General features: G+C 46.5%; 1 protein-coding gene across 2 annotated transcripts; it reads right to left on the bottom strand.

The window, feature by feature from the left end:
• Positions 1-169,127: 169,127 nt before the first annotated feature.
• SNX4 (sorting nexin 4) lies at positions 169,128-649,334 on the bottom strand. 2 transcript variants are annotated; one of them, XM_078682437.1, is made up of 15 exons: positions 648,966-649,334; positions 641,152-641,232; positions 576,187-576,308; positions 493,924-494,062; positions 493,694-493,843; positions 475,316-475,363; positions 447,962-448,017; positions 384,167-384,239; positions 379,637-379,698; positions 359,546-359,611; positions 346,671-346,760; positions 285,963-286,062; positions 235,569-235,714; positions 199,795-199,909; positions 169,128-176,667 (listed from the first exon to the last, which is right to left on the bottom strand). In XM_078682437.1, exons 3-15 carry the CDS (start codon positions 576,306-576,308, stop codon positions 176,620-176,622), a joined length of 1,215 nt encoding a protein of 404 aa, XP_078538563.1. In that variant the 5' UTR covers positions 641,152-641,232; positions 648,966-649,334; the 3' UTR covers positions 169,128-176,619. The 2 variants fall into 2 exon arrangements, with proteins under 2 accessions (XP_078538563.1, XP_078538562.1); XM_078682436.1 differs by lacking the exons at positions 641,152-641,232; positions 648,966-649,334 and adding an exon at positions 606,347-606,472.
• Between the last annotated feature and the right edge of the window lie 443,606 nt (positions 649,335-1,092,940).

The raw sequence follows: 1,092,940 nt of genomic DNA, 5'->3' as shown, positions 1-1,092,940 counted from the left end.
CATTGCTGGGGTAGTGTCTAGACAGGGTCAGTCTAAATTGACTCCTGGTCCGTGGGTTGGTGGTACCCAAGCCCACAAACGAAGTATTCACCTAGGTGGATACGGGTCTTGATGTGTTCCTTTATGGGACCGGTATGTTCCGTACTGTTACAGCAGTGCATCCAGTAACTCTAGTCTGTTCCGTTCTCGAGAATTCTGTTCTGTTTCTGTTTTCAGTTTTTTCAGGTAGTATTCTGTTCGAACTGTTATTTATAATGTTGTTTAATGTATTTCCAATGTCGTGGTATGCCTGAATTGTTTTCCCAATTGTTAGTGTTTTTCGTGTATTGTATTGTGTTCCGATTCAAGTTTAGAATGCCGCTCTTTTCCAAGTTACGTCAGTTAAAAACTAGAAAGGGTCTGCTGGAAGCAGCAGTTCCTGTTCCGCCTAGGGACAGTCCAGGTCACTTTATGTATCAGAAACATGGCATAAGCGCCATATTGTATCTAGATTTATGGGTAGAATATACCAAACAGTTAGAAGAAAAGTATAGATGGCCCGTATCGGGTACATGGGATGCCGAATGTATCATGCGAGTAGAAGAAGCATTATGGAAAAAGAAAGCCAGACAGTCACAGAAAGATGCCATCGAGTTATGGCGTAAGGAAGCTCATAAAAGAACGGAAAAGGAAGTCAGAAAGTCAGAGTTAAGTAGAGAATCCCAAGAACGAGCCCAAGAAAGAGAATTAATCGAGATAGGTGAACAAGTCAAAGCCGAACAGTCAGATAGACAGAGGCATGCCCTTATTAAGGGTATGTATCCTCTCCTTGCCGAAGGCTTGCTAAAAGCGACCCCAGAGGCACCCAGTAATTTCCCGCCACCATTGGTTCCGACCAAGCTACGTCACAAACCGACCGCAGCTGATATTTTTATTTCGTCCTATTTGGACGACACAGTTCCAGAATATGCAAATCCAGTTCGCGCTCCACCTGTCCCTGTAAATCAGGCACTTCCAGTTCCTCCAGACACCGGAGTACCTGTTACGGTACCCCCGGGTCAGCCTGCCATACAAGTTCAGCCCACGTTACAATTACCGACCCTGCAAGCACGAAGAATGTCAGTCGACGATTCTAGTCTAGGGGCCGCAGGAGGAGGTCCTCCTCAAACCCCGCCGCCACACAAGCGTTTATCAGCACTCGAATTACATGCTCAAGCATCACAGCGTACTCCTAAAAGTAATAAGTCTGTTACAGAAATCAGACAAGCTCTTGCCGAATGTGTCTATGACGCAGTCCCAGGCGAGTATAATATGGTTTTATATTCCGTACGCGTAAGAAGGGTGACCGAGTATCTAGTCACCTTGCCGAATATGAAAGAAGATCTAGACAGAATATATCGTTTCATCCGTACAGGGGATGATCCAGAAAGTATTGGCGAGATTATGTCTCAAAGGAAAGCCGAGATTCAGCTCATGATATTAAAGTTCCTGATCAATTGTCTAATAAGAGAACAAGATTACCCGTCTAAAGATCCCGCCGAAATGAGAATCCTAACAAGGTGGAGTGATAATATAGCCGAGGGTAAGCACAAGACCATTAGTGCCATGGAAAGTATGTACAAGAAAATTCGTAAAGAAATAATAAGGTTACACGAACAGCGTAAAGCAGCACAAGTAAGCGAGAAAGAAAGTATCTCTGATCCTGAAGAGGAAGACGAGAATCCCGCCAGAATAGCGTATGTAGGAAAATCCAGATTTCCAGATCGCCATTTACGCCTAGAACCCAAGTCTGTTTTTCATCATCCAACACCAGAACAAGGTTCTCTAGAACAAGTATTTCAAGCTACCGATCACATTCTGAAATCACGAGTCGGTTATAGTGAGTTAAGTACTATGCATGAACAAGAACTAGCCCGATCAGCAGTCCGATGGATTACTGATTCTACCACTTTTCCAGACGAAATAGTGGCACAAATGTTTCTGAAACTGCCCCCAGCCGAGCAACGACTGGTGGGTATGTATATGATCCAGCACCTCATTACTCTGTATGAGGGTCAACACTCTGATCCAGGCCCGTTACACGATATCCTGAACGAGTTACTCCAGTACAGATGGAGAGGTCTAGGTACCGATTTAATTATTGTTATTCTAGAACAGCGCCACAAGTATAGAACGTTCCTGAACCCGCATTTTGTTCATGTCTCACCCCCAGAAAGTAAACCATTCTACATAGACAGACAGAATCCGTTACGAGAAGTCCACCCAGTCCAAGGGGCGGGTGGCGTAATGCAACGAGTGTTTGTATACACTCCGATTTCAAAGATGGAACTTCTCGAAATGAAAAAATTAATTCCCTGTCATGACAAAGATCCAGCAGGGTTCCATAGAGAATTAAAAGACATGCTCCGTATGGGAGAATACACTTACCCAGATATCATTAAAATGTTAAAGGTCCTGCTACCCGCAGGGGTGTATGAAAAGTTAAAAGAAAAAGAATGGGAGGTGGGAGAGAAAAAGATCGATTGGGCAGCTCTAGAAGCTGAAGACAAGGCACGAGTACCAGGTACCGGTCTTGGAGATAAATGTAAAGAATTACCAGAATTATTGATTCAAGTTTTACCCAGATTATTGACAACTAGGAGAGAAGACTGGGATGCAATCTCAGCCTGTAAACAGAAACAAGAAGAGGATATTAGTGATTTTTATTCTAGATTTGAGAAATGTTTCAGTATTAACAGTGGTCTCAAGACAAGTAGTGAGTCATACCCTCATCTTTTCGTTACCAAATTAGTCGAGAATTCAAGTCCCCAAATTAAAAATCGAGTTTTGAAAGTCGAAAGCACCTGGCAAGCAAATACTCCGTCCCAGATGCTCCAGATGCTCCAGTATCACCAGAATAGAATCAGAGAAGAGCAAGAACACGAAAGAAGACGTATGAAAGACACGAAAATGAAAGTGCTAGTTGCGCAATCTATTCCTCAAGACAGTCAGAAGAGGAGTCCGATTCAAGCCAGTCATCCTGCAGCTCCCGTTAAAGGGAACTGCAACTATTGTAAACAGCCAGGTCATTTTATAAACGAGTGTGCAGTTCTGAAACACAACATAGCTACTGGTAAGACTAAAGAAAGACCACGTCCGCCGAGACAAGAACAAGTTTCACAGATTCCTCAGCCACAGAATGCACAACAGACAGTTACAGTACCGCAGCCTATTGCTGCAACACAGCACGTTACATCGCAGATGTACCAGTATGCACAGTCCGAGTATCCAGAGTACCAGTCATATTCATGAAACAGCCTAGAGAGGGAGGTAGGCTTGCCTCTCATCGAGATACCTGTAGACCAAGAAGGTCCCTATGTTCACAGTCAAGTATTAGGGAAAGACAGAAAGTTTTTGATCGATACAGGGGCAAGTAGGACCACAATTAGTCACGCCGAAGTTCCAGGGGCTCCGCTCTCAGGCTCAAGAAATGTTTCCCTTGGATTTTCAGGAAAACCCATCGTTAATGAGATTTCAAAGCCAGTTACTCTAGAAGTAGGTCCATTGTCCCGTACTACTGATCTGTTACTTACTAAGTCATGTCCAGAAAATCTATTAGGTATTAAGACACTGAAAGAGTTAGGTGCAGTTATTTGCTGTTCCCCAGAAGGAATACGTCTGTTCCTACGTGACTTTAAGGGTCACTATGTGTTACGAGATTTTGATTCAAGATTGTCTAATGTTCCGCAGCATTTATGGGCGCAAGGTCCAACTGATGTAGGTTACATGCAAATCACACCCTATCGTGTGACTCTCAAACCAGGTGTAGTGTTACCACGAATCAGGCAGTACAGATTGCCACCTGAGGCTGTAGCAGCCTTATCCAAAATTATTGACGAGCTCATGGCTCAAGGAGTAGTTGTAGAAACTGACTCCAATGTATGCAATTCTCCGATCATTCCAGTCATGAAGCGTACTGATCCAAATGCACCCCCAGTATATCGATTAGTGATTGATTTACGAGAGCTTAATAAATGTATTATTCCTCAGTACCCAGTTGTCCCAGACATTTCTTCCCTGTTAACAGCCATTGATCCCGAAGCCATGTTTTTCACTGTTATTGACCTCAAGAATGCATTTTTTAGTGTTCCAATTCATCCAGACAGCCAGTTTCTTTTCGGATTTTGTTTAAATGGAAGGAGCTATATGTTTACACGCGCTCCTCAAGGTTTCACAGAAAGCCCTAGTATTTACAGTCAAGCACTCAAGAGACAACTAGACAATATTCACATGCCAACTGACACTGCCCTGCTCCAGTATGTCGATGATCTACTGATCACAGCCCGTTCTGAACGTGCTTGCGAGCGAGCATCACTTACAGTTCTGTATTTTCTAGCCGAGATGGGGCACAAGGTGTCACCTTCAAAGCTTCAATTCTGTGTCCAGCAAGTGGTATACTTAGGACACTTGCTGTCCAAGAGGGGTAGGCAGTTGACACCCGACCGTATCCAGCTAATAGCGAGTCTTCCCCAGCCCAGAACCCAGAAGGAGGTACGTGCCTTTATCGGCCTTACTTCTTATTGTAGACAATGGATTCCCCAGTATGCATTTCTAGCCAAGCCACTGATACAGTTAACGACACAGGAGGCAGCCGTATCGACTGTCCTCCCTTGGACATCTGAACATACACTTAGTTTCAACGAGTTAAAGAAAGCCCTATGCCAAGCTCCAGTTCTAGCTACACCGAACTACAGTAAGCCTTTTATACTTTTCGTTACAGAACGCGAAGGTACAGCATTATCTGTTCTCACACAAGATCAAGCAGGTCAATACAAGCTCTGTGCTTATTTTTCGAGCACATTAGATCCAGTCGCCCAGGCGTTGCCTGCGTGCCTCAAGTCAGTTGCAGCCACAGCACTAGCTATCAGACAAAGTGATTCCATAGTTTTAGGTCATTCCCTGACAGTACAAGTTCCACATTCAGTAGAAGTTCTTTTAAACCGAACACAAACTCAACACTTGACCATTGCACGTTTAACAGGTTATGAACTGACACTGTTCCAGCCACACATAGAAATTAGACGCTGCAACGTCCTGAATCCTGCTACACTGTTACCATCAGTTAATTCAAATCCAGACCCACATGATTGTGTGGAAGTAGTTAACATTACGACAAAGCCAAGACAAGATCTGACAGACATTCCGTTACCAGATCCTGACCTGACACTTTATGTGGACGGTTCATGTATGAGAACTAGTACAGGAGAACTAGTCGCCGCGTATGCAGTGACTACTGACACTGAAGTTATTGAAACACACCGTATTGATACTCTGTCCGCTCAAGCAGCAGAGCTAGTTGCTCTGACACAAGCCTGTATACACGCCAAGAACCTGAAGGTTAATGTTTACACAGATTCACGTTACGCATTCGGAGTTGTACACGACTTCGGAGTGCTCTGGCAGGAGAGAGGTTTTATGACTTCTCATGGAACCAAGATTCAGCATGGTCCCCTTATTCAAGCTCTGTTAGATGCCATACATTTACCGACATCTATTGCTATCATGAAATGCAAAGCACATACGAAAGTCACTGACATTATTTCCCAAGGTAATGATCTAGCAGACCGCACAGCCAAGCTTACAGCACAGACTCCAGACATTCCAGTAAACATGACGCATATTCCAGATCTGACTACATGCATGACAGTTAAGGACCCTACACAAGATGTCATAGATATTCAGTCACATGCTACTCCCGATGAAATCAAGAAATGGTCTGTACAAGGAGGGGTCCAGACAGATCAAGGATGGTTAACGAAGGGTAGAGCCACATGGTTTCTCCCCGATTCTATGGTTCAAGTCATTATCAACACCGCACATAGCCCAGCACATTTAGGAGAAAAAGCTATGTTAGACAGTATCCAGAACATTTGGTTTAACAAGCATTTACGAGCTGCAGCCAAGCAGAAGGTCCGTACCTGTATGATATGTTGTCAGTTTAATCCAGGTAAAAGTGTCCCGGTGGAACAAGGTGGTTTCCAGCCCCCTGACCACCCTTTTGAGGTCCTCCAGATGGATTATATTCAAATGGAGCGATGTCGAGGTTTCAAGTATGTCCTTGTAGTTGTATGCGCTTTGTCCAGGTGGACAGAAGCATATCCAGTCCCAGATTACACAGCCGCGACCACTGCCAAGCAGTTGGTTCGTGAATTCTTCCCTAGATATGGACTCCCTAGAGTCGTATATTCTGATAACGGTCAGCCATTCTCATCCGAACTCATGAGACACGTTTCCCTGTTGTTAGGGTACCAGTGGAAGTTCCATTGTGTACGCCATCCAGAAGCAGCTGGACTAGTCGAAAGACATAATCAGACTCTGAAAATCCGTATAGCAAAAGTCTGTAAAGACAAGGGTGTGGACTGGTTAGTAGCTTTGCCAGTCGCTCTGTTTTACATGCGTATGGTCGCACATTCCAGATCAGGTCTGTCCCCGTATGAGGTCGTATTCGGCCGCCCCCCTAATATGTGGGGTACTCCTAGACCCCGAAGTATTACCGATGTTTCATGTAATATGCTGACAGATTACCTAGCTTCCTTGATGTCTGCCCTCAACTCATGTCGTTCACAGGTTGCTGCCGCATTTCCAGACAATACCGAGGTGGCACCGCACGAGATCGTTCCAGGTTCCTTGGTGATGATCAGAAATTTTGACAGATCAAGTCCGCTGGAACCACGTTGGAAGGAGCCACGTCAGGTCCTCTTGACCACCCGAACTGCCGTCAAGTTGGAAGGCAGGAAGGGGTGGGTCCACCTTTCTCATGTAAAACTTTTCAAAGGATCGAAACCAGACATTGCCAAGAACATTTCCCAGGATTCGAAGGATTGCCAGAACATTGTTTTAAAGGACTGTCCCGCACCAGACTTTATTACAACCCCTCCCTTGTTAGAGAAAACTCCGCAACAGGAGTATAAGTTAAAGCTCAGGTCTAATAAGTCAGCCAGTTTGATTGTATAAGTCCTCCCCTAGGTGAAACGGTTAGACTGTTTCTGACATGTATAAAATAGACCCCCATAGTGAGAGAGTCAGTCGAAGTTCACTTCAATGCATCGTTTTTCTAAGTTTCATATTATTTCTTAGCATAATGATTTCCTGCACCAGTTATGCTTTCTATCTGTGTTTTCCAGTTCCTCATGTAAATATGTCTGCTCATACTACAGTAGAGCACACGTTTAGTGATCTGCCTCCTCACGAATATTCATACCGCCTCGCCATGCGTAATAACACATTCATCCGTATGTTACATTATTCACACCAGACCAGCAATGCCACTAATTGTTGGGTGTGTGGTCGACTCCCCCCTTTCCAGACACCGAAGGGAGTTCTGCCACTTTTTCCTTATCCATTCTCACACAATGGTTCGTGTGGAGCATGGTCCACGTTAACGCCATCCTCAACAGATATGTCTTTTCTTAATAGTACATGTTTCCCAGACAAGCAAGGTTTCCCCCATAGAACAGGTTTAGATCTAGAAAATGAAGTATATAATTTAGGAAATTATTCGTCGAATTTCATGGTTCTGAATGTTCAGTCTGATACTACTCCAGACTCACCCGCTATTTCAGTACTACCAGTCAAAGGCGAATTATGTGTCCGTAGTTATGGTTCTGTACATATAGGTCATAGTGAATGTACTACTGTTATCCAGTATAGTGACAGTGGGAAATCTATTTTTATAGCTTCACGTCATTCTTATTTTGTTTGTGGTCAAACTGCATATGTCCGTCTGCCCCTCGATTGGGAGGGAACCTGTTACATTGCCTTCCTACTGCCACCTGTTTTTCTAGCCCCACCTGATTATCATAGGAATTCTTTCTTAGTACACACTAGACACAAGAGAAATCTCCCGATTGTCGATTATACTGAAACCGCCGCCGAGCAATTCATTGATATAGATAAAGGTGTTTTCCCTTATTTAGGTACAGTTGTAAATAGTAAGCTAATTCGTAGGTTAACAAGAACCCTTGAAGCTGTAGTAGATGAGACTGCCTCTGCTCTAGGTAACTTAACTGAAGAGCAATCCTTTATGAGAATTGTCGTTTTACAGAATCGTCTCGTCCTTGACGTCATACTGGCCGATAGGGGCGGGGCCTGTAGAATTCTCGGATCCAGCTGTTGCATTTTCATTCCAAATAACGCGCCGTCTGTTTATTCAGCTATAACCAGACTCCATAAAATTGCCCATCTGTTACATCAAGATCCAGGCACCTGGACATGGTCCGGTTGGTTCTGGAATATAATTTCCGCATGGGGATGGAAAGTCCTGTCCTTCCTAGGTATTGCAGTAGCGATCATATTTAGCTGCTGCCTCTGTATACAATGTGGCCCTGCGATTTGCAGCATATGTGCTACCTCTTGTATTCCTAGTCCCAAGCCCCGTTCTAAATCCCGTTCCAAGACAATTCGAGACGAGCAAATGGTACTGTATGAAGTGATAGATGGTATCATGAATATCGATGTTTCCTGATGGAAACGTAGTGACAAGGAGGGAATGTGGAAAAGTAAATTTTGCCATGTTCTGTGTCCCTACGCCCCATCCATCATATGTTATGTATGCATGACCAATATGCGTATGTTATTCCCCATTTCTGATTGAAGACGCAATTACAGTTGTGTCCACCTCTAATATGTTAGTTTCCAGTTCTCGTGAATACTACGAATATCAGGCCTATGTAAAGTAATGTTGCCACGTTTCTCAGTGTGCACGTTATTCCATTATAAAATCCCCGTTTCTAGGCCTCAAAAGGGCCCGGACCCTGGATTCAGCTCCTGTCTCCTGAAAGCCTCGCTGAGGAGCGATACAGCCCCCACCTGTATCCTCGACCCTTCACTTACTTCCTGCCTCGCAGTGCCCGGTGCAGCCCGGCTCTGCCTCTAAGTCTGCCAAAAGTATGTTATAGTTCCAGCTATCAGTTCAGTCCTCCTCCTCTGCATTCCTAAGCTACTGAACTACATCAATAGTTTCCGTCATTGTCTAGCCTTCTCGTCTCCATGTTAGAGAAATACTGTATTTAATGGTCATTTAATATTCATCACGCACTACATGTAGAATAATGCATGGTCCAGTCTTAGAATCAAGTTAGCTTTTCCCCTCATGACTTCTAGTTTATATCAACATGTTCCCTAAACATTAGATACCAGATAGGGTTTAGGTACATGTCGCTCCGACCCTCCAGACTTCAGTCTCTGCTCCTAGCACAGAGTTCGTAGCCCCCAGCTTCTCCTAGTAACACGTCATTGCCAGTTTTCGCGCACCATTAGGTTAGAGGTCCCGGCTCCTTAGGTAGCCCCCTCCTATGTGTCCGCCCATTCATGACATATTCTGTTACGTTTCGCATCACATGTCTATGTAAACTCCCAGTTACACCTCTTTTTACTGTTATCTCTCGCGACTGTTACACGTCACGCCTTCTGCTCCACCCACTGTTACGCCTACTGCAATGTAATGCTATGTGTTTGCGCTATGTATATAAATCAATGTTATGTTATTAAATGTTAGCGCGCTCATCCCAGACCAAGCCCCGGCAGCTGCTGGGCCCCAGTTGTCCTGCCGGGCCTTATTGTCCTATTCCTATGCAGGTTGTCCTGATCCTGTCCTTATGCTGTAATAAACCTGCAGAAACTCCTACTACCTCGAATCTTGACTCTTATTTATTGAGCTATCTGTTATGCTATAAGTCTAGTCAAAAATAGGGTATTATTTATTTATTTACCACACCTTGCTGGAGAGCTCTGCTTTTTGTCTGGTCACAGTTGTGACATAAAGTAGCATAGATGGTTAATGTGTCTTTTGTAAAACATATTGTGTAACAGGCAGATGACAGATTTTCTTATTTGCATATAGTGTAACATGCATATGACCGATTTTTTATTTGATACAGATAGGTAACTAGGTTACTGCTTTTTACACGGATCCTTTTATTAATTACATTTCATAAATTGCAATCCTTCTATATCACAACGAGCTATGAACTGGCATCTAGGACCTACATGAAAATTGCAAGGGTTTAGAACTTCCTTGGTTAGTGATAAAGTCTTATTAGCACAGACATCACCAAGCACTGCGTTACACTGATGTGCGGCTCACGAGGAGGGCTCAGAATAAGTAAGTTTTCACATGTGTGGTATTATCATTTTGGCAGTGTATGTTAAGTGAGAGATAGCCCTGATGTCGGTGAAAAATCATTTGGTATTGGAATTTCTACCCTTCCAAGTATAAGGGTTTAGTAAGGACCATTAAATGGTTCTGTGTTTTTAGAACATTTTTGTGTTTACTTGGACTTGACGACTTGTCTCTGCTGAAGTTGCATTATGTGGACAGCAGTGCTTTGCCTTTCTGGTACAGCAGTTACCTACCAACAAAGACAGCATGAGTGTCCAAACCCCTTTCAGAGGGCCACAGGGCACACTTTGGCTCTGGTCCCAACCCCAGTGGTTAAGGATTTTTACTCCTCATGTACTGAGCAATTGGGCCAAGTACCCCTTCTGCACTTGTCTCTCGGTGGTAGCTGTGGTTGAGCAGTTAGGTCCTTGGGGGGTAAGTGTAGATGCAGGTTTGTGAACACGACTCATAACTCGAAATGCGCTCAGTAATACCATTAAATCAATGTCTAGTCAAATACTTGTTTTTATATTAAAAATAAGTATTTTATTTGTAACTCTACGCATTCAAAGAAGTATTACAACATTTGTAAGCAATAACACAAACCCCTTGAAACTGGCAACTCCCTGTCCCACATTCTTCCTTGTAATGTGGTTGGGGTTATTCCTCATTCACTGGTAACCACATCTAGTGAATGGTCACTAGTAGACCTTACTCAAGAGTCCACTCTGACTCTTAGGAAACAGTCAAAAGAGTGTATAGTGCCAAAACACATTTTGCAGCAAGTCCCCAAGGGTCTGACAAGCCTGTATCAAGTCTTATCTTCTCCAGCAGTAAGGAAGTGTTCAGCGGATGTCGCAAATGCGGCCACTTTCAATGCTCCAGTCCTGCTCGGTCGAGTCTGTGTGTACGTGGGACGCATAGCAGCACCCGGCAGGTGTAGTCTCTCTTGAGTTGCACAGCCGGCTTCTTGAGTGATCGGCAAAGCTCCTGGCTTCTGTTGGCGAAGTAAGTTCAGTTTTTCTGCACACGGGGTAGGGGCTTGATCCTCATGCACCCAACCGGGAACCAGTGACAGAGTGAAGTCCTCAGGAGTCCAGTGCCTATTTCCGACCAGTTCCAGTTTTCCTGGGTGATGGCCCGTACTTAGCAATACTCGGTACCAGCATCCCCTCCTGGCATACATGGTTCCTGCAGTAACTGCTAGCAAAGCATCACTCTTTACTGTGCAGCAGCCTATACCACAGTGGCCCTTCCTTGCATACAGGGTTGCAGTTCAGGCCCGCGCAGGTCTTGGCGCTTTGTCAGCAACAATTACTTCCACAATGGCCCCTCCTAGCACACAGGGTAACCACAACAAGGAGGTATGGCTTCCCTCTCCCTGCATGGCACTTGTTTCACAGCCAAATTCATGGTGGCCCTCTCCTGGCATAGGGGGATTGCAGATTCACCCCGTTCAGTGCACAGTTGTCTCCTCACACCAGGGGTCCCCACTGGACCTTGCTCTCTCCAACTCTCTCTTTTTCCTCACAGGTCACATTGGGCTTGGAAAGTAGGCAGATGCTGGCTCACCTGGATTTAGACCAGGTAGTCTTGATTTCCCTGGATGAAGTCACCTCACCCGCCAGGGAGACTAGCTGGCCTTGGCCCCTAATCCTGGTCACAGGCAAAAATCTTGCAGAGCTTCCTCTCCTCATACAGCCTGTCTCGCTGCTTGGCAGATGGCACATTTTGAGATCTCAACCTCCCCTTCTCATAATCCACTTCCAGACACCAAATGTGATTTAGGGTCTGGGTCTTTGAAGTTTTATGTTGGGGTTCTGCTCTTTTGAAATGTCCAATTTTTCCTCTCTCTTTCCTCTTGAAAGGCTGTCTGTCACAGCAGGAGAGACTCTGAAGGTGATAGTCCCACAACATATGCTTTGGGAGTGAGTAGAGCTCACACCTGAATGTCTGCCTCCGTGATATGTGCATCAAATTGTTAATCATGGGCTCCCAGCCCTACTCTTTATGATTCCCTTATCAGCCCCATCTCCTCCCTGAGATGTGTCCAGGCCTCTTCTTTGTGATAAATTAGAGAGCCCCTTTTGAAGTGTACAGGGGGAGGCTCTTTCTCCCTTCACCACTATGTCCCACCCTGCCCACAGGAATGCAGCTATATACAAATCTGTCTGTGGGGGGATTCCTCTACTCATGTTTTCACCAGACAGACATGGGCTTCAAAAAATGGAACCTCGGGTCCTCCATGTAATGTACCATTACAGGCACACTTGCACTTGGTGTACAGCCACAGCACACACTCTATTCAGCACTGCTACCTTCATGCATTGTACCCTCACTGACACACATACATTTATCACACACATTCACCCTGTGCCCTGTTCAGTACTGTAGCTTTTCTGTGTTGTGCCTTGGTGTGCAAACACACACACTGCCACTACACACATTCAACAAGTGTGCACTGCACAACACATAGCCTTTCTTTATTGTACTTTTCGCAAGCACACATACACCCAGCACATGCTTCCACTGCACACACACGCAATGCACAGCACTACATCTCTCATGTAATGTATTCCTCACAAGTATACATAAACTCGGTGCATGCGCTCACCTGGCATGTACTCCACAGTACTGATTTATCCCTGTACTGTACCCTTTCTAGGCATGCATACAGCCTGCATAGTTACCACTCTTGTACAGCACTTTACATCTTACTGATGTAAGTCAAGGGTGAGTTAAGCTCACAGCATCGGAACGTTTTTAAAAGGGTGAGTAAGCCTGTAGGTCGCACTCCAGTGACACAGAGTAAACAAGCATTTGCAATGCAATAGGTCTCGCATTAGGAAAGTGTGAGCTATTGGTATTGTAAATGACATTTTTTTAAAATATGTGTTGGCTTTGAAAATATATAAATTAATAGCATTGTTATTCACAAAGCCAATAGCTTACACTTTCCTAATGCGAGTCCTATTGGCTATGGCAATGCTTGTTGGTAGTAAGCAAGGACAGTGCTGTTGTGGTGCTGAGTGATGATGTGGTTGGGCTGAGTGATGTGGTGGTGTTCCCGAGTGATGTGGTGGTGTTCCCGAGTGATGTGGTGGTGTCCCCGAGTGATGTGGTGGTGTCCCCGAGTGATGTGGTGGTGTCCCCGAGTGATGTGGTGGTGTCCCCGAGTGATGTGGTGGTGTCCCTGAGTGATGTGGTGGTGCCCCTGAGTGGTGTGGTGGTGCCCCTGAGTGATGTGGTGGTGCCCCTGAGTGATGTGGTGTTCCTGAGTGATGTGGAGGTGTTCCCGAGTGACGTGGTGGTGTCCCCGAGTGATGTGGTGGTGTCCACGAGTGATGTGGTGGTGTCCCTGTGTAATGTGGTGGTGCGCCTGAATGATGTGGTGTTGTCCCTGAGTCATGTGGTGGTGTCCCTGAGTGAATTGGTGGTGCCCCTGAGTGATGTGGTGGTGCCCCTGAGTGGTACCCCTGAGTGATGTGGTGGTGTCCCCGAGTGATGTGTTGGTGTCCCCGAGTGATGTGGTGGTGTCCCCGAGTGATGTGGTGGTGTCCCGGAGTGATGTGGGGGTGTCCCGGAGTGATGTGGTGGTGTCCCGGAGTGATGTGGTGGTGCCCCTGAGGGGTGCCCCTGAGTGATGTGGTGGTGTCCCCGAGTGATGTGGTGGTGCCCCCCGAGTGATGTGGGGGTGCCCCCGAGTGATGTGGTGGTGTCCCCGAGTGATGTGGTGGTGTTCCCGAGTGATGTGGTGGTGCCCCTGAGTTGTGCCCCTGAGTGATGTGGTGGTGTCTCCGAGTGATGTGGTTGTGCCCCTGGGTGATGTGGTGGTGTCCCTGAGTGATGTGGTGGTGTCCCCGAGTGATGTGGTGGTGTCCCTGAGTGATGTGGTGGTGTCCCTGAGTGATGTGGTAGTGCCCCTGAGTGGTGTCCCTGAGTGATGTGGTGGTGTCCCTGAGTGATGTGGTGGTGTCCCTGAGTGACGTGGTGGTGTCCCTGTGTGACGTGGTGGTGTCCCTGAGTGACGTGGTGGTGTCCCTGAGTGACGTGGTGGTGTCCCCGAGTGACGTGGTGGTGTCCCCGAGTGACGTGGTGGTGTCCCTGAGTGACGTGGTGGTGTCCCTGAGTGACGTGGTGGTGTCCCCGAGTGACGTGGTGGTGTCCCCGAGTGACGTGGTGGTGTCCCCGAGTGACGTGGTGGTGTCCCCGAGTGACGTGGTGGTGTCCCCGAGTGATGTGGTGGTGTCCCCGAGTGATGTGGTGGTGTCCCCGAGTGATGTGGTCGTGCCCCCGAGTGATGTGGTCGTGCCCCCGAGTGATGTGGTGGTGTCCCCGAGTGATGTGGTGGTGCCCCTGAGTGATGTGGTGGTGCCCCTGAGTGATGTGGTGGTGTCCCTGAGTGATGTGGTGGTGTCCCTGAGTGATGTGGTGGTGTCCCTGAGTGATGTGGTGGTGTCCCTGAGTGATGTGGTGGTGTCCCTGAGTGATGTGGTGGTGTCCCTGAGTGATGTGGTGGTGTCCCTGAGTGATGTGGTGGTGTCCTTGAGTGACGTGGTGGTGTCCCTGAGTGATGTGGTGGTGTCTCCAAGTGATGTGGTCATGCCCCTGGGTGATGTGGTGGTGTGGTCGTGCCCCTGGGTAAATGTAAAAATGTAAATTGATACTTGTATAGCGCACTACTCACCCGCAAGGGTCTCAAGGCGCTTGTACGAATACCGCTGTGGAACCCATCCTGGTTTTCCCTGTGAGGTGTCCACTCCTGGGCACCCCCAAGGTGGAGGCCAGGCATCCTTAGCGTTGTGGGGGCCGTTGTGGAGATTAAGCAAGCTATTGCCCAGAGTTGCAGAGTGGGACTCCATGATTGGGATAGGCACCGAGATGTGGTGGTGTCCCTGAGTGATGTGGTGGTGTCCCTGAGTGATGTGGTAGTGCCCCTGAGTGGTGTCCCTGAGTGATGTGGTGGTGTCCCTGAGTGACGTGGTGGTGTCCCTGAGTGACGTGGTGGTGTCCCTGTGTGACGTGGTGGTGTCCCTGAGTGACGTGGTGGTGTCCCTGAGTGACGTGGTGGTGTCCCCGAGTGACCTGGTGGTGTCCCCGAGTGACGTGGTGGTGTCCCTGAGTGACGTGGTGGTGTCCCTGAGTGACGTGGTGGTGTCCCCGAGTGACGTGGTGGTGTCCCCGAGTGACGTGGTGGTGTCCCCGAGTGACGTGGTGGTGTCCCCGAGTGACGTGGTGGTGTCCCCGAGTGATGTGGTGGTGTCCCCGAGTGATGTGGTGGTGTCCCCGAGTGATGTGGTCGTGCCCCCGAGTGATGTGGTCGTGCCCCCGAGTGATGTGGTGGTGTCCCCGAGTGATGTGGTGGTGCCCCTGAGTGATGTGGTGGTGCCCCTGAGTGATGTGGTGGTGTCCCTGAGTGATGTGGTGGTGTCCCTGAGTGATGTGGTGGTGTCCCTGAGTGATGTGGTGGTGTCCCTGAGTGATGTGGTGGTGTCCCTGAGTGATGTGGTGGTGTCCCTGAGTGATGTGGTGGTGTCCCTGAGTGATGTGTTGGTGTCCTTGAGTGACGTGGTGGTGTCCCTGAGTGATGTGGTGGTGTCTCCAAGTGATGTGGTCATGCCCCTGGGTGATGTGGTGGTGTGGTCGTGCCCCTGGGTAAATGTAAAAATGTAAATTGATACTTCTATAGCGCACTACTCACCCGCAAGGGTCTCAAGGCGCTTGTACGAATACCGCTGTGGAACCCATCCTGGTTTTCCCTGTGAGGTGTCCACTCCTGGGCACCCCCAAGGTGGAGGCCAGGCATCCTTAGCGTTGTGGGGGCCGTTGTGGAGATTAAGCAAGCTATTGCCCAGAGTTGCAGAGTGGGACTCCATGATTGGGATAGGCACCGAGGCGAGAATTATCAGGTCCGTGGAATTTTTTGAGCTCAAGACCCGCCGAGGCGGGGAATTGAACCCTGGTCCCGGGCTAGACCTCTGCATCAGGGTCTGCCGCTCTAACCATTGAGCCACACTTCTCCACACCATTGAGCCACACTTCTCCACAATGTAGGTGATGTGGTGGTGTCCCCGAGTGATGTGGTGGTGTCCCCGAGTGATGTGGTGGTGTCCCCGAGTGATGTGGTGGTGTCCCAGAGTGATGTGGTGTGTCCCCGAATGATGTGGTGGTGTCCCTGAATGATGTGGTGGTGTCCCTGAATGATGTGGTGGTGTCCCTGAATGATGTGGTGGTGTCCCTGAGTGATGTGGTGGTGTCCCTGAGTGATGTGGTGGTGCCCCTGAGTGGTGCCCCTGAGTGATGTGGTGGTGTCCCTGAGTGATTTGGTGGTGTCCCTGAGTGACGTGGTGGTGTCCCTGAGGGTATACAACCTTTACCACGCAACTTTTACAACGACCTACCTTTACCAGGCAATTTTTACAACGCAGGATCCATTACAACGAAGTACCATTACAACGCATGTATTTACAACGTAGATACTTTTACCACGCATACCACTACAACGTAAGTATTAGTAAGTATATAATTTTATCAAAAATATTATAAGTTTGGGTTTTTGGGTAAAGGGGTATTTTTAGGGTTTAGGGTCAGTTTTGGGTTTTTGGGTAAAGGGGTATTTTTAGGGTTCAGGGTCAGTTTTGGGTTTTTGGGTAAAGGGGTATTTTTAGGGTTCAGGGTCAGTTTTCAGTTTTTGGGTAAAGGGGTATTTTTAGGGTTCAGGGTCAGTTTTCAGTTTTTGAGTAAAGGGGTATTTTTAGGGTTCAGGGTCAGTTTTCAGTTTTTGGGTAAAGGGGTATTTTTAGGGTTCAGTGTCAGTTTTCAGTTTTTGGGTAAAGGGGTATTTTTAGGGTTCAGGGTCAGTTTTCAGTTTTTGGGTAAAGGGGTATTTTTAGGGTTCAGGGTCAGTTTTCAGTCTTTGGGTAAAGGGGTATTTTTAGGGTTCAGGGTCAGTTTTGGGTTTTTGGGTAAAGGGGTATTTTTAGGGTTCAGGGTTAGTTTTAGGTTTTTGGGTAAAGGGGTATTTTTAGGGTTCAGGGTCAGTTTTGGGTTTTTGGGTAAAGGGGTATTTTTAGGGTTCAGGGTCAGTTTGGGGTTTTTGGGTAAAGGGGTATTTTTAGGGTTCAGGGTCAGTTTTTTTTTTTGGGTAAAGGGGTACAGGATAAATTAAATTAAATTAAATAATTAAATTAGATTAAATAAAAAAAAAAAATTTAATAAAATAAAATAATTAAATTAAAATTAATTAAATTAAATAATTTAATTAAATTAGAATAAATTAAATTAATTTAATTAAATTAATTAAAATAAATTAAATTAAATTAATTAATTTAATTTAATTACATTAAATTACATTACATTAATTAAATTAAATTAAAATAAAGTAATTATATTAAATTACATTAAATTAAATTAATTAAATTAAATTATTTAAAATAAATAAATTACATTAAATTAATTAAATTAAATTAAAATAAATTAATTATATTAAATTACATTAAATTAAATTAATTAAATTATTTAAATTAAATAAATTACATTAAATTACGTTAAAGTAATTAAAATACATTAAATTAAATTAAATTAATTAAATTAATTTTAATTAATTTATATTTCAAAAAATATTATATACTTACTAATACTTACGTTGTAATGGTATGCGTTGTAAAGGTATCTGCGTTGTAAATACATGCGTTGTAATGGTACTTCGTTGTAATGGATCCTGCGTTGTAAAAATTGCGTGGTAAAGGTAGTCGTTGTAAAAGTATGCGTTGTAACGTCATACATCCGTCCCTGAGTGACGTGGTGGTGTCGCTGAGTGACGTGGTGGTGTCGCTGAGTGACGTGGTGGTGTCGCTGAGTGACGTGGTGGTGTCGCTGAGTGACGTGGTGGTGTCGCTGAGTGACGTGGTGGTGTCGCTGAGTGACGTGGTGGTGTCGCTGAGTGACGTGGTGGTGTCGCTGAGTGACGTGGTGGTGTCGCCGAGTGACGTGGTGGTGTCCCCGAGTGACGTGGTGGTGCCCCCGAGTGACGTGGTGGTGCCCCCGAGTGACGTGGTGGTGCCCCCGAGTGACGTGGTGGTGCCCCCGAGTGACGTGGTGGTGCCCCCGAGTGATGTGGTGGTGCCCCCTAGTGATGTGGTGGTGCCCCCGAGTGATGTGGTGGTGCTCCCGAGCGATGTGGTGGTGCCCCCGAGTGATGTGGTGGTGGTGCCCCCGAGTGATGTGGTGGTGGTGCCCCCGAGTGATGTGGTGGTGGTGCCCCCGAGTGATGTGGTGGTGGTGCCCCCGAGTGATGTGGTGGTGCCCCCGAGTGATGTGGTGGTGCCCCCGAGTGATGTGGTGGTGTCCCCGAGTGATGTGGTGGTGTGTCCCCGAGTGATGTGGTGGTGTGTCCCCGAGTGATGTGGTGGTGTGTCCCCGAGTGATGTGGTGGTGTGTCCCCGAATGATGTGGTGGTGCCCCCGAGTGATGTGGTGGTGTTCCCGAGTGATGTGGTGGTGTTCCTGAGTGATGTGGTGGTGTTCCTGAGTGATGTGGTGGTGTCCCTGAGTGATGTGGTGGTGCCCCTGAGTGGTGCCCCTGAGTGATGTGGTGGTGCCCCTGAGTGATGTGGTGGTGCCCCTGAGTGATGTGGTGGTGCCCCTGAGTGATGTGGTGGTGTCCCTGAGTGATGTGGTGGTGTCCCTGAGTGATGTGGTGTGTGGGGGTGAGGGTGAGAGGGTTGAGAGGGTGAGGTTGTGAGGGTGGGTGAGGGTGACGGGGTGAGGGTGTGAGGGTGAGGGGGTGTGAGGGTGAGGAGGTGTGAGGGTCCGAAGTAAATGGTGGCAGGGCAGACATCATAAGACCGAGAGAAGAGACTGCATGGTGACTGCGTTGGTCAGTTTCAGAATCAGGAGGGGCAGAGTCAGCACAGTCTGCGAGGGATCAACATGTCTAGAGGCAAAGCATAGCGGATGTAGCATTGCAGCTAGTAAGTCGAGTATTTTCAAGCTGAGTGTCCCTAGAGAGAGGGCAACACAGCAACAGCATTTGAGGAGCAAGGCTACTGTAAACAAGCACAGTAGGCTTTCACTTTTGTCCAGAAACACGCTCTCGGCATTGCTGTGGCAGGGGGGGGGAGCAGGGGAGCGGCAGCCTTTGAAGTCCGATGCCGAGGCACAGACAAATGGTGGTGCGCGATGTGCACGCAGGGGGGCGGGGGAGCGGCAGCCTTTGAAGTCTGATGCCGAGGCACAGACAAATGGTGGTGTGTGATATGGCTGGCTCTGTGCACGCGCATAGATCACATGAACTGTATACTTATTCCCCCACTATGAGTGTAGTTCTGTGGGAGCCCCTCCAGGTACAACAAGACCGCAATCCATGATGCCAGGCCTATGTCATCGCGCACATGCATGATCCATGTTTGCCTGTGACTACAAATATCAGCATTGGGGATCCAGACAACAGTACAGTTGGAAACTCAAAGCAGAGGACTTTTTAGTCCCAGTAGTGAAAATCTACCCCTCTGTCGCTCCCCCCTGGATGAACAGGTGCTGCATCACACGAAGAGAGTAATCACAAATCGATTTAATTAATAAGAGCCACTGAGAGCAGCACTGTTTCCTGGATTTTAGGGCCTGAGAGGAAATGTGATAACCCTCTAATTTGCATATGACATCACACAAAATGCTGTCTGTTGTCTTATTAATCCTCTAGCATTGTTGAAGCAACTGTATTGGTGTAGGTATTAATAGAACCCTATATAATAACTCTAATAGGTACTTATACCTCAAAGCTCTGTGAAGCTGAGATACTTTGTATTTGTGACATTGGGTGGAAAAGATGAGCCCAGGTGTCTCCCAAAAATATTTAATCAAACACAAAGGGATGATGGACGGAGCGCTGAAACTTTTCAGACACTCACTCCGATCACAGATCTGGGTTGAATCCATCATTGTTCTTCAGCTCACTTCACCACCCCAGTTCAGACCCGGCCATATGCAAATCAGTCTTGACCCTATTCCTCATGAGAATAGTCCAGCCCGAACTGCCAAGCAAGGTCTTCCCTGGACCAGAAACAAGCATCCTGGGACAGGTTTTGGGGTAACACCCCTCATCAGCCAGGCTAGCTTGAATCCAGTGGCAAAGTGAGCAAGGGTGCCCACGTCTGGGCATACCCTGCCAACTTAAGGTGTACCAAGCAAACACAAAGAGATGACGGAAGGAGCGTTGAAACTTTTTAAAACACTCACCCCCAGTCACAGATCTGGGTTGAATCCATCATCGTTCTTTAGCTCACTTTGCCACCCCAGTTTAGACCTGGCCATATGCAAATCAGTCTTGACCCTATTCCTCATGGGAATAGTCCAGCCCAAACTGCCGAACAAGGACCTCCCTGGACCTGAAACAAGCATCCTGGGACCGGTTTTGGGGTAACACCTCTCATCAGCCAGCCTAGCTTGAATCCAGTGGCAAAGTGCGCAAGGGACATGAAGGATTTAACCCAGATCTGTGACTGGGGGTGAGTGTCTGAAAACTTTCAGCGCTCCGTCCATCATCTCCTTGTGTTTGCTCCCAAAATATTGACTCCAATGTCAACATTGATTCCAGATTATTACTTTATGTATGTGGAATTTATATAGGGCAGTCCAAGCTGAAAGGCAGCAGAGAGCTTTGCAGAGTCATATACACAGTCAGCATATTTTAGGAGCTGTAATGGGTTTGTGGCCTGTTAGTGCATCCTATGTGGTATTCTTTAAAGAGGTGAGTATCAATCTGTTTCCTGAATTGGAGATGGGTTTGGGCTGTCTGGATGGATGCAGGAATATTGTTCCAGATCCTCAGTGCATATATGGATAAGCAGTTTTGCCTTTTTTATGTACTTCTTTTCCTCCTATCTTAAGGAGTGCTGGCTCTGGGTGTTCAGAGAGTCATTTTAAATGGCGAGCTTGACACCCAAGTAAGCATAGGTGTGTTAGTCATTTTTTTGTGTAAAAAAACACACTTTATTTTTCTCAAAACATTTGTTATTCATGGACATTGATTTTTTTACATCATCTCTTGTACACACTGAAAGTGCTTTAGAACCAATTCACAAGACTGATAATTGAACAATAGTTTTCATAATAACTTCTCCCATTGATGCCCTCCGAATGTAATATTTGTGGCTCTTTTCCCCATTTTCTTTGTTTACATTTCTTTATTTGCATTTTTGTTATGTATAGATACAGTTTCTACAGGTTATACATTTCATGATATATGACAAGTGTCAACTGATAGTCATTACTTTGCATTGTGTAGGCATTACAGTTTTTATTCTGTAATTATAACGGATAAATTCTGCAGTTCCTGGTGCATCAAGAACGGCCACCATCTAAGATTCCGATTAATAGGAAACATAAAAAAAGTTACACACTTATTTGTATCAATGTAACACAATAAACATAGTTGACGACCATGCTTCCGTAGCTTCCACTGGGTCTGTAATGCCAATGTTGTATGGATTTGAACAATGCACTGCTAACATGAAATAGAAATGAAAAAAAGGGGAAAGTAGGAAACAATCTATTTCAACAAACTAACACACCCAGTTCACTCTAGCTCTTTGTGGTGACTGTGTCTTGAAGAGGCCCACCCCATCTCCCATGTGCCGCCGTCACATACCATCCTATGTTAATAATGTGTGCTTAGTCATGTCCCGGTATCCACTTCGGGCATATTTCCTTTTCAATGTCATTTGTGTGTGTTACATATGGGACCTGGCTTTTGCCCTATTTAAGTGACTGCATCTTGTCCGACCTCCTGTCTGTTTCGCAAGCCACCTCCCTCCGACTCCTGCTCCGTATGATGTACTTCTGCCAATATCGTGTCCCAGCATTGTGAAATGGGATATTTACGTAGGCCCGCTCTCTCCTCCCTTTGTAGAGCGGTGCTTTCTGCCTGAGCCCAGACCGCAAGTGAGCGTTTCCAGTTTTTAGGTCTCGCCGCAAGAACTTTAGCCGTCAGCTCTGCTTACAAGGAGCCAAAAGGGAGACAGGAGATGGGCATGCGCAGCCTCAGGAATCAGATCAGGTCGCGCGTGTGTTCACCATCTCCTGTCTCCCTTGAAAGCTCCAACACACACAGCCACACCTCCCCCTGCTTTCGCACACGCTCACACACGCTCACACACACACACACGAGCGCATACACAGACACACACACGAGCGCACATACACGCACGTATACACACGAGCGCACACATACAGAGACACCCCCCCGCCGCACACACACACGAGCGCACAGAGACCCCCCTGCGCACACACACACTAGCGCACAGAGACCCTCCCCCGCCGCGCACAGAGACACCCCCGCCGCGCACACACACGAGCGCACAGAGACACCCCCCGCGCCGCTAAGCCCCACTCACCGCATCGGCGCTACTCCGGACTTCTAAAGCCTCTGCGGGGCTCTCCCTCGGGCATGGGAGCCCCGCGTCTCCACTGCTCCTCTGGCCAGCCACTCCGTGGGCTTCCAGCAGAAAACGGAAGTCCCACCCCACGACAGGTTAGAGGGACGTTTTGCCCCGATGGCTTTTTTAGCGATAATTGAAAACACATATGGCTTGCTGTGGCGTGCGTGCACCACTCGCGGGCGTGTTTTTTTTTTTCCAGTGCCGCTTGTTTTCTGTCGGCGCATTGTTGTGAACATAGCAGCTAGTTGACAGAGAGAGAGTACTAGACTGCGAACAGCGCCTATTGGACAGCGGATGTGATGCTGTACGTTCACCCGTGTTCAGTGCTAGGTAGGAAGCGGTCACGGCTGCGTTGCCGCAGTGACAAGTGCTGGGCAGTGGGAAGATGGCGGCGTCTCGTCGCGCTCAGCATCATCCGCCGCCCCCAGTGGTACCCCCAGCTGCCCATGCTGTGCCGCCCTACCCGCCGCAGACCCCAGCCTCTCCCTGCGCCGCTGCTTGGACGCAGAGCCCAAGGGGGAGGCCAGCGGAGCAGCCCCTAGCGCCGTCCTGGTTGGTGATCCCTGCGGCCCTAGCCTCCCCGATCCCGCTCCTCTGGGGGTCGCCTCAGGCTCTTGCTCGTCTTCCAGCAGTAGTGGCAGTACCAGCTGCCCCTCCTCCAACTCCAGTCCTATGGATAGCCCCGCCGAGGCTGCTGGTGTGTCCGGACCCTTCCGAGAGCTCTTCGAAGCTTGCAGGAATGGGGATGTGTCCCGAGTTAAGCGACTGGTGGACACAAGCAAAGTAAATACCAAGGATATAGCAGGCAGAAATAGCACCCCTCTGCACTTCGCAGCCGGTAAGAGAAAGGGAGATGCATTGACAGGACAGCTCGGCCATTGTGTCTCTTGGCTTATATTTATCTTAAATAGCACCACTTGCGTATTTATTTATGTTATCTGCCGGTGTCTCTAGCCTATCGATCACAAAACCTATTCGTCTGTCCAAATGTTTACATTTTATAATAGACATGCTCTGTGTCAATAATGAGGTGGTGTTATTCGTTGCTGTCACTTCTTTGTATTGCATCATTTATATAGCGTTTGCTACCCCTGTATGGGATTCTGAAAAGCTTGTGTGCATGGACAGCATGCTCCGCCCTATCGGGTGTGTTGTTGGAACTAGGTTATCTTTGTTTTGATTCTGTGTGGGAAATAGTTCCATGCCTTGCGTGATGACCACCGGGTTGCTTTTATCATGTTATGGGGTGCACCGGGGTGCTTTTATCTTGTTATGGGGCGCAGTGCTTAGTAGTGTGAGAGAGATGTGCTGTTCATGATTTTCCAGTAGCTGGCAACTTTGAGCTGCTCTGCAGGCCTCTGACAAAGCCAATGTGACCTATGGGATTTGCCAATACTTGTTTTGTTATGGGGTTGGGGGCGAGCCAACCTAGACTGTGCGAGGGTGCAAGCAATGAGAGGAACAGTGGGAGGGGTCAACAGAACTGGAGATGGCAGGGGATCAGCAGGGCCAGGAAGTAGGGAGTCGTTAGCAAGACCACAGAGCAGGGGCAGTGTGGGAGTGCTCAAGAAAACCAGAGAGCAGAGACAGGGGTCTGCAAGACCACGGAGAGTGGGGGAGGGAACAGCAAGGCTACAGAGGACCTTGACCCTAAAGACCACAGAGAGCGTGGGGAGAGCAGAGGGGTCAGCAAGACCACAGAGAGCAGGGGTAGAATGGGAGGCGTCCGCAAGACCATGGAGAGTGGGGGGATGACGGGAGGGATCAGCAAGGCCACGATTGAGGAGAGGGCAGGAGGGTACCGCAAAAGCATGGAGAGTGGGATCAAGGGTGGGAGACAGGAGTACCATGACTGAGAGCTGGAGAGGGTGGCAAGCAACTCGGTTGTGGGAGGGGGCGGGCCAACCAATGACATGAAGCTTGGGAGATGATTGCAAACACATGCACTCTTATGGAGTGCTACGCCTATATTAAAAATAAGTATCTCCAAAAGCGTGAGTGGAAGGACACTCACCAATGAAGGTACCTACAGGGAAAGCAGAAACGCAGGAAGAGAATATGAAACTGTTAGGCGTTGATTATGAGAAGAAAATAAATTAGTGACTTTGAAGCTAACCTGTGGTAAGTAATTGGTGTGGTCTAAGCCATTAAAAAATATATATATCTATATATATATTAGCAAAAAATCTCTAAATTGCCATAGATAAGACCTAAAAACCATTGATATTCACCATTTATGGATAAGCTGTACAAACCATAACTCGCACAACAGCCATGCAACACATAACTCGTACATCAGAGGTTATGCTCATGAATTGACAGTATTTATACCACTGAGTAACATCACCTAGGAAGACGACATTAAATAACGCACAGCACACAACCACACACACACAAACACACACACACACAACCACAGACACACGCAACCACACACTCACACAACCACAACCACACACACAACAACACACACAACCACACACACAAACAACCACACATACAACCACACACACAACCACACACTCGCAACCACACACACAACCACACCGTCAGTGCACACTTTCACCAGGCACAGACAACATCAGTCGTCAGTGCACGCTTTCACCGGGCACAAACACCACTATCCGTCAGTGCACGCTTTCACTGGGCACAAACACCACCAGCCGTCATTGCACGCTTCAACCAGGCACACACCAGCCGTCAGTGCATGCTTTCACCAGGCACACACACACCACCAGCCATCAGTGCACGCTTTCACCAGGCACACACACACACCACCAGCCGTCAGTGCACGCACACACCACAAGCCGTCAGTGCACGCTTTCACCAGGCACATACCACCAGCCGTCAGTGCACGCTTTCACCAGGCACACACACCACCAGCCGTCAGTGCACGCTTCCACCAGGCACACACACCACCAGCCATCAGTGCACAATTTCTACAGACACATACACCACCAGCTATCAGTGCACACATCAATTGTTAACGCATCCACAATTATTATTGTAGCAATCGCAGTATGGCGCACTTTACTTTTAAGTAAAAAAAGGCTTTCCTTCTGGGAAGGTCTAATCAATACCAATACAATTATTCTATTCAATCAGTCATAAATCATACATGAAACTCCAAAACACCACATCATTACGTGAAACACAAGGAAAAGCAATAATATCAGTTGTTATTTATTTGCATCATAAAAAAGACATTCATATGAATAAATAAAACAAAACATATACATACATTTCATATTTAAAAACCGAATCACAATTGCAGATTAAAAAAACTTTAAACAATGTCGCAGGAGAAAAATGTGGGGGAAAGACAAAAAATGTTGTCTTGTCATCCGTTAATTTGGACCATCAGTGGGCAACACTCGGCAGGGCTACCCTTCCCTATACCCAGGTCGTGAATTGGCCCCTTCCAAATTTAACAGATCTATAATGCGTCGGCGCGTTTCGGAAGCTTTCGCTGGTTTTAGCCTCCTTCTTCAGGACAAACGTAATTTTAATTCTCCACATCCAATATATCACCTATGCAATCGCACTTGGGTGAGTTCACTATACAGTTAGGTGTTCATGTGGGGAAACGTGTCTTATTCACAGTTTTCCCAACTCTTCAGTTAATCGTTATTATGGGCAGATGTAACTCAAAGTAGTTTCTATTATCTGTCGCCAATTAAAAGTTCTTTAAAATTTCAGTCCAGGGAATCCCTTAAGTTTCTGGATCGGAGGATGTAGTTTTATGCCTCTCACTCGCTTTTTTTTTTTTTTTGTGGTGCAGACTCCCACACCTTGTTCCCGTGTGGGTTAAGTCTTGGACAATTCCTTTGACCCCGGGTGGCACTTGCTCGTGGCTTTTTAATCCAACGGCAGAGCTTCCCCGGCGTGTCTCTTCTGCGTTCAGATGAGCGTAGTAAGCACTTTACTTTTAAACATATTTATCTAAAGCGCAGCATGCCACCATTGCTACAAAAATAAATACAAATTTTTTGGGCCCACAATTTATAGACTTTTGTTGCAATTGGTGTTGCAATATTTAGCAATGCAGATAGCTCAAACTTAATTAATGCGAGACCTATTGCATTGCAAATGCTTGTTAAGGTTGGGGGGGTTGCCCATTTTTCCATCGCCTGGTGATTAATCTTTTAGCTACTATGAGCTCTTAGTCTATGAATCTTGATATAGCTTTATGCTTCTTAGATCTAGGGAACACCCCCAGTATACATTCCTCCCACGTGTGTAGTTGGGGTCTATCTGTATATTCCGCCAGTCCGGTTGTTACTTCCTGCCAATATGGTTGTAGCATAGGCCAGGACCATAGCTTGTGGAGGAAATCTGCTCCTACTTGGTTACAGCAGGGACATGCCGAGTCGGTGAGAAGAAGTATTTATTAATTTTATCTGGCGACAAACATGCTCTGTGTATGATATTTGTCTGTATAACACGAAATTTAGCATTTCGTGGGATCTGTGTCACACTGGCCAGGATTATGTCCCATTCCTTCTCCGTCCATGGGCCTCTCATGTCCCCTTCTCACGCTGTGCGCAAGGATGTTAACTAGGGCTGCAGAGTGTGTGCGGATAATGTTTCTGTCTACCAGTGTATGATATGACTCCCATTACGTACAAGTATGGGGTACATTTGGGGCTCAGTATATCTCCCCAAGCCGCTGCAAATAATTGTACGATTGAGTTATATAGAAGGAATTGTCCTGCTGGCAAGTCGCTCGCGGGTCAGCCTGTCAAAGGGTATCAGCACGCCATGGTCATACAGGGCCCCTAGGGTGCGAATCTCGGCAGCATGCCAGTGTGCAAGTGTACCGTTTGAAGAACCCCTTTGGTTTCTCAAGGGTGTGTTAGTCATTATGGCCTTGTGGATGATGCAGCTGCTTCTGAAGGTTGTGCGAGCTTGCAGATGGAGCCTGTGGATTTCTATTCGGGTGCAGTGATGTAGTCCTATTTCTCCAGGCCTTGAATGAGGTATGTTGCAGCATGTAGGTTGCCATGACGAGGGGTTAGTGTATATTAAAAGTGCACTTATGGTTTCTGAGATAGTAAGAGCAAGATAATTAACGTGGCACCAAAGAGGTTTGAGCAAGAAAGCTTTGAAAGCATGCAAAACAGTTTAAAATAGCTTGACTTCTGTTAAAGGCATCGCTCCAACCACTGGAATATTTATTAATGGGATCTAGGAAGATACATTTGAGCACTAATACAAAGGGCAGCAGATGGGCTTTACAAAAAAGCATCAGTTTCCTTTCACAGTGATTAGCATTCTGCGATTATTCAGCTCGCGTTTACATGGTTATATGGGATTCCACAAAAGTGCAATTATATGTCAGCTAAAAGGATTCAAGGCATGTTTCCAGACCTCCTATAAATCCCCTCTGCAGTCTATAAAATTCTAATACTAATAATTAGTATACTCGTAGGCACTCCTAGAGTACATTTCCTTTCATAAATTAGATTGATGTAGATTCAGTTAAAAGTTTTGAGATAGAACTCTTTTCACCTACCTAAAGGGGGTCATTAGTATGTCGGGCGGATTGCCACCGCCGGCCCTGCGGTGGCGATCCGCCGACCAAAGGTCCCTGGTTCACCCCCACCATATTAGTATGGCAAGGGCACGGCGGCGGACAGAATCCCTGCCGGGCGGAACAGGGACACAATACGGTGGGCACCACCATCCATATTACAATGGCTGCGGTTGGATACCTTTACATGGCGGAAACTCCGACATGGAAAGGCATGCGGCAATGCACTGGTGGGGCCAGTTACGGGCCCCCGGGGGGGGGGGGGGGAGCTGCACTTGAGCCCTTGCGGTGCCTGATGCGTTGTGCAGGCCAATGCACAACATTCACATTTGACATTGTGGTAAGTGCTGCACAAAGCCCTGCCTGCTAAAATGTTAAATATGCAGGATGCGACCGCCAGGGTGGCGGTTGCATCCTAATGGGCACAGCGGGACCGCCGCACCTCTGATGGGCGGTCCCATTTACCGTTCCATCGTAATGGACCCAAAGTATTTTTTCCCTGTTTGCACCACACCACAATGCTGCTAGCCTGCCTTGCTAACCAGCTTCTTTCCTTGGGCCTCACTATGTTTGACTTTGGCTGCAAGGCCGAAGAGGGGGACGCTTGCTGTCTATGTTTGTTTCTTGGCCAGTATTTTACTGGCATTATTACCATTTTCATGTGTAACCCTAAGAATATGTAATAAAGGAGCAACAATGGATATCTTTCTATATTTTCTGCGGAAGGACCATAGCTGATTTGTATATGATAGTCTGTGGTGTGGCACACTCAGCAAAATGATTGCCTGGAATACGTATTGCAAAAATTAAAAGGACTGAAATTAATTCTAGCATTCTACCCATCACCTTTTCTTCTTCTCAGTGAAACTTCCTAAGTACAATAATATGCCCTGTAGCTCACTGTGTTAAAGGACTCATTCTTCAATTCATTGTGGAGGCCTAACAACGCTAAGGGCATTCTAGGGTTGTTTGTGTGTCTATATAAAGGGTACATTGAATGGCAGGACTGTTCCTATATGTGCGGGACCAAGGTTCATTTGAATTAGGTTGGTCTCTGACAGTAGTAACCCAGTGAATAAGACATGGGCTAGAATTACATCCAAATAAGGACTAGTAGCTCAGATCAATTCAAGGATTCTTCCTATCACTTTTTATTTTTTCTCTGCAGAATAAAAGAGCAAAAATGGTAACAGAATGTCTTAGTAAAAAGAATGTAGAACAAAAAAAGTTTAGGTTTTCCAATGAATTATATTCTCGTATTTTGGAAGTGTTCAGTTTATACAGACTATGGTATACATAAAATAGCAGAATATATCAACATAGCTGATACCTATAAACATAAAATTAGGGAAGCCAAGAAAAGCTTTTTCTCTGAATGTTTCTCGCAAGCTTCTACATTGTTGATAGAATTTTATATATATATATGTGTGTATGTATATATAGCATATATATAGCAAATATATATAGCATATATATATGTTTATTGTTTCAATTTCTTAAAATCATTTAAATAATGCACTCCGATAAAGGACACTATATACCGAAAAAAATGTATCATATAAAGACATTTACTACTAAAATGAGCATTAAAAAAATTACTTAGTGACTGAGTTTTAAAAAAAGTTCACTCTAATAATACCAAAAGAATACTGTGCAATATTGACAAACATTTATAAAACAGTCAGATTGCATGCTTGAAATGAACAGAAGACAAGAAGCGTTTGGCAAAACAGGAACAGCTTGTTCAATTGAACAGTTCGGCCGGGAGAACAGTTATACAGGCACTATGTCTAAAGACTGCCTCAATTTACATTTGGTAGATGTCATTCTTATATAGAAAACCACAACAGGTCATAGAAGTTTCCAGCGTACCATATATGGTGAAGAATGTTGTTTGCTGTTTTTTTTTTTTAATTTCTTTATTAATGTGAATGCTCAACATGTACATACAGTAATAGTCGAATCTCAATTCTGCATACATGTATTCGTTCGCCTGAAGGGCGGGATATCTGTCACATAGTTCTTACATACTTTTTGTTTGGCTTATCCCAAAACGTTCAGGGTCATAACTATTTGTGTCTAAGGCTTTGCTGAACACAGTCTACAATTTCTTTCCTCCATGTACTTCTCATCCCATTAACCTTCAGAACGTTGAAACTTTAAACTTAAACATTAGTCATCACAAATCACTCATCCTCACCTTTGGACATTGAATAACCCATCACCCCTGAAAACCCTCGTCTTGCCATTCAACATAGCTAATGCAGAACAATATCCCCTCTGGTCCCGGAAATTCTGCAAGCCATCTCCCAGTTATCTATTCGTCATCCTCTTCTGAGTCCAAACCCTCTTCCTCCGGAAGGGGTTCACAGATCTCCCCCCTATAGACATTCCACGCTGCCCATACCTTGTTCCACTTACGGGGGCAGGCTCTGAGTACATAGACCTCCCTTTCCGTGACCATCAGCATGTCCATGTTGTCCGCCCATCTGTGCGCTGTAGGCAGTACTGGCGCACCCCACTTCTGCGCAATGTCCCGTTTAGCTACTGTAATGGCCAGCGTAGCCCAAATCTGCCCATATCTATTCAGATCGTTGGGATCCCATATGTTCAACAGGCATTTGCGAGGTTCTGGTAGAACAGAAATTTTAAGCGCTTGTGAGACCGTGCGCATGACCTGTTTCCAAAATTCTTGTATCAGTGGGCATTCCCATAGCGTATGGAACAGGGACCAGTCCTCCCCACACCCCCTAAGGCAAAATGGGTGGGGCGCTCTATGTATCTTATGGAGTAGCGTCCTCGTGTAGTAAATACGGTGGAGTATTTTTAGTTGAACTAATCTAAATTTAGCCGAAATGCCCACTTCTCTCGGGGAGGCTAGTGCTTCGTTCCATTCTGCCTCATCCACCTCACCCACGTCCCCGACCCACTTCTCTTTTAGTTTCAATGTGGGGTCTTCCAGGTTGTTGACTAGTTTTTTATACACGAGGGAGGTCGCGCTTTGTTGCATAAAATCAGTAAGCAGCCTATCCTCTAATGGGGAGGACTCTGGTAGCTCAGTGCCCGCCGGGATCGCCTGTAGCAGTGCGTGGCGTATCTGCACATATCTAAATGTCTCTGTGGGGCTCAGGCCATAGTGTTGCTGAAGCTGTGAGAATGTGATCACCGTTCCCTTATCCCATAGGTCCCCTACTGTGGAAATTCCAATGTGGTCCCATTGTGTAAAGCCTTTACAGAATCTGAGGTTTCCTAGTGATTTCGCGTCCCATAGCGGTGTTAGTTTGGTGATTTTCCCCTCCCACCCCAACCGTGTTTGCGCGATATGCCATAGGGCCACCGTGTGTTGCGTCGGTCCCAACAGGTTTTTGACACGTTGTTTGTTATACAACACAGAAAGCATGCCCTCCGTCCCCAGTTGTGACCAGTCTGCAGTGTAAGCCGGATCATTTCGCGGGGCGTGGATCCACTGGTTAATTATTTTAAGCTGGGCTGCCCAGTAATATAGTTGAATGTTAGGTAGAGCAATACCCCCCTCGTACCAACTTTTTACCAACTTGTCGTACGCTATACGCGCCGGACCATTATTCCAGAGTAGGTTTGAGATCAGTGCCGCCACCTGTTTGAAGTATCTCGGTGTGACAAGATATGGGGTGTTTTCTAGTACATAGAGGAACCGGGGGAGCGCCATCATTTTATATAGCGCTGCTCGTCCGAGGAGTGTCAGTGGTAGGGTCGCCCAGTGTTTAACGTCTGCGCGCAGGCGTTCCATAGGTGGCTTTAAGTTTTTGTCAGTCTTTGTAATGACAATGCCCAGGTATTTAAAGGAGTTTGTCGTCAACGCCAGGGGGCAGCCCTCCTGCAACACCGGCTCAGGACCCTTCAGTACGTATATTACAGACTTGGACCAGTTCAGGGTATATCCTGACGACTCCCCATGCGTGTTACAGAGATGTAATAAGGCCGGGATCCCGTTTTCCGGGTCAATCATGTAAATGAGCATATCGTCCGCATACAGGGAGATTCTATCCTCCCATCCATCCTCCCACGTGATTCCCTTGAGTAATGGCGTTGTTCTAATCAGGATAGCTAGGGGCTCTAGCACTAAGGCAAAGAGTAAGGGCGACAGAGGGCACCCCTGTCTAGTACCCCGCCCTAGCGGGAATGTCTGCGAGATGTGGCCGTTCGCCACCACCTGCGCTACCGGTTTTGTGTAGAGTAGTTTTACCCATGCTATAAAGTTCGGTCCAAAGCCCATACGAGCCAGCACTGCAAAGAGGTATTCCCATTCCACTAGATCGAAAGCCATTCTGGCATCAAGGGAGAGAATTACCGCCTTTTCCGGGAGAAGGTGCGCACGTGCCATTACTCCGTGGACCCGCCTGAGGTTCAGTGCTGTACTCCTGTGTGGCATAAAGCCTGACTGATCAGGGTGGATCAGTGTCTGCAGATGCTGTATCAGACGGTTTGCCAGTAGTTTTGCCAGAACCTTGGCCTCTACGTTTAGCAGAGAAATTGGGCGGTATGAGGTGCATTCGGTCGGAGGCTTCCCGGGCTTCAGTATGGCCACAATCGTGGTTGTACGCTGATCAAGCGGCAATTCTGCCTTATCCCGGCTCTCCAGATACATCTCTAGCAGTGGTTTGCTAAGATCGGAAGCCATCGACTTATACCATTCCACCGGTAGTCCATTGGGACCCAGCGCTTTACCCGACTGTAGCGCCTGAATCGCCAATTGAACCTCATCCATTGTCGGTTCAGCCTCTAGTTCCTGCCTTGCCTCGAGTGTGAGCCCGGGGATAGCAATGTTCTCAAGCGAGAGTGACGCCGCTGACGCAGTGATGCTATGTTCTGGGGTATATATCTCTTGAAAATGGCGCGCCAATGTGCGTACTATTTCTTCTGGGTGTGTCTGCAGCTGTCCGTTATGTGCGTGAAGCCTCTGTATCCCTCTATTGCTACCCCCTCGCCTATCCAACCATGCCAACATTTTCCCAGCCTTATCACCCACATCATATATTCTATGTGCTGTGCTTGTGATGTATCCTAGGACTTTTGTCTTCAAGTGGGCCTGATATTGCCGCTGCCGCAACTGCAGGGAGTGTGCCGTGTCGGGGGTGGGATTCGCCATGTGTGAGTTGTTCGCGTTGTGGAGTGCCAGTTCGAGTTCCGCGAGTTCCTGTCGGGACTCTCGTTTGTGACCTGTTATGGCTGCAATTGCTTCCCCCCGCAGGACAGTTTTGTACGCCTCCCATAGATCCGCTGGTGAAGAAACCGTTCCTGTATTTTCTTCAAAATAGTGCGCGGTCGCCAATTTGAGTTTCTTCCTAACTTTAGGGATCTTTAAATAGTTGGGGTATAGAGGGTAGAGTCTAGCGCCTTTCTTTTCTTTGGTGGTGAGCGACAGCAATATGGGTGAGTGGTCCGATATACCTCTGGGCAGGATGTCAATTGTGTCAATTTTCCCCAGTCCAACCCCTAGGAACAGGAAGTAGTCTATTCGCGATAGGCTATTGTGCGCCGCAGAGTAGAATGTGTATTGTGTCGCTGCAGGGTGCAGCTGCCGCCATATGTCTGTAATGCCCATTGCTTCTAGAAAACCAGGGAGCGTTGCGGTCCCTCGGGGGCGGTCCCTGATGGGAAATGTATCCAACGCGGGGTCCATTATCGCATTGAGATCCCCCCCTATAATCGTGTCTCCCGCCGGGAGGTCTAGGAGGAATTTACCTAGGGCAGGCAGTGCTATAGTGTGGAGCGCCGGGGGGATGTAAACGGACACTACGTTAAGGGGCCTCCCTTCCCATTGGCCGTGCAATGCCGCAAAGCGGCCCTGATTGTCCATTCGGCGTTGTTCCACCATAAAGGGCAACGTCTTTTTTATAAGTATCCCCACTCCCCTAGACCCTGTTGTGAATTCCGCATGTACTGCCATTACGTATCCCCTTCTATCGAGGGCCTTACAGGTTGTCCCGGATAGGTGTGTTTCTTGGAGCATAACTAGATCAGGGTTCTGGCGCTTAACTGCCTGCAGGACCAACCCCCTTTTTATTTTATCCCCCAGTCCCCTGACGTTCCATGTGAGCAGGCGCAGGGGGGGTACTGCCATCGTCGCACTAGCGCCCTCATCGGGTGCGGTGCTTAACCGTTGGGTCATTGGATCGTGTGGGTAGTATTGTGAAGGACAGGCTGCTGGGTCCAGTGTAAGCGTATTGCTCCGCGAAAGTGCAAAGGGGTGGTGTATGATATCTCGCAGGCATGTACCACGTGGTGTATGTGATGACTAGTAACATGAACATGAACTGAAAAACTCCCTTGCCATCCCCCCTCCCTGCTCCCCTGCTCCACGGACACATCCCCGCCCGCTTCCCCAACTTTGCAGAGTGCTTAAACCCATTCACAACTATCTTACTTGCTCGTGGGGTCGGTGAGTCCCCTACAGGCACCGGCTCTGCCCACCCTACTCCGCTTCACCAGGTCCAGGGTCCGTAGCCCGCATCCGGGCCAACCCATCCTCAGTCTGACCTCTGCTTGGGCCCGGCTGTCCTGAGTCAGTTGGGCTTTGAGTCCCATTGTGGAACGCCCTCGTTGCATCCTCTCGTTGCTCCTCCTGCTCGGTCCGCCTGTTCGCGTGGTCCCCGTTGCGATGGTGCGGTCGATCCCTGTGTGGACGGGGGGGTCTTCCCACCTGTCTCCAGCCGTCCAGCCAGTCCTGCGCCACTTCCGGCTTGTCAAAGAACCATGTCTTCCCTTCGGCGATAATCCTCAATTTGGCCGGGAACAACATCGAGTATTGCAGTTCTGTCCCTTAGCGCCTTTTTGACCTCGGTAAACGATTTCCGGCGCCTGGCTACTTCCGCCGTGTAGTCCGGGAAGAATGCCAAGGTTGAGTTTTGAACTTTTACTGGTGGTGAGACTCTCGCCGCTTGCAAAATGGCATCTCTGTCCCTAAAATTGAACAGTCTAGCCAACACAGGCCACGGCGCCGCCCCTGGTTTGGGCGTGCCACCAGGCACCCTATGTGCCCTTTCAACGGAGAAGAAGTGCGACAAGCCTTTAGGTTGCAACTGATTTTTGATGAGATCCTCGACGTAGAGGTCCATTGCCCTCTTACCCTCTGTCTCCGGAAGGCCCAGGATGCGTACATTATTTCTCCGAGAACGCCCTTCCTGGTCGTCCTATCTGTCCTGCAGGTGCCTGGTGACCTTCTCCATACGTTCCATAGCTATTTGTAGATCTGAAGTGTCTTCCACCTGTGACACCCTTTCAGTCATTTTTTGGAAGTCCGCTCGCAGCAGGGTAACTTCGGAGGAGATGGAGCCCACTGTCGTCCGCACTTCAGAGAGGGTTTTCATAATGTCCTCTAGCGTCACCTTTTTTGTCCCTTCAGTTTCATGAGTAGCGCCCGTGGAATTGCGCCCTGGCACCTGCGATTGTCCGTGCTGGCTATAGGCGAATTTATCCAGTCTGGCCTGGGTTGAGCCACTCCTTGTTCCTTTCCCCGCCATGTATCGAGGTGTTTGGAAACCGGTCCTAGCTCCTCCGAGCACTGCGGTCACCGCGCCGTGGGCTGCTGGCCGTTGTCGTCGCGGGAAGATCCATTCGGTGTGTCCCCCGTCTTCCCGCGGACCAAGTAGAATACCTCACTCCGGCTAATCACGGCTCCCTCCAGCCGGGGTGGTCAGCACTGCGTGTTCGTTCCGCACCCCGCTGAGCCCCCCACTGTGTAGACGTCTGCACGTCACTGCCCCCTCACCAGTCGTGCACGTCGAGTCCAGCGCCTTTCCCCCGTGGCTGCACTGGCCAAGAAGCGTTCAGGGTGGCGTGTCCTAAAATGTCGTCGCTCGTGTGCGCGCACCACACAGTGTAGGGCCAAGGCTCTGGTCGCGTTCTGGTGGTGGTTGTGCCTACTTTTGTTCAGGTAGCAAGGCCGCCGCGGGCGCTGTCGTGTTTAGTGGCCTGGTATGACCACTGAGGTATTGTTTATGCGGCCAGGATATCTCACTGCTCCCCTCTCCAGCCGGGATTAGTGTTGCACCTGTGGCCGCCTGGATCGCTGCTTGCTCCTATGATGCTTCCCTCTCGCCGCCTACGCCCCCCGCGGGGCCCCGGGGGCACCAGTGTGCACGTGGATGCTCAGCGCTACACCTGCCTGGTAGTGGTGGCGCTGAAGGCGCGAGAGGGCTCGAGTGCTCAGAATCACTCGCACCGACGATTTCTCACCTCCTCTGGGGGGGGGGCCCGCGCCAGGCGCCGCCAGCAGTTCGGACACAGTCGCTATCTCGCGGGCGCCGTTTCACTCAGGCGCCAACGCAGGGTTCTGGTGTGCGCCTCAGCCGGCGCAGTCATCGGTGGTGCCTCTGAGGTGTTTCCTGTCTCCGTTAGCGCGGTGGGCTTCGGCGACGTCTCAGTCTGGAGGTCGGCGGGCGTCGCCGGAGTCAGGCCGGTCAGCCCTCACTTCCGCCCGGGTCGGCCGGTCACTCGAGGCCGGTGATGCACCCTAGCCGCAGGCCCAAAGTTCGCAGTGCTCAAGGACGCCGTTCCCTGCATCCGATTCTTGCCTGGGTCGGACCAAACGGCGCCGCTTCCGCACCGGACCCGGTCACCGCTTCTTCAGGTGGGCGATGTCTCGGACTAATGTGTCGGATTTCACAATAGGCCGTACTGCCTTAAAGAGCTCTCGGTTTACGCTGCCGCCATGCTTGGCTGCAAGCCACGCCCCCTTGTTTGCTGTTTTTGGAGTCATAAATTAATGGTCAAATGGTAACTGAAGATGGGTCTCGACCTCGCTTGGAAACAGTGTGGCCAGTGGTGAATGTGTCCAGATGTCCAGCATGGGGAGCGCGTGATCACTATGTGTGCTAAGTCCTGATTGGATATGTGTTCCTAACTCATGTGGCATCTGACTTTATGGTATTTTTAGGAGCGCGCTTCCCCCTTTGTGTGTTTCATTGGAGCAGTCTCCCCTGACCATTGTAATGTTGCTGCACCTATCTGTTGGATTGATCAAGAGTTCCTGCCTGAGTGTTGGCCTGCAGCTACACATCCTCCCACCTGTGACCCATCAATTAGTAAACCTGTGCCTAGGTCGCAGGGCTTGCTTGACTATATATTTGCGAGTCGAGGTAGATGTGGAGTTCAGAAAGGGTGATTCTATTAATAAGGACAAGATTTCATTTTTATCTATGAATGCATTGATTTCGAGATTAACATTCCTCCTTATAGCTGATTATTCAACTACACTATCTAACTCATGCATTTGTGAGGTTACTTTATTTGGGGCCTGTTGTTCCTTATGCTCGCTTTGAATACAACTTTCTTCCTAAAAACTTGCATTCTTCACCGGTTTGAGGACTGCGTTTTTACAGCAGGTAATCTCCAACTGTATAACCCCAGTTGCCAACAGCAACACAATGATAACTGGCAACAGTGCTTTACATAAACCGAATATTCATCTCATGAGCTAGGAGAACCAGTTTGAAAAACACTCCTGTTCAGGGGCACCTCTCTCTTCACACGTTTCTTTGCAAATTGTGCAGTGCTTTGATGGCAAGTGTTTGTGTTCCATTGTACATATCATTCCCTGGGATGAACGTGCAGCAGGTGGCTCTGATCTTGGCTCAGACCCCTCCTTCCATTGCAGTCTTTAAGTCCAGTAGGTAATGGTGCTGCATTACCATGAAGCGGACTCCTCACATATTTTTCCTTGATAGAATTGAGGCTGAGCTCAGTGCTGTTCATGAATTTGAGCATCTCTTACCGGGTAATTTGTAGCCAGCGGATATTAGCTTTTGTCTGCTGGGTAAAGAAGGGTATAGTCCACCCTCACTGCCCTCAGCTGTGTTTCAGTGAACAGTCTAAACTCTTCTGGAATGTCTTTGAATTGAGCTCAGCCAAAATAGTCGCCAGCTCTCTTTTCACAAGCTTGGTGCAGCAAGGTGGTCTTTTTCTATAAAAGGGTGCTTGTACAAGTCTGTTAGCTCTTCTTCAGGAATGGTCGGGGTGTGAATGGTGACCAGGAAACACAGTCCTCTCCAACCAGGAACCAGCTGAGTGTAAGCATGCTTGCTGCACTGCCAATAATAATCCATATGCATATATGTGCCCCATTAATTATCTGGAATATATAACATCACTCCGCAGGTAGCATTCATGCCCGTCAGAAGTGTTACTTTTCCTCTGACACATAAGGAATACAGTGTAAATTTCCGTACAATTAGGGGTTGACCTTTCCCTTCTAGCCAAGTGAATCCACCCTCCTCGGTGTCTCAGATTTCCTGACATGGGGTAGTCCTACTTTCATTCGACCCTCCCCCATGTGACCCAATTCCCTTTATATCGCCAAGTTGGACAGCCCTACATAGGAATTACATCTCGGGAGACCACTTATTATTTAAGAAGACCGCCATCGATACACTAAGCAACTCTTGGTCCGCAAATGGATGCTGGAACAGACGTGTTTGTGGGCTGAGTGAGGGGTTTTGCTACCTCCAAAAATCTTTTCTCTGGGAAATCTCTGGGCCACATGATATATTCCCCTTTTGTACCTTTCCTACGCATCCTGTCCAGCTCGAGTTTGATATCAGTGGGCTCAGTGAGGATGTATAGCAATGTTGGGGTTGGTGTTGTATCGGTCAGGTTTACAACTACACTGTGTGGTTCTATCTTGTTGGTGTGGATCTTGGCCCTTATCCTACATAGGTAGAGGTGAACAAGGCATTTTGATTTCTTCGGGGCTACTTCTTGGGACAGGTAAATCCTGTTTGCACCTACAGTGTGTGGGATCAATGAGCAAACATAGAATGAACTGGATGATGCTTGGGAGCTGACTATGGTCATGTGCTGGTAGCATGTGTTATGCAAAAGGGTGTTGTGCAGTGCTTGTGGGATGCTGGTGTTTTGTTGACTGTAATTGCAGGTATCGTACGAGATGTCCCTACGCAGGCACAGTAAATCCCCCTTAGTGAATCTTTGTTGACTTGGCAGTTCCTTGCTAGTACTCATGTGTGGGACTACCCATAGTAGGCATATTGTACATAACCATATAAATATACATAACTTTCGTTGTGATACTGCAGTTTGAGGTATGGTTCCCCTGGAAGTCATCTGTGCTTCTCCTGTGACTGTGTTTTTTCTGACAAGTTCAAAGATGTTTTCAGTATTTAGTTCAGGGGTGTCATTGCCATGGAAGTACTCAACTGCACATTGTAACGGTGCACCTACATGGGTGTTAAGTATACCCCTTGCTGAGGGCCCATGTTTTTACCCTGCTTCCATTTGAGCAAGCACGATAATGTCCCTTTTTAGGTCTCGCCTACGCAGCGCGCAGGGAAAAGACCTTTAGCAATTGCTTCGGCTTTTCAGCCAAAAACGTGCACACGTTCCATTGCCTTCAATGGCAACGCGTGCACGTTTGGCGATTCCCTTGCGGGAGCGAGCTTGACACCATATGTTTGTAATTAACTTACAAACACATGGTGCCCCTGGCTCGCTCCCGCAAGGTAAATGCTTTGTGTGATGTCGGTCGCACTCCCCTCAACCCTCCCACTTTTGGCCCACTCGCTTGTTTGTTTTGTTTTAGAACTCACTATACTTGGTCTTCATGGTCAGTTCTGGCAGTATATTTTCTTATATGCAAATGTTCACTTATTTATATAGCGTTTCTTGCAACCATTTAGCCGACTAAAAAGGTTCGCTCATACAGCCGCCTTTTAAAAAGAAAGAAAAAAGCCCGATTTTATTTATTAGTCCCCGGGCACTCTGAGCCGATTAAAAATAATGGCGAACAGGCAACTCATCTTCTGAATATTGCACTCAGGCATTTCAATGAGCTGCTCGCATCAAACCTTAGATCGCGAAAAGTAAGTTAAAAAACAAGTTCAGAATTCTTTCTTCTTTTTTTTACTTTCGCAGATCTCAAAATTCGAATCTTAATGCTATTTTTTATTCAGCTAGAATATTTCCCCAATCAGATGTCCTTTAATAATAAATTCCCTTATGCCATTACATTATATTGTGGGTTTTGAAAATTTAAAATACCCGTGATGCAATATTAATTGACCATAGTGGTATAAAATGGAACAGAAGGCAGATTTGCCTTCACAGGAGACTGTGGCAATACCCACAAGGATTTAGGCAGCTAGGTGGGCAGTGCTGCTCCCAGGTAAGCGATGAAACCTTCCTTTAAACCTGTACTTTTATAAAAGAATTAAAAGTGTCTTCGGCGCCGGCGGTGGTGGGCTGCAAGCATATTTCAGCAAGCTGAACCATTTACTTTTAAGTAGCAATCCCCTCGCCTGTCTTGTCACCAGCCATAAAGCTCTAATATTTGAGTCTATAAAACTGAGGCATCTACATGTACAAGTGATGGTTGGGGCCAAACGTCAATTTGATTTTCAATCTACGCAGATGTGTAATCCAGCAGGGGAAATGATTTTCAAGAACATTGTTCTGTATTCTACTTTATTTTACAATGCAACCTATTTTCTAGTAACTTTTCACATTTATTAAAATAAAGCACCTTTATTTTAAAATCTCTATTATTTCATTCTAAGTAGGGAGCGTCGATTGGCATTTGTGTGCAGAGGGCTATTATGTTAAATTCAATTTTTTTGTATTTTCACAACAAACTCAAGGTTTACTAGACATCTGTGCGTCTTGCAATGTTGAACATTCCCCAAGTTTGGAGGTTCTTTCTTTTTCTTTTCCTTAATTTTTGACAGTAATTAAAAAAGAGACATTTTGATTTCACAACGCACTTCTAACTCGAAATTCTGTTTTGAAAAGGTAGGGTTTCCAGCATTTTCTGTTTGTTTCTCTGTTTTTGGAGTTTTAACTTGGCTTTTACTAATTTTTCTAACATTCTCCTTTAATGTAACTTTTTTTCCATTACTTTGTTTTCAAGAAAAATTCGGACGAAAACAAGCCGTTAAAGCGATTAGCAAAACACACAAGATGATGGACGGAATATTGCACAATAGCAAAACATTCACCCCCAGTCACAGATCTGGGTTTAATCCATCGTTATTTTGCTCACCAAGCCACCCCAGTTCAGACATGGCCATATGCAAATCTGTCTTGACCCTGTGCCTCATGGGAACAGTCCACACCGAACTGCCAAGCCATGTCTTCCCTGGACCGGAATCAAGCATTCTAGGACCGGTTTCTGGCTATCAGCCGTCTTCAGCCAGGATAGCTTGACTCCAGTGGCGTAGTGAGCAAGGGACCCACGTCTGGGCATACCCTTCCCACATAGGATGAACAGCAAAACACACAAGATGATGGACGGAATGTTGCACAATGGCAAAACATTCACCCCCAGTCACAGATCTGGGTTTAACCCATTGTTATTTTACTCACCAAGCCACCCCAGTTTAGACATGGCCATATGCAAATCTGTCTTGACCCTGTGCCTCAAGGGAACAGTCCAGACCGGACTGCCAAGCCATGTCTTCCCTGGGCCGGAATCAAGCATCCTAGGACCGGTTTCTGGCTATCAGCCGTCATCAACCTGGCTAGCTTGAATCCAGTGGCAAAGTGAGCAAGGGACCCACTTCTGGGCATACCCTGCCAGCACTGTACCCGGCCAGCTTTCCTCATGAGTATAGTGCACTGCCCTCTACTCTCGCTCTAACTCCTGGCTGGCATGCCCTTTATCTCTTGAGCATCCGCTCACACCTCTCATCCTTGCACTGTCTGGCCTATCCTTTTGCTCAGAGCTACATGCTGCTTTTGTTAGCCTGGTTTCACCCTCAAATTCGCTCTCCATTACCTCCTCGTCTACTTGGACAAACCCTGTAGCCCCACCCTAGTCATATGTTCCCGGGGGAATGGAGGTCCCTTCATCTCCTGACAAACGTTTATGCTCACCGAGCCAGTAGGAATGTGTATTTTACCCACTTTTGAGGTGTCCCGTGTTAAGTAGAGGAGAGTCGAGCATTTGGGCTGCCCTGATGGTGTCTGGGCTTGCTTGCTTTTGGTTTTCTCGGGCTTAGACCTGACTGACCTTCTTTTTGGTGGGAAGGGGTTTGTCTATTATTGGGTTTGAATATCCTAATGAAAGGGGAGCTGGTGTGAGTACATCCATCCCTCTATATGGTGGGGGAGGTGCCAAGCCTTACTCTCTATCGGAACTGTGGGGTTATAGGATTGAACTTTTGTGAAGATGGCCCATAATTCCAACACGGATTCTCTTTTGTCTCTCTTCTGTTCTGTATATTTAGTTTTTATTTGTGTTTTAATGTGTAGAATTATATTTGTGTCAAATGTTCCCTCCGTAAGCCAGGGAAATGTATGTGCCTTAGTGTGTAAATGCCACTCTTGGCAAAATGTATTAATTCTTTTTATCTCTTTGTCAAACCTAGTTTCCATAAGCTTTAATGGGGAAACAATGGCAATTATTTAATTACAACTCAAACAACTTTTTTCCAGTTTTGGTTGTCTAATTGTAAGGGCAATCGTATGTGGTGCACTCTTACAAATTACGTACTAAGAGCTTAGCTCTTACAATTTTTACATCAAACAGTTCGAGAAAGCATTTCAATAAAAACAATAAGAATTCATATGTAGTATTACAACATAGTGCGAATATGCGATATGTTAGAATAGCATCTGCACAATCTCAGCTTTTTTACAGCTTCAAAAAACAATCAATGCAATAGCACCACATGCAATATTACAGTTCAATAGTGGTAGACAAAAAAAATATTTAGTCAAAAAAATTAGTATGCTCACATCACATATTATCCTCTAGCAAAAGAATAATAGCATGGAATACATTCTTAAGTGAGCTGAACAGTATAGCAATATCGGCTCCTAGACAAAGGTGGTACTCAGAGAAACCATTTACTAATAACTCTGGAATCACCGGCCCCTCTTGGCCACACACACGTTATGCCCAGATTCCTGGGTCCAATTTTTCCCTATTCGAATGCCACCCTGTGATGCCCAGAGTTAAGCCAGATGCGCCTTCCACACTCCTTCAAGATATTTTGGGTGTTAAGAAACCTCTTTAGCACTGGGAAAAAGTTGAACTAAAAAACTATGAGACTGAGGTGTCCACTCTGCCCAATCAAGAAAGCTATCTCACAAAAATCAGCATCCCAGGAGTTATCAAGGGCTATATTCACAATTTCTTTGTTTTTTAAACAGATTTTATTAATTTGACAAAGTTAAAATCTAGTCAAATGTGAACATATACGCAAAAAAAGAATGATCATGCCTTCTTGTCGGGTACATTATACAATCAGTTCAGTGCACATAGACATCAATGACAGAGTTCTAACCCCAACTAACCCCCCTCCCCCGCTACCTTCCCACCCACCCAGGCACGTCACTAAATCTAGGCTGCAAAGGCCAGCAGGCCAGCCTCCACAGAAAGGCATTGTGTTGGAATAGGATATGGCTATGGTTATATTGGATCAACATATTTGTCTAAAAGCAACCCGTTCCAGAGGTTACAGCTTGTGAGGATCAGGAGGCTAATTGCATGTTAGATTGCAGGCTCCTCAGGAGCATCTATGGGGGCATTATCATCGACCTCTTCGGGTGTTTTGAGTGCAACAACCAGCGCTTCCCATGCTCCTGCCAGAATCAAGGGCTATATTCACTATATGCACTATATTCACCTTAGCTGGCGTACTCAGCTATCGAACCAAGGTGACTTCCATGGGAACACCTCCATGGCCACCTTACGACTGATCCAGTTTGGACATATAAAATAGGTAATATGCCAGACCCTGTCAGTGGCAGGGCACTCACGTTATCTTTTTACCCTTCTCCCAAGTTTACCATACACCAAACGCTTTAGACCAGTGTTTCCCAAACTGTGGTCCGCGGACCCCCAGGGGTCCGTGACACATTCCCAGGGGGTCCGTAGGCAACAGTTTTAAAAGCACAGAAACGGTTCTTGTATAATTAGCAGCTTTCCAGCAACAATAAAAGTGTCAAGAGAATGCCAGTGATTAATGTACCTGCTGGAGAGTGAGGAGAGTTTTGTTCAGTGGCAGCTTTGATTTAACTAATCTAGTACAGAAGGTTACAGTGCCTACTGCAAAGAACGTGTAACATGCATCTTAAAAAGCAGTATTTTATGTGCCTAGGTTCGTGGTTACTGCTTTTGTCACAGAGATTATTTTGTTACTGTGCACTTCATAAGTGACAATAGTAATGTAGCAGAGGGACCTATAACCTGTCATCAAACAGCTGCTTGCAAACTGCATGGTACCAGTTAGTAACTTATATTTTGTCCCAGTTATTCATTATCATGATGCTGCTAAAAAGATATATTTGGGTGGAAATACATTTTTAATGTTAAAGTCAGTGCTAGCCACTGTGTTATGTTCTGAATCCTGAGTTTGTGCTTTTCCAGACCAAGCACTCTTTAAACATTTTATATACACACTGATTTACATGTATGATTCAAAGTCTCTATATGTGTGTGATGTAAAGCGCTCTGACATCCTACAATGGTATGAGAGATGCTATAAAACAAATGAAATTTACTTCAATATAAAATACTAAGGGCCAGATGTACGATCTGTTTTTATATGCGCGAACGGGTTCGCGAACCCGTTTGCGCATGCAAAAACCTATTGGGCCATGTACATAGCCTATTTAGCGAGTCGCAATTTGTTTGCGACTCTCTAAATAGGTTTTGCAACTTGCTATTTGGAAGGGGCATTCCCTTCTAAATAGCGAGTCTCAAAACCATGTACAAATGTTTTGCGGTCGCAAAACAGTCACAATTACCACCTACTTCAAGTAGATGGTAATGCATTCGCAAATGGGAAGGGGTCCCCGGGGACGCATTCCCCTTTGCAAATGCATGCAAAATTATTTTTTAAGGGCAGGCAGTGGTCCCAGGGACCTCTGCCTGCCCTTAGAAAATGAAATGAAAACGTTTCATTTTCTTTTTTTTTTTTTTTAATGGATGGTAAATAGGCTGCATTTTGTTTTAAAAAACTGCTTTATTTAAAAGCAGTCCCAGACATGGTCGTCTGCTGAGTTCCGCAGGCCACCATCCCTGGGAGGGCTGGCATTCCCAATGGGCTCACAAATTGTGAGAGGCTCATTAATATTCATGAGCCTTACAATTTGCGACCCCATTGGGAATCCCAAACAGTTTTAAACACACTGTTGTACATTTTATTTAGCGACTCGCAATTTGCCACTCGCAATGTGTCGCCAATTGTTAGGCGCTAAATGAAATGGTCGTCCATCTGGCCCCAAAATCCTTAGTACTTTGAGTATTTGTTTCATGTGCACACGTGTGTATTTTTTTCGAATTACTGTTTTAATGTTTGAAATTTAACTCATACAAATTGCTTGGGGGTCCCCGGCTTCCAGTGGTGACTCAATGGGGGTCCTCAGGAGTCAAAAGTTTGGGAACCACTGCTTTAGACTAGGTTTTAAATTTGGAAGTAGTCTCTTACCCTCTGTGAGGGCTGCTTCAAGATGGACATTTGCCCTGGGACTTCAGTAGAACTTTTAGTCAATTGCACTGTCTGCCCATCGTTCTCGTTGCTCAAACATTAATTCCATCCAGACGAGGTCACTTTTCTTCGGCTGCAGTCGGATATGAGGTTCCAATCCTACTAGGCGGCTCGCCAAAATTTTGCTCCAGATTGAAATCCTTAGAAGAAACAGAAGACAAGAGGCGTTTGGCAAAACAGGAACAGTTTTTTAATTCAACAGTTCAGCCGGGAGAACAGTTACAGGCACTAGGTATGAGGACTGTCTCCAATTTACATTTAGTAGATGTCATTCTTATATACAAAAACACAAAGGTCCTAAAAGTTTCCTGCATACCGTATACGGTGAGGAATGTTGGTTGCTGCCTTTGAAGTCATAAATTAATGGTCAAAGGGTTACTACAGGTGGGTCTCGAACTCGCGTGGACAGTGTGGCCAGTGGTGAAGGAGTCCAGATGTCCGGAATGAGGAGCGTTTGATCTCTACTTGTGCTAGGTCCTGAGTGGCTATGTGTTCCTAACTCAAGTGCCATCTGACTTTATGGTGTTTTAGGAGCGCATGTACCACTTCTGGCCGTGTGCTTTATTGGGGCAATGACCCCTGACCATTGTAATGTCACAGCGCCTATCTGTGGGATTGATCAAGAATTTCCTGCCCAATTGTTTGCCTGCCAGCCACGCACCCTCCCACCTGTAACAATCAGGTCTACTTCTCAGGGCCTGCCTGACCAGCGAGTCGAGGTAGATGTGGAGTTCAGAACAGCGATTCTATTAATAAGGATGAGATTTCATTTTTATTGATGAACAAATCTATTTCCATATTAACAAGCCACACACTCAATTATTTTTCCTGAACTCCCCATAAAACAAATTGGTTGCATCCTGAAGTGCTCTTACTCTATACAATCTGAACAGTGTTTTTTTAAAAATCTGGATGCCAAGCAGTTTGGGATAAATGCAAATACCATGCTCGATTGTTTCCTTACTCGTAGAGCAAAGAGGACATAACATATGATTCACTGCTTTGTTCCATGAACCCTCGAATTGGACAATTGGAATATAATCAATATGCAACCTTAAATATTTTTTTCACTGACTGATTTAACAGTAGATCAAGATAGTTCTGTGGAATATGGTTATAAGAGTCTTGTATATAATAGCTATTATTTGATCTAAAGCATCTGTCCTGATCTGCTTCAAATGACATTAGATATATTGCATTTTTAATTAACTTTTTGGTATTCCATCTGTTCATGTTAGCAAGACGTATTTATGATAGTAAATTATAGTTACTCCACATAATGAAAACCTGATAGTTTGAAAAAATATAATTTATCGTGCTGATGGTGAGTAATTCAGCCTTCATTATTCCTTTTACTGAAAATTCTTTAGAAGGCACACAGTCACAAATATAATTTAATAGATTGATGTTACTTTGTTAGTAAATAGACTGATTCCCCAATTCCAAACAGTCTAAAATGTGGCATAGATTGTCTAAGATTAAAACACTCCTTAACAAAATTATACTAGATAATTGCTAATTTCCATAAAAAGCTGGAATTTAATATAATTTAACCACATGTTCATCATTAAACTATATTAAACTTAGTAGCAGTATTAGTTGGATCAATGGCACTTCCTCCATACCTTGTGGGAAAATGTTTGATCGCAATTGCAGACTTATTACATTTATTATTAAATTTTGTCAATATGCTGTGATCAGTTTAAGTAATCCTGTAGTTCTATGCCAAGATAGATGTATTTTTGCATGAGCTCAATATTTCATTTCATCTATCAGCCATTTAAAAGAAAACTTTGACTTCCCAAAACACATATTTTTAGGTTATTTGATTATAAATGTGGAGATAGAATAACTGCAGTTGAAGGCTTAATTGAGATTTAGTAAACAAAATCAAGTCATCAATATAGGCAGAAAACAGATTTGTGCTATGGCTGACCACCAGCTTGTTCGGGTAAATTCTTTCCCAGTCACTGGTTCAGTGTAAACATCACAGATTGAAGGTCAACTGATTTCAAATAAGAGAAATGTCAAATTCTCGCAATAATATTAAGATATTGTTATATTGGTTGCTTATTTTGGTATGTTCAATTGGTGTTCTTTATATACAGAACCTTGCCTATGTAATGACTGTGACTTCATCGTGTTCCAGGCTGGTAGGTTGGAATGTTGGGCAGTTAGTGTTGATGCCCGGCCTTGCGGTGTCATAGGATTTCGTTGTCAATAAAGCTTCAAGTTCATCCACCATTTTTCGATTTATGATGTCTTTACTACAGATATTTTGTCTATATTTGATATCATGTCATCGTTTAGAATGATACTGTGAAAAAAGTGTATTTGCAATAAGGCTGAGTCAGAACGACAGTTTCGGATTTAGGAATAAGAACTGGTAAACAAGAGGAAACTTGCAAAGACTAATTAGAATCCCGAGTAGTAATTGAAAATTATGCTAATATTGGATGGTTGCTGCTAAAAGCAGAGTTTTGAGGGTTTTCCTGGGATGTTTCATCGATTGTCTTAGGCCAACAATGATCATTTCCCGGTGATTGTTTAATGGATTTAGCTGATAAATGTGCACGCTTTTGCATAATTGCTGAAATACCTCCATCTTCAGTATAATTCAAAGTTAATTCATTATTGGAATTTAAGTCACTTTTATTAGTGTCTGATACTACTAATATAGCAGATTGTATGCTGGGAGGATAAACTGCTGTCTGAGAGGCCAAGATGTCTATTTTGGAGCAGGTTGAATGAAATTGCTGATCTTCAATTACTCTGGAAACCTGTTTGTTAGTGTCAGATTCTTCAATCATAATTACTTGGATCAACCGATACATTAGATGCTGAAACATCCTTAAAAAGAAAATTAGATGTTAATTGAGTTCCATGGTCTTTAGACGTTTGAGAAGTTGATAACTGATCTTGACCTACGATTACTTTGTTATTTAAAAATAGGAAATAATTTAGATATTAGTACTTCTTAAGAAACTATATTACTGTTGTTTGCGTTTACCTTTTTGTTGAATTTTCTTCAGTTTGTTTAATTGTCTTTTGCTCATGTATAGTTGGAAACCTACAGATTGCTCAATCTCAACAACAGCTATGTTATTGATGGACCAAGGCACGTGGAAGAAAAGACTTCCTCAGACATTCAGTGGTTAATTCCGAAGGATCCTCACAAACCCTGCAGTTCAACTGTGTATTTTCCTTAACAGATGGATGATTGATAGAACCAGTAGTGCAGTTACTATTATTGCCCAGAGGTTGGTTATGCACTAAGTTGTCAGCGTTATTGTTATCCAGGGGAAACCTCTTTTGGTTCTGTTTGATATATACGTTAAAACAAGTTGCAATTTTTTGAGGCATGAGCTGTAAGAGACCGACAAAATCATCAACTCAAGTGATTGTGCATCTTTGTGTCAAAAGTGGCTGAAGTATCAGCTGCCGACAAAAGTTGTTTAAAACCATGCATAGATTTGATCTCAGTAAAAATTATTCCATTTAGAATTATTTTTATTAGCGAAGGATGTTGATTGAATGCAGATTGCGTCAGAGATGTTAGTCAAGGTCTCACCAACAACAGCTATAGCTGTTAAAACTGTGTAAACATGAGATGTTTCCAAGAAAATGTGATCATTCAGAGCATCTCCTTATGAATTGGAATGGACATTCTCGTCGGTGTTGATACATGCATTTTCATTCATATTGTCAGAGGATTTGTGTGCAATGAGTTCCAAGTCATCAGAAAGATCAAGTGATCAAATGAATCATGCATGTTGGAAAAAGCAGAAATTATGTTAATAACCAACATTTCTTCTTTCCCATATATCTCGAGTCAGATTCTTCAGCGCTAATTGTTATATAAATTCAAGATATAGTGTGAAGAGGATAATTTATCTGAGCTACAATGGAAATCACCTTATTTGGATTATTAGAGATGACCACTGTCTCTGAATTGGCATCCGCAGTTAAGATCCCTTACAATGGACTAATTGTAAACAGTCCAGGAGTTTCTTCTGCTTTGTTGTTTTAGACAGTACCTGGCTGCTATCAGCAAAACAATGATTGCCCGAAGGATAGCTTAGGGGAAGAAGAGTTTGAAGTAACGGGATCACTCTGTGGGGGACTTGTATACTTGTTGACAGTCATCCCTACTTGTGTATTAGATTCCTCTATCGCCTTCCCATCTTCAAGGAAGACACTTTGTGACTGGGAGTGTGTGAGTTATAATTATTGTTATCCCTATGCAGGAGGGGGAGATTCAAAAGGAATGCAGAAGATGTGGCAGCCTGCACCAATTAAGATGAGCTCAAACTTTGCCAAACCGAGTGTGCACAACTGGCTCAACGATAACTGCAACTACCCACACCTCAGGCCTCGCCGCACACACCCCCACCTCCTCTGCAACAAGGGATCTCCCATAACCTCGTGCAGAAACACAGACTAACCATGCAGACCTAATGGACTTAACCCAGAGCCTTGGGGGCTACAAAACAAAAGCGGACTCTCAGAAATATGGCTCTAGCATTGCTAAGCAGACCATAACCGTTCCTATCCAGTATTGCATGAATCACTGACATCATATTAACAGACACATTATCGACCTACATTTTTTTGACACACAATTATTGATAGCAATAATATTGACACTATATACTTATTTAAAAAAATACAATATTATCAAAACCATGATCTCGTTCTTCAAAAATATTGACATCAAAAATATTGTACACCTTATTATCATTTTAAAAAAGATCGGACATTGTTTAAATACATACACCATGTCTAAAATATCGTCCACAAACATATTAACAGCTAAAATATTGTTATTTTATAATTAATGATTATCCAAAACTTGAGAAAACATACAAAATTAAACACCATAAATATAAATAAAAACCTAAACATACGTTACATATCAAATTAAATTAAAAACATATTTTCTCGAAGAATAAAAACATAACTAAAAAATCAATTAGAAAATACACTATTAACAACATTTATACATATATACTTTCATTATATAAAATCATTTTCTTGCATTTCATATATATTATAATACATAATCCAATAATTCTAAACAGAAGGGGAAAAAAAGTACTGACTCTTAATTAGCCTTTTCCCTATAAGGGAAATAACTTCCAAATCAATTAAAACAATATGGATTAACCAACACACTATATTAAAACCTACCAATAAAATTAAACTAACAATTAACTAAACCCTATATAAACCAACAAATCTTACTCTTACTTTACACATCAAACCAACAAGGCTAAGGAAGGCGAAACTCTGCTGGTTTTCTGCCTGAAGCAAGAACATCATCAAACCAAAACCTTTATAAATCTACTAAAAGTAAGTAAATTAGAATATCCTAAATAACAGTTAAACTAATGTTGTCTAAATAATAACTTTCATACTCAAATAAGTAATTTATATATTTGTTCTATTTTATATTTCCACAACAGACACTCAACACAACAACAACATTACAGGGGACACCCTAAAACCATCCACCTAATAAAGTAAGTATTGTTCAAAATGCATTTAATAAACCTGTAAAACACCCACCCAAACCCAAAATCCATCCCAAACACCCACCCCACCCCATGTAAAATTGTTGTAAAACAAATAATATCTGCTTTCATCTTTTTCAGAAAAACAAACTCCTTAAGAAGATTCCACAAAGAAAGAATAAAATTAATTATTTTCAAGCATCTAAATTCAAACGTTGTAAGTATATTATGAATTTTTTCTATTTTTTAAGACATTAACATCTATAACAATAATGGTAAAAATTCTTATATGCATGTATTATAGAATTTTCTATATCAGAATAACAGAAGGCGCACAATTTATAACATCCCAAAAAGGAAAAATGATATTATGTTGCATGGGGTATGTCTACACCCAGGAGAAACAAAGTGGCCTAAAAGTCAATTGGAAATGTTCTAAATATTATTCCAATAAATGTTACGGTTGTGCTACTACCAGAGAAACAACTGTAATGTACACCAAGGTACATAATCATCCTCCTAATATTACAGAAATTGAAGTTAGGGGTTCGCTTGAAAACATTAAAGAGGGTAGCACAAGCTCACAAAGACCTACCAGTGGAATCCTAAAAGAACAGCTGCCTAGAGTCCCCAAAGAAGCAACTGGACAAATGCAGTCCGTTACTTCATTAAAAAGAACCATAGCTCGCACAAAAAGGGCTACAATAACTCCCACACCTACTCCTAAAACTTTTGAGGTAGTGATAATTCCCCCAGAACTAGCTATTACTTTTAATAAGGAACCCTTTATTCTCTATGATAATAAATGCAATAAAAAGAGAATAATTATATTTGGTACAGCAAACAATATAATAAAGCTTCAACAAGCTGAGATATGGATGAAGGATGGGACTTTCACAATATGTCCCAAACCATTCTTCCAACTCTATACTATCCTTGGCCTACATCAAAATTGTAACATTCCCTTTATTTATGCCTTTCTGCCTAACAAACACAATGCAAACTATATAGAAATCCTAAATAAAATGAAACAAATAATTATTTTCTTCAGGAAATAATGATAGATTTTGAACAATCTATGATAAACGCTATACTCAAAACATACCCACATACCTCAATTCAAGGGTGTTATTACCATTATAATCAATGTCTATGGAGCCACCTACAAAAATTTACACTAAGGGCCTGAATCTGATGCGGTTAGGAAAGCATTCCCACCTAGAGCCTGATTTTGATGTGGTTAGGAAGGCCTCCTAATTGCATTTTCTCCTTCCAAATCGGATCAGGAACGTGTCTTCCCTACCGAGGGCCCAATTACGATGCGGTTAGGAACATATGCTCCCATTGAAGTCAAAGGGAGTCCAACCAAATCGTATCTGGAAGCATTTGGATGCATCTTACTCCGTCGTTCGGACTCTCCCGATCTAAGTGGGTCGGAAACCATTTCCAAACCGATTCAGTCGGGAGGCTTTCCAACCCGCATCAGAATCGGGCCCTCAGTGTAGAGTATGCAACTAACACAGCTTTTGCATACCAAATTAAAAAACGAATTGCATTAGCCTATGTAACAGTAACAGATGCTGCTGAACATTACAACCTTCTACTAGAAATCCCTTTTTACCAACAACATGAGCAACAATTAAGTCCCTTCCTGGACTACTTCGAAGACACCTGGGTGGGAACACTACATAGATCAGGCCATAGGAGACAACCCAAATTTCAAATTCCCTGGTGAAACGTCTATATTAGCACACTTAACCAACAACCCACAACCAATAACGCTGTTGAAGGATGGCATAATGCCTTCCAACAAACCACAGCAAGAGTCACACCTACACTACACAAACTAATAGCCTCCCTACAAAAAGAACAAAGCTATCGGGAACGCCGAATGGAGCAATCTGTCACTCAACTAAAACCAAAAACCTGTAAACAAACTAAGCAAATGTACCAATACCTTCAACAGCAAGTTAAACTATACCCTGGTACAAGAGACCTAGAATACCTAGGAATGATCACCAAAAGCCTACTTTAAAATGTCCATACAAATTAAATGCATAAAACTTTTCTTTTATTCCATAGCAATACATAAAAAAAATATTTATTACCTCACAATTATAATTACTGTGTGTAATATATTTGCAATACTAAAAAATAATATATTTACACATATTAATTCTATGGGGCCCATTAGGATGTCGGGCGATGGCACCACCGCGGTGCTGGCGGGGCAGAAAAAGGCCTTTTTCTGCCCGCGAGCAGCGGGAAACGCGTTCGCCATATTGGTATTGCAAAACATAGGTCAATTCCCGTCCGCCGCGGAGCGACGCGCACCGTCATCAAAGTGCGCCCGCCACCGCGGCGGTGGGAGCCAATGGAGACTCTCCGCCGTGCGGAATGACGTCCCCGCCGCTCCACAAATTAGGATGACCCAAACAAGCAGACGCACCACAGCGGAGACACCGCCCAACCCAAGATGTCGGAAACTCGACAGCAGAGCGCGATACCACAGTCCCGGTCCTCTCCACCCTGGTCACGACCGCCATGGACCCTGCCCTACACATGCCAGGTGCTGTACCTGCTACAGCACTATCATCTCATGGGCCGTCGCGGACGCCGCTGCAGGTACGCAACTACACAAATACAACACACAACACACGGGCTGACACAGGGTCCAAATCCACAACAGACACCCTTTTGGGGGCATCAACACATCCACAAGGGCACCCACACATGACCTACCTGCCACCAAGTCACCCCACTGCATCCTGGACACACATCGACCACGAACTTGCAGCAACGACCCAGTCACGTCACCGCAGCGGTTAATACATGCGCACAATGCAGAAGGCAGGGCCGGTCCAAGGCATGGGCAGGGCACAAACACCCCAGGGACACACCTCCTCCCATCACAAATTAACACACCCCATGAAGGCACAGGCTAGGTGCCCATCCTGTGCACCCCCATGCACAGCAACAAGCAACAAGCACAGCAACAAGCAAGCTCAATCTACACCGCACCATACAACAAACAACCAGGGACACAGCCACTGCAGGAGTGGCTGCACAGGAACACACAACACACAACACCCGTGCCACACACACTGAAGTCTGCCAATACTTGCCAGTACATACACACACAAACACACACCCTGGGTGTAGCCACAAACATAACACACACACAGGGATGCTTGGAACAAGTCTGCCCAAAAACAACACACAAACACAAAACACTACAGAAACACACACAGAACCCCATCAGAAACAGACATACCCTGTCAGCAAAACTGTTGAAAGGAAATGGGAGCACAGACACCACAGGAGTGCACAACCTCATCACTCAGGAACAAAACACACACAACATACCACATATCACACAAGATGTGCACCATCACAGAACTACACTGCCACATGAAACCAACTACAGATGCACATTAAATCAAAAATGAATAAACACTACAGGGCATCAGGGGATGCACATCAAGCAATGCCAAGGCCACATACACACAGCACTGACTGCACAACAGGCAGTGTGTGCACACCAAGCAGAACAGTCACACACAGACATGACTGACACAACCTCAACACACACAACACAAATCAGCACACCCAGGAAGTGAATGAATATCACAGCCAACACACATACATTCAAAACAGCAACAACAGATGCACCACTCTGGGATACAAGAGAAGTATCATCTTAACCAGAACACTGGGCAGCACACACAGCTGAAGTGCTCATGAGCAATCCTCACTGATTAATAGCACAAGAACATCACACATAAACCATTGGGGCAATGTCCATACTGGAACATCACACTTGGCCCAAGAACTGCACCACACAGCACAGTGTCACAAATGAAGTGATGGGGAGCCACACACACATGTAAACCAAGGGTACAGCTGACATCAAAGTGAACTGTCTTGCATGTCAGTAGTCGACATGTAAGGGGTGTACCATACTCAAATAGAGGGAGTGCAGACTCACAATGGGCAGGCATAAGTGACACACATAGGGTATGGCATTACACCACACACACCATGCCATTCAGGAGGATAAAAGGCACCATGTGCCTGCAATGCATGAGAAACACAACCACAATGGCAGTGTGGAGCAGGGCTGCACAGTCTACACAAACATACTTAAGACACATGGATGATCAAACTGATGTGCAAGTCACACACTCTGCACACTCACAAGTGACTAAAACAACAAGTAGGAGTCAGACAGAACAGCACGCACACACCGACACACTGCACAGTGCACAACAGACAACTCACACATGTGCAAACAACCGCATCCACAGGGCAGAACAATCCAAACAGGCACACAACTCCTGGGTGACACATGTGTGTCTTTCACAATCCAGGGGCACTCACACACATCCACGCCCCCTACAAAGTCACACCCTTCACACAGCACACCTATTGACTACCCAAGAGCACACATCTCATGTAGGCCATGGGACCAGGATTAAGGGCCAACACAAGATGACCATACACATACACAGCTGGGCACACATAAGGGAATAACACACATGCATGATGACATTGCCCAGCCTGCATGCAAACCTGTGGACAGCATCACACCCTGTGCTGACGGTGTACCCCAACCTGACATCTGAACAATGTATCCAACAGTAGAAAACCACGAAAAAAGAGAACAGCATGACAGGTAAAATAGACATCACAGATAACACAAGTATCAGTGTCTGAATGGACTGAAGACCCTGTCACCCCTGTTAAAAAATGTGATGCGGGCAAAGAGCTTGGCAATGTTGAAGTGACAAATAGAGCATGAGGCACAGTCAACCAAATGCATAACCAAAATAACTTTAATCAGCAAGGACACTGACAAAACAGACAATAGGAGGAACTGTCATTATTCACATATTGCACAGCAGAGCAACAGGGCCAGTGTCCATGGCAGGTGGCACAGCAAGTACATGAAAGGCTGCACAGGGGAGACTCCAACACAACAGAGCAACAGGGCCAGTGTCCATGGCAGGTGGCACAGCAAGTACATGGGATGCTGCACAGGGGAGAGTACAACACAGCAGAGCAACAGGGCCAGTGTCCATGGCAGGTGGCACAGCAAGTACATGAGAGGCTGCACCGGGGAGACTCCAAAACAGCAGAGCAACAGGGCCAGTGTCCATGGCAGGTGGCACATCAAGTACATGAGAGACTGCACAGGGGAGAGTACAACACAGCAGAGCAACAGGGCCAGTGTCCATGGCAGGTGGCACATCAAGTACATGAGAGGCTGCACAGGGGAGACTCCAACACAGCAGAGCAACAGGGCCAGTGTCCATGGCAGGTGGCACAGCAAGTACATGAAAAGCTGCACAGAGGAGAGGACAACACAGCAGAGCAACATGGACAGTTTCCATGGCAGGTGGCACAGCATGTACATAGGAGGCTGCATAGGGAGAGTACAATACAGCAGAGCAACAGGGCCAGTGTCCATTGCAGGTGGCACAGCAAGTACATGAGAGGCTGCACAGGCAAGGGCAGAACAGCAGTAAATGACAAGGCCAGTGGGCATGGCAAAGTGCAGAGTCAGGACATGAGAAGCTGCTCAGGCAAGGGCAGAACAGCAGTGAATGACAAGGCCAGTGGGCATGGCAAAGTGCAGAGTCAGGACATGAGAAGCTGCTCAGGCAAGGGTAGAACAGCAGTGAATGACAAGGCCAGTGGGCATGGCAAAGTGCAGAGTCAGGACATGAGAAGCTGCACAGTGAGTGTGTTTGACTATACCCTTCCATGGCCAGCAACACACCCAGGTGGTAAACAATGGGCAGGACTAACACACCTGTATGAGACAGGTGTGTGAGGGGGACTACCACTCACTCTTGGCTGACAGGCGGACTTGGAGCTGTCTGTCTGTCGGGGACAGCAGGACCACCACTTGACTGGGGGGAGAGAGGCCCAGGTGATGTAGGGCTATCAGTGGCTTGGCAAGCTGGAGGGCTGTTTGGACAAGGTGGTGAAGTGGCACATGGAGGTGGAGTCATGCAGACCTGTGACACAGTGTGGGTGGGAGAGGTTTGAGGGGTGCCTTTCCACTTCTTGTGAATTCAAAATGCCTTCCCTGTACTGGGGTCAATGGGAACTGGTGATGACACAACAGGCACGAAACACCAACAGACCCGCATCAGGTGCAGACACTGGCACTCCCTCTGGTGACGTGCTGGATCCTTCAGAATGCTTTGTCTGGCTACGCCTTTGGACTACCTTCCCCTGTTTGCCAGGTGTCCCCCCTACAGTGCCCTCCTTCCCCTGTTTGTCAGGTGTCCCCCTACAGTGCCCTCCTTCCCCTGTTTGCCAGGGGTAGCCCCTACAGTGCCCTCTTTGCCTGTTTGCCAGGGGTAGCCCCTACAGTGCCTTCCTCCGCCCGTATGCCAGGTGTCCCCCTACAGTGCCCTCCTTCCCCTGTTTGCCAGGGGCAGCCCCTACAGTGCCCTCCTTTGCCTGTTTGCCAGGGGTAGCCCCTACAGTGCCCTCCTTCGCCTGTATGCCAGGGGTAGCCCCTACAGTGCCCTCCTTCACCTGCTTCACTGGGCTTGGAATTGGAGTTGATGTGGCGGGGGAATGTGGCCCTGAGCCCTTCCTAGATGTACCCTTGCCATACAACACCTCCTCGGTGGGCATAGACACTGCACGCCTTGCTCTGCGTGAAGTTTTAGGGACAGGAGAGTCCTTCGCTGGTGATGCCTCTGAGGCATGTGAGCCTGATGTCTGCTTCATTGCTTTTTCGGCCTTGCTCTTCCCTGACGGGCTCTTGTCTTTGCATTCTGGGGTGGCTCTGCTCTTCTGTGGGGATGGTGTCTGCGGGCGGGCCCGCTTGGGTTATTTCTGCTGGGTGCTTCTTGTGCTGTATCGTGACTGTGACGCATGGGAACCGTGGTCACTATCATTGGATGTGGCCACTGACTGGGGGGTGGACAAAGGCACTGGAGCAGGAATGGGAGTATGTACCTGTTGAAGGGCAGACGTCACTGTGGACGACAAAGCCTGGACAGTACGGTGTGGCCCACCCACGTCAGAGTGTATGCCCGCCATGTAGGCAACCACCTGGCCTAATCTTTTGTCATGGTCACTGAAGGCATTGAGCAAGGCTGTCTAGCCCACACAAAGCTGGCGCAGGAGCTCAACTGAGTCTCAGCACTGAGGGCAGCAGGGGGGACAGGTGCAGGCTCAGCGGTGCCCGGTGTGAATGTAACTCGTCCCCTCTTACTGACACGGACACGGGCAGCACCAGAGGAAGTGGATGGGAGGGTGGGCACTGGCCGCTGTGTGGTAGGGGATGATGCAGAGTCACCATTCCCTGTGCCTGCCAACATGGATGCATCCCTGCTGGCATCAGATGATGTTGTACTTTGTGTCTCAGGCAGGGTTTCCTCCTGCATACTACGGTCCCCCTCTGATGCGCTGGTGACCTCTGTCACTGGGCTCCTGTGCAGCTGTAGTGCTACTCTCGCCACCACTGCTTTCCGGCTCCTTTCCCTCCATGTCCACTGGCGAATCTGCATGAGAGAGAGCTGCAGGGTTGGATTAGTGTCATCAACAGGATAAAGTAATTCAATCAATGCAGTACAGAAGATGACCAAATCTACATGTTGACCACCACACTGCAATCACATGGCAGCAAGGATGTATGATAGTACAAGGCGATCATTTTGATCGCGGTACTTTACATCGCGGATTTTACAACGCAAGTCGTTACAACGACTTGCGTTGGAGGGCACGGATTCTGGATTTTTATAACTTTATATTCCAACACCAGTCCACGTAACAGTAGGGAAGGTGTTGGAATATAAAATTACAATATTCCTTAACCAACAGCGCTATCCAGCGCAAGTCATAGTAACGACTTGCGTTGTAATGGCAGCGTGGTAAAGGTCGTGCCGTGTAAACACCGCGTTGTAAACGACGTTTACCGGCAGCAACTCACTACATAGACCACAACAGTGCCTGTAACCCTGAATATATACCATGACTGAGCCATGTAAAGGCCACACAGCACAACACCCTGACCGTGGATGAAGTCTACCAGACACACAACTTGCTCTGCCCACAGCTAGGGAAATGATGTGGGCACACCACTTATTGCCACTGACAGACCTTGAGGGAACAGGAGGGGACAACACAGACACCTATTAGGACATGACAGTCCACAATGGCAAGTAGCCCATGCCAAACACCATGGTGTACTCTGTGGCACATTGTTGTCAGATGTGTGGGACTCAACAATCAAGGTGCATGCAAAGTACCCATACATGAAGTCACACTCAGATAGTGGACACTGCTGTTCACCCCAAATAGATTCCCCACACTATCCCAATGCTGAATGACCATGTAGATCCTAACACATCCGGCTATGGGAATGCACGGCAGGGAGGATCACCTTTGTAAGGCCAGTTTGGGCCAATGCATGACACTGGCACACATCCCAGCAGCCACTCACATGACACAGCACTGCACCACCCCACGAACATCACATAGGCCACCGCTGCCACAGGCCCTGTACACATGCATCCGCTCCCTGCCAAAGTCACCATCCCCAAATACTCACCCGTACCTTGCTGCTGATGCTTCTTCAGACGTGCATCCAGCTCAGGATGAGTCACTGTCAAGATGCGGCCTATCAGTGATCTCATACTGCGCCGTGCCAAACACCCAGTGCGTGGTAGCAACCCCAAGGTCATCTCTGCCACGTTCTTTGCCAGCCAGCTGATGTCGTCTCACCTCTTGTGGCAGTGGGTGCGTCGTCGGTTAGATAACCCCAGGGCTCGCACCTTTGCTGCAAAGGCCCTCCACACTGCCTTACGCTGGTGTACCTTGAGCTGCAGGCATGAGAGACCAGAGGGGGAAATGACCAGTGACACAGTGTCATGTACCAACATCTATCAGTACAGTAGCAAGGCACAGACTCATTACCAAATGTATTCTCTGTCTATCCCACCCTGGGGTACACCTCACATGGGCACTCTGCATGGGCCAAGCGGATGTGATTGCATGCATTTATGAGGGCGTACAGGGTCCCTGATAATCTCACACACATGCAGGATGACTGCACTGAACCCCCTCTGTGGCTTGCACGCATCTCCAGTCCTATGCATGTCTGGCCACTACATACATCACATATCCACCTGTGTCTGTGTGTAGACTCACTGTGTGCATGACTGGGCAGCATTTAATGAGCATGTCCTGTGAACATATCTGTATGTCATGTGTGTGGCACCGGGGTACATGGACTCACCAACAAAATATACACCAACACAAGTGTGGTCGTGTGCAATTATACAGGGCTGAGATGGTGCATATTTGGATTTCAGTGTGAATGAACAAGTAATGAGTAAGTAATGAATGAATGAGTAAGGACACAGTAAGTGCAATGATGTCATCTCGTCTTGGTGGCCGGGCACTGTGCTGAGCATCTGGGTTCACACTGAGTCGGACAACAGGGGCACACAGAGACAATCAGCCAAGCAATTACTGTCCTGGCACCTGCATGTCCAACATCCTGTGGCTCTGTATGGCTGACAGTGTAACACACTCCACTCAGACATACAACTGCAGGCAGGGAAAACCGTGACATTGGGACAGGCACTCCTTCCCACTGGAGACAGCATGTTTGTCAGTGTATGACACAACCCCACACCCTCAGGCATATACTGCAGCAGTCCAACTACATGTCTGCCCCCCTGCCCTACACCTCCCTTTACGATGACTTACCACGACATTTGGGGCACCATACAGCCTTGGGTACTGTGCGAGCACCTCGTCCACCAGGACCTCAAGCTCCTCGCTTGTGAATTGACTGGCACAGATCTTCTCTGTCCTTGCCATCCCTGTGGACATGGAACACCTGAGGTGGAATTGGGTGGTGAGGGGTCCCAGGCAGCAGGCTCTGGAGGCAGCAGCAGATTAGGGTCCCAGGCAGCAAGCTCTGTAGGCAGCAGCAGATGAGGGTCTCTGGCAGCAGGCTCTGGAGGCAGCAGCAGATGAGGATCTCTGGCAGCAGGCTCTGGAGGCAGCAGCAGATGAGGGTCCCAGGCAGCAGGCTCTGGAGGCAGCAGCAGATGAGGGTCCCTGGCAGCAGGCTCTGGAGGCAGCAGCAGATGAGGGTCTCTGGCAGCAGGCTCTGGAGGCAGCAGCAGGTGAGGGTCTCTGGCAGCAGGCTCTGGAGGCAGCAGCAGGTGAGGGTCTCTGGCAGCAGGCTCTGGAGGCAGCAGCAGGTGAGGGTCCCAGGCAGCAGGCTCTGGAGGCAGCAGCAGATGAGGGTCCGAGGCAGCAGGCTCTATGAGCAGTGGAAATGTGAGGCTAAGTTTCTAGGGTGCCAAGCTGCAACAATTGGTTGTCCAGGTGTGCCTCTTTCAAAAGCATCTAATGACCACCTCCGCAGTGGCGAAGCACGCCTACCGCGATCTTCAAAATTACATCATGCCACCGCAATCACCCTCCCATTGGCTGTAGGCAATGCTCCATGGTGTTGATGCACCGCAAGGGGCCCGGGGTGCACTACCGCGATGGTGCATATTTCAAAAGCATCCAATGTCTGCCTCCGCGGTTGCAGAGCACGCCTACCGCGATCTTCAAAATTGCATCATGCCACCACAATCATCGCTCCCATTGGCTGTAGGCAATGCTCCATGGCGGTGACACACCGCCGGGGCCAGGCGGTAGCTACCGCGAGTAGGGTGGCAGAGCATGCCCACCGCCATCTTCCCATGTCTCCATGCCAATGACTGCTGCACTCGTGTAAGGGGTGGTGCTGGTGACACACCGCCGGGGCCAGGCTGTAGCTACTGCGAGTTGGGTGGCAGAGTATGCGCTCCGCCATTTGGGCATGTCTCTATGGGTAGCACTACCGCACTCGTGTAAGGGGTGGTGCTGGTGACACACCGCCAGGGCCAGGCAGTAGCTACAGCGAGTTGGGTGGCAGAGCGTGCCCACCGCCATTTGGGCATGTCTCTATGGGTAGCACTACCGCACTGGTGTAAGGGGTGGTGCTGGTGACACACCGCCAGGGACAGGCAGTAGCTACCACGAGTTGGGTGGCGGAGCATGCCCACCGCCATTTGGGTATGTCTCTATGGCTAGCACTACTGCACTCGTGTAAGGTGTGTTGCTGGTGACACACCACGGGGCCAGGCGGTAGCTACCGCAATTTGTGGCACATACACAATGTCAATGTCCATCAGGAACACTTCAACAGTGCACAGTGGCCACATGGTGAAGTGGACATCATCTTGCACAAAATATCAATGTTCCAATGACTACATGTGCCTACATGGGCCATGGTTGTGTATGTGTGACGTACATTGGTCTGTAGTACCTAACATGTCACAAATGCATTAGATGGTTGGTGAGGTAGGACAGTGTTGTAGGGGACTCTACAATATGTACACAAATGAATGTGTTGTGGGGCAGTGATGACCTCGGCAAGGCTTGTCTCACTGTATGATGTTGTTACTTACTTGTGCTTATCTGTGTGCTCATACCCGCAATTGTCAATTCACCACCAACTGTGATCATTGTGTTGTGGATGTGGGCCAAGTTTGAATGATGCATTGAGGTCTGACAGGTACAGCAGATGAGTATGAGACAGTTCTGTTGATTTGTTGCACAATGGCTGGATGACACACTCCCAGGCATGCACATGTGGAATGTGGCCTTGAAAATATGTGCATTCACATTGACCTATGTGGTGTTTTACGCACTGGTGTATTGTAAATGGAGAGGTGTGCCCTCTGTGTGGCGCAAACGTACACCCATATAACATGGTGTGTCACACATCCCTCAAGTCAGTGTTTGTTCATTCTGTTTTATCCTGAACGTGATATGCTGTGGCCATCTCATGATGGATGTCATGTCCAATGTCATCTCAACTAGGAGGAGGCCGAATCTGATACGTCACTTGACACTGCTGAAGGACATGGAGGATATAGCAATCATTCGCAAGTTCCGTCTCGCCAGAGCCACCCTGAAGACCCTTTGTGATCTGTTGGAGCCCCACCTGCAGCCTAGTCGCCACTACCCAACAGCTTTTACACCAACTTACAAGGTGATGGCAGCCCTCCATTTTTTGCCACTGGATCCTTCCAGGAGACCGTGGCCAGCGCTGCTGGGATGTCTCAACCCATGTTCAGCATGGTGATGCAGGATGTTCTTGCAGCCATGATGATCTACAAGGACAGATACATACATTTCTCCCGGGGAGCAGAATTGGCAGGTGTGAAGGGAAACTTCTATCCCCTTGGGCACATCCCCCATGTTGTTGGGGCCATTGATTGCACACATGTTGGTCTATTGCCACCACAGGCGAGTGAGCACATTTTCGTAATAGAAAACATTATCACTCGATCAATGTGCAGGTGGTGTGCCGGGCCGATATGACCATCTCGCATGTGTGTGCCAGATTCCCCAGCTCAGCCCATGACTCCTAAACCCTGAGGAACAGCATTGTGCCCAGTCTGATGGCTAAGCTGCTTCCCGAGCATGCTTGGATTGTGGGTGAGTATGCCTAGTCGTATGGAGTGCTGGGTGTGTGACTTGCTGACCACTGCCTGTGCAACATTGCAATGTGTGTTTGTCATTCCTAGGTGACTCTGCATATCCCAGCCGTCCATGGCTGCTGAGCCCACTGCGTAATCCCAGGACCCCGGCTGATATCAGATACAATGAGGCCCAAGGCAGGACACGTCGTGTGGTTGAGCTGACTTTTGGCCTGCTCAAGTCACGTTTCCGCTGCCTTGACAAAACTGGAGGTGCACTGTCATACTCGCCTCGGAAGGTGTGTAAGATCATAGAGGCATGCTGCACGCTCCACAACCTGGCCATTCACAAGCAGATTCCCCTGCTACTGTATGATGATGACCCAAGGCCCCCGCCTGTACAAGAACCAGAGTCCGGAGATGAGGACAGTGGAGAGGAAGAAGGAGGTGACATGTGTCAACAGCTCATCACCCGCTACTTCACTTGAAGGTGGGTGACAAAGCACAGCATGTACATTGGGTGTGATGGCTGTTGTCGCGAAGGCCTATGTGCAAATGATAAGACCGCCAGATGTAAAGTCGCCTGTGTGTGGATGTGTGACAGTGACATGTAATCTGTGAACGTATACAGGACATGTTTGTTGACACTTGTTGCCCATTGTGTCATCTGCATGTTGGGTTATGTAGATGGTTTATGTAGTGTAATGTCTGTGATGCCACACTCACACCAGTAAATGTTGTTCTGTTGTGTTTCCCTAGGTGCATCAAATTCATCCATTCCTACATACAGTACATCTTTCTGATACATTACGGACATCTTTAAGACTGTACATCTTGCACTAAAGACAAAGCTGACACAATGAAGGCGTGTAAGGTGTTTTTTTACAAAGTTGACATGTGAGGGGGCGGCCAGATAAAAATGAAGGTGGTGATGGAGCAGTGAGGTGACAGTCATGGTAAATGAGATGAATGAGTGGACACCACATCGATGTGGTGACCCAGTCCAACAGACAGGTGCCATTCCCAAGGTAGTGTGGGGAAGGACAGTCCAAACAGTCAATGCAGTGGGGAAGAGGGTTGCCATCAGGGCTGGCTCCGTGACTGGCGTTTGGCTTGTGCTTTGCCTCCAGAGACACCCAGGTTCTTCTTTGGACAGCCCCTTGGTTTTTTCGCTGGGGTGGGCCCTGCTGTGGTGCCAGCGGCATATGAGGACTCACCCCTCTCAGTGGCCGCAGGGGAGGATAGTGAATTGTCATCTTGCAGCACACCAGCGGAGGGTAAAGGTGTTGGTTGGGACGCAGGCCTGTCCCTCAGTAACGCCACTTGCTGGCCCATTTGGTCCACCATTTGACTGATGCGGGTGTCGATGGACCTCATCAGCAGGATGAGCTCACGTAAGAGTTTGTCAGACCGGCCACTTTGTCCCTGGACCTGTTCGTAGGCCCCAATGACTCAGGTGAAATGGTCCAGGGATGGAGTCCCAACCTCCTGATGTCCGGGGGTGAAACTGGCCCTCCCACCTGCCCTGCTGCCACGGACCTGTTGCCTGGCCAATGTGGGTCCCCGCACACACTCCGTGCTGTCCACAGTTGTTGGTGTGGGCTGGTCATCCCCTGGGACAGGGAGGGTGTTGCAGGTGGCACTGGTGGTGGTGGTGGTGGTGGACGCACAGGCCGTAGAAGCAAGGCTCTGTTGTGCTGTTGTTGTTGCATCAGACGTGGTGGTGAGGAGATTGGGGTCCTGGGACCTGGTGTGCCCTGGCACACCAGATGGCTAGGCCTCTAGCTCATCGTTCTGAAAATCCTGGGAGTCTATATCCAAGAGTCCATGTACCAGGGGTGGAGACTGGCACTGCTGGTCATTGATGTTGTCCTCAGCAGTGAGTTCTTGGTCATCTGTGGATTAGATGGGGAATGCCCAGTGTTGTGCACTCGGCAAGAATTCTGTTAGCTTTTTGTCATCCAGTGTCTGTACACTACACAATTGACTGATCTTCACATATTTTGCTATGCGCAATACTGTGCCTCATGACATGATGCAGAGGTACATACATTACTCGTACATGTAGTCAGATGTCTATGCATTGCATGCAAATCTTGCTGTGATCATGTTCACAGGGACCAGTTGCCATGTAGGGACCAGCACAAATTATTTTATTGGTTCTCTCAATGTTGATTTGTATGCCCTGGCTGACGTCGCATCTGGCCATGGAGTGGCCATTGAATTGTACTGCATGACTTTGACCTGTAATGTACATATTTGTAGTTATTAGCCCAGACATTCTTCCTGTGATTTTACATGGTCCTTGCTGATTGGGCCACATGGAAATGCACTCATCAGTGTGTGCTGTGCATGGTTGTGCACTTCTTCCTTGTGCATGTCCATTGGTGTGTGACTCTTTCTTATCTGTGACCGTTCCCTTTGCTTACCTGTGTGCACACTGTGTATGTCAAGCGAGGTCGGTGTGTGCATATTTGTGCATGGAGAGGGCTGGTGTTGGCACATGGCACCATTTCATTGGTGACAGATGTGTGGCTGCACGTACATGCTACCTACCTGTTAGGTGAAGCAGAACAATGCAATGCCTGCCACATGCTTGGAGGGAGTGATCCATCCTGCTGGGGTGTGGCACAGGGGGCATGGTGGGAGTAGTGGTACAGGCCTCCCACCCACACACACCCTGCCTGTGAAGAAGGCTACCTGCCTGTAAGTTTGATGAGGGTGATGCAATGGCTCCCAAGTGCTTCTGGGCGGGGTGGAGTGCTGCATCCTGCTTAGGGGTGGTACAGGGGACATGGTGGGAATAGTAGTGCAGGCCTCCCACCCACAAACACCCTGCCTGTGAAGATGGCTACCTACCTGTAAGTTTGATGAGGGTGTTGCAAGGGCTCCCAAGTGCATCTCGGTTGGTGTGGTGTGCTACATCCTGCTTAGGGGTGGGACAGGGAGCATGGTGAGAGTAGTGGTACAGGCCTCCGTCCCCCACACAGACCTCCCTGGCAAGATGGCTACCTACCTGTTAGGTGAAGGTGATCAATGCAATGGCTGCAAACTGCTTCTGGGTTGGTGTCGTGTGCTACATCATACTTAGGGGTGGGACAGGGGGCATGGTGGGAGTAGTAGTGCAGGCCTCCCACCCACAAACACTCTGCCTGTGAAGATGGCTACCTACCTGTAAGTTTGATGAGGGTGTTGCAAAGTCTTCTAAGTGCATCTGGGTTGGTGTGGTGTGCTACATCCTGCTTAGGGGTGTGGCAGGGAGCGTGGTGGGAGTAGTTGTACAGGCCTCCCTCCCCACACAGACCTCCCAGGCAAGATGGCTACCTACCTGTTAGGTGAAGGTGAACAATGCAATGGCTGCAAACTGCTTCTGGGTTGGTGTGGTGTGCTACATCCTGCTTAGGGGTGGGAAAGGGGGCATGGTGGGAGTAGTGGTGCAGGCCTCCCATCCACAAACACCCTGCCAGTGAAGATGGCTACCTACCTGTACATTTTATGAGGGTGATGCAATTGCTCCCAAGTGCTACTGGGTGGGCGGAGTGCTACATCCTGCTTAGGGGTGGGGCAGGGGGCATGGTGGGAGCAGTAGTGCAGGCCTCCCACCCACAAACACCCTGCCTATGAAGATGGCTACCTACCTGTAAGTTTGATGAGGGTGATTCAATGTCTCCCAAGTGCTTCTGGGTTGGTGTGGTGTGCTACATCCTGCTTAGGGGTGGGGCAGGGAGCATGGTGGGAGTAGTGGTACAGGCCTCCCTCCCCCACACAGACCTCCCTGGCAAGATGGCTACCTACCTGTTAGGTGAAGGTGATCAATGCAATGGCTGCAAACTGCTTTTGGGTTGGTGTGGTGTGCTACATCATACTTAGGGGTGGGACAGGGGGCATGGTGGGAGTAGTAGTGCAGGCCTCCCACCCACAAACACCCTGCCAGTGAAGATGGCTAACTACCTGTAAGTTTGATGAGGGTGATGCTATGGCTCCCAAGTGCTTCTGGGTGGGGTGGAGTGCTACCTCCTGCTTAGGGGTGGGCCAGGGGGCATGGTGGGAGTAGTGGTACAGGCCTCCCTCCCCCACACAGATTTGCCAGGCAAGATGGCTACCTACCTGTTAGGTGAAGGTGATCAATGCAATGGCTGCAAATTGCTTCTGGGTTGGTGTGGTGTGCTACTTCCTGCTTAGGAGTGGGCCAGGGGGCATGGTGGGAGTAGTGGTACAGGCCTCCCTTTCCCACACAGACCTCCCAGGCTAGATGGCTACCTACCTGTTAAGTGAAGGTGAACAATGCAATGGCTGCAAAATGCTTCTGGGTTGGTGTGGTGTGCTACATCTTGCTTAGGAGTGGGGCAGGGGGCATGGTGGGGGTAGTAGTGCAGGCCTCCCACCCACAAACTTCCTGCCTATGAAAATGGCTACCTACCTGTAAGTTTGATGAGGGTGATGCAATGGCTCCCAAGTGCTTCTGGGTGGGGTGGCGTGCTACATCCTGCTTAGAGGTGGGTCAGGGGGCATGGTGGGAGTAGTAGTGCAGGCCTCCCACCCACAAACACCCTGCCTGTGAAGATGGCTACCTACCTGTAAGTTTGATGAGGGTGATGCAATGGCTCCCAAGTGCATCTGGGTTGGTGTGGTGTGCTACATCCTGCTTAGGGGTGGGACAGAGAGCGTGGTGGGAGTAGTTGTATAGGCCTCCCTCCCCACACAAACCTCCCAGGCAAGATGGCTACCTACCTGTTAGGTGAAGGTGAACAATGCAATGGCTGCAAACTGCTTCTGGGTTGGTGTGGTGTGCTACATCCTGCTTAGGGGTGGGAAAGGGGGCATGGTGGAAGTAGTAGTGAAGGCCTCCCATCCACAAACACCCTGTCTATGAAGATGGCTACATACCTGTAAGTTTGATGAGGGTGATGCAATGGCGCCCAAGTGCGTCTGGGTTGGTGTGGTGTGCTACATCCTGCTTAGGGGTGGGACAGGGAGCATGGTGGGAGTAGTGGTACAGGCTTCCCTCCCTCCCCCATACAGACCTCCCAGGCAAGGTGGCTAGCTACCTGTTAGGTGAAGGTGAACAATGCAATGGTGTTTGGGTTGTGCAATGAAAGTACATATATATATATATTTTTTTTTTATCCTCATTCCACCAAAAGCTGTGCAAATAAACTTACTCAACCCGTTCCGTTGTGGGCGCCCTGGGGCTGATGATCTTGCAATAGCCTGGGCAAACCCGCCCTGCCCCTTTATTCCGAGGCATGGTGTAATCATTGGACAAGAGGCCTCAGACCAGCCTCATTTCCCTTCCCCATTCCACCAAAGGATCCCACACCATACTATTTACATTTTGCCCCAATCCAGATTCTAAGCACGCACGCCACCCGTAACCAGCTTTCATACAGGGGCGGACTGGGGTCCTTCCATAATTTACATATGTCTCTACGCGCAATTAAAACTAAACTTAGAAATAACGCCACCTGTGCCCCCCTTAATAGGCTAATAAGATCAATATCAAGCCCAAAAACACTCTAGCTGTATTCAAGCTTAGTTGAACCTTAAAGATTCCTTCTAGGGCCTTCTCTACCATGGACCAAAAGGGGCCAAATTTGGGCAATCGTAAAAAACATGCACATCGTCTGCTTCAGCTAACCCACACCTTGAACAAGATGGGGGGAATTCACAAATTTAGGTATTTTTTTGGGTGTGTAGTATAGCCTATTGATGGTAAAATAGTGGAAGGCATAGACATTAAGGCATTCGTGGTGGCACTACTCAAAACTACAATCTTAAAGGATTCCACGATGGAGACTCAGAATTATCGGTGGATATTCGGAGGGCCCACAGGGACCCATATAGGCAAAGCCCAGGGATAGAGCGCCCTAGGAAGATCCTGGTGAACTTTCTGACATATGCCATTAAAGAGAGGATCCTGTCCATGGCACTAAAACGGGGGCTATAAAATCAACCTCCTTCTCCAGTTCGTTTTCCTTTACAATTCGATCGGACATTTCACAAGCAATGAAAGTACATATTAGTGTGTTGGTTAATATTTGTTTGTACTTACCAGCCTACACCCCCCCCCCCCCCAGATACTCCTGTGAGACTCTCAGGATGCAGTATAGCAAGCACCTTCTCCTCCCATGGTGTGAATGTTTTCTGTGGGATGGGAGGGTCACTGCCAGTCCGGTTAGCCAGCTCCCAGTTCTTGCTCCTCCTCTCTTTGACAACCCTCTTGAGATCATGCCACTGCTTCATGATCTCCTTCTTGGATCGCGGGGTGTTCCCTACTGCATTGATCCTTTGGACTATCCTTTGCCACATTTGTGTCCTTGTGGCTAATGGTGTCTGTTGGACTAGGCTACCAAACAGTTGTGGTTCCACTCTGACTATCTCATTTACCATGACTGTCAACTCACTCTCTGTGAATCTGGGCATTTTCTGTGATACCATGGTGTGTGGTGTGCAAAGTGTTTGTGGGTGCAAGGGTGTGGGTGGTGGGTGTGGTGTTTGTGTGTGAGGTGTGTTATGTGCTGGGGGATTGTTGGTGTTGGTGTGATGGTGGTGGTGTGTGTGCTGTGTTCTCTTGCCTCTCCTGTAAGGTCTGGTGTATGCCCTTCTCTTCTGGAGTGTTGCAAAGGATTGTGGTCAGTGAAGGGGCTGGTTTATACTCAGCTATGTGGGTGAGTCCCAATGGTGTTTTGCTGTCAGGTGTGTTGTGGGAGTTGTCCTGGAAATTGTATGTTCCTGTTTGGCATGTATTTGTTTAATTGGGATGCGTTTGGTGTATTAGGTGGCATGGGTACTTTCTTTTGTTTAATGTTTGCCTTTGTTGGGGTGTTTTTGCATCGTCTGCCATGTTTTGTGAGGATCGTCCACTGCCGTGGCTCTGCTGCAGCTCTTCCGCTGGCTCTCCCATTCACTCCAGTGTGCGACCGCGGCGGTCGGAAACAGCGGATCATACCGCGGGATCATCGGGGATTTCCTAATTTCCAGTGCAGTGTCTCCGCTATGCTTGCGGGGAGTTATTGCTTTTCCGCTGCGTTTTCGACTGCCGTGGTCGTTTTATGATCGTCACCGCCCGCGTCCGGCGGTTTTTATTCACCCGCTACCACCGCGGTCGGTCTTTTTTGGCAGGTGATCCTTATTTGACCGCCGGTTTATCCCATCCTAATGGGGCCCTAGATGTTTCTGCCAAGAATTTAGTGTGTAAGTTTGACTCGCAACTGACCGGCAAGGCGCAAATTGCCCATGTCTCTTCTCTGTGTTTTTGGAAACGGAAGGTTCTGCAGAGATTTCTTCATTTGCTCGATATGGACTGCAGGAAGTCAGTAGTGCATTTTAGTCACCTCTCAACTAGACTATGCTAATAGCCTCTACCTTGGTCTTCCTGAGTATTTACTCAGAATATTTCAGACTATTCAAAATGTGGCAGCTAGGATAATTAGAAATGTACCACAGCAACATCATATTACTCCCCACTTGCACAGCTTACACTGGCTTCCTGTAATAAGAAGAATAGAGTTTAAGGCTCTGACCTTGGTTCACAGAACAGTCAGGGATACTGGCCCCCTATACTTAAAGCGGAGACTCCAGAAATACAGCCAGGCCAGAGAATGTCGAGTTAATGATCAGAATTTACTGATCCCTCGCTTTGCAAAGGCCAGGATTGGTGGCCTGGCTTTCTCGGTGAAAACCGGCACACTCTGGAATGCTATGCCTGACCACCTGAGGAAGAATAATTTGGAAACCATGTTCAGGAATGCTCTAAAACATGGATTTTTGGCCGGGCCTAGAGGTCACTGTCTAGTCTGACTCATCCCCTACAGGTGGGACACGCTGCTAGCGCCAGGACACCTCCGTCGGAGGTAGCTGCGCGCTCTACAAACTTTAATAATAATAATAATAATAACAATAAAACATAACATTATTTCCCTCCCACAATTAAATAATTTTCAAAAACTTACCCTGTTCGTTGTTGTAGATTCAAAATGCCACATCTTCTAAAATAATCCAGTTAGGTTTGAAAAAAATATCGATAAAAATTTCCCCCCCAAAAAATGCAATAATACAGCTGTACCAAAAATTAAATCCTCCATCGATAACTCCACAATCCGGAAACCTTCAAAAACCCGAAAATTATTTTAAAAAAACACTCCATGAAACCCGAAAAATTAAGTAAGTGTAAGAAAAATAGTAGTTAGTAAAACTAATATACACTTCCTTAATAAAAAAAATGAAATCTTACGGCACCCGCAACTTCTTTTAATTAAAATCTAGAATACTCCTACCCACACAAAAGCACCCATAATTCACTTAATTACATTATTGCTAACATTGTACTATAGATATAAACATATTAAACACTCTATTTTTACCTTTCTAACTAGGCCTCAATTATGTAAAACCAGATAATCAGTAGATACCTAACTATCGCATATAAAACGGCAATATAATAAACAGAGTTGTCTCCACCTGAAGTAATATTTACCACCACAGGGGCAGCCCTAACCACCTGAACCAGGGGCTGTAATTATTTTTTCCAAACAAAGGTTCAGAATGTACAACAGTCATTAACATATCATAAAGACAATAGAATTTATACAAAGAAAAAGAAATGAAAAAAGGAGAATAAAGGTGTTTTGGCCCATGGGAAAATTGATTCTGAAAGAAATATACGTGTATTTATAGAAAAGTACAAAATTTATTTTGATTTAAAAGATTATATAAAGCTCAGATGTATTGTCGGTATAACAAAAAACATTACAAAACATATATAAAAAAACCAGACAAGTGGCAAACACATAGAGGTTACATAGACATAAGAGTTCTAAAACCATACAAGAACTCCTGTACACAAAACAATGTACCCTCCTTAAGTTATGGCCACAAAAGCGTCGACGGCGTTTCGACCGTTGTCATTAGTACATGGTCATCCTCAGGACAGTAAGTTAACTGAGCTTATCACCAACCAATTTTAGCGCTGTGAAATCACGAACAAGCAAGGCAAAAGTATACTTGTATCAGTCAATTAAAATAACAAACCGCTAAAGAGTCAGTTTCAAGGTTCCACTGATTGCGATGAGGTTCGTCCGTACCTTGGTTCCAAAAATTTAGCGACCAACAGTTAAATGGAGTCGCTGCCACAAATCCGTCAATGTCGTGGCACCCAAACAAAAATAAATTAGGTTCGGGTACGTCGTTATCTCGAAGAGGAGTCTGAATTGCAGCTCTTCGAGATAACGACGTACCCGAACGAGGATGACCATGTACTAATGACAACGGTCGAAACACCGTCGACGCTATTGTGGCCATAACTTAAGGAGGGTACATTGTTTTGTGTACAGGAGTTCTTGTGTGGTTTTAGAACTCTTATGTCTATGTAACCTCTATGTGTTTGCCACTTGTCTGGTTTTTTATATATGTTTTGTAATGTTTTTTGTTATACCGACAATACATCTGAGCTTTATATAATCTTTTAAATCAAAATACATTTTGTACTTTTCTATAAATATACGTATATTTCTTTCAGAATCAATTTTCCCATGGGCCAAAACACCTTTATTCTCCTTTTTTATTTCTTTTTCTTTGTATACATTTTATTGTCTTTATGATATGTTAATGACTGTTGTACATTCTCCACCTGAAGTAAATCAAAAAGGTGCTGATAAAGTCACCAAAGAGAAAATCTCCCTCCCGAAAGAAACAATCAATAAACAAAATTTAGAAACATATCCGTAAATGAATTTTAATCAATATTCATGTATGTACAATCAATTGGTTTCTATAAATTCAGTATCACAAAAGAAACATTTGAAGCGAAGATACACACCCTCACAAAACAATCATTCAAACACTCATTCCAACTCGTATTCCTCATTCACTCAATCCCATTCGTCCTGATCCTAAGGGATCCAGTCATTCAGGTTCTATAAAAACAATTAGAGCTACACAGAGTGAAGGACCACAATTCTCAATGGTAGGCCTGGGAGACAAATGGCCTTCCTGACAACAATTGGTTTGGTCTGGAGGTTGACACAAAATAAAAGTTCAAAAGATGTAACTACAATTATATAATGGAATCAATGCAGTCAAACTGTCAAATAAAGACTTAAGAGGATAAATGAACAAAGGCAATCAATTGCAAAGAAGGACAATATGTGGTTAACTTCGCCAGGTTCTTTCTGTAATGGTGCCGAGGTACGTTTCGGTGCGTGACCTATGACAGGTCTCACCTTCCTCAGGGCACATGTCTCCGTAGAGACAATAGTGGGGGTATCTGGAAGATTGATACTGGCTAATATGAGATGGATATGGCCAAACACGGTAAGTTAGCAGCACAAAATATTGAGAGCTACAAGGCAGGGAGTGCGCAGTTCAATGATAACCGGAGCGTCTGGGTTATCTGGCTAAGAATGTAGGATATCCAAGAAAAATAAACACAACAAAACAGTCCCGATGAATGAAAAATGGCAGTAGGCTCGACTGGAGGTAGCTGGTCACAGAAGCCAAGTATAAATATTTAATTTGTTATGTATCACTTTTTTATAACATTTTTATTTTTTATTTTTATTGAAAGAACAACAACAAAAAAACACAACAAACATCACAAGGCATTAATGACAATTGAGCAGTTGGCCATGGGCCCGTACAGAGGGCGCTCCGGCGCGACGGCACACAGCATACCATCAGTAACCATAAGAGAGGGGGGGAGGAGGGCAGCGAGGAAACAAGCAATAATACCTAAAAAATCAGTTAGTGGAATGTCAATCATGGGGACAAAGTGACATCAGGAAGTAAAGCATGGGGGGGGGTGCAGACATCCCCACGATAGGAGTTCCACTGTGACCAAATCCTACTCCATTTCTTGGGTCGACCCCGTGACAGGTAAACAGTTTTCTCCCTAAACATGCACCAGTCCATGTTCTCCTTCCAGGACGATACAGTAGGCGGCCTGTTGGAACCCCACAGCTGTGCAATGTCTCTTTTCGCAATCATATTGCCCAGGGTAACCCAGGTGGTCTGAGCCGTATTATAGTCAGTGGGCTCCCAAACATTAAGAAGACAACGCCTGGCTTCGGGAGGTAATGCAACACCAGTCACCCTGTTCATCACAGCATGTACACGGGACCAAAATTCACACACCACCGGGCATTCCCACAGAATATGGAGAAAGGTGCCAACCATGCCGCATCCACGCTTACACCGATCATCCATAGAATAACCCATGCGAACCAGACTCGGTCCAGTGACGTACACACGATGGAGGATCTTGAGTTGAACGAATCGAAGGCGGGCTGGTATGGCGACCTCCTTAGGCGAGGACAAGGCGGACTGCCAGTCCTCATCATCCAATTCTAGACCATCAGCGGTCCACGAGGCCCTGAGGCGCACAAGCAAATCAGCCCTGTTTATGAGCTTCTTATAAATCAGAGAAATCGTGCTATCGGGTACATGTCCATCAAGGATACGATCCTCGAGGGGAGAGGACTCAGGAAGATCCATACCTACAGTGAAAACCGACAATAGGGCATGCCGAACCTGGGTATATCGGAAGTATTCTCTATCCCCCAGGTCGTATTCAGCCCGTAGCACCGCAAAGGACTTAACGTCCCCTTTGGACCAGAGATCCCCCACCTTGCTGATACCAATCATGTCCCACTTATCAAAACCTTTCGTTCGCCAAAGATTACCCAAACATTCAGAATCTTACAGGGGGGTCGCACAGGTGAGTCTGTCATTCCATCCAAGGGCCGCAGTCGCATCACGCCACACTCGTACCGCAATTTTAGTGGGTCCTGTAAGCGATTTACAGAGCCTCCGGGAATAAAGCGCCCTGTTGAAATTTCCCCCCGGCAAAAGGTGCTTATCCATTGCAAAAGCCGGGGCCGACCGGGGGCATAAGTCGCGTGGTTAATCGCACTCAGCTGGGAAGCCCAATAGTAGCGCCTAATGTCAAGGAGGGCGATACCTCCGTCGTACCACGGCAATGTGAGTTTGGACAGAGCAATGCGTACACGCCCATCCCAGACAAGTCGCCTTTGTAGGCCCTCCACCTCACGAAAGTATCGAGAGGGAACAAGATCAAACGAGTTCTGGAGAGCGTACAGAAATCTGGGCAGCGACATCATTTTAAAAAGGGCCGCACGACCCAGCGGGGACAACGGCAACTGACGCCAGCGAGCAACATTCACCTTAAGCCGTTGAAGAGGAGGTAGCAAATTACGTTCATAACGAACCGCGGCATTCAACGAGATGTAAATCCCCAGGTATTTAAAGCCGGTCTCAGTCACTTGAATTGGACATCTACGAGGCAATGGGGGGGGTCCCCCAGCCAAAACGTAGACACAAGATTTAGCCCAATTGATAACGAGACCCGAGTTCTTCCCGAAGGAGGTCAGAACATCGAAAAGCACATTGAGAGATTTCCGAAGGGAAGTAAGGTACAGGAGGATGTCATCCGCGTAAAGCGAGATACGATCCTCAAAGTCGGGAGTCCACCGAATGCCCCTCATGGAAGGCTCCCAACGGAGCCACTCAGCCAGCGGTTCCAAAGCAAGGGCGAAGAGTAACGGGGACAGCGGGCAGCCCTGCCGGGTGCCCTGCCGGGTACCCCGCCCGAACGCAAAGGCCCCGGAGACCTTACCATTAACCACCGCCTGTGCCAGGGGCTTCTCATAAAGAAGTTTAACCCAAGCGATGAACCCCGGGCCGAACCCAAACTTCGAGAGGGCAGCCCAAAGGTAGGGCCACTCAATGGTATCGAACGCCATCGTAGCGTCAAGGGAAACCAATATTGCCGACTCAGTGAGAGTCGCAGCCCTCGCGAGAACTCCATGGAGTCTCCGCAGATTAAGGGCGGTGTTACGATGAGGAATGAAACCGGACTGATCCGGATGGACCAAGTCCCCGATAACCGTGACCAAGCGGGTAGCCAACAGTTTGGCAAGAATTTTGGGTTCGACATTAAGCAATGAAATGGGTCTATACGAGGCACAGCGATCACGAGGTTTACCCTCCTTATGGAGAACCACAATAGTAGCAAGCCGCTGGTCCGTGGGCAAGGAACCAGAGTCCAGAGCCTCCAGAAACATACCCTTTAAATAGGATGCCACGGTGTCGGGTCGTAGCTTGTACAGTTCGATAGGTAAGCCATTAGGGCCCATTGCTTTACCAGAGCGAAGGGAGCGGATAGCACCCGCGATCTCGTCCACCGTGATGGGCGCGTCCATGAAGTCTCTGTCGTCCTCTGAAAGACAGGGCAACGCAATGTCCCGAAGAAGTAATCGGGAATCATCCTCGTCTCTGACAGAGACCGAGGTATATATAGTTCGAAAGTGGTCAACAAAGCAATCAACAATCCCAACAGGATCAGCAACACGCTCACCATCCAGCCTCTCGATCACAGGGACAACACGATTCTCTCTCTCTTTCTTATCCAGCCACGCAATCAATTTACCAGCTTTGTCCCCCACGTCATACAGTGCTGCTCACTGTACATCACTTTAGCCGCATCAGTAACGAGGGCTTTGTAATCAGCCTGCTTCAAACTGAGGGAATGCAATGCCAAACGTGACCCCCCAGAACCGAGATCATTCTCAAGTGTAGTGATATCAGTTTCAACCCGCACAATTTCCTCATTCTTAGCCTTCTTTGCAGCAGCAATAAGGGACAGTGACTGCCCACGGATAACCGTCTTGAAAGCCTCCCATAGCGAAACAGAAGAAGAAACAGACCCCACATTGTCATTGAAGTAGTGGTCAATAGCTTTAACAACTTCAGAACGGGTCTTAGGATTACGGAAATACCAAGGGTTGATGGGGGCAATCCTACCCGCACTGCCAACTCCAACCCGAAACTGAAGCCACAAAGGAGAATGGTCCGATATACCCCATGGGAGATGACGAACCTCAGCAATGAGGGAAGATTGGGCCGAGGGCATCAGGAAATAATCAAGCCTAGAGAGACTACCATGTGCCCCAGAGTGGAAGGTGTACTAAAGCTGTGTGGGATGCATCAGTCTCCAGCTATCAATGAATCCAAAAGTTTCCAGCAGATCACTGAGCCACATCTGAGATCTGACCAACTCCCGGGGCGGAAAACGGTCAGCAGTGCCATAGACAACGGAGTTAAAGTCCCCACCAAGGATAAGAAAACCCTCGGGCAACCCTAGCACAACCTTACCCACGTCAGCATAAGTAGGGGCCTGTAGGCCCGGAGGGACATAGATCGAGAGAATGGAGAGAGTCTTCCCCTCCCATCTACCCGTGAGTGCAGCATAGCGCCCCCTATCATCAAGTATCACCTCATCGATCTTGAAAGGGAGAGATGACCGGATGAGAATGCCCACCCCCCAGGAGCCAGAAGTGAAACCTGAGTGAGCGACCAAGCAATAACCACGCCTATTCAAGGCCTGACAGACGTTACCAATCAGACGTGTCTCCTGTAGGAGAACAACATCGGGAGAGTGGCGTCTGAGGAACTGCAAAACCACCCCCCGTTTTAGTCTGTCTCCCAACCCATTAACATTCCAGGACAACAGTTTCAACTCACCACCCCCCATCCCCGAGAAAAAAGCAGGGCACCCCACACATGAACCCAAATGACACGAGCAGAAAGAAAAATCAATACGAAGCCTTGTGACAAGAAAGAAACACACACAGCCCCCCCACCACCCCCCAACTGAAACCCGTTACAACGCCCCCACCCTGCACCCCTGCGTACGACTCAAAAGCCACCCCAACTTGCAGTGTGCCTGTCGCCCCATAGTGAAACTACTCTACACAAAGAACCCAGGAGGAGAAAGAGTCCCCAGTAACCCCCGCCACCCTCAGGCCCAAGCAATGAAATAAAAACAAAAGAACCAAAGTCCAGACTCAGCCGAGAAAGTAGAAAAGTTCAGACGCCAGGGCCCACGGCATCATTCCTGCTCCGACAAGCCACCTTCAGCGCCACCAGGGTGCTCAGTTCGATCATCACTTTTGGGCAAAGAGTCAAGCCAGTCACTGACACTGTCCGGGCGATCAAAGAAAAACATTCGTTCACCACGTTCCACATGAAGTCTGGCCGGAAACAACATGGCATATTTGAGTCCCAGGTCCCGCAACCGTCTCTTAACTCCCTGAAACCCCATCCTCTGCCGCTGTACAAATGGAGTAAAGTCGGGATAGAAGTTCACAGTAGAATTTTCGAACTTCACCGGGCCTTTGTCCCGGGAGGCTTGCAGGATAGCGTCCCTGTCCCTGAAGTGGAACAATCTGGCAACAATGGGTCTTGGGGGAGCCCCGGGCTGTGCCTTCCCTCCCGGAACTCTGTGGGCCCGCTCAACCGCAAAGAATTTGGTAAGCCCGGGGGGAGCAAGATAATTCGAGACCAGATCTTCCACCAGGAGGTCAGTAGCCGAGGGGTCGGGAGTCTCTGGAACACCTATAATGCGCACGTTATTGCGACGGGACCGATTGTCATAATCCTCCAGACGATGTGCCATCACGTCACGAGAGGAACGCAGGTTCCCGATCTCCGTTTGGATCTCCGTAAGATCAGAAGTAAGACTGGAAGTCTTCAAATTTAACTCCTTAACCCTCTCATTGGTCTTCGCCAAGTCCGCTCTGATTAGCGTAACATCCACAGCCACCGTGTCTATCTTGGAGGCAAGTGCCTCATATTGCTGTCCCATGGAGGTCTGAAGGCCCATGATGGCGCCCATGACATCATGCAACGATAGTTCCGGTACAGCCTTAGGATCACCAGGCGAACGGCCAGCACTGCCGGGGGATCCCTTTAGTTGAGAATAATGGTCCATAATATTCGTCTGGGATGGGCCCCCACGAAGCGGTGCCTTGGTCTTACGTTTCTCCGGCTCTTGTCTAGCGGCCATACTGGAATAGGGACCTCGAGGGGGCCCGCGCGACCTGGTGAAAATGGCCGAACGCGATGAGGCCAAAAAGCCACGAAACTGGACCAAATGGGCGCAAACGTCGACAACGTTGAGGACACGGTGGACAAATGGAATGGCTGGAAACAGTGCAGCAAGACCAGGCTGGAGCAGGAGTCAATCTGACCCGTAGTCCAGTCAATCCGCGCCGGGAGTAGGAAACGAAACCGAGAGTTAGACAGAGGCCGTCCAGGGGAGAAACCCCTCCGGCCGATGTTGTTCAACTACTCCCCGGCCAGCAAATCAACTGAGCCTCCGGTGTCGCCTCGGGGCGGGCCGAGAAAGGTCCAGACGATGTAAAAATGGACCCGAGCGTCCGATTTTGATTTTTCGAAGAATGTTGAAATCAGCCAGAGTCTGCCTTCAAAAGCCCATCGATAAAATCAGGATTAAGAAAGGATAGATGCGAAGGGCGGCGCGGGTCTAGGGAGCTCCTCACTCACGCGACCATCTTGGATGCCCGCGAAGCTCCTCCTCTTTATAACATTTTTAAACATTATTTGACAGCACTCTCCACCCTTTTCCTCTATAAACACAACATGCCACTCATAAATTATTATTTATAAAATGTAATGTTTTTTCTATTTAAAAACAATTTCCTTTACCAATTTAAAATATATTTTTTAATTGATCTTGTAAAACACTCCCCACCCTCATACCCTATAAACCCAACATTCCGCTCCTAAAATTATATTTCTAAATTCTACACTTTAATTTCAAATTTAAATTTATATATTTTAAATTATTAATATATTTAAAAAAAATATTTTTAAAACACTTTCCACCCTTATCCCCTATAAACCCAACATCCCACTCCTAATATGTGCTGTGACTGTGAGGCAGTGTGCTCCCAACCCCCATTCTGTTTAAAAGGCTCCCTTGAGCCAGCAAGCTGACGAGCTTTGGAGATGCACCTGTGTGCCTCTGAGTGGTACTGTGACCTGAGAGGAACTTGGCAGCATTTCCAGCAACCCCAGATAATTTTTCTTTGCTCTATAAAACTGTTGCTCTCTACTGATGAAGGGGTCAACCTAGAAACACGTGTCTAGAGATATACAGCAATGTCTGCACCAACTTTGGTGAAAAACTCCAGCTAATTTTGAAGTAAGTTTGAACTGTGTACTGCATTTACCAGGACGCAAAGGGGCGAACTGTGCTGGGACTGTGAGGCAGTGTGCTCCCAACCCCCATTCTGTTTAAAAGGCTCCCTTGAGCCAGCAAGCTGACAAGCTTTGGAGATGCACCTGTGTGCCTGTGAGTGGTACTGTGACCTGAGAGGAACTTGGCAGCATTTCCAGCAACCCCAGATGATTTTTCTTTGCTCTCTAAAACTGCTGCTCTCTACTGATGAAGGGCTCAACCCAGAAACACGTGTCTGGAGATATACAGCAATGTCTGCACCAACTCTGGTGAATAACTCCAGCTAATTTTGAAGTAAGTTTGAACTGTGTACTGCATTTACCAGGATGCAAAGGGGCGAATTGTGCTGGGACTGTGAGGCAGTGTGTTCCCAACCCCCATTCTGTTTCAAAGGCTCCCTTGAACCAGCAAGCTGACGAGCTTTGGAGATGCACCTGTGTGCCTGTGAGTGGTACTGTGACCTGAGAGGAACTTGGCAGCATTTCCAGCAACCCCAGATGATTTTTCTTTGCTCTCTAAAACTGCTGCTCTCTACTGATGAAGGGCTCAACCCAGAAACACGTGTCTGGAGATATACAGCAATGTCTGCACCAACTTTGGTGAATAACTCCAGCTAATTTCGAAGTAAGTTTGAACTGTGTACTGCATTTACCAGGATGCAAAGGGCCGAACTGTGCTGGGACTGTGAGGCAGTGTGCTCCCAACCCCCATTCCACTCCTAATTTGTGTATCTAAATTCCAAATTTTAATTTCAAAATTAAATGTATACATTTTAAATTATTAATATATTTTTTTAAAACACTCCCCACCCTTATCCCCTATAAACCCACCATCCTGCTCCTAAAAAAATATTTTTAAATTCTAAATTTACATTTCAAAATTCAATCATGAATTTGTAATATTTATATAATATTTTTAAACATTATTTTAAAATACTCCCCACCCTTATCCCCTATAAACCCACCATCCTGCTCCTAAAAATATATTTCTAAATTCTACATTTAAATTTCAAAAATACATTTTATATTTATCAATATATAATATATTTTTACCCATATTTTTAAAACACTCCCCACCCTCCTTAGATTTCTAAATACAAATTTTAATTTCAAAATTAAAGTTATACATTTTAAATTATTAATATATATATTTTTTACATTTAAAAATGCTCCCCACCCTTATCCCCTACAAACCCTACATCCCGCTCCTAAAAAATATTATACATATAATTGTTTTAACATTATTTAAATAATATAGTGCTTTGAAGATACTTATACATAACGATATTTTTTCATTCGATATTACATACTTTGATATATATTTTTTTAATAAATCTTTTTATTATTGAATCTCGACATGATGGTACATAGTCACAGTGATTAGTAGGTAGGGTACAGTACATCACAAAGGAAACAATGTAGAGTTACAAAGGGCGAGTCTGATGTAAGTCACGGGGAGGGAGAATCTTCATTGTCTAGTTCTTGAGGGGGGGAACAGATATCTCCACGGTGAGCGTTCCAATGGGCCCATATTTTAGACCATTTCCGGGGACAGCCCCGTGCTACATACACAGTTCTTTCACGCATCATACTCCAGTCGAGGTCTTTTTCCCAGTCAGTTACGGTAAGTGTATGTGTGGCCCCCCAGAGTTGGGCTATGTTCCTCTTAGCAAGCATGCAAGCGAGAGTGACCCATTGTGTCTTGCATGTGTTGAGATCTGTAGGCTCCCAGATATTGAGGAGGAAGCGGGATTCAAGTGGTTTGATTTTGACACCCAGTGTTTCGCTCATGACCGCGTGGATTGCACGCCAATATTCTTGGATCAAGTCACAGTGCCGGAGTATGTGCATAAAAGTGCCCGTATATGTGCATCCCCGTCTACATGTGCCGTCGGGCAGTCCACTTATGTGTACTAGTTGGGGCCCAGTCATGTACGTCCTGTGGAGGATTTTCTGTTGCACTAGACGGAGTCGCTCCGAAATAGCGTCCGTCCTGGGGGACGAGACCGCCGTTTGCCAGTCCTCGTCATCCAGTTCGATCCCGTCATTGGTCCATTTCTCACGGAGTGCCAATAGGGGGTCGCCCATATTGTTTATTAGTTTACGGTAGGTAAGGGAGATGGCTTTCTCAGGTAGGTGGCCATCTAATAGTCTATCGTCTAGGGGGGAGCTGTCCGGAGGGGTTGTAATGCGTGGAAATGTTGTTGTTAGTGCGTGTCGGACTTGGAGGTAGCGGAAGCGCTCCGAGTTCGCGAGGGAGTATTGATTCTGCAGTATGTCAAATGATTTAATGCCCTCGGCGCTCCAAAGTTCTTTGATGTGGGAGATACCAATTAGATCCCACCTATCGAAACCCTTGGTTTGTCGCAGGTCCCCAAATTTTTGATAGTCCCACAATGGAGTGGCAAGTGTCAACCTATCGTTCCAGCCAAGAGATTTGGTGTCAGCATGCCAAATTTTGACTGTATGTCGCGTAGGGCCAGTAATTGGAAATCTATTCGGTTTGGAGTATAGTGCACGGGCAAATGATCTATTCGGGAGAATCCACCAGTCCATATTGAAACCGGGATCATCTGGGCAGCAATAGGTGAATTGGTTGATGGTTGTGAGGTGTGACACCCATTAGTACTTCCTGATGTTCGGCAGTCCAATACCGCCGTCATACCAGCTGCGTGTACGTTTTTTAATGGCTATGCGCGGTCGCCCCACCCACAGAAGGTCTCTCTGGAGTCCCTCGATCTCTGTGAAATATGCGTTAGGGTCAGGATCAGCAGAGATTTGGAGGATATAAATAAACTGAGGGAGGGACATCATTTTGAAAAGGGCCGCCTTACCCAACAAAGAGAGAGGAAGTGTCTTTCAGTGTGCAACGTCGCAACGGAGACGTTGCAAGGGGGGGCGAGGTTACGGTTGTGTCTAAGCATCGGGTCTAGTGAGATGTATATACCCAGGTATTTAAAGCCATCAGAGACGATGGGTATGGGACAGTTGTGGGGTAAAGTAGGAGGATCTCCGTGAAGAACATAGAGGAGGGATTTCTGTCAGTTTACGCGGAATCCGGAGCACTTGCCAAAGGCAGCGAGGATATCAAATACAGCAATAAGAGAACTTTAAGGGGACGTCAGATAAAGAAGAATGTCATCTGCGTACAAGGAGATGCGATCTTTCCAGTCGGCCGACCATCGCAACCCTTGGATCATGACGTCCTTTCGGATCCATGCCGCACGGAGTTCGAGGGCAAGGGCGAAGAGCAACGGGGAGAGTGGGCATCCCTGACGTGTACCTTGGCTAAGCTCAAAGGTGTCAGACTTCCTGTTATTGACAACTATTTGGGCCATAGGTCTATTATATAATAGGCGCACCCACTGATGGAAAAACGGACCGATGCCCATCTTCTCAAGCACTGCGAAGAGGTAAGGCCACTCAAGAGTATCGAAAGCCATAGTGGCATCTAAAGAGGCTATGACCGCATCTTCTTCTATGGTTGAGGCCCTGCCCATCATACCGTGCAGTCTGCGCAGATTTAGGGCTGTGTTCCTTCGCGGCATAATACCCGATTGGTCAGGATGTACTAAATCCCCGATTATTTTGATCAGTCTGTTAGAAAGAATCTTGGCAAAAATGTTGGGTTCCGCACTGAGAAGGGAAATAGGGCGGTAAGAGGAGCAGTCTGTTTTTGGTTTTCCGTCTTTATGGATAACGACTATAGTGGCGAGTCTCTGATCGGGGGGCAATGTGCCTTCGTCGAGACTGTATTTATACATGGTTTTTAGATAGGAGGCCAGTTTGTCGGGACGGAGCTTGTAGAGCTGGATTGGAATTCCGTTTGGGCCGAAGGCTTTGCCCGGTCGGAGTTAGTGGATAGAAAGTGCAATTCCATCTACTGTAAGGGCGCTATCCAAGAACTTACGGTCGATATCAGATAGACTTGGGAGTGTGATATCTCTGATGAAAGCTGAGGATTCTAAGTGGTTGGCTATGGACTGAGGTTCCGTGATGAGGGATGCGCCCGCGTTGCTAAGTCCTGGGACGAGTCTACTAGCATGGTCTCTTTTGTCCAGCCAGGCGATCAGCCCCAATCGTATATACGTCCTAGTCTATCTTACCCCATTAGTTTCGCCCGGTCTGTTACTAGAGACCGATATTCGTCTTGATACAGACGAAGTAAATGAAGGGTTAACAGGGTAGGGTTTGTATGTATGTCTCGCTCAAGGCTATAGATCCTGTGTTCGGCCTCTGAAATGTCTTTGAGCCTGTCCTTTTTAGTACCAGCAATTAGGGAAAGGGCCTGGCCCCGAACCAAGGTTTTGAAGGCCTCCCACAACATCTGAGGTGATTTCAGCGTTCCGCCATTTTCTTGGAAATAATTGTCAATGGATGTAATGAGGTTTTTACGGATATTGGGATTTTTGAGATACCAGGGGTTGATGGGTGCGACACCTCCCACTTGTGTGTGATCAAGAACTATGTGGACCCAGGGAGGGGAGTGATCTGATATTCCCCTGGCCAAGTGACGGATCTCGTGAATGGTGGAGATCTGCGGGGCAGGGACAATTATATAGTCGAGGCGTGAAAGGGTGTTGTGAGCCCCTGAGTAGAAAGTATGGTGCACCTTGTCCGGGTTGTAGGTTCTCCAGCAGTCAAGTAAACCCAAAGCCTCTAAAAAAACTGGGAAAGGCGTAAGCGGCTTTAGGTAATGTGCGAGGAGGGTGTCTGTCAAGAGAGCCTGATAGCACTGAGTTAAAGTCACCACCCAAAATCAGGTGTCCCTCTGGCACTGACAACAATAGGGTACTGAGATCATTGAATGTTGCGGCTTGTAGTCCTGGTGGGGCGTATATGGAGAGGAGAGTAAAGGTAATGCCTTCCCAGGTGCCCGTGATTCCCGCATATCTACCTGATCATCCGGATATGTGGTTGTAATGGATAGGGGGAATGATTTCCTCTGTAGTATGCCTACTCCCCTTGAGCCCTAGGTATAGCTTGTGTGAGCTACCATGTGATAACAATATCTATGCATTGCCTTGCATGTATTACCTATAAGGTGGGTTTCTTGGAGGAGTACAATGTCGGGTGCATACCTCTTTATGTATTGTAGTATGACTGTCCGTTTGATTCTATCCCCCAGCCCGTTAACATTCCAGCTTAGGACTTTGAGTTCCTTGTTACGCTGCGTCCCTATAGATTTCTGTATAGCGTGTGAAAGATTACCTTGTGCGCAAAAGCGTACCATCGAGATAAAACAGATTACAACAAACATAAAAAAGAATCCTTCCCAATTACCCCCCACCCTGCTTCCCTGCACCCTGGGCTTCGAACTGCCCATATACAAAAATTCAGAGTGCCTGTCGCCCAACTATGTGACTATAAGAAGAACGTGGGGGGGAAGGCCCGACTATCCCACATGCCTCCCTTACCCATCAACATGAATTTAGGTGCGTGCTTACGTGATAGTACAATAATAGTATCGTTGGTCACTAATAGTAGCGGGTGCTCAGTTCAAGGTTATAAAAGTCAAAGGGCTGCAGGCGTGGACAATACAAAATATGAAAATGGGCCTGGGATTGCAAGAGATAGATTGATCATAGACTACTTGCGTTTCCGAGCCATAGGACCTCACTCAGCTGATGGCTTCAGGGTGTCCAGCCAGTCAGACGCGACTTCTGGCAGATCAAAGAACCTGGTTTTTCCATTAACCTCAACACGCAAACGGGCAGGGAAAAGCATAGCATACTTGAGTCCCTTTTCGCATAGTCGTCTCTTGACATCCAAAAAAGAGCGTTGACGCATTTGTACTGCCCGGGTGAAATCTGAAAAAAAGGAAATCTCGGAGTTGTCCAGTTGAATTGTTGGTGCAACCCTGGCTGCCTGAAGGATGGTGTCCCTATCTCTATAATTAAGCAGTCTGGCCAGGATTGGACGAGGTGGTGCACCTGGCCTTGGACGGCCTCCAGGGACCCTATGTGCCCTCTCAATAACAAACAGGGTGGAAAGTCCCTTAGGTTGAAGTTTCGTGGTGATCAGGTTTTCTATGAATAGATCGGCGGCAGGCCCTTCTGCGTTCTCTGGCACACCAAGAACGCAGATGTTATTGCGTCGCAGGCGCCCTTCATAGTCATCCAGTTCATCTTCAGCAAAACTCCTGAAGCTCTTTAACTTCGGTTTGTAATTGCGAGGTATCCTCCAACAGGCTGGCGGTGGTGAGTTCCAGCTGTTTAACCTTTTCGTGATTTTTGACAAGGTCCGCCCTGATCAGTGTTACCTCCGTGGAAAAGGTATCAATAGACGTGCAAACCCCAGTAATTGCTGCCATGAGGTCTTTCATTGTGGGCTCCGGGGGTTCCGGCTCCGAGGTGACTGTTTGTTTATCACCAGGTCCCTTCTTGTCAGGGAGGTTGGTCCTCGGGCAGGCATAGTGGTCCATCCTGCTCTGCTGGGAAGACCTTGCGCCCTTTGAATTGGACATGGTAGGGGTGAAGGAGATCATGGGTCGGTGGATGCACAGACCAGCAATTATGCTTGGGATATTTTATACTGACGGTGAGAAAAGTCAAGTGGCTAATCGGTACCTCAGAGCGAGCCCCTGATGTGTAGGGAACAGCTGTTAAGGCTCCAGTCATGGGTCCCCGTGGTGTCCGTCCACACAATGTCCTCCCAATGGTAGTTTGCGTGGGCTCCCCCTAACCCAGGGGGTGAGGCAGTCAAAGGCGGCCAAGGCAGGCGTCCAGCAGAGTGCACGGGTCGGCAGTTGGTAGCATAAGAGGTCCCCAATTAGCAGGTATGGCGAGGCTCCTTGGACGGTGAAGCTGGGGGGCCCTCGGGGCGCCTAGCCACGTATGCGTATCGATTGGTGTATGCTGCCGCCTCAGGCTAGTATTATCTTCGGGGAGGTGGGGGGATGGGCGGAATGCAGGGGCTCATGAATGCCAGAGGTCAATGGCCAGACTAACCCAATTTTCAGCCCGGAGCCCCCAGCGTCCTTCTTGGTGCAGCTTTAGTCTCCGCTGCAGCAACAGTGTGACTCAGAGTCAGTACTTACAGTATGTCGCTCCAGGATCTTCGTGGTCAAAGGTGGTTGCGCCGCTCCACGACGAGTCACAACCTTGTCAGGCACGCAATCTCCACAGCAACACAGTCCGCAGCAATAGTTAGGCCCCGCCCCTACGGGGGTCCGAGGAAGGCAGCTGGGATACAAGACGTCCGGTGAATAGATGGGGCCCCGTAGGTGGGGGAGGGGGCACGCCGGTACCCTTCTAACACCCGGCGGCGGGTTCTGTAACTTGAGGCCCCGGCTTTCAGCCCGAGAGGTCGCAGGAGTAAAAGTTGGATAACTCAGGCCCCCGGTGTCCGATTTGATCCGCAGCGACCGCGTCGGGCACCGCTCTCTTTGAGGTATGAAATTCCGCACCTTCAAAACGGATTAGTGTGACGGATATGTGAATGGGGATCGGAGGGCAACGGAGGTGTTCTAACAAGCGGCCATCTTAACCCGCCGCGTAGCCACGACACCCACTTTGATATTTTTGATTACACTTAAAACCAATATTTTTTACATCGATATACAGAACATTAAGATTTGATCCCATCGATATATAAAACTCAATATTTCTGTATATCGATATATAAAATTTGATATTTAGACTACTTACCGTATTGCTTCATGGTGTTGTAAAGAATAACAGAATCAGGTAAGTAAAAGCATTGGGTTTGGTATCCCATGGCAAGAACCAGCAGTACAAATAATGAGGTATATTACCTTACTATACAGTCTCTACATTTGGAGTCATTACCTTGCAGGAGCTGCATGGGGAATTTTTATAACACAGATAAGTTTTCAGTCTTATTCAGTAAGGTATTTGTAAGTACCCCGGAGCCACATGTACAACCTTTTAATTTTGGGACTTGTAAATTGCGATTCTTTTGCGACTTGCAATTAGCGAGTCGCAAACTGGAATGTGCAACAGTGTCTCAGACAGTTTGTGATTCCCAAGTGGGTCGCAAGAGACTTGCCTCATTAATATTCATGAGACAGGTAGTGATTTGCGACTCATTGGGAATGGCTGAACCCACAGGGATGGTGGCCTGCAGGGAATCAGGAGACCAACATGTCTGTGACTGCTTTTCAATAAAGCAGTTTTTTAAACAAAAATGCAGCCCATTTTCCTTAAAGGAAGACGGGATGCGTTTAAAAAAGAAAAATGAACTGTTTGTTTCATTTTTTAAGAGGGGGCAGTGGTCTTGTGAACCTCAGCGAGCTCTTAAAAAATATGTTTTTGCTGCCAATCACAAAGAGGAAGGAGTCCCCTAAGGACCCCTTCCCATTTGCAACTAGCTTGCCACCTACTTGAAGTAGGCGAGAAACTGCAATTGTTTTGCAACCCATTCCGGTCGCAAAACAATCGTACATTCCCCTGCGACTCGCTATTAAGAAGGGACGCCCTTGGCATGCCCCTTCCCGATAGTAACTTACAAACCCTATTTTGCGAGTTGGTAAGAGGTTACCGACTCGCAAAATAGGGTTGATACATGCTACAGGAAGCTTTAGCAGTCGTAAATGGCCAGATTCAATGTTTGTGACCCCTAAAACTGTTTGTACATGTGGCACCTAACCGTAATAGTACATATATGTGCGTGCTTGTGCTAATATAATATATTGGTAAGATTATGTCACTTAAAAGTTTAGTAGTAATTTAAATGTAGTGTACATTTAAATTACATTTAAGTATCAAGTAAAAATACTTTATTAAGTTAGTATATCCCACTAGGATCTTTATGATGTAGATTAATTATTTTATTTATACATTTTTATATAGTGCGTACGTGACCCAAGCAGGTATCAGAGCGCTTGACATACAAATATATTCTACATGCAACAAACAATGGCAGAAGGAATATACAAATGAACTGTCAATTGAAAATGAAACGAACCTCCAGATTCATCATGCTCCTCTTTTGCGAGTCCTTAATAGCGATTATTAAGGAATCGCTATTAAAGACTCGCAAAACGGGATGCATGTAGAAATCGCAAAATTAATAGCGATTTCTACAGCTTCCTTATTTGCGATTCGCTAATTGCTAATCGCAAATAAGGATTGACTCCCCATTCATTCTTATGGGCCAATGACTCCCCATTCATTCCTACGGGCCAAAGGCCCATAGGAATGAATGGGCAGTCAATCCTTATTTGCGATTAGCAATTAGCGAATCGCCAATAACGAAGCGATTTCAAGGGTGCCAGGGTGTCCAAAGGACACCCTGTAGCACCCCTGAAATGGTGATTTACACTGGTGTTGCGCACACACCTGTCCAAATTACATGTGTGTGTGTAACATCCAACTTAGAAACATGCACTAAAGTGCATTTTTCGAAGTTTTCGCTATTTACCACGAAGTCAGACTTCGCGGTAAATAACGGCCAAAAATTGCGATTTCGCAATTCTAAAATGGTTCATGAATTGCATTTAAGGAATCTCAAATAGAGACTCCTTAAATGCAATTCTTCGCAATTTAGCGATTTTAGAATTTGCGAATTTTGCATTTGGGATGATGAATCCCAAATGCAAAAAAAAGCGCTCGCAAAGGGCCAGATTCGCAGAATCTGGCCCTTTGCGAGCCGATTTTTCCTTCATGAATCTGGCTGAATGCTCCTTCCTTGGATGTGATTTGCGAGCAAAAATAATAAATGAAATAACAAAGAAAGCAAAGGATGGATGGATTTCCACAAACAAATGTGAATTTCTCAACAAAAAGGAACTATGTATTCCAGCCATGTACATTTTACCAAAAGTGCACAAAAACCAGACAAATCCCCCAGGAAGGGCATTAATAGGAGCATGCGGCTCCCTGCTTGAACCCCTGACTCAATTATTTGACATGTTTTTGAAAGCATTTGTTTACCACGCAGGGCTGTATAACCGACTCAATGGACCTAATTAACAAGATTGAAGGGAAAGATTTTGACGAATATTCAGCAAGATTAAGCTATCGCAGTCATCAGACAGGTTCTGGAAACAGGTAAACTACCTCACATAGAACCAACAGACTTTTTGTTGATTTTGCAAAACTTTGTCCATAAATATTTCTTTTACTTTAAGAACAAGGTATTTCTGCAAACTAAAGACATAGCTTATGAGGTGTAGCTTCACCCCTGAAATACCGAACCTTTACATGTCTTTCGTATTGACAGCGTTGTACAAATGGCTCAATCACCGAACAGAGGACCTGGGATTCACGGTGAGCCACAGTCAACAAAAAAAAATGTTCTAGTCTTATGAATTAACACAACAGATGGAGAACGTGTAGCCAGCCTGTACACCAAACCTACAGACCGTAACACATTATTGCATTTTCAGAGTGGCATTCCCAGATCCCTGAAGGAAAATCTACCGTATGGTCAGTTTCTCTGCATTAGGAGGAACTACACCAACAAAGAATATTTTTTTCTCGAAGCAGACAACGTGTGTCAGAAATTGATTAGCAGAGGCTACACAAAAAAAAACTGGTTAAATCATCTCTAAAAGGTCCTGGTTCACCTTGTGAGAAATGTTGTTACCCCAAAGGCCAAAGAGCGCAGCAATCCTCTTAAATGTGTTCTTACCTTTAATCCAACAGCCAATTAGGTAAAGTGTATCATCCAAAGAATGTGTGAAATTGTATCAGGATGGAACCTTTCTGAACCACTATTTTGTTTTTTTTAAAACAATGAATAACAACACCTAGTACGAGCAAGGAGACCGGAAGGAAAAAAAAGAAATCACAAAAATTGCTAGGTCTTCCAACATTATTTGGGCACTATAGATGTCAAGAAAGGAAACACAGTATTTAACACAAATTATGTTGGGTATTATATTAAATGCCTATGTGAGAAAATGTATACTGGGCAAACTACACAATCAGTGAAGACTTGCATTTTTCAACACATGTCTTGTATCTGATGCTTGAAACAGGGGTCCCCATTAGTTGACAACTATGATGTAATGTAACGTTCCGAAAAATGATTTGGAATGGTTTATTCTGTTTGTAGTGCGGCAGGGGGAGGGGGCTATATCCTCTTGGTAAATATAGACGTTTCGTTGATTTGAAAAATCCCAGACAGCAATAGCAGGGTTAAATGACTCTGGTGAAACGTGGTCTATAATTAAAATATAGTAAATATATTATTTTGGACATAATCTTTTGAGGTTCCTTTGGGAGATTTGCACAATCTTAACATGAATCCTAGGGATTATGTGCTCTATTGGGTAGTTAGTATTTACCTGCTTACTCCTCCCTCTGTCTTTTTTTCTTGTTGGCTGTTCCTGAATTGGCAAGCAAGATCCGTTGACCAGAAGAATTTTATCACATAGGGTTTTCAATGGATACAGAGCATTTTTTTTTAGCACCTTTCGAATTATAAATTTGTTATCATGTGATTATTGTTTAACTAAGAACTGGTGTGTTTTTTGCTTTGAAAGTGAGATGGGTTTAACACATTTCCATCATGTAGAGGTTAAGACCGCAATGAGAATAGTATATATTGAAGTTCATACTGTGTGTATCTCATGAGAATGACAATGCCCAAAAAAGATACCTAAAAACATCAGCACTCCATAAATCCGTTGTAGACGCTTTATCTATTAAAGCTTTTCCCCAAGTCACCTAGCATGTATTTTAAATAAGCAGGTCTGGCAACCTTACCATGCAGTATGCACACTTTTCTTACAGGGTTATTCCCGTAGCAGCACATGGTGGGCGCATCATTCGGTATATGTCGCCCGCACACAGAAATATTTTTGCCCAACTTTGTTCTACCTGACCTCTTTTTCTGTTGAATTATGCATGATTTGCACTGTATATAAGAACACAAAAAGTTTATGGTTTTTATATTCTCAAAAAATATAAATGAAAAAAACGGTTTATAATTAGTGCAATAAAATTATAAAAGACCACAAAAAAAAATGTAATATATGAACTAATTAACTGATTTTGTACTTAGTCATATCTATAACAAAGGGACAGCCCGCATGAGCTATTTCTAGCCATTGAGAAAATAATTGTTGGTCGAGTGGGACGTTCTTCATATATATTCGTATTCTGATTTCCCCTTTTCTCCCAGACCACAATAATTACTTTCTAAGAGGTACCTCTGACCTTGTTTGTTTATAGTACAATTGTATACTTCTAGACTAATTTGCATATTCGTAATATGTTAACATCACATCAAGTATGCATAGCTTTTATGTGTGGGTATGCATCCATGTATTTTCCACCTACTGTGGAGGAACAATAAGAAACTTTACATCTTCCCCAGACCACTTCTCTAGGACTCATTCTATACCTCTTTCAAACTATCCCCTATCTCTACTCTCTGGCTCCTCCCAACCTCTCATACTACTATGGACTCTCAAAAAAGCTTTCTCAACTCTTTCATTCTCTATCCTATTCATCCAGCTAACCATGGATGGTTACCATAAAGGGATTTACACTTTTTGTTCAGGATTCAGAGTAGGACCAAAGGATCTAGAAGATTCAAGTGTTCAGATCCACTGTTCTCGGAGAGAGGCTAGGAAGTACTTTGTGCAAAAAACAGGAGCCCAAGCCTATATAATTTGGAAGAGCTCCAGGGACCCCCATAATCGTTACTTTGCAGGGACCACCAAGATGTTTATTAAGGTTCTGAAAATCTAGAAAGGCAAACAAGGAGCAGAGAGACCAAAGAACATCGCAGCAGAAGTACAGATTGGAATGTTTCGGACCACGACCAATGCAGATTTCCCATTGAGATCCTGAGGGGAAAGCTGTACAAAGTCTTCAGGTGCTGCATGCCACAAAGCATGAGGTTACTTCAGAGGAACCCATGAATAGTTTAGAAAGTGAATTAGTCCTCTCTGAAACGGAGGCTGACGTCCTCGACTGCTTTCAGCTCACCATGATGAGGCCAAATGAGAAAATGTTTAGTTGTGTAAGAAGACTGCAGAGGCGCCTGCAGCTGGCCTATTCAAAGAGGTGACTCTGGTCAATTGATTTGGGTTCTCTTCATGTGAACAGATCAGATTCTCCATGGTGACAGACTGGTGAGTTCATCAAATAAATCTGCCTGCAAGATGGAAATTTGGGAGACATTCATGATGGTGTGTTGCTTGAGCTTGAAAGAAGATGTGGGTTAGAGTGAGGCAACAAGTCATTTTGAAGAATAGCAGAGTCTAACGGAGTAGATAATCCATAAAAGCAATGTTCTAGATGAAAAGGCAACTGTGGAAGTCAACCCCGTCTTTTTAGTGAGAAAAGCAGCAGTACAACAGTGCAAAAACCTTGGACCAATCCTAAATCTGGAACCAGCAAGCCCAGAGCCAAGCCTTTGAGGATGTGCCACAAATGCTGGGTAGAGTGTTACATCACAAGGCTGTGTTATAATGCACAAATGTACTAAAGTTCTCTGAATGATTTGATCAGTTGAGCAGCCACTCTGCCAGCAAAGAGTCAGTAGACATCAATGAGATTCAGGCAAGGGATGCCCCTTGACTGGATAAAATGTGAATTTTGCACTATGATTGAGACAAAGGACTCCCAGTTTTTAGCCAATACTACTGGGCTGCTCAGATTAACACTAAGGGCCCCATTAGAATGGCGGGCGGATTGCCCCTGCCGGGCCGGGGGTAGTCCCCGCCGGCCCGGTGGGGGCGATACGCCCGCCATCCCTGCTGAAAAGACCCCCTGCCATATTACAATGGCTGGTGGGTCCGGGGCGGACGGAAAGACCGTCCACCGCTTCTCTGCCCGGTCGACATGTCGACCGGGCGGAAAAGGGTTCAATATGGTGGCGGTGTCTGAAAGACATGGCCAGCCGTATTAGAATGTGGCTTTGAACATGCCTTTCTGTGGTGGCATTGCCGCCACGGAAAGGAATGCAGAGTCTGCTTTGGGGGTCCATTGCAGGACCCCAGGGACTCCGGGGGGGTGGGGGGTGCACATAGGGGGTACCTATGGTACCTCCCTGTCTTTGAATGAACAACGTGGCAGGCACTGTGCGGTGCATGTCACGTTGTGCATTGAAACGCACAACCGGCCTCTGTGGCAGTGCGGCGGGCGGTGCTCTCAGCACCGTCTGCCGCAATGTTGCAGATGCTCTATGCGCCCGCCAGTGTGTCCGGTGCATGCTAATCGGGAGTGCGGGACGCCCGCACCCTCAGCGGGTGGTCCCGGTTCCCAAGGGTATCCGCCCGCCATACTAATGGGCCCCAAAATGTTCCAAAAGTTTTGTCACAGAGGGGCTAGTATTCCGACTAGATGGGAAGGTAATGGGAATTAGGAGCTATCCTGAACTGCTTTACGGTAGGGAACCACCACATACATGGCCACGAATGATGAGATTAGCATGGAAGCAGCCATGCAGATGATGTGATGTAAGAAGGTCATCAGTAGGGAGACTTCATTTATGGACAGTTATGATCTAATTGAGGTTGGTCCACTCGGAGATGTTGGAAATGGGGTATCATAGGGATCTCCGGGGTCGTGGACATCTGACGCTTAGATAAAAAAAATGTATATACCCAAATGCTGCACTCAACAATTAAAATCTATACAACTGTGACAGACTATGTTATGTTATGTTATGTTATGTAACATTTTTAATGCGCACAGATGCTCCAGCAAAGGAGCGTCCTGGCGCAGGGAAAGGCAGACACAACACAACACTAAAACCAGCAACAGAAAAGCAGAACACTTAAAACAGGGGAAGTTTAAAACAGAAAAGTTTTCAAGGCCCTACGGAAGGATATTAAATCATCCAAGAGGCGGATTTCCAAAGGGAGCGCATTCCAGAGGGTTGCAGCTTTCACTCGAAAAGAGCGTCCCCCCATCCGACTAAGTCTGAACCGGGGAACAACCACCAAGGATTGTCCCAGGGAACGAAGTGAGCGAGTTGGCACATAGGGAGAGATCAATTTATTAAGTAACACAGGTGCCGACTCTCGAAGAATTTTAAAAACCAGGCAGAGGGCTTTAAATTGAATTCGCTTATTCATCGGGAGCCAGTGTAAGGACCGCAGAGTATTGGAGGTAGGGCAGGTCCGGGGCAGGCCGACCAACGCCCTCGCCGCAGCGTTCTGGACTCACTGTAAACGGAGTATCTCAGCTTGGTTCGCTCCTAAAAGGAGTGAACTAGCATAGTCCAGGCGAGAAATAATCATTGCTTGAATGACCAGCTGTCTTGTAGGAGCATCAAAAAATTTGAGCAGGGGTCTTAGCCCGCGTAATACCTCAAAACAGCAGGCCGCCACTCTCTTCGTGTGAGTCACAAAGCTTAACGTGTGGTCAAGCCATACTCCCAGATTCCTGAGTTCCAGGACAGGGGCTGGAGCTGTTCCCAGCTCAGGAGGCCACCATCCATCTCCCCAGAGGTCCGCATCCCTTCCAACGATCATCACCTCCGTTTTTGATGCGTTCAGCTGGAGACAGTTGTTATTCATCCAGCTGGCCACCTCTCTCAGTCCACTGCGGAACCTGAGGGCATCCTTCTTGGCATCCCCGCTGATCGTAACCGCCAGCTGAGTGTCGTCGGCATAGGAAACCATGGTTAGGCCCCATTGCCTGGCGACTTCAGCCAGCGGCTGCACGTACAGATTAAAAAGCGTGGGACTCAGCGAGGAGCCCTGAGGCACCCCCAGGTCCAACGGATGGTATTTGGACTGAAAGGGAGGGGTGGCAACGCAGAAGGAGCGATCACTGAGGAAGGAGCGGAACCAATGCAGAGCTGAACCACAGAGGCCAATGTCCTGCAGGCGGTGTAAAAGGATGCGATGGGAAACAGTGTCAAAGGCAGCGCTCAGGTCTAATAAAATAAGCGCTGCCGTTTGACCTGCATCCAATACAGTCCGCAAGTGCTCAACCATTGCCAGAAGGGCCGTCTCAGTGCTGTGACCAGCACGGAACCCATTCTGCACGGGATCCAGGACATTAACTTGGGTCATATGCTCTGTGAGGGCCAGGTTTACATGGGCCTCCATGACCTTGGCCGGCCAAGGGAGCAAAGATATTGGGCGGTAGTTTTCTGGTTTCAACGGATCCAAAGATGGTTTTTTCAGGATCGGGGAAACCACCGCTTGCTTCCACCTGGCAGGAACAAGGCCAGAAGTCAGGGAGAGGTTAATCAGAGAACACACTATTGTGCGCCCCTGAAAGGCAGCATCCCTGAAAAGGGCCGATCTTACCGGGTCTGCAGGCGAGCCAGATTTGACTCGCAAGGCCCATTTCGCAAACTCCTCATTAGAAAGAGTTGGAAGGGAATGCAGCGATGGACAGTTACTGGAACCGCTCCAGGGAATCACAGGTGGCAATGGGCTCGGAAACGCCTGGTAGATTTTCTTAACTTTGTCCAGAAAGAAAGTGGCTAGGGCTTCGCAGTGGGAGATGGAACTGTCCAACTGCGGAGGAACTCTCTTTGCCATCAGGTCTTTTATGGTTTTAAAGATGGTTTTAGAGGGATTAAGGCTATTTCGGAATTCGGCTGCGTAAAACGCCACCCGGGCCCTACATATAGCTCGGTGGTAGAGCTTAACTGAGGCCAGGTAGGCGGATTTCCTGTCGGCGTCATACGTCTTGCGCCACTCCCTTTCTGCCCGTCTACAAGAGGACTTCATGGCACGCAGCGCACTGTCATACCAGGGGCTAGCCTGCCGAGGACTGGACTTGCTGGAGATGATAGGTACCAGGGCATCAAGCGCCCTGGTAATCCAGTTACAGAACCGATCATAGCCCGAGGTAGCATTCAGCAGAGGACCCAGAGGCTCAGCACCCATAATGCAGTGAAGGTCCTCCAGCCTAAGTTTGTTCCAGTGGCGCCGAGGTATCCGCAAAGGAGGTGGAATAATAGGGTTGGCAGGGAGGGGAAGCCACGCAGACACCAAGTAGTGGTCAGACCATGCCACAGGATCAACTGCCACAATCTGGACATCCGAGAGAGTCGTGAAAAACGGGTCAAGGATGTGGCCGGCCACATGTGTAGGCTGAGAGACAAGCTGGATCAGCTGCAGAGCCTCTAAGTCGGCCAGAAAACCACTGATGGCCAGAGACTCCAACCTATCGAAGTGGAGGTTGAGGTCGCCTAAGATAGAAAAATTAGCGCAACCACTAGCCAATAGGCTCACAGCCTCCGGAAAAGCTCCTCTAAAAGCTACGTCGCTGCCTGGGGGGCGGTAAACAACCATCCCCGACAGCGAGAACTGGGGGCTGATGGTAACCTTAAACAGCGCGCTCTCGCAGCCAGCAATCTGCAAGACCGTCCAGGTACATGTAAAAGCAGATTTAATAAATAAAGCAATACCTCCACCTCTAGAATGGCGATTAGATCTAAAACATAGATAGCCCGGGGGACAGGCAAGATTAACTATGGCGTCATCAGTGTCTTGAAGCCAGGTTTCAGTTAAAGCCAGCAGATCTGGTGTCTCATCCAGAATAAGATCTGCCACAGATAAGTGGTGCTTTACTAGAGATCTGGTATTAAGATTTAAAAATCGTAGACCAGGTCCCAGGCTACCAGGCGCAGGAAAGACACCGGGACGAGCTCGTAGAGCGGGAGAGGTAGCAAGCTCGCGAATACCTACAGGCCGGTCAAGCGACCACATATTACAGTCACACTGACACGGGCCACATAGCGGATGGTATGATGCGGCCGAGCAGCGTGGGAGAGAATCCCTGATGGCTCAAAGCGAGGCATTGGAATAAACAATCATCCTATCAAATCAAAGGATGAAGGCATACAGCGATCTAACAGAGTAAATCCCCCGGCATCCCGCGCGTACTTAGCCAAGCGCGGTGGGGGCACTTTTTAAAATGCAAGTATGTGGGCAAGACAATAATACAATTAAAACCAAGGCTCACAAGAAAAAATTATGCAAATGTCAAAACGAGCATTTAAAATTATAGTATTAAGCGCGACACGCTTAAATGATAGCCAGCACAGCGCGCATGCAGGCACCTTTCCCAAGAATGAGCAGCGGGAGAGCTCGCCTTAAGTAGCAGCTCACCTGGGCTACAGGAAGCGCTAGAGCGCTCAGGCAAATGGCGGAAGGAGGCAGAGACCACCCCAAGATGGCGACCAAGCGCCACGAGGAAGCTGCAAAAAAACGGTAAGCTCCGCGCTAAGCGCGGTGGGGGCACTTTTTAAAATGAAGTATGTGGGCAAGACAATAATACAATTAAAACCAAGGCTCACAAGAAAAAATTATGCAAATGTCAAAACGAGCATTTAAAATTATAGTATTAAGCGCGACACGCTTAAATGATAGCCAGCACAGCGCGCATGCAGGCACCTTTCCCAAGAATGAGCAGCGGGAGAGCTCGCCTTAAGTAGCAGCTCACCTGGGCTACAGGAAGCGCTAGAGCGCTCAGGCAAATGGCGGAAGGAGGCAGAGACCACCCCAAGATGGCGACCAAGCGCCACGAGGAAGCTGCAAAAAAACGGTAAGCTCCGCGCTAAGCGCGGTGGGGGCACTTTTTAAAATGCAAGTATGTGGGCAAGACAATAATACAATTAAAACCAAGGCTCACAAGAAAAAATTATGCAAATGTCAAAATGAGCATTTAAAATTATAGTATTAAGCGCGACACGCTTAAATGATAGCCAGCACAGCGCGCATGCAGGCACCTTTCCCAAGCTAGGAAAATAAAAAGAGCAATTGAAGGCAATACAGGAAATTTCCCTGCTGTTAATTCTCCTACCTCGACGCCAAGGCCATGAACAATGTACCCCTCCACCTATGAACATCGCCCAGTCTTGCAGAATTCAGAAGGGGACTTGAGATTGGGCTTTTTGACTGAGACTAGCGAGACTCAATAAATACTGATTTATTGATAAAATGTAATGCCTGCTATAAACTCTGTAATGTAACTATTATGTAAGGATGTCAACATTATACATGGTTGATAGCACTTATAATTAATGGAAAACAATAAAAAAAAATTAAACTTGAAATTTGCAAGCCGACGCATGCCCAAAGGACTGATATAGGTAAAGTGACAAAAGATGACTGGGCTGCTTGACAGCGGAAGGAAAGTCACCATCATCCATGAGCCTTACCACCAAGGATACCAAAAATGCTTCCCCTTGGAACCCCTGGAAGGGCTTCTCTTCTGGGCATTGAACATACCACCTGCAACTACATCTGCTACAGAAAAGTGAAGATATGCATCCATTAGTGGTCACAGGATTGCAAGCTAAACCATTCACCCTTTGCCCTCATAGCTATGATTCTGGATCAGGGGTCTCCAACCTTTCCAATAGTGAGGGCTATCCCTTCTGGGAATTGAAGATACCACCTGCAACTACATCTTCTACAGAAATGTGAAGATATGAATCCCACCAAAGGTCATACGAGTGCAAACTTATACCCTGCACCCTTTGCCCTCATTGCTATGACTCTGGCTCAGGGGTCTCCAACCTTTCCAATAGTGAGGGCTACTTCTAATCATTAAACACCACACTGAGCTATTGTCCAATATAGGGATGTGATAATGGTACACAAAAGACAAGTAACTTCAACGCCACCTTGTTTATCACTATTTTGCTCAAGTGTGCATACACCGTTAATGACACAAGATATATTGAAAAGATGTACATGTGGGGTTGCCAAAAGTCAATTTTGTTCCTTTTCTCTTGTGTATGGATCACCTCTAAGAGGGCAGTGTGTTACTGAGGCTTATAGCATCATTGCCATGCCTATATAAGATAAAACAGGTCACCTTTTGTAAGCTACGAGCCCAGATTTCTTCCTAGGTCTGACTAATTACCCTGAAGTCTATTGGTTGATGTCCAGAAACCAGTACATGTTATTTTGTTTTTAAATATAAACATTGCATCCTTAACTAGGACTATTAGCAAAGATAGAAATAAACATATCTCTGGAGTCCACCCCACCTCACACCCACAAGGTATACCTATCAAGTAATCATAATACATAAGTTAAAGCATAAATAGATGGCTTTAAAAAGCTAAAACACCCTTATAGAAAGGAAGGAAATATATAAAGGAGGTAAGAAGAGGAGAGAAAGGCAGGAGCAAACGAGAGAAAGAAAAGACGAAAAAAAGAGTACGGAAGGCAGGGAAATAAAATACTAAGTGAGAGAAAGAAAGGGAGCGAGAAAGGGCAAAAATTATGGGAGGGAAATAGAAACAGAGAGAATAAAAGAGAGAAAAATAGAATGACAAAGAATGAGTGGAGAACAAAGAAATGGAAAGTGACTAAAAAGGTAAAAAAGCCAAAAGAGGAATGAAGAAGAGAAACAAAAAAATGAAAGGTGGACAGAAAGAAGGAAAGGATAGAAAAAGGAGGAAAGTGGAAACAATCAGAGATAGGGAGAGCAACAGAGAAAAGACGGGAGAACAAAAGAAGTAAAATGACATAAGCAAAAAAAATGAAAAAGCAAAAAATAGAGAATGGAGCAAAAGAAAGATGAAAGGAAATTGGGAGAAAAAGAAATAAGAGGACAAATGAAACATGGGGACAAAAGAAAACAGATAATGTAAGAAAGATAAAAGCAAAAAACTTAAGATGGAAAGCGCCTGCTAGAAAGAGGAAAAAGAAATAAAGAGGGAAAGAATAGGAGAAAGAAAGAAGGAGGGAAACTAAAACAGTAAGCAAGAAACAGAAAAGGAGAGAAAAGGGAAAGAGAAGAACAAAGAAAGGGGGGGAGGAAATAGGAACTGAAACAGAGAATACAAAAAGAAACAGGAAGATGGGAAGAAAGAGCAACGAAAGGAGGACAGAGATCAAAAAGAGGTGCGAAAAATCAAATGAAGAAAGTAGAGAATGAAAAGATGGAGAGTAAAAAACAAACAGAATTAAAGAGAGACTGGAAGAACTGGATGAAGAAAAGAGGAAAAGGGAGTAGGACAAAGAACAGAGAGAAAAAAAAATGATCACAAGAAGGTGGAATGGATTTTATCGCACTATCAGCTTCCCAAGCCTAACAGAACTGGGCACACAGTGTTTAAAGTGTCGCTTAGTAGGTGGGCAGCTGGTCTTTTTTCTCACAAACAAGCTGACAGGCATTTTATCATGTGCGGGCTATTCAGAGCTACTGGTAGCTTGCGATCGACCTGTTGGACACCCCTGGACTAGATTCTTCTATCAGGTGGGGAGCATTTATGTGATTGAAAAAAGTCATGTAATCATATCTTTCTAAAGGAGTTATGCAACTCACAATTGAATCTAAAAATCTTCTTCAGTGGTAGGTACGAATCCTAAGCCCTTATTTCGAATCTTAGTCTCATCATCTGTGAGGACCCTGTGAGAAAGATTGATAAACTATTTCGTTTCTGGTCTTTTGTCTTGCTCCTTGCGAGCACCTAGGGTTCTGCTTGGTTCCGCTGGACAAGCTTTCCCGCTCCTCTTCTTCTGCCCCAGCATCTGCCTAAAAAAGGTTGAGGAAAACGATTTTGTGGACCTGGAGTCCCTTGCTCACTTGGCCACTGGATTCAAGATAGCCTGGCTGATGAGGATTATGAATCCGAAACCGGTCCCAGGATGCTTGTTTCCGGTCCAGGGAAGACATGGCTTGGCAGTTCGGGCTGGACTGTTCCCATGAGGGACAGGGTCAGACTGATTTGCATATAGCCATGTCTGAACTGGGGTGGCCGAGTGAGCTAAAGAAGGGTGATGGATTAAACCCAGATCAGTTGACTGGGGGTGAGTGTTTGATTTGCTCAAACGCGCCGTCCATCATTCCCTTTTGTATCGCTTTGTTCGCCCTAAGTGTGGCAGGGTATGCTCAGACGTGAGTCCCTTGCTCACTTGGCCACTGGATTTAAGATAGCCTGGCTGATGAGGATTATGAATCCGAAACCGGTCCCAGGATGCTTGTTTCCGGTCCAGGGAAGACATGGCTTGGCAGTTCGGGCTGGACTGTTCCCATGAGGCACAGGGTCAGACTGATTTGCATATAGCCATGTCTGAACTGGGGTGGCCGAGTAAGCTAAAGAATGGCGATGGATTAAACCCAGATCAGTTGACTGGGGGTGAGTGTTTGATTTGCTCAAACGCTCCGTCCATCATCCCCTTTTGTATCGCTTTGTTTACAGAAAGGAGCACTGGTGGAAGAATAGAAGGGGAGATGGTGTGAAAAGACTTTGCTACTTGGGAGGGACAAACTTACCCTGGCCAGCCTAAAACAAATAAAGCCAGCAAAGAGAAAGCCAGAAAATGTGAGTTACAAACCGCAAAGCCAATGGTGAGCAGCAGGCGAAATGCACTTCCAGGGAGGCTTTCTGAATATCTCAAAGACGTCTTTAGCAAACCATACATCGACCTAAAGATTTAAACAAGGCTTGAAAGGCATCACCTTCCTTGACTGCTGTGCCACTGAACCGAAACCAAGATTGACCCGCTAACAGCAGGAGATACAACTTGCATACAGCTACCCTGTGATAAAGAGCGCTCCGCACAAGGATGCTAAAGAGCCATTCGGAAACCAACAATGAGGGAAAGTATGAAAGCAAATAAAACACCGACATCACAGCAAACAGTAAATTCCATTCTGTGACGCAGAAGCTGTTGGGACAGGCCTAGCGCCTGAGCCATGTGTCACCTCAGACAGTGTTTGGATTCAAGATGCACACTCGCTTCTCACACTATTTTTCCAGTGAATGAATAGAGCATGCACAGGCGGAAGGGAGGGACGGTGGCAGAGTCTCCCCGACCCGCTTGTACTATCAGCTGTGACTGTGACAGCGCTCTGCGCTCCCCACTAGCCGGTACCTGTTTGTTGTGCTCCTGCTTTGAGCTATATTTTAAACTTGTGATTTTAAATTGTGATTGATACTTTTTAAAAAACGATTGCACACTCACCGCCAACACTGCGCTGACTTCCTGGGCCTGTGCTCGATTCTTCCCCTGCCCCGCCCCGTTCCGACACGGCAACCAGTGCCGCTTGAGCGGAGGGCGGGACAGGAAGAGCCAGTGACCCCACCCACACTCTCGCGCTGTTAGCGCTCTAGCAGATCTCTTCAGGCAGGGCATTTAAGCCCTCTCGTCGCTCAAGCGCGCAGCGGTTGCGCGCAGACGTGCGCCTTAGACGCGCCTGAGACGAGCCAGAGAGGAGCCCGTCTGTGCCCGTCCGTGACCGAACGGGACCAGGGGCCATGACCCCTACCTCTGCCGCCCCTAACTCCAGAGTTGTGGATAGATTAAGGTATTCTTCCAGTGACCTACACAACCTGTGGCACCCTCCCCTTAAAGGCTGTGGTCAGGATGACGGCCCATGTCCCGGGGGCCCGTTCTCCTGCAAACAATGTCATTTTCAGTCACTCTCTGGTCCCCCCCTCTCAGACATTCCTACCCCTGTGGACCCCAACCCCTCGTCCCCCAGGGGTAATAGCATACTATGTAATGTCAGATCTCTCCCGAAGCACCATTCGGAGGTTTGGGACCTAATACACTCAACCCGCCCCGACTACTGCTTCTGTACTGAGACCTGGCTTAAACCTCACCTGGTCCCTGCTATCACCCTGGCGGTTCCCTCGGGGTATAAGATTCTTAGGCTTGACCGCCCTGTCAAAACCGGCGGTGGGGTCGCAGTAATCTATAAAGATACTCTCACTGTCACTCTTCTCGACCAATGTTGTACTGATGACATTGAGATACTGGTTTTTAAATTTGGCTCCTCGCCCCCATTTTACTGGAAGGGAGCATTGGTGTACCGCCCTCCGGGCCCCTACACTGAGGCCTCGACCACCCTCCTGGAGACACTAGCCCCCCATATTAGATCAGGGACTAATTTTGTACTCCTAGGGGACTTCAATGTCCACAGCGAACTATCCGACAACGCTGAAACCCGCAAACTGTTGACCGACCTATCTGCCCTAGGCTTCAAACAGTGCAACCAGGGTCCGACTCACCAAGCCGGCCACACTCTCGATTTAATTTTATCGAACTCTCATTCCCTGATTTGTCACCCCCCATCGCAGGTGGATTGGACCGACCACTTTATAATTAACTTCTCCCTCCCTACTCTCTTGGAGGAACGCCCCAAACCTGTCCCCCTGCCGTTATGGCGCAGGCAGTGGCATAAGGTATCCGCCAACTCCTTCGGTGCTGCCTTTATTCCTCCTGATTTTCTCCCATCAGACTCCCCCAATTTGGCCTTGTCCAAATTTAATATTGCCTTGAGTACGGCGGTCAACTTGATCGCCCCCCTAAGACGCTGCAATCAGCGGTCGGACCGAAAACAAGAACTATGGTACTCAGACGCACTGCGCATGGAGAAAAGAGCCTGCAGAAAGTTGGAGAAATCTTGGAGACTTTCGCGCAGCACCATTGATAGAGACAGGTATAGCTCAGCAATGAGACTCTATCATAAAAACATCAGAGCTGCCCGCAAGTCCCACATTATCTCCCAACTCTCTGGGGCTAGCAACGACCCCAAAATGCTGTACCAGGTGCTTTGCACATTCACCAAACCTGTCGCTTGCGACAGTGCAGAGGTGCTAACCCAAAAACTGTGCGATGAAACAGCCGGTTTTTTCTCGGATAAAATTGATGCCATTTACCAAAATATCTCCCAATCAAGCACATCCGCGGATGAAAATGTCCCCTCTTCCAGTCTCCAGTCTGGAACAGCCTGCGCTGTCCCAGCCTCATTATCTCTCATCCCTGAGATCACCTTAGACCAGGTCAACTCCCTGATTGGGACCATTAAGTCAGGCAGCCCAGTTGACCCCGTACCTGCCCGTGTCATGCACCTTATTGGGAGTGTTATTAGCCCCTGCATTCAAACGGTGATCAATTGCTCCCTGTCTGAGGGACTGGTCCCCCAGGTGTGGAAGGAGGCCACGGTCAAGCCTATTAGGAAGAACTCCGCCATCCCCTGGTCGGACGTGACCAATCTGCGGCCAATTTCCTTGCTGCCATTCATCGGCAAACTGACGGAGAAGCACGTCAATCACCATCTCTCCGCCTTCATTGAGCAGACTGGCAGCCTAGACCATTCTCAGTCCGGGTTCAGGCCTAGGCATAGTACCGAGACCGCCCTCCTCTCCGTTACGGATGCCATACGCCTGTCCTTGGACAGAGGTTTGTCTGTGGTGTTGGTGCTGTTGGACTTGTCCGCAGCATTCGACACCATATCCCACGCCATTCTCCTTACCAGATTAAAGGAGATAGGCATTGATAGATCTGCCCTGGCGTGGTTCACCAGCTTTCTCTCAGAGCGTACCCAGAAGGTGAACATGGGCTCCTTTACTTCCACCTCGGCCAACATCATCAGAGGAGTCCCGCAGGGCTCCTGTCTTAGCCCTACGTTGTTTAACGTATATGTCTCCTCTCTGGCCAACATGACTAGGTCCTTTGGGTTTATGCCAATCTCCTACGCTGACGACACGCAGCTGCTGTTCACTTTTAAAACCTATACCCCGGAGATAAGACAAGCTTTCTCCAACGGCATGACTGCAATTACCAGCTGGATGGCCAAGAATTTTCTACAGTGCAACGTGGGAAAGTCTGAGGTCATGTTATTCGGGGAGGCGAAAATCCTTTGGACCCCAGACTGGTGGCCTTCAAGCCTGGGACATGCCCCGCTCCCTAAACAGGTGGTAAAAAACCTGGGGGTTCGTCTAGACCAGGACCTCACCCTTTCTTACCATGCCGGCACCACTGCGGGGTCCTGCTTCCACGTTATTGGCCTCCTTCGGAAGGTGTTCCCCCTTCTACCCGATGATACCCGGAAGACCCTGGTCCAGGCCCTCGTTTTGAGCCGCCTGGACTACTGTAATGGCCTACTCTTAGCGGCCAACGAGGGAGTGCTCAATAAACTACAGGTGGTGCAGAACACCGCAGCACGGCTGGTGACCAACTCCCCCCCCAGAACTCCATCCCTCCCCCTCCTCAAAGCCCTTCACTGGCTTCCTATCCGGAAACGGGTAGAATTTAAGATCTGCTGTGTGATACACAAGAGTCTACACAATCTGGGACCCCATTACCTGGCGGACAAATTTGTTTATCACCGTCCATCCCGCATCCTCAGGTCCACCAACCAACAGTTGCTTCAGGTTCCCAGGCATTATAAGACCAGACAGGGAGGCCGCGCCCTTTCCATCATGGGTCCGCGTCTATGGAACAGCCTCCCCCTCTCCCTTAGAGAGTGCCCCAGTCACCCAGCTTTCAGGAAGCGCTTAAAAACTGTACTATTCTAGGAGGAGTCCCTTAAATCAGTCCACTTCACAGCACCGCGCGGAGATACACCTTCGGGTGTGATGCCGGCGCGTAATAAGCCTATAAATAAATAATCGGTCAGCTAGGGCCTCCTACTTATATAACTGCACTCTTGGGTGTCCTATAATAATTTACCAATACCATATCTCCATTAAGCTGCCACACACAGAGGTCTCCTCAGACATCAGCGCTCTGCATTGGGAAGAGGATGTGGTCCGTCGGCTAGAGCTGCCGACTTTGGTAACCTGGGTTAGAGCTGTAGTGTCGTGGGTCCTGGGCCCACATGTTACTAAAGGAGTGACACGGACGCAGTCATAATGCTTACTGAGCTGGCCATGAGCACGAGCATCCGGGCCCTTTAATAGGCATGCCACATCACTCGTGGCACCCGTGATGGATGGGTGTGGGGGTGAAAGTGTGTCCAGCCCTCGAGGGAGTGGCTAGAAGCATGGCTTCCTGCGGAGCACCAGAACGTGTCCTGCAGGACACTACATTCCTCCCCAACTTTATTGAAGAACAAACAAAAACGTTAGTCCAACCTGTGGGGACAAACAAACAACTAATTAAACACCACAGAGTCCATCAGTCTTCTGAGACAGGTTGCAGAAAGACGTCAGACGTGGGCTGATGACTGCCTGCAGCAGGACCTTCTCGTCTGGCACTCGTAGTTTAACCTGAATGGTTCAGGACATGACCCCTGGCTGGAGATGTCCGCTGCATACCGTCAGTTTACTTGTGATGACATGTCTTGCATGGCTTCCCCTTTGTTGACGTCGGTGATGGTCTGTGGTGAAATCAAACAGTTCTTTCAATGGGATACGTCATGACCATTGATGGAGTTCATGGTGACGGTTCGTGGAGGTGTTGCCGGATCAATTGTCTCTGTGGAACCTTTTGGCTGCAACCGGTGACCTGTCGGTGGGGCATAGTCTCTTTTCACTCTCCCCCCGGGGGAAGCCCATCATAGGGGACTGCAGGAGGGCTACGCTGGGGCCGCTTGTGTGCCGACTAGAGGCAGCTGCAGGACCACCGAGGAGCCGTTACTTGGTTGCACGCACAACCCTCTAGGGTGGAGGTGTCGTGGCCGATACTTGCTCTCTGTGCCGCGGTTCACGGTTATGCCCGGTTCACAGGTAGCCTCTTGCCTCTTTTCTTGGCTGGTGTGGCAACAGCATGAGGCTCCAGTCCATCGATACTCTGGGAGTGGTGTTTGACGCATGTGCTGATGGCTGGCATGATGGAGGTTGCCAACCATGTGGTGACTCGGGTTGACAGGTAGTGGTGACTTGCTGGGAAAGTTGGATATCAGGAGGGACATGGCAGTCATGAGCCTCCGCCTTGCTGAGGTTGAAGTTCAGTGGTGGTGTGACACGTAGAGTGTGTGGATCCTCTCTTGCCTGGCTTGGGGCCACAGCCAACTCCGTGTGAGGAAAGACACTTGGTGCTGATCTTCACCCATGGCATCTGTAGTCAGGAGCAGGGATGCCGTTTGACTTAGACTGCTGACATTCTGGGTTGGACGGTCGCCTGGGGAAGTGCTGGGATGATACACGGTTTGCGCTTGTTGCGGCTTATGTTCGGTTCTCCCGTGAGGCTGTATCCAGGGATGCTGGGTGACGCTCACCTAGAGAAGCGTTGGGATGAGACTTGGTTTGCGGTTGCTGTGGCTTACTCTTGGTTCTCCCCTGAGGCTGTATCCAGGGACACCGGTTGACACTCACCTGGGGAAGCATTGGGATGAGACTCGGTTTGTGCTTGCTGCGACTTACTCTTGGTTCTCCCTTGAGGCGGTCTCCAGGGCCGTTGGTCTGCCTTGGTGGCTGTCTGGTGTGTCAGGGTGTGTTCTTGGCTTGCTGTACAAGTCCTCGGTCTTCTCACTTTGTTGGTCTGTTCGGCCCACCTGTGTTCATCCGGTCTTCGGGGTGACAGGGCTGTCACTTTCTTCTTTCTTCGAAGGCATTGAGCTTGGACCTCGAGGCGGCGCCAGCTTCTGCCTTCGTTTCGGGGTACTTGTCTGGACTGGTCAGTTGGGGTGACGTGCTCCTTGCTTGCTGGGCAACGTGACGCCCGGGCACGTGTTGCCAGTTGTCGGTGCACCTGTTGCTGTGGCAGTCTGCCATGTGGAGTGTGTGACTCCTCTCTTGCCCGTCGCGGGTCACTGCCGACTCCATCCTGAGGCGGTACAAGGCAGGACACTCTGTGTTGTCTTCTGCCCACTGTGTGGCTTCGCTGGCATGTTAGAGATGTAGAGAATCTCCCTTCTCTCTTCAGCAGTGCACCTGTGTAGTGATGTCTCTCTCTTCTGGGTGCTTGCCCGTGCTGTCAAGCTTCTGGGTGCCTGCGCCGGCGCTATTCGGACTCCGAGCTCTTGGTCCTTCTTCAAGGCACCTGTTCTTGGCACTTGGTGTGCCCGATCTGAAACTTGCGGTGGTATCCGTTCACCAATTGAGGGTGGGTGGCGCAATCCTCTTGCTTGCGGGGGCGCTAGAGCCACTGGGGGTGAGTGATGCAATTTCCTAACCGGCGTTGGCGTTGGCCAGTCTTTGGGGGTTGCGCGCTCTTGGTCCTTCATAGGCGCCTTCCTCTCATTGTATTGTATTGTATTGCGACTTATATAGCGCACGTATCACCCGAAGGCATCAAGGCGCTTGCCTTGGGAACCCGTCCTGGCTTTTCCCTTTGAGATAACCCCTACTGGGTATCCCCAGGGTGAAAGCCAGGCATCCCGCAGCGGGTGGGCCGCCGTAGTGGAGATTAAGCAACTATTGCCCAGAGTTGCAGTGCGGGACCCCATGATTAGAATAGGCACCGAGGCGAGAATTATCGAGTCCGTGGACATTTTGGGCTCAGGACCCTGCCGCGTCGGGAATTGAACCCTGGTCCCGGGCCAGACCTCTGCATCAGGGTCTGCCGCTCTAATCAGTGAGCCACACTCCTCCACTCTCACACTTGGTATACCTATTTTCCTGGCTTGTGGTGGTGGATATCTTTGGCGTTGCTGCTTGTCTGGAAGTTCCTGCTTTTCTGCGACTGTCTGCCAAAGTTGATGCCTATGCTGCTGGGAGTGGATGACTTTCAGCCTTCCTCGACGCAGGCCATGTGCAGGATGAGGGTACCTACTGGTGCCTTGCCAGTTCCTCGTGGTGGCAGCGCTGTCCGTGTGGTGTCTTCTTCCGGCAAGACGATTGGCATGGGGCCCTCGTGCTTTCACTGTGGCACTGGGAACTTGTTTGTTGTCCATCCTGCTATACGATTCAGAGAGAGTATGTCAGTGGAATGAGTGATCCTTGGATGGGGTCACTTCAGGCGCTGGTTGGCTACTTGCGGTGCGGTGCAATGACCCAACAGCTAGGTGGCGCTGCAGTTGTCATGGCAGCCTGTCTTGATTCCTGCGTGGATGCTGGGTATGCTGATGCTAGTGGGGGCAAACAAATGTGGGCAGTGTTGTGCAGGGCCGGTGAGCAGGGCATGCTCTTCCTAGGGCTAGGATCACAGGCTGCCTGTTCTGCCTCCTGGGTCAGGAGGGGTGCAGCGAACCACCGCTAGGAGGCGCTGAGGGTGGTTTCAGAGAGACCACGTCAGCTTTCCTCGTGTGAGGGGCCCTCAAGGCACTGTGTCCGGTGCTGCTAGGCTGCAGTGCTAAGGATGCCGGTGTGGGGCTTACCTTTGTGTTGATGCAGTCCCCATCTTCTCGCACCACCTTTGAAAAACTCTCATCGCCTTCGTTACTGACACCGATGGCGGTAGGTGGCTTGCAGAAAGTCTCTTGTGAAGGCTGGTATACCTCGGCCTTAAGCTTTGTTCTGGCGCGGTACCTATAATGGCCACCGGGTGGTGCTGCAGTCACTCTTTCCAGTGCCGTGGCAGCTTTCTAACGCTGGCGGCCGTGTTCTGGAGATGGGTGCAGAGTAGGGTGCGGCCACGGTCTTCTCTACTGCCAGTGTGTGATCAGGGTGTCGCTTGACAGTTTTCAGCATATCACGTCCGGTGAGCAGCTCCTCTTTGCGATGCCTCAGTTGGCTCAGAGCAGTCTCGCTATGTACTGTGGGCCGGCCATTCATGCTCTGATTCTGCAGGCAGTCCTTTCAGGGACAGGATTCAATGGAACTCTGCTTTTCTGTATATAGAGATAACTCTAATCACTAGTATATGCAGTAGACCGGTGTGCTCTCTACCATTCCTATGTGACTCTTAGAGTATATCCATGTGTATCCCTTCCCTATGTATATAGAGATAACTCTAATCACTAGTATATGCTGTAGACCGTTGTGCTCTCCACCATTCCTATGTGACTCTTAGAGTATATCAATTTGTATCCCTTCCTTATGTATATAGAGATAACTCTAATCACTAGTATATGCAGTAGACCTTTGTACTCTCTACCATTCCTATGTGACTCTTAGAGTATATCCAGTCATATCCCTTCCCTATGTATATAGAGATGACTCTAATCACTAGTATATGCTGTAGACCGTTGTGCTCTCCACCATTCCTATGTGACTCTTAGAGTATATCCATGTGTATCCCTTCCCTATGTATATAGAGATAACTCTAATCACTAGTATATGTAGTAGACCTTTGTACTATCTACCATTCCCATGTGACTCTTAGAGTATATCCAGTCATATCCCCTCCCCATGTATATAGAGATAACTCTAATCACTAGAATATGCAGTAGCCCGCTGTGCTCTCTACCATTCCTATGTGACTCTTAGAGTATATCCATGTGTATCTCCTCCTTGTGTGACTTTACATCTTGTACATTTGCATTTTTTTTCTGTTTGTATCCTCTATGTAACGCATGTAACCCTAAGTCCTTATGTTTTTCAACTGATTCTTATGTAAAGTGCTCTGACACCTTCGGGTAAAGTTCGCGCTATATAAAATCGCATAAATAAAATAAATATGCCTTCAATGTGAGCCGCTGTGTAGGCAGGGCACAAGTCCTATAAAAAGAAGTGGGGGGACTGATAATATACAAATTACCCCATGACGTCACGTGCTCACAGCGTGTCCCGGTGTCTGAAAATGACACAGGGACACGTTCAGCTTACTTCTGTGGGGCCCAGCTTCTTGGCAGGGGGTACAGCGTCCACCCTGTGAAAAGAGTGGGGGGACGCCGTCCACCCACGTGTACCCCCGACTCGAGCCCTGTGTGTAGGGGCAAAATCGCGGGGGCAGTGACCGCCCGTTTTTAATCAAATATGCTAGCTCCGTCCAGCAATTTAGCACCAGTTACCTCCTGGGGTGCGTTTCACTCAGGCCGTGGCAGGTTTATTTTAATGCTGCGGAGCTTTCACCTTAAGCCGGCGCTGATTTGGCAGGAATAGGGAGGTGTGAGGGACACCTAATTCTGGTGCGGCAGGGTTGGGTTATAGCTTCAAAAATGTCTGCCCGCCCTCCTTTGCAGTCTAGGGTGACCAGGAGTCCCCGTTTTGCCAGGACGGTCCCCGTTTTTAACCAGCTGTCCCAGTAAATTTCAAGAAATTTAGCTCATGTCCCAGTTTTCAGAGAGGGTCGACTGAAAACGGTGTTTTTTGTTTTACAAAGCAGGGAACATTAGCAGTTGTTTCAAGAAAGCAATTTAATTAACAGGCAAGCTACTGGGTTTAAAAATTACATTTTTATGTATGTTCTTACTGGCTGGTCTGTAATTCTCTGCCGAGGAGTGCTCTCATCTCTTGAAGTACAATTGTAGTCCTTCTTCCATTTTTGTGAAATGTCCCGGTTTTTGGATTTAAAATTCTGGTCACCCTATTGCAGTCATGTTCGTAGCTGTAGATTGGTGCATTTATTTATAGCTATGCAGGTCCTCTCCTCACAGGCGGCGGCAAAGGTTCTGAGTGTGGACCTTCGAAACTCATACGGGACACCGGTACAGTGCTTTCCTCGCTGTTGATTCAGGGCTGTAGGCTTACTCACCGCTCTGTGTGGGGCGTCTGGGCACTCCCTGCTTGCGATAGAGACTTCCTGGGCCTAGCAGTGGCACCGGCTTGTTCCATGCATAACCAGGGCTCTCGCTCTCACCGGTGTCAGGCAGCTGCTGCAACGCGCCTCGGGGTTACCGTTTGGGGTGTCCATCCTGTCCACCTTTTTCGGCTCACTTGGACACTGCGGGGACAGGTGAGGCTTCACGCAGAAAGTCTGCAGCAATTAGGCGCCTTGAGCCTGAGCGCGGCACTAGCTGCGACGCTTCACCTTTGTGTCACCACTCTTCGCCCTTGTCATGGACTACACTTCTTCCCAGGCTCCGAGACGTCGTTGACAGCATGCACGCAGGGCAGTTCCCGCTCGTCGCCATTGTAGTGTTGTGGGCCCTGGGCCCACATGTTACTAAAGGAGTGACACGGACACAGTCATAATGCTTACTGAACTGGCCATGAGCATGTGCACCCGGGCCCTTTTATTGGCGGGCCACATCATTCGTGGCACCCTTGATGGATGGGTGTGGGGGTGAAAGTGTGTCCAGCCCTCGAGGGAGTGGCTGGAAGAACGGCTTCCTGCGGAGCACTAGAACGTGTCCTGCAGGACACTACATTCCTCCCCAACTTTATTGAAGAACAAACAAAAACGTTAGTCCTACCTGTGGGCACAAACAAACAACTAATTAAACACCACAGGGTCCATCAGTCTTCTGAGACAGGTGGCAGGAAGACGTCAGACGTGGGCTGATGACTGCCTGCAGCAGGACCTTCACGGCTGGCACTCGTAGTTTAACCTGAATGGTTCAGGACACGATCCCTGGCTGGAGACGTCTGCTGCATACCGTCAGTTTACTTGTGATGACATGTCTTTCATGGCTTCCCCTTCGTTCACGTCGGTGATGGTCTGTGGTGAAATCAAACAGTTCTTTCAATGGGATATGTAATGAGCATTGATGGAGTTCATGGTGACGGTTCGTGGAGGTGTTGCCAGATCAATTGTCTCTGTGGAACCTTTTGGCTGCAACCGATGACCAGTCGTGGGGCAAAGTCCCGCAGGACGCTACAAGAGCCTCGGGTCAGTCCACATCCTGTGATTCTGGGCAAATCACTTAATCTCCCCGTTCCTGAATGTGTAACCTAACCGGTGCTCATGTAAAGCGCTCCAATACCTTCGGGTCGAGTTTGCTCTATATAAAAAATCTGCACAAAAAAAAGCAAAACTCTGGAGTGGCCTTGTTTCCCCAGTCTGGCCTGCGCACTAGCAATGCTGCCCAGCAGCATCGATCAGCTCTTACTGTCTCCCGTTCCGCTTCTGGGAAACATAGATGTGCTCCTACTCATCCGTTATACTCACATTAACATCCAACACCGGAGTGCGTGATTTCTTCAGGGGACATTCCCTTCAGCTCCACCTCCCAACAGGGAATCCAAATGCCTTGATGCCAGAATTCTTTGGTGCGGGTAGCATGGCAATCTGTTTGTAAAAATGTAACCAGGGCCGTGCTCAAGAGACCATTTCTTTTTTTTGTTCAGATTTTATATAGCGCGAACTCGACCTGAAGGTATTAGAGCGATTTACATGAGCACCGGTTACGTTACACATTCAGGCACCAGGAGATTAAGCGGCAGAAAACTGCTGCTAAAACGGCGATAATGGGGTTGATAATATGCTCTATGGAATTCCAATTGAAGCCCATGTTAGATGTCCTTCACATTTAACATGGGCTTCAATTGGAATTCCATAGAGCATATTATCAAGCCCATTATCGCTGTTTTAGCAGCAGTTTTCTGCCGCTAATACGGCGATAATTTTATCGCCTGTCTTGATAATATGCCCCCTAGTGATTTGCCCAAAACACAGGATGGGGACGCGACCCCGAGGCTCGAACCCTGTTTTCCAGCACCAAAGTCGTCAGTCTAGCCTCTGGCATCACCCATTGCCCCTACAGCACTGCCAAAGGCAGCACCAATACAACCACCAACCATAACACCCCTACAATTGTGACAATTCAGACGAGTTCAGACCCGCAAAGCTACAAGAATGGCTTTGGTGTGTGTGTGTAATTTTTTAAACATATTAAAAAATCTCTAAATTGGACAAACAGCGCCACCATGTGGCAGGCTGTCATAGGTGCTGGTGCTAACAATTATGTGCCAGTGCGAGCTCCAGAAACCATCGGCTCATTAAGCACAGCTATTAATCTACTGACTTTACTTCTATGCTTTGGCTCCCAATCTGCAGGACTCCGTCACTGTTTTGTCGCAGAGTGGCAGTTGGGTGGCCAAATAAGACATGCACACCTGGTTTGACACCGCAGCCGCAGTGGGCCATTCCAGGGGCGTTGGCACGGTTTTGAATGAATAAAATATTTAAAAAAGTGCCAGAATCACCCCCTAAGGGGTATCTCCGCGCTGAAGGCAGTGGAACACAAGATGGGATTCAATTGCCAAAGAGCTTGGTTTTGAGGAGTTTCCTAAAAAGAAGGCGATCTGTACACTTTCAGAGGTACATTGGCAGGAGATTCCAATAGAGGAGAACAAGATTAACAAAAAGCTTTACCTCCCATACGGGTCTTCCTAAAACGGGGGATAAGGAGGGATTTACCAGGCTGATAGGGGATGAGTTTATCAGTTAAGTAGCTAGGTCCTTTGCCATTTAAACCTTTGTGTACAATGCAGCAGATCTTAAACTTGATTCTCTGGCGTATGGGAAACCAGTAAAGTCGACACAGCAGTGGCAGAGAGACTGTTCTGGATGGCATGATCTGGACCAGTCGGGCTGCAGTGTTTTGGACAACCTGAAGTTTGTTCAATAAAGATTCATTTGCTGCAGCCAGAAGTGTGTTACAGTAATCCAACCGACTCATGACCAGTGCTTGAACCAGAGTATTTTGCACAGCTAATGGGAGGAGATAGAATACTCTATGCAAGAGACTCATCATTTGAAAGCAGGTGCCAGTGGTAGCCACTACCTGATCTTTCATAGTGAGAGACTGGTCTAAACGAACACCCACATTTTTAACCACAGTCTTGGGAACAGGAGCTATGCCAAAGTCTGACAGCCACTATTCTGCTGACCAAAGTGTTTGGGCATTCCCAACCAGAATAATCTCAATTTTACTAGCATTCAGCTGGAGATAGTTTTCCATCATCCATCCAGAGACTGCTTTGAAGCAGGATTTGGTAGCTGTAGTGTTATTGTTAAAAGATAGAAGTTGAGTGTCATTCGCGTATGAGAAGCGGGTGAAGCCCAATTCTCTAACAATCTTGCTAAGGGGAGCCACATACACATTAAATAGAGTAGGGCTAAGACGGGAGCCCTGTGGCACTATCTTGGTGAGCTTAATAGTGCAGGAGCGAAAAGGTCCCAGATTAATGGTCTGCGTGCGCTGGATAAGGAAACTCTGGAACCATTGTAGAGCTCGTCCACAGACCCCTATCTCTCTCAATCTTTGGAGTAGTTTATGCTGTGACACAGTGTCCAAGACTGCTGATCGATCCAATAGCACCAGTAGCACCGCTTGGTTGTTGTCCAGAGAATGTTTGATACCGCTATCAGAGCACATTCAGTACTATGCATAGGTCTAAAGCCGGACTGTGAATGGGCCTTGCGACTCTATATATTTTGTGAGTTTTTTACTAATATAACCTTCCAGAAGTTTACTCATCAACTGAAGGAGAGAGATCGGTCGATAGTTTGACAAGTCAGCTGCAGGACGGTTAGCCTTCTTGCGTATCGGGAGTACCAATGCGGCCTGCCACTCATGTGGAAGCTGGCCTTCACTCAATGATAAATTTGAAATCGTGCTGATGAAAAGGGCTAGTAGTAGCGCAGAGATACTTGCTGGCACACTATCATGGGGTGACCCAGGTTTGGCCAGTTTCAGCATTCCTTTCACGTCTTCCATCTGGAGGGGGGCAAAGCTTTCCAAAAGAGAGGCATTATCAGTGAAAGATGGAGTGCAGGCAGGTGCAGCCACTCACTGCACCTGCCTGCTAGGGGATCTCTGTGAAACCACAGAGCCATATTACACAAAGTGCCCCGGGGGAGCAACGGGTGTTTGTGCCTGCTTTGTGCGTCCCCTTCTGTAATATCGATAGCGGTGGCACACATAGGGACAAGTGTTATCTTCAGGGAACAGTCTCTCATATGCATGGGGGCGTGCCCCATGCAAATGAGAGAATACCTTTGCCTCTGTGCCAGCAACGTATTACAGACGTGGGCGCAGAAGCAAAGAAGCTCTCCTGAGGCGCATTGACTGGCTATGCGCCCGCTGGGAGCAGCCCTCTGGGGGGCGCAAAGGTGGTCCTATGGACCCACCCAGACATCCCATTGCAAGTGGGTGCAGTTGCAGACTCTAATACCCTTCAAAAGTGCAGGAAAACCCAGAGCGGCTTCAAATAAACCGTTCTTCACATAAAGAGTTCGCAGCTGCCCTGGGGCCAGCGCATTCTTCATAATATGGCACATTTTCTCTCATTACGCTGGGCAATCCAGGAAAATGCAGTGCATTATAATATGGCCCCAGTTCATCCTAGAACAGGCCACTTTTGTGGGATGTTACCCGCATAAATCTTTTAAAGCACTAAATGGTGATATTGTACATAGCCTTGCTGTTCCTTGAGCAGGATCTTTTTTTGAATATGAGGACAGGCAGGGGCAACCTTGAAGTTATCTTGGGCTGCATCTTCTTACTGGATTGTCGTATTTTCAATTAGTTGATTATATAATTAAATCAGATCTTTAATGTGCTGCTTTACTCGTAAATCATCATTTTTAAGGGGCCGCAAAACATGTTTCCAATGACTCCATTTAAGAGTCTGTCTTGATATCTCACCTTACTTCTCATCTACTTGAGCTCACCCTTTGGCTCCTAGCATTCATATATCTTCACATTTTTCATTTGGAAAACAGTTGTTTACCTGGCACAACCTACATCTCATCCTTTCTTTACACCAAGACTATTGTGGATTTCCATGTGCCTCACTTGATCTACTTCTGTCCCATTCTTCCGAAGAAAAGGAAGGTTTACACTGATTCGATCCCAGTACAGTTCTCACCTACTACATTCCTAGGACTTAGAGTTTTTCAGGTGGACAACAGTCTCTGTAGGTTTCACAGGCCACAAGCTGGGGGAATCCATAAAGGAATAAATATAGATGGCTGTCCCAGAGTTACAAGATGCCATGGAGGTCCCGGTCCGAAGGCCTTCTGTTCTACTCGACAAGAGGGGAAGCTGCCCGCACTATTACTCTAAGCTCTACTGTCTTGAAGCAGATGATTGAGCATAGTCCCAATCTGGCAAAGCGGTGTTGAAAGTATCTTCATCTATTCATAATCAGATGTGTGTCCTCAGCCCACCTCTCTTTGAGAGTGGATCTTTAAGGAGAGTGGGGGGGGGGGGGCTCATGTCCAACAGTCCAAATGACCTCTCTTTGGTAACATGTTTTGCTGATGGAATGGAATACCTCAACCAGATTCCTTATTGCCTTCCCACCTCCCTCTCATGAAGATATATTTAATTTCGTTTGGTTGTAATTTTTGCCCAGGCTCTCTGTGTTCTTAGCCTGTAAGTGGTGGAACTAACAACACCAGATAGGGTCAACAAGTGCGATGGATTGAGTTTCTGCTACCTTTTCTGCCCTCCACCGGGGTAAAGAGGACCCAAGAGTGCATCAACATTACACAATAGTGGATTACTCCACACCTTGGTATCTTATTAACAAGTAGACTGAGACATATGAGAGGAGGGAGAGTGTGAGGATTCTGCAGGAAGATATAGGATCCATAAAAAATATAATAATCATAAGTAGGTAACTTTTCCTTCTGATGGATACCTCTTCCTGCAGATTTCTCGCCTATGAGCGAGTACCAAGGAAAATTCGTTTGGGAGGTGGGATTGAGTAATGCTGATTAATCATGGAAGTCCTGCAACATTGCCCTAGCAAAGTATCAGTCACTGCGAATCTGAGCTGTGAGCCAACAACGTTTAGCAAAAGTATAAAAGGATGAATACGTAACTATGCAGCAGATGTCAGCCACTTGAAAGTCTCTGGTGAGAGCCATGGGCCTCAGAGTAGGCACGACTGCCAGCCGGAGGGTCTTTCTTGGGCAAGGCATAAAAGGACTTAATGCAAAGAGTACCGTTGTTGTTGTTCTGAACTTTTTTTTGGTTGGTCCTGCATCTTGTGTGCGTGTCGAGAGTGTTATGTACGGTGGATGTGTATATCACATGTTTAGTCATAAGATGGTGAGAATTTGAGTACTGGGACCAGTGGGATTCAGGTTGGATGTTCCCTGGTTTAGCATGGCATGAATTGGAGGGTTGTTACGGAAATCAAGTAACTTGTTCTTATGGCTGCAGCTCAAAGATGGCCTTTGGCTCTCACAGCAGGTAGCACTGGTGCTGGCTCCTAGCAGGAATATCCAAAAGAAGGACACAATGAAGTGTGTGATCTCCGCACATAGTTGTCGTCAGCCTTCCCAAGGCAGTAACTGAGCATCAACAAAAGGCCAGGCCCTGCCTAGAAACCTTCTCGCTTTGTAACAAAAGAAACTTCTCATCCCTACCATCTATCAAATGCGGCCAATCAATCTCAGTGAGAGCAGCAAAATCCTGGAACACTCTTCCTCTTTCCTTAAAAACTGCTTCGACTCTTAGTGCTTTTAAGAAAGGCCTTAAAACTTACCTCTTCAATATCACTGTCTAAAACTCCCCATTTTTAGTAATTCCAGTCATCTGTTCTCTCCCACACTGCTCTGCCTTCAACGCGCCAGGATACTATTTTTTTAGTAATAGAGCGCGATATAAAAGCCTTAATAATAATAATAATAGTGCTCATGAAGAATGAATCAGCAAACCTTTGCTAACAAGGACCTCATTCAATTCCTAAGAGTAGCCCTGTTTCCATCTTCCCTCACTTCAGTCTTTGGGTCTCCACCTTCTAGCCACAGAAATGTAGTCAATGCACTTCCACTGTCTGCAGAAACGTTAATGCTCTTCTGGTGGATACTCTAACTGCAGATTCCTCACCATTAGAATATTACTCAGGAGTCAAACAGGATCCTTTTCAAAGCAGTGTTCTCACATGCTTCTGTGTGGCTCTGCATTGGCTTTGTCCCACCCTCGAAGTAATGGAGTGGAACTGCATAAAAGTGACACCCCTGCATGCCAACATCAGTTTTTTGCTCAAGTTTTTCTGTGTCCTTGGATTTTGAGCACAAAATAATTGGAGGCATTGATCCAGCGCTCCTAATGAAAAACTGTCTCATATACACTATCACCTTAGTACTTACCATTAAACATATAACTCATATAAAGGCCCATAAACCAACAAGACAATTTTTGAGCAACTGAATCATGTGACCTAATTAGTCATAACTATCCACAAATTATTTACATATTTATATACAACTGCAGTTTATCTATTCTCACTATGTTTTTAAAAATTATATCATTTATAATTAGGCCACTAAGGCGATTAGTTCAACTGATGGAAACTAGACCATGAATAAACAAGACCAGCTTGTCATTTCAAATCTAATTTTATTAGCTTTATTATTCAAGAAAGAGCATTTTCGTTAAGAATCTTTATTTTATTAGCAAATAAGAAAGGAGCATTTTAATAAGGAAATGACTTTATTAGACTGACACTCCCAAAGCAAAATCAGATGACATGTATTATTAGCAGAATAACAGTTTCCATACCCTATATTTCCCTGTCTAATTCTCACTCCACCTAGAAAGGAAAAATAATTTTAAAGTCTGCTGTCCTTACGTGCGCCAAAGAGTCCAACAGCACGTCACGTCAATCAGGAATCGGAAAGCGAGAAGCGCCCTCCTGCTCATAACGTCAGGTTTTATACATTTCTTTCTAACTAAACTTTCTACATTTTACATTCTTTCATAGAAATCCAAGCTTCTCATTGGCTGTCTCGTATCAGTCCATAATAAAAGTATTAGGTCACTACCGTTTGTTGACCAAGTCCAGGCTTTTCTTAAGCCCTATTGTCTCTCATTTCCATGTCATTCGGCTTCCTCAAGAATGATACTTTCTTCTCAAGTTTCAATCTATAACTTCCTAGCCTAGGCAGACACATCGGGTTTCTGTTCTTGGGCCTTTCCTCCAAGAGCATGTTCAGCACAACAAAAGAACTGCTTTTCAAACATTGATGGCAGCATGGTAAAAATCTTCACAACTGCGCATGTACAAGGCTCCACTCTGGACAAGCTTTCGTATCTGCAACTCTGTCAGCCATTTTCTGAACGATCTTTAGGCCTCACTTTTTGGAAACTATTATTAAACAAACACAAGACATCAATTAATTAAAGAATTGAAACCCATTCTGTTATCCACCCCCAATACTAATTAAACCCGTTAATTATGTTACCTAGCAAAGCACACTTAAGCAGCATTATATTTACTTTTCTTCTTTTGAACTGGACGAATCTCCGCAAGCATTTTGTCACAGAAAAGACATAACATAAGCACACAAATTAAGCACATGCCATTAGTTAAACAGCCGCATTTAATACTGACAAAGACAATAGACATGGTTAGTTTATTATTTCTCTTTGCGTTTGCAACATAAAGCACATTAGTTAATCCCGTGTGTTCTGATGAATAAATTCTTATACTAAGTTGATTAGTAATTTCACCACATGCTTATTAATGCAGTTACCATTATTATGGGAGATTAACTTTGTAAGTTTGAACAAAATCTTGTTAATCACCTTGCTTCATCAACTCCCTCATCTCGTGATTTCAAAATCACCAAACAATACCCAAAAATGTAAAAAAAAATTCAACCCTTGAGAAAATGTTTTGGACTTTCTTAATATTAGTATTTCTAAAGTTTGGATTCATCTGTTTTTCTGCAACTCTCATACTGAGTTCTCCAAAACTCTGCTAATTCTATTTCTTTTTCTTTTCTCAAATTATAAATTCTTTTCTTCTCTAAAACGTTTCTTCTCTTGTGTATCATGCAACTAATTTTTAACAAAAGTATCACTATAGCTATAACTATTAAAGGAAAGACTATTTTACCTATAATTGAACTACCAATCTCTTGAAACCAGTGTTTGATTGCTGTAATTCTTTTGCCTAAACATTCTGAAAAACTATCATCTTCTAAAGGTTCAACCTCAGCATGTAATTCAGTTATATTTATTATTTTTAATAAACATCTCTATATTCTGACTCTTGTCTGGAATATATGTACAGCAATGCTGGACATGTAAAATTCCACAAACTCCTCCTTCTTTTGCTAGCAGAATGTCTAAAGCAAGACGGTTCTGCATTACCATTGTTCTCATAGCAATAAGCTCTGTGTTCACCAATTGAAATCCACTAGCAGTATCCGTAGATAATCTTTCAACAATTGTAGACATTTTTCTGATTTTATTTGCATTCAAAGTTATTCCTACCATGGGTATTACTGCACCAAATATATCTCCCATAATTTCTGAAAAACTTTCCCTCCTGAATCTATTCAGGTGTTTGCCAATTTCAAATGACCCCTTTGCATTTCTATCTACATGAAAAATCTTTGGAAAAACTAATCCCACATAACAAGTCCCATACCAGTGGTCAGGAAGATTGTAATAAGCTTTATTCCCACAAACAAAATAAATTCCAGGAAATATTGGATCTTTGCCTCCTTTAAATCCCCATCCCCTAAAATACGATAAGTATCATCACATTGACTTGCACCTACAAAATAATTATCAAACAAAGTATTATCTCTTCTTATACAAAGTTTTCCACTAACAGGTTCATCTATATGAATTGCAACATTTTCATTTCTACCATTAAGCTTTTCATCTTCCTTCTGCCAAAATTTAGATTTAGTTTGTTTCAGCATCTCATTTCGCTTGTAAATTGCCCTTCTCTCTTCCACCATATTTAAGAATGTTTTCTCTTCTGTTCTCAATTTGCATGTTAAATTATTTCTAAAAGCATACTCATAAGTTAGTTCACTAGTCACTAGGAAAAATTCCCTCATCTGTTTAGCATGTTTCACTTTATTCAAAGTCTGAGTAATAGTACTCTAAACGACCTGTTTGATAAAACAAACTAGCTATTACACTATAGGTTATGCCATAAGTAAGAGGAAGCATATTATACGTTACACCTTCAGAAACAGAGGTAGGCAATTTCACACAAATGTAGCAATCTTTTGCATCCATCACCTTTACATATTCAGATAAAAGCCTTGAGAAGGTATTACTAGAAAAATCTCCTACAGATCTATCTAGGTGAATCTCTGGTTTATGTACAATAATCTTATTTGTCCTGTCAACTTTATCATGATTGTCATGATTAACCACAACTTTACTAGTCATGTTAGTTTTATACATCTCTTTATCTATACCAAAAGGTAAAATGACAGCTAAAATTAACCAAACTAAGATTATCAGGATTACACATATTGAAGACAATTTGCAACATCTTCTGAAAATTGAGCATTTCGAATTATTATCAGTAGAAGGCATCTTCACTTTTAAACAAAAATAAAATTAAAAATTACTAAATATACACCCCTCTTTTTTTTTTTTTTTAATCTAACAGTTTTTCTTCGACCTTATGTCATACATCAATGTGTTTTTCAGCTAACACACTCTCTTCGACCTTGTGTCACCTAACACAATTTCTTCAACCTTGTGTCAGAACAAAATCAATCATTATCACTTGCATCATCAAAATCTTCTTGATTATTATTTACTTCTACTTCTACTACTGGGGGAATCATTATATAAGTCCACTCAGGTGATTTATACTTTTGATTTGGCTTTATTACTCTTTTCGCTCTTCTGTTTATCACTTCAATTTTCTTTTCTGCTTGTTTTACCTTGTTTGAGTTTTCTTCCTTTCGACTTGAGATCTCATTAACCTGCTCTTTTGTTTTATTCTCTCATTTAAATTTTAGGCCTTCATTTCCACTTGGCCAATTATCTCCTTTTCTTTTTTTTTTTTTTTTCTTTTTTATTTTTTTTCAAAAACCTTTATTGTGCAGAAAGAAAAGAACAAATACGGGCCCACAACCGTCAGGCCGGCCACGATACATTAAGGCACAAGTGCAGGCAATACAACTCTTCAGCGGTAGTGGATGATAGAACAACAAGCATCAAATATTACGTCCAATAGAAACTTGGCGCCGAGGAGAAGGAGCATTTCAAGGTTAGGTTTTAAGGTTTTTCTTTTATCGTTTTTGAACCAAGTGAAAGCAATGAAGAATAAGACATAAAGAGAGCTGAGTCCATATAACAGCATCACGACATTGGCAGGCGGCTGCAAAACTGATAGCAACAATGGAAATCAAGTCCTCAAACAATATGGCGGTACAAAGTAAAAACAACCAAAACATCAGCCATCATTCGCACACCATACACAGCGCCGCCCCTCCCATCAACCCCTATCACGGACCCAGAAAAGAACAGGTTAAGAAAGCGCAGAAAAACAGAAAAATAAGGCCCATAGAAACTAAACAATGTAAAAGAAATCCCACCCCCCACCCAACAGCAATGCGGAGGCTACGGCCTACCCCCCCCCCAGCAGAGTGTCTGTCGCCCATTAAAGAACCCGAAATTCAGACGAAGAAAGAAGAAAAAGGAAAAAGGAAGAAAAAGGAAAGAAAGACCCCTCACACTTGAGATATAGGGAGTAAGAAGGGATAGACTAATCCCCTTACCCCCAGAAAAGAAAAGAAAGGCGGGGAGGAGCCCACCCAATGTCAGAGCTCCCGGACTTCCCAGCCGCATATAACCTCTACGCCACGGACAACAGTAGATTCGGAGGACCGAGAACCCAAGGAGTATCAGAATCAGGCAGACCTAGAAGTCCGGGTCAGCGCAAATCAACATATCAAAATACGGTGCTGTCCGGGTCCTCACTAGTTAAGTAAACAGGACCAATAAGTGAAACACCCACAGTCTGGCCAGAACCACCAAATCCCACCAGACATGGCCATCGCGGAGAAGAGGGCCAATTGCACATGCTCCCGGGCTTCCCAACCGCAAATAAACTGTCCATCCCAAATACCATAGTACAGTACGAAACATAGGAGAGAAGGGGGAAAGTCAGCGTATAGAACAGCAGCACAAAATGAAGAAGCGCCCCCTCTCGAGTACCACTCGTCAGTCAAGCATCTGCCCATCGAGAAAAATACCCCCCTAGCCCCGGATAGCCCGAAAACGGATCCCAGAACATGGCTTCCCCGGAGGGCCCGCCCCCATTTAAACGAAAAGACAAAATGGCCGTACACAACAGAAAGAAGATACCCAGAAGCAAAATGGATTGTATAAGCCACAAACAGCGCCAGCAATCAAAAGAAGCCGACCCGGAGGAGGGCCCTAATAACAGAATCTCGGCCTCCGCTGTCAACACCAGACCTAAAACACACAAGTTCCTTCCATAATCCGGCCACCCGAACTCACACAGGCCCGCACAGCTCCCACACCGTGTGACGGTAAATTCAAAAGACATTCAGTCAAGAGAGAATCTAAACATCCGTATCTAGAGTCACAGATCAATACAATAATCACAACCCCCACAACCAGAATAAAAACCAGGAGATAGCAATGTTATAGCAAATCGGGAAAAAGAAATGCATCCTGAGCAGCCAGCCAATCAAAATAGGTCAGTCCGGATCTCCGTCGTCTGTCCGAGCAAAGTCACGAGAAAGAACATCAGCCCTGGCCCGACCGGCGAATTCCAACCGGGGCCGGCCATCGCTGCGAGCACCCTCCAGGTAGAACAAAGGAGCAAGATGGCCGCTCCAAACAAGGAAGAAACCCAGGAGGCGTGGAGGAGCGTACCCGGTCACCATCAGTTCCAGCATCCACGTAGTTAGGCACCCTCTCCGCCATCGGACAGCACAGTCCCCACCGCTGTATAAAGACGGCTCCAAAGACAAAGACCCCAGGGGGAACCAGGCACCGGGAGGCCGATGAATATAGCCAGTGTAGGGAAGGAGTTACAGTTACCGATGTGGGGGGCAACATTGTAGCCAAAGCCTCACCAAGGAGAGAACCAGCAACATTACCGTCCGGGACACTGCACATCTCCGCCCGCACGTATTGCGTTCGTGTATCAATTCCAGACAGTGTCAGAGGTGGCAGGGGGTCAGCCTGTCCCGGCCGCGTTACACAAGGGGAAGCACCCTCAAGTTTCTCCGCCAGCACCTGAATGTTACGCCAGCATGTAGTCTCCAAATCCGCCAAGGCGAGCAGGATATCCCTATAAGTCAGGGTGTCCAGAATCAGCAGCCGGTCCTCAGCGAGCGGCGATGCCCCGGGGTCCGTCTCCAGCCCAGTAGCAGACCGGGCTGCGCGCGACAAAGATGGCGGGGCAGCCGTCGTTTCGTAATGAAAGGCAGGCGCCATTGCCGCCACTCAGGCAATCCGCAAGAACGAGAGGGAGGATGGGGGCGATCTCACTGTCCGGGGAGGCAGGCGTGAAACCTCCGACGATCAAGCAGCCCACAGCGAGGAGTTGTACAGCTTGAAAATCACCATGCCCTCATTGCCAATATGAGTGCCTTGCAGCCGAGAATCGCCCCAGGATGAAGGACGGCCAGGCGAGAAGCAGCAGAGCGGGGGGAAGTGCCGCGCAGGAGCTCCAGTCATATAGAGACCCACCTCTGCCAAAGTGAGGCACTCTGCAGCAGAAGAGAAATAAAAAGACAGCGCCGAGATCACAGCAGACCCGTGGGCAACGGCACCTCCCCCGCTCGTCTCACCAGCTCGGTATCATGGCGTCCGGCGTTAGTGTTCAGCACAGCTACCCGGGCAGCCTCGGAGATCGACGAAAGCAGTAAATCCTGCACCAATTCAGACTGCAGAGGTCTCAATGGAAAGCGGACGGCTTCTGCATCTCCATTTCAGCAGTTAACCACGGTGGGAGCCAGGAGTAAAGTCAGGATATTCCGCTCAAGGCAGGCGGCTTACGGAGCCGGGAGCTCAGACGTCCGTCCCGTTCGCCATCTTGGCTCCTCCCCTCCTTTTCTTGATAATCTCTTTTTCGGTTCAGCTAGATTATACTCCACTCTCCAAGCTCTGTTCTTGAACTTTTCACTTTTGATTCATCTCCACTTTCATCTGTTTCACTTTCTGAGTTATCATCTGATTCATTGATAATCAGTTTTTCTGTATCAGATTCTTCTTTAGAGCCAGGCACTTCTTTACTCGGCAGTTTCACTCTGTTAGGAACAGCATCCTTATAGCTGGTACTTAGAATTTCGTCCTCTTCTTCTTCTTCAATTACTTCCAATTTTCCAGTTTCAGAATTTTCGTTCCTTCTTCCAGAGCTTCCAATCTGCTTTTCAATACTCTCCTGAACTTGATCTTGAATCACCACTTGTTCAGTTTCTTTTTCTGCTACTTGATCTAGCAGATCTTCTTCATTTTCAGAATCTTGTATCACAATCTCTTCATTTTCTTCATTCAATGCCTCATTCGCATTTGAATCTTCCAGATGTCAACCTTCTTGTCGATCTTCAGGATCTGGATTTCTTTCAGGCTCTTCTTCAGAATCTGAATCAGCTGTTGTATCGCCTTCGTCAGGATTTTCAGGTGCTGGCACTCGTATGGTATGACTAGCATGAACCCATATCTTCAGTCCTCTACACTTTACTGCATTTGTTGTGACTAATATCACCTGTCCTGCCTTCTGCCACCTTGGTACAAGGCAATTTCTTCTTCGGTGTACTTTTGTTCTCACCCAGTCTCCTGGTAACAGATCATGAGCTTGTTCTATCTCTTTTGTAATTACGTCAGTTCCCACCTGATGGAACACAGAAGTTACCACATCAGATAGATTTTTGCAGTAATCCATAATGACACTATCATTAATGCTCAACAGTTTGTCGACTGGAACAAATGCTTGCCTCATGACTCTGCCCATAAGGATTTCATGGGGGCTCAAACCTGTTTTTCTATCTGGAATACTTCTCAAAGACATCAGAACAAGTGGAAGTGCATCAGTCCACTTCATTCCTGTCGCTAAACACATTTTTGCTATTCTGTTCTTTATTGTACCATTCACTTGCTCAACAACACCTGATGCTTCTGATCTGTAAGCACAATGTAGCTTTTGTTTTATATCCAGTGAGAGGCTGGATTTCGGAAACTCAAAAGCAGTGATCTTTCGTGCCAGAAGGTGGCACTGTGTGACTCCCAGTCTGCGTTGTTCTGACCCAGAAGTGACGAAGGGAGCTGCATATTAGTGCCACTCAGGAGCACTGACATAATTTCCTTTCTTTCTGCGCCTTAAGACATAGATCTGGAACTCTGCTCCTTCCTTCTTTACTCCATGAAGTGGATTTCATCTGAAATTCTTCTAGTGTGGAGGAGATATCACCCCCTAAAATGACAGGGTTTAAGCCTTGTAGGGACTATTGCAAGTAGATGCCTGTGACAGATCCCCACAAAGTTTGCATCTGGTGACTGGAGTCGTTACATGACTCTTAAGGCCTGCAACGATTCCTCCCAGATGAACTTAAAGCCATCCGTGAATGTGAGGCAAAGCTCCAAACTCGTACCTCTCCAGGTCAAGGGTGAAGCCTCAGTCCAAAGTTGTTCCTGAGGCAGATCTTCCTCATGGTTGAAGTATTTGGGTAAGTTGAAGAAAAATCATAAGTCCATCCCTGGTCCTAGTGCATCCCAACTTCCCGGGTCCATCGGCGATGTTGCAGCAGGTCTAGACCATTTGAGAAGCTGTGCTGTGCATCTCTGTCATGCTTTCAGCTTCCTCTGTGGCACCATCAGGCCACAAGGATCCCCAGGTACTCCCAATTGGTTACCACTAGTGGGTTCACCCATAGAACTGTCTGGGTCCCTTGAACCAGCTACAGCTTCTGTACTTGCACCAAAATCCACAATGATTCCTCAAATATTGATACCGACACCACCAGCTCAGGAGGAAAGCCTGCAATTCATTGTGGTGTCAAGCTTCTAGCTAGTGCCGTCTCGACTAAGGCTACTTTCAGATCTTGATGTTCTGAAGCCTCTCCTTAGTCCACCTGACTTAGACACAATTCCACTGCTGGACACAGGCATTACACCAACTTTTTTGGCTCATTCCGTGACCAAAGCCAGCTTAATGGAGATGACAATGGGGGCATGGGGAATAGATTTTTTCACCTTATAATGATGACAACTGGTATATGGACCTGTTTTGTTTGTAGTGCTCCTGACTTCTTCACTTTTGCCCCTCGGGTGTTCACCAAGGTTATAGCGGTGGTCACTGCCCTTCTGTGGAGGTCAGGGTACCAGTCTTCTACTACCTTAATGACTGGCTCTTGAAGGTGCGTTCGCCATAGTTAGTCGCAGATCACCTCCAGGCGATGGCACACCTCTTGACCTGAAGTACTGGGTTTTTTCAGAACCCAGCGGTGCCAGGGGACACACCCAAAGACTACGAGTTCTCCTGTTTCAGACTACAGAAACGCAGAGTCTTCTTGGTGAAGTCAAAAATCGAATTTATTGGATGCAGCCAGTAACAGGTATCCTAGACGTACAACACGGTGTATATTCTCAGGAGACTGCTCAATCTTACAAAGTCAGCCATCCCTTTTTATACAAAATATTATGCTTTAGGCAAACATTCCTTATTTTACAGTTGACCATTCACATATTTCTACGACAAAGAAAAAGCAGATTCATGATGACAAGCCCATTTTCAGTTTGTCCAGCCCACAATCAATTACCCGGCAAGGCCCAGCATTTTTCATCAGATATCGGACGGACCCCTAATAAAATCGGGCACCTCCTCATCGTAAAGCAGGTCATAAAGAAAGAAACAGAGACAGGTGTGTGTAAGATTAGGCATAGTTTGTATGCAATGAAGGGTTTATGGTATGCTGTGCCTTGATCTTAATCTCGAGCGGCCATTGGGAAAGGAACTGGCCGAACAGGTTTGGCTTCGGGCAGTGGAGTCAGCTTGCCCAGGTCACACAAAAGTCAGCAAAAGTGTACGTGTCCTTAAGACTCGTTTTGGCCTTAGTCATCGGCCTATGTGAGGGCAACCACAAAATGGCTGCCATGCACAAAATGGAACCCGAGGGTTCAGGACGGAATCTCTAATTTCAGGGTGATCTTGTCACTCGAATACGCAGAAAATACTCGTATATATCATACTCGTCATTTTCGGTCTGTTGATACCAAATTCGTCATGCTACGAACATGTTTATGACATGGGTCCAGAATCCACAGAACCACAGGCCCTCCTTTTGCCCTTACATAGGCAATAACCTACACTCACTCTAATCTGAGTCCAGGTCTATATTCATAAATTCATTGAGATGTTGCTGTAGCATCATCCTATTACTTAGCTCGTCCCTCGATACAGGTTTCCTTAAACACGATGTAGCACAGAGGCCACATATAGCAGGAGCACACTGTACGCACAGCCAGAACAGGAAAAGAATGGCTAAGATCATCCCAATGACCATCAAAATCTTCCATCCTCAGGCGGATATTAGTTCCCAGAACCACCCCATCAACGACCAATCTCCTTTATCCACATGAATAGATTCAGAGATCTTATGTAGTTTGGAAATGGCTTGGTACACTGTCGGAGCGTTATCAGGAATGAAAACTCAGCAAATTGATTGGATCACTTTACATACCCTTTGAAGTTCGGCGGGGGGTTATTCGTTTTCAGAAATTAGATGGCGCACAACATGTAGTGGTGAGGTGATAGCAATAAAGGGTGATTTGTGGAAGGTGCTGCTCGTTCAGAGAAAACCCTAAAACTCTGAAAATAAAGGGTCTATGGACTAGCCCTTATAAACGTTACACAGCAGGTCAAGCGCACACAACAAATGTAATGTTCTGGGTGTTCGAGGTACGATGGGGTACAATCCAAATCGGGGAGGATCTCTTTGCTCGCTGGTTCTCATTCAGAGTAACTCCATATCCGGTCACGTTCCATCCAATATACGCTAGTGTCTCATCTCTCGGGATAGTCTCATAGGAAGTAGCTTCTCTAATCATATCTACTATACCCTTAACTAGAGCACTATTCTTTGGATTATCTTTTACAGAACGTAGGGGGTGGACTTCATGAGCATAGATGAACATCGTTCTGTATGCCCACACAGAACCATTATGGCTGAAAGGCAGGACCAGATAAGGGATACCTTTATCAGTAGTATGAGGCATAAGACCACACACCCAACAGTTAGTCGTGTTCACTACTAATTGGTGTTGGTGCAAAAGCTGAACGAAGGAGTTATTAACGAACTCTAATCTTCTAACGGACTCATGTTCAGGTAGAGGGTGAAAAGAATGCGAGGAAACAGTAGAAGGAGGTATGGGCTGTGTAGTGGGTGCAAATGTCACTCGAAAAGAGAATAAGACATATCCTATTAACAACATCATTACACTAAACAACATGAAAATGCATAATATCAAAAAACGTTTCTTGGTCATCATTATACACATTTTGGCTTTAAAGTTCATCTCTTTGGCAGGTCTCTCCATCTCGAAAAACTCCATCCTCTAACCGTGCTGCTCGCGGAGGTAGGGTGTTCCGTGCTAAGGAATGCGCCTGTCAGTCCAGGGAACTCCCAAGGACCAACCAGAACCGTCGACCTTGTGTCTTCGGCTTGCACTCCAAAGACTTGTCGCCCGCGACCCTACAGCTGAACCCGGATGGTGGTTCGAAAAACAAAAATAAAAAAGTTTCTCAGATGAGAGAGCTGCACTTTCAAAAATAGCAAAGAAAAGGAGTTTATTTGTCCATAGTTCTCGGCCTCAGATTATAACTGCTTTTTCCAGATAATGTCTGGTCTTGGAACAAAAGTTCAGGCTCTGTAGTGTCCACAGCTTCTTGCAAAAGATTGTCACTTTCACGTTCAGAATTTGTTCCTTTTACACGTGCATCGCTGAAAGGCAGAAAACGAGGCACAGTCTCAGTCTCAGAGTCAGCGATACCCTCCTGGACCCACCCGTCGTACGGCAGAGGCAAAGGGACCCTCTTACAATGTACGCCGTGGATCCAGTTCTTCTTTCCTTCCACTCGAACGGCTGATCTCGTTGACAAAAGGACTAGGTGGGGGCCGGTCCAACGGGGCTGATTATTCTTTGTCCGCTGGAAGTTTTTAACCAGGACCCACGATCCAGGATCGATGATGTGCCCTGGATCTTCAGACACCTGAGGCAAAGTATCGTGAACCTGTTGGTGTAAAACACGCAATTTAGCCGTCAAATCATAAAATCATACAAGTAATCAAGCAGTACAGGGTGTTCAATCTCACTGAATTTTGTCGGCCTCGGCACTCCCCATATGTTGGCCGGGCGGCCGAACACAATTTCGTAAGGACTAAGTCCCACTCGCGAATGCACAGTCATCATTATCGATAGAAGTGCTAATGGTAAAGCATCGGGCCATTTAGGGCCAGAGCTTGCTTGTATCTTGGCCAGTTTAAGTTTTAGAGTGCCATTGTAGCATTCTACTAGTCCAGCTGATTGGGGGTGATTTGCAGCGTGAAATTTTTGCTGGATTCCTAGCCCTTCACATACTTTCTTCATCACTCGACCCACAAATTCACTCCCATTATCACTCCAGACCATTCTCGGCAAGCCGAACGTAGGGAAAAATTCTTTGACAAGGGCTTTAGCTGTGGATAAGGCAGTGTTATCTTTCAGGGGATATGCTTCTACCCATCTTGAAAAGGCACAAACAACAACGAGTACGTATTTCAAATTGTTGCACCTTTCCATGTGGATGAAATCTAGCTGCAAAGCCTCGAACGCATACGTTGGAGGCGCAAAATGACCAGCTGGAGTTGGGGTTCCCCTACCAGGATTGTATTTCAGACACACCATGCAATTCTTGACCATATTCTTTGCACACTTAGGAATTCCAGCATTTTGCCATACTGGAGCCAACAACTTACAAATCCCTTTCACACTGATACGAGCCATTCCATGGGCCATTGTAACCACTGCAAGCACATACGCATCGGGTAACAACCATCGCTGATGCTCTGACAATTCAACCCAACAACCATTTGCATCCATTTTACCCGTACTCTCTCTAAACACACTCAACTCTTTCTCTGTAGCTTCAGCTTGAATAGACTTCACACTCTCTATCATATCTTCACACATTCCAACGTCACCAACCCATCTTGCAGGGCCTGCAACATACATTCGGCTTATCACATAACTCGCTATTGCTTTTGCAACTTCGTCAGCAAATGCATTGCCACGACCAACATCATCAGTAACCTTCTTGTGTGCGCTACATTTCACAATCGCAACTTGAAATGGTAAAGTAAGTGACTCAAGAAGCTCACTCACCAACTGACCATGCTGAATCTTGGCTCCATGCGAAGTCAGAAACCCACGCTCTTTCCACAATCGTCCAAAACTATGAGCCACACCAAACGCATACTGGCTGTCAGTATATATGGTCACTTTCATTCCTTTTGATAATACACACGCTCTCGTAAGTACAATCAACTCCGCTGCTTGAGCTGAATTATGTGGGATACGTGCAGTTTCAACAATCGTATGCAAAGTCGTAACAGCATATGCCGCAGTCGTATCACCATTCGGAAGCTTGAAGCATGACGCATCCACCCATAAGGTACCATCACACTTCACAAGAGGAGTGTCCTTAAGATCTACTCTCCCTTTCGTTTCTTCTTCTGTCCTGAGAAAACAATCATGCTGTTCAGAAACATCCGTCTCTGCTACAATCGGCAACAACGTAGCTGGATTCAACGTGTTGCATCTCTTTATGTGCACATGACTTGCCAAAAGTGTCAACTCGTAACCTGACAATCGAGCACTAGTTAAGTGCTGTGTCTTGGTCCTGTTTAACAAAGTGTCCACTGCATGTGGAACCATTACAATCAACATATTATTCATCACTAAACCAGCAGACTGCCGAATAGAAACAGCTACTGCCGCTGTGGCTCTCAAGCAACTCGGCAACGCTCTAGCTACCGGATCCAAAGTCGACGAAAAATACACGCATGGACGTTGCTTGTCCCCAAAAGACTGTGTCAGCACTGACAATGCACATCCTTCTTTCTCATGGACATACAGTGTAAAGGGCTTACTGTAGTCGGGGGTACCCAACACAGGAGCTGAACACAATGCATCAAGCAATTCGGAAAAACTTTTCTGACAATCTTCAGACCACGGAAGGGGATTCGGTGTATCTTTACAGGTCAATGCTACGAAAGGTTTGGCCAGCAAAGAAAAATTCGGTATCCATTGTCTGCAATATGATGTAATACCCAAGAAAGCACGTACTTCTCTCTGTGTCATTGGCACACTCAATTTTGCAATTGCCTGAATTCTTTCTGGGGTCAGTTTCCTTCCCTCCTTCGATAAGAGATGACCTAAGTAGGTCACTTCTTGTCGACAATATTGCAATTTTGAAAGAGACACTTTGTGATGCAAATCAGACAAATGACGCAACAACGACAAGGTGGCTTCTTTACAAATTTCCTCAGTATCTGCAGCGACTAGCAAATCGTCGACGCACTGAATAAGCGTAGCGCCATCAGGTAAAACAATTGTATCAAGCTGTGTTTTTAAAGCCTGACTATATATCGATGGACTTTCACAGTAGCCTTGAGGAGCGCGTTTGAACCGGAAGCTTCGACCTCCTAAACAGAAGCCGAAAATATCCCTGCTCTCCTCGGCAATCGGGATGCTGAAGAAAGCATTCTTCAAGTCCATCACCGAGAACCAAGTCGCGGAAGCTGGAATCATAGTCAATAGAGCAGTGATATCAGGAACAACTGGAAATTGTGGCACAACTATTTTATTCACCTCTCTAAGATCAATCACAAACCTGTAAACAGGTGGCCGAGAAGGGTCAGTATGTTTCAAAACAGGCAGAACAGGACTATTGCAAACGTTGCCTCTTGTCTCTTCAATTACATCTTTTTCAATCAGATCATAAATGATCGCTAGCAACGCCTTTTCACCTTCACTAGAGATCTTGTATTGGGGAATGCGTGGCATTTTAACATTGGCTTTCAATGTCACAACATACGGCGGTATTTCCAAATGACCCACATCATTAGGACCAGTAGCCCAAAGAATATCAGGAAGTAACGACAATTCTGTCGGAAGTTTATCCTTCGACAAATACATTGGGGAGACCACTTTCTTACCCAGTGTAAGTTGTACTCCCGAAGGAGAACAATACAATGTCGCATACAATCTTTTCAACAGATCCAATCCTAACAAGTTCTCACCACAACCTGTCGTCAGAATAAGGGGTGCTTCGAATTCACAAGGTCCAACAGAAAGGGATATAGGACTAGAAATCGGGTTCCTAACCGGGGCGCCAGAAAAACCTACTGAAACATTCATCTAGCCAGACAAAGGTGCGCCAGGGAGTTTAGAGTGCATAATAGAACTCTTTGTAGCACCAGTATCCAACAGAAAAGGCGCTGACACACCTGATGTAAACACCTCAACATAAGGTCCACTCTGATCTACTGGAACTGAAACAACTCCCTCTCTTTGTCTATGGCTGTCCTAGCAATCATTACCTTCCATATTCTCATCTTCTGCATAGTAGTCATCAGCATAGCACTGAGTCGTCCTACCAGACGCGTTAGTCTGCTGATCAAAACTATTCATTGAATTCTGAGGCGGAAAGGAACGCGTGTTCTGGGGGAAATTTCCACGTCCTCTACCTCTAGGAGCTTGTTGAACACCTCGACCTCTTGCACCAGAAGCACCATTCATACGTTGTAACAAAATAGGACAACTATACTTGAAATGACCCTCTTCCTTACAATGTGAACACTGATTGGGACCTACAGGAAAACGTGGTTGAGAAAACTCGAACCTTTGTGAGTTTCTCTGAAACTGCTGAGGTTGCTGATAGTCACGCTGACCACCACGTGGTGGATACGCCTGTTGTAAAAGAACCTTCGTCTTTAATTCTTTCGTTTTCTTGTCTGCTCTATCCTTCTCATCTTTATCCCTGTTCTCGTAGTACTGTGCAGTAGCCAATATCTGTGCTGAAGAGGAAACGGCCTAAGGACTCTCTGAATCTTTCAATTTCTTACACAGCTCGGGAAGCAAATTGTGCACAAACTTGTCAACGAACAACCGTTGACCACCTTCTGTACTCAAATCTTGACCACTGTGGTCGATAAACATCTCTTCAAACCTGGTAAAGAAATCGGACACGGTTTCATCTTTCTTCTGCTTACACGCAGACAATTTGTCCCAATTCACTCGCATAGCAGGCATTAAACTTTTCATGTAAGTAACGATCTTACCAGGGAGTTCTGCTACTAAAGGCTCAGGTTTAGCACCACCAACTTGTCTGTCATTCGCAGCACTAACATTAGCCCATGTGTCACCTAACTCCTGTGTATGATCCGTATGACAAATCAAACCCCATAAAGGCTGTGGAACCACATTTCCAAACAACATTTCTATGTCAGCTAGATTCATAATACATGAGTCTGCAGTCTGAGATAACTCCTTATAGTACCCTGCAGGGTTTTTACGGGGATCAGGCAAAGTCTGTTTAAGGGCCAAAACTTCAGCTCGCTTCCAAGGAACATGTACCCAAACACGTTGAAAATGAGCCGGTACGGCATCAATGTTAAGACCAGCGTCAGCCTGAACTGCTTCTTTCCACACCGGAGGGACTTCTCTCATGGGATACTGTCTCACCTTCTTTCTAACAGAGGAATCAGGTTCAAACAACGACCGAGAAATATCCTCACTCCTAAACGATAATAATGTCGCAACTGCTTTATCAACATTGGAGCCCACAATCGTGCCTTTTGCAAACTCGAACCGTACACGGCACAAATCAGGCGGATTGGATTCCATATCATTGTCCTCCAATTCCTCACAAAGAAAAGCACACATTTTCTCAAAAACATATCTCTGCTTCGGTGCTTCCCATTGATGGAAGACATCCATAACAGACTCTAGCTCATATCTGGTGGGGTCAGTAACCCATTTATGTGCCAAATGATCCAATGTTTCCCGCTCCCTAGAGTCAGGCAGTTGACTACGCAACTGTTTGCGGTTTGAAACAGGGGTCATACTTGTTGCCCCAAAGAGAGGATATAGAAGACTAGCAACAGTATCAGTCATTCTCTGTCGAACAGAAGGAGAAGTCGACGAAAGAACAGGAGGAAAAACAGAGTGAGGCAAGGCAGACGCAGAGGCAGTATCAGGGGGAATATCAGAAGAGGTAGTCGATGCAGTAGTCAAAGACGTAGGAAGTACAGGTGGAGCAGGGAGCAAAGTCGGCGGCCCTTGAGGGGGCTGCGCCGTAGCAGTAGGAGCCAACTGAAGAGGAGCTGGCGGCTGTGGAAGAATCTGAGGCACAACAACCGGGGGTTGCACAACTAAAGGTTGCGGAGGTGCTGTAGCACTTTGCGCATAAGGGGGTGGCGAAATCAATAAGTGTGACATTAAAGGATCTTTTTCAAGTTCTTTTGCTGCATCTTGCTGGAGAGGCGGCAAAACTGGATAACATTTATCATTCGCCATTTTACGTTGCCTGTGCAACTGCTCACTTGCCTGTTCTTCTTCGTTATCTTTAAACTGCGTAGCAGCTTGCATTATCGAGATACCCCTTTCTCTCTTATTTCTCTTTGCTAATATAATTTCTTTCGGTTTGGCTTCCTTACGCCATAGGCAGAAAGAGTCAAACATCGCCGGCCGGGCTTTCTTCTTAAAAAGTCTAACCTCTAGATTATCTAAAATCTCCGTGTCAAAACTACCGTATTGGGGCCATTTTAGAACACCATCTTTCCTGGTATATCGGATCCATACTTCATTATATGTGATGGGGCCTACGCCATGCTTCACATAAAGCTCATATGTTGGAGTTCCAATCGGAGAAACCGGACACGAGTCCTCCAATCGGGAATCCCTGTTACAACCAAGACAAAACAAATTTCCAAGTCTGCTAAGACCAGGCATCTTCGCTCTCTAGTCTAGCTTCAAACTTCAAAGGGATATCGAATACGATAGTCTCGTGAATACACGAGTCCATCGGCTTTGGTACTTGCAAGTTCCAAATCAAAGATCCCAAGGGGATACCCAAACTAAGAACCAAACTAAGGACTGGGAGACGCTCCACTCATACTTAACTGAGGTATCGATGACGTCACCAGAAGACTCGTCTATCGTCTCGCTCTACAAATCATCAAAGGGTCCAAAACAGGGCGATAGTCAGGGCAGCAGTCCTTCGTAGCCGTTGGGAAGCGGGGAACCTCGCAGCAAAGACTTTCGGACCACGACGACATACAGGGGTCGATGAAGTGGTTAGCCTTCCTCCAGAATTTCACACAAAGCTCCTCACGAACCTCTGGCTTGGACCGGTACTGCTGAAATCGCCCTACGTTGGGCGCCAACTGAAGTACTGGGTTTTTCAGAACCCAGCGGTGCCAGGGGACACACCCAAAGACTTCGAGTTCTCCTGTTTCAGACTACAGAAACGCAGAGTCTTCTTGGTGAAGTCAAAGATCGAATTTATTGGCTGCAGCCAGTAACAGGTATCCTAGAAGTACAACACGGTGTATATTCTCAGGAGACTGCTCAATCTTACAAAGTCAGCCATCCCTTTTTATACAAAATATTATGCTTTAGGCAAACATTCCTTATTTTACAGTTGACCATTCACATATTTCTACGACAAAGAAAAAGCAGATTCATGATGACAAGCCCATTTTCAGTTTGTCCAGCCCACAATCAATTACCCGGCAAGGCCCAGCATTTTTCATCAGATATCGGACGGACCCCTAATAAAATCGGGCACCTCCTCATCGTAAAGCAGGTCATAAAGAAAGAAACAGAGACAGGTGTGTGTAAGATTAGGCATGGTTTGTATGCAATGAAGGGTTTATGGTATGCTGTGCCTTGATCTAAATCTCGAGCGGCCACTGGGAAAGGAACTGGCCGAACAGGTTTGGCTTCGGGCAGTGGAGTCAGCTTGCCCAGGTCACACAAAAGTCATCAAAGGTGTACGTGTCCTTAAGACTCGTTTTGGCCTTAGTCATCGGCCTATGTGAGGGCAACCACAAAATGGCTGCCATGCACAAAATGGAACCCGAGGGCTGATTTCAGGGTGATCTTGTCACTCGAATATGCCGAAAATACTCGTATATAGAATACTCGTCATTTTCGGTCTGTTGATACCAAATTCGTCATGCTACGAACATGTTTATGACATGGGTCCAGAATCCACGGAACCACAGACCTCAGTGGGGTTCTTAATCAACCTAACAAATTCACACCCGACTCCTTATCAGAGGCTCCCCTTCATTGAAGCCTTCCTGGATATAGTGCGCTTTCAAGCTTTTCCTCTGGGCCAATGAGTCCAGGATGTGATCCTCATACTTCAGCCTTGGTCATGGGACTTTGTGAGGGTGGGTCTGAAGTTTCTAGTACTATTGGCTTCCTGCACCGTGCTCGCTGACCATGAAAGATGGCACATGCAAGCTTTGTGGGGTTTGAAGTCTCATTTGGCCCAGCACCAAGGGAACCTGTCAGATTCCAACCAGATGTCTGCCAAAGGCCTCCAGGGGTGGCTGTTCAACTGCAATTAGACCAGCTGCAGACCCGTTCTCCCTGTCCTACCTAGAGTTGACGGTGGTGACAGATGTGTTGGTACTAGGTTGGAGAGGTCATCTGGGAGAAGTGGAGATCAGAGTACTCTGGTCTCCAAGGGAGACCCACCTCCACAACAATTTGCTGGAGTTGCGGGTGATTCACTTGCCACTGAAGACCTACCTTCCCTTAATCAAGGGACAGCTTGAACAGTTTCTCATGGACAACACCAACACCATGTGGTACTACAAAAACCAGTGTGGGGTTCTAGTTCCTGTGCCCAGATGCTCTATGCCTCTGAAACTGACTGTAATGTCAGAGGAATGCTCTGGGGATACAACACTTGGTGGGATATTTTAACGCTAGGGCATATGAGCTCAGCAGGCGGTTCCCAGTGGATTATAAATGGCAGTAACACCTGGAGGTGGCGCAGGATATCTTCCAACAATTGGGAGAACTCCTGCTCAATCTCTTCATCACTGCTGAGAATGTACAATGTCAACACTTTTGTGCGCTGGAGTTCCCAATAAGGGCATCAAAAACAAGGTGATGGTTGGAATTCTTGAATTAATCTCAGCCAAAGCCAGTCATTAGGGCCGCATTCCTACTTAATGTGTCTCCTTAAGTGGGAGGGGTATGCTAAGACATTGGTCCCATGCACACTATCACTGGAACCAAGCTTTCTCCTGGCACAGTTCAAGGTACCTGTCAACCCTTTTAGTCTTTTTTCCATTTGCTGGACAAACTGTCCTTTTTCAAATCACTGGAGATTATGTGTTTCCTAAACAGAAATATATGTTTCCGTCTAAGCCCTTTGTTATGTCACAAAGGGGCTCAAATCTGATTCACACATTTCTAATGTGTATCCCTTTTGAACTACTGAAGTTGTCCATTGCACCTACTAAATCTAAAAATGGTCTTCCTTGTTGCGATAACATCCACACTCTGTTGAGTGAACTTCAGGCCCTATTGGTCCTATTGCAACTTCAGGCCCTATTTGCAACGATCCGCAGATTACAAACAGTGCAAAACGCAGCTGCGAGACTGCTATGGAAAATCCCTATCTCCTCATCCACCTCCAAATGCATCCGCGACCTGCACTGGTTGAGAATAGAGAATCGGATCAAATTTAAATCTCTGTGCTTTATGTTTAAGATCTTCACAAAAACAGCCCCCAAGTATTTACAAAAACTAGTCCGTCCCTATCATCCCTCTCGGATTTTGAGATCTGCAACAGCCAATCATTTTGTCATCCCTAAAATAAAACTTTCACGCATGGGTGGTAAATCCTTTGCATTTCTTGGACCATCACCTTGGAACGCTATGCCATACGCTTTGCGTTCTGAGGTGAGTTATGTGAAATTCAGGAAAGCCTTAAAAACCTGGCTGTTCAACATCTGAAAATGCCTGTCCTGCTATTTACTACTGAATCATTAGCACCGGGAAACCCTTTGTTGGGTAGCTGTTTGCGCTATATAAGTTAAATAAATAAATAAAAATAAATAAATTGGTCCACCCTCCCTAAAGTTCATTTTTTTCCGGGCAAACTGGTGTTAAAAACTCAAGCTGTGCTTCTGCCAAAGGTGGTAATGCCTTTTTATGTTGGGCAAGCCATCACCCTTCTGACTTTCTTTGCTCCACCTCAGCCCTCAAAAGAGAGACTTCACTGGTTGGGTCCCAACATTTTTTACATCAATTGTATCAAAGAACATAAGGTGGGTGATCAACTCTTTTTGGGGTTCTCTGGGTCAATGAACGGCAAGATGGCGCAGAAATTGGACATTTCTTGATGGATAGTCCTCTGCATCAAGATCTGTTTATGCATTAACAAGCTCCAGAAGAGCTGAAGGGTCACTCCACCATCGCCAAGGCCGATACCACTGCGTTGGCATGCGGATTGTCTGTCTTGGATACCTGTCAGGCAGCTACGTGGGCATCAGTGCACATGTTCATGAAACATTATTGCCTGGAATGTCAAGTCTGTCAGCATAGGCATTTTGTTTGTAGGACTTTTTAGCTTGAGCCTTTCCACAGACTCGACCTCTTGGGAATTGCTGCCTTGGTATCTATTCACAAGGTAAGGAATCTGCAGTTAGAAGTATCCATTAGAAAAGCAAGGTTCTTACTTTCAGTAATGCTCTTTCTGGTTAGCTACCAACAGATTTCTCATTGCTCTCTTTCCGCCCAGTTCCGTGGTATGGTCTCTTCCACCTAAAATGGCCCCAATCTACGAATCTGCACAGTGGTTATTAAATTCACCGATGGGCTCCTTGTCTGAGTGCGGAAGAGTTCATGAAAGTAACTGATGTCAGCATACATGGGTAGTGCTTATATGCGTCTCCTTTTGTCATTTCCGGAGCAGAAAAGAAGTGATGCAGTCACACAGCTCTACCTACCTACCAGTTTACTTGGCATGTAAAAGGTCTATCTTGCAGACTCTACACCAGGCCACAAATTTGCCCAAGCACCTGGCATAAATACACTTCGTGGTCAAGCAGCCAGTATGACAGCAACAACTTTGGGTGGCAAATCAAACGTAGCCAACTGGAGTCACTCAATCTCCACGCATAGAGGGTCAGGCTGTGCAGGTTGGTGTGCAAAATCCTGCCCTGCTTCTGGGACAGAAGATCCTCCTGAAGTTGTAGCCTGATCAGAAGGAAGATGCTCATACCTAGAAGTTCTGGGTACCACACTCTCCTGCCCCATCCCACGGTCAATAGTGATTTGGAAAACACTACAGTGGATTAGGGGTCTGAAGGGAAAGTTTATAGACCAAAGGTGTATATTCCCTATCTACATCTACAAATCACAAGATACACCCTAGTCTTCTTATTGTTTAATGCAAGAGTGAAGTGAAGCTGTGGAAAAGCCTATATTAATCTCCCAACTCCTAACCAGTGTGTGACACAGGGGAAAGCATCCCTTAAGGATAAGACCCCTCACTCACCCAAGGGTGACATGCTTCATCATATGGGGCCTCCTTACCAGTGGTAAAACCCTAGTTGCCACTGGGAGCTACTACTTCGGGAGTCTTAAGGAAGGAGCTCAGAGATGTTTTAAAGGTTTATATGGAGTAGGATGGTAAACCCATATGTGTGCTTTAGGGGTTGAGTAAGGTTAGTGCAGCGCTGTATATAGGGTGGGTGTGAATTAAAACTACCTAGATAGGACACAATAAACTTTATTCCCGTGTACTAGCTGGCAGGATTAAAAAATGAAACAGCACAGTGGTATGGATTTAAACCACTGTTAGTGATTGGTCAACATGTTTCAGCCTATAGATCTAGTTCTAGTATCAGTGGCTTTCGTCAGGACCAGGTGTTCTTACAATGCTGCTGCAAAATTATGGTGAATAGCAAAAGAAAATATATAGAAAATTAAATTTTATATCACCGGTATTCCTGCTCAAAATGTATTGCTTCTGTCAGGTCATACTCCGGATATCTGAAACAAGATTCATAAATTTGTCTAGGATAGGGATACAATGATAGGCAAGTCAACAACAACTAATTGATTGTAAGTGAGAGGCTGCATATTACTGGAATATCACGCTAATCCACTCTATTGTTATTTATTCATTTTAACTCTTGTCATGTAAATTTTTGTCATATAACTTAGGTTAGTTAAGTTAAGAAGCAAGACTTACCCACAAAAGTTGGATATATCTGCCTCACCTCTACCAGACAGGTTGCTCAGGAGGGAGGCCCCGCGCTGCGGATATAACAGACACTGAGTGTTTTAGTTGCCACTCTGTCTAAATCTCTCATATAATTACATATAAACTGTTTTAGGAAGCTGTCCACTCCCAGGAAAGTGAAATAAAAAAGAAGTCTTGTGCTTTAATATAGTTGTAAGATTCATAGTCAAGGTTAGGTCAAAGGATCACAGTGTACCTTGTGCAGAAGGCCAGTGTTTATAGTCTTGGCTTAAAGGTATCTGGCATACTTAGTAAATTCCAGAAATGACAGTACTGGTTAATGAATAAATAGAGACTTCAATACAGTACTACTCACAGGCAATTGTATAATTGGTTTTCTATGGCTAGAATTGTATCTTACACTTGAAGTTCTAAAAGTTAAACAGGCAACATGTACTATTTATAACCAGTGGTGGAACTACCCTTTTAATCCAGGAAGAGTAAGTAATCTGAACATCCATCTGCCCAGGGTTAGTGCATAGCGAGTTTTCAGATTCCTAGAGAAAGGGGGGGGAAGAGGGGAAGAAGCCATAGCTGTAACTATAACTCACCTGTCCGTCGGTACCTCGGCGTGGGGTAGAGCTAACCCCGGGAGGTACCGATCGGCAGGGCTGTCTCCGCTTTATACTGCGTGAGCAAGTATCTGCAGCTGTGCGCTAGCACTGGGACCTTGCGGCATCCTTCCTGGATTAAAAGGGTAGTTCCACCACTGGTTATAAATAGTACATTTTGCCTGTTTAACTTTTAGAACTTCAAGTGTAAGATACAATTCTAGCCATAGAAAACCAATTATACAATTGCCTGTGAGTAGTACTGTATTGAAGTCTCTATTTATTCATTAACCAGTACTGTCATTTCTGGAATTTACTAAGTATGCCAGATACCTTTAAGCCAAGACTATAAACACTGGCCTTCTGCACAAGGTACACTGTGATCCTTTGACCTAACCTTGACTATGAATCTTACAACTATATTAAAGCACAAGACTTCTTTTTTATTTCAATTTCCTGGGAGTGGACAGCTTCCTAAAACAGTTTATATGTAATTATATGAGAGATTTAGACAGAGTGGCAACTAAAACACTCAGTGTCTGTTATATCCGCAGCGCGGGGCCTCCCTCCTGAGCAACCTGTCTGGTAGAGGTGAGGCAGATATATCCAACTTTTGTGGGTAAGTCTTGCTTCTTAACTTAACTAACCTAAGTTATATGACAAAAATTTACATGACAAGAGTTAAAATGAATAAATAACAATAGAGTGGATTCGCGTGATATTCCAGTAATATGCAGCCTCTCACTTACAATCAATTAGTTGTTGTTGACTTGCCGATCATTGTATCCCTATCCTAGACAAATTTATGAATCTTGTTTCAGATATCCGGAGTATGACCTGACAGAAGCAATAAATTTTGAGCAGGAATACCGGTGATATAAAATTTAATTTTCTATATATTTTCTTTTGCTATTCACCATAATTTTGCAGCAGCATTGTAAGAACACCTGGTCCTGACGAAAGCCACTGATACTAGATCTATAGGCTGAAACATGTTGACCAATCACTAACAGTGGTTTAAATCCATACCACTGTGCGGTTTCATTTTTTAATCCTGCCAGCTAGTACACGGGAATAAAGTTTATTGTGTCCTATCTAGGTAGTTTTAATTCACACCCACCCTATATACAGCGCTGCACTAACCTTACTCAACCCCTAAAGCACACGTATGGGTTTACCATCCTACTCCATATAAACCTTTAAAACATCTCTGAGCTCCTTCCTTAAGACTCCCGAAGTAGTAGCTCCCAGTGGCAACTAGGGTTTTACCACTGGTAAGGAGGCCCCATATGATGAAGCATGTCACCCTTGGGTGAGTGAGGGGCCTTATCCTTAAGGGATGCTTTCCCCTGTGTCACACACTGGTTAGGAATTGGGAGATTAATATAGGCTTTTCCACAGCTTCACTTCACTCTTGCATTAAACAATAAGAAGACTAGGGTGTATCAATAGTGATTTGGGCCCACTGGTTCCTGATCTGTTTCACATCTCTGGGTAGGAAAGGGAGAGGAAAAAAGGCAATCAGGTACACAGTTCCTGATCTTCTTCAGGACTTCTTCATCAGAAGAGGAAATATGAAGTCCTGTGTTCTACTCCAGCTGAAATGCATCCTTAGCAAGAGCCTTTGCAAAAAGTCCAGGTTGCAAAGGTTAGCCCACTGAGCATTTGACAGAGGTGAAAAGATTTACCAAGGGGTTCTCCCTATTGCCTGAAGATACCTTGTGCCACCTCGTGGTGTAGACGCCATTCAAGATCTGCCAGATATTTCTGGCTGAGCTTGTCTGCCATGGCTTCAAGGATCCCACCCGGTGGTTCACAAATAGGTAGACACACTGACATCCCAACCCCTTCCAAATGCGAGAGTCTCCTGCCACCGGACCCTACTCCACCCTATTTGTTGCAGTACAACATGGCTGTGGTGTTCTCCATGAGATCCTGCACCAGCCTCTCCTTGATGGACAGCAGGAAAGCTATAAATTCCAGACAAATGGCCTGCGACTACAAAAGATTGATATGAAGCTGGATTTCTGCAACAGACCAGAGTCCTATGACCTCCCCACCCCAGCAATGACGCTTCCATCAACACCATCCGTTCAGGCTGTGGAAGGGCAAGAGGCCTGCTGATGATCAGATTATAGCGATACAAAAGGGGATGATGGACGGAGCGTTTGAGCAAATCAAACACTGACCCCCAGTCAACTGATCTGGGTTTAATTCATCACCATTCTTTAGCTCACTCAGCCACCCCAGTTCAGACATGGCCATATGCAAATCAGTCTGACCCTGTTGCCTCATGGGAACAGTCCAGACCGAACTGCCAAGCCATGTCTTCCCTGGACCGGAAACAAGCATCCTGGGACCGGTTTCGGATTCATAATCCTCATCAGCCAGGCTATCTTGAATCCAGTGGCCAAGTGAGCAAGGGACTCACGTCTGAGCATACCCTGCCACACTTAGGGCGAACAAAGCGATACAAAAGGGGATGATGGACGGAGCGTTTGAGCAAATTAAACACTCACCCCCAGTCAACTGATCTGGGTTTAATCCATCACCATTCTTTAGCTCACTCAGTCACCCCAGTTCAGACATGGCCATATGCAAATCAGTCTGACCCTATGCCTCATGGGCACAGTCCAGCCCGAACTGCCAAGCCATGTCTTCCCTGGACCAGAAACAAGCTTTCTCATGACCGGTTTCGGATTCATAATCCTCATCAGCCAGGCTATCTTGAATCCAGTGGCCAAGTGAGCAAGGGACTCACGTCTGAGCATACCCTGCCACACATAGGGCGAAAAAAGCGATACAAAAGGGGATGATGGACAGAGCGTTTGAGCAAATCAAACACTCACCCCCAGTCAACTGATCTGGGTTTAATCCATCACCATTCTTTAGCTCACTCAGCCACCCCAGTTCAGACATGACCATATGCAAATCAGTCTGACCCTGTGCCTCATGGAAACAGTCCAGCCCGAACTGCCAAGCCATGTCTTCCTTGGACCGGAAACAAGCATCCAAGGACCGGTTTCTGGCTATCAGCCTTCATCAGCCTGGATAGCTTGACTCCAGTGGTGTGGAGAGCATGGGACTCACGTCTGAGCATACCCATCCCACTCGGGGTGACAAATGTAAAAACAACAATTGATGGACAGAATGCAGAACAATGTCATACATTCACCCCAGTACAGAGATCTGGGCCTAAATCCATCGGTTTTTTGCACTCCACACCACCCCAGGTTAGACATGGCTATATGCAAATCAGCCCTGACCCTGTGCCTCATGGCAACAGTCCAGCTCGAACTGCCAAGCCATGTCTTTCCTGGACCGGAATCAAGCATCCAAGGACCAGTTTCTGGCTATCAGCCTTCATCAGCCTGGATAGCTTGACTCCAGTGGTGTGGAGAGCATGGGACTCACGTCTGAGCATACCCATCCCACTCGGGGTGACAAATGCAAAAACAACAATTGATGGACAGAATGCAGAACAATGTCATACATTCACCCCAGTACAGAGATCTGGGCCTAAATCCATCGTTTTTTTGCACTCCACACCACCCCAGGTTAGACATGGCTATATGCAAATCAGCCTTGACCCTGTGCCTCATGGCAACAGTCCAGCCCGAACTGCCAAGCAATGTCTTTCCTGGACCGGAATCAAGCATCCAAGGACCGGTTTCTGGCTATCAGCCTTCATCAGCCTGGATAGCTTGACTCCAGTGGTGTGGAGAGCATCGGACTCACGTCTGAGCATACCCATCCCACTCGGGGTGACAAATGCAAAAACAACAATTGATGGACAGAATGCAGAACAATGTCATACATTCACCCCAGTACAGAGATCTGGGCCAAAATCCATCGTTTTTTTGCACTCCACACATAATTAATGACAGATTCCTGTTTGCCTTGGATGCGGGTAAAGAACTTATGTCGCTCCAAAACTACATTCACCCTTTCACCAAAATGTGCTTCTAACTTTAAGAGGGTAATTTTAAACTCATCTGTATCATCCTCATCCTCCTCTAACTCAGGTTCAGGTAAGGTGTCATAAATTTTCCTACCTAGTATACCTAGGTTATGCAGCAATATATGTTGTTTGCGGACTGCTGAATATCTTTCACCTCCTATGGCAATGAGGTAAGATGCGAATAACTTTATCCATTCCTTCCAGTGGATTTCTGGTTCTCCGATCTCATTTAGAAATGGAGGAGGTTGACTCATAGCTTGTCCGGCCATAGTAGTGCGGAAAAGCTGAGCAGGCGCTGCAAGAGGGATATACCAATGACTGAGAGGGGCAGTGGAACGTTACCTGTGGAATGAGAATGGGACCTGCTAAAAGGACCAGGAGAGTAATTACTGAATGTTTGCCTAGGTAAGTATCAACAATAAGTAACTAAAGAACAATCTCAGAAACTAAAAGTCTGCACAGTAACCGTCACCATAGACTATAATGACTTTAAATAGTTGAAGCATGCAAAACATTGCTTATGAGAAGGTACTTAGTAGGCAAAATGCATTAAATTATCCCTAAATATTGAAGCATGAAGACAGGATCTTTTACTGAATGTTAGCCTCTGTAAGTATCAACAAGAAGTAAGTAAGGAAAATCTCAGAACAACAATAATTGAAGCATGCAAAACATTGCTTGAAAAGGTACTTAGTAAGCAAAATACATCAAATTCACCCTAAATATAGGAGCATGAAATCAGGATCTTTTACCTCAGCAGTGTATAGGGACAGTAATGGGGTGGCAAAAATAGTGCAGGAAAAGTGAAATGGAGACAGAGAGGGGTAGAGGTTTAACTAACCTAATTTCTGTCCAATAGTCCAACGTGAGATGTCACCGTAAAAATGGACACTAGAAAACAGCATAGGAAGGTGTGTGTATCACCGTAATTCTCGTGGTGACACACAAAAGGTGAAGTGACCGGGTGCTATACGTACTGAGGGTGCACGGCGTCTGGGCTCCGTATGTCAGTATTTACTCTTCTCGCGAAATTTGGTCGAGGAGTAAGGAGATACCTTGAAATTAAAATCCATCTGTTCTTTGAAGTCCTCATTGTATAAGTTCAGATTAAGGTGCACAGCCCATGGATGGTGCACCTTGGTAATACTTACCTATATCGAGAAAATAAGTGACTTTGCCTTATTACTGACAAAATTTAGCAAAACTTCAAGCCCAGCTGCACACTTGTTCTGGAGGATACATACAATATATAGACCTCCAGTTGCTGTTGCATTTTGAACTTCTTATTTGAGACTGCGAAACAGACCTCTACTATCCGGCCTTTACTGCACGACCACTCACACCGCCAAGGATTCGTCAATCTATTCTTGCCCTGAAGAAGTCCCACCAGGGACGAAACGCGTCGGCTGTTCGTTTTCTTCTGTTGAAAAATAAATGATTCAAACAAACAAGACTTCTGGACATCACTATTTGTGCCTTGACAATAATATTGTTGTTCTCGCACATTTGTAATATATGGTGCACCTGTGCTTTTTTTCATTACATGGTGAAGTGACAGTATCTTGAGAGTCACCAGCCTCACGACAAAAGGAGGAGTCTTAATTGTACGTGATTGAAGAAATCCAGGACACAGCAGCTTGAAGATGGAGCTCTCGCAATGTGTAGAGAGAGGCCGTCTAACTGCTCAGGTGTCGGCTGATGAACAACTGAGGGACACGCTGAAAGTCACGAAGTGCTCAAGAGCTGGTTGAGGGAAAGTTGGTGCACAGATAGGAAGCTTGACGATCTGCTCATAAAAGGGAAAAAACTGAATGATATTGACAATGGAAAAGGACCGGCTGCAACGTGGCAGCAAGCCTCCTAACAGGCAACACCGCCGGTCACAAAACAGGGGCGAAACTGATGAGGTACAATGGAAAAGGACCGGCTGCAGCGTAGCTAGTGCGCCGGCAGTAAGCCTCTTGACAGGAACCTGCTGGCGCCTCCTAACAGGAAACCACCGACTGCAGCAGCGCAGTGAGCTGGGCAACAAGGGCCGAAGGCGCCGGAAATCACCGCAAGGCCTCTGAACGCCGCCGATGGAATGATTCTCCGAAGGCGTGCACACGGAGCAGACAGAGTGGATCCCTCACGGCGAGAGGAACGAAGAACACCCACAGGATGGCAGTGGAACGCTGTCATCGACGGGAGCCCCGGAAATCACCAGAAGGCCGCACAACGTTGCCGATGGAATGATCCTCTGAAGGCGTGAACACGGAGCAGGCAGAGTGTATCCCCCCACGGTGAGAAGAAGGAAGAATGAGCATCCGACTCCCAGACTGTGCTCAACGAAGTGCTGGCTGAGGAGACCCCACAAACAGCAAACACAGCGTGGATTAAAGGACGCCGCAGCCGCAAGCCGATGACCACACTCGACCCCGGAGGGAAGACTCAACCTCCGGGGCACAGCACAGCAGTCAGGGGTAGGCAATACCGGCGGCGGCACCACAGCGGGATGTAAAGCAGGGAGCCAGTGGCAGCGACGGTCCTGTCACTGCAGCCAAAGCACTGTGAAGCACAGGGACACCTCAAGATGAGAGGAAATAGTAAGACTTTTCACTTTACCAGGACGTAATGACAGGTCCAGGGGTTGACCATGGAGTACCCCTTCTTCAGAAAGAACACCTCTCAGGAAACGAAGAACAGACAGATTTTCAGGTCCAGGGGTTGACCATGGAGTGCTCCTTCTTCGGAGAGAACACCTCTCAGAAAACGAAGAACAACCATGCAGGCACGCAGGAAGGAGAGAGCAAAGAAAGGGGATTTGACAGATGTGGCCCCCTTTGCCAAATCGTTGCCAGTGTTGAAATGAAGAATCTTACTCAGGAAGGGTAAGTAAGAACGTCTTTATTCTGTCATCCACTCTCCGTAACTGACATGCTCCCCAACATTCTAAAGTGAACCCTCAAGGAACATTCCAAGGGGAAGAGGAAGGGGGGAAGGTTTGTACCAAGGGAAGGGGAAAGGAAGATTACAACAATGAGGCTGAGACCAAGTAAAGCACCACCTACCGGAGCAGGACAGCTATTTCAATTTTTCCGGATCCAGTCAGGGGCCTGAAGAGAATTCAAGAGATGAGGAATCTTCAGGTAAAAGTATCCATCAGAAAGTACCTCTATGAATGGACCAGGTGTAGAATCTTTCGAAATCCTTTTTGACTGACGTTATCAGCATCATGAGTTTTTCTTTGTGTGATCCCGTCTTTAACTTAAATACATTTTATTTCAACAGACTTATATTCAACCGACTTTTATGGTCTTTGGAAATATGCCAGTATCCTTTTGTTATCAAGTACTATGGATTAACGTTCCTTTGTTTTAGGAGTCTGTGATTTTTACTTTCAGAGACTGAATACTGTGCCTCAAACAAAAAAAGTACTTATTTTTTCAAGGTCAGAACCTGGCTAATGTTTTCCCGGAGCCTCCTCTACCTCTGCATCTTCTCGTCTGAATCAAGTCCCATGTCTTCCATGGCTGGAATCAATCTCTTCTGTTTTAAGAGCATGGCTTCTCCATATGACTCCATCTTTCCCCAGTATGCCATAATGATCTTCTCTTTGGCTTAAACAAAGAACAGGCTTAGAAATCTTAAGACATATGTTTTTGAGGAACACAGAAAATGCATACAGGGCATTCATCGCAAACTCTGGGGTGCAGTTTGGATAAAACTTACAAATCACTCATGCTTTAAAATGGCTTCAACGAAACTCAGTTACAACTTCCCTGAAATATATTCTCCAACATAGTAGAATACACTGACCAAAAATGTAATTCTTTGAGGTCAAATCTGCATTATAATCCTTCAAGAGCGGTTCTTCATACACTCTGAACCGGCGAGATGAAAAATATAGCCTAAAATGGAGGTCACTCATTAGGGCACTGTGGGTTTGCGGTCCAAATTATAGTAATTCATACTGGTTCTTCCCTGGTTGATGCCGAAGCTAAAAACTTGGATAGTTTAGGAACAGATTAGGACCCACGCAGATGGAGGAATATTGCAACTGTTTCTCAGTTAATAAATCCACTGTATTTTTTAATTCTCTGCATTCCCCATTTAGTTGTGGCTTATTCCCAAAGTGAAGTACGAGAGACATTTCCCAGAGGTTTTTCATGCCACGAAAAGCATACACATCACGACATTTGAAAAACACAGTGGGAACAGTTGTCCCCCATTTGATGGATCTGACTCTGGGGATCGAACTCTGAAATGAGATCTTCTGAACACCCTTCCAGCAACTACAAATAGCATAGCCTTTAAGGTAACGTTTAAGAAAGGCAAAAGACGATCAGTCAGAAAGGAAAGTTGTTGGTCTGGATCAGAGAGTGGGATAGTTGGATAAACAGACTAGGGAAAACAAGTCACACTTCCAGAACCATGTTGAATTTAAACACTATGGTATCCTCATGCTTCGCCTTCAATAGTTTGAACTTTTGGAGAACGCAGCAAATAGCGCTAGACTTAGCATACTGTGGGGTCCACCAATTCCCCAAACCAAGGTGGCAAAGGTGCTGATACTCCATTTTTTGTGAACAAAGGTGCTAGGTAACAACTTTATAGCTGCACACCAAATCTAACAAGCTCTCCACCATCCAGCACCTGGTTAAAGGGATAAATATTCCTAGTGAATAAATGTCCTGACTAGACTGAGCAACACATCCCAACCCGAGATAACTTTGAAGTTGGCCTTCAGAGTCAGGGACCAGATACTTGATCCACAGCTCGCCTATTTGAGTGATCCACCTTATTTAAGATTTGTCTTTTGGATGAGGATCACATTCCAACAAGAGTGGAAATTATGTTGCAGAATGTAGTTTCTGTTCTTCTATTGCACGGTTATCCTTTTTGCCCAAGTTTTTGTTATGTTGGGTGGAGCTCAATAAGTGAAATCTGAAACGAAACCATCTTTAGTTGCATTTTTGCTTTGCACTATGACAAATACAATGGATAATATTGTAACAAAAGAGTGCATCAACCAGTAAGTAACATTAAGGGATTAGTAGAGGAATCAACATCGGTTCAAGGGCTGGAAAGAGGAACTTTGAAACAGGTAGCAGCAGTAAAAGGAATCTCGAATGGGACGCAAGCAGCAAAATGAACTATGTGCTGAAAAGCTTTAAAATGTTGTTTGCAATTTGACAGCCGCTGCCAATGTGATTTTACTTGGGGCAAATATCTGCTAAGAAAAGAACTGAAAAGGAGTTCTAGTCTCGAAGTTGATAAGGAAATGAAGGCGCTCATTGACACAGAAAGTGAGAATGGAAACACATTTGGATATGTTTATGCATATTGTAATACGCTGTGACGTTGCTGAGCCACATAAAAATGGCGTGAGAAGGGAGAGGTGCTGCAACCAACAGAAAAAGACAACCCTCTTAGTGTGAGCGTGGATCTATGTGCAAAATTAGAGGACCAATTTGTATAGCACGCGGATACCCCAAGTAAGACTCTAAAATTTGTGGGAAATGGTGGGCGTATTACGGATTGAATGAGGGCCACAGCTGAAGTCGGGGAGAAGGGATACCGGGAATGTTGGGAATGGCACCTGGGAATCCTTTGCCTTGCCTGGGACAGCAATGTGTATGCTTCATCTGTGCCACTTTTATTAAAAACAATAAAATGTTATAAAAATGTGAGCTTTAAATGCAAGAGCATTACAGCATTCCTATGTCCCACTCTTATCTGAGGAAGCAGAGGCGGGACTAATGTGGTTAAATCCATGCAATTAAGGGCCCATAGCCAATAGTATATCATTAGGGAATACGGCCCTCGGCTATATTCGCACATTAAAGCTGTGCTCTATAGGTGTATTCTTTCCCAAATACGGGTTGGCCTACTAAACATTGCCCCCTAGAATAAAGCGGTATAAAAATATTGAGGACAGAATATTGAAAGGTAAACACATATATAGGAAGTACAGATTTACATTCCTAAATCCACATTTACATACCTTGAATATATATACATACCATGTAGGTACATATATGTGCAGTAAGGTATAGACAATCTATACTTACTTACCTGTCGATATTTGGATACGATATTCTGTCCTCAATATTCTGGTTTTGATATTCTGGTCCACACCATGTAATTCTGTGTAAAGGAATATGTGGATTTTTTTAAGGTACATATTAAAGCACGCTCAATCAACTTTCCACAATCCAACTTCAAATCCTATCAATTAGATGGGATTTAAAGTAGAAGTGTGTAGTCTGACTTGCAACGTGGTGTATTTTCCAAACTGTTCAAGCTTTGTGCAATGAACAACGTATCAAGTTATTTTATTTAAAATAAGCTGGTCTCAGCTCAGAGCCATCCCTCCCACACCTCTTACCTCAGGTGGTGGATATCCAGCCTCCACACTCAAAATTGTTTAACTGGGGGATTTCCTACCTGGGACATGCTACATCAGGTAATAATCACACCTGGAAGGCCAGAAAGGACTAGACCAGCATCTTGATTCCAGGACCACCTGAGAGACTCCAAGTGCTAGTTGGCTGACCTCGTGATCAGAGCCTCAGGGTCAGAAAAGCCTACAACCATCTTGAACTCAGCACCTAGTATCATGTTGTTGTCAGTCTTGTCCCTCAAGAGTTGCCCCCCAGTCTAAAGACCATTTTAAGTGGGCTTGAAGGTTCTCTGCTAGCCCAGCTGTGGTACTGTAAGCAGAACTGTGGTACTGTAAGCAGAACCGTGGTACTCTAAGCAGAACTGAACAAAGCCTCTCCTCACCACCGCATCGGCACCGCTGCAGCGAGAAGCATCCCAGATGACAGACTCCACATTGTAGCTGTAGTCTCCTTGGTACTGCGCGGTGCAATGCACCCTCGATGCAGGCCTTTGAATTACAAGTACCTCATCAACCGCATCCTCAAGGACGATGTAGGACTCCGCATCGCAGGTCAGCATCCCCCGCCGCTGCGCGATGCACCCTCGACGCGTAATCACGCAATCCTCCACAAGCCAGGAGTTAAGGTACTTTGTTCAGCTGGCCTAACTGGCCCCTGTATCTGGCCCATGCTCCATCGCGGTTTACCTGAACTTGTGACTGTCCCGGTACAGGCCGACCAGATAACCACAGTTGCGCTTTGTGCTTTTAGGCACTTTTTTAACCTAAATATTTAAAATTGCATATCTCCGGTTCTACTGATTTTGTTGCTTTGGAGTGAAATAATTTATTAAAACGTACTTTATTTTTCTAAATTGGTGTTGGATTTTCCATGTGCTTTTTTCACTTTATTACTGTTTAAAGTACTACATAAAGTCTTTACACATTGCCTCTCAGTTAAGCTTGAATGTTTTTTGTCAGGATACCAGAGGGTTAAATCCAGGTGAATTTGGGGTTTGCTGCTTGAGTAGGGTCTTACCCACCTCAACTTGTAACTTAATGTCCAACAAAAGATGTGAAGGGAGTACAGCTAATGCTCACTAAATTCTTGACCTTTAGCTGAGACAATGCACTAGTGTTGGCACCACCTTTCATATCAGCTTCTCACACACAATACTGTGGTGCCCCACAGGAGTCCATCTTATCCCCTATATTATTCAACATCTACCCAACCCCCTTACTAAACCTGATTACATCCTTCAACCCTAACCATTACAATTATGCAGATGACACCAAAATCATTTTTGAAAATAGGTGGTTGGAAGATCTCTACAATTTATAACGTGACTGCATTCAGGCTATAAACACAGCTTATGAATAACCAGCTAAAGCTAAATTTGCAAAAACAGAGCTTATGACCCTGCGAAAACAATAAAAATACCAGTTTACCGCTAACATGAGGTCCTTCAAACAATACCAAGAGAAGTCTGAAAAAAGGGGTAACCATTGAATCCGACCTATATTTGATACCACATGTTAAAGTAAAACAGAGTGCCATCTACACAATGAAAACACTACGATGCACCCACCTATACCATAGATAATCTCCAAGCTTGACTACCCAAACAGCCTATACTTTGGTGCACCCGTGTTCATCATACACAAAATACAACTCATCTAAAATGCTGCTGCAAGACTCCTCCTCTGCCTTCACCCAAGACAATCCATGAATCCAATTGTTAAATCACTCCACATACTATATTCCATAACTAGAAGACCAGTACTGAAGGCAAACAGGGGATCTAGGAGACCACAGGGCCCTCAACTGACAAAGTGGGGAGGATGGGTAGGTCAATAAGGAATCTGCGGCTAGAGTATCTACCAGATAAGGGATTACCGAAGATAAGTAACTTGTCCACCTGATAGTTTCATCTAGCTGCAGATTCCTTATCTTAGAATCAGATACCCAAGCAATACCATCCTTGGAGAAGGGGCTGCGAACTGACCTCACCAAAGATCCCCAAATAGTAGAAGCCGGTCCAAAAGTTAGGGGCCAGCCTGTTAATAGGTGAAACAAGATGCTCACCTAAGGACTGTTCTGTAAAAGGAACTACGGGAAGCCCACATGGATTCAAAAACGACATGACAGTGAGAAACACTGTATAGAGCCAGTTAAAGAAGCAGCCCCAAAAAGGGATGCAACCTACGATCGGGGAATATAAAGGGACCAAGGACAATAGTCCACAAAGTCCAGTCTCAAAACCAATGGGAAGAGCATACACAGCATGCTCAGCCGTAGCAAACGCATACTACAAAATAGGAGCATACACTGATTGTCAAGGAAACTATCATGAGAAACAGATTCTGAAAAAAAGGGCCTTCAATCATAGAATGATGGAGAAAAAAGAAAGAGAGAGAATAATGAATGCTGAAGAGCATCGCCAGAAAAGCAAGACCAGTAAAAGGAAACCGCTCTTATTCTGAGAACCGTGATAGAGATATGAGGCATGCTCCAAAATAATGCAACTGAGACGCACACTGAAGAGGATGAAGAAAACCGACAAGCAAAACCAAGAAGGATGAGCCAGGTCACCAAGAAGGGTGTAGGTAAAATGCAGGGACATACACTATATAGAAGGCCAGAAGACCATATGTGCAAAACACACACGTATATATACTTAAAGTAAAAGACATCTACAAGAGATAGATATATACATACCTATCAAAAACACAGAAATTCCTGTACACACACAAGTAATAAAGGATACAGCAAAAGTATATCCACTCCACTGAAGGTAACCTGTGTCCTTCATCAGTGAGCAAGAGGACGAGAAATAGAGGTACAAGGGACACTCTAAGAACAGAGCCAACCAAGGAAGGACAGAGATAATAGATCCTACTGTCGTAAAAGAAGAGGTTACGACAGTAACTGAGGTGGAGACAGAAAGACAAAGGTTGGAAACCGCAACACAATGCCACAGAGCAGGAATTGGAAGGCATTGCCCACTACAGGAAAACAAGGGCAACCGTCTAAGAACCAACGCCACGACTGAGGAAGGATACCAGCAGGTGGTCGCAGGAGAAGCAAACAATAAACAGCATGTGGAAAGTCCACTATGAAAGAGAATAAGAGTACAACTGCCAGAGGAAGCAAAGAGACGGTGAAAACTAAGGGTAACAGATAGTCGATTATGACACTCACACATTGCCCAACTTATGGAAGAAGGGGGAATCAGGTAAGAAACCTGACCAACACTTCATGGCGATTTAGGGAAAGATAGGATGTAAAAGGAAACCCAGCCTCTTGTAAAATAAGGATACTAGGCAAGGAGTGGTGTGGCTCACTGGTTAGAGGCGGCAGACCCGTAAGCAGAGAACGGCCCGGGACCAGGGTTCAATTCCCGACGCGGCAGGGTCGTGGACCAGGGTCAAAACGGACTCGATAATTCTCGCCTCGGTGCCTACTCTAACCAGGGAACACACTCTGCAACTCTGGGCATTAAGCTTGCCTTATCTCTACAACGGCCCCCCACAGACGCCGGGGATGCCTGGTTTCACCTTGGAGATACCCAGAAAGGGACCATCTCACAGGGAAAACCAGGACGGGTTCCCCAGCGGTCTTCATGGAGTCGCAGTGCGCTTTACAAGTACACCCACATTTACATTTACATCCAAACAATCAAGGGGACTGGTGTCCCGGGTGAAGAGCACTGAAAGAACAGCAGACACAACAGCTACCCCGTGGGTGTATGGCGGAGATATATACAAATCCTCTGTAGAAGGCAACAGCAGCAACTGTACCTCAAGTAGGTAGGTAGAAAACCAAAAGGGTAAAAACACAGACAAGAACACCAGACTGTGGAAGATAAGCAGCATCAGGGGCACAATAAAGGAGAAGAGGGAGCAACACAAGAAACCGGTGCCAAGACGAAGATCGAACTAATACGCCAAACAGATGCCGATACCATAGGCGCATCAGGGAGGAGAGTCGTGGAACCCAGGCCAGAACTAAGAGGAACATAATATGAGTAGGAGAAAATCCATGTGTCTCAGAGTAAAAAAAGAACAAAGAGAAGGTCCACACCGCAGAGGGTCGGAGACCCAAACAAAAGATAACCAGGTCAAGAGCGTGCCTGCCTATGATACCAGTGTCACTCAAATGGAGGGGGCGGAGAAAAGAAGAAATTGAGTCCCCATAAGGGATAATAAATGTATAGAAAGCTTATAAAATACCACTAAGGCATACAAAATAAGGTCTCTGAAAACGCAGAACAATGCTACAATGCATACGCACAACGTACCAGAAAAACCGGCACAGAGTAGCATTCGGGTAGGAAAATTCAAGCAGCAGAAAGAAGCTGGAAGAAGAGACTCCCACGAGAGAGCAAAACAAGATGTGTTCCAAATGGCTGGAAAGAAAACTTGTCATTGACAGCATAATTGAGAAGAAAAGTATCTGCTGAAAGCAGGAACACTACATCTAATGTAATCCTGGTTGGCAGAGAGTACCTATGAAGGCGAACAAGAGTCCAAACAAGGGGAAACAAATTGCTTAGTACAACGAATATTTAAGACTCTGCACCACCATGGCTATCTCTGAACCGGAATAAGGCCGAGTTGCCATGTGAGCCATAAAGGGAGGCTCCATCAAAAGGCATGTCAATTAAAGTAGTTTGCACAGCTTCCAAAAATCTGTAAGTACGCAACCATGTACACTGACCTAGAGCTATGGAAAAGACAATAGCCCAAACAACAGAATCAGTGGTATCCATACCACAGTGAATGCTAAGAGTGGCAGCAAGATATCCATCATGTACCAGGCTTCCTCCGAAAGGGAGCGCAAGGGGCGTTCCACTGAGTCTCACAAGGTGTGGGAGAAGCGGGCGAGGACACATGAAGTGTTCAGAGAGCGCAAGGCAGCGCTAGAAGAGAAAATATGCCTACCACAAGTGTCAAATATTCCGGTCTGTCTCTCTGGAGAGACAGGAGTGGGAAAATCATTATTTTGGGTGTCCATAGCAGCCTGCACCACAAAGCTCATAGTAAAGGGATGTCTAAGAAGATGGGAGGGATCCTTCAGGGCCAGGCAATGCCTGTGAGAAATAAAGCTATCCACAGGGGGCCCTGTTTCAGCTTTACTCCAAGCACCCAGTAGGATGTTGATCAGACAGTCACTATAAGGAACTACAGGTTCAACGTTAGACTGGTCAGGGTTAGAACGCCCAGTAAAGGGTCTGTTGACAATTCCATAGAAGAAAGTTGTAAATTAAGTATGACCGAAACACGATTTAGCATGTCTGCCAGAGTGGAACTCACTGCCGTAGCCACATTCAGGCCACTGGTGTCACCCAAGTCAAGTAACCATTTAGACTGCATAGATGGTGGCGCTGTTTCCAAAATGGGATGTGGCGGACACCACACCATCTGTAGTACTTCTACAACCATGGTACACAGCAGGAAAAACCAGAGGAATTAAGTCTGAGACAATCGGCTCCATCGGTGCCGCATCGGACACTGTAACCGAAGCTGGTCAACGCCGAGAAGGTGCCGCCTCGACGTCGGAGAGAGCGTCGATCAGTGTTGACGGCACCACCATGGGGGCTTACAGACAAGAGTCCGACACCACCATCAACCACACCAGAATCAAAAGAGACGAAAGTGGGAGCCTTGACTGGCTGTGCACCGGCGTCGCTAAGGCGTCAGACACAGAAAGCCGACCTGAAGCCCGGGGAGAACCTGCTGGCGGGGTCACAGACCCGACCTCATGCAATTCTGTGGGGCCTGAGGGCACTCAGGAGGGAGGTGATGATCCAAGAATAGAATGAAGAGTTTGAAAATATTGTCTTATCTGGTTCAAAGATACCCAGGCCCCCAGACAGGTGGGAAGATGCGGGCCACATCCATGCTCTGACACTTCAACAGAAGAGTGGGAAGCAGCAGTAGATGACGAAGGTGGGCGGCAATGTGACTTCAACCGCCGAGACTTCCCACCGGATGTCAAAGGCGAATGACGCTCACTGGAACAGCTCCTAGTGCGGATGTGAAGTAGGTCCGTAGAGCGCATAGGAGATTGAGGACGACAAGAAGACTGATGACTGTGTCATCCACGTCGCAAGGTGCTTCATGTGATGTTATCTGCATGCTTTCAATTGGAGATGGCGACAGGCTTGGCACTCTTTGGAGTCATGGTGCTCACCCAGGCACCACATGCAAACCGAGTGAGGGTCTGTGGCAGAGATTTGTCATCCACAGGACTCACAAGGCTTGAATCCCGAGGATATTGAAAAAGGTAGAAAAAAAGGGCACACTGCTCTGTCGACGAAAAAACGTCAAGTAGGCCGAAAAACTGCTGGAGCAACAGCAAAGCGGATCCGCGTTAACGCAGAAAAGAAGGAACTGACGTCAGCGTGTCAGGGAAGGGCTTATATGGACTCAGTTGATGTCCCATTCGGGAGGCAACGTCGCTGCTGAGTTGCTCGATGCCCTCTACCGACGCACAGTGGTACTGCTGAAAAAATATCCGGATTAGTCTGGCACCTGAGAAGGATTCTAAGATAAGGAATCTGCAGCTAGATGTCTCCATCAGACATGTAAGTTCATACATAATATTTCTAGCCTACAGTAATACTAATAACATAACACTCAGTGGTCATTAGTCAATTGTAACTTGCACCTCTTACATTCACATAAGACATCTGGTACGCGGGATGTCCATCACCAGTATTGTGCAGCCAATAAACCAGCCATCACCAAATAAACAGGCATGAAATAAAAACAGCTCTGTCCATACTGCTAGTAAATGGGAGGACTTTAATGTAGTCCATGACTGCAGGTCCTAAATATCTATACACGGTGGCTGCTACTTTAGATTTCACTATGACTTTCAGATATGAGAAGATAGTAACAATGCACATCCCAGCAGATCTCTCCGCTTCTTTCTCCCTCCAGCAATGCCACCTCTGCCTCAGACCTTTAACCCAAATTTCTGATTGGCCAACCCAGTGCATTAACCAACGAAGCAGACTATATCATAAGAAACATCATAAAGGCACCTGCCGAGCTGTTCAAAGCTGCGCTGTACAGAAAAGCATCAACTGCACTTTTGGTCTCCCGTAGCTCATCATCCACCACACTGCTACGTGACGAACTCTCATACCGCGATAACTGCACATTGGTTGTTATCACGCACAACATAGAATCACTTCCCACATAGGATCACAAAACAAAGGCAACACCCTTTCAATCACACACCATCCTATCTGGCGTAGCTTGCTTCTCACGTAGGTAAGTGCTTCAGCAGCAAACATAGGGGAAGTAAGTGCTATACAAATGTGCAATGCAATACTTATCAATTGTGCATCACCAAGATATGTTTTTATCTTTAAAAAAAAAAAAAATCCATCAGATTTGAGAATCATAAAGCAAAATGAGCTTCATTTGTGTTTTTACAACTGCTGGTATATGTTGAAATATTTGTACATTTCATTTACTTTTATTTACATTTATTTTTTAATTTTATTGTGAATTAGAAACAAACTGACATCCTAATTACTAAAAACCCTGCAACGTGCTACAGCATAAAGGAAGGTCCTTCACACAGGTTGACTGGTCTCCTGAAAGTTATTTATAGCTGTATCTGGATGTGGAACTGATACTAATGAAGTGAGATCTTTGCAGTACCGTTCCAGCGCTAATGATAAATAATGCAGTGTTACTATCACATAATGCGCCACATTAAGCTTCTCAATTTGAATTTTCTTGCCACATAATTTAGTCAACATTGTCGCATAATTTAGGCCTTACTTGTTTTTTTTGTAAAATATTTTTATTGAAATCAAGACATGCAGTGATAACATTACACCTTGGCCGTTCCATTGAATCGCATTTTTTTTTTTACACAAAAGGAAGAACTTACATTAGAAATGTGCCATATAAAGGACTTCCTTGTTGCACTATTCCAGTGGCCCTGTCTGAACCCTGCAAGATTGTCACATAGTTTACTTTACACAATCATCTCACTGTGCCGTCATAGAAAGAGAAGTAAGCAACATCTCAACTAAATTTGTCAGAAGACATAGCCTGACACTGTTCAGGACCACTCAGCAAATCTAACACGATAATATCAAAATTGAAAGCCATTTTTATAGCTCATTCTCCCTCGGATCTCATGCACCTTCAAGTACTTTGCCAGCAGTTTCGGTCATGAGAGGAAGGGAGGTGGGGTGCGGGTGAGAGGTGAAGATAAATATGGACTGGCCCAGCCCTCAAATGCCACCATCATGGCTACTGCCCTGCAATTCGTAACAAGATTTTTTTTTTAATCCTAGGTGTGAGGCAAACACAGATTGTATTCAATTTAATAAATGAGCAGGTAAATTACAAATGGACATCTTACTCCAAACATGCCTTAAAGTACTGGAAAAAACAAGCAAGTATAGTGATTAAAAAACAGAAACATGTAAGCATTCTGGGCTCCAGAGACTGTCCAGTATGTGTGAATTAAACAGGGCTGCGCTCAGTTACAAAGCCTCAATGTCATTAAAATACACGGTGAGTAGTTATACACCGCCTGTAGTATAACATGAATTGTCCTCAAGGGCAATGGGGTAACTGGTGGACCTGTTCAGCAGACATCCAGTCTGTCCCCTGCACGGAGATCCCTTCCAACCCCTCTGCCCCCCCCCCCCAATCCCCTCCTCCAAACTTCGGTGGGCGTTGATTTTTGACCACCCAGCCACCCGGACGACTCAAATTTTCCCAAAGCAATTCCTAACCCAGACCCCAGCACTCTGGAGCGTTCCTTTGGACCAGCCTTGCCTAATAACAGATTGTCTGTCTGCAATGAATGCCTCCACCCTTGCTGGTCCACCCCTGCTATTCTGGCTGCTTTTCCAGCACGTACCAGTGTTCGTTGAAATTTCCAGCCATTTGTGGTGCCATTTCCTGATCTAGGACAGTGATTCATAAACCTCTGGCTTATGAGGACCTCCACTTAATCAGTACTGGAATCTCAGGACTCCCAAAGAATCTTCATTTGAATCCAGGGACTCCCACTGAATCCTTATTGGAACCCGGAGACCCCAGTCAAAGCCATTTTAATGATTTGAACCACAAAAATACAAATACGCAAACATCCAACAAACACACATGATTAAATATTTTATTTCAATAAAAAATATTTAAAAATCAAAATTTTAAGGAGAAGGTTGTAGATTTTTCTAAATGTAATTGTTCACACTATTTTATGTTTGATGCACTTGCACTTCCATTTCCAATTCGTCCACGTTTACAGTTGCGTTTAAAATGTTAACATTTAACAATTTGCTTCTTTATTTATGAACAATTTATTAACCTGTTAATAATATTACATTTTTTAAGCAGTCTGCGGAACCCCTGTGTACACGTAGTGGACTCCCGGGGGTCCCTGGACAACAGGTTAACAAGCACTGATCTTTGCAAGTTGTTTTTTCTTCGAGGTCTTTCCAGTCACGAGGTTAGGTGACTCTTTATTTTAGTGATAGTGCTCATGGGCATCAACTCCACTGTTGGATTGTTTTCCCGCAAGAGGGTGAGAATGGAGTAACTGAGTGTAAAATATAGATGTCCATGCTTATGAATGTAAATAGTAAGAACTGCAGCAACTATAGGTGTTCAGGGAGGCGGGTGGGCGTATGTGAAGCTACACATTCACATGCAGTTGTCTGAAAAAGTGTCTTAACCGCATGCGCGCTGCGGCAATTTTCGCGCTACGCGGCTTTTTTCAAAAAGCCGCGTTACATGACGAGCTCAGCTCGTCATCAGCGTGCGAGAGGCGCAACTGATGACGAGCTGAGCTCGTCATCAGCGCCGAAGGGGTTAAGAACTGCTTGGCCTACATAAACTTTTTGCCGTGCTAACACATCTACACAATAGTGTTTGGTAAATGTGTGTGGTGTAGACCATGTTGCTGCCTTACATATGTCAGCTACAGAGATGTTACCTAAAAAAGCCATAGTAGCCCCTATTTGGCGAGTGGAATGGGCTCTAGGGGGTATAGATAAAGTTCTTTTAGCTTTCACATAGCATGTTTAAATGCATTTAACAATCCATCTTGAAATGTCATATTTAGAGGTGGTTTTGCCTTTGTGAGGTGGAGCAAATGCAACAAACAGTTGTTTTGTTTTGGTCCTTTCTATGTAATACAATAAGGATCTTCAAACATCAAGCGTGTGAAAAACTTGTTCTGCTACTAAATCAGGTTGAGGAAAAAACACAGGTGACTCAACTGATTGGTTAATATGAAAACTACTTTGGGAAGGAATTTGGGATTGGTGTGAACTACCCTGTCTCTATGCAGCTGAAAGAAGGGTTCTTCTGAGGTTAATGACTGTAGCTCACCAACTCTCCTCAATGAAGTGATCGCAATAAGGAAAGCAATCTTCCATGAAAGAAACTGTAAAATACAATTATGCAAAGGTTCAAAAGGTGGACCCATAAGCCTTGTATGGACAATGTTAATATTCCACACTGGTGCAGGGGCATTTTTGGTGGAATTACCCTTTTCAAGCCTTCCACGAAGACTTTGATTACTTGAACTTGGAATAGGGATAACGTCCGTCTATTCTGCAAATACACAGCTACCGCTGCAAGGTGCAAACAAATAGATGTGTAAGCCAGCCCAGTGTGCTCTAAGTGCAACAGGTAACAGATAATGTTTTGCACAGAAGCATCTAGAGGATTGATTTTATTGTTATTACAATAGACAACAAATCTTTTCCACTTTGCTGCATACCATGCTCTGGTAGTAGGCTTTCATGCTTCCTTCAGAATTGTCATACAGTCTGGTGGTAGATTTAAATAACCAAACTATGACTTCAGAAGCCAGATTGCTAGGTTTAGGTCTTTGGGATTTGAATGCCTGATTTCTCCATGGTTCTGAGGAGCCTGGAGGTGAGAGGCAGCTTTTGACGTGGAACTACTGAAAGCCCCAACAGGGTGGTGTACCATGGTTGACGGGCCCATGTGGGAGCTACTAGAATCAGTGTGAGGGATGTTTGCCTGAGCTTCCGAACCAGAAATGGAATGAGCAGGAGAGGTGAAAAAGTGTAGGCAAATATCCCTGACCAGTTCATCCATAGGGCATTTCCTTTGCAGAATGGGTATGGGAACCTGGAGGTGAAGTTTGGGCATGTTGCCTTGTCGACTGTGGCAAACAAATCTATTTGTGGGAATCCCCATTGTTGGAGGCATGGAAGGAGAGCTTCCGGATGAAGTTCCCACTCATGAATTTGCTGCCTCTTTCTGCTGAGGAGGTCGGCAATTTGATTATTTACGCCTGGAAGGTGTTCTGCCAGAAGATAAATCCTCTGATGGATTGCCTAATTCCAAATGGCTTGAGAGAGATGTGACAGTTGAAGAGAGTGTCCCCCCCTGTTTTTGTACATAGTACATTGCTGTCATGTTGTCTGAGGGGACTAGGACAACTTTGTCTATGAGGCGAGTTAGAAAATATTTGAGTGCTAGAATCACTGCTTGAAGTTCTAGGTAGTTGATGTGGAGACTTTTGTGATTGTTGCCCCACAGACCCTGGATTGCGTAATCATGGAGATGGGCACCCCAACCAGTCAGGGATGCGTCTACTGTTAGCAAGATCTGTGGAATAGGGGTGATAAAGGGCCGCTATTTTGATATATTTTGTGGGTTCCACCACTGCAGAGAGTGAGGGGTGTGGCAGTCTACCAACAATAGGTCAGTTAATTGACCCTGCGACTGATTCCACTGTCGTCCTAAGCACTCTTGTAGGGGACGCATGTGAAGTCTTGCATGGGGTACAATTATGATGCAAGACGCCGTTATTCCCAGCAGTTGCATTAATACTCTGGCTGGTATTGTTTGGTTGGGTTGAAACTGTAGCATCATAGATTGAATGTTGTGAATTCTGACTATATTGGGAGAGGCTAGAGCTTTGAGATTGTTGATAGTGGCCCCTAGATAAGACTGCATCTGCGAAGGATGCAGGTGAGATTTCTGTGCATTGACTGTGAAGCCCAATTGATGAAGTAGGTCTGTTGTGGTCTGAGTGTGTAGTAGACAGTTTTGGTAAGTGCTGGCTTTGATGAGGGAGTCATCTAGGCAGAGAAAGACGTGAATATTTTGTCTTCTGAGGTGAGCTGCAACTACTGCTAGACATTTGGTAAATGCTCTGGGAGCGGTGGTCAGTCTGAACTGGAGTACTTCGAACTGGTAATGTTTGCCTGCTATCACAAATCTGAGGTATTTGTGATGAGCTGGATGAATTGGAATGTGAAAATATGTCTCTTCTAAGTCTAGAGTAGACATAAAATTGCCCTGCTGTAAAATTGGAAGTACCTGTTGAAGGGTTACCATGTGAAAGTGCTCCGCAAGTATGTATTGGTTTAACTCTCTGAGATCCAGAATCGGACATAAGGAGACGTCCTTTTTGGGGATCAGAAAGTAGAGAGAGTAAACCCCTGAACCTTGATAATGTAGTGGAACTGGTTCTATGGCTCCCTTTAGTAGAAGAGATTGCACTTCTTGTTCGAGCAACTGCAAATGGTCTAGTGACAATTTGTGAGAGCGAGGTGAAATGTTTGGAGGGTTGGCAGTAAGCTCCAGGCAATAACCTTGTTGGATAATTCCGATCACCCATTTGTCGGTTGTCATAGATTGCCAAATGGGGAGAAACGGTTGAAGTCTTCCCCCGACTGGAGTGGAATAGTCAGAGGGAAGCTTGGGAAAGTCACTGCTTGTAAGGGGAAGGGGAGTTACGAGTGTGGTACCCTTACGTCTGCCTTTGGAGTGGTTTCCTCTATATCCTCCTCTATAAAAGCCTCTTGAGGAAGAGGACTGGTTGTTGCCCTTGTAAGAGGAAGCATTCTGGTCTGAGGGTGTGGTTTTGGACCCTCCCCCCATAATAGGTGCGACAAAAGGAGCCTCTATTTGAAGGAGACTGGAGCGCACCCATGGACTTTGCCACTTCGGTGTCCTTTTTCATTTTTTCATGTGCCTGACCTACCTCAGGCCCATAAAGATGTTCTTTGTCAAAGGGAGTATTCAAAATAAATTGTTGGACTTCAGGCTTAAACCCGGAAATCCTTAACCAAGCATGCCTTCTGAGTAGGACGCAAGTGTTGACTTTACCAGCTGCGGTGTCAGCAGCATCTAGAGCAAACCTTATTGAAGAATTGGAAATTAGCTTTCCTTCTTTGTACTAAGTCTTGCGCTTTTGATATATGCTCATCTGGGAGATATTGGAGCAATTGCTCCACTTCATCCCAGGGCGCCCTGTCATATCTGGCTAAAAGGCCTTGCATGTTTGCAATGTGCAAGTAATTGGCAGCTTGAGCAGCTATTCGTTTGCCAGAAGCGTCTATTAGCTTGGATTCTTTATCTGGGGGAGGAGGGTCCCTAGAGGTTTGGGAATTAGCTCGCTTACGAGCACTGGACACCACCGCTGATTCTAGTAGTAACTGACCTTTAATAAATACAGATCTGTTGGGGGAGAGTCAAGATGTGTGCTTGCACAGGATCTTTAAAATTTTCGTCAGAGTGTCTCATCATACCATTAAGCATATGGAGTGTTTAAGAGGCAGTTTAGTGTGATTATGTCCTGTATCTAGGTTAATAGAAAGTCTCTTTTGTTTGGGATCCAATTTGGGAGGGACAATGTCCTAATTTGGATCTGAAGGGACATCTGTCGATTTCAGCACAGACAATTTCGATGCTGAGATGGAATAACATTTGGATGCGGAAGGTTTTGGCTTCGAAGGCTGTTTCTTTTTCGGAGTGGAGAGTTTTCACTTAGAGCCGGATTTGGGCTTCGAACCGGAGAGGTTTGGTTCCAAAGAGCATTTGGGTCAACTCGATCCAAAGCTAGAGGCTTGACTGTGTGTTTCGGAGCCGAGCCGTAAGGAGGGGCGTCGGAAACATTGTCTCGGTGCCGACCTTGGCCAGAGGTGGTGCCTAAGCCTTAGATTTTTTGGGTGTGGGTAGATGGGGCGAGGGGTTTTCAGTACTCACGTCACCATGTGCCTGCGGAATTTCGTCGAGGTCTATATCGAGCTCCGAGTCCGACTCCGGCACGGAGAAGCCCTCTTGCTCCTCCACAGTTGATGAATCAATTTCTTATTACTCGGACTCTTCACCGAAGCTATCCCGCGTGTACTCAATATTTTGATGCTGTGTTTCTCGACGTCGAGCACGACGATCGCAAAGGGTTTTCTTCGATTGAAATGATTTGCAAGTGTTGCAGTCTTCTTCTTTGTGCTCTGGAGACCAGCACAAGTTACACACCTGGTGTGAGTCGGTGCACAGATACTTTGCATGGCACCGAGGACAGAATCTGAACGGAGTCTGTTCCATCGACAAAAAGCTGGACCGGCGTGGTTAGGCCTGAAGGCCGCCCACAAATTTTTCCGAATTAAATGGAGATTTTGCTGACCAAAACGATACGTGGAGAAGTGGGAAACGTGTATGAAACAAAACTGTAGCAGGTGGAGTGGATTGCACACCGAGGGGAACCCGAAGGCCGGCTTCGAACCAGAGCACAGCAATACATGTTCAAACCGAATGGCGGATAAAAACAATCTGACAGAGTAGATGCCCATGCGCACCATCACCGAAAGGAGAAGTCACCTTACCTTGTGAAAGGAAAGATTTCTTCGAAGAAAAAACAACTTGCAAATATCCAACACTAGATGGCAGGAGTATGCAAAGCTCACACCTGCCTCAAATGAATATATATATATGTGTGTGTGTGTGTGTGGTCCGCCCCACTTTGTCTCTGCTGGAATCAAGCAGCCGTAATCAGATAAATTACTTAACATTTTAGTCTTAGGAGGCTCCTGTGATTGGAGGTATAACTTTCATTTCTGCTTTGCAGAATGAGCTGACCCCAAAAAAAGGGACATTTACCTAAAATTAAGAAAAGTGTCTGCACACTGGGATAACCCTCTAAAACTGGGACTGTCCAGGGAAATCTGGGACATCTGGTCAACCTAAGGAGAGGTGACTCATTTGGCGAGCCTCGAATGAGAATCCGAAAAAGAACTGTAGTCCATCACTCAGCACTAAAATGCATGTCAAACACTTATTAAAATTCACTGTAAAACTATAGAGCAGTAGAAATATAATTCGGGATAAGCAAACCATAGGCTCCTATAGTAGCAATGGCAATGCCTGTGGTATGGGTAATTAGCGTGCCATTCACAAATTAAAAAGAAAACCAGACTGAGCATACTGATAAGACTCATTTTATTAAGCATATTTGGCACACAATTTACAAGAGTATACCCTTGTCAATTTAAATACAATGAGCAAGCAAAAGGCATACCAATACTTTAGTACATTACACATGACAACAAATGAAAAAAGAGGCACCGATTTTTTTTAATCAAATAAAGTCAAAGTGCATACACATTGTTTGCTAGTGCCCTACGATATCAAATTAAGGCACCTTTTAAGAATGTTAACTGGACAGTCCACGCGCTTGCAGTCTGTTCTGGAATGTACTGTTATTTTCTGTGCTTGTGGCCCTGGCCGCGATTCAAAACAGAGTTGTTTAATTGGAATGATTTTGAAGACCTCCACAACCAATGCATGGTGTTCGATGTCTGAAAGAACGCATCTCCCTCTTCTGCACAGATAGAAAGACTCTTTCAGGAAAGGATCCTATATGAACTGATTCGAACTGTGACTAAATCTCTGGTACCTGGGAGAGGCCATAACAGAGTCATGCTCACAGAGACCATTCAAGCCCTGGCAGTGAGCAATCAAAAGAATCTTAGTAAGGAGGAGTCTCTAGAAAGTCTTGGCCCCTACCAGGCCAAATCTTTGCCTGCAAAACCACTGCTCAGCTTGATCACAAACATTTTTGAGCTTAATGAACATTAACACTGCTCAAAATTATTTTTCATTGGCCTCTACCGAATAATATTTATCTTCAGCCACACTATATGCTGCAGAAAGACGCACACGATCAGGTTACAGCAAATCATTTGATGCGTTCAATTCAATAACAATGTAAATTCAAGACACATCCAAAAAAGTTACAGATCAAACCATTTTGACACCGCATTTCTTTTTATTCATTTAGACGTGGGTTTGTGAATTGATTTAGCAAATCACACGTTTTCCTATCAAAACGGATGTATAAAAAGGAGAGGAGTAAAAATGAGTGAGATTTTCACACCTAACTAAGCAGCATGCTGCGGCTGTGCAGATTCACCAGAACGTGTATGAGACATTGCTTGCAAACATGAAGCCTTAAGACATCTCTTTCATCTAAACATTCTATGTTAGGCATTCCATGAGTGACAGCTCAATGAGGTACATGCAGTCCAATTTCTGCAAAAATGGCACATTCCTGAAAAGAAATGTTTGGTAATTTCTCCTTGACAATTATAAGTATTCCTGAATATTAGGCAGCCTCTTTAAAGTGGCCATTCATGAATGGGCACAGCGTGACGTTTACTTAAAAATACAAGAAAGCTAGTTGCAGTAGATAAATGACCAAGCAATAGATGATAGGCACAGTAAAACGACTTGTTTGACATAGGAGACGTAGTTCCTAGCTGTATATGGCATTTGCTTTTAAAAAAAATAAATAAATAGCCCCACCCGGTTTAGATCTATTCATAAGATGTGGTAAACATTCCTATTGCGGATCGTGGGCTTCTGATAAAATTACAAACCACTCAAACATCGGATCCATCTAGACAAAGGCAGGTTCGTTGAGGTGAGGGTGCAGTGGACTTGTTTCTATGGTCCGAACACTCTTATGTAGATTCGGGTCTGGAGCTAGACCCTAGAATGAGGTCACTGAGAGGAATGTCAGTGAAGGCGAATCCACAGTGAAGTAGAGGACGTGCACTGCTGCAGAAACATTCCATCTTCCGCAGGGCTCGAGGCCTGCAGAGGACGCCACTCATCCTTGAAGTGGACCCTAGCAGTTCCAAGGCAGCCATGGCAGTCAATGACTCCGAAAGGACTCGAAGAGTCAAAGAATCTAGCGTCCAACATCCAAGCCACCTCAGCATCTTGATGGTCACACTATGAGTGTGCATCACACACCAGACCCGGTCTATCATGGCAAGAAGGTACAGAACTCAACTGGCCCCTGCGAGGCAATGGCACAGTGTGTGCACAACACAATGCAAAGATATTGAGCCACATCTAGACACAAACTCAAAGGCCAAGGGCTTCTACAATATCGTAAAGGAAACCGAATCCACTCCACCAAAAGCGGCCCTGTTCGTGAGGGTCACTTAACAAAGACTTTTCTTGAAAGAAACTGCAAGTCAAACATTGTGACCACAAGCAACACGCTAACCCTCCCGGAAAATCAGCCGTCTAAAAAAAAAAAAGGACAATCAAATTATTTGCGATACTAGAAACAGGGCAAATTGAAAACGGAATTTAAAAAAAATGAAATCTAGGAATAAAAACTTCCCAAAAACAACGTGGCTAATATACTTTGTTTCTCACACCCAAAATAGAGCAGGCACAGCGAACAATAGCAGAGAAAAACCACCTGAATGATCTCCAGGGAGGCGGGCGCCATCTGCACAAGATCTCAACCGAAATAAAGAACTCAAAGGGTGCAAAGGGGCAGAAACCATAGCAACCACAAATTTGCTGAACCACCCAACTAGGACACATGGGACAAGAGCTCCGATGAAGCCACTCTACAACAAGGATGGAACCTCGCCATTCAAACGGAGGCGGAAGGCAGAGCAACTGAAAACTCGACCATACACCCAGGAGCCACAAAAGGTACTCTTCTTGGCTCAACAGACTTCAAAAGAACTGTCCTCCGAGAAACACCTTGATAGATGCAAGGTATGCCAAGCCAAGTCCAATTACGCCACCCCCACTAGCAATACTGGAAAGTAACATCTGGGCAGGGATCGACTCCCCTCTAGAGGCCAGAAACAACAGGGAACCGCAAAGCCCAGACCCCGAGGCAACACTCAAAAGACCAGGGAGCGGACCACTTGGTCTAACCAGGATGGTCACATACAACTGGGAGGTAAACAGCCCTTGTCAAAGGGATATGGGCAATGACCCGCCTCTCAATTCATACACCAAAGGGGGCTAAAAGATCTGAGAAGGGCCAACTGGCCTGGGGTGAACACCTCAGGCTGCCCACTCCTAGCTGATCAACAAAGGGCCCAGACCCCGACTAGGACAACACAAGCTAGGCAGGAAAAAAAGAAAACGTTGCCGGTCTAGAAGCACCACTTTATGTCATCCAAAATTTCGCTCATGGGGACAAGAAGAAATCCTAAACCGATGGAATCTACTGAGACTCTTAAGGCAGATCCCCTCCATAGCAGGGGTCTCCTCAGCTGAAATAGAATTTGTCCACTTCATCAACCCTGGCCAACATAGTGACTCAACCAGGGTTACCTGGAATTCACCAGAAATCACCCAAAAAATCATGGAAGAAAGCAAACGGTTCATGGATTGGGGAATCCTAGTTGAAATCTATCTTGAATCAGGATACCCGCAACCATTCATATGGGTAAAAAGTGCTTAGTCAGAAAAACCTAGGTCACTATCTACAATGTACTCGGTCCTTAGGAATGCAATAGGCACTTCTCCCAAGTGAAACATCCAAGAAAAAGGAGACCACCTGCCCACCAGCCCACTGGACCAACGGGGAACTGAGCCCACCATCTACAAATGGTGGTGGTTTGCAGGCGCAATCAATCGACAGCCGGCAACAGATTGATCCAAGGGACCTGGAACAAACCAGGCAGCCTCCAATCTAAGGCTCTGCTCCTGGAACATTCATGGCCTGAAGGCTAAAATCAACTATACCAACATATTGAGCTTCCTTGACACATTCTCCACAATAGAGCTCCTGGTGATCTGGGCATCAAAACCAATACCAATAACTGGATTTCCTCATGTGACCACCCCAGCCACCAGAGATGACACATCTGTGCGCTGGAAAGGTGGCCAAGGAGTATACACATCGACAGCGCTAAAGGTAAGGTGCAGACAGAAACCACAGATCAAGAGAGACTCCAGAAATTGCACTTATCTATTACAGTTGAGGGAAAGAAACAACGTTTAATGCGGAGTAATCTTTATGTGCCGCCGACGAAGAAAGACCGCATGGAGTCATCAACAAAGATAATCTACCACATCATCAGCCTAGAGGGGCAATATCAAAGCACTCCTCTGATTGTGACTTGGAGTTTTAATATGACTTTGTTAGGCCAAACCAACAGCAGCAACATCACAAAGGCCAGGAACAAGAGTGGGCCATCCCAATACAAACCTAGCTCAACACAGCAAGAAAGGAACAGCTGGGCCTTTCCCTGCCTGGGAAACTAGAGCACCTGGGGCTACGTGCTCTTAATGGCCGTATTAAAGGTGACATTCCTTCAGCCCTCTCGTTTCACTCTTAATCAGGAAGTTCACTAATAGATCACACTTTGGTGTCTCTCTCACTACTACGTACCACGTACAAAATGGGCCTTACCAGAGAGTGACCACCTCCTTCAGGAGCTGGACCTGGGAATGCTCCCAATTGAAAACAAGAATACAAGCAAAGTAGCCGGGACCACACATTCAATCAATCTCAAAAGGATTGAATGGTTATCCAACACAATTGAGAATCTGGAACAGGAGGCAACTAAGCACCAGCAAAGAGCGAAACATTCCAAGGGCACAAATGATAAATGTGTAGAATTACCAACCACTTTCGCAAAGCAGTTCTGCACAAAAGTAAAAACTAGGGGCAGGCAATCAAGATAATTTCAACCAGATCAGCCACAACCGTTACAAAACAAGACAGCCAAAGTAAGGACCTAAAATGGAAAGTGAATAATGCCCTGCGAGCAGTCCATTGGAACAACTAAATCAAATCAAAGGCAGCCACTTTGAGGGTCACAAAGCAGAAATGTAGATGCACAATGTGGGCAGCCAAAAATGAAAACTGCAAGACCTTCTGAGAAAAACTCATATTTGATCTCAAACACAATTTGAGCAACTTTAGGAACACAGTCAATGGCCTAAAAACACACTTACCAGGGAGCCCGACTCCAATGTCTCAGAAGCTGAGTGGGTCATCTACCTGCAGCCTATTTGAGCCAACAACATTGCCTAGACCCAACCAGGCACAAACTGGGGCCAGAAAACCCAAGACAGGACCCAGAGCAGGGGACAGACAAGTTTGGGACCAAGGGGCGGCTCACCGCGGCACCAGGAGCAAATGGCATCCCTCAGGCTATATACAAAACCAACCCAGAAAAATGAATTGAAGCGCTAGCAGCATTCTTCAACCACACCCTTGCTGGGGAACCAATTCCACCTTCTTGGAGAGGATCCATTATCTCCCCAATCCACAAAGCAGGTAATAAACTCGAAACAGGTAACTATAGGTTGATCACCCTAATCGACAGCGAAGCTTAATATTATGCCGGGGTTCTTCTCGAGCACCTCAGAGACTGGGCAGAATCAAACTCCATCATTCCCTATACACAAACAGGGTTCTCCAAGAATGACAACAAACATAATGGACCTATCTCTTATATGTGACTCCTGCAAAACCTCAAAGCTCCCCCTCTATCTATGCTACATCGACTACCAGGCCGCCTTTGACTGGGTAGACCGGAAAAAACTATGGAAGAAACTGAAGAAATGGCAAATTGCAACAGACATCCTGAAAGCAATAGAAACTTTATACAGCAATACCTGGGTTAGGATCAGGTTTTGTAATGCTGGAAACCTCACAAGGGCCATACCTACAACAAGAGGGCTCAAACAAGGGTGTGTGCTGGCGCCAAAGCTTTCCAATGTATTTTTAGCAGACCTTCCACCAATACTCGCCTCTATCAACTTGCACGCTCCCAAACTAGGGTCGACCCACTGATCCGATCTACTATATGCGGACGACTTGGTGCTGCTATGCAGAACACAAGTGGGGATGAAGCGCCTAATGAAGGCCACCAAGGTATACGCTGATACAAATGGGATGAAAATAAATGGAAAACAAACCCAAAATCCTGATTCTTGCCACAGAGGCCGGAGGGGGAAGGTCAGCTTGGAACTAGGGGGGGAGCAGGGCAAAGAAAACAAATAGAAACAAATAGCTACAAATACCTTGGCCTCATACTAGACGGCTCCTTTAGAATACACAAAGAAGAAATCAAAAAGAAAGGACTCGCCCTCACAGCTGTCCTGGAAACCCTATCAAGGCACCTAAATGGACCATCACATTGCTCAATTCTCGAAATCACCAGAGCTAAGGTAGTTCCCACCCTGGTCTACGGCAGCGTCGCACTCCGTAGGAGAGCTATTCTGGCCCTGGATAAAGCAGTAATCCGAATACACAGGCAAATCTTGCTGCTCCCCCACAGCACCTTGCCTGCCCAAATCAGGCTTGATTTTGGGCTAACAAAGCAGTCTTACTCAAGAAGGACATCCTTTGTTACTCTTTGCTACAAACTAAAAAACTCTGAGGTACATTCCATCAATCGCTATGCATGGGTAGAGATACTAAAGAAACCACACTCGCCAGCATGTAAATATCTTAATGATACTATCGACCTACTAAGCTTGGGGAAATTATGGTCAACAACTGTAAGTCAAGATCAATTAAAATAAAAAAACTGTGTCTAAATCTTCCAAGATCCTCGCATCACTTGAAGACAGGGCTACCCTAGCCAAAATGTCACACGGCTGGGTCGTGCTAAAAAAGCTACAGAACAGGGTGAAGTACTAAATACCATAATAAAAAGGAAATGTCTGAACAGTCGACTGGGAGAACTTCTAATGCTACCGCACGGTAAGCCCTGGTTGAGGGCGCTCGGGGAAATGATGTGCAGACGATGTGGCAAGGCAACAGAAAACCTGGGCCACACCATGTGGCTCAGCGATAACACCTTCCTGTCCTGTTTCAATGCATCAGACCAGGGCTCTATTGTCAAAAGTGTCAAGTACTTACAAGGGATCGAGAAGGCCCTTAAACTGGCGGAACAATAGAGCTGGTCAAAACATACGGAACTACCCCCATGACTAACTCTTTTTTTGCCCTAATTTTACCTTCCAGCAACCTGCTTTTTCCTGAAGTATAAAAATCTTTAAACATGCACCTACGCTTCACATAGTTTGTTTCCACTCCTGGTCATTTTACCCAAGAAACTTATGAGAAAAAACTTTTTACCACTAGTCTGCTTTCCGTTTTTTATTTAATCCATTCTGGCTATTTTATTTTAAGAAATGTATCTACGGCTGCTCCTAGCTTTTTCCACATTACTTTTTTAAACTGCTATTTTTATAAGATTGTTTTTTGAATTGCTTTTATTGTAAAGATTTTAAATAATTACACAATAAACAATAAACGTAATGTCTGACTAAGTTACACTAGTGGCGGAGATGAAAATTGTCAAATCTTGTTGCTTTGGGGGCAGCTCAGATAACACGATCACTTGTGCAGTGTCAACAGAAACAAAACTGGTACTATATAAGAGTAGCATTGCAAGAAGGCATATGGAACTGAAGGGTGGCAACATTATACCCAGAGGCACGAGCCTCATGGGATGTAGCTAAATGGTAACCTTTCCAGTACAGGTTTTTGTGCCACTCTGCACTTTGCCAAAAGTATTTGCCTCACTGCAAATCCGGATGTATAAAGTTCCTCTTCGTACAGAAGTGTGTGCGCTTGTGCTACTTGTCTCTGGCACTTGGCTGAGTAGGTACTGGTCTTGGCACGCTCACATCTTGCTGAAGCATTCCTTCGCATTGGTCCAAACTTGGATTCCCTGAAAAAGAGAAAGTGGGCAGAGTTTAAGAAAGACAGTACCAACAAGTGGTTGACTAAGGACTATAGAAAGGATCATACTTAACAGTAAAAACTCAAGTAAACCAATCTGGGGCGCCACTCGTCCCTAAATGCTGCTTAGTTCTGCATGACATTTCTGCAAGTATTAGTGAGGTAGCTTAGCGTTAGAATCGTGCAAAATGTGATACCAACATGACATTCTGCACAGGGCTTAATAATAAGGTAAAAAATAGCGAAGCTATAGACCCCAAAAACTGTATGGCTACTTTGTCCCTTTAACGTCATAAAAGAAAATGGCCATCGCTATTATATGGTTAGCGATTATGAATCTAATGTTAGGCATCCATCACATAATTTCACATGTTTTTCTTTTCGGGAATGTCAAAAGTGGTACAAATTCTTCATTTTAGTTGACCCCTAATGAAATGTAAGAAATGTTTGAAGGATCCAGTAAGTAAATGCCTTATGATGTAAATAATAAAGTATGTTGTACTGCCCTTGTATAGTTCTTAACCACTTCTTTGTCTTTTAAAACAGGAGACCATAACATTAAGAATCACAGTTTTCAAATTCACATCAGCCTGCAATATCTTGGTTGCAGAAGACTCTCTAAAGCACGGTCCAGTGGACAAATACAAGTATCTTTTTTTCTTTAGGAAATGGTACACATGAAGGCTTGCTCTGGAATAAAGCACTGATTTGCAAATACTCCTTGTAGGAGAAACAGCTACTGAAGATGAAGAATAAATGTGTCCTAAATAGCTTCAAACATTTGTAAAACACTGGAATCCCACCAGATCGAGGACCCAAACTTGCCAGTTGCTATGCAAGCCTCCATAAAGAACAGGGAAAACCCATAAAATAAAATCGCCCAACATTTCCCATGACCGGAGTGAGGTATATTGCATATGTGCATGTTCCATAAGCTTTTACTTTTTTTTTTTAATTCAAATTTAAAGCTTATCTTGGAAAGCAAATTGGCATTCAATATCTATGTAGGTTTTAGGAAATAAAGTGAGGGAGTGAATGTACAGATGAATAAAAGAAAAAGTTGTAGCAGCTAATGGCTATGAGCAACATATTTACACACATTCCAAATCAGTACCTTTTCTTACAAGGTTTTCTATCAAGCTCTCGTGTAATTGACACCAGACCACAAAGTCACAGTCCTCCTTCTAAATACAGTTAGCACTTCGCCATCCCGCCCCCACACAGCCCACACCAAGTCACGTAGGTGGGCAAAGAAACTCGGAAGAGAACTACATCTTAAAGAATGGGGGGGAGGTACACTTTAGAGCCCAACACACTGCGTGGAACACGGCTAGCATGGAGACAGACACTAAAATTGCAACATATTGGTACCTGACTCCGGTGCGCCTTAACAGGGGTAATCCAGGGCGTAGTCCTGATTGTTGGTGGGGATGTGGTCTGCCAGGCACGCTTATATACATACTCGGGGAATGTCCTCAGATTGCATCATACTGGACACAGATATTCAGATCCCCCGTTTCCAGCCTATACAGTCTTTGGCCTACCCAATCCACTGACTTTCCCACTTAAATCTCGAAAGGTAGGCAGATGGGGTTAGCACTCAGACCAGAGCTCCAGAATATTCTCACGCACTGGGGGTCTGCTATTATTCCTACACATCTCGGTTGGCTCCATAACCTATGGTATATACTAGGGATGGAAAGGATGTCCGCCACCCTCACAACAGCCAAGGTCTCGTTCTGTGAAATATGGCATCCCTTTCTCAGTCTCATGGCCACAGAATTCAGAGAGCTTACCTGTCCGAAATATCTGCGCATCCTCCGGCTGAGAAGGAGTAGTACATGCCGCAAGTATAGGCGGAGAGATATATCTACACCGCCCTTCAAAATAAGACCAAACACCTTTGCATTGAGTACTGGCGGGGAGGGATGAGAGGGGGAAGGGTTTGCTTTTTGGTCCTTTTTCACTGTTTTGGTCTGTTATCTGGTAAAACTCACATGCTAAGTTAAGAGAGAACTGCAATGGAGACTTGCATACAGTTTGTGAATGCTGGATACGATGGTTTACATTCTGTACCCCATTGTCTTGATGCATGTGAATAATAATAATAATACAAAAGATTTAAACCATAAATACGGTTAGCATCATACATCGTGCATAGTGGAAACATTGATATCTGAAACACCAGAACAACTGACTCAACTAAAGAGGAGTGCTCAGCTCCCAGAGCCCTTTGGTGCACCCCGCTTCCCCATCGTGGATTGACTCCTGGGAGCCAGATGACAAAAACCAGGAAAACAAGGTAAATAAATCGGCACGTGAGAGTATAGATGGGACCGGGAAGCTATGTACACAGAAGCAGAGAGCCTTAGCATGAAGAAAAATGATGAGGCAATGTTATCTGTTTCTGTTTAGCGAATATACACTGCTAGGAAATTGCCCACTGACAGGGATCGCCCAGGCAGCGCAGGAAGGCAACCCCGGGTAAAGAACCAGATACTACGTAAATGTGATTACATCACCCAGAAGGAGAGGGAACTTGCATGGCATGGGGTAGGCAAGAAAGGATGTGGGGGGTAGGCAAGAAAGGATGTGGGGGGTAGGCAAGAAAGATGTGGGGCATCAGCAAGAAAAAGCATGAGCTTCTGCAACAAGGAAGAGACCCAGTCTTATTTTCGGAGACACCCATCGGTCCAAAGTAATCTCTTTTCACTTGGAAGAAATCTCAGGCACATCCTGCAACTGGGGTGCCATGCAGCTGCTAGATCAATGAGTTTAATGAAGTGTTGGGGGCGCAAGCCCATGATGACAAAAGCTGTTGCTGCTGTAGTTGTCCTCTATTAGATCCACTCCAACGACTCATAGGACCGTTGAGACCTACAGAAATCAGCACGGCACCGAAAGACATGCCTAACGAAAAAGCCCATGGGGCAGAGGGCCTAACAGTGGCCTTTTATAAGGCTCATCAGGACAAAATGCTCCCACACTTGGTGAATCTATTTGAAGAAATGGCCAAGACGGGTCGCATGCCAACATCTATGAGGGAAGCTACAATAGTGACTATGCTTAAGCCCGGAAAGTCTCCTGAGTATTGTTCGTCCTACAGGCTGATATCTCTTCTGAACACGGATCCAAAACTCTTTGCCAAGGTGTTGGCAAACAGGCTTGCCCCACTACTCCCTCGTGTGGTGGGCCCGGAACAGATTGTTTTTTTTCTGGTTGGTCCTTGTCCAGCAATCTTCGCACTCTCTTCGGCACCATAGCGTGCATCAGTCACCACATCAAAGCAGCAGCCCCATTTATAGATAACGAAAAAGCTTTCGATTCTGTAGAATGGCGTTTTTTATATGCAGTCCTCCGGAAGGTGGGAGTCTGGGATATTTTTATTCAACTAGTGGAGGTGCTGGATGCCCCCCCGGTAGCCCAGGTAAGGATTAATGGAATGTATTCACGCGCTATTGATATAACCATAGGGACTAGGCAGGGCAGCCCCCTCTATTATATACGCTGGTGGCGATGCACGAATATCACTCATACCGGGGCATCCGCTCCTTAAATTGCAATCTCACTATCTCGGTCTATGCTGATGATGCGCTGCTATACATTAGAAACCCGGAGCAAAATCTGATTCAAATGCTGCAAGAGGTGGAACTCTTTAGCCAGCACTCAGGGCTTCACATTAACTGGCACAAGTCCCTTAAATTTCCGCTTACACCTTGCACAACCCGGTGCAGACTGCTTATCCCCTGGAGTGGACCACAGTACCGGTCATGTACCTGGCCACTAAAATTCATACAGATCCTGATCTTGCTCTCTCAGAGAATTATGGTCAAGCTGTACACAAACTAACGGAGGTGGTAGAGGCATGGATTAAGCTTCCTCTGTCAATTATAGGGTGGATTGCATCGAGAAAGATTGTGGTGCTTGCCCGCTTTTTATTCTTGTTTGCGAATATTCCTATCAATCTATCTCAATCCTTTTTTCACACTCTGTGTTTTATTATGTCCCGACTAGTGTGGGCAGGCAAGTAGCCTAGGGTTAGATGGGATGTCCTTACTAAGCCGTTTGCAGAGGACGGATGAACGCGCCTGATATGGAAAGATAATACAGAGCCGCACAGACTCTGCATGCTCACGAGCGACGGTCCGAGTTAATGGCTGTATTTCTCCATGGCTTGCCATTGAATGAGGCACGAGGCAGAGGTGCCCATTGTCACCCCTACTCTTCGCCCTCTACATGGAGCCGCTGGCACAGAGATTGAGACTTAACCAGAGGGTACAGGGAATCAAGTTCGGAGGTTATGTTCATACCATCAGTCTTTATGCCGACTATGTCCTGCTCTCATTGTCCAACCCGAGAGAGTCACTACCTGCATGCCTTGAGGACTTTAAATCTTTTGCGCAAGCGGCCGGCTTTAAAGTTAACATGAGCAAGTCAATGGCACTGGATCTGTCTTTAGAAAGATCCACTCGGGAGTTCCTGCAGGGGACGTTTCCCTTTCACTGGGAGACAGATGCAATCCCATATTTGGTGATCCAGCTGGCCCCCTCGCTCCCGGCCACAGTCAGCATTAACTATGCTCGGCTGAGTCAGAAAATTAGGCAGGAACTGGAGAGGTGGAAACATTACCCCTTGTCTTGGTTGGGGAAAGTAGCGGCAGTAAAGATGACAATTCTCTCCCAGATCCTATATCTATTTCGCACCATTCCCCTGCGGCCACCTGTTGGCTGGATCTAGCGGACGCAGTCGGAACTGGCTCAGTTTATTAGGCATGGCAGGAAACCGCGTCTAAAGCTGCGACTGGCGACACTTCCCCCTGAGAACGGGTGACTTGGCTTCCCGGATTTGCTCCTATACTTTCAGGCGGCGAATTGCGCCTCCTTGTGGAGTGGAGTAGATGGGAGTCTGAGAAGCATTGGCGCTTTCAGGATCAGGCGGTGCCAGGCCGCCCGCTACAGGAGAATCCCTTCCTTCGTTGGCAGCACAGACCTCCCAATCTGTATGCGTCGCATATCACCAGGGTCCCCATGGAAGTTTGGGACCACACCAATGTCAAGCACGAGCTTACTAACTTCCCGTCCCCGCTCACCCCCTTAATGGATAACCCTAACTTTTCCCCAGGAATGGATTCAGTGGCCTATTATTATTATTATTAAAACCATTTATTAAGCGCCTGGTTACCCAAAACAGTGTGTCCCCGCGCTGAACACTGCACAAAAAGCTAAGAGGACGAGGCAGAGGGAAACATATGAGGAGCGGAAGAGGCACATAGGTTAGGCCTGAGGAAGAGAAAAGTTTTAAGCTTTCTTCGGAACATACTCTCGGAGGGCTCCATCCAGAGACCAAGCGGGAGATCGTTCCAACATTTAGCCGCTAGAAATCTGAACGAGCGTCCGCCCATCCTGGCTTTGGCAATTTTCGGAAGTTTAAAGATCATCCTGCCGGCTGATCTAAGATCTCTGGTGGGGCGGTGTATCGTCAGTAGATTTTGAAGATAGGCTGGGCCTTTGCCTTGAGCTATACGATGAGCGAAACAAAGGGACTTAAATTTGATGCGCTCTCTTATCGGTAGCCAATGGAGTTTGGATAAAGCAGATTTACCTGATGCTTTGCGGGGAAGTTTAAGTACTAGGCGAGCTGCGGCATTCTGCGCACATTGAAGTTGGTGTAATCCTTTTTGGCTCAACCCTAGAAGCAAAGCATTTCCGAAGTCAAAGTGGGGTGTTACCAAGGCGTGGACAATGGTCTTTCTCGAGTCGATAGGTAAGAGGTCCAGAATCTTACGGAGAACCTTCAGTATACCGAAGCACTTGGTTGTAACTTTGTTCACATGGGTTTTATAGGAGAGATCAGAATCTAAAATGATGCCCAAATTGCGCACCGATTCCACCGGGCAAGGGGGGCTGCCCAGTTCCTTAGGCAACCACATGTGTGACCATACTGAAGCTGATTTCCCTACTACCAGCAGCTCGGTTTTTTCGCCATTAAGGCGAAGACAGTTGTGGTCCATCCAAGCTGCTACCGATGTAAGGCAGCTCGAGAAGTTGATGGCATCTTCTCTACACGCTGGCGTGAGTTTGAGCAGCAGTTGAGTGTCGTCGGCGTAGCTGACAATGCCCACCCCAAAACTCTCAACTATGCAGGCCAGGTGTGCCATATAAATGTTAAACAAAGTAGGGCTCAGGCTCGAGCCCTGTGGAACCCCATGGCCTACATTTCTGCGAGAGGATTTAAAGGGGGGGCAGTGCATTTGGAAGCTCCTGTTAGTCAAGAAAGACTCTACCCAAGCCAGGGCTCGTCCCTTCACTCCGATGTCCGCCAGCCGAGACAGTAGCGTTGAGTGCAGCACGGTGTCAAAAGCTGCACTAAGATCTAATAAAACCAACGCTGCTGTCTCTCCATCATCCAATATGCTCCTCAAACCTTCGGTGGAAAAAAGTAGGGCTGATTCTATAGAGTGACCCGCTCTAAAGCCCGATTGAGTGGGATGCAGGAGAGAATGTTCTTCCAAGTAGCTCATGAGCTGCTTATTCACCACCTTCTCCACGATTTTGGCGCAGAAAGGGAGAAGGGAGATGGGGCGGAGGTTCTGAAACTGGGTGATGTGAATGTTGGTTTTTTGTTTTAGAGGGATTACCTGAGCAGTCTTCCACGCGTCTAGTACCTGACATTCTTGGAAGGAGAGTGACACAATAAGACTAATCTGATCTATTATTGTGGTCTCCAGTACTCCTTTAAAGCGAGCAGGAGGACAGACATCGCTGGGTGAGCCAGATTGAATGCTGTTGGCAATGCTTACTAGATCATGTTTCTCAGGTGTAACAAAACAAGAGAGACAGGAGGTCTCCGTGAGGGTGTTTATGACTTCTGCGTGTTTAAACGGCTGGATTTCATCCTTCAAAAAGGTGGCGTGAATTTTATCAATTTTACCTATAAAAAAGTCTGTAATAGAATCGCACAGCTCTTCTGAGTAGGTGTCTTGAGCATCCAGCCTGGTAGGGACCGTAAGCTCTCTGTAGATGGTAAGTAGTTCTCTAGTTTGGTTCTTGGCTGAATCGATTCTGTTTTTGAGATAGCAGCTTTTTTCTGTTCTCAACAATTTTTTATAAGTATTGAGTTCTCTTTTGTAGTGCAATTTGTCTTCAGGGTTATACTGTGATCTCCACCTTCGTTCTAGGTTTTTACATCTGGACCTGGCCAGTTTGAGTGTTTCTGAAAACCAGGGGGCGGTTTTCGAATGCCTAGCAGGGGGCTGGGTAGTCCATGGAGCTATCTCATCGAGTGCAGTGGTCACCCATGTTTAGTATTTATTCCAGGCCTCCTCCAAGGAGCTACTTTGGGAAGGGGGATTTTTTTGAAGTGCACTTCTAAAAACTTCTTGGTTAAAATTATTCAATTTTCTTCGTTTCAGGGGGGGAGGTTTTGAAGAAGTGTTATCTAAAAGGGTTTTATCTACTGTAAACGGGATGATATAATGGTCCGACCAGATTGTTCTCACCGGAGTAGAGACATTAATACCCTCCCAGTTCGCGAAAATGGGGTCAAGAAGGTAACCATGTTGATGGGAAGGGGCAGTACATTTAAGGTTAAGGCCTAAAGATGTTAAAGCGGCAGCCACATCCTGTGCTTCCCTACACGCCATGTCATTAAAATGGAGATTGAGATCTCCTAGGATAATAAATTTTTTATAGCGAAGAGCCGCTTATGTAACACACTCTAGAAGCTGGTTGCCAAACTGTCCCGCCGCCCCCGGCGGTCTGTACACCAACAGCCCATGAATGACATCTCTCGGCCCTATTTTAATAGTGAATAAGCCACTTTCACTATTAGGTAAGATAACCTTCACTAGAGTGCATTCTAGCTCAGATTTGTACATGAGGGCAAGCCCCCCCCCCTCTTTGTTTGTGTCTGTCTAGACGAAGTAGACAGTACCCGGGAGGAGTTGCCTCAAGTGCCTCCGGAGACGAGTCCTCGTCCATCCATGTCTCAGTAAGGAAGAGAGCATCAAGGTTCTCCGTAACTAATAGATCGTGTATTTCGAACCTGTGTTTTCTCAACGACCTACAGTTTAATAATGTCATATTGACTTTAGGAGTATCATATGTGGTTATCCTAGGGGCTGGGAGAGCCTGTTTACATGTTCCGCATACCGGCGGCAGTATGTCAGCTTGAAATGCGTGGGCACATATGGTAATCGCATTTGGGCGCAGTCGCAATAACTCCTGCTGGGTGTAAGGTAGAGACAGCCTAGATGGTACCAACCTATCAGAGGAACCCGCCCCATGTCCCGGTCTGTCGCGGACGAGCGCTGACGGGCTGGACTCTGGCTTGACTCCGGCACGAATCCGGCGCGCCCGCTGAACGCGTCCACTGCGCGGAGCCATAGCCGTTTGTTTATATACTGGTGGCTCAGTCCACCAAGGGAGGGAAGCCCTACCCAAGATGGCCGCCGCCGTCACTCCGCCCGAGACCCAGATGGACCAGCCCTAATGTCAGCCAGACACTCTGGGGGGAGGCAGCGCTGGATTAAGTAAGTGCCAAAAGTAATTCTAGTAATTGTAGTAAAATCACAATTAAAAACAATGCCTTCACCCTCAAATCGGTGAGGCGCCAAGCGACGCGCAAATCGGCGCGCTGGTGCAGGGGGGGGGAAGGACACACTGGGCAAATCACACAAGTATTAAACATGCTGATAGCAAAGAAAAGAAAGACCGCCCGGCTCAAGCCTCAGGCGTTTAGTGCAATGTCCAAGCGATTCGGACGTTTTCCCTGTTTATATACTGGTGGCTCTGTCCACCAAGGGAGGGAAGCCCTACCGAAGATGGCCGCCGCCGTCACTCCGCCCGAGACCCAGATGGACCAGCCCTAATGTCAGCCAGACACTCTGGGGGGAGGCAGCGCCGGATTAAGTAAGTGCCAAAAGTAATTGCCTATGCACGATGAAGGCCGGCCGGGTGTAGGATCCTCTTCCACCTGTATGCAGAAGAGGGTGTCCTGTCCTTTCCTCTTTTCCGACAAGAGTATAGGTTGCCGGAGTCGGAGAGACTTCGATACTTACAAGCGCGACACTGGGCACTTAGTGAACATGACGTCCTTCGGCTGACAGGTGGCTGCTGCCATATGAACACTGGTTGATTACACGCAAGTCGGACAAAAACTCATCTTGGACTTGTACACTCATACTTATAACGCAGGGAGGGCACGTTGGGAGAGGGAACTGGGGAGGGACTTCAGTCATAAGGAATGGGAGGGCATATGTTATAGAGCCAGGCACTCCGCATATCATATGGGGCTTATACACTCACTAAAGTTGCAACTTATTGGTATAATACCCCTGAGTGGCTGCACGCGATGGATCATGCAAGGGACGCGACGTACTGGCGAGGCTGCGGTCAGATAGGCACACTAGTACACCTGCTTTGGGATTGCGCCCATCTTCAAGAATATTGGAAGCAAATTTTGGACGAGGTGGACGCACACTTTGACACAGATATCCTGCGCATTCCCTCCTGCGTGCTGTTAGGTTTGTCAAACCCAGTCACATATCCGCTACGCTCACGCAGAGGCCGTTTCATTGCTATTGCCTTGGGCTCTGCCATTCAGAATATCGTTACCCACTGGCGCACTGCACACATCCCCACATTTCAGGGCTGGCTCCACCGTTTGTGGCTTGTGTTGGGTATGGAGAAGCTTTCCCTGACATTGGCAGGGGAGGGAACGAAGTACGCAGAACTGTGGCAGCCCTTTCTGTCCCTGTTGGCCTCAGAATTCCGAGAGGTTACATGTCCCCGCTACCTGCGCTTATTACGTCTCTCTGATGTGGAACGGCCGGCGATGGACTAATGGGGGTGTGCGCTTGGACGGGTTGAATGGTGGACCTGGAACATGGTAGGAGGGAGGGAAGGGGTGGGTTAGGGTGGGAGTTGGGGGGCTTTGTTTGATTATGCTCTTTTTTCTACTTAAGGTTGTTTGCTTGCACATACAGTACACCCTTCAGCGGGCCTCCTCCTGCAACGTGGGATGGTCTAGCCCGTTTCTTGTGAGCTTTGGGTCCTGCTACACAACGAGCGATGGGGGCTATATGGACAAATGCTTTTTATGTATGTGCTATGACCTTTCAATTAAAAGATTTAATACTAAAAAGAGATAAGTGTTGCTTGTTTTGCAGATATGCAGCTATCGCAGCAAGATGTAAACGGATAGAAGCATAAGCTATTTCTGACCGCTGCAAGTGTAACAAATAATATATGATTTTTTGTATGGAAGCATCAAGAGGATTAATGTTGTTATCATTTCAATAAATAACAAAGCACTTCCATGTAGCTGCATAACAAGCTCTTGTAGTAGGTCTTCTGGCCTCTCTAATAATGTTCATACAGTCTGGTGGAAGATTCAGACAACCAAACTCTATGACTTCAGGAGCCAGATCGCTGGGTTCATTTCTTTGGGATCTGGGTGTTTGATTTTTCCATGGCTCTGTATGAGGAGATTGGATGTGAGATGCAGCTTTTGATGTGGAATTACTGATAGCTCCAGCAGGGTTGTGAACCAAGGTTGATGGGCCCATGTGGGAGCTACTAAAATCAGTGTGAGGGACGTTTGCCTGAGTTTCCGAACCACTAGTTTAATGAGTGGGAGAGGCGGAAAAGCATAGGCAAATATCCCTGACCAGTTAATCCATAGTGCATTGCCTTTAGAGCGCGGATGTGGATACCTGGAGGTGAAGCTTGGGCATTTTGCGTTTTCGATGCCTACGGATAGTGACTGCCATAGCCATGGATCAGGCCGGTGTGCAATCTGAATGCAAAAACATTTAAGAATTTGCTTGGAAGCATCAAACCATTTCTAACCAGATCAAAGAAAGGCTTCTTCATATATTCCGACATGCTTAGTACATCCATCCTTGCAATTTCCCACATAGTGTGAACATACCGTCCTAAGAGACACTCCACATTGGCAGTGCACAGGCCTAAGATTAGCCCAAAGTAAAAAAACTTTGCTTCAGTCGAAATATATGTACTAACGTTCAAGGGATTGTAGGAAAAGGACGGAAGTTCAGCTTTACTGATGATTCGTAGACCACCAATCTCTCCACAGAACAATGCATGGACAGGAACTTCAGATCCAGCACTATGGGCTGTTCCTCATGTTTACCTATGCATCTTATGAACACCAGAAACACTGCTGACAAACTAAGTAATTTTACACCATGCTGACATTGGCAAAAAAATCTAAATGAATATCTCCGCTTGTATTGGAATGTCTTTATAAGTCATTAGGTCAACCCACCACATTATAATGTACAGGTACTGCAAGTATGTTATTAGCACCTGCAACACCTGCACTCACCACAGCACAGGATCACTACTATACATTCATTCATAGGCACAGTTTGTTCAGTTATGATTATCAGTAAAATAATTAACTTACCTAAAAGTGTGAAACTCGTGTATTTATCGCCTGATAACCACTCAAAATTGGAAAAAAAGTATTTTGCTACTGTATGCCTATATTTGAAAAGAAACATTCCTATAAAACTATTGTTAATTTGTACTGACTTTAAATGTAGCCATTCAAATAATTTTTGCTGGCTGAGATCTAATGCAGAGGCAAATATGACTCAGAGAAGGAAAAGACCAGCATCAGGGAAGGGTACCAACAAGATAGAGTGGTTCCCGTGAGCGGGGCCTTATCCACGAGATAGAAAAAGGGTTCTCCTTCCGGTTATGTTTTTTGTGGTTTTTTTTTACATGAGGTTCCTTAAAGAGACTACTCCCTGTAAGGAGGGATGCCTTTAGGGGTGTCATTTTGGGCACGATCCAAGAACAACTTGGAGTTGTGCTTCCTCAATGCTTGCAGGCACAAAGAAGTTGAAGTCGAAGGATAGAAATCATAGCCCAGACACCACATACTGATGTCATGGAGGACCCAAAGACATCTTCTTTTAACATCTTTTATAGGGTTTAAACCCCACGACTTTAGGAGGAGAAATTTGACCTACTTGTTACTGAAAATGTTTGGGGGAATGATCAACTTTATTGATTTTGGGATAAGAAAAAAAAACAACATTACAGCATGATTAGTCATTAGCAATTGGCACTTTAGCAAGTACCAGCAGTGGATGTATGCAAACATGCATATCGGTCCCGTTCCATAATGCACAGACCACACAATCCATGTGTTTAAAAAGACATAAGACCCAATCATCCCAATTGCTTTAACCATTTGCCCCAGATCCATTTGTGTCTAGCCGGGCACCCCTGGCCTCAAATAAGAGTTTCTCTTGGGCGGCACACCAGTCCCCTCCCCTGCGCCATTTAGCTAATCTTGGGGGGTTAGATTGTGCCCATGCAGCGGCTATGTTGCGTTTGGCCACCATAGTAGCCGTCCCCAGGAAGAGTTTATCTGCTCGGGACCCTTCTATGCCCTCAATGACACCCAGAATAAGGTGTAGGGGGTCATGGGGTACCTTCCAGCCTAGGACGTTTTTGAGTTCAGATTCTAATGGATCCCTGAATAGGGTGAGGACAGGACCAGACAATGTGATAAAAATCTGCCGGCACTTGTCCCAGGCGCGTGCAGTTCGGTGAAGGACGTAGGCCTGTCTTATAAAGGCACTCTATATAGTATAGTTGAATTAAATGGAGTCTGGCTGAGGTGGTAATGGTCTGGGGGGGCCTTTGAACCCCTCTAATGCTGCTACCTCCCCCAGCCACATGCCCTGCAGGGAGGTGTTTGGTGACTCAGTTTGTTATCCCGCTGCGTATGTCGCAAGGCCGAACGCCAGGACAGTAAGACCGCTCGGGTCACCCGACTGTAGAGCTCTGGGTACTGGAATGCCATTTAGAATTGCATGGATTTGGGAGAATCTCATGTCTTTTAATTTGTTTCTGTAAGCCGGGTCAGACCAGCCCCCATTAAACCAGTCATGAAGGCCGAGCACTCGGGTGGCTAAATAATACAGATAAAGATCAGTCATGCCCATGCCTCCATTAAAGGGTGGGATTCGGCATCAAGCGAGGGCTATACGAGGTATCGTTCCTCCACACAGAAACCTAGTGTCCATGCTATCCAGTTCTTTAAACCAGTTCCGTGGGAGGTGGAAAGGGGTGTTTTGAATAATGTATAAGAAGCGTGGGATGATCATCATTTTGAACGGAGCCACTCTTCCAAATGTATGTAGTGGTAAGGTTTTCCAGCGTTTGAGATCTTCTTTAGCCTTCGTGACAAGTGGGGTAATATTAAGCACCCATTCTAGTTCGGGAAGTAAGGCTATCCATATTCCCAGGTATTTAATCGGCTGCAGCCTGATGGAGATGGTCGATTGCCAGTCGAAACATTCCCTGGAGAGGTGTAGGGTACCAGGGTTGATTTTGCCAGGTTCAGACGGAGACCCGAGACCTGTTCAAAGGCCCGAAGAACTTGAAGACACAGGCCGGAACTGCCAGGAAGAGCAGGACATCGTCCGCATACAAGGCAATTTCGTCGACGTGGTGGCTTCCCCAAGACCAGCCCTGGATCAAGTCATCGGTCTGAATAAGGCATGCCAAGGGTTCCATTGCCAGCGCAAATAGGTGTGAGAGGGAACAGCCCTGTCTTGTACCCCTTTGAATCGGAAATGCCTCTTAGAGGTCCCCATTGATAAGTACCCTAGCTTTGGGTTTGGAGTACAGGACCCGGACGAAGCAGCGGAAGTGCTGACCCAGTCCCATAACTGTTAGTACGTCTTCCAGGTAAAGTCAATCAACCGTGTCGAAGGCTTTTTTCAAAGTCGACAAGGAGGAGAGCTAGATAGGGTGTAAGTGACTGGAGATTTGCAAGTGGCAGGTGGAGGCATCGTAAGCAATGCCTGTTACTACGCACCGGCATGAAGCCGCATTGGTCTAGGTGGACCAATTTATTAAGGAATGGACGCAGACTTTGGGCCAGGATCGAAGTATAGATCTTTACCTCAGTGGTAATTAGTGAAATCGGGTGATATTCTGCACAGGCCGATGAGGGCGGTTGAGTCTTGGGGATGATCACAATGGTCGCCACGTCCGTCTCGGGGGTAAATGCCCCTACTTCTGCGACATAGTGAAATAGTTTGGAGAGATGGGGATCAGTAGGTCTCGATAGGCGGCATAATATTCTTGTGGGAGACCGTCTGGGCCTGGCGTTTTCCCAGATGCTAGCGAGGAGATTGCATTGCTTATTTCTTCTGGGGTAAAGGGGAGATCTAAGCCGACCGCCTCAGTCTCTGATAGGAGTGGGAGACAAACATTTATCTGGTCAATCAGACAAGGAAGAGAGGTTTCAGGCTTATGGGCAGAATAAAGTCGGGAGTAATAGTCAGCGAACGCTTGTGCTATCGCGGGTGACGCCTGTTTGATGGACCCGGAGAGGTCGCGGACCTCGGGGACTATTTGGTTCGCCAGGGGGTACGACGCCAATCTGTGCAACAATTTCCCGTTCTTGTTAGCCCAGCCATACACTCGGGCGACAGAGGAACGCCATAGCAACTTGGCCGATTCTAGCAAAATGTGTTTAATCTTTACGCTTATGAACACTAGTTGCCTGTCATGTGAGTCATCTGGCACCCGGTAAATCCGGTCACCAAGCGGGTTGCCTGCACCTCGAGAAGGGCCAGTCCGTTATTCTGGGATAGTCGTTGTGCCCGGAGCTGACCTTTGGCTACTCCATGGAAAGTAACTTCACCTGCCTCCCAGAGGGTGCTCGGGGAGGGAGCTGAGTCTAGGTTGATGAGGAAGTATTGGTGGAGTTCTTCTCCTATTGCTTTTTTGACCTCTCTGTTTTGTAGGAACCAAGCGTTTAGCCTTCATATCGGCCGAAGCGTGTTGGAGGAGTCGTCTAGGTGCAGGAGAAGGGGCAAGTGATCTGAGATTCCTTGGGGAAGGATAGCAATGGCAGTTACTCTATGACATTCGGAGGCGGGCATGAAAAACATGTCGATTTGCACCTGTGTGTGGTGTGCCGCTGAGGTGTGGGTGTAATGGGAGCTTCGGGGGTTCCAAGTGCTCCAGATATCGCAGAGGCCCAGGGTAGTCATCCAGTCGAGTCTTATTGTGTGTGCTTTACTGCCAGGAGAGGGTGAACCTGTGGTGTCGAGCTCAGGCTGCATGACTGCATTAAAATCTGCCCCTATTACCGTCTGTCCCAGGGGCAGGGCAGAGACGATATCAGTTAGTTGTTGCAGCGGTGATGAGAATGTGGCAGGTGGGACATATGTGGATATTAAGTTGAGGATGTTCCCATCTAGCATCCCAGATATAGCTATGAGCTGGCCTTGTGAGTCTCTAGTGGCGTGGGTGAGAACAAAGGGAAGGTTACGCCAAAGAAGGATAGCTAACCCTGCGGTCGCCAGGAGGTGGGTTTCTTGGAATATGAGTATGTCAGGGGTGTGTCGTTGAGCATACTTCAAGACAGCTGTGCGCTTGATTCTATCAAGAATCCCATTGACATTCGATGATAGGACTCGGAGTGGATTGCTCTTGTTAACTGTCTGCGTCACACTAAGCGTGCGGCGTTAAGGAGTCACGGGCGTTGGCCCTGCCGGGGGCTCGAATGGAGCTTTGAGAGGTTGCGGCTTGGGTCTCAGTCGTGTAGTGCGTGGAGTCGAAATCCATGTGTGTTAGTCAGATGTTAGAGTGCTGTGGACATTGAACAAAAATAATAATAAGAAGAAGCACAAACCTAAACAGTGGACAACGGTCCTGGCCCTCCCTTCCCTACCAACACCCACCCTATATTTCTGGAACTGAAGCATCTGTCGCCCTATGAACTCAAAATGAACAGGCTAAACTAGAACGCTTAGCTTAGATGTTGCGTGGTGGACTCCTCTCTTATACAGGATGTGGCCACAGCATCATCAGATTTCTCTGAGTTTTGTAGTTTGCTGGGATGTGTATCCTGGTTTCTGGTGGATTAAGGTCTGTTGGCACTGTCGCTATGTGTGCCCGTGATTCTTTAGATCATAGGGTTTCGGGAAAGGTCAGAGTCCACAGCCACCAGACCCAGAGTTCTGAAGGGGCTTCAGTCAGCGGAAAGGTTATCCAAGGATCCATCTTGTTGCCGGGAATGGGAGCCCGTCAAGCTGGTGGTGCTTTTGGGGCCTCGGACGGCTAAGCCTGGTGATCTATATGCATCTTTGCGGCCTCCAAGGCCCCTGCATGACTGTGTGCGCCTTCTGCGCTCTTTAGGAGATGGTGGTCCAGTCGCCTGGGATTGGGGTTGCACGGGTGGGGAGGTGGGACGAATCTAGAGGGGTCGCGCTTCGGTCAGCCAGGTCCAGGCAGATTGTGAGGATTCGAAGAAGTGCGCTTTGTCTTGAAAAACAACTCGAAGATGGGCCGGGAAAAGCAATCTGTATTGGAGGCCAAGAGCGCGCAACTTCTGTTTGACGTCAGTGTATGAGCATCTTTGGGCCTGGCCCTCCTTGAGACACGGGGCTTCACTGCACCTCTTACCCAGCAGGTGCAATACAGCTCTCCACCGGCGGCGCCGGCACTCCCGAGAGTCGAGGTTCGGCCTGCCACGTTGCAACGGCCGCCAGGCAGGTCTTGGGAGCAAGGCAGTGGCAGGCGGGTGTTGCAGCAGCCAACCAAGGTCGTCCCGGGGTCGAGCGCTCACCGGAGTCTGCGGGTAAGGCACAGGGCATCTGATGTTCTACGGCAGTTCCATTACAGCTCACCTCCAACTGCTTCAGCGCTTCTCGAAGATGAAGTCTGGACCGCCATGTTATAAGGGCTGCCCCGCGGGAGTAAAGTGAGATGGCGGTGCTTGGTGGCAGGCGGGTGTTTCAGCGGTTCCACTCACCACAGAAAGTTGTCGCCGCCATGGTGGGTGGATGTCTGTCACCAGGAGAAGGACTGGGATGCCGATGGCTGTGGAACTTGGAGTGGATGACGGAGGGGTCCAGAGCACTCTTAAGAGTGCGACCGCTATCTTGACTGCTCAGACCACACCCCCGTTACTGAAAACTTTGTGAGGGATTTTGGTTGACAAAGAAGAAGAGCTCTGGACCTGCATTGATCGGGTGCATAAAAACAGAAACTTATATCAGTGCGCCATACAGTGCGTTATCTTGGCCAGCATGATCACATCCTGGGCTGATGAAGCTGCGAGTTGGTCTTGAGGTGCCAACTGGAGGCACTGGAGAACTGTTGCTGTGGAAAAGGGGTTCTCGAGCCTGTTGGGTGCCTTGGGATATTCAGAAGGTGCGGTAGCTGGAGGAAGAAGTATTCACCATAAACTGTACACTGCAACAGTGTTGTGAACATAACAATTTTGTAAGTTTATGTGAACAGTTAAACCACTTACTACAGTTGAGAATAGATTTTATGTAAAGTCAAAATCATGAATTGTCCTTGTTTGATCCACCTGTTTGCTTTTCTAGTTGATAAGTCTGATTTCTGACATTTCTGATTTACTAAAAAAAAGTACCACAAGTAGATCCACTTGGATAGTTGAGATAATTTGTAACAGATTCTTCATAAGTAGTAGAACCTTTTGCACGAGTAGGTGTAGGATGGAGGATAACAATGATCTGGGCAGGTTCTTTATTAGAACTAGACCTCTTGCTCAAGTTGGTGTAGGAAGGAGGATTTCTATGGTCTGGGCACAATGTCAGGCAGAGAAACCTGACCATGCAACCATTCTGTCCAATATCTAGTACCCGTATTGTTTTTGTGTAATGCACATTTACACAAACACCCTCACAGGTACAGACGAGTTGATTCAGAATTACTGAGTCACTAATGTGCAAATGAAAGTGGCTGACATTTCATTCCTCTCATAGGCTGAATAACAAAAATACTTTGCCATACTAATACTGCTGGAACTTGGAGAATAGCTTCCTTTTTTCAAGGCTTATGATCAAACTTTCTCTTTTGGAGCTCGGATAAGCAAAAGATCAGAAAAAACAAGAATCTGAAAAAGAATGGGCCAATACTTTTTGTTCTGCATTTGGCTTTAGCGAGGCACGCCAGGAACACAAAGATTGCCTCCTAACTCAATGGCGACAACTATGTGCTTCTAACTCAGATTTAACCTTCACAGTTATAACTGGTCAGATGGCATGCCTTCCCTTAGGATGATCTTGAAACCTTTCCTTGAGTCTCCTGTAATAACGTCTTTGAATTGCTAAATGCAAGGTCATAATGCCCAAGGAGAACTTAAAAGCTTGATGCACTGAGTAAGGCCAAAGCCATTTCCATTTTAACAGCTTTATTCGTCAATTTACAGACATAAAAGCATTTCACAAAAAATACAAATGGAATTAATTATATAAAAAAACATGAGTCATAAAAAGACATGCATTAAAACACATGAATAAAACTGCTTCATATTCCAAGTTTATACGATTCGTTAATTGAAGAAGTAGATCACACTCTTAAGCAAACCTCTTTTAGGGGCTGGTCGTGTATCTAGTATAGCGAGTTCTCTTAACCTAATTATTAAAATCTCGCTAGAGAACAACTTACAAACAATTAAGATATATACAAAACTCATCGCTAGATACTGTACCATTATAAATTAGTTTATTTCTGCAATATGCAACTATATAAGGCACAGAAGATCACTTGCTATATTCCACGTTAACCTACTCAGTGGTATAATCATTAGTTTAGAGCGTCTCAGTGTTTACCCTCGCTCTGGGTTATCAGGCGAGCCCTCAAAGTCTATGACCAACCTAGAAATGTTGCCATTGCTATTACGATGGGCAATGAGATGTCAGTCCGCAGGATGTGTTCTGCTTCTGCTGCACGCCTCGAGCCCAAGAGCCTGCAAATTGGGAGCAACCATACCTGACGCGGGACAGCATAAGCAGCACAGACAAAGGATATGGGCCAGGGATTCGTTACAGGTTCTACACCCCGGGCATGAAGATACTTCCTGGACTGACTATTTTACAGTAAAAGTTCTCACCTGGAGAGTTCCCACCCTGAACTGGAAGTACAACTTACGGCCCAATGGTTTAGTTATTATATCCCAGTAAGATTCCAGCTTTGGCGTGGCTTTATGATCCAGGAAAAGGCCAGTGAGGGTAGATGCCTCCTTTTTCCTGATGTTGTTAACCTGGAACCAATCCCAGTACTTAGCCTTCAACGCCTTTTTTGACAAAGTGAGAATTTTGAGGGTCCGCCCAATTCGAGATCATGCCTATATCCTCCAATAGATCTCTGACAGCCCGTAGCCATTTGATACGATGTGAGGTATCAGCCCTTATTATTTTTAGGAAACCTTTCGCGTAGCCTGCAAGTTCTAGTGTGGTCCAAAGTCTCCTCCAATACAGGAAAAGGCGAAGTTGCTACCACTGCGATCGTTTTTTTACCTAGATCAATTAATAATAGGCACATTGGGGTACTCTGGGGTAATCTAGTGTTTTTTTTAGGAACCTATTTTCTGAGGAGGTAAGAGCTACGAGGTTCTCACACCCCCAGAGTTCCGAGCCATATAGGGCTGAGCTGACAGCCTTCAGATGATAGATTTCTAAAGCTGGACTAATGGGCTTAGAGTGGGAGAGATTATGTTCCTGTACAAGAATCCCTGAGATCTGCCTGTGTTTAAGGGACGCTAGTTCGATCTGGTGATCCCACTTCATGTTTTCTTGGAAGTTCACCCCTAAATAGGTGAACTCCTTAACTGTTTCTAGCGGACCATCCTTCATTCTGACCCCCCCCCCCCCATATGGACCTTACGAGCATTAAAAGCCATTAACTTAGTCTTAGACACGTTGACCTCCAAGCCCCTCTGTGAGCAAAAGTCCTCAAAAATTTGAGGGCTTTCTGCAGCCCACTCGGGGTCTTGGACAAGGTCAACGTGTCGTCGGCGAACATCAATATTGGTGTTTTTTCTCCAGCTAGTGTGGGGGCATCAGTCGGCGTTACACCCATATAATCAACTATTCCGTTAATATATAATGAGAATAGCGTAGGGGCCATAACGCAACCCTGTCTCACACTCGTTCTATAGGGAATAGTTCTGTGACTTCCCCCTGCCCCCCCCACCCCCCATTCTAATTTGGGGCGCTATTATCATCATGAAGCCTTACAATCAGTGTCAGGAGATCTGGTGAGAGCCCAATCTGGTGTAGGACAAGCTATAACTTCCTGCGAGGAACAAAGTCGAATGCCGCCTTGAGATCCACAAAGGAGGCATAAAGACTGCCCTTTCCTAACGTCACAATCTTCCAGTGTATCAGAGTAAATCTGAACACCTGGTCGATGGTGCTTATGAATGCTCGCAATCCAGCCTGCAATGGGGATAAGACCCCAGAGTCCTCGATCCATTCCTGTAGTCTATTTAGCACCATCCTACCAATTATTTTATGGAGACAATCGATTAGGCTGATGGGCCTGTAGTTCCCCGGACTTGATTTGTCCCCTTTCTTATAGACAGGGATGATTTCCGCGTTCTTCCAAGAAGTGGGTATCGGGGCGCCTTGTGCAATGGCATTCGATAATAAAAATATATATTTGCACCATCTGGCTTTGTCATGAAGAAAGACGTCGCCTGGAATGCCATCAGGCCCTGGTGCCTTTCCGGCCAATAATGATTTCAGTGCGGTCTCTACTTCGGCCTTGGTGAATGGTGCCTTCGGGTACAACTCACTTGTGAATTCAACTTCACCATTGTATAGGGCTGAAGCATATTGCGGCTTGAAGTAGTTTACCGAAGGCCGAAGCTGTTTGGTGCTGGGGGAGCTAATGCGGTCAGCCATGGGTTGTATCTCTTGTGCAAAGCAACAGTGTGGAATTACTTCTACTGCATCCTCTTTATGGAATTGGCAGATGCCAGTGTCAGAAAGTCTTTTATTAGTAGCCTTTTGAATCCTGAGTATTACAATTATTTAAGAACCTTTTGCAGTACTTGCAAATTAAAAAAAAGCCATTGGAGAGTACTGAGTGGGGCAGGGCAGCGACACTGCAAAAACAGAAATTGTATGCCACGAAGGTGATGCAGAAACAACATAAGATTAAGCAAAGGCAGAAATAATAAATTATTACTAGGAAAGGTGTAGAACCATGATGCTGATAAATAAACATTCTACAAGCACTCTTAGGCATTTGTCTGACTGAAAAAACACCAGTGGAAATGTTAGAGCTTGTGGCTGCAGTGTCTCAAACATAATTCATAGAGGTATGGACACCAAGAAGGAACTCAGGTTTTACTTCTAGCATGAGGGTTGTACAATAGGGATTTCCAAGGATGGACACACAGACAAGAGAACTATATCCTCACGGTTTGGCCTGTGGTGCATGGCAAACAATCAATTTACTGACAGGTCAGATATCTGCTTCTCCCATGCCCGTATCACTGGTTACTGAGGTTCATCTATCTGAATTCATAAGGACACCTGTAATCTAAAACCACCTAGTATCCATCATGACATGCAAGACTTCTTGTGGTAAGTCACGTTCTTAGCCTTTCATAAGCCAAATAAGCATTTGATAATTGTTTGTATATGGATGAAACAGCTTGATGCCTTCCAGCGTCAAAAGTGATGGCAATGACTAACAACCTCACAAAGCTGCCATTACTAACTTTTCAAATAATAAATATGAGATTCTTCCTGAGGCAATCAGAAGTCACGAGAATCACGATGATATGAAACCACCTTACTCTGTTGAATACCACAGAAAGAACAGAAATGAAGAGAAGGCATACACCAGTAAGGAATGTGTCCATCACAATTCAGTCAAGGAAAAGCCTGGCCCATCAACAGATTTTCCTTTAGTCCTCTGCAAATATCCTGTTGAACTTGTACACAATCAGGGGGTCCCTTCAGATCTGTGATTGGTCCTCAATGACCAACAGATACCATGAGGTTCAAAAACCTTTGAATCAAAACTATTCAGCAGACTTAAAAGAAGCTTCCTTAATATATGCTGAACACCAGACAAATGTGGACATTCTGCCTTAATCAAGAAGATTGCAATGACTCTCCAATAAACAGAACTTTTCTTGCTGGCTCCCAATCAACTTGAATAAGTTCCATGTATCCCCGGGAGATCCTGTTACTGGGTGGTTTGTCAGGTAAAATAGACTTTCATGCATAGGTCTATATGCCACACAAAAGTGAACTAGCAGATACAAAAGCTTACTTATCTCACAGACCCACAAATAGGAATTTTAAGAGCCTTTGAAGAGAGAAGAAAGGGAAACTTGTTCTGAGGTGCTTGATGCATCATGCATGCCCACCTCAGTAGTAAGAGGATTTTTCTCCAAGTCTTAGAAGTCAATTTCTACAAAGCAATGTAAAAACGATAGGCTTCCGAAGGTCATTTTGATAGTACAGGTATAGTGGACTCATAAATTTGATTGGTTTCTTATTTCTTTGTCTTTCATTCTTATGGAAAATTAAAGCTATTTTTGTTCACTTCACTTCCTCCAGCCAATGACTAAATCATAACTGTAAGTGACTCAACTTGTGAAAATGCTAGCTTTTTTAGCACAAAAGTCATAGATTTATGGGTCTAGCCTATTTGAGGCTCAACATCAATGTTAAATGTTTTGTTTACATTCTACAGAGAATATTCACGACATAGGGAATCTATCATACCTGTTACGTGGAAACTTTGAATTAGGAATGTTGTTGGGGGCTCACATTGGTTAAAAGGTGTCATTCCCGCTATCAGTGCTGTAACAACATCAACATAGATGTTGTATGCTTCTTGTACTTATTACAGGCCAAAACCCAAAGAAGCTTCTTGGAATCATCCCTCTTCTCAGTGCTTGCAGCAGAGGTAAATCAGACCTACACAGGCATCAGACTGTTCAGCAAGAGAGTTGGTGGCAAGATGTGTCTGATTATTCTCTGAAACGCAAGTAGATCAGCTCTACCCGCTTTCAGAAAATGACATGCACATTGCTGATCTCTTCACAGTTTCCTTGTTGGTAGAAACAGAACCATGACATTCAGAGTCATTGTGGGCATGTAGTAAAGAAAGGTAATTAAAATTATGCCTACCTAATAAAGGGTATCTTTGATGGCTTTTTAATATTTCGTCTAGAATAGCTACCAAACATCAGCAGAAGGGGGAAAATGCAAAACATGATTAGTCATTCCCATACAACTTTTTCTACTACAGTGCACAGATTCATGTATACATACCTTTTTGCACATACTAATCTGCATCACAGCGTAATTTATGAGTGCTTCTTTCAAGTCATGATTCTTCTGCTCTCTGAAGCGATCAATATCTTCCCATGCATTCTTCACAAATTCCCTGCAAAGAAATGTGAATAATTGTTATATTTGAGGCTTAAAAGAAGAGGTAATGTAAGACCAAGAACACAACTGTTAGGATAGGCTATACACGTTTTTAATCATGTCTAGAAAATGCGCCTGTCACCTGACTGCATACATTCAACAATTGTGGAAAAGTATTCTGCCATTACAATGGAAACTTTAAAAGAATTTAAGTGGCTGCATAGTGGGAATACACGACCTTATGACAGGATCTGAGTGACTAACAGAAAACAGACTGAGACACCAACATAAACGCAGCCTCAATTAGTGAATTAAGTAGATAAAGAAGTGTCCCAACTTTTGCAAATTAGGGCAGTTTTTAACTTATTAAGAAATGCTGTATAATTTTGTTGCAATGAAGGAATGAATGTTGCACTTGTAGAGTGCATTGACACTCGTAATTGAGCATCCTGGCGCAATGCTGGGGGCCAACGGGAAAACTTACGTCACGGCTCTAAATTGGTTAGATAAGGGAGTGACCTAGTGCATCAGGGGCAAGAAAAAGCCAGGTCTTTAAAACAAATGTTTGAATACTTCTGTTTCCATGAAACAGAGAGATCTGGGAAGATGATGCAAAGCTTTGGCACCCAGCACCATGAAGGACTTTTCCCCTCTGGATTTCAGTCTAAAACCGGGAAGCCTCAAAGATTGGCGTCAGAAGATCTCAATGTTCTCTGGGTCATGTAGTGGCAGAATCGGACTGTGATATATTTGGGCCCAGGGGACTAGAAAGCTTTGAAAACGAATAGTACGGTCTTGAATAGGATTTTTTTGTGGATGGGTAACCAGTGGAGTTGTTACAGGGCGGCCGACATGGAGCTCCACTTAGGAAGTTGCAGTACAAGTCTAGCTGCCTATCTGGAGCTTGTGAACTAGCTGTTTGGAGCAGCCTGCATAAAGGCTATTGCAGTAGTCAAGTCTTGACGTCGAATTCATTTCTAGACATAGCGTGGGTCATTATTTTTGTTAAATAAAATTCTGGCTATGGCTAGGGAGGGTAGCAAAACAAACAAGAGGATGGTCGGAATGTTGCACAATATCAAAACATTCACCCCCAGTCACAGATCTGGTCCTCGGAAGCTTGTTTTCGGTCCATGGAAGGCATGGCTTGGCAGTTCGGGCTGGACTGTTCCCATGGGGCACAGGGTCAGACTGATTTGCATATGGCCATGTCTGAACTGGGGTGGCAGAGTGGGCTAAAGAACGGTGATGGATTAAACCCAGATCTGTTGACTGGGTGTGAGTGTTTGATTGGTTCAGATGCTCCGTCCATCACCACCCCCTTTTGTACCACTTTGTTCGCCATAAGTTGGCAGGGGATGCTCAGACGTGAGTCCCTTGCTCACTTTGCCACTGGGTTCAAGCAAGCCGGGCTGAAGACGGCGGAAATGCCAGAAACCGGTCCTCGGAAGCTTGTTTCCGGTCCAGGGAAGGCATGGCTTGGCAGTTCAGGCTGGACTGTTCCCATGGGGCACAGGGTCAGACTGATTTGCATATGCCCATGTCTGAACTGGGGTGGCAGAGTGGGCTAAAGAACGGTGATGGATTAAACCCAGATCTGTTAACTGGGTGTGAGTTTTTGATTGGTTCAGATGCTCCGTCCATCAACACCCCCTTTTGTACCACTTTGTTCGACATAAGTTGGCAGGATATGCTCAGACGTGAGTCCCTTGCTCACTTTGCCACTGGATTCAAGCAAGCCGGGCTGAAGACGGCTGAAATGCCAGAATCCGGTCCTCGGAAGCTTGTTTCCGGTCCAGGGAAGGCATGGCTTGGCAGTTCGGGCTGGACTGTTCCCATGGGGCACAGGGTCAGACTGATTTGCATATGGCCATGTCTGAACTGGGGTGGCAGAGTGGGCTAAAGAACGGTGATGGATTAAACCCAGATCTGTTGACTGAGTGTGAGTGTTTGATTGTTTCAGATGCTCCGTCCATCACCACCCCCTTTTGTACCACTATTGCTAGGGGACATGTCTTTTTATTTTTTTAAAAACATATTTTATTGAGTTTTGTAGTATCAAACCATACAGTTATTTTTAGATTTTCGTTACATAACTCTGTGGAGCTTAACACTACATCTTTAAACGTTAGTCTTCTCAGGTATGTACATAAAAGTCCATCTGGAACATTGCTCATTATATATGCAATAAAACTCGAAACTATCCCTCCGCTGATTTGAAACACATGCTCTTTGACTGCCCCCTCCTTTCTCGCTTTTGGTTTTTAGTTTGGACCCAAATCAATAACATTTTCAATACTCATGTCCCTTCTTCTATCTCCACTATCTTTTTAGGTTCCTTACCACCCTCCTGGCTCTGCCCTTCCTCTAGTCCCTCATTAGTTGACTTACTACTAGCAATAGCCCTTCACCTAATTACTTCTAATTGGAAACAAGCTGAGAAAGTTACGTTTAAGGCTTGGTGGAATGCTGCGTTTTAATCATAGACTAGACACATGCAATATCTCCCCAATTTCTTTATGCATTAAAATAGATCTTTTATGGCTACCTTTATCCTCATATCTAACCAATTCAGTCTCATCTCGTTATCCTTTAGTTCATACCACAGACAAAGTTAGGAAACCCCCTTAGATTCTCCGTTATACTTTTATTTCATATTCCAAATATTTACCTTTTGATATTACTCCCTTTATATCTTTCTGGTTTTACTTTTTTGATATCTTATATTTACATTTTGTACTTACCATTGTTATTATTGATAGATTTTGCTTATGGTTCAGGTAATGTTCTTATTGTATTTTATTGATTTTCTATTGATCCTCCCTCTCCCCCCCTTTTTCTTTTTTCCCTTCTCCCCCTTACTCCTTTTTTCACTCAATATAGATAGTTTTGCATTGTAATTCTTACATATCTGATATTTCTTTTTATGTGCTCTACTTTTTTCTTTTCAATAAACTTCAAACTTAAAAAAAAAAATTCAAAACTATACCTCAACTTCCCCCCCACCCCTAAGGTTACAGTCTCTGCCCGCCCATTACACACTGTCCTAGACATATATTGAGCTGTTACCTTATTAAATGTGTTTGTTCCTTACATTCGACATTACATCCATTCCTAACATTGGTACGGAGCACATATACTGCACAATTCACTTCCGTACCAATCATTCGTTTCCTAGGTCACAGAATCCAAATCTTGTGATCGCATCCCTTCCAACATTACTTCCCATTCGAGGGAGATCAGGTTTTTACGTGGGCCTCTTATTTCTTCCCTGCGTAAAGCCACACCTTCCGCGCCACTCCAGCGTAACAATTCTGTGTGCCAGTCTCGCACTTCAGGGGATTTACGAGATTTCCATTTCATAGTTATATTTCGAATAGCTAATAGAAACGCAAGGTTTACGAAGCGGTGCTGTACTTTATGAGTAGTGGTCTGGGTGTGCAGTCCCAAAATGCATTCCCCCAGTGTATCAGCGATGGCAAGCTGCGTGGTCGACTCTGTCATGTGTCGAACTGTATCCCAGTATCCCCGTATCTTTGGGCATCCCCATATCATGTGTAGAAAGCCCACTCCTTCTAGAAGGCATCTCGGACACAGGTGTTGCGTTTGGGAAAACATCTTGTCTAGTCTGTTCGGGGTTAAATACGCACGGTGCAACACCATTGTTTGGATAAATTTGAATTTGGCATTGCGTGGGATTTTCCTGGGGTGTTTCAATACTATCGACCAGTCCTTCTCCAAGATTTCTTTACCCATGTCCAATTCCCATAAGGTCTTCAGCGTGTGCATGGAGACTCTAGTATGTGTGCTAATACCAGCATGCAGCCACTTAATCAAATGACGCCCACCGCCCATGTAATATACCATCTTAATCAATTCGTTCTCTGGGGGGGGGCAGTTCTCTGGGGGGCCCAATGCATCTTAATGTATCTAATCAGCGCTGCATGCATTACGTACAAATGTGCCGGGGCGCCTGTCTGATGAATAAACGTGTCATAATCCATCAGTGTTTCCTCCCCGGCGTCAATTTGTGTTTCGTAAGCCTACCACTTACTGCACAAGTTACTACTTGTGTAACGATATATCTGTAAGAGACATTAGTTAGTGATAGATTCCTTACCTTAGGATATCCCCAGGCGTCAGACTGGATCCGGAAATGTTTGAGTAGCAGTACCCTTGCGCGGCGGTAGGCGTCGTCTGCGGCTCCGCGTCTGTCGTCGGCGTCGTGGGCGCCGTGATGACGTCGTCGGAGTACTTAGACGCCGCCTCCGCGTGCTGACGTCAGTTCTTAGACAGAGCTTTTCCGCACCAGAAGCGCTGAGCCATGTTAAAAACCAACACTGGTGCCATTGAAATTGGGCGCTGAAAGGGGGTAACCCTAACCCTAGATATCGGTTCGCAGAACGGGGAGGATGGGTGGGCGGTAAGGAATCTATCACTAACTAATGTCTCTTACAGATATATCGTTACACAAGTAGTAACTTGTGCATCTGAAAGAGACACGTTAGTGATAGATTCCTTACCTTAGAATAGATACCCCAGCAATACCAACCCCGGTGGTGGGTCTGCGAACCAATAATCACACCAGAAAGTCCTGGAGGACAGAACGGCCAAAGAAGCCATCCCTCCGGACTTGGCTGTCGAGGCAGTAGTGTCTTGCAAACGTGTGCAGCGATGCCCACGTAGCTGCCTGACAGATGTCTTGTAAGGGCACTCTCCGGCCCAGGGCAGTTGTAGTCGCCGTGGCTCGGGTGGAATGAGAAACAAAAAGGGTATGTGGAGGGTCAAGGGGAATGTTTAATGACCTGTCTGCTCACTCCCCTACAACGAATTACAAAACACACAAGAGAGCAGACCAGGTCCAGGGGGTGTTTACTAGCAGCGGTGACCGTGTGGCACCGTGGTGGATGCGTGAAAACATGATGTCGAAGACAAAGAGCTGTTGAAGGCTAAGACAATTCCCATCAGACCACCCATGTGGTGGAGTTTACGTCATGTGGGACTTGCTAGTCTTGCCTTCCCAAGCCCGACCATGTAGTGTCGGTGCGAAGATAAATATCAAAAAAGTATAATCATGATGTGCATCCTAAAATGATGTAAAAAATGTGCAGTGCCCAAATAATAAACAACTAGATAAAATGAACTACGCTGACCTCAGAAAACGTTTCATGAAGAGGTCGGGTGTCTAGATTAAAAACACGCCTGGTAGCAGGACTACCTTATGGCGCTGTGCAGTATGGTCTGTAATGTGGTCGACATGTTTCAGCCGTTAGGGTAACTAACCCGGCTTTCTTCAGGACCTATTAAATAAAGATTGGCTACTGCAACTGTCTGCTAAATATTTGTGTGAAAAGAATGACAATCACAAGAATGTACTAGAAAAGTTACACTTATATCAGGAACTTGTATACTTAAGTGTCCACAGATGGGAAAGAGGTATATCTTCTTCCTATCAAAACATAAGAAGCAAAAAGGCACTGTGTCAAAAAACAAACAAGTTACACACATCCACACTAACGTACACACATAGAGACCGTGCTATGACACATGCAAAAATAGATACTTATTTTGCATAATAACAAACATATTAGCTTGATCACAACGAGGCATTTCCTCACAGTGATACTCACCCAGCTTTGTGTGGGTGAAGACCTCACCTCACCCGGCAACCGCTCGGGAGTATGAGGCCCCGCTCTGCAGTGTAGAAAAAAGGTACAGTAAGCGCAATGCTTTACCGCGCCCTAGCCAATAGCTCTACACTTAAACCCAACAAACGTATGATGGTGGTCAAACTGTCAATTCTCCCACTGACAACCACAAGGACTCCCTGGTGACACATATGGATATAGACATCCATCGATAAAACTCACATCTCAGGGCACTATCATATCACTAGTATATGTCTCTGGGTGCATGTTGTGCAAGACAATTAAAGACGACTGTCCTTACTGTATATGGATGAAGAATGTGAACACATGGGGGTGGGCTGGAGACCTGTTTAAGGCCACAGCACTTTAGAACTAATAGAGGATATACAATATACAATATACAAAATATACCCTTGAGTAGCTCCCTGGGCCGCTCATGCTCATATGTACTGATAACTAGGGGGGAACCACTGAAGCCAGACTAGCCACACCCTGAATCAGTAGGGGATAGAGGCCATATTAGCTTCCTCTAGTCTAGCTGCCTGAGTGGCACAACAGCTTAACCGGACTTCCCCGCAGAGCCTACCTGCCATATAGTAAAATAGCTTCGCTGCTCACCTATCCGTCGGTGCCCCGGGAGTGGAACGAGCGGAAGTGGAGGCGAGTTGTAATACCGCCCTTCCTCTTAATATAGTGCCTCTCAATTGAGTAGTCCGTCCTCCGTGGTAAAAAAACTAGCCACTCAGTAGGCGGACTCGCGGATGGAAACACTGATCGGGCGCGCATGCGCAGAGACCAACAGCCACAGCTCTCTTGCGCATGCGCAGTCACTGTACTACGAGACTCCGAACCTGTATTACTGCCGTCTGTCTAATCTATGAGGCGGAATACCATCAAAGAATCCTACCGGTTCTATTCATGTTAGGACTAGATAGCAAAAACAATAATTTGGTACACGCACCAGTAAGAACACGAGTGCAGACCACCTTAGAATAGATACCCCAGCAATACCAACCCCGGTGGTGGGTCTGCGAACCAATAATCACACCAGAAAGTCCTGGAGGACAGAACGGCCAAAGAAGCCATCCCTCCGGACTTGGCTGTCGAGGCAGTAGTGTCTTGCAAACGTGTGCAGCGATGCCCACGTAGCTGCCTGACAGATGTCTTGTAAGGGCACTCTCCGGCCCAGGGCAGTTGTAGTCGCCGTGGCTCGGGTGGAATGAGCCCGCAATCCAACAGGGGGCTCCTTTTTAACCAAGGAGTAACATGCCTGGATACACAAGATGATCCACCAGGAGATGGTCCTCTTGTGCACCGCTTTCCCCTTCTTAGCGCCCACGTAACCAACAAAGAGTTGGTCATCCACCCGGAATTGGCGTGTGTGATCCAAATAGAATGAAAGCGCACGTTTTGGATCCAGACGGTGGAGCCTCTCTTCCTCTTTAGAGGGATGCGGAGGCGGAAACAAGGTAGGCAAGGTGATAGACTGCCCGATGTGGAAGGCCGTGACAACCTTGGGCCGGAAGGATGGCTTACTACGCAACACAACCTTGTCCGGATGGACAGAAAGGAAAGGAGGAGTACAAGAAAGAGCCTGGAGCTCACTCACTTCCTGGCAGAGGTGATGGCAACCAGGAAAGCAGTCTTCAGAGTAAGAAGGCGGAGAGGACAGTTGTGAAGTGGCTCAAAGGGAGCGCACATCAGAAATGTAAGAACAAGGTTCAAGTCCCACTGAGGCATCACAAACGGAACAGGAGGGTACGTGTGTGTGATGCCCTTTAGAAATCTATTTACAATAGGGGACTTAAACAAAGAAGGTTGATCAGGCAGCCTCAGAAAGGCTGAAAGGGCAGAAAGGTAGCCCTTGATAGTGCCCAGAGCAGAGCCCTGCTGGGCAAGAGAAAGAAGGAAGAGAAGAACCTTAGAGAGAGGGGCAGCAAGAGGATCCACTGCCTTTGCTGTGCACCATGCCACAAATCTGTTCCACCTGCAGGCGTATACCGACTTTGTGGAGGGATGCCTGGCTGCCAGAATAACATTACAGACTTCAGGAGGCAAGTCAAATGGCCTCAACTGTCGCCGCTCAATCTCCAAGCATGGAGGTGGAGACTGGACAGGTTCGGGTGAAGGACCGTCCCCTGCTGCTGCGACAGAAGGTCCTCCTGAAGAGGCAGATGAACCAGGGGATCGACTGACATACTGAGTAGCTCTGGATTACAGTACCTTCGTGCCCAGTCCGGAGCCACAAGGATGACTTGTGCCCGGTCGCGCTTGATCTTCTTCAGCACTCTGGGCAGAAGTGGTATAGGCGAAAAGGCGTACAATAGACCGCAACTCCACTCGCGACGAAAAGCGTCCCCGAGCGAGTGTCGCCTTGGAAATTCCAACGCGCAGAACTGATGACATTGCGCGTTCTCTTCGGTGGCAAATAGATCTAACCAAGGCTCTCCCCATTGCTGAAAGAGGCCTTGTGCCACGTCCGAGTTCAGACGCCATTCGTGATCCATTTTTTTTTTTTTAAACTCTTTATTCATGACTGTAACAAGCATTACATTGTGCATATTATCATTTAACATAATATCAGTCTTTTCCGTTTTCTAAAACGTAACTTTGGCATAGTAATCCATACATCAGTTCGTCTGTTGCATTTCGTATATTTCCAGATATCGAATCAGGTTAATACTTATTACATGTCAGTAGGAAACTGTATCGCCCAATCCTCCCCCGTTCCTCCCCAACTCCCCCCACCCTATTCCTGTCTTCTGGTCATTCCCATGTACATCGTCCAGAACGTGTATATAACAGTTTTGTGGCTGCATGAATGGATGCTGCAATTTATAGGCGTGGTCACCAGTGTGTCTAGGCTAGGCGGTCGTGCATGTAGTCCCTCCCCATAGCAGGTGTGTATTCAAGCACCCTCGTCCCGGGGTAATTCTGGGTCATCATCCTCCAGTTCCAATAGCATGCGGTCCCAGTCTTGTGCAATAGGGTATTTACGGTGGTCCTTCTCCTCCTCCCTACGCAGTTCCGCTGCCTCCGCCTTTCCCCATTTCAACATGTCGGACCTCCACACCCCTACATCAGGGGGTCTGAGTGACTTCCACCTCATAGTGAGGGTTCGGAGTGCTAACAAGAGAGCCAGGTCTATAAATTTCAATTGTGCCTTACAGGCTTTGGATCTCTTCCTATTACCTATCAGGCAGGGTAAGGCGCCCTCCGGGACCTGTAGACCAGTTAGAGTGCGTAGTGTGTTTCGGATTGTCTCCCAGTAAGTACGCAGTCTCTGGCACGCCCACAGCATGTGGACAATATCAGCGTCATCACCACGACACCTAGGGCAGCAGTGGGGGGTGTTGGGAAATATCCTATGCAATCTTTGTGGAGTGAGATAAGCCCTGTGTAGCACCATGGCCTGTATAAATTTGAATTTAACATTCCTGGACACTCTCCTAGGGTGTCCAAGGATGGTCGTCCAGTCCCCGTCTGTAATCGCCTCCCCTGTGTCTGTACTCCAAGCCTCCCTAAGTGCGGTGAGGGACCAAGCTGCGTGTACTCTAATGCCCACATATAGCCATTTCACTAAATGTCCACCCGACCCCATATAGTGGAGGAGATGGACCAGTTCGTGTTGTGCCGGTTTGGTGCGTTGTGGAGCCCAAGTGCGTCTTACATAGTGGGACACCGAGGCGTGTAGAAGGTACAGCCGTTGCGGGGCTCCCGTGGATTTTGTGAAGGTAGCATGGTCTAACGGATTATCGTCTCCAAATAAGTCTCCAACCCTGTCTACCCCAGCATCTATCCAGGGTTGTAGTCTGCGTCTCGACAGGTGTCCCTGTGGAGTTGGGAGGCCCAGTAGGGGGATGTTGTCTGCATAGGGAGGGGTCCCCCCCGTGTATTTGAGCGCATTCCGCCAGCATTTCAAAGCTACAAGTAATAAGGGGTGGCAATCCCTAGGAGTCCTGGCCGCAGGCAGCAGAAGGGAATGGAGATCTCCGCGCGCCAGCCTGTTTGTCGTAAAAGCAATCTCGTGGAGGTTTCTACCCGCCACCCATCTTGTCAACCACTGGAGCTGGCTAGCGTAATAGTAGCTTCGTAGGTCAGGTACCCCCAGGCCCCCCAGTCTGGTGGATAGCTGTAGTTTCTTGAGGCTTATCCGTCTCCTCCCCGGTCCCCAAATCAAGGTGATCAGTAACGAGTTTAGCGTGGTAAATATGTGTTGTGGGAGGAGGACCGGCAAGTTCACAAAATAGTACAATATTCGGGGAAGCAGGACCATCTTTGAAATTGCCACCCGGCCCATGATAGACACGGGCAGGGACTTCCAGAAGGTCACACTACTGCGGAGTCCAGTGATTGCTCTCCGCACATTACCCTCAATCTGGTCTTCAGGGTTCCGATATACATTAATACCGAGGTACTTAAATGTAGTCGGGCCACCTGGATCACGTGCCCTCCAAACTGTATGTGGGTGGGCTGTCGTCCGTCGCGGAAAAAGAAACCCAGTAATTTCCCGGGGTTTACTGCCAGGCCCGATATTCCCTCAAACCGCGCAGAGATAGTCGCCAGGTGGGTGTGATAATCCTGCAGGTTACGTAGGAACAGCATTATGTCGTCGGCGTAGATGGAGATCAGGTTATGGGTTTCTCCAACCAGAATGCCCGCCTCTGCCGCCCTAGTCCGGAGTGCAATCGCCAGGGGTTCTAGCGTGAGCACGAATAGCAGCGGTGACAACGGGCAGCCCTGCCGGGTGCCCCTATGGACGTCATAGCTGCCCGAAGTGTGCCTGCCGGTGCGTGCCCTAGCCGTTGGATTCGTGTATAGTAGACAAATCCATTTTATCAGGGCACCTGGGATTCCAAAGCGATGTAAGACTTCAAACATGAAGTCCCAAGTCAGGGAGTCAAATGCTTGTCGTAGATCAGGGGTTATGCAGCCGGCATGCGGTAATTCCGGGGGGGTAGTTGACATGAGGGCGTGCAGACGTCTCGTATTCTGAGAAGTGCTTCTCTCCGGGAGGAAGCCACATTGATCCGTGTGGATCAGGCCAGGGAGGTGGGCTTGTAATCTCAAGGCGATAGCCTTGCTAAGGATTTTATACTCCGAGGGGAGCATAGACAGAGGCCTATAGTTACCCACATCCAGTGCGTCTCTGCCGGGCTTCGGGATGGAGATGACCAAGGCCTGCATAGTCGAGGTCGGTAGATGGCCGACCTCATACGCAGTTTTGTAGATTTTTTCTAGGATAGGTGCCAACGTATCACAGTAAGTTTGGTAAAACTCACCCGGTAGGCCATCCATACCTGGGGTCTTGCCCCGGTTTAGGGTGTGGATGGCAATTTTAATTTCTTGCTGCGTAATGGGCCTGGCTAGGGCCAGCTGGATCTCACGGGGCAGAGCTGGGATCGTCAGCTCGTCCAGGAAGTCCATCATGGCATCCCTAGTATCAATGGGGGGGGGGAGCGTACAATCTCTCCAGGTGGATCTTGAACACATTATTAATCTCCATCTGCGTGTTTACCTGCCTGCCCGTGTCATCTCGGACACTTGTGATTATCGGGGTCTCAGGGGTATCTCTGATCAAGCGAGCCAGCAGTGCTCCTGACCTATCCGCTTCCGCCTGCTGCCGTCGCAAGTATTCTCTGTAATCCATAACCCTTAGGGTTTCTAGGAGCTCTGCATGCTCAATATTACACAGTTGGAGATCCCCCCTGCACTCTGGGTCCGTTCCCACCGCGGTCTCAAGCTCTTTCAGCCGGCCCTCCACCGTACGAAGTCTATCATGTACCTCCTGTCTGGCACCCACTAGCCGGCCAATCGCAGCGCCCCGCACCACAGCCTTCATGGCGTCCCATACTATCAGGTTCGAGGACGCAGAGTCCCAGTTTTCCCTGAAGTAGCCAGTTAGCGTGTCCGCAAGGTGAGCACGGAATGGGCCGTCTTCAAGTAATGAGGGGTTGAGCCTCCAGGTGGGCACCGGAGAGGGAATCCTACCCCAATGTAAATCTAGCGTTAGCGGCCTATGGTCCGAGAACGTTTTGGCAAGGTAGGCCGAGGACGTACAGTGCGTCGTCAAGGACTTGGTGCAAACAAATCTGTCCAGGCGGGTATGCAGGTTATGTAGTGGGGAGTAGTATGAGTATTCTTTATGTGTCGGATATAATGTGCGCCACACATCTACTAGCCCCCACCCCTGAAGCCATGTACGAAAAGAGTCAGACAATTTATGAACCCCTGTCCCCTGAAGTGGAGGGTGCGATCTGTCCAGCCCTGTATCTAGTATCATGTTCCAGTCCCCTCCCAGGATCCATGGGATGTCCGCCCATTCTGCCAGGGCTCTACTCACAGTTGGGAGGAACCTGTCCTGGTCGTAATTCGGGGCATAAATACAGCCCAGGACTACCAGTACCCCGTCTAGTGTGCCCTTGACCATAAGGTACCGCCCTTGGTCGTCTGTTTTCCTTTCCATCTCTACGAAGGGGACACCATAACGCACCCAAATCGTGGCTCCTCTGGAGAAGGCAGAATATGTTGTGGAAAAAACAGTTCCCCTCCATTTTTTTCGTAGAGTGTGTACTTCGGGCTGTGTCAGGTGGGATTCCTGGAGGAATACAATATGTGCTCTTTGACGAATCAGAAAGGCGTGTACCCTATGTAGTTTTTGTATCGCCCCTAACCCTCTCACATTCCACGTAACCAGCCTATACTTCCCTCTCTCTTCAGCCATAACCAGATACCGATGTTCGAGTAGACAACATTATATAGTACAGTGTGTGTAGTGGCCATGGTGGCCAGAAGACGGTTCCCACCCAACCCCAAACCCCAACTTTGGAGGCACAGCCTCGGAACCCAGCTGTGCCGAACATGAAACTGTACAACAAGGTCAAACAATGAACCGTGCATACGCTCTTGGGGGGTCTGCTAGGCTTGAGCCATATCCAATGGACCATGCCACTCTGTGCCGACTGCTCAACGGCGCCGCCGGGAGGGACATTTTTAAATCAGTCACTGTTACCGTCCGTCTCTTGGGGGGGGGGGGGGGGGGCCCTCATCCCTGCAAAATCAGTGTAATGTGTCTGTGATAGTTCAGAGTGCGGACCTCGCCCAGCTCACACGGCAGGGGGCAGCGGACAAGACTATATCACTTCAGGAGCTCTCAGGTACTTCAAAACAACAATTTCGCCCCCTGCTTATAGGGCCCTCGTTCCCCCCCACCCTCCCCCACCACTGACCCTCATAAAGGTTACAAGAATGAAAAGGATACCAGTTGGACTCATCGAGTCAAAGTACATCTGCAGCAGACATTATTCCAAGGCAGTGTCCAAGATTTCATCCGCTGCTCTGGGTGTCACATTCGGGAATAGCACCAGGCTGTTCTCAGAGTCTGAATGTACGGTGCTGTCTTCGGTGTCCGTATTTACTTGCTCCCGGTCTTCTCTGAAGGAACCCACCATCGCAATGGCGTCCACTTGTCCCTGTTTCTGCTCGTGGGCCGGAGGCCCCCGTCCTTTCGATTCCGCGCTTCGTGTACCCGATCCGCTGTTTGTTGGGGCCGTTCCATCCTTGGCTCCACTTGTCGTTGAGCCCTGAGTTGGGTCCACGTCTCGCTCAATGTCCATCACTTCCAGCCACTCTTCTGCGTCTGTGGGGCTGTCGAAGAAGTGGGTCTTGTTGTCATGGATCACTTTGAGGCGTGCCGGGAACAGCAGGACGTAACGGAGCTTGGCTTTTTGGAGTTTCTTTTTAATCTCGTAGTATGAAGACCTCTGCTTCTGCACTAGGTTGGTGTAATCTGGGTTTTCGTATTCTATTACAGATTTCAGCCGGGCCTGTCTAAGCAGTGTGTCTCTGTACCGGTAATTGAGGATCCTCACAATCAGAGGCCGAGGCGGTCGGCCCGGGCTCGGTTGCCCCTTAGGGATCCTGTGTGCCCTCTCCACACAGAAGTACAGGGACAGTCCTTCCGCAGCAACATTATCCCGGAACCAGTTTTCCATAAAATCCGCTGCGTGGGGCCCCTCACAGCGTTCCGGCAGACCAATGACGCAGATGTTATTGCGTCCTTCCGCATCCTCCACCCTGTCTATAAGAGTCTGTACCTGGTGCTGAATTTGCTGGATGGAGTCTGTGTGTTCAGCCACCGTCGGGGTAAGGTCTGTCAGCGCCAGTCCCTGATCTTTGACTTTGTCCGACAGCTTGGCATGGTCGGCTTTAAGCAGGGAGAGATTCGAAGTAAGGGTGCCCATTTGCGCCTCCATCGCAACCCTAGAGTCTCTAATTTCCTTAAGGATCAGGTCCAGCTTGTCACCCTGGTGGCCCTCTGAGGGGGTAGAGGTCACTGTCCCAGACGTGGGACCGCCCAGGGCCTCATCAGGCATAGTTTCCGTAGGTGTGCCATCCTTACTAGCCATTCGTGATCCATCATGCACAGACGGCTGAGCTCGTCCGCCCTGGCGTTCAGAGAACCTGCCAGGTGTTGAGCCACCAGGGTCACGCCCTGGCGTTCCAGCCACTGCCAGAGGCGCAGAGCCTCCTGGCAAAGGTTCCACGACCCCACCCCGCCCTGTTTGTTGCAGTACCACATGGCGGTGGTGTTGTCCGTGAACACCTGCACTACACTCCCCCGGACAGAGGGGAGGAATGCCTTCAGTGCTAGACGAATCGCCCGCAACTCCAAAAGGTTGATTGGTCTCCGGCGGAGGCCCGGCTGCACGAGGCCTCTGATCTCCGCCTCTCCCATGTGGCCTCCCCAGCCCTGGAGGGACGCATCCGTCACAACTACGTGCTCCGGTTGGGGAAGGGAGAGGGATCTGCCTCTGACCCAATCGCGGTCCGTGAGCCACCACTGCAGTTGTCTCACAGTGCCCTCCGAGATCAGGACGTGGTCGGACAGGTTGCCCTGATGCTGGGCCCACTGAAACTTCAGGTCCCACTGCAGAGCCCGCATCCGCCACCTGGCGTGATGCACCAGTAGGATGCAGGAGGCCATCAGCCCCAAAAGCCGCAGCGTCAACCTGACCGAGACCCGGGATAAAGGCTGAAAGAGTGGAATCAGAGCCTGAATATCCCGGACCCGCTGTTCGGGAGGATAAACCCGAAACTGCGCTGAGTCCAGAACCGCTCCGATGAAGAGGAGCTTCTGAGAGGGGCACAGGTGTGACTTCGGCACATTGAGGGAGAACCCCAGCTCTTGCAGGAGGTCTGCCGTTGTCTGGAGGTGGCTGACGAATGTTTGGGGCGAGCCCACCTTCAACAACCAGTCGTCGAGGTAGGGGAAGACTGAAACCGCTAACCTGCGCAGATGAGCTGCGACCACCGCTATCACCTTTGTGAACACCCGTGGGGCGCTGGTAAGGCCGAAGGGGAGCACGGTATACTGAAAGTGCTTGTGGCCAACCGTGAACCGCAGGTAGCGCCGGTGGGCCGGCAGGACGGGATGTGGAAATAAGCGTCCTGCAAGTCCAAAGCTACCATCCAGTCACCTGGGTCCAGGGCAGCTAAGACCTGAGCCAGTGTCAGCATTTTGAACTTCTCCTTCCGGAGGAAGCCGTTGACGTTCCTTAGGTCCAAGATAGGGCATATGCCCCCTTTGCCCTTCTTGGGTACCAGAAAGTAGTGGGAGTAGCAACCACACCCTACTTCTGGCCCAGGAACGCTCTCGATGGCCCCCTTGGCCAGGAGGGCCGTAACTTCCTCCTGCAGAACCCGCAAATGATCCCCCGATACGCGGTGGTACTGCGGTGGCATGGCTGGAGGGGTCGCCTCGAAGGGGAGGGAGTAGCCCCTTCGGACGATTTGCAGCACCCACCTGTCCGACGTGACAGTGCGCCAGTGGAGGAGGTGATGGCGAACCCTGCCCCCCACTGGTGTCACATGGGCCTGAAAGCACGGACTAGGAGGGTTTTGAGGCGGATGCTGCGGGGAAAGGTGTGGACTGCCCTCGCCGTTGTCCCCGACCGGCGCCACAGCGGTTTCCATGGCCGCCACCGCTTTGGGTATTACCCTGCGGAGCGTGGCTGGCAGCACGTGTGGGTACACCCCTTCCGTGGCCATGAAAGGAGTGAAAGGCAGCCGATTGATGGCGCGGGGCCGAGAGGCCCAAGGACTTGGCCGTGGCCCTGAAGTCCTTAAAGCGCTCAAGCTCATGGTCTGCCTTGTCGCCAAAAAGGCGACGGCCATCAAACGTCATGTCCATGAGTGTATTCTGGACATCAGCCGAGAAGTTGGCGGACCTCAACCAGGCGTGGCGACGAATCGCCACCGTCGTTGCCATCGCTCTGCCCAGAGAGTCGGTGGTATCCAGTCCAAACCGGATCGAATAACGTGCCGCATCTCGGCCTTCCACAAGGGCTTGGCCGAGTTTAGCCCGTACCTCCAACAGGCATTCTGGCAGCACGTCCGCGACCGTATCCCACAGAGAGTGGGTGTAACGGCCCAAGAGGCACGCGGTGTTGGAAGACCGCAGTCCCAGACTCAGGGAGGAGAATACCTTCTTGCCGTATTGCTCGTACCTCTTGGATTCCCTGTCAGGCGGAGCCGACGGGAATGCGGTCTGGGAATTGGAGGCCCAGGCTCTCAGGTGTGGGGTAGGTGGACAGGAAACAAGGGTCGCCCGGGTCCGGGCGGTGGCGTCTGGCCACGTTCCTATCTACAGGCGAACCTGTAGCGGGCCTGGACCAAGTGCCCAAAAGAACATCGGTTAAGGCCTTGTTAAACGGCAGCAGAGGCTCGGCTGAGCATGACTGCGGCTTAAGGACCTCAGTGAGGAGGTTAGTCCTCACGGCCGCGACGGGGAGCTCAAGGCCCAAGGCCTTGGCCGCCCTCATCAACACCACACTATAGGTTGGCCCCTCCTCCGTAGCCACGGTAGGAGGGGAGACAAAGCCAGTGTCCGGCGAAGTGTCTATACCACTGGCCACCCCAAGTTCACCTGCCCAGTCCTGGGACTGACATTCCCGTGTCAGAGTGTCCTCAGACCCCTCCCAATCCTCCATCTCCTGGTACTCAGGGTTAGCAAATGATGGGGCCGGTTTATGGAAAGTGAACTCTCCGAACGGCGTCTGAAGCGGCGCCCAGCGGCGGCGCTCCGGCACCGGAACCGGGTCGAGGGAGGCATCGGGGACGGGGGTGACACCTGCGGAGTCGGCGCCGGGGAGGTCGTTAAGTCCACCGGCGACGACCTGGATCCGGAACCGGATCCAGCGGGGCCCTGGGGCGCCGGGCCCGAAGGCGCCGGCGGCGTCGGAGCCGAAGCACCCGACCCGCTAGGACCCCCAGACGGGTCCGCTGGGCCCGAAGGCGCCGTGGAGCCTGTCGGGGGAGAGAGGGACCTCATGCCATGAGGAACTGCTCGATCTCCTCCGGCGCCGCGTTAGGCCCAGGGACCGGAGGGTATGAGGCCAGACGCGGCGCCTGCGACTCCGACGGAGCCGCGTGGGCGGTGTCACCTGAACCCCCGGCCGCGTCGCGCGAGCGTCGGGGGGGAGTCGGAAGAGCGATGACGTCTCTTCGGCTTCTTGTGCTTACCTAAAGACTTCGACCCTGAGGAGTGATGTCGACTCCCGGAGCTCCGATGGCTCCTCTCCCGCGACCGGTCCCTCGACCTCCGTCCAGACCGGGACCTCTCTCGGCATGGGGCCGACTGCCGGAGTTCGAGCCGCATACGGGACCGCTCCCGCCTAGCCTTCGAAGTCATGGCCCGGCAGTCGGAACAGGTCTTGTCGTCGTGGTCGACGCCGAGACAGTGGAGACACCGGCGGTGAGGGTCGGTGACCGACATCAGCCGGTTGCAATCCTCACAGGACTTAAAACCTGGCATCCCTACCGGCACCGTTCAGAGTCGAAGACTTTGAAAGAAGATGATCAAAAGATCAAAAAAGTTTAGTCAAAAAGTGACTAAAGTACCACGTTTTCCGGATCTGCGCTGCTGGCGCGGAAAAAAGAAGAACTGACTTCAGCACGCGGAGGCGGCGCCTAAGTACTCCGACGACGTCATCACGGCGCCCACGACGGACGCGGAGCCGCAGACGACGCCTACCGACGCTCAAGGGTACTGCTACGCAAAAATTTCCGGATCCAGTCTGACGCCTGGGGATATTCTAAGGTAAGGAATCTATCACTAACGTGTCTCTTTCAGATAGCTGGATACCTAATAATGGTATATTTCCTGCGTACCTCTTTGTCGTGTTTGTGTACTGCAACGCCGCTCTCCAGCATCGTAATGCCGTCCGCAGTAAAGGAGGAAGGTCTGTTGGGGCCCTGCTACCCGGCAATAGTAAAGCATGTAGAGACCCACTGTCTATGTCTGTATAGTCGATTTCTTGTAGATTACGCCCCGCCAACCAATACGACAGCCATTGTAGCTGACAGGCATAATAATAGGCACGGAAATCTGGCACTCCTAGGCCACACGCCCTGGTACCAACTTGTAGTTTTTTGAGGCTGATACGACGCCAACTCTTGATCCAGATGAGATCTGTAACCAGAGTATTGAGTATACTAAAGGTATGTTGCGGCTCGATCAGTGGCAAATTTGTAAAATAGTATAATAATCGTGGCAAAACGACCATTTTTGCAAGAGCCGCTCTACCTGTGACAGAGAGCGGTAACGCACTCCGGAAAGCAACACTGGATCTCAGCGCTCTAATCGCTTTGTTCAGATAGCCCTCTAACATGTCTTCGTGCTTCCTATATATTTGTATGCCTAAATATCGAAACGTCGACTGTGTGACATGAATACTAGTGCCTCCAATATCGAGCTCAGCATCGCCCTCCTGTTCCACAAAGAAAAAGGCATGCATTTTGGTGGTGTTTAATGCCAGTCCCGATATAAATTCGAAACTTCGAAACGTTTCAAACAGAATGTCCAGTGGTCTACTAAGATCAGAAATATACATGAGGATGTCATCGGCGTATGCCGAAAATAAGTGGGTCGTTTTACCGATACGTATCCCCCAATTAAGGAAATCCTGACGTAACTTTAGGGCCAATGGCTCCAACGCTAGAATAAAAATGAGGGGGGACAGCGGGCAGCCCTGCCTCGTCCCTTTATATATGGTATATTCGTCTGAAATATGTCCTCCCGTTCTAGTTGCGTGCCGTGGGGGCATTGTATAATATTCGTAGCCACGTTATATATTCTATCGGTACACCAAATTTTCCCAACGCCTGGAACATATATTCCCAGTGTATGGAGTCGAAGGCCTGCCTAAGATCCAGCGAAAGAGAGCCAGCATGGGGATATCGCTTCGGGGCCTCCGTGAGCAGATAGTGTAATTTCCTTATGTTAAGGGAGGTACTGCGAGCAGGCAAGAAACCCGTTTGATCTATGTGTACCAATTTTGACAGATGCGGGAGCAGTCTATTTGCTAGTACTTTGCTCAATATTTTTTATTCCGTAGTTAGTAACGATAAAGGCCGGTAGTCTGCCATATCCGTGTGCTCTCTGCCCGGCTTCGGTAGTGTAATGACCAGGGCTTGGGCTGTCGTAGTAGGCAGGGAGCCCTTCCCCCATACCTCTTTATATAAATCTACTAAGTGGGGCACCAGTGCCTCAGCGTATGTGACATAGAACTCGATGGGTAGCCCATCAAGTCCAGGTGTTTTGTTACGCGGTAGCCCCTTCATTGCTACCTTGATCTCATGCGATGTAACGTGTCCTATTAGGCCCTTTCGCAGCGGTTCCGGGATCGTTGGACAAGTTAGGGCGGATAGAAAATCCGCTGTTTGGTTCCCAGTGGGGTAGGGAGGAGCCCCATATAATGCAGCGTAATAGTCGCGGAACGCCTCGTTAATCTCCCCTTGAGTGGCAACAATGTCCCCATTATCTTTGACAATCCGAGGTATAACCACCGATGGGGGGTCAACACGTATGAGACGAGCCAGCAGTGCTCCCGCCTTGTCAGCCTCGCTATGAGTTTGTTGTGTGTATGCCGTATAGTCGATGACCCTCAGAGACTCCAGCAATTCCGCATGACGGATTTGTGCCTCTTGTAGAGGGCCTTTTTGTTCCACATTCGTGATCGCCTCCTTTTCTAACTTGCCCAATGTCTCCTCCACATCCACTAGTATTTACGCAATTCCTGCCGTGCTCCCACCGTCGTCCCAGTAGCCTTCACACGCACCACCACTTTAAATGCGTCCCATTCTATCAATTTACTCTTGGCCGTATTGCTGTTGTCAATAAAATAGTGTTCAATGGTAGTAGCGAGAGCAGTCCGAAATACTTGGGCTTTGAGGAGTTGCGGCCAAAATCGCCATGTTGGGACCGGTGTTGGTACCCTACCCCATGAGATGATAGATTCCAGGCGGTTGTGATCTGAGAAAGTCTTGGAGAGATAAGTGGAGTCAGTCACCTGCATCGCTATCCTGTCAGAACATAACAGCCTGTCTATTCTTGTGTGGAGTTCGTGCACCGGAGTAATATGAATATTCCCTGTCTGGCGGGTGTCTCATTCGCCATACATCATGTAAACCCCACCCCTCTGTCCATCTTAGTAATGCCTCTGTTTGGTTATGTACACCTGCGCCCTGTAATGGGGAGTGCGACCTATCCAGGGATGCATCTAGTACTACATTACCATCTCCTCCCAGTATCCATGGGTATGCCTCCCAGCCTGTTATTGCCCCACTTAACGTATTCCAATAGTGATCTTGCTCGTAATTAGGGGCATAAAAATTGCCCAATATTACCAATTGGCCGTCTAATGTCCCTTTAACAAACACAGATCTACCCTATTTATAAATTCTCTGTTCCTGTGCAACAAAAGACACCCCATGCTGTATCCAAATCATGGTACCCCTAGCATAATTAGAGTAAAGGGTGGAGAATACTTGCCCCCTCCACTTCTTTCGAAGTTTCGCGACCTCACTTTCTATCATGTGTGACTCCTGCAGATACACTATTTGTGCCTTGCGGCACTGCAATTGGCATGTATCCTGTGTCGCTTATGCACCGTGCCCATACCTCTGACATTCCAAATTATAATTTTGTACTTCCCTGGTGTATACATCTGTACATTAGGCATAGTGTGTGGAAATACATCATGCCGTATCGGCAGACCAGCATATAAAAAATGGCAGACAATTCAAGACCGTAACCCTTCCTAACTTCCCTAATACTCGGTCCAATCTGAAAACTGTACCGGACCACAACCCACAATAACCAACTCACCATATATTCCAGGATCAACAACGAATACAAAGAGTGAGCAAATAAAAGTAAACAAAAAAAGAAAAACATAGCGCTTTTGCCATATGGGGGGTAGTGCCTGCGCTCTGCACGTGGTATAGTGTGACAAATAGGTGCAAGGCGTGAGCTACTATGGTACAAGAGCACTAATAAACTGCAGCCTAACCTAAGGCAGCTATACCTCCTGAGTGGGGGCCTGGCGCAGCTGCGGTGCAGAAATACCAAATAGAAATTACGATACTTGTATGTGTCCATCACCCAAACAGGTCCTTAATCAGCTGCGGAGTCGCCGAGGGGAACAAGGCCACACTACCCTCGGAATCCGCTCCTTGGGAGTCCTCCTCCTCCGTGGAGGATTTAGTGTCCGTCCGTGACACATTCGTGAAGGTTGCCGTAGCCAATATTGCCTGTTTTTTGGTTTGTTGTATCTGTTGCGAGGTGACTTGTACACGCCCGTGGGGTCTCCGCAGTCTACGGCCTCTGCGCCCAGTCGAGGTGGTGTCAAAGAATTTCTGCCTCTCTTCCATTACTGCGGCATTCTCCTCCGCAGTAGTAAGTTCCATGACCTCTAACCAGTCCTCAACATCTCCCGGGCTCTCGAAAAAATAAGATTTTTGATTATGCACTACTTTGAGTCGCGCCGGAAACATTAGGGCATACTGTAACTTCAGGTCTCGAAGTCGTCGTTTCACCGCCATGAAAGATGACCGTTGCTTCTGCACTAGCATCGTGTAATCCGGGAATAAAGAAATGCTCGCATTCCCAAAGTTAATCGGCGCCGCCTCCCTGGCTTTTTGCAGTAGTGTGTCACGGTCACGGTAATTCAATACCCTCACTATAGGGGGTCGCGGAGGCGCCCCGGGTTTTGGTCGGCCGGTAGGTATTCTGTGAGCCCGTTCTATGCAGAACTGTGAGGAGAGCCCCTCCGCCGTGACATGGTCTCTGAACCACTGCTCCATATACCTCGTTGCATCAGGTTCTTCACTTCCCCTCGGCAGACCAATCACCCTGATGTTATTCCTTCGTGCTCTCCCTTCCGCGTCCTCCACACGGTTCAATAAAGTGGCCACCTGTGTTTGTAACTGCTTCACATCTGTCTCTGTTTGTTTCTGTTTGGGCAACAGCTCCATCAGTGTCATCTCGTGGTCTTTCACCTTTTCAGCTATCTTGCCATGATCTGCTCTCAGCAAGTTTAATCCAGTGGACAAGGATCCTATTTGCAGCTCAAGTGCTTTCCTTGTATCTCGCACCTCCCGCAGTATCAGATCCAACTTATCGTCCATGGTAGACTCCTTAGTCGGGGGGGGGGACATAACCGGAACCCATCTTCCCGTCTGTATCACCGAGGCCCCCCGCGTCAGGTCCGCATCGCTCTGCTCCTGCTGCTTTGGCTTGGCACGTCCCATCTTGCCCATTGTTCTCGTTACCATCACACACTGGCTGCGCGACTATCCACAGCGGGGCAGCTAGCAGCCTCAATGCTGCCTGTAACACAGTGTGATGGCACCACAGAGGATCCCCCGCCGTCGCGTACCAGCTCTGGAGATGAGGAGGAGAAAAACAGCGCCGTCAGAGAAACTGCCGGGCACCAAAACCTGTATTAGTGCTCCGCTCCTCCCGGGTTCGACCTGTGCAAGCCACCCGCCAGGGCAGCATGAGGCGCGCCCCCGCAGGATCCCACCGACCGAAAGGTCAGTGCTAGGGCAGGTATGTGATCAAAGTAGCGCCTCCAGCGCAAGCCCAGCAAAGCCCTCCTCAATCCGCCTGTCTCACACCAGTCTATAAACCGGTTGTATCAGCCTCCTGCCACTTCGACCGCTCACCCTGGAGGGGCAATAAGGAAGAACCGCCACTGCGCCTCTCCAGCCACTTAGCAGGATCCAGCCTGATTACAAATGTCCGCCTCCGATGCAGGGCACGACCGCCTGGTCCTGGTCTCGGCTGCAGTGTTTGCACAGATCTTGTTCAGCCCCAGCAGGGATTAGGGCTTCGGACTTCTCCCCTCCTGGCTTCGATTCATCTCAGGCACCGAAGGATGAGCCTCCGGACTCCGGCGGGACACACTCCGCCGAGGTCCGGTACTAGGGCAAAGTAGGCCTCATTGCATCCCCGGGCTCGCGCAGAAACACGCCTCAGTGCCCCGCCTCAGGCTCAACCTCAGCCGGGCTCGCGGACACAGTACTGGCAATGTCGCGGCCAGCAAGCGCAGAGATATGCTACTCTGCCCGCTCCGCACGGCGCCGTAGCTCTAGCCCCAGGATTACAGTCCGCAGCGGTGTATCGCCGATCCGGACAGCCGCTCCGCTCCTCCGCACACCATGCGGTCTCAGTGATGTCGGCGGGACGTGCCCCTTTCTTCCGCGTTTTTTTTCCCTTTGTTTTTTTTTCACTGGGTGTCCAGGGCCGTCCCCATGTCCACTCGCCGCAGTTGCAGGCGTTCGCTGATGTCGTATGGCTAATAAATTACAGGATTTCGGAGGCTCGAGTAGGGAGATCTCCTAGCACACAGCCGCCATGCTCGGCTGCTTGGCCACGTCCCCTAGGGAGGGGACATGTCAACAAGCATAAGCTGTGCCATGGGCCTGGCAAAGTCCTTCCATTGCAACGGAAAAGCGAGGATTTTGACTTCAAGTCATGAGCAAAGGAGCAGCTGGGAGGGGAGAAGATGCAAGTCTGTTCTCACAGTACAGACCGACGGTACAAACACTTATGAAATCTCTCACCTTTATCCTCCATCGAAGAACAAATCTAAGATAACCAGTGCTGGAGTGAGATTGCAACAAGACTCCTCAGAAATTTGACCTCCTCGGGTCTGTCGATGAATGTGGCTGTGGATCAGTGGCCTAATGGGTCAGTTGCAGTATGGGAGGTCACGTAGACAACTACAAGTGCTCAGTTGGTGGAGACATTCTGAAGCGTTGGCCTGGAGAAGAAGAGGAGGGGGAAGGACAAGAAATGAGGAGTTGGCTTCAGGTCGTAATCCTCAGTAGAGTTTCTATCACAAACTCTCTCTTGTCCACGGCCAGACAAAACCAAGGAGAAGAGGATGTCAAGGGCCTGCAATAGTTATTTTGGGTGTGCTGGATGTCTTCAGGACATGTTGTTGGATATGACATTGCCGCATGCATCTTTGAGATATTTCTTGGTTCCACTTAGAAGGCTCATCGACTGCCTGAAGGATGCTCATCCAATGTTAAAGCTCAGAAAACACCATTAATGAAGAAAACGCAGAAGTGCCCTAAAGCTTAACTCTTGGCCTATTCCTTCAGAGTTGCAGGCGCGATTTACTAAAGCGGACATCCTGCTGGTGCTGCAGGAGTTTAGGAAGAACATTGCTTCTCTGTTGTAGAACTCTGCAAAGGCCTTGATGAAGTTCGATCATTCCTTGCAGAAAGCAGAATCGAGAACTGATCATCTCAAGAATGACGTACCCTGATCAGGCTCATGAACTTAATAAGTTGTCGGCCAGGTTCAACAGTCTAGAAAGGCAACAAATGACTCACAGACAAACAGGAAGATTTTGAAATTCGGTCCCAAAGGAACATCATCTCCTTTTGCAGGTTTTTAAAAAAATTACTTTTTATTGGCATTTCCCCAAAAAAAAATCAAAATAAAACACAATGTTACAAACATTGTAAACAACTAGCCAGTGAATGTAGAATACATAATCATTGTCAAGACTGCATACCATATACATTACATCTGTTGTATCTTGCGTGCAACACCCATTATAACTCCATGAATGTGAATGCGCCCACTGTATTACAAATCCTGCTGTGCAAGTCCAGATATCTATAGTATCAGGAGTCGAGAACAATCCTCCCATATATATTAAATATATAAGTTAAGTTGTGGGAGAGCAGTATAACATCCTTGTTAAAACTTTACCCCTCATTCCCGGTAACCATTGGTGCAACCCCAACCCCCTCCCGTCGCTCCCGGGCCAAATTCAGAAATGGTTCCCAGATGTCTCTAGGTCTGGAGGTAGTAGGCATTAATTCCCAAAATGTAGACAATTGCGAATGCCCATATGTGAAGTCTTTAAGCAACCCCTTTCTGGAAGGCTCCCTCTTCCTCCCCAATGAACGGCGACCTGGTGTTTGGCAAAAAGAAGGAGCATTGCATGTAGTTTGCAAACCTTGACTGGTGTGTCTTTTACTTAGCCCATTAGGCCTAGCAGGAGTGTGGGATCTACAGGTGTGGCTATGATCTGATTGATCGTTGTGAATATAGCAGACCAGAATGGTGCCAGCCATATGTAAAAACATTGCTGGCGCGAGCCCACACCGCCAACAGCTGTTGTCATCTCTTAGTCCTATTCGGTGTAACCCAACTGGTGTCCTGTAGTAACGATGTAGAAACTTAAAATAGATCAGGTGAAGTTTATAGTTCGGAGACAGGGCGGTGAGTGACAACAACAGTATGCCCACTGTACCTCCGTAAGCGGTGTGTCCATTTCATCATTCCACATCAGTAGCGCCTGCGGTTGTGTCAAGGTAGCCGAAGTTTGCATGTGTTTATAAATCCGTGAAAGGAGGCGACGTGGCGTAGCTGACCGTAGCACATTCTCCAAGGCGAGCAGGGTAGGTGGGGGGGCATGGGAAAATCTCATGTAAAAAACGGCAGGCAGCCCGGAGTTTATAGTAGACAAATAGTTCGGTAAAAGGCACCCTATGACCCTCCTCTGCGACCGGGGACGACCGGAATGTATCATCCGGGTGTAGGTCAGCGAACGTGAACAGATTCATCTTGTGTGCTATAGTTTTGCTTATGCCTTCACCTACGTTCGGAAGCATAGGGTTATGCACCAGTGGTATGGATGGAGCATACAGTATAGGAGCGCCTGCCCTCCTCCTCAACTCATTCCATGCCAACCACAGAGTTTCCACGTGTCAATGCCATCCCTGGGTCGTCTATAGTTCTGATAGAGTGCCACCGAGATTGGGCAGGTGCCACCGCGTCAGTGTCGACAGCCACATGTGGTTGGAATGGAGTTGGGTGCACCCAGTAGTGGAGAAACTGCGCTTGGGCGCACCAGGCATACAACTGCATATCTGGGGCACCTAGACCACCCTGACAAAGCAGGATCATTAGAAGATCCCATGAGACCCGGGCTTGACCCCCCTCCGAAACCAGTAAAATCAGAAGGGACCTGAGGAACTTGGAGAATGCTTGTGTTAAGGAAATAGAGATGTTTACAAATAAATAAAGACATTTCAGAAGGACCACCATCTTAACAAGTGCTATCATCCCCGCTAGGGAGAGTGGGAGCTTTGCCCACTTTGTGACCTTCTCCTCCAACCACGTTATGGCACGTTCATAGTTCAAAGACCAAAACTCCTGGGTATTTCTGCTGAGACATATTCCCAGGTACTTTACTGATTCATGTTTATACCAGAGAGAGAGAGAGAGAGAGAGTAAGGGTATTTTTTAGGTACCTACTCCTTAGACCCCTAAATTATCTTTCAAAAAACAAAGGAAGGAGTAGTCACCAGGACAGAAAATACTAGCAATCCAGAACGGAGAAGAGTGAAGAAAAAAGAAAAAAGAAAAAATATTTTTTTTCTTTTATAAGAACCCCTCACTCACCGACCAGGTCGGTGACATGCTTCATCATCGGGGCCCACCCAAGTAGCCGAGTGCCACTTAGGTGTGCTGCGACGCCTGCGATTGCAGCGGAGCTGGTTTTTTTGTGTAGTGAGGGGGTGAAAAATAAATGAAATGGTGTGGTTTTAAAAGGTGTACATCATGTGCTCATCAAATAAATTTATTCTGGAGCCAGTGTAACACAATTAAAAAGCTGGTGGGATACTTCTCATGGTTCTATTGGCCACGTAGTATCAAAAATGTGAATTAAAAGGTGGTCGACATGTTTCAACCTTACGTGATTATAGGTTTTCTTCAGGACCAAAGTTGGGGGGATGGGAGGTCTGCACACGCTAAGGTGCACCCTTCCCAGACCCTCCAATGCGATAACCGCGTACTATCTTTCTATTTTACAGCGTTCTGTGTAAGGACTTATGTAAGGTACTAAAGTAGCCTCATGGATCTCATGGGGGGGCAGCCTTCGAGCGTTTTGTCGGTCGGCATGGGCCCGCTAGAAACCTATCCTTCCTGCACGGTGATCCCCGGGACCTCACTTGCGAGGGTAGGCCTAGTGCCCTGACAGGAAATGTCCCAAAATGTACTTTGGAGACTTCAAAATTATCGATCACAAAAAAGTGTTGGTTATGCGAGGGAGTCACCTGCGTTTTTGGTCCCACACTCGGCGGGCATCTAGGGAAACCTACCAAACCCACACATTTCTGAAAACTAAAGACCCTGTGGAGTCCAGGGAAGTGTGGCATGCGTGGCTCTCCCAATGTTTTCCTACCCAGAATCCCCTTCAAACTTCAAAGTATCTACTTTTCAGAACTGTCTGGGTTTGGTTGGTTTCCCTAGATGGCCGCCAAGCCTGGGACCAAAAACGCAGTTGACTGCCTTGCAAAACCAGGTTGTTGTGTGATCCATAATTTTGATGCCTCCATAATAAGTTTTGGGTCCTTCCCTGTTGCAGTAAGGTAGCATTTTTATCGGGAGATTTGGAGGAATGCTGGGTGGTAGGAAATCTGTGCTGGCCCAGTGGTCCTACAGCTTTCCCAAACAGAAATGTGAGGAAAAAGAGGGTTTTTTTTAGTAGCTAAATTTAAGGTTTGCAGGGGATGCTGGGTAAGAAAATGTTGGATATCCACGTAAGCCACGCCTCCCTGGACTCCCTCTGGTGTCTAGTTTTCAGAAATGTTTAGGTTTGGTAGTTTCCCCTGAATAGCCGCCGAGCCCGGGACTAAAACACAGGAGACTCCTTTGGAAGAACAGGTTGTTATGTGATAGATAGGGTAGCACCTTGATTTTTGACCCTGGGCTTGGAGGCCATCTAGGCAAACCTACCTAACCCAACTAAAAATGATACCCTGCGTAGCGGATATCCAACAAGATAGATCCCACCCTCCACTGCATGACTCTCAAGCAGTGCTGACAGACCAAGCCTTTGGAGATGGGCAGCAATACTGGGGGCTAGTTGACTTCTGGAGGATAACACACCCACAAGAACGGGACTACTTTTTCTTCTCTGGCCTCCATGAAGTCCACATTCGCTTAGACACATTCATTTACACCCCAGTCATCCAAAGTTTAGTGCATTCTGTTGAATACCTGGCCCGCACAGTATATGATCATAACCCGGTCCTCCTACACATTTTATTTATTGAAGTTTTGTATAGCGCTAGATGGACCCGTGGGTTTCAGATCGCCTCACAGCAAATACAGATATGCAGCAAAGGAAAATAAGCATGAAAAAAAAAATCAAGAACAACAAGCAGGAAATAGAGTCTGTACGACAGTAACTTGAGCGCAATAAGGGACGGAGATCAGGAGTGAATCAACCAGCTCTGGGTTCAGAGAGAAAGCGGACTTCCACCGTCAGGCATCGGGTTCTCCTTAGGCATCAGAGTGTTCAAGGAAGAGGGCTTTGAGTAGCGATTTGAATTGCGGGAAGGAGGCGGTCATTCTGATATGGGGGGGATGGAGTTCCAGATCCTGGGGGCATTCCCCGCAAAGGATTTATTAGAGGTTTTGCGTTTCTGTAATTTCAGAGGGATGAGTAGTAGTGTGTTGGAGCTTCTGAGGTTTCTGGACTGACCCGCCCTTTTGAGTTTGGAGGCCAGGTATTCCGGTTTGCCTGTATGCAGGGCTTATGAGCTAGGCAAGCTGTGCGGAAGTTTGCTCGTTGGTCAATCGGGAGCCATTTCAGTTCTTTGAGTGCTGGGGAGATGTGGTCAAATTTATTTGTTCCTGTGACCATTGTTGCTGCTGCGTTGAGGGTGGAGGTGAGAGGTCCCATGTGCGACTTGGCAGTTCCAGTCAGCACTGCGATGCCATAGTCAATTCTGGAGAGCACAAGTGCCTGTGTGGCCTGTTTCAGGTCTTTGGGGGGGAGGAAGGGTTTCATTTTGTATAGAAGTTTCAGGTTCAGAAACACGCTTTTGGCGGTTTTAGAGATGTGTTTGTTCATGTCCAGTTTGGGGTCGAGAGTGATTCCTAGGGATTTTGCGGAATCCGTTGGTGTTAGAGAGACATTGAGGGCATTTAAGGCCTTGAGCCATTCCACTATTTGTGGGTTTTCATCTTTGTTCGAAATTAGGAGAACTTCAGTTTTTTTCTTCATTCAGTTTGAGGTGGTTGGCTGTGAGCCATTGTTGGACCTCCATGAGTGTCGCATTTAGTCTGTGAACGTCTGCGATCGAGGTGGTTTTCAAATAGAGTTGTGTGTCATCCGCGTAAAGGTGGAAGGGGATGTTGGAGTTCCTAAGAAGTGAGGTGAGGGGTTCCATGTAGATGTTGAAGAGTTGTGGAGAGAGTACTGACCCTTGAGGGACTCCTCTGCTGATGGGGAGGGGGTCAGATTCGAAGCTGTTGATCTTTATTTTTTGAGTGCAGTTGTTAAGAAAAGAGGAGAACCATTTTAAGACTGTCTTTTCGATGCCCGCTCTCTCTCGGAGGGCATTAAGTAGGAGGGTATGATCCACAGTGTCGAACGCAGCCGAGAGGTCAAGGAGGATGAAAAGGCTACATTGGTTGGAGTCGAGTGACATGTGCAGATCATCTACGACATTTAGGATTGCGGTTTCAGTACTGCAGCCCTTCCTGAACCCTGACTGGTGTGGGTCCAAAAGATTAGAATTCTCAAGATGTTGGGTTAATTGTGAAAGCACGCATCTTTCAAGAATTTTGGCTAGGAACGGAAGGCTCGAGACCGGTCTAAAGTTGTTCAGGTCAATGAGATCAAGGCCAGTTTTTTGTAGAAGTGGTGTGACTTGACCTAGTTTGAGGCAGTCTGGGATGAAGCCCTCGTTCAAGGAGCTGTTGATGATCTTGGCCCAGATAGGGGCTAGAGTGAGCTTCAAATCCTTTGTCAGTCTCGAGGGAAGTTGATCGAGGGAGTGAGATGAGGGTTTAGCGGCGGCGATAAGATTAGAGTCGCTGGAGGACCAGGCTTTTAGGTCAGTGATCAGGGACGAAATAATCCAATACTTTACCGACAACTATGACATGGCCTCCTCTCCCAAAGTAGAGTGGGACGTTTTTAAGGCAGTCCTGCATGGTCAGAGTTATAGCAGAGTCGAAGGGATTAGACATACCATTTTGAGGGAGGTACTCACTGCCGAACAAGCCCTACAGCCAGACATAGAAACTCGCAGTCCAGGATGCCCAGAACCGCAACCTGACTTCCTAGAGGCTAAAGAGGCAGTAGCAGCCCAGATAGGATGCCTATGATGATTCGATTTTAAACAATCTATGGACCAAACTCAGCTAGGGTGATACAAGTCAGGGTCCCTCTTATTATGGCTGACCAATCCGATCAACTGTTGCTCCCCTATAGTCGAATTAGAGGGTAGGGAAGGAGACAGAATATACTCGGAGGAAGAGATTAATGACCTCTTCGCTCAATACTATTCCACTCTTTATAGAAGTGTTACAACACATGACACCACAGTGACTCTGACATACCTTGGAATGCTGCCCCTCCCACGCCTTGAGGAGGGGGCGACGGAGGAAATATCACTCACCAGGAGATACGCACGGCTATTAAAAATATAGCCCGCAACAAGGCCCTGTGATCGGACAGGTTTCTGGCTGAATTTTATGCTGCCTACTACGCAGAATTAGCACCCAGATAAGCTGCCTTGTATGCCGCGGCAAAGGACATGAGGTCCTTACCAGACACTACTAGGAACGCACTCAATCAATCAACCTTTATTCGGCTCCGAGGAGCCATAAAAGGTAGCTATGCAGATATAAACAATACATAATAAAAAACATACAGTACTCTTGTAAGACATTTAAAAATGATCGCAAAGCACCCTAAAGCTCATACAAGTGCTCCTAAGCCTCATCCTGAAGCCAGGAAAGCTGGCACACAATTGCACAGAATATAGGCCACTATTGATGCTTACTAATGCTCTGACACAACCAGAGTACATTACACTATTGTGTCAACGCCAGTTTGCCATAAATCTCCCAAAACTTACGTTACCCTAGATGTTGATAAATTACAGTGCACCAGGGTTAATTTGTATATTCAGTTTTGTTGGGTATGGCGACTTATGACAAAGATTATTGTCCGTTTTAACTTGTGTTGTGTTTTTAACATTGTCTTTTACTGTGATTATATTTGTTACAATTCCTTTTTGATACAATGATTTCCCTGTTTTTGTAACTATTGATATAATGCTATTTTAACTTTGTATTAACCATTTCTTTAATAAATTGTGCTCACATATGTATAAAACGTAGGTTTATGTGACAATATGTTACAAACACTGGTCTGAACAGTGACCTTTCTGATTGTCCGCTGAATGCACGACATGAGATTGTAAGCTTATTGAAATATTTCTTGAGTAGGCTTTTAATATAAAGTACTCCAGGAGGACACCTTTTTAAGAGTTTCACTCTTGATGTTAAACATCAACAATAAAATATGGAGCAGAATACTGGTGACCAGATTACTGCCCCACAAGCCCATATTGATTCACTCGGACCGGTCGGGATTTATACCAGGCCTTAACACAACCATAAACATCAGAAGACTGCTGGCCATACTGGATGCTGAGGACTGTAATCTTGAGAATGCAGCTGTTTGCGCTGTTGACTTAGAGAAGGTATTCGACAGCTTAGAATGGAATTATCTCTATGAGGTGATGTTACATATGGGAGGGAACTTCCAGGCATGGACAAAACTCATGTACACAAATCAGACTTCTAGATTTCGCACAGGAAAAACCATATCTGCGAGACACTCAGTGGGGGACTGAGGAGCGTGGCAGGGTTGCCCCTTTCCCCCCTACTTTTTTGTGATGGTCATGGAGCCCATGGCCAACTATGCAGAACAGATCATAGCGATCAGGGCTTGAGCATTTGAGGCCACCAACATCACTTAGCGCTGTATGCAGATGATGTACCGATTTTTCTCTGCGATGCCGGGGGGACATGGACAGCGCTAGAGACATGCTGGAGAGGTTTGTCCTGTTATCTGGGTTGAAGTAAAATTGGCAGAAGTCCACACTCTTTTGTACAGCACTGAAGAGAGGCCCACTAGAGGGATTGGAACACCTGCAGTCAGAGCCCCATTGACTGGCATGCCTGGGGATCAGGGATTACCAAAATAATGCTGACCTATTGGATGGCAATGTAGGACAAGCCATCAGGTCCCTCCGATCTTCTGCAGACTTTTGACCCATTTTCGCTCCCTGCAGTGGGTCATGTTGCTCTCCTGAAGATGGTGGCCCTGCTGAGCCTCCTTTATTTCTTTGGAATGCTCCTGGTCTACAACCCGGGAGCAATGTTTCGAGACCTGGATTCCTTCATTACAGTTTTTTTATGGGGAACAGACTGTAGGCGAGTGACACTAGCCACGACGCAGCATTCCACAGCAACTGGCAGTCTCCGACTTTGAGATGTACCTTATAGCAGCCCAGCTTAACTGGCTGGTCCAACTGCTGGCGACCAGGAAAAATCCTACCAGGAATCGGAGCCCATTTGTGCCGACATAGTCAGACCTCAGCAAGGTGTTGTTGAGAGTGAGATGATACCAAACTGGTGATACCTTACCCCAGAGTGGATTAGAAGATAGTTCCACATAGCTGAAGTAGCCTGTCCCAGATGTGGGAGAGGGAAGTACATATTCAGCATATGTTCTGGGCGTGCCCTTCACTGCGCACTTTTTGGAAGGAGATCACGACTACGATAGCGACTCTTATTGAGAGGGAGGTACCTTGTTTCCGGAGCCACTGCCAACTTGGGTGGTTCCCACATACACCAAAAACTAAAGTTACAAGAAATTCCAAGACTTGGCATATATCCTGGCTAAGCACGCAATTGCACACCATTGGAAGCCACTGGGCGGGCCCTGAATAACCACATGGAGAAGGGAAATGGAAGAGTGGGCGAACTACGAGGGGAGATAGCTACTGTGAGAGGCTAGATGCGGGATCGGAACACTAGAGGAAACGAGGGCTAGGGAATAGGTAGCAGACCTTTTTACTGTCCCGTAATTGGACTCACCCTTGTCCTCACCTGCAGGGTCACAGAACTTGAACCCACGGCGGGACGCACTGAGTCCTCATTGACACTCCCAAGGCGCCCTGATCCTTGCACGTACTGCCATGCACGGTCTATTCTACATTTTTCCCTGGCGTATGCATACATATCACTCTTCACTACTGATTCTGTGATGGTGTATTGACTCATGTGAGGAGGGGGGTGGGAAGTGTTTGTTGACTTCGGGATCCAGACACGCAAGTGCATTATTGCTCTAGTGTCGACATTAACTATGTACACTGCACACTGCGCTTTGATGCACCATCTCTAAAACCCCAATAAAGTTTGCTTAAAAAAAATAATAGATAGAGACATGAGTAGTTGCTTTCATTCATAGAATGGTTTGAGATGAAAAGTGGACTGTATTGGGATGTGCAAAGTAAAGTTCAGGACATCCTCAGTCAATTACGTTACCTTCTGAAAGCTGAGTTAGAAAATCTGTGAACACCCCACAGTTCTACAGAGGTACACTAGCAAGGTCAACTGACATCTGTGTGTCTTCACTATACACTTACCGGACTTAAAACAATTTACGACTTGGTCCTAAAACCTCTTATCACCCTTTGGTAGATCAGTTAATTCTGAGAAAATATTCTTAATTTTCATAGGATTTTTTTCAGTCAGCCAGAGTGAACGAACAGTATGAACAATTTTTTAAAGTATAAATGTTTCATATACTGTGTTGCATGAGTAAAAGAAGTAAAATAAAAGTGCTTAACTGTATAAATGTGTGCGATGGCATCAGGACATACAAAAAAGATCATCATCATAAGGGCCCATCCACTAGCCACTTGCCAACATCTGCTAATTGACCAATTTCATATGAGGGTAAAGAAATATTGCTGGTGCATATTCTGCCAGAATAAAAACGTGATACGAAATCAATAATAAAAATGACAGTAGTGTATTAACTACTGGAAACAGATGATTTATCTTACTTTTCAATATTTTAGTTTAAGAAAGGAAAGATATGTAATCTATTAGCTATAATTTTAAGGCCTGCATTGTTTGGCTTCTCATGTGGAACAGCCCAATATTCAACAGCAAAAAGAACAATTGATGGACAGAATGCAAGCCTGGCAGATGAAGGGTGACATACCCCCGAAACCTGCCTTAGGATGCTTGTTTCCGGACCAGGGAGGACCTGGCATGTCAGTTCGGTCTGGACTGTTCCCAAGAGGCACAGGGTCAAGACTGTTTTGCATATGGCTAGGTCCAAACTGGGGTTGCATAGTGGGCAAAAGAACAATGGATTTAACCCAGATCTCTTGACTTGGGGAGAATGTTTGAATCATTCAGCATTCCGTCCATTATTTGTTGCAGTTACACTTTTCGCCCTAAGTGGGACAGGTATACCCAGACGTGGATCCCTTACTCACTGTGCCACTGAATTCAAGCTAACCTGGCTGATGAAGGGTGACATAACTCAAAAACCGCTCCCAGGATGCTTATTTCCGGTCAAGGGAGGACCTGGCTTGGCAGTTCAGTCTGGACTGTTCCCATGAGGCACAGGTTAAAGACTAAATTGCATTTGGCTGGGTCCAAACTGGGGAGGCGTAGTGGGCAAAAGAACAATGGGTTTAACCCAGATCTCTTGACGAGGGGAGAATGTTTGAATCATTCAGCATTCCGTCCATCATTTCTTGCAGTTACACCAATATCCAACAGAACATGTTAGACAGAACACCAAACATGCATACAACACAGCCCCAATAGTTGTTAGAGGCTCCTATCACAATGCTGCCAATGGCACCCAGTACTCAGACCACATAATCATTTAACAGACTATCACTGACTTCCAACATAGTTATGTATTTAATATTTATGGTTGTAGCAAACTTCTAAGATGCATACATAATTTTAAGTCTTGTGTTATGCTCTCTGCACGCTGTACCAAACACAATGCCACAGCACAAAATAAAACGTGGCAGACAGGGACTATATATCTGACTTTGCAAAGATAGGACTAAACAAATACAATGAGACAAGTCCTCCTTGGCTCCCATAAATGAACTCCAGACCAAAAGAACATATTAGACAGAATACCTGTATTTACAATGCACACAACCCAGTACCAAAGCCATACGAGGGCCCATATGAGCACCAATAGAACCCAGAAAGCATAATCTAGCACCATCAGAAACACAACATGGTACCAAAGCCATGCAGTTGGCTATGTATTAGCAGTGAACAACACACTTATCTACTTTCACTAATCTTTACAAGCTAATCTGAAGAAATTAACAAACATATCATACCCACAAGTGCACAACATTGTATTAAAGCCACAAAAATGGCAGAGATGTCTCAAAACTGAACAGCCGCCCTAAGTTAAGCTTTGGACTACTGTGCACTTCAGCAGAATGAAACAAATGACAAGGTTTTTTTGGACAAACATCCATATGGATTATGTACTACACAGATCCATGACGATCTAGCTGGCAGCTTTACAATATAATTACCATCGACTATCCACCATGGTTCAGTACTATGCAATATGAAACAGAATAAAATAAAATGTTCAGAGTGCCTCCCCTTCCCTTTGACTACAGTCAGTAAGAAACCTAGAACCGTATAGGATTCCAAAAGAGCAAAGGGACCATACAAACGCAGAAATGAATTATACAAATGCTCATTACATCATGTAATGGTCAAATTAGTATATGAACATATATAAGCAGCAGTTTCATTTTACTATAACTTACCTGCTCTCCGTGTTTTTAACCTTCAGTTGCTCTTCTCCTTCATCAATTTGTTCTTCAAGTTGTTTTATTTTGGCTTCTCGCTGCTCAGGTGGTTCTTGTCCAAACAGTTTGCTGGTCATCCCCTTCAAGGAGAACGTCCTCACAGTCTAAAATTAAAAAAAACAATGCAAGTTTAGAGTTTTCTAGCTTACAACAGAAACGATAAAATATATATCTTTATTAATTGTCCAATGTTTAGAGATCTGCTGAAACACTGAGGGCCCGATTCACGAAGGTAAAGTCAGACCAAAAGTCTCACTTAGGCCAGAAGTCTAACTCTGTTACTTTCCTGGATTCACAAAGTTAAGGGACTACTAGTAAAATTACTTGTAGTATAGTTAGATAGATGTATGCACTGTGTGAGAAGTTGGCCTGGTATATGCTGTCCACTAATTAAAGTTCGCACCCTGTACCAGTCCAAACAACCCTTATGATGTTTGAGGTCAAAGATAACCTTTAGAAAGCTATCCTAGTGTTAGCTGTGGAGAGCAGCTTTCAGGCTTAATCTTGTAGGAATGTAAAGCAGCTTGTTTTACCAGAATATCACCTCCTGAATTAATTAAATGAAAGGAGAACCACACAGTAGTTATACAAATATGTATTTATTTATATAACACTCTCTAGTATCCTCTACATGAGGATACAACACAAAGCACACAATAAGTAGTCAATAGAACAGTTATAAGTAGCACAATACACAGTGATCTCCAGCGGGAGACCAACCATATACTAAAATAGTGGTATAACAACCACGACTCGGGTCATGAGAAGGTCTGGAGCACATACAATCGTCAGGACCCCAAGGAACCACCCAAGGTGAGTAGATAGGGACCCCACGGTGGACGGATGCCTTGTGTTAACACTACACGGGCACTGTACAATTCAATGGGGACGTCGCTGTTGAAGTTTTCAAGTTTAAGGACCCTTCCAGGTGGACTTCGAGGAAACCCTTTGTAACTTAAGAGGTTGGAGAGGCACCCCACCTGTGGATACCGGAGTAACCGAGTTACCTATCCCAGGGGAGCCGGGTGCATAGGTCCGAATTGGCGTTGGAAACCTCTGTCGTTTTCAATGGCGTGTTTCAAAGAAGACCTGCTGACGGGAAGGAAGAAAGTGTTCGTAGGAATGCATGGTTGGATTCGTGATGGGAGGAACCTGAAAGCAGAGGGGACAGAGTCTAGGTCACTTCAGAGTGACCAGGGGCTCGGTAGACTAATGCCCACCGATGTCGGGTGCTTCAGATGCGAAGAAGGGATGCTCGACTCTGCAACCACGCGGACCAGCAGACGTCGACGACCTCCAGGAGCCAGATGAGAGCTGTCCCACGAAGGGTGTTGAGTGCTGAGGGATCGGTGTCCAGCTGGAGCACCAACAAGCCTTGGCAAAAGCAACCCATGCAGGAAGGTCAAGCAGGTTACGGTGTGGATCAGCAAGGTCAAGGGGACCCACCAAGCAATGGGGAGTCAGGGCACGTCTAGAGCAACGAGGAAAGCCCAACAGAATTCAAGATGACCCTCAGGAGGACCCACAGGCCGAATGACCAGGAGTTGTGGGGGGACCTCGAGCAAGATCACAAAGTACCAGCCCACGGAGCACTCGGTGCGAGGAGGCCAGAGTTCTTTGGTGGAAATATTGCTCAGGGTCAGGACTACACGGAGTCCAATGCACAAGCTCGGGAATCACCAAAAAGCATATGCACTTGCAAATAGATGCAGTGCACAGGGGTTCGGGTTATGCATTCCCCTCGAGGGATACTGACTGGCCTCAAAGTTGCTGAGAGGGCAGATCGACCTCAGGGACCTTCGAAACCCACCTCCTGTGTTGCTGGAGTCTTCAGAGTCCGGAGGAGCTCGGGAGCAGCAGACCGGTCAGTTGCGTTACGGTGCCTGCGACTGCAGGAGGGTAACTCCTCCACCCTAAGGGAAATTCTTCAGTTGTCCTTAATGCACCACAGGTCCTGCATGGAACCTATATGGAGCAAGGGCACCGACAAAGCTTTGGACGGAGAGGGAGATGAAGTCCAGCCCAGTCGAGGTCCAGCGAAGTCCAGAGTGTCCAGACGGTTGAAGGTCAGTGGTTTTTTCTTGTATAATCATGTCCACGTAAAATCTAAAGAGCTACAGTCAGGTAAGCCCTTTTGTACCCACAGGAGAGGGTTAGACAGATTCAGGGGACCCCTCTAGGGGGGGGGGGGGGTCAGGACAGGGGGAAGGGTACTCCCATGTCCTTTGTCCAGTTTCGAGCCAGAGCAGGAGCCAACATCTCTCAGAACTGGTTTCAGTTGGACTATGCACAGGGACACCAAATGTGCCCCAGGTTCAGACTTTCAGGGCCTTTCAGAGTGCACCCACCCAGCCCCAATACACTAAATCCTGTCTGTGAAGTGGTCACACCTCCCTGTGACAGGAGGCCTATTGTGCTGCTTTCCTCTGCTCGAGCTTGGCTCAGCAGCAGGAGGGCAGAAATGTGTCTCTGGTTGGCAGCATCCATTTTGTGCTGACTGGGCCGAGAAGGCTGGCACCGGATAGACCAGTGACCTCACGAAGGTGCTTCAGAAGGGTGGAATCATACCTCCCACACCGGTTACCAGTGTGGAGGTATGATTCCAAGGTGTTTGATACCAAACACAACATGTTTTGTTTCAGCCGTTTTCGAGATAGCATTTACCGCTAGGTTATAATGCACCTCTACCTATATATCTATCTGAGTCACAAACAACCTGGGAGAATGGTCTCCAAAGGTTGCAGAGGGGCTCTGCTCATGCAGGGGCACCCACTCACGTATAACCCAGCACCCTGCCTTCAGGATTGTTAAGGCCTGCTATAGGGATGACTTATAAGTTTTCAGTGAAGTGACATATAGATATAGTGAACCTATATCTAAAGTAAGCGATACAAGCACCAGCGTATACAGGCTGCAGTGGCAGACCTGTAGTTCTATTTTGCATGTCCTCTCATGGGTGGCATAATACATGCTTCAGCTCATATGAGGCCTCTGGGGTACCTATACCCTGGGTACATGGATACCACATACCAGGGACTTATAAAGGTACCCCAGTATCCAATCTGCAGTGTACCAAGGTACATGCATAACAATTTTAAAGGAGAAAGCAGATAGACTGGGGTCCTGATTAGCAGGATCCCAGTCCGACTAGTCAAAACAGTGTGACATCAAGCAAAAAGTGCGGGTAACCATAAGAAGCAGATCCTACTTTCCGGCATACTATTCAAGCAAAACCTCCAGGGCCATAACCAGAATATCTAAGCAGTCAAGTTTTGCAGGAATGCCATTCGTCCACCAGTTTTCACAGTTCTCAAAGTGCCCATTTGCCCAGGAAAAACTGGTCAGAATGATTGTAAATGAGCACAATTTGGGTACAATAACTGATTCTGCATGCCAATCTTCATTCCAAGCAGGAAAACTCTGAACTGGGGAGTAATTTTAAATGTGGAGAAGACAACATTAAAAGTTACTAACTTGTGATCCCAGTTCAATTCCTGGGATTTTTTCATACGCTAAGCACACTCCTGTCATCTAGTGTTGTTTTTCTTCAAAGAAGTCTGTCAAATCACGCAACATTGTATGATTCCTCCTCTTGATGTACAATGGGTATGGGCACCGACTACATGTTAGATTGTTTTATCGCACAGCAGGTGAAAGTATTATAGAGTGTCAACGTAGTTATGTTGCGTCAAGTGCAATGTGCAGTGAAATGCAATAATCAAGAGATGCAAAACATACAGGCTTCCAGGGAGATGGGTGGGTGTATGTGAATCTTAAGCACTACACGCTATGAATAGAAGATTACGGAGTAAGCATTAGTTTCCGCTCGTAACATTTGTGGCTGTAGACACGCATGCTTAGCATTGACTGTAACAACAGGAAAACAGTGGTTCTTAAAAAATGCAATTGGATTCAAGATGCAGGGATAAGCTCAATCGCAAGACAAGCATTGGCATGGCCAATAGCTGCCGCCTTTGGGACCTATTGGCTTTGGCAGTTGCTTTTGGAGGGACCATAAAGCATTGGGAGACACACTGGGCAGCATCTTTACTTGGATGACCAGGGCCTAAAAGTCATTTGTTTCTGACAGGCACTATAGTTAGGGCATCAGGTGCAGTGGCATGGAGTACCAGGAGTCTTAGGAGGCATCTGAACTCAAGTTACGGCTTTATTCTTATAGCCCACCAGCAGAGCGGGTGCCCATTTTGTCTGCCTGCACCCTTGTGCCTGGCACCCTTACTGCCCTACCGACACCTTCCTGCAATAAATCAGAGTTTATTGAATGCCACAACTGACTCAAGGAGCTTTGCCCTGATGTGCTGTTATCATTCATATGTGGAACGGCTTCAGTTATCAAGTATGACGAATTGTGTCAAAGAAGTTCCCTTACATGTGGGTTATTGGGGGTCACCTAAAACTAAGGCAGTATGATCTGTTTGTTGCATGGTCAACGTCACTTTCCCATAAATGTACACATTTGGGGCTGGTGCCATTGGAGATAAAACAGCCATGTGTGCATCTGATTGGTTTAAAGCCGATTAGAGGAATAAGTACGTAATATACATCAAGAAGGTCCCTGCTACTTACAGTTAGCTGCCGTTACGGTTAGCTGAGCTCTGCTACAATCATTTAAACACAGTACAAATCTCCAGCTTTTAATCAACGCTGTTGCTTCATTTGAATAACAATTTGATTTATGTTTGCATGTGTGTGCCTGAATTGCCCGGCAGTCCAAGAGTTTGCCTCTGGATACCGTGCAGCTAAGAAAATGTTTGGTGATGAAACGTAAACAATGTTGAAAGATGCAATGGGGTGCGCAGTAATCTAAGTGCAATGAGGGCGTTGAAAGCAAGTACCTGGGTGTGCATCTGTAAAATGTAGCGCTACATAACAAATATAAGAAAAATAAATTAATAATACAGTAGGTCTTTGCTTTGGATCAACAGCTCTTGCTCGATGGTCTACAATCAAGTTTATAAATAGCATTTTTTTTTCTTCACATTTTTGTAGTCAGTAAGGCTCAAGTCCCCTGTTTCAAACTAAATGGCAAAAAACACAGTTGATGGACAGAATGTAGAACAATGTCATAAATTCACCCCAGTACAAGGATCTGGGCCTAAATCCATCGTTTTTTTGCACTCCACACCACCCTGGGTTAGACACTGGCTATATGCAAATCAGCTCTGACCCTGTGCCTCATGGGAACAGTCCAGTCCGAACTACCAAGCCATGTCTTGTTTACTGTGTTTGGTAACAGAAGAATGGCATCCAAGAGGGGGTCTGCCATCTTATGTCACACCCCAACAGCTGCTGTGCCTTTAAATTGCTGATGTTTGCATCAAAGGCTCTAGGTACTGCGCATCTGTCTCATGCTCTTTTTGAAAGGACAGCACTGCACCGTTGCATGGTCTGCTCAAACAAAAACACAAACAACATTCTTCAGACTCTTCTATGTAATTAATGGTTACAGCATATATTTAATGAAATCTCGTTCTCTTTTCCCCTTTGTGTTGCTAACATTGTTTATTAAACTACAGATCTTCTGGATTCTATTTTATACGCACTCCTTTCTCCAAACCTCAGCACGTCCTATGCATCCATAATTTTACCAGCACGGACAGGAGCCATTCAGCTGCTGGGTAACGATGGTGCGAGATTGTTCCTTTCAGTTGTGGGGTGAGAGATGGGAGCGTCAGGCACATGAGGCTGTAAGGACAGGCATAGGAGGAGGTGGGAGGGATGAATGCAGAATTATATTTCAAGCAACCTATGGGTGTCAACGCTGAACACAGGCAAACAGTAACATGAGCAGGAGACAATAAAAAAAATAGTCCTACTAACGAACAGATAAACAACCAAACTGTAAAGATACAGTACTTGGTCCCTGCTCCGTGGGAGAAAACAAAAGACATAAAAGGAAGGACAAAGACGAAGCATTCACCACCAGCAATGAAGCATTTTGGAAGGACAATCGAAGGGACGAATAAAAAGGCAATGGCCAGGCTGTAAGCCCACAGAGTGAATACAGCAAGTGTTGAATAGACATGCGCTGCCTAGGCTCGACCTAATATAAAGGGAATGTTCAAGGATGTAATTAGGTAAACGAAAACAAAGTAGTCATGCATTGGTTGTAACGTGCATTGTGACCCCACATGAACAATAGAATAAAAGAACAAACAATAAAAGACAATACATTAATACAGTGTGTTAAAAAAGAGTACAAGTTTCCAAAATGTGACAAAGGACCATATTATGAAATACAAGGGAGCCCTTTTGTCAATCAAAAGGTCTGATAATTGGTTTGTTTGTGTATGTCAATGAAGTTTTGCACCCCCTTTGGAAAATGGGGACTTATCATGACCAAAGTATAACGGGAGACCTGTTAAATATAGGACTACTTGGTATTTGGAGTATTAACAACAAGTCATAATGGTTGCTTGATGTCATTGTACCTGATGGATTCATAATACAAACACAGATTGTTCCCACTCCCGCAGCGCTAACGCAGTCTACTGATTACGGGGGAAGTCAGCAGATGCCTGCAGGGCTGATTGGCGATGAGGGACTGCATAACTAGTGCGTTGGAGCAGACGCGCAGCATTGAGAGATGCGCTATAACCACTCCAGGTGGTGCGAGCACGCGCAGAAATGAGGTTATTGTTTAAACCTAATAAATCCCCAGCAAAACCGGTTTGAATCCTTTTTAACCCCTTTTAACCTGTGATATATTGTGATTTAAATGTGTTGAATCTGAGGCACATACCTGCTACGAATTTACGTTTGGCATCATTCTACACCACTTCCGCAGCGCTAATGCAGTCTAGTGGTTATGGGAGAAGTCAGCTGCTGCCTGCAGGGCTGATTGGCGCGAGGGATGATGGACTGCATAATTAGCGCGCTGGAGTGGACGCGTGCAGCGGGCACGCCTATTGCAAGCCCGTCCGTCCCCGAACGGGACCAGGGGCCAGAACCCTTGGCCAAATTCAGTCATACTCGGAAGAAGAGCTACAGGGCTCTAGAGCGCATGGATCTCACCCTGGAACCACAGGTAGAAGGCATACTGACATAGCTAAGAAGCTGCTTCCTATACAGGGGAGAGGAGAGGGCAGCACAGACCCAGATCCCTAAGGGCACAGGTTCAGGAAACACTAAGGATTTAAAGACACTAGTACTCAACACACGCTCCCTCCAGAAGCATAGTCTAGAGATAGTCAGCATCCTTCAGGAGAATACCCTCGACATCCTAGCAGTCACAGAAACCTGGCTTGATGACGGCTCAGGTCCTGACATTGTAGGAGCACTACCCTTAGAGTACGACGGCCTATGGCATAATAGGCAGGATGGGAAAAGGGGGGAGGGGGTGGCCTTACTCTATAATAAAAAGCTAGCAACAGAAAACCTAGAGGGCCCCGAAATCGTGGTGGCAAATGTATGCTCCAAGCCATCATGCCTTGCAATATTGGTGGTGTATCCTCCCCCTCAATCGACCCCCCAGGTTCAACGACCGTCTCACTGAAATAGTCACCGACCTACACTCCCGGTACCAGCAACTCCTGGTGATGGGGGACTTCAACTACCACTGGGACCAGATACCTAAAGAGTTACAGGCCCGGCAGTTAGAGGAAATCATGACCGCACTGGGGCTGCACCAGCTCGTGGATTCGCCCTCCCATGAGAAAGGACATATCCTAACCCTCATTTGGTCCACTCAGCCAACGGCTAAACTGACAGATATCAGACCTTGTAGTGGGTCGGACCACTACCTGATCAGCTTCCAGATCTCCCAAGCTAGGCGCCCCACGCAACCTCCTCCGGAATAGAGAATGGTACGAAGCTGGAGCAAAATTGAGGCATGCAGCCTAGGGGACGCTCTGCGAGGCAACTCCCCCAGGAGAGTACGGCCGGAGGATCTCGAGGAGAAGAGTGAATCTATCACCAACCAGTTGAGAGCAGCCATAAATAGGGTGGCACCGGCTCATAGGGAAAGAGTGAGGAACAAGGGCAAGGAAGCCCCCTTGTTCACAGAGGAGCTAAGGGGACAGAAACGGACCTTACGCCATGCACGAAAGGCAGTGGCGCAAGTCATATGACCCTGAGGCGCTCAAAGAATACAGGGCCAGGCTATACACATACCAAAAAGCCATTCTAACAAGAAAGGCAGAGTACTATGAGGCCAGGATCATGGAGGCAGATAAACAAAAAGAAACCTTTAGAATTCTGAAGGAACTCGGTCAAAAGCAGGCGCAGGAAGCAGTCACCAGCCACCAGCCACGAACACTGCAGCGGGTTTGCGACCTTTTTCCTAGTAAAGTAAAGGACATCCTAACGGAGATACTTAACACCCCCACAAGTCAGAGCCCCATGGTTATGGAGGAGCCACAAGGTGACATGAAGGAGCCTCTCTCCTTCTTTCCAAGGCTACACCAAGACTCTCTGTTCCACATTGCAGCCTGAATTAAGTCAGGCTCATCAGCAGACCCATGTCCACCAAGGATATTCAAGATGGCTCTTCCAGCGATTGAAGGAGAGATCCTCGCTCTGATCAATCTATCGCTGGTAACTGGGAGGGTCCCCAGTAACTTCAAGGAAGCCAGAGTAACCCTCCTACTGAAAAAGGCAGGAGCACACGCCACTAACATGAAGAATTATAGGCCCAACTTCCTTTCTTGACTAAAATAGTGGAACGGCATGTCCTTAAAACCCTGTCCCTATTTATGGAGGAACATCAGTTACTCGAGGTTCGGCTGGAAGGATTCAGGGCCTACCACAGCACAGAGCTGGTATTGCGGTCAGTGCTGAATGAACCCAGGCGCACGGCCGACAGTATGAAGCCGTGTGCCCATGTCCTACTAGACCTCTTGGCGGCGTTCAACACGGTCAGCCAAAGCCAACTCTTGGCACGAATTGGGGACATAGGCATCAGCGGGATGGTATATCCATGGATCACCTCCTCCCTGACAGACTGGACTCAAAGGATCCAGATGGGTGACTACGTGTCCAATAGAGGGACATTAACCTGCGCAGTCCCACAAGGGTCGGCACTATCGCCGCTTCTGTTCAATATCTATCTCAGACCTTTGGTGAGGACCCTGGACCGTATGGACTGCCAGGTGTTCAACTATGCCGACGACACTCAACTTATCCTGCAAATTGACAACACCTTACAAGCCTACGCACGCGTGCAAGATAAGTGGTAAACTGGATGACAGCTAACTCAAAGTTAATCCGGACAAAACAGAGGTCCTAGCCATCACCACAAGAAGCAAGCCATGGACTGACCTTTTCTGGCCACACCTACTCCAGCTCAGTCTTAAAAAGTCTAGGCATTAAAATAGACGACAAACTCACATTGTCTAACCAAGTGTCTTCTGTGGTTGGGACCGGAGTGGGTCTGCTGAGGCAGTTGAGGAAATTATCACCCCTCCTCTCTCTTTCCACCCTGCGGACGGTGGTGACCGCACTTATCGCATCCCGCCTAGATTATGGCAATCCGCTATATATTGGACTACCTGAAAAGATGCTAGGCAAGCTGCAAGTAGCGATGAATGATGCAACCAGGATTATCTTCAAGCTACCTAGACGGTTTTGTTGCAACAGCTACATTGGGTCCCCGTCAAACAGCAAGCCAGGTTCAAGGGACTCTGCATTGACCATAAGGCCCTTCACAGACAGGCTCCAGAATTAATCAAGGAGTGCCTGGGGAGATACGTCCCCGGATCTACCCTCCGGTCATCTGAGGCAGGCCGGCTGGCCTGTCCACGGATTAACAGTATGACCAAAGGGGGTCGAGCCTTCTCGGTCTTGATCCTGCAGCTGTGGAACAAGCTACCAGGAAACCTTCGTTCAGAAAAAGCCCTCCATCCTTTTAGAAAAAAACTGAAGACCCTCCTCTTTACAGAGGCCTGGGCATAATGCACGGTTTGACCTGTGGCTAACAATCACTCTTTGGGATGGGCCACAGCTACTTTCTCTCAGCGCTTAGAGACCTGCCGGTGATTAGGCGCTTTCCAAATCCCAATTAACATTAACAGTGCACACCACCAAAGTGTATAATAAAGGGGAAGGGTACTCACATGGAGGTAGCACAGACGGTAAAGCAGTGCTCCCCGTACTTACCCCTCCACTCCGAAGTGGTGGCTAGCAGATGTCTGAAATACAGTTCTTAACCCCATGTGGTCCATCCTGGCCTGTTGAAGGACTAAGATGTCCATATAGTAGTTATTAGAAAAGGTGTGCGGTGTCACCTGGTGGCTGTCTGACTAACATCCGTTAGTGGGAAGTTTCCTAGAAAGGACATGGTCACCCCTTTCTTATGAGTGCCGTGTGCCCTGGGTGGAGCAGGTAGAATCATCCTCGTTGTTTTATGATAGCAGGTTTGAATGCATTTAACTATCCAAGTTGCATAGCTTGCCTTGGAGATGGGATGCCCTCTCTGAAGATTTTCAAAGGAGATGAGGAGCTGATCAGATTTATAGAATGACTACGTCCTATTGGTGTAGTACATAAGAGCTATTTTGACGTCTAATGTGTGTAATGATGTTTATGCAAACAAAGCCTGGTTGTAGGAAAAATAGTGGGAGCTGTGCAGTTTGGTTGCGTTGGGTGATACCACTTTAGCAAGGAACATAGGGTTGGTTCTAAGAGCAACCCTCTCCTTATGGACCTTGAAGAAGGCTTCTATAGTGTGAACACCTGCAGTTCACCAATGCATCTAAGAGTTGACCCTAGGAAATGAGCAGTGTTCAATTAATTCCATATTTCAAGAATCCCATCCTGTCCCACCAGTGATATTTAGGTCAGTTTTATTTTTTTAGAATACGTAGGATACCAGTATGGCAGTGCACATTTCCTCGCTGTTCTGTTTCTGGGAAAAAGGGTAAGTTGCTTAAAATTTTAATGAAAAATCGCCTGGAGGAAAACTAGGATTGCTGGTAAGTAAGGTTTCTCTGCTCCACAGGATCATGATTAATAGTCATAAGCACAGAATATAACAGCAAGAAGAAAAAGCAGGGAAAATAATGTCAGAACAAATGCACAATGCAAACAGGTTCCTCTACACAGCCTGTCCTACTTGGGTGTCACCAGCGAAGTCTAAATCCAGACAGTAATTCCTTGTGAATGTATGAATAGACTTTTACGTGGCTGCTTTGCAGGTCTGTGCTATTAATAGGTTTCTCAGAAGAACACTAGTAGCAACCTTGCTGTTCAAGGAATGGACCCAGTCTACCCAACAATGATTTACTTGTCATTTTGTAATACAGTAGCATATATAAAAGCGTTCACCTTGAGAAAATTGCTCCGCCATGGCTAACCCAGTCTTGACAGAGCCATAATTGACAAATGTGCTTACATTTTCTAAGGTCTATCGTTCAGTTGAGATAAAAATTCTGCACTGTCCAACATGAAGAGCTTTTTTCGGCAGGAGTATATAGAATCTGAAAAAAGGCAAGGTAATGTTTGATAAATGTGGCATTCCACTGACCCCAAATCTTCGTCCACGCCCTGGGTCTGCCCCTAGCCACATAGACGGTCTTCTCTCGGAACATGGACCAGTCCATGTTATCCTCCCACACCGAGACTTCGGGAGGTCTGGATGCGCCCCAGAGTTGCGCAATGTCCCGCTTCGCGACCATGTATCCCAAGGTCGCCCATCTGGTCTGGGCCACAGAAGAGTCGGTTGGTTCCCACACGTTCAACAGGCATCGTCGGGCCTCAGGCCGCAGGGTAATTCCAATCACAACAGTCATCACCGCAAGCACATCAATCCAGTAGGCTGCTACCACCGGGCACTCCCAAAGAATATGCAGAAATGTAGCACTTATCCCACATCTGGGGAAAAACCCATCACAACCAGACGCGGACCAGTTACATACACCCGGTGGAGGATCTTAAGTTGAACCAAACGGAGACGGCGGGGATGGCGACCTCTTTCGGAGAAGAGAGTGCCGACTGCCAATCCTCGTCATCCAAGTCCAATCCGTCACCGACCCAAACCTCCCTAAGTCGGACCAATAAGTCAGCGCGATTATTAATCAGTTTCTTGTAAATAAGGGAGATAGTGCTATCGGGCAGGTGTCCATCCAGTATGCGATCCTCAAGGGGGGAGGACTCGGGCAGGGTCACATCAGGAGTCAGAACTGAGGCCAGGGCATGCCGGACCTGCAGATACCGAAAAAACTCTCTATCACTCAAGTCATATTCTGCCTTAAGGGCCTGGAAAGACTTCACTCTACCCTTCACACAGACATCACCCACTTTACATATCCCAATCATATCCCAGCGGTCAAAGCCCTTAGTAGACCAGAGACACCCCAAACGTTCAGAAGCATAAAGCGGAGTCGCCATTGTCAGTCGATTCTCCCATCCCAAACTCACATTCGCGGCGCGCCACACATTGACTGCGGTCCTGGACGGGCCCGCAAGATGGCGCCCGGCTGATCTGGAATAAAGCGCTCTATTAAAATCCCCTCCCGGCAGCTGGAGTCTATCCATCTCAAAGGCCGGATCTCGACCCGGGGAATACATTGCATGGTTAATGGCAGACAGCTGGGCAGCCCAATAATATCTCTTGATATCGGGGAGCGCCATGCCCCCGTCATACCAAGGGATTGTAAGTTTCGCAAGGGCGATACGTGGACGCCCGTCCCAGATCAGTTGCCTTTGAAGACTCTCGATCTCACGGAAATAGGTAGCGGGAATGTCGTCATAAGAATTTTGAAGCGCGTATAGGAATCGCGGCAAAGACATCATTTTAAAAAGGGCAGCCCTGCCCAGAGGAGACAGGGGTAGCTTACGCCAACGGGCCACATCCAGTCGCAGTCTTAGAAGCGGGGGGAGGAGATTACGCTCGAACCGGAGTGAGGAGTCCAGCGTAATAAAGATCCCCAAATACTTGAAGCCAGATTGGACAACCTGGATAGGAAACCTGTTCGGTAATGGGGGCAAAACACCCGAGAGAACATACACACAGGACTTAGCCCAATTAATAACCAGACCCGAGTTAGCACCAAACGAATTAAGAACGTCAAATAAGACATTTAAAGATTTACGCGGGGAAGTAAGATACAGAAGAATGTCATCCGCGTAAAGCGAGACGCGGTCTTCAAAATCCGGTGACCAACGGATCCCTTTGAGTGAAGGTTCCCATCGAAGCCACGCAGCCAACGGTTCCAGAACAAGCGCGAAAAGCAACGGAGACAGGGGGCACCCCTGACGGGTCCCCCTACCAAGACAGAAGGGGACAGAAACCCGACCGTTTACCACCACCTGTGCCAAGGGTTCGGCGTATAACAACTTCACCCAACCAATAAACTCAGGTCCAAAACCAAATTTCTCAAGAGCTGCCCAAAGATAGGGCCACTCTACCGTGTCAAAGGCCATCGAGGCGTCCAGCGAAGCCAAAATGGCCGGCTCCGTCAGAAGCCCCGCCCTCGCAACAGCTCCGTGGAGACGACGTAGGTTAAGAGCCGTGTTGCGATGCGGGATGAATCCGGATTGATCCAGATGAACCAAGCCACTAATGACCGTCAAGAGGCGGGTAGCCAGGAGCTTAGCCAGGACCTTGGGTTCAACATTCAACAGGGAAATGGGCCTGTAAGACGAACAAAGGTCCCGAGGTTTACCTTCTTTGGGAATAACAACTATCGTAGCCAGACGCTGATCATATGGGAGAATACCCCGTTCGCGGGATTCCAAAAACATGGTACGAAGATAGGGCGCCACCCTGTCAGGACGTAGCTTGTACAATTCAATTGGCAATCCATTCGGGCCCAAAGCTTTGCCCGAACGGAGTGAGCGAATGGCCGTCGCTATCTCGTCCGTAGTAAAAGGGGACTCCAAAGAGACTCGGTCTAAATCGGAAACACTGGGCAGAGCTATATCACGCAACAAAAGGCGAGAGTCATCAACATCCTGTTCAGACACAGGGGTATAAACCACACGAAAATAATCCGCAAAACATTCAACTATTCCAACCGGGTCTGTCACTCTCACACCATTCGAAGGCTGAATCACAGGCACCACACGATTCGCCCTCTCCTTCTTATCCAACCATGCCAGTAATTTACCCGCTTTGTCCCCCACATCATACAAACGACCCTGTTGCTCCCGAAACATCAGTTTAGCCGCATCTGTGACCAAAGACTTATAAGCAAATTGTTTCAGACCCAGGGCGTGGAGTTTATCAGATGTAACATCCGATTCTAGGTCAGACTCTATCTCAGCAATCTCCCTCTCAAGGTCCACCACCTCCCGATTCCTCGCCTTTTTGGATTCAGCAATAAGGGAAAGGGCCTGCCCGCGAATCACTGTCTTAAAGGCCTCCCACAGGGATACCGCAGAGGAGACGGAACCCTCGTTGTCTAAAAAATAATTGTCCAAAGACTTAATCAAGAGATTGCGGGTCTCGGGGGAGGTGAGGTACCATGGGTTGATAGGAGCCACCCGGCCCGCCGCCTCCACCCCCACCTCAAAACAAAGCCAGAGCGGAGAATGATCAGAGATGCCCCGGGGGAGGTGTCTAATCTCACGAACCGCCGGCGACTGCGCCGCAGGCATCAGGAAATAATCCAGTCTAGACAGACTCCCCTGGGCCCCAGAGTGGAAAGTGTATTGAAGCTGAGTAGGATGCATAAGCCTCCAGCAATCCACCAAGCCGAACGTATCCAGAAACCCACCCAGCCACTGTTGGGCCAAAGGGGTGTCCCTAGGGGGGTGACGATCATGTAGACTGGAGAACACAGAATTAAAGTCACCTGCTATGAAGAGAGTACTATCAGGGAGGTTCAACAACACACGGCCCAAATCGGAAAAGGTAGAGGTCTGTAGACCGGGGGCACATAAACGGCAAACAAGGAAAGGGTCCGACCCTCATAGCGACCCACGAGGACGGCATAACGCCCCCGATCATCAAGGATCACATCATCAATAGCTAGGGGGAGGGAAGCCCGAACAAGGATACCCACCCCCCTGGAACCCGTGGTAAACCCCGAATGTGCGGCGAGGCGATAGCCCCACCTATTCATTGCACGACATATATTGCCCACCAAATGAGTCTCCTGTAGAAAAACAATATCTGGAGACAAACGTCGTAGACATCGCAACACCACACCCCGCTTAATACGATCCCCCAGACCATTAACATTCCACGAAATAAACCTCAACCCGCTACCCCCCATCCCACACAGCAACGCCGAAACCCCCCCCCCCAATGAGCATGACATCAAAAACATCATTAGCAAGATAGAATCGCCTTGATAAAACAAAACACAAACATCAAACTTCCCATCCACCCACCCCCCAACAATCAAGGAAACACCCCCCACCCTGCACCCCTGCAAGAAGCTAAAAAGCCACCCCAACATGCAGTGTGCCTGTCGCCCAAGAACCCCCATTCTACAAAAAGACCCCGGAGGAGGAAAGGCTCTGGCCCACCCGCCACCCCAACAAGACAAATAACAAGGAAAACACACAGACAGTAGAGGCACTTAGGCATAGAATCCCGGAAGAAGTTACTTTACACGAGGACCCGGGCATAGACAAATAGTTCAGCTCTCTACACCACCCTCAGCACCACCCGGGTGGGCGGCGGACTCAGCCGCAGGAGGTCGGTCCGGCAGAGAGTCCAGCCAGTCATTCACAGAATCAGGCCGATCAAAGAAAAAGGTTCGGTCATTGTACTCAACTCGCAGCCTGGTCGGAAAAAGCATAGCGTAGCGCAATCCCATATCCCGGAGACGCTTCTTGACTCCACGGAAGCCCATACGCTGTTTCTGCACCTGTTGAGAAAAGTCAGGATAAAAGTTCACAGTGGCATTCTCAAAGGCCACCGGGCCCTTCACACGTGATGCCTGCAGGATAGCGTCCCGATCCCTATAGTGGAAGAGTTTCGCAACAATAGGCCTCGGCGGGGCGCCTGGCTTACCCTGGCCTCCCGGAACACGATGGGCACGCTCCACTGCGAAGAATTTACTCAGCCCAGACGGAGAGAGGTAGTTCTGGATCAGGTCCTCAACCAGGAGATCAACAGAGTGCGGTTCTGGATTCTCCGGAACGCCAACCACACGCACATTACAGCGACGTGCCCTGTTCTCAAAGTCCTCCAAGCGCCGGGTCATGAAATCGTTCACCCTACGGAGATTGCCAATCTCCGTCTGTATCTCCGAGACGTCTGCCGTGAGGCTGGATGACTTGAGATCCAATGACTTCACCTTCTCATTGGTTTTAGATAGGTCGGCCCGAATCAAGTTCACATCAATGGCCACGGTGTCGATTTTGTGGGCCAAAGCTTCATATTGTTGGCCTATCGTTTCCTTCATGCCAGAAATGGCGCCCATGATGTCCTGCAAGGACGGTTCCGTTGACGCGTCCACAATGTGGTCAACCGCACTTGGGCCAGGCAGGGCGGCTCCGGGGGACCCCTTCGCATGGGTGTAACGGTCCATAACGTTAGACTGGACCGGGCCCCCACGCAGGGGCGTCTTGGTCTTTCGTGTCTCTCGGTCCCCTCTGCCCGCCATGTCGGAAACCGCGTCACCAGGAGACTCACTCGACCCGATGGAAAAGGCCACAGGAAAGTAGGGCGTCGGGACCAAAAGGCAGCTGCAAGGGTACCACTAAGAGAGGACCAGCCTGAAAGGAGAATAAGCCAGCCAAAGGCCCGACAGCCGTCCCGTGCGCCGGACCCAGCCCAGGCCAGACTCCCCTGCCAGATGTCTCAGTCTGAGGCAGAATCGAAACCGAAACTTAAGAGGGGGACCCACAAGTCCAATCCCCCTGCCGCTGTTGTTCAACTCCGAGACGGCCAGAGAGCCTCACCCAGTCCCGGGCGCACCTCAAGGACGGACCCCGAAAGTTCGAATCGCCGTATCTTCGGCGCCCCGGGTTCAAATCAAATTCCAAAAATCCCAGGAAAATCAGCCCAGCGTCCTCTACATAAATCCTCGTGAAGAATCAGGATATGTTCAGGATATCATGCCGGGAGTGGCGGGGGTCCGGAGAGCGCTGTGCTCACGCGGCCATCACGGATGCCCGCCAAGCTCCTCCCCCGTGATTGTATTTTTTAATGGCAATAGCTTAAACTTTTGTAAATAACTGTTGTGAAGATTATGTTCATTGACTAAAATACAAGAACAGAAGTGAAATATTAAATTTTTTTGTGACATTTGCAATAAAGCTTCAAACATTGAGAGAACATATTTGAACCAGTGATGCTGTGGTAGTGCTGAGTGATGCTGTGGTGGTGCTGAGTGATGCTGTGGTGCCCCTGAGTGATGCTGGGGATGGAGCGATAGATAGATAGAGTGCGATAGATAGATAGACAGAGTCACGGCGATAGATAGATAGACAGTGAGGGCGATAGAGTGAGGGCGATAGATAGATATATTGATAGAGAGTGAGTGCGATAGAGAGATAGAGTGAGGGCAATAGATAGAGTGAGGGGAATAGATAGAGTGAGGGCGACAGATGTGTGTGTTTGTGTGTGTGCGGTTGTGTGTGTAGTTGTTTGAGTGGTTGTATGTGTGAGTGGTTGTATGTGTGAGTGGTTGTATGTGTGGGTGGTTGTATGTGTGGGTGGTTGTATGTGTGGGTGGTTGTATGTGTGGGTGGTTGTATGTGTGGGTGGTTGTGTGGGTGGTTGTATGTGTGAGTGGTTGTATGTGTGAGTGGTTGTATGTGTGAGTGGTTGTATGTGTGAGTGGTTGTATGTGTGAGTGGTTGTATGTGTGAGTGGTTGTATGTGTGAGTGGTTTTATGTGTGAGTGGTTGTATGTGTGAGTGGTTGTATGCGTGTATGGTGGTGGGGTAGGAAATTAAACAGCAATTGAGTTTTGCATGCGGTGACTGTTGCCATGTTTTCGCCGTGCCCTTGTTTATCCCCTTACCACATTTGCCCTGGAGTTTCGTTGGCTGTGCAATTTAAGGATATCCCTGCCTGTCTTGGCCCCCGGTAGCAGGGAGGAGAGTGCGCCGGACCGGTCGCGTGGCCCTGCTATGGACCCCCATGTTATTCTTCGAGAGCAGCGCTGCTGATTGCCTCAGCAGACATCCGGGTAATTATCTGCAGGTGGCGTTGCCTAGAGCGCTGCCATTATTATAAAAATATAGACCCATGACAACATATGAAAAAGCCAACACACAGCACGGTACTAATAAAACATAGTTGAAACGCACTCACATGCGTGCGAGAGGCAGGCGCTCATGTGGAGAAGCGTCCTCGGTTACAAACACCTCGTGTAATTAACAGCGGCAGCATTTTAAAACATTGTTTGCACTTTAAAACAAAGAGATTACCACAAACATATGTTTAGTGTAGAAGAAAGTGCCTGTATTTTAGCCCACCTTAACAGTACTACAACAGTGCGCTATAGAAGCCAAAGGAGGGTAGGGCTGGGGGAGAGTGAATGGCTGCAGCGCTACCCAGCGTGAACTCAAACATCCCATGTACATTATAAACGCACCAAAGAAGACGCAGTCTTGGTTACAAACACCTCGTTTGACTAAGGCTTGAGGGGGAGGTGGGGGTGCAACTCTGTGTGGCTTGTGCTCTCCTGGCGCCTCTGGTCTGTTTACTGTTGTTAACACATGGAATTCCAAAGCAATCATTAAGTCGGATGGCTCCGTCTATGTTGTGTACCACTGGCGCCTTTTGTCTGTTTCCAGCAGAGAGGAAGGAGCTGGAGAAGCAGAAAACTGAAAGTACGGCCGGCCACCGGCCAGCCATGAATGAACCCCTCGGTTGCCTGCACAAAAATAATCAAACTTTACTTTAATAAAGTGGTAAAAAAGAAGTAAAATGCGCCTTCTCCAAGGCAAAGCCACGCACTCAGTGTTAATTTTTTTTAAAAAGCAGCACAATGAGTGGCGGAGTCTCTGTGATTTACAAGCTCGCCGCTGACATCTGCTGTAATCTGCAGGGCTCACGTTCGAATCCTGGTAGGCTCAAAGCCTCCCGTCGTCCTTCTACGGTCGATGTGCGCAGTAATATTGCACTTTGGTAACTCTAAAATCGTACTATTTGCAGCGCCTAGAGCCTAAAGGAGATTTCAAGCGCTATATGAAAAAACAGGTTATCCATTTCTCTGCCCGCTTTTTGCACCCTTTTCACGGGCCGCTTCCAGGCCTGTAACATTTCCAGATTGTAAACAGAGTAAATCTTGCCTTTTTTATTGAAGGTTTTGGAAATACCGGTTCTGTTGGCAGCGTCTATTTCTTAATGGAGTTTATATTTTGAAGGTGTAAGTGCGGAGTGTAAACAGGTCCTGCAGAGTCGACGTCAGATCTCACAGCATGGGTTGGAAAAAAACAGGTAACTAACTCTTTCATCAAACAAAAACTCACGCACATTGTTTTATTTGTGCACACTGCACAAGTAGCTCTTGCACTTATTGCACAATTCACTGGTGCCCAGTTTAGCGGATGAAAGGCTGCGCTATCCTCACAGGTGGAAATCTTTAATCTATGGGTTGCGCATATATTGTCTCAAAAGATGCACCGTCCCTGAACTGTTTTGTGGTTTTAAATGGAATATTGTGTTCTAGAGAGCCAACTGAAGATTATGGCCCACATCTGTAAATAATTGCCTGGAGAAGAAATCCCGTCGAATAGGCGCTTCTGAAAAGCCAGAAAAGGGGCAGGTGAATGTTAAATTGGATTGCTAGCTAGAGAAAGGCAACGAGAAACTCAGATGTTAGCTAAAGTATTGAAGATCCGCTGGACGCTGATATTCAGGTGAGCTACCATAGTGGGAGGGGGAGAAGACGAATGAGAAAAAGATTAAAGAAGAGGGCGTGGTGGGAAGTAGAAAGTGAGAACGGGTATTATAGCTGAGGCAGGAGGAATGGGAAAAACATTAAAGTAGTAAAGATGGGAGAGAACATTAACACAGCGGAAAGCAGTACAGCAGGATAAGGAGAGAGACCCCCCCCCCAAAAAAAATCGAAACATACTGAGACATTAAAAGAGGAAGGAATGGAATAGAGACAAGTTACAGCAGGAGAAAGAAGAAAATGAAACTGAGAAACACAAGGGCCAAAAAAGAAAGATACAATAAAAATGACAGATCGCATATGAAAAACGAGGGAAAAACGTTACTAATAGGAAGGGAAAGTTGAATATTAAGATGAAAAGTACATAGAGTAGATTGGGAAACAAAAGCGGCCGGGAAACTGAAAGTACGGCCGGCCAGCCATAAAAAAAAAAACGGAAAATAAGTGACGGGGAAGGAGAAATGCCCTTGAACAAAGTGGTATTGAAGAGAGAGGATACATGGAAAGAAAGTAAGAAAGAAATGTTATAGGACGAAAAGGAAAAGGAAGATAAAAACTATGAGAAACACAAGGTCCAAAAAAGAAAGATACAATAAAAATGACAGATCGCATACGAAAAACGAGGGAAAAACGTTACTAATAGGAAGGGAAAGTTGAATATTAAGATAAAAAGTACATAGAGTAGATTGGGAAACAAAAGCGGCCGGGAAACTGAAAGTACGGCCGGCCAGCCATGATTAATTAGGGGAGGAGAAGCGTGTTAGGGGAGGAGAAGCCGCAGAGCGCACGCTGGCCGAAGCCCTTTGATGTGCTGTGCGGCCGTGAATGCGCGTGCTTGTTTGGTCACGTGATTCACGTGAACTTAATGAAAACCGCAGCGCAAGAAGCCCTTGGTTTCACGAGCGTTTTGAGGACATGAATTCTCGCTCCGCTCAATGCGCTTGCGCGCATTGATAGGTCGCGAGACCTAAAAAGTGAACGAGTGGTGTGCGCTCGCTGGGGAAAACATGCACAGCAACAAAGCCACAAAAGTGAAAGCATTTGTAACCTGACCCAAAACAGTTGGCAGGCTGCGCGCGCTGCTGAAGCTCGTGACTTTGGAGCTGGAGATCAGGGTTCGAGCCTCGGCGTGGGCTGCATTAATTATTAAAAAATGAACAGCGATCTCGGAGTAGGGAGAGACAAATTTAAAAAAATTATACACTTGGAGGAGGAGACAGATACAATAAAAAAAAAAACGGTTGAGACAGACAAATGTAGCATCTGAAACCAAGTACAACAAACGGTGCGAGGAGGTGGCTCAACAAATAGCGCTGCTGACTTTGGAGCAGGAAAACAGGGTTCGAGCCTCAGCGTGGGCTGCATGATTTAAGTGTGATTTAGTTATGAATAAATTAAATGTAAATACATAAACAGGGTCAGGAAAGGGCAGGAAGCTGCCAGTTGTGGAAATGCGAGCAGCAAAGCAAAAAAGTAGTCCCTAAATAAAAAGATAACAGCCAGCAGCGTAAATTAACTGTAGTTGGTCTATGCTGCTTTCTCCAGAAACGGAAGAAAAAGGAAGTGATGTATTGGACCACAAGCCAACAATGAGCAAGATAAGAACTGCCATGCCACATTCCACCAATGGCAAGCAACAAAACAAAGACAAATGCAATGGGTGGAGTTTCAGTAGTAATACTGATTACTTGATGCCTCGTATGCCTATGCGAGACCTAAAAAAGGGAAATAGGGGAAATCAAGCAGTCAGGCAGCCCCGCCATGGAAACGGGCTCCAACTGTAGACCTCGATAGTCCGCCCATCTCTTCTAAATTTTTTTATACTTTTGCGGACACCTCATTGCTGTGAAGATGGGGATTTCCAAACCCATACAAAAATCCAAACCATTCTTCCATGCAGTCAGAGAGGGCGCCACCGGTGCTTTCCATTACCTAGCAATGTCGCTTTTAGCTAATGTAAACCCTAGTAACATAAGATGGTGTTTATAGATGTTGCCCCTATCCCCCTCCATAATATGTCAAAGTACTAGCTTTGGCGAGCGGGGAAGGTCCCAGCATAATACCTCCGAAAGGCAGGCATAACCCCCCCCTCCAAAATCGTGCCAGGGGCGGAACAACGCCAAACCGTATGCATTTGAGATCCCTCCTCCAGCTCACACCTGAGACACACAGGGGAGGCCACCAACCCCACCCTCCACAATCGAACTCTGGCAAAATATACCTGGTGAAGGTACTTCAACTGAATAAGGCGCAGGCGCACCGCAATTGCAGCCCCACTCGGGGAGGCCAGTGCCTCCGTCCAGTCCTCTCCTTCCAGTGGGCTACACATCACTCTCCCAGGCCTCTCTGAGCTTCTGTAACATACAGGAGCTATGAGTGACCAAGGATTGGTAAATGTTAGAAATCTTATGGTCTTGTAAATCTCCCATAAACACCTTCGCCTCGGTGGACTAAACTCAGCAAGTGACTCTAAGCCCTCCAAGCGGGGGGAAATAGCATGCAGAAACTGAAGCCATCTATAAAACTGGATTTTCGGCATTTGAAAATTTCGCTGAAGATCCTGAAAAGACTTCAGGACCGGTCCCCACGTTACATCCCCTAGGGTAGAGATGCCAATCCTCTCCCAGTCATGAAACCCAGACATAGCAGCCAACTGGGGCAATCGGCCATTGTTCCAAAGAGGAGTCTCCCTCGTCAGCCTATTCCACCACCTCATCCTCCGTAGGGCCTGTGGCCAAATCTGAAAAACGACCCTCGTAACTGATGGCAGGGAGTTGCGTAGTGGTGCTGAGTATAATATAGTATGCAAAGTGAAATCCTCCATACACAAGCGCTCCACTGCATAAGCAGGTCTTCCCTATCCCCTTTCCACCAGTCATTTAATACCAGCAGGTGCGAGGCCATATAGTAAAGTGAAATGTTGGACGTCGCCAGCCCCCGCAGTACGTAGACTGGAAACATGTCTGTAACACAACTCTGGCCACTCCGCTGGCCCACAAGAACTGCCCAAGGGATGCATTTACCCACCGAAACCAAACGGGAGGGATCGGATAAGGGTAATTCTGCAAGTGATATAGTAAACGGGCAGCAAGCTATACTAATTCGTTGGAATACTGTCCTTATATCATCAAGAAAATACCTGATGACTCGGACCTTGATAAAAGAAGATTGGGAAGGACATTTTCCATAAGTTGTAATAGCAACAAGATGTACCTCCCCCCGAATTTGAACAGGATATCTAAAATTCATGACAGTCTCTTGTGAGGTTATTCCGATAGGTTTAACAGATCAATGCATCAGAATGCTAGGGTCCAATGCAGATCTATGAGATTATTAGGGCTTTGTAGTAGGACAATGTGATGATCAAGGATGGTTTCACAGAGGTTGGATGAAAAGTGTACAGAAACTTTCCTGACCAGTCGATCAAAATGGCATTTCCCTTTGTTCTCAGTGGGAACCTTCTGAAAGCAAAGTTGCATTTTTAGTTGTTTGTATCTTCAAAGACGTCTATTAGCGGAAAACGAAAAATGACGTTTTTTCTTAGCACTTTTAAAACCTATTTGTGACTCTCCTGAAAGGTTTTCCTCGACGAATCTTCACATTTTAATGCAGATATGAGACTGAGGGCTGCTATTAATCGATTTCAGACAATAAGCCAGTTCCCTTGAGATAGTTATCACCTTCCTCCCTGGTTATTGAGATGCATTGTTAGACAGGAATAAAAGCGTTTGCCTTTTTGGTCAAAGATTTGGTAAATCATTCTTTGAGATACGGATACATATGTATCTTCTAAAGTACTACTGCCATGCACCTTGAAATAGTTATGGCCGCAGATTTGAGTTGGAAGGAGAGGACATTTTACTATACGTTATTGTTTCCAATTATAAACATCAAGACTTTTCTATGCTTTCTAGGTACTTGGATATGGAAGTAAGAATCTTGGAGATCAAAGTTGCACTTGCAGTACCCCTAAAGAAGTTAACGGTCGATCTGATAAAGTACCCATATCCTGAATATTTTTCATATATTTGCTGTCTTTCAGTCCACAATGGGCTTGAATTCTCACTTGGGCCTCTTCTTTTGACCCTAAAATAATGAAAATAAAGTTTGTTTTCCTTTATGGGATAGTGGAACACTTTCAAGTTTACTTTTTCTATAAGGATGTTGACTTCTCAACATAATTCATCTTGATTGTAAGGTGAAGGTTTCTTCAAAGCAATCAACAGAGCAGGCGACTTGAACCTAAGCAAGTAGCGACAATGTACAATTATCAGCACCTTTATGTATTTTTTAATAAGATGCCATGATGGAAGATGATCTGAGGTGCTTCCCCCACCACAGAGGTCAGTGGAAAGAAGACATAAGGAGTCATCGGTTCACACCGGGGACTTCCCTGCAGCAACACAAAATTAACCTCCTTTACCAAAGGGGAGAGGTGTGGCGCCGCGGCCAGGGCGACTGACGCTGGAATCTGGGGATCACGGTTCAACGGCCGGTGGCAGATTAGCCCAGCACCATGTGACTCTGGACAATAGCTTGCTTAATCTTCCCGACGGCGCCCAGTGCCTGGAGACCCTTTACGGATGATTGTTCGCGCTTTACAAATGTGGATTATTATTACCTCTGTTCAGATGTATTTTCTGGAACAATCACCTCTGTTGAGGTTGGTATTGCAGCCAATGTGGAGTTTGAACTCTCTGCTGTTTCAGCTTCAATCTTCATGCGCTGCTTAAAAGTTGAACAACTTGGATCCCGAAAACACCAAATTCAATATAAGCTCTTGGGGCTTCTGGGTTTAAGCTCAGGAAACTAAGCCAAGATGACTTCCCCAGGGTAAGACCATGGTGATAATCACGAGCTGCTTAATCTGTAATGCCTCCTGCAGCAGAGAATAATTGTGTGACACCATTATGGCCTTTTTTAAGGATATCTTCAAAATCTGTTTTTCTGGCTTTGGCCAGCTCTTTTACATACTGCTGAGGCTGTATCTCTTGAATAATGTAGGTGTGCTAGTCTATTTTTTATTGACACATCAGTGGTACTGCATACCTTTTGCCCTAGACTGCAGAGGAAAGAGCTGTACCATACTGTTTACTAAATGTTAAGACTGTGACTAGAACAAAATCTGATCTTAGAAATAAGAGGCCTTGCTCTTTCGGTCTATACTTCTGCATTGTATAAGGAGCTTCTTTAATCATAGCAGTGTCAGAAATAGCTGCATAGTTAGTTTGATGAATCTTGAAACCAATGGCAGCATGAGTTCAGAAGTACTTCACTGATGTAGTGTTTCAAATACAGGAGTTACAGGCCAGTGAATTTGGCAGAGGCATGAATAATTTTACTGCCACTCTCTCAAGCACTTTGTGCAAAGTATTGATGTCATCTACTGGCGAGATGCAAATCAGTGGTGATTCAGAAAGAGTTGTAGGCGGTGTTTAATTTGAGCCAGTGGTTGTAGCTCAGGCTCAAAAGCACTTGTTTTCGGGGACCGCATTTATATTTCCTCAACAGCTATCATGGTGGCTGTCAATGCTGCAGACAACAACACACCTGCTGAAAGGCTTTCCACTCGAGTACTCCTACAAGTTAGATGCACAAAACATACCGTATGCTCACATACCAGGAGTGGGAGATAGAGTTATACCAAACACTGATCTCAGATTGGGGTTGATACTAGCTGCGAATGAGGGTCTAGGTTCAGCACATGCAGGGATTTCTGCTACAGTTTAATTACTGAAGCAGTGCTATTGGTGGCCTGGTCTTACTAAATAGACCAAGGACTTTGTCCTCATATGTGACGTCTGCCAGCAGATGAAGAGTTCCCCCATAGCACGTCCCCCACAGACACATTTATTGATTTCAAACAAGACTTTAGCTTGTGTTTATTTGGATCACTGTGGTCCCTCAGACGGGGCTTACAAGTACATCTTGGTGGCAGTGGATTCATGCTCCAGATTCCTGTCTGTATGGCCACAGCGGTCAGCTGACGCCTGGACTCTTATCAAAGACTTGAGAGGATTCATCGGGACATACGCAATTGGCACATTACATTCTAACTAGGATCCGGAGTTTCACTCTCTGGCTTACTAAGAGGACATGGGAAGTTTGGGTGTCACCTTGCGGTACACTCCTCCCCCTATCATTCCGAGAGAAATTCTGTAGTTGAGAGGAAAAAACGTGACTTAAAGCAGTCTTTAACAGCGAGGGTTCTAGGCTCAAGACGCAGATGGGTCTATCACCTGCATGGGGTCCAGAGGGCACTAAACAACATCCCAAGAACATCCCTGAGTGGTCGTACTCCATATGAAATCCTGTTTGGGGATTAATGTGGGTCTCAGACCTTGCCAATGTCAGCACAGTGGCGACAAACACACTGACATCAATGAACATTTTGCTGGTTTACAGGAACTAGAGGCCAGATGTACGACTGTTTTTCGCAGTCGCAAACGGGAAATCGACCCGTTTGCTGATGCAAACAAGGGTGGTGGTATTTACAAACACTATTTTGTGTGTCGGTGACTCGCAAAATAGTGTTGGCAGGTTTCTATTAGGAAGGGGCGTGCCAAGGGCCTCCCTTCCTAATAGTGAGTCAGAATAGTATGTACCCTTGTTTTACGACTGCATTTGCGGTCGCAAAACACTCACAGTTTACCACCTACTTCAAGTAGGTGGTAAGCCACTAGCAAACGGGAAAGGGTCCCCAGGGGACCCGTGTCCCTTTGTGAATGGATGCGAAAATATTTTTTAAGAGCAGGCAGTGGTCTAAAGGACCACTGCCTACTCTTAAAAAATGAAACAGAAACGTTTCATTTTTCTTTTTTAAATGCAGCCCGTTTTCCTTTAAGGAAAATGGTCTGCATTTAAAAAAAAAAAAAAAGACTTGCTTTATTGAAAAAGCAGTCAGACATGGCGGTCTGCTGACCCCAGCAGACCACCATCCCTGCAAGTCCTGGCCATTCCTAATGGGTTGCAAATTGCAATCTGCCTCAAGAATATTGATAAAGCAGGTCATCTGCGACCACATTAGGATTCGCAAACAGTCTCTTAAACACTGTTGTACATTCCAATTTGGACTTGCAAAATGGAATGATCGTACATCTGGCCCTAAATTAATTCTGGGACGAACACAGCAATGTCCAAGTAAAACGCACCGCCACTGATGAAGTAAAGGTTCTGAAGATTGAGGATCTGGTCAGGGAAAAAATTGTGGAAAAGAAAGAATTTGGGTCATCATACAGATCGCCTGTACCGGTCCTGGCTGTCGAAGGTACCAGGAGTGTACTTCTTCTGCCCCCTACTGGTCGACGAGACATAAGGTTTGTCTCTATTGATCTGATCAAATCACATTATGTGGTTTTTTAAGTCCTTCCAAGAAAGCCTTAATAACTGGCACTCCGAACAAAGATAAGTGTTGCCTATATGGAAGTATAAGCAAGGGCTGAGCATTGTAAATACAAGAGGTAACAGATAATGCTTTCTATAGATGCATTGAGTGATCAATTTTTTGGTAATTACAATAAATAACAAATCTTTTCCATTTAGCTGGATAGCAAGCTCTAGTGGTAGGTTTACATGCCTCCTTAATAATGGCCATGCATGCTTCTGGCAGGTTTAGATATCCGAACTCTATGACTTCAGGAGCCAAATCCCTAGGTTTAGCTCCTTGGGTTTGGGCGTCTGATTTTGCCATGGTTCTTAGGGAGAAGGTTTTTCATTTTTTTAAAAACTCTTTTTCAGTATTTTTGTTGAACATAATGCCGGCAGCATACCTACATTACACGCTACAGGAGCAAGACGAAAGAAGGATCAAGCCAAAACATAATGTCTTGTCAAAACATTCTCTAAAAATGTGTGCCCCACACAGCATTTCTGTACACTTATGTCTATGTGCAAAATTACAGTGTATCTGGTGCCCTGCTACAGGCTTTCAGTTCCATCATTCAGCTGTTTATCGTTAAGGTGTGAATATAACCTTGTATGTATGAATGTGGAGACAAATTCATCCGACTGTCCATCCTTTCCCCCTTCAATCTTCTTTGCCGGGCCATTCTGCCACTAAGGCAGGGATGTCATTAGGTATGTTTTCAATGGATCCCATAGGTCTTTGGGTCTGGACGTGGGTGGTAATAGCTCAGCATATATGAGTGACTATTTCTTTCAGAATATAAGATCCTGAATCCATTCTTTGAACTTAGGTGCTCTTCCCCTACCCCACCAGCAGGCAACTCTGTGTTTGGCTACTAACAACCCCAGTGCAGTATACTTCCTACATACGGCCTCCACCCCTCCTGTATATCCCAGCAATGCTACAACAGGAGATATGGGCAGGGGGGAACCTAATATACGCATCATTGCATTGAATTCCTAGCACCAATATCTTTTAATATCTGGGCATTTCCATGCCAGGTGTAAGAAGTCTTCGGCATCCTTCCCGCATCACTCACAACTACAGCTATCTCTTAGTTTGAATTTAAGCATCTTGCCCGGAGTACAATATGAGTAATGGAAAAATTCATAATTATCATACGGAGCCTACTGTTGGCTGTTACGTTTCCTGTCTGCTCGCAGCAGTATTCCCATTGCTTGTCCGTTATGGCTATCTCTAGTTCTGCCTCCCAGTATAAGTGTGATCTTATCTGTTGCGTCTTACATGATGCCAGTGTACTGCGATAAATAAGAGAGGTTACATGCGGTGGCGGTTCAGGTTGTAATATTGCATGCAGTGTGGACGTAATCAAGGCTCCTTCAGAAACAATGGGGTGGCTGCTTTCACGCTTTGTCTGAGTCTAATATACATGAATAGTTCCATTGTAGTGGGTGTGCTCCCTCGAAACAATAGACCCTGGGTCCGAAATGTGCAATTTTTATATAAGTCCCCCCATTGTTGAACCTTCACTTTCTGCAGCATTTGTCTACATGCCAGTTCGTAGGTAACTTTTAGATCTGCATGATATATTAGGGGTGAGTAGAGCATAGGGACGTCAGGAACCTCGACCAGTCCTTGCTACGCCAAAACGGTGCATGCCACTGTAGTGGGGTCAGCATCCCTAACCCTAGGATGTGTTGCGATGGCTCCTGTTAGCGGAATCAGCTCCATATATCCCGCTTCCACTGCAAGGTGTGGCATTTATGGGGGGATGAAACAAATATGTTGCAAAATGTGCTTGCTCATAGATAAAATGCAGTTCTAAATCCGGTGCTTCAAACCCTCTTTGTGAGAAGGGGAGAGTCCGTATTTCCCATTTGATCCTGGGTTAATTACCGCCCCATACTAGGCAGATCATCTGCATTTTTAGAGCAGCGAAGAATGGTCTACTGGGGTTATATGGGATGTTAGTGTACAGATATAATAGCTTGAGCAGTAACACCATTTTAATTTAAAAAAATACGCCCTGCCATAGATGGATGCATGACCATCCATCATGTGATGGAGTCAGTCAGTGTTACTAGTATTGTTCTATAATTAATGTGTATTAATTCATTTTTATCTCTGGTGATCTTAATACCGAATTATTTCCCAACTGACGCACACCACTCCAGTGGAAAGTCTAGCGAGAAGGATGTGGTAGCGTCAGTGAGAGGGAATATGTGGGACTTACTCCAATTAATATGTATACCATACTGTTGACCAAATACGATTAATTAATATAAAATGGGTTTTAGGTTGTTCTGCGGATCTCTGATATATAGTGTGACATTGTCTGCATAGAGAGATATTAATATGAGCCTAGTGGGGTATCTGAGGGCTCGGGCTTTATGGTGTTGTCTCAGCCGCTAATGTTCAATTACTAAAGCGAAGAGGCCTTGTGCCTCGAGTTATTAAAAAGGGTGAAGAGCGTACTCCGTTAAGGAGAAGAATGGCTTGGGATTGGCAATACAGCAGCTCAATCCATTTCAAAAAGCCTGGGGGCATTCCCATGATGTGTCTGAGCATTCCCAGGAGGAAATCCTGTTCAACTGAGTCGAATGCATTTGAAGTGTCTAAAAATATTGCTGCTGCTTCTAGGTCTGGATCTATATCTTGCATAATAGCAAAGAGAATGCAGAGGTTGTGGGATGTGGAGTACCCCTGAATAAATCCTGTTTGGCCAGGCAGTACCAGCGATCCCAATAATAGGTTAAGTCTATTGGCTAGAACTTTAGCTAAGATTTTAGTATCACAGTTGATCAATAAGAGAGGCCGGTATGCCTCACATAGGTGTGTTGGCTTGCCGGGTTTATGCAGGGAGGTAATTGCTGCTTCCGTCAAGGACAGGGGCAAGAGTCCACTCTCGCCAGCCTCCTCAAACACTTGCTTTAACATGTGGGCAAGATGATTTATTAATGTTTTATAAAATTAGATCGGGAGGCCGTCCATCCCTGGGGCTCGCCCTGACTAAATCTACATAATCGCTGTGCGAATTTCATCCTCTTCCAGTTCAGCCGCTAATAATTCTCTTGTGTTTTTCCCAGCCATCCTAAAGCTATAGTGTCTAGATATGAGGAGAATTCAAGGGGTCATTGTCTTTGTGTAGTGTAGAGAGTGGAGTAAGGTATTGTGAGGCTTTGCAAAAGGTTTGGGGTGTCTCTGTGTATTGTACTGTTGGGCTCTATAACTGGAGAATCGGGGTATCCAAATGGAATCAGCAATTGCAATAGCCTCTCCCTCCCCGTAGCAACAGGCTCTGAAGTATTTACTTCTGAACCTACAATCCCTTTCTGCCAATTCTCTATATTCAATGATTTTGTCCCTAAGTGTAGCCTGCTTGTTTCTATCAGTTGAAGATGTTACCTCTTGCTCTAGATGCTTAATATCCTCCTCTAATTTTTTGAACGAGTTTTAAATGTCTTTTAGGGTGCCTTTTCCCTTTGAAATGCACAGTCCCCTATTGTGACTTTAAAGGCCTCCCACACCATGGCTATATGTGTCACTGATCCTTTATTACACTGAAAGAAGTCCTGGATTTCCTGCTCCAACTCCGCTCTAAAGGCAGTGTCCAACAATGTAGTTGGATTGAGTCTCCAATTCACATATGGCATCTCAATCCCGGTTAGATCTAGTGTCAATTTTATTGGGAAGTGGTCCAAATAAGTACCGGCAAGGTGATCAACTCAATCTATCCAGTGCCCTATTCCTCTGGAGACTACCCAGTAGTCCAATCTGGGCCACTGATGAGTAGTGTGTGCCCTCTCTGAGGGTGGGGTGAAGGTGTCTACAGACATCCAGGAGATGTTTGTCTGTGATAATGCCAAACATCCGGTTTTGGGCTGCAGTGTAGTGGTGGGGCTGTGGATGTGATCTGTCTAGTGTGGGAAACAAAGCAGTGTTGAAGTCACCTCCCCAAAGGACATGGGCGGTTCCTATGCTCAATACCTTGCCCCATATTGGCAAAGAACTGGGAGTCGTCAGTACTGGGGCCATAGCAGTTGACAATGGTAATTGTGGAGGAGTATAATCTTTCCCATATGATGTTGTACCACCCTCGTGTGTCTTGTACAGCTCCTCCCACCACGAACAGGGTATTTTTTATATTAATATTGTGGTACCTCTAGCGTATGTAGAGTAGGATGCAAAACAGCGGTATGCTGTCCACCACAATCCGAAGGTAGGAGCGGTTGAGGGACTTAAATGGGTCTCCTGTAATAGTGCAATTTGCACTCGATGTTGGGAGGGGGGAGGGAGTAGTCCGATAGGGGTCACTCAGGGTCTTCTTGTGGCCCATGGGAGGTTTTCCGGGCCTCAAGAGGCAATTTAGATTGCCTTCCCTCGGTTCTGCCCATTGTCGTTGCACTGCCGTCTATGTGAAGCATAGGTTTCACTTTGGGGTCACGGGTGACTGTTTGTTTTCACTGTGTTCTTTTGCAGTGGGTGGTTTCACTCAGTGTGTTGCTTTAATTGTTGGTGGAGCACACAGTCGATGGGCTATTCCTTTCATGGGGACTATAGTCCGTGTCAGGTGCACCCCCTTATGCGTGCAAGTGTCCGCTCCACCGGCAGCCGCAGACTGTAGGTCTGATCAGCTTCCCTCTGGTGTAATGTGGGCTCTTCCTGTATCTTGCTCCCCTGCACTTCTGCTTTTACCACTCTTAGTCACATTGGTTTTCTCTCAGCAGTCTGAGCAGCCTTGGTGTGCAGAGAGCCCAGATGGGTAGTGTGTAAGGATCAGAACAGTGTTCAAACAATGGAGGCCTCGGCTTGCCCACATTATTCTGAAAGGGGGGGCTATCTTCTGTGCCCCCTTATATGTGGGTGCCAATCCCCCGACTGCCATACATTTCACAGTACTATGGCAACACGCTGAGCCGTACATTCAAATTGCACTCTTATTTGCCAACAGGAGGGCGTCTGCACCGCCTCTGCCAACTATGTGAGCCCAGACACATCAGTCGCCAGATCACTGGCCTGTCCCACCGCTTCAACTGTCAGCACATAAAGCGGGCAGCCAGCTCGCCCCTGACTGCTGCAGTTCGCTTACGAGCTGTGTGCAGATGCGCCTCGTGGCTACCTGTCTCACCTCTCCTGTTCGACCCCCCACCCCCGGGAGTGTCGGCGTCATCTTTATTCCCAGCCCGACTTACACCGTCACAGGTGTATGCTTGTAGCTGGAGCCTCTGTCTTTACACTCAGTAAACCTGGAGCAGGATATACTGGCTGCTCAATCCGCTTTTGCATGCCCCGAACCTCATGGTGGGGGTTCTGGCCCACTTCAGGTGCGGCTCCTCTGACTCGTTTGGAGCACATCCTTGTCTTGTCCTTCTCAGACGCTACGCTGCATCGCTGCCCTTAGCTGCCCATCGGGATATTCTCCGCCTCCCTCCGCGTTGTGGGAAGTCGTCAAAGTCCTGATGTTGTATTCAATTCAGGATGCGCTTTGAGTTTAATGGGCCTGCGAGCGTATGACGGATATTTATGTATTTCTTAGTCTGGGCTGCAGGAGCCTCTCTATTGTGGGGCCATATTGCTTGTGCACCCCCCTAGAGCCCTCCTTCTGATGGAGACGGTTTGAGATGAGGCGAAGCTTCTCGTGTGGAAGTACTGAAAGTTTGAGTAGTGTGGTGAACCATGGTTAACAAACTCATGTGGGATCTACTAGAATGAGGGTGACAGACATCTGCTTGTGCTTTCGAATAGAAATGGAAGACGAGGGACAGGCAGAAAAGCGTAGGAAAATATTCCTGACCAATTTGTTCATAAATATAAACAGGAAAAGAAGTCAAGAGGTTCAATAGGTAGTGGACTTATCCTTCTCTGTAAATTATGAACAACCAAACAAAGTCCAACATTTAACTACAGAAAAGTTACTATCCTTCATTCTTCAGTATTTGAGGAAGCTGGTCAGTTTTATAAAATCTGTAAAGGAAAAACACTGTTTTGTTAAAATAACTCTCACCCACCAAAAGGACCCTTGGGGCATGCTTCATCATCAGGTTCTTCCCGACATGCTGCAGGATGGGGCGTGCTATGACCGACGACTACGTGGGAGCACTTATTAGTGAAGTGATACTATGTGTGATGTGAGAGTGGAAAGGTCTGAGTAAATATAGTGGGATTAAAAAATATTATAGCTGGTATTATTAAAAGCAGGGAGTAGAGGTTTGTATGCTACGATGGGCTACTACCTCCCTAGTCTACATGTTTCTAAGCCATCCCCCTGACTTCTCTTCAGGACCAAAATGTGATCCCTGTACCACTCTATGTTAGAAAACAACTGTGCGGTTTTGCCTGCTAAATTTTGCAGATTTTAGTGCATATAGAAAACACATGCACAGATACAATACCTGATTGGCACGATCATATGAGTTTCAGTAACTAATGTTACCAAACTATAGCCCCCTTGAGCTTTTGCGCGGGAGGGGAGGAGCGCTTGTAGTCACAGTTATCCAAGCTGCTCTCTCACCCTAGAAATGCCTGTCCACGGGGAGAGAGCAGAAGATTTATGGTAGTTTGAGTTTGTTGTTGACACAGATTGTCTGTTGGCTTTGATTAGCTTATTGTCCAGATATGGGAAGACATGAATGTTGTTGTCTTCTTAGATGGGCTGCTACCACTGCTAAGCATTTGGTTAACACTTTGGATGCAGTAGTGACTTCAAATGGAAGGACTTTCAATTGATAATGCTTCCCTGCTGTGACAAAACTGAGATATTTGTGATGTGCTGTGTGAATAGGGATGTGAAAATATGCGTTCTTTAAGTTAAGTGCTGACATGAAGTCGCCGTGCTGTATAAGTGAATGTACTTATTGAAGTGTGCCCTTAATTGTTATGACAGTATGCAATGGTTTAAGGGTCTTAAGTCTAAAATAGGTTGCAGAGATCCATTCTTTTGGGAATTACAAAGTACAGGGAGTAAACCCCTGACCCTGGATGTTGTATTGTAACTGGCTCTATAGCTTCTTTGATTAATACAGCTTGTACTTCCAGTTTGAACAGTAGTTGATGTTCCAGAGAAAGCATGTGAGTGCAAGGTGCAATGTTGAGAGGATTGCTGGTGAGCAACAGGCAATAACCATGCTGGATAATTTCCAACTCCCACTGGTCTGATGTTATTAATTGCCAAGTAGGAAGAAACTACTAAAGTCGACCCCCGACAGGTGTAGGATGATCGGGAGGAATGATTATGGAGTCACTGTTTGTTGCCAGATGGGGAGGTACGGGTTGGTGTGCATTTACCCCAACCTTTGGAGTTGCTACCGCTATAGTTACCCCTGTAAAATTCACTGGGTGAAGAGGATTGAGCTTGTGTCCGGTATGAGGATGTGGAGGCTTCTGTGGAAGTGGTCCTTGAACCGCCTCTGTAAAATGTGCAACAAAAGGAGCCTCTATTGGTGGGTGTTTGAAGTGCACCAATGGATTTAGCCATGTCTGTATTTTCTTTTATTTTCCCTAAGGGTGCAGTTGGTGACGGAATTTGTGTCAAAAGGTGCTGATCCGGCTCCAGGGATAAGGATGGGACCGAGTCTCGGCGTGGGGGCCTGTGAAGGACGCAGGGGTACGACCGGCGCCGGCCCAGATCTGCCATTGGATCCATTGGGGGGCATCTGCACTGGAGCAACCGAGGCGGAACCTGATGGAGACCCTCCTGAGCCAATACTGCCGAAGGCATGCCGGGAGTGTCAAGTCGCACAAACATGAGGCACATGACGTTATAGAAATCTTTAAGCTGGGCGGGGCTCGCGTGGCTCATGGAAATGCAGGGAAGCACGGCGCCAACCCAGGCTCCACAGAACGAGGCCTAAAGCATTGCGCTTTTCGGTACAAGTCAGACAACGGACGGGGAGAAGAGGAAGCACGCTTCGACTTCTTGTGATTCTTATGCCTCTTACCTTACCGACTTGATGACTCTGAGCGGGGGACAAGGACTTAGGACTCCTGGAGCAGTGCCCGGACCTTCCTCTCGAACAGGTCCACGAACGAGACCTCTGGGGCCAGAGACGTGGAGTCTAACACCATTCCGCAAGCAGCTTTATGGACCGCTCCCTCAAAGCTTTCAGAGCCAAGACCCACCAGTCAGAGCATGACGTAAAGTCGTGATCAGGCTTCAGGCACCAGAGACAAAGTGTTGATCCGTCACCAACATGGCACAGTGGATGGTGCCGCATGGTTTGAATCTAGAAGTCTTCTTCGACATGGAGGGAAAACCTACACACCACAAATTGACAACAAAACTTTTTTTTAAAAAGCCTGTTAAAATGTTACAGAGGATAGCTCTCTTCGTGGATCTGCACTAGCTGGTGCGGTAAGAAAAGAACGGACGTCAGCGTGCCAAAGTGGAGTCCATATAGGTGATGCGGAAGTCACTTGCGGCGAAGCAAACGTCACATGGAGCTAAATAACACCATCTACCGGTGCACAAGGGTATTGCTCGAGCAAAAGTTTCTGGATCCTGTTTCTATCAGATAATAATGCATGAGCAATAAGGGCATTCTATAAAAACCGATTGAGGCCCAGTATTGGGGTTTGTAGTGTAGAGGTGCACACAAAATGGGTACCCCTTTTCCGAGTGTACCTACAATTAGCTCACCACGTGTCCATAGAAGGGTGACAATAACAAATTCTAGTGGCTTTATACCAGGCACCTGCCAGGTAGAGGCATATACTGGCCTCTCCTGAATTTTAAATTGGTATGGCCTTCCCCTGCAACTGGGCCCCTCACTATCACTATAGGACATAGATGTTACATAGTTTATAGAAGTGCAGTAGGAGGCGTGTGGAGAGAGTGTGCTGCATTTCATTGTGGCAACAGAGCAATCCATTTTAATTTCCTGAACTAGAGTCGTACACAAGATGGAGGATGGAGAGAGCCCCACAAAGCAATGTGATATGCAAGGCTTTATCCCACCATTCCTGAGGTCCTTTGTAGGGGACCAAACTCTAGGGTGCAAAGGATAGGAACAGAGGGTCCCTTTGATGTATAGGGAAAACCTCTTGCCCTTTCCATTCTTGTTGTTTTCTAGCAGCTTCTCTAATGTGACTTTGTTATAGGTGTCCTGACAAAAGACTCCCTAACCACATCCTCTTTCCTGCTGACACTTTGAGACAAAGACTACTGCTGCACCAGTTTGGAAGGAAAATGCAAAAGCTTAATCTGTGGAATACACAACCTCGATCTGCCAACTGCCGATAAGTATGTCGCAGAAACAGTGAGCCAATGTGCCAAGATACCTCAACTAGAATCTGGGATCCAAGAGCAGTGGAACTCTTCAGTGTGCTAGAGCAGGGACCATTACTGTCTAGTATCCTTCACCAGGTTTGGTAACAGGAACTTTGATAAATTCTGCGACCTGACAGCAGTTGAGCTGCGTTGTGCCTGCCTTAGGAAAGGGATCTGACTGATTGCAGAGGAGTGGTGCTGAAAGTATCCTTCAAGGGTACGATGCTGTCCAGACACAGAGAAATGTGAGGAGCTAAGGCATGAAGAACTGGAAGCTGTTCACTGCAGCCCAGGAATGGACCAACACTTCCAGGCCATGTCGATCAGTCCTGAGCATGTTTGGAAGACATAGACCTTATGAGAGTGAAGAGCTAACAAAAACTAAACTCACACTGTGTGATCTTCTCCACAAAATGCAATGCCACTGTGAGGGCTTGGTGCAAAGAAATGTGCAAAAGCTGTTGGTAGTCATAGATAGAGTACCAAAGTACCTAGAGAATTTTGGTGCTAGAAACAAGATCACCCACCATGCCTGGAAGTGATTTTGACCTTCATCCGTCTCAAGACTGCGCCAAAGAGTGAATGCTGGGCTAATATGAATGGCAGGTTTTTGTTTGGGTCTGAGGAGAATTACCCAATGAGGACTTCACTGGTCATGACCAGGTCCCCCTCTCCCACCAGTGCTCACACTGCATCTCCTGTGAAATCTAAGGAGCGCGTGTGTGCATCCGAGACTGTAACAGAGTCAGCAGGGCAGAGCAATGCAGTGCCTCATCCAGAGCTCAGCCTGGAGATGATGGAGTAGACTAACTTAAGAAAGGTACAGTGAAAGGGCAAAAACACTACGGAGGAACTTTTGGAGAGTGAGCACAGTCTATTAAACAATCGCACAACTGAGGGTTCCCACAGGAAAAATGTGTCTTGACTCGCACACATTTGTACCTTGCTCAACATATTAACTCAAAACTAGCATTAGGTAGTGTCCTGCTTATCAGTAAAAGGAGCATCACAAACTGCATTCTATATTGAAGCCCTCGAACATTTCCCAAGTTCTGCGTTGTATGTCAGAAGTGACGTAATTTTTTTTTTTAATTAACGCACTGGCTGGAAAATTTCTTATTGATACGTCTATCTTTCACTTGAATACTGAGCTTCTACCCTGAACCACCTTAATGAGTAAACCTTGGACTGCTTGACTTCACTGCCCTGAGGGTGAAGTGCTAAAAGGGTGTACTCGGTGATCAGTTTTGGGCTTAATAATAAGATAAAGTCCCAGGACATCAACTGCAAAAAGCCCCATCTACATTGGGCCTCAAAAAATTCCTAACCTTTTATGTACCAGGTAGTTGAAAATAACCAGGAGTGATGTGAATGGTGTCTCATGTGAAGGACGTCTTCAGGTGGTTAGCGGTATCTTTTATGAGTAGCTGCATTACTTGACGTACCCATCTTGGCGTAGGAAGTGCAAATTAAGAGACATTTAAAACTTTACAGTAGGCAAGCCTTTACTGACTGGAATTAGAAAATTAGCAGGATTCAACAGCTGAGGTGCCGAAGGTATGGTGGTTGCTGTAGGAGGTGCAGAATGGTCGAATGGCCCATGATTTTAACTTCATAGCTCCAATACTGGAGGAATATTCTCTCTGGTGGGCAAAAATGGTTTTGGAGTACTCCTAATCCAGTGGTTCTAGAATAGACTTGGTCTTCAACTTCTTCAGCTATGAAGGTTATAGATGGAGATGGACTGTTTTCAGTTTTTGACATCAAACTGTGTCTCCACTTCAATATTTTTTGTGACATCAACTAGTGTGTCGACCGCAAGCAGGTCATCATCAAACGCATTTTTATTGTCATTGGCCTTGTCGCTGATGCCTCTTCTCAGATGTCCATTTCTTGGGAGTCTTCAGAGATCCTGGTCCCAGCTCACTCAGAGGGAAACCCCTTCTCCTTGCATGCCTGATTCTTTAAATGCCATTTCTATACATTTTCTCTCCTCCAGGCCGCAGTGTGTGATCCGCTTCTTCTCCTTTAGGAGGAGGCACAATACATAAGTCAAGTGGAACTGTGGAAGCATTCTTTAAACAGTAGGATCATTTCACAAAAAGGTAAGGCATTCTCAGAGGACAGAAAATTATATTATGAACTATTTAAAAATTAATGAAAAACACCAGAGATGTCGAATTGCATAAAAAAACACGACATTTGGAAAGGGTTTGTTAAAAAAAATAGCCTAAAAGCTCAAGCTCGGTGCTCCAGGATTCTTGTTGCAGGAGTACAATATAAAGAACAGGCCTGACAGTGATGGCGCATTATGAGATAGAAACTGGCATGGAACAGTGCCAGTTTTCAACCTCTAAAGAGAACGATGTCCAATTTCCATCATTTTCTTTGAAAAGAAAAGGGCGTAAAAGGTTTTTTTTCTGGTAACCTATCTGCTAATGGTGCTTATATATAACATAATTGTAATTTTTTTTCTTCTTTAAAGAAAACGAAATTAGTAATTGGCCAAAACAGCAAAGGGACAGGCTTTCAAAGTTATTTTTAAAAAATGGTCTATTTTAAAGAAAAGTTTTGTACAGATCTCTAAAACAAAGTGCTCTGGAAGTCTGCATGTGGTCATGACTATTCAGTACTTTTAGCTTTTGTTGCAGATCCCCTAGACTAGAGGGCAACGTGCAATTCAATTACATAGTGACAAATGACCGTGTGGTAAATGTGGCCGGATCGTAACGAACACCGAGCATTCTTGAGCTGATGCACACGTTTCGACACAAGATGGCAGTGTTTTGATCAGATGGAACAAAAAAGTACAGATGATAGACAATAAAACCGTGTTTACAAGAATACATCACGAGAATCAGCAGGACAGGGAAAGTGCTGATTGGGGATATACAAGCCCCAAAAGTCTTACAGCCTGATTAATCAAGCTGATTTGCGCTCGCAAAGGGCCAGATTCTGAGAATCTGGCCCTTTGCGAGTGCGATTTTTGCATTTGGGATTCATCATCCCAAATGCAAAAATCACTATTACCGAAATCGCATATTTGCGAGGAATTGGATTTAAGGAATCTCTAATAGAGATTCCTTAAATGCAACTCATCAACCAATTAGAAATAGCGAAATCGCAATATTTGGTCTCAATTTACCACCAAGTCTGACTTGGTGGTAAATTGCGAAAATAGTGTAAAAAGCACTTTAGTGCATTTTTTTCTTTTGCATGTTACACACACACATGTCCTTTGGACATGTGTGTGCGCAACACCTGTTCAAATGTGCATTTAAGGGGTGCTACAGGGTGTCCTTTGGACACCCCTGGCACCCTTAAAATCGCTATCTTATTTGCGAGTAGCAAATTGCTACTCGCAAATAAGGGATACTCCCCATTCATTCCTATGGGCCTTTTGGCCCATAGGAATGAATGGGGAGTTATTCCTTATTTGCGAGTAGCAAATTGTTACTCGCAAATAAGGAATGTGTAGGAATCGCTATTTATTTAGCGATTCCTACATGAATACCGTTTTGCGAGTCCTCAATAGCGATTCGCTATGAATCGGTATTAGGGGCTCGCAAAACGGCCCGTTGATGAATCAGGCCGTTAGACACAAGACACTTTTCTTACCGAAGAATTTGCTCATCGTGATACTTACACAATGCCTTAAATATAAAGGGACACAAATTAATTTACCGACACAGCGGAAGCAGACTGCCCGACTTTCTTGAACTTAGATGCTGCTTAACTCGGGTTTCCTCTTGACACACTGTAGCTAAACGTTTTAGTGAAAATTCAACAAATTATCGCTGTTCCACAAATTAATTGTAGATTGTTTTTAAATGTAAACCTATTTTGATTGGCCATATTTGATTCTAAAAAAACATGAAGTGTATAAACACAGTTCAGTGTGCCTAAGGACATTAATGAGGTAATGAACCAAAAACATGAGGATTCCTATTTGTTAGGAAATTCTTATCAAATTCTTCTGGATAGGAAAGTGGACTGTAACCCAACACTTGCCATGGGGGGAAATCTCAATGCTTGCTCATCAAATGCTGTAACCATAAATGATCTAACAAGCATACGGCAAAGCAGGATGACACATTTTCACAGCATCTTGTTGTGCGCCTTGGTGATATTTGAACACACTCACATTGTGGACTATGGCCCTTAAAGTCAGTTGCCAGCACTTTATCCTTAGTTATTTGTGCAAAGAATGTGTTACGCACCTTTGATGATTATATTACTGGTGGATACATTATCTTCTCGGAGTTTCCTTACAATATGAATTATCCTTCCATGCTGCAGACTAGCATAGCTTTCCCTAGGTTCATTCACCTCTGGTCCTGCCTGCAGCTTCCACCCTTTGATGATGACAATGCTACTAAGATTGTCATCCACCCTAGCATGACAGGAGTCATGGCACCAAAAATTGTGGCTGTCACATAGGTGCTTCACATCGCTAAAATTCAATACTGTCCCCATGGAGGGTACCTAATTTGAGTGGCAGGCTAACGTACCATTCAAGGATGAATTAGAGGATTCAAGGATACCATGACTTGAGGATCTACTACAGGATTCATTCAATGATCATGCACACGCACGGTGTGGCCAGGTGCTTGCTTTTCTCTCTAGCGATGAGAGGAAGAATTTGCTTGAGTTCTGCTCCTCACCTGGGTTCCTCTGCTTGGGCTATTCATATGTGTTCCTTGCTCTTCAGTTGAGAGTATTATCAAGACGGTCATCGAGGACATCTTCCCACAAGTTTTCAGTTTGTGGCACTCCTTGAAATTCATTATTTGAGCATCACCTCAAGTAATCTCCTTCCATCCTTCGAATGATTCAACCTCTCCCAGTGCGGTCTTTAGATGCTGCAAGTTGGTCATGGCTAGGGAGAGTTACAAATGACTTGTTTACACTTTGTGGGACTCCTGTAGGTCCCCTGTACGGTTTCTGGATCTACACACTGGGATTCTGTCATACAATCGAAGTTGTACTGAAACATAGGCCTCTGAAGTTGTATATACAGATCCTGTGTTTCCAATCTGTGTCTCATGTTGTGGTACTATGGGGTACCTAAAAAGGATCAGTCTCATTAGGATTTATTTTTGCTCTGGCGAGATAAAGGTGCTGTGCCACTGATATGCTTACTACAGTCAGTGTGTCAGTTACTAGAGTAAATCTAGGGTATTTCTATTATGCTGTAGATGTTACCATTCATACAAAAGCGATGTAAATGAAAAATCTTGTGTTCTGTTCAGTATAGAAAAGCGGTCACAAGTGAGAGACTCCAGAAAATCAGAGAAACGCCATCGGATGAGATGAGATGAGCTGTGTGACTATAAACTAACAGGGTCTCTGGTCTGCCTTCTCTCATATCCCTATCTCTTCCATTAGCCATATGAGCAGAGAGCAGTCCTCGGCCATGTTGGGCATGGTCAACTGGGAAGGAGAGTGGCAGGTTCCACGTCGTTCCGCTAACAAAATTAAGATCTACAAGTTAGTGGTGAATTAAATATGACCCAGACTGCTCCGGAAAACTAATCCCCAGCAGCTTTTTTGCAGTGCTGCCAGATGACACTGTAGGCCTCAGCCGTGATTTGACAGTCGATAAGACAATACCAAAATGTATTAGGCCCCAAACGACACGTTGGTGTCCGGTCCAAAATGTTTTCAGTGCCATATATTGAGGTGTGCGGAGAGAAACAGAGTAGCAATGGCGAAGGCGAATACAACACGTAGCATGTTTGCATATCTAGGGATCTTATTAACCATGGTACTAACACACAGCAGTGAAGGGAGTGCTGTCAGGAATCCGTGGGAGTACGTAACCACCAGGAATATTGTTACTATAGAAAAGTAACTTTTTCTTCTGATAAGTTTATCTCCCTTCATATTCCTCACCTGATAAATGAGTCTCAAAGCAACATGTCCCAGGGAAATTATTGTAAGTACAGAAATATTGCAACATAGCTCCGGCAAACTACCAATCACTTTGTGACTGAAACATGAGACAGTAGGGCTTGGAAAAAGAAGCCAAAAGTGAACCCAGCAGATGTCAGCAACTGGAACACCTCTGGAAAAAGCTGTGGAAACCCCCCATTGCATTTGTGGAGTTGGCACAAATGCCCTCCAGAGGATATTTATTGGCAAGGCATAGGACTACCCAACTGGAAATGGCTACTTCAAGCACCTCCCTACCCTTTGTGGCTCCAGAAAAGCGCACAAAGAACTGATTATCTACTCTGTCCTGTTGCATGAGATCAATACAGTAAAACAACGTACATTTCAGGGCCCCTCTATGAAGCTGCTCCTCCTCCTTGGTTGGATGTGGAGGAGGTATGAAAGACGGAATAGGAACAGACCAGCCCATATAAAACACACATGCCACCTTGGGTAAGTATGGGCAAGTGCAAAGGACTAACCTATTCTGGTACAACAACACGAAAGGTGGACAAGCAGACACTTGAGTTCTCAGACTGTATGAGCCGAAATCATTGCAATCAACAGCACCGTCTTTAAAGAGAGAATCCAACCTGGGTAACCATACAATGCTCGAATGGAGAAGCCATTAAGAGAGTTAACACAAGGTTCAAATCCCACTGAGGAGCAATACATGAAATGGGAGAAAACAAGTATAGTAAACATTTAAGGAAACAGCACTGATGGGGATTGGAAAGTCAAAAAAAAGGTTACCACTGCCAAGCCCTGCTGTGCACAGGACAACAGAAATTTCAAGGAGTTAGAAATTCCAGATGTAAAGGGATTGAGGCTGTCAGACTCGCACCACTGAAACAATTGTCACAGCGGCTTGCTCCATGGTTTGAGGACGACATCCTGGCTGCAAAGATAACATCTGCAACTTTGTCAGGTAGGCAAAATGAGTCTAGTTGGCACAGCTCAATTTCCACGCATAAAGCTGCAACATTTTGGGATTGGGGTGGAGGGCCTGCCCATCACCTGGGACAGTAGTTCTTCAATCTGGAGATCACATCTGTCACTTTAGGGTGCAGTTCGCTCTCAAGGTCCTCTAGAGAAAAGCACAAAATTGTCCACATTGACATTAGGAGAGCCTGCAAAATGAGCCACTACCAGTGAAATTTCACATAGCTGTGCCATCTGCCACAGGCAGATAGCCTCACAACAAACGATGCATAAGCCCACATCACCCTCTCTGTTTATATAATGGACAGCTGCAGTGTTGTCAAATGGAATCAGATTGGTACTCCATAAGATGGAACGGATAACATTTCTTAATGGTAAGATTTTCCATCCGGCTCTAAAGATTTTCGTACAGGCACTCCTTTGACATGGACCAAGGGACCCATGGCATCATGTCACCGTGGTGGGCTCCTAACCCATCCATAGAGCATCTATGGCCATGGCAGGCTGAGCTTATGCGGGCTGAATGGATGGCCCGCCCAATTGTTGAAAGGATTCAGCCACCAACGTATTTGAGGATAAAACTACTGAAAAATCTGTACCCAAGTCACAAGGTTCACCTGATGCTGGAACCACTGTGTCCTCAGGCACCAATGAAGGTCTCTCATTTACCGTCTGAGTGTGGCACCAATAGGAACCCAAGAGGCCATGAAACAGAGCAGAAGCAATATCGGCAAAACTGTGATCTGAGCCCCTGCAATCATCTTCCTAATATTCACAATCATCTGAGAAGGGGGAAAGGGCATTCCCACAGGTCCTTCCCAGAACCACCCTATGAAGGTCAACCTTTGAGTTCGAGAGGGACAGGACTTTTGATATAGATGGTAAAAGCGTAGTCGTAAACTGCTGACATCATTCACTGCAGGTGTTTAGCTTTCATTAGCGATGCCTGACCATCGCTCCGAAACTACCAGCTGCCAGCACTTTCATAAAGATGCGTGGTGTGGTCAACAGTCTGAAAAATAGAAGCACAAATACATAGTGCTGAGGTCCAACTGTAAACCTCAGGTAACATCTCTGTGAGGGAAAAATTAAAACAGGGAAGTAGGTGCCCAAGATATCTTGAGTTGCCAAGCAACCTTTTGCATTCAAAGCTTACAGATCTTGGTTCGGGGACAGCACCTTGAACAGCATAATTAACAAGTTCAGGCAGTGGAGACCCAGGGCGGTTGTCAAACCTCTGCCCTCCTTTGGAGTCAAGAAGTAAAGGGAGAAAAATCCAGTGCCCCTTTCTTCTTGAGGCACTACCTCTCTGGCCCCCTTGCTCAGGAGACCAAAGACCTTCACCATCTCTGTGTGAGTCAAGCAGAACGTTATAGTGGAAGGAGGGTGGTCCGGATATACTGGATGTCCCAAAAATCCTTCATCATCATTTCCCAAAATGTGACTTCCCCTGGCCCATCAACTGGAAGAGAGGACTTAAATGGGTGGTGGTGATTAGATAGACGTTTTGAGGGAGCAGATTTGGCAGAGATTGGTAGGAACAGGATCTGCTGCTTCTGGTGATGGCGTACCCTGCATCCACCACTGCCTGAAAGGAGCGGTACAGTTGTTGGGGTGTCTAAAACAGTTGTGAAGGTTGCCCCTGCCAGGCTTGGTTTGCCCTGGCTTAGCCTTGAAAGTCCCTATACTTTTGAAGGCATTGCCTCACTGGGGATGTTAGGCCCCTAAACTGATGATGGCCATCGGAAGGCATGTCTAGGAGTGTGACTTATGCAAAAAGAACTAGTGATAGACAGAATGTAGAACAATGTCATACATTTACCCCAGTACAGAGATCTGGGCCTAAATCCATCATATTTTTGCTCACCATGCCATTCCAGTTTGGACCTAGCCGTATGCACATCAGTCTTGACCCTGCACCCAATGGGAACAGTCCAGCCTGAACTGCCAAGCCAGGTCCTCCCTGGACTGGAAACAAGCATCCTAGGACCGGTTTCGGGCTTTCAGCTCTCATTAGCCAGGATAGCTTGACTCCAGTGGCATGGAGAGAACGGGACTCACGTCTGAGCATACCTGTCCCACTTAGGGTGGCAAATGCAAAAAGTACAAGTGATGGACAGAATGCAGAACAATATCATACATTCACTCCAGTACAGAGATATGGGCCTAAATCCATCGTTTTTTTGCTCACCATGCCATTCCAGTTTGGACCCAGCCATATGCAAATCAGTCTTGACCCTACGCCCAATGGGAAAAGTCCAGCCCGAACTGCCAAGCCAGGTCTCCCTGGACCCGAAACAAGCCTCATTGGACGGGTATGCTCAGACGTGAGCCCAGAAGGTAAAAAAAGCATACTGAACAAGCTCAGCATTGCCAACCAGAAGGCTTGACCGGTGCATGGTCGCCTGATGGACCAGGAAACTCTGCTATCATCTTTCAATGTCAGGAATTTATCTGATAACCAGAAAACTGCAGCATTGTGAGTGAGATTGTTTTCTCCAGGAAGAAAATGGATTCTTCCTGTGGTGCTTTTTTATGATTTTTATAAGAAGATCTTTTGAGAGATCATACTTTAGCAAGGGACTCATCTAGGGGTGAAGGGGAACAACATGGTGTACTGCAGCAGACCTTTGCCAAAAACAGCTTGTTTTTCCACTCCCACATGGATATTGGATGGGTAGAGGCACAGGAATTGCAGGCTGCAGAGTCATGTTCTGAGCCCAGAAACCATATACAGATGTAATGCAGTCCTACAAGCTTATCATTTTGAGGCATTTGCACCTAATATACTAGTGTCCTGACATCTGGTGGCAGAGTGATGGTTGAGGCACGAGGTGCCACTCCGGTCTAGAGAGATACTGCTAATGAAAACATTTTGCGGACCAGTCTGAAGCTTGGACAGATAATTTATAAGGTGAGGAATCCGCAGGGAAGATGCATTCATCAGAACAACATAGATTCCAGTGTCAAACTCCTGTTAGCCACTTCAAGGTTGGTAGCACATTTGGAAAACTTCTCAAAAAAAGTTGCAGGCAGGTTCATTTGACACTTTGATAAATGGAGAATGGTGAAGGTAGCATCTGCGTGGATTTATTTCAAACTGGGAAAATAAAGACATAATAAGCATTTCTCCCTCAACATATTGGAGATCTACAGTATTTCCAAATTAGACAATGTATCTTTTTCCTGAGAATATGACATCCGCAACTAGAGAACTGACACAACTTGAGAACCTATTTAAGCCTTACAGCTCAACAAAAGACTTAATTTGGAAACGATAGCTTGGCTATGTGAGAAAAGACTCAATATGTTTATCTTGCACCAAACATTATGAGAATTATAACTATTTTGTGATGCTTATCTTGAAACATGTCGGACTGCTGTCCATATTGCTTTATCATTCAGAACTGTTCTTTCCACATCATCTTATCTAATGCTGATGCATATTCATGTTAGTGTTCATAGCTATAGTCTTTTCTCAGATGTACAGGAGAACGGGGATAAACCGGAGGATATAGACATTGTAAACAGTTTATATGCGATTTGAGGAACTACTTAATTCTCATTATTTTATATATAATGTAACGTGTTTTTATATAGCGCATGGTTACCCAGAGGCATCCCAGCGCTGCAGTAGAAACAGGCTCGAGAGAGAAAAAGGAGAGCAGGGGGGTCATTTAGGGAAGAGGAAGGTTTTCAGGAGCTTCCGGAAGCGCAGATGGCAGGGTTCCGCGCGCAATTTCAAGGGTAGAGAGTTCCATAGCGAGGCCGCATTTACAGAGAAGCGGCGGCCTCCTGTGCGTGCTTTCTTGACTTGAGGCACTCTCGCCAGGTACTCATTATCGGAGCGCAGGGGCCTATTAGCCTTGTAGGGCGTGACTAGGCTCTTCATAATCGGGGGTCCTTTACCTTGAAGAAGTTTATGGGTAATGCATAAGGATTTAAACTTAATCCTCTCCCGTATGGGGAGCCAATGGAGCGATTTGAGGGCAGGTTTAGCTGACGTCCTGAGTGAAATACCCATTAATAGCCTAGCTGCGGCATTTTGAGTCTGTTGAAGCTTATTGATAGTGGCTTCAGGGGCTCCAAAAAAAAAATCGCATTACTAAAATCTAGTCTGGACAGAACCAGTCCTTGTACTAGTAACTTCCTAGAATGCTGTGGGAGGAGAGGAAGGACTTTCCGGGCAGACTGAAGAAGACCAAAGCAAATTCCTGCTGGTTTTTTAGCTTGTGTTTTGAGCGAGAGATCCTGCTACAACCAGACCCCTAAACTTTTAATTTCTTTTTTTGGGCTGGGAGGATCCCCCAGACAAGCAGGCCAGATGGAGGTGGGCATTGAGGTCAGCTTGTGGCCAAGTAACATGATTTCCGTTTTTGACCCGTTTAATTTGAGGGAGGAGTCACACATCCAGGCATGTATCTTCGTCAAACATAAACGAAGACTGTCAGGACATTGATCGAGTTGGGAGAGTGAGACGACAAGTTGGGTGTCGTCTGCGTAACTTACGATTTTAATCCCAAACGGGGCAACCACATCCTCCAGGGGGGCCATGTACACATTAAACAATGTGGGGCTTAAAGATGAGCCCTGCGGCACGCCACACTGGAGGGGGATTGAGCAGATCGTGAGTTGCCTTCCCAGACTTGAAAGGTGCGGTTAGACAGGTATGATGTTAACCAAGTCAGGGCGGACCCCCGTACTCCCACCTCGGCCAGGCGCTGGATAAGGATACGGTGATTCAACGTATCAAAACCTGCACTCAGATCCAGGAGGATCACTGCCACTGATCCTCCTGAGTCCAAGATGCACCTTGCCTCCTCGATGACAGAGAGGAGGGCCGTATCAGTACCCTGGCCTGGACGGAATCCGGTTTGAGAGTTACGCAAAAGATCATTGGACTTCAGGAAGTGGGAAAGTTGGTGATTCACCAGTCTTTCTGTGATTTTACTAAGTCCCGGGAGTAATGAGATCGGCCTAAAGTTTGCAAGTTCCAGTGGGTCGAGATGCGGTTTCTTTAGAAGGGCCTTCACAATGGCCCCTTTTCAACTGGGCGGAACAATGCCCTGGGAAAGAGAGGTGTTAATGAGCTCAGTTGCCGGGATGGCAATGATAGTGGCAATCTGTTTGAGAAACGGCATAGGGACTGGGTCACTAGGGGAGCCGCTTTTAATGACGGATAAGATTTTAATAAATTCCTCTACTGAGACTGGGTTGAAGGCCTTGAGCGGGGGACCCGCGTCCGGGAGCAGGTTACCGGCAGTGGCCTGGACATCCGTTTGGGGCAGAGGAGATAAGATGTTTTTAATTTTTAAGTCAAAGTAATTAGCAAGTTCATTACATTTGGCTCCTGACGTGTTTTGAGACAGCGGAGGGTCGGGGATCTTCAATAATTCTTTGACAATCTTATAGGTTTCTCTCGTAGAGTTAGATGAATTTTTAATTCTCTCGTCAAAGAATACTGTTTTGGCATTACGGAGGGCAACTTTATATGCTCTAATAGCATCCCGGTAGGTATCTTTGTTTGCATTATTCCAATCTTTTCTCCAAATGCGCTCAAGCTTCTTACAGCCTTTCCTTAGAATTCTGAGCTCAGGAGTATACCAGGGGGCAGAGCAAACTCTGCCAATCTTTTTTCCCAGTCTTTTTTTTGGCAGGACTAAGTCCAGTGAGCTCGTAAGCCAGTTTTAAAAATTAGTGTCTGCTGCCACTGGGTCCAGATCATGGGGAGGAGTGGAAAGTTCAAGAGTATGAGTCCAGTTTTCGACAGAGAGCTTGGACCATGCCCTCTCAAAAATAGATGTACTGGGGGTTTGTAATATTTTGAGCTCGACCTGCCAGGTGAAGGGGACCAGAAAATGGTCTGACCAAGGGAGGGGAAGAGGGGGGCTAGCCTGAAATGACCGAATGTTAGTGAAAACCGGGTCAAGAAGGTGGCCTTTATTATGTGTGTCACCCGTATTCACTAGATGGAGCTCGTATGATCTAAAATCAAGTAAGAGGTCCGCCGCCACTTTATCTAGGGGGTCATTAAAGTGGAGATTGAGATCACCTAGAATGGTGAAATTGGAAGTGGAGGATGCCAGGACAGTGACTGTTTCCAGGAGAGAACTGAGAAAGTGACTAGAGTTCCCTGGGGGGCGATACACTAAGAGGCCTGTGAAGGAGGTGGTAGGAGATAATTGGAAGTAAAAGTGGCAACTTTCAGTTTCCGAAATGCAACCATCCTTCATTCTACCAACGAAATGATCTTTGTACAATATGGCCAAGCCACCCCCTTTACCAGAGGGCCTGATCTGAGAATGGATAAGAAACCCCGAAGGGGGAGCACGAACAATGTCGGCCTCTGAGTTAGAGGTTAACCACGTTTCGGTAAGAAACAGGATATTTAAGTCGTGGTCCTGTAACATAAAATTGATCTCCAGAGAGTGCTTGGGAAGGGACCTACAGTTCAGTAGGGCCATACGCAGGTGAGTAGGGGCTGGAGGATTACGGTGAGATCCCCATGAATGTGGGCTGCAGCGATCGCAATCAGTGTATGTATCCTCTTGCTTATGCACATAATGACAGCGTGTATTCTTAGGGGGTCTCAATAGGAGAAGGTCACTCCGTGAGTAAGTAATAAGGCCATCAGCTGAAACGGGCATAGGTTCTAGCCCTGAGTCCGGCTGGGCACAGACGGGCTTGCCTCTGGCGTGCCTCTGGCACGCCATCGGCGCGCCTGCCCGCTGCGCGGACGGGAAATTCCGTTCATTTTATAGTGCGAGGGCCCCCAATCGGCCTTTGCACTAGAGCGCTGCCCTGCTCCTCACTCAAGATGGCGCCCGATGTCTGCGCCTGGGGAGGAGTGGACCGTGATCCTGTTGAGTCCGAAATCGGCCTCGAGAATAATGGCAGAGGTCCCAAGAGGGGAGAGCAATCCAGAAGGTAAAGTGCAATTAAAAGAGGGTGGAAAATGAACAATGGCAAGCTTCGTGTATTTTTAAAATGCGGCGAAAATAAAATATCTTCAAACTTCAAACGTTGTAGGAAAAAGGTTGTGTGCAAGATGCAAGTGTTGTACTAAAAAGCAATCCTACCCCTGTTGTCAGTTCCTCGCACTGTTGTTTCTTGGACACCAGATCCATGGCTGCCATCTCCAAATCATACTGTATAAGTTCATGTTTCCGGCAAACTGACCTGAAATCATATCAATTAAAAAAGTAATGTAATACTGTAATTTACTTCTCCAACATTTTTACAACACGAAAAAAAGTTCTAAAAGTTTGTGCATTTTTTTCAAACTACCATTACTTTAGTATGTAATTTGTCAAAAATGTCATTTAAAAAAGAATATACAACAACAAAGTTACTTAAGTGTAACAACAACTCTAATACAGGCCAAGATGGCCGACCATGAAGGAGTTCCCGCCGGAGGCTCCATGGGGCAGGGATCGCCAACAGCGTAAATCCCCAGCAAAGCCCCTACATCGTTATACCTGTGCAGCCCATTCCCTCAGAAGGATGGCAATTTGAATTTGGACTAACCGCAGGGGCTCACAGACGCTGCCTCTCTCGATCCCCTGAGCACCTGCAACTTGCCTGAACAGGGATTAGAGAGTAAAAGCCAACCATGTTGCTATGAGTTGAGCCACTGCCGTCCCTCTCTGTTGTTAGCCTTCTTCGGCCCGCAGCGCTCGACCGGCCCCTGGGGCTGAGAATCGATCACTGTGTCTCACCGAAGGTTGTGTTATACTGTGGACAACTGGGCAGGATTTCCCACTTAATGCATGCCGACAATAGCCTAACCTGCTCCTTCAGCACCGCCCAATCCTTGCCTGCAGGACAGATAATGAACCTGGGCTAGCTGCAGGGGCTAACAGGCGCTGCCGGGTTCAGACACAGCCTCCTTCGATCCCCTGCAAGCATGCAGCTTGTTGGACCCGGGGACAGGGAGCAGAGGTGTCCATGCTTCTAGGAGCATGCTAAAGTAAAAATAATAAAGGAGCAGGACAGTTTTGGCGACCTAAAGAAAGTGTAATAACCACTCGATGACTGCAGACAACCACCTCGACTGATCCACCCGTGCAGCCTCATCCCTGTCAGAAGGATCACAGACAATCCCTTTCAAACGCCCGGCCTGCTGGTCTCGAGGACTGAGAGATTGTGCATCCATGTATCGTGGAGCGAAAAAAAGTGAAAAAACAGGAGCTGTTCACCGCCTCCGGAGATCGCGCTACAGCCTGCAGTGATCTTCAAGTGAACTGTTGCCCCTTAGACCTCTCTACTGCATGCAATTCACATCAATTTGTTTAAAATCCTTCTATTTGAGCCCACTGCTCCCCCTACGACTTATGTTGTCATGACAGCCCTCACTCCCTAAGAGCAACCCCCTTGTTCACTTGCCAATCTCTGCCTTATGTGACGAACACAGAGCACATGGCACTCTCTCCTGCCTCGGAACAGGGGACTCCCTGCACTGTGTCTGGTGCCTCTGACCTAGGGGTTCTTTGCGCTTGATAATCTTACTGGCCTCTGAGCTGGGGCTACCCTACATTGTGACTCGGTTGTGCCACTGAACTGGGAATTCTTTGCGCATGATGATCTCTCCTCCCTCTGAACTGGGGACTTCCTGCATTGTTTCTTTTGAGTCTTATTTGGGATTTCCTTGCATTGAAAACACCCTCACGCAATTAATGGCCATGATAACACAATTGCCTACAACCCCCATATGGAAGCGTGAGCATATCCATGTCAGAACTTGGTATTGTACGCCCATATTGTCATCTTGCGCGTATATTGTGTCTTTATGTCTACACTTTTAGTCTTCTTTGCTATTCTATGCCTATATGGTGATGGGCTTCATCCTTCCCAGATTCAATAACACCTTTTCTCATAAATATCGCAAATTTCTCGATTTTGGGCAACCTTCATTTGCACTTGGATGATCCTGCATGTGTGAACAGCACTATATTTACTTCTGATCTGGCTGCATTAAACATCACACTCTGCAACTCTGGTCCCACTCACGTAGCTGGCCATCTACTGGACCCTATTTTCTCCAGTCTGTCCAAAATTCAATGCTCACCAGCTCTCCCTTTATGCTAATCTGATCATTTTGCGGTCAGTTTCCGCTTTGAGATCTTAGCAAACTTACCTATAGTTGCACCTAATATTAGCAAACCCACTAGGAACCGGGGGAAAACTAGATATTGAAGTCCTTAATAAGCTTTTATCTTCCAATCCTCATACAACTAAATAAATGTTGGCTACTCTTTCGGGTGTTGTCCAAAAGTGTCTTTTAAAAAGGCCACTGATACCAGTCTTCCTCTCTCTATTAAGAAGGTGAACAACCATTGTCCTCCTGCACCCTGGTTCACTGAGAACTTAAAAATGGAGAAAACAAAATGCAAAGTTTTGGAAAGACGCTGGAGGAGGAGCTATGTGTCTGATACCAAACTTGCATATAAAAAGGCAAAAAAAAGATTACCACAATCTGTAAATCGGCTTGTGCCGAATATGTCACTTCGACCATTTCTAGTGCACTGAATTGCTCCAAGACACTATTTAAAATGGTCAAAGAGCTCTCTGGCTCTGAAATCCAAGCCATGCCTCCTGCCCTAAATGGTCAGCAATGTGAAGACCTGGCTACATTTTTTCTCCATAAAGTGGAGAAAATATATTCTGAAATGAAGGACAGGAAATCTGATAACCTCCTTCAGAAGACACCTTCATTTTCTCTTGCAGCCAGAGCCACCTCTTACCGAGACAAAGAGGTACCCGTATCTATGGTCAAACTAGAATCCTGGTCCCCACTAGATATGAACTCTTACAAACGGATTATAGATAGCCTTAAACCTGGTTCAGCCTGTGATCCTCTTCCAATATCTGTGTTTCAGCAGCTTGAGACACCTTCACTCCTGATAATCATGGAACTTCTGAATGCCTCCTTACAGGAAGCAACAGTTCCCCCAGAGTGGAAGCACGCAATGGTGCTTCCTCTTCTGAAGAAGGCCAATGCTGACCAATACCAGCCTTCAAACTATGGGCCTATTTCATTGCTTCCGGCCTTCTCAAAAATTCTAGAAAGGCACATAAATTCTCAATTAACCCAGTTCGTCCAATCACAAAAGTTTCTACACTGATCACAATCAGGTTTTAGAGCAGGGTTTTCGACTGAAACGACACTCCTTGGAGTCACGGAAAGGTTGCGACATCATTTCGATTTGGGAGATACAGAGGCCCTCATACTACTTGATTGAAGCGCAGTGTTCGACACGCTGTCTCACACCGTGTTAGTGGAAGCTTTACGATCCTTGGGTGTTACTGGACCAGCACTTAAGTGGCTTATTTCCTTTCTCTCTGATTGGAAGTTCCAGGTCTTTTTTCAAACTGACCCCAGGTCGCTCCCCACGCCGCACAACTCCCCCGAGTGCCCGAGTGCAGCCGAGGTTCGCCGCTGGTGTGCCCCTGGCGCTGCCTACCTTTTCTTTTGCTGTGCTTTGTCCCTGTAGCTTGTTATTGTTTACTGTATTTTTTAGGCGCTCCTTTTGACGCCCCTGCCCTCTGTGCCCCCCCGCTGCTCCCCCGCCCCCTTTTTCCTTTCTGTATCCCCTGCCCTCACCCATTGGCCGCCCGCTCCCCCGCCGCCCAGCTGCCCCTCCCTCCCACCTTGCCTCTTATGGAGGCCGCGCAGCGGGCGCGCCGCTGGCGCACCAAAGGCAAGCCCGTCTGCCCCCTTCCCGCCTGGACCGCGCCCAGTGCCAGAACCCCTGGACCCCGCGCCCCCCGCAACGCCAGACTGCACTACGACTCCAGCACCCTCCACGCACTCAACACCGAACGAGACCACCCCTGCTACCAGGCCACCCCGAAGTGCACCCAAAGGCCCTTCGCCTGCCGGAACTGCAGATTCACCAGCATCCAGCCCACCAAACCACCAACCAGAGAACCCAACCACCTCCGCTGCATCCTCCTCAACATTCGCTCCGCTCGCAAACACGCCATCGAACTCTGGGACCTCCTAGACTCTACCGCCCCCGACGTCGCCTTCCTGACAGAGACCTGGCTGAACGCCACCTCAGCACCAGACATCGCCATAACCATCCCACAGGGCTACAAGATCTCCCGCAGAGACCGCACCAACGGAGTGGGAGGGGGAATCGCCATCATCCACAAAGACACCATCAGAATCTCGACCAACACCGACGACACCCTCACCTCCGCCGAGCACATGCACTTCCAGATCCACACTGACCCCAACACCACCCTAAGAGGAACACTTGTCTACAGACCTCCCGGACCACGACCACAGTTCAGCAACACCATCGCCGACCTCGTCAGCACCCACGCCCTCGTCTCCACGGTCTACATCCTCCTCGGGGACCTGAACTTCCACCTCGAGAACAACAACGACGCCGCCAACTCCACCGCCCTGATCGACAACCTCGCCAACCTGGGAATCAAACAGCTCGTGACGACACCCACCCACGCCGCTGGACACACGCTGGACCCCATCTTCTCCACCAGCCCCCACGTCCCCTTTAACCACACCACCGAACCCCACTGAGCTGACCACAGATGCGTCCACTTCACCTTCAGGAAACCCACCACACACCACCGCACCCAACAGCTGCCACGCCGCTGCTGGGGCAAGGTCACCAAGGACCAACTGACTACCACCCTCGCCCTGAGACCACCCACCGACCCAGACACTGCCGCGACCAACCTCAAACTGTGGATCAACGACTGCGCCGACACCCTCGCCCCTCTCAAGACCTCCACAACCAACCACACCAACAAGAAAGCCGCCTGGTTCACCGAACACCTGCGGATCTCCAAGCACACCTGTCGGAAGCTGGAGAAGAAATGGCTCCACGACCGAACACCTGACAGCCACACAGCCCACAAGAGCGCCACCCGCAGACACCACCAACTCATCAGGGCCGTCAAGAGGACCGCCTTCAAGGACCGCTTAGACAACAACGCACACAATACCAAAGCGCTCTTCAGCTTCGTGAAAGAACTCTCCAACCCCAGCTCCAACACTAACGACATCCCGCCATCACAAGACCTGTGCGACTCCCTGGCCACCTTCTTTCACCGCAAGATCACCGACATCCACGACAGCTTCAACTCCGACACCCCCGCACTCAACAGTTCCTTCGAGACAGAAACCTTCCCGGAAAGCTGGAAGTACGCCGAGATCAACACCCTTCTGAAGAAGCCCAAGGCGGACCCCAAGGACCTCAAGAACTTCCGGCCCATCTCCCTGCTCCCGTTCCCAGCAAAAGTGACAGAGAAGATCGTAAACAAACAGCTAACCAGCTACCTCGAAGACAACAACATCCTGGACCCCTCCCAATCCGGTTTTCGCAGCAACCACAGCACCGAGACCGCCCTCATCGCCGCCACTGACGACATCAGGATCCTGATGGACTAAGGAGAAACAGCCGCCCTCATCCTCCTGGACCTATCAGCAGCATTTGACACAGTCTGCCCCCGCACCCTATCAGCACGCCTCCATGACGCCGGAATTCAAGAGCAGGTCCTGGCCTGGACCACATCCTTCCTCTCCGGCAGAACCCAGAGCTTCCGCCTCCCACCCTTCCGCTCGAAATCCACCGAGATCATCTGCGGCATCCCACAGGGATCCTCCCTCAGCCCGACGCTGTTCAATATCTACATGGCACCGCTCGCCCACGTCACAAGACAACATAACCTCAACATCATCTCCTACGCCAACGACACCCAGCTGATCATATCCCTCACCGAAGACCCCCACACCGTCAAAGCCAACCTCCCCAGAGGAATGAAGGCTGTAGCCGACTGCATGAAGGACAGCAGACTGAAGCTGAACTCAGACAAGACGGAGGTCCTCATTCTCGGACCCACCCCATCAGCCTGGGACGATTCTTGGTGGCCCACATCGCTAGGCGAAGCCCCGGATCCCACAGACCACGCGCGCAACCTGGGGGTCATCCTCGACTCCGCCCTCTCCATGACCAGGCAAGTCAAAGCCGCCACCGCGTCCTGCTTCAACACCCTCCGCATGCTCCGCAGGATCTTCAAATGGATCCCTCCCGACACGAGAAAAACCGTCACACAGGGCCTCATCACCAGCAGACTCCACTACGGGAACGCCCTCTACTCAGGAACAACCACCAAGCTCCTGAGACGACTACAACGAATCCAGAACGCCTCGGCACGACTGATCCTCAACGTCCCCCGACGGAGCCACATCACACCCCACCTGAGAGGCCTGCACTGGCTCCTCATCAACAAGAGGCTCACCTTCAAATTCCTCATCCACGCACACAAAGCCCTACACAACACCGGACCTACATACCTCAACAACCGACTCAGCTTCCACACCCCCACCCGAAACCTCCGCTCAGACGCCCTCGCCCTCGCCACAGTTCCTCGCATCCGGAAAACCACTGCCGGCGGCTGATCCTTCTCCTACCTCGCCGCCAAGACCTGGAACGCTCTCCCCACCAGCCTACAACAGACTCAGGACCTGGCTCTTCGATCAGTAGCGCCCCCCCTACCCCCCAGCGCCTTGAGACCCTCACGGGTATGTGGCGCTCTTTATAAATGGATTGATTGATTGATTGATTGACTGCCTGTTGCACAAGTTACTTACCTTCGGTAACGATATATCTGTAAGAAACATTAGTTAGTATTAGATTCCTTACCTTAGAATATCCCCAGGTGTCAGACTGGATCAGACTTTTGCGTAGCAGTACCCTTGCGCGTCGGTAGGCCTCGTCTGCGGCTCCGCGTCTGTCGTCGGGATGACGTCGCCAGAACACTTAGACGCCGCCCTCGTGCGCGGACGTCAGTTCTTATACACAGCTTTTCAGCGCCAGAAAACGCAGAGCCATGATAAAAACCAACACTGGTGCCATAAAGACTAGGGCCCTGAAAGGGGATGACCTTAACCCTAGATATCGGTTCGCAGAACGGAGAGGATGGGTGGGGCGGTAAGGAATCTAATACTAACTACTGTTTCTTACAGATATATCATTACCGAAGGTAAGTAACTTGTGCATCTGAAAGAAACAGGTTAGTATTAGATTCCTTACCTTAGAATAGATACCCCAGCAATACCAACCCCGGTGGAGGGTCTGCGAACCAATGATCACACCAGAAAGTCCTGGAGAACGGAACGGCCGAAAAAGCCATCTCTCCGGACTTGGCTGTCCAGGCAGTAGTGTCTTGCGAACGTGTGCAGCGAGGCCCACGTAGCTGCCTGACAGATGTCCTGCAAGGGGACTCCCCGGCCCAGGGCAGTAGTAGCCGCCGTGGCCCGTGTGGAATGGGCACGAAGCCCCACAGGAGGCTCTTTTCGAGCCAAAGAGTAACAAGCCTTGATGCACAAGACGACCCATCGAGAAATGGTCCATTTGTGCACCGCCCGTCCCTTCTTAGCGCCCACGTAACCAACAAAGAGTTTGTCATCCACCCGGAACTGGCGTGTGCGATCCAAATAGAATGAGAGCGCACGTTTTGGGTCCAGACGGTGGAGCCTCTCTTTCGAGGGATGCGGAGGCAGAAAGAAGGTGGGCAAATTGATGGACTGCCCGTTGTGGAAGGCAGTGACTACCTTGGGCAGGAAAGAGGGTCGCGTCCGCAACACAACTTTGTCCGGATGGACTGAAAGGAAAGGAGGCTGAGAAGAAAGGGCCTGGAGCTCACTCACTCTCCCGGCAGAGGTGATGGCAACCAGGAAAGCGGTCTTCAGAGTAAGGAGACGAAGAGGACAGTTATGAAGTGGCTCAAAGGGAGCGCACATCAGAAAAGTGAGAACAAGGTTCAAGTCCCACTGAGGACAAAAGGAACTGGAGGAAACATGAGTGATGCCCTCCAAAAACCTATTTACGACCGGGGACTTGAACAAAGAGGGCTGATCAGGTAGCCTTAAGAAGGCGGAAATGGCCGAGAGGTAGCCCTTCAGAGTGCCCAGAGCAGAGCCCTGCTGGGCAAGGGAAAGAAGAAAGAGGAGAACCTCTGAAAGAGGGGCAGAAAGGGCATCCACAGCCTTTGCTGTGCACCATGCCACAAATTTGTTCCACCTGCAGGCGTATACCGATTTTGTGGAGGGACGCCTGGCTGCCAGAATGACATACAGACTTCAGGAGACAAGTCAAATGGCCTCAACTGCCGCCGCTCAATCTCCACGCATGTAAGTGGAGACTGGATAGGTTCGGGTGGAGGACTGTCCCCTGCTGCTGCGACAGAAGGTCCTCCTGAAGGGGCAGACGAATCGGGGGATCGACAGACATGCTGAGTAGCTCGGGATACCAGAACCTGCGTGCCCAGTCCGGAGCCACAAGGATGACTTGGGCCCGGTCGTGCCTGACCTGCTTCAGCACTCTGGGCAGAAGTGGTATAGGCGGAAAGGCGTACAACAGACCGGAACTCCACTTGCGACGAAAAGCGTCTCCGAGCGAGTGGCGCCTTGGAAATTCCAACGCGCAGAACTGATGACATTGCGCGTTCTCTTCTGTGGCGAAGAGATCTAACCAAGGCTCTCCCCACTGCTGAAAGAGGCCTTGCGCCACGTCAGAGTTCAGACGCCATTCGTGATCCATCATGCACCGACAGCTGAGTTTGTCCGCCCTGGCGTTCAGGGAACCTGCCAGGTGTTGAACCACCAGGGTCACGCCCTGATGTTCCAGCCACTGCCAGAGGCGCAGAGCCTCCTGGCATAGGGTCCACGACCCCACCCCGCCCTGTTTGTTGCAGTACCACAGGGCGGTGGTGTTGCCCGTGAAAACCTGCACCACACTCCCCCGGACAGAGGGGAGGAATGCCTTCAGTGTAAGTCGGATCGTCCGCAGCTGCAGAAGGTTGATATGGAGCTGGGACTCCGCCGGAGACCAGAGGCCTCTGATCTCTGCCTCTCCCATGTGGCCTCCCCAGCCCTGGAGGGACGAGTCCGTCACAACTACGTGCTCTGGTTGGGGTAGGGAGAGGGATCTGTCGCTGAACCAATAGCGGTCCGTGAGCCACCACTGCAACTGTCTTGCAATTCCCTCCGAGATCAAGACATGGTCGGACAAGTTGCCCTGATGCTGGGCCCACTGAAACGTCCGGTCCCACTGCAGAGCCTGCATCCGCCACCTGTCGTGATGCACCAGAAGGATGCAGGAGGCCATCAGCCCCAGAAGCCGCAGCGTCAACCTGACCGAGACTCGGGATAAAGGCTGAAAGATCGTAAACAGAGCCTGAATATCCCGAACCCGCTGTTCGGGAGGATAAACCTGAAACTGCGCCGAGTCTAGAACCGCTCCGATGAAGAGGAGCTTCTGAGAGGGACACAGGTGCGACTTCGGCATATTAATAGAGAACCCTAGCATGTGCAGGAGGTCGGCCGTAGTCTGGAGGTGGCTGACGACTGTCTGGGGCGAGCCTGCGGGGGTGGATGTGGACTGGTCACGCCGTTGTCACCGGGCACCGCCACGGAGGTTTCCACGTCCGCCACCGCACTGGATGTTAGTCTGCGGCCCGTGGCTCGCAGGACGTGTGGGGGCGCCCCTTCCTTGGCCACGAAAGGGGCGAAAGGCAGCAGATTTCTGGCGCGGGGCTGACAGGCCCAAGGACTTGGAAGCAAGGGTCGCCCTGAGCCGGGCGGTGGCGTCTGGCCACGTTCCTATCTACAGGAGGACCTGTAGCGGGCCTGGACCAGGTGCCCAGAAGAACGTCAGACAAGGCCTCCTTAAACTGCAACAGAGGCTCCGAAGAGCTTGCTTGCGGTTTAAGGACCTCAGTGAGGAGGTTAGTCCTCACGACTGAGACGGGGAGATCAAAGGATAAGGCCTTGGCCGCCCGCATCAACACCACCCTATAGGCTGCCCCCTCCACCGTAGCCACGGTAGGAGGGGAGACAAAACCAGTGTCTGGCGAAGTGTCCAGACCACTGGCGTCCCCTAGCTCACCTGCCCAGTCCTGATAAGACTGGCACTCACGTGCCAGAGGGTCCTCAGACCCCTCCCAATCCGCCTTGCCACCCATCTCCTGATACTCAGGGTCAAATGATGGGGCCGGGTCATAGAAGAAAAAATCTCCCATTGGCGTCAAAAGCGGCGTCGCGTGACACCGCTCCGGCGTCGGAACCGGACCGAGGGGGGGAGCTGGGGATTGCGTCGACCGTGGTCGGCGCCGGGGGCGACACCCTAGGTGCCGGCGAGGTCGTAAGGTCGACCGGCAACATCCCGGATCCCGGCCCGGATCCGGCGGAGCCCTGCGGAATCGGGACTGAAGTCGCCGACGGCGCCGGGGCCGAAGCACCCGACGGCGCCAGGGCCCAACCACCCTGCCCGCTTGGGCTCCCAGTTGGGGCCGCTGGACCCGAAGGCGTCGCGGAACCCGACGAAGGAGTGATCGACCTCATGGCCGTGAGGAAGGCGTCTATCTCCTCCGGCGTCGGATTCTGCCCAGGGACCGGCGGGTATGGAGCAGGCCGCGATGCCTGCGGCTCCAACGGAGCCGCGTGGGCGGTGTCACCCGAACCCCCGGCCGCGTCGCGCAAGCGTCAGGGGGAGTTGGAAGAGCGATGTCGTCTCTTCGACTTCTTGTGCCTCTTACCTGATGACTTGGAGCACGAGGAGTGGTGTCGATCCTCCGAGCCGTGATGACTCCGGCCCCGCGACCGGTCCCTCGACCTCCTTCCGGACCGGGACCTCGAACCACGCGGGGCCTACTGCTGGAGCTGGAGGCGCTTGCGGGACCGCTCCCGCCTAGCCTTTCGATGTCAAGGCCCGGCAGTCGGGGCACGACTTATCATCGTGGTCGGGCCCCAGGCAATGCAGGCACCGGCGATGGGGGTCGGTAACCGACATCAGTCGGTTGCAGTCGACGCAGGGCTTAAACCCGGGCATCCCTACCGGCACCGGCGAAGTTGTTCGACTTCGAGAAAAAATTATCAAAAAGATCAAAAGTTTAGTCAAAAAATGACCTAGGGTACCACTGTTTCCGGATCGGCGCTTGCTGGCGCGGAAAAAATAGGAACTGACGTCAGCGCTGAGGGTGGCGTCTAAGTACTCCGGTGACATCATCCCGGCGCCGACGACGGACGCGGAGCCGCAGACGACGCCTATCAACGCGCCAGGGTACTGCTACGCAAAAGTTTCGGGATCTAGTCTGACGCCTGGGGATATTCCAAGGTAAGGAATCTAATACTAACCTGTTTCTTTCAGATCCAATATTCATGTTTCCCTCTATGGGGTACCTCAGGGCTCCATTTTAAACCCTTTATTGTTTAATGTGTATGTCAGACCTTTAGCCAACATTGCAGAAGAGGCTGGGTTGTCCCTGTTCTCCTATGCGGATGAAACCCAGATTATCTTCTCCCTCTCTGCGCAGAGAACATCTGTGACATCTGCTCTCCAGCTAGGGTTTGGTAATATTGCATCTTGGATGCAGGCTAATTTTCTTAAACTCAATGGGGAGACAACTGAGGTCATGATCCTGGGGAAGAATTAAGATCTTTGGGGCCCCCAACATTGGCCTACTGAAATGGGTCTAGGCATCATAGATGATTTATTGCCTATGAAAAACCAGGCAGTGAAGGTGGCTGCAACTTGCTTTACCATACTGAAATGGCTTAAAAAGAGTATCTGGATGTTGCCCAGCTCTACCCAGAGAACCGTTGTCCAGGCTCTTGTTACCTTGAGACTGGACTACAGTAACCTTATCTATTTGGGTTCAAATAAGGATGTGACACGCAAGCTACATGTAGTCCAGAACTCTGCCGCCAGACTGATTTGTCAGGTTCACAGAACTCCCTCAATCTCAGGCTCTCTGCGTGACCTTTATTGGCTCAGGGTGGAGGGCCGAATTAAGTTCGAAACCCTGAGCTATATGTTTAAAATCAAATCTTGAGTCACCCCTCAATACCTCCAGGCTCTGGTTCACCCCTACTTGCCTTCATGTGCGCTCCGCTCTGCCACTCAGGCGAAGTTCTCGGCTCCTAGAATAAGACTGTCACGCATGGGCTATCGATCCTTTGCCTACTTAGGCCCCACTTTGTGAAACTCTCTCCCTGCGTCGCTTCGCAATGAAACTGTATATGAGAATTTCCGTAAAAGCTTTAAAACTTGGCTGTTTAACCAATAATCGTCCCTTCCTTCTGGTCCTTTCTAGTTGGCGCCGGGAAACCCATTTTTGGGTAGATGTTGCGCCTTACAAATTACAATTAACATAACAATTTTTTTTTGCCCATTTCATGTCAATACTGTTATTTTATGCATATTCTGTTATTTTAGGATGATGCTGCTATCTTATGCTACCTATCCTACGTCGCGAGTGTAGTAGTAACCCTGCTATCCAATGTTTACTAGTCCATGCCGGCTATGACAGGCCTATCTACGCCGTGGGTATATATATTGTACATATGCCTTCAAATACAAAGGGCTCTCCTGCAGACCTACCTTTTAACTCTTTCACAACCCCCAGCTCCTAGATAATGTGACCACCAAGAACCCGGAAAGACCAATGCTTTTCGTCATTCAAGGCCCCCTTTTCCTCACAGGGATCCCACCAGATCTTCTTGATGACCTCCCCTCATCACACCGCTGCTGAAACTGGCAGCCATCTCAACCTTTAGTGGCTGCCTCTTGACCGCTATGAACACCTATGATTGTTTCTCCTAAAACCTAATTCTGGCTCTCCCCCGAAACAACTTTCGAGTATCATCAACTTCGGGAGCCTACTGCTGGGTCAATGTACCGCCACAGCACCAACATGGAAAGATACAGCCCCAAATCATACTGCATTAAATTTATGCCAAACCTCTCCAAACATGCTGCTAAAAAATTCAAACACAAAATCGTCAAAGAGTATGCAGAGACACTAATAACAGACATATTTTACAGTGCAAGCCTATCCACCCTCCTGGAAGCAAACAATATCACAATACTGAAATATACAAGCTATCGATAAGGGCTCCACCCATGACGGAATCATATCTAAGCATAACACCTTAAACCTCTACTCTATCCTGCCCACTGACTGGACTGATCACCACCTAATTCTTTCCTATCTCAATGCCATCCAACCAAAGGCTCACCCCCAAACTATCTGTCCCAAACACTGGGGGTAAGGAACATACATCGAATTCCCCCAGGCAGAGTTGGAAGGATTAGTCAGTTCCCAAATTCCATCTCCACCCAACCTCACCTCAGCTGATGACCTCACCGCCCACTACAACACAAAAATGGCAGAACTCCTTGACACAATCAAAGCTCTGAAATTCAAGAAGTCAAGAGGTAACCCTTCAAGATCCTGGTTTAATATAGACCTTAATAAAAAGAGGCTACAATTCTGATTAGATGAAAGGACTGATGACGAGCCGTCGTTAACCAATCTCTCTATCCTCCGAGCTGAATGCCTAAAATACAAAAAACACATCTTTAGAGAAATGTCCTCCTTCTTCCGAACTCACCTTGACTGGTCTAGGAACAGACCTAAAGATCTTTTCAACATCAAACAGCAAACCTCCTCTCTACCTCAACACCCAATTAGTGACTCTACTAAGCACTGCAATAAATCCCCAAAATTCTTCTCTGAAAAAATATCTAATACTGAACTCTCTTCTGTGCAACCCACCTCCCCACCCAACACCAAGGGTGCCCCCCGAGCAACAAGGTCCACCTAAGGCCCTACATCCAACTAATTGTTGTTTCCCCAACCTCCCCCTCTCAGCAATCCAGAACACCAACCTCAACCCCTACGCTTGAAAAATGATGCAACTTGGACTGAATTCGAACATATCCCTGAAGAAGTTAAATTATTCGCCTGCATGAAGCCGACATCGAACATCTCCAACCCCCTCCCTGATGCGCGTGTCAAAAATCACAGTCACATCATCTCCCCCATATGGACCAAAATCAATAACTCATCAGAAAAACAGATGCGAACCAGAACGACCTTAACAATTACAGACCTATAACTAACCTCCCTCTCTTTGCCAAAGCCATCGAAAAATGAGTGCTTGCACAGCTGAACAACCACATTGAAAAATACAACCAGCACAACACCTTCCAATCGGAGTACAGGAAAGGCTGCAATACAGAGACTACAATAATCAACATTACTGATGACCTACACAGTGGAAGACCGTGTTACTGGGCAAGGGCAGCCTGTATGCGGCTTTCGTCGATTTGCGGGCTGCCTTTGACCTAGTCCCAAGGTCTAAGCTGTGGCAGGTGCTGAAGAACCTGGGCCTACCAGAAGAACTTTTGACAATGTTGATGAGGCTCCATGAGGCAAATGTAGCAAAGATCCAGTGGGGAGGGCATGGTATGGTCACTTCAGATTTCCCTGTTGAGCGGGGAGTACGTCAAGGTTGCTCGATGGCTCCCAAGCTGTTTGCGTTGTACATTAATGGTGTTGTTGCCCGTATGCTGTCTGCAAATGTGGACGCCCCATCATTGGCGGGTACCAAGATACCAATTTTAATGTTTGCAGACGACACTCTGATTTTATCTAAGACTCCGAGTGGGCTACAGCACGCTTTATCCATCTTTGATCAATTCTGTGAGGAACATGGCTTAGAAATTAATGTGGCCAAAACTAAGCTCATGGTTTTTAATCCTTGCCATGGTCGTAGATCTCACATTGTCATGAATGGTCGTCATTTAGAGGTATATATATAGGGGGGTTTAGCAAACATAGTCACTGGGACCTGGGTTATATAGGTACTGAGAAGAAGGGGTCCCAGCGTGCGTGTAACAAAGTATAAGCAATTCAAAATAATTTTTACAGAGACAATGAATGCGTCCACATTGTTTTATTCACAATGGGACTAGGTGTATTGAATATACTGAACATTGATTACATATCATAATCGGTTAGACAGTGCCCCAGGAGGGAGGAGGAAGTGATTGGGTGAGGATAGTGTAATGGAAGGGAATTAGTGACAGTAAAATCAGCGAATTATCAAAAATGCATTGGTGAGTTAATTTCTATACAAAAAACATAGGACCGTTGGTTAAATGCATAAATCAAAGAATATCATACTCCACAAAGTACATTAAATGTAAAAATATTGGCGTGAAGTTGACGACCAAAAGGCTATTGTCGACGTTTCGACCCTCGGAAAATTGCAGGGATTAGTGGTGCCCTTGCTGTGGGGTCTTCATCAGGACAGGGTGCGGGGCAGACAACCTGAGGTGTCAGATAGATTTGCACAGGGTCTGAGAGTATTGTATTGTTAGCACAAGGGATCACTCCGAGGTGTCCAGATTGTAGATTACATTGGCACAAGGTCCGACAGTGTTAGTCATTGCACAGAGGGTCGTTCAGTGGTATCCGGAGTTGAGGTTTGGTAACCACCAGGTCCGCGGGTATTTTTGGATCTCTCCGTGGTACCTTCAGCCGATTAGATCTAGCATAGAACGCGAGCGATCCGCTGAAGGTACCACGGAGAGATCCAAAAATACCCGCGGACCTGGTGGTCAACTCCGGATACCACTGAACGACCCTCTGTGCAATGACTAACACTGTCGGACCTTGTGCCAATGTAATCTACAATTTGGACACCTCGGAGTGATCCCTTGTGCTAACAATACAATACTCTCAGACCCTGTGCAAATCTATCTGACACCTCAGGTTGTCTGCCCCGCACCCTGTCCTGATGAAGACCCCACAGCAAGGGCACCACTAATCCCTGCAATTTTCCGAGGGTCGAAACGTCGACAATAGCCTTTTGGTCGTCAACTTCACGCCAATATTTTTACATTTAATGTACTTTGTGGAGTATGATATTCTATGATTTATGCATTTAACCAACGGTCTTATGTTTTTTTGTATAGAAATTAACTCACCAATGCATTTTTGATAATTCGCTGATTTTACTGTCACTAATTCCCTTCCATCACACTATCCTCACCCAATCACTTCCTCCTCCCTCCTGGGGCACTGTACGTCATTTAGAGGTAGTCAACGCCTTTACATACTTGGGAATCCATGTATCAAATGACTTAAGATGGTCCCAACATATAGATATTGCAACAATAAGACACAAGCAAATAGCTGGTGCCCTTGGCTCTGAGCATGGAAAATCCCTAACAAAACCAGCAAAACCAGCACTTCAGGTGTATGAGGCCAAAGCCCTCGGATCAGCACTTTATGGTGCTAAGCTGTGGGGCTACGAGAATCTTCAGCCATTGCAAATTTCGGAAAACAAGTTTTTCCGACTCATTACTGGCCTCCCTAAAGGTACTCCCTTGCTGCCGCTTAGGTACGATCTAGGCAGGAAGGCTGTTGCTGAATTGGCGAGGTTGCGTCCAATCATGTACTGGCGTAGACTCTGGACTACACCTGAACTTTTACATTATGCTGAGGGGTTCATGGATATTATCAAAGCAGATGTGTTCCACAAAATCAGATGGCTAAAAGAACTTAGAAAAATGCTGGGTGACCTTGGCCTTCACACGTTATGGGAAAACCCAGAGGATGCTTCATTTCCATCAAAGATAGCCCTCAAAGAGATCTACTGGGAAAGGGTGGCCGCACGAAACTGGAGCGAAACTAGTACAGAGACTATGGCTGGAAGATTCCTGGAAGCAAAGTCCCTTCCCAGCCTTGAACTATACTGGGATGCTATCACTAGCCCGAGGGATAGGAAGTTGTTCTTCCAGATCAGAGCGGGTGCCCTTCCCATTAGATCTCTGACAGGCAAATGGGGTGGCCCATTAATTAGCGATTGCCCCTCTTGTGGAGCACATAACAAAACAATTGGCAATTTTTTATTTGCATGTAAGATCTATGCGGAGCCTAGACGCATTTGGCTTACCCCTATGTGCAAGAATCTAGGTACGACTAGCAGTGTGGTAGCATTAAGAATTATACGTACTAGTTCTTCACTGCCTATAGTAAAAGCCACTGCTAAATATCTTGGTTGGTCATGGACCATTCGACAGAAGTTCTTAGGCAGATGATTTGTAGATGATGTACTGTTAGAGTGTCTGTATTTTATCTGTAAATTTTACCCTGCAATGTAATTGATATATTTTATCTGTTTTTAGCTTTATTTTTAACACAAATGTCTTTTAATGGTTTTATTGATGACTGTAAACGCTTTTATGAGTTAACCTCGAATAAAGCAAAATTTGAACTTGATGACCTACACATATCACTAGATGATTGCTAAGCCTGCCTCCTAGTCCTCCTGGATCTCTCAGCTGCCTTTTAATGCTGTCAACCATGGCATTCTCCTAAACACCCTCTCACAGCGTGCAAGCATCAATTGAACTGTCTGTCCTTCAATGGTTTGCTTCTTTCCTGAACCAACAATCACAGCAAATCAAACTAAACAACGCTATCTCAAAAGCAACACCTGTCCCACAAGAAGTTCCTCAAAGACCAATCCGGTCCCTTGCCCTATTCAACCTCTATAAGGAACCCCTTGCTATGATCCTGCAACAATTACAAAAGAGCCAGGTTTTATAAGAAAGAAGCCATGCTTGAGAAAAATTAACAAGACAAGAATAACAAAAACAAGAATAAGTTGGTGTATGTACGTAAATACTCAAATGTGAGCAAAACAATTAAGAATGTTGTGAATAAAAATTGGCACATTCTTAATAATGAAGATCGCATATTAGAGAAACCATTGTTTGAGTTTAAACGCAATAAGAATCTCAGAAATGAGCTGGTACACACGTACCGTGAGGACCATAGAGAGACTCAAAGAACTCTTGGCAACACCAGAGCCATTGGCAATGTGAAATGTGGCACGTGTAATATATGTGCTTTGTGTATACAGTCAAAAGATTTAGAGTTTAATGGACGTGTGACACCTAAGATCAAAAATCCTGAATAACTGCAAAAGAAAAAATGTGGTTTATCTACTGCTTTGCCCATGTGGCTTAGGCTACGTGGGTGAAACTAGTAGAGAACTACGGGTGAGGATTCAGGAACATAGGTCAGCTAGTAAAACAAGAAAGGAGAATGCCTCATTGGGCTCTCATTTTACTGAAATGGTACATAAGGAGAACGATTTAAGATGGTTCATATTAGAAAATGTAACCATTGGCAGACGAGGTGGAAACCTTGATACCAAAAGAAAATCTCGAGAACAATGGTATATTTCCTTTCTCAATACTTTGCGCAAAGGCCTGAATACCAAAGAGGAATGTCTGGTGGGCCTGTTTTAGCCAGGTATCTCTGTGGTATACATATATCAGGTTTAGGGGGTTTTCATTGTTAGTCAGTCATTATAGAACCTAGGCTATTGAAAATGTGTGTGACTTTTGAAAATGTAATTCTCATATCGCATTGTCATAATATCAATTCAATACTACCTATCTCACTAACCATTAGATCGATAGTAGGACACTTAGTGAGTGCCATGTGGGTGTAGCTTTACCGTTTCTTTTGACTCCAAATTGACATTTACGGGAGAGGTTTCTCTATATTAAGAACAACAATGAGTGGTTGTATAGATTGGGTCTTCTTTTCTTCTCAGTGGTGTCTATTTGATAGTTTAAAAACAAGCATTTGCAATGCAATAGGTCTCGCATTATGAAAGTTTGAGCTATTGGTCTTGTAAATGACAACTTTTTTATTTAGGTCTTGGTTTTGAAAATAGCTAAATTAATAGCTTTGTCATTTACAATGCCAATAGTTATAACTTCCGCAAATGTGACACCTATAGCATTTGTAATGCAACATGTTTTGTATTTATGTGACTTAGATGTATTGATATTACAAATAAAAATGGCTTTTAATTTTTTTAAATAATTAATACTTAAATAAAAGTGATTGTAATTTATAATGGCAATAGCTTAAACTTTTGTAAATAACTTTTGTGAAGATTATGTTCAGTGTATTTTATTGTGATGAAAATCCAAGAACAGAAGTGAAATATTAACATCTTTTTGTGACATTTGTAATAAAGCTTGAAACATTGAGAGAACATATTTGAACCAGTTGTTGTTGAATGGTTGCACAGATTGATGCTGTGATGGCGCGGAGTGATGTTGTGGTGGCGCGGAGTGATGCTGTGGTGGTGCTGAGTGATGCTGTGGTGGTGCTGAGTGATGCTGTGGTGGTGCTGAGTGATGCTGTGGTGGTGCTGAGTGGTGCTGTGGTGGTGCTGAGTGATGCTGTGGTGGTGCTGAGTGGTGCTGAGTGATGCTGTGGTGGTGCTGAGTGGTGCTGAGTGGTGCTGAGTGATGCTGTGGTGGTGCTGAGTGGTGTTGTGGTGGTGCTGAGTGGTGCTGTGGTGGTGCTGAGTGGTGCTGTGGTGGTGCTGAGTGATAATGTGGTGGTGCTGAGTGATAATGTGGTGGTGCTGAGTGGGGCTGTGGTGGTGCTGAGTGGGGCTGTGGTGGTGCTGAGTGGTGCTGAGTGATGCTGTGGTGGTGCTGAGTGGTGCTGTGGTGGTGCTGAGTGGTGCTGTGGTGGTGCTGAGTGGTGCTGTGGTGGTGCTGAGTGATAATGTGGTGGTGCTGATTGATGATGTGGTGGTGCTGAGTGATAATGTGGTGGTGCTGAGTGATAATGTGGTGGTGCTGAGTGATGCTGGGGTGGCGCTGAGTGATGATGTGGTGATGCTGAGTGGTGCTGAGGTGGTGCTGAGTGATGCTGTGGTGGTGCTGAGTGGTGCTGCCGAGTGATGCTGTGGTGGCGCTGAGTGATGCTGTGGTGGCGCTGAGTGATGCTGTGGTGGCGCTGAGCGATGCTGTGGTGGCGCTGAGCGATGCTGGGGTGGCGCTGAGCGATGCTGTGGGTGCGCTGAGCGATGCTGGGGTGGCGCTGAGCGATGCTGGGGTGGCGCTGAGCGATGCTGGGGTGGCGCTGAGTGATGCTGGGGTGGCGCTGAGTGATGCTGGGGTGGCGCTGAGTGATGCTGGGGTGGCGCTGAGTGATGCTGGGGTGGCGCTGAGTGATGCTGGGGTGGCGCTGAGTGATGCTGGGGTGGCGCTGAGTGGTGCTGTGGTGGTGCTGAGTGATGCTGTGGTGGTGCTGAGTGGTGCTGTGGTGGTGCTGAAAAACTCTGTTGATGTAAGACAGTGGCAGGATTCTGGTCTGAGTTCTGGGCTGCTCGTGGCTCTATGCTGGGTGGGGCAGAGATTGGCTGTCCTGGGCTGTTGGCTGGAGCAGGCACTGGGTACAGCTCTAGGTTGGACTGGGTAGGGCTCGGGTATGGGTTTTTGAACTCAGAAGGACTTTGGGCGGGGTTAAAGCTAAGATTTAAATGGCACTGGGGTGGCCTGCACAACCTGCTAGAACGTGTTCTACGAGGGGCGATTTGGGCTCTGGACTAGACTGGTCTCCGAGTTAGTGAATTTTTGAAGCACTACCAACATACACTAATTACCCTCACACAATACTTTTTGCACCAAGTCTATGCAATAGTATGCTTAATGCCCAAATCCTATGTTGATGTTTATAATGTAAACTATGTAGGCAGGAATCACTTATGAGGAGAGTACCTGAGCACTGGATTAGCTGTTAACAGTGCTGTACTGTACACACTTACCTTACGCTATGAATAACTCAAGAGAGATGCCTGCGGACATTCAGGAACACAAATTTCCCAGGGATTCTGCTGAAATCCCAAAGGCCTGTCAGCCCCTGCTCCCAGGACGCCATCTCATCATTAACATTCCTGGAAGCAGCCTCCTCCCCCTCTACACGCCCTGATGGTGGTCCCTTGAGTTAGATTTACATACATGTGACTGCTCTATCATGCTTTTTACTTGAACGAGCAATACAATAGTCCTTTGTTTACAAATGGATTGTGTGTGTTTAAGGGCTGTGGCGGCTTCACTTTTTCAAGAAGTGCCTAATATCCAGGGTCCTTGAGGCACTGATCAGAAGGACCCAGAACTTGCTCAAAGCAGCTCTCTGGTGAGTACCCAAGAAAAGCACAGAAGGGTGAAATGAGACAGGTCAAGGAAAACACAGGACAAAACGAAAAGAGGTTTAAACTAGCCCGGTGGGAGTAATACAGATCAGGTGGCAACTTTCTCCAGCCCAGCCTGCACAGTCCACAGTGCAAGCTTGTCCTAATTCAGACCTAGCCCACTCCTGTGCCACTTTGCAGTCCATCACAAGCCCAACCTCACAGTGTACTGCAGCCTCCTAGGTCCAGCATCGCCACCAGTGCAAACTCAGTCTAATCCAGTCCTCTCAATAAAGCCTGACAGCTCTTCTCCAGCCCACCCCTTCAGTGCAGCCTCACAACCCATGATGCAAATCACAGTGCACAGGGATTATGAAATTCTTTCTGGGGTCACAAACCTTTCAGGCTCTGGGAGTCCACTGATACTCAGATTAAAGAAAACGCCCGTTTGGGGCTTGTCCGACCCCTTCTCTTTCAAATCAATAAGAAAGACAAACAGCGAAGTCTGCTCATTTAATTCACAAAACGGACAGGTGCGGAATGAATACCGCCGCCAAAGAGGCGGCAGAGCCGAGCCATTCCGCTGTAAAATCGGTGCTATATTTTTTCCCCTTAAAATCTGCACTTGGCCTGTCGTTGAAAAGATGCGCATGCAGCGAGTGACAAGATAACTACTCCTGAAATTATATAATCACTGCAGCTGTTAACTAGAGAGCCGGGTTACCGGTTGCCATGGCGTTGCCACATCAGTATTGATGCGCTGCTACGGCCTGCGCTCTTAAAGGGGCAGGTGCCCCCGCACAGTGAGAGCCAGTAGCATTGCCCTTCAGCATCCTTACCAAACACATAGTGCTTTAACCACAAGGTCACTAGGTCGGGTGCCGCTGCACCTGCAGCTAAGCCCCTGGGATAATAATTTGCTTTTTTATAGTGATATAGATGACAACACTATCAGCCACGAGTGAGAATTTTTTTGTAGCCAGCCCTGGTTTATCAGCCAACTGCACAAAGCATGCTGGAACTTGTAGTTTCAGTTGCCCCTACGAACATCTGTGTCTCACCATACTCAGTGCCCTTTGGAGAAAGCCACCTGGGTGACTTGGGTCAGCTGAACAGCCATGAAATGGTTGCCCCACCGACCTGTCCAGCTACTCTGCTTAACAGGGATCAAATGTTGGGGTATTGTTGCAAGCGACAAGACTGAAAAGTGTACTGTTTATGCATTTTAGTGCATTTGTTTTTATCAGTAGATGTCTGAGTCAATGGGGGATCCATGGGCACGAGGCGTTAACAAGCGAGAATGGACTTCAGAGGTAAAATCAAAGACTCCCCAGAGAAAATAATTCTTGGATTACGACTGCAAGACAGTCTGCAGAGCACGTGCTGCATCTGAAGGGTAGGCGCCTAGTGGGCTGGCAAAGACTTCTAGCTGCACGAACCCTGCACAGCTGAACCCACTGAGCTATCTTAAACTGCTGTCTGTGTGTGAGAGTAAATAAAACCGCCTTCGTACAGCATTGTCCCATCTCCACCACTAGTGCTTCAGAAGCACTCTTTAAAACTCAAAATAAATACAATATTATTCCTTCCCACTGTCTCTCACTAGAGTTTGCTAACACACTGTGCCCAGGGTTTGCTAATGCGGTACACCCCGGGGGCCGTGTCACCCATGCCCACTGCACGGGAGGGGGGGCGGGCTGAGATAATCGGGGATAGGCAGCTGAGCGGCAGCAGGCCCCATCTCCTGCAGGATAGCTAGGAGGTGGCTAGTGAGCGCGTGCCTTACCACCCCTCCAACCCACAGCCCTCTCCAGCCCAGCGCCACAGAGCCCGAACGAGAGCCGGTGCTAGAGGGCCTCAGATGGGATTGCCGACTCTTATTTATCTAAAGTTGATGCTTTTAGTAAACAGCGCAGCATGCCGCGCTGCTTAATAAAAGCATCAAACATTTAAAATTAAAGTTTGATCCATAACGCAAGCGCGAGAGGGATGGCCTCTAGGTTTTTGAGAATTGTAGTACTCATGTCACACCACTACTATAACAGCAACAACTTTAGCTTCTCTAGGTACTATATCTCCCGCCAAGCCCAGCCCACCACAGCAGCTCTTCTCAAGCTGCCTGAGCACAATAATGTTCTATTGGTTGCAAGGAAGTCTTAACTTGGACCTCGCACATCTAGTCTGTTTTGTGGAGAGCGGTGCTAGCGTTTGGGGTATATATAGTTATGCGTTCTTGAGATGGTGTTCTAAGAGAGCGAGCGGTAAAAGGGAGCTGCGCAGGCGGTTTCATTCACGATCGGAACACATCTGTGGAGTTGTAAGAACGTCCGAACGTCCGCCAGGGAAAAAAAAACAAGTGCTCTCTCAGCCAATCGCATGGCAATGTTTTAAAAGCACTGGGCAGAGAGTATTTGGGCTGCGAGGAGATGTGGGAGGGCGGGGGCTGCCCGCTCATGCGCAACATGCGCCATTCGCGAGCCCGGAGCCAAAGCGAAGTGCGCGAGCCGAAGTCCCGGGTCCCAGGAGGGGGCCCGGGTGAAGAGCAGCAAATAGCACGGCGGGCTCCCATGCCTAAGGGGAGAGCCCCGCATCGTGCTGCCAAAGGACCTGGAGTACAGAGATGAGGTAGGGGGGGGGTGCGTGTGAGCGGTTGTGTGTATGCAGTGTGCGTGCGTGTGTGTGTGTGTGCCTGCCTGCGTGTGTGTATGTGTGTGTGAGTGTGGCTGTGTGTATGTGTGCGCGCGCAACAGAGAGGCATGGCGGCATGGCTGACTTCCTGGGAATCTGAGATAGGATATGGGCACGGCGCCGGCCTGGGCGTGCGTGCCCACGAGGTGCAATCGGCGCGTGTCCGAACCCTGTCTCAGATTCCCAGGAAACTGAAAACAATAGTTTTTGAGCTAGACCGCATGCTACGCATGCGCAACTCTAGCTCGACCTAATGATTGGACTCTTGTTAAAGATGTAGCTGAACGCAAAGCAAGGCTATATACTTCTATCCTACGCTACCTCCATGGTTTCTCATTTCAAGATGGCGCCACTGACATTTTCCCTTTATTACGGGCCACATTTATTGAAATCCATAATAGGAATCGAGATCAGCCCTTAGTGGGTCTTTATTTAATTTCCGAATATATTCTTGAAATGACGTTAATAATGTGGCTGCACGCTAGTTTTGTAGGTAGGATTCTGCATCTTCACTATAAAAGTTACCTTCCAGGATACTCATCCCAAGATGGCACCATTAGTAACTTCCTAATATCACGTGATCTATATATATGTTTTGTTTTATTCTATTTTTCTTTAGAATTATTGAAACGAGGTGGGAAGAATGTTACTTTCCTGAAGAAGGTGGGGGAGATATTACATTGGACCCACCGAAACATGTCGATGCTTTGTGTTGGAATACATCACGGATCAATGACAAATGAAACACTTTATGATTAATACATAACAGGAATTTGCTGTTCTAGCTGTGTGCATTTAAATTGTTTTATCTGTTTGTCTTCTTGATTTGAAATCATTTTTCTTGCTGCTTTTTTGTCCCACTTGTTGTCATGGTTTTTAACTTGTATCGATTATTGTAATCATTTGTTTTTAAATCTGAATAATATATTTGAACATTAAATCTGTCTTTGAAATGTATGATTTTTAACTCTGTGATTTGATATTATATGTATATTATTTTAATAAATTGTAAGAATTAGTCAAACTTATTACTACATATTTTTGCACTGATTTTATTCTTTACTTCATGTAACTTGCTACCGTGGGTTGGCCAGCACCGACACCCACGGACCACGCACGTAACCTAGGATTCATCCTCGACTCCTCCCTCTCCATGACCAAGCAGGTCAACGCCGTCTCCTCCTCATGTTACAACACCCTCCGCATGCTTCCCAGGATCTACAAGTGGATCCCGACTGAAACCAGAAGAACAGTGACCCAAGCCCTCGTCAGCAGCAGGCTGGACTACGGCAATGCACTCTACGCAGGAATCCCGACCAAACACCTACAACGGCTGCAACGCATCCAGAACGCCTCTGCCCGCCTGATCCTCAATATCCCTCGACGCAGCCTCATCATTTTTTTTTTTAAATCTCTTATAGAGGGACAAAAAATGTTTTTCACTCAACTGCCCTGTTGGGGTCAGTATTTCTTTTCCTCTGATTTCTCCAAGCCTCTATCTGTATTCTGCCGACGCGTTTCGACCTTATGTATATGGGACCAGGAACTTCAAATTTGTATGGTCTTCTTCAGGGCTCTGCTTTTGGTATTGTAGGACCTCTTATGTACGTATCAGTGATGACACACCCATGCGTCTGTTCCACATTTTTATTTGATTTTAATGTGTCGCCGTTGTATTCTCAATAGTTGTAAATGCGAACAAGCGTAGGGAGGCACGGAGATTTTATGTCTCTTGGGTTCGTGCTTTTTATTGTTGATAACATTCAGTACCTTTTGTTTGGGGATTGTACATTTCGCTTTTCTCCCTCCTTCTTGTGGCTCCGTCTCTCCAACGTCGGAACCGGAAATGACGTACTACCGCTTCAAAAGAAACCTCTATTGCAGCCATTCTTCTGGATGAGTGAGCGTTGGCCCTGTCTTGTTTAACACTGTACCATGCAACAGCAATCCACCATGTCATACCCAGTTTGGATATAGCTTGGCTCGATGGTCCAAAATCTAAGCTCTATCTGAAAATACCTATAGACATGTAGACAACCAAAATGCATAGAGGATTTTCAACTGAAGTGGATGGGATTGTGAAAAGGAGTAGATAACACTACTTGGGATGGAAATCCGTAGGAACTCTTGGAATGATAAGGTGGTTTGCCTAAAGCTGTCTGACCTCAACAAACCGAAGATCTGTTGAATTCTGACATGTTTTGTAAATGTGATGGCTAACAGTAGCACAGTCTTCCAAAGAGCAAACTTCACATCAGTTTTATAGATCAACTCAAAAGGTGAAAATATCAATTTTGCTACATGCCGGGGGTGGGATGGTAGACAGTATGAAAGTTTTGAACAACCGCCCGACGAAAACTTTAATAACAATGTAGACTGTCTGTCAGTGTATCCCTCAATAATGGAGCTCCATAGAAGATAATTTTACTCCTGTTTGGGATTCAGCCTTTACAGCACAGGCATTACAAAGCATTGCCTTTGCAACACAAGCCTTTACCACAAATATGCCTTGCCTACATATGTCTTTACATTGCAAGCAAAGCAAAGTGTATATATATATATATATATATATATTCACTGAAAAAACCATAGGTTATAGACCATATATAGTTAGGAATTAGCATTTACAAAACCTTGAAAATTCACTGAAAAAACCATAGGTTATAGACCATATATAGTTAGGAATTAGCATTTACAAAACCTTGAAAATTCACTGAAAAAAACATAGGTTATAGACCATATATCGTTAGGAATTAGCATTTAAAAAACCTTATTTTACCCACACAAAACCATTGAAATTCCATATATAGTTAGTTGCACTAACTATATATCGTGCACCCGCAATCCACTGCTGATGATGTCACATATTACATCATTCATGACATGGTCAGTGACATCACTGATGACATCACTGATGACATCTCAAATGACATCACTGATGACATGACTGATAACAACATCCAGTGATTTTTTGTTTCTGTAAAGTTTAAATATGTCTTACATATTGAAGAATGAGTGGATGTGTAAGTGTCTGGACGAAGGATTTAGTAGGTGCATGACTGACTGTATGACTGAGTGATTAAATGTGTCTCACTGAGTGCATGGGTTAGTGACTAAACTGTCTTAATTTGTGCATCATTATGTCTGTTGTTCTATAAACTGCTGCATGTGTTGATCAGTAGCTATATGAGTAACTATATGGGTTATTGATTGATTGCCCAAGTATTTGTATGGGAGACTGAGTGTGTGTGTGGCTGGCTGGGAGGTGTATGACTCTGTGCAGATCAATGTGTACTTGTATCAATGATTGTATAAGAAGGTAAGTATGTGTTAGTATATGTTTGAAAATGTAAGGTGCTCTATGTTTAACTGTATAGACAAGAAAATGGAAGTGTCATTGATTCTTTACAGGACTGACTAGGTGTGTGAGTAACTCCATGGATGAGTGGCAGACTGTGAGTGTCTGTATAGGTGTATGAGTGCATATGATAGTGTTGTAAAGATGAGTGATTGTATGTATGAATGATTGTATGGGTGAATGAGTGAAGGTGTGTGTAGACGTAGGAATCAGTGAGTGCGTATGTAGTAACTAGTATTGGTGTGTCAATGGTTTCAAAAATTATACTCTGTATTTAACACTGGGTGAAACAGAGGTTATATTAAAATGTGAGGAGATGCATTGTATTGTCACATGAATGATATCATCAGTGATGTGGTCATTGATGTCAAATGAGATGTCATCAGTGATGTCATCAGTGATGTCATTTGAGATGTCATCAGTGATGTCATCAGTGATGTCACTGACCATGTCATGAATGATGTAATATGTGACATCAGCAGTGGATTGCGGGTGCGCGATATATAGTTAGTGCAACTAACTATATATGGAATTTCAATGGTTTTGTGTGGGTAAAATAAGGTTTTTTAAATGCTAATTCCTAACGATATATGGTCTATAACCTATGGTTTTTTCAGTGAATTTTCAAGGTTTTGTAAATGCTAATTCCTAACTATATATGGTCTATAACTATAACCTATGGTTTTTTCAGTGAATTTTAAAGGTTTTGTAAATGCTAATTCCTAACTATATATGTCTATAACCTATGGTTTTTTCAGTGAATTTCAATGGTTTTTTAATAGCAAATATCATAAGCTGTCGAATGTCAAGTACGTGGTAAGTAAAAACATTTTCGTGTTTATGCACACTGATCTGCTTTGAATGCTGCCCCCCCCCTCATTTCTATTAGGAGTACTCTCTCTTTGCAGATAGTGAAAGGTAGTTAACGCAGGCCTTTGCCCCCGTTGTAATACGTCGTGCCTGCTTCTCTCTCCATTTGATTGATTGTTATCCAAGCATTTACTGTTTTAGAATTGGTTCTCTTTGGTTCATTCTCTATTTACAAACAAACACAGAGTCGCAATACTCTGTTTAGTCTTTGCAGATAACGAAAAATCGTGTAAAAAAACAAAAGGAATCGAGCAAAATCAGTAGGCCACTAATGGGATCTCTTTTTGACCTCGCTAAAATAGAAACATTAAGAACAACCCCTCATGACAAATACGAAACTAGTGAGATGAACTGAACTCCACACCATGATGGCTGCAATACAGCTCGGCTCCGCCACCCACCCCGCCCAAAATAACGATAAAGAGCGGCTGCCATGATTGCTCGCGGAATGGCCACGACGGAGCTACGAAATGGTGGTGCTCTCATGCTAACGCCAGCTTCAGTCTGAAACATCCAGAAACACTGTAGACTACCAATTCGATCAGTTCCGGTAGCGCCCCAATGTAACCCGGTAGAGAAGAACTAGCCCTCCCCTCTTTGACTGATGGTTCTTGTTGCCTGTCCCTTCTGTTGTCATTTAACAGAACTATTTAGCCTGCTGAAAGGGGTTGTGTTCCGACCGCTGGTTGGTGGAGACATTTTGACTATATTCTGGACCTGCGTTGTCGCGTAATGCGTCATATGACGCGCCGTGTTAGCGCATCCGGAAGTCATCCGGGGCGCGACGCGCAGCGCGTAACGTAAGCATAACAGGTCATGTGACTTGTTAATAAAACTTTTCATTGGTTCATTTTACTTTTCTTATTCTAATGATGAAAGGCTTGGTCATATGACCTAAAAATTACGCTTTTTATTACTTCCGAACATTATTTTTTCTTAAATATATGTTATAATGTTCCAGGCTAATGTACTTTCCCGGAAAATTTACAACTGTCCTGCAAGTAAAATATATTCTTTTTTCGAGAAAAAGGGCGTTTCTTCGTCCCATGACGGAGCCGTTGAGCAAAAGAGGGTCGACCTGCTGTCTTAGTCGCCGATACGCCTGAATATGAGATTCTTATCGATCACTTTATGTTGCAGGAGTAGAAAACACAACAGCCCTTGACCATTTATCTTTACTGCGTTCCTGCGTATTATACCTTTTACCCTTCATGTAATTGGTCTGCTTTATTTCACTTGCCTTTTAATGATTCTAAAACAGTGACTATTATTAAAAACTTTACCAATGTATATACTACTACCATGTTTTCTTTTAAAAACCTTTATTGTGAAAATTTCATTATACAAATACGAGCCTATAACCACGTGGGCCGGCCACGGAGCAAACTGTAATCGTATATGATGAGTAGACATTTACACTGTAGAGGAACGTAACGGGCGGGCCATTAGGTTGCAAGAACTAAGGTGTCTAACAGTTGCGGAATCGGTGGACGTACATTTTATAATTAAAATACGACAGGGCCAGTTACAATAAAATTATCTAGATATACATTTGCGGGCAAGTACCATGCGTGACGTTAATTCGAACTTTCAATAGTACAGTAATCAATAACACATCAGAACTTAAAATCAATAGGGATGTCGAAATACTCAATCAATTCTCGTCCCCGCCCGCCATGTGCTTCAAAACTGCATACGTATCTCGTGATTTCAAGGTTCTGCAACCAGTACACAACAAGGAGTTACGAGTCCCATTTATTCCGGCGCCATTTTGGGCGAGGACGGGCAGGTCCAGGATATAGTCAAAATGTCTCTACCAACCATCGACTATGATGATGTTCATATGCTGTATTTATAGAGTAACACTCATCTGTCCACATGAAATTAATTTGCCACAATCTAAACATGTCATTTTAATCTTTCCAAAGTTCTTCTAAATATTTGGGACCGTTTCCCTTGCCTCTGATGCTGTCAGTGCCACTTCTTTGATGAATGTACTGGCAGGTCGGGGGTTCTCCTCCAAATCTCTCTTTTATGCAGCACTATAATTAATTGGTGCCACCTCTCCATATGACGATGCATGGTATAGTTACCATAACTATATTTTTTTTCGGTTCCTCTGGAGAGTACATAGTGGCAGATGAAGCGTATAACGTACCGGGCATTTACCTTTTTTTGCATGTAGAGGAAAGGAAAAAAAAATCGAGCGTCCGAGTTCTAAGGTGTCCCAGGGCCATTTTAGTGGACCAGGCCCAAATCCAAAGAACAGGCCGCCATTTTGAGAGTCCTGTTGCAGCCGCCTGTCGCTGTAGCATCAAGAGCGGCCAAAACTCAGCTGAATGGCAACTGAAACGGTAAAGGGGCGCCCCACTACAGCAGACGAGCTTCCACCTAGGAAGGCCCGTTCACACCGCCTCCCCCCCCCCCCTTCGGGCACCCCACGCAGTATTGTAGGATGGCCACACCAGTGCAGCAACTTGCTAGACACCACCTCGGTGGTAACCGAATCTCAGCGCCTTGTGGTGTCTTCTATTCAGAAAACATTGTTGTGCTGCCTTCGACCTATTCGCCGCAAGTGCGCACGCAACTCAGCTGCATAGCTTGCTAGAAACCACCTCGGTGCTAACCGAATCTCAGCGCCTTGTGGTGTCTTCTATTCCGAAAATATTGTTGCGCTGCCTTTGGCCCCATTCGCACATCGGTCCGCTACTGACGCCATCTCACAGGCCAACGGGGCGCCCCACGCCGACTTTCAACATTGTAGGATGGCCACACCAGTGCGGCAACTTACTAGACACCACCTCGGTGCCATCCGGATCTTGGCGCGTTGTGCTGCCTTCGGCCTATTCGCACATCGGTCCGCTACTGACGCCGCCTCACGTGCCAACGTATTTTCTCCGCATTTTATACCCTATGCCGCATAACAGGCCATGTGACTTGTTTATAAAACTTTTCATTGGTTCATTTTACTTTTGGTTTCCTAATGATGGAAGGCTTGATCATATGACCTAAAAATAACACTTTTCATTGGATGAAAACTTTTTTTTTTCCCAAACGATGAAAGCCCCACCTTGTTTCTGGATGTTTCACACTGAAGCTGGCGTCACCATGAAAGCACCACCATCTCGTGGCTCCGTCGTGGTCATTCCGCGAGCAATCATGGCAGCCGCTCCCCACCAGAAGCCTGCAGGAGTCGGGGGCCCCCAAAACTTTTGTTGAATCCTCAAGGCGGTTTCCAAGGTGTCCCAGGGCCATTTCAGTGGACCAGGCCCAAAAAGAAAAGAGCCTGCCGCCATTTTGAGAGTCCTGTGGCAGCCGCCTATCGCTGCACCGCAAGAGTGGGCGCAACTCAGCTGAATTGCGGCTTTTGACACAGTGGACCAAAAGCGGACGGAATGGCAACTGAAACGGTAAAGGGGCGCCCCACTACAACAGACGAGACTCCACCTGGAGAGGCCCGTTCACGCCGCCTCCCCCCCCCCCGGGGCGCCCCTTGCCGTTATTCGGAGCAGCATTGTAGGATACCAAAACCAGTGCGGCAACTTACTGGACATCACCTTGGTGCCATCGTTCTGCTGCCTTGGAACTATTCGCACAACAGTTTGCTACTGATGACCCACCCCCGCGACGCCCCACGCCGGATGCCGAAATCAGTGCGGCACCCAGGCAACATCACCTGGGTGCCGTCCAGAAATCTGGACGTTGTGCTGCGTTGGGACTATTCGCACAGCCGACCGCTACTTCGTTGTTTTTCCCTAAAAATGTTTATATGTTTTTACTGTTTTTGTTTTGTTGTATATATTTATAAGTTATTAAAGTTTTATAATCTTACTACTTTGTTGGAGTGCTATATATTTTTAATGTGACACATAATTGTAAAAACTTTGATGTACAAAGAGTCATCCCTGGAATCTTCCGCTTCAGGCTCGGTCCCCTCCCCAATCACAATACAGGATGGTTTTCAGATAGTAGGAACGCGTGTGCTGTGACGGATCTCATCGAGTGTGGGCCTTGATCTACTATAACTCCTTTGAAGAGGGGTGATTCTTTACAGCTGGGGCCATAAACTACATCTGCAGGGCTAGCTGATAGCCTAGGACCGGCCTGGACAATCGGACACAGAGGAAAAGGAGTGTCAGAGGGTGCGGTAGTGAATAGGGCGAAAGGGAGGTGTCGGGCGGGCACAGGGTGTGATTCTCAGGGAAGAGCAGCGCAGATGGGGGGAGGTTTATTACCCATGCATAAGACAGAGAACGAGGGTGACCAGTGCCTGGGGGAGATGCTTGCGAGGGTGGGGAGCCATGCTAAGGATCGACAGCGTGCAGAGAGTGGGTCTGGTCAAGGCATCTAAAATGACTGCCGTGCACGACAAAAGTGTGGCATTTGAAAAAAGGCAAGATGGCGCAGACAATGTTTTTCAACACTTCCTGATTTCCTTCGAATCGAACGTTAACAGACGTTGGGGCATATTACCAAAGTTAAGCGATATTTATCCCTAACGATGCTTAGCAACGAATTTTTTACCGCTAAGCATCGTCAGAAATTATCGCAGATAAACCTTGCTATTATCAAGGTTTATCGCAAATGCCATAAAAAACGACCGCAATGCATTAATATCGCTGAAAACTCAGCGATATTCATGCATTACCGAGCTAATGCTCTTAGCCATGTTATCCACCTCCCATTGGATAACATGGCTAAGAACTGCTCAGGGCAGGTGGTAGCTTTTGGAGATATTCGCGCTTAGCGCGAATATCTCCAAAAGTTGGTAATAGGAGATAGCGATGTTAGCGACTGTTTCCAGTCGCTAACATCTTGGCATGCCCACTTTGCATGTCATTAGTGATAAATATCACTGACATGCAAAGTGGGGCCCAAGATGGTCACTATCTCCTACTAGCGGTCGCTAACTGGTGTTAGCAACAGCTAGGTAATACAGAGATAATTTTATCTCCGCGAAGCGGAGCGCTGTTACAGATATATATCTTTTTTTGAACGTTAATTTCTCAAAATACACTGAAGCACATATATTGAGACCTAGCAAAGGCACATCGAGCTACCAGTCCCTACAATTTTGCCAAGTTTCGTGCAAATCCATTCAGCCGTTCGATTATTATTATTATTATTTTTTTTGCCCCGCGGGGCCCTTTTAAAACCTCCACATCAAACCTAGGGGGTCAGGGAGGATCTACTATGCCCCCTTATGGTCATTTGCCCCTTCGCTTTGGCCTCCTCTTGTCTCTCGATCCTACCGAGAGACAAGATGGCGGCCGCTACGGACTGTTTGGAATGTTTACAGACGCCGGAGAACCAATCAGCTTCGCAAAGCTCAGTTACGCGAAAAGTACGCGAAGCGGAGCGCTGTTACAGATATATATCTTTTTTTGAACGTTAATTTCTCAAAATCCACTGGAGCACATATATTGAGACCTAGCAAAGGCACATCGGGCTACCAGTCCCTACAATTTTGCCAAGTTTCGTTCAAATCCATTCAGCCGTTCGATTATTATAATTTATTTTTTTTTGCCCCGCGGGGCCCTTTTAAAACCTCCACATCAAACCTAGAGGGTCAGGGAGGATCTACTATGCCCCCTTATGGTCATTTGCCCCTTCGCTTTGGCCTCCTCTTGTCTCTCGATCCTACCGAGAGACAAGATGGCGGCCGCTACGGACTGTTTGGAATGTTTACAGACGCCGGAGAACCAATCAGCTTCGCTTCACAAAGCTCCGTAACGCGTAAAGTCCGCGAACCGGAGCGCTGCCTGGTCCGCTGTTACAGAAATATATCTTTTTTTGAATGTTAATTTCTCAAAATCCACTGGAGCACATATATTGAGACCTAGCAAAGGCACATCGGGCTACCAGTCCCTACAATTTTGCCAAGTTTCGTGCAAATCCATTCAGCCGTTCGGGCTAAAAGTGAGGCCAACCGCCCTATGGAAAACTCAATGTTAAAAACACGTTTTGGGACCCCCCTTTTTTCTCGGCCCCCCCTTGACGACCCCCCCCCCAAATTTTCAGGGGCTGCTCAGAAACAAAATGTTCCATTTTCCTGAAAATTTCAGCCAATTCCGTCCACAAACGCCAAAGTTATTAGACATAGAATTTTCAAAAATCCCATAGAGAAAAAATCCTAACTATATATACCTACTGGCGACCGCCAGTAGGTAATATAGTAAGTGTGTGTATGTATATATATATATATATCCATCTACAGTGATGGATAGGGGTATTGGGCCGTGAGGGTGTTTTTACGGGTGGGTAAGGGTACTGTGTGGCAAGGGTGTTTTTAGGCTTTATGTGTTAATAGTGGTATAGGGTGGTAAGGGTGTTTTTAGGCTTTAGGGGTGCATAGGGGTATTGGGTGGTAAGGGTGTTGTTAGGGTCTCAAAATAATGGTACGAAATGGCAAAATAGTGACATTACCCTTTGAAGGACTGTAATTTGACTGCTTGGAACCATGAGCCCCAGAATGCATTGGACCAGCAACCCACCAAGGGGGTCCACTAGAGGGCCAAAACTTCATAAGAGCAAACTGCTAGTGGTCGCCTTCAGCTTTACTGGATCGCCATTGTTTTCAGCTGTGAACAAGATTGTGATGTACTAAACGTGCCAGGTTTGCCAAATAATGTTAAATAAATAAATAGGATATTGTCTCCTCTGTAGTGCGACTCATCCTTCCCAGGAAGAAGAGGATGTGTGTGTGTGGGTTAGGGTTGGGTAGGGGCATTATTAATGACGTTTGCAACATGTGACTATATAACAAGCACGCAAAATGGAGTGTAAGTTGTTGACAAAGGCAAGTTTTCGCCGAAACGAGTCCGTAAAGATTTTTTGAATACTAATGCCTAAGCAATAAATATCAATTTTACACGCATTTGGAGTGCCAACATTCCTTTGCATACGCAGGAGGAGTCTTGGACAAGACATAGATAGATAGATAGATAGATAGATAGATAGATAGATAGATAGATAGATAGGGATTTCACTTACCTTACTTCACTTGCAGTGTAAAGGCATATGCGTAGTAAAGGCATATGCGTGGTAAAGGCATTGCATGGTAAATCCATTGCGTGGTAAAGGCATGCGCTGTCAAGTCATACGAGGGAGGTTAGCGTATTAGATAATGAAATTACTGATCACAATAGCAAAGGCAATATCTTTGACATTGCAGCTTGTATGCTAGTGCAGCCTATCCGGCACTTACTGCTCGGAGGATAAAATGTCTGAATTTTGTCTCCTCAAGAGCCTGTGCGGGTTGGTTGATCGTGCAGCACCAGGCCCTTTCCTTTGGTCAAACATAAGAGGTGGATACATCCAGATCGTGAACAGCTTGATAACTGCCATCATCTGAAGATTTGTAAATTAGTAAGTGTAGGATCTGCTTCTTATGGTTACCCCCACTTTTTGCTTGATGTTGCACTCTTTTTGACTAGTCTGACTGGGATTTTGCTAATCAGGACCTCAGTCTATCTGCTTTCTCCTCTAAATTGCCATGCATGTACTTTGGTATACTCCAGATTTTATACTGGGGTACCCTAATAAGTCCCTAGTATATGGTACCCATGAACCCAGGGCATAGGTACCCCAGAGGACTCCCATGGGCTGATGCATGTATTATGCCACCAATGAGAGGCCATGCAAAATGGAACTACAGGTCTGCTACTGCAGCCTATGTAAGCTGGTGCTTGCACCACTTACTTTAGATATAGGTTCACTATATCTATTGGTTACTACACTTCAAACTTATAAGTCACTCCTATAGCAGGCCATATCAATCCTGAAGGCAGGGTGCTGGGTTTTATGTGAGAGGGTGCCCCTGCCTGAGCGGAGCTCCTCTGCAGCCTTCGGAGACCATTCTCCCCGGTTGTCTTTGACTCAGCCGGACATATAGGTAGAGGTGCATTATAACCTTGCGGTAAATGCTATCTCGAAAATGGCTGCATAGAAACATATCGTGTTTTGTATCAAAAACCTTGGAATTATACCTCCACACCGGTAACCAATGTGGGAGGTATGATTTCACCTTTCTGAAGCTAGCTTCGTGGGGTCACTGGTCTATCCTTTGCCAGCCTTCTCGACCCAGACAGCACAAAATGGATGCTGTCGACCAGAGACACATTTCTGCCCTCCTGCTGTTGAGCCAAGCTCGAGGAGAGGAAGGCAGCACAATAGGCATTCTGTCACAGGGAGGTGTGACCACCTCCCAGACAGGATTTGTGTATAGGGGCTGGGTGGGTGAGAGTGCCTGAAAGTCTGCACCTGGGGCACATTTGGTGTCCCTGTGCATAGTCCAGTTCAAACCAGTTCTGGGAGTTATTGGCTCCAGCTCTGGCATGTAACTGGACAAAGAACATGGGAGTAACTTCCCCTCTGTCCTGCCCCTCCCCTAGGAGGGTCCCCTGAATCTGGCCATCCCTCTCCAGTGGGTGCCAAAGGGCTTACCTGGCTGTAAGACTTTAGATTTTACATGGACAAGATTCTACAAGAAACAAGCATTTACAATGCAATGGTTTTGCCTTTGTTAAAGTTAGAGCTATTGGCATTGCTCTTGACACTCTGAAGCTCCACTCTGAAGCTCCACTCTGAAGCTCCACTCTGAAGCTCCACTCTGAAGCTCCACTCTGCACTCTGAAGCTGCACTCTGAAGCTCCACTCTGCACTCTGAAGCTCCACTCTGAAGCTCCACTCTGAAGCTCCACTCTGAAGCTCCACTCTGAAGCTCCACTCTGCACTCTGAAGCTCCACTCTGCACTCTGAATCTGCACTCTGAAGCTCCACTCTGCACTCTGAAGCTCCACTCTGCACTCTGAAGCTCCACTCTGCACTCTGAAGCTCCACTCTGCACTCTGAAGCTCCACTCTGAAGCTCCACTCTGAAGCTCCACTCTGAAGCTCCACTCTGAAGCTCCACTCTGAAGCTCCACTCTGAAGCTCCACTCTGAAGCTCCACTCTGAAGCTCCACTCTGAAGCTCCACTCTGAAGCTCCACTCTGAAGCTCCACTCTGAAGCTCCACTCTGAAGCTCCACTCTGAATCTGCAGCTCCACTCTGCACTCTGAAGCTCCACTCTGCACTCTGAAGCTCCACTCTGCACTCTGAAGCTCCACTCTGAAGCTCCACTCTGAAGCTCCACTCTGAAGCTCCACTCTGAAGCTCCACTCTGAAGCTCCACTCTGAAGCTCCACTCTGAAGCTCCACTCTGAAGCTCCACTCTGAAGCTCCACTCCGAAGCTCCACTCTGAAGCTCCACTCTGAAGCTCCACTCTGAAGCTCCACTCTGCACTCTGAAGCTCCACTCTGCACTCTGAAGCTCCACTCTGCACTCTGAAGCTCCACTCTGCACTCTGAAGCTCCACTCTGAAGCTCCACTCTGCACTCTGAAGCTCCACTCTGAAGCTCCACTCTGCACTCTGAAGCTCCACTCTGAAGCTCCACTCTGCACTCTGAAGCTCCACTCTGAAGCTGCACTCTGAAGCTCCACTCTGAAGCTCCACTCTGAAGCTCCACTCTGAAGCTCCACTCTGCACTCTGAAGCTCCACTCTGAAGCTCCACTCTGAAGCTCCACTCTGAAGCTCCACTCTGAAGCGCCACTCTGAAGCTCCACTCTGCAGCTCCACTCTGCAGCTCCACTCTGAATCTGCAGCTCCACTCTGAATCTGCAGCTCCACTCTGAATCTGCAGCTCCACTCTGAATCTGCAGCTCCACTCTGAATCTGCAGCTCCACTCTGCACTCTGAAGCTCCACTCTGAAGCTCCACTCTGAAGCTCCACTCTGAAGCTCCACTCTGAAGCTCCACTCTGAAGCTCCACTCTGAAGCTCCACTCTGAAGCTCCACTCTGAAGCTCCACTCTGCACTCTGAAGCTCCACTCTGCACTCTGAAGCTCCACTCTGCACTCTGAAGCTCCACTCTGCACTCTGAAGCTCCACTCTGAAGCTCCACTCTGCACTCTGAAGCTCCACTCTGAAGCTCCACTCTGCACTCTGAAGCTCCACTCTGAAGCTCCACTCTGCACTCTGAAGCTCCACTCTGAAGCTCCACTCTGCACTCTGAAGCTCCACTCTGAAGCTCCACTCTGCACTCTGAAGCTCCACTCTGAAGCTCCACTCTGCACTCTGAAGCTCCACTCTGCAGCTCCACTCTGAATCTGCAGCTCCACTCTGCACGCTGAAGCTCCACTCTGCACTCTGAAGCTCCACTCTGAAGCTCCACTCTGAAGCTCCACTCTGAAGCTCCACTCTGAAGCTCCACTCTGCACTCTGAAGCTCCACTCTGCACTCTGAAGCTCCACTCTGCACTCTGAAGCTCCACTCTGCACTCTGAAGCTCCACTCTGCACTCTGAAGCTCCACTCTGCACTCTGAAGCTCCACTCTGCACTCTGAAGCTCCACTCTGCACTCTGAAGCTCCACTCTGAAGCTCCACTCTGCACTCTGAAGCTCCACTCTGAAGCTCCACTCTGCACTCTGAAGCTCCACTCTGAAGCTCCACTCTGCACTCTGAAGCTCCACTCTGAAGCTCCACTCTGCACTCTGAAGCTCCACTCTGAAGCTCCACTCTGCACTCTGAAGCTCCACTCTGCACTCTGAAGCTCCACTCTGCACTCTGAAGCTCCACTCTGAAGCTCCACTCTGAAGCTCCACTCTGAAGCTCCACTCTGAAGCTCCACTCTGAAGCTCCACTCTGAAGCTCCACTCTGAAGCGCCACTCTGAAGCTCCACTCTGAAGCTCCACTCTGCAGCTCCACTCTGCAGCTCCACTCTGCAGCTCCACTCTGCAGCTCCACTCTGCAGCTCCACTCTGCAGCTCCACTCTGAATCTGCAGCTCCACTCTGAATCTGCAGCTCCACTCTGAATCTGCAGCTCCACTCTGCACTCTGAAGCTCCACTCTGAAGCTCCACTCTGAAGCTCCACTCTGAAGCTCCACTCTGAAGCTCCACTCTGAAGCTCCACTCTGAAGCTCCACTCTGAAGCTCCACTCTGAAGCTCCACTCTGAAGCTCCACTCTGCACTCTGAAGCTCCACTCTGCACTCTGAAGCTCCACTCTGCACTCTGAAGCTCCACTCTGCACTCTGAAGCTCCACTCTGAAGCTCCACTCTGCACTCTGAAGCTCCACTCTGAAGCTCCACTCTGCACTCTGAAGCTCCACTCTGAAGCTCCACTCTGAAGCTCCACTCTGCAGCTCCACTCTGCAGCTCCACTCTGCAGCTCCACTCTGCAGCTCCACTCTGAATCTGCAGCTCCACTCTGAATCTGAAGCTCCACTCTGAATCTGAAGCTCCACTCTGAAGCTCCACTCTGAAGCTCCACTCTGAAGCTCCACTCTGAAGCTCCACTCTGAAGCTCCACTCTGAAGCTCCACTCTGAAGCTCCACTCTGAAGCTCCACTCTGAAGCTCCACTCTGAAGCTCCACTCTGAAGCTCCACTCTGCACTCTGAAGCTCCACTCTGCACTCTGAAGCTCCACTCTGCACTCTGAAGCTCCACTCTGAAGCTCCACTCTGCACTCTGAAGCTCCACTCTGCACTCTGAAGCTGCACTCTGAAGCTCCACTCTGCACTCTGAAGCTCCACTCTGCACTCTGAAGCTCCACTCTGAAGCTCCACTCTGAAGCTCCACTCTGAAGCTCCACTCTGAAGCTCCACTCTGAAGCTCCACTCTGAAGCTCCACTCTGAAGCTCCACTCTGCACTCTGAAGCTCCACTCTGAAGCTCCACTCTGCACTCTGAAGCGCCACTCTGAAGCTCCACTCTGAAGCTCCACTCTGCAGCTCCACTCTGCAGCTCCACTCTGCAGCTCCACTCTGCAGCTCCACTCTGCAGCTCCACTCTGCAGCTCCACTCTGCAGCTCCACTCTGCAGCTCCACTCTGCACTCTGAAGCTCCACTCTGAAGCTCCACTCTGCACTCTGAAGCTCCACTCTCCACTCTGAAGCTCCACTCTGAAGCTCCACTCTGCACTCTGAAGCTCCACTCTGCACTCTGAAGCTCCACTCTGAAGCTCCACTCTGAAGCTCCACTCTGAAGCTCCACTCTGCACTCTGAAGCTCCACTCTGAAGCTCCACTCTGCACTCTGAAGCTGCACTCTGAAGCTCCACTCTGCACTCTGAAGCTCCACTCTGCACTCTGAAGCTCCACTCTGAAGCTCCACTCTGCACTCTGAAGCTCCACTCTGCAGCTCGAATCTGCAGCTCCACTCTGAATCTGCAGCTCCACTCTGCACTCTGAAGCTCCACTCTGAAGCTCCACTCTGAAGCTCCACTCTGAAGCTCCACTCTGCACTCTGAAGCTCCACTCTGCACTCTGAAGCTCCACTCTGCACTCTGAAGCTCCACTCTGCACTCTGAAGCTCCACTCTGAAGCTCCACTCTGCACTCTGAAGCTCCACTCTGAAGCTCCACTCTGCACTCTGAAGCTCCACTCTGAAGCTCCACTCTGAAGCTCCACTCTGAAGCTCCACTCTGAAGCTCCACTCTGAAGCTCCACTCTGCACTCTGAAGCTCCACTCTGAAGCTCCACTCTGCACTCTGAAGCTCCACTCTGAAGCTCCACTCTGAAGCTCCACTCTGAAGCTCCACTCTGAAGCTCCACTCTGAAGCTCCACTCTGCACTCTGAAGCTCCACTCTGAAGCTCCACTCTGCACTCTGAAGCTCCACTCTGAAGCTCCACTCTGCACTCTGAAGCTGCACTCTGAAGCTCCACTCTGCACTCTGAAGCTCCACTCTGCACTCTGAAGCTCCACTCTGAAGCTCCACTCTGCAGCTCGAATCTGCAGCTCCACTCTGAATCTGCAGCTCCACTCTGCACTCTGAAGCTCCACTCTGAAGCTCCACTCTGAAGCTCCACTCTGCACTCTGAAGCTGCACTCTGAAGCTCCACTCTGCACTCTGAAGCTGCACTCTGAAGCTCCACTCTGCACTCTGAAGCTCCACTCTGCACTCTGAAGCTCCACTCTGAAGCTCCACTCTGAAGCTCCACTCTGAAGCTCCACTCTGAAGCTCCACTCTGAAGCTCCACTCTGAAGCTCCACTCTGAAGCTCCACTCTGAAGCTCCACTCTGAAGCTCCACTCTGAAGCTCCACTCTGCACTCTGAAGCTCCACTCTGAAGCTCCACTCTGCACTCTGAAGCTCCACTCTGAAGCTCCACTCTGCACTCTGAAGCTCCACTCTGAAGCTCCACTCTGAAGCTCCACTCTGAAGCTCCACTCTGAAGCTCCACTCTGAAGCTCCACTCTGAAGCTCCACTCTGAAGCTCCACTCTGAAGCTCCACTCTGCAGCTCCACTCTGCAGCTCCACTCTGAATCTGCAGCTCCACTCTGAATCTGCAGCTCCACTCTGAATCTGCAGCTCCACTCTGAATCTGAAGCTCCACTCTGCACTCTGAAGCTCCACTCTGAAGCTCCACTCTAAAGCTCCACTCTAAAGCTCCACTCTAAAGCTCCACTCTAAAGCTCCACTCTGAAGCTCCACTCTGCACTCTGAAGCTCCACTCTGCACTCTGAAGCTCCACTCTGCACTCTGAAGCTCCACTCTGCACTCTGAAGCTCCACTCTGAAGCTCCACTCTGAAGCTCCACTCTGAAGCTCCACTCTGAAGCTCCACTCTGAAGCTCCACTCTGAAGCTCCACTCTGAAGCTCCACTCTGCACTCTGAAGCTCCACTCTGCACTCTGAAGCTCCACTCTGCACTCTGAAGCTCCACTCTGCACTCTGAAGCTCCACTCTGCACTCTGAAGCTCCACTCTGAAGCTCCACTCTGCACTCTGAAGCTCCACTCTGAAGCTCCACTCTGGCTGAACATAACAGTCTGCAGTTTCACACGTTACATTTGTGTTAGCTGCATTACGTCATAATTTATTGTCAAAGGCTGGTTCAAATATGTTCTTTCAATGTTTCAAGTCACTAGTCAGCCCACTACCGAGCAGACTGACCCGGACCCAGCCCAGTCCATCCAGGGCTTTCAGTGGCATTCATCACAGTGTCTCACCGGAAGGCGGGCATCAGAGAGAAGCGGGAGGGGGCGGGAAAGGGGGAGGAGAGAGCTGACGACGGCCGGCCGGAGCACGAAGGCGGGCACCAGGAAACAAGCGGGAGGGGGAGCAAGGGAGGTGCCGGCAATGCCGGAACAGAATCGGGGGCGTTCCCGGCGTCGCGTGACGTCGGCAAAAGCCAAAGAAACGCGGGAACGCCCCCGAATCTGGTCCGGCATTGACGGACAGGCCCCTCGTCCAATGGCTAGGCTCCATTTATGGAGCCAGCCAATGAATGACGAGGGCCGAACCAAAGCCACACTACAGATCTCATCAGGATTTCGCCTGCGCGAAAAAGATGCGCAGAGCGCATCTTTTTGGCGAGGCAAAACCGAAAAACCACTGACTTTCGACCGTCTGGACACTATGGACTTCGACTGGGCTGGACTTTGTCCTACTTCCATCCAAAGCTTTGTCTGTGCCCTTGCTCCATACAGGCTCCGTACAGGACCTGTGGTGCACTAAGGACAAAGGAAGAATCTCCCTTGGGGTGAAGGAGTCACTCCTCCGCATTTGTAGGCACCACAACGCAACTGCCCGGTTTGCTGCTCCAGAGCTCCTGCGGACTCGAAGATCTCAGCAACACAGGAGGTGGGTTGCGAAGGTCCCTGTGGTTGATCTGCCCTCTCAGCAAGTTTGAGGCCAGTATCCCTCATGGGGACTGCATAACCTGAAACCCCTGTGCACAGCGTCCATTTGTAGTTGCATATGCTTGTTGGCGATTCCCGAGCTTGTGCATTGGACTCAGTGTAGTCCTGACCATGAGCAGTATTTGCACCAAAGAACTCTGGCCTCCTTGCATTGCTTCGTGGGCTGGTACGTTGCAATCTTGCTCTAGGTTCCCTCGCATCTCCTGGTCATTCGGCCTGTGGGTCCTCCTGATTTCTGTTGGGCTTTCCTGGTTGCTCTAGACGTGCCCTGACTCCCCATTGCTTTGTGAGTCCCCTTGACCCTGCTGGTCCACACCGTCACCTGCTTGCCCTTTCTGCATGGGTTGCTTTTGCCAAGGCTTGTTGGTGCTCCAGACACCAACCCCTCACCACTCGACATCCTTCGTGGGACAGCTCGCATCTGGCTCCGGGTTGTCGTCGATGTCTCCTGGTCCTCGTGGCTGCAGAGTCAAGCCTCCCTTCTTTGCATCTGAAGCACCCGATATCGGTGGGCATTCGAATACCGAGCCTCTGGTCACTCTGAAGTAACCCAGACTCTGTCCCCTCTGCTTTCAAGTTCCTTCCTCCCAGAATCCAGGCTAGGATTCCAAAGGACCCTTTTCACCTTCACGGCAACAGTACTTCTTCACAGCTCTCTATTGAGAATGACGGCGGTTTTCGACACCATTCCAGACCTATGCACCCGGCTCCTCGGGAAACGGTAACTCGGATACTACGGTATCCACGGGTGGGGTGGCTCTCCGACCTCTTAAGTTCCAAAGGGTTTGCTCGAAGTCCTTCTAGAAGGGTCCTTAAACTTAAAAATTGCAACGGCGACTTCCCCATAGAATTGTACGGAGCCCGCGGTCGTGTTAGCACACTGCACCCGTGCTCTGTGGGGTCCCTATCTACTCCCCTTGGGTGGTTCCTTGGGGTCCCAGCGATTCTACGTGCTCCAGACCTTGTCTTGATCCCAGTCATGGTTGTTATACCACTATTTTAGTATATGGTTTGGTCTCCCCCTGCAGCCCACTGTGTATTGTGCAACTTACAACTGTTCTATTGATCTTGTATTGTGTGCTTTGTGTTCTATCCTCGTGTAGAGGATAGTAGAGTGTTATATTAATAAATACATATTGTTATATAACTACTGTGTGGTTCTCCTTTCATTTGTTTAATTCAGGAGGTGATATTCTGGTAAAACAAGCTGCTTTACATTCCTTCAAGATTAAGCCTGAAGGTTGCTCTCCACAGTTACCACTAGGATAGCTTTTTAAAGGTTATCTTTGACCTCATACATCATAAGGGTCGTTTGGACTGGTGCAAGTTGCCCACTTTAATTAGCGGGCATCATATACCAGCCAACTTCTCACAGAAGGTTCACTCCGAAGCTCAAATGTAGAGCAGCTCTCTCAATCTTGGAGATCAACGCAGAGATGAGGCGAATGGATGAAAAAAAGTATTACAATTATTCTTGACCATGGAATGGAAAACAGTTCCCAAAAACCCCCAGATTGTCCATTCCTAATAGCGTTGATTAATAGTTTCTTGTTTGGTCTGGAAAGGAAGGGTTCATTTCCTGAACACAAGGTTCTGCTATTGGTCCTTCAGCTCCCAGAGGAGACTCTTTAGTACATGTAGAGGGCATCTGTGTCCTCATCAATGAGGCTTAATCTGTTTAATGGAGGTGGATATGCCCAAAGCCATTGGGCGAGTGGGAGTGGCAAACACCAGGGAGGAATTAAAAAAGGTAGCTACTTGTCCTTACTTTGAGGTCTCCCGGTTGAAACAAATCTGTATCAGTACACTGTTCTTTAAAAGGCAGACATTCTAAAGCAGAAATCATGTGAAAGAGAATTCTTCTTTGCTTGATACACACCAGCGAACGTGAGCTATGATGGCCTTTAATGGGAAGTAGATCAAAGTCTCTCCCACTCACTGGCCACCTAGTGGACCCAAACAATGAGGAGGATAGGTTACACATTACTCTGTACACATTATATGCATTCTAAGACTTCTGGTTTCTGTTAACGTTGAAGTCAGGGATCTTAACAACAAGTGGTTCTATGAAGGATGCAATGCTGGACTATGGTCATTCCACCTTTCAGCCCAAACACTTTCGAGAATTGGTGCTATTATAAACACTTATCCACCTTCAAAGAATGACAGGCTGAGTTGGTTCAGCCAGAATACAAACTTGGGTCTACATATAGCACCTGCTATAAGTCAGTGGCTAAACCCTCACAACCACCTTGCCATCCGTAGCATTAACAAGCAAACACAGTCCTCAATATTATTCAGCTTTTTAAAAAAAAACTTTTCTTTTGCAACATGAGCAGGATATCTACTGTCAGTACCATTAGAATTTGACCATCCAAGCCTCAACATATTGAACAAGGAAGTTAAATTGCAACCATTTATGGGATGAACATCCAACTTATACTGCACACCTATTAACAAAGGTTTTGTGGTGCTAACACTTACCACGAACTTTATTTCGAAGAACAAATTAACAAACACTTCCACATATTTTATGGCCGATTAAGCAAATAATACATTTCCTCCTGGTTCATGTACAAAAAAAACAGTCATCCAGAAACATATGTTTTCTCGCCAGGACTATTGCAAGGCTTCATGTCAACCTGTCAGCATATACTGTGGCCAAACTACTGCATATCCAGAAGATGCTCAGGCCACTTCTTCTCAGGCTAAACTGAGAGTCATGAATTTCCTTACACTTCCAGTCACTGCACTGGCTTCACATTATGCATCCAGTTACAAGAACAACCCCTTCAACCCTTATGCTCCTGTCAGGGCTCTTCACTCTTGCACCCCCAACCTTCTACTTGTACCAAAGTGTTGTAAGGCACCCATGGCAGGTCCTGCTTTCTGGGCGAGAACTGCCAAGGCTTTCAATCCTTTACCTCATATCTGTTCTCTACCAGCTGCCTCACCAGGTACTACAAGCTGATAAAAGCCCATCTCACTTGCTCCTAAGAGCACCCGTTTTCTTCAGCCAGCGCCTGGAGACCCTTTTCCTGGGTAACCACGCACTTTACAATGTTTATTAATTCACCTCCCTGCACTTGCTCTTATAACTGGGTCGGAAGGGATATGCAATACAACGAGTAAACACACACAGAAGATGGCATTTGGCTAGTTTCTTTTGGGTTGGTCTTTATCATGACTAGTAATTTCTTGATCTGGGGGGACAGGTTGAGACGCAGAGGTGAAAGACAGCGACAATTAACTACAGGTAAAAAAAGAGAAGGTAAAAATCACCAAAGAGTAGTCGCGGTTAGTCCCACGGGCATGGCTGCGGAAAGACAGGTAAAATTAAGGAGAGGCAAATGAACAGGGAGATCTACTCATAACAAGAAAGCGGTTGACTGAAGGCATAAGACTTTAGGACTGGGCTAGCAGCTCTTCACAAGCTCCTTAACCTTGAGACACTATCTGATGTTCAATATCCTGGGAAACTGAAGGACGAACACTGAAGACACAAACCCAAAAAACTGCAAATTGTATTCAATATGTATAAGCAATTACAAAAGCTACCAAGTTTACTGAATTTTTGGCAAGCTTCCATTGCAGCGATTATTAAACAACTGGCTAAAAATGCGGTTCTCAATAACCACTTTACATGGTAAAAATATTAGAGTTAATTTTAAGAGTGCTCTCGGTGGAGTCCCGAGTCAGATTAACTTTTAGGTTTATAGCTAGAGTTGAAATACAAATTTGGCATGTAATACTCCAGATGGCAGGGCACTTTCTTCTTCTGTACACAGTTTAGACTTCGTTCTCGCTGTGGGTGCCTGGTCGCCCACTACGTAATGTTAATCTTGCTATAATAATTACTGAACAAATGACATTTACAGGTGGTTCAAACGCTGTCAGAGCTTTGAAGTGCAGGTGCACAATACACTGTAGATTTGAGTGAATTAGTTATACCAAAAAGAAAGAATAATATGGGACACCTCATTCATTGAAAAGTAGTGCACTACAAATGTATTCCACAAAAAATGTGGAAAACTAAACTGAACAGTACACAATGTTTGGAAATTAATGCAAATGAGTATACAGTATTCCCACACAAAATAAATCTTCCCAAAAGTCACATTTCAGAGCAGGTTAATGAGAACCAAACGCATGAAGGGAAAAGACTAAATGGGGCATTTTTAACGCGCCTATGACCAATTACTTTAGTTACGATGGGTACCGTTTCCAAATTATTTGACATAAAAATATGTAATAAGAGACTAGAATATTTACCCATTTAGATTCTTAAATCTCGTTAACTGCTCTCTTTGATACAAGCTACCTAGTAGCACAAAGTGCAGGACACTGCAAGCTGCCGGTACCCAGATGAACACATGTTTTTCTCTAATACACTCTAATGAAGGTGAAATGTACTAAATGATTTTCTTAGAGGCAGAATAGTCCGTTTCATTTGGGGTGCAGGGTTTTAATTCTTACAGTGGTGCGGTGAACAGCATGGGATGGCATTTTGTAGGGCAAAATAGTGTTAATTTATATCAGAAATGGCTCCATGCAGAAAGACAACACTCCACTGAGGAGCTCGAGGAGAACATTGCAGAGCGGTCTGCACACAAGTCTTAAAGACCAGTGCTGCTTTTGCACTTCTTAGCTGACCTCTATGAGAAAGCAAAAGGCTCAAACGGACTTTGGTTTTGTAACAGATGAATACAACTGCTGATTAGGTGATTTCAAGTTGATGATACAGCTCGCTGTCAACCTGTACATTTCAAACTTGTGGAGGAGTACTTGGGCACTTGAGTGCCGTCAATTAAATTAGAAAGACCAATGCCAGGGATAATTTCCCTGGGGGGAGGGTGCACACACTTCAGGGAGGTAGAAAAGTTACTGTTCAACTCAGATCTCAAAAAAAATATGCAGGTTTTCTTCATATCCACGTTCTACTCCCTTTATTTTTAAATGCCGAATTTGGCTTGGTCGGTACAGGATTAAATCACTGGAAGACACGCCTCAGTACTTGGGACTTGGTATTTTTTCCCTCCACAAAAACAAATTATATATATATATATATATATGTATATATATATATATATATGTATATATATATATATATATGTATATATATATATATATATATATATATATATATATATATATATACAATCACTGTATCTAGGTGATTTAGCACAATATTACTTGTTTTTTTTTTGGTGCAAAACATTTATTGAGCATTGTCAGGATTACACAGCGTCTCGCCAACAACCCGGAGGCCGGCCGCTATCAGTGCAAATTTATAGGACAAGTAACAACAAAGGTGCATCAGTGCGATGTAATCGCGCCAAACAGTAGAAACCAAGTGACAAATGCATCATCTACATAGCCAAATCAATGTGTCTTGCATTGTTCGAGTTTTTTATTTTTATTTTATCAACATGAGCATGTGCGGTGTCTAGGTGAACCCAGGGGGGGGGGGGGGGGGGTGAAGGCACGCAGTCAACAAAGCCATGAGTCCAAAAACATAGTAACGGCGTACATATTACAGACGTCATTAGGCCGGAGAGTACCCCGGCAACAACACGGGTGTATGAGCAATCCACAGATGTTCTAGAACTGGAGAGGTGGGGGGCGAAAAGAGGGGGGGCAGTAAACACATCATGCCAGAACGCAGCAGATCAGTCCAGGACCCTCAGACCAGGCCCAGAAAGCAACTCTTCAACGTCTCACCATCCCAATCTCAGGTGCCATCATCATCCAGTGGGTCAGTTATCAAATAACATTGCAATGGGGCCCAAATGTCAGTAGGCCTAGAAGTAGGCGGCAGCAGCTCGGAATAAGTATGCAATTGTTCTTGGCAGTACACCATGTCATTCATCCAATCCTTAAACTTGGGCGCCCTTCCTCTCCCCCACCTACAGGCCACCCTGCGTTTAGCCAAAAGCATAGCTAGTGCCACATATTTGCGGTGTGCCGCCTGGAGAGGTGCAACATACCCAAGCAGAGCTACCAGTGGGGACGGGTCTATCGTCATGTGTATCATCTTGGACAATGCATGAAACACCTGGGACCAGTATCGGCCCACCTCGGCACATCCCCATGCAAGGTGAAGGAAGTCAGCCCCAGGAGCCCCACACCTGTCACACGTGTCCGTCGGTCTCAGCTGGAACCTGTGTAAGCGCGCTGGAGTGTGGTATAGTCTGTGTAGGAATTTATAGTGAATTATCCTATAACGGCTGTTAGAGGAAATGCGCTCGGTCTGTTGCAGGCAGAACTCCCATTGTTCATCTGTAAGGGTCAGGGCTAGATCTTGTTCCCATTTGTGCCTAGCGGGCAGTGCAGTATAAGTCATATTGGCCCGGACAGATTTATAGAGTGTGGAGACTAGTTTATTGGGATTGTCGTGAAGTAGCAGGTTCTGCAGAGGAAGAAGCACTGGGGGCTCGCAGGGGAAGTCTGGCGTGATGGCCCGTAGCCCGTGCCTGAGCCTAATATAGTAAAACAAGTCTAGAGGTGTCGGTTGTATGCCCTCATATAACTGATCTTTGGTACGGAAGGTGCCATCACGATATAGGTCCCCCCATTTAGTGACATGGATTCTTTTCAACAATTTTTGAAAGCCAGCCTCCTGTAGGAGCGGGAGTTGCGGGTGGTAGGTCAGCGGCACTAGCGGAGCATATAGGAAGTGTAAGTCCATCTTCAGGGTAATGGAATTCCACGCCGTCACAGTGCTAGACACCGTGTTAGGAGTCTTGTCTCTGCCCTCAATCTGGGAGTAGAATGCGCCCTCAATGGGGGTCGGGTGGGCCAACCAGTGTTCGGCTGCCAGTTGAGGCATATATTTCTGCTGGTGCACCCAGAAGTAAGCATAGTGGGCCTGAGCCGCCCGGTAATAAAGCTCAAAATCCGGTACACCAAAGCCCCCTAGCGAGAACGGTCGAACCAGGATCTCCCATTTGAGCCTGGGTGTCTTCCCGCCCCACACCAGCCGGAGCAACTCCGAGCGTAGCAGCCTAAAGAAATAGGGTCCGGGATGAAAAGGAATGTTCAAAAAAAAAGGTACAAAAGTTGAGGGAGAATCACCATTTTAACCAGTGAGGCCCGCCCAGCCATGGAAAGGGGGAGTGTGATCCACCTGGATACATTGTCACTGATCTTATTCATCACAGTGCCATAATTAGCACGAATCAGCTCTTCTCTACTTCTCTCTATATGTATACCCAAATACTTAAAATCTCCCTCACACCAGGCAAGCGGGAACTCAAGTGGAAACTGACGTGTCGAGGCAGTAAGAGGGAAAATACAAGACTTATTCCAGTTAATCTGGACTCCAGAAAGGGCACCAAACCGTATAAATTCTCTGAGGATGGGGTGCAAGTTCTCGCCGGGGTGGCGAACATAAAGGGTGATATCATCAGCATACATAGAGATAAGTATTTGTCTCTGAAAACAGCGCAGTGCACTATCCCGGTGATGTTGCCGTAGTTTAGCAGCCAGGGGTTCAGTGGCTATAGCAAATAGGAGCGGGGACAGGGGGCATCCCTGCCTCGTCCCCCTGGAGATTTGGAATTCCGGAGATAGTTTCCCATTTATGAGGACTCTGGCCACCGGACGTGTGTACAATAATCGGATCCAGGAAATGAATATAAGTGGGAACCCCATTCGCTCCAGTACTTTAAACACATAATCCCATTCGAGCGAGTCAAACGCCTTGGTGGCGTCTAAAAAAATGGCCGCCATAGGGAGGTCCTCGTGGACGGAGTTATGGATCGAAAAGAAGGTACGGAGATTGTGCGACGTTGCTCTGCCAGGAACAAATCCGGCCTGGTCTGGAAGAATCAGATCGGGAAGGAGGAGGCTAATGCGCGCTGCAATTAGTTTAGCAAGAATTTTCACGTCACAATTTAATAAAGACAAAGGCCTATAGGAGTCACAGCTAGTAGCGGATTTACCCGGTTTGAGTAGGGATGTAATAAGGGCAATTCTCATGGAGGCAGGGAGATGGCCCACTTCCAGCGCGTCTTCATAAACCTCCAGCAATACTGGCGCCATGAAATCAATAAACGTTTTATAGAATTCAATAGGGATGCCATCGAGCCCGGTGGCCTTGCCCGATTTCATATGCATGATTGCCTCCCTGACCTCATCCAGTTCAAACGGGGCACTTAAAAAGGCTCGCTGCGCATCGCTCAACCACCCCAAGGACACATCCGCCAGATAATCGTCCAGCGTGAGTTCACCAGTCCTGTTAGAGGAGTAGAGCGCACCATAGTGTCGCACAAATTCGTTCAGGATTTGTGCGGTGTCCCTGAGTATCAGCCCTTCAGCAGTCTCAAGTTCCAGTATAACGGTCGGTGAGCGCATTAGCTTAACCGTCGCCGCCAGGGCCCTCCCAGGTCTCTCACCCTCACCGTATCGCCTGGCCACCCAGTATTTATTCCTAAACTTCACCTCTCTAGCAGCTTCCTCAGAGTATTCAGACAGCTTTTCGCGTATGACAGCGAGGGTTGCAGTGTCTGGGTTTACTCTGAGGCAGTTCTCTGCATTCCGCAAGTCAGACTCTAGAGTGCGTAACCTATTTAGTATGCTCTTGAGTACTCCCGAGCCTTTCGAAATACAGAGACCTCGGAGCGTGGCCTTAAAGGCGTCCCATATCGTCTCAACGTCCTGGACAGAGTCCTTATTACGTTTAAAGAAATCCAGGCATTCATCCCGGAGTTCTTCCTGGAATACCGAGTCCAATAACATAGAGGGTTGCATACGCCACGCAGTCACTGGGGGCCCTAGTTCAGAGCCGGACAATGTAATAAAGTCCGGGGAGTGGTCGGAAAACGTCCTGGGGAGGTGCGACGCGTGAACCAGCGATGTGTACAGATGTGAGGTCAGGAGGAAATAGTCGAGCCGTGCCCATGATCTAGCCTGCGCTGTGAAGTGTGTACCCTCCTCTCTGGGCCCGCAGTGTGAACGCCAGGCATCTATAAGATTATTACCGGCAATGGTCGCCTGAAGGACGTCCCGACTGTTAGTGTAATGGTGGGGGGCGGGGTGTGACCTATCCAGAGGGGGGTGCAAGGTGGTATTGAAATCGCCCCCCCATATGAGGTGTTGCGGACCCGTCTCCACTATCGCAGCCCACAAAGCTGTAAAGTAGTGCGGGTCATCTAAATTGGGCCCATAACAACACGCCAGTGTCACTGCCATATGTCCCAGTCTACCCCACAGCAAGCAATATCTCCCCTGGGGGTCAGCTCTGGAGCCAGCTCTCTGAAAGGGAGTGGGTTTCCTAACCAAAATGGCCGTACCCCGCGCATAGGAGGAGTAATTAGCAAAGACCGTGTACGAAGCCCATCTACTGCCAAATGTGTGCGACCTGTGGGCCGCAAAGTGCGTTTCCTGCAGGAAGGCGATGTGAACGTTGTGGCGATCAAGGTAGCTTAATATCTGCCTCCTCTTCCTGAAATCCCCCAGCCCCCTCACATTCCAGGTAATCACATTTAAGCGTGTGTCACCCATGTATAAGATCGTAAAAATGTATGCAGGAGTATAGTGTGTGGAATGGCCCAGTAAGCGCCAAGGAACAGGACATTGTCCAATCAAGCTGGTCCTTCGACTCCCAACGGAGCAGGGAGCTGAAACAACGAGGGAGCACCCTCACCACCTGTGACACGCTCCAGTGACAGACAACGCACCCCCAACCCATCCCGTCCCCCCATCCCCCGGCCATAACCAAGGCACCCCCCTCAGGGCAGTCAAGTAAGTTCAAGACACAAAAAGCACATGCTATAAACTGAACCCCAACTGCTCCCTTAACACACCCCCTCACCCGCCACCCCCCCAACATTCCCAATAACAGGACCGGGCCTGAAGTAGACAAACATTTCTCTGCTATGAACACCGAAGGACAAAACTTCCCGGCTCTACTAAAGGAAGCCATCCTCTGCCCAGCGCATTCTCGTCTCGCAAGGCAACCAGCCCACCACCCCCCACCCACTGAAGCCACCCCAACTTGCCAGCATCTCATACCCACCCCCCACCCAAATACCAAAACAAAGCAAGAAAACAACCAACAAATAAGAATCAAAGTCATTGCTATTGGGGAATACCCAGTAGGGGTCATCCGAGGTGCACTTGTAACCACCCCCAGTTCTCCCACTCCGTGCAAGTCCACCCCTAGGGTCTCCATCTGGAGTAGAGAGGGAGTAAGGGGGGTGGGGGCCTGGCATACATTACCACCTGCAGGTCATCACCCGTCCGTGGCACCCCCGGGGCAGCTGCAGCCACCGCAGAGAAGGATGGGACCCCTCGTGCAAAAAAAAGGGGGATCGAGGACGATCCAGGTGAATGCGGGATCAAGAACAATATAACGCCATCCGTTGATTATTCAGGATCTGACGCATTTAAGTCCTCAGCGTCTGCAGGTCGCCTCTGTCGTTTAGGCAAAGTTTTAAGGTAGTCCTCGACCTGTTGAGGGTTGAGAAAGAAGTGCTGCGTGCCCTGATGGGTGACCCGCAGTTTAGCCGGGTACAAGAGGGCATAGTCAATGTTCAGGTCTCGCAGCTTCCTCTTGACCGCAAGGAATTTTCGCCGTTGCTCTTGAACCACCGGGGTAAAGTCAGGGTATATGGAGAAGGGTACACCATCATACGTTAGGTTCTGATTCGCCCGGGCTGCTCGGAGCGCCGCATCTCGATCCCGATAGTTGAGCAGGCGCGCAATTATAGGACGCGGCGGGGCTCCAGGTTTGGGTTGAGGTCCAAGGGAGCGATGAACGCGCTCCACTATAAATTGGCTAGATAGAGCCTCCGCCCCCACCGCCGCTGTGAGCAGCCTTTCTATGTACAACTCCATCTTCCCCGTGTTGGTCGACTCTGGAACGCCCGTGACGCGAATGTTGTTCCGCCGACTCCTAGCCTCCAACTCCTCATTCTTGGCGACGATCACTCGTAACACATTGTCCATCCTATCAAGGCGGGAGTCATGTACCGCAGTGGTGTCGTCATTGTCTGATATCCGGCGCTCCACCTCAGTTATGCGCTCTTCATGTACATCCATCTTTTGGACTATCCCATCCATTCTAGAGGAAAGCCTATCTACTTTGTCAACCACCGTTGCAAAGCCCTGGCGCATCTCCTGTAGTATGGTGGCTATATCTGGGGCCAGAGGGGCAGATGTCGAGGCCTCCGTAGCCGGGCTCCGGGGCTGTGCTGCGTCTCCTGTGTGTCGCGTCGCCTTCTTCTGCGATGTGGGTTCGAACTGCAGCCTAGGCTGACGACTGTCCGGCTTTCCCATGTCGGCAGTGTGAAGCACAATGTCTCTGCGTCCAGGCGCTTTCCGCACTACAGCAGGAGAGGAGCCAGGGAAAGGGACAGCAAACCCACGCCACTCAGCGCAGTGTAGAGTCTTCCCCGCTTCAACCGTGGCACTAGGCAGCAGGGGGTGTCATCAGGGCTGGACGCTATAAGACGGTGCTCAGTGCGGAGGAGCACCGGTAGATAAGGCAAAAGGAGCAAGAACCGCCAGCCAAAGATGAAGCTCCTCGAGGGTACAGCCAGGAGCCCCAAGCCGCAGGAGCTGCCAGTCTGAGGGAGAAGCGACAAAAAGCGGGTATTTTGGTCTGTGCACAGCCAGGGTATGGGCGAGCCGTTGTAAGTCCTGGGCACCCTGCAGGTATCTGCCGGCAAAGTAAAATGGCGCCAGAGTATCTCGCCTAGTCCAACAGCAGGGGCGCCTCAGCAGGGCAAAGCCGGCGGGAGCACCACACCTCCTCTGCCCCCGCGTCGTATGCAGCGCTCACCGTGATGCCCTCCGCTGCCGATTACCGACGCCGGTCACTCTGCAATCACTGGGTGCGCCGCCCGCCAAGCTCGGTGGGCCCGCCTGTCTCGTGGCGAGCCGGGGGCTCGCGTAGTTCCTGGAGCCGAGGTCAGGCACCGCAGCAGCAAGGCACACGTCAGCCAGGGGGTTCCGCCAGCTGTAACTCCGGCGTCCAAGGGGGCAGAGCCTTCAAAGTTGCACCGAGTGTGCAGCGGTGCTATCCGCCCCTCCGTGGGAATTTTCGGGCGGGTGAGAGCAGGGGAAAGAGGATTAATATCGGATATTTATGCCAGGCTGCTGGAGCCTCACGAAGGTGCGGCCATTCAGCTAGTGCGCCCTCTAGCGCCTCCACAATATTACTTTCATACAGCAGCATTCAATACAAAGTAACACATACAAACCTTTACACCCATTTCTCTTCTACTCGATTCATGTACACACCACGTTATGAATTTGATGACAATGTATAACGAAACGTTTACCAGAATGTAATCATGTGTAGAGCTACATGGGTGCTCTCACATATTTTCCACAGAAAATGCAAGCATGAAGATCAGCAGAAAATGAAATACTGGACAATCATTTACAAAAATGCTGAAATAATTATGAAAAACATGTATTTGTAACTGATCTTAGGAAGCTCAGAAGACGATGAACAAAACTTTAATTTACACTATTAATAAAAAATGCAGTACCGCACTTTCTCTTGTTTTTTTAAAAGTACATTTTGTCATATGTTCGCAGGATTCGTAGATTAGAGAGGGTTAAACGAAACCATGCCCAAATGTCAGAAATGGGGCCCAGCATCAGAGGAACAACATCTAAATCAGAAAAACAGTTAAGACTGCTACTACTGCTAGGCACTTTGTGAACATTCTTGGTGCAGTTGTGACCCCGAATGGAAGGACTTTGAATTGATAGTGTTGTCCTTCTAGCACAAACCTGAGATACTTCCTGTGAGAAGGATGTATGGGAATGTGAAAGTAGGCGTCTTTGAAGTCTAGTGTAGTGAGGAAATCGCCTTGTTGCAATAATGGGAGCACTTGTTGTAAAGTGACCATGTGAAAATGGTCTGAGTGTATATACAGATTGAGAGGCCTTAAATCTAGAATTGGTCTTAGTGTCCCATCCTTTTTGGGTATTAGGAAGTAGAGTGAGTGAGTAGACCCTGTTCCTTGATGTTGCAATGGAACTAGTCTATTGCATCTTTTTGCAGCAATGAGAGAACCTCTTGTTGGAGCAGCGTTAGATGTTCTATGGACATTGGACACTGTCTGGGTGGTATATTTGGAGGGGTAGCTGTAAGCTCTAGGCAGTAACCATACTGGATAATCTATCTTACCCACTTGTCTGTTGTGATGGAATTCCAGACAGGTAGGAACCCCCCGACAGGAGTGGTATGCCTTTGAGGGAGAAGAAGGAAGTCACTGTTTAGTGGTGGAAGAGGATCGATTGTTGTTGTTACCTCGACCTCTTCCCGTATTGTTATTACCTCTGTAGTCCCCTCTAAAGTATACTTTGTTAGAGGATGCTTGTGTATTTGTCTTAAAGGAAGCTGAATTGTCTGCTCCGGTTTGTTTGGAGCCTCCTCTGTAGAAGGAGCGATGAAAGGAGCCTCTAGCTTGGGTGGACTGCAGAGCTCCCATAGACTTGGCTATGTCAGTGTCTTTTTTCATTTTTTCAAGGGCTGTGTCTACTTCTGGATCAAACAATTGTTGTTGGTTGAATGGTTGATTTAGGATAGTGGTCTGTACCTCTTGCTTAAATCCTGAAATGCGTAGCCTCGCGTGACGTCTAAGGAGGACACTAGTGTTTATTGCCCTGGATTCAGTGTCTGCTACATCTAGTGCACATTTAATGGAGGCATTTGATACAAGTTTACCCTCTTGTATGAGGTCATCTGCTTGTGCCTTGTATTGGTCAGGTAAATGTTGTAAGAGCTTCTCTATCTGATCATAGTGAGCCCTGTCGTATCTTGGTAGGAGGGCTTGTGTGTTAGCAATGCGCCATGCATTGCTTGCTTGGGCAGCTATTCTTTTCCCAGAAGCATCTATGATCGTTGATTCTTTATCAGGAGGTGGTGCTTCGCCTGATGTTTGGGAATTTGCTATTTTCCTAGCGTTTGAAACTAATAGGGAATCTAAGGGTAGCTGTCCTTTAATGTAAGCAGGATCCGCAGGAGCTGCTCTGACCTTTTTCTCTATACTTGGGTTTATTGTTCTAGCTCTTACAGGATCTTTAAACACTTCTGGTGCATGTTTAATGACTCCTTTAACCATTAGCCGTATTTGCACAGATTTTTGGGATTGTTCAAAAGTGACTAGTAAAAAATCTTATTCTGCCTCATCTGAATGCATGGTGACATTGTGATAGATGGCAGCCCTAATAATTAAGTGTCCAAACCCAATATTGTCTTCTGGAGGAGAAGGTTTAGATGGATATATATGTGGGTCAGGAATATCTGGTATATCCTGTGGGTTTGGATACTCCCAGTCTGGTGAACCTGTTAGGTAGGGAAAAGGGTAATCTGGGTCTTTCCCTCCCCCATGCTATACTGATCATCATCAGCATCCTGAGGAGGTGTATGTAGTGGAGAATGAGGAGGAGAATTTTGAGGTGAAATATTCAAAGGAAGAGCAGGAGAAGGAGATACAGGAGAAGAAGGGTGCACAGGAGATGTGGCGGAGTCCTTCTTCTTGACAGGCACTGGAGGTGTAGGTGCTGTATCCGACTTCCTCTTCCTGTGTGGTGTGGTGGAAACATGCCCTCTTTCTGGATCTATGTATATCCTTTTTTGCAAAGGATCAGGTCTAAAAAGCTCTTCTTCTTGAGTGACTACTTTCGGTGCCGATTTTTTCGGCTCCGGGCCTGGTTTCTGCTTGTCTTTAGCCTTAGGAGTTGTTGTATAGTCCTTTGGCGTACTTTTCGGCACCAAAGGTATTGTTTTCGGAGTGGAGGCCTGGTTCGTGGGCTTAGAGGCATCGGAAGCAGGCTTGTGGGTTTTAGCACCGAAGAATTTGGGGTGGAAGCAGGCTTCATTGGTGCGGTCTTGTCTTTAGGAGTCGACGGTTTCTGAATGTTCTTCGGAACCGGGACTTCTTCGGTTTCGGTGCCGAGGAAGCTGGTAGTATCGGCACGTGCGGTTTTCTCGGTATGGAGCTACCAGAAGGCTTTAATATTTTCTTCAGAGCCGGGCTCGATGGCGGGCCTTTCGAAGCAATTGCTCGGTCTCGACTGGGCCCCGAAGGCAGAGTTTTGACCTTAGCCTTTGTTTTAGTGGTTGGGGTTGGGGTAGGGGCAGTCGTACTCGCGAGAAGACCGCCAACAAGCAGCTGGCCGCCTTCCTCAAGACGAACGGATCCCTAGACCTCTCCCAGCCTGGCTTCCGGGCCAACCACAGTACCGAAACCGCCCTGATCGCAGCCACCGATGACATCCGAGCCCTGCTCGACAACGGAGAAACAGCAGCCCTCATCCTCCTAGACCTCTCCGCGGCCTTCGACACTGTCTGCCACCGTACACTAGTGCAGCGACTCAGCAACGTCGGAATCCAGGAGAAGGCACTAGAGTGGATCATCTCCTTCCTTGCCGGAAGGACACAGAGAGTCCGCCTCCCCCCGTTCAGATCTGAAGCCACCGAAGTCATCTGCGGCGTTCCTCAAGGCTCCTCGCTCAGTCCAACCCTCTTCAACGTCTACATGAGCCCCCTCGCAGACATCGCACGCCAGCACAACCTCAACATCATCTCCTACGCCGACGACACCCAGCTGATTCTCTCCCTCACCAACGACCCCGCCACCGCCAGAGCCAACCTTCACGAAGGGATGAAAGAGGTATCCGAATGGATGAAGAACAGCCGTCTGAAACTGAACTCGGACAAGACGGAAGTCCTCATCCTGGGATCCTCACCCTCCGCCTGGGACGACTCCTGGTGGCCCCCCGCCCTAGGCAGCGCACCCAAACCATCAGACCACGCACGCAACCTGGGCTTCATCCTGGACTCCTCCCTCTCCATGACCAGACAAGTCAACGCCGTCTCCTCGTCGTGCTTCAACATCCTGCGCATGCTACGTAAGATCTTCCGGTGGATCCCCACCGAGACCAGGAAGACGGTCACCCAGGCCCTCGTCACCAGCCGTCTGGACTACGGCAACTCCCTCTACGCCGGAACCACCGCCAAACTCCAGAAGAGACTCCAGCGGATCCAGAACGCCTCAGCACGTCTCATCCTGGACATCCCCCGTCGCAACCACATCTCCGGACACCTGAGAGACCTGCACTGGCTCCCGGTCAACAAGAGAATCACCTTCCGACTCCTCACCCACGCACACAAAGCCCTACACAACCAAGGCCCAGGATACCTCAACAGCTGCCTCAACTTCTACGCTCCCAAACGCCAGCTTCGATCGACCGGCCACGCCCTCGCCGCCGTCCCCCGCATCCGAAGAGCCACCACAGGGGGGCGGTCCTTCTCCTACCTCGCCGCCAAGACATTGAACTCCCTCCCGACCCACCTACGCCTGACCCAGGACCACCTCGCCTTCAGGAAGCAACTCAAGACCTGGCTGTTCGAGCAGTAGCGGACCCTCCTCCCCCAGCGCCTTGAGACCCTCTGGGTGAGTAGTGCGCTATATAAATGCTTTGATTGATTGATTGATTGATTGAGTTGACCTGATGGTAAGGAGTCATCGGAGTTGTCTGCCTCAGATACGATCTAGAGCTCATCGGAATCTTCCTCAGGGACACATGGTTCTTCACTGAAGATATCCACCGGTTCCGGAGCTGATCTCTGCATGTCGCGTCGACGGGCCCTCTGATCTCGAATGGTCTTCTTGGATCGAAAGGACGCACAAGCTGTGCAGCTCGACTCGTCGTGTTCAGGTGATAAACACAGGTTACACACCTTGTGATGGTCGCTGCGTCGAAACTTTGCTCCACACACGGGGTATTTTTTGAATGGTGTCCTTTCCATGAGTTGTAGGCCTCACCACGTGGGTAGGCCCAACGGCCTACGTCAATGACCAGAATCGAAGTGATGAGATCGAGTCTATGAATATTGAAGTTAAAGTTTGTTTTTAGAAGTTTTTGCGTGTCGAAGTCTTCTAAAAGTAGATTTTCGAACCGGAGCGGAAAAGTTGCATCCGAACCCAGTGGCGGAAAAAAACAATCTAAGGATGAAGCTGATGCCCATGAGCACTATCGTCCAAGGGAGGAGTCACCTATCTCGTGACTACAAAGACTTCTTCCAAGACGACAACAACATGCAATCATCTGAGCCCAACACCAGGTGGCGATCTAATGCACAGTGTAGAATCTGCAGCTCATATGCCTCGAACATTAGCTTTAGGAAATATATAACTCTGAGCTGACTCCTTGCTAAACGTAGAATAGCCTGCAGATGGGGTCGCTGCAGGGCTCCTAATTTCAAGGAATGGATGAAAGCTCTGACCCACTGTCAAGACCAACTTAACATATATACAGAACTTCTATCCCCCAGCTGCCGCCCTAGAAATATAGGGGAACCCTTACATAATTATCTGCTTAACCAGTCACAGAATGAGGAGATATCACTCCACCCGGCATCCTTGGTCTAAACAGCTTCTTGCACCAAGGAGCTCGCCCCCTGCACCCATAGATGGGATAATGGATCTAGCCCTCTCCTGCTATACTGGGAGAGGGCCAAACTACCCGCCCCGCCCCACGTTCACTCTTACATAACAACTTTGCCTTCCTAAGAGGTATTGCCCTACACACAAGAATATCCCCTTAAAAAAATGACACTTTGATACTGATAACTACTTACCCAAAACCTCTGATATTGAGGTTCTAACAAGTACTGGTGTGGAATGAGATATGGCGAATTTAATTAAGCTGTATTGCTATTGATACGGTTGTGTGCTATGTTTATTATCATTTTGTAATTCTGAATGGTTTTAAGTCAGCTGTACTAACTGAAAATCCAATAAAGAAAGTTTAAAATAAAAATAAAAGAATGACTGAATACTGGCAAAGTATAAACGCAAAGTTGGTAGAGACCTATTCAAATAGGCTCTCAGCTGTAACTGCCGTGAAACGTGCTTCTACTAAGTATAAATTCATGGAGGAGGAGGTGAATGGGTAGGAGGATTAGCCAGTTGTCATGTTTTCACTTTCAATATGTTTTTCACAGTCAATTTTGATTTCTCCACTTGTAAGTGTGGAACGTGTTATGTAGTTAAGTGGAAATAAATCCTCTCAATTGCATGCTGGTATTGAGAACAAAAGTTGAAGAAAAAAAATCAAGGTGTTGCAGACTTTCTGAAGCACATGCATACTCTACTTTAACACCTATTCTCATAGAAAAGATAAGATACACAAAAATGCACATCAGGAAATATTTAAATACCATACTAAAAAGACTGTTTGCCAACAAAGAACAGTACCACCATATACTTGGTTCAAAGAATACAAACTAAAAAATACCTCAATTCCCCTAGAACTGGTTCAAAGGTTTAAAGTATTTACGTATACACAAAGAAATGTAAATTGCCTTGCTTACCGAAGAGCTTCGGCATAGAACAGATACTCTTTCAACTGATCTGCATAATGCTCTTCTTCTTCTAAGATATCATCAATAGACGCAGCATATCTGTAACACACAGAAAAATTCCGGACATGAAAATTCTTTTTACAAGTCGACATGTTTTAGATTTTTTTTAAGCTTAAATATCACAGCTGTATACAAACTAAAAATATGACTTCCATGGAATAAGTGCATTAAGTACAGCATATACAGCAGCCAGGGCAAATCCATCATGCTGTAACTTACAACAGTACTTAAGTCTAATCGGAACACCAATTTAACACCAACAAAGCTTTCCGATGATTAATGTTGCCTACCCGTGCCATTGGGTGGAATATTTCAAGTTATTTATTTGGAAAGCTGCAGCTGCCTTTTCACACTGCTTTGGAACCATCAACGATGGCTGATTTGTTAGATCTGTGAATCACTCACTGGTTGTCTATTCAAATGTGCATATTACTTATTAGTAAATCAACTAAGAATCAAAATACTACCAACTGATAGTTCATCAAACTGAACTCAATCAAGAAGTGAGTGTCTCCGAAGCAAGCTTAACCTGATCAAAGAGCGCCAAACAAGAAGGGCAGCAAGGGCTCTGACAAAGTTGCAGCTGGCTACAGAATTTTAGTCAACACGTTCACCCTGGGTAACACAGTAGGCATGGGGGCGTGGCCGAGCAAGCAATGGCTACAGACGTGCCTGGGTAGAGCTCCGAGGGAGGCTCCCCTACCGCAGGCCATTTCTCCGCCTAATTACCCCGATTCGGTCTGAAATTGGCAGCGAGTGTTCCAGATTCACCCTCACAGCAGCCGGTGAAGTTTGAGGCCGATTGCTGGTGCTGGGCTGCCCGAGCAGAGGACGACGACTTGATGCCCTGCCTCTGGACACTTCCGGCCGGCCTTGGAATCTACTCGAGGTCGGGGATGTGCTGTGCTGTGCGGGCCCTGTGACGGCGTGCGACGGAGGAAAGATCCTGGTGCTCGGGGCTTGCCGACGGCTGTGCCCGCACCGGGAAAGGCACTGCCACTGACGCTGAGGCTGGGACGGAGTGAGTACCGGCCGCTTCGCTGAGGGAGGCGGCATTGGAGACGCGCTGACACAGATCCTTCTCCCGACCCCCGTCCGCCAGTTTCTGGGACTGGGACCGCACTGTGGCGGGTAGTCTCCTTCATGATACCTCCTGTGCTTGTCGGCGGCGGCGAGTGACGGGACCTGCACCGATTCTCCTCCACGGGACTCGGCGGCCTGCACTGGGCTGCCCCGCCGGGGACGAGGACTGAGTGCCCCGCCTGCGGGCGCTTCCTGCTGCCGTTAGCGCTCGCCCCAGGTCGGGGTCGCGGGCGATCTGCTGGGCCCCCAGGCGAAGCGCTGAGGAAGTGAGGCCCTCAGTGCCCACTACTGCCGTGATCCGACCACCTGATGAACGTCTACTGGGGCTTTTACTATGTCCCCCATCTGAGACCCAGCCACGTGGCGCCCGGAGCACTGTGTTGCGGCCAGGAATGTGGAGCACCTGTCAGCACTGGTCCCCTCGTGGTGTGCCGGGGGTGGGGGTGGGGGGGGGGGGGGGAGTCCGCCTTGAGCCAGGGGCACTGGAGACAGAGGACAGGCATGCATGGTGTGGACGACAGGTGTGGAAGGATTGTACTCGGAACTGTGGGCCCCTAGCCTGCTCCATTGCTGGTGTGAGGTCATAGGCCGCTGAGGAGGTCCCGGCGCGACGGACTGCATTGTCGTCCCTCCCCTCCCCCCCACCCCCCGGGAGTGTTGGAGTGTGGGCATCGATGCGAGTGAAGAGGCGGTGGTGACCGCCACCGCATGCGGAGGGGCACTTGCTGGCGGCGCTGGGAATGAGCATGAGCGTGTGCGCCTGGAGCTGTGGACCGCCATTGTTGTGATGTGACTCCTGTGTCGCTTGACGAGGTGACCTTTCTCTTTATGGTCTCTGTGCCCTGTTGGCCGCTGGTTGTGTCTGGGAAAGGCGCGCCCTGATCTGTTCCGAGGCCCTGCTGGACTGAGACCGGCCTTGCTGGGAGAACACCTACGGTGTGCCCTGTGAGGGGAGACGAACTACAGCCCTCTGCAACTACGCTGTGTTGCCCAGGACCCGGGCGGCTCCCTACTGGCCCACTTGGGCAACCCATCGAGCTGCACTACCACCTGGACGCTACTGTGCCGCCCATGTCAGGAGGGGCCAAGACGAGGGCAGGAGCCAGTGGTGCGCAAATGAAGGGGAAGATGACGAAACAGGCTGAGCTAGACCTCACGGCCTCCAAGCTAGACACGATGCTGGCGGTAATGGAACGACTGGAGGAGTCGATGCAGCTGACCCGCACCTCCCTGGGGACAAAAATCGACAGTGTGGCAGTAGATCTGACGCACCTGCGAGCCGACCACAAAAAACTCTCCGAGCGGACGTCCACCCTGGAAACCACTGTAACGGATCTGACACCCAAGATCACACAGATGGACAAGCATGTCCAAGATCTCCTGAATATAATGGAATTTCTGGAGGATCGCGCGGAGGACGCGGAAGGGCGGGCGGGGAGAAACAACATCCGCATAGTGGGACTGCCGGAGCGATGGGAACCTAGAGAGGCGGTGGAGCATATGGAACGTTGTCTCACGGGCCTACTACCGGAGGGTACCCTCTCACAACATTTTGTGGTGGCACGTGCCCACCGCGTGCCGTCCCGACCCCCCCTGCGTGCTCCAATCTGAGGCCCATGCTCATCCGTGTCTTGAACTATCGGGGCCGAGATGCCATATTGCGCGAACCTCGGAAATTAGCTTACATCAGAGTGGACAATACGAAAGTCATGTTCTTCCCGGACTACACTGTACAAGTACAACGGCAACGCCACTCTTATCTACCGGTGAAGCAACGACTCCGCCGCCTGGCTCTCAGGTACTCTCTGCTCTTTCCGGCCCGCCTGCGGGTGGTGGCGCAAGATAAGACGCACTTCTTTGACATCCCTGAAGCAGTGGAGGCCTGGCTTGATTCGGGCATAGACAAAGACCCTGGGCAACCGCCACCGAGGAGGCCCGGTGCCCGGGGGGCCCGTCGGCACCGTCGCAAAGGTCCCTCGCCGATAGCTTCGACGCGAGAGGAGGCAGCGGTGGGGCCCACGCCTGAACTCATGCATAGTGAGCAGAGGGAGGCGCTTCGCATGGTGGCAGAGATCAGCGCCTCACTGACGGAGGACCCTGGCCCGGGAAATAGCCTTGAGACCCTCCCGAGAGATGATGAATACCTATACGGACTGCCAGATTCCCAGGTTCCAGTGGACCCCCCAGATGTCACGCCGCAGACGGCTGATGACATCCAGTGACCAAGCCATGGAGCAAACTACATACCTGTTCGTTGCTGGAGACACCAACGGCTGCTGCGCACCTACACCCATGAGCAACTGACCGTGGATGAGGATGCTGCCCTGATCCTAAGGTGGTGCATGGCCCTGCGGCCTATGGTGAAATGGCACGTACCCAGCGACTGCGGCGTGGCGGGGGGGGGGCCCTCCGTTTGTGCACCGCAGGGCTGAGACGAAGGGGTGGACGAGTCCCCCAGAGGTGAGTGACTGCCTGAGCCCTGCTCTGTGTTATTGCTGGGCATCTCGACCTCTGGACTGGAGGGGATAGACACACCATGAACTGGGAACACTCGTGGTCATTCGGCTGAATGACGTTAGCTGCCTGTGGTTGGGAGCAGCGCCCTTACCTTGATGGCATGTGACTGTTATAAAGTTCGAACTATAGTCCCAGTGACCCCCCTGAACTCACGGTTTCTTAGAGCTCATTGGAGCGTTTGGACGACATCATGTTCGGCTGTCGACCTTTTGGCATTATGGTTAACTTTCCTTTGTATTTACGACTGGTGTTTTTTTTTTCCTTCTACATTACATCTGATGCGTGTGCGAGAGACAATGTGAGTGTGCGTGTGCCTGGTGGGGGCTTCGGTGGGTGTCTGCTCTATTGTGTGGCCGGGTTGAGTGGCGGGGGCGAACGTTTGGAGGGGTACGTAGTGACACAAGTGTGCGATGACTATGGTTAAATTCTGTACCTGGAACGTGCGTGGTATGCATACACCCTCCCGCCGTTACCAAGTCTATTCTTATCTTAGGCGGCACCAGGTGCAGGTGGAGTTACTACAGGAGACCCACCTGACTGCTCCTGAAGCACTTACCCTGCGACGCAGGTGGAGGGGACAGTTATATGCCACGGGTTTTTCAGCTTTTGCGCGGGGAGCTTTAATTTGGATACGCCCTGGAGTCCCCTTTGCGCTCACTCACAGCAGGATAGACTCTGAGGGCAGATACGTGATTCTTCAGGGTAAGCTAGATGGACAACAGGTAGTGATAGCCTCGGTCTATGATCCTAACACTGAGCAGGGGAAATTCCTTACACGTATGTCGTTAGAGTTAGCGCCATGGCCAGGTATGCCGCTACTACTAGGCGGCGATTACAACTGTGCGCTAGATGTAGTGATGGACCGATCCCTCCCCCCCTTAGCCAGTGCCCCGGCGAGTGGAGCTTCGAAGGCGCTCAGGGACTGGGCGACACAGTGGGACCTGCATGATATATGGCGCACTCGTATTCCTAACGCGAGGGTCTACTCCTTTTATTCAGGCGCCCATGCACTACATGTGAGGCTGGACAGGTTTATGCTGTCAAGCGACTTACTACCCCATGTCACGGACACTGGTTACATGAGTCGCACCCATTCCGACCACAACCCACACACCTTGGACTTTGCCTGGGAACGCCCGCACCCACATGGAGGCTCCAGCCGGACGTCTTGTTGGACGCCGCGTACAGGGAGGCCCTCTCGACGTGTATATTGCAATATTTTGAGAACAACACTGACACGGCATCCACCCCACGCGTTGAGTGGGACGCGTTTAAGGTGGTCATACGTGGTCACTGCTTAGGCACACAGGCGGGAATGGGACGCCAGGTGGAAAGAGAATTGAGGCAAGTGAAGTCCACTTTACTGGCTAGTGAACAGGAGGCGGCTGAGGGGGACGACGCGCGATTGGTGACGACTCGTGAGCAGCATGTGCAGCTTATGGATAGATTGAAGAACCTGAATTATGCTGCACACTCGGCCCGTACACATCATCTTGAGGACAAGCCGGGGAAACTCCTCTCCTGGCTCATACGGCGGGATGCCCAAACGGCGCCTGTGATGTCTCTCCGAAATGCACAAGGCACTATTGTTTAAACACAAACCGCTAATCATGAGGCCTTCATTCACCATTATGAGAACCTCTACTGCTCCCGTCTGCGAGTCACTGCCGATGATATCTCGGAATACCTGTCGGAATTGCCACTGCCAGCGGTTACTAATGCGCAACGGGAAGTGTTGGGTGCGCCGCTAACGGCGGAAGAGGTTCGAACGGTCATATTCTCCCTCTCCAATGGCAAGACCCCAGGCCCCGACGGGCTACCGGCGGAATTCTATAAGGCCTACTCTACCATCCTTATACCTGAACTCTTACGGATGTACGGAGCGGCGTTCGAGGACGCTGCACTCCCACCCACTCTGAATGAGGCAAACGTGATATCCCTCTTGAAGCCCGGCAGAGACGGACTCAACATGGGTTCGTACAGGCCACTTGCTCTCCTCAACACGGATTATAACATTCTAGCGTCCACACTTGCCCAGAGGCTGGCACCATTGGTCCCTCGCTTAGTACTTGCTGACCAAAACGGCTTTGTGCCAACCCGCAGCATGTCATATATCATCAGACGCCTCTTTCGGGTGCAAAGCCTGGCGACGGCCCGATGGCCTCACTCGGGGTGTGTGATTCTCGATCTCGAGAAAGCGTTCGATTCTGTGAAGTGGCCCTACTTGCTGCAGGTGCTGGAGAAGTTTAGCCTGGGTGATACATATCTCCAGATGGTGGAGCTTCTTTATAGCGACCCGGTGGGTTTCTCTGGGACCCGATCCGAGTCCGCAGGGGCATTAGACGAGGATGCCCCCTTTCCCCTCTAATCTTCGCGCTTGTGATGGAGCCCTTGGCGGCGCAATTACGTATCTCCAGCGAGGAATGGGGGATCCCCCTGGCTGACGGGACACACTCAGTGTCGCTATATGCGGACGATCTATTGATCTACATCCGAGACCTGACCTGCTTCCCACGCGCGCTCACTGACATATTCAGCAAATTCGGTGACGTGTCGGGACTCCGTGTTAATTGGGCGAAATCCGGAGTGTATTCCTTTGCCGCAGATACCCCCGAGTGCGACATTGTAGTAATGGGAGAACGACTGCTCTGGTACCCGACAGTGTTCCGCTATCTGGGGGTACAAGTATACCGCGAATCTGCTGACCTGCTGGAGGTTAACCTCACGAGAGTGATCTCGTCACTTACAGCTCAGGTGAACTTTTGGAATTCTCTCCCATTGAATGTCCCAAGCCGAATTACACTCACAAAAATGATTGTTCTACCTTGCTTGTTGTATTATTATGCGAACCTTCCGGTATATGTCCCGGCACAAATTTTCCGGGAATTAGAATCCCTTACCAGACGCTTGATCTGGAATGCAGGACGACCCAGAGTCGCGCTGAAGACACTATACGCTGCGACGGAATCTGGGGGAATGGCGGTCCCTAATCAGGAGCTTTATTATTTGGCGGCGCAGCTGCAATGGGTCGCTTACTGGCTGAGTGGAAAGAACTTGTCCGATACTACCTCGGACGTTACAGTCATGCTGGCAGCGCAGATACACGCAATGTTTCACCCCTTGGCTAGGGTCCGCTGTCCTGTTCAAATACACCTCGCGGTGGCAAGGAAATGCTTCGTGAGGAGCCTTAAACTCACGAACTCGATCAAACCCTACGCCCCAAATCTGCCCCTATTGGGGACACCCGGGGAGGGAGGTGCGCTCACGGACACTGCGCTGAGTAGTTGGTCGGCTGTTGACCTGGAAGGCCTGGGTGACTTATATGCGGAGGGCAACTTGCTTGCTTTTGCTACACTAGCGACTAACACGGGATTGCCTGCTGGGCAATTCCTGACACATGCGGCGCTTGTTCGCACACTGACGCGCTCCTGGGGTGACCTGACGGAGGAACTACCACCACACCTGCTGATCCAGTATTTGCATGTGATGGGCAATGGCTCACACATAGTGCAGTGGCTTGCCCAGGCGTTACACATACATACGCAATTCTCGCCACAGCGCCTCCGGGACAAATGGACAGTGGTCAGGGGCCGGGACTGGACCGACAGGGAATGGGCGCAGGTATTGGCGTGGGCAACCAACATTCCGCGCAACTCCCGTTTTAAAATAATACAGTACTACATAGTGCACCGCACGTACTTATCTCCAGATAAACTTAACCGCTACTTTGGCCTAGACACTTCGGCGTGCCCCAGGTGTGGGCTTGTAGATGCGCACCTGCTGCACGTACTCTGGGAGTGCCCTCCTCTACATGGTTACTGGACCTCAGTGACTACCACACTGACTGCAGCGACGGGGGGTAGCCTGCCACATACATGGGAAGCTTGTCTGTTGGGGCTTTTTAAGCGAACGAAACAGACGAAAGTCCAGGCGCGGTTCTGGAATCTGGGGCTGATAACAGCGAAGCGCCTAATCACCAAGCGACGGAAAAATAGTGCATCCCCCCCAAGCGATTCACTGGCGCACCTCCTTTGATAACTGGGCGAGAACGGAGAGTGTGGCGCTACACAGGGAGGAGACAGCGGGCCTACGCATGTACTCCATAGCGCAGGAATGGGATAACGCCTTGGCGACTTACCATCAGTGTGTGCCTTCAGCAAGACATTGTATAGATCCCTGACACATACTGAGTGCCTTGTGGATTGCTTTCCCCCCTTCTCCCCCCCATCCATGTCTCACCCCTTTCCTCCCCCCCCCTGCCGCCCCTGTTACGTATCTGACCGGCCGGGCCGAGCGACCCCCTCTACTGACACGGCGCCACGTGTGGCCACCCCCCTACCTGCCCCTTGGCCAGCACACGTCGCAGACACACACACCGCATATCACCATCCAGTCTTTTAATTTTCTGTATTGTTTAGGTTGTTACTGTTTATGTTCTTGTTTTAATGGACAGGGCTGAATGTGCATTGCATTGTTGCCATGCTTGATTAGACTCGAACTGGGGATGCACCATGGGGGGTGCCCCGCATTGGGCATCTTACTGATAAACTGCTGAGACATGGTTGGTCACGCCTGTGTCTTGTCACAGCTGTTTTTCTGTGTTATTTGTACCATGACTGTAGCTCCTAATCCTGTGCGGATGCCCGGAGTGGTTTGCTTCTCAGATTGCTCCTTATTGTCGAGTCCATTTCCATAAGTGTTAACCTATAGAGCAATGTGACGTATATCCTGCATTACTGCATAGTCGCCCCAGCAGTGGATACGCTTATGATGTACGACTAACTACAGATAACAATGTTCCACTTGACAGGGTATGGACATGTAGCCACCCGATGTACTGCTTGATATCCAGCGCCTCTGTTACTAGTTGTTTATTACAGCATCAAAAATTGTAAAAGACTAGACCTATGACTTACAGGACTTGCTACCTAGTTGTTTCCGCGAACGTTGCCACGTGTTGTGCCGCCGGACCCCAGGGTTGTCGGCTACAAGGCGGTGTCTTCTTACGTAAAACATTGCAGAACAACCACTAATGTTGCGGCCGGCCCCAGAGGTTGTAGGCCTTGTGCTGTGTTTTTACATGAGTGTGCAATAAAGGTCTTTAAAAAAAAAAAACACAGAAGGCATGGGTAATTTTAATATTTCAGCTGCCTTTCTTAAAACAGCGTGAAAGGAAGATACTTCTGGGAGGCTGGTCCCGAAAGACAACCCAAGTCTGTTCCAGGTTACATTTCTAGGCCGCCCATATATTGTGGGGCAAGATACTCCGCCTTATCAGAGGCAGGGGGAAGCAACAAATCTGCTGCATCTCTGCTGTCATCAGTATCATGGGATATTGTCTCCAGCATCTGTACGGGGTAGGAGTAAGGACCAAAGATGTCCTCTATCATCTGCCAATAATGTTGGTGAGACTGGGCATCCTGCTCGTGGTCTAGTCTACATCTGGTCTCTTCCACTATCCTCTGGGGCGCCTTCTTAGACTTCATCTGAATGGTCTTTGACTTTGAGGGAGTTGGCTGCACAGGCTATGCCAGGTTTGGGGGGGGCTGTTGGTATTGGGGCCGTAGAAGGAACCAGCGGCGAGGGTCTCAGTGCCAGGTGGCTCTGATTTGCGCCAGAGTGTTCCTACAGGAACAGCAGGGGATAAATGGTGTCGGAGAAGGACCCATCTTCGGGAACCCAAATGGAGCCCTGAATGGTCCTGTGGGGCCCTGATGTGTGCAAGAGAGGACTGTTGCGTAATGGAACATCTCCATCATGGCTTGAAGGAAGAAGGCTCATAGCTTCAGTATCAGGAATTCTGGTTCAGCTGGAGATGGCGCTACATATGGAAGGGGTGGTGGGGCTCAAAGAGGGGAAGCTTTGCAGGTTGCCGACATCCAGGCAATTCATTGGCATGCTTCTTTTTCTTGTGCCTTCTTCCTTTTGCTCTTCAAGGACCTTGATAGGCAGGACAGTGACCTTAATGGAGTCCTTGACTGGGATCATGAGGGGTGCTGGGGTCGTCGAGGGTGCAGGCCATAAGAGTTTGGCAATGCACTCTTTTATGGCTTTGCGTTGCATAAGGCTGCACGTCACAATACCTGGAATCGTATTTTGACCCCAGACACCATCAGTAGACCTTGTGTGGATCTGAACTGGCCATTACAATTGCGAAAAGATGGAAACCCGAACATCCTACGGGGTAACATCCCTACATAGAGCACTTTCTTTTAACAAGGTGAGAAAAAAATCTCAAAAAGCACTGAGGAGCAGCTCTGGTTTCGCACTAAAGTGTGTGGAAAAAAGGAACTAAAATCAGTGCACCGTGCTGGGCGCTATATGGCTCCAGTGATGTCACGACCGTCTCACTTCTGGCAATGAAATTGAGCCAGAGCACCCTACTAGCGTGTGAGAGCTGTAGAAAGGTTCTTGCTTCCAGTCTGGCGTCGGGAGATATTCAACCGGTGATAAATTTGTATGTAGAAGTATCCATCAGAACCCCATTTACTATAGTAAGTAGTACCTTGCTTTGTGAGTGGTGATGACATAGAAACTTGGTTTATTTCTTTTGAGTTGTCATTACTTATGCATGAGGTAGTGGAGAAACAATGGTGGACAATATTATTGGTGAGATTACATATTCAGGAGAGAGACACCGATGTTAGCCTAGATGAGACACAACAAGCAATGCTCACACATGAATGCAATTTTGTTGAAGATGTTTTGGCCCGGAATCCGAGAGGTATTTTAAGAGACTGAGATACACATATTTTGTTCCAAAACTGTCTTGGTCTGTCAAATGTCATACTGATGAATATATCCTACATATTGCTGAAAGATGCTCTGGAAATGATCTGGGCGAGTCTACCAGTAAGACAGCAGACGCCAAGGTTTGTGCATCCGCATGGACAGAGCCCACGTCAATCTTCTATATTTGCTGTGCTAGGTTCATTCCATTGTTAAGGTGGTTTGTTGATGATTGCCTCAAATTTTCTGGGAGGCGTGACAATGCAAAGATTGCCATTTACCAATAAACATGAGAGTATCTTATGACTAGGTACATAGCATTATATGCTATTATTGCTATACAGGCTGAAGAGAAAACCTTCACCAGCAAGTCAAGAAACTTGGTTCCCGGTCGAGAGGTACAGAAGCCTGTACCACCAGACTTTACAGAGTAGGGTGTAAAGAAATAACGGTAGGATTCCCCACTGTTTTCTACTGCCAACAGAGCTGAGATAAAATGAGGTCTCTACCAGCTCAGGTAGAGTTCATTAAAACGTCATTGATGGGAAGAAAGCAATTGGGGTCCAGCTTCTTTACCAATGTCACTGTGAAGAGATTTCGCCGTGGATGCTTAAAGTTTAAATCTAATTCTCACGGCGTGGATGCCTTTTTGATTAATGAAGGATAGCATGAATGCTGTTTGAGGCGTTATTCTCCAAGACCGTGAATTTCCCGCCTGGAGGGGCAAGAGGCTGCTCATGTTTGGGGGTTCCAAAACGAGTCCTGTATCTTAAAATCCAGGTGCAAGTAGGTTCTCTGCCTCACTCACAAAGGGTGTGAAAAAAATAAATATATTAACATCAGTGCACCATGCCAGGCGCCATATGGCTCTAGTGACGTCACCATGGTGTCGCGTCTGGCACTGAAATGGAACCAGTGCGCCTTACCGGCATGGGAAAGCTGCCGAAAAGTTTTCGCTTCCAGTCTGGTGCCTGGAGATATTCAACTGGTGAAAATTCTGTGTGTAGAAGTATCCATCAGAACTCCAATTACAGCCGTACTCCCCTTTCTTGTAATTAGCTAAGAAAAGAAGTTAGAAGCTTAGGATTTCGGAATTATCCCCAAAGAGGCTTTGTGTCTTTGGATTTCAATATCAGTAGTTCTTATTTAAAAAATAAAATAAAAAGATTGTCAAATGTATGCTCATTTCACTCTTGAAGATCATACGTGTAGACTGATGGTGTAGGTGAAAGGTTAAGACAAAATCTAAGGCTCCCACACTGGTGGGGCACCAAGCCTGCCATCGCATTTTCAAATTACAAAGCAGATGACTAATCTGATATCTTAAATGAGGAGTCGGTGGCAGCACCACCACCACTGGGCTCAGATGAACCACAGCGAAGGAGGTGATTGAATCTGAAGCCTACGCAGAGGTGAATCACACCAGCTAAGAGGGCACCCAACAGTGTCGCAACCTTTGGCTAATTGGAAATGACCAGCATGGTCTGCAAAAAAGCTTAAACTTGTTAGCCAGAAACTCGGAGTGGGGAGGGCTGGGGCAAACCTTCACAGGCTGCCATTGCTATAGCTAAGACAACAGTCATGGGTAAATCAAAGTTTTCTCTGGACATTCTCCTATGCCTTTCCCTATACTCATGGTCGGATGAGGAGGGCCCCTTTTCAAGAAGAATTATTCCTCTAAATGGAACAACTTTGGGAGAAGTGCCTTGATTTGGACTAAGACCCGTCTTTGTGAACTGCAATCTCAAAACCTTACCATCACTCTTTCTGCATTCAGGGCGAATAAGTGAACATAGCTCACATATGTCTGCCTCAACGTACCTATGCAGGAACCACACACAAAGCACAAAGATCTGTCAAGCACCGATGATTTGGGGGAAGAGATGGAGTGACATGACCCTAAAGAACTGTTATTGAAAATCTCGAATTGAGAAAAAAAGCACAGTGAAACTTGCTGCATCCAGTTCTCGCACCTTTGGGACATGTAAAATGCACCCAACGTCATGTAAAAGGGAACTGACTACTGCTGCAGCACTTTCACGCATCTGCTGCGTCACTTCCTATTGCTATACGTTTAGGGAAGGGAGCGCTGGTACAACATATGCAGGGCAATACATGAAAATATGCATGATGCTCAGAACAGGTGTGTCTGTGAGTGAGAGATAACGTACGAGATGGAGAGTGTGTGTCATGCAGGACATTAGATGTGTATTCAACCATCTTCTGCTGAACAGAAAACTTGGAAAACTGTCAACGACTATCAATTTAAAATAATGCACGTCTTGAAAACCCCATAGGCGTTCCTCCTTTCACTTATTAGTTTCATCTTTTCTGAAACCACACATTGTCATGAAAATCACAGCAAAAGCTGTACATTTACATTTTATTACACCGTGATTCGGATCGAGTGTGCTGCATAGTAACATTAACCAGCTCCGTTTTCCTCGCCTTCCAGACATGAGGATCCCATCAAAGCATGGGGAGTTCGTACTTACACGTCCATGTGATGGCCGGCGCTCTGCAGCCCGTCCCCCATCTCTTTCTCTATGGCACTCCATTCGCTGAAAGAAAAAGACACGAAAGCAAATGAGAAATTATTTAATGTTACGTTGCAGGGGGCATTACATTTGAAATGACCTCCGACTGAAGTGTTACCCTCCACTAAGCTCCCCTACTTCCTTTCGACTGCAACCCAAATGATTTTTTGTGCAATACTGTTAATATTAAATCTCACTAAAGCATTGTATCTCCTGACCCGCCCCCTAAAACAATATGTGTATTATTATGGGATAACACATCACAGTATTAACTGTTTTGTCTGAATGCTTATACTTAAAGAGGTGGCATACAATACAATGGTATGCCCCAGCAAAGCGGTTCCTGAAACTTCTCGGAAGCATCCTAGTAACACAATAAATTATTACAAATAAAAATAAAATACAGAAATGATTTCCAACTATAGTTTTTATGTAATTCCAGTGGACCTTTTTTTTTGGCGACTGCGATTTTTCGTGCAATTTTTCTCCAGAGCTAGACTGGTGCGCTTAGAAAGGTCTTGTGAGACCTGTAAAACCGACGTGAGCTGTGGCTTCAAGATATTTTAATATTGAACTAGTCTCCTGTTAGAATCTCGTGAGACATTTGTGAAAATGTCGACCATCGTTGGGGGGAAAACCTTGAAATTCGCCAACCTTTCACTAATGAGTACACCCTGCGCTCTTTTTTTTAGAATCGTACTTGGAAATTAGAAACATTACTTTTTGGAAGGATAACAATTTATGCGCCCTTGTTAGAATTCACAAGCCATTCCGTCTGATTGTTCTTGTCATCCCCTTAGCCTTAACCTGCTCGTCTGCTACATTATTTTTCAGGCAACACCTCACGCTACATTCGTAGGCTGAGTCCGCAGATCTGCTTAGCCGGAGAGCCTGGTCTCGAGGGTCTTCCTGAAGGTGCTCAGGGAGGGGGCGCGTCTGATGTCCGCCGGGAGCTTGTTCCAGGTGTTGGCCGCAATGTGAGAGAAGGATCTTCCGCCAGCCCTGGCTCTGTGGATGCGCAGGGTTTCGGCTAGTGCGAGGTTGGAGGATCGGAGGTTTCTTCTGGGTACGTGAAAGTTGATTCTGTCGTGGAGTTATTTGGGTCCAGAGTTGTGTAGGCGTGGGTGAGGATTTTGAAGGTGACTCTTTTCTCCACGGGGAGCTAGTGGAGCCTTCGTAGATATAGGCGGATGTGTTTGTGCCGGAAATGTCCAGGACGAGTCTGGCGACGGTGTTCTGTATAGTCTGGAGTTTGCAGAGTAGGGATTTGTTTATGCCGGCGTAGCGTGCCTTTCCATAGTTCAGTCTGCTGGTGATGAGTGCGTGGGTCACTGTCTTCTATGACTCGGGGGTATCCATTTGAAGGTCTTGTGGAGGATGCGGAGGGTGTTTAAGCAGCTGGAGGTGACAGCATTGACCTGTCGGTTCATGGTGAGGGCTGAGTCGAGTACGATACCAAGGTTTCTGGCGTGGTCCGAGGGGGTCATGGGCTTCCGAGTGCGGTCGGCCACCAGGTGTTGTCCCATGGTGAAGGGTTGGTTCCGAGGACGAGGACTTCTGTCTTCCCGGCGTTGAGTTTTAGGCAGCTGTTGGTCATCTAGACTGCGAAGTCCTGCATTCCTTTCTGGAAGTTGAGTTTGGCAGTGGTAGGGTCTTTGGTGAGGGAGAAGATGTGCTGGATCAAAAGAAATACGTAATAATAGTGCTAAGTAATCCATTCTCAGCATCCCTGTGCAGTCAAAGCAAACACTAAACTCCTTTTAACATTCCCATTGCGAAGAGTCCATGTGGGATTCACAACGAGTAGACTATGTTTGGTTTATGCTCATCAGAGAGGACTATTAGTATTAGGAGAACGTCCACACTCATGATCCGCATGTTGATGACTGCACTAAACTTTCCCCTTCTGCTTGGCTCTCGTGCATAAGTGGGTCACCATCTAGGTAGAACACTTTCTACTGCTACTAAGCTGAGGTGCTCAAAATACACACGCCAACCCTTGGAGAATGCTCCTTCCTGCTAAAGACTACCACACTGTGTAACAGTAACCTCATCGTGCCATCACAATTCAAAGGACAACTGCAGAAATGCAAAATTCCTAGGTATTTTATTTGCAGTTTTCTACAGCGCAAACTAGATCCAAAAGGGTGACAGCGCTTCCCACAACGACCCATTTGCATGAATCTGAGCACAAAACCCACAGAGTTTTATACAGACCTATCACATTTAGTTACAATTCAGATTGAAGAAAGCAAGATTTAGTTTGCAGGTTGCAGTAAATGTTTGCTAGTAATTATTTAAGGTAGTTTGTAGGAAAGTAGCGGACCATAACTCTCTTTCATGGATAATTGTTTTAGGCACTGGGAAAACGAGAACCACACCAAAGATGTCCCCTTGAGTCTCGCACGCCACTGTACTACGCAAGAACTGGAGTAGTCTAGTCTCAAGTTAGTCTAGAGTAAAAGATGGACACCACTTGTGTGGGGCTGCAGTGAATCTATGGCTCTCCTGGAGTCAGTTTCCAGGTCCAGTGCTGTCCAGATCGAGGCTCTAATCTTGCACTTTAGGTGGACTTTCAACTAAATCAATAGCCCCGTTAGTGAGTCTTGTATTCTCACCTGAAGGTTGCATTTCTGGTGAAGGACGCGATCTACCTAAAACTCAATCACAGCTCTGTATTTCTTAAGGGAACATTTTTTAAAATATTAACATGGGGTCTACTTTACCAATTTCAATTGGTACTGCACTAGCAGTGCACGCATGTAAGTGGATGCATGTACTTCCTTTAATTTCAACTGACATTTTAATATGTAATGAAAACCAAATATGCAGGAATGAATTAGGCACCATTATTCTATTCTTTGGGGCCGAGACTAAGTCGCTGTATTTAGCTTTTCTGCATCTTAAGAAATGTTAAGATTTTCCAATGCACACATTTACACAATTTAACGTTAATTCACCCATTGCGCAACTTTTTTCCTTGCCATTAAAAAGCCATCCTTGCGTCGTTAAAATATAATTATTTATGGTGGATAACTTTTTCCTATTTTAATTCTTCCACTAAAACAAAACCATTTCGACAAAAAGTCAATTTTTAATGGTCAGTGTTTTATCCCGTTTCAGAACATTCGCGAAGGTAAACCAATTTTAACAAAGGGAGATTAAATGACCTGGCTATGATGGCCCAACGTGGTTAAGTATGGATGCTGCGATTCAAATTGTATTGAACCATTCGATTACCAGCTGCATTGCAGACTAAAAATTATTTTCTAAAGCCTTTTTTTGTGCGTCATGTAATAGCTTCGTAAGCACTTAATGTGGCTTGCCGTGCCAATAAAGAAAGTTCATTATCGCTGTAGTCTAAATGAGCGAGTTGAAAGACGTCTAGTTACAAAATTAAGCCCGAGATGGCACAAAAAAACCTAATACTAATGGTAGTCTGGGGGTGCTTTGTGTAACGGAAACCTCTAGCACACAAAACCAAGTAGCTCACACTAAAAGGACAATATGGGAATTTAGGACCATTACTATGGAAATGTGCAGAGTCTGCACAAGCACAACTTCTCACTATTTAGATATTAATATTAATTTTTTAATTTAAGTTGGGCTTCTTCTGTCCTAGCCGTTGGGCCAAGGAGCAAAGTCTACTGCCATCCTGTTTTTTTTTTTAATGTAATCAGGTAATATGTCTCATTCTGATCAACCGGACAGAATTTGTGTCTGCGCTGTCAAGGCACTACCCTTTCCTGAGGACCTTCACGGACAAGGTACCTTCACAGAGGAGTAGGGAGCATCTGCAAGGACTCGAAATTCTTCCCTCTTCAGATTTTAAGTTGAACAGCTCCACCTGACCCTGCTTCCAATATTGCAACCTTCAGTAGTCCGTCAAACTGCAAGAGGCTAGCACTGCTTGTATGGCCACGAGAGACATAAGCTTTTCGATTTTGAGAGACTTTACTGAACCACTTCCATTTTATGGCCTTAAATTCCCATTCAGTGTGTTTCTAACGATGTGCTTTAAGACCGGGACTTAATATTTTTCACTACATCCAAGTACCTTATTTAGCTGCTCTGTATCCTGTCAATCTGGTCTGAATTGTTCAAATCGGTTATTATTACACATAGCGTAAGCCTTTCCAACACCTTTCCAGGGACATCTGCAACCTATCAACAAAACGTATAAAATGTACAATTGTAGCTTTTCCACAACTAGGAGCCTGATTCGTCCAGACTCTTGTGCGCGAGGAGAAGGGTAGGTGGGGGTATGGTGTGGGCCGGGGAGTATACCGCAGTGGAGCTCACTCATTACATGTAACCATGGTTCCAGTTGGTTACTTGAACTCACACTAGGAACAGCTAAGGCATAACGAGCTGACAAACAGGAGGCAGGTCAGAAACCGGCTGCAACAACACCTTATTGTAAATATTTGGCTGGCTGCACCATGGTTTTAAAGTTATTTAAAGTTACACATGTGAGTATGGCACTGGCGACTAGAACAGAAAACGAACTGCACGAACATAAGATTAAATGTTTGGAGGAGAGGCCTTGCCCTAATCTATGCCAGTGCTAGGAAATTCAAACCTGACTGAACAGATGGAAATGGTGAAGTGATCAGCTGGAAACCGACACATACTTCAAACTCTGGGAAGATGGCTGTCCTTGTTACAACTACAACAAAATTACACACTTTTAGATGGATCCCAAGCTTCGTAGGTGCAGAGCTGCGGTAGCAAGGGAGAACGACAAAGAAAAATGGCCGCATAATCACCTAAACAATGCATAAATATGAAATCCCTTCTCTAGCTGGTAGGGCGACACACCGGGATGTAGAATATTTAACACAATGTAAAATTCAAATTTAAATAAAAGCGTCAAGAAACATTTCAGTTTGCAGTGCAAGCTGAATATTGGCCCACCTTGTTGCCTTTATTGGGATGGAAGTGAGATCAGACGACATAGCAAGGGATAACACTATTTGTTTGCGTGCTGAATTCTTTCGAAGGCCCCAGTGCTTTTTTACTGGGTCTCTTCAGTTCGCGATCCGAAGACAGATCTATATTTGTTCTATATATCAAACGCACTAAATTAATACACTTGCTATGGCAAAGTGAAATGTATTGCAAAAAACGTTCCAGGATCAACATAGTCTGTAACATTCACACTCAGAATGTGCCAATTATAGAAAAAAAGTCAATCTGTACGTCACAAAGTTAGGTCACTTGCCTGTCCGCAGGACACCACATTTCCAGTAGCGAGCTGCATCTAAAATATCTGTTCATTCTGGGAGCTATTGGCTTTTCTCTGCTCTGACTAAACCAATTAAACAAAAGCATCCAATATAAACAAATATTGGCAAAGCCAAGATTTATCGCCTACGTGAAAGCTATTGGAGATTTGTCTATGTGTTTTAGCTAGGTTGTACAGAAGGGCCGCTACTGCGCAGCAAGGCTGAAAATACAGGGAAAAAGTAATATGAAGCCTGTCAGCGCTAGCGTCATCATATCTTTTATTTTTCCTTTCAGCTGCGCTGCAGTATGACATGGCTACACACAACACTGACAAGCCTATAGTTCTTGCGGAAGCTAGACCTATTGGCTTTGCTGATGCTTGTTTTAACTTGTATGGACAATGGAGCCTGTGAGTACCTGTTGGCCCCTCAGAAGTGAAATCTGTAAACGCCAGGTTGAGATTTCTGGAGGAAAGCTATTTATCATATACTGCATATTTTCAAGATGCGAAGATTGCCCAACTGTTACCTTTGCCTGTAATTTTTTTTTTTTATCAGGGAGAGAAAAATCCATTTTATTTTCAGGAGAAGCATTTTAGAAGCACTCTCTTGAACTTCGTCACTGATGCACACAGACCTACTACACTGGCTCCTCTGACACTGTCTGAACTCTTATCAAATCTAGAGAAGAGGAGGATGGGAATGAGTACCAAGGAAAGAGAAACGGATGTGTGATAGGGGTGGGTGATAAATTCCACTTCGCCGGCAACGTTGGAGGAGTTTTGGCCACTCGTAACGCGGAGTTCCGGCCAGATTCCGCCAACCATCAGGTGGTGGAGTTTTTTCTTGCACGGGACTCGTCAACAGTAAGTTGGTGAGAGCAAGTGAGATTTGGCGTCCCATGGTTGGTTTTCGGTCACTTGGAGGGAAGCTGGTGACATTTTCCCAAAGTGGGTGGAAGTAGCAGGCAGTCGCAACTGCTTGCGGTTAAAAAGTTGCTGCTCTGGTAGAAAATCTACTTGAGTGGCAGCAAAATCAACTCGAGAAGCAGCACTCACTGGAGCACAGCCTGTTGACATTTGCGCTAATTTTTCAGCGCAAAATTAGCTCCTTTTGCTAAAAAAACAGTGGGACGTGCCTAATGCTGCCTGTTTGCGGTGTAGTGTGTTTATATAGGGACCTGTATCGATACTCCTATTTCTGACCCTTGTCCGGTTATAATTCACTAATATCCATACAACGGCACAGAAACCCGTTTTCAGATTAAGTCATAGCGCATGCTATCACATTAAGCAAGCACTATTCCTCCAGCCCCCTAGAAAGCACACCGAGTTCTCAAAACAAACCAAACCACCAGCAGACCTGGGAAATCCCCCGCAGCTATTGTTTTGATTTCGTTCGAGAACTCCTGTAAAGAATGTAAGAACGACCAGTTCTTATGACATCCTTACTGACGTTTTATGTCCATCCTTACGTCAAACTCGGCACCTTTCAGGTATAAATATACCGACGCTGCCCTAAGCAACGACACGGTGGTGATGAGCTTGGAGCAGCGCTACTTGCCGGAGAGCCCAGCTGATGCAGGAAGCCCACGGACGCTGCCCCTCCCATTTGACGCGCTGAGAGAGACGCTGCCCTTTCTCTTGCCGAGAAATCCAGCTTCCAGCGTTTCCAGCTTGCCCTCGCGGGTAACTGGGATACCGAGTCCTGAGACAGAGATACCAGCCCTCCTGCCTTCTAAATCCCAGGTACTGAACTGACTAACCCCTTACAGAGAATTCTTGAGTCTGATTCTTGGCAAAACAAACTTAACTTAAACTGCTACTTACTTACTCCTTCCCACGTATTAGGCTTAGGTCAGGTACACCGGGGTAGGCATAGTTAGAAGCACCAGTTGAGTACGATTAGTCAATGTATATATATATGTATATCTTTTATTCATTTTAAAGTATCATATGGCTAAGAAACCATATCAATGCTTTTACAGTATTATTTTATAATCCTGCTTTTATTATATGCATTCTACTTAACCTTAAGTATTGCAATTGTAGTGATCCATTTCTCTTGTATGAGAAAAGAGACTCATCAATAAATAACACCTTTTATTGAACACGCCCGTCTCTTCTTTTCTCTACAATCTGGTGAAACTAAGTATGCACGTATTGACTGAGTAAAATAGCTGTCTTTTGTTTTCACACGACTCTGGAGATATACTCTTGATCAGGGAGAGCAAAGTTGTCATGTTCTATGGTTGTCAGAAACTAAATCCCTTCTTGTCTATCCAGGGAGGTTAAACTCCTCCTCGCTTATTCGAGAAAGTTTCTAGTGAACTCTGAGCTAGCTGGCACACAAAACTTTAAGTCTAATATCGTCAGTAGAAGACCTAGTTAACCTCTGTCCTACGTCTATACTATTGAAGATATTATTCCAATGCGCAGAGCCTATTGGGATAATAGGAACTACACTACATGGCGCCCAACGGTTTGGATAGGCGATAAATCTAACGCAAGGCATTAGAGTAACTCAGTCGTGCTTTTTCACACAGACCCTTTCTCCCATAAATACTCCAAAGACGTCTGGAGTGGGTCAAAGGTTAAAATCCGCCAAACTTAGTAGGAGACGACTCCTATGTATGGTTTTTGGTTTATTCAACGTTGAAGGATACAGTGTTCCAAAATATTGTGCACCTAATCTTTGTTTCCTTGAAAACCTGATCTGCAACAAAAACAAAAAAACCTTCCTGTCAGTAAAATTTCAGACAGCGAAGGAGAAAGGGAGGCGGCTAGAATAGCAGCTCAACTCCTAAAGGATGACACGAGTCTCCTACAGCAAGACCCGGGTGCAATACTCATCCCGGTCAACATAAGGAAAACTATAACACTTAAACTTATAGAAAATGGGCAGTAGCCCAAGCTCCTGCATTATATAAAAAACATGTGGGATGGGATGAGGACTCTCCTCCTCACAAAATCCAGTTAAAATCTCAACCAACTGCACAGAGGCAGTACCCAATTAAGCAAGAAGCTAAGAAACAGGTCAGGGAGATCTTAGATCAACTTGAATACCAGGGGGTGATTGAAACTTGCACCTCACAAATGAACAATCCTTTGTTTCCTGTCTCCAAACCAGATGATTCATATCGTCTAGTTTTGGACTACAGACACCTAAACTCATGTTGCAAAACTTTTGCAGTACAAAACTCACACAGTGCAGCACTAATGAATAGCATAGTGCGCAAAAAATACAAAACAACATTAGACCTCTCTAATGGATTCTTTTGTCAAAATATAGCACCAGAAAGCAGATATTTGACCGCTTTCTCAATAACCGGCTCGCAGAAAAATTTTTGTTGTTTGCCACAGGGGTTCAAGAACAGCCCAGGGTTATTCTCAGCGAGAGTAACAGAGTTACTACAAATATATGATGATGAGGCATTATCTTATGTCGATGACATCTATCTAACAGATGATGACTTGGATACTCACTTGAAGAGAGTGAACACCATAATACGGTACCAATAGCATACAAATCACATTTGTACACAAAAGCTGAAATGAAATTTAGCCCAACGGAAAAAATTCTAACCGCGGTACAGACTGCTGTAGCGAAAGAAAGAGCCCTAGCACAAGGTAAACAAATAATCATCGTGACACCAGTACCAGCCCTGTATGAAAGGCTGGGTAAAGGATACATTAAGTCAACATGGAACTTACCTTATATACACACATGTTACAGTAATAATGGACAGAGTGTATTTCTTAGTGGTAATAATTGTGAAAAATCGCTAAGTGGTATACTTCTGTGTCAGGGTATAAGTTTACATGGGGCCTGTGAGGGGACTTCAAATAACCTTTCATGTCACCAGCTCGGCACACCTGCAACAAAAATAGAACCATTCTTTAGAAGACTTTCTAACGGGAGTTACATTCTAATTGTGGATCACAGATGTTGTGGCTTGCTGCCAGGAAACCCTTATCTAGTAAGCGTGAGCTCCATGGTCACTTGTTGTGAGAGAGTATTGTTTCTAAATGACACTCCAGACAGGGAGGGAAAAATCTGGCCCAGTTTGAATATCTCTTCTATTCGAATTGATACTTTAAGCAGAATGAAGACTGTGCTCCTACAGACGCCAACCCATTTGACGTCATCAAAAGAAACGTATGATCTCCAAGTTGCAAGGACAACGGGTGAGATACATGCATTGTTATCAACAAATTGCCCCCTACACTTCGCAGAAATGCTAAACGAAATCTTAAATATTTCTGATACAAGTGGTATCGCAAGTGTATTTAAGACAGTTTTTTCGGGACTGTTAACACCATTCAAAGCAGTCCTGGGTATTTTTCCTAATTTCGTCCATTCCATCTTTGGCGGAGTTCCACTCCTGTTGGGACTCGTAGCAGGCATTTTATTTTTGCTACTCCTGCTTCGTTATGGCAAGCCTTGTCACAGACAAGACTCCAGCAACAATGGAAGAAACGATCCTAGCTATACGCTATCAGGACCGCATAACTAAAGTCCTTGGACTAGCCCGGCTAGGAGATCTGAATATGACCTGGTTTCTTTCGTTCAGACCCATGTGGCAGAATTGTGTTATGCCTGTATTGAGGGGCATGCTATGCGGCGAAGAATGCGTGTTAGACACCTGTCTTACACTACAATCAGAAGTACCATTGGATGCAGATACTTTGTTGGGTCCAGTAAAGGCTCATGTATTGTGCTGTCCCCAGCGGCTACCTATCCTGATGACGGCATTCGTGGAAACTTCACCACTACGATTGAAGGGTAGTGAAGTACAGGATGAGAGCAGCATCAACCAGGTACGACCTTCTGTAAGCAATGCTGATCGAAACATCACTGAAAGCGAACATGCGCATGACTGCATGGTAGCGACATTTTCCAACCTAGTCGAACTTTCACCAGAAGCGGTAGACTGTTTTTTCAAGAGTCTGTCTGAAATGATGTTTTCACCAGAACAGAGAGAGTGACTTTAAGCAAACGTGCACACAGCGTTCCCTGAACTCTGAATTTGGCCTTCAGCTTTGAAAAACAAAGCCACTGAGAACTTTTTTTCCTTCTTCCCCTGAAAACGAAAACTTTTTTTTCCAAATCCAAAATATTTACCTTTTTGCACTTATCTTCTGCTTAAAGTAGAACTATTCTTAGAGAACAGAGCTTCTATTTTTAGGAACTCTAGAGACAATACATTACCTCTACCTCTAGCTTATTTACAAGTTATTGTATTTATATGTGATGAAGTGGTCTCGCACTTTTTTTTTCTGTATTAAGAGCCATTTCATGTGTAATTTTCGTGAATCATTCATGCTGATTTTAAATATGCATCCTTTCTTGAATGATTACACTGCTTGAATGCATACAGTACCTATACTCATTTTCGTGTATTTCGCAATGCCATTTTTCAAATGCAAAAAAAAAAGTATTTTGGGGTGGTTCGGTATACACATGCACTATTAGTTATGTTTACTATTGCTTAGGTTAGTAAATATGTACATAAATGCGTGGAGTGGGTGTAGTGTGTTTATATAGGGACCTGTATCGATACTCCTATTTCTGACCCTTGTCCGGTTATAATTCACTAATATCCATACAACGGCACAGAAACCCGTTTTCAGATTAAGTCATAGCGCATGCTATCACATTAAGCAAGCACTATTCCTCCAGCCCCCTAGAAAGCACACCGAGTTCTCAAAACAAACCAAACCACCAGCAGACCTGGGAAATCCCCCGCAGCTATTGTTTTGATTTCGTTCGAGAACTCCAGTTCTTATGACATCCTTACTGACGTTTTATGTCCATCCTTACGTCAAACTCGGCACATTTCAGGTATAAATATACCGACGCTGCCCTAAGCAACGACACGGTGGTGATGAGCTTGGAGCAGCGCTACTTGCCGGAGAGCCCAGCTGATGCAGGAAGCCCACGGACGCTGCCCCTCCCATTTGACGCGCTGAGAGAGACGCTGCCTTTTCTCTTGCCGAGAAATCCAGCTTCCAGCGTTTCCAGCTTGCCCTCGCGGGTAACTGGGATACCGAGTCCTGATACAGAGATACCAGCCCTCCTGCCTTCTAAATCACAGGTACTGAACTGACTAACCCCTTACAGAGAATTCTTGAGTCAGATTCTTGGCAAAACAAACTTAACTTAAACTGCTACTTACTTACTCCTTCCCACGTATTAGGCTTAGGTCAGGTACACCGGGGTAGGCATAGTTAGAAGCACCAGTTGAGTACGATTAGTCAATGTATATGTATATCTTTTATTCATTTTAAAGTATCATATGGCTAAGAAACCATATCAATGCTTTTACAGTATTATTTTATAATCCTGCTTTTATTATATGCATTCTACTTAACCTTAAGTATTGCAATTGTAGCGATCCATTTCTCTTGTATGAGAAAAGAGACTGATCAATAAATAACACCTTTTATTGAACACGCCGTCTCTTCTTTTCTCTACAATCTGGTGAAACTTGACTGAGTAAAAAAGCTGTCTTTTGTTTTCACACGACTCTGGAGATATACTCTTGATCAGGGAGAGCAAAGTTGTCATGTTCTATGGTTGTCAGAAACGAAATCCCTTCTTGTCTATTCAGGGAGGTTAAACTCCTCCTCGCTTATTCGAGAAAGTTTCTAGTGAACTCTGAGCTAGCTGGCACACAAAACTTTACGTCTAATATCGTCAGTAGAAGACCTAGTTAACCTCTGTCCTACGTCTATACTATTGAAGATATTATTCCAATGCGCAGAGCCTATTGGGATAATAGGAACTACACTACAGCGGAATGAAATGAAATCTTAGGAGTCTTCATACAACTCAGTGGAATTTACAGAGTGAAACTCCGCAAGTTCTGCCCACTCCTAATGTGCGATTGTATGGATGTGTAAGGGGTGCCATCACAATCTTGCAATTTACAGGTGGTGGCGCAGCGAAAGTGTTTTCTTTAACAGCAAGAGACCTTTTAGATAAAACACAAATTTGCCCCTCTTTAGTACCTAAGGGAAATGATGGACGGAGCGTTGACAATACAAGCACTCACCCCCAGTCAACTGATCTGGGTTTAATCCATCAACATTCTTTAGCCCACTCTGCCACCCCAGTTCAGACATGGCCATATGCAAATCAGTCTGACCCTGTGCCTCATGGGAACAGTCCAGCCCAAACTGCCAAGCCATGCCTTCCCTGGACCGGAAACAAGCTTCCCAGGACCGGTTTCTGGCATTGCAGCCGTCTTCAGCCGGGCTTGCTTAAATCCAGTGGCAAAGTAAGCAAGGGACTCACGTCTGAGCATACCCTGCAAATTTATGGCGAACAAAGCAAAACCAAAGGAAATGATGGACGGAGCGTTGACAATACAAGCACTCACCCCCAGTCAACTGATCTGGGTTTAATCCATCACCATTCTTTAGCCCACTCTGCCACCCCAGTTCAGACATGGCCATTTGAAAATCAGTCTGAACCTGTGCCTCATGGGAACAGTCCAGCCCGAACTGCCAAGCCATGCCTTCCCTGGACCGGAAACAAGCTTCCCAGGACCGGTTTCTGGCATTGCAGCCGTCTTCAGCCGGGCTTGCTTGAATCCAGTGGCAAAGTGAGCAAGGGACTCACGTCTGAGCATACCCTGCCAATTTATGGCGAACAAAGCAAAACCAAAGGAAATAATGGACGGAGCGTTGACAATACAAGCACTCACCCCCAGTCAACTGATCTGGGTTTAATCCATCACCATTCTTTAGCCCACTCTGCCACCCCAGTTCAGACATGGCCATATGCAAATCAGTCTGACCCTGTGCCTCATGGGAACAGTCCAGCCCAAACTGCCAAGCCATGCCTTCCCTGGACCGGAAACAAGCTTCCCAGGACCGGTTTCTGGCATTGCAGCTGTCTTCAGCCGGGCTTGCTTGAATCCAGTGGCAAAGTGAGCAAGGGACTCACGTCTGAGCATACCTTGCCAATTTATGGCGAACAAAGCAAAACCAAAGGAAATATAGCCATGTCTGAACTGGGGTGGCATAGTGGGCTAAAGAACGGTGATGGATCAAACCCAGATCTTTTGACTGGGTGTGAGTGTTTGATTGGTTCTGATGCTCCGTCCATCACCACCCCCTTTTGTACCGCTTTGGCCGCCATAAGTGTGGCAGGGTATGCTCAGACGTGAGTCCCTTGCTCACTTTGCCACTGGATTCAAGCAAGCCAGGCTGAAGACGGCTGGAATGCCAGAAACCGGTCCTCGGAAGCTTGTTTCCGGTCCAGGGAAGGCATGGCTTGGCAGTTCGGGCTGGACTGTTCCCATGAGGCACAGGGTCAGACTGATTTGCATATAGCCATGTCTGAACTGGGGTGGCAGAGTGGGCTAAAGACGGTGATGGATCAACCCAGATCTTTTGACTGGGTGTGAGTGTTTGATTGGTTCTGATGCTCCGTCCATCACCACCCCCTTTTGTACCGCTTTGGCCGCCATAAGTGTGGCAGGGTATGCTCAGACGTGAGTCCCTTGCTCACTTTGCCACTGGATTCAAGCAAGCCGGGCTGAAGACGGCTGGAATGCCAGAAACCGGTCCTCGGAAGCTTGTTTCCGGTCCAGGGAAGGCATGGCTTGGCAGTTCGGGCTGGACTGTTCCCATGAGGCACAGGGTCAGACTGATTTGCATATAGCCATGTCTGAACTGGGGTGGCAGAGTGGGCTAAAGACGGTGATGGATCAACCCAGATCTTTTGACTGGGTGTGAGTGTTTGATTGGTTCTGATGCTCCGTCCATCACCACCCCTTTTTGTACCGCTTTGGCCGCCATAAGTGTGGCAGGGTATGCTCAGACGTGAGTCCCTTGCTCACTTTGCCACTGGATTCAAGCAAGCCGGGCTGAAGACGGCTGGAATGCCAGAAACCGGTCCTCGGAAGCTAGTTTCCGGTCCAGGGAAGGCATGGCTTGGCAGTTTGGGCTGGACTGTTCCCATGAGGCACAGGGTCAGACTGATTTGCATATAGCCATGTCTGAACTGGGGTGGCAGAGTGGGCTAAAGAACGGTGATGGATCAAACCCAGATCTTTTGACTGGGTGTGAGTGTTTGATTGGTTCTGATGCTCCGTCCATCACCACCCCCTTTTGTACCTCTTTAGTACCTGGCAGCTCGACTTACTTACTCACTCAATGGCTGCTATTAATGCCTCATTCTTTTAGGTTGCAAAATAATAAACAAAATGTGCCTGCTGCACTCCGGCACTTTAAGTGGCACAATGCAAAACCAGGGGAGCATGGACATGCTTCTCTGGACCAGTTCAGGAGCTGAGATAAAACTAGCATTGTTTTTTCTTGTGTGCTGGTCATACCTGTGTGTGATAACAGACGCTTTATGTAATTTAAACCAGCCCACTTTGTTATTTAATTGTACGTCAAAATTTGTAGAAATAAAATTTTGACAAAAGTTAATTTCCACAATGCAAAGTGTGATGGGCTAATAGTAGAAACAGACAGAAGAGAAGGTGTGTAAGTTAAAGTACGCTTATCGGTGTCTGAATACAGGAATACCACGCAGCAACGTGGGGAGTGAGGCCAAACAACAATGATGGGAGGTGGGTAGGTGCAAGCAACAACAAATGGGGAAGCAACAACAACAAACATGCATTGGAAATGCAATAGGTCTCCCCCCTCTGTTAGAGTTGGAGCTATTGGCATTATAAATGCCAAAGTATTTTAGCTGTGCCCTCCCCGCCTTAATAAAATAAAGAACTCCATTGTGTGTTTTTTCTGTAGTACAACTGCAAAGGTGCTGTAGCGCTGGGAGTAAAAAAGGCAGTTCCGACTTCCACACTAAAAGAAGCAGTGTTGTGAATGTGCAGTGCCACAGGCTGTCCCTAGGTGTCCCTTGGGACTCTTATCTACATAAGGAACAGCACCCTGCAACATGGCTAGGCAAAGGATATGGTGCAGGGATGAGAGCTGCCTACTGGAGATCTGGGGATCCACGTTCGAATCTGGCGTCTGCTCAACATCCTGTGATAATGGGCTGATTATTTCATTTCCCCCAAGCCCATGGCTAGGTGCGCTATATAGCATTTCATGTAAAATGACATCAGAATTCTATGTAGCAATCTCGGGGCGGGCAAGCAGTGTCGTTCAGGGGTGGGGTGGACGGCAAAGGAATATTTAACGAGGGCACTTCAAATTATGCATAAACTAACCAAAAAACAAGAGCAAAACAGCAGGGGCCTCCGAGGTGTGGTGGGGGCCTGTGAGCAGTTTTGTGAAAGAGGTCATGGGGAGGCACGAGGAGATTAAGGGACAGGAAGCAACTGAAGCAGTGTTGTGTGAGGGAGAGGCACAGGAAGATTAAGGGACGGCAAGCAAATTAAGCAACCGAAGTTTCATTGCATGAGTAAACAGGACAGTTTACAAACAAAGAGGCAGGTCAACTAAAAAAACAGTTCTCTCTTAGTATAAATAACCTGAACAGTAAGAACAAATGTAAAAGGGGCAGTAATTATGGGAAGATACAATATTGCAAAAGGAGGGACTACTAAGTGTATTCACCAATAAAAAGCCAAGATTTCTAAAGGACAGCAACAAGAACCAATGAAAAAGATGGGCGTTTTTTCAAACCCATATCCTAGATACTGCATATCTCGAAGAAACCGTGCAAGCACTGCCTAGGCGAGACCTGAAAAGTACCTGAATCTGAGCAGGAGCAGCAGAAGGACACTAATAAAGGCATTAATCAGTCCTTGGTCCATGCTCCATCAAATCGACAACATTATAAATGAATAGTCTTCTGTGACTCATGTGGAGGCGGAAACCTCATATATGCCTTTGAGATATCCAAATTGAATTAGTATAACAATCTTTAAACCAACAAAATTACTTGGGAATATTAGTACAGGACGAGCTTTGGTTTTTTCAAAGATACAATTAAAAATGCAGCAAGGTGTGAAATAAGTGTTCAGAGTGCAGGTGACGCAGTGCTCAAATCATGGACAGATTTACAAAACAAATAAAACAAGGCACTGTACAACTCCCAAAGTTGTATCTAACGTTTTCAACAGTTCTCAAACCAGATAATGTCAATTAGTACACCAGGTATTACATATATCCTCTCTCAACCAAAAGGGAGGGTTTGTCAATGTTTTGACCTGGTATAATTATCAGAGTTTCATCTATTTTGACCTGGTATAATTATTAGGGTCGAATCAGGCCGTCACCGAACTACCACCCACACTACTCTGAGTGAGACTATAAAGGTCTTCTAGGAGTTCATCACCATGATTTTTCCAGACGTTAAATAATATTAATATGTGCTATGGGCCCTAACGCATGCTAACATAGTCTATTTTGTGTATTAGTTTAAACTACCCGAATGGTTCTCAATTGTGCTAGGCGTGAAATTTAGGAATTAATCAGTGTGAGGTTTCTTGCTCTGTTTTTGTGTAGGCTAAATGAATGTTTGAATGTGCAAACTTGCTACTTTTTTTTGTTCACGTTGCTTCAGTGAGAGGGATTTTTCCATTCTCTGTTGAAAGTTTGCAATGACTGAAAGGCTTCTGTAGAGTGCCAATGGCAGTTGTGAGCTGGTGCAGTTCAAAAGTAACAAGGGGTGTTTTGCTTCCGTACTTACTTTTACTTCTACAAGAAGCATTGTTTTAAGTATTGTGTTGAAAATGCAGGGCAGAGAGAAGACTGAATGCTGAGAGAGAGATTGTATCAAATAGGAAACTGCTTCGAGACATTCAGACAGGTATGCGGTAGGTTTGGCACTGCTAGGAAAATAATAATCAAATGATCTGCAAGGTACTGGAGTAATTTGCTTAACATATTCGAGATGAGTAACAAATTATTTTTCATTTCCCTCACTGCTTACATTGTCTATATTAGGATTATTACTTCCCTAAATTGCAAAAAAATTGTTCACAAAAAAGAAAACTATTAGTGGGAAACACATTTTTTACCAATGAAAATGTTTAGCGCCTCCCTCTGCCTCTGATCTCACATTTGTAACTTAGTCAGATCCTTTATTACCCTGGTGCTGGAAGTGCAATCTACCTACACATCGTTTGTAAACCTCACAAAAAATCTCCTGCAAATATAATCTTAGAAAATAAATGGAAAACAATTGGTTTGAGTAATAAATTGCGGTGGGTGACTAGCCACCTCAAGGAATAATCAAAACCCTTATCAGTATGAACCTTGGGGCAATGTATGAAGTATTTATGCAGTACAAAAACAGAGAGTTAACACGCAAAACATTAACATATCCAAACCCAGTTATAAAAATTGAGTACAATTTCACAAATTATAAAAATGGAGTAAAATTTAACAAAATGACACTTTAATGGCAAAAAAACAATAAGGCCAAACAGAGATATGAATATTCCGATGTTTAAGTAGGAATAGGGTCAAGAAGAACAGACTGACCAGGATAGTCAATGGTCATGGTAGATCAGAATTTAGGTGCAATCTGATGCAGACCGAGATGGAGCACAGATTCGAAACACCAACCTGGTTCGTCCTGGCTAGATTGTACTGTCTGACTTTAGTCGGTTAAGTCTTAATCCACCATATGAGGGGGGACGGGGGGGGGGGAGAACTTCCAAATCCCCCCAGAACCTCAGGGTGTTAGGCAGAAGGCATTGTAGTTCCGGCCCAGGTACAGTTGCCACAAATGAGCTGAGTGGTTGCAGTAAAGCTCTCTTGTAGCTTCCTTTATACCTGTAGCTTAAACAGGAGGTCAGCCCTATGATCCTTGGAGTTCACTTCTTTGTCCTGAGTACAGGATATTGGAGGCCCTGACAGCAGATCCAGTCCTCTTCTGTTCTTGCTTAGATCCAGGAATGTTCTGAAGTTGGTAGCTGGAGTTGTCACATTAATGCCTGACACGAGCTAGTGGTGAAAATGACTCCTGAACATGTTCTAACCAATGGCGTAAAAGTTCCCAGGGCCAACCATATCAACCTTGGGCATTTTCAAGATGGCTTAAGACTTCTGCCAAACTAAACTTGGGCTCTGATGGCTGGGGTGTATGTGGAGAGTGTACCAGAGTAATTCTAGTGTGCACCAAGAGCAGGTTTGAAGTAGCCATGGTATTCCCAATAACCCAATGAGAGAATTCTAGTAGAACAAAACAGGATTTACTAGCAATCAGACAGTGGATACACAAGAATTGCTTTGACAACCCGTTTCCCTTCCTTTCAAACGCACCCCCAGTGTTATATGTAAACCCAGCAGACCGATCAAGCAGGATTTGCCACTAATGTAAACAAGCATTTGCTATGCAATAGGTCTCGCATATATGAGAGCTTGAGCTATCGGCATTGTAAATGACAATGCCTTTTATTTCTGTGTTGTTTTTAAAACAGGTAAATAAAAGGCATTGTCATTTACGATGTCAATAGCTTAAACTCTCGCAAATGTGAGACCTATTGCATTGCAAATGGGTTCGGCGACAGTGCTAAAAAATAAATAAAAAGCGTTAGAAGAGAGCATGTCCTGCCTGCAACAGCTGGCAGGACAAACCTATTTGAGAAAATAGCGCTCAGAGTCTGTAATTTAAAGCCTACCGAGAAACAACACATGTAACAAGGGGTGTTACCATGGGAGGTTACAAAATGAGACAAGGAGGTACTGAGGAGGAGCTACTAAGCCTATTGACCAATGGACAGCCACAGTTTACAGTGGACAATGACACAAGCCTAGGGAAAATATGGGCATAGAGTGGGCTGAGCTACAAGTCTCTACCTGAATACAGCATGCCTCACAGAATAGCGCATGCTCTGCCGAGGCTCTCCCTAAAAAGGATATTTAAAGCCTCACATGGCATATTCTGTCAGGTTCAGAAAAGTCATCTCTGTCCATTCAGGGTCAGCCTATTGTTTGTTCCTGGGAAGCAAATGCTAATCACTGGATAGCAGAAGTGGGAGAGCAAATGCATATCTGGCCTCCAGGAACTTCAAAGAGAGAAAGGTAACTTTCTAAAAGATACTCTTCCTTAATATAAAAAATCTGACCACCACTGAATTGGATTTTATTAACTATTTAAAATTGTGGTTTTATTATTTTTCTAGTTATACCCATTCCAGAGATACACTATCACGATTTTTAATCTATACCATCATTTACTTTATAGGACAGCTTGGCCTGCCACCGTGAAAAATAGCTTTTGGGTGCTAGTTAATGTAAGGACACGTTGACATTAAATTTGCATATGTCATACTTTTAAATACCATTTACCCTGCCTTGAAGGTGACAAAGGCCTATAGGGCTGACTTTTTAATATTTTAAATGAAGGTTTTGACCTGTCAAATGGGTTTATTTTGACAAGTTGACCTGCAGTTTTTACACTGCTGCAGTCCATTAGTTTTTACACAGGTGCAGTCCATTAGGGATATTTAACTTACAGGCCTGGGTACATTTTGTACCTTACACTAGGGACTTATATATAACAAATAAAGCAATTAGAAATGTGCCAATTGAACCATGTTTAAAGGGGTAGCACAAGCACTTAAGACACTTTAACATGGTTAGAAGGATTAGGATACACAGAGGTCTAACACTAGTAAAAATATAGGTTTCAGCAAAAGGTAAAAAATACTGGGTGACCAGACAGAAAAAGAGGATTTCCTACAGTTTGCCAAAGCAGTAAAGTCAACAGCAGTTTATCATAAGGAGAGGCAAGCTTTTATTTGGTTAAATGTTTCTGTGTAAAATTCACCTAATTGAATATTAGTTTCTAAAACATAAGTGGCAGAAAACAGATAAATTGAATCACTTGAAAACCATCTGAACATTTTGCGTCTTTAAGAAAAACAAAATCTCACCTGAACACTCTTCCATAATTGCCATGTACTTTATACACGCCATACAAGCGGTCTGCAACTCTCTGAAAAAGTAAAATTGAAAAAGGGTTTTGAAATAAAATGTAAACACTCTAAAACAAGACGATGTTCATTTTAGGTTGAAAGTATGAATGTGTGCAGCAGTCAGAAATACCAACAGAAGGCTTACACCTAATCCTGTTGAATGCTTGCTTTAAGTCACAAAGTCTAACCCCAAATTTTATTTTATTTTTCATTACTGGGCAACTGCTCCATACCCATCCCTTTATGTTACTCCTCTCCCCTATTGAAAGTCAGAATGCCCTCCTAACCTCTTTTCTTTAGCATAAGAGAGATCATGTGTATGGAAACCGGGCTAGTTGTTGTGCATATTGTGAGGCCTGCACAACTAATAGGTTCACAAACACCCCCTCACTAGGAACCAAGCACCTCATTGTACCACTTGAATCTCTCAGGGTAGCAAAGATCAGCAGTCCAAGGCCTACTCAGGAGAGACAGTGTGGGATAGTAATCAACATTCGCAGACACGCAATAATAACACTCAATAAATGATTATCTTGTCGGTGATTTTTGTTTAGGAAAGGAAAAGTAAATTTATTAAACACTACTTAATACTATGCAGTTATTTACAAATATACATAAGGCTGCTGAAAATAGCTTTCATAACCTTATATTTAGCCTCTATAGGGTAATGCCCCAAAAATCCCAGATTCCTCCCAAACCCCATACCCTATAGGACACTGTCATATAGGAGGGTGTCACTTCAAATTAAGCAGGCCTATTGGCACTATCAAGGTTACCACATTTACAGACCAAGTAGCACAAGTTATAATTAATCGCTCTTTCATTGGCTTCAGTAACCATCATTCATTTGCAATCATTATAACTCATAAAGCACTGCAACCATCTGGCAGTATTATCATCATCAATAAAGCACTGAAGCCTTTCATGAAAAAACCGTTACTGTCAACAATAACAGCACATTTGAAATAGGCATTGTAAAACCATATTACAAGGGTCTATGTCTTTCTTTAACCAACTTAGGCCACAAAACCTCCAGCCATGGAACCAACCAATAGAAGTGGTTGTAGAACAAAAGTTCTAGCCTTAGGAGTGCTTAACTTTTGGCTGAAGAGCCAAGAGAATCATATTTTCTCTGAGCCTCCAGACTTAGGGCCACCTTTTTAAAGCTTTTGTTGGGGGTCGGGGGGGGTTATACCCCTGCAGGCCACCGTTACTCTATTAGACTGTTGGTGGTAGCCCTGCCATTCTGGGGCTAGCGCATGCATGATAACTTCGGGCTAAGAAAATCCCCACAAGACATTATGGGGCACTCCGCCCCTAGCTGACATCACTAAACTTTTGGTGAGAAAGTTCCTGGCAAATGTAATCTCCCTATTGTGTTAGGTGAAGAGGTATGGGCTTTTCCTTTTAGTTCAATGGGTCTGGGACGTCTCGACGCTTGTACAGTGTGACAGCAAATTAACAGATGCAGATTTGATTCCCCACCCTTCCTTCTCAGGAGCTGAGTGAAGCACTGCTGATTGCTCCTTTTGTGTTCGGAGGTCTTTATTCCCTCTGCTGGGGAGCAGTGCAATTAACTTGGCCAAGCAGGATGACAAAAGCCCTGGACTCTGATTCTAAGCTGAGCCCAAAAAATATGAAAAATATGGACACCAATAAGGTGCACATAAATCTGCTTGGGACTTCTGTAGTCAAACTGGGCACAAACCTTTACCCCAATTATGATACCTTGCTGGACTTGGTAGACCAAAGAGAAACAAAACTGCACTCCAAGGCAGATTTCCTCCTTTGTGTAGGACAGTGTCACTACAGACTAAACAGTAAATCATACTAACTTTACCTATAAGTGCCCACTAATATCATATGGTCTACCCAAGGCCACGTCTAACTTAGCAGAGTACCCTCAGTGCCAGGCTACTTGGGAGCAGTTACTGGGCACTACAGTAGTCTCCCACGTGCAGCCCTCACACGTGTAAACATGCATATGCACACATGTTCAGGTGTAACCAGTCAAGTGCCCATTAACCTTCCTGCATCACAGTGGCCTTATCTTAAAACGAGGATATGACGGTAAACATGTGCAGTCCAATTACCGTGTGTGAGACACCCCTTTTTAGGCTCTCCCACAATAAAAAGTCAAAAACCGGGTGATCCAAAAAGTGAAAAATGTGGGCAGATTAAATGAGCAGAACCGATTTCGCTACACCATGTCTTCTATACTTTCTGTTTGGATACAGGCAGTGCATCAGCTCATTGTAAGGAGGCGAAAACAGGTAATAGTGATGCTGTTGGAAGGCCAGCATGTCTCCCTGGGCTACTGCTGCTCCCTATATGCTCTCTCTCCCAACACCTCTTGCACTTCTCCATTTTACTGGCTGAGCAGTCAGAGAATTTGTCAATGGTCCAGTGCCAGTGGTGGACTGGGAGCTGAAAGCAGCCCTGGAAAATCTCATTCCAGCCCCCTAGTGTACCACGTAAATGTAGCATTCCAAATATGGCCACCCATGGGTTCACACATGTCATGCACCAGGGATCATCTTGGAATGAATTTTATTGTACTTTGATAAAACCATTCCAAGATGGTGACACCATCCATCCACACTGATGGATATGCAGCTAATTAAGAAGTGTGCAGAGAGCTATGGGGACAGTGCCAAAAAAATGGACATAGGAGAGAGGGGTGTTGGGAAGCGGAGAAGTGGGAAAAGTACTGGATAGGACAGTAGGAGGCAGGGGGAATATGAACAGACAGAGAGCAAGGGGCACAAAAGCGAGGTAGAAGGCAGAGCAAGAATCCCAACGAGAACAATCGGAAACACCAGTAAACATACAAGCACTAGGAGCTTTAAAAAGGAGCTTGTAATTTTGCTATCAAAGTTCTGCTTCACACGACCACAGTAAAATCAGGGTGAAAAAGCATTAAGCAAACACAAGCTCAAAGCTGCTAAGTTAAGCTTGCAGCTCTGTAGCTGCAGCTTTGTTTCTACCAAGTAATAGAAAACAAATGAATACAGTAAAATCGGGAGAAAAAAAATCCCCCATGTATACACAAGAAAGAATACGCAATTACATCAATTAAAACTAATAAGAAATCAATGCCGTTTTCTATACAAATGGGATACAAAGGCATTTTAAACTGCTGTATCTGCTTTTAATCAATACAAAATTGAGGGCAATGAAGTTATTTATGTTTTGAACAGGTTTCCTCTATTGAAAAAGTGCTAAAAGATTCGCTACATAAGCAGAAATATAAAGTGCTGGTTATATCAAGAGAATACCACTTTCTTAAAAATAAGCGTAGACATAACAATGATACTTTCTTAAATTCCATCGCACCAAAGAAAAGCGAATTCCAATACAGCCAGCGCTTAACATCGAGGCTTTATCAGTAGGTACCTGTTGAGTTAAACTCAAGCGCCATTTTGCCTTTTGTCACCCTCCCTTCCCCTCCAGTATTTATAGGGCAGAAATGCAGTCAGCCAACAACATCCGACCAATGAGCATGCAAACTCTCCTAACTTTGGGTTGTCAAATGAGATCACAAAGAATAGTCTTAGGATCTCAAATTCAAATGAAGGAAAGAGGCAGAATCATATGGCCCCTCCGCCCGAGCACATTTTTTTATTTTGTATTTATTTAGTGCATTTTTATAAAGCGCGGACATTACCTGAAGGTGTCAGAGTGCTGTGCAATAGAGCTAGTTACGTTACAAGAGAAAAGTGGTCCAAATAGAACATTACAAAGACTAAAAATGTAGGGTACACATATCACAGAATCCAACACAGCACGCAGGGGTGAGGAATGCACAGAAAAAAACGTACAAATTTACAATGAAGAGCGAACTTCCAAGAGGGGCCTGAGAATGAAGGGTACACAAACACAAAATCCAACACAGCACGCAGGGGTGAGGAATGCCCAGGAAAAACCATACAAATTTACAATGAAGAGCGAACTTCCAAGAGGGGCCTGAGAATGAAAGTATTAGTTCTGAAAGTGTCTTTGGAAGAGAAGAGACTTGAGATCAGCTTTGAAGATCCGGGTCGATACATACTTATCTATCAATCATTGTCTATGTTCTCCTTTTAGAGGTGGGGTTACTTGTGTTTATCAGTTCATTCAGTTCCTGCTGACAAAGATTTACAATAACTGCTGGGAAACGCAAATGAAGCCAGCAGTGTCGATGCTCGGCGAATGGGTTGCCTATCGCTGGGGGTACAAGCACGCTATAAATACACTTTGCAAGTCGGGCATTAGTACGCTTTCCCCGCATCTGGTAACGTCCCACCATCTCCTCGACTCCTCGGAAAGGGGCTGCTTTGGCTTCCGAACCGAATGACGTCATTCTCAGCAGCGCCCCGAAACCGGGGACAATGGCGCAGATGTTGTGCATACAGCGCTGTCTTTCCAAATATGGGCCTTGCACGCAGGCAGGACCACTGCCGGCTACAATTGTACTTTGTCATAACACCACACAAGGGAAATACTTACAGCGCGGACTCGCAGGAGGTGTGATATGACAGACTGCAGTTCATCGCTGTAATGTTTTAGTTCAGAAAATCTCCTGGGGGGACAGAACAGATAGTACCTCATTAACCATCATGAGAAAAGCATAACATAATCTGTGAGAAATAATCACAGCACAATAGCTGGCGACAGCACGTTTGGTTTAAGCGTCTAAACAGAGTACTTAAGGTTTTCAACAGAACTGAGGCCAGAACCCAACCGTGAAACTATTTACATTCAGTTCTTGAAACGCTTATTTGTACTGCACCAAAACATTTAAACATTGAACCTCGCTTTTCAGAGAGAGCAAAGGGGTTAAAAATGGCCTGCATTTTTTGCAAATAAATACAGCGTTTTAATTCGAGTTGTGCAAAAGCACTGATACTTTACTTTCCCGTCCATTAATTTTAACAACTTTCCCCAAACATTAGCATTATTTAAACCGTCACAAACAAATTCAAGTGGCAACATTACTGTGTGCTCTGGGTAAAACGGTATAACTTACAAGAAAATGGCATAAGTGTTATTTCTGTCAAGGACTTCGTTAATTTATAACAACATTTTAAGGACACTTTCAACATCCGAGGTCCACAGTTAGCATTTTTATTTCAAAGGACGTCTGGGTCGTAACTGCGCAAGACAGGTGAAGACTGCGAGCATTTCGTAATGACAATCCCTTTTTTTCAGCACTTGTAACTACAGTTTTGCCGTTTAGTAACACTAGAAATAGCAGGTATTATTATCCCTGTTCAATTTCATGGCAACCAATCGTGGCTGAGCAGGCCCAATCGCCTCACCCAAGTTGACCCACTTGCATTGACTTCCAGTCAATGGACAAAGTACTGACCCTGGCTTACAAACCTATTATACCAAGTATATTCTGGCATATAAACACACAAACAATCCTGAGCCAAAGGTAAGACTAATGTTAACTAAAAACACATAGCCCCTGTGAGTGGGGGCGTGGCTGTGAGAGCCTCGTATGCCGTTTTTTGAACGGCTTTTAGAGCTACAGTGTTGGCGGAAGGTGTGCTGATTACGCTGTTACAGCGGTACGGCGTCTACATGCAGCGGACCGGCTTTTCTGCATTCCGGTAATCTGAACTTTCTCTCAAACGCGGGCGGCCGCCATTTTCTATGCCGAGTCCGCGTTTGGGTGTTTACTTCTATTTTACTATGCCACTGCACCTCTCCTGCATTGCATCTAACCCTGGAGGAAACGCTTGGCAGTACTGCTGCTTTCTTGTTCAAAGCCTTGAGACTTTTTTTGCCAAATGCCTCTTGCCACTCGACTTTCAGTGCCCTCCTCTTAATCTGTGGTGAATTGCGGCCGCCATTTTAGGAATGCATCTTTTGAAGTGTTCTGCTCCTTTCTTTCTCGTTCTCTGATTATACTCAATCACTTGTTTTTTGGAGAAACTGCCTGAAAATATTTTATGCTTCTGTGCAATTACCTTGCCGTTGCTGGCCTCTTGCCTCTGGCTTCTGCGTTTGTAATGACTCATTTTTATTTGTGAGGAAACCACAACCACCATTTTGAAATGATGGACTTGGAATATTACGCTGCCTCTACTTACCTTTTATGACTTAAATATCTTTAAAAGTGACAACGTTTTTTCCACAGTTATACATCATACTTGTGCTGGCTTTTGTGGATGCTCCCCATATATATTGTGGTTTTTATTATCACAGTATGCAGGTCATTTTGCCGTTCTCATCGCAGTGAGTGTCTAAGGATTTAAAGGTAGTCCGTTCTTTTGACTACTCTTTTTTATCGCTTCATTGCACCACTTGCTGTATGCCCCTCTTACTGCGTAAGCATTTCTAAGCCGGTTCACTCTCTGCAATTACTTTGGCTCCTGCTGTTCTCTGTGTTACCTACCTTTTTTTCTGCTTACTTCTGTAACACTTTTTAGCAGGACCGCATCAGTATGGCGAATGACTCTCTTACTCCAAAAATGTCACAGACAGGAACCAAACCTAAGAGGCTTAAGAATGACCCACCTTCCCCAATTAAGTCTTCTCCTAATCCTGTTTTGGATTCTATTCTTGAGGAGGTGCGTGGTCTCCAACCATTCATGATTGCCACGAATGCAAAGCTTCAGCAGATTGAAGAACGCTGGGTTATCATGGAGGGCAAGGTTTTGAACTTGGAACAGCGTGTGAGCGATATTCAAGATGCCTCAACTAAAATCCCACGATTGGAACAAGAGATCCACAAGCTCAAACTCCACACAGAGGATTTGGAAAATCGCAATCGTAGGAACAATCTACGCGTCTATGGTGTTCCGGATAATGTGGAGGGTCCTGACATGGTGTCTTTCATACGGAAATTTCTTCAAGAACTCTTGGATCTTCAACCGACGTCACATCCTCTCAATATCCAGAGAGCCCATTGTCTTGGCCGCATTAATTCCAATTCTTCCAAACCTCTTGGCATCATTATGCTTTTCCTAGAGTTCACAGAGTTAATGTCTGTTCTGAAGGCCGCCAGGATCAAGCGGCGCCTTCAATGGTCTGGACATAATATTTTTATCTCGCAAGATCTTTCATCTGCTACGAATGCCCGGCGCAAGGAATTCTTGAATCTTCGACCTCTAATGAGACAACTGAACATTCAATATGGAATCCTGCACCCATGTTTTTGCAAGATCACGCATAATGGCTGTACCAGATCCTTTGATGATCCGCAGACGCTTCATACTTATCTTCAGAGTGTCTCTCCTTCCAACATGGACACTGCACACTAATGTTTCTCCTCCTTTTCATTCTTCACTGTAACTCTTCTTATATTTTCAGCCCTGACCTCCTTTAATCTTTTTCTTTTTCCTTTTGTCCTTTTTCTTCTTTATTCGGAGGTTCTGCTCTCACATCCTTGTGTCTTTCTTTTCTGTATATGTCCTTTTTTTTTTTGGTAGCTCATGGGGCGTGCTCTCTCTCTGGTGTATCCCCGCCTTGGATGTTTTGGTTATTCTCTGCTTCTCCGATCAGGCCTTTGTGCTTTGATCTGTTTACTCTTTCTCTTTTTATTCCTTGTCTCCTTTTTCTCTCTCTTCTTTTTTCCTTCTTCTTCTTGGCTTCTATACTTTTTCTCCATTTTTCAGTACTACTATATTCCTAAGCGATCTCTGCTTCTATTTTTGTTCTTCATGTTGTTCTTTCTTTTATCTATTGCTGTATTCCGAATCAGTAATGTGCGGTCTCTACTTCTATTTCTGTTCTTCAGGTTGTTACATTTTGTATTTCTTGGTGTATTTGGTCTCAGTATTGTGAATGTTCTGGGAGTTCTCTTTATCACCCACTTATGTATTTTTTGTCTTCCCTTTTGTAGTTATCTCCTTGCCATGTGTCTGCTCCATTTGTCGCCCATTCTCCCTACCCACCAACATGTGTAACTTTGTTTCCTGGAACGTGTGTGGTCTTGGTCATCCTGTCAAGCGTCAAAAGGTACTGTCTCAGATCTAAATTTAATTTGCAGGTTGTTTTTCTTCAGGAAACGCACTGTACGGATGTTGAATCTGTTAAGCTGAAGAGGCAATGGGTGGGCCAAGTTGTGTTCTCCCCTGCTGTTAATAAAAAGGGAGGGGTTGCTATTTTATTTCACAAATCTTTAAATGTTCAGATTATTTCTTCTCAAAATGATGCTGAAGGACGTTGGGCAATGGCTAAGGTTGTTATACAAAATAAGACGCTAGTCTTACTCAACATATATGGTCCAGTACACCCTGATCCAAAATTTTGGAAAGACAAAGTCCTGATTTCGTCCATAGATTGTCCTGATTTTGTCATAGCAGGTGATTTTAACCAGTGGTTAGACCCCTTTTCAGACAGATTATCCCCTAGTAAATTTCAAACTGATAAATCTCATAAGAGTTTTCAATCTGCTATTGCCTCTCGTCCTTTATATGATTCTTGGAAAATGTGTAATCCGGATTTGCTAGAATATACTTTTTTTTCCAATGTACACCATACACGCTCGAGAATTGATTACATTATGATTAGTAAGTCTCTTTTGCCCTCCATTCAAAAATCTGTCATTGGCTCTATATTAATTTCTGACCATGCTCCTGTTTATACTACCCTAGATCTTTCCCTTATTTCTTCTAAATTTAGTCGTTGGAAATTGAATTCCTTTCTTTTGTCTGATGCCAGTTTTATGAAAGAGAGTGTGGAGTTTTTCACTGAGTTTTTCTCCTTTAATAACCCCTCTGACACCTCTATTTCCAACAATTGGGATGCCTTTAAGGCTGCTTTCCGTTCATTCACTATTTCCTATGTTTCCAAAAAGAAGAAACTTAATAAACAAAAGTACGAAGACCAGCTTCAGATGATTAAGCGCCTTGAGCATTCCTATTTTTCCTCCAAATCCTCCTCCGCCCTTCAGGAATTAATTTCTGCCAAAACAGACCTTAACAAAATTATCACCAATGAAGCTTGTCACACCCTTCTTGAAATCAAATCTAAATTCCATGGTGGCCAAAATAAAGCAGGGAAAATGTTGGCGAATTATTTAAAAATTAAATCCGAACGTAAGACTGTTGGCCCCATCTTTAATGATTCCACCAATCAATTGGTTAAATCTGATGAGGACATTGCTGAAGTATTTCATAACTACTACCAAGCCTTATATACTGATGACACCCACCCCTCTGAAGCGCACTTAACCTCATTTTTTGAAGGCTTTCCTCCCCCTCCTTCTCTTCCGGTGGACTTTGCTCACTTGGAACGGGAAATCACTCTTCAGGAAATTACTAATGCCATTAATTCTCTCAAAAAGTCTAAGGCCCCTGGTCCAGATGGTTTGCCTGTTCAATTTTACTCTTCTTTTCACTCCTTTTTTACACCGAAACTCCTTCAATTAATTAATTCATTTATTTTGGACGCCAAAGCCTCTGGGTCCTTTTTGGATGCTCTAATCATCATTATTCCTAAACCAGACAAAGATCACTCATATTGTAAAAACTATCGCCCCATTTCTTTAATTAATTACGACTGTAAAATTTTTGCTAAAATCCTCGCCTCTCGTCTTGATTCTATTTTTCCCCGTTTAATTAATACTGATCAGGTAGGGTTTGTAAAAGGCAGACTTGCTGCTGACAATGCCCGCCTGTTTTCCAATGTCATTTCATGTAGTAAGAACATTAAAGTCCCGCTGGCAGCTCTCTCCTTAGATGCTGAAAAGGCTTTTGACCGCATAAATTGGCAATTCATGTTTCATACCTTCAAATGGTTTGGTTTTGGTCCCTCCTTCATATCCTTGGTTAAACTCCTCTACTCTTCTCCACGTGCCAGTATTTTTGTCAACAACCATTTTTCTAGGTTTTTTTCATTATCTAGAGGCACAAGACAAGTTGTCCCCTTTCCCCCTTATTATTCATTCTCTGTCTTGAGCCTTTTTTAGAACGTATTCGCTCCAATCCTAATATTACTGGCCTTAAACTCTCCTCTACTGAAACTAAACTCTCTGCTTATGCAGATGATGTCCTGATATATATGTCCGATCCTCAATCTTCCCTTCCACACTTTTTGAATGAGGTGCGTTTGTATTCCTCTATATCAGGCTATAAATTAAATTTATCTAAAACGGAAGTCCTGACCCTCAATTCGATCTGTTTCCAGTATATGTTTAACAATACGGATTTTACATGGTGTTCTTCCAAAATCAAATACCTGGGTATATGGTTTTCTTCATCCTTAACGAACACCTTTAAATTAACTTTTGACTCACTTATTAAGAAAATTCAATCACTTCTTCAAATTTGGTCCCCTTTATTCCTCTCTTGGTGGGGTAGACTAGATACAATTAAAATGATGATTACTCCACATGTTCTTTATACTGTTTCCATGCTCCCATTTAAAATTCCCAAATCCTATTTTTCAAGTATTAACACTATTTGTACAAAATTTTTGTGGAACAACAAACACCCTCGAATTGCATTGCTCAAGTTAATCCGACCCAAACCTGAGGGTGGCGTTCATTTTCCTGATTTTAAAACATACCACTCTGCTTTTTTGATTAAACAGTCCTTTTCCTTGGCTTATGACTACACAGATAACCCTATACCTAAATGGGTTCTTTTGGAGCGCTCCCTTTTAAAAGACTTCTCATTCCAACATACTGTTTTCATGTCAAATTGTTCTTTTCTCTCCAAATATCCCATTTTGAAATACTCCCAATTATTATTACATTCTGTCTTTTCTTCTACTTTATCTCCTCTTCAATGCTTTTTATCCTCTATTGTGTGGTACAACAAATTCCTTAGATATAAAGGCAAATCATTCTACTTTAAACACTGGAAGGAGAAGGATATTTGCTTTGTACATCAATTTTTTGATGGTTCATCTCTCCTTTCCTTTTCAGTTATGCAGAATTTATTCCATTTGCCTTTATCGTCTCTTACTGAATATACCATTATAACGTCTGCTATTCAGTCACATTTGTCTTCCCTCTCTCTACCTTTTCCTTCTTGCATCCCTACCACTCCATTATATTCCCTATTTTCTACTCAACAACCAAAGGCTGCCCTTGTTTATTCCATTTTGTTATCTAACGTTTCTGAACGTTCTAAATCAAATGTTGAGACTGCTTGGGAGACTGACCTTGATGCCTCCTTGCCTGTTGTGTTATGGGATCGTATATGGTCCAAACTTTTTAAAGTATCTATTGCTGCACGTATTACTCAATCTTTATTCTTTATTTATCATAGAGTTGTTCTTACCCCGGTTAGTATCCATAAGTTTTCCCAAACTTCCTCCTCCTTATGTTGGTCATGCTCCAAGGACACTGGGACTCTTAAACATCAACTATACGAATGTTCATGTGTTTTATCATTTTGGAATGAAGTATGGAATATCTGCATGCCAATGTTTTCTTGTTCTGCCCCTTTATCCTTATTGAATGTTTTTTTAGGTTCTTTATCCGATGATATCGATATTGTATCTTCTTCTGCTAAGTTATTGGACCTGTTTATTTCTCTTGCATTTAAAGTTATTTTATTGTGTTGGAAAGATAATTCTAAGCTCTCTATACATACCTGGTGGAATTTTATTTGTGATGAACACAGAATTTCTATCTCATCTTCCACCTCTGTCCCCATTAAAATTAAATCTGATCTGCTTTGGCTTCCTTTCTCCACTTATCTATCTTTCAAATCTCCCGCTTCGTTTCTTACTACTAGTCCCACGTAGTATATTTCTATCTTCTCTTTCTTCTATTCTCTTCCTTCTTTCTTTCCTTTTCTCTTTCCCTTTTCTTTTCTCTTACCTCTATCTATTCTCTCTCTTTTTCCCTCTTACTTATGCATTTCTTTACGATTACACATGTCTTGTAATACTTATGCTTATGTACTTTTTCCCAATCTGTATGACATGTCTTTTGTATTATCTTTCAAATGATAAATAAAAATTTCCTAAACAAAAAAAAAACACATAGCGCCCCCCCCCCCACCCCCCCGTCCCCACCTCCACTGAAGTTTTGTGTGCTAGGCAGGCCTGAAACACAACTGCATACATCTCACTAACAGTATATACAAAAAATAGGTCTTCAAGTATAGACAACTGTAATGGAAGTAGATTAAAACGTTTAACAGAAAGACCTCAATGGTGCTTAATAATACATATTTGCTGGAACGGTAATGTGCCAGGGTGAAAAACAAACAATTCTGTCAATAACAGAAGGCGTTTCATTTTTAGAGTTTTAAGAGTAAGTATTGATCATGTGCTAAATGACTGACTCCCTTTCTTGCTATTAAGCTGACGGTGCATTAACTGCTTTCTTAAGGAGACTAGTAATTCGAATATCCAAGTAGGAATAGTCTTAGAGCTGGTTGCAATATCGACCTGAAATAAACTTCTAGACTCCAGCAAGATTCTCATCTTCTCTTCTTAGGAGAGGTCTCTGTAGACTCCCCGCTGAAGAAGACTCCTTCAGATGGACTCCTACAAAATCCTTTACACAAAAGGGAGAAAACACCCATGCGCAATGTTGTCATCAAGGATGTAATTTTAGACGTTGCAGTGATTTTATCAATGATGTCATAGAACAGGTCATGAGTGATGTAATGTGAGGTAATTAGCAGTGCATGGCAAGGGCACATGTTAGAGTTACTTGAGATAAATATAACTGGTGAATTTCAGTGGTTTTGGTCGTTTAAAATGGTATGCTTTAACTGACATTTTCACTTAACTATCACATCCTTTTATCCTTTTTTTCAGTGAATTTCCAAGGTTTGTTTATTTTTTAATTTAAAGTAAGATATAATTACAATTCCTAATTATAACGTCAATTTAACCTTTGTGAATTTTCAGTTAATTTCTAAAGTTTTTTTGAAATCCTAACTATTACTCTCACTTTAACCTTTGTTTTTTCAGTAAATTTCAACTAATACAAAAGCTGCGCCTGTTGAGGATGAGCTATGTGTCCGGTTATCAGGCTGACCAGTTTCCGTTATACTCTCAAGACAATAATCATTGAACCAACTAAAGAATTGAGAAGCATCATTATATTAATTGTTACATTTTGGTTAGTGCCTTAATACTATTTCGTTGTTGGCCCTGTAGAACCAATGATTGTATTATATAATTACAAAACTTGTGTTGGCCCATTTCAATTTCATGGATTAATAAATAAGACATTTATCAAATAATAAATGAATATCTGAAAGGAATTCTTTTTGCTTTTCATTTAGGCCTGGAAACAAGCTGTTACTGTTAGGTGACTATCACTTGTGTGTTTATGTGACTAGCACTTGGGGAGGTAAGCACTATATTTGTTTCATAGGCCTAATAGTCCAATACATTGACCTCCTCACCCCCCTCAATTTTTGTGGGGGGCTGGTGCATTAACTAAATAACTGCAGTTGCTCACAATACTTAAAAAAACATGCTGGAGGTACCCCTGCCCAGATTGGGGGCAACACCAGCAACAAAATATATGCAATTGAGTCCATGAAGGGCATAATGTGGTGCTCCTTGCTAGGAGCAGTGAAGAATAAATAAGCGGCTCTGGTCGCTCATTTATTATTATGCACTATTGAATGTTTCTATTTATTTTTTGTGGGTGTCCCGGTACCACTTGGGACACCCACATATTTTATTTTCGTTGGGAATTTCGGTGGGCTAGAGGGGAGCCTGACTAATCCCAAGGCACTTACTCAATGTCTATCAGAACGCACTATGCCGATGTAAGTCAAACCTTTGACTAAGGGCACTTGAACGCTGTCTGCCTGAAAAGACTGTGCAGCTGCCTAATGCGCCGACCGGAAATGTGGAGATGTGCCCGATTGCACTAAGCTGCTGCATTTTACAGTAGTCACCTGGACTTGAGACAAAGCAAACTGCATCACCACCTTGACCCCAGGAGGTTTGCCCAGCTGAGCCACCAACTTACCAATCAGCGAAAGTGGAGGAAGTCTTGCCGAAACCATTGAGACCCAGGCTCCAGCAAGCTCATTGTGTGCTGAAGAGGGCCGCTCACCTGAAGAAGACTGCACTCCTACTGCCACCCCCGGACAAAGCCGTGTCTGCTCCAAAGACCGGAGCAGAGGACTGGCACGCCTGTGGCGGACACGTCGTCCCACCTAGAGAGCAAGGCACGGACTGAAGCACACTGAGGCCTTGTTGAGGCCTACCGTGGTCTCACAATTGGTGTGATAACAGACTGAGTACATGGTAGTGCCTAAGAGAGGGCACTGGAACACCGCACCTGTCCCGTAGACCCACACCAGGGTACTCTAACCAAAAGAGAAAGAGGATAAGAGGAGGGAGTAGGAGAGAGGAAACCCAGAAATAGACAAAATTAGGCCTAAGTTCTCCATTCTGAACGGGGCATGACTGGGTGTTCTCATGAGCCAAAAAGTAATCATCTCTAAACTAAATACAAAGATGGCACCATCTCCCTAAAATACAAGATTCTCTTTGGAGAGGGAATGATTAGGTGCCAATGGAAACAATGCTCAATGAATTAAGCTATCGAGACAGGAGAAACCTTATGGAGCAGATGTTCAAAAGCCAGGAAGAATAGAGACCATCAATTCACTTGGACGTGCCACCAATTGAAGCAGCTGGGTGAACTTTACATGGCCACTTTGCAGGACGAAGGAAAGAGAATAGGTTTGAAGGAATAACCTTACATTGTAAACCTGATATTCTTCCTCTTTGAGGTTCCATTATGAGAATATGGATGAACGTATCCTGGAGATCCACCAAAGACCTCGAATTCTCCAGTGGCAGCCTAACATGATTTGAGGGACTGACTTTGAAAATGTTTTTAGCAGGAAACCTGTTAAAATAGTTACGATCCAGAAAATGTTTTACTCTTAAGAACTCTGAGAAAAATGTCATCCTTCATCCCATTTGAACTTCAGAAAACTGTTATTGTTGCTCTAGTGTTTTCTAGAATTTATTATTGCAAAAATATGTTGACATCCAACAACGATTATTAAATAAACTCCAGGTCTTTCAAAATGCAACTGCCCATCTCCTCCTAAGTATTCCAAAGTTTCAGTCATCTTCTCAGGCTATAGTTGATCTTTACTGGCTGTCTGTAAAAAAACGGTTGCTTTTAAGGCCCTCTGCATTGCTCATAGAGCACTTTACAATTCTGGCCCGGAATATCTAAAGACTAGACTCTAATGGTAGGTTCCTAAGAGAATGCTATGGTCCACATTTTCTTAGAATATAGTGATACCCTAATCCAAAAGAGTACTTTGAGGTGTTTGAAGTTTAATTTTGTCCACCAGAAAACTGTGGAATAGTTTACCTTTGAAGCCTAAACTTTAATCCAATTTGATTTATTTTAGGAATCTGCTCAAAACCTGGCTTTTTTCACTCTAACGGTTAGTAGGTTTAGATTTTAGTCCAGTGCATTCACTAGCGCCAAGATGTTTTTGAGAATATGCTGAGTTTTTAAAAGATTCATTCATTCAAAACGCTTACTGTTTTTTTTCAACCCTGGTAAACAGTGAGGGTAGAAATATTGCACAATTTGGTTGCCGTGGACTGGTAAGTAGCTCTTGGGTGAGACACTGGTAGGTTATTTAAAGCAGAAGATCATTTGTAATACTTGAAAAAAATGTGGCAGTCCTAGAAGAGGTTTAGGTAAAGTAGGGGAGAAACTATTTGCTAATTAGTACTAAGCAGGTTGGGTGATAACTGCTCTTTGGTAAATAACACTGGAATGTGCCATTCTCTGACCGACATTGAGAAGAAACAAGCTGCTACAGATGAGTCCCGAAAAAGGCAGGGGAAGGATTGGACGCAGGACAAAAATTACACTTTGAAACATAGGGACTACATTTTATTGTAGACGGGCTTTGAATGTCTTACAACTTGAGCAGATTAAAACCCTATATGAGATCCTGCCTGCTGTTTTCGATGTAACCACTCTAGATTTACACCTTTGCAATAACGTGGGTGGGAAAAATTGTACAGCCGAAAGGGAAAAGTAAAGCATTTTCTTCTGCACTTTGGACACGGGATCCGTGCACTAGGTTACTCAAGCAGGACATACATACACAACACGAGAGGAGAGAAATGCAGCAAAAAACAAACGTAGAGGTCTTCCTCAACTGGCATGCTGCTGGTAATGTTTCAGAAACCTAATTTTTTAGTAACCATAACAATGTGGTGAGAGATTGTCAAGTTCTCTAAATAAGTTACCATATGGAAATTCTTTAGATATCACAATATCTCTATTTTGTCTGTGAACTACAATTTGTTTGCTTTTACGGTATTTAAGTACTTGCCTGTTTTGACTCTGGGCACTGGAAGTCCAGTATTCCGTATTCCACTGCATGTGCTTGACCGTTAAGCTGTGAAATACTGGCTAACTCCGATTTAAATATTTAACTTTTACACAGAGCCATGTAGTTAATGTGGCAAAGAAAGTGCACCATTGACGTACAAGTGAAGTGTTGCATGTCGGCTGCAGTGCAGTTTTGCACAACCCGCCTGACTTGAGGCCAGTCACTGCAAGTCTGAACTTCTGTGAGAAAGCTGAAGCAGGCACATGCCAACGGAGACAGAGTCTAGCATATATTAAAGTCTACTTTTGACATTAGTTATGTGACATAGTAGTAAGACCTTAAAGCATGAGAGGTCTAGGTGCATAATGGCCAAATGTGGGAGAAGCTCAATATTTAGAAACAAAGGACCTTGCGGACGGAGGATACTAAAAGCTCGTCTTTCACTGCATAGGTAGTGGTAGCGTTTTAACTAAAGTATGTCTGCATGCACTAAAAATCATTTTTTCAGCTTGCAAACTTGGAAACAGCTACAGAAATCATCTATGCACCATGAAAGCCTACAGAGGTGAACAAAGGTTTTTACAGAATACACTGCAAAGATGATTTTATAAAAACTTGTATGTTTCTGCCTAAGACTGTGGGCCATAATTAATTCAGTTCTACCAGGTTTCCCCCCTCCTGAGACCAGGAGCTCTGCAAAAGGTTCTGCTTAGTTTGAACCTACACATTTTCTGGAATTGAACTAGACCTTGTCACCAATCACTGGGCTGTGAATGCTAGAAGAAAGGCTTCCCACCATCAGCAACAAAGAGCACAAGTGAAATTGGAGGAGAAGAGAACAAGTACATGACATCTGCTTGTAGTCTGCCTAGAGAAGCACTAAGGGCTGGACCCAGTTTCCTCATGTATAGTTGTTCTGGTAGTGCTCTCAAGGGACGGTCAGGATCATCTCCTGTACTCTCAGCAACCGAAAAGGTTGGAAAAAGATCCAGCAAATATTTGGCACTGGGTACTGTTCTGGAGCTCTGGTTAGAGTGGCAGAGCTTGCCAGAGACCTGGATATTACAAGTCTTCCTCAGCTGTTTGGGTATTTTGGGAATAACAAGGAGGAGGTTATCCAGCATGTTTAAAACATCAAGACTTTGTGCCGAGGCTATCAGAGGCTATCCGTATGAAGCTTTTTGAAGCAAAGAAAGGCCCCAGGTGCACCCAGCAGAGAAGCACCCATCCTCATTGAGCCTTGTCCAGCTAAGTTTTGACCTTGCCTGCTTGTGGATTTTGAGTTTCAAATTGGTGACAAAGTCTGAAGGTAAGAATAAAAGGTGGGATTGACCTGAAGGGTAATCAAGACCGCCACAACTTCACAGAGTTCTCATCCACAGATGCATAAGCTATTACCAGCCAACTTGATCCTGAACAGGATAGGGGTTTGGTAGGTATTGCTGTGCTGATGTGATTCCAAAGAGGCAAATAGTGTGACTATTGTCTAACCTGGTGGACGGAGGATGCCAGCCTGTGCACAAGAGTCCCCCCCTTCTCCCCTATTCTGGCCTGAAATAGGCTGCACGTTGCCTGTTGCTCAACAGACCTGGTGCTAATCAGAGTGCTGCACCATCCTCAAGTGAGCCAGGCCTGCGCTGTTGGAGTGGACCCAAAGTGGAAACAGACCCTGATTGACCTTGAGAAAGGGCTGCGATGTTGCTGGAGTGCGTGCTAATGAGAGGCCTGGAATGTGGCTGGTGGAACCGCTTGATCGGAGGATTGAAGCTGCAGTTATCCAGAAAATACTGGTGCAGGCTGCAGGGCTGATAGGCCCAGGGACAATCTGCAGTGTTGAGGAGGCCTCCCCGAGGAGGCCAGACCCACCAGTCCTTTCCCTACTTGCAAACCGTTTTGGACGGAGTACAGTGCTTAATTTGAGCCGGTGGTTGCAGGTGGGGTCCTCATTTTTGGGTATGGGCACATATTTTCCCTCTTTGGCTTTGACCCAGAGCAAGAGAAAAACATAAAAGAGGGAAGAAAGAAAGAGAAAGACAGGAAAACAATGACAATGTGAAAGCAGTGATAAGAATCTGCAAGCGAGAGATAAAGAGGCAGGGGTTGGGTGGTAATAGATTAATGAAACATGAGGTGGAATCAAGACAATGCTGCCTTGTATTCCGATGTTAGACAGCACCAGACATAGGCTTCTGAGCAAAACATTAGGCACCAGGACTAATTATTTTACAAATCATGCACTGAGTGTTTGACATAGGTGACAAAAATATCGAGACATGGATGTCAAACTCCTGTACTGGGTAGCTGGGATGACACGACTCCTCTCGGGTATAAGAAATAGTTATCTAATCTGGGATAGATTGTCCGGAGGAGCAACAATGCCCAACAATCAACGCTTCTGAGGTGGAAAAATGAAAATTGGGCATGGTCTGGTGTAGAGCTGCCCAAAAAATATGGTTATTTGGGACAAGGATGTCCAAAAAAAAGCATGATAAATATGGGACCCATGGGGAGCCCATGAAAAAATCCTTAAGATATTTTATAACTGGGTTCTCTTGTATTATGGACTAAGACTGTTAGTGAGAAACTGACGATATGCTATTCCTATTAATTTGTCCTGGAAGACTACATGATCCATTGATGCAAGTAAGCCGTATCTACTTGGTGGTCTGTAATCTATGCCAAGTGATTATTGCCCGTCCTATAGTAGTAACAGTGACACTCTGTATCTGTTTATATTATTCAGAATTTACCAGACCCACATTCCATCATGGTCGGCCAGAAACTGCAGCTATGTCGCCGGTCTATCACACCTATTGGCTTTTTGCATTTTCTTAGTGATTTTTGATGTAAAAAAAGTTTTATTGAGTTGTTTCTTAACTTTAATTTTGCCTTCAGGGGTTCTTAAATACTTAAAACAAGCGTCTCTGCCGCAAGCTTGCTTTGTGCCATTGCTACCACCGGATATGCCTGATGTCATTGGCAAGATACATCTGTATTACTAATGTGGTGGTGCCGCCCCCACCCCCAAATTAATAATCTCACTGTCCAGTTTTAAAGAGGGCCAAAAAAGAGGGAATATGCCTTCACGGAGATATAGTCATATAAATGAACTCTAGCACAGTAAACAGCAAAATAAGTTCCAGAAATAAAACGTGTTTAATTGGTAAGAACACTACCATATTTACACAAGTAAGAAGCCATTATGTAAATAAGGCTTTCTCTACAAAGCTATAATGTCACTTTTTTAAATAGGTACAAACAAAAACACAGAATTACTAGGTTGTTTAAAGTCTGGACAAAGCTTTACACTGCCAACATTTCTTCCTATTATAAACAGATATATCACTGTGGAAATAGTGTAAACAGTTATGTGCTTTAGTTCAAACAGCATAATCTACTGTAAATGTTAACAGTCATCATTTTAAGGTACATGGCGCTGGATGTCCAGTTCATTGTGAAATGACCGTTTGCTTTAGGTCACCTCATCCATTGTTGCCGGGACATTAGTTTTTCTTTAGTGGTTATAAGCTTAGACATTAGTGCATCAGCTGGGTTTGGTAATGGGGGAAGGGGGAATGGGGTTAGATAAGGAACAACTACAAAGGTTTGATATTCAGCAAATCATTAGTCAACAGTAAAAACCTTTCCAAATGTTTTTTACACAAACAAGAACAGCTCGATCCTTTTACTGGAATTTTCCCACCCAAGAACAGTATGAGGATCTCCAGATAACATTACCAGCAGATATCCACGGAAGTAGTCTGATATTAATGAGCCAGTGGAAAGAAGTAACTAATACACTACACTTCAAACCTGAAGCAGTCTTCCCCCCTTATAAGGCACATATATATTTTTTTAACCCCTTGGCCGTGGCGCGAATTCCACCGTGGCGATGGGGAGCGAAGGCGGCGCTTCCACGCTCGTGACGGAACCACGCCGTCATGAGCCACGGGCGGCGTGTGCTCATGACGGCGTGGTTCAGTCACGGCCCGCCCACTCACTAATTCACCCACACAGGCGGGGAATCAGTGCCGCGTGGGCAGAGCGGCCTGCTCATGACGGAACCACGCCGTCATGAGCACACGGCACCCGTGGCTCATGACGGCGTGGTTCCGTCATGAGCAGGCAAGGGGTTAAACTTTTTATTGTTTTGTTACTCAGCACCAAAGCAATCATAATATCTCGGCATTGTATTAGTACCAACATTCCCCTTTTGGTGTCAAGGATCCCCAGTGTCTCAATGAGTCTGGGGTGACAGATCAGTGTTGGGTTCACCCTATGCTTCTGAACTCTTTCCATGAACCCCAGACCTCATCAAACTTCCGCGGACAACCCTTTGCCTTGTATACAGTGATTTCAGCTTGCATACACCCATCCACGACTATCTTCCACTGAGCCATCATTGCAGGATTCACACTTACCCCACAATCGTGCAATATGTTGTCTGCCACTGCGAGCGCCACATTGCTAAACAGTCCGGCATACTCAGACCCCTATTGCTCCTTTCAAAAGCCCCTGGAGGGACGCCTTGACTCCCACTTCGAGTCTTTCCTCCAAGACCTCCGAGATGCATTGGCCCACTCTGCCAGTACGACTGTATTTCGGGGCACTCCCAAAGGGTATGTAGTAATGTCCCTTGTTGACCACAGGCCCTCATACATCTATCTATCTCAGTCTGCCCGATGTGAAACAGTCTTGTTCTTGTGTAGTATCTGTAGTGTAGTATTTTGAGTTGTACCATTCTAAAACCACCTGAAAGAGGCTAACTTTCTCCGTTGGTTGCAGGCCTCCCCCTAGTCCTTGTCCTCCAGTACTCACATGTAACACTCCTATTTTCTACATAGTCTGTCGAGTGGCGTGGTTCTGCAGTGTTTTGCTAATCAGTGAGACATCGTGGTTGAGGGCGGGGGCTGAAAGCACCCAATATCAATGTGGCGTTTCCTCTGCCACATCTCGCAACTCCTCCACCGCGTGTTGTAACTGTGCTTATTGATACCATTGACTGGTTGTCATTTTTATTTGGCCTGTAGCTCGTGAAAGGAGCAGAGGCCCTGCGCAACCAGTTTTGTTAGCCCTATTAGGTCCCATTGTCTCTTGCCTTCCAGGGTCTTTCTGTTCTGCCCGGGCATTGTATTGCCACAAGGGGGTCTCAAATGTCAACCGCCCCTCTCTCCCCGATCGCCTTGTCGCTGCTTTTCAAAAGTATATCACTGTTGTGGGCGGATGGGGGCGGGGAGTGGCACACACCAGGTCTGCTATATAGTTTGCGTACTTACCCCTTTGGGTCCATCACCCACCTGTTAGCCCTCACTGAGTGCTCCTGTAACCAAAGGCCCAGTTGTTTACTACAAGGTGCAATGTCACTCAGTAGCAGAGGCCGCCCCCCCTTCATATTGGTTTCTAATCAGCGTTTGTAGGGCTATGTGAGGGGCACCTACGTCCCACAGGAACCACCATGTGACTGCCTACTGCCCTGAAAATATCCTCAGGAACACAGCATGGAGAATTATGAAGCATGTACAGGAATTGGGTAGCACTATCATTATGTTCAGAGCCGCTCTGCACATCAGGGACAGCGAGATCCTCCTCCAGTGCCCAACATCCAGTTTATAGTCTTCGAGTATGCGACCGAGGTTGCACTTGTGGAAGTCGTCTAGGTCTAGGGTAATACCCCCAAGATATTTAAAGCCATCAGTGGTCAGTCGGAGAGGATGTGGCCAGCGCTCCCTCGGGGACCAACAGGCCAGGGTGAATGCTACTGATTTGAACCTGACCTTTGACTATCTTCCAAACGCATCCAGCATTTCCAGCACCCTTGGTATGGACGAGTTGGGATCTGCCAAGTATAGTAAAATGTAATCAGCATACAGGAAGGGGATATCTTCAAAGGCAAGCTCCCTACTAAGGCTTTTAACTTGGCTGTCCACTTTCACCCAGCACACCAATGGTGCAAGCCTTAGTGTGAATAGCAGGGGGGAAGGTGGGTATCCCTGCCTCGTCCTTTTCCCGAGTTGGAATTCCTCTGCCGTTGTCTCATTAATCCAGACTGTCGTCACCGGCTCCATGCATAACAAGTGCACTCGAGGTAAAACCGGGCCCGAACCCCATCCTACCGAGGACATGCCAGAAGTATTCCCCGACCACCAAGTCGAAAGCATTCTTGGCATTCAGAGCCAGCTAGATTTCAAGTTCCCACAGGGTGCTACTCCATGTCAGGCATCCATTCCACCTTCAGAAGTAGTGTTGGGTGGAACGCTAAAGCATGAAGCCAGATTGGTCCTGCACAACTAGTTGTCTACCACTTGTACCAATATATTAGCCAACACTTTGGCCAATACCTTCAGCTCCATGTTAAGGAGGATAATCGGTCTGTAGGAGGCGCTGTGCTGCACTGGTTTACCTTCTTTGAGGATAAGGACTTCTGTGGCTGTCTTCAAATCACCAGAAAGACTCCCATTTTGTCTAGCGTCAAACATGCATCGCATGGGCAAGCTGATGGGGCAGCCCATGCATTTGTAAAATTTCAGAGGAAAGATATTTGGTCCGTGGGTTTTCTCCTGTCCAAGTTGTTGCAATGCCTCCAGTATTTCACCCTCTACGACCTCAGCATCTGGATCGAGCATTTTGGAGTAATCTACGCTCTGCAAAGGGACTGGTATGTTGATAAAGACCCATAGGTTAGTCATCTTTGCCTCTCTTACAGGATTGCATAGCTTTTCGAGGTATTTCACAAAGGGCTTCGCGATGCCCTCTGCCATCGCCACTTCCCCCCTGTCCTCCATGACCATCTCGTGTACCCGCCGCATTTGGGAAATTTTTCAAATGTTCACATCTCACGGATCTTTCAGAAACTGCATGTAGGAAATCCAAATTATTAACACACATCTTCCATCTAAGATTGTCCGTACTCTCAATGAAAACAAATCAACCTACCTCACAGAGGATTTAACAGGCAAAAACAAAATAACACATTGCCATTTTTTTCAAAGTGAAATAATTTTTTTCAACGGACCAAAGAGACAAAGAAATAAATCAATGATGGCTTAAATTTTCTAAAAGTCTGGCCAATTATATTTCCCTACAATCAAGGTCCGGTTTACACAGAGTTACACAAATGAACTGCACCATTTTCTGTATGCAAAGTAAACAATATAACTCCTTTTTGTCCATCGAATCCAACATCATACATATTACTAACAAGCATTGGCATAGCCAATAGGTCTCGCCTTTGGGACCTTATAAGTGTTTAGCCATGCAACACTTGATGTTGTTGCACCGAGGATATTGTGCTGGATAACTAAACAATTATAAGGTCCCAAAGGCGAGACCTATTGACTATGCCAATATTTGTTTTACATTTTAATACATGGGCCTCTGTGGACAAATTACACAGTTTTATAGTTGTTGGATGCTGAAAACTGCCTTCCTGCGTTAGTCATGCCAAATGCAGTAAATTTGTTTTCAAATGACAAAGGAACAAAAAACAAAGGGAAAACGAACAGTTAGTTTTAAGACATATATAAAAATGTCGGCTATCCCAAACGTGCAAATGTATTATCTAAATGTTAATATTCGTAGTGCTTTAAATTAATCTATCTAAAAACTACTCGACGATCGAGTTGGGAGGGGATAACATTTCAAAAACCAACATCAGAACTATTTCTACGGTTAAATAGAATTGCAATGAGGCATTCTAGGGGGCTGAATTCAGAAACATATCATCTCGTTGAATTCTGTACCATGACACTGTCACCACTTCCATATAATTGTATTTTAAACAGCACTTTATACTATGGGTCTGACATTACTAAACGCTGCAGTGCAAGTAACAGGTAATACCATTATACAATTGGCCACTCAATTTAGGAGACTCAAAAGAATAGAAAACTAAGTTGGCCTTGCTGGGTCAGAACCTTCTGACCTACAGAGCACTGCATGTTTCAGCAGTGAGCGTACAACTCGCTGACCGATCCTGTGGGCTAACATAATTGCCAACTACTTATAATGAAGGAAACAGAAGTGAAATTATACATTTGGAGACATGATGACTTAGCGAAGATGATACACAGGGATAGCCACAATGGCCAGTGCAGCCTTTTTTACCGCAGCATAGTGCAGTCATGTTAACTGCAGCATAGTGCAGCCTTTCCCCATGCAGATGATACAAGGTGGAAAACTGCAGAAGCTACACAGATCTTGGAGGCGTCTGTTGTCTGCTCCTAATGTACAAACACAACAGGGATGGACAGAATGTGGATCAATGTCACACATTCACCCCAGTCCAAAGATCTGGGCCCAAATCCATCGTTTTTCCACTCCACACCACCCTGGGTTAGACAATGGCGATATGCAAATCAGCGCTGACCCTGTGCCCCATGGGAACAGTCCAGTCCGAACTACAAAAGCCATGTCCTTCCCAGAACGGAAACAAGCATCCGAGGACCGGCCCGGGCTCGAGGTAACACCTCTCATCAGCCCGGCTACCTTGATTCCAGTGGTGTGGAGTGCCTGGGACTCACGTCTGAGCATCCCCAGTACACTTAGAGCGGTAATTGCAAACACAACAGTGATGGACAGAATGTGGATCAATGTCACACATTCACCCCAGTCCAAAGATCTGGGCCCAAATCCATCGTTTTTCCACTCCACACCACCCTGGGTTAGACAATGGCGATATGCAAATCAGCGCTGACCCTGTGCCCCATGGGAACAGTCCAGTCCGAACTACAAAAGCCATGTCCTTCCCAGAACGGAAACAAGCATCCGAGGACCGGCCCGGTTTCGAGGTAACACCTCTCATCAGCCCGGCTAGCTTGATTCCAGTGGTGTGGAGTGCCTGGGACTCACGTCTGAGCATCCCCAGTACACTTAGAGCGGTAATTGCAAACACAACAGTGATGGACAGAATGTGGATCAATGTCACACATTCACCCCAGTCCAAAGATCTGGGCCCAAATCCATCGTTTTTCCACTCCACACCACCCTGGGTTAGACAATGGCGATATGCAAATCAGCGCTGACCCTGTGCCCCATGGGAACAGTCCAGTCCGAACTACAAAAGCCATGTCCTTCCCAGAACGGAAACAAGCATCCGAGGACCTGCCCGGTTTCGAGGTAACACCTCTCATCAGCCCGGCTAGCTTGATTCCAGTGGTGTGGAGTGCCTGGGACTCACGTCTGAGCATCCCCAGTACACTGAGAGCGGTAATTGCAAACACAACAGTGATGGACAGAATGTGGATCAATGTCACACATTCACCCCAGTCCAAAGATCTGGGCCCAAATCCATCGTGTTTCCACTCCACACCACCCTGGGTTAGACAATGGCGATATGCAAATCAGCGCTGACCCTGTGCCCCATGGGAACAGTCCAGTCCGAACTACAAAAGCCATGTCCTTCCCAGAACGGAAACAAGCATCCGAGGACCGGCCCGGTTTCGAGGTAACACCTCTCATCAGCCCGGCTAGCTTGATTCCAGTGGTGTGGAGTGCCTGGGACTCACGTCTGAGCATCCCCAGTACACTTAGAGCGGTAATTGCAAACACAACAGTGATGGACAGAATGTGGATCAATGTCACACATTCACCCCAGTCCAAAGATCTGGGCCCAAATCCATCGTTTTTCCACTCCACACCACCCTGAGTTAGACAATGGCGATATGCAAATCAGCGCTGACCCTGTGCCCCATGGGAACAGTCCAGTCCGAACTACAAAAGCCATGTCCTTCCCAGAACGGAAACAAGCATCCGAGGACCGGCCCGGTTACGAGGTAACACCTCATCAGCCCGGCTAGCTTGATTCCAGTGGTGTGGAGTGCCTGGGACTCACGTCTGAGCATCCCCAGTACACTTAGAGCGGTAATTGCAAACACAACAGTGATGGACAGAATGTGGATCAATGTCACACATTCACCCCAGTCCAAAGATCTGGGCCCAAATCCATCGTTTTTCCACTCCACACCACCCTGGGTTAGACAATGGCGATATGCAAATCAGCGCTGACCCTGTGCCCCATGGGAACAGTCCAGTCCGAACTACAAAAGCCATGTCCTTCCCAGAACGGAAACAAGCATCCGAGGACCGGCCCGGTTTCGAGGTAACACCTCTCATCAGCCCGGCTAGCTTGATTCCAGTGGTGTGGAGTGCCTGGGACTCACGTCTGAGCATCCCCAGTACACTTAGAGCGGTAATTGCAAACACAACAGTGATGGACATTGTCTAACCCAGGGTGGTGTGGAGTGGAAAAACGATGGATTTGGGCCCAGATCTTTGGACTGGGGTGAATGTGTGACATTGATCCACATTCTGTCCATCATTGTTGTGTTTGCAGTTACCGCTCTAAGTGTACTGGGGATGCTCAGACGTGAGTCCCAGGCACTCCACACCACTGGAATCAAGCTAGCCGGGCTGAAGAGAGGTGTTACCTCGAAACCGGGCCGGTCCTCGGATGCTGGTTTCCGTTCTGGGAAGGACATGGCTTTTGTAGTTCGGACTGGACTGTTCCCATGGGGCACAGGGTCAGCGCTGATTTGCATATCGCCATTGTCTAACCCAGGGTGGTGTGGAGTGGAAAAACGATGGATTTGGGCCCAGATCTTTGGACTGGGGTGAATGTGTGACATTGATCCACATTCTGTCCATCATTGTTGTGTTTGCAGTTACCGCTCTAAGTGTACTGGGGATGCTCAGACGTGAGTCCCAGGCACTCCACACCACTGGAATCAAGCTAGCCGGGCTGAAGAGAGGTGTTACCTCGAAACCGGTCCGGTCCTCGGATGCTTGTTTCCGTTCTGGGAAGGACATGGCTTTTGTAGTTCGGACTGGACTGTTCCCACGGGGCACAGGGTCAGCGCTGATTTGCATATCGCCATTGTCTAACCCAGGGTGGTGTGGAGTGGAAAAACGATGGATTTGGGCCCAGATCTTTGGACTGGGGTGAATGTGTGACATTGATCCACATTCTGTCCATCATTGTTGTGTTTGCAGTTACCGCTCTAAGTGTACTGGGGATGCTCAGACGTGAGTCCCAGGCACTCCACACCACTGGAATCAAGCTAGCCGGGCTGAAGAGAGGTGTTACCTCGAAACCGGGCCGGTCCTCGGATGCTTGTTTCCGTTCTGGGAAGGACATGGCTTTTGTAGTTCGGACTGGACTGTTCCCATGGGGCACAGGGTCAGCGCTGATTTGCATATCGCCATTGTCTAACCCAGGGTGGTGTGGAGTGGAAAAACGATGGATTTGGGCCCAGATCTTTGGACTGGGGTGAATGTGTGACATTGATCCACATTCTGTCCATCATTGTTGTGTTTGCAGTTACCGCTCTAAGTGTACTGGGGATGCTCAGACGTGAGTCCCAGGCACTCCACACCACTGGAATCAAGCTAGCCGGGCTGAAGAGAGGTGTTACCTCGAAACCGGGCCGGTCCTCGGATGCTTGTTTCCGTTCTGGGAAGGACATGGCTTTTGTAGTTCGGACTGGACTGTTCCCATGGGGCACAGGGTCAGCGCTGATTTGCATATCGCCATTGTCTAACCCAGGGTGGTGTGGAGTGGAAAAACGATGGATTTGGGCCCAGATCTTTGGACTGGGGTGAATGTGTGACATTGATCCACATTCTGTCCATCATTGTTGTGTTTGCAGTTACCGCTCTAAGTGTACTGGGGATGCTCAGACGTGAGTCCCAGGCACTCCACACCACTGGAATCAAGCTAGCCGGGCTGAAGAGAGGTGTTACCTCGAAACCGGGCCGGTCCTCGGATGCTTGTTTCCGTTCTGGGAAGGACATGGCTTTTGTAGTTCGGACTGGACTGTTCCCATGGGGCACAGGGTCAGCGCTGATTTGCATATCGCCATTGTCTAACCCAGGGTGGTGTGGAGTGGAAAAACGATGGATTTGGGCCCAGATCTTTGGACTGGGGTGAATGTGTGACATTGATCCACATTCTGTCCATCATTGTTGTGTTTGCAGTGCTCCTAATGTACAGCCGTCTCACCTCAGCAGATAGTCGTAACAAAGACGCATCAGGGGGCCAGAGACAGAACTGCATAGAGCACAGTAACAAGATGTGCACCCAGACACACACACTGCACAATTTTAAAAATCATATATATTTATTTTTCTTTTAAAACACAGGCAGTCTTACGTATGTAGGAGAGTAGGGTCTGCTTCCTATGGTTACCCCCACTTTTTGCTGTGATTCTCTGGTTTGACTTTAGTGTGGCTGTGGACCTGCTAATCAGGCCCAAAGCTCAGCTGTTCTCTCTCTAAATTGATACCATGTACTTTAGGTACATGCCAGATTGGTTACTGGGTCCCACTTGTGAGCCCCTGTATAGTGTACCATAGGTACCCAGGGCATAGGTGCACCCTAGGCCTACCAGGGGTTGCAGCATGTATTGTGCCACCCCTGGTTGCCTTCCAAACTGACACCACAGGTCGGTTCTTACAGCTTGGGTAAGGTGGTGTAATCACCCCTTACTTAGATATAGTATACCTATATCTATATACATATATAGACACATATACACCTATAAGCCACTCCTAAGTCAGACCTCGACAATCCTGGCGGTAGAGTCCTTGGTTTTATGTGAGAGGGTGCCCTAGCATGAGCTGAGCCCCTCTGCAGCTTTTGGAACCATCTCCTTATAGCTGTTCTATGATATAGCCATACCATATACTCTTAAGTGCATTATAATCCTCGCGGTTAATGCTAACTTTGGTTTGGCTTTATCAAAACATGCCGTGTAAGGTGTCAAACACTTTGGAATACCACACCCCACGCCAGTTCTGGCGGCGGGGGTAGCATTCCACCCTTCTAGAGGGAGAAGACTTAGTTACTGGTTTATCTGGTTAAAGTTAAACAGAGCCTCAGCATCACAAAATGGGTGCTGCTGCCACAGACACAAGTCTGCCCTCCTGCTGCTGGACGAAACTCCGGCAGGGGAGGCCTGGACAATAGGTTTTCTGTCCAAGGAGGTGCTGGCACCTCCCCAGACAGGCTCTTAGTGTATTGGGGCAGGGAGGGCTGCATTCAGTAAATGCTTTCCAGACCCTGCCTGGGGCACACAAGGTGCTCCATGCATTTCCCAGTTCAAACCGGTTGCTGGGGCACTCAGCCCCAGCTCTGGCGTGAAACTGGACAAAGGGGAAGGGGTGTAACCACCCCAACCCCAGGTCCACCTATAGGAAGGACCTTAGTTAGTCCAACCCCTAAACTTACTATAAGTATAGAACCCCAGTCCCTAGGACTTTAAATTACCCTGAACGAAACTCTGAAACATATATCCTGGACCTTCGACATTCCATTTTGACTGGAAGACGGAAGAAATCTCCCTTGTGGTCAAGGAGTGACCACCCTGTTCAAACAGGCACCAACAGCATCTTTGCCGGTCTGCATTTTCGAGGCTCCCGCCGGATCCCGAAGAATCTGCGACACAGGACACCGACTTCCAGACATCTCTGACCCCGACCTTCACTCACAGCAAAGCGGAGACCGGTGGCGGACACGAGAGACGTGGGACCAGAACTCCTGGACATCCTGCATTTTGCTACCTACACCGACTTCCCGAGGTATCCCGAAGTTGTGCATTGGGGTGCTTGAAGCCCCAGCCCGAGCACCTTTTGCACCGAAGCTCAGAGGCCCACACTCCACAAGAGTCCCGTGGGACCGCTTTGTGCATTTCAGCTCGACGCGTCTTCGCGGTTCCTAGTCCGTTGGCTAGTGAGCCCCCAAGAAGACCAACATTTGTTTCAACTTGCTTTCCTGGTTGCTCCAGGCTTGCTCCAACTTCCCTGCAAAGGAGAAGTTCCACAGACCTTGCTGGTCTGCACCGAAGCCAATCTCGACATCCTGCGTGGGTTGCGTTTGCCAAGGCTTGTTGGGTCCAATCCGGATACCGACACCGCAGTCAACTAGATCCTTCGTGGAACAGCTCAAATCCAGCTCCTGGTTGTCATCAACACCTCCTGGACCTCGTGGCTGTAGAGACAAACTTCACCTTTTCACCTGAAATCACCCGCCATCTGGTGGCATCTTTCTATAAGGTTGACTTTATAACCTGCACACACTAGAGGGGTAGAGAGGGATATACGTCTTCATTGACAGGGGAATGCTTATATGAATATATTGAGAACTTATTGTCTCATGATCAAGGACCTTCTCAATGACTTACACAGTTTATTGTCCCATTTTTTTTACAGTATATGTGTCCCGCTGGCTAGAAGGGGGATACCTCCGTTGAGCAGGACTTCTGCTCTTATGTACCCTGAATAGTGACCTAAATAAGGTAATACAGGGGGGACTGGGACGAATAAGGAGTCCTGAAGAAGAAGACCGTCGTGACCCTCAAATTTGGCCACCTAGTATTTTGGTCGAAACATGTTGACTTTAGCAGTTTTGTTTATGGGGGCTGATGTGAGTCTTTAATTCTTACAAATATACCCATACCCACTCCATTTTATTTTTAATCCTGCCCGTGGGACTCCGGAATAAAAGGATGGTACCAACAAGGCAGTTTTAACATCACTTACACTGCACTATCCTTATCACGCTTTTTTTCCCCAGTCAGGTTGGTAACACTTTGTACTCACCTTTGTGTATATTTGTCCATATTCATCTGTTTTGTTTGATGTTTCCCCCTCCCTATGCTCCGCCCTGTGTGTGGCTACACCAGGGTGTATTGTAAGCAGACCCGATGATGAAGCATATCACACACAATTTTGTGTGTGAGTGAGGGCACTTTTACTAACTCTGTGTGTGTCCCTGCATGCTCTATCTGGTCATTTGTCCCTCTCTACCCCTCTTAGTGTGTGCAGTTTAGCTCTGGAGGGTTTGGGGTAGTGGAGTTTTTTTACCCTCTCCCCCTTATTTTTGTGTGAGATGACTTTATAACCTACCATCAATAAGGGTCGATTGAACTGGTGCAAGGTGCCCACTAGAACTAGTGGACATCATATACCAGGCCAACTTCTCACAACGTAGCATCAGCAAAACAAAGGAGGATACACAAACACACCTACAATTTTTATTAACACCACATGCAAAGTCGCAACGCACACAGTACACACAGAAGCCACCAACGAACCACAAAAAAGAGAAGCAAAGTGTGTCTACCATCACCAACCTCCATTTTGTAGCCTACCAAGAGTTAACCTTGGCCCTAGTAGGCAATAAGAAGGCCGGGTGACACAGCCAACATGCGTGGGGATTTAGCTTGGGCAAGACATTCCCTGTGGTAGATCCTTGACGAGAAAGCCTTGATATGGAGTTTTGAACATGAAGGAGTCCTAGTACTCCATTGACACCCTCCCATCTGGGAACCATAGTAACAGTCCAGCAGGCCCACATGCAGGTGATGGTGACACAGAACCTGGTGGTAAGCAGGATCCCAAAAGCTTGCTTATAACAAAAACAAGCCCAATACCAGACACAGCACGAACATGCAGAACAAGCCCGTGAACGAGAGAGGAGAGCGAGAAAGAGAGAGAGAGAGAGAGAGCCCGGCAGTGGTGCGTGTGTGGAGCGAGAGCTCGGAGTTCTGCGTGTGTGTGCTGGCAGTCTGCTCTTTTTCGAAGCACATACTCGTGCTTGTGGTGCGCTCCTGCTCCCTCCCGCAAGGTGGATGCCGCCACAAGCACGAGTATGTGATTCGAAAAGGAGCTGAACGACAACTAAAGGTCTTGTACGCAGCGCATGCGTGCTGCTTAGACGAGACCTAAAAAGAAAAAAACAATACCAAATACCATTTTCAAACCCAGTTTTCAACTCCATTTTCGAAAACACCTTCAAATGCTGATAATCTCACTACTTTCATCCCATAAAGAGCCAGCGGTCTGATAAAGGGTACTTTTTCCCTTCCGTTTGACTCCTGCTTGAACTCATTCTCCTGAGACTTACAAACCATGTAAGCAGGGTGCAGATCAGCAACTGTGTTTTACTTGTTCTCTGGACCAACTCTGGCACCAGACCTGCCAACTTGAACAAAAATCTCACTGTGTGAGTTGGGGTGCGGGGCCTTGTGCGAGAAGTACCTATGAGGCACTTATGACCGCACCCTGCCCCTAAGCCCCTTCCAAAAAATAAATACATAAAAAGCTTGCTGAGGCTGGTGCTGATGTCCTGGGGTGTTTTTTTCACCCCTTAATGGACGTCGGCAGTTCAAAAGCCTGGTAAAACGAGCTGAAATCCACTATTCACAGTGGTTGTTCATCTCGTTTTCTCTGCCACCCTGTGATTTCGGCTTCTCACTATTTGATGGGCACAGATATCGTATGTCACAAAGTGGCACCCTATGTGCTGGCAGGTCTGTGGCATGTAAATGTACATGGTGCAATTTGTTACTTTCGAGTAATAATAAAAAATAATAGTCTATGTTTAGCACACTGTGTGCTTAGTGCTTGTAAACAGGACTTAGCAGGTTTAGTAGCGAGAGAAGTATAGGCCCGTCTTCCTATGTTTTTTTTGTGGTATGTGGGTTGCCTTCCCCAATCCAGCAGGTCTGTCTCCAGTGACATGGTGTCCCCCCCAACCCGGTTCCCTAACCATTTGAGCCAGACCAACATCTAATCTGCCCCTGACTGGTGAATCTAGCCCTAAAGAGAGATCCATCCACCCAATAGGCCAATAGGCCAATTTCACCTTCCATGTAAGGGCGTCTAGATAAATTGCAGAAAGTTAAGGGCGCCTTCTGGTGGTATCTTCCTTGGAAAGGGGCAACCATGCTTCCCAAGTACAAGGACTACACCACAGTAAATTAGTCTCCTTTGGTCTTGGTCATATAATAGGGCCACCTCCTCAACTAGAACTGTAAGGCCTTAGGACTTGATCAAGTGACAAGGGCTCTCAACTTCTCCCCTAGTACAGAGATCACTATAAAGTCAAAGGGCTTAAATCAACGGATGAGAGGTCTGAACCTCTCCCCTTAGCACTGGGTTCACTAGAGCCCTAGGGATTGATCACACAACAAGGGCTATTAACTCTTCCAGTAACACTGGGATCACTGCTAGGTCCTCAGGGCTTAGTCGCAAGACAAAGATGTTTGACTCCACCTCCACCTTGTATATAAACCAATTCCTCCGAGCATCCAGCCTAGGTGTCCAGTTAAAGCTTAAGGGCATCACTCCTCTTTGGGCATGTTCGGGCCTGAAAACAGCAATTGCCAGAGACTGTCTCTCTACAACCCATTACTTAAAGAAAGCCCTCACCATGTCACTACCCACATCCCAGTCAGAACGAATCTCTCCTGAGATTTCCACTCTGACCCTTATTGTATGCAACTTCATCCATGGTACAAGGCACTATCCGCTTTTTTGCATGCCTAAGGCAGACTCTTGTTTATAGGGTTTATAGCTATAATTCAGTACCAATTCAATTCAGCTTTATTTCGGCTCAATGGCCATAAAAGCACATAAACAACATTGTTCAATATAAAACATAAATAGTTAAAAGCATAAATATGAATAAAACCAGATTACATTATGAGAATGGTCATAAAAAGTTCTAAATACAGCAGATGTTAAATAATTAAAATAACTTAGTTAATAGGCATAATATAGCAGAGGATGAAGAAAGATAGCAGGAAATCAACTGTTAAGATCCAGGATTGGGTGTATGAAATACAGCATATCACATCACTACAGCTACCATGGGTAGGTTCCCAGGTGGTACGCTGTATTTTGCCCTAACTTTCCACATAGCCAATAATGTGTTAATGCAAAAATGAATGGCTTACTGAGATCAAATCTAAGTATCCTTAAGGCAAATTTATATTCTCTAGTCCCTAGAGCACAGCGGTAATATCCAACATCGCCAGCTACTTTCATATGCCGGGCAGCAAAAACATAACAAAAACATGATCTAAGGTCTCCTTGGGGGCACCACGTGCTGGGCACCGCCTCTCATCCGAGCAGGGTACTTTAGCCCATCTAGCTGTAAAAGACCGAAGAGGAAGGGTCCTGTAGCGTAACTGCAAGAACAAGCCCCTGGCCAAAGGAGGTTCAATCTCATCCATAAAATACCAGTCCTGGGATTGCAGCTCCTGAGTATTACTCAATGGCAGCTTCTCTGGATGTGTACCCCTTCTACTGGATTTCAGGGATTAGCAATGCTCATCTGAGAATTTGAAAATTGTTATTGCATACCTTTTACACCCTGCATGGCGGTTGCAAATAATGATATTCGAGAATGGACATCATTGAGCCTGTATAAATATCAGTAACTTGGTATCAAAACACTGATCTAGATGATATCTGTGAATAAGAACTTTATTGTTGGTTAATTAAAACACTTACAATATAAAAATGCTTGCAGCGTATTCTTAAAAGAAACACTATATAAAATTGCTGAGAGTTGCAAAATTAACATTTTATTTAAAGCTCTGCAGAGCTTCTTGACGGTTAATGTTCGACTCAAAGAGCAGGTTAGGGTCAGTAGTTAATTGATGGTCAAAAAGCTGTTACAGAACAGAAGGATGGAGTGCCGCACTGCTATGATGGGGGGTGGTTAGCAGCACCGATGACTTCCAACAGTTTTAACGGCTTGGTGACAAGTTTTGTTAAGCGGATATTCAACTTAGTGCTGTCCGTGTTTAAGGCTGCTATTATGGCTTAGCGGCATAATCGAATTCTGAGCCTAATCCATTCTTCTCGCACTAAGAATCATCTGAGGGTGAGCATTGCGGGACATAGGCAAACTAGATGTTCCATTCCTTCAGTGTGGTAGCTGCACAACCTACATTCGGTGTAATTACCTGGGCGGTGCTATTATGGGAGGTTCTTTAACAAAGGCCATTCACCCATCCTTAGAGTCAAGAACTTTCTTTTCCAAAAAAGTGCGAACGTGCTTGATAAATAGAGGGGTACAACTCCTGGTTTAAAATTTGTGATCACTGCCCAGGCATGTTTCCTTTTTGGGAATATTGCCCTGTCCCACTGAAAGGACAACAACCTGACGCTCTTCTTGACAACTGCTTTTAATGCCAGCTGGGAGGGATTTGTTCCTCTGAATTCCTTGACACCAAGTAGTTGTAAACTATGATTCAGGTGAAGCCGATATTTATAACTGGCATGACTTTTCTGGATTTCTTGCCAGAGTCTGGCCTCCAAAGAACTCTCCCGGGCGTGACGCCGTCTGTTGCAAAACATTATAAAAGCGCCAGCCTCTACGCCGTATCTACAAATTGACCTGCATCACACACAAAACCCTCCACTCACATTCCCCCAAATACCTAAACAGCAAACTGGTCAAAGCTGGAAGATCCAGATCCCGGAGAAGCTCCAACTCACTTCTTCTCATCCCTCCGAAATTCAAAAAGTCAACCACTCAGTCCCGATCCTTTTCTGGTAACATACCCAGGATATGGAACTCACTCCCGATTGACCTCAGATGCAACCCCTCCTTCGTGTGCTTCAAAAGGGACCTGAAACTCCTTCTCCTCAAGAAATACCTTACAGTCCAAGTCAACAAATCAAGACTCCAATAACCTAGTTGACTCCCTGCTCATTTGTCCATCATGGATAAGTGGAGCTTCAACTGCTTCAACCTCGGGAGCTCCCCCCTATCCTTCACTGTATGTCTAATTATAATGTGTTGCTTATATCCTCATGCACCCTTATGTCCTGCTATGCAATGTATGCCTAATTATAATATTTAGCTTATATCTTTATACATCCCTATGTCATGCTATGTAATGCACCTATGTATGTAAAGCGCTCTGATACCCTCGGGTCTAGCTAGCGCTATATAAAACCTATAAAATAAATAAAAATAAAATAAAAAGAACCGTAATGGACACAAGCAATCTGTAACTGACATAACAGCCTGAAATGTCAGCTGATAATGAGTGTTCTATCTATTTAAAGTTACGATCTGAACAGTATTGACACTATTGATCCAAAAAAACAGACACTGTAAACTGCAAATTTATTGAAAAAGAATAAAAACAAAGTTAAATTAAAACAAGCATTTGCAATGCAATAGGTCTCGCATTTGGGAGAGTTTGAGCTATTGGCACTGTAAATTATAATGCCTTTTATTTATGTGCTTTGAAAACTTGCTAGCAGTGTGTAAACACGCACTTTGTACTTATAGTTGTTGCTTATGAGAAGCAAGGCTGGCAGTAACTGCGCCTCTTTTTTTCAGCCAGTCTTGCTTCTTGTAAGCAAGGACTATAAGTACAAAGTGCTTGTTTATGCACCGCTTGAGGGTTTTCAAAACAAATAAATAAAATGCATTTTTATTTAAAATGCCAATAGCTCAAACTCTTGCAAATGCGAGACCTATGGCATTGCAAATTAAGGTTTCCTTGGTTAACATGCGCACTCCTGTCAACAGGCCCCATGTCGTATGTGGCTCTTAAACCGGCCCTGAGTTTTATTCAGCAGCACTACGTGTAGGTGGAGTTTTTAACCAGATAACAGTCCACAAATAAAAAGACTATCAGCTATGATTGATGCTGCAATGCGTCACATATGATTGATGCTGTAATGCATGACATATGATTGATGTTGCAATGCGTGACATGTAATTGATGTTGCACTGCGTTAAATATGAATGACACTACAATGCATGACATATGATTGATGCTGCAATGCGTGACATTTGATGGAAGCTGTAAAGCATGCCTCAGTGCCACTTAAAAGATCCCCATATGCAAGGCACAGTTGTCGTGAGTGCAGTTTGGCTGGTGCCACTTGTGCTTTCCTTTATCACTTTCCTTTAGTCCATTGACTGCTGCTCAGGCAGCATAAGCACAAGCCATTTAACAACTACAGAAACTGGGTGCAAAGTTCCCATAGTAAATGATATTAATGGTTTACATGTCAGAGCTGAAAGCCTAAAGTAACTCAGTGTGTCCAAACACGCAACAAACTGATTTTAAATTTTTTAACAAACGTGCTTGCTGAGATTTTGACCCTTTATATCTAATCTCATGAGATTATCGGCCATATTGAATTTGTATTATATGTAAAAACTATACAAAATGTTGGGGAGTTGGTCATGTTCAACCCATTTTTAAATTGTAACGAGTTCAGTAACCTAACTTGTACTAGTCTTCCGCTTTAATGGTTTTGCATACTGTCCATTGTATTTGCTTTTGCGTATGCAAAGGCTATGTATTATGGTACATTTAAATCTAAGGACACAGTCCTGCTGCTTCTTTGACTACTGACAGCTTTGTTCCCACAGAAACGGCGTCGAGATTACAGCCATATAACCACACTTACAGCAGAACACTGCTCAGTTTCATTGCCCGCAGAATTACATCCCAAATCTGCGGCCACGAATAACTGTGACCTGGAAAAACCTAGCTATCTCATTTGGTAAACTAGAGCTTGCCTTTTAACCCGACATTACAGAGTACAAGGCAAGTGTGTGCAGCGCAGTACAGAGCATCAGCATTGGCTTTTAAACTAGCGATAACCCGCTTGAGTCCGTACTGCATAAAACCCTGATTGACACAACACTCGCTCTGCCTTGCTGGAGTCAAATTCACTCAACATTAGTTTATTTTTAGTTTTTCACTTCAGCAATGCGCAAGCTCCATTGTTGTAACTCAGTTCTTCTTCACAAATGTTGGTAGGGCACAGATAAAGGTCAATAGAAGAACACACAGCCAGGTCCACAATTTACAGGTGAAGCCTGAGTCACATGACCAAAAAACAACGAGTTAGGAGAGCCGCAAGTAAAACAAGAAAAATAGATTGGTTACATGATAGGCCTAGGTGTAATCTGCAAGTCATTTGTTCAAATCCTTGTAATTTAGTGCAGTGGGGTAAAAAAACAAAACATTTACAATGCTTGTTTTGGTTTAGTGTCCAAGTTGTCTATCACTATAAACCTCATTTACACCTTGTATCGGATTTCATTAGCATCTAGGCATCACACAAGCATATATTATCATGGTTATTATGCCGCATCAACTCACCCACAATCTGGGAAAAATTAACCCCACATGGCGGGAGTTTAGGGGGTTGGGCCTGTAGTCGAACCCTATGGCGATTAATATGATAAAAGGTAAAACAAAACCACTGGCCAGTATCCAATTCCTAGTATCAGCTTCTTAATAAATGCGACCTGGAAAGGAAATTCCACTTACTTTATCCAGGGTCCTTCCCCACCAATGCACCCACTGTGCTCTGCTCTCCCTGGCTTTGTGGCAGTGTATTCAGGCAGAGAGCATGTTTTTATCTTCGTTGCGCAGCTGCTTTTGATTACAGTTAATTGGGATGTGAGCAGCCTTAAGGTGCATTAATTGTACACACCTGTCTTCATGGCACGTGTGCTATGGGTGACAGGGACAGGCCGGCTGGCCCCCGTGTATTTGAAATTCCAGTGCTTTGCATACTGGGGTGGCCGATGGCTACAGGTATAGTCCAAACGAGACTATTAACTACATAAGCCATCTAGGATCACGGGACATGTAGTTCCCTTGTTCAGGTAATTTGGTTTGCTTTAGAAGTGTGTTTTTGTTCTTTTTGAAAGTTTTATCAGTAAAGCTGTTATTGTGTACTGAGAGACAATGCTTATCAAATGGCTATCATTAAAAAGGGTGCTAGCCCATTTACCGCACTGTCTGGGGTCTAGGTGGGGTGGGCTGGGGAAGGCAGCTCCATATCGTTTGCCTTTATGGTTCACGATCTATGTTACATGCAACTCCCAAATCCCCATTGTGTAAACTCTTTATCCAAAAAGTCAAGTTGGACACAGTCTAAATCAGGCCCCCCTGTCTGGCAGACAATAAGAGTTGCGCTCTCCTGCGTGCTCGCCCTTCTTGTGCTCACACAAACCCACAATCCTGTTTCCTTTTGTGTTCCGCCCCCTCACCCCCAAAGTAAATCCACTCGCACCTCGCGCACTGATTGTCCCGACGACATATCTCGATAGAGCGTGTTAGTTGAAACTCCCAGGCCCTTACCGTTCACAAGGGGGTTAAACGGATTAAAGATGGAACACAGACAGGGGCAAATATTCTAAAGAGAAAACACCACGGTAAATAATTAATCAAGTTACACATTCATTCGAGAGACCCAAATATAACAACTAGCCGTGGCCTCTGATGCTCTTTCTTACAGTTTATCTGCTTCTATCAGCCCCTGCACTGGGCTGGTGCCCCGATTGGCGATGGGTCTCGTGCAGCCAGGCTTCTCTTCCGGTGGGAGGGAGAAGCCGCTGATGGAGAGCTGGAGGTAGGTGGAGGGCGGCGCTGCAAGAGGGCTGGGGACGAGCAGGCTGTCCAGGGACCGGGAGGCGCGCCGCTCTGTGGGGCTCGCAGGTCGGACCTTAACCTCTGCCCGGTTGTGGAAGGAGAGTATGGGGAGAGGTGCCAGAGCGAGGACGAGAAGGGCACGGTAAGCAGTTAACGGGCACAGCTGCAGGCGTGGAACACTGGGAGATTCCACTCCTAAATAGAAGGGGGAGGGGAGCGGGCAAGCGTGATCTATACCGCTGAGGGGGCTGGATGTGAAGGGGACATGACGGCTGGTGGAAAGAGAAACCTACTGGATCACACGCAGGGCCCCGGATGAATACAACAACACGGAGCTTGCCGCGCTTGGAGCGCGCGTGCGCATTACAAAAAATGAAAGTGAAAATAACATGAAGCTTGCGATGACAAAAGGGAGATGTGCAAATGCGCGTTTTCACGGGTGCGTCCACAGACCCAATCGGCAGCCCTGCGCGTGCCCCGGTCTGTACCACTCGAGAGGCAAGTCGATAACAATAGATCTCGCTGGTGAGAGCGCTTTCGTGCTGCATCGCCTGGCGAGACCTAAAAAGTCATACCTAGCAAGCCATCAAACGGCACCCTCCCGAATGGTGACTTTGTGTCTCCTCTGTTCAAATCCTTGTTGGATACAGCTTTGAGGCTACCACTGTTTCAAAGGATTGAGCTCTATAAAAAAAATACCTAAGTCTTGTTCATCAAGGCCACCCCCCATCCCCAAAGGCATGACAACATATTTGCACTCACAAATGAGTTTAAGTTTTGCCCCATTCCACTAGAAAGACCCGCAAATATAGATCTTTAGCTCACCTTTTTTTTTCTCTCTTCCAAAGATAACTTTAGTTTCCATAGAGGAGGAGGGGGAGGGAGGAAGAGGAAGTGGTGTGTGTGTGTGTATATATATATATATATATATATATATATATATATATATATATATATATATATATATATATATATATATATATCTCATTGGCCTATGTGCCTTTGAATAAAAGCAGTACATGATACTTTTTTGGGTGAGTTGTCAGCTTTCTAAGGACCCAGACAACTGTTGACCGTTGGCTGGCTTATTGTCACTCAGTTGCTTGCTTCTTACTCAATGGATTGCCTAGCCTATATTGTCTTTGTCCCTCACCTGGAACATAACTTCTTTACTTGTGACCTTCCACAGCTCACTTTAAGATAACTACTTTTTTTTCTTTTGGGTTAAGCACTTGAGAGTGTATGTGTTTTTTCCAGCTGACTCCCTCGTGTGCTTCTCTCTCCTCTCTGTGTTGCTCTCTCGCGTCGATCTGCTTTTCCCTCACCTCATGCTGCTCTTGTTTCTCTTTGCTTAAGCACTCCATAGGTGTGTGTGGTTTCCTGTTTTCTTACTTGCGTGCTTCTCTCTCCCTCCTTCTTGCTGTTGCTCTCTCATGCATATGCTTCTCTACCCCCCTGCACCTGTCTCTCATGTCTGTGAGCTTCTCTACCCCACCAATGCTGGTCTCTCACCCATGTTTTTATTTCTAAAACATTATTTTATTGGTTTCATTTAACAGAACAAAGTGGAATAAAGGCAACTCCAATGTGGAGTATACAATGCTTCATGCACTACAATGGTACTGAGTGGATAAGTTGATGGTGTCTCTCAACACATGAAGTTGGAGGTCATAATTGACAGTGTCACGGTATATATCCATTACTAATAAACAGAGCCCTCTATTTTCGCCTCCTCCCTCCCTCATCACCCCTGTCATACTGATTAAAGTAGTATTCCAAATTAAATAAGAACTTTCCGGAACCACTCTTTGTGCATTCTGATTTCCCTCTACGGGACGACGCCCTGGATTGAGGATGTTCAGAGTTGTTCACCCCGAGCCCTCCTCAGATAGAAGGAAGCTATCAGGCTAGTCCGTGTCTGTATCTGTGTACGTGTCCGGAGCCATAAGACTATGCACCAGGTGTTTCCAAGCCCAGGGTCTATCCACTGTTCCCAATCTTCTTTTGAATTCACAGAGTAGTACGTTCTAGACCCATCCATTTGATCAGTTCCTCCCACCATTTATTCAGTCTCGGTCCCCCGGGAGCTTTCCACTGCATGGTTGGTTCCAGTTTGGCTAAAATGAGTGCCAGGTCTGCAAATCTGGTAGTATTTAGCAAGACGTGGGAATCCTCCCAGGATGCAAGCTGGTGGTGCACAAGGATCGCCCGGTGAGTATTATCATTTACACAGTCTATTACTGCTTCCCAGAATCCTGCCAAAGATGCAAAGGCCCATAACATGTGGAACGTTTCCGTCCCAGGTTCCCCACATCTGTAAAGTCTATTGATTTTACTGGGTGTGAGATAAGCCCTGTGTAGGAAATAAAAATTAATCAATTTAAATCTGGCATTACAAGATGTGTGGAGAGGCCCCTCTGACTGTTGGGAAGAGAATTGAGAGACAGAAGAGTGACCCCCCCCGCATAAGAGGCTTCCTGTCCACACTTGGCAATCGGACCTCCAAGAAATCACACACTGAATTTGAACGGCCCTCAACGAGCAATCTGATGGAGAGGGAATTTTTATAAAGGCACCAGTCACTAAGAGGGAGCAACTCCCAGAGCCTTGGCTCGCGGACACCAAGTTTGGGAAAATTTGTTGGTGCTCCAAGCTAGATCACCGTGCTGCCTGACCTTACAATGGTTGCCATCAAGAGGTTTATGTCACTCGTGATCTCCCTGGTCACATGCCGAAGTAACAGATCCCCTCGCCTCTCAGAATCTTGAAGTTAATGTTGAGGCTAGTCCTTCAGTGGAGCAATCTGTAATTTCTTGTTATTCCTAGTGTTAGACCTGACAGCCCTTTGGGTGGTCCCTCCTGCCATTTATTTATTTTTGTCCCCTTTTTGACCCTCATAACCTTTCCTTTTTATGTCCACTGGGAATTTTTGGCGTTGACCTGGGGGTTAGGTGTTCCTTGACCCCATGCTTCCTCACAGACCCAGAAATCCCTCCTTTTCTGAGGGAAAGCCTAGTTGCCTAAAATGGTGGACAGTAACTGCCATAACGGACACTTAGGGAGAGGGACCCATAGATTAACAAAGAGAATCTAGAACCTTCTGGCCTAGTCCAGACATTTAGGGCTAAGGGTATAAAAGGCCAACTGTGGGGCAGCCATTTTGTCATACTGAGAGAGAGTTAGCTGGAGTGTAGGCTGTGGCTTAAGGTGGGGGTAGGATATTCAGAGGGTTGACCTCCCACTCTAGGGTTGCCTCCTTACTGCTTCACCGCATTCCTCCCTTGTAGCTACAGACCTGACCCTGCCACGTTATGTTCCTGATGACCCTGGACACCTGACCCTGCCAAAGCCTGGAGAAGGGAATGGGAGTGGTCGGGGAAGACTGAACCGAGCGGTAGTCTACCCTGTTGTCCAGTGGGAGAGCCTTATTAGAAAACTCTGAGGGCATTTTTCCCGAAAGGTGGAAGGACCGTAGCTGAGAATCCGAGCTCTTTTTCCCTTCCCCTTCGTTTATTCTCCTTTCGACCTAAGGCCCTACTTGCTCCACACTGTACCCCATTGACCCCCTCTCACCTGAGGTAGAGTCTGCCAAGTCGAGAGTAGTTACACCCACGAGGGAGTGGGGTGTTCAGTCCAGGTGGCTGGGGCAGTGCCGGTGGGTAGCGTGGCCGTGAGATAGGAGTCACCGCGATACTGCCCGGGCCTGTTGAGAGGAGCGTTAGATACTGCGAGGAGAAGGCGCCTGTGGGAGGTCACATGCCGTCTCGGAACTGCGCAGGCTCAGCGAAGCGAACGCTAGTCCCGGGGAGGGGCGGAGCGGTGTCAGGAGGCCTGTTGTGACTGAGCAGGATCAGTCTAGGAGCCACTGGTCCTCGGCGCTTGGAGCCACTGATCCTCGGCGCTTGCCCAGAGGTGCCGCTTTTCCAGTGGACGGCGGAGGCAGCGCGCTGTGAAGAAACGAGTGTGGCGCGGTCGCCGATTCTCCTCAGCCCGTGCAGCCTTCCCACAGTGCCAGCTCTGTGACCGAGCGGCTGGACCTGTGGGCGAGGCCTGGTTGAGGTCGGACCGAGGCCTGCAAGAACTTCTGATTTTCCACCGCTGTCCGAGACATTGGCCACAATGGCCCAACATCTAAAGTAAGGAGCGAGCTGGGGGTAGCGAGAGAACTGGGACCCACCACCCGAAGGTCCTGAAGGGTAGTTCCTTCCTTTCTTCCCAACTAGAGAATTGAGTAGCCAATTCGGGAAACCCTTGAGACACCTACAAGGGGGAAGAACCCCTAAGCTCATGTGAAGGCTGTTTTTGACCGTATGATGCTTAACCCTTTTATTACAGGGGTGGAGGAGGAAGCCTTCTGTAAGGTCATTTTGGCAAGTAACTGTTGATCTGTAGTGAAGCAGGTGAAATAACTATTGCTCTTTCCTCTAGGAAGTTACCAGAGAATGCTTGTATCTTTGTAGTTGACAGACTCTGTTCTGTGTTGTACCAAGATCTGATTTTCTAGGAGGTCAACTGTGCTAAACCTGGAAAAACTATTCTGCTTAAAGAGTCCAAGATTCATTGTGCATAACGTGCATCCTGGTTATTCAACTGGGAGCCCATTTTCTTGCCCCTACCTAATGTAAACTGTGAAGTGATTGATTAACTCTCATCATTTGGGGAAATAAGTATATCTCTAATTAGAATGTATGATGGAGCTCTAACCGTTACAAAGAAATTGATACAGAAATATTTTATGTAAACTGTAACCAAACTGACAAAGGAGATAAAGTAAAAGCAAAGCAAATTATTTTTTATAAACCAGTACATATTTTCTTAGAAACTTGGTGTAGTGTCGTTTTTGAATGGAAGGATGCTGAGTTACTGTGAGGGTGTGACGCAAGCTTAACCTTGATGTCTTCGGATTAGTCCTTCCTACTCTGTGCCAGGCTACCCTAGGTGATCTGGAACCTCCCAGGTCCAACATAATTGGTGTCCAGCGGTGGGATGAGAACTGTGCTTGCGTCCACCCTATAGTAACCTAGTGTACTCCATAGGCCTACACCTGGAGTTTTCTCCTTGCGGACTCCCTAATTATATTTTTGTTTTTCCAAAATTACTCCTGGTGGTGGGTGGAGGAAGCTTCTAGTTACCCTCTGAAATTATTCTTTCTAAGTGGCTGTCCCGCACTCTTCGTGGCACAATGGAATTTGCACTGGAAGAGTTAGAAACCTATAATGTGGCTCAACTCCGTGAATTTTGTCAAAATATGGGAGTGTTCTTCAAGCGTGGTGCTAAGAAGGGGGAACTTCAAACCAGCTTGAGGGCGTGGGTGGCAGCCCACCCAGATGGGAAGGAGGAGGAGGAGACTGACCGGGAAACTGTCATCGGGGTAGATGTGCTGTCTCAATCTGAGAGGGAAAACTTATTGACAGGTCCCAGAACAATCTCAAGAGAGGGCAGCAGTGTCTCCACGAGAAGCTTGACGGAAGCCGAACTAGCAGATAGGAGGGAGGAGAGACAGTTGAGATGGGAGTTGGCGAAATTGGAGAAGGCCAGAGAGGAGAGTAGGTTAGCTCACGAGTTGAGCCTCAGAGAATTAGACTTTAAGGCCCTGCAAGTAGGGACTTCCAATTCTCAGAATGGTGGCAGCGAACCAAAGGAGTTGACCAGGGAACCCAGACCCTATTTACCCAAGGATGTAGTTGCTAGCTACAGCGCAGGTGGTGATATTGCTAAGTGGCTAGCTGCCTATGAGGTCTCCTTAAGAGCCCATGGGATTCTGGAGAAACACTGGGCGGGGGGGGGGGGTGGCTTGTATAAGTACATGCCTCCTGCAGGGAGAGACACACTCTTGGCCCTGGAGCAGGGGGAGCAAACCCACTTCCCCACCATGAAGAACAAGTTACTTACCTTCGGTAACGATATATCTGTAAGAAACAGGTTAGTATTAGATTCCTTACCTTAGAATATCCCCAGGCGTCAGTCTGGATCCGGAAACTTTTGCGTAGCAGTACCCCTGCGCGTCGGTAGGCGTCGTCTGCAGGCGTCCCCTGCGGCTCCGCGTCGTCGGCGTCGTGCGCCGTGATGACGTCGCTGGAGTATATAGACGCCGCCTCCGCGCGCTGACGTCAGTTCTTTGCACACAGCTTTTCCGCGCCAGAACACGCAGAGCCATGTGAGAACCAACACTGGTGCCATTTGAAACTAGGGCCCTGAAAGGGATGTCCCTAACCCTAGGTATCAGTTCGCAGAACGGGGAGGATGGGCGGGGCGGTAAGGAATCTAATACTAACTACTGTTTCTTACAGATATATCGTTACCGAAGGTAAGTAACTTGTTCATCTGAAAGAAACAGGTTAGTATTAGATTCCTTACCTTAGAATAGATACCCCAGCAATACCAACCCCGGTGGTGGGTCTGCGAACCAATACAACCTACACCAGAAAGTCCTGGAGGACCGAACGGCCAAGGAAGCCATCCCTCCGGACTTGACTGTCCAGGCAGTAGTGCCTCGCAAAGGTGTGCAGCGAGGCCCACGTGGCCGCCTGGCAAATGTCCTGCAAAGGGACTCCCCGGCCCAGGGCAGTAGTAGCCGCCGTGGCCCGAGTGGAATGGGCCCTCAGCCCAACAGGAGGCTCCTTCCGAGCCAAAGAGTAGCATGCTTTGATGCACAGGACGACCCACCGAGAGATGGTCCGTTTCTGTACCGCCCTTCCCTTCTTCTCACCCACGTAGCCAACAAACAGTTGGTCATCCACCCGGAACTGGCGTGTGCGATCCATATAGAATGAAAGCGCACGTTTTGGGTCCAGACGATGGAGCCGCTCTTCATCCTTTGAAGGATGCGGAGGCGGGAAGAAGGAGGGCAAGGTGATGGACTGCCCAATGTGAAAAGCAGAGACTACCTTGGGCAGGAAAGAAGGTCTGGTCCGAAGAACCACCTTATCAGGATGAACAGACAAGAAAGGAGGTTGAACAGAAAGAGCCTGGAGCTCACTCACTCTCCTGGCAGAGGTGATGGCTACCAGGAAGGCCGTCTTTAAGGTGAGAAGACGGAGAGGACAGGAATGAAGGGGCTCAAAGGGAGCGCACATCAGGAAAGTCAAAACCAGGTTCAAGTCCCACTGAGGCATCACGAACGGAGCTGGAGGATACATGTGCGTGATGCCCTTTAAGAATCTTAACACAATAGGGGACTTGAACAAAGATGGCTGATCAGGTAGCCTCAAGAAGGCGGAAAGGGCAGAAAGATAGCCCTTGATAGTGCCCAGAGCAGAGCCCTGCTGGGCAAGGGAAAGGAGGAAGAGGAGAACCTCAGATAGAGGGGCAGAAAGGGGATCCACAGCCTTCGCTGTGCACCATGCCACAAATCTGTTCCACCGGCAGGCGTATACCGACTTTGTGGAGGGACGCCTGGCTGCCAGAATGACATCACAGACTTCAGGAGGCAAGTCAAATGGCCTCAACTGTCGCCGCTCAATCTCCACGCATGGAGGTGGAGACTGGACAGGTTCGGGTGGAGGACCGTCCCCTGCTGCTGCGACAGAAGGTCCTCCTGAAGGGGCAGGCGGATCGAGGGACCGACTGTCATGCTGAGTAGCTCGGGATACCAGTACCTTCGAGCCCAGTCCGGAGCCACAAGGATAACTTGGGCCCGGTCGCGCCTGATCTTCTTCAGCACTCTGGGCAGAAGTGGTATAGGCGGAAAGGCGTACAACAGACCGCAACTCCACTCGCGCCGAAAGGCGTCGCCGAGCGAGTGCCGTCTTGGAAACTCCAACGCGCAGAACTGATGACATTGCGCGTTCTCTTCTGTGGCGAATAGATCTAACCAAGGCTCTCCCCATTGCTGAAAGAGGCCTCTCGCCACATCCGAGTTCAGACGCCATTCGTGATCCACCGAGCACCGACGGCTGAGTTCGTCCGCCCTGGCGTTCAGAGAACCTGCCAGGTGTTGAACCGTCAGAGTCACGCCCTGACGTTCCAGCCATTGCCAGAGGCGCAGAGCCTCTTGGCAAAGGGTCCACGACCCCACACCGCCCTGTTTGTTGCAGTACCACATGGCGGTGGTGTTGTCCGTGAACACCTGCACTACACTCCCGTTGACAAAGGGGAGGAATGCCTTCAGTGCCAGGCGAATCGCCCGCAGCTCCAACATGTTGATATGGAGCCGGGACTCCGCCGGAGACCAGAGGCCTCTGATCTCCGCCTCTCCCAAGTGGCCACCCCAGCCTTGGAGGGACGCGTCCGTCACAACCACGTGCTCCGGCTGGGGAAGGGAGAGGGATCTGCCCCTGACCCAATCGCGGTCTGTAAGCCACCACTGCAACTGTCTCGCAGTGCCCTCCGAGATCAGGACATGGTCGGATAGGTTGCCCTGATGCTGGGCCCACTGAAACTTCAGGTCCCACTGCAGAGCCCGCATCCGCCATCTGGCGTGATGCACCAGAAGGATGCAGGAGGCCATCAGCCCCAGAAGCCGCAGCGTCAACCTGACCGAAACCCGGGATAACGGCTGAAAGATGGGAATCAGAGCCTGAATATCCCGGACCCGCCGTTCCGGGGGATAAACCCGAAACTGCGCCGAGTCGAGAACCGCTCCGATGAAAAGGAGCTTTTGAGAGGGACACAGGTGTGATTTCGGCACATTGATGGAAAACCCCAACTCGTGCAGGAGGTCTGCCGTCATCTGAAGGTGGTGGACGACTGTCTGGGGCGAGCCCGCCTTCAACAGCCAGTCGTCGAGGTAGGGGAAGACTGAAACCCCTAACCGGCGCAGATGAGCTGCGACCACCGCCATCACTTTCGTGAACACCCGTGGGGCGCTGGTAAGGCCGAATGGGAGCACGATAAACTGAAAATGCTCGTGGCCTACCGTGAACCGCAGGTAACGCCGGTGGGCCGGCAGGACGGGGATGTGAAAGTACGCATCCTGCAAGTCCAACGCTACCATCCAGTCTTGTGGGTCTAGAGCAGCCAAGACCTGAGCCAAAGTCAACATCTTGAACTTCTCCTTCCGGAGGAAGCCGTTGACGTTCCGCAGATCCAAGATAGGACGCAGGCCTCCCTTGTCCTTCTTGGGTACCAGAAAGTAGTGGGAGTAGCAACCACACCCTACTTCTGGCCCAGGAACGCGCTCGATGGCCCCCTTGGCCAAGAGGGCCGTAACTTCCTCCTGCAGAAGTGTCAAGTGGTCCCCCGACACACGGTGGTTCTGCGGTGGCATGGCTGGAGGAGTGGACTCGAAGGGGAGGGCATAGCCCCTTCGGACAAGCTGCAGCACCCACCTGTCCGATGTTATCGCGCGCCAGCGGGAGTGGTGATGGCGAACCCTGCCACCCACTGGCGTCACGTGAGCCCGAAAGCTCGGACTAGGAAGGCTTGGATGCCGCAGCGGAGGGAGGCGTGGACTGACCACGACGCTGGCCTCTACCGCCACCACGGCGGAAACCACGGGCGCCACCGCGCTGGGGAGCGCTCTGCGCCGCGTGGCTGGCAGCACGTGTGGGACCTCCTCTCCCTTGGCCACGAAAGGGCCGAAACGAACCCGTCTGCTGGCGCTGGGTCTGGGTCGAGAGACCCAAGGACTTGGCCGTGACCCTGGAGTCCTTGAAGCGCTCCAGCGCGTGGTCCGCTTTGTCACCAAATAGGCGACTGCCATCAAATGGCATGTCCATAAGCGTATTTTGGACGTCTGGTGAGAAGTTGGCAGATCTCAGCCAGGCATGGCGACGAATCGCCACCGTAGTGGACATGGCCCGTCCCAGGGAGTCCGTGGTGTCCAGACCACAACGGATCGAGTACCGCGCCGCATCCCGGCCTTCAACAAAGGCCCGGGTGAGCTTGTCCCGCACTTCCTGGGGGCATTGCGGCAAACACTCCTCGACCGTATCCCACAGGGAGTGGGTGTAGCGGCCCAAGAGGCACGCGGTGTTACAAGACCGCAGTCCAGCACTCAAAGAGGAAAACACTTTCTTTCCGAATTGGTCGTACCTCTTTGATTCCCGGTCGGGCGGAGCCGACGGAAATGCGGACTGCGAAGTGGAGGCCTGGATCACCAGACTCTCCGGGGAGGGATGGGTGGACAGGAAGGCAGGGTCGTCCGCGCAGGGACGGTGACGCCTGGCAACGTTCCGGTCAACCGGCGCACCAGAGGCGGGCCTGGACCAGGTGCCCAGAAGGACATCCGTCAGGGCCTCATTAAACGGCAGCAGAGGCTCCTGGGGGCATGACTGCGGTTTAAAAACTTCCGTCAGGATATTCGGTTTGACCTTCGCGACGGGGAGCTCAAGGTGTAAGGCCTTGGCAGCCCTCATCAGGACCACCGAATAGGCAGCACCCGCCTCGGACGCCACAGGGGACGGAGAGACAAACCCAGGGTTGGGCGACTCGTCCAGGCCACTGGCATCACCCAGATCACCTACCCAGTCCACATCGTACTGGCAGGCACGGGATAGAGGGTCCTCAGACCCCTCCCAACCCTCACCATACTCCTCCTCGTCATACCCATATTCTGGGTCGACGATATAGACATCGGGGTCAACAGGCCCCATCGGCGTCGGGTCCGGCGTCGGCCGACGCCGGTCCGGCTCCGAGTCCGGAGTCGGGGAGGAAAGGGGGGTGGCGCCGCGCGGCGTCGGTGCCGGGGACCCGACGCCGGCCGGAGCCGACGGCGGAGTCGCTGCACCACGCGGGGGCGGTACCCTGGGCTGGCCCACAGGAACCGACGCCGGAGAGGCCGGGAGACCAGCCGGCGACGAACCAGAGGGAACCAGCGGCGCCGGGGCCGGAGCCACCGGCGGCGCCGGGGCAGGAGCACCCGAACCGCTCGGGCCCCCAGACGGGACCGACGGGCCCGCAGGCGCCGAAGGCCCCGCCGGAGAAGACCTCGCCCTCATAGCAATGAGGAAGGCCTCGATCTCCTCACGCGACGCGCCTTCCCCAGGGACCGACAGGTGTGGGGCAGACGGCGTCGGCGACCCATGCGGGACCGCGGGGGTGGGGTCACCCGAGCCCCCGGCCGCAGCACGCGGGCGTCGGGGGGAGTCGGGGGTGCGATGGCGACGCCCCGACTTCTTGTGCTTACCTGACGAGCCGGAGGAATGGTGGCGACTCCCGGAGCGCCCATGGCGGCTCCGCGACCGCTCCCTCGACCGCTCCCTCGACCTCCGACCGGACCGGGATCGCTCTCGACGCGGGGCCGACAACCGGAGTTCGAGAAGCTTGCGGGACCGCTCCCGCCTAGCTTTTCCAGTCAAGGCCCGACAGTCGACGCAGGACTCCACGTCGTGGTCCGCGCCCAGACACCGGAGGCAGAGTCGATGGTGGTCGGTGACCGACATCATGCGGTCGCACTCGTCACAACTCTTGAAACCGGGCATCCTACCGGCACCGTAAAGATCAATCAGTTAACAAAAAACTTGGTCAAAAGACCGGAGTACTGCTCTTCGGATCTGCGCTAACTGGCGCGGAAAAAAGAAGAACTGACGTCAGCGCGCGGAGGCGGCGTCTATATACTCCAGCGACGTCATCACGGCGCACGACGCCGACGACGCGGAGCCGCAGGGGACGCCTGCAGACGACGCCTACCGACGCGCAGGGGTACTGCTACGCAAAAGTTTCCGGATCCAGACTGACGCCTGGGGATATTCTAAGGTAAGGAATCTAATACTAACCTGTTTCTTTCAGATAGTGGCACTAATCAGAAAGTTTGGACTGACTCCGGAGAAATACCGTCAAAAGTTTAGGGGTAGTCACAAACTAGGCACACAGAATTGGGTGGATTTCTTGGACTACGCAAAGAAGGCCTTAGAGGGCTGGGTGCAAGGCAGCGAGGTAGGGGACTATGAGGGGTTGTATGACCTTATTCTCAAGGAGCACCTACTCGAGAAATGCTTTCCCGAGCTGCGTCAACACCTGGTGGACAGCAAGCTGACCAACCCCCGGAAGCTTGGAGAGGAGGCGGACATCTGGGCAAGTACCCGGGTGTCCTCAAAGGGAACTGGAGGGGATTCCCAAAGGGCCGGACAGGGCGCCCCCCAGAAGAAAGAGGGGGGAGATAAAAATCGGGAGTTCTCCAAAGGCCCCCAAAACAGTATCCAGGGAAAAGGAACAGGATTCACCCCTAAGGCTAACCCGCCCAGAAACCCTCATCCTGGCCAAAGTCAGCAGCCAAGGGTTGTCCACTGCTTCGAGTGTGGTGGTGTTGGACATTATAAGGGAGATGTCAAGTGCCCAAAGAGACCACCCCCTCCCACCGGAGGAAAAGCCCCGGGAGTCGCTAGTGTAGTGCTCGGGGAGGAGTTGCCCTTAGATAAGGGGGGTGAATTGGCGGGTGTCACCTTAGTGTCCCTGGGGGATCGGGAGATGGTTCCTAAGATCCAGGTGCCCTCAAATACTGTAAAGTATGGGCAATGGGTCACCATCAGGGGGCGTGGCTACGGCGCCGACCGGGATGGCTGCGTGAGCGAGTTGCTCCGCGCCATGCCCCGTCTTTTCTCCTGCTGACCGTCGCCCCGAGCTGCCTGGCGGATGGAATCGTGGTCCGGGGGGCTGGTGACCTGTTGAGGAGCGTTTGGCTCCGTCGGGACCCTGGCCGGTGGCCGCGGGCGGACCTGGTGCTCGGCTCGCTTGGCGAGCGGACAAAGCCAAGATGGCGGCGCCGACTGCCTGAGAGCTCCGGGAGCGGAGCGGTTTGGGGCACCGGTGCGGCTATAGGCTCCTGCGGAGCACTTGTGCGGCTGTGAGCAGAGCGGGGGCCCATCGGAGCGGACCCCGCGCCGCGGAGGAGACCGGCGGAGAATTGCCGGCGTGTGCGGCGTGTGTGGCGCCCCTCCCCCACCTGATCCTGGGACGGCAGAGGAGCGGAGCCTGCACTTGCGCTGTGCCGGCCTGGGAGGCCGCCCACCCACTGGCTAACCCGTCATAAGGGCCAACGGGACGCAGAAGTGGACAGTGAGCTGGTGAGGCGCTGGGGGGGGCGGCCGCCCGCGGCGCCTCGCCATCCAGGGGCCCCGGTGAATTGGAGGTGGCTGTCGGCCCGATCGGAGGCGGGGGTCCCGCCCGCTGGACAGCGAGGACGCGCCGGGCTGGTGGCGTGGTGCTGAGCCCCACGGCGCATAGTGTCTCGCGGGGGCCGGTGTTGCCCGGGGCCTCGCCTGATTCCCTGGCCGCCCCTTTCATGGACTCTGCCCCCCCTAGCCCTGGTGGGCCTTGCGGGTGTTTCCTGAGTAACTGTGGGGCACCGTGGAGCGCACTTCTGGACTGGATCTGGTCGGAGGATTGTGCGTGGGGTGCAGTTGACGCCGCGTGCCCCCGCTTGTCCTGAGGATTGGTGAGCCGCGCTCGTGGGGGTGCTCCGCTGGGCATTTCTGGTGGGCCTCGCCTTTGTCCGGAGGGGCTGCTCGAGTGGCCGAATATCTGCATCCAAGATGGCCGCGCAGGGAAATGGCGACGCCGAGCCACCTGGACAGGGGAGCCGGAGGCCGGAGGACGTGACTGGCGGCTTCCCGACGGAGTCCTCGCCGCAAGAACAGAGGCTCAACCTCCGCCTTGACGCAATCTTAGCTGCGATAACCGCTACGAAGGAGGAGCTGCGCCAGGATATTGCGCAGGTGGCGTCCGGGCTCGGCCTGCTGAGGGCGGACCACGCCAAGCTCTCGGACCGGGTGAAGTCCAATGAACAACTGCTCCAGGAGCTGAAACCGGCGGTGGTCACGGCGGAGCATAAACTTGATGACGTTGTCCATCGACTGGCGACTTTGGAGCGTAGGGTGGAGGACGCGGAAGGTCGCAACCGCCGTAACAACGTGAGGGTGGTGGGGCTTCCGGAGAAAATTGAGAAGGATGATGCAGTGGCCTATTTGGAAGACTGGTTCCGCACTGTGGTGGCGCCTGAGGGCCTGTCCCCCTTCTTCTCCCTGGAAAGAGCGCATAGGGTGCCCGCGAAGCCTCCCCTGGAGGGCCGACCGCCCCGGCCGGTGGTGGCCAGACTGCTGCACTATAAGGATCGGGATCTGCTGATCCAAAAGGCGAGAGATCGTGGGCCCTTCCAAGTGGACAACAGCAAGGTAACGATATTTCCGGACTATACGCAGGAGGTGCAGCGGAACAGGGCTTCTTTCCTGTCGGTGAAAAAGGAGCTGAGAGAGGAGGGGATTCAATACTCCTTGCTTTTTCCAGCCAAGCTGCGGATCATCGTTGACGGCAAGACTCAATTTTTCCAAACGCCCGATGCAGCCTGGTCCTGGCTGGAACTGTATCGAGCGGGGACGGATCGGGCGCACAGGCCAGCCAGAGATCGGGAACAACCGGTCAGGGTCAGGAAGTCGCAGCGCATCCGCTCCCGGAATCGACGTCAGCGGGCCGAGCGAGAGGCGCAAATGCTGGCCGATAGACGGAGTGCGTTGGAGGCCACGGCGAGCATAACGGGATCGCAGCAAGAGGACGCCTCCAGGGGTTCGGCTTCGGAGAGTGAAGGTTTGAAGACTGGTGATGAGGACTCAGAGGTGGGGGGAGCGCAGGGGCCGGAGGTTACTCCACAGACATCCGATGGTATCTTTAATGGATGAGGCTTGTGGCGGCTGGACTTTGGTATGGCCTGGACGCTCCTGACTTCTATTGGACTGCCAGGTATGGGGCTGTATTGGCAGCACGGGGCTATGGGCGCGGGGTGGTTGCTCTGTCGTCCTGGTTCGGGGCTCCATAGTCCCCATCAGACCCTTAAGGTCTTCTGTGGTGTCGACCACAGATTAGTGTGATGTGTGGGGTGTTTGAGGTTTGGAACGGGGCTGAAGCTGGGTTACTAGGCCCTGTCCTGGGGAGGGGGAGGGTGGGAGTTGCAGGGGATGTTTTGAGGGGGTTGTATAATTGCTGCGATGCGGGTCACATTTATTGGCGTGCGCTACTGTTGGGTTTGATGCTCTATGGGGACGTTACCTAATTTGAAATGTGTCACATGGAATGTCCGGGGTCTTCGTACTATGGTCAAGCGCCACAAGGTGCATGCCTACTTGGTGAGGCGGGGCGTTCAGATAGCAATGCTTCAGGAGACTCACTTGACACAGCAGGAATGCGGGGCATTGCAGAGGAGGTGGCGGGGTCAGGTGTTTGGCACGACTTACTCGGCATTTGCCAGGGGAGTGTTGATATGGGTCAGAGCAGGCACGCCATTCCAGGTCACGAGTCAGAAAATAGATCCGGAGGGTCGTTATGTAGTGGTGGAGGGACGGCTGTATGGAAGGGAAGTAGTGCTGTGTAACATCTATGCCCCCAACGCTGAGCAGGCCCACTTCTTTGAGAGCTTGTCGCGCTCACTGGCGTGCTACTTGGCAGGCCCTATCCTCCTGGCAGGGGATTTTAACTCCATTACGGATGTGCAGTTGGACAGGTCACACCCGCCTTTGGTGGACTCCCCGGTGCGCAGACTTGCGACCCATAGGCGGGACTGGCAGGAAAGAAGGGGGCTTGGTGGATGTATGGAGGGCGCAGCACCCCGACACTCGGGACTACTCCTATTTCTCGGCGCTGCATGATCTGCATGTTCGTTTGGATTCGGTGCTGTGTTGTGAGTCTCTGGCGAAGGTGGTGCGGCACACTGAGTACTTGTCTAGAACCATCTCGGACCATAACCCGCTGCTGATTTCGGTGCAATGGCAGCTGGCGAGATCGGCGGTCCCCACATGGCGACTCCGCCCGGAGACGTTGGAGGACCCAGCGTTCTGCGATACGGTCCGTCAAAGCGTTGACGACTATTTCGCGATCAATGCTGGGTCGACGGCGACCAGAGCGAATGAATGGGATGCGATGAAAGTGGTGGTGAGGGGGATATGCTTGGGCCGGTTCCTGACTGTGAGGGGAACAGTGCTGTCTGACCTCGCGAAAGCGGAGACGGTGCTGAGAGGGGTGGAACAGCAGCGTCCAGAGAAGCCGGAGCTGCAGGACAGCCTGTTGCGTGCTAAGGAAGCGGTGGCGACTGAGACAGAGAGACTGCGGTGCTATGACTATAAGTTGTATGCGGTGAAAGTGCATGAGGAACGTGATAAGGTGGGCACGCTCCTTGCGAAGCTGGCTGATCCGAACCCTAGGGGTTGTCCGGTGCTGAGTGTACGAAAGGGGGATGGGGTGGTGGTTTGCTCGCAGTCCGCGGTCCTGGAGCGCTTTCAATCCTACTACACGGGCCTCTATACCAGCCACCTCGAAGTGGAAGCCACGGACATTAGCGATTATTTAGATCAAATTCCTTTGCCGGTATTGGATGAGGAGGAGGCCCGGGATCTGGGGGGCCCTGTCTCCCTGGCTGAAATTAGAGGGGCGATTAGCCATATGGCGCGGAATAAGACCCCTGGGGTGGATGGACTGCCGATCGAGTTCTACGCCAAATTTATCGACGTGCTGGCGCCCAGACTGCAGGCTGTATATGCGGAGGCGAAAGAAATGGGGCGACTGCCTGATTCTATGACGGAGGCGCTGGTTGTGCCCCTGCTGAAACCGGGCAGGGATGCTTTAGATGTCGCTTCTTTTCGTCCGTTGTCTATGTTGACTGTGGATTATAAGATTCTGAGCCGAATCCTGGCCACCCGGCTCCTGCCATTGATGACCTCTTTGGTACATAGGGATCAGGCAAGATTCATCCCCTCCAGGAGTACCTCGATGAATATCCGTCGGCTGATTGGGGTCATTGATAGTGCTGCCTTGTCGGAACCGGGCCCGGTGGTGCTGGCGGTTGATATAGAAAAGGCGTTTGATAGTTTGGAATGGGATTTTTTAGATGGTGTGCTGTTGAAGTTCGGGGTTGGGGAGGGGTTCCGAGGCTGGACAAGAGTGCTCTATTCATCGGCTAAGGCACGGGTGCGACTAGGGACACTGGTCTCCTCGGTTTATCCGGTATGTAGGGGCACGAGGCAGGGCTGCTCGCTATCCCCTCTGCTCTTTGCTCTGGCGATGGAACCATTAGCGGCACAGGCAAGGCTGGGAGTTGTTTACGACGGGATTGTGCAGGGACTTGACTCGCATTATATATCGTTGTACGCTGACGACTTGTTACTGTACTTAGCGGACGCTGGAAGGGCTCTGGAAGGCGCGGTGGATATGCTGGGCAGGTTTGGGAGGCTTTCAGGTCTCAGGGTGAACTGGACCAAGACTTGTGTGTTTCCGCTGCGGAAGGCCACGCTCTGCCCACAGCTCACGAGGCCGGTGGTGTGGGAACCATCTTGTTTTCTGTACTTAGGGGTGCGCATCTACCATGCCACGGCGGACCTCCTTGAGGGGAATGTGGGGCGCTGCATTAGGGCGTTGAGAGGCAGTATGGACTTCTGGGCCTCCCTCCCGCTGTCTGTACTGGGCCGAGTGGCGCTGTTGAAAATGGTAGCACTCCCGAGACTGCTCTACTATTTTAGAACGTTGCCGGTGTGGATCCCGCAGGGCATCTTTCGGGAGCTGAGGACGATGGTGACTGGTTTTCTCTGGGGCCACGGTCGCAGACGGGTGGCACTGACCACCCTGCTGAGACCCAAGTGTGAGGGAGGGATGGCCGTCCCCGACTACGAGTTATACTATTTGGCAGCGCAGCTCCAGGTCCTGACGCAGAACGTGGCCAGAGAATTCAGGGGGCCCGAGGTTGGCCGGGGGGTCGGCGTTCAGAGGCATGTCTTGTCGTCTATCGTGATGCAACAGAGACTGGCCAGTAGGGAAGTCACGATGGAGGAGTGGACACTCAGATTGTGTTGGAACAGATATATGAAAAGGGCTGGGAAGCGCCGGCCGTACGCCCCGGAGATTCCGTTGGGAATGCTCACTGCCTTACCGCACGGGGGTGATTGGTCCCGATTGTTGGAGTGGGAGGACCTGGGCTTGCAGATGGTAGGTGACCTGTATGTGGATGGGGCGCTGGCCCCGTTCCAGACCTTGCAGGAGCAGTTCGGCCTGCCGAATGGTTCCTTCTTGCTGCATGCGGCGGTGGTCGCGGCTCTGCGGAAGCACTGGGGGGGCGGATTGGCTGAACCGGAGGTGTCGGCGGTGTGCCAATATGTGGTGATGGCCGCGGGCACCGTCAAGGCGGTGACCTGCCTCCACAATAGGATGCTGAACGAGGGTCTGGCTCCGTTGGTCGAGTTGAAGTCGCGTTGGGAGGCCAGCATCGGTAGGCCAATTCCGGACTCTGTTTGGGGTCAGGTGCTACACAGGGCCTGGAAGGAGACAAGGAATGCGAGATTCCAACAGGTGCATTATTTTGTGCTTCATAGGGCATATTTGACCCCGGAGAGGTTACGTCGACACTTCCAAGTGCTTGACGCCATGTGCCCGAGATGTTTGGAGCCCGAGGCAGATCTTGACCACATGCTGTGGGGTTGCCTGAGGTTAGGGGACTACTGGGCCGAGGTGGGAGACCTCTTGAATGCTGTCACGGATCGGGAGGTGGATTTTGACATGGCCGCGTGCCTGCTTCTTTGGTTCCCGCATACCAAAAAGACCAAGGTGACGAGTAAATTCATTGGTTTGGGTCTGATACTGGCGCAGCGAGAACTCACTTGGCATTGGAAGTCTAAAGAGGGGCCGTCTGCACGGAGGTGGAGGAACGAATTGGTGAAGTGGTCGAGCTGTGAGAGTGTGTTACGAATGCGCCAGGCGACTAGAACGGGTAATGAAAAGAGCTTGGAGCTGGCACGGTCATGGGAGATGGTGGTGCAGGCATTGAGGGATCACTTAACTGAAGGCGACAAAACTGATCAGTTATGAACGGGGATTCCATGTGACTGCTTGTTTGTTACAACTTCCTGATAGTTGTCAACCTAGAGCAGGAGGGGATTGGGGATACCCGCGTTAGCAGCAGTTGGGGGGGGGGGCTTAGAGTAGGAGTTGTGGGAAGGGGTGGGTTGCCAGCGACTTCCCGGAACCGGATGGCCCAGGAACGTAGTCGTGTTGATTTTGTGATATGACATTGAAGTGACCTGGGATTGGGTGGGGAGGAGATGGTTGGTTGTTTTGGGATAAAAGCAGAAACGAAGTACTACACTTGACCCGTGTCCCGCATAGGGCATGCACCGAGGTACCTCCAGCGTACTGCTTCATTGACGCGCCGCCCAGCCTCCGGGATGTGGGCTAATCGGCTGTGTATTGCATTGCTATAGTGCTGTATGATGGGACCCGCTGGTGCATGGGTTGGTTTGTTGGTTGTGTTTCTTCCTGATTCTGCAATAAAAATATATTTAAAAAAAAAAAATGGGTCACCATCAACGGCCAAAGAGGGGAGGCTCTGAGAGACACAGGAGCCAGTATGACTATGGTAAGGAGTCAACTGGTGTCTCCAGAGCAGGTGATTCCACATGTACTCCACCCCGCCGCGATGGCTGACGGCAGATTGGGTCACTACCCGGTGGACAAGGTTCCATTTGAGTGGGAAGGGGTTGCAGGTTCACTTCGAGTTGCCGTAAGCCCTGCCGTGCCAGTCGATTGTCTGTTGGGAAATGACATGGAGCACAATGCTTGGAAGGAGGTGGAATACCGGACTCATTCGGAGATGCTGGGTACACCTGACTGGGCCTGTGCAAGCACAAGGTCTGCGACTACCCGGAGAGGGAGTTCGCCTGGGCTGGAGCCTGGAACAATGGCCCTGCCCACTGCCAAAAAGGGAAAGACCCGAAGACAGGAGAAGCCGGCTTCAGTTTCCACGCCCCATGAGACAGATCGGCCACCTGTGGTGGTGGGCCAGGAGTCCGTGGAGGGGGAAGTAGTCTCCCTGGAGGACTTACCTATCCCTGCTGAGTGGCATGTGGAAGGAGGGCCTACCAGGGAGGAGTTGTGTAAGGGCCAGAGGGAGTGCCCTACGCTTGAGGGACTGAGGCGACAGGCCGAAGCCCAGGCAGCAGGGAACGTTGCAGGGCACTACCATATTTACTGGGAGGACGGACTCCTCTACAGTGAACCCAAGGTACCTTTGCCCGGTTCATCACGGGCCTTGGTAGTCCCTCAACGATACCGAGCCTTTCTTCTAGAATTGGCTCATGAAATTCCCTTGGCAGGACACTTAGGACAGGACAAGACCTTTGCCCGGCTTGTCCCCCACTTTTACTGGCCTCAGATGAAAGTGGCATCCGACACATACTGTCGGACGTGTGTATCCTGTCAAGTCAGTGGGAAGACAGGGGTGAAGCTGAAGGCTCCCTTGGAACCACTTCCTGTCGTTAGCACCCCCTTTGAAAGGGTGGGCATCGACATTGTGGGGCCATTGGATCCACCCACTACAGCTGGTCACAGGTTTATCCTGGTTCTGGTGGATGACGCCACGCGGTACCCAGAGGCAATTCCTCTGAGGACTGTTACTGCACCTGTCGTGGCTAGGGCCCTGATGGGGATCTTTACCCGAGTGGGATTCCCCAAGGAGGTTGTGTCCGACAGGGGGACCAACTTCATGTCAGCATATATGCGGGCAATGTGGAAGGAGTGTGGAGTGACCTACCGGTTCACCACTCCTTATCACCCACAGACCAATGGTCTAGTGGAAAGGTTCAACAAGACCTTAAAAGGCATGATAAGCAGTCTGCCTGAGAGCCTGCGGAGGAAATGGGACGTCCTCCTACCCTGTTTGCTGTTTTCCTACAGGGAAGTGCCGCAGAAAGGAGTGGGCTTCAGCCCCTTCGAGCTTCTGTATGGGCATCCTGTGCGTGGACCTCTCAGCCTGGTGAAGGACGGATGGGAAAAGTCTCCCAGAAAGCTTCCCCAGGATGTGGTGAGCTACATGCTGGCCTTACGGAGCCAAATGGCAAAGTTGTGGAAGCAAGCTTCTGACAACTTGGAAGCCAGCCAAGCAGTGATGAAAGAGTGGTATGACCACAACGCTCACCCTGTGGAGTTGGAGCCTGGACAGAAAGTGTGGGTGATGGAACCTGGAGAGCTAAGTGCCCTCCAGGATCGCTGGACAGGCCCCTTTGAGGTGAAGGAGAAGAAGGGTAAGGCCACCTACCTGGTGGACCTTAAGACCCCTCGACAGCACCTACGGGTGCTGCCTGCCAATCGCCTCAAACCCCACCATGAGAGGCCCGAAGTCATCTTGATGATGGTGACTGATGGAGCAGAGGAAGCAGAAAGCGAGCCTCTCCCTGATCTCTTTTCGTCTCAGGAAAAGGATGGGTCGGTGGAGGGAGTGATTCTTTCCCCATCCCTAACTCCTGAGCAGCGAGAGGACTGCCGCCAGGTCTTGGAGCAGTACTCCTCGCTGTTCTCCCTTGTTCCGGGAAGGACCCACCTGTGTACCCATGATATGGACACAGGAGACAGCCCACCATTGAAGTCTAAGACCTACCGGCTGTCAGACAAGGTGAAGGCCAGCATCCACGGTGAGGTTACCAAGATGTTGGAGCTAGGAGTCATTGAACCTTCTAGTAGCCCCTGGTCCAGTCCGGTGGTTCTAGTACCAAAAGCTGCCCCACCGGGCACCACTCCAGAACTGAGGTTCTGTGTGGATTACCGGGGACTGAACTCAGTGACCAAGACTGATGCACATCCGATCCCTAGGGCGGATGAACTGATTGACCGGCTGGGAGCTGCCCAATATCTGAGTACCTTTGACCTTACATCGGGGTACTGGCAGATCTCCCTTACAGAAGGAGCAAAGGAAAGGTCAGCCTTCTCCACGCCTGAGGGCCACTACCAGTTCTGTGTGATGCCCTTTGGGCTCAAGAACGCCCCTGCCACTTTTCAGCGGCTGGTGAACCACGTCCTCTCTGGAATGGAGGCTTTCTCCGCTGCTTATCTGGATGACATTGCTGTCTTCAGCAGCAGTTGGGAGGACCATTTGTGTCACTTGCAAGCTGTTCTCCAGGCCCTGAAACAGGCTGGCTTGACAATCAAGGCCAGTAAATGTCAGATTGGGCAGGGGTCGGTTGTGTACCTAGGCCACTTGGTGGGCAGGGGAGCGGTGCAGCCCCTCCAGGCAAAGATCGAGGCAATCATGGCCTGGGAGCCCCCCCAAGACCCAAACTGAGGTCCGAGCTTTCCTGGGCCTCACAGGTTACTACCGACGCTTTGTGATGGGGTATGGCACTATTGTAGCGCCCCTCACGGAGCTCACATCCAAGAAACAACCTCGACGGGTAGTATGGACTGTGGCTTGTCAGCAAGCCTTTGAGAAGCTGAAGCAAGCAATGTGTGCAGCACCGGTCCTGAGGGCCCCAGATTTCTCAAGGGAGTTCATTGTCCAGACAGACGCATCAGAGCATGGCATTGGGGCAGTGTTATCGCAACTCAATGAAGAGGGCCTGGATCAGCCTGTTGTCTTCTTGTCTAGGAGACTGCTTCCCCGGGAACAGAAGTGGAGTGCAATTGAGCGGGAAGCCTTTGAGTGGTATGGGCTCTGAAGAAGTTGCGGCCATACCGGTTTGGCTCGCACTTCCTGGTTCAGACCGACCACCGACCCCTTCGTTGGCTGATGCAAATGAAGGGTGAAAATCCCAAGCTGTTGAGATGGTCCATCTCCCTACAGGGAATGGACTTCCGGGTGGAACATCGGCCTGGAGTGGACCACGCCAATGCAGACGGTCTCTCTAGGTATTTCCGCCTTAGTGATGAGGACTCCCAAGGGGTTGGGTAGCTCTCCCCACTTTCAGCTGGGGGGGACGCGTGTTAGACCTGACAGCCCTTTGGGTGGTCCCTCCTGTCATTTATTTATTTTTGTCCCGTTTTTGCCCCTCATAACCTTTCATTTTTATGTCCACTGGGAATTTTTGGCGTTGACCTGGGGGTTAGGTGCTCCTTGACCCCATGCTTCCTCACAGACCCAGAAATCCCTCCTTTTCTGAGGGAAAGCCTAGTTGCCTAAAATGGTGAACAGTAACTGCCATAACGGACACTTAGGGAGAGGGACCCATAGATTAACAAAGAGAATCTAGAACCTTCTGGCCTAGTCCAGACATTTAGGGCTAAGGGTATAAAAGGCCAACTGTGGGGCAGCCATTTTGTCATACTGAGAGAGAGTCAGCTGGAGTGTAGGCTGTGGCTTAAGGTGGGGGTAGGATATTCAGAGGGTTGACCTCCCACTCTAGGGTTGCCTCCTTACTGCTTCACCGCCCTCCTCCCTTGTAGCTACAGACCTGACCCTGCCACATTGTGTTCCTGATGACCCTGGACACCTGACCCTGCCAAAGCCTGGAGAAGGGAATGGGAGTGGTCGGGGAAGACTGGACCGAGCGGTAGCCTACCCTGTTGTCCAGTGGGAGAGCCTTATTAGAAAACTCTGAGGGCGTTTTTCCCGAAAGGTGGAAGGCCCGTAGCTGAGAATCCGAGCTCTTTTTCCCTTCCCCTTCGTTTATTCTCCTTTCGAACTAAGGCCCTACTTGCTCCACGCTGTACCCCATTGACCCCCTCTCACCGGAGGTAGAGTCTGCCAAGTCGAGAGTAGTTACACCCACGAGGGAGTGGGGTGTTCAGTCCAGGAGGCTGGGGCAGTGCCGGTGGGTAGCGTGGCCGTGAGATAGGAGTCACCGCGATACTGCCCGGGACTGGTGAGAGGAGCGTTAGACACTGCGAGGAGAAGGCGCCTGTGGGAGGTCACATGCCGTCTCGGAACTGCGCAGGCTCAGCGAAGCGAATGCTAGTCCCGGGGAGGGGCGGAGCGGTGTCAGGAGGCCTGTTGTGAATGAGCAGGATCAGTCTGGGAGCCACTGGTCCTCGGCGCTTGGAGCCACTGATCCTCGGCGCTTGCCCAGAGGTGCCGCTTTTCCAGCGGACGGCGGAGGCAGCGCGCTGTGAGGAAACGAGTGTGGCGCGGTCGCCGATTCTCCTCAGCCCGTGCAGCCTTCCCACAGCGCCAGCTCTGTGACCGAGCGGCTGGACCTGTGGGCGAAGCCTGGTTGAGGTCGGACCGAGGCCTGCAAGAACTTCTGATTTTCCACCGCTGTCCGAGACATTGGCCACAATGGCCCAACATCTAAAGTAAGGAGCGAGCTGGGGGTAGCGAGAGAACTGGGACCCACCACCCGAAGGTCCTGAAGGGTAGTTCCTTCCTTTCTTCCCAACTAGAGAATTGAGTAGCCAATTCGGGAAACCCTTGAGACACCTACAAGGGGGAAGAGCCCCTAAGCTCATGTGAAGGCTGTTTTTGACCGTGTGATGCTTAACCCTTTTATTACAGGGGTGGAGGAGGAAGCCTTCTGTAAGGTCATTTTGGCAAGTAACTGTTGATCTGTAGTGAAGCAGGTGAAATAACTATTGCTCTTTCCTCTAGGAAGTTACCAGAGAATGCTTGTATCTTTGTAGTTGACAGACTCTGTTCTGTGTTGTACCAAGATCTGATTTTCTAGGAGGTCAACTGTGCTAAACCTGGAAAAACTATTCTGCTTAAAGAGTCCAAGATTCATTGTGCATTACGTGCATCCTGTTTATTCAACTGGGAGCCCATTTTCTTGCCCCTACCTAATGTAAACTGTGAAGTGATTGATTAACTCTTATCATTTGGGGAAATAAGTATATCTCTAATTAGAATGTATGATGGAGCTCTAACCGTTACAAAGAAATTGATACAGAAATATTTGATGTAAACTGTAACCAAACTGACAAAGGAGATAAAGTAAAAGCAAAGCAAATTATTTTTATAAACCAGAACATATTTTCTTAGAAACTTGGTGTAGTGTCGTTTTTGAATGGAAGGATGCTGAGTTACTGTGAGGGTGTGACGCAAGCTTAACCTTGATGTCTTCGGATTAGTCCTTCCTACTCTGTGCCAGGCTACCCTAGGTGATCTGGAACCTCCCAGGTCCAACACCTAGGTTCCGATTTTTCTTCAAACTCCCTGCCTGTCCTCAAGATGGCCACCACCCTTGTGTTTTAACCTTGATACTAAGGGCCCGATGTAGGTAATCTCGATTTACCTACTCTTAAATACCGAATCATACCGATTCGGTATTTAAGAGTAGGTAAATTGGAAGTAGGCAGATGTAGGTAATTTTTCTTTTTCAATTACCGAATCTGTAAGATTCGGTATTTACCGATTCTGTAAATACCGAATCATTATTTGCCATTGATTCCTATGGGCCTTGAAGCCCATAGGAATCAATGGCAAATACCGATTCTGTAATTACCGAATCGGTAAATACCGAATTCTGCCAGGGGGAACGGGGTGTCACTTTGACACCCTGTAGCACCCCAATGTCAGGCTTGTGTGCCATGTGGCACACAGACATGCCCTAAGGGCATGTCTGTGTGCCACATGGCACAGGCGTACATGCACAGATGTGCATGTACACCTGAATTCGTTATTTACCATGCAATAGTATTACATGGTAAATAACGAATTCTTAGGGGCCTGTGGCACTGTTTAAAGCGCCACCTACATCTGCATTTACAGATTCGGTATTTTTACCAAGTCTGTATTTACCAATTCGGTAATTTTACCGGTTCGGTAAATACAGATTTGGTAAAATTACCAAATCTGTAAATACATGCCCCCTACATTGGAAAAGGCATTTACCGGTCGGTAACGGCCGAATTCGGCCGTTACCGACCGGTAAATGCCTACCTACATCGGGCCCTAAGTACTCTATGTGATCTGGTGTTGGAAGCGGAAACAACTTAGAGCACACAATCAAATAACCTTCCCCCATGAGGATGGAATCTTCTGATTGACCTCTGACTTTGCCCCATGGACGGATTCTAAAACTGTTTTACCACACAATACACCATTATCCCTTAAGTTACCACCATGGTGTGTGCCTTTTAACCAAAGCACTCCTTCTCCCCTTGATGGGGAGGGAATCCAGCATTTATACCCTGGGGTCTCAGAGAACCCCCTAAGAGAGTCCACAGCGTCTAGCGAGCCACACACATCGGGGGGTATGGGAATTGGCGCCCCTTGCCAAAGCACTCCCTCTCCCCTTGTTGGCGAGAGATCCAGTATTTATGCCTCTGAGAGAGTCCACAGCATAAAGGGAGCCACTCACAGCGGAGGTGTGGGAATGACACCATTTCACTGGGATCACAGCGCACTGGACGTTGGACACTGTTTTTCCTCGTCTCCAGGTTGTGTTTCCTTCACCCTCCCCACCTCTTTCATTCTTTCTCTACCCCCCTGCTCCTATCCTCTCTCTCCTGAATCTCTCCCCTTGCCTGCTTTTTCTCTTACGTATTTGTTTGTAACTACGCTCCAGCAACTTGTAACTATGTTCTGAAACTGTGTAATTTGTAACTATGTAACTGGTAACTATGCTCTGAAACCATGCTCGTTCTCATGTAGGAACATTGGTGTGTATAGCTCAATATAAGCATGCAACCGCTTTGAAGCGACCTGTTGCAGTATAGAACTGTTGACAGCATTAGTGAACTGCAGGTTCCAATTCGCCATTTACTCAATGGTTTTGTACTGTAGCCACTATTGCCCGCTGTAGTAGAATTGACCATCAGGAATGCCAAATGTCATTGATAAAAACACAAAGGGGAGCAATGTTCCATCTCAGTAAAGGTCTCCTACGCGGGCTATCCCATAGGTGGTCCACCCTGCTATTCCTTTAAATGCTCAGTCACAGGCTATTATTCCCTGTACGGGTTTTCTGTAAGCAGCCTCACCAGCATTGATATACTAACAAGTGTTCCTTTGAGGCAGTGGGCAAGCACTGCCTGGGGCTTTGACCAATTAATGTGCAGACTCGACACTGTACAAAAATCCCCAAAAGATCTATTGCCCCAGGGGAGTTTAGTTCTACATCTCGAAGTAACAACAACATGTCATTGGCATACAATGCTGCATAATAATCCACATTTGTAAAGCGTGAACAATCACCCGCAAGGGTCTCTAGGCGCTGGGGGCCGTTGGGAAGATTAAGCAAGCTATTGCCCAGAGTCACATGGTGCTGGGCTAATCTGCCGCCAGCCCCGGGGATCGAACCGTGATCCCCAGATTCCGGAGTCAGTCGCCCTGGCCGCGGCGCCACACCTCTTCCTTAGCATAGTGCTAGTGTCCTCTAATTTCTAATCCACAATAAAATGTACCTGTGCAGCATACCAGTGGTTCCACCGCTATGGCAAACAGTAGTGGAGAGAGGGGGCACCCCTGTCTGGAACCCTGACCTACCGGACAAAAGACACATATGGTTCTACTGGCTGTCAAAGGTCTTTTCTATGTCTATTGTCATAACTGCTGCTGTTCTCTTGTCCACAGAGTCATCATTCGTAATCAAGAGAATCCTACGAATAGTGATCATGGTATTACGCCCTAGGATAAAACCCATTTGATTGGTGTGGATCATGGTGGCATGTGTTGAAGGAGAAGAGTTGCTAGTATGTGACTAAGGATCTTATAGTCTTATAGTCCACATTTAACATAGATAAGGGGCGGTAGACTCAAACATCCGTGGGAGGGCAACATGACTTCAGGATTTTTCTCTCACCCATGTGCTCCTGTGGTGTTCTCTCCATCTTGTGCTTCCTTCTCCTCCTCCCCCAACCTCAATGTTCTGCTTTTCCCTTTTTGCTCCCCACCCGCGGCTCCGTTACCCCACAGCCCCATCAACACCAGGGTTCTGATGCATGTGCGCTTAACCCCTTTGATGCTCATGACGAGCTCAGCTCGTCATGCAGTACACTGCTTGTGTGCTCATGACGAGCTGAGCTCGTCATGAACAATGGGAATAAACGATGGTCAGCACAGAGGGGGGATTGCTGCAGCACTGATGGTGTTAAGTGGAATGGCAGAACCACCATTGCACTTTGTTATTTTGACGATGCTGCAAAGCCAAAAGGTTTCAAAGGCGAGACCTATTGACTTTGTCAACACATGTTTTTAAATTGAAAAACTATCTCCAACTACTACTCCATCACTCTTCCTCCCTTCATGTATGCAACAATTCTCACTTAAAAAGTATTCTCAAATTATCACCTAGTTTTCAAAGAGTTCAAAAGTCTTTTCAACTCTTTGAAGCAGACGCATGGACGGAAATTTGGTTATCAAGCCACGTGAACTCCCTGAAGAAGTCCCTTTGGGACGAAACGGGTCGTCTACTTGATTTTGTCTGGCTGGCTTGTCTTTACATGAAAGAAAAACCAATAAAGAACTTATTTGAAAAAAAGAAACTACATTGCCTTGGAAATTTTTCGACGAATATACAAAGACTATTCTCAATTTGAATCCTACAGACTTTACTGTTGAGTGCGAAACTTTTAACATTTTGAGGGTGTATAAGAAGGTTTCCCTGTACAAGAGAGATTCATTTCGTTAAGATTTCTATTTCCATTTTAATGACTATTTTTACCAAAAAAGTTGGAAAACTAAGCTCATCTCAGATGCCACAGCCTTACATTTCTCATAGCACTTTTCATAAAGAAAATGCCCAAAACGGCGAACACAAACATTATTAAGTATTTCATGTAGATTAAATGGCATGACGATGTTCACATGACAATGTCCATGTTTCATGCAGTGACATCAATGGCGACATGAGAGATTCAGTGGCACCACTTATTCATCCACACTAATTTAGCCTCTGCTCATATAAAACCACTAGCATTCACTTTCTCAACGCATCCACAGCATCACTCAGCCCCTTCACACATTTACTATCACTAGGGGAATCACTATAATTCAATCGCTTTTTTCAGTAAAATTGTACATGGTAGCATGTATCACAGGAAAGAAAGAACAGATGCAAATTAATGTTTGTTTTCCCTTGTCTGTATGGAAGCCGTGTAACGGAGTGCACAGTGTTATCTATATTTTCTTTTTTCAAGATGAGACTACTGCATAAAGTAATATGGCAATGCTTTATTTGCCATCATAGGTTATTTTGTTGAAAAACGAGGTACCTTAAAGTTGCAAAATAAACCATCGTTCTTGCACGATATTTTATCGGATTAAGTCTATGCCTTACTTGTCAGGGTTCTTCACTCTAAACGTTGCATTGATGGCTTTTAATCTCGAATCTGCCTGGAAAGCAAACAAGACCAAGTTAATTTCAAATACTAAAGAAATATTTGATATTACATTCTTTTTTTGGGAGAAAATGAATTAAGATGCGTGGATTGTTAATTGAAAGCAATTCTGTGAACTCTGGTAAACTTTAAAACTAGGAAAACATTGCAAGCTGTTCTCTATTGTCCCCACCCCTCATCCCTTGACTCATTATTAGTAATAGCTTTTGCTATTTATGCCTAAACAACTGGTCTGCAGAGACACATCTGTACACGGACACCATTCACCTTAAACCCAGCTTCATCTTCGATCGCTGCTCTTCCACATTCAACAAAGTCAAAACCTCGACGTCTTCTTCCAACTGAGGCAACCACACAGTCTAAAGTCTCCTAAATACGCCCTCATTAAATGGCCCCTCACATCCGGTGTCTTTAGTGACATCTAAAGCAGCAAAATGCCCTTCGATTCACTGGGGGTACTTGGGATTTAATACCGCCACCTCTTCCCCTAAGCAGCAACGCAATACTACCTTTTTTTATTGTAGACTATTTATTCATTTTAATGCAGTTATTTCAGGAGTATTCATGACAATACATCAATCCGAAAGCATATGCCTGCTAATATAACATGTTTCCACCCCAAACAGAAATAAATACATGGCAAATTATGTTATGTTATATGTTATATATTGATTTGTAACGCGCTCTGTTAGTCGAGACTGTCCTGGCGCGGTGAGGAAGCGGTGTCAGAGTGATCGAGAAGACAGCTATTCGGAATGTGAAAAAAGGTGGGTTTTTAACAGTTTTTTAAAATTGATCAAATTGGGGGAATTTCTTAGAACATCCGGAAGAGCGTTCCACATCTGAGCTCCCCATACCGTCAGAGATTGCCCCCCCAGGCGAACTCTCTTAAATCTGGGGACAACCACCTGCCTTCGGGAGGCAGATCGCAGCTGACGGGTTGGCTGGTAAAAGGCAAATCTTTTTGCGAGGTAGGATGGACAAGGTCCATGCAGGGCTTTGTAAACGAGTACCAGAGCCTTAAAACGCACTCTTTGGGCCACTGGAAGCCAATGAAGCTCCCTCAGTTGCTTGCGAACGCTGAGCCTCCTTGGAATGTTAAAAAGGAGTCTCACCGTCGCATTCTGGACTACCTGTAACTTTCTAATCAGAAAGTCAGGCGCCCGATGTAAAGGGCATTTGCATAGTCCAGGCGGGAGAGCACGAGTGCTCTGGCTACCGTTTTTTGGCCTTCTTTGGTTTCTTACATCGTTCCATACTTCCGAGGAGGCTCAGCCCAGACGAATGTCATGGACCGCTACACACTTCCTAAAGGATCCCCCGGTTGCACACCTTAGATCTGGGAGGAGGCTATCGACGATCCTGCTATGTCGGCGGACTTAACGCTACAGGACGTAATGGGCGCCATTGCTGGCATCAAGTCTTCTATCGGCCAACAATATGAAGCCCTGGCCCTGAAACTGGATACGGTGGCCATTGATGTCAATCTAATCAGAACAGATCTGGCTAAGACAAACGAGAAGGTGAAGTCTCTTGATCTAAAGACATCCAGCCTCACGACGGATATGTCCGACTTGCAAACAGAAGTACGCAATCTGAGAGCTGCTAATGACTTCTTTGCTCGTCCCTTGGAGGATTTTGAGGGCCGTGCACGACGCAACAACATGCGTATTATTGGGGTCCCGGAGAACTCTAGTTCACTCTCTACTGATCTTCGAGTAAAGGACCTTATCCTCAATCATCTCGCACCCAAGGGCTTGAGCAAATTCTTCGCGGTTGAACGTGCACACAAGGTGCCGGGGGGACAGGGAAAGCCCGGTTTCCCCCCCCCGTCCAATCATCGCAAGAATCTTTAACTTCAGGGACCGCGACGCCATCTTGCAGGCTGCACGGACAAGTGGTCCTACACAGTTCGAAAACGCTGCGGTGAACTTTTATCCGGACTTTTCCCAGTCGGTTCAGAAGCAACGAATGGGATTTCAAGGGGTGAAACGGCGGCTTAGAGACATGGAGTTGAAATATGCGATGTTGTTCCCGGCCCGGCTGCGTGTGGAATACGACGATCGGACATTCTTTTTTGTCCGGCCTGAGGAAACGAGTGATTGGTTGGACACTTTGCCTGCTCGTCGTGCTGGCCGAGACCACACTGGTGGCGCTGAGGGGGGCCTAATGAACCAAGAATGACAATGATGCCTGAGTCCTGAACACTATCCACCGTGGACAGCTGCGGCTCACTGACTTCTTTGATCGTTCTATGTGTATCCTGGAGGGTGGCGGGGACGGAGGGACCCTTTCCTCCTCTGGGGTTTCTTTGTGTAGATTAGTTGTTGTTTTTTTGCTAGGGCGACAGGCACACTGCAAATTGGGGTGACTTCTGAGTCTGTACAGGGGTGCAGGGTGGGGAGGAGTTGTGTTGGGTATCATTGGGGGGAGGGGGGGAAATGTGTGGGGGTTGTTCTCTTTTTCTTAAGGCAACTAACTGTTACGACTTCGGACATGGGTGTGGTGCTCGTCCTGAGATGGGAGTTCATCGTGGGTTTGGATGGGGGGTAGGGGGTTGAAGCTACTGTGCTGGAATGTAAATGGGTTGGGAGATCAGATAAAGAGAGGGGTGGTTATGCAGCTTTTGCGGCGCCTCTCGCCCGATGTTGTACTGCTACAAGAGACACATTTGATTGGGAATACTTGCTACGCTCTTAACAGGCGGGGTTATCGTCTTGTTGCTCATTATGGATTTACTTCTAGTTCTAGAGGGGTGGGTATATTGCTTAAGACCTCACTCCCCCTCGAGGTTGATGACGTGGTTCTTGACACTAGGGGTCGATATGTTGCACTTGTAGGAAGGTGGGAGGGGAGAACAGTTTCATTAGTATCGGTGTACGTTCCTCCTCGCTTACAATCCACAACATTTGCAGACTTGGGGCGGATGGTTTTGGGTCTCCCGGAGGGTGTTCTGATACTAGGTGGTGATTTTAACTCAGTCGTCTCTGGCAGAGTGGATCGCTATCCACCCAGAGACCTTACAGCTGCGCAGTCCTGGTTGGGTGTATTTTTGGAGACATTGGGGCTTGTGGATTGTTGGCGGCTTATGCATCCAGAGCAGACGCAGTTCACTTTCCACTCGGGCGCACATGGTAGTCTTTCTAGATTAGATTATATCCTGGTGCCGGCGGCCCAGTCCTCTTCGATTGGAGAGATTAGACACCTAGCTCGGGGTATATCGGACCACTCCCCTCTCTGGTTTCATTTTAACCTGAACACAGGCGCTGAAGGGAGGGTGGCCCCGATTAACCCCTGGTATCTTCTTAACCCCAAAACCCGTACTGAATTGATTAAATCATTAGATTTGTATTTTGCTGAAAACGTGGGATCCGTCTCCTCGCCTGTTTCATTGTGGGAAGCTTTCAAGACTGTTATCAGGGGACAGGCATTGTCTTTGATTGGGTGTGCCAAGAAATGTAAAAATGAGGCAGTTGTTCGTCTCAAGACAGAAATTACTGAGTTAGAGAGTGCATTGGAGCGAAACGTTACTCGAGACGCATTGCATATCCTCAATCTTAAGCAATTAGAATACAAAAACTTAGTTACTGATGCGGCCAAGATGATGAGTAGGGAACAGCAGGGACGACTGTATGATGTGGGCGACAAGGCAGGAAAATTGATTGCCTGGCTGGACAGGAAGGAGAGAGCGAGTCGTGTGATTCCTGTGATTGAGAATTCGGATGGTGTGCGTGTGACAGACCCTGTTGACATTGTTGAATGCTTTGCTGATTATTTCCGAGAGGTTTATTATTATTATATATTATTATTTCCCTAGGTTTCTGCTCCTGGGGGACTTCAACATACACGCGGACGTCCCTACAGCCCCTGGGGTTAGTGACCTTGTGGAATTATGCACCTTAGCACAGCTTAAAATGCAAGGGCCGGATACTACCCATCGTGGAGGGCACTGCCTTGACTTGGTCTATTCCAATTTTGGTGTTACCATCGAAACTCCTTCCCCAGTTACATGGTCGGACCATTTCTTGGTACACTTTTCCTGGGCAACGGATAGGGCTCGCGTCACAGCTGATAAACAACAGATCCCCTTCCCCCCTAGGATTAGTATCCCAGCTCTGGCAACCTCCCTATCCCACACTCTGCCGGATAAGTCGGGAAATCTCGAAGAAGCGGTCGAGAACTTCTCGTCATGGATCAGCACCGCTGCAAGCCGGTTATCGCATACTAAAGCGAATATTCGCCCACGAGCCACCCCGGCTTCCCCCTGGTACACGGATCAGCTTAAAAGTCTAAAAATAAACTGTAAAATGTTGGAAAGATTGTGGAGAAGGGAGTATTGCCCGTTAGCTAAGGCAAAACTCCGAGCAGGGCAAAAAGATTACTATGCTGCAATTAAGAAAGCCAAGGGAGATTACTATGCAGATAGGATTCTTAAAGCCAAAAACAATAGTAAAGAAATATTTGCCATAGTAAAAAGTTTCACGTCCCCGGTTGCAGAAACTCAGGTAGCCCCCCCCTCGGAGGAGTGGTGTGAAAAACTGTCCACTTACTTTATTGACAAAATAAAGAAAATTCAAGACAGCCTTAAGATCATTGGCTCTGCCCATCCTTCACCTGCCCAGGCCACACAAGAACAGGACACCTTCCCCCTCCCCCTCATTCCTTCTAATAGCATAAAGACCAAAGAAGTGATGTGCTCTTTCATAGAGGTTGAGGTGAAGGATGTCTTGGCTATTCTGAAGGCGCTGAAATCAGGTTCCCCGGCGGACCCCTGCCCGGCCAGAGTTCTGAGTGGAGTGGCTGAAGTTATTGCACCGGTAGTCACTGACCTGGTCAACGAATCCCTTTTAACAAGTAACGTACCATCTCAGTGGAAACAAGCCAAACTTCTCCCACTAATTAAAAAACCTTCCGCAGACCCCCTGGTTGCCTCTAACTATAGACCCATTTCCCTGCTCCCAGCATTAGCCAAAGTCTGTGAGAAAGTGGCTTTTCCCCAACTTGAGAGGTTTGTGGAATCTACTGGTGCATTACACCCGGCCCAGTCAGGCTTCCGCTCCTCTTTTAGTACCGAGACCGCGCTAGTGGAGGTCACTGAGGCTATCAGGGACTGTTTGGACGGGGGCGGCAGAGCGGCCCTAATTTTATTGGACCTCTCTGCCGCGTTCGACACGGTTCCTCATGCCCAGCTGATCTCTAGGCTGGAGGATATTGGCATCACTGGCGCGGCTCTCAAATGGGTCAAGTCCTTTCTCACGGACCGGTCACAACAAATCTGGCTCCCCCCCTACCAGTCATCGATTAGCAAGGTGGACACTGGAGTCCCCCAAGGGTCGACTCTAAGCCCCCTGCTCTTCAATGTATACTTGACCCCCCTGGTATATCTTGCAGAGAGTCTGGGTGCAAAAATAATGGCCTACGCCGATGACACCCAGCTTCAAATGCAATGAGGACAAGTCGGAGATTCTCCTGTATGGCCAATTCCCAGTGGGATTTAAGGAATCCATCTGGCCCACTGGATTGCCGTGCCCTTCTGGAAACTGTGGAGTTGCAAAAAACCTAGGGATCTGGTTTGGCGTCGATCTGTGCTTCCGAGATCAGATCTCGCGATTGGCGGGAACCTGTTATGGGACTCTTACTACCCTCCGGAAGTTCTTTCCACTTCTTCCCCAGGAAGCGAAGGAAACAGTGGCCAGAGCACTCATCCTCTCGCGTCTGGACTACGCCAACGCATTATATGTGGGCGCCCCCGATTTCCTGCTTCGCAAACTTCAAGTAGTCCAGAACGCAACAGTGAGGCTTCTATTTAACATCCCCAGATGCCGTAGTGTACGGAGACAACTTGCGGAACTTCATTGGCTCCCAGTTGCTCTCAGAGTGCGCTTCAAAATCTTAACACTGGCCTTCAAGGCCTTACACGGTCCATGCCCACCATACCTCAGTGTCAGGTTTGCCTTTTATCATCCCCCGCGACAATTGAGATCTGCCTCCCTCAGACACCTGGTCACTCCCAGATTTAAGAGAGCTCGTCTAGGGGGAAAATCCATGACGGTCAGAGCCGCCCAGTTATGGAACAGCCTCCCTGACCATCTGAGACACACGACAAACCTTGCATACTTTAAAAAACACCTAAAAATCTTTTTATTCAGGCAAGTCACGTAATCCACATGCTTTCTCTTGCTATCTCTTTTTTATTTCTGACACTTGAATCTTCTCCCGCGCCAGGACAGTCCCGACTAGCAGTGCGCGTTATAAGAAATATATAACATAACATAACAGGTTTATACCTCGGTGTCTGACAGGCACGAGGAGGATTCTCAGTTGTTACTTAGGGATATCGCATTACTTTGTTTGTCAGAGTCTGATCGGGACTGTTTGGATGCCGCACCCTCGGTGGATGAGGTAGCTCTTGCGGTGCGCTCTATTCGCTCCGGAAAGGCCTTGGGTCCCAATGGCCTTCCCATCGAACTCTATAAACTGCGCCCTGATACACTAGCGCCATATCTCCGAGATATCATTTTGGCTGCACGAGAAACTGGCTCCCTCCCTCGGGATTAGCGTCTTGCGACCATTGTGGTGATCCACAAGGAAGGCAAGCCACGGGATCGTTGCGCGTCTTACAGACCTATTTCGCTCCTGAATGCTGAGCCTAAGATTCTTGCCAAGTTACTCGCTAACCGCCTGATTACAGTGATCAGTGATCTGATTCATCCGGACCAGTCGGGCTTTATCCCACATCGTAACACAGCATTGAATTTGCGGCGTTTGCATGGTGTTCTCGCAAGGGCAGCGACATTGAGTGAACCGGCCATCTTGGCGTCCTTGGATGCCACGATGGCCTTCGACACAATCGAATGGCCGTATCTTTGGGCCACACTCGCCAAGTTCGGTTTCGGCGCTGGCTTTATTAGTTGGGTTAAACTCCTGTATGAGACGCCACTGGCGCAGGTAGTGGTTAATGGTCGGGTCTCCATGCCCTTTGCTCTTGGGAGAGGCACGCGGCAGGGCTGTCCGTTATCCCCGCTTCTCTTTGCTCTTGCGTTGGAGCCACTCGCTGCTTGGCTACGGTGGGAACCCTCTATGAGGGGTATATATTGGACTCCGGACTTTGAAGATCGTATTTCATTATACGCGGATGATATTTTATTGTACCTCACGTCTCCCCAAAAATCGCTTAATGTGTTGTTCGACGTGCTTAACTCCTTCCGGGAGAACTCGGGCCTTGTTATCAACTGATCAAAATCCTATATTTATGTGCTCGCGGGTGGTGTCCCCTTCTGCCGCGGGGATGCCCCATCCAGGTGTCGCAGTCTGGTTTTAAATACTTGGGTGTGTTTATCTCGCTGGACCCTGCGGTTCGCTATGAACGTAATCTACTCCCCCCACTCCAACGTTTGCGCTCGGATGTAGTGAGCTGGCGTAAATTACCGTTGTCTCCGCTGGGGCGTGCGGCCCTTTTTAAAATGATGTCCTTACCGCGATTTCTATATGCACTCCAGAACAGTTTTGATGTGATTCAGTCGAAGTACTTCCGAGAGGTAGAATCCTTGCAGAGGCAATTGATATGGGACGGACGTTCGCGCATTGCTCTTTCAAAGTTAACGCTTCCCTGGTATGATGGCGGCATAGCACTTCCGGATATTCGACGGTATTATTGGGCCTCCCAACTTGCTGCCATCAACCATGGGATGTATGGTCCGGCGCTGAATCCAGCGTTTGAAATGGATAGGTGGCTGCTACCGGGTGGTGACTATAACAGGGCGCTTTATTCGGGATCCTCCCATTTACAACTCTCAGGACCTACCGCTATAGCCGTGCGTGTATGGCATAGCGCGAATGCGGCTATGGGCTGGAGAGATAGATTAACCGTGCAACTCCGCTTTATGCCTCCGCAAAATTGGGTTGTCTGTGGAAGACAAAGGGGTTTGACAAATGGGATACGATCGGTATTAGTAAAGTACGTGATCTCTGGGTTAAGGGCGGGGTAAAGACCTTTTCGGACTTGCAAGTGGAATATCAGCTGAGTGATAGGGAATTCTTTCGTTATGTTCAAGTACGTCATGCCTTGAATTCAGTTTTTCCTGTGGGTAGTGACGTTCCGGAATCCTCCCCCCTCGAAGATCGTATATTGGATGGTCATGTGCCGGATAGCACCATTTCATTGTTTTATAAAAAGATGATTAATGACCGGTGGAGCTTGCTTGACCGCCTTAGGGACACCTGGATTGCTACTGGTATTGAATTAGACGACGAGGACTGGCAATCCGCGATCTCCTCTCCCAGGGAGGTTGCGATTCTGGCCCGCCTCCGCCTGGTCCAGCTCAAGATCCTCCATCGAGTCTATGTCACCGGCCCCCGCCTGATCCATATGGGCTATTCCCCGGATGGCTTATGTAGGCGTGGTTGTGGTCTCCTCTGCACCTTTCTTTATATAATCTAGGAATGCTCTGAGGTGGTGCGTTTTTGGAACTGTATACATGATGTGATGAGTGAGGTAACGGGTATTGTGATGATGCCGGAAGCCCGGCAATGTCTATTGAATGTATGGGGACCGAATGATTATGATGTGTCACAGCTTCGATGGGCGACTCTTGCCAATATGATAGCCAAACGAGATATTGCACAATTATGGGGGTCCCAGAGGCCCCCTACAGTGACTGCCTGGAATGAGAATATGGACTGGTGCATGTTCAGAGAGAAAACGGTGTATGTGGCGAGAGGTAGACCCCGAAAATGGGGGAAAATTTGGAACCAGTGGAACTCGTACCGGGGAGATATATGTACGCACCCACTCACAGAGATCTCTAGTCTTCCCCAATCGCCCTGACCCGGCATTCCTGCTATGATGTGGTGTATCTTATGGTTGATTTGCAATTCTCACCTCCAACCCCCCCTTACCTGTAATCGACGACTTTTGTATTCTGTTATCGTGTATCTCCCGTCCTCCTTGAGCACATGCCTAATGGTTGCACTATTGTTATATTGCCTTGTTTGCTTGTTGATGTTTTATTATAATAAAAAAGTTATAACAAAAAAAAAACTCACCATAACCCCTTTCTGAAATGAATTAGGTGCCCGACCACTAGCGAGCAGATGATTAAAAATGATAGTCATGGGGCCCTTTAAAATGGATATAAATGTTATACAAAACTCAGAGCTGAATATGTCCTCCCGGGTGCTCTACCATTGGGAAGCTACCTTATAATCTCTTCAACCTCCCTCTGAAATAGTTACAACTAAGGAAGGGTGAAAGACGGGGGTTCCCTCAGTGTTCATCTGATGATGAACACATTATACCAAATACGAAAAAATATATGTAGTAATGGTGCACACAAAGGAGGAATGTTCACCCTTCATTCATAATAGGAACCCTAAGCAGGATCCTATACATATTCTTAAAAATCCAATTGGCACACATTGATGGTGTAAACGTTCTGTTCGTAATCACAATAAACCTTTTAGTTAGTACATTCATTTACATTTCGAACTACACTTGTCAATAATTATTCAAGTTATTGAACTCCACAAGTCATTTATTTTGCTCGTTTACAAAACTGATTCTTCCCAGTAGCCAACACGTTTCGTCGAAATCATCTACTTGGTATGGGCTTGTTGTCTCTAAAAGAGTCAAGCTCATAGCACAGCCGTGCCATTAAAGAAGATGTCTTGCCCAACTTATTGTATTAAGGAGACCAATAACGTTCTTCGCGTGGATGCATCCTAGGTAAGGTAGTTCCAATGTCAAAGAAAATTCAATTAGTATCCTCCATGACAATCTACGTGACGGTCAATATATAAATTCCTGGTCTTGTACTGGATCCGTGTAGGCCTGGTCTCAGCCAAAGATAATACGCTGGGAGTACATGTTCTCCTTTGTCTACTAAAATTCTAAATAAAGTTGTTAAAAGTTTTTTTTTTTTTTTTTTTAAAGATTTACTTAATTTCCTCTACCATTTCCATGCACTGCCCAGTTTGTTGGTTCTTCATTCTGGTGATCAAATACCTGTTAACTCTCTCTTTTGCCCTCCAGAATAAAAATGTACCCCATCCACATAGACTTGTTACAGAAAGGTCTGATTATTGACCAAAGCGTTTCCGAGGGAAAAAAATCCCTTATCCTTTCTTTTGTAATATTCTACCTATTTATTGAAGCGAATTACCCTAGAGCCTGATCAGCTGTATCTGCTTCTGCTTGAAGGGTGGCTGGTTAACTAACACAAATACTTAGGGTTCAGCATCCTCTTTCTGTTCTTTAAAATCCCAAATTTTTGGCGGGTGCGTACTCCAATAGGGTTTAGACCCTTGATACCCCAATTATAAGTATTTTCGAGTACAAGTTGGGTGGCTAATTAGTCCCTCTTTTACTTCTTTCATAATGCTTGTATAAAAATATGGATTCCCCTGATAGCACATTTAAAAGCCTCTCAATTAAGTGATAAATCTCCTGATGCCTCATTGGCAATGAAGAAGCAAACGATCTCTAATGTGATCAGATCTATCACATCTTCTTTCAGAATAATTACTTTATTCATCACCCAACTCTTAATGCTGCTTAGTATAGGGATAACAAAGCAATACAAAATGGGATGATGGGGAAGCTTGTTTTCGGTCCAGGGAAGGCATGGCTTGGCAGTTCGGGCTGGACTGTTCCCATGAGGCACAGGGTCAGACTGATTTGCATATAGCCATGTCTGAACTGGGGTGGCAGAGTGGGCTAAAGAACGGTGATGGATTAAACCCAGATCTTTTGACTGGGTGTGAGTGTTTGATTGATTCAGGTGCTCCGTCCATCACCACCCCCTTTTGTACCGCTTAGTATAAGGATGGTACATTTCAGCACTACCGCCCAATGATCTGGCAAGCCGCTAGCACAGTGAGAGATATCAACAATAATGAAAGAAAAGAGGTCATAAAAAATATCGATCCGAGAAGCAGTGTTAAACCGTTTAGAATAATAAGTGTAGGGCCTAGCTTCTGCCTTGTTTACCCGCCACTAGTACACCACCCCCAAACAGAGAGAAATATCTTTAAAAATCTTTTCGGGATGCCTCTTCCTTTGCACCCTACGAGGGTTAGGACAGTCTAAACCCAAAGTCGCCCCATATTAACTACCACTTCAACTTCAATAAATGCATCGGGTTATCAGTTACTGGGCCACAGCAAGAAGCAAGGTTAACTTTATGATTGTTTATATGTACTGGGATTATTTCCCAGTGACCCATATAATCTGTGATAAGTGGTCGATATCTCATTTGCTGCTCTTTTTTTAACCAACATTGCTACTCCTCTTTAGATGGAGTTAGCAGTCCCAGTGCTTAGAAACTGTACCTTGTTGGTCTCTTCCCCATATCCAATGAGTCTCCTGCAATAAGATTACTCTGGGCTTAACATTAATGGAGCAAGCAAAAATATCTTCCCTCCACACACTTTTATTAAGCCCATTAACATTGAGACTAATTACCATCTTATTTTATTTATTTATTTAAAAGGTTTTATATAGCGCTACTGGACCCAGGAGTTTCAGAGCGCTTTACAGACAGATAAGAAAAGTACACATCTAGAACAAATAATAAACATAAGAGACAAATAAACATCTGGAACAAAGTAGAACAGAGTTACAGAGTGAATACAAACTAGCATTGGATCAGTTAGAAGAGCAGATTGGGAAAGGGAGTAACTTAGGGGTAAGTAGGGGGGATGAGGATGGATTGAAAGATAGGAGAGAAAAGGGTAAAGGGAGAAGGTGGGGAGGCAGTAGGAAAAGAAGAGAGACGGGGTGAGTTGAGGGGAATGAAGTGAGGACTGAATCAGTATAGGGACTTTAGGTGCCCCAATATTTATTTAGAAGAAGCACCTTGAGTCTTTTTTTGAAGAGAGGGTAGGAGGGGTTGCAGCGAATATCTTTGGGGAGCGAGTTCCAAATCATAGGGGCACTACCAGAGAATGCACGTGATTGTGTCTTAGTACAGTTGAGTCTCGGGGGGATGAGGATCAGGGCGTTGGTGCTTCTCAAGGACATGGAGCACCCAGCTTTTTGTAGTTTGTCAGAGAGGTAAGAGGGGGTGTTCTGGTGAAGGGCTTTGTGAGTAATGCCAACTTGAAGGTGGATCTACCTTCAATTGGGAGCCAGTTAAGGTTTTTGAGGATAGGAGAAATGTGATCGAATCGTTTACAATCAGAGATGAGTCTAGCAGCCAGGTTGAGGACAGATTTGATCGGGGTAAGGTGGACTTTAGGGGTGCCAGCAAGGGTGGCGTTACCATAACCAAGTCTTGAAAGTACAAGAGATTGGACACCAATTTTGAAATCGTCCGCTGGAATGAAAGGTTTGATTTTTTTAAGGTGGAGAAGGGAGAATAGAGCACCTTTCACAGCATTTTTAATGTGGAGGATGAGAGTAAGATTCTTATCAATGCTGATGCCCAAGGATGTGACAGTGTTAGAAGTGGAGAGGGAGCAGTTGAGTGCATTGATGTAATTGATCCAAAGTTGGATGGGCAGAGAGCAGTTTTTGGGGGTGAAAAGAATGACTTCAGTTTTTTTGGGATTCAATTTGAGATGATTCAGATGGAACCAGGCTTGGACTTTATTCAAGGTATCGTTGAGGAGAAGGATGTCATGGCGGGATTTGATCTTGTAGTATAGTTGTGTGTCGTCCGCATAGAGGTGGTAACTAATATTAGCTTGTTTTAGGATGAGGGTGAGTGGTTCCATGAATAGATTAAATAGGGTAGGAGAAAGGATAGAGCCTTGTGGGACCCCAAGTGAGACAGGTTGAGGTTTGGAGAGGCAGTGACTGAGTTTAATTTGTTGGGATCTGTTTTGGAGATAAGAGGAGAACCATGGGTGAACAATGCCCTCGAACCCAAAGGGGTCTTTAAGAGTATTAAGAAGGGTGGGATGGTGGACAGTGTCGAACGCCGCAGAGAGGTCAAGGAGGATAAGGAGGGAGGATTCACCTTTGTCAAGAGAGCGATAAATGTCATCAGTGATACTGAGCATGGCAGTTTCTGTGCTGCAACCTTTTCTAAAACCAGATTGGAAAATGTCGAGGAGATTGAAGGAAGTGATATGTTTGTCTAACTGGAAAAGTACACATTTTTCAAGGGCTTTGGAGAGGAAGGGAAGATTGGAGATAAGGTGTAGATTATTCTGGTCATTAGGATCGGCGTGGGGTTTTTAAGGATGGGAGAGATTTGACCTAGTTGAAGGGATGATGGGACGCAACCCGTGGCAGGGGAGGAATTGATGATATTGGTCCAGATGGGGGCAATGATGTGTTTGAGTTCCTGGACAAACTGGGCGGGCAGAGGGTCATTGGTGTGTGAAGATGGTTTGAGTTTAGAGATGACATTGAGGACAGTAGATTCAGAAACTGGCCGAAATTCCTTCCAGGAGGCATTGTTTTTGGTAAAGGTGTCCTTAGCGATAGGGTCAGAGTGGAGTGGAGATGGGGGGGTATAGAGGGGTCGTGGCACGGGGGGCAGATGGGCATGGTGAAGTAGGAATGGTAGTGGGGTGTTGTTGGCTGATGGTAGATTGGGATGGGAGAGGTGGACAAGAGAAGGATAATTCAATAGAGTTGACTTTGTTCGAAAAGAAGCTGTCAATTTCTTCACATCTTTCGATAGTGGCTGTTATTTTAGGGGGGCCAAAGGAGGTTTGTTTTTTTATAATGCTAAAGAGTTCTCTGGGACGGTTTTTAGCCTGGTCAAGTTGTGTGCGGAAGAAAGAGGCTTTTTCACGAAGATGTGCTTCTTGTATTTGGCTCTGGCGTGTCTAAGGAGTGTCAGGTTATCGGGGGAGGGATGATTCCTCCAAGAGCGTTCCGACTGTCTTTCTTTATTAAGGTCAGAATTAAACCAGGATTTGGGAGGAATTTTTTTTTGTTGTTTCATTTTGATTGGGGCAATTTGGTCAAGCACTTGAAGGATAGAATTATTGTAATGTTCAGTTAGGTCATAGGTGTTGTGAGAGGGGGGGGAGAAAACGGGATTTGATAGAGGATTCCAATTTGCCGGGGGGAATAAGGTGAAGATTACGAGTATGCTTCAAGGGTAAAGTGTCAGTAGGAGTGGGGAGGGGAATAGAGCAGTTCATAGTGAAGAGGATAAGGTGATGATCAGACCAGTCGACTGGAAGAATCGTTGAAAGAGAAGCCAGATCCTTGCTTGTCATAATGGCATCAAGGGTGGCGCCTTTAGAGTGAGTCGGGGATTGGCAGAGTTGTGTCAGGTCAGTAATGTCCATGATATCTTTAAGGAGGATGACAGACGGATCATCGTTATTATTCCAGTGAATGTTAAAGTCGCCAAGAATGAGATTCTTAGAGTGAGTGAGCAAGGATTGAGTGATAAGATCAGACAGCTCATCGGTGAAGAGGATGGGATTACCGGGGGAGGTGATAGATAGTATGTAGCCGAATGGTGGGGGAGTCCGTAACAGTAAGATCAACACAAAGGTATTCAAAGGAAGAAGGGTCCTGGAGATGAACTAGCGTGAGATTCAGTTCCTTTTTATGAATTGGGGCAAGGCCTCCTCCTGCTTGCTTTATTCTGTCTTTCCTAATGATGGCATAACCAGGAGGAATGAGCAAGTCAATAATAGGAGTCGAGTGGGGGTTGAGCCAGGTTTCAGTAAGGAATGCAATATCAATGTTTTTATGAAGAAGGGTTACAGCAATATCGGTCGCATGGCAGGATGCGGATCGGCAGTTGATCAGCATGCAGTAGAGGGGTGCAGTGTCGTGGGATTGCGTACGGGGATCAGGGAGGATAGAAGTTAGTTATTTAGGGGGTCTAGGAGATGTCGGGTGAAGGGGGAGACGACTCGTTCCTAGGAGGACAGGGATAGTAGACTGAGGGAACGGGGGACTGGAGGGCGGGGAGGGAAGGGGGGAGACGGGAGGGTTCAGGGATAAGTTAGCCTCCAAGGATAATGGGTCTGTAACATGTTGAGGAGTGAAAATCAAGACAGCCGTATAGGGTTGGGCTGCATTGGCGGGTTCCATGGGTTCGGGTGAAGTCAGGGAGTTTGAAGGGAGGAGGGCGTCATGAAAAGAATGCTCGATGATGCCAATAATAGGGGAGCTGTTGCTGAGGGAAGTAGAAGGGGAGCTGATGAGTGATGATGCGCTGTTAGATGAAGGGATAGATGTGCGTGCGTGATCAGAAGAGTGGGAGTAAGGAGTGAGACTTCAGATCTGAGGGAGGAGAGATCTAAAACAAGGGACGAAAGGAGAAGTTCAATATTAAGGAGTGAAAGTGTAAGGAGAGAGGAGTGGAGTGGATCAACCGTTTTTGGGAGGAGTGAAGAGTAGGTGTTAGGATTAGGCAGAGGGAGGGTGGGGTAACCAGGGGGGGGAGGAGAAGGGGGTTAAGATTGGTGGGAGGTTTCATGGTGGGGAAGGGAGGGATCAAGGAGATAGGAGTGGTTGGGGAATTGGGTTTAATAAGATCATTAGTTAAAGGAGGGGGAGGGATAGAACAGGATGTGGAAGTAGGTGTATTAAGGGTAGAAGGAGAGAGCAAGGGCGTGTGAGAGGGAGTGGTCAGCGGGGAAGATGTAAGAGTTGCTGTGGGAGTATAGGGGGCGATTACAAGAGGGGGGAGGGGATATAGAGCATCCAAGGGGTGGGCGATACTGGAGTCAGAGGTATTGCGGTGGTACTGGGGGATTGAGGGGTGGGGGAGCGTGGGAGTAGTGTAGGGAGTCAGGGATGAAAGAGGGATTGAGGGGAGAGGGAGGGGGGAAGTAGGTTTAGGGGTTAAGGATGGCAGAGGGAGGGGAGGGGGCAGAGGGGGTAGGGGGAGAGAGAACCCTTAGTAAAGGTGGGTGAGAGAGAGGCAGAGAAGTTTGGTGATTGCGAGATAAGAGGGTCGGAGCAGTTTATACAGTTTGGGGAATGAGTGGTTAGTAGTGGTTGAGAGAGAACCTCGGGGATCGTGGAGGAGGTGGGGGAGACGGTACGAAGAGATAAGGGGGAGATTGGGTGTAGGGGGTCAGAGCTGTTGATAACGCGGTCAACTCTGGGGGACAGTTGCGGTTGGGTGAGGGCAACAGGGCTGGATGGAAGATTGGGTGAACCAGAAAGGAGGGAACGTGAGGCTACGGGGAGTAGGGTAGGGGCGACCGTAAGGAGAGATAAGGGGGAGCGTGGGGGTAGGGAGTCAGAGCTGGGTATAACGCAGTCAGCTATGGGGACAATAGTGGTAGAATGAGGGCAACAGGGCTGGATGGACGATTGGGTGAACCTAGGGATCCATAATGCACTGCCATAATGTTACAGTTAGCCCCATCATGACAGGGGTCTCTATCCCTAGCCCCGCTAGTGTCTCACGTTTGTCATATTTTTCATCACTTTTGGTACAACCAAACCAATTTCCTTCCTTGGCCGCCTCTACCCCTCATCTCTCCTCCTGACCCCCCCCCCCCTACAGCCCTCATCAGCTCACCCAACCTGCCATCTCCAATCCCTCAAAGCTCACACAAAACCACAGAAACACCTATCCCCCGAAAGCCAAGCCCTCCCTTTCCCTCTATATAGTCAGTGCACTGGTTAGGTACTTGGTGCAGCTTCAGCATCTGGGTCCCTTTAATAAAAAAAAAACTAACCCCATTCTACAAGCTAGCCTGGGCCTCCCTCATTTTCCAGCTGAAAGAGAAACTTTTTTGCCTCTTGCACTTCATAAAAATGTGAAGGCACCTAGCCCATACGACTTTCAGCTTGGCTCGTTGGATTACTTGAGCTTGCTTTAAACGTATCAATCATCTGCTCAAACTCCAACCATCAGGGAGAGGTTTCAGAGGACACATCAGAGAAGATTTGGAAGGAGAAATCCTTCTCTACATTTAGGATTTTACATTGAATAGCTTATCTCAGGACTTTTCCCCCGAATATGGAAGCCTTGAAAGAACACCAATATTGTGCAAGACTTTATCCCATCTTTTGGCACCATTCGTGAGGTTACTCTATGAGCTCTCGCTACAGATACACCTGATAAAGGCTCTTTCAGCACATAAGAAGAAATCAAATTAGAAACCGCCTCTGCCATTTCCAAATCTCTATCCCATCTCTTTGGGATACTAAACAAATGCAGGTTAGACCTCCCAGATTGATTCTCTAAATTCTCAATCCTTCCAACCAGATTTCTCATCTCATTCGGTATATACTGATCCATCTGAGTAAGATTAGTGAGTACATCCTCCAGATTAGATCATCTCTCCTCCATCTCTGTCTGGCGGATATTCAGATCCATCATTTTGGTCTCTATTGCTTCTAATTTTTCTTCCAATTTGTTAACCATGGTAATTTAAGCTGGTTTCGTTTTTGGGGCTTCCTTTAAGAGAAGCTGAAACATGTAGAGAACTTTATTTCCAACCCTCCCAAGTCCGACACAGTGGGATTCGGTGCAGTAGATGCACCTTGTTCTATCAAGTTTCCTACCAACATCCATGCGTACTCTCCGGCAGTCTCCAAGCAGATTGATAGAGTGTTAGTGGGATTCCAAGCCTAGTTACTACCTTCTATCTCACAGCTGGAATGGTTGTTGAGTTGTCCCTGGGGAGGGAGCGCTTTCCCATCTCTAATATTATCCTATGGTTTCTCTCCCAAGGTGGAGTAGAATGCCCCCTTCTCTATACATGCCACCTTTACAGATTACGCTTCCAAGCCCTCCATCTTGCCAAGCCTCTAGAAAATGGGATATTGTGTTCCGCTAGAGGGGCCTTCCCGATTAGGGCTGGCCTTGGATAAAGGAGGGGGAGTGAAGACGGTGTCTCCATAGGCCCTCAGCCCTCCAGCCTGTCCCAAGTCTATATTGATCTGCTCTTCCTCTCTCCTCTGTCTCTTCTTTCTCCCGCTGCCTTTCTGGGCTCCCAGCCCCCCAACTCGAGCCCCGAACGCCACCTCCTCCCGCTCTGCTTGACCCAGACGCCAAGCCACCAAGTTGGGAGGGATCAGGTGCACTGCCTGTCGGGAAACCTCTCTCTGGTCATCCTTGGCGCAATAAGATCAATGCCCAACCAGGTGCTTCTCTTTGTAGAAAAAAGTATTTTACTACAGAGAAGTCCACTACACAGAATGCCTGATCCTATGGTGTGAGACTCTGTGCTTTCAGGGAGCTTTGCTAAATAATCCAATTACCCCTCCATCTGTCCCTTCATGGGTTCTCCCTTTCTCCGAGTCTCGCCCTCTCATCCGGTTCAGTGCGAGGTAAGATCTATAGGTGCAGCTCGTGCCGCCACCACCCCAATTACCCTCCCCCTGTTTGGTCTTAGTACTCAGTCTCTCACCTAGTTCGAAAGAGCAGCACTCAGCTGCATACTGTAGTACGAAGTTCCAGAAAACACACTGCAGACTTCCAGGGAGCTGTGTGTCAGCTGCCGCAGTGCGTCACTCAAAGTCACGGCAGGAGCGGAGGCGGTCAGCTTCTGTTGGTGGCCCTCTTCAAGGCAGTTGGCTGTAGACCCAGATCACGAAGGCGTGCTGGTGGTTACTTCCGCACTCATGCGAGTACTTGCCGCTTCTTGAGTGCAATGGTCACACGCCACCATGTGATTCTTGGGTGCAGTGGATGCCAAACGCTATCTATGGAAACAGTTCCTTGATGTGACAACCATAATTTTTCATGAGGTTCCCCAGGGACACCTCTCTGGCCACTCTGTCTTCATGACTTGTCTTGCCCCTATGGCGCACTTGGGCAATGTCATGGTCACACAGTCCATTTGTGGGGCACACGGACCACCAGCAGGCACTTATCCCAGCTTCGATCTGGCCTACCACTCAGGCACACTGTTCCAGATGCCTTGGTAGCTATGACAGGAATAAGTGTTTAAGATTGTGCCGCCCAGGTCCAGCAGTACTGCGATTCTTTCGCCACTCTTGCTTAACAAGTCTCTGTCTGACAGACCCTACGCCAGGGTCAATTACAGCAGTCTCCTATGTGATCAGCTACTCCTGTAGAGTTGGTGCTTCCTTTCCTCGCTCACAGGTAGGATGTCTTGGCACCCAGGACAATCTAGTAATTCTTTCTTCAGATCGGACTCCAGTAGGTGTCTCTTGCTCCTGGGGAGTTGGTTGTCTGTAGGACACCACACTTTGGCTGCTTAGTAGTCCCAGAATAATAAGAGACCACAACAATGAACCACAATGGCCCTTGGGCTGCTACCTTTACACAAATTTCAGAGAATCCTGACCCTGCACTCGCTGGCATTACTTAATCAGCTGCAGACAGTCATTTATAGCTCAATGCATCAGGAAGGATCCTGGCACTTTTTTTTTTCTGTTTTGAAAACCTTTATTTACGTAAAAATGTACACCGCCATTTAGCCGAACATCCCGGGGGCACGGCAGCACATTAAAGACATAGTATCATGGCACACATCGATCATATTTCCGGATAGTTGAGGTTTAATTTTACTTTTAAATCAGGATGACATCAAGAACGTAAAAAGCTCCAATATAACGTAAAGAAATGTGGGTATCAGGCGCCTAACCGTAAGGTATAGTCATACAATGGGCGAGTCAAACAATAAGTCCTGCATAATGAAGACGATCACAAATAAGACATGGGCACCGCATCAGAGAGTCAGGATATACATGCATACAATTACTACGAGCACCGATTAGGCGCCCGCCCAGTTACACCAGTAATGCAGCAACAGTTAAGGCACAGTTTACGACAAATCAATGAAAACTCAGGGAATAACCCAACCAACTGATCCCAAATCCAGACAAAAGAAGAAAGTGAAAGGAAAACCAAAAGAGCGAAGAAAAAAGGGCCATAGAAACAAAATAGGAAGAAACAATAAAACCCCTCCCCCAACCCCCCACCCCGCACACCTGTAGATGGCTACGGCCTACCCCCCCTAGCAGCGTGCCTGTCGCCCAGTATCTAAACCCGAAATATAGAAGAAAGAAGAAATAGAAAAGAGAGGAGAAATATAAAGAGAAGAAAAACATTGAGGGGTCCCCAGTCCAGGCCCCCGCCCCCCCCCCCACCGCCGCGTAGCATTTCAAATATCCCAGCGCTGCTACCAAAATGTCAAAGGCAACGATCAAAAACAGGATAGTAGTCACCACTCCAGCTCCACAGGTCACATAACTAAGACAAAAGACCCCCCGTGCAGCAACCGAAAGAAACAGATCTCCATCATTCAACCCAGACCCACCCAGCCATAATATAGACAGATCTCAGTCCGTTTAGTGGAGGGTCAAACAATCAAAATACCAAGAGTAATGCAAGCAGGTAAGTCCGGAGGAAGGCAGGGAATCTTGCAGTACACCAGGACACGACACACTCGAAAGCCATCCACAGCCCACTCGGCGGTTCCAGATCAGGAGAACAGAGTCCGGACCAAAAAGATTAGTCATTTCGCTGATTCAGGAGTGCATGACGATAGCAGCCACCCGAGAAAGAACATGGTGTAAGATTCCGAGACAGGCACAACCGATTAAGTCTCCGATACTCCATGCACCCTTGGAACCAGGTGTCAATGTGACGATCCGTTCTGGAACAAGCAGGGAGACCCCCAAATACGAACTCCCGCTTCTTAGCCACAATTAAAGTCACAGCGACTCTCCATAGCAGTGTCCCCACCAGTACCAGCAGAGGGGATCACACAAGCAAAGTCTCCAAAGATTATACCGGCAACAGGCTTTCCCTTCATTCCAGACGTACCAGGGTTTGAGCACAGTGGCTATAGAATCCGGATTATGTACCACCAACACTTCGGGGGGCATCCGATCCCCTCTCTCCGATCTGCAGCGTGTGCCACCATCGCTACGGACAGGCACGGCTCAGTGAAAGCGTCCGCACAAACCGGGACTCCCAGTATAAGTGCCGCGGGGGAGCACACCAGAGCAACCATCCCGAGACACAAAAAAGGGGGGCTTAGTACCAACGCCACCATGCTGCACACAGTGTGGGCGTTCAACTCCATTTCCGCAAAAGGTTACATACTCGCCTCCGGATCTCAAAGGCGCCGTCAAAACTGTTGTGGATCAACCGGCTCCGATCACCTGGAGTGCGGGATACAATCCGCTGTACGTGGGTCACACAAAGCCGTGTTAGGGAGACAAAGAGCTGCGGCGTGCCGTCCTGTTCCACAAAACAGCAATCGGAGGGGGGGGGCACAACAGGCATAGATTGATGGCATAATGCGGAGATACACCAGGCTCGACAGAACGAGTGCTGGGTGTGTAGTCAGAGGTGGGTGGACCCCCATAGAAGTTGACCGGCACCTTCCGGGTCTGTGTGGCCGCTGTTCTATTCGCGGCCGGCAGCCGCATCACGCAGGGTCACGGCTCCGGGACTCATGCAGGCCGCAATGCATGGGAGGGCATAACTTCGTCCTCAGGGCTCGGAGATCAGCCGGAGTCTCACACGGAGGGGTAGCGCACTCTCCGACGTTCGGGAGCCTAGCAGCAGCGCAGGAAGGATAGCGGGATCCGGCGGCAGGGGAAGAAGGTCGACGGAGCCGGGAGCCCGGGCGACCATCTTGGTCGCCGGTCTGGCTCCGCCCCCCGATCCTGGCACTTTTAAAGAAAGCTTGCCTACTTTTGCCTCCCTATAGTGTCTGGTGCTCCCCCCTTCCATCAAGGAGGTGGCAGCAAAACACATACACTGTCCTGGGAAAGCAACCTTCACTCTATCCAGTCTGTGTTCTTCCAAAATGGAACCGATAGGCCTATATCACGTGTGCATGGCACACTAAGAACCTTAGCACATATGCAAAGTACACAGGATGTTGGCATTCAGGACTCTGGACTCATTGTGAGCAGTGCAACTTTAGATGAATGGGCCTATAGGAGCACATTCAAGCCTCATAGGTAAAAAGTCTACAACTATAATTCACTAAACGTGTAATGCTGCCACCACTGCACTCCATGCATGTAAACCGCTACAGGACGGCAGTCCTCTGTCTCTATAAGGGTCTATTTAGTGTACCCCTCCCAGTTCAGGAAAATTCCAGAACCAATCACTGTCAAAGACTGGGCCAAGGTCAAATTGTTTTCCTGCCTTTTCCTGGAGTGGATTATGTGGCAGTTGTTGGCTATGGGTATGTTCCCAAGAAAGGCCATAGATCATCGATATTATATGCGGATGACACACAACTGGTCTTCTCATTTACTCAGGCAGAAGGCTATGAAGCCCACTCTTTAGGTCTCTGTCTGGAGAAGGTCTCAAACTGGATGAGAAGATCCTGTCTTAAACTGAATGGAGACAAAACCAAACGTATGCTTTTTGGGCAATAACTCGGATCCGCTTTTGTTTTTGAGCTGGTCAAGCTGTTTAGGTTATATTACTTCACCTATATATGCAAGCCTAGGGACGTGGCTTTAAGAGTCTTTTAAATTTAATACTCAATCCATCAAAGTAGCTACGATTTGCTTTGATATGCTAGGGATGATGCACAAAATTCTACAACTCCTTCCTCCCACTGCAAAGAAAATTGTGTTCCAGGTGCTTATCCTTCCCGCCTGGATTACAGCTATTCCTGGTTTTTGGGAGCGCCTAAAGCCACAATCCAAAAATTGCAAGTGGCACAGAACTACGCAGCCTGTTAACTGTATAATTTACCAAGACGTCAACCTGCGCATCAAACCATGCATCTCCTCCATTGGCTGCCAGTAGCGGAGAGGATTCAATTTAAATCCCTCGGCATCGTACACAAGGCACTGTGTGACAAAGGACCAGCGATCTCCTGATGACTTCTCTCCTTCTATAAACCTGGGAGATTGATGCATTCCTCCAACGCCTTCTTAGCTAAGATCCCTCGTATTAAGAGAGCAAAATCAGGAGGGCGAACTTTTTCATTCAATGTAGCAAAACTGTGGAACACCCTTCCCCTCTGTCTTCAAGTTGTGGAAAAGAAGGTTTCCTTTCCTATGGTACTAAAAACCTGGCTGTTTCAGAGTGTGTTCTTGTAAATCCCTCTGTTTGCGTGGGGAGGCCTACAGGTAGCCAGGCAGTCTATAAGGGTGCTGGAATAGAATAGAACAGTCATTCAATCAATCAGGGTTTTGTAGAGTGCACTACTCACCTGTTAGCTTCTCAAGGTGCTGAGGTGAGAGTGTGAGCAGGTCCGTTGGGGTCATTCGAAGAGCCAGGTCTTAAGGTCCCTCCTGAATTGGTGCAGTGTCGGGTTTCGCTGGAGGTGGAGAGGGAGATAGTTCCAGGTCTTGGCTGTGATGTAGGAGAAGGACCTTCCACCCGATCTGGTCCTGTAGAAGCGTGGACCGGTGGCCAGGGAGAGGTCGGCTGAGCGGAGGTTTCTCTTGGGGGCATGGAAGGAGAGGCGGCCATTGAGGTATTGGGGTCCGATGTTGCAGTGGGCCTTTTAGGCGTGCATGAGCAGCTTGAAGGTTATTCTTCTTTCGACAGGGAGCCAGTGGAGGTCGCAGAGGTGTTGGGTGATGTGGTTGTGTCTTGGGATATTGAGGATTAATCTGGCTACGTCGTTCTGGACGGTCTGAAGTTTGCGGAGAAGTTTTTGTTGATTCCGGCGTAGAGGGCGTTGCCGTAGTCCAGTCTGCTGATGATGAGGGCATGAGTGACTGTTTTCCTGGCATCGGAGGGGGTCCACTTGAATGTTTTATGTAGTATGCAGAGGTGTTAAAAGCATGCAGAGGAGACGGCTTTGATCTGGCGATTATTAGTGGGCGATTAGTCCAGTATGATGCCGAGGTTACGTGCATGGTCTGTCGGGTAGGTGGGTATCCGAGGGTGGGGGGGCCACCAGGAGTCGTTCCATGCAGAGGGGGTGGAGCCGAGGACAAGGACTTGTTTTCTCTGAGTTGAGTTTCAGGCAGCTGTTCTTCATCCAGGTTGCAAAGGCTTTCAACCCTTCTTCGAATTGTGCCTGGTGATGTTGGGTTCCTTGGTGAGGAAGAGGATGAGCTGGGTGTCCGCGGCGTAGGAGATGATGTTGAGCCGGTGGTTTTGGACGATGGTTGCGAGGGGGGCCTTGTAGACATTGAAGAGGGTGGGGCTGAGGGAGGATCCTTGGAGTACTCCGTATCTGATTTTTGTTTGTTCTGAGAGGAAGGGCGGGAGTCTTATTCTTTGTTTTCTGCCCATGAGAAATTTGCATAACCAGTCTAGGGCCTTTCCTTGGATGCCGGCACTGTGGAGTCTGGTGGCTAGTGTGCGGTGAGAGACTGCGTCGAAGGCTGCTAATAGGTCCAGGAGGATGAGGGCTACCTTTTAGATTTAAGGTTACAGGTCTTGATGCATTTAACAATCCACCTGGCAATACCTGCCTTACATATGGTGTGTCCTTTGTGAGGCTGAACAAACGCAACAAAGAGCTGTTTTTTTTAAAGGAGGGATTCAGTCCTGTCGCACGAGAGCACACTTGATTTCAAGTGTGTGACGTACTCACATAGCTACCGAGTCAAAACTGTGGAAAGACGACAGGGAGCTAAATTGTTTGGTTAAGATGGAATGGGAAGACCACCTTAGGCAGAAACTTGGCTTGCTCCTAAGAACCAAACTGTTATTATGGATCTGGAAGAAAGGTTCCTGTAGTCAGAGGGCCAATAGCTCACTTATGTGCCCAAATGATGTTATGGCAACCAGGAAGGTAAACGTCTAGGAGAGAAACTCCACATTGCAAGAATGCAGTAGTTTGAAGGGAAGATTTCCCATGAGTCAGGTGAGGACAATATTCAGGTTCCAGACTGAGGCAGCTGGCACACTGGGTTGATTTCACACTTATGGCAATACATATAGACTTTAATAGGAAGAATGAGGATTGTTCTCTTTTCTGCATGTATGTGGGGATAGCAGCTAGGGGCAGCCAAATCAAGGTGTAGGCTTATCCTGACTTTTGCAGATGTAGGAGGTAATAAATTATGTTTTGTGCTGTTGGTGTTTTCTGCATGTATGTGGGGATAGCAGCTAGGGGCAGCCAAATCAAGGTGTAGGCTTATCCTGACTTTTGCAGATGTAGGAGGTAATAAATTATGTTTTGTGCTGTTGGTGTTTGAGGGTTTATGTGGTTCTGGGTACAGTTGTGGCAAACCGTTTCTATTTAGCATCATAGCAGGTGCGAATGGTAGGTCTACAGGCTTCCTTCAGTATTTCCATGTACTCTTGAGGCAAGGTAAGGTAGCTAACCTCTAGGACCTCAGAAGCCAGATTGCTAGGTTGAGCTGCCTGGGGTCTGGATGTCTGACCCTGCCTTTATTTTGTGTAAGAAGATCTGGCCTGTTTAGGGAGCTTCTCATATGGTGCGATGGACATCTCTAGCAGGGGCTAGAACCATTGCTGTCTGGCCTGCGGTACCTGAGAGCGGCCATGATACTCGACGTCCAACCCCATTAGGGACAGTGCCCAGCTACAACATACAGCCGCCTATGTGTCTTAGAAGAGATTTGGTTGTCGACCATATTCACACATCTCGGTGTGGTCTTCAGATGAGATCCAGGGTAGACGGAACGTCCACAGATGCCTCTTCTTCCTCTTGAACTTTTAAGTCTTTAGGCTCAAATGAGCTGGATCGGATGATCTCGGAGCTGGATTGGTGGGGCAGAAAGTCAGGTGACTCACCAAACTCCTCCTCTTCGGCATTGAGCGGGTCTGACTCATGAAAAATGTTCAGTGTCTCCAAGGATTATCTGATCGAGATGAGATGGCTTTGGCGAGAGGCAATGTCCGGACCCTTGATGAAAGTGCGACTACAGACAGCGTTTCCCTCCATCCCAGGGTTGAGAGAAATCAGCCCAACTCTAGGATACCAGCCAATAGTGAAGCACCAACCTTGACTAAACTTTATCCTTAGGTAATCTGTCTTGTGTTTGGTGTGTACGATCACGTCATCATTATCTCCACAGATTTTACATAAATGGGAGTAACCCCACAGCATTGAATACTTGGATAGCTGGAGACACATAATACAAATGTCCTGACGAAGGCTGCGGTCCCGCTGGGTATGTAAAATGATGGCCAAAACATGCTGACGGTCAGGTAACAACCCACTTCAATCGCTAAATGACACAAGGCGATCCTCCTTTTTAATCCAGACAGGACATCCTAGAATAAATATATTAAGTCAGTAGTCCTAGACTTTTTTAACCTAAAAACCACCCTGGCTCAGAAGCAAACGCACCAATGGCCTGGGTCTGGGAAGCCTAATGATGAAGCATGCCACAAATTGTGGGTGAGGACCTTTTGTTTCCCAGAAGCATATTTCCCATGTTAATTTGTGACACTAGGTTCCTACAAAATCAACCTTACTCGTTCCTTTTTAGCACCTGTCTCCCCTTTGATGTGAATGTGCTTGAAAACTTCGACAGTCAAAGTTCCCTCATCCACTGTCTCGTGTCCTTTCTGAGGCATAGTTATGTGTAACCTACTCTTCCCCCACTGCTTAAATATGTGTCCTCTCTGGGTTTCTTTGTCTCATAGCTTTGAGTATTTTATAAAATGTCAAATCTGCCATCAGACATATATTGTTCTTCTTTAAGGAGCCTATTTCAGACAAGTGCATTCTTTGTTTTCTCTGCCTCGACTGCGCTCTCAGATTTGACAGGCTTCAAAGGCTTACATTTATGTTTCAGACTCGACAACTCTTCAGCCACTTAATGACAATCCTATTCCTCCATAATACTTTGAAGAAGAATCATTGCGTTTACATTTATTCAAAACTGTGTCTTTTTTCTTCAACCCAAAAGAATGTGGCTGATCACCGCTCTCAACAATTGATGATTTTGATGCATTGCATGACTTATCACCACTTTTGACAACTTTTGATATCTTTATCAAAGATCTGCCTATAGACTTCTACACCAGCTTTTTCGGCTATTAAAATCACTCCATTTAAGAAACTAGAGGATCAGGATCTTTAAATGTTTTTTCTGGGAGTGACTCTTCTAATAGCATTTGTTGAGCTGAAGCTTCCTCAACGTTTGAATCAATAAACTGCTGTACTTGAGCCTCTTCTATGACCTCAACATAATCTCCAGCTCAGAAAACATGATCTCCTCGGTCTATGGACTTTGATTCTTTGTTTAGGAAATGTCAATGCCCCACAATATTTTCATTTTAGCCCAATGTGCCAGCATTACTTAGCCATGTTCTTCTAAGGCTTAGCTCTATAGTACAATAAGGAACCAGGGCTTTCAGGTTATGGCAGTGGACTTAGTAAAGTTTATGTTTCACAAAATGGGTTAGAAGCATACATGTGAAAGACATACACCAGCAAGAAATTGGAACACAATGCAAAAGAAAAGAGGACTATTAACATAGAATTTAGTAGATGTCCTTTTTACATTCAAAATGCTGTACCTTAATTTGGAACCCTGTCTCGTTAACCGCTTCCTTCCATCCACTTTCCTGGAATAAAGAAAAAAATATATTGTGACTTCATACTTTGTCACAGATATATACCTTGAACTCTTTTCTGTTACTTCCACAAATCCAAGCCAATACCCAAGATGCACGTTAGAGTCAGAGGGGTTGGTGTTCATTCAAATTTAGTGAATAAGATTTTCCTCTAGTTTGTATTAGGCCAGACAGTGGGTGTTGCATTTAACAATGTTTAGGAACAGATTACTGAAAAGTTCAATGAGTCTTCAAATTAAATCATTTGGTAATCAGGTTGCACTCGAAACTGGCATTCATGCATGGCAGACAATTGAACAGCCGTTAGAGAGACATGTAAAACAAGAATAAAAGGTAATGTTTCATAAAAGCAAAAAGAGAACATGTTAATTATAAATCTAAGGGAGCATGAACTGCATTCCAACTCAATGGCTACCAGTCTGTAAGAATCCACATAACCCAGTAAAACCCTCATCAAAATCAAAAAAGAGTCAATCCTCTCAAGGATAGTCGAAAACTCATTAACGCCGATGACCACAGGCTACTAAACCACCCCCCATCCCCAAAAAAAGAAACAGTAATCACAAAATTGGTACAGGTGCAAAAATGGAAGGTGCGTCCCTTTCAAAATAATTAAAAAATTTGAACACATTCGGTCTGCAGATTTACTTTTCAATGTTATTTATTGATGATTGATTTACAAATATTAAGCAATCAGACGATAAAACCTTCAATAAAAATAACATCAAATAATAATCTCCCTGTTCCTCCCGACCCAAATCCCACCCCCACACCAGACCTGTTACAAAGTAAAGAATACATTGCACATGTAGAGTTTCCGAAGCAGCAGTGCAGGATCAAGCATTCCCAAAGCTCTTGTTGTTTGTGGGAACATCTTACCTCGAATCTCGCTATTAAGTATGAAAGAACAGGAACCCACAGTTTGTAAAAGGTATGAGGTTTGTCCACTAAGTCACATGCTGTTTTCTCATGTGCCAACAGGTGCCCGAGCTTGTGGAGCCAAAGTTCATAGGAAGGAGGAGATGGGATTTTCTTTTGTCTGCATTGGAACGGACTAGGTAGAATTACTCCGAGGGTCTGCCAAGGAGGGTGTCATCAGGGAGCTTGTCTAGGTCCTGGCCCTAGATCTGCGAGATTGAAATAAAGATAGCATCCGAAACATTTTCCCAAGTCGTGGGCAGGATCACAGAATATGCTTGAGGGAGCCTATGCCTCCTTAATCCATGCCAGCACGTCTCGGGGAAAGTAGGATTGATGATGTGTAGGCGGTGCGGAGTAAGGTACCAAAGGAACAGCATTTTATAGAGGATCTGCCTGCCTCGGGTATAGCAGGCAAAATTGCTAGTTCGAAGGAATACCTCTGGCCACTGGCATTGAATGTAAGGTAGTTGGAAATATGTTTTACCCGCCAATGCTGGGGTGTTAAGTATGCCTGTAGATGCTAGAGACCTATTCTTTCAAGGAGAAGACTGAAGGAATTCCTCAAAAAGCATAGCCGCTCTCATGGTGTGTGCTTTAACTAGGCCTGGGCAGTGAACTCCGCTCGCTGAGTTTATCCAACTCTGTGCAGCATGCTGCGTTCTACCAACGTTAAGTTGATGGAAGGCAAGCGAGAAAAATCCAACAATAAACCACTTTCCAGCATGATTTCTCAACGCGGACAGTCGCAGATGGTCGCGACCACTCGCATTGAGAAACCATCCGTTCACGTTGATGAAGCTGCCGCTCGAGTAGAAAATCTACTTGAGCGGCAGAAAAAAGCAGTGCCCTCTTGCGTGTTTGATCTACTTTTCAATTAGCTCTTGGATTAGAAGTCCTGAAGCCAAAAGCAACCTCACTTCCTCTAGATCTGAAAGTCCCATGTCGCTAGGCCCGGCGTGAACTCTGTGAAGTCGTTATTTTTGGAGGGAAGTTGGAGGAAAATGAGGTGAGGTCCAGTTTGGTGGCAATGGAGTCCCAAACTGCCTGTGTCGCTCCAGTGACAGGGAGACATACATAGGTTGGCCTCTTGAGGTCTTAGGAACCCATGGTACCTCACTCTGAAGTCTGGCTGCAAGGTTCAGAGCCTTGAAGCACCACTGTTTATCTGATTCCCCTCTGAGCCATTCAACCATATAGCACAATTGAAATGAGTGATAGTGATGTAGTAAATATGGGACTAGCAACGCCTGTGCCTCACCGCCCCTCGACAGGATCTTTTGTGCACGTTTTGAAGGCCAGTTTTGAGCGTTTCCCAGATATTCTTCATACAGGAGGCTTAAGGGGTTAGCAGTTTTCTCCCTGTTCATCATGAAGAAGAATTGCTTGGAATAAGTCCCAGATACGCGGCAGTAAGGTTTTCCAGTTTGGCAAAATGCCCCACTCATGACAGGGAGAGAGAGAGATTTTATCAGGCTACCAGGGAGGCCTGAGGTCTTAGCCTCACGCAGGTGGAGTTCAAAATGTGTCTTGCTGCAGGAGGTGGAGGCTTGCTGTAAGGAGGATGCCCAAGTATTAAATAGTGTTTCTGGTACAAGAAAACTGTGTTGTCCTGGGTAAGGAGTCCACTAAGGTGTTCCCTTCCTCCAAAATAAAGCTTTCAGATTTGCCGTGTTTACCTGTAGACCGGAGAGCGCTTGAAATTCCTCAGAGAACCTGTCAGATGTTGAACCATTAGGGATATGCCCTGCTGTTCCAGCCATGTCCAGAGATGCAGGGCATCTTGACAAAGGGCCTATGACCCCACACCACCCTTTTTGTTGCAGTACCATATGCCAGTGGTTGTCTGTGAACACCTGCACTGGCCATCCCTGGATGGAAGGTAGAAAGGTTTTCAATGCCAGTAGGATTGCTTGGAGCTCTAACAGGTTGATGTGGAGTCCGGATTCTGCCTGAGACCACAGTCCTCTGACCTCCACTTCTCCCAGATGGCCACCCCAACCCAGGAGTGATGCATTTATGCATGGTAGAGAAGTGTGGCTCAATTGTTAGAGCGGCAGACCCTGATGCAGTAGTCTGGCCGGGACCAGGGTTCAATTCCCGCCTCGGCGGGTCTCGGGCTCAATTTTCTCGGACCTGATAATTCTCGCCTCGGTGCCTATTCTAATCATGAGTCCCACTCTGCACCTCTGGGCAATAGCTTGCTTAATCTCTACAACGGCCCCAACAACGCGGAGGATGCCTGACTTCACCTTGGGGGTGCCCAGGAGTGGGCTCCTCACAGGGAAAGGCCAGGAAGGGTTCCTCGGCGGTATTCGTACAAGCGCCGAGATGCCTACGGGTAGTCGTGCGCTATACAAGTGTGTATTCATTTCATTCATTCATTTCATTCATTCATTCATTTCTCACTACTGTGAGATCTGGTTAGGGAAGGGAATGAGGTCTGATGCTGACCCAATATTGGTCCGTTAACCACTACTGCCAATCTTTTGCAGATCTCTCCGAGATCTGGACAATGTTGGAGAGATTTCCCTAGTGCTGCGCCCAGTGCTACTTTAGACCCCACTGCAGAGCCCACATATGCCAACAGGATGCATGAGGTCCAGCAGCTTCAGGGACAGTCTCACCGAATTCCAGGACAGAGGCAAAAACAATTGCATCACAGCCTGAATATCCTAGACTCTCCGTTCGGGAGGATAAGTCTGAAACCGCGCTGTGTACAGAACAGCTCAGAAGAAAGAAAGTGTCTGAGAGGGAGTCAGGTGTGACTTCGGCATGTTGCTAGTGAACCCCAGCAAATGCAGGAGGTCCACTGTAGTCTGGAGGTGGGAGGCGACAGCCTGGGGCAAGCTCACCTTCAACAGCCAATCATCATAACAGGGCAAGACTGAGACCCCTGATCTCTGCAGATGAGCTGCAACCACTGCCATCACCTTTGTGAACACCCGACGGGTGCTGGTGAGGCCAAAAGGAAGCACTGCAAACCGATAGTGCTCGTGGCCAACCGTGAACCACAGGGTTACACTTGTGGGCAGTCAGGACAGGAATGTGAAAATATTAATCCTTCAGACAGGACCTGAGGCAGAGTGAACATTTTGAGCTTCTCCTTCTTGAGAAAGAAGTTGAGAGATCGCAAGTCTAAGATAGGGCAATGGCCTTTGACTAAAAGAACAGTCACTGATTGGTCCTCCATCAGCCTGTTGCAAGTAGGTGGCATGGAGGGAGGGGTAGTCTCAAAGGGGAGTCTGCAGACAATCTGTAAAACCCACCTGTCTGATCTTATGGCCTGCCAATTGTGGAGGTGATGGCGAATCCTGATACCCACTGCATGCCCATGATGGTAAACAGGAAGGCTAAGAGGGTTTGGAGGCTGCAGCTGAAGGGGGGTTGGTGTACTGACCCGACCGCTGGCTACCCTACCCATGGGGCGGGTAAGAGCTGTGTCCACAGCCATGCAGAAGCTAGTAAGCTTGTGAGCTGTGGTGACTAGATGGGTAAGGATGCGGCTGTACGCCCCTGACGTGGCTGCGAAAAGGTGGATTGAAGGTGACGAGGGGCCATGGAAAGGCCCAAGGACCTGGCCGTAGCTCTGCTGTCCTGAGGTCTTAGCCTCACGCAGGTGGAGTTCAAAATGTGTCTTGCTGCAGGAGGTGGAGGCTTGCTGTAAGGAGGATGCCCAAGTATTAAATAGTGTTTCTGGTACAAGAAAACTGTGTTGTCCTGGGTAAGGAGTCCACTAAGGTGTTCCCTTCCTCCAAAATAAAGCTTTCAGATTTGCCGTGTTTACCTGTAGACCGGAGAGCGCTTGAAATTCCTCAGAGAACCTGTCAGATGTTGAACCATTAGGGATATGCCCTGCTGTTCCAGCCATGTCCAGAGATGCAGGGCATCTTGACAAAGGGCCTATGACCCCACACCACCCTTTTTGTTGCAGTACCATATGCCAGTGGTTGTCTGTGAACACCTGCACTGGCCATCCCTGGATGGAAGGTAGAAAGGTTTTCAATGCCAGTAGGATTGCTTGGAGCTCTAACAGGTTGATGTGGAGTCCGGATTCTGCCTGAGACCACAGTCCTCTGACCTCCACTTCTCCCAGATGGCCACCCCAACCCAGGAGTGATGCATTTATGCATGGTAGAGAAGTGTGGCTCAATTGTTAGAGCGGCAGACCCTGATGCAGTAGTCTGGCCGGGACCAGGGTTCAATTCCCGCCTCGGCGGGTCTCGGGCTCAATTTTCTCGGACCTGATAATTCTCGCCTCGGTGCCTATTCTAATCATGAGTCCCACTCTGCACCTCTGGGCAATAGCTTGCTTAATCTCTACAACGGCCCCAACAACGCTGAGGATGCCTGACTTCACCTTGGGGGTGCCCAGGAGTGGGCTCCTCACAGGGAAAGGCCAGGAAGGGTTCCTCGGCGGTATTCGTACAAGCGCCGAGATGCCTACGGGTAGTCGTGCGCTATACAAGTGTGTATTCATTTCATTCATTCATTTCATTCATTCATTCATTTCTCACTACTGTGAGATCTGGTTAGGGAAGGGAATGAGGTCTGATGCTGACCCAATATTGGTCCGTTAACCACTACTGCCAATCTTTTGCAGATCTCTCCGAGATCTGGACAATGTTGGAGAGATTTCCCTAGTGCTGCGCCCAGTGCTACTTTAGACCCCACTGCAGAGCCCACATATGCCAACAGGATGCATGAGGTCCAGCAGCTTCAGGGACAGTCTCACCGAATTCCAGGACAGAGGCAAAAACAATTGCATCACAGCCTGAATATCCTAGACTCTCCGTTCGGGAGGATAAGTCTGAAACCGCGCTGTGTACAGAACAGCTCAGAAGAAAGAAAGTGTCTGAGAGGGAGTCAGGTGTGACTTCGGCATGTTGCTAGTGAACCCCAGCAAATGCAGGAGGTCCACTGTAGTCTGGAGGTGGGAGGCGACAGCCTGGGGCAAGCTCACCTTCAACAGCCAATCATCATAACAGGGCAAGACTGAGACCCCTGATCTCTGCAGATGAGCTGCAACCACTGCCATCACCTTTGTGAACACCCGACGGGTGCTGGTGAGGCCAAAAGGAAGCACTGCAAACCGATAGTGCTCGTGGCCAACCGTGAACCACAGGGTTACACTTGTGGGCAGTCAGGACAGGAATGTGAAAATATTAATCCTTCAGACAGGACCTGAGGCAGAGTGAACATTTTGAGCTTCTCCTTCTTGAGAAAGAAGTTGAGAGATCGCAAGTCTAAGATAGGGCAATGGCCTTTGACTAAAAGAACAGTCACTGATTGGTCCTCCATCAGCCTGTTGCAAGTAGGTGGCATGGAGGGAGGGGTAGTCTCAAAGGGGAGTCTGCAGACAATCTGTAAAACCCACCTGTCTGATCTTATGGCCTGCCAATTGTGGAGGTGATGGCGAATCCTGATACCCACTGCATGCCCATGATGGTAAACAGGAAGGCTAAGAGGGTTTGGAGGCTGCAGCTGAAGGGGGGTTGGTGTACTGACCCGACCGCTGGCTACCCTACCCATGGGGCGGGTAAGAGCTGTGTCCACAGCCATGCAGAAGCTAGTAAGCTTGTGAGCTGTGGTGACTAGATGGGTAAGGATGCGGCTGTACGCCCCTGACGTGGCTGCGAAAAGGTGGATTGAAGGTGACGAGGGGCCATGGAAAGGCCCAAGGACCTGGCCGTAGCTCTGCTGTCCTGAAAACACTCCATCCTGTTCTCTGGAGAGACAGGAGTAATCAAACAGCATGCCCATGAGTGATGACTGTACATCCCCAGAAAAGTTAGTAGTCCACAACCAGGCGCCACAGAGCCACTGTTGACGAAACTGCTCTGCCTAGTGTGTCGGTGGTGACTAGTCTCCACAGCAGATGGTAAACTTAATTTCGTGTCTACTGTCAGCAACAGCCTGGGAGAGCATTGGCCATATTCCTACAGAACTGTTGACTGCACCAGTGCGACTGTGGGAGGAGTGGTCAACAAGACATGCAGTGCTCACCGACCGCAATGCCAAGCTTGCGGAAAAAAACACCTTCTTGCCAAAATTGTCCATCTTTTTGAATTCAGTCGGCAGGACCGTAGGGAATGCACCAGGATCTGAGAGGTGGAGGCTTGTACCACCAAGCTCTCCTGGTTGGGGTGTTGGGAAAGGAAGTTTGGGACCCCAAAGTGGGGCTGGGAACGGGGGCAATAGTCCGGTTCCCAGGAGCTCCTCTGCTGGGCTTAGATGAAGTTCCAAGCAGGACGTCAGTAAGTGCCTCATTGAAAGGGAGGAGTGGGTCTTATGGGTTCACTCCCGGCTGAAGCACTTTTGTCAAGAAATTAGTTGTGACTGCGCGAGGGGAAACTGATTCCAGGACCTCAGCAACCCTCCGCACCACCACTGCAATTAAAACTCCCACCTGAATAGCCACAGAAGGGGGAGAAAGCATACAAGCATCTAGAGATGTATTCACTCTGCCGGCTTCGTCCAGATCCTCACAGCAGTCCATAGGGTCTTCATAAGGCTGGTATTCTTCAGGGTCTAGTGACCAATCCCACTCCTCCACGGATCCCAGCCTGTAAGAATGGGCCTCAGGCTCCGGCAGGCACAGCATGGTGCCAGTTGGCATCGGACGACATCCCTCCAGCTACGTGTCGGGGATTAGTATGGGGAGGGCGCTGTTGGTGGGCACTGGTCATACGATCTCAACCTTACCCGGTGCGAAGGTTGATGCTTTCTGTGGACCCTTGGGGCCGGACTGGTGCTGGGGCCAGAGACCCTGGTGTGGACCCTGAAGTGGACCCTTACAAACCCAGGGGACCCGAAGGCACGCCGATGGGAACGAGCCACCCAAATATGAGCTACATAGCCTCATAAAGTTCTTGGAGATGGGGGAGTATCGCACCGGCTCCCGATAACTCGAAGGTACAGAGTCAACCCAGCCACTGGCTTAACCGTAGACCCAGGATTCAAGTGACGATGCTCCATTGTCTCGTCGGCTGATGCAAAACCAAAGCATGCTTTGACTTTTTTTTTTACTTTAGACACACCGAGTGACTCAACGACTTGGAGTGCGGTGATGACCTCACGCTCCGCACCCGCTCCCAGGACCTTCCTCTTTACCAATGCCTCGATAGTCCAGGCCTCACAAGTCGAGTCGCTAGAAGCTTGAGGGATCACTCTCTCTAGTCCTTTGGGTGCATGGCGCATGAGTTGAGACAGGTCTTTTGGTCTGTGTCCCGTGCATGGCAGGAAAGGCAAACAAGGTGCGGATTCGTCACCGACATCTCTCTGTGACAGGCGCCGCATTTCTTGAAGCAGACCTTTCTCGATGACATCCCTGCCACTCCAGGAGGATAACCTCAAAAGCAGTCGACAAAACGTAGAGAAAAACCTCATCAAAAAATGACTATGAGGTAGCTCTTTCCAGATCTGCGCTGTCAGGCAAGGAAAGAAAATAACCGACACCAGCTTTCCTGGGTGACGCCTATATGACACTGCGAATGTCACTTCCTGTGCGGACAACAGCAACGCCACCATGCAGAACCAAACATCACCACCTACCGCCACGCAAGGGGTACTGCTCAGGAAAAGTTTTCGGATCCAGGCTGATGCCTGGGTTTAATTCTAAGCTAAAGCATCTGCACCTAATGACTACCTATATGCTTTCAGTCTGACACATTCCTTTGGAAGAATCAAATTTGGTCATACATGGAAAATTATAGCAACAAAGGAAGACAGCAGTTAGACAAAAAATTTTCTAAAACCTTATCACAATCTCATTGCCATTTCACTACTGCAGCATTACTCATCTCCGAGTGGGTGAATATCACTAGTTATTGTCCCACATGTGATCTAATGTGCAAGAACCACAGAAAAGGGCACAACAAATATAGGGCAAGCGTGGCCAAGCAAGATGGCCAAACGTACAGAAAACTAGGGTGCTCCATCACCCTAAATAACACTCTAATGGAATCCTGCCAGTGAAATAATTAAATGCCTCTTACCACAGAGGGTATACCTGTCCAGACAAATAAAAAAAAGGTGGGAGCAGCAATCTAGTCGAGATAGCCAGGGAACAATGAGGCAACTAGAACTGTGAGCTGATTCCCAAGGTTACAGAGGGTGCAGCAGCTGCATCCTGAGCATGCGACTGCTGTTCGGGCGGGGCCCATTCGCTGGACGCCTCTGTCAGTGCCCAAGGGAGAGGGGCTCGCAGACGCTACCCAGGTGAAGACCGATTGAACAGCACAGTGACTGTAGAAACAGGAGGGGAACAGCGGTGGCCCTGTTGGATTGGGCTCCCTCATCAAGAGATCACCGGCTGGGGAAATGAGGCCTGACATTCCACGGGTTGAAAGGCTCAGCAGGGGACTGGTGGACCAGCTATTGGGAGCCACATGGTCAAGGGGCTGAAGGATGCACATAGAAATTGGCTAGTGGGATGGCCACTGCAACTAAGCCCACCATTGTAGCATTTATTGGTGAGCCTTACTGGGACTAGCCCATAAGCCTATCACAGTGAAGGGTTTGCCGGGAGGTGCTTCATTGAAGGGGAGCATCAAACTGGTGTGTATGTGAGTGACTTCGACACAGCCTTGCAGGCCTGGACATAGAGGGCCTGGAACTGCTGGACAAGTGACTATCACAGGGTACCAAAACCATGTGGAAATATAAGGCAGTCAGAGCAGTTAAAAGTAACAGGGTTACACTCATGGTACTGTCCAATGCAACTAGTGTCAGTAGGGTACTAAAATGACTGAGGGCTCGGGGGACCCTCCGCGGAAGCATGGGGTCCTCTGTTTACTCTATCCCTGTCTTTACTTATGATATTTATGTGTTCGGGCTTCATGCCACCGCTTAATTCTTGACCTACTTAGGCGTTTGTACCCAATCCTGCTCGGTTACTGTTTTGTGAATTATTGTCTACAATTTCTGGAACACCTTGCTTCTATTAAACTACCATCACGTCCCAATGTTGGGCAATGGGGTATTTACACATGCCAGCTTATTCTGCCGGTGCCCATACCAATAATGAATTCTTCCAGTTTTCGAAGAGCGGGGGATTTCTGCCTTTCCATCTTTTAGTGATTAATCTTTTGGTGACTATTAGACCCAGATCCGTGAACCAAGACGTATCCCTTGCATTTCTTGGATCTGGGAAAAAAGCCTAGAAGGCACTCCTCCCATGTTTGCAATTGGGGCCTGCCAGTGTAAGTTGCTAATGCCGCCGCTACTTCCTGCCAATACATTTGCAGGAAGGGGCAAGACCACATCATGTGTAAGAAATGTGCGTTTATTTGTGAGCAGCGAGGGCATGCCGAATCCGTCAGCCCTTTTCCCACCGTGTAAGCAAAGCTGTCATGGACTGTGTAGTGAGGGCTAGCAGTGCCTTTGTCAACCAATGTATGATATGGGACCCATTGCCCATTACATGTTAATATTGGATCAGGAGATGCATCTCTGGTTCAGTGTTGATGTCTCCCCAGGCTGTTGCAAGTGATCATGTGATCGAGTTGTGTAACAGGAACGGACCTGCTGGCAAACCAAAGGGAATCAGGGCATCGTCGGTGTAAAGATCTCCTAGCGTGTATATCTCGACAGCATGCCATTGTGTGAGCGCATTATTAGGAGTGCCGGTTTTATTTCTCAGCATCCCCAGGAGTGGTAACACTGGGGCATATGGAGTTGTACTCCTGATGAGATAGAGGCTGCGCTTGTAGCAGCGATAGGCTAAGGACAGGCAGGATGGTGATGGATTGGGGGGGCAGGCTATCGGATGAAACAGATGATAAATCTGGGATTGGGACCATAGTGGGTGCGATGAGGCCATGTCAGCTTAGTTATGGCCGGCTTGGCACTTCGTCACCCATTGCAGTTGCAGTTGAGCTGCTAAATAGTATAATTTCATGTTGGGGACTGCTATTCCAGATAAGGCCTCGGATCATTTGCTCCAGCTCTCTGAATGTTTTAGTGGGTACATATTTGGGAAGATAGGAGAAATAATACAATACTTTTGGCAAAACCACCATTTTGGTTAGGGAAATTCTGCCCATCACAGTTAGTGGCAAAGTTTTCCAAAATTTGATTTGTGATCCGATAGCAGAGATGGCTCTAGTTAAGTTCCCTTCCAGGATTTCGGCTGGGTCTCGGTCAACTAAAAAGCCTGGATACCTAAAAGCGGTTGGTTGCCGGTTGAGGAGAGAATTATTTATTAATAAATTGGGATTTAGGTCTCATTCCTAAATGGGTATAAACATGACTTGGCCCAGTTTACTTTAAGACCTGACATCTTCTAGAATTGCATCAGTATTTCCGCTATGGCGCTTGGTATGTAGCATAAATCCCTGAGATATAGCAGGAGGTCATCCGCATAAAGCGAGATCACATGCAAGCTATCTCTTAGCCAGATGCCCCAGTCCGCACCTTTATCGCACAAACGGATCACCAACGGTTCCATTGCTAGTGAGAAAAGTAGTGGGGACGGGGGGCATCTTTGTCTACTACCTCTATTGATTGCAATGTTATTTGATATTATGGAACCTGTACGTACTCTAATTGTGGGACGCTTATATAGAAGTCTAATCATTCGGAGAAAGGTATCTCCAAATCCATATCCACAAAGGCCTTCTCCAGGTCCAGTATCATGGGGCCCGATTCACAGCCTGAGTTAGGCCATGTGTCAAATGCATATTGCTGGACCCTGAAGAATCTGCGTATGTTCAATGACGTGTTCCGGGTAGGGACAAAACCATTCTGGTCAGTGTTAGATTTGGGGATCTCTAGTTGGCACAGATAGGTACTTGTAACAAATAGGGACCCTCTCCTCTAGTCAGGATAAAGGGATTACACTCCTAAAATGACCCCTGCTCACACCCTTGGTAGCTTGGCACGAGCAGAAGGGCTTTACTTCAGAGTCGTTGTAAGTTAAGCAGTTGTGACAACATACAGTAACCCAGAGACAACACTACAAATGGACACCACACAAGTTTTATATCTAAAATAAGTAGAATTTATGTAGAGTTACCACAAGACCATAAACGACAAAAATACACACTATGATTACTTTAAGATGGTAAATTTAAGCTTAGTTCAGTTCAGTTCTTAGATGGAACACTATGCGTCAATGTACCTTAAGTTGCGTTGCGCGTCCACAACAAGCAATGTCGCAGCGATGGGAAATGTGGCAAAGTTCCGATACAAAGAAATAAAGACGTGAAGATCTTCCAGATGCGGCACTGTTCTCGGGGATGCGAGAAGTTCTCAGTTCGATGCGTGGACTGCAGCGGCGACACCCTTACGATGCGACGGCAACAGCTCCAGCGGCGACGCTCTTCTCCCACGATGCCTGAAGCTTCCGCTCGATGCGACAACTACAGCAGCGACATCCAAGATGTGACGGCAGCAGCTCCGACAGTGGTGCACTTCTCGGGGATGCAAGGTGCTCTTCGTCGATGCGGTGCAGTTCGACAGTTCTAGCGGCGACACCCTCCTTTGGAGTCGCGACGCCAGGTACAGCGACGGCAACACGCTCCGACCTCGTTGCGAGATTCTTCTCCTGATGCGGTGCAGTGAGACAACTACAGCGGCAACACCCTCTCTCGGAGTTGCGTAGGCTGCAGCAGCAGTGACAGCAACACGCTTCCTCTTCGTTGCGGAAAGCTTCAATCCAATGCGGTGCAGTGCGACAGTTCCAGCGGCGACACCCTCCTTCGGTGTTGCGACAGCAGGCACAGCGACTGTGACACGCTTCTTCTCGTTGAGTCGCGCTTCCAGCTCCCTGGGACATGCAGTCCCTCAGAAGGCCCAAAACAGCAGCATGCACTTCCAAAGAACTCTGGGGAGCTGGGGGTGAAGTCTGTTGTCCCTGAGACTTCAGCAGGAGGCAAACTCTTTTGAAAAGCCCTTGGAGATCCTTCACAAGTTGAAAGCAAAGTACACAAAGTTCCTTTCTCCTTCCTTTGGCAGTAAGGCAACCACTGCAGGCCAATCCCCTAAGCAGCACTCCAGCTTGGGAATAGTCTCTCCTCAGTTTCTTCAGGTTCTTCTCCTCAGTAAAGGTTTCTTCTTGTAGTCCAAAGTGATCCAATTTCATGGGCTCAGTGTCCCAATATTTATACCCCACAATCCTTTGTTCTCTGAGGGGAGAGGGGCCTTTGCCGAGTCCAAACCAGTTCTGAAGCACTCTGTTTACCAGACTTCTCCTTTCCTTTCACAGTGCAGGGCATGCACATCAGACGCCCCACAGGAGGTGGAGCCAGCATTGTGGAAGGCAAGTACAGTCCTGGAGCACTTTGTTTACAGGACTCCTTCTCTTCTTTCAGTGTGCAGGGCAGAGACATCAGCCACTCCCCAGGGGGTGGAGCCAGCATTGTGGACGGCAGGCACAGCCCTATTCAAGGTTCAGGTGCAACTCCTCCCTCCCATCTAGATGCAGATCTCTCTATTCACCACTGGGTGACTCAGCCTGTCTCCTGGAATTCCCCAGCCCCGTCACTCACAAAACCAGACATAGGAATACACAACCTAGCAGAGGCAGGTTTGAATGGTTAGACAAGCAAACACCTACTTTCTAAAAGTGGTATTTGCAAACACAGAATATTAAAACCAACTTCAATAAAAGATGTATTTAATTATTATTCTGAGTTCAGGCATACTAAACTCGAATTTCTACCATGTTCTCTAAGACAGTTAGGATTATAAAATGTAATAACTCTAATAGCCCATTCTGGCCTATGGAGAACAGGTAGCCTTGCAATAGTGAAAAACGAAAATGGCTGTGATTCACTATTAGGAAATGCCACAGACATCAGGGCTTGTCCTACCTTATACTTACAATGCACCCATGGGCATACCATAGGGGTGACTGATATGAATAAAAGGGAAGGTTTAGGGACTGGCAAGTGGGTGCACTTGCCCAGTCAGCATGACAGTACCAGACTGCATGCAGGCTCTGCAATGGCAGACCTTAGACACATTTTACAAGGCTGCTTCTGTGGGTGGCACAACCAGTGCTGCAGGCCCACCAGCAGCATTTGGATTTACACGCCCTGGGCACACTCAGTGCACTGGACTAGGGTCTGACAAGTAAACCAAATAGCCAAACATGGAACCACTGATTAATACATCCATTTGCAATAGGAAGCACTTGTACTGTGGCACTGGATAGCAGTGGCACAGTGCCCAAAGCATCTAACACCAGCAAAAATACACGAGGCAACAGCAAAAAATGGAAGGGAGACCCACGCCAATGGTGCCAGGTCTAACAGTCAGGATGAACTAGATCTTTTACCAGTGGCGCCAATCTTGCGGCAATAATATATGCCAAATGTTGTAGTCAGTATTAAGTAGCGCCAGTGGTCTGTATGATCCCATCAACTCTGGATCTTTACCTGGTTTGGGAAGGGAGACCAACAATTCTTCTCTCTGTGTGACCGAGAGCATGAAATCTGTTGATATGGTGTCAAATACCCTTTTGAGTAGGGGTGTAAGCAACTCGGCGTAAGCTTTGTAAAATTCAGCTGGCAAGCCATCTGGACCCGGGTTTTTCCCGGTTGCTAGGTTATGTATGCTTGCCAGGATTTCTTCTGTGCGCATCGGCACTTCAAGCATTAAATTCTGATCCGGGGATATCCGACGGAGGGTGATGTCTGCTAAGTATTGATGTATTGCCTCTGTTGTCACTGTGACTGTAGTGAATTACCGATGGATATCCTGCTGTGAATACAGTGTGATGCCTTGCAGTGTGCTGATAGATGTGACGGGGGATCTAGTGTCGTCCTGCCTGATGAGCCATTGGAGGAGTCTGCCAGCTTTCTTTCCAGTATTATGTGTACGCGCTGAGTGTGCGGCATAATTAAGGCAGCAGACCCTCTCCAATAAGTGGGAATGTTCTGCCTTACTCTCACTCAGCCTCTTTCCAGAGCTGGGATCACTAGCTGTGCGCTCTTCGATGTTTGCTAATCTAGTTTCTACCTTGGTAATACTCGCCTACGCATTCCAGCCTGTGTGACCAAGCAGTGTCCCCGCGTGACTGGTTTAAAAGCGTCCCATTCTATTAATGTCGATGATGCAGTGCCTGTGTTTTCTTCGAAGTAATGGGTCACTGCTTCCCCTAATGAGTCTCTAAATGGGACGTCCACCAACAGTTTTGGTTGCTTGCCCCATCTCGGGATCGGTGGTGGGACAACATCCTAATCAATTAGCATCACATGTGGATTGTGATCGGAATGAGTTCTCCAGAGATACTGCGGATCTGCTATGTTTGGCAGTAGGTCATCTGTGACTAACATTCAGACAAGTCGGACGTATAAGTCATGTGCTCCTGAGTAATAGGAGTATACCCTATCTGTGGGGTTCCTGTGTCGCCATGCATTTACCAAATGCCATTGCGTGGTCCAACTTTTCAGTGCTCTCATGGCCACAACCCTGGGAGCTCCGGGCAATGGGGAAAGGAGCAATTCCGAGATATGTCTAATACGCAATTGTAGTCCCCCCCTAGGTGCATAGGGATGTCATGCCAGGCCGATAATTTACTCAATAAGGAATCCAGGAATCGGGATTGTTCAGTGTTGGGTGCGTATATTGATGCTATGACAATTGGCCTGCCATTCAACTTGCCCTTTACTATGACTCGTTCGTCCGTGTCTATAAGTGATTCTTCTATTGTAAATGGAGTGCCTGGGCTAACCCAAACTAATGTACCTCTGGCATACATGAAATATCCTGTGGCTAGCAGTTGTCCCCTCCATCTCCTTTGCAAATTTTTCGACTTAGGCCCAGTTAAATGTGTCTCTTGTAAAAGGCCTATTTGGACATGATGTCGTTTAAGATATGAATAAATCAAATATTACAAGAGGGAGTATGTATTCCCCTTATGTTCCAGGCACATAACTTAGTTGGCGTCATTATGTAGATGAAAGCAAAATCTACGCCTCATATGAGGCCCAGGGATAATAGGGCTACATTTAGCGTGGCCTGGGGCGGGGGCACCTGGTGTCTCGCTATTGGGAGGTGTGATCGTTGTAATGACCAAATGCGTGACGGAAAACTAAACCAAATAAACAACATAATAACCCATCTAATACCAGTAGGGCGAGTGAACTACTACCAATCGTCTAAACATCTGAATAGATAGACATATCACTTATGTCAGAGGGGGTAGGTCACTCAGACAATATAAATCAATAGATATGAACAAATCTAGGTTAAGTTGTGACGTCCTCCTTTCATACAATAATGAAGGCATATACCAGAGCCTTATAAATTATTATTTGGGCCGCTTCTCTGGCGTGGCAATTCTCATTACAGTACATAACAGCAGTTTCTAAAGTTGCCAAGAGGGAATATACTTGGTGCCTAATTTTAGAAAAGTGTGGGTAGGGGGGTGGGGGAGATGAACCTCCTTCAAACAGCATTAGAATTAGCCACCATAATATGAAACAACAAAACCAAAGTTCCTTAATACTTGCTTATCCGTTGATGAAATCGTAAATGGAATCTAGCGGCTCAGATATAGTGCATTATATTATGCCGTCTGCAGTTTGAGGAGTAATCACTGGTAACGCATCCAACCCTTGCGAGTTCAGAGTTTCATACTTTTCGCTCTCCTGATCCGGTATGCTTGTTTCAGATGATGTGTTACCCAATGCAATTTCTATTTCTGCTACTGCTTGAAGTGCATTTCGCTGGTCCGGTCTCATTTGCTCTGGGTTTGGGCCACGGCTTTGAGATAATGGTAGTTTTTTGCGTCTTTTCCCTCCTCTGGGCTTTTTCGGGTCTGTGTTCAGGTGTTTTTCATCTACCCTTCCAGTGGGCGTTGCACCCTCTGCCAAATCCAGGAAGTCTAACCATTCCCAAGCTGCAAGTGGGGTGTCAAAAAAGTGAGATTGTCCCTTTGGCAACTACTCGCAGACAGGCAGGGAACAGCAGGGAGTATTTGATGTCTCCTTGTCAAAGTCGCCGATTCACCTCCATGAAGGAGTACCTTTGCCTTTGCACTGCTGCAGCGAAGTCTGGGAAAAACTTGGCTGTACAGTTTGCCACTTATATTCTCTTAAACTTCCTGGTTTCTTGTAGAATTGCGTCCCTGTCCCTATAGTTCAGTACCTGGAACAATAATGGTCTTGGGTTTGCTCCTGGTGGCGGGGGTCTGTTTGGCACTCTGTGCGCCTGTTCGATAACAAAGTACTGCAATAGCTTTCCTTCAGGCAACAGTTACTCTCAAGCATGGGTGAGGAGGTATACCTGGTGTCTTGGGATGTATAAAGCCCTTAAAATGGAAAGACCCAGAAGACAGTTGGTAGCTAGGATGGCCCGGGGCACCAATTTAGAGAGGCAACTCACTAATATGAGAGAAAAAGGACCTGTTCAGTGGTTAAGGGGGTCTCTGGGCATGCCAGATTTAAGTTCGTTAATTTTATTTATGCACATCGCACGTACCTTACGCCACTTAAGCTGAACAGGATTTATGTGGGCCGCTCTGCAGCGTGCCTTTGCTGCGGACTGGGAGCGCAAAATGTTTTCATCTAGCATAGAACTGTGACAAAGAACTGGCGGGCAGTGGTTGAGCGGATCTGGAGAGCAACAAGGTTGACCCTAGACCCATCCCCTAAGCAGTATTTGCTGGGTATTTTGGGGGACCCCAAACAAGTAAAGATGCAATACAAATTCCAGCAACTGGCACTCCTCCTAGTGAAATTATGGTCGCTATGGGATGGCAGGGTACTAAAGGACCCGCAAGAAAACTGTGGGCAAGGGACACCATTGAATGTTCCATGGCAGAGGAGACTCACATGAGCCTCCCCCTAGACTCCAAAAGTTAACTGAGAACTTAAAGATCTGTGCAGACATATTGGCAGCATAGTAGGCGGCGGAGTCACAAGCAGGGGACCAGGTGTCTACATCTGGTGCATATGAGGGTGCTCCTTCGTATCACAGGGATGCTCCAGAACTGGTGCAGCAGAGTATATGAGGATGCAGAGGAGAATCTAGGTATTTCCACGGATCAAGCAAAAGATGTGGCTTGTAATAATAGTAGCCGAGGGGGTTGGATGATAACCTGCAGGAAACGAGCGGGAAGGGGGCACGGCACGCACATGAGGGCCAGGTGACTATAACACAAGTATGTTGGCAAGAATGGAAAATGAAGGTCAGAGTTGTTATGTTTTTGAGGTTGTAATGCATGTATGTCACTGTGCAAATACATAAACACAGACTTTAAAAAAACGAATGATAAAGCGCTCAAGCCAATAACGCCTTTAGCAAATGCTTATGCCGGCATTAAAAACTAGTAACAAGTCCAGCATGATCACTCCATCACTCATGGGGATCTACATCGAACATAAATTGAGCGGTTCTCCCAAGATACAGAATATGACTATGCTTGCAGAGAATAAAAAGAATGTGAAATACCTGTGTTAAAAAGGAGTAAAAGATTTTGTCTTGGCACAGAATTGGGTGAGAGGCCACCCGCAGCAGGAAGTTTTCCAAACCAATCCTTCGTCTTTCCACAAAGTCTGGATCCATGTTATCAGCTGATAGCTTATGCCAAACAAACTCGGCCTGTGTGAACAAAAATCACAACTCATGAGAAACAGCTCGTTTAAGAGTGACTGTTGAAAGAAGCATCTATTTCAACCTACCCGTTTTTCTGGCAAAGGTGGCACCACTACGCTGGAGTAGTTAACTAGCAAGTAATTCCGTAAAAGTTCAAATTCGCTGTACCGCCTCCAAAGCGAGTCTGGGGGAGAATTCTGTCCTTCGTTTAGAGGGTCCACGGACCTAAAAAGGAAAACAAAAACAGAACACATCTATTAAATACATGATATGAGCACCTCAAATTACTGTTCAGTATTGGAGCATGCTCATTTTAAAAGAGGAAAACGTGCCATAAGCGAAGAAGAAAAGGTTAATGCATACTGTAATTCTTCAGCATGGGCTGTTGAATACTGTGGAATATTCTCCCACAGCCCAGGTATGCTTTCAGAGTTTCTAAACAAAAGAAAAAAATGCTGTACTGTAAGTAATACGCACAGGCTGACGAGAGTTCGTGACTGTAGTGGGGAGAGCGCTTTTACTCCAACAGAGCACATTTCCCAGTCAGAACCCCCCCCCCCCTCCCGACACCCCACTTCCCCAGTTTTTGATTCCCCACAGTTGAGAATCGTTGAATAATAGATCGGCAGACAGCCCGGGCGCAGTTATATACTGAACACACACATAGTATTTATAGTTCCAAAGAGAATCTGGGATACACCTACATCACTGGCCCCACCTAATATGCCTGTAGTACTACCTCACACCCGCCTGAGAGTTACTACTGGAAAAGGACCGACGATGCGGTAATAAACACATGCATAGCCGTTTACTGGCGGGTGACACACTGACACCTCTCCGATACATCATGATGTCTCTGCGATGAGTCACATACTGAGCACACAAGGCTTTGACACATGAAAAGAGAAAAGCTGTGGTCACGAGACATGCAATTTTACCTATCTGATGTGAAACTGTGGTAATGTATTTCGATTATTGTCTATTCTTCTTTTTTGTTATGTGATGATTCAGACCCAATAAACCAATCTTAAAAAAAAAAACAAAAAAAAACAGAGCGCATTGCCCAGGCAGCACTCTACACACCCATTTAAGCGAGCGCCGTATTTGGAATAAGGGCTCAGGTCTATCTTTGTTCTCACTGCACTATGTGCGACCATAAATAAATGAATATCGAAGGCACAGAAACTTCCGGTTTATTTAGCATGCAGCAGCGGCTGGTGACATTTGAAGGTGGTGAAGCATAAAACAATTGTTGTACTTCACTGTGGCGAGCGAGAGTAGCGAGCGAGCCTGAACTACCCACAGGGGGCTCGGGGGGGTTTCCCCCGTGGAAACTTTGAAAAAATAGTGGGCAAATGGTGCATTTTCAAGCAAATTTGAGAAAGCAGGAAGGTGTCAACCACTCTGAGGTCAGCAATGCACAACCAACCATTCAATAAACAAATGCCTTATTTCATTTAACTGCAAGTAAACACCTTGGATTTCATGGGGGCAGTGAGCAGACATCATTTGACTTTCTGTTGGTAGTTTATAGCAGATTATAGACCTATTGGCGGGGAGCTAGATTTTAGGTGATGCGTGTAGAATTGTGTCTGGTGGTATGCAGAGAGCGTGAGATGTTTGTGTGCGGGGGTGTAGTGGCAAAGTATAGTCTTGGCTCTATGCGTCCTGTGTGCATTGGGTTTGGCCTGCGCACTTGTTTGCAGGCTGTGCACGGTGCGTTCATCGTGTGTTTGCTGTTGGTAGGCACAGGTTGGGTGAAGCTGCCATGGGCATAACTAGCATCTCATTGCATTGCAAATGCTTGTTTCAGTTGTTATCAACTAAAACAATGCACATCTTAGGCATTGAGGAGGGGGCATAAAGGATTTAAAAGACAACACATAACACAGTATTAAACTCTGTTCACAGCGTGTCAACAAGGAAGCCATCTTAAAATAAAAGTGTGGCATTTATTTTGCAAAGACTCGGGATAGTCAGAAGAAACGCACCTCTCTGACGTTAATCCGATAGTCTTTATTTACATTATTTTAAGTGTTGCTCTGCGCCAGGGCATTACAAATTACTTTGGAATGATAAATCCATTATTACAAATGTATGCTTAGCACGCTCTACTGTAGTGTGTACATCCTATTTTACAGCGAGAACTCACTGCCCAAGGGAAGCTAAATTGCCTGGAGAAGAAGCAGAGAGCGAATAGCGCCACGCAAGCAATCCACTCGGTCAGCTAAAAAGAAAGTCTGCCTAATGCATCCATGCAGGAATGATCGAGCACGCACACTTTATACCGCCGGGTCTTGTGCAGCAAAAGAGAGCCTCGCCTCACTCTCGAGAGTTGCAACAAATGTATTTAGAAGCAATAAAAACATTGAAGTCACCAGCCGCACATTTTTGGTAAAATGAGGAGCGGAGACATGATAACAAAGCAAAGGTCTCCGTTTATTGGCCCCACTGAAAGCTAATCCCACATTGAACCCAAAGATAATAGCAGCGCCATACATGTCGAATAAATATGTAACTACCAGTTACATTAACAACAGTAAACTTCCTCCAGCCACAATTTGCCTTGTCAAGCGCTCCCTCGTCTAAAGTGAGTGACTCCCGTCAGAGGCGTTTCAAGGCTGATGGAGGTGAACAGAGCGCTAGGAAACGAGACAGCTTCCCAGAGGGTTGTGTTCTGTTCTCTGCTTTCTATCTATTACGAAGGCACGAAGTAAACATATGGGCTATTTAGCTACGAGCACACCGAAGCACTTAACCGCATGCGTGCGGTTGAAATTCTGCTGCTGCGCTGACTTTTTCAAAAGCGCACTTTACATGATGAGCGTGCGAGGAGGCTACCTCATGACGAGCCCAGCTCGTCATGAGCGTCGAAGGGGTTAACAAGAGGCACTTCAGTATGTACCTGTACCGTAGCGCTTTGTGATGTCAGAACGGACACAACCCAGCACTTTATAAAAAGTAATAAACTAATAAATGCGAACTGAATACAAAATAAACCACCTTCTTATAAGCGTCTGCAACCACAGTAAGGCCCGATAATTTGGATCTGCAGCTTCCATTGCATAAGGCCTCTGCATGGCTAGTGCACTCCGTTTTCAATACATCCACTTTTATTATTTGTTTGACCGTTTTAAATGAATAGAAAACATGGTGATGCCTTCTAAATTCAAGTTTTGTTTTATTGATCACCTAATACGGCCAATGATATACTTCAGTCACACTTTTCAAAGATATGTCTTTTGGTAATTTGTAGAAACATCTCGGTTTTCGAAGTTTTACACATTCCTCCATATTGTCACTAATCATTCCTGACCCAGAGGAACAGGGAAAGTATTTGTCATAAAGGCGCACAGAAAACCACACCATACATACGTCAACACCATCTTATACGAATTGAGTGGTCAAAACCTGCTATTTTCGAGTGGGTGGAGACCGACTTAGTGGTAGGGAATTCATGAAAAACAAGTGAGGCAGAAGAAAAACAATACTTTTAGAGCGCCATTTAAACTTCAATGACGGGGCGTGGCCAAGATGGCGGGCTGACAAGACGCTCTTGCCGTGAGCTCCTGAGACCCCGGAGCCCCTGAACCGTCCTGCGCCGCTGATCTCCCCCGGATTCGGCGGAGAGGAGGCCGGACACGGCTGCGAGCACGGTGTGAGCTGTTTGGAGCCTCCGGTGGTGCTGATAGCATAGCGCGCCGCCTCGCCACGCCGGTCCCTGGAGCAGGCGGCAACCGCGGCTCAGACGCGGTCCCGTGAGAGGGAGGCCGCGGCCAGCCCACGGAGCCCTTGGGCCGTAGTGCGTCTCCGAGCCCCACCGACCATCGGGGGTTCGGGGATATACCCCTCCCGGACCGCCGGAGCACTTTGAGGGTGGAGGTGGCGGTCGCGGCGGCGACGCGTCTCACGGAGCGGACCGGGGGAGGAGCCGGCGTAGAGTCGCTACGCGACCCCGGGGATTGAGAGGGCCGGGAGGCCTGGCAGGCCGGAGACGCCGACGGACTCCTTCCAGAGACCCCGGCTGAGAGGTGAGCCGAGTGAAGCAACCGGGGACGTCTCTGAGTGCCCAGCCGGTCCCGTTTGCAGAGGGGAGGACCCGAGAGACGAGAACAGGAGACAGCCACGCTGGGCCTGGGCGGAGGAGCCGCCTCGAGATCCGGCGGTCCTGCCCGCCGCCGAGCCATTGGTACCCCGGGCCTGAGCTGTGAAGCCGCATCCGCAAGAGGGCCCTTCGGACCCCAGGGCCGCCCAGGGCCCTACGGACAACTGACCGGCTAGCTGAGGTGGCACGATCCGGCCAGGAGGGGGCCCACCCCATACTGCTTCTCCCTGTGAGACGGCGGTGAACACCCCGGACCTTTGCGGAGGAGCTGTGTCCCGGCCATCAGCCTGGAGCCAGCGAGGTGATCCGCTCCTGAGCAGGAGGGGCGCACTCAATGACTGTCGCCGTTGACCACTGGTCGTTCCCCTCTACCGGTTGACTTGCGGTTGAGTGTGGGCTACTGCGCCCGTGCGTGGGGCGCTGCCCCAGGGCCCTGGCATTCCACTGATCTGACCTGCAGCGGAGGCACTCCGAGCGAGGGACGCAGTTGCATTATCATACCGACGGCCTTCCTCCACCTGCGACGCGCCCCCGCCTCTGAGATGTCGGGCAACAGAGGGGGCAAGAAAGGAGAGCGCACCCTGCCCGAAATGCTGGGCAGAAACGCCACACGACAGGACAGGTCCCAGCCAGCCCCGAGCCCTCCAACTAGCTCTCGAGGAGCAGAGGGGGGTGAACCTCCGGTCACCGGGTCTTTTCTGGAGTCGCTGTTTAGCTCCCTCAGGGAGGACTTTCAGACGCTGAAGCAGGAGGTGGCTGGCGAGGTCCGAGAGGTGAGGAGAGAAGTCGACTCGCTTGGAGAACGTGTCTCCACCATGGAGGACGCTAATCAATCCCGGGACGAAGAGATCGTACACCTACAACAGGAGGTACTGCGGCTTAGGGACCAACAGATTGACCTCCAGGCCCACGCAGAAGATCTCGAGAATAGGTCCAGGCGCAACAACATCAGAGTCAGAGGCGTTCCGTCTAAAGAAGAGGGGGAAGACACAGCAGCCTACCTGAGGGACCTGTTTCGCGACATATTGGGCGAACCTGGAGACTTCCCGGTGAGAATCGACAGGGCACATAGAGTGGGACTTCCGCGCCGCGCCTCAGCGCCGCCCCCAGACATCTTGGCCTTCCTGCCGGATTTTCCCCTGAAGGAACGGTTCTTGCGCGAGGCACGCCGCAAACACCCGGTGAGCTTCCGAGGTCAGCAACTAGCCTTGTTTCAGGACTTATCCACGATCACGTTGCAGAAACGCAAGTCCTTCAAGATTGCCACGGACTTTCTGCGAGAGCACGACACGCAGTACTCTTGGGGCCACCCCTTTAGGCTTATTTTCCGATGGAATGGAACGCTGCATCAACTGCGATCCCTTCAAGACACATGCGGAGTGCTGGGTATCACCGCAGCGGATGACACTGTATCGCCGCCTCGCCGCCGTAACTCCAGGGAGGGATGGCAAACGGTTCGACGGCGACGACCTACGCTCCTGCCTCCTCGACCGGATTCCCCCACGATCAGAGCGGAAATGGACAGCGCCATACGAGAGGTATCCAGAGACACGTCGTCAAGTGACACGGCCTTGACGGCCTGAGCAACCTCCGGGGGGAGATCGTCTTGGCATCATCGACATTGCAGGTTCGAGGGTTCTGGGGGAGAGGGGGGGCTCCGGGAGGGCTACGGTGGTGGCTGGACGTCCACTCGAATACTTCTCCACGGACTTGTCCGCTAGGGACTGGACTGGGACAATGGAGTTTTCTGCACAGTTGGGGCCGAGGCTGCAGGGGGGGAGGGGGGAGGTGGGTAGGGCTCTGGAAGGGGGATGGGGATACGGGGAGTTCGGGGACTGTTGGGGGAGTTGGGGTGAGGGAGATACGGGGTTTGGGATGTGCTACATTTGCTTACTGCCGCGCTTGCTATGTCCTCATGTCACTTTATTGGGGCTGGTTGAGGCCTACTCAGGGGAGGATCCAGAATTCGCGTTGGGTTGATGTCATTGTTCTTTGCTACTGCTCTTGCCTTGTCCTTCCTCCGCAGGAACAGAGTGCGAAATGTTGTGCTGGATGTATAAGGCTTTTCTTCCGACCCACATTGCCGACTTGTACTGGACTCCCTTTTACTTCAGGCCCATTCAGCGCCACTCTTACAATGTTTCTTCAAGGCTCTTAGGATTGTCACTCTTAATGTCAAGGGGTTAAATAATCCGGTCAAGCGCAGGGCAATACTGTCCCTCCTCGAGAGTACCCAGGCGGACATCTGCCTCTTGCAGGAAACTCACTTGCTGGCCCGAGACTGTCCCAGGATGCGGTCTCCAAAGTTCCCGGTGCAGCTCTTTTCCTCTGGGGCTACTAAGATGGCGGGGGTGGCTATCCTGGTCTCTGGGAGGTTTAGAGGGGAGGTACTGCACAAGGTCGCAGAGCAAAAGGGGAGGCTCCTGGCTTACGAGATTTCTATTCACGGTGGGCTCCATATATAGCACCAATGAACGTCAGGATCTGTTTTTACAAACTGCCCAAGCAGACATTGCGACTACCCCAGACAGACACATAATCATTGGGGGCGACCTGAATATGGTCTTTAACTCGTCCTTAGATAGGTCCACACAGCGCCACCCGCACACCGGGGAATTTTCGCAGTTGAGTAACTCTCACCTGGGGGATCTGGACATGCATGATCTCTGGAGACGCTTACACCCCACTACACAGGCCTATTCCTACTACTCCCACGCACATAGGACTTATGCGAGGCTGGATTATCTCCTGGTTACGGGGCCGATGGCGGAATTGGCGACCGCTTCTGATATAGGGGTCCTCGCGTTGTCTGATCACGCTCCGGTGACGGGATCCTTCCAGCTGCCGCCGGTGTCTCCGTCTCGCGGAGTTTGGCGTCTACGGGATACCCTGTTGCATAGACCAGCGGTACTGAAACAGGTACGCGCTGCGATTACTGAGTTTCGGGAACACAATGAGAACGGAGATACCTCCCGGGCGACGCAGTGGGCAGCCCTGAAAGCGGTGCTCCGGGGTGAGTTTATCGCCATCTCCTCAGTGGAGAATAGGGACCGGCAGCGGAAAAGAGACAAACTTACTGACACCGTGCGGGAGCTGGAACACATGCATCGGAGGACGGGGGCCCCCAGAGTCTGGAGGCAACTCAAAGCGGCCCGGAAGCTCCTTTCCGCGCTCGACATGGATAGGGCGGAATATGCAGCGCTGCACATGAAACATGCGTACTACACAGGCGGTGACCGATGCGGCCGACTGCTAGCGAATAAACTCCGGGTGCAGCATCTGCGCCAACGGGTCACGGAGTTGTCCGGCCCTGGTGGTACATTGGCCATGGAGGACCACCGGATCGCGGACGGATTCCGTCGCTATTACGCCGACCTATACGCGGGCGAGTCCCCCTCCGCCTCAGCTGAGACCGATTACCTCGCGTCGGTCGACCTTCCTGTTCTCACATCAGAGCAGGCGGAACACTTGGAGCGGGACATTCGACCGGAGGAGGTGATTAGTGCTATCTCCCGCCTCAAGCATGGGAAGGCCCCGGGACCTGACGGTTACACCCCGCTTTTCTATAAAATATTCTGTCCAGAGTTGGTGCCGCTGTTGACGCGACTCTTTAACTCCTTTGCCGAGCCTGGGGCCATCCCTCCGGATCACCTGCGGGCCACAGTGTCGGTTATCCCTAAGCCAGGGAAGGACCGGACCGAATGTGCCTCCTACCGGCCGATCTCGCTACTCAATGTAGACCTCAAGCTCTACACTGGGAGTCTAGCGGCGCGTCTAGCACCACACTTGCCGGGACTTGTGGACCCAGATCAGGCCGGGTTTGTCCCGGGCCGACAGACGGTGGATAACACTAAAAGGGTGGTCCACATCCTGGAGAAGGCCTCCCGTATCCCCGGTGAGCGCATGCTGCTCTCGGTCGATGCGGAGAAGGCGTTCGACCGGGTGCATTGGCCCTACCTAGAGAAGGTGCTTTGCAAATTGGGTATCAGAGAGAAGTTCCGCACCCTCATATTTAATTGTTATAAATCTCCTACTGCGATAGTGAGAGTGAATGGCTGCAACTCTGACCGATTCGCGATAGAGAGAGGGACCAGACAGGGGTGCCCACTTTCCCCACTGCTTTTCGCTCTTTACATGGAGCCTTTTGCTCAGAGGATTCGGCGAAACCCGGAGGTGACTGGCGTCCGGATGGGGGGATACATTCACACCATCAGTTTGTATGCGGATGATGTGATTTTAATGCTTGACAACCCGAGGGAGTCGCTCCCCGCTTGCATTGCCGAGATGGACGCCTTCGCCGCGGTGGCGGGTTTTAAAATGAACATGAGAAAGTCGGCGGCCCTTGACATCTCGCTCGCCTCTGCTACACGGCTTGAGCTACAGAGACAATTCCCCATGCGATGGTCGGGAGAGCTGATCCCATACCTTGGGGTACTACTGGCGCCCTCTCTGCCTGCCATGGTTACTGCTAACTACGCAGCCCTGGGCAAGAAAATGAAGGAGGAACTACTCCGTTGGAGCAAGGGTATGCTATCATTGTTGGGACGGATCGCCGCGGTGAAGATGACCCTCTTACCGCAGGTACTGTATCTGTTCCGGGCCTTACCACTCCAGCCGCCGAAGGGGTGGATACGTCAGGCTCAGACCGATATCGCACGGTTTGTCTGGCAGGGCCGTAAACCCAGACTCAGGAGAGCCCTGTCCACGCTGGCACCCGAGTCCGGTGGTCTTGGTATTCCGGATCTCCACAAGTATTTTCAGGCAGCGCAGCTGAGGTACCTGGTGGAATGGAGCAAATGGGAGTCTGACAGGCACTGGCTGTTCCAGGATCAAGCGGTGGCGGGCAGGACTCTACAAGAGATACCCTTCCTTCGCAAAGGTCACCGACCCCCCAATCTCTATGCGTCCTTTGTCACCCAGGTCCCGCTCCGTATCTGGGATGCGGTGAATATTAAACATGACCTTACCACCTTCCCGTCACCGCTTACGCCACTGGTGGGGAACCCCGACTTCCGACCCGGAACGGAACCTGGAGCGTTCTCGCTCTGGCAGGCAGCTAGATGCTGCGCACTGTTCCATATCTATGGCCCGGAAGGCGCCGTGCCGTTCGAAGACCTTCGCCGGGAATACCGCTTGCCTGAGACTGAACGTATGCGATACATGCAAGTACGCCATAGGGCGCTTCAGCCGCAGGTAAGGGAGCTGGCTGATCGGAAGCTTACTCCGTACAAGATGTGGCTGGCAACGCGTTCCTCGGACGCCAAGCTCATTTCAGACATATATCGACTTTTGCAACCCCCCCCTTACCACATCCATAACCCCGGGAGGGCTCGCTGGGAACGAGAGTTGGGGAGGGAACTGAGTCATAAAGAATGGGACGACATCTCCTACCGAGCGCGTCATTCCGCATACCACACCGGGCTCACGGAGACCTTCACTAAGATATCCACATACTGCTACTACACGCCTCAGAGGTTGCACGAAATGAACCATCACATCTCGGACACCTGCTGGCGCGAATGCGGGCAGGTAGGCACACTTACGCACATTTTGTGGGATTGTCCGTTGCTGGGTCCGTACTGGAAAGAGGTTTTAGACGAGATAGACCAGTGCTTTAACATCGAATTACCTCGCCTCCCTGCCTATGTTCTATTAGGGTTGCCCAATGGCTTGATGTACCCTCTGCGCTCCAGGCAAGGCAGACAGATAGTGATCGCCTTAGGCTCGGCAATCCAGAACATACTCATATACTGGCGAACCACCACCCTTCCTCATTCCGTAGGCTGGTGGCACAGGTTATGGCACGTTCTGGGAATGGAGAAGCTGTCCCTCACGGTGGCGGGGGAGGTGGATAGGTTTGATGACCTGTGGCAGCCTTTTCTTATCTTGTTGCAGTCGGAGTTCAAGGAGATTACCTGTCCATGATATCTTAGGCTGCTGCGACTGACAATCCCGATTACGCAACCGACATAGAGGGGGGGTGCATTGGAGGGTGTGGCTCCTTTAAGGAAGGGCAGGAAGTATAGGGCATTTGTACAGGCACAGAGGGAAAGGGAGGGGAGGGAGGGATCGGGAGGGAGGGTACGGGAGGGGGGAGTTGGGGGGGTTGTTGGTTCTGGAATCTGTCGTCACGACCCCTTTGCCTACACTAAGACTCTGCGAATGCGTGGATAGCAATATGTGATTTTCAGACGGTGCTACAGGAGAAAAGTCTTTGCAGTACTTAATCACGACGACTGTATTTCTTGTTTGTACTGTTTTTTCCTTGTTTATGAAACTGCAATAAAATACTTTAAACCTAAACTTCAATGACATTAAAAGCATAAAAGACCGGGAGCCATCTTTCCGAAACCTTTGTACTTCTTGGCACTTTTGATGAATGCAGGGGGTGGGATCAATGAATCATTATGCAGGCTATGGCCTATCCACGGAATATGACAGCTTAAGTATGTCGCTTCACTCATCACGCACTCGGCATGCCATTGTTACCAGTCGCGGCCCGCATGACGGGTGGCTGGGGGGGGGTCGGGTAGGGGTGGAGGCGCGAGAGGTTTACAAAATTAAATAAAACATACCGTCCCGCGCTTCCTGCTGCCGCTCTCTCTCCTACAACTCTTCTGGGAGCTGCAGTGCCTCCCACAGGCAGCCTCCCTCCCTCCCCTCTGCCAATTACAACGCTGAAATGGCAGCGTTGTGATTGGGGAGGTGTAGCGGAGAGCGCCCCAGCGGGGTCCATTTCCTCTATGTATGCTGCTGCATGCACCCTTCATAGAGAAAAGGGGGAGTGCGCATGACTGTTTTGTTCGGCCCTGGGGCAGAACAAAGCAGCCAGGGCCCACAACATTGGGCAAGCCACTCCCCCCTGCCCACGAGCAGGAACGCCCACCCGCCCTCCCACAACCAGGCACACCAGGCACTACTGCTTTCTCGCAGCGCGAGAAGCAGAAACATAAAATGGTAGTTTTACCATTTTCTGCCTTTTCTGCTTCTCTCACTGTGAGAAACCAGGGGGGCGACGCCCCAATGCCCCTACAAAGAAACCGCCACTGTTAGCAGGCCTGTATACCTACCTGCCGCAACAGCATCCCCACATAACACTGTTGTACGCCAAGTCGGATTTAACTTTCATTCCGCAATAGCACTTTGGTATAAACACAGACACGCAGCTAACATGTACAGAAGATGGACACAATCCCCATCATCTGAGCCGTTTGTTCCCTTTCCTACCATAGCAGGGGCCAGTGAACCATCCCACAAGTTCAGACCACCTTCCACTCAACAATATGCAGCAAGAGCCGGGCTGCCATCTTCCGCATAAAACCAATCAGGCGCGGTGCCCATGTACCAGGGTACTGGCTGCAGAGAGAAGATGGGCCCTTTCCCAAGATCATGGCAGGTGTAAATAGATACATTTCCATGAAGAGATGCCGATGAGTACCTCAACGGCAGACTCCCCACTGCCTCCTCACTATACTAAGCTAAAATACCTAGCTATATCCGCCCTCTATTTCAACATCATTTGTCCAGTGACAACTATACAATGGGCTGGCATTTACGGAAATGTTGGGGGATAAAAAGAGGACAATACGATGTAAATGAAAAGGCATGGATACGGGTCTAGGCTTGTCGACCACCCAATTGTAAAATCCAGCCAGTTATTTAGGATAGCCATAATGAATATGACGTCATGAGTTTTATTAGTGACTATTCATCTGATCAAGTTTACTGTCCCAAAGTGTCCCTCACATTACTTCATCTTAGAAGATATCTCCACTTCGCCACATGGCCAACAATGGAAGCAAAAAGCAGGCCAAACATAGAAGTAAGACTAAAAGTGCATACATGTGTATATATATTATCTTTGGTATGGTTAAGCACATATGAATGAATACAATTTTTGTCTACTGTTGGACAAACACACAATTCACTGGAAAACAAACAAAGATTTAAATGACGTTATAGTTAGGTGACAATGTATTTTGCAAAACAACATTTTAAACTAAAAGAAACTGATGTACTGTGTGAGGGTATGGCGCCAAAGTTATAAGGAGAACAAAATATCAATTTCCTATGGACACAGGACTAACTACTGAACTATAACTGGAGCCCTGAAGTAACTACAACTCGCGCAACCCGCCATGCAGGTTGTATGACACAACCAAGCATGCCCAAACCAAGCATGCCTTAACCACGCTGTCTTTACAACAACCACGTCTTTACCACTCATGCCTTTACAACAAATTTCATTGTAAAGGCATGATTAGTAAAGGTATATGTGTGGTAAAGATCCCACCCCAGCCCCTCCTGCCACCAGCCCTAAAATTCAGCCATCGGCGTTGCCATGGGGACTGCCACCTCTGCAGGGCAAATGTTTTATGGATGCAGGGGGGCCTGCGCGGGTCCTCGCAGCCCCAGGGACAACCACCTCCACGGGGCTAAATGTAATAATGGTGGGGCTCTGACTTTCCCCCGCAGCCCCTGGGACAGCCACCTCCCGGGGCAAATGGTTAAAAAACAGTGGCCGGGTGCACCCCCATAGACCCGGGGACCACCTCCTACCTGGGGCTGTATGTTGTAATGGAGAGGGCTGCACGGCCCCCCTCCTGGGGTCACCATGGCCCAGGGACCGCCACCCCTGCCATGGCCAACTCCAGAAATGTCCCTGGGTTCCCATCCCATGGACATTGCTGTTTGCTATTGCTTGGTGGGAGCAGAATTACTTTTGGACAGAGGGAACCGCATGTTCAGCAGCTCCCTCTGTCCAAAAGCAATGCCGGCTCCTGCAGGAGGAGGGGAGCCAGGCCCTCCGCGGCCCCCAACATTAAAAAACTCGGTACTCACGGTGGAACCAGAGCACCCAGTACTACGGCCAGGCCCAGGGGCAAAAATTGTCCCGGGAGGGGGCCACATGGCCTCCTTCAATATTCAAAATGTAAAATAAATAAATAAAGAGGGCAGCCCCCTTCTTTTATTTAAAAAAAAAGAAAAAGAAAAAAAAAAGAAAACCTGGGCGCCAGGGACAGGGTGCCCGGGGCTGAAATCAGCCCTTAGAAAAGAGAACAAAACATTTAGAGAAAAAAGACCGGCAACTCGCCGGATGCCCTGCTCCTTTCTCCATCACTGTGTAAATGTCCCACCTGGCGCACTGCTGGTTGGGGGATGAAGTCCCCATGGCTGCTGAGGGTCTTAGGGGCCAAAAAGACCACCTGTTACCACCAGTAAGCCCCTCACAGTGGGATTGCTGAGAAGTGGTCAGAGGCCACGCTCTCTTTCTTCACCACTCTGCAAACGAGCCTCTGGTGGGGGGATGACGTACCTTTGCCTCCTGAGGGCCGCAGGACTAAAGTGGACTTCTTCCCCCAAGAAGCAGTGAGCCAGGAGACGGGTTTGAGGAGTGGCGGAGAAAGGGGGTGTCGTCTCTGATGACCGGTCAGCAATTCAGCTGTGTGAGTCTTACTGGAGGTAGAAGGAGGGCTAGTTGGCCCCCAAGGACCCTCAAGAGCATAGGGTACTTCATCACTCCTGCTTCAACTCCTGTTACCTCCAGTAAATCCCAAACAGCTAAGAGGTCTTTGGAGGCCCGCCCCTTTCTCCACCACTGTGCAAACTTCTCACTTGGCGCACTGCTGGTTGGGGGATGAACTCCCCTAGGCTGCTGAGGGTATTAGGGGCCAAAAAGACCTCCTGTTATCTCCAGTAAGCCCCTCACAGTGAGATTGCTGGGAAGTGGTCAGAAGCCACGTCCCCTTTCTCCACCACTCTGCAAATGCGCCTCCTGGAGTGCTACTGGTTGGGGGAAGAAGTCCACTTTACTCCTGAGGGGCCTTGGGGGCCAATAAGCCCTCCTGGTATCACCTGTAAGTTCTACACACTGGGATTCCTGAGAGCTGGTCGGAGGCTCAGCCCACTTTCTCCACCACTCTGCAAATATGACTTTTATTTAAAAACCATAAAAATTTACTGACAAAAACAAAGGTTACAGGGATGTTATAGTTAGGAATTAGCATTTAAAAAACCTTAGCTATTCAATGAAAAAAACAATTTAATATGTCATCAGGTTTGTCACTGACCATGTCATGAGTGATATAATATGTGAGGTCATAAGCAGTGCATTGCAGGTGGCGCGAGTTATAATTAGCTCAACTAACTAGAACTGCTGAATTTTGACTGGTTTTGTACGAGTGAAACCTGAGCCTAACTATCATAATAATAATTATATATATATATGTGTGTATGTATATATATATATATATATATATATATACATACACACATATATATATATATATATCGAACACCAGTCCAACTTTAACTTCACAAAGAAGGCGCTAACTCCGTGCATACTTCAAAGTAGAAACGGTTTTATTCACCAATTAGTTGCTCAGACGAGTTTTGGTGGACACAGCCACCTTGCTCACTGCATCCGATCTCATTGCTGTTGATTATTTATACAAGATAAACTTTGACATGTTAGAACTGGTTTGGTTGCCGTGGCAACCCTGTGACACCATTCATGAAACAACATAGAAGAGTTTATGCCTCGTCACTCATGTGTTATCAACAAGCGCGGTAACGTTACTTTTTAGTTAATCCTCACCCTGGATTAAATAACGTTCTATTCCTCATTATTATATACAATTGACCAATAGACACGGGGAGTCAAAATCAAATGGAACCAATAATAATGGTGATACACATGATTAAACGGCATTAATGTGACACGTAGTTGCAATAGTGAAAATACTTTACAGTGGGTAAAACACAGTGCAGCACGATTAAAAATATGAACCAAACTGTGCGCACATGACTGAGTATTATTTCGAGTCTCGGTCTCTCATTTATGTGGTTCTGAAAGTGAGACGGCTGGTCAACCCCCTAATTTGAGTCTGTGTGACCGTATTACGAGCCAGTGCATTGGTATCTATATTCCTATTCTTAGGAACATACTAGATCACTCTATATGGAGCTAGTATCGCTCCATATATGCCTATGGCGCTCCTATCCTCCATCCTCAAACCCTAGTCGCTTAAAAAGTGACCCATAGTGGGTGGGGGTGCGGCATTAGGATGCTATGTACCGCCTGGATTCCATCCTACACGGTCGCTCCCCCACGCTCCCCTGCTCAATAGATTTGCAGCAACTACAACGCAGCTGAAGCCCCTTGCACCTACAGACCTACAGACTGCGCCTGGTATTGTAGCGCCAAACAGATAAACCGCGCTTAGAAGATATTGCTGGTGTAGCGTTTTGGATACTTTTGTATCACTCATTTTACCGCGCTTTGTGCTTGTAGCGCTGTGATTTCAACAGCGAGTATTGTAGCTGCATTGGATACTTTGTATCACTCATTTTACCGCGCTTTGTGCTTGTAGCGCTGTGATTACAACAGCGTGTATTGTAGCTGCTTAGGATACTTTTATATCAATCATTTACATCGCGCTTTGTGCTTTGCTTGGTGAATAGCGCTTTTAGTGGAGAATTAGTCTGCTGTACCTAGGAGCCTTAGACTGCTTGCTGGCGTGCATTGTGCTGTGCCCTCGCAGTTTTCACTTTCGTTTCTGCCCTCCATTTTGGTGTTGTGATATCCCCTGACCCGCCTCCACGATCCCGCCTCCCAGCTGACCCTCCCACACACGTAGAATTCACCGTCCTCAGACCGATCCTAGCTGTGACCGCCTGGATTCCATCCTACACGGTCGCTCCCCCACGCTCCCCTGCTCAATAGATTTGCAGCAACTACAACGCAGCTGAAGCCCCTTGCACCTACAGACTGCGCCTGGTATTGTAGCGCCAAACAGATAAACCGCGCTAAGAAGATATTGCTGGTGTAGCGTTTTGGATACTTTTGTATCACTCATTTTACCGCGCTTTGTGCTTGTAGCGCTGTGATTTCAACAGCGAGTATTGTAGCTGCATTGGATACTTTGTATCACTCATTTTACCGCGCTTTGTGCTTGTAGCGCTGTGATTACAACAGCGAGTATTGTAGCTGCTTAGGATACTTTTATATCAATCATTTACATCGCGCTTTGTGCTTTGCTTGGTGAATAGCGCTTTTAGTGGAGAATTAGTCTGCTGTACCTAGGAGCCTTAGACTGCTTGCTGGCGTGCATTGTGCTGTGCCCTCGCAGTTTTCACTTTCGTTTCTGCCCTCCATTTTGGTGTTGTGATATCCCCTGACCCGCCTCCACGATCCCGCCTCCCAGCTGACCCTCCCACACTCCGCCCCCTCCACCATCCATTAATGGCCAATGTCCCCACGCGCAGCGTCCACGCGCTACGGACACGCCGAAGGTGCGCCAAAGGTAAGCCCGTCTACGCCCGTCCGCGCCTGGACCACGCCCAGTGCCAGACCCCCTGGCCCTCGCATTGCCCAGCCCTCCCGCATTTCCTACGATGCCACCACCCTCCTAGCCCTTAACCCCGGCCGCTCCCCCAACTGCGTCCAAGCCGCTCCTGGACACACCCATGGACCTTTCTCATGCTACTCCTGCAAATTCATCGGCTCCGACAACAACTCCGCTAAGACCACACCACAGATTCCCGACCCCAACCACCTACAATGCATCCTTCTCAACACCCGATCGATCCACAGGCACGCCATTGACCTATGGAATCTACTAGACACCATCTCTCCGGACGTCGCCTTCCTAACAGAAACATGGATGAACGCCTCCTCCGCCCCAGACATCACCATTGCCATCCCAGAAGATTATAAGATCATACGCAAGGACCGTACCGGCCACACAGGAGGAGGAATCGCTATCGTCCATAAGAAATTCATCCACATCTCAACCAGCTCAGACGTCAATCTCGCCAACTCTGAACACCTTCACTTCCAGATCCACATCGACCCCAAGACCACACTCAGAGGCACCCTCCTTTACAGGCCACCAGGACCCCGCGCACAATTTAGTGAGGACATCACGGACTTCATCACTCCACACGCGCTCCCCTCCAAAGATTACATCCTTCTGGGAGACCTCAATTTTCACCTTGAAAAGAACAACGACCGCAACTCCACCACCCTTTTGGACAACCTCGCCAACCTCGGACTTAAACAACTGGTCACTTCCCCCACCCACATCGCAGGTCACACCCTCGACCCCATCTTCACCTCCAGCAATCATGTCTCCTTCAGCCACACTACGGCTCTCCTCTGGACTGACCACAGCTGCGTTCACTTTAACTACAACAAGCCCAAACCCAACAACCACCCCCTACCAACTCTGCAAAGAAACTGGAACAAAATCACCATCGACCAGATCTCCTCATCGCTTCTGCTAAACCCCCCAACTCACTCCTCAAACCCCGACCAAGCCGCCACCAACCTCACCCTATGGTTATCCAACAGCGCCGACATCCTAGCACCACTGAAAAAACGACAAAGCAAACTTGGCAGCAAGAAGGCCTCTTGGTTCAACGATGATCTTAAGAAATCCAAGAAACTCTGCCGCTCCCTTCAGAAGGCCTGGAAAAAAGACCCAACCACCAGCACCAAGGACGCCTTCAAAAACGCCACCCGCATACACCACCAACTGATCCGAAAGGCCAAGAAAACCGCCTTCAAGGACCGACTAGATAACAACGCCCACAACAGCAAGGAACTTTTCAACATCGTCAAGGAATTTACCAATCCCTCGGCCAACTCTAACGACATCACCCCCTCTCAAGCCCTCTGCGACTCCCTAGCTTCATTCTTCCACAACAAAATTGCAGACATCCACAACAGCTTCGACAACCAACCCGGAGAACAACCCACCCAACCATCTGCTGGACCTTCACCCCCCTCGAACATCCTTAATGACTGGAACCCAATCTCCACTGAGGACACCATCCGCCTGATGAACTCCATCCACTCAGGATCCCCCACAGACCCTTGCCCTCACCACATCTTCAACAAAGCAGACTCCATCATAGCACCGCACCTCCGAGACGTCATCAACTGCTCCTTCAACTCCGCCACCTTCCCGGAAAGCTGGAAACACGCTGAACTCAGCGCCCTTCTGAAAAAACCCACTGCGGACCCCACTGAACTCAAAAATTACCGCCCCATCTCGCTCCTTCCATTCCCGGCCAAAGTCATCGAAAAAGCTGTCAACAACCAGCTCGCCGCCTTCCTCGAAGCCAACAAATCCCTCGACCCCTCACAGTCCGGCTTCCGAGCAAAACACAGCACTGAGACCGCCCTCATCGCAGCAACAGACGACATTCGAACTCTACTGGACAATGGAGACACAGTTGCCCTCATCCTCCTCGACCTCTCCGCAGCCTTCGACACAGTCTGCCATAGCACCCTTCTACAGCGCCTCAGAAACATCGGAATCCAAGGAAAAGCACTAGAATGGATCACCTCGTTCCTCACCGGAAGAACCCAGCGAGTCCGCCTTCCACCATTCAAGTCAGAGGCCACTGAAGTCATCTGCGGCGTACCACAAGGATCTTCACTCAGCCCCACCCTCTTCAACGTGTACATGAGCCCCCTCGCGGTCATCGCACGCCAACACAACCTCAACATCATCTCCTACGCGGATGACACTCAACTGATCCTATCACTCACCAATGACCCTAGCACCGCCAAAACTAACCTACACGAAGGAATGAAAGAAGTAGCCGAATGGATGAAACACAGCCGTCTGAAACTGAACTCAGATAAAACAGAAGTCCTCATTTTAGGTACCTCCCCCTCCGCATGGGACGACTCTTGGTGGCCAGAAGCCCTTGGAAAAGCACCCATCCCGACAGACCACGCACGGAACCTGGGCGTCATCCTGGATTCCTCACTTTCAATGAACAGACAAGTCAACGCCGTCTCCTCATCCTGCTTCAACATTCTTCGCATGCTCAAAAAAACATTTCGTTGGATCCCCACCGAAACTAGGAAAACGGTCACCCACGCTCTGGTCACGAGCCGACTGGACTATGGTAACACCCTCTACGCCGGGACTACCGCTAAACTCCAGAAAAGACTCCAACGAATCCAAAACGCCTCAGCCAGGCTCATATTAGACATCCCGCGTAAAGAACATATCTCTGGTCACCTGAAAAACCTCCACTGGCTTCCCGTCAATAAGAGGATCACTTTCCGGCTCCTAACCCACGCACACAAAGCACTCTACGAAATCGGACCAGAATGCCTCAACACACGACTGTCCTTCTACACCCCCTCCCGCCAGCTACGATCATCCAACCAAGCCCTTGCCACTGTACCTCGCATCAACAAAACCACCATGGGAGGTAGATCCTTCTCCTACCTGGCAGCTAAAACCTGGAACTCACTTCCCACTTACCTTCGCCTTACCCAGAACCACCTAGCATTCAGAAAGCAACTTAAAACGTGGATTTTCGACAAGTAATTCCCCACCCCCCTCAAGCGCCTTGAGACCCTCTGGGTATGTAGTGCGCTATACAAATTCTCTGACTTGACTTGACTTGACTATGTACCGGGGGATTCAACCACTCATAAAAATAATCTGACTTATGGGGTTTCCGCTTGGCGTCGACTACCCCTGTCACATGTGCATTCATGGTGCCAAAAAATGTGTCGTGCGTAAGGAAAAAGAAAACTTACGTGTGCATAGTGTCAAAATTAGACTATTTACAAGAATTATCAGAAGTGAGATTCAGATGTTATTAAGGGGGGTTGGGTTAAGCAGGACAAGCGGCAACGGACTCAGAGGTGCACATTAAGAGCCTCATCCGCATTAAGTCCATTGGGGATTTTTGAGTCGAGAAGAATGATGTATCTCGACTCCAGTCTTCTAAGTGCCAAAAGTCGATTCCCGCCCTGGATGTTTTTCGGGATGCTGTCTATCACAATCACAAAGAAAGTGAGTTCTATGGCATTGCCTGCATGATGTGAATTTATATGCCTCGCCACAGGGTATGTTTGGTCATTGTTGGTAATGGCTCTAAGGTGCTGCAATATCCTGACATGTGCTTGGTGTATCGTGCTACCCACATACATTCTCCCACACGTGCATTCCAGTACATATACAGCGAACTCCGTTTTACAGTAGTAACTGTCTCTGATTTTGTATGGCGTGTGCCTGAACGAAGTGTGACTGACTGTGTGTTGATGCCATAACTGCACGCTTTGCACTTCAAACATTTGTGGAAACCTTTCTTGGTCTGTAACCAGGTGGTGTTTCTTGTGGTCATTGGGGCATTACATACTAATTCGTTTCGCATAGATTTAGCCTTCCTAAATGTAAGTGCAGGCTTTTTCTCACAGAATGGACCAACAATGGGGTCATTTCGGACTAGGGGCCAGTGTCTGTTAAGGATCTTTCGTAGGTTGTTAGCATGGTAGCTATTGTACCCAGTGATTAATCTGGATGTGTGAGGTGAGGCTACCATCGGCATGTGTGTTGTTTTTTTCTTTTGGAAGCAAAAGATCTTTCCTGTTTTTGGATGCACATTTCTCTTCAGCATTCCTGAGAGTAGCTTGGTTGTAACCTCTGCTCTTGAGTCTTTTGAACAGTTCTGCTTTAGACTCCCTCAGATCCGTTTGCCTACTACAGTTTCTGGTCATTCTGAGACATTCTGCATATGGTATTGACTGTATTAGAGTGGTAGTGCAATATCTCATTGCCAGCTGTTGGTTTCCTGTAAGTGCGAGTGTGTATTTTATTGTTCACCACAAATAGTTCTAGGTCTAGGAATTGGATGGAGGTCTGACTGATGTTGCTGGTGAAAGTGAGATTCACATTGTTACTGTTTAATTCTATTGCAAACTTCAAAGCGCTCTCACAGGATCCCTTCCATAAGATGAAAATATCATCTATTTAACGTTTGTATATGATTACATTCTCAGACATGACCTGTTGATGTGTGACCCCCAATACTTGCTCCTCCCACCAGCCCATGTGCAAATTTGCATAGCTGGGGGAAAAGCAATCACCCATGGCTGAACCCTGTATCTGTTTAAAATGCAGTCTGTTGAAAATGAACGTGTTGTTAGTGAGACACCATTCAGTCATATCCAAAATCATACGGGTGTGTTGGTGTAATGTGATTGGTCTCTGCCCCAGGTAGTGTTGTAATGCCATGAGTATGTCTTATGCTTGTGTACAAAGACTGTACATCTAGTGTCATAAATACATAGTTTACATTCCAGTCCAAGTCATATATTTTAGTGAGGAAATCCCCAGTGTCTTTGATGAACGCCGGCAGCTCCTGAACATAAGGTTGCAAAAAAGAGTCAATGAAAATGCTCGTATTTTCAAACAAACTCCCTATCGCAGCTATTATCGGTCGGCCTGGAGGTTGTTGACCATTTTTTTGTACCTTGGGGATTAGGTACATTTGTGGGGTGATAGGGTAGTCTCTTTTAAGAAAATCCAATTCAGGTTTGCTTAGTAACCCCATTCCTTTCCACCTGTATAGTTCTGCATGATATCTTTCTTTATTCCAGCTATGTTCGTAGGGCTGATCCGGCTGTAGCAATTATGGTCTTGTAGTTGAGATTGTGCTTCCTCATTGTACATAGATAATGGCCACAGCACAATGTTGCCTCCCTTGTCTGACCACCTGACCACGATGTCAGGTCGGGCTTTAATTTTGGAAATGAGGTTGTTGTACTCCAATCTTTGATTGTGATTTTTGGTGATGAACTTCTGTGTACTTGTTAGTGACAGGTTTTTGCGTTCTCTCATCAGGTTATCCGAAAACAGATCCAGGCCATCCTTAGGTAGAAGCGGCATAAAAACAGATTTTGGTTTGAAGGTTGTGTGTACTGATTCGTATATATTGATTCCTGACCTGCTCGCTGCTTCATCCGGTGTTACCTGGCTTACCAGTTCATCTGAGTCCAGTGTTATGAGGTCTCTTAGTAGATCCATGTCATTGATTACCAGGGCGGGTTCTGCTCCACTCTCATTGCTAGCTTCGGTGGTTTTCCTTTTATTGCAGATGAAGTACTTTTGTAGTTTAAGCTTGCGGACGAAATGGAACAAATCTATTTGAGTTTGTGCGTAATCGAAATTAGTCTCTACGCAGTATGTCAGTCCCAATGATAAAATGTCCTTCTCTCTTTGACTTAATTCCATGTTGGAAAGATTTATAACTGTGTTGTCATTGTTCTCTTGTGGCTGTGTTATCTGCGTCTGTTTCTTCAGTATTGTGGCTTTGTGGCTGTTGTCTTTGTTCCCATTTTTTCTCCAGCGTCTGTTTTTCCTGCGTCTGCTTTTTGTTGGTTTTGCGTTTTGCCCTTTGTCCATTCTTGGCGCTTTGGCCTTGGACGCAGACTCATCATTCTTTCCATCCGTAAAAAAGAGAACTCCTGCACTGGTGTTGGGGCCTTTTGTTTGGGTATACCACTTGCATTACTTTCCACATCTGATTCGATTTCACTGCTCCATTCAGATTCGCTCTGTCCCACCATTTTGTTTGTGGTTCCAGCTGTTACAGAGAGTTGTTGGCGCCTGATGTTAACAAATTTTCTTGCGAATGTATAAATCCTTCTGTTTAAATAGTAATTCCTGTCTCTCTGGAATTTTGTTGCCTTTCTTCCCTTTATGCCACCTTCATACTTAATTAGGCGAGTTTGAATTTCCTTCATGTTTTTTGAATTTCGTCTTGGTTCTCCCGTGATTCTAGTTCTTTAAGAATTTCATTGAGGCGCTCTAGTAGTTTCTCCCTGTCACTTGCCACATACTTTATTAAGATGTTCAACATGTTTTGGGAAGACTGAGCACTATTATCTGCCCAGTCTTGTAACATTGCGGGGTCCGCATTTTCATACGTCGGGGCCACAAGGATCCCGAGTCCTCTTGGGACACGCCCCACATATCTTTTTAGCGATTTACATTCCCACCATTTGCAGGCTTCGTTTTTTTCTGAGTTTTTCTAATTCATGGAGAAGCTTTTTCACATCAGTTTGCGCAGGTTAAGTTTCATTGCTAGCAGACTTCTGTGCGGTAGCTGCGCTGTTATCAGCATCAGAGAATATGTCCAAAGCCGCCTCTTCCCGCTCCCTAACCCACTCCTCAGCCATAATTGGTAATAGTCAAATTTCTATATATATATATATATATATATATATATATATATATATATATATTTCAAGGTCCAACACAGCATGCCAGCCGTGCCTGCATCCCCGAAGACTGCAGCGGATGTACAGGTGTGGGAACCCAAAATATGCACTAACAGAACCTTTGCCGATAACAAAGATGAACACGCCCACTCCAGGTAGTCAAATTTGTGAACTCCAACTACATCCCTGCTTACATGGATAGCAATATATTTTCCATTGGTTTTCTATGTAGGATGCGTTGGATATGATGCACTTAGTTAACGTATTGCCTTAAACTTTGGATATACATGTGAACAACCACTATCGCTACTAATACTCTGCTCCTTGCCCTGAAGAAGTCCAGTGGTCTGGACGAAACACGTTGGCTGTTATCTGTTGTACTGACTTCTGATATATGAACTTTTGAAAAATATACAGAAAAGAAGATTTGTACTCATCGTGGAAATCACATTGGACTATCTGTCTATTATATAGGGAAACTAATGCACAGTTGTATGGTGGACCTTTTGTTGTATTTGGGTTCATATTAAGTCGTCTGACTTGAGATTCAGAAAACACAAAGCTGTCCAAAAGGGTCACCTTACTTATGCAATTATTCAGTCAGGACATTATATATGCAGTGACAAATGGCCAGCAAAACCCCCCTATGCAATTGTTGCTTACACACGCTGTAAAAAAGTTGAAAGGCAATGCCAAAATCATTCACATTCTAAATAGACCTGGCATAGCGTTTTCATACTCAAAAGTGGAAGAAAATGATACTGCCCTGTGTCTTCAGAAACTTGCTGCTACCTTAAATGAGCAAATTGTTCTTCCAGCCGACATTCAGCCTCATGTCTTCATTAACTTAGCATGCAATAACATTGATAGGCTGGAAGAGACTCTTAGAGGTAAGGGGATAACTCATCGAGTCAACGGTATAGCTGTGAAGCCCAAGTTGTTTGGACCACCTTTTAAAGCTCCTTTCACAAGCATTGAGAACCAAAAGCAAATAACAATGAACACCAAAAAAACAGAAGAACTGTTATTGTATGTTTCTAGTGAATGAGTTGGGCCTCAGCCATTGATAACAAGTAACGAAGTCATGCCTGAATGCGTTGCCCAACTGAAGCTTGCACACACGAACATAATCTGGGTTGTTACAAGACAAGAAGCGAATCTCACACAGATAATACCAAGCGGATTTTTTACACGTTATGGAACTGTCCGGATATTGGTGAATACTGGCAGACTGTCCTTTCGAAACGTAATACTGCTATGGGGTGGGAGATACCTAGGGAACCATTGCAGTGTTTGTTGGGGCTAATACCACTTTGTAAGAAAAGGAAACTAAGCAGGTGATTTGTGATGCTGGGACTGTTGCTAACCAAACGCAGGATTGCAATAAGATGGTTGTTCCCTAAACGCCCCAAGATAGAGAGTTGGTTGAAGGACATGGCTGAATGGATAAATGCTGAAGAATGCCATATGAAGGCAACCTGCAGGGGCGAAAAAGTGAGTGACGACTTGAGAGTGTGGGCGGCAATGCTTGCGGAGCTGCTTACGCCACCAGATGAGTTGCTCCCGTAGAGCGTGGGGGGCGGGTACAACTCTGGGCCAAACCGCAGGGTCATACCACACAGAGAGTATCTGGGCGGACAGAAAGCACGTGTTCCGAATTCATATATTTAGGCACATGAACGGAGAACGTGGGCGCTGGAGTATTTCCCTTCAGAACAAGTAATCTGGAGTTACCTGCATAGCGTTAGTTTATGAGCCTGTGGGGGGTGGGGAGAGGTGGGGGGACTTAAGGGGGGCGGGGGGGACAGCTAAATGGTGTCTACATCCGTATAGTTGAGCAAATTAGGTTGTTGTTTTGAATGTAAGCATACAATGTTATTTGAAATATCAATAAACAGATATCTGGGAAAAAATCCATACCTTACAAAGAAATCATGTTAGTTAACTTGATATTATGGCAACTAATTGTATTTGCTAATACCAGAGCTTAATTCCACAATTATGAATTTGACAGACAATGGTATGCACACCAACATAAGATTTGAAGCAATATGGTAAAACTGCCAAGGACTCATGCAAAGACCAATAACCTTCACACCCAAGTGTTCAAAGATGAAACATTCATCTGAGTGATATTCTCATTCGCTGACCGCACATCACCACAAGCCAGATCAGACACCGGCCTGCGACAGAAATTCTGAGAAATGTGTAAAGCCATCCACGATCTGCCAAAAGCACAATACCTAACCAATGGCAGCTTGTGTAATGTGTAATGCCAGTAGGGTAACATTTTGTCCCAGGAAGGTGGTTTGTATGACAAAAAGAAGCATCATTTCCTGAACCATGCTACCTCATACGGGACCCTTGAAGTAATAACAATGACAGGACCACTGTGTACATTTTATTCGGTGCACTAGCTACCACTGTGACTCACACTTTTGTAGCGTTTCCACCTGGCATATTAGGAAAACTGAGGAAACATTTCTTCAAAGCATGCCCAGATGTATGCTCAAGTACATCCCAATATTTTCACTTAGTTCAAATATCTAGGTCATTAGTAACCCAGATCCATTACACATGTTTGCCAATGGTGATCATTCCAACTGTTACCTATAATTAGTTTGCTACAAATTTCTATATCTCGACAATCAGAAAGGTATAGATTCTGAACGGAAGCACACTTGGTTCATCCTGAAAGGCGTGGATGAGCAAAGAAGTGACCCATTTTGACAAGTTTCTTGTGTCCTAAAGCATTATTAACCTGCATCACAGAGGGGCAGAGATTGGGTGGTGTGTTGAGAACAAACTAAAGGGGACTAGATTTTTAAGCACATCTCAGATACTAAGACATTGGATAGTTTCGGGTAGGTGACTGCCGACGTATTTTGTTTTTAAACATATGTTTATTGTTTTTTTGTAAATAGTCAACACATATAATGAAGCACTACAAATGCGAACTTACAATCCTTCAATTATCTTATGATTTTGCTAACCTCTGTAATCATACAATTTTCGACACAAGTTCGAGAGTGGTGGTATGCCATCCCCGGTCCCGCACTCAAATATAACTCTCTTAAGCAGTGGTCCAGTAGCGTATATTTCTCATCACAACCCAAAAATGATATAAACAATAACAGGAACCAACGAAACAAAAAGAAAATGAAGAACTAGTGCATAAGAGTGGTGCGTGTGGACTATCGCAATATAACATTAAGCGCGCATCAACCTAGCTGGTCTACTGTTGCGATTATGGCTATGGTTACAATTATGGTTATGGTTGAGGGGGAGTAAACTCCACAGAGACCACACCCAATCGCCCACTCAACTCCTTACTACCTATCCCTACCTGTTCCGTTCAGTATTTGTATTCGCATCTCCAGGCCTTTCCCATGACACCATCACCTCTCTCCATTGTCTGACTATTGGGTGTTACCTTGCTCCTTTGGCCTGTTCCCAGTGTAACACTCTACCTTCTGCCCCAGCCCACAAAATGACATCTTTATTCTTCGTTTCTAACTAAAGCCCTCTGACTGACTTCCATTCCATCACTATTCTATGTTTAGTGAGGCCCAGAGAGAGGTCTATCAGTCGGTTCCCAACCTTACGTTTATGTGGTCTAGGGAAGAGGCCCATCAAGCACACCTGCACCGTGACTGGCAACACCCTGACCAGCAAGCACACTTTGAACTCTGTCCAAAAAAGCCCCCCAGACTAGCCGTATAGTGTGACAACCCCATACCATGTTCCCGAAGTCTGCATCAGGGCGATTACATCTGGGATAATGCCTAACCTCTCCTCCATATGTCACATTGAGACTATGTGGCATCAAGTAAGGCATGTGTATGTAGTTAAACTGTATATACTTTCAGCATGTGTTCCTAGAGATCTTTCTGGGGGACAACAAAGTCTTACGCCACTCCACATCTGTGAGTTCTTTTCCGATAAGTCTTTCCCAATTCTTCCGAAGCCCACTCAGGGGGCTAAGGGACGCTGCTATTAGCGTTGCCTAAAACCACTTTACGAGATGCCTTGCCATGCCCTGGGTAAACAAGGCATGTAACACCGGGTGCGTCTCCCGTTGTCTCAAAGCTGCGCAAAAGTATGGGACAGGGCCTCATTTTGCAGGAACTGACCTGGGGGGAGCCCACAATCGTCCACCAGATCCTAAAACGGGACCAATGCCTTATCCAAGTAGCAGTCACCCACATTCTCCAACCCTGCAGCCGCCCAATGGGCCAGTTGTTTGCTTGTGAATTGATTGGGGATCACCATGCGGCAGTCCCACTAATGGTAGCACAAGCGTGTATTTAGCAGCGCAAGGAATCCTATTTTGATACCTTTGCCAGGCCTGTAAGGCGGTGCGATGTAATAATGAACAGTATGGAGTGCTCGTTGTCGATATGAGCAATTTGGCCATCAATAAGTTGGGGCGGGATTCTGGGTCGGATAAGCATGTGCCCTCCTCGTTTACTCCCTCCACCCACTGTGACAACCACTTTAGTGGGTCCGCCAACATATAGTACTCAAAGTTCGGGCCAGCCCCTCTTCCGCCATAGGACGCTGCAGCGTCTTCAGGGACGCTCTCCGGCGTCCGTCATCCCACACTAGACTCCGCAGAAGAGTATTCAGGGGGCGAAACCAGGCACTCTGCACCAGGACTGGGAGGTTAACAAAAAAATACAACAGGCGGGGCAACATGACCATCTTGGACAGGGAAATACTGGCCATTATGGGTAACTCACAGGTATGCCAAAAATGTACACAGGAGTGAAGTGAGCAAAACGCTCTATTCAAGTTCCCTTTATTCAGGTCATCTAGGGAGTGGAAAATGTGTATGCCCAAGTATTTGAAAGTTTCTTGAGCCCAGATTATGTCCATAGTCAAGGCCTTAGGTCTACGCAGAGGGCCTGCCGAAGCGAATAGATAGGTCTTGGCTTTGTTGACCCGAAGGCAGGAATACAGCGCAAAGCTATCTAAAATCTGCAGAGCAGTGGGGGTGCAAGTACCCGCCGCCTCCAAATAAATTAACAGGTCATCAGCATACAAAGAGATGTTATGCTGGCGTTCTCTAATTGTTAGTCCAGTCCCATTCCCGCCCAGGCGGACCTTCTCCGCAAGAGGTTCTACAGCCTGGGCAAACAACAAAGGGGAAAGAGGACACCCTTGGCGTGTCCCGCATGCATTCCGATATTGCTTAGAAATTGATCTGCCCGTTATAACCCAGGCTGCGGGGAAGGCATACAAGAGCTGCACCCAACACACCCATTCCTCACCCAGTCCCATACGTAGCATCACTTTGAACAGGTTCTCCCAACTAACTGCATCAAAAAACTTTCCAAGTCGACTGATAACACTGCAGCCTGTTGCTTGGAAGAAGCTTCGGAATGATAAAGGATAGAGTCACTTCAGCTACAGGCGGCTTGGACTTAGGGAGTGGGATCACCAACGCTGTCTGAGTAGAACTAGGCAGTTCCCCGCACTCATATGCCTCTGTGTACAACGTAACAAGGTGTGGCACAAGGGTGTCAGCATATCTTTGGTAAAATTCTGCCAGTAGGCCGTCAGGCCCACGCGTTTTACCGGGTGCCAGCGCCATTATAGCCGCTTTAATTTCTTGCGGGTTTATCGGATCCCCCAGCTCCTCTCGCACCAAGTCGTCCACAACACGGAGTGGCAACTGGCCCAAGAAGCCCCTGATGTCGGGCAAGTGTACCACTGCTGAAGAAGCATATAGGCATTCGTAATAAGAGCAAAAAGAGTCATTAATTACAACCGGGTCGTGTATGATATCTCCTGTACTAGCCCCAAGCTGCGTAATTGGTGCCCCTCCCATTCCTGGTTTAATTAATCTGGCTAACAGGAGGCCAGCTTAGCCTTCATCTTTCTGTACCCTATCCAAGTACTCTTTGTAGCTATAACGTCTTAGACGGCTAAGCCCCTCGTCATATTTACCACACGTTTCCGGTAGGGCTAAGCAGGCAGCTTCTATTGCCCCCTGTACATTATCCAACTTACGTAGCTTCTCCTCTAAATCTAAAATTTCCTGCCTTAATTCTCTGTTTGCCCCGATCGTTTGCCCCATGCAGTGGCCAGAACAACCACCTTCCATCAGGATAGTGGAGGCTGTATGAGCGTTGATGGGAAAGTATGGCTCGAAGAGCGCTTGCAGCGAGGTGCGGAAAGGGGCATCCTCCAGCGCTGAAGGGTTAAGTTTCCACGTTGGGATCGGAGATCGACCCCTGGACATTTGATATGTCATTATTAGTGGACTATGATCAGACAATGTACGACCAAGGTATTCGGTGTGAAGTACAGTACTATTAAAATCCGGAGTGCAAAGGAATTTATCAAGTCTGGTGTGAACCTGGTGGACCGGTGAGAAGAAAGAATACTCTCTGTTCTCTGTGTGTTGTGTCCCCCAGGCATCTTCCAGGCCCCAATGAGATATCCAATGACGAAATCCTGCCGCTGTGCGACGCGGTAGTGCCCCCTGTAACGGAGGGTGTGAATGGTTCGCTAAAAATTCCGCAACACAATTAAAATCCCCTCCAAGGATAAGGTAACCATTTAAATGTCTAGCCAGTATAGCCGAGAATGGCTCAAGAAAACCAACTTGGTCCTGATTAGGAGCATATATATTCCCCAAGGTCACTGCCTGTCCAGCCAACCTACCAGTGATCAGCACAAACCTGCCCTCCGTGTCATGGGAAACATGGTCTAGTGCAAAGGGGACCCCAGATTTAATCCAAATCAACACCCCTTTCGCGAAGGACTTTGAGGTGGTTGCAAAACCTTGCCCTCTGCAACACTGTTTTAGCTTCCCTGCCTCCTCTGCGTTCAGATGTGTTTTTGGAGGTAGGCTATGTGTACATCTCTACGCCTCAGGTACGAATTAATGTTGTGGCGCTTGGCCATGGACCCTATCCCTCGTATGTTCCAAGTTAAAAAACGTAGTGTGTTGTATTGGTATGACACTGTGGCAAAGAGACCTCAAGCGGTCTCCTAGGGAGACCCTACCCCTGCCCTGCTCGCGCAATCATTCACCACCCATCCCCTTTGCACACTATACAACTTAGTACTTTAACTAAAGGACCCCCAATATGGTCAACCCCCCTTCCCCAGGACAGTCCGACAACGGTCGGCTGCCCAAACAACATAGAAAACATTATGCACCCAAGTGAGGCTCCAACCTCGTTGGGCTCTCAGTGGGGTGATGAAGAGAGAGAGAAAGAAAATAGAGACATAGTTCCAAACGTGAGAACCATCTAGGGCGCGCCGGCCCTACGCTGCTTACGACAGTCCAGGACCTGGGAGGGCAGTAAAAGTTCATTATTACATCTGGGTCCCGGGGGCACGCCTGTCTTCCTTCCGTTTCAGATGATCTCATCAGCTGAATGGGGGGGGCCGCCACTTGTAGTTTGCTGCTGTCACTGTGGGAGGAGTCAGAGTCGTGTTCCTCGACGAGCGGATTTCAGTCTCCAGAGAAGGGCTCCTGCCCATCATGAGCGTTGCCACAGCCTGCAGAAGCCTCTGCGCCCTCCTTTTCCGTCTGTGACGTGGTTAGCCGTTTGGCATAACCCCTCTGGGTTCGCATTTTGGAACATTTCCCAAGATCTGCAGCTTTCTTCAATGTTGAGTTGGAGTTCCGCGACTGGGGGGACCCTACCTTATAGGTTTCAATCCAGTCCCACGCCTCCTTCGAGTTGTCACAGTAGTGAGTGTTCCCATCTAGGATAATAAGCAACCGGGCTGGAAACATCAATGAGTATAGCAGGCCCTCCGCTCTCAGGGTTCTCTTGACCTCCAAGAACGAGGTCCGCTTTCGTTGCACCTCAAGTGTGTAGTACGGGAAGATGGAGACTTTACTGTTGTCTAAGATATATTGGCCGTCCGCGTGTGCCCTGTGCAGGAGCAGATCTCTATCCCGGAAATGTATGAGTCTGGTCACAACCGGCTGCGGTGGTATTCCTGGGGCCAACGGTCTGGCCGGCACCCCGTGAACCCTTTCAAGCATATAAAAAGTTGACAGGCCCTCGGGAGCCACAGTGGTTCTAAGCCATTGTTCAGAAAATTACACCATGTGGCTTCCCTCTGCCCCTTCCGGAAGGCCCAGAACTCTAATATTGTTCCTTCTGTTGCGCCCTTCTGCGTCCTCGGCCCAACGCTCCAGCACGCTAACTCTATCTTCCAGGGCCCCCATCTATCCCTCCAGTGATTTCTGTGCCGGTGTCAGGCGTGCAATATTAGACTCCATCTCCTTCACCCTCTCGGATAGTTTATTATGCTGCTCCCGCAATAAACCTAGGCCCGCTGCCATGGTGCTGATATCTTGCTGAAGGGTAGCTTTTGTGTCAGCAATGGCCTCCAAGATCTTACTTAACTGCTGCTGCACCAAGTCCTCAGGGGTGCATGAGACTGCTCCTGCACATTATTGTCTTGGTCCTGGGCGGCCCCCATCAGTCGCCCTCTTGGTTTGCCCATTCTGTCAATGGGTCGCGCTGCCCCAACTAAGCACCCGGGGGGAGGGAAGTGGGAGAAAGACCCATTCTGCTGCAAACCCACCGCAGTTTCCACCCTTAAGCAGCGGGCAGCCAGTTTATCAACCAGTTTCATAGGCACATGCGGTCCATCCACGGCCCAGGACCACGGGTCAACAGGGCGGCTGCATCGCTCACCATCTCACTCCTGCAGTCCAGTCCGATTCTGGGCCTCTTCCGTTGCGCCTTAAGGGTGGACACAACAGCCCTGGCTCCCGCAGTCCTCAGTGACCAGGGCGGGTCTGGCCTGTTTCTGGCTCTCTTCTTCGGGCCTGTCAGCCTCTAGCCCCAGCGGGGGTGCCAAACAGTATCCACCCTTAGGAATTCCACTTAATGGGTACAGTGCTCTCCACAACGCACCCGCTTCTTCCAGCAAGGCCAGTAGGGACCTCCCTCACCAGCCCATGCACCTGCACTCAGGCCTCATTTCTCTATGAGGCTTTGCAGAGGAGTAACCTACCCTCCATATCACGGTCTCAAGCATGGTCGTCAGGCATGCTCAGTCTCAGAGACACTCTGGGCATTAACTGTTGCCAAATACACGAGCTCTAGCTCGAAGGCAGCGTTTGCCCACGCTGTTACTTCCGCCAGCAGAGGATTCGTAGATTTGCCCCCCTCCCGGTCCCTTCCCGGGCACAGATCACAAACCTCGCCCCCTGTTGTCGGGGATATGCTCGCTGATCAACCGACCTCCTCAGGAAAGCTCCACCGTCACCACTACCGGCAGCTCCTGGGCCGCAACAGCCTCTCGCCGACCAGCCCTGAAATTCGGCACAGGTCTCTGCAGTCCCCAGGTCGCGTGCCTCCGCCCCGGCCGGCGCTCTTCTTCACGCCGCCATCTTGCTCGCACACCGCCTCGGCTGCCACACAGAGCCAGTCTTACCACTGCCACCCGGCAGGAAATGCAGTCGACAGCTTTAGCCTCTCTCGCCTGTGAAGTCGCCGGACCTGTGTCGGGGTGTTCACAGGTCCCTGCCTTCAATGTTGTAAGCCGATAATTAGCAGGCTGGCGCGGAGCTCACGGGTCATGTTTCCACCATCATCGGCTCTCTGGCCATGCTCCTGGGCGACTGCCCACTTCAATGAATAATCACAACTCTTATTTCTTTTTTTTTCTTTTTTTGCCTCAAACTTTGTTTTGATTGAGCAGTTATTTGAACTCATGGGCATATAAGGAATACGAATTTTAAATCAGTGTGAAACTCATTTGCAACACTCCATGGAATATTACTGCTTATGACTAAAACAATTAAGGCAAAAACAGTAGCTGAAAAGACTAAAACACTACGAGTAAATCGTTACCTGACACTAACTTTAAAAACGAACATCTAAATCAAACACATTAGTAGTAGCTAACAGAATACTGCTATGGAACACAACTAAATATTCACAATCCAGTTTTTTACAGTAACTTCATTTGGGTGGTTAAAAAAAAACTACTTTTTCAGGACAAACGTAGAAAAATAGAGGTGTTCCAATACATGTAAAGATCACTACGCACCACTAAATGTTGCCACTGCAGGCCATCTACTAAATAATTATAAGTGGAGGGAGCACAAGCCTTCGTTTAGATATGGATAGTCACCGTTTTCAGGGATCGCACAAGTAACATTGAATGACAATGTTTTAATAAGCCCCATCCATGCTGCTTAGTTTTCTTTTGACTAATAAGTTCAGCCTTGGAAAGTACAAACTTCTGACCAGTACAGAACTTTTCTTTCAATCTGTATGGATAATTTTTCCGTAACCTTAAGAGTACACATTAATTCGCATATCAAACACACTAAGTGTGCACAAGGCTTTTCAAAGCACTTACTTTATTTTGGGCAAGCGTATTAAAAACCATTGGTGAACAGATCATAGAACAAAAAATCTGAATAAGAGGCAGCTGTACATGCTAATTTCCCAATCCAATTTACTGTTAGGTTTTAGTTCCAGGGAAGCAGCCTTTCCTCATTTTTCATTATTTTACTAGTTTTTTCCACATTGTATGGTGATGGAGCATAATCTGTGTGGGTGGGATGATCTTGCTATCCTTAAAAATACTGAACTGCGTAATTGATTTGTTGACGTAACTACTGTGCTTGTGTGGTCGCAAAAGCCGCAACTCGGACCTCAGCATTTGAATAGGACTGCCAAATGGAGCATTTCCAGGAATGAGGAAAGAAAGTTGGTAGGGGGCCGTTCATACGATACGATTGCTTGAATAACAATTCTGTTTAAACAGCAGTAACCATTAGAATTAAGTTACACGTGCCACTTAACACAAGTCCCTTACTGCTATTTAAACCCTCAATCAACATCTTTGCACACTTCCTCATGACACTTGTTCAAGTGTTAAACACCACGACAAAATAACTACCCTGTGCAGGAGACACAGATCCGGTGGCCACAAGAATTGCTCAGTAAGTTCGCCATTTAGTGAAACAGGGTGACAGACCACCCTGCTATTCAGTCTTGCCTTAATTTTAGATTTCAGTTAGAGCAATTTGGCTTTGGCATGGTGATCATGTAACTTTTTAAACTAGCGGCTCTCATGTAACCATTTCTTTTATATAAAAAATCATTTAAACATACAGAAATTAGATTCTAAACGTGAAATAGGGCTGTAAGGCCACTATCTAGTCTGTAGTTTAAACACAAAACTAGGTTACAAGTAGTACTTTTTTCCCCCCATCAGTGGCAGGTTCACACTTTTCTCTTGACACAAAGGACATCCGCTTTGGAAACAATTTCAGTTGGCATAATGAAAGCAGTTGCGCAAGAAGATGGGGGTAGAATGTGATGAGGGGACTGATCATATCTCACTGATGTTCACGGGCCTGGGGCTGAAAAAGTGGCGCCCAGAAGGTTGGGGGGGGGGGGCTTGCGTCATAGTGGTTGTAAGGCCCTGCATTACGCCTAGGCAAATGAACTGCATATTCAAAGCCAAAGTCGCAAAGACATAGAGCAGGACGGACAGCTAATAAAGAGAAAAGCAGAATATATATAACCTGTACAAGATCCACCACACAGACTAATTTGTAAAAACTCCATACACTTGGAGCCGTTTACCAAGAATGATCGCAAATATATGGGAAGGTAGACAAGAGACCGGCAACTAACAGACATCAATACTTTTAGGCGGTGGGAGATCCTCAGTTAGCTGAAATATACAGCTCGAAGTGTATCAATGTAAATTTAAAAATACATAACCAGGGAAGATGGGCGCTACCCAGAGAGGCTCCCACAGGCGCCCACATCATCCATTACAGTATACAAGTATGAGGTGCTATAACTGAGAGTTGTGGTGCCGGACACCTTTCTGTGCCGCTTGAAGAAAGCGGGGGTGGAGGGGTACGCCGGGCTGAATGAGTGAGAGGCGGCGTTGGGTCTTCTCACATGGAGTAGCTGGGGACTGGAGTGAGCATGTAACAGATGCCTGCTCTGGTATGGCAGCGGGCCCGTGGCTGTGCCCCCTCCAACCTGTCGACCGGGAACGGCGGCTGCAAGACTCAGGGAAGCACAGGGGAATGCTCTGCACCTAACTGTCTCACCGCCTCACCAATGACATAAGAACGCCGCACCATGACCCGCCCAACTTAGGCGAGTGGCACCAGCGGGAGAGACCAGCAGTGGCGCCCAAGAGAGACCAGAGGGCCTGTTGGGGAAAGGCCAGAGGCCTGTGGCACCATTCCGATATCAGCACTCAGACCCTCGTGGAGAAAAACAAGGATCGGACGGCCCCTGGCGGGCAGGTATTTTCCTCCCTCCGATCCCCCACCAGCTGTCCCAGCCTAGTGGGCTCAGATTGGGATCAACCACATAGGGGCCACATCAAGCACTGAGACTTTGGCGCACTAAGACCGGAGCCGGGCTGCAAACCAGCTGATAATGAAGGCAGAGCTTAGGCAGCGCGAGGGTACGAGATGCGATCAATGGTAGCAGACACAGACGCTGCTGCCATCCCGCAACAATAGCCCCAGAGCCAACATCTATTTCAGTGTAGCCAGAGACTTGATCCCAACATCTATTTCAGTGTAGCCAGAGACTTGATCCCCCTACAAGAGCAGGGCGTTGGTGAAGTGCCAGACCGGTCTATTTGCTAGCACATAACTTAAGTGACGGAAACCCCAGCGGGACCCAGTAAATTAAGTGGAGTGGGCCAGACTCCAGAGGTCAGTGGGACAAAGACGACAAACGGGGGAGAGGAGACAATGGTGATTCTGCAGACTGACATGGAAATCCTTCAAAAACAAGTCAGTGAACTCCACACTGCACGAAAAAACCTTGAAGCCCAACTCAATGACTACGAGGGTAGGTCTTGACGCAATAATGGCAGAATTATTGGACTTCCTGAGCGTGCGGAGCTAGATCTTTTTGTGGAGGAGCACATCCTGAAACATTGAGATCTCTCCCGATACTTCTATGTGGAGAGAGCATAGAGTACTGGTAGGTAGACCGAAGCCAGGAACACCCCCAAGACCAATTCTGACCTGCATATTCAATTTCTGTGATCGAGACATCATACTACAAAGAGCCCGTAGTACCCCTCCAGTGGCATATGAGAACAGTACCATGATGTTCTTTACAGACTTTACGGGCAAAGTCCAAAGGCAGAGATGGAGCTTCCTGGAAGTTAAAAGGGCGATGCGAGAGAAAGAAGTGAAATATGGTATGCTTTTCCCTGCAAAGCTGTGGGTGTGAGCGGAAGGAAAGGCCTGGTTCTTCACAAATCCTGGATGAAGCATGGAAATGGCTGGACGGATGGCGGAAAGTGGGAGGCTCCAGCCCGAAGGCAAGAAGAGACATACATGCTCTAAGACCACAGAGTCAAATGGAACTGGGCTAGGGAGGAGACCACCAGGTCGAGGGCAGCCCGAGCAAGAGCAACAGATCTGGTGGGAAGATCCCAGACTGTTGGGCGAGCGTCCGCACTCGAGACTTTTTTACGGAGTTTTATATAGGGCGAACTTGACCCCAATCGGGTGTCAGAGCGCTTTACATAGCACCAGTTGTGTTACATGAGGACACATTCATTTTTCTTTTGTTAGGCACTGGGAGATTAAGTGATTTGCTCAGAACACAGGATGTTCAGCGTCGTTGCGGAGACTCAAACCCAGTTCCCCAGATTCAAGGACGACAGCCCTAGCCGTAAGGCCAACTCCTCTCCCAAAGTGCCAGTATTAACTTAGAGACTTGAGTTAATACTGGCATTATCCGTTGGCTCTTAGCCAAGGTTCATGGATCATAAGTCAGAGATGACTCACAAGCCCTAAGATCGATGGGGCGCAGAGCTGTATATGACCTGCACCCCAGTGGGAGTCACTGGGACTGATCGACAGTGGGAGGGGGGTTGACAGGAACTCTGCTGAGTTGGGGTGGCAGGGAGTTCCTAACCTGTCATGCAGGAAGGCAGGGAGAGGGGGGAGTTTCTTGGTTTAGAAGTAGTGTTTGTTAATTACTTCATAATGGAGTGAGAAGGATGGGAGGAGGAGACACCCACCCCTTTCCAGTCTCTGATGTACTCACTGGACATCACAGCACCTAGATCAATACGCCATACAGAGCATAGAGACAGGGAGACAAGCACCACTTCCTGAGCGGTTTCTCAGGGTCAACGTACTGGCTACCATGGTGGTGGGGCACGGGGCGGTCATTGGCCTGGCTCGATAGGTGCGAAGGTGCAAACCTATGGGTGGTTGCAATTCACATAGAGGCAGGATAGATGTTGAGAGATTCACAAGATATAGCTGAGGTCTTGGCTCAATATTACCAGCATATATACTCCCCCGAGACCACGACCACAGTACAGGACTCTAGAGCCCTGCTGGCTGACCTACCCTCCCCACTCTCAAGCCTGAGGACTTAACACTGTTCGAGAGCAACCTCACGGTGGACGAGCTAGCCAACGATATCCATAGCATTCAATCGAGAAAGGCGGGAGGGCCCAACAGCCTACCAATAGAGTTCTTTAAACTAACCGCCTCTCGTGTGGCACCCTACCTACTCAACATATATTTAGAGAGCAGAAAGAAGTGTAGGGTACCTGAAGACCAACTCCTAGCCTCAATCGTAGTGATTCATAAGGAGGGCAAACCTCCTACCATCCAATATCACTACTTAACGCAGAAGCCAAAATCCTGGTCAAACTAGTGGCATCTAGGTTAACTCTAGTCATTACGAAACTGGTACATCCAGACCAGTCTGGCTTCATGCCGGGGCGAAACAACGCTTAACCTACGCCGGTAACAAGAAGTACTGGGCAGGGTAAACACTATAGGCGAAGACGCAGTAGTGATGTCTCTTGACGCCAGGATGGCCTTTGACACTGTTGAATGGCCATATCTATTCGCAGTCCTGGAATGGCTGGGATTTGGCGCAAAATTTCTGACATGGCTTTACCTGCTCTATGAAGAGCCCTTAGCGCAAGTGGTAGTGCATGGGGGAATTTCACAGTCATTCCCCCTCAATCAAGGACAGGGCTGCCCTCTGTCACATTAATCTTTGCCTTACTTCTTGAGCTGCTGGCAACCTGGGTAAGGGGAGACCCGTTGATCCAAGGGCTCCGCGGGGCCGAGGGTTGGGAGAACAGATTATCCCTGTACGCTGACGTGTTACTATACGTAGCAACACCACGCTCCTCCATCTGTCGAATTTTTAACATTTTTACCAAATTCGTAAAGTACTCCAGCTATACTATAAACTGGTCGAAATCTACAATATATATATATTTGGAGGTCCGGCCCTGGCCCTACCACCAGAATGTGAGGTGGTGGTGGTGGTAACGGAGGGTGACGATATCTAGGGATTTTTGTTACAACTGACCCAGATCTTGTTTCTTCCTGGCTAGAATCTTCGGAGGTCTCTGTAGAGAGACGTGCATCATTGGAGAAAGTTGCCGCTCTCACTACTGGGACATTCGGCCTTATTTAAAATGATGGCGCTTCCACAGTTTTATACGCCTTACAAAATGCACCGTAACTGGTTCAATAGTCTTACTTTAAGGCCATAGAGCGGGAGATCAGAACTCTGCTGTGGGATGGAGGACCTCCGCAAATAGCCACACTGAAGTTGGTAAGAGGGTGGTGCGATGGAGGGATCGCCCTACCCAACATCCAGGCACATAATTGGGTGGCGCAGCTAGCTGTCATAAACCAATGGGTAGACCGACCACAAGCCCAGCCTGCATATCAAATGGACAGATGGATTCTGAGCCAGGTGGGCTATGTGCGAGCCCTGTATACTAACCCCAAATATCGCCTTCTCACAGGTCCAACAAAACACACAATCTCATTCTGGCATCTCGTTCATAAAAAGTTGGGGTGGCATAATAAAGTCACCCAGGTTATGTCACTGTGGGACGCAGAAAAACTCTGTGTATAGGGAAGGTCATCCCATTTGCAGAACTACAACGGGAATAAGACCTGGTAACCATGGAGACATTTAGGTACCTGCAAATTCAGCAGGCACTCTATGCCATTGCACTGTACACCACTCTTCTGCATGCTAGGCCAATAAACTCTACGCCACTTTACTGCAGTCTACACCACTGCAGTCCACCCACTCCACTCTATGCCACTTCACTCTACCCCATTCTGCGCCTGTCCACTCTATGCCATTGCACTCTATGCCACTGCAATCTACTTTAAACCGTTCTACTCTACATCACCGCACTCAAAGGTATTCCTCACTGCACTCTACGTAAATACACTCTACAACACTTTACTCAAAAAAATGCACTCTACACCACTACTATCTACGCCAGTCTACTCTGCGCCACTGTGTTTTATGCTACTCATCTCTAGGCCACTCTACTCTACTCAACTCTATGGTACTATACTCCATTAAATTCTGCCCCACTGGCACTCAACTACACTCTATGCCATTCCTTAACACTACTCCACTCTACACAACTCCCTTCATGCCACTCCATTCCCCTTTACTCCAACCTATTCAATGACACACTAATCCACTCAATGCCATCCCACTCTGATAATCTACCCTGCTATACGCCACTCTACTCTACAACACTCTACTCCACTGTATGCAACACCACTCTGTACTACACCATTCCACTCTACGACAGTCTACTCAGCTCTGACACTGTGCTCCACTCTACAATGCTCAACTCTAAACCCTTCCATTGTAAGACACTCTACTCCCTCCATGACACTCAACAACACAATATGCTACTCCATGACACCACTTCACTCCTCTCCACGCTACTCAACTCTACTGTATGCCACTTTATACCACTCCACTCCATTCTAGTCTACTCCCGCCACTCACCTTCAACCTACTAATGTTTAGCCATGCTGAACAGCAGCCACTTTGGGGTACAACAATGCTGAAACATATTGCCAAAGCCAACAGCTCTTGCCTAGGCAGGATCTACTGGCTTTGCCAATGCTTGTTTTAAGAAAGTTAATACAAAATAAAGATAACCACTACACTGTAGTTCAGCAAGACAGTCAAATAGTATTTCTATTAGGCTGCCTAGACGAATGGATTGATACTCAAGGCACTATACTGAATTACGCTGCAAATATGCTAAACAATGTGGGGCTCAGCAAGATTATTTTCAAATCAAACAAACTATAACGAAAGGTGATGAGATAATGAAAGACGAAGGATCATCAAATATTTATTGCAAGATATCACAAGCGAGTCACTATTCCAATCACAGTAAAGATGTAATGATGCAACAAAATTAAACTCTACAAATCATGCATACTCTTCTTTGAAAAATGTTAACCAACACAAAAAGCCAATATGGAAAGAAGTTTCGAAAAACAGAAAAGTTAATTAAATTTGTAATGTAGCGTTCAAGGTCATAATTCAAGCCACCCAACGGGGAAAATCAATTAACTTCACTGAAAAAGTAAAAGAAATGCAATTAATGCCACTCTGTAATATTGCAACAGCAACAGAAATCAGTCCGACAGCGGAAGAGAACAAAAACAAACTAGATAGAACATAAACATGTCGTAAGAGTTAATTCATACAAAACGGTGCACAATCAAAAAGAAAATGAGGTAAGTCAAAGCTAACTGAATAAAAGTGCAACAGAATTTCAAAGGACACAAGAAGTTCGTTTTAGGTCGAGCATTTGAGACTGCTTGTATATACTTTGGTATATACTTATATACTTTAGTATATACTGATATGTGTATGTACTTTCTGGGCTCTGGAGATCAGCCCTAGGACTTGTCTGCTTTCGCTTAGGGACTTTTTTTCTGTTCAACTGCCTCTATTTAACTGTCTTGACAGAAAACGACCAGCAGAGGTCAGTAAAATACCAGAATTGCTTTATGCTGAGGGACTTTTAAAAAAATAAAAAATTCTGATCAACTGCTTCTATTTAACTTTCTTGATAGAAAACGACCAGCAAGGTGCTCATCTCTTTTTTAAGGGACCATTAAAATATATATTATCTTTTCAGCAGTTATGGAAACCGATTGAAGAGTATATTAATATTCATTTATGACTGACTCGTTAATATTGTTTGTTTTATTCATGTTATTTTATAACTATGTTTTGGAGGAGTAGCCTTGTTTGTTAGTTCCTAAACTTTATAGTTTCTTATGTTTAAGACAATGCTAAGCCTTTCTCTGTTGGTATATCACTTTATAATAGTAATGTTCTTTATGGCTATATTATTGCCTTCTATATACCAACACTGTATCATTTGTTTGTCTGGTTATCTTAAAACCTAATAAAATATTTTGAACAACAGAAAATGACCAGCAGAGGTCAGTAAAATACTAGAATCACTTTAGCATATTTTAGATTCCAGTCCATAGAAATTGTCTTCCACGAGCATCCGTAGACAATAATATTTTTTTCAAATCTTGTATTTTCAGTGAAATGACCACCGAAGGCTCTGATTTTATATTAGAAACAGAGCTTTGGTCTATACCGTTTCCCGCTGAAAGGGAATATTTCTCTTCATGTGTTCCCATAACTGGCATGTCACGCAGTTTGGTGCTTACTTTCCCTCCATGTTAAAGAACAGTAGATGTTTCAGCACCCAGGCTAATGTGCTGTATAGCTAAATACATATAAGGTCCCAAAGGCGAGACCGATTGCATTGCAAATGCTTGTTTTAGACGGTAACACTCGAGACACTAAAAAGAGGCAATGACATTTACACAAGTCAAGTGCTCCAAGAAACACCATTATCAAAATACAGCAGGTGTACAATAAAAAACCTCAAACAAAATCATTTCAATGGTAGCCTGAACACAAGAAGAAAGAGAAAAAGAGATGGAAAATAGGAATCTTGTGTTTCATAATACCGTGAACAGAGGCATGAAAACAGGCTATATAAATATTTTATTAAAAAATTTGTTTCATAGAAGTGAATCAAATGTGAGCGAGTAAACAAACCTTCTTAATGAGCACTTTATATATAACTTTGTGATGAAACGAGCCAATACCGATCAAGTTCTCACCATGGGCTCTCTAATTTCAGATATCTTGGCTCTGCTCCCAGGAGTTTTCTGATGTAGGGTATATATTTCCACCTCCAAAGCAGTGGCTATATTGAACAGCCCGAGCATGATTTACAACTGTTAGTCTACGTTCACTTATCGCTCTTTCCCGTGCATCTTGCTTACTCTTTGTTTCTTCCATTCGAAATCCCCTCTCATTTCTCCCTCCTACCTTTTCATCTTTCACCAGTGTGCTTCTACCAGCCATCCCCCTGTTCTCCTTCCTGCCACTCGCTCTTTCTTGTGTGCTCCCTGCTGCGTTCACACCAATTCATCCTATTTTTATATCACATTCCTCCCTCCTTCTTTCCCATGTGTGCTCTCCCCTGCCTATCCACAATATACTCATGTTTTTGTTTCGTATGTCAAATACATGTCAGGTAGCAAGCAAGTCTTCGTTGTTGGCCTTCTATCATATAGTACAGAAAATAAAGAAGTACTGTATGAAGGTGAAGGAAGACACAAAAACAGGACTGTATCGGAGGCTTCAATATATACCTCCTTTCATTTCCTTGACTTAAATAATATTTTGCTTTATAGGTTAGCAAATTACACCCCAGTCTATTTATTATTCATTTTTGTAAAAAACACATTCCAACATGAAAGCTTCTAAGCAGACAATCCTTAACCCTACTATGTGCTCTTCTACAATACAGTCCCTATTCTTCTGTAAGTTTCAACTCAGGTCTAGGTTGATCTTCTATAAAACAAAGAACAAAAATAAACAACTAATAAGCACAGCTCGGGGCGTGGCCGAGCGCGATCAGAAATGGCCGCGTAGGATGTGAGCTCCGCCGCCCGAGTGCCCCATCGACTATCCAGGTAGCCCATCCGGCAGTCCTGTATGCAGCCCCTTGCCCCGGAGAGATCGCGGAGCCCGACTGGCCTGCTCCGGTGCTCGTGGCTCTCTTGACCGGGGAGTTTCGGCCATCCGCAAGTGCGGGACTGTACGGGGCCTTGAAGCCGGGGCCCACAGTGAGAGAGCTGGCCCAGCAGTAACGACTCCCGGCCCGCCCCAGCATCAGGATCGCGACCGCTGAGGCAGTCTGCTCGCTGTCGCCCCGGTAGCCCGGGTTGGGGCTGTGAACTGTGACGGTGGCGGGGACAACAGTAAAGAATGCCGAAGTGGTGGGGAGAACGGCGACGAAGCAGCGGCCGCCATTATGGCCACGAATTACAACGCGTGGGTCGCGGGCCTGGGGACGGCAGGCAAGCGCATTTTGAGACCCCAGTTTCCCCCCCCCCCCCTGACTTTGGTGCAGACACGCGGGGAAGCGGAGGATTAGCCCGCATTTACGTTAAGACCCGAGGCGGATGGAGTGGTACAACATGACCCAGCAGTGAGAAGGTGAGATTGGGCCTTCTCGCGGTGGTGCCTTGCAGAGAACATTGGGGGAATTAGAGCGGTGGGCCTCGAAAGTGTGGCAGCACTTGTGCGACTTGATTGACTAGTGGTCACCCCCCTCCTCCTCTACCCCTGCGGATGGCTCTCTACGCTGCTAGAGGCAGACATCTTAGCTTCGGGCAAACCAGAGATCGCCTAGCTGGGGGCTGTGATACGTAAAGGCCTGGGGGCGGTGAGTTGGCAGTAATCCCCGCGGTGACCAGCTCTCCTGCAAAGAGGGACAGAGTCCTTTGACACCGCGTCCGTGGAAAGTGCGAGGGAAGACTTCCCTTGATGGTGTCATGATAAAGGGGGCTAGAGATGTGATGCCCCACACTGGGATGGCTCATTGAGGACGGACTTACTGACGCAGAGCCTTAGAACTTCTCCATCCCTGCAGCGAGATCCTCCGGAGTGCGAGACCGGACTGCCGGCCCTAGGCTCGGCACACTAAGCATGTGGCAGCGTACTATACCACCCCTGGTGGCTTGCCCTCGACTGAGTCCTGCCTTGGCCGGTAAGATGGATCGTGGAAGGGGTTCTGGTGCCAAAGGCTCGAAGACGGTCCAGGCTAATAAACTGGATCGTTACACGATCACGAAGAAGGCGCAGCGGGGCAAGTTGTCTGAGGAGACGGCGAGGGGGAACCCGAGTGAGGAGGAGACAAAGCTTTCCCTGAAAGACGTCATGGAAGCCATCACAGGGGTAAAAACTAAGTTGGAACACACAATGGACTCCATGGCCATTGACATTAATCTTATTAGGGTCGATATAGGGAAACTCAATGAGAAGGTGAAGCAAGTAGAAATAACAGCCACCAGTCTGGTGGACGACGTCTCGAAATTACCAAAAGAGGTCAGAGAATTACAGGACTCCCGCAACTCAGTTGAACTTAAACTGGATGATTATGAGGGCCGCCTCCGCCGTAACAACCTCCGCATCCTAGGAGTGCCGGAGAGATCAGAGGGGCAGGCCCCTGACCTGTTTGTAGAAGACCTCATTCTCAAGCATCTAAAGCCGAAGGGCCTCAGTAATTTTTTCGTGATAGAACAGGCACACAGGGTCCCGGTTGGCCGTCCCAGACCGGGCGATCCCCCGCGGCCTATGCTGGCCCGAGTCCTCAACTACCAAGACAGAGACGTAATCCTCCAGAACTCGAGAGCCAACGCCCCACTCAGGTATGAGAATGCCACTATCTCTCTTTTCCCAGGCTTCACACAGAGAGTGCAAAAGCAGAGGAGATCCTTTCTGTCGGTTAAGCGAGACCTAAGGGAAAAGGGCCTGAAATACTCGATGTTGTTCCCGGCCCGTCTTAGAGTCGCAAATGGAGGGCCGGGCGTGGTTCTTTGATCAACCAGAGGCAGTGGCAGAGTGGCTCGAATATCAAAGAACTTGGGTCCCAGCAGACCGTGTTGATGGTGATAAGGCGGCCACCCTGAAGCTGAGGCCTGTTGAACACTCGCTTTGCCCATATGGGGGACTGTGGTTGTTGGGGGGACGGGGAGGGTGGGACATTGGCGCTTGGATAAAAGGGGTGCAAGGTGTTTTATAATTTGCTACTTCTCAATTTATAAGGACCAAATATTGCATGGGTTTGGGGCGCGGGCCAGAGCTCATGACCTGCTACCCCCTAAGTTTTATTCTTTCTTTGAATCTTTCTGGGGCGACAGGCACTCTGTGTTTTTCGATGGGCAGTTTGGAGCCCAGATGGCAGGGCAGCGGGGTTGGGGGGTTTTGGGGAGGGGTGTTTGGTTCACCTGTTGGGTGGTTTGTTGGTTGCATCAGCACAGTACATTTGTCTGACAGAGGAAATGCAGAGGTTTGTCAACTGTACCATGTAGACGATGGGGGGTAGGGCAGTGAAGGTGTGGTTCTTCAGTATCTTAAAAGGCAGGCGCCGGACGTGGTCCTGCTTCAGGAGACACATCTAGTTGGCAACTCGTGCAAAGCTCTGCACAGAATGGGGTACAAATTGGTCGCACACTCAGGGTTCACATCGGGTTACAGGGGGGGTGAGCATTTTGATTCGCAACGCGTTTCCATTGGCGGTGACTTCCACGTGGGAAGACGAGAGAGGCAGATATACTGGAGTTACGGGCATGTGGGAAGGTCAACACATAACATTCCTATCTATCTATGTTCCTCCGGGGCTACAGGGTACGACATTTGCAGATTTAGGGGAGGTCCTTCTCACTGTCCCCGAGGGACTTTTAATCCTGGGAGGCGACTTTAATGCAGTTGTCTCTGGTATGGTGGACAGGCATCCCCCACAGGAAACGGGGCGGGCGGTGCGATGGCTACCGGGCCTAATGGACGCAATGGGCCTGGTTGATAGTTGGAGATTGCTTCGCCCAGATCAAAAGCAGTATACATTCCTCTCGGGGGCACACACTTGGCCAGAGGCATCTCAGATCACTCTCCGTTGTGGGTCCACATAGTTGTAACTTGGGGCACAGCAGGGAGGGTGGCCCCCATCAATCCTTGGTATCTGCGTAATCCCAAAATCCGCAAAGACCTCATTGCAATGCTAGATGAATACTTCACCAATAACGTGGGGTGGGTATCCTCTACCCGGTCCCGGTGGGAAGCCTTCAAAACTGTTATCAGGGGTCAGGCTCTGTCTTTGATAGCGGGCTCTAAAAGGGAGAAGCAGAGGGAGGTGGTGGAGCTGGAGACTGAAATTAGAAGGCTGGAGGGAGAGTTGGAGCCGGGGGTAACGCAGGCTAAACTTCATCTGTTGAGCCTGAAACAACACGACTACAAGGAGCTGGTCACTGACAGGGCTAAGGCTCTAAGTAGAGAACAACAGGGCAGGCTCTATGACCTAGGGGATAAGGCTGGGAAGCTTATCGCATGGCTGGACAAGAGAAAGTGGGCTAGCCATCTTGTCCCAGAGCTCCTCACGGGGGAAGGGGTATCACTTACCGAACCGCAGGACATAGTAGATAAGTTTGCGGACCACTTTCAGATGGTTTACAAATCAGTCTCCCCTCACTCAGAAACTGACTCCCAGCTACTACTCCGTAACATACAGCTCCCATGTATTTATTTATTTATTTAAGTTTTGTATAGCGCTAGCTAGACCCGAAGATATCAGAGCGCTTCGCAACGGATACAAATAAGCAACAACATAACAGGTAGATCGAAGCAGGGTAGGGAAAGTATGGGAAAACATGGTAGCAAGTAAAAGTCTATACAGTGTCAGCATGAGGGCGACATGGCGGAGATCAAGGGAGAGTCATCAGGTTCTCGCTAGGACCAAAGAGATAGTGAACTATCAAAGTCAGACGGTGGTTCTCGTTACCATCCAGCCCGCTCAAGAAAGAAGGTTTTTACTAGTGTCTTGAATCCCCTGAGGATCGAAACTATATGGATAGCCCACTAGCACCGGACGAGATTGCCCAAGCAATCCGTTCATTAAATTCTGGTAAGGCACTAGGCCCCAACGGGCTTCCTATCGAATTCTACAAACTCAAACCGGACAGGCTAGCACCTTATCAGAAAGAAATGTTTGTGGAATCTAGAGACAAAGGGGTATTACCCAGGGAACAGAGAGTGGCTACTGTGGTCGTGATTCTTAAGGAGGGCAAGACTAAAACAGACTGTGCCTCGTACAGACCTATCTCTCTCTTAAATATTGAACCGAAGATCCTAGCCAAGCTCCTTGCAAATAGACTGGTGAAAGTGATCAGCGGTCTGGTTCACCCCGATCAATCGGGCTTTATGCCCCATAGGAATAGGAACTTGCGTAGATTGCACAGGGTGATAGACAGAGTTCACACTCTGCGGGAGCCAGCCATAATCGCGTCGCTCAACGCAACAATGGCCTTCGACACGATTGAATGACCCTATCTGTGGGCTGTCTTTGCCATATTTGGGTTCGGTCCCGAATTCATTAGGTGGGTGCGTCTGTTATACACGGAACGGCTCGTCCAAATAGTGGTAAACAACAGAGTCTCAACTCCATTCTTGCTTGGTCGGGGCACCCTTCAGCGCTGCCCGCTGTTCCCCCTTCTCTGGCTTTGGAGCCTCTTGCCGCCTGGATATGTTGGGAACCAACGATTAGGGGCATGCGGTGGCCCGCCAGATGGGAAGATCGCATCTTTATATGCAGATGATATTCTGCTTTACCTGACTTCTCCCCGTAAGTGCCTTATTGTGATCCTCGATGTCCTGGCCTCCTTTGGGAAATATTCGGGACTCTCAATCAACGGGGAGAAATCCTTATTGTTTGTATTGAGGGGAGATCCCCCTGTCCCTCCGCGAAACTGTCCTATACAGGTCAACACAGATGGGTTAAAGTATTTGGGAGTCTTTGTCTCTCTGGATACCTCGGTTAGATATGCTCGGAATCTCCTTCCCCCCCTGCAGAGGCTTAAGAGTGATATTGCCAACTGGAGGAAGCTTCCTCTTTTGTTGTTGGGTATGGCAGCCCTCTTTAAAATGATGGCTCTGCCTCGTTTTCTCTACGCCTTGCAGAATATCTTGGCTGTTGTGCCAGCTGGCTATTTCCGGGAGATTGAGAGCCTTCAGCGGAGTCTACTATGGGATGGCAGGCCCAGCATCGCTCTGAATAAACTAACACTTACTTGGTATGATGGGGGCACTGGCCTCTCGGATATCAGAAGATACTATTGGGCCTCCCAGCTGGCTGCGACCACGGCACATATGGTTGAGTTGATGATCCCTGATATGCCATAGATAAATGGCTTCTTCCCGGGCGTAGGTATAGCAGTGCCCTGTATTCCGACCGAAGAAACTGGCATTAACAGGGCCATCGAAACATGCAGTTCAGTTCTGGCATGATGCCACGGGTTCCCTGGGTTGGAGAGACAAACTGACCATGGACACCCCGCTATGGGACTCCGAGAGACTACGTAAGCTCTGGAGGACAAAAGGTTTCGATAAGTGGGACCTTATAAGAATCTCCACTGTCAAGGATATCTGGGGGAAGGGGAGGATTAAATCATTCGAGGAAATGCAGGAGGAATATGAACTAACAAATGCAGAATACTTCCGCTATGTACAAGTCCGACACTCGCTTCTCTCAGCATTGCCCGGGGGTATGGAGTGCCCAGAGGCCTCACCTCTGGAGGATAGAATACTGGATGGCCACCTTCCCGAAAAAACGATCTCCTTGATATATAAAAAACGAATCAACCACAAATCTGATCCCCTCAAGGCGTTAAGGGACAAATGGGTGCACAATGGGGTAGAGCTGGATGACGAAGATTGGCAGACAGCAGTGTCATCCCCAAGGGAAGTCGCCATCCCAGCCCGCCTGAGATTAGTCCAGCCTAAGATTCTACATAGGATCTACATCACGGGACCCCGACTGTCGGACATGGGACTATGCAAACGACAATGTGGTCTCGCAGGTACCCTTATGCATATCATCTGGGAGTGTGCATACATTACCACCTATTGTCGCAAAATACATGACACTCTACATAAGGTACTGGGGGTCTCCCTGACACCGGAGGCGAGGAGGTGCCTCCTGAATATTTGGGAGCCCACTGACTTAAACATGGGAAAACAATTTAGATTGGTGTGTGTTTAGGGAGAAAACAACATATCTTGCACAGGGATGCCCTCGAAAGTAGTCACTGGTTTGGGGGCACTGGAATCGCCACAGAGGAGACATTTGTACGCCACCCAGAAATGCTGCTCTTGATGACCCCCCTCCTCGTGAAGTTCCCTTTCATTTGTATGTTTAGTTTATCCTGTGACCCCCCCGATGTAGAATCTGCAACTGTGAACGAACGTCTGTACTGTGTCTCTTTGCTGGTGTTTTATTTCAATAAAAAGAATTATTTAAAAAAAAAATAGGCACAGCTCAAAATTCTTTCTTCAATTCCATTTGGTGCAAGTGTTCTTTTCTTTCAGATCATCTCCATCAGTCTCACTTTCTCTTTTTCAGGGAGGTTCAAATAGTTCAGGGTTCACGTTGTACCAATATTCCAATGTGATATTCAAAGCAGTGTTCACGAAGTATGACCATTCAAGTGCTGAGTTCCTACAACAGGGATCTTGTGCTCTTTTCAATCTTCTCAGGTTTTGCTGATTGGATCCAGGCTACCTTTGTCGCTAAATGCAGCCTCTTTGGGTATTATTTCTGGAATTCGAGCTATTGAATTTCTCAGATTGTGTGGCCATTCAGCTTGTTAATTCATTCTCCTAGTTCCAGTGCTGATTCTTTTGCCTGGATCTTCTGGTATTAGTACCACATCAGCTGAACTTTCTCTCTAAGACTCAATAGTTGCATCTCCTTTGTTAAAGAGCTCAATGCCACTGTGTTATTTCAGGTATTTGCACTTGACATTTCGTCAACTAGGCGCCTTGACGCCCACTGGGCATAGCTGCACATTACAAATGCCTTTTCATTCATTCATTCAACTGATCTCCACCCCTTCCTTCTTCTAGTGACTGGACTGACACAAGTGCTGTTGGCCTGGGTGGTTTTTCAATTGGCAGTGCAACCACCAAAGCTCTTCGTTCGGTATCATAACCCAAAGGCACCGCTTCTGAATTGCTCACTTTTCTGGTGTGTGAGGCATGAATCCACCTCAGGACTCCAGCACACTTAACAGCAGTATGGGTAGTGAGGATCACCTGAAAGAAGCTGTTCCATCTGGGTTCAAGGCGTCTTCTAAATGTGCTTTTAGATCACAACCCAATCACCAGGATTGAGGTTGTGGCACAGTCCTTGATGCTGGTCTTGAATAGTAGTTGAGACCTGATGAGAGCGCGAACGAACCACACCAGCCTGCATTTTGCAATCATCTAATATAATATTGTCAGTGACATCAGAGCTTTGGAAGAAACAGCAGGTTATCTCATTGCTGTATCTATCAGTATTTCAAGGGGGGATAACCCAGTCTTCCTGTCAGGTGTACTTCAGATACTCATCAGCAACAATGGTAAAGTGTCTGGCCATTTCAGGGAGGCTGATGTACAGACATTGGCAAATCTAGACTTGATGGTACTGTTTATTTGCTCAGCAATACCAGTGAGTTTCTGGTCTGTAACTGTAATTTTATCTTTGTTCAGTCTGTAAGACTGTGCAGATCATCATCATCACTTCATTGTTGAAGTGTGTTCCTCTGTCTGACTCAAGAGAAATCGGTATGCTGAACCGGAGTATTAATTCACATAATAACAGTTTAGCTACAGTAAGAATGTTGCTGCTTCTAGTTGGGTAGGCTTCCAACCATCTTCAGGAGACACACACCATCGCTAGGATGTATCTCAGTCCATTATTCACAGGCATCTGGATAAAATCCATTTGCACCTTGTTAAATGGGCCACCTGATCTCTCTAGGTGTGTTAGAGTGATGTGTTCGTTTCCCTATGTTTAACTGTTACACACCGATGGCCAATCTCTTCTGCCAACATTCTGAATCTGGTGTTTAACAAATCTGCCTGAAAAGTTTCAGTATTGCTTCTCTCTAAATGTGTGTATCCATGGTTGTTTTGTGTCATTGGGAACAACAAGCTATCTAGATGTCTACCATCTGCTGACAATTAGATGTCGTTTGCATTTTTCTCGCATCTTGTCTTTATCCAACTATTCTTTCATGCTTTTGACATATTTTCCTAGACCCGTTTCAATTCATCTCATGTGTCAGTAACTTTCATCAACATTGCAAACAAACTCTCCTCTTCAGGCTCACATGTGAAATTTCCATTAAAGGAACAGGCTAACAAGGGCCAATATCTGGCTAATGAGTCAGGGTATCAGTAACCCATGGAAATGTATCTGCTTACTCCATGAAGAGCTAAACACTTCACCACAGCAATTTCTCACAGTATTTGCAGAGCATAGGTCCTTGACGTAGGTTCCATTTTTAATAGGTGTACTTGAAGAGGTAACAAAGCCCCTCTGTGACTACAATTGTCCAAAATAATGGACGACACCAAACCCATAATGGTTCTCAGGGAATATGGTGACTCGGTTGAGCAGTTAAACCTTAGGCTCTGGTAAGAGCAATCAGTTCAGCAACCTGGACAGAAAAAAACTTTTTGAAGCCATGAAGCTTCGACCACATAATTTGTGATGGACACGGCATATGCTGCTCCAAGTGTGCCATCATTTCCTCTCAAGCATGAGCCATCTACAAATAACACATAATCAGGGTCAATCAGGGGTTCTTCCTTTATGTCTGGGCAGGGTTTGGTGCACAATTCTGTGACATCTAGATAATCAATAATGTCAGAAGAAAGTATATTTGGGTCATAAGGGTAAGGCTATTATGGGTCAGATATTTTGTCTTTGTTTTTGTTAATAGTAGCTCCACGGTGTGGGACCATAACAAATAATGGGTGTCCCATGACTTTGCTCCCATTCTTTTCCAGATTAGTACTCACCGTGGCCGCTGCTTTAAGGCAACCAGGAAGTCCTGCCGCTTTAGGGTCAAGTGTGGTAGAAAAATAGGCAATAGGCTTTCGAGATCCTCCATGTGTCCAAGTCAAAACCGAGAGAGCGCACCCATCTCTCTCGCTGCAAAACATGAATTCTTTTGTATAATCTGGCATTCCTAGTACTGAGGTGCGGCACAATTTCTTTTTCAACTCTAGGAATGCTTTTGTACATTCCTTGTCCCATGGAATCGGATCAGACACATCTCTGTGTGTCAGCTTCAATAGAGGCTTGGCCACAACGGAAAAGTTTGGCATCCACTGTCTAAAGTAGCCAACAATTCCCTAAAACACTCTGATTTATTTTTGAGTTTGAGGTCGACTCATATGCAAGATTGCTTTCACTCTTTTGGTGACACTGTCCTAGCTCCTTTCACAATAATGTGTCATAGGTATTGAACTTCATTTTGACAGTACTGCAGTTTCTCTAGAGACACTTTGTATCTGTTCTCAGCCAAGTGATTCAAGAGTGCAATGGTGTCATGTTTCTATGCATCTTGCATTTCTGATACCAAAAGCAGATCATCCATGAATGTGCAAGGGTTGGCCTACCGGGCATCTGCAGGGTTTCTAGATTTCTTTTCAGAATTTGATTGAAAATGGATGGAGTTTCTGTATACCCTTGTGGGTCACAACACCATGTTAATAGCTTTTGTTGCCATATAAAGGTAAAAAGAAATTGGCTTTCTTCGTGCAATGGCACTGAGAAGAAAGCCTAGCACAAGTCGATAACTGTAAACCACTCTGCATTATGGGATCTGAAACAATATGGTAGCTGGATTCAGTACCATGGGACAACAGGGCACTACTATTTCATTTACTTTTCACAAATCCTCAACTATCTTGTATTTACCTCTGGGCTTCTGCAAACCCATAATTGGAGAGTTTCATGGACTTCCAATTAGTTTCTTCAGGATTCCTTTTAGTAACATGTTATCCATCATTAGTTGTATTCCTGCAGTCGTCCCTGGGTCAAATGATATGCAGGTGTTCTAAGATATGCAGCACTTGGTTTCACAGTGATTCAGACTGTTTCTACACCTTTAATTAGTCTGATGTCTTTCCCTGTAAAATCCCAAACTCCTGCATTCATCGTTTCTTTCACATCTTCTGGTAATTCATCAATAGATAGCACAGGGAATATTCCTGTCTCAACTTGTTGTTTAATTATTTTTATAAATCGACATCGTCATCAAGTGTTTGGAACGCCATACCATCCGGTGTACAATAGATTGTGCAATTTAACTTGCACAACAAATACCTTCCTAACAGGTTCATAAGACTTTAATCCCAAACAAATGTGTGCTTCTCTTTAAATGATCTGTTTTCAGACACTGGATTTTGGACATGTTTATTTGTTACTCCTACAACTTGGATAGTTTTCCCCGAGAGAAGTACGTCTGGGACTTCCACTGTTCTAACTGTGAATCTGGTAGCACTGGTATCAATAAGAAATTATACGGGGTGGCCATAGACATCTTTTTACAGGCCACTCTGGTCCACCTCTAAGACTGTGTCAATTACACAATCTTCTTCCCCTCTCAGGCAAGTCATTGAGAATTTTCTGACCCAGAACCATCAGTTTCAAATAACGGGAATTGTTGTAATGCATTCTGGTTTAGATTCTGACATTGTGGCATTGCATTCCGAAATAGATTAGTATTCATTGTTGACATTTGATTGAGATTAAACCTAGGATTCACCATTTGTGCAGGTGAAATAGGCGTCATTGGAGCTTGTCCCTGCATTGGCATCTGCATTGTCTGTGCTGGCACATTTAGTGTTTGCATACCTTGCGGCATTTGAACATTTCCTCCAGCACTGTCATGATTATATCAAAATTCCCTCTTCCAATGTCCAACTTTATGACAGATATGACGAGCTGTAATCTTTTTCTTAGCAGCATATTCTGGTCCAGATTCTGTACCCACAGGAACACCTCTACCACTTCTCTGTGACATATTAACCGCTTCGCCGGCTGAATCTGATGCATGCGCAGATTGGACGGCCCACGGCCGTCCTCCGCACACGCCCACCGCGACGTCGGACGACCGGGGGCAGTCCAACATCTGAAAGGGGTCAATTCCTCCTCGACTTCTCTGAAAACCAGACTGTGGCACAACAACTCTGTACAGATTTCCTACAAAATAAGGGTTCTGAAAACCTTTGACCCAGCTTCGCTTGTGCTAGCATGAATTTTTCTTTTATACTTTTCTGCTTCATGTCTAACTCATTGCTTTGGTATTTTGCATATCTCAGGATTTCATCAAGTGGCTTAGTTTGACAACAGATCATGCTTTGAGTTATATGCAAACAGAACCCTGGCTTCAGCCCTAAAAAAAACTGGGATATGAAAACCCCAATATCCTTCTCAGGATATCGACATCCGCTGTGCTACTGAAATACCTGCAAAAATCTCTCATAATACTCGTGTACAATTTCCTTTGGCTCCTATGTGGTATTTCCTTTGGCTACTATGTGTTTTTTTAATTTTGAGACAATGCATATCTTTCAGGGGTACTCTGCCTTTCAAAAAGGTAATAACCGCCTCATACTTCTCCATCACAGTAAAAGATGGAGCATTTGTCCTAGACACTCTTGCTGGTCTCTCTCTGAGCCACTGCACTCTTACATTCAGTCCATAAATCAGGAGGAACTACAATGTCCAAAAACGTATTCAAATCAGTATTAGCTGCTTCCCTCTTTTTCTTCTCATGTTTCTAAGCCCATTTGGTTGCAAAAGTATCAGTCTCACACCACCTGCAAATGCACTTGGCCAATTATGTAATACGCAAACACAGTCCTGTAATCTTCATATTCTTGAATGGTGAGTCATCCAATTGAACCTATAGCTTCTGTGTAGATCACATTTTTTGCTTGTAAGATCTTTTTCATATTTTTAAGCCAGTTCTGTTCATTTGTCATTAACTAAGGCGACCTTTCTGGTAACTTTTTTGCACAAATACATTTATTCTTACCTTTGGTACTGATCTATGTGCTCAAATTCCAAGCATCCCCTTATTATGTCTTCCAATTCGATCTTCAATTGTGGGACATTTAAGAGATTCACTTTCTCATCCTCTGATTCCTCAAGTGTTCCTGGACTCTCTGTCCTACTAGGTTCTGCTGTTTCCTCAAACCAGGCTGATATATATCCCTCATCACAACTATTTCTTCTGATGAGTTGAGGCAGTGAGAACTTACAACCCTCTATTGATTAGTTCGTGCACCTTTAGTGGTGGCTTCCAAGCAACTACCTGTGAGTTTTGAGAAGCCAAGAAAAAAAACAGAGGTGAGTAAACCTCTAGCAACTAGCCGAGTTCCAGGTCTTGTTACCACAAGTGGAGGAGCATCCTAGTTACAGATTGAGCATTAACAACAGGTAACTGGTGCTATACTAGTCATGGCAGATGAAGTAGTCACCATATGAATGGTAACTTGTGGTCGAGCTATTACTGGTGAGGTAATCGTTAATATTTGCAGGGGTTGTTCAACTGGGGTTGCACCTTGATGTGCGCGACCAGTTGACACTATCGAACAAGTACTTCCGCCTGAATCGGTTCTGCTGGGTCACATGTGGCGGGGGCTCCATGTCAAAATGTGTTCCAATATTTAATCGCCTGATTCAGTATCGGTATTCTTAAAGAAATCTTTGTCCTTTCCTTTCTTAGCAGTCTCTGAGGTAAGCATTGGATGTAAGCTAGTCCTTTCTATAAAAGCTTTTCTCCATATACACTGCTCTTCATCCCATTGGGCATTCGCATAATTGTTTTACTGCCCTGTTAGTCCTGCTCTGGTATTTTTCCTTCTGTTTTTTTCCTGGTAACTCTCTCCCTAGCATTAAATGTTTCATATTGATTGGGTCTAGGTGGCGGCTTCCTTTCGTACAGTTTTCTATCAAACGATCAAGAATCCTGGTGTTAAATGTCACATATCTAGGAAAACTCAAAGCACCGTCCTTCTCAGTAATTCTACTCCATTGGCGAAGACAAAGATGTCCTTAAACCATGCTCAGCAGTCATACCTTAGGAGGCGCCTGTTCACCTTTGCGTACGAGAATAGTAACATCCTCTCTCACCAAATTCCTAAAATCTCACAAATATTTCAAAGTGACAGGTCAATTTAAAAAAATGTAAGAGACAATGGTCCATGTTAGAAAAAGATAATGTAGATAACCACTAATCTACAATCAAGAATGGGCATATCACTGTCTGAATAGACAAGGTTAATTAATAATTAGACAAATATTTAGCAACAAAACAGAATACAAGCAGTGAGTGAGCAGAACGTGAAGGGTATTGGGAAATCAGCCGAATTCCTTACCGCAGGCAGGTGAATTAAAAGTGACATACAAGTAGAAATGCAAATAGGTAGTAGTCACAATAACTATAACATCTAGTACTCAACAAATTCATTCATTTATGGTTTTGAGTTTAAGATGTGAGTGTTGACGGCGTTTCGATCCCCAACCAGATTATGGGATCATCATCGTGACTTCAGCATAAAGCAAATGCCTGCGAAGTTGCCTGGGTAATCATCAAGAAGCAAGTAAGGGAAGGGGCTGGGGAGAGCAAGGGGCGAGGTTAAAATATGTTATAGGAATGAGCAACCACAGTAACAAACACTTTCAATAACTTATTGAGGTAATCACATAAGGAGCTGCATGCAATGTGGAGCCCCACTGTGGCATTGATACAGTACAAGTATGAGACTGAAATGGTGGTCATATACTCCCATTACAACTGTGAGAACAACACAGGAATTACAGTGAAAAACGTTGTACACCGATCATAATCAGAAATTGGAGCACGTTATCCAACAAGTAAGGGCAAAAAGCTTATGCCTAGAAGACCGTGTGATTGTCAGCTAAATAAGATAATAGTGCCGGCAAAAGTGAGGAACCCGCGCGGTTATAACATGAAAAACCGCTGTGGTACGATCATGATGCGTAGTCAGATTTGACAGAAAACAAGGCGGGTTATTTACGCCTAAAAACGCGCGTGAGGGCCAACCCATATGCGTCTAAGGGCCGAATAGCCAGAGAGACTTACAGTGTGAGGTCCCAGGAGGTGGCAGGACCACGTAGTTCGATGGAGAGAAGGGGGGGTTGGTATTAGTCAACCGGCCTGAAGGGGTGAAAAGGATGGTCAGTGAGGAGACCAGAATTTCACGGGAAAATATTGTGAAGAGCGCTGTCACGGGCAGATGCTTACCGGTGACCGCGAGTGTGAATGAATAGTGATCTTCGGGCGTGCTGCCTGTATACAGGGGTAATATGAAGGGAGGACGCAGTAGTTGGACCGCAGGTGGTCACTGGCGCAGTAACCGGAAGGGAGGGCTGGCAATCAGGCCAGGTATGACAAGGTCGGAAGGCAGGAATAATCCAAGATGTCAGGGGCGATGTTGGTTATTTGGAAATCCGCGCCTGTAAGGGAGGGAAACAAGGATGGAACATGGTGACAGAGAGGAGTACGGCCGGAATAAGTAGGAATACGTATTTACTTGGGATCAGCGGGAAGAGGCAGCAAGGACATTGCGTCCGCTCCGTAGCAGGTTGGATCGTGGTTCTCTGGCGTGAGCCGGTGTAGCTAATGAGTGTGAACTAGCAGAGCTCATATGTATGACGTGGCAGGCCCGCTGTGTCTACGTGTGAAAAACAACCAGACCTGCCGGTGAGGCCTGGAGTCTACAGTGAGGCGGCAGTGCGCATGGAGTTACGTGCAAAACGTGCAGTAGGTGGAGAAAGGGTTCGCCATGGTAGGGGCAGAACAGTCGTGTTCTGCCCGGTAGAGTTACAGGGATCGAGTGAGACAGAGGAAGGGCCCATTTGGGGAAAGCATGGGCGTAAATAGCATACAAACAATATATATTGAAATAATTACTGCAGAATGTGGACTAACATTGCATAATGAAGTTCAGAGTCAAAAACAAGTGCAATTTTGAAAACAATGACTTAAAGGCAAGTAACAGAATACTGTCTGGAGAGTTCATGGAAAATTACAACAAATATATCAAGTAGATAATTGGAACCACAAGGGTGTCAACGGTCAGTAATGATGATAGTAAGTGCAGTGATTGCATAAAGAAAAACGTAATCATGTTACAGAAGGTTGGTCCAGTCTTCAGTGCGATCTAGGCCTGTGTGCAGGCAGTGTGCGTATAATTCATTTTAGCTCCTCTTTGTTGAGGATGCCGGTGCTGTTGGTGTTCCTGGGGGGGGGAAATGGATCACATTAATGACTTGCCAACGCAGGTCATCTTCAGTGTGGGTTTGATCTGTGAAATGTTCTACTAAGGGTGCATTCGGAGATCTGCAACGCACTCGGCTTCTGTGTTGGCAGATCCGGATTCTGCTTTTCTGCATTGTTTGCGCAATATAGATCAGGTCGCAAGGGCAAGTGATTGCATATATGACATTTTGAGTATTGCAATTCGAAAAGTTAGTGAGTCACATCTATATTTGCATGCACAAACTTTTTAGTGTCAGATATTAAATGACAGACACTACAACTTCCGCTTTGGTTGGCCGGAAACCCTACATCTCTGTTAATGTTTGCGTACTCTTTTCGTTTGCAAGGGCTGCCCTTACCAGGTGGTCTTTGATACTCTTGCTGTTCTTAAAAGCAAAGAGAGGGCGTTCCAGCTTGAGTTCAGTGGCATTAAGTATGGGCCAATGCTTCAGAATAGATTTTTTGACTGCATTAGAAACAAGGGGAAATGTGGTGAAACAAACCATTGTTTCGTAATTTGGGGCTCAGAAGTGTATCACGTGGACAATACCATGCTCGTTTGAGATAGTTCCTAACCAACTTACATGGGTAGCCTCTACTGGTTAGTTGATAGGATTTTAGCCTCACTAAAGTAGTCCTTATGGTAACAATTCTGGCAAATGCGGAGAAATTGAGAGTACGGCAGGAAGTCCCGTAAGGCTCGGGGATGGTTGCTATTGAATGCTTACAGGGTGTTTTTCTCTGTAGGCTTGCGGTAAAGTGTAGTGTAAAGTGTCCATTGTGTCAGCTATAATATTAAGGTCTAGGAAGGCCACTTCTTTTTTGCTTGTTGTGAGAGTGAAATTGAGGCCGTTGCTATGGGTGTTCCGGTAGTCTTGAAATTGGAGAAGTGTTTCCACTGTCCCTTCCCAACTTAGAAAAATGTAATCTATGTACCTTTTCCATTCAAGAATGTTGGGAATAAATGGGTTGAGGGGAGACCGTATCCTCTGTGTTTCTAGCCAGTCCATGTAAAGTATCACAAAATTGGGCGCAAAAACTGCGTCCATGAACGTCCCTTTCACCTGTTGGAAAAATTGTAGTTGAACAGGAAAAAAATCTGGGTAAGACATATTTTCAATAAGTGAAGAATAAAAGAAGTGGGGACTGGATGGGGTTGAGGTCTAGAGTCTAGGGTAATACCAATAACTTCAATTCCTTCCTCCTGGGGGATGTTGGTGTAAAGTGACAACGTCCAGTGTACACAAAAAGCAATGCTCCGGGTCAAATGGGAGTTTCTCAACCAAATTAACCATAGCCATGGTGTCCTTAATATAGCAAAAAGTCTTGGGCACAAAGTCCTTAATGAAATAGCCGACTTACCTACCCAGTGGCTCTATAATAGAGCCGCATCCAGATACAATTGGACGGCCTGGGGAGAGACAGCATTTTTATGCACCTTAGGCAGGGTGTTTATCATCGGTGTTCTTAGCGATTTAGTGTTTAAATATAAACATTCATTTTTGCTCAAAAAGCCTTGTTGCCTCCCTTCTTCTGTGATGTCATGAATAAGCATTTGGATTTCCCTGGTAGGGTCAGTTGGGAATCTCAGGTAGTGGTCGTGTCTGGAAAGTTTTTCCTGAATTTCCTGTGTATAGGTGTCAAGGTCTTGCAATACTATCCCCCAACCCCTGTCAGCTGGTTTGATGATTACAGTGTAAACCAGTTTTATTCCAAGGAGAGTATACTTCTCGGCCCAAGTGAGATTGTAAGGAATGTATCAGTGTTCCTGTTCTAAATGCATGATATCTTTAAGGACTAGTTTTTCAAAAATCTGAATCTCAGTGGATACACTGTTATGTGGTGGAGAGAAGGTAGAGGGTGGGCGAAATAGTGTATAGGCTGGGGTCGGTGTATATAGTTTATTCATGAAGAATGCTTGTAGACGTAAAAACCGGAGGAGTTCAATCTGTAGCTCAAGAAAGTTGGGTTTGATAGTAGGGACGAAGGATAATCCCTTGCTAAGTACTGCAACCTCTTTTTCTGACAATTGATAATTGGAACGATTGAAGATCGGAATAGATTCAGGGCTGAGCATATTATGGTTATTGACGGTCTTGGTTGTATCAGTATTATCTCTGGTGCATCTTACCACTGGTAGTATCTCTGTCGTGTCTGTCTGTCTCCTGGTGCGCTGTACCATCAAGGGGGCGCATAGTGCACCGGTTGGCCTGGCGTCCCTGGTCCTGGCCTAAAAAATTGGGGTTATTATTCCTATTCCTACATGTACTAGGGCCTTCTCCAGAGTCCGAATTATAGGAAGACCCAGCGGAGGTGTCAGAAAAATCCACAATGTTCTGCTGCTTGTTAAACCTGCCCCACAGCCGTTGTGTCCGGGGTCCTGAGTTTAGTCTATTTGTGTAAAAATCTTCCACTAAATCGGGATAGGTTCTCTCAACCTTGTACTTTTTAACGCCTCTCCTGCCTTTAGTTAATTTTTTGTTTTGTTCAATTCTATAGAATTCAGAAACAGTTTTCTCAACTTTTTACAAAAAGAGTTTTGGCATCTTTTATCCCACAATTTTCTTTAGTCTGTTTCTCAATATCCTTTATTTCTGCCACAAATTTAGTGATTCCTTCTGTCGCTATATTGAGGCCCAAGACCATCCAGTGTCTTGAGCAAGTAGTACAGATGTAGCTGTACCCTGTAAAATATTTCTTAATCTCAGTAAATACTCCAGGGACGTTATGTACTTGTAATCCCACAGGTATTGTGTCAGTTTTCATGTATTCGGTAAGCATGCGTACCATTAACTGCAGTCTAATCAGTTTTTTTGTAGATTTCTCTAACTGGTCAAATATAGAGTTTTCGGTGATATTGAGTCTTTCAGGTGTATCAGGTGTATCAGAAAAGAGGGAGTGCCCTGCCAGGATTTTTTTAATGTATTTGTCTGAATAAAGGGGGCGTGGTGTGATATACCTCACAATTATATACAGTGTTGATAAGAATTAGGGTGAGGGGGAAACCAGGGGGGGGGGGGGGAGTTTGGGACAGGGGGCCCACTAGATGCTAGTAGGAGGAATATAGTAATCCCTTGCAGTCCAGCGATTGCGCTCTAGAACAGGAAAAGGAGACAAGAGAACCCTTGTAATTAAAGGGACCAAGGGTAGTAGACAATTTTAGGAGACAAGGGTCCCTTGTAGAAAAAGATAATGTAGATAACCACAAAGTTACATTCAAGAATGGGTATATCACTGTCTGAATAGACAAGGTTTCATTATTAATTAGACCAATAATTAGCAACAAAACAGAATACAAGCAGTGAGTGAGCAGAACGTGAAGGGGTACTGGGAAATCAGTTGATTTCATTACCGCAGGCAGGTGACTTAAAAGTGACATACAAGTAGGAATGCAAATAGGTAGTAGTCACAATAACTACAACATGTTACCGTAAAGAGGACTATTTCAGTGAGGCTAAAATCCTATCCACAAATTCAACCAGTAGAGGCTACCCAAGTAAGGTGGTTAGGAACTCTCTCAAACGAACATGGTATTGTCCATGTGATACACTTCTGAGCCCCAAATTATGAAGAGATGGGGATAAGACGGTTTGTGTCACCACATTTTCCTCGGTTTCTAATACAGTCAAAAAATCTATTCTGAAGCATTGGTCCATACTTAATGCAGCTGAACTCAAGCAGGAACTTTTTGCTTTTAAGAACAGCAGGAGTATCAAAGACCACCTGGTAAGGGCAGCTCATGCAAACAAAGAGTAAGCAAACATTAACAGAGACGTGGGATCTCCCGCCAACCAAGGAGACTATAAATGCGGAAGTTGTGGTGTCTGTCATTTAACATCTGACACTAAAAAGTTTGTGCATGCAACTATAGATGTGACTCTGACTAACTTTTCGAATTGCAATACTCAAAATGTCATATATGCAATCACTTGCCCGTGCGAACTGATCTATTTCGGGCAAACAATGCAGAAAATCAGAATCAGGATCTGCCAACACACAAGCTGAGTGCGTTGCAGAACTCCAAATGCATCCTTGGTAGAACATTTCACAGATCAAAACACACTCAAGATGACCTACATTGGCAAGTCATTAATGTGATCCATCTGCCCCCCAGGAACACCAACATCACTGGCATCCTCAACAAAGAGGAGCTAAAATGGATTATACACACAAACAGATTGCACATAGGCCTAAATCGCACTGAAGACTGGACTACCCTTCTATAACATGGCTTACGATCACTGCCCTTACTATCATCATTAATGACCCTGGACACCCTTGTGGTTCCAATTATCTACTTGATGTATTTGTTGTAATTTTCCATGTATTATGCAGACAGTTTTTTGTTACTTGCCTTTAAGTCAGTGTTTTCAAAATTGCACTTGTTTCTCACTCTGAACTTCATTATGCAATGTTAGTCCACATTCCGCAGTAATTATTTCAATATATGTTGTTTTTATGCTATTTACGCCCACGCTTTCCCCAAATGGGACCTCCCTCTGTCTCACTCGATCCCTGTAACTCTACCGGGCAGAACTCTACTGTTCCGCCCCTATCATGGCGAACCCTTTCTGCACCTACGGCCCGTTTTGCATGTGACTCCCACGCATGCACACTGCCGCTTCACTGTAGACTCCAGGCCTTACTGGCAGATCAAGTTGTTTTTCACACGTAGATACAGCGGGCCTGCCACATCATACATATGAGCCCCTGCTAGTTCACGCTCATTAGCTATACCGGCTCACGCCAGAGAACCATGATCCAACCTGCTACAGAGCGGATACAATGGCCTCGTAGCCTCTTCTTCACTGATCCTGAGTAAGTACGTATTCCTACGGACTCTGGCCGTACTCCTCTCCACCACCATGTTCCATCCTTGTTTCCCTCCCTTACAGGCAAGGATTTCCAAATAACCAAAATCGCCCCGGACATCTTGGATCATTCCTCCCTCAGAGCTTGTCATCACTGGCCTGGCTGCCAGCCCTCCCTTACGGTTACTGCGCCAGTGACCACCCTTGGTCCAACTACTGCATCCTCCCTTCATAGGAATCCTGTATCCAGGCAGCACACCCAAAGACCACTATTCATTCACACTCGCGGTCACCGGTAGGCATCTGCCCGTGACAGATCTCTTCGCAATATTTTCATTCGAATTTCTGGTCTCCTCACTGACGATCCTTTTCACCCCTTCAGGCCGGTTGACTAATACCAACCCCCACCTTCCTGTCATCGAACCTCGTGGTCCTGCCACCTCCTGGGACCTCACACCGTAAGTCTCTCTGGCTATTCGGCCCTTAGACACCAGCACTTTTTAGCCATATGGGCTGGCCCACAAGCGCGTTTCTAGGTGTAAATAACCCGCCCTGTTTTCTGTCAAATCTGACTTTGCATCTTCATCCTACCCCGGCGTTTTTTCAAGTTATAACTGGGCGGGTCCCTCACTGTTGCCGGCAACATTATCTTACTTAGCTGACAATCACGCGGTCGTCTAGGCGTAAGCTTTTTGCCCTTACTGGTCTTATAACGTGCTCCAACTTCTGGGTACGATTGGTGTACGACGTTTTTCACTGTAAGTCCTGTGTTGTTCTCACAGTTGTAATGGGCGTATATGACCACCATTTCAGTCTCATACTTGTACTGTTGCAATGCCACAGTGGGGCTTCACATTGCATGCAGCTCCTTGTGTGATTACCTGAATAAGTTATTGAAAGTGTTTGTTACAGTGGTTTTCATACCTCTAACATATTTTAACCTCTCCCCTTGCTCCCCCCACCCCATCCCCTACTTTCTGCCCTATGCTTACCCAGGCAACTTCGCAGGCATTTGCTTTAAGCTTAAATCCTTATAAGGATCCCATAATCTGGTTAGGGATTGAAACGCCGTTGACACACACATCTTAAACTCAAAACCATAAATGAATGAATTTGTTTAGTACTAGATGTTATAGTTATTGTGACTACTACCTATTTGCATTTCTACTTGTATGTCACTTTTAAGTCACCTGCATGCAGTAAGGAAATTGGCTGATTTCCCAATACCCCTTCACGTTCTGCTCACTCACTGCTTGTATTCTGTTTTGTTGCTAATTATTTGTCTAATTAATAATTAAACCTTGTCTATTCAGACAGTGATACCCATTCTTGATTGTAACGTTGTGGTTATCTGCATTATCTTTTTCTACAAGGGACCGTTGTCTCTTAAAATTGTCTACTAGCCTTGATCCCTTTAATTACAAGGATTCCCTTGTCTCCTTTTCCAGGTCAATTTGAAACAGCACAATTAAACTGAATGTTATGATGTTGTTCTGTATATAAGTTTCTGTAAAACCAGTTGAATTCCAGTTATTATTTTACAGTTATAAATAAAAAATCCAAATACAATATTCACTTTTTAGGGATCCAATCCCAGTGCGGCATTGCAACATCACCAACCAATCACAGCGCGAAAGCACACCAACCGAACAATTCCAGCGTGAAACACTATGATGCAACAGCTCACCCTCCTTTACAATTTTCTTCGTACTTGCACAACTATAATTATCGACTTTTTAATCACCTTCTTGTTTGCTACACTAAAAGAAATAATGTTCCCACACATTCAAGAATATTTTCAACATTCACAAGTCAAATGTCGACAAGCAAGAAATGACCCAAATCAAATCAGTCTACCCTGTTTGCACAATTTGTTTCAACTAGCACCGATCAACGATAATCAGTCACAACAACTTAGTAACCCTACGTCACTGGTGTTGGTAACTCACACACCACACCTTTAAATCTCTGCAAACACGTTTTCAATTATCATGTTAACCCGGGATCTTTAGACTACAACACGTCTGAAATCTTTGAACATCTTTTCAATCACTTATCAACAATTGTTCTCCTCACCCACACATTCTAATCAAACATTCAAACCAGAAAAAGGCACCATCACAACCACAACGCATTTGCTCTGATAATACTCACACCTTCAAAACTGCAACCACCTTCGTATACCACTTTGCCGGATATTCAAGTTCTGGACATTGGATTCAGGAATTTCAAAATATGCTTTTGGGTAGTATTTTCATAGCTCCATTCAGGGTGTTAAGCATACCCTCTGCTATTGGATTTGCAAGCACGGAAAACTCATAAATGTTAATAAGTAGCTCCAATTTAAAACTTACTAAGCGATCCTCCAATTTCCACACCTCTTCAGGTTGATGAATCTTTGTCACCGTATGAGAATCAAGCACAACCCAAACACATATCTAAAATAATCATCGTCTTACAGCTTTTAATGCTAGTCAATGATGAGCGGTTTGACGAAGTTTTACACGTTTATTTTATCTTTAGGAGATTAGTCTCTAGTTTTGTGTTTTTATTCAGTTTACTTAAATAAATCCATTTACAGAAATATCGAGAACATTTTGGTTAGAACAAGCATTCAAAATAACAGCATGTTCCACAAAGGAATTAGTCCCTGTCGTAATCTAAAGGACTTAACCAATCCTAGCAAGAACTCATAAAGAGTTCTTTTTAAAAGAGCAAGTATAATTGAAGCAAAAGACTAACTATGAAAAGGTCTAACTCCCCAAAAAGAATATTTCTGGAAACTCAGCCAAGTCCCTATCAGCTGCGGTAGCAACCATTAAAACAGGTAAAGAGAATTAACCACAAAAGTTAGCTATGATCTGCATGAAGACAAAAAGTCTCCTCCAAAAGTGTAAAGAAAACAAGAAATCACAGTTATTAGTAGTTTATGGCAATTCAGGCTAGCACAACAAAGTGCTAAGGGGCATGGCAGGGTAGGGGTAAATAGAATGCCTTAACTCTCCATCTAGGGATATGTACTCTATAAAAATCACAAAACATGTTGCAAACTATGAATGTTGAATCATTTCTAACCCATAGGAAAGAATATTCGATTGTCTGCCATCTTCTTCCTTGAGTTCCACAGTAAACATCCATGTCCACATGTATTTGAATGTGGCTACAGCTTATTACAAAAAGATACACCTGGGAAGGTTCTCATGAGAACCTTTGCAAGCCTACCCTGATAGCTAATCTGTGTCCCATTGTGTAACAATGAGCTATTCTATGAAATGAAACATTAATATCTAGCATGTCCTGGTGAGATCATAGAATTTAAACGTGCAGCGAGCATTTTCTTTCATTGATATATACTTGTTCATTATAAGCATGTGGTCGAAGAAACAATCTAAAATATAGTGAAATGGTATGGTGTGACGAAGGAAAATAACACATTTTGCAGCAAATAACACATTTCACAGAGATGTCACGTTCTACAGTTAAGTTATAACGTTAAATCAACATTTTACAAAAAAAGCATTTATTTTCATGAAGGGATAGGAAAGAATCAAGAAAGTTTTGGGGCCTAGCAGTGAAAGAACGATAGAAATCGGAGCTTTCTGCAGAAATAAGCAGAATTTGTCCGTTTTTTGCACATTTAATAAAACACATTTTCCACATGCCTTATTTGGACATATATTTTCCATGATAACGTTAAACAACAATGTTACTTTGTTATGAAGTAAATTTACGTAAAAATGTTCAACCTCCACAGAAAAAAAACAATCTTTGCCAACAACCTACGGTACATCCTGTAGTGCACAGCATAAAGCCTTAAGTTAAACCATTTTGTGCCAATACTGGGACACAACAACGACCATGAACTATTTCACACAAGTAACCGAGAGGAAACATGCTCAAGCTGATCATAGTGCATATTAGCTTAATGTTCCGACAAAGAAGGCTGTAAAACCTCTAGCTTGAATCATACACACAAATACGTATTTATTCAATTATGTTATATTTAAATAAAAAGTTATTTTTATTGTAGTTTTACCAACACAGTAAAGCAACACTGAATTTCCAAAAATATTACAATGTTCCAGCTCAAGCTAAATTTCAGTTTTAAAAGACCACCTGGATAGAGGTAGCAGGTTAAACAAGATATACCCGTTACACTCGTGTTACTTAATAACAACAAAACAGGCCAGTGCTTCAAAATCGACCTGTCACATTATGGCTGGTAACTCTTCGTGCAGCTGGCATTGCACCACACAGCTGTACTCGAACAAAAGGTTGTCAAATTGTAAAGCACGCAATGCAAAAAAAAGTGATGGATGATGTAATGGCCAGACATTTATCAACACTTAGCATATTAACTTGCCAGACATCTGCTCTTCATCAATGCCATTTAGAAACTAAAGCAGAGCTGCGGACACAAAACACCGTTTAATAGGAGGCCTGCTCAGAAAGGAGGTCAACAAGATGAAAGAGTACCCGGGATATATTCGCCAACCATTATATTATCTCAACCCTTAATCGGACGGTTCTCAGTTGGAAGCCTCAGACATCAAGATCGTTCGTTTAGTAAGCGGACGCAAATCCGGGGGCCCTCTCCATATGACAATGTGAGCTGCAGCACTCAAGAGGCACAAATTTCAAGGAAAACAAAATATCGAAGTACAGCAAGGTGAAGGGAGGTTATTAAAAACTATAGTCTTCAAAAGACTCCACATTACAAAAACAAACTATGTCAAGGCCCACAGATTTGACATTTGTGGTAATAAGGTGTGCGGACCTCATAGACCCATCAAATCTATAGTCAATGCTGCTTTGCCCTGAACAGGGGAGAGAGTGGGACTACAGACAAAACCATATGAACACACATTGGTAATACCAATAGGTCTGGGATGTGACTGCAAATGCCTTTTGTGTCACTGATGGGTTTACCAACTCAATGATCATTAAACATGAACTCTGTCACTCACCTTTACACTTCATATATCCATTAAATTTTCAACTGACTCATTTATGCATTCACCCACGGACAGAACTACAATAAAACACATACCAACTCAACAACATATGCAATATAATTTAAAGGAATACAAGTTGAAAAAAAGACAATATGGACATCGAAACATGGCGGGTGTATGCTTGCAATAAGGAAACTAAACATAGTGGCAGGTTTCCATCTTGCAGAGATATTACTTACACACAGTCTACCATTGTTTTAAAGTTTCAGTGTGGCTGCCATCTTGGAATGGTGAACCTGGAGACACTACGGTCAACTGCATTTCATAATGGTTGCCTGATTTGAAGGAAGTGGTCACGTTGGGATATAGCACACTGTATATGAAATGAGTTGCAAGGAAGCTTGCTAACAGTTAGAACTGCTTGGATCGCTGTAGTATCCTCTTGAGAAACATTTTAATTCAAAGAGGATAGGGAAATAAATGAAAGGGGAACTATAAAAAACAGAAGTCTGAAAACTAAAAGGACTGGCCACCAGCCCTGGCACTAATGCGCACAGATATGCAGGTGGATGTGTACCTTTCATCAGAAAATGCTTTAATTCGCAGGGCAAGAAGGCCAGTGACTGATATGGACTGAACTATTACACTATGTGTAAATGACAGACATACAAGTGGCAGAAGAGGGCCAACCAAAAGGACCTCTAAGTATCTATATGAGATTTTATATGCATCTATATGAGATTTTATATGCATCTATATGAGATTATAAATGTCTATATGAGATATTATATATACATAAGAAGATTTGCCTGATTGGAATCACGAAGACAGCCTTGGAGCCCACTGGAGGGCCACAAACATTTGTGAAAAATAACGGGGCTGATAAAAGTTGGGCAAAAACAACGGACCCTATCGAAAGGGATTATTTGGACTTGAAATCCCAGCATACATCTTTATTGGAAGCAGATGCAATATGGGTAAAATGTAAACTTTTAAACACTAACCGGATTTTGCCTGTGTCCCCCTCCCCTTATGAATAAGCTGCAGGTGCGGCGAAACGCGTCAAGGAAAAGGAACTGAATTAAACTGGGGCTGCCAGCGTGATTGTGTGCAATAAAAAGGAATGTTTTCCCATCTTCGTGGAGTAGCGTTTCCCTTGCTCTGGGGCAATTGTGAATGATTTAATGCGGCAGGCTCGTGCTGCGGGAGAAGCACCGTCAGGAAACTGGAAATCAGGTCTGTGAGGCTGTGGTTCATCACAGCCTGTCAGCGCGAAGATTTGCCTGATTGGAATCACGAAGGCAGCCTTGGAGCCCACTGGAGGGCCACAAACATTTGTGAAAAATAACGGGGCTGATAAAAGTTGGGCAAAAACAACGGACCCTATCGAAAGGGATTATTTGGACTTGAAATCCCGGCATACATCTTTATTGGAAGCAGATGCAATATGGGTAAAATGTAAACTTTTAAACACTAACCGGATTTTGCCTGTGTCCCCCTCCCCTTAAGAATAAGCTGCAGGTGCAGCGAAACGCGTCAAGGAAAAGGAACTGAATTAAACTGGGGCTGCCAGCGTGATTGTGTGCAATAAAAAGGAATGTGTTCCCATCTTCGTGGAGTAGCGTTTCCCTTGCTCTGGGGCAATTGTGAATGATTTAATGCGGCAGGCTCCGTGCCGCGGGAGAAGCACCGTCTGGAAACTGGAAATCAGGTCTGTGAGGCTGTGGTTCATCACAGCCTTTCAGCGCGAAGATTTGCCTGATTGGAATCACGAAGGCAGCCTTGGAGCCCACTGGAGGGCCACAAACATTTGTGAAAAATAACGGGTCTGATAAAAGTTGGGCAAAAACAACGGACCCTATCGAAAGGGATTATTTGGACTTGAAATCCCAGCATACATCTTTATTGGAAGCAGATGCAATATGGGTAAAATGTAAACTTTTAAACACTAACCGGATTTTGCCTGTGTCCCCCTCCCCTTATGAATAAGCTGCAGGTGCAGCGAAACGCGTCAAGGAAAAGGAACTGAATTAAACTGGGGCTGCCAGCGTGATTGTGTGCAATAAAAAGGAATGTTTTCCCATCTTCGTGGAGTAGCATTTCCCTTGCTCTGGGGCAATTGTGAATGATATATATATATATATATATATATGTATATAAATATATGTATATGTATATAAATATATGTATATAGATAAATACAGACTCTGAAGTGGTGTTCAGGGAAAGCTATGGCGTGGCATTCAGCAAGCTGGAAGATGATGTGGAACGGTGGAGTCGGCTGCCACTGTCCTTGCATAGTTTTCCTTATGAAAATTGTAATATTGCCCCGTTTTTTGTTTTTCTTTACTAATATTCCCTTGGTTCTTCATAGTATTTTTTTTCATCAACTCACAGCGTTGATGATCAAGTTGGCTTGGGCTGGCAAGCAAGCGCGGATCAGCTGGAATGTGCTTACATTGCCATACCATATGGGGGGAGTTGGAGGCGCCCGACTTCAACCTACATTACAGAGCAGCACAGAGTGCACACGCTTTCCACTGGATGCACGGCTCACCGGACACGCCACACCTTCGCATAGAGCAGGCTGTGGCGTCGCCTCGCCCGCTGACGGCACTCATGTTAATTAATGCCCGTAGACTCGAGAACAGGAATATCAGAATTGGTTAATGTGACAAAGCATGCTTGGTACCACTTTCTAAAAGTGCTATCCACGCCGAGATAGAAATGGACAAAGTCTTTTGCCATTTGTACAGCAAAGTCTTTAAACATAGGATTAGCACAGTGCTATCCACGCCGAGCTGTAAAATGACAAAAGCCATTTACCACGCCAGGCATAATATCACAGCTTTGGATCGGTAAAATACCATCCAAGCCAACCTGAAATGAATAAAAGCAACCCCTGACACATGTTTTGCTGTCATTACAGCTCTTCAGAGAGGTTTAGCTTTGTATTGACATTGTAACTGAAAATGTCTTTTTTTTAACATAAATAAAAGGCATTGTCATTTACAATGCCAATAGCTTAAACTTGCGTAAATGCGAGACATATTGCATTGTAAATGCTTGTTTAATGTGGCTGGTGCTCATATAATCACTGCCCTCGGGCTGAGTTTACTCTAAAATTACAATAAAAAAATAATCTTCTGTTTGCCATGTTTTAAGAGTCTGAATCAGGAGTTGTGCCGTTTTGGCCACTTTATTTCACCTCACTCTACCGGGCAAAAGGTAGTGCTTCTAGCTTTTACCAATGTGTCTGGCTCTATGAGCTTTAAAATATGTAATTTATCAAACATTTCCTAAAAATGAGCCCAATGATACTAGCCAAATGCTGTTTTATAAATTGGTGAAATCCCCAAATGTGGGCCATTTTTTTAAGGGGTTCCTGGTCTGAATTGTGATCCCAATCCGACCCTTGGGGTGGGCATGTTCTCCACACAGGCTGTAATGCAGCCTGCATGGAGAACTCAGTATGTGCGCATGATTGTTTTGCTTGAGAGGGCCGGCCAAGCACTCATGCTCTCATAGGGAGTGAAAACCACTCCTACCCTTACTCTGAGAGCAGGCCTGTCCCACAAAAAAGCCACAACTGGGAAAACTAAAATGATAAGAACCTCATCATTTTAATTTTCCCTTTTTTAGGCTGCAAAAAGAAGTGGGGCGACGCTCGTCCGCCTTAGCAGAGGAGCCACCACTGCTCGCCCTTAAGTGAGTCCCAGACTTTCTTAAGGACACCAGATCCCAATTGTCTGAACTCCTGATCCTTAATATATTTTAACAATCACACATCACCAGACACACAAAACCTATTTGTATGGTCCTGAGAACCAGTATAAGCTGGAATCGTGTTTTTATGGGCCTGCATAATGAGAGTATAAATAACATAGAAAATCAAAGTTAAAACCACAAAATAGAGACATAGACGCGCCGAACATATAAATAATAAAAGTAAAAAGATTACGTTTTTCGTGTTTGAGACATACTATTTGTAAGTGTACGTTCACACATGGTTGGTTCACACTGAAAACCACAGCAAACCTATGTGAAAAGTGCAAACCATTCATGACTGCAATATAGGTAGAGCGGTAGACGTGGAAGCTAGGGAACCGGGTTTGAGTCCCGGCAACAACGCTCAACATCCTGTGATTCTGGGCAAATCACTCAATCTCCCTGTGCCTAACAAAAATGAATGTGACCTTATGTAATGAAACTGATGTTCATGTAAAGCGCTCTGATACACGATATCTTCGGGTCTAGTTTGCGCTTTATAAAACTCAAAATTTTATATATATATATATATATATATATATATATATATATATATATATATATATATATATATATATCTCGATATTTCTGGCTACCATGTTCCGACTTACTCCCCACAGCGCTATCAAACAATGGCTGCTCCAGTCCAAGTGATGGACTTCACAGCTCATCGGGGATATAAAAAGCGTGCAACAGGTCATACAATAGTGGCTGGCGTTATACAAATGCAAATAATGTAAACTAAAAAGCCCAAACAGTTCTATCCACACCGCTGGAGAAAAGCTGCGATGTTGGATTGATGCACATATGTGTTAATGAGGCCCTGCTTTCCCTTCTCTGTCTTCCGCTAGGTTCCCCTCTTTAGCTCACCCCTCACGATCACCCTTCCAATCTCTCTTTAACTCCTACTTCCCCCTGTCTCAGCCTCCCTCTCTTCCCATCTTTAACCCCCCATGTCTCTCTCTCCCTCCACGTCTCCGTCCTTGCGCCGTTTCGTGTCCACTTCTCCTTGTTCACGCGCTTCTTGTCTGTGCGTGCCATCCTGGCTGTACGCAGCTAGCTCTCCCTGGGTGGGTGGGTATCCCAGGCAGTGCCCTGTCCCGGCCCGCTACCCCCAGGGCTCCAGTGCTGCCTGCCTGCGTGCCCTGCGCCTGCTCCTCGGGGGACGCTCCCGCGAGCCAGTGTTTGTCTTGCTAATGTCTCCCTCTGGAATGGCTTCCAGCTGCTTTTTGTTTGCTCAAGAAAAACTTTGAAGAGGCTTCCACTGTGAGCAGATGCTCTGACACCGAGCCTGGCGGAGTGAACTTACAGAGAGCTGGGCAGGCTATCTTAAAGGGGCAGGGAGCACTGTCAGAAGTGTAGCAAGAGTGCCATGGGCTCTCATGCACGCAGGGATGACAGGGGGAGGGAAACTGAAAGCGTGCAATGCGCACGCTGCCAGCCTCCAGAGACAAGAGATGGGCACGTGTACGGAGTACAGATCTCCTGTCCGTACGCGTGCACATCTCCTGTCCGCGCGTACCACCTCCTGTCTCCCTTCGGGACAACAATAGAGGCTCGCAAGCGAAGCAGCGCATGAGCTGCGTTCGCAAGCGAGACCTACAAAAGGCACACAAAGTGTGAAACCAACAACAGTACTGTAAAACCAGTTACCACTACCTAGGAGTAACAATCTATACAAGGAAGCATAGGGAGGAAAACAAGACATCTAGACAATGTCAAACACCGCCAGACCAACAGTCTGTCAGACAATAAGTGGTCAATGCCAGCAAACCAAAGGCAAAGGGAGTGTCCACAACATCCTGCGATATAAGGGGCTGGGGTAAATCACTTTCCTCAAAATCACATCCTTAGCGCACGATAGAACACAAGGAGAATGCCCCTGTACTTTAGGAGAAGGCAGTAACCATTAGTCACACCACAATGTCTCAAGCCAAAGACAAAGACAAAGGGAGACAGACAAGTAGCTAAGTAAAAACAAACAAAGGCACACCACCAGATAAGAAAGCATGGGTCCCAAATGTGGTGACAGCGAAAAAAGTGAAAGGTGCCAGACACCCAACTAACCTGCAGAGACCAGTGATACAAGTGAAGCACAGCATGCAGACTACGCCTGTTAAATCTGCAGAGCCCAACCAACCAAGAACTGAAAGTATAATCAATACAATAAGTGCAGGTATGCACACCCAACTAACATCCATGAGCCTGCACAAGGAAAACACACCATAACCAAAACAATAGCAAACTAAACAGAACAGCCGAAAGAGCCAGCCACAGAAACATCCACAGATTTCAATTCAAGACAAGGTACAAGAGAAAGCTGGGCCACCAATATTAGTGACAGACAGTCCATGCACAGGACTGTGAAGAGAACATAAGTCCATACAATCATCCATAGGCCACTTGACTAAAATGGCGAGAGTAGCCCAAATGTTGCCACTATATTCCCCATCTTGTGGCAGAAGGCCACAGTGCATGGAAAGAAGAAGCTACGAAACAACAACTGGGTGTCATATTATTAGCCAGCAGCATATCAGACTAGGTCTGCAACTCTGACCCATAAGGGGTGAAAACAACAGAGAAGAGCAAACAGAGACTACACCAGAAACTGAGTGACCAGAATTGAAAATCTTTAGAACAGAAGAGCTTGAGAAGAGAGCAACATCCTATTTGGTCAAAGAGTGTGGAAAAAGGGTAATGGGCCCAAAAACACGTGGTGCTAACAAATATGGCTTTGTGACGTCACATCCAGGAATTGCCTGAACCACGTTGGAGCCATGGTGTCAGCTGCCGAAGTATGAGAGTGGTTTCCGAATTTAGTTTGCCATCTGAAGGAGAGTTATGAGATGAGGAATCTGCAGGTAGAAGTATCCATGAGAAGGTTTTGGCTGCACATAGGGGGCAGTTAGTAAAGTCTGCTTGATACCCTAAGTGCTGAAACAGATGGCAGAATGGTGTTCCACAGCACAAAACTAGACTAATGGAATACTGGTGGCCAATATGAGCCATCACCACCATCTCACCTGTCCGTATAATCACCCAACAGAATCAAAATGAAGAGAGTCCTTTTTTTCCCGGATGGCAGTTCGGTTTGGTGCTTGGCTCAGCACTTATTAAACAAATTGAGCTAGGGCATCTATTAAATCAGAGTAGTTTCTTTATTATTATTTTTTTCTTTGTACCATGAAGAGCCAAATCAACAAGTCGCCTCCTACCTCCACTCCCTCTGCATGCACCATAGAATCTTCAGGTGGATCCCCGTCAACAGCAAGAAGACAGTCATTTAGGCCCTCATCACGAGCAGGCTAGACTACGGCAACTAGCTCTACTCCAGCACCTCCACTCAACTCCTTAAGAGACTACAGAACGCAGAAGCCAGACTCATCCTACATCCTAGACCTTCCAAAGCGGGCCCATATAACCCAACCCCCCTCCCCCCCACATCTCGGGAACCTCCACTGGCTCCCCATCCAGAAGAGATGCCGGTTCAAGTTTCTTACATATGACTACAAAGCCTTTCACAACAAGGGACCGGATTACATCACCTATCGTGTGAACTTCCACCAACCCGCCAGACACCTGCGTTCCACCTCCCTGGCCCTCTTGCACATCTCTCGCATTCGAAGAAACCACAGGGGTGGCTGTTTCTTCACCTACACCACCACCAAGACCTGGAACGTCTGGCCCCTCAACCTTCAAACAGCACCATTCCTGCTGACTTCAGGAAGAGACTCAAGACCTTGCAACCTCAGGGTGACCAAGCTGCGCTCTACAAATGCTGCTTGATTGAATTATTGATTGATTTCTTAAACCAAATCTGAAATTTGGAACTGCGAAAACAAGATCACCTCCAAAGCACTCATTAGTGAGACGAGTTACAGAAATAAATACTCTGCGCTGTAAATATTTCTCTGGCAAAGTGTGGAATCTCCAAAATGTTCGGTACAAAATTATTTTAAAAGGCGGAAAGGAATTTCTGTCACAGTCCTGACCTTTCACATCTATAGTGGAAAGGAAGACCTCAGTGAAACTGCTGAAAAAGAACAATATCTGACGCATATAGTCCCAGCAGCCCCACACCACTAAAAATATTTCCACTACCAGAGTTTTTTTCCTGCCCCAGACTTATCAGTGCTACTCATCAGACCATTGCCTATTGTAATTTTTCTACAATTAAGACTATGCTACAATATCCAACCGCAGTAAAACTGGGCAATACACCATCTTCCACTCTCGTCTCCGCGTACAAATTAAATCAACACACAGTGATAGCCATGGCCCAACCAACCGCCAAGCAGGAAAAGATAATTCCGTCAGTCGGAAATCATACTTAAACCTTGCTACATACAAACTTTCAGCAAGTTTAAACAAACCATTTCACACTGGAAAAAATATCTACATTTTAAGTTCTGATGATCGTGAACAGCGCTCAGGTTCGTTATTCCATGCAGAGTCATCTAATTTCTAAATTACATCATGCACCCACTTAAGTCAATTTTCCTAGTTTAAATTACAATTATAATCACTTACTGGCTTCTAAACCTTTCAATTTCAGTTTTCTTTAAACAATGAAATGCTTGTGATCGGTACAATCTGGAAAAACATTCGTTTCCCGTTAAAAAAAGGTTTTCACAGTCCTCTGTATTCATAAGCTTGATCAAGCAGTCTAGAGAAGATTAATTGCCCAAATTACAACACTTATCTTCACGATTGGCAGTACAATAAATGATTAAAAGGTCACATTTCTATAATACCCATGAATGTTTTTTGTGTGTTTTTCTTTACCTTTTTGGAAATAACCTGAAGGGTAAAGATTCCATTTTTGAGGTCCTATAAGTGGCTATTCAAATTACTGGAAATTTACAATGAAACAGTTCTTAGTGCAAAAGAAGGTATATTACTGGAGAAATTTGCAACGTGAAGAAAACCAGATCAGGTTTATTTTCTTACAACAATATAATCTATAAACCAACAAAACGTCTAACTAACCTAAAAGGCTTCCCGTTGAGTTATGCTATGACCTACAGATGACATGCTTGAATCCCAGCAAATCGGATTCATCCTTCCATCATTGCGAGTTAGATAATGGAAGACGACTAAATTATTATCAAACAACTAGCACACCTGGCTAAGGAAGAATCAGCTGCAGTTGAGAGCCCAATGACAGGATACCAACAGGCAGGAATGGAAGCAATGCAAACAAAAAACCTGAAGGCAGGCATTCTGCATCTAAACACCCAGGACAAGGACCACATCACCATCAACATCAGAACTACTTTTAACCCCCAGCAATTCGAGAAGAAATGAAAGACTAAGCTCTTTAAAGAACACTTCCGAATTAAGACATTAGGAGCCTACTCATTACCTGCCATATTGTAAACAATTGAAATAGCATTCTGGGCTCTTGGCCACTCTACAGCCCAGCTAGGTTCCCACTATATTACCTGCATGTACAAGCAAGGCCATGGCATACAATTTAAGGCTGAATAGTCAAACGAAGAGCCAGTGCGCCTCTGAGCCATGTGTACACACAGGAAATGTAACTGTTAGCAGTACACCTTGTACGCATATACTGTGTGCAATATATTAAAACCCTCTGGGTCTAGAAACCTTTCCAAAGCATTATACAAGTACTGTTGTCCCTCACCATGCTCCCTAAATATTCCTAGCCAAAGGTAAGCAAAAACATGATAATCCATAGCTCCAGAAAAGGCTTCTTTTATTATGCTCTTCAACTAGTTAAGGGTGAGGTTAGGATTATCTTTTTAGCTTGTAAAGGTACATGCCTTCTCAACATACAGACAAGAAGAAGCAACAATCCACACCCTGGACATTAGACTGGCCACGGTCAATTTAGGGTTCGAGTTTTTACGAGGACATAAGTAGAGTCTTTTCTGAGCCCTACTGGAGATAAAGTACCCTTTCCAATCTTCACAGGCAAATTTTACGTGAAATAGATCCATGGAAGAGAAAACAACAACAGTGTACCTTCTGCAGGGAAGGGGGCGCTTTATACTAAGTGAAAAGTGCCACCTTATGCTGCATGGAACCTTGAATTGTGAAGGACACATTGGTTTTGACATTTTAATGCACTGTATCCTTTCCTGGTTGAGATTTTTGCAGTAAGAAGTCTACTTTAATCCTAATTCCTAACTTATGTGAAACTTTGTTACACTAAATTATTCTGATCAGGTTTACAGGTGTTAGACTGAACGTCATATTTACATGATCAAATTATCCTCTATATTTAAATCTATGGTAAAAAGTGGTAATGGTTCTTGGGCAAAATCTGTAAACCTTGAGGTGCCAGAGTTTCGAGATATCCATGTAATTACATCAGCAGTTATTCTGAAAATCTGGACTGGATCCAACCATTCTGGCTACATTAGTCATTATGGATGTAAATGCACTAGGAATTGAATACAGTAGTAACCTTGTCTTATTTTAGGTTTTGCCTGTCTCTGTGAAACTTTTGTTTACATACCGTGGGCTTACAGCCCACTCAGACTCCAATTTGTGAGCTTCAGCATCGTGCTTATTTGCTTCGCTCCAATCTGTCACGGCGTCATGTCTTCTTTCTGTGTTCTGGTCCTCCCCTGAAGCATAGATCAAGCGCTTGTATCCATCCACTGCTCCCGTTTTTGGAGCTACCTTTATCTTTGTGTTCAAGCACTCCATAGGAATGCTTGTGTGTTAGTCTTTCTCCCATATCCACGTTCATGTAGCTTCTATTCCCTCCCACCCTGCCCCCTTCATGTAGCTTATTTTCCCTCTCATCATGACCCCTTCCATGTAGCTTCTTTTCCCTCCCACCCCTACCCAGTACTCTATGCCACTGTACTCTATTCTAAGTCACTGCACTCTACACTTCACCACTTTACTCTCCGCCACAGCACTTTGTACCTCTCCACGCCATGCAATCTACTATGCTTTACTCTCTACCACTCTACGCCAAAGCACTCTACACCACTGCACTCTATGACACTGCACCTATCACCACTCTACTTTGCACCACTCTAAGGCACTGCACTTTATGTCACACTGTTTTTCTCTATGCCACTGTACCCTACACCAACCTGCTCTCTGCACCACTCTACTCTACGCAATTGTACTCTACACCACATTACTCTGCACCAATCTATGCCACTGCAATTTAAGCCACTTTGCTGCTACTAACACTATTCTACTCTGCACCGCTGCCTACTGCATGACTATACTCTACACCCCTGTGCTTTATGCCAATGCACGTTATGCCACTCTACTCTAGACCACTGCATTCTAGCTACTCCACTCTACAGTGCATCACTCTATTTCACTGCACTCTAAACCAGTAAACTATATGCCCCTCTAATCCGTACCACCCTACGCCACTGCACTCTAGAATACTCTACGCCGCTGTACTATGCACCTATTTATTCAGTGCCACTGCACTCCACGCTACTCTACTTTATAAAGTGCCACTTTATGCTACTTCACATAATTACTCTAATCAGCACTTGACTGTAAGGCACTCTATGCCAGTCCATTATACGCCACTCTACTCTACGCCAGTCCACTCTATATCACTTACTCTAGCCCAGGCCACTCTACCCAATGCCAGTCCACTCTATACAACTCTATTCTACACATCTATAGACTTCAAAATTGCTGCCCTGTACATGTCCGAGATATGAGTGTTTAATAATGAAGCTGAAATTGTATCCTTTCTCCTCTTTGGAATGTACGTTTGGTTTTTGAGGGAGAGGTCTATTCGCTTTTAGGTAACGCAAGGAAATGCAGGAAACTATTTGTCCTGGTACAAAATGCACAGAGAGGCAACATAGATATTTCAAAGCATAAATGCACAAAACATCAATCAATCCGGACTCTCCAGTGATTTCAAAAAGATAATCCTTTAATAGCTTCTTTAGACCACTGGTAGCGTATAGTGATGGATTAATACAGCCAACGCGTTTCTCCCCAAAAAGGGGCTTCCTCAGGGCAGGATCCACAACGCACAAATCTTTATACCGATCACTGCAGTCCCAGGGTCATAATACATTAACACTTTAAAAGACTGTAGGGCATCAATCCATTAAGTACGGATATCCACAAGGAAACGCTTTCAAATGGTCTCCCACTTTTGCGCCGGCACGTGGAATAATACAGCGGTTTATTGGAAACTGACACGCAGTAATGCTGACATGCAGTAACGCCGGTGGAGCACGCTTGTCTGATAGTCACCTATCATAGTGACCAGAAGAAACTTTTGGAATTTTGGAATGTACCTTACATATTGAACAATTTGTGACGTGTTCTAAGAGACAGTGAATTTTCTCGCAAAAGTGGGAGACCATTTGAAAGCGTTTCCTTGTGAATATTCGTACTTAATGGATTGATGCCTTACAGTCTTTTAAAGAGAAACAACCGTCGGATTTATGAAGCCAGGCAAAATCACCTAGAGAATTATTTTTTTATCAGTTCTCATAACCACCTTGTATTAAAGTAAAACTGTAACGTTTTAAGAAGACCAGGCCTTAATCTCTCTTAATTATGTGCTGAGGTGATTGCAATTACAAAAGCTTCTATTAATGATGATTCAGAGAAACCTTGTGAATGGGTTTCCAAAGGAGAGGCCTTTAAATTTGCAATATCAATTTTAAACTTCCATGAGAGAGCTAGAGCTTTGTAATGGTGAAATATGTTTCTACATCTTTCCCATCAAGTCCTTAAACACTGAAAAGGTAAGAGTGAAAACTTGATAAACTGTTTCTGCAAGGGGTAATTCCTGCCATGTGAAACTCAATGGAGGTGAACTGCAGGTCCAATTTAGTGATAAGAAGGAAACAGGGCAACACTGCCTCATGGCAGAACGTGCTAGGCTTGCTATTCCTCTATAAACCTAAAATGGAGAACCTCGTGGGCACAGGGAAGTCAAGTGGAAAGGTACTTATTTTCGTTTACAATGTAGATAAACATTTATGGATGGTTTAAACGCCCACATACTTGAGTGACTGAGGAGTCAGGTCGCCTAGGGTATTAGGTACTATACAAATCAAAGTAGGTTAGGAGCAGCAGCAACAAGCACAGCTCAGGGTGGTAGGCTTTGAGTGACAGTTTGACCTTTATACCCAGAAAGGAGATTAGACCAGCATAGTTACTTACTGCGTGATCTCTCCAATATGCACAAGATCTTAAAACCACTCCCATCAGAATCATTCTGGGTAGATCAGTATCATCCTAACTCGCACTGTCTGAGCTCAATATAGATGATTTTGGACAGGGCTAGAGAGAGAGAGAGTGACAGGATCGTAGAAGAATCTGCCCTGCCAGCGGTTAGAACGCCCCATCCTTCATCCTGAACTTGTGTTTGTATTTGCTATTGCAGAATTTGTTATTTTGAACCCACTTGTGGTTTGCTTGAAAACCCTGCTCTATGAGTCTGCGTAAATGTTGTCCAAAGTCTGAAGGTGTGACGCTGTACCGCTTGCGCTTCAAGGTGGAAGTACCCCTAACCCCTCTTGCTTAATTAGTATACTGTAGTGGCATTGTCCTCTGGCTAAGAATGCAATTTGTTTTGTTTAATGGGAAGGTGGATAGACTGTTCTTCACTCCAATAGGTTGGTGTAATACAATTTATTTTTTTCCTGCATGAATCAGAACCAAAGCAGACCCTGTAACTTTCCACTTTATCATCAATGTGTCTGTTACAAGGATTTGTGCACATAGCCCCAACGAAACTCAACTGACTTCATGACTTTTTTTTAAAGTTTGTCTTCCCAGTCTCTAGGGTTTTTTTCCCATTCAACTTCACTACACTGTGCAATGGGTTTATGTTAAACCGGCCTCTTGAACCAGGAATATGTATGATGTCATAGAGCCACGAAGGGAACATTTCTACTGGAAGATGTTCACAGTAAATACATACGAAGAAGTCTGCTCTTCAAAATTAAAAGTCCAGAATTTCCCCAGGTAGATGTGAATCCCCAGACATCACAAATAGTCTGTCGTATAAAAACCCTACTGTGCCGTTTGGAAAAATGAAGCTTTTATCAGCCAATAGTCAGGAATAGATAGATGAGTATTCAAATTCAGTTTTTATTCAGATGACCTGCTGCTACAGTCATGCACTTGGAAAAAGCGTGTGAGGCTGATTTTTAGACCGAAGGAAAAGACTGTGGACAGCTAGCGATTTCTACTAAATGACAAAACACAGGAAAGTGGAATGTTTCTTCACAATAAGAATGAGAAAGTAGGTATTCTGGAGATCAATTGTCCAGAACCAATCCGGTTACTGGAGTGATAGGAAATGTAATGAAAGGCAATCATCCTCAACAATTCTCATTACAGCCACCTGTATGCAGTCTAAAGAAAGAATGGGTCTGACCTTTCATTAGTAATGGAGGCATGTTTTGATGTCAAACTATGATCATCCGCAATAACCAAGTCCCCTTACAGTACGTATACAGAGCTTAGAAATGCAGTATTTAGGACCATCAATGAAGATCCCATAATAAAGTATTTGAGGCAAGCCTATTAAATAAACACATTTCGAAATGTTGACTATTACTTAAACTCTATAATGCAGTTTCTTCCAGTTCCAAAAAACCATTAACAACGCTATCAGTTATCCCAACAAAAGTCTTACCTCGTCTCTACAAGGTATGCAGTGTACGTTTCTTGCATATTCATGGCATTTCTCCCAGTTCGTTTTTCTGCTTCTGAAACGCTGATCTCAATTTTTTTCAGTAAACTGTTTTCTTCTGCCATCTTGACAAAAACAGAAAAGTACATAAAATTAAAAAATGAAGACAGATGATTTTGATAACTTACTACAGTCATTTTGTGTTGTACTGGACTGAAGATATATCAGAAAAATATACTGATAAAAAAAATCTTTAAAAGTGAATTTTTTTTTTTAGCAAAGCCTTGGTCAAAACCATCCAACCTCCATGTGACCGTTTCAAGTTTTTGCGCTTTGATGGAGAGTAGAAGTACTCTGGACTTTTCTCGCAATCATCAAAATGTTGAATGCTGTGTGCCCACAAGTTTCGCTACCCAGGGCAACTTTGAGCTACCTCCGGCCTAGATTCCACATAAAACTATGCAAGGGAAGAGACGAGAACACATCTTCCTTTGTGGTACTAATCTCCTCATTTCTATAGAGAATAGGGCGTGGGAGGGGTGATGGGTGAGTAAGAACATAAAAAGTGTTGGAACCAATGTTTCTCTCAAGGCCAAAATTGTGAAAATGTCTGTTATATGTTAGTGCGCTTTCTTGCTGTATTTTTTCTGTCTCCATTTCATCAATTATAAAAGATAAGCGATAAATCTCCCTACAAACAGCCATGCATGCAACATCACAAGAGGGAATGGAGGAAGGCAAATAAAAGTACCTAAATAGAAGCAAACTATAAGAAACTGTTGGGCTAAGAGAAGGGAACCCAAATGACAATGCAGTGAAATAAAACAAGGCAGAAGACCACATAGGAAGACAGCAAAAGCAAATTAAGACCTTGACCGGTAGAACTACGTGGATAAAAACTGTGGGTGGCAACGCATATTTTCCTAAAGCTGCCCAATGCTCTACTACAACTTTGCATGGCTATAGTTTCAATATGTTAAGGGGGGTGTATCAAGAAGTGCTGAAAGACCAAGGCCCTAATGAGAAACTGCTTATTTGAGTGTGTGAATTTCAAAAAGCAAGATATACATTTAACATTTGGAAGAATCGAATTGTTGATTCACATATCTAAGATAGACCAATATCTGGTAGGGTCATCCACTCTTATTACTTAAGAACATGTTACAATTTCTTTTATTGCCTATTTGGTAGGAGATCTTACATGCACTGCGGCTCATAAATGGCTCAAATTGGCTCTCATTCAATGCACGCATTCTAAGGAATAAATTAAGTCTTGCAGAATGGCTTAAAAAAGGTTATCAATCTGAGGAAAGATGAGCTTAGAAAGGAAGCTTATGAGGTTTTGGAGAGAGCAGGTAATTCTAAGGATAAGGCTGCTTTCTAGAAAACTGTGACAAGCCATTCTTCTTGGGCTATAATAAACTCATGATTGAATCAAATATTACAGTACATTCCTGGGTAGAACTTTCGCTGCGGTCTATATTCCAATAAATGGTATCGCTGAACCAGCTCATTTGGAATTTATAGAACCCAACCAGGAAGCTTAACTTGTAATCATCCTGTCGACTGAGGTCAAGAATGTTATCTTAGCAATGAGTATAGGCCCCTGTGGGAAAGCCCCAGGTCCCAACAGAGTCCCTATGCACGTGTTTAAAGAAAATATTTCATGTAGGGCCCTTCTTATACTGAATGTGCTAAGGGCTGCCACGGCAGGTCAATTCATTCCATCTTGGAAGGACGCTGTGGTGACCCCAACCTTTAAACAAGCAGTGGCAAAGCCAATATGTCGTGCCTATTTGAGAACCAATGGCGTTGAGTAGAATAGAGAGGAGTGGAGTTGAATAAGAGGAGTGGAGTTGAATAAAGAGGAGTGGAGTTGAATAAACAGGAGTGGAGTTGAATAAAGAGGAGTGGAGTTGAATAAAGAGGAGTGGAGTAGAATAAAGAGGAGTGCAGTGGCATAGAGTGGAGTGGCTCGTTTGCATGCAAGGATTGGTGAAAAATAACACTGCAAAGGAATATTAGACTTAAGAATAACCTAAGTGTAGTGGTCTGTGAGATTCACACTCACTGCAGGAATTTAACAAAGAAAGCCATCCCAGTTAGTTAACTGTAGAGGTGGTAATATATCTATGCATATATCCAGAAGGATGTTTTTTCAAACAGTTATATTACTGGTTTAAGTGATGCTTCTATATTTTAAGAGGCAAGACCTAACAATACGGTCACATCACTGCCCTCTAAGGTAAAATGTCTTTGGTTGAACATATCTTACTAGGCAGCAGTGGCCAATAAGAGCCCAACGCTGTTCACAAGTGCCAGATTAAGGCAAGATTTTCAGGATGTCCCCAAGAATATATTTACATAAAGTACATTGAAAATCTGTAATGTTATATTGTCGAAACCCATACTCGGAGAGAGAGAGAGAGAGAGAGAGAGAGAGAGAGAGAGAGAGAGAGAGAGAGAGAGAGAGAGAGAGAGACTGGAAATGTTGATGACAGTTTGGTTTCACAAAATTTGTTGGGCCGCTCTGAATAACGGCATACATTCTAAACTGGGAGCCGCATGAGATATCGGTAATGCTTCCACAATAAACAATTAGGCAAGCAGAATGGGATATTTAGCACACCACTATGTTGGATCATGCACAAAAGTGTTCTCTTAAAGGATGTGCGAATAAGCACTTATAGCTTCAGTCTTTGCAATCTACAGACGAACAATGAATGTTCTGATTTGTGGTTTTTTTTTTAATACCCTTCAGCTTCTACCTTTGTCTACCCAATTCATTCCTAAGTTATGCACATCATGGACAGTCATAGAATTTTAAATATGTCATCAGAATGATTAATGGCATCTCCAATCAAAGCGCCATTTAAATCAACATGCATGTATGTGCAGCAATATAGGACGCCTTCTACTCATCTACAACAAGCGTTCAGCGTTTGTAACCGGTTACACTCAAAGCCATTGTTAGCATTCACACCTAATCTTAATGGCGTCAAATGAACCTGATTAAGTGCTGTTTTATTGAACAGTACTAGGCACACTGCGACAATCTAGTCCGAATCTAATCAGGGAAACGGGGGATCTAAGTGCTGGTATGCTTGGGGTTGCTAGCTGAGAAATGCGACCTTGGTAAACTCACCACTGTGAGGGAGAAGCAGGGAGTGGCCGTGACCGCCGGAACTCCATTTACATATTTACAACAAGGGGTGGTGAGGGACAGAGTCTCTGAATTAAGCAGAATACTCTCACCCAGTCAAGAGATCAGGGCTAGATCCAACACCGTTTTTTAGCTCACTGCACCATCCCAGTTTCAGAACCTGGCTGTATGCAAATTAGTCTGTTCCTGTCCCAGTGCATGATGGGAACAGGGCAAACCAAACTACAAAAGCCAATTCTTACACTGGGAAGGAAACAAGCTTCCGGGGACCGGTTTCTGGCATTACAGCCGTCTTCGGCCCGGCTTGCTTGAATCCTGATGGTGCAATGAGCAAGGGACTCATGTCTGAGTATACCCTTCCACGCTTAGGGTGGACAAAAATATTTACAACAAGGGGTGGTGAGGGACAGAGTCTCTGAATTAAGCAGAATACTCTCACCCAGTCAAGAGATCAGGGCTAGATCCAACACCGTTTTTTAGCTCACTGCACCATCCCAGTTTCAGAACCTGGCTGTATGCAAATTAGTCTGTTCCTGTCCCAGTGCATGATGGGAACAGGGCAAACCAAACTACAAAAGCCAATTCTTACACTGGGAAGGAAACAAGCTTCCGGGGACTGGTTTCTGGCATTACAGCCGTCTTCGGCCCGGCTTGCTTGAATCCTGATGGTGCAGTGAGCTAAAAAACGGTGATGGATCAAGCCCTGATCTTTTGACTGGGTAGGAGTGTTCTGCTTAATTCAGATACTCTGTCCATCACCACCCCCTTTATGAATCGTTTTGGCCACCACAAGTGTGGAAGGGTATACTCAGATGTGAGTCCCTTGCTCACTGCACCATCAGGATTCAAGCAAGCCGGGCCGAAGACGGCTGTAATGCCAGAAACCGGTCCCCGGAAGCTTGTTTCCTTTCCAGTAAAGAATTGGCTTGGTAGTTTGGTCTGCCCTGTTCCCATGATGCACTGGGCCAGGGTCAGACTAATTTGCATGTAGCCAGGTTCTGAGCTGGGATGGTGCAGTGAGCTAAAAAACGGTGATGGATCAAGCCCTGATCTTTTGACTGGGTAGGAGTGTTCTGCTTAATTCAGATACTCTGTCCATCACCACCCCCTTTATGAATCGGAACTCCATTTACAGCAGCACGGCACCAGAGTGCTGTACACATGGTGCTTCAAGACTCCTATTGGCCGCCCAGGTCTGTGTTAGTAAATAAAATATTGCCTGACACATGTTGAGAGTTGAAGCCCTTGCATGCGTGGGACAGCCGGGAGCCATCCCACGTCACAGTGGGCTGGTGCCTCAGACGGCTCCCGGTCATCCTAGCACCCACCCACGGGGGAAGCACTGGTGCTCCGACGTCATTAGATGATGTGGAGGAGGGGCCTTGGGGCAGCGAAAAGGCTTCCACTGTACTCCCTGGAGGGGGCAACCTGAAGGGCGTGCCATTTGCTCCCAGCGCATCCAGGAGAGAGAAGGTAAGTTTCTCCTCGGGGAGGGGAAATTTAAACAAAGAGGCATTGGAGGAAAGGAAAGGGTTTTCCTTTTTTGATGTCTCTATGGAGCATTCCAGCTGCACGATCGCGCTTGGGCAAGGGTCGCTCCCCTTAAAGGGGTGATTATTGAGGCCGTTTCTGCCCCCTTAGGGGGCAGATCGGCTATACGTGTTTAGGCCCATCTGTCCCCAAGGGGGGCAGAAGCCACTAGACACCAGGGTTTTTTAAATGTAGGTGGTGGGGATCGACCTTATGCTTTTAAGCCCACCTGCCTCCCACCTTGGCTGATGGACTAGTGCATTATTTGCATACGTAATTGTAATGTTTTATTTCTCCTTTTTACTCTTGTGCACAGCTTTTTATTCTTGTCTGCGGTTTCGGCAGTGGCTGATCTGCAGTTTGTGTAGTTGCATGTATTTGGTAAGAAAAACATTTTTGTTGTGTTTACTCCAAATGAGTATTATTTTCATGTATGAATGAATGTTTTGTAAGTGGTGTCATAATAGCAACATATTTAGGTTGTGTTTTGAGAGTGAAATTCTTTTTGGATGTGTGCACGATGTGTATTGTGTCGTCTTATGTGTTATGTACTTTTATTATTTGTGGGATAGGTGGCGTCGGTTGACTCTGCGTCCGTCAGTGGCATCATGTCGCCGGGATTACGTCACGGCAGATACTTAGACACCGCCCTCGCACGCTGAAGTCAGTTCTGTACACGACTTTCGTGTCAGAAACGCAGAGCCATGCAAGATATTGACCACTTGTGCACAAAACTAGGACCCTGAAAGGACAACCTTTACCCTAGAAATCAGGTCGCAGAATGGGGAGGATGGGTGGGGCTGTAAAGGAATCTATAACTAACTAATGTTTCTTACAGATATATCGTTACCGAAGGTAAGTAACTTGTTCATCTGAAAGAAACACGTTAGTTATAGATTCCTTACTTTAGAATAGCTACCCCAGCAATACCAACTACGGTGGTAGGTCTGCGAACCAATCTCACACCAGAAAGTCCTGGAGCACATAACGGCCAAAGAAACCGTCTCTCTGGACCTGACTGTCAATACATTAGTGTTTTGTAAATGTGTGCCGCGAGCCCACGTAGCTGCTTGACAGATGTCATTTAGAGGAACGCCTCGTCCCAGAGCAGTATTTGCTGCCGTCGCCCTGGTAGAATGGGCGCGCAGCCCCACTGGAGGCTCCTTCTTCGCTAGAGAATAGCAGACTGACACACAAAACGAACTATCGGGAGATCGTTCGTTTGTCTATGGCTCGACCTTTCTTTGCCCCCGCGTACCCAACAAAGAGCTGTTCATCCACCCGGAACTGTTTGGTGCGATTCAGATAAACGGAAAGCGCACGTTTTGGGTCCAGATGGTGGAGCCTCTCTTCCTCTTTCGAGGGATGCGCAGGCAGGAAGAAGGTGGGCAAAGTGATTGTCTGCCCGATGTGAAAGGCAGTGACAACCTTGGGCAAGAAGAATGGACGAATCCTGAAGACCACTTTGTCCGGATCGACAGATAAGAAAGGAGGCTTAGATGAAAGAGCCTGGAGCTCACTCATCCTCCTGGCAGAGGTGATGGCAACCAGGAAAGCAGTCTTAATCCTGAGAAGCCTTAAAGGACAGTAGTGAAGCGGCTCAAAGGAAGCGTACATTAAATAGGTCAATACAACATTCAAGTCCCACTGAGGCATATCGAAAGGAAAAGGAGGAAAGATGTGAGTTATGCCTTTTAGAAAACGATTTACAACTGGGAACTTGAAAAGAGAAGGCTGATCTGGAAGCCAAAGGAAGGCAGAGATGGCAGAGGGATAGCCCTTGATAGTGCCCAGAACAGAGCCCTGCTGGGCCAAAGAAAGGAGGAACAAGAAAACCTCCGAAAGAGGAGCAGAGAGGGGATTCACAGCTGTGCACCATGCCACAAATGTATTCCACCAGCAGGCGTATACCTTCTCAGTGGAGGGACGCCTGGCTGCCAAGATTACATCACAAACTTCGGGAGGCAAGTCAAAAGACGTCAACTGCCGCCGCTCAATCCCCACGCAAGGAGGAGGAGGCTGGACAGGTTCAGGTGGAGGACCATCCCATGCTGCTGCGACAGAAGATCCTCCGGAAGAGGCAGTCGGATCAGTGGATCGATGGCCATGTTGAGCTCGGGATACCAGACTCTTTGTGCCCAATCCGGAGCCACATGCACGACTTGGGCCCGGTCGCGCCTACTCTTCTTCAGCACTCTGGGCAGAAGTGGTATAGGTGGAAAAGCGTACAACAGACCTCAACAACACTCGCAATGAACGGCGTTGCCTAGCGAGTGCCGCCTTGGAAATTCCAAGGCCCAGAATTGCTGACATTGCGCGTTCTCTCGGTGGTGAATAGATCTTACCAAGGCTCTCCCCACTGTCGATAGAGACCTTGCACCACCTCCAAGTTCAGACGCCATTCGTGATCCATCATGCACCTGCGGCTGAGTTTGTCCGCTCTGGCGTTCAGAGAACCTGCCAGGTGTTGAACCACCAAGGATATGCCCTGATGTTCCAGCCATGTCTCAAGGCGGAGGGCCTCATGACATAGGGTCCATGACCCCACCCCGCCCTGTTTGTTGCAGTACCACATGGCGGTGGTGTTGTCTGTGAACACATGCACTACTCTCCACTTGACAGAGGGAAGGAATGCCTTCAGTGCAAGAGGAATCGCCCGGAGCTCCAGAAGGTTGATATGGAGCCCGGACTCCGCCGGAGACCAGAGGCCTCTGATATCAGCCTCTCTCATGTGGCCGCCCCATCCCAGAAGAGATGCCACCGTCACCACTGTGTAATCTGGTTGGGGAAGGGAGAGGGATCTATCGTTGACCCAATCCTGGTTAGTGAGCCACCACTGCAGGTGTTGTGCAGTGTCCTCCGAGATCTGGACGCAATCAGACCGATTCCCCATATGCTGCGCCCACTGGAACTTCAGGTCCCACTACAGATCCTGCATATGCCACCAGGCATGATCGACCAGCAGGATGCAGGAGGCTATGACGCCCAGCAGCCTCAGGGTCTGCCTGACCGAAACCCAGGAGAGAGGCCGAAAGATCGGAATCATAGCACAAATATACCAGAATTGCTGTTCGGGAGGATATACCCGATACCGCTCCGATGAAGATGAATCAGGTGTGACTTCGGCACCTTGATGGGGAACCCTAGCAAAAGCAGGAGGTCGCCCATAGTCTGGACGTGGGAGACAACTGCCTGGGACGAGCCCGCCTTCAACAACCAGTCATCGAGATAGGGGAAGACTGAAACCCCTGATCTGCGCAAATGAGCTGCGACTACCGCCATCACTTTCGTGAACACCCGAGGGGCGTTGGTAAGGCCAAAGGGGAGCACGGTAAACTGAAAATGCCAGTGGGCTGGCAGGACAGGGATGTGGAAATAAGCGTCCTGCAAGTCCAACACTGCCAACCAGACTTGCGGGTCAAGGGCAGACAAGACCTAAGCAAGCGTTAACATCTTAAACTTCTCCTTCTGGGACTGGAACACCCTCGATGGCTTACTTGGCCAAGAGAGCCATAACTTCCTGCTGGAAAAGGGCCAGGTGATCCTCCAACTTGCGGTGGGATTGCGGTGGCATGGCTGGAGGGGTAGCTTCGAAGGGGAGGGAGTAGCCCCTTTGGACTACCTGCAAAACCCACCTGTCCCACGTGATGGTGCACCAGTGGGGGAGGTGATGGCAAATACTGCCACCCACTGTCATTTGATGGGCCTGAAATGTCGCACTAGGAAGGTTTAGAGGCTGCTGCAGAGGGAAAGTTGGTGGACTGGCCCGCCCGCTGACCCCCGGAACCACGAAGGTTGTTCCCACATCCCGGGCTGCGCGAAGGTTGGGTAACTTGCTGCGGCCTGAGGCTCTGGGCGGGACGTAGCGGGGCACCCCTTATGTAACCACGAAAGGGGCAAAAAGCAAACCGGGCAGGGAGAGTGGAGAGGCCCATGGACTTGGCCGTAGCCCGTGAGTCCTTGAAACATTCTAGAGCGATGTCTGCTTTGTTGCCCAAAAGGCGACGGCCATCAAAGGGCATGTCCATCAAGGTGTTCTGGACATCCCCCGAAAATTAAGTTGATTTCATCCAGGCGTAGCAATGAAGCGCTACTGTCGTTCAAATGGTCCTGCCCAGAGAGTCGCCGGTGTCCAGCCCACAACAGATGGCAAACTTCGCTGCATCCCTCCCGGCGGCGACAGCCTGGGAGAGCACTGTTCGGGCTCCTCTTGCAACTTAGACAGCACTTTCGCAACCGTAACCCACACAGAGTGTTGTCAAGGTTGTGGATATGTCCAGACACGCATGTTAATGGTGTGCGGTATTGTTGAAAGTATTGCTATCGCGAAGCGTACACATGTGAATGTGCTCAGATGGAGGGAGGATCAGCAGTGAGGCTACATCATACACAGTGATAACGCTCATTACAGACAAGCAATGCATGTCAAATGTGAATCTGAAAGTCTCACATATAACACACTACTATATTGGTAAAGCCTGACAACAGAACGTACAGCAAAATAAATCTACATATTGCTGTTTACTGTTTGTCACATGTGATCTAGGATGTGCACTCTGCCCATGGCTCCTGATACTTCTTAGAGCCACAAATACCGAGGCCGAAAGGGAGCACAATAATGTGCACACACAGACACCAGGGGCATCGTGTAACACATATTTGTTTTTTAATGGAACGTTTGAGATCCATGGCAATCACACGTGGAAGGTTAATGTACAGAGCATGAATATTGATCAAGATGATTGTTGCATGTTGTGTGTAGTATAAGATAGGCGTATACAGGAAAACACCTTTCAAAAATGCTTTCTAAGCAGCAGAGGTGTCTCTCATCAAACGCTATAGAGAGAATGAGTAAAATGGGTGGGGTCGTCCAACTGTTACAATGGGAAATGGTATGAACCAATAAAATGCTTTTTTTTTTAAAGGTCACATGGCAATCGCGCACCGAGCGCGCAAGGAGGCCGCATCTGAAGCGATTTTGACAAAATATATTTATCATTATATAAGTTTATTACAGTTAGAAATATATAAATGTTTAAAATATTTTAGATTATCGCTTGCTCTCATGTACTGTTTAAAGTTATTTAGATATACTTTTGAGACAAAAAAAAGGGAATGGCATACCCGGCGCGATACTACAAGTCTGTGACGTAACACAGGGCCTGGAAGCGTGTACTCGTCGCATACGCAAAGCGCAGCGGGCGCGACACCATACTTACATGACGTAACGCGTGGCTTGGTACTGTGTACCCGTCGGATACCAAAGTAGCACCTGGGGCGACTTCATGCGTATATGATGTTTACTGGCAAATTACAATAATATTTTCATTCATTCAACCATTATTGAAACTGAAAAGACCAAACTAGATCATACACTTTATAAACACTTCAGACCAATTCTTTAATTATAAAGCCTGCACATTTTGCATTAAAATTTGGCAGGCAAACTTTGAAAGACTGGATAACTTTATGACTCGAAAAGTTCAATCTTTCAGAGAAATTTGGGCTGGTCATGTCATTTGAATGACTGCTGGTAAACCTATTCGTAATAGGTATTTGATTTCTTTTTTTTTTACAATCAATTTTATTGAGTTTTGCATGTAACATCAAACAGCACAGTCAGAGCTACAATGTACATTCTCAGAATAGGGAGGAAAACACATCACAGTGACATCAAGGCTACACAGGTAAATCAATAGGGGCGTATCTACGTGTATCTGAAGTGCGGACCACTCCATATCAGTCGTATATTACCCCGATCCATTTGCCCCACATGCGGCGAAATTTCTCAGGACAACCCCTGGCCACAGAGAGGCCCCTCCTGCGCAGCACACCAGTCCACCCCCCTGCGCCAGCGCCCTAGTGTGGGTGGGGTAGTGTCCAGCCAATGAGCAGCGATGTCCCTTTTGGCAACTACCAACGCTGTATCGAGGAAGAGCTTCTCAGCCCTGGAGCCGTCCAAGCCGTTGGTGATGCCCAGCAGCACACGTATGGGATCAAGAGGCACCTCCCAACCCAGGACCTCTGTCAGGTCTTGTGTTAAAGATTCCCAATACCCCTGTATCGCAGTACATAACCACACCATATGGTAAAAGTCCGTGTGGGGGTGGGAGCAGCGGGGGCAGTGGGCGTCCGGCTGAAACCCCGCGCAGTGAAGATGTAGGGTGTTAGATAGGCAGCATGCAAAAAATAGACTTGGACCAGGCGAAGCCTCGCTGATACCGCAATCGTTCTAGGGGTCATCAGGGCGTCCCTCCAATCCTCATCCTCCAGAGCCCCAATCCAGCCCTCCCATATGTCTCGGAGTAGGGAAAGGGAGTTAGGAGTGTTGTTGGTGAGTGAGCGATAGATCCAAGAGATCCCACCCTTCCCCACATCATCGGTCAGAACTTGCACCTCGGGCAGGCTATATTCGGGTAGGAAGTGGCCATCTGAAATGTGAGAGTGAAGGGCGTGGCGCAACTGCAGGTATCGGAAGAATTGAGAGGGATGGAGGGAGTGTCTAGCCAGTCAATTTTGAAAGGATCGAATGGGAGTACTGCTCCAGACTTCGCCCAACAAGGTTACCTCGATGAGATCCCATTGCCGGAACCCTGACAAGGAGGCAACTTCACGGAGCCTAGTGCCACACCACAAGGGAGCGTACTGAGTCAGTCACCTTGCCCATTGGGTAGGACGTAGTGATGCACGCCAAGCCAGGAATACTCTGTGTTTGACCTCAGGAGAGCTCGTGGAACTACTACTCCGTAAAGCATCCCCTGGATAGAGGAGAAGCCCATGGTGTGAAGTTCCAAGCGATACGCCTGGTCGGACCAGCCGCCATTAAACCAGTCGTGGATCGTGAGGAGACGAGTCGCTAAATAATAGAGGTAGAGGTTTGTCATTCCGAGACCTCGTCAAAAGGTGGGATTCGGCAGTGGGCCAGGGCCAGCCTGGACCTACGACACCCCCCAGAGGAACTTAGTGGCCAAACCGTCCATGTCCCGGAACCAGGATCTAGCAAAGGAGAGATGTGTGTTCTGGAGCATTTACATAAAACGGGATACTATCACTTTGTATAGGGCTATCCAGCCCAGAAGGTTCAGGGGCAACGTGCGCCATTTAAGGAGGCCGGACCAGACACGCCTAACCAGCGGGTGACATTGAGCTCCCATGCGAGGTCAGGGAGAAGGGAAATCCAAATCCCCAAGTACTTGCAAGACAGCTGCCGAAGGGGAACCGACGATTGCCAGTCAAAGCACTTGTGTGATAAGTGCAAGGGGACAAGGACGGACTTGGCCGAGTTAAGCCACAGGCTGGAAACACGTTAAAAAATGGCTAGTGCCCGAAGGCATCGAGGTCCCGAGCGAGCCGGGTCAGCCTCGAACAGCAGCACATTATCCGCGTATAACGCAATTTTATCCTCCGCTAGGCCGGGCCACTTCCAGCCAGTCAGGGAGTGATCACTGCGGATAAGGCAAGTGAGCGGTTCCATTGTCAGAGCAAAAAGTATTGGGGAGAGGGGGCAGCCCCGTCATGCATCCCATCCAATGGGGAAGGGGCGGGATAGAGCTCCGTTAACGAGGACCTGTGCCCGAGAACGGTGATAGAGTTTCCTTACCAGGTTGCGGAAAGGAGTGCCAAAACCCATCTGGTCCAGCACTGCATCTAAATAGCTCAAGTCAACTGAGTCGAAAGCCTTCTCAAAATCGATAAGGCGAAGGGACAAGTATGGAGTCAGCAGGTGCCAGTTCGCAAGAGCGAGATGAAGGCATCGGAGACAGTGTCTAGTTCCTCGGAAAGGCATGAAGCCACACTGGTCATGGTGGACAAGCTGGGCTAAATGCGGCCATATGCGATTGGCCAATATGGAAGCGAAGATCTTGAGCTCCGTATTGATGAGCGAAATGGAACAATAGTCCGAGCAGGATTGTGGGGGGGCTGGGACTTAGTGATCACTACGATGGTGGCAAGAGCCGTCTCCGGTTGGAATGAACCACGCTCCACCGCTTCCTTGTACATCCTTACGAGAGGTGGAAGCAGGGTATCGCGGTAGGACAAATAAAACTACTGGGGGGAGTCCGTCCGGCCCGGGAGTCCTACCAGGCGCGAAATAAAATCAGACACCTCCGCATGGGTGAGTGGAGGGTCCAACGCAGCCGCGTCGTAGTCGCTAAGGCGTGGAAGAGGGAACTCTTCTTGTTGGAGTTCAGATAGAGAAAGACCAAGCGACCGCGCCGAATAGAGGGAAGCATAGTAGGAGGCAAAGCATTGGGCCACTGCTGCCGAGGCGCGGTGAAGCTTACCGTTTTCGTTTGCCATTTCCGTATGATACGGTTGGCCTTAGGGTAGGTGGCGAGGCGGTCTAGGAGCTTCCCATTTTTGTCTCCCCAGCCGTGCACTCGGGCCACAGATGAACGCCAAAGAAGCTTAGCGGCTTCCAGAGAGGTCTGTCTGAGCTCATCCCGTAGGAATGCCAGTCTCCGTTCCTGGACATCAGACCTATCCTCGGGGTTCAGCGACTCAATCAGGGTGGCTTGTGCTTCCAAATGTGTGATATGGGAATCACGTGATGTGAGTTTGAACTGGCCCTTGGCGAACCCACGAATGGTGGCCTTACCAGCCTCCCAAAGGGTGCGAGAGGAGGACACCGAGCCCTGGTTAGTGGTGAAGTAGGTACAGAGTTCAGCACCAATGGTGTCCTTGAACTCCTCATCTTGGAGGAACCAGGCGTTGAGTTGCCAAAGCAGTTGGGAGGATGGGGGAAGGGCCCCTATATGGAGTAGCACTCGGGAGGATAGAGATTGCCTGGAGCGCTCTGTAGTCCTGAACCAGTAGGATAGCGTAGTCTATGCGTGCATGGGTGTGGTGAGAGGCAGAAGTAATGGGGTAGTGCCTTGCGGTCGGGTGCCACAGCCTACAGGCATCTCAGAGACCCAGGCTGGCCGCCCATGAGGAGAGGAGGCCTGATTGGACCATCCTGGAAGTGGAGGGAGGGGACGCAGTGTCAAGGCCGGGGTCCATAGTGGCATTAAAGTCACCCCCTTCTACGGTCAGTCCGAGGGTCAAAGCCGCGATCAGCAGGGTAAGTCCGCGGAGTGTAGGTGCCAGCAGAGCAGGAGGTGACTAGACAGACAGCAGACAAAGCGGGCGATCCCCAAGGGTCCCTTCTAACAGAATAAAGCAGCCCTGAGGGTCGTGTGTCACCTTACACGACACTAGGGGAAGAGTACGACGTACTAGAATCGCCACCCCTTTGGACCCCCTATGAAACCCTGAATGCCAGACAGTACCATAGCCATAAGGGCAAGGAAAGGACACCGTTGGCCTAGTAGATGGGTTTCCTGAAGCAGGAGTATGTCTACCTACTGGCGCTGAGCATATGGCAGGACGGCTGCGCACTTGATCTTGTCCAGCAGGCCATTAACATTCCAGGACATTAGGGGAGCGATGAGAGAGCGCTAGAATCGCCGGGCAGGGGGAGGCCATGGGGGGAGTTGGGCCACAAGGCAGCTTAGCTGGGATACTGGAAGCGTGGTAACGCCCCGAGTTCGTGGCTAAAGTAGCGTAGCAGTGTGTGGGATGTGTTCACTCCGGTGTAGTGGAACAGAGACGGTGCAGAGAACATAGAACTTAAAAAACAAAGCAAACCGGAGTCAGAGCTCCAACCCCATCCAACCCCTCACCCCACACTTCAGGAACGGAAGCACCTGTCGCCCAAACAGTAACAGAGAATTGAAATACCAAGCTAAAAACGCTTGGAAACGGGGAAAGTCGTGGAGGACCCCTCCTCATAGTAGGATGTTCTTGTCCTATGACCATCGGTGAACAGTTAGTGACCATATGGGTTACTGGTCTCAGTCTCGGTTACTGGTCTCGGTGGACCCCAACCAGGAACTCCGACAACAAAGGAAAGGCTGATATCGCTGTGGTGTGCTCAGGCAGGCCCGGTGAGAAGTGTCGGGCTGCGGGAAAGATCGGTGTCCGGAAGGACAATCAAGGACGGCCGTGGCGTAGCCGAACTGGGGTCGGAACGGACTAAGGAGCCAGGGCGCCGCCTGGCCGGAGAGATGTCCATGTGAGGGGCCCATCGGAGAGGCAGAGCGCACACGTCGCTGGTCCCTGCGCATACCGGAGTGCCTGCGACGCAGGCGAAGTACCGGCATGTTCCGCTGGGCGCCGCCGGTGGCAGTAGGTTGGGCAAGGTCCTGGGCAGGCATCCGCAGCGGGAGTTCTTCTGTTGCCCATGTCCATTCCTCCTCAAGAGTCTCAAAGAAAATGGATATGTCCTGAAAGACCACACGCAGACACGCCGGGAAGAGGAGCCGATATTTTTTCCATAGTAAATGAGCTATCTAATCCTGACAGAATCTCTATCAAACCCGTCCCCTCGCAAAAGTTCTGTAACTCCTTGAACTCCTTTATCGACAAAATTGAAATGATAAAGGCCAGCATTCCATCTTGTAATAACCTGCCGCTCAGCCCTACTGTCGTCCAAAACTATAGCACCTTTACGCATTTTCCAAGCATCACCAAGCTTGCCTTTGTGGACTTGCTTTCTAAGGTCAAGACAGGCTCTCCTACCGACTGTTGTCCCCCCCAGTATTTTGAAAGAAATGTTCACTACCATTCCTAGTCCTGGACTCCATCTCCTGAATCAGTCCTTATCCCAGGGAACTGTCCCCGCTACTTTCAAGGAGGCCATTGTCATTCCCCTCTTGAAGAAGTCGGGGGCTGACCTTCAATTGTTAACAAATTATCACCCTATTTCTCTCCTTCCCTACCTTGCCAAGGTTCTGGAAACTCATGTCACGAGATGCCTTACTGATTTCCTAGAAGATTCTGAATTCCTTGATTCTAACCAGGCAGGGTTTTGCCCGGCTCACTCCACCGAGGCAGTGATTCTCACAGTTTTAGACTCTCTTCGTGACAGGGTTGACGATGGTTCTCCGCAGACCCTTGTCCTGCTTTACCTCTCCGCGGCCTTTGACACGGTCGACCACACTCTTTTGGTCGATCGTGTCAGAGACGCGGGAATCACGGGGCCTGCCCTTGGCTGGATCATATCCTTCTTGGATAACCGATCACAGGCAGTCAGTACAGCACCTTTCACCGCTCCCAGAGTGAGCATCTCCTGCGGAGTCCCTCAGGGCTCCTCGCTCTCTCCCCCGTTATTTAATCTGAACCTCCTCCCTCTTGTCCGAGATTTGAAAGAACGCAAAGTCTGCACCTTCAATTATGCAGACGATTTTCAACTCATCTTTCCCATCAGTAACTCCTCGGAGTCTGTTCACACTTTCCAGTCCACCAAGCTGTTCATCAGTCAGTGGATGAACAGCAATCATCTTAAGATCAATCCGGACAAGACAGAGCTAGTTCTCACTGGAGGCATTATTAAGAGCCCCTGGGGCCCTCATTTCTGGCCCGGGGTACTTGGCCAAGCTCCCTCGCCATCGACCACGGCCAAGAGCCTGGGGGTCATTATCAGCCAAGACCTCACAATGAAGGCTCAGATACGGTCAGGGATCTCCACCTGCTTTTTCCAACTTACAAAAATAAAAAAGATCTGCAGGTTCCTTACTTATGAAGCTCGAATCCAGGTGATTCTTGCTATGGTTATGTCTCACGTTGACTATGCCAATTCACTTTACTATGGCATTCCCCTCTATCTTTCCAAACGTTTACAACTGGTTCAGAACCAGGCGGCTCGCTTGATTACTCATCAACCCAGACATCTCCACATTACCCCCGTCCTGAAACAACTCCACTGGCTCCCAATATTCCAGCGTGGCGCCTTCAAGGTTGGGTGCCTCATTTTCAAATCCCTTAATGGGAAAAGTCCTAAATTTGTGAACAATCGGATTCACAAGCATGTTCCCACGCGTAACCTTCGTTACACAAGCAACTGCTGTCTCTGCCTTCCCACAGACTGAAGCGCATTGGGGGTGCCAGGTTTGCTGTCCTGGCCCCAATGTTCTGGAACTCTCTTCCCTCCGAAATACGCTTCTGTCCCACTCTTCTTAGTTTCAGAAGAGGTCTTAAAACTTGGCTGTTTCGTCAGGCCTTCTAATCGCGCACTCGAACTTGGGTTCTGAAAACATTGTAGCGCCAAGAAACCTCCTCGGTGTATGCGCGCTTCATACATTTATTTTAACATAACATATTTTAACATAACAAATCCAACAACACACTAACTGAAAGACCACAATCCAAAAAACTGGCAAACACAATGTCACTCACCAAGTGGAAATTGAAAGTAAGGGGAAGGTACAAATGCATTAGAACTAGGTTGGTTCCCTGACTGTACCTTCCACACAGCCTTCCACACCCTATTCAAACCGGTAAACAGCGTTTACAACAAATCTTTTACCCCACAATGAATAACAATGCGGTAGTTACAACGACCGGGTTGTGATTCCGCATACCATTACTCCGCAAGTCGGAACAACAACTTGCAGAGGGGGATGGGGGGGAAGAGGTGTTGGATTTAAAATCCAACACCTTCCCTAGTGTCCGCACAGACTGGAGCTGGAATAGTAAATTATACTATTCCAACTTCCAGCGCCCCCCCCTCCTTACTCCGGAAGTCGGAACGACGACTTGCGGAGTAATGGTATGCGGAATCACAACGCGGTCGTTGTAACAACCGCGTTGTGATTCCCTGCGGGGTAAAAGAATGCGCGATTTAAAGGTACATTTATTCAAACCACAATACAACACAACCGCTACCACTCCACCACCTACCACAAAAAGCCTACACCCCCACTCCTTAAACCTTAAAATGATCTAACCTAGTAACATACTCTTCATCTCAAACTACATCCCAATTATCATTAATATATATATATATGTCTTTGCTCCTCCTCCCATAGTAGACCACACCTCCTCCCCAAAACACACTCACTTCAAGACTAAAGAGACAACATAAATGCGTATTCTACAATGCAAGGTCCATGAACACATTTTAACATACTTTATCTACTCTCAGAATCCACACTAGACTTTACCTTCATTACCGAAAGATGCTTCAATAAAGACTCCACACCCACCTACGATAAAGTGATCCCACCTGAATGTTGCACCATCAACAAATATTGTATATACAAAATTGGAGTAAGTCTAGCTGTCCTACACAGAAAAATATAGATAACTAATTAAATACATTTCACAAATCAAAAACTTCACCACGGACAACTGCAAACCCTTGCTGGTATGATATCACCCCACACAATCGCTCATGTATTCCTTCCAGTTACTATATAGACCACCACCGAGTGATGTTAAATTTAACAAGCATTTACAATGCAACGGTTTTGCCTTTGGAAAAGTTAGAGCTATTGGCATTGTAAATGACAATTTTTTTATTTATGTGTTAGTTTTGAAAACCGATAAATAAATGGCATTGTCATTTACAATGCCAATAGCTTAATCTCTCGCAAATGCCACACACACCCACAGAGCCCCCCCCCACACATCCACACAGAGCCCCCCAACACACCCACACAGAGCCCCCCCAACACACCCACACAGAGCCCCCCCACACACCCACACAGAGCCACCCACACAGAGCCCCCCCACACACCCACAAAGAGCCCCCGCACACACCCACACAGAGCCCTCCACACACCCACACAGAGCCCTCCACACACCCACACAGAGCCCCCCACACACCCACACAGAGCCCCCCACACAGAGCCCTCCACACACCCACACAGAGCCCTCCACACACTGCGAGCCCCCCTGTGCAAGTTATACAACAACGACCGCAACACCAGCACCCTGCTCGACAACCTCGCCAATCTTGGACTCAAGCAGCTGGTGTCCACCCCCACCCACCTCGCCGGACACACACTCGACGCCGTCTTCTCATCCAGCAAAGACGTCGCCTTCAGCCACGCCACAGAACTCCACTGGACGGACCACAGCTGCGTCCACTTCACCTTCAAGAGAACGACGACCCACCACCACCAGCAACAGGCCGCCCGCAGAAGCTGGAACAAGATCACAGCAGACCAGCTCGCCACCTCCCTGAGCCAGCACCCTCCTGCCAGCTCAGCGAACCCCAGCCAGGCCGCCGACAACCTCACGAAGTGGATCAGCATCTGCGCGGACGAGCTCGCCCCGCTGAGGACCCCGCCCAGCAGACCCGGCAGCAAGAAAGCCCCGTGGTTCTCCGACGAACTCAAGAGCTCCAAGAAGAACTGCCGAGCCCTCGAGAAAGTCTGGAGAAGGGAACCTACACCGGACAACAGGACCACCCTCAAACTGGCCACTCGGAAGCACCACCAGCTGATCCGCGCCGCCAAGAAAACTGCATTCAAGGACCGGCTGGACAACAACGCACACAACAGCAAGGAACTCTTCAACATCGTGAAAGAGCTATCCAACCCCAGCGCAGGAAACAACGACATCACCCCATCGCAAGACCTCTGCGACTCCCTCGCTTCGTACTTCCACAACAAGATCGCGGACATACACAACAGCTTCAACAAACAACCAACGCACACCATGACCGAACAACCCCCCCCACCACCACCCTCCACGCCTGGACCCCGATCAGCACCGAAGACACCATCCGCACGATGAACTCCATCCACTCCGGATCACCGACCGACCCCTGCCCTCACCACGTCTTCAACAAGGCCGACGCTGTCATCGCACCCCACCTGCGAGACATCATCAACACATCCTTCGACACCGCCACCTTCCCTGAGAGCTGGAAGCACGCCGAACTCAGCGCTCTACTCAAGAAACCAACAGCGGACCCCACCGAACTCAAGAACTACCGCCCCATCTCGCTCCTCCCGTTTCCAGCCAAAGTCATCGAGCAGATGGCCGCCTTCCTCGAGACGAATGGATCCCTCGACCCCTCACAGTCCGGCTTCCGAGCCAATCACAGCACCGAGACCGCCCTCATCGCCGCCACCGATGACATCCGAGCCCTGATGGACAACGGAGAAACAGCGGCCCTCACCCTCCTAGACCTCTCCGCGGCATTCGACACTGTCTGCCACCGCACCCTAGTACAGCGCCTCAGCAACGTCGGAATCCAGGACATGGCGCTGGAATGGATCATCTCCTTCCTCGACGGAAGAACACAGAGAGTCCGCCTACCACCGTACAAGTCAGAGGCCTCCGAAGTCATCTGCGGCGTCCCTCAAGGATCCTCTCTGAGCCCCACCCTCTTCAACCTCTACATGAGCCCCCTCGCGGCCATCGCACGCCAACACAACCTCAGCATAATCTCCTACGCCGACGACACCCAGCTGATCCTCTCCCTGACCAACGACCCGCCACCGCCAGAGCCAACCTACACGAAGGGATGAAAGAGGTAGCCGAGTGGATGACGACCAGCCGCCTGAAACTGAACTCGGACAAGACGGAGGTCCTCATCCTGGGCTCTTCACCCTCCGCCTGGGACGACTCCTGGTGGCCTCCCGCCCTGGGCACCGCACCCAAACCGACAGACCATGCTCGCAACCTGGGCTTCATCCTGGACTCCTCCCTCTCCATGACCAGGCAAGTCAACAACGTCTCCTCGGCGTGCTTCAACATCCTACGCATGCTACGGAAGATATTCTGGTGGATCCCCACCGAGACCAGGAAGACCGTCACCCAGGCCCTCGTCACTAGCCGACTGGACTACGGCAACGCCCTCTACGCCGGTACCACCGCCAAGCTCCAGAAGAGACTCCAGCAGATCCAGAACGCCTCAGCCAGACTCATCCTCGACATCCCACGACACAGCCACATCTCCGGACATCTGAGAGACCTTCACTGGCTCCCCGTCAACAAAAGAATCACCTTCCGCCTCCTCACCCACGCACACAAAGCCCTACACGACCAAGGCCCGAGCTACCTCAACAGCCGGATCAACTTCTACGCCCCCAAACGCCACCTCCGTTCAGCCAACCACGCCCTCGCCGCCGTCCCCCGCATCCGAAGAGCAACTACAGGAGGAAGGTCCTTCTCCTACCTGGCCGCCAAGACCTGGAACTCCCTCCCGACCGACCTGCGCCTGACCCAAGACCACCTCTCCTTCAGGAAGAAGCTGAAGACCTGGCTGTTCGAGCAGTAGCGGCACCCCCCCTCCCCCAAGCGCCTTGAGACCCTACGGGTATGTAGCGCGCTCTATAAGTGTCATTGATTGATTGATTGATTGATTGTTAGAGATGAACCGACCGCATAGGTAACCAATAGGTGTTAAAAGGACTTCAAAGGTGACAGACTGGGGAGAGAGATGATGATGTAGGAGTGAGAGAGAGAGAGAGGGATTGTGCAGATAAAAGAGGAGTGTTAAAAGGGTTGTACACAGCAAGAAGTCTGAGAGGGAGTGTGTAGATAATGGGTAGGTTTCGGTGGGAGAAGCTCTTTGTGTAACAACAGGTGTACAAGGGATGGTACAGGCAACAAACAAGTGTGAAAGGGGCTGCAATGATGTACACTGGTGAAAGGGAGTGCTGCAGACAATAGCGAGGTGTCACAGAGGAACAGCAGACAGTAGGTAGGTGTGAGATAGCTGGGCTTTGAAACTAACTCAAAGGTGGGAAAGGGTTCTTCACAGGCAAGAGACAGGTGTCAAAGGGTGTAAAATACTTTTGCACAGAGCAGGCTGTGAGAGATGGGGGAAAGCAAGTCACAATGCACTTTATTTCCAACAGGCTTGTGTTATCTGCAGAAAATGGTCAGCACCAAAGGAGATCAACATGAGGCCAAGTGAAGGCACCCAAGGGGTGCAGCAGTAGATTAACCACCCAAGAGGGGGGATTTAGAAAGTACCACATAGTCACAGTACATTAAGAGCACAACACAAAGCCTTGTCCGTGCCAGAAAGTAAGGGGTATAACTAAATGCATACGTACCACTACCGTCAATTTCTGTGGCTTAATGTGCAGTTTTCCTGCCACAAAAACTATAACTGGGCCCACAGTATTATAATGGACAATGCATCGCTTCCAGTTCACACTGGTCATTGTATAATTATGTAAGGCAGGGTGCCTATTTTGGAGGCTAACGTAGCAGACAATCTGTAACAAAACTATTTTAAAAAAAAAAGAAATTTCACATGTATTTCTTGCCGCTGAGGTATAAAGATGCTTAAAGCACAAGTATTGACAAAACCAACAGAAATGGCCTTTGGGACTCATTGATTTTGCCACTGGTTTTTAGCAATGATCTACAGCGTGCGTGTGGTTGTGAGTGTGTAAGAGGCGTGCGTGTGGTTGTCAGTGTGTGAGGGGTGCGCGTGTGGTTGTGAGTGTGTAAGAGGCGTGAGTGTGTAAGGCGTGAATGTGCCTCCAGAGTTCTGGTCTGTGAAGGGTGCGCGTGGGTCTGAGGGCGTGCGTGTTGTTGTTAGTGTGTAAGAGGTGTGTCTGTAAGAGGCGTGCGTGTGGTTGTGAGTGTGTAAGAGGCATGCGTGTGGTTGTGAGTGTGTAAGAGGCGTGCGTGTGGTTGCGAGTGTGTAAGAGGCGTGCGTGTGGCTGTCAGTGTGTGAGGGGTGCGCGTGTGGTTGTGAGTGTGTAAGAGGCGTGCGTGTGGTTGTCAGGATGTGAGGGGCGCGCGTGTGGTTGTGAGTGTGAGGGGTGCGCGTGTGGTTGTGAGTAAGAGGCGTGCGTGTGGTTGTGAGTGTGTAAGAGGCGTGCGTGTGCCTCCAGAGTGCTGGTCTGTGAAGGGTGCGCGTGGTGCTGAGGGCTGCTGTGAATGACTGCTGCAGCATGGGTGTGTGCGTGAGCTGTCAGTGGGGCCAGACTGCTAGAATGAGAGCACGGTGTGTTTGGGGTGCTGTGGGGAAAGGACGGCCTGTAGTCTGGAAGAGTCGGAGATGCAAGAGCTGAGTGTAAATGGCCTCCTGTGGGGCACTGGCTGTCATGTGCGGGCGTCAGTGAAGCCCCGGGTGTGACCAATGCACATGTGTACCTGCGCCAAGGATCCAGCGAGATGTCTCGAGCAAGGGCACCTGGTACAAGCTGAGCCCTGATGAGACGTAGTCCCCGGCAGTGACGTCACTCCTAACGCGCACATCTTTTCTATTGCAGTGACTGACGTGGTTGACCTGGACCTCGGCCTCTCGGGTCGCTCCGGCGGGATGGTCACAATCACCGTGCTGCTGGCAGTGGCGCTCTTCACGCTGGTTCCGGCTCTCATTGCAGCACTGGTCGTTGGGCGGGAAAAGTCACCGCTCCCCTAAAGATGGCATCGGCCATCACAGTGACTGACAGACACTTGCAGCACATCCCTCGCGCCCCATGAATGGAAATCACGTGATGTGCTTAGGGGGGACGTTTCTTCCAAAAGCACCGTCGCTTCAGAGCATTGTCCCAGCAGATTCATGTAGATGACCTTTCAGCTTTTGTGGTACAGAGCAAAGCTTCAAGACGCAGTCCGGTTCATTGTCAATGGTGGGGTAAAGGTTTACTTATTACCACATATTTAATTGTATATTGCAGCTGCAAGGGATTATTCTGATACAGCACCCGAGCAGTGCACAAAACTGGCCTGTACATAGTTGAAATGGTCCTGTCTTCCAGCGCCAGATTCTTGATCGGACCTCTCGCTTGCTGGGGGAGGGGCGGGGTTGTATGACGGAGGCCCCGGTGACCTCTCGACATTCCTAATGGGGTGGGGGTTTATATGACAGGAACTCCCGTGTCCTCACTATAGATATAGAAGATGATCTCGTATGGGTAGAACCTCAGGTTACCATATCTACTTTGCTAAATGTACAAACTGTTTATATGTATCTACCCACGAAATAAAGATGTTATTTACTTTTACCAACTCCTGCATATTTCACCTTATTTACACCGTGTTTCTCGATCATACTTTATTTAGATACATATTTAGTAAGCCTATGACACAGGTCTGCTGCCAAAGCCTTCCGCATCTCGATGTACTTTAGTATCTGTCAGAATGAGAAGCAGATATTACAGACTGAACGTGGCTTTGCGTAAAGATCAAGCAGCAGAGGGTTAATGAGCACCGTCAGCGGCTTTGAGTAGTGACATTAAGGGCAGCAGAAACTACTGCGCAAGCCAAATGAAGGGATGGTCAGCAAGAGGCACCAGAAAAAAAAGGCCAGTGTCCTAGAGTAGTGATCAAGAACGTCGTTAATATAGATGTATACAAGTCAGAACTGCCCTTTAATATACAATATTTCATTTAATATTCCATTGACACTAAAGAACGTATAGACACAGAGCAGCACAGATCGTGCATTAACACTAGAAACTATATACCCAGATTGCTGGGGGGGGGGGAATTTCTAACTGATTAAGAAGAGTTCCGAACATTCAGCGCGACACCGTATTTCAATTTGCTTTTCGAGCTCGCACCATAGCATTTCGCGTGTGTTAAAAAAACCGCAGAGTGCGGAGGCCCCGCCCAATGCCTGCGACAACCTTGCTTTGGCCGGGAATAAACGATCCCGCCTCCAAACCTGCTACGGTTCCTTCCCCATAGTAAGTCCGGGCTAACTAAACGGAATCAGTGGGTACCAACACAAGCACCCTGTGCCGTCCCCACTCCGTTGCTTCAAGCCCCGCCCCTTCGGGACAACGCCATACCTTTGTTGTTCATGTTGACCCGTACGCTCCCCACTTCGAGTACGGTGCTTCCCTTTCCTGGTGTTTTTCGCTTCCTGACTCCCTTGATATCTTTTCCAGACTTAGCTATGCATATATATAAAAACAAGCAACGGAGCGTGAAAGGGGAGGGGGGGCGGGAACGGGCACACTGGGAGGGGGGCGGAACGGACACACGGACAGCGGGAGGGGGGGCGGGAAACAGAGCTCACGAGCCAAAGTACATAACAGCAAAGACATTATATAAAAAAAATGCTCCTTACCTGATCGCTTCGTGGGAACTCAAATCTTGCAGCCAACTCCAACAACAAACACTTGTAAAAAGAAGAAAACAGGCCGACTCGGAAAAAAAAAATAACACACACCCACCGCCGCGATGACGATTAGAAGTGGGTGGAGAGCGAAAAAATCGCGGGAACGCCCCCAAATCTGGTCCGGCCTTGACGGACAGATCCGGCTTCCAATGGCTAGCCTCCATTTATGGAGCTAGCCAATGGGAGCCGGGGGACGTTCCTGTAACCCATATGGTAAACAATAGATTTCGCCTGCGCCAAAAAGCTGCGCAGAGCGCAGCCTTCGGCCAGGCAAAACCTAAAAATGTCTCCTCTATTATTCCACATCAACTTAACCGCATTACGAGACCGGATTACGTTATTGAGTTGCAACTATGCAGATGTCATACACAATATTCTCTGAAATGCATGTCCAAGAAGACCTCTACACAACTCAAAACCTGACTGTCTTCACTTCATAAATGCATGCTTGATGAGTAATCCTCTAAAGCTCGTCACCACAAAGACAGATTATGATCTGCATATAATGACAAAAATACCAACTTATTGTAATGCGGCCCAAAGAACTTGAGGCTCCGCCAACACCAAAATAAGTAAGAAACCTAGGGGTAACTATGGATTTGGACCCATGCTCGATACCACATGTCAACAAGGTCACTAAGAGGACCTTTGCAACAAAAGCTACGAGCTATACTTACATTTGTAATCTCTAGGCTTGATTATGCCAACAGCCTTTACCTTGGCTCCTCCAGTTTCATCTTACACAAAAGCCAACACACAAAATTCAACACACCAAAATTGCAGCCACAAGCCTTACTCTCTACCTTCACTCATAAGAATGCATGACCCCAGGAGCCACGCTAGCAACCAAGATGGCCGCATAGGCTCCCGGCTCCGCCGACCTCTGACTCCCGCCGGAATATCCTGTCATTTATCCTGTCCTTGCGCCCAGCCACCGTGTTTATGAACCTGCCGTGATCTTAATGGAGCTATCCCGAACTTTCTACCTATTCGGCTGACGAAGATACGTCGAGTGGAAGTTTGCGGCCTTGATCTGCCCAGAAGCCGGGGTCTCGAGTACTGGCCCACCCGGGTTTCAGTTTAACAACATCGGTTGTGGTGGTGTGCTTGGGTCCGGTCAACCGGAGTGGAAAATTTCTTTCGCTTCTCAGATTGCTGTGGATGGCGTTTGGCTGCCTCGGTGAACGTCGGAGGAGGGGTGACGGCTCGAGGGTCGCGGCTGTGGACGGGGGTCCTGCCCGGTGACCCGGTAGAGGGCCCGCTGGTGCTCGCTGGGCCGGGGTCTCCGCCTGCGATTGCGGACCTTGAATATCCTTGAAACAACTGTTAAGTCTCTCTCTGCAGCCGACCATTCCCGACTCGCCCGCTCCCTCTCGGAGAGGTCTAGTTCGCTGTGGGAAGCAATCATGACTGTCGCCGATCGCAGAGTAGTGGAGCGGACCAAGAGTGACTCATCGCTACGATCTGTGATGGCAGCCATTGAGTCTATTCATGTATGTATCGAAGAGCGTATTCAGACGATGATGGTGCGATTGTCTGAAATGATACAAATCGGACCAGACCCCACTCCACTACAAGAAACGGGGACGGCCGAGGCACCCAAGATGGCCACCCTGATGGAGGAAGTAGACCCTGTATTGTGTCATGTGTCTGAGCCTTTGCCCAGTGTTTTGGAAGATGAGAACAAACTTGATGCCACCAATGGATCACTAAGCCTACGATCGTTGCCGTTTGTGGAAGAACAAATTGGTATTCCCACTTCAGAGACTTTTGATGAGACCTGTTATTGGAATGGAACTGCGTCACCCCCCAGTACATCGGAGCCGCTAAGATGGTGGACGGATCAACGCTGGGAGTTCATAACGGGGGGGGGGGTGTCTCTGGACCTGTCGGTGTTCACAGCACTCTCGTTCTTCTACTTTGTCTCGCATTGAACTCTCTTACATGTTCTTCGTTCTCGGACTGTCCGGTGGCAGAGGTGGTTTGTCCGGAGGGGACACCCGAGTCTGATCGTCAGGGGCAAGAATGAGTTTGAAAGACTGGGTTTGACTCAAGAACGGTAAACACGGGATCTGTTAAACTTATGCTTTTGATAGGCTGGGCGGTGTTTGAAGTCTCCCTTGTAGAGACACATGATTGTTGTCCGATAGATTTTTTGACTTCAGTTCGGGGTCTCATGGTTCTGGTGGGGGGAGGGGCGACCGGCAGCCCGTACGAATATGCCCTCCTCCACTTCTCTTTTCTACTCTGGTAGATTTCTTTTTTAGGAACTAGTTAGTTGGGGCGACAGGCACACTGCTACTGGGGGTTAGGCGATAACCGTTTGCAGGGGTGCAGGGTGGGGGGATGGGTTTATTGTTTTCTTTTTGTTATCGTCCATATCATTTTTCACTTTTTTCAATTTTTTCTTAGTCTTTCCTATACTCGCAATATTGTCGGAATATCCGGACTTTGATCCTTCATTTCTAGTGTCAGGTTGCCATGATTCTCCTGTTGTTTGATTTGTGGGTGGGAGGGTGTTGGGGATCCGCTTCTAACCTGTTTAGCGATTATACTGCTGCCAATATTGATTTTGTGCTTAATAGTGCGGACCTCTTGAAGAATTTTGCTGTTCTACGTCTATCCTGTTTTTGTACCAATTCAACCCGTTATCATTGGATGTATGCATGGCACCGGATATGTCTGTTTGTCTTTTTTATTTTTGCTTTAAAATAATAAAAAGATTTTTTTATTAAATAAAAAAAAAGAATGCATGACCCCCTCCTGCAATTACACTGCCTGCCTAAAGATAGAAGAGCATAGTTCAAAGCATTCTGCATTGTCCAAAATCCGAGGCTTGCACCACAGATCATCATAGGACCTTTCTATGAGGAATCCATAGGAGGCACCGCTTTCTCTGTACAAGCTGTCAAGAGCTAGAACTCACTCACAGATCTGATGCAATCAAGATCACATATACTTCAGAGGAGAGTTGAAAACATGGGCATTTCCAAGATAACTACATTATTCCACAACCATGGGGCAGAACCCATAATAATAATCACTCCTTCAAAGACAATCTACAGTCTACAGAACAGTCCAACCTGCACACTGCTTTAAATGTCCTGGTTAGTTATAAAAAGCAGACCTATTTCTAGCTTAGGTAGTAAATAGTAAAGTCAATTGATACATAAGCATCCTGGCCAACACTAAAACAAATAAAATAACACTTAGTGGGAGGACAGCCAAAGGCAGTTCATACAGGCTGTTAATTCCATTACACTGCTTGACCCTCTTACACCCACATAAGACATAAGAGCTATGGGTCACGTCCATCACTCAGTACTGTACCAGTTCAAAGCAATAAAGCACCCCTCACCGACTTAACAGGCATGGAATAACTGGAGAGATCTGCCATATACCACCGGCCAAAGGAGGATTTTATTTCAGTACATCAGTGCAGACACTAGCAAACTACATATTATAGCTGCTTCTTAAAATAGCAACATACCAAAAAGATAAGCAATGATAGTAAGGAAGTCCACCCCAGCAGATCCCTCTAACATCTCTCCCTCAAATCTATGTCTTCTCATAATTAGAAGCTTAAAAAAAGGTAGAAGGGACAATCCAGGGCAGTAATCAGCTAAGCGGGCTTTGATGATCAGAAATACCATAAAAGGACCTTCAGAGCAGCTCAAATCTGCCAGGTTTATGAAAAACAAACTGTGTGCCTGCCTCCCACATTACTTCATGCATCACAAAGTTATGCATAGCATTCCGTAACACAAGAACGGCACCTTCATTGGCCATCATGCACAACATAGAAACACTTCGGACATAGGATCAAAAACAAAGATAACACATGTTCTACCACACAATCAACAGCATGCTGCCCATGTAGGAAAGTGCTTCAGAGCCCCCATAAGTAAGGGCTACATAAAATTAGCAGTACAATACCTTCTTAAAAAATATTAATTTACTTTTAACCTCTCCATCCTGTGATTCTGTTACTGGGCCTTTTCAAAGCTGACAAACTACCCTGAAGCAACATACAACAATACACACCACAACATACATTTTAAAAAAGCACATAGATGTTGACAGCCTGAAAGAGGATAAGTGGAGGGAGACGAGAATGGCACCTAGTGACATGGCTATCCATATCTGCCTCAGGTTGATCCAAATTAAATACCTCTATCGGGTCTACTTCACAAATGTATTACAGCTTTGGAGGAAGGACAGGAGAACGGATCATGGTTGTACCCGCTGCGCTTACAACCGGGGCACACTACTCCACATGATATGGGATTGCCCAACCATTAGACAATTCTGAGAATGGGAGGAGGGAGCCTGGACAGCCGCAGTGGGAACGTCAGCTCTGCTACAACCCAACTTGGCTTTGTTGGGTTTAATGGAATAAGAAAGTGGCCCGAGTTACAGTCACTTATCGATGAGTGTGGGCTGACTAGTGGCTAAACAAGATACTGCCAAGTCTGGGGAACTCCAGAGAGACCCCGACCATCAGGTTATGGTCCAAGTGAATGGACCACTGTGCACTTATGGAACAAGAGGTCTATAGGCCAGAGGATGCCTATTGTGTTCTGTGTTCATGTGTATGGGGACTTAAGTGGCCCCTGGCAGATTCTTTACAAGTATTACATAATCTGGTGGGTGTGACTGAGTGTGCTTAATAAAGTTTGTGATGCAGTGCGTTCAGTTAACAGTTGCATGCTGAAAAGACATGCAAACCAGACCTCTGTGTAATGCGTGGTCTGTCTGTTGCATGCTCGTAGGCTGGGAAGACGCTACAGATTCACATAAAAAATATGAGTGGATATGGGGACCCTGGCTGGACTATTCCCAGGACACAGACTCAAGAGTTCAGCATGCTAGTTTTATGACTGGGGAGTAATGAACCTACTCTACCATACGGTTATTATGCAAAACGAGACATTATATGCCATATCAAGACACATGCCTTTAGGTGCTTTATTGTTGTATGAATATCTTGCGATTGGCTGCACTACTACTTTTTGTACTACACATAGTAATATTGCTAGGGTGTGCTATGGAAATATATCCAATTGTATTGTGGTTTGCCTGGTTTATAAAATGAACTAAAAAAAATTAACACCCCAAAAAAAAAAATCACAACAAAAAAAAAACATGGGATACAGGACAATGCAGAACTAGCAGTGTAGAAAATGTAGTGCATTGCTTCAGCTAAAAAAAACATAACACTCCTCTCAAAATTGGCAAATCCCACAGATCTCCCGGTCAATCTCCTGGTTTCTTTCCGTCTCTCTTGCCCTTTATTGAATGCATTTTAGTGGAGCATCCAAAATTCAAGTACTGGATGGAAACAACAAACTATCACTTGCATATTATGCTATGAAAGTAAAGCACATCCAATAATGGTCGTTCACATTTCTTTCAGTTACTAAACTAAAAGCAATGAAGTATAGTGTTAAAATCCTAAAACATCTACCCCTTTCGTCCCTACTTGCAAGTCAATATCCCATCTGCTTGTCACCTACTGCTTTCCACATAGCTTGCTGAAACTGTGCTACATGTGACTAAGAAGTCGGAAGGAAAAATGGAACAAAAGATATACTCACTTCCATCAATATTATCTCATTAAATGCCTTATAACTCATCGGATGCTCCCAAATGACAGTGGAATCCGGAGAGAGACCATCGTCAGATGGGACTGGAGCCTCCATCCTGCAGCTCACGAAGGCAGAGAGTGGCTGCACCTTTCAAGTTTTTCCACTTTTACATCAGCATGCCAGAAAACGTTCCGTGAGCTTTCACAGACGAATGATATGCCATACCACACCCAGTATTTAACCTACATACAGGCTTGAGGGAGGCACAAAGATATGGATGATTTTTTTATGAAACATATAAAAAACAACATCTGCATCACACAGAAAAAAACTGTGTTGGCTACTCGAAGCTGCGATTGCAACTGAACGCAAACCTAGCTGCAAACGATATACGGAAGATAAAGGAACCGTGGCACAGGAATATCACCAGGTTTGCCCATGATCAATCTACTAGCCACACGGAAAGCTAACATAAAAACTTTTGCTTTGTGGCAGTAAGGCAAAAAAACTTTCCACATCTCTGTTGAGCTGTACTTCACAGAAAATGTTTTGGTTTAAAGCAGAAGCCAAGGCAGTCCGCTGGTGAGACAACGTTATGTCAGTAAAGGAAAGAGTCAATCCCCATACTTTTCACACAGGTACATTTAAAAGGGTGGATTCCCAGAGTCACAGTCCGTGCTTGCACAAACATGTTTCACTGGCTTGGAACCCAGCTTTTGTGACGCGAAGGGAACCCTACCCCAGGAAGTTACTTTTCAATACAAGGAAAAGATTGAGGGGGGGGGTCTTTTTGGTAGTATAAAAACTGCAGAGAGAACAGCAGGTCTTGTTTGGGGCAATGCAGTGCTGAGAAAAGGAAAACAAGCATTAGAAATGCAATAGGTCTCGGGTATTTTTGAGTTAGAGAAAATGGCCTTGTAAATGGCAATGTATTTTAGGCATGTGTCTTGGAGTGTGAGCATGTGGTGTGTGTTGGAAAAATGTGTTTTGCATTTGAATATTAGCAATGGTGGCGTGCTGTGCTTGGCGTGCTGTGCTTTAACGCATTATCTTGAAAAGGTAAAGTGTAGCATAGAGCGATTGCTACAATATTTTATGGTGGATGCATTAACAATTGATAGGTGCATTGATGGGTGGTGGATGTGTGTGCCTGTAGGAATTGTGCAGTGATGGCTGGTGGTGTGTGTGCTTGTGTGGCTGTGAAGCGTACAGAGATGGATGGTAATGCGTGTGCTTTGTAAAAGAGTGCACTGACAGCTGTTGATGAGTGTGCTTACTGAAAGAGTGAACTTTGGTGGTGTTGTGTGTGACTGATGAAAGTGTGCAGTGACAGCTGCTGGTGTGTGTGTGTGTGTGTTTGGTGAAAGCATGTACTGACATTGTGTGTTGTGTGTGTGGTGGATTTGCGGCACTGATACATTGTCGTGTTTGTGTTTGGTGAAAGCGTACATTGATGGCTGTTGGTATTTGTGCCTGGTGAAAGTATGCACTGACGGCTGGAGGTGTGTTGTTTTGAGTGTTTTTTTGGTGTGTAGTGATGAGTGTGTGCTGGTGAGAGGCTGGTGTGTGTTTAGTGTGTGTGGGTGTGGTATGTGTGTGTGGTGTATGTGGTGTGTGTGGTGTGTGGGTTTGTGTGTGGTCCTATGTATGTGTGTGGTGAACTTAGTTTTATTGTTTGTCTCCCGCACACTCAGACAGTGTCCCTATACACATACACTGCTCACTCTGCACATCCACACTGTTCATTCGCATAGTCACACACTGTTCATCCTGGACACTCACACACTTTGCACCCTGCACACTTACACACTGTTCACCCTGCATACTCACATACTCACACACTGTTTACCTTGCACACTCACAGCTGCAGTCACTGTCACTCTGCAGTCACTGTTACTCTGCAGTCACACTCACTCTGCAGTCACTCAGCAGTCACTCTGCAGTGACACTCACGCTGCAGTAACTCTGGAGTCACACTTACTCTGCAGTCATTCTGCACTCGCACTCACTCTGTACCTGATCTCACTCTGCACTCACTTTGCACCTGCAATCACTCTACACTCACTCTCCAATCACACTCACTCTGCAGTCACTATGCAGTCACACTCACTGACACTCACAAAAGTTTTTGGTGCAAAGTGTCCGAAGTGTAATATGAACCTAACAGTTGAGTGACATAGTATGACAATATTTACAAGGTTTCACAAATTTTGTCTTGTTGAAAGTGACCATTTCTGAACTATTTCATATAATATATGCAGCAGCTATATATAATAATAAGTGCTGTGTGACTGGTTCCCTGTGAGTAATGTTTCTTCTCCTTCACTCACAGTTGGCACAAAACACCAGAGCTAGGCGATTTGTAATTCAGATGTCCCTACTATCATAGGTCCTGATGAGACCCCACATTTTGAGAGGGTTGAAATGCCGTCGACTCGATTGATGAAAGTGAACCAGTCACACAGCACTTATTATATGTAGCTGCTGCATATATTATGTGAAATAGTTCAGAAATGGTCACTTTCAATAAGACAAAATTTGTGAAACCTTGTAAATATTGTCATACTATGTCTCTCAACTGTTAGGTTCATATTGCACTTGGGACACTTTGCACCGAAAACTTTTTTTGTATACACTTTCTATATTGTGTGAATAATACATACTTATGTGCTAAAAAAAACTATTGGCGTCTCTGGTCCTCTCTCTTTGATATCAGTTTAACCCCTGCATTGCGGTTGCGCATGTAAAATATAATTACATACATCATTACTATTCCACTTGAACCATCGTTTTCTTGTCCAAGTTACTTACCCTGGTTCCATAGTGAGTAGGGTTCCCTTGTCTTCCCCTTTCTGAACTGATCTGCAGCAGCTTCTCAGAGAGCGGCTAGCTATGGCTCCTCCCCACCCCAAATCCCAAGGAACAATGTTGAAGTGTCATGGCTTCACTGCCTCTCCACCCTTTTTCCAGTGGCTCACAGAGAGCCCGTCCTCCTGACCTGAACCCTATACGCAACCCCTACCTAGCGTACCTCTAAAAACGTTGGTTCTCCATAACGCCATGTCCCGTTTGCAGCCAGCTTCTTCAACAGGCATGCACCCCATTCATGAAATATGATGCACCAGAGCCCCCTATAGGACACTTTAAAATGATCTCATATAAAGTTATCACTGTGTATCCTCACCTCACCACCAAAGGACGGGTAGAAAGCACCTCACTGCCAGCAAGGGTACTAATGGGAGCAAGGAAACGGGCCAACCAAGTCTCTTGCGGGGGACAGTTCTGGACTCTTTATATACCTCCGTAAATAAATTGTTGTCCTGAGATTTTCACTTTTGATTTGTGTTTTTGTTTCATTAGAGAAGTAATTTAGCTTGGGTAGGCATTTCTAATCCGGGCAGAAGTTCTCTGGACAGCATTTTTAAAAATGGCAGGTGTGTTAAGGTGATGATGTAATATTTCAGGAACCATGAGCCCAATATACTTCAATTTGGTGTCAGAACGTAGATTTTGGGGTCAAGTAATCTTATAAAGACTTGAAAATGACGACTCAGAGCAACCCTTCTGCCATTTTCCAAAATGGTGTCTCTATAATGATGTTTTTTAGCCATCCTATTGGTAATTTATTTATTTATTTATTTATTTTTTTTCAAAAACCTTTATTGGAGCAAGCATAGAAAAGTACAAGAATGGGCCTACAACCGCACGGGCTGGCCGCTAATAACAAGGCACAATGCATGAAACGGAAATGTACACCCGTGGTCGGGTACAGCTCGAGCACAAAGCATCACTCTACATATATCACAGAGCAACTCGAATTTTTTATTTTACAAAAGAAAAACAAACACTAAAAGGCGAATGTACGATAATTAAGGTCAGCCCAAAGAAAGGAGGGGACGGTCCACGATCAGGAGAACACACCCAGAGCCCGGAGGCTCCAATCGAGTCGGGAGGGGGGGGGAGGGGAGCAGCGGGGAGAACCAGAAACATAGAAAAAACCCGTATGGGGAGGTTCCGGGAACGCACGTCTAGGGAGATAGGACAATCTCAGCAGTGCCTACAAGGGGAGGGGTGCAAATATCCCCACGATAATCATTCCACTGGCCCCAAACCTTCGTCCACGCCCTGGGTCTGCCCCTGGCCACATAAACCGTCTTCTCACGAAACATGGACCAATCCATGTTGTCTTCCCACTTCGAGACCTCAGGGGGCCTGGAAGCGCCCCAGAGTTGCGCAACATTCCGCTTCGCAATCATGTATCCCAGGGTAGCCCATCTGGTCTGGGCCACAGAGTAGTCAGTGGGCTCCCACACATTCAACAGACACCGTCTCGGCTCCGGCCGCAGGGCAACACCAGTCACAGCAGTCATCACCTCAAGCACAGCAGTCCAGTAAGCCGCTACAGCCGGGCATTCCCAAAGGATATGTAAAAAGGTCGCATTCAAACCACAACCACGCTTGCAGAGCCCATCCGAAGAAAAGCCCATCGTCACCAGACGCGGACCCGTGACATAAACTCGATGAAGAATCTTAAGTTGAACCAAACGGAGACGGGCAGGAATGGCCACCTCCTTGGGAGAAGAGAGTGCCGACTGCCAATCCTCGTCGTCCAGCTCCAACCCATCGCCAACCCAAGCCTCCCGAAGTCGGACCAATAAGTCCGCCCGATTATTGATCAATTTCTTGTAAATCAGAGAAATAGTACTATCGGGAAGATGCCCATCAAGGACACGGTCCTCGAGGGGGGAAGATTCAGGCAGGGCCTCATTAGGAACCAAAACTGAGGCGAGGGCATGCCGGACCTGCAGGTAGCGAAAAAATTCCCTACCACTCAAACCATATTCCGCCTGGAGGGCCTGGAACGACTTCACACTACCGTTCGAGCACACATCACCCACCTTACAAATCCCGATCATATCCCAGCGGTCGAAACCCTTGGTAGACCAAAGTCCGCCTAAACGTTCCGAGGCGTAAAGCGGCGTCGCCAACGTCAAGCGATCCTCCCACCCCAAACTCACATTCGCAGCTCGCCATACAGTTACTGCGATCTTGGATGGGCCCACAAGATGGCGCCCGGCCGATCGAGAATAAAGTGCTCTAGTAAAGTCCCCACCCGGGAGCTGGAATCTGTCCATCTCGAATGCAGGATTACGACCCGGGGAAAACATCACGTGATTAATGGCAGACAACTGGGAAGCCCAGTAATATCGCTTGATATCGGGGAGCGCCATGCCCCCGTCATACCAAGGGATGGTGAGCTTTGCAAGTGCGATACGCGGACGCCCATCCCATATCAATTGCCGCTGAAGACTCTCAATCTCTTGGAAATAGGTCTTAGGAATAGCGTCATAGGAGTTTTGGAGCGCGTAAAGGAATCGCGGCAAGGACATCATTTTAAACAGAGCCGCCCTGCCCAGAGGAGACAAAGGAAGCTTACGCCAACGGGCCACATCCAGGCGCAATCTAAGCAATGGTGGGAGGAGATTACGCTCAAAGCGGAGCGTCGGGTCCAACGTAATAAAAATCCCTAAATACTTGAAACCCGAGTGGACCACCTGAATCGGAAGTCTGCTCGGCAAGGGGGGCAAAACCCCCGAAAGAACATATACACAGGACTTGGTCCAGTTAATAACAAGGCCCGAATTGGCTCCAAAGGAAGCAAGAACGTCGAACAGAACAGACAGAGATTTACGCGGGGAGGTGAGATATAAAAGGATATCGTCCGCGTAAAGCGACACGCGGTCCTCAAAGTCCGGAGACTAGCGGATCCCCTTGAGGGAAGGTTCCCACCGAAGCCAAGCAGCCAATGGTTCCATGGCGAGCGCAAACAGTAACGGAGACAAGGGGCATCCCTGACGGGTACCCCTACCAAGGGTGAAAGGAGCCGAGACCATACCGTTCACCACTACTTGCGCCAGAGGTTCCGCGTACAATAACTGGACCCAACCAATAAACTCAGGCCCAAAACCAAATTTCTCAAGAGCCGCCCAAAGATAAGGCCACTCCACCGTGTCGAAGGCCATGGAAGCATCCAACGATGCCAAAATGGCCGGCTCCGTCAGAAGCCCCGCCCCCGCAATCGCGCCGTGAAGACGACGCAGGTTCAGAGCCGTGTTGCGATGCGGGATAAATCCAGATTGATCCGGATGGACCAAGTCACTAATGACCGTCAAGAGACGGGATGCCAGGAGTTTCGCCAACACCTTGGGTTCAACATTTAGTAGAGAAATGGGCCTGTAGGAGGAACAAAGATCACGTGGTTTACCCTCCTTGGGGATGACAACTATTGTGGCCAGTCTCTGATCATAAGGGAGAATACCCCGTTCCCGGGACTCCAGAAACATGGCGCGAAGATACGGAGCCACCCTATCGGGACGCAACTTGTACAATTCGATCGGCATGGTAATTTATTTTAATATTGTTTTTGTTGCAGGGTTTTCTATTGGATTCAAATTCGTAAACATGAGCGAAGCAGATGGTAGCAGAGAATCTTTACATCCTGACAGAGTGTTGCCAACTACAAAATCTGAGGACAAAGAAACATGAGTCATATGCCGAACTAATCCAAAAGAAAAGCGAACATCAATTGTGGCTGGACAGAAGAGAGTTGGAGATGCCGCAAAAATACGGCAAAATGAAGTTCACAAAAGACTGACACTGATGGGTGAAGAGTATCAAATATTTTATCATTGTAACACCAAGTGCTACAAGTCGTATACAATGGGAAAAAGTCTGGAACAATTGTCTCAAAAATAGGAGAAACCAGTGAATCACAACAAGAATCCGAGTCTTCTGAGAAAGCGACGACAAGCAAACCCAATGCCCATCCACACAGAAGATCAATGACTACCCTCATCCACCTCCAACAACTGATCAGAAAGCAGAGGTTCTTCAATGTGTAAACGGTGGTTTAGCCAGAAAAAGGGGCAAAGGGATTGATGAAGAACAAAGTACAGAGTTTGTGAGTCTCAAAGGGCAAACATGCTTTTATCTACAGCTAGTTTCTTCCAAGATGAAGTTTTCAGCCGAGCAGCAGACCTAAACAGCGAGGTGAATATATTTGCAGCGGATTTGTATGCCCACCTGAACTGCATGCGTGCATACATTCGAAAATACGAATGTACAATGAGCTCCCAGCAGCAGCGTAACCGCCAGCCTTCATTTAAGTTTGCACTCTTTGAAAGTAGTTTTAAAGCCGTTCTTGGGCTGGCTAGGGTTCACACTCAGATCAGAGAAATAATGCTCATCATTGATGAAACTATATTGATCCATAAAAAAAAATTTAAAAAAGAAAAATACAATTTTTTTTGTGAGAGTGTACAATGGCAGAATTCAGTTTTGTTAGTGTAACAAAAAGAATGAGCCAATGTTACAATCTGTACTGTTTCTTTAACTGTATGTGCTGCACAGATCCTTCCTAGCATTCTGTGTTCCTGACAGAGTTTTGCTAATGATGCATTCTACTACATGGTGTCAGTTGCTGCTTGAACTTTGATGTGCCTGTAGCTGATGCTGTGCTGTTAATAGACCATCATTTTCTACAACTTCCTGCCCTGATTCTTACAAATTTGGCGACAAGGATAAAGCCACTCCAGCCATCTACAGCACAGGAGCGGAGTTTTGAATATTTTATGGATATCTCGGCAATTTTCAGATTTTAACTTCTACTACATTGCCTTTTCTGACCTACACCGTGGTCAGTTTCATCTGTACCTTAATTCTGTTGAACGCCCGGGTCTCGGAGCATTTAAAGCGCATTTTGGAGATTTTGGTGCATTGTGGCAAATTTTCAAGTTGGGCTCAAGCGACTGAAGGCTATTGAACACGTCAGTTTGACTCACCGGAATTCCAACTGTTGACGCGCTTTGTGGAATCCTCCTGCCTCACCTCCTTCTGCCTTCCGAACCTCGTTATCAGCGTGTCATCTGGATACTGCCTACGCATCTCTTCACCGAGACGTTCAACAGCGTCACCACGTCAACAGTGTCACCACGTGCAACGCGCCTACATCACCGCGTTTGACGCTGACACGACGTGCCACCATTTTGTTGCAGCGTATCTTAGCAACCAGTACACGGCTAAGCGCTGAAGCGACGGAAACATTTTCTTCGAGTGAGGCATTTCGTTTTGAATCAGACGGTGACCATAAACAAAGCGGTAACTTTGGGAAACGCAATTATTATTTTATTCTGCAAGCGTTTTTCAAGACACGCTATAATTGGTGTTTTTGTCTGCCATTTCATCACGTCGGATAAGTTTGTTTTTCTGCTTCTACGCTTGGAATTGCAAGTACTATTCACAGCGACCCTTAAGACTCAGCTTTACAGCTGTTATCTATCTTCAGTTATTTATCCAAAGGGTGCTATTAATTATTGCTAGTCCAAAAAATTTCTCATGTATTTAAAGTGAAAAAAATTTTTTTGTTACATTAGTATTATATGTATTTCAAGTTTACTTTGCAAATAATCTTAAAGTCAGTACTATTTATTTTGTTATCATAGAAGTGATATTTACACAGCACATTACTACTTTGAGATGCAGTTTGATCCACCAGCCAAGTTTTTACAAGTTAAGGGTGACCCTCCCATGCCTTGGTCTAGATGGAAGGAGGAGTTTTTCAACTATATGAGAGCTATTGATGGGGAACAAATGGGGTCTGAAAGGAAAAAAAGTATTTTATTACATTGCCTTGGCTCAGAAGGCCAAGAAGTTTTTAGGACTTTACCACAAATAACAGTTGCTTCAGGGAGTGGTGATTCTTTAAATGTATATACAGAGGCTCTCAGTAGGTTGGAAAAAAGATTTAAACCTACAGCCAATATAGCATTAAATCGTTTTAAGTTCTATACCAGGGCACAAAAGCAAGAAGAATCTTTTGACGATTTTCTCACAGCTTTAAGATCTCTAACATTGCATTGTAATTTCGGTGCAATGGCCGATGAAATGATCCGCGATCAGATTATTGTGCATGTTAGAAACTAAAAGATTCAAGATAAATTATGGTGTATTGGTGATCCCAATTTAGAGGAAACTATTGCCATTGCTAAGTCAACTGAATTATCTGAAAAGTGGATGGGTATTGTGGATAAACAAAGTTCCAATCCCAGTAAAACCATTTCTGAAGAGGAAGTATGTGCTGTTAGAGCTAAATGGAATGAGAGAAATACTATATCCTATCAATCAAAAAGTAAAAATTCAGTAAACACTAGCAATAGGAGACCAGAGGGTGTAAATAATACATGGTCATGTTTTAGATGTGGTAGCAGGTCTCATATTGCATCAATTCAAGGTTGCCCAGCCATAAGCAAAACTTGTAATGTCTGCGGTAGAGTGGGACATTATGGTAGTGTCTGTAGGGAAAGACGTTACAATACACAATGGCGTGGTAATCCATCATCACGTCCGCCCTCCAGCAGCATATCACCTTCGAAAATGTCCTCTCTAAATGAAGTGGAGGAGGAAAAACAAGTTCCTGAGAAGGGTTATGTTGTGTCTATTGTTCAAAGTAGTTGTACTCTAATAACAAGAAGGAAATCCCCTAAGTGTATTTTTCATGTTTTCTCAATTGCTATTGAGCTTATGGTAGATTCTGGTTCTCCCTGGACCATCATTACTAAAGACTACTTTAATGAGAAGTTAAGCAATGTTTGTGATTTGATTAATTTGCAAAAATCAGACATCTTAGCAGAAGGTTTCAGTGGATACATGATTGATATAGAAGGGTTCTTTAATGTTCAGTTAACATTCAGAGGCAGAGTGGCTCAAATTAAATTATACATTGCTGTGAAGGGTATAAATGTGTTAGGTTGGCAAGATCAATGGGAACTTGGCATTAAACTAAATCCACGAGCAAAAGATCCCATTTCGATGTGTACCGATCAGGAAATGATTGGTTCTATTTATCCTAGTGCGGGGGAGTGCAGTAACATTTCGTTTTGGAGCAAAAAAATTGATAAGGTATTCAGTGATCAGTTGGGTAAGTTAAAAAATTTCGAGCATCAGATTAAATTGAAGGAAGGTGCTGTTCCAGTTAAACAAAAACTTAGAGGAGTTCCGTTAAATGTTAGAGATGAGCTTAAGAAAATGTTGGATGATTTACTTAAAGATAATATAATTGAGCCTATCGAATCTGCAGAATGGGTTTCGCCTATTGTTTTAGTGCGGAAACCTGATCAATCTTTGAGAGTCTGTGTGGATTTAAGGGCGCTCAATTCTAATATTATTGTGGATTGCCACCCTTTGCCAAATATTAATGAGCTTGTTTCGTTGTTTGATGGTGCGCAAATCTTTTCCACTTTTGATCTTAGGTCTGCGTACCATCAAATTGATTTAACTGAAGATTCTAGGAAATACACAGCTTTTATCACCCCTATGGGTTTATTTCAATACAGCAGGATGCCGTTCGGATTAGCATCCGCAGCCTCAGTTTTCCAACGTGTAATGTTTAATATTTTTAAAGACTGTGATGTATTTGTTAAATGTTTCCAAGATGTTTTCTAAAGATGAAATTGAGCATGTTTCACATTTGGAAGTAGTATGTAGTAGACTGGAGGATTTTGGTCTCACTCTTAAAGCACACAAGTGCAATGTATTCAAAAAATCTGGGACACACATTGTCAGGGGAGGGGCTGGTTCCCAAAAGATCCAATGTGGAAGCTATCCTCAAGGCTCCCTCTCCAGCTAACAAAGAACAGCTACTGTCTTTTTCTGGCATGTGTGAGTACCATAGTAAGTTTGTGGTAAATTTTGCCACAAAGATGGAGCCGTTAAGAAAATTACTAAGGCGAAATAGTGATTTTCTTTGGGGTTCTGAACAAGAAAAAGCTTTTGTGAGCATCAAAAATGAAATTGTTAACTCGCCCACTCTAAAAACATTTAGGATGGGTAAAGAATGTATTATCACAACAGATGCGAGCTTGTATGGCTTAGGTTGTGTATTATCCCAGTCTGATGGGGTGCTTGAATGGAATGTCGCATTTTCCTCAAGGACTTTGAGTGAAACGGAACGAAGGTATGCAGTTATAGAGCGGGAGTTGTTGTCTTGTGTTTGGGCAATAGAACATTTCAGAATCTATATTTGGGGAAGCAAATTTGTTCTCAGAACAGATCATAAGCCTCTTGTAAATATTTTATCGGTTGGGGGTGGTTGGAATGCGACAGCCAGGATTGCACGGTTAACTTCCAGGTTGCAAGAGTATAATTTTACAGTTGAGTATATTCCTGGAAAAAAAAATGTCACGGCTGACTGTCTGTCACGTCTTCCGTTTGACAATAAAGAGGACAAGGTCAATGTTTTGAAGGAGTTAGATTTTGTACTAAGTTTATCTGATGTTGTGTCTTCTCAATATCGGGATATTTTGAACAATTTTGGTTGGAATGTCAAGACAAGGATGAGAAGTTTGTTTTACTTGGTAAATGTATGTTGGAGGGTTGGCCAAACAAAACCAAGATCAGGGATGATTTACTCCCATTTTTCAATGTTGCTGATGAGTTGCATTTTCAAGGGAAGTTTGTGTTTAAATCTGACAAATGTATTCCACCTGCTGGTGTTCAGGAACTTATTTTAAATTTGGCACACAAAGCGCATCCTGGTATTTCTAGCATGAAGCGTTTGATTAGGCTGAATTTTTGGTGGCCAGGGATGGACCGTTTCATTGACCGAACTGTTAGGGACTGTCCTGATTGTTGTGCCAAAGACAAAATGTTAAAGCTGCATGTTCCTCCCCTTAAATCTGTTGAATGGCCTGTGATGCCATGGAGCAAAGTAGCTTTTGATATCTCGGGTCCTTTCCACATTCTTCCAGAGACCTCACGTTTTGCATTAGTATTGATAGATTATCATTCTAAATGGCCAGAAGTAAGATTTGTTGCTAAGGTGACGTCTGAGGTTGTTATTTCATTCTTCCAAGAGATCTTTGCGAGGGAAGGTAGTCCTGCTGTTTTAGTGTCAGATAATGGGGTACAGCTAGTTTCATCTGAGATGCAGTCTTTCTTGCGTTCCTGCAATATCAGACATATTCGCACTTCCTTGTACGAGCCACATGAGAATGGACAGGTTGAGCGTTTTAATAGAGTTTTAAAAGGTTTTGTGGTTGATGCTGTTAAGGAAAAAGGTAATTGGTTGAATGCGTTAAGGGAAAAGTTGTGGATGTATCGCATCACCCCTCATACCACCACAGAAGTAAGTCCTTTTAGGTTGCTCAAGGGCAGGGATCCTGCGTCATCTGTGTGTCCTTGGTGGCTTAAGGAGAGGTGCAAAAGTGTGTGTGAGGATGCAGTTGATATTCAGGAGGTTGCCAATAAAGCAGTTGACAAGCAAGCCAAATCAGCTGTGTGGTACAACCGTAAATGGAGGACCAAGGAGCATGATCTATGTGTGGGAGATTGGGTCAGAGTTCAGAAACCTTTCGTTGTCAGCAAAGGTTTGAGTAAGTTTGGCAGACCCATTCAAGTTAAAAGAGTTTTTAGTAACTCAGTCATCACCCAAGATGGTAAGGTTTGGAATATTAGGAAGATTGCTAAATGTCCTGTACAAAATGATCAAGGTAATGATTCCAATGTTGATTCCTGTTTTCCTTCTGTTCCCGAATCTGTAGCGTCCAGGGTCAAAGATAATTCGCGTATCAGAAAGAGACCAAATTCTTTCCAGGATTTTGTGTAATGCATTTCTCTCATTGTTTAATTGTTAAGGAGGGGGATGTATTACAATCTGTACTGTTTCTTTAACTGCATGTGCTGCACAGATCCTTCCTAGCATTCTGTGTTCCTGACAGAGTTTTGCTAATGATGCATTCTACTACATGGTGTCAGTTGCTGCTTGAACTTTGATGTGCCTGTAGTTGATGCTGTGCTGTTAATAAACCATCATTTTCTACAACTTCCTGCCCTGATTCTTACAGCCAATTAATGTGGTCTCAGCTGATTTGACTCCTGAAGTTCTTGCTTCCAAAATAAGATCACAGAATGTAGTAAAATAAACAAGAATCATTTTAAGAAACGTCCTGAAAGACTTAGATTTTGGACGTCATGACAAATTTTGTGATGCCCCAGAGATGCACAAATTATGGGAGTCAACAAGAATGCCTGATGTTGTCTTAACATTTTTTACATTATTGTTTAATATAAGCAAAGCAAAACTGTTACAAACTAAAGTTCTTGACTTTGGGACAGTAGCTGACAACATTGATGAAGGCTTTGAAGATATAAGCGAAGAAGGGAAAGACAATCCCATGAACTGACAGGCTTATGCTGTGCAAATGTACTGTCTTTTCCAAATCATGTTTTATGAATTACATCACGGCAAAATGAAAACTCAGCTACACATGATGACTGCCCACGCAATCTATAACAAGTGCAAAAGTAGGGAGCTAATCACTTCAATGAATAGAATTGGTGTATCAACAAGTTATAATGACATAGTACGGAGCAGGAACTTGTTAGCAGCTCATGCTGTAAAATCTTTTAAATCCGACAGCACACCACTTCAAGGTCACTTTATCAGGAAAGGATTTACAATTGCTGCTCTTGATAATTTTGATTTTGATGACCGCTTTTATTTGTCTGGAACATCCAGCACACATCATACTGCCAAGGTGTTGTTTCAAGACTGTACCAATTACGTTGCTGTGAGAAAACAAGCTGTGTCAGCTGTAAGCATAAACAAACAACGCTGCAAACTTATAACCCAACTGCCTTGCCAACGTGTGCAAAATTACTACAAGCAATCAACATGTCCCAGTCTATCAGAACGTTTCAAAGTGGCTGAGGACATGGATCGTTTTCAACCTGATACCACGGTCTGCAAAGCTGATTTAACTCAATTTATCATATCACTTGGGGGCACTAGGTGGTGCACGAGCAAAATGGCCGCACTAAGGCGAGACTCTGGCAGCTTGGGAATAAAATCCGACCATGTATCCTGCTCAACAGATATCAAGCAGGATCTTGGAAGAGGCAATAGATTATTCGGAGGTCCGGCCATACAATCGAGGAGTTTTGTGCTGATGAGGAGTGCTGCGAGCCCCTAACACATTGGTCTGCAGTATAAGCCCAGATGCGGCCACAACATCACGGCGGCAGGAATCATCACGGATCACAGCAGGGTGAACGCGGATACAAGGCCGCGCGGTCTCGTAGCGGGAGGCCGCGATAAGGAGAGCACACGCAAACAGTAACTACTGATAAATCCCATTAACTGACGGATGCAGCAGCATGACAAAGAATGGGACTGCAGGGGAGAACAATTTTCTTGATGACCCACTCAAATGCGGCCCAGGAATAGTTAACACAGGACACAGAGGCTGCGCGGGAAGGCCTAATAATCAGAAGAGGTGACTGTCGGCCAGCCCAACGTTGCTGTGGCTGATAAAGGCTGTTGGGAGGCAGTGTAACGTAGCAAAGGAGATATTGCATAGGAAATAGAGGCAGCATTACCGGTGATCCCCCACCCCCAGGAAACTCACCACGTGGAGGCAGTTAATAAGGGTTATGGCGCAGCTTGGTCCTTAATGGTGTGCTCAGGCAACTGGTAAACAACTGTGGCATAAACATGCATACCACGGATACACTGCTTATGGTGCACAGTTTGGAAACAGCTCGAAACATCCTTATTTCCCTGATAGCAGTAAATAAGGGCCGGAACACTTTGCAGACTACAGCTAGTGAAGCGGGGAAGACGCCACTTCACTAGGTAGACGGATTGGCGAATCTCACGGCCTGAGTGGCACGCTGCTGCATAAATTGAAAGTCAGAGATCACTTGCACTGCTGTTTTTTTTTTTTAAACTTCCTACAAGTAGCTCTTGATGCCCAATGGTTAAGTTCTGTGCTTGATCATTAATAAAGAAGTAAGACTTGGAGTCACAAATGCACATTATTGGAGCGTAGAGTGGAATGGCTCCTGCTTTTACAATGGGGAAGACAGACGGCAAACAATCAAAGCTACCGCTGAAACTAAGAAACGTACTTGCTCGCATCAAGATGAATCGGAGTCCGCAGGAGCAGAACAAATTCAAGAATCAGCACACGCCCCTGATGATGAAGTCAAAGAACTCCTACTAGCCATGAAACAGAGCCTCACTTCTATTGAGTCTCTGATGGACTCCATGATCACATGCATGGACTTCATTGTGCACAAACTAGACAAAACAAGAGGAGCGCATCAAAGAGACAGAGCGACGGATTTCAGATGCAGAAGACCCTGTGTCCAATGTACAGAAACAGATGACCCAGATGGACAAGGTGCTCAAAATTATCGCTGCAAAAAATGAAGACTTAGAAGTGCGCAGTCGACGCAACAATATACACGTCATTGGACCCCGGAGAGCACGAATACAGGGCGGATGGAAGAGTTCAATGAGCGGCTGTTGCGCACTGTGTTTGGGGCTGACTCCTTCTCCCCAGAGATGGTGATAGAAAGGGCTCATTGCTCTTTGGGCCCCAAATTGCCACCGGGGGCTACACCACGTCCAATCATTGCAAGGATGCTGAATTATCGGATCAGGTTGTGGTACTAAGATTGGCCGGGGAAAAGAAACCCCTCCAATTTGACAGAAATTAGTTCACGATTTACCCTGATTTTATGGCCAAGGTGCAAGAAGCAAACTGCGACAGGCGAAATTGACTATGCATTAGTGTATCCAGCGCACCTATGAGTTACGCATCACAGCAAACAATACTTCTTTACCAACATGCAACAAGTGGATGACTTCTGAAGCGCACCACACGGCAGGAACGCCACCGGAATGTTGAGAACCTTCAGAGCTGATCACTATCTCCTGCATCGGGAATACTATACCCGCAGCAAATGACATGATAGTTAGCTCATAGTGCCTTCCAAACTACAAACGCGATTATAGGACAATGGCTATATTGCGGAGCGAAAAAGCTGTGGGGCATGATTGAGGCCTGACTTTCAAATGGAACTGATTATACTTGATCAAATCTTCAAGATTGCGAATGGACACATCAAGCAGATGAGTGCATAGCTGGGACTGGCTAAAAAAAACTTTACCTCCCCCATTCTTTAATAGATATTCCACTGTTTGGAGGGCAAGGGATAGATTGTGTGAGCTCCCTAGCGTGCCCCTAAGGGTGTTTCCCTCATGTGGGTTAAACTGTACTCTAAATTTGAAGTTATGTATTGTTTAGGGGGGGTGGAGGATGTAGCTACCAGCATGTTTGGGATGCTGTTGTGGGTGAGTAGGGATAAATGTTTTATAGTTTTGGCAGGACAGGATAAGAATTATACAGAAACGTTCCAATATGCACAAAAAGATATCGGCGGTAACAGGTATTGGGTCTCTTTTAGATCATGCCTCAAGATCATTACACGACACGTGATACCTCAGAATCGAAATTACAGCTATTAACCTGGAATGTCAGAGGGTTTGCCGACCCACGAAAATGTAGGCAGATATTAGTATATTTAGAGCGACACCACATCCAGATTTCAAAACTACAAGAGACCACCTTAGATCCCCGGGGAACTCCCCCCTTTACTAGGAAATGGGCGGAGCATAGAGTTTTCTCCTCCTTTTCTAAATACTCTAGAGGGACAGCGGTATTATTTTAAAAAACACACTCCATATACCCCTCTGGGAAGCTCTCGGGATCAGCTAGGGAGATACAGCATTATGTGGGGAAGACTGGGGTCCAACTCGATTATACTGGTAAGTTGTTACGGACCTAATGTTGATGACCCAGACTTCTACAACACATTGTGGGGATTGGGTCTACCCATTTAATATGGGGAGGAGACTTTAACACAGCCCTGGACCCGTCGTGTGATAGATCCAACCCTCTCCCGCACCACTACACAGAGACACAATCTATTACAAGGCCTGCTAACTGAAAATAGACTTGTAGATGCAAGGAGACACGTACACCCAGAGATGAAGGAAGGCACCCATTACACTCTTCTTCGGCAAGATTAGATTACTAGGTGGTGTCTAGAGGTGTAGCACCATGGATTAATGCGATGGAACATTTGGCTAGAACATATTCAGACCGCTCACCAGTGATCCCCACCGGTGATCAACACAATCCACAGAAATTAGAGACTGATGCCATTAACACTGCGTGGTGTTCCGTACAGAGTTGGCTCAGGAAATTGCAGACTTCTTTGTGCGTAACACCAGATCTGTTGCGTCACAAGATACAGTTTGGGAGACCTTCAAAGTTACAGTTAGGGGGTTCTGCATTGCCAAAAGTTCTGGGGTTCTCCGAGATATATGCAGAACACTTCACACATAAGAGGTAGATCTGAAACGGGTGGAGCAGGAGATGAACAGGTCAACCAATGGAGCACTGCACAAACATTTTTTAGATAAATTATAAGAGTATAAAGAGACAGCAGACAGAGAGGTATTCTTTTGTTGGAAATATTTAATGGTCCGTAAATATGATGAAGGTGAACGCCCCGGCAAAGCGCTTGCGGAGGAGATGCGCAGGCCTCGCCTTTCCAGTTATGTACTGGAAGTCTCAGACCAGGAAAGCATGAGACTAAGGGACAGTACTGACATATTCAAAGTGTTTACTACACACTATACTACATTGTACAATACCAGACTGAAGCAGCCACTAGTTCTAGTTAGTTACCTTACGATGTGACCTTAGGCTGGGTGGGCAACGCGCAGAGGGAATTTCTTGCCGCCCCCCTAGAAGAAAATGAGATACGCACAACAATAATGCAGATGAAATCGGGCAAAGCACCTGGCCTAGATGGCCTTCAAATAGATGTTTATAAAGCATTTGTGGATCAGCTTGCACCAATATTAAAAACGGTCTATGAGGAAGCCTTAGACACTGGCATTCTTCCTTGATCTATACGCGAGGCCCTCATTACTTCTCTCCTAAAACCTGGGAAAAGAACAGATCAATGTGACTCTTACAGGCTTTTGTCTCTCATTAATAATGATGCAAAAATTCAGGTCAAAGTATTATCTAACAGTCTTAGTTTGCTCATGGAGAGGCTGGTGCTACAAGATCAAGCAGTTTTTATTCCTGGTAGAGCAACGCCTTATAATCTCTGTACCCTCTTCTCCATTCTACAGAACATTGATCCAGGATTGGCAATGGTGGCTGTCTTTCTAGACGCCACGAAAGCCTTTGATTCAGTAGAGTGGGATTATTTATTAGGGGTACTGCAACGCATGGGATTGCCCATGGGCTTCCTTGCATAGATAAAACTCTTATACAACTCCCCAAAAGCCAGAGTCCTAATCAATGGACAGATATTGTCACCCTTCTCCATTAAGAGGAGCACGAGGCAAGGATGCCCCGCTATCTTCCTTATTGTTTGCGCTTGCTATTGAACCCCTGGCAGCCAAATTGAGACAGCACCATCAAGAAAGAGCGCTGAGATGCCCTATGAGACATATACTCATTTCCCTTTAGGTGGAGAAGTGTGGCTCAATGGTTAGAGCGGCAGACCTTGATGCAGAGCTCTGGCTCGGGACCAGGGTTCGATTCCCGCCTCGGCGGGTCTCTGGCTCAAATTCCTCTGACCGGATATTCTCGCCTCAGTGCCTATTCTAATCATGGGTCCCACGCTGCAACTCTGGGCAATAGCTTGCTTAATCTCCACAAAGGCCCGAACAGCGCGAGGAGGCCTGGTTTCACCATGGGGGTGCCCAGGAGTGGACACTTCACAAGGAAAACCAGGAAGGGTTCTTTAGCGGTATGAGTACAAGCGCCGGGAGACCCGGTCCGGGTAGCTGTGCGCTATACAAGTACAAAAACATTTACATTTAGACGATGTAACGCTATACCTCAGAGATCCACAACATAATTTAAATCCTTTTCTGAGGGAGTTCATTATATTTGAGGAGGAATCAGGAATACACATTAAGTAGGGGAAATCTGAACTCTTCCCACTCACGGCTGCTGCAACACCCTTTCCACTTGATTTTCCTGGTTCATCCATCCCATGACTGTAACATGCGCAATAAATGCATGGAGACGCATAGCTGATGTGCTTGAAGCCCCAATGGTATACTTGCCCCTACTTCCATTAGTGTATCATCCACATATACAAGTGATTCGGAAGCAAGTTTCAAGCAAGTCATGTGGAAAACAAACATAAAATGCAGGGGAGACTTATATAAAGATGGGAAGTTCCGCACATTAGAACAATTTAGATTTAGAATCCCACTCCTATGGATATATTTTTGTACGTGCGACTAAGACAAGGCAATAAGGAAAACACACCCTTATTGCAGATGGAACCACCGGTACTATCTCCCTACACACACAATTTCAGTCTGAGACTTCCACACGTCGTCTCAACCCTATATCACACTATTCAGACCAACCAGGTGATAAATCATTGTGAAGAGCGTGGAAAGTGGGAAAGACAGCTTGGCTCAGCAATAACACATAAAAATGGGAATATTGTTGCATACAAACAGAGCGGGTGGCTGCAATTAGTCGACTGCTAATTATAATTATCCATTTTAAATTTCTACATCGCACTTATTACACTCCTCTCAAAATGTATAAATATAAACTCAGAGATAATGATCGTTGTGACAGATGTGGAGTGGAAGGGGCTGACTTTTTGCATCTGGCCTGGAGCTGCTGTAGCATAACCAATACTTGCAGCAAGTGTTTGCAGTATTGATACAGATGATATCAGTGCCTATAACAATGTCTCCGATAGTTGCTCTACTAGGGTATACTGAACAAATTGAGGCGGGATATCGAAAATATGCGTCACTTGGACTTCTGCTGGCTAAGCACTGAGTGGTATGTAAGTGGGGACTAGACAGGGCCTCTAAGTTTAAGGAGTGGATCAAAGATCTCTTATTTATGGCAGGAACAAACACTCGCTTATGCAGAGCTACTTCCACTTACCTCACGTCCGAAAGACATATGGGGCCCTCTTAAAGAATATTTATCATCCCACCCAATGGAAGTTATGAGGGACCAAGAGTCACGATGAGGGAGGGGATATAGACAAGAGATGGGACACCTGATTGGAGAAGACAAGGAATTTGCATAAAGGTGGGAAGACAAGATTAGATTTATAATATCTTCAAGGTGTAGGGTCGAAATAAAACACATGCAAGAATAGAATGAGGAACATATATGTGACCAAGTTACAAGCACTTTATATGTGTTATGAACTGAGGGATCCATTTTATTGTACGATAAAATAAGATAGATGTTGATACTGTACATGTAAAGATGGAAGAGGAACTGCCTGATACTGGAAACAGAAAACGTTTTGACGCTTATATGTGATACAAATGTTTCATACTGCCAATGTGCCCATATTAAAATACACGAGAAATATTCAATAAAGAAATTTTAACACACAAAATAAAAAAATTAAATTATTATATCGCTTATTTGGTGCAGACTAAAGGATGAAGAAAAGCCAGTCCCTCCGTGGGCTGGAATTCATGCTCTGATCTTCCAAGAACACCGTCCCACTGAAGAGGGTTGCATTTTTACCAGTACTACCACAACAGTATACACAGCTCTGAACAATTTCCAAAATATGCGTGCTCAGCTTAAAGACCAAACTCTCTTGTCAATTTTCAACGATGGTGTTTTCCATATTGTAGCGGACATTTTTATGAGCAAACCAGTAGAATTTGATGCTCTTTATCCAATGATGGTCTGTTCCACAAGACATAAGTTGCATTGCGGTGTGCAGGAAATTATCTCAGTGGATGTGGCACAAGCAATACACTTACTGAGGCTGAAATCTTTGGAAGCAAAACTGTCCAGTTAGTATTAAGCAGAACACATGCGCATTCGTTACAAGGTATGCACATCACATCTAAGCCTATAGAAACATTGCACTGGAATGCTTTCTGGAACAAGAATGACAAATTAGGTTTTGCATATCTTATCTCAGAAGTGAACAAGGCAGAGAGTGCACTCTAGTCAAAAGAAAATGCAAGGCCAGGCAATATTCAATACACTCAGTTCAAAATCGGAAAACCTGAAAACCAAGTTCATAGTTTGTCAAAGAATGTTATGGGCCCTATTGTTGAAGAACTTAACAGCAAATTTGAGGAAGCTGACCTGAGCGTTGTGCCACATTTTGAGAGGGCTGATCAAAATAGTTGCAAACAAGTCATTGTACTGTCAAATTACACAAATGTTATTTTCTTTTTAACAGATTTGATTGGCATTTGGTTCACATATTCAAATGTGCGTACATTCAAACATTTACATATCCATATGGTTGTGTTAGAATATTCTTTTTTCTGTTTTATTGTTGTTACGAAAGAGAGAAAAAACTGTTTAACAGGTTCAACCGATTCTAACTCCCATTCCTCCTCTGCCCCCCAACCCCCACACCGGAACGAATCGCTTTGTTCTCAGTTTATATTTTCCAGTGATGTGTGTGCTCTTCTTTATCTGTCTGTTCTATCTTTGTCTTGGGTTTGCATGTGGCAAGGGGTGTCCTCTCAACTCTCATCCTTATACCCTCTGTGTCCCCATCTCACTGTCCCTTTCCTGTGGCAGCGAATTTGGTAGGTCTTCTTCTGCTGTCTGATCTAGGTCCGGGGTCCACAGGTCATCCACCAGTCTCTTACGGTTTCCAGGTTCCCTATGCCTCGGTTTGCTGCTCTTTGCAAAATTCTATTTTCTGTGTCTGCCCATTTCTCCAGTTCCCTTTCCCAAAGATACAAATGTTATTAGTGTGCTACTCAGATTTATTGCAATGTTCATAAGTCAATGATTGTCAGTTATGGATACGTTTTGAAACAAGCGGGAAAAGACACAATCCAACTTCATATTCTGTACAAAAAACTTGACCCAGCGATGTTCAGTGTTCTTAAAAAGGCATATATTCTTACGGCGGTGTGTCCCTATGAGCAAAATTAGAACAAAGCTTGTTGCTTTAACTATTGAGCCTGTGAAGTTTCTAAATGGATTTGCTGAGACAGAAGAAGAATGTGACTTTAAAGATGTCTAAAGCCTCTACCCACAGAACTTACATGCAAAACCTGTGCTACAAAAAGATGTCCCTGTCAATATGCTCTTCTTAAATGCTCAACGTTCTGCAAATGTACCGCAAGCGGTTGCCAAAACAAATTAAGTGAACTATGGAAATGTGTCTTAAAGAGAAGTGATAAAAAATGTTTTTCATATTCAGATCATAAACATTGTTTAGTGTATACATAAAAGGATTGAAAAGGCATACGACCTCTGCCAGCTAGTGTCTGAATCTACACACCAAGGGGGTCATACTTTGGATGGACTTTTTTCTAATAACCCCGATATCACACTGGCACGAGTGGAGCCACTTCCCTGGTCGGACCATAAGGCGGTGTTCTTTGAGGTCAGGGTCAAGGCCCTAAAGAAGTGCTCCCCCTTTAAAGCAACTAGGGTCATGTTCCGATGCTGGAATAAAGCAAAAAGTAAAGACCTAGAGGATGCTCTCAACCACTCTTCTCCAATATTTGTTAGCGACAATGAGGTCGCTTCGTCCCAGTTTAATGAGTGGATTTTGAGTGTGGTCAACTGCGTTGCCCCTGAACATATCGGAACAGCGAAGAGGAGCCCACTGGTGACACCTTGGTATGGCCCTGAACTTAAAGGGCTGAAGGTGGAAGGTAGTAGGTTTGTGCGCCTCTGGAGAGAAGACTATAGTAAAAAAAAGAGCAAAGACGCCTACAATGGGGCCTTGAAAAAGTATAAGGAGGCTATTCTGGAAGCTAAAAGAGTATTTCAAGAAGCAGGAAATTCAGTCAAAGAACTTTTTAAATCTGTTACTTTTTTACCTAAACCACAGCAGGTTCATTTGTTTAAACCTGATCAGGCTTTCTGTAATCAGCTGGCGGCCTTTTTCCAGAATAAGATACAAATGATATATGATGGCCTTGCTAACCCACTAAATATTCAGGCAGTTTGTCATCAAACATCTCTCATGGGGGAGACAGTACCAACCAAGCTAACATGTTTTAAGCCCCTTTCTGGAGAGGTTGTAATGAACCTTTTAAAGTCTATCAAATCTGGGTCACCTAATGACCCCTGCCATCATGCACCTGGCAGCTGAGAGGATTAGTGAAACTCTTACTCCTCTGATCAATCAAGTTCTAGCATCAGGGATTTACCCTGCGGCCTGGAAGATTGCGTGTATTAGGCCAATTTTGAAGAAAACTACGCTAGAGCCTCCCGAATTAAAAAATTATCGACTGATTTCAGGTCTACCATTTGTAGCTAAGGTCCTCGATAAATCGCTCAATAAGACACTGACAGACTATTTAGAGAGTAAAAGGCTACTGGACCCTACCCAGAATGGCTTTTCGTAATCATAATCGTAATCATACGCTCTTGTATAGCGCCTTATCACCGTAAGGTCTCAAGGCGCTTGCTTTGGGAACCCGTCCTGGTCTTTCCCTGCGAGATTACCCCTACTGGGCATCCCCAAGGTGAAGACCAGGCATCCCATTGCGGTGGGGCCGTAGTGGAGATTAAGCAAGCTATTGCCCAGAGTTGCAGAGTGTGAACCCACGATTCGAGTAGGCCCAGAGGCGAGAATTATCGAGTCCGTGGACATTATGAGCTCAAGACCCTGCCGCGTCGGGAATTAAACCCTGGTCCCGGGTCTGACCTCTGCATCAGGGTCTGCCTCCTCTAACGGGTGACCAAGACACTCCACAGAATACACCCTGATTGCAGCCTCAGAGTGGATTCGGAGAGTAGTGGATGGTGGAGGTAGGGCAATCCTTGTTCTCCTTGACTTGTCGGCCGCATTCGACACCGTGAATCACACAGTGTTGGTGCTGCGACTACGGGAGATAGGAATCGGTGACTCTGCTCTGGCCCTCCTCTCCTCTTTTTTTTAGAGAATAGGAAACAGAGTCTGAGCTGGGGCGGCTTACAATCGGACAGTTTCAGCCTGCCTTGTGGTGTTCCACAAGAATCAGCTCTGTCCCCGATGTTGTTTAACGTCTATGTGAAGCCACTGGCAATACTGGTCAGGAAACATGGCTTCACATTTGTGTCATATGCCAACGACTCACAACTGGTGATATCCTTGTCGGACAGGCCTGAACTAACAGCTGCCAGCTTTCAACTCTGTCTAAAGAACATCATGAATTGGATGAGTCTAAGCTTTCTGAAAATTAATACAGAAAAGACAGAAGTGATTGAGTTTGGCAACAGAGCACCAATATGGAACAATTCTTGGTGGCCGTTGGAGGCTGGTGAATGTCCCCACCCTGTTAGGAAGGTGAGGAACCTTGGGGTCATTTTTGATTATAAACTTAATATGTCGGCACAGGTCAACAGTTTAACGTCTGCCAGTTTCTGCTAAAGACCCTGCGTAAAATTTTTCCTTTTATTCCCCTCATACTACAGAAGACGGTAATGGTTGCTCTTTTTCTGTCCAAATTGGACTATTGTAATGCGATATTTCTGGGCATTGATAAAAATCAGATTAGCAAACTTCAATCATTGCAGAATGCTGCGGTACGACTAATTCTAAAGCTCCCTAAGGGTCATCCCACGTCACAGGGAAGAAGGGCATTGCACTGGCTCCCCGTCCAGCAGAGTATTGAATATAAGGCGCTCTGTCTGGTGCACAAGGCACGATACTGTGGGGGTTCAGATGACTGTCAGGAAATGCTCAGGCTCTATACCCCCTCACGAAACCTACGGTCGCCCAGTCTTGGTCTGATATGTACCCCAAAGTTTTGACGGGCCAGATGGGGTGGCAGGTCTCTGTCTAGCTGTGCAGCACAACTGCGGAAATTGACTGTTTTGACTGTTTTTGGAGCTAGCGGTGCTCCTGTGGGGGCATTGTGTCCTTGTGCCTACTTCCCCTTTCTAGTTGGACCTGCGGCTTGCCTGCTTTTGCCGCCCACCGCCGCACCTCCCGAGAACTGTGAGGTTGCTGCGAGGAGCGGGGGACCATCTCTGGAGCTAGCAGCTCACCTGAGGGGGCTCCGTGAACTTTTGCCTGCTTCCCCTTCTCACCGCTGGACCCGCGGCTCTGTCTGCGCTCGCCTCCCGCCTCCCGCCGCCGAGCCCTGTGAGGCTGCTGCAGTGTTGTGGGAGAGCTTGGGCTGGTGGGGACTATGGGTCCCAGAGAGCATCGCGGCCGGAAGCCGCACACCGCGTAGGAGCGCCAGGAGGCGCATAAATTACACCCTCATTACCCACGTCGCGGGAGTGCGCCGGGAGAAGCCCGGGACAAGGGCGGGACCGTAGTTCGTATTGGACATGGTAATTGAGACCACCACTCATTCATTGTTTACATTGGGACTGTAATTGTTTTTATACTTGCTTTCCTGTTCGTCTGCCCCCAGGACTGCGTTTCTTTTAACAGTTTTAGGGAATATTGTATTATCCCTTATCAAGGCTTTTCGGATTATTATTTTATGTTTTTCTTTTTTTTTAGCTTGTTGTAAGTATTTTGAGAGAGCCAATCATGTCTAAAGGTAACAATGGAAACACCCGTCCTGCTTTAGCTACCCTTGACAATTACCTTGTAAAAGTGGTAGACAAAATCAACAAAGAACGCAGACTATCATTGGGACGGGGGGAGTCCTTCTGTTCGATTACCTAGTTCACCCAAGTCACCCACGTCTTTGTCTACCTCTTTAGTGGATCTTAGTTGTAACCTGGAATTTCATGTACTTCCAACCACGGCTACTCATACAGAACTAGAGCCCAACCTGGTCACGCCTGAGGCTCCTCATGATCTATTAGTATCATGCTCACCGGCTCCAAGAGCCCAGAGAGTATTAAGATCAGGGAGGAGTTTTGGTAGGACAACCCTACCAAAACGGGGGGAACCATAACAAAAAAAGATCTGACCCATTATCCAACTGTGCTGTTAGTGACCCAGTAACAGTAATCAATAATTCTTAAGTTAACCTAGATCCCGAGCAGTTAGCGCTCTTAATTAGTATTATAGATGCTAAGTTTGATAAAATTATTAAACCTTTAATGGACAAACTTGACACTATTTCAGGGGAAGTAAAGAGGTTGGGTGGCCTTCTGAGTTCACATACAGGGTCAAAGGTTAGCCTAGAAGCAGTTAAAAGGGCCCATGGATCTATAACGGAGACACCAAAGATACCCAATGGTGGTTCATGCCCAGTTACTGTAGCTGTATCCAATCCTGTGCCCACGATGTGTTTAAATACTCCTACTGATATAGTTCCAGTGGATAAGCCAGGGCTAATTAAAGAGAAGACTAAGCGATATGGTTATTCGCAGCCCGACTTACCCCCAGACTGTGCACCATATGTGGCAGTCTTAACCAATGTCCCACCAGTTAGGGAGACGGGGCCCCATAGTAATCCGGAAACACATGAATCTTTGAAGAATAAAACTGTGGCCTGGCTTAAACGAGAGTGCGGTTTCCCAGCAGCTTTGTCTGATCAGATTCTATCCACTACAAGAACCAATTGGATAGGGAATTCACATAACAATATTAGTGGCGACTGTGTAATTGTAAATTTCAAAAACGCACACCTTGCCACCACTTCTTTGATCAGAGCCACCTCTCGCCCACCGAATGACCAGGGAATTTCACTCAGACCCTTGGGGTTTTTCTATAGACATTTAATTGTTCAGCCTACCAATGGTTTTGGGAGGGGTAGAGGTAGTGCCCCTAGTGTGTCTAGCGGTTTTGAGGTGGTAACATCTAACCGCTATCAATCTCTGAGTGGCTTAGACTCCAATGATTGACTGGATCCTGACCAGGCCCTCTCCCTGCCCGAAGTAGAAACCTTACTTTGTGGAGTAGAGACAGAAGGAGATACTACAGGGCCCCCTGCCAACGTAAGTTTGCACTATGATTGTCGCATGATAAATAGCTCAGTGGGTGAATCTGATGGGTGTAGTGGGGGTTTACCTGTAGTAGATAGGCAAAGTGCAATCCTCCCCAATACTAATGATACACTGGATAATCATTGTTTAAGCCCAACCAGTATTATCCCAGATGAAATTATTCAATTATCCACTGGGCCCCCGAGTTGTTTTATTGCCAGTTCGAACGTTGCGGGTCTAGCGTCCAAAGACGATTGCCTGGGGTGGTCAGAGTTTGTTGACCTTTTTGATATCATTTGTTTCCAGGAAACTTGGTGTAAAAACTTTACTGGTTACAACGGTTTTGTTTCTTACCAGTTACCCGCTACGGCATCTACTTCTGGTAGAGCTAAGGGAGGGCTTTTGGTTTTGATCTCTGTTAAAATTCCCATAATTGTTAAAAAACATGTATTAGTGGGGGCCCAGTCTCAGATTTGATGGCGCTCTCAGGAGGATGAAAGACATATCCTTTTAATTAAGTTTTATAATAAAAATTTTGACAGCTCCAGGTACCTGGTGGTTAATGCTTTAGAGAGTGCCCTGGTTGACATTATAGCAGGTTCAAATGTTGTTTTTGAATTTATTTTGGCGGGGGATTTTAATACTGCTGTTTGTCCCATCTCCAACCAAAGTACATGCGGGGTCACCAATCGTTTTGGGGGCGCGGATCTCCATTTCCCTCATAACAAGTATGGGGAATCCCTGAATAATTTATTAGCGGCACATGATATGGAAATATTGGCTAATGAGAAGAACGATTTAGGTGAGAGCATTCCCACTTTATTAGGTAGGGGGGCAAATACCGTTATTGATTTTATATGTATGTCATCTAACCTTATCCCCTGGAGTTTGGCCCCTAGGGTCGTGGATATCATGCTTAGCGACCATAATTGTGTTATTATTGAGACCACTCTCTGGAAAGAAAAACCTGTACCTGATTTGGGCTTTATTGTTAACATTGAACCTCAAAGACCTAATGGTACAAGGCTAAGATGGAAAGGGGATAAAGCTGAAATGACATCCGATTCAATTATAAATAGCTGTTTATCAGAAATTAGTGCGATCCTGGAGCATGATGACGTCACTGTCGATCTAACTCGACATTTTATTAGAATTAATTCCATTATTGACAAAAAGTTTACTAAATCAGCTGAGCATAAGACCGACCAACGAAGGGGATGGTGTGACCACGCATGCACAATTGCGCTAAAAGAGCTTAAAGAGGCACTGGCAGCCAGACCTAGAGTTAGGAGTCAGGTGTCCCAGCTTAGATTAAATTATAAGACTATAGTAAAGCGAAGGAAGACGGAGTTACAACATGAGTTCTGGGATAAATTGACACAGGCTGCAGAGACAAAAAACTGTACATTATTTTGGGCCACTGTTAATTGTCCGTTTCTTAAAGATGAGAAGGTACCAGAATTAACATCTAAGGTCAATATGGAAACATGGAAACATGGATTTCTCATTTTTCCACTTTTTTTGACTCGGCCAAAGCCTTGGGTAACCAACAGGACTGTTGGCCCATTGTCCCTTTGGATATTACCATCACTGAGGTTTTAGATAGCATTGGCGCTAGCAAAGAGGGAAAGGCTCAGGGTCCGGCATCGTTATTTTTGTCAAGTTTGGTGTCAGGACAGTACATGATTCTATGATATTGCTTTTTAACTTGCATCATCCTGATGTTTGTTTTTTTACTGCTACTTTCCTACTTAAAGCCATTAATGTCAGGAAAAGTATGAGTTTTTATATATTTATTCTGTCCTCGCCTGTATATTATGTTTCTTTTTAAACATTGGCTGTCTAATTATAAATGTAATTGTATTGTAATTGGAATTTCATTTATTATATGTGTGCTTTTATGGACATTGTTTTTTGCTTCGGATAAAGCCTTATGAAATGAAATGCCTGTGGCATTTTAACCTTCTATCCTTTAGGAAAGCCCTGAAACCCCGTGTACACACACCAGCGCCAAGACACCTCAGCATTTGAGCGCTTAATAAGCTCTTCATCATCGTTTGTTTCATTTCTATATAGGTCGCTTCTTCCTCTATGATAGCCACTATTTTGGAAAATTGCGGAAGGGTTGCTCTAAGGATTACTTTCCGTCTCTAGAAGACTACCTGAACCCCAAAACCTATGTTTTGACACCCAAATGAAGTATATAGGTATCATGGTTACTGAAATATGACGACATCACAGCAATACATCGGCCATTTTTAAACATGTCGCCCAGCAAAATTCTATCCGAATCAGCAATATCTACCCAAGCTAAATTACTTCTCTAATGATCCAAAAACACAAATCAGAAATGAAAATTACTGGAAAACAATTTATTTTAGAGGTATATCAGGGGGGCGGGATTAGTCGTAAAAAGCTTTAGAACTGTAGTGTAGGCGACCTCTCATGACCTGGGCCTCGGTCCCCAAGTGTCTGCTGCACCTTCGATAATGGTTGCACTGCAGTCTTTGGTGGTCAGTGTGGCACCAAGAGCAAGAAAAGTCAGAATATGAGTCAGTCTCAACGTGGAGAATGAAGCATGGCCCAATTTGGCCCACTCAGTTTCTGAATTAGACCTGCAGCAGTCCTCCTGACCTTCACGACATAGCAGAGTAGCATATTGTTCAAAACTCCAGTGCTGTCAACTGAATCGAAGCAAAGGGTAGACCATGATAATACAGGAGGCATCATGGGCAGGCGGAGGCCCAGACTGGGCACCACAAACGGTATAGTGGGCTTATCCCCAAAGGGGCTGGTGCAGTGAGGGAAGGAAAAGCACACTGAGCCTGAGTGAGGGGGAACGGCTCCAGACAGCCAGGGCAGGAGACTGTTTAACCAGCATGGCTGCTGTGGTAGAAGTATACATGGAGACAACAAATTAGGCTGATGCTATACCATCATCCTGTTGAACAAGGCAGACCTCTTAGGTAAGGGAAAAGTCCTTAACTATCAATCTGGGCAGCTCTTTCACAAGTGATCATCTGTCATGCGGTTACTTTCAAGCAAGTTGTGCGTGCACTGCTGGCCATACTGCTACTGCCCCAACCAACATAAACCACGTTTTTTAAAGACCAGAATCCATTTTTTTCGTATTATATTGAAAAGAGCATTTAGTCGAACATCACAAAAGAGTTCTTGGATTTCAAATTTCAATAGCCCAGTGAATTTTGACCCATGGGTAAACCCCAGTTAATTCATGGGTCAGACTTACGAGTTTGGCTGTATTTAACCGCATGCGTGCGGCAGCTTTTCCCGCTGTGTGCGGCATTTTTAAACATTACCGCGATACATGACGAGCTCAGCTCGTCATCAGCACACGGCAGGTAACGCTGATGACGAGCTGAGCTCGTCATCAGCATGGAAGGGGTTAACATATCTGATAATTATCGGATGCATTAAATAATTCAGCTGTTGTTAAAGTTCTGCAGGGTAACCCTGCCAACAGTTACTGGGAAATTGTGCAGTATTTAACGCATCATCCAGATTTTGGTGCATTAAACACCAAAATCCAAATGTTATTCCCCACAAACTTGGGATCGGTGTAATTTAGCACACACAATAAATAAAATATCCTGTGGTATCATCATTTACCATGTGCAATAAATAACACCTAAACTCGTAATCAGGGCTCAGGTTGTGCTAAACAAAAAAAAATATTACTCCAAAATACCTCTGAATGCATGCTTTCACTCACAGAAAGCTTCAAGTGAAATAATGGAATTTTTAAACCAGAACAGCTCTAGCTTTGAAACATGCCCTCCAGGTTGTCACATGTTCTCGCTGAAAATTTAAGGCCCACAACTCACCCTTTTGAATCTAGACTATGCACTCACACATTGTTAATAAGTTGTTCACAAAGACATAACTTTGACTTCTTGCTCTCAAAGCGCCTCCCTAACTTTCAATCTTTACTTATATGGAATTAATAATTGAAACAGAAATGAGCTGCAAAAGGACAATATCCTACAAAGCATGACAGGTAAATTTGAGAACAGAAACCAGAGTGGGAGATTGAAGTGCGGACAAATAGTGAATACAAAACAAATAGCCAAGATACAGAGAGGTGTCACAATAGACATACTTACAATTTAGATACTTGAAGCAGTGTAAGTTACTCTTTCCTTTCAGAACACACAGAATGGCACTTCAAGGTTTTTAGGTCTCGTGGCAGCATGGCAGCATGGGCTTTGTCTCTGCGAGACATGCTGTATTCAGGATATGGGCTTTAAAAGCTCCTCCCATTATCAAAGACTGCTCCTATTACATGTGTTGTTACTCAGAGCCTGTGAGCACTATTTGTTTCTTTAAGCTAGAGCACTTGAGACCACTGCTCCTGGTTTACAGTGCTCTGGAGTAAACAGGGCTGTAAATCTTGCTCTTATCTTACCCAATGTGCTGTGCATTCAAAGACAGAGGTCTGTTTTTTTCACTTGTGCCCAGATGCTATTGCTGCTTCCCCGTCCTTATGTTAAACTCATTGATAGGTCTTGGAAGCTTCAGTAAATGTCATGGTCAATGTTTAAATATATGGCTCTTCCCTCGCTCTCTTGCCTGCAGCCTCCTTCCCTCTCCTTCCCACCCACCCCATCCCAATCAAGCCAGATGGCCCTCACATCTGAAGGCTCCATTTCTGTAAACAGGAAACAATGACACTGCTTTATGTTACTGCTAATACTGTTCGTGCACATTTTCACAGTTTTGGTATTTCTCGTTCTGCAGTTGAAGTACAATTCTTTAATGCAGTTCTGAATCTATTTCCTTTCAAGCCAATTGTTTCACTAACACAACTCCACACAACACAAATTCACGCTACGCAATTGTACTCCATACAACTGCATTTCACTCTACCCAACCCACTTCACTCTATGCAACGCCACTCAAAGCAGTGACATTCAAGGAAACGCCACTCTACACAGTGCCACTCCGTTCCACATAACGCTACGCCACGCCACTGTACTCCATACAGCTGCACACCACTCCACAAAACTGCACTCCACTTCAACCAAAGGCACTCTATGCAACCCCGCTCCACACAACTGCACTCCACGACTCACCACTCTAATCTACGCAATGCCACTCCACACAACACCTCTCAGTACAATGCCACTTTATGCAACGCCAGCCCGCTCTCCGCAACGCCCCTGTTTTACGCAACACCACTAAACACTACGACACATGGTGCTGTTGAAGCCAGTAAACCCACTTGCCTTCTGCCCCCCTGACTGTGCCGTTTTTCTTGGCTTCTGCCTCCTGATTGTGCGCTTTTCTTGCCTTCTGCCCCGATTTTGCGCTTTTCTTGCCTTCTGCCCCTTGATTGTGCCGTTTTTCTTGCCTCCGCCCCCTGATTGTGTGCTTTTCTTGCTTTCTGCCCCCTGATTGTGCGCTTTTCTTGCCTTCTGCCCCCTGATTGTGCCGTTTTTCTTGCCTCTGCCCCCTTGATTATGCTGTTTTTCTTGCTCAACCCCACTGATTGTGCGTTTTTTCTTGCCTCTGCCCCCCTGATTGTGCCGTTTTTCTTGCCTCTGCCCCCTGATTGTGCCGTTTTTCTTGCCTCTGTTACCATGATTGTGCAGTTTTTCTTGCCTCCGTTACCCTGATTGTGCCGTTTTTCTTGCCTCTGTTCCCCTGATTGTGCTGTTTTTCTTGCCTTCTGCCCCCTAATTGTGCCGTTTTTCCTGCCTTCTGCCCCCTGATTGTGCCGTTTTTCCTGCCATCTGCCCCCTGATTGTGCCGTTTTTCTTGCCTCTGCACCCCTGATTGTGCCACTTTTCGTGGCTCTGTGTGTGTGGGGGGCTCTGTGTGTGTGGGGGGCTCTGTGTGTGGGGGGGGCTCTGTGTGTGTGTGGGGGGCTCTGTGTGTGTGCGGGGGCTCTGTGTGTGTGCGGGGGCTCTGTGTGTGTGCGGGGGCTCTGTGTGTGTGGGGGGGCTCTGTGTGTGTGGGGGGACTCTGTGTGTGTGGGGGGGCTCTGTGTGTGTGGGGGGGCTCTGTGTGTGTGGGGGGGCTCTGTGTGTGTGGGGGGGCTCTGTGTGTGTGGGGGGGCTCTGTGTGTGTGGGGGGGCTCTGTGTGTGTGGGGGGGCTCTGTGTGTGTGTGGGGGGGCTCTGTGTGTGTGGGGGGCTCTGTGTGTGTGGGGGGCTCTGTGTGTGTGGGGGGCTCTGTGTGTGTGGGGGGATCTGTGTGTGTGGGGGGATCTGGGTGTGTGGGGGATCTGTGTGTGTGTGGGGATCTCTGTGTGTGTAGGGCATAATAAATTCAAATAATGTCATGAGCAATGCCAATAGCTCTAACTTTAACAATGCCGAGACCATAGCATTGTAAATGCTTGTTTCTTGTATGGTAGGATTTTGAGGCGAGATGCTCCTTTAGAGCGGAGGTTCCTTTGTTGAATGCGTTTGGTGATTTTATTCCTGATGTAGAGTGGTTCCATTCCATGATTTGCTTTGTGGGTGATACAAAGCAGCTTGAACGTGGATCTTCTGGCAACCCTTAACCAATGCAGGGCTTTCAAGGCAGGGGAGATGTGGTCTCGCGGTTTGATATGCAAAAGTAGTCTGGCAGCCAAGTTCTGAATCCGTTGTAATCTTTTCATGGTCGTTAAAGGTGATCCGTGGTAGAGGCTATTGGCGTAATCGAGTTTGGACAGAACAAGGGAGTGTGGTAGCTTGGACCTTGTGTGGAAATCCCAAATGAGGGAAAATTTGTTGCAGTGTTTTTATAGTGACAAAGCTTGATCTTGCTAGTTTATCCACTTGGGCATTCATCGACAGCTTGGAGTCCATGGTCATTACGAGGTTTCTTACTTCCTTCGATACTTTAGGCAGTGTGTATTGAGTGCTTTCACACAACACGCGCAATAAGGGCCATGGAAGGCGGCGGTGCCTGCACTCATTTGACAAAGACATTTATCCACACGCAGCAGTGGCTGCTATCGCCTCTGGAGCTTGAATGTTGATTTTGTTGCAGTTTGTCCACGAGTGTTGCTCACACTGGGGCGTGAGACAGAGCATTGTTTGCTGCGTGCTTACAAACACGTAAACAAAAATTCTGTGCTTAGCACAGTGTGCCACCCGTCTTGTATTTTGCTGTTCCTATAATTGCGTCCAGATATGTAATACAACAAGTCACATCATACCTACAAGTCAGAACTATTGGCTTTGTCAATGGTTGCTAGTTGCAGAAGATAAATAAACAGCAACAAAGGCTTGTATATAATATTGAAAAAAACTTCCACTTAAAGCCCTGGTGACACCACGACAATGTTGCTGCTCCTGGTTCAAAACCAGAAGGATAATCCAGAGAGAAAATGACTCTCTTGAAAGGATTTCCCTTCCTGTACAACGCTCACCACGCGCACATCATTGTGCCTGCTGTCACTGAAGTCCGGAGAAAAAAATCATTGAAAATGCAACAGGTCTTGCCTTTGATTAAGTTAAAGCCATTTGCTTTGCTAATGGTATTGCATAGCAAAGCAAAAGGCGAGACCTATTGCATTTGTAATGCTTGTTATTATGTATCATTTATCATGTCTTTCAAGAGAACGAATAAAGATTAATTTGAATGCTAGAAAACTGCCTGCTTTTTAAACTTTAGTGTACTCTTTAATTTGGACTACAGGATATTTACAAAGCTGTTAGTCACTATTCAGTTCATACCTCTTCACAAATATTCACAAAATAAACATACAACTCTTGTCATAAATGCCTTTATGCCGATCCAAACTACAAGAAAAAAGATGGCCAACAAGACCAAAAAAGTCAGCATACAGAACATTATATAAGAATAATTTTTTGTTATGCCTGTGTGCACCCTCAATTGTTAGTCAGTCCACACAGTGTGTGTTGGAGGGAGGAATCCCTACCTCAGGCAGGGACATCCACTCCAGAAGTGATATTGCAGAAGGGTACTAGTATGTACAAGGGCCTCTCCAGTAAGCTGCACCGAGCAGCTCTAGTGGTAATGCATGCTAAACAGCAACATACCTGAAAATTGCCTCCTAACATAGGAAAGAGATCACCTTAGTGAGACTTACCTTGAGACGAAATTCGGGTTTCTCGCTCCGTGATGATGTTTGTGGTCAGGCAAGTTTCAATATGGCTCGTCCGTTGGCAGCCTAGGTAGAAAATATATTGTTACTTGATTTGCATAAATGTAAATACTTGTACTTTGCCTTTTACAATTGGTTTAAGGGGTGGATTTAGAAAGGAAGGTACACAAATAGGATTGGACAGAATTTCCCTTCATAAATGTCCTGCCCTGGTTAATAATATACAATCCATCAAATGTTCACTACATTCACAATCCAAAGGATGAGACATCTAGATTTAGCTCAACAATAGGTGAAAGTAAACTAACGAGAACACATTTCATCTGATACTAGCTATGTTGTCTGCATTTGCAGAGCACATTTCTGCCAGCAGTATGATCTTGTAGAGCCTTCTAGTACTATTTCTGTACGGTTGTGCCTCAGCCATGGACGTCAGAAGAGAGAGCCCAAAACGTGTTTTTAATAATGCCAGACCTGTAACAAACCACCATAGTGTAAGCTGTTCAGCGTATCTGCTGTCAGTAATTACCAACAACTGTAGCCGAATTGAAGATGAGGTATCGACAGACGAGTGAAGAGCGCCAGTTTAGAGTAAATGTCAGTTTTTATTTATTGATATAGATTTTTATATAGTGTGATGCAAAGGTGTCACAATTAGCTGCCACTGTCAGTGAATGACAGCACTTTTGGTTTCCTATTTATGTATGTAGAGTTTTATATAGTGCAAGCAAAACCCTTCCAGGTGACAGAGTGCTTTACAAGAATAAGAAGGAAAGGTATGATACAATACGTTAGGTAGTATACAGAGGCATAATAAAAGTCATGTTGTCAAAAAAGTTAACATAAACCAATGGTGAGAAGTGCACAAAGTTATATACTAGCTTGAGCAAAGTGTAATGGGTGTCAGAGTGGTCGGTAGATGGTTAGGAAACACAGGAGATGAGGATCTCTGGGGAAAGGTGAATGGCATGGTAATAAGCAATAACACACAAGCAGGAAAAGTAGCTTATGATGAGGGGGAGATGTACCCTTAGTGTGTGATGAATTTGTAGGATAATAGAGCTTTTATTTATTTATTTCCTGAAGCTGACTGTGGATGGGTTGCATCTGATCTTGGAAGGGAGAGAGTTCCAGATTTTGGGGGCAGTTCCGGAGAAAGATCAATTGTAGGTTTTCTTTTTGTTAAATTCTTGGGTCGGAGGGAGTTTGTGCTTTTGGAGGGTCGGTTTCTACCTGATACAGTCAGTTTCTGTGTTAGGTAAGAGGGGTTTTAGCTCCTCTGGTGGTGGCACTGATGTGCTTTTGCATGGAGAGGGCACTGTCCAAGGTTATATCTAAGGATTCTGTAGTCAGGCGGTCAGTCAGTCAATAAGATTTATTTGCTTCTGGACCATAAAAGTACACATAAAAGAAACAAGGGGGTGACCAGGTTGTGTAACTTCACAGGAATAAAATAGCTATCACTAAAATACAACAAAAATATAAAACAAAATTAAAACATCAAAAATTAACACTTACGAAAAAAAACACGAAAGGCCATAAATACAAATATAAGCATACATTTCATTAAAGTTATAAAAAAGATACTCAAATATTTCCATACACTATATTAGGCCTTTATAACAAAGAGCATTGCCTGAATTTTAGAAACTGCCAAAGATAAGATGAAACTACATGGCATACCAATGGGCTGTCCAACTGAAACACAAAACAGATGGCAAGTCTACACTGTCTAATGTTATATCTTCTCATAAGTGGGACAATACATTTTTCCTTTGAGACCTATAGAATGTGCAAAAAAGCATAAAGTGCAAAGTGTTTTGGGTAGGGACTCAATCACACGTACACGGGCCAAGGTCCCTCAGTGAATGACTTTGCAGGAAAACCTAGCATTAATAGGAGGTAATTAAGGCAAAGTCTTGTAAGGACAAAACGGTGCTGCAGATTCTGAATTGAAGACAAATACCTTTCCAGTTGAGGCGCCCGGGGAGAAATGTTGATTTGTCTACTTTGTCCCATCTAAGGGCCCAATGCCGATGCGGTTTGGAAAGCTGCCCGACCAAATGGGTTTGGGAATGGTTTCCAACCTAATCGGATCGGGAGTATCCGACCAACTGAGTACGATGCATCTGGATGCTTTTAAATAGGATTTCGTTGGACTCCCATTGACTTCAATGGGAGCCTATGTTCCTAACTGCATCGTAATTGGGCCCTAGGTTGGAATGCTTTCCTGACTGCATTGTAATTGCGTCCTCGGTTGGAAAGACACGTTCCCGATCCGATTTGGACGGAGCAAATGCGTTAGGAGGCTTTCCTAACTGCATCAGAATCAGGCACTTAGTGTGAAGCAATTTTTCCTAGCTAGGACTGGCGTGGGTGGCACCCTAGTCTGAGGTTTGAATATGCCCTCCTGCTTCAGGCTGCAAGACAACGAGCATGGTCACTAAACCCTGAAAAGAGCACCTCAGAATCACTCAGCCAAACGCACAAGAGTTTTGAGTTGATTATGAAATCAATTGTGGTTCCCCTATCTAACCCCCTGAAAAAAGGAGCATGGCGACCTGACTGGGCCTCTGCTTCATTCCTAATTACGAGATTCCATTTGACAAAGAGATTATTATAGGCATCACCATACTCCTTATGTTCAAAGTGAGCCAAAGCATCCCCCTCATTATCTATTAACCCACACACTGACTTTTTTCCCTTTGGGCAGTGGTAGACATTGAAATCACCCATCCATACTAGATTTAATACTTTGGGGTGGCCAGTTACTATAGACCTCACAGATAATTCAAGCGCTCCCACGACCTGAGCAGAATTTTCGTTAAAACAGTTTTATCAAAAGGAACGATTAACAAATCCCCATCTCTTGTTCCTGTGCACATCAGGCAGTGAAAGTAGGGGGACTCACTATAGAACTTGGTCACCTTTCCTTTTTCCTCAGACCTGCACTATTCCTGGATAAAATGTTGACCATTTTGTGTGAATCTACCAACATATCATTAGAAACCAACACCTCAGTCTGGCACATCGCATACCTCTGCATCTTGGGGTACATTCAGTCAATCGCACCCATCCAACCCTTCCAAAGGTAAGTATCTAATTCAACAAATCAAGGTTGCCGGGAGCACAATATTGCACACGGGTGTCTCAGAGTTGATCTCACTGCGCTTAGGGAAGCGGGGGCAAAAAAACAAGGTTTATAGAAGAACCTTAATGGGAGGGCAGATATCTGAGACACTCTTGGTGTAGAATACAGGAGTTGTCATAAAAGAGCTGCCACAATCCTTGGGTCATCAAAATTTACAAGCAACACAATCCCCAGGGATTGATTTATGTGAGGGCCCTACCCAATCAACTCTCCTGCCAATCAAGATGTGGCCACTTAAATGATCATTGAAGGTTTTGAAGTTATTTAGTCAGTGTATGACTTTCAAGATCAACTGGCCTGTGGTCGCAGTCCGAATGTCCCCCAACCTAGAGACGTTTGGTAAAATCAGATGAGATCATAGGAACATGCTGCTGGAGGGAGGTTCAGGACTTGTGGTATCCTCTTAGAGTCAGCCCTGCGTTACCCCCTTGCTTTCCCAACTGCCCTCAAGGTAAACGGCCCCCTCTACTTATCGCCTGGTTGTGCAGGTGCTTTGGGGACCCCAGGTGGCAAGGGAAGAGAGTTAGGGACTATAGGGTCAAGGGTTTGAGAGTTAGCAAACTGATTTAGTTGTGGCTGTGATACGGTGCCCCCCTCAAGGTTAGGGGATGGTACGGATCCCTCTAACCTCAAATCCAGGCCGTTAGTGGCTATGGGTTGCTTGGGCTTATAGCCATAAGACCTGTCGCTTAAGCTACCTGGGTTTATAGGTTTATTTGAATGAAGCAAGGAGGTCTCCCTAACAGAGGGCATATTACCAAGAGAAAGCAATTGTGTCAGGCAAGCCTAAAGAAAATCTAGACTATTATACTTCCGCTCTAAGTAAAATTGTAACAAATATGCTATCCTCGAACATAGACCGTATATATTGTCGAGGGATAGCGATCATATACGACTGTCCTCCTTTGCTCTGTTCCCCTACTTGTGCAGAGTCCCCCCCATCTTTTTTTTCTTCTCTGGCGGTTCCATAGTAAGGGAAATCTCCCTATGGCGGTCCTCCCCGCACCCGGCCTTGGAGGAGAGTAAGTCCGGCCGTGGTCCCCCACCCTTGGCACGGGTGTTGCCCACGCATGTCCCGCACTGCTGGTCTGCTAGGCACGCTTTCTAGCGCTAATGATAAGCCCTGCCTCCTTGCAGCGACCCTACAAGGTGGTTCTTGGCACTGGGGCTGCTCAATGATGAAGTCCCCAGTGGTCATTAGGGGTTCCTAGAGTCCAAAAAACCCCTTTGTAGCAACACTGATGTCTCATGCAGTTTGTCTGCTAAGCATGCTTTGTAGCGCTGACAATAAGCCCAGCCTACTTGCAGCTACTCTGCAATGGGAGCTCCTAGCCCTGAATGCTGAAGTTCCCAGTGGTCCTTTGGGTTCCTACAGTCCAAAGACCCCCTTGCTATCGGCTCTGATGTACAGAGTCAATAATGTATGGGGTTCAGTTCAAGGCAGTGAGAGGTGTGTGCGAGTCTTCGATATTAGGGGCAATGGCTGGCAGAGAGATCAACAGGAATTCAGTTTTTAGGGCATTGAGTTTGAGGTGGTTGCGAGTTAAACAATGTTGCGTTTTTTATCAGGATGTTATTGAGGATATTGATGTCATCAGGAGAGGCGATTTTTATATAGAGCCGAGTATCGTCTGCATACATGTGGTATGAGATGTGGGTGAGTTTGAGGATTTCGGTTAGGAGCTCCAGGTATAGGTCGAACAATGTCGGGGAGGAGATGGTACCTTGGGGTATGCCAAACAACACTGGTAACTGATCAGAAAAGGCAGGGTTAATTGGAATGCGCTGAAATCTATTGTGAAGTAAAGAGGAAAAACATTTTTGTACAGTACCGGAGAGACCCATCCTGTGTTCCAATAGATGATTAACCATGTCAAACGCCACTAACAGGTCAAATAGGATTAGTAGGCAGGAATCATTTTGGTCGAGTGATCGTAAGGCATCGTCAACAATGTGGACCATGGCTGTTTCGGTGCTGGGACCCGGTTGGAAGCCAGATTGGTATTGGTCGAGTGGCTGGATAGGCTCAATGTGATTACATAGCTGGGATGCTAGCCAAGAAGACAGCAGTGCAGATGTACTAGTGTCTGAGCCAAACAGCCTACATTTGCACTTAGTACATCAACTAAGACAAGTCATGATTACAGATAAAGCTGCTATATTCTAGTGGTATAAATGAATGCCCTTACAGCAAATCTCCATTGTCAAAGTTGGAAAAGGGCAATGTGACAATCAAATAATGATTCAGCTAGAGCTTCCATTTAAAATAAAGTAAAAACCTAAATGGGGTTATTTTGTATAACTGAGGAGAAGGTTACTTGTTCAGTTTTATGTGGAAGTAATGTGTAACTAATGCATCCCGTGTTCAAAGTACAAGGGGTGGGGGAGTTACTTTGAACAATGTAAGTCCTGTTCACTGCAGGTTGTCTTGTGACACTAAGAGAGACAGCGTTCAGATGAAGACAACGAAAAATTCAGAGACACCAAAGCAGGAACAGGTGGGAACATCCCTTTTATCATTAAAAGTTCATGGTGGTGACAACATGTTGCCAACTAAACAGTGTTCTTTGAGATCAGGAGAACTCATGTTGAGTGTGTATCCTGCACCCACTAGCTAGTATTACCAGTGCAGGCCTTGAAAAATCTACTCGCCCAATCACTATGGCGAGTCATGTTTTATCAGTTCTCGCCCACTCACTATGGCAAGTCATAGTTTATCAGTTCGAGCTATTTATAGGACCTTCTCATCCATTCTGGTGAGTGAACTTAAACTGGAAAGGAACAGGTGTGAATGAATGAAGAATAAAGATGCTTCTAAATCTTGTTTTTTTTCTTGACACATTTACTGTTTGTTCAAGGACATAGGTCAAATGTCAGTTTGTCCCTTTACTTATTGCTACTAATTAAAATGTGTTTACTATTCTCTTATTACAGTTAGAGATTTTTGTCAAATGATCTATCTGACAATCATTTTTAAACAAAAGGCTGTAAGATGTCAGGTTTTTTTTCTAACACACATTTACTCAGGTTGTATATGAATAGTATCAATATTTGAAAATATATCAGGAATTACGAAAGCACATTTTTTTGTCATTGAGAAGTGTTATGCAAACAAAGATTTAAATAGGAGCAAAACAAAATAGAACACTTTTCTTGGAAATGTGCAAATGACAAATATATGAAAAACTCGATTTCTAAACACTGTTTGTACACTATATAGTTTTAGCAGTAGGCAGCATGTCTGGAAATGTTGGGACTATGTCATTGGAAAATCTACTGTTTGCAAATGAGTGTGGTATCGTTTTATGCTTTAGGTATCTATTTATTAAAAGTGACAAATTTTAAACATGATTTGAGAAACATTCCTGACTCCGCCTTGAAGGGAAGTCAGCGGTCATGTGTATCCTATAAGTGGCTAAATTTGTTTTATATAAGGAGCAAAAGTTTAGTCTATTAAATCACACAAAATTGTTTTATGTACAGCAGACGTTCTGAACTTGCATATTTGAAAGTGCTCTTATATATAATAAAAAAGAAAAGGGCTGCTTCAGAGAATTAAAAAATTTGCCGAAGCCCTCTTTGAGCCCTATGAGCCGCATGGCCTGCAAATCTCCATGCTAGGGCATCTTTGTCTCCACTTGCTCCGAGATCGCTCAAACTTGGGGACTATATTCTCCAACACTTTCTGCATTCTGACATTACCTATATATAAGCTGTTGTTTAAAATTGAGTGCGAGCTTATACATATACACATCAGATCTTATACACTCGTGACATCATACTGTTCTCATTAAGTCCAATCTTCAACCACACTCTCCTCTTCCATTCTTTCAGGCTCCATTGTATCGGGGTCCAGGCTGCTGTCAGACAAGACAAGGATGCTCCGGTCGTCCACTAACTGGACACGGACAGCGTGCTGCAAGATAACGACATTGGTATATGTGCCCTACACAAATGAGAGGGAATGGCAATTGTAAGTAATGAAAAAGAAAGATTCATTACAAATCTCAAAATGCAAAGCACAGATAGTTAAAAATCCAGGGCCAGCTGAAGGAGTCACCCCTGAGACTGGGCCACTCAGCAGTCATAGTGGAACAAGCACCTAAGACCCCTTCCCAAGTTGCAGAAGCAGCAGAGACACATAGCCTTGGAGTACAGTTGCACACGTGCACTATCTGGAATTAAAGGGTGTCTTTCCAGCTGTTGCTCTTGCCTAATTATGCCCCTTGTTTCGCCCCGCCCCCCAGGGGGATAGTGGGAGGATAAACACTAGAGGGGACTAGAGGGGGGTTCCTTGGAAGAAGTAATAATAGTTGTGTGCCTGGCAATCGATAGCTCTGCCTGGCTTGACAACATCCCGTCCCTGTAGTACACTGAGAACGTGCTGTAAAGCACACAGGGCGTGTCTGGGTGGAGTGTGGGTCAGGTGAACCGTTTGAACTTGCTGGCTACAAGCCTGTAGGAGTGTGGCAGCGGGCGGAGGCGCACGGGAGGGAGGGATGCGGGCATTGGAACACAAGTCAGCACCCATCAATATTTTCAGGGTGGGCGGCCAAGGGTAGGTGGTATCTCTCCCACCCCCACTCTGACACAACTTCGACAAGCTCGCTTAGTGCAGCGGGGGCGCTGCGCACATAGGAACACTCACAGTGGCAGCACAAGGTAGGGTGCAGGTAGACTCCCTGGGACCGGACAGTCGCCGAGATCTGGACCAGACCAGATGGGAGGAGCAGGAGATGACGCGCTCGTGTGAGAGGGTACACGCCGGGTGGCTCGCGGCTGGTTGATAACGTCAGAGAAGCTGCTGCTCGGCAGGGTCGTGTACACTGGCTCTGCCTTAGCCTTAACCTACTAGCGTTAACGTCATTCAAATGACTCGCCGTATCTTCTAACAATAATGGAATTAGTTCACTTGGGCAGATAGGCTAGAGGTGGCCGGATTCAGCTGTCCTAGCCAAACACTCATTCATACCAGTAGTAAATACATCTATTACAGTGCTGTAAATCACCGCCCACTGACTGGAGGCGGAGACGTGCAGCAGGTAAATACTGTGCCTCAGGCACGTGTAGTTTCCAGGCCCCATAACCAATGAACAATTACCAAACCGTACTTTGACCAATCAACAGGTCGCGATACAGTTTCCGTGGTCCCTCAGCCAATAAACATTTTACCCGTCCTCGCAAATCATAAACAAGGGTTCTAACCCGTATTCTAACGTGCAGCCAATGAACAATTAAAAAGTTCTTGTTGAAATGAAAGTCAGGGTCAAGGTGAAGTATGAAGTAGAAGTTTATTAAATCAGCCCCACACCTTAAGGCGGTGCGAAGGTCAGTTAGTCAGAATAATAATGGCAGTGGGTGGCAGGGGAACGGAACCTGGACAGGATGGAATGTTGGAGAACCAATGGGAAGGGTGGGGGGCAAGGGATGCTCTCGCGCAGGAGAGCTGGCACACACCACTTGTCATAGGGTCCCGGGGGGAAACCAGAACTAGGTTACAACACATCTTCCTCTCTTGAGGGTTTTGACAGGTATGTCCAACGTGTGGCAGGAAGAACTTTAGGGGTGAGTGAACTGGTAAACATTGGTCACAAAACAGTTTTAAAACATTAGGGATCAGGAAGACTCTCCCTGACGTTCTATTTGCCACGGGAGATGAGGAACGCACTGTGTGTCAGTCTGGGATTCCGTGTGGATTCTGCCCACCCAACGCTGAAGCAGTGACCGCCAAGCTGGCTTCAGAGACAGAGTGGGAGTTGCCGTACAGCTCCGTTTGGTGAACGGAGTGCGTGGGATGGCCCCCAGGGACTGGTCTGAGTGGTTGACAGTCAGCTGAGTCAGTGGCAGGTGGGAGATGGCGTGAGCTGTGTTTATGGGTGTGGGACAGTGTCCAGCTTGGTTGTCGTCCTCAACTCACATATCATAGCATGGAACCTTCAGGGTGGAAACAATGTTGGTGTTTGGTGTGACCCATTCCACATCATCAGACTTTGCATCATTCATCGTGGCAGGGCCTCACACAGTACAGTCACATTCCTAACGTGGATGGTGAGCTTCCGTAAGGGCTCGCTGGGTCTTGTTATCCACAGGTATTATGCTGGCCCGCAGGACCTGTATGCATCTAGTCCGTACTTATGTTTACCACAAGGTGTGGGCATGGTACTGGTCTGAGTGCCCTCTTGTTCCCTTTTTCTGATTCCTCATCGTTCTCTCCACCATGGCACTCCCTTATAGTATAGTGCTCCTGTCTGCTGTTACTAGAACTGACTTCTCCACCCTGGTGAGGGACCACGGCTTTGGAATCCTTTTTCTTGGGATATTTCCAGGACCATAATGTGCCGCGTCTGCGCTTACACTTACTCATACCACGGGTATCCCTCACGTTGTCACTCTCAGGGATGGTTCTGACATCACATCTCTTGTAGTACTCTGTACCAGTGTCACTTGTATTTTCTTTTCCAGCAACTCTCATGCCTTCGATACTTGCATCCGCAAGGACCTGTTCTTCCTCTAATTTCATCACGTGAGTTCCCCTAAAGGATGTGGTTGTGTCATCTGTGTCTCTAAATTTACATTCACCCCAGCGTTCCACAAGCCTCTTGTTAATCCTTATCTGTGCTTTGGGGTGAGGATCTAGTACGTGTTTGTGTGCGTTTTTACTTCCATTCTCTGGCTCTACATCATATAACCAGTCATAATACTCTCCTTGCATGTTGCATTTCGACTCTACCAGACACTGACCATCATTTTCTTCTAGGTGACGGTCGTCAGCGTCATTCCTTCTTGTGACGGGTGTTGACTTGATTCTTGCTGTAGAGTGCGACACTTCCACATCTTGGTGGCGGGTAGATTTACAATTGTACTCCACTGGTACCGTGGACAGAGATACCATACACCTTCCTCCATGGGTCAGTTCGCTTTTATCTACCAGGACTTCTTCACTTATATTGTCCTTTACCTCATAACTCGTGAATGCATTATGTTTAGTTTTGAATTTGTCAGTGACTGCTTCATTTTTCCTTTTCTTACTCCATGCAGCCTTTGTCCATCCCCTTTTGGTCATGGAAGATGGCTTCTCCTCACTTAACGTCATGGAGCTTGAACTGAGATTGTTGTTGATTTGTGCCAGCCTATTCAAAGGTTCAATACGGTTGGAATCTATCATTTTGTTACATTTCTTCTGTTCTTCCCACCCCAGTACCGAGGGTCCTTCTTCTGAAACATAAATCGTACTCCATGTGCTTCTCTTCATATAGCTCAATTTCGTTACACTACCCCCTGTTAGGTTGATGTTTTCTCCTGTGTATGTTATCGGGGACATTTCAGTTTCCATCAATTCATTGCCTTGTGTCACAGACAATTTACTTTTCCATATATTCATGTTTATCAATGTGCAGATCGAACCTGAATCAGCGATAACGTCAATCCCAACTCCATTTATGTCTATGGTACTTTCAGGTTTGGTTCCACTCATGTTACATTCATTTTTGCAAACACCATTTTCTCGGTGCATTGTGACATTTTGTGTGTTGGCCAATAGTTTTTGTTTGAAATGTTCACTTAAGTCATCCATCACCTCCTTAAAAACATTACTGTTCGCTTCCTTCTTGGTTTCTTTTCCTGGTGGGGGTAAAATGCACATTAGGTTTTTATCCATGTTGCAGTTGCAAACCTATTAGACTTGTATTATTTCTCTTTTGTGTGTTTTATCACGGAAAGTTTCACACCGTATGGCGCCTTACACTGCGTTCCAGTGACGTGGCACGCCTTGGCGCATGCGCAGACGGGTACACAGGAGGGGCGTTTATGGCGCGAAAATCCCCTGACAGGATTTTCTTCAGTCAGACTTGTACAGGAAGGCCAGAAGGGGCTGACGCATACTGGTGCAGAAAGGTCTCTTCACAATGTGCTGCTGAACTATTAAACAATCATGGGTTTACACCGTCGCACTTCAAATCACTTAGGACACGGCTAAACAGTTGTGAGAGGCACTAATCTTTGACGCTGTGGAGAACTCTATGCATTGGGATCCTTTAAATGCTTATGCACACGATCATCTTGATGACCAACGAGTTCATGAAGTGTCACCAGGTGGAGTAGATTACCTTACGCGATTTACCCTCTATTCACATTGGGGAAGTTTAAGTCTAGGAAGGGGAGCAACACGATCCGTGTAATTGCAGCAGAGACGTGTGTTATTTCAGTTGGTGTTACCCATCTAGAACTTTCACGTTATGCTTGTAGTATTAGTAGCTTTTTGTATTTAATTAGTGCACAGTTCGCAATCACAACATTGACAGGATTGAACACTGACTCATGGGAGGCGTGAGTGGGACGCCCTTGTTTACTTATTGCTCGAAATGGCCTCCAGCGCTGCGTTCCAGTGACGTCACACGCAGTTGAGCATGCGCAGATTGGCTTGAGGAAGAAGCGCGAAAACAGCTGACTGGAATTTGCCTCAGGGAATATGCGCATGAAGCGAAGGTTCGGCCGACAGGGAAAATTTCATCGATGACTGTGGTCCAACTTAGGCATCCACAACTCGAGGCACTCAAACCTCGGCACCAGAAGTTGACACCGGCAGGTTCTCACACCGCAGAGGATCGGCACACACCTCCGGCCTCAGTGAGTGATGTCTTCATCATTATTCCACCACAGAATGTCCATTTTAATTCATAAGCGGGAAGGCTTCACAAGGTATCACCCTTTTTTCATTCGGACAGTTACAACTTACGGATTTGCGCCGCACCTCCCTTTCACCGAAACGCACTTTACTTTAACGTAAGACGCTGCTCATTAGACAAGCGCTGCACTGATTTTCAGTCTTGTGGAGAACTTTGCACTCTAACTCCTTTCAACGCTTATCAACTGGCAATTCTCTGTCTTTCACACAGCGTTGTCTCGTTTGGCTTGGGTTTGCGCTGTATGCGAAGAAGATCTCACTACACACGCTACCGCGCAGCTTAAATCACCACTACCCGGCTGCCCAGGCTCACCTCTAAGACTTGTTCAGGATCCAGTGATCATCCGCTTCGGGTCTTTGCTTTACTAGCTCCACAAAAGCGCCCAGAGTTTCATTAGTGATCGCCGGTTACATTTACTTTTTAGAAAATCCACGGTTCATTCACCGCTGTCACTATTCAATTACACTTGCCGAGATTGATGGAGGCTGCTCAGTTTCCTCACTGTACTTCACGGCTCACCACTCACTGGTAGCATAAATCTGCTATGAGTCCATGGATGAATTCACATTCGACCCACTCAAAAGTCGATGGCTCCTTTCACGCTCGACTTGCTCAAAAGCCGGCTTGCCGAAATCACAGAGCTGTTCCTTGCTTCTTTCACGCTCGACTTGCTCAAAAGCCGGCTTGCCGAAATCACAGAGCTGTTCCTCGCTCCTTTCACATTCGACTTACTCACAAGTCGAAGGCTATTTCACACTCGACCCGCTCAAAAGTCGACTAGCCGGAATTACGGAGCTTTCCTTAGCTCTTGACCTGTTGCACCGTGCCTTTAGAAGAGGTTGCTTCCGCATTCAAATTGGAAGGCAGTGGGTTCGTGGTGAGGGGCTGAGGTCCTCGTCGCCACTGTTGAAATGAAAGTCAGGGTCAAGGTGAAGTATGAAGTAGAAGTTTATTAAATCAGCCCCACACCTTAAGGCGGTGCGAAGGTCAGTTAGTCAGAATAATAATGGCAGTGGGTGGCAGGGGAACGGAACCTGGACAGGATGGAATGTTGGAGAACCAATGGGAAGGGTGGGGGGCAAGGGATGCTCTCGCGCAGGAGAGCTGGCACACACCACTTGTCATAGGGTCCCGGGGGGAAACCAGAACTAGGTTACAACAGTTCTCTTCCTGTTAATCCCGTCAAAGTACTCTCGCTCGATCCTACACCTCAGCGGTTTTAGTGCTAAGAGTGACTTCATCCTCCCATGAGTGTGTGATTGTTACAGCGTAGCTGAAACTCGTAGCAGCTGTGGCGTAGACATATACCGTTTTTTGTGTGCAGCTGAGCGGTACAGAATCTTTAATTTCTGTACAGTATGAAAGTTCAACCACAAATTGAGACTTTTAATATAGGATTGCTATGGAGTTCTCGCGTACATTTATTTATTTATTTAAAGCAATTTTATGTAGCGAGAACATTACCCAAAGGTGTCAGAGCGCTTTACAATTATATTGTATTGCAATTGCATTGATATTTATTTATTTATGTATGTATTTATTGCATTTTTATACTGCGTGGACTTTACCCGAAGGTGTCAGAGCTCTGTACAATAGAACCAGTTACGTCACATGAGAGAAATAAATGGTACACAATAGAACGTTACAAAATTAAACAGGAGACTAGAAGAGGTAGGGTAAAACCATTTAGGCAATAACACAATATCAAACACTGCAATCAAGGGTGGGGATTGAAAAAGAATATATTACAAATTTACAATGATGAGCAAACTTCCAGAGGGGTCTGAGAATTAGGGTATTGGTTCTGAAAGTGTCTTTGGAAGAGAAGAGATTTAAGATCAGCTTTGGAAATCTGGATGGAGGTGGTGGCACAGAGCAATGGCGGAAGCGAGTTCCAGATTCTCACATTACCTGAGAACGATTGAGCCATTGATCTTTCCCTTTTGAAGAAGGGGGGCTCAAGCAGAAACTTTTCGCATTCTGAGAGGGTCTCGAACCTCCTTACATTTTCAGTTTATTCACCAGGTAAGGAGGGGAGGAAGTGTGCAAGGCTTTATGGGTGATGCAGCCAGTTTTGTAAATAGATCTTGCCTCAACGGGAAGCCAACAAAGAGAGGACAGGAGTGATGTGGTCACTTCGTTTGAACCCTAAAATAAAGCGAGCTGCTGAATGGAGGACGGATTTGAGGGGGGAGAGGTGAGATTTGGGTAGGCCAGTCAGAAGAAAATTGCAGTAATCCAGTCTAGAGAGAACTGGCGATTGGACCACTGTGTTTAGGTCTTTCTCCGGGAAGAACCGAAGGATCCCCCACAGAAGGCACAGATGGTAACGTGCGTTTTTAGCAATGGAGTTGATGTGGGAGATTAGGTTGAGTCTTTTGTCAAGTATGACACCTAGGGATTTAGCGCTGTCGATGATGGGTTTATTGTTGAGTAAATTCAGCGGATCCATCCAGAATTGAACCAGAGTAGGGGAGAGAGAGGTAGATAGGAGGAGGAATTCAGTTTTGGTGGGATTGAGAATGAGTTGGTGAACTAACATCCAGTTGTGAACAGAGTTGAGGGTAGAGTTGAGTAGTGAGAGATTGTGTGCGAAAGATAGCTTGAGGTAGATTTGAGTGTCATCCGCATAGATATGGTAGTAGATCCCAGACTTACTTAGGAGGTTCCCTATTGTTTCCAGATAGAGATTAAACAAAGTGGGTGCAAGGATAGAACCTTGAGGGACGCCTTGACCTACCGCCAATGGAGACAAAAGACTGTTCGCTATCTTGATCATTTGGGATCTGTCCGAGAGGAATGAGGCAAACCATTTAAGCACTGTGCCTTCCTCGCCCGTTCTCTGTTGAAGAGTGTTAAGGAGGGTGTTGTGATTAACAGTGTCAAATGCTGCAGAGAGGTCAAGAAGAATCAGAAGGCACAATTCCCCAGAATCAAGTATATGCAGCGCATCATCAATCACTTGCAGCAGGGCTGTTTCAGTGCTGCAATTTTGAATGAAGCCAGACTGGAACATGTCAAGGAGATTATTGCCCATAATATGTATGGAAAGTTGTTTCCCAACACATTTTTCTGTGATTTTAGAAAGAAAAGGGAGGTTGGTGATGGGGCGGAAGTTGTTGAGGTCGTTAGCATCTGCGGAGGTGTTTTTTTAGAAGAGGGGTAACCTTTCCTGTTTTGAGGGCAGCAGAGAGGGAGCCTTGACTGAGGAAGAGGTTACCTACCCTGGTCCAGTAAGAGATAGTATTGGTGTAGAAACCAATGGCGATGCCACTAGGGATGGGATCAGAGGAATGGTTGGAGGGTTTGGTTTCGAGGATGCATTTGAGGATGTCATCTTCCGAGATGGCGGCAAAGATCTGCCAAGTGACCAAGGATATTCGCTCCTCAATGGGGGTGGGTGACCTGATCCACTAGTGATTTTACCTTTTCATCAAAGAATACAGCGAATTCTGCTGCTTTCTTTGAAGATTTCTCAGGCTTGATGGTTTGGGGAGAGCAATTTGGGTTTTTGATGAGGTAAAAAAGTTTTTGCGGTCTGTTTTTGGCTGAGTCGAGGAGGCATCTGTAATGTGATGCTTTTTCATGGAAGATGTGCTTGTGGTATTTGGATCTTGCCGAACGTAAATGAGAGAGATTGGTGGTGGATGGAGGTTGTCTCCACTGTTTCTCCAAGATTCTAAGGTTTTTCCTTTCATCATAGAGAGCTTTATTGAACCAAGGTGCTGAGGAGGTGGGTGTTTTCCTTTTGTTCTGGAGTGGAGCGACTTTATCGATTTCAACTGCTAGGACTGAGAGGCAATGAGAGGTGAGACCATTGACATCCACGTTAGGGTCTAGTCTAGGAAGTGATTGCAAAGCAGAGTCACACAGAGTGTCAAGATCAATGTTTTTAGTGTTGCGGAACCAGGTGGGTGCCCTTTTGGGTTGGCCGAGAGTTATAACGTGCAACAGGTGAAAACAGAAGGGAATAAGGAAGTGGTCTGACCAGCCTACATGGACAGGGGGAGCAATAGTGCACAGGTCTGCTTTAGATATAACAAGGTCCAGAATTGAGCCCATAGAGTGTGGAATTTCCAAGCAGTGTTGGAAAAGATAATTGGCTGAGAGAAAGGTGGCAAGCTTGTTGGCAGCCAATTCTTCCAAAGAGCCCCAGTGTAGATTGAAGTCACCCAGGAAGATCTGTCTTTCACTTTGAGACAATTGGTCACTGATGAAGTCGGTGAGTTCCTCGAAAAAGGGAGAGCAGTTACCGGGTGGATGGTAGGAGACATGGAACCTGAAAGGTGAACCGTGATGTACTTGAAGTTCTAGGGATAGGCATTTGAATGTACGGAAGAGGATGATAGGAAGGGCTTTAATTTGAAGGGAGTTTCTGAAGATGATAGCAACACCTCCCCCAATTTTGTCAGTTCTGTCATTTCTGAGGATAGAGTAGTCGGTAGGTATTAGAAGATCAAACAAAGTATGAGAGGAGTCATTAAACCAGGTTTCAGTGAGGAAGAGCATGTCAAGATTCTAGTGGTGATAGTGTCGGAAATTTCCAGTTTGTGCTTGATTGCAGATCTGCAGTTGTGGAGCAAACAATGCAGCTCTGACACAACTGTTTTGGTGATGGGGGTATTTGGGCTATTAAGGGAGATAGGGATAAGAATCTTGTATGAGGGTGCCAGGGAAGAAGAGTAAGGCTGGTTAGATCTGAAAGAAGAGATAGTCTGAATAGAGAATTGGGTAGGATTATTAGGAGGGGAAAGTGGAGGGGGAATGGCGTTGGTAGTCTTGTAGCTAGCCAGTAAGTTGGCGATGTCTGTGGAGGACAGACTGTGGTTGGCTTTATTGGGGCGCGGGAGCAAGGAACTCCTCGGGAGGTTGTTAGGGAAGTGGCATATCTTAGCACTTAGAAGTGAGATGGACGCTACAAGCTGGGAAATGGAAGAGATGAGAGAATCGAGTTTATTTCCGGGGAGAGGAGGTGCGGGAATGGGGGGGTATTGGGGTGCAGGGGTCGAAGGTAAGGAAAGATGGTGGTAGAGAGGAGTGGATGGTGTTACAGTGATATTTTTACTGGTGTTGAGCAGAGGGGAAGAGTGAAGATCAAAAGTAGGAGGAGGCAGTTGAGGAGTAGAGAGGGAGGGCGGGAGGTGGAGGGGGAAAGAGTGGGGTCAAAGGAAGGCCAGAGATATGGGAAGGTGAGAGGAGAGGGGGCTGTACAGGTAGGGGAATAAGGGGGGCCAAAGGAAGGCCAGAGGTAAGAGGAGAAGAGAGGATAAGGTGCTGGATAGGTATTGTATGCTATGATAGGAGTATGTAGGGGAACAGACAACAGGCAGAGTGGGGGGCATTGGGCTAAATGGTAGTTGGGGGTGGAGTATGGGACTGTAGGGTCGGTGGGAGGGAAGAGGGTGGAATTACCGATAGGGGAGACAGGGTTGTGAAGCATAGGAGGAGTAAGGGGAGGTAGAAGAGAGATGGAAGGTGAAGGAGAAGAATCAAGGGTACAAGGGAAGGGGAAGAGCGGAAAGGGATGAGGAGAAGGGAGGACGAAAGGGGGAAGGTAGGGAAAGTTGACCGGTAGACCAGGTTGTAAGAAAGGTGGATTAAGTAGGGGGGAGATGGGTAGGATTAGAGGGATTAGGGGGCAGGAGATAGCATTGGAATATTGACAAGATGCAGGGTGGGGAGGGGAAGCCGGAGGTAAAGCAGATGAGATAGGGGGCGTAGGAAGGTGGATATCTGACTATATGGTTACCCCCACTTTCTGCCTGGTGTTTTGCTGGTTTTCGACTTAGTTGGGCAGGGATCCTGCTATTCAGGGCCCCAGTCTATCTGCTTTCTCTATAAAATGGACTCCATGTACTTTAGGTAAATCCCAGATTGGTTACTGGGTCACCCTTGTGAGCCCCTGTATAGTGCACCATGGGTACCCAGCGCATAGGTGCACCCTAGGCCTACCAGGGGGTGCAGCATGTATTGTGCCACCCCTGGTTAGCCTTCCAAACTTACACTACAGGTCTGTACTTACAGCCTGGGTAAGGTGGTGTAATCACCCCTTACTTACATATAGTATACCTATATCTATATATATCCGAACCCTGCTATGCTCAAAGAGTGGGGTGAGAGTAATCTGATAGCGTCAATGAACTTAATACAGATTTTAATCAAGTACGCGGTACTTGACAGAGGAGCCCTGCTAGAGGATATAAAAAAAATAAATGAGGAACTGGACAAATATGTTGATGCTGACACAAAAGCACTGATTGAGAAAGGTCGCAAAGAAATAAGCGAACGACTAAAAAAGCATGAGGAAAAAATAAAACTGCGCAAAGTGCATAAATTTGCGAGAGACCTTAATGATTATGAAACAGGTCAAATATATACTTTTTCTCGCAAATTTGACCAGGCCAAAAAACAACGGCAAATTAACAACAAAATGAAAATCGCACAACAGCCCAGTGGGAGCGGTCAGACAGGGCACTCTGGTATGATTCCGACACCATCTCTTTGTCATGCTCAGTGAGTACAACAGGATCTGAGCTGAGTTTGGATGAAGGGAACCAAACAAATGCAATCCTTGATTTAGGCGAGGAAACCGATTTTTTAGTCGAGGAGTGCCTCCAAACCTTGCGACCAAGGACACGGAACAATGTTGCCGGAAGAGGCGCAACGCAAGGCGCAAAGCAAGGAGGAAGTGCGCCAAATCCGCCACAGGTAAAAAGGAAGCCGTGGTACAACAACAAACACAAAAAGCAATAATCATGGCCAGCACAATCACCAATTTGTCTAATGTGACCTTAACTTTTGCAGAACAGCAACTTCTAACTTTAGGGCTCAACTACTGCCCGGAGAGTACTTTCAATTACATCAACACAAGAGCTGATGTTTTTCTCTTTATAAGAAAATTAAAATTAAAAAAGTTTTTTGCAATCAAGGCAAATCTCAACAGAGAAGACACGAGCGGACACGGATTTCGCAGCCAAGAATCCTCCATTAGCCGCAGCAAGTGATGCTAGAATATTACTAACACTGTGTGATCTTGGACCTGTATCCAATACTTCCAACGTGAACACAATTAATGACACACCAGATACTCAGAGTGAGCTGTGGGCAATCAGTATTGCACAAAAAGGAGCAGGGGAGAGTCCCTTCAAAACAAAAAGTAAGTTTGTCCCCGTCATGCCGAAAGATGCGGTGGACATCTTTCATGAGTGCGTGATTGAGGACCTAAAAACACTCAACAGACAAGTCCTAGGTCGGAAACGCATCAAAAATTTTCAGGCCAAACAATATGACAAGTTGATGGAAAAGTTAAGCAAGAACCAGGAGATAGTGATCAATTCATCTGATAAAGGTGGAAACATTGTTCTCTGGCAGAAACAGGACTACATTGCAGAAGCAATGAGACAGCTTGGTGACATCAACTGCTATGCGAGGAGCAGCGGTTTGGAGTATAAACAAGCTAGGGATACTTTGAAAAGAAGGCTGATGACATACAAACGGGAACATTTGATTTCATCTGATAAATATGCCTTCCTACATGTAGAAAATCCTGTTATGCCGCATTGTTCCTGATACCTAAGGTGCACAAAATGAAAAATCCAACCCTGGGCAGACCAATTATTTCTGCGATTAAGAACATGGTTGAGAACGTTTCACGTTATATTGATTACTATTTGCAGGAACATGTCCAGAACCTTGCTAGCTATATAAAAGACACCAGTGACTTTTTGTCCAAACTCAATTCAATACAGTGGCAGAACAATTGGTGTATGATAACATTGGACATTGAGTCACTGTATACATGCATTGAACATTCTAAGGGAATTGAGGCGATCAGACACTATATGGGACAAAAATCCTGTGAATATTATGGCCACAATCGCATGCTCTGTTATTTAGTGCAATGGTGTTTAGATAACAACTTTTTCATATTCGGCAAGGAAGTATGGAAACAGATCAGGGGTGTGGCGATGGGATCCTGCTTCTCCCACAGCTACGCGTGTTTACACGTGGGCTGGTGGGAGGAGCGGGGTCTCATCGCAACGCCTGGTTTCAACCATGTTCAATATTGGATGCGATTTATAGATGACATTTTCTGTGTGTGGGAGGGTGACATCTCTAGCGCACGCCAGTTTGTGGAAGCTCTGAATGTTAATGAAAGCAATCTTTTCTTTACATCAAACATAAGCAGGCAGGCAGCAGAATTTCTGGATGTCCAGATTACAATAGATGAGGGATCAATCACGACATCATTGTATCGTAAGCCTACGGCGGGCAACAGTATTTTGCACGCAAACAGTGGACACCCCAAACATGTTATCGATAGTATACCATTAGGGGAACTACTGCGCCTAAAACGAATCTGCAGCACAACAGAAAAGTTTGATGAAGGAGTAGAACTAATGATGGAACTTTTGAGGGCTAGGGGATACAGTGAATCCACCCTTTCTAGAGCTGTAACCAAAACCAAGGAAAGGTCAAGGGAATCCCTTTTAACATCCAAGCCTGTTGAAGCTGCAGGCAGTGATGTAACCCCCAGGCTGATAACAACTTTCAGCCAGCAACAGCGTAAAATCAGATCCATCATACACAGACACTAGCCCATCTTAAAAACTGATGGTGTATTATGCTCTAGGGTCCCTGATAAACCCACTGTCACCTTCAGAAGGGCTTACAGCATGCATAGCAAACTGGTTAAGGCCAGTCCTGAGCTGGGTAGCGGCTGCGCCTGGCTAAGCAGGAGGCGCTTTTTAAATGCTCCTCCTGCCGGGCATGCAAATTTGGGCAGAACACCACGCACTATGATACTCCATTCTCCCATACCAAAACTGCAATTAAGGGCAATTTTAATTGCCGTACGGAGTTTGCTGTATATGTCCTGACATGCACCTGTGGTTTGTGCTATGTTGGAACCACGAAGTCGCAGGTGCATGTCAGGATATTGCAGCATCTCTGGGCTATTGTGAATAATGACGCAGCATATCCTGTGGCACGCCATTTTCACATAAAACACGGCAGGGATCTGTTGTGTTTAAGATACTTTGTCACATCGATGCAGTGCCCCCATTGAGAAGGGGTGGGGACAGGGAAAGCATATTAAGGAAGATGGAAACAAGATACATCATTGAGCTTGACAGCAAACAGCCCAACGGTCTGAACGCGACCGAAGATCTTCATAACTTTTTGTAAATTCACCTTGTTTGTCAGTATTGGTCCGCAGCAAGCATATGAGAATATCGTTAAGTTCTGGTTATTCTATGAGTAATTAGAGTCAGGTTAGGACCTATGTCAATATTAGAGACCCATAGAGCTGCACACATGCACATATTCAGGGCACATAAATGAAATTAATGCACCTGATAATTATATGAATTAATAGCATGTGTATGATCAACCCTATCCTTTTCAAGTATTGCATATAGTTTTAAAAATCAATCAGTTTCTTTTTTCTTTGTGTTCACCCTTTTATTTTTGTTTACCACAAATTAAGCACATGTACAGACTAGCATTTATACTTGGTTTTAGTATGTAAATTGTAAATAGGTCTTAATATTTATGAAATACAGAATTTATTAAATTTAAATTTTGAATAAATATGCAGGACAGGAGTTCGTGGGTAAACACGGTGGTTTTTCACCACATTCATATTGACTTTCTCATGAATCAATAGTTCACAATCGGTACAACATTTATCAAACTAGTATTTTTTTAAATAAGTTGCACTAGTCACTTTATGTACCATTGGTATCTGCATTTATGCAGTAAGGATATTTGTTAAAATGAAATTAGTGCAATTATTATAATATTTTTCAATGTGATTTTATATTATTATGAAATTATGGGACTATTATACATAGTAAAAACAATGTGATTTGTTTTATGAGATGTATATATTTTACAGGCAAGCTTGTAAATTATGGAGAATGCGATATGCCGTTTCCTGAATCCCATATGTATTATGTACCGTTTCTATGTCCATGAACCAGGTCCTGTGATACACTTTATGAGGTGTGGCCCATAGGAGGGGTCAGGGAAACACAGCATTAAAAAAGCAAGCTGACACGTTAATCAGGTGTGTGAACAAGAGTACTCGATACTCGAAACGCGTCGCTCGAAAGGTAAAAAATAAACAACATCTTGCCTGAAGCCGTGGGGTCCGTCTCTTCTTTCGCCACGCTCCGTGGAGCTCTGAGGAATTGTTCAATATATATATATCAACAACATAGGTCACTTCTGAATCACCAGTCGCTTCGGAGATTCCACAAAGAAGAAGACCAACGAATCCCAAAGATGCTGGCAAAAGGTACTTTATTCCATAAAGGTCACAGCAGCGTTAGCAGATGACGTGTTTCGGGCGGTTGCCCTTGCTCACATCAAAAAATATATATATATCAACAAACCACTTCACCCGCAAAGGAAAGCGCGGAGGCCAGAGGGGGTCCTTTGAAGAAAACTTTATTACAAAGCACTACAGGTAGGTGGCGGCGAATGCATTTCGGCTCCTTCCGCCTTCGTCAGCGCCCTGCACCCACCAGCGTCCAAATAATTACCAGCTGCTGTGCTCCACCTTTGTAGCGGTGATGTCACTGGCACTCCTCCCCCAGGTAGTAGTCCATTCACCTGTTAGAGTCCTCCCACAATGTAGCTGACTCCAACCCACAGAATGCACCTGCCATGTGCACATAGGGTGGTGGTGTGGGGAGCAGAGAAGAATGCTGCTTAATCCAGTGACTTGGAACACTGCCGGTTGGACCCTCGTTTGCACTGCTAAGGTCCAAAGTTCCTCCTTGGGTCCCCTCGGGCTGTGACGGCCTGCAAACAGCGTGATGCATTTATGCGGGGGCAGCCATGAGGCTCACAGCACCCTCACAAAGGTAAAATACCTCCTACCGCATATGTCCCGCCCTGCTTACGGCGGACACCGGATTCCTTGATTCCTCAAACGTTTTTAAACACCGCAAGCAGTGTGTTGCCAGCTTCTGTCCGGGTCTCAAATGTCACAGGGCCATCCGTACTGCGCTTCTGGCATCGCGCAGATAATATCAACAAAGCACTTCACCCGCTAAGGAAAGCGCGGAGGCCAGAGGGGGGTCCTTTGAAGAAAACGTTATTACAAAGCACTACAGGTAGGTGGCGGCGAATGCATTTCGGCTCCTTCCGCCTTCGTCAGCGCCCTGCACCCACCAGCGTCCAAACAATTACCAGCTGCTGTGCTCCACCTTTGTAGCGGTGATGTCACTGGCACTCCTCCCCCAGGTAGTAGTCCATTCACCTGTTAGAGTCCTCTCACAATGTAGCTGACTCCAACCCCCAGAATGCACCTGCCATGTGCACACAGGGTGGGGGCGTGGGGAGCAGAGAAGAATGCTGCTTAATCCAGTGACTTGGAACACTGCCGGTTGGACCCTCATTTGCACTGCTAAGGTCCAAAGTTCCTCCTTGGGTCCCCTCGGGCTGTGACGGCCTGCAAACAGCGTGATGCATTTATGCGGGAGCAGCCATGAGGCTCACAGCACCCTCACGAAGGTAAAATACCTTATACCGCATATGTCCCACTCTGCTCACGGCGGACACCGGATTCCTTGATTCCTCAAGCGCTTTTAAACACCGCAAGCAGTGTGTTGCCAGCTTCTGTCTGGGTCTCAAATGTCACAGGGCCATCCGTACTGCGCTTCTGGCATTGCGCAGATAATATCAACAAACCACTTCACCCGCAAAGGAAAGCGCGGAGGCCAGAGGGGGGTCCTTTGAAGAAAACTTTATTACAAAGCACTACAGGTAGGTGACGGCGAATGCATTTCAGCTCCTTCCGCCTTCGTCAGCGCCCTGCACCCACCAGCGTCCAAATAATTACCAGCTACTGTGCTCCACCTTTGTAGCGGTGATGTCACTGGCACTCCTCCCCCAGGTAGTAGTCCATTCACCTGTTAGAGTCCTCCCACAATGTAGCTGACTCCAACCCCCAGAATGCACCTGCCATGTGCACACAGGTTGGTGGCGTGGGGAGCAGAGAAGAATGCTGCTTAATCCAGTGACTTGGAACACTGCCGGTTGGACCCTCGTTTGCACTGCTAAGGTCCAAAGTTCCTCCTTGGGTCCCCTCGGGCTGTGACGGCCTGCAAACAGCGTGATGCATATATATATATATATATATATATACATATATATATACATATATATATATATATAGACACATATTAACCTATAAGTCACTCCAATGGCAGGCCTTGACAATTCTGGAGGCAGAGTGCTTGGTTTTGTGTGAGAGGGTGCCCTCGCAAGAGCTGAGCCCCTCTGCAGCTTTCGGAACCATCTCCTTATAGCTGTTCTATGATATAGCCAAACCATATACTCTTAAGTGCATTATAATCCTCGCGGTTAATACTAACTTTGGTTTGGCTGTATCAAAACATGTTGTGTAAGGTGTCAAACACTTTGGAATACTACCTACCCCCCCCCCCAGTCCTGGTGGCAGGGGTAGCATTCCACCCTTCTAGAGGGAGAAGACATGTATTACTGGTTTACCCGGTTAAAGTTAAACAGAGCCCCAGCATCACAAAATGGATGCTGCTGCTACAGACACGAGTCTGCCCTCCTGCTGTTGGACGAAACTACAGCAGGGGAGGCTTGGACAATAGGTTTCCTGTCCAGGGAGGTGCTGGAACCTCCCCAGACAGGCTTTAGTGTATTGGGGCAGGGTGGGTTGCATTCAGTGAATGCTTTTCAGACACTGCCTGGGGCACAAAAGGTGCTCCATGCATTTCACAGTTTAAACTGGTTGCTGGGCACTCAGCCCCAGCTCTGGCGTGAAACTGGACAAAGGGGAAGGGGTGTAACCACCCCCTCCCCAGGTCCACATATAGGAGGGACCTTAGAGTTAGTCCAACCCCTAAACTTACTATAAGTATAGAACCCCAGTCCCTAGGACTTTAGATTACCCTGGACGAAACTCTGCAATATATATCCTGGACCTTCGACATTCCATTTCGACTGGAAGACGGAAGAAATCTCCCTTGTGGTCAAGGAGTGACCACCCTGTTCAAACACGATTCAGAAAAGGGGGTGGTGATGAACAGAGTGTCTGAATTAAGCAGACCACTCTTACCCAGTCCAAAGATCAGGGCTTGATCCATCACCGTTATTTATCTCACTGCCCCATCCCAGCTCAGAACCTGGCTATATGCAAATTAGTCTGTCCCTGGCCCAGTGCATCATGGGAACAGGGCAGACCAAACTACCAAGCCAATTCTTCACCAGAAAGGAGACAAGCTACCGGGGACCGGTTTCTGGCATTTCAGCCTCTTCGGCCCGGCTTGCTTGAATCCTGATGGAGCAGTGAGAAAGGGACTCATGTCTGAGTATACCCTGCCACACCTATAGTGGCCAAAAACGATTCAGAAAAGGGGGTGGTGATGAACAGAGTGTCTGAATTAAGCAGACCACTCTTACCCAGTCCAAAGATCAGGGCTTGATCCATCACCGTTATTTATCTCACTGTCCCATCCCAGCTCAGAACCTGGCTATATGCAAATTAGTCTGTCCCTGGCCCAGTGCATCATGGGAACAGGGCAGACCAAACTACCAAGCCAATTCTTCACCAGAAAGGAGACAAGCTACCGGGGACCGGTTTCTGGCATTTCAGCCTCTTCGGCCCGGCTTGCTTGAATCCTGATGGAGCAGTGAGAAAGGGACTCATGTCTGAGTATACCCTGCCACACCTATAGTGGCCAAAAACGATTCAGAAAAGGGGGTGGTGATGAACAGAGTGTCTGAATTAAGCAGACCACTCTTACCCAGTCCAAAGATCAGGGCTTGATCCATCACCGTTATTTATCTCACTGCCCCATCCCAGCTCAGAACCTGGCTATATGCAAATTAGTCTGTCCCTGGCCCAGTGCATCATGGGAACAGGGCAGACCAAACTACCAAGCCAATTCTTCACCAGAAAGGAGACAAGCTACCGGGGACCGGTTTCTGGCATTTCAGCCTCTTCGGCCCGGCTTGCTTGAATCCTGATGGAGCAGTGAGAAAGGGACTCATGTCTGAGTATACCCTGCCACACCTATAGTGGCCAAAAACGATTCAGAAAAGGGGGTGGTGATGAACAGAGTGTCTGAATTAAGCAGACCACAGGATTCAAGCAAGCTGGGCCGAAGACGCCTGAAATGGCAGAAACCGGTCCCCGGAAGCTTGTTTCCTTCCCAGTGTAAGAATTGGCTTTTGTAGTCTGGTCTGCCCTGTTCCCATGATGCACTGGGCCAGGGGCAGACTAATTTGCATACAGCCAGGTTCTGAAACTGGGATGGTGCAATGAGCTAAAAACGGTGTTGGATCTAGCCCTGATCTCTTGACTGGGTGAGGGTACTCTGCTTAATTCAGAGACTCTGTCCATCACCACCCCTTGTTGTAAATAATTTTGTCCACCCTAAGCGTGGAAGGGTATACTCAGATGTGAGTCCCTTGCTCATTGCACCATCAGGATTCAAGCAAGCCGGGCCGAAGACGCCTGAAATGGCAGAAACCGGTCCCCGGAAGCTTGTTTCCTTCCCAGTGTAAGAATTGGCTTTTGTAGTCTGGTCTGCTCTGTTCCCATGATGCACTGGGCCAGGGACAGACTAATTTGCATACAGCCAGGTTCTGAAACTGGGATGGTGCAATGAGCTAAAAAACGGTGTTGGATCTAGCCCTGATCTCTTGACTGGGTGAGGGTACTCTGCTTAATTCAGAGACTCTGTCCATCACCACCCCTTGTTGTAAATAACCCTGTTCAAACAGGCACCAACTTCATCTTTGCCGGTCTGCATTGTCGAGGCTCCGCCGGATCCCGAAGGCTCTGCGACACACGACATGGACTTCCAGACATCTCTAACGCTGCCCTGCGCTCCCAGCAAAGCTGAGATCTATGGCGGACACGAGAGAACTCCTGGACATCCTGCATTTTGCAACCTGCACCTACTTCCCGAGGTATCCCGAAGTTGTGCATTGGGGTACTTGAAGCCCCAGCCCGAGCACGTTATGCACCGAAGCTCAGAGGCCCACACTCCACTAGTGTCCAGTGGGCCCGCTTTGTGCATTTCAGCTCGACACGTCTTCGCGGTTCCCGGTCCTTTCGCTAGTGAGCCCCCAGGAAGACCAATCCTTGAAATACTTTGCTTTCCTGGTTGCTCCAGGCTTGCTCCAACTTCCCAGCAAAGGAGAAGTAACACAGACTTTGCTGGTCTGCACCGAAGCCAATCTCGACATCTTGCGTGGATTGAGTTTGCCAAGGCTTGTTGGGTCCAATCCGGATACCGACACCTCAGTCAACTAGATCCTTAGTATGGCAGCTCGAATCCAGCTCCTGGTCATCGTCGACACCTCCTGGTCCTCGTGGCTGAAGAGACAAACTTCACCTTTTCACCTGAAATCACCCCATCTGGTGGCATCTTCCTATCACCGCCCTGGTCACTGGCTAGTGGCACAGACTCTCTCTCTCCTCTGCTTTCAGGTTCTTCACATCTCCGATCCACCCTTGGATCAACCCGGACACTTTTCCTCTGGTCGCCAGCATCACTTCTTCGCAGCTCTCCATTGGAATCGACGACGAAACCCGACACGAAAAGACACCTATGCACCCGGCTTCCCTGGGAGAGGTAACACGAGTACTCCAGTGCTCCCGTGGGTATTGACTCTCCAAGTGTCCTAGTCTAAAAGGGTTCCATCGCAGTTCACCTCCTTGTACCCTTAATCTTTAAAATTGTCACTTGTTCGTTCTCCATAGAAAGTCAATGGTAACCCACGGCTGTGTTTAGACACTGCACGTGTCTCCCGTGGGCCTCCTACATCCTAACCCTTGGTTGTTCCTAGAAGCCCCAGCGATTCGCCAGGCCCTAGGCCTGCTTTCTATTCCTCATGTGGTTCTTATACCACTATTTTAGTATATGGTTTGTGAGGCCTCTTGGGCAAAAAGTATACTGTGCAACTTATCGTATCCTAATTAAGTTCCTTGTATTGTACTTTTACCTCTGACCTCACAAAGAGTGCAGAGGGGTTGTGTTTAGAATAAATACATATATATTTGATATATACTTTGTGTGGTGTGCTTTCATTTGGTACTCAAGAGATTATAAATGGTAAAACAACTTGCTTAACTCGTCTCCAAGTCTTAGCCTGAAGGCTGCTCTCCACAGCTACCACTAGGATAGCTTTCTATAAGGTTGACTTTATAACCTACCATCAATAAGGGTCGATTGGAATGGTGCAAGGTGCCCACTAGAATAGTGGACATCATATACCAGACCAACTTCTCACATTGGTGTGCAGCAGGTGGGATAAGAGCTTGCACTTGTTTTACCAAATAATCTTGAGAATATCATTTAAAAAATCACATTAAGGTACCTGTAGGTACATATAAATCAAGACTTATAATACATTAGTTCTACCGAACTTAGCAGTTGTAGGTGGTAAGGGCTTAGCACACCCTGACTACAACTTCTAGAGAGGTTCTAGTAGGAAACAAGTAGTGTAGGTAGGTGCACACACCACACCTCGCTAGTCATGGCTTTAAGGGCAAGAGCTAGTGCATCTCTGCCAGATGTCAGGCAAGAGCAGACATCTAAATATGACACACTAGCTTACCCGTCGCGCGTTGCTGCGATCTCAGAAGAAAGGAAATTTAAGGAAACTTGTTATGATAACATTCAATTTACATTGTGTCATTTTTATTGAAATTATTCATTTTAATATGGAAAACATTTCAAAGTGTTGTTTTAATTCTGTTTTTTTATTTGAGGGCTTGTGGATACACAATATTTTTTGTTTTTCCGTGCGTAGACGAATAAATCAGAAGGTTTTCCTATGCGTGAGCTGGCCACATAAAGTTGTCCATGTGAGAAGCACAGATTCTCCAAATCTGGTCCACACACTTACAGCGATTGTCCTTGTGCTTTGTTTGATGGTCAGTGCAAAAGCGAGTCGCACCAGAAAGTGTAAACGTTCAGTATTGGAAAGATTATGAGGGCCCTGGGTGGCCGATATTAAACAATTTATTTTTATTTTGCCCGAAACCTTCGCGGGAGGGTACTTAACAACTTTTAGCCAGAAACCTTCGCGGGAGTGTACTCAACAACTTCCCAAAGTTTCATGCCGATCAGATGAATGGTGTAGTAATGCATAAAGGACAAACGGACATACTTTGGTTTTTATATATATATATTCTCTCATCAAGAGTTGAGAGGTTTGTGTGCCATAAGGAAATTAAAGTAAGGACAGAGTCCAACCACCCAACACCTGATAAATCTCTTAGCGGCAGATGACTGAGCAACAGCATCAGACCCAGATAGTCAAGGTAGTAGAGAGGGGGCATCCATCATCAGAAGAGGATCCTAGTGGGCCTCCCCACCAGGACTCTGAAGAAGAAGATGAAGACCAAAATGTGGTTCCTGAAACCCATCTGGAAGACACAGGACTACCTGGAGATGGAGATTGCCACAGTGGACCTTTCTTCACCCCCCCCCCCCAAGTAGGCCTACTGGTGTACCTAGAAGACAGAGATCTCTCTCAGGAGAATCTCACCATTCTGGTTCATCAATAGGGTCCACTGCCTCATCTCACAGGAGGAGAACATCACCTGAGAGAAGAGAACATGAAGATAGAATAAGAGAAGTCAAGCTTAGGATCAAGAGGCAAGAAGTTGCCCTTGAAAAAGAGACCCTAGCTCTTGAAAGAAAGAGGAAATTAGCAGGGTTAGAGCCCTCTGGTGGTAGCAGAATCCCTAGTGGTACGGATAGGTCTTATGACCATAAAAACCTAAGCAAGATTGTCCCTCCCTACAAAAGTGGGGATGACATCCACAAATGGATAACTGCTCAGAGTCAGTGGGCACCAATCTTGTGGCTCTCCTTAGCAGACAAACGTAGAGATAAGCTCCTCACTGTCAGAGAAGAGGATGCTGACAATTACAAAGTCCTGAAGAGTGCTCTAATAGATGGGTTTGGCTTAACCACTGAACAGTATAGGTTGCTGTTCAGAGACACCCAGAAGACACAGACTCAGGACTGGACTGATTTTGTAGATTGTGCTACTAAGGCTCTGAAGGGCTGGTTACTGGGCAGCAAGGTACAAGACTTTACAGAATTGTATAATTTGATTATGAGGGAGCAGATCCTTAATAATTGTCAAAACCAGCTTCTACACCAGCACCTGGTGGACTCTGATCTGACCTCTCCCCAAGAATTGGGAAAGAAGGCAGACAAATGGGTCAGAACCAGGGTAAGTCCTAAAAATCAGGGTGGTGACCAGAAGAAAGATTCTACCAAACCACAAGAGAAAAATGGGGATAAATCTAAAGATAAATCATCCACAACAGGGCCCCAAAAATCCTCTGAGGGGGTTGGGTCCCAAACTCCTTCCTCTACTGTCAAGAAACCTTATTGCCATGTGTGTAAGCAACCTGGCCACTGGAAAACTGACAGCAGTTGCCCAAAAGCCAGCAATAAGGAAAATATTCCTCTAAGTAACACTCCAACACCTCCTGTCACTACTAGTAGTAATCCCCCAGTTGGTGGGAGGGCCCCCAAAAATTTGGTTGAGTTTTCTTGGAGAACTCAGGTGGACTCTGGCCTAACCAGGTCCCCTACAACAGCAACTCTAGTCTGTGATGGTGGCATGGGGTTTGCCAATTTCACTGCTTGTCCCAATACCTTGGGCAAGTACAGACAGGAGCACCACACCAATAGTCAGACAGCTGTGGCCTATAGGGACACAGGGGCTAGTATCACCATGGTGACCCAGAGATTAGTCCCCTCAGAACAGCTTTTACCTGGGTTTACATACCAGGTGACCAATATTGATGGAGTCAAGTCAGATCATGCCATGGCAGTAATACATCTCAGCTGGGGAGGTGTCACTGGCCCAAAGAGAGTGTCAGTGTCTACACACTTGCATGTAGATTGTTTACTAGGCAATGATCTTGAAATCTCAGCCTGGGCTGAGATAGAAAAAGAAACCCATTCCAAAATGGTAGGCATTCCTGAAAAGGTTGGTAGGGCTGTGATGGCCACAGCCCAAACCCAGACAGATTTTAGTGTTGTGAAGCCTGAAACTATGGATCACTCCACTCAGACAGAGAGCATTGGGGAGGAAGAAAAGTCTCCTTCCCACCAGACTTTAGGTGAGGGTCAGCCTCCTCAGGGAACTGACCCTACCCCTTGTGAAGGAACTTCCCCAGAGGTAATCAGGCCTGGCCTGGCAGAGCCCCGGAGGTCAGTGGACCCTTCCAAGGTGGTACCCAGTCTGGAGCAGGTAACCTGTCCCTCTCTACCCTGCCTCAGTCAACCCAGGGCTGTAGAGGTCAGGGAGGTCAGTGGACTCCAAAGGGCGCCCTGTCCAGAGAGAACCCCCAACAGCAGGTTAGGGGCACCCAGTCTAGTAGCCCTAGCCAGGTGCAAATTCCACAACACTCTGAGGGACCCCCCTTACCCTTGTGTAGGGACCTCCCCCAGATGGACTCTGTTGGACCAAGGCAAACCTGGGACCCAGTGGTTACAAACCTGCCCTGTCCCTCCAGTGGTCCAACACAAGGGATCCAAACCCCAGCTGTAGGCAGCCAGAGGTTGACCCTGAGAGCACAGTGCAACTCAGTCATGGAAAGAAAGGCATATATGGTGGATAGTGATTGGAGGAAGCTGAGCCCAACCTTAGAGGAGCCTCACTTCAGTACTCCATCCCAGCACCAGCCTTTTACTTTGCCAAAACACCCCACAGGTAGTAATTCCCTATGGTTGAGACCCTCTGATACCCTTAGGGTGAAGGATTGCTTAGTGGACCATAAGACAGGGGGTAACCATGCTAGTGCAGGTACTTCCTTATATGGCCACTTAGTCAATATAGGCTTGCCTGGACAAGGATAGCATTATATTGTTGTGTTTGAGGGGGGTGGGGCGTTGTGTAGGAAGGTGGATATCCGACTATATGGTTACCCCCACTTTTTGCCTGGTGTTTTGCTGGTTTTCACTTAGTTGGGCTGGGACCCTGCTATTCAGGGCCCCAGTCTATCTGCTTTCTCTATAAGATGGACTCCATGTACTTTAGGTACATCCCAGATTGGTTACTGGGTCACCCTTGTGAGCCCCTGTATCGTGTACCATAGGTACCCAGGGCATATGTGCACCCTAGGCCTACCAGGGGCTGCAGCATATATTGTGCCACCCCCCGGTTAGCCTTCCAAACTGAAACCACAGGTCTGTACTTACAGCCTGGGTAAGGTGGTGTAATCACCCCTTACTTAGATATAGTCTACCTATATCTATACATAGACACATATTAACCTATAAGTCACTCCTATGGCAGGCCTTGACAATCCTGGAGGCAGAGTGCTTGGTTTTGTATGAGAGGTTGCCCTCGCATGAGCTGAGCCCCTCAGCAGCTTTCGGAACTATCTCCTTATTGCAGTTCTATGATATAGCCATACCATATACTCTTAAGTGTATTATAATCCTTAGCGGTTAATGCTAACTTTGGTTTGGCTTTATCAAAACATGTTGTGTAAGGTGTCAAACACTTTGGAATACTACCCCCACCCCCCGCCAGTCCTGGCGGCGGGGGTAGCATTCCACCCTTCTTGAGAGAGAAGACATGTAGTTACTGGTTTACCCGGTTAAATTTAAACAGAGCCCCAGCATCACAAAATGGATGCTGCTGCCACAGACACGAGTCTGCCCTCCTGCTGCTGGACGAAACTCCAGCAGGGGAGGCTTGGACAATAGGCTTCCTGTCCAGGGAGGTGCTGGGACCTCCCCAGATAGGCTTTAGTGTATTGGGGCAGGGTGGGTTGCATTCAGGGAATGCTTTTCAGACACTGCCTGGGGCACACAAGGTGCTCCATGCATTTGCAGGTTCAAACCGGTTGCTGGGGCACTCAGCCCCAGCTCTGGCGTTAAACTGGACAAAGGGGAAGGGGTGTAACCGCCCCCTCCCCAGGTCCACCCGTAGGAGGGACCTTAGAGTTAGTACAACCCCTAAACTTACTATAAGTATAGAACCCCAGTCCCTAGGACTTTAGACTACCCTGGACGAAACTCTGCAATATATATCCTGGACCTTCGCCATTCCATTTCGTCTGGAAGACGGAAGAAATCTCCCTTGTGGTCAAGGAGTGACCACCCTGTTCAAACAGGTCCCAACTGCATCTTTGCCAGTCTGCATTGTCGAGGCTCCCGCCGGATCCCAAAGACTCTGTGATACAGGACATGGACTTCCAGACATCTCCAACGCTGACCTGCGCTCCCAGCAAAGCTGAGACCTGTGGCGGACACGAGAGACGTGGGACCGGAACTCCTGGACATCCTGCATTTTGCATTCTGCACCTACTTCCCGAGGTATCCCGAAGTTGTGCATTGGAGTGCTTGAAGCCCCAGCCCCAAGCACCTTTTGCACCGAAGCTCAGAGGCCCACACTCCACGAGTGTCCCGTGGGCCCGCTTTGTGCATTTCAGCTCGACGCGTCTTCGCGGTTCCTAGTCCGTTGGCTAGTGAGCCTCCAGGAAGACCAATTCTTGAAATACTTTGCTTTCCTAGTTGCTCCATGCTTGCTCCAATTTCCCTGCAAAGGAGAAGTACCACAGACTTTGCTGGTCTGCACCGAAGCCAATCTCGACATCTTGCGTGGATTCCGTTTGCCAAGGTTTGTTGGGTCCAATCTGGATATCAACACCGCAATCAAGTAGATCCTTCGTGGGACAGCTCGAACAAGCTCCTGGTCATCGTCGACGCCTCCTGGTCCTCGTAGCTGAAGAGACAAACTTCACCTTTTCACCTGAAATCACCCCACATCTGGTGGCATCTTCCTATCGCCGCCATGCTCATTGGCTACTGGCCCAGACTCTCTCTCCTCTGCTTTCAGGTTCTTCACATCTTCGATCCACCCTTGGATCGACCCGGACACTTTTCCTCTGGTCGCCTGCATCACTACTTCGCAGCTCTCCATTGGAATCGATGACGAAACCTGACACGAAAAGACACCTATGCACCCGGCTTCCCTGGGTGAGGTAACACGAGTACTCCGGTGCTCCCGTAGGTATTGACTCTCCAAGTGTCCTAGTCTAAAAGGGTTTCATCGCAGTTCACCTCCTTGTACCCTTAATCTTTAAAATTGTAACTTGTTCATTCTCTATAGAAAGTCAATGGTAACCCGCGGCTGTGTTTAAACACTGCACGTGTCTCCCGTGGGCCTCCTACATCCTAACCCTTGGTTGTTCCTAGAAGCCCCAGCGATTCCCCAGGCCCTAAGCCTGCTTTCTATTCCTCACGTGGTTCTTATACCACTATTTTAGTATATGGTTTGTGAGGCCCTTAGGGCAAAACGTATACTGTGCAACGTATTGTATGCTAATTAAGTTCCTTGTATTGTACTTTTACCTCTGACCTCACAAAGAGTGCAGAGGGGTTGTGTTTAGAATAAATACATATATATATTTGATATATACCTAGTGTGGTGTGCTTTCATTTGGTACTCAAGAGATTATAAATGGTAAAACAACTTGCTTAACTCGTCTCCAAGTCTTAGCCTGAAGGCTGCTTTCCACAGCTACCACTAGGATAGCTTTCTATAAGGTTGACTTTATAACCTACCATCAATAAGGGTCGATTGGACTGGTGCAAGGTGCGCACTAGAATAGTGGACATCATATACCAGGCCAACTTCTCACAGGGGGAAGATCAGATTGGGAAAGGGGAAGAATGGGAGAGGAGGGAGCAAGAGTAGGGGGGACAAGGTGTAGACGTGTGTCTCCCGGGAGAGCAGCCTGAAGGAAGATAGGGGGGTCATGGAGGGAGAAATGGAGAAAGGAGAGGAGCTAGCAGAAGAAGAATCGAGGGAGAGTGTAGTCGGATGGGTGGGACAAAGGGAGTGGAAGAGGTGGCCAAAGAGAGAGAGAGACATTAATCTGTAGCTTGGATCATGACAGTGTCATTGTTATAAAGTGTAATGGTGAGAGAACCATTAAAACAAGTGGAGGGGGACATATTTAGCCGCTGCCCATGCCGGATAGAGGATGAGGAGGAGACGTTGGTGGACCAGGAAGGAATTTCATGAGTGAAGAAAATGAGGTTATTTTTGAGCTTCCCTAGATGTCCATTGTGAAATTAGACAACAAAGAGGGAATCAGGAAATTATTCAATGGTGTTATGCTTGAATTGTTTATTGTTTTGCTGCTGCTTTGGACAGATTAGGGGGATACATAACTTTGAAGCAGTTAGCTCCAGACTTAATTCAAATGGAAGCCATGGTAGGGAGATGAGAGGATGGGGGTGGGGGTAGAAGAAGGGGCCACTAAAGTAGCGAAAGTGCAAAGAAGTATAATAAGAGGAGTGCGCATATTCCGGAAATCGTGAAAATAATCCAGAAGAAGTGTGGTCAGATCAGGACCAAAAAGGAGGTACTATTGGCCACCAGAGGTGAAATATAGCGCTTACTACCTCTGACGAGGCGTCAATAGAGCCAGGTAAATCATATAAGGTACTCGTGATGGAATTTGCACATAAATAATCATGATAAGAACTGAACGGATGCAAAATTAGGGTAATAAAGGTACAGAAGACATATTTACAAAGTTAAGCTCACATAAGTACCAAGTGGCCATGAGGGTCATGAACTCGGTAGAAATATTCCTGGACTTGCCTTTGGAAGAGAAGAGTTTTAAATGCAATTACAATATAATTTAGGGTTGCTCTCAAGTACCATTTCCATGTTGTTTAATTTAGTATCACTGTTGCAGTTTTATGCAGCACAAACTCAACCGAAGGTATTGGAGCTCTTTACATAAGCACCAGTTACATTACCCAAGGACACATTCATTTTTTGTAGTCACAGGAAGATTAAGGGTTTTGGCCAGAACCAACGCCAAAACTCGAACTGGGTTCCTCAGTTCCAAAAGTCGATAGCTTTAGCCGGTTGCCACGTCTTCGGTAATATCCAGTGCTTTAAATGAAAAAATAAGCGCAGGTACTCACCGAATGTACCTATAGGGAAGGGTTGGAGTTTGGGGGAGCACAAGGGGTGGAGTCCAGGCCAGTACAGGGGGCGTTGTCATGTTACTAACTTTTTAAGACTTTATATGCAATAAATCTGGATGGATTGTAAGAATGTCGTGCGAGAACTGTTATGTTATGTTATGTTATAAAGTGCTCTTCTATAGCGCACAGCTACTCGATTGAGTGTCCCGGCGCTTTGGCAAAGAGAGATAGAAGAAAAGTACACAACACAGCGCCCTCCGCACGGCAGCACAGAATTACTGGGAGAAGAGCCAAGTCTTCAATTCCTTTCGAAAAACAAGCAAGTTGGAAGTAGTTCTTAAAGCATAGGGAAGCTCGTTCCAACAACGAGGTGCCAAGTACCGGAAGGAACGTCCTCCAGTACGAGCACGTCTGATGATGGGAACAACGGCTTTGGCCTGCAGAGCAGACCTTAACGACCTTCTGGGAGCATAGAAGGCCAGCCGTTTCCTGAGGTAGTAAGGGCCAGTCGAGTGGAGAGCTTTAAAAGCCAGAGTCAAGATCTTAAAAGTGACTCTCTTGGCTATTGGAAGCCAATGAAGTCTCTCAAGCAACTCCGATGCTCGAGCCCTTCGCGGTAATCCAAAAATGGCTCTTGCAGCCGAATTCTGCACGACCTGTAGGCGTGCTAGGAGATACCTGGGCAGGCCTAGATAGAGTGCATTCGCGTAATCAAGACGCGAGCCTATCAAGGCCTGAACAATAATTTTTTTGTGATGAAGGAATATTAGGGGAAGAAACTTCCGCAACATTTTCAGAACGCCGAAGCACTTTCCTGTCAGCCCTACAATCTGGGGTTTGAAAGAGAGATCGACATCGCACAAGACTCCTAGATTTTTAGCTTTTAGCGAGGTATCCTCGGGCGGGGACATGTCACGAGGCCACCAAGTCTTCCAATCAGGATCCGGAGGACTTCCAAAGAAGAGCAGCTCCGACTTGTCTGAATTACACTTCAAGTTATGACTCCGGAACCAGTCAAACACGGCTTCCAGGCATTCCCTGATCCGTACGCTGTCAAAATCTTCACCCTTGTTACACTTAAAGAGTAGCTGGGTGTCATCTGCATAGGATATGATCTGGGCACCAAAGGACTCCGCTACCGCCGCCAGGGGGGCCATATAGATATTAAAAAGGGTGGGGCTCAGGATAGACCCCTGAGGTACCCCCACCTCCAGCGGCGGCATTTCAGCAGTAAACAGAGGTGCCCAGACCACTTGTCGGCGGTTGGTTAGAAATGACTTAAACCATTTCCACACCGTTCCACGAAAGCCAATCTCCCAGAGTCTTAAAAGGAGACCGTCGTGGGGCACAGTGTCGAACGCCGCCGACAGATCCAGCATGACCAAGATGACTTTCCCTCCTTCATCCAAAGTCTCTCGAATGGCATCGGTAACCTCTAAAAGAGCAGTCTCCGTGCTGTAATTCGCACGGAAACCTGATTGGGAATTGTGCAAGATGTTATTGCTCTCTATGAAGCTGGAAATAGAGAGGTGCACGTGTTTCTCAATCACCTTAGCCAGAGAGGGAAGGAAGGAGATTGGTCTATAATTCACGTAGACAAGGGGATCTAAAGATGGTCTTTTTAACAGCGGCAGAATCAGGGCGTGCTTCCAGGCCAAGGGAACCTCTCCAGATGTCAGGGAGGCATTAAGCAGTGGGTTAAGCAAGATGTTAATTGCCGGCGCCACTCTCCCAAGGCATTTAGCAGGACAAGGATCGAGCGGCGAGCCCGACTTAAGCCTCATCAGAAGGTCGAGAGAAGAAGCATGAGAGATGGAAGGAAAATCCCAAAACATAGGTCCTTTCTCTTTCAAGAGTGGGAGCAAAGGTGTGAAATGACAGACACCTGGGCTAGTGCCCGCCCTCGGGAAGGAACCTTGAATAAGTTTGATTTTATTAATTAAAAACTCGCTAAGTTGGTTGTTCCAAACTTCAGTGTGCGAGTGAATGGGAGAACTCGAGGCAGGAGAGATGAACTCTTGTACAATTCTAAAAATTTCTTTACTCATACTTTCTGCTGAGTCAATTCTATGCTCAAGGGAGTCCTTTGCTGCTGAAATGAAGCTGGCTGCCGTTTCCTTGAGGAGGTGAACTTTCGCTGTGCTGCCATAATCTGCAAAGCTCCTGTTGATTTCGTAGCGCTATTTGGCAGCGCTTGTCCTTCACTGCTCGCGTTTCCCGCTGGAAACACTCGTTTTTGTGGGCTTGTTGGCTGTCAAGGAGGCCAGGAAACATCAGCGCCCACAAGCCATCTGGGCCTGGAGAACCTCCCCGCCACGCCCCCCTCACCTGGCTCAAATTGCGCTGCAGCACCGCTGAAGAGCGGAGTCCTTTGCTGCTGAACTGAAGCTGGCTGCCGTTTCCTTGAGGAGGTGAACTTTCGCTGTGCTGCCATAATCTGCAAAGCTCCTGTTGATTTCGTAGCGCTATTTGGCAGCGCTTGTCCTTCACTGCTCGCGTTTCTCGCTTCGCGGGAAACACTCGTTTTTGTGGGCTTGTTGGCTGTCAAGGAGGCCAGGAAACATCAGCGCCCACAAGCCATCTGGGCCTGGAGAACCTCCCCGCCACGCCCCCCTCACCTGGCTCAAATTGCGCTGCAGCACCGCTGAAGAGCGGAGTCCTTTGCTGCTGAACTGAAGCTGGCTGCCGTTTCCTTGAGGAGGTGAACTTTCGCTGTGCTGCCATAATCTGCAAAGCTCCTGTTGATTTCGTAGCGCTATTTGGCAGCGCTTGTCCTTCACTGCTCGCGTTTCCCGCTTCGCGGGAAACACTCGTTTTTGTGGGCTTGTTGGCTGTCAAGGAGGCCAGGAAACATCAGCGCCCACAAGCCATCTGGGCCTGGAGAACCTCCCCGCCACGCCCCCCTCACCTGGCTCAAATTGCGCTGCAGCATCGCGCATCGCGGGACGCGCGCGGGCGACGCCGGGCTAAGCCCGGGCAAAGGGCGGGCCCTCTGTGGCCCTCAGTGGCCGAGGTAGGCCGGGCTGGGCCCTGGTATTGTTCATTTTTGATTACTGTCTTTTAGATATTTGACTTTGTTCGTTCGTATAAATCACGAAGACTGGTACTCTGTGAAGAAATACGCTACTCGTTTGTACGAGCGTTTACCTTCTCTCCCTGTGCCTTCATTTTTTTTTTTTTTATCGATTGTGTTTCATACTTTGGTTGTATATACCTGCGCTAGTGCTAGATTTTCCTCAGGTATCACCATGACTGCAAAGAAATTACGCTCTGGGAGAGTTCTAGGGGGGAGGTCTTGTATTAAAACAAGATCTAATCCCCTGAGAAATAAATATGAAAATAGCGTACTATTGAAAGGTCAGATGCAGCTGGTGCAAATTTGGGAACAAACTGTTAATAAACCCCTTGAAGGCCCAATAACAACTGATGGTGAACTACTAATACAATCACAACTGCAATCTAAGGGGGTGAAAGATCTTACTCTTGATCAAATGACGGAAACAAATAACCCTCCTCTGACTCAGTCTAACGATGTTATTCTTCCAGCTGATACATCAAAAGGAATTGACTCTGAGCCTATGTTAATAAATTCACAAGTACTTCACCAAAATACTTCTAAGGAAAGAGAAAATGCGGAGGAAGATATAGGAGATGTATCTATTTCCTCAAGTATCGATTTGGAACTTTGTGGTCGTTATATGGACAAGAGATCTTTTACTCAGCTAGAGCACAGTAAAACCCCAATTGGAGCAACGCCATCAGGACTGCTGCTCTACAGTAGCACTCCTTCCATCAAATCTTGTGATAACCTCTCAATGCAGAGTGTTCTGAAATCTCCTCAACTTGATTTATCAGGGATTTGCTCCTTTACTCCATCCGGCTATCCGAAAAATGAAAAGCCGATTTCTGAGTCTCTGATAGCTCTTGAACAAATATTATCCTCCATATTACTTCTACTTGGTAAATTTGCAGTGAGCTCTGACTGCATTTTGGCCTCAGTCACCGAGATATTGAAGACATTATTGGCTAAAAAAGTAGAGAATGAACTTACTCCCCCTACTGAAGCTGTGGTTCAAAAAGTCGTAGATAACATTAATGTATTGGGGAAAAATGATCCGTTGGGGATGACTATAAAGGTTGATATCCATGAGCCCTGTGAGAACCCTACCCCTTCCTCCGTAATACAGAGAAAAGAATTAGAACCTATCGGGAAGGAAGAAAGTTTGGTAGAGGTACCGCAAACGGTTGGAAACGAACTTTTTCCCATCTTTATCCAGGAAAAAAAGAACCTGAAAGAACTTTGACGACTAATAAAACAGCAAAAGTAAAAACCAAAGGGAAAAATAGGAAGTTGCTTCGTAAATACAAAAAGAAAAGACAGAGGCAAATAATTTTTCAAAAACACATAATATCTGAGGTGCCTGATGTTATAGAAAGAGCAGATAGTTTACCATTGGATACTCCCGCCAAAGAGGTAGTGGGCTGTATCTTTAACAATGTATTGGAAGGTACTCCCACTGTAGGTACTATGAATGGCGTTGTTACAAGTGCTATGGTAAATGTATCAGAACCCCTAGCATCAGTTGTGGAAGATAAAAGAAACACGCCTATAATAACAAAGGTACTAAATCCATCTGCACCTACTTTCCGGCCCCAACCTGATGTTGCTAGGAGTTCAATTATCCAGCCAGTGAAAACGCCCATCATATTTGTGGATACTTTGACATTGGATTTTCTCCCGTTATTTGATTTAGATTTAAAATTGAATAGATCGTGGTTCCTTAACTGCTTTAAAGAGATAGAAAGTTTAACACTAATTTTGTCAAATGATATAGATTTGGTTTCACCAATAAGATCTGTACATGGGCAGCGAACAAGGGTAAAATTCTACTCTAAAATAATTGCTAACCTAGTATTCCAACAAGCGGAAGTTTTTCAACGTAGAGGAATTGATGTGTTACCTTTTGTTAATAGTAATCAGTGTATTCCCTCTAGAGAAAGAATTACAAAATTGGGTTCTGTGCAGGATGACCCCTCTATCTGTAATAAAGACTTAAAAATTTGGGTCTCTAGAGGTAAACAAATGGTTTCTCAGGTACTTCCATTACCTGACCACAGTGATACTCCCCTAATAGAAGATAACCAGATATGGAACTGGTTACCAGGAGTTCTTTCAAATAATACATCGAACAACCCACGACTATTTCAACATCTTTAACAGTCATTTAAAAATCGTCTCTTGGAATGCTGCTGGCTTGAATAATTGCCCTGAGAAACTTGATTTTTTATTGTCTTTAAACGCAGACGTGTTATGTATCCAGGAAACATGTTGTAAAAATCTCCTATATGGAGGGAAAGATTACTTTGTCCTAGAGGCCCCTGCTACTCCTACTAAAAAAGGCCATGCTAAAGGTGGAATTGCCTGTTTGTTATCTACTTCCTTACAATGGCAATTCTCCCATTACACGGACACTAGTAATCTTTTCCAAGTAATAACTATCAATAATCTAGCCTCAGCGGGTAGACGGTCTTCATTTATAATTTTAAATGCATATATTCCCCCTGAAGATAATTTTAATACAGTACTAAAGCAAATGTTCACTTATGTTAAACAATTACTAGAGCTCGACCACCCCCCTTATATTTTACTTGTGGGTGACTTGAATAGCAAAGTGTCTAATTTGAGTTTAGACATGTTTAGAAACAAATTTAAGGAAGAAGCATATAATATTCCTCAAGCGCTCTTCCCGACTAAAATAAAAACTAATAAAAGAGGAAAGATATTGCTTGAGGAACTTAGTCACTAAGAGGGACTTATCATAAACGGTAGGATGCCCTCTGACACTCCCGCTAATTATACGCATGTATCATTTCGGGGTGAATCTATTTTAGACTATGCAATTACGGACTATGATACGTTCTCCTTTATCCAAGATATGGTAATCACTCATTCCTCTTTGAGCAATCATAAAACGATTAACATAGCGGTCTCAATAAGCCCTCCAGAAACTAATTCTTGGTCCTTAGAGAATAAAGGAATTTCTATTAACTGTAAGTCTGGAAGATGTTTCTGGGAATCTATCTGTATGAAGGATGTACAAAATATTCTTGTCCAAACTCTACTAGAACTAGATGATTGGCAAGGTATGGAATTTCTACATCTTGAAAATCTTATAAAGAAACTCAACAAGATAGCTAAGAAAACTGGAATTCCCAAAAAGTTACACTTCTCTCCTAGCATAATACTAACTTTAAATAAGGAGATAAATAAACTTGTGAGGCAACAGTATCTTAATAGGTCTAGGGAAAATGAGCGTAAGTTAGCTCTATTAAAAAGAAGGAGGGTCAGATTGAGATCTAAGATAAAAAGAGAAAAAGAAGATTCTCTCTGGATTAGACTAAGAGAGGCTTCAACCTATAATAAATCTAGAGATTTCTGGTCCATAATAGGGAAAGGATGTGGATCAACAACAACTCCCTCCCCAATCTCGATTGCGGAAGATGTCTGGATACAATTTGTAACTACCCTTTATGCAACCAACGGTCCAGAGGGGGATACGTGGGATCCAGGCTTAAATAGAGAGCATACAATAGAACTCCCTACCGAGCATTCCATCGCTACCGTGATAAAGAGTATGCGCTCTTCCGGAGCAATGGGTCCGGACGAATTGCCCATGTCAATAATTAAGCAAGACGTTACCACCTGGAGTAGGATTCTTCTTCCTGTGTTTCAAGCATGCTTTATATCAAGAACAGTCCCCGACTCTTGGAGGGGAAGTATATTAATCCCCATATTTAAAAAGGGTGACCGGGATAACCCTGCAAACTATCGCCTAATAGCTCTATTGGACGCAATAGGAAAAATCTTCGCTAAATGTCTTTTAATGTTAATAACAGATTGGGTGGAATTAAATGGTATTTTACCTATGGAACAAACGGGGTTCCGTAAAGAGCATGGAACTTTAGATAACTTGACATTATTACAGGTAATTGTGGACAAGTATGTACGTGTTCGAGGTGGTGGCATAAATGCAGCTTTTATAGATTTCTCCACAGCGTTTGACAAGGTGGACCGCTCAACGCTGTGGAGAAAGCTAGCTGCATTGGGTATGCCAGTGTATCTACTTGAATTAGTTAGGTCTCTTCACTCGAACACATGGTGCAAGGTGCTACAAGGCGGAGAAAGGGGTCTCTCTCAATCGATCCCTTCTCAGAATGGGCTAAAGCAAGGGTGTATACTGGCCCCTATATTGTTTTCACTATATACGGCAGACCTACCATCTTCCATTGCAGCGTGTGAGGGATTACCCCCGATTATTGGAGGATCTTCTATATCGATCCTTATGTATGCGGACGACATACTTGTTTTAGATTTGACCCCGAAGGGTTTATCTAATCGTCTACATGCATTGAATCAATTTGCTGTAGCACATTATTTGAAAATTAATATATCAAAAAGCAAAATCATGTGCATTTTTGGTAAGAAAAAATGTAGATCTGGAAATTATAATTGGGCTATTGGTGGACAAAAACTAGAGGTGGTTAAAACCTATACTTTTTTAGGCAAAATAATCTCAGCAAATCTGAGTGAGAATCCCCATATTGAACATAACTCACGAAAAGCGCGGGCCCAAGGTATGGGGTTATGTTCCTTGTACAATGCTACAGGGAAGAGACATTTCTCACTTTTTCTGGATGTATTTAGAGCAAAAGTTCCCGCAACTCTACTATATGGAATTGAATTAGTGGAGTTGAAACAATGGGGATTTTTGCAAAAGACGGAAGGAAGGGTACTAAGGAAAATTTCATCCCTTAACACAGCATGTTCTACATCCTCATGCAGACTAGAATTCGGTCTCCCAAGTTGTTGGGTACAGGGGTTGGTAGCCCTTGTAAGATGGGTAACCTGTCTGGCTAGAGGTAAACCGGGTTCCCTACGAGAAGCCATCAAAAAGGAACTTTTGGGCAATTTTAATGAGTTTTCCCTGTTAGTAAAAAACTTTAGAAAAGCAGTACTTTTGCTAGAAGTGGATGAAAGCACTTTATTTCTACTTTCACCTTCTGAGCTAAAGTCTACATTAAAAAGTGCATCCTGGGAACTCTGTTATAAATTGGATATACTTGCCCAACCCAGTCAAAAAGAAAGGGAAACACTGGTAAAAACATATACCCCAAAGCTGGCCCAACAATACCTTACCTGGAATATTCCTCATAGAGTCCGTAGATTATGGTACCTTTTAAGACACGACTTGCTTCCACTAAATCTCTTTTTAGCAAAATGGTATGGGGTATCTCCAATATGTAATTTCTGTAATAATGCTGTGCAGGATCGAAACCACGTACTGTTTATTTGTCCCGCATTGCGCCCATTGCGCTATAAATGGTTAAAACCTATCTGTCTACAACTAGGAATTTTAAATGTAAAAATGTTTTCCCATGCACTTTACTGTCCTCCTAATGAAATGTTCTGTTTTAGAATTTTTAACTTTTTAAAAGAGTTTTTAGATATTTATTAATGAAGTACAGGGGGATGTTTGATGATTGCTTGAACTGTAGATATGTAGTGATCCTTTTTTCGTGATTTATTCGTTGTTATTATTGTATATATTGTGTGTTTATCTTTATGTGGCCCTCATGCAGAGCCAAAACATAATAAACTTTTGACTTTGGAGGCTCAAGATATACTTTTTTTGCATCCAGAATCTGCTTGTGGTATAGTCGGATTAGCTCCCTGTACTTAGTTTTATCTTCAGGGTCATACAAACGGCTCCAAGCTCTTTCCGCCCTCTTGCAGTCTTGACGCATCCTGCCAAGAAGCGGAGTAAACCAAGGGGCCGAAGTATGTTTGCCCTCCGCTTTAGCTGTCATACCAGGGGCTGGCTCCTCAAATCTAGTTTCAAGCCACTTCTGAACCAATTCGATATCTTGCTCCAAATCACCTGAAAGGGGACAAGGATAGTGACCAAGGGCGGCAGAGAGCATTTCTGCCGTTACTCGGTGAAAGGGGCGAGACATCCTTCTGGTATCTTTCGCTCCTCTACCACTGGGTGTGGCTATAACAGAGATGCGAAATTCAATTAAAAAGTGGTCAGACCAAAGAACAGGAAGCAGTGGATAGGCCTCAATGGTCCTGGTAGAAAAGATCTGATCGATCGTATGGCCTTTGAGATGAGTCGGGCTAAAAATGAAAGGAGTCAGCCCTAATTGGCAAACTATGTCCTAGAGCTTGATAGTATCGGAGTCAGCAGTGTTGTCCATATGGAGATTGAGGTACTGAAAGTGCCGACTGAAGCTCCTCGAAAAAGGAGCCTAGAGGGCCAGGTGCCCTATAGATGATAATCCCTGTACAAGTTTGACGGGGAGATAATTTAAGAGTGAAGCCTAAGGCTTCGCTGCCCTTGATGTTGTCCACGGGAAATGTCGAACAAGAAAGATTCTTGTCAACAATTATTGCCACACCACCACCCCGACCTACCACTCTGTCCTTCCTATAGATGGTGTAATCTGGAGGGACAGCAGAGGCAACATCAGGGCCAGAGCACTCAGTGAGCCAAGTTTCAGTAAGAAACAGGCACGAGGTTTTAGAATCAGATAAAAAATTCCAGATGTCAGTGGAATGTCTACTGAGAGATCTGGTGTTAAGCAGGTGACAGAGAACGCTGGGTGGAGTGGATGCTGGCAGTAAGTCTTCCCGACAGGGCACGATCCAGCCGCAGCCTGAGCAGCCCTTCCTAAGGGAACGGCCGCCTGGAAAAACATGGTGGCAAGCGGAAATAGATCCTCGTAGCGCTAGTAACTCAGTGGAAGAATAGGAGAGCATAGGGACCGATAATACGTATAGCCGCCAAACACCAAAAATCAGGGCATTAGGATTACTGCAAGCCTACCTCGCCGACTTCCGAGACGCGGACGAGCGCAGACGGGCGGGACTCTGGCGCGACTCAGGCGCAGAGAAAGGCGCACACGCTGTGCGTCACCGCTGCGCGTTCAGAGGAGTCTTTTAAGTAGGCAGCTCCCACTGTCCCTGAGCGCAAGAACGCTCAAAGATGGCGGCCACAGTTCCCGTCCCGCACAAAGATGGCGCTCCCTGCCCACTGCCTCCCCTGAGACCGGACCCGCCAAACAGCGGTGAGGTGACAGAATTAGCGTGCAGGTGAGTGGCCAGAGACCCTGTGACTAAAAGCAGGGGAAAAGCAAAGAAATATTAAATAAAATAGAAAACGGGCATTTAAAAATGGCAAGTAGCGCTAAGACAGCACGTGCAACCAGCAGCAAAACGCTGCTGCAGTACTTAACCTCACGTCCACAATCGCCAGACTGTCCCCGTGTAAACTCTGCCTTAAGTAGGCAGCTCCCACTGTCCCTGAGCGCAAGAACGCTCAAAGATGGCGGCCACAGTGCCGGTCCCGCACAAAGATGGCGCTCCCTGCCCACTGCCTCCCCGGAGACCGGACCCGCCAAACAGCGGTGAGGTGACAGAATTAGAGTGCAGGTGAGTGGCCAGAGACCCTGTGACTAAAAGCAGGGGAAAAGCAAAGAAATATTAAATAACATAGAAAACGGGCATTTAAAAATGGCAAGTAGCGCTAAGACAGCGCGCACAACCAGCAGAAAAACGCTGCTGCAGTACTTAACCTCACGTCCACAATCGCCAGACTGTCCCCGTGTAAACTCCGCCTTAAGTAGGCAGCTCCCACTGTCCCTGAGCGCAAGAACGCTCAAAGATGGCGGCCTCAGTTCCCGTCCCGCACAAAGATGGCGCTCCCTGCCCACTGCCTCCCCGGAGACCGGACCCGCCAAACAGCGGTGAGGTGACAGAATTAGAGTGCAGGTGAGTGGCCAGAGACCCTGTGACTAAAAGCAGGGGAAAAGCAAAGAAATATTAAATAAAATATTAAACGGGCATTTAAAAATGGCAAGTAGCGCTAAGACAGCGCGCACAACCAGCAGCAAAACGCTGCTGCAGTACTTAACCTCACGCCCACAATCGCCAGACTGTCCCCGTGTAAACTCCGCCTTAAGTAGGCAGCTCCCACTGTCCCTGAGCGCAAGAACGCTCAAAGATGGCGGCCACAGTTCCCGTCCCGCACAAAGATGGCGCTCCCTGCCCACTGCCTCCCCGGAGACCGGACCCGCCAAACAGCGGTGAGGTGACAGAATTAGAGTGCAGGTGAGTGGCCAGAGACCCTGTGACTAAAAGCAGGGGAAAAGCAAAGAAATATTAAATAAAATAGAAAACGGGCATTTAAAAATGGCAAGTAGCGCTAAGACAGCGCGCACAACCAGCAGCAAAACGCTGCTGCAGTACTTAACCTGACGTCCACAATCGCCAGACTGTCCCCGTGTAAACTCCGCCTTAAGTAGGCAGCTCCCACTGTCCCTGAGCGCAAGAACGCTCAAAGATGGCGGCCACAGTTCCCGTCCCGCACAAAGATGGCGCTCCCTGCCCACTGCCTCCCCGGAGACCGGACCTGCCAAACAGCGGTGAGGTGACAGAATTAGAGTGCAGGTGAGTGGCCAGAGACCCTGTGACTAAAAGCAGGGGAAAAGCAAAGAAATATTAAATAAAATAGAAAACGGGCATTTAAAAATGGCAAGTAGCGCTAAGACAGCGCGCACAACCAGCAGCAAAACGCTGCTGCAGTACTTAACCTCACGTCCACAATCGCCAGACTGTCCCCGTGTAAACTCCGCCTTAAGTAGGCAGCTCCCACTGTCCCTGAGCGCAAGAACGCTCAAAGATGGCGGCCACAGTTCCCGTCCCGCACAAAGATGGCGCTCCCTGGCCACTGCCTCCCCGGAGACCGGACCCGCCAAACAGCGGTGAGGTGACAGAATTAAAGTGCAGGTGAGTGGCCAGAGACCCTGTGACTAAAAGCAGGGGAAAAGCAAAGAAATATTAAATAAAATAGAAAACGGGCATTTAAAAATGGCAAGTAGCGCTAAGACAGCGCGCACAACCAGCAGCAAAACGCTGCTGCAGTACTTAACCTCACATCCACAATCGCCAGTGGACAAATAGAATCATCTCAGCAAGTCTACTGGGCAATAAATATGACTGACACCCTATGTTCAGGTACCCACAAAACCAACATCAGGCCTTGATGGAGTTGGCAACTCTAACTAAAATATTCAGAACTCGATTTGGTAGTATCAGAACAATGTTGGAACTTGAGAGTCCCAAATTACTGAATTAAATACATTGCAACTTCCTAATTAATACGTACTACTCCATGTGACCTTGTTGTCCTTTCTTTGGGTCAGAGTTAAAAAATAAGAATCTGGCCACAATCACAAGATGTTGATCCAACGCTTGGATTCAAACCTTCTAAAGTTGGCAGCTTTTTACATCAGGCCACAGCTCCTTTGCTGTCCCTGCAATGTTACTTCGCTGGTAACTTGTGTTAGAGGTTGGCGTGTGAGGGATTTTCACTGAGACTGTTTCAATTAATGCAAGATTTACATTGCACAAGGCACATACAGCTGGCTCATCCCATGCTGTTCTTGCAGTACAATGCTTAGACACATTACAGGCATACGACATAAACAGTCTACAGCTGCTGTGACAATGGCCAGCGCAGAATCAGCTTCCTGCAGTTTACCAGAAAATGAAGGTATTCTTGATTTTCCCGCCACCCCCTCGGGTTCAATTTAGAGTCCCTGGAGCTGTGTGGTAATTGGTCCAGTCCTCCCGCCAGCTGACATGAATTGGATGAACTGCTCTCAGGCGAGGCCTGGAGGTAGAAGGACAGTCTTACCGAACAGCAACAGTGGGCTCAGACAGGCAGAGATTGTGCCTGCAACAGCCTGCACATTCCACCTTGCTGAACCTAATTAGCCAATTGGAAGTATAAGTAGGCTGGAGCCCTGCAACAAGAATGAGCAGGAGCTACACAGAGAGAGTGTTATGTATACTGCTCTCTGCGTGGTTCATCCTCGGGATGGACTTGAATATACATTGTTGAGCACAACAGTGCCTGCGCCAATGCTGGGCCACCATGGGTACCGGCACGCTCATTTGTCCTGGAAGAAGTTCCGGAACGCAAGGGAACAAAACTAAAAAGCTCCAGTACTCAGTACCGGTGAGTGCCGGCCCATTTAAAGCGCTGGTAATATCCAAAGGAACTCTAGTACAGAGCCCCAACCCATTAGTGCCCGATATGTGTCAACTTTTCACAACAAGAATTGGCAAACCCAATAGGTCTCAGACAGAGATTGCCATGCTATAGCCTTTACCAATGCTTCTTTGTAAAGCTTTGTTTAAAAAAGTAAACAAAAATTATTTAAAAAATCCATATATATGAACATCTTATGGCATTTCAAAAATGTATATTGAATTCAACATGTTCAATATTTATAAATCGCCATTTTTCTTTTCCAGTTCTTTTCATTCAGTTAACTCTAAATATAATTTAAAAGGAAGTGCCAGAATTTAAAGGAAAATACTTGTCTTTCTTTCTTTCAAGATCTTTATTTCGGCAGTAAGACATAGCCATAAAAGCACAATACAGTTAGACAAAACATCCTTAAAGCAAAATAGAAATCACAGTTGATAAAAAAATACTCAGTAAAATACTCAGATTAAAAATGTGCAAAATACCAGGAAAAACAATATAGTAAGTAAGTAACACTCTCTCTATGTAGCACCTGCTCCATGATTCTTGTTGCAGGGCTCCAGCCTACTTATACTTCCAATTGGCTAATTAGGTTCAGCAAGGTGGAATGTGCAGGCTGTTGCAGACACAATCTCTGCCTGTCTGAGCCTACTGTTGCTGTTCGGTCAGACTGTCCTTCTACCTCCAGGCCTCGCCTGAGAGCAGTTCATCCAATTCATGTCAGCTGACTGGAGGACCGGACCAATTACCACACAGCTCCAGGGACTCTCAATTGAACCCTAGGGGGCAGCAGGAAAATCAAGAATGCCTTCATTTTCTGGTAAACTGCAGGAAGCTGATTCTGCACTGGCCATTGGCACAGCAGCTGTAGACTGTTTATGTCTTATGCCTGTAATGTGTCTAAGCATTGTACTGCAAGAACAGCATGGGATTATCCAGCTGTATGTGCCTTGTGCAATGTAAATCTTGCATTAATTGAAACAGTCTCAGTGAAAATCCCTCACACGCCAACCTCTAACACAAGTTACCAGCGAGGTAACATTGCAGGGACAGCAAAGGAGCTGTGGCCTCATGTACAACGCTGCCAACTTTAGAAGGTTTGAATCCAAGCGTTGGCTCAACATCTTGTGATTGTGGCCAGATTCTTATTTTTTAACTCTGACCCAAAGAAAGGACAACAAGGATACATGAAGTAGTGCGTATTAATTAGGAAGTTGCAATTTATTTCATTCAGTAATTTGGTGACTCTCAAGTTCCAACATTGTTCTGATACTGCCAAATCGAGTTCTGAATGTTTTAGTTAGAGTTGCCAACTCCATCAAGGCCTGATGTTGGTTTTGTGTGTACCTGGACATAGGGTGTCAGTCATATTTATTGCCTAGCAGACTTGCTGAGATGATTCTATTTGTCCACTTCTCGCACGACATCAAAAAGCCTTTTGTTTTCTCCTACTAAGCACACTTTTTAAAAAGCAACAAATGGAACAGCAAAGGGCAAGGGAATTCAAAGATTACAGGTACCACAAGGGCTACACACATTTTCTAATGCCACAGGCTCTTATTAATGGCACTAAGAACTTTTTGGAAAGGGCCCGAGAATGTTTACAAAAAATTGAAGTGGAGGAAACTCTGGGGGGGAAGACTCATCACAGGTACAAATTAACACATTAGTATACTCATATTGACCCAGTGAGAAACTTCAATGCCACCTTACTAAGCTCAGCCTAAATCTTGTTAACAGGACTCAATCCCAAGTAGTGTCAATCCAGGACAAACAAGGTTCCATATGGAGGGGTAGATTGCAAACTGTCATATCCCCTAACAGAAATGTTGGCTGCTTCAAGTACCTCTCTCTATGCAGTCTATTCTTGGTTGTGAAATCATTCTTAACCCAAGATATATCAACCTTCGATATACAAGTAGGTGCGGAAACAATCTTGTGTATCCACAGATAAGTCAATTTCTGTTTGATATAGGGCAACCAAGGAATTGCTAAGCCTCTGTCACAAGCAAGGCAATTCAATATCACCTCCCTGTTCAATGCTGCGTGTTGGTGCACCCAGATGGCACACCAAAGTGCCAGAGGGGCCATTTTAATAAAGGCTTCAACAAATCCAACGCCAAGCTCCTGATTTACATTATAAGAGGAGCGTGATGGAAATACACCCAGGAGGCGGCACAGGCCCTATTCTCTTCTATCTGAAGAGCAAAGATGATAGAATAGCCCCATATTCCAGCTCCATAAGTGAAGATAGGGAGACATTTGCGCCTCAAAACTTCCAGAAAGGGGGCCATAGGTTTTCTACCAATTTGTGAGGCTAAACTATATATAAAACCAGTAGCACTGGAAAACCTCTGAGCTATTTCTTTCTTACAGGGGTCCCACTTGCCCTTAGCATCAACAACCACCCCCAGATATTAAAACTCCTGGGTGGAAGCAACCTGATGACCTTGGCGGTAGACATTTCTTTGTTTCATGGATTTGGGCCCGCAAAACATAGTGTAAGTTTTGGAGCGACTGATGAATAAGCCCAAAGACCCCATGAAGCTCACAAATGTCTAGAAGACAGTGTTTAGACTCTTGTGAGTTCTATCCATTAGGACAGTGTCATCCGCATAAATGAACACACAGACTTTTTTCCCACCTACCACTGGAACGTCCGCTGCACAGGCGGACAGAGTTTTCTCAAGACCATTGCTGTACAGCAGGAAGAGTATAGGGGCCAGTACACATCTCTGGCAAACAGCCTTCCTCAACGGAAAACTGGAGATATACTTGCCAGCAGAGCCGTACTGATATGTCAAAATAGAGTGCACACAGAAATCGAACGAACCCATGGTCCACTCCAGATTGCTCAGCATGTCCTACAGCTTAGGCTTAACCACAATGTCAAAGGCCCTGGACAGGTCCATGAAGGTCAGGCAGATGGAGCCAGGCTTAGCAATGGTTACTTGCTAATGAGCAGGTGAAGATTGAGACATTGCTCCACTGTGCTCAGCCCTTCACGGAAACCATATTGAACCTCCGACAGTGTGTTGGACTTAGCAACCCAGGACAGCAAATGGTCCAATACAACCCTCTCAGCAATTTTAACAGCAGAGTCAGTCAGACAGTCAGTCAATCCACTTTATTCGATTAATTAAAGTCATAAAAGTACAAAAAACAAACAACAGACATAGGCAATGTTACAAATCATTTCGACATAATATTTAAAATAATATTACAGTTTATTTGGGCATAATGTTTGAAAACAGTATCACAGAATAAAACATCTTATCCAAGTTGCCAACATTTTTAAAAATTACAACAGTCCTTAAAAATCTTAATTAGGGAGAAATCCTCATCAAATGTCTTTTTTTCTTTAGCCTCACAGCAGCTACGAAAAAGATGCAATATTAAAGATATCTCCTGGGTTACACAATGTCTGTAAAAAACTAGCGCTGGTCTAACCTGAGAAAAACCCCTTTCTCTCAGGATAGGTACCAGAAATCTTGTGCGAATATTAGAATAATAGTCACAGAACATCATAAAATGTAAAGTATCCTGGGATGAGAAATTATCGCATTGACCGGGTTCTGCGTCATCAGGATTACACCATCCCTGATAATCCCCCAATGTGAAGTGAATCAAATTAAAGCGGAGCCTAATTAGGAGCCAGCGATGATAAGGCTTGACAGGTAGGGTTCCATATTAATGGTTGTTTTTAACAAGGAATGAGCTTTAACTAAAGGTTTGCATAGCTCCTGTTCTTCTCGCCTCAGCATCGAAAAATTCTTAAAATTCAATTTTACCCACGTCACATCCTCCTCCCAGATCTTTTCAGGGTCCTCATACAGTTCTGGCCATCCTATTTTGGATAACATACTTTTAACATAGGACAGCTACTTAATTTTAGGAGATTTATCTAACTTAACGCAGTCCTGTAAAATCATATGATTCAGGGTTAAATCAGGATTCAGCCAAATTTTGAGCCAACAAAGCAACGGAGCTGTACTCAAAATATCAGAGACGTAGCCTAGCCCTAGTTCCTGATGTATAGCATACGATGGGGTGGATTGTGGTACAGACAGAAGACTCAGTAAGAATTTATTTTCAGCTATCTGTACCCCAGCCTGATCTTTGTACCCCCAGATAGAGGATCCATAGGCCGCAATGACCAAACACTTTGCTCTATAAACCTTTAGAATAGCCTCTATCGGTCTAGCACCCACACGCTGTGCAAACCCTAAGAGAGGTAGAGAAGATCGTGTAACTGTGTTCTTTTTAACTTTTTGTTGCAAAACCCAAGATGACCTATCATCAAATAAGACCCCTAGGTAAGTGAAAAAGGGCACAGAGGAAACTTCCACTCCATTACAATAGAAGGATTTAGTTTTTTTTAGCTCTGTGACCTATTGACATAGTATGTGACTTTCCAACATTCACGATCAAGTCCAGAGAGTGCATATATGCCCCAAAGGCATCTAAAAGCCGATGAAGGCCTACCGCAGGGCGGGCTAAAAGTACAGCGTCATCCGCTTATAGGAGAACAGGGATTGGACAGTCTTCCACGCGCGGAATATCCAGGGCTGCCTCCACTAGTGATTTATCCAGATCATTAATATAAAGAGTAAAAAAGCAGGGGTGCCAAAATAAATACCTGCCGGATGCCCCTGCCCGATTGAAAAGATCTAGTACATTCACCAACCTGGGATATCCTGACCGAAGCTGTAAGGTCTTAATGAAGATTGGCTAAAAAATAAACTAGACAAGGATCAAGTCCTTTTTCCAACAAAATATTCCATAGCTTTGACCTGTTAACCAGGTCAAACGCAGAGGATAGATCCATAAATGCCATCCTCAAACAACCCTCTTTAGCCATGGTATATTTTCTTATTAATAAGTACGCATTCAAGCACTGATCCATAGTGCTCCTCCCTCTTCTAAATCCATATTGCAGGTTAGACAAGATCCCCCTCTCATTTGCCCAATCTGTAATTTTAGTTAAAATTACCTTTCCTAAGATTTTCACAGAGGAATCAATAAGGGATATCGGTCTGTAACACCGAGGATCCCCTCTCTGCCCCTTTTTAAAAATAGGAATAATAATTGATTTTGACTATGATGCCGGAAACCCTGCTGTACCCACAGCACTAAAAACATTGGCAAGGATTTTAGCCCAGAATTGAGGATTACTTTTATAGAGGTCTGCAGGAACGCAGTCTGGGCCCGGTGCTTTGTTACTAGCCATATCTCTTATGACTTTCTCAATTTCCCCCTCTTTAAACTCGATTGGGCCTCAAGCTTGATGAAACGAAGACCAGGGGATGCAATCCGATGCCCCCCTGGACTTGTAAGTCGGCTCAAAATGGGAAAGCCACTGGGCCTCTGTAATGTTACATTCCTGAGCCTCATTATCCTCACCACAAAAAAAGGGGTGTTTATAATAGACCAAAATCTAGTGCTGTCCCTTAACACCTCCACAGATAATAGTGTATTCCACGCCTCATCCTTGATCTCTGTTTTCCGGCTGTGCAGTGCTATCTTATACTCCTTCCTCAGCCTAGCTATCAATTCCCTATCACAAGGTTGTTTTTTCAGGGCTAAGACTAAGGAGTGGTGGGCTTGTGAACATTTCTCATCAAACCATCTTTGGCCACAAGTGATTCTCAGCAGAGTCTAACAAGTATATTGGGCCCCACTGTCGCCCCTGTTGTTTGTCTTGACCCTCGAACCTTTGGCGATCGCCCTCCGGACTAGAATGGCCGAACAGGGCATATTCGTCGGTGGCACACCCAATTTGTTATCAATTTACGCCGACGACATCCTTCTGTATTTCCGGGATCTGGATGAGGATCATTCGGACTTAGCGACCATTTTTACCCAGTTCGCAGACGTGTCGGGACTGACAATCAACCCGGCGAAGTCGGTGGGGTTCTACTTCCAGGAGGGACAACGGCCGACCCGCCTACTATTTGGTACTTCCCAAATCCCGATAGCGCAGGACACATTTAAATATTTAGGCATACAGGTCTACAGACGGCCGGAGGACCAGATCGATGGCAACATTAGGCGAGCCATTGCTGGCCTTCGGAGTAGTGTGCAGTTCTGGACATCTCTGCCGCTGTCTGTCATGGGTAGGATTGCTATATCTAAAATGGTCATGCTTCCCCGATTGCTTTATTATTTTGTTAATCTACCGGTTCTACTCCCACATACCATTTTTAATACCTTGAATACACTCTTGACCACCCTAGTCTGGGGTTCTGGCAGGCGGAGAATAAGCCTCAAAAAACTTCAACTGGGAACCAGGCGTGGAGGCCTGGGTGTGCCAGACTTTCACGGTTATTATTACGCGAGTCAATTACAATGGCTATCAAGATGGGTGGCGAGTAGACATTTACACAAAATCGGCTTTACCGGTGAGCGGCTGGCGCGTGGCGAACTGCACTCCTTACTACTTCCCGGGGCCAAAGTGCCCAGAGACTGCCACCCTCTTCTGCATACCGCCCTGATATGTTGGCGGAAAGCTTTGACGTACACGTCGTCGGCCCCATCGTACGCCGACAACATCCCCCTATTGGGAATCCCAACACCACAAGGTCGGCTGACGCACAGTAGATTACGGCCTTGGACGGATGCGGGGGTAGACAGAGTGGGCGACTTGTTTGGAGATGACGCGTTATTAGACCACGCCTCCTTTGTGCAGACCACGGGAACCCCTCCACGACTATACCTCCTACATGCCACGGTCACACACTACATACGTACTACATGGGCCCCACAGCGTAGCAGACCGGAGCAACATGAGCTAGTGCACCTACTATATTACATGGGAAATGGGGGTCACCTTGTGAGGCGGTTATACCATGGCATTAGGGAACACGCTGCTATGTCCCTTACTCCCCTCAGGAACACCTGGTTGTTAGATACAGGGGAGGACATGACAGATGGGGCATGGAAGGTTGTCACGGAACACCCTAGAAGAGTGTCCAGAAATGTGAAGTTTAAATTTATCCAAGCCATGTTACTACATCGGGCATACCTTACCCCACAAAGGCTGCACAGGATGTTTCCTGCCTCTTCCCATTGCTGTCCCCAGTGTCAAGCGGAGGAGGCTGGCCTTCTCCACATGTTATGGTCCTGCCCGCGCATAGAAGGCTATTGGGGTCAGGTACGACACATCCTGTACACTGCCACGGGCATGCAGATACCAGAGGGGGCGCTGCCGTGCTTGCTGGGACACAGGAAAAGACCTAAAGGTCGTAGGGCCCCACTGAAGTTCATGGACTTAGCATTACTACTGGCGGTCAGGACACTGACTATGAGGTGGAAATCTGCACGACCCCCGACTGTAGAGGCCTGGCGGTCCGAAGTACTGAAGTGGGGTAGGGCTGAAGGCACAATACTCAGGAGGGAGGAGGAACGGGGGCTACGGAAACACCCAATAGCACAGGAGTGGGAACAGATACTGTTGGAGCTGGAAGACATGGACTTGATGCCCTCCCAGACGGGGACTGCGTTATAGATATGGCTGGGCAAGGGTGGTGGGTTCATGAATAGAGAATGGCCCGGGGTGCGCACAGGACGGCCAGAGAAGAGGATGATGATCACACTTATTTAGATAAGTCAGTTCTCCGAGACCACTAGGCCCGGGAAGATGCCCTGGCCTGTGCAGAGATGTCAGGAGACGTACGAAACGGGGTGGGGGTGGGGAGGGATAGAGACTTGCGACGCCTTTACTTATGAAGTCATGGATGTATACATGCTGAGCACTGATTGAGCATCCACAGCTCGAATTCGCTAGTAAAGAAGTACCACTTGTATATAGAGATGTCCGCGCTGATGCAGAAGATTTGTATAGACTACATGTTATGAGGGCACTGAGTCAGATGTTTCTAATTGTTGCGGGGGGAGAAAAACAGAAAAGACTGTATAAGTGATGTGGAAACTGTAGCCCTGTTGAGATATATGAAGCAGTCACCAATAAACAGTTAAAAAAAAAAAAAAAGTATATTGGGCAATAACAGCTGGGGGACTGCGGGTCACCTTTTTTAAAAAATAGGGCAATGATGGCAGTATACCATGAATCTGGAAGGCCACTTTGAGTAAAGGCATTAAGACATTTAGAGAGTAATGGGGCCCACAGTTCTGGAGCGGATATATACAAGTCCATATGGACCTCCTCCGGACCTGGGGCCATATTAGATGGGGACTTGGCAATAGCCTCACAGACCTCTTCCAGGATGAATCTTATAGGAATTGTATCGGCCACCTCAGCCTCCTCAGAATCCTGTGGCATATCTGAGTGATAGAGAGCATGGAAGCAGCTCTCCCAAACTTCTGGGCTTATGGTGGTGATACTGTATCCGAAAGAACTAATATCCTTAACAGCCCTCCAGAAGGACGCAGCATCCTTATTCCTGCAGGACAACATTAACCTCCCCCAATACTCTTTTTTAATTTCATTTTGCCTCTTACTCAGAGCCTTTTTATACACCGCTTGTGTTCCTTAATTTTTTGGCAGTCTCTAGGTGACTCCTTTAGGGCCCTGTGTAAGGATGAGGAAGCCTTTCTACAGGAGGAATCATACTAGTTCGCCCCAGGCAAGACCGGCCTAACTGGTTTCATAAGTAAACTACCAATGGCAGCCCCCAAACAGACAAAACTATTAGCCAATATACAAGGGCCAGTCAAAGAAGCTAGATAATTATGTATTGTATCAAGATGATTAATGCACAATTTCTTTAGTATTTCCCCTTGATCCACATTTCTCCAGACTAGGCGAAGCCCCTAAGACTTAACAGATAGGAAGCAGAGGGGGTACCACTCACCCAAACTTCCCATCAGGCATACCAATACCTAACTATAGAGGATTGTTGTCACTCAACACTGTGATAATATTACCCACACATGCGATCCACCTCCAAAGGGATCTAGAAATGTAATCAATAATTGACCCCTAGCCTCCCCTAACAGGTAGCTTTCAGGCGATGGGCTGGATCAACAGCATCACAGGCATTGAGAAGGTCAAACCTATTGAAAACATTCCAAAGTTCCCTGGCTTTTGAGTCCCCCAGCTAAAGAGCACCCCATACACAAGTTGTATTCAAAATGGCTGACTCATCGACCTCGGGCAGATAACCTAATTTGATGTTAAAATCACCCCCAATATGAAACTCGGGATTCAAATGGGCTAGTTCCAATTCAAGACCGAGATGAATCTTGACAACTTAAACATTTTGTCACATGCCTCAGCTCCAGAGACCATTGTAAAAACGAATAACGACCAGATGGATAGAATTAGGACAAGTTTACAAAAACGCTTGAATAACAGGACTCTCACAGTGCAGTGGGCAGATTTTACAGCCCAGGGTAACTAGCAGATATGCCATTAAACCACCCTTGGCCTGACCGGCTGGTGAATGAGTTGTCAGTACCATATATGCAGCATATGTGCAGCAAACCCATCAGTGCTGACAAGGTCCATGGACCACGTTTCTTGGAGGAAAATCAAGTCATGGCTGGTGTTAAGGGAAACCCAGTTTTCATCATCAAATTTGCTGTGTATGTCAGCAATATTCCAAAAAATAAATTTTGCCTGGAAGATAGTATCATCCAGCAGCACGACAACATCCTTAGGGCCTGATTATGAGGCGGTTAGGAAAGCATTCCCACAGAATCGGTTTGGGAATAGTTTCCGAATGACTCGGATCGGGAGACTCCGACCGACTGATTACGATGTATCCGGATACTTACAGATACGATTCGGTCGGACTCCCATTGGCATCAATGGGAGCCTATATTCCGACCGAATGCATAGGCTCCAATTGAAGAAAGGGGTGCCTGGGGAAAGTCGGAAACCCTGTGGCGGGCACCCCTTGGTGCCTGTCACACTGTGCATGGCTGGAAAGGGGGTACCCATGGGCCCGATTGGGAAGGCTTCGGGTGCAGGAGGCCCACTACGGGCCCTCAAAGTCTGATTCCGACTGCTGATTAAAGTCAGATGGCACGATTCGGAAAGGCTGTCTGAATCCAGCATCGTAATCGGTCGTTCTGGAACATGGCCCGTAGAGACGTTTGATTCTGCTCTGTACTGATCGGTCATTCCAAATGCCATCGGGTTCGGATTTGGATATCCCTAAAATGCATCTTTATTGGTTGGTCGGGAACCTTTCCGATTCAGTTGGAAAGACACGTTACCGTTCCGATTCGGACAGAGCAAATGCCGTTAGGAAGCCTTCCTAACCCCATCGTAATTGGGCCCTTGGTGTAGATAGCCAACTGAGGATGAAGTGTGGAGAAACTAACGCAGTGAACACCTGGAGATGGGTAAGACTCGGTTAAGACCTCATTATGAAAGTCCATTGAAGCCAACATGACTCCACCCGGGAGGGAGAGCAAGATGGGGGACTACTTGCACAAGGGCACCTGATAAAAGCAAGAATTCTTCCTGCGGGAGGAGGAGCTACGCGGGCAACCGAGATGGCCGCGTGAGCACAGAGCTCTCCGGGCCCCCGCCGCTCCCGGCTTAATATCCTGAAATTATCCTGACTTTGTGGACGGATTATTGAATAGGAACCCAGGCTCAACTCATAACTCGTTTTAGAATTTGATTCGGACCGGGGAAACCGAAACTACGTCGACTTGAAATCTCGGGGCCCACCCTGGGGCGAGCCGGGGGCTTGGTGGCGTGTGAGGCCGAGTCCGAGTTGAACAACAACGGCGGTGGGGTTCGTCCCAGACGCCCCACTTTAACTTTCGGTTTCGTTTCTGGCTCTGGCATCGTCGTGGGACGGCCACATCTGGCCGGAGTTTGGTCCAGTCACTGAGAGATGTGAGAGAGACCTTCGCATCCACTCGGATCATTTTGGGCCGTGTCTCATCTAGATTTGTCCCTACGAGTGACTTTTATTTGGTGGTGCCCTGTTTGCCGGCGGCCATTTTCACCAGGTCGCGAGGGTCCCTCTGGGGCTCGTCTTCTAACATGACTGCCAGGGGAGATACTGAAAGACGAAAGACCAAGACGCCCCTTCGCGGTGGCCCGGTCCAGTTCAACATTATGGATCGGTATACCCCGTCTAGGCCTTCCCCTGGAGCTGTCGGTCACACCCCGGGTGATGCAGGGGACCCTCCGACTGCTCCTGCTGATCTGTCCCTGCAGGACGTCATGGGCGCCATTTCCAACATTAAAGAGACTATCGGCCAACAATACGAAGCTCTGGCTCTCAAACTTGACACAGTGGCCATTGACGTGAACCTGATTCGAGCCGATCTGTCCAAGACCAACGAGAAGGTGAAGTCGTTGGATCTTAAGACGACGAGTCTCACGACTGACGTGTCGGAGCTACAGACGGAACTTGGCAACCTTCGATCAGCCAATGATCTTATGTCCCATCGTCTGGAGGATTTTGAGAACAGGGAGAGACGTTGTTCCGGAAAATCCTGAGGCCCACTCTGTTGATCTCCTTGTTGAGGACCTGGTCCAGAACTACCTTGCTCCGTCCGGACTGAGCAAGTTCTTCGCGGTGGAGCGTGCCCATCGTGTTCCGGGTGGAAAGTATAAACCGGGTGCCCTGCCGAGACCCATCGTGGCCAAGCTTTTCCACTATAGGGACCGAGACGCTATCCTGCAGGCCTCGAGGGTGAAGGGCCCGGTGGCTTTTGAGAATGCTACTGTGAATTTCTACCCGGACTTCACCCAGCTTGTTCAGAGACAAAGGATGGGCTTCCGCGAAGTCAAGAAACGCCTTCGGGACTTGGGACTGAAATACGCTATGCTATTTCCTACTAGGCTGCGTGTGGAGTACGAGGAGCGGACATTCTTTTTCGATCGACCTAAAAATGTGAGCGACTGGTTGGACTCCTTGCCGAACCGGACCGACCAGACTGATCGCACCGAGCACCCTGGTGGTGCTGAGGGTGGAGTGTCTTGATGTGAGCTGTTTATCGGCCCCTGAGTTCCGGATGCAAGACATTGTTTGCTGGGGTTCCGTAACTGTGTTTATGATGTTTTTCTGACGTTCCTTTCGGGGTGGCGGGTGGGACGGGGCCCTTTCCTCCTCCGGGGTCTTTTTGTAGAATGGGGGTGTTTGGGCGACAGGCACACTGCATTTTGGGGTGGCTATTTAGTCTACTGCAGGGGTGCAGGGAGGGGGGAGTTGTAACGGGCGTCTGTGGGAGGTTGGGTGGGGTGTTTGTGTTTGTGTTCCTTTTTTCTCAAGGCGACGTATTGTTTGCATTTTTATTTCAATTGTCCTGCTCTTTGTGGGGTGGCTCTTGCGTTACTTGTTGGGATGGGGGGTAGTGGGTTGAGGTTCATATCTTGGAATGTCAATGGCTTGGGGGATCGTATCAAGCGGGGGGTGGTGTTGCGATATATGCGACGATTGTCTCCTGATGTGGTGTTTTTGCAGGAGACGCATCTGGTGGGTAACACTTGTCATGCTATGAATAGGTGGGGTTACCGTCTAGTTGCACACTCTGGTTTTACTACGGGTTCCAGAGGGGTTGGTATCATGATTCGGTCCTCCCTCCCCTTTAAGATTGATAACGTACTCCTTGATGATAGGGGGCGCTACGCCGCCCTCACGGGTAGGTATGAGGGCAAGACCCTTTCACTGCTTACTGTTTATGTCCCCCCGGGCCTTCAGACCTCCACCTTTTCCGATGTTGGCCGTGTGTTGCTGGAACTTCCTGATTGTGTCCTTCTCATGGGTGGTGATTTTAATTCTGTGTTTTCGGGCCTGGTGGATCGTCACCCCCCCAGAGATACTCCTCCATCCCAGTCGTGGCTTGGTGGTTTCTTGGACACCTTTGTCTTAGTGGACTGCTGGAGACTCATGCATACCACCCAGCGCCAATATACCTTTCACTCCGTTGCGCATGGGAGTCTATCTCGACTTGACTATCATGCCCGCGGTTCAGACTTCCTTGGTCCGGGAGATTAGACACTTGGCCCGGGGCATTTCGGACCATTCCCCGCTTTGGCTCTGTTTTGACATGGGGGTAGATGCTATGGGGCGGGTTGCCCCTATCAATCCCTGGTACCTGCGTGCTCCTAAGACTCGTAGCCAGTTGATTAAGTCTCTAGACCACTACTTCCTGGATAACGAGGGGTCAGTTTCCTCCTCTGTGTCTCTGTGGGAGGCCTTAAAGACTGTTATCCGGGGGCAGGCCCTGTCCCTTATCGCTGAAGCTAAGAAAGCCAGGAATCGGGAGGTGGTGGGTCTGGAGGCCGAGAGATTGGACCTGGAGGCCGAATTGGACTTAGGTGTCACCCGTGAGAGACTCCATGCCCTCGGTCTGAAACAGCTTGACTACAAGTCCCTTGTCACGGATGCTGCCAAAACGATGTACAGGGAACAACAGGGCAGACTCTACGATGTTGGGGATAAGGCGGGGAAACTGATTGCCTGGCTAGACAAGGAGGAAAGAGCGAATCGTGTTGTCCCTGTGATGCAGACTTTGGATGGTGTGAGTGTGACTGACCCTGTTGAGATTGTGGACTGTTTTGCAGGTTATTTTCGTGCCGTGTACTCCCCAGTGTCTGAAAGGGATGAAGAGGACTCCCACTTCCTGTTACGCGACATTGCCCTGCTCTGCCTCTCCGAGGTTGAGCGGGTGTGTATGGAGGCTCCGTTCTCCACTGACGAGATTGCGGCTGCAATCCGATCTCTCCGTTCCGGTAAGGCCATGGGCCCAAACGGCCTGCCTATCGAGCTATATAAACTGCGACCGGATAGGGTCGCGCCTTATCTCCGCGATATGTTTCGGGAATCCCGTGAATTGGGCGCCCTCCCCTATGATCAGCGCCTGGCCACGTTTGTGGTCATTCCTAAGGAGGGCAAGCCTCGTGATCTTTGTGCATCCTACAGGCCCATCTCCCTGATAAACGCTGAGCCTAAGGTTCTTGCCATGGTTCTTGCCACTCGTCTGCTCACAGTGATTGGTGACCTGATCCATCTGGACCAATCCGGATTCATCCCGCACCGAAACACGGCCCTCAACTTGCGGCGCCTGCATGGGGTCCTCGCGAGGGCGGGGTCTCTTTCCGAGCCGGCCATCTTGGCTTCATTGGACGCCTCGATGGTCTTTGACACGATAGAGTGGCCTTATCTTTGGGCGGCTCTCGCGAAGTTTGGTTTTGGCCCGGAATTTATCGGGTGGGTGAAGTTGCTCTATAAGAACCCACTGGCCCAGGTTGTTGTTAATGGTCGAGTGTCCGCACCCTTTGCCCTCGGTAGGGGTACTAGACAGGGGTGTCCGCTGTCCCCATTACTTTTTGCTCTCGCGCTGGAGCCTGGCCTGGCTCCGGTGGGAACCGTCCATCAAGGGTATTAGGTGGTCCCCCGATTTCGAGGATCGTGTCTCGTTATACGCGGACGACATTCTCCTGTACCTTACTTCCCCGCGTAAATCTTTAAATGTCCTGTTCGATGTCCTCACCTCATTCGGCAAGAACTCTGGCTTGGTTATAAACTGGGCAAAATCCTGTATCTATGTCATTTCTGGCGGCCTGCCTCCGCTACCACGTAGATTTCCCATCCAGATTTCTCAGTCAGGCTTCAAATACTTGGGGATTTTTATTACGCTGGACCCGGTGGTCCGCTATGAACGTAATCTTCTTCCTCCTCTCCGTAGACTGCGGTTGGACGCGGCTAGGTGGCGTAGATTACCCTTATCACCGCTTGGCAGGGCCGCTCTCTTTAAAATGATGTCCCTACCCCGGTTTCTCTATGCACTTCAGAATTCTTTTGACACTATCCCTGCTAGCTATTTTCGGGAAGTTGAGGGTCTGCAGAGACGACTCGTTTGGGATGGGCGTGCACGCATCGCCCTCGCGAAACTCACTATTCCCTGGTATGATGGGGGCATGGCGCTACCGGATATCAGAAGATATTACTGGGCCTCCCAGTTGTCCACGATTAACCATGCAATGTACTCGCCCGGCCCGAATCCTGCTTTTGCGATGGATAAGTTCCAGTTGCCGGGTGGGGATTATAATAGAGCGCTTTATTCCAAGGCGGCTGGGCGGAGCCTTACGGGACCCACCAAGATCGCGGTGAGCGTGTGGCGGGCGGCGAATGTGAGCATGGGCTGGGATGAACGAGTGACACTGGCGACCCCACTCTATGCATCTGAACGATTGGGATGTCTCTGGATGACGAAAGGTTTCGAAAGGTGGGATATGATTGGTATCAGTAGAGTGGGTGACCTCTGGGTGAAAGGAGCGGTGAAGTCTTTTGAGGTGCTTCAGAATGAGTATGAACTGAGTGAAAGGGAGTTTTTCAGATATGCGCAGGTCCGTCACGCCCTGACGTCAGTCCTCGTTTCCGGCACTACTATCCCTGAATCCTCTCCCCTTGAGGATCGCATACTTGACGGTCATTTGCCCGACAGTACGATTTCTTTAATCTATAAGAAGTTGATTAACGATCGGGCGGATCTCCTCGTCCGTCTTAGAGAGGTCTGGACCAGAGATGGGCTGGAGTTGGACGACGAAGACTGGCAATCAGCGTTGTCTTCTCCGAAGGAGGTCGCCATTCCCGCCCGTCTCCGCCTTGTCCAGCTCAAGATTTTACATCGAGTGTACATTACTGGCCCTCGTTTGGTTGCGATGGGATTTTCCTCAGATGGGTTGTGTAAGCGTGGGTGTGGTTTGAGTGCCACATTCCTCCATATCATCTGGGAATGTCGCGAGGTGGCTGCATATTGGAAGAGAGTGCATGCGGTGATGGCAGACGTCACTGGGGTCGCTTTGCTGCCTGAGGCTCGCAGATGTTTGTTGAATGTGTGGGAACCTAACGACTACAACGTGGCTCAGACCCGGTGGGCGGCCCTTGGATATATGGTCGCAAAACGGGATATAGCGCAGCTGTGGGGTTCCCGGCAGCCCCCCACTGTGTCAGTATGGAAGGAGAATATGGACTGGTCTATGTTTAGGGAGAAGACGGTGTATTCGGCTAGGGGCAGACCGAGGGCATGGACGAAGATCTGGAGTCAGTGGAACGCCTATCGAGGGAGCGTCTGTGCGCCCCCGCTTGAGGAGGTCCCTGATATTCCCCTGTCCCCTTGAGCTGGCATTCCCGAACGAACATACTCCTTTTCTGGGTCTTTCCTGACCTCCCCACAATGTCTCCCCCACCCTGACTAGCCCTATTGCTTGTAAATTTGTTGTTCTTTCATGTGAACCCCCCCCCATTAGGGCTCTACTTTTTCAGTACCTCTTCCGCCTTGAAGTTTTGTGTGTTTGTTTCCTTCTTGTTTTTCCTAAAATTTAAAAAGTATATTTTCCTGTTCGCCTCCTGTGTGCCTCGCTTTGGATCCTGCTTTTGCCTGGCCTCTTGGTATTTGCCCGCATTTTCCTACTGTTTGTATGCTATGCCTCACGGTTGGGCGGCCGGCCCGAGTGGTTGTAGGCCCGTTGTTTGTACCTCCATACTTTATTGCACAATAAAAGTTTTTACTCAAAAAAAAAAAAAAGAATTCTTCCGGCGACAAGAGGCCTGTTAGAATGTCAGATTACACAATCTCCTTCAAAGGTTTTCTCATCTTTTCCCTACTAGTTTACCCTACGTACCATGTTAATCCATTCCACAGCACAAGACCCGATAGAAGAGTTTGAATCCAGCCAATGTGTGACCTTGTTCTTCAATTGGTTAAAACGCCTGCGATACCAGCTTTAAGCGAAGGCACATTGCTCAGCATGACAAAGTAGTGCGTAGCTTCGTGGGGTAAATTAAGAATAACAGAGTTTGATGGAGGAAGCAATATCTGACGTCTAGAGGAGGTGTTATCCCGGGGCCTTACGAATGAACCCTGCAAGGGCAATGTGATCCCCCACTAGGCTCTCCTACCCCCGCTAAGGCTGAAGAAGTTGACTTCCATATAGCTTGTCTGCCCTGGCAAACCTGCACATTAGAGACTGGATGGGGACTGGGTATGATGGATGCAAGATTTCTCTTAGCATAAGGCAGCTCAGCACCTCTCCCCCCCCCACTCCCAAGGTTTGCGTAAACTGGTTGTGCTTATTGAGCTCCAATTCGATTGCAGCCAACCGTGCACAAATTGGTGGCAATTTAGCTTCCAGGGCAGAAATTAAATTATCACGCAAAGTCCATTAAAATTTCCATCTTGTCATTTTCCCTGGCAAGTGAATCCTTTACCCCTGGTGTTAGGTTGCTATTAACCCTTGGTCGCTTTGATTTTCTGCTGGCCTCAATTCTCTTCCTTTCCCCTACCACTCCAAAGCCCATGCCACTCTCAGTGCCCCAAAGACCTGCTTGCCCAGCCACCACTCACACCAGCACTGAGCACACTGACCCCCAACCTCCCTGCCGTACACCTAAACTCACTCAGCTCCCCGCGTGAGTTAGACACAGCGGCAGCACTGCGATGGGAGCGTGATGGCAACCAAAGGGAAGGAGGCCTAGAGTCGGGCAGAGAGGTCCACCAGCACCGAGAAGCACCCAAGGGAAAAAACTCAGGGGGTGGAAGGGTGAGGAAATCCCCCCTAAACCTGTGACATCATCGGCCTGCCTCAAACTGGACGTTGTGCAGGATGTGCATCATCGGCAATCAGTTGGGTGTCCTGCCTATGGGCGGGCATGAGCATGGCAACCAGTTGGAGGAGTGAGGAGAAAATACTTGTCGATGCCTAATTTACTTTCTACAGGGACTCAGAAGTGAAGCATGTTTCAGTCGAGAGACTGGAGGGGAGCTGACTCAAAAACTGCTTCAACAAGTGCAGGTAAAGTGAGCAGTGATTCTTCCTAATGAGCACACTCCCCCAATGCACCAACTGTGTGTTATTTTGTTCAACATCTGGGGCCCTATTACAAATAGGGCGCACTTTCCTTGTTTGCACCACAGCACACCTTAAACAGGTGGACCTGGTACAAAGAGGAAAAGTGCACCCTATTACATTGAATGTGCTGCAACCAGGGCAGCCATGAGGTCGTACTGTCGTGGGGCAGCGCATTCAAGTGAAAAATGGATCAGCTTTGAAGCAGTCACTCCTTGTTTCACTGTAGAGGCGGCAACCGGCCAACACTTTTCAGAGGGGAGAGAGATCCTCTTGCAGGAGGGTGCAGTGAGTGTCTTTGGTGGTACAAATGACTCCCTTTCCCCCCTCCAGAGGGCTGCCATCAGGGGGCACACTGACAGTGCGCCTCCTGACAGCTTCCTTTGCCTCTGCGCCCGCATCTCTAATAGGGTGCGGGCGCAGAGGCAAAGGGATTCCCTCATTTGCATGGGGCCACACCCCATGCAAATGAGGATTCACCCTCTGGTGATATTGCTTCTGCTATATAGGCACCAGTGCTATCTGTATTACAGAAAGGGCTGCTCAAGCATCTGCGGTCCTTTCTGTAATACCAAAGAGTCCCGGGGGTGCGCAAAGCGGGCGCACGTGCCCTTTGCACCCTCCCTCCCCCTTCCCGAGGCACTTTCCATAATACGGTCCCTGGAGAGTTAAAGATGAAAAGAAAGCCATCTTTCTGTTCAGACCAAGTTATTAGTGTTCTATGTAGGGTGACGCACCAGCACCATCACTATCACCTTTGATAGTGCTTGGTTGTCCTTGTACATACACCCAATCATAAAAACATACTCAGGTCCTCGCTGTCACATGCGCACAAATACATGCACCACATACACATACTGCATCTAAAGCATACCCACATTCATATTCACAGCCACTCAAACTCATATATTACCTCCTGCTCACAAACATCCAGACACACACACAGACACACACACACACACACACACAGCCCCACCACCACCACCCCCCCTGTTTGTGAGAGATACAGCAAAGTAGGGCCTTGCAGGGGTAGACAGTTCCTATTAATATCTGGCCCCTCTAAATTGAAATTCCCAATACCCATGAGCATTTTATCCTAATGTATTTGTCCCTCCTTCACTGTCCCTGACCCTGACTGTTTTCGAGGTCAAAAGGGGTCAAGAAGATTGAAGAGTTTCTGTGTTTGGTTCCCTGATTGTTGAAAGCTAGGGAGTAGGTGGTGTTGGGGAACAAAAGTGCGTAAGACAGAGAGTGGAGGAGAGAGGCGGAGGAGTCATAGCACTATTCAGAAAGACATATAAGTGAGGATGAGATGGTGGATAAGGAGACAGGTGGGCTATTAAGGGTAGGAGAACACCAACTTTAAAGTATATTCTCTTTGCAGAGTTGCATTAATGCACACATTTACCACCTACTCTGAGCAAATGGTAAATATGTGCAGGGGTTTCTGTTTGGGGAGGGTGTAAAGGGAGGAGCTATGTAGGGTCGGATATGGAAGAGAAGGCATGGTTCTGGCAGTGGGAAGCATTCATTGTTCCCCTTGCCACAGAAAAAGGTGGTCAGGAACCAGGGCAGGAGGCTTGGCTGCTATTGCAGCCACAGCCTTATGCAACTTTACCAGGTAGTTTCCATAATCACAGACAAATCAAAGGTGCACATTTTCAATTTAAGGGGGGCAAGAGTGGAACATCTCTGATGTCAGGTAACAGTAAAGCATCCTAGTAATGTCGTGATTGCAGTGGCATAGCACGATATGCATTGTGCGTAACAGTATGAAGGCGTACGTTAGCTTCACACCCTGCATTATTGATGTCAGGATCCTAGTTTTAAGTCTGATCGGATTCATAGGTTCAAGGGAGCATGCCCCAAGAATTCTATGCAGAATGGGGGTGTGGCTACGGCGCGACGCGGAATGGCTGCCTCGTAAGGGAGCTCCGCGTGCCGGAATACAACACCGGGCAAATACCATCCTTTTAACCCCTGACTGTGGCTCGTAATCGCCCCTGTGAGGCCGGGGAGAGCCCTGGCACAAGTTGTCGAGCAGAGGTGGAGTTGAGCGCCGCGTTCTCACCCTGAACTTCTTGGAAACGTTTGCCGAGTGGATCGAGACAAGATGGCGGCTTCGTGCCCAGCACAGTGAGAGAGACCGGAGGCTGCGGCGAGACTCGGCTGTGTGGGACGAGGCATCGGAGTGCGGGGGCGGCGAAGCTGGGCTGCCCTGCGCTGGCTGCCGATCCATTGACGCGGAGAGACGACTCTTGGCGGGCTGATCCGGCTGGAGGGAGCCCTCTGACGATATCCGACCTAGGGATCCTACGGAGGCGGCAGCGGCTGGCCGGTGAGGCGGACGGCCGAGGGACCGTTGGCCTGACCATCGCTGGTGTGGAGTGAAGGAGCAGCGCCGAGAAGCGATCGCCGGTGAGTGGGGGCGCTGTGCGGGGCCGGGCTTGCTGGGGCTGGCTGGGTGGACCTGGCAGGGCGCACGAGGCGACGGTTGCGTCCTGTGAGGCCTGTGCAGCGTGTCCTGGGGGGGCTGAGGCCGGAGCAGTGCCACTCGCGGTGCCCCGCTGATCTCCGCGCTGTCTGGGGCTTCTGTGGGGCGCTGCCCACTAGCTGTCACACGGCGCCCCCCGGAGCTATGATAGCCCGGGGGCGAGTGGGTGGCTGGGGTGGGTGCCCTGTGGGGGTCGCGGGTAGTGGGGGGGGGCTGGGGGAGGCGCGGCGCACACCACTGGCTGGAACGCTAGAAGGGGGCCTAACAGCGCCTGGAGGCCTGCGGGCTCGGGGGCCGACGGCTGGCTTGAGCGGAGAGGGCGGAAGTGAAAGCTTGAATGACCCTGTGGCCAAGGAGTGGTGAGGACAGCCACCCGGTCTGCATAGCTGCTGATTGAGACACTGTGTTGCTTGGGGCCCCTCGTTGGTATAGGCGCCTGCCCTCAATTTACTCACGCTGACTGGGGCTACGGGCAAGACGGAGCCAAGGCAGGCCAAGCTGGCATTTGAGGCCAAGCGACAGACACGGCTCATGGAGGAAAGCAAGGGGGAACAGCCTTTACGACGCGGCTGTTACACCGCATGCCGTTACAACGCGTTTTTTTCAACGCAAGTCGTTACCACGACTTGTGCTGGAGGGCGCTGCAGGACAAGGAATTTTTTCATTTACTATCCAACACCTTCCCTACTGTACGTAGGCTGGTGTTAGAATAGTAAATTAAAAAATTCCTATGTCCGCACCCCTCCAACGCAAGTCGTGGTAACGACTTGCGTTGAAAAAACCGCGTTGTAACGGCACGCGGTGTAAAAGCACGCGTTGTAAAGCCGTACAACCGACGCAAGGGCAGAGTGACACAGGTGGGGCCTCTTCTGCGCAGGATGGTGCTGAGGACGACAATCGCACTATCCTTCTCGAACTGCGCGCGGGGATGAAGACCATCGACGGTAAAATAGATGCCTTGGCGACTGGACTGGACGTTGTGAAATAGAAGGTGGACTAGCATGAAAAGCGCCTCGACATCTTGGAGAACAGAGTTTCGGACGATCATGACTCGCAGGCTGAGGCACGCATGCAACTTCTACAAATGGAAAAGATCCTAGAGGTGATAAGCGCGAAAAACGAAGATTTAGAAGCGCGGTCTAGGCGTAATAACGTGCGCATCCTCGGCCTTTCGGAGACTACACCGATCTCTAAGATGGAGCCTTTCATTGATGGTCTGCTTCGTGAACTGTTTGGGCCTGTCTTGTCCAGCGTGCTGATCGTTGAGAGAGCTCACAGGTCGCTGGGGCCCAGGCCGAAACCTGGTGCACCACCGCGGCCGATCATTGCCAGGATTCTTAACTACGCGGACCGAGACTCGATCCTTCGAGAGGCCAGAGCGAAGGCGCCAGTGCAATATAAAGGTGACACTTTATCCTTCTTCCCTGATTACACCCCGGCGGTCCAGTCTGCGAGGCGCGAGTTTGTCCCTGTGAAAAAATTACTCCGGGAGGCGGCGGTGCCTTACGCCATGCTGTATCCCGCGAAATTGAAGGTGACTCATGAGGAACAAGCTAATTTCTTCACTGATGCCAAATCGGCATTGAAGTTCACGAAACACATCTGCAAGGGTAGACCGCGTGAGCAACGAACGGCGCCGGAGCGGCAGGAGTCGGGCCTGGAGGATGCAGATTGAATGATTGTTCCTCGCACTGTTGGACCTTTCTCTCACATTTGTAGAACTGGAAGTCCTTCTTGGATACTGATTGCTCCGAAAGTTGTTGCTTTAGTTGACATTGGGAGGTGAGGGATGTGGCGCTGATGTACACTTGTCGCTCTTCCTGGGGTTCAAGAGGGGGCTCTGTAGTCCTTTTGTGCAACTGATACTGGAGCCTCAGGGGCACGGACATGGAACCTATTCCGGCAACCGCACTTCGGTGCGAGTATGCGCAGCTGTGCTTCTTCCCCCAACGGGTATTACCCACAAAGTTGTAGCTCAGGGCGGGGCGGGGGGGGGATGGTCTCGACCTGCTTGGGAGGTTGCAGTGGGTGGTGGGTGGTGGTGGGGAGGTTTGCTGAAGTTATTGTTTATTTGTTATTATTTTTCTCTCCACATATTGATCAATCCACAGTGCTCGAGATGGTGTTTGTGGCGCACGCCGCTTAAACTGCTCATGTCTCAATGGAGAGCGCTCTTGCTGTCCCTATGTTGTTATCAGGCAATACTGTCATTTCCCATACAAGAAGTCTACTGACTGTGCCCTGTTAACTTGGAATCTGCGAGGTCTCAACTCCCCTAAAAAGGGACGTCAGGTGGCGGCTTACTTGACCAGGCATAACATACAGGTGGCTCTCTTGCAGGAGACGCATTTGGCCTCGAATACGATATGTGGGGCACTTGGTAGATGGGCGGGCTTTCAATTCGCTGCATCTTATTCCTCATACGCGCGGGGGTGCCTATTCTGGTCAGAAGGGGGACTGATTTTCAGATGCTACACACGTATGCAGATGATGAGGGACGATGTGCGATGGTGTGTGGGAAGCTCTGTGGCACACTTCTGGTGTTTGTAAACATGTATGGCCCTATAGTAGATGATCCAACAAGTGTGACCCGGATATGTGAACACCTGCGTAAATGGCCCGAAGCGCCTATAGTGTGGATCGGTGACTTAAACACATAGCTGAATGTGCAGCTAGACAAATCTAATCCGGAAATGCATCGCACCCCCAAGGTCGCTGCGAGCATACTGCGAGTCATGGTGGAGTTTGGATTGCAGGATTTGTGGAGAGTGAGGAACCCGGACAGACAAGAGGGCACACACGCAACACCTATGCATAGCAGCTGGTCGAGACTGGACTATTGGTTAAAGGGGGAGGAGTTACTGGAGTCGGTGAGTGAGGTGGCGCCACTGGCCCGCACGCTTTCGGACCATAATCCGGTGCGACTGCTTTTGAGGAACCCGGCTGGAGTGCGTCGCCCTTTCACTTGGCGGCTGCGAGCCGAGGCGCTTCTAGACCCAATTTATGATAAAACCGTGCACAACGCCATAATACAGTATTTTGCGCTTAATAAAGGTACGGTAGATCACGCAGCGACGCTATGGGAGGCCTTTAAGGTCACCATCAGGGGGACCTGTATAGGCACGACGGCGGGTATTCTTCGCGATATACGGTCGAGGCTGCAGAGCTTGGAGTCGGATCTAGGTGCTCTGGAGCGAGATTATGCTCAACTGCCAGACCTAGCTACGTTGGCCAAAATCACGGAATTGATTGCGGAATATAATGATCAAGCGGAGGCGGAGATCAAGTATATATCGCGTAGGCATGTCGCTCGTCGTTATGGCGAAGCGGGTAGGCCGGGTAGGACGCTTGGGTTCAAGATCAGAGCGAGGTTGGAGCAGCACCGGGTTGATCGGATAGCGGATGACATGGGCGAGGCGCACTATACCCCGGAAGCCATAACGGAACAATTCCGTAGCTTTTATTCGGATCTTTATGGCGTGCGCAACACGCCGTCTACTGAGGACTTAGATGAGTATCTCGATGGCATAGCGTGTGCTTGGCTGTCGGACGCGCAGCGCCAGTACTCATGTCTCCCTATCGATGAGCAGGATGTTAAACTGGCGATAGCGGCGCTGGCTAATGGTAAGGCACCGGGCCCGGACGGGCTTCCGGTCGAGTTTTATAAGAAGTACGCTGATCTACTTGCGCCGCATCTACTGGAGGTTTACGCAGAGGCGCATGAGGTCGGGAGGCTCCCCCCGTCCCTTCGGGAAGCGCTCATCGTCACATTGCTTAAAAAGGATAAACCTCCGGAGCGGTGTGACTCCTATCGCCCGTTGTCACTAATCAACATCGACGCAAAGATCCTGGCGAAAATTATAGCTACCAAACTGCACCCCCTAATGCATGGCCTGGTTCTGCCGGATCAGTCGGGCTTTGTACCTGAGCGGTCCACCTCGCACAATTTGCGTACACTCTTTTCCATGTTCCATGTGCTGGAGCCCTCGCTGGAGGCCGCGGCTGTGTTACTCGACGCTGCCAAAGCGTTCGATTCGGTGGAGTGGCGATACATGTACTATGTTCTGAATCGGATGGGATTCCCCCCTTTATTCCTTCAATGAATAACAGTGCTGTACACAGCGCCGTCGGCCAGGGTGAGGGTTGGTGGCTTGATGTCTGAGTCGCTGAATATAGAGCGGGGCACCTGGCAGGGCTGCCCGCTTTTGCCCATGCTGTTCGCGATTGTTCTGGAACTGCTTGCGTGTGTGATCCGACAGCGTCATAGGGAGACGGCGCTGAATTTCAATCATCGTCCGGTCTCGATCTCCCTGTATGCAGACGATATGGTGCTGTTTGTGCGCGAACCTTCTCGATTTCTGATGCAACTGTTGCGAGAGCTAGTGAGGTTTGGATGTCTCTCTGGACTCCAGATCAATTGGAATAAGTTGTTCATAATCCCGCTCACGGCGGGGACCAGCTGCCCTGATCTTGAGTACCCACTAGTGTGGTCAGACGATCCTGTCAAATAACTAGGAGTGTGGGTACACCGCGATCCGGTGGTTGTTGTACGGGACAACTACGGCAAGGCCTGCGCAAACCTGGAGAGTATGATTGAGAGTTGGTTGTTGTTGCCGCTGTCGCTAGCAGATTGTATAGCCCTCATTAAAATGGTGGTTTTGCCCAGATTTTTGTATTTATTTGTGAACGTGCCTATAGTGTTAAATCTGTCCTTCTTCAAGGCGCTTTGTGGACATTTGCTCCGACTGGTCTGGGGGGGCAAGTGCGCGAGAGTTCAGTGGTCCACACTTACTCGGGGATATGACGGCGGTGGTTTTGCGGCCTCGGATTTTTATGTATACTATCTAAGTGCGCAGGCTCAGTACCTATACTACTGGTACAGGCCACATGCTTTTACGCCACATGTCGCGGTGGAGGAGGGTGATGCGGCTCCGGTCCCGTTGCACAGCGTTGTTACTCACAGTTCGCGAGGCACCCCTAAAACGGAGATTAACTCAATTGATGCCACGATTTCAGCATGGCAGCGCATAGGGAGGTTGGCGCAGAAGTTACCACTATATGCGCCAGACCTGCGATTGGAATGGCACGGGCGGTTGATGGTTACCAGCGAGGGCCCATCTATGAGAGTGCTTAAGGAGGCGGGAATCACTCACCTTAGAGATGTCTACCCAGGCGGCACCTTCCTAGATCAGGGGGACCTTGGCCACGTAGTGAATCAGACACTCCTGTTCCGCTTCGCGATCCATCGACTGAGAAGTGCGGCTAGGGAGCACTACGTCACCTTTCCAGAGGAGCCTCCGGTACTGAAGTCGCTGCAGGCGGTTCTCACCGTACCTAATAACAAACGCCTATTGTCAAAATTGTATGCGCTAATTAAAGATGAATCAGAGGTGGGTCCCGATAAAAGTTGGGCTAAGTGGAATGCATGCCTGGACGCTGATATCTCGGAAGACAATTGGAGGCACGTGTGTGGGCTGACTGGGTCGTTAAGTATGAATGGTAACCTTGGAATTATTAATTTCAAGTATTTACATCAAGTATATCATACACCGGCACGACTGTATAAATATGGCCTGCGAGACAGGGCGAGATGTGACAGGTGTGGTCAGGATGATGCGGATTTTATGCACCTGGCGTGGAACTGCCGACCGGTGGCTAACCTTTGGGGGGCGGTAGTGAGTAGTCTGTGTGAAATGGTTGCTGTGGATATCCCCTGTACGCCACTGGTGTGCCTCCTATGCTGTATCCCACACATTAATGGCGCGAATGGCAGGCTGGTGCGGTTGGCGCTGCTTATGGCTGCGCGGAGGGTGGCGATGATGTGGGGAAGGGGTAGGCGTCCGGGTTTGAAGGATTGGCTGGCTGACTTGGTGTACTGTAGGGATAGCCTGAGTGTTTATGCGGAGGACCTGCCCCTTCGGTCCAGACCAAGAGACATCTGGGAGCCACTGCGCTTATATCTGCTCGCACACTCTGAGGGGAGCACAGATTGACCCTGCTTGGGGGGAACTGGCCACTGGGGCGGAGATGTCGGAGATGGGCCCCTTTCGGTGACACTGGAGCAATTCCTGATTTATGTTCAGACACTTGGAGAGTACTTGGATTGATCTGTCTATTATTATTGCACTGGGATTGGAACGGGGTTTGTTTTAATTTTTTTCCTTTTTCTTTTTCTTTTCATTGTTCAATGGGGGGTTTGTTTCTATTGCCTCAGGTATGGTCCACATCTGCTGAGTTCATTATGGTAGCCGTGATGTACCTTCCTTGCATTGTCTAGCCTGTGAACATCTTTTGGTCTCATGGATTGCAGTTGAGTGTTTCACGTGCGACTTATCACATGTTTTATATTATGTTGCAAATGTGGATGTGTAACGTTTCTGTTACTATGTATGGCAATTTATGCTGAAAACTTAATAAAAAAAAAAAGAAATCTATGCGGAATCAGACAACAGTTTACCACATCTCCAGGGAGGTTCGCTTAGAGGTTCTTGTGTGGCTACTGTAAGCAGAGAATCACTTCCGACCAAGGTCCATCTTTTTATATTGAACCTCCACGTCACTATTGGCGGTACTTGTAGGGATTTCAAGCCAATAGCTTTCTGCATTTAGATAGAATTAATGCTAAATTCTCAAATATACTTAAATGTCTCCAAGCCTCTGTATGTACCTTAGGAGTGTTTGCCAGATGGCTGTTCATGACTCCAGTAAGTGACTAGTATTGAGCATTCCCATACCATATGGAAACAAGCATCTGCAATGCAATAGGTCTCGCATTTAGGAGAGTTTAAGCTATTGGCATTGCAAATGACAATGCCTTTTATTTATCTGTTTTAATTGTCATTTGCAATGCCAATATCTTAAACTCTCGTAAATGCTAGACCTATTGCATAGCAAATGCGTTTGTACTATAAAAATAAAAAAAGCGTTAGGAGAGAGCGTGTCAGGCAGGACAAAGCTATTGGAGAAAATAGTTCTCGGAGGCTGTATTTGAAGCCTACGAGTAACAACACATGTAACAGGGGGTGTCACCATGGGAGATTAAAAAATTAGACAAGGCGGTACTATGAGGGACTACTAAGACTAATGACCAATGAACAGCCAGAGTTTACAGTGGACAATGACACAAGGCAATGAAAAATATGGGTGGAGAGTGAACGGAGCTTCAAGTACCTACCTGAATACAGCATGCCTCATAAAGCATCGCATGCGCTGCCCAGACTCGGCCTAAAAAACTGCATTTGGTGATCCTAGCATGAGCTAGCCCCCATACCAATGAAAAATATCATGCATATCTATTGGGAGGGAGAAAGGTTCCAAGGAGGAGCTCAGTATTCCCCATCAGTATTCTCTCCTTAATGTGTGCATAATCCATTAAGTGACCTACTCAGGGTCTTCAGCAGCAGGCCAGACAACTAGGACACTATTCTTTGCCCCGTTCCCTCATGTCAAGAGAAGCTGCATAATTTTGTCTGCTGTTGGTTCAATGCTACCTTCCCTCCACAACATTCTAACAGAACTAATTGTACTGGTCTGCATCTATATGACCAGAACTGTCCCAGAATGATACCATATGCACTGTTCTCTTTTTCCGTAGTAGGGAGGACCCCAGAGGAATACATAACCTCCATCGTCTCAAAGGAAAATTGTCCCAATAAGTCTACATCAATGGTCAGAGATTTTGACAATGTCCTTCAACATTGCATGGGAAGATGAGGGGCATACGTTTGTTCAGCACCACATAGCTGTAGATAACTCTTCAGGTTTGTACAGCAAGCTTAATCAACATGGGAGCAACTTGCTTACCAAACAATGTTCCCAAAAGTGTGCCCGAGCACTCAGCCGTTGACAAATACTTGGACTTGAGGCTTCTTGCAAGTGGGCCCTTTATAGCAATATTCGCAGTGCAGGTCACATTGACCCCCTAGTCATTAGAAACGGAGCTTAACCAGGGCAATTCTTCGTCTGCCACTGTAAGAAACTGGGTTATTTGTTGAGGAGGATGGAAGCCCAACCCAAGCAACAACCTCAATCCTTGCCAGGGTGAACCACAAAAGTCACTAAATTAGCCTGTGCTTAACACAGCTTAGCACAAACCAGTCAGGCTTAACTTAGAGGCAATGTGTAAAGTATTTATGCATCACATAAGCAATAATCAAGTGAAAACTCAACACAAGAAAAATCCTAAACCAATTTAGAAAAATAGGGTCATTTTAATAAATAAGATAATAGCAGACAGCAAAAATCCAATCAATAGAACCAAAGTGTTGTAACGGAAAAGTCCTCCGCATGGTAACGGATGTGCGAGCCTGCCCTGAGTGCCCCAACTGTACTGAAGTCTGGATCCCTAAAGCAGATTTTTGTTGTCATAGCCAAACATGGATCATGCATGTGTGCCATGGCATGGGCCTGTCTCATGGATTGCAGTCTTTTTTGTGTCTAGGAGTGGTCCCCAAACCACTACCATCATAGTGGTGAACGGCTACTGACTTTGCCAGGACTTACAATGCAACATCAACAAATGGCCCCTGGACATAACATCATTTTTCACTGAGTTCAATAATTTCCTCAAAGAGGGTGTAGTAGCAATAGAAAAGAGCAAAATATATGTTCCATTTAAAATTTATTTTACATATAATTCATAGTTAACTAATTTTCCTGTACCCCAAATCAATTTTTAAAAAACACCAAGCCCTCCCCGTTAAAAAAGACATAGATACATCACAATGTCACAAATTGAAAAGGAACAAAACAAAGCCACATAGAGAAAACAGAAGGGAGAAGCTTGAGGGCAACACAAAATGTGTACAGATGGGGAAAGTTTCTCTTCTCAGATTTCTCAACAACCCTTTCAGTAATGATGGTAACTGCCCTACACTGATCCAAAATGTTGATGTTTCAGTCCCACTCCTATGATTTTACAGGACCATACTCATGGCCTGGTGAGCGTTATGTTAAAAGGTACTGTTTACAAGGTGGTGCCAAAAAACATTTGATCGAAAAACTGATGATTCCTGACATACTGGAAGTTTATACCCTTGCTGTAGGTGTCATTATTTATTTTATTCTGTCTGTGGTGGTGATGGACAGAAAAAAAGGACATCACATATACCACCCTAAATCGCAGAAACAGTGTAGTGCCCTTCCTCCAACGCTCCTACTCCATCGAGCCTTTGGAGGAAGCTTTCCTTCGCGAGCCAACAGGGACTACATTGATGGAAAGTTACCAGTCCTCCTGACTCTAAATAGAGCAGGTGGTCCATCTGTTTGACAGACATCATACTGTGTCATATTTCTGAATGAATATTCTGACTGTGTGCCAAACAATAAATCTGTTCCTAAAAGACTGTATCTTGAATTAAAAATGATAAGCCAGCATCTTAGCAAGATTTAACAATGGACTACAATAATGGTTGCTGAAGAGCTGAACAAACTGACCTACAGGTTACCAAATATAGTAGTTGCTTGCACAAGCCTAATAGTGGGTTCACGTTTGAGTCTCATTGTACCTTCTATCACTGCTAGAATATAGTAGAAATTGTGGGCATCATAGGAGCTATTTTAGACCACTATAGTGTGAGGATTGTTGTAGTTGTCTGTATCATTGCAAATGTGTCTGTAAACCCTGCACAGATGCCACGTAACCAATCGTAGTTTTTCATATTGATGTGAAAGTAAAGATCTTCTCTCTGGGCTGGACAGTGAGCTACTGTTTCTGTTGTTCACTGTTTGCATTCTGAGGAGTCTCTGCCCCCAAATACCTCCCTGAGAAGCCTTTTATAGATATCTCTAACTGCTTGAGAATCAGGTGCAAAGAAAACCTACTTGGCCCAGTTTGCAAAGCCATAGTACAACAGACCTCAGGACATCAGTGGTAAAGACCCCGACCACCATTGTTATGACCCAGAGCACATACCTGCTCACTTTACCTGCCCCACTCCCTCAGGGCCCAGTATCAACCCTTTGACTGAGTGTAAACCTCCCGATTAAGAAACAAAAAAAGAGAAAACTTATCTCTCAAAATGTGAGTCCAATCTCAACCGACACCCAGAAACATGAATAGTATGTTACCCACTCCACATTGGCAATATATACTTTGGAGCTACTCCTTTAAAGTTTTAAATAACTACCCAAAACATTATCTGATCACTCTCCAGTATGTATTACATTAGAAATCCCCACCCACATCCCTAAACAATTCACATGGCGGTTACAAGTGAGTACCCTGCTGGACCAGGTATTTCACACAGAGCTCCGTCAGGCAATAACAGACTATTTCGATTTGAACGCAGGATCAGTGTCAAGTGCTGGTACTTTATGGGAAGCATTCAAGGTCACTATCAGAGGGCACTGCATTAGTAAACACGCTGGGATTCTAAAAGACATACAACAACAATTGACTATTATAGAAAAAGACATTCGAATTCTAGAGGCGGAACATACACAGACTGGTGATCCTACTCTATTAGGCAGAATAAGGGGAAAGATGTATGACTATTCTACATTTGCAAAGGATGAGATAAAATACAAATCGAGGAGGTACAGGGCCCGAAACTATGGCGAGGGCGGACGACCAGGGCGGGCTTTGTCCAGTAATACCAGACCATCATACACAACTTCATACATTACACAAATTAGAGACGATCTAGGTAACCCGCAGTATGACACACCTGCCATTCTGGCCCGCTTTGTGCAATATTACTCACGACTATATGACATGCAGAAATGCAATCCTGCGGCAGAGATTGATGCCTACTTGCAGGATGTGAATCTACAGTGAGCAAAGAACAATCAGAAACAAATTGACCCCAAACCGACTAATAAGGCGGTTCACAATGACAACCTAGTGGATAATCAAGAATACAGTGGATGCTTGAAAGTACCCATCAGTCACCACTCGAGACCGCCCTTCATCATTTGGGATTTTCTGAAACCATCCATATAAGTAGGTAATGTCCAATTGTTAGGAGACTAGATGGTAAATAGTACTCCCCCGCTGAATAATACAGGTATGGTTTATCACTTTCTAAGACTGATAAGTGATTAAGGCGTGGTGTGGCTGAGGGTGTGCAGTGCAAACCAAAGTTAATGTGAAAAAATTAGAAGAAAATGTGTCTAAAATTGGATAAGGGAGCATGGAACAGACTTTATTGAGATAATGCTCGCTTCGCCAAATTAAAAATTATTATGTGAAGACAGTTTGAAAAATGCGCTGTCAAGAGATGGAACCAGGCCAACATGTTTCAGCAATCCACGGACATAGTTGTCCTTGCTTTCTTTCGGACCTCATAATAATCAAATGCTACTGCAACCAAAATTAAATAAGTGAGTGTAAAAAAGACAAATATTACAATTCACCTGCAGTCTCCAGGTAAAAAGAGTTATGTCCTAACTCACAGCTAGTGTCGTTCACTGTGAAATCAAAAAGACAAGGGTCAGTTCTCTGACTGGTATAAATGCTCACTCCAACTCACATACAGTGGAACTAGGTATACATAGTGTAGACCTTAGATCAAGTCAAACAGTGACTGTTCATACTCCTAGAAGTAGTTAGATTAAGTACTCAATATCAGGATATTAATTTGTATGCCCAATAGAGTAAAGACACATCTTACCATAGTCTGTGGGAAGTGAAGACCTCACCCCACCTGGCAGCGGCTCAGGATTGGAGTGAAGCACCGCTCTAAAAGACATGTAAACCAAGGGTGAAACATGTTTACCATACTGTGCAAACAACCTCATATCAACAGAAACCCTCCGTCACCCCACTAGGAAGTAGAGCGAGTCAAGGGTATTATTTCACAGCCTAATGTTTTAAAAGTAGTCATAGGCCTAATTAAATTATCAAATGACTCAGCGCCCAGTGAGACCACTGAAGCGTTCTTTACTGATTTTTGAGAACAAAGTCTCTATGCTTGAATAGTACAAAATCGGCTTAGATGGGCACGCGTTTCCGCGTTGACATTATTATGCACAACCAGCGAAATTAGATTGTAAACAGCTCCAATTTGTGCAAAATAGACTCCAAAAAATGCCCACGTATTAGTGCACGCTAGTGCAAGACTCACCTAACCGTCGGTACTTCCCAGCCGGCGTCTGAACCGACTGGGGAGGCACCGAACGGCTGGGGGGCTCGTTGTTAAAAGGAGAACGTTGATTGGCTCAGCGTTCACGTGACCGGCATATACTTGGTTTTGATTCGGTGGCGCGAGTCAAGAGTTCGCGCTGGCTATTGGTTGTCAGACATAAACAAAGGTGGCCAGAGTCAAAGCAGTGTAATCCGACCGATTCTCGGTTGTATTATATCGTATGTAGTACCTTTTATTGTCGCATGATGATGGATATATCATATGTGTCAACCAGAGTACTACTAAAAATTATTGTTATTATTTCGTCTTAGGAAAACGTTGATTGGCTCAGCGTTCACGTGACCGACCTATACTCGGTTCTGAATCGTTAACGTTAAAAAAGAGATTGCGCTAGATGTTTGGTTGATAATCATCACCACAGTGACCAGAGTCAAAATAGTGCAGTCCGACCAATTCTCGGTTACATTATATCGTATATAAGAGTAGCTTCTGTTGTCTCATGATGGTAGATACATCGTATGAATCAACCAGATATGGTTATCAGAATATTAATAAAAACTATTAAATTTCCTTTCTTCTTAGACAAGAGAAAAAATAAGAGAAAAAATAAGAGCAAAATTAACAAAGCCTGGCAGGTTTACAAAATAGTAAATAGGTGCCTCTCAGAGGCTTATTATTGTTCAGATAACCATAGACACATGGGCAGTGACACTAGTAGGGAAGTACTGTTAATCAAAAGTGTATCAATTTGAAACTATGAGAGTATAGTTCAGAATAGCAGCTCAGAATTACAAACTGGACCAAGGAATATCGTCATTGAGTCCCTGTTTGTGAGTATTAAGCTTCAGGACCCATTTCTGTTCCTTGACCAACAGAAATGTAGCTACATCTACAGTGTAAGATGGAATAAAAGGTTGTTCTAACACAGTCCATTCAAATTCAGTGGGCAGATGGTTTGCTTCCAAAAAATGGTTGGTCAGTTTAGTAGCTTGTCTCCTGCATCGGATCGTGCTTTTATGTTCCGATATTCTAATTCGTATCTTACGAGTGGTCATACCCACGTACTTGAGTCCACATGGGCAAACGATCAGATACACCAGTCGGTCGCTGTTGCAATTGGTAAACTTCACTTGTTTCCAAGGTCTTGTTGTTCCTATATCGAGCTCCAACGATTTTTTTGTTTGTGGACATGCCTGACATGTACCGCAAGGATGGTGTCCTGCAACCGGAGGGAGATCCCAAAGTGATCCAACGGCCCTAGGTTGGACTTCAAGAGGTCTGGTGTGGACTAATCTGTCTCTCAGATTTGAACCTCTTTTGAAAGAGAACAAAGGCTGTTGTAAAGTCAATCGTCCAGAATTAAGAATGGGCCAGTGTTTTTTAGTCAATTTTTGAATTCTGTTTGACATAGTTCCAAATGTCTGGACAAACGTAAGTCGTTCCAATGGTGCTTTCGGAGTCTTGGGCTCTAGAAGGGCTAGACGGTTGTTGTTCATAGCCCGTTTCATAGATTGTTTAACCAGCTTCGATGGATAATTACGCTTGATCAACTGATCGCATAAGGTGTTTGCATGTTCTTTATAGGCTGCAGTTGTGGAGCAGTTCCTTTGAACCCTCAAAAATTGCCCAAAGGGAAGATTTTCCTTCAGGGATCTAGGGTGGTGGCTGTCGTAAAGTAGAAGCGAATTTCTTGAAGCGGGTTTTCTATACAGTTCTGATTGTAACCCCTCTGGTGTAGCCAATATCAAGAGATCCAGAAATGCAGGTTGGTGACCACCTATCTCGATGGTGAATTTGAGGAAGGAATTCCTGGTATTGAGCCAATCGAGGAACTCAAGACATCTCTCCCTGGTGCCACGCCATGTCACTAGGACGTCATCGATATACCTTTTCCAGGTTTTCAGGTTATCGATGTAAGGGTTGAGATTGTTGAAAATATGTTGCTGCTCGAAGGAATGCATGTACAGGTTCGCTAGACTGGGAGCGTAAACGCTTCCCATACTGGTGCCTGATACTTGCAGGTAGATATTGTCCTCAAATTGAAAAAAATTCAGTTTCATGGCCAAGGTGGCACAGGCCATGATGAAATGTACCGGTGTTATACTGTTGAGGTCATGGGAATCCAGCAAGGAGTGGATCACCTCTAAGGTCTCATCTTGAGGGATGGAGGTGTAAAGAGCCTCAACATCGAAAGAGACAAGTAGGTCTGTAGTAATCTCGAATGCGATGTCGGGTAAAAGATGTAATAAATCCGTAGTATCCTTGAGGTAAGTGGGCATCCTTTGTACCATCGGTCGTAAAAAATAATCCACAAAAGTGGAAACCGGTTCCAGAGCTGATCCTATGCCTGAAATTATCGGGCGACCAGGGGGAGGTCGTTGCTCCTTATGAACCTTGGGCAGGATGTAAAAGTAAGGCATTTTAGGATGTTCGGTATATAGATATGCAGCTTCTGCTTGGGTAATCCAGCCCTCGGATGACGCCTCTTCAATCATAATCTTGATGGTTAATTTGAGTTCTTCAGTAGGATCTTGATCGAGCAGGCTGTAGGCATTCCTGTTATTGAGTTGGCGCATGCATTCTGAACGATACACATCAGTGTCTAGAAGAACAATCGATCCGCCCTTATCAGCCGGCTTGATAGTAAGTTCCTTGTTGGTTGTAAGCGATTGCAAAGCCAAATGTTCTGATTTTGGTAAATTGTAAAAGATCTCACTATTTTCAACAAAGAGGTTTTCGACCTCTTTCTCCAAAGCCTGTTCATAGGCAAGGACCTGTGGTGGCATCAAATGAGCGGGAGGTGTAAAAGTAGACTTACATTTCAAACCAGTGTTTGTTTCTTTCTCATCTTGTGGGTCAACTTCTTTCTCATTGAAAAAGAAGTGTAACCTGATCTTCCTGAGAAAGTTAGCCAGTTCCAAGCGGGTTTGAAAATGATCATTACGGTGAGTGGGCACAAATCCAAGTCCTCTATTTAAAGCCTTTTCTTCCACTGGTGTTAGGGTATGTCTGCTTAGATTCATTACTATTCCGGCATCACGTTGTTCTGTGCTGCCTCTTTGCTCTTGGCGGAATTGCTCCTCAGATTCCTCGTGCCTGAGGAGGTCGACGGGGGGCTGTAATGAACCTGGGGTTGAGTTTGCCCTCTTCTTCTTCCTCGGGACCTGCCCCGGCCAAACCCTAAAAAAGGCTGGTTTGAGAAGTTCCCTTGGAATCCTGGTTGGAAATTTGTTGGAAAATTGGGCAAACATGGGCCCATAGATTGTTGAAAGGGAGGTGGTTGTTGGGGAGGAAAAAAGGGAGGTATTCCTCCAAATTGCCACGGATTTGGTGACCACCATTGTTGTTGTTGGTTGCCTCTCCAATTATTCCTGGCATTTCTCTTACCACGTCCTCGGCCTCGCATATTGGAGCCATTATTACTAGTGTCACTCCCAGAGGTGTTATCATCAGAACTTGATGTGTCATATGTGGAGCCTGTATTACGACCCTTTGGATTATACTGTTGAGGAACATATGAGTCACTAGAATAAGGATAAACTTTATCAAATTTAAACTTATCAAGATCTTTCTTGAACTTTTCTATTTTCACTGATAACGTATATTCCTTGTACTCTTTGTTGTTTTTATTAGTGTTGTCAAGATTTTTTTGAAAGGCTTTAGAAGAGAGGGTAGTTTTGATCTTAGACTCCATAATTTGTATCTCAATAAGTATGGTATCTGCTATACGCTTGGCGGTCTGGATGATTAAAATTAACCAGTCTCTAGTACAACGCCAAGCGATCATAGCCCAACTCTTAAGGAACCCTTTGTCGGTGAGGAATAGTCTGGGGGCATTAGTTACTATCAGGCCAGTGGGAGCACAATCATTGCGCAAATACTGATCCATTATTGCACCATGTAGTGCCGTTCTAGTCTGTGTTTTTTTAAGACCCAACAGTTTGCCCCATTCATCCTCATTTATGGAGATAATAGTAGGTGTGGTATCAACCAGATCAGGATGCTCTGCGAGTGCCGCTAGTAAGTCATCATCATTAAAAGATAGGCCTGAATTCTCACCCATCGTTTAAGAGGGGGAGGAAGGAGAAATATAACAAAAGGTGTTGCACAGTAGGGGAGAGCACAGGCTTGGTAACTAATAGTCACAAGCAACATGCGATATTCAATTATCGCACCACAATCGGGTCCGCAGCCAAACGACTGCTCAAGAACAACATAAACATAACGGTGTGATAGGACCCAGGGGAATGTTTAAAGACCAAGCTCTAGGAACCAACCCCAGGAATATATAACAACAAAAGAGTTCCAGAGGGTCAAAGACAGAGTGTGAATCTACAGTGAGCAAAGAACAATCAGAAACAAATTGACCCCAAACCGACTAATAAGGCGGTTCACAATGACAACCTAGTGGATAATCAAAGATACAGTGGATGCTTGAAAGTACCCATCAGTCACCACTCGAGACCGCCCTTCATCATTTGGGATTTTCTGAAACCATCCATATAAGTAGGTAATGTCCAATCGTGAGGAGACTAGATGGTAAATAGTACTCCCCCGCTGAATAATACAGGTATGGTTTATCACTTTCTAAGACTGATAAGTGATTAAGGCGTGGTGTGGCTCAGGGTGTGCAGTGCAAACCAAAGTTAATGTGAAAAAATTAGAAGAAAATGTGTCTAGAATTGGATAAGGGAGCATGGAACAGACTTTATTGAGATAATGCTCGCTTCGTCAAATTAAAAATTATTATGTGAAGACAGTTTGAAAAATGCGCTGTCAAGAGATGGAACCAGGCCAACATGTTTCAGCAATCCACGGACATAGTTGTCCTTGCTTTCATCAGGACCTCATAATAATCAAATGCTACTGCAACCAAAATTACATAAGTGAGTGTAAAAAAGACAAATAGTACAATTCACCTGCAGTCTCCAGGTAAAAAGAGTTATGTCCTAACTCACAGCTAGTGTCGTTCACTGTGAAATCAAAAAGACAAGGGTCAGTTCTCTGACTGGTATAAATGCTCACTCCAACTCACATACAGTGGAACTAGGTATACATAGTGTAGACCTTAGATCAAGTCAAACAGTGACTGTTCATACTCCTAGAAGTAGTTAGATTAAGTACTCAATATCAGGATATTAATTTGTATGCCCAATAGAGTAAAGACACATCTTACCATAGTCTGTGGGACGTGAAGACCTCACCCACCTGGCAGCGGCTCAGGATTAGAGTGAAGCACCGCTCTAAAAAACATGTAAACCAAGGGTGAAACATGTTTACCATACTGTGCAAACAACCTCATATCAACAGAAACCCTCCGTCACCCCACTAGGAAGTAGAGCGAGTCAAGTGTATTATTTCACAGCCCAATGTTTTAAAAGTAGTCATAGGCCTAATTAAATTATCAAATGACTCAGCGCCCAGTGAGACCACTGAAGCGTTCTTTACTGATTTTTGAGAACAAAGTCTCTATGCTTGAATAGTACAAAATCGGCTTAGATGGGCACGCGTTTCCGCGTTGACATTATTATGCACAACCAGCGAAATTAGATTGTAAACAGCTCCAATTTGTGCAAAATAGACTCAAAAAAATGCCCATGTATTAGTGCACGCTAGTGCAAGACTCACCTAACCGTCGGTACTTCCCAGCCGGCGTCTGAACCGACTGGGGAGGCACCGAACGGCTGGGGGTCCGTCGTTAAAAGGAGAACGTTGATTGGCTCAGCGTTCACGTGACCCGCATATACTTGGTTTTGATTCGTTGGCGCGAGTCAAGAGTTCGCGCTGGCTATTGGTTGTCAGACATAAACAAAGGTGGCCAGAGTCAAAGCAGTGTAATCCGACCGATTCTCGGTTGTATTATATCGTATGTAGTACCTTTTATTGTCGCATGATGATGGATATATCATATGTGTCAACCAGAGTACTACTAAAAATTATTGTTATTATTTCGTCTTAGGAAAACGTTGATTGGCTCAGCGTTCACGTGACCGACCTATACTCGGTTCTGAATCGTTAACGTTAAAAAAGAGAGATCGCGCTAGATGTTTGGTTGATAATCATCACCACAGTGACCAGAGTCAAAATAGTGCAGTCCGACCAATTCTCGGTTACATTATATCGTATATAAGAGTAGCTTCTGTTGTCTCATGATGGTAGATACATCGTATGACTCAACCAGATATGGTTATCAGAATATTAATAAAAACTATTCAATTTCCTTTCTTCTTAGACAAGAGAAAAAATAAGAGAAAAAATAAGAGCAAAATTAACAAAGCCTGGCAGGTTTACAAAATAGTAAATTGGTACCTCTCAGAGGCTTATTATTGTTCAGATAACCATAGACACATGGGCAGTGACACTAGTAGGGAAGTACTGTTAATCAAAAGTGTATCAATTTGAAACTATGAGATTATAGTTCAGAATAGCAGCTCAGAATTACAAACTGGACCAAGGAATATCGTCATTGAGTCCCTGTTTGTGAGTATTAAGCTTCAGGACCCATTTCTGTTCCTTGACCAACAGAAATTTAGCTACATCTACAGTGTAAGATGGAATAAAAGGTTGTTCTAACACAGTCCATTCAAATTCAGTGGGCAGATGGTTTGCTTCCAAAAAATGGTTGGTCAGTTTAGTAGCTTGTCTCCTGCATCGGATCGTGCTTTTATGTTCCGATATTCTAATTCGTATCTTACGAGTGGTCATACCCACGTACTTGAGTCCACATGGGCAAACGATCAGATACACCAGTCGGTCGCTGTTGCAATTGGTAAACTTCACTTGTTTCCAAGGTCTTGATGTTCCTATATCGAGCTCCAACGATTTTTTTGTTTGTGGACATGCCTGACATGTACCGCAAGGATGGTGTCCTGCAACCGGAGGGAGATCCCAAAGTGATCCAACGGCCCTAGGTTGGACTTCAAGAGGTCTGGTGTGGACTAATCTGTCTCTCAGATTTGAACCTCTTTTGAAAGAGAACAAAGGCTGTTGTAAAGTCAATCGTCCAGAATTAAGAATGGGCCAGTGTTTTTTAGTCAATTTTTGAATTCTGTTTGACATAGTTCCAAATGTCTGGAGAAACGTAAGGCATTCCACTGTATGTGAGTTGGAGTGAGCATTTATACCAGTCAGAGAACTGACCCTTGTCTTTTTGATTTCACAGTGAACGACACTAGCTGTGAGTTAGGACATAACTCTTTTTACCTGGAGACTGCAGGTGAATTGTAATATTTGTCTTTTTTACACTCACTTATTTAATTTTGGTTGCAGTAGCATTTGATTATTATGAGGTCCTGATGAAAGCAAGGACAACTATGTCCGTGGATTGCTGAAACATGTTGGCCTGGTTCCATCTCTTGACAGCGCATTTTTCAAACTGTCTTCACATAATAATTTTTAATTTGGCGAAGCGAGCATTATCTCAATAAAGTCTGTTCCATGCCCCCTTATCCAATTTTAGACACATTTTCTTCTAATTTTTTCACATTAACTTTGGTTTGCACTGCACACCCTCAGCCACACCACGCCTTAATCACTTATCAGTCTTAGAAAGTGATAAACCATACCTGTATTATTCAGCGGGGGAGTACTATTTACCATCTAGTCTCCTCACAATTGGACATTACCTACTTATATGGATGGTTTCAGAAAATCCCAAATGATGAAGGGCGGTCTCCAGTGGTGACTGATGGGTACTTTCAAGCATCCACTGTATTCTTGATTATCCACTAGGTTGTCATTGTGAACCGCCTTATTAGTCGGTTTGGGGTCAATTTGTTTCTGATTGTTCTTTGCTCACTGTAGATTCACACTCTGTCTTTGACCCTCTGGAACTGTTTTGTTGTTATATATTCCTGGGGTTGGTTCTTAGAGCTTGGTCTTTAAACATTCCCCTGGGTCCTATCACACCGTTATGTTTATGTTGTTCTTGAGCAGTCGTTTGGCTGCGGACCCGATTGTGGTGCGATAATTGAATATCGCATGTTGCTTGTGACTATTAGTTACCAAGCCTGTGCTCTCCCCTACTGTGCAACACCTTTTGTTATATTTCTCCTTCCTCCCCCTCTTAAACGATGGGTGAGAATTCAGGCCTATCTTTTAATGATGATGACTTACTAGCGGCACTCGCAGAGCATCCTGATCTGGTTGATACCACACCTACTATTATCTCCATAAATGAGGATGAATGGGGCAAACTGTTGGGTCTTAAAAAACACAGACTAGAACGGCACTACATGGTGCAATATTGGCTCAGTATTTGCGCAATGATTGTGCTCCCACTGGCCTGATAGTAACTAATGCCCCCAGACTATTCCTCACCGACAAAGAGTTCCTTAAGAGTTGGGCTATGATCGCTTGGCGTTGTACTAGAGACTGGTTAATTTTAATCATCCAGACCGCCAAGCGTATAGCAGATACCATACTTATTGAGATACAAATTATGGAGTCTAAGATCAAAACTACCCTCTCTTCTAAAGCCTTTCAAAAAAATCTTGACGACACTAATAAAAACAACAGAGAGTACAAGGAATATATGTTATCAGTGAAAATAGAAAAGTTCAAGAAAGATCTTGATAAGTTTAAATTTGATAAAGTTTATCCTTATTCTAGTGACTCATATGTTCCTCAACAGTATAATTCAAAGGGTCGTAATACAGGCTCCACATATGACACATCAAGTTCTGATGATAACACCTCTGGGAGTGACACTAGTAATAATGGCTCCAATATGCGAGGCCGAGGACGTGGTAAGAGAAATGCCAGGAATAATTGGAGAGGCAACCAACAACAACAATGGTGGTCACCAAATCCGTGGCAATTTGGAGGAATACCTCCCTTTTTTCCTCCCCAACAACCACCTCCCTTTCAACAATCTATGGGCCCATGTTTGCCCAATTTTCCAACAAATTTCCAACCAGGATTCCAAGGGAACTTCTCAAACCAGCCTTTTTTAGGGTTGGCCGGGGCAGGTCCCGAGGAAGAAGAAGAGGGCAAACTCAACCCCAGGTTCATTACAGCCCCCCGTCGACCTCCTCAGGCACGAGGAATCTGAGGAGCAATTCCACCAAGAGCAAAGAGGCAGCACAGAACAACGTGATGCCGGAATAGTAATGAATCTAAGCAGACATACCCTAACACCAGTGGAAGAAAAGGCTTTAAATAGAGGACTTGGATTTGTGCCCACTCACCGTAATGATCATTTTCAAACCCGCTTGGAACTGGCTAACTTTCTCAGGAAGATCAGGTTACACTTCTTTTTCAATGAGAAAGAAGTTGACCCACAAGATGAGAAAGAAACAAACACTGGTTTGAAATGTAAGTCTACTTTTACACCTCCCACTCATTTGATGCCACCACAGGTCCTTGCCTATGAACAGGCTTTGGAGAAAGAGGTCGAAAACCTCTTTGTTGAAAATAGTGAGATCTTTTACAATTTACCAAAATCAGAACATTTGGCTTTGCAATCGCTTACAACCAACAAGGAACTTACTATCAAGCCGGCTGATAAGGGCGGATCGATTGTTCTTCTAGACACTGATGTGTATCGTTCAGAATGCATGCGCCAACTCAATAACAGGAATGCCTACAGCCTGCTCGATCAAGATCCTACTGATGAACTCAAATTAACCATCAAGATTATGATTGAAGAGGCGTCATCCGAGGGCTGGATTACCCAAGCAGAAGCTGCATATCTATATACCGAACATCCTAAAATGCCTTACTTTTACATCCTGCCCAAGGTTCATAAGGAGCAACGACCTCCCGCTGGTCGCCCGATAATTTCAGGCATAGGATCAGCTCTGGAACCGGTTTCCACTTTTGTGGATTATTTTTTACGACCGATGGTACAAAGGATGCCCAGTTACCTCACGCTGCCTGCGTGACCTTTTCTTTTCCTGCCTCTGCCTCTGCACTCTGGTCTGTCCCCCCTGTGTTGGGACTGCTTTCCCCCGCTTTGCCCAGCTTTTTTCTTCCTGCCAGTCTCTTGCCCAGTCCGCCGCTTTTCCCGCCGTTTTTCCCGCCGTTTTTACTCCCGCTGTGCCCCCGCCACATCCCCGCTCCCCGCCGCTGATCCCCTGCGGCCCCGCCCCCTCCACCAGGAGCCTTCCCATTCGCCGCCCCGCTCCCGCCTCCCAGCTGCCCCTCCCTCCCACTGGAGCATATAGGGAGGAGTGCACGCAGTGGTGACCTGTGACCTCTGTGCCTCTGGGCCGGTCACTCCTCCACGCACTGCGCACACTCCCCGTGGGTGTGCCCTGCTGCCCGTTCCCGCCGCTGCTCGCAGCTGTGCCCCTGACCACGAGGCGTGGTCTCTGCTTCTGAAGCGCAGCGCCGCCTCTGCTGCCTGCGTGACCTTTTCTTTTCCTGCCTCTGCCTCTGCACTCTGGTCTGTGCCCCCTGTGTTGGGACTGCTTTCCCCCGCTTTGCCCAGCTTTTTTCTTCCTGCCAATCTCTTGCCCAGTCCGCCGCTTTTCCCGCCGTTTTTCCCGCCGTTTTTACTCCCGCTGTGCCCCCGCCACATCCCCGCTCCCCGCCGCTGATCCCTTGTGGCCCCGCCCCCCTCCACCAGGAGCCTTCCCATTCGCCGCCCCGCTCCCGCCTCCCAGCTGCCCCTCCCTCGCTCCGCCCCCCCCACTCTCCTCTTATGGCAGAGTGGCCAACGCGCAGCGTGCACGCGCAGCGGGCGCGCCGAAGGCGCGCCAAAGGTAAGCCCGTCTGCGCCCGTCCGCGCCTGGACCGCGCCCAGTGCCAGGAACCCTGGCCCTCGCAGACCCCAGCCCTCCCGCTGGACCTACGACGCCGCCACCATCAACGCACTCAACACCGGCCGAATCCCAGGCTGCTACCGAGCCACCCCGAAACGGACCCACGGACCCTTCAGCTGCCACGCCTGCAAGTTCACCTGCATCCGGACCTGCCCCGCACCAACACCCGCCAAGCCGAACAGCAGCAGCAACCACCTGAAGTGCATCCTCCTCAACACCCGCTCCGTCCACAGACACGCCATCGAACTCTGGAACCTCCTCGACACCACAGCTCCTGACGTCGCCTTCCTCACGGAAACCTGGATGAACGACTCCTCAGCGCCCGACATCGCCATCGCCATCCCAGAGGGCTACAAGATCATCCGAAGGGATCGCATCAACAACACAGGAGGAGGCATCGCCATCATCCACAGGGACACCATCCGCATCACGACCAACACCGACGACACCCTGACAACCGCCGAACACCTGCACTTCCAGATCCACACCGACCCGAAGACCACCCTCAGAGGCACCCTGATCTACCGACCCCCGGGACCACGCACACAATTCAGCGAGGACATCGCCGACTTCATCAGCCCGCAGGCCCTCCCCTCCGCTGACTACATCCTCCTGGGGGACATCAACTTCCACCTGGAGAACAACAAGGACCGCAACACCATCACCCTGCTCGACAACCTAGCCAACCTCGGCCTCAAGCAGCTGGTGTCCACCCCCACCCACCTCGCTGGACACACACTCGACGCTGTCTTCTCATCCAGCAAAGACATCGCCTTCAGCCACGCCACGGGACTCCACTGGACGGACCACAGCTGCGTCCACTTCACCTTCAAAAGAACGACGATCCACCACCACCTGCAACAGGTTGCTCGAAGAAGCTGGAACAAGATCACAGCCGACCAGCTCGCCGCGTCCCTGAGCCAGCACCCTCCCTCCAGCTCAGCGAACCCCAGCCAGGCCGCCGACAACCTCACGAAGTGGATCAGCAACTGCGCGGACGAACTCGCCCCACTGAGGACCCCGCCCAGCAGACCCGGCAGCAAGAAGGCCCCATGGTTCACCGACGAACTCAAGAGCTCCAAGAAGAACTGCCGAGCCCTCGAGAAAGCCTGGAGAAGAGAACCAACACCGGACAACATGACCACCCTCAAGCTTGCCACCCGGAAGCACCACCAACTGATCCGCGCCACCAAGAAAACTGCATTCAAGGACCGGCTGGACAACAACGCACACAACAGCAAGGAACTCTTCAACATCGTGAAAGAGCTCTACAACCCCAACGCCGGAAACAACGACATCACCCCATCGCAAGACCTCTGCAACTCCCTCGCCTCCTACTTCCACAACAAGATCGCGGACATACACAACAGCTTCAGCACCCAACCGACGCACGCCACGACCGAACCACCGCCCCCCACCACCACCCTCCGCGCCTGGACTCCGATCAGCACCGATGACACCGTCCGCATGATGAACTCTATCCACTCCGGATCTCCAACTGACCCATGCCCTCACCACGTCTTCAACAAGGCCGACGCCGTCATCGCACCCCACCTGCGGGACATCATCAACACCTCCTTCGACACCGCCACCTTCCCGGAGAGCTGGAAGCACGCCGAACTCAGCGCCCTACTCAAGAAACCTACAGCGGACCCCACCGAACTCAAGAATTACCGCCCCATCTCGCTCCTCCCGTTTCCAGCCAAAGTCATCGAGAAGACCGTCAACAAACAGCTGGCCGCCTTCCTCGAGACGAATGGATCCCTCGACCCCTCCCAGTCTGGCTTCCGAGCCAACCACAGCACCGAGACCGCCCTCATCGCTGCCACCGATGACATCCGAGCCCTGATGGACAACGGAGAAACAGCGGCCCTCATCCTCCTAGACCTCTCCGCGGCTTTCGACACTGTCTGCCACCGCACCCTAGTGCAGCGCCTCAGCAACGTCGGAATCCAGGAGAAAGCACTGGAATGGATCATCTCCTTCCTCGACGGAAGAACACAGAGAGTCCGCCTACCACCGTACAAGTCAGAGGCCACCGAAGTCATCTGCGGCGTCCCTCAAGGATCCTCGCTGAGCCCCACCCTCTTCAACGTCTACATGAGCCCCCTCCCGGCCATCGCACGCCAGCACAACCTCAACATCATCTCCTACGCGGACGACACCCAGCTGATCCTCTCCCTGACCAACGACCCCGCCGCCGCCAGAGCCAACCTTCACGAAGGGATGAAAGACCAGCCGCCTGAGACTGAACTCAGACAAGACGGAAGTCCTCATCCTGGGCTCCTCGCCCTCCGCCTGGGACGACTCCTGGTGGCCCCCCGCCCTGGGCACCGCACCCAAACCGACAGACCACGCACGCAACCTGGGCTTCATCCTGGACTCCTCCCTCTCCATGACCAGACAAGTCAACGCCGTCTCCTCGTCGTGCTTCAACATCCTGCGCATGCTACGGAAGATCTTCCGGTGGATCCCCACCGAGACCAGGAAGACGGTCACCCAGGCCCTCGTCACCAGCCGTCTGGACTACGGCAACGCCCTCTACGCCGGAACCACCGCCAAGCTCCAGAAGAGACTCCAGCGGATCCAGAACACCTCAGCCAGACTCATCCTCGACATCCCACGACACAGCCACATCTCCGGACATCTGAGAGACCTCCATTGGCTCCCCGTCAACAAAAGAATCACCTTCCGTCTCCTCACCCACGCACACAAAGCCCTTCACGATCAGGGCCCGAGCTACCTCAACAACCGCATCAACTTCTACGCTCCCAAACGCCACCTCCGATCAGCCAGTCACGCCCTCGCCGCCGTTCCCCGCGTCCGAAGAGCGACAACAGGAGGAAGGTCCTTCTCCTACCTGGCCGCCAAGACCTGGAACTCCCTCCCGACCGACCTGCGCCTGACCCAAGACCACCTCTCCTTCAGGAAGAAGCTCAAGACCTGGCTGTTAGAGCAGTAGCAGCACCCCCCCCTCCCCCAAGCGCCTTGAGACCCTCCGGGTAAGTAGTGCGCTCTACAAATGTCTTGATTGATTGATTGAAGGATACTACAGATTTATTACGTCTTTTACCCGACATCGCATTCGAGATTACTACAGACCTACTTGTCTCTTTCGATGTTGAGGCTCTTTACACCTCCATCCCTCAAGATGAGACCTTAGAGGTGATCCACTCCTTGCTGGATTCCCATGACCTCAACAGTATAAAACCGGTACATTTCATCATGGCCTGTGCCACCTTGGCCATGAAACGGAATTTTTTTCAATTTGAGGACAATATCTACCTGCAAGTATCAGGCACCAGTATGGGAAGCGTTTACGCTCCCAGTCTAGCGAACCTGTACGTGCATTCCTTCGAGCAGCAACATATTTTCAACAATCTCAACCCTTACATCGATAACCTGAAAACCTGGAAAAGGTATATCGATGACGTCCTAGTGACATGGCGTGGCACCAGGGAGAGATGTCTTGAGTTCCTCGATTGGCTCAATACCAGGAATTCCTTCCTCAAATTCACCATCGAGATAGGTGGTCACCAACTTGCATTTCTGGATCTCTTGATATTGGCTACACTAGAGGGGTTACAATCAGAACTGTATAGAAAACCCACTTCAAGAAATTCGCTTCTACTTTACGACAGCCACCACCCTAGATCCCTGAAGGAAAATCTTCCCTTTGGGCAATTTTTGAGGGTTCAAAGGAACTGCTCCACAACTGCAGCCTATAAAGAACATGCAAACACCTTATGCGATCAGTTGATCAAGCGTAATTATCCACCGAAGCTGGTTAAACAATCTATGAAACGGGCTATGAACAACAACCGTCTAGCCCTTCTAGAGCCCAAGACTCCGAAAGCACCATTGGAACGACTTACGTTTGTCCAGACATTTGGAACTATGTCAAACAGAATTCAAAAATTGACTAAAAAACACTGGCCCATTCTTAATTCTGGACGATTGACTTTACAACAGCCTTTGTTCTCTTTCAAAAGAGGTTCAAATCTGAGAGACAGATTAGTCCACACCAGACCTCTTGAAGTCCAACCTAGGGCCGTTGGATCACTTTGGGATCTCCCTCCGGTTGCAGGACACCATCCTTGCGGTACATGTCAGGCATGTCCACAAACAAAAAAATCGTTGGAGCTCGATATAGGAACATCAAGACCTTGGAAACAAGTGAAGTTTACCAATTGCAACAGCGACCGACTGGTGTATCTGATCGTTTGCCCATGTGGACTCAAGTACGTGGGTATGACCACTCGTAAGATACGAATTAGAATATCGGAACATAAAAGCACGATCCGATGCAGGAGACAAGCTACTAAACTGACCAACCATTTTTTGGAAGCAAACCATCTGCCCACTGAATTTGAATGGACTGTGTTGGAACAACCTTTTATTCCATCTTACACTGTAGATGTAGCTAAATTTCTGTTGGTCAAGGAACAGAAATGGGTCCTGAAGCTTAATACTCACAAACAGGGACTCAATGACGATATTCCTTGGTCCAGTTTGTAATTCTGAGCTGCTATTCTGAACTATAATCTCATAGTTTCAAATTGATACACTTTTGATTAACAGTACTTCCCTACTAGTGTCACTGCCCATGTGTCTATGGTTATCTGAACAATAATAAGCCTCTGAGAGGTACCAATTTACTATTTTGTAAACCTGCCAGGCTTTGTTAATTTTGCTCTTATTTTTTCTCTTATTTTTTCTCTTGTCTAAGAAGAAAGGAAATTTAATAGTTTTTATTAATATTCTGATAACCATATCTGGTTGAGTCATACGATGTATCTACCATCATGAGACAACAGAAGCTACTCTTATATACGATATAATGTAACCGAGAATTGGTCGGACTGCACTATTTTGACTCTGGTCACTGTGGTGATGATTATCAACCAAACATCTAGAGCGATCTCTCTTTTTTAACGTTAACGATTCAGAACCGAGTATAGGTCGGTCACGTGAACGCTGAGCCAATCAACGTTTTCCTAAGACGAAATAATAACAATAATTTTTAGTAGTACTCTGGTTGACACATATGATATATCCATCATCATGCGGCAATAAAAGGTACTACATACGATATAATACAACCGCGAATCGGTCGGATTACACTGCTTTGACTCTGGCCACCTTTGTTTATGTCTGACAACCAATAGCCAGCGCGAACTCTTGACTCGCGCCAACGAATCAAAACCAAGTATATGCGGGTCACGTGAACGCTGAGCCAATCAACGTTCTCCTTTTAACGACGGACCCCCCAGCCGTTCGGTGCCTCCCCAGTCGGTTCAGACGCCGTCTGGGAAGTACCGACGGTTAGGTGAGTCTTGCACTAGCGTGCACTAATACGTGGGCATTTTTTGGAGTCTATTTTGCACAAATTGGAGCTGTTTACAATCTAATTTCGCTGGTTGTGCATAATAATGTCAACGCGGAAACGCGTGCCCATCTAAGCCGATTTTGTACTATTCAAGCATAGAGACTTTGTTCTCAAAAATCAGTAAAGAATGCTTCAGTGGTCTCACTGGGCGCTGAGTCATTTGATAATTTAATTAGGCCTATGACTACTTTTAAAACATTGGGCTGTGAAATAATACCCTTGACTCGCTCTACTTCCTAGTGGGTTGACGGAGGGTTTCTGTTGATATGAGGTTGTTTGCACAGTATGGTAAACATGTTTCACCCTTGGTTTACATGTTTTTTAGAGCGGTGCTTCACTCCAATCCTGAGCCGCTGCCAGGTGGGGTGAGGTCTTCACGTCCCACAGACTATGGTAAAATGTGTCTTTACTCTATTGGGCATACAAATTAATATCCTGATATTGAGTACTTAATCTAACTACTTCTAGGAGTATGAACAGTCACTGTTTGACTTGATCTAAGGTCTACACTATGTATACCTAGTTCCACTGTATGTGAGTTGGAGTGAGCATTTATACCAGTCAGAGAACTGACCCTTGTCTTTTTGATTTCACAGTGAACGACACTAGCTGTGAGTTAGGACATAACTCTTTTTACCTGGAGACTGCAGGTGAATTGTAATATTTGTCTTTTTTACACTCACTTATTTAATTTTGGTTGCAGTAGCATTTGATTATTATGAGGTCCTGATGAAAGCAAGGACAACTATGTCCGTGGATTGCTGAAACATGTTGGCCTGGTTCCATCTCTTGACAGCGCATTTTTCAAACTGTCTTCACATAATAATTTTTAATTTGGCGAAGCGAGCATTATCTCAATAAAGTCTGTTCCATGCTCCCTTATCCAATTTTAGACACATTTTCTTCTAATTTTTTCACATTAACTTTGGTTTGCACTGCACACCCTCAGCCACACCACGCCTTAATCACTTATCAGTCTTAGAAAGTGATAAACCATACCTGTATTATTCAGCGGGGGAGTACTATTTACCATCTAGTCTCCTCACGATTGGACATTACCTACTTATATGGATAGTTTCAGAAAATCCCAAATGATGAAGGGCAGTCTCGAGTGGTGACTGATGGGTACTTTCAAGCATCCACTGTATTCTTGATTATCCACTAGGTTGTCATTGTGAACCGCCTTATTAGTCGGTTTGGGGTAAATTTGTTTCTGATTGTTCTTTGCTCACTGTAGATTCACACTCTGTCTTTGACCCTATGGAACTCTTTTGTTGTTATATATTCCTGGGGTTGGTTCCTAGAGCTTGGTCTTTAAACATTCCCCTGGGTCCTATCACACCGTTATGTTTATGTTGTTACTTGCAGGATGTAACACTGGCCTGGCTATCGGACACTCATAGGAAATTCTTAAGCCACCATATTACTAAAGACGAACTTAGTGATGCAATTAAGTCATTACCAAACGACAAGGCCCCCGGGGTAGACGGACTCCCAGGCGAGTTCTATAAAACATATCAAGACCTCTTACAGCCGCACCTAGCTGCAATGTACGAAGAGGCCTATGAGACAGGGTCACTCCCTGCTTCACTTAGAGAGGCACTGTGTAATGACTCGAGTAAGACAACTGGATAAAACAGTGAAGTCTTTATTGTAACTCCCACAAGCATGTCTTGGCATGGCCTGTGTAAACTCTCAATGTCGTTTCAACCGCCCTAGCTGTCACTTGTCACCGCGTCATAGCGGACAGCACGAGACACGCACTGCAGACCTCGCGCACAGCCTGCGCGAGGCAAGCTGAGCTACTACATATCTCCTTTCCTTAAAACAAGAAGAAATAGAAGCAAAAGCGAGGGAGAGAGGAAGAGAGAGAAAGAGAGAGAGAGAGAGAGAGAGAGACAGAGAGAGAGAGAGAGAGAGAGAGAGAGAGAATTAGAGAAAGGTCATAAATAAGAACAAGAAACTATTGGCGGTATCTAACAGGAATACTGACTGCTCTGGCACTCCTCCTGACAGTAGAGTAACAAGGAGGAGAACTCTGAACATTGAGTTTACCTTGAGAGACGGTATCAGAGACATCTCTTCTCAGCATAGGACACTTAGCATCATTAAGAATATTTTTGACTTTGACAACCTTGTTACCATTCCACCAGTCTTTACCATTGACCCGGACAGCATTGCCACACACGTTATCCACCACCACAGATTCCCCAAACTTAGATTCGCCTTTTTTTACAAAACCAGGTCTCTTAACCCTGACCCTGTCACCAACAGCAAACTTTCTGTTCTTAACCCGCTTCCTTTCATCAAAGTATTCTTTTTGTTTGGACTGGACCTCAGCAGACCTGTACCTCACTTTCTCATCCATTTCTTGAGGAGTGGAATTAGATTTATTCCACTTAGACATCCAAGCTGGTCTAAACTCTGTACATGGTTTTCTACCTCTAAGTAATTCGAAAGGGGACACTCCTGTGGAAGAATGGGGGGTAGTTCTATAGAACCAAGACATTGTCCTAACACTCTGGGGAACCGCCTTGTGGTATTCTATGGCCCATTTGACACAATCACCTATGACTCTATTGAGTCTCTATACCAACCCATTGGTTTGTGGGTGATAGAGTGAACTTCTGTGATGAGTAATGACAGATTCCCTAAGAAACTCTTCCACCTCAGCTGATACAAATTGTACCCCATTATTGGATACAATGGATTGGGGAAACCCTTCTCTCATGAATATTTATTTTAAGAAGTCAATAATTACTCTGGAGTCAACTTTAGTGACAAACTAGGCTTCCGGCCATTTAGTGTAATAGTCCACCATAACAATTGCAAATTTGCATTGTTGAGGTAGATTGTGAAAGGGTCCTAGCACATCGATTCCAAGTTTTTCCCACGGTACCCCAGGGAGGGGAATAGGTGTGAGAGGGGGACTGACTGTGCGAAGACATTTGTCGCTAGAAGAACAAATTGTGCACTCCTGCACCATTTTATCAATATCTTTATCCATTTTGGGCCACCAAAAGAACTCTCTTACCCTACGCTTGGTTAATGTGGAACCCAGGTGCCCTTCATGTGCCTTGGACAGGAGAGTAGATCTGATGTCCACTGGTGGAACAAGTTTCTCTAGCCTGAATACTAGACCATCTTCAATCGAAAGCTCATCACACACCTTGACATAGGGTTGTAATGCAACATCCACATTTCTTTCCCTGGGCCACCCTTGGGTAATATACTTCATCACTTTTTTTGAAACTTCGTCACTCGCTAAAGCTTCCCTCCAATTTTCCTGACCTACAGTACATACATTAGTCAATTCAACACTTGCTATGATATAATCCTCTTTTTCGTCATAACAACAGTCATCATTACATTGCATGTCTTGACAGGTATTTGCAGGTAAACGTGACAATGCATCCGCTCTCACATTTTTACCCCCAGCAATATTTACAACATCAAAGTTGAATTGTAAGAGTATAGATGCTAGGCGTGCAATGCGAGGGGGGGCAACGCGGGTGTTGGTATCTCCTAAAATTGCAACCAACGGTTTGTGGTCCGTTTGAAGTGTAAACTTTTGTCCCCACAAGTAATTTTTAAATTTTTCAATGCCCCACCAGCATGCTAGAAGCTCCTTCTCAATAACAGAGTAATGAGTCTCTGCCTCTCTGAGTACTCTGGATGCAAATCCTACTGTGTGTTCATTTAGGCCAACAACCTGTGTCAAGACAGCACCTAGCCCATAGCTGCTGGCATCCACAGTTAGAGTACATTGGACACCCTGTACAAAAGGCTTCAAGGCCTTGACGGTACTAAGTTGTTCCTTAATCCATTCGAAAGCGATTTTGCATTCATCATCCCACACAAATTCACTTTTGTCCTGCAGCAATTTTGATATGGGGCAAATCTTCGTAGCATAGTCTTGAATAAAGCGGGCATAAAATTCAGTGAGACCTAAAAGGAATTTTACTCCTGCTTTGTCTTTAGGTGCAGAAGCATCAACAATGGCTTGTACCAAACTCGGCTTGGGTGTGACTCCTTCGCTTGAGATTGTATGACCTAGGTATTCCACCTTGTCTTTTGAGAACTCACACTTATCCCTTTTTAGGACTACACCATGTTCCTGGAAAATAGACAAGATTTTGCTCAGCACCATGTCATGTTCTTGTTGATCTTTAGCGAACAGCGGAATATCATCTTGGAATATGGCGACGTTTTTTATTCCCTTCAACAGATTGACCATAACCCTCTGAAAGACAGAGGCTGCAGAAGCCAGACCGAAAGGCATACGACAAAATTGGAACAGCCCAGAAGGAGAGTTGAACGCAGTGAAATGGCGTGATTCCTTGTCAAGTTCGATTTGGTGATATGCCAAGGCCAAATCTAGTTTGGTGAAGACCTTGGCACCTGCAACTACACCCAACATTTCCGATATATTCGGTAGAGGATGCGAATCCACCCAAATCACCTTGTTTAGATTGCGCAAATCAATGCAGATTCTGAGTTCGTTGTTTTTCTTCCGAGCCACGACCAAAGCTGAAGACCAATCCGACGATTCGATGGGTTCGATAACCCCTCTTTTTTGCATGGACAAAAGTTCCCTTTCCAAGTCCTCTCTAATGCTGAAAGGAATACTTCTTATTTTGTGTTTTACAGGTTCAGCATCACTCTTTATCTTGATTTTGTGCTTGAATCCTTTGATTTTTCCCAGTTCACCCGAAAACACTCTTGGGAATTTATTGAGCAATTCTTCCACATGTTATTGGTCACGAACAACCAATATCTGTTCTTTTGCTCCAGGACAAAGCATCATGCTGAACAAACCTTGGTGGAACCATCCCAATATGTCTAAGCCATTGACGGCCACATATATTTTTCCATAAATGTGCCTGTTCTTGAAAATCAGGATGTCTTCAAAGTATCCTAGCAGTTCTATGCTTCTCCCTTCATAGGATACAGGCTCACGGTCAGGCGGTTGCAGAGTTCTGTTACCCCATTTTTTCCTGAACAGTGACTCATTTATCATTGTGATCCTTGCACCAGAGTCTACAAGAAGTCTCAAACTTTCTTCACCTACACCAATGATAGCATAGGGATCAACACAGTCATCTGGATCACCACTTTTTACGTTTCCTTCACTGACCACTACAACCATGTCTTTAAGTTCGCTAAGAGTGTCATCACTGTCACTACCACTTGCATCCATTACACATGCCACTTGTTCTGTTTTACTCTTTTGACTTTGGCATACCTTGTCGAAATGCCTTAATTTTCCACATTTACGGCAGGATGCATTTCTCGCTGGACACGGTCTTCCACTTTTTACATGGGAGGGATAACCACATCTGAAGCAGATGTCAGTTCTTTTGAAAAAATGATTCGGCTGGTATTCTTTTTTCCTCTCATTTCTTTTGAAACGCACAGGGGTAACCACCTCAACACTTTTACACTCTAACTCCTTGATAGAAGACTGTGAAGTTTCAATGCTCTTCGCTATGCGAATGGATTCATCCAGAGATGGATTCTCTAAAGACAACAGCTTTTGTCTTATGGTTTTATCCAGGCATTTACCTATGAACTGGTCACAAATTAATTGTTCACTGAAGTTTTCAAACTCACATTCTGCCACCATCTTCCTCAAGGCAGTAATATACGTGTCTACGTCTTCCTCAGCTTTCTGCGCTCTTTTGAAGAACTTATGTCTTGACACCACCACACTGGGTTGCTTGTCATATCTGACTTTCAATTTCCTCACAGTGTCTTTGTATTCATCAGTATCTTCTTCACCCACACCATTCTCATCAGGTAAATGTTTAAGAGTTTCCCTACCTTCAAACCCCAGGGAATGAAGTAGTAAAAACTTTTTTCTTTCTGCCCTGAATCTATGTGCTCCAATTGTGCCCAAGTAATTTTCAAATGCATCAAACCACTTCCTCCAAGGCACAGGTGGTTCACCTGGTGTATCCAGAAATGGAGGTGGAGGAAGGATGGACTGCATCCTGTTTCTCCTTTTACCACTTTCAGTTTACAGGAAACCAAGTGTGGGTGAATCTCTTTAGCCTATATATTCCAATGGCTAACCGTAATAATCCCTAAGTTCGTTCTTGTTTTCCTGCAAAAATCACTTTCATTTATATGGGCCAGAACAGTACAAAAAACTGTTTCCCTAACACTTAAACTAGGAAGGACCCATGGAGAATTATGTGATTTTTTTTTCATCAAGACGTGCAAAGTTCATTTCCTTTTTGTGCCACTTAGGAGGTTTGTGCCCAGAAGTGTCCTCTTGGGATAATCCTTCCTTACTAGTAATCGGCACTGTCACAGGCGATACGGTATTATTTTCTCATCAACAAGTAGTTACAACCGTTCCCCAGAGGTGTCTTGGAGGTGAAACATTCACAGCCAGAAATCGGCACTGTTTATAACAAAATATGTTAGTTCCCCTTTAAGAACTGGGCGGGAGGTGAATGCCGTCCTTTTCCTGTGCAGAGCGACGGTAAAGGCGGGACTTATTGTGAAGATTACACGCCCAGAGCAGCGCGTTCCTCGCCTCCTCCCCTCAGGCTCGTAACATCGCTGACGCCATAAAACAGGAAACAGGCTCCAAACACGGGAAGCAGACACTCGCCTCACCGTTCAGCAATGTTGCAGCAGATTCTAAAGCCGATCGCCACAGAAGGAGGCTGCTTCAACGTCGTACCGCTGTTAAACCAACATCAACTACCTTCTTCTCTAAGGTACCATTAACTTCCTTCTTTTGTGGGTTCTCTGTGGGAGCCGTCCTCGTCGCCAGTTTCGAGTGTAATGACTCGAGTAAGACAACTGGATAAAACAGTGAAGTCTTTATTGTAACTCCCACAAGCACGTCTTGGCATGGCCTGTGTAAACTCTCAATGTCGTTTCAACCACCCTGTCACTTGTCACCGCGTCATAGCGGACAGCACGAGACACGCACTGCAGACCTCGCGCACAGCCTGCGCGAGGCAAGCTGAGCTACTACACACTGTTAATTGCGCTCCCTAAACCTGACAAGGACCCGACGAACTGCGATTCTTACCGGCCCCTATCCCTCATAAATATAGATGTGAAAATCTTGGCTAAGGTGATAGCCACTAGAATACAGCTACTGCAGAAAACCTGATTCTGCCTGACCAGGCAGGATTTGTACCAAACAGATCCACTACCCAAAACTTAAGAACCATTTTTGCCCTGTATCACCACTTGGATCCGGAGATGCCGGCGGCGGCAGCCCTGCTAGATGCCGCAAAGGCATTTGATTCAGTAGAGTGGGAGTACATGTTTGTGGTGCTGCGTAGGATGGGCTTCCCGGAAAGCTTTCTAAGATGGATTGCCATCCTGTACACAGGCCCGACTGCTAGGATTAGAATTAATGGACAGACGTCCGACCCTATAAGCATAGGTAGATGGACGAGACAGGTATACCCGCTATCCCCCATACTATTCACACTGATACTAGAGACCCTCGCCTGTAAGATTCGCCAGCACCACTCCGAAGCCGCACTACAGCTGGAACTGCGTCCCCTTAATATATCTCTGTACGCAGACGACATGGTATTGTTCATGCGTGACCCCAATAAATACCTGGACGGCATGATCAGGGAATATATTCGCTTTGAACGATACGCAGGTCTGCGTATAAATTGGGATAAATCGGTGTTAATTCCTCTAACGCCGTGCACCACACAACCAACGTTGAACTACCCTCTGGAATGGCACACCGCCCCAGTCAAGTACCTGGGTATCTGGATACATAGGGACCCAGACCAAGTATTGAAAGAAAATTATGGCAAGGCGATCACTAAACTGGATGAACAGATTACACGATGGACTAAGCTGCCTTTGTCGCTGGCAGATAGGATTGCGCTGCAAAAGATGATAGTACTCCCTAGATTTCTATATCTATTTATTAACATCCCAATCTGGCTAACACAGGCATTTTTTTCTACACTACGAACTATGTTACAAAGACTCACGTGGCGGGAAAACAAGCTAGAGTAAGCTGGAAAGTGCTGACGAAACCATATCATCAGGGTGGGTTTGGTGCACCAGACATGCAATTGTATTTTTATTGCGCACAGGCACAGCACGCACATTACTGGAAGACACACCATGCGTACATCCCACACGTAGCGGTGGAAACGGATAGTGTTCACCCTACTCCATTGATGGATTTTGTATCCAACCCTACATCTCATGTGCACACAGACACGATCCAACCAGTGCTCTGTACTTCCAAAGCATGGCACACACTAGCGAACAGAGCAGACAAACTACCTATTTATGCCCAGGCACTCCCTATAGTAAATCACCCGAAACTATCAGTGACGCAAGAGAAACGAATGTCATCGCTATTAGGGGACATGCAGTTGCACACAATGAAAGATATTTTCCCCAAGGCAGGTTTATACAACGAACTGATCCGTCGCTGAGCGTACACAATACCCCAATGAAAATATTTGCTCATATGCGATTACAAATGGCGATAAAGGACATGTACACCTCCTATCCGGAGGAGTCACCGACACTACTGGCATTACAATCATTATTACAAGCACCGACCAGACGGAAGCTAATCACATGTCTATACACGGCCTCGCAATCAGAACAAATAGAGGCAGCAGCACAGCATTAGTCAGATGGGAGGCACTGCTGGGTGAAACTATTGAGGTACAGGATTGGGACTACAGTTGCACGCAATTGCAAATCTTAACATCAAACTGCAATTTGCGAATTATTCATTTCAAATTTCTGCACCAATTTTACTACTCTCCGATCCAACTACACAGATATGGGCTCAGACCACACGACAAATGTTACAGATGCGACGCTGACCACGCCGACTTTTTACATATAGCATGGGCATGCCCGCAGGTAAACAAGTGCTGGCAAGAGATAATGACTGCGCTTTTACAGATGCTAGCCGAACAGGTGCCGAATGTTCCTAGGGTATGCCTGTTAGGGATGCATAAATCAAAACCAGCAAAGAGAAGGACATTTCTTGCGGTGTCCCTGTTGCTAGCGAAACAAAGGGTAGCTATCAGGTGGGGTAGCAAGCGTCCCCCAAGATTCAAGGACTGGCTGGTGGACATGTTCTATTGTAGAGAAACTATGGATGTCTATGCTGAGGAGTTGCCGCAAGCGTCGAGACCTAAAGATTTCTGGGAACCGCTAAAGCAATATCTTTTAAGCATTGGAACTGGGGACTGACGCAAAGAAATAACAAATGGTGTTGGTTGAAGTTTGAAGGGGGCTGACCGGGAGGTGTGCCTCCGAGGGGAGTACAAAATGTACAATGTATATGCTGCACTGATCTATGTCTGTGTATGCAGGTTAAGCGTAATTAGGTACGATGGGATGTATATAGCATAGAGAATCCTAATGTACATTACCGGTAATCATTCCACCACTGTAAGATCCTATGTGTCCACCGGGAAAGGCCTGATGTAAAGTGTACGGATCACATATCTGTTTATGTACCATACGATGAACCTATTTGAAATACCACTGTGAGCTAACATGTCAACTGGACGAAATAAATAAATTAAAAAAAAAGTTTTAAATAACAACATATAGTAAATTACACGTTACAGTGTAGGTAGGTGGGAGCAAAATGCTGCATTCCCTGCCTCCCCACCACAGGCTTTTGATGCTGAGGTCTCATCCATTCCCAAGCTGCCGCCGGCCCAAAACTACAAAGAAGCAATTCTGTCTCTTCAAACTTGTACTATTCTGGTGCTTTATGGCTACCTGGGAGTTCTACAGTATTGTGCCTGAGCTTATCAGGGTGAACCTGGGTCCAGTTCAATATTAGTGCAGGTGCCACTCATTCCGTCTCAGGACTTCAATTAGTCAAATGCTGCCTCACTCGCAGGGACCGAAGATTCAGCCAGATCCAGCTGTGCTGCAGTGGATGCATCACCATACACTGCAGTGCGGTGCCTAACTTGAGCTGGTGGAGGGTACTGGCACTTATATTTGGGGCCGTCACATCAGACATTTCCAGAGGCCAACAGTGCCCATGTCATGACTGATGTAATATGTGAGGTCGTAAGCTGTGCATTGCGGGGCGAAAGTTATAGTTAGCCCAGATAACTATAACTGATCAATTTCTCTGGTTTTGTACGAGTGAAACCTGAGCCTTACTATAACGTCTCTGTAACCTTGGTTTTTTCAGTGAATTTCTGAGTTTTTTAATTCCATTTCCTAACTATAACATAACTGTAACCTTTGGTTTTTTCAGTGAATGTCTAAGGTTTTTTAAACGCTAATTTCTAACTATAACGTCCATGTAACTTTTGGTTTTTTTTGGTGAATTTCTATGTTTTTTTTTAACTAGTAGTGGTGTTTGCAGAGTAGTGGAGAAAGGGGGCCGACATCCAGCCAGCTCTCAGGGATCTCACTGAGTAGGACTTGCAGGAGGTACCAGAAGGGCTTCTTGGCCCCCAGGGTCCCTCAGGAGTAAAGTGGGCTTCATCCCCCAACCAGTAGTGCACCACACACCGTGTTTGCAGAGTGGTGGAGAAAGGGGACATGGCCACTGAAAACCTCTTAGCGATCCAGCTGTGTGGGAGTTATTGGAGATAAAAGGAGGGGTAGTTGGCCTCCAATGAGGCCCTTTTTCACCCTCCTATTACCAACAGTAAGTCCAACACAGCAGGATTGCTGAGACCTGATAGGAGGCCATGCCCCCTTTCTCCACTACTCTGCAAACGTGCCTCCTGGCACAATACTAGTAGGGGGATGAAGTCCCCTTGGCTATTGAGGGTCCTAGGTGGCCAACTACCCCTCCTGTTGCCTCAAGCAAGTCCCACACAGAGGTTTGCTTAGAGGTTTCCAGTGGCCATGCTCCCTTTCTCCACCACTCTGCAAATGCTCCTCCTGGCACATTACTAGTTGGGGGATGAAGTCTTCTTGGCTCTTGAGGGTTCTTGGGGCCAACTAGACCTCCTGTTACCTCCAGTAAGACCCACACTGGTAGATTGCTGAGAGGTCGTCAGAGGCCATACCCTTTTCTCCACCACTCTGCAAATGCGCCTCCTTGTGCACTACTCATTGGGGGAAGAAGTCCACTTTAGTCCTGAGGCCCTCAGGAAGCAAGGGGACCTCATCACCCCACCAGCAGTGGGTTGAGAAGCACATTTGCAGTGCCTCTCATCAATTCCACTGTGTGGGGCTTACTAGAGGTACCAGGAGGTCTTCTTGGCCCCTAAGACATTTAGAAGCCAAGCATACTTCATCCCCCAACCAGGAGCGTGCCAGAAGGCACGTTTGCGGAGTAGTGGAGAAAGGGGATGGGGCCTCCTGGGAGTACCTAGCTTTTTTATATTTTAGGAAGGGCCCCCCTTCCATGGACCATTTTGGGCCTGGGGACCCCATCCCCCGGGCCGGACCCTTGTTTTTCTTATTTTAATATAAAAAAGTTAGGGGGGCTGCCCAGCCCCCGTCCGGGCTGAGTTCGGCCCCATGGACCCCATCCCCGGTCCCAGGCATTTATATATATATTTGTTTAAATGGGAGCGGGCCGTGCGGCCAAGGGAGGGGGGCCGAGCGTCCCCCCCTCAGGGGCCATTTTCAGCACTGGGGTCCCCATCCCCCAGGGCCAGGCCTCTTCGTTGGGGACCGCGGGCAGAGCCTGAAGGCCCCCATGGTCGGGGAGACGGGATTGCTTTTACCCACAAGGAGCTGCTGACATGCACCTCCCTGTGTGTAAAAGCAAAGTGCTCCTCTTTGAGCAAGCCAGAGCAAAATGCTCTCGCTTGCTCAAAGCGGAGCTCTATTTGCTATGGCATGGCGGGAGCAGTGCTCCAGCCAAGCCATAGCAAACTGAAATGTCCCGGGGGTGAGCACCCCGAGGCATTGCTGGAGCTGGGACTGCCACCCCCAGGGCCTTTGTTCAAATTTGCCCCAGAGAGGTGGTGGTCCCCGGGGTCAGGATGCCAGAATGGACCCCCTTAATTATTGCATTTGTGCCCCGGGGACATGGTGGTCTTGTGGGAGAGGCCTTAGGGCCTCTGAAGCTTTTTTTTCATTTTGATAAAGGCTGTGCCCCAGGGACGTGGCGGTCCCCGGAGCAGCAGGAGAGGCCCTATGGCCTCCCCTGCATTACTTAAAATAAAAAAAACAATGTGCCCTAGGGAGGTGGCAGTCCCCGGGGCAGGTGGTCCACAAAGTCCCCCCAGATAATTCCAATTAGCCCCAGGAAGGTGGTTGTTCCCGGGGCAGGGGGCGTCCGCGAGGCCCCCACACATAATTACAGTTAGCCCCAGGGAGGTGGCGGTCCACGGGGGTTTGAATAGTCCAAGGAGGGGGTACCTGTGAGCCCCCACTCCTATATTTATCACATTCCCCTGGGAACTGGGACCTGGATCACCCGGTGGTTATTCTAAAGCAAACACGGGAGCCCCCACACTTGCTCTTTTAAAAAAAATGTTGCAGGGGATTTGTGGATTCCCCCATGAGTCTGCGGCAAAAATAAAAATATCTGGGGGTCAGGATATTCCTACCCTGCCCCCTTTTCTTTATTTTCAACTTTTTTCTGGGACTGGGTTCAACTCGAGTCCCAAGATGGCTGCCAACGCTTCCTAGTTGAAGTATTGGCACCAATTACATTTTAGTAGGATCAGTGAGTCCACTGCAAGGACTCGAGTCCCCAGATATCAATATTTGTTTAAGTTAGCTGAAAAACTACTATACGGATTTGCACCAAATCACAAAAGCGCACTTTCTGAACCAACATTTAGCTTTCTGCCAAGTTTGGTGTCATTCCGTTCAGCAGTTTAAGCTGTAGTCATGTTCAAAAAATAAAAAATCCCCTAGACTTAACATGGGGAGAACGTGTTTTGGGTTTTCTCAGCTCCCGCTTGATGGATCACCCCTAAACTATCAACAAAGCAGCTGAACCAAAAAGAGGAAGTTGTGGGACAATTTCATGGAGATTCGTCATGCGGCACCAAAGTAAAGTGGCAAAACAAAAATGCTATTACTATGCAAATTTTGGCCCCAATTATAACTGCCTACTGGTTATTACCAGTGGGTTATATATACATACATACATAAATACATATATACATATATATGCATATTACCTACTGGCGGTCGCCAGTAGGTAGTTATAGTTAGGACCTATTTTCCATAGGAAATCTGCAACATTCTATTTGGAATAACTTTGGCGCTGGTTGATGAATCTTCGCGAAATTTTCAAAACTAATCGCCAGCTCTGTTCCGCTTCTTTCCTGAAAATCGGGATGATTCGTGTAGCAGGGACGGAGAAAAAAGGGGGGTCCCAAAACGTGTTTCCCCATGCAATTTCCCGTAGGACCTTTAGCCACAGCTAGAGTCCGAACTGCTGAACGGAATTACGCCAACTTTGGCAGAGAGGTAGTCCTCTGTTCAGACTTGTGCCTTTTTCTTAAATGGTGTCAATCTGTTCAGTAGTTCCTGAGAAAATTACAGTTAAAAGCATACATATATCTATGGGTGCGGTGGATCTGCAGACTCTGAGCGCAGCCTGCGCGCACCGTGAACGCACCCTTCCAATCACGCGCTGAATGCTAATTGGCTGTGAAGTGGTTGTCAACATTCTAAACCAGGAACTGTTGGCAGCCATTTTGTGCCTCGGTAGAAGCGAGGCTGAAGAAGTCAGTGGAACAAGTGTGCAAAACGTATAAAGGGGGCAGGGTAGAAATATTCTGATCCTCTAGACCTGTTTAGGGGACCCTCAGAGCTCAAAATGTTAATTAAAAAAAAAAAAAACGGCAGGTGCGCGTATGCTGCTGTAAAAAAAGAATATATATAACAGGACTTCTTTTATAATTAGCCCCCGGGGGGCCAAATCCCGGGGGCAGATGTAAAAAATTTATGGGGGGCCCAGAGAGGCCCCCTAGCCCCAGGGACCGCCACCCCGGGGCTATAAAATAAATGGTTGGGGGTCTCCAAGGCCCCCCCAGCAAAATTAATGGTGGGGGCCTCAACGACCCCCCCAAGCCCTGGGGACCACTACCCCCCTGGGGCTTTCTGTATTGTGGAAGGGGGGCTGTGTGGCCCCCCTCCTGGAGCCCTCGAGGGCCCTGGGGACCGCCATCCCCCAGGGCCGGCTCTTGCAGTGTCCCGGGGTGCCTACCCCTGGCACACTGTTGTTTGCTATGAGAGGGCGGGATTCTCGCGGCTCCCGTTCTCCCATAGCAAACCTGGTTTGGATTTTGAAAGAGAGAGCAGGGAAATCTGTTCTCTCTTTCAAAATCTAAACCAGATTGCTTTTCCACATGGGGAGCTGCATGTTAGCAGCTCCCCATGTGGAAAAGCAATGCCGGCCCCCAAAAGCGTAGAAGTTGTTCACCAAACACGCTGGAGTTGCGCACCCTACAGATTATGAGTCGTGCATCCAACGCATGCACACCAGGGGGCCGCACTGAGCGCCGCGCTGGGTGCGCGATTTCTAATTTTACCATTAAAAAATAGCCCTTATCAGTTATTTCTAATATACCCGGGGACCCCATCCTCCGGGGCTTATAAAAAATGTTGGGGACCGTGGGGGGAGCCCCAATGCCCCCATGGTCCCGCCGGCTCGCCGCGTCCTTCGGGAACCGGTATTGCTTTTCCACATGGGGAGCTGCTAACAAGCATGTGGAAAAGCAATCTGGTTTGGATTTTCAAAGAGAGAACAGATTTCCCTGCTCTTTCTTTCTTTCAAAATCCAACCAAGTTTGCTATAGGAGGGCGGGAGCCGCAAGACTCCCGCCCTCTCATAGCACACAGCAGTGTCCCGGGGGTAGGCACCCCGGGACACTGCAGGAGCCGGCCTGGGGGGTGGCAGTCCCCAGGGCCCTCGAGGGCTCCAGGCGGGGGCCACGCAGCCCGCCTCCCACAATACAGAAAGCCCCGGGGTGGTGGTCCCTGGGGCTCGGGGGGGGTCATTGAGGCTTTCACCTCTAATTTTGCAGGGGGGGCCTTGAAGCCCCCCTCCCAACCATTTATTTTATAGCCCCGGGGGGTGCTCTCACTCTTGCATAGCAAACAGCAATGTTGAAAAAATCTTCCGGTAAGATAACAAAGGATTTTGAAGTCCATTTTCGCTCTTTTAGCTGTAGTTTGCTGCCGTTAAAGCAACGGCAATTTTAACGCCGTCTTTGTAAATATGCCCCTAAATTTTGTAATGTCGACAATCTTGTCTCCCATTTAAATAGGCACAAAGTATTTATTGAAGTGCATTGTGAATCGAGAAGCAACACTGTCTAATTGTGATCGATAGTGAATTGAAAGAGTTGTGTACTTTTTTTGCTCGTAATGTGCATAAGGGCAGATTTACAAGTTAATTGCGTTACTATTGCATCACTTTTAAGATGGGAAAAGTGACGTGAAAGTGGTGCAAGGGGCTTGTAAATCTGCTACACAGTGTTCTTTCTGACTTTGCTTTCCTTTCTGTCATGTAGAGGATCCTGGGTAAATATAACAGTTTCGGTACAGCCAGTGCATTTCAACCCTAAACCCCAAATTGCTTACTGCCTGTTACCATAGTAACAGTTCATGGAACACTTAAGTGAGGACAGAGGTTAGAAGTTCATCACACAATGTTGCTAATCGAACAGTTACTGTGCTGGAGTTTTAAAAGTTTTCCATAGGAACCGTTAGTCGTAGCTATAGACTCTGGTAAAGAGCTGGTAAAGAGTTAGCCTCAGTATTATACTTCTTGTTATAAATATAATTTCTATTTTTAAATGTTTTATAAGTATATGATTATCACACTAAATAATAGTGAAATGGGGGGCGTTGCCAAGGACATCAAGATGGCGGTCGCACTCTAAGAGTGCTCTGGACCCCCCATCCGTCATCCGTCCTGCCTCCACCTGCAGCAGCTCCCATCCGAGGACAGTTTTGGCACCCATGGACTCTCCTGGCCGCCCTGTATCTCCCGGTGCTTTTGGGGACTCCCTCGGAGGCCTGCTAGTGCCTCCGCCGACTACATCCCGCCCGGCCGTGGGCTCTACAAGATGGCGGCCCCCAGCTGAACGGTGTGGCGGCCTCGACCTGCGGCTGGCGGCGGCCGCTTCTTGACTGCCTGGTGGATTCTCTGCCCCTGACAAGCGGGCGGGCTGTGGCGGTGCCTCACCCCTGCCCTGATGACCGAGGAGCCACCCTGATGCCGCCGAGCCGCCTTGCCAACCCACGACCACGCTGCGGCTCCCGGGGACCGCGAGGCTCGCGGGGGCCCTGTGAGCGATCCGTCCGGGCTGCTGGGCCTGCCGAGGCCTTCCGGTGGGGCCGCCCGGACTCCTTTGGTGGTAGAGCCGTTTGTACCCGCCGGCAGCCCACTGCCATCTTGGGCCGCCGGGGCCCTGGCGGTGAGGAGGAGGGCCGTCCCCATGAATCTGGCCCCCCTCTTGGCCCTGACACTTGCCGCACGCAGGAGCTGAGGGCCTGGAGGCCCGGGTGCACGGCCGGCGGCTTCGGCCCTCCCTGCGCCCCCCGGCTGAGGCACTGAACTCCTGTGGGGCCTTGCAGGACCGCCCCTGACAACCTCTCCAGCGACGAAACACCGGAGGTCCCTGGCCGAGGTCCCGGAGCGCTCGGGGCCGCGAGGGCCCGTACAGGTGAGGAGGGGCCTGGGCGGGATGGGGGGCCTCCAGCGATCTCGCCCCCAAGCCGCCTAGCAGGCTGAGACACTGGGACTCGAGTGTCGCATGAGCAGGGACAGCCCCCCCGCCCGACAGCGGCCTGGTCCTCTCCACTTGCTCCACAGCTGGCCCCTGGCCCCTTGCCCTGCCGCACTGCAACCCTTGAAAGCGCCTGGCAGATTGGGGCGTTGGACTGACTGGGCACCTACCCCCGGAGCCCTCCCGCCCTGCGGTCCCGGAGGCCAGAAGCACAAGGCCCACACCAACCGCCCCTGGGGCCGAGGCGGTGTGGGGGTCCACGGCGATACCGAGGCCTGGAGATCGCACTGCTCTGCCGCACCCTCGCTGCAGTGGAACCGCGCCGGACGCCTGCTCTCCGTGCCTGCCCCCAGTGGGCCCGGAGGCCCAGAAGTGCCTTGTCAACCCATCGCTGCTTCCCCGACACCATCATTGCCCGGCTTCCGGATCTGGGGGCGGTGCAGGGGCGGCGCGGGGGCCTGCGGAGGCGCGGGAGCCCTAGGCCGCATTGTTGAGGCCCTGCTCCGCTTCATTGGACTCTGACTGACCCTGCCACTGACCGCCACGTTGACCGTCACGGCGGCTTGGAGACTTCCCGATTGTGCTGCTCCCCACTGTGGGTGGTACGTACTCCCTCCTCCCCCCCATCCTCCGGCTCCCCGGACTGTTCGCTGTGTCGTTGGAGCGGCCTGGGGGGCCGCGGCCGGCGGGGGGCCCGCCGCTCCGTCATCGGAGCCTGAATACCGGAACCCCCTGGGAGGCCAGGAGGCCCAACCCGTTGGTGTGACCCCTGTAGCTGTAGCGTCCCCCCACGCACCCACGTCCACCCCCTGGCGACCATTGGCAGAGGGAAGAACACGCAGACTCCGGTCCCCCCATCTCAGACGCGCATGGACCAATTTACCAAATTGGACCGCGCACCCAGCACTGACCCCCCGCCCCCATCCGGAGCTGAGGGGGGGGACTTGCCCGCTATCCTCAACGCGATCAGTGCTTCCCAGGCGTCTGTCGAGAGCTAAATTGGGGAGGTGAGAGTGGACGTGGCCCTCATCCGGCAGGACCTTGGGAACGCCACGGCACGCATCACCAAGGCTGAATCCCGCATATCTGCGACGGAGGACGACATGGCCACCATAAAGACCCAGGTGGCCAAACTGCAGACACTGACATCCACCACAGAGTGAAGGACGCCGAAAACCGGGCCCGCAGGAACAACTTACGCCTCCTGGGATTTCCGGAGGGGGTGGAGAAGGGCCCTGTAGCCGAATTTGTGGAAACCTGGATCCGCTCCTGGATGCCTGCGGAGAAACTCTACCCTTGGTTCGCCACAGAACGAGCCCATCGGTCCCTGGCGCCCAGACCACCGCCTGGAGGCCCTGCCTAGCCCTTCATCATCCGCATCTTCAACTTCCGCGACCGCAACGCCATCCTAGGAGCGGCCAGAGACTTTGGTCCCCTGCTCTTCCAAAACTCTAAAATAATGATCTTCCCAGACTACTCTAGGGAGGTCCAGTCCCAGCGGAGCTCCTACGACGAGGTCAAGCAAAAGCTCAGGGCGCTGGGTCTGCGGTATGTTCTCCTCTTCCCATCCCGCCTCAAGGTCCTGTTCCAGGACAAGTCCTTCTTCTTCGACACCCCACAAGCCGTCTGGACCTGGCTCACGGAAGAACGTCCCCTTCTGCCTGGGCGGGTGCCGTCCCCTACCCGAGGGCCCAATCTCCGCCCTGCCCACGAGAGACCCAGGCCAAGGCGACGCCGGACCGGATCCCACAGGCGGGGCCGCCAACGACAAGATACCTCTCACTCACCAGAGGAGAGACCCCGGCGGTCTCCTCCGCCCCCGGACCGAGGAGTCTCCCCCACGGCTGTATCACCATCCTTGGTTATCATTGACAGGCCCTCGGACTCGGGCACGAGCCTGCGCAAGTCCAGATCGGACTCGGATTTGTCCGGCAGCCCTGTGGTCCGGGACTCCCCACAGGATGCAGAGGCCTGAGCCTGGGCCACGAGATGTCTGACCCTGACCAGCCGGGCTGCCCTTGACCGGCCTCCTAGGCCTTATCCGAAGCCCGGAGGGTTGAGTGCCCGGAGGGGGCTCCTCCCGGGAACCGGAACTCAAACTGCTCATGTCTTCTTTCCCTTCTACGTTCTACTTCTGTCTACCTCTTCTTTCTGCTACTACATCCTTCTGTCCCTTGTGAGACTGCTGCAACTTTCCTGTAACGTATTTTCCTGAAGCTTCGCTGTTTATAGCTGCTGGCAATTACCCGGCAATACGGAGGGGAGTCCTCCTTTGTTTGACTCTAGGCTAGGGCTACTGCTTCCTACTAACCGTTTAAGTTTAGTGTCAGTCCCCTAGCGGGGGTTTACTCTTTGGGTGTTTGTAACTTAGGGCGACAGATGCTTCCTGTTCCGAAGTGTAGGGTTGGGGAGTTGGGGGGTACCGGGGAGGGGTGGGCCGTTGTCTCCATTTGTTCATTGTTCATAGCCGCCTACGGGCCGCTGTCTGGTTTAGCGTTGTTCGGCCGCTCCTCGGCCTCAGTTGACACACACCTCCTGCTTTCTGATGCTCTTGTTACTCTGGGTCTCTGCGGGCTACCACGGGAGCGGGCCGCAGGCAGTCGCCCCCGCCCCCTTGTCCCCCACCTGGACCCCTGGCACCCATGCCCCGTTGGCCCACTCTGTTTACCTTCCTTTGGTCTGGAACGGCGCGGTAGGTCCTCCCCCCCGAGGCGCGCCTCCCACTGCTCCCATGCTCTCCCATGCCCCCCCTCCCCCAATGGTTTACACTTTGGTTAGACCCCTCCATGTTCTCCCCTGGAACGTCAACGGTCTTCTTGACCGCATCAAGCGCGCTGCGGTCCTTCGAGCGGCACATCGCCACTCGGCGGACGTGCTCCTTCTCTAGGAGACCCACCTTTTAGGAACACAATGCAATTTCCTGGCCCGCTGCGGGTTTGCGATGGTCTGACACTCCGGTTTCCAACGCGGGTCCCGAGGGGTGGCGGTCTTGCTTCGGAAGGGCCTCCCCTTCACCCTTATTAAAGCTTCCACTGACCCACAGAGGCGATATGTGGCGATATCGGGTATGGTGGAGGGTTGTCCCCTGAACATCCTGAATCTGTACGTTTCGCCCGCCCTCCTGTCCCCGACGCTTCGGTGCCTTACACAGATCTTCTCCTCCTTCCCACTCGGCCTCACGGTTGTTGGCGGCGACTTCAACGCCGTGTTGCAGCTGGGGCAAGACACGACCGGTCCCCCTTCTGCAACCCGAGTCTCCTCTGCGGCGGCCCTGTCGAGCTGGGCTTCAGCTCTGGGGCTCTGTGATATTTGGCGAGTCTGGAACCCTCGCAAGGCCCAATACACTCATACCTCGGCCTCCCACCCTACCCATTCCCACATTGATCTCCTCCTGCTCCCGGCCACAGACTGCCATTTGGTCTCCGGAGCGAATATCTTACCTAGGGGACTGTCTGATCACTCCCCCGTCTCCCTCCAAATTGGATCCACTCCGGTGGGACCGCGAGCGGTATGGCGCCTCAATGCATGGTTCCTACAAGACCAGGCGCTAGCAGACAAGCTAGGACAGGAATTAACCCACTATTTTACTGCCAATGAGGGTTTGGTTCCATCGCCAGGGACCCTTTGGGAGGCCGGCAAGGCGGTGATTCGCGGGGTGGCGAGGGGGCTTGTCCACTCCAAACGAGCTGACCGGCTGGCCCGGCTTGCGGAGTTGGAGTCCCAAGCGGCCCGGCTGGAGGTCGAACAAACCGCCGTCGGTCGAGAGGACCCCAACCGGCAGTTGGCGCTAATCCGAGAAGAGCTCCGTCAGATCTCACTCGACTTGGCCCAGCAACTGTGGCGGTCATCGGTGGCGCGGATATATGGCTGGGGTGACAAAAACGGTAAACTCCTCCATAACTTGGTCTCCTACCCCAAGATCCACCGCATTATTCCGGAGGTCCGCGCACCAGATGGCACCCTCCAGGTAACCTCCGAAGCCATAGCCGGAACCTTTGCCGATTTTTACACTCGCCTTTATGCGGTTCGGCCGCGCCCCTAACCACCCTCCTTGGCAGGGCCGGTGCTCGACTACCCTCTCTTAACCCGGCGGATGCAGAGGCTCTGGAAAAGCCCTTCACACAGGATGAAGTCCTAGAGGCCACCCCCCTTCTGAATCCTGGCAAGACACCCGTCCGGACTGGTTCCCGCAGGAGTTCTATGCGGCCTTCCGGGACACTCTGGCCCCCCACCTGCTGAGTTTTTTCCATCACATGGTGGATAAGGGCTCCTTCCTCCCCGAATCGGACTTGGCCACGATTGTGGTCATCCCCAAGACCCACCCACCCTCTTCGAATTGTGCAGACTTCCGTCCTATCTCCCTTATTAACACCGAGATCAAGCTCTTTGCCACGATACTGGCACAGAGGCTTAAACCCCTTTTACAAGATCTGGTCCTCCCGGACCAATGTGGTTTCATGCCGGCCAGAGGCACCCATCACTGTATCCGCCACCTCCACCTGGTCCTGGCCCATCGCTCCCGCCTGTCCCCACATCTGGCCCTCCTCTTTCTCGACTTTGAGAAAGCCTTCGATACGGTGGGCTGCGCGTATCTGCAAGATGTGCTGGAGGAGATGAGCTTTGGCCCACCGTTCCGCCGATATATTGGGATTCTCTACGCGAACCCCAGGGCCCGGGTGCTGATCAACGGGTCGCTGTCGGAGGCATTCCCGATATGCAGAGGCACGCGCCAGGGGTGTCCCCTATCCCCACTCCTGTTCGCGTGAGCGATGAAGCCCCTGGCGACGCTCATCCGGCAAGACCCCCTTGTCCAAGGGTGGGCCTGGAATGAGAGTCACATAGATAAGATAGCCCTCTACGCCGACGACGTGCTCCTGTACTTGGCGGACCCGGCGACCTCGGGCCCTAAATGTCTGCAGATCCTTCTCAATTTTGAGAAAGTCTCTGGCCTTTGGCTTAATGCGGCCAAATCCACCCTGGTCCCGCTGCACCCCTCCCGGGAATGCTTCGACTGGCAGGCGTCCATCACCTTAGACGCCACTCGGTTAAATACCTGGGGATCTGGGTAACTCTACTGCCGGAATTGGAATGGGCACTGAACATCACACCCCTGGTAGCCCGAATGCGATCGGATCTGAAGAAATGGCAATCCCTACCCCTCAATCCCCTGGGACAGAGTGCACTGTTTAAAATGATGGTCCTCCCCCGTTTCCTCTACACTTTACAAAACATCTCCATACCCCTTTCCCGTACTTGGTTCCGAGAGCTTGACGGAACCCTATCCAGGTTCCTCTGGGGTGGCGTAAGACCACGGATCTCTCTCGCACACAGCCGCATCCCCCCTTTGACTAAGGGCTAGGGGTGACTCACCTCTACCTTTACTACCTCGCCACTAAACTGATTGTAGTCCACGACTGGTATGCGGGCGGCTGGTCCGACCCAGCGTGCCGGGTGGAACTGGAAGAGACGGACTTCACGCAGCTTCAAGCGCTCCTCTACGGCTGCCCAGTCCCACAAACCATAGCCCCAATTACAAGAGTGGTCTTGCTGGCCTGGCGTTCCGCCCTGCACCACACAGGATGGGACCACAAACTTACCCGCCAGACGCCACTCTGGCATGGTAACCGGCTCCGGGAGGTATCGTCCCCAAGCGGATTCTGGCGTTGGGACCTTATCGGGGTGTCGGTGCTCGGAGATGTATGGGTGAGAGACCACATTCGAGCCTTCGCTGACCTGCAGTAGCGCCATGCCCTTCCCCATGCCCAGCATTTTAGGTACCTGCAGCTGCACCATGCCATTCATGCACACCGCCCCGCGCCAACCACCCTTCCAGAGTTTAGTCCACTAGAAGCCCAAGTGATGATATGAAATCTGGGTATGGGAGGGGTATCCCGAATTTACCGTGCCCTAGTAAATAATAGCCCCTTGTCCCTCGACCAGCTGCGTACCCGGTGGGAGGGCTGGGTGGGACCCCTAGAGGAGGCCGACTGGAGAGATGCCCTGATGGCCCCACGTACCCTGACCACATCATCCAAGCTGCGTCTGGTGCAGACATACTATCTACACACGTCCTACCTCACGCCAGAGAGGCTTTTCCGAGCCCGATTGAGACCCTCCCCAGAGTGCCCAATATGTGGACAATCCCCGGCCGACTTCTACCACATGGTGGGGCTGTGCCCGGGGCTTAAGAGGTTTTAGAGGGGAGTGGAGCAGGAGCTTTCACAGGGTCTAGGCTGGGAGGTCCCTCATGACCCGCGGCGAATGCTGCTAGGGGTCTTCTATGGCCTGGACGGCACCAGATTGGATAAACGCCTATTGGGAACAGCGGTGGCCGTGGCCAAAAGAGACATAGCAAGACACTGGTTACGCAATACAACACCCACGGTGGGGGGATGGAGGAGGGGGGTGGACTGGTGCGGTGCCCAAGAGGAGGCCCTATTCGAATCCCGAGGCTCTCCAGAGCTGTTCCCTTAAATATGGGGCAAATGGTTCAACATGATCCCGCCGTGAACCCAGATATACTCACTGTCTTCATAGTTGTTGTTACTAGTACGCAAACTGTAATGTCAGACTGGAATGGACTGACCCTACCCGGATGTAATGCCGAATTTAACTCATTTTACCTGTTGATTTATGAGCTGCTGCCAATGAAATTTCTTTGTTGTTTTCAAATGCTGAATAAAGTTGATTATCAAAAAAAAAATAATAGTGAAATGTCAGAAAAAGACGTATATACTTTAATTTAATACACTTTTATTAAGACAACAATAAATAACTAAAAACGTAACTTTAAGATAACAATATAATAAATAACTAGAAACATAACTTTAACAAAACAATATAATAAACAAAATGTGATGTGGACTCCAATAGAAGGAGGGTAGGTAACCTGCAAAATAAAAATGAAAATAAGTGTTTAAAATGAGATCGATGTGACTGAAGGAGGTAAAACATTACAAGTTAAGGTAATACTTGCCAATATTTGTTAATTTGCACGTCTGCAGTGTGACTGATACATTCCACCTCTCTTATAGGCCCGCGTTCAAGAGGTGTCTATACGGAAGCGCCTACTGCGTCACATTTACAGTATGGACCAACAGGTCTTTAAAATGATTCAGATATGAGATAGAATTAGGTGAGAGATCAAGTGATTATGCAGGACAATATTCTTTGGGGCTTATTTACAAGCCCCTTGCGCCACTTTTGCGTTACTTTTCCCATGTTAAAAGTGATGCAAAAGTGGCGCAAGTGGCTTGTAAATAAGCCCCTTTATTTCTAACGCATTTAATCTTAGGCATTGTGTATCTAGGCCGCTCTGCTTCTGTAAACACTGTAGTGAAGAGAGTTCACAACTTGAACTCATCTTTGGTTGTACACTGCAGAGTGTATCACATTCAGCCTTGATTTGTTTATCGGCAGAGGGGACAGCAACGTCCATAACTTTAAAAGAGAACGAGAAACGATGTGAGAGAGAGTGAGAGAGAGAAAGAGAGAAAAAACAACATTAAAACTGTGAGAGAGAGAAAGTTATAGATGGAGCAGTTAATACTGGAGAAAATCTTCGTAGCTCAACCTTTTTGCCTCCGTTGTGTGTCCAAGCACGTGGCGGTTCATAGTGCACCCTCTAGTTTAGTGATCTGAAAGATAGTATAGAGTTAGTAATAGCAGAGTATATACAATTGCACAAGTATATTTTTACTATGTCTTTCTAAAGACAGGATACTGTATTTCATCAGCTTCCACTGTAAGGAGGTGTCTGTGCGCTGCTTTTCTTCAAAGTACTATATCCAATGCACTCTCACTGCATAGCGTTGAGTTCTCAATACTGCGTACCCAGACTGTTGCACCCCATTGACTCCCAGAGTCTGGAGGTGAGTGCTGTTTCTTGTGTTTGGGCATATTTACTAGCTCCTTGCGCCACTTTTCCCATGTAAAAAGTGATACAAAAGTGGCGCAAGGGGCTTGTAAATCTGCCCCTCAGACTGTTGTAACCTATCTATTCTCACTGCTTGGAGGTAATTGTACATTCCTACGCAGTGAAGCTGCTGCACACTACCCACTCTCTCGGTCCACAAATGACTTGTCGTTGTTTCAGAAACAAGCTTCTTTGCTCACCTTGTGCCATTGGCGTGATTCAAAGAGGCTGCACCACGTGTCGAAGCAGCCTTCTCAGACAATGTTACGATGGCCACGCATCATCGCAGAATGCACGAACGTTGAGCTTTGGAGGTGTTTGGGGGGGGCGTCAATTTGTGAAACACAACCTGTAAGATAAAAAGGAAGTTAACATTGTGTGTCATTTTTTATCAAAGGAGAGAGGAAATGAGAGAGTGACTGAAAAGAATATTCGCAGCTCACCTTTCTGTCACCGGTGTGTTTTTCACCATTTGCCGGGACATAATGGACCCTGAAGCTCTACATCTAAAAGATAGTAAAAGAAAGATGTTATGATTGGTTATTGTTACTATCTCAATGTGGAGTAGAATTAGATTGCCCTTTCACACACCTTCCCTCCCGCATTTAAAAACAACTATTTGTACAGTTCCAAATTGTTTAATAGACTTCGATTGTTGAAAAATTACTATAGTAGTAATGTTTATATTCGGTTGTGAAAGCAAGTGGTTTGAAGTGATACACGTGGTTTCGATCATCACGAGCGTCAGACATTTGACCTATTCTAAAAGCGTTCTTGCTATTGGAAAAAATATATATAAATGCAATAAGATACCGTATATAGGACTGCTTACCCCTAAATCGCTGCGTCACATTTTTGTATCCAGTCTGCTGCACCCCATCCACTCCCTCCGATGCGCACCCAGGCCTCATTGCTCACTTTTTCGTGGACAGGACACCTTCTACATCATGCAGTCCCTCTCTGCCACCAAGAAGTCTGACATATGGTGCTGAGTCTTGATATCATTATGGGAAAGGACATACTCGTGCACCTATCTTCATCGCAGGTTCCTCATCCGCTCAGTCCTTGCGGTACCACTAGCTCAGTGACCAAAGAGGCCACGCACGTAGTGGTGGGCCCTTGTACTCGGTGGTTTGGTCCTACATGAGGTGTCCGAACCACTAGGACAGGCCATCACAGCGCTTGCGATGGGAGCAACTCTAAAATGGCGTAGAGCACGTGCTCCCTGTCTTTTTTATTAGTAGGGTCACGTGTTTAGTGACGCATGTGCTGGATGGGTGTGGTGTGGGTGTATACCAGCCATGAGGGAGTGTGTGTGTGTGCCGTTTTGACTACTAGACCTGGAACTAAGAAATCAGTACAATGGAAATCTGGGCAATGTTGCGTTTTAGTTTTTTCCTGGAAGTGTAAGCGGAGTGGGCTGGCCTGACGTATGCCAGTGCTGCGGGAGGCTCTGAACCATGATTCCGGAGCTATGGGCGTGGTTCCGTCATGAGCTATATGAGACATCAAGTGATTCGGGTGTCCGTCTTATAGTGCTGAAGTCACCCTGGTCTTAAATGCAAATGTGTTATTATATCTGTAAAGTTCCACAACTTGGCCAACATGGAAGGTACGGGGTATCACTGACTCTATATTCATCCATAGTTGCATACATAAAAGATGGTGGACAACACGCATTTCTGTGATTATGAATGTTTGTTGTACATTCAGTGGAGTGTTGCAGCTGTAGTAATACAGGGCTGTTAAAGTTTTAAGTTGCAGTTTTTGGCACATGAACGGCAGATAATATATATACATATGTGGTCATTCAGGTATACTGTTTAACTTGGTGCTGGAAATCAGTGTTCGAGGCTCGGAGTTGCGTCCACATCCTGTTATTGTAGAGTAATGACGTAATCAACGCCTGCCTGAAAATTTATTGTAAATACGGTGCTCATGTTAATTGCTGATATAGTTTTGGGTTGATTTTGCGCTATATAAATATGAAAAAAAGGAGGAATAGCCCATACTTACTGTCAGAGGTAAGATGGTTGTATATGCTTTTTATATCACAATATAATGTGGTAGGGCGCAGGAGCAGCATTTTACAAACATAATAAATACACAGACACAAATAGATAGTTGAAGTGTATACGGGCACGTGTGCTCGACTCCATTTTATTACGTTGCTGTTGGTAACACGTAGAATAGTAATCATGATATCATACATAGATATTCAATCGTAAGTGGCTTATGACTTCTGCTGTACAAAGGTAGGAGCACTACATGTAAAATAATATACACAGAAGATTCTATCGTTAAGGGTTCATGAGTTGTGGTGCACTAAGGTAGGGTCGGTTTGCGTGGAACCTGCGATGATGTGTGGTTCCGGCAGACCGCACTGCTAACAATGTCTTTTGGCTACTGATTTTTGCCTTAATAAGGCCACGTGGCGATTATTTATGGTGCACTGAGTTAGTGGTACGTCTGGTAGTCGGCGTGTTGTGTACTGGACTGCATAATCTGTAATCACGATTGAAATAAAAGATGAAACATGTATGGAATACATTGTCGAAATGTGTATGTTTCAGGGACATTATAGTTCAAGTTGTGACCTGTGCTGTCCGCAGTGTAGACTGCTATTGAGTGTGCCTTTGCACTTGCAGCGGGAATTTTGTTTTTCAACTAAACCTAGAACTGATATAAAAGAAGTTTTTGAAGGAAGGCTACTAAAGGGATATTGTATAGGGTTTGATTGACGGTTTATTTCTTCTCCACGTAATGGGGAAACGCAAGCTGACTGTGAACGGCGGAGAAGGGAAGAAGGCCAAAGTCCCTAGGAAATCAGAGACCATCCTTTCATATTTGACATCCGCAGTAGGGGCACTAAATGATGAAATTGCTAATGCGGAAAAAGAACTGGGCCTCGACCAGCCGGCCACAGAGCCGAGGGACTTAATAGACGTAGCAATTCCCGACTACGCCTCACATATCCCACTGGAACCCAAAATAGTTGTTATGGCTCCTACCGCCTCCTCCGTGCCTAGGACCATCACTCCACCACACGACCTGGGTAGCGATACTGCACATTTCGAGTCCACTTTGAACATGCCACCCAAGGCAAAAAACACACGAGGCAAGAAACCCCGTAAGGATCACACTGATAGAGCGGATAAACTGACACTTGTGGGCCTTCATGCCAACCTGGCCGACGTGGTGGAGGGACTTTTCGAATCACGGCTGGAACCATTATTGGTCAACATAGCTAAAGACATTGTGGACACTCTTAAACTATGTGTAGACAATATTATGAAAAAATGCGAAAGAATTGACAAATACCTTAAGGAGTTTAACCCACATTGCCAGACACAAATTAGGAGTAAAATAGCATCTGAGTAACAGGGGAGGGTTAACACACCAACTGATGCACCACCTAGTTCACCAATGCAAGTGCTCAGCACTAATTATTTACCCGTGCTCACAACACTCGATGATAAGATTGCTTCTTTACGGGGGACACAAAAGGCAGGTGTGGATGGGACAGGGCCCCCTAACGTGTTACCCACCCCTAGACCCCAGGAGTATCACCCTAGCGAACCCAGAAAAAGACTGAGCCGACCAGTGGATCTCCCTCCGGACGCAGCAAGTCTAGTTGTTATTTTAACTGGGATTCCGTATCTTAAACCACACCAGAGGGAATCGGAGTTAGATCTACTAAATAGAACTAGGAGTTGGTGCACACAGTTCAGTAGTGGAAGCCTGGACGTGGGTAAACATATTATAGCTGCACGAAGGGTAGACTGGGTGGGGAGGAGGTCTAAATGCATCACTGGAGATTGTGTGATTGTTAATTTTAATACACCTTATATAGCAGACACTCTACTCTGGGATGGATCTGATCTAAGTGGTGTAGGTATTAGACCACTCCCACTAGGGTATTTTTATCCTCCCCCCACCTATCCTCAGCCCAAAACACATTACCCGTTTATCCCATTTCCCCCAGGAAGAGTAGAGGGCATAAGACCGAAGCCACATGTATCCTATCAAACTCAGCAGGCTTTATTGCGGGCAAGACCAAACACCGCAGCAGCACCAGTCCTCCAAGAACAGCATACTCTCAGTCAGGGGCAAGGGATTGTACTTAGCAACAGGTTCCATCCTCTCTTGAATACCTCTACTTTAGATACTAACGATTGACAACTACCCACTGTTTTACCGAGTCGGGATGTCACTACTGTGGCTAGCCATCGCTATGTTACAGCAGTGAGTTGGAACATCGCTGGGCTAAGGAAGAAAGTCACTGATGCTAGATGGTTAAATTTTGTAACACAACACTATATCCTGGGTTTCCAGGAAACATGGGATACCAGTGATGATTTCTTCTTAGACGGGTACCGTAGCTTTTCAGTCAAAGCAACTCCTGGGGAGGGTGGCAGGCACAAGGGTGGTCTGTATATATTCTTCTCTATAAAATTGGTGGGTACCACACGGAAAATTGTTCAGACATCGGAAAACATCCTAGGTATAGAGTGGGCTAGGCCAAATTCCCCGCTAATTTTGATAATTAATTTCTATAATGCACCCGATAGGGATAGAAACTATTCACACTTGAGTTCCCTATCTTCCTTTTAAATAACATATAAGTCACAGCAACCTGCTTTATTCGAAACCCTGTTATTGGGAGATTTTAACGTTCACCCATGTAGCTGGGGATGCCAGGACAAAGAGCAATTGGGACCTCCGGGAGCTGTCAGCACTCACTTTGAGCATACCTAACAGGGGGCGGAATTGGAAAACCTACTAGCCAACCAAAATCTGTACGAGGCACAAGGGTCATGGGGGGATGTGAGAACGCCGACCTTTGTGGGTAGGGATGCTAGCACTGTCATTGATTATATCTTTATTTCACCGGGGATAATCGACACAGTGGTATCCTATGAAGTAAGTTCCTCCCCATTTAGCGATCATAACCCAGTGGTCTTGTTCCTGAACGTGGGTCGCAACATCGTCACCCAGGTTGAGCGTCTGGGGGGCCGTGGTGATACCCTTGTTTCCAAGGAGCAGGGTCGTAGACTGAACTGGGCAAAGGTTGTGCCGGATACCTTTATGGATAACCTCGTACTGAATTCACAAGATGATATGACAATCTGTATGGATAGCACATCCGAAGGTATTGCCATTATCAGCTCTTTTACCACCATATGTTCTAAGATCAATAGGGACTTAACAAGCACAAAGAAGCAAGTAGACTCCTCCACCCCAAGATGGTTTGACAGAGAGTGCTCAAAGACACACAATGACTTACTTCACGCCCTGAAACAGCAGCCAAGAAACAGGGCTTTGGTGGCAGGGCTTAGGAAAGAATATAGACAGGCCATCGAGACTCGTAAAAAGTCAATAAAAAGTGAGGCTTGGGACAGCTTAACAACGGCCAATGTTCTGAAGGACAGCTCTAAATTCTGGATGGTTATAAACCATTCTTATTTCGCTGCATCAACTAACACTGTTATGGACTGTGTGATTCCCGAAGACCTTTGGGTTGATCACTTTAGTAAAATTTATAACAGTGATATGATTCCAGCACCCGGTAGATCCCAACAGCCTCTGACAGTAGCATCCCCCCTTGCCTTTACTGAATTAGAGGTTAGCAGGGCTATTGACGAGATGACCAAACATAAGGCCCCAGGACCCGACGGCGTCCCGGCAGACCTATACAGCTCAAGATCACCCCTGTGGGCTAAAATACTCACTAATGTTTTTAATGCAACGGTCACATCCTGGTCCACCTCAACCATTGTTCCAATATACAAGAAGGGCTCAAGAAGCGATCCGGCCTGTTATAGGCCGATTTCGCTAATTGACTCTGCTGTTAAGATTCTTGGCAGAGTCATTTTACGCAGATTGGGCAACATTACTAAAGAGAAGGGGGTCCTCTCTGATCTCCAGTACGGTTTCCGTGAGAAACGAGGTACAATTGACCAGTGTCTGAATCTCCATATGCTGGTCAGTAAGTACACCATGGCGAAGTAGGGCCATCTATACCTGGCCTTCATGGACCTCTCTTCGGCCTTTGACTTGGTCAATAGGGCCACGCTATGGGCTATATTGGCTGGCATTGGGTTCGATCCTCCTCTTGTAGACTTCTTGGCCGCACTCCACGAAGACCTATCAGCCTCCATTAGAATCACCCGAGAAGGAAACGCCACCAGACCTTTTAACTCCAGAAGAGGTGTGAGGCAGGGCTGTATTTTAGCCCCGCTCTTGTTCACTCTTTATATCAACTCCCTGGACAAAGCCTTGGAGGGAACCACACCTGATATCCCGTATGTGGGGTGTTCCGCAGTGCCTGTTCTGCTATATGCGGATGACGCGGTCCTTCTAGCCCGCACGGGCGTGGGGCTACAAAGGCTTCTGGACGCGTTTGGTGACTTTATGGCAAAGCTAGACCTTTTGATCAATAACAAAAAATCACATGTTATGGTGGGTGGGAGACGGCCAAGGCCGAAGAAGCTAAAATCCTTTACCTGCTGTGGAGAAGGGGTTTCAAGGGTGCAAGTCTTTACCTACCTGGGTGTGATTTTTGAGGAGAAGGGTTCGTGGAAACCACAGGTGTCTGCGAAATCACTAGCTGTAACTAGATCAACCTCAGCTTTGTTGAGTTTCGCAAAGCGACTTGGCTCACGACCAATGGAGGCATTACTGAAAGTCTACAAAACTAAATGCCTATCCATAGCCACTTACGGCGCACCGCTGTGGGGCTACTCCTCAACTGGCGATTTGCAGATCGTGGAAAACCAGTTTCTTAGATCTCTACTAAGTGTTCCACAATCCACACCAGTCTTTTCACTACACTCTGAGTTAGGTTTAGGTTACATTACTGACCTGCTTCTTTTGGCACCATTGGTATGTTGGGCCAAAACCTGGCTGAACAATGACATTACACTTAACCATACCATTCTCAGGGACTGCATGGCTCTGGATAACGCTTCAAAGATTCCGTGGCTGGCTTACGTAAAAGGCGCACTGGGAAGTCTTGGCAGGTCCAACCTTTTCAGCCACCCAAACACAATTTGTAGGGGGGACGTGAAATGGATTAAGGAAAACTTTTTGAGGAGGGCATCTCAAACGCGGGAGAGTGAGGAACTGACTAAACCTAGAGCCAGAGCGAACTTCCTCCTCCTGTCTACGCCCTCAATTGAACCTTATCTAAAAATTGTAAGCCGCCCATACCATCGACACTTGCTTATTAGATTTAGGTTCAACATTATACAGTACTCCTTAGGTGACTTCCTCGTATGGGGGGTCCCAGATGAGTCAATCCCTTGCAGCTGCGATAACTTTTCAGAGCAGTCCCTCATGCATTTTGTAATGTTTTGTGATCACTTCAAGAAGAGCAGAAAGCAGTTATTGGCCCCTATCTTAAGGGAAGCAGGTTTTGTACAAGTACGCCCAGCCCTACTTTACTTACAGCTACTAGGTAGCTCTAGGATAGTCTTCGGGGTTGCTAGCTTTCTGGTCGCAGCCATGCGCACGAAGGCCAGGAAGCTATCCCCGAGGTACTTGGAAGGGTGACCTCACTATACTGCAGATTCTGTTAACGTTTTTAAGTTAATTATTCTCCTATTTATTACATTGTGATTGAATTGTTTTTGTACCAACTTTTAACTACTTGAATGCACTAGATACTGCTACCGGGTTTGACTTATTAATGATTTTAATTATATGAACTATGTGACATGTTAAATTTCCTAAATATGTATTGTCTTGTTGCTTTTATGATTTTAAGTAATCGAATAAAGCTTGCTTTTGACTTTGACTTTGACGGTTTATTTAGTTTGGTACTGCACTCTGCAAATAATGAATGAAGAGTCAGTTGAATTCTGCCTGAATATGGCCACGAGGCTATGAATTATGGTGCACTGAGTTAGTAGGACCTTTGGGACTGAGCGTGTACGTAACCTGCGATGATACCTGGTCCGGACAGGCCGCACTGGGGGTAATGTTTTTTGACTACTGAATTTTGGCTTAATAATGGCTCGGGAGATTATTTATGGTGTACTGAGTTAGTGGTACGTCTGATGTTTAGCGTGTGCTCACCCTGCGATGATGTGTGGTCTGAATGGGCTGCAGTCAAAGCATTGAACGTTGCATACTGGATTGCATGTACTTTGAGGGGGAAAAAAAACTACCATCGACGGTTATCAATTGTTCTGCAAACTAGGTCTACTGATTGCTCCCCTAACAAATTAAACTATTGCACTTCACGCAGTGCATTCTACCTTTCTCAAAATGTCTGGAGGCGATGTTGCAGATTGGGAGCATTTGGTTTTCTTAACCGATTATAGTCTCTTACACAATTTGCATCGGTACTAATCTTGAATTGTGAGCCCTACTGTCCGCAGTATAGATCGGAGGCAGTGGTCAGGAAGGGCCCACAGCCATGTGGCATTGATTAGAGCTGTATAGAGTTAGTGGTAGGTGTGTGCTCTCAGCGTCTACGCAGCCAGCGATGATGCGTGGTGTGGGCCACCTGCACTGGGAGCAATGTTTTTTACCTAGTGAATTCTGTCTTAATAAGGCCACGGGGAGAGGAGTTATAGAAGCATGCTTTTTTCACTTATTTAAACAAAATCTGAATACATACAGTATAATTGTCTCTCAATTAAGTAATTAAACAATTAAAGGAGCACAGAGGGATGCTGGAGCGGGTCGCCCTCCACTCAAAGTCAACAAAACAATAAAGACCCACTCCCTCGGCGTACGACCAAATCAGTGACTAGAGGGGGGGTGTTTCAAACGTCCTACTCCCTACCACTCTCTTACCAATATTGTAAGAGACAATATGCACTGTTCTCCGCCAATGTATAAAAACCTGTTCTCCAGGGCAACACACCAGAACCAACACATAAGGTGTACCCGAATCCCGGGATTTACCACTGTATCCACACCCAACGTTGGACACTGCTCTTGTTAGAGCAAAAAATGTGAAAGACGCAAGTGACACTTCACGGAAACACCACCGTCGGGGTAACTGGTATCAAATTTCCAGACAGGCCCCTGTCTCATCATCGGTTGTCACATGCGTCTTAAAGAAAAATAAGATGAAAGGAAAGAAGTGTCCAAAACAACAAACATATATAGTGACAAACTAGTGAAGGTGCAGAAATATCTGCTAGTGACCAACACATATAAACAAAGTGAAAATAAAGTAACAAAGTGCATAAAAACACACACCCAATCAACCGTCCCTTACCCAACTTTATTCATAGGGCGGAGATGGTGTGCTTGTATAAAAAAGGGGGCTGGTAGTTAATCATATCTACCACAACCTCCTGCCAGTGCCGACATGTTTCACTGCTATGTTATATTAAAGCAGTTTCTTCAGGGCTGCACTCTGGGAATGTCACTTCACTGTCTTGGACACTAGTTCTATAGTGTGCTGCCAAAAGAGAACAGGTAAAAAGACCAAATTAAAACCATGTGGACCTGCACCAGGAGCCAAAGCACCCTGGATGTACTGAGAAAAGACTGGGGTATATAAAGTGAAATATTACCAAAGGGCAGCCAGGCCATTCATACCGGCCGCTCCTGTATCTATAAGGGCAATCAACACTTCTCATGTAAGTCTGTGCCTTATTGCTCCATTATCAAATCTGTGAAGGGTAAAATATATGCGTTTGTATCATGATCAAACTGAGATATATTGCTGTCTCCTCATTTGTACCAACACACTCCGCAAGGTTCAGCCCCATTATCATAACTGAGGCGTGCCAGTAACTGATGTGAGGAACGCTCTATTAACAAATGCTCCCCATCACATAGACTGCCGTGGTGCAAACAATCTCACAATCGCACAACCTACTGCCCATCCGCTTTTACACTTTTTTCACGAAACAACAATGTTTCACTTGTAAGGTATCCTGCCCCTCGGTACCGAGTGGCATGTAGGGAAACTGGGGCTAACAACATCTCTGCCTCGCAAAGCACCCATCCCTATGTTCAAGTTACTTCCCTGCTCAGAATCTCTACCAGACACCCTCTCACCGTGCCGTGCTCGGAAGGCGCCTTTCCTCAGCCGTGCACGCCCAACAAACACCGGAGCTACAAGGCTGCCGCGCCGGCCGGGTACCGCCCCTGCTTGCGTACCACGTGACTTCAGGTGTCTGTGTGTCGGCCATCTTAGCCTAGTTGCCGATAGCTACTAAACGCTGGGAAACATATAGAAAAAACATAAGCCCATTTGCTCCCGCATTTAAAACAATGCGTAGTAAAGTACAACTTGCGTGGGCATATAAATCAACCCCTCAATGAATGCCGACGGAGTCCCGCCGACCCGTCCTTGCCGCTAAGCAGGAAGCGAAAGGAGAAAAGGACTCGTGTGAGGCGGCCATGCTAGCCTAGTCAATTTAAACAACTTCAGCCCTGATCTCTACAGCATCCAGGCTATCTCAGGCCAGATTGCGTCCTTGCAGGAATTTCGGGTTGTGCCAACTATGCTACATACAGCACCTCACTGCCTCTCCTGAAGCTGGATCTAAAGCGCTATATAATATGTAGCACAGACTCCGCCGTCACATCATGTGTATCAGGAAGCCTAGGTCTAGAGTGGGGCCCTGCATAGGTGGTAAACAGGGGTGCACCTGTACTCCTCAAACCTATCTAGGTCAGTGTGTTTACAAAGCTCTACACCACTCCATCATTACTCATTATCCACAGGGGGGGGGTTTTGTTCCTTTCTCGCCATACTTCCAGTATCGCCACAGTGTAACAAAGGGGTTTAGATATCTGGACCCTACATTTACACCAGCCCACCATATCTAATAGGGCAACCTATGATAGACTGTATAATGTGGTGGACGTTTCAGAACTGAATATGGAACTTACAGTTTGACACGGTTCCATTCAATAATCTCATTTAGACCCTTCCTGTCTGTTTTCTCATTAAAGATCCAGCGTGATTCTTTAGCCAATAAGATCTCCTCTAAATTTTGGGGGGACCCTCGAACCTTTTCAAGGATGGTCCACTGAAAAGTGTGTTTCGTGGAAAAACAGTGTTGGACCAACCTCGTTGTCAATTTACCAGCCCTAATGGTACTCAAATGCTCTTGTATGCGTACTTTAATTTTTCGACTGGTCAGGCCGATGTATTGTAGACCACACTGGCATGTTAACCTATACACCACTTGAGTGGAGTTACAGTTACTAAATTGATTGTGGAACCACTCCTTGCCAGATGTCAATGTCACGCTTTTGCTCTTTCTAGTCAGTGGGCAGACCGAGCATGTTCCACATGGATAGTGGCCTTTGGGTATGGTGGATGGTTGGTCAGTGGGTGTAGAGGGTGCCCTAGAGTGTACAAGTTTATCTTTTAGATTGCTTGCCCTTTTAAAAGCAAATCTGGGGGGTGGCATCTTGAAGTCACTGTCTGATAGAATTGACCAGTGCTTCCGGATGGACTGCCGGATCTTAGTGGCCATAGGGTCGAAGGTCATAACCACTGGTACACATTCATCCCTCTGTTTGGTCGTTTTTTCTAGCAGGGCACTCCTGGGTGTGTTCAGTGCTCTCTTTTTAGCCTGCTTCACCGTCCTGGTGGGGTAATTCCTTCTGATAAGTTTATCCGTCAATATTTCAGATTGTTCCAGAAAGGTGTTGGTATCTGAACAATTTCTTCTGTATCTCAGAAATTGCCCCACCGGCAAATTGTCCCTCAGAGCCCTGGGGTGGAAAGAGTTGTATGACAGCAGGGAATTCCTATCCGTGGGCTTTTGATGTACACAGGTGTTAATAGTGCCCATATTGTACTCAATATCCAAGTCCAGATATACTGCCTTGTGTCTGTCGTATGTCCAAGTGAACTTGAGGTTGCCATCTTGGACATTAAGCCAGTTGAGGAATTCTACGAGGCGCTCCTCAGTGCCGGTCCAAATGCACAGCACGTCATCTATATATCGTTTCCAGAGCCTAAGCTGACTCTGGAACGGGTTGTTATTGTGATAGATGACGTGCTCCTCGAACTGTCCAACATAGATGCAAGCTATGCTTGGTGCCATGGTCGCCCCCATAGAGGTCCCAGACACTTGGAGGTACAGCTGATCTTTGTAGCTGAAGTAATTTCTAGTAAGAGCTAGCTCTATGCACTGTAGTACAAATGATTGGGTAGTGTCATAAAACCATTCCTGATTCCCCAGGGCGTGCGCCGCTGCCACCAGCGCAGCGTCCTGGGGAATACAGGTGTACAGTGATTCAATGTCGATGGTGACAAAAAACTCATTGGTAGGATCGTAATGGATGTCCTCAAGCATATTTAAAATGTCAGTGGTATCTTTGACAAACGATTTCTGGGTAACAACAGATTCTCTGAGGAAGTAGTCAGCATATTGGGAGAGCGGTTCAAGGATAGATTGAATCCCTGCGACAATGGGACGCCCCGGAGGGGGGCGTTGGGGTTTATGGATTTTGGGTAAAATATAAAAAGACGGAGTCCTGGGGTTGGTATTCATCAGGAACTCCGCCTCTTTAGCTGTAATCCATTTCCTTTCCTTTGCTTCTCCTACCATATCGCGAATGATCTGAGACAATTCATTCAAAGGATCCCTGTTAAGGGGTTGATAGTTAGTTCTTACATTGAGGAGACGAAGCACCTCAGCCTCATAATCGGCAGTATTGAGAAGGACAACAGCCCCGCCCTTGTCGGCCGATTTAATAGTTATCCCGAAATTATTCTGTAGGCTTTTAACGGCTTCCCAATCCTCTTTACTCATATTCTTGCGATGATCTTGGCCCTCGGACTGTTCAATATTGTCTATATCCCGTAGAACCAAGGATTCGAAAACCAACACTTCAGGACCAATTGCTGAGGTCGGTGGACAGAAGGTGGACGGTTTCCTGAGGTTAGAGGTGTAGGTGGTATCTTCCGATTGTCTGTTGTCCTTAAAGAACTTTTTCAATTTAATTCTCCTCATCGTCTCGTGAAATTCAATTCTGCATTTGAATGCATCATGAATGGGTGTGGGAACAAATCCCAGACCCTTGTTGAGTACTCTCCTTTCGCTGGTGGTGAGAGCATAATCAGAGAGGTTAACAACAATGTCCCCCTTCATTTCTGTGTCCTCCCCCTGCTGCGAGTCATATTGGTAATATTTCACTTTATATACCCCAGTCTTTTCTCAGTACATCCAGGGTGCTTTGGCTCCTGGTGCAGGTCCACATGGTTTTAATTTGGTCTTTTTACCTGTTCTCTTTTGGCAGCACACTATAGAACTAGTGTCCAAGACAGTGAAGTGACATTCCCAGAGTGCAGCCCTGAAGAAACTGCTTTAATATAACATAGCAGTGAAACATGTCGGCACTGGCAGGAGGTTGTGGTAGATATGATTAACTACCAGCCCCCTTTTTTATACAAGCACACCATCTCCGCCCTATGAATAAAGTTGGGTAAGGGACGGTTGATTGGGTGTGTGTTTTTATGCACTTTGTTACTTTATTTTCACTTTGTTTATATGTGTTGGTCACTAGCAGATATTTCTGCACCTTCACTAGTTTGTCACTATATATGTTTGTTGTTTTGGACACTTCTTTCCTTTCATCTTATTTTTCTTTAAGACGCATGTGACAACCGATGATGAGACAGGGGCCTGTCTGGAAATTTGATACCAGTTACCCCGACGGTGGTGTTTCCGTGAGGTGTCACTTGCGTCTTTCACATTTTTTGCTCTAACAAGAGCAGTGTCCAACGTTGGGTGTGGATACAGTGGTAAATCCCGGGATTCGGGTACACCTTATGTGTTGGTTCTGGTGTGTTGCCCTGGAGAACAGGTTTTTATACATTGGCGGAGAACAGTGCATATTGTCTCTTACAATATTGGTAAGAGAGTGGTAGGGAGTAGGACGTTTGAAACACCCCCCCTCTAGTCACTGATTTGGTCGTACGCCGAGGGAGTGGGTCTTTATTGTTTTGTTGTCTCAATTAAGTAAATCAAGGCTGAATTCTCTTCTGTCTATAGTGTAGATGCAAAGTTGATTTCAAGTTGTAAACCCTGCTGTTCGCAATGTAGATGTTAGGGTGGACTGCATCATCTGCAATCATGATTGAAATGAAAGATAGAACATGTATATAATACACTATTAAAATATGTATCTTTCAGGGACATGTAAAAGGGACAGTATGTCTCACCGTGACATAAAACTGTTCACTCTTCTTTGCAATGATTTATGGTGCTCTGAGTTAGTACTATCTTTGGAGCTGAGCTTGTACGTATCCTGCGATAATGCGTAGTGCAGGGAGGCTGCACTGGCAGCAATGTTTTTTGCCTAGTGAATTCTGTCTTAATAAGGCTATGACGTGTGGTGCAGTGAGTTAGTAGTACCGAAAGAACTCAGCGTGTGCGCACTCTGCGATGGTTCGTGGTTCGGGGGGCTCGCAATGGTATAATGTCTCTTGTCTACTGGAAAGCGTCATGTACAATCGCCATTCTACTTGAATCGTGAGCCTTCACAATGTAGATCGAAGTCAGTAGTCATCACTGACATCAAGAAATTCTTTTTGTCATATCCTTTAACAAAATCTGAGGACATAAAGTACAATTATCTGTACCTTAAATAAATCAAGGCTACATTTCATGCTGTCCGTAGTATAGATTCAAAGCTGAATTGAAGTTGTGAACCCTGCTGTCAAAAACTGTAGATCGAAGGCAGTACTGAGCACAGATATGGACGAATTACTTTTTGTTTCTTATTTTAACAAAAGCTGAACACATACAGTACAATTGGCTCTGCATTAAATAAATCAAGGGTGAATTCCCTACCGTCTGTAGTATAGATGCAAAGTTGAATTCAAGTTGTGAACCCTGCTTTCCGCAGTGTAGATCGAAGGCACTACTCGACACAAACATCGATGAATGCTTTTATGTCACAGTTAACAAAATCTGAGGACACAGTACAATTGTCTCTGCCTTAAATCAATCGAGAATGAATTTAATATTGTCTGTAGAGCTGATGCGCCACTGGTACCAAGTTGTGAACCTTGCTGGTCGCAGTGTAGATCGAAGGCAGTAGTTGACACAGACATCAAGAAATGCTTTTTTTGTCACATACTTTAACAAAATCTGAGGACACAGTACAATTGTCTCTGCCTTAAATAAATCGAGAATGAATTTAATGTTGTCTGTAGTGCTGATGCGCTCCTGGTATCAAGTGGTGAACTCTGTTGATCGCAGTGTACATTTCAAAGCAGTACTCAGTACAGACATTGAGGAATGTTTTTTGTTGCATCATTTAACAAAATTGTCTCTGCCTTACATAAATCAAGGCTAACTTCAATGCTGTCCGTAGTGGAGATGCAAAGCTGAATTCAAGTTGTGAACCCTGCTGTACGCATTGTAGATCGAAGGCTGTAGTTGACACAGACATCGAGGAATGCTTTTTTGTCACATACTTTTTTTTATAACTCTTTTTATTAACAAATAACAAAATCAAACACAAATAAACCAAATACAAGCATCAGGTGATACAGTACCTATCCTTTCAATGGGTCTTCCACAGCAAAAATCAGAATCATAAGATCAATATTTCACACTTGCATCATAGGGATTCCTGCGCTTCCCGTTGCAGACCCCGCACCGGTGGTTCACAAATCTCTCCTAGGTGCCCATTCCATGCCCCCCAAATCTTACCCCACTTCTCCGGGCAACCCCTGGCCATGTATACAGCTTTCTCCCTAAACATACACCAGTCCAGGTCTTCGGCCCACTTAGATATTCGGGCGGCTGACTTGCCCCCCAAAGCTGAGCAATGTTTTGTTTTGCCACCATATACGCCAGTGTCACCCATTGCTTTCAATACTCATTCAGATCTGTTGGTCCCCATACATTCAATAGGCATCTACGGGCTTCTGGTTGGATCTCCTCACCCAGCACTTCTTTCAATTCGTCATGAATCTTTGTCCAGAACGTCTGTATCGCCACACAGTGGCAAAGAATGTGCATGAAGGTGCCAGATTCTCCACACTCTCTTCTGCAAGCTCCACTCTCCCCCGCCCTATTCGCACCAACCTGGGTCCAGTTATGTAAATCCTATGTAATATCTTCAATTGCACCAGCCGGAGCCGCATCTGAATCGCCACTACTTTCGGGGAGGAAACCGCCTCCACCCAGTCTTCCTCATCTAGTTCTAGGCCATCTGCACACCACTGTGTTCTAACTCACCCCAACGGGCTCTCCATATTGTTTACCAGCTTCCTATATATAAAAGAGATAGTTTTCTCCGGGATGTGTCCATCCAGCACACGGTCCTCAAGAGGCGAAGCCTCCGGGAGTGCCGTGCCCTTGAGTATATGAGCCAGAAGAGCATGTCTCACCTGCCTATATCGGAAGTGTTCGTTTTTATGCAGTCCATACTGCATCTGAAGTGACTCGAATGTGTGTATCGTGTCTCCCTTCCAGACATCCCTTATCTGTGCAATCCCAATAAGGTCCCATTTATCGAACCCCTCGGATCTCCATAGGCTTCCTAACTTCTCCGAATTCAACAGGGGTGTAGCCAACGTCAGCCAGCCCTCCCAACCCAGACATCGATTGGCCGCATGCCACACCTGTACCGCATGCGCAGTCGGGCCACATAAAGCAAATTTTCCTGGCTTAGCGTATACCGCTCTGTCCAGCATTCCACCCGGGGCCAGTCCACGGTCCATGGCGTACCCGGATCACCCGGGGGCCCGTAAACAATGTGGTTGACAGCGGCTAGCTGTGAAGCCCAGTAGTACTTTCTCATATCTGGGAGTCCGATTCCGCCATCGTACCACGGTAGCGTCAATTTAACGAATGCTATCCGGGGACTACCCTCCCACAAAAGTTGTCTCTGAAGTGACTCAATCTTTTTGAAATAGGAGCTTGCACTGGGTCCATCGAATTCTGCAGGGCATAGAGGAATCGGGGCAGAGCCATCATTTTAAAAAGGGCAGCTCTTCCGAGCATAGAAAGTGGAAGGGTATTCCAGTGTTCCACGTCTTTCTTACATCTATCTAGCGGGGAGGCTACGTTTTTAACATATCTTAACTGCGGATCGAGCGTTCTGTATATACCTAAATATTTGAAACCAACAGTCTCAATCTGGATTGGGCAGTTCTGCGGGATCCTCAGCGGCTCTCCTTTGTCACATACTTTGATTAAAAAAAGGAGGACATAGTATAATTGTCTGTACCTTAAATAAATCGAGACTGAATTCAATGTTGTCTGTAGTGCTTATTGGAAACTGGTATCAAGTTGTAAACTCTACGGACCGCACTGTTGATCGAAGGCAGTAGTGACCACAGATATCCACGAAGAATTTTTGTGACTTATTTTAACAATGTCTGAGGACATAGAGTACAATTGTCTCTGCCTTACATAAATCAAGGCTAACTTCAATGGTGTCCGTAGTGTAGATCCAAAGCTTAATTTAAGTTGTGAACCCTGCTGTCTGCAGGGGAGATCAAAGGCAGTAGTCAATACAGACATAAGTCTGCTGTGTAGTGACGCTGAGTTCGCAATCGGCCTGTATCGAGGAGGCACGTGCTCATGGCGGCAACCACATGGCAGGGTGATGACCTTCGCTGTGGTGGAGTCTCTTCTCTTTGCAGAAGTGAACCACGCCCAAGGCGTAGCCTAATTATTTATAGTCTTACACTGACGTTGCGTCAGTGATTCCTAGAACTACACACACATCTAATCAATTAGCCATAGAGTCACTCATACATGTTGTCAAGTAATGTTAAGAAAGAGAATAACGAGCAAAATGAACGTGGATAAAAATTGAAACAAAAAGGAGTACGTTTATGAAGATGTCGCCTAGGATGGCACAATAAAGCAGTGCAATTGGTTGGGGTGAGACGTCGCCCCAAAGCAACGATGTTATGATCCAAGAGTGCTTTTTGGGCATTGCACTTACCAGTCTGCACGCAGAGATAGAAAACATTGAAAACTTTTTGAAAAACTTAAAGAAAAGGTGTGCATTCTGTCCCTACATGTGTGCAATCAGAGTACCACAAATATTGGTCTTGGCCCCAGAAATGAACATTGTGCATGTTTCTGAAGCATATGTTTGTCTTGAAGTGACCGATGACTTTCTTGGAAACCCATACATCCGGCGATTCTGATACTATAGCCGACTACATTTCGGGACATATGAACTGGGCATTTTTAAACATGCTATGAAATAATTTTAACTGTAGAGGGTATTCACATGTGCCTCTATTGCCACCATCGCATTCAGAGCTCCTTATAGTATAGGGCCTTAGAGCTCGAGCTATTGTGTGGCATGTTGTGAGTCCACCTCATCCTTCTATCCCAACAAGTATCAGAGTATAGCAAACATGCATATAAAGTTTTTGGAGGTGTGGTATGAATCCTCCTCAGGTACAGTGGATATATATGCACCCACAACCAAAATTCACTTCTCTCGTTTGATTTGACGATATTGTGAAAAACCCATTTGTGCCATTGATAAGTCAAATGCATTGTTTGCTGGTAAAGGCAAATATACCAATAGGGCAACTTTATTCTAAACCACATCATCATTCCTGACAGCCAATATTTGGAAGAACTCCTCCCATTACTTCTGCCGCCTCTTAACTTCTTCCCCCTAGCCAGAATTATGCTTACCATTAGTAGCTCATCATCTGTTTCATATATCTCCCTATTTTCATTAGTTCCACTAGGTCCGTTCCCTCATCTAGCAATCCACTCGTATGAAAAAATCAACCAAGTTGGAAGTTCAGTGTGAAGGAGAACAACCATCTTTGCCAAACTTGGAGCTTTGAAGTTGACTAGAGACTTCCTGCATTCCATGCCTTCTATTTTTAATGTTCTAAGGTAGGTCCTGGAAAACCTGGACCTTACAGCAATAGGAGCATGGGGGCTTCTGGTTCCTGGCCTTCATTATACATTATAATCCTGTATTTCAATTGCAAGGTATTTAATTTCATCGAAATGTTCCTCAGGCTGCCATGCCCTCCTTCACAAGGCCTACCCATCCCTTGGGCTTTAGGGATACTCATACTTTTTTGGTACATCATGTAATCCACCAGTTTTGTAAGCCACACAGTCTCCATGTTTCTCTGATGAATGTTGTCCTCTTGGATGTCGTCTTCTTGAACATCAGGCATCTCCCTCTGACGGATGTCCTGCTTTCTCGCCCTCTCAATGTTATCCTCATCACTGATCCAGGGGCATATGTTGCCTTCGCGGGTGCTGATCATGGAACCAATGTACTTTTTGCAGCTGATGGCGACCTGCCCCAATCGCTGTTGTTCTTCCCTTTCTGGCTTCCTAACAAGACATGATGACTCTCTATGCCATACCACTTGTCTCCTCTTCTTTGATAGAAGTGATAAAAGAAAAGTCAGGAGCTGGAATAGCTGGAAAGTGGGTAGCACATGTTACAAGCAGTCCATCCAGATTCAAACATGCCTGGTCAATCAAAAGAAGCTTATTATTAAATCACTCTTTGGGGAACAGCATGATCACATATGATAGATACACCCTCAGGTGCAACTAAGACAGCTTCCCCTCAGAGCAACCCAATTGGCAGGTGCTCATTTCAGTCCTTCTCACATAGAAACAGGTAGCACTTGTCCATTAGGGCCGCTGCCAGTGGAACGTGGTCTGTCATCCGTGACACTGTGGTTTGCACCATGGTGACAGTTTTTCTGCCTTTTGCGTATTCAATACTCTTTGCTTGGGCTTGAGCCATATCCTAAGACCTCTGTGGCCAATTTAAGGCGGTGCACATGTTCTGTTATCTTCCATTCTCTAGTCTATGCCATGATGCCTTCTTGAATCCATCCTTGGGCAATACAGTCTAGGTCCTCCAACAGCAAAGAAAACTGGAAGGTCAGACAGTCAAGGCCAGCTCTTTCTTACAGAAGAGGGGACAGGAAGTTAGGCAGACGATAGGTGATTACCGACCTGACATGGCTGCTTGCTTCATTTCATGGCTTTTACTTCCTTTCCCAGGTAATGACTTTTCTTGGCAATGTATAAGGACGTTAGTTACCTCTTCAGAAATGTCGCATCTTTGCTTGTTCTAAGCGTGTTGCTTGCTCCGGATCCTGTTCCTCATACTTGTTCGACCTACATATGAGCTCCCTTGGATCCTGTGTCCTATTTGTCTTCAGTTCCTTATGAGTTTTTTTCCCGGATCACAGTTTTCTGTCCTCAAAGGTAACAATTGTGTTTACTGGTCTTTTTTTCCTTTCTGTACTTCACTTTAAACACGCTGGGGGCCTCATCTACAAGAAAATGACGCAATGCGGCACCGCAAGCCATTTAACTGTGCCGTGCTGCATCATTTTCAAAGCACAGGGATGCATGGTATTAACAACAATACAACATATCCCTGTGCTGGTACCCCATTGGCTACCATGAGCCAGCATTGGCACCCTTGCATCATTTTGCAAGGGTCCCGGCGCTGCGGGATGATTTTATTTTGTGCAGTAAGGGACACCGTCCTGCACAAAAACAATAATTAATAGCATTTTCCTCTTTCTATGTGTGCTGCACAAAGAAAAAGGGAAAATGGGGAGAAATATAAGTATTTCTCCTTGTTGCACCATTCCTACACCACACCTGGGGAGGAATAGGATTCTGACGCATTCCCAGTTTTACAAAATGTTGTAAATCTGGGAATGGGTCAAGGTCCATCGATGTTGCATGGGAAAAACCACAGCAACACCCATGGAATGCCCCTTTCATGCAGAGTATTGCGTGAAAGGGGCCCATATTTACAATGCCATGAAAAGCCACTCAGGGTGACTCTACAAGGCCTGTGCCGCTGGTGTGTAAAAATAACTGATGCGCCGGTGGGACAATGGGCTTGTAAATAAGCCCCTGAGCATGGGGTTGTAAAAGGCGGAATCACACTGTTTCAGTCTGAATAGAGGACAAAACCTGATTTTCTACAAAGATCAACCCTTGACAGATATCGAACTCCTGCGCTAAGCCATCATTCATTCGTGGTGAGCACTGAACAACCCCAGCTCCAGCTTTCATACTGCTTGCTTTTGGGTGCCCCACGTCTGCTGCATCATGTGGTAGTTCATTCAATTACAGGCTGTCCTGTGCTGGCCAGGTCCCTAAAACAATCTCATAACACTCTGTAAAGCAGGAAACTGACTGTGAGAACTGAAGTATGCTTGAAGTGACAGACATCAGGCATCACACAGGTCATATCTATGCTACATCTGTCCTCAGGTTTCCTGCTCTGCTTCAGTTCAGCATGGCAGCATGTCTAGGGCAAGGCATGACCAGGCATCACCTTAGGTTGCTATCAGTAGACGAGGAGCATTATACTCGCTTTAAAAGTAGCGAGGGAAGATGTGACGCGGCAGCAGGTTGGAAAGCAGGGCTTATGTATGCGGGGCATCTTAATGATTTTGAGGGTCCTGGCTCGACATATTTTGGGGGCCCCGTTTCAGAACAGCTTTGAATGGTAAAATATCGAGTAAAAAATATTGAATGGACATAATATCGAGTTCAAAATATAGAATGGACAAAATATCGAATGGACAGAATATAGTCATCAAAAATATCGTTTTTAAGGTAAGTAATGTAATATCGAATGTTAAAAATATAGAAAGTCAAAATATCGAAGTATACAATATAGGTTATTAACATTATCGAATTTTTAATAATATCGAATTTTTATAGTGTTTTTATGTTATTATATGTGTTAAAAGTGTGTATTTATGTTATAATTTGATGGGGCGTGGCCAGCAGCCGAACATGGTGGACGTGAGCTGAGCTTGCTCCGTCCACAATCCCCTATAATCCTGTCATAAATCCTGTTTTCCGACATAAGACCCCTGCCCTCTCACCTGTAGTCGGTGAGCCTGCTGTCCGGTTCCTTATTGGCCGGCTCGGAGAGCTGCGGGCCCTACCTTGTAGCCCGCACCCTGCTGCGGCGCCCCGGAGGCAACAGGGCCTGGAACAGCGTGGAAGCCCACAGCACTGGGAGAGGCGGACCAGAAGTGGCACAGGGCCGGCCGCGAGGAGTTGCGAGTGGCGGCTGGATGTCCAGTCCGACTTTATCGCACCCGATCACGGCGGATACCCACGATTGTCCATCACGCTGCTGGAGACGTGTCTGGCCGGTCTGGAGGCGCTGAGAGGAGGGCTTACGCCGGCCGAACTACTGCCGACCTGCTACGGGGCTGAAAATGGCGCACTGACGCTTTGGAGGACCACGGCGGCTGTGACCTGCACGGAGAGTCTTCTGCCCCACCGGGATTGTGGAGCGAGGGGGAGCCTGCAGACACTACCACGGGCACGCGCTAGTGGGGTCCTCGGTCCCGTCGGCTGGTCGAGTGACATAGGAGGGGTGCCTGTGGTGCAGAGTTGCCCTGAACCAGGAGCGTGAGTCCGGCAGACCTCCGGGGGGACCCGCAGCCGGCACCACGGCACGGACGACCGCAGCACTCTCCCCAGGACACCGGGACTGCTGTAGCAGGTAAGGGAGGCGGGGGAGTACGTGTTGAGGATGGGGGATTGACGAGGACCTCTGCTGGGGCGCCAGACTTGCTGGGCGACACCCCTCCCCCCCCCTCTGCCACCTCCCCCCCCACCAGCAGACTCCTGCAAGTTGAGCACCGCTAGACACGAGGTGCAGCTGCGTATGCGGGTCCCTGAGCGGGGACGGACACTGCGGGAACCACAACCCTGCCAAGTGAGGACGCCCTGAGCTGTTGGTGGCCCACTCCACGCTTGTACGCCACTGACATTCGCACTGCTCTGGCTCCCTCGGGTGGAGGGGGTGGTGCCGGGGCAGCAAGGACGACCCTCCGCATACGACTCTGGGCGTTACACATTTGAGGCGGCCGCACCCTTGTGTCCCATTGCCCGGAGGCCATAGCGAGGTGTGGAGGCTGCTGCAGAGTGACATACGATGCTGCGCTCGGGAGTGGCAGGGACGGACTGTCGGTGACTGCTCCTGGACGTGTGAGAGGCCAGGGAAGGCGACTCCTTATTGGCCTGTGGTGTACACCGCTGCGGAGAAAGATGGGCAGGAACAGGATTCCCCGTGCTGGGACACAGAACTCCGCTTCAGACGATCCGCTGACCTCCTCCAATGAGGAAGCAGTCCCACCAACGGGCATTGACGCCCACGAGGCCAAACTCGATCTCATATTAACGGAGATCAGGGCATCCAGAGAGGCTCTTGAGACACGAATCGACACGATGTCGACGGGACTATCGCTCCTGAAGGACGACCATAAGAAGCTGGCCGAGAAGGTGTCGGAGCACAAATTGGCACTGGCGGACCTGATTCCGCAACAGACGGAACATTCCACGAGGCTGGAGAATTTGGAGAAACAGATAAAGGGATTGCGGGACAGGGTGGATGACTCTGAGGGACGCTCCCGCCGCAACAATATACGCATTTTGGGTGTGCCGGATCGCAAGGAAGGGACGAATCCTACCCGTTTCGTGGAAGAATGGCTGAAGACCGTTGTGGACCCTGCGGAGCTCACCCAGATGTACAGTGTGGAGAGAGCGCATATGCTGCCCCCCCGACCACCGAGGCCAGGTGCTCCACCTCGCCCGCTGATAGCGCGTCTACTCCACTTCAAAGACAGGGATGTGATACTGAAGGCTGCGAGGGAGAACGGTCCTATCAAATACGAAAACCAAATGGTCTCCATCTATCCGGACTTCACGCAGGCAGTACAACGGGCTAGAGCATCCTTTAGGGGCGTGAAGCGCGCTCTCTGAGACCGCAATGTGAAGTACGCCTTGTTTTATCCGGCACGCCCCAGGGTCATCCATGACCGCAAAACCTACTTCTTTGACACCCCGGAGGAGGCTTCGGAGTGGATGGAAGTGGCTATTACTCCGATCTCGTCCCCTCGGGGCGGCCAGGAGGTACCAGAGACGCAGAAGTCCCCAGTCCCCGGCGTCGGAGGCGACCCGGGATAACAGATTGGCAGGAGGCGGTGACGGAGCCCAGACGGAAGTGGCGCTGCTGACAACAAACGCCTTGGCGGAACATGATGTGACCACTGGAACGGCCTCGAACAGCCAGGCCAGCTCTCATGCCGGCGCATCAGACACAGACGGAAACCTGCAGTTATTTCCTCAAATCACGGCGCAGATGGCGGCGGACTTCTGAACATTGGTCCTGTGGCAGCGGGTTTGGTAATGTAATGGATGTTCTCCTTGTTTCACGGGGGGGTCGAGGGACTGGAACTGTTGCACCTGTAGGGGACTATGGGAACAAGACTTTCTATTGGACAATTGTCGTGGCCGTTTGACTGGGCTCACACCCCCAGGCTCAAGCACGGTCACAGTATGATTCTACCCCTGTTGGGTATTATGGTTTGGTCCTCCATGTTCCGGGGAGGGGACCTAGCAGTTGGGGTCATGTACGTAACAACAGCACTGAAAATTTACTATATGTGGTCAGCATTGCTGAGATTAAAGGCGTTGGCTCAAGACGGTCACATTCGGGGTTATGACGTCTCCTAATACATATAGGGTCTGCTCTTGGAACGTGCGGGGGTTAGGTTCAATACATAAGAGGCATAGGGTACTAGCACAGCTGAACAGAGGACAGGTACACATTGCGTATCTCCAGGAGACGCATCTGAATGGGGCGGAGGGCACTAAATTATCCCGGAAATGGAAAGGCCAGCTCTACGCTACAACGTTTTCTGTCTTTTCCCGGGGGGCGGCCGTCTGGATCAGGAACTCAGTCCCCTTTAAGACGGCTGAAGTAAGGGTGGATAAGGAGGGGCGGTATGTGTTCATGAGGGGGATGCTGAATGGTGACTGTGTCGTGCTGGGTACTTTGTATGCTCCGAATGTGGATCAGGCCCAGTTTTTTGTGGGCGTTGGCAGAGTGTTAGCGGACTGGGCTGAGTATAACTGGATTATTGGTGGTGATTACAATGCGGTACTAGATCTCACATTAGACAGGTCCCACCCCCACCTACATGCAACAGAGAGCAGAAAGCAAGCTATAGCGCTGACATAGTGGGCGGATGGTTGGGAATTGGAAGACGCTTGGCGGATCCTTAACAAATTGAATAGAGAATGCACGTACTACTCACCGCCGCATAAGCTACACACCAGAATAGACCGTATCTTCTGTTCCAGGGTGCTTACGTCTTACATTCTGAATGTGCAGCACATGGGTAAGACACTGTCGGGCCACAATCCAGTGGAACTGTCTATACAGTGGGGGAGGTTGTCCACACCCATACCAACGTGGCGGATGTCCACGAGCCTATTGGAGGACTCGGTATTCAAGTCCACCCTTCTGGACGCCAGCACACAATACTTCCAGGAGAACTCAGGCACGGCCAGCTCCCGACAGATAGAATGGGGCGCCTTCAAGGCTACCATAGGCGGAGTGGCGATGGGCACCAAGGTGGGCATCAAACACATGGTGCTGGATAAGCTCAGGGCAGTGGAGGACGGTCTGGCAATGTTGGAAAACGAAGCCGCTGGCACGGATGGTGCTCTCACACAGCTACAGGAGGCCCATATCCCACATGCGGAACTCTTGGAGGAGATGCGTGTGCTGGATTACAGGGAATACACTGCGCGGCAACACACGCAGGCGGATAGGACAGGTGCGCTTTTGGCACGTCTGACGAAAGACACCCCGGCGAATGCCCCTATTATGGAAGTCAGAGGTGTAGTCGGGGAACTGATACAGGATCAGCGGGAGATAAATGCTGCGTTCAACGATATTATTCCACTTTATATGGCCCACATGACCCGCTTTCGGATCAGGCCTTAGAGGGTTTCCTCTCTGACTTATGTATCCCCCAACTGAGTGAAGCACAAAGTGCGGACCTAGCGAAACCTGTCACACTAGCGGAAATTAGGCAGGCCATTAGGGCTCTGCCGAGGAATAAGGCGCCCAGGACCGACGGACTCCCGTCGGAATTTTACCTGGCATACATTGATCTCTTGGCCCCACGTTTGCACGCACTGTACGGTGAAGCACTGAAGACCGGCGCGCTGCCGAGCACGACTCTCCAGGCCCTCATTGTATCACTTCCGAAGCCTGGTAGGGATGCCTTGCATCCGGAAAACTATAGGCCTCTGTCACTTCTGAATACGGATTCTAAAATCCTCAGCAAGATCCTGGCGACAAGGCTCTCCTGCTGTGTCCCGGACTCGATTCACCCGGACCAATGCGGGTTTGTACCGGGCAGGAGCACGGCTCTGAACCTGCGGCGCCTTAGTCAATTGATGTCCTCGGATGGTGCGGGCAGGGACGCGGAGGGCTGCATCTCCCTGGACCTCCGACAAGCCTTTGACTCACTTAAGTGGGATTATATGTTCGCGGCCATGACTAGATTCGGGATCCCGCCGGCCTATCCAGCCTGGGTCTCCCTACTATACCGGAAGCCCACGGCGCGGGTCCGGACCAACAGATGTATATCGGAACAGTTCGAGATAAGAAAGGGCACGAGACAGGGATGCCCGTTATCGCCCTTATTATATATAATCGCTCTCGAGCCTCTCCTAGTGAAAGTCCTATCTGTTGCGGCTGAGGTGGGAATTACTAGACTCCGCACTCACCATGTTGTCTCGGCATATGCTGATGACATATTGCTCTTTCTCAAGGATGTGAACGGCCCGGTGGAACCGCTGCCGCGGATCTTTAACGAATTCCGAGAGCTGTTGGGCCTCACGATCAATGAGGCAAAATCGTACGGGTTCGGCTTTCACGGTCCGGCGACACAGACACACGTCCACTTCCCACCGTACAGCTTCCAGATGGCACCCGTGACCTTTAAATATTTGGGTATCCAGGTATATCAGCAGTCACAAGATCTGCTGGACGGCAATCTAGGCAAGGCAATGGCTAATTTACAACGGCAGGTACAGTTCTGGAACACCCTGCCTCTGTCGGTGGCAGGCAGAGTGGCTATCTCAAAGATGGTGGTGCTGCCGCGGCTCCTTTATTTTTTCACGAACCTACCGGTACTGGTGCCAATGACCCTTTTTAGGACCCTGACCTCGCTGCTGACAGAGCTGGTATGGGGGACAGGCAGACGCCGTATAAGCATGGCCAAACTGCAGCTCCCAACGGACGGCGGCGGGATGGGAGTGCCCGACCTGTTTGCCTATAGCTGTGCGTGCCAGCTTCAGTGGCTGGCGTACTGGCTCGCGGGCCGCAACCTACAGGTACTAAGTATGACGGAGGTGGACAGAGGCAGAGGGGAGATACACCGGTTACTACTTCCTAGGGCTAAGATACCATCCACGGCACCGCCCCTTCTTAAACTGGCTGTATCATATTGGAGGAGAGCGGTCAGGTACACGGACAGACGGTCAGCATACGCGCCCTCGATACCGCTATTGGGCATCCCCCTGGGGTCGGGTACGCTGACGGAGCGGAGGTTGCGGTCCTGGCGCGATGCTGGGGTAGTGCAAATCGGGGAATTTTTCTCGGACGGCAGGATTTTAACGAACACAGATTTCACTCGGTTGCACCACACACCAGCAGCATTATTTATACAACACGCTCAAGTAACTCGCTATATAGGAACACATTGGGCACCGGATGGGATGGAACCTGACACGAATGCACTGATAACCATGCAATACCTTATGGGCACGGGTAGTCACCTGACGAAATGGCTGACCAACGGTATTCGCTCTGGCAGGGCTGTTTCTCTGCAGCCCCTCAAATTGCGATGGGAGGGCGACCTGGGCAGAGTACTTAGCGATAAGGAGTGGGAAAGAGTACTGAAGCTGCCTAAGAAAGTGTCCCGCAACCCAAAGTTTAAATTCATTCAACTTATGGTGGTACATAGGGCATACTTAACACCTCACAGGATACGGGTCATGTTCCCAGACGCAGCCGGCACCTGCCCCAGATGCCATCAGGAAGATGCCGACATCCTGCACATGTTTTGGGATTGTCCTAGACTGGGATACTATTGGGGATCAGTTCACCGTATCCTAAACACGATAGCGCCGGGCAGGCCATACACAACTGCTTCCTACTGTCTGCTGGGGCTGGGTCCCAAAGAGAAAAAATGGAGTGTGGCTACTAGATTTGTGGATATGGTATTGTTGTTGGCAAAGCGGGCGGTAGCCATGAGATGGAAATCAGCTAGGCCACCGGACGTAGAGGCATGGAGTGGGGAGGTGGAGAGATGGGGCAAGGCTGAGGGACAGGAACTACTCAGGGAAGAGCGCAGAGGCCTTAGGAAAACACCCATCTCCCTGGACTGGAACGCTCTCTTGATAGAGTTTGAACAGGGAGTGCGAGACCACGACGCTTAGATTCTGTGCTGGTTTGGGTGCAAGATCGTGGCAGGGATGGGATTCACCGCCTGTGCCGGGAGCCACGCACGTACGATCACTGAACCCAGAGTGAGGTCCCCCCTTGACCAAGATGCAGACCTTGGCAGAGATATATATATTGCTTGATTATGTTCATGAAAGGAGATAGAAATACAAGGAAGACATTATGTGAACGCTAGGGATGGGTCAACGCCGCTTTTTAGATTTACTATGATTAAGAAAGTGCTACGGGGGTAGGGTAGGGAGGGAGTTTGGGAGTTGGGAAGGGTATTGAATCACTATGCAAACGGAAAATTGAAAATGGAACTGATGGTTATATAATGATATGTACACTGTACGGATGGTATGTACCAAAGGGCGTTGGAATTGGATATATTACAGTGCTTATATGCTGTTAATAAAGACATTTTCAACAAAAAAAAATGTATGTTATCATTTATTTTAATTAATGAATTTTATGTTTTTTAATTTTTGCGTAATTTAATTCTGTAGCGGGTTGTGGGTTTATAGGGGAATAGGGTGGGAAGTAATTTAATTATAATTAATTAAATATGTAAATTTATTTATTGGTATTTATTTTTAATTAATTGTTAATTAATTTCTATTTGGTAATTAATTAAATTTTAATTAGCAATTAATTTTAATTAATTGATTAATTGATAATTATGTTAATTTTACTAATTTATTTTCTGTAGCGGGTTGTGGGTTTATAGGGGAATTTGGTGGGAAGTAATTTATTCATAATTAATTAAATATGTAAATTTATTTATTGGTATTTATTTTGAATTAATTGTTAATTAATTTTTTTGGGGTAATTAATTACTTTTTAATTGCCAATTAATTTTATTTATTTGATTAATTGCTAATTATGTTAATTGTACTAATTTATTTTCTGTAGCGGGTTGTGGGTTTATAGGGGAATAGGGTGGGAAGAAATTTAATTATAATTAATTAAATAATTTAATTGATTTATTTGTATTTAATTTGAATTAATTGTTAATTAATTTTTAATTGTTCATTAATTAATTGTTAATTTGTAATTAATTTGTATTAATAGGTAACTAATTGTAATAATTAATTTTAATTTGTAATTTTAATTGATGAATTAATATATTATATTAAATTGGTAATTACTTTAATTTTTTTTATAGATATTAATATATATATATTTTTAAATAATATATGAAGTATTTACTTTCCCTACTGTTGCACTCTCTGGAGTGGGAATAGTAATTTTTACCCCTACGCTATCCAGCTCTTTCCCTGCTGTTGCACTCACTGGAGTGGGAATAGTAATTTTTACCCCTACGCTATCCAACGCTTTCCCTACTGTTGCGCTCTCTGGAGTGGGAATAGTAATTTTTACCCCTACACTATCCAGCGCTTTCCCTACTGTTGCACTCACTGGAGTGGGAATAGTAATTTTTACCCCTATGCTATCCAACGCTTTCCCTTCTGTTGCACTCTCTGGAGTGGGAATAGTAATTTTTACCCCTACGCTATCCAGCGCATTCCCTACTGTTGCACTCACTGGAGTGGGAGTAGTAATTTATAGCGCTTTCCCTACTGTTACACTCACTGGAGTGGGAATAGTAATTTTTACCCCTACGCTATCCAACGCTTTCCCTACTGTTGGACTCACTGGAGTGGGAATATACATTTTTACCCCTACGCTATCCAACGCTTTCCCTACTGTTGCACTCACTGGAGTGGGAATAGTAATTTTTACCCCTATGCTATCCAACGCTTTCCCTACTGTGGCACTCACTGGAGTTGGAATAGTAATATTTACCCCTAAGCTATCCAGCGCTTTCCCTACTGTTGCACTCACTGGAGTGGGAATAGTAATTTTTACCCCTACGCTATCCAACGCTTTCACTACTGTTGCAGCCACTGGAGTGGGAATAGTAATTTTTACCCCTACGCTATCCGATGCTTTCCCTATTGTTGCACTCTTTGGAGTGGGAATAGTAATTTTTACCCCTACGCTATCCAACGCTTTCCCTACTGTTGCACTCTTTGGAGTGGGAATAGTAATTTTTACCCCTACGCTATCCAACGCTTTCCCTACTGTTGCACTCTCTGGAGTGGGAATAGTAATTTTTACCGCTACGCTATCCAACGCTTTCCCTACTGTTGCACTCATTGGAGTGGGAATAGTAATTTTAACACTTCCGCTATCCTACGGTAATAATATTGTATATTTTTTAATAATATTATGTTTATATAAATATATGTTTTAACAAATACAATTGTATTCTTTTTTTATAACTTAAATTAATTATTTAATAATTTTAAGGTTATTTAAGTATTTTTAAGTATATTTTAGTTATTTATTTCCAATATTTTTTTAATTTTACATGAATTTTAATAAATTTGATATTTTTACAAAGTACATATTTTTAAACGATATTTTGGAGTCGATATTTTTGTACTTACCTGTTTGTAGATAGGACTTCGATATTTTGTCTGTCGATATTTTGGAATCGATATTTTGAGTACTCTTTATTTTGTCCCTTGATATTATATCAGTGATCCCTTTGAATTTATGATCCAATTTCAGCTCTTTCATGCCCTCTGTGGCCAGGTCACCGACAGTGCACAAGCACACTCCAAATTAGAAATATTCAGGGAAAGTGGTGCGTGTTTTAAATATTTTAACACTGCAGCAGCCCACTAATATTACTGCACATAATCTCTGTGACACCTTCCCATTTCTAATATGTTAGGTGCTGTTTCGATCTAAAAGATTTTTTTTTCTGGATGTTGCATGAAACATTCGCACATTTCTTAGCAAAAAGTTGGTAATACTCTCACACATCACCCACAGTAAAAATAAATCAAAGGAAAAAGGTATTTAAAACAATCTGTTTAAGAATTATTAAAGGTCATCAGGGCAAGACTCTCTGCAGAACAGAGTTGGCTCTATTAGGGGGGCCCTGAAAGACTAGGCCCCAGGGCCAGAGCCCACTTCAGCTATGCCTTAAAACGTCTCTGTATATATGTATTTTTAGGGGGAGCCTGGGCAGCGCATGCTCTGCTCTGCGGCATGCTGTATTGGAGTATGGAATGGAAGCCCCGCCCACCCTCCGCCCATATTTTTCATTGGCTTGTGTCATTTTCCTTCTTAAATGATGGCTTCTGATTTGTTATTAGGCTTGTTAGTCCCTCCTTAGTACCGCCTTGTCTTCATTTGTAACCTCCCATGAGTACTGGTCCTTTTACTTCGGTTGTTACATAGTACGTCTGTAAGCACTATTTTCTTTAATGAGTTTCTCCTACTGCAGTCACGTCATGCTTTCCTGCAACATTCAGTGCGCCATGTATGCTTTCCCTTTTCAACGAAGCCCGGGACGATGGCCGCAGCTTCTTTGTCTCGCATTCACAAGAGTTTGAGCTATTGGCATTGAAATGACAATGCCTTTTATGTATGCTTTAATTAGCAAACCAGATAAATAAAAGGCATTGTCATTTACAATGCCAATTGCTTAAACTCTCGCAAATGCGAGACCTATTGCATTGCAAATGCTTGTTTGCCCAAGACACGAAAATAATACTTGCGAGCAGCTCCTCTGTGGTCAGAGTGCCGGAGAGAAAGCATTCCCTAGTAAGGCCTCTGTGCCTCACCTCCCTAGCAGGGTCACTGCTGACAGCAGCAGAGGTGCTCCCAAGTAGCCTGCTGCTTGGAGCAGTGAGGGAAACTAGAACTTGAAACTCACAGGAGAATATGTAAACTTCCAGATACTTAAAGGATAACATCTCTTTGTTCGTCTAATGATGGATTGCTGCTGCCACAGTCTGGAAGACCTCTGCATCAAGTGCTCTCCCAGGTATTTACCACTTTTACACAACTGTGCTGGGCCTCTCCCCTAGGCCCCTGTTGAAATGGAGATTTCCAACCTGTGGCTTTTTAGTTTCAGCACCTACAAGCAGCGCCTGTTTTGAAAGAAATCAGTGTCCTGCTGTTGGCAGTCGTCCAGTCGTGGATGCTGAAAAGGCATTTTCTTTATGTGACTTGTTGCTGTTTCCAATTGGCTTCTGCTTGCCCATTTGAAAATGGCTGTCACTTTTAGTAGTTTCAGTTGCAAAACACGTGGCTGAACAATGGGACTGTTTGTACTATTTCATATGGTCTTTGACATTTCACAGGTTCTTTTTCCAAAAGCATTTTTTTATATACTAATATATGAGCGGGCTTTTATTGTGTCATACTTTCTTGACATCCCTTTATGTGTCTCCATTTGGGAAAGAGCTGCATGACCTCTGTAGTGCAGCCACAATGGTATGTTGTGTTGTACAGCTTTTATGTAGTGCACATTTGACAATTACTTGGCCTCCAAGCACTTAGCTGCTGCAGTAGTTGGGGGCGGGGCTGTGCTTTTGTGGGTTTGCCCATAAAAAGGCCTTCCATCAGAAATCCGACATACAGTCCTGAGGCGAGTAAATAAATGAAATGTACTTTGGATGTGAGGGCTTTCAAGACCATTGTGCTCAATGAGGAGTGACACAGGACTGAGGCCTTGTGACCTGCAAGCCGCACCAGTGTGAAAGTGATTATAGATTGTATCCCTGTGCTGATTCGCATATGGAGGGGACGCATCGATGACCTCAGACACAAAAAACCCTTTCCCCCCCCATTTCTTCTGGCCCCATGTCAAATAACAACCTAAGACCCAATTGTGGCGGTTAGGTTTGAGATTCACATTCCAACTTAGGACAAACTTTATAAAGGAGTGTTTTTTAAACTTTAGCATCGTTTGACGAATCTTCAGGACACCTTCCAAAAAAAAGTTCATCCAGCACAGCTGCTTCCTGGAAACTTTTAGGGTGATCTGTCAAGGGCAGGTCAAGAAAAAGTAGGGTCTCAAACAGTTTTCCCCCATGCAATTTCCATAGCAAAAATAAGACAATAGTACCGAAAAAATGGCTGAACAGAATAACGGTCAATTTGGCAAGCTAGATCTTTATCCAGAAAGTGTTGTGATCTGATGGAAATCTGATCAACCGTTTTAAAGAAATGAAGGTTAACAACGATAGCTATCTGTAGCTGCAGAACTTCTGTGGGAGATCCGCTGGAGTCCTGCAGGGAAAAAATGATTAAAAAAAAGAAATACGATCTGTTGCTCCTGTTCTGGTGACTGATGGACCTGATTGGCAGCCGCACAATGTTGCAGCTGCCATTATAGGACTTGGGGATAACACATTGTGTGAATCCAGAATGCAGTTCCACTTCCATAGACTTTAATGAACTTTGTTCTTGACCAGGCTATTTTGCAAAACTATTGTATATGCATTTGTATAAATGTTCGACTTTTTGTATTATACACCAGTTGATACATTACACACGCACTTTTGCACTAACCACGGAGCATCCCTTTCAACAATTTCTATATTAATGTGAACAGTCTTTTTTTCATAAACTGTTATTTTTTCATTTTATCTCTCGTGTGTGCTTGTGTGGAGAAAATATTCAATAGATTTCTTCGTGTATACAAAGTGATTCCGACAGAACCCTTTATTGTGTTATGTCATACATTGCCCAGATTCCGAGGAACAAAGAGTTACCCTATGGTTGATAACAGCCTTTTACTGGACTTGGCTGGCATCCCATCCAACCAGCAGCACAACAATCACCCACAAACTCCCAAAATGACGTAGCCCTGCACTGTAAGCAATCAACTGCGCCCACAACAAGGACTACAAGGAACTTATAATTATATGTATAAATGCAACAGCTGCGACCCCCACCCAGGCGCAGCCACAGAAGGGGAAGGTGCCAAAGCCTGTTCCTAATTGCCCACCACCGTCTTTCACAAAAAAGCTTTTAATAAAGAAATGCCTTAAAATTGATGGCCCAACATGCCAACACAATCAAACCCAAAACCAAAACGCGAACTGAATGCTTTCCAAATGTTCTTCAACCTAGAAATACTTATAAAGCACCTCAAAGCACCAGTACAATGGGGACCACATTTCAGCTGAACAGTAGTAGATACCAAGATTTGAACCCTTACATTTCAGAGTGAGCAGTCCTTAAGGCTAGGACAAAAATGCCTTTCACCGTGGGAGCCATTGTAACAAAAAGCTTGGCGCCCCCACTTGTCAAATAAAAAACTGAAAAAAACTCCCACGGGCTGCCACTAACTGGCTCCCATACAACAATGGCTTTTCACAAAGGCGCCTCAATGTGGTAAGAATTGCCCTGGCTAAAATTGCCTTGAAAAGGAAGTAAACACCGCAGGAGCTGCTGCCACCATGCCTTGATCCTTGGTCTCTGCACTAAGGCGAGCAAGGTAGATGGCCTAAGGAGCCCTGAGACCCAGCTGAAGTGGCAAACGCTGAGTAGATCCAGATAAATAGATCCAATACAGCTGCTCCAAGGGACTGTGTCCGTCAGCACGGCTGGAGGCAGTGGTCACAGCGGGGAGAGCAGGAGCAAAATACTGAGCCCTGCCTTTTTGCGCCTTTGAGTGTGGTGGAGGAGGCCATGCCAATGGAGAGGCAATTCGACCTAGTAGACAACTGGATTAATGAGTCAAGCAATCTTAAAAGGCCCTTAGAATCGAGGTTTAGATTTAGTTAGGGAAAGATGAGAAAGCCCAGACCTTATCCCCAATCTTGTAGGAAGGAGAAGAGATGTGGTGGCTATTAGCAGAAAACTTCACTTTATTCTTAGATTCCTGAAAATTTTCAGTCTAACAGCTTGCAACAGTCTAACAAAACAGGTGGGAGCAGGCACTTAAAAAGAATCCTGAGAACTAGAGGGAAAGGTCAGAGAATGAAGACCGTGGAGGCAGTAAAACAGCGAAGATTGAGTGGCACTATGGATGGAATTGTTATAGAAAAAAAGGAAGTCCTGTCACTTTGAGTGGAGTTACAGAAGCATCTAAGATATTGGTACCATTAGTCTGGGGGTGAAAACCAGAGGACAAGAGCACATCAATTGGAAGAGATGTGCAAGAACATTTTTAGAAACCCGAGATGTACTGAGGGCTTTGAAACAATAAAGAGGGTCAAACCATGCAAACAAAAAATTTCCTGCAAAACAATTTGACCCAAAGACTTTGCAGAAGGCAATTTCTTAAGGGCTGTGAAATGAGCCATTTTGTAAAAAAGTCAACAGTGAACATGATGACCCGATTCCAATTTCAATGATAAAGTCAGTAGAGGTAGTGTGCCAAGGTTCAGGCAGACCTGGTAGAAGTTTCAAAAGTCCTGAAGGATGGAAGTGAGAAGATTTCCCCTGAGTGCACATAGGACAACCAACATAAGGCGTAGTCTCAAATGGAGGGCCCTTCAAAAATATTAAAGATTGAGTTTAAAGTGGATTGAGTTTCCCTATTGTCTGCAATAGTAAAATCATGACACATCTTGAAGACTTCATCTCTCAGGTTTTTGGATGGAATAAATAAGGTTTTACCCTTAAAGACAACATTGCCTTTTTTACGTACTGAGCCATACATTGCTTCCCATTCTTTCCTGGGGACTTTGGAATAACTGGCTAGAACTTCATCAGGAAATGATTGAGCAACTTTAGTGATCTTTTGCGAGGGAAGGATATATTGACCCACGATTTATGGAGATTTGGAATATCTTTGTGAGAGGGCATCATTCAGTATGTTCTTAGGGTCAGGAACATGAGTGATGATAAAGTCATATTGGCTGAAAAAATAAGCCCAACAAGCTTGTCGACTATTTCTACACTGCATATTCCTGAAAGATTTGAGGTTGTGATGATCAGTGCAAATTTGGAAAGTTTCACTAGCGCCCATCAGAAAATTTCTCTATTCTGAGCAAACATTTTTCATAGCTAGAAGGTCTTTTTTCAGGACTGAAAAATTTCTCTCAGAATTTGACAAAATATGAGAGGGATAAAAATTGGATGTTCTAGCCCATCATCTTTTTGAAGCTGCAAGAGGCTGCCTTAGTACCTCGGTCAGAGGCATCTGTCTCATAAATAATGTTTTTAGATGGATTGGGTTGTTGTAAGATTGGGGTTTGATTAAAACCTTGCATTAGGGTCAGAAAGGCAGCCAAGGAGTCCCAATGAAAGCGTCACTAATCATATCTTTCTTAAGAAAACGTGTGGTGCTACTGGTCAACTGAGCAAAATCACCATTGAATTTCCTGTGGAAATTGGCCAAACCAAGAAAACATTGTGTCTCTTTGATGCTAGAAGGAGAAGGCCAATCTAAACTGCCTGATACTTTTTGTGGATCCATGGAGATTCCAGAGGTATTTATTAAAAAACCTGAGTACTCCAATTCAAATGGCCAAATTCACATTTATTAAGCTTGTAAGAAATGTTGATTTTGATGAAGTCTGGTTAGTACTTGACTGCTGTGCTTGTGGTGTAACAGAGGATGTTTGGAGAAGACTAGAATGTCGTCAAAGTATTCAGTGACAAATCTATTTAACATCTCAACAAAAATGTGATCCATAAAGCACTGAAAAATCGAAGGTGCATTACGTAAGCCAAAGGGCAGTGCACGGTATTCAAAGTAGTCTGCTGCAGCGTAAGCGTGGTAACATTTTTTTATACGCTTACTCTCTATATTACTCTAACTGTACAGGGCCCTTTACAATCAGACAATCTGCAGCATTTCCCTTTACTACAGAGGCAATGATCCCCTGATGAATCTCTCTCCGCCGATAGGTGGGGTGGAAATTACAGTAGCCAAAACACCGCGTTAGCTGTCCAATGAGGACCATTAATTGACAGCAAACTCACAAATTTGAGATCAGATTTAAGTACACCACTCTCAAGACCATTCTGTAGATATAAAGAATAACAACAGGAAGACCCAAACTATTGAAGAAGTTAAGTTGGACTAGAATTATGCAGACCAAAAGCTCTGCAACAGCAACACAAAACAAAAGAAGTAATACCTGATGTTGTGATAGAGCGCACGCAGTGAAATTCGTCGTGAGCTACTGAAGGCCATGTAACCCTTGCATTGTTACCAGACACACCCTCACCCAGTTTAATTGGCTTTAAACATAATATCCATGGAGCCCAATACTATGGTTTGAACAAAATACTGTGACTAGGGGTACTATGATAGGGCTGCCATGTGCATCACTGAGATAGTGTGTCAGTGAGTGCATGGTCTGTGGGGATGTATGAACATATGTGTGAATGAATGGGATATATGTGTTGGGGAGACTGGGGATCTGTGCCAGATGTACCTGTGGCACAGGACATACTTTTCGCCATATTTGGCACCGTTACATGTACAACACAAACATAAAGCCATTTTCTTTTAAATAGCAGAAATGTAAAGTGTAGAAAAAACCTCTGCATAAATGTAATAAGGAAACATTTTCTGCACTTGATGGAACATTTTCTGCACTTTAAGTTGCTCCCATTTAAAAACAAATGGCTGTATTTTCAGTTCTAAATATGACAGTTTGTCTACCAGCCACGACCAGCAAGTTGCCTGCTGTGTGTAAATGGAACACTTTGAAATAGGATACAATTCAACTGAAGAGTTACCTTCAGGTTTATGTGCATTACATAAAACTCATCATTTAAAATTTCTCCCATGTAAAATTGTCTTTTCAAACAGCACTGGCCTGTAGATATGGTGCCATATTTATAACAGGAAAATACAGTAATTTGTTTAAATATGAGGAATTTAGAGTGAAGAAACATGCTTCATAAAACATTTGGACTTAATTGGCTTAATTTAAAGTAGAGAATTTTAATTTTTTTCTTCTCTTTAAATTTCTTCCATTAAAAAGAAAATTACAAAGAGACATAGCTGCGCTCTGGTCTCAGGCAGCAGCGCCGACTGTGCGAAAATGGAAGAGGAGGGTGGATTGGTGTGGAGTGCAGGAGGAGTCTCTCTTCGAGGCCCGGGGATGCCATGAATTATTCCTTAAAGTGTGGGGTAAATGGTTCAGTTTACTACCAGTGTGAGGGTCCGAGTCTTTTTGTACAGCTGCAATATCTGGAGAATACCACGCCCAATCAGGAGGGGCCACCTTTACCTTTTTCGATTGTATATGATGAGATGTGTTTTAACTGTCAATCAATCAAACAGGAGTTTGTTAAAGCGCGACTACTCACCCGTAAGGGTCTCAAGGCGCTAGGGGTGGGGGGGTGCAGGTTCCATTCCATCACGGAGGGGGTCTGTCGAAGAGCCAGGTTTTGAGGTTTCTTGCGAAGATGGGGAGCGATGTTGTCTGTCTGAGGTTGAGCGGAAGGGCCTTCCATGCTTTGGCTGCGAGGAAGGAGAAGGAGCGGCCTCACGATCTGGTCTTTCTGGTGCGGGGGACCGCGGCGTAGGAGAGCTGGGCTGATCGTAGGGCCCTTTGGGGTGCGTGGAATTTGAGCCGGCTGTTCAGGTATGCCGTGGAGGGCCTTGTGTGCGTGGGTGAGCACCTTAAAGGTGATTCTCGCCTCGACGGGGAGCCAGTGGAGTATGCGCAGGTGCTGGGAGATGTTTTGGCAGGTTGAGGACCAGTCTTGCGGCGGCGTTCTGGATGTTCTGTAGCTTGTGGATGAGGTTTTTGTTTATTCCGGCGTAGAGTGCGTTGCCGTAGTCGAGTCTGCTGGTGACCAGGGCGTGAGTGACTGTCTTTCGGAGTTCGAGGGGGATCCATTTGAAGGTCTTACGAAGGAGGCGGAGGGTGTGGAAGCAGGAAGATGAGACAGAGTTGATCTGGCGATCCATTTTGAGCTCGGAGTCCAGGATGATTCCCAGGTTGCGTGCGTGGTCTGTGGGGGTTGGCAGGTTTCCGAGGGCAGTGGGCCACCAGGTGTCGCTCCAGGCGTCGGGGTTTGGGCCCATGATGAGTACTTCTGTTTTGTTGGTGTTTAGTTGTAGGCAGCTGTTTTTCATCCATTTGGCGACGGCTACCATGCCTTCTCGAAAGTTGCGTCTGGCGGTGTTGGGCTCGTTGGATAGGGAGAGGATGAGTTGGGTGTCGTCTGCGTATGACACGATGTTGAGTCCGTAGGTTCTGACGATGGGGGCAAGTGGAACCATGTAGACATTGAAGAGCGTCGGGCTGAGGGAGGAGCCCTGGGGGACTTCGCAGGTGGTAGGTGTGGGGTCTGAGAGGAAAGGGGGGAGTCTGACCCGTTGCGTCCTGCCGGAGAGGAAGGAGCAGATTCAGTCGAGGGCCTTGTCCTGGATTCCTGCGTCGTAGAGTCTGCGTATTAGGGTGCGGTGGGAGACTGTGTCGAACGCCGCTGATAGGTCTAGGAGGATGAGGGCTACTGTTTCTCCTTTGTCCAGTAGGGTGCGGATGTCGTCTGTTGCGGCGAGGAGGGCGGTATCCGTACTGTGGTTTTTTCTGAAGCCGGATTGGGAGGAGTCGAGGATGTTGTGTTCTTCAATTAATGTGGCGAGTTGGCTGTTGATGGCTTTCTCGATGACTTTCGCTGGGAAAGGGAGCAGGGAGATGGGTCTGTAGTTTTTGAGGTCGGTGGGGTCCGCTGAGGGTTTCTTTAGGAGGGGGTTGACCTCGGCGTGTTTTCAGTCGTCGGGGAACGAGGCGGTCGCCAGGGAGCGGTTGATGGTGTGGCGGAGCATGGGTGCGATGGTGTCGGCGGGTCTGTTGAAGATGTGGTGGGGGCAAGGGTCCGTGGGGGCCCCTGAGTGGATTGACTTCATTGTCTTCAGTGTGTCTTCGGTGGTGAGGGCTGTCCAGTCATCAATCACTGGTTTCCGGGTGTCGGGGTGGTTGGTGAGGGTTCAGTGTGTTGGTTGTCTTCGTCGAAGTTGTCGCAGATGCTCTTGATTTTGTGGTGGAAAAAGGTGCTGAGTTTGTCGCAGAGGTCTTGTGAGGGAGGGATGTCGGTAGACTCGCTGGTGGGTTGGGCGAACTCCTTGATGATGCTGAAGAGTTCCTTGCTGTTGTGTGCGTGGGTGGAGATTCTGTCTTCAATCGCTTTTTTCCTCGTTTCTCTGATGAGTTGATGGTGGGCGTTGGTGGCGGCTCTGAAGTTGTTGTGGGCTTCTGTGGATTTGGTGTTTCTCCAGGTCTTTTCGAGGCAGCGGCATGTGCGCCTGGACTCTCGAAGTTCGGTGGTAAACCATCTGGCTTTCTTGGCACGGGTATTGTTGTTTTTCTTGAGGGGTCTATGGTGTTGGTGCTGTCCGAGATCCATCTATGCAGGGTTCGGGCTGCGGTGTTGGGGTCGTCGGTTTCTGCGATGGTTGGGGTGGAGTTGTTGAGTGAGAAGGTGAGCTGGTCGTCGGTGATTTTGGTCCAGTTTCTTTGTGGAAGCAGGTGCTGGTGTCTGTGGATGGTGGGTGTTCTGAAGGTGAAGTGGACGCAACAATGGTCGTTCAGTGGTGTGGCTGAAGGTGATGGAGTTTCCTGTAGTGAAGAGGGGGTCAAGGGTGTGTCCTGCTGAGTGCATTGGCTCGGTCACGATCTGGCAGAGTCCAATGTTGTGGAGGTTGTCCAGGAGGCATGTGGTGTTGGGGTCCAGTTGATTGTCGAGGTGGAAGTTGAGGTCTCCCAGCAGGGTGTAGTTGGTGGATGCGATGGCCTGCAGGGAGATAATGTCCGTGATGGAGTTGGCGAAGGGTCCGCGGGGTCCAGGGGGTCGGTAGATGAGGGTTCCTCGGAGGGCGGCGGTGGGGCTGGCCAGTATCTTGAAGTGAAGGTGTTCCATCAGTTCTGTGGACTCGTCAGGGAGTGTGCTCAGGCGGAGGCTGGATTTGTTGACGATGAATTTGATTGTTCTTAAAAACCTAATAAAATTGATTATAAAAAAAAAAAAGAAAATTACTGTATTTTTCAGATACAAACATGCCTCTGTGTCTACCAGGCACTGGGAGCAAGATGTCTACTGTTTGTAAATGTGACACTTTGAAAAGAGAGAAAATTAAAACGAAGCGTTAACTTAATCATTAAGTTAACTCTTCAGTTACATTTTTTCTCATTTAAAAAGCATTCAGAAATATTATTTTGTTGTCATGCTCCAATATTGAGTTGAGAACGACTTTTATTTAAGAGTTAAATACCTCAGTGCTTCAGTTCTGAACCTCTGTGACGGCCCCAGATAAGAGCGGAAGAGAAGCCTGCCGCCCCCAAAACTAGTGCCCCCGGGGTGGACCGCTCCGCCCTCACCTTGCTACGCCACTGCACCCTGGTTAGCAAGTGTTAGCGAGATCTTTTCCATGCCTAGAATGTGCTATAGCCGGTGCATTCGTCCAGCTTGGGTGGGTATCTGCGAAGTTCCCAAGTGTGAGAGGATATTCTGTATAGCTGCCCCCAGCGCCAAGGCGATCTGTTTCCCTTGTCTCGATTTTAAAGCATATGTGTGGGAATTTGATAGGCCTAAGATTTCATAGGCGGGGAATCTAGGTAATTGTGTGTTAAGGTGCAGGTCAATATCGTCGAGCACTTGCGATCAGTACAGACAATCCCATACTATTATGGACTATGGTCCCCTGTGTCCCACAGATCAACCAGCAATCTACACTCCGAGCCGGTTTTGCTCCATGAAGACGAACAGGGGTGTAGTACCAGTACTTAACTATTTTAGTGACTGTTTCAGTGAGGGCCGAGTTACTGGCTGTTGGCCTAGCCCTGTAGTATATCTCCTCCCATTCCTGGTTGCTAAGCTGCCTCCCTAGGGCCCTTACACATCGGTTTTGACTGGCTTTGTACATGTGTTTATTGCGTTGGTCCAGGAACACATATATCTCATATATAAGTTGTTTATTCGATGTTTTAGTGATCAACCATCTCTCGTATGGGTGAGATGTTGCTGTGTATTAGACTTCTTGTGCAGGTGTGATAGCCAATGGCGGAGTTGTATAAAATGTGGGCATTCGCTCTCAGGGAGCCCGTAGCCTGTGTGCACTTGAGTAGAAGGAAATATTCCCTCCTTGTCAAATATGTGACCCATAGAGCAGCATTCCAATTTACCCCACCTCGTGAATGTCCCGTGCCCCACACCCATGTTAAAGTCCATGTTATCCAACAGTGGAGATATGGGTGAGGTGATGGAAGTCAGTCCGCACCGAACGCTAGTCCGATCCCATGCCACCATCGTCACCTGAGTGATGGGGACAGTGTAGGTTCCGGGGTCTATGCATCTTCTTGAGGAAGGAAACTTTCAAAGTGACGTGCCTGCCACCACCCTATCCTGAAACAACCAGTGCTTCTCGGATTAAGCCCGATTCCACTCCACAAGGTATAGCAATTGTGCCACCTGGTAATACAACTGGAGGTCTGAAATGCCTAAACCTCTAGCTCTGAAGGGGGGGGATAATGCTTGGTTCGTTCTTCATGCATGTTCTCTCCAAGCCAAATGAAGTGGGGCAATTCCTCCTGGAGTTTAGGGATCATACTCTTTGGTGGTGGAAGTGGGAGAGTTTGAAAAAGATATATATTTGGGAGAAAGGACATTTTAACATTTGCTATCCTTCCCAGCCAGAAAATCTGGTGATGTTTCCAGTGGGCTAGGTTGTTGTGAATTTGCTGATAAAATAATTGGTAGTTAAGAGAGGAAATTGATTGTATGGTGGATGTTAATTTGATCTCTAGATAGGGGATTGACTCCTTCACACATTGGACAGGGTATTTTACTGCTAGTTTGTCCACCAGCTGGGGTGTAGACAGAGGCTGAGTGTCAAGCATGAGTCTACACCGAAAATCTCAAGTTCCCTCAGGAAGTCCGGCTGGGCCATAGCGGGGCTTTCCAGTTTTACTAACACATCATCAGTGTAGAGGCTTACAGTATGTTGATCCTCTCCAAAATTGACACCAGTGATTCCAGGGTTGTCCTCGACCCTCTGAGCTAAGGGATCCATGTATAGGGCGTATATTAGGGTCAACAGTGAGAATCCCTGGCATGTGCTCCTTCCAATCGGGAAAGGAGCGGAGCCATTAATCCAGAGTGTCACCGCAGGAGAGTGATAGCAATTCAGAATCTGTGTCCTGAACTTCTCTCCAAGCCCAAAGTGTGCTAGAACCCACTCCAGGAAAGGCCAGTGTATTCTGTTGAATGCCTTTTTCAGCGTCGATCGCCAGGAGCATGAGTTCACCTGGCGCGCACGAAGCCTTCTCTACAATATGCAGAATGCACTTGGTATTATCGCTCTCTGGGGGATGAAGCCCGCTTTATCTGGATTGATAATGGAAGGCATGTATGTGCTGAGTCTGCCACCAGCCAAAATGCCTGTGAACAGTTTCAGGTCCACATTTGAAAGGAAAATGGGCCGGTAAGAACTGCACTGCAACCTATCTTTGCCTGGTTTGAGGATGACGGCAACAGAGGGGGTCAGCATCAAGGCCAGGATTGCCCCAGGAGTGGCAAAGGCCCCAAATAACTGCTTTAGAAGAGGAGTGATGATGGGCCAAAAGGTCATATTGAAGACCGACGAATAATTATCTGGGCTTGGAGACTTCACCAGTTTTAGGTGGGAAATAGCTGAAATAACTTCCTTGAGGTGTATTTCTCTTTCTAGCCACTCTGCATGGTCTGGAAAGAGAAGGGTCATGTGTGCAGACTGGAGATACTGGGCGCTGTCAACAGGGTTAAGGTGTTGGCTAGAGGAGAGGTGTGTGTAAAAGTCTCTAAAGGCGTCTGCTATAGTTTTGTCCTCTGTAGCTAGTTCCCTACTCGGTGTATATAAGGAGGATACCTCTAAAGCTTGTCACTGAGGGTGTAGCTTGTTTGCTATGAGCCAGCCACATTTGTCTCCATAGAAAGAGTGGCACAGGTGAAAAGCAACGTACTCCGCCCAGCCTAGGTCAATGCCTGCCAGTTAGGAGCAGAGGGCTGGCAACTGACGTTAAACCCTAGAGGTGCCTGTGCGTTGTTGTACGGGTTCTAGCTCTTTCACTTGGTTGGTGAGGGTCTCCCTCTTATCTTTTTGTGCTTTATTGTTAGCAGCTAAGATCACAATGAGTTCCCCTCTAACCACTGTTCTGAAGGCCTCCCACATTCCATTGATAGGCATGTTGGGGGTGTCGTTGCACGCAAGACACTCAGTTATAGCTCGTTGGACCAGTGAAACTACCTCAAGACATTGTAGCATGGTTTCTTGCAGTCTCGACTGATGGGTGGGCGCTCCAGGGGAGGAAGGGACAGCAAGAGTGTCACCGCAGTGTGGTCTTAGAGCGCCGCAGTGAGGATCACCGTCTCCGTGGTGAGTGTGTGTATGTCTGTCATGCCTAGTAGGAAGTCCAACCTAGCATACTTTTTATGTGCATTAGAAAATAAAGGTATTCACATGCATATGGATGGAAGGCCATCCGTGTATCTCTGAGCCCTAGGTCTCTCAGCCACCCATGTCCTCCCTCCTATAGTGCTCTGCCTGGCTGTACCTCCCTGTTGAACTATCTGGGACATTGTTTGGCCCCATATTTCAGTTTCTGAGGATGCCCCCAGAATATGGCAGAAGAGGTCCCAGACATGGCCAAAGATGTCTTCCCCCTCTGCTTTAGAAGCTATGCCCAGTATGTGAGCACTGTTCTGACGGGATCTGGTCTTGAGATCCTCCTTATGAGCCTGCAAGTCTATGTGTTGCTCGTGGAGGTATGTGACCTCTTTCTGGAGGGATTCGAGTTCTTCCTCCCGGCCATCTCCCTGTTCCTCCAGAGCTGCAACGTGGTCCACCAAAGAGTCCACCTGCTTTCTGATCTCTTTGATGTCCTGGGAGAGATCTCTTTTGAGTGCTTGTAGGTCATCTCTCAATGACGTGAATAGGGATTCCAAGAAGGAGCGTGTCACTGGTTCCTCCGCTGTGCGTTTGTCCTGGCACTGCAGAGAGTCCGATGGGAGGGGCGGTCACCAGAGGAACCCCTGGATGGAAGAGTGAGCATCTCCTTGAGGATGCAATCTTTCTTGATGCGGCTAGTCATCATTGTCAGCAGCAAGCATTGCAGGCTTTACCCAGTGCCCTCACTCCATGGGCCTGTACCGACATGCCGCCACCCAGAAGGCTTCAGAGTATTTGAGGTGTAATAGGGTGACGGTTCTAGACATGCCCCTTATCTTTGTGTACCCCCCAGGAGGCATCTGCTGGGTAAGCCGGGGTCCACACTCAGCTGGAGGGAGTCCTAGAGCTCTCTCCTGCACCTAGGGTCCCGCAGTATCGGTCCCGGAGGGCTGGCCTGCGCCTGGAGTGTTTTCGCTTCACACATTGCTCAAGAGTCTCCCAGGTCTTGCAGGAGCCAGCCAAGGAATGAGACCATACACAGAAGGCTGAGGAAGGCAGTGTCCTTCGCGCCTCTGGGCATGACCTGCAAGCGCCACTATGTTGGCTTGGTGCTGCAAGCTAATCTCTTCCTCAGCCCCTCTGTGACAGTAGTCGCACCATTTTTCCATTATAGGTGCTGCCATTACTCCTTTCAATCAAGGTAGGCCCCAACCATGCCGGCAGGCTCGGTCCACCACTCTCAAGATTTCTAGGCCCCCACTCCACACTGACTGACCGGGGTCAGCGGACCATCCACTCTGAGGTGCGTGCCGCCCACAAACGAGGACAGCTGGATTCAGGGTGCTGTCCAGACAGACCTGGGCGAGTGTCTATGCATGCACCGGGTTCTGGTGGGTCCAGGCCAAAGTCACCAGCCTCTGTTGGAGCGCTCTGCTCCGCCACCCTCTACAGCTGCCTGGTGACTCCTGGGAGGCCTCTCTGTGCTTCAGCTCCCAAACTAGCCGGTTGCTACCGGCTGCGTGTTTCTTTTGTTCGGGCCACTGCTCACTTCCTCCAGCGTTCTGGCCCTCCAAGCAGTCCTGTGGCATCAACGGAGGGGCCAACCCCATGCGCCGGAGAAGGGTAGCCAGTGGCTGACCTCAAGATGAAGACCAACCCTGCTCACAGGGTCGTCGATGAGTGTGCTCTTCTCTAGGCTACTACGAACGGTGCGTCCAGCCCCTGCCGTGAGCCCCTCTCCTCGGTTGTGTCCATGCACAGACCGGTTACTCCCAACAGGCCTCCCCGTGCCTTGATCCTTGGCGGGACCGGCCGCTGCAGGCCTCACTACATGCCCAGTCTCAGGCCCACCGGTCATCCAGACTTCTATGTGTGGTCATCCGCTGTGCTGCCAGGGCTTCTCTCAGCTGAGCCCGGTTCCTCCGGTTATTCCAGGTGAGGGTTATTTGCAGGCACCACCTCCTCGAGTCGGGCAGGTCAGTGCTAGTGTGCTGGGTCGATGGCAGAGAGTCAAGGAAGGACTTATTACCCTGCTGCCATCTTCGCCATGCCCCCCTTTCCTTCACTATAAAAGGAAAACACAACACGTGTTTCTTGTAGTTCTTAGTTAAAAATTAACTCAAGTTTGGGAGCTACTCTGAAGGTTTCTGCAAGCTACTGGTAGCTCGTGATCGACTGGCTGGAGACACCTGTATTAGATTTATTTGGTTATGGTATTAACAATTCAAAATTCATAGCAATAAGCAATCTTTTTAGAATTTTAGTTAAGAATATCATAGCTTGCATTAAAGAGCCAAACATTTAGGCAAAGCTTTATCAAATGGTTATTATAAAAAAAACAGTTTACAGAGTTACAGAGTCCCACTACCATTAAAGGCAGAAGGACAGTTTGTTTGTCTTACAGCTCAAATCCTACAGGGGAAGGGGAAATGGTTCATATTTAAAGCCGATAAAATGTGAGTCCATTAGCATAGAACAAACGAAATAAAGGAAAATGAAAATGAAATGGTTCGGCAAAGAAGGCTTCAGTCCATCAGCTACCGACTGTAGCATCAGCAAGTCAGTCCGAAAATAGGAGGCTAGTTCTTAGTAATCATCAAAAATCGATCAGCATAGCATCCTCTCGCAAGGGTAAAAGAAAAGGTATGGCACTGACTCAAGAAGCATAAATCAAGTAGCGGTGCCGCTCCTTTGGGGTTTCTTCTTTTATAAAGTCTCTAATGAATTTCCAGTGATGTAGCATCATACCACCAAGTATCCACCGATAGCAACAGCTGAAATCCTGTTCCAACAGGAATAATTCACTGTGAACATTGAAAAAACATTCAGGAATGTCAAAAGTTATACATGTACCAAACAATTAAAGCAACATTTCACTAGTTGTAAATGGACCTTTGTATTAGATCTGGGAAAAGGTCAGCATTCTCGAAAACGTATTTTCGAAAAAGCCTTTAAATTGGCATTACACTTTTTAAATTAAATAAACTTTAACTCAATATCAGGTATAGTGTAATAAATCATTTCAAATATGAAATATTCATATAAGTATATACTTTTCAAAATTCACACTACAAAATTTGTTTTTCACTTTTCATAAACTAAAGAATCTCTAGTATTATTATTATTTGAACTGGCAAGATCTTACTTAGTTTCTATTAATTTTTGTACCAACTTTTTCTAAATGGTGCATTCTAACAGAAGGCATTATAAACAAGAGATCACTTTATTAACAGCACAATCTCATCAGTAAATGTTAATAAATAACATGTTCCTTAGAAATCTCATTAGTGCAACTCATTTATAAGTAATAGTATTACTTTATATCAACGCTTTTATGGGGCTTCTAGTACACTTGTCTCAGTTTCATGTGTCACTGTGTCGAATATGTGCAAAGTGCACTTTCACCTTTTCATGTCTTTAACCAGTTAATGTTATGTGTATTGTGATTTTTTAAAATCTTGCAACATCAGGGCCCTCCCTGATGGCGAATCACACCATCTTATCTACCAGATCAGATCTTGTCATAAATTATGGGTGTGTTGTCTTTAATCTTTTCCTTCGACTCTCTTCTAATGTTTTTATTTAGTTATAATATTTATATTGTTCATCCTCCATTTCAAGATCAGTTCTTGTTCTTTTTACTCCACGATTTTTATTCTTTCTATATCTGCAAAATTTGATTGACAATTACATCAGCATTACGCACAAAGAGATCGCCACTAAAGGTCTCAAGAAGGAAGTCACTAATCTATTTCCTTAGTTTCCCAACCAGTTGCTAACCTTTGATAATCCCTTATCTATGGTTTTCCCAGACCCCATCTGCTTTAAAGTCTTTCAAGTCTTGTTTACGTCGATAATAATTTAATGTAAGCTTCTAAGTCTTTGCTCCTGTCTGGTATGTAAGTGCAACAATGTTAGACTTTTAACAATCGGCAGACTTTGCCCTCCTTCGTGAGAAGGATAGCAAGGGTAAGTCAATTTTGAATCACTATCGATCTTATCAATATAATTTCTTCATCTACAACAGAAAAAATGCCAGTTATACTGGTGGCAAGTTTATCAACAATAGTAGACAGCTTTCTAATTTTCTGAGAGTTTAATGCAACTCCTACTGAAGGTATTAGAACTCCAAATATATCACCTACTATTTCACTTGCACACGCACTTCTTTTCAATCTTGCCTTTCTATCCACTAATTCTTCTTTAATTTGCATAACATGATAACTGTTTGGAAAAACGATTCCCAAATTACAACTTCCATTCCATCCTTTCGGCAAATTTGGAATAAACACTCTTCCCACAAAAATAATGCACCCCAGGGAAAATAGGTTTTACACTTTCTAAATATCCTCCCCTGTTCCCATACATTTCAAAAGTAGTTTTCACATTTGCTAAATCCTACAAAAACAGTATTAGTATTTGATTTTTTTCAGTATATACAATGTTTGTCTTTGTGTTTCCAGTCTAAAACTAATGAAATCATTCCCTCTATGATTTTCTTTTCTTCTTGCGGTAAGCTGCCAAGAAATTAATTTAGGTCATGCATCAATATTATTGCTATATTATCTTGTCTACTTTCTACTACTTTTATGCAATTCTTTTCAGCTCTCACTAATTTAGTTGTTAGGTTATTTCTAAGTGCATAAGCCATGTCCAAAGATTGAGTTTGTATAAATATGTAACCCATAGTTTCAGCTGTTGAAGTTTCAGAGAGTAGATTTAAATGTTTAAGCACAGGAAGTTCAGAAAAGATCAGATCTTGATTTAGAGTAATAATATTGCAATCGATCAGTGCCATAAAATAAGCTAGCTAAAACATTACAAGAAATTTCATACATTAAAGATAAGGTGTGGTAAGTTACTCTCTCAGCAATGCATACAAAGTATCAATCACCAACATCCATAGTATTTACATATTCGCTAAGCAGACTAGTATAAACATCTGAGCTAAACTCTATTCCCAAAGCATTTCTATGTAATGAGTTTTCATTCAAGTCAATAGAATCAGAATAATTTCTTTTAGTAGCTCTGGAAGGGATAGTAAGCTTAGAATCTTTCACAGAAACATTATGTGGCAGGTTTAAGAAAATAAAAATTGTAATTAATATCAAGCCAATATTAGAAAGAATCATAGTAAATACACGTTTGCATTTGGAAGAGATTTCAGTGTTGGATCGCATGGCTTCTCAAAATTCAGACCGTTTAACTAAAGAAAAATTAAAAATAGCAGCAGTGGTTTCAGCAATTTAAACAAAGTCTTGGCACTAAAAATGATGGCAAACCTCAATCTTCTCAGATATGGAAAAACTCTCATATCAGCTTCATCGATGAGTATATTCAGGAAAAACTGTCAGTCCATTAATTGGTACATCCAGAGTGAAATTCAAATAAACAAGAAAGTTTGTTTCAAGGAGGTTCAGGTGGATGTGTATTGTTAAGGCAATGCTCATTAAACTCTCTATCCCACTCATTGGCAGCCAAATAAGTCCATTCTGGAGATGCGTACCTATGACTTGGTACTTTTTTTGTTTTTGATCTCTTCACAGCTGTTTGCTCATCATCTGTATCACTTTGATGTGATGGTTCAGAGCTTTCAGGAATAGTTGGTGGTACTCGTCCTGCAGTTAGACAGCTTCTCAGAATCTCACCTCTTCTGGGGCAATGGTCTCCGGGTTTAACTCACTTTCTTACTGCACTAGGCCCTTTGTTACGATCTGTACCTCTTGTATGCAACTCTCTTGGCTGTGACCCTTCAGCACCTACAGTTGACTCTCTCTGAAGCCCTTCAGGCCAAATGAGTGCTGTCCCATCAGCTTGCTGGTCCCCAACAGCTTGACTAACCCGATCCTTCTGTCTGACTTTTACCACAGGCACATTAGAAACAGGTGCTGTTGTATCATCAAGGGCACTTGGTACTCTGCAAGTGCGGCTGGTGTGCACCCAGTTCGGGAGACCTCCGCAATTCACAGCGGTATTGATGACTAGGATCACCTGGAACAGCCCCCTCCAATGAAGTTCCGAACACGTTTTGTGTACAGATTGCTTCACCACTACCCAGTCACCCGGACTGAGGTCATAGCACTATTCCTGTTGAACCTCATGGGCAGCATCTACAACCAGGTGAGAGACAGAACGTACCACATCAGCGAGGCCTTAGAAGAAGTCCAAATTCATATCATCAGCTATGTTGACTAGAACAATTGCAGGAGCAACTGACAGCTTCATCACACGCCCCATTATAACCGCGTGGGGCGACAATCCAGTCCTCTTATCAGGAGCACCTTTCAAACTCATCAACACAAGAGGCAATGCATCTGGCCACTTCAGAGACGTGAAAGCGCATACTTTCACCAATCTGGATTTCAATGTGCTGTTGATCTGCTCCACCAACCCAGAAGCCTCTGGTCGGTAACTGCAATGAAGCTTCTGCTCAACCTGTAGTGCTGTACATTAGGACCTCATTGTTAAGATGAGTTCCGCAGTCTGACTCAAGAGAAGCAGGAAATCCAAACCTCGGAGTCAATTACCTCAATAGTGATTTTGCCACAGTCAAACTCATTCCTGCGAGTAGGATAGGTTTCAACCCATTTTGAAAAAATGCACTTAGTGACTAAAACATACATTCAGATCATTACAAAGGGGGCTCTCTATGAAGTCCATTTGCATACGGTTGAAAGGACCTGCAGATTTACCAATGTGACTCATGACAGCCTGTGTTTTCCTTCCTGAGTTTTGTTCCTGACACCACACCACGATGGCATAGCATCTCTGCAGTTACTATAAATATGGGATTGAACCACACCTGTTGGAAACAACACATTATTGCATTTCTCCCAACATGTGCAGGACCATGGTAGTCCAGCCATTGGTGACAGTAGGTTATCAGGCAACACTGGTCTGCCATCAATGTAAACCCACGTATCATATTCTCTCTTGGTGCAACCTGCTCGCACCCAATCCTGCTGTTCTGCTTTTGTCACCTCATCCTGTGATTTCTTCACCTCCTCCTAGGTATCTAGAGCTGACAACAACAAATTACAATCTGTGACATTGGATGTGTCTTTCAGTATTTCTTCATTAAATGTATGCGCATTCAAGCCACAATACCTTGCCATTTCATCAGCAGTACTGTTGCCTACTGTTATGTAGTCAGTAACTTGAAGTTGAGTGACACATTTCACAAAAGCAATTTAGGCAGGCAATTGTAGGCAATTGTGGGGACTGCAAAAGGCTTCTCATACACTCTCCATTTCTAATGAGAGAACCAGAGGACATCATGAACCGCCGCTGAAACCACAATTGCCCAAAAGCCATTCATGACTCCGAAGCCGTACTGACTGTTGGTATGAATTGTAACTCGGAGCTGTTATGAAATGGTACATGCTTGTGTCAGAGCTATGAGTTCTGCAACTTAAACTAGCGCAGAAAACACTTCTTGCAACCATGACGCTTCCACAACACCTCCAAATGTACACACAGCATAAGCAGCTTTCAGCTTTCCTTCATTGGCTCTCAAACACAAACCATCAACAAACAACACATGATCAGATTCAGGCAATGGCTCATCAGAAATATCAGGATGATGCTCCGTACACAATTCTCTCACATCCAAGCAATCATGCTCAACTTAATCAATCACGTTCCCATTTCCAGGCGATGGCATCAAGGTAGCCGGGTTCAACACTGTATACCTCTTTAGAGTCACATTCTCTGTAGCCATCAAAATTTGCTCATACTTTTGGTCAGGTACTGTGTTCGAGTACGAGTCAACAGTATCTCTCTGAATGAGGCACAAGTATTGTCAGTGGATGACCCGTGACAATACTTTCACACTGCACAAGACTCACACACCTTGATTCCACCCATTTCAAACATCCAGGCAATGCAGTCGCAACAGAGTCAGGCGTTAAAATAGGTGATAAGCCTGTGATTGCTTCAATGCATTTGTGTCAACACTGAAAGAGCACAGCCTTCTCTTTCACAGCAAAATAACACAAAGCTCTTGTTGTAATGAGGCATTCTCAAAGCTGGTGCCCTGCAAAGGCACTCTCACAAATCTGTGAAAGCAGTCATACAACTGTCATCTCAGGGTACCAGATCAGACACATCTGTGTATCAACCTTTGGAGAGGTTTTGCTATTAAGGAAAAAATTGGAAACCATTGTTTCCTAAGAACATGCGGACCTCCTTTTGGGTAACTGGAGGATTCATGTGAGGAATCGCTGAGAATCTTTCTTGTGACACTTTCCTTGCTCCTTTTTCAATTTGATCTACTAAGTACAGGACTTCAGTTTTGCAAAACTGTATCTTAGTCGGGGGATACTTTATATCCATTTTGTGTAAGATGGTTCAACAAAGCATTAGTGTCAATTCTGAAAGCCTCTTTTGTAGCTGATGCCACCAATAGGTCGTCAATATACTTCACTAACACTGAATGATTTGGCATTTTCTGAGACTCAAGATTCTTTTTGAGTATCTGATTAAAAATCGAGGGGGCTCTCCGTATACCCATGTGGGACAAAACATGGCAGCTGAAATGGAAAGCGAATACATATTGACTATCTTCATGCAATGGGATAGAAAAGAAAGCCTTGCACAGGTTGATAACTGAAAACCATTCAGCTTCGCCTGGAATTTGAAATAAAATCACAGCTGGATTCGGTACCACAGGACAACATGAAACAACAATAGAGTTAACACTTTGAAAATCCTTTACAACGTGATACTTGCCATTCGGCTTCTGCAAGCCAATAATGGGAGAGTTACGTGGACTTCCTGTTATCTCCTTCAGGATCCCTGGCTCAATCATTGAGTCTATCACAAGAGTAATACCGGCAATAGTATATGGAGACAAATTGTATTGTGGGATTCTTGGGAACTCTGCATTAGGTTTAACTGTAATTTGGACTGGGTCGACACCTTTGATTAGTCCGATATCTTGACCTGTAAAGTCCTAGACTTGAGGTAACACTGCATCTCTTAATTCGATGGGCAAATCCACACTTGTCAGGAGATTAAACATCCCCACATCTGATTTCTGTTAGTCAAGTTTAAAAACAACATCCTCATCATTTGTACGGAATTCAATTCCTCTGGATTTGCACTACATTGAACAATTTCATTTACATAGTAGATCATGCTCAAGCAGATTCACTGGACTTGTGTCACACATCACAAATTAATGTCAACCCTCGAAGGATCCTATTTTAACTGTAACTGGTTCTGAAATTGGGGTAGACAACTTTTTATTTGTAACTCCTATAACTTGGATTCTTTCTCCTGAGAGGGGTACGTTAGGAACATCTGCTGTTCTTACTGTAGAGCGGGTAGCACCAGTGTTGACAGGAATGAGGCAGGATCCCCATCCACTTTTCCATCTACAGAGAGACTACTCTGGTCTAACAACTCTAAGCCTGCGCCTAGCACGCAGTCTTCCTCCCCCCTAAGGCACCAGCATGCTAATGGGTCCTGGTTACTATCATCCAATTGGATCAAACACTGATGTGCTGCATTCTGATCCTGGAAAGAATTTCTATCTATCTGCAGATTTTGATTTGCATTGTATCTTTGTACCTGACCATTCTGTTGTGGTATTGGAGCTTGGGCATTTGCATTGGCTGTGATACATTAAAATTCTGCATTCTCTGTCCTTGCATTTGTTGAGTCTGTCCCATGTTATACCCTTGAGACTGTACATATTCCACCTTCGGCATCTGATTCCCTGCAGTATTCCTAACAGGCTTACCCTTGCGTTTCAAATTTCCGCAAACATGACATGGATTTGTCACATCAACACCAGTGCTAGGATCTACAGGATTTCCATGACCTCTATTTTGGGATGGAAAATTCTGCTGTTGAAAACCATTAACATCCTGCATCATCGGACCTTCATTATAACCTCCTTGTACCTACACTGTATTATCAAAACCCATCTGATTTACTCCTTTCTGCATCGCTTTTATCTGGGCAATCATTAACTTCTCCTTAAACTTCTTGTGCTTCATCTCAATCTTGCCAGTACAATATTTTTCATAACAAGAAATATCATCTAGTAGTTTGCTCTGACACATTAGAAATTTCAGGTCTCAAATGAAGTCAAACCTGTAAACAAAATGTGCCACATCTTTATCTGAGATATTGTCCAATCCACTATACTGTTTCAAAGCCTGTACTAATCTCTTGTGAAAGGCATATACTGATTCTTTTAGATCTTGGGTCGTCCTGTCAATCAGTACCCAATCAATCTCTTTGGTGGAAATGTTTGTCTTCAGGTGATTTATTACCTTCTGGTATTTGCTTTTTACCACTGGAGATGGTGCTCCTGTTCTATGATCCCTTTCTGTTTCTGACCCAGGCCATCCACAGTAACCTTACATTCGGCCCACAAATCTCCTGGAGCCACATTCTCAAACAGAGTATTCAAATCAGTCCACAAAATTTTTGAAATTTTCACAAATAGCTCAATTTGTCTGTACCATTCCATAATTTTTTTTCTCAATTTAGGGAAATCATTTATAAATGACCAAATGTCAGGTCTTGTCCAAGGTACATGGATGTAACCTCCTCCAGGTACTTCTCTCATAGGGAGCATTTGTACTTCCCCTATACTACCATCAAAAACATCAGGTGGTGAGTGTACTCTAACTCGCTTTGTTTCCTTCTTTTTCAACCACTGACCTTCCCACTTTTCTCTTTCCTCCCATTTTCTGATTAACATCATTAGCTCTTTTATCTGCAATTTCTTTCCTGGTGCCCTCATGTTCACAATGTCTTTGTTAGTAAAATCTAACCTGTATGAATTTTGTAAAAACCTGGAATTTCGTATTTCTATACCATATTTCTGAGCCAATTATACCAATCGCTCATATTTCAAGTTTGCTTGTTGTGTAATGTCTTCATGGAGAAGCAATAGTTCCTCCTCCTGGCAAATCTCTAATCTTGAAAGGCTAAGTGTTCCCTGAATCATTTATTTTAATTCAACTTTTAATTGGTTCTTATCCATGGGTGCTCCATTTTCCTAAACTGAATTTTGGACCGAACTTGAACCTGTAACCAAATCGGAAATTGGTTCTGAACTAAAAACTGAATTTGTAGTGGAACTGAAGTTATAGCTGAAACTGGAACTGAAGCTAGAATTATAGCTGAATTCTGATTATTCAGGGTTCTATATAATTAAAGCCATTCTTCGTATGCTTCAGGAGTAAACCCTGATTGTTCTCTTGTGTTATTAAAATTAAAGCTTCAATCATTCAAATTTTCACTCGTTCCAGGTTGCACATTTAGTGCAGATATAACTGGAACTGAAATATCCATTGTCACAGTCATGTCAGGAGCATGATAATTCATTTCGGGAGGTCAACTTGGTTTGGGACAATAAAAAGGTGGAAACCTCTGGACCATTCCTTGTGTCTAATCAAATTTTCTCTGATTCGTGACAATATTCCTAGCTACAGCATTATTGGTTCGAATCGTAACCATGGGTGTATGATACAGTGATGTGACTGTCAAGTCTGAACAACTTCCACGTACTGTATTTCCTTCCAGTAGGTACTGTAACAACCAACAGAGAACCAGGCTGCTAGATAAAACTATAGAATGCAGATAAAAAAGCACTAGAAATGTACAGAGGCAAGTAGACCACTATGATTTACAGAGCACTCAAGTTTCCAGTCCTCTTCTGAGAGTTTTGTTAAATCCAGATGTCTTTCTCTGTAATCTCGTATTTCCAGTTCTGTTTAATCCATCATAAACTCAGGACTACAAGTACCAAATTGCAACGAAAAAAACGTGGACTATATATTGTATTTTCAAATCATTTTATAGACGTTTTGTACAAACAAAACATTGATTTAGAGAACCAGCATATCAAGGCAATTATAGTAAAAAAGATACAGGAAAACATAGTGTATGAAGTTGGCACAGAGGACAGAATTATTGCAAAGCTTAGACATATTTGTGACTAGGGAGTGCACATTCATGGGGAGAAGATAAGCTATGTAAAAGATTACAAAGAAGAGAATGTAATAATAGCTATTGGAGGCACTAGTAAACAGAGGGAGAAGGGTTCTATCAAGAGTAGAAGCTTAGTCAATAGTCTTTGTGGAGCTAAACGTGCCTTAAAAAGGAGGTTAAAGTAGGGCCACGTTCAAGGGGCGTGGAGATGTTGTGAACCCAGATGATAGGTAAAGCTGAGGAGCTCCAGTATATCTGGGATAAAGCATGACTGGTGCACAGCTATGGTGAGAGGGCATCTCTTTGGGATCAGTTTCAAGTTGGAGCCAGAGGGTGTCCCAGTCTCCCAATATGGTGTGGCAGCGGACACCCCTAGCTTCTTCTATGTGCATGGCTGTGCTTTCATCTTTCGCCCAGCTCAACAAATCTGTATGGCAATGTGGTAGCAAAGCGGGGTGTGGGGACTTCTGTTTAGTAAAAAAAGACATGGACTTGATGACCTACTCCTGCGTAGAGTTGAGAAATCTGAGATTTCTTGGACAGAAGAGTAAAAAGTAAAGAGTGAAGTGAAGTCAGAAGACAAGAGAATAATGACTAAACTCTGGGGGTAGTTAGACGCTATTATTTAATTTATAAAGAAGTGCAGGACTCAAAGTTGTTCTCAGAATCCAGCAGCTAATACTGATGAATACCAGGGTTGCCAGACACCGGAGCTGCTTAGCCTTGAATCCAACAAATACACTTTCTGGCTTTTTAATCTCACTATTACAGGGTCCCTGCTTTCTTCATTTGTCACTGTTTTCATGTCATTGTAGTCCTCCTTCTTTCTCCATTGTCTACCTTTCTCTACCTTAATCAGAGTCAAATTCAGATGATGTAAAATAAAACAAGCATTGGCAAAGCCAATATAGCTAGCATTAGTGACCTATTGGATTTGCCAATGTTTTTAGAGACCCTGCTCAGCATCCTCCATGCATTCTTAGAACACTAATCCAAGGAAAAAAGATGAGTCTTCCATCAGTCCTTACTTATGCAAAAAGCTAGTTATTACATTATTTTTGGACATAGTTCATCTTCATGGACATATTGTGGCAAAATGAACAAGGCTGGATAGAAGACACACCTTCACCAAATATGTTTGACGTGTGACAAATGGGTAAGCGGTTCCTATTCCTATGTAAATGTCTCAACTTTCTGTGGTACATTTTCATTGAGGTTTTGCAACTCTCAATTAAATGTGCAGGTTATAAGTACCGGTTCTACCTGAAGTTGTAAAACCAAAAAGACTAAAAATCAAATGAGAAAAAACACATCTAAAATGTCAATTGTAAACGTTCGTTTATCAGGTTTTTGGTTACAGACGCTATCCCTTGACCACCCTGTGTCTTTATACCCATTTCCCGTCGTTTTACTACTCTGCTTCCCTGTTCCATTTATTTCTGATCCAAAGCTTGTTGAGTTATTAATCCTTCTACGTTCACCCCAAGACAGTTTTGCATGCTAAACCGTTATTTTAGTTTTATTTGTTCAATTATGTTCCCAATAAATTTATAACAGACCGAATGGTACTGATCTTTCTGTGTTTTTGTTTTCTATACTTTTTTATTTAGATTTCTACATTTTTGAACCATTCATTTCATTTTCTCTTTATTTTTCTATATTTTCACGGTATACCACAGGTCTGCTTTGTGTAATAGACACCAGTGCAATTTGCTCCGGTCTCGAAACTCAACAAAAAAAAGGAACTCTTCCAGGCTATAATAATTTGCTGGGGAGGGATGTCATATTAAAGGTTTTTCCAGCACCTGGCTAAAGAGTTTTTAATTAATGAAGTCATCCAAATGTTATGCCTTAGGACACATAAGTACCTGGGTACCATGGACACAATAGGTTAGATCACGATTTTTGTACTAAGGTAGGGCAACATTGCACCAACATTTTTGCCAACCACATGATGCAAAAATTAAATTTTCAATATCCGTCTGGTACAAAAATTGCACTTTTGCACAGGTTGGTTTGTGCAAATGACATTTTAAAATCTTAATTTATAAACGACGCACGAATATCTTACATGATTTCTATTTCGTTATATCTAATTGAGGGATTTATATTAATGCCCTTCCTACACCATGAATGCATTATTCAATATACCTTGTCAGCCCCTGCTACGTGCACTTTAAACCTCCCAATAGGAATACTAGAATTTCATAAGGCATTCCACTTTTTGGAACCAAAAGTATATTCCTAATTGTAACCTTTCATGAATCTATGTAGCATCATCCCCTTGGAAAACTTAGTTTTCGCATGCTGTGTTCTCGGCTACAATTCAAAACAATTGGCTGAAGGCCATGTCCCACAACCCTTGAATCAGCCTACAGCTCTAGCAATCATGGCTGCCTTTTGCCTGCTGGAAACAGCAACTTACAAAGGAACGCGCCCCAGTCTGTCTTGTGTTTTCTCATTTTTTCATCTGTTCTGGACATTTTCATATACAGCTCCTTTGCCAAGGCCCAGTTCTGTATATCCTGAAGCCAGTGTCCTTCTTTGGGACTTTGAGTCTGAAGAAAGTGCATTGCAGTTTGTAAAATATTGGGGCCTTCCTGCAGCATGTGGAGGGGGCCCATGCCATGTGGCTCCCATATTTCACATGTATTCCTAAGCCAAAAGCTGAATCATGGCCAGATCCCTTCAGTGTGGGTATAGACTCTATACTATAGAGACACCTGCATAACAGGGGAGCAAGGGCTGCATTAAGCCCATGGCGATTCTCGTTGCTAATACTACACTCACTGCTGCAAATATAAACCCAGCAAAACATGTCTCAGGTACTAGGGAGATCTCGTGCCCCAGACACCCTGTATGCTGCCTACTATATCCTTCCAAAGATTCTGGATAGACTGGTAGTTTCACCTTCATTTATAAAATCTGTATCCTCCCTGTGGCATTTAGGGCCTACCGACTTCAAATCTCATATTTGAACTGCTTTGTCTGTGGCGTGTTCTATACTTTTTTGATTTCGATTTTGATTTCTACATTTTTTTACTGTTCATTTCAGTTTTTCATTATTTTTTCTATATTTTCACTGTATACCACAGGTCTGCTTGGTGCAATAGGCATCCGTGAAATTTGAATCAGGTCTCTAAAAAAACAAAACTCTTCTAAGCTCTAATAATTTACTAGTGATTTCATTTTGAAGGGGTTTCAAGCTAAAGATTATTTAATTAATGAAGTACGATGGTTCATTGTTTTATAATCTGTTCCCTATTATCACAAGGAGGAAGAAATTATCCTTAAAGCCTATGTATACTTTACCTTCGTTGCTCCTTATCTGTTGAGCCTTGAAATCACACATGTAACAGAATTTCAGCAGAGAACTGATTAACAATTAAGAATGGGGACTTCAGATTTTTCTCTGTAGTGAAATCCCATTTTTAGATATGGGATTTTGAGACTCCATTGGAGGAGCCATGGGGCAAGCAGTGTCTACAAGGCCTCAGCATGTGATATGGGGTCATTTGCCTCTGATGTTGTAGGGCCTGCTCTACTATAGCTCTGCAAACTGGGCTAAGTAAAACTCCTACATCACTTGACTCTTAATGAGGGTGGGCAGTTACAGGATCCTACCTGAAGGACGTAGTGTGGGGTACATCAATCTCAAAACTCAACAATCACCCAGCAGCACAATAACTGATTGTCCAACCACTGGCCAATGCAAGTCTTGGCATTTGCTGCCGGCGGCAGTCAAGCCCACAGTATGTGTCTGGAAGAGCCAAGCACTGGTGGCGAGTTTGGCAGCACTACGGCTCCGGTTGCACACATAACAAGTTGTGGGGCTGCTACCTGGGGATTGGCTGTTGGGAGTCTCCCCTGTCGCTGATGGCCCTTGATGGTCACGCTGCTGCTGTCAGAAACTCTTAGGTGTCAAAATGGCTCTAACTCTCCTCTCTACCAGGACATAGTGGATTGGTCCGCTTTAGAACACAATATTTATGATGACAGTGGCACTGGCTGCTCCAGGCACACTTCCGACAGTGCCATGGCATGGCTCCTGCAGGCTTATCAGTTTTTTAAAGGGAAGCCTGCATCCTCTTTCCCCATTTCAATGCGTAGAACTCCTTCCACCAGCTTTAGGAATGTCAGATAGAAGCTTTCATTGTCTGGGAAATAAAACACCTCCATCTTGTGCACATGAACTGTCCGGGGGCTTTCAAACTGGAAGCCACAGGCCTCCATAACTCTGGTTCGTTCATACACATAACGTATGCACATTACACTTCACACATTGACATACACACACGCATTCACAAGGATGTTCTCGCTAGGGCCTGGGTTAGCATGCAGTAGCAGAATTTTACACTAGTGGGCCAGTTTCACTCCATTCCTGAGATAAAGATAACAAGCATTTACAATGCAACGGTCTCGCCTTTGTAAAAGTTAGAGCTATTGGCATTGTAAATGACAAATTTTGTATTTATGTGTTGGTTTTGAAAACAGATAAATAAATGGCATTGTCATTTACAATGCCAATAGCTTAATCTCTCACAAATGCGAGACCTATTGCATTTGCACACACACACAGAGCACAAACACACAGACAGAGCCACACACACACACACAGACAGAGCCACACACTGAAGGTCCCTGGTTCCATTTTGTTTGTAGACTTGGCGAGAAACATCGCCAGCCTCATGTTTTCCAATAGAAAATATTTATAAAAGTACACATACGCTCTGTAGGCTTTCTTGGCCCATATTGTATGGACTCATTCCCTGAGGAACTCTGTTCGGGGGTACTCCCAGTCCAGGGTTTTCTCTGCATTTTTGGACGTATAGTTTTGATTTTATAATGGAATCAACAGGACTACAGCTGTAAAGGAGGGAGAAAAAAACGTGACCTGGATCAGACGGACACACTTGGAACCAGGAACATATGAGCTGGGTGGGCATACATTGTTATAGTGCGATTATGAGAAATGGCAGCAAAATTACGTGTATGGGCATAATTTGCTAATTTCATGTCACAAATTAACACAAAAACACTGAATTTACTCCGACTACTCCAGCATAATTAACATTTCAATGGTAGTTTTCAATCACAAGTGCAACATGGCTATAAATAAAAAGTGACAGTGGCAGAGATGTAAGTGTCTAAGGGTCAGCAGTTTCTTCATTTTTTTAGCTCGCACCAATTGCATTCTGGTACTTGTAGTCCTGACTGTGACACTAACTGCAGGTTCCAGAATGCAGATGGGTGTGAACCGTGCGCACATCCCCAGAATGATTTCAAAGTATTGATTGTTACAGTACTGAACTTGTAAATTCTCCAATTTCACACTGCTGTCGTCCTATACCAACCACATTGTGTTTTTCCTGTCCAATTACTTTCATATTAAAGACCGATACATATGGTAACGTGTTATCTGGGAGTGCGGGGACTGAGTCCAGGTATTTTGCAGACAGCGTAACCAACAATATTTAGCTACCACCAGGGGGTTTACGCGGGATGAAAACACTGAGGTGGTCTCTCATGGCGATTGGCCGCTGTAATAAAGGGCGTGGCTAAAAACGCTTAAGCTAAAATTTGAGCTTAGCAACGTGCCTTGCCCCCCTGGGTTTTTGCTACCTCTGTCCCTTCATCCCGATATATAACACAAGTAACACTACACCTGCAACCAGCCAGGACTATTGACTTTGTCAGTGGTTTTCCGTTGCATACCATCAATAACCAACAACTATTACTTCGTTGTGTATAGTATGAAAATGGGTTCGCTCTCGCGGGCGAGGTTGTGTGTTGAGCTTAGAGCAACCGACCTTAGTACTGAGAAATAGGTTTGCGCGTGACGTCCAGACTCCATGGCCCGCGAGCCTCCGATCGTGGTCCGAGGTAAACAGCGTGGCAAGCGAGAAATCACCATTAGGGCGCCATGGACGTGGCCGCCTGCTTCTCATCCGAACTTCCAGTTGCCGCAGGATAATGGCCGAGCACAGCAGGCAAGCGGTATTAAATTATAATTAACCCCGTGGGGCAGAGCCGCTACATGTGTGCCACCCTGCGTGTCTCATCGCCTCCCTAGAGTCTGCCAGGAGCCGCAATGTCCACTGGCAATCGACCGGAACTGCAGTGTCCCTACCTGAGTGTGAGCCATGCCTCCTCACAGCCCACCGATAGAAGCGTGACCCGCAGCGCTAGAAAGCCGGCCTCTGTTGAAAGTGTTAGCACCATGTATGCACACGCTAACAACCGCTTTGCCGCACCCACAGCGCGATCCTCACCTACAGCGCGATCCTCACTGCCTGTCGACTGCGAAGAGAAAGGCTGCCTCTGGGGGAATTTACAACCTCGGCGAAGACCTGCAACTTCAAGGAGCTGCCGCCGCCCTCAAGCCTGCACGGGAACAATGACCCACAGCGCTGGGCTGGAGTGCGTGTGAACGCACCCCGCACCACTCTCTTACCCTCATCAGCGTTCTGTGTCTGTCTCTCTATGTCTATTGCTTGCTCTGGCTTAATCGTGTTACAAATGAGGAGACCCTAGCATTCGTCAGCTAAATCATTCTCGTCAGGAAATAGAGAAGTTCTTAACTCGACGGTTTGTTTGGTTGTGGGGGAGAGGTAGGCGGCTGTGCTTGATCCGGAGCTGCTTCGGACGCCATTTCGACGAGTGTTTACAGCTCTGAGGCTATCGCGCGCCTAGGTGACTACAGCTCCTTTCTGTGCTGGACGTGAAGTAGAGACTCGGTTTTGTTTCAAGTCAATAGACGTTGATTGGCTGATGAAATATTTACAGAAAGACAGTAACACCCACCTTTATTTTAAAACAAGCCAATACGTGAACCCACTCCCGCCCCAGCTCTAAGAAAAAATGGCGGCCCCAAACATCCGGAAAAAAAAGGGAAGGAAACACCCACAATGGGCCCACAACTTCATGACGGAAAAAAGGGGCGGGTTTAAAAAAAAGACAGGAACGCCCACGAATCTGGTCCGAGAATGATTGCCACATCTCTCTTCCAATGGCTAGCCTCCATTTATGGAGCTAGCCAATGGAAGAGAGAGGCGGGTTAAAGCCCCTTACTGGAGATCAGAAAATTTCGCCTGCGCGACCCTGCTGCGCAGTGAACGCCAGGCGAAACCTAAAAAGGTCTGGACACAGCTATAGATTCACAAAACACAGTAAGCTGCCACCATTGCGCTACATTCTGAATCCATGACAGACATAGTTGGAACCTTGCTTTTTTTATACTGCAATGAGCAGTATTTTAATGTCCCTGCTGCTACAAAAATTTGTAAAATAACCTTAAGTATTATTTCATCAGCTCATCAGTACATGCCTTAAACAGTAAATACAAGAAGAACATTCTTTAAAATATTTTCTACAGTTGCCCTAATGACTGATATTTAAAATAACCAAACACAGAAAGACCATGTTAAAAATGGATACATACGATTTCATATGAAGTTTCACTTAAGAATCATGTCCGGGCCTTTGCAGAATCTTAACACTAGAACAGAGGGCTGGTATTTTTCTCTGGGAATGGTGGCTACCCTAATATCAGACAATAGTTACACATGTAGTGCCAGTACAATCTTCAGAGAGCATTCTCACATTTACATGGGGGTGTAGCCCCATGCAAATGAAGGAATCACTTTGCCTCAATGCCTGCACCCTATTAGACACAGTGCGCAATGAAAAGGTGGCAAACGGTCAGTAGGGCCCCTAAAGGCAGTTCTCTCCCCAGGCAATTCCCTTGAACTTTAAAATGTCATCAGTGATGTCACTGACCATGAAGGATATAATATCTGATGTCATGAGCAGTGCATTGCGGGGGCGCAAGTTATAGTTATCTCAACTAACTATAACGCTTGAATTTCTCTGTTTTTTTATAAGTGAAATGTCCAACTAACTATAACGTCCCTGAAACTTGTGGTTTTTTCACTGAATTTCCAAGGTTTTTTAAAAGCCTATATCTAACTATAATGTCCCTGAAACCTATTTTTTTTCAGTGAATTTCAAAGGTATTTAAATGCTAATTTCTAACTATAACGTCCCTCAAACCTATGTTTTTTCTGTGAATTTCAATGGTTTTTTAAATTCTAATTTCTAACTATAACATAGCAGACAAGTTTGCAGAGTGGTGGAGAAAGGTGAGCAGGGTCTCCGAACACCTCTTAGCAATCCCACTGTGTGAGATTTACTGGGGGTAACAGGAGGGGTAGTTAGCCCCCAACGTCATCCTTGGGGGCCAACTATCCCTCCTATTACCTCCAGTAAGTCCCACACAGCAGGATTGCTAACTTCTCATACTAGGTCATGTCCCCTTTTTTCACCACTCTGCAAACGAGACCCCAGGTGCGTTCTACGTTGAGGGATTAATTCCCCTTGAATGCTGAGGGTCCCTGGGGGCCAACTTGCCTGCCATGTACCTCCAGTAAGCTCCACAGAGCTTGATTGCAGAGAGGTGGACACAGGCCATGCCCCCTTTCTCCACCAATCTGCAAATGCGCCCCCTGGTGCATTCTAAGTTAGGGGATTAAGTCCCCTTGAATCCTGAGGGTCCCTGGGAGATCTGGTGCAAGGACATGCCCCTTTTTACACCACTCTGCAAACGCGGCTCCTGGCGCACTGCTGCTCAGACGATGATGTCCTGAGGACCTCAGGACACAAGAGGACCTCATTGCCCCACCACCAGTACGCCAGAAGGCACGTTTGCAGAGTGGTGTAAAAAGGGGCATGGCCTTGCATCAAATGCGGGGCAGAGTGGGGGGGATTGGGACCCCTCAGGCCTTTTTTTTACAGCCCCAGGGAGGTGGCGGTCCCCGGGGCTAAGGAGCCACAGTGCCCCCAGCATACAATTAAATAAACCCCGGGGAGGTGACAGTTCTCAGGGCTGCGTGGGGCCTTGCGGGCCCGCAAATTAATTGGTGATTGACTCCAGGACCTGGCCCACCCGGGGTTTTTTTGAAAACAAAGCACAGGAGCCCGCGCTTTTCTCAGCTGGATTTGCAACCCCAACGCAATTTCTGCCATTTGTTCTAAACCAAAAAATGTATTTTTTGGCCCTGGGGGTCCTTGTGGGTGCCCCTGAGCAGGCCTAGGGGGTCAGGGTATTTCTACCCTGCCCCCTATTCTTATTTTTCACCTTTTTTTTAGTCTTTTCTTGTGACTTGGTTACCGAGTCGCAAGATGGCTGCCAACACTTCCTGGTTTGGAGTGTTGGCAGCCAATCAGAGTGAAGCTCGTGCACGGGAGGGTTTGTGAACCCTCCTTGCTGCTCAGATATCAACATTTATTCTTTTTTTAATTTCTCAGGAACTATTGAACAGATTTTCCACCATTTTAAAAAAGGTCTCTTTCTGAATCAAGGGCTACCTTTTTGCCAAATTTAGTGCAATTCCGTTTAGCAGTTCAGGCTGTAGCCTGTTCCAATTGTCCCTATGGAAATTAACATGAGAAAAACAAATTTTGGGACTCCCCTTTTTACTTGGCCCTTGCTTGACGAATCACCCCGAAACTTTCAAGACAGGAGCTGACCTGAGCGGGCAATTAGTTTGAAAAATTTCACCAAGATTTGTCAAACAGCGACAAAGATATTGGCAAAAGGAAAAACGCTATTTGAATAGAAACAAGGTCCTAACTATAACTACAGCCCCGGGGAGCGCCACCTCCCCAGGGCTTATTTAAGTGTATGTGGGGGGCCCTGCGGCCCTCCACTGGTGGGGCGATGAGGGCCTCTTATGTCCTGAGGACAGGACACAAGTGGACTTCATCCTCCGAGCAGCAGTGCGCCAGAAGGCGCATTTGCAGAGTGGTGTAAAAAGAGGCGCGGCCTCAGACCACCTTTCTGCAATGCAGCTCTGTGGCACTTACTGGAGGTACCTGGTGGTCTAGTTGGCCCCCAGGGACTCTCAGGATTCAAGGAGACATAATCCCACAAATTACAATGCACCAGGGGGCGTGCTTGCACAGTGATGTAGGGAGGGGGCGGGCCTGATATAACAAGTTAGCAATCCTGCTGTGTGGGACTTACTGGAGGTAATAAAAGGGGTAGTTGGCCCCCAAGGTTGACGTTAGGGGCTAACTACCCCTCCTGTTACCTCCAGTAAATCCCACAGAGTAGGATTGCTAAAAGGTGTTGGGAGGCCATGCTCACCTTTCTCCACCACTCTGAAAGCGCGACTGCTATGTTATTGTTAGAAATTAGCATTTAAAAAACCTTTGAAATTCACTGAAAAAATCATATGTTTCAGAGACGTTATAGTTACAAATTAGCATTTAAAAAAACTTTGAAATTCACAAAAAAAAACGTAGGTCTCAGGGACATTATAGTTAGTTGGACATTTCACTCGTACAAAACCAGAGAAATTCAGCCGTTATAATTAGGTGAGCTAACTATAACTCGCAGTCCCCGCAATGCACTGCTGATGACATCACATATTACATCATTCATGACATGGTTAGTGACATCACTGATGACATTACTGATGACATCTCAAATGACATCACTGATGACATAATGAATGAATGAATGAATGAATGAATTAGATTTTATAAAGCGCAAATTAGCCCAAGGGCATCAAGGCTCTAATGCGAGTCATCCAACACACAGTCAGCCATACAAATATACCTCAGAGAAAAGCCAGGTTTTTAGGGCCTTACAGAACAAAGAAAGAGAGGGCTGCCCTGTTAGCTCGGGAGGGAGAGAATTCCACAATCTGGGCACCACAGTGGAAATCGCTCTACCACCCCATCTTGCCTTGGCAAACTTAGGGATCACAAAAAAGTTTTTATTAGAGGAACGAAGGGCCAGTACCATAAAAGGCTGCATGGGACAAACATAGAATTTTAAAAGTGATCCTACAGTGTATCGGAAGCCAGTGTAAGTTCTCACGTGCTGCCGAGGCTGAGGCAAATCTAGAAAGATTCGAAACCATCCTCGCAGCAGCATTCTGGACCATTTGAAGACGATGAATAAGACTCTTGTTAATGCCCAGATAAAGGGCATTACAATAGTCCAGTCTGGAGGAGACTAAAGCTAGCGTAGCTTGTTTGCGAGCATCTGGGGAAAGAAAGTGGGAAATCTTTCTAAGAGTTCTAATGATCCCACAGCAGGTGGAGACGGTTCTATTAACCTGACGGTCAACGGAAAGGGCAGTGTCCACTAGCACCCCATGGTTATTGCCATACTGGCCTGGACGGGGGCATTCCCCAAGTGAGGGCGGCCACCAGTCCCTCGACCAGATTTCCTGATTGCCCTCAAAGATTAATACCTCCGTTTTCTCCCCGTTTAATTTCAGGAAGTTCTGAACCATCCACTGAGAAACAGCCTCCATGCAGCTCCTGAACCTCTGGGCAGAGTCCTTTACTGAATGAGTAAGAGAAACCATGATTTGGGTGTCGTCTGCATAGGACAACACCTCCAGCCCAAATGATCTCACCACCCTAGCAAGGGGGGCCACATAAATGTTAAAAAGTGTAGGGCCACAATGCACAGGTTTAGGGCCGGAAAGAAACTGACCCAGTTTCACTCTCTGTTCCCTTTCATTAAGAAAGGAGGCAAGAAGACTCAGGGCAGGGCCCCTGACACCTATCTCCCTAAGACGAGACAACAGTATAGCTGGAGACAGAGTGTCGAAGGCCGCTGTAAGGTCCAGCAGGACCAAGAGAGTGGTGTGGCCCTTGTCAACCTGAGAGCGGATATTGTTAACAACTGCAGTGAGAGCGGTTTCAGTACCTTGACATCTCCTGAAACCATGTTGGGAACTATCCAAAAGGGCAGAGTCCCTGAAATAGGTGCTAATGTGGAGATTAAGATAGGACTCCAACATCTTTGCGGGAGCGGGAAGTAGGGAGATGGGGCGAAAAATTTTCAGGACACCTGGGTCCAGAGCAGGTTTCTTCAGGAGAGGTTTTACAGCCGCCGTCTTCCATAGGGAGGGAAAAACTCCCTCCAAGATGGCACGATTCATAACCTTCATAAGAGGTGGAATAACCACTTTCCGACAGGCTTTCAATACCTTAAGCGGGCAGGAGTCTAAAGGAGAGCCCGACTTAATATTGTCTAGAAGCTGCGCCATGATCTCAGGAGACAAAGGTGGAAAAGACAGAAGACTCGGGAGCTGCTCACCGGATAAACTTCCGACCCCAGAGGAGGCCGGAAGATTGGAAGGTCCCATACAGGAATTTAGAGATTCAAGCGTGACATAAATATCCAGGATCTTAGTATGAAAAAAGGCAGATATATTATCGCAGAGATCCTGAGATTCCACTATTGAATCTACTGCCTAATCCACATGAAAATCTAATGCACCTTCTCACACTCTAATATAACCTTTGATACACCCACTATAAAATACGGACTATCATTTTCGAAACCATAGACACACCAATACCAGTTACTACATATGCACTCACTGATTCCTAGGTCTACACACAAGTCCACTCATTCACCTATACAGTCACTCTTACATGCAGTTACTCATCAATACAAAACTATCATATGCACTCATACACATATACAGACGCTCACACATCGCCACTCATCCAGAGCTACTCTCACACCTAGTCAGTCATGCAAAGAATCAATCACTCTTCCATTTACTCACCTATACAGTTATACACACACCACCTCACTTATTCATACAGATACTAATGTATACTTACTCTCTTATACAATCACTGATACAAGTACACACTCATCCGTACAGCCATTCTCACAATCACTCTCTCTAACAAATAGTTATTTATATACATCACTCACTTATACTGCCTTTTACATATGTAGTTACTCGCACCTGTACCACTGAGACATCCATTACCTCACCAACACACCCATACACACACTCACCCATCCATACAGCTATTTCCACATGCCTTCTTGAACCCATACACCCAGTGAATCAACCACTCACACATCTATGCACAGTCACACACCTCCCACCCACACACAAACTCAGGCACCCATAAAAATAATCAGGCAACCAATCAACAACCCATATAGACACATGTAGCTACTCACCAACCCATGCAGGAGCTTACACAACAACAGACAGACTGATACAGACATTCACACAGTTTAGTCACTAACCCATGCATTCAGTAAGACACATTTAATCGCTCACTTATACAGTCAGTCACACACCTACTAAATCCTCCTTCCAGGCACTTATACACCCACTCATTCTTCAATACACCTTGGCATATATATAAAATATATTTAAACTTTATAGAAACACACAGTCACTGGATGATGCCATCAGTGATGTCATCAGTGATGTAATCAGTGATGTCACTGACCATGTCATGATTGATGTAATATGTGACGTCATCAGTAGTGGATTGCGGGGGCGCGAGTCATAGTTAGCTCAACTAACTATAATGGCCGAAATTCTCTGGTTTTGTATGAGTGAAATGTCGAATTAACAATAACGTCCCTGAAACCTATGGTTGTTTCAGTGAATTTCAAAGGTTTTTTTAAATACTAATTTCGACCTATAACATGCCTGAAACCTGTGGAATTTTCAGTGAAAAAAAGAAAGCAAAGTTCAGCCTCTGAATGGGAAGGGGTCCATTAAAGAGAAGCCAAGCCGAGCCTCTCTGATTGACATCAAATCAACGCTCCAAAATGCTTGACAGCACCACCAAGGAGAAACGGACACTCTTCTCAGGTTTTCGTTTGCAGAAATGTATTTTTCTTTTTTTAAGTGAATCGCATGTGCCACAATCTAACGCGTTTCTCCGAACTCAGTCGCCTTGCTCACCAGATAAAAGTGCAACGTGCCCAACATACTTTAAATAACCGACTACCAATTAGGTTACAGACTGTCATCTGACCAGTAATGCCCATAGTCGAAAGACTTAAGACAGGGAATGATAGCTGGAAAACAGACTAGCGTTCACATAGATGTCACAAAAGTAATAGTAAACATTACAAGGGCCATGGACAAATGTATTGTATTGCATTAATGCATGGCTAAAAATTCATATTACTGTGCAAATACAGAATACATATAAATTGCGGTCACAACATCTCATTTTAAAATATTTCCTATACTTCACTCTGTGAGCCAAGTCCAACAATTTGGCCAACATGTAAGGTACAGGGAATCACTGACCCTATGTTCATCCATAGTTCCACACAAGAAAGATGGTGGACATGAGATATCTGTGTAGATATGAATTTTTATTGCACATTCAGTGGAGCATTGCAGCTGTAGCAATGCAGGGCCAAGGAAAGTTGAAGTTTCAGTTTTTGGCACATGGAGGGCAGCCAAATAGAGACAAGGTCGTTGTCGGAGTTAGGCTGCATCAACATATGTACTTATACAATTACTGCGACGCACTTATAAATTCAGTATACACTCTCCTTGAAGTACTCAAATGATGTAGTCTCTACGTACGTACTTGTACAATGACCGAGACAAAGTTACATAAGTAAAGTTTTCCCCACTGTCAAAGGTAAGATGGTTGCATAAACTGTCCAGAGCACTATGTAATGTGGTAGGGCCTGGGGAGAGCATGTTGCATACATAATGAACACACGGTCACAGATAGATAGTGGAGCTGGGTACGGGCACATGCGCTTGACTCCTTTTTATTACCAGAGTCACATGTGCAGTGACGTCTGTGGTGGATGCGTGTGGGGTGATTAAAAAGAAAGCCAACCCTCCAGGAATGGTTGGTGCTGGCAAGAAGTACAACAGTAATCATTGGATCAGACACAGAGATTCAATCAGAAAGGGTCAATGATTTGTGCGGCTCTAAGGTACGGGCACCAAATATGAAATAATACAGAAAAGATTCTATCGTAAAGGGTTCATGACTTGCGGTACACTGAGGTAGGACAGCAGATGTGAAATTATTCACAAAATATTTTATTATAAAGGGTTGTAGTGACCACTCGACAAACCTATTCATAATTTCAGTGATCATTTATTAGTAATTTTGTCCAGCTATAAAGAAAGGTGCCCGTACGATCCCTGCCACATCACATCTGGCATCATAGCGTTTTCCACCTCTTGGGTGCAGTAGTCAGCACAGACATCGAGGAATGTTTTTAGTCACTTCTGCTTGATAAAGTTCGTGGAGGTAGAGTACAATTGTCTCTGTAATAAATAAAACATGTCTCAATGTAAATTATGAGCTCTTCTGACCGCAGTGTAGGTGCATGGAACAAAAGATGAAACATTTATGGAATACACTGTCGAAATATGTATGGTTCAGGGTCGTTCGTAGGATCCAAGCTCTCGATGTGAAAGCATCTACAAGCTGAAGCTGTACAATTTTTTGCTAAGTGTCTTCTGTGAAATTTTCTCCCACATTTCTTTCAATTCTGTCTTCTCAAACTTGGTAATATATGACGTGGCATAGCAAGCAACAGCAATTGAGTTATCTACAACAGATTGTATGTCCACATCTTCAAAATCACCGGATTGGTATAATTAATGCACTTCGATTCTTCTGTTCTTTTTCCATTATACGTATTTTTGGGTGACTTTCGAGTGATAGTATGCCTCACTACTGACATGATTTTTGAGTGATAGTGTGCCTCACTGCTAAAATAAAACTGATCACTCTTCCTTGTGCTGTCTTATGGTGCACTGAGTTAGTAGTACTTTTGGTGCTTAGCGTGTACGTACCCAGCGATGATGCATGGTCCGAGGGAGTCGCGCTCGGATCAATGTCTTTTTGTCTATTGAATTCTGCCTCAATAATGCCATGTGGCAATGACTTACTGTGCACTGAGTTAGTAGAACCTTTGGCGCTCTGCGTGTATTACCGTTAGCTGTTGTTTTCATTAGTGACGATTTTTTTTGTGGAAGCTATTGCTGGAAAACTGAGGATATAGGCTGTTTTCACTAGGTTCATAATGAAGTGATAATTTAAAATCACTGAAAAAACAAGCATTTGCAATGCAATAGGTCTCGCCTTTAGGACCTTATATGTATTTAGCTATACAGCACATTAGCCTGGGTGCTGAAGCATCTACTGTTTTTTAACATGGAGGGGAAGTAAGCACCAAACTACGTGACACACTAGGTATGGGAACACATGGAGAGAAATATTGCCTTTCAGCGGGAAATGGTAGTCCAAAGCTCTGTTTATAATATAAAAGCAGGACCTTCGGTTGTCATGTCACTGAAACTACAAGATTTGAAAAAATTAATATTGTCTACGGGTGCTTGTGGACGACAATTTGAATGGTCTGGAATCTAGAGAATGCTAAAGTGATTCTGGTATTTTAAGGTCCTCTGCTGGTCGTTTTCTATTAAGAAAGTGAAATAGAGGCAGTTGCCAGAAAAATTTAAAAACAAAATACCTCAGCAGAAAGCAATTCTGGTATTTTACTGACCTCTGCTGGTCGTTTTCTATCAAGACCGTTAAATAGAGGCAGTTGAACAGAAAAAAAAGTCCCTAAGCGGAAGCATCCAATTCCTAGGGCTGATCTCCAGAGCCCACAAAGTACATACACATCAGTGTATCCTAAAGTATATATACCAAAGTATATACTAAAGTATATACAAGCGGTCTCAAATGAGCGACCTAAAAATAAAAAACACGTGAAGTCACTCATAAAATATTCATGACTGGGCATGGAGCCCCTGGGTTGCTCTAGCAATTTGCATGATTGTGTTCTGTGTTGCCCCGGGAAGGGCGAGGGCACCACCAACGAATGCCAAAGTGCTCTGGGGCATTCAGGTGCACAATAGCCTCCTCAGAAGCCCTATATTATGTTTCCCTAATGGTACCTTATGTCTCTTGAGGAATGCATTTATGACCGCAGACAAATTCTTATTGGTTTTTCAACTACTTCTGCAGCTTGTGCTTTGGAGCAAAGGTTCTGGAGTGTGGGGGACCACTTATAAGCATGTATATATTTGTAAATGAATGTGTAGTAATGAGTAGTGTGTGTAAAACTACATTCCTTTTATGTTGCTGCGATTGAGAAACTCATTTCATACATGGACTGGAGCGAAGAGCAGTCAAAGAGAGCTACACATGTGGTTGTACTTGTCATACTTGCGTGGGAAATTAGTTTCAATGACTGAGGTCTCTATCACCCTAGAAAGGAAAACAGGCCCTTGTTCTTCTGCAGAGAACAATCTTGAATCGTATGTGGGGAAAGATCCCGGTCTTTGCGCATGAAGGAGATTATCTTAAATGTACCTGTTCCTTCAACATGAGCTAATTTAGGTCCATCACAGTAGTTTGATCTGTCACTTTTAGGTGTAGAATGAGTAGGCCGGTTTTATTTTGGACCAGCTACTGCTGAAATTGAGCTTGACAAGTGTACAAATCCTGTCTGTGCTGAAAGTCAGTACTTTACATAGCACACCACCTTGCTGCCCCAGTGCTATTGCCATACGTAAACACCTGGACACAAACGACATTGATGTTCTGAAAGAAACGCATTTTAAGGAATGTAGGAACATAAGCCTCTATTTATTTAAACTTCAAGATTTGATAAAAACGGCTGAACCCTCGGCCCCCCATCATCCCCCAAAGAAAAGGTGCAATGACCTGCGTATTCTGTTATCTTCATCCCCATCACTACGCCAAGGCTGCCAGGTTCTCACAAGATCTAGAGCGTAAACAGGCAGTTTAGACTGTTTATGCCCATTGCGGATTTAACCAATTGCAAAAGACTGCAAGCCACTTCTGGATAAGGAGTTATGGAAAAAGATTAAAAAATTGGAGACCTCATCAAGCTACTGCAGTGGGAAAGGCAAGTCCCCCACGTGGGCACTCGGGGCTTTTCTTATCAATACTGGCTTTAAGAGTTCATGCCCACAACGGAATGACATGTTCTGCAGCACTGTTTTATACAACCAGTACGGGGCGGGGGCGTGCAGGAATGTGCAGAGTCCCACTTAACAAAAACGACAGAGCAGTGGGGATGTGGAGGATCGGTGCTGCTGCGGTGATTGGAATATGTCAAAGTGTTTATCAACAGGTGTGACTGGTTATTTCCCCAAACAGCCGATTCTCTCATCGTACAGCTCACGGTCCAACAGCCCTCCACGCTGGTCTCCCAAACCATGCGTTGGAATGTAGCAGACAATTTTCGGCAGAAAGAAATCCATAGTGGCTGCTCCGGAGATACATGCAGGCAGCTGCAGGCCTAACACAAAGGGTTCCTGTGCACCCGGTGCTAGGACCCCGATGTACCGCAGCTCAAAAGCTGCAATGTTTTCAAAGTTTGCCCTGTCAGCGGCGGAATGGCAAGCGATACAGCAGGAAACAACGCACTCGTACATCAATATGCTGTCCTCCAAACTACGTTAAAAAAACTTCAAGGAATAATGTGTTGACGGGAACATCTATTAACTGAACGATTGGGCAGCACAATCTTCATCACCTTTCCGCAGCTTTGTGGCTCTAATGCTACATTTAATTTCGGTAAGAAGGTGGCTAGTGCCATCTACAGGTCACCGCTAAAGAAATGCTACTACTCTTATGAGTGTATGGTGCAGGGTCAAAGCATTCTGCGTCGTTACCTCCAGCACTGTGCTGTTAAAGGAGACATGATATACTCATTCTGACACTGAAGCAATTTACAAATATGACGTTAAGACAGCGGACAACGAATCACTTACTCAGCAGTTCAATCACAAGCATCGTTCGCACATAACATATAACCCCACGTAAATACCATTTTTGGATTGCTTACTTACTTTGGATAAGTAAGCAATCCAAAAATCCTATATGGCGAACAGTGGATGTGATTATCAATACGACCCTAAAGTCGCCGTTTGCGCACAATATTGGAAGGTCCCAGAGAATGTACATAGTACATATACACAACTGGCCTAACGAATATCCTCTGAAATGTGGCTCCTGGGTATGACGCCTTTAAAGACCAGATATAAAAGAGAGAACAAGTCAGGTCCCGGGCCGGCAGCCAATCACAGCGCGGCCTGGGAAATGACGTCACGGGGGTGTCCCGGGCCGGCAGCCAATCACAGCGCGGCCCGGGGAATGACGTCACAGGGGTGTCCCGGGCCGGCAGCCAATCACAGCATGGCCCGGGACACAGGGCAACAATGGGCGGGACTTAAAAAAAGAGTCAGAAACGCCCACGATTCGCGTTCTGACCGGGAAAGTGATGGACAACCATGTCTTCCAATGGCTAGCCTCCATTTATGGAGCTAGCCAATGGAAGAAGAGGCGGTTTCAAGTCCCCACTACTGAGATAACATTAGATTTCGCCCTGGGCGGAGCACTGCTTCGCAGTGCTACGGCCAGGGCGAAACCTAAACATAGGTTTCAGAGACGTTATAGTTAGTTGGACATTTCACTCATACAAAACCATAGAAATTCCACCATTAGCGTTAGTTGAGCTAACTATAACTCGCACCCCCACAATGCACTGCTGATGACATCAAATATTATATCATTAATGACATAGTCAGTGACATCACTGATGACATCTCAAATGACATCACTGATGACATCATCCACGTGAAAATCTAATGCACCTCTTCACAATCTAATATAACCTTTCATACTCCCACTGTAAAATACAGACTACCATTTTCGAAACCATTGACACACCAATACCAGTTACTACGTACGCACTCCTGATTCCTAGGTCTACACACACATCCACTCATTCACGCATACAATCACTCATACATACAGTCACTCATCAATACAACACTATCATATGCACCCATACACCTATACAGACACTCACATACCAGCACTCATCCATGGAGTTACTCACACACCTAGTCAGTCATGTAAATAATTAATCACACTTCCATTTCTTCACCTATACTGTTATACACACACCACCTCACTTATTCAAACATATACTAACACATACTTACTCTCTTATGCAATCACTGATGCAAGTACACACTTATCCATACAGACACTCTCACAATCACTGAACTCTCACGTAAAGTCATTTATATACTCCAACTCTCACATACACTGCCTTTTAGATACATACAGCCTGATTCATGAAGCGAAATAGCGCCCGCAATGGCTGCGAAAATGCAATTGCGGGTGCAAAAAACGGAATCGGCATTCAAGTACAAAATAGCGAATTCGCAAACACAGAATAGCGATTATAATAGCGATTACGCTATAATAGTCGCAGAGTCCCGGTAGTCGCGCATTAGCGATACGGAAATAGCGACCAACCACGGAATCTGCGAAATGAATAGCGAAACGCAATATATTCTCAATCGGCATTCATGAAAAATATACAATAGCGGAAAAACCCAAAATCGCTATTTAGCGCGGCGCAAATTAAGGACAACTCAAAGCAGGTGGTAACCATAAAAGCCATGATGAACAAAAATTTGAAAAACAGTTGGCCAATCACCAACAGGTCCAGGCCTGACCAATCACACATAAGGACATTCAGCAGCAGCATTAGGCGTTCCACAATGCCAGGAATGTACATGGTGGTGAGGCGGCGAAGGCTACAGCGAGCAGCACGGAGGAGACGCATGAGGCAGGAAAGGATTTACCGGCAGCGGGTCACCTTGCTGGGCCAAACCAGAGAACAGATATATGCTAAATACAGGCTGAATGGGGAAATGATCATCTGGCTGATACATGAACTTGACCCCCTCATGCAGCACCCAACAAGGCGGAACAATTCGGTGCCTACACATGTGCAGGTATTGTGCAGCCTGCACCTCCTGGCCTCCGGCAGTTTCCAGGGCATAGTAGCAGCTGCTGGGGGGATATCCCAGCCCACCATGTCACGCTGCCTCCACACTTTCGTTGACGCCATGCTCACCCAGCTCCACCGCCACATCACATTTCCCACGAGCCAACAGGAATTGGACCTGACAAAACTTCAATTTTACAATGTAGCCCATTTTCCCCATGTCCTCGGCTGCATAGACTGTACCCACGTCGCCATCTGCCCACCAGCTGCCACGGAGTATATGTACCGCAACAGGAAGTCCTACCACTCCCTCAACATACAGATGGTCTGCAATGCCAAGACCATCATCACTGACATTGTCGCCCAGTACCCAGGGAGTACCCATGACTCCTTTATCTTCAGGCACAGCGGACTCCACACACGACTGCTCAGGGGAGAGTTTGGGGAAGGACACCTACTTGGTAAGTACACTTTGTCGACAATGTCACATTGCAATGAAGGCACTGCGCTGCACAGGCAATCAACATCTGCTCCTCTCATTCAGGTGACAGTGGCTACGCCCTACGGGAATACCTCCTGACCCCTTACCTCAACCCTGCCACACCTCAGCAACGGCGCTACAATGTTGCGCACATCCGGACAAGGAACTGTATAGAAAGGACATTTGGCCTGCTCAAGAGCAGGTTCCGTATACTGCACAAGACAGGTGGGGCCATGTATTACAGTCCTGCTGCCTGCTGCCGCATTGTGGCTGTCTGTGCAATGCTTCATAACATTGCAACCAAGTGCCGGATACCTGTTGAGATCTCAGGCAGTGAATCAGAAGGGGACGACCGGCCACCAGCACATGCGCCGCATGCACGCGGGGAGAACCCAGCTGAAGGCCACAGACGTCGCAACCACATCACAGCGAACAATTTCTAGCCCACCCTCTACCCCCACCCCACATATCACAATTGCATGCAAAATGTAATGATCACACAAGGCTAATGTGTGCAGCAAAATAAATATATTTGTTTCATTCACAAGAAAAAGGTAATCTGTACAACTATTTACAACCAACAGTATTCCTTCATACTGCAGTGTGCAAGTCAATGGCAGGCTTATAGTCAGCCTGTGCCTGTGTTTTTTGGGCAGAGTCAAGTGCGCCTCCTGCGCGTTATGCCCAGCCGCCTCTGAGGCTCATCCTCCTCCGGGGCACCTGTACCAGGCGTTGCCCTGGTGCTGCGCCTAAGTGGCGGGACTAGTGTTGCAGATTGGCTGCTGACGCTTGAAGCCCCCTCACTGCCATCGTCACCCCCTACAGTGGCAGGTAGAGCTGGAGGGTGTAGTGCCGTCACCGCGGTGGTTAGGTGCTCCAGGACCCTGGTGATGTCCTCACAGCACTGAACTAGTTGGTGCTGCTGTGTGAGTGACCGGCGTGACAACTGGGAGGTGGCATTTGCAGCCACATAATTTGACCGGCTGTTGGAGGCCAGCCGGCTCATGAGCTGGTGGTGGCGCCGGCTTGCTGCCCTGCGCTGCTTGCTCACCGCAGCAGTGTTTGCCTCCATGGCTGCAGTCATGCGGCCCATGGCCGCCGTCATGCGGTCCATGCGGTCTCCCACTCCCGCCACATTGCGCCCAATTTTGTGCAGCTGGAGCTGTATGGCACCTTGCTGCTGTGACTGGCGCTGATGGATCCTGAGCATGCGCCTCTCTACGCTCATACAGGCATGGCGCTGTCCATTGCCCCTCCTGCTGATTGGAGCTGTGGTGTGACGGTGAGAGCTCCCACGCCTGCTCTGCTGGCCTGTCACAGTGGCTGGCCGCTGTGTTGCCGCTGTCGCAGGCCCAGATGACGTAGCAGCAGCTGCAGGTGGTGTCACAGCAGGCGTTGCTGGTGCGGCAGGTACTGGAGGCACATTTGTGGGGTGCCTGGCTCTGGCTGCGGGTGGGATGGCAGAAGCAGAGGCCACAACGGTGGGGGGCCTGGCTTTGGCTGCGGGTGGAATGGCAGATGCAGGGGCCACAACGGTGGGGGGCCTGGCTGCTGGTGTTGTTGCAGCGGCAGGGGCTGGTGCCTGGGTTTCCGGTTGTGAATCCTCCTCCTGGGCCTCCTCATCTATCTGCAGCCTCTCGCTGTCACTGCTTTCTGCGCCACCTGTGAGGGTAAGTGGATACTCATTAGTTGCATGTGACTGCCAGACGTGCTGATGTTACATGCATGCTGGGTGACATTCCCTGGATGGCTGTGGATTTGCGTACTTTGGGACCTGTCTGGCTGCATAGTGGTACTACTACATTGTGGACATACTACATCTCCCACAATGCTTCAGGGCATTCCCTGATGCGCAACAAAGGCATGACTAAGGGCCAATAAGTGAGCCTATCTGGTCAGGGACGGTCATAGGGGACAGGGTCGCAGTGGCATGCCACTTACCTTGGGTGTCTTGGGTGGGGCGGGAGGAGTCCAGAGGGGTGACGCCAACGCACGCCTCCCTCTCAAGGGTGTTCTCGACCTGGTCCTCCAAGGGTGTGTTGGGTGGGACTGTTGGTCCGCCACCTCCAGTGCCCGATGCCTCTCCAAGGCGCTCCGCCACCCTCTCCTTGGCACGACCTCGGAGGTCGTACCATCGCTTCTTAAGCTCCTCCAATGACCTATCGGCCACACCCACCGAGTTCACGCTGGAGGCTATTCCCAGCCAGATCCTTCGTTTGTCTTGCTCTGGGACCTTCCTGGAGTTGATCCCGAAGAGTCTGTCATGGTTGGCCACCACCCCTTCTATCAGGTTCTCGAGCTCCTGCTCTGAGAACTTCAGCTTTCTCTTTCGTCCTGCGCTGTTGCTGGGGCCAGGGACAGGTTCCTCAGACATGGCAGCAGTTAGGTCGCTATTGCAGTCGTTAGTGAAGTCGCTATCGCTGGTTTAGCGGCTGCTTTCCGACTTGCTCCCTCGAAGGTTTGCCTCACTGTGGTGTTTGGGGGTGGGAACTGCCTGCTTCCTGGTTGTGATGTCATCACTGTGCTCGGAAAGCGACTTCCCGTTTTCCCGATCGCACGAGATTGCGAGTTGCATTCCCGATCGCACGAGATTGCGAGTCGCATTCCCGATCGCACGAGATTGCGAGTCGCATTCCCGATCGCACGAGATTACGAGTCGCATTCCCGACGCAGGTAGCCGGGAATAGCGATTTTTCTGCGATTTTAGTTGGTCGCTAACGGATTTAGCGCCCGCGTGCGAGTCGCTATTTTTTTCCTGGAAAGTACATGAATGCCGTTTTGCGTTTCCTCAATAGCGAGTCGCTATGAATCGCTATTAGGGACACGCAAAACGGCCCGTACATGAATCAGGCTGATAGTTACTTGGCCATATGCCACTGAGGCAACCCATCTCTCATCAACACACCCATACACACACTCACCTGCCCATACAGTTGTTTCCACATGCAGCCTTGAACCCATATACCCACTGAATCAACCACTCACACATCTATGCACAGAGTCACACACCTCCCACCCACTCACACACACACTCAGTCTCCCACACAAGTACTCAGGCAACCAATCAATAACCCATATAGATACTCATGTAGCTCCTGACCAACACATGCAGCAGCTTACACAACAATAGACATACTGATACAGACATTCAGACAGTTGAGTCACTAACCCATGCATTCAGTAGGACACATTTAATCACTCACTTATACAGTCAGTCACACACCTACTAAATCCTTCATCCAGACAGTTATACACCCACTTATTCTTAAATACATCTTGGAATATATATAAAACATATTTAAACTTTACAGAAACACACAGTCACTGGATAATGTCATCAGTGATGTCATTTGAGATGTCATCAGTGATGTCATTTGAGAGGTCATCAGTGATGTCATTTGAGAGGTCATCAGTGATGTCACTGACCATGTCATGAATGATGTAATATGTGACATCATCAGCAGTGCATTGCGTGAGCGCGAGTTATAGTTAGTTCAACTAACTATAACGGCGGAATTTCTATGGTTTTGTATGAGTGAAATGTCCCACTAACTATAACGTCCCTGAAACCTATGGTTTGTTCAGTAAATATATATATATATATATATATATATATATATATATATATATATATATATATATATATATATATATGTATATGTATATGTATATGTATGTATATATATATATATATGGAGTATATATATTGCACTTTTTATATAGCATTAATTCTCCCCATGGGAATTCGAGTACTTTACTATATATATATTACCTACTGGCGGTCACCAGTAGGTAGTTATAGGTAGGATCTAGTTTCCATAGGAAATCCACAACATTCTATTTCGAATAACTTTGGTGCCGGTCGACGAATCTTAGTAAAATTCTCCAAGAAGATGGGGCGCTCCCCTCCTATCCTGAAAGTTTCGGGGTGATTTGTCAAGTGGGGGCCGAGAAAAAAGGGGGGTCCCAAAACGTGTTTTCCCCATGCAATTTTCCATAGGGACATTTAAGTGAGGTTACAGCCCGAACTGCTGAACGGAATTACACCAAATTTGGCAAAAAGGTAGAGTTTGTTTTGCAGATTACGTTTTTTGTTAAATGGTGTAAATCTGTTCAGTAGTTCCTTAGAAAATCAAAAGTAAATTCATAGATATATTTGCGAAATTGTACCGTACACGTACCGTCCGAGGACAGTACGTGTACCATTACGAGCACGAGCTGCATGCTAATTGGCTGAAAACTGTCTGTCAACACCCCATACCAGGAAGTGTTGGCAGCCATCTTGTGTCTCGGTAGAACTGAGGCATAAGAAAAGTGATAAACAAGTGCACAAAAGACGCAAAGGGGGCAGGGTAGAAACACCCTGACCCCCTAGGCCTGCTCAGGGGGTCCCAAAAGGACCCCCAAGGCCCCCACAATTTTTTTTGTGAAAAAATTGCGGGATAAGCGTAGGGTACCCTGCCGATCCCCCCCCAAAAATTAAGGCACCACTCTGCAAACCCGCCCCCTGGCGCGTTTGCAGAGGGGGAAAAAATTCCCCTTGAATAATGGGGATCCCTGGGGGCCAAGTAGCCTACCAGGAACCTCTAGTATGCGCCAGGGGGCTGCCTTGCAGAGACGTGTACAGAGGCCACGCCTCTTTTTACACCTCTCTGCAACGCAGCCCCCTGGCGCATACTGGAGGTTCCTGGTGGGCGAGTTGTCCCCCAGGGACCCCCAGTATTCAAGGGGAATGAGTTCCCCCTCTACCACGCGCCAGGGGGCTGCGTTGCAGAGATGTGTAAAGAGGCCACGCCCCTTTTAACACCTCTCTGCAACGCAGCCCCCTGGCGCATACTGGAGGTTCCTGGTGGCCTAGTTGGCCCCCAGGGACCCCCAGTATTCAAGGGGAATTAGTTCCCCCTCTGCAAAAGCGCCAGGGGGCAGCTTTGCAGAGATGTGTAAAGAGGCCATGCCCCTTTTTACACCTCTCTGCAATGCAGCCCCCTGGCGCATACTGGAGGTTCCTGGTGGGCTAGTTGGCCCCTAGGGACCCCCAGTATTCAAGGGGAATTAGTTATCCCTCTGCAAACGTGCCAGGGGGCTGCGTTGCAGAGAGGTGTAATGAGGCCACGTCCCTTTTTACACCTCTCTGCAACGCGGCCCCCTGGCGCATACTGGAGGTTTCTGGTAGGCTAGTTGGCCCCCAGGGACCCCCAGTATTCAGGGGGAATTAGTTCCTCCTCTGCAAACGCGTCAGGGGGCTGCACGTTCTTTCTCACGTCCTGGACCCCAGCAAGAATGTCACATAGCTCACTTTAAAACACATCCCACTTTGCAGTCAGATAAAGAGGAGTAAACACCAATCACCATGCTAAAAGAATAAGCAGCAGTTTGTCAGACGTCATAGCCTCACATTTGACCTCTGTATTTGGAACTTAGCAAATATGACAAGATTAATAAATAATGCACAGCCATCTTTATGTATTGTTCTTTTTCGACCCACCAGCAGCCAGCTGGCAACCCATCTGCAGGTCACATCCCACAATTTGGGAAATGCTGCTCTATATGGTCATGGAACTCCTCTGTGACTTATAGTAGCCATAGAGCCAGTGCAGTACCTGGTGAGAGCCCCACAAATGCGTTATACTACAAACAATAATGCTACTTGGAATGCCTCCAAACTCCTGGATGAAGACAAATGCTCACAACAATAATATTAATAAAAATCCTCCAACCACTTCAATGATCCTCTGCCTGCCAAGCTCATAAAAGAGCTTAGATCTTCCATAGTCCCTCTTTGGACTCTGATTGTCAATTCATCACTCTCTCAGGGCATGATTCTTGAATGCTTAAAAATTGGACAGGTCACCCTAATTCTAAAAAAAACAAATGCCAACCTCAACAATTTCTGTCCAATTACCAACATCCCAACACTACCAAAGTTACTAGAGAAATGCATACACCTGCAACTCTGCAACCACATTGAGCAATTTTCACTCCTAGATGATTGCAAATCTGGCTTCAGAACACAACATAGCACTGAAATGGCTCTAACACACATTGTTGATAATGCCCTGAGATTACTAGATAAAAAACAACTAAGCCTGCTTATACTTCTTGATCTCCCTCTGCATTTGAAACGGTCAAAATTGGCAGCATGATTGACCTTCCTGAGAAAAGGATGAGGCTATCCAGTCCCATTTTAAACAGGTTTGCTTACTTCCTTCATAAAAGAGCTCAAACCATTAATGTCAATCAAACCCTAACTCACATTACTCCGATCATGACTGAAGTTCAAGGATCCATGCTCTCACCATCTACTTAACTTGTTCATGGAACCTCTTACCAAAATTCTGAAGCTCTCAAACATTCATTACCATATGTATGCTGATGATACACAATTATGTTTGAAAATGTCCTCACCCGAAGATATCAAAACTCTCAAGTGCACCCTACTGGAAACCTAACAATGGTTAATCCATGATAACCTCCGGCTCAACACACTGAAAACGGAATTCCTTTTGATCGCCCCTCACAATCACTCTACTCCGATAGAAGAATAGCTCAAACAACTCACCGCTCTCACCTGCGCCCCCTACGTTATTGACTCTACTAGAACATTAAGTATAATGCTGGACAAAAACCAGAATATGCAAGAATATATCAATGCAACCACCAGGGGAGCCAATTACCAATTAAACCCTAGAACTAACCCCTTCAAAAACGAAGTGAAAAATGATCCTGATAAATAGATTCTTCAATATTAGCCCTGATGTCATTCAGCTTGACTCTTTTTTGGTGGCCACATTCAGATCTTCGATTTGCCAGGCCGGTTCTACCTGTATTCTATATTCTATCTGTATTGTTGCTTGCTTATTATTTCTTGCATTTTTCCATGCTTGTATGACTTGACTGCTATATGTACAGCACTCTGATACCCTCAAGGGTCATGTTCACATAATAGAAAACTCCTCAAATAAATAAATAAATAAATAAAATATAATATAGGGAAGGTGTCCTTTATCCCAAATTAGCTGATGGCTCTCAATTGCAAAATGTTATTTGAGCCATTCTTCTATCGGAGTAGAGGAACATCAGATTGCATTTCCAGTTCCAAAATACACCATGGTTTGTGGCTGATTGGATGAGGAAGAATCAATTAAAACGTAACACAGGGAAAAACAGAGATAGTAATTTTGAAAAATAAAATCAATGTATTGAATCAAGATAATTGGCCTAATCAAATTGACCAGCTTTCGGCACCCAAAATAGCATGTAAAATACTGGGAGATGTTATAGACAAAAGCCTGCGAGTTGTCATTGATAGCAACCTTACCACGAATCAATGCATGGGAGCTGTAGTCTTTGATGTATAGGAATACTAAAATTATTAAGAAGAATTATTCATCCCATTACTTTTGAAGCAAGGAAAGCTATTGTGCTGGCACTAATTATAATTTTCCCATGGACCTCCCGACCATTACTACGCTCCTTGACTCCATTAAATCAGGATCACCACTAGACCCTCTATCTCTTTTTGTTCTTGGCAAATTATGTCCACAATTTCTGGAACTAACAACCCAGCATCTGAACTTCTCATTTATGGAAGGTCAAGTTACAAAAGCATGGAAACATGCAATGGTAAAACAAATGCAAAAAAGAAAAACAATCTGGATCTCCTACACTAGTCTAATTATAGGTCAATCTCGCTCCTGCCCATACTAGCCAAAACTCTTTAAAAACATATAACTCAACAACTTACCGCCTTCATTGAATCAAATGGTTTGCTTCATTCCAATCAATCAGGCTCTATGGCTGGCTACAGTACAGTGTCAACTCTTGTTGGCTTCACAGAGCAACTAAGGATCCAGTTAGATAATTGATGTACTGCGGGCCTGATTTTATTGGACCTCTGTGCCGCATTTGATACAGTCACTGACAATATATTGCTTCAAAGGCTGGATGAGATCAGTGTGTGGTGCCAGGCACGGACTTGGTTAAGGTAATTTTTGCAGGACCGCTCGTTTAAGATTTACACAAAACAACACTGCTCTAAACCTTATCCACTTCCATTGGGTGTTCCGCAGGATTCTACACTCAGCCCGACCCTCTTTAATATTTACATGCGAGCTGCAGTCTCTTGCTTTTTTCATACGTGGATGACACCCAGATTGTGATATCACTGTCATCCAATGAAAATCACAGTGTTAATGCTCTGATAGCTATCTCATGAAAGTGGTGCCTGAATAAACAGTGATTCGCTCAAACTTAAGGACAAGGCTGAGTAATCTATTGGAGAGCAACCAACCTCACCTTTAAGGGTCTCAATTGTAGCCGGAGACTCTAGGTAACACAGTTCATGTACTTAAAAATCTTGGGTTTTGGCAGGATATTAAGCTCTTGAAGAGCCATCAGATTACCAAAGTAGTGCCGACTTGCTTTGGAGTGCTGAAATGCCTAGCAAAATTCCTTGGCTGCCTCCTTGCTTTGGCTCAAGAGAACAGTGATTCAAGCACTGATTATTTCCAGATTGGATTATGGGAATATTCTCTATTTAGGGATCCCAAATGCATCTCTCAGGCAGCTTTAGAACACAACTACAAGACTATTACTTTGCCCTCCTCAAACTTACTTCTACTGCTAGGCTTCTTCAAGATCTCCACTGGCTTCCAAATGAGAAGCAAATCCATTTTATGGTTTAAATCTTTTTATTGAAATTTTCATCATACACAAAAGTAATCATGCAGGTTTAGTCGTCATGCCGTTAACATTGCTATATTCATGACCTAAAAGGGTCAAGCCAGGTCCACTAATATGACAATGGGGCCGTACCAAAGTAGAAAAACCTTACATGAAATAAAATTAGCAGAAAAAACAAAGCAATACAAAAACGTTGTGAATTGCTATCTGGTGGCCTCTACGGGAGCGCAGTGGATAGGTCCGGGGGTTTGGAGGGCCCAAAAGAACATATGCTGGAAAACGTGGAATTTCCTTATCGAAGTGTTTATCCACTTCATCCAGCACCTGTTTCCAATATGGCTGGATGTGATCACACTCCCACAATAGGTGTACCAAAGTGCCTTCATGTTTGCAGCGCCGCCAGCATGTCGCATCTCGAGTATGGTCTAGTGAAGAGTGAAGACGCTACCTTTGTGAAGGTTTCAGTGAGTCCCATGTGATAGGCTGAGTGACGTGCTCTATAGTATATCCCCTCCCACTCTTTGTGACTGAGTGGCCTGCTCAGTTCCCTCTCCCAGTGTAAGTGTGAGCATGTCTGGCCTGCAGCATCTTGTATAAATTGGATATTAGCTTTTTATATGTTGTGCGCGTAATAAGCCACCGCTCATAGGGGAGAAGATGTCTATCAGCCACTGAGCGGACCTGATCATTGAGCGCCCAGTGCCGTGCTTGCAAATTCCAAAGTCTCTGCGTTTCAGCCTTCCCACATTCCTGTTTAAATTGATAAAATGAGATAACTCCCTCCATGGTATACATATGATACAGAAATCGGCACCCAGAGGGTCGCCATCTTGCAAAGGCTACCACGTCCATACCCGGGGTGAAATCGGTGTTGTCCATTAATGGGGTGAGCCGAGACGGGAAAGTGATAAGTTTGTGTTTAATGTTGGTTTGATCCCATATCTCCATGGAGACTCGCGTAATGTGTGAAGCATATAAATTAGGGGGCCTATGGCGCTTGTGGAGAAAGGGGGTTTCCTGTAGGGGCCTGGCGGCCACTGCCTGGTCTTGGAATAGCCAGTGTTTCTCCAACTCCCAACGACTCCACTCAACCAGCTGGCGCAGTTGGGCTACCTGGAAGTAGAGCTGTAAATCAGGGATCCCGAGTCCACCTCCCTCCGGAGGGAGTGTCGTCAGCCTCTGCTTCAGGCGTGGCTTCTGACCGTTCCAGATTAACTTGGCAAGTTCTGATTGCGTCTGCTGTATCCAGCCTGGAGGTGGTCGGAGAGGGATAGTACGAAATAGATAAATGATCTGAGGTAGAATGGTCATCTTGACTGCTTCTACTTTGCCTAGCCACGAAAGGGAGTAGTGTTTCCACTGTCCCAGTTCTCGCTGGACTTTCTGTCACAGATGTGCATAGTTAGTAGTAACTGTTTTCAAGAGAGAGGAGGCCAGTTGAAACCCCAAATACAGGATCCCGTCCGTCGCCCACTGAATGGGAAACAGGCTTTGAAGATATTCACAGGTGGGTCGTGTCAGGGAGAGATCTAGGGCAATCGACTTATCCATATTCACTTTGAACCCTACAACCCGTGCAAAAAGATCTAAGTCTGCTAGGCATGCCGGTAACGCGCCCCATGGGTTAGATAATGATATCAAAACATCATCGCGTAAAGGCTGATTGTGTGAATATAGCCGCCAAATTTGATCCCGGTGATCCATGGGTTGTGCTGCATCTTCTGGGCCAGTGGTTCCATATAAAAACAAAAACAAGGGGTGACAGAGGGCACCCCTGTCTTGTACCTCTCTCAATGGGGAATCGGTAGGATGTGTGCCCGTTCACGCGAACTGTAGCTGTCGGAAATTTATAGCAGGTCAAAATATATGTGCGGAATTTCTCGTCTATCCCCATTTGTTCCAGAACCTGCTCCAGGTATTGCCAGTGGACTCTATCGAACGCCTTTCATAGCGAGCATCATGTATTCTCCCTGTGTACTCGTGGCTTTCTCAATGAGGTGCAAGCTCGTTTCGTGTTATCAGAGGTTTGGCGTTCAGGGATGAAGCCTGCCTGAGCCGGATCAACGAGACCAGGCATATGAGGTGCAAGGCGGGTGGCTAGAATCCCTGTGTACAATTTAAGATCTATATTAAGAAGGGAGATAGGGCGTTATGCTCCACACTGATTCTTATCCTTTCCTGTTTTGGGAATCACCCCTATGGAGGCCTCCAGGAGATCTCCCCAGATCGCACCGTGTTCGGCGAAGGAATTGAAAAGTTGAGTGAGTAGAGGGGCAATCTGGGCACAGAACGTTTTATAAAAAACAGCAGAGAAGCCATCCGGCCCGGGGGCTTTTGCTGGTTTTAGGCGAGCAATGGCAGCAATGACTTCTTCTGGTCGAATGTCTCTATCGAGGTAGTCGACTTGAGCTTTAGTCAAAGCCGGCAGAGTGATGGAATCGAGGAAGGCAGCCCCAACTGAGCTCCCTAGTGGAGAGCTGGTGTAAAGGTTGGCGTAAAAATTGCGAAACGCCTCGGCGATGTCTCTGTCCTCTGAGACACGTCCGCCATCCTTCCGGTGAATTTCCTGAGCCCTCTGTTTTTGCCTGGTCTCGCGAAGCTTATAGGTGAGAAGGCGCCAGCACCTATCTCCCTCAGTACAGTAAGCATGCCGCAGTCGCAAGGCTGCAAATTCTGCCCTATCTTGGTTGAACGCAACGAGTTGTTGGCGCACAGCCTTAAGTTGCCTCCACACCCGAGGGGCTCCCGTTCTCTGATGCATCTGCTCCAACTCTCTAGTTTGTTGGGTGAGTTCTTCCTGCTTGCGTCTACGCTCTACATTATCTGCATCTGAGATGGCCATGAACTCCCCTCTAATGACTGCCTTTAGTGCCGCCCATTGTGTTGCGAGGGTGGTGTTGGCATTGTGAGAGAGGTAGTCAGTGATGGAGCGCTGTACACGCTTAACCACTTCCTCGTGATGCAGTAGTGTATCCCTGAGGCGCCATGTCCTAGAGGGCTGGTGTATGGGTGGAAGGGTAAGAAAAGCTGTTACCAGGGCATGATCTGAGAGGGAGGCAACTCCTATTTCTACCCCTATCATAAGCCCACGTACTGGTGTGGATGCCAAAGGGTAATCTAACCTGGCGTATGTTTTATGCGCGCTGGAATAGTAAGAGTGTTCGCGGCTTTGGGGGTGGGAGCTACGCCATAAATCACTGAGACTTAGGTCATGTAAACGGGTCAGTCCCTCTTTGGAAAGGGCGCCTGTCTGATGTGTGCGCTGACAAGATCTGTCCAGTGTGTTATCAAGAACTAGGTTCAACCCTCCCTCCCCCACGAAGAATGTGGTGATCTGACGTGGCTGTTGCTTCAATGAGGGCGGAGTGTAAAAATCGTTCTTGGGCATCATTCGGGCATACAATGAGCCAATGGTGAGCGTTAAGTTACCTATGGCAAATCTAATAGTCTACCATTTATTTTCGCCTCCTTGTGTAAAACTTCCCCTTTAAACTGCTGAGCCACCAAGATAGCAACCCCGGCTGTTTTAGTTGGGCCTGAGGAGAAAAACTGAGTTGGGAACTGTTGGAAACTTCCGGGACCAGAGGCGGTGCCAATCTTTAGATAATAGGTGCGTTTCCTGCAATAGGCAGATATCTGCTTGGGCCTTTTCCAGACACGAAACCGGGTTATTAAGACCCCTCACATTTAGGGTAAGTATTTTAAGCTTGGTAGCACGCATTCACAGTGGTAACAATATAGAAGGCAAGGGTCAAGAGTCGGATCCGATACTACAGAGGCTCGGGCGATCTTTCGCCTTAGAGTTCCAACATGTCATGGATCGATGCTAACCCTGAAAGTAAGATGGACAAGGATCGCTGGATCCCCCCCAGAAAAACCCCAAAAGTATAAAAATTGAAAAAAGAGAACAGTGACATATTGTCCATCATCCGTAGGTGATTGGAAGTAAGACAAATTGGGGTAGATGACCAAGAATCAGAAAGCCCCCCTCCCGCCAATGGCTCAGGGCACAAAACAAGCAATCAGTTGGCCATTTGAGACCGTAGAGTTCAGCCAGGTTGGGATGTGGCTAGTTCTGCTGAGGCAGTTTCAAGAGCGGCATGCTGGCCCTTAGTTATTTCTGCAGCAGGAGGTTTCCTAGGGTGGCGTCTTCAGCCCTGTTGGCGCCATCTGGGCTTGGAGTCTTCCACATCCATTTTGGGGCCCTCCGCACCATTCTCCTCCGCAGGGGGATCCACACCCATCAAGAGACAGGCCTCCGACAAGGATCAAAAACTGGTACAATTTATTGTCCATGCGGAATACCAGACGGAATGGGTGGCCCCAGCTGTAAGAAATATTGCACTGTTGTAAGTGAGCAGTAATGGGTCTGAAGGTTCTACGTTTTTGCAGGGTGAGTGCTCACAAGTCCTGGTATAGGACCGGCGTCTGATCGCGAAACGTCAGAGGGTGTAACTGGCGAGCTTTTCGGAGGATATCTTCTTTGGTGCAATAATCTTGAACGCAGACGAAAATGTCCGACGGCGAGCCGATGGGGCCCGCGGGGGAACCACTCTATGTGCTCGGTCTAGGCGTAGCTCCGTCTCTAGGATGTGATTGAATAGCTCCCTTGTGTACCTGAAAAGGTCCTTCGCGTCGTCATCTAGTTTCACTCCTCGAATCCGGATATTATGGCGCCGGGAGCAGTTTTCCAGGTCTTCGAGATGTGTCTGGAGGTCAACCTGTTGATCATGAATCCTGAGACCCTCCTGCTGCAGCGCTGCTAGTTCTGTGTCCCTCCCGTCGCTTTTGTCCTCTAGATCGGCAACACGTTCGCCGATGCCATCCATGTCCCTACGGACCTCCTAGATTTCCTCTGCAAATTCTCGCTTGAGTGTTTGGATATCTTCTCTCAGCGCAACAAACATGGATTCCAGGAATGCCTTGGTGATTGGTTCCACCCCATCATCTCGCTCAGATGCGGGCTGGGTAGTGCTTGACGCCATGCCGGTAGTCTGTTGCCCTGTCTGTGCTTTCGCAAACAAGTCCTTCAGGGTCTTATCTTTACGCCCCCGGCAGGAGGACAGATCGCGTCACCAACTGAGTCCCAAAGGAACTGTAGGCTGACTGTGTTCCCACCGGGGCACCGAGTCCACTACCCCAGGGAACGCTGGATTCTGGTATGTCTGATGTTCTCGCTGCACGTAGCGCTTTTGGGTGGCAGGGCACAAAGGTACGAGGGTCAGGGTGGTGCTGTAGCTGTGCGATCACTAGCGGGAAGCTTGGCATCTCTCTCCGTATGACACCCCCAGTAGACCCAACTTCCCGGCTCCGCACTGTCATGCACCCCAGTCTGCTGATGGCTCACCGCTCGCAGAGGTAATCTCCCTCGCTGCTCTTCCCCGCCACAAAGCTGCGCTTAAAAAGCGGCACTCTCCTGAAGTCGTCTGCAGTTGCTGCCAGTCCGTGTGGTGCTCCGTGGGGCCGGTTCTCCGTCTGCTAGGGCCTAGCAGCAGTATATCCCGGTACGCGGGGGCTCCACCAGGCTCTCAGGACTCCCTGTTAGCTTTGGGCCTGTGTCTCTGGCTTGTGGCTCAGTGGTTGGTGTATGACGCTCTCTTTGTGTCCCTGCCGGGGTCTCCGACTTCCACCCGTGTGTTGTGCACGCCGAGTCAGGCTGCGCTGCGCCCCCATGTAGGGTTTCACCTGGCGGGGGTGTCTGAACCCGGCCGCAGGGCTCCCAACTAGCAGCGGTCTCACCGCAAGCCCAAGGCTGCGGAGGTCTCGTCTTGCTTGGCGGCACTAATGGCTCATGTGTCGCTGCTCACACACGGCACAGTGGGTGTCCATTCAGGGGCAGATGCTGCACAGACAGGACCTCAGGGTGCGGGCTCCGATCGGGGCCCCTCGCACTCTCCTAGGCCCCGACGTCGCAGCTCCGGTGATCCGCAATCGCCCAGCCTTCCACTTCTTCCGAGCACCACAGGGCGTCACAGGCAATGACTCTGGGTGTTCTCTTATCCGTGCCGCCGCGGGAGGGCCCCAACACCGCTATCAGCCCCTCAACCAAGGGCGCGTGCAGTTGAGCCGTGTGGGGGACATTCGCAAGATGGCGGCTCGTCACTCTCCTTCCGTGGCACCAGGACCCCTACCGGTGCTCTCCTCAGGCTTGACCGCCTGCTGCCACTCCTCTAACGGCACGGGCGCCCGTCGTTTTCCGCTGCTATGGTCGGGTGTCCCGGGTTTACCTCATCACTGTCTGGGCAGTGCCTCACCCCGCCAGGGATTGCAGGGCCTCTCCTCGTGGCTCCGTAGAAAAGGCGCGCTCTCGGCCTCGCGCCCTACGCAGCCCGAATTACGCTCTCAGGGGCCTCTTCACGTCATCCAAGTCTCGCCTCTCAGTGAACCCTTAATCGGTCAAATGCCAGTCCTATAGCGGGCTATAGCGGGCCGTCAGTGGGAGCGTTAGAGCAACATGTCTGCTCTTGCTGCCATCTTGGCCACGTCCCCAGCAAATCCATTTTAAAGTCTTATGCTACATACACAATCTTATGTCGAATTGAGGTCCACAATGCCTCAGATCTTTGGTTCTGCCTTATTCCCCCAACCATACTCCGCGCTCCTGCTATACAAATCCTTCCACAGTTCCCAGAATGAGGACAATGGACAACCCATCAATGGGGCCGGTCTTTTGCCTACCTGTGTCCTAAGCTGTGAAACTCCTTGTTGATTGTGCCAAACATTCTGGGGTTTTCAAAAGCTCTTAAAAACGTGGCTTTTCCGAGATGTATGTGGTGTTAGGTTCAGACAGATATACTTTGAAGTACTTAGCACTGGAAACCCTATTCTGGGTATCCATGTGCTCTACAAAATAATAATATCAAGACTGGACTTTGCCAACTTTGTATATTCACGGTTGCCTAATACTATCCATAGATCACATCATCATGTTATATAAAATGTAGCTGTGCAGATTATATACCTTTCCCAAGGTGGGCATTTGGCTCCCCGCTATTGTAGAAACTTCACTGGATGCCTGTTAAGCAACACATTGACTTTAAGGTTTGATGCCTGACTGACCTATAAAGGGCGAGGAGGTCTCCTCCAAAGAAGACTCCTCGGTTATAGAAGAGGAGCGTCGCCCTACTGAAATGCCCCCAGAGACAAGAAATAAAATGGTAATGAAGCAAAATTGATTACCATTTTATTTGTTGTCACCCCATTCCGAATGGAGTATCGTGACGGGGGGCTGCTGAATGGCAGCAGCAAAGAGAGTGGGCTGCCTTTTGCACTTGTTTAAAATGTGCATGTCTATTTAGATGGCCGTCGGCGACAGCCTGCCAGACAAGCACACTTTAAACCTCCAAACCCAGCTGTCTTGACACCGCTGGGGTGAGAGGAAGTGCAGGCATCGAGTGCCCTCGGGAGTGCCAACAGATGCCGCTTCCTCCAATCAGGGCACTGCTCTCATGAGCATGAGAGCAGCGCCAGGATTGGCTAGGGAGCTTGCCTCGAGGAGAGAAGATGACAGAGAACTTCACCTCGGTGCAGGAAGGCAAGTTTATCTAACGCCTTTTTTTTACCTCACCTCGCTCTGGACATACAGGCCGCCACTGATCTCACCCTTCAGTTCATCATTAGAAAGATGAACAATTACTTACCAAAATGAGACCTGAGATCAGCTCATTTGAACCACCGGCCATCCCAAGATTCCAGAAACGTACGTTTGGAGGATGAAGCTTTGCAGCACGAGGTCCAGCTTTATGGAATTCCTTACCATTGAATATATGCATGAAACCGAATCTGACCCGCTTAAGCATTGAAGACAGGGCTTTTTAAACAGGATCACTGTGTCTAGTTATGTTAGCTCTGTATTCTGTTCCTTCCTCCCTGTTGCTTTTGTTTAACACCACGTAACCTCCAGGTGAACGTGCTCTATAAATTAAACTAACATACCTTCACTTCAAGAACCGTCCCAGCCTAGCCTGCTGTCAATGAAGTCCCACCTCCGCCTTCCTTCACTCATCTGGAAATTGTAATTGTAATTGCATTTATATAGCGCTTACTTCCCCAAACGAGATGTCAAAGTGCTTTTTGGCGAGTAGTATGCTACTCCGGAACCCAAAAAGGATTAGTGGTGAATTAGCGTACGGAAATAGAAAATTAATTTGAGCGGTGGACAGGTGTGTTATTTAGGTTGCAAAGGATAGTGGAGGGATAGAAGAGGGAGGGGTTTGCATTCATATAGCGCTTAGTACACCTGATGATTCATCAAAGTGCTTTTCGAGGATAAGCACGCTACGCCGGAACCCAAACAGGATTAGTGGTGAATTAGAATAGGGAAATATGAAATTAATTTGAACAGTGAATATGTGAGTCTGTTAGCTGAATTGAAAAAGATAGTGGAGGGATAGAAGAGGGAAGAGTCTAGAAAGAGTTTACTTGGAGATCATAGCAGCAGGAGCAGGTATGGAGAGTAGGCGCAGGCGACCTAGCCCATAGCTGAATAAAAGTACTACAGCTAAAAACTTTAATTTATTTTAACTTTAAATATAAGGGCTGTGGGGGGCGACAAATGCGGGAGAGGCAACACCCTAACACCCCAATAGAGGTGCCATCCCACTCTGTCACTTCTTTTGCTTCATGATAGGCTTAGACATGGTGACAAAACACAATAAAAGGAAAACTGTCCTCGAACACTACCCACAGAAGCCACCAGAGACAAGTGCTGTTGCATCCATCCGTCTGCCGGGGTTGCTTGCCTCTCATCAGCAAATTACTACATATTGGGGCAGATTTACGTTTCCTGGCGCATCCCTGCAAATCAGCAGGGATGCGCCAAGAAACGTGCGACACGCAATGCCATTGTTGCGCCACCACGGATGCGCCGCATTAAATCAGCAGCGACGCAACTCCAGCACTGTGTCAACCCGGCCCATCTTCCACATGGTGTGTCATACCTTACACCTGCTTCAAGCAGGCGCAAGGGTTTGACGCAACGAGGTCGGAAAAGTGACTGAGTGAAATCTTGTAGATTTCACTCAGGCACTTTTCCAAGGCGTTCCTGTGCCGGAACTCCCACCCTGCGCCGGAACGCCCAAATGAAACCCGTCGCAGGTTTCATGTGGCGCATGGCTTTACAACGTGATGCATCTCCCTAGATGCGTCACGTTGTAAATCCCCCGCAACATGGCGCTAGCTTTACGCCGCTACTGCGTCACAGAAGTGACGCAACGTCAGCGCAAAAGTGGCGCACGGGGCTTGTAAATCTGCCCCATTGTACTTTACATTTTAATCGCAAAATTGTTACATGTGCAACATTTGAAAAAAAATCTATTTTAAGTGACGGTCGATCCAGTATGCAACTTGCAGTGTACTTTAGAAAAAACAAGCAAGTAACATCGTAATGCAAAACAGACTCGGTACTGTGCTATTTACAGTCGTTCATTTATAGCTGCATTATATTTGAAGTCTGTAAACCATGATTTTGTCCAATCAGATGCATGGGGCGCTACCAACGTACAGTAGTGCGAGTGGGAGGTAACCTTGCATTGAAAAGTTTAAACAAGCATTTACAATGCAATGGTTTTGCCTTTGTTAAAGTTAGAGCTATTGGCATTGCTCTTGACATTATTTTGAATTAGGTTTTTTTTTTTAACATAAATAAATGACATTGTCATTTACGATGCCACTAGCTTTATCTCTTGCAAATTACACACACAAACACCAAAAAGAGCCCCCCCACACACACACACAAAGCCCCCCCCACACACACCCACACAGAGCCCCCACACACACAGAGCCCCCCACACACTGCGAGCCCCCCCGCAGGCAACAGAGGCACGAAAACAGGGTCACAAGCAGGCAACAGAGGCACGAAAACAGGGTCACAAGCAAGCAACAGAGGTACGAAAACAGGGTCCCAAGCAGGCAACAGAGTCACAAGCAGGCAACAGAGTCACGAAAACAGGGTCACAAGCAGGCAACAGAGGCACGAAAACAGGGTCACAAGCAGGCAACAGAGGCACGTAAAGAGGGCCACAAGCAGGCAACAGAGGCACGAAAACAGGGTCCCAAGCAGGCAACAGAGTCACAAGCAGGCAACAGAGGCACGAAAACAGGGTCACAAGCAGGCAACAGAGGCACGAAAACAGGATCACAAGCAGGCAACAGAGGCACGAAAACAGGGTCACAAGCAGGCAACAGGCGGATCACTCATGACAAACCAACTCTCCCCTTTTTTCCCGAACTATCCACCACTTCTTGTTCTATGCTATTTCAGGCCCCTCATTCTCACGGTCTCTGAACCCCACACTTTTTCCAGTGTTGAGTTGAACATTTCTTCCTCCCATGTACTGCAGAGAGAGATAGCGACACAGGGAGGGGGAGCAGATTAGGGGAGATAGTGACACAAGGAGGGAGAGTAGCACAGGGGGAGATAATGGCACAGGTAGGGAGAGTAGTGCAGCAGGAGATAGCGACACAGGGAGGAATAGCAGCGCAGGAGGAGATAGTGACACAGGGAGGGAGAGCAGCGCAAGGGGAGATAGTGACAGGGAGGGAGAGTAGCACAGGGGGAGATAGTAGACGTGGCCTGGTGATGGCAGACATACCACTTCGGACTCCAGCAGCCAGGTGCCAACCAGTGCCTCAACGCCACACCCTGCGAATCACTTACTGCCTCACTGGTAAGTGATTCAATAATCTAAACATTACAAACCCTCATTTGTAAATTAAAAATGTATTCAGTTGCAGCAAGACACATAGTCCTAATTTGAACGAAATGTAGTCAGCTAATCTATCTTGTTTAAGAAACATAATTCAAATACAAAAAATGACCAACTTGCTTATCGTGATATGACAAGGGATTTTTTGAGAAGTAACATGCTAACAAATTATAATAGCAGATCAGATATATTTCGAAAACACACACCTAGAGCTATTTATGTCAATTCCTTATTCCAAGCACTTGCACTTTTTCAGGTTAGTACGAACAGCACTACTGTTAAACTCGTGTGCTTCCCAACATGTAGTATTCTGTAACGTATGTGGCAAAATATAATTTATTTACGTGCACCATGCATAAATCATGCAGCCTTTTGGACCAAGTAATAAGCGTGCAAAGAAAGATATTGCAATGGCATTTGTATGTTTTATTTTAGTGAATGTCAAGTGTGTACGCTTGTGATATGAAGCGATACAACTGAGGCTGCCGTTTGTAAACGGTAAAAGATTTCACCTGCATGACGAAATCCCACACTCCCCCTCCTGGACGTGAAATCAGAGCCAGTCCAGCGGAAATAAAGGTCTGCTCGTGCCACGCCCCCTCGGGAAGAGATTACTACTGTTTGCCGATCTTATCTAAGTCATTCTTCAAACTGTCAGTGTTCCAGGGCCGGTTCCTGTTTTTTTGTGTTCTATGTTGCAAGCTTTAGCTGTCAGGCGAGTGTTGCAATTTCACAGAGAATAGGCTAGGCGTCACTATAGTAACTAGCGTCCTTAGTTACCAAACTTTTTCCCCGTGAAATCACTGCAGGAATATTAAACTCTGCAGTGGAAAGTCAACAGGCTATTAACATGGCCCAGATAACATGTGTAGCGTTAAAGCACCTGTTAACAACATATTTGAAAACGCAGAAAGAAAACGGCGAGTGCATTTATATAAAAGCATTGCTAAATTTCTGTACTATTAAACTGGCAGGCGCACGTCTTACACTGCCCAGATTACTAAAATGATTTTTCAAAGAGATGAAAGTGTATGCTAGGCTCTGTGTGGAGATATGTTCATATTTTGCGTGGTATCTTTAGCAAATTTGATATAACTTAATATAATGTTAAAAGTGCTGCGGTTGCTGCAGATGATCAGTTGCCTATTAGTCCAAGTCGGCGACTTCCAGAATTCCAATTTATGCATACAAATTGAAAAGTCTTTGCACTCAAGCGCACGCCCGCCATTCAAAAAGTAATCACACATACTTCACAACATGTTGTTAGCAATAAATGGAGAGGTTGGAAGCAAAAAAGAACAGATTGGATTTATCGATTGAGTTAATTAAAATGAATGTCAGGGTTACATGTGGGCACCGCTGCCGGGTGGTTCAGACGCGGGGCATGCTCTCCGGGGCGCGCGCGTGCGTCACCGCACTCCCCTCACCAACGGGCGTCTCCAGTCAGACTTCCGTGGTAGTCTTGGTACCAGTCGTCCAGTTTCTCCTGCATGTACTTGCACAGCGCCCCGTTCTTCAACCGCCGGAGGGAGTCGGCCATGGCTGGTTGGAGTTTCCTTCTTGTCTTTTGGGGGGGCTCCCACCTTTCCTGGGGTGAGGGTCGAGTCGGGTGGCGGTTGCCTCCTCCTTCACCTCACCCTGGGTTCCGCGCCTCAGGCAGAGCAGAGAAGACACCCTCCCCGGCGCGGCCCTGGCCCTTTATATACCGCCCCAACAACTCGGCTGGCCGGATCCGGCGATTGCCAGGGACGCCGAGGCTGTGCCGAAAGCCTGTGGCTCTTTAGTTGTAGCAACGCTCGCCTCCCTCTGCCCTCACCCCCCTCGAGTATTCTGTCATCCCCGCCCCTTAGCACACCAAGGACTGGGCCGAGGTGCGGCGGGCGCACGCCGGACGCGCCGGTGAGCCAACAATGGGCAGTACTCGTTCATGGATAGCAAGTGGGTAACGGAAGCGACGCCTGCTCTCCACCGGAGAGCCTCTCGGTCCGGAGAGCCTCTCGGTGTGTGGGAGCGAAGAATCAAGGCGGCCGCCTCTCACGGGGCACAGTCTTCACTGAATTGACTTAATGTCTCTGCGCCCTCTTTTAGTCTTCGGTGCTTCAGCCAGAAATGCGTTGAAAGGACCACCGACAGTAACGGTTTATTGCCCTCTGTAAAGACTATCACACTTGTGCCCATTCCCATTAGCGCTGGGTCGGTTAGCGCCATTTCACACACGGACAGGCACGGAGAGCGGGAAGACATAAGGCAAGAAACAAGAAAAACAAGTCAGGTCCCGGGCCGTGCTGTGATTGGCTGACGTCACGGGGGTGTCCCGGCCGGCAGCCAATCACAGCGCGGCCCGGGAAATGACGTCACTGGGGTGTCCCGGGCCTGCAGCCAATCACAGCGCGGCCCGGGACACACGGCAACAAGGGGCGGGGCTTAAAAAAAAACCGAGAAACACCCCCGAATCGCGTTTTCCCCGAGAAAGCGCGATTGACAGACTCTGTCTCCCAATGGCTAGCCTCCATTTATGGAGCTAGCCAATGAGAGACAGAGGCGGGTCATCGATCACATATACAACTCAATAGGTTTTTTAGCGTATGCGTACTTCGTACGCATTGGCTAGGCAAAACCTAAAAAGCAAGCTGAGGCACCCCAGTCATTTTGCACGACATTAAAAAACAAAATTTGAAAACGGGGAAATAGAAACCAGATGCAGCCCATTCTTCGGGGGAGGAAACACTCGACAGACCTCAGGAGAGAGACAGGGGAATGTTTACAATAAATGCACGGTGCGCGCGCCTAATGGCGGGTTAACCCATATGATGCAAAGCTAAATGCAGCACAGTTGATTAAACCAAATTGCAAGGCAGGAGCATCATCTCAGAACGAGTAAATGTTTCTGACTTTTCAGGAAATCTCTCGAACTATATATTTACCCATTATTGGTCGAATGGAATGTTCGGATCCTCGAGCCCAGGCATGATTGGTCACATCTCTTGGCAGTGTAGGCCGCACTGAATATTCTGAGGTCTGCGGCTACACAACTTACGGTAACTACCACAGACCTGCTGTTGTGTGTTTTCTGTGCAGCTGATTTCTGTTTATGAAAAAACACGAAAATGTAAGCCACACTTAAAGCAATTCCCTGCTTAAGAGTTTCTGTGTGCCTGTCTCGTTTCAATACTCACATCTCCATACTTTGCTTATTCTATGGACTGTGCAGTGCACTGACGAGTAAATTACTTGATTTAAAAGTTTTGCTTGAAACATCAGTGCTGCCTTATTGCCACGTCAATAAGACAACCGCCCTCGACTTATAATGATGCCTTGTATTTAATAGTTTTTTTTCTTATTCCCCCTATGTAAATCTCGTAAATAAACAAAGTCCAGATGTACATAGCCATTTAGCGGTCACAAAGCATGCAACTCACTAAATCACAGGGTTTGCAAATGGTAAATGGCTTTTTTTCGAATGTACTAGATTCATTTTGCGGTTCGGTAAGTGCTTACTAAATAGCCAAAAAGGTTTAGAAATGCATAGTGAATAGCAGTTTAGAAGGGGCTTGCTTTGCTTCCTTTCAAAATCACGATTCAGAATGCTGTGTGTTATTGGTACAGTTTTGTTTGCAAACCATGGTTACCGACTCCTCAAAGGAGGTAGTAACCCCTTCGCAAACTGGAGAGGGTTCCCAAGGCACCGCTTCCTCTTTCTGAATGTAAATAGAACATTTGTTCGGGAGTGGGCAGTGCGGGCCACTGCAAACACCTCAACAAACATTTTTTAGAAAAATACATTTTTTCTTAAATGTGGACTCGTTTCCTTTAAGAAAAATAGGCTGAAGAGAAAAAAAATACTTTATTTATATGTGATCACAGACATGGTGGTCTGCTGATCCCGGCAGGCCACCGCCCCCATCAGTGCTTAATTTGAGCGAGTGGTTTCCGACGCACCTGCACTTAATTGGCAACATCTGGGCTTGACAGTCTGACAAAAGGTGCCTCTCGCTGGCTAATTTAAAGATGACCACAACAACAGTTAATTCATCATTAAATCTACATTAAAAATGACCATTTCGACCACCCAACTCATTCTTATAGCTTTGAGGCCTAAAATAGTCTGAATTCTCATACTTGTAGGAGTGAGATGATTAGTAGTTCTGTTGTTACTATCATTGGCAGGAAGGTAGGGGCAATGTGTGGTGCAAGCTGCAGTAGCCTCCTGACAAGAGCCCTGGCACTTAATTTTATTTACAAATTAAGCTCTGCTCCCTGTGATGGCATCCAATCGGACTGAGTTCCAATTTGCGACTTACCTCATGAGTAATATAGCGGTAGGTCGAATTGAGACACACTTCAAAAGGTAGCACATAGGTCAGTTCTCAAAACCAGAATTTGCAAAAATTTGGTGCCATTGTTTGTAAATCAATTATTTGTTCATCTGTCCCTAAGCTGATTACTAATCGTTGTCCAATTTAAAAATGGTGTCCTGTAATCGATATTTCAAGACTAAAAAGCTATAGTGCCCCCCCCCCCTCGTCCCAGGATTCTGGCCCCTAAGTGTTAAGAGGTTTTGTATCACAAATATATTATTTATATTCATTCCTCGTTCTGCGCCATTCAGTTAATCCAATTGAGGTGCGTGTCGACTAAAACCAGGGTTTTATCCCTGTGCGTATTTTTAGATTTGTTCTACAATATATATACTTTTTAGCACAAGCTGCTACCTGGGCTGTTGGCATTTGTCTGGGAATGGGTGGAATTTCCAGAATTGTTTAGACTAGGGAAGAGAAACATCTTTCTCCTTGCCTTACCTTTCGAATTCTAGGATCTTGAAACATGACTAGAAAATTAGAGCTTATTGTTCTGACTAGCAAGTATGGATTTAGTCAGGAGTACACAAACCTTGATCTCTGGTGTGTTTTTGGCCATATTGCCATAAAGATGGCTTAAAAGGCTATGCTTTAATGAATAGGAAGCCATTAAAGCTTCATCGGATGGCCAGAGCTATGTTCTCATTGACAGAATCTCAAGATCTTTCTACTTGCCACGGAACATACTGAAGACAATGAAGAAGACATTTAAGAAGACCCAGATCTAGCCTTGTTGACGTTGAAGCATTGACTATGGTATTCTGGGGATATTTCATGCGGACTAGCAGGATTTTTAGTCTTCAGAAATCATTTGTGTAGGCTACTGCATGAAAAGAGCAGCAGTCAAGTGAGATCCATGCATTGGTTGGAATGAGAAAAAGGGTATCACAAATCAGTCTCTTTGAAGGCACTATCCGAAGACCAGCAGGGACCTACCAATCATCACAGGACCTGTCGTCTTTCTCACCTCTATCTTTTTTTATGTACTGGTTTGGCAAAATATTGACCCAACATACTGTAAGGCTACGTAGACATGTTCTGAAGAAAACCATTCCAATGCCAAGTATTTTTTACCTCTTGGTTGCAAATAGGTCCCTGAGAGCATTTGTCCAGCATGATGGGTCTATAAGGTAAACACTGGTGCGGAAATCTGTGGCAACTTGAAGACCATGAATTCAGATTTGGGCATGACCAACAAAGAATTCCATCCTTTTGAAATCACCAACTGAGTTCTAATCAATCGACAATAGCTACACTTAGAGCTGTTAGAGAAGGAAAAAGAAGTGATATCTATTGTTATATAAAACAATTATTAATCTGGAGGCGGTGCAACGTAAAGGCTTGTCAGCTGTCCATTTATTGAACGATTGCCATGAACTGCCCAATGTGTTGGGGGCAGGGGACGTGCCCAGTTAGAACCCCTTAGCCCCAAAGGGATGATGTGTATCGCACTCGCTTCAGATTCTCTATGATGAGTTAGGCTCATCCAGATTCAGGTGTTATGAGTCAGACAACCCTGCCCGAATAACTCTTCTGTGCAGCAGAATATATGCAAATTCTCACTTTGGCATCCAATTTAACCAGAATAACACTTTTGTTGGTATTTTATAATGAACTGTTATTTAGTATGCTCTATCAGCACATGAATATTATGTCTCAGAATGATGGTAATTATTATGATAAGGTCAACTGTCATTATATCAAAGGATATGAAAATTAGGGAAATCCAAAGCATTTTACATCACACATCCCTACTCTTTCCTAATACATTAGTCTAATCTATAGCTGATGTCTATATATTTTTTATTAGCCTCATATTTATTGTAAAGGCTAAGCTAATAGTAATTTCCATAACCTGTTTTATGCCAAGCAAAGTGACTATCCCTGCATACCTCAGAAAGCTGTTGGGCCAGCATTCATATAATGGCACTCTGGCACATCTCTTAACAATCAGCCATCATGTCTGGTCCTTTCAAAGTCATAGACCTCTTCATACCTTTCCATCCAATGATACCCTATGGAGTGGTATGAGGGAGCTGATGTGTGGTTTCTTGCCTACACTGTAAAATATGGTCAGTGCCTCTGCCAGATATGCGTTCAGAAAGGAAAGCAACTGGAAATGACTTTGTTTCCTTGCTATTTGTTCTGTGCAAGGCCAGATGCCTTGTAGTGCTAATTACTATGGGCCTGATTCACAAATTGCAATTTGTAGTACATATAAGTAGTACAACAGTATACTCCTCACTTACTACAAAAGGCAATTAACAAGCGTATGACTGTAAATCTCCATCTCCCTTAGTTTTTTCTATGGGGAGACCCTCATCCATGTAAGTTTACTACTTAGTAATAAATATGGGAGAGACAAGGGGGAGGGGCTTTGAAAAGTGGCATATTTACTATTAAAGACAATTCAAAATTAAGACTGATATAAACATTTTTTAAATTGTGTTCAATATTTAATCTAAATATACACGAATAATTCACATTAATATGTACACATATAAATAATTGTATCATTTATTTTTTGTTAAATAAACCTTTTTTTAGTTTTCAGTTTCTTTTATTATAAGGAAACTCCACAGTTGGGGTGGACATCTCCTTATGGTAAAGGACAGGGAACATTAAAACAAGTTTATTAACCTTTAAAATAAATAAGTGAACATATTTTCATTATAAATATTATTGTAAATTAATTTTAAATACTCATTTTAAATGTAAAACACCAAAAAAGTTACAACACTCTTACTGTAATTATCAATTAAGTATGTAATTAATCTAAATATAATAAATTAAAGTAAAATTATTTTTCTGAGACTAAATTAAAATATAAATTACAAGATAAAGTAAAAAAATTAAATAATGTTATCATTAAATAATAAATATGTTTATGTTTTATAAAAAGATTTATATTAACATATTTATTTGTATATTAAACTGTTTTAAATATTTTGAATGAACTTAACATTATTTTCTATGGGGTTTTAGTTTAAGGCTCTTTCTCCATTACTTTTTATGGGAGGATGCTGAAGTATCAGTGGTTGGCCATGTGTGGTGCTGGATTGTTTATTTTTGGCAGTAGTAACGTACACTCATACATTTAGCTCCAGCCTCCTTTTCTACACTTTTGAGCAACTTTAAACTCAGATTTTGTGAATAGCCAAAAGTAGTCACGCTACTGAAAAGTAGAAAAGTAGAAGAGTACATCACATGTGTAAATTGCTCACAATAGCCCAGTCCATGTATTTCATTTTTCTTGTTTAGCACTTTAAGTCTTGCAACTATTCTCTATATCTAGAACATATTCTCTGTGTACTATCCTCACGAGGAATGCCACCATTTTGAACTAAACCACCAGGGAAATCAACATTAATGTGCACCAGATATAAGTCTAAGATGGTCTCATATAGTCTTTCATTTATCTGGCAAAGAAAGCACTTCAATAATCTCTTTGACTTGGTTTACTGTGCAACATAAAGGGCAAGATTAAGAGTTTGATGGACAGTGTACTCCATTACAAATGTGGCATAGGACTTAGTCCTTCAAATGGTAAGTTCATCTGCTTTATTTAGAATCAGCCCCTGCTGGCTCCTCTGTCAAACAAAACACACAGACAATCTGACAGATTAGCACTCGTTAGAGCAAGGACAAGAACATGGGACGGTTTGCCTTATTTAAAGTGGACAACCCTCATGTGTTGTTTTTTTCTGTCCATCACTGCCCGAAAAGCCTGGTAGTACTGTACAGAAAAAAGAGAAATATGACTACAAAACCCTGGGTGAAAACTCCTGGGGGGAGGAGTGGGGGGGGCATTGCCCTTTCAGAATTTGTTTTTGAAAAATAAAAATTTGTGACCTAGCCTCCTGAAAGATGGCAGCCACACGCCATACTTGCAGTGCCTTCAGCGGAACTGCCTTGACTGCAGTTCCACTGAAGGTACAGAGATCCCCACTGTGCCAGCTGTGACCTTTATACATAGCAAGCAGCAGTATGTCAGGGGGCCAAACATAATAGACTCCACCACCCAGACAGGCGTCTGGGTGGTGGAGGATGTTGGATGAGGATGCATTTTACTCTAAAATATAGCAGCAATGTCAGTTTTGCTTTTTACGTAATTATGTGTCATTTCGCTAACGTTGTCAGAAAGTTTGAATAGTATCACACCCCCTTAGAACTGAGTTCATAGCTCACCATTGTCTAAGACCCTCGCTGTCATGTCTTGTTTTTTTGTAGTGTTGGCTCTCATGATGAGCTATTTGAATTGGGCCAAAATGGGTCTAAGGATTGAAGATTTTCCACCACCGTAGCAAAGGAGTCTGCTGATGCCTTAGAGTCAAAGGCCAATATTTGATTTAAATGAAATGTATGAACTCCACCCATTACTACTAAATCTAACAAGTCTTTTAAGACTTGAAGCTGTCACCTGATATTGGAGTCACCCACATATAAATAGTGTGCACAAGTATACCACTGCTAGTATATATTTGTACATATCTACTGGTTGAAGTGGACCAATGTGTTACAGGTGCATGTTTTGAAGGGATTTGTTCCTTTCTCTAAAGGAGTTTGAGGGGGTCTTATAGGTGTAGTATGGTTTATATTTTGGCAAATTTCACATTGTATTGTGTACTGTTTAATATGTTTAGCCATCAATTTCCTATAGGATACGCAAAGTTGCAGAAACCCCAATATGCAAAAAGCCTATTCTTTCACATGCTGCTAAAAATGTGCCAATCTCACCCACATATAAGTTAGCTAGTTTCTCTATTCAGAATATCAGTTTCCTAGGCCCTAAGCCTCATACTTGCTTACTCTAAGGCGTTAGTGCTCTCCTTGTTAACATACAATTAGGACTTATTTGTATGTAACATGCATGTACTATGAGGAAAGCTGTACCACTTATGTCATGATTATCCATGAAAGGTATATCACTGAACGTGCATTATCTCCTTGAAAAATGTGATGAGTTTTTCATTAACATCTAGTGAAGTATGATTTTTATTAGGTAACATTATCAGACTATTATACATTTAACTACAACACAACCACATTTTGTCCCTCTCTTTCCCCAAAATATCCTTCTATTGATTAAAAATCACATTAGGAACGGTAAAAAAGTAGTGGAATAAAGCTGCAATTTTTGCACAGTAATGCTGTTTGGTCAAATAGGAATACAAATATGAACTTATAAAAGTCCACTGTTAATGTCTTCCTTGCAAGCTCTTGATTTAAAATAAGTTGTTACATCTTCATCTACCTTCTTCTTTCCAAATGGTAGCACTTTATTTTTTCCAAGTTAGTCATAAATGTTTTCTTATCGCAGTAATTACCAAAAGCTTCTAACTTTCACTGTGGACCAATTGCTGTCAGGTCCATGATCACGAAATCATCTGCGTAGTGGAGACAGCTTACATGTACGCCGTTCATTTTGGGACTTAAGCTATTGGGTAAGCTTAAGATTTTTGGCAGATCCGCCAAGAAGGTGGAAAATAGAGTAGGTGCCAAGACACAACCCTGTCTAAGTCCATACTTTATATCTATTCTCCTTGAGAGCGACCCATCAACATCTAATTCCACTTGAGCCCAGTTCTTACTGTAAAGCTTTTGTAGGATTAGAAGCAACTTGTTCGGGATACAATACTTTTTTAAGACTTCCCACAACAAGCCTTGATTGACAGAATCAGATGCAGAGCGAAAATCAACGAAAAAAAGGCATTGGAAAATGACAGCCTTGGTACTGTATGTTTAGGAAACAAAAACACGTGACAGCAATACATTTGGACTAGCTTGTTTGGGCAAATCAGGATGTTTGTGCATCATTTTTAGATTCCAGTTTATCGTAGCCTCTGCAGGAGCGGTCAAGGCAGATAAAAGCAGTGGGGTGTGGGGGGGGCAGGGGGGTTAGGAGGGGACTCAACAGATGACAATGAGGGAAAATTAAATAAATAATTACTTTTCCCTCGTCGTCGTCTGTCGAGTCCTCCACAACCCACCCCTCTATTCTTACCTGCTCTGGTCACTTCTGAGCCTCAGTTATTGCATCATTTAAATGAGGGGTTATTCCACCATCTTTTTACATAATGTAGTGTAGCTTGCATGAAATACTAACAATTCCATGGTATTCATCAGTAGATCTTGAGTTTGAAAACAACCTTGTGATGGCAGAGAGCACCAGTTTGGAACAGACAGATGACAATGAAGTAAACTGGATGTGCCTGTTAAAGAGCGAGCATTAGTTAGTGCATTTATGGAAAATACTGCATATTATAATTGAGCCAAAGTGAACGGATCTGTTCATGCTATGGAATTTAATGCAGGCCATCCCTGGGACCACTTCTAAGAAGATGGATTTGGTAAAGGGATTGGACAGAAGTATAGTATCCTTCAGGACTTCCTGTCCTCCCTCCACTGGTAGATGCATTAGTGAACACCCAGTGTGACTTCTGGAGAGGTTTGTCATTGTGTTGGTATCTACAGAAAAAGTTATGGGAAAGCTATGGCCTCAATTCACACTCTCTTCCACCAACCCTTTCCCATACTACCATCTAAGCACTGAAATGGAAGGTAATGGTTGGAAGGGAAAAATGTGACCTATTCCCAATACCCTTTTCCAATCCCCACTTCCTAGTTCACATATATTGATATTTTATGCAGGAGACATAAATGGGACAGCGGTAGATCTGCTATGTCCCTATACTGTAGTACAAAAACAGCCAAAGGGAACTCAAGAACTTGGGAGTGAATGAATACGCTCAGAGATTTAAAAATAATGTTTAAATAATTTTAAAAAAAACTTAAGATCATCCAAGTATTTCTTGAGGAACAATTTCCACCATTTTCTTATTGCTCTTCTTTCAAGCATTCTTTTCTCTTTCCAAATGTAATACATTGATAAATTGTATTTTTGAGTATGATTTGTTTTGAAGCTCAACCACAGTGTTACTGTCACTATTACTGAAAGCAGGCGATCTGCTAGTGTCTGGATAACCAGCGTTGAGCAGATGGAAGCCAAAAATATTTCAGGGACAAGTAATGCTCTTCCACTTTATATATATATATGCTTCCATACTCATCACCTGCTCACCGCATTCTTGCCTTTCTTTGTCTTCCAGACTTCATCCAGTATCAGTACCAAGATAATGTGCTCCTAGATTTAGTTTGAGTGACAAATGAGAGTACTTCAGTGAACAAGGGGTAAAGAGTAATTCAGTGAAAAAGGGGTAAAGAGTCTGGTGCCAGGTGCTCGCTAAATGATAGTTACCCTACTATCATTACACATGAAACGGTTATAAAAATCCAACTGGAGGCACTTAAGAAAATTCAGGATACAGTTCAATATTCTTAGAACTCATTTTATTAGTCACAATATGTCAATCTCATTAATAGCAACCCAATGTTTGTGTAATCATCAACAGGTAATAAATATTATTTGAATCACATTTATCTTTATTTCTTTAGTACCATTACCAGACCAATGTTTGTCTCATCATCAATATGTAATAGATATTTGAGTCACATTAGTCATCATTTTTTGAGTACCTTACATGCATAAATCTAATTTAGAAAGAAACAATATTATACATAAAGCATATAATAAACAAACAAAAAACACAACTAACGTGTGTTTTGCGACACCCATTGCTTTTTCAATTAACAAGTCAGAAAACCAGCACAATTTAATTACAAAATGGTCAGTTATATGATCCACAGATGTGTTTAAAACGTTTACAGGCAACAGATTATCCGCAATGTCTTTAGTAGCTATTGGGTTCATGCGTTCAAACCCAATGTACACTTTATTGTCATTAGAAACGTTATGCTCTGTACCCCCCCTCCCCTCCCCCCATGGGTACTCATATAGCATAAACAGCAGATATTCCTTCATCCAGGGAACAAACATCCAATTTCAAGTGATCAATTGACCCAACATACTTTCTAAAACAACTGTTATTCATGTGATGTCCAGCCTGCCATTCTACCAACCTTATCACAGGTTTGCAAATATATTGCTGCTGTAATTGAAATGTGTATAAGGTCTGGTACACCTATTGTTGTTTAAGAATGTATTTTGGGTCAATTGAACACTTTGGTAGAAACAGTATGCTACTTCTGTGGATGAAGGAATATCAGTAGTTAACAATTACTAGAATTTATCTACATTTTGGAGTCACTGAGTCTGTAGGAGGAGTTTTATCCAGAACCATTACCTCAGTCACAATTGAAAGCCACATTATGCACATGCCTGGATATATTATGTATGTACGCATAGCCCTTTTACAGAACTGTTTCACTTTAAGTTTATGTTTCCTGGGAATCTATGATCCTGTAATTCAATAACTCAACTTTATTGCAAATTGTTCAGAACTTTATGCAGATTATTCAGAGCTCAGAATCTAGATTACTCTTAAAAGTGTCTAGGCGTCTGTCAATTGCTCCCTGTTAAGGAGAGAATTCAATTTAAGGCACTAGTCTTGGCTCACAGAGCTTTCTATGGCACAGGCACTCACTATCTTTCAATGAGGCTACAACATTATCATCCATCTAGGGTCCTCTGTTCATCTGACGCCAACTTACTATCGGTGCAAAGGCTAAGAAAAACTGTGGCGATGAGTGTCGTTCTCCTACCTTGCAGCTCAAGCATCGAACCAAACTCCCGCTCCATTGCCACATGATTCGGGGAATATCTCTTTAGGAATGCTGTGAAAACTTGCCTGTTTGATTGGGCCTTTTGTTCAAATTAACAAGTGTCCTTTTGGTTCTTACTTAGGAATCCAAACATTTGCTTATGATACCTGACCGCATTTGTAACAGACCCACTTTCTTGAGTCATCACTTCTTTTCAGTCTCCCCCACTCCTTCTCACTTTCCCCATTTCTGTTTACCCATCTGTCCGGCTTTCCCCTTCCCCACTTGCCTCCCCAGTAACAACACCTACATTTCAGAAACAACCAACACATGTAACATCAAAAACACCACCACGAACCTGTTCCGTTAACTCTAATACACCAGGGTGGGCAGCAGGCTCTCGTCTTACAGGTGAAGAGAAAAGTGATTTCCCTGCAATCTGACAAACTGATGTCATGGCAGTTGTATGGACGTCATGGCACTTCAAACCTGATCCCCCTCCTAACTTTTCCGTCATGGGAATCCTGCTCCGCCTCCTAGGGCCCTATTGGACTAGCTGATTTCTTCTCCTGCATGTTCTCTGGGACTTTGCCTGCAAAGAAGGGTGTGGGTACCCACACTGGTTAGGGAAACTCTTGATTCATGCAACTGGTAAGTGCTAGGGGAGGCACTGGAATGCCAACACTCTCACAGCTGACCAGGGGGTGCAGAGACAGTATATCGATGTAGAAATATTGACTTGCACAAATATCAAGGTAAAAATATCATGGGTCAGAAATATCGTTAAAAAAAAATCGTGGCCAAGAATATCGATTTTAGGTAAGTAAAATCGATGTTTAAAAATATAGTTGTTAAAATTATCGATTTGTATTAATGTTATGTATTTTAGTATATATGTTATATGTATATTTTTTGTATAAGAAGTTTGTATTTTAATTATATGTGTTAAAACTTTAGTAATTATAAAAATATATATATTTGACTTTTGCGTTTTTAGTACCATAGCGGGTTGTGGATTTATAGGGGAATAGGGTGGGAAGTAATTTAATTATATTAAATGTATTGAATATTTTTTATTTATTAATATTTGTTTAATTGAGATGTTATAGTGTTAAATATGGAAAGTATTTTTCTATGAATTAATTAATAATTTGTTGTTAATAATTTTTAACTAATTAATTGGCAATTAATTATTGTAATTGTGTAAATAATTGTAGGTGTGTGTGTTGTGGTATGTATAGGTGTAAATCGTGGGAAGTGTGGGAAGTAATTTATTTTTAATTGATGATTCAATAATTAGTTGTTAATTAATTTTAAATAATTAGTAATAAATAGGGTAATTTTGTAATTAATTTTAGGTGTGGGTTGTGGTGTTTATAGGTGTAAATGGTGGGAAGTCATTTATCTTTAATTAAATTAATAATTAGTTGATAATTAATTAAAATTAATTAATTAGTAATTAATTATGATAATTGTGTAATTAATTTTAGGTGTGTGTTGTGGTGTTTATAGGTGGGAACGTTGGGAAATAATTTATTTTTAATTGATGAATTAATAATTAGTTGTTAATGTAATTAATTAGTTGTAGGTGTGTGTTGTGTATATGATAGTGTTAAAGCATGTGTATTCAATGAATTTTATTATTTTTTTAATGAATAAAAAATATTTAATTGATTACTAATTATGTTCATTGTGGAAATACATTTAAACACAACTTGTTTTTTTATGTTATAGGGTAGGAAATTAAAACATTTATGTTTTACATAATTTGTTTGTTTGCTAATATTTGCACCTTTTAAATAATTATTTTTAAATGTATTTATTAATTTATTTTATATAATATGTGTAGCTTTTTGTTATAAGTAGTTTATATTATAATATGTGTTCTTTTTATGTTTAATACTTTTTAATGTATATATTTTTCAATATTGTTTATTTATTTTTATGATTGAATTTTTTTTTTCCATTGTTTAAATGTTGTTAGTATTTTTTTTTCTCTGCAATCCAGCACTTTCCCTACTGTTGCACTCAGTGGAGTGGGAACAATAATATTTACCCCTCTGCTATCCAGCACTTTCCCTACTGTTGCACTAACTGGTGTGGGATAGTAATTTTTGTACCTTCGCAATCCAGCACTTTCCCTCCTGTTGCACTCACTGGAGTGGGAATAGTAATTTTTACGCCTAAACTTTCCAACACTTTCCCTACTGTTGTACTCACTGGAGTGGGAATAGTAATTATTACCCGTTCGTTATCCAGCACGTTCCCTACTGTTACACTCTTTGGAGTGGGGATAGAAATGTTTACCCCTCCGATATCCAGCATTTTCCCTACTGTTGCACTCACTGGAGTGGGAATAGTAATTTTTACCACTCCGCTATCCAGCACTTTCCCGACTGTTGCACTCACTGGAGTGGGAATAGCATGTTTTACTCCTCCGCTATCCAGCACTATCCCTACTGTTAAACTCACTGGAGTGGGAATAGTAAATTTTACCCTTCCGCTGTCCAACACTTGCCCTACTGTTGCACTCAGTGGAGTGGGAAAAGTAATTTTTACCGGTCCGCTTTTCAGCACTTTCCCTACTGTTGCATTGATTGGAGTGGGAAAAGTAATTTTTTTCTCTCCGCTAACCAACACTTTCTCTACTGTTGCACTCACTGGAGTCGGAATAGTAATGTTGACCCCACTGCTATCCAGCACTTTCCCTACTGTTGCACTCACTGGAGTGGGAATAGTAATTTTTACCCCTACGCTATCCAGCATTTTCCCTACTGTTGCACTCACTGGAGTGGGAATAGTAATTTTTACCACTCCGCTATCCAGCACTTTCCCCACTGTTGCACTCACTGGAGTGGGAATAGCATGTTGTACTCCTCCGCTATCCAGCACTTTCCCTACTGTTAAACTCACTGGAGTGGGAATAATACATTTTACCCTTCCGCTATGCAACACTTGCCCTACTGTTGCACTCAGTGGAGTGGGAATAGTAATTTATACCAGTCCGCTATCCAGCACTTTCCCTACTGTTGCATTGATTGGAGTGGGAATAGTATTTTTTTTCTCTCTGCTAACCAACACTTTCCCTACTGTTGCACTCACTGGAGTGGGAATAGTAATTTTTACCACTCTGCTATCCAGCACTTTCCCCACTGTTGCACTCACTGGAGTGGGAATAGTATTTTTTACTCCTCCGCTATCCAGCACTTTTCATACTGTTAAACTCATTGGAATGAGAATAGTAAATTTTACCCCTCGGCTATACATCACTTACCCTACTGTTGCACTCACTGGAGTGGGAATAGCAATTTTTACCCCTTCCCTACCCAACAGTTTCCCTACTGTTGCGTTTATTGTATTACGAAATGTACGTTTTATTTTTTTTAAATAATTTAATGTTTTAAAATATTATAGAATTTGTTTTAATTTTAAAATATTGATATATATATTTTAATTTTATATAATTTGAAAGTTTACAATTTAAATAAAGATAATAGTTAAATATATGTATATGTATAAATTATTATGTTTGTGTGTTTATATTTTTTAAATTACGTTTGGTATATTTAGTTCAAATGTATATTACATTTAATTTAGTTTGTTAAAAATAATACTATTATTATTTAATATATATAATTTTATATATACTTCCAATTCGATATTTTTACATCTATATTTTTACTTCAATATATTTTAATCAATATTTTTGTACTTACCTGTTGAAGTATGGGGAGTTGATATTTTTGTATTCAATATTTTTCCTTTGATATTTAGAACATCGGTGTTTGTTACATCGATATTCTATCACTGAACCGACCAGGGGTGTCCTTCCTTATGTGTGACAGTAGTTATTCCCTCTTATCAGGTAGTCTCATCTCTTCTGTTTCTTTACACTGTGTTATCACACTCCGCCTCCTGGCCTACCTGAGCTCTTCTGTGAGATAGAGGAGGAAGAAGTTACAAACACACAGAAGGCTGTGCTGGCAGTTAATGCACAAGGCTGGTTCTCAGCCATGCTGCCCAACTCTGCATGAGGGAGGGATTGTAGGAGGATCCTCGTTTCCTCATTGCATATTGCTGTCTCTTCATTGGCTATCGGTTGGACTCAGCAAGGTAGTTGGGGTGGCCTGACCAATAGCGACGCCTCCGGTGCACGAAGCGCTAAGTATGAACAGAATGAAAATAAAGTCAAGAGAGGAAAGTCAACTCGACAACAGACTGGGGAAGATCCACGAAAACGTCTGAAAAGTTTCAATCTGTAATTTATTTAAACAAATACAATACAATATTGTACATATGTCCTATCTTTCACCCAAGAGGCTGCACGCCATTAATCCATCCAGAGACCCCAAATGCCCACGTTGCCTGCACGCCCAAGTCAATTTTATTCATGTTGTTTGGAATTGCCAAGTAGTACAAAGATTTTGGGTGGAGATTCTGGAACAACTGAACAGAATTCCAGGTTGGGCAATAGCACCAGAGCTACACACATGCCTTCTTGGTTTGATCCCCAAGAATCCCAAACGTAAAAATACCAGACGGTTCCTGATATTGGGTCTTACGGTAGCCAAGAGAAGAATACGATTCACTGGTTATCCCTCCAAGGCCCGCGGGTGGACAAATGGAAGAAAGATCTTAAAGAATGGGCAATGGTTGAAGAACACCATATGAGAAAGACAAGAAGGGATGCTAAGCTTCCTGAGGTGCTGCAGACCTTGGGCGAAATGATACAGGAGAGAGAAGAACTGGGAGAGTTGATGTCTCAGGCCCCAAATGCCCCGGGGGAGAAAGACCACCACAATGGAACAGCTGGCCATAGTCAGAACATCGAGGCAATAGCCACATAACGAATTCAGATAGAGTTGGGGATAGGATATCATTTAGCGACACCGGTTAATTAAGGGGAGGGGGGTTTAAATGAGTTCTTAAGTTCATTAAACAATGTATCTTATTTGAAAACTGATGACATGTATACTGCTTGTTATAATGGACAATAAAGACATGTTAAAATAAAAAATAAAAAAAGAGAGGAAAGTCAAACCAAAGTAAATGAAAAGTAGGAGTAGAAATTCAATAGAACACGGTTATTCAACATTTTCAGGGGTGTAGCTTCACTAGGGTATTTGGGGTGTTACCCCCCTTCTAATAAATGTATTTTCCGGTTAATAGTTGGGGACAGGTGGTTTCAGTTGGCTATTGTGAGATGCCAGTCGAATTTCACCAGTAATTCTTTACATACACATAGAAAAAAACACACACATTCTATCTCTGTTTTTAAAGTCCTCAAAAATATTTGTCATTTTACAAAATATTTAGTTTTCTCTCTTAGTACTTCTGCTAATTCGCATACCTCTCCCTTTATGCTACCCCTTAGGCCCCTCTCATGTACTCTGCTTGTCCTATAATGTATTCAAACATTATATGCCAGGCTCGCATTTCCAGCCTGATTGGCGGAAAATCTGAAGCTTCCCCCAAATCTGACTGACCAACGGCACTCCTGAAGTTTTGTTTTTAAATATGTCTTTGGACAGCTTTTAGGAGCATCCGCACAACATTGGATAAGTGTTTATTATATGAAGTGTTTTGTGGTTTTATGGCACCTTTTTCAAAGAAAGAAAGCTGGAAAGAAATATTAAAAGTACAGCCCTCCTCTTTCTTTTTTTCACTTTGTTTATTTAGCGCTGGCGAAGAAGGGCTGCATTAGCAGCAGTGGAAAATGAACTCTTCCAATTATCTTCAGAGCAGGTAGGACACAGCGCTCAGCAGTTCAAAATAATCAGGCTCTCCTGCTAATGTGTTTAGAATGGGGCCTTTCTAGGAAATGAAAGGTCATCTGGCAGTTCCATGACCAGTTTATCCATGACATTGTTGCCAGAGTACCACCAGGCCACACTTATCAATCTTTCCAATTCCATGGTACACTCAGCATACATTTTCCTCGAACAAGAGAAACAGCAGTGAATTTGGGGAGATGTGCTGCTTAAAACTTGCAATCCAGGTTCAACATTCTGTGATTCCGGGCAAGTCACTTAAAATTCCTGTGCTTAAGAAAAAAAACATTGGCTAAGCCAATAGGTCTTTCCTTTAAAATGCGAGTGCCAAGCTGTTGGCTTTGCCAATGCCTGTCTGTAATGCACTATTTAAAAAAATTCTGAAAGAAGGCAAACACGTATCTCAAAATGGAAATGTTTTACATTTTTATAAATGCCATGACTTATTTTTTGAATACTTTTCATCTCAGGAAACTGAACAGAACTTAAAAAGAATACGAAGTGTCAGAATGTAAAGGGGAAGACTTGCCAAGACCTAATTTGCTTTCCACAGGATTCCGCCATTTGCTCCTCCACACTAGGCGAGGGAGCAGAATTATGGACCCCTAAGAGAATTGCTATGCAAACTACACTTTCTGCTTCAGGCACGAGCTGAGTACAGCAGATAACCCTTCTCCCAGTGCCATACAAGCCTTTTTGTGCCAAAGCTTGTGCTTTCAGGCAATATATGGAATGCCCGGTTACTCACCGGTAATATCCATTACTCCGAGTCCTGGTCTCCCCGTCCCATTCCTTACAAGTGAGCAGCTAGTCTGCTCCCCAGAAACCTAAAACCTAGCAGAGCTTTTCAGTACTTCCCCCAATATGGCACCACCAATCCGGTGAGGATAAAGGGGGAAGTGCGTCATAGAACATCCTGAGAATACCAAAGAAAACCCAGAAAGGAAAACAATCACCAAAGACAAAAACCAGGGAGGGAGGGAAGGGCTCAGGAATGGGACGGGGAGACCAGGACTCGGAGTAATGGATATTACCGGTGAGTAACCGGGCATTACCTCCTCGTCCTGTCTCCCCGTCCCATTCCTTACAAGTGAGCCCATACCCAAGCACACGGTGATTGTAAGAAAAAAATAGACCAAAAGGAGCAAGGAAAACAGGTCCATTTCAATCAACAGAAAACAGTACACACTAAAACACATGTACCGCAGACAGGACACTAGCCCCAAAGGCAGTAGAGGCCGCCATCCCCAACTGAAGACGAAAACGCGTAACAAAAGTATGGGGAGAAGCCCACGTGGCAGCAGTGCAAATGTAGCAAAAAGAGGCCCTCAGAACACGGCCCAGGAGGACGACACGCTCTGAGTCAACCGACCCTGAACAGAAGAAGGCAGAGGACAGAGGGCAGAACCGGAAGCAGAAACCACAGCGCCCCGGACCCCAATCAGACAAGGCGGACAAAGAAGGCCGAAGCCCCAGACCCGAGAGGCCATAGGAGACGAACAAGGAATCAACCACACGGAAAGCAGCCGTATGCTCCAAGAAGATGCGGCGAGCCCCAGCACATCCAACGAATGGAGGAGCACCTCCACAGGAGAGGCAGGAGCCGGAAAAAACATTGGGAGAACAAAAACCTCCAGACAGTGAAAAGAAGACACCACCTAGGAAGAAAGAACAGACTCTGACGGAGAATGACCTAGTCAGCGCAAAAGCGCAAGAAGGGGGGAGAAGCCAACAGCGCCCCAATCACACCAACCCACCGGCCAGAAGTAACGGCCACCAGGAAATCAACCATAGAAGAAAGGAATTCCAGGGCCACGGAGTCCAAAGGCACGAAAGGAGGACCAGCCAAAGCCCGCAGAACCAAGGGAAGAACCCAAGGAGGCACAGGAGAACGAGAGACAGGACGTCGAAGCAAGAAACTCCGCAGAAGTCGAGCCGCCAACGGGGAGACAGAGGAAACAGAGGAAACCCCTGAAAAGCAAGAAAGGCAGCCCAGAGCGCCCGCAGGGAAGAAACTGCAAGCCCCAAGACAAAACCATCCCGCAAGAAGTCCAACACCCTCACGGCCTCACAGGAGGCAGAAGAGAGACCCCTCCCAAGACACCAGGAGGAGAAACTCTCCCAGCGACGGGCATACGAGTACAAGGTGGAAGAACGCCGGGAAAGCTGGAGACATAGGGCAACCTCCACCGAGCAACCCAGACCCAGCAGACACAACCTCCCAAGTGCCAAACCCCCAGCCGGAGGCGTCGCAGGGAGGCAAGCCTGAGAAGAGGAGCCCGCAGGGGGGAGGGAGACAGGGGAAACCTCCAAAGAGGGCAAACAGAAAAGGTCAGCAGAAGGGGGAACCAAGACTGCCGAGACCACTCCGGAACCACCAGGAGAACCTCCGCCCGAACCAACCGAATCATCCGGAGGACCCGCGGAAGCAAGGCAAACGGAGGGAAGGCAAACAGCAGACCCTCCGACCACGGAATCGATGAAAGCATCGGTGGCCCACGCCAAAGGAGAGGAAAAGATGCTGCAAAACAGAGGAAGAAGGGCGGAATCCTCCGAGGCAAAACGGAAGTGACGTAACACCAGCAGCGACAGCGAAAATAGAAGAAGGACGGTGAAGTCGCAGAAACCACCGGAATAACCATTAGGAGAGACGTGCCAGCAAAAGAAATACGGGGCGCTTGGAGCCCGCAGCACCACACGAACTGTCACCCTAAGAGACCTGAGGGAGGATGCCGCTTTGCCCAAGTTAGAAAACGGACCGCGAAACAAGACGAGGAAACGAGGTATGCTGCTAAACACTCGAAGAACCTGTATGCATGTACCGCACGTTACCGGCGACCACTGAAGGGTCAAACGACATTGCATGGGTGATTAAAATGCAGAGATAGCTGCTTTTAAGAAAAGAGGCATGCCTCACAATTGGGACTCTTCCTCTTCCACCCACGGTACCCCGGTCACACTGATGCATGACATCTTACATGTACTACCGGCAGGAACACGCTGTAAATTAGGCTACACAACGTCCTTGCATGTTCCAACACAAGAAACGCCACCTTATAAGTTTAACATGATGGCCTTTTCATATGTCATAGCAACCTGATGCTAACACGTCTGCCCTCCTTCTCTCTTTTGCCCCCTCCCCCCTCTCCCTCCATCTCTCAACAAACGCCACAGATAAGAAGAATAAGGATTCTACCTTTGAACCCCACGTGGGCCCACAGAAAGCATTACGGTATGTTTTGTTTCCCAGCCACTTTAGAGAAGTTTGCTCATGAAATCACAAACCTTTTATAAAAAACACTGATATTTATGTCAGTATTTGTTTTAAAATTCATGTAGGTACACAAGTCCTGTTTTGAACATCTACCTTCCCTGACGAAGACCTTAATTAAAAGAAGTGCCACATAGAAGGTCGAAATGCGTTGGCCCCCTTTGAGAGAGGTTCCCAGGTGCACCGAGTTAAAATCAGGTCCCAAAATTGGACTAAAACCAGCCCCTAATTTAGGGTCTACTCTCATGTCCTAAGAATCCTTACAGACCTCTCCCCTGGCTGAAAAGGCAGTAAAAGCTTGAGGACAGTAGAATATAACAATCTGCCCTTGCCCCTGTCTAGGGGCCAGATGTAGGTCGCCAATTACCGGTCGGTAACGGCCGATTTCGGCCGTTACCGACCGGTAATTGGTTTTCGAGATGTAGGTGCCAATATTTTACAGATTCGGTAAATTTACCAAAACGGTAAATTTACCGAATCTGTAAAATACCGAATCGGTAATTTTACCGATTCGGTAAAACCCAGATGTAGGTAGCACTGTTTACAGTGCTACAGGCCTTCAGAATTCGGTATTTTACCACCCAATCCAATTGGGTGGTAAAATACCGAATTCAGGTGTGAATGCACATCTGTGCATGCACACCTGTGCCATGTGGCACACGGACATGCCCTTAGGGCATGTCCGTGTGCCACATGGCACACATGCCTGTATTTGGGGTGCTAGAGGGTGTCAAAGTGACACCCCCTGCACCCTTGCTGAAATCGGTATTTACCGAATCTGTAAATACCGATTCGGTAATGCCCATTGATTCCTATGGGTTTCATTGCCCATAGGAATCAATGGGCATTACCGAATCGGTATTTACAGAATCGGTAAATACCGAATCTTAACGATTCGGTATTTACCGAATCTGAAATACCTACATCTCTCCCCCTCTATTTTACCACTTCTTAAATACCGAATCGGTATGATTCGGTATTTAAGAGGTGGTAAAATAAAATTACCTACATCTGGCCCTAGAAGTTAATAGGACTGTTTTCGGATATGTACCTTTGAAGAATTTGTGCTTGTTTGATGCACGTTTTTGAATGTATAAAGCACTGTACATTTAAGTTGTTTCACTGTATATAATTATCGGACACATTGTTCCTTGGAAACAAAGAGTTTTTTCAATGTTCAATTGTACATATTGAAAAGATTAGTAAGTTTGGGTCTAGCTTGCCCAATGATGGGTATGATTGTTTTGCAAATTGAATAAGAAAAATGAGAAAAATATAAATGCTTATATCCCAACGTTAATTAAAAAATCGTATGGGAAGATACATGTCTGTTTAATTTATAGTGTCAGAGGTAATTTGTTTTTTGCACATATGTACTTGGATTCCAGCCTCTAACCAATCCTAATCAATCCCCTTAATTAGTACTGCATATCTTAGTAGATATGGCACTGCTTGTCCCTCACCTGCTGGAAAAGGCCATTTTTGCAGGGTCACGCCCAAACGTTTTGCCTTCCTCCTCCTTCTTTTTGCTGAATTCGTTACTTTCGGCATTAGGACTTTACCACAACTAACCAGTGCTAAAGTTCTTGTGCTCTCTCCTTAAAACATGGTAGAATTGGCTTCTATACAAGTGGCGTATTTAGTTTACTTATAAGTCCATAGTACAGACCACTGCATCTGCCGTGGCCTGTAAATTAAATGCTACCAGTGGACTGCAGCACTGATTGTGCCAACCGCTTAAGTAGCCCTTTAAACATGTCTCAGGCCTGCCATTGCAGAGCTTGGTTGTGACGTAAACTGCTGTGTCGGCCCGGCAAATGAAACCTCTTGCCAGGCCCAAACCTTCCTTTTTTAGACATATAACTCACCCCTAGGGTAGTCCCTGGACAGGCCAGAGGGCATGGTGCAATGTATTAAAAACGCAAGACATGTACTTTTAAGTTTTACATGTCCTGGTAGTGAAAACTTCTCACATCTGTTTTTCACTACGGCAAGGCCTATATCTCCCATGGTATAACATGGGGAACACCTTATTATATTTTATATGTGTAATTCCCAAATGGGAAGGTATGACTAGTTCATATTTTGGTGTCTCTGGAATCCTAATTTAAAAACCTAACTTATGTCGAAGTCAGATTTTAAATTACAATTCTGAAAATGCTTCCTTTGAAAAATAGCATTTTCTTGCCTTAGCCATTTGGTGCCTGCAGCCTGTCCCTGGTCACATGACTGGGTATAGTTAGCAGTTAGGCTTTGTGTATTCCACCTAGGTATCCACACAAAATGGGAGCTTAGGTGTGACTGAGTGGGCTATCCTGACAGGATGGGAGGGAGTAGCTGTACTCAGCCTCACTAACACCTGAATAGCAGTGCTTAATTTAAGCTGGTGGTTTCCGGTGCTCAGCATCGGCACTTAATCATCAACGCTGGAGCTTTTCATGAGCACCAGTTAAGGACACACTTATTTATGATAGGCACGGGAAGATTGAGAGGTTTGTCCAAAATCACATGATGTTGAGCAGACACAGACTCAAATCTGGCTCCTCAGCTCCAAATTGGGAGGCTCTGGCCAATACACCTCATCTTCTTCCCACGTGGTTAGTAGTTGGTTCTATTTAAGGTGGTGCTAACAGGAGAAATGGGGTGGTGTAAGCTGCCTCCTGACGAGAGCCCCAGCAAATGAACCACTGCTGAATAGGCGTTGTACTTTTCTTACACAAAGGGCTGCCTACCTCCTGAAGTTAGTCTGGAGCCAGGGCTGGCAGGGCATCATCTATGCACTTCAATGGCATGTCTCTAGAATGTTCCCCCCACTTCAAAGGCACAACTGTGTATAAAAAAGGACTCAAGACGCCACCACTGCAGTACACTTTCGTACCTATGGATACTCTACCAGGAAGGACTGCTGTCCTGCTGAAGGACTGCCACTCAGCTTTACTGCTGCTCTGGAAGAACTGCTGCCATGCTGTGCTGACCTGCTGCCTTTCTGGCCTGGTTGAGAAGGACTAGACCTACATTACTTGAACCAAGAACCTAGATTGACTCCAATGGCTAGTTGGCTGGCCTTCTGATCTGAAGCCTGTTATGTCCCTGAGGCCTTGTGTCTGCACCTGGACTCTGGCATCTGTGAGTCTACCCTGCTACGTGTTGCCACCCCAGGCCTGGACCCTTGGAAGTGGGCCTAAAGTTCTTACCAACAGAACCAATGCATCTCATCTGATGTGCGGCGTATTCTCCAATCAAACTGATGCATCTCCTCAGCTGAGTGGCGCATCCTCGAGCAGAACTGATGCATCGCCGCTGTTGCATGGATTGGCCCGGTGCAGAAGGACCCCTTCACCCTCGCATCTTTGGAATTGAAGCATCACAGAAGCCGCGGCACATCTCTGACTCAGGTTTTCGCATCCCTCGTCGGTGGTAGCTCATCAACGACGCCAGCCTCCACATCACAGCCTCGCAGTTCCTCGGAACAGACGCATCACCAGCTGCGCACTGTATCCTCAATGTCCGAAGTTCGCATCGCAAGCCCTTTTGGCAGGATCCTCAAAAATGATGCAACAAAGGCTTGCACCACAGTCTTGCTACATTTCAGAACCGACGCATCGCCTCACCTGCATGATGCTTCTTTGCCTCCGATCCATGCAACCCTCTGCAACCTGAGTTTAAGGTACTTTTTGTAGCAGGTTTAACCTGGTCTCTGTAGCCTGCCAGTGCTTGGCCTGAACTTGAGACTTTGACCCGGTCCGGGGTGACCAGTAATCCCTCGTTGGCACTTTGTCCTTTTTGGCGCTACCTCCACTTAAAACTTTCAAAATCAATCACTCTAGTTCTACAAATTGAATTTTTGTTGTTTTGCTGTCAGATAATTTATTAACATTTTCTCTATTTTTCTAAATTGTTTAGGATTTTTGGTGTGTTGTGATTTGACTTTACCACAGTTTGCGTGCTGCAGAAATACTTTACTAAGGTAAGCCTGACTGCATTTTGTGTCAAGCTACCCAGGGTTAAGCACAGGTTAATTTAGTGACTTTTTGTGGTTCACCCTGCAAGGGATTGTGGCGGTTGCCTGACCAGGGCTCACACCCCAACAACCCAGTTTCTCACATCACCCCTGACAAAACGCAGCAACTTTGGTTGTTGCACTGCATTGCTCCAAAACTTAGTAAATCTGTCCGAGGAGTCTGCTGAATCACTTGGTGTGACTCTCAAGACCAGAGCTTCTAACTCACTTATGTACTCGTGTTCAAGTGCATGCTTAATACAAATATTCCTCTGTTTTGTGACCAATACCACAAATATACTCCTCACTGGAGCCTGCCCTCACACTTTTAAGCACATTATCACCACCTTCTCTTCGAAAGATCCAAGAAACTGGTAGATATGGGTCTGAGTCCGCTCTTCATACAGCAAATAAAACTCTTATATACACGCCCCACGGCACGCATAAGGGTAAACGGGCTCATATCACTCCCGATTCGGATAACTAGGGGCAATCAGCAGGGCTGCCCACTCTCGCCGCTGCTGTTCGCAATCGCGACTGAGCCGTTGGCGGCCCGCCTGCGCCAACACCACACCAACAGAGCCATAGGCTTTACGACGAGGGCACTTACGGTGTCCTTATATGCAGATGACATCACGCTATATATGGTAGACCCAAAAGAAAATCTATCGCCAATGATACGCAAGGTGGTGCCATACGGGGGCTTATCTGGCGTTAACATCAATTGAAGCAAATCCGTACTACTTCCAATCACATCCGGTACCCAGGTTTTTGACACGGACTATCAATTTATTTGGGCGTCTGGCCCGGTTCGTTACCTGGGCATCTGGTTTAGCACCAACATGCAGGAAATATGGACCTAAAATTACAGCAAGACCATTGCATGGATAGAGGACAGGGTGGGCAGATGGAAGTCACTCCCGCTCTCTTTGGCAGGACGCATAGCAGTGACAAAGATGAACATCCTACCGAAGTTGCTCTGTCTGTTTGTTAACATCCCAATGCCCCTTCCGTTGCATTTCCTGAGACGCATTCGCTCCCTCATGATCAAGCTGGTATGGGCTGGGAAGAAGCCAAGTATTGCCTGAGAAATCCTGACCTTGCCACAGGAGCAGGGGGGTATGGCTGCTCCTGATTTTGTATTATATGCCCTAAGTGCACAGGCACAATTCCTGCATTTTTGGGTTCACCCAACTCCCTATTAGCCACACGTGGCCATTGAGGTGGACAGGGTCACGCCACTCCCGCTTCCCACAGCCCTATTCCAGGCATACAAGCGTCCACGGGACGAAATAGAAACAGTGAAGGCTGTGAGATGGACGTGGGAGGGGCTCCGTAAAAGAGCACGGCTTTATCTATTATATGCACCATCGATGTCCCTGCTCCAGAACCCACTCTGTCCGCCTCTCATGGATAGGAATATACACAAGAGTACCCGGTATCCTACTTTTCGATATAACGGTAACCACACTAAATTCTTTTGTTGGTTAGGCTATAATCATCAGCCTTTTAGTTTTTAATTATTTCAAAAAATTTTCACATAGAAAAACTCATTAATTCACAGAGCCACATACAATTTCTACAACCTCAACAAAAATTCATACAATTACATACATTACGACGAAAATGAATTAAACATCAAACATAAACAGTGTACATCAATTGTTAGATAGCTTCAAATTTTGATGTGCAAGTACCACTCAACATCTTGATTCACAAAACAAAAGTACCTATGATCTACCTATTTGTAAGGTACAAAAAACAACCTGATTTGTTATGAATGTAAATATCACTTTGTTTTTATACGGAGCCCTCACCTGAAACGGACCAGGACGTCAGCGGCGCCCATACCTCCAAGCCTACTTCTCGCCGCACCCGCTCCGCGGGTGCCGCGTCGCGTAGAGGGGCTTAAGGGAACACTGAGGAGACTTGCTTGCTGTTGTTGGCTGCGGGTGAGAGGCGCTAGCGGGGCTGCGAGCGTGCAGGGACTCCAGGAACCAGGAGTCCCTGCGAGACCGTCTATCACCTTCCGGTCCGCTCTCCCTGCTGGCCCCGCCCCCCGCCTTGCTGAGGATTTTTAAATCTTCCGCCTCTGCCCTTCCTGCGGGTCACTTTGTTTTTATACGGAGCCCTCACCTGAAACGGACCAGGACGTCAGCGGCGCCCATACCTCCAAGCCTACTTCTCGCCGCACCCGCTCCGCGGGTGCCGCGTCGCGTAGAGGGGCTTAAGGGAACACTGAGGAGACTTGCTTGCTGTTGTTGGCTGCGGGTGAGAGGCGCTAGCGGGGCTGCGAGCGTGCAGGGACTCCAGGAACCAGGAGTCCCTGCGAGACCGTCTATCACCTTCCGGTCCGCTCTCCCTGCTGGCCCCGCCCCCCGCCTTGCTGAGGATTTTTAAATCTCCCGCCTCTGCCCTTCCTGCGGGTCACTTTGTTTTTATACGGAGCCCTCACCTGAAACGGACCAGGACGTCAGCGGCGCCCATACCTCCAAGCCTACTTCTCGCCGCACCCGCTCCGCGGGTGCCGCGTCGCGTAGAGGGGCTTAAGGGAACACTGAGGAGACTTGCTTGCTGTTGTTGGCTGCGGGTGAGAGGCGCTAGCGGGGCTGCGAGCGTGCAGGGACTCCAGGAACCAGGAGTCCCTGCGAGACCGTCTATCACCTTCCGGTCCGCTCTCCCTGCTGGCCCCGCCCCCCGCCTTGCTGAGGATTTTTAAATCTCCCGCCTCTGCCCTTCCTGCGGGTCACTTTGTTTTTATACGGAGCCCTCACCTGAAACGGACCAGGACGTCAGCGGCGCCCATACCTCCAAGCCTACTTCTCGCCGCACACGCTCCGCGGGTGCCGCGTCGCGTAGAGGGGCTTAAGGGAACACTGAGGAGACTTGCTTGCTGTTGTTGGCTGCGGGTGAGAGGCGCTAGCGGGGCTGCGAGCGTGCAGGGACTCCAGGAACCAGGAGTCCCTGCGAGACCGTCTATCACCTTCCGGTCCGCTCTCCCTGCTGGCCCCGCCCCCCGCCTTGCTGAGGATTTTTAAATCTCCCGCCTCTGCCCTTCCTGCGGGTCACTTTGTTTTTATACGGAGCCCTCACCTGAAACGGACCAGGACGTCAGCGGCGCCCATACCTCCAAGCCTACTTCTCGCCGCACCCGCTCCGCGGGTGCCGCGTCGCGTAGAGGGGCTTAAGGGAACACTGAGGAGACTTGCTTGCTGTTGTTGGCTGCGGGTGAGAGGCGCTAGCGGGGCTGCGAGCGTGCAGGGACTCCAGGAACCAGGAGTCCCTGCGAGACCGTCTATCACCTTCCGGTCCGCTCTCCCTGCTGGCCCCGCCCCCCGCCCTTCACGTCACCTATTTCTTCCTCCCACTCTCCCGCAGCGCGGGACGCAGCCCGGGCGAAGACAGGGCAAAGACTGGGCCGTTTGAGGCCGTTCGAGGACGGCCGAGGACTGGACTGGCCTACCCTCCTTCGCCTATCTGGGGAAACTGTTCAACTGTGGTTGGTGTTGTTATAAATTTTTTTGATCCATAGAAGGTTGTATTTGGGTTCTCACTGTTCATGAACATGTCAGTTAGGATAACCCGTAGTAAGACTGGCAAGGGAAATACTTCAATCAGTGGCCCAATGGATGATTTTATCACCCGTACTAATCAGGCAATTGATGAGGAAATTTTTAAGTTACAGTCCCGTGTTTCTCTTGAACTGGCAGCCGCAAGAAGATTATCAGAGGTAATCTCTGCCTCGAAAAAATCTTCATTGGGGCATATTGCAACTGCTGTTACCCCGGATAGACCTGCGACTCTTAAGTCATTAGTCGTGCAGGCAGAGGTTCACCAGGCTCCAACTCTACAGCTTGTTTCACAGGCTGCAGAGTCTATTGAAGATGCCGGTGACACAATTCCACCTGTATTGTCCCCCGTGAAAAATGTATCTTTTAACTTTTTTAATCCAGCAATTGTAAAACCTTCTGTTGACACGCAGGTCAACAGTTCTAATTTCCCTGACCCTGTAATTTTTAATTCTTCAAGACCTAATCTAGATTTGGGCACCTCCCTAAAAAGGAAAAAGATTTCCCGGTATGCTTACTATGGAAAAAGGGCAAGACCTGTGCAAAAACCAAAACTGCCCCCTACTCAAATCTCTGAAACGATCGAAGGGATTATTTCTAAGGAACAGATACACGTAGAGGGTGCCAAGGGTGTGTCATTATCAGCTAAAAACTTTAGTACCCCTCAGGAAGGGGGTTTAACTGTTGAGGATCAGATAGGGAAGGAAGGGAAGGACGGGGAATTCATAAACATGGTTTGGGAAACATTTAAGAAATTACTCTCCCCCCTTGCACATAGACTCTCCTCCATCGAAAACAGTTTGTTGGAAATGGAGAAAAGTATCATAGCCTTGGCTACTCTTGGCTTGAGAAGTCTAGAAAATCAGGGCATTGGGGTAGAGGATCCGATTCCACAGGTATCTAACTCTCCTTTACCTATACCTCCACCTGAACGTCCAGTTCCGAAACCACGATCAGTGGGCGTGAATCAAATTGTTGCACCTCAACCTGTTGTCCCTTCCCGTCCTTGTACTAAACCTACCTCTAACCCTACTGTAGTTCCCCCTCCTAAACAACGGCCGACTGAATTTCATCAACAGTATCCCCGTACATCTGAAAAGAATAATTTCAGAGGGGGGTATATCGATCTTCCCCCAGAGGCAAACGACTACGTGGTTGTCCTAACGGGCGTTTCAGAGCTTGAAAATGGCCATCACGAGAACCATTGGTCTTTGAAGAACAAAACAATGCACTGGCTCAATGCAAACCGTGCAATTCCCAATGGTAGGAAGAGTAGAGTGCTGATGGTACGACGTGTTCCTTGGGTGGGCCCCACAAAGAAATCTGTGGTTGGAGATTGTGTAGTGGTGACCTTCGAGGACCCACATACAGCACGTTATATTTGCACTTGTCCCAATGGGGAAGGTTCCTGTGTAATTCCTAGACTTCTGTCCTTTTTCTATCCTCCACCCCCTAAAAAAACCCTGTACGATGGTTGGTCATTGGTACAGCGCAATCCTTGGAGGACTTATTCCTCCAATTATCAAGATTCCTCTATGTGCTGGAATGGTCTACCCACCCAGAATAGGTTCAGCTGCCTTGAGGAGGTAGACTGACTTACAAGGCAAGCAAAGGTTAATGTAGAATTAATGGCCTCTGCAACTTCAATGGCAGGGCCCCCTGCAAGCCCCCTTGTAATGTCTGATTATAATCACGGACACATGGAAAGGTATCTAAACCCGATATTAGCACATATTGACAAGGCTGATGAATGCGCTGTTGCCATGACTAGTCCTCCACCCAAGATATTGTTCATAGTCGACCCACAGCAAGATAGTGCAGTCCCCCCCTTGGTACCACTGGTCTTTAATGATGAACCAGATCCTCCTAGTACCGAGCCAACCCCTCAATTGATTTTCCTGTCATGGAATATCGCTGGAGTGGGCAAAAATCTGAAAGACCCAGAATGGGCAGATTACATTGACACCAGCGATTTCTGCCTATTGCAGGAAACTTGGGCATTGGATATCCCGCACAGGATGGGTTACAAAACTTTTGGTATCAAGGCCTCTCAGTCTGTCAGGGGAAGGCCTTGTGGGGGATTGCTCATATGGCTCAAAATCACTTTAACTGTAAGAGCCGAGGTTATAGATACAGGAACCCCAGATATTCTGGCTCTAAAAATTGTATCTACCAATGGGGGTGAATATTATATTATTAATGTTTATAATAGACCAATAGGGCACTCTAAAGTCTCGCCCACCCTGGAAATCCTGGATACTTTCATGAAAAGGGTGGTGGGCGAAACTTCTGTAATACTAGGGGGCGATCTAAACTGCAATTTTGAACCGATTCATGGGATCTCAGATATATTTCAAGAGGAAGACCAAGCATATAATATTCCTCAGCTTGACACCCTGAACTATGTCCCCTGTAGCACTCTGGCGGTTCAATTAATGAGGCTAACAGTTGATCATGGCCTCAGAGCGTGCAATGGTCGACTTCCCTCAGATTTTACAAAACAACCTACCTTTGGGAAATCGAATAGTAGATTAGATTTTATCTTCGTTTCACTAATTATTTGGCATTTTATGCTTGATTTTAAAGTCTCTTTGAGGGCAGAGAGTGATCACCTTCCTCTGGAACTTTTTATTGACCCGCATATAATTAATGACACTATTGGTCCGGCACCATGTGAGGTGGGTGCTGATGTCCTATGTGTGCAGGCACATATAATTAATAATAATAGACGTGCTTTAAAATGGCCACATCTTTTAAGTGAGGGTAAGACCCTGGCTGCAGTTTATTCATTGTTTGATAAGACCTTTTCACCCTTAGTAGGACAACCTTTATCTACTGATAACTGTGATTATTTTGTTGAGCTACACACTGTCTTTTTTGATGAACTAAGAGTCCATATGTCTAAATTGCCGAGGAAGAACTGCCAAAATGTACGCGTGGGATGCCATGGAAAACTGTGGTACGACCACGCTTGCAAAATGGCTAAGAGAAAGCTCTTATATGCAATTAGAAGTAAAGTCCAAGATGATGTTAGACTCGCTAGGGAGGAGTACAAGCGAGTTCAAAGGATATCACAAAAAACATGGGAAGAGTCAATTTGGGCTGAAATGTTGTTTTCTGCTAAACACAATGACAATGTCGGCTTTTGGAGGTTGGTTGCAAATGGGGGACACGCCAGTAGACCCTTGAGGGATTCGTATATTGATGAAATGACATGGGTAACGCACTTTTCAAATCTGTATAAACCATATGATAATAATAATGAGGAGGAGCCCCCATGTCTACTCCCACCACCTGTGTGTCTTGACTTCACTCTGGAGGAAACACACAGAGCAATCAATGAACTAAAAAATAATAAAGCCCCCGGACCAGATAAAGTATCGGGTGACCTCTATAAACATGTACCTGAAGTTTGGGCTACCTATATTAACCGTTTGTTTAATGCTTTGTCCATAAGTTGTAATTATCCTGATAGTTGGCGTGCAGCAGAAGTTGTCCCGATTTTTAAAAAGGGAAAAAGATCTGTACCCTCAAACTATAGACCTATTAGTTTAATGGACATTCTGCAAAAACTCTATGCTAAGCACCTACTATTTAGGATAAATGACTGGTTGGAGGAATCGGCCATACTTTCCAAATTTCAGGCAGGTTTTAGGTCCAAGACCAGTACGCTAGATCAGGTCTTTAGATTTTGTTGCCTGATTTGGAAGTATGTCCAAATTCGGAAAGGTCATTTGTATGTAGCCTTTATCGATTTAAGGGCGGCATTTGACCTTGTCCCTCGCAATCTACTATGGAGAACGTTAAACACAGCCGGCCTGCCAGCAAGTCTATTGGTACACATTATTGAATTGCACGCTAGAAATCACGCAAACATCAGATGGGGTCCGAAAGGTGAATTGACGCGTGACATCCCGATTAAGCGTGGTGTCCGACAGGGATGCGTCCTGGCCCCCACTTTGTTTTCTATTTTTGTTAATGATGTGCCTGATTATCTTAATGCTTGCAATAACGATTCGCCACAACTAAATGGAGAGAGAGTGCCTGCGTTGCTCTTCGCGGATGATACCATCTTAATATCCCAAACCAAGAAGGGCCTCCAGGCACTCCTAAACTCCTTTAGCAGTTACTGTGTGACCAAAGGACTAGAAATAAATGTTGATAAAACAAAATGTATGGCTTTAAACCCTATTAGACCGGATAAAGGGAACCTGACCCTGAATGGGGAAACTTTAGGTACTGTGGAGAATTTTGTTTATTTGGGGGTAGTACTCGATTCTAAACTAACATGGAAGGCTCAAATCGAAAAAAGTAAGGTGTCATATGCCCATAATGTAAAACCTATAATCTGCAGATTGAATGCTAGTACAAGCAAAAGTATAACTCCTGTACTTGAACTTTTTAAATTCAAGATCCAGTCTGCAGCACTATATGGGGCTGAGATATGGGGACCTTGGGCCAAGGAGAGCTTTCAAGGCCTCGATAACAAATTCATGAGATCAATTGTAAGGGTCCCAACCAGCACACCACTAATACCTCTCCATCTCGATTTGAACTTCAAACGAACCGACCACCTAGCTACCTTAAGACCGCTAATGTTCTGGATAAGGACTTGGTCCACTCCGGAACTGGTAGATTACAGAAAGGGTCTTCAAGAATTATTAAATTTAGATACTTTTAATTCCCTTCGGTGGTTCGGGCATGTTAAAAAATGGTTCTATAATTTGGGGTTGAGTTCATTTTGGGAAAACCCAGACAATTTACCAACTCTTGCTAAAAAAACTGTGAAAAGAGCATATTGGTGCTTTATGAATGATAGACACACTCATGACAGTAGAATTGGCACCCTAACAAGAAACTTCCTAACCTTCAAAAGCGAACCATGTTTTGAACAGTTCTTGGACGAAATAGAGCCGCCCCTGGCCAAAACTCTCTTCCTGAAGTTTAGGTATGGGAACCTCATGTTGAACTCTAACGTTGAGCGTTGGACAAATAAAAAACTGGATTGTCCTAATAGTACAAGTGAGAGATGTCCTATGTGCTCAGATCTATGTAAAGAGAATGAGGTCCATATGTTGTTCATATGTAAAGCATATTTAAATGCTCGGAAAAGATGGCTCAAACCGATGTGTGCTCTTTTAGGAACTAGATCTTGCCTTGTAGCATATAGAATCCTTAAAACAAATACTGCACAGTTTATTGTATTTAGTATCAGTAGGTTTCTTTACTCAGTGTTTATTGTCCGAAAGAAAATGGGACAGGTGCTTTGAAGATGGATAAATTTTAATAGTGATTCTTGCTGTTAAAAGTTTGTATTTTTCCGCTGAATGAACTATGTCTTTGACTCTATTGGCGAGAATTTAATTTTACATCATATTAATGTAATTATTGCCTCAATCGATTTCACGTATATATTGTGTATGAATTGATGAATGTATATATGTGTCTCTTTTATGGCCGTTGGCCGAAATAAAGATTATTTCAAATAAAATATACACTTTTTTTTAATCAATATACAGAATTTGATTTTTCTGCACTTCCATATGTCAGAGCCTGCCGACGCGTTTCCAGCACCGTATAACCTCTTCACGGGCTTTCATCAGGGCTTCTTACTAATGATAAACTTGATGATCTATGAAGCAAATGAAATTCCAATTAACTACTCTGTACACACTTCCTTATCCTTCTCAGCTATCACCCGTGTTTTTAAAACAATCCTACCTTTTTGAAGCGTCTTAATCTATTGGACTTTCTGGGCAGATTACCATTTCCGCGGCAACCTGAAAATTAAAAAATCCTACAATGACTTCTCAAATCCATCATGCAGAGAGTGAATCCGTTAACTGTCGACTGCCAGGTATAGCCTACCTTAAACAACAGCTTGTTGCAACCAGCGGTAAACTTCTACGTTATTTCTATGTTCAATGGGGGGCGCTGTAAAAACAAACCAAACCACATATTTGTGGGTCTATTCCCAAAAAGACTTCTTTTTTTCATAAACCCCATTGCTCTAGGTAATGTCCTACCTTAGCTTGTTAACTCAAAGTTCATGGACCCCACTGTCGTCTTCCTGCGGTCGGTCCTAGTTTAAATGGAAATATTGGGCATAGAAATTAATCTTTACTCCTAATCGTTTGTTGATATCATCCCAATTAAGTACCTGGCGTGCCCTCACCTTTGGATAGTGTGAGACGATCCTCGCGCCTCTCCCTGTACTTTTATTCCGCTGTGCGCATTTATTGCTTTGCTTCCCCGTGATTCTTCAATGCCGTTCTGTAATATAACGGCGCCATAATCAACAAGTTGCTCACGTCCGCGAAAGCAAACAATTATGTAGCCAGTTTTTACTCACGCCATACCTGAGCACTTCATGCCTCTCGCTCCGCGGTCCTCTCCCAGAGTGAGAGGAACCCGGAAGTATTGACTCACTATGTACGTTACTTTGCCGCTAAGCAGTATGGGACATGTAGTCCCATAGTTTGTGATACTTCACTCGCTTTAACCCTTATTACCCTGAAAGTCCCCTGTTTGAAACGAAGTCCTAGTAGTTTAGTGCACCACCATGAGGATTGGCAGCTTGGGCGTTCGACCACAGGCTGAAACCCACCTCGGGGGATAAAACAACAGACTGCCGGACTATGCAAAAACGAACCGAATTAACCAATTCTCGACAACTCAGACATTTCGTTAAGGCCCGTTACAGGCCCGTTTTTGCATAGTCCGGCAGTCTGTTGTTTTATCCCCCAAGGTGGGGTTCAGCCTGTGGTCGAACGCCCAAGCTGCCAATCCTCATGGTGTTGCACTAAACTACTAGGACTTCGTTTCAAACAGGGGACTTTCAGGGTAATAAGGGTTAAAGCGAGTGAAGTATCACAAACTATGGGACTACATGTCCCATACTGCTTAGCGGCAAAGTAACGTACATAGTGAGTCAGTACTTCTGGGTTCCTCTCACTCTGGGAGAGGACCGCGGAGCGAGAGGCATGAAGTGCTCAGGTATGGCGTGAGTAAAAACTGGCTACATAATTGTTTGCTTTCGCGAACGTGAGCAACTTGTTGATTATGGCGCCGTTATATTACAGAACGGCATTGAAGAATCACGGGGAAGCAAAGCAATAAATGCACACATCGGAATACAAGTACGGGGAGAGGCGCGAGGATCGTCTCACACTATCCAAAGGTGAGGGCACTCCAGGTACTTAATTGGGATGATATCAACAAACGATTAGGAGTAAAGATTAATTTCTATGCCCAATATTTCCATTTAAACTAGGACCGACCGCAGGAAGACGACAGTGGGGTCCATGAACTTTGAGTTAACAAGCTAAGGTAGGACATTACCTACAGCAATGGGGTTTATGAAAAAAAGAAGTCTTTTTGGGAATAGACCCACAAATATGTGGTTTGGTTTGTTTTTACAGCGCCCCCCATTGAACATAGAAATAACGTAGAAGTTTACCGCTGGTTGCAACAAGCTGTTGTTTAAGGTAGGCTATACCTGGCAGTCGACAGTTAACGGATTCACTCTCTGCATGATGGATTTGAGAAGTCATTGTAGATTTTTTTTATTTTCAGGTTGCCGCGGAAATGGTAATCTGCCCAGAAAGTCCAATAGATTAAGACGCTTCAAAAAGGTATTGTTTTAAAAACACGGGTGATAGCTGAGAAGGATAAGGAAGTGTGTACAGAGTAGTTAATTGGAATTTCATTTGCTTCATAGATCATCAAGTTTATCATTAGTAAGAAGCCCTGATGAAAGCCCGTGAAGAGGTTATACGGTGCTGGAAACGCGTCGGCAGGCTCTGACATATGGAAGTGCAGAAAAATCAAATCAAATTCTGTATATTGATTAAAAAAAAAGTGTATATTTACATTCATAACAAATTGGGTTGTTTTTAGTACCTTACAAATAGGTAGATCATAGGTACTTTTGTTTTGTGAATCAAGATGTTGAGTGGTACTTGCACATCAAAATTTGAAGCTATCTAACAATTGATGTACACTGTTTATGTTTGATGTTTAATTCATTTTCGTCGTAATGTATGTAATTGTATGAATTTTTGTTGAGGTTGTAGAAATTGTATGTGGCTCTGTGAATTAATGAGTTTTTCTATGTGAAATTTTTTTGAAAAAATTTAAAACTAAATGGCTGATGATTATAGCCTAACCAACAAAAGAATTTAGTGTGGTTACCGTTATATCGAAAAGTGGGATACCGGGTACTCTTGTGTATATTGTATTTTGGGCCCTACCTGGTTCCCGTCAATGGGCCAAACCCCTTTTGTGGTCTCATGGATAGGAAGGCACGAGAGCGTGCTATGGCACATAACATTAGGGTGGGAGGAGATTTGTTCCCTGCAGACACTTTCCTTTCCTTACAACAATTTTGTAACCCGGACCCCCCCTCCGCTCTAGACATACTTATCAGATACAGGCTTCCTGCAGGGGTAGACTGGATTCATTCCCGGACCCGCCGCCGACGCTGCCGGCGCTGGAAAACCTGCTGTCGGTGGAGTTGGGCCGCAAGCTAATTTCCCGCATATACAAAATTACACAAAAGACATCTCCAATCGCTGTCCCGGCTTCGCGGGGCATGGGAGGCAGACCTGGGGGAGCCCATCACTGACGTGCAGTGGTCAGTAGGCAATTAGAGCGCTTAACATCAAATTACCGGCTCAGATTAATACATTTCAAATACCTGCACTGGCTCTACCGTACACCTGTTCACCTCCACAAAATAGGGCTCAGAGAGAATGACCACTGTTGGCGCTGCGATACACCCAGAGCGACATTCTTACACATAGCATGGCAGTGCAGGACGATAGCAAATTTTTGGCTGCAGGTATTGAGTCACATACACGACATCACAGGTGTGGTGGTGCCCTGCACGCAATTGGCGATGATCCTTGGAGAGCTTGATACTGTCCAGCCCAAGACACGCAAGTGGCCAGGAATACTATTAGTGCTTGCAAAACGACAGATAGCCATACACTACGGGGCAACTAGATCCCCCACGCTACTGGAATGGGAAACAAGCGTGACATATTGCAAGACACATCTCTCCAATTATTGGGAACTTATGCCGGCCAAGTCCAGGCCTAAAGATATCTGGGCACCTTATGAGCAATGACTGACCTCTGCCAGGATTGATGATTAATGCGTCTAGACTGTGGTTATTGTGGACCTTAGAAAGTATATATGTGGCCTGTTTTGAACTGTATTGCCCCTTCATCCTGCAGTGATGTGCCATCAATGTGCCTGCCTGGAATTACTCGCCTGTGTCCCTTATACGATATTCATTGTCTTTTAAGTTCAAAAAATAATTTTATTTGATAAAAGGAGAGAAAAACAAGGTGTCAATACAAAGTGCAAAAAAAGTATAAAGTGTAGAAAACATTAGTAAATATCAGGAATAATACAATTATAAACAATAACGAAATCTAATCATGGGCAGTAGAGCTAAACTAAAAAGATACATTAATTGTAAAAATATGATTACGCAAAAGTGAGTACATATAAGTAGTAACAAAGGAGAAAAAGGAATGCGAGGACCAATTAAGGGTGTTTAAAGACCTCCTGCTGTGAAGGTTGTGGATGGAATAAGCGTTTAGCACATACATCAAGGTAAAGCGTAACAGGAAGCCATAAGTCCATGCGTTTGGCTGCCATATGAGTGGGAAAAACAAAAACAGTATCCAGTCTATGATTGTGACAAACATTATACCACCATGCTTTAAAGGAGATGTTAGAGAAGTTCTTCCAGTTGACTGTGATCTGCTGAAACGCAACAGCTAACAACAAGTCAATGATTTGAGTATTAAGTGCAACATCTTCCCAACAAGGAGAGAGACTTCCTAGAAAAAGGTTAGTGTAAGAAAAAGGAATGCAAGTATGAAAAATTACATTAGTTTGGGCCCAAACCTGCAATCAAAAATCGTGAGCAAATTTACAAAGGAACAACATATGAAACAAAGTGGCCTGCGGGGAGGAACAAGACCAGCAAGTGTGTGGAGTTGCTGGAAAACGCTTATGAAGGTCAAATGGCGTAAAAAGGAGTCTATTATAAATGAAGAACAGGGACTGTGTCAAGGTCGCCGCTCTAGAAGATTTGCGAATTTTATTTCAAATCTTATCCCATAAAGGAATGGACCAAGATGAGGCAAAATCGTGTTCCCAGCAGTCTTCCACCTTAGATTTGGATCTAATGGAGTTTCTAGTATGAAGATTCTTATAAATAAAGGAGGCTTTGGGAATAGTGCGCAGAAAGGAATGAAGTAATGAGATGGGGGCAGGAGATGTAGAGGAGGGAGGTGTTTGTGATAGGCGAGTGTAAGTCGCCATTGCTGCCGTTTTAAGTAAAAGATATTTGTGGGCAAAAGAAGCAGGCAAATCAAAGGTAGTGCGAAGAGTTGGAAAAGGTACAAAAGAAGAGTGTGAAAATAATTGGGAAACCCAGATTAACCCTTTTTGTCGCCATGACTTCCAATAAAAGGGTTTGTCACGAATCAAGAGGGACTTGTTATGCCAAATAGTGGAAGAAAGGAAATCAGCAATAGTCATAGGGGAAGCAGGAGAAGAGAACAAAAGTAGTTTAGTGGTGAACTTATGAATGGGAGTGGAAATAGAAGAGGGTTTACGTGAAAAGGAAAGATACTCAGCGAAAGAAAAGGGGGAGAGAAGAAGGCGTTCGAGTTTAGCCCATAGAGGGCAGGGAGAGACTGGATCTTGCAACCAAAAGGAAGCCTGTCGTAAACAGAAACGCCTTACGGTAATCTGCGAAATCCGGGAAATTGACTCCACCTTCTGACTTGGGGCGTATGAGCCTAGCAAGGGACATTCTAGGTTTCTTGTTGTTCCAGAAAACGATATCAAGGTTGAGTTGATTTTCTTGAAGAATTTAGAAGGTATGGAAACCGGGATGTTAGAGATAGTATAAAGGACTATAGGAGACAACATCATTTTAATTGTATCAAGACGACCCCACCAAGATAAATAAAGGGGATGCCATCTAGTCGTTAAGTCTGCTAGTTTTTGAATGCATTTATTTAAACATAGGGAAACTGTGTCTGAAATGGAGGGGGTAATATGTAGGCCAAGGTATTTAAAGTGTGAGGAACTCCATGTAAAATTAGAGGTACTAAAATCGGACTTGAATGTAAACTTCGTTAGGGGCAGAATCTCACATTTATCATTGTTGAGCTTGTAGCCAGATATCCGGGAATAATCACTCACTACAGCAAGGAAAGCAGGAATGGATTCAGTGGGGTTAGAGATAAAGAATAAGATATCATCCGCATATGCGGCAAGCTTGATTTGGGAATCTAAGGCCTGAAAGCCATGAATGTTAGGGTTGTGACGAAGCTTGGATAAAAAAGGCTCCAAAGCCAGGTTAAAAAGAAAAGGGGATAAAGGACAACCCTGACGCACACCTCTGCCCAAGTCAAAAAAGGAAGATACCAGGCCATTAGCGCAAACTGCCGCACGGGGATTGGAATACAGTAAAGAAATTAAAGAGATAAATTTGGGGCCAAAACCAAACCACTTGAGGGTATGAAAGAGATAGGCCCATTCGACCCTATCAAATGCTTTCTCAGCATCTAGGGCAATTGCTGCGAGGGAGTGGAGCAAGAGACGGGATTTTGATAGGACATTAAACAAAAGCCTAGTGTTATCAGTAATAAATCGACCCTTGACGAATCCTGATTGTTCCTCACCCAGGAGATCTGGGAGTAGAAGGTCAAGACGCGCCGCGAGTGATTTAGCAAATATTTTGTAGTCGATATTGACCAAAGAGATGGGTCTGTAATTTTTGCAATATTGTGGATCTTTCCCTTCCTTGGGTATAAGGCAGATGTGTGCGTCAGAGAAAGAACCCGAAGACGCACCCAAAGTAAGAAATGCATCTATGAGAGAGTGGAGTTTTGGGATGAGCATCTTTCAGAAGTGAAGGAAAAATTCAACAGTGAGACCATCTGGGCCAGGGGCCTTGTCCTTTTTGAGAGTGTGAAGTGCTGTGAGTAATTCTCGTTGAGAAATATCCAATTCTAAGTGAGAAAGATCAAGAGGGAAATGGTCGGGTTTGTGTATGGTAGAAAAGAAAAGATCCAAAGACTGGGGGGAGGGTTGAGTTTCAGAAGAGTATAAGGTTTTGTAGAAAGTGGAGAATTCAGTGAGAATATCTGCATCTTTGTGCCTAAGAACAGAGTGAGCATCATAGACGGATTCAATATTCAATTTGTTATGTTTGACTTTCAAATAGTTGGCTAAAATTTTTACGGCTTTATTTCTGCCTCCGTAAAACTTTGCACTTGACTTTAATAGATACAAAGAGGCATCCTCTGTAGATTTTTTGTTAAATTTCATTTTGGCATTGACCAGGGCTGTTAAACTGTCTTGTGAGTGCGAAGTAAAATAAGCGTGCTCCATTTCTTAATATCTTGAAGGAGATCCTCAGTAAATTTGCGGGCAACTTTCCGTTTCTTTGCCACGTATCCAATTATAAAGTCTCTTGCCGCAGCTTTAAAAGCATCCCAAATGGTGTGCTTGGGGATGGAAGGAGTATCATTGAATTAAAAAAACTCATCAAAAAATTCAGTAAAAGAGGCAGTGAACTTGGGATCCAATAGGAGAGAGTTATTAAAGCGCCACTTCTTAGGTCCAACAGGCTTAGGAAGTATATCAAGATTAACTAAGATGGGGGCATGATCTGAGAATAGAATTGGACCAATTTCTGCATTAGTAAGAGTTTGGGCGATGTGGTGAGTAACAAAAACATAATCAATCCGAGACTGGGAATGATGGCATGGAGAATAAAAAGTAAATTCTCTTGTCGTCGGATTGCATAAACGCCAAGCATCAATGAGCTTGTGTTGGGAAACGGCTTGAGTAAAGAATTTGTGGGACTTATTTGGGACGTAAGGAGCTTTGGAATTTCTGTCAAGGAATGGATCAAGGGGTTGATTACAATCACCTGCCAAGATGAAGTTATCATCAACAAATCTAGTGATATGGTGAGAAAACCTGTGCCAAAAAGCAGGATCGCCACCAGTGGGGGCATAGACATTAAGAAAGGAGATTGGAACACCCTTAAGAGACAGTTTAACATATATCCAACGGCCCTCGGCATCCGATTCTTGAGAAATCAAGGAGTGGGATAAAGTTTTACGACACAAAATAGCAACCCCATTTCGTTTACCATCCCCCTGAGAATAATAAGCCTCACCCACCCACCCTCTCTTGAGTTTAGCAGATTCTGCATCCGATAAGTGGGTTTCTTGTAAAAACGCAACATCAACATTTAATCTAGCTAGGTGAGACAAGATTCTTTGTCGTTTGATCGGAGAATTAATGCCCTTAACATTCCATGTAACTATTTTCAGCTACATAATACATAAGATAAAATAGGATAAACACAGGAAACAAATGCAACGAAAGAGCCCATGAGAGAAGATATGCGAAAGTGAGTAAAAAGGAGAAGAGAAGTAAGAAAAAACAGGTATATGCTAGGAACTAGAATAAAGAGAACAGGGAACATGAGAGAGAAATATGCAAGAACAAAAGAGCTCAGGAAAAAATCTCTGAGATGAGACAGTAAAACATGAGAACAGTAGAAGTGAAAAAGTAGAGGCCAATAGAAGAGAAAAGACACCTTCAAACAGGGGGGGAATGGGAAAGCCAGGGAAGAGGGAACGAGAAAAAGAATATACATGGTAAACAAGAAGGAAAACTGTACTTACGAGGAAGGGAGGCACAGGAGCACACTCAGGAAAAGGATCAACGAGAAGAACGAGAGGAAGGGGGGGGTAGAACAAACTAGAGGAGGCAAGGCGTCCAAGGTCAGCAAACCGCCCAACCGGGGGAACATTACGAAACGCGACATGAAATCTGTGGAAAAAAGAAGGATAACATTAGAAAATAGGATCATTGAAGGTAACTAGCAATAAGGAGAGCGTATGAACAGAGAAAATAAGCGAGGAAGAAGTGCATGACGCAGAACAAGAATGATGACAAAAATATATAGGAGAGAAAGTAGAAGTGTTAAACGTGAAGAGCGAATAAAAGAGGTGGAACAGCGATAAGTATCAACCATCTACAGATGAAAAAAGAAAATCATGTAGGGAAAGAGGAGGAGGGACCAGAAAAATCCATGTTAGTAGCTGGGCAGGAATTCAAGAAGCTTTGAAGTCGGACTGGATCTTCGTAAGTTGTTGTTTTATTGTTGTAGGTAACCCTGAAGAGACACGGGTGAAAAAGACCGTATCTGGCACCGATGGAACGGAAAGCAGGTCTCATATCCAGGAAGGCCTTACGTCGATTCACTGTAGCTCTAGCATAATCTTGCGCGAAGAACAATGAGGATCCTGACCAAGTTAGATGAGGAGAGGCTCTGGCTGCTGAGAGAACCTTTAGTAGGTCGGTGTATTCTAGGAAGTACATGATGACGCCTCTCGGCTTCAGAGAAGTGGAGGTAGGAGAGGGAGCCCGACCCAGTCTCTGGGCTCGTTGTATGTTAAGCATAGTGCCTTCCGGCATGTGCAAGAGTGTAGGGAGAAATGATTTGAAAAAGGCAACAGGGTTGTCCCCCTCACAGCCCTCCACCAGGTCGTAAATGCGTAAATTATTGCGCCTATTACGATTTTCAAGGTCCTCCACCTGCTTTTGAAGGGATGAGACCTGTGATTGTAAATGGGAAACCTTGGTAGATGACTCTTGAAGAGAAGAGATGTTGCGCTCCACCGACGTGACTCTCGCATCCATTTGTGCCTAATTATCGGTCAAAACCTGTAATTTGGAGTTGGTTTCTTCCATAAAAGGGTGAAGTGCCCTTATCGCCGCCAGCAGCAATTCCATGGATATAGCTGAGGCAGGGTTAGATGGTGAAGGAGGGTGCTTCTTCAGCCTTTTGGTGGTGCCTTTCCCTACGGTGTGCGCAGACTGCTCCATCGTAAACTGTGCTGTGTGAACAGAAGGCATCTGGGAAGCCTCTATCTGAGCAAAGGCCGAAAACACCTTGGAGTTTTTAATAAAGGCACGTTGCGTAGATTTGTTGGCGCAGTTCGGCGTGAGCTTGCCCATGGAGTACCACCGTCAGAGAGAAGGTTGCCAGAGCAACATGTATAAAGAACCTCCGTAAGTTCCAGAATAGGTGGACAGCAACAGGGAGCAAGAAGATACAAAAAAAAAGTCTCTTATATGCCGAGGGAAATTGATAAAAGCAGCAACCAAAGGTGGCGAGCTCCAAAAAGAGATATCAAAAAGTCTGTAATCAGAAAATGGCCACCAAATTTGGAAGGCTGAGGAGAATGGAGGCTATATCCCTGAAATAACGAGAAGAAGCAGTAACATTTAGCAGGCAGAGAGAGTCACTAATAATGGAAACATGGCCCACCATAAAGGAAGAGTAGAGCTGCAGGCATCGTAGAAGGTCGCCACACGAGGGGAAATGCTGCGTCGTCAGAAAAACGGCTTCGGCATGTTAGATGCACAAAATGGCGGCCGCGACTACGGTGGAGCCACGGCCGGATAATCCAACGGCGAAATGCGGCATTCGAGAGCGTCTCAAGAGCTGTAGAAAGAGCTGCTCACACCATGCCTGCGAACATCCGATGCAGGAATCCTCCACCAACTGGTCCGGATGAAGTCACGAACCGCTTGCACCCCTCACCGAGAGCGGAGCGCTCACGCCCACGCCGCCATCCTCAACGGGCGCTAAGCCACGCCCCCCATTCATTGTCTTTTGATTGCACCGTATCTTGTGATGATGTTCTATTTCACACCGAAGTACTGTGAAAGTCCACCGCACTGCTTAATATTGTTTCATTTTCGAATTATTCCATCTTATTGTAAGATTGCTATTGTCTTTGAAAATGTCAATAAACAGAATGGAAAAAAAAGATACTGGTAGACTGCTGTCTCTGCTGTGTAAAACCACAGGAAGGAACGTGACAAACAATTTCAAACATTTGTGAAGTTTTACCACGATGTCCCAGTCTATCAGCCTGAAGTCAGGCCAGTGAGGGAAATTGAACAAGTCAACATTAGGGAACAACTCCTTTTTTCTTTCAGAGATCATAAGAATACATCTTTGATACAGCATGATTCTTTCGCGGCCTATGACAGTGTTGACCACATGATACTGCTGGAAATACTGGAAAACTAGATGGTCCTTCCTCCACCAGCTCTTGTCTGAACTTAATAATTTCTCATCAAACAAAGCCAAAAAGTCTGAATCGGTTCATGTGAGTCACTCACACCCTAAGGGTCACGAGGTGCAGTCCAAAGATCATTTACTTCCTGTCTTCTCTTCAGTAGGTACGTATGCCACACCACTGCTTCTTGACCAGTGGCAGGTACATTTCTAAATGTATGAAAATGACACACAAATCTCCTTCAGGTTGTACAGTACCCCAAATTATTCAATCACTTTTACCTCATGCTTGAGCCATGTGTTAAAAGAGATACAAGAGAACTTACACTGCTTGAATGGTGCCATGACTGAGTTTCTACTAATAGTAGAATCTGAGCCCAATTCAGTAACTTTTAACTAGACTAGACTTTGTAGTTCCTCCTTCCATTTCTCTAAAAGCAAGGAACCTGTGGATTCTGTTCTGCTCTGAACTCTCAATCATGCCTCATATAATGCTAGGGTAAAGAGAGTGAAACTTCAGAGCTCCCCATGAAGAACAATCCACTCATTTTTCCACACACTCCACAGAATCAGCTGATTACAACCCTTGTCATGGAATGCCTGGACTACTGAAATATCACTTACTCTAGGATCCCCATGGGAACTAATTGCCAATTTACAAATGTACTTATGCCTTCAGAAGCAGGACCAAATCAAACCCACCCTTGAAGCATTTAACGTTCTGCTCATTGTTCATAAAGTTTACAGAGACAAAGGCCCTCTATGCCAGTGGTGTAACATTAGCCCCGCAGACCCCGCAGTGTGGGGATCCCTTGAGCTCAATGGGGCCCCCTCCAGCAGTACATACAGGTGGCCAGCCCCTGGCCTGAGAGCTCCTGACTGGGTTGGGGGGGGGCTCAGTGTTCTTTGAAGAGGGGGCTCAAGTTGTGTTAGGCCATTGCTCTATGCTTACAGCCGCTGGCACTTTACCACTATGTCCCAACCAGAAACCTTTGATTTTTTTTGTGCACCCATCCAAATAACCATCAATCTTTAAAGAGGGTGAGATATGTAGGTTTATCCCTAGACATGCAAAGGCCCAGACTTTGGAACACACTTACTTCACAATGGAGACCTGAACCTAGTCACCTTTTGGTCTGGAAATGGACAGTGAACTATTCAGTCTTGTGCTTACCTGCACTCAGTAAATAAAAAGATTCAAGAATATCGAACATGGTTACTTAACCTACCTGATTGGACACTAACTTCTCTTTGTCCTTCTTTCCCTTTACTCAACATTATTTTTAACATCTCATTTCACAAAACCTCTAGATAAATCTAAATACACATCTATCACCTGAACACCAGCACAGATGTGTTTGGTGGATCTTTGCAGGCAGTTGGGGATTTATCATTCTCTGAGAGGCGCTGACAGGCTGCCTGTACCACATACCCAACTCTACCAGTGACAGGCATTTTGTCTGCATTGATTGTGCGCATTCCCTTGCATACTATGTCTGATTCTCGCATCCTTCCTGTCACTCTGCGTTTTCCGGTGGATGGAGAAGCCCAGATGATGCACCGTAAGTCTCATCATTCTTGTGAGGGTTCACTGTTGAGGCCAGGAACCTAGTGGCACTAGAGTAGAAACCACTGACGTAAGCTTAGTGAGCTAAAGAATGGTGATGGGTTAAACCCAGATCAGTTGAGTTGAGTGTTTGATTTGCTCAAGCACTCCGTCCATCATCCCCTTTTGTATCGCTTTGTTCGCCCTAAGTTGGCAGGGTATGCTCAGACGTGAGTCGCTTGGTCATTTTGCCACTGGATTCAAGCTGGCCTGGCTGATGACGGCTGAAATGCCAGAAACCGGTCCCAGGATGCTTGTTTCCGGTCCAGGGAAGACATGGCTTTGGCAGTTCGGGCTGGACTGTTCCCATGAGTCACAGGGTCAGACTGATTTGCATATGGCCATGTCTGAACGGGGGTGGCGGATTGAGCTAAAGAATGGTGATGGATTAAACCCAGATCAGTTGACTGGGGGTGAGTGTTTAATTTGCTCTAGCGCTCCGTCCATCATCCCCTTTTGTATCGCTTTGTTCGCCCTAAGTTGGCAGGGTATGCTCAGACGTGAGTCCCTTGCTCACTTTGCCACTGGATTCAAGCTAGCCTGGCTGATGACGGCTGAACTGCCAGAAACCGGTCCCAGGATGCTTGTTTCCGGTCCAGGGAAGACATGGCTTTGGCAGTTCGGGCTGGACTGTTCCCATGAGGCACAGGGTCAGACTGATTTGCATATGGCTATGTCTGAACTGGGGTGGCGGAGTGAGCTAAAGAATGGTGATGGATTAAACCCAGATCAGTTGACTGGGGGTGAGTGTTTGATTTGCTCAAGCGCCCCGTCTATTATCCCCTTTTGTATCGCTTTGTAAGTAGGCACTGATCATGCTTATTTGCTAGTCAGTAATGCAGCGCATGGACCTGTGTCACTTTCCCCAGTTCATGCACTGCCCTTGTGGATGTTGCCTGCATTCTCCTTACCACACGGGTTGGAGTTGTAGTTATGGGGTAAAGGTCTCATTATTGCCCAAATGTGGGCATTGTCCATTGATTGCCATATTGGACAACATGAAGCGTAAGTGCAGCAGATCACCTGTAACCAGTAGCTGCTTTTGGCTCATACAGATCTGCATATCATTTTTTTCAGGCACAGTGAGTATTGTTTTTACAAGTCCTGCCTCTCACCAAAATGCAGATCATGTGTGTGGGTGGATACCCATATATATATTAGCTTTGTGGCTGGGTTGTGGTATGGTGTCATCAACCATATTGTCTATGGATATTCATGGTCACCTACTCAAAGAGAGTAGAGTAATCATGAATGTGTTTATTATATGTGAGTTTCACAGTATGTTATATCTGTACAGATGTTTTGGGAAGTTCATATGGTCGAGCAGTGTCTGTATGTGTGCCATGGTAATTGCTTGTCCACTTGACTGACATCCAGGATGGCATCATAGTAACGGAATAAAGAAATGGAATAAATGGAAAAGCACCAGCCACTTGTACCCAAAGCTTTCTTCCACAAGTACAGCACCAACACTCAAAATAAATAACAGTCTTTTAGTCTAAGCCATGGAACCTGAAAGGGAAGTCCTGTATTCAGGCAGCAGAATGGAGGGAAAACACGAGAAGACAACAGGAAAATGGCAATCCCAAAGGGTCCACATACAAGCCAGAAAATGTGCACTGTGAGTGTGGGTCAGGTGCACACCTCTTATAGTGTCTCTGCCAGTTGTGATGTGAAAAAGGAAGAATCAAAGGGCGACCATAAAGTATGCACCAACTTTAATTGAGTGATGATCAAATCCATGTGAAACTTTAAATGCATTACCCAGATCAGTGTCACTTTAATCTGCTTCAACCACTGTTTTCTTTCTCAGGCTAACATTGCCCACAGGAAGTGCCCGTCTCTGACGTGCAGGTGCCTTGCATTTTGGCCCTCAAAGGCATGGAATAATTAAGTAGCTCGCTCAGCTAACAAATGTTTACATTGTTGTTACTAGTGAAGGTCGTTCTCCGTTCTCCCATTCTCGCGAGTACAGCAAGGCACCTGCAGACCTGCTCATACTTTTCAAATAATTTCTCATGTTAGGGTTCGAATTTGAGACCTGTTTTTCCTCATTGCGATTGTCTCCACCAATGACTTCAGAGCCCCTCTGGTTCTTTGACTCTGTGATTCTCAGACTATTCCTTTTTCTATCAAAAATGCACTTTTAGACTGCGAATTCGGCGTGTACGGAGTTAACACTCATAATTTAAAATGGTTTGCACAGAAAGCCGTCCATGGACGTGCCATCACAGAGCTACCCCATGGCATTTGTATAGAAGATTCCATTTGCCTCAAAGGCATCAATGCTGCTAAGTATCCGCGACCCCTTCTTCCCCTAAAGTGCAGATCACATCCTAGGTCCAGATAAGGAGTTGGGATGAGATGGAGGTAACGTTGCAGCTAACGGCTCTGCCCCGAGCACCTGATAGGTCAACCACATAAAGCTCAGGAGCTGCGAATCACAGGCTGCCGCCATTTTGATTAGGGAGTGACGTTTAAGTGAGAATCATGCGTCCTATGTAGATGCTTGTAAATCCCTTGTGGTTGTTGCAGGCAACGCGTGTTTGTTGTGTTTCTAGATAATGAGATGTTGGCAGTCAACGGCAACTGTGCCCAAGGGGATTAATCAGTGACTGAACTTGTGGCATATAGTATAAGGGTGCTAATAATACTCATGAACTTTTGTCTCCTTTCATGAAAAACAATTGGACTAATTTCCATCTTGCCACTTTCTACTGGCTTGAGTGGTGAGGATATGCAACGGTATCAGTAGTTTTCATGTGATGCAACGTTTCTGGTGTTGGGACTATAATGTTGGAGGTGTTTTGAATCTGGATACCTGGCCTCTTTTTATTCTCCATTTGCTTGCTGCTTTGTTGATTTAGCATTGTAGCTGCTTTCCATTTTTTATTCTTTCACACATCAGTTAGTTGTATTGTTTTCTCATGATGAGAACGTTTTCCATATTACATTTTCATTAGGTTTCACTATTATAGGACTATCCGTTAACAGTTGTGCAACGCTATATCCAAATCACTGGCAGATCAGGAGCCTTCCTGTTTTCTGTAGGTCCACCCTTCCCCACCCATAACAACCCTCTTCCTGCCTCATCATCATCCTCCCTCACCCTCCGTTTACATACAAAAACAACTATACCCACCCTGCGTACGTGTTTAAAACCATCCTGTTTACATTTCTGCCTGAAGAGATCTTCGTGCAGAAAGTTGTAATCAGATCAGTTGCTTGCTCCACTGACCACTTCGCGATATTGATGCTTTTTTATTTGAATTATGTCTGTTCTAGATTAGATTCACTGTGCATTTGCCACGCGAAACACTAGGCTTTATTGACGTTTGTTTTTCATAGCCTTAATTGCTAATTGTCTGTGATTCTAAGGAAATGCCTCTTTTTGCACGATCCACCTCCAAAGTTTTCGACTGACGCTACTGGTTTAACCAGACCTTAGTGCCACATCATTGGCACTTAAAAGTGTAGTGTTACATTGGTTATACCCAGTTGGCATTACTTTACTTACTTATAGGTCCCTAGTATATGCTACCCGAGGTATTCAATTCTGTAAGTTAAAGTGTCCCACCAGGGCTGCAGCACAAATTGTGCCACCCTGGCCGTGTCAACATGAAACATGTCTCCCACCCTCCCACTGCAGGCTAGCAGAGCAGCGGTACATTGCTAACTCAACTTTGCCATCTAAGCTAAAGGCAATGCCCAAACCTCCCTTTTTTATAAATGTCACCCAACAGCTGGTCTATCGAGTCCTAAGTCGGGATACTGTATATTAAAAAGCAGTAAATATATATTTTATATATCCTACAAGTAAAAACCCCACATTGTCGTTTTTACCAGTAAATATATATTTTATATATCCTAGAAGTAAAAACCCCACATTGTCGTTTTTACTGTGGAGAGGCTAGCAGCCACATTGGCAAGTACAATGCTCACATGTTGACCAACCAGCTCTGCTAACTTCTAAATGGGACTACTTAAGTTAGTGCTTCAAGGTATCACATTATTCGTCACAGTAAACCCGACTTGATGCCCAAGTTGAATTTAATATAACTTTTGAGTAAATGCAATTGTTAGAAAGTTGCCACTCTGTTGCCCAAGTTTATCGGTGGCCACACAAACATAATGCCCACAAGACAGTCTTCTGCCATCCTACGGAGAAGTGTGAATGGCTTCCAGGATTAAGATCAATAGAGGGCTGCTATTGGAAGATATGTCACCTCTAATTGGCAGGAAGCCACACAGGATGTGAGCCCAAAAGGCGAGCTTCAAAGGGGAAGCCAACTTTGAAGGGCAAATGGTGGACACACACGAGAGGGGCTGTTCTTTTGTTGAGGTCAATGGGTTCACATCAGTGACATGGAGGGGAGACCAGTTGCCAAACCATTTTTTCCATGGGCTCGTAGCCCTCAGGTAGCCAAACCTCTAAGGTGTGCTACCAAACTCCACACATGAGAGAGGGGTTCATCCATCTTAGGAGTGGGGAGAATAGTGCACTCTGCCATAGCTAGATGCCACACTTCACAGGAAGTCGTCATCAGGTGAGAAAGTTCCTACTACCCAAGGACTAGTGACTTGCACATCTCTTGAGGGCATTTTCTGGCCATAAGCATGGTACCCCTGGCACTTAGACCTCAGATCACATCTGAGCTGGAAAGAGGACTAAAGAAAGACTGCCCTGGTGTATCATGGATCTGTCAAGAGATGTTGCACCAACCACTGGACTGCACATGCTGACCCTTGGGCTAACAGAGAGGACTGTGCCTGTGGTGCCTGGCACGTGCAAACGTTGCTCCCAAGCCCCAGAGAGAAGAGGTGAATTCCAAGAGTCAGTTGGCTGATTTCCTGTCAAAGTATCAGGGCCACAAAAGCTGAAAAAGCCCATTCTAACTAGTCAATAGCCACAATCACCTGTTTGCCTCTGAAAGCCGACGTGCAGCCCAGACGACTAAACCCTGATGCTCAAAAGTTACACCCAGTCTACTGGACGTGGGAGAGTAATTCAAGTGAAGTCTTGTCACTCAAGAGGTACACTAGCCTTTGTCACAGGGAACTGCTGGTGTTGCTGTGACCAGTAGTCCAGTGACAACTGGAATTTTGCTGAAGCAAAAAGGACTTCGAGGGAAAATGACCCCTGTGGCCAAAGGCATGAAACCTGGACTGTGGACCAAGGAAAAGCCCCAGGAAGACACCCATTGACTACACAGCATCCAAAGCATCTTACAACATCTTCAGCATCCTGTATCCCTTGCATCAGGATTACTCAGTTGAAGTCTATGGTAGTTCTCAATAGTGCCTGGAACTGGACTTGAGACTGCTGTGGTGCCAAGGTAACTGTCCTACTACACCTTGTTAGCCCCATTGATCTTCCCCCTGTTGCATTTGGTTGCCCAACGTGGGCAGGAGTAGTTAAACACAACTCTTTTAACGTTTTCCAAAGTTTCTAAACTTTGCGGTTACCAATGCTTGTTCACGTTTTGGAGTAAAAAGCTGAGATTTACATTCTACTTAAAAAACTAAATCTACGGAACCCTTTAGAGGATTTAATTCATTTCGGTGTCCAAAAATTCATAAAAATATAATCTAATTTTATAAATTGGTGTTAGATTTTTTTCGCATTGCATTACTTTCATATGCCCTTGTTTTGGTACTTCTCAATGCTTTGCACTTGTTCCTTTATCAAAACTGACTGCTCGAAGCCACAGCTATCAAAGGTTGAGCTAAGGTTTAGCAAACGAGCCTGACTGGACCCAAGGTGGTTTTGTGAGTATGTTCCATGGTGAGGCCGCATAACTACACACCCACACCTCATCACACGGCAAATAAAAGATCTCCAGCAAAGAGCCCCCTAGCGGGTGCCCGTCTGGCATTGCAGTGCCAGCCCGACGAGGAGCATGCCCAAATGATGAAGCACGACACCTTTCGGGGTGTGTGAGGGCACTTGCTCCTATTGGAGCCAACTCCCCTGACCTGGAATCCTACTTGTTTCACAATATTTTCTAAAGGAACTGAACACTCCAGTATTTAAAGTATGTTTCAAAGTGTGCTAACCACGTTGTCGGAGACACCACCATCAATGTAATGGCAGTAGTTGATGAATGAAAAAGCCAATCGAAAGAGTCATAGTACTGATTCAGTAGTAGTAGTGGGGCCTATTTGAATATTTTTATCACAAGAAAAAGAAAACACAGTCCCCAAACATGAGCCAGGAAGTAAAAGATATCCAATGAGTCACAGTGTTTATATTGTGGTTGCCCAAATGTGGTTTTATCAATATTCTGAAACTGGCAGAAGTCCAGTTTTATTCTCATCCATCTTTCCATGGGTCTCTCCTCACTTCAAATTGCAACCCTTATCGGTCCCATTGGCCGCTTTGTCTTCCTTTCTGCTTTACATATTTGAAATATACATGAGTGGGATTCTGCCAGGAAACTCATCTTCGCAACGTACCGGTATGATTATACTGTCTTATACATCTGTCTTAATGTACCTTAAAATGAAACTTTAGTATGTGTGTACATTGTCTATTGTATTATACAGTATATTATGGTATATTTCAAGGGTGCTACCTAAAAGCATATATATATATACTACTACGTATACTCATTGCAAAACGTTTCTGTCCTTGTGCCCCACACTGACATTTAGAGGGCCATGACCTGCACAAAAAGAGTCTGGGACACTTGTGCATAGCAGCCCTAGTATGTATAGATATACAACGTCTTCAGTAATGGCTGAATTGATCAGTTATTACACAAATTAAGCAAACTGAATCATGGATACCTCAATCTTGTAACAGGGGAGGTAGTCCCCCCCCAAAAATATTATGTATGTGAGAAGGTTTAGATGGGTATATAAATAACGCACCAAGGACCACTGGTTTATTTGCGCCAGTGGTTGCCGGTGGGAGCCACCAGCACTCTTTTTTGGGAACCAGCACTTATTTTTCATCATCGGACATTGACTGAGAGAGAAAGAGGGAAAACACACACACACCTGAAAGAAGGAGGAAGGGTAAGACAGAAAAACTGTCAAAGAGGGGAGAGGATGGGATGTAACAGCCAAAGATGCCAACTTTTTTTTTTTAAACTGTTTTTATTTGAACAGTTTGCAGAGCATTTCAATGACAATGGACTTTGCACATCTTGTAAACACATTATTGCCAGAAGCACATCACGTCTCTGATATTGTACAAGAAACAACATTAATATCCCATTTCCCCCTTCTCAACCCTCCCTCTCCCGCGGTGGCCCATTGCATAAGATTATACATCACGTTTTGCTCAGTCACTGACATCAGAATCTGAATCTTCAGATGACGGGGGTTCACATATCCCTCCTCGGTAGGTGTTCCATCCCCTCCATACCCTCTCCCACTTTTTTGGGCATCCCCTATTAATATAGACCGAACGACCCATAGTCAAGTCCATATCCCTGCACCACTGTGCGAGGGTGGGCCCATTCCTAGAACCCCAGTGCTGCGCGATGTTCTTTTTGGCAATTGTCATACCTAACGTTACCCAGTCCTGGGCCGTCATGTTTAAGTCTGTTGGGTCCCAAATATTGAGTAGGCAGCATCTCAGACTTGGCAACACAGTGATCCTCGTCACCTTGGAGAGCGTCCTCATTACAGCCATCCGATATCCCACTATCTTGGGGCAACTCCAAATTGTATGATAGAAAGTTCCCGTTTCCCCACATTCTCTAAGACAGTGCAGGGCATCCGCCCTCCCTAACATGCGGAGAAGTACTCTCGTATAATACGTGCTATGTAAAATTTTGAGCTGCACTAATCATAGCCTTGAAGGAATGGCTGCCTCCTTAGGGAAAGCAAGTGCCTCCCTCCGTTCCGCCTCATCTATTTCTCCTACCTCTTGCTCCCACTTAACTTTCACGGTCACTGTAAGATCTGGTCTATTGTTTAATATTTTTTTGTATGTTAGCGAAATAGCTTTTTTCTGTAGGTGATCAGTCAGGAGTCTATCCTTCAGTGGCGAGGAGTCTTCCGGGTCCGTGTCTGGTGGTATCAGTGACTGCAATGCATGTTTGAAGATATGTCACCTCTAATTGGCAGGAAGCCACACAGGATGTGAGCCCAAAAGGCGAGCTTCAAAGGGGAAGCCAACTTTGAAGGGCAAATGGTGGACACACACGAGAGGGGCTGTTCTTTTGTTGAGGTCAATGGGTTCACATCAGTGACATGGAGGGGAGACCAGTTGCCAAACCATTTTTTCCATGGGCTCGTAGCCCTCAGGTAGCCAAACCTCTAAGGTGTGCTACCAAACTCCACACATGAGAGAGGGGTTCATCCATCTTAGGAGTGGGGAGAATAGTGCACTCTGCCATAGCTAGATGCCACACTTCACAGGAAGTCGTCATCAGGTGAGAAAGTTCCTACTACCCAAGGACTAGTGACTTGCACATCTCTTGAGGGCATTTTCTGGCCATAAGCATGGTACCCCTGGCACTTAGACCTCAGATCACATCTGAGCTGGAAAGAGGACTAAAGAAAGACTGCCCTGGTGTATCATGGATCTGTCAAGAGATGTTGCACCAACCACTGGACTGCACATGCTGACCCTTGGGCTAACAGAGAGGACTGTGCCTGTGGTGCCTGGCACGTGCAAACGTTGCTCCCAAGCCCCAGAGAGAAGAGGTGAATTCCAAGAGTCAGTTGGCTGATTTCCTGTCAAAGTATCAGGGCCACAAAAGCTGAAAAAGCCCATTCTAACTAGTCAATAGCCACAATCACCTGTTTGCCTCTGAAAGCCGACGTGCAGCCCAGACGACTAAACCCTGATGCTCAAAAGTTACACCCAGTCTACTGGACGTGGGAGAGTAATTCAAGTGAAGTCTTGTCACTCAAGAGGTACACTAGCCTTTGTCACAGGGAACTGCTGGTGTTGCTGTGACCAGTAGTCCAGTGACAACTGGAATTTTGCTGAAGCAAAAAGGACTTCGAGGGAAAATGACCCCTGTGGCCAAAGGCATGAAACCTGGACTGTGGACCAAGGAAAAGCCCCAGGAAGACACCCATTGACTACACAGCATCCAAAGCATCTTACAACATCTTCAGCATCCTGTATCCCTTGCATCAGGATTACTCAGTTGAAGTCTATGGTAGTTCTCAATAGTGCCTGGAACTGGACTTGAGACTGCTGTGGTGCCAAGGTAACTGTCCTACTACACCTTGTTAGCCCCATTGATCTTCCCCCTGTTGCATTTGGTTGCCCAACGTGGGCAGGAGTAGTTAAACACAACTCTTTTAACGTTTTCCAAAGTTTCTAAACTTTGCGGTTACCAATGCTTGTTCACGTTTTGGAGTAAAAAGCTGAGATTTACATTCTACTTAAAAAACTAAATCTACGGAACCCTTTAGAGGATTTAATTCATTTCGGTGTCCAAAAATTCATAAAAATATAATCTAATTTTATAAATTGGTGTTAGATTTTTTTCGCATTGCATTACTTTCATATGCCCTTGTTTTGGTACTTCTCAATGCTTTGCACTTGTTCCTTTATCAAAACTGACTGCTCGAAGCCACAGCTATCAAAGGTTGAGCTAAGGTTTAGCAAACGAGCCTGACTGGACCCAAGGTGGTTTTGTGAGTATGTTCCATGGTGAGGCCGCATAACTACACACCCACACCTCATCACACGGCAAATAAAAGATCTCCAGCAAAGAGCCCCCTAGCGGGTGCCCGTCTGGCATTGCAGTGCCAGCCCGACGAGGAGCATGCCCAAATGATGAAGCACGACACCTTTCGGGGTGTGTGAGGGCACTTGCTCCTATTGGAGCCAACTCCCCTGACCTGGAATCCTACTTGTTTCACAATATTTTCTAAAGGAACTGAACACTCCAGTATTTAAAGTATGTTTCAAAGTGTGCTAACCACGTTGTCGGAGACACCACCATCAATGTAATGGCAGTAGTTGATGAATGAAAAAGCCAATCGAAAGAGTCATAGTACTGATTCAGTAGTAGTAGTGGGGCCTATTTGAATATTTTTATCACAAGAAAAAGAAAACACAGTCCCCAAACATGAGCCAGGAAGTAAAAGATATCCAATGAGTCACAGTGTTTATATTGTGGTTGCCCAAATGTGGTTTTATCAATATTCTGAAACTGGCAGAAGTCCAGTTTTATTCTCATCCATCTTTCCATGGGTCTCTCCTCACTTCAAATTGCAACCCTTATCGGTCCCATTGGCCGCTTTGTCTTCCTTTCTGCTTTACATATTTGAAATATACATGAGTGGGATTCTGCCAGGAAACTCATCTTCGCAACGTACCGGTATGATTATACTGTCTTATACATCTGTCTTAATGTACCTTAAAATGAAACTTTAGTATGTGTGTACATTATCTATTGTATTATACAGTATATTATGGTATATTTCAAGGGTGCTACCTAAAAGCATATATATATATACTACTACGTATACTCATTGCAAAACGTTTCTGTCCTTGTGCCCCACACTGACATTTAGAGGGCCATGACCTGCACAAAAAGAGTCTGGGACACTTGTGCATAGCAGCCCTAGTATGTATAGATATACAACGTCTTCAGCAATGGCTGAATTGATCAGTTATTACACAAATTAAGCAAACTGAATCATGGATACCTCAATCTTGTAACAGGGGAGGTAGTCCCCCCCCAAAAATATTATGTATGTGAGAAGGTTTAGATGGGTATATAAATAACGCACCAAGGACCACTGGTTTATTTGCGCCAGTGGTTGCCGGTGGGAGCCACCAGCACTCTTTTTTGGGAACCAGCACTTATTTTTCATCATCGGACATTGACTGAGAGACAAAGAGGGAAAACACACACACACCTGAAAGAAGGAGGAAGGGTAAGACAGAAAAACTGTCAAAGAGGGGAGAGGATGGGATGTAACAGCCAAAGATGCCAACTTTTTTTTTTAAAACTGTTTTTATTTGAACAGTTTGCAGAGCATTTCAATGACAATGGACTTTGCACATCTTGTAAACACATTATTGCCAGAAGCACATCACGTCTCTGATATTGTACAAGAAACAACATTAATATCCCATTTCCCCCTTCTCAACCCTCCCTCTCCCGCGGTGGCCCATTGCATAAGATTATACATCACGTTTTGCTCAGTCACTGACATCAGAATCTGAATCTTCAGATGACGGGGGTTCACATATCCCTCCTCGGTAGGTGTTCCATCCCCTCCATACCCTCTCCCACTTTTTTGGGCATCCCCTATTAATATAGACCGAACGACCCATAGTCAAGTCCATATCCCTGCACCACTGTGCGAGGGTGGGCCCATTCCTAGAACCCCAGTGCTGCGCGATGTTCTTTTTGGCAATTGTCATACCTAACGTTACCCAGTCCTGGGCCGTCATGTTTAAGTCTGTTGGGTCCCAAATATTGAGTAGGCAGCATCTCAGACTTGGCAACACAGTGATCCTCGTCACCTTGGAGAGCGTCCTCATTACAGCCATCCGATATCCCACTATCTTGGGGCAACTCCAAATTGTATGATAGAAAGTTCCCGTTTCCCCACATTCTCTAAGACAGTGCAGGGCATCCGCCCTCCCTAACATGCGGAGAAGTACTCTCGTATAATACGTGCTATGTAAAATTTTGAGCTGCACTAATCATAGCCTTGAAGGAATGGCTGCCTCCTTAGGGAAAGCAAGTGCCTCCCTCCGTTCCGCCTCATCTATTTCTCCTACCTCTTGCTCCCACTTAACTTTCACGGTCACTGTAAGATCTGGTCTATTGTTTAATATTTTTTTGTATGTTAGCGAAATAGCTTTTTTCTGTAGGTGATCAGTCAGGAGTCTATCCTTCAGTGGCGAGGAGTCTTCCGGGTCCGTGTCTGGTGGTATCAGTGACTGCAATGCATGTTTGATCTGTATATATCGGAACTTTTCAGTCCCCGCCAGATCATATGTGGCCTGTAGATGAGCGAAAGTGACCACCTTTCCTTTCTGCCATAGGTCCCCGACCGTCGATATACCTATGGTGTCCCAGACTCTGAACCCTTTCGTATTGCCCAGCATTCCCAGTTTCTTTGTGTCCCACAGTGGCATGGCCTTCGTGACCACCCCCTCCCATCCTAGGTCTCGCTGTGCCTTGAACCATACATGTACGGTGTGTAGTGTCGGCCCCGTGATCGTGTGTTTTTGCTTTCTATTGTATAAGGCGCTCATAATCCCTGTCGGTCCCAGGAGATGTCTATCTAGCCTAAACGCCGGGTTTTCCTGAGGAACATGTAGCCAGGAATTAATCGCAATTAATTGGGATGCCCAATAGAATACTTTAACATCTGGCAGGGCAATCCCGCCATCGTACCAGCCTCTAGTGAGTTTTTGGAGTGCCACACGCGGTGCCCTCCCGTCCCAGAGTAGCGCTGTCAGCTCTTCATTTATTGCTCTAAAGTAAGCCGGGGGGACCATGAACGGTGTATTTTGCAGGGCGTAAAGAAATCTTGGAAGCGCTACCATCTTAAAAAGTGCCGCTCGGCCCAGAAGTGTCAAAGGCAGAGTGCGCCAGTGTTTAACGTCTTTTTTAAATCTCGTCAGGGGTTGCATTAGATTTAGTTCAAAGAAGTGTGCATGATCATGCGTTATAAATACCCCCAGGTACTTAAACCCAGTGGTGACTATCTGCAGTTCGCAACCTCTCAGCAGTCGCGGTTGGGGACCCATCAGAACATTAAGCAATGACTTGTCCCAATTAATGGTGTATCCCGACACCCGTCCATATGCCGCACATATATCTAATAAACAATTAATGGAGCACACTGGAGACGTCAAGTATAAGAGAATGTCATCTGCATACAGCGAGATGCGATCTTCCCAGCCAATCGCCCATCTTATATCACGTATCGTGAGGTCCTGCCTGATCCATGTCGCCAGCGGCTCCAGTACTATCGCGAAAAGTAGGGGCGACAGCGGGCATCCCTGTCTCGTCCCTCTCACGAGTGGGAATACTTTCGACAGACATCCATTAACTACAACTTGCGCGATTGGTCGTGAGTATAATAAGCAGACCCATGTACAGTACCGCGGCCCAAACCCCATGCGCTCCACCAGGTCAAACGCCATACATGCGTCTAAAGAAAGTATGGCCGCATCTTCTGTTATGGTTGATCTGCGTTCTAGCACACTGAACAACCGTCTTAGGTTGAGCGCCGTGTTACGGTTCGGCATAAATCCTGATTGATCTGCGTGTATAATGACGGATAGATGCGGCTGCAGCCTCGTGGCCAGGGTTTTAGCAAGTATTTTAGCTTCTGCATTAAGGAGAGATATCGGTCGATATGATGTGCATTCTTCCGCCGGCTTTCCGGCCTTATGGATTGCGACTATAGTAGCAAGACGCTGATCACGCGGTAGGATACCCTCTGTGAAACTCTCGGTATACAGAGCCAGGAGGTGAGGCACCAAGTGTTTGGCTCCATGCTTCCATGCTTATAAAATTTGACCGGGATACCGTTTGGCCCCAGCGCTTTCCCAGTGTGTAGTGCTCTGATTGCCTGCGCAAGCTCATCTGTCGTGATGTCCTCTTCTAAAGCAGCTATGGCGTCTACCTCAAGTGTGGGTAACTTTATGTCGTGTATAAATGCAAGGTTATCATCTCCCGTCGCTGTGGCTACTGGTGTTTATACCGTCTGATAGTGTTGCGCTAATGCTTCGGAGATTTGTTGTGGTGCCGTCACTAAGTCACATTCTTTGGTTCGTATCTGTGCTATCCAGTTACTCGCTCTCTCTTTCTTACCCAACCATGCTAGCAGTCGGCCCGCCTTATCCCCCTGATCATATATCCTGTGCTGGGTTGCGGTCAGTCTATTGGAGGCCTCCTCCTGCATGTATGTTTTATATACCTGCTGCGCTAAATGCAATGCGTGGGTCATCTCCTCTGTGGGACTAGCTGCATGTGTCCGTTCCGCCTGTGTCACCTCCGACTCTAGGTCCTCAGTGTGTTTCTGGTGTTCCCTTTTCTTGCCTGCGATGAGGGAAATGACACTGCCACAAAGCACTGTCTAATAGGCCTCCCACACAGTCGTCTGCGAGGGGACTGAATGCTGATTTTCTGTGAAATAATTCTTCGTGACCTTAATCAGTGATCTACGCACTCTGCGGTCCTGCAGGTTTCCCGGCCTGATCGGAAATATCCTACGGGGTTGCGGGGCAAAGGGTGCATATGTTATAAGGACCGGGGAGTGGTCCGATATGCCCCTAGGCAAATGTCGAATGTCTGCCATGCCTTGTGTTCCTGTGGCTAATGTGAATATGTAGTCAATTCTGGATAAACTATTGTGGACCCCAGAGTGAAATGTAAATTGTCTGTCCAGGGGGTGGCTAGTCCTCCATGCATCCATCAGCCCAAGCGCCTCCACAAAATCTTGCAGCCTATAGGACGCCCCACTAGCATCTCTTGGGGGTTGTCTATCTATTGTTGAGTCCATAACAGCGTTAAAGTCGCCGCCGAGGGAGTGTGAGCAGGAAACTTCCAGGTCTACAAAAGTCGCTTGGTGAAGTGTCGGTGGGATATATACCAACACTATGTTGTAAGATCTACCATCCCATTTGCCCGCAATTGCCGCGAATCGTCCCTTGTCGTCATGATAAGTGCTGGTGACTATGAGAGGGAAGCGTTTATTACGAGGACCACAACACCCCTGGACCCCGATGTAAATTCCGAATGTACTGCCATCTGAAATCCCCACCTGTTTAGGGCTTTAACAGTTGTTCCCTGCAGGTGCGTCTCTTGGAACAATGCCACCGCCAGATTCCTCCACCTCAGGTATTGTAGCACCAGCCCACGCTTAATATTGTCTCCCAACCCATTCACATTCCAGAAACTACTGAGAGCTGAGGCTTCTGTCCTTGGGCTGTGGGGGCATGTGTATCTGTCACCCTGGCTCGTTTCTGGCATTACGATTGAAAGTGGACTAACGTAACTGGGCGCTTCTGTTGCATCTTGTCATGCATCGCTCTGCCGTCAGCTGTACTATAACAACATATAAGGGGGTACTACCTCAACAAAAGCCCCCCCTACAAACTGATCCCATCCCTCCATCCCCCTCCCTGCTTCCCTGCCCAGCGGATTTAAAACTACCCACCACCCCAATTTAGCAGAGTGCTTTAATCCCATAAAAGTGTACTTGCGTGAAGGGGGGAGGGTCCTTCCCCGCCATACCACTCCCCCTGAGAGCTGTCCTTTTGTTGTTACAGTCTGTTAGAGGTGCTGTGACTCTTTCAATGTGAACCCACCTCAGGGGTCGCGTCCCTCCATCTTCGAAGGCATCAGCAGCCATCAATAAACCAGGGAATTTGGTAGAGTTCAAACCCACCGATGTTTCATCATTGTGTCTGAGGGCCTCAATCACTCCTTTCATTCCAGGCTAATTCCGTCCCAAGCTCACTCAAAGTCGCTACAGTTCCTCGTTTCTTCGTGTAGCGCCTGCGCTATTTCCTCTGTTTCATCTGTGCTCCCTTGCGTTGAACATCTCTGCCGCCGTGCCTGCTGTCTTTGACTTCCCTTCGCCGGTCTCCAGCCTTCCAACCAGTCCTGCGCCTCTCCGGGAGTTGCAAAGAACCATGTCTTTCCCTCCGCTTTGACTCTGAGCTTGGCAGGATAGAGCATTGCGTACTTGAGTTCTCTGTTGCGAAGCTCTCTCTTCACCTCCGTGAAGGTGCGACTTTGGGCTGATAGGGCCGCTGTGTAATCCGGGTATAGAGTCACCTCATTATTGCCCACACAGAGAGATGGGCCTGTTCTGGCCGCTTGTAGGATCCCATCTCTGTCTCTGAAGTTAAATATCCTTGCAAGGATCGGCCGCAGAGGGGGCATCCCGGCTTGGGCCGCCCGCCTGCGACCCTATGTGCCCTTTCCACCGAGAAGAACTTAGAGAGTCCATGGGGCAGAGTTGCGTCTGTACCAGCTCTTCTACAAACAGATCTAAGGCTGGACATCTGACACTTTCCGGAACCCCAACTAGGCGCACATTATTGCACCGAGAGCGCCCTTCTTGATCATTGAGTTCCTCTATGATCTGTTTGTTCGCGAGCTCCAGCTGGCGTACTTGTCTCTGCAGCGATGCAGTGTCCGCCGAGAGGGCCTTCGTTGTGGTCTCGACTTCCGCCACTCTTGACCCCATCTTGGAAAAATCCACCCTGAGTAGTGTTACTTCCGTGGAGATTGAGCCGATGGATGTCTGCATTTGCAAAAGGGTAGCCATTACGTCCTTTAGGGTGACCTCCTGCGATGTGTCTTGCTGCTGGTTTTTCGCAGCTCCATCCGTCATGGTGGGTCCCCCTTGCTGCTCCTTCGCGACAGTGTATTTTTCAATGCGGTGACTTTGGACTGCCTTTTATCCTCTGGTACTCATGACACCTTGGGTCACTGTCGCTTCAATCGCTTCAATCGCAGGCTGGGCATCTGGGTCCAATGTCCACCTCAGTCAGTCCGTGTCAGCTCAGAGATCAGGCGTCCGACCGGACCAAAGCGCTTTCTGCTATTATTGTGCCCAGAGCTTCGTATGGCCCGCTACCGGTCGCGGCCTTCCTTTATACAGAAACAGGGCTCTCTTCTGGGCAAGCACACCGCAACCCTGGGAGGCCGACCCCGGTAAGTATACCATCCAGCGTTTCCCTATTTAGTGTCTCTGCCGATCATCGAGGCCTCACTGCATGGGAGCCTGCACCTTTCCTCACCGGTGTCCTCTATGGCTTCACTCCGCCTGCAGACTGCGTGGGGCCCCGGGGTTCAACTAGCCTCACCCACCTCTATTTACGGCAGGCGGTCGCGCTGTTTGGGCATCAGAAAGGCCCAGGGCGACTCCTGATCCGCCACTAGTCACGGCCCTCTTCCATTCAGTTAACAGCCATCACTCCTCAACTCTGGGAGGCCGGCGCCGGTATGCCCACCACTCTGCGTGTCCCTATGTCTATTTTCTGCTAAGCACAAGGGCCTCACTGTAAGGGAGCCTGCAATGGTTTTCACTGGTGTCCTTTATGCCTCCGCTTCGCCTGTAAACTGTGTGGGATTCCGGGAGGCTCAGTCCAACTCGCCACACCCACCTCTGTTGATAGCAGGCGATTGCGCTGTTCATGGTATCAATAAAGGGGGCCCGGAGCGGCTCCCTACCCACCTCCTCTACTCCCGAAGTGTTATTTAAGAAATTTTGCCCCGTAGCTGCGTTTCGCTATCAGCCGATTCTTCGACCCAGACGCACTCACTCTGCGGGCCGCCTGCGTCACTCTGTGTGTGGACGCGGCCCCCATTGTGGTCCCGGTTGCTGCCCCGGGGTTAGGCCTGGTCTCCGTCTACCCGTCTTATACGGTTTTGGCAAGGCTTCCGACCGCAGCGGTTGTTGCAAAGGGTGTCGGAGCTGATGCAGCGATTATTGCACTGCACCTCCGTGCTCCAACATCAGGATCAGTGCCAGGATTATCGAGGCTATGCTGGCGGGCTCCGGAGCTCCTCTAAGCCGCGGCCATTTCCCACAGTCGCAAGCCACGCCCCGCAGCTGCCAACTTTTAACCAGGTTCACATCTCAGCGTCGGCTCAACATCCTGTCTTTCTGGATGAAACACTTAATCTACCCGTGCCTACCAAAAATTATTCTGTCCTTGTGTAATGTAACTGGTGCTCGAGTAAAGTGCTTCAATACCTTCGGTTCGAGTTTGTGCTATATAAAACTGCAAAAAAAGAAAAAAACGAGGGAAATATCACGAACCTGCAAGAGACAGAGTTAAAGGGGCAGGGGTGTCTGGCAAGGGACTAAAGAGGCATGAGGTGGATTCAAGCTACTCATTCTGCAGGTTGAAGGGTTCTGAAAGCTTTAGACACCTGCACTCCTTCTTTTACAAACTAAGCACTGCCAAGCAGCCATGATTTACATGCACTGGCAAAGCCAAAAGGTCTTGCCATTGGGATCTACTGGCTCTGCCAGTTCTTTTTGGATAGGCAAAGGGGACAAGGTTTCCCAGTCTTTAAGGGGTATCTACTAAATTGCAGCAATTCTTTTTCATATAGACATTCTATCAGTTAGCCTTCTATACATTACACACACCCTACAACTCAAGGAAGAGCAATTAAAGATAAATTATCAGTTTATTCAACATGTCTGATTTATATCCTGACCTTCAGTTCACTCGAAAACTGCGCACTGAAGAAGACAAGCACCTCCTTTTTCTCCTTGACAATTTGAGCCTTGCTGAATTTGGGAGCCTCACAGTGGGCATTGAAGACGTATGATGTCATGTTGTGGGTGATTTTCAACCTTGCTGGGTATAACATTGCATACCTTCTGGTCACTTGCACCCTGGTCTTGAAATCTGGAAATAGAAACAAAGTGTTGGCCTGGTATTCCAATTTCCCTTTCTCCCTGACCAGCCTCAGTCTGCTTTCCTGCTCCAGATATATCAGAAATTGTTCAACGAAAGGCCTGGGAGAAGGGACCTTGAGGTGGTTGTGGAGTCTATGCACAGTGCGCTCTCTTAAGGGCATATATGTGAAAACCAGGATCTATCAAGCAGGTCAGCAAGTATGTTCTCAAAGAATACCTCAGTTTTCCCATTGTCTGTAGTGTCTGATAGGCTTAGTATGATAATGATGTTGCGGTCTGAATGTGCTGCAAGGTCTTCATGTTTTACCTTTTAGGTGTTATGGCCGTTTGTACTCACAAAAAAGATTACGTGGAAACCTCAGTACCATCCTCCAGGTCCAATATGCGTCCTTCTGCCATGTCGGTTCTGGTGTCTTTTTGTCTAGTCTCTCCTTCATCTGGTCTAGACATATGGTGACAGTGTCAATTTTACTCTCTATTGTTTTGAGATTACTTTTTATTTCCAATTGTATTTTAATTTCTGCCTCAGTAGAATCGTTCAACTCATCCCCTCATTTTTGAGATAGCTGGGCCCATTCAGTAATCCCTATTCAACCAGATGGTCTTTGCTAGCAGCTTGAGACGTAAGAGGGAGAAAACAATCACAACTGTATCTCAATACAGTGTAACCCATTTGGTCACAGAATAATCCACTCAACAACTAAATATGAGATTAGTAAAATGTAATTATAAATTTACAAACAAATCGATATAAACCAGCCTCAACGTTATCATACATAAATATAGAACAAACAAAATGAGTCTTAATCTCCTAAAGAGATTCACCCTATATAACAAAAAGCAGATATCTAGATCTATAATAAAATGCAAGTAATCAGGAAAATAAATTGAGTATTAAACTGCATCAAATAATTCTCAAAGGTAAGCATGAGCATGCTATCTCTCCCTACACTGCCTTAAAGGGACATCCTAAACTAAGAAGCATTAAATAAAGGTGAAATTAGAAAGGTGTCAGCTGTCAGAGTCTTCGGTAGAAGGAACTCCAACCGTGTGTCACATAGCATAAAGCCACACTAAGCAGAAGCATAGGTCTGCTCCCTGTGAAGTCCTAAGATGTCTCTCTGACCCTCATTAAGTTACAGCATAAGATATTAACTCTATTCAAGGTAGAAAATCTCACGTGACTTTCTCTAGTACTTTTCCATGACGCAGGCACAAATGGAATACTTGCACCACCTTTCCCACATCAATAAGTTGCAACTTCATTCATCCTTGGTCATTCTTCTCCTTCATGAGAACTCGCTTTCTTGCTCGTTACTGTGTTTCTCCTTGTTAGACTTCATCTTCTCATTCCTGCTATCTATTGAAAACAAAACCCTTCTATAGTAACTAATGAGGCTTTGTCCACACCTTCAGTGCAAACACAAATACAAGCAAATACATTCCACGTTGAAGGTTAAATACGGATTACAAGAGAGGATTTAAACGTGAGCTTGAACTGAACGGTTCATTGAGGCCCAAACATACGTTAATTAAACAGTGCACAAGGTTACAAATATGTGCACATTTCTACATAAATAACAAATGCAGCTTCTTAATGCATTAATAGATTGCAAATAATTACGAAGACATAATTTCAAATGCACCAACATGGATATAATTGCTTGTTACACATATAAATGTTCAACATTAGTCTAAACATACACATCCTGTTTCATTAACTTCACAATGAGACACATCTAAACGATAACTTCTCCTGACACAATAATATGCAAATATTACAAAGACCTTTATTAGTCATGTTTCTATGCACACAGTTCAAAAGTCTGATTATTTTTCACGTCAAGTACTTTAATATGTAAGACTCCATCTTTTCTTAGTAACATTAATCACACAGAATATATTCGAGGGCTGACTATGCATGATTATGATGCACTCCTACAGTATCTCAGAATGGGATCGAAATTACGCTGCTCCTTGTTCAAAGGTCATTCCACTCAATTTTTTGTCTGCTTTTGCCATTAGACCACTAGTCTCAGATTGGGATGTGTACTGTTAATACTTCAATAATCCTCTTTGTGCTGTAATTGTCCAAATAATCCCTGGGTTATAGGTCAGTACAAAATGGTGACTAGCCTGTTGTACATAAATATTTTAATAGATGTTTATTTTACTCTGGAGGGGTGAAACAGAATCAGGAGGAATCAATGCAACTTCAAGAATTACAAGTACAAAAGAAATATTTAATGTCTCCATTTCCGAGGCTGAAGTAGCATCCCACAAAAATGTTATATTCTGTCCTTCAGGGCTACCAGTCTGTTGCCACTGGGAAACACTTGGATCTCCCGCTGCAGCTCCACCAGTGGCGGCTGGCAGCACTTGAGAGTGTTGAGGTAGGCAAATGGGTGGTGGGTGGGTAACTGCAGTAAATAAACGTACACTGATTAACTAAAGATTAAATATATACTTATTTAATAAAGAAGAGAAATAGGCACTTACCTTCCTGCACAAACGTCCTCCTCACCCCTGTTTTCTTCTTCTTGGCTCTGCCTCCAGCTCAGGACCCTCAATAACTTCCCCGCATGGCACACGCAAGAGGCTCTGCCGCAAGAGCATAGAGTAGCGGGGACAGTGGGCAGCCCTGTCTAGTGCCTCTGGTGATCGCCATCAGTTGAGTGAACATTCTGTTGACTCTCTCGCGGGCTGTTGGCTGGGCATATAGGACAGCGACAAGCTTCAGGAACACCTCACCCACCCCTACCCTTCGAAGAACTGCATATAAGAATCGCCATTCAACGGAATTGAAAGCCTTTTCAATATCAATGAAAAGGGCGGTAGCGCTGACTTTTGGGTCAATGCGTTTAACCGTGTTGAAGAGGGTCCTCAGGTTACAAAAAAGAGAGCAACCTGGAATAAAACCAGTTTGTTCCTGACCCAGCAATTTAGGCAATAGGGGAGCCAACCTATTAGCCAGAAGCTTAGCAAACAGCTTGGCATCTTTGTTAAGCAGTGAGAGCGGCCTATAGGATGAGCATTAATCTGGTGGTTTCTTGGTTTCAGTAGTGTGATCAGAGTGGCTTCACGCATCAAGGGTGGCATTATGCCGTCTTGCGCCATTTCCTCAAAGAGGTTCATCAGGTGTGGTATTAGCTGATCCTGAAATGCTTTATAAAAGGCCACCGTCAAACCATCGGACCGTGGGGCTTTATCATTGGGAATGTCTTTGAGTGCAGATAAAATTTCGGTAGAGCGCAGTGGGGCTATGAGTCTCTCCCTATCAGCATTGTCCAGCCATTGCATCGCAATTTATGCAAGATATTTGTCATCTGATTCATCCACAGTGTACAATTGGGTATAATAGGTGCTAAAAGCCTCCAACATCCTGGGCATGTCCTAAACTAATTTCCCATGTTCAGTGTGAATGTGTAAAATGTCAGTATAACTTCTAGTGGGATGTGACAAGGCAGCTAGCGTGGTGCTTGGCCTTTTCCCTTCTGCATATACCCTGGCAGTAGCATATTTGCCTAGATGTTTAATCTCAGTGCTGGCGAGCTCATCCAAGTCTGCTATATGTGCCGTGATTTGCAAGAGAAGTTTAGGGCCCCCACTTTCCTGAAATTGCCTCTCTAGGCTTTTCTGCTCCCTTTCCACCTTTTCCAGCTGCGTGCAAATCGACCGGAGGACTACTGACTGTTTGGAAATGGTTATGCCACGTATGTATACCTTAAACGTCTCCCAAATTGTGCTCATCTTGGGGTCATCAATCGCCTTCTCTAGGTTGTCACGGAAGACTGAATTGAGCAGAGAATAATGCGGGAAGCGCCAGGTATTCTCTCCTCAGGGCATGTTGCTAATTGATAGTTTCAACAAAACTGATGGGTGGTTGGAGTAGGTGTGTGGCATGTGCAAGCATTCGCCCAGCAAAGGCTGCAAAACCATTCAATAATCTATCCTAGTGTGCGTATCATGTGCCGAGGAGTAGTGTGTGTACCCCCTGCCCATGGGCCGCTGACTCAACCTGCGCATCTTCAGTTTCAGACACTCTGCGCTCCACCATGTCAAGCCTCTCAGCATGCTTGTCCACGCGCTGAGACATGCGATCCATCCTGAAAGAAAGTGAGTCAAGCTTACCTTCAATGGTAGCGAGGCTTTTCTGCACTGCCGAGAGGATGTGGCATATAGCTTCACCATTGTCAGTGCCTGTGGCCCCCTGGTCAGATGCCATGGTGTCAGCATCCTCTTCTCTGACCCTTGAGAACTTACGGTGCTCAAATTGTAGTTTGGGCTGGGACTTATCAACCCTCCACATTTTGTTATGGATGAACACGGCAAGGAGACTGATGGTTGGCATTTTCTGGGCAAGTGGCGATGACGTTCGTTGGTTATTATAGCTGGAAGCTGGGGGCTGTCTCCAAGACTGGCGAGGTCACACCAGGCTTTACTCGCCGCTGTGTAATGGCAGCATGATTCGGGTGGTGGGCGGTCACCGCTCCCCACCTGCCCCAGGGCACTGAGACCGGGACTCTAGGCACGGTGCTCACGGCTCCTGGTGCCGCCTCACGGAGGCCAGGGCACGCTGATGGCAGGCAGGCGCTCTCAGCCAGCCACCTACGGGAAACATCATTTACTACGAAGGAATTACCCCGCATAACGTTTACCACGCGTCACTCACCACGAAAAGGTCTTTTCCACGCGTATGCTTTCAACGTCCGTCTTTACCACGCGAGTGGTATTCCTTCGTGTCGTTCTGCCTGTACGATCTGCGTGGGCTTGGGGGGGGGGGCTGGGGGGGCTAGGGGGAGTTGGGGGGGGGCTAGGGGGGGTTGGGGGGGTCTCCCCCCCAAAAAAAAAACAAGCGGATAACAATAAATAAATAAGAAAACTTAAAAAACGAACAAGGAAATAGCCTCACCAACAAGGAGACGTGTACGTCATAATTGAAGTCCTTTCACAGTTTTGATAGACGTGTTTTGACGCTTGTTTCCGTGGTCGGTGGAAGAAAGGGCTGATGGGGAAAGACGTACAGGGGTCAGATAAGAATCTAAACTTTATTAATTAAGGTATTATTTAAGCGCATTATGAAAAAAATAAAAATAAAATGTAAGGGAATCTGTTGTTTTTAATTGTTTAAAACATCGATCTTTTCCTTCGTACTGCATGTAGCCTATCAGCATCGTTATGTAAATTTAAATGAGACGTGAGATGTTTCGTAACGTTCATTTTGCGGAGTAAAAACATGCGTTGTCAAATGCTGCGTGGTGAAGACACATGCGAACTAAAGTTCGCGTGGTAATGCCATGCGTGGAACTTGTCTTCGTGGAAAAATCATATATTCGAGGCTGGTGACCGACCCTCACAGCAGGAAAAAGCAACAGGCACGCAGCACCAATAACAGTTACAGCGTACGGCACTGGTCTCCACTCCCCACTGCTGAGGAGCGCACAGACAGGACGGTAAGCAGAGGAACACGGCACCACCGCTACACCGCTCACCACTCCACCATGATGACAGTCCGCATTTCTCCTTTGACCAATCTCGTTGCGGTGTGTGCCATAAATCCCTGTACAAGCACTTTCCCGGATAGCTGGTTTACACAGCCGCAACTCCGCCATCTAATTCAGCATGTTTATAAGCCAGGATGAAGGCGATGTCTGCAGGATAGTCTATGCGGCCTTACCCCCCCCCCTTCATTCAGTATTTAAACCATAAAAGCAATCATTAAAATTTAGAACAATAAATAATATACATAAAACACTGACTATAAGACAATTTTAAAATACATTAATCAACAATATATATATAACCGACAAATCATAAAACATATCTTCCTTATTTCAAGCTAAAACCATTACTTTATAACTGAAAATGAACAATTAAACAGTACCAGACCTCCAAGTCTCAGAAGAGAAGACACTTACTGGACATAGCAGAGAGAAAAAATCCCCCAGTCCATCTTTATTTTAATTAGGGCTCCCGGTTTTATGGTATTTATTTTTTCAACATTTCCGTCTGTATTTATCCATATTTATTTTTTGCTCCGTTTTTCTGTATTTATCTGTTTTTATTTTGTGTTTTCTGTATAAATGAAGCTGCAGTGTGTATTTATACACATTTATTTAACTGATAAATGTATGCTCGCATTTGAATGTCCAAATGGTTTTAGCAGTAAACAGCGCAATAGTGCTATCTGAAAACACATGCATTGTTGACTAGCATAAATAACTGTAGATCTGCACTTAATTAAGCTTAATTAGGGAATCTATTATCTTTTTCTGAGACTAGAAATTATATCATCATAAAGGAGGATCCAACCGAACGTTTGAGAACATCCATCGCCTATCTCACCGAGGAGTCATTGGCCAATGATTGGATGAGCAAAAAAGAGACTGAATTCTTGGAAAATAAAAAACCGGTCATTCCATATTTTTACACAATCCCTAAAATTCATAAGCAAATGGTAAAATCACCAGGCAGACCTATAGTCTCTGGTATAGGTTCCATCCTTGAACCCCTTTCAAAATATGCTGATGCTTACCTGAGACCTTTGGTACAAAAAACTGATACCTACCTACGAGATACTAAGGATGTCCTGTGTCTACTTAAAGAACTTAGTTTTGACCCTTCTTCGAGCATTCTTATCAGTCTTGATGTAGAAAGCCTATATACGAGCCTGCCACACAAAGACACACTGGAAATATTGGAGGAGGTCCTTTTTGATTCAGAATGGAACTTTAAAACCCCCAGACATGTGGTTTTAGAGTGTTGCCGTCTGGCCCTCATCGAAATTTTTTTTAAGTTTGAGGAGACCCTATACCGTCAACAACACGGGACAAGTATGGGAAGCACATTCGCGCCGAGCATAGCGGGTCTGTATGTACACCATCTTGAGAAAACTAAGATCCTGAATGATAACAACCCTTACAGACACCATATCAGCGTGTGGAAACGGTATATCAATGACGTTCTGGTCATATGGAATGGAAATGAAAATGAGGCAACACAGTTTTTCGAGTGACTGAACCAACAAGATAGGTTTTTAAAGTTCACCAAAACCATGAGTAGGTCCACCCTGGTCTTCTTGGACCGTAACATTTTGGCATGTGATGGCAAATTAACAACAACCACGCACTTTAAGCCCACAGCGAGAAACTGTTTATTGACCTATGAAAGCTTTCACCCGAGACATCTGAAACAGAACCTGCCCTTTGGACAATTCCTAAGGCTCAGGAGAAATTGCTCGGAGAAGAATGACTATCTCAAGCAAGCTGACGATCTGAGCATTAAACTAAAAGAAAGGCATTACCCAACTAAGCTCATAAACAATGCGAAAAAGAGGGCTGGTAACAACCACAGGGATGCACTTTTGGAACCAAAAGAAAGGAACGTGGCTGACGTTAGAAGGCCAATTTGCATTACAACATTCAACAAAGTATCAGACCAGATCACTAGGATTGTGAAAAAACATTGGTCAATTGTCAACAGTGGTAACTTGACTATACCAACACCAATGTTTAGTCACCGCCGGGGAAAAAATCTGAAAGACCATCTAGTCCACACCCGCCCAAAACCGACAGCATCCACCAACAGACTTCAACCACTACCAGTGGGACACTATCCTTGCAACAATTGCAGTGTGTGCCATCTAACATCTACCACAAACATCATCACTTTCAATGACAATACCACTTGGCACTTGAGACAAATGTCTAATTGCAACACTAGTGGTGTAGTGTATCTGATACCATGTGTATGTAATCTACACTACATTGGGATGACCACCAGAAAAATTAGCAAACAAATTGTTGAACACAGGAGCAATATCCGGTGTAAACGGGCCACTACATGCATGACTAATCATTTCTTGGAGAAAAATCACACACCCAACGATATGACATGGGTGGTTCTGGAGATTGTAAAAACCTGGGAAAATCAGGAAAGAATACTCCACGAACGTGAACAAAGATGGGTGTTCAAATTACGTACAGACACCAGCGGACTAAATGATGACATACCGTGGGGTGCCTTCACAAACGGAACCTCTTAATAACTCACACCACACAGCCACTCATTTATACCTACAACAGCATAGCTAGCGGTTATACACCACTGCAAGTATGACTGTATGACCCCCCTTTCCCAATTATTAAATAAACGTGGTGGCCAGCCGACAGGCTATACATCAACCAGTGCCTTTACCTTAAATCCTGTACCTAGTGGGTACTTCTGTGATATGACACTTGAATCTAACACAATACCTCACCTGCTTGTAGTATTATTCCTTTAGAGGATAAAATAGAAATTGGTGATGAAAGGCATTCACGGGGTCCCACCACAAGTAGTTTGGATTACCTCTTCCAAAATATATCATGACCTCATATGAAACCGCCAGTTATGTTTCTTTCGGTTACACCATCTATAACCTTATTGACAAAACCTCTAATAATTACCAAATGTGCCTCGGAGAACCTTTTCTTGTAATTTATTCTGGCCCTTGATATTCATGTATCGTTTTTAAGTAATTACGAACATTTTCGTAACTGCAACACAGCAGTCACGAACCTACTTCCCCCTGTTTTCAACAACGTTTATTATACCATTTTTTCACATCCTCCTAAGATGGCCGCCATCCCTTTGCGGTCTAGCGGCCCGGTGAGGAAACCCGGAAGCTCCTTTGTTATTTAACAGAGCGAGCGCGGATGTTCCAGTAAGATGCGGTCCCGAGGGGAGCTGATTTTAGGTATTTCCTCACGTTTTCACGAAGAAGGAAGTAAGTAAAACCCTTGGTAGAATTGATCCGACACTTTGATAATGGAATATCTAGATAACGATTGAGGCTGAAAAAACTTACCGATTTCTCTCTTTGTCTGCCTCATTAACCCCATATTGGATATCCAGCATTGAGTCCATTTGGTGAAAACGAACCCCTAGCCATTGAGCACAGCATCAAGTAAATATCATGAAACAGTTATTTTGGCTGACATTGTTTCTGCTTTAATTATGTGTTTTATGTGTCTATCTTCCTGGTCACATTAAGTCCTGTCTTGTTTTTATGTGTGAATTCACAACCACTCCTTATTGTAAATACTATAGTGTATTACGCAATACGAGAGCCTGCACGCGCCACTAAGGTGCAAACCTCCACCATAGCACATGAGGCGTGCGTCATGAGAAGACACGATGTGATCCTCCTCATAAGGGAGGTATAAAATGCTACTAATGATGTGCTTTTTATTTACAGTTTTTGGATAAACCATAAAAACGTATGTATTCTATTACGAACGCATGCTTCATATCTTCAATGTTTTTAGTATCACAGTCTAATTAGAGACATAGGAGTGGCAAATGTAGGGCTGGTCCCTACATGGTCCTGGAGAAATGCTAGGGGTAGCACGAAACATGTCGACCTTTTCACTGAACCAATCCCCATTATAGGTTGGTTATTAGTGATATCACCCCATTTTTAATATACCTGACTAGGAGCAAAATAAATTATATTGAGGCCCACTAATCACTGTATTTTTAATTCACCCACACCCACTCCACCACCTTTGCACTACACATAGTCTCTCACATGAAAGTGCTCCTGCGTAGTCCGTGAGTCGTAGCACGCCCCTTTTCGTAGAGAACTGGGAGGGCCCCAATGATGAAGCATGTCACCGTGGGGCAACCCCGGTGAGTGAGGGGACACTAGAAAGAAATTTTTCTTTCTTGGCAGGTATCACTGACCACACAGGTCAGTTACCACAACATGAGCTAGGTCTATGAACCCAGTAACTTGGATTCTTGGTTGTACAGTAAGTCTTTGGAGGGCGACCTAGTCTCTCATGCCTCCTTCTCCCCATGTACTTTACTTTATACCTGTAAAAGCTTCACCCCACTTCAGAGGCATAACTCGATATAAAAGAATTACCTCAAATACCACCACTTCGGTACACTTCTGGACCTGTGGAAACTCTGCCAGGAAAAAGGATTGACTCCAAGGGCTAACTGGCTGGCCTCCTGATCTGAAGCCTCAGGGACATAACAGGCTTCCATCCCTTGCACCTGAACTCTGCCATCTGTAAATCTACCCTGCCAAGTGGTGACACTCCAGTCCTAGACCCTTGGAAGTGGGCCTAAGATGCTTGACAGCGGAACCAATGCATGATCTCTGTTGAGAGACACATCCCCGAGCAGAACCTGTGCAACGTCACTGCTGTGTGCATTAGACCTGTCACAAAAGACTTGCAACACTGCCGCAACCCACATCTTGGGACTGACGCATCAACTTCGAAACCGCCACTGCACACCACTTTCCCTGGCGCAGGTTCTCGTATCTCTTGTTAACGTCAGCCTCAAGGATGATGACCATGAGAAAACTCCACATCGGAACTTCACCGCAGCTTCACTGTTGATCCCCGACATCGGATTTCACATCGCAAGCCTTGTCGACGGGATCCTCGATGTCGACGCAAGAGGACCTTACACTGCAGATTCGCTCCATCTTGGAAGTGACACAGTGCCTCAGCTGTGTGACACATCTTCTACACAGATTCCCGCAATGCTCGGCAACCATGATTTAAGGTATCTTACTTCTACCCCTTTACCCTATTCTCTTACCCTTCCTTGCTCCATTCACCTTGTCCCATATGTCCTTTAAATGCTTCTCTTGATACTTATGTAACTTTTAACTGATGTAAATTGCAACATTATTGTCCCTCATGTAAAGCGATCTGATTCCATCCGGTCTAGCCAGCGCTATATAATAACTCAATAATTTGTGTTCCAATTTAGTACTCTTTCTTTGTCTACCTCCCTAGCTCCTAACTCCTAGCTCCTATCCACTCTCCCCTGAATCTTGCACCTTGCCTGCTAGTCTGCCTAGCCTCCTGTCCTTTGTGCCCTTTGACTAAGCACTACTTCTCCCCTTGTTGGGGAAAGATCCAATATTTATACTCTGGAGTCTCAGCGTACTCGCTGAGAGAGTACGCTGCACCATGGGAGCCACTCACAGCTGAGGTATGGTATGGCACCCCTTGCCAAAGCACTCCCTCGCCCCTTTTTGGGGAAGGATCCAGTATGTAGGCCTTGAAGTCTCAGAGACCCCTCTGAGAGAGTCCACTGCGTAAAGGGAGCCTCCCGCAACAGAGATAGGGAAGTGATACCACTTCTCCTGGGATCACAGTTTACTGGACTTTGGACGTTGCTTTGACTCGTCTACCAGTGTGTGTCCCAGTCGCCCTTCCCCTCCTCTTTCCATGCAGTGTCCTTCACCCTCCCCTACTCTTTCCCGCTTTCATTACCTGTCTACTTCCCTAACTTTTTCCCCCTCCCCAGAATCTTTCCCCTTCCCTGCTTTTCCCCTTACGTATTTGTGCTTATTGTTTATCTTGACCTTACAAGTAAATATGCTGCCATGCTCTAATAACTGTGTAACCTTTGTAACGCTGTAACCTGTAACTATGATCTGATGCTCATGTAAAGCGCTCTGATACCTCCGGGTCTTGCCAGCGCTATATAAAACCTTTAAAATAAATAAATAAAATACTCTGTTCAGTGGACCTAACTCGGTCCTTGTAGCTGGCCTGCGCTCCATCGCGGTTGGCCAGAAAATATGACTTTGTCCTGGTCCGGCCCAACCAGATATCCCCAATAGTGCTTTGTGCTTTTTGGTGCTATTTCTCACTATAAACTTCATAATTCAATAACTTCATTTCTACTCATTGGAGATTTGTTGTTTTGGTCTTGTTTTATTTATGAAACACAGTTCTATTTTGGGATACTTTTTGGTGTGGTATTTTCACTGTTTTACAGTTTGAAGTGTTGCACAAATACTTTCCACATTGCCTCTAAGTTAAGCCTAACTGCTCTGTGCCAAACTACCAGAGGGTGACCACAGGTTAATTTAAGATTTGCCTGTACCTTACCCTCACTAGGATTGTGGTTGCTGCTTAACCAGGACTCACACCCCAGTCAACCAGTAAACCAATTTCTAACATGCGGGCACTGATGAAAGAGGAAGCACACAAGTTTAAGTGAAGCTGGAGTCATCAGGGGTGGCGTTACGCATAGGAAAGTCAATGACAGTTAACCTATGCATTGTTATTTACTGGCAGTGCCCCAAAGGTATTGGCAAGACAGCTTAGAGAGTCAAGGCACTAGCTGCAGGGAGGATTTTTGTATTCCGCTGTATTTCACCATGGTAGCAGACTGGATGTGAACCAACTGCCTGCAGCTCAACTCCAACAAGAACAAAGTACTGGTCATCGGTAAGAAGACCTCCCCATGGGACTCCACCTTGTGGCCGTCTGAGCTAGGAACAACACCTGCAGACCATGCAAGAAGTCTAGGGATCATCCTAAATGACAAGCTCAACATGACAGTTCAAGTCAGTGCAGTGTGCACCTCCTGCTTCCACATCCTACGAAAAATCTTCAAATGGTTACCTCGGAGCACCAGACGGCCTGCAACGCAAGCACTCTACCCTAGCAGGATGGACTACGGCAACACTCTCTATGCTGGTATTTCAAAAAAACTCCTGCACAGAACACTGCTGCAAGACTCATACCTGACCTCCCATGCCGCACCCACATCACACTACACCTCAGGAATCTTCACCGGTTCCCCATTCGCTAATGAAGCTAATTCAAACTTCTCATGCACACATACAAGCCCTACACAACACAGGACCGCAATACTTGAACAGTGGCTTACGATTTCAATGGCCCACTACACACCTACGCTCTGCCTCACTCTCACTCGTACACATTCCACACATCTGCAAAAGCAAAACTGGAGTTTGCTCATTCTCCTACATTGCACCCAAGACATGAAATGACCTCCCTCAACACATCAGAATCTCCACCTCACTTCTTGTGTTCTGCTAGAAGCCAAAAACTCAGCTCTTTGCATAAGCACTTTTGGAATCACAACCCTACACACCCCCAAGATCCTGGATACCCTATCAGGTGATTAGTGCACTATACAAATCAATATAACATAACTCAGCATAACATAACAGAACAGAACATTACATTCTTTTTTAGGTAAATCGCCCCTTATCCAAAAAAGTTCCTGCACACAGAAAATGATGAAAGAACAACCTTTACCCAACCACAATTAGAAGAAGATTGTATCTTCGACAGTTTCATTCTCCTTTATTCCCCCCTCTCTATCGGGGCTTAATAACAGCAGTTGCAGAGCAGACTGCAGCTAAGTCCTCCAAATCGGCCTTGAGGCAAAAGCCTCCACTGCTGAGAGCACCAGCCTCCACCCCGCCCCCCCAGGTGCTCTCAGCCAAACTCCTGAGACAGCGGTATACATCTTGCTGAGGCCATAAGCCCTCCAAATGGACCTTATTTCCTCTATACCCGTGAAGCTGCATACCACCCCAGACCACACATAGCCAGTACTGCTGACAGGGTATCTCTAAACAGTGAGGCATCTCTCCACCAGGATCAGTGGGATCATCACTAAGGAACATCTTCAAAATGTCATTGCATGGGCTTATTGAGTTTAGGATTATGCTAGATATCTTGCTGGAGTGGAGCTCTTTTCTTAGGCGGCCTTGTTGGTCATCAGTTTGGCCACACACCCCAATTATTCCTATGTTTACACAATATTTGTTCATACAGTGCATAACCTAAAGAATTATAGCTGTATATACACAAATATTTTATGAAGTTTATTCCTATGGAAGCCATTTTTTACCCCTAGTACTTAATTCCCAATGTTCTCATGGTTTACAGGTCAACCCCGTTAAAGGAGCGGTGAAAACACTGACACCATTTTTTTTCAATGTATACGCCACCCTGGAATGAATATTACACTCTTGTTCTGATATGGTTCACCTGTAAATGTTACATTGTTTTCATTTCATGTGACCAAATGACTGAATCCCAGCATAAGAGCATAAGGCTCCTAAAATGCTACACTTCACAACTCCTTTATCAGCTTGAAAGGGAAAAGGCAGAGAGTGGCTTGACACAAACAAAAATGCAGGTTATCAGTAACTGCTGAGAGGAACCTATCGAGGGTTGTAGTGTCTTGGGTATTATAGAGTGTGTCACCCTTGTGTTCCCTAACAGACTCCCAAGTCTAGTGACGTATGTGATTAGGTGTGGTTAATAAAATCCATGATGCAGTACATTTCAGGTAACTGTTACACTCTAGAGAATAAAAACATACTGAGCTCCGTGTGTTGTCTGATTCATTTACATGCTTCCGGGATGGGGGGACCAAGGGGTGAGTCCTCCACTAGGGTGGATGAGCGTTGCCCCACTGCTTTCTCGCAGTGCGAGAAGCAGAAACATAAAACGGTAATACCTACAATTTTATGTTTCTGCTTTTCGCACTGTGAGAAAGCAGAAGGGTTTGGTTGCGGGCGGACGGGTGGTCGGGTCTGCTCGAGGGCAGAGGAGGAGTGGTGTGCCCACTGCTGAGGGCGTTGACTGTTTGGTCAGCCCTCTGGGGCCGCCCAATTCAGTCATGCGCACTCCATAGTTCTCCAGGCAGGCTGTAATGCAGCCTACATGGAGAACATGGCCTCACCCTAAGCCCCTTCCTGGGTGGCGTCCCAACCAATCCAACGCTCCACTGGAGCATTGTGATTAGCTTAGGGGAGGGGAGGGAGGCTGCCTGCTTCCTGGAGACAGGGGACCCGGCCGGGAAAAAGGTAGGCTTAAATATTTTTTAATTATTATTAATTAAATTAACACCCCCTTGTGACTCCCCCCGCGTGACCCCCTCTGCCCCCCTACTCACGAGACATGCCAGCGGTGAATGGGAGGACCCTACAACTGGCGCTGCGATAGGGGATACGTAAACCCTGCAACCCGAAGAGTCGAGAGTGCTCTCCAAGAGAGTTTGCTGAGGTCCAGCAAACTGCTTGTGTGTGCCACGTTCGCCTAAGTTAAAGTGAATAATCAACGGTTGGCATATGTGGAATCAAAGTGCATCTTCAGCCAGTACAAGGCCTTCAAAGACAGTGAAGGCCCCATGGAAAGTTTCAAGAAATTGCTACTACGATGAGATATGAAGTGTGATGCCACAACTCAACACGAGCCATCATTCATTCAGTACGATAGTGCAAAAGGCAGTGACAACCAGGTACAGAAAGGGCAACTAACGGCGACAGCAAACTGCAAAGTAATGCTGCGATCAGAAGTCGATAAAGACAAAGAAGCGCTAAAGGGCAGAGATTAGCCAGTGTTAGAAAGCAAAGTCTTAAATACAATTTCACTCACCAGAGCCAGAGTAAAAGAGAGTCATCGGATCTACGCTGCGAGTGCAGTGCCACAACTGAACGCACAGGGGTTGTGCTTACATGCTTACGGAGCAGTCGATACCTGAATAGGTGCCCCCCTCGAGTGGTCGGGTGGGGCTCAGTACAACTCCATAGATCTTCAATGGTTGAAAGCTTTGCTGGCTGAGAAGAAAGAGACCATGTTATCAAAACTTGTTGGGGTCAAACCTGAGGCCAGCATGCCACAAGGCTTTAGACAGTATGAATGAGACAGTATTGGAGAGAATTCCACTCACACCATTAGTAAGTTCCACACTTGGTTATATTCGCATACTAGCGATCCGCTTCACCTCCTCCCTCCCCCCTTTTTAAATTAAATTAAACCCGTCAGTCTGAGTTCCCAATGGGACGTCGCGCCACCCACTTCACTCCCATTACTTTCAGCTCACTGCTTGGATCCAGCATGCATAACACTCCGTTGCCGCCGACACCTTGGCATGGGTTGAGTCTTGCACTGTACACGCAGTTGTGATAAGGGTCTGATTTACTGACATGTTTTATCCTTTTATGTCTTCCTTTTCTCCTTATTTTTCCTGTTATTGTATGGCATATTGATTCCCGCGCAGTGGGTAAAACTGTTAACTCTTTAGGCAACTATTCTCTGTCCTGAGGATGAACCGATATTTTGTATGGTTCGAAACGTCGTCGACCTAAATGCACTAAATGCATAGCTGACACAAATCTTTCATGCATATGTGTATATTGTGGATTATCTGTTTTATGATTTATGATATTCAGATGACCTGATATTGCCTACTACTTTTCCCTTCTGTTTGTGTTCCTTTAGTGTGTTAGTGGGACATCGGCTGGTGTCCCACTTTTATCACACTCCGTGTTTTATTGCTTGTTTGATTATTTTCATCAAGATAATAAATTGTCCTGCTGGACATTTCTTAAACAAATATAGTTCCATTTGGTCTATATTCATTTCCTTAAAAATCTCCTTCTTGTCTAAGGACCACTGTCTTTAAACATTAAGTACCTACCCAAGGTCCTTAGCATATTGCGCCCTGGGTTCCCTTGTCTTGTTTAAATAATATGCAACGCAACTCCTTGGTTGCAAGGGCTCGCACCCCTACCCTCTCTTGAAGTGGGTTACCCTCCCTTGTTTGTCTTTCCGCGCCTAATCCCCTAATATTGCTTCCCTTCTTCCCTTTACCTTTGGGCATGTCAGACCACACGCCCCTATACAACGAGGATTATTTAAAAAAACTCTTAGAAGGCCCGTCCTTACTCACAGACACTCCAGAAAGTCCTAGTACACTTAATGTTCCTCTGGGTGACCAACTAGAAAAAATTAAGAAAAAGGCTATCAGACTGGAATTAATGATACTTCTTCTTACTCAGTATCTCAAGGCTAACATTATCCCCCTCGGACTACAAGTCCGCAACATACCGGGTGTCTTCACCGATAACCCCAAGTACACCACAGGGTTCAGCTATATCAGTACTGGCTGCTCCAGGCAGTGGATGGCACTAGGTATTGATATTGCCTCAGAAGAACTTAAGAAGTTGGAACTGGAAATTCTTGATATAGAAAAACAAATTAATGACAAGTGTCCTGTACCTGATTGCAAAAAATCTACTGGACGACATAGCTAAAACTGTAGGCGATTTTTACAGAATTGAGCTGAATAAAAAAACAACCAAAGTAAAAAAAGATATTAAAAACTTTCCGCAAGAAAGGGCGTATCCTTATTTAGCCAAAGATTTTTACACCAACAGAGCATATAGCGGTCCTCAAAATTATAATCAAAGACCTTGGGGCCGCTATAACAAACGCCAGACATTGGTTGGCTTTTGAGATACTTCAGCTGAGTCATCTGACAGCTCTGACCAAGGCGGAGCACCTGGCCCCTCCAATAGACCTCCTTTTTTATCCCGAGGCCAAGCCGATCCACCCAAGAGAGGGAAACTCAAGCCAACACAACGGGGTCCTTACCCACCAGGTGAACGCAGCACCAGACGCCAGCATTACCAATGGTAGACCTACAGCTCTCAACTTCCACTAAAAACATGCCTACCCCCAATGACTTAACTAATTCCAACCTTTTGCCTATTTTTAATCTCACACATCATTCTCTTTCCAACAGCGAATTGTCGCTACTTAGTAAGGGCCTTTCTTTTGTCCCGACTGTACGTCCGAATTATTTGGATGTCCAGACTGAACTACTACGGTTCTTCAGAAAACTGAGACTACATGCCTTTTTCCTACTCCATCCTAAGCCTTTACCAGTATCTAATACTCCGTTTCGACCACCTTCCACTTTTTCACCCATTGGCAGTATGGTGCCTCCAGAAATTTTAACATTTGAAAAACTTGTCTTGCAGGACCTCTCCATTTTGGAGAAACGCCATTCTTTCATCCCCTATAACATATCGTTGGATGAGAAAAGAGCGTTACTTAGCCTTAAATCAAACTCTGAACTTATTATTAAGTCTGCAGACAAAGGCGGGGGAATTGTTTTGCAAAGTCTTGATACATATAAAACAGAAATTCTCCGACAATTAAACAACCCTGCACATTATGTTAAACTTCCCAAAAATCCGATTATGGAGATACAGAACCTGATACGGTTGGTCACCAAGGAAGGGCTAGATTCTGGCTTCCTCAGTAAAAAAGAATATCTTTTTCTCAATGCCAGATCCCCATGCACCCCGGTTATTTACACGCTACCGAAGGTGCACAAGAACACTTAACATCCCCCTGGCCGGCCCATCGTGTCAGGGTGTGGATTGGTTTTAGAACCTTTGGGTCTCTTTGTGGATTATTTCATTAGGGATTTTGTGCCTGCTACCCAATGTTACATACGGGATAGTATGCACATGATCAACCTGATAGAAGAGTGCCCTTTTGACTCCACGTTCAGTGTACTTTGTACCCTGGACGTGGAGTCTTTGTATACCAATATACCACAGAATGATTCAATGTTGGTTATTCAAGATACTTTGAACAGTCGTCCCAGACCCCATCGCATACCTACAATGCTCATTTTACAACTCCTGGAAATTTGTTTATTTAAGAATTATTTCTTGTTTGATGGTCAATATTACGGCCAAATCAAAGGTACTTCCATGGGGGCTGTTTTTGCCCCCAACTTGGCTGTATTATACATGGACAGCCTTGAATGTGGACGCATTCTGACTCCGTCTAATCCCTTCCATAGTGGTATAGCCCTATGGAAGCGGTACATTGACAATATTTTTATGATCTGGAATGACTCTGATGACTTGTTACCCCAATTTTTACATTGGCTTAATTGCAATTGCAGTGGTCTCACCTATACTCTAACTACAAGTCACTCTAGCATTCCCTTCCTAGACCTTAATATACAGGATAAAGAGGGCGTACTAATCACCAGCCTCTATAGGAAGCCCACGGAGCGCAATACTTTGTTAAGCTACAAGAGCAACCATCCCAGAGCGCTCCGCGATTCCCTCCCTTATTCACAATTTTTAAGGTTGAGAAGAAATTGCTACCTTAGAGATGATTACTTTAAGGAAGCACAATTAATTAGCGTCAAACTTAGCGCTAGAGGCTATCCACATAGACTGATAAGAACTTCACTCATAAGAGTGTGGTTTTGCCCCAGGGAAGCGTTGTTGGAACCCAAACCCAAAAAAGCACAGAACCGGCTGGTCTGTGTGACCACTTTTTCGCCAGCATCCAATTCTCTTACTAAGAGTATCAAGAAACACTGGCCAGTGTTGAATGCAGGCCAACTCCAACTAGACAAACCCTTGTTTGCCTTCAAGAAGTCGAAGAATCTGAGAGACCATTTGGTGCGCGCAGCATTACCTGCTCCCGAACAAATGGCCACAATTGACACACTCTGGGGTTTCCCGAGACTCACTGGGCATGTGAAGTGCGGCAACTGTTCTATGTGTGATAGTACTATAGAAGGCAAGGAATTCACGCACAATGATATCAAGTATGCGCGTAAGGAATTTTCTAATTGTAATAGTACAAATGCCATCTATGCCATTGTTTGTCCTTGTTCTATGATCTATATAGGGCAGACAACCCAGAAGGCACGGACAAGAATGTGCCAACATAGGAGCAGAATACGCTGCAGGACTCCCAATGCTCCCCTTGTGCATCATTTTATCGAACTGTCTCACACTGAAATGGACTTCAAATGGACTATTATTTTTGTGATTAGACTCCCCAGTCGTGGAGGTAACTTGCAGCAGTTACTAAACAAGGTGGAACTGCGTTGGATACTGAAGACACAGAGTCTGCACACTGGCCTGAATCGCACCGAGGATTGGACCTCCTTGATCTAGGCCTCAGCGATACCCTGTTTAATGGAACTTTTTTATGTCCCTTGGTGTAACTGGTTTACGGACTTGTGTATAGGAGTACATGACTCTGACTGGTCTATTTCAATTTAATTTAACTCTTCACTGCTAATGTCTTCCTTCACTGTAAAAAGTTTTTTCATGTCTAAAAAAAAATGTTACCGCGAATATTTACAGTGCCTGAATGTTGCTTGACCTTGTAAATATGTGTCTGGACAATGTTGGTATTACGAAATGCACTTGTTGATTCTTAGAGCGATTATGCAATTGTATGCTCTACTCTACACTGCGGACCCTTTGGCCCCAGTATACTCAAGATGGCCGCCACATTCACCCCCTCTACATCAGCCTCCCACAAGTTGTGCCCAACCCAAAATGGCCGACACTTTCGTCCCTGTTCCCATTGGTCCCTAGCCTCCACGTGATCGCGACTGACATCCCTATTGTGATTACACTTTGCTGAGTGCAAGCCGCGTAGAATCCTCACGCTCGCAAGGACCCCCATTTTGGACCTGCGTTTCTTACTGTCAGGTAAGCCTACGCTGAGCCGTGGCAGGATCGAGACTACTGACATGATCGTTCCGCATACCTCGGCATTAATGTTCCATCTTCAATTTTCTTCCCCACAGAATTTCCAACGAGGGCATTTTCCCGCTGGTAAGCCCAATTAGTAGAGCGCTTGCTTTTCACTATGTACGCAATTATCGACACCCAGCTTACTCTTTCTCTTTCCTCACAGATTAATTCAATAATAGCCTTGGACCCACCCATTGGTAAGGTTTCTCCCCCATTATTACGGCAACTAACTCCATGGCCAGCTTTTCGTTTTCACTGATCTAATCTCAATTCCCCCTTCCCCAGATTATTGCTCTATACTGAGTTTTGTGCTGAACTCCTTTCAGCCTCACCCCACCGGTAAGTCATTTTTTACCACGGTGCAGTTAGACTTATCCCGCACCGTTTCTTATCGGCACACTCCTTTAGAGTCCTTCACCTTGGTCACAATTCATGACATAGATCACCTGTATATTCGCATACTAGCGATCCGCTTCACCTCCTCCCTCCCTCCTTTTTAAATTAAATTAAACCCGTCAGTCTGAGTTCCCATTGGGACGTCGCGCCACCCACTTCACTCCCATTACTTTCAGCTCACTGCTTGGATCCAGCATGCATAACACTCCGTTGCCGCCGACACCTTGGCATGGGTTGAGTCTTGCACTGTACACGCAGTTGTGATAAGGGTCTGATTTACTGACATGTTTTATCCTTTTATGTCTTCCTTTTCCTCTTATTTTTCCTGTTATTGTATGGCATATTGATTCCCGCGCAGTGGGTAAAACTGTTAACTCTTTAGGCAACTATTCTCTGTCCTGAGGATGAACCGATATTTTGTACGGTTCGAAACGTCGTCGACCTAAATGCACTAAATGCATAGCTGACACAAATCTTTCATGCATATGTGTATATTGTGGATTATCTGTTTTATGATTTATGATATTCAGATGACCTGATATTGCCTACTACTTTTCCCTTCTGTTTGTGTTCCTTTAGTGTGTTAGTCGGACATCGGCTGGTGTCCCACTTTTATCACACTCCGTGTTTTATTGCTTGTTTGATTATTTTCATCAAGATAATAAATTGTCCGGCTGGACATTTCTTAAAAATATATAGTTCCATTTGGTCTATATTCATTTCCTTAAAAATCTCCTTCTTGTCTAAGGACCACTGTCTTTAAAAATTAAGTACCTACCCAAGGTCCTTAGCATATTGCGCCCTGGGTTCCCTTGTCTTGTTTAAATTATATTACACTTGGTTATACAGCAGCTGCCTTTCTAAAACCACCGATATTGCCAAAAAGTAGAATAGTAGCACAAAATGAACTGTCTGGATCGAAACAAACTTTTAATTACTTCTTTGATGCGCTGGAAGAAGCAGATATAAAAAAGATCATCAAACATCTCAAACACTTAGCAGGATACGGAGTGAAAGAAGTGATAAAGAAAATATCCAGCAGTAAAAAAAAAATGTTGTAGGGCCAAATGAAAGAAATGCCGAACACCAAATTCAATCCGATGCAGAATGTTGACTATGAAAGGTACAGCTTCAATCAAGAGAGGCAAAGAGATGTTGAAACAATGGATACATTTGTTGAAAGACTTGAAATGCTAATCAAATACTGTAAGTTCAACAAATTCAATGACAAAGAAGCCAATACGTCTCAGATTCATAGATGGTTGCCTGTCTGATTCTTCCGAAGCCAAATGCTGAGAGAAATTCTCAGTCTGGAGCATGTGCTTATGGTGACCAGAGCTGAAGAATGGGCCAACAAACAAGCCACTGACATGGAGGTAAGAGGAGCACATAGTGAATCGCCGTTGAGTATGAAAAGCAAGAAAAAACACAAGGTAGAAGGCCACAAAGTGATGTCTCTGAAGAGTGAGAAGCTGTGTTTTGGATGTGGATTTTCATTTCCACATGAAGGTAAATGTCCCGCCATTGGGTAGATATGTAAGGTTGTGGTAAAGAGAACCATTTTGTAACTGTTTGCATAGCAAGAGAAAAAGGGAGTGCCTCAGGTTGTGAAGATAAAGCGGCTGCCAGTGCGTCACGACATGAAGATAAAATGGTTGCCAGGAAGTTCCAGAAGCATTCCATTCACACCCACCAAAGTAAATGGCAACATCAGTTGAGGCAAGCAGAAACTGAAAGAAGCCAATTGTCATCTAATACCTAGTCGAAGGGTTCTTTGACGTCACTGTCGAGCGACACTGAAGAAGGTAGGTGTGCAATGTTGATGCTGACTCCTGAAAGATATGAGCATGTAGGTCTGATATCTTGCAAGAAAGAATAAAAGTCAGAAAAGAATCAACAGTTATATGGACATTGTCCCAAAATAAAAATAAATGGCTGCTATTTGCCATTTATCATAGACAGTAGTGCGTCGATAAATGTCACGCCAGCTGAAAAGTGCCATTAACTGTCTACGGTGTCCTGTCTCACACTTTTGAAAACCAAAGTATATTTGTGGGCAGCCTCGACACCATTGCAAAGTCAAGGTACATTTATAGCAACAATGAAACATAAAAGGGCGAAAGTACAAGCCCCAATCCATGTCCTTCAGGGCACTTTGTCCAGTGCATGTTTGCTCAGCTTCAGCACTGCTGCTGACATGGGACTCATTTCTGTGAATTACAATATCAATGCTCATCACTCAATCAATGAATCATAGCATTTGTAAAGCGCACTACATACCCGTGAGGGTCTCAAGGCGCTGGGGTGGGGGGGAAGCTGCTACTGTTCGAAGAGCCAGGTCTTGAGGAGTTTCCTGAAGGTTAGGAGGTCTTCGGTCTGCCGTAGGCAGATGGGGAGGGTGTTCCACGTCTGGGCCGCGAGGAGGGAGAATGATCTGCGGTCACTCTACAGATGCGGGGGACAGTGGCGAGGGCATGGTCTGCCTAGCGGAGCTGGCGGGATGGGGTGTAGAGGCTGAGTCGGCTGTGGAGGTACGCTGGTCCGGTGTTGTGGAGTGCCTTGTGTGCGTGGGTGAGGAGCTTGAAGGTTATCCTTTTGTTGACGGGGAGCCAGTGCAGGTCTATCAGGTGGGGTGTGATGTGGCTGCGGTGCGGGATGTCGAGGATCAAACGTGCGGAGGCGTTCTGGATGCGTTGGAGACGTTTCAGGAGTTTGGCCGGGGCTCCTGCGTAGAGTGCGTTGCCGTAGTCCAGTCTACTGCTGACAAGGGCCTGGGTGACCATCCTTCTAGTTGTGGTGGGGATCCACTTGAAGATCATGCGAAGCATGTGGAGGGTGTTGAAGCAGGAGGAGGAGATGGCGTTGACCTGCTTTGTCATGGAGAGTGTGGAGTCGAGGATGACCCCAAGGTTTCGTGCGTGGTCGGTGGGTGTAGGGGGGCTCCTAGTGCCGTCGGCCACCAGGAGTCGTCCCAGGCTGAGGGGGTGGAACCGAGGATGAGGACCTCCCTCTTGTCCAAGTTCAGCTTCAGACGGCTGTTACTCATCCAGTCGGCGACGGGCTTCATTCCTTTGTGGAGGTTGGTTTTGGCGGTGCTGGTGTCTTTGGTGAGCGAGAGGATCAGCTGGGTGTCTTCAGCGTAGGACATGATGTTTAGGTCATGCCGTCGGGCGACGTGGACGAGCGGTGCCATGTATACGTTGAACAACGTTGGGCTGAGGGATGATCATTGGGGTACGCTGCAGATGATCTCGGTGGCTTTGGAGCGGAAGGGGGGGAGGCGGATGCTCCGGGTTCTCCCAGTGAGGAAGGAGGTGGTCCAGTCCAGGGCCTTTCCTTGGATTCCGGTGTCGTGGAGGCGTGCTTTTAGTGTGCGGTGGCAGACTGTGTCGAAAGGGGCTGACAAGTCCAGGAGGATGAGGGCCTTGGTTTCTCCGTTGTCGAGTAGGGACCTGATGTCATCGGTGGCAGCGATGAGGGAAGTTTCGGTGCTGTGGTTGCTACGGAATCTGGATTGGGACGGGTCCAGGATGTTGTTCTCTTTGAGGAAGCTGGTCAGTTGTTTGTTGACGGCCTTTTCGATGACCTTCGCCGGGTACGGGAGCAGGGAGATGGGTCGGAAGTTCTTTAGGTCCTTGGGATCTGCCTTGGGTTTCTTGAGTAAGGCATTGATCTCTGCGTGTTTCCAGCTCTCTGCGGGAAGGTTGCTGTCTCGGAGGAGATGGTTTTTCGGAGATGTGGAGCGATGGTGCTGCTGGCTTTGTTGAAGATGTGGTGCGGGCAGGGGTCTTCTGGGGATCCGGAGTGGACGGTGTTCATGATCTTGATGGTGTTGTCGTCATTGATGTTGGTCCAGGCGAGCAGGCGGTTGGTGTTGGAGGTGGCCGTGGGGGCAGGGGTGGTGATGGCGTTGAAGCTGTCTTGGATGTCGGCGTTCTTGCGGTGGAAGAAGGTGGCCAGTGAGTCACACAGGTCTTGTGATGGTGGGATGTCGTTGGTGTTGGAGCTGGGGTTGGAGAGTTCCTTCACGATGCTGAAGCGCTCTTTGCTGTTTTGTGCCTTGTTGTCTATGCTGTCTCTAAAGGAGGTCCTTTTGGCGGATCTGATAAGTTGGTGGTGCCGGCGGGTGGCGTTTTGTGGGCTGTGTAGCTTTCCGGTGTTTTTTCGAGGCTCTAGTTTTTTTCCAGTTTTTGGCAGGTTTACCTGGAGGCCTGGAGGTCTTCGGTGAACCAGCTGGCTCTCTTACTGGTCTGGGTGTTGGGTGGTTTCTTGAGCGGGGCGAGGGTGTTGGCGCAGTCATTGATCCATCGTCTGAGGTTGCGGGCTGCCGCGTCGAGGTCGGTCGGGTCTGCGGGTGGGCTCTGGGCGAGGGGGGTGGTTAGCTGGTCCTCGGTGATCTTGCCCCAGCTGCGGCGAGGCATCGGCTGGGTGCGGTGGTGGGTGATGGTTTTCCGGAAGGTGAAGTGGATGCAGTGGTGGTCGGTCCAATGGAGTTCGGTGGTGTGGTCGAAGGAGACGTGGGTGCTAGCTGAGAAGATGGGGTTAAGCATGTGGCCAGCGGAGTGAGTGGGTGTAGTGATGAGTTGTCTGAGTCCGAGGTTGCCGAGGTTGTCGATCAGGGTGGAAGTGTTGGAGTCATTGTTGTTCTCGAGGTAGAAGTTCAGGTCCCCGAGGAGGATATAGTCCGTGGAGGCGAGGGCGTGCGTGCTGATAAAGTCGGCGATGGAGTCGCTGAACTGGGGTCGGGGCCTGGGGGGTCTGTAGAGGAGGGTGCCTCTGAGGGTGTTGTTGGGGTCGGTGTGGATGTTGAAGTGCAGGTGTTCGGCGGTGCTGACGGTGTCCGTTGAGATTTTGAGGGTGTTTCTGTGGATGATGGCAATTCCTCCACCTACTCCGTTGGTGTGGTCCTTGCGAGTGATCTTGTAGCCTTCTGGGATGGTATGGCAATGTCGGGCACCGAGGTGGGGGTTAGCCAGGTCTCCGTCAGGAAGGCGACGTCTGGGGCATTGGTGTCGAATAGGTCCCAGAGTTACGCTGCGTGTTTGCGGGTGGATCGGGTGTTGAGCAGGATGCATCTGAGGAAGTTGGGTTCTTCGGTGGGTGGGCTGGCGGGCCTGATACTGGTGAAGCTGCAGCTTTGGCAGGGAAATGGTCCTTGTGTGCGCTTCGGAGTGGCCAGGCAACAGGTGCGTGACCGTCCGGTGTTGAGTGCGTGGATAGTGCTGGGGTGGTAGCGGTGGTGTGTGTCATGGTGAGCGCGGGGGTCTGGAGTCCTGGCGCTGGGCGAGGTCCAGGTGCGGACGGGCGCAGACGGGCTTGCCATGTGAGGGGGAGTGGGAGGGAGGAGCGGCTGGGAGGCGTGAGCGGGGCGGCGAATGGGATCCCAGGGGGGCGGGGCTGCAGGGGATGCAGCGGCGGGAAAGAACGAGGACGGGGCGAGCGGACACACAGCGGGGTACAGAAGGCAAAAAGTGGGCACAGTGGGGCACACGAGAGTACAGCAGCAACAATGGTATTTAACTAAGCAGGTGAGGCACAGAGCGGGGTAGGCACAAGGCAGAGAGAGGCACAGAGGAGCACTAGTACAGGGGGCACAGAGAAAGAGATCACTCAGGCGCAAACTAGAATGAGCGGCAGCAGCGTCACAGGGCACTCAGGAGGGCTGTGTGGTGGCGTGGGGGAGCAACCTGCCTGGTGACAGGGTCAGAGGTCGCTCCCCGGTCACAATATAGTAAATCAGTTTCTGTCATTGTTTCAAGGATTAGGAAAGCTTATGACATTGAAAGTGCAGCTCCACAACAATGAGGACATAGTCTGGACGTAAGGAATACCCAGATTACACCTTTACCTTTGGATTTTTTCTGCACTGGCCAGGGTGTTTTTGATGGAGGCCTCAAACGGTTAGAAATCTGAACCCATGTAAAAATCTGAAGGAGGGCCCCATTCTAAATCCTGAGATTAGATTACAGAACAGATTTGCCGCTCTGTCGAACTTGGAGGCCTGTGATTGACTAACGCTCCCACCTTCCCCACCTTCCCCATCACCAACGAGGCCAATTGCCACAGCCCCCGTAGACCGTGGCTCACCGATGTTCCCACTCATTATATCACCTTCTGAGGCTGCTACTGAAGTCGTAACTCTAGCCCAAAGTGTTCAGGGACATGGGCAGACTCTATCACTGACGATGAGTAATAATGAGGGAATTAGGGCGAACCTGGTATCCTGGAATGTGGCAGGTGTAGCCGCCAAGATGAATGACTTAAATTGGTTAAACGAGTGGAAATCTATGGAAATAGTACTATTCCAGGAAACCTGGTTATCGATCCTCCCTTCTTTTGAGGGGTTTCGCACTTTCCATTCCCCAGCGTTAGCCTCGGTTTCTGGAAGCACGAAGGGGGGCCTACTTGCCTTAATTTCAAATACGACTACACTCCAAGTTAGGCATGTTGGCCCCTCATATACTCAATTCCAAATCTTTGAGCTTGGGACCAGGAACCAGGCCACTTGTATACTAATTAACTTTTATAATAATGAGTTTGGGAAGAACTCAAGGGAAGTGGTAGATGCCTTAGTGATGGAGATTGGGAAATTGCACAAAGGGAAAAAAGGGGAGAATATGAGTATAATCTGGGCGGGGGATTTTAACAATCACCTTTGCAAACTCAATGGGACTAGGATATGTGGAATAGAAGACGTTTATGGCAATCCACTCTCACATTTCTCACATAATAAGCGTGGGGAGACCCTGAACGTTTTTTTTATAACAGTGGAATTTAACTATATTGGATGTGATGAACAAGAGAGGGCAGGGGACTACCATCTTTAGAAGGGCACCAAAGAGTCCACTATTGACTTTGTGTTAGTGTCCGGACATTTACTTCAGAGAGTGGCCCTTATGAACATACGATTCTCACCCCATAGTGACCATTCCATACTATTGACCAATTTAATTATTTTATCTAAACCCAAAGAACATAATCAGGTTTTAAAGGATATATACCTCTCCAGGAAAAACGGTTACCAATTGAAATGGCTTCAGGTATAAAAACTGAATCTGGCCCCCGAAATTCTAGCAATGGCAAAGTATGATATAATAGCATGTTTGGGAGAAATGTTACTGCCCACAGAATTGGTTATCCGGGTCACTGACCTTCTGGTAAAAATAAAAACAGCGGGTTAGGTCCTCAAATGCTATGCTAATAAGGGGTGGTTTGACTTGGCCTGTTCAAAAGCCAAAACAACCCTTGTAAGTGCCCTAAAACCCAGATTTGCCTACTGCGGAATGATTACAAAGTAGCCAGGAGGGAGAGAGAGAAAGATCTTAGGGCACAGGCATGGGAAGATCCTCAGCAAGCAGCTATCTCTGGCAGCAGCAAATATTTCTGGACAATTGTGAATGCCCCTCATTTTAAAGATGCTAATGACCTTGCACTAGATGTGCATGTAGATGAAGAGGCATGGGTGAGACATTTTGAAGGCATATTCAGGATATCAACCTCCCCACTCATCCCAGGATGCTGCTCAGAACCTTTATCTCAGGAAGGATGAATCTTTTCTGTATCTGAGGTTCAAAAGGCGCTAGAAACCTGTACCCCCGGCAAGGCCCCCGGACCAGAAAGAGTGCCAATTGACCTCTTTCTACAGAACCACGACTTGTGGGCCCTTTTACTTGCAAATGTTTTTTATGGCATCCAGATGGTGGGCCCACCTCCTTCATGGAATAAAAGTGTCTTTGTGCAGATTTATCAAAAAGGGGCTAGGGACTCTCCAAAGAATTACCGCCCTATATCCCTCTTCGATACCACTGCCAAGTTAATGGGACGGGTTCTCCTGGCCAGATTGGAGGAATAGGCAGAATCGCACAGTATAATCATGAAGGCACAACATGTGTTTTGCAGAGGAATGGGGACGGCTGATCAGTGCCTAAACCTTTCCCTAATTATAGGGAAGTACTCGAAAGCCAAATGTGGGAAACTATATATGGCCTTCATGTGCCTAACATCAGCCTTTGACTGTGTGTCACACTCTAGGCTGTGGTCCATGATAGAGGGTATGGGCATTGACCCGCCGATTATTGGATTAATTCGCCAGTTGTACGCCAATGCCACTGCCTGTGTAAGGTACTGAAGGAAGGGGGAGCGCACTCGCCATTTTAAAATGAAAAAGGGAGTAAGACAGAGATGCGTCCTTGCCCCGTTCCTCTTTTCTATCTATACCAACGGGGTTGAGTCCTCTCTGTCTGCCCTTTCACTGGACGTGCCCAAATTTGACCAAAATCCCCCCCGCCCATCTTGGCGTATGCCGGTGATGCGGCATTGATGGCTAGATCGGGGTTAACCCTACAAAAATAAGTTAAAGCATATTCCATCTTAATGGCCTCTCTTGACTTAAAAGTTAATGAATCCAAGTAATTTATAATTGGGGCTGGAGCGTCTAAAGGCGAGAAACATCCCCACTTTAGCTTGGCAGCAAAATAATCGAGGTGGTAGGCTCCTTTTCATACCTTAGAATGCTCTTCGATAAACTTGTCGTCCAAACTGGTGGAAACAAGAGGCCAGGGTATGCAAAGGAGCCTTAATGCTGTTGGAAGGTTTGCTAAAAAATTGGGAGGAGGCCCACTGGATGTAATTAAGAATATTTGTTTAGCAAGAACAAAGTCTGCAACAACATATGGGGCAGGTGTTTGGGGGATGGCTAACGTGATCTCATTACAGCGAATGAAAGATTCTTTCTTCAAAAAGTGTGTGTCCTTACCCCAATCAGCCCCAAATTACATGTTACACCTTCAATTGGGGCTTCCCAATTTGAGTGACATCATAAGGTTGGCCCCAGTCCTATGTGGCTCTCAATATGGCGGAGAACCACGGTGGACTTAACCCAAACCATCATTAGGGAATGCTGTAAATTAGAATACTAAAAGGCTCTAAAAAGGTTTGGGTGGCTAAACTATGTCGAGTCTGAATTGAAAGCCCTAAGACTGGTAAAATGTTTCCAGGACCCATATTTATGTAAAAAGGTCACAAAGACATGGTTAACAGATTTGTATACGAAAAGAACAAATTATGTGAGAAGGGGAAAAAATAGGACCCTTCGCTCTTCCAATGCTTAAGATCAGGTACCGCCAATACCAGGAGAAGGATTTCATTATTTATCACGCATAAATAATGCACAGCATAGATTTATTTTATTGTGCTTTCGACTTAATATGATTCAGTTACTCCTGGGTTACCCACAAAACACGTATAGGGTATCAGATCTCGCCCCCTGCCCCCGTAATAACTATGCTGCACAGACGGACTTACACATCTTTTTATTCGGTAAAAATTACTCTGAGGAAAGAAAAACATTTAATCTCCCAATCCTGGGGCGTCAAAATTTTAGGCAATGCAGGGTCGCCATGTATTTCCTAAAGGCCTTGCCGGACCCTTTTGTTTGTTTCTGGGTTGCCTCATTTTTATGGGCCTGTTCTAGGAAGAGGAAAAAGGCGGGTCTACTTTCGAGTAGCACTGTGTAGTTCTACTTATTGAATTGCTTTAAATGTTTTTAATGATCTATTCGGGCCACAGCAGATTTGTTTGATGCTTATTTTAACTTCATATATATTTATATTTATTGGTGCGGAAATTTTACATGTACTGTTGTGCTTTTATGGTCTGTTTACAAAGATCGAATAAAGCTTTGTGAACTGAACTGAACTAAGGACAGTCAAATTGCATTTAATCTACAAGAGGCTGTTGAAAAAGAAATTGAGACTTTGATAAACCATGATATCATTGAGCACTTTACTGGTCCAACGCAATGGGTGTCACCGATAGTGGTGGTACTTAAAAAGGACAGCGGAGGGTCTGTGCGAATATGTGTTGACATGCGTCAAGCAAACAAGGCAATCAAAACAGAAAGAAACCCAGGTCCGCACATTGCCGATATGATTACCCAGTTGATTGGTGCAAGGTCTTTTTGTGCCTTGATCTGAACAAAGGATATCATCAGCTCGAACTGGAAGAAAAACTCAGGTACAGTACAACCTTTTCAACTCATGTTGGTTTGTTTGGATAAAAACGATTGAGTCTCAGAGTGTCTTCAGCTGCAAGACTTTTTCAAGATGTCATTCTTCGCAATATACAACCTGTCATGCCTGCTTTCAATTACAGTGATGATATACTAGTATTTGGAACCACCCGAAATGAACATGATAAAGCACTTACACAAGTTTGAGGTCTACTTGCTGATGCAGATCTTTTGTTGAATGATATGGGCAGCTACTGTTCCAGGTACATCTCTGACTTTTTCCACTGAGTGCCCCATTTAGAGAGTTAACTAAAGGGAATGTTGCATTTCAGTAGTCACGGAAGTGTGATCAAAGTTTCAAGACGATGTGATTGAAATTGCTACTGAAATAGCTTACTTTGATCCAAAATTGCATACAGAGATTGTTGTGATTGTCAGCCCAGTGGGTTTGGGTGCGATTCTTGCCCAACATAGTGGACATGCAAACGCACAAGGTGTATTGTTGCTTATGCTAGCCAAAGTTAGTCATAGACTGAGTGAGCTTACTCGCAATCTGAGAAAAAAGCCTAGCTGTTGTGTGGGCTTGCAAACACTTTCATGTGTTTCTGTATGGAAACATTTTCACTTGTTACTGATCTCCAAGCATTGCTCACTATCTTTGGCAATCCAAAGGCCAAGATGCCACCTCGCATTGGGAGATAGGCCCTGAGACTACAAGAGTATGTCTGCACCATTGTGCAGATGACTTTTCTGGAGTGCCCATGCGGTGTCAGAGTACCCCTTCCAAAATGGCCGAGGCCTACGTAAACTTTGTTGTGAGATCCAGCACTCCTGCAGCTGTGTCAGTGGAGCAAATAAGTGCTGCTACCAAGACTATACTCATCCTCAAAGACATTATTATGCATCAATCCTGGAAAACACATGCTCAACCTCTTGATAACGACAGTGAATATCAGAAATTGAAGAACTGTTGTTACACAAGAAGAGATTATCTTGCGAGGGTCGAGAAATGGCATTCCTAAAAGTCGACAAAGCAAGTCATTATAGTGACACATGAGGTACATTGTTGAACTGTCGCCACAAAGGGACCGTGTTTCGTTCCCTCATCTTAATGAGCAAGTTAAGAGAGAGCTCCAGGCTTGTCATTTGTGTAACTATTTATCTCCCAAAACAACACAGCATCCTTTGAACATGTTGGATCTTCCAAGACACGTCTGGGAGAAATTGCACTTGACTTCCTTGGACCCCTTGGAAATGGGCATTATCTCATAGTAATTATAGACGAGTACTCCTGGTTTCCTCTGGTGGAAGACCTTTCATCAATCACTCATGATCGAGTCATTGAAAGAATAGAAGGCATGTTTGCAACCTGGGGCATTCCATCCATTCTAAAATCTGACAATGACCCACCAAGACTTTCTTACAACTGAATAAAGAATTACATTACAACAACCTCGTAATCCATGACGTAGCATCTCCCTTATTAAGTGCAACTGGAGATGTCTAAGACAGTATAACGTGCCATGATTCTCACACATCCATATTTACCATTTGATTTAAAGATTTGCCATTTTACAGTGCATTTGTTATTGACAATATAACTAGAGGGAATTTTGCCTTGAACCTGTAGACCTGCATAAAGTATTGCCATTTACATAGTTTCTTATATTTAATTATTTCATTGCTTGGAGTACAACTTAGACCCAATGCACATAATGTTAAAAATACATTGCGGGACAGCATGTATCTAACTTCAAGAAAACATAACAATGTATGTTTCCTTCCCCACTTCTTCTCTATTATTTTCCACAGGTACTTACTGACCTTGAATTAATGGGTTACTACTACCCAATTTGCCAAACAGAAGTATAGCAAATTGCTTATTTCTTCTTTCCTTTTTTTGCGGTCCTGAAGAAAGCCCCCCTGACCCCTCTGGGCAGACAAAGGGCTGAAACATGTCGACCTTTTTTGGACACCACAGTGCGTTGGACTAATTAACACATCCACACACGCACAGAACGACTTTTAGACAAATCTGGTGCCTAGACTAATAAAACATTTTTTTGAACCTAGGTAATCAAGATTTTTAAACTTTACCACTTTTACTTCACAATCACCACAGCACTGTTTGTCACTCACCATCTCGTTGATCACTACTGCAATAACCAGTGGTTCTCCTCCGGATGGAGGAAGCATAAAACAAAAACAAAACCCAGTGATGATGCTGTCACGTTTTTAATAGAAGGCGGAGAACCAAGATATACCGCCTCGCGATTTGAGTACGTGAATGAGGGTTTTTTATTGACAACTTGAACAATCATTGCAAACCCTGGTTACTCAGGTCAAGTGATCCATTCTAGATTGATTACGAATAACTTGCTAGGAAGCTGAATTGGTCACAATCCCTTCCTTCTCTCTTCTCTTGATTTCAAATAACCTGAGCAGCGCACAGCTGTGGGAGTACGCTCCAAAAGTAACTGAAAGACATACCAAAGTTCTCCTAAAAAAAGAAACTAACTTTGGGTTTACCTCAAATAAAGATGGCGGAGAACTTGGGCTTTAGTTACTCCATCGAAGAAATAAATGCAATACTTTCATTACCATCAGCTCTACAGGAAAATGACCTTACACAAACCCTAGCTCAAACAAATGATTGAGATGAACTTTCTGAGATAAAAAGAGAACAAGTAAGAACTGCCATCCATGGCATAATCATGACAGAATATCTCCGTGCTAACGCAGCACCCAAAGGACTATGGGTGAGCAACACACCAAGAATTTTCCTTCAAGATCTTGCTTTCAGGAGAGACTGGTCAGCAATCTCCTGGAAGTGTACTAGAGACTACCTGGTACTCATAATTAAAACAGCCACAAGACTAATTGAGGCACTGACTATCAAAATCGAAATAAGCGAGGCTAAACTAAAGAATATGGTTCACATTACAGTATTTAAAAAACGACTAGAAGAAATAAACCGTGAAATGAATGAAACTACATAGTACATAACACAGAACAAGATACAAAAACTAGGAAAAGATTTGAAAAGATTCTCGATGGAAAAAATGCATCCATATAGTACGGAAGAATACAAAATCCCAGATAACACTTCAGACAACGACTCAACAGGAGGAACTTCATCAGATGGCTCAGATTGGAACAGCGAACATACATCTGCACCAAAGAGGAACAGAGGTCAATACAGACGCCAAAATCGCCGAAGACCGAATAACTGGCAAACACCATATTATGGTAATCAACAACAACAAGGAGTATTCCAACCCTTCAACACGAACTACAATGGATGGATGAACCCATTCTTCCCGGGCCCCCCACCAATGGGACCAAACATGGGCCAGAATTACAATCAAAGACCGCCTTTTTTAGGAAGAGGCCAGACCAACCAAAGAACCCGAGGAAAAGGGGTGACATGGGCGGATCAAGAACGACAAGTCCACACGAGGAGCATGACCAGTGCCAAACCAGGGACAAGCACCACAGGCTCATAATTAACCTATCAGATATAGTACTGACATCTGAACAAGAAAGTGTACTAAACAAAGGCCTGGGATTTGCTGCCCCCACACCTCCCCTAGACACTTTCAAGATACAATGTGAGATGGCGAACTTCTGTAGGACCCTGAAGCTAAAATGCTTCTTCAAAAACCAAGGAGAACATATCAGAGAAGGAGACACCGAACTACGTCGGAAGTCCACATTCTGCCCTCTGAATCATCAAGTACCTATTAAAATACAAACTTTTGAGCAGGCAGTGATGAAAGAAATAGAGGACCTGAAAGATCATACTAAGAAACCGTTTATGAACATCTCTAGATTGGAACAACAAGCTCTAGATGAACTGTGTCACAATGGTGAATTAGTGATAAAACCAGCAGACAAAGGGGGTGGAATTGTCCTCTTTACCCAAGAAGGATACAAACAACAATGCCTTGAATTATTGTCTGATGACAAATTCTACAAAAGAATCACCACTGACCCCACAGAACGTCTACAAAGAACCATTGAAATCATGGTTAATGACGCTGAACTAAACAACTGGATCTCGAAAAATGAAGCTGAATTCCTAACAACAACGAGACCTAGGGTTCCGTACTTCTACTCCTTTCCAAAGATCCATAAGGATAGAAGAACCCCACCGGGACGCCCTATTGTTTCAGGGATTGGTTCTGTTTTAGAACCCCTTTCACAGTTTGCTGACCAATATCTAAGACCCCTTGTACAAAAAACACAGACCTATCTGAAGGATACAAGAGACCTACTTAATCTTCTCAAAGACCAAACCTTCTCAAAAGATAGCATGTTACTGGTAGAACTCGACGTTGAGAGTCTATATACTAGTTTACCCCAACAGAAAACACTGCAGACACTTGAAGACTTACTATTCAGTGAAACATGGGACTACAAAGCTCCGAGACACTTTGTCCTTGAATGCTGTAGAATCGCTTTGACGGAAAACTATTTCGAACATGACAACACAATGTACCAGCAGTGCCACGGAACTTCAATGGGCAGCACTTTTGCCCCAAGTGTGGCTGGCCTGTACGTAAGCAATTTTGAAGAGACTTACATACTTAACATCAACAATCCCTTCCTATCTAAGATATAGCTTTGGAAACGATATATAGACGATATCCTCCTCATTTGGGAAGGTAATAAAGAGACCCTAACTGAATTTCATAGCTGGCTAAACACTAAGGATGAATTTCTGAAATTTACCTACACTGCAGATGACAGGAGACTTGATTTTCTGGACGTCACCATATACGTTGAGGATGACAGGATAAAAACCAAGACCTTTTTTAAACCAACCTCAAAAAACAGCCTACTGTCTCGCAATAGTTTCCACCCCAGGCCACTTAGAGACAATCTTCCGTATAGCCAATTCCTGCGATTGAGACGCAATTGCAGTGAACTAGATTACTATAAAACTCAGGCCAAAGATTTAAGTGAGAAACTCAGAGCGAGGAACTACCCAGAAAGGACAATCAGAAAATGTCAGAAGAGAGCAAGAAACCAACCAAGAGAAAGCCTCCTTGAGATCACACATAAGGAACCACATAAAGACCTGGTAACCTTTGTCAACACATACAATATAGCCTCTAATGAAATCAAGAAGATTGTAAACAAAAACTGGAGGATCCTGACATCAGGTTCTTTGGACTGGCCAAAACCAAGATTTGCACATAAGAGAACGAGAAACCTTAAAGACATCCTTGTCCGTACAAGACCCCCACAACAGAATAGAAATGAAGTAATACCTAGACTCTGGGATTTGCCCCCAGTCACTGGGCATTACCCATGTGGGTCCTGCTCAGTATGCAACCTAACAACTGCAACCAAAACAGTTCAGTTATTACCGAATTTGAAATGGACAATGAGACAACACACAAATATCAATTCGATCCATGCAATATACATGATCACCAGTCCATGCCCCCTACGTTACATAGGGATGCCATGTAAAATAATAAAACAGAGGATCTGTGACCACAGGAGCAATATCAAGCGCAAGAAAAATACAACAAAGATGAGTAATCACTTCATAGAATTCCAACATTCGATCAATGACCTCAAATGGATAATCCTGGAGACCCTACAAAACAAGGGTCACAATGCCGACAAGATACTTTTTGAGAAGGAACAGAGGTGGGTCCACCGTCTCAAGACTAATACACAAGGCCTCAATGACAATATTCCTTGGCTTAGTCTGAATTAACAATAATCCTAACTGTATGAACTAAAAATAACCTTAATATCAGTGAAACTGTCCCTTCATCCACATGAAAGATTAGAGGGAATGCAACAAATTAATTTTGAATTCATCCTTAAGACCTACATTGAATTGATTCAAAGAAAATGATCCGAGAAACATAGTATGTCTCCTATCTCCATGAACCTGTTCCACGAACCATGAAATGTTGAAATTAAGTATTGGAATGAATTTCACATTTAAATTCTATAATCATTTTTATGCACTGTATTTAATTAACCCAGAACCTGATCCGACAGATATTATATGAGAAAGGTAGTCTGTCTACTATCTTCATGAAATTGTTACATAGCCAGCACTGCTCCCCAGACCAACGATATCCAGGTTGCCATTGGGAGAGTCAGCACAAGTCACGCTGCAGCCTGCTGAAGGTACACGAGGACAGGATCAAATGCTAAGTATAAATGTAAACCCAATGATTTATAAATACCGTCGTCTTTTGTTTTGAATATTTTTTAGCGGCCAGACATGCTCAAAGGCAACCTGCAGAAGTACACCAACGAGGACTTTGAGGTATGATCATAAAGGTGCGGAGCACACCATGTTTTTAAAAACTTGCATGGGGAACCAATACATACTGTGACTTCTAATACCCAGGTCACGAATGCTTCATTACAACCGTGACTGTAGGAGCGCAGCGATTCACTTAGAAATTACATTTAACTACACAACGACATTACATAAAATCGCGCTACGTTTTGGCGCGCGGGGAAACTATTTTTTACCAAACCCGCATTAATTAAAGCTTCCATCGAGTGCGCTACATCAATTTTATGCGTCCGACTGGCTTACATAATGAGACACCAAAGACCGTACACGCTATATGTCTCCGTCTTAGTAGAAAGCAAGCCAGCCTATACCATTGTCAGTATATTAAATATGAGACATTCCTGGCTGGGTGCCCGACAACACTAAATCTAAAAGTGAAAGGGGCATGTATAGACACTTGACGAAGGTTACAAACAACAAATTTTTCTAGACAACCGACAACTGAATAAAGAATTACATTACAACACCCTTGTAATCCATGACATAGCATCTCCCTTATTAAGTGCAACTGGAGATGTCTAAGACAGTATAACGCGCCATGATTCTCACACATCCATAACACATGAGAAATTGACCATAGAGACTCCACTCTGACCGGACAAACTCTGTGTACACCTATAGAAAATATACTAATGTTCTTAACAGTATTGTTACCATTTGATTTAAAGGTTTGCCATTTTACAGTGTATTTCTTATTGACAATATAACTAGAGGGAATTTTGCCATTGAACCTGTAGACCTGCATAAAGTATTGCCATTTATATAGTTTCTTATATTTAATTATTTCATCGCTTGGAGTACAACTTAGACCCAATGCATATAATGTTGAAAATACATTGCGAGACAGCATGTATCTAACTTCAAGAAAACATAACAATGTATGTTTCCTTACCCACTTCTTCTCTATTATTTTCCACAGGTACTTACTGACCTCGCATTAACGGGTTACTACTACCTAATTTGCCAAACAGAAGTATAGCAAATTGCTTATTTCTTCTTTCCTTTTTTTGCGGTCCTGAAGAAAGCCCCCCTGACCCCTCTGGGCAGACAAAGGGCTGAAACATGTCGACCTTTTTTGGACACCACAGTGCGTTGGACTAATTAACACGGCCACACACGCACAGAACGACTTTTAGACAAATCTGGTGCCTAGACTAATAAAAAATGTTTTTTAACCTAGGTAATCAAACATTTTTAAACTTCACCACTTTTACTTCACAATCACCACAGCACTGTTTGTCACTCACCATCTCGTTGATCACTACTACAATAACCAGTGGTTCTCCTCCGGATGGAGGAAGCATTAAACAAAAACAAAACCCAATGATGATGCTGTCACGTTTTTAATAGAAGGCGGAGAACCAAGATATACCGCCACACGATTTGAGTACGTGAATGAGGGTTTTTTATTGATAACTTGAACAATAATTGCAAACCCTGGTTACTCAGGTCAAGTGATCCATTCTAGATTGATTACGAATAACTTGCTAGGAAGCTGAATGGGTCACAATCCCTTCCTTCTCCCTCCTCTTGAATTCAAATAAAAAATAAAAAAAATACAGATCTAACCCCCATTCAACAACTGGCAAAAGCCCGGCCACCCTGATGATCGGGAGAGCCATGGGTACCAAGATGCTCAAAAAGAACAGTAAAAGAACAGTCAATGCTATGAAAGTTTGACTCACTGATTCATCTCACAAGCCCAGAATGAAGACTTATGCAGACAAGCGTTGATGGGCTTGAGACATTACGTTGCATAAAGGAGATCATGTCCTTGTCAAGCAGAGGGGGAAATCCAAATCTGATGCTCCATTCGATGCCGATCCCTTGCAAGTTGTGACTAGTTGGGACACATGGTGACTGCTCAGCCTCCTGAAAAGTCCATTACAAGAGACTCCTCGCATTTCAAGCACCTTCCTTAGAATCTTTGGGTTCCTGCCATCTGGAGGGAAACTCTGTCATCAGAGTGCCAAGAGATCCCCAGGACTGCCTCAGTGGCTAGCTCACCAGTGCCTGCTGATGCTGTTTCTCCTGTGTCTCCTCAGTCTCACACCATGATCTGGAAGAGTCGTTTGAGTGCCTCAACGACTCATTGAGGAACTATGATATACATATATGTTTTGTTTGTATCTTTTTATTTAACAAAAGGGGAGATGTAGTGTCTTGGATATTATAAAGGGCAGGACCCTTATGTTCCCTAATGGGCACCGCAGTCAAGTGATTTAAGGCGGGGCTAAAGCAACTTCAACGCGGCCACCTCCGCATCCAGTCTGTGGCCACCATATTGTGGTATGCTCTCCTGGGGCATGTCTCCTCCTTCCTGTCGGTTCTCCCCCTGTTCTGTGGGTCGCCGGCCCTCTCCCCAGTGGTGCCGTCTCTCCCACCACAGATTTTGCATTTCTGATGAAATCCAGCAGCTCCCAACTACACCATCTGCCAGGGATCAGAGGGAGGGTCTAGAGCTCCACTGGTGAGTGGCCATCTTCGTGTGGGGTCAGCCACTCCCCTCCCTGATTCCCAACATGTGAATGTAAAAAAGACCGTGTTGGGAGTAGTTCATGGTCCAAGTGGCCACTGTCTACTCTCAAGCAAACATTAAAAAAATGTAAACATGTTTTTTCAAACTCATCCCTGTTTCCTTTAAGGAAAATGGACTGCATTATAAAGATTTTTTCACAAGCAATCACAGATGTGGTGCTGTGTTGACCAGTGAGTTGCAATTTGTCAACCGGTGAGGAAATTGGGATTGTGACCCTTTATGATTCAGACTTTTGAGAATTGATCTATTAGTAAAGACATTGGTTTGCATGGTTGCAGTTTGTGACCAGTGTTCTGTTGAAGAAATTGAAGAAATAGTTCCTCCTGTTAAGAGTCTAGCCAGACGGCAGAAGCCCAATGGGTACAAAGTCAAACCACCAGCACCCACAACCTAATTTATAAAGGAAGCATATACATCTCAAAGATTCACTAGTGGAGAGTGACTGGATGGTTTGCTTAAGTCTTCAAAACACCTATTTCAGAATCCCAGTTCATGTTGCCTACAGGAAATATCTCCAGTTTCAGCAGGAAGACTCATTCTTCTGATGCAAACAACTTCTTTTTAGTTCCTTCAACACCATGGTGCTTTATAAAAAATAATGAGTCCAGTGGTGGCTCAGTAAAGAGCTGAGGGAGTTTAGTTGATCTTTAATTTAGACAATATTCAACTTATGGCCCAGCATAAAAAGATCAGTCGCAGTCTCAGTTGATAGTCTGTCTTCAATTGTTGCTGAATCCAGGGTTCGAAGTAAATATGGAACAAACCTCTTTGACAACTTTCAACCAAATAGAATTCTTGGGGTTCCTTATAGATACAAAGAAATCTGTATTCTTAAACAGAAAAAAGGAGATTTAACAGATTCTGAAAATGTACATTTTGTCTCCAAGAACTTTAGCTCGAATTGCCACTCAAGCAATATTTCTAGGACCTCAGGCCTTCAAAGGATACGAATGTGTCACCTGCCTAATGGTCTTTCTTATTCAAACTCAAAAAAGCTAGATCAGGAATCTCATACACAGCTTCAATGGTGGTTAGATCATCTGGAGGCATGAAATGGAAAAGCAATTGCATCTTGCACTCCAGATCTTGCATTAGTTAGGGCACAAGATGTTATCTGTACTCAGCCGGGGATACATGGTCAGAACAGAAGTCATCTCTACACATAAATTGTTTACAGATGGTTGCAGGCTCCTTTACCATCAGAGCATTCACAAAAAAACAAGATAAGCTGTTCAATCTTTCTATGAAGGGACAATCTCTCAGTGGTAAGGTACATAAATCAGTTAGGAGGCAAAATCCAAACCGCTGGCAGAAATAGCAAATCGTTTTGTGAGTTTAGATGAATCTATCAGTCCAATCACAGTTCCTTCAGGCAATTTAAACACAATTGCGGATTTGTGTTCCAGACACCTTTGAAACTCCAGCGACTTGCATCTACATCCTTTAATATTAAAACAAAATCCGAAATTTGAACTCTGACTGGAGATCAGTGTGTCTTGCATTTAAAGGTCCAACTTTAGTTGGAGGTCGGATCCCCAGCCTCTGGCAAAAGATGCTGTTCTTCAGAATTGGATATAGCATCTCAACTATACATTTTCCCTATTCCTCATGATCTCCGAGTATTAGCTCAGATGCAACGCCAAAATGCTTCTCTGGTGTTGATAACTCCAATGCCGCAAGCTCAACCATGGGTCTCTAAGGTCCAGGAATTGTCGGTAGGTTATGCAGTTCTAATACCAACCTTTGCCAATCTGCTTCTTAACCCTCTAGGTCAATGCTACAAAATATCCCTAGTATTAGGGGCATGGACTGTTTAGGGTCAGCCTGGAGAACCCCAGGAATTTCGATGACAGCTGCTAAACTCATCAACCAATGTTGGGCACCAGGAACAACTAAAAAGTTAAAATTTGCTTGAATGGAATGGAATGCCTGGTGTCTGGACAGGGATACATTTTTCATTTCGGCAGCTGGAATTTTGATAGGCTTCTAAAGGTAAAGCGTATGGAACTGCGAACACCTATAGATGGACAATTTCAGCAGGAAATGAAAACTTGGATGGTAGACCAGTGGGAGAACGTCCATTTAATTTGTCCTCTTTTGAAGGGAGTAAGGTTTTTTTAAACCACTATCACCAAAGTATAATCAAATGTGGAATGGTAGTAATGTTTCACCTGATGCAGTATATGGTTTATTTGTGTTTATTTGTTATTGTTAATAAAAAAGAGTTTAAAAAAAAAAGTGGAATGGTAACTTAATTTGAAGTTTGCTTTTCAGCTGCCCAGATAATCATGATCTTTCTATGAAATTCATATTGGCAAAACCAACAGTTCTATTATACCCATTGCTTTAAAAAAATCTCTCTGATGTTAAAGCTTTTGATGTTTCCTCAGTACAGTATACTCCTACAGGCGTTTACTTCCAGGTCCAGAGAAGAACATAAACTAATGTAATGACTATTCACTATGCATATTTTCGTTCTCAATCCAAACTTTGGGGCCTATTAGGATGGCGGACGGACCTACGTCCGTCCGCCACTCCCGAGGTGGAGGGACCGGCCGCAGGGGCAGCGGCGGTCCCTCCGGTGCAATTAGGATGTGACCGCCACCCTGGCGGTCACATCCTGTATCTTTAACATTGCGGCGGGTGCTGGTTGAAGCTGCACCCGCCGCAAGGTTAAAAATGCATGCCTTACATTTACATGCAAAAGCGGCAGGCACCGAGCGGTGCCTGCCGCTTTGTGCATGTAAATGCTGGGGGGTACCATAGGTACCCCCCATGTGCACCCCCCACCTCCGACACCCTGGGGGCCCGCAACGGGCCCCCAAACACAAAAGACCACATGCTTTTCCACAGCGGAAAAACCGCCATGGAAAAGCATGTTTCCGCATGCATCCTAATATGGCTGGTGGTGTCTAGCAGACACCGCCACCATATTTGCCAGCACACACCGCGGATCAGCGGCGGACGGACTTGCCATCCACCGCTGATCCCTCCGCCATCCTAATGTGGCGGTGGGTGTTCCAAATGTCCGCGGTGGTGAATCCGCATCCTCCAGGCCGGTGGCTTCCGCCGGCCCGGAGGATGCGGATTCACCGCCATCCTAATCTGCCCCTAAGTGTGGGACATTGGTTAAAAATATACATTAATAAAACTGCAAATTTGAGAATGTCTTCTTCAGCTTAATTGATTGTTTCTTTTAGAGGACCTAATTCCTGAGTACCTTCTCCTATCTCAATTCACTGGGTTAGATGGGCAATGAATTGGGGGGGGGCATAGATACCAGCAGATTCAATGGACATTCCACTAAAGGGTCTATGGCTTCAAAAGCCTTCTGAGCATGTGCTGTTTTAGAGGACATTCTCAGATCTGAGGATTGGTCTGTTTCCACTTTTATTTGATTGAAAACCTATTAGTTATGAATTAAATACTGTTGTTTCTATACCTTCAAGAAGCATCATAGGGGCCTCCAGTGTTGCAATAATATAGAAATGTTACATTCTTTTGTGAAGGAAAGTCTTGATTTTATTAAAGACATGGACCCAAATATTATCCCACCAGTTTTTAGGTTTCGAAACCTGGCGAGGGGCGAAGCCCCTCCCAGATCGAAATCTATTGTTTTCAATAGTGAGGTTAGGACAGCCTCTGTTTCCAATTGGCTAGCTCCATAAATGGAGACTAGCCATTGGGAGACAGAGGCTGTCAATCGCGCTTTCTCTCGAAAACGCGATTCGGGGGCGTTTCTGGTGCTTTTTTTAAGCCCCGCCCCTTTGTCCCGGGCCGCGCTGCGATTGGCTGCCGGCCCGGGACACCCCCGTGACGTCATTCCTGGGCCGCGCTGTGATTGGCTGCCGGCCCGGGACACCCCCGTGACGTCAGCCAATCACAGCGCGGCCCGGGACCTGACTTGTTTTTTACCGAGACTGCACCAACGAAGCTGCAGACCCCGGACACAGAGAGAGACCCCCGAGAAAAGAGACGATCCGAAAACACCCTTTTAGCGAGATTACACAGGCGCGAAGAGACGTCCGTTCCATAGTAAATGCTCTGATGACGTAGGCTCGACCCCTGCCCCACAAGAAGCGTTCACAATATGCAACCAGTCTCCCCTAGAGAGACTGCAGCCTAGACTGCACCCTGAAAGTGAAACGCAAGCAGAGACTGCGACATAGCGAGGTCTCGGGGATATTGCATGTGTATAGCGCTTCATAGCTCTTACGAGGCGCCGAGCGATACTGCCTCCAGGACAGACTGAAAACCGAGGGGCCTTGCGTGCAGACTGCTACAGCAGACAAGGCTTCCAGGCGGCCTGTGCGGTGAGACAGCAGCAGCAGAGAGGCGTCGGAAGGGTGACGTCTTGGACACACTCTGGCAGCACCCGAGGTGAGTGAGTGTGCAAGGGGGTGACTTCATGCAGCAGCGTAGCAAGGAGGCCGCAGGCCCTGGTGCAAGCAAGGAAATGTCCCTTCAGACTGCGCTTGGGGTAGCAGAAACAGATATTATCCAGGTTCAATGGGCCCGGGTGCCACTGCACCCGCTGCACCAATGACAGCTGTGCCCGTGACTTCATCCAGGGAATCCTCTTCCAAAAAGTGATGTAAAACTCTGGCTACAGGACACACCTTGGGCCGACGACATCGAAATTAGAAATTGCAGCAAAGTGCCAAATAGCAACTCGGCCCAAATCAAGGGTTTACACATTTTAAATAAAATAATCAGACAAGCTCTTTCTTTCACGAAAATTACCAGTTACAAATGGTTGCTACTGGGCAGTTTAGTGGCAGACAAGGGTTTGGACATCTGTTGAATTGACACAGGGGTTAGTTTGGTCTCCGCTGCTGTTTGTGGCTGGTTATTGACGTCTGATCCGTCTGATCGTTACTGATTTCATTCGCCTCGTGGCTGGCTGTGGGTGTCTGATAGTGTTTATTGATTATATCGCCTGCATTTTTAATTACCCAATCGATTTTTTTTGTTGCTCACTCCCAAGCTGGACCATTGAAAACCATTTGTAAATGGACAACTGAAATTTCCCTCAGAGGAACGTGAAACATTGTAACTCCAAACCCAAAATTTGAGTGAGATTTTGAATATAACACCATTTTATATTCTGTAAAAATAGCAACCCAATGATCTGTTAGTGTTTAATGCTGCAGTAGTCATTTGTTTGTTGTTTCAATTCACCTCTCCTATACCGTTTTCAAAGTGCTGCATGCCTCTGATAGCTGCTTCAGGGCGCACCTGTGGCACACCGATAGTAAACGCTATTTTTCAATGTTAACTGTGTTATTGGGCCTTTGGTGCGCCTGTCTCCTGTTCTAAGGAGATCGTCCGCGTCATTAGCGAACTTTTGAATTTTTTAGTGTTTTGGAAGCTTCCCCGTTGCCATGGCAGCGGCACGGGTAGGGTTACAGGTGAGATCATGAAATGGGATACTGGGCTGGCAAGGTGGAAAGAACGCATCTCACCTACCGGGCCACGTGTTAAGTCACCGCGACCCACCCTATGGGGACACAGGGGGGAGGGTACAGCCAGGCCAAGGGGCAGGGACCAGTGTCCCTGAAGGGAGTGTTCTGTCAGAAGTGACCCTTGCCACTCCCGCAGAGGGCATTGTGTCGGTCACGTCTCTTCCACGCCCAGCAGGGGTCGCCCTGAGGGGTCACAGCAGGAAGGGGAGAGGGGTGACTTTTGCTTTTCGCATTATGTAATCTTGAATGTATCGGTAACTTGTTAATCTGTAACTTTCACCGCGAGTACCTATAAGTAGTTTTACCTACTTCCACGCTACTCTCATTCCTCATGTAATTTACTTCGCTCTATTGTAAAGCGCTCTGAAACCTCTGGGTGGAGTTTGCGCTATATAAAAATGCATAACTAAATAAATAAGCTGCACCTTCCCACCAATCCCATCACTTCCTAACAGGGGAGCACAGTGGGCATACTCACCGTTGGGGTCACTGTGCAGTGTGCATCAATCACGACCTCTGCCAGCAGGGGGCCAAGAGCCACATCTACAGAGGACTCTCAGCCCTACCTATTGCTGCCTCTCATGGCAAGACTTGTGGTGCCATGCCCACCAATCCCCGCGGAGGACTGCAGGAGGACATGTGGTGCCAACCCCACCAGTCCCTGCTGCAGGATTTGTGGTGCCATGCCCACCAATCCCTGCAGCAGGATTTGTGGTGCCATGCCCACCAATCCCTGCGGAGGGCTGCAGAAGTACCTGTGGTGCTGTGCCCTCCAATCCCTAAGGAGGACTGCCGCCGGATTCGTGGTGCCATTTTTGGTGCCATACCCACCAATCCTTGCCTCTGCCAACAGGGTGCGCTATGCTGTTCCCACCAGTCCTAGCCTCTGGCATCAGAGATTGCTCTGCACATCCACTCACCCCTGCCACTCCAGCAGGGTGGTCCTGTTTCTATTTCAACTCTGTCCTGCAGGTGGCCCAGTAATGCTATGTCTGTTACCCTTCTCAGGGGTGATCGTTTTACCAAGTCCGAAATATTAAATCATTCTGCACCCAAGGCCTCTGGGTGTTTCTCCTGGGCATCGACCAGGCGTGTAGCTGTGTCTGACCCAGCACTACTGGACTTTTTAGAGACACCAACCTGTCAACACGAGCACTGGCAGCTACTCAGGGCATCAACCAGGCATGCCACCGGTTGTGCCATAGCTCCAATAGCATTTTAAGAGGCGTCAGCCTGACGTAATTAACTCTGGCTCAGCCTTACTTGCTTTTAAATGGTTTCAGCTTGACATGGTATAGACAGTGATCCAGGCCGATGGGCCTTAAGAAGAGTCCAGTTGATGTGTGATTGGCCCTTTCCCAGCCCTACCAGCTTTTCAGAGCCACCAACCTGATATGTGGCCAACTGTCATCTTCTCTGCCTTCTGACAGTGGTGTGTTTTGGATACCGCGGCGGTAGCCTCATTGCTCCACATTCATTTTTAGGTTTCGCCTGGCGTTCGCTGCGCAGCAGCGTTCGCGCAGGCGAAATCTTTTGAGAAGCAGTATGGGGCTTTGTCCCGCCTCTCTGTTCCATTGGCTAGCTCCATAAATGGAGGCTAGCCATTGGAACAGAGATGAGTCAGTCATTGCCCGAGCAGATTCGTGGGCATTCCGGCGATTTTTACTCATCCCGCCCCTTTGTGAACGTCATTGCGGCGGTGGGCGGTTGCTTTTTTTTTTCCAGCAAAGGCGTGTTTTTGTCATTCCGCCGAAGATGGCGGCCGGGCAGTAGCTTACTTGCGAAGCTCCGTCTTGAAACTTTCGAGTGTATATGTAATGTACCTTTTGCTACCTCCCCCGTTCCGGGGGTGTGCAGGGATGCAGTCACCTTTCAATGCTGCAGTCTCCCTCGGTGATGAGGCGCTGGGCCGTCCATGGAGGGGGTGTGTGACCACTGCTGACCTCCAGTCTGAGATCACTTCTGATCTTGATACAAACTCTTCTCAGGTTTCATTTGGCGGAAGTTATCTTTCAAGGACGCAGCAAAGCTGCACGGTGAGGCGCGCGGCGGAGCGCTAGGAAGCGCTGCTCCAAACTTCACATCAGGGCTTTGTATTCCGTTTTGCATCGATAATCGCAAGGGGGCGCCAGACACGAACATTTTACTCACTGGGCAAGAGGAGTTCATATTGATTATTGCCTTATCAGGTGAGTGTAAGGGTGGTGTTCGATCAGTGAAAGGGCCGATAATGCTCGACATTATTGGACGGAAGACTCCTGCAGCCGAGCACAGTATCCCGGGAGGCACAGTCTGCAGGCGGCCCCTGCCACTCAGCAGGTTTCTGACACTTTTTCAGACACAGAGTCCTAGGGCAACCCCCCCCCCTCCTACCGCCAACAAAGAAACCAGGTGAAGGGATTCCCAGAGTTTCAATGTCCGCTTGAAAAGCACTTACCTACACAGGAGGCGGGGCTTGCAATACTGGTGGACGCAGTGTGTCAAGGACCTTGCCCGATGCAAGGAAGGAAAGACACCCCCCCCCGGCCACTGTGTGAACTGTTACATGCAAAAAATATCAGGGATCTGTGGGCCACTCATGCTTCTGGGCCCCGGTGTCACTGCCCCCGCTGCACCGATGGAAGCTCCGCCCCTGATGTGGTGGCTTCGGGTATGGGCAGCCTGATCTCTGTTACTCACTCCGAGCTCCTCGGTAACTCTCGTGACCCGGCGGACATAGATTGGCTCCCGCCTGGGGTGAGTGATCCCGTCTGCCGCCGTCTTGTAATGATGCACCGGGGGTCGATGCTCCCCTCCTGACGAGCATCGAGGGAGCCGGGTCAGACTGACCGCTGAAAGCGGCCCAGAGTCCGTGAATCACACTCTGCAATTCAGGAGCAAGGACTTTTCTTTCTTGTAACGGACCCTAGAGTGGCAGCCAGGCTGATCCCAGAGACCCCCCCAGTCTCCCACCCCCTCAAACACCGGTCATAAGCGCAGTGTTTACATCTTGCAAGTACAAGGTTCACGCAGAGCCGCCCCTCAGCTCGGTGCTGTGAGCACAGCCCCATCCATATATAAGGGATCCCAGCGCACCCTCTGCTGCTGGTGTGATCTCGGATCCTGGGAGCCTGTCCCCAGGGGGCCCTCGAGTCTCAGTCGCTTTGTGTGACTCTTGGCACCGAGGGGCCCTGTTTACAATTAACGATGGGGCACGTGGAGCCATCATAATGATTAGGTGTCCTGCGCACATTGCACTGAGAGAGGGCACGTATTCACTCAGACCTCCCTGAGCCCATCACAGAGCGCCTCCTTCACCTTTGACACCTATTGTGATTTGTGACACAAGGTAAGTGCTCTCCATAGTGCCAGGCATAAATGGCTTCACTAGTTGACTCATTCTGGGCTGTGCAGAGTTCAGTTTTCAGTGCTTCACGCGTCATTAGGCAGATGACACTAGTGCACCACCTGGGGAGGGGTGGGTGGTTTCACAAAGACAGATGTGTAGGGTCGGAAACAAAAAACTCTGCATGCTGAAAGATGTGCAGACCTGCCTGAATTCCCAACTATACTGTTGTCTAATGATGATTTGTGTTTTCATAAGCAAACATGGATCGCGCGTGAGTACTATGAGATAGTCCTGTCTCGAGGATTGCCCTGTTGTTGGAGCCGGAGAGGCGCCCTGAGCATTATTCTCTTAGTGGAAGGCTAGCACCTTCCCCAAGCAGCACACGCATTCTATGTGGGGAATTAACATGTGAATTCCATGTGGTCCTTTTTAGGTTTCGCCTGGCATTTACAATGCCAATAGCTCTAACTTTTTCAAAGGCGAAACCGTTGCATTGTAAATGCTTGTTTAATATTGACTCTCCCATTTTCTCAGTAGTGCTGGTTGAGCCACAACTGCTTCAACCTAAATACAAACTACAAATCTATAATAAGCTGGATTTCTTCAGAGAGGTTATGCGCTCAAGTTCACATATGATGAATGTGATTTCTGTCGCTCATCATTCTATCAAACATTCGTAACTTACAACAACGTCTACGTTTTAGCAAGGTAGAAGCCTTGGCCCTTGTGTTCGTGAATCATAATTATAAAAATGTTTTTTGTAAATCACTAAAAAACGTCTGATGACTTCATGTGTACGAAGGAGAAAAGCGAGCTTCCTTCGTGCTGCTAATCTTAAGGCCAATGAGTGAAAGTTGAGTTGCTTTATGCATTTCCTATTGAATAACAATAACAAAGCTGTAGCGCCTCCAGGCACTACGGACTCGAGCGCTTTTGACGTGCCTGCTGCTGTCTGCGTGCCAGTCAGGGGGCATTTAAACCGCTGCACAACATTAGGCGAGCAGCATGTTGCATGCAGCAAGAGCTGTGTGCAAGCAGTGGCACAGAAGTATAGAGGGCATCATTCTGTTATAATTGCGCGTTGTTGATTGGTTTAACGAGTCTGCGGTGCATGTATAATAATCATTGGTGTGTCTGAGGGGCACAGAAGATAGTGAGCCCTGAAAGCTAATCAGAATTGAATATAAAATCTGAGAGAAACTGGGAGCATCAGGGAACAAATATTAATCGTTCGCCACTACAATGTAGGTTATCATTTTTAATTATTAAGGAATATGCCGATGGAGCATAGATTGTTGCAAGGGGTGTGATATGCGCAGTTTAGAAACACGTCTTTTAAACTGCATGTCGTTTTGAGTGTTCCCCTGGCCTGGGTAATTTATATAGATGAATATTGATCTTCTTGAAGCAAATCTAATTTTAGCTTATCGCTTTTCAATTTAAAAAATGTCATTCTGTCGATGTTTGTTTTGGTTTTCCTGGCTCTAACAGATGGTGGTTGAATAATGTCAGTCCTCGGGGCGCACACACGGCTGGGGGCAATTGCTGAACGTCTTCGCATGCAGTTACTAACAGCCTACAATAACGCCAGTGTCTGTGGGGAGGTGTTGCATTCTCGGGTCTGTGCTAAGCACCCCCACCTGCTCAGAGGCCCCAACAGACGTGGTGTTATCTACTGTAGTCTGTCACCAGGCAATGTCAGGCCTAGACAGGCTGTAATAAAGGAAACCTATTAAGTGCAGTGCAGTGAAGGGTGAGTGATGTCTGTGTGAGTGCAGGTTGAGCAGGGTGCCTGTGTGAGTGCAGGTTGAGCAGTGTGCCTTTGTGAGTCCAGGGTGAGTGATGCCTGTGTGAGTGCAGGGTGAGTGATGTCTTTGTGAGTGCAGGTTGAGCAGTGTGCCTGTGTGAGTGCAGGGTGAGTGATGTCTGTGTGAGTGCAGGGTGAGCAGTGTGCCTGTGTGATGTCTGTGTGAGACTGTGAGTGCAGGGTGAGCAGTGTGCCTGTGTGAGTCCAGGGTGTGTGATGCCTGTGTGAGTCCAGGGTGAGTGATGTATTTGTGAGCAGTGGCGGCTGGTGACATTTGAAAGTGGTGAGGCGTAAAATGATAATCATACATACATAATGAATTTTGTAGTGGCACTGACATATTTTTGGTAAGGTGAACTCACTTTGAGCGTTTATACTCAATTTATAGAAAATATGAACGCAAAATTGTCCAGAAATATCTGCCACGCTGTGTGTATGCATCTTTTTTTTTATCCTTTTCAGAGGCCAGTTTCATATAATACAAGCAGTTACCTGAGTGGCAACCTTGCATGAACCATATCGATCAATAACATGCTAGTGTAGCAGCAAGCAAGATTGGGGGGCCCGCCTAGCTAGCCTAGTAGCAACATTTGAAGAAAAAAAAACGATAACTCTAATCACCAGTCTCTTCTCTTTGTGTGTGACTTTACATCTTGTACATTTGCAATTTTTTCTGTTTGTATCCTTTAACGCATGTAATAATCCTTAGTCCTTATGTTTTGCAACTGGTTCTTATGTAAAGCACTCAGTCTCTACCTGCTGGCAAACCTGCCCGATGTAATGCGATGGCACTGCTGGTAATATTGCACCGTAATCTTTTCAGAAGTGGTCACTGTTACAAAACTATTACAAGCAGTTCAGGATGATTTAAATTGAACACAAGTACCTCGTATTACAGGAAAGTGGGAGTCTCCAGGTACACAAGACTTATAAGCAGTATAATGAAAAATTCCACCATAGCAGAAGGCCAGCAGATACACAGTTTAGTTAAGAAGGTGCACAAAAAGCTTGAAAACTACAAACAGGCAAAGCAAAAGGCTGCCATTGTAACTTCTAATACACTAGTTTATTTAGATTTCGAAACAGTTTTAATGCGGGTTTTTGCAGCTTATTTCTTAAATCTGTTCTATTTTCTGACTACAAAAGATCAGTTGTGTCTTTCTTCCTTCAAATGCAGGAAAACCTGCAACGTATAGCAAAGTTGAACTGCATCGATCTGTCCGCTTATCTGAAAGCAAGGTCACAAGTTATCTATGTTCCCAAGGAGACGGCTTCTAATTTGCATTTTCTAGCCCAATCTGCCACGTTTCCCTGATCTATACATGACCAGCTACTGCACTCACAAGTTTTCTGACGTTCTGGCACGTCGAACTGCATTAAAAATACAATGAATATAAATATTAAAAAACTTACCTTGGTTTCCCGCGCTGACTCCCGACTCGAGTCCCGAGACTGCATGCAGACTCCCGCCGTCCTGGATTTTGAATGTGGGCTCTCGTCATTGAAGGCTGCAGGCAGCCTCCCTCCCCTCCATGGCAGCCGGCGCTGATTGGTTCGGCCGGCTGCCCTAACTGCGTCATTTCTCATAGTCTGCATCCTGCAGAACGGAGAGTGGGAGGAGGCTTGGGGGAGCGGCTTGCCCACTGTTGCTAATACTGTCTGTTGGACAGCCTCTCAGGCTGTCCAAACAGTCAGTATTAACAACAGTGGGAAAGCCACTCCCCCAAGACACTCCCCCCTGCCCTGAGGCTCGAGAAACCAGGAAGTTCGGCTGACTGCTTTCTCGCCGTGCGAGAAGGGCAGGCAGAAACAAATGGTAGTTATAAATAAATAACTACCATTTGTTTCTGCCTTCTTCTCGCACGGCGAGAAAGCAGGGGGGGCGGCGCCCAAACGCCCCCATGGGAGAACCGCCACTGTTTGTGCGTGCAGGTTGAGCAGTGTGCCTGTGTGAGTGCAGGGTGAGTGATGTCTTTGTGAGTGCAGGTTGAGCAGTGTGCCTGTGTGAGTGCAGGGTGAGTGATGTCTGTGTGAGTGCAGGGTGAGCAGTGTGCCTGTGTGAGTGCAGGGTGAGTGATGTCTGTGTGAGTGCAGAGTGAGCAGTGTGCCTGTGTGAGTCCAGGGTGAGTGATGTCTGTGTGAGTGCAGGTTGAGCAGTATACCTGTGTGAGTCCAGAGTGAGTGATGTGGATGGGTGAATGCTGGCTTAGTAATGTGTCAGGGAAGGGTGAGTAATGGGTCTCTGACTATGAGTGCAGGGTGACTGTGCCTATGTGAATGCAGGGAGAGAGATGTATCTGTGCAAGTGCAAATAGACTTGTCTGGCTACTCCCAGAGATGTATGTATTCGCCAAGCCACCTCTTTCTCAAATGTGCTTGAGAATGCACCATTTGCCCACTCTTTTTTCAAAATGTTCTCGTGTGAGAACCCCCCGAGCCCCCCACAGGTGGTTCGGCCTCGCTTGCTGCACTCGCTCGCCACAGTGCAGTATTTACGCCTACCACTTTCAAATGTCACCAGCCGCCACTGACTTACATAGATCAGTAGTGATGTTGAAATCAGCCAAAGACTTCTTCACCTTACTGATGACATTCATTCTATTTATTATTCTGATGTTATGTTCTGCTCTCGCAAAAAAAGGAGCTTATTTCTTCCAGTCAATACTATTCATGGATTAGACAATGTTTACAGGCCATTGTGATATCATCTCACAGTTTAAGTTTAAGTTTAAGTCACAGTTTAAGCGCCAAGAAACCGCGTGGTAAAAGTGCGCTATAGAAATATTTTTAAATTCAAATTCAAATTGTTTCCCATTGTTGCATGGGAAGTGCAGTTCTTTTGTCTTGGCTGCTGTTTAATTAAAGTAAGAAAGGAAATGCATACTACTCGCCTCACTGTCAATAATAACATTAAGACTTTCCTTCACTAAAGTTAGGAACAGTTCCATTCATTCATGGTTTCCAGAAATGAGCCTCATATGCCTGAGACCGATATCTCAGAACACATGATCTGGAAGCATCCCGGCATAACACAATCTTTCAACGCATGCGTAGGAAGGTGGGGTATTATGTAGTGATCCTGGTTAGACTTCACCATGCAATACTCTCACAATACTCCAAAGATAGTCCTTGAATTCATAATAATAAATCCGTAGATCATTCCTGGTAGAGTGGCAAAGAGCAGTCAGGCTTTACTAGAGGAACATGTGTTAAGCATTTCAGAGTACCAACATGGACGATTTATAAACATAAAGCAGATTTTTCAAATAAATGTAGACACCAAAACAAAGTAATTGGATATGTATAACCAAAGACATGGATTTTAGAAGCAAAATTAAATCAGTGTAAAAAAATACTGCAAAACGTTAGCATTGCGGTCAATGAGCCAAAGCACTAGTGACAATCTGTCACTTGCAAGTCATGTTGCATGGAAACCAAGGAGGGTTAAGGTGATGTGGATGCCAGGACTAAGCCACAAATGTCAGTTCGATTTTACCTGGCTCAACAAGCCCGGGTGCAAAGTTACTCTGGCTGTCCGTGGTGCAGAAGCGGGAGCCCTGGGGAATCTGGTTTTACAGCTCTCAGCTTACCTATCTTGTTCAAATTGACTTGGTTCAGAGTAGGTCACAGTATCCCTGCACTCAGGAGGCAAGGAAAGTAGTAGCCTGAAAAGGGAAGAACAAAGATCCTGCAGGAATTTGGCTATGAAAAATCGAAAATCAGGGTGATCACTGACTGGAAATAATGCTACTATGTGAGGCTGGAATTAACTAACAAAGTGGATAAGATATGGGGTTCACTAGTATCCAAAATAATGAAACAATGGAAGTACTATGTTAAATAGCAAACACTACTACTATCTAACATTTTGAATTGGGGAAATAGCAGTTCATGAAAACGTGTTCACACTTCTCTATGATGATATGAGCTATCAAGGGGATATGAAAAGAAATGTAAAGATTATTCTTGCACTTTCTACCCAGAGTTAAAATCTGGGACCCAGTGTATTAATATTTACCTATTTGTATAAGAGAAGTTATACTTGTCAAAGCAATTCTGTGTAATATCATTTACCCCACTGCTAAATATATTCATGTTTTTTAATATGTTGCATTCGATAAAAGAATAAATAAAACACCTAAATGATTTACAACTGGAGCCAGTAGCAGGAACCATTTGCTTGTGATCAGCCAGTGCTTAAATTGTGCAAGTGGTTGCAAGTGGTGGGCATTGCACTCATTTTTTTAATTCAACATTTTATTAATGTTACGCACATTCAAAATACAGCGACGTGAATGGAAAACAGAAGTTGCAACTTAAACATAGATGGGATGCATAATCATAGCTATCACAGTCGCATAGATATACATATATTGTGACCAAACCAAACTTTCAATCAAAAGAAGGCGCTGACTCCGTGAATCAAAATCCAAACGATATTTAATTGCTCAGTTGCTGCTTATTTTTTCAAAATCCAAACAATATTTAATTGCTCAGTTGCTGCTTAGACGCGTTTCGGCGGCTTGCTCCCGCCTTGTTCACTACATCTGCATGAACATTTTGTTAAGCTATATATACATACATACACAAGATCCCATGGGTATGCGATTGCCTTACAAGTTTCAATTGGCTACAGGTTGTTATGGTTACCGGTTCATGACCCTCATGGACGGACATAGAAGAGTTCATGACTTGCACATTATAAAATCATGGCAGTCTTTTTACACTCTTGCCTGAAACTTTAAAAACACTCAATAATTACAGTTTTTCAAATTCGTCCCTAATATGCTTGATGTTAAAATTCACGCATGCATATTTAGAAAGAGAGAACACCCTTTGTTGGATAGAAAGTGCATTACCACAATTTTTACAAGTCAACCTACATGCATGCTACATTGCTCGTGACACGCTCATGTGCGCTGGAATTTGGTGTGACAGGTTGTAACATTGCGGTCGAATTCCTGACATTGTGGCTGTCGGAAAGTGAATGTACGCAACTAAATGTCAATCGCGTATTAAGTCAGCGCTGCCGGAGTACTAGCCCAAATTAACAACTAGACAAAAATGATGCTGCTTGTAGTCAATACTACCTAGATAAGTCAGCACAATCCGGCATTCGTTACAAATGTAACTTAATATCATCGGTTTGTGGCATGTACATTTGGAGTGTTACCATTCATACTGATGATGCTACGCACAACGTTATTCCCTAATGGTTACATCAAACGGTGCTGCTTGTGTAGGACACAACCCGTTCTTGTGCCCCGATGTCTTCTCTCGCTTGTGTTCTCAGCACCATAGTCACTGTGCAATGGACAATCTCGTCTCCAAGTGGAGTAGATTGGCTAAGGACTTGTATAGTGAATGTTTCAAGTGGTGAATAAGGTGAACATAAAGTGAAGTGAAATTGTGAAATAACGGAGAAGTAATTGTGGTGTCCTTATGTACATGTGATCTAAAATTACTTGGTTTGTAGTAGATGAACTGCAGATGTTGAAGAATGGTACACAGGAAAGAGACAGTACAGACTCGTTACAGATGTACATTAAGGGCTTCATCCGCGTTCAAACCGAACTGGATTTTAGAGTTCAGAAGGATTATATATCTGGACTCTAGGCGACGTAAAGCTAGTTTATATATATATATATATATATATATATATATATATATATATATATATTGTTGGACCTGGCCCTTTTGGCAGGTTCACCCCGAAACTTTTTGCTTTTTCCTAGCCTGTTTCTGTGACCTGGTGTTGATGATTTTAGGCCTCTGCGCACTTTTTCACTGTGGTACAGTGTAAAGTGCGTGTGCTCTCTGTGTATGTGTGGTGAGTGACCTGCCCTCCCGTAGGAATGAATGGGGAATGTGTATGCCCATGGTAGTTCCTGATGTGTGGGGAGTGCAGGGTCGAGTTTGATATGTACGAACTCGTGAGATTGAATGCTGCGTAATGGTGTATGCGGCATGGTTGTGTCTAGTCTAGAAGTGCTACTTTGAGAAGTTGGCATATTTGTGTAATTTGTGCTTGGCGTGTGATTGGCTGATGAGCCTGGCCCAGAGTGCCTGGGCCTGCTTGTGGATTGACTGTCTGGTTTGAGTGTGACAGGGGCTGCAGAGCCCCCAGGAGGTTGTCTGAGTCAGCCCGTGGATGAAAGGCAGCATCTGCTGCCAGGGAAGTGGGTGGAGATCGCACCTGATAGTGAGTGAGGCTGTGCCTGCCCGCCACAATGCTGGCTCCACCCCCCCGCTGGGCGACTGTCACCTCTGTCCCTGATACTGACAGGACTTCCCTATAACCAGTTCTAGCTGGTTCTCACACTGTCTGCACAAAGACTTCAAAGACTTTTCTGTGTATAAGAAGGGGCTGTGTCCCCTTCCAATTGTTCTTGTTTCTGACTTGAATCTACCAGGGGCGGGCGCTGCCCAGCCCCTGGGTGCCTGGAGGACTTCTGGGGGACCCCTCTGCCTGTCCTGGAAGGATAGGGGACTTTGCTTACCCTGGATGGACTGCTGATGTCCTGGACTCTGGAGACCTTTTACTGGGTCCCCTTTGCTTCCATTTGCTGGACTTGTGGACCTTTATTAGTCCCTAGCGCTGGGAGTGCTTTGCTTTCACCCCTAGCGCCTGGGGGCGCTTTATCTCTGATGTTAGCGCAGGGAGCGCTCTAAATTTCCTTTAGCGCTTGAGAGCGCTTTATTCCTGCTCTAAAGCGCCTGGGAGCGCTGTGGATTGTCCTTTTAGCGCTGGGAGCGCTTTATTTACTTTGCAGGTGCCCACCCTGCTTATGGTGGCCCTAGCGAGTGCCCACCTCGCTTATTTGCTATTTTTTATATTTTTACTCGAGGGAGCCCACTCCTCGGTAAATTCCCCCAAGCCTCTGAGTCCCTGAAACGGGCCGCTGCGCTGCCCGCGGCGACCCGGAAGTGCTGGGTCGACCGGCCAATCCTAGCGCGGCCCCCTCGGAGAAGGACCGGAAGTCCCGCCCTCGGGGGCCGCGGCACGAAGGAGGAAGGCTGCTGGTGCTTGCGGGGCTCCCATGTGCAGAGGGAGCCCCGGGAAGATGAGCGGAAGCGTGGCCTGCTGCGGGGCTCCCGTGTGCTGAGGGAGCCCCGGGAGAAGCGCGGGAGAGCCCCTGACTGACGAGGGCCCAGCAGTGAGAGAGGAGCGGCGGGAGTGCAGGCGGGGCTCCGATGGAGAAGGAGAGCCCCGCGCTGCTCGAGAAGAAGCTTCAGCCCGCGCTGCTCGAGAGGAAGCAGAGCCGCCGCCAGACCCGGTGAGTGGAGTAGAGGAAAAGGGAGGGACACCGGGACACATTGCCGGTGTCCGCCCCCCCCAGTGGCGCGATCTTGCGCGCCTTGTGCTGGTGAAGCCCACGAGGGCTGATGGGGCATTTTTACCGATTTCGAGCCCACGTAGGCTCGAGGGGCCATTGGTTGTTTTGAGCCCTGCAAGGCTCGAACGACGGGGCCATATCTGTTTTAAGAGCCTGAGAGGCTCATGGGCAGGTTTATTTACTGAGAGCCTGAGAGAGGCTCTGGGGGACATGCTTTGTTGTAGAGCCCCGAGGCTCCCTGCCCCATGATGTTTAGAGCCCAGTGAGGCTCTTGGGGAACACCAGTGATTTTAGAGCCTGTGTGGCTCGAATGTGGATACAGCCTGCGCATGTGTGACTTCAGAGCCTGTGTGGCTCCAACAGTTGGCGTAGTCGTTTTAGGGTCAGTGAGGACCCTGTCGCAGTTTGTCTCCAGCTGCCCAGCAATTAGTGGGCAGCTGCACCGTTTAGGCGCAAGATGGAGAGTGAGTCCTTGAGAGGGACAGAGATGGCACAGAGGTGCCCGGCCAGTCACAGCTGCGCAGCACTTAGTGCCAGCTGCAGCGTTTAGGCCCTTGTGAGTGTCCACAGGTGCCCAGCAAGTAGTGGGCACCTGCACCGTTTAGGCCCCTGACATTGAGACTCAGGGCGTCCTAGCCCCAACAAGGCCAGTTGGCCTAGGGACTGCCACAGGTGGTGGCTTATGTTTAGTTTTGCGCAATGTGGTTACCTGCTATGTTTAGGATGGTAATTGCCTACTGTGTGTTTTTGCGCTATTGTATTGTCCTGGCACCTCTGAATGTTTTCAGGCATCATGTGTCTTTCTTTTCCTACGCTGCACCTCTGAATGTTTTAGGCGTCATGTGTCTCCTAGCGCTGCACCTCTGAATGTGTTTGTGATGTATCATGTGCTCTGTTCTTAACACCGCTGAATGTGTAGGTTTATGCATCATGTGTTTCCCTTTACTACTCCTCTGAATGTATATTTATGCATCATGGGTAATGTGTTCTTTCCTAGACCCCCTAAATGCTGTGTGATACTTAGGTGGTTGTTCTTTTTAGTACAGGTGGTCCTAGTGAGGTCCTGGTCCCCTGCGTGACATTCTCCTAAGGTGTTTAGGGTGGCGTAGGTGGTACTTACCTGTCCCCAGTAGTTACTGGATGTGATTTACAACTGTTATTCTTTTTGCTATACTTATTCTAAGTTCTATAAGTGCTATTTCTATATCTAAAAGTGCTGATTATGACAGTGGCCCATGTGGCCCTGTCCTGTGTAAATAATTCCATGTGAATATTGCCCGTGCCAGTTGGCACAATGTATATGTGTGATCCTATCTGATATGTTTTGACAATACAAAAGTTATTTTAATATAACCTTGTGTGGAGTTTCTTTTGTGGTGTGCCTAGGATGTTGTTGCTGTTGTGTGCTGGCGCAAATGCTTTACACAATGCCTCCGAGTTTAGCCTCACTGCTCGTGCCAAGCTACCAAGGGGGTGAGCAGGGGTTATCTTGGCGTGTGACTCCCTTGCCCTGACTAGAATGGTGGTTTCTGCCTGGCTTTGGCGTCAGCCTTAGCCTACCAGAAATAGCCAGTTCTAACATATTTATATATATATATACACCTATTTTTTGTGATTCATGCATGACAATCATCCATTTAAGTTAGGTCTAAATAATTTATGGAAGGGGTGGTGGTCTCCAGTATTTCTTATAAATGGACAGTTCCACAGCATTTGGACCAGATTGTCCCTATCTTCACACCTTCTCAGCATGGGTTATGTATGTTAACCATGACAGTGGTGTATTTCTGCGACATCATTTGTTTACCCGAACGGTGGTTCCAACAGCTTCCTTTCTGTGGAAGATCCTTCTATGTTTCCAGAATCTCTTACCACAGATGCTGGCAACGCTTGAGTTGTAGGTACCTAAAGGAGTGTGTTTTATTCACTTCATATTCCATTTTGAGGTGTTTGAAGGGAGCTCTCCCATTGGCATCCCAGATATCGCTCAGTGTGGAAATCCCATTTAATCCCGCTTCTAAGAACTTTTGTACCCACTTATAATGGTGTTTTGGGAGTCTGTCATTTGTCAGAGCCCATATCTTTCTTATGTTTGGGCCAGGTCCTGACAGTGGTGGAATGAGCCGGAGGTATATCATGGCCCAGCAAGCCCCCACAGAAGACATTTGACTATCCCTTTTTTGGACAATGCATGTCTACCTACCTTCCAGGCTGGTTCCCCCAAGGGGCCAATCACACTCATTGATGATTTGTAGTTGGGCTACGTCATAATATTTCAGTATTTTGGTGTGTGCTATCCCACTTTCCTATGTGGATCGTTGAAGGGTTCTGTGAGATATTCTCTGAGGTCCATTTTCCTATATCAGCTCCCTGGTCTATTCAACCACTTGCCTAAAGAATCCTTCATATGTAGCGTACAATGAGTTTTGCATAACATTTAAAAAAACAATTGGTAGTGAAATTATTTCTACTGGCTAGCTTTTCCTAGCAGTGACAAGGAACGTGTCTTCCAGTGTGTGATGTCTGTTACTAATTTCTGTGGTGGGTTTCAATTATCCTTACAAAAGGTGTGTCCTCAAGTGAGATCCAGAGTCCCAGATATTTACAGTGATCATGTTCAATTCCTGATTGAACTGACAATTGCCACTCCACTGTCCAATGCCCCAAAAGGGACCAGCAATGGCTTCTTCCAGTTTATGCTCAGCCCAGGAATCTATCGTACATAGCGCATATATGCTTGATTCTAGCCAGGGACACATTAGGACTTGCTATACATATCAGTATATCATCAGCATATAGCAATATTCTTTCATCCCAGTCTGTTTCCACCCCCTTAGATGGGCATCCCTCCATATGTACTCCGCCAACTGCTCTAGTGCCTGAGTAAACAAATTAGGGGGCTTGAAGCATCACAGCCATATGCCCTATGAATGGAGTAGCTCCTCTACTGTTGGCCATTTGCCCTCATCCTTGTACCTGTTGTAGAGTAAGCTGACCCATGATAGGAACTAGGGCCCAAAGTCTATTCTGTCCAGGACTTGGAACATAATCTGCCTTTCTATTCAGTTGATGGCTTTATTTGCATCAGGTGACGCTGTATAGCCATCTCAAGGTCAGTCTGATGGATAGCTGTGGCATGAATCCCAATTGGTCCTGGTGGATCAGTGCAGTCAACAGTGGTGTCATTCAGTTTGCTAGAATCATGGCTGGATTTGGGGTTTCTACTTAGTAGTGAGATTGGACGAAAGTAATTACAACTGCTTCTTGGTTTCCCGTCCTTGTAAATTAGCTCTAATGTTGCTTTCTTAGGCCTGCCATTAGTAGTAGGACTCTTTGAACATGCCTGGCACTGGTTTGTCCATCTTTTGCAGAATTCCATCTGTAATCCACCAGAGCAGGTGTTTTGCCAGATTGCAGACCAGACATGGCTGCTTTAACTTCCTCTGGTGGGATTTTTTTTCTCCAGGCCCGTCTTTGTTCCTCATTTATTTGATGCATGGGCAGTCCCCAATGAACTGAAATAGGTCTTTGTTATGGCAGATAAGCTGGTATTCATAAAACTCCTGGAAATAGTTTGCAAATGCATTTTCAATTGCCCTGTATCCCGGTACTGGTCTGCCTGCATTTGTGGTGATATCTGCTATGTGACGCGTCATTTTACCTAGTCTACTTAACCAGGCCAGAAACTTTCCACCTTGTCTCCTGTTTCATACAGCCTCTTTTGTGCACCTAAATATTGTGTCATAACTTATACTTGGGAACCAGGAATTAGTTTTCATCATAAAACTTTGACACAAACCAAGAGTGGCATTGGCAGAAATAGAAGGAAAATAAATGTGTGACAAATAAAGAAAGCAAAGGAGCAAAACGAACCTGCAGAATTGAGAGAAAGAAACAGTAAGTATAGAGTGGCGTGGTGTCCAGATGAGGCATGGGGTGAAAGCAAGACTTGGTAGCCTTAGAAATCTGCTGCCCCGGCATTCAGCTTTTAGGGGCTTCTTAAGAAAAACATTGAGACCCTGCACTTATGTTTTTATTACAGTAGTATTGCTCTGAAAACAGGTAGGCCTGTCCCATGACACACGTATTTTGCAGCTCATAGGAAAACATTATTTACAGAAACAGACAGTCATGTCCTCCTGGAGAGTGAGTAGTCCTATATCTACCAGACCTGCAGTGCTTAATTTGAGTTAGAGGTTACAGGTCCGGCCGACCAGTAAGTATTGGATTTATAGAGCACAAACTAAGCCCAAGGGCGTCAAGGCGCTCATTGTTGGGTGCCGGCTGTCATGTTTTAATATATATGTACATATCACAGTATATCCTCTTTGCTCTTCCTTCCCATGATCCCTTTCTATCTTTCTCCTATCCTTTTCCCCTCCTGTGCACCGATTGGTTACTGGGCTCGTGCCCGGAATGTTCATGTCATGTGGGTTCTATGGGTTGACAGTTTAATATGGCATTGTTACTGTACGAGGCGTGGAGATCAGAGTTGAGTAAATATTCTCCTGCTACACATGAGACCGTGTGATATCTTCATTCATACTAAACTGCATTAGCACACCAGCACTTATTTTTCCTCAACAGAACCTGGTCCAAAGCAAGAGAGAAAAAAACAACGAAGAGGGAAAGAAGGAGGAAGGGAAAGATGGAAAGGGTTTTGCCGGGATGAAAAAACCCCAGTTAAAATGAGATAGAGTCGCGTAGTTGCTGTGGGAATTAAAGAGGTATGAGGAGGACTCAAGACTAGGCATTTTTGGTATTCGGTACCCTGTCTTTTGACAGCACCAGCCACAGGCTGCTGAATTAAAAGTTCAGCCCTTGGCACTTTTTCTTTTAAAAACTAGGCTTGCAGGCCGATCTGTTTTCTGACCTCGACTCGGGATACGACACTTATAGTTTAAAAAGCTCTTTGTTGCCTCTTCTTCACTGAGCGCCTTTTTTTCATAAGGTTTTACTTTACAGAAGTCAGCCGAGTAGTTTTATTACTGGATGGGTCTTAAAAACAAAAAAAAAGAAAGAAAGCAGATGGAGCTACCATCAACTCCAGCAATTCAAAATGGCTGCTGTTTAAAGTCAAGTAAAAGTTAATTTCTGGTAATATGCAATACATCACACCAGACTAGCTTTTACAGTTTGAGGTGCGCGCTTCACTCTCAATAACCGGTGCAGAAACGTGACGAGCTAGGAGACTATGCCGTGCTTGGAGTGAACTTGTGGTAATCTGTGCATTGCCAGAAGGCGAGCTAATTGGATTGTTGAATTATTTCAAATATGAAACAGTAACGTGTAAAAAACAAAAACATCATTTTCTGTTTTTTCCATGAGGAGGTTTGCTTACCCACCACCAGCCATGTCGCAGCCTGAAGTAATTTGCCTACTGCTAGAATGTTTTTAGAGTTTGGGGAAATAAGGTGAACGCTCCTGTTACCAAATGTAATGCCATGCGTTATAATGGCATTGCGGAGTCATGGTACTTTCGTAATGAAAGTATGCGGAGTGATGGTATGGGGAAAGAAAGTTGCGGAATAATGGGTGTTTACCCTCCCCGGTAAGTACATTGGTGGCACGGCGGCCCACATCTCCAGCAACATACTCCTATTTTTTCACCACCGATTTGAAAAAGGCACTGGTCTCTCTCATTGATGGTCAGCACCGACATACACTTTTAGACACACCTCCCGCCACAAGTTCTAGAATTGTGAACTTTAGAGCTGGGGAGCTACGTTCGAAGCTCGGCATCAGCTCAACACCCTGTGATTCCAGGCAAATCGCTTTGTCTCCCCGTGCCTACCACAAATGAATGTGTTCTTCTGTAATGTAAATTGTGCTCATGCCATGTTGTTGAGTTTGCGCTATATAATATTGCAAGGAAAAATAAAGTAGGGAATCTCGAGTTCACACACAACTGACCGCGCACTCTTAAGTGCATCAGCAGTGCACTGTGAATCGGAGCGTTTCACAGGCCTGTCACAGATAAGAAATGCTATCAAAACGAAATCCTACAAAACAATATACTACTGGCCGGCAGCAATTCATTCCCGGACAACGTCGTGACGGGCTGCTAGTATATATATATATATATATCTATACAAATATAATAATATAATAAAGAGAGAGCCCAAACCTTTGAGGCGGGTAATCTCAGGAACCACAGCACCAATCACAACACCCACTACAGCGTTGGCAAGGGCAGTTGCAGCAGAAGGACATAGGCTATGCAGACGCCCACCATATACATTTAAAAGGTAAAAGACCGTGCCAGCAAAGTAGTCCCTTGTGGGCGTGTCTGCGTCGTGCTCTGGGTGTGTGCTGGGGGCATGACAAACGCTGGGGGCGTGTGGTACGTTCCGCCCTTCATGCCATGTCTCATATCGTGTGCTGTGGGCGTGTGCTGGGGGCGTGGGCGTGTGCGGTGCGCTGGATTAAGGAAAAAAAAAGCGAGCGCTGTGCCCAATATTTCACAGTTTTTTCTTCCCAGGTTCTGTACATTCCAGCTCCGGGTGTCCACCCTGCTCCCTTTAAATACCCCTGCACCCCATAATCATCACCCACCCTTACTCCTTAAAATACCCCAACACCCTTAAACACTAACCCATCTTAACCCTATAAATATACCCTGTAACCCAAACCTATCCCTAAACCCTAAAAATACCCCTGTACTCCAAAACCCAAACCTAGCCCTGAACCCCATAAATACCCCTGTACCTCAAAACCCAAACCTACCCCTGAACCCTAAAAATACCCCTGTACCCCAAAACCCAAACCTAGCCCTGAACCCTAAAAAATACCCCTGTACCCCAAAACCCAAACCTAACCCTGAACCTTAAAAATACCCCTGTACCCCAAAACCCAAACCTGGCCCTGAACCCTAAAAATACCACTGTACCCCAAAACCCAAACCAAGCCCTTAACCCTTAAAATACCCATGTACCCCAAAACCCAAACCCAACCCAGAACCCTAAAACTACCCCTGTACCTCAAAACCCAAACCTACCCCTGAACCCTAAAAATACCCCTGTACCCCAAAACCCAAACCTAGCCCTGAACCCTAAAAAATACCCCTGTACCCCAAAACCCAAACCTAACCCTGAACCTTAAAAATACCCCTGTACCCCAAAACCCAAACCTGGCCCTGAACCCTAAAAATACCACTGTACCCCAAAACCCAAACCAAGCACTTAACCCTTAAAATACCCATGTACCCCAAAACCCAAACCCAACCCAGAACCCTAAAACTACCCCTGTACCCCATAACCCAAACCTACCCCTGAACCCTAAAAATACCCCTGTACCCCAAAACCCAAACCTAGCCCTGCACCCTAAAAAATACCCCTGTACCCCAAAACCCAAACCTAGCCCTGAACCTTAAAAATACCGCTGTACCCCAAAACCCAAACCTGGCCCTGAACCCTAAAATACCCCTGTACCCCAAAACCCAAACCAAGCCCTGAACCCTTAAAATACCCCTGTACCCCAAAACCCAAACCCACCCCAGAACCCTAAAACTACCCCTGTACCCCATAACCCAAAACTATATCTGAACCCTTAAAATACCCAAACACCCCAAAACATATACCTCAGTACCCCAAAACATATACCCCTATACCCATACTTACCTTATATAATCATTAAAAAAAACATGCTTTTACCATTCATGCATTTACAACGAATTTCGTTGTAAATGTATGCGTGGTAAAAGCATATAAAATGTAATGCCATGCGTTATAATGGCATTGCGGAGTCATGGTACTTTCGTAATGAAAGTATGCGGAGTGATGGTATGCGGAAAGAAAGTTGCGGAATAATGGGTGTTTACCCTCCCCGGTAAGTACATTGGTGGCACGGCGGCCCACATCTACAATAACATACTCATATTTTTTCACCACCGATTTGAAAAATGCACAGGTCTCTCTCATTGATGGCCAGCACCGACATACACTTTTAGACACACCTCCCGCCACAAGTTCTAGAATTGCGAACTTTAGAGCTGGGGAGCTACGTTCGAATCTCGGCATCAGCTCAACATCCTGTGATTCCAGGCAAATCGCTTTGTCTCCCCGTGCCTACCACAAATGAATGTGTTCTTCTGTAATGTAAATTGTGCTCATGCCATGTTGTCGAGTTTGCGCTATATAATATTGCAAGGAAAAATAAAGTAGGGAAACTCGAGTTCACACACTACTGACCGCGCACTCTTAAGTGCATCCGCAGTGCACTGTGAATCGGAGCGTTTCACAGGCCTGTCACAGATAAGAAATGCTATCAAAACGAAATCCTACAAAACAATATACTACTGGCTGGCAGCAATTCATACCCGGACAACGTCGGGACGGGCTGCTATTATATATATATATATATATATATATATACACACATATTTTTCTGATTCATGCATGACAATCATCCATTTAAGTTAGGTCTAAATAATTTATGGAAGGGGTGGTGGTCAGTTCCACAGCATGTGGACCAGATGGTCCCTATCTTCACACCTCCTCAGCATGGGTTATGTATGTTAACCATGACAGTGGTGTATTTCTGCGACACCGTTTGTTTACCCGAAGGGCGGTTTCACACCTCCTCAGCATGGGTTATGTATGTGAACCACGACAGTGGTATATTTCTGCGACATCATTTGTTTACCCGAAGGGCGGTTCCAACAGTTTCCTTTGTGTGGAAGATCCTTCTATTTTTCCAGAATCTCTTACCACAGATGCTGGCAACGCTTGAGTTGTAGGTACCTAAATGTGTGTGTTTTATTCACTTCATATTCAATTTTGAGGTGTTTGAAGGGAGCTTTCCTATCGGCATCCCATATATCGCTCAGTGTGGAAATCCCATTTTATCCCGCTTCTAAGAACTTTTGTACCCACTTATAATGGTGTTTTGGGAGTCTGTCATTTGTCAGAGCCCATATCTTTCTTATGTTTGGGCCAGGTCCTGACAGTGGTGGAATGAGCCGGAGGTATTTCATGGTCCAGCAAGCCCCCACAGAAGACATTTGGCTATCCCTTTTTGGGCAATGCATGTCTACCTACCTTCCAGGCTGGTTCCCCAAGGGGCCAATCACACTCATTGATGATTTGTAATTGGGCTACGTTATAATATTTCAGTATTTTGGTGTGTGCTATCCCACTTTCCTATGTGGATCTTTGAAGGGTTCTGTGAGATATTTTCTGAGGTCCGTTTTCCTATATCAGCTCCCTGGTCTATTCAACCACTTGCTTAAAGAATCCTTCATATGTAGCGTACAATGAGTTTTGCATAACATTTAAAAAAACAATTGGTAGTGCAATTATTTCTACTGGCTAGCTTTTCCTAGCAGTGACAAGGAAAGTGTCTTCTAGTGTGTGATGTCTGTTGCTAATTTATGTGGTGGGTTTCAATTATCCTTACAAAAGGTGTGTCCTCAAGTGAGATCCAGAGTCCCAGATATTTACAGTGATCATGTTCAATTCCTGATTGAACTGACAATTGCCACTCCACTGTCCAATGCCCCAAAAGGGACCAGCAATGGCTTCTTCCAGTTTATGCTCAGCCCAGGAATCTATCGTACATAGCACATATATGCTTGATTCTAGCCAGGGACACATTAGGACTTGCTATACATATCAGTATATCATCAGCATATAGCAATATTCTTTCATCCCAGTCTGTTTCCACTCCCTTAGATGGGCATCACTCCATATCCACTCCTCCAACTGCTCCAGTGTTAGAGCAAACAAAGTAGGGGACAGGGAGCATCGCAGCCTTATGTCCTATGAATGGACTACGTCCTTTACTGTTTGCCATTTGCCCTCATCCTTGCCATAAACCCGTTGTAGAGTAAGCTGACCCATGATCGGAAGTAGGGCCCAAAGTCTATTCTCTCCGGGACTTGGAACATAAACTGCCTTTCTATTCAGTTGTTGGCTTGCATCAAGTGATGCTTTATAGCCATCTCAAGGTCAGTCTGATGGATAGCTGTGGCATGAATCCCAATTGGTCCTGGTGGATCAGTGCAGTCAACAGTGGTGTCATTCAGTTTGCTAGAATCATGGCTGGATTTGGGTTTTCTACTTAATAGTGAGATTGGACGAAAAATTACAACTGCTCCTTTGTTTCCCTTCTTTGTAAATTAGCTCTAATGTTGCTTTCTTAGGCCTGCCATTGGTGGTGGGACTCTTTGACCATGACTGGCACTGGTTTGTCCATCTTTTGCAGAATTCCATCTGTAATCCACCAGAGCAGGTGTTTTGCCAGATTGCAGACCAGACATGGCTGCTTTAACTTCCTCTGGTGGGATTTTTTTTCTCCAGGCCCGTCTTTGTTCCTCATTTATTTGATGCATGGGCAGTCCCCAATGAACTGAAATAGGTCTTTGTTATGGCAGATAAGCTGGTATTCATAAAACTCCTGGAAATAGTTTGCAAATGCATTTTCAATTGCCCTGTATCCCGGTACTGGTCTGCCTGCATTTGTGGTGATATCTGCTATGTGACGCGTCATTTTACCTAGTCTACTTAACCAGGCCAGAAACTTTCCACCTTGTCTCCTGTTTCATACAGCCTCTTTTGTGCACCTAAATATTGTGTCATAACTTATACTTGGGAACCAGGAATTATTTTTCATCATAAAACTTTGACACAAACCAAGAGTGGCATTGGCAGAAATAGAAGGAAAATAAATTTGTGACAAATAAAGAAAGCAAAGGAGCAAAACGAACCTGCAGAATTGAGAGAAAGAAACAGTAAGTATAGAGTGGCGTGGTGTCCAGATGAGGCATGGGGTGAAAGCAAGACTTGATAGCCTTAGAAATCAGCAGCCCAGGCATTCAGCTTTTAGGGGCTTCTTAAGAAAAACATTGAGACCCTGCACTTATGTTTTTATTACAGTAGTATTGCTCTGAAAACAGGTAGGCCTGTCCCATGACACACGTATTTTGCAGCTCAGAAGAAAACAATCTTTACAGAAACAAACAGTCATGTCCTCCTGGAAAGTGAGCAGTCCTAGAACTGCCAGACCTGCAGTGCTTAATTTGAGTTAGAGGTTACAGGTCCGGCCGACCAGTAAGTATTGGATTTATAGAGCACAAACTAAGCCCAAGGGCGTCAAGGCGCTCATTGTTGGGTGCCGGCTGTCATGTTTTAATATATATGTACATATCACAGTATATCCTCTTTGCTCTTCCTTCCCATGTTCCCTTTCTATCTTTCTCCTATCCTTTTCCCCTCCTGTGCACCGATTGGTTACTGGGCTCGTGCCCGGAATGTTCATGTCATGTGGGTTCTATGGGTTGACAGTTTAATATGGCATTGTTACTGTACGAGGCGTGGAGATCAGAGTTGAGTAAAAATTCTCCTGCTACACATGAGACCGTGTGATATCTTCATTCATACTAAACTGCATTAGCACACCAGCACTTATTTTTCCTCAACAGAACCTGGTCCAAAGCAAGAGAGAAAAAAACAACGAAGAGGGAAAGAAGGAGGAAGTGAAAGATGGAAAGGGTTTTGCCGGTATGAAAACAAAACCTGTTAAAATGAGATAGAGTCGCGTAGTTGCTGTGGGAATTACAGAGGCATGAGGAGGACTCAAGAATAGGCATTTTTGGTATTCTGTACCCTGTCTTTTGACAGCACCAGCCACAGGCTACTGAATAAAAGTTCAGCCCTTGGCACTTTTTCTTTTAAAAATTAGGCTTGCAGGCCTATCTGTTTTCTGACCTTGACTCAGGATACGACACTTATAGTTTAAAAAGCTCTTGGTTGCCATCTTCTTCACTGAGCGCCTTTTTCTCATAAGGTTTTACTTTACAGAAGTCAGCCGAGTAGTTTTATTACTGGATGGGTCTAAAAAACAAAAAAAAAGAAATAACGCAGATGGAGCTACCATCAACTCCAGCAATTCAAAATGGCTGCTGTTTAAAGTCAAGTAAAAGTTCATTTCTTGTGATATGCAATACATCACACCAGACTAGCTTCCACAGTTTGAGGTGGCGCTCCACTCTCAATAACCGGTGCAGAAACGTGACGAGCTAGAAGACTATGCCGTGCTTGGAGTAACCTTGCGGTAATCTGTGCATTGCCAGAAGGCGAGCTAATTGGATTGCTGAATTATTTCAAATATGAAACAGTAACGTGTAAAAAACAAAAACATCATTTTCTGTTTTTTCCATGAGGAGGTTTGCTTACCCACCACCAGCCATGTCGCAGCCTGAAGTAATTTGCCTACTGCTAGAATGTTTTTAGAGTTTGGGGAAATAAGGTGAACGCTCCTGTTACCAATTTTGAAGGGCTGCATTTCCCCAGACGATTTGTGTTAAATCCTGGAACCAAGTCAGTGTTTTTTTTTAAAAGTCTTTGATTTATTTGTAGGCTGGTTCACTGGTAAATTTGTTTCAGTGCATGTTGTGTGAGAACCTCTTTAAAACAACAACCGGCAAAGTGCCTACGGTTTTTCTGCAAAATCCTTTTTAATTGCGCCCCGAAGCTTTAACCACTCATTTTACTGATACGTTGTAGCTCTGTGGTGTACATGATTCCTTGAAAGGCACATGGACATGGAGGTAGGACAGAAAACGCTTGCCTTTATCACATAGCATGTGGCTAACGTTATGGAATGTGACCCCATGAAAATCGCGTGGTCTCTCCCTGTGTGGAATGCTTAATGGACGTTCCACTATACAGGGGAGAGTAACTCAATTTTGGGGGGGGGGGACTAAGCATATATATATATATATATATATATATATATATATATATATATATATATATATATATATATATATATATATATATATATATATACAAGCACGACCCCTCCAGAGAAGAAGAGGTCAGAGGACACCATGGGGCTTCGGAAGATTCTTTAATACAGATTGCTGGGCATAATGCATTTCGGCGTAGTGTGCCTTCGTCAGACGCCCTTCACAAAAACAGGAATACACCACGCCTCCCTTTCAAATGTTCCGGTCCTCCCCTAAGTGGGGAGTCAGCTGACTCAAACCAAATTCACAGCAGCTGTAGTAAAGCAATGGAAACTACAGCTACCATAATGCAGTGTTCGGTAAGTACCGTTAGATGAGCGCTGTGATACCATGCAAAGGGATCTTTGATGAAGCCTGTGAAAATAGATGAGAGCCTTCCTAGGGTCCCCACACGTTCTCCTTCATGTAGCAGGATGAAAGCGAGCCATGCAGCACATATACAGTGATAATGCTGCCGAGTGAAGTCACAAGCCGCTCCTGGCGGTGGCCGTATGCTTGCCCTGGTTGATGAGGCGGGACTGCGACATCCGATACCTCGGAGAAAGAAAGCACAGTGTTGCCGCTGGATCCGGCAAGAACACAGTCCTCTTGTAGAGCGGGTCCTCTGAACGCGGCTTGCCAGCTGCCACGGAGAAATATACACAAGCACAACCCCTCCAGAGAAGAAGAGGTCAGAGGACACCATGGGGCTTCGGAAGATTCTTTAATACAGATTTGCTGGGCATAATGCATTTCGGCGTAGTGTGCCTTCGTCAGACGCCCTTCACAAAAACAGGAATACACCACGCCTCCCTTTCAAATGTTCCGGTCCTCCCCTAAGTGGGGAGTCAGCTGACTCAAACCAAATTCACAGCAGCTGTAGTAAAGCAATGGAAACTACAGCTACCATAATGCAGTGTTCGGTAAGTACCGTTAGATGAGCGCTGTGATACCATGCAAAGGGATCTTTGATGAAGCCTGTGAAAATAGATGAGAGCCTTCCTAGGGTCCCCACACGTTCTCCCTCATGTAGCAGGATGAAAGCGAGCCATGCAGCACATATACAGTGATAATGCTGCCGAGTGAAGTCACAAACCGCTCCTGGCGATGGCCGTATGCTTGCCCTGGTTGATGAGGCGGGACTGCGACATCCGATACCTTGGAGAAAGAAAGCACAGTGTTGCTGCTGGATCCGGCAAGAACACAGTCCTCTTGTAGAGCGGGTCCTCTGAACGCGGCTTGCCAGCTGCCACGGAGAAATATACACAAGCACGACCCCTCCAGAGAAGAAGAGGTCAGAGGACACCATGGGGCTTCGGAAGATTCTTTAATACAGATTTGCTGGGCATAATGCATTTCGGCGTAGTGTGCCTTCGTCAGACGCCCTTCACAAAAACAGGAATACACCACGCCTCCCTTTCAAATGTTCCGGTCCTCCCCTAAGTGGGGAGTCAGCTGACTCAAACCAAATTCACAGCAGCTGTAGTAAAGCAATGGAAACTACAGCTACCATAATGCAGTGTTCGGTAAGTACCGTTAGATGAGCGCTGTGATACCATGCAAAGGGATCTTTGATGAAGCCTGTGAAAATAGATGAGAGCCTTCCTAGGGTCCCCACACGTTCTCCCTCATGTAGCAGGATGAAAGCGAGCCATGCAGCACATATACAGTGATATATATATATATACACACACACACATATATATAGTTGACCCATACACTTACAAACATGTCTGTGTTAAGGTTCCAGAAGTACCTCGCTTAAAAAACAGAAGCTTTGCTGCTCGACAGCGCGACAAATCAAAGACACTCTAGTGGAGTGTGTAGAGTTGGGGAGACGTTTTCAGCTATTGGTGATGTCAGCGGCTTATTACTTCACAAACCTAAACCACATGTCCGTCTGGACTCTAAGCTGTGCCATCATGTTGCATTCCTCCACACCTCTTCAAGCGCTACGTAGCACCTTATAAAACTTCTCAATAAATAAAAATTCCGCAGCACTAGATCAGACCTACCCTCGTGGGCATACCAGCCCCTCTCCCCTTTCCCAGGCCATGTAATACATTTCTTCGCCTGACAGACCATTGTCTCCTCGGTGTCCTTGTCATTTGACTTTCTCAACTGCGCTCTTGCATCGCCTCCTGGCAGTGTCGCCATAGAGCTGTTAGTTTTCAGATGTCCTTTCCAAACAAAGACAAGCTCCCACCCACCCCATGTCACTAGTACCTCAACCAAACATAGCATTCACCATTTAAGAACTATTCTCTGTCAATCCTCTCCACTTTGCCCAAGACCTTCTTGAGTATTAATTTTCTTTTACAACTTTCACTGCCATTACCAAACCTGCTGTCTACACCACCCCACCAGGCTTGGTTGCCCCACACAACCCTCTGCTCCTCAGTTGGCCGCATATTCCTCCATAAAGGCAGGAGGCTCCGTTGTGTAAGTCAAAATAAACAAAATAGGTGTAGGTGATCTATAAGACCGTCTGTCCTTCACATTCCTCTCTAATGTTAGCAATGACAAGTACATCACATATGTGTTATCAGTGTTTTTTGCAAAATCACATAAATGCACTAAGCAATAACATAAATTACACCCTGAGGAAGGGATATGCTGTTATTTTGACCTCAACAACCACAGTCATTTTGTAGCTGATTTATCACAAAGAAATGTAAATAAAAAGCTAATAGGACCGGCTAGGAATTGATTTTGCATTTAGCAATTGCTGATATGTAACCAAAAGAGATATTAAAGAGGCATTATGTTTTATTTATTTCTTTATTTGAAATTTGTTATTGAATTTGGTATTCAAATTGGCATGCAATGCTTCATAACAAATAGAACATTTCCAAAAGGAAATGGGAATTTTCTGAGAGGTAATAAAAACATGTTAGGAAAGATAGGGTGGCTACACACAGTGGCATTAAACAATGAACCAAATAAGTATGTGTTCATGTATGTTAGAAAATGATAAGTTTTTCACAATTTGGAAATAGCATATATTTAGTATGTGTTAATTAGTAGTGCAAGGGACATACATAATTGAAATGGGATGGTAACACTGCAATAACAGTGTTTGACACTGTGTTTGGGCAAAAGAATGGTGGTACAGAATGGTCATTACGCATGTTTAAAAAAGGTTAAGTTGAGCAGAAAGTGCGTGTGTGTGGGTCATGCAAGGCCCACACTCTAGGAAATGAACTGGTCATCGTTGTGATGATATGGTCTGATTGAGGCAAGCTGCTTCTGTATGAGGACCAGTGCTCACAATGTTTTTAAGTATTTTACCAAGTGTGTTTTCAAAATATTTTACGATAGAAACATTTAGCCCTCCGAACATCTTACCTCAGTATCCAAGTAGACTTGGAGTTAGAACACTGAGAGGTACTTGTGACGTGTGTTTTGTGAATTAGCATGAACAGCTGAAATCGATAATTACCAGGAACGTCAGCGCTACGTAGGTTATAACACTGACTATGTGTGAAATGTAAGTCTCATGATGTGCACCTATATTTAATGATTTGATTTGTTTTTTCCCTGTTAACTACTGTTTCTTTAATGATCGTGTTTCGGAGACTGAGCGGTAGATGTATCAAGATTCCAATTTGCGATTTCTAAATAGCAATTTTTAAGGAATCGCTATTTAGAAATCGCAAAATGGTATGTATGTAGAAAATCGCTTTTTTTTTGCGATTTCTTAGTCTGCCTTATTTGAGAATTCGCATTTTGTGAATTCGCAATTAAGGAATAATTTCCAATGCATTCCTATGGGCCAGGAGGCCGACAGGAATGATTGCAAAATAATTCTCAAATTGCGAATTCCCAATTTGCTAATCGCAATTTGAGAATTATTTCAAGGGTGCAGGGGTGTCTCAAAGACACCCTGCTGCACCCCTGAAATTTACATGTGTGTGCATGTGGCGCACATACATGACCTATGGGCATGTATGTGTGTCACATGCCAAATGCCAAATAGGGCATTTTTAAAAGAAATCGCAAATCACCACCAACTAAAAGTTGGTGGTAATTTGCGATTTCTTAACCCAAATTCGCAAACTTTAAAAGCTACTTACATCGCATTTAAGGAATCGCAAAATTTGCGATTCCTTAAATGCTTAAGCAAAATAAGGAATCGCAAATTTTAGCGATTCCTTATTTAGCGAATTTTTCATACAAGTGAAAACATGCTAAAAAGCCTTTTGCGATTTGTAAAGGCCAAAATTCTGTGAATTTTAGGCCTTTGCGAATCACAAAAAGCTTGATACATATAGGCTTGAGATTCTCTGGACAGTGTTGATCAGTGCAAGGTTTGTGACTTCAGAGTCCAGCCTGAGTTTAAGTGTTTGAGACCCCTGGGGTGAGAAGGAGCACAGACTGCATCCCAGGTTTCAGTATCGCGTGCAGGGGCCAGTGAAAATGAACTGACTTGGGCAAGGCTAACTGTCACTCTAATGCCACCTGTCAATCATATGTGGAAAACAGCAGTAGGTTGTTACAGCTACACTGTGGAGGCCCCCTTTGGGGAGAAGCACACCAGCAAATATTTTAAGGATGACTTTGTGCCATGAATGCTGTGCATGTTATGTTATGTTATGTTATTTGCATTTTAATGCGCACAGCTGCTCCAGCGAAGGAGCGTCCTGGCGCAGGGAAAGGGTAGACACAACACAACACTAGATCCAGTAGCATGCTGGGACAACTCCAGATGAAGAGAAAATATCTTATTTTTATTCACTCTGAGAACGTTTTAGGCCAAGTTTCACCAATATAAAACCTCCATGAGAACACTTAAAAAAAAAATATTTACTTTATTCTTTATGCCCTTCACTGCTAGGCCTTTTTCCCTTGTGCTAAGTCTTTTTGAGCTATTTGGGGTAGTTCGCGCGTAGGCTCCTGTAACTTTTTGACCACATAAGGTAGCCACGACAAATTTGCCTCCTTTTCTTCAAACATCATGGGGATTCTAAAGGTACCCAGAGTTTGTGGATTCTCCTGGAGGGGACCCAGACATTAGCCAAAATACAGCTACATTTTAGTTTTTTGGGGGGAAAAAAATGGGCAAAAAAGGGCTACAGTTGAAAGCGTCTGTTTTTTCCCCTGAAAATGATATCAACAAAGGGGTTGTGGTGCTGAAATCACCATCTTCCCAGCTTTCAGGGACAAGCAGACTTTTGTCAGAAAACCCAAAATGTTACACAGTTTTGGCATTTTTCTGTGACATAGCCTATTTTTGCTATTTTATGTGCTTTCAACCTCCTTCCAGTTAATGGTAGAAATGGGTATGAAAATAATAATGGATCCAGGAAAGCTATACATTTTAGAGAAGTAGACAAAGTTCTGAATTCAACATGGGGTCACGTGTGTAGATCCATCAAGGTTTCTTTATAGAAACTAACAGTTGAATGTAGGAAAAATCGAAAATTAGTTTAAAAAAACAGCCATTTGTGTCAACGTTTTCCCGTGTAACTTCTTCTAATTATGACAGCTGTTTAAAAGCAATATACTGTTACAGCCGCTGGACCTTTCTGGTTGTGGGGATATATAGGACTTGTAGGTTCACCAAGAACCCGACGTACCCAGAGCCAATAACTGTGCAGCGTCTTGCAATGTTTTTTTCTTATGTACTGCGTAAATAGCAATTAATTTGGGAAAATATATACATGGAAAAATCAATATGAAAGACACCTATGTATTTCTGAAATTGGAACAAAATATAGAGTTTAGAAACAGTAGATATTTGCACATTTTCGAAATTGGGAGTACCCATACTAACATGAGAATTATAGGTCATTTTTCAAAATGACTTATTTTTTACACATTGTCTTTCATTTGGAAGGCAGAAATGCATCGAAAGTCAATAGGTAATGACAGTTGGGGGGAACATGGTGGCCATGAGCTAGTCTCAGTTGCGAGCTCTCGAAACCTGAAGGGCAGAAGTAGTACGAGCAGCACTCAGTGTGCCTGTTAAAGCAGGATTTCTTCCCCGTAATCGTTTTGATCCGTTCGAGTCCCTGAAGATTTTACCATTTTGCCTTGTTTTTGTCAATTTTCACGTTTCCTTTGTGGCGGTTTTCGACAACGGTCGACAGTCCTGGTTGCTTGTGGAGCTGCAGCGCACTGGGAGGAGTTTGGGCGGAGGCTGCGGCGCGGCTCAGCTGGAACCGTCGCACTGCGGCAAGAATCTGCTTCCTTTGGGGAGTTTTAGTTTCGCTCTGCAAGCCCCTGTAAAGCCGTGGAAATCGCCTCACGATGGTAGGGTGAAGCCTGGAAGTTCCCACATATGAATGCGGTAAGGAGGTGGGGGGAAGAACCACTGGAAGAGTGTGGGGGTCTGGAGGAAAACTCTGACTTCAAAGTAATCTCATGTGCAGTCAAAGGAAAAAAAGGGAAATAGAACCGTTTTAATAGACCAGAGGAAGAAATAAATAGATATACCTTACGGAATAGAGGGGTTTCGGGGGGAAAGCGGACCTGGAGTGCTCTTCGTTAAAAAAATCACATTCCAAGTGTCAAATAACTGCCTCACTTTCTCTTCATCAGCCAGATCAACCAAAACAGGCAGCTTTGTGCGTAAATCATCCGAAAGTGGTAAAATTGAGTAAAAAGACGGAAGAAGCTACTAATCCCCAGTCAAGTATAAAGAAATAAGTTGGGAAGAAGCCAGGGAAAATAAAAGTGACTCCTTCACTCCGCTAACACTTTAAAGTAAAAACACAGGCTATACCAGTCACAGAAGAGATCTGTACAGCACTCGTGGAACCCCAGTCAGAGATCCTAAATAGAAAATGTAGGATGGCATCTGGTCCTGGTCCTAAGGAAGCTCCTTCAAAACAGGTTTTATTATAAAACAGATAGACCCTCTGCTAAGCATTGAAGAAGATATCACTTCCTCACCAGCAGATAACATCGACAATCATAACCCTTTATTTGACTCTGAGCAACTGACGGCCATGGCCAATTTTCTCACCAGCTAGCAAGGAGTCAAACTCAGCAGAGCTTGCAAACACAATGGCAGCAATGCTAAAAGAGCTGAGAGAGAGGTTCGCAACATCCGAGCTCAATCAGCAGAAAATTCAAGGGTACTGTGAGACCATGGAGGAAAAAATCAACAGTCTAGTAGACATGGTAGGGGCGATGGAAACAATACAAAATGAGATATCAAATAAGGTGGCCACAAACCAAGAGGAGATTCTGAAACTTAAGAAAAATGAAAGAGATCTTAGGGATCTTAGAGATAAGCTAGAATCTCTAAAAAATCACGCTAGAAGAAATAATGTCAGAATTTTAAATGTTCCTGAAGGAAAGAAAGGAGGAGATATCACGACTTTCATGATTACCCTTCTAAAAGAGTATAATTCGAGCTTAGATTCTGACAATATAGAACAGGATGTACAGAGAGTCAACCGTGATCCTTTTGTGGCACGCCCTGGAAGGAAAATAGCGAGAAGGATTTTAGTGAACTTTAAAACATATACACTAAAAGAAACAATTCTCGAAGCAGCTTTGAAAGCAGGAACATACAAGAAGGATGACTGGTCCTTTTGTATCCGATCAAATGTCTCACGAGAAACCTTAGACAGGCAGTGGGAACTAGGGAAACACATTCAAATCTAAGAGATTTAGGTGCCCCGGCAAATATACGTTTCCCTGCCACATTAAAGGTTATGAGGAATAACAAACTGTCCACCTTTAGAGACCCAGACGATGTAAAAACCTTTATTGAGCAGATTAGGGCACAATCATTATAGTAGAAAATAGTCTGCCCACTAAGGGATGAGAGAGCTCATAGGAGGTGTCAATATACCTCGTGTTAATAGGGAGGGTTCCCCAGGAGGGGAGAGGTGGGTCACTGGTATAAAAGTGGAGAGAGCTATTCAAGACACATTGGGTGGGGAAGCAAATGAGAAGAAAATTAAAAAAAAATCTGTCCCACAATGTTTGATCCTGTTGATCTGTTTTTTTTTTGTTTTTTTGTTGTGTTTATGTATAAGGGTTACCAGTGGTTAAGGAAAGTTGTTTATTATATGCTATTGTTAAGATATAGTAAAATGGTATTTTTATAAAAAATATGGCAGGTCTAGATAATACTAACTCTTTAAGAGTTTTATCATGGAATGTGAATGGCCTGAGAGTGACTCCAAGGAGGAATAAGATATTGGAATATTTGAAGTTGAGGGAGGCCAATGTCATATTTATTAAATAATCTCAGCTGTTAAAAGAGGAATGGCTTGATATTCTTAAATCTCAAACATGGTTAGAGCACTGTAGTTGTACATCCCAAACAGTCACAGTTAAAGGGGGTGGCTATAATATTAAAAAAATCAGCTCAAGCTACTTTTGCTGAAGTTAAGGTCGACCCTCAAGGTAGGTGGGTGATTGTTAGGGCAAGAGTTCAGGGCACATGGTTAATTTTTGTATCATATTATGGTCCTAACTTGGACGACCTTCTCCCTCTACGTACATTAATGCTTCATTTACTTGACTTCAATGATACAATTATTATGGGAGGTGACTTTAATGTCATTCTTGATTTAGATAAAGACACTACTTCAAAAAAACTTTCTGCGGCTACCTAAAAAATGAGAACTGACCTGAAATCTATAATGCAGGATCTTGGCCTAGTAGACATTTGGAGCCTAAAAGGCTCAAGGGGGAGGGGGGAGCGTCAGGGAATTCTATAGGGAATTTACATTCCACAACAAAAAGCATGGGCACCGATCCAGGATTGATTTTTTCCTGACATCTAGTACTATTAGCAATTCCGTCAAGACGATTGCCCATATACCGGAACATCTATCAGACCACTTGGCTATTTTTATGCAGCTTAAGCTCGTTGGTAAAACTGTGGAGCAGCGCTGGACCCTAAACCGATCTCTCCTTCTTGAATCTTCAATAGTCGAGAACGTGAAAAAACAGACAAAAGAGTTTTTTCTTTTTAACCTTGATGCGGCCCCTATAAATAAGATTTGGGATACGTATAAAGCATATCTTAGAGGTATCCTAATCAGCCAAAATGATATGGAAAACAAGAAAAGGAAAATGGAACTTACCTTTTTAGAAGAACAAATAAAAGAAATTCAAGGAAATCTGGCCTCAGACTTAGATGTTAACATAAAACCTCTAATAAAAGCAGACCTAGCCAAGGCCAAGATAAAGTTAGCAGATTATTTAGAACTCAGGGTGAAAAAGAGATGGGAAGCAAGTAGACTCGCTAATTATGAATATGGGGAGGGCATTGGCAAGCTATTGGCCTGGAAGGCCAAAACAGATCGAACTAGTTATAATATAAAGGACCTGAAATATTAAGTCACGGTGAGGTCATCTTTGAGGACACAGCCATTGAGCATGAATTTGTTCGTTTTTTTCAGGAACTCTATACAGAAGATTTAGCCCAAAACAATTAACAGACAGCTGCTTTTTTCAGCGACATAGATCTTCCGCTGTTAAGTAATAAAAATAGAGAGGAACTATCGTCCCCTATAACATTGGTAGAAGTCCATAACTCAATTAAGAACTTGAAAAAGTGAAAAGCTGCTGGCCCTGATGCTATCCCTAATGAGTTGTATGGCTTGCTGAGGGAAGAATTAGCCCAGATACTGTTTAATCTTTTTAACTCAGCATATATTTTAAAACAAGACCCCCCACCTCCTGGGATTTGACAACCATAATCATTCTTCTCAAACCTAACAAAAACCCCAGAGTATCTAAATCATACAGGCCGATAAAACTGCTCAACAGTGATTAAAAAATAATACACACAGATTTTGAATAAAAGGTTGAAGCGAATGGTCGGCTCAATCATTCAAAATGACCAGAAGGGATTCATGAAGGGGAGGCATTTAGAGGATTTGACCCATGAGTTAATTGGCGCAGTAGATCTTGCCATAGAATTTGAAAGACCCCTGTCTATAATAACTTGCGACGCTGTGAAAGCTTTCGACAGGGTCCGATGCCCTTTCTCAATTAAGTAATCCAGCGTTTTACTATGGGGGTAGTATTCCGGTCAGCAATTAAGGCACTGTACAGAAATCCTATGGCCTGGATACTAGTAAATGGAACCCTTTCTGAAAAAGTACAAATAAGAAGAGGATCCAGACAGGGCTGCCCACTCTCCCCCCTTTTATTTAATCTACACATCGAGCCACTGGCCATTAAGTTAAGAGCATGTAATAACATTCATCCATTTACATACAATGACTGGGACAAAAGATAGGGCTTAATGCCGATGATTTAATGATATTTACAACCCACCTCAACCCAGTAATATCTGTTATTTGGGAAATTTTAGACAACTTTGGTAAATTATCAGGATACGCTATAAACCCTTCAAAAACAGAGATCATGCAGTGGAATACTAATTCCCAGAACAAGCTCATTAAAAAGAAGATTAGATATTTAGTGATCGAGGTGGTTCAAAATCTGGAAACTCTAGCAAAGGCGAACTTTGATTCAGTTACATCAAAAGTCAAGAAACAACTGCAGCAGTGGTATTCTTTACCTTTATCTTTTTTTGGTAAAGTCACATTTATTAAAAATGTCTATTTTACCCAAATACACATTTATTTTTAATAGAATTCCACTAGAATTAAAGAAGGATTGGAATACAAAAGTACAAGGAGCCTTCTCCAGCTTCATCTGGGGGAAAAACAGGCCCAGAATCGCATGGAAAAAATGTAGGGAGAAGAAGGAAAATGGGGGTTTAGCAAGCCCAGATCTCTTACAATATCAGAGAGCCTTTCATTTGAAATTTTTTAGACATCTATTAAAGGATTCCAACAATATCACTCCTATGTTCAGTGCTTTGACGTATGGCCCACCAGACTTATCCAACCACTTTTTCTCTATAAATTCAGAGACCCCAAATAAAAAAAAAATCAGACTAAAGTCTCTCCAATGGGCCTGTAAATTGTGGTATCAAATTAGGAAGACACTACTGATTACATATTACAGCCACTATGGAGATCGCCAGGAACCCCAGCATGTTTGCAAGACTCTTTAGCTACCCCGATAAGGGAAAAGGGAATCTGTAGATGGGGCCAGTTGTTGGAAGGTACTAAGTTAAAATCCTGGCAAGACTTTCAGGAGATCACAGAAGGCGCTGTCTCTCGTTTTATATACTGTCAGTTACCCAGCTGGGCAAAGACTCTGAAACAGGGGGGGAAACAAAACGAACTTTACGAGGCAAAAATAGCATTGCGTCCTGGATTTCAGAAAGAGGTCTTGGCATGGTACTGGTTATTGGTACAATCATCAGAAGACCCTAGTACATGGCATACGGAGACGTGGAGGAGGGAACTACCGGATTATGATCTAGAAGTACTATGGCAAGTATCTACATCTCTTTTGTGGCATTGTGTGAAATCCACACCTTTAAAGAAAAACCACCTCTTTACTATCCATAAGGCCTACTGGGCACCTCGAAGATTGGCAAAGATGGGCTTTCAAACGGTGAGGAAGTGCCAAAATTGCAGAGAACCCAACGAAGATGAAACACATATGTTCCGGTGGTGTCCCTCCATACAAACGTTTTGGCAGAAAGTGGGTAAAATCTTGTTAGATATGGCGGGCCAAGAAGTAAAGGTGAGTCTGGCATTGGTAATATTTGGGGTGATACCGGAAGAAGAATCTATTGGTAACATACTTAAACCTCTTAAGGCCCTTATCTTTATTCTAATCTTACTAGCCCGTAGAGAATTGTGTATTAAGTGGATCTTACCTATTGCATCTTTAGATTCTGAATGGATAAATTCGATCCACCGAATAGCCAAAATGGATGGAGCAACACGTTCTTATAAGAGAACGAAGTGCTGGAGTATATGGGATAACTGGGTGGAGAATGTTTGCCTTTTGTAGTAACTAAATCTGTTTTCCTTTTCACACCTTCACCTATTCTTCATGGGAACCATTTAAATTTTTTTTTAAACTTCTAAAACCATACTGGAGAAGCATTGGTACCCTGTTATATAAAATGTTTAATATAAAAAGTATATCTTTATTTAATTTCCTAATTGAAACAATGACCACTTTTAATCCTATGATTAAGTATCAGTAAATACAGGATGTTCTCAAAACCTAGGAGATTCATCAAGACGGATTGGTGAACCTAGAAAGAGAATTTAAGTAAGAACATGTAATCAAGGAGAAAATAGTAAGCCAACCTCGAAGAGAAGGATCCCGCAATGGCTACCATCCCCTCCTAAGTGGAGAGAGCGGGTATCACTCTCTCTGGATGGTAATCTCTTCTTTCTCCAGTTTCATACTGATCAAACATATGAGGACTAAAATAAAAAAATAGTTAATAACAGTTGCTGTATAATTCTGTGTTACCCTAAGTCTCCCGATAAAAATGGTACCTCACTTGTGTGGGTAGGCCTAGTGCCCTCAACAGGGAACGGCTCAAAACGCAACATGGACACACTTTATTTTTACAACTGACCCTTTTTTTGCAAAATGCCTAGCTGTAGTCTTTGAACCTCAGCTCTGCCGGCAACTAGGGAAACCTAGCAAACCTATACATTTTTTAAAACTAAACTCCCAGGGGAAGCCAGGATGGGCTGACTTAACTGGCTCTCACCAGGTTCTGTTACCCAGAATCCCTTGCAAACCTGAAAATTTACCCAAAAAACCCCATTATCCTTACATTTCTGAAATCCGCGTGGATCCACAAAATTCTACCCACCCCGCGTTCCCCAAAGTCTTCTGAGAAAAATGGTACCTCACTTGTTTGGGTATGCCTAGTGCCCGTGAGAGGAAAAGGGCCAAAAAAAGCAACATGGATAAACCACATTTTCACAAATATGACTCGTTATTTCGCATATCATTACTTTGCAGCCTTTTACTACGAAATTTTTACTTAGCAAATACCATTATTACGCAAGTTTTTAGTTTGCATACCTTTACATTGCAAGTGTTAATGTATGCGAACAAAAAATGTGCCTAGTAATCAAAGCTGACATTTACCCCAACACTACACTAAATACTAAATACAAATACACTACCTTATACATAATAAACTCTAAAACACTACCTGAACACCCAAACACTACACTACCCTACACTACTCAAACACCACTATACTACCCTAAACCCTAAATCACTACTCACTGGATGACCCTCCCCCTTCCCCCAGCCCGCTCTCTACACTCAAACACTACCCTGCACGACACCCCAACACTATCCTAAACCCTAAAACACAACCCTACACTACACAACACCACAATACTACTCTAAACCCTAAAACACTACCCCCTGCACAACCCTCCTCCGACCCCCAGTCCTTTCCCTACACCCAAACACTGCCCTGCACAACACCACAACACTACCTTAAACCCTAAAACACTACCCTACACTACACTACCACCACAACACTACCCTAAACCCTAAAACACTAACCCAAGCACGACCTTGCCCCTACCCCTACACTGAAACACTACCCTGCATGACCCTCCAACACTACCCTAAACCCTAAAACACTACCCTACACTACACAAACACCACATCACTACCCTAAACCCTAAAACACTACTCCCAGCATGACCCTGCCCCTACCCCCAGTCCGGTCCCTACACTGAAACACTACCCTGCATGACCCCCCAACACTACCCTAAACCACTACCCTACACTACACTAACACCACAACACTACCCTAAACCCTAGCACACTACCCCAGCACGACCCTCCTTGACCCCCAGTCCTGTCCCTACATCCAAACTCTACCCTGCATGACACCCCAACACTACCCTAAACCCTAAAACACTACCCTACACTACATAACACCACAACACTACCCTAAACCCTAAAACACTACCCCTGCACAACCCTCCCCTGACCCAAGTCCTGTCCCTACACCCAAACACTACCCTACACGAAACCCCAACACTACCCTAAAGGCCTAAAACACTACCCTACACTACACTAACACCACAACACTACCAATAACCTTCCCCCTAGGATAACGCCCCCGGCTTACCTCTTCTGACGTCCTCCTCTTAGGGGATGAACCCTATGCGGGACTGCTTGGCGCCCATGGTCCTCTCACTCCATGACGACGGAGGCCGCTCTCCCTATCCCTGAGCCGCCGCTCCCTGTCACCTCCCCTTGCCTGGGACGCTGCTCGCTCCGCTTCTTGCCGACGCCTCCGTAATGAGGCAGTTTTCTTCGTGCACCTTCCTGGCTGCGCTCATCCGGGTCAGCGTCGAAGGATGAGAGACTTGATGTGCCCAGTGTCGGATTTTCACAAAAAAAGTGCAAGGGCTGATCTTAAACCTGTATTTCTAAGAACTATCCTGCTGTATTCTTAATCGATGTTAATTTGGACTGATGCAGACGAGAGAAAATTTATGTACAAGCAAGGCAGGCAAACATATTTATTTATGTTAATGCCTTATTACTGCCGCCCGCCCTTCCTGCGCGCCTCCATAATGAGGCAGTTGTCATCGCGCACCTTTCTGGCTGCGCTCATCCGGGTCAGCGTCGCTTTCTGGGATGAGGTCTGCCTGAAGGAATATGACTCCCTGAAGTCGCGTCCCGCTGAAAGAACCTGCAACCAGCGGTGAGTGACTGCAGTATCTTGTTTGTTTAGCCATTACAATGCATGTGTTGTTACAACGCATGCGATGTAACAACTTGAGTAGCAAAGGCTATGCGTTGTTACATCGCATGCATTGTAACGCTTGCGAAGTAATGGTATGCGGAGTAAAGCCTCCATAGTAATGGGTGATTACCCATTTTCACAGTGAAAACTGGCCCTTTTTTTGCAAAGCGCCTAGCTGTAGTTTTTGAACCCTAGCTCTGCCGGCACCTAGAGAAACCTAGCAAACCTATACATTTTTGAAAACTAGACACCGAGGGAAATCCAGGATGGGGTGACTTGACTGGCTCTCACCAGGTTCTGTTACCTAGAAACCGTTGCAAATCTCAAAATGTGTCCCAAAAAACATTTTCCTCACATTTCTCTTGTGGAAAGTTCTGAAATCTGCATGGATCCACAAACTTCCACCCACCCCGTATTCCCCAAAGTCTTCGAGAAAAAAAGATGCCTCACTTGTGTGGGTAGGCTTAGTGCCCGCGACAAGAAACGGCCCAAAACGCAACGTGGACACACCACATTTTCATAGTGAAAAGGACCCTTTTTTTGCAAAGTGCCTAGCTGTAGATTTTGAACCCTAACTCTGCTGGCAACTAGGGAAACCTTGAAAACCTATACATTTTTGAAAACTAGACACCCAGCGAAATCCAGGATGGGGTGACTTGACTCGCTCTCAACAGCTTCTGTTACCCAGAATCCCTTGCAAACCTCAAAATGTGTAAACAAAACACATTTCCCTCATATTTCTGTTTGGGAACTTCTAGAATCTGCGTGGATCCACAAATTTCCACCCACCCGGCATTCCCCTAGGTCTCCCGATACAAATGGTACCTCGCTCTCAAGGATGGGTCAAGGACCCGCGAGAGGCAAAGGCCCAAAACCTTTTGAGGGGACATCAAAATTACCTATCACAAACCAACCTGTTTTGCCAGGGAAGTCTCATGAGTTTTTGGCCCAGGGCTCGGCGGCCATCTAGGGAAACCTACCAAAACCACACATTTCTGAAAATTAGACACCAGGGGAGTACAGTGAGGTATGGCTTGCATGGGTCCCCCAACATTCTCCTACCCAGAATCCCCTGCAAATCTCAAATGTAGCTGAAAAACTAACTTATGTCTCAAATTTCTCCCACCCAGCATTCCCCCACGTCTCCCGATAAAAATGGTACCTCACTTGTGTGGGTAGGCATAATGGCTGCAATAGACTCAGGGGAACGCTGTGGGGTAGGACATTTGTGCCCGCACAGTGATTCCACACAAAAATATGTGGAAAATGTGTTTTTTTCAGGTTTGAGGTTTGCAGGGCATTCTATGTAGAAAAACATTGGGGAATCCACGCAAGCCATACCTCATTGGACCTCCCTGGGTGTTTAGTCTTCAGAAATGTTTGGATTTGGTAGTTTCCCAAGATGGCCACCTAGCCCAGGGCCAAAACCCTAGGTGCCCCCCCCTCCCCAAAACTTGGTAGTTTTGTTATAGGTAATTTTGAAGTCTCCACAGTATGGTTTGGGCCATTTCATGTTGCAGCCACTATGCCTACCCACACAAGTGAAGTACCACTTTTATCGAGAGACCTGGGGGAACGCTGGGTGGGAGGAAATTTGTGGATCCATGCAGATTCCAGAACTTTCCCACACATAAATTTGAGAAAAAAAGTGATTCATTCAGCTAAATTTGAGATTTGCATGGGATTCTGGGTAGGAGAATGTTGGGGGACACATGCAAGCCATACTTCGCTGGACTCCCCCGGATTACTAGTTTTCAGAACTGTGTGGGTTTGGTATGTTTCCTTAGATGGCTGCCTAGCCCGTGGCCAAAAACAGGTTGGTTTGTGATAGGTAATTTTGATGTTGCCTCAACAGGTTTTGGGCCCTTGCCTGTCGCGGGTCCTTGACTCACCCACGCGAGTGAGGTAAATGTTTTATCGGGAGACCTGGGGAATGCTGGGTGGGAGGAAATTTGTAGATCTACGCAGTTTCCAGAACTTTCCCACACAGAAATTTGTGAAAAAAGTGATTTTTTCCAGCTAAATTTGAGGTTGGCAGGGGATTCTGGGTCGGAGAATGTTGGGGGAACCACACAAGCCATACCTTGCTGGACTCCCCCGGGTGTCTAGTTTTCAGAAATGTGTGGGTTTGGTAGGTTTTCCTAGATGGCCACAGAGCCCGGGGCCAAACACTCATGGGACCCCTTGCAAAACCAGGTTGGTGTTGTTTCAATAGGTTTTGGGCCCTTCGTTGCTGAGGGTACTTGGCCCTCCCACACACGTGAGGTACCATCTCTATTGGGATACTTGGAGAAATTCTGGGGGGTTGGAAATTTGTTGTTTCTTTCTGCAGCGTGAACATTTTGGCACAATAATGCAAGGAACATGTGACAGTAACATTTTGAGGTTTGCAGGACACTGTGGGTAAGATAACTTGTTGGGATCCACAAGAGAGACATCACCATTACCTCCCATGGGTGTTTACTTTACAACAATATATACAGTTGGTAGGTTTTTCTTAGATGAAATGTACACCTTGTCAGAGAGACAAAAAAGACAAAGATTACTGCATAGACATCTATTCCTCAAGCACACACACATACTGGTTGGATTTGGCACGAGGCCAGTGATGGTTCAGTATATAAAATTTTATTAACAAGAGATTTCACAAAAATTAAATGAACTGTCAATAATTGAAAGGACAAAAAACGGAACCAGCGACTCGCAGCTCGTGAACTGTAAAGCCATGTCAAGGCCCCAACCACTTTACAGGCCATTCACACACCTTTCATACGTGATACACACAAGACCATTCACACCACCAGGCACAAAACCAACACATTACAACATTCACAAAAGAGACAAGGTACACCCTGCTTGAGAAAGGCAGAAAACACAAATATTTCTGCACAATCACCTATTCCTCAAGCACACATAGATACCGGTTGGATTTGGCACAAGGGTGAGTAATGGTTCAGTATATACAGTTGTATTACCCAGAGATTTCACAAAAAATGAAATGCACTGTAAATAATTGAAAGGATGAGAAACTGAACCATTGACTCACAGCTCATGAGCTGTAAAGCCACGACAAGGCACCAACCTCTTTACAGGCCATTCATACACATTTCATACGTGTGACACATACAAAACCGTTCACACCGCCAGCGCGGGCTAGCACATTACAACACTCACACCAGCAGACAGCGCCATTCAAGGGCCCATCACTTTCCCACGCCAACATTCCTGACACAGCAACCACACCAGCTCACGGATTGTGTGGAGTAGCATTTTACTAGCAGTGTATGTAGTGACCAGCAGCAAGTCACTACTCACACACCACCAGCCAAGCGCCAGTCCACGCACACCTCCAGACAAGTGCCAGTCCACCCACAACTCCAGCCAAGCGCCAGTCCACGCACACTGCCAGCCAAGCAGCAGTCCACACACACCACCAGCCAAGCGTCAGTCCACGCATATTATCAGCCAAGCACCAGTCCACGCACACCACCAGCCAAGCGGCAGCCTACACACACCGCCATCACATTTAGAATTTTTTTATTCAAAAAAGAAAACACAAGCAAATTGCAAATAGATACAAATCTACTAACACCAAATCTGAAACTAAATACATTGCACAAATGCCAACCTTGAAACTGAACAAAAATATACAAAAATAGAGACCAGGCAGTTCACCTTACCACTCATGGATGCTCCCCAAAATTCTTCTACATGTGGTACATTCTAAAACAAGCAGGCACACACAGCACAGGGCTAGAAGGACACTCGGGGCAGTACATACGAGTCCCCTTCTGCGTATCTCTTCGCCAACAGACATTACATCTCTTACTGGGAAAGTCTTTCGAGGGTGTGGGAGGAATGTGATCAGGAAAGTGGCGATCTTTCAATCTAGCCACATCCTCCACCACTCCTACTCTAGGAACACTTGCCTGTTCCACTACAACAAGGCTGCCTATTACAGGCTCTTGAAACTTAGCAAAAGTCATCTTTGACTCAGGACAAGAATCCTTGAATACAACAAAAGCATTAAAGTTTGCCAAGTGGAAAAAAGATGGATAGCCAGCTTCTTATACCAACTGTAAGCATTATGAAGAGCAGTGTAAGGTTCCAACCTCCGATCTACTATAAAACACCCATGTGCCTATTACTGTCTAAAATGCATACAGGTTTGTGCGCTTCAACAACCTGACCCTAAACATTCACAGGTGAAGTGCTTTCATCATGGATGGTAGTCAGCATGTAGACATCTCTCCTGTCTGAAAATTTCACAGCTAGAAATTCCTCACAACGCAACACACTGCACTGTCCCCGCACAAGCTTTTGACAAACAAGTTCTTTTGGGAAACCTTTACAGTTAGAGCGGATTGTGCCACAAGCAACAGTGTCCACTTTGGCCAATCCCCTGAACAACTACACACTAGTTAAGACGTTATCTACGGTAACTAGTCATAATATCGACTCCAAAATATCGAAAGGACAAAATATCGAGTCAAAAATATCAAGTATAGGAAAATATCGAAAAAAAGAATATCGAAGTAGAAAATATCGTATTATTTAATGTGAAAAAAATATCGAGTACAAAAATATCGAGTCAAAAATATCGAGTAGTATTAATATCGATATGTAGTAATAGTAAAAAATATCGAAAAAGTATAGATAAAATGTTAATAAAATATTATTAATAAATATAAAAAATAATATATATATTTATATAAATATAGAAATGTATGTTAATGTTTAGGAGCGGGATGTTGGGTTAATAAGGGATAAGGGTGGGGAGTAATTTAAAAATATGTAATAAAAAGTGTAAAAATCTATAAAATATTTGTATATTTAAAAAAAAAAAAATTAAATTTTTTTTTTACAGAAAAAATGTTTTTTTTATTTAAAAATATAAAAATCTACTCAAAAATTGGAAAAAAACTTAAAAGAATAATAAAATATATGTTAGAAAATTATATATATATTTATATAAATATAGAAATTAATGTTAATGTTTAGGAGCGGGATGTTGGGTTAATAGGGGATAAGGGTGGGGAGTAATTTAAAAATATGTAATAAAAAGTGTAAAAATCTATAAATGTAGTATAAAATTAAAAAAATACAAATGTTTATAAATATAATTATTTTATATAAAATATTTATTAAAAATTAAAAAATTTATATAAAAATCTTCAAAAAAATAGATAAATATGGGATAATATATGTAAAATACCTAATTAAAAATAAAAAAAAAATATTTATTAAAAACATTTTTTTACTTTTTTATTTTAATATTTATAAATAAATAATAATTTAATCAAATACTTTAAAAAATTTTTATAATTATAAATAATTATTATTAATTTAATCAAATATTTATAAAATAAAATAATATTTACAAATAATTATTAATAATTTTATCAAATATTAATTTTAAAAAAAATTGCTAATAAAAGAAGAAGAAAAAAGATATAAGAATTACAATCATAAAATATGTAAGAAATAGTTACATCTATTTAATTTTAGAACAATATACAGATACATTAAAAAACAGATTATAAAAAAATAAAAAGGATAAAAATACAAATAAAAAATATCAGAAAATAACATAAATATTATTTTATAACACAAATAAAATAATTAAATATGTGAAAAATAATTACAAAAATAGGTCATACAAGATACAAATTTGCACATAAATTTAAAACATTTAGAATAAAAATATTAATTAAAAGTAATATTTTTAAAATAAATTATTACCAAAAATAAACGTTTTTATATAAAAAATACTAAATGATCAAATATATTATATATAGTGTAAATCACAAATAATATGTGGGAACATTTATTTAGAATCAGTGTCCAACACCTACCCTGATATATGCCTGACTGGAGTTGGAATCGTAAATTATAATGGGAAACAACCTTTACAACGCAACTTTTACAACGCACTACCATTACAACGAAACTTTTACAACGCAAAAACCATTACAACGCATGTATTTACAACGCATGTTTTTACAACGTAGGTACCTTTACAACGCATACCATTACAACGTAAGTATTAGTAAGTATATAATTATATTTAAAATGTAATATGTTTGGTTTTTTTAAGGGGTATTTTTAGGGTTCAGGGTCAGTTTTGGGTTTTTGGGTAAAGGGGTATTTTTAGGGTTCAGGGTCAGTTTTGGGATTTTGGGTAAAGGGGTATTTTTAGGGTTCAGGGTCAGTTTTTAGTTTTTGGGTAAAGGGGTATTTTTAGGGTTCAGGGTCAGTTTTCAGTTTTTGGGTAAAGGGGTATTTTTAGGGTTCAGGGTCAGTTTTTAGTTTTTGGGTAAAGGGGTATTTTTAGGGTTCAGGGTCAGTTTTTAGTTTTTGGGTAAAGGGGTATTTTTAGGGTTCAGGGTCAGTTTTTAGTTTTTGGGTAAAGGGGTATTTTTAGGGTTCAGGGTCAGTTTTTAGTTTTTGGGTAAAGGGGCATTTTTAGGGTTCAGGGTCAGTTTTTAGTTTTTGGGTAAAGGGGTATTTTAAGGGTTCAGGGTCAGTTTTGGGTTTTTGGGTAAAGGGGTATTTTTAGGGTTCAGGCCAGGTCAGTTTTGGGTTTTTGGGGTACAGGGGTACAGGGTAAAAATAAAATAAAATTAAATATAAATTAAATAAATTAAATTGAATTAAATTAAATTAAATTAAATTAAATTAAATTAAATTAAATCACAAAAACGATATTTTAGTAGTCTATATATTGGTAGTCGATATTTTTGTAGTGTTAGGGTTATTTAGCTTACACACGATATATTTGTAGTCGATATATTGTTTGTCTATATTATTGAAGTCGATATTTTATAGACTCGATATTATTTACTCGATATTTTTGTAGTTAGTTAAATAAGTATATAAACTCGATATTTTTGTAGTCGATAATTAGTCAACGATATTTTGGCAACTCGATATTTTGCCCGTCGATAATATTTCAGTGATCCGTTATCTACATATAAATGGTGACCTTTGTTAAAAAGTCCTCTACCAAGTTCCCACACAATTTTCTCAGTCACTCCAAAAGTGGACGGACAACCAGGGGGGTTAATCCTAGACCACTTACCGGTATACACCCTGAAATTAGAGACATATCCAGTCCTACTGTCACACAACATATACATCTTAATTTCATAGCATGCCCTCTTACTAGGAATGTATTCCGTAAAAACCAAGCGACCCTTGAACAAGACCAACGACTCATCCACTGCTACTTCTTTCCCTGGAGCATAGATCTCAGAAAATCGATCTACAAAGTGATCAATGACAGGCCAAATCTTAAAAAGACTGTCACAATCAGGGTGATCTCATGGTACGGCTAAATCATTATCGACAAAATGCAGCATCCGAAGCAGCAGCAAATACCTATCAAGGACTCATGACTGCCAGAAATATAGCCGTTGCCATCAAGGGACTAGTAGACTAATATAAAGACATTGATGGCTTCCTTAGCAAGCCCATCAAAAATGTTAAACCCAAGAACTTCTTCATCTCTACTAGATTCATGGGAGTCCACTGGGTAGCTCTAGCGTGGGGCTTAAGGCTGGCACTGTTGTCCCTCAAAAACTGTTCGACATACAAATGAGTCTGCTCAACAATCTCTACCAAATATACATTGTCCATAAACAACTGAAAAGATGTATCGGCAAAAGGTTTTCAGGATTCACTCTACACCCTGGAACACCAGTAAAGTCTGGCAATGCCAGCTGCACCATGCCTGGGGCAACCCAGATGTCAGTATTTCCAACGGGAAGCCTTGCAGCCCAAGGCTGCAGCCCAGAGGCCTCTTGTTGCACTATCGGCACATCAATGTCCTCCTCTAAAACAGGCACTTCACCCGCACTAAGAGTAGTTTCATCCGCCCTGAGAGTAGCTTTATCATTCGATGATTCCATTTGGAGAGAAAACTCACTGCCTGAATCTTCCACTTCCTCCTCTGCCTCAGATACAGAGTCAGTCTCTGAACCATGGTCAGAGGAAGACTCAAAAAGCTACCAACAACCTGCTGAGCAGTAATCCTGCTGCTAGCCATTATCCTTACTAAGAATGGAGACTGCACAAACAAGTCAACAACAACCAACATTGTGGAGGAGCTACGCTAGCAAACAAGATGGCCGCGTAGGCTCCCGGCTCCGCCGACTTCCGACTCCCGCCAGCAGATCCTGCCAATTATCCTGTTTTTGCGCCCTGCCTTCGTGTGTATGAACCTGACAAGAGATTAATGGTGCAATCCCGAGATTTCTACCTGTTTGGTAGACGAAGATACGTCGAGTGGCAGTTTACGGCCTATTTCAGCTTGGAAGCCGGGGTCTCGAGTACTGGCCCAGCCGGGTTTCAGCCGAACAACATCGGTTGTGATGATGTGACAGGGTCCCGTCTACCGTAGTGGAGGATTCCTTGGATCGATATTGACGACGTTTGGCTGACTTGGTAACTAATGCAGGAGGGGTGACGACTCCCAATTGAAGCGGTGGACGGGGGTCCCTGCCCGGTGGCCCGGTTACGGCCCCCGCTGGTGTTCGCTGGGTTGGGATCTCCACCTGCGGTGGCGAAATTTGGATATTTTTGCAACTATCGATAGGTCCCCCTCTGCAGTCGTCCGTTCCCTCTCAGCCTGTTCCCCGCAGGGAGACCGGGCTCTCTAGGGGTCGGAATATGATCGACACCGAGCGAAGAGTGGTGAAACGGACCGAAAGTGACCCGTCACTACGAACTGTGTTGGCAGCCATAGGGTCGCTCCATGTTTACGTCGAAGCCCGCATTCAGGTAATGATAGCGCGCTTGACTGAAATTGGACGCCTTGGACCGGACCCTGTTCCACTACAAGAAACGAAACGACTCAAGATACCCAAGATGGCCACTTCGATGGAGAAAGCAGACCCCGTACTATGGGAAGTGTTGGAGCCTCTGACCAGTGTTTTGGGCGATGAGAGCAAGCTCGATGCTGCAAATGGATTGTCAGGCCTACGATCGTTGCCGACTATACAAAGACTATTTGATGTCCCCTTTCCGGAGACTTTTGATGAGAACTGTTATAGATCTGAAACTGCGTCACTCCCCTATACATCTGCGCCGCTAAGATGGCGGACGAAACAACGTTGGGAGTTCATCATGGTGAGGGGAGTCTTTGGACCAGACGGAGTTCTCAGCACTTTCATTTCTCTGCCGTATATTGATTTGAACTTTGCTACGGCTGCAGCGTGCTTGGACTATCCTGTGGAAACTGTAGTTCGTCCGGAAGGGGCTCACACGTCTGATCGGAAGGGTCAAGGATGATACTGAGAGATTGGGTTCGACCTTGATTATTGCTGGACATGGGTTTTGCTACTTTGCTGCTTTCGGGAGGCTGGGCGGTGTTTGAAGTTTCCCTTGTTCCGACACAAATTGTTGCCTAATAGATTTTTTGACCTCAGTCCGGGGAATTTTGAATCTGGCGGGAGGGAGGGGAGACCGGGAGCTTGTACGAATATGCCCTCCTCCATTTTTCTAAGTTTATAGTATTTAGTTAGTTGGGGCGACAGGCACGCTGCTAGTTGGGGTTAGGCGAAAGCCAGGGTGCAGGGTGGGGGGATGTGTTTTTTATTTTGTCTTCTTTATTGTTTTTATGGTTTCTTTTTCTTCGCACTCTCTTACACTTTCCTTTTATAAGTATATTTGGTGAAACATCCTGACTCTGACTGTATTCTAGTATCTGGTGCTTATCCTTCTTTTATGATCCTGATTTATGGGTGGGCAGGCTTTGAGGGTTTACGCGTAAGGTGGATTGTATATGGTATTGTTGCATATCCTGTTTTCTGACATTAACGTTGCCATCTCAACCATTTTTCGTTGCTAACGAATTAATCCTGTTATTACGCCTGTTCGCCTCATTTTATTTCTGAATGTATGGCACCTGATATGTCTATTTCTTTCTCTGTTTTGAAAATAATAAAAATAAATACAAAAAAAAACAACCAACATTGTGCAAAATAAGTAAGTAAAAAAATATGTGCCTTTAACACAAAGATAAATATACTCAAAAACTATACAATTCACTTGCAAGAGACAGCTACACTCACCAGCACCTACTCTGCAGAGAGACAGCAAAAACCAACGATATCCCACTAGAAAGAAATAAACAAAACCAATTACTTACAAGACAACAAAATACACATTGAGCACAAATGCAAAAAGTTTTTGACACACAAAAAACAGAAGCCAAACATACTGCTATTATTATACCATTTGCAAAAAACACATTCATGCAGAGAAATGAAACTCATTTACATGGTACAAAAAAAGTCTCTTACCAAACACATGCAACTACACAAACAGCAGAACCACCAGTAACGAAACCGCAACCTGGAACAGTCTAAAGAGCAAAAGCCTTGAACTAGACCAAAAGGGAGAAATAAAGCATTACAATTTCAATTCACAAGAAATAAAACAATTAACACTATAACACGCTATGTCACTACCCAAATGGTCAATCTGCCAGATGGGCCTTCAAATGGGGCTTAGAAAATGGGGGGGTGATCTTGCCGAAGGGATCGGATGAGATTGTCTACCAGGCCGACCCGTCCCACAGGTGGGGCAGAAAACAGCAGGCAGAAATGTGCCCCCCTTGCAAAAGAAATAAATCCCTGGTGCCTAGTAGGGGTTTCTGCCTCCCCCTCCTGCCTAGGGCAGAAAGGCTAAAAAAAGAGGCAGAAACAACATTAAACACATTTTACCCCCTTGGAAGCAACCATGTTGCTTCCATTACACACAAAACAAAATCCCTGGTGCCTAGTGGGGTTTTCTGCCCCGCCGCCTGGGGGTAGGAAGACCAAAAAAACGGGCCGATCTACCCCCAGGCTGTTAGAATACGCATATAAAAAAATATGCCCCCTGGAAACGACCCTTGCCCAAGAGATTTGTTATATGCAGCATTTGAATTAATTAATATGACTTAGTCTTGATAGGCTTCCTTGCTTTACCTTTCACAATAAAAATGTTTGTCTCACAAAAACACGTAGCAATTTTTATATAGACCTAGAATATCATAAAGACACGGTGTATGTATTTCAAAGGAGTTTTATATTAACATAAAGTAGATTACTTTATAGATGATATAAAATCATTACATTACACAATGGATAACGGTCCTTTGAGTGATCTACTTTCTCGTGAAATTCAGCCAGAAAGCTTTGACTTATTTGACGCGTATCAGATACTGCATCTAAATAAATTGCACATCTCCTTGCCCAAAAGGCTCCCACGGTGGCATAAAACATTAGTACCACGTACATTATCCTGACTTCGAGTTGGTCGTGAACTTTTCCTACTGACCTACAAAAAAACAATCACCATATATGACACATATGGTCAATATTCATCTAATTTATTTGGATAAAAAAAACTCTATCTACATATACTTTGAAGTGTCAACCATTGTTATTAACAGTCCTGAAGACGGTCTAGCGGACGAAAGCCTTAAGTAGACCGAAACGTCGACAATCACACCTTTTTCTTTTTACTGTTGTATAATTAATTCAGAAAAGGTGTTCACAATTGTAATCAGGAAGAATATTGATTTGTATAGGGTTTAAACATCCAGTTTCATTGTGTAATGTAATGATTCTGTACCCTCTATAAAGTAATCTACTTTGTGTTAATATAAAACTCTTTTGAAATACATACACCCATGTCTTTATGATATTCTATGTCTATATAAAAATTGCTAAGTGTTTTTGTGATACAGACATTTATTGTGAAAGGCAAATCAAGACTAAGTCATATTAATCAATTCAAATGCTACATATAACAAATCCCTTGTAGGCGCTTTACCTGCTAATACTACTTGCCCAAGCCGTCAAGGGTACGTTGGGTTGCCCATTGTTGTTGAACCTTGCCCAAGGGGTCACTTCCATTTTCATTGTAAAATTAGTCCCTGGTCTCTAGTGGGGTTTTCTGCCCCAGGGGCAAAAAGGCAAAAAAAAAAAACTGGGCCAGTCTGCCCCCAGGGGGAGGCAGAATACAATTTTTTTTTTAATGCCCCCCGGAAGTGTCCCTTGCCCAAGGGGCGCTTCCATTTCAATTTTAAAGAACTCCCTGGTGTCTAGTGGGGTATTCTGCCCCCCTTGGGGCAGAAAGGCCAAATAAACAGGCCGAACTGCCCCCAGGGGGCAGAATACACATTAAAAAAAAAGTCCCCTGGAAGCGACCCTTGCCCAAGGGGTCACTTCCATTTTATTTATTTAAACATCCCTGGCTCTAGTGGGCTTTTCTACCCCCCCGGGCCAGAAATGCCAAAAAATGCAGGCGATATGTCCCCAGGGGGGGCAGAAAAGTCTTAAAAATAATGTGCCCCCTGAGGAAGTGACCCTTGCCCAAGGGGTCGCATCCTTTGAATAAATAAAGAATCCCTGGTGCCTAGTGGAGCCATTCCTGCTGCACGATCGCGACGCTGTGCGCGATCGTGCAGCAGGAATGCCCTGCATTGAGACATCAGGGGAGAGGAAAAACTCTTTCCTCTTCCCCGATGCCTCAATGCATGAAGATCTGCCCCAACGGAGCAAGGAAACATATCTGTTTCCTCTGTGGACGCCTGGAAGCAAATGGCTTCCAGGTGATGACGTCACAAGATCACCATGGGGTGGGGGCCGGGGTGGCAGCAGAAACTCTTCCGCTGCCATCCCTGCTTGGGGGTGTAGATGGGCTGCCCATGGGGGTAGTGCCAGCGCTTTCCCCATGGGTGGGTGCCATGACAGAGCGGTTCCGTCTTGAGCACACGCCCACCATTGCTTATAATGGAACCGCTCCGTCATGAGCATGGAAATGGTTAATACATTGTATACAGCGGTCAATATTTCAGAAAAAGAAAATAAACTTTTACCCCTCGCTTCAGTTCAATATGCATTTCTTCATGGCTGGATGTAGGAATGTGCCCCTTTTTGATGTGGTCACCACCACTTTTTTGCCTGGTAATTGATGTGAGTTCAACTGGAAGTGCACTGAGTTCCTGCTGACCAGGTCCCCAGTACCAGATCTCTTTCCCATAACTGTACAACTGTTTCCCAAAATTGGCAATGCCTTTAGGACTGTCTACAAGTGCCTATTAAATGGTACCCTTGGTACCTAGGGCATTACCTACTAAAGAAGGGTCTCTCAGGGCTACAGCACGAATTGTGTCTACCTAAGAGACCCCTCACCTAACACATGCAAGACTGTCATTGCAGGCTGCGTGCTTTGGTGCAGACCAAAGTGAAAACCCAACCTGACACACATCCCTGTGTGCAATGTCCCCTAACACTGCATGTAGTGCTTGTAAGTCACCCCTACAGCAGGCTTTACAGCCCTAAGGCAGGGTGCTTTATATTGCATGTGAGGGCATACCTACATAAGCAGATATGCCCCTGTGCTAGTCAGTTTTATTACTGCAGTGCAAGTGAGCAGTGGTGACAAGTTCCCCAGCTACATGATGTCTTCACTGAAAATAGGGAATTTTGGTATCAAACATCTCGTATTAATAAACCTGCATTGATGACAGTGTTGGATTTATTAACACATGCACACAGAGGTGCCCCTGAAAATCTACTAACCCATGGTGTGTTGGCTGACTGAATTCTGCCACCAGAGACAAGCGTCTGACCCCCAACAGTCACTCTTCACTCTCAGGAGGTCAGAAACAAAGCCTGCTCGGTAAGTGGTTGTTCACACCCGGTCCCACAGGATGACCTGCTGATTAGCATTCCAAGGCAGGGGAGCTTCTCGGAAGCTACCGCCTTTGAAATGTGAGTCTTGTTCCCTTCACAATAGAGGAAGCCGACCCACTTTGTCCAGAGCTCTTTGGCACCTGGACAGATGGGAAAATTAGCTTGTCAGGTAGGTGTACCCACCCTCAGGCTGGTACCACCAACAACATGGCCTAATCTGAGGTGGACATGACCTTTTAGAGTGAGCCATCTTTGTGTTGGCAAACTTATAAATTCTGGGACAGGGTTATGCCCACATCCCACTTCCCCAGTCAAAGCCAGCAGCCTCTATACTCGAAGACCGATCTCCATTGACTTGCATCAGGCACCCAATGCTGTTTTGCATCCCTGCACTCGGCCGCCATAGTGACGCTGTGTTGTTCTGCTGGTGGCGCCTTGGACCTCACTCACCACTCACCTTAACTCCTGGAGATTGATCCCGTAGGTCATTGTACTGTACCTGAATGCCATACTTGTTCTTCTTCATATAGGATAACATTGCAGCTGCTAAAAATTGCAATTAGTGTGGACCCTTTGAATACAAAAGAATTTCTTTTGCAAAATGTACTTATCTGATCAAATTAGTTCTGGTCCCTAAATATATGTTATTTTTATAAAATGGCATGGATCTCCTTATTGAGTTGTGTGCATCATTTGTTGACTATTGTGTGTATTTGCAGATGTTTTACACACCACTCTGTTAAGTCTAAGGCTGCTCGACCACACTACCTCCTAGAAGAGCAACTTGGGTTTGCTAGAGCAAGCCACTTGCCACTCCAGTCAAGTCATGTCAATTTACTTTATTTGATCCACTTAAAACATAGATCATAAAAGTACAAGTCAGGTAAAAATAACAATTCAAGAAGATCACATTACCAATTACAGAAATAAGATTAAACAAATTAGTTAACCTCTTGGAGCGTCTAAGGGTCTCCTATAAACCAAGCTTTTCTGTCACATACAGACCCACACAAAAAGTTTTGCAGTAGGCAAGTATAAATAATACAGTTATAGAGTAAATCATAGCTAAAGCATCTTTAAAATGAGATACAAACAACACTGCCATCAAATTTAAATTTAAAATCCTTGAAGGCAAAAGGTGATTGTCTCATGAAGAACATTAGCTAAGATGATAAAATAATAGTCCCCCTACATGATTCCTTCCAAATAAATCCATGATAAAATTAATTCTTCCTCAGCTAGTAAATGACTGGGTCAACAAAGTTTCCTCCTCCTTATATATGCCCAGAGGAAAGTGGCTATAAAAAACATATGAATGGATCATTAAGTTTTTCAAGAAAATACAATACAGGTCGACATTGGCTCAAATTTACAATATATATCTTGCTCTTGCTCTTTCTCCCTTATAAAAAACGCAAAATAAAAATAAATGAGGATCTGACTGCTCTGAAATGTTATCACATGGGCAGGTTGTCAGTTTAGTAAGGCTAAACCTCCTCCTGGGAAAATTCAAAATCAGCGGGATTAGGTTAAAACGGAACCTCAGTAAAATAAATCTGTGCTGTAGGTTCCCAGTTTTCTCTAAATATGAGTCCTCTCCCTCTAATGTGGGCAGAGCCAGTTGGTATAACAGTACTGTTGACTTTGCATGATTTTTTTCCTGTTTATCGTAAGCTGCCTTAGATAAGAATATTGCCTTTACTTCCTTCTTCGTAAACTTCAGGCATGCATTGGGGTTAATAAACAATTCAGCTAAACCCAATGCAGTCAAAGTTGACCTTACATACTGCAAACATGTGATTTTGTGTGTGTTATCCAGTTTCAAACATAATAGTTTGTGTTAGATTTATAGTGTCCCTACACCATATTGAGTGCATAACAATATTGGTGTAAGCCTTATGGTGTCAGTCACATTTGTTAATCCCAATTCTAGGTGGCAAATAAAATTAGAGCATGAGCTGGGGAGGGACACAACTCTCTTAAATAATCTGTCCTCAAGTTTTTGGAGAGAAACTGTAGGAGCTGTACCCGACACCCCTACCCCATAAATTGCAGCAGGTATTGTCTGTCCACTCATAAGGGAACCCCTGGACTCTTTGCATGTTATATCTCCTACACTGAAAGTCTCTTATTCATTATAATAAGATTAAGTAGGGCCTTAAGATTAGGATCGTTACATTTTAGCAATCAACATACAGGCCCCAGGCTTTCAATGGGATGGCTGGCCCAACATGGTGAGTTCCAGAGACCATACATTCAATCCTCCATCTCCATTTAGCTTACACTCACTAATTTCACTTTCGGTTAATACCCATTTACACAAGTCTCACTTCCATTGGCTTCCATCTAGTTCTGCCCTTGATGTCAAAGTCATGGCAATATTTATTTTTAGTAGTGCCAGCCCAAAGTGCATAATTTTAGGGGTTACTTTAATTTTTTCCTTCAGGTGTACAAGTTCCAATAAACATATTTCAGGGAAACATACCAGTCTCCTTTCTATTTTTGTAGCTAGGATCTTACAAGTATCCGGCTGCCACTGTGCAACTCAACCCCATGCCAGAATGTTCTAGTTTCCATGTGGTATCTTTGGTAATGTTAGTCTGTGTGTTAACTCTGTGCAGCAATACGGTGCGAGATACACCCTATGGACACATTTTGTGGTGCATAGCCCAAATCTAAGGCTCCTGTTTATATTTACACAAGTGGGCGGTACTCTCTCCCAAATATTCCAGTTTCTGTGCGGTATCTGGGGCAACATTAGTTTGGTGGCTAATTTTGTGCCATATCCTTGGTAAGAGTTACACACTATGGACACATTGTGGTGCTTAAACTTAAATCTAAGGTTCTAAATAAACATCATAGCAGGACCCCCATAGTTCACATTAGGAATAAGCAGCACAGTTAGCGGTACCATATTTATAGTAACCATAGAACAGGGTAATATGTTTCTTATTTCAGGTTATGATACAGCTTTGTACAGTAACATATGCTGACAAACTCTGCAGTGAATTAATGTTGTTTTTAATTATCTGTAACATTGAACATAATGGTTCGCCCCAACCTAATGGGCACAACAATGCTAATTGTGATGTACTACAACATGTACTTTAATATGTCGTTGTTAGAAATGGGATTTCTGGTTGGCTAGGGTATGCGCCTAACCCAGGCAGAACCCACCACTCTAGTCAGGGAAAGGGAGTTACACGCTGAAGATAACCCCTGCTCTCCCCCCTTGGTAGCTTGGTACGAGCAGTCAGGCTTATCCCAGAAGCAATGTGTAAAGTGTTTGCGCAAAACACTCACACAACAGCAGCGACACCCTAGGCTCTCTACAAAAGAAACCCCAAACAAGGTTATGTAAAAAAAATAGCCTTTGTATTATCGTAAACTCATTAGAATCATAACCACACAATATACACTGTGCCAGCTGCCACAAGGTAGTAATTCACAGGGGATTATATACATGACAGGACCACGACGGGCCACTGTCAGAACCTTCATAAAGCACAAATAGAAAATATAAAACAACCAGCCACTACTGATAGAATACTGTACTCTGCATCATGTTATGCATAACCACATTAGGCATAAATCACATTTAGAAGTGCACCATAGTAACACACCCTAGGTGCATACATCACCTCAGGCATAAACCGCATTATGCATCTTCCACATGTAGGCATAAACTAGTATTGCTGTAGAGCAGAGCATCGTTGTTACACCTCAGGCCCCTCTCAGGCATAAATATACCTCATTTTAGGCCTGCATTTCCCCGGGAGCCCACTGGCCCCCAAATGGCAGTCCTAGGGTCTTTAAGCTCTCTCCCCATACTGTGTGGTAGTCTGGTGAAGGTTTCCTCCTCCACCCTGGCTCAGGGCCCCTCGTCGAGGTTCACCCCGAGCTTCCCAATTCACAATGAGGCCACTGCCCCTAAATTGCCAAGAAAGAAATGCTCCCACGTTGCAGCTGCCCGCGCTCGCGGTGCAGCTGTGAAAGCAGCACTGGCATTAACCGCACCTCCTGTGCCCCACTCACCAGGACTCCTTGTAGGCAAGAAAGGGGTGCAACCGCAGGCACCAACCGTGCCCTGTAGGCCCCCACTCACGGGGGCTCTGCTTGGCTCCTCCTTAGCAACATACGGGACTTCCACCAAGAGCTCGCGAGGCTCAGCTGTCTTCTTCAAGCTGGTCTCGCTTTCCCGCAGCAACACGCGAGGCTCTCTGCACCACGCCCACGATCAGGCACCGACAGTGTGCCTCGGCAGGCCTCCTTACTTCGCCCGGTTATGTTTGGGGTTGCTCAAAGGGCGGGTGGGCTCCCACCCAACATCAGGCTTCGCTCCTGCCTGACTTCCGGCGGCGTCATCCGCCTGGATTGGTCTGCAGCTCGTTAACACTTGCCTGACTTCCGGGGTGCCGCTCGAAGTGCGGTGGCCACTTCGGCAGTGAAAAAGTGCAGGGTGGGCTCCCGCTCTCCTTTACGCCAACAGTGCGGGCTAGGCTCCCGCTCCACTGTCCACAAAAAATGTGGGGTAGGCTCCGGCTCCACTTGTACAGCACAGGGGGATCCCCACATCGGGATTGCCTCAGAACAGTGGCTGAAAGACCGCTGGGGCACTCCTCACATCGTTGGAGTCAACCATAAAAATGTAGCATTCACAAGGTGCTAGTATCCAAGTTCTCAGAGGGGCAGAGCTGGAGCAAAGCTGGGCCCAGGCGGGCCAGCTCACAGCGCCCTCCAGCAGAGGGGCAGTACCTTGTGGCGGTTCCTCCTGGGGCCCAGGAGGTCCAAGCAGCACCCAAGAACAGCACAAACACATGGGGTCACAGCCCTAGTATTTATACACAATTTTCTCTTTGTTCTGCCCGGGCACAGGGTTTGGAGAACCAGTCCCAACTGGTTCTAAGGGGTACTGAAGCACTTTGCCTACAGCATTCAACCAGGCAGGCAAAGACCTATTCAGGGTCAGGGACTACTCCTCCCACTACTCCAAAAGCAGATCTGCCCATTCAGCCTAGCACTGACTCACCCAGCCCCTCTGGAGTCACACACCGCACCAGCCCCTGTCATTCCAGAGCCAGACATACAATACACATCAGGCATGTAGAGACACATAGTACACAGAAATGCCAACTTCTAAAAGTGCCATTTCTAAAATAGTGATCATAAATCTGCATACACAATTACGCAGCATTTATTATCACTATTCCAAACATACCAAACTTGTCCACGTTGCTCCTCTCATATCTGGAATTACCACTGAAACACTTATCAGGGAATCCCCAATGCATTCCTATGGGAGAGCAGCCTCACAGCAGTGAGAAACCAAAATGGCTGTCATTACCAGGACATGTCACACACTTAGGTTACATGTCCTACCTTCTACCTACAATGCACCCTGCCCATTGGGCTAGCTAAAGCCTACCTTAGGGGTGACTGACATGCAGTAAAAAGGGGGGAGGGGGGTCACAGACGTGGCAACCACTTTGCGTGCCACGTTACAGCTGCAGTAAATTGCGCGCAAAGGCCCTGCAATGGCAGAGGCCTGAGATAGGTTTGAAAGGCTACTTTGGTGGGTGGCGCATTCAGCACTACAAGCCCACCAGTAGCATTTAATTTACTGGCCCCAGGTATATTAGACACCACATTACTGGGGACTGATAGGTAAATTAAATACGCCAAACAGGTGTAGACCAATCTTACCATGTTTACCACAGAGAGCACACGCACTTTCCACTGTACAGCAGTGCTAAAGTGCCCAGAGTCCTAAAACCACCAACACCAGGTCAGGAAAAAGACTAGGAGGAAGGCAAAAAGTTCAGGGATGACCCTGCAAAAAGGGCCAATTCCAACAGTTGTATTTATAGCTGTATGTTGTTTCGAGCAACAATTGAATAAAGATTATGTAATAAAATACAAACTTAAATCTTAGATTCTATTTGCACATACACCAGTGGAAAGTACTGTCTCACTCATTTTCCAGTTTCTAAGAGGTTTCTGGGCAGCTTTTATCTGTTTTGGGCTAATTCTATGCAGTACCTGTGTTGTGAGATAGTATATGAATGTAAATCTATGGTTCCTGCTTACAAATACACGTGTGAACAGTCCTCTCTGTCACTCTTTATCACAATGAATGGGAATTTCGGGCCAGGTAAGCAGCTGTAAAGCTTTTTCACAAAGCCATGGTCTAGGCAGGACCACCAGCCCCTTCAATATTTAGGCGCTTTTCAATACTACAAAATAAAAGATCAATGAAATGTGCCTTACCTTTTAGATGACTTCTAGAAAGACTTCTACAAATGGGACAACATTTGCATTTCCTGCTGGGGTCACTCATAGGTGCGAAAATTCGTTTTTTGCCTCGACTTCGTTACACTTTGCAAACCTTCCCTCATACGTTTTCTGGTGCTACAATTTCACCAAGTGCAACAGAACTTGACTGTTTTTGTAGGCCAATATACTTTCTTCTCCATGAGTATCTTAATAGACTGTTGCAAACTTATAACTAGACAGGAGGCGTTGACGTTTACCTCACCTCTAATGCTAATGTTTTTCTATCCTGATTTTCGTCCTTGTGTGGTCGATGCTGACAAGTGGAGATCACGTGGCCCTCTGTTACTGGGTGACATGTTTACAAATGGTGAAGTATTAAGTACTGAATCCTGTGTAGAATCTTTTAATTTTGTACATGAAGACAGTTTTCGTTTAACTCAGCAATTGTATTGACTACATAGAAAAATAGTTAAAGAGATAGGCAGTAGCAATAGTATATATATATATATATATATATATATATATATATATATATATATATATATTGTTTATCCACAAACATACGAAAAAGAAAACTCTAACTTTATACTCTCTATAACATTCTATAACCTTCTGAAAGGCATAACTACAGGTCAATTAGGAATAAGCATTTTATTATGCAATAGGTCTCGCAACTGCGAGTTTTAGAGCTATTGGTATTGCAAATGGCAATGCCTTTCGAAAAATTAACAGGTATTGTAATTTATAATAGTAATTTTCCACCAGTACCATAACTACCACTATTATTATTACTATCACCACAGAGTAGTAATAGTAAATAATTGTAGTGATGGTTATGGTACTTGTGGTGGTTGTAGCGGTGGTGGTAGTAGTTGTGGTATTGGTACTGGTGGTCTACTTGGATTTTATTTCCTTTCTTATGCTACTGCTGGAATATTTTTTAACAAAAACTAACAAACATTATCATTTGCAACGCCAATAGCTCAAACATTTAGTAATGCCAGCCCTATTGCATTGCAATTGCTTGTTTTATGTTGCAGGCATGAGGTGCATCATCTACTTCCCAAAATACAATCTTAGATTTGTAGACACTCGTAACAGTCCTATGGTAGGAGGCAGTTGTTCAGCCAGTGTAAGGCTAATAGCTCACACAACTTTGCATTTTGATACCTGAAGTTTTAAATTACAATAAATGTAGTAGGCCTCAGGCAGGAGACTTTAGTTACCAGTAACTGTGGAAAGAGCAATAACTTTAGAAACTGGTGCTTTATTTCACCTTTTCCGTGGTGTGAAGGTTACGTAACTTTTTTATTGCATTCAAATGGGGACAATGGGGCTTATTTACAAGTCCCTTGCACCGCCGGTGCTTCACTTTTTGTGGGGGAAAAGTGACGCAGCTGCAGTGCAAGGGGCTTGTAAATAAACCCCAATGTCCTGTTTCTCTGGCCCTAAAGCAGCTTTGCTGACCTGGTTCTCTGGCTCTACAACGGTTCTGCTGACCTGGTTCTCTGGCTCTAAAGCAGCCCTGCTGACCTGGTTATCTGGCTCTACAGCGGCTCTGTTGGCCCGGTTCTCTGGCTCTAAAGCAGCTCTGCTGACCTGGTTGTGTGGCTCTAGAGTGTCTCTGCTGAACTGGTTCTCTGGCACTACAGCAGCACTGCTGACCAGGTTCTCTGGCTCTACAACGGCTCTGCTGACCTGGTTCTCTCGCTCTACAGCAGCTCTGCTGACCTGGTTCTATGGCTCTACAACAGCTCTGCTGACCTAGTTCTATAGCTCTAAAGCAGTTCTGCTGACCTAGTTCTCTGGCTCTAGAGCTGCTATGCTGACCTGGGTCTCTCCCTCTAAAGTAGGTCTGCTGACCTGGTTTCTCTGGCTCTACAACAGCTCTGCTGACCTGGTTCTCTGGCTCTAGAGCAGCTCTGCTGACCTGGTTCTCTGGCTCTAGAGCAGCTCTGCTGACCTGGTTCTCTGGCTTTGAAGCAGCTCTGCTGACCTGGTCCTCTCCCTCTAAAGTAGGTCTGCTGACCTGGTTTCTCTGGCTCTACAACAGCTCTGCTGACCTGGTTCTCTGGCTCTAGAGCAGCTCTGCTGACCTGGTTCTCTGGCTCTAGAGCAGCTCTGCTGACCTGGTTCTCTGGCTTTGAAGCAGCTCTGCTGACCTGGTTCTCTGCCTCTACCACAGCTCTGCTGACCTGGTTCTCTGGCTCTAAAGCAGCTCTGCTGACCTGGTCCTACAGCTCTAAAGCAGCTCTGCTGACCTGGTTCTCTGGCTCTAAAGCAGCTCTGCTGACCTGTTTCTCTGTCTCTAAAGCAGCTTTGCTGACCTGGTTCTCTACCTCTAAAGCAGCTCTGCTGGCCTAGTTTCTCTGGCTCTACAGCAGCTCTGCTGACCTGGTTCTCTGCCTCTAGAGCAGCTCTGCTGATCTGGTTCTTAGGCTCTAGAGCAGCTGTGCTGGCCTGGTTCTCTCCCTCTACAGCAGCTTTGCTGACCTAGTTCTCTGGCTCTAAAGCAGCTCTGCTGACCTGGTTCTCTCCCTCTAAAGCAGCTCTGCTGACCTGGTTTCTCTGGCTCTACATCAGTTCTGCTGACCTGGTTCTCTGGCTCTAGAGCAGTTCTGCTGACCTGGTTCTTAGGTTCTAGAGCAGCTCTGCTGGCCTGGTTCTATGGCTCTAAAGCAGCTGTGCTGACCTGGTTTTCTGGCTTTGAAGCAGCTCTGCTGGCCTGGTTCTCTGACTCTAAAGCAGATCTGCTGACCTGGTTCTATGGCTCTAAAGCAGATCTGCTGTCCTGGTTCTCTGGCTTTGAAGCAGCTCTGCTGACCTGGTTCTCTGGCTCTAGAGCAGCTCTGCTGATCTGGTTCTCTCCCTCTAAAGCAGCTCTGCTGACCTGGTTCTCTGGCTCTAAAGCAACTCTGCTGACCTGGTTCTTTGGCTCTAGAGCAGCTCTGCTGACCTGGTTCTTAGGCTCTAGAACAGCTCTGCTGACCTAGTGCTCTGAAAGAAGGGTGGGGTTTGTAATCAAATAAGACTGCATTGCGAGAGCCCCCTTTTTTTTCTAAATGCTGGACGATGCCCCCGGTAATTCTGGTGGGTATAAACAGACGATGTCTTTGAAAGTGCCAAGGAGATCTTTGTGAGGAAGTAGAAGTAGGCAGAGGACCCTCATATGTTTTAGCAGAGTGTGTGCATATGTTTTGTCCTGCGTGCGGAGAGAGGGATCAGAGCGCATGCATATGTTTTGTCCTGCGTGTGGAGAGAGGAAGCAACCGAGCAGAGCCATACTTGTGCACATCTTGTTTAAGCCGTACGCGCACATCTGCTGTGTCTTTAGCTAAGCTGTTAGTCAGACTTACAAGTGCACATGTCCTGTCTTGAAAGCGTGCACATATCCTGTCCCCTTTCACCCACCAAACCGACAACATTAGGGATCGCCAAGGTACGCAGCACATGCGCTGCGTCGATAGGCGAGACTTCAAAAAAGACCTGAAAGTTAATGTATCAGACAAAATGCCATCTAATGTTTGGTCTAGAGCTGCTAAATCGTCCATTTGCACCCAACATAAGGAAAATGGCTGCAAAATAACACGAGGTGGTAGCAGCTGCGGCTGCTTCCTGTTAGCATCAGTGAGGCGGGTGGGGGGAAGGAGCAGGGATAGGGGAATGGGTTAAAAGAAAAATCAGTCACCTCCCGGCCGGCCGGCTGGCTGGCCACCACCTCTCTTAATCCCATTCCTGGATTCTTGGGCGAGACAGGAAGCAATAAGCACCAGGGCTCCCTGCAGCCAATCACAATGCGTTGTGACGCAGTGGGGAAAACTGAAATGATAATAACCTCGTATTATTATTATTTTATTTTTCCTTTTTTTACACTGCAAAAAGCAGTGGGGAGACGCTCCTCCGCCTTAGTGGAGGGGCCACCACTGGGTGGGTGCCATTGAAATCAATGTTTGTGGGCTCAGACCTTCGTTGGAAGAGATGTGGTGGCACCAGAGCCGTTGTGCACATGTGATGGTCTAGAGTACATACCCAGTCTCACTGTTAAGCGATCCCAGTAGCCAATAAAAAGTCTATTACTGGAGTTGAACCCTATGTTCACATCAGCTTGCCTCATTCGCAATTTGCCATCAGGGACTGCATCCGCTCCCCTTCTGCGTACTTTACATTGGCTTCCGGTTCGGAAGAGAATCATTTTTAGGGCTCGCAAGCGAAGCGAAGCGAAAAGCCCTTTTCTCTGGGTTTTAAAAATGGACCAGGAAATTCCACACAGCTCGTGCGTGTAATTTCCAGGGTCCATTTTCATTGGGCTTTGAGTGCGTGTTGTTTTTAAACAGAACACGCAATAGGCCGTAGGCGGTCGCGTAGCTCCGCCCATGGCCTATTGGTGTCTGTTATGCGCACCAAAGCCCATATGTCTTCAATTATCGCAGCCAGACACAGCCGCGATAATTGAAGACATATTCTCACAGTGGCGTGCGCGCGCACACCACTCGCGGGCGATCGCTTTCAGTGCTACTTGTTTAATATGTTTTTTTTTTCCTTCTGTTAAATGTATGTGCCCTTCCTGTGCCATTCCGGTGCCCTTTTCCATGCCCTTTCTGTGCCTTTAATGCAGAATTCTATATTAGCAGCTCTCGGCACCAAAGTCTAATTGCCGGAGCAGGGGATCAGGGGAACAGACCTGGTGAAAGGTTTTCAAAGTATGTTCTCTCCAAACTCTCACCTCTTTGCCTCGTGCTTGTACCACTTAAGCCTGGGGTCCCGAAGCTTAGCATTCGAGCCGTGAAGAGAGGAGCATGCAATACGATCGGGAGTGGGAGATCGCAGAGGACCCAGCATTAGAGACACGCGCCCTTCGCCACAAGAACCAAAATCCCCGCGAACAAGTTCTTTCACTGCAAGACCACGAGACACGTAACTTCCATCAATAGAGCAAACCACTCCGAATAGGCTTTTTACCTGCACAATCACGAGACTGCGATACAGATAAAAGCAGTACTGCGGGCAAATATAATTAAAAAGGATTTACAACTGAAAGTCGAACCCAAAGGAAGAATTGCCAGGGGTTGTGTTAACCATAAAAAGAAGCAATAAGGTGACAACATACAGTTGCAGGAAGAGCGGCTCCTAGAAGAATCCTAAAAAAAAATATATATATTTTTTTTTAATAAGAAGGAAGTAACTAAGAAATCAAAAAGAAGATGCAAGAGAAAATTTACAGATACGACTAAGGGTGATGTAACCAGGAAATCCTTCATAAGTGGCAACCAACCAGTGCCCACAAGCAGGAGAGACTGATTACTTTAGTCTTGAAAAAGATGGCAGAATACCATTAAAAGCCATCGAAACGCGTCGACGCCACTGATCCTGGAGACGATATATATTACGGGTCCAGGTTCAGATTTTGCGAACATTAGGTTTCAGATGTGCTAAATAGAAAGACCAATAAGAAGTGTCTGTGTGTCTCTCCCCTTAATGTGATTTTTTGTTCTATTTCCTTTGAACAAAAGTTAATCAACTGTGATGCAATGTGATTTAATGTGTTTTTATTAGTGTGTGTTTAAAATGATGTTTATGAAATTGTAAGTTGTAAATTGTAAATAGTTTTTATTCAAAGTGCGCAATAATGTGTTTTTAAGCAGCATAATACACAAAAAGATTAATTTTCTTCTTTTTTTAATAAATATCAAAAACATATTGCTTTTGTGGGTGTATTATAGAGTGTAGAAATAATTTTATGTGTTTAGTTGACCTAGCGAATCAAGTGCATGTAATTCAAATTGTCCGCCAAGGAAAAATTTCTCTTCTCACTGTCCCGAAGACCCAGACATGGGGTCTGCATGGGAGGAGATGCGCTGCACTGTGCCACACTCCATTGCCCTTGCTCTACGTTGGGGCAAGTCTCATCAAGTGAAAGGCTACGTGCAGTGTCAGGGGTGTTTTTGTCCTGGTGGGGGGTTCAAGTAGGAACACACCAGGCTTCCCGCAATCCGCTCCGAGGCCTGGCTGAGCCGCGTCTGCCGGGGTCCAGGTTCACGCCCGGCTGCCGGTAGCTACTAGCGCTGCACCTCGGTCACCAAACAGCCTCCCCTCCTCCTTACCTTGCCTGTAGCCTTTTGCTTAGCAGCCTCACTCATCCTACCTGCCTCTCCCGCCTGGTAAGAAATAGGTAGAAGCCAGGTGGGTGGGAGGAGGAGCTGGGGAGCAGCACTGTCTCGAACCTCAAGTCATGAAGTGTGTGTTGGAGCAGACACAGCAAGTAGGGCCTCGGTGAGAAACCGCTGCTCGGAACTCACCCCAGTGTTGAGGGCCCCCATCTTCTACCGCTGTCCTGCTGCCATGACAGCTGTACCGAGTGCCCCGCCGCCGCTCACCGCTGCTTGCCCCTACTTGCTCTTGTCGACCCTGCTGCCTCCTCGCGCCTTGGTAGTCACTTGCTGTACACCCCTTGAATAAACTGAACTCTTTAATCGGTTTGCAAGTGAACCAAAACTGCCTCAGTGTAACTGACACTAAGGAACACCAAAATATTTATTCTTTCAAATAATTCTTCTGCATACATTTTAATTGGGGAACTAAACTACTTATCCCTTTCTTAACCAACAATTCCCTTTCTACCTCATTTTAATGTTTAGATTTTGGTACTATAAAAATAAGCTACACACTTCTTTCTATTCTGACCCTTTCATCCACTTTACAAATCAACTTTTCCTTACTTTTTTGCTTTCAGAGATACACAGGCCCATAATTACAATACCTTTGAGTCACCAAAGTAACTTTTTTGTTGAAAGGTGACAGTCATACAGCTCCAACATTTATTTGTGCCACAAAGGACCAATGCTTCTCTTTACTGCATGCAAAGGAGGCTACACTAAGTCAAACTGCACTAACAGGATTCAGCAGAAAGCCAGATTATTCAAACTAGCCAGCCTGGCTTTGGGTCAAATCATTATGCCAAGTGAAACCAAGTGTAATCAAGGGGATTAATAATATATTGTGTGATATACCTTTACATGACATGCAATTTATCTGAAATATGCTCGCAGTGGCGCGCGCGCACCACTCGCGGGCTTTTTTTTTCTCCTTTGGATCCATTTCACGGCGAAGCAACTGAATACAAAAAACAACCGCTAACGTCTTGTTCATTTTGATACCAGAGGGAATGAACTAGAGATTTTAGGCATGGGCGTAGGAAATGTGGGGGACGCAGGGGACATATCCCCCCAGATTTTGTAGTGGGGGACGCGGGGGACAAGGGTGGGGGGGGCAGGGGACGAAAGAACTTCCACTTTCTCTTCTGTCTGTGGCAGGGCCACCGGTATGTCAAAGCGCGAGTGCTTTGACATGCAAATGGCCCTGTACTTGACCTGTGACCTTCCCTATTGTTGTGCTGCAAAAGCTACGGGAATGTTTTTTACACCTCGCCCTCGCTGCCACCTCTGCCTGCAGTCTGCACTTCCAGCACAAAGGAAGAGAGGTAGTTTGTTGATTGCTGTCTGCAGGGCCGACTTTAGAGTTGGTGGCGCCCAGTGAGACCATCTCGGTGGGCGCCCCAACAAACTTTTTTTATTTTGAGTTATGCGGGAAAACAATGCTGGTGTAATGCTTGTTAAGGGACTCAGATGTATGGCACTCTGAGCACATGAGATGTAAAATGTGCTATTTACTGCATTGCTGACAAGAAAGGTATTTGGACTAGATGTACACAAGATAAAGGAATAGAAAGAGGTGACCAGAATGCAATAGGCGCACACTGCTGCAAGGCATTGTGCGGCACACACAGTGACAGGTGAAAGGCTAAGTGAAGTACAGCTAGTGCACTGTACTTAAACCAATAAGACTTCTAGAATGAAATGCAAAAAAAAAATGACATCTGATGCTCTATAAGACACGAAGACAAAGTATTAGCAGGTTAGGCCTTTGTGTATCAGACCTTCACGAAGAAAAGGAGCACAGATGCCCAGAGGTGATATAATGGAGAGTGACTTCTTGAGTGGGAGGCAGGGCTCGAGTAGGGGTACCACGTGGGTGGACGGCGTCCCCCCACTTATTTTACCGGAAGCTCGATAACTGGAGCAAATGGAGCCATACATTCACTCTTTGGCCTCTCTGGGGAGAGATCGGAGCCCATTTAGAATGCTGCTCATGCGCTGGCTTCTCTGATCTAATCGCATCTAAGGGGTGAGCGAGGGGAGGCATTGAGTCTGATGGTGCAAGTCACCTTTCATGACGTCACTTCCTGTCATGACGTCATCGTCCCCCCCACTTCTTTTTTTAGGACTTGTGCCCTGGTGGGAGTATATGTTCGGTTGCTGTGATTACTTAGCAGTAACATTTTGCCTAATAGCCTAACAGTCTGCCTGCTTAGAAAACGCATGGGTGGCAGGCCAGGTACTGGTGGCTAGAAAGTCTAGATTGTAAGACAGAGGTCCTGGCTTGCGAGGGGCACTCAGGCATGCCCCAGGGTGTCCACCCACCATTTTATCCACTTTTGTAGTTTTTAATATTGTGCAAACTTGGCCGAAGGGGATCACAGTGCTTCATGTGAACACAACATTATAGTACACAGTGTCAGATTCATGTGTTTTTCACAGGTACGGGGAAATATAATGCTTTACCCAGAGTCACAGCATAGTGAGCCAACGCCGGGACTTTAACCTGAGTGCCCAGTTGCAAAGTCAGAAGCTCTATGCGTTAGGCCACATCTGGTATCCTGGCCACTTGAATTAGTCGGATAGCAGACTGTATATGCATGGAAAGCGGCGTAAAATAAAGTCCATACCAGACAGTACACACCATGACAGAAGCGGAAAACTGGTAAGGGGCAAACTGTACACACCAGAGCAGCAGTCTAAATGAAGACAAGCCCCAGCAGCGTAAAGAGGGTAAAAAAATAGACTCCACATAAGGGATAGCAGATTAGACACACAAGTAGGCTGTACACCAACAGAGTAGCATAAAGAGAGATAAGGGCATAATGTACACATCACACATGGTCGCTGGGACCCACTGGCCTGAAGGTTTTTTTTTTTTTCCTGCACTGGAGTCCATGACACACTGATAGGCCTCTGGTAGCAGGAGAGGACTGTAAATAGGCACAGGCAGACTGTCCACCACTGTAAAGTAAGACAGTATTGGTCAGGACAGCAGTGTAAAGGGGGAAGGCTGTAAAGTAAAAACATTGGCAAGCAGACTGTTCACAATCAAATGTAAAGGCATGAAAAACGGCGAGACAAGGAAGGCTTGTACATACCAAAATTACAGAAGCTGTGTTTTCAGCCACAGTGCTTTGTCTCAATTTCCTGTGACGCAGGCACTAACAACATGGGACTTGCCCATGTGAAAGTACACATTGCTTAAGTTGCGTCACTTTTGTGACACACTCCAGCAATGCGTCACTTTTGCGCCTACAGATACGTCAGAAATACTGACGTATCTGTAACTCCTTGCGACATGATGCGTCATACTGTAAATATGACGCATCGTTAGTGTCGCAGGGAGAGCGCAGTGAAATGTGACGCATCGCTGTTTTCACGCAGCGATGCGCCACTTTTTCATAAAAAAGGCCCCATGTTTCCGCTTTACCAGTACGTAATTCTATCTCTGCTCATAGGGAAAAATGTTTAAGGAATCATTACGCACTTCTATCTCTGTTCCTAGGTACTGCATAATATAATTAGCTGGAAAACTGTTGAAGGAATCAGTCTGCACATAATACAAAATTGTCTTGTCTTGATCTTCGATTCTGGTCGCCTTTGCTATTATTTGCTTTGTCCTGCCCACAAATCCTAATATTTGTTTCACTGCCTCCAGTGTTTGTTGTTTGGCTTTTGGTTGTGTTGGAAGGAGAGTTTTGATGGGAGGCTGAGGGGTAGGGTAATGAACCAAACGTAAATTAAAGTTGTACTTGAAAATCAAGAAAGCTGCACTGAAAAGCTGGCGTTGTGTTGTGTTTTTTTACTTATCAATAATGCGGCTGTTGAAACGGTGGAGAAATAAATGATACTTTATTATCAAGAAATATTATGAATGTCTTTCAGGTATGTGCTCGAAAATATTTCGAATTTGTGCATTGTGCCACTGGTTGTTAGCCGTCTGGATTATGGCAATGCAATGTATACCTCCATCAATGAGGGCCTGTTGACCAAGCTACAAACCCTCCAAAACGCTGCCGCACGTTTGGTGCTAGGTTTGCCCCCCAGGTCCCCCTCTTTGCCCTGTCTTAGACAATTGCACTGGCTTCCAGTGCGACAAAGAAGCCAGTTTAAGATCCTTAGCCTCACACACAAACTTCTACATGGGACTGGACCTTCTTATCTTGTTGAGAAAGTGGCCAGGTACAAACCCTCCAGAACCTTAAGGTCTAGCACTAAAGCCCTTCTGGTACAGCCAGGGGCTAGAACATCGAGAATGGGATGTAGAGCTTTTTCCTACTTAGCCCCCCAACTATGGAACAAGCTACCTGCACATCTGCTGTCTCTTTCCAATCATCAGGCTTTTCGTAAGGGCTTAAAAACCTGGCTCTTTCCCAATTGATTTTTCTCCATTCCCCCCTCTACACTTGGTTGTCGTTTGTTGCTACGCGCCTTGAGACTTTTGTGAAATGTGCGCTATACAAGAAATTATGACTATGACTATGACTATGACTGTCAGGGGGTTCGCACGTGTGCTCAGTCCATGCCCTGCTGCGGCTTCTCCCGAGTGTTGTGAAGAGATCCCCCTTAGAATGCAGTGCCCCTGCTTGAATGTATGTGGCATATTTGTACCTTACTGACCCCATCGTCACAGAGACGAACGTGAGCACTAGAGCCAGGATGGGATGGATGATGGCCTGACTGAGTAAGAAGGGCAAGATTTTAAAACAATTGCTGAGCTGTGTGCCACGGCTTGTTTATGCGGGCCAATGGGAGCCTGCACCGTGAGAAAGAAACTCTCCTCTCTCTAACTTGCTTGGGTAGAGGTAGGACAATGCGCAGAAAAATGTACTGATTTGAGACAGAAAGAAGTATCTGGCAGAACAAGTCACCCAAAAGAAAAGGGCACTTTAAAAACCCCACATCCCTAGTAGAAGGGCTAGATGTTTGGGGCTGAAGTAGGCAGCGATAGTAGTGTTCAATGGTTACCGGTGGTGGCACTACTGGCAGGTTTGTTTTTAAACTAAAAACGCCTTTCTTAAATACAACACGGAGTTATTTTTCTTCTTTATTGCGTTAAAGTTGCCCGTTTATCGGCCAAGTTGCAGACAGAAGAGGTACATATAGAGCCCCACCCCGCTCTAGATGCTAAAGTGGGGGGTTCACAATGTCAATGCAATAGATCTATGATTTGTGGCTCAGAAGCTGGGGCGTGGCATTTGGGGATGCTGCCACCGGTTATTCGCAGCTGTCTCGCCCATCTCCTTGTAACCCTGCCCCTCCTTTCACCAGATGCTCTCTGTTTCTAACCCGGTCACTTATTTCATCTCAGCCCTTCAGTCTATCCTTGTGGCACTCCCCGCCACCACTCTAGGCTGTCTCTGCGCTCTCCTAGTCACCCTGCCCTTCCTTCACTAGAGTCTCTGCTTCTTACCGGTCTTCTCCATTCACTTCACCCCTTCAGTCTCTCCTAATTGCCCTCCCCATGGGCTGTCTCTCCCTCTCCGAGTCACTCCGTTCCTCCTTTCACCAGAAGCTCTCGACTTCTTAGTGGACTCCTCCTGCCACTGTCTTCTAGTGGTTCTGCCATCCTGTACTACACGAGCTATCTCTCCCCTCGTCATTCTGTCCCTCCTTTCAGCAGAGGCTGTCCTTTTCCCAACTGGTCACTCATTTCATCTCAGTCTTTCAGTCTCTCATGGTGAGGATGGGGATGGAAGAAAGACTTGAGGGGACACCAGGGAGGAATAAAGTGATAACATTTGTGAACCTACATCATTCCAGTGCAGGGAAGCAAGGTGACTGGCCGCCTTCACCAGCTGGCATCTCATCGTGCCAGTGCAATGAGGCAGGGTGACTAGCTGCCTTCAGCACCTGGTGCAGGGTGGCTGGCTGCCTCACACACACACAACCACACACACACATACACACAACCACACACACACACACACAGCCACAAGCACACACACAACCACACACAACTACAAGCACACACACAATCACACACAACCACACAGCCACAACCACACACACACAACCACACACACACAACCACTCACACACACAACCACAACCACACACACAACCACACTCAACCACAAGCACACACACACAACCACAAGCACACACACACAACCACACACACAACCACACACACACCCACACACACAACCACACACACACAAAACCACACACAACCACACACACAACCACACACACAAACACAACACACACAACCACACACACAACCACACACCCACAACACACACAACCACACACACACAACCACACACACAAAACCACACACACAACCACACACACACAACCACACACACACAACCACACACACAACACACACACAACCACACACACACGCAACCACAACCACCACAGTGCTCCATCTGAGAACGATGGAGCTGTGTATTTGCTTCCCCACCTCCCTGACAGCTATGACTGGGGAAGCCTGAACTGTACATGTCGTGCAGGCCATAAGCAAAATACCAGTCACCCTGACATGCGCAGTTCAGTTAAGAAACTCTAACTGCCGGTTGCCAATAAACAATACCTACTAGTAAAACAAGCATTGGCATCGCCAATAGGTCTCGTTTTTATCTATCTCCCTCACATACTTTTTTGTATTTGTTCACCCCCTCTGTGTTTTCCCATTGTTCTCTTGTAATTTAAAAAAAATGTAATGTATGTTTCCTTCCCTGTACATGCCAGCCCACCTCCCACACCTCTCTGTCATGGCATTCCCTAACAGTGACATCCCCTCTTGTGTGCATATCTCTGTCTGTGTGTGTTTTTTGCTGTGTGCGCGTTTCTGTGTCTGTGTGTGCATCTCTATGTGCGTGTTTCTGTCTCTCGGTGCACATCTCTGTCTCAGTGTGCGTGTCTCTATCTGCGTGTATTTTTCTGTGTGTGCGTCTCTATCACTGTGTGTGCGTCTCTATATGTGCATTTGTCTCTGTAAGTACGTCTCTTCGTGTGCATCTTTGTTTCTATGTGTGTCTCTGTGTCTGTGTCTCTATACGTGTGTCAGTCTCTATGTGTGCGTGACTATCTGTGCGTCTCTGTGTGTATGTTTCTATGTGCGTGTCTGTCTCTGTGTGCGTTTGTGTGTGTTTGTCTCTATGTGTGTATCAGTGCATGTGTCTCTCTGTATGTTTGTTTCTGTGTATATGTCTACTGTTAGCCTCACTGGCAATGTAAACATGGCATGGGAACGCTATAAAACACATACTTACTACACAGATACATGCAAACCTGCCATTCCCTAACACACACAGTACACAAACCAGCAAACATATCCAGCTAAATATAAACAATGCCAAATTCTCTAACTTTAACTAATGCGAGACCTGTTGCATTGCAAATGCTTGTTAAAATGTCTTACCTTACACATAGAGCCCTGGCTGAAAAAGGTCCTTGTTACCTGGCTTCAAAGCTTAGGCACTATTGCCATCCTAGGCTCCTTAGATGTAGTGATAAAGCACTGTTAATTGTTCCTCGCATCAAAAGGCCCGTTCAGGTGGAAGGTCTTTTTCTTACTTGGCTCCTCATTACTGGAACAAATTGCCACATCATATTCGAATTTGTTCGGATCACTTTCTCTTCAGGAAAGTACTTGAGACAACTTTGTTCTGATTTAGCTACTGTTGCCTTTGTCTCATGGTTGTACCGAGATACCCCTCCCGGGGAGATTCATGCGCGTTACAAATTAAAATACCATAGCATAGCATTTGTTAATACCCCAACTCTTTTGCAGGGTGATCCCAGCGATGACAGCGTGGATTCACTGACAAAGCTTGCTTCTGGCTGCTAGGATCACCATAGCTCATGCACAGAAAACCCCATCAGTGCCTATGAGGTATAATGATGCCATGGAGAAACTGTCAGCAATTCTGAATGACGGAATTCAACAATTTTAAACAACTTGCTTTCCCTTTAGGACCTATATGAAATTAGATTGACTAGTTAACAAAGGTGCTTTACGTGTGCTAACCTTGTTACACAACTCTACTGTGTGATATAGCTTTCTATGAGGACATCAAGTATGTTAATGTGTAGTTGCATTAACCCAATGATTTATTTTCCACTTTACTAATTGTTATGTTTGCATCTGCAAAAATTGTCGCGTTCACTTACTAGATGTGACAGTCTCCCACTGCCTTCAGTTTGTTGCATTTGAATTTCTCTTGCAATGTGTTTACTTGCCTTAAAACTTAAACACATATATGGGCCTTGTTTTGTAGAGGGAAAGAGAAAATGTCTGCTGTTCTTTTGGTTACTGAAGGTAAAAACGTTGATTCAGCTGAAAAAGGCATATACGTAAAACTCCGCAAAAAGGCATTTGTCTCGTAGAAAGTGGAAACAGATGCATCTAACACTGACGTAGGAGCCATATTGACCAAACAAATGGTCAACAGAGCGTGTTTACTCCATTAGCTCACCATTACTATACACTCTTGGACACTTAAACACCGAGCAGCAAGTAACCATCTAAAATCATTAGTGATTACCCATAAAATTAGCTTTCACCCAGTATTGAAATTATCACCCAGTATTGAAATTACTAAGGGCGTCTTATCAATGGATGTCAAATAATGGACCTTATAGCAGATATGAGATTTTGCCAGTGTGTGATGTTATTTTTATAGCTGTTAATTCTTTGATCAATCTTCAGACTTGTGTTCCTTTACATACTGTACCTATATTCCAGCAGTTCATCTTCAAGGTCTTCATGGGGCACATCTTTGACCCTTCATCATTTCATCTAAATGTTCGTATAGACCTTATGCACATTACTGCACACACTCACATATTGCCTTTAAACAACCCTTGCAAACCAGACCATTCACCCTGTACTGTTGACTAGACCATGATCGAAAAATATACGCCCCTAATGCATATCAAATATACACAGCCCACCTGCCAAACCTGAACCCATGTATTGCCAGCGTCCACCCAGTCCCCTACTGCTCCATTAAGACGCATTCCCTGGTCTCGCTACACCATTTACATCACATACACCTAATTTGCTTTGCTGCTACATTCTCTATGCAGTAACGTAGAACACTTCTCCAGTAGTTATCTAAACAATATGTTCCACTCCACACAGACTTATCAACAGCCTTTCCATCTATATATAATGCACCTGCATGCTTCTGATGACCTGGGAACAGTCCTTCTTGGCAACTCTTGTACCAGCAAAATGTGATATGCATGGAGATGAGATTGAAAATAGTCTCCCTGGCTCCATATCTCCATAAGTCATCTCCCTAACTCCATAGTGCGGTATAAGGACTACTCTGACACACTGAGGTTGTACCGGTAATTGTTACCAGGGACATGAAAGGTTCTAGAATATACGTGATAGTTAGCCAGACCAGATGTAACTGAAGATGAAGCAGGAATGGCTCCTTACTCGTATATAATAAATACAAACAACTTACCTAAGCGTCCTGTCATTGTTGAACAAAATAGGTTTGGCGAGGCGACAAGTTGACTCACCTGCTATTGTCCTCAGCAACCTGGTCTCAGACGCTCCTGGTTGTCATTGGACCTAACACAGTGTACAGCATCACAGAGTTGGCCGTGGACAATTTTCATCATTGTGGCCGCTGGTGAGGCTAACCTTACGTAAGAGCAGGCAGCATGGGAGAGTGCAGCAGTGACTTTTTTATTCATATGAAAGGGCAATTGCAGGAAGTAAGGTTTGCTTGGGAACTATAGCCCAAGTGCGTGCTCGAGCTTTTCCTAGCACTTCCTCCTTGGCCATGTGAATCATTTGCTCACATGTGTGCTTCTATGTGCGTGTGTGGTTATAGTGGTGCACTGTACTGCTGACCTGCAATGCCATATTGGAGGAAAGCATGGTGCCTGTGCGAATAACGTCATCAGGGGTAACAAGCGCTATATACATATATGCAAACCTTTGTCCCTCTTCTATCCCTCCGCTATCCTTCAGAATCCAAATATCTGACTAATATCCACCACTCAAATTACTTTCATATTTCACTATACTAATTCACCACTAATTCTTACTCGCAGAAAAAGCTCTTCGACGCCTCGTCAGGGGTAGTAAGCACTATATAAATGCAATTACAATACAATAAAATACAGTGGGGTTATTATCTGGACTGAGGACTTGCAACATCATATTGAAAGGAGGAGTTGGGACTTCTTGCAAGTGGTTTGTCCATTACGGTTGGTGCGCTACAGTGATACACCTATTGGCTTAAGGAGCTGTTAAGTTTTCCTTTGGGCATATTATGATTTATTATCGCTTCTTGTTCCATGGTGATGCGCACACCTTGTTTTAAAGGGCATTCATTTGAGGGGTAGGAGAGCAGGCTTGGAAAGATCAGCAGTTTTAAATATGTGCATTTGAGCTCTTTCTGATCCACAGTGATGTGCACATCTTATAGTAATGCATATAGTTATTTCATTGTGCACAGCTTAAATTTAGTATTTCACGACATCTTCAGTACTCATCAAATTTACGGTGATCGCACAACTCAATTATTTTCATGTTACTTTACTTTGTAACTTTGCACACTCTGTAATATGGTGAGGAGCACACCAGTTTTGCGTCAGGAAAGTTTACTGAGCCTGTGTCCTGAACTACGTATAATTTGTTATTGCACTTTTACCGGTGAGGTACTCACCAGGAATCTTCTCCGTTAAAATTATGCTACGGAGATCAATTCTGTTGAGTTCTGAAACTGACATTTACATATTCCTACACAGTACATGAGCATTAGTATGGACAAATAGGAATATTAAGATGTTATTCTAGTAATCAGCTTTCTGTGTTTTAAGTTATTGTAAATTTGTTTTAAGCCATGTGTACTCGAACTATTTCGTTCACTCCACTCATGCCATTTTTACCACTGTCATGAGAACCTTAAGTGAAATGGGCAGAGTGGAAAGATAAATTTATGAATTATCTGTCAGCAAATGAAGGGGGAAAGTTTTGAAGAATTTTCTGTGATAAGAAGGAAGAAGGTCATACTTCATAGTTTAGGACCGGAGGTTCTAGGAGTATATGGTCAGATGGAAAAGGACTTAAGATATTCAATGGATATGGATGTTTTTAGTCAAGCACTGGAAGACTTAGATAACTATTATCAGTCATCTGTTTGTGCTGCTGTTGACTGCTTTATTTTTTTTCAAAGAATGCAGGAGAAGCATAAGCTAGTAGAAGATTATGTTCTGCACACAAAAAATTGGCAGTGAACTGCTAGTTTGGTACACTTCATGATGAACTAATACATGACCAGGTAATTATGCACACCAATTATAACAACTTGCAGGAAAGGTTGTGAGTTAGTGGAGACATTTCCTTAAAAGAAGTGGTGGCTATTGTAAAAAAAAAAAAATGGGGAGCTTTCTAAAAGGTGTGCAATGGCTGTGACTTCTTCTACGAGTAGTAAGGATGAGAATGTAGCATATAAAGTCACTTTGGGTAAGGAGAAGAAAATCAATAAAGGTTGAATAAAACACAAAATGGTGCAAAATTTGACGATTAAGAAAAAAATGCTTGCTTTTGCTGTGGTAGTAAAGAACATTTAGCAGGAGATCAAAATTATCCAGTAATTGAGGTCAAATGTTCTTTTTGTGGGGTAATTGGCCACTTTGCAAACGTTTGTAGGAGAAAGAGCAAGCAAACCAAACAAGCTATGAAGTATGTTTCTGATAAAACAGAATCAGAGCATTCAGAAAACAGTGATTTGAGCAATAATGAAGGTGTGTTAATGGTTGAATGTCCTATTCTGAATTTTGACAGTGCATCCAAGAACAAACTCAGGTGTAACATGTTGATTGGGGGGGGGGGGGGTTGAAATATCTTGTGTGGCGGACCCAGGTTCTCCATTTACCATAATTAACAAAAATGTGAGTAGAGAGACATTTGTGAAAAAATGGGGCAATGAGTTGGTGGGGTCTGACATTCAACCAGTGACTTTCACTGGTCAGAAAATTCCAATGTTGGGGTATACCATTTTCGAGTTTGAATTCAGGAGGCATACCAAATGGAGAAAATACGAATGGGAAAATTGTATGTGTCTGAAGTAGGACCCTCTGTCTTGGTTTGGAAGGCCCAGAAGACATTGGGAATGATTTTAGTTCCCAATAAGATTAAGTTTTATTACTGGGATCACAGGAACAGGAGGACAAAGAAACTTAGAGGAAATAATTTCCAGATGTATTTTCCGGTGAGATTGGTAAATTGAAGGATTGGTACCCAAAATAGTACTCAAGGAGGGTGCTACTTTGGTGTGCCAAAAAGTTAGGAACATTCTTTTGAGAGTAAGGACTAAAGTGGTGAGTGACCGTAGCCCCTTGGAGCAAAAAGGTGCTATTGAGGAAATTGATTGTGCGGAATGGCTTTCTCCATTGGTCATTGCTAGGAAGACCAATGGGTCTATACACTTATGTATTGACTTTTTTGAAATAAACAAGAATATTCTTGTATAGAAGTTTCCTCTGCCAAAAATCAATAAATTGTTGACTGAGACAAAAGGAGTAAGATGGTTTTCTACTGCTGACTTGTCCTCAGCCTACCATAATGTTGCTCTTCATCATGCTAGAAGTAATTATACAGTATTTATCACAACCTTTAGATTTTTGAGCATGCCTTTGGGCTAGCCTCAGCGGCTGTGGTTTTTAAGAAGCTCATGCATAGGCTATTTAGGGATCAAAGTGGTGGTAAGTATTTTCAGGATGACATCATAGTGACAGGAAGAACCAAGGAGGAGCATGATGGTAGGCTGACGGAAGTCTTAGCGATTTTAAAGGAGAATGGTTTAGCTGCGTTTAAAGTCTGAATTCTGCATGAAATCTTTGACTTATCTGGGTCATGTAGTTAGCGAAGAGGGGAATTATCAGAAGAAAGAGATTAAGGATGTCATTGGTAATACTCCGGCCCCCACATGCAGAGATGAAGTCAGGTGTTTTTAGGTTGTTCTGAATTTTATTCCAAATTTGTGAATAATTTTGCAGAAAAAACTTCTGGTTTAAGGCAAATGCTTAAAGAACGTAAATCAGTCAAATGGAATGAGGATGTGAACAATGAATTTCTAAGCATAAAAAAGGACTTAAATACTGTGCTTCCATTGAAGGGATTTGATCTTAATTCTAACACCATCCTCACCATGGATGCCAGTGGTAAGGGTTTGGGGGAAGTACTGAGCCAGGTGTCAGTCAGAAATGGGAAGGAAGTGGAGGAAACAGTTGCGTTTGCTTCGTTTTCCCTATCTCCTTTGGAGGTAAAATACTCCGTCATCAAAAAGGAAATGTTGGCATGCGTCTGGGCAATGGGTAAGTTTAGACAGTATTTGTGGGGTTCAGAGTTCCTGCTGCATACGGATCGCAAACCTTTGGTGAAGGTTCTGGCAACAGAAGGGTCTGCAGGTGCTACTTCCCGATTGGCAAGGATGACACTTAAATTACTGAACTACACTTACGAATGGAGTACATCCCAAATCGCGAGACTAAGGTAGCAGATTTTTGGAGCAGGTCCCCTGTTGGCGGTGAAATCCCTTTGCAGGATGAGTGGGACGAGTAGAGTGTGCCATTATTGGTGAGTAAGGCATGGCCATTCTATAGAATGAGTGGATGGAAAAGCATAGAGTGGATAAGGTTAAAGAGGAAATTAAGAAATTTGTGGTTGAAGGATGGCCTGCCACGAACAGACTAGGTGAGGAAGTTAAGACATTTTGGGAACTCAGAGTGGAACTATTTGTTTCTGATAAAGGGTTTCTATGAAGAGGGCATAACGGGGTACCTTTGAATGATTTGAGAGAAATGATTCTGAAATTAATGTATGAATGGCATTTGGGAATTGCTCAATCTAAAAAAAAGTCAAGACTTTTTACTGGTGGCCAGGGTTAGACCCGGAAATGGCAAGGTTTGTGCGACAATGCAGTAGCTGTACCAATGCTGACAAGTCCCAGAAGATGGTGAGACCTCAGTTGGGAATGGTTGAATTACCGAAAGGTCCTTGGCAAACTTTAAAAATGAATATCTTAGGCCCCATTCTGGGTGAAGTTGGGCAGCCCAAATTTTTCATTGTCCTAATGGATTCGTATTCCAAATTGGCGGAAAGGGGAGTCTATTTAAAAGTGGATGTGGGTGTGATTGTTTCACTTTTGGAAGGGGTCTTTCTGAGGGAAGGTATTCTTAAGAAATTGTTGAGTGACAATGGTCCACAATTTAGGGCGAACAAATTAAAAACCTTCCTCTCTAAAGATGGAGTGTGTGCTGTGCACATAGCAATATACCATCCAGAGGGAAACAGTTGCATGGAGAGGTTCAACTGAGTTATTCTGGGTAGTGTAAAAGCTGCTGTAAAAGGTAGAAGGAATTGGGAAAAGGAAATGAACAAATCAATTTGGGATTATATAATTACTTCATCAGTGACCGGTTATAGTTTATTTAAAGTATTGAGAGGACGTGAACCATACACCAAGGATAATAAAGCTTGGATGTCTGGTGATATGCAAAAGAAATGGTATCTTTCGGTTGTAATGGAGAACTTGATGTTGGTCCAAAGAACAAATAAAGAGTACTATGATGAAAAGAAAGATGATTGGGTGCGTGCCAAGATTGATTGCAAGGTCAAGAAGGGCAGTAGCAAGTTTTCTCTCCCCTTTCAAGTGGTAGAGGTATTTGCTTGCTCTGCTAAATTGTCGTATGGAAAAGTCTGGCATTTCAATAGGCTAGCTAAATGTAAAAAAAAAGTGATAAAGGAATGGAGACAAGTGCCAAAGGATATTTTAATGAGAATTGGTTATGGCAGGATTTGAATGTAATTGGAACAAGATGTCCAGGGTCTGTGGAGGATAGTAGTGGTAATATGGTGAATGGAGAGAATTTCATAGAGAATGAGCGGAGATATGAAGGGGAGGAGATTGTGAGAGCTTGTAGAGTCTGTGGAGGATAGTAGTGGTAATATGGTGAATGGAGAGAATTTCATAGAGAATGAGCGGAGATATGAAGGGGAGGAGATTGTGAGAGCTTGTAGAGTATGTGAGAGGAGAGACGGAAGCACTAGTATTTAGGAAGGAATGCCAAAGACTACTCACAGGGGAAGGATTATTTCTTGTCCTAAGAAGATTGAGGATTTCATTGTGGGTTAATAATTTGATTAGGGAATGTTAGGATTTACGTGTTGTGGTATTCCACATTTCCTTCTCATGAAGTGCCGGTACTTATTTATACACTTTTGTTTACTTTATTTACCAATGTTTTGGTACAACTGTGTAATTGTTATGTGAATTATCTTTTGTTATATTGGTTAAAAGGGAAGGAGGTGTGGTATGAGGATTACCCTGACACACTGAGGTTGTCGAGGTATTTGTTTCCAGGGACTTGAGGGGTTATAGAATGTATAACTGGCAGGTAGCCAGACCTGAGGTAACTGAAGATGAACCAGACATGGCTGCCTGCTCGTATATAATAAATACTAATGACTTACCTGAGCATCCTGTCATTCTCGGAGAACACTTCACGTAGGTGCTTCAGGCCACACTAATGACAGGAATGTGCTATGTAGACTGCAATCTCAATCATCTAATTCACTCCAGAGTTGCTGTTTGGAGACCTCATTTCTTTTCACCATCTTTAGAAGTTTGCCAATCAGCTTGAATGTCAATGGAGGAAGCAGAACAGATGAAGAGTTAATCATCACAAGAATAAATACTTACTGTGTGGTTTGTAACTGTATTTATATTTTACTAACTACCATTGATGAGGTGTTGAAGCCGTTCATAGCCGGTAGCATGCTGCTTCATAACCCACACCTAGTGGTTAATCCAGTGGTTAATAATTATTGTTGTAAATGTGTTGGCTATTGGGTTAGTCTTGCATCCTGAGGAAACTGAAGCATTTCCTAAAGTTTCTAGTAGTGCTTATCATTGTTAGGTACAGAGGCATTCCTATGGTTACATTCCTCGGCAACAATTTAAAACATCATTTTTTGCAATGTTCCTTGTTGTTTTGTACTTATCGCTGCAAATCTAAAATGATCCCCATCCCTATCTCTGTATTTGGTCTTTTGGAGAATTGGACTTTGAAATTAATTTGAGATGTTCAAAAAATGGCAATGGAACATTTGATGCAAGCTAATGCAGCATACAGGTGAAACGTGCATCCCAAATGTACACCATATTATTTTGTTGTTATGGACTACTGAAAAAGAGTGATAAACACTCAGTGTGAATTTTGGAAGGAAATTTTGATCCACAAGTTCTCACCCTGGCACCCTTTAAATAAAAATGGCATTTCTAACGGTTTCCTGGTATCTTGAGTTAATGTGTAGACAACCATTCACATTATTTCAAAAACAATTAAACACAAAAATACAATGTTGATCTCATTATTCAGCTAAGAATTCAAAAAATCAAGAGGATAATACCCTGATACCAGAATATCATTGACTGAGATCCTAAAATGAACACTCCTTTCTGTCATTTTTTAAACTTATCTTTAGTAGCATTTATAAATACTATAGAGGACTAACACTGAAAATGTCTCTTGAATTACCTTGTTGATTAATAGAGGAAATGTTGCTCCTTCCCAGTAGCCACGGCATCAACCCACACTAAATGATACATGTGGAAGGTGCCAAGTGTCTCACCCTCAAAGGCTAAAAAACTTGATTTACAATCTTGTAGCTCTTGATTGTAGATGATTAATGTAGAGATGAACAGCAAGACAAAAATTTCCTTGTAACCGCAGGTATGAGGAAAAGCCAAGCAAGAACAACCCAGAAGTAATGCAACTGACCTACAGCTAGAATGGATCAAAAATCAAGAATAAAAATAGTAGCAAATGGGCAATGAACAGGACACCAAATAAGGGAACAAGTGTATTTCAATGCATCCATCACTTATAGATGCCTCCTTATATGTGATTTAAACAGGAACTGACATCAGAGGAAAACCCCTTCTTCCATCTTGGATTGGGAATCTCAGATAGGCTTCCCTGGATACACCACCTTCTTGGAGATTATAAGGCCAGTCATCACCTTCTCCCTGAAAGTCATGGCGTCAGTTAGGCATACAAACAAGAAACACAAGTTTGATGTCCTTCATCCAGTATTGAACGCCACTGCTCCACAGCCGCCCTTCCTGCCTCACATTCCATACAACTTTTGGAACACCACTCTGGAGAACTGTGAGCACAGAAACGCCAGTGCAAGCTATGTGGCAGGAGCAACAATCATATTGTGAGCCAGCTTTCAGCCACTCACTGACTGGCCACACAAGAAGTGCTTCACCTGTTGTCACGAGGACGGGATCCCTGTCCTGGACGGACGGGGCTTACCTTCTAACTTCTGTCCGTTTCCGCCCCGTCCGCAGGATCCCCTTGATGTGGCGTGGAGCGGGTCAGAGCTGCCTTCGCTGCCTCCGCTGTGGTCCCTCCCATCTCTGACGTCAGGGGGGAGCCCCCTGACGCTTCCACCGGTCAACCTATCCGGTGCGTCCACGTCATCGCCGACGGCCCTATCAGCAGAGCCGGAGGAGAATAAGGAAGTGCTGGAAACGTCCACAGGCGCGATACCTGACGGGAAGACGCCGACCCGCGAGGAGAACGCCGACGCCGAGGGTAACGGACGGAGAGAAGAAGCAACGCCGGATTCACAGAAGGAGAGACGGACAAGCCAGGAGGCCCACGGACCCACGTGCCGCCCTGCCACACTTCCAGGGGAGAAGTGTGGCTAGCCAAGGTACGAGGGCGTGTACAGGGGTTGTTCACTGCACGGGGTGGGACAGGGTAGGACGAGGGTGGCCACGGAGCCCCGCACGCACATGCTCATAGCGACGCTGAACACAAGGTGGTGGAACCTGGTGATCCCTCACTTCCCCCTTCCCTCCTCTCATACTAACGAGGCTCTCCTGTGTCTCTTTTCTCCCTGGTTATATCCGGAGCCTTGAAACCCCGAGGAAAAGGACGACGGGACCCTGCTGTGCCTCTTCCCACGTCAAGACGCCTCAATAGACAGAAGGAACCCTTCAGTAGACCGTGTCTTTGCCACAGGGCAAGCCCCTTCTGTTACCAATAAAGACCTTGTTTGGACTGCACTTTTTGGTCGAGTCCTTCCTTCCCCGGCCCCTCCATCACAATTGGCGAGCCAGCCAGGAGCTTCAAAGGAGCCCCCCATTCGACACAGGATGGAGAATATACTGACCCAAATGGAAGCAGACCGGAACGCGTTCACAATGGCCATCCAAAGCCAGTCTGAGAACATTCTGAAACTGGCCGAGGGTCAGACCCAGTTAATGACTGTCATCGGACAAGGAAGGGCCACCGCCCCGCCCCCAGGCACGGTGGTTCCATTGCAGAAATTCACCCCGGGTGAAGACCCCCTGGCGTTCTTCTTGAACTTCGAAAGAGCAGCAAGAGCCAGCGCATGGCCGGGGGATAGGTGGCCGTTCTACTTGGCGCCCCTGTTGATAGGGGAAGCACAGGCGGCCTATCAAACGGTGAACCGAGATGGCACCACTGCCTACGCTGTAGTTAAACAGTACATCCTTGACAGGTTGGGGGTGGACGAGGAAACCCATCGCACTCGGTTCCGGCAAGAGAAAGGGGCACCAGGGGATTTGCCCAAGACACTGTTCTTCAAGTTAAAGGAGGCCGCCGATCTGTGGCTCAAACCCCAGGACGGTAACATAGATGCAATTATGAATAAGATATACCTTGAACAGTTCATTGAAGCACTCCCTTATAGCACCCAGCGGTGGCTCAAACAACATGCGGGACTAACATTAGACCATGCCATAGAGATGGCCACCTGTTACGCTCGGGCTCAAGGGAGACCGTATGTGAGGGAGCCCGAGAAACCTCCTAAATCCCTACCTCCCGGTAAACCGGAAAAGAAACCACTAAAACCCCTGCCAGAGCCACCTAGGTTGCGTGTACAAAGGCCAGAACTGCCAAACACAGGACCTCAATGTTATGACTGCGGGGAGTGGGGACATATAGCCCGGTATTGTAGGAGGAAGAAAGACAAAGAAGATGAACCAATGGACGTGAGCTACGCCCCCAGATCCATCCTTTATGCACAAGAAACCGGAACTACGTTCTACGTAAGGGTTTCCCTTAATGGCACTGTTATAAGGGCGCTGTTGGACTCGGGATGTAAACATTCAGTCATAAGAGAGGAGTTGGTAGATCCATCAGCCCTCATTCCGGGGAAGCAGGTTCATATCCGTTGCTTACACGGCGACGTGAAGGCATACCCAGTAGCATCAGTCACATTATACACACCTTCAGGAAAGGGACAACAAGTTACCTTGGGGGTTATGTCCAGATTACCCGAATCCATCATTATAGGAACAGACAATCCCTCCTTTTCTGTTCTGTTACTTGAGGTCCTCCAACACTTGTCTCCTCCCCAGGACACCCTACTAGCCTCAGAACCATGGGCTAGGGATACGCATTTTCGGACGGCCCAGTTGAATGATGCAAGTCTCACCAACGCGTGGCAGGTAGCACGTGATGGGAAAGATCCGTCCACCAAAAGTTTTCCTACGTTTGTGGAGAAAAATGGGTTGCTGTATAGAATCGCCAAAGCTGGTGCGGAACTCCAACTGTTGGTTCCGAACGACTTTCGCGACCAAATACTGTTCTTCGGCCATGCCCATCTGTTGGCAGGTCACTCAGGGGCAGAAAAAACGAGTCAGGCCATCTTACGTCATTTCTTTTGGCCCGGTGTTTACGCACAGGTCCAAAAATACTGTCAGGAGTGCAGGATATGCCAAAAACGAAATCCCTACACACCACCTCCTGTACCTCTGGTCCCCATGCCCATCATAGGGGTTCCGTTCGATCGCATAGGAATGGACCTTATTGGCCCCTTACCTAAATCCTCTCGAGGTCATCAGTATGCCCTTGTACTTGTTGACTATGCAACTCGTTATCCAGAGGCCTTTCCGTTGAAAGCAGCCACTTCAGCCGCCATAGCCCAGAGGCTCGTGGAAGTGTTCTCCCGAATGGGTTTTCCCCGGGAAATCGTTACGGACCAGGGCACCCCTTTTGTTTCCAGTCTGATGCAACAAGTGTGTGGGCAGCTAAACATCACCCACATTAAAACATCTGTGTACCACCCCCAGACAGACGGATTGGTTGAGCGATACAACGGCTCCCTAAAACTCACCCTAAAAAAACTTCTGTCTGGGGACGGGAAAAACTGGGATCAGTTGCTGCCCCTTGCCCTCTTTGTCCTACGTAGTCAGAAACAGTCCAGCTTAGGGACTTCCCCATTCGAGATGTTGTTCGGAAGAGCCCCAAGGACTCTTCTGGAAATAACAAAAGATAGTTGGGAAGCTGAGGGAGCCCAGGAAGCTGAGGCTCTATTAGACTATACCCGCCAGTTGCAGACCAGGTTACACAAGCTCAGAACACTGGCACACGAACATTTGGCCATAGCACAAACCAAACAGAAGGCCTTTTATGATAGGGGCAAGAAGTGGAGAATACTTGACGTTGGTGATTGGGTTCTTATCTTGTTACCCTCCTCGTCACACAAAATGAGAAAGGAATGGCAAGGTCCCTTTAAGGTCGTCCGAAAAATAGGGAGGACCACGTATCTTGTCCAGTTGGGAAGGGGAAAAACTCAAATGTACCACATTAACATTCTCAAGAAGTGGTTGGGCAAACCTCCCCAGAGCATTAATGTCGTATCTACGGTCCCAGACGTCACCCATACGGTTGGAGACACCCCTATAAACCCGGAACTGTTCCCGGAACAACGGGAAGAAGTCAGGTCTCTTCTGTTGTCCTTTTCGGGTATCTTCTCTGATCGACCGGGGCATACGCATCTGGCAGAACACCACATTCCAACTCTCCCTAACACCGTGGTAAAACAAAAACCCTACCGAATCCCCGAAGCAAGACGTCTTGCCTTCCAGAAAGAAGTGCAGGACATGCTGGACGCCGGGATTATTGTGCCCTCCCATAGCAACTGGTGCTCACCGGTAGTATTAGTCCCAAAACCGGACGGGAGCATCCGTTTCTGCATTGATTTTAGGGCCGTGAATAGGGTGTCCAAACAGGACGCGTACCCATTACCCCGGGTGGACGAACTGCTGGAGCGCCTTGGTGAGGCCCGTTACATCACCACCATAGACCTCACCAAGGGCTATTGGCAGATACCACTAGCAGAAAAAGATAGGGAAAAAACAGCCGTCTCTACCCCTTCGGGACACTACCACTTCACGGTTCTGCCTTTCGGGTTGCATGGGGCGCCAGCCACGTTTCAAAGGGCTATGGACACCCTACTGGCTCCGCACTTATCTTATGCGTCAGCCTATCTTGACGACATTGTTGTGTTCAGTAAGACATGGGACGAACACATAAACCATCTAAGAAACATTTTGTCTAGCCTAAAGGCGGCCAATCTCCATATCAATGCGATGAAATCCAGAGTAGCTTTCCAGCAAGTCAAGTACCTGGGTTATCTTCTAGGGGATGGCCGTATCATGCCTCAAACCGAAAAACTCGAAGCCATCAGGGCGTTGCCGTACCCGTCCACGAAAAAAGAACTCAGGGCTTTCCTAGGGTTGGTGGGGTATTACCGCCGTTTCATTTCACAATTTGCCCACTTGGCCGGTCCCCTCACTGACCTCCTCGGAAAAACCGTCAGATCCTCCTCTCTACCGCCTCCTTCTTCCGCCCACACAACTGCCTTCCAAGCCTTGAAAGACGCTCTGACTTCCTCCTCTGTCCTTGTGTCACCTGACTTCAACAAACCATTTATTCTTCAGACAGATGCTTCTGGGGTTGGCATCGGGGCCGTCCTCTCCCAGGAGGACGAGCAGGGTGTGGAAAGGCCTGTCCTCTTTATCAGCCGCAAGTTGTTTCCTCGTGAGCAGGCCTATTCAACCATCGAAAAAGAATGCCTGGCTGTCAGGTGGGGGGTCGAGAAACTGAAGTACTATCTCGAGGGGAGGCCCTTTGTTTTGTACACCGATCATGCCCCCTTGACCTGGCTCCAGCGTAATAGGGGAACCAATGATCGGATTCTGTGTTGGTTCCTGGCTCTGCAACCGTTTCAGATTGATGTCCGGCATCGGAAGGGTTCTCTGCAGGGGAACGTTGACTTTCTGTCCCGCTTTCCTGTTTCCCCCGATCGGGTCACTCCTGGGGGTGGGATGTGTCACGAGGACGGGATCCCTGTCTTGGACGGACGGGGCTTACCTTCTAACTTCTGTCCGTTTCCGCCCCGTCCGCAGGATCCCCTTGATGTGGCGTGGAGCGGGTCAGAGCTGCCTTCGCTGCCTCCGCTGTGGTCCCTCCCATCTCTGACGTTAGGGGGGAGTCCCCTGACGCTTCCACCGGTCAACCTATCCGGTGCGTCCACGTCATCGCCGACGGCCCTATCAGCAGAGCCGGAGGAGAATAAGGAAGTGCTGGAGACGTCCACAGGCGCGATACCTGATGGGAAGACGCCGACCCGCGAGGAGAACGCCGACGCCGAGGGTAACGGACGGAGAGAAAAGCAACGCCGGATTCACAGAAGGAGAGACGCGACAAGCCAGGAGGCCCACGGACCCACGTGCCGCCCTGCCACACTTCCAGGGGAGAAGTGTGGCTAGCCAAGGTACGAGGACGTGTACAGGGGTTGTTCACTGCACGGGGTGGGACAGGGTAGGACGAGGGTGGCCACGGAGCCCCGCACATGCTCATCAGACGCTGAACACAAGGTGGTGGAACCTGGTGATCCCTCACTTCCCCCTTCCCTCCTCTCATACTCGTTCCCTGGTCACCTCACTAACGAGGCTCTCCTGTGTCTCTTTTCTCCCTGGTTGTATCCGGAGCCTTGAAACCCCGAGGAAAAGGACGACGGGACCCTGCTGTGCCTCTTCCCACGTCAAGACGCCTCAATAGACAGAAGGAACCCTTCAGTAGACCGTGTCTTTGCCACAGGGCAAGCCCCTTCTGTTACCAATAAAGACCTTGTTTGGACTGCACTTTTTGGTCGAGTCCTTCCTTCCCCGGCCCCTCCGTCACACCTGTATGCCTGTAACTTCTGGTATTCTCTTTATATTCTTGACATTCTCAGTGCAGATATTTAAAAAAACATTTCTAAACCAGGTAATTTCGTAAGTAAAAATAAATAAATAACAAAATAAAATGTAATTCCTCAATTTCTCTTTACCACATTCATTAGCATGCTTCACATTGAAACGCTTCATATGCTGATATCCTCAATCTGTATTCCGGTTAGGTTTGTCAGGGATTATCGACACGTTTTTAAATCTTTTGAACACACACAGGACCTATAGCGTGCACAAAAATGTCTGGAAAATATCCCGGGGTCCACTATTAAATTCTTCGGAATTGTGTTTTTGTTTGATTTGTACTTGATTGGCAAGGTGCAATCCAAAGTGCCGCGTTCCCTCTCATTCCTCCCTTCCCTCCCCTGTCGAGGGAAATTGTTTTTGACCTGATGATGACCCAACAAATTCTAAATTAATGGGGTTGAAACATCAACATTTCTTGTGCTGGGACTGTCTCTAGAAGGCTACGCTAGGGAATACTTTGTACTCCCTCTTTTTTGGAAATACTATAGGCCTCATCTAAAGCTCTGACAGCTGTTACTCATCTGATTTTTGCTTTTTTAATGATTTCTCTTTTTTTGCACAATGTTTCACTTGAGCACTGCACTGTATCACTACGAGCTATTTGTAGCAAGCACACTTGGTTGGTGTGTCTTCTACAGACTGTGAATTATTTATTACGCAAATGCTCTGATTATAAAATCTGTATTGTTCTGGATATCGCACTATAATTTACGTAATTTATTTGCAGTTGAGATTTGAATTATCATGCTCAACTGTGATATGACTTCAATGGTAACCCTTATAGGTCCAGTGAGGTAAATAGATGTTCTTCAAAATGGGAACCCAGGTGGAGCAGGGCGCGAGCCGGTCTCCACCTGGGCTTTTGCGCGCTAATGAAACGGCCGCATGAGGGGCAAGTGTGGGTGATTAGGCAGGGGGAGGGATTCGGCGACATTCGGACGCAGGCTAGCGGGAGGACAATTGCGGCGGAGGTGCCCGAGGTGTGTCAATGTCATCGTTGTTTTTCCCTCTTGCGGTGGTGCTTCACTGTCTTTTCCTGTGGTGGCGGTGGTGGCAGTGGTGGCGGCGGTTTGCGGTTGTTCAAGCTGTCAGAAAGTATTTACTGGGGCGTCTTTGGTGACTGGTGTGCAGGCCCCTCCCTCCCCCATTACCATGTCAGACAGTGAGGAGGTGTGGGCTGCAGTGAGAGTGCCGGGCCCCGGGGGAAGCACAGTCGCAGACTAGTCTTCCCCCGGGGTCATTCGCGCTGATAGGCCAGGTAGGGGAAAGGGAGGAGTTAGGGGGTGGGGTATATAGGCGCAGGGGAGGAAGGGAACTTCCTCTTCCTGCGCCTGGCACCATCGGGAGGGTCACGAAAGGGAGGTTAGTGGTAGCTTAGTGGTTGAGGTTTGAGTAGCTGGGTGGTTTTTTGGGGTCATCTCAGTGAGCGCCGGGGGCTGTTTCACGGCAGCCGGGTCAGTGTTGACACGCCGGAAGCGTGCGAATCGGCACGATGTCGGGTGTCACGTCTCAGGAGGTCCGGGAGGCCTTGCTGTTACTTGCGCGGGCCGGGCGGGACGACCTGCTCCGTCCGGGGGTTCTGGGCCAAGCGTGGGTGGGGGCCACCAGGGGAACACGCGCTGCCTCGGCCGGGGTCTCGGCCGCGGTGGTGGCGTGTCAGGACGACGAGCCTGACACGGAGGACTTGTTTCTGGAGCGAGGGGGGGGCGGAGTGCACAGGGACACGGCGAGGGGCGGGAAGCGCAAGAACCTGCCCCCCGTGCTTACCCCAAATTAGACTTCGCGCCTGGGGCGACGGGGTCCGCTGTGGGGCCCGCGCCCCCCGCGTTTGCCCTTCTAGATCCCCTGCAGGTGCCGGCCCGCGCCGAGCAGGAGGCGGGGCAGGAGGATGCCTCTTCTGGGCCTACAACGGAGGTGGGGGTGGCCCCGGCTGGGGCAGGGACGTCTGGGTCCGGGGAGCAGGCTGCTGCAAGCATTCCTGGGGTTGGCCTGACAGGGGGCATTCCCGGGGAGGTCAGGGGTCAGGAGGAGGTTTCCCCCCTCGACCTGTCCACTAGTTCCAGGTGGGCACCCCCGCCCAGGCGGGTCAGGTGGCGGGAGGGGCCTCGGGGGGCGGGGCTGGGAGGCCCTTACTGTTTCCAATGGCTGGGGGGCCCGGGTGGGCACCGGGGTTCTCGCAGGTGGGGTTCTTTCCCACGGGGGCTGACTTCTATGGCTATGGCCCGCCCCCGCCCCCCCAGATTTGGGGTGCGGCTTCCTGGGAGGAGAGAGCAAGGGGAGAGAGGATCCTGGAGCAGATCCGGGAGGCCCGGCGGGCTGAACAGTCCGGGGCCAGGGTGAGTGCTGTTTGGCACCATGATTTTGATGAGTGCCCCTCCCCGACCTCTGAGGAGGAACGGGAGGCGGCAGAGGGGGAAGAGCTCAGGAGAGTCAGGGCCAAGAAGTCGGCAGAGGAGCCCCCTCCGCAGAGAGTCATGGCGGGCGTAGGGACGGCCAGGACGGCTTTGAGGCCCGATGGTGCTGGGGCCCACTCAGGCTGGAGCGACCTGAGGGGTGGGAGGGGATCCAAGCCGGCGGCTGCTGGCAGAGCCCGGGGGTGCCTGGCGGAGCGCAACACGGCTCCGAGACGCAGGACTGAAGCAGCAGGGCAGTCTGCGGCGGCTGTCCCTCCACCGAGGGCTCGGGCCCCTGCGGCGCGTGTGGAAGTGGGCGTGCGTGTGCAGAAGGGTGTGCAGAAAGGTGTGAAGCGAGCGGTGAAGGAGGTGGAGAATGTGCGTGTGGATCTGGAACCGGTGCTTGAGTTGGATTATGGCGCGGAGAGTGATGACCTGGAGGACGGGGAGGTGCGGGATGACTTGGTAGGCTTAGGGGGTGCTGCGGACAACGGCGACCTTGGTGTTTTGCAGGCCCCGGAATCGACAAGGACTAAGGCACGGACGACGGTGGTCCAGGTGGCGGTGCCCAGGGGACGGCCCAAGGAACGGACGGAGACACTCACAGGTGAGGGTGCATGGTGGGCTGCCTGGGATGACGGTCCCCGGAGTGGGGAGGGGCGCAAGAGGGCTTGCAGATCTGTGGGAGTTGGTGAGGGGTCAGTGAGGGAGGTGGAGAAGCCATCGGGCAGTCCTCCTGAGGATGGTGAACAGGTGGACGGTAAGTTGGTGACTTTGGGGGTGCAGACGGACAAGGTGGGGGGGAAGGAGGACAAAGGAGTGAAGGTGCCGAAGAAATTGCCATACATGGGGCTGGCTATGCTGCTGGGGTCCCACCTGTCGGAGAAATTGAAGGATAGGATTTGGAGGCATGAGTTTGTGGAAGTCTTTAAGTTGCTACACAGGGAGGTGCAGGCGAAGGAAGGGTCCAAAGAGGAAGAGTGGGAGCTGACTAGGCGCCCTAGGGTGCCGGTGACTATGGAGAATTGGACGTCGGCGTTCTTGATATTTGCCAGTGTTTATTGCCAGAAGTATTTGGATAGGGCGATTGCGCTGTTCAAATACATGGATATAATTCGTAAGGCCCAGATGCAGTTCGGGGGATTTGCATGGCTGAGCTACGATGAGGAGTTTCGAGCCAGGGTCAGTGCGAATCCGGAGAAGAGCTGGGGGGAAGTGGATCAGGAACTCTGGGTACAGTGGATGGCGTCGACGCACTCCACTGCGTCCACACATACTGCCAGTGGCTTGCCGGTGGTGTATCGGTCCTTTCCGCCGCGTCCCGCCCAAGGTGGGGCGGGGGGAGGCTCGGTGCCCAGCACCATCGTCTCTGGGCAACAGTCCAAGCCGGGAGGTGTTTCCACGGGGGTGTGTTGGAGTTACAGCAGGGGGTACTGTTCTCGGTACCCCTGTAAATTCAAACATGAGTGTTCCAAATGTGGTGGGAAGCATCCCCTTACTCAGTGCCTTACCCTCACCACGCCCTCGGAGCAGTGGAGGAACGCTAGGGGGCGGGGACACCCTGGTCAGAAGGGCGCCTACTCCGGTTAGCGTGCAGGTGATGGCCCCTTGGCTCTCTTGTTACCCGGATCGGGAGGCCGCGGCGCGGCTTTTCTGGGGGTTCACGGAGGGTTTTAGGGTGGGCTATCAGGGTCCTAGGGAGCGACGTTGGGCCGACAATTTGAGATCAGCGAAGGAAATGCCGAATGTAGTGGCTGCGAAGCTGCAGAAGGAGGTCTTGGAAGGAAGGGTGGCTGGCCCGTTTGCTGACTGGCCTTTGAGTGATCTGATCGTCTCTCCATTGGGGGTGGTGCCGAAGAAGGAGGTGGGGGAGTTCAGGTTGATCCACCATCTCTCTTGGCCGGAAGGCCAGTCAGTGAATGATTTTATTGCGGAGGAGGATTCTAGAGTGCTCTATGCGTCAGTGGACGATGCAATCCGTCTGGTGAGGGTTTGTGGTCCGGGGGCGGAATTGGCGAAATGCGACATCAAGTCGGCTTTCCGTCTGCTGCCTATTCACCCGGTGGATTTTTCGCTCCTGGGCATGCAGTTTGGGGGGGACATCTACGTGGACAAGGTTTTGCCCATGGGGTGTGCCATTTCCTGTGCTCTCTTTGAGCTCTTTAGCACTTTTCTGCAGTGGGTCATGGTTCGGGTCAGTGGGTGCCGTGAGGTTACTCACTACTTGGACGATTTCCTCTTCCTGGGGAAGGCGGATTCCGGGGATTGCGGCAGGGCCCTGTCGCATTTCCAGGAGGTGGCCTTTGGTTTTGGGGTGCCTCTGGCACCGGAGAAGACGGCTGGTCCCAGCTGTTGCCTCACGTTCCTGGGGATTGAGTTGGACTCGGTGCAGTGGATGGCGCGCCTCCCTGCGGCCAAGGTGACAGAGATACTGGCGTGCCTGGACTGGGCGGTGGGGGAGAAGAGGATTCCTTTGCGGGCAGTTCAGAAACTTCTAGGCTTTCTCAACTTTGCGTGTAGGGTGGTGCGGGCAGGACGGACGTTCTGCAGGCGGCTCGGCATGGCCATGTCGGGGGCAGTGCTTCCACATCACAGAGTCAGGATTTCCATGGGAGTGAGGGCTGACTTGAGGACGTGGATTGCTTTCTTGCAGGATTTCAATGGTGTGTCCCTGGATTTTGATGAGGAGAGGGCGGTCTGGCAATGCCAAATTTACTCCGATGCGGCTGGGTCAGCAGGGTTTGGTGTTTTCTGGGACGGGAGGTGGTGTGCGGAGGTCTGGCCGGCTCCATGGTTGAGACAGGGGAGGAGCATTGCCTTCTTGGAATTCTTCCCTTTGCTGGTGGCGCTGGAGGTCTGGGGGGAGGAATTTCAGAACAGATCTGTGCTTTTCCATGTGGACAACATGACAGTTGTGGAGTTGGTGAATCATCAGAGGGCACGGGACCTGAGAGTGTTGCGTTTGTTGCGGAGTTTCATGTTGGCGTGCCTGCGGTTGAATGTGGTGTTTCGGGCTAAGCATGTCCCTGGAGCGAATAATGACATTGCGGATGCTTTGTCTCGTTCGCAGTGGCAGCGGTTTCGACGCCTGGCACCGGGAGCAGATTCTTGCAAGACCGAGCTGCCGGCCGGCATCTGGGCCTTGGGGGAGTGAGGATGATTGGACTGGTGGAGGGTTCGCTGGCTGAAACTACGAGGAGGACATATCGTTTGGCATGGTCGGAATTTAGTGCTTTCATGGGCTGGGACGTGGATAGTGTGGTGGGCGCTGAGTCTGATGTGAGGCAAGGGCTGAGACGTTTTGTGTTGGTTTGTGTTGACAGGGGTTTGTCTGCGGCTACGATCTCTGGTAAATTGGCGGGGATATCTTTTTACTGTGTGCTGTTTTTGGGGTTTGATCCGGCCAAAGATGTGATCTTGAGCAGGATGTTGCGGGGTTGGGGCAGGGAGCGCGGGAGTGGGGGGGGGGGTGGGCTACGTGAGGCAATCACTTTTGAGTTGCTGGTTCGGCTGGTTGGGGTGTTGCCGGATTGTTGTTACGACCTGGTTGAGGCTGGCCTTTTCCGTTTGTGTATGGTGTGGATGTTTTTCGGAGCTTTCCGGGTATCGGATTTGTTGGAATCGAGGAGGATGGCTGGCAGGTTGTTCCAGGAGATCCGGGTGGATGGGGGCCGCCTGGGGATTTGGTTGCGGTGCTTGAAGACTGACCAGTTGGGCAGGGGTAAATGGGTGTGGCTGAATGAGACTGAGGGCGGGGTGGTGTGCCCTGTGTTTGAGTGGCGGTTTTTTCTGGGGTCGGTGAGTGTGGCGCGGGGGGAGATTTTTGTTCATGCCTCTGGTGCGAGAGTGACGGCGGGCCAGTTGCTGGCAGTGTTGCGCAAGGCTTTGCGGAGGCTGGGACTGGATGCTTCTGGGTTCGGGACTCATTCGTTCAGGATTGGGGCTGCGACAGCTGCAGCCAGGCTGGGGTGGTCCTGGGACAGGATAAGGAGGATTGGGCGATGGAAGTCCCGATGTTGCGAGAAGTATGTGAGGAAGTGAGGGTTTCCGGTAGGGTTGTTGTTGAACATGTCGTTGTGTTCCTGTTTCTAACATCTTTTTCTTCGTAGGTTGCGTGAGTGGACCGGGCAGTAAGACGGTGACATGGATTGTTGGGCACTCCTTCGTGCATTGGGTGTCCAAATATGCGGAGCGACAGGTTTACGGCCGTAACCTGGGACTGAAAGGACACTTGCACGAGGTACAATGGTGGGGCAAAGGTGGCATGCGATGGGGGGCACTACTGCCCTGGCTCGCGAAGATGGTCCCACAGAGGGGTTGCCCTGATTTGTTGATCATACACCTGGGGGAGAACGACCTGGTGCAGCTGTCCGGTTTGGCACTTTTGCAACTCATGCAACGGGACCTGGATGTGTTGAAAAGCAGGCTTGCAGGGACCTGCATTGCCTGACTGAGTTGGTCCCCAGGAAAGTGTGGAGAGGGGCTATGAAGCATGGGGCGATCGAGAAGGCACGAAGGAAACTCAACAGGGCCATGAGACTTTACTGTGGTGACAATGACATTAAAGTAATTGCACATGAGGGGATTCGACTTGCGGAGCCGTTAGTTTTTAGGGACGACGGGGTGCATTTGTCACAGTTGGGCAATGCTTATTACATGATGGAGATGAGAGATGTGGTGAGCAAGTTGTGGAATGAGGCTATCTGGTGTCCCAGAGTATGAATGATGGCGGTGTGGCGCACTGGGACCCCTTGGAGGGGGGGGTGGGGCAGTGAACCGCCCAACAGGGGGTTCACTGGTTGGCGGTACTTGAAGGGACAAGGGGGTCAAGAGCGGGCACACCCATCCCTTGGGGGGGAGTTCTTAGGGGGGATAGAAGCGTGAATGGCAGGACGCAATGAGTGGGCTGGATGACAAATGATTGAGGGGCAGGAAGAAAGCACGGTATGGAGCCTCTAGGGCTTTGTGATGAGGTGGAACGAGTGAAACGAGTGAGAGGGGAGTGTGAGTGGGGGTTTGATGTTATTACCTGTTTATGTTTACTGTTTTTGTACAGATTACGCAGTTTCTGGTCTAATAAAATGGCCTTTTAAGCTGACACTGCGTGGTCTGTTTATTGCACGATGCCGGGCCCCAGGGGAAGCACAGTCGCAGACTAGTCTTCCCCCGGGGTCATTCGCGCTGATAGGCCAGGTAGGGGAAAGGGAGGAGTTAGGGGGTGGGGTATATAGGGAACTTCCTCTTCCTGCGCCTGGCACCATCGGGAGGGTCACGAAAGGCCGCCCACCCACCCGGCAGTTGGAGGTGGTTTTTTTTGGGCTGGTCGATGGCGTTGCCAGTTTAGGCCAGAGCTGCGTTAGGCGGTACTTGAAGGGACAAGGGGGTCAAGAGTGGGCACACCCATCCCTTGGGGGGGGAGTTCTTAGGGGGGATAGAAGCGTGAATGGCAGGACGCAATGAGTGGGCTGGATGACAAATGATTGAGGGGCAGGAAGAAAGCATGGTATGGAGCCTCTAGGGCTTTGTGATGAGGTGGAACGAGTGAAACGAGTGAGAGGGGAGTGTGAGTGGGGGTTTGATGTTATTACCTGTTTATGTTTACTGTTTTCGTACAGATTACGCAGTTTCTGGTCTAATAAAATGGCCTTTTACGCTGACACTGCGTGGTCTGTTTATTGCGCGATTCTGTGTGCTACAGGGAAGGAAGATTGGCTGCGGCTGTGGGTCTCTGGTGCGGCTGGGGTGGTGGGTGCACGCCCTAAGCGTCAGGCGGCGAGAGGAGTTCAGAGAGCTGTTGCTGCGTGCTTGCCGGCACTGCAGCGTCCCAGACTAGTCATGGCTAACATGGGAGGTCAGGAAGGCCCGGAGTGTCTCCTTGTGGCCGCAGGTTGCTGCGATAGGCTCAGGTGCTGCCCAGTTGGCCCTCTATGCAGCGGAGGATGTTTCTTGTCTTCCTGGCTCGCGTATGGGTAAAAAACTGAGGTGTTCTCGGTCTCGGGGAGGAGGGGCTTCTAGGGCAAAGCAGGGCTGGCTCTCTTTCTCGGGGACTTCCTCGGGGGCGGTTTTTGCGCTGTCAGCCTTCTCTTTTGGTTTCTGGCTGGGGGACTCCCCAGTTAGAGGGAGATAACGTTCAAGGTGTTGTGGCAAGTGGTTTTCCACAGGCAGAGGTGTGTTTTGGCAAGCATAGAGTGAATATCGTGCCCACGCCCCATTTCTCCTGGCTGCTCCTCTGCGCTTGTTGCGTATTCTAGTGACTGCGAGGAGGAATGTTTTGTGGAGCATGCTGACACCAGCTCTCACTATGCAGCAGTGAACACCATTCCCATAAGTGGTGATTTTTCCAGGACAGAGTCTAATAGGGAAGAGGCTTTCTCTGGTGCAGGTTATGTGGGCTCTCAGTCTGTGGAGAGTCTTGATGCCTATATGGAAGTTGAACAGGAGGGCGACGTGGTCAGCGAGCAGGTTGTTTTTCGATGCCTGAGTCAGCAGGGTGCTGCAAGCACACAGCATGTCGGTTTGGTTGCGGGGGAGATGTTTTTGAGGTACGTTCAGCTTGTTCTGTCCAGTCTAGACCTCCTCATTATTTTGGTTCCATCCGGGGTCCCCAGTCTGGACAATGGGTCTGGGTGGAACATTCAGAGGGGGGCTCTGCTGGAGCAGCGGGGAGCTCAGATTTGCGTCGGTTGGGGGGGCAAAGGGTACAGCGCCTTCTTCAAACAGGAGCGGTTTGAAGGTGCAGGTGTCATACGGGACAATGGAGTGTGGTAACTCTACGGGTCAGCTGGTTGAGCAGGATGCGGCTTTGCTGCGCTGGTCTGACACACACACGGTAGTTCACGGGCGGACTGTCCTTATCGTGCTGGACATCAGAAGCGGACGGCGGCGCAGTATTGGAGATTGTATGATGGGGGTGTGGGAGATGGGGAAAAGCTGGGGATGAGTACTACTGGTTTGGATACATATGATGATATTTTGATTTATGGGGATGACGGTGATTTGGAAGAAGGGGAGCTGCGAGAAGGAGGCGGTGTTGAATCATTGACGGTTCCCCACTTAAAGAGTGGGGTAAAAAGGGGTTCCTTGGGGGCAACAATTGTGCTTAATATGTTTCAGAAGTCTGGAGCGGACCGAAAAACAGATCACGACCGGCTAAGCAGCCCTCGTCAGCGGGATAACCCTAAGGAATTCCAGAACCGCGCCACTCAATTACCATCAGGTAAGTCGCACTGGTGGGATACGTGGACGCATTCTGATATTAGAGAGTCCAGTACACATTCTATTGGTGTTGGGGATGGGTTGTTGGTTCCCGACTTGACACCTCAAAATGAAGTGGGGGTACAGAATTCTGTTGTGCCAGTCAAGGTTAAGGGTAGTGCCACGTTAGCTGGGGCTCCCACTAGTCAACTCACACAGGGGGCTGAGTTGCTTCTTTTTGGGGCAGAGGCACAGGAGGAGGATCGGAATATTCATAGAAAGCTGCCTTATATGGGTATTTCAATGCCTCTGGGGTCACATCTTTCCGAGAAAACTAAGGCAAGGATTTGGAGGCATGAGTTTGTGGTCGTTTTTAAGTTATTACATAGGGACCTTCAGGCTAAGGAGGGATCCAAGGAAGAAGAGTGGGAGCTAGCCAAGCCACCTAGGGTTCCTAAAAATATTGACAACTGGACATTCGCTTTCCTAATATATGCGAGTGTATATTGTGAGCGTCACCAGGATAGGGCAGTAGCTTTGCTCAAATAAATTGATATAATTCTCAAGGCCCACATGCACTTTGGTGGCTATGCATGGCTCAGCTATGATGAGGAGTTCAGGGCCCGGCCTGGTATATTTAATGTCAAGCCATGGGGGGAGGTGGATTCCGAACTGTGGCTCCAATGGATGTCTTCCACTCACCTGCCGGCAATGACTCACACGGCTAGCGAGTCACCTATCACTTACCAGCCCTTTCAACCTCGTACTGCCCAGGATGGGGCGGGATGGGATGGGAGGGGAACACCACTGGTCAAGGGAGCTGCTGGAATTTTATTAGAGGATTCTGTAGCTGACAATTTTGTCGCTACAAGCATGATTGCTCACAATGTTTGGGAAAGCACCCAGTCACTCAATGCTTAGCAGGTCCTAAAGCCGGAGAGCAAGGCAGGTTCCAGAGGAGGAGAGGACCGTTTTACCAGTATCCACCAAAGGGCTCCTACCTTAATTAGACTGGAAGTTCTAGAACATTGATTGGGCTCCTATCCCGATGTAGAAGTGTCATCTAGCTTGTAATGGGGCTTCAAGGAGGGGTTTAAAATTGGATACCAAGGGCCACATCAGAGGAGATGGGCTGACAATCTTAAATCGGCTAAGGAACTTCCTCAGCTGGTGTAAAACAAACTGTAGTCTGAATTGCAGGCAGGTAGAATTGCTGGCCCCTTCCTGCAGAGTCCTTTTGCAAACCAGAGTGTCTCACCCCTGGGAGTGGTCCCCAAGAAAACAGAAGGGGATTATCGTTTGATACACCATTTATCTTGGCCGGAAGGTCAATCTATCAATGATTTCATTTCCCTAGAGGACACCAGTGTGTCATACGCTTCGGTGGATGACGTACTGAAGTTGGTAAGATCGGCGGGGGTTGGGGCGGAGTTGGCCAAAAGCGATATCAAATCGGCTTTTCGTCTGTTGCCGATCCAGCCTCTAGATTTTGAATTACTAAGCATGTTTTTTGATGGAGCTTTCTACTTTGACAAAGTCCTTCTCATGGGTTGTTCTGGTTCCTGTCCCCTCTTTGAATGGTTTAGCACGTTGATACAGTGGTGCTTTCAACAGTGCAGCGGACATGCTTTCATATGCCACTACTTTGATGACTTCATGTTCATTGTTGCCAGGCAGTCTAATCAGTGTAGCTTGGCGTTGGCAAATTTTCAGGATATGGCTCAAGAATTGGGTGTTCCTTTAGCTCCTGAGAAAATGGAAGGTCCCAGCACAAGGTTAACATTCTTAGGGATTGAAATTGACACGTTGGACATGCAAGCGAGGTTGCCGGCAGGGAAGGTACAAGAAATTAAGTCCTTGTTGTTATCGGTCCTTGATGAGACGAAACTGGAACTGAGGCAGGTTCAGCTCCTGTTAGGTTATTTAAACTTTGCATGCAGAATCGTCAGAGCGGGTAGGACCTTTTGCAGAAGGTTGGGAATGTCCATGTCTGGGGCATCCTCCCGCATCATAAGGTCAGGCTGTCCAAGGCTGTCAGGGACGATCTCCGTATCTGGTTGCAATTCTTGGACGATTTCAACTGAGTCTCCCTTTATTTTGTCAAAGACAACATGGTGTGGCAGGTTCAACTGTACTCTGATGCGTCTGGGGCACATGGGTTTGGCCTTTTCTGGGAGGGGTGGTGGTGTGCAGAGCGCTGGCCTACCCACTGGTTGCAGCAAGGTCGCAGCATTGCTTTTCTGGAACATTGTCCTTTGATTGTGGTTCTGTTGGTTTGGGGGGAAGAGTACAGAGACAGGTCTGTCCTTTTTCACGCTGATAACATGGCAGTGGTTGAGCTCATCAGTGACAGAGGAATAAAGATCTGAGAGTTCTGCGTCTTTTGCAGTCTTTTATGTTAAAGAGCTTCCAGTTCAACATTGTTTTCAAGGCTCGTTATGTACCTGGTACAGATAACTCAATAGCAGGCACCTTGTCTCGTTTTCATTGGCAGAAGTTCCATAGTTTGGCACCAGGGGCTGCCCCCAACAAGACTTCGATCCCACCGGGCAGAAGGAAAGGAGTGGCGAGCTGAACCCAGGAACAGTTGTTTCCTTGGAGGAAGATACGGCCATTGCTTCCAGGAGGCTCTTTTGCACAGCGCCAGTAGCATCCGCACACCAGCATCAGAGGCTAGCACAGCCCTCCCTCAAGTCCGGCATTCAAAAGTTAAAAATAATATAGCCTGGGACACAGCTGCTCCAGGGTGTATGGGCCAGTCCACTAAAAAATACTTTTGAGTGATTGGTGTGCAATCCAGTAGCCGCATCTTTGTTCTGACCGCAGGCTGCAGCGAGCAGGGTACAGCGCGGAGACGCCGAGGAAGAGACACCGAGGCCGTGCAGGAGAAAGCTGCTCCCGCTCCCGCGGTTGAGCTTACGGTTGAGCTTATGGCCTCCCCGGCCTCACAACTCCCGCGGGTCACGCGGACTTTGGTCTGAAGCACCTGTAGTACCGAAGTACCGTCTGACTGCAAGGGCTGCCGAGCGGTGCATTTGACTGTAGTTCCAGTGGCTACTCTCCAGTGCTGCAGATTCACGGGAACGCCTACTCTATTCACGGAGCAGAGCTGCAGGGCCGCCATCGCCACCGCCTCCACTGACCGCGGCGCACTGCCCAGCTGCAGCCTCGTCCCCAGCTGCGGCGCGCTGAGAAGCTGCGGTGCCGAACAGTGAAGCAAAAGTGGCAGTCATCCACGGCTGTAGAAATGCGGCTGTAGCATACCACGGGCCGCCGGGGGGCCCGGTGAGCGCCGCGAGTTGTGGAAGCCGTGGGAGAGCAGGAGCCCCGCCCAAGACCCTCAGCCGCAGCAGGACCGCCGGAGCCGGAGTGAGCAGCATAAGACCTGCTACTGAGGCGGGAGAGGAGAGGCGAGTCACGGTGGAAGCCGCAGTCCAGCCTAGCCAGCTCTACCCTACGTGGGAGGTAAGTCCTGGGGGCAAGCGCGGCCGTCGATAGAGGCGGCTGCGAAGTAAGAGCCCGGGGGTGGACCGAGGGGCTGCCTGACTAGGTCTCCCAGCCTGCGGTTTCCCCTGAGTGCACCGCTTGCCCCCTCCTCCCCCTTTAAGACGAACAATAAATACATTTTGGATAAGTCTCGTCCAGAACCCGCTCAAAAATTTTGCACAAGACTTGTTCTGACATTTCCTGACTTTCCTAAGGCCCACCACCTGTGCCTCTTCCGTCATCCCCCCACACTCTCACTGCCATACTTGAAAGCAGGCCAAGCGCTGTGGGAGGCCAATTATTATTTCATCGGATCGATTTCAGCTCCCTTTTACCAAGAGCACCATTACGTGTCCACTTCAAACTTAAAGCTGCTGCAATCACATTAAGATCCACACCACGACACCCACCTCCAATCCGGGCAACCAACTGCTGACTCAAAGGACTCTGGGTACTGTAGTCCCCCTCAGTGACTGCGTGCTTGCAGAATCAGGCAGACAAATTAAACACAGGGGGCCTCCTTCAACCAGGAGGCCCATAAGCACTGAGTTACATCGCTTTGAACCCTAGCTTTCGGTGCCTGAGGATGTCGCTTAAGAAGATCCAGTTAAGCACGGAGGCAGGGCCGGATATGGACCCCGAAAATACAGCACAAAGACTGATAACAAGGAGCATCAGCTCTCAAAAATCCCAGGAATCAGTTAACGGCAATACCCTCCCTCAAGGACTCATCACTCATTTCTTCCAGGCCTCCAGTGGCCCTACAGCCTTCGATGAGGGTCAAGCAGAGTCAGTGCCAGAAAACATCATTAAACTGGGTCCTCTAAAGACAATTAAAGATCAGAGGTGTCCTCATCCCTGTGAGTTTGTTGCAACTCAGAAACCTGGGAGTCCCGAGGCATGCCTCCAGCCTGTCGTCAGGATGAAAAGCCCGACATGGATCACAGCCGACATTCATGTGAGACCTATAGCGAGGGTGAGTGAGGAGAATGAGCATAAGGAGGAAGCTGTAGCTACCTCCCCAAAGAGTATACGCAAACGAACGAACCCAATGGAGACACCTCGCGAAAACTCTGAATACAACCCCCTCAGGAATGGACGTACTAACCACATCATTCCTGCAAAAACTAGAACAGTCTATCGAGCGAACACTGGAAGCAACACCAATAAACCCGGGTAGAACTGCCGTCCCGGGAACGTCTCAAACAGAGGGATGGAGCCCGCTGGGCCTAGCACACCAGCAAGACGCATCGGAAGAAGTCACATTCAAAAAGTTAAACCTGTCAGCAATAAGAGAAGTACAGGACACAATGGCTAGGGCGCTGCTATGGCAGTCCACAAAGATGGAAGTACAAATCTATCTGCTGTACTCAATTGCTCAGCACCTGGCGTGTCAAGACGTTAAGTTGGCTGAACTAGAGGTCCTACTCGAAGCCCAACATGCCAACGTGGCTAACACCGATGCTAATGCTGCCATCATTGAAAAATGGGCAAGCCTACCAGAAGTTTTAAAAGACATGTTGGCACTAGCCAAAGGACAAAGTGAGACGCCCCCCCCAGAACAAGCTACTCAAAAGCTTTCAGCCTTGAAGATGGTGCAATCCGAACTGTCTAATTATTGCACTGCGGCTAGCAGCCCACTAAAGGAGTCACAAGCAGGGCTAAGCAATAACCTCTCTTCGGTAGCCCAAGTGAATGGGGAGCTCGAGGTTTTGGCTCTTGATACTACAAGTGACGACTCATTTGACACTGCCCCCCCAGCCGCGAAGGCCGAAGGTGCATTAGCATGAATGAAAGCTCCACTGTCACTGAGGGCCAAAAAAAGATTAAAGAAACAAATGAAGAAATCCAAAGCTAAAAGCAGACAAATATTACCAGCAACACAAACTTTTGGTGTCACGGTAAATAAAAATAGTCCAAAACCACTTTTTCCCATTTTCAACTTCAAACAGGAAACTAAGGCCACGAAGCCAAGAGATGTTCCTACCGTCCCTGATAAGGCCCAAAGTGTCCAGATCATCCACTCGGAGAAAAGACACGACGAGTAGGTTCAGCTGAGGACGGCACAGGAGGTACTCGGTGCACAACTCAGCGCCCCCAGCCCCCCTGGCTTGGTGCACCATCACAAGACTGTAACAAACTCCAACTCAATCCAGGGCGAGCTGCTAAGAGCCCAAAGAGAGGATGGTTTACTAAATGAGGTGTCTGGCAGACTGCGGCCAGGAGTCACCCACAAAAACCCTCTGTTCACAAACTGCCAGAGTCGCATCACTCTGGGAGAAGGGCAGACCTTGCTCCCGCTTCAACATAAAAACCAACCTGTCATATACGAGGTGCTGCTGACCCCCAGATACATCGCCAAAGGCTCCTACGACATTTTAAACAGGTCTAACATTGTTCGCCTTTTTGGCTCCATTGCATCCTTGGCACAAATCACCTCAGAGTGGGTAATGTTAAAAGTCTGGAGACGGACACCCATGGCGACTCCTCCTTACTCGGATTCGCACAACAGCAGGTCCAACATGCGGTCCTCAAGGAAGCCACACTACTCGCAGAATGGGACATCGAAGTCACAGCCCCCAGGGCGCCAAAATATCCACATGTTCTTACGCCTAACCATGGCCAGCAAGAATTTACCTCAGTCCTCAAAGGAACCAGGCCCTTAAGCATAGACGGGGGATCTAAAATGGGGGGGAGGCCAAGAACTCTGCTAAAAATTAACATCTTTCATAAAGACACGCAGCGGTGAGTGCAGCGGCTTCAGCAAGGGCTGGACAATTCGGAGGTTACACAGAGACAGGGTCCCTAACCAAATATATACCTATGGAAACAGTGCATACTTTCATCCAACCAGGGGTCAAGACCGTAAGCTCACCATCAGTTCATGGAGCGTAGCAGGGCTAAGCAACATTTCCGGAGACATAGCTTCACTTGAATACTTCGCACAGGGAGACATATTGTGCATCCAGGAGACCTGGGCGAGGTCAACCACCCCAATTGGAGGCTTCTATGAACATTTTAAATCAGCGACCAAAAGGACCATCTTTGGACGCCCGTCAGGGGGCCTTTCCATCTTTGTAAGCCACGCCTGCAAATTCAAGATCACAGAACTAAAAGTGGTGTTACCCGATCTTCAAGCCATCACAATAGAGGGGTTGAAAACGGGTCAAAAGTCCCACTCCCTTTTAATAATCAACTGTTACATCAATCCAACTAAATATCAAACGCATCAGGCCATGTAAGCACTCACCACCACGTTGGAAGATCTACTCATAAGCTTAGAGCATCATGACGTGATAATAGCGGGTGATTTCAACACCAGAGGCCTGGGTCTGTTCCCCGCTGCGCCCTCAAGCAAGAAGTCAGCCCCACTGACTGAATTTCTCACAAACTTTAACCTGCAATCTACCCATGGGTCACAAAAAACGCGCCATCCCTCCTGGACAGCCAAAACGACCTTCAGGAATATATCCACCATAGACTATATCTTTACTAACGAAGGGCTGGCCCATAAACTTTGTGACTTCACTGTGGACGATAGAGAGGAAAGCGACCACAGGCCCCTCCGCGCCACATTCAACCTGGTGCGGGAACAGGTGGAAGCTCAGCAAATAATCGGAGCAACCTCAGGCAAAGAACACTTTCGTGTCCTCAGAAGAATAAAGTGGTCGACCAACCTCAGCCACAGCCTGTCACAGTTTGTAGCCAGCAGGGAGGCAGATCTAAAGTCACAAGACATAAAGAACATCACATACTACTGGGAAATACTGACCATGGATTTGCTGAAGAGCATGGGTAACTCCGACCAACCAAGATGCCATCAAAATAACACCAGCCCAAGACGTAAAAAATTACGGAGTTTGACACAAAGCAAGAAAGCGCTTAATAAGGCAATCAAGGGAAAAAAGAAAGGCATTTACTTGCCAGCGAAGACCCCTATCTCTGCCCTGCGAGCCAATTACAAAAAGAAAGTCTGGGAGCTGAAAAGGCAGTGGTCAGAAAAGAACTGGCTCAAAGTGTTTTCCCTAATGAAAGAAAAGGACAACAGCAAGCTATGGCGCTATATTAATAGCCTGACCCCCAGAGGCGAGCATAAGGAAAACAGTGTTGCAGGGGCTGTGTGGGAAGAATACGCAAAGGGGCTGTACACCAGTGGGGTAAACCAGACCATCCCTGGCAGCTTAGAGTGGTCCAAGGAGGTTGCTGTTACTATTAAAACTCAACGCAGGCCGAAAGACTCCTCAGGGCCCAGCCAATCCGCAAAGTACACAGAGGAGGAGATCTTAAAGTCCATTAGGGCTATAAGAACAGATGGGGCTCCCGGCCCAAACGGTATTCCTGCCCAGGTCTTTAAAACTGCCCCTGCCTTTTTTACAACCATACTCACCCCGCTATTCAATCACTCATTTGCCACTGCAATCCTGACAACATCCTGGAAAGGCTCGGTCCTATTTCCTATACATAAGAAGGGTGACCACTCGAATCCAGCCAACTATAGGCTCATAGCGCTTCTTGATATAGAAGCCAAGGTATATGCCCGCCTTTTATTAAGGGACCTGGAGGCCTGGGTAGATAAGAACGGCATTCTCCCGCCCTTACAGACTGGCTTTAGGGCCAACAATTCCACCTTGGACAATATCATAGCGCTCTCTTACCTTGCGAAGCAAGCCAACATGAGGAATAAGCTGCCCCTGTTTTGTTGTTTCATAGACTATTCTACCGCCTTCGACTGAGTAAACAGGAGTCGGCTATGGGCAAAGCTTGAGACCTGGGGGCTCCCTCAAATTCTGCTTAAAGCCATAAAAGCTCTTTATGAAGGGACATGGGTCCAGGTGAAATTAAGTCCAACAATTACAACAGCAAGAATTGACACCAACTCTGTACTTAAGCAGGGGTGCGTGTTGGCCCCCCTACTTTTCAACCTGTACACAGCAGACTTGGGGCATGCTTTGAAAGATGCAAACTTAGTACCTCCAAGACTGGGGAAGCTGGCCCTGGGTACCCTTCAGTACGCCGACTATACGGTGGTCATGGACCACACCAGGGTGGGGCTCCAAAGAGCTTTAAACAGTCTGGCAACATACAATAAGGAAAATAGCCTTCGGATCAATGAGAGCAAGACAAAGATAGTAATCTTCGGTAAATACCACCTCAAAAAACAAGCAACATGGTCCTTGGGGGAGCACCGAATCAGTACAGCCCCTTCCTATAATTATCTGGGTGTCTGGATGTCAGAGAGAGCCACAGCAGTCAAACATCTAAAGCAGTTAAAACCTAGAATCGATAGAATAATTCTGTCCCTGACACGTTTAAGCAATCGCCTAGCCAGCCCTTCAGTAGAACCCATGTTGACCGTACTTAGGGCAAAACTGTTCCCCTCTATTACGTAGGCCACATTGCCTATCCAGGAGCATTTGAGAAAAAGATCAACGCGGCCCAGGTGAAAGCGTATAAACTCGTGCTACACGCCCCAAAACAGGCAAGGAACAACAGGCTAAGGCTAGAAATAGGCTTGAAACGCCCAGAACTGACACTTCAGGGGGACTTGTTAAAATATTACATCAGAGTGCTGAAAGCGCACAAAAATAACCTTAAACATTTTCTAAAAACAATTTTCGGACAAGCGGGCACCCCATGGCACGCTATGGTGGAAAAAGGTATTGCCTCACTGAAAATCGAGGGCAAGAGCTTACCCCTCCTCGAAATTCCCTATTCCGTCTGGGCCCAAGCCATAAAGCGCCAAGTCCAGATCATCTCATTTGAGCTTGACTGCTCAACACTTCGGCACAACTCACTAACTCTGGCCCTGGATAAGTCTTATATCCCAGGCAAACCTCAACCATACTTGCAAGACTCGCTATCAATTCAAGCGAGGAAGAAAATTCTGCATTTGCGTCTCTTGGCCCTCAGGATTGTGGACTTTAATTCAAAATGGGTACATATGGATGGTGCCATCGCCTGCCGGCTATGCAGCTACCGGAGAGAATCCTGGTTGCATCTTCTGTGCTGCTGTACCAAGCTGGACAGCGAGCGACATCGTCTGTTGCGCCCGGCCTTACGGAACCTAGGCTACAGATCCTGTAGAGAGGCTCAGACTGGTGCTTCTCGGTAACTACGACCTGCCTACTAGCTAGGGTCGGCAAGTTCACCCACCAAGTCAGAATGGCACTTGAACTCCACCAAAAGGCCACAGACCCCAAGGGTCCTGATAAAGTGTAAGGCGTACCATCTGGAACCCCAACCATACAAGCTGTTGGTTAATTTAGCCTGTAAAGCAAGTGGATTCACCGGACTCAAAAATCAAAGCAGGGTTGGTATAGGGCCTCATGAAGAACATTACGACTGCTGGTATTGTGTCGAGAACCACCTCGCCGAACTCCTACACAAGCTCTAAATTCTCGAAGGTGGGAAGACAAGGACCAAACAAAAATGTGTTTTGTTTTTTTTTAGAAGTTTTAACGGACATAAAGTAGTGAAAATACTCGTTATGTTATTTTAAAGTTGTACACAGGGTTTTATTGGGCAAAGGGCTCTCTGGGGGGGGAACGTTCATGTGTTTTATACTGTAAAGATTTTAATTAATCGCACAGTCAATAAAGATAGTAACCACCGAGCGTTTGGGAGTTGGGGGATTGAAGATCGTAGATTTAGTGGAGAAATCCGTGGCACCCTCTACCAGGAGAAGCTATCATCAGGCCTGGTTGGAGTTCATGAGTTATGGCAATTTTGAAGTTCAGTCTGGGAGGGTGGCTACTTCTGAACAGTTTATTTTGAGTTTTGTTTTGCATTTAATTAACAAGGGCCTATCTCACTCCACCATAGCAGGGAAGTTAGCAGGAATTTCATTTTATGGTCGGCTGTGGTGGGGGCAAGATCCAGTTGTAGGCTGTTTAGTCTGAAAAGTTTTAAAAGGCCTCAGTAGGGAACGGAAAACGACAGCAAATTTGCGGCAGCCAGTGACTTTTGATCTCTCACAACAAATTTTGCTCCAGCTGCCTGTTTGTTGTTACAATGAGTGGGAAAATTTCCGTTTTCGTTATGATTTGGCTATTTTTTTGAGCTTTTAGAGTTTCTGAGCTTTTGGATTTGCGTGGCCAACCGGGAATTTGCAGCAATGAGGTGTTTTTGCAGCAGTCTTCAATTAGGATATGGCTAAGGGGATCCAAAATGGACCAGTTAGGGAGGCGCACTTGGGTATACCTCAACAGGAGTGGGGTAGAGGGATGTTGCCCAGTGGTGGAATGGGAATGTTTTAGTAGCACAGGTGGTCCCGCGTCGGGTGCCATATTTTGTCATCAGGATGGCTCCAAGTTCACTAGTGCTCACATGTTGGCAGTCATACGGAATGCTCTCCTTAGGATAGGTCTCAATCCAGCTTTGTTTGGCACACATTCCTTTCGTATTGGGGCTGCTACAGAAGCAGCAAGGTTGGGTTGGACATGGGATGACATTAGGCGCATTGGGAGGTGGAAGTCTTCTTGTTGCGCTTGTTACGTTAGGAAGTGATTGTTTTGTTCTCTTCTTTGCTAGCTTTGTTTTTCCATTTAGGATACATAAGAGGCCCATTGGCTGCGAAAATGAACACATGGATAGTGGGCCATTCATTCATGAAGTGGGCAGCGCTTTTCAGGGACCAGCAGATCTATGGCAGATCACTTGGACTTCCCAGTGCAGGGCATTAAGTTTTATGAAGGGTACAAGTGGCATGAGGTGGGAGAGTTTGTTTATTACTTTGTCTGGATTGTTTGCTTCCAGGGGGGTCCTCTGGATATGCTGATTTTGCATATGGGAGAAAATTATTTGGTGTCACTATCCGGTTTGTCACTAATCAAACAAATTAAACTTGATCTTGCCGTTATAAAAAACGATTGGTCAGGCACTTGTCAGGTCAGGAGTCACGCGGCAATCGAAAAAGCCTGGCGCAAACTCAACCGTGCTATGAAAGCTTTTTGTCAAGCAATGGCAATTAAGGTACTGTCTAACGACAACATTACAAAGGACGAAGGCCACTTATTCAGAAATGATGGGGTACATCTCTCAGAACTGGGTCAAGCCTATGTTTTGCTAGAAATGAGGTACTTACTGGCTCAATTATGGAATAATAATCTCTGGTGTAGTCAAAGTTGTTGATGTTCTCCTTTTCAAACATTTGGGTGGGGCCAGGAAAACACTGAAGGTTTTCCTGGGTGGCATTTTTTGGGGGGGAGGGGTGGGGGTAGGTCAGGAGCGGTATTACCCACTCCTAGGGGTGGGGAGGAAATATCTGAACGTGGGGGTGGGGAAGAGAGAAGTTGGGATTTACAATGACATGGGGTGTATTATATGAAGTTTTGATTGAATTGTAGGAATAAAGTTTGGGGGATTTTATACTGTATATAGTTATGCGATTGGGTAAAACTTCAACTGTCCTAAATAAAGTGGACTTTTCTGCTATGATGTACATGAGTGGTGCTGTGTTTATTGCGCAATGGGAACCCAGGTGGAGCAGGGCGCGAGCCAGTCTCCACCTGGGCATTTTCGTGCTAATGAAACGGCGTGCGAGGGGCAGGTGTGGGTGATTAGGGAGGGGGAGGGATTCAGGCGGCATTCGGAAGCAGGCTAGCGGGAGGACAATTACGGCGGAGGTGCCCGGGGTGTTTTGTTGTTGTTTTTCCTGTTGCCCCACCCTCCCTCCCTTAGAAGTAATATTTAAAAAAAAGAATAGATTTCTTGTCACTCTAGGACGGCATTGAAGTTTCCCAATGTTCCTGTTGTCACGTATGGTGTTTTTTGGGGGGTGGAGGGTAAGTCAGGAGCGGTCTTACCCACTCCTAGGGGTGGGGGGGAAATGTCTGAACATGGGGGTGGGGAAGAGAGAAGTTGGGGTTTACAATGGCATGGGGTGTATTATATGAAGTTTTGATTGCATTGTTGGAATAAAGTTTGGGGGATTTTTGGGGAAAATGCATTTTATTTCATGATGTCATACTGTATATAGTTATGCGATTGGGTAAAACTTAAATTGTCCTAAATAAAGTGGCCTTTTCTGCTATGATGTACATGAGTGGGGCTGTGTTTATTGCGTGATGTATGACTGCGAATAACCCGGAAAGAACTGCCTCTTTTTTTACTACTTTCCTCATACCACGTCATCATGCTGAGGTCAGTGCCCTAAATTCACCTGTACTGAGTACCAATGCTTTTTTTTAAATTTGAAAGGTAGAGCAGCTAAACTTATCAAGAAAAACGTAATACTTTTAATTGGAGAGTACCGGTACTTCTCAGAAATGAGCAGGTACTGTGGTACAGTGGAGGCGCACTTCTATCTTTCCATTTCTAGCACTGGCTGAGGTGCTTCTTTTCCATCACATCCCATCCTCGTTGTAAGTATGAAATCAGGAGCATTAGACCATTAGACGGTGAGTACAGGCAGAAACCTTTATTTGCACATCTGCCAGTGGACGCTTATCTCCAGCTGACAATCATTGAAGGACAGTTGGCCTGAAGCATTGGAGGGCTCAGGGTCCTTTACGCTAGCGCTCTGATTACATCTCTGTTTTTTGCTAAAATACCATTGGGGTAAAATATTGTATTTTAAATTGTGACATTGTGACTTAAAACATTGTTGAGCCCGCACTCTTTTTAAACATTGTGATTCAGACTCTGTAAGAGCCCGCGCTCGTTTTTAAAATACACTCGCTCCCCCCACCCACCTGTGCACTCGTTTCTCCCCGTTCCACCGCAGCCACTTATGCTGTTTGTGTGGAGGGAGTTTGCTCGAGGCCACAGCACCCTCACTTCCTGCGCTGACACACTAGAGCGGCTATTTTAGGCAGGGTTGGCGCTCTAGTGGTTACAGGATAGTAAACCTCATAAGGAAGGAAGACGCCGACGCGCATTAGGGACAGTTGGCCTGAAGCATTGGAGGGCTCAGGGTCCTTTACGCTAGCGCTCTGATTACATCTCTGTTTTTTGCTAAAATACCATTGGGGTAAACTATTGTATTTTAAATTGTGACATTGTGACTTAAAACATTGTTGAGCCCGCACTCTTTTTAAACATTGTGATTCAGACTCTGTAAGAGCCCGCGCTCGTTTTTAAAATACACTCGCTCCCCCCCACCCACCTGTGCACTCGTTTCTCCCCGTTCCACCGCAGCCACTTATGCTGTTTGTGTGGAGGGAGTTTGCTCGAGGCCACAGCACCCTCACTTCCTGCGCTGACACACTAGAGCGGCCATTTTAGGCAGGGTTGGCGCTCTAGTGGTTAAAGGATAGTAAACCTCATAAGGAAGGAAGACGCCGACGCGCATTAAGGACAGTTGGCCTGATGCATTGGAGGGCTCAGGGTCCTTTGCGCTAGCGCTCTGATTACATCTCTGTTTTTTGCTAAAATACCATTGGTGTAAAATATTATATTTTAAATTGTGACATTGTGACTTAAAACATTGTTGAGCCCGCGCTCTTTTTAAACATTGTGATTCAGACTCTGTAAGAGCCCGCGCTCGTTTTTAAAATACACTCGCTCCCCCCCACCCACCTGTGCACTCGTTTCTCCCCGTTCCACCGCAGCCACTTATGCTGTTTGTGTGGAGGGAGTTTGCTCGAGGCCACAGCACCCTCACTTCCTGCGCTGACACACTAGAGCGGCCATTTTAGGCAGGGTTGGCGCTCTAGTGGTTACAGGATAGCAGACTATAAACTCACAACATGGTACTGACGCGCAGCGGACGTGCCACTGGCGCGCCTAAGGCAAGCCCATCTGCGCCAGTCCGCGCCGGTCACGCGGCCGCGGCCAGACATGCTGCCGGTTTACCACCTATAATCTCTTACTCTCGACATGACCTACTCAGTCTTAACCCCCAGGCCCAGAAACCCATTAGACACCATAAAATCATTACACATCAAAAAGAACTGGTGTGCGGACTCATAAACGTCAGATCCCTGACAAAACATGCTCCGCACGTACATGACCTACTCACTGACAATGCCTTTGACTGCCTGTTTATTACCGAAACCTGGCTATCGGACTGCTCGAATCCTGACCTGACGCAAGCACTCCCCCAGGGATATACAATATCAAGAGCGTACAGAATAGGGAAAAGGGGGGGGCGGAATTGCAATTATCTATAGAGACCACCTAAAATGCACCACAGTACATACCAATGAACTAAAGGAAGCAGAAAGCCTCTGCTTCAAAATAAACAACCAAACCACTTTTGCCGGAGTACTGGTGTATAGACCACCCGGTCCCATAGGCAATTTCCTGGACACCCTCGGTGACTACCTGAGCCCCTTGGTGGTACGCTACTCCAACTTTACAGTGTTAGGAGACTTTAACTTACATTTAGATTCGGAGGAATGCCCGAATTCTAAAAACTTCAAGGACATCACCAACTCCCTTGGCCTTAAAATACACAATAAAGGCCCCACACACCAAGCAGGTCATACACTAGACGGGATATGCTCAAATGCCATCAGCATTGTTACCACCCCACCATCTACACTCATTTGGACTGATCATAAATTGGTGCCCTTTAAGATCGGCTATGATAATGGATCCAACAAAGAGAAAACCACCATCAGCCCGCCAGCTCGCAACTGGAAAAATCTGCTAGCCAGCCCGAACCTGCAGACCCTAGCAGAATCCCTGAAACCCACCCTCAGTTATGAACCAGATATTGACAATGACCGGTTCAACAAGTGGATGCTCTCAATAGCAAACACGCTTGCCCCTTGGAAGAAAGGCAAGAATGCAAAACGCATGTCAGCCCCTTGGTTCACACTTCAATTAAAAAGCATGAAAGATCACTGCAGAAATTTAGAAAAACATGGAGAAAACATTATAAAACGGAAGACCTGAAGTCCTTTAGAACAGGACTAAATGCATACCACCGACAAATTAGACTGAAGAAGAAGAGGCACTATACCAATCTGATTGAGAGAGCAGACGACAACCAAAAGACCATTTTTCAGATAGTAAAATCCTTCACGCACCCAACTAGCACAGAATGTGAAATACCCCATCACAAGAACTATGCAATAACATCGAAGTATACTTTGAAAACAAAATCAGTGACCTAAAAAAGGATTTCTCCGACAGCCTAGTCCTTGACCCCTCTGCCCAAAACCTAGAACCTGAAGCAGAACTCAAATGCTTTAGAGAAGTTAGTCTAGAGGAATCAAAGAAGGCCATCCTATTATGCAAGTCAGGATCCCCGTTCGACCCCTGCCCACCGAAAGTTCTCCATGCACTAATAGACATAGTCAACCCTGTCATAAATCAAATTATAAACTCTACATTCCAAACAGCAAGAATACCAGACATCTGGAAAACGGCCGCGGTTAAACCCCTGCAAAAGAAGAAATTACCAGACCCCACGACCCTTTGCAATCTAAGGCCCATCTCCCTACTTCCCTGCCTAAGTAAGATCGCAGAAAAACTGGTAAATACACAGCTGACCGAATTCCTGGAAAACTCAAACAGCCTACATTCCAAACAAGCAGGCTTCAGAGCGGGACATTCAACAGAATCAGCACTACTCCACACCACAGATACTCTGAAATGGGCCCTAGATCAAGGCAAAGAGACGGTGCTGATTCTGTTGGATCTCTCCGCAGCCTTTGACACTGTCTCCCATAACATCCTACTGGACAGGCTAAAACAAAGTGGAGTAAATGACAAAGCCCATAAATGGCTTACAGCATTTCTCAGAAACAGGAACCAGGTCGTTACACTAGGCAGCTATAAATCCAGAGGAAAACCACTATCCTCGGGGGTCCCTCAGGGATCCTCCCTGAGCCCGACCCTTTTTAACCTATACATGTCCCCTCTGCTTACTCTGATTGATTCCTTCAATATCGAAGCAATCACATATGCAGATGATACGCAATTGAACCTCACCCTGGACAAAAACTCGACCGAAGCAGAAGAAAGATTTCGCAACTGCTTCACACGGTCATGAAATGGATGGAGTCAAACCATCTCAGGTGCAACAGTTCCAAGACCGAGATTATGCCATTCGGAAAAGCAAACAATTTCAACCCCACCCAATGGTGGCCCCAAACTCAGACCCTCCACCAGCCACAGTAGATACAGCCAAAAACCTAGGTTTCAAGTTTGATCCGTCACTCTCCTCCCATAAACAGGCACTGACTATGGCAGGCAGGTGTTTCCAAATCATCAGAACACTAAGGAAATTCTTCGATCTGCTCCCTCTGCACGCGAGGAAAACTGTTGCGGTGGCAATGATTTTATCACGTCTAGATTATGGGAATAGCCTTTATGCAGGGACAAAAAAAATGGTAGTCAAAAGACTCCAAGTAGTCCAAAACGCCGTCGCAAGGCTGGTGCTGGGGCTCCCTAAACGGTCATCTTCGGCCGAAGCCCTGAAAACCCTCCACTGGCTCCCAATACACAAAAGGATCATTTTCAAGGTCCTGACCATCATCTATAAAGTCACCACAGAAACTGGCCCACAATATCTAAGAAAGAAAATCACACCATACATAACCAAACGAACTCTGGGGTCTTCAGCCGAAAATCTGCTCACCATCCCCAATTTTAAAATGAAAACCCGAGGAGGAAAAACCCTGGCAGCACTCGGAACTAGGGCCTGGAACTGCCTGCCAACACAACTAAGACACACCAACAATGAACCACCTTTCAGAAAGCTACTCAAAACATGGATATTCAGCACTTCAGACCAGAAGATTTTAGCATTAATATGAGCACTCCCTGTTATCCCTCCTTTTTCTCGCAATGCACCATTGATCTCCCCGCCATGCTCTCCGTCCAGCCAGGTCCAAAGGCGCCAAAATGCTCCCTGGAGTGAACGTTGCGCTATACAGAAACTATTTTCATTCATTCATTCAATCCAGTAAATCAGGGCTCTTTCCCACAGCCCTAGATGCCCAAGACTCATTAGACCATAGCAGGTAGAAACAGAGGCACACAAGACACTACATAATGGTTGTAGGTGGGTGGATTCAAAGTTATGCAGCCTTGGTATTCAGCACGCTGACATTTAATAGCGCTGGAAGGTTTCTGAGCACATCTTAGGGCAGCAGCACTTATTCACAAATAAAGCCCTGCTGATGAGGTCTAACAAAACTGAAACCCACCTCACTTTGTTGATATTCCCATTCCAAGGAGACCTGACCTTGCATGTTGTTCTGGGTTATCTAGTATGATACGAGGCCATGACTGACCTGCATATGACTGATTCTTGACTGTAATAGCACATACGACCTAATATGATGGAATAGAATGAAATTTATTTAAAAATTAAATCTATCACTTTCTGTTCTGGCCTAGTAATACCAATAAGAGCAGCAGTTTCCGTCCTATTAATGTCCGTCCATGGAAATTCTGAGTAACATGAAACCTGGCCCTGTGGTACTTGGGGGAATAACAGAAGAAACGTTGGTTGTGGTGTTAGTTAGAGCTACCGCCTTGTATAAAATGTGTGTTGACTATTGCAAAGTACTTTAATCTGAAAGCACTTGTAATTCCACAACTCTGCCTCGCATTTACCCTCCCCGTGACCTGAGTGAGCGGGTGTGTTTTAAGCACCCGACCCAAGACCCGACCGAGCAGAGACAGTGAATGGAAACCCTCAGAGTATCTTTATAATGCGGAAGATGGAACAGCGGCTTCGCAGGAAGCGCTCTTTAACACCTTGCCAAACGAATAAACAAACAGTCCACTCAATAAATCAATTCTAGGAAAGTTTATTCACCAAGAAGATTTTCTGCATTGTTTCGAAAATGCGAATTATTTTTTATAGATGTTGCAGAACTTTAAAAAAAATGTAAACGGTTTAAAAAGTACAGTTTATTTAAATTGCCAAGTGTACACAAAAACAGTTAGCCCTTAGTGAGTAAATGCAGATGCTTGCATGGTTTGTAAGCTTCATAAAAGAAACACAGGGGTGTTTTAAAGATAGAGTTGTCTAGAACAAAGCCGCTGGCACTGGAGATAGAGAGGGAAAAGTACTAGAGTGGGGTAGGCGCAATTTCGACTAGTCATCATGTCATTGGGTTGAGAAGAGGGAATCCGGGTCTGACTGGGACAGAAAATAGGCCCGGACCTCGAAGTTAAAATGCCCCCACTACACCCCTTAGCGAATCAGAGAGCTAAAAAAGAGGGCCACGTTTGCAATTTGGGGGAGCTTTGACCTTGTAGTAGAAACACGCTACAAAGGCAATGTTGGTGATAATATTTATTTTATTTATTTATTTATTTTTAACATTTCTTAAGCGCGAACAATTGCCCGCAGGCATCTCGGCGCTGTAATGTCAACAGCTCTCCTGAGGTAAGCAGTGGGTTCTAAAGGTTAAACAGCCACGTTTTCAACTTCTTTCGGAAAACAAGCAGGTTTGGACTAGATCTGATAGATTGAGGAAGTGTGTTCCATAGCCTTGGAGCCGCAACCAGGAAACGTCTGTCTCCCCAGTTGACTAACTTGGTCCGTGGAACAATCAGATCATTCTGTTTAGCTGAACGGAGTGGGCGAGAAGGAATATATGGAACCAAATGGTTTCTCAGAAATTGAGGTGCTTGGTGATGTAGTGATTTATAGACAATACACAAGGTTTTGAATTTAATTCGATTTCTGATGGGCAGCCAATGATAGCTTCTCAGGACTTCAGTTATGAGGGAAATCAGCTGTGAAAAATGGTCCACTAGACCAAAGAACAGGCTCACAAACAAAAATTGTTACTTGTATAGCGCACTACTCACCCACAAGGGTCTCAAGGCGCTTGTACGAATACCGCTGTGGAACCCATCCTGGCTTTCCCTGTGAGGTGTCCACTCCTGGGCACCCCCAAGGTGGAGCAATTGAACCCTGGTCCCGGGCTAGACCTCTGCATCAGGGTCTGCCGCTCTAACCATTGAGCCACACTTCTCCACAAAGACAGTGACATCTTTGGAAATGATTGTTAGGGTGGGCGGAAAAGGAGGGGTCGGAAATAAAAGTGTTGGAGCCACATTTAAAAATTTTAAGCAGACTATGAATTTAACATTACAGAGGTCTGTGAAAGGGGTAGTGGTCTTCAGATTGCCTCAGTCAATCCAGTTCTCCACTCCCTGAGGAGGAGTAAGTCTTTGGTGTAATTCCTGTCTGCAAATGTTAGTAGGTAGAGATTTACGTCAAAACCCATGGGTGGTTTCAAGGGAACACCCATGTACCACCATGGAATGCACCTATGACGCAAAGTAGTGCATATTGCAACTCTGGGGAACTTTCCAATGTAAATCCTGGTTTGTGTTGGATAGTAAATCCCATCCCAACTCTTTCCGCCGGGTGCACCTGTACAAAGTGTTAGTTAATCTGGCCCATTTTTTTCTGTAGTCTTTCACTCACACTCTAATGCACTTTTTCATCATATTTTTCTGAAATCCTTCATCTGAATATCTTACACTTTATCTCTTTTCTCTTCAGCACTCTCTTGCATCTCCTTCCCCTCACCTACCCCTCACACACACAAATGTACCCACTCACTTGTAAGCACTGCTTTTCCTTATCTTTTGCCAAGGCAATATTCTGACAGTTATGTGCTCTTTCACACCCTTTCACATTTAATCACATTTACAATTGCCACACCAGATCATTGCTCTATAGAGAGGCCATGGATTGGCTCTGCAGAGAGGCCAAGGATTTGTTAAACATATATTCTGAACCCTTTTTTTGACCCACTGAAGGTCACTGAGAGAAATTTGCTCTACCTTTTGTCGAACTCCACAGCCCATTATAAAAACCCACCCACAACCTAAACTCACACAGATATATGCAGCAGTTCTCTTCATAGCATGCACTATACATTAGTAATATGTTGCATGAAAAAAATCAGAAACACAACATCCTGGTGGTCCAGAGGGCTAGCGCGAGACTGCTGGCGCATTTGTTTTTAACTTACCTCCTTCCTGCTGAAGACAAGCAGTCCCTCGCCCCGCTGATTACGAGCGGCTGGCTTGTTCTTTACTTTTAAAATCCCCTCCCAACCCGCCCTGCTGACTCCGCCCCCCACCCTCGTCATCCGCCTACTTAAACGCTCCTCATGCGTCAGCGCAGCAGGCGAGCGCAGCGGGCGCGCCGGCTGCGCGCCGGAGTTGCGCCAGAGTCAAGCCCGTCTGCGCCCGTCCGCGGCCGGCCGGGGCGAGGGGCACTGGACGCTGTCCGTCTAATCACATATTCCCCCTCCCAGCTCTGTTCCTACTGGGTACATGGGAACATCGATCCCCTTACATCAGCCCGTTTGAAGCATTTAGGTGTGTCCTCTACCTCTCCTCGATCAGCTCCTGAGAGAGCAGTCTCTCCAGCTTTACCTCCCAACACGACCTTGCCTGCCCCCTCATTACCTCTGGTTTCCCATGACCCGGTATTCAGTACCTCTGCTACGCTTTTAAACACCAGGTCTGCGGTCACTCACCAGTATGAACTTTTCAACTATATCGATTCTTATGATCCAGACCTTTTATTTTTAACCGAAACTTGGTTCAAGGACGACTCCCTACCTAACGTGTTAGCTGCTTTACCACCTACCCACTCGGTTATCCGAGCGGATCGCTCTGACGGCAGGCGAGGAGGAGGAGTGGCTTTAATCGCTCGCACTAATTTTAATTTTCAGATTCTCCCTTCCCCTCCCATACCTGACATAGATTACCTTCTAGCCCGTTCGACTTCACATCAGGCCCCCTTCACTTTTGTTTTAATTTACCGTCCCCCCCCAGCTCACCCCTTCTTTCCTTCCCAGTATTCAGACTCTCCTGGCCACCCTGGTGATCAATAATTCTTCAGTATTGGTCCTGGGGGATTTCAACTTTTGGCCCAATGATCTTGCTGAGAGCCTTCAATCTAGGGAGTTTACCAACCTTATGACCAGCTTAAACTTTTCACCTCTGGTTCACAGCCCGACTCACTCGCATGGCCACGTATTAGATCAAATCTGGGCTCTAAACATCCCGTTCACACCCCCCATAATAGCCCCTTGTTCCTGGTCGGACCACTTTACCATCACTTTTTCCCTCGCCTTAGCCCCTCTGACCAAACCCCAACTTCCCAAGAACACCTGGGTCAGGAAGTGGGGAAAAACTGACATGCCCTCCCTTTGCTCTACTCTGGCTAAAACCTGCCCCGAGCTATCTGGCCTTACAGCCAATTCCCAGCTGTCCGCCATCGACAACTGGCTGACTTTGGCAGGCGACGAGTTTGCCCCTTTAAGGCGACTCACAGTCAGGCGAGCCCATGCAGCCAACCGTTGGTTCACCTCGGATCTAAAAGCTAAGAAACTGGCTGCACGGAGGGCCGAGCGAGCTTGGCGTAGAACTTACAGTCCTGCGCTAAAGGCAGTCTACCTGTCCGTACTACAAACTTACAAAAAGGGCATTCTGGATGCTAAAACTGAGTTCTACACGAGCAGAGTAATGGCAGCCGAGTCTCACTCTAAAGAAATTTTCTCGACTGTCCATGAACTCGCATCATCCGGCAGAGCCACAGCGTCAATTCCTCCCTCCCAGTCCCTCTGCAACTCACTCAACGAGTTCTTTATCGACAAAGTTGCAAAAATTAAACTTAACATCCCCCTCCCCTCCCCTGCATTTACAAACCACTCCCCTCCCCTCACGGTTTCCAAACTGTCTTCCTTTCCTCTGTTGACCACTAATACTCTCTCACCGCTGTTGGACCGAGTAAAATCAGGATCTCCCCTGGATTTCGCCCCAGCCCACATTCTTAGGGAAATTTATTTAAACTGCCCTATCCCGCCTTTGACCCTTCTCAATGATTCACTCACTAACGGCACCGTTCCCAGCCTACATAAATCAGCGGTTGTCGTCCCAATCCTAAAAAAAACTGGCGCCGATTCATCTTCCCCTTCCCACTACCGTCCTATTTCCCTTCTGCCCTACCTAGCTAACGTCCTTGAGACTCACATCACGACCGCCCTGAGTACCCACATAGAGGCAAACCATTGCCTCTCCTCCTGCCAAGCTGGGTTTAGGCCCCTGCATTCCACGGAGAAGGTGGTAATCTCGGTGATGGACAAGCTGCGGGAGGGTATTGATACCAACGTACCTCAAGCCCTGATACTTTTAGATCTGTCCGCCGCTTTTGACACGGTGGACCATTCCATCCTCCTCAGCCGTGTCAGGGCGGCGGGCATAGAGGGCTTAGCCCTCTCGTGGCTCGAGTCCTTCCTGGTGGGGAGAATCAAGCGGTCCATCTGGCCGGCTTCGCCGCGGCCTCCCGCAAGGTGGAGTGCGGGGTTCCTCAGGGATCGTCACTTTCCCCCCTTTTGTTTAATTTATACATCTACCCCCTCATTTTTATGTTACAGCAGCTGGAGGTCACAGTGTTTAATTATGCTGATGACCTCCAGCTAATCTTTAACCTCTCCCACTCCCCTTCATCTGCCCAGAATGTCCAGTCAGTCATGACATTTATCCAAGATTGGATGAACTGCAACCACCTCAAACTCAATCCAGACAAGACCGAGTTGGTCTTGACCGGAGGTGGTTGCAGTCCATGGTCCCCTTCCTTCTGGCCCCCCTCACTCGGTGTCCCTCCACTTCCCGTTTCCAAAGTTAAAACCCTAGGGATTTTCTTAGATTCACAACTTTCTATCCACTCACACATTGGCTCGGTTGTCTCTTCTTGCTTCTTCTCCCTAAGAACAATTAGGAAAGTCTCCCGCTTCTTCTCCCTCCCGGCTTTGAAAATCATTGTCATGGCCATGGTACTGTCCCGTATCGATTATGGCAATGCTATATATAATGGGGCCCCAGCTTACGCGATCCATCGTCTGCAGCTGGTGCAGAATCAGGCTGCCCGCCTGATTCATGGCCTCCCTAAATACCATCGGGCCAGCCCACTACTTAAAGCTTTACACTGGCTGCCGGTGCGAGAGCGTGCCCTTTTTAAGCTTGGCTGCCTCACTTTTCAGGCTAGGTCAGGCACCGCCCCTGAATTTCTTTGCTCTGCCATTGTGCCCTACCTTCCAGGCAGAGAATTACGTTCCTCCCACTCGGCCCTCCTAGTCACCCCCGTTTTAAAAAACAGAAGGCAGATGGAGCGAGGTTCGCTGTCCTGGCTCCAGCATTCTGGAACTCTCTTCCTGTTGGCCTTCGCACAATGCCCTCCTACACTCAGTTTCGGAGGGAACTCAAAACCCTCTTGTTTGCGCAAGCCTATCCCGTCTAAACCCCCTCTAACTGCTGCCGCCCATCGCAACC

This window comes from Lissotriton helveticus, chromosome 3_1 (assembly GCF_964261635.1).
Source record: "Lissotriton helveticus chromosome 3_1, aLisHel1.1, whole genome shotgun sequence".
NCBI lineage: Eukaryota > Metazoa > Chordata > Amphibia > Caudata > Salamandridae > Lissotriton > Lissotriton helveticus.
The sequence above is the reverse complement of the archived record's forward strand: the minus strand, read 5'-3'. Positions and strand labels throughout refer to the sequence as shown.

Coding starts and splice junctions, on each gene's coding strand:
- SNX4 (XM_078682436.1), bottom strand. CDS start 606,451: ATGGAGGCTCCAGTCCCATCTGACGATGGTCTCTCTCCGGATTCCACT. Junction 493,844..493,923: donor CACCTTTGCCAGAAAAACGG/GTAGGTTGAAAT, acceptor TTGTTCACACAG/GCCGAGTTTGTTTGGCATAA. Junction 475,364..493,693: donor TTTACTCCTTTTTAACACAG/GTATTTCACATT, acceptor TCTTTATTCCAG/GAAAGTGGATGGAAGGAAGC.